This window comes from Diabrotica virgifera, chromosome 3 (assembly GCF_917563875.1).
Source record: "Diabrotica virgifera virgifera chromosome 3, PGI_DIABVI_V3a".
Taxonomy (NCBI): Eukaryota; Metazoa; Arthropoda; class Insecta; order Coleoptera; family Chrysomelidae; genus Diabrotica; species Diabrotica virgifera.
Genome location: NC_065445.1, coordinates 35,399,316 through 36,406,811, shown reverse-complemented (window position 1 = coordinate 36,406,811; position 1,007,496 = coordinate 35,399,316). Strand labels below are relative to the sequence as shown.

Sequence of the window (1,007,496 nt, the reverse complement as noted above, 5' to 3'; positions counted from 1 at the left end):
ATAACGAATATTTGACAAAGTTTTTAGAAGGAGAGGAAAAAACTAGATTTTATCAGTGCCGGTTTAACCTAACTTCGGGCCCTGGGCGCTGGAGGTTTAGGCGGGCCCTTCTTCATTGCTATTCGTTGTCAGTTTTTTAACAAGAAAACACATGCATTAACTATAAAGGTTTATTGTAAAATCCATAAAATATTTTTTTAAACAAGCAAGAAGAATAGCAAACGTAAAAAATAATCCAAAAAATACATTTAAAAACATAAATAAAAAACAGAAAGTTCCACAAAACAACACATGACAAGCAAAAAAACATAAAAAATACATAAAGACAAAAATTAGATCACTTTTTTTCTTTACTTGGCATTCGCAAACTGCCATATAATATTATCACAATTCAGTTTCTCCAGTTCTTCATTCTCTATGTGATAATGCGTCTAGGTTTCCTTGACCCAAATTTTACCTTAAATATGTTTTTATTCTTTTTAAAGGCGAAAAAGACCGCTCGCCTGACGCATTAGAAATTGGTATTGTTAAATAAATTTGCAGTAAAGTTAAAATATTGGAAAAAGTTGCTTTTACATCCTGGAAGAATCAAATTTTTCATAAATTATATGATGTTTATTCAAATTTTGACATAACGTTACAAAATGGGTAAATTCATTATGCAAGTTCTCTTTGGTTTCATCAACATCGTTTTTATGTTTCTCGCATAAAGTATTAATTGACGTCTTGACTTCTTCTTTATCTCTAGATTAAAAAAACATCTAAAAGCTGATGTTACATCGTTGTAGCATTCAATTCACGATTCTAAAAACAGCGACTAATTTTCTAGACTCTAGATTTTCTGCGACAGCGATGTTTTTGTCGCTGCGACTACAAATCGTAAGTGGAGTGCTAGCCTTAGAGGCCACTCTATAATGCCAAATTGCAATTTTTGTAATCGCTTTACTTTTGAATGGTTGAAAGAGTGTGTACCTATTGTTTGAGTATTGGCATTTCTAGAATAATCTATTCTTTATCTATAAATTAGATTTATGTATATCTATTTTTGTCTTTCGTTTAACTATTTTGAAGGACTTATTTTGTTTTTATTTTAAAAGAACTTTTTTAAAGCTGAAAAGTGAGATAAATTATTATTTAAGCCCCACAATTTAAAATGAAATTATTAGAAACTAAAGAAACTCCGTTTGGGCGATTATTTTGGATACAATTCGAGACATGGCCATTGATTAATAACCTACACAGTTTTTACCCACTACCTGGGTAGTTTTTAATCAATGACATGGCGAAATCTGACAACTTTCTGTAGTTTTTGGAAAAGGGCCCCGCCACAAACACTGACACGGGGCCACTGTGGGGCTAGGCTATGGTACTGTTTATAGGCGTGAAGAGATGTAACAATAGAGCAAAGGCGTTTGCAGTGTATTGGCGTATCTGCGTATGAGATTTTTTTCGGAGCATATGTAAATTATTTTTTATAATTAAAAGGAACGGGCCCCTCCGGGGCTTCCGGCTACATTTTATCTGGCGAATAAATATTTATTCTCCAGATAGCTAACTGCCAGATAAGAGCATATTTATTCGGAGGTGAAAAGACCGGGCCTTAGAATAGTAAATTACGTAAAGTTGGTATGAAAATAAATTGAATATTTTTCTTAAACTAAAAGCCTGTTGAAAAAAATTTAAAACACGTCGATTTTTAATTTTAATGACCTACATTTGACAACCAAATTTAATTGTACAGAGTGATACACATTAAGGTGATGACGCCATCGGATTGTATTGGGATACACTGCATCTCAGTAATCATCTTATTAAGACAAATTCTTTAATAATTAAATGTCCTTGGTAAAAACAAATCGTTTGTTTTTAATAAATACGATTGACCTACATTACCACATCAATGCATGCGGTTTTGATACAAGGTCAGTTTGAAATAATAATTAGTATATGTTATTTATAATCTAGTCTATTCAGCAGTTTTAGTATCACTCTCACTTTTGTTTATATAAAAACAATAAACACGGCAATCCACTTTTAGATATACTTTCACGGAGAAAAGATTAGTCAATTGGTAGTTGAGATCCCAGCGGGTAACATCGCATCGATTAAATATTATACCACCAGCTACTTACCGTTAATACTCCAACGTACAAATAAATGTATTCACTGTGAGTATTATTTACTTCATCAACCCTTATGGTCGGGGGGTAACCACCCCTTAATTATCTGAGGTGGCTCAGAAGCTAGGAGCCACCATAGGAGTTTTTGTAAATAATGTAACACCCTGTGTCTATCTGTGTGAAAAGAATTAATAAATTATTATTCCCTCCTGAAACACTGTAGGCTATTTTAATCCAATTTCTGAACGAACACTTTCAAGTCACAGGGATTCCGAACGAACATGGTTCCCGTATTCTTAAGATGGATAGTAATTATACAGCACCTGTTCTGGCGCATAAATTTTTTTTTTCTCTAGATCTACTGACAAACTGGGCATTTCACAACATCTGGCAACAGCGCCTCCCATAAGAGCCTGTGCATTAGAGTTAGATAGAAAATCAATTTTTCCCCAGATTCTGGGGATATTTAAAAAAAAAATTAAGGTCCATTCTGGTCATTTTTGACGCTTTTTAGCAATCCGTCACGAGAAATTAAGCAACATTTATTCGAAACATTTTTTAAAATTGTTAATAGATGGCGCTTTAATTGGAAAAATACGATTTATTAGCGCCATCTATCAGAAATTTTAAAAAATGTTTCGAATAAATGTTGCTTAATTATTTATGGCGAATCCGAATCTGCAATAAAAAGTGGGGGTTGCTATTTAAGATTTTAAAGTTACCCCCCACTCCACCTCCATGGGGTGGGTTGGAGGGTCGTGTTTGGTGTTATTCGATAGGTTTTCGAAAAAGATTAAAAATCTGTTTTTTGGTTTCTTATTTGGAAGTGTATTTCGTGAGATATTAGACCGTTTCTATAATTTACCTATGGTATCGGGATAAATCGTTTTTCCCAATTATAGCGCCATCTATCCACAGTTCGAAAAAATGTCTTGAATAAAAGTTGCCTACTTTTACGTAACGAATCCAAATTTGCAAGAAAAACTGGGGATTTACATTTGAGATTTTAAAGTTACCCCTCACCCCACCTCCAGGGGGTGTAGTGGGGATTGGTGTTTGGTGTCATTCGATAGATTTTTGAATATGATGGAACACGTATTTTTCAGTTTTTTGATCCGATGTTTAGTTCGCGAAATATTCGACCGTTCCGCTACTTTTGGGACACCCTATACATAATATTATAAAAAACAAAAGATGTAGATCTTTGAATAATATTATATATACGTATAACTTTTTTGAATTATATGGGAGAATGTCTTTAGACTGATATTTTTTATTTATTCACTTATTTGGATTTAATTAGTTAATTTAAAAAATTTAAAATCTCTTAATTAGTTGTTTAAATTCTTATTTAATGCCATGTACATAATTACATCTAACGTTTGGTAATTAAGTCGTCTTTAAATATATCAGAAGTAGTGATTTATTTTAATTAATTCTCTTAATTATAAATATTTAACATCATAGATAGATGTTTTGCATAGATATAGGCTAGTTTTAATATAGTCCATGTGGTGAGACCGCTTCCGTCTGAAAGAAATTCTGATTCGGTTTCTTTGTGGATTCCTATTCAAAAATGTCCCCTTCAAACAAATCTGAAGGGTGCCGGCGGAATTTTTGGGCAGAAATTGTTTAAACAATTTTTTTAAACAAATACAAAAGATCACCTTTTTTGCTCTGAAACATATATTTTTAGACTTTTTGGGTTATTCTAAACAAGAAAGGTATCTTGTAATTTTACTTAAAAATTGATAGTTTTCGAGTTATAGGCGATTTAAAATCTGAAAAATCCGAAAATACGCATTTTTGAGGCCTAAAAACTCATATTTAAATTAGTATTTTTGAGGTTGCCAAAAAAGCATAGAAAATTTTGGATATCAATCTAAACTTCCAAGCTTCCAGTACCCCGAGCTTATTAAATTAATCTTTTGCAGATTGCAAATGCAAAGTAAATTGGAAGTGCGTGCGGTTGCCGAAAAGCAGGCCTCAAATATTCAGTAGTGTGCCTCCATTGTGGTGATGAAAGCTGCAGCAACATCGTGGACATATCAACACTAATTCAAGAAAATGAATTGGAAGATGAATTATCGACAATGACGCCAACGCTAACTCCCATTCATCACCATAAGTGGCTCGACATTCCGTTGTGGATCTTGGCCTGCTCACAAAGAAGTCGCCACTCCTGTCGATTCCTGGCAACTTCCTTCCATCTTCTGACCCCTAGAATTTTTAGGTCTTCTTCAACATCATCAATCCATCTTCTTCGTGGTCATCCTCTACTTCTTGTACCCTCTGGTTTTGAAAATGTTAATCTCTTAATGTATTCGTGGTCTGACATCCTAGCAATGTGTCCAGCCCATCTAAGTCTCTGCACTTTAACGAATTTCACAATATCTGGATCGGTGTATAACTGATACAGTTCAAAGTTGTATCTTTGACGCCATAGCCCATTTTCATTTACTGCCTCAAAAACCTTTCTAAGAATTTTTCTCTCAAAAATACCAAGAAGTCTTTCATCACTTTGAGATAGGGTCCACGCTTCAGATCCATATATCAAAACCGGTCTAATTAAGGTGTTGTATATATTGAGCTTTACCGCACGTTTTATATTTTTATTTTTTAAATGTTTATGGAGACCGTGAACAGTTCTGTTTGCTATTGCTATGCGTCTTTTTATTTCATCGCTTGTCGTGTTTATTGAGTTTACTAGCGATCCAAAATATGTGAATTCCTTGACTTGCTCAAAGGTGTGATTGTTAATTTGAATTATCTGTTGGATATTTCGTGAGTTTTTAGAAACCAACATATATTTGGTATTTTCCTCGTTTACCACAAGTCCTAATTCACTTGCCGCGTCCGCAAGCCTTGTAAAACACTGCACCATGCCTCTCAAACTTCTGCCAACTATAACTATATCGTCAGCGAATTCGAGAATTTGCGTCGATCTATTAAAAATAGTTCCAGTTATTCTAATATTTAATTTTCTGACTGCCTTTTCCAAGGTAATATTAAAGAGGAGACACGCCAGCGCGTCTCCCTGTCTTAGACCATTATTAACGTCAAAGAACGTAGAGTTTTCTCCTTGAATTCTAACGCACGAGCTTATGCTTTGCATTGTTAGTTGGGTCAACTTAACTAACTTAGGTGGGATCCCAAAGTCTATCATTGCAATATATAATGCGCTTCTTTTAACACTTTCATAGGCTGCTTTGAAGTCGACGAAGAGATGGTGGGTATCTGTGTTATATTCTAGTGACTTTTCTAGAATCTGCCTATGTGCTTGAATTTGATGTATAGTTGACTTTCCAGCAGTAAATCCGCATTGGTATTGACCTACAATATCCATTGTAAAATGTTTAAGTCTTTCAAACAATACGTTGCCGAAGATTTTATATGCAGATGCTAACAAAGTAATACCTCTATAGTTCTTACAATCCAGTTGATCACATTTTTTATGCAACGGACATATTACTCCCTTTAGCCACTCTTCTGGTACCAATTCATTCTGCCCTATAAGAACTATCAGTTTATGGATTGCTGCAAAAAGTTGATCACCACCTTTTTTAAACATTTCCGAACATATTTCGTCGATTACTGGGGCTTTATTGTCTCTGAGTTTTAGGATGGCATTTGACACTTCTCTTGTTGGGTCTTCACTGTGTAGTTGAGGATGTAGATTTTGTTGATTTCCTATGTTGTAACCTCCTTCAATATCGTTTATATTTAGATGTTCGCTGAAATGTTGTGCCCATCTGTTAAGAACTAAGTTTTTGTCATGTAGAATTTCACCGTTGGTGCCTCTACAAATTTTTAATCGTGGTGCTAACTCCCATTAACACCACAAAAATTCACCTCGGATACTGATTCAGATTTTGACTCGTAGCATGGACCATCGAAGAGAATGAAAAAACAATAACTCTGATACACCTTTTTCAATATATTTAATAATATATAAATTTTATTTTGTCTAGAAATATTCCGTGAATTAGGACTACTGGGGATACCACACTAAAAAAATGCGCCTACAGACTCTTCTCCATGGGTGGTGGGAAAAAAAAAGTTTAATAATAGCATAGGAATGTTAAGATAATAATGTTTGTGTGAATAATAAAATTAAACAACTTTATAGGTGAAATTATTCGTTGAAAAACCCTCTATAAAATTACTCTGATGTCATTTTATTGTAAAATGAACTGAAAAAAGTTATAACCTCCAAAAAGAAACTTGTTACAAAATTTTCACTTATTTTTGTTTATAACTTTTTTTAGTTACTTAACGATAAAAAGTAATACAAATAAAATTATAGAAAATTTAATTTGCTACATTTTATGTTTCATTAAATTTTCTGCAGGGTTGCTAGCTTATGAAATACAGAGTGAAAATTCTTTGCACCTCTTTTTCCACGATGGCGGCAGGGGACAAGGGTGGCGACCTCACAAACTTGAACTCTACTGCGTCTACTGACCCCTCTAGATATTAAAAAAAAAATAAAATTACGTCTTCTAAAAAACGCAGGCTAAGGCCTAAAAATGTAACATTTCAATGGACTAAAAAATTTATAGCCCAATATAATATTAACTAATAAAAAAAGAAAAAGAAAAACTACATATTAACTGTTAATAATATTTATTAAAAAAAAACATAACATTTTATTGATTGAATCGTACAAAACTGATTTAGTTTACTGAAGTTGGAAATAATACCTCGGATGGATATTTTTTGTAAAGATTTTTTAAGACACTAACGCAAAGAGAAGATAACAGTTTTTCAAAGACTGGAGTAAATTCGTCTAAAAGCACTCTGTAATTTTCATTTAAAATTTTTGTTGCACGTTCAGTAAGTTCTTCATTGCCCGGAAATAGATCATCGAATACAAAACTACCTTTTTCTATCTCCAGTTTTTGCTTTGTGTCTTTAATCTGAAGATGTTCTTTGCCGTTCACTGTTGTATAGTCGAAGAAAACAGTTAGATTTGCCCTGATGTTAGCTAAAAATAAAAATATCTTATTTTAAAGTTTCTTCAAATATATTTTCAAATATTTTTAGTTCTTTATTTTACACTTATTTCAAGAAGTACGGGATGCAATAAAACACCTAAAAAATAATAAATCTCCAGGATGTGATGGTATACCTGCGGAACTTATTAAATGTGGTAGTGCTACTCTGACTGTAATCAAATTTATTACTGAGGACCTGGAATGAGGAACAAATCCCGGAAGAGTGGTGTATTGGAATCGATTGCCCGCTACACAAAAAGGGTGATCAATTGATGTAGAAACTATAGGGGAATAATCCACCTTAATACAGCATACAAAATATTTTCGAGTATCTTGGCGAATATCTTCGATATTCTTGGCGAATTTCTTTTCTATTCTCTATATTCTCTATTCTTTCATATTCTTGCGAATATCAAAGTGGTTTTAGGCCTGGTTGATCAACAACAGACCAGATCTTTGCAACGGTGTAACCAGGATGATCTTAAGGGGCGGTTACAACTACTGGATGGTCTCTGGGGGGCATGGAATACTAATGGTGTCAAGCGTATAGAGCTCAAAGTACTTCCAAATGGGGGAGGGGGTTAAACTTCCCCCTTGGTTACGCTTAAGGATCTTTGTGCTAAGGCAAATACTTAAAAAAAACAATGAATTTAATATCGACACATACCATCTTTTCGTAGATTTTAAATCTGCCTATCATAGTGTCCTAAGAACTAAATTATGTGAAACCATGGATGAATTCCACATCCCTGCCTGGATGGCATCAACACCCAACAATAGAGCCAGACACATTGGTCACCAATTCACGGCTAATAACTCTACCTTTAAGAGGAAACAGTAGCGATCAACAGGTAGCAAAAACGCGTTCCAAGATTGCGGCTGTAATTTTGAATATTTTTTCGAGATATTTGGCACACGTATTCGTAATATAATAAAGAATGGCGGTACAGAGCCCAATTTGAAAAATATATTAAAATATGGAAATTACTCTGTAATTAAATACAATATTAAAAAAACGAGCCTGTACCGCCATTAAGAAGAACAAAAAAATACACTTTCTTCAAATAAACTTTTTTATCCGATGCCTAGATTTTGTGTGATTTTGGAACTACTAAGATTTTTATTTCATTATGGGATGCAACTTTTAGATCTTCCTTAGCCTTCTTTGCTCCAGTAATTCGTTGGTTTGCAAATTTTAGAAACGGCGAATGTGCTACCAAAAAATTGGTCCCAATAAAATTTTGTTTTTTATATTATTTTAATTTTATTAAAAATAAAACTTTCGCTTATTTCAGTTTTAACTAAACGAAAGGTGTGAGCTATAACAACAGAAGCCAGGTTCTGGCCTTTGCGGACAATATAGTGCTAATGGCAAGAACTGAAAGGGAACTGATGATGATTTTCAAACTCTTTGAAGCGAAGGCTAAGAAGTATGGACTAAGGATAAATAAGTAAAAAACAAATATTCTAGGCTAATTATCAAAATAAAAGGAAAAGTTATTTACCAGCAATTTTATTGCTGAAATCGAATCTTATGATTCTATATATTAATAATATAGGTATGCAAAGTCCGCAGATGGTGTGCTATTTTTTTTATAAACAAAATGGCGCCCGAAAATCGTGTTTTTTTCAATTTTTGCTCTATAACTCCAAAGATTTTACCTTTACATCAAAAACACCCAAATAAAAATTCACCGTAATTAAATTCTACATGGAAACATGGTTTTCCCGATTTACTTCGACTAAAATTTTTCTCGGAAAATGAGGGTTTTTCCAACAAAATCTTTAATTATCAACTAAAATTTTAGATGTAATTTTAGAAGTAATTGTTTATCAATAATTAAATAACTTGGTCATATAAAAGCTCTTTTCGCATAGATTATAATTCCAGAAGCCGATGGAAATTAAATGAACAGTTTAGCAACAATTGAATTGTTAATTGAAAATTTACGGTCGCTATAATAACCACAAGAATTACGATACATAAGAACAACTATGATTTTTGTATAGAAATGGATTGTAGCTATATAATGTAGTTTACAGAATTGAAATTGGACCATTTAAACGGCCTCAGGAATATTTTAAAATTATAAACAATTTTTTGGCTTATAAACAAATAGAATATCACGGGAAATATTAAATTAAATTAAAACTTGAATACGGTATTGGAAAAAAGCGGCAGGATATTTTTTTAAAAGAAAAAACGTTTAACTGTGATAAGTGATTCCTGAGATACAACCGGTCAAAGTTGACCGGAATTTACGGCAAATATATAAATAATAGGGTCATAATTTTCAAACCATCACCTTTTTATTTTTGTTCTTTATCTCCACACCAATTTTCATATCTTTAAAATACTCATAACATATATTATTATAATAAAAACTATCGATATTACGAGTGAAAATTGCCAGAAATAGCAAAATCCCAATCAAAAATTAGGTTGGAGAAAATGAAATCTCAAAGTTCAAAATCGGTATACGTTAAAAAAATGCGTTTTTTCGGCTTCCTATGGAGTAATTTTCTTCATTTTTTTTGTTCCCAAGTAACTCAAGTAGAGCCATCTAACTAACGCATTATTAAATGTCAAACTTGCTTTTGTTTTGTTATAATAGATTTATTTATTTATAAGAAAAGAAAACTACATATTTGTTCTAGTTGCAGACTTTTTTTAGATAAACTTACTGCAAGTGTACCTTTTAATGTTAAAAACACAAATATTCTCATTTGAAAGTTGTATAATTATTTAAACAATCTTTATTTAAACAAATTAAAATTGTTTGTTATAATAAATAAATAAATTTATTATAACAACACAAAAGCAACTTTGACATTTAATAATGCGTTAGTTAGATGGCTCTACTCGAGTTACTTGGGAACAAAAAAAGAATGAAGAAAATTGCTCCATGGGAAGCCGAGAAAATGCATTTTTTTTAACCTATACCGATTTTGAACTTTGAGATTACATTTTCTCCAACTTAATTTTTGATTGGAATTTTGCTCTTTTTGGCAATTTTCACTTGTAATGTCGATAGTTTTTATTATAATAATATATGTTATGAGTATTTTAAAGATATGAAAATTGGTGTAGAGAAAGAGGACAAAATTAAAAGGTAATGGTTTGATAATTATGATCCTATTGGTTATATCTTTGCCGTAAATGCCGGTCAACTTTGACCGGTTGTATGTCAGGAACCACTTATCACAATTAAACGTTTTTTTCTTTTAAAAGAAGCGTCCTGTCGCTTTTTTTCCAATACCGTTTTCATAATTTAATTTGAGTTAATATTTCCCGAGATATTCTATTTGTTTATAAGCCAAAGAATTGTTTATAATTTTTAAATATTGCTGAGGCCGTTATTATTATAATAACCACAATAATTATGATACATAAAAATAACTATAATTTTTGTATAAAAAGACACTGTACCTATCTAATGTAGTCTACAGAATTGAAATTGGACTATTTAAACGGCCTCAGCAATATTTAAAAATTATAAACAATTCTTTGGCTTATAAACAAATAGAATATCTCGGGAAATATTAACTCAAATTAAATTATGAAAACGGTATTGGACAAAAAGCGACAGGACGCTTCTTTTAAAAGAAAAAAACGTTTAATTGTGATAAGTGGTTCCTGACATACAACCGGTCAAAGTTGACCGGCATTTACGGCAAAGATATAACCAATAGGATCATAATTATCAAACCATCACCTTTTAATTTTGTCCTCTTTCTCTACACCAATTTTCATATCTTTAAAATACTCATAACATATATTATTATAATAAAAACTATCGACATTACAAGTGAAAATTGCCAAAAAGAGCAAAATTCCAATCAAAAATTAAGTTGGAGAAAATGTAATCTCAAAGTTCAAAATCGGTATACGTTAAAAAAATGTCGGTATCGGTATACGTTAAACGCTATATATAGCGACCGTAAATTTTTAATTAACAATTCAATTGTTGCTTAACTGTTCATTCAATTTCCATAGGCTTCTGGAATTATAATCTATCCGAAAAGAGCTTTTATATTACCAAGTTATTTAATTATTGATAAACTTACTTATCTAAAATTTTAGTTGAAAATTAAAGATTTTGTTAGAACATCCGCATTTTCCGAGGAAAATATTCGTCGAAGTAAATCGGGAAAAACACGTTTCTATGCAGAATTTAATTACGGTAAATTTTATTTGGGTGTTTTTGGTGAAAACTTAAAATCTTTGGGGTTATAGAGCAAAAATTGAAAAAACACCATTTTCGGGCGCCATTTTGTTTATAAATAAAGTATCACACCATCTGCGGACTTTGCATACCTATATTATTAATATATAGAATCTTAAGATTCGATTCCAGCAATAAAATTGCTGGTAAATACCTTTTCCCAAAAATGGCCTATTCACCGATAATCTGCCCAGACTAAAAGTATATGCGAATGAACACATGCGGGAAAAGAATTGTTACCCACGGGGCGAGCACGACAGGATGACGACGCACGTCCCCTTTGCTGCCCAGTTACGTTATTCTATAAACACCCAATGTCTTTCACATCACACGATTCTTCAACGTATCCCGCAAGACAACCGTTTCGTACACGGCCCGTTCTAACATAAATCAGCCTTTAAACTTACTCATATTTCCTCGAGTCTTTCCTTCGCCGTTTAATTCAAAGACAAGTAATTTTCCGTTCATTTTGTAATCACTCTCAATTCCTAACGACGGAAAAGTTGCATCTACGCCCCATTGTTTGGTATCGAAATTCATAAATATATTATGAACTATAAGGTTGTCTAAATGGTAGAGTTTAACATCTTTTAAAGTAGCTCTAAAAAAAAATAAAAATTTATATACAGTGTGTAAAAGCCAAATAGAATAAAATCATTATTTCGTGAATAAGCGATTTTGGAAATAAATCCCGAAACAGTTTGATTTTTATTATAAAATTATGATTTTTTGGCATATATAGGGTGTCCAGAAACTCTCCCGACAAACGAAGACCGGAGATTCTTCAGATAATTTTGAGACAATTTAACCCAATTGACCTAGTCCGAAAATGCTTCCTAAGGCAGGCCGCACATCAAAGAAACATGAAACGTAAAACATGAAACATAAAACGTGAAACACGTTTCATGAAAATAAAACAATGCTAAACAAATAGAAGTCCGCATACCAATGAAACGAGTGTGATTCGTGCGTGTGAAACATTTTTATCTTCCGAAGGCGCACACCAAAGAAACATAAAACGTGAAACACGTTTCATGGAAATAAAACACTGCTAAACAAATAGACGTCCGCATTTCTATGAAACGAGTGTGATTCATGCCCATGAAACATTTTTATCTTCTTGAAAGGTGTTTCATGAAATAGGACGTGTTCTATTTTTCGATATCAGTTTCATTGTTTTAACTAATTAATTACATGCATAAAATGAATGCGACCAAGAATTTAATATTATATTGGATTCTGTGGTGGAGCAGAACGAAGAGTTGTACAATAATTATAACCTGAAGTGGTACTCGAATAGACAATAACAAGAAAATATCGTTTTTTTAAACCAGGACCCACAATAAAACAATGTAAATATTTGAATACTCATTCTATAAAATGATTGAAATTTAGCAAGATGATTATTTAATTCGTTTGCAACCAAATATTATGTACTATGGTTATTATTTTTGGACAGTAATAAAAGAGTTGCCATAACCTCAACGACCTCGTCATCATCACTTTCCATTATTTACTATACAAATTTTATTTTTGTTTCTTTGATTAGTATATTAGTGTAGGAAACAGAGATTAAACTTCGCAAACTCGACACAAGTCCGGTATTATTTTTTTCTGGTATATCAAGGGGTGATTATTATGAGACTAACTTTTTTTTTAAAGATTTTTCCCGGAACACATATTTTCATTCCTTTAAAGGGGGTAGGGAAAAATCCTACTCCATTAGTAGGGTTTTTTATAAATATATTTATATATACATTTATGTATTACGGTTATTGCAAAATCCCTGCGGAAACTACCCCTATCCCTGAAAATAAGTTTGGCGAGCATGTTTTTACGATTTTCTCATTACCTATATATTTTTTTGAAACAACGCTTATACAGAATTAAAGACCACTATTTGCTCTACAAATAAGTTCTTATGCATTTTTTCGTATAAGCAACAGTTACGCCACATTGGCGCCGCAAACCTCAGAAATGCTTTGGCGGGCTCCAGTTTTTGTTTTTTTTCGTCACCTATTCATTTTATTAATAATTTGCTTATGACAAATAAAAGAACACACTGTCTGCTACATATAATGACCTATATAAATATTTAACTTTCTTTGGGCCTTAAAGCCACAGTGGTGGCCCAAAATCAATTTTTGCATATTTTCTTTATTCATTTTTCTTTTTTTGGATGGTTTCGGGGAAAATATGGGGGTGAATTATACAAATTTGTAAATAATACTTGTACATGGGTAATCGCTGAAAGTTTTTTTACGCTAGCATAAGCGGTTCAGATGGTATATATAAAAAGGGGCTTTTTAAAATTTAACACCCTGTAATTAAAAAATGGACAATTGCCCTTAAATGAAACCTATACCAAAAAATCAGACAATTATTTGTGATTAATTGCTGCTGGGTTGCTTCTTGATTCCCATTACGGTTAGGGAAAAATATATTTTTTTAAAACATCTTTTTTAAAAACTTGCCAATTTTGGGGCGCCACTATCGACTTAATGCAAGAGTACCTTTTAGTACTAGAATACCCCACGATTTAATAATACAGTATCAAAAATGTTCAGAAGTTAACGACAAAAAAATTATGCGATAAAATATCCGTTGCCCTATCCAAAACGGGCGCCTATGACCGGTAATAGGAATTCGTAATTTATGTAATCGATTTACCTCTAGAAGATAAATAAGCGTACCAGTTTTCGTTTTTCTAAATAGAAGCGTTCTGGAGATATTTAAGAAAAACTAATTCCAAGACGCCATCTTCAAAGAGCTCTAGCTCCCTTAGGAAGCATTTTCGGACTAGGTGAATTGGGTTAAATTGTCTTAAAATTATCTGAAGAATCTCCGGTTTTCGTTTGTTGGGAGAATTTCTGGACACCCTGTATATCATACTAGTGACGTCATTCATCAGGGCGTTATGACATAATCGATTATTTTTTTTAAATGATAATAGAGGGTAGTTTTTTCGAATAATCCTTCGAGTTTGATTTTTTTATTTTTTGCTTTTTAGTTAATTTTTTTATAATTTTTAAATTTTAATCACTCATAACTAAAGAAAAGCGTTTCTTAAAAATCTTTTTTTCAATTTTTTTATGTGACACTGGGGACAACACAAAAAATTTTAGTTCACATGATAATTTCAAAATATGCAATATTATTGTCCGCGAGTGTAGAAGGTAGTAATTATTAAAAAATAACGCATACTTCTTAAATTTATTTTTTGCACGATTGATCATTTTTGACTGTTTACCGTGACAGATTTTACGTCAGTAGGTGACATTATTAGAGAGATATCGCAAATGCATTTTTATCGCACGCTAATAGCGGAATACGCTATTTTGACATGTACGCAAGCGCAGAATGAATGTTACGCTAATACCGGATAGCGTGTCCCGCTATTTAGGTTGAAATAAGGGACGGTAATAACGTTAACGCTAATTTGACATTTGGGATGAAACATAAAAATAATGTATAGAATACAAATTTTATAAACTAAATACTGTGAATCATCTTATGTTGAGAAATACGTGCATTTTTATTTTGTCTACAATAGACTACTTTTTGTGGTTAGGATATTATTTATTCAGATATTTTATATTATTTTTATACTAACTATTTATATTTATTGTTGGTTAAATCATTAAAATTAAAATGCATGTCAACCAGCTCAATATCCAAATTCATTTTTCAAAAACAAACAATTACAGTATTCCTCAAAATTAATTTCTAGGTTACATTGTAATACCAAACGTCGGTTGTCATAATGACGTTAAGCCCCGCCCCAGAACATTTGCGATAACTCTCTTGTTGCCTGTGCTGAAATAGAACGTTATACGTTATTTACGTCTTGACACGATATTATCGTTTGCATTTGCGATATCTCTCTATTTACTAGCAACTCGACGGTAAGTAATCCAATTCGACGGTAAGTACTCCAACTCGACGGTAAGTAATTCACTTACCGTCGAGTTAAAAAATCTCTTAATTTTAATTTATTTTTTGAAAGAATAAAGAAAACTAACGAATTATTTATTAATATTGAAACTTATGGTACAATTTGTTAAATTATTTAATGAAATCCCACTTGTTTGGGCTGTGGTTTCACTTCTAACAGAAACTCCTGCAGAATCGCATATATTAGTAGTATCCAACATTTTTTCTCTTCAAATAGCCGATCAAAGTTGAAAACTTGGAAATATCAATGCCATCATAAAAAAAAACGGTGGATTTAATCATTGAATATTCTGCCCAGAGGCTTCCAGGAGCTTTCAACTGCATATGTCTTTGAACGAAATATGCCAATAGAGTCTTTTCTTCGATTCTTAAATTCTTGCTTTCGCACCATTTTTTAAAACTTTGGTAGGTATTTTGATAACGGATTTTGGATTTTTCGGGAATAATTGCGGAACACCCTTCTTCCCAAGCCCGTTCAATTTCTTCAAATTCACTTTCGCTCATATTTTAATTTATAATAATCAAAATTGTACTTAAAATTATTGACAACTAAATAAAAACTCAATTCTCCATTGTTGTTATGCACCCTAGTTACTACCTAACAACCAAAGTATCTATTTTGATAAAATGAATGAAACTAGTCAATATGACGAAAATGTTTAATTTTATAATTTATATTGGTATCAATCGTGCAAAAAACGTTATAAGCATGTCGAACGTTAAGGGTAACCGATCTCAGACAATAATTGGAGTCGTCGCTCCGCTTCTCCTCCAAACAATTGTCTTCGATCGGTATAAAACCCTTACCGTTCTCCATACTTAATATACTATTACTTACGAAAAACCTGCACTCGCTGCTATGTCAGCTGACGGTAAGTGAAGGGGATCTAGTGGTGGTACTGCAAGTTCAGGTATTCCCTTAGCAAGCATTGGTATTAGTTTCTTTATGTTTCGTTCAACGCATTCTGCCGTCTTTATATTATCACGGGGACATACTTCGACAAAGGAAGCTAAAAAAGGTTAGAAATTTAGGATACCGTAACATGGGGTTACTTTGACCACTGGGGTGAATTTGACCGAAAACATAGAAAAATATCTATTGTGATATACTTTAGCCACCCTGTATAATTTTTAAAATTATTTTTAACGATTCAAATTTATAAATATCTAAGAATTCATTTTTAAATAAAAAAAAAAAATTAATATTCCAAGGGTTGTTAAATCCACCGATATAACGAATTAAGAAAAAATGGTTTAAAAAACGGTCAAATTAACCCCACTTAAAAGAAAAATAAGTTTAACAGGCAAAACGCATATATAGTATTTTTACTACAAAAACGTTATTACGTAGGTCAAAATTTTTGACGTAAGAGAACTGTCAAAACATTAGAATGTGACTTTCGTAAAAACATGGCAATAACGAAAAGTCACATTCTAATGTTTTGACAGTTCTCTTACGTCAAAAATTTTGACCTACGTAATAACGTTTTTGTAGTAAAAATACTATACCTACGGTCAACTTCCCCCCAGATGGGGTGATATTTGTACTAAAAAAACCATAAGTTTCACTGTTTTCCATTGATTTGAAAAATAAGGGAAAAATGCCATTTTTTGACACTTAATTGTTTACAAATAAAAATGGCCGCCAGATCCTACGCAGGAAATAGTTACAATTTGCTCTTATAGGTATTATCTGTCGAAAAAATGCTTCAGTACCCTGGCTGCTCGAGTGTCATGGAAAAAACCTTATTAGCCTGGACTAACTGAAAGTAGACGCCTAAACCCATGACATATTTGCATATACAAAAATGTAGCAAAATTTAAAATATGATTTTTATAGGATTAAAGTACAAAATCGGTCAAAGTCACCCCATTTTACGGTACCGTCATCAAGATCTTCATAATCTTACAAAGTCATTGTATGTATATTAGAATAGTAGATAATAAAGAAAAACAACAACAAATTAAATAACAGAAAGTAAAATAACCTGTTATATTAGTGAGAATGTCGCCGAAACACTAATAGATACGTAGTGACATAATATCTAATAATAGTAATAAACAAAAACAACAACAAATTAAACAACAAAATATAAAATAACCTTCCACTTCTCCTTCTTCCTCTTTATAAGCAATCCTGCTTGTTCATTGGCGGATTGATCGGTCAATGGCCGATACTTTTACCGATTAGTAATTTATCTCTTGCTTTTTTGACCACACGACCTAATAATAAGGATTTGGGAAGAAGAAAGAATGCCCAAAGAATGGAGAACTGGATGGATATTTCCGATTCTTAAGAAAGGGGACACCACAAAATGTAACAACTATAAAGGAGCAACACTGTTAAACAACTGCTACAAAATATTGACATCATTAATCAGACAAAAACTCTCAAAACACATTGAAACTAAAATAGGAGACTACCAGCACGGATTTAGAGAGGGAAGGTCAACAATAGACGCAGTTTCCATAATCACACAGTCAATTGAGAAATGTTACAAACATGATATCGACTTACACATCCTTTTCATAGACTTCAAGCAAGCCTTTGACAGCTTAACAAGACCCGACCTAATAGAAGACATGAAAAACCTAGATATACCAATGAAACTTATAAAGCTTACGAAAATGATAATGAAATCATCGACTGCAGCAATAATACTCTGGGCTAATTAGCAAAATACAAGGAAAAGTTATTTACCAGCAATTTTATTGCTGGAATCGAATCGTATTATTGTATGTATTAATAATATAGGTATGCAAAGTCCGCAGATAGTGTGCTACTTTTTTTATAAACAAAATGGCGCCCGAAAATCGTGTTTTTTTCAATTTTTGCTCTATAACTCCAAAGATTTTAACTTTACACCAAAAATACCCAAATAAAAATTCACCGCAATTAAATTCTGCATAAAGACGTGTTTTTCCCGATTCACTTCGACGAAAACTTTCCCCGGAAAAAGCAGGTTTTTCCAACAAAATCTTTAATTTTCAACTAAAATTTTAGATAAGTAATTGTTAATCAATAATTAAATAACTTGGTAATGTAAAAGCCCTTTTCGTATAGATTATAACTCCAAAAGCCGATGGAAATTGAATAAACAGTTTAGCAACAATTGAATTGTTAATTAAAAATTTACGGTCGCTATAATAACGACAATAATTATGATGCATAAGAATAACTATGATTTTTTCATAAAAAGACACTATACCTATCTAATGTAATCTACAGAATTGAAATTGGACTATTTAAGCGGCCTCAGGAATATTTTAAAATTATAAACAATTTTTTGGCTTATAAACAAATACAATATCTCGGGAAATATTAAACTAAATTAAATTGTGAAAACGGTATTCGAAAAACAGCGACAGGACGCTTCTTTTAAAAGAAAAAACGTTTAATTACAACGAGTGATTCCTGAGATACAACCGGTGAAATTTGACCGGAATTTACGGCAAAGATATAAACAATAGGATCATAATTTTCAAACCATCACCTTTTTATTTGTCCTCTTTCTCCACACCAATTTTCATATCCTTAAAATACTCATAACATATATTATTATAATAAAAACTATCGATAATACGTGTGAAAATTGCCAAAAATAGCTAAATTCCAATCAAAAATTAGGTTGGAGAAAATGTAACCCTCAAAGTTCAAAATCGGTATACGTTAAAAAATGCATTTTCTCGGCTTCCATGGAGCAATTTCCTTCATTCTTTTTTTGTTCCCTAATAACTCGAGTAGAGCCATCGAACTAACTCATTATTAAATGTCAAACTTGCTTTTGTTTTGTTATAATAGATTAATTTATTTATAAGAACAGAAAACTACATACTTTTTCCAGTTGTAGGCTTTTTTTTTAGATAAACTTACTACAAAATTTTAAAGTTAAAAACATAAATATTCTCATTTGAAAGCTGTATAATTATTAAAACAATTTTTATTTAAACAAATTAAAATTTTGTGTTATAATAAATAAATTAATTTATTATAACAAAACAAAAGCAAGTCTGACATTTAATAATGCATTAGTTCGATGGCTCTACTCGAGTTACTTGGGAACAAAAAAAGAATGAAGGAAATTGCTTCATGGGAAGCCGAGAAAATGCATTTTTTTAATGTATACCGATTTTGAACTTTGAGGGTTACATTTTCTCCAACCTAATTTTTGATTGGAATTTTGCTATTTTTGGCAATTTTCACAAGTATTATCGATAGTTTTTATTATAATAATATATGTTATGAGTATTTTAAGGATATGAAAATTGGTGTGGAGAAACAGGACAAAAATAAAAAGGTGATAGTTTGAAAATTATGATCCTATTGTTTATATCTTTGCCGTAAATTTTGGTCAATTTTCACCGGTTGTATCTCAGGAACCACTCGTCGTAATTAAACGTTTTTTCTTTTAAAAGAAGCGTCCGGCCACTGTTTTTCGAATACCATTTTCACAATTTAATTTAGTTTAATATTTCCCGAGATATTCTATTTGTTTATAAGCCAAAAAATTGTTTATAACTTTAAAATATTCCTGAGGCCGCTTAAATAGTCCAATTTCAATTTTGTAAAGTACATTATATAGGTATAGTATCTTTTTATGAAAAAATCATAATTATTCTTATGCATCATAATTATTGTCGTTATTATAGCGACCGTAAATTTTTAATTAACAATTCAATTGTTGCTAAACTGTTCATTAAATTTCCATCGGATTCTGGAATTGTAATCTATACAAAAAGGGATTTTACATTACCAAGTTATTTAATTATTGATTAACAATTACTTATCTAAAAGTTTAGTTGAAAATTAAAGATTTTGTTGGAAAAACCCGCTTTTTCCGGGGAAAGTTTTCGTCGAAGTAAATCGGAAAAAACACGTGTCTATGCAGAATTGAATTGCGGTGAATTTTTATTGGAGTGTTTTTGGTGTAAAGTTAAAATCTTTGGAGTTATAGAGCAAAAATTGAAAAAAACACGTTTTTCGGGCGCCATTTTGTTTATAAAAAAAGTAGCACACTATCTGCGGACTTTGCATACCTATATTATTAATATATACAATCATCAGATTCGATTCCAGCAATAAAATTGCTGGTAAATAACTTTTCCCAAAAATGGCCTATTCTCCGATAATCAGCCCAGACTATAATTACAGATAACGGAATCACCAAAAATATAGAAATAGCAAGTGGAGTACGACAAGGCGACTCTCTATCAACGTCACTATTTAATGTCACTATAGAAGGAACAATAAGAGCTACAGAAATAAAAGGTACGATTATAACATCGACGTCGCAACTTGTGGCGTATGCTGACGACATAGCATTAATTAGCAGAAACCTAAACAGTTTAAAGTAGGAAGAATTTATGAAATTATGCAAAGAAGCATCCAAAAGGGGTTTAGAAATAAATCAAAACAAAACAAAATACCTAATATGCTCAAGAAAAAACCCAGTTATGATAAGCTTAAATATTGGTCAATATGAATATGAAAAGGTAGCACATTTTAAATATCTTGGAGTCTCAGTTAATGGAACTAATTATAGAAGTATCGAAATTAATGAAAGAATCCAGGCAGGAAACAGAACCTACTGGAAATGCAGTAACTTCCTCAAAGATAAGAAGTTTACTCAGAATACAAAACTGAAAATTTACAAAGCAGCAATTAGACCAGTAATCATATATGGTGCTGAAGTAATGTGTATGACACAGAAAGAAGAAGAAAGATTGAGGATCCTAGAAAGGAAAATAATTCGGAGGACAGCAGGACCTCTAAACTTAGGTAATAATGAATTTAGAAAACTCATGAACCACGAAGTAAGATAACTTTTGAAAGGAGAAGACATCGTTAGATTTATCAAGGCACAGATACTCAGATGGATGGGACATATAGAAAGGAGGAATCCAGAAGCCGTAATCAAGAAAATTTCCAAATTGAGACCTGTATCAGGCAGACTACGAGGAAGACCCAAAACTAGATGGGAGGGCCAGATAGCGGAGGACCTTAAGAAGATGGGAGTCAGAGAATGGGTAACCAGAAGCAAAAACAGGAACGAATGGAGAAAAATTGTAGAAGATGCCAAGTCACACAACCAATTGTAAAACCAACATGTTAATGCGGATTGATTCACCGCGACAAACGAACCGGAAGAGCCCAAAAAGGGCAACAATCACTCCGCTAGGAATGTAGATGCCATGATGATGATTTTGACCACACATCCCTCCCCTTTGTGCATATTCCATTCTTATTTTCTATTTAGATTTCATTCGTTTATACACTGTACGTTACATTGCCTTCTTTACGTTCACGTTCTTTATTCCTCTTTCGATCTCGCAGAGCGTATTTTCTGTAATTCTTCTCAGTATTCTCATCTCTGCCGTTTCCAGTAGTCTTTGTATTGTTCGGGTCTTGTTTCTGATGCATATGCATTGGTCTTACACTGGCTCTATAACTTATTGACTTCATCTCAGTGTTAATATGTCGGTTTCGACAAATAGTGTTATTAAGACATCCTGTCAGTCTATTTGCTTTTTGCACTTCTTGATTTCTCGCTTCTTTGTCTAGGTCTCCATAGCTTGACAATGTAATTCCAAGGTATTTTATTTCCATTACTTATTCAATACTTTCTTTCTTTCTTTCTTTCTTTCTTTCTTTCTTTCTTTCTTTCTTTCTTTCTTTCTTTCTTTCTTTCTTTCTTTCTTTCTTTCTTTCTTTCTTTCTTTCTCTCTTTCTTTGTTTCTTTGCTTCTTTCTTTCTTTCTTTCTCCCCTTCATTTGGGTTAGTTTTGCTACATATTATCTATTTCCTTTCCATTTACAGAGGTCACGTTCCATGTCGCTATTCCTATTTTTTCTGATTCGTCATTTACAAAATTAGTACCTATTTGAATTTTCATTATTGTTATTATTACTACTACTACTTATACTACCTATACTACCAATATTTCCATCACCCATTCTATTTCTATTATTATGTTTAACATTTGAATTCCTAAACCTAATTTTATCACTAATCAAGTCTATACTTTTATTTTCATCGTCCAGTATATTCGTAATTTCCTTGTTTTCTGATCCTTGCCTGGCCTCTACTTCGTCTCTTCTCTGTCGCTCTGCTATTTTTTTGGACTCCCTATCTCCACTACTTTTTCCTCATTGTAGTTCCATCTCCATTCCTTACCATCCACTGTAATTTTGTCGTACCCAATTTTCACTGTTTTTCCTTTATCTCTCATCTCCCTTGCTTTGTCTCTTACAGATTTCATTTTTTCTCTCTCTTTTTTTGTAAGGTCCTCTGTTATCCATATTTTGTTGGGTTCGACATTCTTTAGTTTGTTCCTATTTTGTAGAAAGGCTGTTTTTTCTTCTCCGTTTCCTAGTTCTATTAAGCATGTTCTAATTCCAATCTTACATGCTCTTTTAATATTAATATTTACTCGGAATTACTAATACTTGGGACATATAATGAGAAATCAAGGCAGATACGACCTACTTCAATGCATTTTACAAGGTAAAATTGAAGGAAAAAGGGCCCCAGGACGAAGAAGAATATCCTGGCTTGCTAACCTGAGAGCATGGCATAGGAATACCTCAACACAATTATTCCGTATAGCAACCAACATAGTCATCATAGCCAGAATGATCGCCAACGTTTGGAACGGAGAGGCACCCTAAGAAGAAGACAGGGTACCTACAACAGGGCCATATTTTTCTTCTTCTTCTTTTACGACACTACAGCCCAAATTGAGCCTTGGCCTCCTTTATTTCTTGTCTCCACCTTTGCTTGTCTGTGGATTCGAAAAAAAAAGAATGCACTTAAAACAAGTTGGCGCGAAATTTTGCGTCTAATACCTTATACTCTCATGCACAAATAAGATTTTTAGTTATCACCAACATAATTTCTGTCATTTGACGTGTCGGACTTGTTAAAATGCAAAACATTTTTGTCGGACAACCATTTTTTCATATATTATTATTTATTGGCTATTGGACAAACTTAAAAACAACGTGCTAGTTTTCACAATCATAAACTTGTCAGAATGACACGGTTATAACCTTCCACAATTAAAGCTTCCCTTGTTCCAGTATTTCCATACATCAAAGTTTGTCCGACTCGAGAGCGTTAAGCTATTAACAAATTTTCAGCTTGCTATTGAGGGAGTAGGCGCAAAATCTTGGTTCATTGCTATTTAAATGCAGTTATTTTTTCGAATCCTGAGAAAACTAATAAGTATTTTTGAAACATTTAGACGCAGAATGAAAGACTACATTACTACCGAGGGCCGCAAGTCCCTGAAAATTTCTTACAGGAGTTACAGGAAGTTACAGGAGTAAAAAAAAGAGAAAATTTAGTGTTTTTTAATTTCAAATATTTTATTCAAAAAAACTTTTTGTTTATTCTAAGGGGCTTTCCGCCCTCGGTAATAATGTAATCTTTCATTCTGCTTTTAAAATTTTCAAAAATATTTATCAGTTTTCTTAGGATTCGAAAAAATAAATGCATTTAAATATCATTGGACCACGATTTTGCGCCTACTCCCTTAAAGCTTCTCCTGTTCCAGTGTTCCCATACATTCCCATACAAAGTTGGTCAAACTCGACACCCTTAAGCTATGAACAAATTTTCAGCTTGCTAGTAGTAAACATTTTCTTGGTACGCGGGATCCAGGACTAATATGCATGAAATACTTACGTAAGTTTTTTGCACTTTGAACAAACACAACACAAGACAAAACAAATAGCCACTTCATCTTGATGAGTTTAATAACAGCAACAACAATACTTTGATCAGTTAGGATCAAATCAGTTCTGTAAATATTAAGTAGGTGAGACTGCATCCTTGAAAATTTATTTGTTATGTTTTTTATGGAATATATTAATAAATACGAGTTAAGACAGACTTTGTATTTTTTTTTATAGTGGATGGCCTCCAGATATTTTGTATAATCTAATGAGAATGCAACTAAGTTAATCAAAATCGTTAAATAATACACCAGTCTATCTCTGAAAAAATCTAAATGCTCTAAAAAAGTATATTATGAAGGACAGCTGATGAAAAATCCCCGAACACGTACAGTTGAATTTGCACTGTTTTTTTACAATCTTAAAAAGTAAAAAAAATGCTTATAAAACGTTTCCTCTATAATATGTATATTTTATATTTTTTATTTTATTTCCTATATAATATATTTTAGAGGAAAATGGTTCAAATAAAGCTTGTAGATCGTAAAAAGTTCTTTAATTTTGAGTTTAGAAATCAAAATACATAAACAATTGACTGAGGTAATGCCAAAAACCATTATTTTTGCAGTGATTTATAAATACTAAAATCAACAAAAGGATTGCCAGACTAAAATAGAGAGGGCAGGACACATAGCAGAATGACAGATTGGCGATGGGCAAATTGGATTGGAGACCAAGAGAAGACAAGAGAAGCGTCGGTCGACCGCCTACAAGATGGACCGATGATTTAAGGATAAATAAAAGCTGAATGGGAGCGGCGCAGGATAGACAGGGTTGAATCAAGGGGAGGAAGCCTATGTTCAACAGAGGACTTTTGAGGCTGGATGATTATGTAAATATGGTCTAAAAACGCGATTACTACTTTTATCCACAGTTCTTTACTATGTAATTTTGATTGTTTGTTCTTTTAAAACTATTTCTCTAATTTGCAGTTTTGTATATTCTTCTATGAAAGGACGTCAAATATTTTTTGTTTGGTTGACTCAAAACCCTAGAACCGGCTCTGATTGGGTTTGATGTAGTTCTGAGTTTATGTTCTACACTTTCATTTTAAGTTGGTTGAGTATTTCTTGTGGGGTCTTATTTTATTTTGTATAGCTCGGCACAGTATTGTTTTTATAACTCCGTATTTAGTATTTTTCTCCACGCCTTTCTCGTGTTTGATTTCATTATAGTAGAGGATCCGATATAAGATCGATCTGCACCGATCTGTTTAATGGTAAAAAATTATTTGATATGTAATTTAGTATTTTAAGAATTATAAAAAACAAGATATAATTTTGTCCTGACTATAAATTTATAAAATGACCTTTTTTCATAAATTAAAAAAAAACAGCCCGAACAGATATTATTTTAATTTTTTTGGATCATTCTAAAATAAAAAAAGTCTTTCGTAATTTTTCTCTGAAGTTGATCGTTTTTCAGATCGTGATCAACAATTTAAAGCTGAAAACTGAAAAAAAGAACAAAAGATGACGATTCAAAAATATAAATAAAACATATTATTTTTGAAATTACGAAGTACCTAAATTCAAGTTCAAACCTTATTCTATCAGTACTTTGATAAGTATTTTGGACTTATTTCATTTTGACGTATTGTTTTTTAGTTGTTAATAAAGTTGGTCGTTTTCGAGTTATAAACAATTTAAAACAAAAAAAAAATGCCGATTTTCAAGGCTAAAAAACACAAATAAAAAATACTATTTTTGTAATCATCAAGTACCTCAATTCAAGCTCAAACCTTCTTCTATTAGGTTCCGATAAGAATTTTTGCCATGTTTTTTTCTAAAATATATTTTTTTATTGATATGAAAAAGGTAATTGTTAATGAGAAAGGTTCCTTATGGGAAGGCGGGCGATCGGGCTGCATTAACAACTAAAAAACAATGTTCTTAAATGAAATAAGTCAAAAAAAAATACTTATCAAGTACTGATAGAAAAAGGTTTGAACTTAAATTTAGGTACTTCGTGATTTTAAAAATAATTTTTTTTATTTAAATTTTTGAACTTTAAAAATCGTCATCTTTCGTCATTTTTTCAGTTAAATTGTTGAAAACTCGAAAACAAACTTAAAAATAATAATTACAAAAGACCATTTTTGTTTAGAATGATCAAAAAATCTAAAATAATATCTGTCTTGGCCGAATTTTTTAAAAATTTATAAAAAAAGTAATTTTTTAATTATCAATTAATTATAGTACCTATTTATATTAATTATCAAAACAAAATTATATCGGGCACCCCTTGTTTTTAACATACTAAATTACATATAAAATATTTTTTATCCATTAAACAGAAAGGTAGAGTTCGATCTTATATCGGATCTTAGACTATTATTAATGTTGTTTGTTCTTAGATTTGTATTCTTTTCGATAACTCCTGATATTTTCGTCAGTTGAGTTTTTTAGTCCAAGTCTAACTTGGATACTATTTAAGACCATTTTAAATTTTTGTGCTCTTGAAAATTACAACCAGTATTGACATGACTGTTATTTATTATTCATTTCATTGGATTTAATAACATTTTTTTTTAAGTCAATTTTTTTCTTAAAAAAGTTGTTTATTTAACTAAATTAACTAGTGCAGTCACTGAAGGTTTTCACCTCCGATTTCGTTGAACCTCCATCGATTTTCACGAAAATTGGTGAGTAATTAGAGGATACCTCAAGGAACAAAGGTGACATGATCCCAACTTGCGCTTTTACCCTGGGGTGGATGCCACCCCTTCTCGGGGGTGAAAATTATTTTATTAAAAACAACACTATAAGTCGATAGAGGGACAAATTATAAGCAAAATTTGTTATATAAAGTTATTAAAATAAATCAACACTTTTTGAGTTATTAAAGACCAAAGATTTTATTTTTTCGTAAAAAAAATATATGTTTTAAATTGGTTTTTGACGTATAAATCAAAAACTATAAGCTTTTACAAAAAAGTTATTATTACTGAAATTGAAGATAATAAAAAATTGAATACATTCCTCACATAAAAACTAAACTTATATTAGTTCAAAGTGAGTTATTGGCAATTGAATGTGTATTTTTTTCGACGAGTACTCAAATCTAAATATTCAAGCTTAAATAACGGGAAAACGATGCAATGTATAAAATATTCCTGCAAAACATTTGCCAAAGTACTTCGGAGTACCTATCAAATGAGCTTCAGAACAAGGTAATAGCGTCAAAATTAAGCAAGTTATAATGAAAGTAAAAGAACCGTTTCGAATTTTTTTAGGAAAAAGTGAAAAATAAAACATACGCCATTTCCACAAAAATTAAAATTTATAGTAATCCTTACAAGAACTTCTTTATATTGGCAAAAGTAATGTGTTCGATAATTTTGATCGGTTTAGAATGCATATTTAAAAAAAAGATATAATTTAAAAAAATCGTAGTTTTTAAAATTATTGTAATTCTCATATATTTTTGATAATAACTCCAAAAATACTCAATATACGTAAAAAATTATATATAAATAAATTTTAGTTTTTTCTGTGCCAAATATTCTACCTGTTTTACTATTTCTATAGGGTAAAAAATAACCGAGATAGAAACGTTTAAATCTTAAATTTTGCTGTGGGAACCATGCAACCGGGGTTATTTAAGCGTTTATTTTTTAAAAAAGTAAGGGGTTTAAAAGATTAGGTTCAACGTGCTTAAATAGAACTTGGAATTATATTTCCAGCAGTTTTTAGATGAACCTGATATCGTAAACAAGAACGGAGTTATTAAAAAAAAAACAATAACATTTTTTGGAAAAATTTTTAAAAGATAAATTTTTAAAAAAATTTGGAGCATAAATTTTAACGCTATCAACATGTTAGGGGGCTCATTTAATAGATATTTTTAAGTACTTTGACAAATATTTAATAAGTTTGTTATAAAATGCATCAATTTCCCGTTATTTCAGCTTTAATACTTAGAGTTTTTTACTCGCCGAAAAAAATATACATTAAAAGGTTCCTGTAGTAGGTAAGGAGTTTATTTCTTTTTTTATTAGCTTCAATTTTGATAATAATAACTTTTTTGTAAAAACTTACACTTTTTGAGTTATTGATGAAAAATTTGTTAAAAACATGCATTTTTGTGAAGAAAAATTAAAATCTTTGATCTTTAATAACTCAAAAAGTTTTGATTTATTTTAATAACTTTATATAACAAATTTTGCTTCAAATTTGTCCCCGTATCGAATTATGGGGTTATTTTTAATAAAATAATTTTCACCCACGAGAAGGGGTGGCATCCACCCCCAGGGTAAAAGCGCAAGTTGGCACCATGTCACCTTTGTTCCTTGAGATATCCTCTAACCACTCACCAATTTTCATGCAAATCGATGGAGGTTCAACGAAATCGGAGGTAATAGCTCATATCCACCTTCAGTGACTCCACTAAACTTGCTTTTAACATTTTAGCTATCGAATTGCATTTAAATATTTCCAAGTACCGGTTTTAAAAACACGGAAATTATTTTAATTTATTTACTTAGTTGCGAATATTTGACATCATCATTTGACATTTCATAATGCTGTTTATGTTAATCTTCATCAGTTGCATAATTCTAAAATTGTTAATAGTGCAGTCACTGAAGGTTTTCACCTTCGATTTCGTTGAACCACCATTGATTTTTATCAAAATTGGTGAGTACTTAAAGGATACCTCAAGAAACACAATTAATATGGTGCCAACTTGTGCTTTTACCCTGGGGTGGACCCCTTCTCGGGGCAGAAAATTATTTTATTAAAAATAACTCCATATATCGCTATAAGCGCATAAGCGCTTTTTCATAAATAACTCAAAAACTATAAGTTTTACAAAAAAAGTTTTCATTACCAAAATTAAAGCTAATAAAAAATTAAATAAGGTCCTTACTTGCAAACCTTTTAAAATTAATTCAAAGTGATATATGTGATAATGAAGTTATATGATAGGTAATTGAATGTTATTTTTTTTCGGTGGGTCTAATCTTCGGTGGGTCAAATCTAAGTATTCAAGCTAACGTAAAAATGATGCATTTTATAAAATGTACTTAGTAAACATTGACTTGTCAAAGCACTTACGAATACGTATCAATGCGCTAAATAAGTTAATAGCATCAATATTAAGGTAAGTTTTGATGAAAATGAGAGGACTGTTTCGATTTTCTTTTGGAAAATTTCGATTCATTTCATTTTTAGGACTCTTTCATTTCCACAAAAACTAAAATTTATGGTAATCTTTACGAAACTTTCTTTACTTTAGCATAAGTAATAACCTCAAACATTTTGACCGGTTAAGAATTTATAATTTTTTAAAAATAATTAGAATTTTACAAATTTTCGTAATTTCATTTTCTTTTAGTAATAGATAACTCCAACGATACTCTATATACAGTTGAGTCCGCGAGTCTTTACCCGTGCGTCATTAATACCTGGCGAGATAAAACACATACTTTTTATCTAGCATCATTCTCTTACATGCATGAAACTCATGACAAACCAGCTGCCGTTTGTTATTAAGTAACAACACATGTTATTTTTATGAACCATCTAGACTCAGTGCATTGAAAAGAGATAGGTACAAAAAAGACGATTCGGTATGTTTTCATATTTTAAGCACAATTTGTTTGACGTTTCTGATTTGTTTAATTTTGTGGCTGTCAGTCAGTTGAACTTTTTGCGGTTTTTGTCGAATTTTTGCGTTTTGAAGTTTCTTTATATTACACAAACAGTTGTTTTCACAACTAATTTTATATTGGGCTTTGAAATTTTAAGGTAAATAATTATATTTAGGCAATTAATAGGGCTTTTCATCGATTGTCATTTGTTTCGAGCTTCTGTCGTATTTTGTATAATCTGTGTATAATATTAATATACACGGATTATACGATATAAGACAGAATCTCGAAACAAATGACTTTGAATGAAAAGCCCTATATAGGGCTTTTCATCGACTGTCATTTGTTTCGAGCTTCTGTCATGTGTCACATAATATTAATATATCTACGCCATACGTCTTTGGTTTGTATCATTCCAGATACCAATAACGTATGACGTAGATATATTAATGTATCGAACCGTCTATAATGTTCTAAGGTCCTACTAAGAAATAAGAAAAGTCAATTACCTTAAATCTACGACTTCCGAAGTCTCAGCAAACACACGAACTGGTTGACGTCCTCTGCGATGGTGATGAGACACCACCTCTAGTATCCGCCACCGTCTTACTGCTCCCGGGTCCCAGCTAATCCGCCATTTAGTGTTCCAAGTCTACACTCTAGACGACAACTTCGGACATAGTTAGTACGGTATTACGCGAATTCGTATTTTTTTCCGCAGATCACTAGTAGTTCCGATCGCACCCCTTTCCTCAAGGAATTAATCCGTAACAAGAAAAAAAATTACCCTTCGTTCGCTTACACACACGCCGAGCAAAACAAAACATTCCAATCGTCTTTTATTTTGACCGTTCTTCGCAGCGCACTCCCCAAAGAACAAAATAACACTGCCATAAAATCCTCGAATCTGTTTTTCTCTCGTCTCTTAGAAGTTTCAACACCCAACAAACGAAATCATAAATCCCTTTTACTATCCTCCAAAATGCACCTGCTCCTATCGCGTGTCATAAACATTTCCATTCTCAGCCGCCGACGAAAAACACCTCATTTTACACGGAAAGAATTTGTTACCGCGACCAACAATACAGGCACCCGGCTGACGGCCGTAAAACCAGGGACGTTACATCACTCCCCTCCATATAAAAAGATTGCCCCAAGGGCAATCCTTTTCAATCCTCTATACGATATCTAAGGGGTTTTCGCCTCTCTCGCTGAGGCCGGCCTCCTCTTGATAACCCAGGTTCCTCCACGGTTGCTTCGTTAATTATGTCTAGGATTTCCTCGTCACCCGAACTTTCCCCTACTTCTGCCGCTACCATCTGCTCTTCTTCACTGCTGGTGTCCGCAAGCTGCTGCAAGTCCCGCAGTTCTTCACTGAGACCGGAGTCATCTGTCCAGAACTCACTCTCGCCAATTCCATCGGAGGTTGGAGTGTATCGCTGTGGAGGCCTTCTCGTTCTTGGGGCTATCACTCTCGATTCGTCCGGAACGTCTCCAATATCTGCCGTACCCCCTAAGTCATCGTCGTCAACCTCTGGCTCTCTTGCATAACCCCATACAATCTCTCCTTCCTCGTCGCTTCCCTCGTCGTCGGTCATCCTGGGTCTCTCCTCTACTCCATCTTCTATTATTCGCGGAAGGGATAACGTAGGTTTTGCTTGGTTGCCGATTTGTTCTTCCGATACGTCTGGATCTTCCCAGGCTTTATAATATTTTAGCCGATCTATGTGGTAAGTTTGGGTCTTACCGTCGCCCTTATCTACCACGTAGTTCACAGCCCCGCGTTTTTCTATGATTTTGTATGGCCCACTCCATGGTTTGAAAAACTTCTTACTGACTCCGCTGGGCACGATCGGATTTTAAATATATACATAATCACCCTCCTTTAAATTTCTCTCGTGCCTTCCCCGATTCATTCTCTCGGCATTAGTTTGTTCTAGTTTCCGCGCTTGTTCTGCTGCTAATATATAAGCCTCGTCCAGTCGCCTTCGCAGTTCCGCTGGGTAGCTTAACTCTCCTCGGTCATCTATTCTCGGTCCCACGTCACAGTCAAAAGGAATATGTACTTCCCTCCCAAAGGTTAACCAATTTGGGGTGAACCCCGTAGCATTATGTTTCGCACTCCGGTAAGCCATTAGCGCCAGTCCTATATGTTCGTCCCAGTCCCGTGCCTTACTGTTCACATAATGCTTCACCATTCCAATAAGTGTTCGGTGCAATCGCTCCACCCGTCCATTTACTTGGGGCCGATACGCCGTGGTTTGAATCTTCTTGATTCCCAATAGTCTACAAACTTCTTTCATTAGCTCCGAAACAAAATTTGTCCCTTGATCCGTCAGTAACCGCTCCGGCGCTCCATGCCGAAGGACGACCTCGTTCACAAAAACACGCGCCACAGTTTCGGCCGATAAGTCTTTTATGGGTATCGCCTCAGCATATCGCGTAAAGTGGTCTACGTACGTCAAGAGATATTTATTACCTCTCTGCGTTTGTGGCAAAGGACCCACTATATCCATTCCTACCATTTCGAGAGGTCTAGACGTATGGTATGGTTCACAAATGGGCACCCTATTTACACTTTTCGTCCGTCCACATTCTCTACAGTCCTCAACATGCTTTCTTACGTCCTTTTGCATGGTTTCCCAGTAAAACTGCGACTCCGCCCGCTGAAGTGACCGCTGTACCCCACAATGTCCCGCACTCGGTTCATCATGTGTCCGCTTCAACACCCGATTTCTCATTTTTACGGGTACTACGACTCGCCACCTACCGCCCGTCACTTTGTATAGTACGCCGTCCAAATCCTTTCGATATTCCTCGCTACCACTGTTGACATAGCGCTGGCACTCGTTATCGGACTCTTGAGTTCTTTTGATCCACTCCCGAATTATTGAGTAATCTTCATCGCGCCTAACATTTGCTACGGCTCTACTTAAAGCGTCCGCGTTTACGTGTCTCTTTCCCGGCTTATACACTACCTCATACTCGTACTCGGCCAGTTTCATTTGCCATCTCGCTAGTCTAGACGACGGATCTTTCACCTGCAACGTCCAACGTAACGGCGCATGATCGGTGATTACGCTAAACCTCCGCCCGTATAAGTAGCACCTAAACTGACCGATTCCCCAAACCATCGCTAAGAGTTCCTTCTCCGTTACCGAGTAGTTTCTTTCCGCCGTGTTGAGTTGCCTTGAAGCGTAGGCTATCGGATGCTCTGCTCCTCCAAGTCGCTGTGACAAAACCGCACCTAAAGCTAGTCCCGACGCATCAGTCGCTAGGATGAAGGGCAGTTCAAAATCTGGATAGCGCAATACGGGGTGTTTCGACAAACTCTCTCTTAGTCGGTCGAACGCTTCCACTCTAGTTGGGGTCCACTCAAACGTAGTTTCCACTCTTATTAGTTCCGTTAGCGGCTTAGCTATTTCCGCATACCCTTTTATGAACCGCCGATAATATCCCGTCAACCCCAGAAAGGCGCGTACTTCTCGCACCGTCTTCGGCCGCGGATATGTGCGTATTGCTACAACCTTCTGTGGGTCAGGTTTTACACCTGCGCTGGTGACTAAATGACCCAAATATATCAGTTCACTCATCATGAACTGACATTTCTTAAGGTTCGCTTTAACACCTACTTCACGTAGCCGCTGTAAAACATTTCGCAACCGCCTATTGTGTTCCGTGTCATCCGCTGCAAAGATCACTACGTCGTCCAAGTAAACATAGCACTCCGTCCCCTTTATTCCCATTAGTACCGCGTCAATGAATCTCTGGAACGTCGCTGGTGCTCCTGACAGTCCAAACGCCATCCGGTTATATTCATAGTGTCCATCAATCGTATTGAACCCAGTCTTCTCTCGGTCCTCTGGTCTGATCTCAATCTGATGGTACCCGCTGGCTAGATCAATGGTCGTGTACCACTGGCATTTTCCCAACCGATCCAATGTTTCATTTATGTTGGGAAGGGGATAGGTGTCCGCCCTTGTCACCGCGTTCAACCCCCTAAAATCAGTACAAAACCTGTACTTTGCCTCCTCCCCCTCCAGAGCCTTTTTCTTTACCAACACCACTGGCGCTGCCCATGGTGAAGTCGACGGTGCAATTATACCCTTGTCCAGAAGATCCTGTATTTGCCGTCTCATCTCGTCCTGCAAGCGGAAAGGCACTCTATAAGCCGGTTTAGCTATCGGGGCAGCATCCCCCGTGATGATCTTATGTTGCACCTGATTAGTACATGAGAATTCCCCCTCCGTCTCTGCATCCATCACATCGCGGTATTCAAGCAATATCTCCCCTATATTTTTTTCCTGCCCAACTGACAAGTGGGCCAACTTCTCGTGAATTTCCTCTGTGAAGTCGGACCCTTGAGATTCAACTCTCACCTGTCTCATCATCTTGGTATTATCTCGAGTAATTATTGCCGTCTTTCCTACGACTCTTCCCGAACTTAGCTCCACGGGTTCCTGGTTACAATTTATGAACTTCACCCATACATTATCTCCCATTCGCGTTGCCATCACTCGGTTCACTCTAACACCTGATGGTAGGTGTCCAAACTGCTCGACAATTATTTCCTCTGGTTGGTTCGGTCCTCTAATTTTGGCATTTAGTATGGTTTCGCTCCAGGCTGGCAGGTGGGCCCTACTTTTTAGTACCACTTCAGCTGGCTCCCAATTTTTCTGACAGACTCCGCCGCAAATTGCTCTTATTCGCCGATCCTTTGGTGCCCGCTGAATCTCGCCATCTATTACTTTAAAATACTCTCCTTCATCCATATGATCTCCCTGAATCTGAGTCCTCTGCAAACACACAAATTCGTCTTCCTTGCTCCTTCCATTTTCCTTTGTTTCTTTGAAATATTCCCGTACAAACTCGACATGTTTCTTCTGGTTCTCTCTATGCTCTTCACTTTGGTGCGAAATAATGGGGATATTGTCCTCCTCTGCCTCAAGTAACTTAAAACGATTCTTCAATTCTATTCCACCACGTATCCCACTTTCATCAGCTGTACGCTTTATCGTCTTCTTTCGTTCCCTATTCGTTTTGCTTTTGCTCGCTGTACACTGCCGTGCATTATGTTCCATCACTCCTTTGATTACTTCCCAATATTTATCCCGCATTACATATTCTGTCAACGCTTGCCTCTCACAGCATCTCTTGTCGGGTTGCAAGACCTCTCGAATCCTTTCTGCTAACTTAATCTTTCCCTTAAGGTTAAAATGGAATCCCTGCTTGGTATAATCGCTTCTCCTTGTGCCGCTGTATATATCGACCAGGTCTACATTCATATGTATCTGCATCACCATTAACAAGTCCAAATTATGTTGACGGATGTCTCCTACAACAGTAGAACCTGACACTACGTCGAATCGTTTTGGTAGATTACAGAGAATAATCTTAGGTTTTTCTGTCTTCACAAATAACCTCGCTCTTGCATCATTTGCTTGCTCTTGTTGTTTCCGCCGAATATCGTTGGTGCCCGTTAACAAAACGAGGCAATCATTAGTTCCAAGTGTACTCGTCCGTTGCTGTACCCCATTAATAATATCTACAGTACCATGACCTGGCCAAACCATTTCCTCGATTTCCCATTCATCTCCAATCCATCGCTGAAGAAGTGGTTTCAGGAAGCGTCCATGACTATCCGCTGCGATCACTAATGTTCGTCGAGCAGAAGTTTCCTTACGGTTAACCCCCTACCGTCATTTCCTAGCTTTTTCATTGTTGTCTCCACATGATACTCCTTGATTTCGTTTCGCTGTAAATCAAATGTTACTTTTCTCCTTTTACCTCCCGGTATCTCGTGAGTGACTTTCCGTATAACAGGTATCATGGCCTCCTTCGTCCGCAATTCATTTCTATTAACGTCGATCACCAGTCCAAGTCGTTTCATCAGATCGAGTCCCAATATACCTTCAGCTCCACAGTCCACATCGACTATCCATACCTCATGTATGGCTGCGGTATCACCGATGGTTACGTTTAGCTTCTGCTTACCCTGGATGCGCTGACATACCCCCGTCACCCCCGTAATGGTCTCGCTTCGGCCGGTGATAACTGGTACACCCTCCACAGCTTCTCGCAGTAAGGTTACATCGGCTCCCGTATCCACTAAAACTTTTCTATTAGCCCCTTGAAAATCGGCGGTAATTATCAAGGATGTTACTCCCCCTGCGGTTACGGTCGCTTTCCCAATATATCCCCCTCCAGTTTTCTGGGCCATCTCCAAGCTAGGGGAACCTGGAGGGCCACCTAGTTTGGGGAAACGCTACGGCTTTCAGCCCGTCTTCCGTCTAGGCTCGCATAATCTTCCACCCCCCTGTCTGACTTATCTGATTCCCATGGCCGTTGTCGCCGCGAAAATGAGCCCCTCCTCGCGGATGTTCCAGTATTTTGGCACTGTCTCCACACGTGACCGCCATATCCACAATTATCGCATATGGTCTGTGGACATGTGTTTATAAAGTGCCCCGGTCGCCCACACTGAAAGCATTCTTCGTTGCTCGCCCTTTTCCCCACCCGTGTTCCTTCTTCCGGTTTACAACGTGACTCTCCACTCTTCTGGTTGCCCAGATGTATCGTGCACTCCCGTGTCCAGTGACCAACCTGTCCACACCTCCTACATGGGGTGTACGGTACTCTGCGCAGTGATCTCTGCCGCTCTCCTTGCACTTCTCCAGCCGGATTCGCCCTATCATGCCATTTACTCCCGCCCGCTACTATACCATCTGCGCGGTTCATCTTTACAAATCCTTCCTTCTTCTCACCTTCGATCCGCCGAATTCCTCTTCGCTCGCTGCTATTGCTTACTACCGTCGCAAAGCTCTCCTCAGAACCGCTGCTGTTTGCTTCTTCTTCCTCTAGTTCCTTCCTCACCTTCCTTACTCTTTTCCGGTCACCTTCCTCTCCTATGTCCTTCAACATATCCAATACCACCGTCAGGGTATTTACTCCCTTCCTAGCCTTCACCACACGTCGTACCTCGCTATTTAAACCCTCCATGAATACTCCCAAGATCATCTCCTCTCGAATCTCATTCGCTACTTGCTTTTCCTCTTCTTTCTCATATTCTTTCACAACATAGCGCGCCGCTGTTCTACACCTATCAGCGAATCTCCGATAATTTTCCCCCTCCTTCCGTCGGATGTTCATTAGTTTCGCCATTTCCTCCACTCTGTCTTTTTTCACCCCAAACCGCTGCAATAGCAACCCTTTTATCTCCTTCCATGTCCATCCCTCTTGCTTCTGACTCGTCGCATTTCGCAAAAATTCTGCCGACCCGCCAATCATTCTTCGTCTCACCAAATCAGCTGTGTTCTGCTCAGTCCACCCATTAATTTGCTGCAACATCTCTACTCTCTCAACAAACTCCTCTACACTCATCTCTCCTTCGCTACCACACCATTCTTTCACCTCTCTGGCACCTATCATTTCCACCCTCCTATTTCCGGCCATTCTCAGTTCTTCCATTTCCTTCCTCAAATAGTTCAGTTCGTTTTGTGCGACCCTCTGTCTCTCATCTTGTAACTTGCATACTTCCTCTCTCGCCTTTTCTAACTCTTGTTTCAACCTATCTACCTCGTCACCAACTTCCGCCATGGTTTTTAGAGACAAAACAAAACCCCAGTCTTACACCCGTCGGCACCGTGCCTTTTGCTTGGTTCTCGTCACACCTATACCCCGAGTAGACAGCCCAATGTCCACGACAACTAATAACTAATCTATCCCACCGCTGCCACCATTGTATCGAACCGTCTATAATGTTCTAAGGTCCTACTAAGAAATAAGAAAAGTCAATTACCTTAAATCTACGACTTCCGAAGTCTCAGCAAACACACGAACTGGTTGACGTCCTCTGCGATGGTGATGAGACACCACCTCTAGTATCCGCCACTGTCTTACTGCTCCCGGGTCCCAGCTAATCCGCCATTTAGTGTTCCAAGTCTACACTCTAGACGACAACTTCGGACATAGTTAGTACGGTATTACGCGAATTCGTATTTTTTTCCGCAGATCACTAGTAGTTCCGATCGCACCCCTTTCCTCAAGGAATTAATCCGTAACAAGAAAAAAAATTACCCTTCGTTCGCTTACACACACGCCGAGCAAAACAAAACATTCCAATCGTCTTTTATTTTGACCGTTCTTCGCAGCGCACTCCCCAAAGAACAAAATAACACTGCCATAAAATCCTCGAATCTGTTTTTCTCTCGTCTCTTAGAAGTTTCAACACCCAACAAACGAAATCATAAATCCCTTTTACTATCCTCCAAAATGCACCTGCTCCTATCGCATGTCATAAACATTTCCATTCTCAGCCGCCGACGAAAAACACCTCATTTTACACGGAAAGAATTTGTTACCGCGACCAACAATACAGGCACCCGGCTGACGGCCGTAAAACCAGGGACGTTACAATTAATATTATGTGACACATGACAGAAGCTCGAAACAAATGACTGTGAATGAAAAGCCCTATTTAAAACATACAAAGCTAACGTCATTCACACCACAAACCATACATACTTATAGACGTTTCACGTAAATTGTCAAGGTCAAGACAGCAAATTAGTTACCATTCCAATCCAGAGATGTCGCTGTCAGTCAATTATCTTGTCATATTTAACAACTGACAGTTGACAATTAAATTAATTTATTATTTACTTTTTATTTTACAGTTTGTGGCTTAATTATTTTATTATAGTGGTGTTACGTTTTTAATTAGATTTAATCACAATTTTAATAAGTGTATTAACCTCCTCTCCATTTTTATGAGTAAAATTTTTAGTTTACATTGATCATCCCGTGTTGTGTTTCTCCACATTAAAAAAACAATGTAATAGATCCTGAAACATATTATTATTCCAATAGACAAGTGTGTCATCAACATTTCGGACCTATATATTTTTGGAAGTTTGTAAAAGATTATAAGGTAATATTTATCTAAACAGTCATCCTATGTACAAGATTCTTTCAAAAATTTTCATTCAACTCGATACACATCAGTGCTTTCACGTGACACATAGCAGTAGTGTTTATCATTTTGAAAACAAATTGGAATATTTGAAGTTTTCAGTAAAATATGGAATAAAACATTGAATTGTCTTTCTGTTGTTTTAATTTCCTGCGAAATTTCATCAAAAATCCCGCAAAATTTATAATTTGAAATTCTCACGTAACTAAAATTTGTCAATTTAGTTCCCATTCCAATCAAGAGATGGCGTTAATTCGATCCGAAAGATTAACATGGTCGTGAAACGTCTATAAGTATGTATGGTTTGTGATTCACACAGTAAAGAAATGACTGTGTTTAGATTTCCGTCAAAGTGAATAAAATAACAAAAATAAAATATGTTATTGGATTTTTTTATAAATTGTTTATTTATTTATTAATCAATAATAATAAAATAATTTATTAAGCTACTTCAAATGTAGCTGTAATTCTGCGCAAAAATTTTGAAGCAAAACTTACATTTGACATTCTATATATTTGATAACGTCAAATTTTATAATAAAACCCGTAATCGGAACAGTAGCCACTTTCTGTCAGTTGTTGTTGCGTGAAATAGATTTCCGACTTATTTCGTATGCTTTAAGTGATGACGCACGGGTAAAGACTCGCGGACTCAACTGTAGGTACTTACCTATAGTCTTTCGTAAAAAATAATAGGTACAGAATGAAATTTGATTTTTTTTATAAGAAATATGTTTTATTTGTTGTAGGATAAAAATAATCAGAAATATAATCGTTTAAAGCCTAAATTTTACTGCGAGACTCATGTAACCGAGGCCCTTTAACCTTTTATATTTAAAAAATAAGAGATTTAAAAGATTAAATTTAATACGATTTTATACCCTTGAAATGACCTTTCCAATGGTTTTTGGATCAAACTGATATCATAAAAATTAACGGAGTTATTTTTAACTCCGTTAAAAACGTTATTTAACTAAAAAAACATTTTTTGGAAAAATTTTTCGATAGCGTAATGTGAAGAGTGCATAAGTCCAAAATAACGGATTTTACAGGAGAGACAAAAAACTAACTGTGCACCACAGTAACTGTAACACCACTTTGTATACAACTAAATATAATGTGAAAATTATACAAGTCCCTAAATAATTTAAATTAATGTTTTAAGTAATTTTGGTTTGTCATTTTAATCTATATTATGTAGGTACTCATCCGTTTACAAGAAAAATATTTTTTATTGTATAAATATCAGAAAAACACAGATGCGTTTGAACGGTTTGGCCACTAACAAGAGTGGACTTGTGGGACTTGTGCAGATTTCATATGATTTTTAATATTAATGCACTTATGCAGATTTCATTTTCGCAATTTTAGCAAAATCTACTAAACTATATTAGAAGAAAACAGAGCCGTAAATAGCTTTTGGATAATGCTAACAGATGCCATCAAAAGTCTAAAATTGAATATTTTGAACTTATGCATTTTTCATATTAGGCCGACATTTTAGAACATAAATTTTGATTTTTTTTTCAAGTGCTTTTTCGGCTTTTCTGGTATGTTTTAGTTATGGTGTGGTGTGTTTTAGTTATGTAGAACATAAACATTTTTTTTAAGTTAGTAAAAAAAGAGAGAATATTTAATACATTGAATCCAGTATACCTTCGTCTTGTATGAATACCAGGTTAGGCGTATAAAATATTCAAGGCTATACAACTTTTTTGTTGTATTAGTACCTTGTAAAATTATTGCTTATAATTAATTACGATCTAAATTACCATTTAAATTTCATTAACAATGTTACAGAGAGTGATCAAATTACCGATTTTGCGAAGATTTTATTTTTTCAATTAATAAATTTTTAACAACATTGGTAGTAGGGTAGCCTTGGATGCTTTTGCAGTTGCTAAAGCATTATGGGGACCGATTGGGTTGTGAAGATTAGATCCTAAAACCAAGAAAGTTAAGTTTTCCATTTTAGTGGGGATTTTTCATTTTTAATTTAATTTTCCGTTTCCAAAAATCGTTTTTCTACGATCACAGCGCCATCTATCTATAATTCGAAAAAATGTCTCGAATACAAGTTACTTAATTTTACCATTGATTATAAACAGATAGATACCTCACTCTAAGGTAAAAACGAATTCAGTGTTAAACTCCGCCTACTTACACCTCTTTGCCCCTCAAGCCTAAGTACTACCTGACTGTATGGTGGCGACATTAATTGAAATCTTTGGCAAGATTGAAAAATAAATTTGAGTTACCTGCTCCAGCCATTGTCCAGTCCAATAGACGACAATATAAGGGTGGCATTCAGCATTTTCACAAATAATTTTAACGTGCTTGTAATCTATATTATGGAATTCCGATTTTACTTCAGAAAAAACGCTAAAAATTGATTAATGAAAACAGTAGAGGATTTTTAAAAATTATTTATTTATCAATACACTACAAAAGAATAACAAAATATAAAATACATAATAAAATTAGCAGTGATAAATTACATGTCATGTAAATTATTTTTTTGTAACTTTTCAAACAAATTAATTTCCAGAATTGATGCAAACTAAAATATTTCAAGCTAAGATACATAATTTATTTCCAGATTTAATCCATTCACTCACGGTAAAATATTGCAAAAAACCTCCTAATTTTAAAGAATCGTTTGGATTGACATGAAATTTGGCTTACGCCTAGCTAAGATGTCAAAGAAAAACAAATGATGTACCGATGTGTGCTTTGGCCCTATGGTTCAGTATCACCCCTTCTCGGGAGTAAAAAAATATATGTTCAAGATAAGTTCAGAAGTGTCTAAAATCACTAATTCTAAGCAACTTTTGTTCTATAGAGTTTTTTCACTACGTCAATACTTTTCGAGTTATTGAAAAATAAGTTCTTTTTCGTCAAATTCCATGTTGAATATTTCAACGTGAAATAATAAAAAAATGAAGCACTTTTCGACGAAAACTCATTACAACTTTTTTTAAAGTGTTTAAAAAAGGTTTATTTATATTATTTTTGTTAAGTTTCTAGCGTCAAAAGTAAGCAAGTTATGATCAAAATATATTTGGTCCCTATTTTTTTTGTTAAAAAATCGTGAAAATCACCCCCTAATTAGCATCCTAAATGAAATTAATCGTTACTACTTCACAAGATCACAACTTGCTTTACTCGTGTATGTATGGTTTCATCGGTTCAAAGTGGAAATTTTTGAAGGAGCTCTAGTTGAAAGGGCTTGAACTAGTCAAAAATCACGAGTGTATGCAAATTTTGAACAGCCACATCTTAACCAAATCTTGCCTTACAGAAAAACAAAAAATCCAAAATATTCAGAAAAGCAAAATTTACATTTTTTTACTCTTTGTGATTTTTGGTGTCACTAATAAATTTTAAGTTATTTTGAAAAAAACATTTTTTTCAAAATAAAAAAAAATTGTTAAAAAATAAGCCATTTGAACAAATGAAACTTACAGATCAGTATAAATAATACATAAGTAAAGTAACTTGGGAAGCGGTAACGATTAATTTGATTTAAAATGCTAATTGGGGGCTGATTTTCCCGAGTTTTTTGACCAACTTTATTTTGAGCGTAACTTACTTTTTATGCTAGAAACTTATTAAAAAACAAAAATGAATATTTTTTTGGACACTTTAAAAAAAGTCGTACTGAGTTTTCCCCAAAAAGTGTATACTTTTTTGGTTATTTCACGTTGAATTATTTTCTTTGAAATTTGACAGATATGAAACTATTTTTCATTAGTTACAACTTTGCTTCTACTGGGTATAGAGAGTTCATACATACACCATTTTTTTCTCTTTTTTAGAAGCTATATATTTGCTGGAAACCTTTTTTTCGGTAAAATACATATTTACTTTTTGAGTTATTTGCAAAAAACCACCTAAATGTGTTTTTTTTGTTGAAAAATGAACATATTTACTCGTAAATACCTCGAAAAGTATTAACTTGCTTAGAATTACTTTTCTTCTTTCCTATATGTATGCCAAAATTTCATGTCAATCCAAGCGGTTCTTTAAAATTTGGAGTAAAAACCGTGATTCAATGGTATTATTGGTTTCTATTATAGTTTTCTACTGTAGTTTTATAAAATAGTTTTAGTTATAGTTTTAAAATAGTTAAGATTATATTTAGAAAATTGTATCATGTTGTGACTGGCTGTATGTCATTTACCAATGCCAATTAAATAAGTAAATAAAAATGTTATAAAACAAATATATTGTATTCAAATATCTACATTATTAATTTACCGAAAATAAAACCTAATATATAGCTATAAATTTTTACAAAATAACTACAAATATCTAGGAACCTGGGTAAATAAAAACGATGACCAATGTATCTATTAGAGAAATCAGGACACGCATTGAAATTGCAAGACAAGCATTTATAAAAATGAAAAAAATGTTTGTTAATCGAGATCTTCCTCTGGAGCTGAGGATAAGAGCCTTAAGATGCTACGTGTTCTCGACTTTGTTACATGGAATGGAAAGCTAGACACTAAAAGTAGACAATATAAATAAGTTGGAAGCATTTGAGATGTAGTGCTATAGAGGGATTTTGAAAATACCTGGATCTAACGAGTTACAAATGCAAAAGTATTAAGAAGGTTACAATGTTACAAAAGGATTGCGAGGTGATAAAGAACATCAATACAAGAAAGCTGGATTTAGGCCAAATTACCAGAGGTGCGAAATATGAGATATTAGGCTCACAATGCAAGGTAAAATTAAGGGTAAAAGATCCATAGGTAGAAGAAGAATTTCCTGACTGAGAAACTTAAGAGAGTGGTATAGTTGCAGGTCAATAGATATTTTCAAAGCAGGCGCCAATAAGGTACGGATAGCTGTAGTGATGGCCAACCTTCGATATGAAAAGGAACTTCGACAAGAAGAAGAGGATATAAATGTTGTTCTGATAGTAACATTGTACTACAAAAAATTGACAATTTATCTAGAAAAGGCAATATAGAAGTCTGTGCAAAATAAGAAATTGTACAGAGGTGAACTAAAATCAATATGATTTACTGTTCGATCGTATACTTTTTACATTTAAAAATTATCTAAGGACTTTCTGGAATTACGTCATCGATGTTTTAAAAGAAAGTAGTGGTGAGTACCAAATACAATAGATTATTATCTTTCTTTGAAAAAATACCACAAATTCCCAACGTTCAAAATGAATAATGTAAGTACATATCTTGATAAAGTGACAGGGAATTTCCAACATATAAATAGTTGAAGGCCATTTGCCTAGGAACAATAGGTAAAAGCTGGATTAAACAGACAGGATTAGAAAGTTTAAAACATCACTAATTAGATCATATTTAAAAACAAAGTAAATAAGTATATTTGAATGTTAATTCTTTTCAAACTAAGATCACAGTATAAAGAGGGAACCTCTATATACTGTGCTAAGATTGTAAAATTAAAATTATGGGAAAAAAGATATATATTTATTATTTCTTTTTCTGAAGAAGTACTTTCGTTGTTGACAATATTGAAACATTTTATTATTATTAAAAGTCGAGAACAATTAAAAACCACGTTAATATTTATATGAAAGTGCTTTAAAATTGAAGGTATATGACTCTTGAGAAGAATTAATATTTTTTAACAAACTTGGTATAAACTTAATAAAAAAGTTTTCTATATGATTCCAAGGTTTTAAGACTTACTGATATTGTTTTCCTGATATTATAAAATACTTGTTAATATCTACTGTATATAGAGACTAAAGCTAATCCCTAATAACACAAAACATTCCATGAATGTTCCTAGAATGTACTCACAGGACATTCCAAACATTCCTGGAATGTCCCCAAATGCACACGAATGTCCCTGGAAAGTCCCTGGAATGTGCTGTGTCAGCATTTTAAATATTCTTAGAATGTTCTGTTGGAACATTCCATGAATGTCTACGAATGTTCTTTGGACATTCACAGTATATGTTTTAGACTGAATGTCTTGTTGGAACATTCCATGAATGTTCTTTGGACATTCACAGTATATTTTTAGACTGAATGTCTTGTTGGGACATTCCATGAATGTTGGAACATTCCATGAATGTTCTTTGGACATTCACAGTATATTTTTTAGACTAAATGTCTTGTTGGAACATTCCATGAATGTCTACGAACGTTCTTTGAACATTCACAGTATATTTTTTAGACATTCTCTGAAATATATCGTCAGTGCTGTGACAATACCTCCTATATCTTTTTTCATGAGGTTTGCAGGAGACGAAAAACATTTTTTAAGGTCACCTCCTGTTGCATACGTAAGTTCTGGCTTGTTTTGTAGTAAATAGATAGTTAAATTTACTGCAAAACAAGTCAAAAAATATATGAAAACAGGAGGTGGCCCAAACAAGTTTTTAGTCTATCTTACAAATCTCATGAAAAAACAGATAGGAGGTATTGTCACATCACTGACGATATGTGGCCATACCAAATAATGCATCCTTGATAAATATAAACATTTTTATTGCAAAAAATTTTTTCATACATTTTTTTAATGTAATTTACTGATATTCCTATAAAAAAATGTGTCACATTTGCTTTGTAAACCTTTCTTTTGCCTTTCATAGCCACATATTCCATTTCCTTCCTGGTTTTTTGTAGACCACTTCTCTCAGCTGATTCTAAAAGAAAATAAAATAAATGGTAATTTTTCTATCCTTTACAATTAACAATCAGAAGAAATATTTACAGGTAATAATATGCATATAATAATAATAATAAAATAAATAATAAATTAAATAATATTTAAATAAATAATAAATAATATTTAATAAAGAAAATAATAAAACATTTTGTATTTTGACAACGACGTCCGATGTGGAAGTAGAAACCATAATAAAGTTATTTTTTCAAGTAAATTCTGGCTTATTTCCCCATTAAAATAGTTACAATAATTACAAAAATGCCACAAAGAAATAGCTTTTTCACAAACTAATAAGTATTTTGTTTTATTATATTTATTGTTTTTATTATTTACTTTAACTTAAGATTATAACTTAATTCTTGTTTTCTATTTCTGATGTTTTTATTTATTTGCATTCAATATTAATCTGTTTTCTTGTATAATCTACTTCGCAATAATTATGTGATATATTGGACTTAAAATGAATTCAAAAATTTTTTGTAATTGGGCAACAATGTCAACTTAGATCTCTGATGTAGATAATGAAGAACAACGGTATCTACAGTTGGAAAAATGAAAGAATAGGGCTTTTCATCAATTGTCATTTGTTTCGAGCTTCTGTCATGTGTCACATAATATTAATATATCTACGTCATATGTCTTTGGTTTGTATCTATTATTGTATATACCAATAACGTATGTCGTAGATATATTAATATTATGTGACACATGACAAAAGCTCGAAACAAATGACTGTGAATGAAAAGCCCTATACCCATGAACGATCACATCAATCACTTATTTTGTATTTGCTATCTTTTTCTATTTTAGAACAAATAGAAAATGATATAAAAACATTAAAAATAAAAAACTGGAGAAAAAAAGCACGAAACAGATCAGAGTGGAGAAGAATCCTGGAACAGGCCAAGACCCAGAAAGGGCTGTCGAGCCAATGATGATGATGATCTTTTTCTATAGGTAACAAACGTTTGTGATTTATAGAAAAAGACAGCAAATAGGGCTTTTCATCAACTGTCATTTGTTTCGAGCTTCTGTCATGTGTCACATAATATTAATATATCTACGTCATACGTCTTTGGTTTGTATCATTGGTATATGCCAATAACTTATGACGTAGATATAGTAATATTGTGTGACACATGACAGAAGCTCGAAACAAATGACTGTGAATGAAAAGCCCTATACAAAATAAGTGATTGATGTGATCGTTCATGGTTATAGGGTTTTTCATTCAGTCATTTGTTTCGAGCTTCTGTCATGTGTCACATAATATTAATATATCTACGTCATACGTTATTGATATAATCAATGATACAAACCAAAGACGTATGACGTAGATATATTAATATATGTGACACATGACAGAAGCTCGAAACAAATGACAATGAACAAAGCCCTATATTGCTTTTCATCGATTGTCATTTGTTTCGAGCTTCTGTCATATGTTATATAATCTGTGTATAATATTAATACAACACGGATTATACGACATATGACAGTAGCTCGAAACAAATGACTGTAAATGAAAAGCCCTATTCTTTAATTTTTCCAACTGTATATTGTAATTGTATTATTAATTGGGTTAAGCATATTACCTGTGTGATATAAGCTATTGGAACAGCACAGTCTCTCAAACGGTTGAAAGTGAAGTTCACGGTTGAAAGTGAAGTTCTGTCAATATCTTTTTCTAAAAAATGTTTTGAACATACTGCTCTATTAACAAATCTGATCAATACTTCATGCCTTCTTCGCAGGATCTTCTGGAAAGCTAAAAATACAAAATATATGCATTACTGAGCATTATTAACAAATTTTAGTTTTAAATAAAAAATATGATTAATGAACTCACAAAATATTATAAAAAGCAGCTTAGAAATTGTTTATTAGTATAGTCGTTTCCCTAGCCACAACTGGCTAGTGATTTTAGTAGGTAATTTTTTTGTTTTTGGCCATTTTTGCCAAAATTACTAACTATTTAGTTATTTTTTTGCCAATTTTACCAAATTGTCAAAATTATTTACTAAAATCACTAGCCAGTTGTGTCTGAGACTAAGTTTAGCGAACCGACTGTACTATTCATACTGTGTATTCATTAGTTGGTACTATTATAGTGTGTGGTCTACCATCCTGTTTATAAACGCATACATTAGCAAAAACGCAAAAAAAATTTTAATTTTACAAATAATCCGTTTGTTATTATCTCTATTTACTATTTTTGTTAGGAATAAGCAAGTTTGTGGCTTATTCGCAATTATTAAAATAATAAATGGATATTTTCTGAAATAGGGGCATGCCTTTGTTTACATATTTGCATATACTAACCTTTGAAACATTATTCCTGCAGATTTTTTATCTACATTGCTTCTGCTACTCCAACTGATTTTATGCACTATATTAATAATACTATTAAAGTTATTATAAAAGTATCCGAATTAAAAAATATTCTTAAAAAGCACAAATAAAAACAAACAACGATCACGCACGGCAAGGTGGCCAAGGCCAAGATGCATGTCAAGATGGCCGAAGCACCGAAGTCTGAAGTGAGGTCATTGGTCGTTTTTAGTCACGTGATGCCCTCTCTAAGCACCATGCACAAATACATGCGCCGTGAGTTTGAAAATGAACATATTAACAAAAGGAACATTGGTAGTATGTTCACAGAATGTCTTATGGTAACATTCCACGAATAATTTAATCAGATGTTCACCGAATGTTCCCTAAATGTCCAGGACATTCAAATATTGATAGAACTTTGGTAGTACATTCCTGGAATGTTGTGTGTTGTTAGGGATACTGTAGTTAAACATCCCGCGTAAACACACTTATGAGTTACAGAGGCCATTTTGTCTAAAATATGAGTCCTTTTTTTTATAAAATTCCGCTCTAACTTGTCACAACACCTATTCTCCTTTTCATGAACATTTTTCAGTGCGTCACAAATTATAGAAAAAAAGGTAAGTCCGTGATAATACACATTTATGACATTTATTCTAACGTGACATTTTAGTTAAATCTGACAGTTGTCAAATTTTATTTTCAATTTGGAATAAAACCAAATCAATTGTGTCTATTGCATTTATAAAATGGTATTTTCTTTCATTTGTATAGTCTTATAAATTGTACAGATTATATTGATAATAGTATTATTTTATTTAATAAATAATTCTTTTTTGATTATGGCGCCATCTATCGACAACTAGAATAATCACCAAACTAGAATAATTACCAAAGTATTCACAGACGTGCCTTTTTTTCTGTCACATACAATTTAATGCGTTAGAGAGAAATCGAAAAACTGTGACGCACTGAAAGATGATCATGAGAAAAAGAATACCTGTCACAGATAATACACCTATAGGGTAAGTTCGGCCCTGACACTACTCCTACCTCCTCGCAAGTCAGAGAGAGAATGAGAAATCTCGATACGGTTTTCGAGTAGCGCAATCTAGTTGTTGATACGTCTTTCGGTTACCAAGAGGTGAGCTATCTATGGGTTTTTATAATCAATGATTTTACGTAAGGAATCTAATTCTGCGATAAAAAATGGAGGTATTTATTCAAGACTTTAAAGTAATCCCCCATCCCTTCTCCGTGGGAGGTCGTGTTTGGTATAATTTGATAGAATTTTGAAGAATATTGAACACGCCATTTTCAGTTTTTTCGATGTGATGTACAATATGGGTGCGTTCACCAGACCAGTGCGCTATGTCAGCGCTTTGAAACTGTTTAAGATTTTTCGGGTGAACGTCATGTCAATTTTAGGCTAAACTTCAACGTGTTGACGAAGCGGTCGCCATTTTATTGAACGTAGTATTTGCATCGCTTCAATCTTGAACGTGTTTAAGAAATATATTGTAATGGCGCGCTGATTTGAAAATATTTACTTTTACAATGGTTTTAATTATAAAGTAATTGAAACTTAGTAGATACATAATTGTATACGCTCACGAAATTGTAAATCTGTGTATTGAGGAACAATATTTTCGACCTAATTCATATTTCTCGTGACAATTATTATTTATTTACGCTGGGAATACTTCATCATCATCCAATGGTTCTGCCAAGTCCAGGGGCCTGATTCTAATTCATTTCGACAGTCGCAATTTCATTTCGACACCGCGCGATTCTTGGGGATATTAACCTTATTATGTTGAGACTGCTCAGAATTTGGGTTGGCGCTTCGGTTTCTTGGATTTTGTTGATAGTCTGGGAAAATTATCGAAAAAATACCATTTTTGGGAAAAATTATTTACCAGCTATTTTATTGCTAAAATCGAATCTTAAGATTGCATATATTAGTAATATGGGGTATGACAAGTCCGCAGAAAGTGTGTTATTTTATTTATAAACAAATTAGCACTCCTAAATCTTCTTTTTTTTTTTCAATTAGTGGTCTGTAACTCCTATATTTTTTCCTTTGAGCCAAAAACACTCAAATAAAAATTCACCGTAATTTAGTTCTGCACAAAGTTATTTTTTTTCCGATTTCCTTCAACAAAAATTTTACTCAGAAAATCCGAGTTTTCCCAAAAAATCTGCCATTTTCAATTAAAATTTTAGGGAAGTACCTAATTATTTATCAATAATTAAATAATTGAAGACATGAAAGATTTATTATAGTAGATTATACAGAGGGGCTAAATTATGGAATAAATTCATTTCTTTAAAACGGACTATTTTGGAGCAAAATCCCGAAAGAGGTCGATTTTTATTTTTAAATTACAATTTTTTGGCATATATTTCATACTAGTGACGTCATCCATCTGAGCGTGATGACGTAATCGATAATTTTGTTAATGGGAATAGGGGTCGTGTGGTAGGTCATTTGAAAGGGCGTTTAATTCTCTATTCAGTAATATAAACATTAATATCATTAGGTATTTATACATGGTTGCCAAAAAAAAATTTTGAATTAAATTAATTGGCGCAAAAAGAAGAATGTATGTAATTTATTTAACTCAAAATACATTGTACTGCTGTCAGAAAATAGAAAAAAAGGTTTATTTCACAAATAAACATTTCTTTTCGCTTAAATTAAATCACAAACAGACTCCCTCCTACCTATTGGCAGTTTGAACTTTTAATTTAAGCTAAAAGCAATGTTTATTTGCAAAATAAACATTTTTTTCTATTTTCTGACAGCAATACAATGTATTTTGAGTTAAATAAATTACATGCATTCTTCTTCTTGCGTCAATTAATTTAATTCAAAATTTTTCTTGGCCTCCCTGTATAAATAATGAAACTAATGTTTATAATACTGAATAGAGAATTGAACGCCTTTGTAAATGAGCTACAACACGAACCCATATTCCTATTTAAAAAAATAATTACGTCATCACGCTCGGATGGATGACGTCACTAGTTTGAAATATATGCCAAGAAATTTAATTTAAAAATAAAAATCGACCTGTTTCGGGATTTTTCTCTAAAATCGTCCATTTTAGAGAAAATGAATTTATTCCATAATTTAGCCCCTCTCTGTATATCAGGAGACCGGCGACAATCTAACCAATAGTTTAGCAATAATTAAAATGTTAATTAAAAAATTTCGGTCGAAATAATAACCAGAAAGATTATGATACACCAGAATAACTATGATTTTCATATAAAAAAGCACTATACCTATTCAACGTACCTTACAGGATTGAAATTGGACCATTTGAGCGGTCTCGGGAATGTTATAAAGAAACAATTTTTTGGCTTATAAACAAATAGAACCCCTCAGAAAATATTAGATTAAATTAAATTAAGTTAACGCTGTTGAAAAGAGCACGGCTTCTGTGTCCTTTTCGAAGAAAAACAAATTGAATTGCGAGGAGTGATTCCAGGTATAACCGGTCAAATTTGACCGGCATTTGCGACAGAGTTATAAACAACAGGATTTTAATCTTTGAACCATTAGATACCTTTTAATTCCGGTCTTCTTTGTACATACAAATTTTCATATCTTCAAGACACTCATAACAAAAAAGATTTATGTCACTGTCACCAAATTATTTAATTATTGATAAATAATTACTTCCCTCAAATTTTAGTTGAAAATTAAAGATTTTGTTTGGAAAACCCGAATTTTCCGAAGAAAATTTCCGTCGAAGGAAATTGGAATAAATTATTAATGTGCAGAATTAAATTACTGTCAATTTTTATGTGAGTGTTTTGGTTTAAAGTTAAAATTTTCGGAGTTTTAGAGCAATAATAAAAAAAAAGATTTCGGAGCGCTAATTTGTTTATAAACAAAATAGCACACTTTCTGTGGACTTTGCACAGCTATATTACTAATATAGGAAATCTTGAAGATTTGATTTCAGCATGTCCAGCAATAAAATAGCTGGTAATTAATTTTCCTTGTTTTTTACTAATTTTCCCAGATTATTACCTCACATCTTTCATTGAGTTGATGATTCATGTTGTGGACATTCTCAATTATTATATTTCTAATTTAATACTATTCTATCTAATTCCTCAAAACAAGCAAATTTCAATTAAACCCAGCTATATTATAATACCTTTTGATTTAGTTTTCCTTGCAAGAAATAAACAAAACACATCTAAACTAAACCTAACCTCGCTTTTGGCCATTCATTCATCTCCGTGTCAAATAATTTCGACAGTCGCCATCGCCATATTGAAAGCGACTTGTTTAGTGTCGAAATTTGATTTAGAATCAGGGCCCAGCACAGCCAGCAGCACTAAAAATTATTTCTTGTTCATGTCATTATCAAACAACAATAAAGGTAGTATTATATTATCCATTTTTGAATTAAATTTGTGTAAGACACGTCCAAGTTATCGTTGAACGATAGCACGATATAAAAATAAACAAAAACAACGAATCTCGTTTTAGGTTAAGTTCATAATTCATAAAACATGCGAGAACACAAAACAAAACCAACTATGAAAGTGTCAAACGGAAGAATACCATTCACCAGACTGAACGTAGTTTTAAGGTTGATATGAACCCTTAATTAATTTGTTTCTGATCCTAGAGATGGCTGTACTGTAGCATGTTACTGTGGTAACATTTTCAACTTAATTGTAGATTTCTACATGATGACTCTGTAATAATGTAGAAACCTGAACACTATTCTGTCCTTACACCCATTGGCTCAATTGGCCCTGTTGCCAAATTGTTTAGACAGTAATTTTATCAAGGCCTAATAACAAAATGTAATGTTAATTAGCAAGAAACATTTAGTCTATAACGTGATGCCGCTCCCGTCTAAAAAAAATTATGGTTCGGTTTCTCTGCGGATTCCTATTCAGAAATGTTCTCTTTAAGGAAATATGAACGCAGGGCGTAATTTTTGGCCAGAAATTGTTTAAAAATTTTTTTTTAAGAAATTTAAAAGATCACCCTTTTTGCTCCGGAAAATATTTTTTTAGGTTTTTTGATCCATTCTAACAAGAAAGGTATGTTATCATTTTTCTCAAAAGTTGATAGATTTCGAGTTAAGGGCGATTTAAAATCTGAAAAATGCGATAATACGCATTTTCGAAGTTTAAAAACTTAGATTTATGTATATTAATATATCTGAAATAGCCAAGTGCTTGTATTAAAGTTTAAACATTTTTTTTTCAAAATTATTAAGAGTAGTCGGTTCTGTCTTAAATTTAGACCGTTCTTTTTAAAATGTATCAAAGAATATATAGTGAGTAGAAGTTTACGGCCCTGTAACGTTTTAGCATAGGATTTTGCGTTCCAACTGAGTAGGTGCTATGGAGGTGCATAGATCTGACAACGTCCGTAGTCACCGTCATCTCACCACCGCCCGCTCTGCGGCCGTAACATCCCTCGTCAACAAGCCTCCTTATAAACGTGACCATCTGTTTCATATAAAAGCTTTCTCTATGAGCTATATTATATTCGTTCAATTTGTTGATGTTATTATGCGTCCATCCAATTTTAATGCCGATGCGGCAGGTTCTATTTCAACAATCTTCTATTTTGCACGGGAAAATATTTTTTCAGGTTTTTAGGGTAATACTAAATAAAAAAGTTTGTTTACATTTTTCTGACAAGTTCACAGTTTTTGAGTTATAAGCGATTTAAAATCTGAAAAATGCGAACATACGCATATTCGAGTTAGAGGCTTGAAAACTGATAATTATTATTATTTTTGTAGTTGATAAGTGCCTAAAATCGAAGCTTAAACATTTAATTTTAAGATTTTGCTGGGTAACCGGGGCTTATTTCAAAAATAAATCGTTGTTTTTTACTTGTTAATTATGGGCGTTAAAAATAAAATTTAATAGTTATTTATGATATAAGTGTTAAAAGTTTAAAAGTACACGTTTAAGGCAGGCATGTGAAAGTTTGCAGAATCAGCGAAGCGAATTCTGCAATTCATCAGTGCCTTAAAAATGTACTTTTTAACACGTATATCATACAATATTTTTTCTACAAACGTCTTATATATCAACAATTATAATTTATTCATTCTCACTTACAGGACAATGACAATACCTACAAAAACTTTTACTTGAACTTGACTGACATCCCATTTTTATATTTTTCTTGACATTACATCAAAACCGTCTATATTGTCAATACGTAAATCATAACATAACAACTATAGAATAACATCTACTTTTATTGTTGTAAGTATATTCTAACAAATTTTAATAGTTTTTTCTACAAACGTGTTAAAAATGCAATAATACAGTTCAAATTAAATTTTACAAAACGTTTTAAACTACCTTTTTCAAATTGAGCAAGTTGTACTATTAATATTAATGTTAATAAATGAAATATGAAATATAAATATTTTGACGTTTCACAATTTGACAATTCACTTTTAACTGCAGTGCCTCAAAAATTTTAAAGCACTAGTGCCTTAAAGTAGCATTTTTAATGCTCATATGGAGTGCTAAAAATTGCATTTTTAACACGGTTGTAGAAAAAAGTTATTTAAACAATTTCTGCCCAAAAATGCCGTCCGGCACCCTTCTCATAATGTTTAAAGGAGACATTTTTGAGCAGGAATTCCAGAGAAACTGAATGGGAAGCATTTTTCATGCGGGAGCTACCACACAACCGGGACTACTTCTCTTTAAATTTTGTATATTACCATAGTTTTTTAAACAATTTATTTATTTATTTAATTATTTACAATGTACCAATTACATACGCCAATCATATCGCACGACAAAACTGTGGAAAACCAACAACCAACCTACAGTTTACAGGACTTAAGCAGTCACCATATGTAAATGGGGGAAACTCCTGGAGTTGGCCGAAGAAATCAATATTCACCTTATTCATAGTCTAAAAGATAAAACTACTTTCTTTTATAGGAGATGGCGCAAAGGCGCAACCTCGATCTATGCTGGGTTTCGAGTAACTCACAGTTGCAACTACTCTTAAGCTTCCGAACCGTACTCCATAGTTCCCCCCCCCCTCGCCGGCACCCTTCTGATTTATTTAAAGGGGACATTTTTGAATAGGAATCCGCAAAGAAACCAAATCAGAATTTTTTTCAGACGAGAGCGGCCTCACATCATAGACTAATTGCATATTATGTTTCTCGGTAACTAAATATTCCAGTTGTTAGTCATCTCACACTGAAAAATGGTAATAAAATTTTATGACCGCTTGCAATCTTGTAAAAGTGTATTAGCACAAATTTTGTTTATACATAAACTTTTTAACACGTTGACGGACAGTGCGTCAAATGCAAGTGTTTTGACACTATATGAATTTTGCAAAGTAGAATATACACTGGTGCGCAAAAAATTTAGGTCACTAGATGAATTATTTGATGCCTCGGATTTCCTAAACCTGTTGTCCGATTTGAATGATTTTTTTAGTATGTTATAGCTTTATTATTTAAGAATCTTAATGTGTTAATATTGTTTGCTAGACAGGTAAATGTCATTTTATACTGGGTGTAACAATCATACTGTGTTTTTCCTTAAAGTTCGGAACACGCTGTGGAATATTATAGCATAGATAAAATGAGGCGCTCAGAGCAGCAGTGGCCTAACAAACATCCCACAATTTTACCAAAACGATATTATTACATTAAAGTTATTCTTTATTTAAGTGTTTTCAGATGCAGACTAGTTCAAGCAATGGTTGCTTCAGCCACCCTGCATCTGAAAACACTGAAGTAATGCATAACTTTAATGTATTAAAAGCATTTTGGTAAAATTGTGGGATGTGGGTTAGGCCACTGTTGCTCTGGACGCCTCAAATATTGAAATTAGAACTCAATTGTAGCCTTAGGCTTTCTTAACACTTTCTTTTTTATTCATTTGCTTATGTTGGATAATAAGAAAGTTAGGTACTTTAACAACTAGCCATGTTCTTCATCAATACAGGGTGTTTCTAAATAAGGGCGACAAACTTTAAGTGGTAATTCTACATGAAAAAATAATGACCGTTTTCTTTATAAACATTGTCCACAAATGCTTAATTTCCGTGATACGGGATGTTGAATTTTTTCTTACCAACTGACGGTTTATTTGTTGCTCTAAAACCGATTGAGATATGCAACTGAAATTTGGTAGGTTTTAAGAGGTAGTTATTGCGCATTGTTTGGCATACAATTAAGAATTTTATATTCGCCATTGGCGTGCATACGGGATGTATCTAAAATATTTATACCCGTATGCACGCCAATGGTGAATATAAAATTCTTAATGGTATGTCAAACAATGCGCAATAACTACCTCTTAAAACCTACCAAATTTCAGTTGCACATCTCAATCGGTTTTAGAGCAAGAAATAAACCGTCAGTTGGTAAGAAAAAATTCAACATCCCGTATCACGGAAATTAAGCATTTGTGGACATATGTTTATAAAGCAAATTGTCATTATTTTTCATGTAGAATTACCCCTTAAAGTTTGTCACCCTTATTTAGAAACACCCTGTATTGATGAAGAACATGGCTAGTTATTAAAGTACCTAACTTTTTTATTATCCATTATAAGCAAATGAATCAGAAAAGAAAATGTTAAGAAAGCCTAAGGCTACAATTGAGTTCTAATCTCAATATTTTATCTATAGGTACTATAATATGCCACAGAGTGTTCCGAACTTTAAGGAAAAACACAGTATGATTGTTACACCCGGTATAAAATGACATTTACCTGTCTAGCAACAATATTAACACATTAAGATTCTTAAATAATAAAGCTATAACATACTAAAAAAATCATTCAAATCAGACAACAGGTTTAGGAAATCCAAGGCATCAAATAATTCATCTAGTGACCTAAATTTTTTGTCCGCCAGTGTAATAGCCAAATTGCTAAATTTGTTTTATGGAAACAATATGTTTTTTGTAAACATGTGGACGTCGACCATCATGGATGTCGTATTATATTTCATATGCATCTGTAGATGTAATGTGATAAAAAATCTACCGATTTTTTGTCATAACTCGTTATTTTAAAAATGTCGTCTATAGACGTTTTGTTCATCAACGTGTTAAGAACTAAAAATATCTGAGAGAATAAAGTCAATGTATGATAGAAAAAGAATAGAAGAAAAGAATAGGATTTTGATTTTAAATTCGGCAAAATATGTTTAAGCAAGGCGAAAACATCGTGTTTCTTGAGAAAAATATTCCCATGAGATCTTTTTGCGTAATCAGTTTCATGAGATACCGCAGAATAAGGTCCAAAAAGGTTATAATAAAGATATTAAAAATGATTGTTAACAGAAAAAAATACTCAAAACTTTTTCACTAACATCAAAACTAGTTCTTCTCTGTCTTGCTCGTCGATTTATTGCATTTCGATTTAATGTCCATGATTCCGCTCCTTAGTAAAGCACACTGTGTACATAACATATAATTAGCCTTATTCTGAGGGCCAATATCAGATCTTTGCTGCATAAAATCTTTTTCATTTTCACGAAGTTGGCACGTGCTTTTTCAATTCTCTCTCTTATTTCTGGAGTACCTATAATCGTTATTTTCTGTGATTATCGTTCCCAGTAAATATATTTTTTACTCTCTCAGACTGCTGGCCGCCTACCGTTAATATTTCATTTGTATTGTTGTTCTTGCTGTACAATGGGGCATTCGATTCCATAGAACTCTGGACCGTATTAAACGGAATTAATAACGCAAGGAAGTCATCTAAGATTTGCCGATGACATAGTGCTCATAAGCAACAATACAGAAGAACCAATCTACATACTAAAGATGATTAAACATGAATCTGAGAAAGGCGGTTTAAAAATGAATTTAAATAAAACAAAATCGACTTAGTTGGAAGTGAGATCGAAAGGGTCGAAGAGTCACACGATCAAACTAGGCAAACAGAATCAAACGGACGAGATAGCTATAAGAATCTGAATTACTTGGGCAGCCGTTGCAAGACTCAGTGATGTGTTGAAAAACAAAAAGATACCAATAAATCTAGAAAAAAGGGTACTCAACAGTTGTATTCTACCAGATAAGACTTATGGAGTGGAGACCGTGACACTTACAGGGTTATCAGCCAATATATTAAGAACAACACAGAGGGCCATCGAACGAGCTATCTTAGGAGTATCTCTAAGAGAACATGTTCGAAATGGGACATACGAAACAGGACGAAGGTGGAATATGTTATTGGAAGAATTGCGCAAATGAAATGGAGCTGGATAGGACAGTACACGTGCCACGGCAAAACAACGAAAGGTGGACGAGAAACATTTTACATTGGAGACCACGCGAGCATAGTCGTAGCAGAGGAAGACCACAAAAACGATGGCTAGATGACTTCAAAGCAAAAGTGGGGAGAAACTGGTACCAAATAGCACAAAACAGAGAAGAGTGGAGAACTAATGGGAGGCCTTTGTCCAGGAGTGGATGCAACCAGGCTAAAGAAGAAGTTATTGTTTTCTTTAGGGACATTCACTTAACAAGCTACATGTTTTTATGGATTCGGCTGCCTCTAGAGATGTATATTCTCGGGATGAATACAGTCACTAACTTCCACAATATTATTGTCACTTACTGACCCGTCCGGACAAGCTCGTAAAAACCCATAACCTTTTTCAAACACAGAAACAATGCACACTGCTTTACTATATTTTTTTATTTTGATAGGAATTTCTGGCTGTTCTTCGTTTCTTATCAGATAAAACAATTGTTCCAGATATCGTTATCGCGTTTCCTCTTTTTACTTCTTTATCGATGATTATTCTGCCGCGCCGTTTTCATTTTCTAATATTCCATAATCTTTCTCTTCCTGCTCTTAAAGAAACTGTTTATTAGATTTTTTTCTTTCTCATTTAATTTATACCGATCCAGATTAGCTCCATATAACAGTTTTAAGTTCTACTTCCATCAGACTAATCAATACCTATTATTTAACATACCTATTATTAAGTGACAACACATTTTTTCTTTTGTCTTATTTATTTCTGTTGTTTTTGTACAGAGAAGAAATCAATATAGATGTAAGATTTTTAAAATTGATTGTTACCTATTATTCCTTGTATATTGATCCTTTTTTTATTTTTAATATGAAGGTGAAAATATTTTTAACCTCTCCTCAATTAATTTTAGAAGTGGTCATTTACTGCTCTTACTCCATATCTATTTACATATCGTCCAATTGTTTTCCCTTAAATTTAGCTCACCACAAATGCAAAAAGTAATGGACAATGAAAATTTTAAAGATAAAGTAATAATTTCAATTAAAATCTTTAATAAACATAAAAGTGCGACAAAAGAGAAATATCATGGATGGTAGTTATTAGAAACACTATTTGACAAATGAAGACTATGCTCCAATTCCAATTCAAAATATAGTCAAATACAAAGCTTCAGAGATACATGAAAAAATACAAATAAAAAAAGACAACTTTATGGTACTTAAAAACATTAAAATGCCAATAGACAAATGAAGACTATGCTCCAATTCCAATTCAAAATATAGTCAAATACAAAGCTTCAGAGATACATGAAAAAATACAAATAAAAAAAGACAACTTTATGGTACTTAAAAACATTAAAATGCCAATTGCCAACTAGGGTTTAATCGAAACAGAAAGTACCGGCCCTAAATATATCAAAATCTAATACGGCCAAGGGGACTGAAAATATTTCAACAAAAGTAGTTAAATTAATTTCAGAAGGTCACGTTGATGCGTTATAAATAGACGTTAAGTAGTAGGCTTATATTAATTACCTACTAACATTAAAACATTTTGTTGTACAAAGTAATTGATATGGCAACGCTGTTAGGATAAAGTTCTGTGTGACGCGATTGAAGCGGAAGGCACTGCTATCTATCGAACATAAATATTACCGATGGTGTAGATGGCGCAATGTCATGGCGGCACAAATTCTTAGCGGCAATTCAAGATATAATTCTTGTTTAACGAGATTTTTCATATGTTTAGGAAAAAATATTCAACATTTTATTGGAAATATTTTCCATTGTTACAGTTTTATATATGTTGTTATTGAAATTTTATCCAATTTCTTACCGGCAGCTTTATTATAAGCCGAAACATATTATTTTTTCCTACTGTGGCAAAACTGTAAATTCAAAAATTTTAAAAAAATTCATAAATATTTCCTAGGATTATATCTTTATGCTGTAAGAAAATTAACAAAATTGTATGTTTAGTTTTCCCGCTTTATACTTGAAAAAAAGGAGTTTTTTTGAGTTTTTTCGAAAACGAAAACATGAAGTTTGCTCAAAATTTGTCAAAATACTTCTAGTGATCACATATACCTTCTCAATTTTTTTCAAATTTTTTGAATGTGTAGTTTATTTTTGGGGGGGTTCAGATCAACCTTAAAGCGCTGAAACACAGCTGTTCAGTTGAAACTTAAACCGATTATTTCTGGTGAACGCAGCCAATGTATTGGCCATGAGCCGATGGGTAGAGGGGATTTGACAGCTTTCGCCAGCGCTGTTAGTGGCAGTTTTGTGCATTTATCTGATAAATTTAAATGGCGCGCCATGGGGAGAGGAGAGGGGATTTGACGGTTTTCTCCAGCGCTGTTAGTGCAGCGTTGCCACATTTAGTAGATTTCTACTTTTTTTGGTAGATTTTTGATATTTTTTAAAAAATTCTAGTAGGCAATATTTTTTAGTAGATTTTTGGTATATTTCAACATTTTCTTATGACTAAAATAAAATTTGCTTTTTAATAGTATTTACCCCATTTCTAAATTAATTTTTAGACATTTTGTTACAATTTCCCAATGTCATTACCGAAAATAAGATTCAGGACGTAGATGATGAATATTAAACAGAAATGAAACTGGATTCTGGTGTAACAAACTTGGAGATTTCAAGTAGCAGTGCAATCAGTACCTATTTTAGGTGTTATTGAAGAGTTCTGGCATTCGGTGAGCCTGTTAAAAGCTAACGATAGAAAACTAAAATATCTAAGGTCCGGTCTTTTCACCTCCGAATAAAAGTTATTCGGAGGTTTATTTGACAGATTTACATGTAATCTGTTGGATAAACTTCCTAATACATATTTATTCGGAGGTGAAAAGACCGGGCCTAATTATAATAAATGTAACTTTGCAAAACAACAAATGTTGTGTTTGCGTGTTTCTAATGTAAAATGCGAAATAATTGTGTGAAGAATGTGATCCAGACATGCAGATGTTAAAATCAGTGGATGACAAAATATTATATACAAATATTAAATATGAAACTGATAAAAATTAATTATAGTTGGTCATTTTGTTCCCCAGTTACGATATAAAAAAGGTTGGTTTTTGTTTACAAACAGTCATATTAATTTCTAGTTAAACTCCCTCTGTGGCTCAGTGGTAAGAGCGCCTACCTTTGGATCGAAAGGTCCGAATGGTCGTGAGTTCGAATCTCACCAGGGTAGAGAATTTTTCGTTTATTATAAATTAATAAATGAAAATAGTTTCTATCCTTGTGGGATCGGTACCCACCGGAGGGACCGCAGACGTTCGGATACAAATAACGTCTCTGCAAAGACAATGACTTCGACTTTGCAAAGTAACAAGACACTTACTCAACACACACACACACACACTACACATAACACTAGCTACCTGATTGGTAAAATCCACTGTACCATCACCATGCCAGTGCCCATTAGTTATCTAGGCATTAGCTAAATAAAAAAAATTTCTAGTTAGTCAGCTGTTATTTTTATTATAAAAAGTCCTAAATTATATACAAATATATTAATACAAGTTTTATAGTATATTTTAATTTTTGATAAGTAGATTTTAGTAAGCTAAACTTACAGTAGATTTTCTAAATAAAATGTGGCAACGCTGTGTTAGTAGCAGTTGGCAGTTTTGTTTTGTGCATTTGATAAACTTCATAAACTGAAATGGCGGATAATATGGATTTTTCAAAAAAGAAAACAAGATATTGCAGCTGTTGTATTGATTCATGTAAAAATATTGAATATAACAGTACTGGATGCAGTTATTATATTCGGAAACATTGCGTACATGTCCTGCATCAACTAAATCCTTTCGTTTTTTGGTGTTGCTGATTGAAATTGGATATCATGCTGGGAAATAAGATAAGACTTGAATCCAGTATAATGTTTAATATCCATTTTGATAGAATTCAAACAAATTACAATTCATACAAATTACAAATTTTAATAAGCAAAGCAGTAAGCACACAAAAATAAACAGAAGTAACCTTTAAAATGTTAAATAATTCATATAAACTTATTCTTTTTCTCAATGGTCTCTTGCGTAAGCAGTCATCCAGTCGCAAGAACTTATATATTAAAATTATAATGAATAAAATAAAAAAACATAATTAATTTTACTATTAATTCTGTGTATTCGTTTAGTAATCAGGTTACAATAATATTTCAGTTCATAATTTGTGTCTTTCTAGATAAGTATCTATTTTCCTCGTTTTGTATATTTCACATACATAAATTTTATCAGAAAAGTATAAGTTTCAAACCGCGAGATAGCGCTACCGTCGAAACTCACAGCCAATAGCTGGTTCCTAAAAAAACTGATACGACTCTAAGATTTAAACATTTTGAACACTGTATTTGATTGATCTGACAGTATATTATATTTATTATGACGAATAATAAAATAAACAAACAGAAAATTATTTTGAATTCCTGCATTTTATAAAGAGTATATCAATGATATTTTTTACATAAAATAGGAATTATGTTATTATTTTTATTATCATTAAGGAATAAAATAAGTCGTATCGGTTTATTGGTCTTTCAGAACCTTGTTTTCTTTCGAGAGTCTCTTGTTCTCTCCATAACTGTTGTTCTGCTTACGTTAAAATGGTTCGCTACAGCAGATGGTGACCAACCATCTTCTAGTTTCGTGAAAATTATTATTGTTTTTAGTTCTTTTCTAGCATGTGGAGCCATTTTTTGAGGTTGAACAGAATAACATCTGACAAATTTTAAGATTGGCTTTGGCAGTGACAGTAAATAATAAGTACAGTCAGAAAAATGAAAGAATACCCATTGATGAACGATCACATCAATCACTTATTTTGTATTTGCTATCTTTTTCTATTCGCGGTGTGCAAGTACTTGGAAAGGGAAACTAGAAACGACCGTGCGCGAGTCGCGGAGAAATATTTCAACTATACTACATTCGCTCTCGCGAGATTTTTTTTGAGACATTCGGAATAGGAAACGTACAACACAAAAATTCCTACCTCACACTATTAACTGCTAAAATCAACTCAAATCAACTTAATCTTTCATTAAAAAAAGAAGAATTATTAGAAATAGTGGGAGTGTCTACTAATCTCATAAAATTTTGTGAAGTTTATTTCTACAAAATATTTTTATTTTGTACAATAAATAATTTTCTCATTTGCTATCAATACATTATAATGGTTTAAATAAATAAATATTGATTGGCGTAAGGTTTATGTTATTTTTATGTCTGTTTACTATTAATAATATTGGATATGAGCAGGTGCGTTGGTTTTGTAGTAATACAACTGAATTTTTCAAAAAACAAATTACTAACGTCAGTGTCAAAAAAAATCTCGCGAGAGCGAATGTAGTATATCTTAAATAATTCATATTGTCAATAGGGCTTTTCATCGATTTTCATTTGTTTCGAGCTTCTGTCAAATGTTGTATAATCTGTGTATTCGCTCCGAGCGTTAACAAAGTGTCAAAGCATAATCGACCGACCTGCTCATGGTGGCGGTTTTTTGAAATTTTATAAGGACGCTTTGTGTATGTTTAAATGAGATATTAAAAAAAAATGCCGTGTCACGCTAGTGATACTATGTATTAATATAAACAGAAAATAAAAACGCACTTAATCTGATATAAATTCTTCACTTTCCAATATTGATTATCAGTTTGATTTTGTATACATAACCTCACTATCGCAGTTTATGTCAATAAATCTTTATTAACGAAAAAGAAAATATTTTTGTTGCACTATAAATTACAGTATAAATTAATAACTAATGAATTCTAACAATTGTATTCGGTTATTATCACTACAAAATAAAATATTCAAGTTTAACAAAATAATCCCATAAGACTCAATGTTAAAACGTCCTTACAGAATCTGACAGCGTGTCATGTGACTGTAAGTAGAGGGGAGACACACGGAGCCAATAATATTAATATACATACGACATACGGCAATATACGACATATGACAGAAGCTCGAAACAAATGACTGTGAATGAAAAGCCCTATTGAAATTGTCAAATTGACGTATATTTCATACCTTCTGTCATTGACGCAGAAAAATTATATATTGCTCCACAATATTGATATGATATGCAATTATTATATAAAGGTAAATTTAATTAATTGTATTTTGCTTGCAGTACTGCATTTTAATAACTGATTTTATTTACTACATACAATTGTTTACGTTTGCTAAACATAACCTGCATCTTATTTTTTCTTCTTATTATTTTTTTGGACTATGGTCTTGACAATTATCCAGCAACCAGGACTAATATAATTGGCCAATATAATTAAAAGTGCGAATAAAAGTACAGAGCGTAGAAATAGAGGTCGCTTTGCCGAACTTGCACGGTCCCAATAACAAACGTTTGTTACGTATAGAAAAAGACAGCAAATACAAAATAAGTGATTGATGTGATTATTCATGGGTATACGCTGTGAGCTCGTACGTAGAGGGGATATTTACAAATTCGCGAGCGCCAGTAGTGGCAAGTCTGTAAACGTTTACCGGAAATTTGACATAAATGTCAAAGTGATTAATTTAAAATTAAAAGTAAAAACATTAATTATAAAAAATATTAGTTGGTCAAAGCTGTGGTATATATTTTTACCTTAAATATACTTACGTTTTAAATACTGAATTTAAGTTTTTTGAATGTTCCGTAATATCGTTGGTTGAAATAAACGGTAATCTTAGCGCCATCTACACGATAATTGTGAAAGTATCCGAAGTAAGAAATTCATATTTTATCAATAGAACGTCAAAATGATTAGCAAAATTTAAAAAAAATCGAGTACAATTTATATAATTTTTTGCGTTGTAAATATTAAGCGATAACAATTAAATAATAAATTTAAAAATTACCGGTGAAAGTTGAATTAGTAATCCGCCAGGAGCGCCACCAGCGAAGCTCAGAGCCTATACGCTCTGAGCTTCGCTGATCGCTCCTAGCGGTTACTAATTCAGCTTTCACCGGTAATTTTTAAATTTATTATTTAATTGTTATCGCTTAATATTTACAACGCTAAAAAGTAATTAAATTGTAATAGATTTTTTTATGATTTTTCTAATCATTTTGACGTTCTATTGATGAAATATTAATTTCTTACCTCGGATACTTTCACAATTATCGTGTAGATGGCGCTAAGATTAATAGAAGATTAATTTATAATTACATATTACGGAACATTAAAAAAACGTAAATTCAATATTTAAAACGTAAGTATATTTAAGGTAAAAATATATACCACAGCTTTGACCAACTAATATTTTTTATAATTAATGTTTTATATTTTAATTTAATCACTTTGACATTTATGTCAAATTTCCGGTAAACGTTTACAGACTTGCCACTACTGGCGCTCACGAATTTATAAATATCCCCTCTACGTACGAGCTCACAGCGTATACGCTCTGAGCTTCGCTGGTGTCGCTCCTAGTGGATTATAATTCAACTTTTACCGGTAATTTTTAAATTTATTATTAAATTGATATCGCTTAATATTTACAACGCTAAAAAGTAATTAAATTGTAAAAGATTTTTTTAAGATTTTGCTAATCATTTTGACGTTCTATTGATGAAATATTAATTTCTTACTTCGGATACTTTCACAATTATCGTGTAGATGGCGCTAAGATTAATTTATAATTACATATTACGGAACATTAAAAAAACGTAAATTGAGTATTTAAAACGTAAGTATATTTAAGGTAAAAATATATACCACAGCTTTGACCAACTAATATTGTTTATAATTAATGTTTTTAATTTTAATTTTAAATTAATCACTTTGACATTTATGTCAAATTTCCAGTAAACGTTTACAGACTTGTCACTACTGGCGCTCGCGAATTTATAAATATCCCCTCTATGTACGAGCTCACAGCGTATACGCTGTGAGCTCGTACGTAGAGGGGATATTTACAAATTCGCGAACGCCAGTAGTGACAAGTTTGTAAACGTTTACCGGAAATTTTACATAAATGTCAAAGTGATTAATTTAAAATTAAAATTAAAAACATTAATTATAAACAATATTAGTTGGTCAAAGCTGTGGTATATATTTTTACCTTAAATATACTTACGTTTTAAATACTGAATTTAAGTTTTTTAATGTTCCGTAATATCTAATTATAAATAATCTATTATAATCTTAGCGCCATCTACACGATTATTGTCAAAGTATCCGAAGTAAGAAATTGATATTTTATTAATAGAACGTCAAAATGATTAGAAAAATCTTAAAAAAATCCATTACAATTTAATTACTTTTTTGCGTTGTAAATATTAAGCGATAACAATTAAATAATAAATTTAAAAATTACCAGTAAAAGTTGAATTAGTAACCGCTAGGAGCGACACCAGCGAAGCTCAGAACGTATAGGGCTTTTCATCGATTGTCATTTGTTTCGAGCTTCTGTCAGGTGTCACATAATATTAATATATCTACGTCATACGTCTTTGGTTTGTATCATTGGCAATACCAATAACGTATGACGTAGATATATTAATATTAGATAACACATGACAGAAGCTCGAAACAAATGACTGTGAATGAAAAGCCCTATTCTTCCGTTTTTCCGACTGTATTTATCCTTCAAAATACACTGCTCAATTTTCTATAAAATACGCTTTAAAAGTCGTATCAGTTTTTTTAGGAACCAGCTGTATATTAAAGCAATAACTATAACCAAATTAAAAGATAACTTGGCACTATCAGAGGCAGCAAAACATTTTAACATAAGCAGAACCACAGTTTTGCTATTAATAAAAAATGGAGGGAACAAGAAACTCTCGAAAGAAGGCGAGGGTCTGGAAGACCAAAACTATACTAAATTTAGGTATATAAAAATAAAATTATCTAATATTTTGTAATATCTCCGTCAGCAGTGATAACAACTTGTAGTCTTCGGTCCATCTACGTGAAAGGAACTATACATTGTCTTCTTCAGAGAGCTCTTCCCAAACCTTGCTTTCTTTCGACAGTTTCTTGTTGTCTCCATCTTTTATTAATATTAAAAACGGTTGCTCTTCTTACGTTAAAATGGTTCGCTACGGCAGATAGTGACCAGCCATCTTCTAATTTCGTTACATGTCTTGATTTTAGTTCTATGCCAGCTCTAAGTTTTAAGTTATCTGACAAATTTCAAGATTCGACAGTGACAGTTACAGTATGTAAATAATAAGTATTTATCCTACAAAATACACTGCTCAATTTTCTACAAAATACGCTGTAAGAGTCGTATCAGTTGTTTTTGGAACCAGCTGTACGTCTATTTCACAAGCACACAATTTGAATAAAGTGCATGGCATGAAAACTGTTCCTCTTTCATTTCCTGAATGACAGTGGTTAGTTTTGCTAACATTTCTAATACTCGATCCATTTTATCTTCCTTCAATTTTTCTCCCCCGTATCATATTCATTGTCACTACCCATTTTTTCCCTCGTGCTAAAGCTTCAGGACAGAAGGTTGCGGTTCTATAGGTCTTGTAGTACTTGTAGCCCCGCGCAAGTGACTATTGACCGGTCGACCCGTTAGATCTCCAGTCACTATCAGGACTACAATTACTATTTTATTTCTACTTTATTTCTATTTCGATTTCCTAATTGGATACACTTTATTTGAAATCCGGCAACGTCGCAATTTATTTTGTCGTGACCCGTCTTCACCTATCGCTGTTATCAGCTGTCCCTAATTAGTTTAATTACTTAGGTATATTTACATTAGTTTTTCACTGTTGACGTTTATGTATTATTCACTCACTAAATCCATTTGAAAGAGAAATTTTTTATCACTACAGTTATAGAGTCTGCTAAAGTTTATATACTGTTTATATTTCTTGAAATATTTTCTGTTGTAAGTCGCGTAAATCGAGATTATTACAGACAGAAATTATAACACACTCTTAATTCGACTTTAGATTATTGTACCCTCGGAGATCCGTGGAAAAAATTTACACCCAAAATAACAAAATTCAGCTTGGCAACACTGTGCGAATGTTGATAGTAACATATCCTTTTTAAGTTAAGCACACCTGTAATTTAGTCCAAACAAATTAATATATTTTTTGCCAACAAAAATGAGATTTTTGAACCAAATAATGTTTCAAATATGATGTGCCAAATAATTTTAATTGGGTTCTGCTAATGAGCTTGCTTTTTTTGTCATTAAAGTAAAAAAAAACTAAATTTTACTCATTAAATCAATGTTATCCGGTTATCGTCTTAATTATTTTAACTGTACTAATATCCGTTGAGTAATTCTGAATGATGAATAAATAGGTCGTTAAAACATTTTCTCTTTAGCGGCTTCTGGAATATCTTAAAAATATCGAATTTCATTGATAAAATGCGCATATTCCACCGATCTTCGCTTCGATAATACATGATTTATCATGTGATTTGTCATATGATTTGGTCATGGAGTGAAATTTACATGTTTACACTGTGTGATTTTTCATATGATTTTGCATTGTTTATACGGCTCGTTTTGTCATAAGCATTGTCATGCGGCTCGTCATGGGAAAAATCATATGACAAATCACATGATAAATCATGTAGTATAAAGTCGACTTTACTCTTCTCTACCAACGTTGCCACTGTAAAGGTAATTAAAACAGATAAAATATGAAACATACTACTTTATTTACAAAAATTAATAATCAAAATAATATTAACTTTACAAAAGTTTATAGTCCTGAATCGCTGAACTCCGTGTACCAAATAAAAGCTTATTAATAGCAAGCTGAAAATTTGTTCATAGGTTAACGGTGTCCAGTCGGACAAACTTTGATGTATGGGAATACTGGAACACGAGAAGTTTTAATTGTGGAACGTGATAAACGCGTCATCCTGGCTAGTTTATGATTGTGAAAACTAGCAGGCTGTTTTTAAGTTTATTCAATAGCCAACGTTATATAATATATGAAAAAAAAATGTTTGTCCGACAACAATGTTGGGAATTTTAACCAGTCCGACACGTAGAACATGTCAAATGACAGGAATTATGTTGATGATAAATAGCGGTCTGATTTTTGCATGAGAGTTGAGAGAGCAGATATTGAAAGGGTAAAAAATCAATTGGAAGTTCTGTCCGACAAAATTCATGGGATATTTTCGTAGTCCGACGTTTGAAACTGTCTATATCTTACAGGTTTCGAAAGTCGGACTACGAACACTTTCCATGCATTTTGTTAAATAGAAATTCCAAATGATTTTTTACCCTTTCAGTAAACTCTCATGCAAAAATTAGACTGCTTTTTAACACCAACATAATTCCTGTCCTTTGACATGTTCATCATGTTCCACGTTCCACTCATTAAAATGCCCGGTTCAGTCTGATTTTTGTATGAGAGTCTAATGAAATGGTAACAAATAAATTGGAAGTTCTGTCCGACAAAATACATGGAACGTTTTCGCAGTCATTCCATGAACGTTTGGAACATGAAGTTCCAAATTTTTAACCTGTTCCACAATTAAAACTTTCCCTGTTCCAGTGTTTCCATACATACCCATGTGCCTGTTTCAGTGTTCCCATACGTTGACGTTTTTCCGACTCCACACCGTTAATCTATGAACAAATTTTCAGCTTGCTATTAATAATTTTTATTTGGTACGCGGGATCCAGGACTATTATTTTTTTAAATAATATGGATTTTTTAATAGTCCAGCGGTTTTGACAAAATTATTAAATTAATAACAATTTACCTAACAAATTGTACCATATTTTCTATACAGTCTACTCAATTTTTATACCTGGAAACAACTCAGGTAGTTCATAACGGTCGAAGACGCCGCCTGTTGCTCCTAAAATGAATCCTTTAACAACTTCTACAACAACAGGAGCGAATGATTCTACCAGGACTTCTTGATTTTCATTAAGGATTTTATTAGCATTCTCAGTAAGTTCTGGATTGTCTTTAAATAAATTGTGGAAATTTAGATTTACTTTTCCTATTTTTGTTGTAACATCCGTTGATTTGATTTTGAAGAAAGTTTTTCCGTGTCTTATTTGTCTTTCTCCGTGACCAATTAAGGATACTTCCAGGTTTGCTAAAAACAAAAAAGAATTGACGAATATTTTTTATATAATTACTATTTTTCATGATTCATTTCACATGATGACTTCCATCTTCAAGAAATTCACAGGCACGACGTACTCACAAAGACTAAATTATCTAACCAACGCAGAATGAATACTAATTTCAAGCCTTGAAACTATGGAAGGTCCTCCAATACTGAAGTCCGAACTGGAATATGCTCTACGTCAACAAAAAACAAAAAACAAATACTTAGGAAAAGATGAAATACCAGCTGAGGTATTGAAGTTAATCAGCCAGGAAAACTTAGACCTTCTTGGGCTATTTACTAATATTTAAAGTACAGGAGCGATCCCCAAAAATGGCTTGAATCCGTCTTCATCTCTCTCTTCAATCCTGAACCCCCCGGAGGGAGTCTAGTGGTTGACGTGATGTCGTGTATTGTCCGTCTCCAAAGATCTCTGTCTCTGGTCATTTCTTTTAACTCATGCACAGGTCTTTTGCATATTCCTGTAATTTGATCGATCCATCTTGTTGGGGATCTTCCTCGTGATCTTCCACATTTCCTTGTATAATAAGCCTTTCCATGTTTTCTGTCTTTGCTCTCATAACATGTCCAAAGTATTTTAATTGTTGGAGATGTACTTTACTGGAGAGTAGTTGGCTAACTTTTAGCTCTCTTAAAATCGAATTATTTGTTCTATGGTCGGTCCAAGGAATTCGTAGCATTCGTCTCCAACAGAACATTTCAGTGGCGTCTGTCTTTCTTCTTTCCGAATTTCCAGGGTTCCAGGGTCCAAGATTCACATCCGCAGGTCAGTATTGGGAATATTAAGCAGTTGATCAACCTCATCTTTAACGCTCTTGAAATTTGACAGTCCTTCCATATTGTGGTCATTTTTGTTGTGGCCACTTTTTCTAGATCACATCTAGGTTTTATTTCTTCCTGTAGTGAGCCTGTGTTTGTGACTAATGATCCCAGTTATAAGTATGAGCTCACAACCTCAAACCGATCAATTGTGGTTACGTGTGGATGATTGTTATGTAGTCTATCCACTATCATGATCTTTGTCTTTGATATATTTAATTGCAGACCAAATATTTAACTTTCGTTTTCAACCAGTTGTATAAGATGAATCAGCTCTGCTTGACTATTTGCAAGAAGGGCTGTGTCATCTGCGAAACGTAGGTTATTTAGTTGATGGATTCGACCGTTACTTGATGGAAGTTCATTTTATCTAACAATAAAACACTGAAAACGTTTGTTTTCTATACTTCCACAAAATTTATTATAACTAAGTGACTACAGCTGTTTCGGCAGAGTGCCTTTCTCAAGTGATATAGTTTACAATGTGTTTGCCTTTTTAAGTTTTCAACTGAAGAGGTTGAGGAGTGGGGAGCTGTTTGTCTCGAGTTGGTCATTCAGAATTATATCTGTATTTTTCAGTTTATTAATTTCCATAGATTCTAAAAAAGATAGCTTAAGGCGTTTATTTTGAATATGCAGAATTTGAAACTCTTCATTGAAAGAATGATTATGATCTAGAAGGTGAAGTGCGTATGTAGAAGTGTCTGTTTTTCTATTGTTGAATGCCCTTTTGTGTTCTGCTATCCGTTTGTCACTTAGTTATAATAAATTTTGTGGAAGTATAGAAAACAAACGTAGGTTGTTTATTTTATGACCATTTATTGAGATGCCCTTTTCCCATCCTTCAAGTGCTCTTCTCATAATATGCTCTCCATATATATTGAATAATTGTGGAGATAGTATACATCCCTTTCTGACACCCCGTTCTGGATGAAATTCATTTGAATGTGTGTCAAGCACTTCAACTGATCCAGTGGTGTGTTCGTATAGTTCAGTTATAAGCGAAATAAGGTGTTGGGGTACGCCTACTTCTTTTAGTATTCGCCATAAGTGTCTGTACTTGACCCTATCGAATGCCTTACGATAGTCTATAAAGCCTTACGATAATCTACAGTGGAATATTGAATTCCCTAGATTTTTCGATTATCTGTCTTATATTCAACAGGTGTTCTCGAGTACCTCTACCTTTGGTAAATCCAGTTTGTTCTTGTGGAATTTCTCTTTGAAGGAATGTTTTTAGTCTCTCATTGATTATATGTAGCATTATTTTACTGGCATGTGATATAAGAGTCCGTCTTCATACCACTGCCAAAAAAAGATTAACGTCAAATTAATATTGCCAGGACCTCCGCCTTATCTTATAAGTCTACTAAATAACATTCTGAAGCTTTTCTTGTGAATCGTACAGAACAGAATATTTGTATATAGAAGATGTGACCAGGTCATCGGTCAAGAACGGATTCAGGAAAGGTATGGGGACACGAGAAGCAATATCATGTCTTCAAACTCTGGCAAAAATGTGCAAAGATCAACAAGCAGACCTTTTGTCTGTTTTATAGATTTTGAAAAGGCGTTCGACCGGGTGCAGCACAGGACCTTGATATAACGATTGAACGACATCGGAGACGACAATGGATTAAATTAAAATTATGGATGTTTCCTGTGAATATATAATAAATAGTAAATCACATAAAAACAAAAAAGTTTTGGAAAAAATAATAAGAAATTAACATAATTTATACATATAATTGCTATTTTAAAACTAAAAAAACTAAAATATACATAAAATTGCTAAATGAGGAAATAAGACGACGGACAAATAGTTTATATTCCACGGTTGACCATATAGAAACAAAGAAATTGCTATGGTATGGCCATGTTATGGGGATGTCAGAGGAAAGATGGCCAAAAAGAGCATTAAATTACACACCCATAAATAGAAGAAGAAGAGGAAGGCCTACAGAAACATGGAAGAAAGGCATAGAAAAGTCTATGGCAGATAGAGCTATTGACGAAAACGAATGGGTGGATAGAAAACGATGGCGGGCGAAATGTGGGATGCGGAGGAGACCGTAGGAACCCCACTACTTATATATATATATATATATATATATATATATATATATATATATATATATATATATATATATATATATATATATATATATATATATATATATATATATTGCATTTGCGTCCCTCGTGGCTTCCGTATAGTTTTGACTCTTCGTGACTTCCGATCAATATACATCGTGTATATTAACAAGATTAATTTCATACAGTTAGCGCTCGCTTTGGCATCCGTTATACTGGCAACAATGTACTTATGGTATCAAGTAAAATATTTAACCTTGGTTGTGTTTACGTGAGAATTTAGTTGAAGAACCCAGACAAATTCTATTTATAACTTTTGCCAACTAGCTGGTTTGCTCGGATATACGATAAGGATTTGCTGTAAATTCTTTGTTTTCGTTTTTATACTCTTAAATCAGGTTAGAAAAACTTATTATTTCTTGGGTGTAGTTATGAATAATGTATTTTCTAGACTTTAAAATTTTCTATTTATTTTGATGGAAGAAGATTATGGATTTCGGAAGATTTCGATGGAATAAGTTATAATGTAATATACCTAACAATACCACTATATACCCTTGACAAATGTTTTTTTTTGAGTTAATAATTGTTTGATGAGCCTTTCGATAGGTTAGGTTTATTCTTAAATTTTATTTTGATAAATTATCGGTGTTGTTTCTCTCTCTCTCTCTTTCTCTCTCTCTCTCTCTCTCTCTTTCTCTCTCTCTCCCTATCTTTCTCTCCCTGTAATACTTTCCCTTATTATGAAGTATTGGGCGCTCTTGCGTTTCTTAGCCAAAAATCAAAGATGGCTGATTCGCAGGATTAGCGCATCCTTTTCTGTTTTATTCTTTCGAAATTTGCTATACAAGTATTTTCCATTGCTCTCTGTTCGACTTCTCTCCATCTCAACGCCAATTCTTACATGATCTCTTGTTACAGTTCTTCTCCAGCTATTAATATTTTGATTTTGGTTAATTCTGATATATCGCGTGTGTTCCAGATTTTCCTTAAGAGGAAACAGTAGCGATCAACAGGTAGCGAAAACGCGTTCCAAGATTGCGGCTGTAATTTTGAATATTTTTTCGAAATATTTGGCACACGTATTCGTAATATAATAAAGAATGACGGTACAGAGCCAATTTGAAAAATATATTAATATGTGGAAATTACTCGGTTATTAAATACAATATTAAAAAAACGAGCCTGTACCGCCATTAAGAAGAACAAAAAATACACTTTCTTCAAATAAACTTTTTTATCCGATGCCTAGATTTTGTGTAATTTTGGAACTACTAAAATTTTTTATTTCATTAGTAGTTCCTAAATGACACAAAATCTAGGCATTGGATAAAAAAGTTTATTTGAAGAAAGTGTATTTTTTTGTTCTTCTTAATGGCGGTACAGGCTCGTTTTTTTAATATTGTATTTGATTACAGAGTAATTTCCACATATTAATATATTTTTCAAATTGGGCTCTTCGTACCGCCATTCGTTATTATATTACGAATACGTGTGCCAAATATCTCGAAAAAATATTCAAAATTACAGCCGCAATCTTGGAACGCGTTTTGGCTACCTGTTGATCGCTACTGTATCACCTTAATGCATTATATGATTATATAATGAGTGCATATTGTGCCTTTACTATCTTTTTTTCTACATCTGCTCTACTAGCGCCTTTTTTTCCATAATCGATCCCAGATATGTAAAGTTAGCTATCTCCTGTATTTGTCTTCCTTGTATTTTAATTTTAGTTTCTTGGTTGCTGTTTTTTTTTAAGTTTGGTTTTTTTGTCTTTATCTTCAGACCCATTATCTTGGAGTATTTTGCAAGCTTGTCGATCTTCTTTTGCTTATGGCTACTATGTTCGGTTAGGGGACAAATGTCATCTGCGAACTACAAATCGTCCAACTAGTTATGCAATTTCTATCTAATACCTCTTTTTTTACCACTTATTTTCTGCATGATCCAGTCCGTTATTATTATAAATATTGTCGGTGTTATTGCTCGCCAATTCTCGCATTTATTGAAATCGCCCTTTTTGGTATCTTAATAGTTAAACCCACGTTCCATTTCTGTGGGAGCTCCTGGTCGGCCTATATCTTGTTAAAGAGTTTGTGTAACATTTCTACTGATTCGTTTGCGTCCGCCTTTATTAAATCTATCGGTAGTTTGTCGCTTTCAGCGGCTTTGCCATTTTTTTAGTTGATTTATGCCCGGTTGCACCAACAGATCTTAAGCTTAAGTCGAGAATATCATAAGAATTAATATAATATAATTATGATCTATTATAATAACAATACCATAATATAATAATAGATATAATTTATAATGAGGTAAGAATCTAAAATTATGGTGCAACGTAAGTGATACTCAAGGAGGCCCTATCTATAAGTAGAGCTTAGCTAAGTGGAGCTTAAGATCTGTTGGTGCAACCAGGCATTAGTGTGTTTTGTATTTCTTCTTTCGTAATTTCAACTGTTCTAATGTTTATTTCCTGTATTACATTATCTCCGTCTATATCTGGTGTTTGGAGTATATTTCCTCGCTGTGTTCTTTTCATCTTTGTATTATTTTATGTTCTGATTAATTATATTATTTCCTTGTTTATCTTTAATTTGTTTATTACTGTTTAGTGTTTTCCCTGTCAAATTTCGGATGATATTGTACTGTATTTTCAGGTCGTTTTCTTGCGCAACTTTTTCTGACATTTTTACCATATGATTTACGTAGTATCTTTTGTCTTTTCTGGCTTGCTTTTTAACCGCTATATTTTTCTTTGTATTTCCTTTCTACTGCTTTTCCTTCTTCGGTTGCTTCTTTTTGTAACATTTTTTCTTTAAGTTTCTTTCTTTCTTCTCTTAGTTGCAATAGTCCAGAAAAATAAGGTTTTTGTCAGGACACTTGCCAGCCAGGTTGCAAATGGCTTTTTTGGAGATATACCTATTACATTATAAATACAACAATGCCCGTCACAATTCGGACGAGAATTTTAGTTATTAACAAATAAGTGTCAAACATGACAGTTTTTTCGTTTAAATGGCTACAGGTAAAGATAACCTAATTAAATATCTTACTTAGATTATTCATCTTTTAGTAGATAAGCAAAGGTTTAATGGAAGTTTTTGAGTTTTGTTCTGATTATTTGTGATTTCAGAAATTGCAAAATAAAACTAAATTTCGAAAATAAAGAAATTGCTATAACTTTTGCAAAAATGAACTTAAGACTTTGATATTGCATGAAATGTTGAGTCAAACAGTCCACATAATGCACAAAAAATTGCAAGACGATTTGTCAATTAGTTTAAATTGCATTCGATTTGTTTATCACAACGAGCTTTTTTTGCAATGTTGTTCAGAAAATAATAATGATACAGTAATTCTGTGGAAACCACAGGAAAGAAGAATACTTACATTTTCAACTTATTTAAAAAATCAATAAAAAGTCATATTTACCATTCTGAAAACATTTTACGAAAGTAGAATCATTTTTGGCTTATAAAGAATTTGAATAACCATATTAACTTATTGACTAAATCTGCGTTGGGATTTGAAAAGCTGATATTTTTACACGAATTTTCAAAAAAAAACTTTTCGCCTAGGTTAATTACGAGGAAATTTAGCCACTTTTATTACTTATTTAATTTACAGTTACTTCTATATACATAAAATTCTCCTGTAACAGTGTTAGTTATCATATTCCTCCGAAACGGCTTGACCGATTTTTATGAAATTTTACACATATATTCTGTAGGACTGAAAATAGATTGTAATCTATTATTTATACCTATAAGTTATAAGGGGGTTACCCTCTGCCACTTTTTTATTGTTTTAGAAAACATTGTCTACCTTAATTTTATAGTGTGTACCATTAAAACTATATATACAACCCTTAATTTTCACCCTTCTATCACCAAGACCCTATTTTTTAATACCCTATTTATTTACATCTATAAAATTTTCCTGTCGTAGTGTTAGTTACCATAATCCTCCGATACCGCTTGAACGATTTTTATGAAATTATATAGGTATACTCGAAGGTCTTAGAATCATAATTATCGGCCCCATAACGTTTTGTATTAAGCGCAACATATCTTTGAAAAATAAATTTCATTTTTTGAGTGCACGGATTTTAATAATTCCCCTCCACCGACCATGAGTCGAATTCTGTGGAGTTATTTTTAAAGATATATTAACCACTCTGTTCAAGTTTACTCAATCTTTTAGATATAAACTGTATACATGCCTTGAACTTCAAAATAGTGCTAGTTAGCTTTCTTAATTGTTAGGAACAAACTAGCTGTGAATTAAATACAAAAAGTAGCTAACTTTGACCGTAATTAACCAAGGTAAAAGTTTTTTTACATTTATGTAAAAGTACACATCGAAAACAATGTGATAACTACACTGTATTTACTACAGGGGTATTTCCTGTACACCAACAATCAGCAAAATATACGGAAGAACCTTAAAAAACCGAATAGAAGACGAATACAAGAAAATGGAAGCAAAAGAACAAGCAGGATTTAGATCTGGAAGATCTCACTTGATCACCTTTTTGCAATCGCACAAGTCATGGAAAAGAAAACAGCGATTAACCAAGAGATTCATTTCGTATATTATATTGATCTGAAAAAGGCATACGACAGTGTACCTTCGGTAAAGTTATGGGAGGCAATGGAGGATACAAATATAAACATGTGAAAACGAAATGTGAAAAGTGAAAACTACCCCTAACTGTAAAAAATTATAAAACAACATTTCTAACTTTAATAATGTCTACATTTGGTTTTTATTAGGTACATAATGATTGTTGTATGCTTTAAGATATACTTAAAACCACCCTTGTTAGAGCTATATATAAAAAATTTACTTATCCTAAAAGAATCATTTCAGCTTGCATCGATTTACATAAAAATTTGGGATTAGGATCATATCACCCTGTACTTCATATTCTATATCATGCTTAAGGGCGTTGATTATTTTAGGGGTGTAACCTACCTCTTATTGACAAAAATTTTATAAAAACATTGTAAATTTTAATATGGGTAAACTTTGGTTTTGATGGGTTAAATAATGATTGTTTTATACTTTAGGATAAAATATCATATTTCAACCCTTAAAAACCACCCTTAATAACATCACAATTTTTATAAGTAGATAATTTAATAGATCTATACAGAAAAAAAGTAGAATTAAAGAATTACAAAAACATTTATTTACACAAAAATACGAATTTACAAATATGTACAAATACAAATAATTTTTTAGTCATCTTCCAGTATATCAACCGATTCTGTGGTATTATACATACATTGAAAATTATCCATGAGCGGACTATTCGATATTTCAAAAAAAAAATCGTTTTTTGAACATGGCTCCTTCATTTTTGACGATAAAAAGTTTTTTCAATAATAATTCTGTAGGATTTTTGACGAGTTCTAAGACCGTGAAAACTAAATTCTGTAAGATCCCTTAGTTTTTAATTGGGGTGAGTTTAAAAGACTCGAATAAGGGGGTGTTTGCTCGTAAATAGAGGCTTTAAATAGCTATAGTATCTTGTTAACTGTTCACTGCAATGAAAATCTATGCACAAGAGAATTTTACTTATTAAATAATAAGCGAAAATTTAGTAGTCCAAAATTTTTTTCGTATCTCCAGTATTTTCGGAGATATTTTGAAATAAAAGGTGACAAATAGGAAATTGCAAAAAATCAATTTTTCTTCAAGTCAAATTTTTATAAAATTAGGCCTTTTAAATAGGTCAAACTTCTTGGGTATATTGATAATACGAATATAAAGGGAATTACAGAAAGGTGAAGACCAATTTTTAATCAGTAGAGTAGTTAGGGGGTTGTTTTCACTGATGATTTTTTCATAGATAATAGCAGGTACAAACCTTTTTTTGATCACAAGTCGCTTAATTGTCATTCTAGGAGGTTCATATTACTATTTTTTGATAGGTCTAACAGTATACCTACTTAAAAATATTATTTAAGTTTAATTTAATTTGTGTTACTAAAAGATGCATTTTTGATATCTACAGTTTTTTTGATTAAATGCATATTTTTCGAGGTATTCTCAAAAAACCATCTAAAAAAGTCGATTTTTTCGTCGAAAGACTGTTACTTTCAAGCGCGATTAACTCGAAAAATACTAGTTTTACGAAGAAAATGTAAAAAACATTTTTTTTGGAATTCATTTTTACATCGATTTACATGGTTAAAATATAATAAAACATTCCCGTCCCCGAGATGGGGTGGCAACCACCCCAAGCTTTTAGCGTACAGCCGCATGATATAGAAAATGATCCTTGGACTATTCCCTACCTTCTGTGAAAATTTCAAGTAAATCCATGCTGGACGAAAAAATTGCGAGCCAAAATGCTTCATTTTCTCGACTATAGAAGGAGGAGAAACAATCAGTAAATGTAACGAATATAAATACCTGGGTATGAAAATCACGAATGATGGAACACTGGACGGAGCCATTAAAGAACGAAATACTCAGGGCAGGAACGCAATTAGGCTCCTAAACTCAGTAATCTGGGACAAGCAGATAAACAACCAAAACAAGAAAAAAATCTATAACGCCGCACAGTGGTCCAAAATCCCAAAAAGCTGGCCAAAAGTCAAAAAAAAAATTCAACGTTTCAAGAATATTATTATATTTTCTAAAAGAGAATTAAATTCCCTATTCAGTGTTGGCAACCCTAGAGCTATATCTCGTATATCTGAATTTCTAGCTCAGTTCAAAGTTGACCTTCTTACGGAACAGAAGCGCAGTTAAGAATAACGCATATTTTATACGCAGTCTTCTGCGTGTATCTTGAAAACGGAGTGCGCAAATTCAATTCTGCAAAATGGAGGATATTCGTGGATCCATCTTTAATAAAATGAGATAATATCAAAATATTTGTATATGTGTTATATTTAGTATATTTTAAGTTGAAATTAAGTATTAAGAGAGTATATATTTTGAAAAAATTAAATTTTCAGATAGGCAAATAGTTATATATTCCATCGAATTCCAAGATGTTACTACAATCATCTTTTAGCTTATATTTCTCTCTTTAAGATTAAAAGAAAATTAGCTGCCACTATCTGCCCCTTTGGTTTTGCGAGAATTTTTTGTACAAGCGCTCTGCGCTATGAGTTTCAATATGAATCGTTAACGACGCAGAATAAACAGATCATGCCGCAGCATTCAGGTAGTTGTAATGACTGTAAGTCTTTAGTTATTTCAGTATCATAGGGTAAAATCAGAGATAAAAGGGTCAGGTACAGTATTGTTGAAAAATAAAGTAAAAATTAGTTTTGACTTTCATATGATTAATAATCGAATTTAACGTTGGAATAAAAAATCTGCCATTGCATCCGCCATTTTGTTTTTTGAAATTTCGATTTCGGATTCGTAATCAGCAACCTCAAAAACCCCCGGATATCAAATTTCGACGGTATTACATATATTTAAATATATAAACCCGCCATATTACATCCGCCATTTTGTTTTTTGCAATTTGGACTTCGGATTCGTAATTAGCGACCTCAAAAACCCCTGGATACCTAATTTCATGCAAATCAAAAAAAGCTCTCATATTTTGGCCATCTTTTCGGGTTTTTGGACCACTGTGCGCCGTCGTGAAAAGCATTATAACATACAGCTGCGAAGTATGGCATATGAAGGAAAAATCAAAACAAATGTTAGATGTCACTGAAATGGATTTCTGGAGCAGAGCTGCAGGAATATCAAGAAGAGAACATGTCACCAATGAACGGATACGAGAAATAATGAAGGTCACAGATACACATACAATAAATGACGAAATCAACGAAATACAACTACGATGGTTTGGTCACGTACAAAGAATGCATGAAGACAGAATCACAAAACAAGTGCAAAACTAGAAACCGCAAGGTAGAAGAAGAAGAGGTAGACCGCGAAAAATTTGGCAGGCAGGAATAAACAAAGCCATGGATGAAAGAGGTCTGCAAGTAGATCAATGTGCGGACAGAGAGGAATGGAGAACGGGTATCGGAAGACGGAGAAGGTTATAAACCGATAATACAATAATAATGTAAAAGTACCAGGTTTTTAAATCTTAAAGTCTAGGGATGGTGCATGGCGGTTGTTGAACAAAAAACCGGGTTTCGGTTATACCGTTTTTTTTACTTACGGTTTAACCTGGCGGTTATAATCGGTCAAATAACCGGTTGTTCCAAAAACCGGTTTTCGTTTTTTTAATCAAAAGCAAATACTCAATAGGTTATAATGTTACATTTAGGTATATTGCACTTTAGTTTGCTCAATTTTCCTCCAGAAAAATTCCCCAACCAATTCAACCTATAAAAATTTTCCCAGGCGCTTTCAAATTACCCTAAAAATGGGCCAAAGTACCCCAATCTCTGATTCGTCGCTCGTTGTAGACGGCTTCGGCGTATATTGCGTTGTGAATAATTGGGATATTCTCAAAAATGATGATCCTACCGATCTACCGGAATGTCCCTTGGATCTATCAACTATCAAGTTTAGAAAAATATTCAAATGACTTATATTTTACTTAAAAATTAATTCGATAAACCAATTCATTATTTACTTCTCTATTGCCATCAAAACATTTCAGTAGGTAATATTTTTTAATACGTTTGTATAATACCTACCTTTTATTTCCTAATATTTAAAAATTACATATTGGAGATTCCTAATCGTATTTCGGTACATATTCACATTTCATACAAGAGTCTTAAGTCTCAAGTACTCAAATATAAACAATTTTTTAGATGATGGTTGGAATATCGATTTCAAGCAGATCACTTACTTTTTTATGTAAATATATTAACATCTGAAACTATATACCTATTCCCAAAATTGTTTCATAAAAGCTGATGTGACAATTTCGTCCAGTTCTCTATTAGTAAATAAAAGTTGAATTACGGTTGTTTGGGTTAATTACTTATTACTTCGCATATTATTTATAATACACATGATTGAGATCGAAGATAGATAGAAATTTCTTAATTTTTCTCTAAATAAATTTTTTTTCCATAGGTAACTTATTCGGTTTTGCGCCGGTTATTACTTTAAAAAGAAAAACCGGTTATAACCGGGAAAAAAAACCGGTAAAACCGATTGTTTCGAATTAAAAAAACCGGTTTTAGGTTATAACCGGTAGGTTTTTCCCATCCCTAAGTCGATTAATTTAGTTTGCAGCCAATACTAACAAAGTTATTCAAATTGTTTATAAGCCAAAAATGACTCTACTAAAATATTTTCGGAATGATAAAAATGACTTTATATTATTTTTTTAAAAACTTTGAAAACATAGGTATTCTTTTTTCATGCTGTTTCCACAAAATGGCTATATCATTATTATTTGATGAAGAAAGCATGCTTCATCATTGTAAAGAAAAGCTTTTTTTTATAAACAAATTGAATAAAATGTAAACTAATTGACGAATCGACTTGAATTTTTTTGTGTATTATCTGGACTGGACATAGACTATTTGACCCAGTATTTCATATAATATCAGTCTTAAGTTTATTTTTGCAAAAGTTATAGCAAATTTTTTATTTTCGAAATTTAAGTTTTATTTTGCAACTTCCGAAGCAACAAATAATCGTACCAAAATTCAAAAACTGACATTTTTGACCCTTATTTGTTAATAACTAAAATTATCGTCCGAACTGTAACGGACATTTTTGTATTTATAATGTAATAGGTCTATAGTACCTATCCAAAAAATCCATTTGCAACCTGGCCGGTCAAGTGTTCCGAACGTATATTTTTGCCTTATTTCCCTGGAGAACAATGTGTCTCCGGTTATCCATTTTTATTCACTTTTTTTTTTTCATCCCTATAATTTCGTTTGCAGTTTTTGCATAATGTCCTTGAAGTTCTTCCATATTTTTTCCACTGTTTCCTCATGTTGGGAAACTGCTGTTCGGTTTAATTTCAGTCTTTTTGTGAATTCGATTCTTGTGTTTTCTTGTTTAAGAGCTTCCACATTGTATCTTCTTCTTGTGTTTACTTTTCGGTTTTTGTCTTTGGCTAATTTCATCTTTATTTTGGCCCTTACTCGCATGTCTTTGATATGTTTAATTGCAGACCAAATATTTGACTTTTGTTTTCAACCAGTCGTATAAGATCAATCAGCTCTGATTGACTATTTGCAAGAAGGGATGTGTCATCTGCGAAACGTAGGTTGTCTATTTTATGATTATTTATTGAGATGCTTTTTTCCCATCCTTCAAGTGCTCCTCTCATAATATGCTCTTCATATATATTGAATAATCGTGGAGATACTATACATCCCTGTCTGATACCCTGTTCTGGATGAAATTCGTTTGAAAGTGTGTCAAGCACTTTAACTGATCCAATAGTGTGTTCGAATAGTTCAGTTATAAGCGAAATAAGGTGTTGGGGTACGCCTACTTCTTTTAGTATAATAAGTGTCTCCACTTGACCCTGTAGAACGCCTAACGATAGTCTATAAAGCATATGTACAGTGGAATATTGAATTCCCTAGATTTTTCGATTATCTGTCTTATATTCAACAGGTGTTCTCGAGTACATCTACCTTTGGTAAATCCAGTTTGTTCTTGTGGAATTTCTCTTTGAAGGAATGTTTTTAGTCTCTCATTGATTATATGTAGTATTATTTTACTGGCATGTGATATAAGAGAAATAGTTCTATAATTGTCGCATTTATGGAAGCTGCCTTTTTTATGAATTGTTGTTATTGTAGATTTTGTCCAGTCTTCAGGCCATTGTTTAGAATGCCATAATTGCCATATTTGGTTACAGAGTAGATGAAGTAATTTTACGCCAGTTTCTTCTGTGGCTTTGAGTATTTCTGCTGTTATCATATCTGGACCTGGTGCTTTATTATATTTGAGCTTAATGATCGCTAGTCTTACTTTATTTTCAAGTATATCAGGTTCTTCTTCTACCTCATCAAAGATTTGGTTAATAGGTTCTTGGGGTTAATCATGTTTATATAGGTCTCTGCAATTCGATCTCCATGTCTCTGCTATATTTTCTCTGATTGTTCTCAGTGTTCGAGTGTTGTCTTCTATGGCCCAAGTTCTGGCTTTGAATTATTTTGTTAAGTAGCGTATTTTTCTAAATAGATCTCTCGGCTGATTATTCTGATCATGTCTCTCAATTTCTTTGCATATACTTTGATAGTACAGTTTATTTCTGCCTTGCATCTTCGCTTTACTTTTTAATTGAGGTTTCTTAAACTAGGGTTTTCCCTTTCACTATGCATACCACTTTGACAAACATTTCTTCTATTCTCAATGATCTGAAAGGTTTCATCTGTTATCCAGTGTTTCCGTTTCACAGGAGTATTTATCTTTGGATGATCAGTTGGTGTTGTTACACAATGTTTAAAAGTCTCCCATATTTCTTGTGATGTTCCGTTACGAATAGAGAGCATTATTTTATGTACTTCCTGGAGAAGTTCGTCCTGCTTTTTTTAGTTCTACCTAATGATCTATCTGATTCTATCTATGATACAGGTGGTGACATTATAATTGATATATTATAGTATGAGAATAGAAAAATTATATTATTAAAAATATTGTAATAAAAAATTCTATCTATATATCTATAAGCGAGGTTCCTACAGCCTCTGCTACTTCTCGCATTTCGACCGCTATCTTTTTCTGTCCATCCATTCGTCTTCTTTGATGGCTTTATCTCTCATGATGTATTCTACATGTTCTTCCCAGGTAACTAAAGGCCTTTCCCTTCTTCTTCTTTGTTGTGGTATGCAATTTAAAGCTTTCTTTGGCCATTTATCTTCATTCATTCGTTTGACGTGACCATACCACACTAGTTGTCTCGTTTTAATTCTATCTACACTGAAATCTACAGTTTTTGTCCTCCTTCCTGATGCGATCTTTTATATACCACACGCTCTCCTTAGATAATATATTTCTACTACCTACTTCTATTCTCTTTTTATCTTTTTTTGCGATCTGCCAAACTTCTGCTCCATAAGTCAAAATAGGCTCTACCAAGGTACGATAGATTGTTGTTTTTTGTCTTATCTCTTTAGACCATAGTAGAGAGCTTAGAATGTTTACCGCTATTTTGCCCTGCTGTGTTCTGTTTTCGATGTCTCTTTTGCCTTCTTTAGATAATATAAATTCAAATTATTTATATTCTTTAAATGTATTTGTGGTTCTAATTCCTAAATCTGGATCTTCTAATAAAGAATTAATAATTAAATTCTAACACTTCTATAATATTGTAGCGTGATTAGTGTAATTACTTCTAATTACAATAAAACTAGCGGTTCGTAATTTATATACGACTTTATTTATATAAGTTACAGACGAATTTATCTTATACACTAAACTTATTCACAAAATATGCCCGTATTTATACCCAGTTGTTATTCTGGAACAATCGACTCCCATCTCGAGCTATCGGCTTGTTCCGCCTACGTGACGTACCTTCCAGAATTCTCCGGCGAGGCCTAGTACATCCGATTACGTCATTCTCGAGGTGTTTACTGTTATACGGGGATCGGCCAAGATTTCTCTTCCGCTACACTGCTCCCCTCTTAAGATCTGAGCGTCTCGATCAGCAACTCTAAATGAAGGCCCAGGATGGCGGAATCTACACGACTCTCCAGCTCTGCATACACCCTTCAAGAAGAAATAACAGTCTACTGTCTTTGAAGGGTACGACATCTTCGGGTTCATGCAACACACAGTGATTTGTACACCAGTTCCTCTGAAGACCACTTCAAGCATGCTTCTCACAATCTTCCAATCCAGATTTTCTACTGCATGGCCTATTTTTGGTAAAGCCAAATTTTTGATGTCATAATTACACACGATTTTCTTCAAATTAGTTAGAGCACGCCATATGTTCTCGTAGCTTGGCGTGTCCGTATAAGACTTTCTGATCACCATATACAGCAAAGATCGAGGACCATCTTCCAATCGCAGTACTCTTCCAATTTTAGGCTGCTGATTTCTTAACTCGTCCAGGCGGCCGAACTTTCTATTGAATACGGACGATATTCCTTTAGTCATCTCGAGGTCTTGGGCAACACAGTGGGCCAGAGAGACGTTTTCTGGAACACCAAACAGATCTTGCTGAACTTCTGTGGTCACGCCGAATCTAGCACTCTTTCTCGCTGCGTAATTTGACATAAATTGATTAAAACTTGGCTGTGCGACATCTTTCATCTCCTGTTGGAGGACTCGTGCTTCTTCTGTTTGATTTGAGCCAGCATATGGTGCAAGACGATTTATGTGAATAACTTTTGGTTTACCGTTTGGAAACTTCTTAATTCTATATATTACATCATTTATTTTCTTCTTAACTTCATACGGACCTTCCCATTGTCTTTGCAGTTTAGGACACAAGCCTCGACGACGTTGCGGATTATAAAGCCAGACAAGATCACCTACTTCGAAGCTTTCATTCTTGCATCGAGAATCATATTGATCTTTCATTCTGTCACTGGCTATCTGGATGTGTTGTCGGGCAAGTTCATGAATGTTGTTCATTCGTAATTTCAGGCGGTCAACGTAGTCTTCGCCTGCAACATGTTCCTCGGAAGGTCCGCAGCCAAACTCTAGGTCGCAGGGCAACCGAACTTCACGACCCAACATCAGGCAGGTTGGTGTTTGACCTGTAGTTTCATTTACGGCCGAGCGGTAGGCCATCAGGAATAAATGAATGTGTTGGTCCCAATCTCGCTGATGTTCAGATACAACTTTGGACAAGTGTTTACCCATCGTTCGGTTCATCCTCTCGACCATCCCATCTGATTGAGGATGCAGGGGTGTTGTTCTGGTCTTATTGGCACCAATCAATTTACAAACGTTTTGGAAAAGAGCTGACTCAAAGTTTCGCCCTTGGTGGGAGTGGATCTCCAAGGGAACACCAAATCGGCTAAAGAATTGTTTAACAAGTACCTCTGCAACGGTAGCAGCTTCTTGATTTGGTAATGCATAGGCCTCAGTCCATTTTGTAAAATAATCCATGGCTACCAGGATGTATTTATTTCCAGCATCGGTTTCTGGAAATGGACCTGCAATGTCGATAGCTACTCTTTCCATAGGACTTCCAACATTGTACTGTCTCATGGGTGCTCTCTTTTTACCAACCGGACCATTACCGGATGCACACGGTTCACATTTTCGGCACCATCTTCTTACATCATCTTTACAGTTCACCCAATAGAACCATTCTCGAACCTTTTGCAGAGTCTTCGTAATACCAAAGTGTCCACCTGATGTACCGTCATGCAACTGACGCAATACTTCTGACACTTTACTTTTAGGTACAATTAACTGAAGCTTAGATTCTGTACCATCATCGTTCTCAAAGGTTCTGTACAGAAGATCATCTTTTAGTACCAGGCAATTCCATTGGCTCCAGTAGGCCTTGACTTCTGGACTACATGCACTAATGTTCTGCCAACTAGGTCTCTCACCTTGCCGCATCCAATCCAATACTCTTTTTATACATGGATCATCTTCTTGGGCGTCTTGTAACTGTTGGGGCTGCCATTGCTCATTAATTACGGTGGTTCGTCTCACGGGGCAAAATCGTTCCTCTAATTTGGCACAGTGATTACAATTCGCACTGCATGGTCGTCTCGAAAGGGCATCAGCATTTGAGTGAATTCTTCCGGCCCTGTGTTCTATCTCGTAATCATATTCTTGTAATCGTTCTAACCATCTTGCCATCTGGCCCTCTGGATTACGGAATTGTATGAGCCATTTTAGAGCAGCGTGATCGGTGCGAAGAAGGAACTTTCTGCCATACAAGTATTTATGGAAATGTTCGCAAGCCTTCACTACACCCAGCAGTTCTCTTCGGGTAACGCAATAGTTTCTTTCCGGTTTCGACAGGACTTTGCTGAAATAAGCGATGACTTTTTCCTGTCCGTCCTGGATTTGGGAGAGAACAGCTCCTATAGCACTGTTGCTAGCATCGGTATCCAAAACAAATTTTCCTGCCTGTCCCGGGTAGCTTAATATCGGTGCACTGATCAGAGCCATTTGTAGTTGTTCGAAAGCTTTTTGGCACTCTTCACTCCATGTATATTCTTTGCCCTCCTCCGTCAACTTTGTTAGGGGCTTGGAGATATTGGCAAATCCTTTGACAAATCGTCGGTAATATGTACATAGGCCAAGGAAACTTCTAATTTCATGTTTTTCTTTTGGTACTGGCCAATCTTTAATTGCTTCAATCTTTTCAGGATCAGCTGTTACACCATTACTCGATACAATATGCCCCAAATACTTAACTTCTCGTCGAAACATGTGACATTTCTTCGGACTTAACTTCAAGTTCGCTGCCCTCAATCGTTGAAAGACTTCTATTAGATTCTTGGCATGTTCATCAAAGGACCTTCCAACCACAATTACATCATCCAAGTAAACCAGGCATGTTTTCCATGTTAGACCTCTTAAAACTGCCTCCATTAATCTTTCAAATGTGGCAGGGGCATTACATAAACCAAACGGCATAGCCGTAAACTGCCAAAGCCCTGATCCTATCGAAAATGCGGTTTTCTCCCGATCGGCTGGCTCCATGTCTACTTGCCAATATCCACTTTTTAAATCGAGTGTGGAAAACCAACGAGAACCGGAGAGAGTATCCAATGTATCGTCTATTCTGGGCAAAGGATAACTATCTTTTTTTGTTACCGCATTGAGCTGGCGGTAGTCGATACAAAAACGCGTTGAACCATCTTTCTTCGTTTCCAGAACTACTGGTGATGTCCATGGACTGTTCGATGGTTCAATTACCCCTTGTTTGTCTATATCCTTGATAATCTCTTCGGCTTCATCTCTTTTCGCAAATGGAAGTCGTCTAGGCCGTTGTCTGATTGGCTGAGCGTCTCCGGTATTTATTTTATGCGTTACTATGCTTGTTTTGCCCTTATCCTTCTTATCAATAGCAAAAACATCTTGATACTCTATCAGCATAGACCTTACTTTTTCCGTTCGTTCATAGTCAAGGTCTTGGCATCTTTCAATGATCATCTCGACAAGGTCTTTTGGATATTTTGACTTTGATGATAGTAGAGTGTGGGCCGGTTGGGCGTGGGAAAATTTTGACAGCGTGGGAAAATTTTTATCTGCCACGCCCCCACGCCACGCCCACCACAAAGCCAAGCCCACCACAAAGCCACGCCCACCACAAAGCCACGCCCACCACAAAGCCACGCCCGCCGGGCCAATGAGTAATTAGCCCCGCCCACCGACCAATGAGAAGGAAGCCTCGCCCACCCACAGCATCGCCCATAGACCAATGAGATCAAAGTCCAGCAACCAATGAGAACTTAGCCCCAATCACCGACCAATGATCAGGCACCGACCAATGGGAACACAGCCAGGCCCACCTACGTCACAAACCCTCGCCTTCCAAGATGGCCTCCTCTTTATTTCGTTTATCGCAAAATATACAGGGTGTAGTCAGAAAGCCAAATAAGACACTTATCCATGAAGCACCTATCTGCCATCTGCGCTGTTATTGGTTCGTTTATTACATGTAAGACATTAAACGAAAGAGGAGCAATCACAAAGACATTAGCAAAAGAGCATTAGAGCATGTCTCCGACCTGACTGATCATATATTGTTGGAAAGAGGAAGGCATGTTACCATATAAACAAAGATGTCAGCAATGACAAAAACGGCACTATATCATATCTTCGTGTCTATTGGTCCAATTCGTGTGAATATGGTCTCGTTGGGAAAAAGAGGGGATATTGAATATGTTAACATAAAAACAAAGATGTCAGCAATGCCAAAACGACACTAGATCTTCGTTGCTATTGATTTTAGCGTAACAGCCGTTGAAGGAAAGGAGAAACATGGCAACACTGCCAAAACTGTAATATATTTGTTGCTATTGGAGATATTTTGACCTGTCAACTTAATGGGGATTCCACGTCTATCACAGTTCTCTAATCATGCCACCTGTCGGCTGCAACATGTAACTATGCCCAAGCCATCTAGAAGAACGTATACCATTCTTACAGTATGACCATCAAACATCCTATCACAGTTCTTCATCTTATCATGCCACCTGTCGGCTGCAACACGTAACTAATTGACATTGCCAAAACGGCATTACAACATATCTTCTTTGCTAATGATCCGATTTTGACGTATGGGATATCAAATGAAAGCGGTGGCGACACAGATGGCAACTGTCAATTCTTCTTCTGTCAACGTTCAACATTAATTGCCAATTCTTCTTCTTCTTTTCCGTATAGTGCCTAACAGAACGTGACAGTGCCTAACAGAACGTGACGTGCATAACGTCACGTGAATCACGCGACGTAAATAACGTGACCTGATGGTTTCTAATGGCCTCTAATGGTCTCTGCTACACTCTATTCCCTAATGGTATAGACTATTTATCTTTAAACCATCCTAACAGTGTACCTCTTTAACGTGATATTTTACCGTGAATGACGTAACGTGAATGACGTGACGTGAATAAGACATTGCCAAAACGGCACTATATCGTATCTTCGTTTCAATCATACATTCCTACAATGAACATATACCATTCTTACAGTATGACCAACAAACATCCTCGATCTCCCTCCAAGCATACATTCCTACAATGAACATATACCATTCTTACGCTGTGACCAAACCAGCAAACATCTCATGTACAAGTCTTTTCAGAAAAATGTGTATTATTTTTATGTAATTTACTGAATAGTTGCATACAATATTTTATCTACGGCAAGTGGGTAGTATTAATTTTACAGTTTGATATTAAAGATCTGTGATAAGAATATATGAGGGCCATAGACGGTTCTTTAATAGCCATCAGGCAACAATTTCCCCTGATCATGTTTATAAAACATACGGAATGCACTGTATATACTAACCCAAGCTGACAACATACTTTGCAGATATGGATTACGATCAGCTTATAGGTTTATGTACAATTCCCTTCGTAAAGGTACATAGGCGTGCATCCGTGCGGGTTAAAAGTCGACCGTCCTTTTTATACTCCAAAAGGAGGACCATATTTAAAGGTATTATGTATCAGATATATTGAGAAAAAAATTATATACACTTAGAGTATACCTAGGTAGAAAAAAAACTTTTGTTAATGTATAAAGACATATCTAACAGTATTGTCGTAAAGAAAAAGCATGTCGTAAAGGTCGTCACGTTAAAGCTAACATAGCTCGTGCTGATTTTTTTTTCAAGGATAATCTGAAACAAAGGTTACTCGTGTTGATTTCCAAGGCACCCATGAGGTACAACACATACCTCGTTGGTGTTTTATCGTGGACACCATCCCCTAGAGGCCTACAACCACCAAATTTCCTCAGAGGAATCAAATGTGATTCAATATATATATATATTTGTGATAGCATAGAACAAGCGATTGTTGCCCCACCTTCTAGTAAGTAACGAGCAAAGCTGTAATGATGTTACAAAATCACAAAGTGGTTCATAGCCGAAAACTGTTTATTGTATTTTAAAATACCGGAAATGGTTCAGCAGGTATCTTTTTATTAACATTATTTATAGTACATTTTTATAACGAATATCTTTTAGTGACCTTAACTGAACATCTTTTTTAAACATACAGGAAATGGTTCAGCAGACATCTTTTTATGATCTGATTGCCATCTTTTATAATGAGCGGCTACACGAGCAACGGTTCTAGAGTTAACCAGAACGGCTCATTAATTTTGCCAGTGGGCTATATATCAGATATCTTTTAATGGTCTTAACTGAACATCTTTTAAAGATGTTTAATCATGTAGGACAAACGACAACTCACTACAACTTTTTAGTAACCCACTTTTCAGTGTGACAGACGATCGGTTGTATCGCAGAGGAAAAAGCATCCACTGTTGACAAAACAAAAAGTAATCTATTAATATATAACTTACTAATTAAAAATGTTGATTGTGAGTGTTAAACAGGTATAGTGTTAAAAAAATAAAAAAGCTGAGTCTGGGCTATAGTTTAAATTTTAAGTTTTTTATAACCATAAGGTACGGATGTAAAATCTTCAAAAAATTTTCTTTTTGCTGAGTTTGGTCTATATTTTTTTTCAAGGGTTTTTGTGATAACACAATGATCCTGTGTCCTTTGTATTTGTTTAGTCACCACAGAAACAGGGTCAGACTTCATAAGTACCATCTTCTTAATGGTATCGAAATTAACTAATTTAGATGCCTCATAATTTAGACAAATACCTTTAACCTTACAACAAATTTTTTCTTCACCGTTAGGCAAAGTGTATTTATATGCGTAATTTTTAGGCCCTCCAGAAACGAACTCTGAAATATACCCCCCACCCAACTCATCAGTTAAGTCACCTATACACTCACCTATTGGGAGATCAGGTAAGCCAGCCTTGGAAAGGTAAATAGACGAATCTGTGTCGTAATATTTTGCCCGAGACCCAATAATCTCCAGATAAGAGTACAATTTGAGACGAGCCAGAGCCGTAACGTATGATGCCAGAACAACATTAACTGCTGACGACATTGAGTACGCCTCCTTCACATACTCCCACGTAACAACCAGTGTGTCCTCATTTACAGGGATCACCGTATTAACCTGAATGGATGGATTAATCAACATAGCAAAAAATTCTCCAGGCTTGTTTATTATGGATGTTTTAGGGAGGTTCTCTCGCTGAGCGAACTTACCCCAGAAAGAATTGAGCATAAGCTTAGCCAACGACCTCAGACCAGGGTTCTCCGTTATGTCGGAAAACTCCAGCCTGACATCCTCCCTCTGAAGAAACTCCTCGATGTACCGGCTCTTTTCCTCATCCGATACACATCCTCGCGGCCACCCTGAAGCTTGTTGTTTCACTTTGATAAATTTGTTCATCATATCGGAAAAAAGACCTTTCTGAGATTTCGATAACTGTAAAGTATCATAGGACCATATCTCATAGGTCTCAAGTATTTTATAACCCTTTGATAAAGCTTTCACTACCTCCTCAATCACCCAAGTACCTGTTAGAGCCCGTTCATCATTCGAATGCTCACACTCTTCTTCCGCAAAGTCCTCTCCACACTTTCGGCATAAAACGAACATACATTTACTGTTCATCTTGGTAGGAAGAACAGGATGATAGAGGTTTGTAGGAGGAAGCACTTTACACTTTATTAATCCAGATAACTCAGTAATGTCTACAGCAGTGCATTCCTGTCCAATATATATTTTCTTTGGATGTCCGATTGGGAACTTTCCGTACTTGCATACCCACGGATAAAGCGAACAAACATCAACGTATTTAATTTTTTCACCATCTTTACACTTGTAATACTCTACAGTATTGCCTGTACGACCACCATATAAAGCATCTCTAGGATTCAAAGGTAAACTAGCCATAAGAGGATGCCCCTCGGTATATGCCTTTATCTCGGCCGTCAGCATTTTACGGAATTGACATTCCCACATTTCAACCACCTCATATCCTATTGATCTGAGATGCTTAACTTTAGCAATTGTTTTATCATGACGATTTTCCATACAATCTGAAGGATCGTCATGAAGGGGTGCAGTTCTATCTGTAGGGTAACAAGTAGGACAACCGTGATAATAACAACCTTGAAATTCAAAGACGGTCTTTTCGTAAAGACCGTCCACTCTACAATTTCCAATAAGAGCTTCAGGTCCCCTGGCGGCATGCTGAATTTTAATACAGCGTTGCTTCTCTTCCCACAATAACCACTGCAAAGCTATTTTCGACTGATTATCTTTGAATCGATAGCCACCTTTTGGAATAAGGCCTATTGTGTTTGGTTGTAAGAAATTACGCCTGAATACCTTGTTGCAAGTCGATGCAACAGTTGTTGCCTCGAAAAACGGACAGACATTTGAAGTATCCATCAACTGTTTTCTGAAAGTGAGACAAGCCTTAGTCAAAATCTCAACATCACTAATACAATATTCAACAATTTCCTTTTGAAAATCAAAAACGTATCCCTCATCTACTCTTTCAGCGTGCCACGCGATCAGCTTGTCACGTGCATCATCTTTTAAATTATCGGGATCGTAAAATTTAAGATCAGGCATAGGTCCAACATAAGATTGATTTTCCTCTCTGTTAAACAAATGTGGAAAATATCCCTTTTTCAACTCTGTCAACCCAAAAGCTTTAGGTAGAGCAGACAACGCCATTGGAAAGTAATTAAGACTATCGAGAAAACGAACGTTACCAACAGCCATTGACACTAGTTTCGTACCACGCATAATGAGATCAGGGGTTAAATCAGTCTTTGTTAAAATATAATTTAAAATAAATTGATGGTCGAAGCCTCCTCCATTGTGAGCTAACACGACAACATTCTTGAATTTTTTTCTAATTTGCAAAATATGATTCATAAAAAGACTTATTACGTCAAGACCCCTCAAAATCTTTTGGCGAAATCCACAAGATTGACAGAAAACTAATTTCATCTCAGGGAGACATTTGTAACAACGTTGATTAAATACACAGAGATTTGGTTCTTGAAGAAGCGAACCATCAGCCAATATCTTTTCCTGACTAGTTTCCAAATCATAAAATATAAATAGAAAATCGCTTGATGGAGGAAGACCAGAATCGGGCTGTATGTAACAAAGATGATCTGACGGACAATTTTTCTTACAAGTTTTACAGAAGACCTCACCACAGACATGACTTTTGGTGTAGATCTTGTAACAGGTCTTACACCTTTTGATTTTATCGCATACCGAACCAACATGAGCATTGAAACATGCCTTACCGTAGAAGTTTCGACCACATTGATCGCAGGGTATTTTCACGCAATCTTTGGAACAAGCTGGTGAACGACGACAAGCAAAACATGTACCACCACATCTGTGGTCGTTTTTGTTGTTAAACGGCTGGTGGCACTCCTCACAATAATATCGACAGCAAAAAGCAGCTGTCAAAGAAGTGATCACGTTAAAGTGTCCTTCATGATACAAAAGATTTAACGCTGGACCATTAGTGTTACCACAGAACATAACGTCACGACCCTTGCTACCATAACTATACACCACAATTTTGTAATCTGTGAGGTGTCCCTGAAACTGTTGTAGTTCGGGTATTCCGGCCCCTCCGACAGGAATTGTTACATTAGCGGCTTCAATCAGTTGATGGGCTCTTTGTCCTTGTATTTTTCCAATATCTTGACGTACCTTCTTCCATTCTTGGTCCTTATCTACGTGAGCTTTTGCAACCACAAGAGCACGAGGTAAACAAAGATTATCCTTGTTTTTAATAACAACAGTTCCTCGCCTTTTCAAACACTCCTCGTTAAAGGAGTTATAAGCTCTTCCTCTCGGACCACCTTTTCCCGCGGGCAGTTTTACCGTCGTAATACCCAAACAAAATGTCTCGGTATTGAGGCCGGTGCTATTACTCTGATATATGGAACTAATCTTATTCCATATATCATCAACGGTCACTTCAGAGGCAGGTTTGAACCTCATCCAACCCTGACCTCTGGCAAAGTCTTTCGAGCAAAAAGTGAAACCGACCTGATCGGTTGGTTCCAAACCTTCTGTTCCCTTAAGTACAATCCCCTCGACTTTTTTACCCATCCCACAGGTTCCTCACTCTGCGGCACATCCCTGATTTTAAATTCCAGAGTTCGTCCCTGGAGGCCAAATTTACGAATTTTCTTAAATGTATCTTTAGTGACTAAGAATTTGTTCATGTTTTCGTTATTAAAGGATGAGAAATACGAATTTTCTTAAATGTATCTTTAGTGACTAAGAATTTGTTCATGTTTTCGTTATTAAAAAAAAACTGACCAAATCAAACAACACTAAGTGATAACATAATAATAAATATTCAAAACTTAGAATTCAAAAAAATTAGAACCCAAACACTAAATATGTTTTAAAAATTTCAAAAAAAAAAAATTGTTTTCGACAAAATCAAAAAATATTCAAAGTTTGCCACTCAACAGAGCACACTTCTGAATGATATAAAACTCACCAGAGCACACGTCTGAACGCTAGGAATATCTGAAACAGAATGAAGAAAATGCCGTAATGTAAGGTATTAAATATACTTCTAGTCGGACGGAAAACTAAATGGTATTATGTTATGCTCAGAAGGCCCCTGCAAAGTGTAGATTTGTGCTTGTTTCTCATAAGAATCAATGTAAAAATGCTGCATTTAAGACATTTATTAAACTTGGTTAATTTTTCAAGGAAGTATCAGTACTACCAACATAAAAAGAAGCAGTACGGCCAACTTAGAACAAATATTACCAGAAAGTAAAAGATACTTTGTGATGATTAGATTGGAGCAGGCACATAAAATTATAAGTCGACTCATTCATAGTTAATTCTTCATCATTCTATCACAAGAAGGATTCATGGTTAGGAATTGAAAGTGGGTTTCATATAATTCTTCCTGGTCTAGTTACGAAAATATTTGAAAAATGGGCAACATAATTATGATAGATGTCAGCTACTTAGCGAAAGATGTGGAAAATGTATGAAGAGAACCGATATACATATATCGAGATATGATGAATAAACACGACATTGAAAACTGTTCAGTTAGATTTGCATAACATTTCGGCGAGAAAACTCCCGCCACTTTCATCACTAACACACTCGATAACACAATAAGTTTTCATTCTTCGAATAACCGTCAAAGCAGGCACAGCAGTTGCTCCAGTATGAAACAGTACATTCAGTTAAACTTGATTAAGACATGTATCGAGCAAGAATTTATCCGAGCCAGCTACGCAGGCGCGTGTTTACCGGCTAGTTTAATATTTCATGAAGTTGCCAGCCAGTATGGGATAAAGACAGAGGTGGTAGTAGGTACAAAGTTCTACTCAAATGGAATTACGCCCCATTTCTGGAATGAACATACGAACTAGTATACGACCCAACAGATGCAATTACAAAACATCATCTACCTCATCAAATAGAATTTACGATGAAAAAAGGAATGTTATGTGTAAAAGCGGCGAAGACATAAAAATGTAGAATATTTATTATGATTTTCAGAAAAGCAAATCGACGACTGCCTATTTTAAAGAGGCTCCTGCAGGTCTGCTGGAAATACGAAAAAATATTTTTATTACTGTAGCAAAGATACTTAGGAAAAAATAAATAAATTTTTGAAGTAATTGTTTTTTATATACAACTCAGTTATTGACAATGACCTACTTAGCTATAAAACAAATAATTAAAGAATTAGGTTATATTGTTACAAACAATATATCACTTGTTAATAGGAAGTACGTCATTGATGCTTGTAGCAAAAAGGTTGTTGAGCGCAAAGAAAGTGTGATAGCAGAGAAAGAGAGAGAGAGATAGAGAGAGTTAGGTGCTGACACGTTCTGTCACGTTCTGTTAGGTGCTGACACGTTCTGTCACGTTATTTTACGTCACGTTCTGTCACGTTCTGTCACGTTCTGTTGAGTACTGTCACGTGATTTACGTCATTCACGTAACGCTCTGTTAGTTACTGTCACGTTCTGTTAGTTACTGTGACGTTCTGTGTCACGTGATTACTGCATGAAGTAAACTATGATTCAGCGTTATGTCTGAGGTTATACAGCGATAATTTAACGGTTAGCGCCAAGTCAGATGCAAGTCAGATGCTAGTCAGATGCAAGTCAGATGTATGCCAGATGCATGTTAGCTATATGTCAGATGCGAGTCAGCGGATATAGATAAAGGTGTTAACTAGAGAAACGGCATTCAGATACAAGAAAATTAACGGTGAACATCGTGTCAAGCAGCTTGCTAAGTTATTAGAAAAAGTATAATTCACTCAAAATAATAATGCAACGTGAACAACAACTCAAAACAGTTTTAACACCTAGTACTGAACCTCTTGGAGAACTAAACAATTATCTGAAAACTTCACATCAGACAGAGAAGCATGAAGAGACCAGCGGACACCAAAACAATCGTTTGAGAAATATGCGCCAGAAGGATGAAGAAGAAGATGAACACCTTCAAAAATATTGGCATCATTCACCAGACCTTGATAGAGCTTATGGTCCACACTATGTTTGGAAAACTGATAAATGGCTAATGGGTGATATGGAAATCAAATTTGCTCCTAAGAATATACTGATTAACGATAGCAAGTACAAGGCTACTTGTGGGCTATATACTGTTATAATTTTATATGTATCCTCAAGACTTTACACCAAATGATAGCCTAAACTATAAAAAAAAAAAAAAAAAAATATTAGAAGTCACAGGTGTTCATAGAGATTCCCTAGGATATTTGAGGCATCAAGCATTCCCGGATAAATTTAATAAGATCATAAAACCTTTGTTTAAAAATAACTCAAACATGCGTCGAAGCCCCTGTGAAAATGTTCGGAAAACTGAGAAAAAACATCGTAAGAGTGATGAACGCTCTGACCGACAATTTAAACAGCGCACAAGCATAGATTACGAGACATCATCGTTTAACCATTATGTCGTTGGACCTCTGGATAAAAATGTTAAAATAAATCGACTAGGGCATTTAGTTTTTAATTAAAAACTGTAATAATGTACTAGCATAAAAAAAAAAAATTTAAATGAAATAATAAAATGACTCATATTGTCTCTTATTTACTAACCCGATGCATTACAAAGAGTGTCAATATATTTTTAAAAATAAAAATAAGTTGGGTCGTACATAAAATAGAAAATGCAACACGAATTGTCTCTTATTTACTAACCCGATGCATTACAAAGAGTGTCAATATATTTTTAAAAATAAAAATAAGTTGGGTCGTACATAAAATAGAAAATGCAACACGATTATTATCACACTGTTAAAAATAAATACCAGCTACGCTTGGTCGTATATAAAATATAAATGACAGCTACGCTTCATTGTATATTGTTGAAAAACAAAAGTACGGTAGAATGCGGCATAAAAAGATACTGAAATAAATCATAAAATTGTTCAGAAATATACGGACGGGTGTTGCATCATACATGCCTGAAAAAACATGAAATAAAACATATTTATAATTCAAATTAGAAAATAAGAACTAAACGGTAAAATACTATTATCCTAATGCAGATAACAAGAAAAATGTGCTAAAAGAAGACGGAGTACCGCGCTAAATGTATCATAAAAAAAAAAAAAAAGTTACTATTCTTGAAAACGAAAGTGTCCGGGAGTCGGCATACCGATTCTGAGCCACATGGCGATTCGGGTGCATGAAAGTGACCACATATCGGCATACCGATTCCGGGCCATATGCGGATTCTAGACCATGAAAGTATTAGAACTAAATAGTAAAATATGATTATCTTAATGTAAAAACCTACCTCATTTATTTATGTAACAAGGAAATATTAAAAGATGAAAAAGTACAGTAGAAATGAGTCATAAACAGCTATTATTATTTTAGGGATAAAACAAACAGCAAAATCTCTTACCTTAATTGAATATTTTCCACTGAACACTGCAACTATACTGTAGAAACTGTCAGATGTCGACTACGGTATATGCTCGTCTGTTTCAGTATTTATAGGCGAAATTCACACAGCATGAACGTGATCAAATGTTTGAATGTGTTTTGCAAAAACAAGACCTTATAGTTTTAAAAATATGTGATAACATTTACACAAATAACAACTGCGGTTACATGTTCTCATCCGACTACATCCGGACTTTTAGCATTGTGGCTTGTCATATCTTTGGAGGTTAATATTAACAAAAATAACGTCTGCACTCTTTTCTTATCAACCATACACACACCCGGCATGTTAACAAACAACTTAAAATATTTTTGTAAATATTTCAAATTATTCGATTTTTCATAATTTTGTACAAATATTTGTATCTTTGGAACGGATAATCAGAAATCAATGTATGACCCATCAAATTAAAGGATTTTGAATGACGAATTACGTTGTGATGTCTGTTTTAACACAATGTTCTGTATAAGGCCTTTTTTTTTTGTACCATATAAGTACATTTTGTGTCAATATAGTACATTGAGAATTTGTAGTTTTTTGTTGTTTTCAACCATAAATAATGACCGTAACACACTTGGTCAGTGATTTTCTTAATATACATGAAAAGACCTTTCTAATGATATATTGCACGGGGCACTTGGTGCAAAATTGAGCGAATTAGGATTTGCTAGAGATCAAACTGCGATAAGAGATTTTTCTATGCTAATGGCTTTGTTTTAACGTCAATAACAATAAATAAGCATTTACAGTTCAACCAAGTTATCCCTTAGGCCGTTATGGCAATGTACCATGTATCTTCGGAACGGATAATCAGAAATCAATGTGTGACCCATCAAATTAAAGGATTTTGAATGATGAATTACGTTGTGGTGTCTGCTTTAACACCATGTCATGTATAACGCCCTTTTGACACATTATCGTTTATTATTAGCATTGTAAGGTGACTCTCATCGTATGGCACCTCAAATTACAGGATTTTGAATGACAAATTACGTTGTGATGTCTGTTTTAACAACATGTCACGTATAACGCCCTTTTGACACATTATCGTTTATTATTAGCATTGTAAGGTGACTCTCATCGTATGGCACCTCAAATTACAGGATTTTGAATGACAAATTACGTTGTGATGTCTGTTTTAACAACATGTCACGTATAACGCCTCTTTGACCCTCTATCTTATATTATTCGCATTATATGTCAAATCTTATCATGTAGCACCTCAAATTACAGGATTTTGAATGGCAAATTACGTTATGATGTCTGTTTTAACAGCATGTTATGTATAAGGTCTCTTTGGCACTCTATCATATGTTTTATGGGATTATATATAAATTGATGCTTACACAAATATAGGTTAGTCTATTTTTGTATGTAAACAATGATGGAGGTGTTTTTCATGTGTATGCTACTCCTGCGTTTTATAGCAGCAACCGACGCCTTTTCCGAAGACGATGCTATGAGGTTTTTTCATCAGTATGGGTATATAGAAAATGGTTCTCTAGCAGATTTCAATACAACGCTCCTACATTTCCAAGAACGATATAATTTATATGTTGATGGTACATTAAACGATGAAACCATAGCATTAATGCAAAAACCTCAATGCCAAACTGGTGAAAACGATTACTCTCTTACTGGAAAATGGTATAAACATAATCTACGATGGTATTTTCCTCAGGCTGATCGAGCGCACCATATAATTCAAATAGTTGAACGAGCCTTTAAAATGTGGGAAGATGTTTCAAATTTGCATTTTAGCAGAGTAACTCTTCCTGTTCCGACACCAGATATCACTATAACAGCCGTTAAAGGAAAGCATTATTTTCGCTCCAACTGTATGGGTAACCGAGAGTGTGGACAGCAGTTTGATGGTCGTGGTGGAAAATTAGCACATGCATATTTTCCCCTCATTAATGATACTTGCGTAGAAATACATATAGACTTGGATGAAAAATGGAGTTATAATGTGAACGATACAGATTATGATTCTGCCAATCTCTTTATGGTTATTCTTCACGAAATTGGTCACAGTTTAGGTTTATCGCATAGTAACGATAAGAATGCTGTAATGTATCCCTGGTATTCACATAAATTACTCACTATTACTCAGGATGATATTAACGGTATGGAGGCTTTATACGGACGCAAAAGTACATATATTACTACGCAGCAAACTAGTGCATCAACCCAGGCAACACCGAGAAAAAGTACATCTTATATTCCTACACAGGCTAGTACATCAACTCGATCGCATAAATCGAGGGTGCATACTACAAGACCCCGTCCTATACCAACCGAGATTATACCTCACCAAACAACGAAAACTGCACCGCCTTTTTGTGCTATTGAATATCCTAATATTCTCTTTCTGGCATATGATCCTCAGTTTAAGAACCATCATATGTATATAATACATGATGGATTTGTATGGAAGAATGATCTAAATGGTCACATGGTACCGAATAATCCCGACCATTTGAGTACTTATTTACCTAAACAAATAAGAAATATTTCGTATGTGTTTCAGAATACGGCTGGTAACTTAATTGTTACATCAAATAATACTATGTACTCAGTATCATTTCCCAGCATAACTATTTCAAGAGATATACCTCTGTTTATATTACCACCCCATGCCGAGATAAACGTTGTATTTCAGACTCATACAGGAAAGACGTATATATGGTATGACAATACAGCATTCATTGAATATGACGACATAATAGACCTAGTCATTAGCAGAGGACTTATAAAGGACATATTCCCTGGAGTACCGACCACCGTTAAATCGGTATTTAAATATATAGATGGACATTTATACTTTCTAGATGGCAGCACGTATTACAAATATAATGAATTTACAAAGAAGATCATCGAAATTGGCAGATTTAATTGGAACTTATTCGGAATTCCTTGTCCAGATGACAGCCTGATTACACAGTTGAAATATTTACTGAATAAAGTTGGCTCTTTTTATACATAACTTTGTAATATATAACATGAAATAAAAACTTATGGAGATGTAGAATTGTCCAAACTAAATGAAATACTTGAAACCAAGTTGTTGTATGCCGCTGATTACATATATGTCCGAGGAGAACAAAAGGCCGAATTTTTAAGCAAGAAATGCCACATTTTTGGAGTTTTTCCCCTTCTTATTGATGTTTGCAAGTTTGATGGTACGCCTCTTGCTACTGGAAACGTTGGTCCTGCTACAAACCCCTGCCACGCTGTTGGTCTATTTTCATGCACCGAAAGAAATGTGGATCGTCTACGACACTGGTTTTCTTCTACTGTAATACCGTTGTAATTTTTTTCTATGTATTAATAAATATGTTGGAGATTATGTTGGTTTTTTTATTTAAACACCTTATTTATTGATCAAGTCTTATATTACATGAAGATTGAAATTTTCTTTTTACAATTTCAAAAATAATTTTTAAAATTAAAATAAATACAGATGCTAATATTACACAAGACATTGTCTATTTCACTTTTCATATTCTCGCTGTTGGTGGCTCCCATGGTGTAGGCTGAATACGTCTTAACGGATATGTAGCTTGTGGTAGTTTTCTAAAGGCGTAAAGACCTTGCTGCTGCTGCTCTTCAGACCTCCACGTTTGCCCCTCAATATGCAGACTATTGAATTGGCTATTAATTTGTTTTAAATCCTCATATGATTTAATATCTTTATTTAACAGGCTGAGTTTACTTTGAAACTCCATTACCCTATGTATGTACTCGATGGGATTCATACTAGTACTGATCATGTTCTGCGTGAAATGTCTCAATAAATTCCAACTTTGGAGCACATCTCCTGCGTCGAACGTCGTTCACGTTACGTTATTCACGGTAAAATGTCACGTTAAAGAGGTACACTGTTAGGATGGTTTAAAGATAAATAGTCTATGCCATTAGGGAATAGAGTGTAGCAGAGACCATTAGAGGCCATTAGAAACCATCAGGTCACGTTATTCTCGTCACGTTATTTACGTCGCGTGATTCACGTGACGTTATGCACATCACGTTCTGTTAGGCACTGTCACGTTCTGTTAGGCACTATACGGAAAAGAAGAAGAAGAATTGGCAATTAATGTTGAACGTTGACAGAAGAAGAATTGATAGTTGCCATCTGTGTCGCCACCGCTTTCATTTGATACCTCATACGTCAAAATCGGATCATTAGCAAAGAAGATATGTTGTAATGCCGTTTTGGCAATGTCAATTAGTTACATGTTGCAGCCGACAGGTGGCATGATTAGGCGAAGAACTGTAATAGACGTGGAATCCCCATTAAGTTGACAGGTCAAAATATCTCCAATAGCAACAAATATATCACCGTTTTGGCAATGTTGCCATGTTTCTCCTTTCCTTCAACGTCTGTTGCGTTAAAATCAATAGCAACGAAGATATAGTGCTGTTTTGTCATTGCTGACATCTTTGTTTTTATGGTAACATATTCAATATCCCCTCTTTTTCCCAACGAGACCATATTCACACGAATTGGACCACTAGACACGAAGATATGATATAGTGCCGTTTTGGCAATGTCTTTGCGTTTGTTTTTCATGTTAACATGCCTTCCTCTTTCCAACAATATATAATCAGTCAGGTCAGAGACATGCTCTAATGCTCTTTTGCTAATGTCTTTGTGATTGCTCCTCTTTCGTTTAATGTCTTACATGTAATAAACGAGCCAATAACAGCGCAGATGGCAGATAGGTGCTACATGGATAAGTGTCTTATTTGGCTTTCTGACTACACCCTGTATATTTTGCGATAAACGAAATAAAGAGGAGGCCATCTTGGAAGGCGAGGGTTTGTGACGTAGGTGGGCCTGGCTGTGTTCCCATTGGTCGGTGCCTGATCATTGGTCGGTGATTGGGGCTAAGTTCTCATTGGTTGCTGGACTTTGATCTCATTGGTCTATGGGCGATGCTGTGGGTGGGCGAGGCTTCCTTCTCATTGGTCGGTGGGCGGGGCTAATTACTCATTGGCCCGGCGGGCGTGGCTTTGTGGTGGGCGTGGCTTTGTGGTGGGCGTGGCTTTGTGGTGGGCTTGGCTTTGTGGTGGGCGTGGCGTGGGGGCGTGGCAGATAAAAATTTTCCCACGCTGTCAAAATTTTCCCACGCCCAACCGGCCCACACTCTACTGATGATTTCTCATTGGTATTCATAGAGCAAATTGAAGCCACGGGAACACACTGTCCGATCAAAGCTCCTCTACTTAACTTAATAGCAGTTTCCCTTAAATTCATAACTCTTACAGGGATGACATCTCGAACTTTTACCAAAGTTTTCGCCGTTAGGAACTCGACATTTTCTACATCTTCGACCATCCTTAAACTTCCCTCTCGGCAGTGTCCATCAAGCATGGTCATCAGAATTTTCTCACTATTACCGGGTATGGTTACGTCGCATGTAGTTAGTAAGCGGATGACATCTTCTTTGTCGTCGTGAAAGGGCAACTCTTCACCGTTGATCCTGAGAACTCCATTTTGAACATCCAATATTGCCCCCACTTTTCGTAGTACGTCCATCCCCAATATGAACTCGTCGGAGATCTCGGCAATTAATACTTGATGTTCAACTGTGGTCTGGCCAATGGATACTGACATATTAGCCTCGCCATATGTATTAATTAGCTCACCAGTCGCTGTTCTAAGCTTTACTGTTGCAGGTGATAATTTATTATGGTCTCGTACTACATCTGGACGTGCGATAGTTCTCGTTGCACCTGTATCCACCAAAAATGATCTACATCTATTACTGATACGACCTTCGATGTATAAGTTGTGGATTCCACCGGAGGACGTAAGGTTGACAGTTACTATGGGGGCTCTAGTTCTCGAGGTCGGCAGTTGCCCCTTGGTGTCGACCCGCTCTAGTTTTCCGACGGCTGTACGATCTTCTTACAATTACGACGAATGTGGCCTACGTCTCCACAATTCCAACATCTAGGCTCGCGTCTCTTTGGCATCTGATTACTTAATACTCTCCGTATCATTTCCTCCAGACGTTCATCGTTGTGTTCGTCACTTTCTTCAATGGTTCTTACTCTATGGCCTCGTGAAGTTTGACTAGCCGTTTCGTGTTCCAATGCAATAGCAAGTGCTTCATCTAAAACTTTCGGTCTTGCTAGTCGTAAAGCTTTCTGTAGTTCATTATCTTTCAGCCCATTGACGAAGGTATCTACTGCAATTTCTTCTAAAACGCTGTCTGGCACCTCTGGATAAGCCAACCGCACCACACGAGCCACATCTGCTTCAAATTCTTGCAGATTCTCACTTGCTCGTTGACTTCTACTTCGCAGTTGTGCTTTGTATACTTGTTGTAGATGGGCATCTCCATAGCGTTTTTCTAGACGAGTGAACAAGGTCTGGTAACAATTTTCTTGACCCTTGGGAATTGACCTTAATATATCTGCAGCATCACCTCGTAAAGCAGCAGTCAAGGAAACAGCCTTTTCTTGTTCGGTCCAATGATTGGCGGTCGCAATAGCTTCAAACTGTCTAAGATATATGGACCAAGAGGACTTTCCATCAAATGGTGGTAATTTGAATCTCATATTATGCGACGTTTCGTCTCTCGGTAGTTCATCTTTCACTAAAGGATCTAACGCTGCTGCATTAACTGATGGTTGTACTTTTGTATCGGTTATCCTGCTCTCTAGCTGTTTGATCTTTTCTTCTACGGTCTCTACACTTTTCTGCATCTTATCGAATGTTCTAGAAACTTCTTCAAATTTCTCATTGTTCTGTTTACAAACTTCTTCTAGTTTTTCGTTGTTTTGCCTACAGACCTCTTTAATTATTTGAGAAGTCTCATCGAATCTTTTAGCAACATTTTCGAATTTCTCGTCGCTTTTTCTACTAACTTCTTCAAGTTTCTCGTTGTTCTGTCTAGAAGTTTCATCGATCTTTTGAGAAACACTTTCAAATTTCTCGTTGCTTATCTTAGAAGTATCATCAATCGTTTCAGAAACAGTTTTTAATTTCGATAAGATTGCTTGTTCTGCTGACTGGAAGTGGAACGTCTCTGGATCATCTCCGTTCTTCGTTAGGACTTCCTCGAGTCGTTCTTGTAGGACTATCTTGAGCCCACTGCTGTCCAGATCCCGTTCCTCTAGCTGTTCACGGAGCTGTTTTACTGTAAGTTCTCGTAGCAACATCTTTGGTCGGCACACACGTACTTTCCAAAATGTCTTTTAAAAGTCTTTCCGAATACCGAACAATCAACGCACTTTAACTATTCCCGACGAATAAAGTCCAAAAGTCTTTTAAAGTCTTTCCGTAATTCACTTATTTATATCGCACTAAGTTTACCGAACACCGACACCAACTGTAGCGTGATTAGTGTAATTACTTCTAATTACAATAAAACTAGCGGTTCGTAATTTATATACGACTTTATTTATATAAGTTACAGACGAATTTATCTTATACACTAAACTTATTCACAAAATATGCCCGTATTTATACCCAGTTGTTATTCTGGAACAATCGACTCCCATCTCGAGCTATCGGCTTGTTCCGCCTACGTGACGTACCTTCCAGAATTCTCCGGCGAGGCCTAGCACATCCGATTACGTCATTCTCGAGGTGTTTACTGTTATACGGGGATCGGCCAAGATTTCTCTTCCGCTACAATATGTTACAATTGAGCAATTAGACCACCAGTTTCGGCAACTGGTTATGATAACTTCATCAATTTTAATGAACATACTTTTCATTTGTTTTTATTTTTGCAGTAAGAAATACACTGTTAATTATACAAAGAGAATATCATTAATCTGTCACAATAATTGTTTTAAAATACTACAATAATCATTTATAAAAATATCCGAAGTCTAAATACCAACATTTGAGGTGGCAACAGCGTAGTAGAAGCCATGAGGACATAAACTGAAATATACGGATTCCGCGACAACCTTAAAATGAATAAATATATATTTGGACGTCATCAAAACCGTTAAAGTGATTTTATATATACAGCAAGCGAACGTGGCGCGCCTGACGGCAACTGCCCCAAGTAATGTGTATATTATTATACAGATAACGTGTCTGAGGACATCCGGCCAATATTTTGTTCAGGCAGTGTAGGAAGTGGTACCTTTCACCTGCGATAAATTTTAGAGAAAATCCTCGTGGCAACCGTATATCGGAGTCCACGAAGACCTGGACGCCACGAGAGACTACAGTTTAACATGGGGGGACGTCATGAGATGCTAAAAATAAATATATATATATATATATATATATATATATATATATATATATATATATATTTTAAAACTAAACTTACTGATATTTATCTGACCAGGTCCACTTCCATCTAGTGTCAAAATTAATAATTTTCCTTTAACTGTGTATTCTCCTTCTGCACGAATATGTGGGATATCCACTTTGATTTCTATATAATCCTTGTCCAAATCAATTTTTAAATCTTTAATAATAAACGCAGGTAAACCATACAATTTTATATCCTTCATTGATGCTTTGGACTTCTCTCCAAGATCCATCTAAAAAAGGAGGTAGGTACATAAATACACATGGTTTCAAAAGTTATGCATCACCTCTTGTATTCACGATGTTTACGCTTTTATAAATCCGTGTCTTTATCACATATTTAATGGGCCTTTTTTATAAAAAATATACCTTTTTTGGTTTTTTATTTTATTTGAATACCCATTTAATTGACCTGGTTTTGTCTAGGTGGTAACCAGGGCCGCGCCAAGGCTTTCAAGCGCCCCGGGGCAAGTAATTTTAGGCGCCTCTTTCCTCCTCCCCTTGTAAGTAGTTTTTTGCAACTTAGTGAAAAGTCCATTTACTCACGGTTTTTGCTCCGGATTTTAAAGCACCGCTTGGATTGAAATGAAATGTGGCATAAGCGTAGCTAACATGTCAAAGAAAAAAAGTGATATTGTGCCGATATGTGCTCTTGCTATTAGGGTGAGTTTTACCCCTTCTCGGGGGTGAAAAACTATACGTTTAAAATAAGTACGAAAATGGATAAACTAACTAATTCTAAGCTACTTTTGCTCTATAAAGTTTTTTCGCTAAGTCAATACTTTTCGTTTATTTGCGAGTGAATATATCCATTTTTCAACAAAAAAAACACGTTTTTCGCAAATAACTCAAAAAGTATTTTATCGAAACAACATTCTTAGCAAAAACATAGCTTATAAAAGAGTGAGAAATAAAATGGTGTATGCATGAAGACAGTAGACCCAGATGAAGCAGAATTGTAGCTAGTGAAAACTAGGTTCTTATTCGTCAAATTCCAAATCAAATACCTATTTCAACAAAAATAAACAAAAAATGAAGCAATTTTCAGGGTAAACTCATTACAACTAAGTTTCATCGGTTCAAAGAGCTTTTTTAAAAAAAATTTGTTTTTAAAGTATTTTTTTTTAATTTTGAAAAAATTACATTTTTTTCAAAAAAACTTAAAAATTATTAGTGATACCCAAAATCTCAAAGAGTAAAAAAATGTACGTTTTGCTTTTCTGAATATTTTGGAATTTTTGTTTTTCTGTAGAAAAGAATTGGTTAATCAGCGGTAAAAAAAATGTAAAGCCGTGGAATTTTGAGAATCAACACTGATTTTAATGAAAATTTGGATTTAAGCTCGATTGATCCTCTTCTTCAAAATTTACCCTATGCCGAGCCGGGCTTTTGCCCTGGGGGTAAAAACAACCCCATCTAGGGAATGAAAATTTTTCAATCAAAATATCTATGGAAGTCGTTAGATTGACCAATTCTGAGTAAATTTTGTTCTATAAATGATTTTTGCAAAGTTGATATTTTCCAAGTTATTAGCGATTGAAACTATGCATTTTTCATTGAAAAAACTCACGTTTTATGACCGTTTTTCATGAATAACTTATATTTTTTTAATGAACTATAAAAGATGTCTCTTGTTTTCCCAAAAAAATTTCACCACATTTGAGTTATTTGAGATTGAAGGTTCTCATAATTCGGTTCTAATAACTTTCAAAGTATCACCTTTCCAAAAAAAAATTTATAGAATAAAATTTACCCAGAATTGGCCAATATATCGACTTCCATAGTTATTTTGATTAAAAATATTTTCATCCCCTAGACGGGGTTCTTTTCACCCCCAGGCCAAAAGCCCGCTTCGGCGTAGGGTAGAAAGGTTAAAAACTACCCTACCCTGAAATCGACTTTGATTCTCAAAATTCCACGAGAAAATGTTGATTGAACAGATTGGACTATAAGATATAGCTGTTCAAAATTTGCATACTCTCGTGAGTAGGGATTCGTTCAAGCCGTTTCAACTAACAGCCCTTTCAAAAATAAGCACTTTGAACCGACGAAACTTACAGATAATAGAAATAATACGTAAGTAAAGTAACCTGTGAAGCGGTAACGATTTTCACGATTTTTTTTACCAAAAAAAGGGACCAACTTTATTTTGAGTGTAACTTGTTTACTTTTAATGGTAGAAATTTTTTAAAAAACAAAAATGAACAAGTTATGATGAGTTTTCCCCGAAAAGGGCTTTTCGTGGGTTTCTAAACGTGTTTTTGTTTGTTGAAAAATGAACATAACTTCTCCTTCTTCTTCTTGTGCCACTCCTATCGGAGATTGGAAATCATGGACATAACATGCAGTCGCAAATAACTCGAAAAGTATTGACTTAGTGAAAAACTCTATACAACAAAAGTTGCTTAGAATTTGTCAGTTTATTAATTTCCGGACTTGTTTTACACGTATACTTTTTCACACCCGAGAAGGGGTGAAACTCACTCCTAGGGCAAAAGCACATATCAGCACAATATCACTTTTTTATTTGGCAGGTTAGCTATGTGTATGCCAAACTTCATGTCAAGCCAAGCGGTTCTTTAAAATTCGGAAGTTTTGCAATATTTTATTGTGAGTGAATGGACTAGAATCGGTATTCGCTATTTGCTTCGTGTACATTTTATAAAAAATGATAAATAAATATCTATTTATCATAAATATACTTAACGTCAATTTGTGAGATCTAAGAAGGTCAGGACCTCGATTTTTGTCCCTTCGCTTCGTTATCGAACGTATTCGCTTTCTATCTGTTTAGTGTACAAATAGCGAATGATCGATAACGAAGCGAAGGGTAAAAAATCGAGGTCCTGGTGAAGCTAGGCGTTGCGTCAGTCATGCACGGAGCGAATACCTACAAACTATTTGTTATGTGTTTAGGAAAGTAATATACCTACCGATAAATTATTATGAATACTATAAATATTTACAAAAAACAACGATTACACCATCAGAGAACAAATATTTTTTCATCATCAGAGAACAGTTTAATAAGAGAAATAGGGGATCGTACAATTATGGGATCAGAGTAATACTTACTGCCATTTTTATACCTACCTACGATTGGTAAATTTTAAATTTTACAAGATAATAAATTATTACTAATATTACTAATTTCAGTATTGTAAAAAAATTTTTTCGGCTCCTACTGGCGCCTTTTGAATACGGCGCCGGGGGGCTCCGCCCCCCTTTGCCCTTATGGACGGCGCGGGCCTGGTGGTAACATTTGAAAAATTTATTCTGGTGAAATTTTTGAAAACGTGATTAAAAATGAATCGTACTTTAATTTCTGAGTTGGACCGTATAAGAATTATCGATTTGGTTGAAGAAGGCCATTCACAGCGGTTTGTGGCGGAACGAGTGGGTGTTTCTCAGAGTCACAGTATAAAGAGGGATATACTTCTATGGAACCTCTATATACTGTGTCAGAGTGATATCTCACGGATATGGAATAGGTTTCTGAAGACAAACTCGATACGGAATAGAGCTCGGTCTGGTAGACCCCGAGCTACCAATGATCGACAGAATAGATATATCAGTATTTCCACCTGTAGAAATTCTTCTATGTCTGTGCCAGCCCTCCAAAGAGAATTCAGGCATGCTACAGGAGTCAGAGTATCGTTGGCAACAATAAGAAGAAGAATTTTAGACTCAAGTTTTAGGAGTCGTCGACCAATAAGAGTTCCTTAGCTACAACCTAGACATGTTTTGGACCGCACAGCTCCCCCATCAGTTTTGGAATTTTGTGCTTTTTTCAGACGAGGCCAGAATCTGTTTAAATAGTGATAACCGGCGAATTCGTATATGGCGAGAGTCAACAAGAGCTGCACAACTAGCCACACACGAATTCGCTGGTTATCACTATTTAAACAGATTCTGGTCTCGTCTGAAAAAAGCACAAAATTCCAGAACTGTTGGGGAAGCTGTATGTGTTTTTAAGCCCACTGGAAGCGGTCTAAACATGTCTAGGTTGTAACTGAGGAACTGTTATTGGTCAACGACTCCTCAAACCTGAGTCTAAAATTTTTCTTCTTATTGTAGCCAACGATGCTCTGACCCCTGTAGCATGCCTGAATTCTCTTTAGAGGGCTGGCACAGACATAGAACAATTTCTACGGATGGAAATTCTGATATATCTATTCTGTCGATCATTGGTAACTCGGGGTCTACCAGACCGAGCTCTATTCCTTATCGAGTTTGTCTCCAGGAACCTATTCCATATCCGTGAGACATCACACTCAGAAACACCCACTCTTTCCGCCACGAACCGCTGTGAATGGCCTTCTTCAACTAAATCGATAATTCTTATACGCTCCAACTCAGAAATTAAAGTACGATTCATTTTTAATCACGTTTTCAAAAATTTCACCAGGTCAATTAGGTAAATGGGTATTCAAATAAAATAAAAAATCAAAAAAGGTATATTTTTTATAAAAAAGGCCCATTAAATATATGTGATAAAAATACGGATTTATAAAAGCGTAAACATGGTGAATACGAGGGGTGATGCATAACTTTTGAAACTGTGTGTATATTAAATATTAATACACACTACCAAACTTACATGTTATGGAATCACAATGTATTTCCAATCAATATTTATTTCTTTTGAAAATTTTTTGCTCAATTAGAAATCCAATGAAATCAATTAATTTGTGGTCATCTGATTGAATACAACCAATAAAACCAACATTATACTGAAAACAGATCCCATGGGCTGTTTTCACTCAATCATGTAGCTATGGATACCTACATTTCGTTTCATTTCGATTTTGACATTTCAAATATTCAATATTTCAAAATGTCACGATTTGGTTGTAATACTGATGAGAATATTAATGAAATCATCGAATCAAATATACCAAAGAATACTGTTTACAGTAAAAAATTTGTATGGAAAGCGTTTATGGACTTTTGCAATGATAGAAAATATGAATTAGATGGAAATCGGACGGTGGAAGAATTGGCGTCGATTTTAAAGGATTGGGCTGTGAACATGAGAAGAAAAGATGGTACAGAGTTTAAAGAAGCTACTGTCAAAACCATGTGGAACCTAACAAGTAAGCTTTTACAAGAAAAGTATTATAAGGAAATGAAAGTAAAATAAATAAATTTTTCTAATTGTTCCTTTGTTAATTGCACATTTAAATAAATTGTTTCTGCTCTGTATTTTTTTTTCATAACCAGCAAAAAATTTTCTAACCGAATAACCCTCGAACATTGATAAATGCTCAAAAATGTTTTAACAACTTTCTCAAGCTTGTTGCTTACAGGCAACAGACCTCCGCCTACGGCGTCGGTCTGTTTCCAAGCAACAAGCTTTCGAAATCTGTTATAAAATTTTTTCGAACAATTATCAATGTCCTTGGGTTATTACTACTGAAAAAAAATTTATATTGTTGCGAAGAATAAAGGTCTTTATTGATAATACTAAAACTACATCAATCAGTTAACACATCTCGATACGCTATAGATTATTTTTTTTTGTTATAAATTGGTCAAAAATAAATAACCTAACTTTTGCGTTCAAAACGAAAATATGCCTTATGTGGAGTTAACAGACGTGAAAAGAGAAAATAGTATTAAAAAAATTGAAGAAAAAAATCTTCTGTGTAAAAGGTATATTTAGTTAAAACCCCAATAAAGGGCTACATTAAAAAACAGAACGTTTTCGCTCTAAAGAGAGCATCATCAGTGTTCTAAGCAAGCTCTACATGCTAAGCCACCAAAAATACATGGGTTAAAACCCTTACATGGGTTAAAAGCCTTTGAGCATGGGATCACACATGTTCATTAACTCGGCCCATGGAGAGTTAGAGCCATCTTCTCTAACACTCACATGGGTAATTCCTACCTGGCGCGTCCATGTCGCGGGGGTGGGCACCTCTCACTTCAGTAGGCCGGAGTGAACAGGTGGCGAAGTTCAGGTAGGGACCCAGTTCTGTGGGGTATAACGCGGACCCCTGCCCAGGGATACGGGTGAAGACCACAACGGCGGAGACGGCGTAGAAGAGGATCTTCGGTTCGGCGTCAATGGCGGAAGTGGCAGGCCTGTTTTTTCGGCATACCACTGCAGAATCGGATCTAAAATGGGCGGTTGTGGATTCTGGTTGGCGAAGAAACATCGACGGCGAAAGAAAAGGAGCAGATTGGGCTCTTTAGTCCTGTAAGACAACCAATCTAAAGGAAGAAAACCTTGATTACAAATTACCCGGTCCTCCTGGTAGGGGGTTAAGACGTCAGGCCGGTTCCCTGTCACTTGTAAAAATTAGAAAAATACCAAAAAGCCTAAAGATTGCCTCGGAATCTCGGACGGATTAAATAATAAACGACTTCGGCGACGGAAAAGGATTATGAACATTGGCACCTGGAATGTGCAGAGTATCAGCGGAAAGATGGAAGAAATAACTGAAGAAATTAAAAAACTAGATATGGATATAGTTGTCTTAACCGAAACAAAGAAGAAAGGGATAGGTATAGAAAAAGTAAACAATTATGTACACATCTTCAGCGGAGTTTCAAAACATGAGAGAGCGAAAAGAGGAGTATCCGTTCTAATACACAAAAAACATAAACATAAAATCACTGACTTTGAAGCAATAGACGAAAATATAATAAGAGTAAACATAACGATAAAAGAAACACCTATTACGATACTTGGGATTTATGCAATCAGTGATGATGAACCTTACACAAACAAAGATGAGTTCTTTGCTAAAGTTAACGACGAAATTACGAAAATTGGAAATAGAAGAGAATTGATAGTTATGGGAGACCTGAACAGTAGAGTAGGTCGTAAAGTAGATAATGAGGTGGTAGGTCCCTACGGAGAAATAAACCAGAATGATAATGGTGAGAGGCTAATTGAAATATGTGAAAACCATCAATTAAAAATAACCAATGGATTTTTTAAACATAGAGATGTACACAAGTACACCTGGACCCAAACTACAAGAAATTTAAAATCAATTATAGACTATATCATCACAAAACAAAATACTAATATGCAAGTACAGGACACAAGAGCATACAGAGGAATAACATGTGGTTCAGATCATTATGTCGTAAAATCAAAAGTAACCTGTCCATTTAGATATAAAATAACACATAATCAAACAAATTGTCAACCCCAACCAGAAGAAACTTTGGAAAAAAGAAGTTATAATTTGGATAGTTTGACCCAAGAGAGTACAAGAATACTATATCAACAAAGACTGGATGGCAAACTAATGAATATAACTGAAACATCAACAGTAGAGGAGGTATATGGAAACGTAGTCGTTAGCGTTAAAAAAGCTGCAGAAGAAGCACTCGGCTTTAACACTCAAAGAAAAAGTGAAAAACTATGGTGGAACAAAGAAATAGAAGCACTCGTAGAAGAGAAAAAGCAAGCGTATATCAGATGGCTGAGCAGTAAACAACAAAAAGATAGAGATGAATACCTGGAACTCAAAAGAATAACAAGAAGAACAACAGTAAAAGCAAAAAGAGAAATGTGGGATAAGAAGTGTCAGGAAATTAATACCTACCTGGAAGGCAGAAAATGTACAGAAACATGGAAGTTCCTCAATAAAATAAGAACTAACGAAAGGAAGAGCACAAACATTCAATTAATATCCACACAAAAATGGGAAAAGTACTATGGGGAACTACTGACAGAAAATAGGGACGAATACTTAACTCAATCACCAACAGAGGTTAACATTGAAGGAGAAGATATAACAATACAAGTGACAGAAATTATAAAAGCTATAAAAGAACTGAAAAACGGTAGGTCTCCAGGACCAGGCGATATCCCAGCCGAACTAATAAAATGTGGATCACAAAAATTGTTTGAAACCGTCACTTGGTGCATAAATCAATTTATAAATGGTTCTCCCATACCCGACGAGTGGAAAATTGCTTATATTTCGTCGATCCATAAGAAAGGAGATAAGCTTAAATGTGAAAACTATAGAGGGATATCAGTGACTAGTACATTCAGCCGTTTGTATGGACGAATAATTAGAGACCGCATTGAGAAGGAGTACAAAGACCAAGAGGAAGAAGAACAATCCGGTTTTCGAACAGGAAGAAGCTGTACTGATAATATCTTCTGCCTCAAACAACTAATAGAAAAAAAATTAAGCACAAATCAAGAAGCCCACCTCATGTTTATTGACTTGCAGAAGGCGTACGATACAGTTCCTGTAAACAAACTCTGGAACGTGTTACGACAGACGAATATTAGTGTCACCTTAATAAAAGCCTTAAGAAATTTGTATGAAGGGTCAACATCACAAATAAAAACTGGAAACAGATTATCGCAAAGCTTCCTGGTTAATAAAGGTCTACGTCAGGGGTGTTGTGTATCACCGACCTTATTTAAAATATATGTTGCAAAAGCATTGAAAGAGTGGAAACGAAAATGCAGAGGCATGGGCGTAGACCTTGGAGAGATTTGCTTATATACATTGCAGTTTGCTGATGACCAGGTTGTTATAGCAAACGATAAATATGATTTAGAGTACATGGCAAGGAAATTACAAGAAGAATATAGAAAGTGGGGACTAGAAATTAATACAGAAAAAACAAAATACCTGCCAATAGGTACCGAACTATCGAACATCACATTAGAAAATAATGAAATCATCATGCCCTGCGACCATTACACATATCTAGGAATCGTTTTTGACACAACGGGGAAAGATGATGAAGAAATAAAGAGAAGAATAACACAATCCAGAAAAACAAAAGGTTGTCTAAACAGCGTACTGTGGAATCATGAAATAGGAAAAAGAAGAAAACACAATATCTACGAATCTCTTATTAAAAGCAGTCTATTGTACGGAGCAGAAACTTGGCGGATAACCGAAAACAACAGAAGAAAACTGGAGGCAGTAGAAATGGACGCTTTTAGAAGATCAGTAGGAGTGTCACGCAGAGAGAGAATACGTAATGATGAGATAAGACAGCGAATGGGGGTTGACGGCTCTCTAACAACAGACATAGAAAGAAAACAGCTGATATGGTACGGACACGTCCAGAGGATGGATAACTCAAGACTCCCTAAAATAATTATGCAATGGGTACCACCAAACCGCAGAAAGAGAGGAAGACCCAAGAAATCTTGGAGAGAGGGAGTAACGAAGGCGATGAGCGCAAGAGATCTTAGAGAGGGCCAATGGGATGATAGAGTGTCATGGAAATTAGGCATCGGACAACGTCGCAAGACGTTTTAAAACCGATTGATAGATAGATAAAACCCTTAAAATGCCGACCAAAATTCTTACATTGGCATATTATATATCAAACCCTGGCGATGGGTGAAATTTAAACAAGATATACCTCAAAACATCATATGACTATACCACGTGTATGTGGGTGGTTGAGTTGATTTCTCTGTCTTCACAAAGGCCAACTGTTAGCTTTTACCTTTCTCTTTGTGAAGACAGAGAAATCAATTCAACCACCCACATACACGTGGTATAGTCATATGATGCTTTGAGGTATATCTTGTTTAAATTTCACCCATCGCCAGGGTTTGATATATAATATGCCAATGTAAGACTTTTGGTCGGCATTTTAAGGGTTTTAACCCATGTATTTTTGTTGGCTTAGCATGTAGAGCTTGCTTAGAACACTGATGATGCTCTCTTTAGAGCGAAAACGTTCTAACGTTGTATTTTACACAGAAGATTTTTTTCTTAAATTTTTGTAATTAATGGTATACAGCCAGCTACAGGAAATTTTTCCTTATGGATATTAAAATAGTATTAGTCTTGTGGAGTAAGGAACGTCTCTGAGGGACATAGCTGCAGTGGTAGGCGTAATGGGTACGCCGGGCGTGTCGTGTCCAAAACCTATGTTAGGTATCGAATTAGGAAAGCGTAAGAATATACCATTACATTAAATGGAAGTGGGCAGGACACGTCGCTAGAATGAACGACGATAGGTGGACTGAAAAAATCTTGGAGTGGAGACCGAGAGCGGATAGACGAAAACCGGGAAGACCACCCACAAGATGGACTGATGACATAAAAAGGATTTTTACCAACTGGATTGCAGTAGCGCAAGATAGATCTGAATGAAAATTTTTCGAGGAGGAATATGTTCAGCAGTGGACGACTATGGACTGATGAATAAGAATAGAGTAAGATAGAGTTGTCAAAAAGTAACGGCTCGTCACGATCATCTCATTGTCTAAGTAGCTAGAATAGACCCAACAATTTCTTACGCGCAGCTCTAAAAGCAGATTATGGAAGCTACAGGTGTATTTTGGTTGAAATAATAAGAAAAAGGCTTCGTGTCCAAGGACTGTACAATAGTAGACAGTTGTGGGTTCCCAAGTTATCCAGACAGCAAAAGATTGATCGCTTAAATTGGTGTCTTCAACACTGGAACATTGGAAATTAGCAAAATATGCGTGCTATTTCCAGACGAAACGAGGATTTGTGTAAAGTCAGATTACTGACGAATTTGTGTACTTAGATGGTAAATTTGATGACCAATTTATAAAAACATTCATTTATTCCATATTTCTATACGGAGTGGAAACATGGACTCTCAGAATTACAGGTATCATGCGTATAGAAGCAGTCCCGGCGCTAAGGTATAAGGTGCCCTCCTGCAAAACTGGCATAGGCGCCCTTCGATTTTATTAAATAATTAGTATTTTGTATAACTCAGGAGCGCCCGCCTCCAGTGCATCCCTTGCAGTAGAGATGTTGATAAAGTATCTATTCGTTACAAAGTACTCGTTACTTACAAATACCGAAAGTAACGATTACTATACAGAGAGGCAAATCGTTACTTTGATCCCTCTGATTACTCCGTTACTTCGTACCAATCGTATCAGAGCGAGTAACGACTATTGTAATTCCAGCCGTACACTTGATTACTTTCTACCAATCGTATCCCAGCAAGTAACGGACGGGACCGGTATTTTACGAGTGTTATCGAATATCGTTATCGCTATAAAGCGTTTTAAGGGTGTGAGGGTGAGGAGAAGATAGAAGATGAAACAGAGGGAGGTATAATTTTACACGAAAAATATGTAATGTATGTCATTAACAAAGATCGAATGCGAGAACCCTATATATTTATCAAGATCTACGCGATTTGCCGATGTAGATTAAATAGTATGAAAATAAAATGAAAATAAAAATAAAACCTACCTACTGACTGACAAATACGATTCTTGATATGTTTACCGGTACTCAAATACAAAAGTTACAAAAGTAATCATAGTAATCAAAGTAACGAATGCTGTAAACAATTACTTTATACAAAAGAAACGATTTGTAACGAATACTCGAAAGTAACTATAAACAACATCACTACCTTGCAGGCTCGTTATCGCCGGCCCTGTATAGAAACCTTTGAGATGTGGGTTTTTCGATGGATTCTGAAGATCTTTTGGACAGATCACGTGACCAACAATGATGCGCTGAGAAGAATGGGAACTGAGGAAGAACTCCTAAATATTATAAAAAAGAATGTGTGTGTACTTTGTACGCACGTAAGAAGTTATACTTCTATTATATGATTTCAACGAAATCAATATACTTTAAACAGTTTCTCTACTACTTTCCAAAAATTTTTATTAAAGCAATACCAAAAATTAAAAAAATAAAAGAATAAAACACACACAAACACATTGAAAAATGCCACAAATGATTTCTGAACAATAATTGTTGCCAAAAATTTTAATTAAATACGTATTTTTTGAAAAAAATTATATAATAATATACTTATAATCATAAAATCTATAAAAAAAAGTAAAAAAATAACAACTTGCTTGGGGCTTGAACCCACTTCACGTCTACTGCGCAGTACGAGAGTTGAAGCGATTTCCCACTACACCACATTCGCGTATACGTCATGTGGGAATATACACAACCTTTAGGTTGTGTAAACGTTTACGTTTACACCATAAACTTTTTGACATTTTGTTTATTTATATGAATCAGATTATTAGTTTGATTTTTGTCGAATTAAAATACAACAAAATATAGAGTAAGAAAACGATATATTAGATGAACATTTGTAGAAAGTTTGTTCGTAATCAGATTATGTAAATTAAAGCATTGCCTACTAATAGGTAACTACATTATTTTTTTTACATTTTCCAAATTAATCGATAGGTATTATGAAGATAATTTTTTATTGGAATACAACTGAAACATTTAGAATTACGTACCTGCGGCTTTTCAAAACTATTTAAAAAGTCACTATAATTATAAATTTGATTTTATTTCTGTCCTCACAACAATAAAAACTAATATATACCTACAAAATTTTTTTTACCGATAACTTCCATATTGAACAATTATTGACAGATCATTTCAACACCCAATCAGAGCCCGTATAACGACTAATACCATACTGTCGGTGTGCGCATGCGCGCAGATCAATAAAATTTCACCCTCAATGAAATCGCGCCTAAAGAAGTATAACTTCAAAAACAGAAAAACGAGTTATCTTGGACATATTTACAGAGGAGAAAAGTACAACTTTTTAAGACTCATAATGGAAGGGAAAGTGGAATAAAGAAGAGGTCCAGGAAGAAAAAATGCTCCTGGCTGAAGGGCGCAAGAGAGTGGACAGATATGGACACACATTCGATACTAAGAACCGCTGAAGATAGAGAGCAATTTGCTGTAGTTATAGCCAACCTTCAGTAATGGAAAGAGCACCTTAAGAAGAAGGTGGCAAAGAAGATAATCAACAACAAAAACTTACAGGTCTGTTCATAAATATAAAGGAGGAAGTGTGAAGTGGAAATTCTGGGGAGGCATTATATGTGAAAAATTATTCTTTAATTTCCATCCAACAATCTATAACAGCTCGCAGGTATGTTAATTTGGTTCTAAAACGTTTAGTTCGGCGCTAGATAGGTATAATAAAAGAAGATAGAAACGAATAGGAAGGATAGGAATACAATTTAATTTTCGTGCATGATAATGCACCTCCACATACCAAAAGAGTTCCTTGAAGACTTCTAATACAGACTTCCTTGAAGCAAAATATGTAACTGTTCTGCACTGGTCTGCTTTCTCACTCGACCTTCTAGAGCACTTATGAGATATGCTTAAAAGCAGAATTAGAGTTCAACCGGAATAATCCACAAAACATCGCACAGCTAGTACAAGCTGCTCTTGAAGGATGGAATAAGCTACCACAACAAATATGGATGTCCAACGTATAATAATAAACAACGATGTCCAACATTTGATCAAAACAATAATAAGTAAATGACATTTAAGTACGCATGGTGCCACATTGGTGAAAAAAGTGTAAATTGAGATATGAATTAAAAAATGATAGTAATAAAAACTTACTTGCGCAAACGGAATTTCTAACGGATTAATACTAGGAATTCTCATCTCTGGAATACCATCGTTTAGTTGTTCTCTAAGTTCTTCAACTCTTTGCTTAATACATTCTGAAATATCTGTTTCTTTCGGTTTGCAAGCTTTGATATAATTAGCTAAAAATAAAAATAATAAACATGTGATATACAGGGTGTCCCAAAAGTAGTGGAACGGTCGAATATTTCGCAAACTAAACATCGAATCAAAAAACTGAAAAATACGTGTTCAATCATTTTCAAAAATCTATCCAATGACACCAAACACCAACCCCCACTACACCCCCTGGAGGTGGGGTGGAGGGTAACTTTAAAATCTCAAATGGAAATCCCTAGTTTTTCTTGCAGATTTGGATTCGTTACGTAAAAGTAAGCAACTTTTATTCAAGACATTTTTTCGAACTGTGGATAGATGGCGCTATAATTGAGAAAGACGATTTATCCTGATACCATAGGTAAATTATAGAGACGGTCTAATATCTCGAGAAATACACTTCGAAATGAGAAACTAAAAAAAAGGTTTTTAATACTTTTCGAAAACCTATCGAATAACACTAAACATGACCCTCCAACCCACCCCCTGGAGGTGGGGTGGGGGGTAACTTTAAAATCTTAAATAGCAACCCCACGTTTTATTACAGATTCGGATTCGTCATGAAAAATTAAGCAACATTTATTCGAAACATTTTTTAGAATTGTTGATAGATGGCGCTTTAATTGGAAAAATACGATTTATTAGCGCCATCTATCAGTAATTTTAAAAAATGTTTCGAATAAATGTAGTTTAATTTTTCATGACGAATTTGAATCTGCAATAAAAAGTGGGGGTTGCTATTTAAGATTTTAAATTTACCCCCCACCCCGTCTCCAGGGGGTGAGTTGGAGGGTCATTTTTGACGTTTATCAATAGGTTTTCGAAAAATATTGAAAACCTGTTTTTTGGTTTCTCATTTGGAAGTGTATTTCTCGAGATATTAGACCGTTTCTATAATTTACCTATGGTATCAGGATAAATCGTTTTTCCCAATTATAGCGCCATCTATCCACAGTTCGAAAAAATGTCTTGAATAAAAGTTGCTTACTTTTACGTAACTAATCCAAATCTGCAAGAAAAACTAGGGGTTTCCATTTGAGATTTTAAAGTTACCCCCACCTCACCTCCAGGGGGTGTAGTGGGGATTGGTGTTTGGTATCATTGGATAGATTTTTGAAAATGATTGAACACGTATTTTTCAGTTTTTCGATCCGATGTTTAGTTCGCGAAATATTCGACCGTTCCACTACTTTTGGGACACCCTATATATGGTAGATAGACGTATGTACCAGAGATACGTACGGAAAGAAAGGAAATTATTTGCAAAATAAGTGTAAACAGTACGTTCTTTAAAGGTAAAATATTGCGAAACCTCTAAATTTTAAACTTTATCTTTTAATAGGTAACAAGCTAAACATAGCATAGCTAAACTTTTAATAGCTAACAAGTCAAAGAAAAAAAGTGATATTATTGTGCCGATGTGTGCTTTTGTCCTAGGGGTGAGTTTCACCTTTTGGGGGTGAAAAATATATGTTCGAAATAAGTCCGGAAATGGATAAGATAACTAATTCTAAGCAACTTTTGTCCTATAAAGTTTTTTCACCAAGTTAATACTTTTCGAGTTATTTGCGAGTGAATATATTAATTTTTCTACAAAATAACCACGTTTTCAGACGGTTTTTCGCAAATAACTCAAAAAGTAAGTACTTGATCGAAAAATAAATTCTTATCAAAATATAGCACTTAAAAAAGTGAAAAACATGGTGTATATATTAGGTCACTATACCTAGTACAAGCAGAGTTATAGCTAATGAAAAATAGGTTCATATTCGTCAAATTCCAAATCGAATATTTTAACGTGCCATAACCAAAAAACGAAGCACTTTTTTGGGGAAAACTCATTTTAACTTTTTTAAAGTGTTTAAAAAATGGTTATTTTTTTTAAAGTTTTTTAGGATCTAAAGTAAACAAGTTACGCTCAAAATAAAGTTGGTCCCTTTTTTTTGGTAAGAAATCGGGAAAATCACCCCCTAATTAGCATTTCAAATGAACTTAATTGTTACCACTTCACAAGTTTTTTACTCGCGTATGTATTGATCATATGATCTGTAAGTTTCATCGGTTCAAAGTCCTTATTTTTGAAAGAGTTGTAGTTAACAGGCCTTGAATGAGTCACTTATCACGAGTGTATGCAAATTTAAAAACACCGAATCTTAACCAACTTTTGTCTTACAGAAAAACAAAAAAATTCAGAATATTCAGAAAAATAAAGCCGACTTTTTTATTGTATAAGATTTTTGGTATCTCTAACAATTTTAAGTTATTTTGAAAAAAAACCATTTTTTTCAAAATTAAAATTTCTATTTTTATTTTAAAACCAATTTTTTTCAAAAATAAGCACTTTGAATCGATGAATCTTACAGATCATATAAACACAACATAAGCAAAGTAACTTGTGAAGCGGTAACGATTAATTTCATTTAAGTTGCTAATTTGGGGGTGATCTTCCTGATTTTTTTTGCCATAACAAAAGGGACCAACTTTATTTTGAGCGTAACTTGCTTACATTTGATGCTATAAATTTTTTTTATAAAAACAGAAATAAATTTTTTTTTAAACACTTTGAAAAAGTTGTAATGTGTTTTCCCCAAGAACGCTTCATTATTTGGATATTTCACATTGAATTATTCTATTTGGAATTTTTAGAATATGAACCTATTTTTCATTAGCTATAACTCTGCTTTTGCTAGGTACAGAGACCTTATATATACACCATTTTTTTCACTTTTTTATAGGCAATAGTTTTGCTAAGAATATTTTTTCGACAAAATGCTTACGTTTTGAGTTATTTGCGAAAAACCGTCTAAAAACGTGGTTATTATGTTGAAAAACGAACATATTCACTTGCAAATAACTCGAAAAGTATTGATTTGGTGAAACAACTCTATAGTAGAATAAAAGTTGATTAAAATTAGCCAGTTTATTCATTTCGGGACTTATCTTGGACATATATTTTTTCACCCCCCAGGATGGGGTGAAATTCACCCCCAGGACAAAAGCACACATCAGCACCATACCACTTTTTTTCTATGACATGTTAGCTATGCGTATGCCAAATTTCATGTCAATCCAAGTGGTTCTTTAAAATTCACAGCAAAAACCGTGAAAGAATGTACTAAAAAGATAGGTATTATATTTACATTGCAGAATGAAATTATGTCATTCTATACTAAATCTATACGTTTACTCAGACATAATTTTTAACGAAGCTTTGTAAGGGCAATGTGGAGTTCGAATCAGGGCCAAAACTATTAACAATATCAGATATGCAGATGACACCGCGATCATGGCTGAAAGTATCGAAGTACTTCAATTATTTATAGATCGAGTCCCTAGGCCCTAGAGAATGCTTCAATAACGGACTTAGCATAAATACAACAAAGACACAGTTACTTGTGGTTAGTAAACAATACGTCGGCTCTATGCAACTATTTGTCAGTAATGAACCGAAAACAAAAGTTAACCATTTTAAATACCTAGGGTGTTGGATAAACGGGACACTAAATTCGGATGAAGAAATTAAAACTCCTATAGGAATTGCAAGAGAGCATTTATGCAACTTAGATATATTATAGAAATATTAATTCTCAGCTGAACTTACAACTAAGAATCAAGTTCCTAAAATGTTATGTTTATCCTGTATTACTATATGGATGTGAAACCTGGATTATGAAGGTTAACATGATGGACAAATTAGAAACCTTCGAGATGTGGTCATATCGTAGAATGCTCAGAATAACATGGGTTCAACCCATTTCAAACTTAATGGGTCTTAAACTTAATGAACATGATAAAAAGAGAAAACTTGAATATCTGGGGCCTATAATGAGAGGTGGCGGATACAGGATACTGCAATTAATACTGAACGGAAAGATCGACGGAAAATGAGGAATTGGTAGGAAGAACTATTCATGGCTCCGAAACTTTCGTCAATGGACTGGCTTATCAGCAGATAAGAAGAAGAATAGGATTCTGTTAAAATGGTATTAAAAAAAACGTGAAATTACACTAGCTTCAATTTTAATTTCTCAACTAAAACAAATTATACAAATTTACATAACATGGTACTTACGCAATTTTCTAGCAACACAATAACTAATAAGACACAAGAACACAAAATATTTCATGATTAAAAATAATTTTCAAAATTTTTTGAAAGATGAGTATGGTAAATCCTAGAATTATATCTACTAATAAAAACCGATCGGTGCAGTCTTTATAAAGGAGCTGAAATCTGTGTAAATATATTATTCAAAATTCAAATGACTTGTAAACAAGCATCAATTTCGAATGAATTGTAAAAAAAGACAAACAAAATCTATTGTTGAATGTACTGCTGGTACTTGGCGATACTGCACAAAAAACTAAAGCAATAAAACCAAAATATTTATTGATGGAGTTCTTACGTAAAACATAACCAATATTTATTAGTATAAACAATAGTTCCAGACATAATTTATGATTAAAAAAATATGATTTAGATGTCTGCTTGTCTGCATCGTAAAAATAATCGATTGATAACCGTGATGACTTAAGAATCATAAAATTATAATTGAATACATGGAAAAATACTGTGCAGAAAATGTACCTACCGTTGTTAGACCGATCAAATAAAATTACAATACATGCAAATCAAAATGTAATTCCGTACAGGTTGGAATAATTTTTTTAACAAAGTTTAGGTCAAAACAAGAGATATTTTCAAGAAAGTATATGATTCATATCGTCGTCGTCACGGCAAAACTCACTAAGTCCACTTTTGTCAAAATTGAGTTAAATGTCCTGATCGATTCACAATACAAATTTTCATAGTCTGGCAGAAATAACGAAGTCCTAGAAAGTACGTAGAGATGTTTGCCTAAGTCACTGGAAATGCATAAGTCCAAAATTATCATTTTGTTGTCAGGCAGAAACCACTAAATGTTCGTTTTCTCAGATTTGTTATTTTGGACTTAGTGAGTTTTGCCGTGACGACGACGATATGAGAGAATCATTGTTTAAATAATTAAAAATGGGTAATTTTTGCACAAAATTTCATGTTTTTATTAAGGTTTTTTACATTTTTTTTCTGCAAAGCTGAAGAAACAGTCTTTCATATAGGACATACTTAATTAAATTTGACTCATAATTTATTTAAATAATGGTAAATACAAATTGAAAAACAGATTTCTAAAAAAATATTACTTGCATTATAAATATACACTATAAAACATTTTGTTTTACGGAAAAAGTTGCGCTATATTACCGGTATAAATTGAAAAAAAAACTGCTTGATAAATATTGAGTAGTTTATGAGATATTTAATTTGTTTATAAAAAATTACCATTTTTTCAATTGCAAAAACGCGATTGTGGCCGATAGAGTATACAAGTTTTTAAGGTCTCATTTTTTTGATTTCATGCATATTTTCGACAAATGTATTGACAAATCGACATTTCAATTAAACACTCCTCCAAAATGGCGTTTGAAAATTGGTGTAATTTGTTTAAAATTCGTATTTTTAATAACATTGCTGGGATTAAAACTTTTGAAATTATTTTTCGATATTCGTGTTTCTCGTAATTCTTGACACATTCACAAAAGAAAAATGTTTTTGTAGAACCATTTTTTGCCGAGATAGCTTTTCCAAGTTTAAAAATTCATAATTTGTTAATTTATCAATATTAACATTTAAAACTGCGTGATTACATCTATTAATCCTACCAATTAACAATGCCATTTATACATATAATAACACATTGTAGAATATTTAAAAAAATAATGATTTTCATAGCACATTAAATTAAAACTTTTTGTCTGAAAATTGGCGGAGGAGTAGTTTGCAATATATCCGTTAATAATGAGCCAATTTAAATATTTTTTTTCAAATTGGGGCATATAAAGATAATAACATCTGCATGGCCATTTTTGCAATAAATTTGTCAGTTAAAACTTGTATAATCTATCGGCAACAACCGCGTTTTTGTAATTGAAAAAATGGTTAAAAATGTTATAAACAAATTAAATATCTTATAAACTACTTAATATTTATCAATCAATTTTTTTAGTTTATACTGGTACTATAGCGCAACTTTTTCTGCAAAACAAAATGTTTTATAGTGCTTATTTACAATTCAAATAATATTTTTTTGGAAATTAATTTTTTAATTTTGATTTACAATTATTTAAATAAATTATGGGTCAAATTTAATTCAGTAAGTCTTGTATAAAAGATTGTTTCATCATCTTTGCAGAAAAAAATTGTAAAAGCTTTAAAAAGACCAAGAAAATCGCAGTAGTTAGAGAAGTAAATTTTGTGCAAAAATTACCAATCTTTAATTATTTAAACAATGATCCCCTCAAATGAATCATATACTTTCTTAAAAATATCTTTTGTTTGGACATAAACTTTGATAAAAAAATTATTCCAACCTTGGTATTTAGCACAAAATAAACCGATTTTTAATTACAGCACCTAGACACTTGTAACTTTTGCATTGTGTTCAGGATTACGTCAGGAAAAAGTCTACTATATAAAATTGGGTGGAAATGCATGATTGCACTTTAAAGTGCATAAAATGCATCCTCAACATGTCAAAATAAGTATATTAAGGGCCAGTTTTTGTCATTTAGAGCTTTTTGGGATCAATGAAACCGATTACGTAATCAGAACCGACCCCCGAAGAACCTGATGCCCAGGGTACTGCTAAGCTGGAGTTTAACTTCAATAATTATAATTGACTTATGCTCCTTCTCAAATATGTCCCGAAAATTAATAAAAAAAATAAAATATTTAAAAATTTCAAAAAATTTCGTTTTTATCTACTATCTTTGCTTATAACTTTACAACGATTCATTTTGGAACAAAGCCGTATAGGAATAAAACAAAGATAATTAAATTTTCTATCAGATACGATTGGTCAAAAACGTCTTAATTTAACACCCTTGCTGCAAAATAGCAATAAATATAAAATAAGGGGGCAAAACAAGCCTGTCTTTATTCAATGTTTTTCCATCATTTAGGTTACACTTGAAACCTTCCTAATTCGCTTAGAAAATTTTTGTAATGTGCTAAAACCGTCCACTAAATTTCATGAAAATTGACCTACTAGATTTTGCATAATAATTTTGCAATCTAAATTTTTTTTAAAAACTTAAAATTTTTTAAAATCTTGCACAGCAAAAACTAGAACATACAAAGATTTGTCAATTTTTTTACGTATAAAGACGCACTCCACCTATCTAATGCACTTTACAGAATTAAAATCGGATTATTTAAGCAGACTCAGCAATGTTTTAAAGTTATAAACAATTTTTTGGCTTATAAACAAATTATTGCTGTGTCCAGGAGGGGGTGCTACGGGCTCCTTTATTTAGGTGGATTTACCCAAGTTTTTTGGGTAATTTGGGTATTTTGACCCGTAGAACACGAATTTTTTGGGTAAAAGTTGATCCGGATGTCTATAAGATTGTTATAAACAAAGAACTTGAGGAATTACATAACATCGATTTTTCGCAAAATAAAACATTTTTTTGTATTTCTTGGGTAATTCTAAGCAAAAAATGTTCTTACAAGTTTTTTCGTAGGATGCATATAGGCTATTGATTATATTCAAAATAAGATAGCTAAAAGGAACTACAACGTTAACGGGGTTTTATTATTTCATATGGTCAATGGACATCTATATATGATAAAACCGCGGAGTGCTACCATTTAAAGGGGTGCGTTTTTGAGAAATGGGTGAATTAGTCCCTGGGCACAGGTTACATTAGGGTGAGTTCTATGCACTTTTGGTACAAACATACCTACATAAAAATTATTTCTGGTTAAATTTCCTATCTACATATCACTTTTTAAAGTCAATGATACTTTTTTTTTCAAAAATATATTCAAAAGAAAAAGCACAAAGAAACCCAAAAGAAAGAAATTTTGTTTTTTGTCCCATAACTTTTGTCCACGAGGATATAGGTATAGACATTGCTTTACAGAAAAAAAACCTACATATTTATTCTTTAAAATGCTGTTCAGTAGAGGTAATTAGGATTTACAGTTTTCGAAATATGATTTATCAAAATTAGCCACTCACAGCAATTTTGGGCAATTTTCCTTGTTACCTCGCAAATATTGTTCTGTAACTTTTTTCTACGTAACTTTAGGTATATGCAATGGTACACGTAATAGGAATAGAAATTAATTACCTTTATAATGGTCTACTGTATAACGTTGTACGACTTTTTCTTTTCGAAAGAGATTATGGTTTTTCAAGGTTTTATACTTTTAACGATTTTTTATAATATGTATAAAAATAAAATAATATTATATAATATATTATATAATATTATATTATATACAATATATATAATAAAATATTATATTATATATTATATAATACCTAATATAAAAAATATTATTTTTTACATTTTTTACGATTATTTTTGAAATTTCTCATTATAACTGTTTTCTTCTATATTTAGGTATATATTATATTATATAATAAAAAAAGCTTATTTTGTTTACTTTAAAATCGTGTACTACAGAAAATTCTAGGATTATTTTTTAGTACGATATTATTTTTCAAAATGTAATAAGTACTTGCAACGATTTTTGATTTTAGGATTATTTTTTAAATATCTCATTATAATTTTTTTTTCTTGTACATGAATATACTATATATTGCTCAATAAAGAGGGCTTATTTTCTGTTCTTTAAAATGGTGTATCATCTATATTTAAATAATGGAAACCGAGTGATTCTTTTATATTTTTTTACCTGTCACTTTAGTTAAAATTATTTAAACGTTGACATTTAAAAAATTTTCAAAATCAATGTCCATCTGTTCGTTAGCATTAGCTTCAATATCTTCCTCTGGCACCTCAGTTATCTTAGGCAAGGCGCCCACTGAGGTGGAATGGCCGTGGCCCGTGGCGTGGTATTGAGTAGAGGTGGCCGACTCGCTATTTTGATACAGCAGTTGCTTTTTCAGCATTATTCAACGTATTCATGTTGATATAAGAAAAGCAAAATAATATTTGTTTGTTTTGTTTCAAAAAGCAGTTTTGTTGGCATTTCATGAGAACATATAAATAATATAAATAATTATAATTATTGTTAAAATAATACATCTAAGTACGGATATTTTATTTTTTGAACTGACAAAAACAATATAACAAAATACATGGTGGTTGTAACATTTATATGGTCGTACTGTTTATTTAAATTTACTTTTGTTTTCACCCAATTTTGAAAAAATGTGAAAACTTTGAATTACCCACGTCCGTCTGTCTGTCTGTCCGTCTGTAATCACAACTACTCCGTCAATATACCAGCTAGAATGACAAATGAGGTGTCAAATGAAAGCTTATAATCCAAGGATGGTACTAAAGGTGAGATATTTGACGTATCCTGTCTGTCCGTCGGTCCGTCCGACCGCGAATATAACTCCTCCGTCATTATACCAGGTATAATTACAAATGAGGTATCAAATGAAAGCTTATAATCCAAGGATGGTACTAAAGGTGAGATATTTCACCGAGGCGGTCTGTCCGTCGGTCCGTCCGACCGCAAATATAACTCCTCCGCCATTATACCAGGTAGAATGACAAATGAGATGTCACATGAAAGTTTATAATACAAGGATGGTACTAAAGGTGAGAAATTTGACCTAGGCTGTCTATCCGTCTTTCCGTCCGACTGCGAATATAACTCATCCGTCACTATACCAGATAGAATAACAATTGAGGTGTCGAATGAAAGCTTATAATCCAAGGATGGTAATAAATGTGCGAAATTTTACCTAGGACTTCCGGTTTTAGAAATGCGACCAGAAGTACTGTTTTAAAGTCACCGGAATAATACACGTGATTGATATATTATTCTACGTTACTTTGCAAAAAGAGAATAAATATATACTTTCGGTTCCATCACTGTCTATTCATCTGTCTTTCCATCCGCGAATACAACTCCTCCATTATTAATACAGATATAATGACAAATGAAATGCCGAATGAAGGCTTATAACCCAAGGATGGTACTAAAGATGAGACATTTGACATCGGACTTCCGGTTTTAGAGTTGCAACCGTATGAACTGTTCTAAAGTCACCAAAATAGTATAAGCGATATATCATTCGACGTGCCTTAGCAAAATGAGAAAAAATTTTGGTTTTGGTTTTTATATCATTTCCGCTTAAAAAGTTCTAACCAGAATTGCCGCTATAGTCGCAGAAATAGTATATGTTACACAACAATCGAAGCGTATTGAAAAGTTGACTTTTAATCTTTAGTTCCTGTTTTGAAGTCATTTCTGTTTAAATAATGATGACGCAAAGTTTAGTCAAAATGACTCAAAATTAGTAAAATCGTATATCGATGACGCAAAGTTACACGAAGCGTTCAAATATCGACTTTCAGTTCCACTTTCGATTAGTTTGGGTGAAAACCTAGGACTTACGAAGTCCAATTACTTGTTTTAACTGAGAATAAGCCACAATATTATTAGAAATTGAATTGGAAAGATTTAAATTTGGAGGTAAAATTAAACTTCCACTTCGGAAATTGCTCCAAATGAAATATATAGCAATGCCCTGCACATTCCTAATTAATAACATCAAGTAAAATATTATTGAAGAGTACGTGAGTAGTGTAGAACATACAGTTTTCCAAAGTTTGTTTTCTCTTCAGGTGACAGCCACATCTTTGATTTTTTTTTAAATAGGAAAGTACATAATGTGTCACCTCATTTAGAAGCCTTTGAAATACTGATTACAAAAATATATAATACTTTAATCCTTTTTGAGAGGGTAGGCGCAAAATTTCGTTTGAATTATTTTTAAATGCATTCATTTTTTTCGAATCCTGAGAAAACTAATAAGTGTTTTTGAAAAATTTAAACGCAGAATACAAGACTACAGTATTACCGAGGATCCAAAAGTCTCTGAGGAATTCTATAATGTTTATTTTAATAAAAAGTTACAGGGGCGAAAAAAAAAAGAGAAAATTGAGTGAGATATTTAATTTTAAATATATCACTCTAAAGAAACTTTTTGTTTATTCTAAGGGACTTTTGTCCCTCGGTAATAATGTAATATTTCATTCTGTGTTTAAACTTTTCAAAAGTACTTGTTAGTTTTCTCAGGATTCGAAAATATGATTGCATTTAAAAAGAATTCAACCGAAATTTTCTACCTACGCTCTCAAAAAGGATTAAAGTATGTATTATACATTATTGTAATCAGTGTTTTAAAGGCTTCTAAATGAGGTGTCACATAATGTACTCTCCCATTTAAAAAAATCAAAGTTATGGCTGTCACCTGAAGAGGGATCGCGCAATAATTCTTAAAGTCATTTTAAATCAAGTATATCACATAATTTTTGCGGAAGTGGATTATGCAACAAAACAAATTCATATTCAATGTAAATAAATAAAAACTTTAGAAATAGAAAACAAGAATTAAGTTATACTTTTAAGTTAAAGTAAATAATATAAACAGTAAATATAATAAAACAAATATACTTATAATAAAGAATAAAAACAAATATGAAGTATCATCACCGCAACTGTCAAATACATGTTACCAATTTATGCTAAAATGTCACATTCGTTCGATTACAGTTATAGTGTGTTCCGAACAAATGTGCTTCATAAAAACGCTTTATAGTCCATTTAGGTATACAAATGAAATGAAACATATTATTGTGTAATTCTTTAAGTTAACATTAATAGAAATCTTCAAATATTATTTCTACGCGTATTTAATAAAATATATCTAGTGGTTGTAATTCCCGTGTACTCGGAAAAATGATCACGTGCAACGGTAAGTAGATTAGACGAAGTATAAGTAGGTGGGCACTGACTGTATATAAATTTGTAGAAAAGTAAAATCATTTTACCACCAGTAAATTTGTCGGCGAGTTTGTATTCATAACAGTTGTTATAAAGTATTTATTACCTGAGAAACCCTAATAATATAAAACAGCTATACAGGCCTTTGAGGCATTTGCAATAAAGCATAATACCCGATATAATTTAAATTTTTAGGATATTGTAGTTAAAAATTTATTCGTTTAGTTAAAAAGTATTATAAACAGCGGTATTATTTTATTAAAAGATATTTCAACAAACGGATAAATTTATTACGGGGGTAGGCGCAAAATCTTGGTCCAATGCTTTTAAATGCTTTTTTTTTGGAATTATGAGAAAACTAATAAGTATTTTGAAAAATTTAAACTCATAACGAAAGATTACATTATTACCGAGGGCCGAAAGTCCCTGAAAACTTTTATAATGTTTATAATTATAATATACAGGTGTGAAAAAAAGAGAAAATTTATTGTGATTTTTAATTTCAAGTATTTAATTCAAACTAAACTTTTTGTATATTTTAAGACACTTTCGGAACTCGGTAATAATGTAGTCTTTCATTCTGCGTTTAAATTTTTCAAAAATATTTATTGGTTTTTTCAGGATTCGAAAAAATGAAAAAAAAATGAATTTAAATAGCATTGGACCAAGATTTTGCGCCTACCCCCTTAAAAAGTAAATGGAAACGTTTCGGGACCTCTAATTTATATTCCATAAACACGGATATTCCTATAACTGGTACTTACATTTTAACTTGTTGGATTTTTGAGATGCTAGATTCAATTCTTGATTTGACTCTCTGCCATAATGTGTCAATAGTCAAATAACAAAGCTAGCAATATATAATAATTATTAATTAAAGTGCTTATTAAAAATGGCAAATAGCCGAAAAGAGTTTTACCGAAAAATCCAGGAATTAAAAAGTTTCTATATAAATAAATATTTAATATATTTATGTTAAATTGTTTATCGTCTTGTATGATTTTAAAATTTTTAAATACGTCCTCGTATATTGCAACACAAACTCAACGTGGTCACCATTCGAGTACCACTCGAAAATTAAACCTGCTGTCGATTAGTGGCAAGGGAACTGGCGCTACGGCGCGGCACTTCCAAAATACCACCCCTTCAAGTTCAAATCCTTTTTATAAACGTTAAAAATTGCAAATTATTATTTTTTTTGCCAGATAGGGTGCACCCAATAATGATGTTTTCTCTTCTTTGGATTTTTAGCATTGATGTTGGCAAACTAAAGAAATAAAAGTTAATCGGTGCTACTATATAGTGCTTAGTCTACCGCGCTGTATTATAATATTACAATGCTGACAAAAAAAATCTTTACAAAGTGAATAAAACGCATAAATCATAAGAATTATTATTCTAATTTCACAAATTATGAACTTATAATTAATTACAAATAATTGAACTTTCTAAGTTCTAGGTTTTCACCCATGGGGATCGAAAGTAGAACCGGAAGTCGATATTTGAACTCTTCGTGTAACTTTGCGTTGATGAATAAAATATTTCGCTAATTTTTAGTCATTTTTACTAAACTTTCGGTCATAATTGTTTAAACGGAAATAATTTCAAAACCGGAACCAAAGATTTAAACTCGACTTTTCAATACACTTCAATTAATGTCACATGTACCATTTTTGCGGATCTGATATGGTACTTCGGTTAAGAACTTTCTAACGGGAAATGATATGAACCCAAAAAGCATCCGGTTCTTCTTCTTCTTGAAGTACCGTCTCCTATCGGAGGTTGGCTACCATCACAGCAATCTTAACTTTGTTGGCTGCAGCTCTGAACTATTGTATTTGTATAAATCCTCCTACGTCCCACATTTCTCTTTCCCGAGATATTTCCTTGGATTATAAGTCTTAGCGGGGAGTACTTTTCCCGTCTTATTATGTGGCCTAACTTCCGGTTAGAACTTCTTAACCGGAAATGATATAAAAACCAAATTTATACATTTGTTCTCATCTTGCTAAGGCACGTCGAATAATATATCTACTATTTCCATTTGCCACCATTTCGGTGACTTTCCAACGGTATTTTCCTATTGCAGCTCTAAAGCCGCAACTCTGAGGTCAAATTTCAAATATATCACATGTACTATTTCTGTGTCTATAATATGGCACTTCCGGTTAGAACTTTTTAACCGGAAATGATTTAAAAACCAAAAGTATACATTTGTTCTCGTCTTGCTAAGGCACGTCGAATAATACATCGCTTATACTACTCCGGCGACTTTAAAACAGTACTTCCGGTTTATTCTAAAACCGGAAGTCCTAGGTCAAATTTCTCACCTTTAGTACCCATAGTAACCATATAAATAATAAATATATAAATATTAAAACCAAATATTTTTTCTCATCTTACTAACGCACGTCGAATAATATATCTTATACTATTTCAGTGACTTTCCAACGGTACTTCCTATTGCAACTCTACAACCGCAACTCCGAGGTCAAATTTCAAATATATCACATGTACTATTTTTGTGTCCATAATATGGCACTTCCGGTTAAAACTTTTTAACCGGAAATGATATAAAAACCAAAAGTATACATTTGTTCTCATCTTGCTAAAGCACGTCGAATAATATATCGCTTATACTACTCCGGCTACTTTAAAAAAGCACTTCCGGTTTCATTTCTAAAACCGGAAATTCTAGGTCAGATTTTTCACCTTTAGTACCATCCTTGGATTATAAGCTTTCATTTGACACCTCATTTGTCATTCTACCTGGTATAATGACGGAGGAGTTATATTCTCGGTCGGACGGACCGACGTACAGCAGCCTAGGTCAAATATCTCACCTTTAGTACCATCCTTGGATTATAAGCTTTCATTTTACACCTTATTTGTCATTCTACCTGGTATAATGACGGAGAAGTTATATTCGCGGACGGACAGACCGACGGACAGACAGCCTAGATCAAATTTATCACCTTAAGTACCATCCTTGGATTATAATCTTTCATTTGACACATTATTTGTCATTCTACCTGGTATAATGACGGTAGAGTTATATTCGCGGTCGGACGGACCGACGTACAGCAGCCTAGGTCAAATATCTCACCTTTAGTACCATCCTTGGATTATAAGCTTTCATTTGACACCTCATTTGTCATTCTACTCATTTGTCATTCTACCTGGTATAATGACAGAGAAGTTATATTCGCGGTCGGACAGACCGACGGACAAACAGCCTAGATCAAATTTATCACCTTTAGTACTGTCCTTAAATTATAAGCTTTCATTTGACACCTAATTTGTCATTCTACCTGGTATAATGACGGAGGAGTTATATTCGCAGTCGGACGGACCGATAACCAGCCAGCCTAGGTCAAATATCCTACTTTTAGTACCATCCTTGGATTATAAGCTTTCATTTGACACCTCATTTGTCATTCTACCTGGTATAATGACAGAGAAGTTATATTCGCGGTCAGACAGACCGACGGACAAACAGCCTAGATCAAATTTATCACCTTTAGTAATATCCTTAGATTATAAGCTTTCATTTGACACCAAATTTGTCATTCTAGCTGGTATATTGACGGAGGAGTTGTGATTACAGAGAGACAGACAGACAGACGGACAGACGGACGTGGATAATTCAAAGTTTTCACATTTTTTCAAAATTTGGTGAAAACAACAGTAAATTTAAATAAATACTACGACCATATAAATATTACAACCACCATGTATTTTGTTAAATTTTTTTGTCATTTCAAAAAATGTTCGTACTTAGATGTATTATTTTAGTAACAATTATTATTTATATGTTCACATTAAATACCAACAACAATGTTTTTTCAAACAAAACAAACAAATATGATTTTGCTTTTCTCATATCATCTTGAAAATGTTGAATAATGAAAAATAAAAAAGCAACTGCTATATCAAAATAGCTGGCCGAACCATCTCTAATAGCCAATACCACGCCACGGGCCACGGCCATTCCACCTCAATGGGCGCCTCGCCTTAGGCGCCCATTGAGGTGGAATGGCCGTGGCCCGTGGCGTGGTATTGGCTATTAGAGATGGTTCGGCCAGCTATTTTGATATAGCAGTTGCTTTTTTATTTTTCATTATTCAACATTTTCAAGATGATATGAGAAAAGCAAAATCATATTTGTTTGTTTTGTTTGAAAAAACATTGTTGTTGGTATTTAATGTGAACATATAAATAATAATTGTTACTAAAATAATACATCTAAGTACGAACATTTTTTGAAATGACAAAAAAATTTAACAAAATACATGGTGGTTGTAATATTTATATGGTCGTAGTATTTATTTAAATTTACTGTTGTTTTCACCAAATTTTGAAAAAATGTGAAAACTTTGAATTATCCACGTCCGTCTGTCCGTCTGTCTGTCTGTCTCTCTGTAATCACAACTCCTCCGTCAATATACCAGCTAGAATGACAAATTTGGTGTCAAATGAAAGCTTATAATCTAAGGATATTACTAAAGGTGATAAATTTGATCTAGGCTGTTTGTCCGTCGGTCTGTCTGACCGCGAATATAACTTCTCTGTCATTATACCAGGTAGAATGACAAATGAGGTGTCAAATGAAAGCTTATAATCCAAGGATGGTACTAAAAGTAGGATATTTGACCTAGGCTGGCTGGTTATCGGTCCGTCCGACTGCGAATATAACTCCTCCGTCATTATACCAGGTAGAATGACAAATTAGGTGTCAAATGAAAGCTTATAATTTAAGGACAGTACTAAAGGTGATAAATTTGATCTAGGCTGTTTGTCCGTCGGTCTGTCCGACCGCGAATATAACTTCTCTGTCATTATACCAGGTAGAATGACAAATGAGTAGAATGACAAATGAGGTGTCAAATGAAAGCTTATAATCCAAGGATGGTACTAAAGGTGAGATATTTGACCTAGGCTGCTGTACGTCGGTCCGTCCGACCGCGAATATAACTCTACCGTCATTATACCAGGTAGAATGACAAATAATGTGTCAAATGAAAGATTATAATCCAAGGATGGTACTTAAGGTGATAAATTTGATCTAGGCTGTCTGTCCGTCGGTCTGTCCGTCCGCGAATATAACTTCTCCGTCATTATACCAGGTAGAATGACAAATAAGGTGTAAAATGAAAGCTTATAATCCAAGGATGGTACTAAAGGTGAGATATTTGACCTAGGCTGCTGTACGTCGGTCCGTCCGACCGAGAATATAACTCCTCCGTCATTATACCAGGTAGAATGACAAATGAGGTGTCAAATGAAAGCTTATAATCCAAGGATGGTACTAAAGGTGAAAAATCTGACCTAGAATTTCCGGTTTTAGAAATGAAACCGGAAGTGCTTTTTTAAAGTAGCCGGAGTAGTATAAGCGATATATTATTCGACGTGCTTTAGCAAGATGAGAACAAATGTATACTTTTGGTTTTTATATCATTTCCGGTTAAAAAGTTTTAACCGGAAGTGCCATATTATGGACACAAAAATAGTACATGTGATATATTTGAAATTTGACCTCGGAGTTGCGGTTGTAGAGTTGCAATAGGAAGTACCGTTGGAAAGTCACTGAAATAGTATAAGATATATTATTCGACGTGCGTTAGTAAGATGAGAAAAAATATTTGGTTTTAATATTTATATATTTATTATTTATATGGTTACTATGGGTACTAAAGGTGAGAAATTTGACCTAGGACTTCCGGTTTTAGAATAAACCGGAAGTACTGTTTTAAAGTCGCCGGAGTAGTATAAGCGATGTATTATTCGACGTGCCTTAGCAAGACGAGAACAAATGTATACTTTTGGTTTTTAAATCATTTCCGGTTAAAAAGTTCTAACCGGAAGTGCCATATTATAGACACAGAAATAGTACATGTGATATATTTGAAATTTGACCTCAGAGTTGCGGCTTTAGAGCTGCAATAGGAAAATACCGTTGGAAAGTCACCGAAATGGTGGCAAATGGAAATAGTAGATATATTATTCGACGTGCCTTAGCAAGATGAGAACAAATGTATAAATTTGGTTTTTATATCATTTCCGGTTAAGAAGTTCTAACCGGAAGTTAGGCCACATAATAAGACGGGAAAAGTACTCCCCGCTAAGACTTATAATCCAAGGAAATATCTCGGGAAAGAGAAATGTGGGACGTAGGAGGATTTATACAAATACAATAGTTCAGAGCTGCAGCCAACAAAGTTAAGATTGCTGTGATGGTAGCCAACCTCCGATAGGAGACGGTACTTCAAGAAGAAGAAGAACCGGATGCTTTTTGGGTTCATATCATTTCCCGTTAGAAAGTTCTTAACCGAAGTACCATATCAGATCCGCAAAAATGGTACATGTGACATTAATTGAAGTGTATTGAAAAGTCGAGTTTAAATCTTTGGTTCCGGTTTTGAAATTATTTCCGTTTAAACAATTATGACCGAAAGTTTAGTAAAAATGACTAAAAATTAGCGAAATATTTTATTCATCAACGCAAAGTTACACGAAGAGTTCAAATATCGACTTCCGGTTCTACTTTCGATCCCCATGGGTGAAAACCTAGAACTTAGAAAGTTCAATTATTTGTAATTAATTATAAGTTCATAATTTGTGAAATTAGAATAATAATTCTTATGATTTATGCGTTTTATTCACTTTGTAAAGATTTTTTTTGTCAGCATTGTAATATTATAATACAGCGCGGTAGACTAAGCACTATATAGTAGCACCGATTAACTTTTATTTCTTTAGTTTGCCAACATCAATGCTAAAAATCCAAAGAAGAGAAAACATCATTATTGGGTGCACCCTATCTGGCAAAAAAAATAATAATTTGCAATTTTTAACGTTTATAAAAAGGATTTGAACTTGAAGGGGTGGTATTTTGGAAGTGCCGCGCCGTAGCGCCAGTTCCCTTGCCACTAATCGACAGCAGGTTTAATTTTCGAGTGGTACTCGAATGGTGACCACGTTGAGTTTGTGTTGCAATATACGAGGACGTATTTAAAAATTTTAAAATCATACAAGACGATAAACAATTTAACATAAATATATTAAATATTTATTTATATAGAAACTTTTTAATTCCTGGATTTTTCGGTAAAACTCTTTTCGGCTATTTGCCATTTTTAATAAGCACTTTAATTAATAATTATTATATATTGCTAGCTTTGTTATTTGACTATTGACACATTATGGCAGAGAGTCAAATCAAGAATTGAATCTAGCATCTCAAAAATCCAACAAGTTAAAATGTAAGTACCAGTTATAGGAATATCCGTGTTTATGGAATATAAATTAGAGGTCCCGAAACGTTTCCATTTACTTTTTAAGGGGGTAGGCGCAAAATCTTGGTCCAATGCTATTTAAATTCATTTTTTTTTCATTTTTTCGAATCCTGAAAAAACCAATAAATATTTTTGAAAAATTTAAACGCAGAATGAAAGACTACATTATTACCGAGTTCCGAAAGTGTCTTAAAATATACAAAAAGTTTAGTTTGAATTAAATACTTGAAATTAAAAATCACAATAAATTTTCTCTTTTTTTCACACCTGTATATTATAATTATAAACATTATAAAAGTTTTCAGGGACTTTCGGCCCTCGGTAATAATGTAATCTTTCGTTATGAGTTTAAATTTTTCAAAATACTTATTAGTTTTCTCATAATTCCAAAAAAAAAGCATTTAAAAGCATTGGACCAAGATTTTGCGCCTACCCCCGTAATAAATTTATCCGTTTGTTGAAATATCTTTTAATAAAATAATACCGCTGTTTATAATACTTTTTAACTAAACGAATAAATTTTTAACTACAATATCCTAAAAATTTAAATTATATCGGGTATTATGCTTTATTGCAAATGCCTCAAAGGCCTGTATAGCTGTTTTATATTATTAGGGTTTCTCAGGTAATAAATACTTTATAACAACTGTTATGAATACAAACTCGCCGACAAATTTACTGGTGGTAAAATGATTTTACTTTTCTACAAATTTATATACAGTCAGTGCCCACCTACTTATACTTCGTCTAATCTACTTACCGTTGCACGTGATCATTTTTCCGAGTACACGGGAATTACAACCACTAGATATATTTTATTAAATACGCGTAGAAATAATATTTGAAGATTTCTATTAATGTTAACTTAAAGAATTACACAATAATATGTTTCATTTCATTTGTATACCTAAATGGACTATAAAGCGTTTTTATGAAGCACATTTGTTCGGAACACACTATAACTGTAATCGAACGAATGTGACATTTTAGCATAAATTGGTAACATGTATTTGACAGTTGCGGTGATGATACTTCATATTTGTTTTTATTCTTTATTATAAGTATATTTGTTTTATTATATTTACTGTTTATATTATTTACTTTAACTTAAAAGTATAACTTAATTCTTGTTTTCTATTTCTAAAGTTTTTATTTATTTACATTGAATATGAATTTGTTTTGTTGCATAATCCACTTCCGCAAAAATTATGTGATATACTTGATTTAAAATGACTTTAAGAATTATTGCGCGATCCCTCTTCAGGTGACAGCCATAACTTTGATTTTTTTAAATGGGAGAGTACATTATGTGACACCTCATTTAGAAGCCTTTAAAACACTGATTACAATAATGTATAATACATACTTTAATCCTTTTTGAGAGCGTAGGTAGAAAATTTCGGTTGAATTCTTTTTAAATGCAATCATATTTTCGAATCCTGAGAAAACTAACAAGTACTTTTGAAAAGTTTAAACACAGAATGAAATATTACATTATTACCGAGGGACAAAAGTCCCTTAGAATAAACAAAAAGTTTCTTTAGAGTGATATATTTAAAATTAAATATCTCACTCAATTTTCTCTTTTTTTTTTCGCCCCTGTAACTTTTTATTAAAATAAACATTATAGAATTCCTCAGAGACTTTTGGATCCTCGGTAATACTGTAGTCTTGTATTCTGCGTTTAAATTTTTCAAAAACACTTATTAGTTTTCTCAGGATTCGAAAAAAATGAATGCATTTAAAAATAATTCAAACGAAATTTTGCGCCTACCCTCTCAAAAAGGATTAAAGTATTATATATTTTTGTAATCAGTATTTCAAAGGCTTCTAAATGAGGTGACACATTATGTACTTTCCTATTTAAAAAAAAATCAAAGATGTGGCTGTCACCTGAAGAGAAAACAAACTTTGGAAAACTGTATGTTCTACACTACTCACGTACTCTTCAATAATATTTTACTTGATGTTATTAATTAGGAATGTGCAGGGCATTGCTATATATTTCATTTGGAGCAATTTCCGAAGTGGAAGTTTAATTTTACCTCCAAATTTAAATCTTTCCAATTCAATTTCTAATAATATTGTGGCTTATTCTCAGTTAAAACAAGTAATTGGACTTCGTAAGTCCTAGGTTTTCACCCAAACTAATCGAAAGTGGAACTGAAAGTCGATATTTGAACGCTTCGTGTAACTTTGCGTCATCGATATACGATTTTACTAATTTTGAGTCATTTTGACTAAACTTTGCGTCATCATTATTTAAACAGAAATGACTTCAAAACAGGAACTAAAGATTAAAAGTCAACTTTTCAATACGCTTCGATTGTTGTGTAACATATACTATTTCTGCGACTATAGCGGCAATTCTGGTTAGAACTTTTTAAGCGGAAATGATATAAAAACCAAAACCAAAATTTTTTCTCATTTTGCTAAGGCACGTCGAATGATATATCGCTTATACTATTTTGGTGACTTTAGAACAGTTCATACGGTTGCAACTCTAAAACCGGAAGTCCGATGTCAAATGTCTCATCTTTAGTACCATCCTTGGGTTATAAGCCTTCATTCGGCATTTCATTTGTCATTATATCTGTATTAATAATGGAGGAGTTGTATTCGCGGATGGAAAGACAGATGAATAGACAGTGATGGAACCGAAAGTATATATTTATTCTCTTTTTGCAAAGTAACGTAGAATAATATATCAATCACGTGTATTATTCCGGTGACTTTAAAACAGTACTTCTGGTCGCATTTCTAAAACCGGAAGTCCTAGGTAAAATTTCGCACATTTATTACCATCCTTGGATTATAAGCTTTCATTCGACACCTCAATTGTTATTCTATCTGGTATAGTGACGGATGAGTTATATTCGCAGTCGGACGGAAAGACGGATAGACAGCCTAGGTCAAATTTCTCACCTTTAGTACCATCCTTGTATTATAAACTTTCATGTGACATCTCATTTGTCATTCTACCTGGTATAATGGCGGAGGAGTTATATTTGCGGTCGGACGGACCGACGGACAGACCGCCTCGGTGAAATATCTCACCTTTAGTACCATCCTTGGATTATAAGCTTTCATTTGATACCTCATTTGTAATTATACCTGGTATAATGACGGAGGAGTTATATTCGCGGTCGGACGGACCGACGGACAGACAGGATACGTCAAATATCTCACCTTTAGTACCATCCTTGGATTATAAGCTTTCATTTGACACCTCATTTGTCATTCTAGCTGGTATATTGACGGAGTAGTTGTGATTACAGACGGACAGACAGACAGACGGACGTGGGTAATTCAAAGTTTTCACATTTTTTCAAAATTGGGTGAAAACAAAAGTAAATTTAAATAAACAGTACGACCATATAAATGTTACAACCACCATGTATTTTGTTATATTGTTTTTGTCAGTTCAAAAAATAAAATATCCGTACTTAGATGTATTATTTTAACAATAATTATAATTATTTATATTATTTATATGTTCTCATGAAATGCCAACAAAACTGCTTTTTGAAACAAAACAAACAAATATTATTTTGCTTTTCTTATATCAACATGAATACGTTGAATAATGCTGAAAAAGCAACTGCTGTATCAAAATAGCGAGTCGGCCACCTCTACTCAATACCACGCCACGGGCCACGGCCATTCCACCTCAGTGGGCGCCTTGCCTTAGAGTTCCCACAATTAGTACCTATGCACATGCACCCTTTGCAGAATATTGAACAACTAATTCCTATCTTCCTACAACCGCAGTTTTTTGTACATCCTTTGGTACATTTACATGCTATTTTTTCAAGCAAAGCTTGTGGTGCAGGAGCTTTGACAGTAAATATTACGTATAAAAAATAAGATTCAATCATAACACACAATCACATAAAAAAGTTGTAATGAGAAATTTAAAAAATAATCCCAAAATCAAAAATTGATGCAAGTACTTATTACATTTTGAAAAACCATATCTTATTCAAAAATAATCCTAGCATTTTTTATAATACACCATTTTAAAGTAAACAGAATAAGCTTTCTTTTTTATTATATAATATATACCTAAATGTAGAAAAAAAAAGTTATAATTTGAAATTTAAAAAATAATCGTAAAAAATATAAAAACTCGTTAAAAGTATAAAATCTTGAAAAAGATAACCTCTTTAAAAGAAGTCGTACAACATTATACAGTAGAACATTTTAAAGGTAATTGATTTATATTCCTCTTACATGTACCATTGCATATGCCTAAAGTTGCGTAGAAAAAAATTACAGAACAATATTTGCGAAATAACAAGGAGAATTGCCCAAAATTGCTGTGAGTGGCAAACTTTGAAAAATCATATCTTGAAAACTGTAAATCCTAATGACCTCTACCAAACATCATTTTAAAGAGAAAATATGTAAGTTTTTTTTCTGTGAAGCAATGTCTATACCTATATCCTTGTGGACAAAAGTTATGGGACAAAAAACAAAATTTCTTTCTTTTGGGTTTCTTTGTGCATTTTCTTTTGAATATATTTTGTAAAAAAAGTATCTTTGACTTTAAAAAGTTATATTTAGATAGGAAATTTAACCAGGAACAATTTTTATGTAGGTATGTTTGTACCAAAAGTTCATAGAACTCACCCTAATGTAACCTGTGCCCAGGGACTAATTCACCCATTTCTCAAAAACGCACCTCTTTAAATGGTAGCACTCCGCGGTTTTTTCATATATAGAGATTCATTGACCATATGAAATAATAAAACCCCGTTAACGTTGTAGTTCCTTTCTATAGTACATAATCAATAGCCTAATAGTCTTCGAGATAAACGCGATGGAACATTCAAGAAATCGAAAAATTGCAATTTTTGAACGAGAATAAATTTTGATTAAAAAATAAAATAGCAATTCTGCTGACAGCATTTAAGAGTTCAAATCATACCGGGTTTAATTATTTGCATTGCTAAAAGTTAATTTTTTTATTATTAAACAAAGCTATTTGTTTATAAGCCAAAAAATTGTTTATAATTTTAAAACATTGCTGAGGCCCCTTAAATAATCCAATTTTAATTCTGTTAAGTGTATTAGATAGGCAGAGCACCTCTTTATATATAAAAAAATTAGCCAACTTCTAAATGGTCTACATTTTGTTCAGAAAGATTTTAAAAATTTTTAAATTTTTTAAAAATATTTATATTGCAAATTTATTATGCAAAATCTATTAGGTCGATGTTAATGAAATTTGGTAGACCATAGTAAGTTATAAGAATTTTCTAAGCGAATTTCTAAGGTTCTAACTGCCACCAAAGTGGTTAAGAAACACTAAATAACAACAGGCGTATTTTGCCCCCTTATTTTGTATTTATTGCTATATTGCAGATAAGGCATTAAGACATTTTTGATCAGTCATATATCATACAACATTCAATTATCATTACTTTATTTCTTTACGACTTTGTTCCAAAAGGAACCGTTTTAAAGTTATAAGCAAAGAAAGCAAAAAAAATCGATGTTTTTCGAAATTTTTAAATATTTTAAATTTTTTATTTATGTTTCGGGCATATTTGAGAAGTAGCATAAGTCGATTATTATTACTGAAGGTGTCACCTAACTTTATCTGCAAAAATCCGAATGCCACCTCTCACATCCAAAAATACACGTTTTTTTACAGATTAGTCCTGGTCTATTATGAAATATTGTTATTTCTTATAAAGTTTAATTCATAATGTGACAATTTGTTAGTATCTAAAATTTACTAAAAATATTACAATTAATTTATAAATTTTTACTACTGTCGGCATTCCACCGAGTGCCAATTTTTTTTATTTCTCTAGAACCATTTTTGTTTATTTGTTGAGCTGTGGTATGACTCAATTATTTTTGTACAGTGGTACATTTTTTGCTAAAAATACCATTTTTAAAAACAAACCAAGCGTACAAATAGACTACTTAATAAACCAGCCTTTATTAATTTCAATAAATGTTTACAACAAATCAATTATTTTGTTTTTTAAGAACATCATAATTGATTATTGGTCTACTCGAAGCATATTTACGTAAAACACGTGATACTAATAATTTCTGGACAGATTTATATCAATATTTTTTAGTCATTTGTGCTAATTATTATTCATCAACACGCGAATCAAGTACACCATAATTAGCTAGATATAAATATTAAATAATAATATGTTTTTATTGAATTGGCGTTCTCAATTTGATTATACGCAAAATTGTCTAAAATAAAACACTGAAAACTTTTGTTTTCAATAGGTACTTCATACTTCCACAAAATTTATTACAAATTAATATCACTACCTATGGGGACCTATTGGGTTGTGAAGAGTAGGTCCTAAAACCAAAAAAAGTTAAGTTAAGTTTTCCATAAAGTGGGGACTTTTCATTTTTTACTTAATTTTCCATTTCCAACAATGGTCTTTTCCGATTATAGCGCCATCTATCCATAATTCGAAAGAATTCCTAGAATAAAAGTTGCTTTCTAGTTCAATCATTTGGGTCAAATCTTTAGAGGTTAATTTTTTTAATGCTTTTAATGTCTATTCTTCAATGCAAATGCAAACAATACACGAATAGTCAATAAAAAAATTATTTTTATGTTTATTAATTGTTTAAATAAAAAAAATCTTAATGAAAAATGCTTAAATTCTCTTGTTTTTTATAACGTAGAACCTTGAAACTTTTACAGATAGTAGCTAATGATATAAACTACATAATTTCACTTTTTACGTTAATTGTTTAGGCCCGAAACAATTAACTTGGGCCCGAAAGTGTTTGCGGAAGGACAGGCTTACGTTGCTTTGAGCAGAGTGTGATCATTAGACGGCTTGCGCATCGAAGAACTAACTGCATTGCGAGAAATTAACAGGGTCTACACCGTGCAATAGTAAAGCATTAGAAGAGATGGAAAGACTGCGAAAACTGTAATAGGTGTAAATACTGATTTTGATTTAAGAAATGTATGAAGAAATTACAGAAAATGTACAATGTATGTATCAAAAAACTGTTAGGTAGATTAAATATTATACAAAAACCTCACGCATTCGTTAAACAATTGAAAAAATCTAACACATTCATTGTCTAACACACCTTGACTTGTCTTGGTTTTCAATTGGTAGTAGCGATCTTCTCAGCATCCTGTGTTACGTCATCTGTCCACCTTAGCTTAGTTTCCAAGGACAAAAATGTCCTGCCCACTGCAGATAGTTTCACTTGATTATGGTGGTAACACCTATCTGGCACTTTGAATGAATGAATGAAGAAGAGATGGCTGGGACACATAGAGAGATGGAAAAAGACCTACTGATTAAGAAGATCACCAGATGGAAACCAGACACTGACAGACAAAGTTGAAGACCCAGAGAGAGGTGGGAGGGCCAGGTCATGAGAGATATCTACATTCTGAAAGTGAGAAACTGGAGGGAACTATGCACATATCAAAATGAATGGAAGAAAATTGTAACGAAAGCCAAGTCATACAACAAACTTTGACAACTTACAAGTGGAATGCGGAGTAATTCACTGCAATAAGCGAATTAGAGAGCCCTAAGTAAGAGCGGCAAACATTCCATCCGCAATGGAAAGCCTTGATGACTTGATGATGATGATCTGACACTTTATCATTTTTTGTTCGTTGTATTTCTTTACAACTTCTTTCTTTGTTGGAGACTTTACAAAAGTCGATAGTGACCACTACATGTTGATAGCAATGAGCAAAATAGCAATATCAAAATGACAAGAGCAAAATAAATTAAAGATAACATAAAGTACAGATTGGCATTCGTAAAGGCCTTTGAGTAAATTAAGTGCTTTTATACTAACAAACCATAACAATATGTAACAATATTAGTATTATACCGGGTGTCCACTTATATTTTCCCCCATTTTAACTGCCTAAAACTTCTAAACGGTTCAAGATAGAAATATGCGGTTTTCGCTGAAATGTTTTATTTTAGTAAAAGTTTTGTCTGAATGGATTGAATTTTTTATATCGCTTTCAAATACGAAATAAAAAATGGCGGATTTTTGAAAAAAATTTGTTGACATATTTTTAATGGAACATCCAGTATATTTTGTAAATTGAAAGAAAGGTCATTCACCTATCCAGCGATATAAAGTTCTTCAAAATCGGTTGTCAAATCACTGAGTAATTAATTTTTAAAATGAGGGGTGCAACGTGGATATCACATACCTAAATAACATAACTGAGCAAAATGACATTTTTATTATGTGATTTCCACATTTCATCTCTCATTTTAAAATTTAATTACTCAGTGATTTGACAACCGATTTTGAAAAACTTTATATCGCTAGATAGGTGAATGACCTTTCTTTCAATTTACAAAAGAATATACTGGGTGTTCTATTAAAAAAAAGTCAACAAAGTTTTTTTCAAAAATCCGCCATTTTTTATTTCGTATTTGAAAGCGATATAAAAAATTCCATACATTCAGACAAAACTTTTACTAAAATAAAACATTTCAGTGAAAACCGCATATTTCTATCTTGAGGCCGTTTAGAAGTTATAGGCAGTTAAAATGGGGGAAAATATAAGTGGACACCCGGTACAGTGCGGTGGAATAAGTGTTGCCCCCCCCTGTTAACTTATTTATTTTAAGAACATAAGCAAAACGCTCGGACAGGTCGATTTTAAACTAAACGTAGTATATTATAGCATCAACGTTTCGAACTTTACGCGATCCCTCTTCAGGTGACAGCCATAAATTTGATTTTCTTAAATGGGAAAGTTCATCATGTGACACCTCATTTAAAAGCTCTTAAAATACTGAGTTCAAAAATGTATAATACTTTAATCCTGTTTGAGAGCGTAGGCGAAAAATTTCGGTCAAATTTTTTCTAAATGCAATAATTTTTTTCGAATCCTGAAAAAACCAATAAATATTTCTGAAACATTTAAACGCAGAATGAAATATTACAGTATTCTCGATAGTCCAAAGTCCCTGAGAACTCCTATAATGTTTATTTTAATAAGTCACGGTGGTGGAAAAAAGAGAAAATTTAGTGTGATATTTAATTTCAAATATATCATTCAAAAGAAACTTTTTGTTTATTCTAAGTTACGGTCAGCCCTCGGTAATAATCTAGTCTTTCATTCTGCGTTTAAATTTTTCAAAAATACTTATTAGTTTTCTCAGAATTCGAAAAAAATAAATGCGTTTAAAAAGAGTTCGACCGAAATTTTGGGCCTGCGATCTCAAAAAGGATTAAAGTATTATACATTTTTGAAATCAGTATTTTAAAAGCTGTTAAATGAGGTGTCACATAATGTACTTTACCATTTAAAAAAATAAAAGTTATGCCTGTCACCTGAAGAGGGATCGCGTAAAGTTCGAAACGTTGATGTTATAATATACTACGGTTAGTTTAAAAATCGACCTGTCCGAGCGTTTTGCTTATATTCTTAAAATAAACAGGTTAACAGGGGGGGCAACACTTACTCCACCGCACTGTATAATTAACAATGAAAGCTAGAAGTTTTTAGACATTTGATAATATTTATTTGCATATTTATAACCCTGTTTGATTATAAATACCTAAATATGTAAATAATATTGAGAACAGACTAATTATCTTATTATTTAAAAGTTATTTATAGAAAAACACAAAAGCGACATTTGAAACACATAAAATCTTCTATGTTGATATTTGGTAACATTATCGAAACTTAAGGAGGATCTTTTTCACAACCTACAAAAATAATAACTCCTATCCTGCATAGACTTACTTTTTACCTCGCTATCTTTACTTTAACTGTTATTTAAGTGTTAATGTTTTTTCTCTCTTTTTTTTTAGGAAAAAGAAAAAAGACAAGAAAAGAGAGGAAATCACACATCCCTATCGAACACCCCTTCTTATATGTATGGGTTTGGATATAGAATTTTCTAATTTTAATTGTGCCATTTGATACCAGTACAAGTTTTCAATGCATCTTATGTCTTTTTGGTCTATATCAAGTTTCTTGAGGATGTACATTTTTGGTATTGGACACGATCAAACGCTTTTTGGTAATCTAAAAAGCATAGAAACGCATCCTTCCTCTGATCGTAACAAATTTTGGACCAGCACCTGTGTTGCTACTATTGCTTCTCTTGTTCCTAAACCTTGCCTAAACCTGAACTGAGAATCAATAATATCCCATTCACATTTCTTGTATAATTTTTGGTGTAGTATCTTTAAGAATATCTTTAAAGTGTGACTCATCAGGCTAATGAGTCTCTGATATTCACATCTTTTTGCATTGACTTTCTTGGGCAAGGGAGTAAATGTAGAGGGGGTGATTCCATTTCAAATCACCCAATTTTGGATCAAAAAAACTTTTGGATCTCCGATTTGTCTGAAAATTGGTATATAGCATCTGCGGGATGTAGAAATAAAACATTTAAGGTCGAATTTTTCTTCTTCTTCTTCTTCTTCTTCTTCTTTTTTTCTCAAAATGCTATTTTAAGCAATTTTACAGTGATTTGGTATTTATTTAAAGAAATTTGCATTTTGTATCGTAAAGTATCAATGGAAAACATAATATTTTAATAGAATGGACTCAAAAATGACATAATATGGCATTATAACAAGTTATATTGATTCAAAACAAGTTTTTGATCAAAATTTATGGTGTAGAAAACGTTAAAATATCGTTTTTTTTTATATTTTCCTCCGTTCCCAAAATACATCATAATCGATTTGGCTGAAAATTTGCGCACAGATAGCCAAAACGTAGGGCTTTAAGTAGTTAGAAAGATTTCAATTATGTTACAATACCAAAAAAGTTACATGCAATATCATAGTCAAAAATATAGGCGTCTACTTTAAGTACAATTAACTCGGAAAATATCGACCTCACGACAAAAATTGTAAAAAAGTAATTGTAATAATTGTAAATACGATTTATTTCGAACAATTTCAGTACCTATCATTTTTGTCGAAAAGGTAAAATTGGCGGAGATATTGAGCAAAAATGGTTCTCCTTAAAACCAACATGGCGGCTAATATAACGGAGGAATTCATTCGCGATTTTAAATTTAGACTACTATTGACCCCCCTAAAGATTAGAAAAATAAAATTTTGTGCAGCTCGGCACTATGTGCCGACTGGACTAATATACTTTTCAGCCTGATGTTATTGCATGTAACTTTTTTGGTATTGTAATATAATTCAAATGCTTCTAAGCACTTAAAGTGCTATGTTTTGGCTATCTGTGGGCAAATTTTGAGCCAAATGGATTATGATGTATTTTGGGAATAAGGAAAATGTAAAAAACGGTATTTTAATCTTTTCTACACTATAAAATTTAATTAAAAACTTGTTTTAAATCAAAATAACTTGTTATAATGCCATATATGTAATGACATTTTTGAGTCCCTTCTATTAAAATATTCTTTTTTCCAATAATACTTTACAATAAAACATGCAAATTTGTTTAAATAAACACCAAATCATGTAAAATCGCATACAATAACATTTTGAGAAAAAAAGGAAGAAGAAGCTTTTCTGACCTTAAATATCTTATTTTTACCTCCCGCAGAAGCTATACGCTATACACTAAGTTTCAGAAAAATTGGAGATCCAAAAGTTTTTGCCTGAGTGATTTGACATGGAATGTACCAGAGCGTAATCACTGTTGAGGATAGCAACCACAGCATAAGGGTTTTGACACCACGCTTAGAATGGTGCAGAGTTCGGAAAAACTGGAATGGCTAATGGAATTTTGTCTGCTTCAGTGATGAATCTAGGTTTGGTTTGGGTAACTCTGATGGGCACATAAGGGTAAGACGTTTTCAAGGTGAGAGACGAAGACTTGGCTTTTGAACGTCATATAAGCCAATTGAAACCTATATACTCTGGGTATAGAAATATTTGAAGAAAAGAATTGACGAACTAAGGGGAAAATAGGAGAGAAGAGATTTAAGACAAAAATGAAGAGTGGCTTAGCTCAGAACGAAAAATCAAAAGGACAGAGAGACACTAAATCTCAAGTGAGTATTCAGGCTAGCTTCAATATACCGAATATTGGCTTTAGAGATATAAAAGGAAATATTTGATAATGCAATGATACTAACTAGGAAGAAAATGAGACCGGTTAATACAAAAATTTAATACAACTAGGTAAGACCACTGGAGATAGACAGAGATAAAAGGGATGATAAAAAGAGAAGAAAATGGGCGCCAACTCGTTCAGCTCAACTTCTGGGGCACAGTATTTGAAAGCTCACTCTACTTAACTGTAGCGAGAAAGAAAAAAACCTAAGTTTTGGGTCCAGAATTTGAACAGCTCGAGATTTTTGAAGTAACGAACGACAGGAACTAAATGACACTGGTCACGACCATCTGAAACACAAAAATACTAAATAATAACCTTGTCTTGCTATATTAGGTATATGCTGGTGATATAGATTGAAATAAAACATCTACCTTAATAATAACAAATATATTAACAATGACTATATTATATATGTTAACAATTATAACATATAACAATAACAGTGGTAGTGGGTGGTATAAAGGTCGAACAGGACCAAAAAGCCGCTACCAAGCAAATATCCACTACACACTGCGCTAATCAAAGGTATTAATAATAAAATCCAAAAAACAAAGTCCGTTAGAATAGCATAAAGTAAAAAGTTAAATATCTCATCTAGCTAAAATACTAATGATTAAACAATGAGTTGGTCAGTGACTCTTTATATCATATTTAAACAAACAAAATTACAAGATATATTCCCTATTTAAAACCCTCGACGAAATTTTAACAACCCGATTTCCTATTAAATTTTAAGATACAATTATTTATAATGATTATTAAACAAGACCTGATTTTATTTATTTGAACAAACTACTACTTATATTGAATCAAAGAAAAAAACACAACCTAAAACCCTATCTATCATGAAAATAATTAAATATATACATATTGTAGTTTACCTCCTCGTATGCATACGAAAGATTTACACAGTAGCAAATATATAGTAACCAAAATATATAATGAAACAATAAATAAACTTAGCTTTTACAATACAGCTGGTTAGAAGTGGATTTGCAAGTCCATAAGAAGGAATCCTTTTTGGCACGGTAAAGCTGATTGGTTGCTGTGTGTGTAAGTCCTACTGGAAAATCGTTTAGCAAGACAATTATGGTATGGGGTGCTATATGTTTAGGACCCAGATCATCCCTAGTTCTTACTAACGGCACTTCGGCAACTTGATATATTGGTGAAGCACTACAACCGGTTGAACATCCCTAACTACAAATCATTCCAAATCTTTCAACAGGATGTAGCAAGGCCTCATATTGTCCGTGAAACCATGGAGTTCGTACAAGGATCTGAATCTGGTATAGAGACTTTGGAGTGGCCATTAAGATTAGATTTAAATCAATTTTTATATTGCGTCGAATAACATGTTACTGTTCTGTTGGATATTTTGTTATCAAATAGATCACCGTTACTAAACAGTGTCTACGTTTTCAATAACTTGTACTATTTTTTCCCTAATGATACGATGATTATCGATTATTGCCAATTATTATTAAATATAATTATTAAATATAAAGTTAAGGTCAAAAATTAAGCTATTTATTGCTTCAAGAATCAAGTGTATCACACCAGTTTTCCCAGTTTGTATCAGTATCTCATTAAAAATGCAATTGTTTTTCTACTTATTTTTATTCGGATCGGTTAATGTGGCAATAGGCAGAAAGTTACGTAAGTTTGAATGATATTTGACATAATTATAATATACATACAGTAGACTCTCTATAACGAACACGGGTATTATAATCCGAGGTTTCGCTTACAACGAGGTACACTAGATGCCCCACGAAATTCCTATTGAACTGTAATACCTCTATAACGAGGCATATTTGATTATAACGAGGAAAAACTAAATCGAGGAATATGTTTCTTTACCTGTTTTTGGCAAGGTCATGGCTATAAATAAATATCCCAACTCCTTGTATACAGGAATGCCCAACATCTGTGTGCGTATAGAGGCTAGTGCCGTAATAAACTTTGCCGCCTGTAATAAACTTCTTCCTTCCTGTTTATCTATCAAGCGATATTGAATATTGTAGGAAATTTACAATTTATGATGGCCAAGTTTCATTGTTGAGGTCGACCATCGACACCTAATAAACTACGTAATGGGCATCAAAACATTTCAGTAGTGGTGGTATGCACAATATTATTGTTGTCTGATCTAACGAGATCCGCTTATAACGAGGCAATTAGTCCGCCATTTCAGTTCTCGTTATAGAAGGAGTCTACTGTATATGTAAATTCATCATCTTTATTGTCACCTTCATATATTTTCCCTTGATTATATCTACCCTTAGTACTTTTTTAATGTTTGTAATCTCGTAGGCTAACATAGAAAAAATTATTTTTTGATAAAAATTTATTTTATTATTCAATAGAGTTACCTTCGAGGGTGATACAACGAATATATCGATCATACAACTTTTCAACGCCATTTTTATAATACAATCTGTCTTTAGCCTCAAAATAAGCCTTAATTTCAGCGATTACCTCTTCATTGGAGCTAATGCCATCATTCCTCCAGCGATAATTCTCTTGAGGTTAGCGAACAGGTGGTAGTCGCTAGGAGCCAAATCTGGTGAATACGGTGTCTGTGGAAGCAATTCGAAGCCCAATTCATGAAGTTGTTTTGCTCTTGTTTTTATTGATTTGTGACACGGTGCGTTATCTTGATTAAATAGCACTTTCATTTTCTTCAAGTGGGGCCGTTTTTTCGCGATTTCGTCCTTCAAACGTCCGAATAATGTTTATCAAGCCAAGCTTTGGCTTCAACAGTATTTTTTTGGCCAAAACTTATGCTTTATTAAGGTACGAAATTCCTTTCTATCCATTTTTTAACCTAACGCAAGTTGTTTCACTCATCTCATAAACTAATAGTTTGACAGCTTCTTTATATACACGCATCTTTTGAAGCATGACTAAAGATCATATGAATTTGATACCAGTAGTACCATCTTACTTACTTACTTTACTCCTCTTGATTCCATTTGGAACATAGGGCCTGTACAGTCCCCTGCATTCATCTCTGTTACTGGCCAGTGCTTTCACCTCTGTCCATGTTAACCCATTGTCTTCTAGCTCTCTGGTAACATTTATTTTTCAGGATGTCATTGGTCTGCCTTGTTTTCTTTTCCAGTTGGTTGGTAATCCAGGGCTTGTTTGGTTATATTATCTTCATTTTTCCTTAATGTGTGTCCAATAAACTTCCATTTGCGTCTATTTATCGTTTTGGCTATCGGCTCTTGATTAGTTTTTCTCCAAAGTTCCTTGTTACTTATCCAATTTGGCCAATATATTTGCAATATTCTTCTAAGGCATCTATTTACATATGTTTGAACCTTTTCTTTGAATTTTTTTCTCTATTTTCCAAGTTTCTGCTCCATATAGAATGCATTTTGGGCTTTAGTTATCCTTCCATTAATTTCCTCTTCTATTCTCTTTCCGTATTTATCTTTATAAGTTTGGTTTTTCTTGTGTTAATCTCTAATCCTATTTTTCTTGCTTCTTTTGTCACCTTTTCTGTTTTTTTCTGCATATGTTGTCTTTTTTCGGACACCAGACATATCATCCGCAAAGTCTAGATCTTCAAGCTGACCGAAAGCATTCCATCTAATTCCTGTTTTATTTTTCGTTGCCTTCTTCATGAGCCGTAGTACCATCTATGTGATTGTAATTTTTTAGAACATGTTTTTTATTGTTCATTACATATCACTTTCATCAAAAAATCAGGGGGCATATGGGACCATTTTTGCTCAGTGTGACAGTTAACGTTTTAAGAATTGTTTTGATAAGTAAACTTTTGCTTCAAATTTTTTAAGAAAATATTAAATGAGTTCACAGGAAGTAGAAAGTCTAAGTTTGGACAGTAGACTTAATGTAATCTTTTGGTTCTAGCCGACTTCTTAGAACCATGTCAACAATCATTGAAAGAAGTTGGACCCTGTATATTGAAAAATGTAGAACTTGTTAGACCTCGACTTCCAAATGGTATTCCAGAATTACTCATTCCAGCAACGAAGCCACTTACATTAGCAGAAGCAACCTTAAAAACAAGCGGATTTGTGTAAGTCAAAGTTGATTTTCCGAAACATAAAATCCATTTTATTATACTTCATCTTCTTCTTTCACTTCATAAGCAATTCTGCTTGTTCATACCTCTGCGAAAGGTTGTCACTCCATATTTTGTGCGGTCGGCTGATACTTCTTCTTCCGATTGGTGATTTATCTCTTGCTATTTTGACCACACGTCTCTCCTTCATTCTGCTTATATAGTTATTCCATTCTTTTTTCTATTTAATGTCCATTCGTTTATACAGTGTAGGTACGTTACATTTTGTTCTAATGTCTTCACTCCTCTTTTGATATCTCATCGTATTTCCCTTATTGTTCTTAATACTCTCATATTTGCCGTTTCATAGTAGGCTTTGTGATGTGGCTGTATTGATTGCCCGATCAAAGAACAATCTGACCCCAAAAAAAAATAAAGGAAGGATGAAAATTTGGTAATAAGTAGTCGAAATTGTCTATTATTATATAAGAAAAAGTTTACAATTCTACATCCCCTCCATTTTTCAAAAATAGAGGGGAAAACCCCCTCTCGAAGGTGAAAAATATACATTCAAAATAAGTCCGGTATTGGATAAAATGACTAATTCTAAGCAACTTTTATTCTATAGAGTTTTTTCCCTAAGTCAATACTTTTCGAGTTATTTGCAAGTGAATATGTTCATTTTTAACAGAAAAAAACATGTTTTTGGACATTTTTTCGGAGATAACTCAAAAAGTATGTATTTCAGCGAAAAAAATATTCTTAGCAAAAATATAGCTTATAAAAAACTGAAAAAAATGGTGTATGCCTGAGGTCTATAGACCCAGTAGAAGCAGAGTTGTAGCTAATGAAAAGTAGGTTCTTCTTCATAAAATTTCAAATCGAATATTTCAATGTGAAATAACCCAACACGGAGCACTTGCCGGGGAAATTCATTTCAACTTTTTTAAAGTGTTTAAAAAAAGGATTATTTTTGATTTAAAAAAAAACAATAAAAATAAGTGAGTTACGCTCAAAATATTGATGGCCCCTTTTATTTATTGGTAAAACAATCGCGAAAATCACCCCCTAATTAGCATCACAAATAAATTTTATCATTACCACTTCACAAGTTGCTTTTCTTATGTATTATTTATATGACCTGTAAGTCTCATCGATTCAAATTACTTATTTTTGAAAAAGCTGTAGTTAAAATGGCTTGAACGAGTAACTAATCACGAGTTTAGGCAAATTTTGAACAGCCATGCCATAATCAATTTTAGTATAACAAGAAATCAAAAAAGGAAACATATTCAGAAAAGCAAAACGTACATTTTATTACTCTTTAAGATTTTTGGTATTACTAATAATTTTTAAGTTAATCCCATGAACAATTCCATTTTTTTTTCAAAATAAAAAAAAATATTTTACTTTAAACCCAATTTTTTTCAAAACTGAGCACTTTAAACCAATGTAACTTATAGATAATATAAACAATACATAAGTAGAGTAACTTGTAAAGCGGTTACGATTAATTTTATTTAGGAAGCTAATTAGGGGGTGATTTTCGCGATATTTGTACCAAAAAATAAAAGAGACCAACAATGTTTGGTGCGTAACTCACTTTTTTTTAATGCTAGAAATTTTTTTAAGAACCAAAAATAAATCTTTTTTTAAACACTTTAAAAAAGTTGTAATGAATTTTCCCCGAAAAGTGCTCTGTTTTTTGGTTATTTCACATTGAAATATTCGATTTGGAATTTGACGAAGAAGAACCTACTTTTCATTAGCTACAACTCTGCTAATACTGAGTCTGCAAACCTCACGCGTACACCATTTTTTTCAATTATTTAAAGGCTATATTTTTACTAAGAATATTTTTTTCGCTAGAGTACTTACTTTTTGAGTTATCTGCGAAAAACCGTCAATAAACATGTTTTTTTTTGTTAAAAATGAACATATCCACTCGCAAATAACTCAAAAAGTATTGACTTAGTGAAAAAACTCTATACAACAGCAGCTGCTTAGAATTAGTCATTTTATCCAATTCCGGGCCTATTTTGAACGTATATTTTTCACCCCGTATTTCCCAATTCTTGTAAAATGGAGTTGATGTAGAATTGTAAACTTTTTCTTATATAATAATAGACAATTTCAACTACCTATTTCCAAATTTTCATCTTTCCTTTATTTTTTTGGAGGTTTTCGTAAAATTTTGGGTTCCTCGATCGGGCTATGAGTCTTGTGTCTGATGCTGTTACACTGGTTTTATAAATTCTTGACATCATCTTGTGTTACTATGACGGTTTCGTCATATATTGTAGGGGAGCACAAGCGGGAATTTTTGCCGTTACTCGAGCTCGTCAGATTATTAAATGGGGAGAAACCTTGTACCGTGAAAATGTACCTCTACCATATATTGGCTCTTAATGCAGGGGAGTTCGTTAAGAGGGGACGAAAAAAAATATATATCCTTAGAAAAACTCGAAATCGTCAGATTAAGATAATGTAAGTTAAGTACACGCAAAACAGTGTATATTTCAAAAATCTGACGATGTGACCGGGGCGTAAGAAAATGGGTGAGTCCCAAAGTTTCACAAGAAAAAAGCACATATTTCGCGAAATTAATGACAGATCGAATAACTAAACAATACGTACTCAATATTTTTCAAAAATATACCGAATGTCACTAAACATGACCCCCACGGGGGTGGGTGGGGGTTACTTTAAAATCTTAAATGGGAGCCTCTATTTTTTTTATTGTAGATTTGGATTCCTTACGTAAAAATAAGAAACTTTTATTCGAGGCATTTTTTCGAATTATGGATAGATGCCGCTATAATCTAAAAAAACGAATATTGGAAATGGAAAATTAAATTAAAAAAATGGAAATTCCCCACTAAAATGGAAAACTTTACTTAACTTTCTTTGGTTTTAGGACCTACTATTTACAACCCAATAGGTCCCCAAAGCGCTCGAGTGACTGTACATTTAGCATACTTTGCTCCCCTACCAATAGTGTTATTAAGACGTCCTGCCAGTTTATTTGTTTTTTGTATTCCAGTTGATTTCTCACTTCCTTGTCCCTGTTTCCGTAGCTGGACAGTAATTCCAAGGTATTCTTTTTCTAGTTCAGAGAAATAAGGAAAAAAATATCCTGTTGGTGACACAACCCCCTTCAAGCCGAAACCAAATTTTTTGAGTAGTATGGACATCTATATTAATAACCTATATGTTTCCTGGAGCTGATTTTGATGATATACATAGTCATAAACAAATGAAGATAAAAAACGGTAAATTTTCGCTAAACGAGTTTTTATAAATATTCATAACTTATGTAAAAATTAACTTAACACGTTATTATTACATGGAATTCTGAGACTTCTGGTGCTTAAATCATACCCTAAATTTCAAAGCAGTTGGTCAAATAGTTTAAAAGGTATTTAATTTGTTTATCCAAAATAAATTTTTTTTGCAACCCTATAAGTCAGAAAATGATGAAGTTACACTAATACTTTGGATAGTTTATGAATGAAGAAGATTTATACTATTATTTTAATTAAAAAAAATGACAAAAAATAATTCTAAATAAGCAAAATTAATTTGCAAAAACATGTGAATTAAAAAAGGGGGCTAACTTCGTCTCTAGTTGTCCTAGGACAATTGTTTTTCTTTCTAAATGTGTATAAAAATTCAGTCTTTCCAAATATGAAATTTACCGTTTTTTGATCTTCATTTGTTTATAACTATGTATATCATCAAAATCGGCTGCAGGAAACATATAGGTTATTAATATAGAAGTCCATACTACTCAAAAAATTTGGTTTCGGCTTGGAGGGAGATGTGTCACGAGGAAAATTTTATATCTCTGGACTATTCCATTATTTGTTCAATACCGATGCCATCAATTTCTATTTTTCTATCTGGTTCTTTACTGATTACAATTGTTTTATTTTTCTGAGATGAAATTGTCATATTGAATTCTTTTGGTCTTATGTTAAAACTGTGAACTAATCTTTGCAGACTATCTTCATCTTAACAGAGTTTTTTACTTCTTTGTTTCCAATGCTGTATCTTCTTAATTTGTTGACGCTTTTGATGATTTCATCCAATATTATATTTAAGAGCATAGGGCTCAAAGAGTACCCTTGACTTATTTCCCTGCCTATACAAATTCAGTTTGAAAATGTGAGTTCTCAGTAAAAGTAAGACAAAAACGATTTTTTTCATTTACTTTTAATAGTTGGTTTAAAAAGGCCTATTTATTTTTATATTTTATGGAAGGCCTTTGGAATCTTTTTCTTCTTAAGGTGCCGTGCATTTCTGCGTAGGCCTCCACCGTCCATTGTCTTGTCAGGTGAGATGCTAGATCTTCTTAAAGTTGTTCTGAAGCTATTTCCTTGTGGCATTTTTATAATTAAGTATTTTCTATGGGAAATAAGCCACAATTTTACTAAAAAATGAATTTATTAACGTTTCGAAGCCCAAATCTTCTTAAATACTTCTTCTTAAAGTTCCCTCTCCTATCGGAGGTTGGATATCATAATGGGCATGGTCACTTTGTTGGCTGCTGCATCAGATTGATGATAATTCGTAAATCTCGTCTGTCTATTTCTCTGTTTTTCAATAATTCTATTAGTTTTTCATGTCGGACTCTGTCGAACGCTTTTTCGAAGTCGATGAAACAGGAATAAATATCCAGGTTCATATCTAAGCATCCAGATGCTAGATAGTCAAGATTAAATAATTCTGTTTTTAGCAGAATTGCGAAGCATTTTATAACTGTGGATTCATGTCCATTGGCGAATATTATGGAGCCATGACATCTTTTTACGTCCCAGCCCCTTCTTTCCCTTGATCTCTCTTTCGAGTATTGGTTGCTGTAAGTTGCTGTCAGTGTATTTTTCTTCTCGTAGGATGTGCCCTAAATATGCAGTCTTCGTACTTTTAACATTACTAAAAAAATTCCATATCCTGTGAAACCGCTCTTCTTAGTACGTCCTTATTTCTAACTCTGTCCGTCCATGATATTTTAGGCATCCGACGCGGGCACCACATTTCAAACACTTTAAGTTTGTTAATGGAACTGGCTTTTAACGTCCATGCTTATATTCCGTCCAAGAGCACAAACCAAAGGTAACACTTTAGCATTTTGTATCGGAGGTTGAAATCTGCATTTCAGCAAGAATTTCTGGCTTGTTCTACTCTGGCCTTTGGAATATAATTTGCGATATGTATTTACAGTCGAGGAACCGAAGCTTTTCACCTCACAATTTTTACAGAATGGATCGATTTGCTTGAAAATTTGAGAGTAAGTAGTGGATAGTCCAGGGATCAAAATCTATATCATGCCGAAAGGCGCTTTTACCATGGGAATGGTTGCCGCCCCATCTCGGGGGTGAAATTTTTTTATTATATTTTGACCACAAAAGTTAATAAAAACGTTCATTCTAAGGAAAAAATGTTCTATAAATTTTTTCGATAAAATTAATAGTTTTCGATTTATTCGTTATCCAAAGTGTTAGTTTTATATCGATAAAATCAATGTTTTTTGATATACGAGTAGGTACTCATTTACGATTCACTCAATTTTTGTCGTAGAAAAAATTTTTCAACCCAAATTCTTGGGAATTAAATAACCTACAATTTCTCTGATACTAATCTTTCTATTCTGAAGAAAATGGTATTTTTTACCAAACTACACAAATTTATACACACGCGCTGGCGTATTTTGTACGCCAGATGTAAGAATTCTACTGCAAATATATGTAAAAGTTTAATTTTTGACCTTGTTTATCTCTCTAACCTATCACTGGAATGTGCTTTACAATTGGTTTTAGTTTCGTTATAATCGGCGTTCTGGGAAGATCGTAATTTACAGTTCATTATTTATTGTTTCCGGTGGTGGACAATATACGCCATGATTATACTAATATAAGTAGTAATATAAGTACATCTTTCAATTGTGTTTCAGTCATTATGGCACAAAATATACTTTTATAAACTATCTTTATAAACAACACTTTTTTTCATGCAAAATGTCACATTTCAAAAAAAATTTTTTTTTAGTAAGTATTTATTTATCATGGAATCAGATTCCAGTTCTAAATCCCAATTTGTCTTACTGAGAAGGACTCCAAGTATTCACTGATGCCGAATAAGGTTTATAACAAACAACTAAGTGTATTTAAAAAAAAATCCTCTGTTTTTAAGTGTATTTTCTTGTGGCGTACAAAGTATGCCACGCGTCTAGTTATGTTATATCTTGATGCGCGGGTAGTTAAAGGTTAACTCCAGTTTTTTAAAACCGAATCATTCGAAGCCAGTCTTTCTATAATCTATTAATAATACATAAATAAAGAAGACTGAATATGGCCATTTACTAAAAACACCGCTAACTTACATTATTGTGCTTCCAATTGAATTTCTCCCTTTTTTTTTTGAAAAAAATATATTGATTTCTTAACCGTAACTTTTTTATTTTTTGTCTTAGAAATTTTGGTAAAAAAGAATTATATAGATTTTTACAAGATCTATAAAAATATTAATATAAAATATTTTTAAAAACCTCAATCGCAAAACGAGGTGACTTTGGATGGGTCAGTAAAGACGGTTTTTGCATGTTATTAAAAGTTATTATTTTTTTAAATTTTCGGGCTTTCAAAAATTTTTGCAAATTAGGTTCTTGAGAATTAAATAAGCTACAATTTCATGTTCAAAAATTTTTTCGTATCTCTGATGCTAATTTTTCTATTTTGAAGAAAATGCTTTTTTTTACCAAACTACAAAAATTCGTTATTCATTGTTAACTCCATTTTTTTAAACTAATCATTCTAAGCCGGTGAAACTTCTAGAACCTATTAATAATACACAAATAAAGAAGACCAAATAAGATCAATGACTAATTTTGATTAGGGTGGTGATTAGGAGGTAGTTTGCGATCACTTTTTCGCTGAAAAAAAAAAAAAAATAGGGACTGATATTCTTTTCATTATAAGTCACTTAATTTTTGAGCTAGAAACTTTTTTTGTATTATAGTAATTGTATTTGTACTATATATATTTAGTCCAGAAAGCCACTGCGCATCCGCTAGGAAAAATATTCTAATTCAGATTTTTTGCACAATCTTACTCGAAAAGGACTCCTTTTAACAAATTTGCATGTTGCCAGGACCAAAAGGTGGTCAAAAATTTTTTAAACGTTTTTTTTTTGTTTTTTCCTAACATTATTTTTTTTTGCATGGAAAAAAGTTTTTTTTTAGGTTTTTTGGATCATTCCAAACAGAAAAGATCTTTAATGACTTTTCTCTAAAAATGATAGTTTTTAACATATAAGCGATTAAAAATTGAAAAATTGCGAAATCGGCCATTTTTAACCCTCAAAAACTATGTGAAAAACTGAAAATTTGAATGTTGCCAAGATAGGTGGATATTCTTTAAACATCGATTGATGAAATCCCGAAGAGTTTTTTGCAATACAATATTCAAAACTCCTTCGTTTTTTAATTGCTAATCAAGCGTGCGCGACACTATTTTCCACCGACAGTATGGTGCAAATGAAAGGAATAAATTCGTTATTTCGTAAACCGGCGACTTAAGGAAAAATCCCGAAACAGGTCGATTTTTATTTTTAAGTTATGATACCGTGGCATATATGATATACTAGTGACGTCATCAGTCTGGGCGTGATGACGTAATCGATGATTTTTTTAAATGAGAATAGGGGTCGTGTGATAGCTCATTGGAAAGGTTCTTCAATTCTCTATTCAGTAATGTAAACACTTACATAATTATTTATACAGGGTGTCCTTCTTCTCTTTTTTTGTCAAATAATTTAATTTAATAAAAAATTTTTGGACACCCTGTATAAATATTTATGTAAATGTTTATATTACTGAATAGAGAATTGAAGAACCTTTCAAACGAGCCAGCACACGATCCCTATTCTCATTTAAAAAAATCATCGATTACGTCATCACGTCCAGATGGATGACGTCACTAGTATACCGTATATGCTACAATATCGTAACTTAAAAATAAAAATCGACCTGTTTCGGGATTTTTCCTTAAAGTCGCCGGTTTACGAGATAACGAATTTATTTCTTTCATTTGCACCATACTGTCGGTGGAAAATAGTGTCGCGCACGCTTGATTAGCAAATAAATAACAAAGGAGTTTTGAATACTGTATTGCAAAAAACTCTTCGGGATTTCATCAATCAATGTTTAAAGAATATCTACCTACCTTGGCAACATTCAAATTTTCAGTTTTTCACATAGTTTTTGAGGGTTAAAAATGGCCGATTTCGCAATTTTTCAATTTTTAATCGCTTATATGTCAAAAACTATCAGTTTTAGAGGAAAGTCACTAAAGACCTTTTCTATTTGGAATGATCCAAAAAACCTAAAAAAAACTTTTTCCATGCAATAAAAATAATTTTAAGAAAAAAACAAAAAAAAAACGTTTAAAAAATTTTTGACCACTTTTTGGTCCTGGCAACATGCAAATTTGTTAAAAGGAGTCCTTTTTGAGTAAGATTGTGTAAAAAATCTGAATTAGAATATTTTTCCTAGCGGATGCGCAGTGGCTTTCTGGACTAATTGTATTTGTAAATTAGTTTAAACAATTTATCCTCGAAAAATGCATAGTTTATCCGTCTTTTGACTTTGAAACTACAATATTTAGCATTTGACGAAGAAGAGCTAACATATAATAAAGTATAACTCGATTACTATTGGCCATAGAGAGAACTAAAAAATACCGTTTTGTTTATTTTTTCAAAAGGTACATTTTTGTTAAGTAAAGTTGTTTCGATAAAACGAAAACTTTTTGAGTAATTAGCATAAAACTGATTAAAAACATTGATTTTTTCGATATAAAACTAACACTTTCGATAGCAAATAAATCGAAAACTATTAATTTTATCAAAAAAATGTATAGAACAGTGTTTTTTGCTTAGAAGGAATGTTCTTATTAACTTTTGCGGTCAAAATTTAATAATAAAAAATTTCCACCGCCGAGCTGGACGGCAACCACCCCCATGGTAAAAGCGCCTTTCGGCATGATACATATTTTGATCCTTGGACTATCCACTACTTATCCTCAAATTGTCATGCAAATCGATCCATTCTGTAAAAATTGCTAGGTTTTGTCCTATTTTAAGCTTCATTACTTGGACTATTACTTTATACTATTTTTTAGGATTACGTTTACCGACATTAAAGTATTCGATTTAGATAAAATTGATGTTAAGGAATTTCAGTTCAATACAGAGACCTTAAAAATAAAAATTTCTGTAGTATTTCCGGCGCTTGTAGGAATAAGTAAATACAAACTAAAAGGAAGAGTATTAGTGCTAGACGTTGATAGTTATGGTGACTTCTATGGAAATTTCTGTGAGTATATTCACGACGTTGATTATTTTAAATTAAACCTTAGTAGCAAAAAACCTAAACACATTTATAGATTTGTAAATGATTGTGATCCATTGGCATTGCAACATTTTTTAATAGTCGTCTTTAACTCTAGATTTTGTAGTTCTTTATCTCGATAGGTATGTGGAAATGTTAGATTCAAATGTAAAATTATACTATTCTTAAGATGATAACATCTGGTAAATAATTATTTCTATGCTTCTTTTCCTTCATCTTTTATCACTTATTTCGATTTGGACAGTAAACTTCCATCATTGTTATACTCAATTATAACTCAATTTGAGATTGGTTTTACGCTATGTTAATCAAATTCTGACTTCCACCGGAAGTTACTTTACTATAGACACAAGCAAACGTTCTCTTAGCCCAAATTAATTATTGTAACTTTAAACTCAAAAAACTATTCACACGAGTCTTGAGAAAGGAACTGCCAGCGAATAAATACTTATCTAGGAGGAACCAATAGCATAGAAATATAAACTGATAAACTGATTAACCATTTGAGAAAAAAAAAGAATAATGACATACTACAGAGCATAAAGCCTGAACTGAGAAGAGTACCTATTTCACAGAACTTTTGGCAGAGAGTAGAGTCGAATTTCAAAAACATGGAAATCAATACCAAGACAGAATTGCAATAGTAGGCCAATAAGATTAACAACAGAAGAAATTAAAAATGTATGTAAACAGCTGAAGAGGAGCAAATCACCTGGACCAGGGGATATACTCGGTGATTTGTTTAAGTATGGAACAAACAAATTACACGAACATCTTCGGCAATTATTTCAAGAATGCATATAGCCCAATAAATGACCGTTTTGGAGTGTAATTTCCAGGGGCAACTCCGAATTGCATGAAAATTTGGATTTAAGTTCTACTAACCCTAAACTTTAAAGTTGAATTTGTACCGTTGGTTGCTTTTACTTGGGGGGTGGCATTTACCCCTTCTCGGGGGGTGAAAAACGCGTGTTTAAAATAAGGCCGGAAATGGATAAATTGACTTATTTTAAGCACCTTTTGTTCCATAAAGTTTTTTACGTTAGTCAATACTTTTTTAGTTATTCGCGATTTAAAATGTTGAATTTTCGACAAAAAAACTACGTTTTCAGACCGTTTTTCCCAAATAACTCAAAAAGTAAATATTTTATCGAAAAAAATACTTTTATCAAAAGTGTAGCCTATAAAAAAACGAAAAAAAATGGTGTACCAGTAAAGTCTACAAATTGAGTAGAAGCAAAGTTGTAGCTCATGAAAAATACGTTCTAATTCGTCTAATTCCAAATCGAATAATTCAACGCGAAATCACCGAAGAAAGAAGCGTTTTTCGGGAAAACCTTATTAACATTTTTAAAGTATCGAAAAAAGTTTATTACTTGATTTTTACAAAAGTTTACAGCATCAAAAGTAAACGAGTTACACTGAAAAAAAAAAGTTGACCCCTTTTTTTTGGTAACAAAAATCGTGAAAACCTCCCTCTAGTTAGCACCCTAAATGAAATTAATCGTTTGGCTTTACCATCTATTTTAACTGTATGTATATTTTTTATATAATCTGTAAGTTTGATTAGTTTGAAGTGCTTATTTTTGAAAACATTTGGTTTTATATTAAAAAAAAATTTTCTAGAAATTTTTGAAAAATTTTATATTTTCAAAATAACTTAAAAATTATTAGTGATAAGAAAAATATTAAAGAGTAAAGAAATGTAGGTTTTGCTATTATAAATATGCTAGTTTCATTTTGTTTCTCCGTAAGACAAAAATTGGTTAAGATATGGTTGTTCAAAATTTGCATACACTCGTGATTAGTGACCCATTCAAGCTTTTTCAATTATAACCCTTTCAAAAATAAACACTTTAAACCGGTGAGACTGACAGATCATATAAAAAAATAGAGAGGTAAGTAAATTGTTTGTAAAGGCGGTAGCCATTAATTTCATTTGTGGAGCTAAACACGGCGAGATTTTCATGATTTTTTACAAAAAAAAAAAGAGGGCCAACTTTATTTTGAGCGTAACTCGCTTATTTTTAATGCTAAAACTTTTGTTACCAATTAAAACAAAGCTTTTTATAAACACCTTAAAAAAGTTTAAATTGGTTTTTCCCGAAAAGTGCTTAATTTTTCGATGATTTCACCTTGAATATTCGATTTGAAATTAGACGAATAAGAACGTATTTTTCAAGAGCTAGAACTTTGTTTTTATTTGATTGATAGACTTTACTGAAACACCGTTTTTTTGGTTTTTTTATAAGCTACACTTTTACTAAGAATATTTTTTTCGATAAAATATTTACTTTTTAAGTTATTTGCGAAAAACCGTCTGAAAACGTAGTTTTTTTGTCGAAAAATCAACATTTTCAATGGCAAATAACTTGAAAAGTATTGACTTACGTAAAAAAGTCTATACAACAAAAGTTGCTTAAAATCAGTCAATTTATCCATTTCCTGTCGTATCTTGAACGTATGTTTTTTCACCCCCGAGAAGGGGTGACTGTCACCCCATAAGTAAAAGCAACCAACGGCACAATTTCAACTTTGAAGTGGAGGGTAAGTAAAACCTAAATCCAAATGTCCATGCAATTCGGAGTTGCCCCTGAAAATTACACGGTATCGCCGAATTTCCCGTTCATTTACTGGGCTAATAAACACAAGCGAAATCTCCATGGAATGGAAAACGTCATATCTCACTACTATACCTACGTAAAAATAGTAATTAAAATAATTTTGTGAAAATTACCGAGGAATAGCTGTAACCGAATCTATCAACACAAATGAAAAGGTTTTGAAGAATCGAATCGAGAAAGATTATTTAGATTTAGATACACTATTGACTACATTTTCTCTTTAACCCAGATAACAGAAAAAAAATATGGCACGGAATCAAGAAATTCTTATCACCGGCTTGGAACAAAAATGGCGTAACTGCAAATTTTGTCAATTCCTGTTTATTACGTAATTAACTTCTAAAATACTGTGTACAGATGATACAAAAGCGACAGAACTGTAACATATGTGCTGAGCCACTACAGAGTAGTTGCGTCGTTATTGAAATACGCACCATTTTAGATATTGTTTCAGATGAATAATTACGCAACTGTAAATAGGGTTGAAAATGGGGTGACTAAATTAAGAAAATGAAATTCGGACCAATAGGGAAGAAAATAAAAGCCATCGCTGTAGGAATAAACGGCATACTAAATATTTAAAAATAGTTTTTTTGTACAGAAAGATTTTAAGATCAAGAATGATGCAACTGCAGATAGGGTTGAAAATGGGGGGATTAAATTAACAATATGAAATTCGGACCAATAGGGATGAAACTAAAAGCCATTATTATAGGAATAAACGCCGTACCGATGCTCCGGACGGTTACTCTTTATTTAATCACTACCCAAGTAGCACAATAAAAAGATTTTAGTTTTATTTAAGGTTTATAAAGGTTTTATTGTGGTAAATAAGAAGATAATGGTTTTAAAGTTACCTTGTAGATATACTGCCAGAACTTTAAAACTGTTAAGCATTTGTCACTAGTTTTAAAGTATCTAATAAGAGTATGAATATTAATCTTAATAGATAATTTGTCTTATTGTAGTTTTAAAATGGTTTACTCTCAGTTCACTTTAAAACTAATCAGTTTTTTTAAGAACTTCCAGACTGTTTGGTTTTATTAGATTCTAGTTTGTTACTTTTTGGTTTTAAAGATTCTCCTGATATGACTAATAAAACCTATTATTAAAACTATTTGATCTCAAGACTATTAATTATGTCAGTAAAACATATGCCTTAAAACTATTTTTTTAGTTTTCTTTAAAGTTGCTAAAGTTGCTAAAGAATCAATTTGGTTATCGTAAAGACTAAACTATGCTTCTTGTTAAAAACAATAAAACTAAACTCATCCCCTCTTCTTTCATGTCAAAAATGGTCTGCCGTTTGTCTTACAGCGAAACAGTGGCGTAGTGTGTTGTAAAAAGTGGAAGTACAGTTCTGGACCTCGGAGGTAAACTACACTATGTCGACATGGCGTTTTTTTTAATAAGTATTTTTAATCCACTTATTTTATTAGTTGGATTATACAAATTGGTTATTTATTATCTCTAAAATATTGTCATATTGTCTTTCAACCAATTATGGGATACATCAGATTTTTATTAACATCCTAAGTGCTCTAAACTTTGTTGCAAACATACGCTAAACAAAATTGTTTGAAATGACATACTGTAGTTTACCTCCGAGGTCCAGAGTTAGTATGGAAGAAATAAGTCGCAAGTACTTAAAATATAAACGAACTGGTCATTTTAAAAGAAAAATACAACACACACAGCACTACGACGCAACGCTTCGATTTTAGATTAAATTCACATTAAAACCGAGTGGCATTATTGACAGCAGCATTAAAACACAATGGTTTTAATTTCAAGCCCACCTTGCTTTTATGTAGGATATATGCTCTCGGAAAGGTATAAAATAAAACCATTTGATCTTAACAATTCTCTGCCGATAAAACAAATAGTTTTATTTGGATTTCGGCCATATTGCCTTCTGGAGATGCTGAAAGCCATGATATATTAAAATGTAAGGCTTACATAAAAATTATAAATATGCGTCTTAACATAAATTCGATTTATTTTAACATTAAAACATTAAATTGTAGATAAAATTATTTTTATTTTAAATTAATATTTTTCGGATTAATTTTTTTTTTTATTTTTTAATCGCCAAAAGTCAGAAATTTTAGTGCGCGTGAGTTATTTAGACCTATTTTTGTTAACATTATCAATAAAGTTGAGTGCGCAAGTGTTTTTCTTCCTTGGCAGCAGTGGCGGCTTTTCTTTATGTGCTGCTGAGCTGCAGAACTACCAAACAACCATAGCAAATCTTAATTATTAAAGAATAATTAATATAGTTTTATTTCAAATCTGCCATATTATCATATTAAACATCAACTGTTAATAATAATTCACCAACAACGATGATTAATATTATTTTTTTTACGTATTTACTCCTCTAGTGAAACCGTATAATTTTTTTACGTATTTGGTGCTCCAGTGAAGCAATCTTTTTACGTATTTGCTGCTCCAGTGAAGCCGCGTCGATAACAACCGAAACACTGGCAGCGGTAAAATGCATTTATTAGGCAAACGGCGATCTTAGCCGATGTGCTTCGGCAATCGGCTGATTAACGGCCTCGGAAATGTGTTTGCGAGCTGCAATTCACGACAGTTATTCGTGACCGTTGCATCTGTGCCGTGTTTAGAAATTCTTAGGTTACAATTTTGTTTAATTTGTTTTGTTCGAGCGTGTTTAAAACAATGGAGTTTCAATTTAAATTAGGTGTAAATAAATTTCAAAAACTTCACTATCAACAACAGTTGATTATAAAAGAACGTGGCCGTCCTATGCCTGATCTTAATATTGAAGTGTCCGGTAAAAGCCGTGGAAAAACATATACGCGTAAATTTAATAAAGACATGTATCTACGAAATCAGTGGATTTGTGGATGTTCCGAAAAAAATGCTTTTTTCTGTTTTCCGTGTGCATTATTCGGCGCAGATAAAGAGGAAAAATTGTGGCGCGAGACAGGAGTGCGGGATCTAGTGCATTTAAGTGAAAAAATAAAGAAGCATGAAAACACGCAAACTCATATGAACAATGAAATGCGATTTGCATTATTTGGGAAACTTAATATACAGGCCCAACTTGACTCTGCTTATTGGATAAATATACAAAAACACAATGAAGAGGTGACGAAAAACAGGTATGTTTTGTCAAAAATAATTGACTGTATAAAATTCTGTGGGGCTTTTGAGCTCGCCTTACGAGGACACGATGAATCTGAAACATCAGATAACCCTGGAATTTTTCGTAGTTTAGTGAATTTTTCTGCTGAACTTGATAAAACACTTAGTGAACACCTTACAAATGCGACAATTTTCAAAGGTACCTCAAAAACAATACAAAATGATATTTTGGATTGCATGCTAGAAGTATACGCTGAGGAGATTTTAAACGAAATCAATGAAGCCCCATTTTTAGCAGTGATAGCTGATGAGACAACGGATGTTTCTATGAAATTTCAAATGGTCATTGTTTTTCGTTATGTAAAAAACGGTGCTCCAGTTGAAAGGTTTTGGACTTTTTTGCTTCCAGAAAAACATGATGCTGAAACCTTAGCTAACACAATTTTGAATGTTTTAGACCCAATATTAAAGAATAACAAAAATAAGCTCATTGCACAAAGTTATGACGGAGCAGCTGTTATGAGTGGGATACATGGCGGAGTGCAAACAATAATTAAGAGAAAATATGAAACTGCTCATTTTGTGCACTGTTACGCCCATCAATTGAATCTAATAATGTCAAGAGCATGTTCTATTAATTCCCAAGTACGCGTATTTTTTGGAGATTTACATGATATACCTGGATTTTTTAGTCATTCACCTCAAAGAATAGCTGTCTTAAATCAAATAGTTGGAAAAAATATTTCTCGTTCAATCCCTACACGCTGGAATTTCAATATTCGTACAGTAAATGTCGTTTACGAATATAGAGACTTTATTATTGAGTGTATGGAGCAACTAGAAGAAGAGTCAAATGCTATTACTTCCAAGGAAGCAAGAGGACTTAGACGTATTCTGGAAGATCAAAATTTTACTTTCTGGCTGACTGTTTTTCATTATATTATGCCACATGTTGACGTTTTGTACAATAATCTTCAAAAAAAGAACATGGACCCAACCGAAGCACAGAAAGCTATACATGTTTTTGAGCAAAGTATTAACAATGTCCGAAATAAAATAGACCCTATCATACATCAAGCTTCAAATTTAAATGCGGCGCCTAGTGTCCAAAAAAGGAAACGCCCAAATAACAGCCAACAGGATCACCGTATTGCCTGTCTAGAAGTTTGTGATGTTATTATAAACAATGCAAAAGAACGGTTTGCATATACAAATCATCTAGTTGCCGCAACACTTTTATCTTCAGAACATTTCGAAAAATATAATAATAAGTTTCCTGAAAATGAATTGGATTTAACTTGTACAGCTTATAACTTCTTTGATAAAAACCGTTTGCGAACAGAACTGTCAGTTTTGTATTCCAATATCGAGTGTAGAACATTAAAAGGTGCAGTGCCTTTACTAAAATTTATAATTTCTAATAATTTAGAGGACACATTAACAGAAACCAAAAAGTTGATACAAATTCTGGTGACTACGCCAATGACCACAGCAGAAGCTGAACGTAGTTTTTCAACTTTAAAACGGATCAAAACATTTTTAAGAAATTCAATGCGCGAAGACAGATTAACAGCCCTTTCCACACTCTCGATAGAAAAAAAGTTCATCGCTTCAATACCGAACTTTAACGATAAAGTAATCGAAAAGTTTGCGACAAAAAAGGACCGGCGTATTAATTTCCAATTTAGAAAAATGCAATAAATGTAAGTTAATCAGATTTTTATAGCATGTCGTTATTAGTTACTATTAATTAGTATTAAAGCTAATTTTATTGTTTTTGTTTTCGTATGTTATTCTATTTCGGACTTCATTAAATTGGAGGGTCTGAGAAGTTAGCCACAGTAGATTTTCATAGAACGTTGAATTGAAGTTTGACAGTGTTGCCATGTGATTATAATGTATAAATGTATAATATGTTGCACGCTTCAAATATACAGAGAAAGCTTTGAAAACTATCTTTTTTACATTATTTTATGGATTTTGCTATTTTTTAATGTATGTAAAATACGAACGAATAAATATTTGTTGTTTGTTTTGATATTAATTGTTTTGTGGCAATTGTCCTGATAGGCTACTGAGTAGATTTGGCAATAGACTGAGAACGTTTAAATTTGCGTTTGCCAGATTGCACAGATGTTCCGCAGATATACATTTTATGACTTTCTTTTTATTATATTATATTTCTTTTTATTATTTTATTATTTGGAATGAATGTACCTGAATACTGAAATGCTTTTAGTTACTGAAAAGTGTTTACTTCGTCAGTACGTTATTTTTGTGTTCATTTTGTATTTTTTAAAATATTAAAATGCCTACAACTATCGTAGCACGTGAAAGACTTTTGAACATAGCGCAAATGCGGGAAGAGCGATTCACTTTAGGGGAAATATTTACAAATTTTGAGGATAATTTTAACGCATTAGTGTGGTACGCGATGCGGTTACTAATTAAAAATAACATTCTGTGCAATCTATGCAATAATTAGTAAGAACTTAATTAAGCGCAATTCCTTGTCGGACGGATACATATGGAAATGTAATGGATGTGGTCAGCGTACTTCAGTAAGAGATGGACTTCATTAAATTGCGGGGTCTGAGAAGTTAGCTACAGATACAAGGAAATGAAGGCCTAACAGTGTTGCCATGTGTTCTTAGAATAAATTGGGAAAGAGCATGTGATATGTTTTTATTAATTTATTTATTGACAATAAATGTAAAACATTAACTACATATGTAGATAAAATAACGACAAAAATTTTTAAATTTTTAATTTTTAATGTTTTCTAATTATCTCGAAATACCAAGATTTTAGTATCAATAATAAAGTTAAAAAAAAGTGTAAAATAAGTCAAATTCTGCTGCTTTAAGATTTTACTATATATTTTTTGTTTATTATAATCTATATGAAAATAAAATTTGTAAAATAAAGTGCAAAGTAAGTAAAATTCTGCTGTTTTAAGATTTTACTATATACTTTATTTATTATTATCTATATAAAAATAAGATTTGTATAAATAATAAAGTCGCCAATAAAATAATTACAGATTATCTAATAGTATAGCATCTTTTCAGTTGAACTTATAGCAATCGAAAAAACTGTAACATTGATTTAAGACAAGAATATTAAAAAGCTGTGATAATAAGAGACTCCAGAATATATGCAACTGAAAACACAGATATACAAGTCCACAGAAATAATAAAGCTGTGATATAGGCTCCAGACTATATGCAACTGAAAATACAGATATACAGTACTATTATACAGATATACAGAAAGTCCACACTACTATTATATAGGAAAAATATAATTTATGTAAAATGGAAGTGGTAGCTATTTATATGGGTAAAAGGTAGGTATATATTTTTTTGTATAAATATATAATATTATAATTCCATAACAAAACGTCAACCTGGTAACAAATGTAAATTTAGTGTTGTGTATTATAATGTATGTGTATTAGTATTAATTAAAGTACTTATTTGAAATGACAAATATCGCGATAATAAAGTGTTTTATTTATCAAACCGACAAACGCAGAAATTAAAAAAATTGCTATTTGTAATAAGTATAAATAAGTTACATAAAACTGTCAGAACATTTAATAATTAATTAAAAGAAATATACAGATCTACAAATTATAGATATGTAATAAACTTAGCTTAAAAAGTCACATAATATATTATACACAGTGCCAAGTGCAAATATGTGAATTAGTAGAATAGTGATTTATTTGATTATTCGTCAACGTTAATTGGTAATCTTTGTACCTACTGTTTTTCGAAATGAAGACTCTATTTAAAATGTTATATTAAAAATTGAAGAATTGTATTTTGCTTTGTATAAAAGCATTTTATTATGATTTGTATATAAAAAAGAAATAGAGACACATCAATTTACTGGTCAAAATATTTAGAACCACATGTAATATTACATTACAAAACCATTATAAAAAAGTTGGAAAAAATAAGTTCTGTTTCTTTAAACGTTCAACCTATACATTATGTAATTGGATCTAAGTAATTACATTAATAATAAATCACAAAGAATGTGAAATGTGATAATGTATAATAAATTTAAGCAGGTTCAAAGGTACCTAGTAAGCACTTTTAATAAATAAAATTTTAAAAACTGTGGCTAAATGACCTGCTTCTTCATCTTCTCTCACTCTCTTTTTCTCTCTCTCTCTCTCTCTCTCTCTCACACACACACACACACAAAAACATACATACACACAACTTAATTAAAAAGTGTAAACTAAACTATATAAACTGATTTTAAATTTAATTAAACTATGAATTGTTCTGCTAAAAAGCAAACTGAACTAAATTAAACTAAACTAAAAATTCTACTACCGACTGACTAAACTAATCTTAAATTTAACTAAACTACGAACTGTTCTTGTAGACAAATTAAAAACTCTACGAATCTGTCCCTGTTTTTTATCCGCTCTCTCCATTGAAATTCGTCCAGATATGATTCGAACAAATAGAAGTTCCGCATTGTCTGCGGAGCTTCTTTTTGCTCGCATCCACACACTTTCAATGGTCTGTGTATGAACACTATCATCATCAGGGTCTACAAAATTTTGCTAATGAATCACAACCCTGTGTTCATACACCCCTCCTTCTAAGCGACCGATATTGGTATACGCCCTCCATCCATCGGAAACAATTATTGACCCCGGTAAAATCATTCTAAAAAGAATATTACTTTATTCCCTGGATATATATTTGTAACAATAACATACCTGGATATGATGGGCAATAGTATTTCCTCGCTTTTTGCTGCCACCGGTATCACGAATAATTTGCCACTATTCCTCTCCACAGCACCAAAAATCCAGCGTCCGGGCCTATAAGCACCTCTATTGTACTTCCTGGGGAAGAAGTAAAATTCATCAATTTCTACCGTAATGGGTTGACCATTTTCATCGAATCCTCCAATTTCCACAGGGTGCTCTTACAAATATCTGGTGCACACTTCTCGACAGAAATTGCACCAGTCGACAATAGTGGTTCTTCCAACCCCAGATTCAATCTTGATCTGGGTTTGTGGGAAGTCATTTGCAAAGCCATAAATGATGACTATCATTTTCTTCAACGGTAGCAGGCTTTTGGAGAAGAACGAACCATCTCTTACTGAAGTACGCTGACCACATCCATTACATTTCCATATGTATCCGTCCGACAAGGAATTGCGCTTAATTAAGTTCTTACTAATTATTGCATAGATTGCACAGAATGTTATTTTTAATTAGTAACCGCATCGCGTACCACACTAATGCGTTAAAATTATCCTCAAAATTTGTAAATATTTCCCCTAAAGTGAATCGCTCTTCCCGCATTTGCGCTATGTTCAAAAGTCTTTCACGTGCTACGATAGTTGTAGGCATTTTAATATTTTAAAAAATACAAAATGAACACAAAAATAACGTACTGACGAAGTAAACACTTTTCAGTAACTAAAAGCATTTCAGTATTCAGGTACATTCATTCCAAATAATAAAATAATAAAAAGAAATATAATATAATAAAAAGAAAGTCATAAAATGTATATCTGCGGAACATCTGTGCAATCTGGCAAACGCAAATTTAAACGTTCTCAGTCTATTGCCAAATCTACTCAGTAGCCTATCAGGACAATTGCCACAAAACAATTAATATCAAAACAAACAACAAATATTTATTCGTTCGTATTTTACATACATTAAAAAATAGCAAAATCCATAAAATAATGTAAAAAAGATAGTTTTCAAAGCTTTCTCTGTATATTTGAAGCGTGCAACATATTATACATTTATACATTATAATCACATGGCAACACTGTCAAACTTCAATTCAACGTTCTATGAAAATCTACTGTGGCTAACTTCTCAGACCCTCCAATTTAATGAAGTCCGAAATAGAATAACATACGAAAACAAAAACAATAAAATTAGCTTTAATACTAATTAATAGTAACTAATAACGACATGCTATAAAAATCTGATTAACTTACATTTATTGCATTTTTCTAAATTGGAAATTAATACGCCGGTCCTTTTTTGTCGCAAACTTCTATTATTTTATATTGGCCGTGGTTCATGCAGCACACCCTATAGCAGATGTCACGAGCCGCCACTGCTTGGCAGTCCGAAATAAATAAGTACTTTTTATTATTTTATGGTTACAAAAAATACGTATCTATACCTCGTCCAATTTACTTACCGTTGCACGTCATCCGCGCCATAGCCTGTGACACGATACAAACACGAAATATTTAGGCGGTGGGTGTGTTCTTTTTTAGAATCAAAATGATTCTAAAGGGGAACACACCTACCGCCTAGATATTTCGTGTTGGTATCGTGTCACAGGCTATGGCGCGGATGACGTGCAACGGTAAGTAAATTGGACGAGGTATACCTATCATAACAAATGTAAACATTTGTTGGCCTATATGGATTATATGGGTTTAAAGAATTATTTAATATGGTAAATTGTCTTTAAAAGACTCCACTTAAGAAACCTTTTTAAGTTTGCTATAAAACTGCTTGCACTTAAAGTGTCGTTTAACATGGTTTTAAAAGCACCTTCACAGCAGCTTTAAAACCAGTTGCGTAAGAAAACAAAGTTTTAAGAAGATTTTTATTTTTGGTTTTATTGACCTCTTTCAGAGTTAACCCTTTTATGCTGAAAGCGGTTTTATTGCAACCTTAAGGTTTACTTAAAAACCAAATGGTTTTAATTTTAGTTTTATTCTACAGTTTTAAAGCATCCTTAAAATACTTAATAAAACCGTTCGGTGCTACTTGGGTATATTAAATATTTAAAAATTTTTAGATGAAGAATAGACCAGGGTAGAAAAATAAAAACGGGAAAAAAATCAATACAGGTATTTGAAGGTGCTAAATCGTAGGGAGGATATAGTTATTTAAAAATACATACAGAGGTACTCGTAAATCGACCTCATTTTTTTATAAAAAAATGCCAAAGTCAGAAAATATTGTTTTTTGCCTATAGCATTTTTAGTATCATATTTACAGCAAAAGTTGTGTTATGAAAGTTGTGTATCACAAAAAAACGATTAATTTGAATTTTTACAAGTTAAAATCCATCAAGAATTAACCGAGATAATTGCAAAAAACCACGTTTTTTGCACTATTTTGGAAATGTTAATAACTTTTACTAAATAGGTCGTAAGGAACTTATTGTAAATTAATCATGAGGTAATTAAGTGTCTTTATTAGTTTACAAAATCTCAAGAAGATCCATTTGTTAGTTTACAAGTTATGTTAAATGTTTTTCCCAGACATCGAATGTTTAAACAATCATTGTTGCCCAAGGAGTATTTTCAGAGCTTTTTGGCAAAGTGCAATGACTACTTAAAGACTCAAAGTACTAAGAAAGTTAAAAAAAATAATATATTTGTTTTTTAAATGTTGTTAAACAAGTCGATAAAAAAATGGTAAGTTCTTTCCTTATAAACAATTAGAATATCTTTGCCATTTTTTCTGATAAATAATTATAATTGGTTGTGTCAAAATCTGGTAAAAAAATGCACATTAAAATGAAAAAAATAACTTTCTAGGACCAATAATAGCCAAGTTATACTTTTTTTTTTGAAAAATCACATCTCTATTGTTTATAAATATTAAGAGTTGAAATTTTTACAGCATGGTAATAAATATCTATATTTTATATGACAATTGATAAGTACGAAATATCTTCTATTTAAAACGAGTAATAACCCTGTAAAGTCAAGTTACTCACGCTGACTGAGCTGGGACCGTGTGATATGGAAGAATGTCGGAGTTCAGTTTCTCTAGTCGAGATTTTGCTATAGAAAGTTCAATTTGGAGCTCTTGAAAATTTTTATAATATCTCAGCTTCCAGAGAACGTAGAGCCTTCAATTTTTTTTTAAATTGGGGTAACTCGACGAAAGAATAACAACTAGCTAATTTTCATTGACCGGAAAAAGCGGAAAATTCTGGAAAATGGATTTTTTTATTCAATATTCTATTTACAACGTTAACAGTAATATATTTTGATAAATATTTTCATAAAATATTATAGATTTGTGAATAAATATTAAAATATAATTATAGTATGTATATATTTATTTATATACAGGGTTGTTCATTTTATTGGCCTCAGTGTCTGTACGGAAAACGACTTGATTTAAAAAAAAATTCTTCATAGAAATATACAAAGCCATTAACACTACAATCTAAAAATAATATGAATTATACAGGGTGCTTCAAAAAAGAGTGGTATGTCAAAGATATATTTTTAAATTGCTCAATTTGAAACAATATGCTAGCTAGACTATACCTAAGTACAGGGTGTTTTAATTTATTTAAATTTTTAGAAGAATGTAAAATTTTAGAAAAAAATTAATATTTACGAATCTAAGAATCGGTGACAATTTTTTCTTAGATCTTCATAATAGACTATTTAGCATATTTAAACAGATGTTTATTGTAACAAAATTTATAATTACTTAGATCCAGTTTCACCAACAACAAATAAATCAATGAATGCTATTCGTCGAATAAAATGTATTAGATGTTTAAGTTTATATTTTGTTTCAATATAATTTTAATAATTTAAAGTGAAAGTGGCGAATTTACTTTCTTCTAAATATTTACAGTCAGATTAACTTGCCAATTTACTCAAAGAGTAAGTATTTTTTTGATAAATAAATAAAATAAGTCTTATTTGACGTTAGTAAAATGGAGATATGTCAGTTAATTGGTCGAATAACTTTAATCATAGAATAAACTACGATTCGTCGTTGGTGAAACCGGCCATTAATCGTACATTTTTAGATTTAAAAACTAATTGGAAACAATAACATTCTCAAATTAAGAAAAAATGTATATGTATAGATTATAATTATTGATCTTCGTTAATTCTATACAGTTTATGTACAGATTTATTAATTTCTTAAACATTATCCCTAATTTTTTTAAACAAATCTTCTTCAACTTCACTTTTCTCATCTATAATAACTGTCAAAAGATTGTAGCATCTTTTTTCGTCAATATTATCTTTGCAATATATGCAAAGCTCGGTACAATTGATTTATTTTAAGAAATTATGGATAATGTGGAAGAAATTGATGAACCTGTACAAAAGCTGTGTAGAATTAACGAAGATCAATAATTATAATCTATACATTTTTTTTTTTCAATTTGAGAACGTTTTTGTTTTCAATTAATTTTTAAACCTGATCATGTAATTATAAATTTTGTTAAAATAAAAATCTGCTTAAATATGCTTAATAGTCTATTATGAAGATACAAAAAAAAATTTGTCACCGATTCTTAGATTCGTAAATACCTGTTTATTTTTTTTTTCTAAAACGTTCCATTTTTTTTAAATTGAAATAAATCAAAACACCCTGTACTTAGGTATAGTCTAGCTTATTGTTTAAGGGCAAATTCAAAAATTTCATCAGGTGTAGGGTGTTCCATAAAAAATATGTCTTTGATATACCACTCTTTTTTGAAGCACCCTGTATAATTCATATTATTTTTAAATTGTAGTGTTAATGGCCCTGTATATTTCTATGAAGAATTTTTTTTAAATCAATTCGTTTTCCGTACAGACACCGAGGCGAATAAAATGAACAACCCTGTATACATACTATAATTATATTTTAATATTTATTCACAAATTTATAATATTTTATGAAAATATTTATCAAAATATATTAGTGTTAACGTTGTAAATGAATGTTGAATAAAAAATACATTTTCCAGAATTTTCCGATTTTTTCGGCCAATGAAAATTAGCTAGTTGTTATTCTTTCGTCGAGTTACCCAAAAAAAATTAAAGGCTCTACGTTCTCTGGAAGGTGAGATATTGCAAAATTTTTCAAGCGCTCCAAATTGAACTTTTTATAGCAAAATCTCAACGCGAGAAACTGGACTCCGACATTCTTCCATATCACACGGTCCCAGCTCAGTCAGCGTGAGTAACTTGACTTTAAAGGGTTATTACTCGTTTTAAATAGAAGATATTTCGTACTTGTCAATTGTCATATAAAACATAGATATTTATTACCATGCTCTAAAAATTTCAACTCTTAATATTTATAAACAATAGAGATGTGATTTTTCAAAAAAAAAAGTATAACTTGGCTATTATTGGTCCTAGAAAGTTTTTTTTTCATTTTAATGTACATTTTTTTACCAGCTTTTTGACACATTAAATTATAATTATTTATCAGAAAAAATGACAAAGATATTCTAATTGTTTATAAGGAAAAACTTACCATTTTTTTATCTACTTGTTTAACAACATTTAAAAAACAAATATATTATTTTTTTTAACTTTCTTACTACTTTGAGTTTTTAAGTAGTCTTTGATTATCTATCACTTTGCCAAAAAGCTCTGAAAACACTCCTTGGGCAACAATGATTGTTTAAACATTCGATGTCTGGGATAAACATTTAACATAACTTGTAAACTAACAAACAGATCTTCTTGAGATTTTGTAAACTAAACTAAACTAATATTTTCTGACTTTGGTCTTTGTTTATAAAAAAATGAGGTCGATTTACGAGTACCTCTGTATGTATTATTAATAAAATATATCCCCCTACGATTTGGCACCTTCAAATACCTGTATTGATTTTTACCCTGAAATCGCTCATATTTATTTTTCTACCCTGGTGTATTGTGGAGAAACACAAAACACAAAAACACATACTTATTATGTGTTTTTGTAGATACACATTAAAACTAGTTTTGGCCCTATAATATAAATATTTTTGTTTATGTTTTCAGTTTTGTTGAATGTTTTTGTTTTTAATTAATTTTTAAATCTAAAAATGTACGATTAAATAATTATAAATATTATTACAATAAATATCTGTTCCAATATGCTGAATAGTCTATTATAAAGATCCAAGAAAAAATTTGTCACCGATTCTTAGATTCGTAGATATTAATTTTTTTTTCTTAAACCTTACATTCGTATAAAAATCGAAATAAATCAAAACACCATGTATTTACGTGTAGGAAACCCTTATAAAAATATAGCTTATTTTTTAAGGAAAATTCAAAAATGGCTCACGAGTAGGGTGTTCCATAAGAGAAAATATAACTTTAATATACCCCTCGTTTTTGAAGCACCCTGTATAATTTTCATTAGTTTTAGATTGCAGTGTTAATTGCCCTGTAAATTGCTGTCAAGAATTTTTTTTAAATATCAAGTCGTTTTCCGGAGACCGAGGCAAATACGATGAACCACCCTGTATATATATAAAGATATATATATACTATACATTTATTATTTATTTACAAATTTATAATATGTTATGAAAATAGTTATTGAAATATATTAGTGTTAACGTTGTAAATGAATGTTGAATAAAAAAGTCCATTTTCCAGAATTTCCCGATTTTTCCGGTGAATGGAAATTAGCTAGTCGTTATTATTTCGTCCAGTTACCCCAATTTAAAAAAAATGAAGGCTCTACGTTCTCTGGAAGCGGAGTTATTGTAAAATTTTTCAAGTGCTCCAATTTGAACTTTCAATACCAAAATCTCGAAGCGCGAAAGCGGACTCAGAGATCCTTCCCCCATCACACGGTCCCAGTTAAGTCAGCTCGAGTACCTTCATTTTAAAGGGTTATTACTCATTTTAAATGAAGATATACTGTAGTTATTAATTGCAATGTAAAATATAGATGTCTATTATGATTTTTTGCAAATTTCGACTCTTAATATTTATAAACAATACAGATATGATTTTTCAAAAAAAAAAGTATAACTTGGGTATTATTGGTCATAGAAAGTTTATTTTTAGTTTTTAATGTGTGTTTTTTACCACTTTTCTGATACAACTAATTATAATTATTTGTCGTGAAAAATAACAAAGTTATTCTAAATGTTTATAAGGAAAAAACTCGCTATTTATTAAACGACTTGTTTAAGAACATTTAAATAATAAATGTATCATTTTTTTTTAATTTCTTAGTAGTTTGAGTCTTTAATAACTCATTTCACTTTGCTAAAAAGCTCTGAAAATACTCCTTGGGCAACAATAGATGTTTAAACATTCAATGTTTTGGATAAACAATTAACGTAACTCGTAAACTAACAAAACGATCTTCTTGATACTTTGCACTCTAATAAAGGCACATAATATCCTCATAATTAAGGTACAATATGTTCCTTAGGGCATATTTAGTATAAGTTATTAACATTTACAAAATAGTGCAAAAACTGTGGTTTTTTGCAATTATCTCGGTTAATTATTTATCAATTTTAACTAATCAAAATCAAAATTAATCGTTTTTTTATGATACACAACTTTCATAATACAACTTTTGCTGTAAACATGATACAAAAAATGCTACAGGCAAAAAACAATATTTTCTGATTTTAGCCTTTGTTTATAAAGAACTGAGGTTGATTTGCGAGTACCTCTGTATGTATTTTTAATTAACTATGTCCCCCCTACGATTTAGCACCTTCAAATACCTGTATTGATTTTTACCCTGAAATCGCTCATTTTTATTTATCTGCCCTGGCGTAGAATGACGCAACTGTAAAAGGGTTGAAAATGGGGGGATTAAATTAAGCTAATAAAATTCGAACCAGTAGGGATAAAAATAAAAGCCATTATTGTAATAATAAACGCCATACCGATGCTCCTGTACGATTACTCCTCATTTAATCCCTATTTTAAATATTTAAAAATCGTTTTTTTGCTCTCCTGAGAAATTTGGCTTTTTGAAGTTACGTCATTCTTATTCCGGACCGGCGATATGTTCGTCCATTTACTAAAAGCCTATGATACCGTGCCACTGAAGAAACGTTGGCAGTCAACAGAAAGCACGAATATTAATATAGAATTAATAAGAGCCGTCAAAGTACTATACGATCAACTCATAACAAATATAAAAAAGAGACACAAATAACAACAAATTTCTAACATCACAAGGATTCCTATTTGCCCGTCCCCCATTTTATATAAAATATATCTCGAAAATATTTTAAAAAGATGGAAACAGAAATGTAGAACTATGGGGATACCACTCAATAATACTATTAGACCAAGGCGGATCTGTGAAAAAACGTCTATTTTTGGACGTACGAGGTGGCATTCGGATTCTTACAGATAAAGTTAGGTAACAACTTCAACAATAATAATTGATTTATGCTCGTTCTCAAATATGCCCGAAACATTAATAAAAAAATTAAAATATTTAAAAATTTCGAAAAACATCGATTTTTTCTATTTTCTTTGCTTATAACTTTAAAACGATTCATTTTGGAACAAAGTCGTATGGAAATAAAATAAAAATAATTGAATTTTGTATGATAAACGACTGGTTAAAAATGTCTTAAATTATAACCCTTTCTGCAAAATAGCAATAAATACAAAATAAGGGGAGAAAATAGGCCTGTTTTTATTTAAAGGTTTTCAACCACTTTGGTTGCACTTAGAACTTTCGTAATTCGCTTATAGGGGAGTTCAATTAGAACGAAAACATGCATTGTTTCGGAAAAATTCAAACAAGCTTATATTTTTCTAAAACTTTTTTTGTTAGTTTATATACATGTTAAAGTAAAAAGTTCTACTCGCAGATTTGGCCGACATTTGTTTATTAATTGTTTAAAAAATAACAATTATTTTGTATAAATTATTTTAAAAATATCATTGAATTCATCATCTTACTTTGATCAAATATATTTTTATTTTGTTTTTGATTATGCTGAATCCGAATATTGCATTACAATTTAAAAATTCTTATACAGAAGCTCTTATACAGTATGTCTGCACCTTCATAAAATGCTCTGGATAGTCAAAAACTTAAAACTCAACCATCACATATCAAATTTTATCAATTTTATACGAGTTATGTCAAAAACATAGATTTCTTGCTATTTTGCAGAAAGGGTAATGATTTAAGACATTTTAAACCAGTCGTATATTATACAAAATTCAATTATCTTTATTTTTTTTCCTTACGACTTTGTTCCAAAATGAATCGTTTTAAAGTTGTAAGCAATGAAATTAGAAAAAAAAATTTTCGAAATTTTTAAATATTTAAAATTTTTTTATTAATGTTCCGGGCATATTTGAAAAGGAGCATAAGTCAATTATAATTATTGAAGTTGTCACCTAACTTAATGTGCAAAAATCCGAATGCCACCTCTCACATCCTCCTCAAAACATATCCGCCTGGTCTATATGGTATATACGTTCAACTTTGCAGACGATCAAGTAATAACTCAAGATTATGACGATTTAAACTATATGGACGCAGCATAGGTAGGCTAAAAATGTCCTGGCTGAGAAATCTCAGAGAATGGTTTCGATGCAGCTCAACTGAACTCTTTCGGGCTGTAGTGTCAAAAGTGAGAATATCAATAATGATTGTCAACCTTCGTAGCGGAGATGGCACATGAAGAAGAAGAAACCGTATATTTTCTTATTTTACTTAAGCCATACTCTGTATTAGAGTACAAAGGCTCGTTTCATACAGGTTCTCTGAACCGCTTATTGGAATATTTTCCTGGCGGTGCCTTTTGATATTGTCATATCTGGGTTAACAGGGAACTTTAATCGAGTCGACATGCATTTCACTTATTCCCGTTAGAGGGCGTTCTAACCATACTAAGGTATACATAGTTTTATTTTGTACCGAGAACTACGGACGTTTTGGTGTAAATTTGTCTTCTGCAGAGCCTCCTTGACAACAGGTAGACCTAGAAATAACGCTATCGGGGGATGGCAGAAGACAGATTTAAATCAAAACGAAACAGTATATTTTCTTATTTTAAAGATAAACTTATTTAAAAGTCAAATTGTGGCTTATTCCAAATTAAAATAGTAATTTGCATTAAGATGGATCAAGCAAATAGCCTCAGAACAATACAAATTGTAATTGTATTTCTTAGTAAAATTCTCTTAGTTTTTAAATAATTTCTTAATATTTTAGCATCGACGTCTGCTACTGTAGAAGGACAAGGAAAGTTGGTCACGAAAAAAGGAAAACAATACTTGAATATCGATGATGCTTCCATTGATGTATATGTTGAAACCGCATTCGTTAGTTTTGCTAAACTTTTTGGTGATAATGAGGAATTAACTATAAATGCAAATAAGTAAGTCAACTTCAACTCATCGTCATATTTTATGAGGATAACACAATAATAACAATTAACCGCCCACCTTGTATTTGTTTCAATTTGCAGAATTTGTCAATAGCGGATCACATTTTATTAAAGGTATGGTGAAAACTACATTTGAGGAAAAGAAAACAATAAAATTATTGAAAAAAAGTCATTTATCAAGGGATCATTAGCAAAAATCCTTCTTCTTCTTCTTCTTTTTCTTCTTTTTCGTCTTCTTCTTCTTTTTGTATAGACATGACTCTGTCTGTTTTTTCAATGTGCCTCTAGTAAGTTGTCGTTTCATCGTTTTCGTGGTCTTCCCACTGATCGTCTTCTTATCAGGGAACCGTCTCTTGCTGTCCTGACTACCCTATTTGTTGTCATTCGGCTTATGTGGTCATTCCATTCTATTCTTCTGTTTCTTACCCAGTTATTAATGTTATACACCTTGCATCTCCGTCCTATATCTGTACTTCTAGCTCTGTCCCATAGAGTCTTACCATCGATTTTTCGAAGGTTTTTCATCTCCGCTGTTTCGAGCAATCTTTTTGTCCTCTCTGTGTCGGGTCGTGTTTCTGCCGCGTATGTCATTATTGGTCTGATGACTGTTTTGTAAATTATTATTTTTATTTCTTTTCCGATATTTTTATTTCTCCATATTGTGTCATTCAGGCAACCTGCGGCTCTTTTTGCTCTATTCACTTGATCTTAAACTTCTTCTGTTTCGAGCCTTCCGTAGCTAGATAGTGTGATGCCTAGGTATTTAAACTCCATCACTTGATCTATTATCTGACCTTCCAGCTCCAATTTACATCTGGGATCTGCTGTTATACCCATGCATTTTGTCTTTTGTGAAGAAATTAACATGTTAAATTTTCTGGCGATTATGTTGAATTGGTACATCATACGTTGTAAATCATCTTCACTTTGAGAGATTAGTATTACATCGTCCGCATAGCAGATTATTTTAAGTTATTTTTCTCCCATTTGGTATCCTTTTTTAGTTCTTACTTTTTTATTATTTCGTCCATGATCAGGTTGAACAATAAAGGACTCAAGGAAGCCCCTGTCTTATCCCATTACCGGCTTTAATTGGGTCAGTTAATTTATCGTCCACTTTTCCTTTTATTTTGTTGTTCTGGTAGATGTTTTCGATCGTTTTAATTATTCCTAGAGGCACCTCTCTCGAGTATAACAAATGGATAACGTCCTTTAATGCCGTGACCCTGTCAAATGCTTTCTTAAGGTCCACGAAACATATATATGCCGGTTTGTTGTATTCCAACGATTTCTCTTGAACTTGCCTCATTATAAATATAGCGTCAGTGCATGACCTTCCCGACCTAAAACCTCGTTGTTCTTCTGCTAATGTTATAATTTCATTCAATTTGTTTGTTATCACTTTTGTTGTTAATTTTAATGTGTTTAATAAGTTAATTCCTCTGTAATTCTCCGGGTCTGATTTGTTTCCTTTTTTGAAGAGAGGTATTAGGATGCTTGATCTCCATTCTTGTGGTATTCTGTTTTGTTCTATTATTTTTTGTATTAGTTTTAATAGTTGTTTAGTTAGCTCTTGTCCTTCGTACTTTAGGAGTTCGTTCGATATTCTGTCCTCTCCTGGAGATTTTCTATTTTTTAATTTTCCTAATGCTTCCTTTACCTCTCCCTCCTCGATGTTTATTTCTTCGTTTGTTGTAACTTCAGGTGTTGGTGGCTAATTATCGTCGCCTTTAGCAACTAGAGACCGAAAGTAGTCTGCTCATGTTTCCTTCTGAATTTGTTTCGCTTTTATTAATTCGTTCATCTTTTTTCTTTGCCCTCTGATCATTCTCCATATTTTTGGAGACTCCAAGACTTTTTGGAGCCGGTTAGGCATTCCATTCATGATATCTTGTATATTAGGGGATATTGTGCCACTCCTCTACCGCAGCTATCTTTAGCTCTCCGAAGGATATATAGGCTGGCAGCTCTTTTGGTCTTACTTGTCTTTTATGATTGTCTCAAATGTGTTCAGTTGGGTTAAGATCGAGACTGTGTACCGGCTATGGTATAACCACAGAATACACCAACGACAAGAAGCGACATGATAGCGATTTTCATGAACTAAATTTTTTTAAACAAAATAAATATGTTATAATAAAAAAAAACAATAAATCTTGTATAAAAGGTATATTTAAAAAACCTTCAAAAGGGCCACATCAAATACACATAACTAGTTTTCGACTGGTTTACCAGTCATCATCAGTGCTTAACTAAAATGAATATAACCTGATAAAAAAGGCAAAGATGTTGAAATTTTGACTAGGGTTAAAAAATATTAGGTTATACTCACGTGTAATGTACATGCTTAACCACTAAGATAGTATTACACAAAAATATGTGGGTCAAGACTTATTGTTTTTTGTATCACATGGTATACAGCCAACTACAGGAAAACTTTTTCCTTGTGGATTTTGAATGTTCCCTAACAACACACAACATTCCAGGAATGTACTACCAAAGTTCTATCAATATTTGAATGTCCTGGACATTTAGGGAACATTCGGTGAACATCTGTTTAAATTATTCCTGGAATGTTACCATAAGACATTCTGTGAACATACTACCAATGTTCCTATATTTTAAGTTGCGAAATAATACATACGTGTAAGAGATACATTACTTATAACATACCAGACAAACTAAGTGACATTTTAGGCCTACAGTGCAATAATATGTCAAATTTAAAGAGTTTCCCAAGATTATAAACATACAAATGTAATAAAAATTATTGTTCGCGAATATTCAATTTGGAATGCGATTTTGTTAATAAAAAAAATACTTATAACTTATGCAAAACCCAAGAGAGGCATTTATATTTATTTCTTTTGCGTTCATTTTCAAATTCGCCGTGCATATATTTTTGTGCATGGCGCTTGAGAGGGCATCACGTGACTAAAAACGACCAACCAACGACCTCGCTTCGGCCATCTTGGCATCTTCATCTTGGCGACCTTGCCTTGCCGTGGATTGTTTTTAGTTGTTTGTATTATTTGTGCTTTTTAAGAATATTTTTTTAATTCGGATACTTTTATAATAGCTTTATAGTATTATTAACATAGTGCATAAAATGGCGTCCTGTTTTTAACGCAGTTGGAGTAGCAGAAACAAATGTAGATAAAAAAATCTGCAGGAATAACGTTTCAATTATGACAGAAGCTCAAAACAAATGACTGTGAATGAAAAGCCCTATTAAAAGGTTAGTATGCAAATATGTAAACGAAAGCATGCCCTGTATTTCAGAAAATAAATTAATACTATTAATACCCTAATAATACTATTCATAAAAAATCTTTTAAGTAACCTAGATATAACAAAGTGAATAAAAGGCATAAATCAGAAGAATTATTATTTTATTTTATAAGTTAATAATTGGTCATATCCATTTATTATTTTAATAATAATTGTGAATAAGCCACAAACTTCACTTATTCCTAACTAAAATAGTAAATAGAGATAGGTAATAACAAAAGGATTTGTAAAACTAAAATAATTCTTTTTGCGTTTTTGCTAGTGTATGCGTTTATAAATAGGATGGTAGACCACACACTATAATATGCAGTACCAACTAATGAATACACAGAATATTATAGTCGATTTGCTAAACTCAGTCTCAGTACTAATTACTGTAATTTTGGCAAAATTGGCCAAAAACAAAAAAAATTACCTACTAAAATCACTAGCCAGTTGTGTCTGAGTTTGGGGAACCGACTATACTAATAAACAATTTCTAAGCTGTTTTATAATAATTTTGTGAGTTCATTAATCATATTTTTTATTTAAAACTAAAATTTGTTAATAATGCTTAGTAATGCATATATTTTGTATTTTTAGCTTTCCAGAAGATCCTGCGAAGAAGACATGAAGTATAGATCAGATTTGTTAATAGAGGAGTATGTTCAAAACACTTTTTAGAAAAAGATATTGACAGAACTTCACTTTCATCTGTTCGTTTGAGAGACTGTGCTGTTCCAATAGCTTATGTCACACAGGTATATGCATAACCTAATTAATAATACAGTCCGTACAATATAGATACTGTTGTAATTCATTATCTACATCGGAGATCTAAGTTGACATTGTTGCCCAACTACAAAAAATTTTTGAATTCATTTTAAGTCAAATATATCACATAATTATTGCGAAGTAGATTATACAACAAAACAGATTAATATTCAATGTAAATAAATAAAACCATCAGAAATCGAAAACAAGAATTAAGGTATAATCTTATGTTACAGTTATTAAGGTACCAAGGGTATTATAGGGATATACGTTGACCGAAAGCGTTATTATTATAATACCTGTGGTGCCTTCAACGTTTAATGCCCGACTAAATTATTCTTTATATGCGAAAAATTTGAATGAATTTTGAATTGATTAGTTTTTAAATAAGTACATTTACCAGTAACAGTAGTAACGTAATTGTGGTAACCATAGTTTTACTTAGGTTGATATTTGTCAACTTGACAGTATCTAAGTCGTTATTTAAATTTAATGCCCAAGGGCGTTATATCGTACTTAACAGACTTCGAAATGTCATTATTTGTCAAATAATGTACCAGTAGGACATTAAAGTAAATAATAAAAACAATAAATATAATGAATACTAAATACTTATTTGTTTGTGAAAAATCTATTTCTTTGTGGCTTTTTTGTAATTAATTATTCTAATGGGGAAATAAGCCACAATTTACTTGAAAAAATAATTTTATTAAGGTTTCTACTTCCACATCGGATGTCGTTGTCAAAATACAAAATGTTCATTATTATTATTTTATTTATTAAATATTATTTATTATTTATTTAAATATTATTTAATATTTATTTTTTTATTATTATTATTTATGCATATTATTACCTGTAAATAATATTTCTTCTGATTGTTAATTGTAAAGGATAGAAAAATTACCTTTTATTTTATTTTCTTTTAGAATCAGCTGAGAGAAGTGGTCTACAAAAAACCAGAAAGGAAACGGAATATGTGGCTACGAAAAGCAAAAGAAAGGTTTACAAAGCAAATGTGACACATTTTTTTATAATATTTAGGAATGTCAGCAAATTACATTAAAAAATGTATGTAAAGATTTTTTGCAATAAAAATGTTTATATTTATCAAGGATGTATTATTTGGTATGGCCATATATCGTCAGTGATGTGACAGTACCTCCTATCTGTTTTTTTCAAGAGATTTGTAAGATAGACTAAAAACTTGTTTCGGCCACCTCCTGTTTTCATATATTTTTTGACTTGTTTTGCAGTAAATTCAACTATCTATTTACTACAAAAAAAGTCAGAATACGTACGAAACCAGAAAGTGACCTTAAAAAATGTTTTTCGTCTCCTGCAAACCTCATGAAAAAACATATAGGAGGTATTGTCACATTACTGACGATATATTTCAGTGAATGTCTAAAAAATATACTGTGAATGTTCAAAGAACGTTCGTAGACATTCATGGAATGTTCTAACAAGACATTCAGTCTAAAAATATACTGTGAATGTCCAAAGAACATTCATGGAATGTTCCAACAAGACATTCAGTCTAAAAAATAGACTGTGAATGTCCAAAGAACATTCGTAGACATTCATGGAATGTTCTAACAGAACATTCTAAGAATATTTAAAATGCTGACACAGCACTTTCCTGGTACTTTCCAGGGACATTCGTGTGCATTTGGGGACATTCCAGGAATGTTTTCAATGTCCTGTGTGTACATTCTAGGAACATTCATGGAATGTTTTGTGTTATTAGGGTTATAATATGTTTTAATGCCAAAGTCAAAGAGCTTTGGTAACAGTGACTTCTGTACCAAAGTCGAAGAGCTTTGGTGACAATGTCACAGAACGAATTCATTCGGTCTTTGTCATTCACCTCGACAAGTACCTAATCAGCTGTTTCGAGCAGGGTAGCCATGCTACTTTCAAATACTACTTAATATCATAATCTATTAACATCGACATTGTGTCGTACTACAATGGTACAATTTTTAATCAATAACTATGTAATTTTGAAGGCTATGTATCAAATAGTGGGCTAGTCTCAATTACTATTCAGAATGTCACTGAAGATGATCTTAATAGATCGATGTTTTAATACATTTGGATGACTTTTTTTAAGTTTTTTAATAAAAATTAGGTATATACCATTTTACAAACCAAAGTTTTTTTACTTCTATGTAAGTTTTTTAAACTATGGTATGCTTCTTTTCATGAGCGTTTTTCAGTGCGTCACAAATGATAGAAAAAAGAATGTGTGTGTACTTTGTACGCACGTAAGAAGTTATATGGGTGATGTACCTCATAACGCCATTTTAGTGTACAATAATACTACATTGATATAAGTTATTGTACTTGTTATCAAATTAACTCATAGAATATGTAATTCTGATTGTTAATAAATGCTTACACCCAAAAAACTACTATTATAATATAATTTCAACGAAATAAATATACCTACTTAACAGTTACAATACAAAAAATTAACAATAATTACCAAAAATGAACCAAAACTTAACAATGCCAAATATTAAAAAAAAAAGAAAAACATATGAATCGTCCGGGATTTGAACCCGCAATCTCGCGATTTTTTGATCTCTGGTCCAATGCTCTACCAACAAGGCCATCAAGCCGCATGCCAGTTACCTTTCAGATATACATAATTATACACCACGGTGACAAGTGAAATATAAAAATAGATGTTTTATTATTTAACCCCCAAGTAAGACAAATCCAAAGACACAAAATTATAATAAAAAACCTTTTAAACCACCTTTTTCAAAGTGCGCAAGTTGTATTATTAATATTAATGTTAATACATGAAATATAAATATTTTGACGTTTCACAATTTGACAATTCACTTTTAACTGCAGTGCCTTAAAAATTTTAAAGCACTAGTGCCTTAAAGTAGCATTTTTAACGCTCCTATGGAGTCCTAAAAATTGCATTTTTAACACGTTTGTAGAAAAATATATTTAAAAACACTAATATATTCCTTTCACATCTTTTCTTGACTGATACATACATAAATTAAAATATTTTGAAGTATAACTTCAAAAATATAATATGAAAACTATTTAAAAAGACAGTATAACTATTAACTAACCTTTGTTATTTCTCTTCCCACAAATTTTAAAACGCAACAACCATACATAACCAAACCGTCAACCGTCCAAACCACAGCTGCGCTACAGCTGCCATATTGGATAATTTTTGACATGTCATTTGAACATCCAATCAGAACAAAGTTATAATGCGCATGCGCCGGGATCGTAGGTTTTAACATATAAAAATTCACCCTCATATCTCGCGTAAAGAAAAAAAAGGTCTCTCTCTCTCTTTCCTGTCGTTTCCCCATTACTGAGGATCGTGATTTCTTCCAATATTCCTAACAATGTATCTCCATTAGTCCCTAGAAGAAAAGGTAAGTTCGTGATAATATAAATTTATAACATTTATTCTAACATGATATTTTAGTTAAATCTGACAGTTGTCACATTTTATTTGCAATTTGGCATAAAAACAAATCAATTGTGTTTATTGCATTTATATAATGGTATTTTCTTTGATTTGTATAGTCTTATCAATAATTGTACAGATTATATTCATAAATATATTATATAATTCGTAAATAATTTTTTTTAGATTATAGCGCCATCTATCGACAACTAGAATAAATATTATAAATGTCCGTAATCACAGACGTGCGTTTTTTTCTGTCACATACAATTTAATGCGTTAGAAAGAAATCGAAAAACTGTGACGCACTGAAAGATGTCTATGAGAAAAAGAATATACAGTCAATCACTGGGATTTTCCCTTTAATTTGTAAAAAATTAATTCTCCTCCTTGTTTCAGAATTATAAATGAAAATATTAGAGAAATTCTTGACGAACTACATCCAATATCTGTACAAACTATTAAAGGTGTGCTCTTAGGAATTGCTGGTCGTATTTTCAACAGATTTTCTTTTGCAGAATTATTTCCTTAACTAATACTTACATATTATTGTTTTATAATTTTATTCTTACGTATAATAAAGCTGCTTTATTTAATAATCTTATTTATATGCACCGGTATATTAACCCTTAAACGCTCAAGGGTGGGTAAAAAATGTCCACCTAATGCGTATTCCCTTGTAACATATTTATTACGTGTTTAATTTTTTTTTTAAATTATTTATTGTTAAAAAGACAGCCCATTATCGAATGTTAATTTGGTTATACCAATATTTTTGAAAATAAAAACAGCATCGTGAGTTAAATATGGATGGGCATAAAAAGTACTCCCTTGGCAAAACTTGTTACTAAAGGTTTCTATATAATTTTTCGTTGGTAGGAAGATAATCCATATAATTATCGATGTATAATTACATAATCTACATAATTATCCGCCAATGAGGAGGCTGAAAGAAAGAATATGGAGAAAATCGACAAATCTGAATTACTGGCTTTTACTGGTATGTTAATTTTGATGTACACTGTAATTTAGTTGTAAGGTTTGTAAATTGTTTATATTAATATTTTAGAAGATGCTGTGTTTATTAAGCATAAGATTTTTAAGTTTAATCCATTTTCAACAACTCTCAATAAATATATTAGCTATTTTCGAGGTGGACATTTTTTACCCACCCTTGAGCGTACATGGAACCTAAAGAAGTTTGGGCGTTTAAGGGTTAAGCGTCAGCATCTTTCCGGCAGGGATCTAAAACACAAAAATCATAAAATTCTTGAGCACCAAGCCATTGGACCGAGCTCAGTGGGGCTTGGTACAGTGACTTGGGGCCCAAGCAAGCAATTTTAGTACCGCGGCGGATAAGCAACTAGAAGATAAAGTCATAGAGCGCTTCACGCTGGCCTAGTTTTGTAATTCGATTAGGGCACCACATTGGAATCTTATTACCCAGGATTCCATTGTGAAGAGCATTTGGCTACGATAGTTGTGCCCCCATCGCGCATCATCGTGCTATGGGGGGAAAGGGATGCCCTGGGGCATTGGAGCGAGGTGGGGTGATCCCTGTTTTTACTCGGGTCAAAACACCTCGCCCCAATGAATTGTTACACCCGAATGTACTTTTTCGATAGGGTACACATCTCCCACAGGTTGGGTTGAATCAAATTGCTTGCTTGCTTGCGGCAGGGATCTATGGAGGAGTATTACCGAGACGCAAGCCCTTATCCCTTGCCGTGCGGCTCCCCATAGGCTGATCACACTCCAGCGTATACCAGTCTAAGCCTCAGATTCATATTAGATTTTAAACTACTGCGTTAGTCTTACCACAGCCGTCGTAATATGGAAAAATATTAGCATCTCAAATAGTCTGGGCAGATTATCGGAGAATAGGCCATTTTTGGGAAAAGTTATTTACCAACAATTTTGTTGCTGGAATCGAATCTTATGATTGTACATATTAATAATATAGGTATGCAAATTTCGCAGATAGTGTGCTACTTTTTTATAAACAAAATGGTGCCCGAAAATTGTGTTTTTTTCAATTTTTGCTCTATAACTCCAAAGATTTGAACATTACACCAAAAACACTCAAATAAAAATTCACCGTAATTAAATTCTGCATAGAGACGTGTTTTTCCCGATTTACTTCAACGAAAATTTTCCCCGAAAAATGCGGGTTTTTCCAACAAAATCTTTAATTTTCAACTAAAATTTTAGATAAGTAATTGTTTATCAATATTTAAACAACTTGGTAATATAAAAGTTCTTTTCGTATAGATTATAATTCCAGAAGCCGATGGAAATTGAATGAACAGTTTAGCAACAATTGAATTGTTAATTAAAAATTTACGGTCGCTATAATAACCACAATAATTATGATACATAAGAATAACTATGATTTTTGATATGATACTTTACAGAATTGAAATGGGACTATTTAGGCGGCCTCAGGAATATTTTAAAATTATAAACAATTTTTTTGGCTTATAAACAAATAGAATATTTCGGGAAATAATATTAAGTTAAATTAAATCATGAAAACGGTATTGGAAAAAAAGCGACAGGATGCTTCTTTTAAAAGAAAAAAAAAACGTTTAATTGTTCCTGAGATACAACCGGTCAAAGTTGATCGGCATTTATGAAAACGCAATAAAAGTGAACGTAATTATCAAGAATATAAGGAACAGAGAATACTGGTTAAAAATAAAATTAAAGAAGCTAAGAATCGTCAATGGGAATAATTTGTAAATAAAATGGAAAGTGATAGTAAGGGTAATGCGAAGTTGCTCTATAGGACCCTAAAAAATCTAAGACAAAAGAAATCAAACGGAGTAGGTAACAGGTTTAGAGGACCAAGATGGTAACATATTATAAAAAATGAAGAGATTACCGAAAGATGACGAGAACATTTTATGGAATTATTAATGGGAGACAACAACGAAATAGAGAATGACAAGGGGGAGTACAATTTAAATGAACAACAAGATGATGATGACTACGTAGAATACAGGGAAGCAATTTTAAAATTAAAAAATGGCAAGACTGCAGGACACGATAATATTAAGGCTGAGCTAATTAAATATATGGAAAAAGAGGGATTACAATTACCATGGAATATCATAAGGAGCTGTGGGCATACCGGATGCATACCTAGAGATTGGACTCTTCCAACTATTCTAACATTACACAAAAAATGTGAGAAACATAAGTGTTTTAACTACAGGGGAATATCATTGTTGGTAGTTGCTAGTAAAATCTACGAAATAAGAGAAAAAGCTGCGAGAAAATATCGAGGCCACACTGGGTGACAGCCAATGCGGCTTTAGGCCAGGGCGAGGTACAACCGATCTCATATTCACGGTGAGACAGTTATCAGAAAAAGCCCTAGAGCATAACAGTAAGTTCTGTTTCTCTGTTTTGTGGGCTTGGAAAAAGCATTTGATGGGGCGCTACGTAACAAGATCTGGAAAATATTAAACCGTAGAAATGTGAAACCGAAGATAATCTAAGCAATAAAGATTATATATAAATGTATACGTAATAATGTAAAAACGAACAATCGCTCATCTCTAGAATTCTACACAAGGACCGGTGTAAGACAAGGTGGTGTTCTGATGAGTCTTTTGTTATTCATCACTCTAATGGACGAAATTGCAAAAGAATGCAGGGGTAAGGTAAAAAGAACTAGGTAGAGGACTTCAAGTATCTAGGATCAACAATGAATGGACAAGGAAATATAGAACCCGAAATAAACAGCAGGGTACTAAGTGCAAAGGAAATATACTATGCACTAAATAAAAGATTTATTAGGAAGAAAGAAGTAAGCCTGAAAACAAAAATGAAAGAACTTATTTCAAACTGTATACAAGCCGGTGCTACTCTACGGTAATGTAACGTGGACAATAAACGACAACATCCGTAGTAAAATTCAAGCATGCGAAATGCGATATTTACGTGCGGTATCCTGGGTGACCAGACGTGATCGTATAAGAAATGAAGATATACGTGAAAGGTGCGGTATTGGAAGGACCTTAGACAGACTTGAAACGAAACAGTTATCGTGGTTCGGATATAGGGTGAGAATGAGTGAAGGTAGAACTACAAAGAGGGTATGGAAAGCAGCATCCGACAACAAACGACGAAGAGGCAGGCCAGCAAGAACGTGGAACGCAAATATTGGAAAGGCTTGCGTAAAAAGAAATATTGGGTGGAGAGAAGCAGAAAGACTAGCTACTGACCGAAAGGCATGGAGACGTCTGATTTCTCCACTTACCTCGACACCGTAAGGTACAAGAGGACGGCTTAAGTAAGTAGAGATATCAGAATGTTGGTTGTTTGGAATGTTGGTGTGATGCTGTACTTGTATCCTATCCTTTTCAATTTTTCTCTGTCTCTGAAATGCTTGTGGTATTTTGTTCTTCTTTTCTTCAATCCTGTGGAATTCTATGTTTGCAAATGACAGTGGGTAGTCATTTGGCTTCAAAACCTTTGTTAGCAGGCTTATTTTCCTCTTGAAATGCATTTTCATTAGAGCAGATGATTCGGGTTGTATCATATCGAAATTTGGTAATTCCTTTTTTTAGGACCCGGATAGCTCAGGCGGTAGATGTTTGACTTCCACGCAGGAGGAAGGGGTTCGATTCTCATCGTCGGCAAGAACATCTATACTTACCGTTGCACGTCATCCGCGTCATAGCCCGTGACGTCACATGATACCAACACAGCGACTAAATATTTAGGCGGTAGGTGTGTTCTTTTTTAGAATCCTTTGCCAAGTACACTGGAATTACAGCCACTAGACATTTTTTATTATATACGCGTAGAAATAATATTTGAAGATTTATATTAATGTTAACTTAAAGAAATACACAATAATATGTTTCGTTTAATTTGTATAAATGGATTCTAAGCGTTTTTATGAAGCACATTTGTTCGGAACACACTGTAACTGTAATCGAACGAAGGTGACATTTTGGCATAAATTGGTAACATTTATTTGACAGTTGCGGTATTGACACTTTAGATTTGTTTTTATTCTTTACTTTAAGTATTTGTTTTATTATATTTATTGTTTTTATTATTTACTTTAGCGTAAGATTATAACTTAATTCTAGTTTTCTATTTCTAATGTTTTTATTTATTTGCATTGAATATTTATTTGTTTTTTTGTATAATCCAAGTTTGCACTAAATATGTGATCTATTTGATTTAAAATGGATTCAGGATTTTTATACTTTGGCAACAATGTCAACTTAGATCTCTGACATAGATAAACGTGCAACGGTAAGTAAATTAGACAAACTGTAGACATTTTTAAAATGTCCGTCCTCTCAGCCTGAATGAAATGAGTACCTTTGGTAAAACCAGTGGTAATAATAGGTGGTTGAAGCATAGGCGTAACCAGGATGATCCTAAGGGGGGGTTACAACTACCTGAAAGGGGGGGTTACAACTAGTGGAAGGTCTCTGAGGGCTATGGTGTTAAGCGTACAGAGCTCAAAGTACATCCCAATGGGGGGGGGGGTTACAACCCCCAAAACCGCCCCCTGGTTACGCCTATGCAGCACTGACCCTGTTACCTTCCTTGTATACTGTATAGGCCCTAGAGATAGCGGACTAGCCTGCTATAAACCCAAAGTCACATTAGCGGTATAAAACGGGCAACTGTTACGATTATTATAATAATTTCTTTTTTGATGTTTACGTTGTGGTTGGAGGCGTATTTTAAATATCTGTTTGTGTGGGTTGGCTTTCTGTAGACTTTGGATTGCATACCATGGTTTGCTGTCTTTTTTTTGTAATTAGCAAATCCAGAAAAGAAATTGACCATGGAACAAGAAACCAATAATTCACTTTATTTTCTGGATGTGATGAATGCTTCTAAATGTTAGTTATAATGATATAATGGCCATTTCCTAATAAATATATTATCATCTCGTTTGTGAAGCTGAATTTTATTTTAAAGGCAGTTATTATTTTATTATACATCATGTTATTAGACAAGGCGAAACCGGCGGGTTCGTTGGAAAAAATATTCCTATGAGATTTTTTTGCATAATCATATTCGTGACACATCCCAGAATAAGGTTCAAGCAGTCGCCCAAGTGAAAAGTGGTCCAAATTTTTTTTTTCAATTTTTTTTAATCAAATTGCAAAAATCAATATTTTTGGCCCTGATATATATGTTTTTTAGGTTTTTTGGACCATTCTGGACAAAAAAGGTCTCTTATAATTTTTCTCTAAAGTTGCTCATTTTCGAGTTATAAGCAATTTAAAATTGAAAAAACGAAAAATGAGGATTTTTAAGGCTTAATAACTCGGTTAAAAGTTATTATTATGAAAGTCAGAAAGTGATCAAATAAAAGTTTAAAGCCCGCCCTACAAGATCCTGAAGAAATTTTTGTAATTATTTTATCACTAAGCTGTTATTTTTAAATAAAATTAATGAGCGCCGTGCACGTATTAGGCGGCCGGCAATGATGAGTGCGAGAGAGATGCCATTCCGGCAGTCAATGGTGCATCTTACTCGCACTCACATTTACAGCCGCGTCAATACGATCTTACGGCTCATTATTAATAATTAAAAATAACAGCTTAGTAATAAACTAATAACACAAATTTCTTCAGGATCATGTAGTGCAGGTTTTAATCTTTGATTTGGTCATTTTCTGAATTTAATAATAATAATAATAATTTTTAACCGAGTTATTAAGCCTTAAAAATCGCCATTTTTCGATTTTTTCAATTTTAAATTCCTTATAACTCGAAAACGAGCAACTTTAGAGAAAAATTATAAAAGACCTTTTTTGTCCAGAATGGCCCAAAAAACCTAAAAAAATATGTCCGGGACAAAAAATTTGATTTTTTCAATTTGATTAAAAAAAATTGAAAAAAAAATTTGGACCAGTTTTCACGTGGGCGACTTCTTGAACATAATTCTGGAATGTCTCACGAATATGATTATGCAAAAAAATCTCATGGAAATATTTTTTCCAACGAACCCGCCGTTCTCGCCTTGTCTATATGGACTGCTGTAACTAATCTTGTAGGGAAAAGTAGAAGGAAAACGATGACCAGGAAAGCAAATATCCTGGCTGAAGAATCTACGTCTGTGGTTCAACACAACAACCACAAATATTTTCAGAGCAGCAGTGTGCAAATTACATATTGCCATGATGGTCGCCAACATCCAAAATGGATAGACACTACAAGAAGGAGATTCCGTCATATCAGCATGTTCAAAGAAGTCTGATGTCAAAGTAATTGCACCTGGTTCTCGTCGCAGATCCCCGACAATTTTTTTACGATAATCGGTAACTTGAAAATACTATTATATTGAATTTCCAGTACAATTCAAATTTGACTTTTTCTGTGAGCTTTTCTATCTCAAACCTTTTCTATTTTTCGCATAGTCCTTTTTAATTACAGATGGACACATTTATAGCTCTAACTAATAATAATAAAACACGAATTTAGTAATATTTTACTTTAATCACCTATCACAAAACTAGCTACTATAAGAAATATGGTTATCACATGGATATATTTGAAGTCTGAAAAACCTACTGATCCATTCGTTGAATCACTATATGGCCCTATTTTAGTTGCATATGCAATAACATATGCTACATAGGTTTGTTCATGAACTGAGTTGAATAGGTGAGCCATGGGACCTAAAAATTTTAAAAAGGTTTAATGACAAATTATGAATTGGGTTAAATAAAAAATGGACCCCCAAACACATATAAAACATGGTGGCTTTAAACTTTCTACATAAACTAATAATAACATGATCAAAAATCAGTGCCGTTTTATCCATTGGGCGCTTGGGGCGGGCGCCCAGGGCCCCGGGCCCCGGAGGGGCCCGTAGGGACGCTTTCTTTTATTATTAACAAATTAAAGTCCGCTAAATAATTGAGGACCATATTTTTTTAAATAGAGAAAAAGACTACGAAATACCTGCGATTTCGATATGGTCTGATTTTAAGACTGATAAGTAAGAACTGTGACAACTTTTAAACCAAAGAGCGATTCCTTAGAAAATTTTAAAAAATGTATGAAGCTGGAGACAAAGCTTATTATAGAAGATTAAATGAAAGCAACTCTTATAGAGTAAAACCCAATGGAGGCGAAGAGAAGTGTTAAAATGTTTATTGTTACCCGTGCAAATTATTTTCAATTGAAAAAAAAATTTTAACTGATTTTGGATATATTTTACCCACTAGAAATATTTAAATAGTTTACTCAAATCTCACGAAGAAAGTAAATTTCATCTGAACTCTATGGTTACATTAATAACAAGATCATCAGTTGGAGTTAGATGTATCATCAGATAAATTGGAGTTATAGACGCTGGCTTGAAAGAGCAAGTAGAACGCGAAGCTGACTATTGAGTAAAGATCCTAAGACCTAAGAAGAGTTGTTTTCCCCATTAAATTACTTGCTTCTCAAGGACTAGATTTTCGTTGAACTCAAGAGAATTTAACAAATCGTCATAAGGGAAAAAACTTAAGTTGTCTTGTATACTTTGCTTTTGACAACTTCTTAGCTAGCATTTACAGCGAAATGCGTATAAAGAAAAAGGTTCAGTTAGCTATCTGTCTGACCAAACTTGGAATTAATTCCTGGAAGCGATGAAAACAAAACATGTAGAAATTTTGACGCTGTAGAGACAAAAAATCAGCAGTTAAAAGTGAAGCCAAGGCACTGCATAATAAAATGGATACCGTTGAGACAGGTTAACTTGGATACTCTATTGACATTGATTTGGGCAAGGATTTTAAAACGAGTGAATGCAACAAGCAAAACGTTAGAAACTGTGGACTTGGATGTGTCAATTTGAGTAGAACTAATGATATTTGAGCTTTATTGGAGACGTAAGAAATAAATTAAGCGAAATTGAACTAGAAGCCCAAAATATTTTTTTTGTGAAGGCAATAATCTCAAACATATTCTATAGAATTGGCCTTCAAAAAACAAAGAAAAAAACATTTTTCGATGACGCAGTTGAAAGTGAAACAATTTTAAAGGGGCAAGAGATATTCAGAATTGAAGTACCTATTTAATGTTATATGCCACAATATTTCTCAAGATCTTTTGAAGAGAATATAATGCTACAAAAATGTTACATCAGCTAGGTATTAGATATTTTTTACGCTAAATAAAGAAGAAGTTAAAAAGTGAATTAATATTTTATGCGAGGAATATAAAAAAGATGTTGATGAAACCAAAGAGAACTTGCATGATGAAATTATTCATTATATAACGTTATGCCAAAATTTCAATAAATATTTGAAAATTTGGTGTCATCCAGGATGTAAAGGCAGCTTTTGCCAATTTTTAACTTTACTGCAAGTTTTTTTGTCTATTTCTAATGCGTCAGACGAGCGGTCCTTTTTTTCTTTAAAAAGAATAAAAATAGATATATTGAAGGTTAAAGGATCAAGAAAACCTTGACGCATTATCACTATCGTATTGTAAAAAATGAAGAAGTGGAGCAACTGAATTTTGATAGTAATAATATAATATGGCAGTTTGCTGATGCCTATTAGTCAAGAAAAAAAGTGAGCTAATTTTTGTCTTACATATTTTTTAGAATATGTTTTTTTGTTTGTCATGTGTTGTTCTGTAGAACTTTCTGTTTTTTTAAATATTTTTAAATGTATTTTTTGGAATATTTTTGCGTTTGCTATTTTTCTCGTTTGTTTTAAAAATCTTTTTTAAAATTTTAAAAAATGTATGGGTTTTACAATAAACGTTTATAGTTAATGCAGGTTAATGCATGTGCTTTTTTGTTAAAAAAATTGACAATGAATAGCTATGAAGGGGGCCCCTAAGTCTCTAGTGCCCAGTGCCCGAAGTTAGGTTAAACCGACACTGTCAAAAATGGCATGCTATTGAAAACATGCTAACTAGAACCTACCTAGACACCTAGGGTTAGGATTAAATACTCGTTTGAAAAGATAACCTAACCCATAAATTTAGACATACATCCAATAAAAATAAAATTACCTCTCGCAAAAACCAATACATCAGCTCCACTATGAGTTACCTCATCTGTAAGAACCAATGCTTGTTGAGAATATTCCCAATCTCCAGTATTGTTTTTAGACGGATCAATACGAGTCGCTGTGTTATTATCCAATACAAATTGATAATTATTAGGTCCACCTGTACCATACAACAAAGATGTAAATGGTAAATTGTCCATTGCGGAATTGGTATAAGCTGAAAAAAACCAAAGTTGTTAAGTAAACCTATGTTAACTGCAACCATAAAAATCAGGTTATTTCAAGAAGTACCACAAGAAGTACAGATCACTACAAGAAGAAGATAGGAAATGCTAATTATTTTTTTAGTTCCACAATTATTAAACAGTTTATTGGCGAAAATAGATTTATTGGGTTCACAAGAGTCTTCGTGAAAGTTAACATATTTTGGATGAGTTGACATATTGCACTTAAAGACTTTCCGAAGAAAACGACAGTGTAACAACACTACATCTTCAAATTTGCCCGAAAAATGCATATTTTCCGAATATCTTAAAATATGCAAAAATTTTCCCTGTATTAAAACCAAGAAAGGATGGAAAAAGACCAGAAAGCTATAGGCCAATATCCTTACTGGAATCCCTTCTTCTTCTTAAAGTTCCATCTCCTATCGGTGGTTGGATATCATAATGGCTATGGTAACATTGTTGGCTGCTGCTCTGAATATTTGTAATGAACTACAGTTAAACCATTCTCTAAGGTTCCTCAGCCAGGAGATGCGTCTTCTTCCTATGCTTCTTCTTCCTTGGATCCTTCCTTGCATAATAATTCTCAGCAATTCATATTTTTCTCCTCTGGTAATGTGATCCAAATATTCTTGTTATTATACTGTTCATAATTTCTAACTCCTTATTTAAAAGTCCTAGCACTTCAGCATTGGTAATACTTTGAACCCACTGAATCTTCAATATTCTTCTGTAACACCACGTTTAGAACGCTTCTATTTTTCTTATGTGTTGTCTCGTCAATGTCCAAGCTTCCATTCCGTATAGTAATATAGAAAATATATAGCATCTTAGAGCCCTCAATCTGAGAGGCAGCTTTGTTTGTAAGCAGTGTCTTCATTTTTATAAACGCTTGCCTTGCAGTTGCAATTCGGATTTTAATTTCTTTACTTTGGTCATTTTTGTCATCAACCCAGGTTCCCAGATATTTATATGTCTTTACTTTTCCTATTTGGGTTTGTTCTATCATTAACCTTTCATTTCCATGTTGTGTTTTTGAGACAATCATAAATTTAGTTTTTTTCTTGTTTATTTTTAATTCATATCGAATGTAATAATCGTTAATTCTATTTAACAATTCTTGTAACGATTCCCGGGTGTCTGCCATTATAACGGTGTCATCAGCGAATCCTATGGTATTTACTATTCTTCCGTTTATATAGATTCCACCACTTAGTTCCGCTATCGCTTCCTGAAATATGGCTTCACTGTACACGTTAAACAGTAGCAGCGACAGAACAGAACTGAATCCCTAGCAGAAATATTGGACGAAATGATCTACAGACGGCTAATGAATCACACAGAAAGAAGAAACATATTACAAGAAAACCAATTATGATTCAGGACACGAAAATCCGATTCAACAAAAACCTAAAAACAGGAATGGATATCCTAGACATAGAAAAGCGTTCCACATAGTCTGGAAGAAAGCCCATATCTACAAGATGGGTAGAGCTGGGTTGCCTCATTATTTAGTTGTTGTATTTGTTACCGGTAAAGGTAAACGGATAATTCTAAGATTACTCGGGTAAAGTGCGAAGTACTCGCGAGGTATCGGTAATATTCGATAGTAAGTCCGAAATACGATTTAAATAGTTCAAATTTCGGGCTTCACTCGAGAGAAACACATTTTACCTGATGTCTCTTGGTAAAATGCTTGATTGGGTATACATACTAGTAATGATAACGCCGCAACTGTTTAAAAAACGCATTTTACAAAAGTAAAGAAAGTAAATAAATGCTGCAGAAATAAAAATTATAATCTATTGGTCAAAACAAGACAGACTGCTGTGGCATTTGGAGTTACAAATATTTTCAGCAGCTTTACATTTGCATTTATTTTATCAAAACCTGGCGAGTACTTCGCACTTTACCCGGATAATCCTAGATATCCGTTTACCTAACTTTGCCCGTAACATATTTAACTAATACAACATTTCAAGCTTCAGCTGACCAAAAGATCTCCATGATACAAGAAGTTCAGGACACCTTCAAGAATGCAGTATTTTATCGCTTATTTTATACAATATTTTTGATTCAGACTTACCAACAGATGCAAGAAGAAATACAGTTCTATACGCAGACGATCTGCAATGTACACGACAGGAAAAGGGGACAGAAGAATGGCCGAGACCCTAGTAAATAACGGATAAATGAACAATCAAAATTTACAGGGAGAAGATACATAAAATATATCATCTTTATGCTGCAACCTAATCTACCAGTCGTGGACCTCATGATGAGAGGAAAGCGTCATCCAGTCAGAAGAATCCATCAAGTATTTAGGAGTCCACCTCGATAGGAGACTAAACTTCACGTAGACCACCCAAGGAGTCAAGAAAAAAGGGAATTTAGTTAAAAGACTAATTCAGCCTTATATTTTCAGTTCCAGCCACCTAACCAAGGCCAAGAAGATCCAATTGTACCAGGCCGATGTTAGGTAGGTGATGTAAATAGTCTCAGCCTTGAGTTCCACCGCAGAGTCTAACTGGAGAGAACAGAAGCGGCATGTTACAGACTAATCCACGAGTCGACATGGCAAGACAGAATAATAAATGCAGAATATCAGAAAAAGATTTCAGTACACACCTCTGAGGGAGGTGGCTAAGAACAAGAGGAGGTACTTCTTCCACCAAGCCACGACAGGACTCCTTGAGACCAGATACATCCTCGCTAGAAATTTCATAAAGAGGATGTACAGAGATTGATCGACTAATTGACCACCTGATCAGGCTCTAGCCAGGTGATTGCTGAAGACAACCAATCAAACTAGGTACGATGTCGAAAACTTTACCTACAGAAATGATGTTAAAACAGATGTTTCGGAGTCAATAACTGGAATAGGTACCATAAGAAGATCCGGATCCAGATAGAAGATGGTACAAAAGCGGAACGGGGGACGAAAAATGAGGTTAAGTTTTCAAAATGTAAATATTATTAGGGCAATTAATGTTTTTGTTTTTATTTTTTTTTGTCATTAATCACTCTGTCTGACCTCTGTAGAGGTCGAGATAGGAGAAGATGTTTATGGTTGAAAAACATCAGAGAGTGACGTCTCGATACTTAATCCTTATAGAAAGCCACACAGAAAGGACAACGATTTTTCAGAATTGTTAACATCTTTAAAAATGAAGAAAGAATATGGCTATTATTTTGGTACCTCTATTCTTCTTCTTCTTATGCAATCCACTAATGGATGTTCGCGATCACGTTTGACCATTTTTCTCTATCCCTTGCAGCATGTATTAGGTCTCCTATGTTTTTTAGTCCTGTCCATTGTTTGACATTACGGAGCCATGACATTTTCTTCCTGCCCACTCCCCTTCTTCCTTCGATCTTTCCTTCAATTAAGGTTTGCAGAAACTGATATCGTTCATTTCTAATTATGTGTCCCAGGTATGCCGTTTTTCTCTGTTTAATTGTGCACATCAGTTGTCGTTCTGTACCAATTCTTCTCCTGAGATGAAGAAATTCTCCTTTCCAATGAAGAAATCCTGAGAAGAATTTTTACCTCTATATGGTAAAGTAAACTCATGTTCTCTGCCACTGAGGCGTGTAATTCTAGCTCAAACTCTTAAAGTTTACTTATTTGCATGTTATGTCGTATTATATTCCATTTTAAACGAGCTCTAGATGAAGCACAGCACAAGAGGGCATAAAAGTCAATGGAAAAATCGTGAACAACATCAGGTACGCCGATGATACAGTACTGATTGCTGGCAGTGAAGAAGAACTACAAATTCTAAAATGGATAACCATTTTCAATTTCGTTGCAAAACGAAAATATAGCCGAACCATATTCTAGTCCAATCAGAGAGTGCTGCAAGCACCTCTACCGGTTTCGAAACTTATTAGTCTCTCATCAGGAGGCACATATGCTGCTCTCCCTGATCCAACCAAAACAAACCCCAGCGTGCAGTCCCGAATTGCAACGAACGAAATGGCATAGATGCCCTAGCGGCAACTGCTAGCAAAAAGACTAAGTTTTCACTCTAATGGCATATAGAACATCCCACTAGAATGAAAACAATGGGAACCTTCTCTGGTTACACCTCCGAGGCTTCTACAATTTGCAAGCCATACGGATGCTGAGACTAAGGAAGATATGGGAATTCTACAATTTACAATTCACGTCCCATCTGCTCAGCGCGGTAAAGTTCCAACGAGAATGGTTACCTTCATACTCCACACAGAGTAAATGTAAATCAAAAATGGATAACCATTTTCAATTTCGTTGCAAAACGAAAATACAGCCGAACCATATTCTAGTCCAATCAGAGAGTGCTGCAAGCACCTCTACCGGTTTCGAAACTTATTAGTCTCTCATCGGGAGGTACATATGCTGCGCTCCCTGATCCAACCAGAACAAACCCCAGCGTGCAGTCCCGAATTGCAACGAATGAAATGGCATAGATGCCCTAGCCCTAAATTGTAGAATTCCCTCATCTTCCTTAGTCTCAGCATCCGTATGGCTTGCAAATTGTAGAAGCCTCGGAGGTGTAACCAGAGAAGGTTCCCATTGTTTTCACTCTGGTGGGATGTTCTATATGCCATTAGAGTGAAAACTTAGTCTTTTTGCTAGCAGTTGCCGCTAGGGCATCTATGCCATTTCGTTCGTTGCAATTCGGGACTGCACGCTGGGGTTTGTTTTGATTGGATCAGGGAGAGCAGCATATGTGCCTCCTGATGAGAGACTAATAAGTTTCGAAACCGGTAGAGGTGCTTGTAGCACTGTCTGATTGGACTAGAATATGGTTCGGCTGTATTTTCGTTTTGCAACGAAATTGAAAATGGTTATCCATTTTTGATTTACATTTACTCTGTGTGGAGTATGAAGGGAACCATTCTCGTTGGAACTTTACCGCGCTGAGCAGATGGGACGTGAATTGTAAATTGTAGAATTCCCTCATATTCCTTAGTCTCAGCATCCGTATGGCTTGCAAATTGTAGAAGCCTCGGAGGTGTAACCAGAGAAGGTTCCCATTGTTTTTATTCTGGTGGGATGTTCTATATGCCATTAGAGTGAAAACTTAGTCTTTTTTTACTACAAATTCTGTTAACCAAAGTAGTGTGAGAAGGAGACCTATATGGCCTCAAGGTGAATGTAAAAAACTAAGCAATGGTAATTTCAAAAAACACCCACCAGCTATAAATATCAATCTCGTTGAACAAGTGAAAAGTTTAAGTACCTAGGATGTTGGATACATGAAACCTTAGACCAAGAACAAGATATTAAATGTATAATAGAACAGGCAAGAAACACCTTCTTAAAGATGCGACAGTTACTCACTGCCCTCAATCTTGATCTATCCCTACGATACCGCTTGATAAAGTGTTATGTATATAGTGTAATGTTGCACGGCGTGGAAGCTTGGACGTTAACAGTCAGCTCGTTACGACGTTTAGAGAGCTTTGAGATGTGGGTATTTCGTCGTATGCTGAAAATTACATGGACCGACCGCGTTAAAAATGAAGAAGTTTTAAGGCGTATGAATAGAGAACGTGAACTCACAGAAATTGTCAAGAAACGTAAAACATCTTATATTGGACACATATTTAGACATGACAGTATCGATAATAATATTTTGCCTACCTTGGTTAGTCCTGTATAAAGACTGTTGTAATCATCTGTACCTATATTATAATTTTTATAATTAGGATGTTCAAAATATATTGATTGATTTTGAATTCCTTTTTTTAATTATTGTTAACATTGTTATCTACTTCTAAAATCGATTATTTTAATCACCATTTGAAATATATTACAAAAGACTCTAGCTCTATTATACTACTTACAAAGAACTCCTCGTCCTCTGTCTGGATATCCCGTTAATATCATGGAATGAGAATGATCACTTGTGACAATAATAAGGGTCTCGGAAGGATCCGTCAATTCCAAAGCTCTTTCTATTGCGTCGCTAAAGCCGATTGTTTCTCCTAAAGCTTTTCTTGCGTGGCCGCGATGGTGAGCTTGGTCGATCATGCCGCCTTCTACCTACAAAAAAAACCACAAAGTATCTTTCGAATTTACTTTATATATACATATAGTAGTCCAGTCGGGTTAGACGAATAACAGGCCTAACCTTGCATTAGGAGCTGCCCCAAATTTTATGTTTTTAATCTTTAGGGAAGGTCAATAACAGTGTAAATTTAAAATCTCGACTGAATTCCGCCATTGCGTTAGCCGCCATCTTGATTTTAAACGAGAAGCGTTTTTGCTCAATATCTCTGCCATTTTTAACTTTTCGACAAAAAGTATAACAACCAAAATTGTTGAAAATGTAATTTTCTATCATTTCTCTTTTTACAATTTTTTCGTGCCATCGACATTTTCAGTTTCAGTTTCAGTTCATTTTCAGTTTTCGACAGTTTCAGAGTTATAGTTTCAGTAAATAGTGGCAGTTATATATAAATAGAGCATAATTATTGAATTATCTCGTTTATTGTTAGTTTTACGACAAAAATGTTCCTATACAAAAATAGAGAGAATTGAATTATACACAATTTTAGTTTCTTTTATTTTTTTGCTAAAGTTAATATTTACGGTAGTACGTATGCGATAATGGCGCGAGCGTAAGACCTAATTGATTTTGTAGCAATTGTTTTTGTTCAATATCTACGCTATTTTCAACTTAAATTGTTCCAAATATGATTTCCTACAATTTCTTTTTAACAATTTTTTTTCATGCGGTTGATATTTTCCGAGATAATTGGGAAAATAGTAAAAAGTGGTGGGGATAGCATAATTACTGAATTGAATTATACACGAGATAATTCAATAAATCAATAATTATGCTTTAACTGTCACTGTTTTTCCCCATAACTCGGAAAATATGAACCGCACGAAAAAATTATAATAAACGAAATTATAGAAAATCGTATTTTCAACAATTTCAGTTTGTATATTTTTTGTCGAAAAGTTGAAAATGGCGGAGATATTGAGCAAAAACAGTTCTCGTTTAAAATCAAGATGGCGGCTAACGCAACGGTCAAATTCAGTCGAGATTTTAAATTTATACTACTATTGACCTCCCTAAAGATTAGAAAAATAAAATTTGGGGCAGCTCCTAATGCAAGGTCAAATGGTATCCCGGCTGGGCTATAGGTATAACATAGTAACATAGACATAGTTTCAAAATTTATACATCCCCCAAAATTTTGTTTTAAAAGAAATAGTGTTTTTTAAAAAATCAAATAGTCCAGGAATATATCTATCTAGGCCAAATCCTGAAACTTGACGATGAGAACCAAAGTGCGGAAATTACTAAGAGAGCAAGACTAGCATGGGTAGGATTTGGAAAACTTAATTGGATACTTAGGAACCGCAAACTACCCCAATACTTGAGGAGCAAAGTGTTCAACCATTTTACATATCTAGGTTCACAAGATACCGCAGATAACATTGTCAGTGAAGAAATTAAGGGAAGAATACATATTGCTAATAAAAATATAATGGACTAATTCAACATCTAAGATCTAACATGACAAGAAAAACCAAATGCAAAATATACAAAACACTGATAAAACCGGTCCTTATATATGGATCAGAGACATGGACACTGTCGAAAAGCGATGAGAATCTATTAGGTACTTTTGAACGAAAAATTCTTAGACACATACATAAGGGGGTATGGCGCAGAAGATATAATTTTGAACTATACGCAGCATACAACGAACCCGACGTCATAATATCCATAAAGATCGGACGTATGCGCTGGATGGGCCATGTTGAACGGATGTTGGAGACTAAAACACCAACACATATAATGAGGCCGACGCCAGTAGGGGGAAGGTCAAAGGGAAGATCCAAACTTAGATACATGAAACAACTGCAACAAGATCTGAAAATACTTAAGATTAATAAAGCAAGGAACAGAATAGAATGACCCAAAAAGGGTTGTCAAGCTACTCATGATGATGATGATGATGATGGTGAAAGTGTTCAACCTGTGCATCCTTCCTATCATGATATATGGATGTCAAACATGGACTCTAACCAAGGCCAAAATGAATAAACTAGCCACAACAGAAACAGCAATGGAAAGAGCAATGTTAGGTATACGACTGTCAGATAAAAAGAGGAACGACTGGGTAAGATGAAAAACAAAAGTCGAGGACATAACAACAAAAATTGCCAAACTTAAATGGAGCTTCGCAGGCCACACTGCCAGACAAAAAGACCAACCTTAGAATGCAACAATACAACACTGGAGACCTTATGAAAGTAAACGACCGAGAAGAAGACCACAAATGAGATTGGTTGATAATATTAAAAAAGTAGCCGGAACAAATTGGAAATATGTTGCTCAGGTTCAGGATAGAGACCGATGGAAGGAGTTGGGAGAGGCCTATGCCCAAACATAGACGATAGAAGGCTCAGAAGAAAAAGAAGAAGAAGAAGAAGAAGGATAAATCAAGAGCTAAAGATAAAGTATTTATTTCTAATTAAAATGTGTTTAACAAACTTAATATCGTATATTTTCACTACCAACATCAATTTAAGCCTGGATTCGAGCTCCAATACTTCTAACTAGTCGATCAATCATTTCCTGTGGCAGATTCTCCAACTCTTCTCCACAGAAAATTGTAAGTTCATGATGCATTCTAGGAGAATTCCTTCGATAATGAACAGCTCTGAAGAGCACATCCATGCATGTTCAATTGGGTTCATTTCTGGAGATATCGCAGTCCATTCCAAATGGCGAATACCTTTTGTCTCAAGATAGTCATTAACCGCTTGGATTATGTGGAGCGTTACAATCGATAAATATAAAATTTTCACCCACAGCTTCTCGCCGTAATCTCACATGAGGTTCTGAAATCCGTGGGATCCACCTGTTAGAGTTTCGTCAATAACCACCAGTTCCGTGCGCCTACCTGCCGTAATACCTAAGGAAAAGATAACACTGCCACCAGCGAAAGGAAGTACGGGAAGAGCATATGCTAGTTGTACAGCTCTGTTGGCTCTAGCCAAACGCTACTATAATTTGGCGGTTGAAAATCTTTACTGTCCTACAAAGGAACTATTCTTGACAATTACTTCTTAAAGATAATTTATTTCAAATGTTGACGGTTAAGATGGTCCATTCTGAAGTTCCAATTCTAGATGACGCCTTCGAGCATTACGATTGGTATTTGACCAATGCCTCGAGTAATAGCGGCCTCCAATGCCTCAATCGTAGATGTCCTTCACAAAAGAAAACGTCTAGAGGTGTGATGTCACAGGATATATACGGCCAATTCATTGGTCCGGAGCGTGAAATAAATTGTTTACCAAATCGTTTCCGCAGTAAAGCCTTGCTTTCACGGGCTGTATGGCAAATGGCGCCATATTTTAGGAACCAAATGTCATTTAAACTACGAGCTTCAATTTCTGGCACCAAATAGTCCGTTATAATGGTGCGATAGATGTCTCAATTAACTCTAATATTCTAGCCGGTCTCTGTTTTAAAGATATATGGACCGGCGATTCCACCGGCCCATAAACCACACCAAACAGCTGTTTTCTCTGAATGTAATGGCAACTCTTGAACCTCTTCTGATTACTCATCAACCCAAATACGGGCATTTTGTTTATTCACGTCCCCATTAAGCCAAAAATGGGTCTGATCGGAAAACAATTTTTTTTTCGAAAACAGTGGATCTTCTGCAAGCTTATCAAGTGCTCTTCGACTGAAACGGTGAAGACTCGGGAGTCCGATCGACCTCAGATCTTGCACTAATTGAATTTTGTAGGCTTCTAAACCAAGATCGTTAAGTAATATAAGCCAAGTTATTGCATACGACAAGCCAACCTGTACATATTATATTAATACATAATATAAGCCAACATATTAATACTATTATACTATACTATACGTGTTACTATAATAAAAATATTAAACTCTTACCATCAGCACATAACCATTTTTGTTATTTTGTAGCAATTGGATAGCTTTTTCCGTCATATTCGCTAATGAAGGCATTCCTTTGGGACCTTTGTCTCTTTCGTAATCATATTTTAGATGTCCATTTGCGAATACTCCTAAAAAGTAGATTTATTTGTCTTCAACATATACTGAACTTTTCAAAAAAGATTAATTTATATTAAAATGCATATTTTAACCATAAGTTATAGATTTTTCCAATAATTTTGTCGAAGTAGTAGAAACAAACTATTTCTGAACACATTGGTTCAGAAATATCTACTAAATTGTATATCGTAAATATGTCTTTATGTATTTTTTATGCATCAGATGTAAAAAAACAGTACCTAGAGTTGATATTTAGAATCCATTTAGAGAGGTCTCCCTCCGGGCCAGCAATCCACATAGGACGGGGTCCCATTAGTGCGTTGCGCTACGTTGCGTTGCGACGTCGCAACGTAACAACGCATTGTATGCCACATAGTCCAGGGCGCATCTGTTTTGAGATGGACGTTGAGAGGTGACTCATATTTTTTGCAGAAATTGCTTGGAATTAACTCCTATAATGATAATTGAGTTATCGTCCCACTCAAAAAGGTCCGGAACATTGTTTAAATAATCAAAATGTCAAAAAATGAAGGAAAAATTCGATTTTCTTCTTCGTTTTTGATTATAACTTTAAAATGATTCACTTCCGAGAAAAGTTGTACTGACATAAAAGTTGCGTAATTAAATTTCCTGAAATATAGGATTAGTTAAAAATTTTTAAAATTGGTACCCTTGTTGCAAAGTAGCAATAATTGCGAAAAAAATATAAAAAACAAGTATTGGCATTTTACGTTTTTCAATAATTTATTCTCCAATTAGGGCCTTCATATTTTACCCAGAAAAACTTTATGATATATTAAAACATTACTAAAAATTTCATAAGATCGTTTTAATAGATTTTGTAAAATAAATTTTTCCGCAAATCGCCAGGAAATTTTGACATTCCTGTCAAAATTTCTTGAAGAAAAAGTCAGGACTTCCTTACTGTAAGGAAATGATATTTTTCTACAACCACTATTCAAAGTGCACTTTTCTGCACGGTTTTATGTTAGCAAACTTGATATTTTCTCACAGTATAAGATATTTGACATTAGTGTGCAGAAAAGTGACGTTTCTGTGCCGCAAAGTGACGTTTCTGTGCCGCAAAATTCTTTTCTGCACAGTTGACTACCTCATTCTGAGTAACGTTATATTCTGTTTACATCCGTGGACTACCGCATTCTGAGTAACGTTATATTCTGTTTACATCCGAGGTTAAACTTTAGACAAATATATAACCTATAAGACAATTATTATATTTAACTATAGCATAGAAACTAAATTATGGATGTTACAACTGTTTTATTTTACAATTTTATTCTTATTAAACATTTTATAATTATCAAATAACCAATAAGGATTTAGCAACCTGTGCAAGAGACGTCGAATGAAGTAGGTTTTGTGTAAATCCGTGACTGCATAAATAAAATAATGTCAATAATGTGTAATAATTGTTTAAATTTAAACAAATTAAGGCAGTGCATTAATTTTTTAACTGATTTCTGTGCAATTTATTTAGGTATGAGGAATTTAAATTGATTAGTAGGTATTATTTAAATACAGTTTAAAATTTATCACATAGGTCCCTATTAAAATTAATCGTCGTTTGGAAATTGTGATTTTTATTTTTAGGAAAAACTGTGCTTGTAGAAAAAGTATAGTGTGAAACACGTGCAGAAAGGTAATTTCTCACTCGTTTGAATTGCGGCACTCGCTTGCGCTCGTACCGCAACTTTTCAAACTCGTGAGAAATTAGTACCTTTCTGCACTTGTTGCACAATATACTATTCCGTACAGTTGTTAGTGTTCTACATAAATCCATAAAACGTCTGTATGCATTTTCGTACTTTTCTCTTGATTTCTTTGGCAATAATTCTAATGAAGCAGTATTCACTGCCTCAACCAGCTCTGGAGGAGTCCCAGGAATGGAAATTTCATCATCACTTATCATTTTACTTTCGAGAACACCAGCAATTAAATTTATAAGCGTCAAGTTTGACAATTCAACCTCAATACGTTTCCATAGTAACCCAAGTAATTTTATTAGGAATTTCAAAGCACCATTTATTTGGGAATAAAATTATCGCGTTTTTTTTAAATCAATCAATATCTGTCGAATTTTAAACGATTTGCGGAAAAATAGTATGTTTACCTCGTAGGAAAAGCCACATTCCTGGACTCTGTGTTGCTAAGTCTCGGCTTGCGCCTCGACTTAGCAATCTTCACAGTCGTCCAGGAATGTTAAGCTTTTCCTACCCGGTAAACAATGTACTATTGCAATGCAGCTTTCGCAAAAAAATTCATTTTTTCAATATGTTGCAGGACTGAAAATAAAACAGATAGCAAGTTTATTTTTTTTTAGATATAGAATAATACTGTATCTTTCATTTGCAATTTGCAAAGTTAAAATCTGTTAACTACCACGGTGTCAGGAATTTTTTTAAATAAACATTAATTTTTGGTGCTACGCGCAGGACAGCGGTGTTCGATTCACGCAAGTTGATTTCCACCAACATTTCTTCCAATCTTTATCTAATATATTATTCTCTTACTCTATATTTTGTTGTATTTTAGTATTTTAATTCCACAAAAATCAAACTAACTTGATTATTGTTTGTGAAATATTGTTTAAACCATTGCATATGTTTAAAAATAACAAAACTTTTATTCTCTTAGTTAAAATATATGAACAAAGTTTTTGCTAAAAAAGTGTTATTTCAAAGGACAGAGTATGTGTTTTTATTTTGCAATAAACAAATTTATTTATTTATATCGAAATGTACTAAAAATTCCAATTTATCAATCATTATCAAAGGTCATTGGAATGCCCAATCAGAGCAAACGTATCCGCTGTCCTGCGCGTAGCACCAAAAATTAATGTTTATTTAAAAAAATCCTGACGTCGTGGTAGTTAATCGATTTTAATTTTGCAAATTGCAGATGAAAGGTACAGTATTCTTGTATATGTAAAAAAATTTTAACTTGATGTCTGCTTTAATTTTAGTCCTGCAATATTTTGAAAAAATGAATTTTGTTTGCGAAAGCTGGATTGCAAAATTTATTTTGCAATATCTATTTACAGTATTGTTTTATTATATCATTAAGTTTTTCTGGGTGAAATATGAATGTCCTAAGTGTAGCATAAATGGTTGAAAAACGTAAAATTCGAATAGTGGTTTTTTATGTTTTTTTTTGGCAATTATTGCTATTTGGCAACAAGAGTGACAATTTTTAAAATTTTTAGCTAATCCTATATTGTAGGAAATTTAATTACGCAACTTTTATGTCAGTGTAACTTTTCTCGGAAATGAATACTTTTCAAGTTATAATCAAAAAATGAAGAAAAAAATCGAATTTTTCCTTAATTTTTTGACATTTTGATTACTTAAACAATGTTTCGGATCTTTTTGAGTAGGAGGATAACTCAAATATTATTATATGACCTATTTTCAACCAATTTCTGCAATATGATTCACCTCTCAACATCCAAATGTACTAATATTTTTACAGATGCGGCCTGGTCTAACATGCCTCGCGATGGCACTGCCATCGAAGAACACCCTTGTCCGCCGATCCGTTGAAACATCGCTCGCGACGACGCGACGCAGCCGAACGCACCGATGGGGCCTCGTCCCGATGCGTTGTTCCGTTTCGACGTCTCAACGAAACGCAGCGCAACGCACTAATATGGCCTCGTCCCGATGCGTTGTTCCGTAGCGACGTCGCAACGCAACGCAGCGCAACGCACTAATGGGGCCTCGCCCATAGCTGGGAGTTCTGCGTTACCATGATGTAAATCATGTTAAAGTTCCAACATATATTTTTAGTGACGAATTGTCATTCCGAAAACGTTCTATGATGTAGTCTGAAAGGAGCTTTTGAATCAATATGCCTTCTATAAAGGATTGTTTAATAAATTTTAAGACATAAAATAAATATTCTATAATAGTTAACACACTCTAGAATTACAAAATCACCACTTTTCAAAAAATAAATTTATATTTACCCAAAGTGTATTCTTTCTGCAGATCTAAATTCTGAAGTTCCTCGTTATTATTTACAACCTGATACGTATATCCATTTTTTTCTTTATCCTTTTTCCAGTCAGTTATAAGATCCCTTCCATCTTTACTATAACAAGACCAGGTGTCCACTGGATCTGCTGGAGAATCGGGCACTGACGATTGAAGACACTGCCTTCCTCCTCCCATAATTACCTTTAAATAATTTAACCTAAATAATTTTACCTTTAAATAATTAATTGTTATAGGCAGTAAATAAATAAATAAAGTAAAATTAACATGAAGTAAAACTCCCTAGTGTAGTTGGTATATTTAATAAAAATTCTAAAAAATTTTTAAAAATCCAAACGGATTACGTTCAAAACGTTTTCGGACTTATCAGTCCATCATCAGTGAACCTAAAAGTAAGTAATCTCACTTAGTAAAATTGAAAAGGGTGAAATTTTGAATGTTAAAAATTGAAAAGTGTGGTTACGATTACTTACTCTCTGTCCTTGCTAAATAGCCACAATGCCAAACACTGGTCAAGATGTATGTTCTAACTACATGGTGAAATCTGTTAAACAATTTGGCTTACATTGGATGCCAACGGATTAGTACTAGGTACATGATGCTCTACTCTATTAATTAAGAGATTTTTTATTATTAGGTCTACATTGAACTACGTTTAGTCTGTAGATCTACGTTTAGTTCAATGTAAACCTAATAATAAAAAATCTCTTAATTAATGGAGTAGAGCATCATGTACCTAGTACTAATCCGTTGGCATCCAATGTAAGCCAAATTGTTTAACAGATTTCACCATGTAGTTAGAACATACATCTTGACCAGTGTTTGGCATTGTGGCTATTTAGCAAGGACAGAGAGTAAGTAATCGTAACCACACTTTTCAATTTTTAACATTCAAAATTTCACCCTTTTCAATTTTTCTAAGTGAGATTACTTACTTTTAGGTTCACTGATGATGGACTGATAAGTCCGAAAACGTTTTGAACGTAATCCGTTTGGATTTTTAAAAATTTTTTAGAATTTTTATTAAATATACCAACTACACTAGGGAGTTTTACTTCATGTTAATTTTATTTAACTAGATGGTATACAGCCAACCTTCGGGTATTATCCCGTTTTATTTTTAAATAAATAAAGAATATTTTACAAAATAAGTTATCAATCGAAGTAGCACAGAAAACGACAACAAATATCGTTCCCATACCATCAGATTGACAACAGGTAGAATACTTTCTTTGGTTACAACCTCCCGAGATTTTCAAAAATTATAAATCATACAGGATGCCGAGGAAATTAAGATGAGAGAATTTTAAATAATTCACAACCCACCTGCTCAGCATGGTAAAAGTTCCAACAAGAAAGATTCCTTACTACTCAACAATAGAGTAAATGAATTAAAATGTATAAACATTTTCAATTTCTTTGCAACACGAAAATGCAGCAGCTGCATAATACTCTGGTTAAATCGGAGAGTGCAGGAAGAGTCTATACCGGTTTCGGAGGTTTTTGAAGATATTCTTCTTTAGCGGCGAATCGATTGAGGGTAAAATTTGATTGAACCGCGCGCATGCGCACACCGACAGTATGGTATTAGTTGTTATACGGGCTCTGATTGTCCGTATATTAGGATCCGTTTCAGTTGGAAATACCTAATAGTTTCCATACCTATCTATTTGGAAAATGTAAACAAAATAATGTAGTTACCTATTAGTAGGCAATGCTTTAATTTACATAATCTGATTACGAACAAACTTTCTACAAATCTTCATCTCATATTTCGTTTTCTTACTCTATATTTTGTTGTATTTTATTTCGACAAAAATCAAACTAATAATTTTATTAAATTCATATAAATTTATGGTGTAAACGTTTAGTTTGTGTATATTCCCACATGGCGTATACGAGAGTTTGGTGCAGTTTGAAATGGCGTCAACTTTCGTACGGCGCGGTAGACGTGAAGTGGGTTCAAGCCCCAAGCAAGTTATTATTTTTTTATTTTTTTTTATAGATTTTATGATTGTAAGTAACTCCGCCTGCATGACGGCTGGGCGAATTGAGTAGTTTAGCTGTTATGTTGCCGGTCCCAAGCCCGGATAAAGGAGGAAGGGGGAGGAGTAACAACCTCGTAAAAAAACCAGGGTTCATCTGGCCCGGATGATAGCACCCTGTAAGGGCCCCTGCCTAGGGTACAGGCGAAGCTGCTGCCTTGTAGTTAGATGCTGAACCATCAAAGGCTAGAGGAAGAAAACCTTGACAACAAATCACCCGGTCCTCCAGGTTGGGGGTTGAGGCATTGGGCTAACTCCTCAATACTCAGAAAAATGTATAAATGTTAAAAAGCCAAATCTACAGCCTCGGAACGGATGGAATAAAACACGACGACTTAAGCTACGAAAATGGATCAAGAATATAGGAACATGGAACGTACAGGGTCTCTCTACAAAACTCAATGAAGTAATGTATGAAACAAAGAAGCTCAATATGGACATAGTGGTGTTAACAGAAACCAAGAAAAAAGGTACAGGGTCAGAAAACTTAGGGCATTACGACCATTTCTATAGCGGCATATCAAAAGAAAAAAGAGCACAACAAGGTGTCTCAATAGTTATTCGTAAAAGCCTAAGAAGGTATATCACCACTTGGGAAGCCATAGATGAAAGACTAATTAAAATAAACCTCAATATACATGGTCATAAACTAACGATAATAGGTGTATATGCAGTTAACGAAGATGCATTGGTTAACAAGAAAGAAGAATTCTACGAGAAACTAAACCGAGAAATAACATCGATAGGAAATACGAGGGAATTAATCTTACTTGGAGATTTTAATGGCAGGGTCGGAAAAAAACAAAACAATAAAATAGTTGGTCCTTACGGAGAAAACATAACAAATGACAATGGGACCAGACTCATCACAATATGCGAACAGAACCAGCTCCGTATTACAAATGGATTCTATCAACATCGAGAAGTACATAAATACACCTGGGGACAGAGAACAAGGAATCTAAAATCTATAATAGATTACTTGATTGTACGCCAAAGATCAAATCTTAAAATCTACGACGTAAGAGCTTATAGAGGTGCAGTTTGTGGAAGCGATCACCATTTCTTAAAAGCAAAAATAATGTTTTCAAGAAGATGCCAGAAGGAACAACCAGTAGTTCGCTCAGAGATGGCAGATGACGTAAGATATAATCTTATAAGCCTAGAACAAGATAGTGTAAAAATATTGTATCAAAACGGACTAAACGAGAAACTTAAAAACATAACTTTCAATAACATCGAGGACCACTACAATTACATTAAAGAAAGTATTCACTCTGCAGCAAAAGAAGCCCTTGGATATTACGAAAAGAAAAACAAAAATACTCCATACTGGTGGGATGAAGAAATAGACACAGCGATAAAACAAAAGAAACAAAAGTATGAACAATATTTAAGTGCAAAAACAGATACCAATTGGTCTAATTACAAAAACCAACAAGCTAAGGTGAGACAAATGATAAGACAGAAAAAAAATGAATCCTGGGATCAAAACTGTCAAAAAATAAATACGTACATAGGAGGAACCAGAAGTACACAAAGCTGGAAACTTATTAAATCTCTTAGGACCAACGACAAGAAAAAAGATTTAATCTCACCAATTTCGTTAGAAGCATGGGACATGTACTTCAGTAAACTGTTACAAGAAGATCGAGTAGAATTCAAAATAAAAGATAATAACCAAAACATACGCGTTGAAGCATCTCCTATAAGAATCACGAAAAAGGAAGTAAAGGATATTTGTACTTCACTCAAAAACAAAAAAGCACCCGGACCTGGCAATATACCCTCAGAACTAATAAAAAATGGAACTGAAAAACTATATGAGCACCTGACAATACTCTTTCAAAACTGCATAAACAAAGTAGAGGTTCCAGCCGAATTTAAAACCTCTACCATTTCAACTTTACATAAAAAAGGAAACAAACAAAATTGCGATAATTACCGTGGAATAGCAGTTACTAGTACCATTAGTAAAATCTATGGGAAAATGATCAAAAATAGAATAGAAAGAGAATATACTGATATGGAGGCAGAAGAACAGGCAGGTTTTAGAGCTGGTAGATCGACCATAGACCACCTTTTTTGTATCACTCAACTTATAGAAAAAAGGCTGCCGTAAATCAAGAAGTCCACTTTTTGTTTGTTGATCTAAAAAAGGCCTACGATAGCATCCCCCAAAATAAGTTATGGAACACTCTAAGACAAACGAACATCAACTCAAATCTCATAACAGCAGTGGAAAAACTATATGATAACGCCAACGCCAAAGTTAAAATAGGAACGAATGTTTCGAAAGGTTTCGTAGTAGACAAAGGACTGAAGCAGGGATGCTGCCTATCGCCGACACTTTTCAAAATATATCTGGAACAAGCATTGAAACTTTGGAAGCGGAAATGCAGCGGCATGGGTATACAATTAAATAATAACAACCTGTACACTCTATGTTTTGCTGATGATCAAATTGTGATTGCTAACGAATATGACGATCTGGAATACATGACTCGAAAATTAATCGAAGAATACAAAAAATGGGGATTAGAAGTTAACATAGATAAAACAATGTACATGAACATCGGTGGCAACGAGCAGAGTCTAATTTTAAATGACGGACAACACATTAAGTACAACAATAAATATTCTTATTTAGGAGTAGAAATCACGGACGACGGCAAATCAGATCAGGCTATAAAAAAACGAAACATTCAAGGTAGAAGGGCCATATCGCAACTAAATAGTATTATTTGGGATCGACATATATCCAAAAAAAATAAACATCGAATATACAACACTATTATAAAGAGCATAGTAATGTATGGAAGTGACGTGTGGCAATTAAAGACAACTACTGAAAGAACACTACAAGCCACGGAGATGGATTACTGGAGACGTGCCGCAGGAAAATCAAAACTCGAAAGAGTTAATAACCAACGTATACGAGAGATTATGGGAGTCACACATACGATTGTCGAAGATATAAGAGTACAACAATTAAAGTGGTATGGACATGTGCAGAGAATGCCAGAACACCGTCTGCCCAAACAGATTCTAGATTGGTCACCAAATGGAAAAAGAAAAAGAGGCCGACCCAGAAAGAGCTGGAGAGAAGGAATAGACAGAGAGATCCGAGAGAGAGGTTTAGACGAAGACCTTTGGGAAGATAGAGATGCATGGAGATTGGGCATCGGAAGACGTCGGAGGACGTTTTAAACCGATTATATATATATATATATATATATATATATATATATATATATATATATATATATATATATATATATATATATATATGATTGTAAGTATATTATTATATAATTTTTGAAGATATTCTTCTTTTTTGAAAGTGGTAGATAAGAAAGTTAGTTTGATTTTTAAATAAAATAAGTACAAATAACCTTTTAAGTATATTTACTTCGTTTAAATTACCTATTATATAATAGAAGAATATCTTCTTACGTGCGTACAAAGTACACACACACATTATTTTTTTCCTCCTCATCAGTAGGTAGTCCCATATCCTCTTCTCTCCAATTTCTCCAGGCATCATACTTTGGACTACTGATGAGGAGGAAAAAACCTCCGAAACCGGTATAGACTCTTCCTGCACTCTCCGATTTAACTAGAGTATTACGCAGCTGCTGCATTTTCGTATTGCAAAGAAATTGAAAATGTTTATACATTTTAAAAAATATTTTATTTTATATATTATAGCAATGGTATAGTAACTTTTCATGCCACGAAGCATGAAAAAGTTCACTGGTCCCAGTTTGTTGGAGAGAGAAGACATCTAACAAGATTTACTTAACTCTAAGAATCATAGTATTTGCGAACAACCTAGTCGACCTACAAGTCCTTATCAACAAAATCATGTATTAGTCAATAATATGAACTCAATATAAACTTAAGATGACACAGCTTATGATCATTAGCAAGAAGAAGATAACAGAAGGTCAATTCACTACAACTATTTCGGCACCATAATAAATGAAGAAGGAGCAATGAACAACAAGAGATAAGAGCGCGCATCGGAAAAGCTAGATCCACCTTTAACCGAATGGGGGCCATCTTCAAGAGCCACAACCTCTATCTTGGTATAAAAGTAAGAATGCTGCGATGTATGTCTTCTCTGTCCTTTTTTATGGCGATGAATCTTGGACCATGAACGAAGGTATGTGCAGAAATTGGAAACATTTTGTATGTGGCTATATAGGAAAATACTTAAACTCCCGTGGACTGACCGAGTCACAAATGAGGAAGTCCTCAGAAGAATGAAGAAGAACTGAGAGGCACTGACAACCATCAAACCATCTCGAAAGTTACAATACTCATGTTCCGTTGGTGGTTTACGGAAACAATTATTATGAAATTAAAATAAATGTAAGACAACGAACAATAATATATTTATTTATTTTTGGTTAAAAAGGCGTGCTTATATCTCGTAAGAGGGTTTGTTATTCTTTGCGGGACGAGGGTTTGTGTCAGACTGCTGTGGATGAACTAAAAACACATGTCTGTGGTTTAACGTTGAAGACTAATTTATTGACATAAAGAGGCTGGCCCTTTATCTGGTGTTTTAAAAGCTGAAAACATTTCTGTAGTTTTAAAAAGCGTGTTCGAATGCATTTAAAAAGTGATTTATTGACATAAGGTCTGATAAGGTAACTATTTAATGGGGAATTTTGTTTCCCATAAATAAACTGAGACAGGCCATAACATCTTGTTTCGTATAGAAAGAAATGTGAATTTTAAATGGCACATATTATTTCTGTAAAGACTGAAATAGTTTTGTACACACTTATGAATACAGGTAAATAGGGAGAAGTGTACTTTTGAAGTGTGTAAATTAAATAGTTCCTAGCTGAGCGCTTTCGGCTTATAAAGCCATCTTCAGAGCTATGGTCAAAAGGTTCAAAATACCCCTATGAAGAGAGATGGATTCCATGTACGATATAAAAATACTTGTATTTTTTTATGCAGCTTTTTTAATTTATGGAAAAAAAACCTTGTCTGACTGTTGAAAAATGCTCAACATTGTTGTTGTTTTTGAGGTCGGAAAAGTTAAAAATATGATAAAAATTGTCATGATGTTCGCTAAAATTCGTCAGGGATTGGCACATCAAGAAGAAGACGAAGAAACCCTAAGGAAAGACGAGATAGTCGCCGACATGAAAAAATAAATATTATTATAAAAGAACGCAGGAAATGAATGCAACAGATGATGACTTAAGATAATTTTACTCTTGACCTTATATGAAAAGATTAGTATGTATGTTAGATTTACCTACTTGTATTTTCTTTCCAGGCATATCTTGGATGAGTTGCTTGGCAATATCTTTGCATTTTGTTGAATTCTGGGGTATTTTACTTTCACATTCCCAACTGCGATTAGGTATATGAGCATAGAGGGCACTTGGTGTAGCGTGGGTTACTCTAGTAGTCGTAACAAAACCTACAAGACACAAAAAATGTAAAAAGCTTTTTAAATGCAAAAAAACAACATCCTGCATTACCTGTAGATTTTTCTGCTGCCTGTGCCCACGTCATTATACTTTCCAAGTGAGACTCTTCCTTCATTGCTGCATCACAGTCATTAACGTCCACGGTGGCATCCACACCTGCAGTTTTATGGTTGGCCTTTACACCACAAAAGAGAGCAGTTGCAGTGCTACAAGAATCTGGTACCAACTTGTTTGCTGAATAAATCTGTGACCAAATATTTAAAATATGCAGTATGGTTTTGTGAACTCATCAGAATACATAACATTAGTGTTTATAATTCGTCGATATTTACAGGGCTGAGCTTTCGACGTCCTCGATGACGTCATATTTAGGGCTTCCGTGGTCTTAGTCTCCTGATCCTCAGAAACTACACCAGAGGTTCCCAAACTATTTTTTCTCGTAGACCACTTTAAAGAATTTACTGGTTTCGGTGGACCCCCTGCTGCTACAATTTTACCATATTCCCAGAACTCGTCTCAAATGTGAAGATCCATTCCCAAAATACATGTTCTTCTATTTGGCTGAAAATTTGCCCACAGATAGCCAAAATACAGGACTTAAGTGGTTAAAAGAATTTGTATAGTTTTACAATACAAGAAAAGTTACATGCAATAATATCAGAGTCAAAATTATATAGTCCAGTCGGGTTAGCATTTGATCTTGCATGCCGAGCTACCCAAGCAAGATTCTATTTTTCTAATCTTTAGGGGGTTAATAGTAGTGTAAATTTAAAATCGCGAATGAATTCCGCCGATGCGTTGTTAGCTAGCCGTCATCTTGATTTTAAAGGAGAACCCTTTTTGCTCAATATCTCCGTAATTTTTAACTTTCCGACTAAAAGTATACTGATTAAAATTGTTGAAAATATGATTTCCTATAATTTCTTTTATTATAAATTTTTTCTGTGCCGTCGATATTTTCCGAGTTATTGGGGGAAATAGTGACAGTTCGAGCATAATATTTATTGAATTGTCTCGTTTATTATTAGTTTTAAAACAAAAATGTACCTATACAAAAATGGAGAGAATTAAATTTTATAAACTTTGATCTCTTTCATTTTTTTTAGCTAAAATCAATATTTCAGGTAGTACGTATGCGGTAAAAGCGCGAGCATAAGACCTGATTGGTTTGATAGCAGTGATTTTTATTCAATATCTCCGCCATTTTCAATTTTTAGACAAAAATAGTAGGAACTAACATTGTTACAAAAAAATCGTGTTTACAATCATTATCACAATTTTTTTAACCATTTTTTTTCGTACGGTCGATATTTTACGAGTTAATTGTAGTTACAGTAGACGCCTATATTTTTGACTCTGATATTATTCCACATAATATTTCTTTTGTATTGAAAAACTATACAAATTCTTCTAACCAGTTAAAGTCCAGTATTTTGGCTATCTGTGGACAAATTTTCAGTCAAATCGAAGGACATGTATTTTGGGAATGTAAAAAACGGTATTTTAATGTTTTCTACACTAAAATTTGATCAAAAACTTCTTTCTAATCAAAATAACTTGTTATATTGCGTTATAATGCCATTTTAAGTCCCTACTATTCAAACGTTATTTTTACATTGATCTTTTTTACGATAAAAAAATGCAAATTTATTTAAATAAATACCAAATCACTATAAAATTTTCGTAGACCCCCATTTTTATTTCACGCCAACGTAGACCCCCGTTGAGTCACTTGTGGACCCCTGGGGGCCCACCTGGATAACTTAGGGAATAACTGAACTACACTGTTCACTGGACACTACAATACTACTGTTTCGGGCGGGGGACCTTTCATTTATTACCGTCGATAAACGAACGGAAGAGACCATAGAAGCCTTGAAACTCGGCCCAGTGAATATCGACGCGGTTCAACCCGGAAGTCTGGTGAATTAAAAGCCTGTAGAATTGTAGACATTTGACATAAAAATATCTATGTATATATTCAAGCTATTTTTAATCCAGTATGTGTCAGATGAGGTTATGGAAGACCGAAGTGCTTCTAGGAGATAACTGTCTTAAACACATTAAAGAGATAGCAAACTTTTACTAGAAGATGTAAATTTTTACACATTTCGTGTAGCTCAAATAACAGAAAACAATATTAATACGTTGTTTTCGTTTAAGGCTATCAAAGTAGATGGTACCTTTGTAACCTTACCACTTAAGTGGGAAAGAGTTTGGAGACATTTGTTGGTTTTTCGTGTTTGGTTTTGTATTCAACTCCTGCGTCTAACGAGAGAATGGGAGACTGAAATGACGTCATAACGCTATGTTGTTTAACAATTTAAACACGAACACCAACAAATCGTGCTCATACTTGCAATTATTATTTTATTGGATTGAAAGTTTATTTATAATGCCTAATTTTAGAGATACCATTTCGTAGTTGTTGTTCTTGTTGTAGTGAAAACTAAAGTAAAGAATAATAAAGTTTTACTTAAAGCACCTTAAGTATTCCGATGTTGTTGAATTTTTCCCACGCCAAAGAACCTTGTTCTCCTTTTCCGTAGATTCTAGAGCTAGTCATCGTTGTCATCCCCATACCATCAGCTACAAACAAAATAACATTGTTGGCTGGACCATCGATAATTTTCTTATTAATTGCTTCATCTAATTCTAGATAACCTCGTTGTTTCCAGAAATTTTGACCTAATTGAAAAAAAAAAAACAATATAAGTAAAGAAAATAGGATTAAATGTGTTAGGAAGCTAGTTCCCAAAAACTAGGATGTGTATGGGTACTGTCCCCGCTATATTCAGAACACATTATGAACCTAGCGTTAACTGTTGGTCCAATAGGCAAATCGCTGTCAAATTGCACTGGATAAGCTTATAAAATCAAAAAATCTTACAAGAAGTTCAAATATCAAAATCTATAAATCTATCGTCAGATCTGTACTAACATATGGATGCGAAACGTGGACCATGACCAAAGCAAATGAAGAAACACTCAGACATTTTGAACGAAAAATACTTAAAAACATTTTCAGACCTCACCACATCACCACAAACCAGTATTATTCGCGGTGTGCAAATACTTGAAGGTGATACTAGAATCGATCGTGTGCGAATAGCGGAGAAATCTTGCAACTTTCTTAAATAATTCATATTGTCAATTGAAATTGTCAAATTGACGTATATTTCATACCTACTATCATTGAAGAAGAAAAATTATATGTTGCTCACAATATTGATATGTTATGCAAATATTATATAAAAATATATTTAATTAATTTTATTTTGTTTGCAGTACTGCATTTTAATAACTAATTTTATTTACTACATACAATTGTTTACCTTTTAATAACATAACCAAAATCTTACTTTTTCTTCTTATAATTTTTTTTGGGCTACAACCTTGACAAATATCCAGCAACCAGGACCAGTATGATTGGCCAATATAATTAAAAGTGCGAAAAAATTTGCCGATCTATGAAACAGGTGTCGCTTTTCCGAACTTGCACGGTCCCAATAGGGCTTTTCATCGTTTGCCATTTGTTTCGAGCTTCTGTCAGATGTTGTAAAATCTGTGTATAATATTAATATACACGGATTATACGACATCTGACAGAAGCTCGAAACAAATGACTGTGAATGAAAAGCCCTATAGGATATGATCCAATATCGAATTAACCCTTTCACGGCCAAAAGTGCGTAAACGCAACATTTATTGTTATTTTTTTTTTGTCCCAGGAAAATTTTTTTATGTTTGTTTTTGCTTAAATAACATCTCAATAGATTGAGATATATAGTATCATTTTTCTTTTAACAAAGATATTACTTTTTAAATATTTTAAGATTGGAGTACGGTCCTGACAGTAATAATATACATCACGTTGTAAACCGCTGCGAAATTTATCAGTTTTTAAATGATAAAAACACAGTTTAAAATTATTTTGTTAGTTCCTCCACATTGTTATAGTGGAAACACCATGTAAACCTCGCAAACCTGACGTGAGTACCAAAAACCGCATTATATTATATGTATATTAATAATAATATAACCTATAAAATATCCAAGAAATATAAATAGGACCAGTTTTGGGCTAAGATCCACACCGGTTTTTGAACCGGCGACAGGGCCGGCCTTGCAACGTCTCCAAAATTAATCAAACATGACTTCGAATAACACCATGAACACTATTGAACACCAATCTTCATCTCACATCTCATACTCCAGTGTTGTTAACACGTTTAAACAACCAACAAAAGACGAAGCCATAGTTCTTTCTAGTATTGAAGGAACCAAAGTTCAAGAATACATCATAGCCGTCGGCTCAATAGTTGGTCCACGTAACGTATCTTTCGCTTCCAGAATAGCCAACAATAGAATATGTATATATCTTTCCTCTAAAAATATGGTTGATTCATTGCTGCATTCCCACAAATACGTCAATATAAAAGAAACTCAAGTAGAAATAAGAAGACTTATCACTCCAGCTCAAAGACTGATAATATCAAACGCTGGTCCTTCTGTTCCAACCACGTTAATTGAACAAGAACTACGTAAAATGGGTATAAACACCGTCTCTAAAATGACTTTTCTTAGGGTAGGAATGCCTGAAAGCGAATATAGCCATGTCTTGAGTTTTAGAAGGCAAACATTTATCACACCTTTAGAAAATATGTCCATTCCCGATTCTTTCATGATCTCTCATGATAATACTACTTACAGACTATACCTTTCTATAGAAGGCTTCAACTGTTCAAAATGCAAGACTATTGGTCACCAGGAAACAGAATGTCCTGACAACGCTAATACAATCACTTCTAATGCTACCACTTCTAATACAACCAATCTTGCCTCAACCAATTCTAATCCACCCACTTCTAATACAACAAATCCTGACCCAACCAATTCTAATCCAACCTCTTCTAAAGCTCTTCCAGAAACCTCCCAAAACACACAATATATAACAAATCTACCTTATAACCAAACAGAACAAAAACTTTCTGACAAAGCCTTAATATCCACCTCTAACGATCACCCAGCATCTTCCCAAAACATATTAGAACAGATCCCAGACGTACAGGTCTCTAATAACCAATTAGAATCTACCATAGAAACTGACGACATGTCAAGACCTACAAATAATACAAATGAAACAAACACTTTAAAAATCCCAACATCATCAACTTCCAACAAGATCAGCAATCTTACTCCATTAGAAATAACACAACCTAAAATTATTCCAAACGTCACAAAACATCTAAAAAGGCTCATCTCATCGTCTCCAGAAATCAACGAAAATACCACACAGACCGATTCTCATATCTTCACTTCTCCAGTAACAAGGAAATCAAAGAAAAAAACAAAAACGTCTAAAAGAAATTCTCGAGATGAACTTTTACTTTCCCTAGAGACAATTAAAGACAAAATCGCAAACAGATCACCACCATTTGTCCTTAACTTCGACGAAATATGTGACTTTCTCGAAAACACTTTAAACGCAAAACATCCCGAAATAACCTCAAAAAACTATTCGAACGAAACAGCCGAATTAATTCAGATCCTTAATTTTGTTCACGCCTATACCCACAATTCAAAATTAAAAAATAATATAACTCGATTAAGAAAGAAATTAAGCCCCAATAATTTCTCTTCCACAGAAGAGACCGACGAAACACATTCTCAGTCAGAACTCGAAAATGTCTAACCCCTATATATTACAGTGGAATATCAATGGGTTCTATACCCATTTAGAACAATTAAAACTTCTAATAAATAAAACATGCCCTAAGATCTTATGTCTTCAAGAAACTCATTTTAAGCAATCCAATATTAATCTTCAAAACTACCAATGTTTTCCAAAAAACAGAATAGCACAACAGGCAAGTGGCGGAGTAGCCATCTTTGTAAGAACAGACCTAGAAGCTAAGCCAAAGAAGATCCCATAGAATCACAGACGATGACCTCAAGACAATCCTCACCAAAAAAGTTTCATCAGTGTTAACATATTTAAAAGACATCAAATTGTATAACTCTATTTAATGTAATATTTTGTATTGTTATATCCACTAATAACCCTGCGCGGTTGATGTGGTTTTGTGTTTAAATAAAAAAAAAATATTTTAAGATTATTATAATTTTATATAATTTAATAATTTATGCATGTCTCCATATACAATTTTTTTTCAGAAACTAATTATAAACATAATTCATCTTTTGTATGTTATAGTTATAAATATATGTTAAAATTTTTTTTATTCTAAATCTTATTCATTTATTCTTAAAAAATAAGGTCTATAATTGCATGTTTATACGATGGGTGCGTATACGCACCTTTGGCCGAAACCATACTATATTTTTTTCGTTATACGTCATTACGCTTCATTCACTATTTATCGAATTTCTGTGTGCTGTAAACGTTATATTTGTTTTCTTTTTAACTTGAATCAGTTTGACAATTTCTTTGTGTTTATTTGTTTTACATTCCATATAAATTAAAATGAGGTAAGCTAAATTATTATTACGTGGATGCGTGTATAGTAGTACATTTTTTTTGTTTCTTTTAGTAAATTCGCGAAATATGAACTGAAGAGGGCACTAAAGACTAAAGGGTTAATGGCTTTGTTAGAAGACAACTCAGATTGTAAAAATGCTAACTCACTTGATGTGGTTTATGAGCCATGAGCAACAGATGAAATTTCCGATGTAGAAGACATTGATGATAATATTGTTTGTGAAGAAGGAATAAAAAAGAATATTGCAAGTACATATTTATGAAATGCAAGTGAATGGGAATTCTGACCATTCTGATTATATTTCTCTGAACCACACATCAAAACGTCCAAGGAAAGAACTAGGCAAAAATAATAAATCCAAATTTGTCCAAAGTTGGGTAGGTAAAACCAGATACTGCTTCGTACTCAGCAGTAATTTAACATCAGTCTGATAGATATTTAGAAAATATAAAAGCTAAACATTGAGGCAAGTCACCTATTGAAATTTTTTCACTTTTTTTTATAGAGAAGTAGTTGAGAGCATTCGATATTTTACAAAATATATTTATGCGTCGCAAAATAACCGTCAGGATTTTGAAATGAATAACATAGATTAAAAAAAAAAATGCTTGGCATATGTATATTATCTGGTTAACAGACTCTGCCTCAAGTTGATATGTATTGGTCGAAGGATGAGGATAAAGAAGGATGATCTTTATAAGAGAAAGCATGAGCCGACATAGATGGAAAATTTTTAAAGTTGAGAATGATTTTAAAATTTCCCAACTGGAGTTTATTTCGAGATTGGTTCTTTACTTACTAAAATATAGTGGACATGCAGAGAATAATGAAGAAACAGCTACATCAGTATCAAATTCAGTAAATGCATGTCCATCTAAATTTGCTTTGCCAGATGAAACTAGATTCGACAATATTGGCCATATTATAAAAAAACACGATAATAGTACAAGAAAAAATGTAGGGTACCTATATATATAAAAGTAATACTATTTATTTAAATAAAAAGTGTAGAGTGCATCTACACCCCGAATGTTTCGAAAATTTTCATTTTAAAATTTAATTTACATTTAAGAATCAATATGTACCTTTATTACAAAATATACCCGTATTCGGCCAAAGGTGCGTATACGCACCCATCTGTTTTTCCTTTCTTGAGAAAAAAAAATATTTTTTGGTTGTAAATTAGTCTTAATTTACGTGTTATTAATTCATTCTAATAAATAAATTGTCGAATTTTTCTTTGTTTATTGCCTCGGCCGTTAATGGGTTAAAATCAATCTACAATGACGCTGATATTGTTCAGGAAAATAAATCACAACTACTAAGATGGGCAGGCCACGTGCAGAGACTTCATACCGAGAGACTTGTAATACCATGGGAGGAGATTCCTACAGGCAAAAATCACTCGGACGTCCCCGAAATGCGATGGAGAGATAACATCCAAATGAACATTCCATTTGACCCTTGGTTTGATGGAAAACCGAACAAATTGGAAAAAAGTTGTACAGTCAGCCAAGACCCAGGGTTGTAGAGCTACATGATGATGATGATGATGATGATGATAACTGATATAAACGAACGAGTACTTATAAATGGAGAACGACTGAACAACATAAAAGCCGCTGATGACACTAGGGTCTAAAGGTAGTGTATAAAAGGTTTTAAAAAATTTTAATGGTAGATGTTCACAAAGATATACCGGCCCACAGGGCTTCTATTAGAACAAGCTAGGTGGACAAAATTTTTCATCATATTTACTTTTGTATCGACCAATTTTTAAAGTAATTTGAAAATAAAATAAAATATTTTTATTAGTTAAAAGCTGAATCAAAGAGGTTTGCCTGGAGAATAAATAAAAAATTAAAAACAAACGATTTTCTATATTTAAAACCTAGGTATTTGGTAGAAAATATAAAATTATTATATAAATATAATACAAATAATGAAACCTTAATAATACAAAGTAATATCTAAGCATTATAAAAATCTAAAAATAGTATAAAAAATATAAAATTATTATGTAAAACAAAACTGAGTCGTCTGATAACGACGCGACGATAATTCAGATCCTATTTCCTTCCTTCTGAAGGTGGTCCAAAGTAATAAGTTTTTTTGTCGGGACACTTGACCAGCCAGGTTGCAAATGAATTTGTTGGGTACAATATACCTAGTATATTATAAATTCAAAAATGCCCGTCACAGTTCGGACGAGAACTTTAGTTATTAACAAAGAAGGGTCAAAAATGGCAATTTTTTTCGTTTAAATCGCTACAGGTGAAATTAGGGTAAAACATAGGGGTAGCTTAATAGGGCTTTTCATTCACAGTCATTTGTTTCGAGCTTTTGTCATGTGTCACATAATATTAATATATATACGTCATACGTTATTGGCATATAATAATGATACAAACCAAAGACGTATGACGTAGATATATTAGTATTATGTGACACATGACAGAAGCTCGAAACAAATGACAATCGATGAAAAGCCCTATAGGGTCGTTTCATTACAAACAGAATAATAGAAGCAAGTAAGTACTTAGTTGTCCTAGAATCGACGAAACACAACATTTCCTTTGGCACTCAAATACTGAAAATGTGAATACTCATTTGCATTCGCGTTGCCTCTCCTTTGACTTGCATCCCAAAAAACCGACAATTTGGGGAGCGCCGTGCAATGGCAACAGCATGAGCAGCATCAACGCAAGTGACGTTGCTACACTTCCCTGCCCACTTCCCTGTCCAACAGGACTGAGTGTAAATCCGGTATACTCTTTATTCATCGAAACACAGTACGGTCCGCAGGCTAGGCTAACAAAATACTAAACTATAATCCAAAAAAATATCGTAACATTACAAATAACGTTTGTAATAATACACCACTGTACAGAACGTTTATCTTATAAATAATTCATTTAATTACACATTTATTAGCAATACACTTATTAGCACACTTATTACAAGGTATTCTTTACCGGCGAGTAGATTAATAATCAGGGCCGTCTCAACCCGGAGGTGCAAGGAGTGCGAGGCACCCGGGCGCCAAGTCCAAGGGACGCAAGCCGAACATTTGCTAGGCTCAAACTTACGATTTTTGTCCTTTAAAAATTTTCAAAATTCTTTAAAAAAATTACAAATAACAAAAATATACAAGTGCACTTTCGGTATTTTTTACAAAGGCTATTAATGCTCACTACACCTACGATATGCAAATGAAATATGAAACCCATTTAGATTATTCCGAAAATAATTTCAAGAGGTGACACGGAATTTTGACCAATATTGAATGTCGAATTTCACACAAGGAACAGCTTACTATTAATAATTTATTGTTGTTAGGTTCGTTTATCTCAATTCGTCAACAAAGCTTGCCGAAGTTCGAGAGAATTTTCTAGGTTTTTTATCGGTTACTGATACTACCGGACAAGGGTTAGCAAATTATTTATTAGAATTTTTGAAATTAATGAATATTGATTTAGATGATTTACGAGGCCAAGGGTATGATAATGAGGCAAATATGAGACGCAAAATATTGGCCTTCAAAAAAATTTTTAGACATGAGTCCTCGTGCGTAAAGAACTCTATTGCGAAACTAAATTTTCTGAAACTGTTTGTCCACGTCCCCGAAAAAGACATTTCAATTAAGAGGCTACAGACGAGCCTCTGTTAGACCCAAAACAAACGTTTAAAGTTAAGTATTATTTATTGAACATTGCCATTGCAAAATTAAGTGAGAGATTTGAAATGTTGAGGGAACATAATCATAATTTTTCGTTCTTGGAAAATATATTGAGTTGGAGAAACTCCGAAGAAAACTTAAAAAACACACAATGTTTGAATTTACAAAACAACTACCGCATGGAAATAGATCTGATATAGGTAGATGATGAAGATCTATTCCATGAGAATTGTTACCAATATTTTTTATACATAAAGACACAACTCCACTCGATATTTTAAGTTATAAGTATAATCTAATAATTTACTCTCCGTTTTCCCAAATATTTCTAAGGATATATTTAACACTTCCAGTAACAGTAGCTGAAGGAGAAAGGTCTTTTTCTAAACTTAAATTAATCAGAAATAATCTGCGCTTAACAATGGGTCAAGACAGATGAACAAATCCTGGCTTTAATAAGTATAGGAAGCAAGTAAAAAGTATCACCGAAGTAATAAAAACTTTTGCCGACTTTAAAGCTAGAAAAGTTGACTTTGATATGGTACAGTGTTATAAGATTGATCATTTTTGAATACTCAAGCCATGTGTTTTTAAAATATAAATAAAGAAACATAATTATTTTTAATTTTTGCGTACCTATAACCTATATAATCTTCTGACAAAAGGGGGCGCAAAGATGAGTCTCGCACCCCGGCGCCGCGCCGTGTATGCTTAACCCTTAAGTACTAACACCCCGTCTCTCAGACGGCATCGCTTGTCGAAAGTGGGATATTTCCCATCCTAGAAAATTTCGAAAGTCGTCCATTTATGACTTTTCAAGTTGGGTTGTTCTTTAGTAGTATTGAATTCGGCAATTTGCTGCAGGTTGTTATTCGAAAGATATTTAGGCTCAAAGTGTGATTTCCGTCTAGTAGACGGGGTGTTAGTGTTTGTGCCCAGTTTGTCATTACACATAATGTGCCCCAGTTCGTAAAAAAACATCAAATAAGGGAATATAAACACCCTGGGGAAACTCTTTTGAAATGCTTTGATGAGGTAGAAGACGACATAAGTGAAGGGAAATCATTTTGTGATGAAAATGTTGCCACTGACTACCATTGCTACACTGTACTAAATATAGTACTTGTCAGTTTTTTTTGTTTTAACATTTTTTAAAAACCTTTTTATTTTCATTTTTCTTACTCTTTGTTTAACTCGATTATAAATTTTTATTAAAATTCTTTAATTTGTATAATTTTTATCACACTTTTTTTCAGGAGTAAAAAGATACACAAACAATCCTTCCATTCTTGTTATAATGTTTTTTATTTTAATAAATACAGAAAAACTAGATTAACAACTGTGCTTTTTAGATAATCAGTACCTTCATTAAGTCATCGAGATATTTTTTGCATTAAAATATTTAACAAAAACAAAAATTACCACTAAAATGTTAAACCCGCCTGTCAGGCGGTTAGTTAGTATTTACGCCATTGATTTAAGATGTTAGTACTTAAGGGTTAAGACGGCTCTGTTAATAATGTATATTTATTCCGAATAGGAATTTGTTTCACAAATAGATGTACAGTTTTTAAACGACCTTAAAAAGAAAGTGACCCAGTTTTCGAAAGATTTATCTACATAGGTACTTACATACATTATAAAAGTGTTTTTAATATCTTAGTTTAAAGTGTGTGAATTTATGAGAAAGTTTAAATAAGTAAATTATTCTAAGCTTACCTTCTTTTATATTGATAACTGGACGGATTTGGTGAACCACAGTCGCAATGATCAGAATCACAAAGTTTTTCGTAGACACCATTACCGTAATTTTTAACATTAATTAATTAATTGAGTTTATAATGAAATCATGCAATTGCGAATGTTTGTCCCAGGCCAGTGGAGTACCTACTAGTGAGTGCCGCCAAACTAAATGACGATGACAAATAAAAAATTGATGCAATAGATCCATTTGTAAATTCCTTTTAAATCTCCTAACATAGGCGGCCGCCTTCGATTTTTTAGGACTATTTTATTTTCAACAAAAAAAATGAGAAAGATATTTATTTTGAACAAAAATTCTGATATTTTGAATAAAAAATAAGGAAAGAAAACAATAAAGGAGGTGTTGAAATAGACGAGATCTTTGACTTTGACAGATTCTAGAAAATCTTCTTCTTCTGCTTCCTATTTGTTTAGGATGTTGGAAATCATATTGGCAATCATAACCTTGACCGCTGCGGCTCGAAACATTCCCGTTGAGGTTTTCTTAAACCATGCTCTCAAATTCCGCAGCCATGTTATTCTCCTTTTACCGGGTCCACGCTTACCTTTGTCTTTACCTTGCAATATGGACTACAGCAGGGAGTAACGGTGCTGGTTTTTCATAACGTGTCCCAGATATTCAATTTTTTGCATTTGCTGGTAAACACAGTCTCCGGTTTCTTCTTCATTCTTCCTAGAACTTCCTTGTTCGTGATCCTTGCTGTCCATGATATTCTAAGCATTCGTATATAAAGCCACATCTCAAATTCTTCAAATTTTTTAATAGTAGTGTCTGCAAGCGTCCATGCCTCCGCTCCGTACAATAATACAGAGAAAAGATAACATCTCAAATCTCTCATTTTTGTATCTACGGATATGTTGTGGGTTTTGAAGATGGGTGCGTACCGTGCCCTTTAAGTTTATTTCCGAGTATCTCATGTTTTCTAACAGCGTGCATGATAGCGCTTCTCTCTTTCGCAGTCCTCTGTTAGTTATAACTAAAACATCGTTGTACAGCCGATTGGGAGACCTGTCAAATGAGGTGTCCCGTGACCTCGGTTACGCCAATACTAATGACGTAATGTCCACCACATACATTACTCTGGGCTAATTAGCAAAATACAAGGAAAAATTATTTACCAGCAATTTTATTGCTGGAATCGAATCATGATTCTATATATTAATAATATAGGTATGCAAAGTCCGCAGATAGTGTGCTACTTTTTTTTATAAATAAAATGGCGCCCGAAAATCGTGTTTTTTCCAATTTTTGCTCTATAACTCCAAAGATTTTAACTTTACACCAAAAACACCCAAATAAAAATTCACTGTAATTAAATTCTGCATAGAGACGTGTTTTTTTCCGATTTACTTCGACGAAAACTTTCTCCAATAAATGCGGGTTTTTCCAACAAAATATTTAATTTTCAACTAAAATTTTAGGTAACTGTTAATTAATAATTAAATAGCTTGGTAATATAAAAGCTGTTTTCGTATAGATTATAATTCCAGAAGCCAATGGAAATTGAATTAACAGTTTAGCAACAATTGATTTGTTAATTAAAAATTTACGGTCGCTATAATAACCACAATAATTACGTTGCATAAGAATAACTATGATTGTTGTATAAAAGACACAATATCTATCTAATGTACTTTACAGAATTGAAATTGGACTATTTGAGCCTCAGGAATATTTTAAAATTATAAACAATTTTTTGGCTTATAAACAAATAGAATATCTCAAGAAATATTAACTTAAGTTAAATCATGAAAACGGTATTGGAAAAAAAGCGGCAGAATGTTTCTTTTAAAAGAAAAAACGTTTAATAATTGTGATAAGTGGTTCCTGAGATACAAGCGGTCAAAGTTAACCGGCATTTACGGCAAAGATATAAACAATAGGATCATAATTTTTAAACTATCACCTTTTTATTTGGGTTTTCTTTCTCTACACCAATTTTCATATCTTTAAAATACTCATAACATATACAGTAGAACCCCGCAAATCCGAACTAATTGGGGAGACAGCCTGTTCGGATTCCGAAAAGTTCGGATTATCCGAAAGTTAGCTTAAGAAGCTAACAAAGATGATTTTTAAAAGATTTGGACTGCCACCGATCCCTTTATGAAACTTTATTCGCACGTTTATGCCTCCAATATTCTAAAGCTGAAAAATATTTAGATGATTTTACTGAAATATTAAATCGCTAACGCCAGTAGTTTTGTTTCGTCACGGGACATGGGAATTCGGCCATGTAAATGATTCATTTAATTTGTAATCTGGATATTGATTACACTATGTTTCTCATGTTTCTTATCTTCGTCAATGTTTTCGTTCATAGTATACCATGGGAAATGTGTATTATGCACATTCCTTTATTGATTGTGTTTAGTCTAACTAGACGCTTTTATTCACCCATTAGTGTTGCAGTGTTTAATACTGTAGCTAGCATCTTACGTAATTATTTTCTCAAATAATAAACATGTTTTTAAATTTTTATTTTGAATGTTTAAAATTTTTTTTTCACTTTCCGTTGGTTCGGATTTGCCGAAAGTTCGGATTTGCGGGGTTCGGATTTGCGGGGTTCTACTGTATTATTATAATAAAAACTATCAATATTACGAGTGAAAATTGCCAAAAATAGCAAAATTCCAATCAAAAATTAGGTTGGAGAAAATGTAATCTCAAACTTCAAAATCGTTATACGTTAAAAAAATGCATTTTCTCGGCTTCCCATGGAGAAATTTTCTTCATTCTTTTTTTTGTTCTCAAGTAACTCAAGTAGAGCCATTGAACTAACGCATTATTAAAGGTCAAAGTTGCTTTTGTTTTTTCTTAATAAATTAATTGATTTATTATAACAACAATTTTTAATTTGTTTAAATAAAGATTGTTTAAATAATTATACAGCTTTCATATGAGAATATTTGTATTTTTAACGTTAAAAGGTTCCGTTTTAGTAAGTTTATCTAAAAAAAGTCTACAACTGGAAAAAATATGTTGTAGTTTTCTTTTCTTATAAATAAATTAATCTTTTATAACAAAACAAAAACATCTTTAACATTTAGTAATGCGTTATTTCAATGGCTCTACTCGAGTTACTTGAGAACAAAAAAATAATGAAGAAAATTGTTCAATGGGAAGCCGAGAAAATGCATTTTTTAACGTATACCGATTTTGAACTTTGAGATTCCATTTTCCCAACCTAATTTTTGATTGTAATTTTGCTATTTTTGGCAATTTTTACTCAATATAATAATATATGTTATGAGTATTTGGATTATATGAAAATTGGTGTAGAGAAAGAGGACCGAAATAAAAAGGTGATGGTTGAAAAATTATGATCCTATTTTTATATCTTTAACGTAAATGCCGGTCAACTTTGACCGGTTATATCTCAGGAACCACTCATAACAATTAAACGTTTTTATTTTAAAAGAAGAGTTCTGCCGCTTTTTTTCCAATACCGTGTTATTTAATATTTCCCGAGATATTTTCTTTGTTTATAAGCCAAAAAAATGTTTATAATTTTAGAATATTTCTGAGGCCGCTTAAATAGTCAAATTTCAATTCTGTAAAGTACATTAGATAGATATAGTATTCTTATGCATCATAATTATTGTGGTTATTATAGCGACCGTAAATTTTTAATTAACAATTTAATTGTTGCTAAACTGTTAATTCAATTCCTATAGGCTTCTGGAATTATAATCTATACGAATACAGATTTAATACTACCAAGTTGTTCATTTGATTAATTAACAATTACTTCCCTAAAATTTTAGTTGAAAATTAAAGCTGTTGTTGGAAAAATCTGCATTTTCCGGAGAAAATATTCGTCGAAGTAAATCGATAAAAACACGCCTCTATGTATAATTTAATTACGGTGAATTTTTATTTGGGTGTTTTGGTGTAAAGTTAAAATCTTTGGAGTTATAGAGCAAAAATTGAAAAAAAACACGATTTTCGGGCCCATTTTGTTTATAAAAAAGTAGCACACTATCTGCGGACTTTGCATACCTATATTATTATTACCTATATGGAATGATAAGATTCGATTTCAGCAATAAAATTGCTCGTAAATAACTTTTTTCAGAAATGGCCGATTCTCCGATAATCTGCCCAGACTATATTATAGCAATTGAGAAACATTCAAACAAGAGGTATGCAGATGCTCACATTACACCTATTCAGTCTCGGCCGACAAAAAAGTTTGATGGGCTTACCCATCATGGACAGCCCAACCCGATTAAACTATCGGCCGATTAAAAAATCTGCAGTTTGCGGGGGCTCTTAACCCCTTCGGTACGGTGATGCACCCGTGTGCATCATGCTTGACTGTCCTCTTAGTACGGTGATGCACACGGGTGCATCATGAGTTTTCGTTCGCCATACACGGCGGTGTCACCATCTGCATCATATTTCAGGTATTTATGTTCCGTCCGAATTACCTTATTCAAATATAAAAGTGGGGAAACCACGCCCAAAAGTGGGTGATGTCCAGAAGGAGATTAGATTTAGTTAATTTGATTGGTGATAAGGTTGTTTGGATGTTTGACTAATGGGATTATGTGGGAGGTGAAGTTACTGTGCTGCTGTTTACAACTTACCTTACTATCCCTTGCAAGATAAATCTGATAGAATTTCCCAGATTAGGAGACTGGGACAAAATAATCTGGGGAATTCGATCCGAATTATCTTGTTTATCTTTTTTAATAATTTTTGTTTAAAATGGTATTTTATGGATAAAATTTAATTTAACTCACATACTATGTAGAATAATAACTTTAATAAAAATAGTTTTATTTCTAAAATTAGTGTTGTTACTACATTAACTTAAATTAGTTGTAGTGTGATACTGTAATTTAACAGACTGCGCGAAGCCGCTCGGTAAGCGCTCGAATCCGTATATAGAAGCCGACTTGCCGAATGACGGTCCGGCACGAAGGGTTTAAGGTTTTTTTTAAAGTCGTCTGTTTCTGAAATAATGAATTAATTTCATACTATTGTGGTATACTGTATAAAATTAAGAATCCAGTAATTTTTACGTTTCCTTTGAGTCCTTAAATTCTCGAGAAATTCACCGGTTTGCGTGACGTTTATAAAGAAATATCTTAGGAACGGTTTTGCACATTTTGCTGCGTTGAAATCGTATTTCGGGTAGATACTGCCACTTTTGGAACTTTTAAGAGCTGATATTTGCTTTCTTATCAAACAAAAGTTAAGATTGAAGGTTCTTTTAAAGTATTCCTTTACCTTGATTGTTTGGAGTTTATTTTTGGATGCTTCAATGTCACCGTAATGTGAGAGGTCACTAAATTCGGATATATAGGAGCTTTTTATGTATTGAAAAGGTTTTTCAACTTTAGATTCTCTTATTAATAAATGTATTACGACCAAATTTTTTTAAGTTAAAGTTCTGTACAATAACAATCTGTTTTTTGTTGCCTTTTTGGGTTTATGTGAACACAGAAAGTTAGTCTGTGATTTTAGATCCTGAGTATCGAGTAAGTTCTGGTATAAGATCCCACTATTATAAAACCAGTAGAGAATACACTCTTCTCGATATTCTATTGGTATGTCTGTCCTACTTCGAATTTTCAGATATGATTTTCTAATCCCAATAAAATTGGTTTTTTAATACAAATAAATACTTATTAAAGCCGGTCACCACGGTACAGCTGTGTCGTTCGACAAGATCGTCGATGATATCTGCAGTACCTACTGCAGCAGACAGATCGGTTTCTTCTTCTGCGACGAAGGTCGCAGAGATGGCACGTAAAGAAGAAGAAAATGATGGTAAAATCATCATTGCTATTCTCACTTTTGACATTACAGCATGCAGAGCCGTGCGGTACATCTTTTCAATATGATGCAAGTCTTCGAAATGCCGCCCCCTAAATATTATTGAAACTTAATACTAGTATTTATTTGTATTAAATGAAAATACACAAAATGAACGAAAACTTTTATTTTAAAAACAAAACATACTTTAAATTAAATGAAATAATATGTATTAATATTAAATAAAATTTATGAAAATTACAATTTTATCCTTTTGATTTTAATTTTGGTAAACTCGTCAATCAGATTGGTGAAGTCTAAAGTAGCAGCTATTAAGGACTCTATTGAAATAAGTGCTAATTTTTTTTAGTTTTCTTTGTCTTAAGGAGCTTCGTAAATAGTTTTTAATTATTTTTAATTTTGAAAAACTTCTTTCCCCAAGCTACCGAGAGAGAGAGAGTGTTAATAAAATTCTTAGGGCCGGTACTTTCTGCACCTCGCATGACAAAATTCCTCTAACCGGGTTTTAATCGGAACAGATAATATCGGCCCTTAGTGATACAACTATATTTGTGTATAAAGAAATTAGTTTATTTTGGCCCAAATAGTTCAAAACCTCTAAAGTTTTCATGGAGTATGGTGTCATTTGGAATAAATCATGCAATAAATCTTCTAATTAATTATTTATATGGGAAATAAGCCACAATTAAAATGAAAAAAATAATTTTATTAACGTTTCGACGCCCAAATCGGGTGCCGTTGTCAAAATACAAAATACTACTACTTAATGGAAACAAAAATGTTGTTGCTTAGTAAAAAAAATTCTTCTAATAATTTATTTAATTTGACTCATTTATATCGGCAATTCAGATAAATATGATACATTTTAAAGTAGAAGACTTTAAAATGATATTGCCAATATTTATGAGTTGCGTTCCTGGGACGACTTTACTGAAAGATAGTTCATTCGATTACATGAAATCAACCCCAACTCAAGAATATCCGTCACAAAAAAATCATAGCATGTGATCTGTCTTTAAAAAGACAACCACATGCAACGGTGACATTAAAATTCTAGTGTTAGAGATCTCATAGTAAATAGCTTCAGAACAATAAATCTTCTAGAAAATCATTTGCCTCTATATCCAATTCTTTTTTTATGAAAAGTATTGAATGAATATTTTCTAGTATTTTTCTAGTATTTTATCATCTTTCCTTTTTCTTATATTTCCTTCAATTTAAAAATATCACATAAAAATTTAAAATTTTTATTATGAGTTTCTAAAAACGAAAATCGATCAGTCAAATAATTAAAGGCAATGTTTAAAATATAGGTGAAAAAATTTACTTTAAATTTATCTTTCTCCGTTGAGACCTAATCCACAGATCAAATTGACGCATTTTTCTCTTGCCTCAATATTCGTTTTCAGCAGGAAATTCGGAACTTATTTACAAGATTTTCTGCAAATTCATTATCAGTAATTTTCATTTGGTCATAGCCAAATTGTCAGTAAATTTTCATTTTTTCCATAGTTTCTGACATTTTTACACAATCTGACAAAATAGTTACATCTAGCAACATCTTCGAGACTGAATTTATATAAAATAAAATATCATGCCAAAGAACTACACCGCATATAAATTTATAATTTTTAATACTTTTTACTAATCCTCGTGCTTTGACTTTAGTTTCTGAATTATTGTTGACGTCTTCTATTATTTCGAATAAGGCATTATGTATTTCAGAAATTTGAAATCTTATTAGAGGAGAGGTTTCAATGCATCTATTCGACTTAACCATCTAGTAGGGGAGACCTAGGAGAGTTGTGACAGAGGTGAGTTGTGACAAGGACGATTTCTCCCCAACTATTATAGTGAGCGAATTGGCAACAACGCTTGTTTGTCACTCTCCAGACACGCTACTCGTCTCAGTACCAACTGGCGGTGAACGAAGTGGGGTTGTGTAAATTTGACGTCTGTGCACAAAAAAATCCAAAAAGTAAGTTTTTCTTCAAAATTTCATTTGAATTTATATAATGTCCTAGTATTTGTGCATTATTGTGTTATTTTTTCTTAAGTTGTATGGTTATTCAAGTCTCAAAACGTTGTAATGATCTTTTGTATATACATCGTGTTCGAAAAATATGAATTATTATTCGGACCAAGTCGTTATTTTAAACACCTAGGTGAGTTGTGACAGTCTGTCACAACTCTCCTAGCTTTCTCCATTTTTCTGCTATACTATTTCCACAATGTTTTTGTATTAATTTTAAATATTTGTCTGTGTTAGTAGGCACATGTGTATAATAGCATACGAGTGGCGCACCCAGGGGCGGGTTTGAGGGTTAAAACCCCTCCTAGGGCATATAAAAATATATAAAGAATAGTAGGAAAATGTAACTTGTCTTTCAAAGACAATACAAAAAAAAATCTGTGCCCAAGCAAAACCCCCTCCAGAGCAAGATTATAGGTGTGCCACTGTAGTATACTGCATACTAAATGGCTATTTTTTGTTTCAGAATGCCTAATAAATATACAAGAAAAACTGATAGAGGCACTGCTAGTGTCGAAATCTACGACCTAGCCTTTGAAGAGGTTAGGTTAAGAGATAAAAGCTTAAGAGATGCTGCGGCCTCTTACAATATAAACTACATGTCTTTGTCAAGATACATTAAGAAGAAAGAGGTTTACCAAGCAAACCCAGAAGGTCAAGCTCCGTCCATGGGTTATACCGTTCCAACCATTTTTACAGAAGAAGAAGAGAATATTTTAAGCGAATATTTGCTAACATGTGCAGCATCTAATTATGGGCTGACAACTAAAGAAACTAGAGTCATTGCGTATAAGTTAGCCAAAAAATATAATAAAAAAATTCCAGAGTCATGGGAGAAAAATGAAAAAGCAGGAGAAGTGTGGCTCAAGCTATTTATGCAACGACATTCCAATTTAACTTTAAGACTGCCTCAAGCCACTAGCATTGCTCGTGCCACCAGTTTTAATAAAATTAATGTGGCTGCTTTTTTTGATAATTACACAGGTGTCTTAAACAAACATAAACTTGAGGCAAAAGATATTTGGAATGTCGATGAGACAGGAATTACTACCGTGCAAAAGCCTGATAGGATAATAGCACGACGCGGTGAAAAACAGGTCAGTGCGATGACATCGGCAGAAAGAGGAGCCATGGTAACGTTGGCTTTAGCTGGAAACGCAATAGGTAATTATATACCACCTATGTTTATATTTCCACGTAAACGATTTCAAGACCATTTTATTCGGGACGGCCCAACTGGTTCAATCGGAACAGCTAATGGATCAGGCTGGATGCAAGAGGATGATTTTCATGTTTTTCTTGAGCATTTTAAAAATCATGTTAGACCATTAAAAGAGGAAAGAGCTCTGTTGCTCCTTGATAATCATTCCTCGCATATAGCTCTAAAGAAAATTGTATTCTGCGGAGACAATGGCATAATTTTGCTAACATTTCCACCACATTGTACGCACAAGCTACAGCCGCTGGATCGTACTATTTTTGGGCCTTTAAAAAAAGCAATCAATACAGCTTGCGACAATTGGATGCGAAGCAATGCCGGGAAAGTCATGACAATTTATGATATCCCGTCTATAGCAAAGTGTGGATTTGATGTAGCAATCACTACAAAGAATATGAGTGCTGGTTTTGCTGCAACTGGAACATGGCCAGTTAACACAGACATATTTGGAGATGCTGATTTCCTGCCAAGTCAAGTCACTGATCGTCCCAATCCAAAAGTAGAGCAAACCGTTTCAAAAATTGTGGATCATCCAGCAGAAAGAACCATAACTCCAAATCTTAACACTGGTGCAGCTGACAATGATGAAGCAAGATCCATTACTCCAGGTACGTCTGCAGATCAGATCATGCCATCAAGCCATTCATCAGTTGTGAACAATAATGCCAGTGAACTTGTTGCCTCCACGTCTGCAGCCCATACCACAGTTCTGAATAATAATTTGAACCAATATATATTTGAATAATATTGAACCAATTGCATCCACATCTACAGCCCCTAGTCCACTTACCACTGTTTCTAATGTCTTCTCGCCAGAATCAGTTAGGCCATTGCCAAAAGCTCCACCAAGAAAAAACAGCCAACCAAACCGACGTAAAATCAAATCTGCTGTCCTTACTGACACTCCTACGAAGAACGAAATAGCCGCTATAGAGGCTAATAGGAAGACTAAGAACGTTAAGAAGCGTGTATTTAGCGAAGGAGAGAATAAACCTAAAAAACCAAGAAGACTCCTAAGAAGAAGAGAACAAGTGACGATGAAGAAACAGAAAATGATTGTTTTTGCTTGGTTTGCCTTGAAGCTTATGCAGACAGCAGATCGAAAGAGAAGTGGGTTCAATGCCTAGACTGTAAAGGCTGGGCACACGTAGATTGTACTGGAGACGAACTGCATTACGTTTGCCATAATTGTGAATCAGATTAGATTAGGACTTTAGACTGATGGTATCGATGGCATATTTAGTTGTTTTAAAAGATATAATTAGGTAGTTATGAGAATGTTAAAATATTGTTTTAGTTTGTACTAAAGGACGATTAAAGTATTTTTTTCCTAAAAAGATGTTCGATTTATTTATTTTAATTTATTTTAAATCTAACACCTATTTTTAATATCTTAACAGATTAAATACAATGCTGTCACAACCCACCTCTGTACCTGTCACAACTTACCTCGGTGGTAGGAGGGTTGTGACAACGGTAGCGGTCTTTGATTTGGTTGATTTTCTCAGAAAACATTACAGTTTAATAAATTTTGGTAATTATTTTAAAAACAGAAAGAATAGCACTAAATTATTCCATATCAATCATACCTGAGGAATGTTTTTTGACCGAGATATGGCCCATAAGGTAAAATTTGTCACCACTCTCCTAGGTCTCCCCTAGTACTCAACGGTTTTAGTGTTAGTTGTGACACATGTTTTTTTCAGAACTTCCCAACGCTTTGTAAAACCAGAAAAAAAGTGTATAGTTCTTTTATAATACAAAAAAGTTTGTTGTTTCTGTAGAAGAAGACGCTGCGTCATTTATGACTAAGGTGGCATGCGCAGGGCACGTAAAACGCCTTCGGATATTTTTCAAATATTCTGTTTTGCACACCCTTTCTTATTCCTTTCATATTAACCTCGATATCATAACCTTGTCCTCTGAGCCGTTTTAAATCAAGAACTATTTTTTCCAAATTTGTCAAAATAAGTTCTGTTAAACCTTCACCAGTTAAATATTTTCGGCTGACACTTGGTCCTATATATACTTTTAATTATTGAATGGCTCAATTTGTATTTTGATTTTACTGATTATGCCGCCCCCTTATGATGCCGCCTGATGCGGCTACCTCACCGCATCATAGCACCGCACGGCCCTGACAGCATGAAAGAGTTCAGTTGAGCTACATCCAAACCATTCTCTGAGATTTCTCAGCCAGGACATTTTTCTCCTACCTATGCTGCGCCTTCCTTGAATCTTTCCCTGCATAAATAATTTTAGTAGTTCATATCTGTTACTGTTACCACGTGTTATATGACCTAAGTATTGAAGTTTCTTTATTTTGATGGAATTCAGTATCTCCCTGCTGTTCTGTATTCTCCTTAGTACTTCTTCATTAGTTATTCTGTCTATCCAGGAGATTCTCAGCATTCTTCGATACGTCCACATCTCAAATGCTTCCAATCTATTGAGGCATTGTTTATTGAGAGTCCATGTCTCCACACCATACAAAAGAACAGAAAATACATAACATTTTAGTACTCGCTTTCTAAGATTTAGGCTGAGGTCTCTACTACACAATATTTGTTTCATATTAGTGAATGCACCTCTAGCCTTTTCTATTATAATTCGGATTTCTTTGGTATAATCGTTTGTTTCACAAATGTTCGTCCCTAAATATTTATAATTCTGAACTCATTCTATCGTCTTATTATTTACGTGTAGATTGATGTTTCTAATATTTTTCTTTGATATAACCATGAAATTCGTTTTCGTTATGTTTAGTGACAGACCAAATTCTTCACTTGTTGCAACAAACTTATTTAAAATTCTTTGTAGATCTGTAATAGTTTCTGCTATAAGTATTGTGTCATCGGCGTATCTAATTTCACATATGGGTAGGCCATTTATTTTTATGCCTGCTACTTCATCTTCTAATGATTTTTTGAATATTTCTTCTGAGTATGCATTAAACAGTGATGGCGACAAGACAAGAATTTACATATTAATAATGTAAACTCTTAATTCGTAAATATGAATAGCCTGAGTTAAACTGATTATTGACCATTAACAGTGACCGCTGTACATAAATATAAACATAAACTGACATTGAAAAATCACGAGAATGTGGATATTAATACATCTAAAAAGCAGTACCTAACGAGAAGAAGGATGATTGTATTTTAATTGCTTCACAAACGTTAGTGTTGTTCAGTATGGCGTGATTGCAAATATATAGTATTTCTTCTCATCTGTATAATTATTTTACAGACCTAGCCTTTTAGTCTGCGTTTTTTAACTCTGTGTTTGTTTCCTGGGCTCCTGTTGATGCTCTACACATAATATTAACACTGTCCGGTGGTTTTGTATTCGTACATATGTCTGAGTTTCATCCATTGTGGCTTTAATGAATCTAATTAGATTGTGTGAATTGTCGATTCAGCTAATATTTAAGATTTTCCTGTTACCTTTAAAATATTATATGGCTGCGACTTATCTTAGTTGATATTCAGCACAACAAATTTTGTAGTCTGGAATGTTTCCTTTCCTTGGAGGTCTTATTGTAATGCACAATCTATTCCTTGATTGCGATTATAGATGTCTATAGGTTTTAGCTAACCATTGTATCGACATCATTTAAGTAACTTTTCGGGAGACCTGACGATGACCAGCACAGTTTAGTGTGCGAAACCGCTCGTCCAAGGTCCAATAAATTGATTGTGAGTAAGTCTTTTATTTATTTATTTCTACCTATCTATTAGCCTTGCGACATCCAATATTGGACATAGGCCTCCCCTTCGCTCCTCCATCTTTCTCTATCCTGAGCCATGTGCATCTATTTTGAGGCTGCTTGGTGTTTTAGGTCATCTATCCATCTCATCTGTGGTCTTCCTATCTTTCGTTTATATGTCCATGGTCTCCACTCTGTAATAATTTTATTCCATCTTTTGTCTTTTTGTCTAATCGTATGACCGGCGAATTTCCATTTTAGTTTAGCTGTTTGACGAGTACTTTTGTGATATGGCTTACCCAGGAATTCTTTTTTTCTATCTGACAGTCTTACGTTGATCATTTGTCTTTCCATTGCTCTTTGTGTTTTCGCAATTCTGTCCATATTCGCTTTTGTGAACGTCCATGTTTGACATCCATATGTAAGGACCGGAAGAATACATTGGTCGTAGATTTTCGTTTTTAGATATTGAGGGTATTTTTTATTCTTCAATATGAAGCTGAGCTTACCAAACGAGGCCCACGCTAACTTCGTTCGTCTATTTATTTCTGGTGTTTGGTTGTCTCTATTCAATTTTATTATTTGTCCCAAGTATATGTATTCATTCACTTCCTCTATTTGGTTTTGTTTAACTACGATTCTTAACTCATCTTCTTTATTTGTTATCACTTTTGTTTTGCTGTAATTCATATTTAATCCAACTTTACTGGCTTCGTGGTCTAGTTGTTGTATCATTATTTGTAGTTGTTCCTTGTCTGTAGCGATAATGACGATATCGTCAGCGTAGCTTAGGTGATTTAAGTATTGGCCGTTAATGATGATTCCATATTCTTCCCATTGTAATCTCTTGAAAATGTCTTCTAGAGATTGGTTGAAGAGCTTCGGCGAAATCGTATCTCCCTGTCTAACGCCCCTTTTGATAGGTATGGGGTGTGTGTTCTGTTCAAGTTGGATCGTTGTTGTGGCCTTACTGTATATATTAGAGATTAGTTCTGTATACCTGTAATCTACTCTGCTATTGTGTAGCAGAGTAGATTAATTTATTTCTTTAACCTTGTTAAAAATAGAAATATTTTTAATGCTTAAATGGTCAACGAAAAATAAAAAACAGTTTTTATAGTTTAATACATTATATTAGGTATACTATATACATAATCGTAATAAATAATTTACATCTCATTTTGTTTTTCAACTGAACAATTGCACTTGTAACTAAGTTTCTACATCGGAATTAGTAATGACAGTCATTGGGCACAAAATGTAGTTAAACCATTTTGTTGATTCATAAACCAAATAATATGTAACGTTAATGTATACCGTCAGAAGTGATGAACTATTTACTATAGATTTAACATAAATTACATCAGTCTATTACATAAAAATGGCTTCTGTCAATCAAGTCCAAATTCATTCCTTATCCAGGGGTACTTTTGTGGACATTCAGAGCATGTTTGAAGATGCCTAAAAAGAAAATATTTTAATTATTATTGACTATATTTTAATTGTCATATCTAATAGGTGGTTACATTTATTTATTCATATATTATACATTGTTTTTAATAGACCCATAGGCAGTGGTTCATTTGGCAATGAGCAGAAACGTTTCAAATCGTTTGGAGCGTTATGCCAAACTACAAACTTACTGAAGTAGCTCCAAAAAATATACCAACGAACAGGTTTGAAATATTTATAAACCTAATAATTTTCAACAAGTTGAATTGTAAAGATGTTGCGTACGAAAGGAGGCGTTCTCTTTTTGAAAAGTTCTACCAAGGAGATGCTGAAACACAAGACACTTTTCCAATAGGGCTTTTAAATATTTGCAGTGTTCAAAGAAGACGACATGGTTTGCATGAGAATGAGCAAGACAGCCGATGTCAAGCAATAATATGCTTTTCACTTTTCAATGACACTTGATGTTAATGATTAAATATTGTGCCTGATTGTCGAGAAGAAAAAGTTGGGTGAAACTTGTTATATTGGTTAACGTAACAGACATGCTGCTCCAATGTTTTCTGAATCTGGTCGTTGGAAATCTGATCTTCCCAAGGAATGTTGGTAATTACTCAAGAGCTAAATCCACAAAGAGTACATTAGCCCTGATTTGGGCATTCACAAATTCAAAGCATTTTTGTAAATGCATCCCGATTCGTCTTCTATAAGTTTTAAAGGTCTGCGTTTCTTAAGGATTTTCTAGTCAACACGAGTTGATACGTGTAGTATATGTGACAAAATTCATTGTCATCTCCGGACGGCTGATAGGGCTAAAGTGTTGTTAAAGCAAGATATCATCACGACTGTAAGAAAGCAGATCTGAACGAACATGGTATCAACATAAATGGAGAGAAGCTCAGTCATTTGAGATTAGCAGATGAGATCGTCCTTATAGCCGATCATATGGACGAGGCAACAATAATGTTGAATAAATTATATTACGCTTCCTTACTGAACAGCACATTAAAATTGTTGACGGCAGTCATAAAAGATAAAATGGAGGAAAAAGCGAAAATGGCAGATGAACAACAAGGCTTCCGGAAGAACCGCAGCACAATAGATGCAACTTTTATTATCAGGCAAATAGTAGAAAAGTCTATTGAATATGGAAAATCAGCATACATGTGCTTTGTAGATTTAAAAAGTGCTTTTGACAGGGTGAGGCGAAATGATATCTTAAATTTAATACAAGCTGAACAAATAGACCACCAGATAATAAGGCTAATTAATGAAATTAACAAGAACAACAAGACCAGAGTTATAATGTCAACAGGAGAAACAGAATGCATAGAACTAAAAGTAGGAATCCGCCAAGGAGACTCGCTCAGCCCGTTGTTATTCAATATGGTGATGAATCAAATAATTCACGAAGTAAGAAAACGACATGGATACCACATGGGAGCGCATAAAATCACGATACTATGCTATGCCGATGATGCAGTACTAATTGCTGATAACGAGGATGACCTACAAAGGCAGCTCCACACTTTCAATATCACAGCAAATAAACTTAATATGAGAATATCAGTAGAAAAAACTAAATGTATAGTGATAAGCAAAGAGCCGCGTAGATGCAAGTTAGAGATAGACGGCAAAATTGTAGAACAAGTAATGAAATTCAATTACCTAGGAGTAGAGATCACTAGTGACAGGAATATAAGAACAGAGACCACAACACCAGCAACAAAAGCGGCAAGAGTAAGTGGTTGCCTCCGAGAAACCATATGGAGAAACAAATATCTGACCACGGAAAGCAAAATAAAAGTATACAAGACAACAGTAAGACCTATCCTAACATATGCAGCGGAGACAAGGACCGATACAAGAAAGACGAAACAACAAATCAACAATATCGAAATGAAAGTATTAAGATCAATAGCGGGCATATCATTAAGAGACAGACAAAGCAACAGAAGTATACGAGAACGATGCAAAATTCAAAATATTAACAGGTGGATAAAAACAAGAAAGAAAAACTGGAACGAACATGTAAACCGAATGGAACCAAATAGATTAGCGAACATCTGTAAAAACAACAAGCCGTATAGCAGAAGACCCGTTGGAAGGCCGCCGAAAAGGTGGAAAGACAATATACAGTCAACAACAACTGAAACAAAATAAGAGGCAGACAAACAGGAGTAATCCTAGTCGCGCGAAGAAGAAGAAGCTTCCTTAGAAGTCGGACTAAAGATTAACATGAACAAGACACAAATAATGACTAATCTGGTGCTAAATCGTAATATTGTTGTTGATGGAAGGGATATTAAGCAGACTACATCTTATAAGTACTTGGGACATGAAATTCAGTTGGACAGAGACAACCAGACATGTGAGCTTCCGAAGCTGAGAGACCGAATCCAAAACGAAGAAGTAGGTCGTAAAACAAAAACAACAGACGCTGTCGAAAGAATCGCGTCGTTAAAGTGGATCTGGGCAGGACACGTCGCCACATTATCAGACAACCGATAGACAAAACAAAACGTATTGTCGATTGGAGGCCACGACCAAAAACACTACGGACATCAGTACTGGAAACTGGATGTAAGCCGCACAACACAGAGTCAGAAGGAAAAAGCTTATAACTTGTCACCTAAAACAGATGCCGATAGTTTCTAATCTGAACGATCGGAGCTCCAAGAGCGGTGTGATAAGCAGTGCAGCGAGCTCTGCGTACTATTGGAATACCAGACTTTTCTCATCTTTTTTCGTCAAGAGATTCTCATCCAGTAAGTCATGCCCGCATCAATAGAATGGTTGCGACATTTCTACTGGCATAAATCTCTAGATTTTGTGTAGGACTACAATGCTTGTTTTTTTATTTATGCCTCAACCTCAAAGGGTCATTGGCGCAATACAATTAAAAGGTTTACAATTTATTTAGTACATTCATTATAAGGCAGTTGATGGAAAAATACAGGAGTAAAGAAACAAACGCTCATATGGTATTCATTGATCTTGAGAAAGCATATAATAGAGTTCCTCGAGAGATTCTGTGGTGGGCACTCAACAAGAAAGGAGTCCCTGGTGAATATGTAAAGATTGTGAGGGATATGTATGAGGGAGTAACGACTAGTGTTAGGACAGATGTGGGAGAGACTGATAAATTTCATGTGAAAGTAGGATTGCACCAGGCTCTGGTGCTTAGTCCGTATTTATTCTCATTAGTTTTGGACCAGATAACAGCGAAACTACAGGGTAACATTCCATGGTGCTTAATGTATGCTGATGATGTCGTGTTAGTAGGAAATAGTGAAAGAGACTTAGAACAAAAACTGGAACAGTGGAGACAAGCTCTGGAGTAAAAAGGTTTAAAACTTAGTAGGACAAAAACAGAGTATTTGGAATGTTCATTTAAAGATGGAGCTACTACAAATAAAATGGTATCTTTGGATGGTGAAATGATTGTGAAAAGCAATAGTTTTAAGTACCTAGGATCGGTATTACAGAGTAATGGAGAAATAGATGGAGATGCATGCAGTAGAATTAGGGCTGGATGGATGAAGTGGAAAGAAGCGAGTGGTATGTTGTGTGACAGAAAAATTCCAATGAAGCTGAAGGGAAAATTCTATAAAACAGCCATAAGACCGGTTATGATGTACGGAACTGAATGTTGGGCAGTGAAAAAGAAAGAGGAACAACGAATGCATGTGGCGGAAATGAGAATACTTAAATGGATGAGTAGAGTGACAAAGAAGGATAAAATTAGAAATGAGTATATTAGGGGAAGTCTAGGTGTGGCACCAATTGATGCCAAAATGAGAGAGCATAGGTTAAGATGGTTTGGTCATGTTCAACGTCGAGGCGTTAATCACCCAATACGAAGAATAGCTGAAGTGCAGATTCCTGGAAGGAGTTGGAGAGGAAGACCAAAGAAGACCTGGGGGGAGGCGATAAGGCAGGACATGTTGGTAAAGGGGATTCACATTGATATGACCCAAGATAGAATTGTGTGGAGAAATGCAACTAGGGAAGCCGAACCCGCATAGGGATAAGGCAAAGAGAATTACATTTATAGAATACAAGTATGATGTCAAATTGTTCATATCAGTTCCGTCACCTAATATTACTTGTAAGGTGTCTTGTAGTTTATATTGAAGTCTCTCCATGCAATAGAGAGGACACTTCAGTAAAATGTGGCGAACACTTAGCACAATATCACATACGTAGCACTGTGGTTTTACCACAGTATATAGCTTTGTTTTACTTCAATCTCCAGCAGATGTTTATGCGTGATGGCGGTGTGGTCTATTCTCAGACGAGAGAGAATGGTTTGATGTTGAATGTTTTACTTCTCGCAGTTTGGATGTTGATTGATTCCACTTCGTTTTCCAAGCATTGATTACCAAGTTCTTGATTACAGATTTTATATCAATCTAGATGTGGAATGCTTCTGATTTCTTCAGCTTCCGTGCTTAATACTGCTAGTTTTGCCAATGAATCTACTTCTTCATTACCAGCAATTCCGATATGTGATGGAATCCATACACAGTTGACATTGATATTCATAGTTCATAGTTTGCAATTGGTGTAATGCTGATTTAATAAGTAGTAGACTTGGATGAAGAGGATATAGGTCATTTAAGGCAGTTACAGAACTTAGGGAATCCGTAATAATGACAGGATTTTTCATGTTATTTTCTACCACAAAATTTATTGCGTTGAGGATAGCGGTTAACTCGGCAGTATAAATGGAAGTTAATTTCGGGAGTTTAATTATTATTTTAGTTTTATTGAATATTAATGATGCTCCCACTCCCTCCATGCTTTTAGAGGCATCGGTATATATAAGATTATGATTACTGTATGTCTTGAGTTCTTGGAGGGCATATTGATATAGTACTTTGGGATGGTTATCTGTTTTTTTATGTATGGAGAGTTTGGTATTTGTACTTAGTTGGGATAGAGATAGTCCAGGGAGGAACAGTGTTGACAGTTGGTAAAAAATACATATCTGGAAATTTGAATTCAAGTTCATTGAGGTATCTATTGACCCTTTCATAAAAAGGATCGTCAAGCCTAGAATGTCTTGTAAAAATCTTTTTCAAATTCATTTTCGAATTCGGTGTTTGTGTCTGGTTGTATGAATTTAAGTATTTTGTTTCGAAGTCTGGTGCATCTAGCTTTTTTTCTTATTTGGTAAATTTTCGTGTAGTTGACTTCAAAGATTCAATAGGCTTTCGAGATCGTTTGTATAAGTTTTTATTAAGCTTATTGGGTCCATGGTACCATGAACATTTTCCAAAATATCTACGAATATTTCATAAGATATTGAATGTTACTGAAGTCTGAAGTATCGTCATATTATATAAGTCTAGCTGAATTTTTTACATCTTCCATTACTTGAATTGATCTTGTATCTGTGATTGAAGACTTTGGCTTTTTTAATTTTGGAGCTGGAAAGGAGCTATTTTCTGGAGTATTATTTGGGGGAGGGCTTATAATTTCAGAAATAGTTCGTTTATTTGAAGGAGGATCGTGTGATATTTGTTGGGTATCAGTACTTTGTGTAGCATGAGTAGCGGGTAAAACATGAATATTAGGTTTAGTCGATAGTGTAGGAGTAAACGAAGATATAGTTTGCGTTCGGGAAATGTATTCATTGTTTATTTGATCAGTTGAGGTAGTTGGAGCGGTTGAAGCAGTTGGAATGTATTCATTGTTTATTGGATCAGTTGAAGTAGTTGAAGCAGAATTTGGTATTTGAGCTGTTTGGGTTTCCCAAAGAGTTGGACAATTTTCAGCAGAATGTCCCGCATATCTGCAAATAGTACATAAATCTTTATCCATTACAAGAAATATACGGTATGATATCATTTCGTAATTTACAAGTATTGAGTCAGGTATTGATGAGACAGGGGGAGAAATAAAAGTATGCTTTCTGAAACTGTAAATGTGTTTGTAATCAGGATTTGATGTACCAATTTTTAAAAAAATTATTGGAGTTACCAAATTTAATCCCAAATTGGAAAGTTTATTTTCAATAATTGAAGGAGGGATTGAAGGACAAACATTTGATACCAATAAACTTTCATTTGGTGATATTAATCTACGGCCCTGAATTTTTTGGTCCTTTACAGTTATTACTCCCCTTTTCATTTGTAGAAAATTGTTAACTAAAATTTCGCTTGCAAGGTCAATACAAATTCGACCATTTGACATTTTAGAGGAGAAAAGAATATTTTTGGGATGCACTAAATCACCAACTGCAAAAAAATATTCTTTCAACCTTGTATTTTCCAACGCAGGAAAAACTACTGCTTGTGATTTTAACGGGAATTTGGGTAAATTTTTATTTGTGACAGTGGCAAAAGATTGTTTCATAGTTGTATTTGGTAAACTATGCTCCAGTACTTGATCAGGAGCCCCAAGAGGTGAAAAACTATCCATTTTCAATTATTATTGTCATCGACAAATTTTAAAAGTACGGTCCTGTCCCTTTGATACCAGAACTGATAGCAGGTAGGTATAAAAAGTTGTTGCTTTATATCTAAATTTGATTACTGTCTACGTGGATTTAGCGTAAATGTTAATTATTTGGATTAAATAATAATTTGTACTCACAGTTTTTGTACTTGCCGTAAGAACAATCACTTAGATTCACTCTTTACGTAAAACTAGAATTACTTTGTTGCTTTTTAACACTTAAAAACTAGTTTTATTGTGGAGCTTGTTTTTGTACTTGGGGTTAGTCTGTAAATAGATTTGATATAGAAAAACTAATAATATCGTTATTCTAGGAAGTAATATAAACCTTATATTTAACAATGTTTTATTCATCTTTATAAATGACATGCAGTCAAATCATAACAAAAGTCTTTCATTTCTGAAAGCTAAAAATATTTATTTTTCGTTTGACGGATGACGTGGCATGTATTCCAATTCGCTAATATTGGAATATTCTTGTTCTCATGATCATTTTTCAGTGCGTCACAGTTTTTCGATTTCTCTCTAATGCATTAAGTTAGATGAGACGGAAAAAGCGGTAGCTCCGTGATTAAACACAAAAATAATGCATCATTACAATGGTTATATACATAAGATGTCTATTCCTAACCTACCTTTGATTCGTTGATATTTAGAATGCGCGTTTTTTCTAGCCAATCAAATACACGTATTACGAACATTTGACAAAAACTTCGTCCATTTTGGCCATTTTTTAGAAGTGTCAAAGAGTCAAGTGACGGTTATTATTCAGGTCAGTATTTTGTGTACCTGTCATTTTGAAATTTCGAATTCGACTTCACTTGTGTTTCACAACGTCTTTGTGCATTATTTTGTGTTTTGGTTTAGAATTTAGTTCGTTAAAAGTTAGTCATTGGCGTGAGGAGACTAGAGACATTCGATTTGTACCGAAGAGTGTTAAATATCTCATGAGTAGATAGAATAGCCAACGTGGAGGTAATGAGACTTACGCATAAGGAACGAGAACTAACAAATAAGAAGAAAACTGAGATATATGGGACATGTGATGAGAGATGTATATTTAATACTCCAGGTCATTATGCAAGAAAAAGATCCATAGTAAGGAGACGTAACTCATGGCTGAAGAACCTTAGGAACTGGTTTGGATGTAATAACAATGAATTATTTAGAGCCGCTGTTTCAGAAATAAAGATCTCTCTGATGATTGCTAACTTTTGAAGCGGAGACAGCACCTAGAGAAGAAGATAAAAACACAGTTTATGGACAGTTTTGTGTCATTTTTTAATGTTTCCATATTTATAAATTTAATTAGCAATATTGTTTACTTTTTAATTTTATTCCCCTTTATAAAAAATACCTACATGTTAACATATTGTGTAAAAATCAAATCTACTAAATTACTAATTAGTTTAATTCCACAAGCTTTTCACCTATGGCTAAGTACGATTGTGGCATCTGTCAGATTCGTCAATAATTACATGAAATAAGTCTCGACACACCCAATATAGTATATGACGTCATAATTAATGACGCACTGAAAAATGATCATGAGAACAAGAATAGCATAATTTGTATAACAATAAAAACAATGAATACAAAACAAATCACATGGATATGAAGAGAAGAGAAAACGAATTCAAACAAATTCAGCCGGAAAAAACCATATTATGAGTTTGGCCTAAATCATTTTGAATATTTGAAAGTGCTAACATATTTATAATACACTGAAGGGCTGAGGTAGAAATAAACATCGTTAAGAGCACAGGCGCAAAATTTCCTGAGAAAACTAATAAGTATTTTTCAAAAATTTAAACGCAGAATAAAGGATTGCATTATTACCGAGGGCCGAAAGTCTCTAAAAACTTCTGTAATGTTTATTTTCATAATAGGCCTGGATCCCGCGTACCAAAAAAAGTTGATTAATAGCAAGCTGAAAATTTGTTAATAGCTTAACGGTGTCTAGTCGGAAAAACTTTGATGTACGGGAACACTTGAACAGGGGAAGTTTTAATTGTGGAACAGGTTAAAAATTTGGAACGTCAGATTACGAAAACGTCCCATGCATTTTGTCGGACAAAACATCCAATTTATTTGTTACCCTTTCATTAAACTCTCATGTAAAAATCAGACGGCTATTACTAACCAACATGATTCCTGTCATTTGACATGTTCTTCGTGTTTCACTCATTAATATGCCCACTTGGTGATAAACGCCAGTCTGATTTTTGCATGAGAGTTTAATGAAATGGTAACAAATCAATTGGAAGTTCTGTCCGACAAAATTCATGGAATGTTTTTCGTATTCCGACGTTCCAAATTTTTAACCTGTTCCACAATTAAAACTTCCCCTGTTCCAGTGTTCCCATAGATCAAAGTTTGTCCGACTAGACACCGTTAAGCTATTAACAAATTTTCAGCTTGCTATTAATCAACTTTTCTTTGGTACGCGGGATCCAGGTCTATAAGTTACATGGGTGAAAATAAAGAGACAATTTAGTGTGATTTTTAATTTCCAATAGATATCTTATTTAAAAGAAACTTTTTGGTTATTCTAAGGGACGTTCAGCCCTCGGTAATAATGTAATCTTTCATTCTGCGTTTAAATTTTTCAAAAATATTTATTAGTTTTCTCAGGATTCGAAAAAATTAATACATTTAAAATACATTGTCGCGAAATTTTGTTCTTACCCCCTTAAGGGTAGTAGGATAACGGAAACTTTAAAAACCAGTATTGAAGTCAAGGAGAACTATCTAGAGTCTAGAGTCTAGAGCAATAAAACTCCAAATAAGGTCCTGGATCCCGCGTACCAAAAAAGCTTATTAAGAGGAAACAGTAGCGATCAACAGGTAGCAAAAACGCATTCCAAGATTGCGGCTCTAATTTTGAATATTTTTTCGAGATATTTGGTACACTTATTCGTAATATAATAAAGAATGGCGGTACAGAGCCCAATTTGAAAAATATATTAATATGTGGAAATTACTCTGTAATTAAATACAATTTTAAAAAAACGAGCCTGTACCGCCATTAAGAAGAACAAAAAAATACACTTTCTTCAAATAAACTTTTTTATCCGATGCCTAGATTTTGTGCCATTTTGGAACTACTAAATTTTTTTATTTCATTAGTAGTTCCAAAATGACACAAAATCTAGGCATCGGATAAAAAAGTTAATTTGAAGAAAGTGTATTTTTTGTTCGTCTTAATGGCGGTACAGGCTGTTATTTTAATATTTTATTTAATTACAGAGTAATTTCCACATATTAATATATTTTTCAAATTGGGCTCTGTACCGCCATTCTTTATTATATTACGAATACGTGTGCCAAATATCTCGAAAAAATATTCAAGATTACAGCTGCATTCTTGGAACGCGTTTTCGCTACCTGTTGATCGCTACTGTTTCCCCTTAATAGCAACCTGAAAATTTGTTAATAGCTTAACGGTGTCTCGTCGGACAAACTTTGATGTATGGAAACCCTGGAATAGGGGAAATTTTAATTGTGGAACAGGTTACATGTTTCGAAGATCAGACTACGAAAACGTCCCATGTATTTTGTCGGACAGAACTTCCAATTGATTGTTACCCTTTCATTAAACTCTCAGGCAAAAATCAGACTGCTATTTACCACCATCATAATTCCTGTCATTTGACATATTTTACGTGCCGGACTTATTAAAATGCCCAATATATCTGTAGAACAAACATTTTTTTTTATTTATTATATAAAGTTTGCTATTAAATGAACTTAAAAACAACCTGCTAGTTTTCATATTCATAAACTTGTCAGGATGATACGTTGCACAGTTAAAATTTCCCCTGTTCCAGTGTTCCCGTACATCAAAGTTTGTCCGACTAGACACCGTTAAGCTATTAACAAATTTGGTATATTTTTTGGTACTTGAGATCCATGCCTATTATATTAATTTGTATATAATTTGCAATATTTTGAAATATTTTAAAAACGTTCAATATAATTTGTTCACGTTACCAAAACTCTTTAAAAAATATATTTAACACGTTTTAAGTGAATAATGAAAAAGTGATTTATTTGTGAGTAAGTGAGTAATTTTAAGCACCTACCTAAAAATATAAATATTTTAAATAAAATTAAACGTTGAAATTTTTGTATTGGAAAATTAAAATAACCTTGTGTCGGCTTTATTAGTAGTATCGTGCTTCTGTTCACTATATTATACAATTAGTTAATTGATTAAATTTTATTATTATTATTCTTACCCTAGCTGCATAATAATTTACATTTAATTTTCAATTTACTATTGTATTTGTGAAATAAGCCACAATTTAAGTTGGAAATTAAATTTATTAACGTTTCGACTTACACTTCTAAAATCTTATCAAAATATCAAAACATTAATAAAATATTTTTTTTACGGGAATAAAAGGCAGATATCGAGCACTGTGTTTATTAAATCTCGCCCAAGTATATTTTCACTCCTAGAGCATCATAAGGGGCATTTCGTCAAAACAGGAAGGTATCCCTAAATGTCATAAACATTTGTCTAATTTGGGGTGGCAAAATTAACATATAACATAAACTGGACAAAGGACAAGCAGATAAAAATTAATTGCCGGTACTATTTCTACGTCAGGTACATATTGAAGATGGAGGTACAAATTTGTACTAGGCGTAATAGACGTACCAAAGGAGTAGGTATGTCAACTAAAACTGTCAACTGTCACTGTCAGAGTATTAGTTGTTAAACTCATATGATACGTCTAAAGATGGGAAACAATCAATATAATGCAAATTTATACATTTCTATTTTTAAATTTCCCACCTCTACTAGTTTCATCTCTTTTTATCTCACCACTTAATATGTTTTCCATCTTTTGCGTTATTTTGCTGGTTATTAGCGCGCTCATCACTGTGTAACGCGCGCTGTTATTATTTGAGTTTTGAGTTCTAGAGTAGATTGTCCTAGTAGACCAGGGCGCATCTGTAAAAATATTAGCACATTTGGACGTTAAGAGGTGACTCAAATTTTTTTACAAAAATTGCTTGAAAAATAATCAAATAATAATATTTGAGTAATCCTCCCTTTAAAAAAGGTCCGGAACATTGTTTAAATAATCAAAATGTAAAAAATGAAGGAAAAATTCGATTTTTTTCTAGGTTTCTTGATTATAACTTTAAAAGTATTCATTTTCGAGAAAAGTTGTCCTAACATAAAAGTTGCGTAATTAAATTTCCTACAATATAGGATTAGTTAACAATTTAAAAAATAGTTACCCTTGTTGAAAAATAGCAATAATTGCGAAAAAAACATACAAAAACAAGTATTCGCATTTTACGTTTTTCAACTATTTATGCTACACTTAGGACCTTCATATTTCATCCAGAAAAACTTTATGATACAGTAAAAGAATACTGTAAATTTCATTAATTTTGCAAAATAAATTTTGCAATCCAGCTTTCGGAAAAAAAATTCATTTTTTCAAAATGTTACAGGACTGAAAATAAAGCAGATAGCAAGTTGAAATTTTTTTTCCTTATAGAATTGTACTGTACCTTTCATTTGCAATTTACAAAACTAAAATAGATTAACTACCACGGCGTCAGGAATTTTTTAAATAAACATTAATTATTGGTGCTACGCGCAGGACAGCGGATAGTTTGCTCTGATTGGGCATTTCAATGACCTTTGATAATGATTGATAAATTTTAATTTTTATTACATTTCGATATAAATAAATAAATTTGTTTATTACAAAATAAAAACACAAACTCTATCCTTTGAAATAACACTTTTTTTAGCAAAAACTTTCTTTGTTAATATATTTTAACTTAGAGAATAAAAGTTTATTATTTTTAAACATATGCAATTGTTTAAACAATATTTCACAAACAATAATAAAATTAGTTTGATTTTTGTGGAATTAAAATATTAAAATACAACAAAATATAGAGTAAGAAAATAATATATTAGATAAATATTGGAAGAAATTTTGGTGGAAATCAACTTGTGTGAATCGAACACCGATCTCCTGCGCGTAGCACCAAAAATTAATGTTTATTTAAAAAATTTCCTGACGCCGTGGTAATTAATCGATTTTAATTTTGCAAATTGCAAACGAAAGGTACAGTACACTTCTATAAACAAAAAAAAATTCAACTTGCTATCTGCTTTATTTTCAGTCCTGCAACATTAAAAAGAAATGAATTTTTTGTTGTGAAAGCTGGATTGCAAAATTTATTTTGCAAAATCTGTTAAACCGATTTTAATTAAATTTAGTGTTGTTTTACTATATCATAAAGTTTTTCTGGGTAAAATATAAAGGTCCTAAGTGTAGCACAAATGGTTAAAAAACGTAAAATGTGAATACTTGTTTTTGTATGGTTTTTTTCGCAATTATTGCTATTTTGCAACAAGGGTGACTATGTTTTAAACTTTTAACCAATTCTATATTGTAGAAAATGTAATTACGCAACTTTTATGTCAGTACAACTTTTGTCAGAAATGAATAGTTTTAAAGTTATAATCAAAAAACCAATAAAAAAATCGAATTTTTCCTTCAATTTTTGACATTTTGATTATTTAAACAATGTTCCGGACCATTTTGACTGGGATGATAACTCAAATATTATTATTTGAGTTATTTTCAAGCAATTTCTGCAAAAAAATTTGAGTCACCTCTCAACGTCTATCTCAAAACAGATGCGCCCTGGACATAGATATTTAGCCAGCCTATTTGTCTTAGAAAGACTAACAAAGAGATATAAAAATAGTTGACTCACCTGTCTTGTTGAAAAACTCGACTGTGAAGTTTACATACATTGGGCACACTACATGCTATTTCAGACTTTTCAAACCGCTTTTTGCAGCTCCATGGCTCAAATGTGTGTATTTTGTCTAGAGTTCTAGGCCGTTTCATCCATTCGATAGCTTGCCAATTGGTGACAAACCAAACATCAGTTTGTTTCAAAACATCAGATAGAAATTTCTAAAAAAGTAAGATGTTATATATTTACAAGTTATTAAAAAGAAACCCTTTCGGAATCCGATTCCGAAAGGGTTACAGTACAGCGGATAATCTTGTTACAGTCAGAACGATAATAGAGAAAGCCGATGAATGTCACTTGAACTTATACATTGGCCTCGTTGATTATGAAAAGGCATTCGACTCTATAGAACTTTGGGCAATAGAGAGAGCTATGAAAAACTGCAGGATAGCTTCCCGATACAGAATGCTCATACATAATATTTACAAGAAACTACCTACAGTTAAAATACAAATAGATGAGAAAACAAAGCTATACCAATCAACAGAGGAGTTCTCCAGGGAGACGTTATCTCACCAAAACTATTTACACTGGGACTGGAAGACGTGTTCAAAGACATTACCAAAGGAATAAATATTATTGGAAGAAAGCTGAGACATTTGAGATTTGCTGAGAACATTATAATATTTGATACAAGTTTCGAAGAATTATAGACCATAATGACGCAACTATTTCAAGCTTCGGAAAAAGTAGGTCTTAAGATGAACTTGGAAAAACAAAGACGAATACACCGAACATTAGAAAGATACCGACATAAATTTAGGAACAGTAACCGAATACATCTATCTGGGACAGATAATAAAAGTTAACAAAGAAAATCAATTCGCCGAAATTACCAGATGGATAAGATTGGCGGGGCAGGATTTGGAAAACTGAGTTGGATCTTCTTCTTCTTCTTGTAGTTCTTTCTCCTATCGGAGGTTGGCTATCATCACAGCTATCCGTACCTTATTGTCGGCTGCTCTGAAAAGATCTACTGAGCTGCAACTATACCACTCTCTTAAGCTTCTCAGCCAGGAAATTCTTCTTCTACCTACAGATCTTTTACCCTTTATTTTACCTTGCATTATGGGCCTTAATATCTCATATTTCGCACCTCTGGTAATGTGGCCTAAATATTCTAGCTTTCTTGTTTTGATTTTCTTTATCACCTCGCAATCCTTTTGCAGCCTTCTTAACACTTCTGCATTTGTAACTCGTTGAATCCATGGTATTTTCAAAATCCTTCTATAGCACCACATCTCAAAGGCTTCCAACTTCTTTATATTTTCTACTATTAGTGTCCAGCTTTCCATTCCATACAACAAAGTCGAGAACACGTAGCATCTTAAGGCTCTTATCCTCAGCTCCAGAGGAAGGTCTCGATTAACAAACATCTTTTTCATTTTTATAAATGCTTGTCTTGCAATTTCAATGCGTGTGCTGATTTCTCTACCTTGGTCATTGTTTTCATTTACCCAAGTTCCTAGATATTTTTAGTTATTCACTCTTTCTACTTGTTTTCCCTCGATATCCAACCGTCCTACTGTATGTTGCTTAGAAATAATCATGCACTTGGTTTTCTTAACGTTCATTTGTAGTCCATAGTACATACTGACTTGACGTAATCTATTTACTAATAGTTGCAGTGCATCTAGACTGTCTGCAAAAATAGCGGTGTCGTCTGCGAATCTTATTTTGTTTAAGTTGAATCTTGAAAAACACTACAATAAAACAATATTTGAAAGCCAGAGTTTACGATCAGTGTATCCTCCCTATACTCACGTATGGTTCACAGATATGGACACTCACCAAGGCCATTTGATAAAATAAAGGATTTTATCGTTTTTGATGAAATAGTAAAGGCACAAAGAGCGATCGAAAGACCAATGCTCGGGGTGAGACTTCTAGACAAAAAAACAAACAAATGGATTAGAAGCAAAACCAAAGTAAAAGACGCAGAGAAACATGCTGCCAAATTAAAATGGAGCCTCGAAGGACACAATACCCGACTGAAGGATAAAAATAGGAGTCACGACCATGTCAAGATCATGGTTAGGAAAGAGAAAAAGCGGAAGGCAACACATGAGACGGGCTAATTCCATTAAGAAGATTAGAGTACATAACTGGAAGCAAGTGGGGCATAATAGAAAACACTGGATTGAATTAGAGCTACTTAAAAATATTCATAAAGACAAAAATCCCTCTTAAAGTAAAAGTGACAAATTATGAAACAAGAAGAAAATTGAATGTCGAATGTCTTCACACTTTAAAAACAATTAGACCTGGGCGCATCTGTAAAAATATTAGTACATTTGGACGTTAAGAGGTGACTCAAATTTTTTTTGCAGAAATTGCTTGAAAATAACTCAAATAATAATATTTGAGTTATCCTCCCTCTCAAAAAGGTCCGGAACATTGTTTAAATAATCAAAATGTCAAAAAATTAAGGAAAAATTCGATTTTTTTCTTCGTTTTTTGATTATAACTTTAAAAATATTCATTTCCGAGAAAAGTTGTACTAATATAAAAGTTGCGTAATTAAATTTCCTACAACATAGAATTTAAAAATTAAAAAAATAGTCACCCTTGTTGCAAAATAGCAATAATTGCCAAAAAAACCGTACAAAAACAAGTTTTCGCATTTTACGTTTTTCAACAATTTATGCAAGACTTACGACCTTCATATTTCACCCAGAAAAACTTTATGATACATAAAAACAGTGCTATAAATTTCATTAAGATCGGTTTAATAGATTTTGCAAAATAAATTTTGCAAACCAGCCTTCGCAAAAAAATTCATTTTTTAAAAATGTTACAGGACTGAAAATAAAGCAGATAGCAAGTTGAAATTTTTTTTGCATATAGCACCTACTGCATATAGCACCTTTTGCGTACTGCACCTTTCACTTGCAATTTGCAAAATTAAAATCGATTAGCTACCACGGCGTCAGGAATTTTTTTAAATAAACATTAATTATTAATGCTACGCGCAGGACAGCGGATAGTTTTCTCTGATTGGGCATTCCAATGACCTTTGATAATGATTGATACCTTTAAATTTTTATTACTTTTCGATATAAATAAATTTGTTTATTGCAAAATGAAAACACATACTCTATCTTTTGAAATAACACTTTTTTTAGTAAAAATTTTCTTTGTTCATATATTTTAACTTAGAGAATAAAAGTATATTATATTTAAACATATGTAATTGGTTAAACAATATTTCACAAACAATAATAAAATTAGTTTGATTTTTGTGGAATTAAAATATTAAAATACAACAAAATATAGAGTAAGAAAACAATACATTAGATAAAGATTGGAAGACATTTTGGTGGAAATCAACTTGTGTGAATCGAACGAAAAATTAAAGTTTATTTAAAAAATTTCCTGACGCCGTGGTAATTAATCGATTTTAATTTTGCAAATTGGAAATGAAAGGTACAGTACACTTCTATAAGCAAAACAAATTCAACTTGCTATCTGCTTTATTTTCAGTCCTGCAACATTAAAAAAAATGAATTTTTTTGCGAAAGCTGAATTGCAAAATTTATTTTGCAAAATCTGTTAAACCGATCTTAATGAAATTTACAGTGTTGTTTTACTATATCATAAAGTTTTTCTGGGTAAAATATAAAGGTCCTAAGTGTTGAGTAAATGGTTGAAAAACGTAAAATGCAAATACTTGTTTTTATATGTTTTTTTTTCGCAATTATTGCTATTTTGCAACAAGGGTGACTGTTTTTTTAAATATTTAACCAATTTTGTATTGTAGGAAATTTAATTACGCAACTTTTATGTTAGCACAACTTTTCTCAGAAATGAACAGTTTTAAAGTTATAACCAAAAAAACCAATACAAAAATCGAATTTTTCCTTCATATTTTGACATTTTGATTATTTAAACAATGTTCCCGACCATTTTGAGTGGGAATATAACTCAAATATTATTATTTGAGTTATTTTCAAGCAATTTCTGCAAAAAAATTTGCGCAAAACAGATGCGCCCTGGACTAAATCACGCAACGGTCAATTAAATATTTTGGTCCAAATACAACCAATTGCCCATAAATTTTAAAAATGTCAAAAATTTTTATTTGTATAAAAAATTAGTTACTGCTTGGGTAAAAGAAAAAAGGGAGTTGTGTAACAATTTAATAAATTTAAATTATATCTACTAGATAAAAAAAACATAGAAATTAGATTACAAACTGTAAAAATAAAATAACGATTTGTAAAAAAAACAATAAAAACAATAAAAAAAAACAATAAACATAAACCTGCCAATATTAGACAGATTAAGTCAACAAGCATGTTTATGCTTTTAAGACTTTTCTTTACGTTTATTTTCGTGTAAGTAAACTGAAATTGTAAATTATTGTAATAACTATTGATTTGAATAAACGTATATTATTAATTTTGGAAGGTCTATTTCCAAAGTTGGTTTACTTAAGGCTGAAGAAGAAGAAGAAGAAAAAAGAAACTGAAAATTCAAATAATGATAGGCAACCAATATACAGTAGGCCCTCATATCTATGCTTCGTAGACCTAATAACAAACGCTTTTGATTTCATCCAGTTAGAGATGTCTTACATCTATTATAAAAGAGATATACCAATCAATATTATACAAACAATCGGTGTTTGAAGATATCAATTGTCCAGGGATACAGAAGAAAGAGGAAAGTACCATGGTGGAATAAAAACCTTACAATTCAAAGAACAAAAGTCAGATGAAAATTTCTCCAAAATATGAGGTGGATGGGATAAAGCTCTAACTGGATATAAAAAGGGACTGAAAAGGATAAAAATAAAATTATGGAGAACACATTGCAGATTGGAGGTAGAATATATTTATTGCAAAAATGTCAAGGCTCCACAAAGTTCTTTTTAAAGAAAGAACCTCAGAGAGAAACTGTAGCAGAGAACCTGGAACAATCATCTATATTTTGCATCACTGTGGGACACTAGATCACAGGTGGCTACAGATTCGTTAAAGCACTAAAATCACAGAATTTATAAAATATGATAACCTTTAAAAAATCTTATGACTACGTGCAGGAAATATAAACTTGAATTAATATTTGTTGTTATTTACTTACGATGCGTTTAAAATTTCGTAATTTCTTTTGCAATGTTTACATTTGATTTCATAACCGAGACATTTAAATATATTTAAACAAATTTCAAACAACGATAACACGATAACATATAAAATATTCCACTAAAATAACTAAAGCAAGCTTAAATTAACATCTTTAGATCTGGCGATACTCTAGGTCTCTTTATGATAAACCTAAACTAAATAATGCTACAGTTTACAAACAGTTTTTACTCAAAAGAGCAATTAGAAAAAATAAAGATGAATCAAAAAATCAAACACAAACTTTACCAAGTAGCAAGGCTCTAACCAAAACACATTAGAACTACACCATAGAAAATCACCAGTACTGCACTACTTCTATGGATCTCCAAGAGGTTTTAGCTGTATGACATATTATGTATATCCTTGACACACTCTCAGATATATTGCCTCCGACAGTTATGGTGTTACGACCTAGGCATCTATTCGTGTGTATTCTATATAATATAATATAAAAAAAAAAATAAAAAGGAATGCCGTATAGACCATCGCTACATTAACATGATCAAATATATCTACCAAAATGCAACGACTAGCGAAGACTGTCTGAACAACAAACAAATACATTCCACCACCTTTGGTGAGACACCACCTCACCAAAGCTATTCACAACCCTTTTAGAACACAGTTTTAAGAAGGCAGATCTAAACGAATATGGTATCAACATAATTGGAGAGAAGCTCAGTCATTTGAGATTCGTAAATGACATCGTCCTCATAGCCCAGTGGTCGGCAAATTTTTAGCCATAGAGCCAAATATGAACATTAAAACAATTTAAAAAAAAATGGGAGCTAAATCTACTTATTCAGTAAACTTTTATTACACTAAATAAAACTAAAGGTTAAGATAGTGAAAAGTGCTCCCAGTGATATTCCAAAAATAAAAAACCACATGTTCTACATCAAAAAGTATTCGACCAAAAACATTTTTAAACTCCTAGCCCCATCCATAACCCCCAAAAAATTAAAACGTGTTTTTTCGTTTTTTGGCGATATCTTCGTTTTTAATCTTCGTAGAAATTTCTATTTTCTTTCATTTTGTAAGGTTTTATTTATTACAACACTGTATTTTTTTGCGCAAAATCCAAAAATACATTTTTTTTTAAATGTTGATATGTAGAATCGAAAAGGGGAAGAACAGCAAACGTGAGCTTTTTTAGGTCATCATAAGAATCAGGAATACTATTCTAAGCGTTGAAAATGATCATGTCTTCCTTCTCAAGGTGATTCAAAGCAGACCACTTGTGTTGTGAACATTTTTTTCTTCTCCAATATTTCCAATTCAACACAAAGACGTCGAATTTAGAGCGCCGTACCTCCTTGTTCTTAAATCCAGAAATTGTATTTCAAAGCTATTAATGCCAATTTAGTCCAGTCGGGTTAGACCAGCGGTTCCCAACCTTTTTTCACTGCCGTACCCCTTGAGATAAATTTATTTCAAATTGTACCCCCAAGAAAAAAAAGTTGCAAGAACATTAATCATGGAAAGTAAATATTTACGCAAGAGTTTTTGTTATCTTTTATTTGACAATAAAGTTATTGTTCCAAAATTAGGCCTATATATGTTTCTAGTAAACTTAGTAAATTCTAAATACCAACTGTAAAAAATAATAACAAAGTAAATACAATATTTCTTATCACAAAAATCTACTAGAATTAGCAAATAAGTTTATTGAAAAAAAAAAGAAATCAAAATTATTCTTAAAACAAGTCAAAACTCTTTTAGTGTGACCCTTGGGCCTGTTTTGTTGCACATAATATTTTGAAATCAATATCAAAGGTTGATAAATACACTCTTAAATCAGGACTTGCATTTAGCTTATTCCTATACTTATTCTTAATGAAATCATAGGAAGAGAACGATCTCTCAACTAGTTCTGTGTTTGTAAAAGGAGGTAAAACCAGAAGGGCTTTTGTGGCTAAGGGTCCATATTCATCCCCAATGCTCACCCAGAATTGTCCAAGGGGTTTCTTCTTGAACTCGGATTTCAAGGAGGAGTCACTTAAAAGTTCTAGGAGCTTTTCCATCTCATGAACGGTCAATGTAGCAGTCTTGACGTTTTCTTCATTGAAAGGATCTGCAATCCAGTTCTCTCCGTCACCTCGTTTAGGAAAATACTTTCTAAAAGAGTCCTTCAGGTTTGTCAAATGTGTCACTATTTGATGTTTCACTTTGTCAGATATGGGCAGATTATTGTCACTCAAGAAATCATGAAGCGTGCCAAAAACTTCAGCTTGATTGTTTTGAATACAGGTTTTCCAAAAATCAATTTTCTTCAGCATGGATTCAATTTTGTCAGCAACTTTGAATACTGTAATTGAGCTGTTCTGTAACTCTAAGTTGAGTTTATTGATCTGAGAAAAAATGTCAGCTAAATAAGCAAGCTTTTGAAGCCAATCACTATCATGAAACTTGGAGGCTAAATAAAAAGGATGCTCTTCAAAAAATACTTGCAGTTCATGTCTGAGCTCAAAAAGTCTTGTAAGAACCTTCCCGCGAGATAGCCACCTTACTTTCTTGTGCAAAAGCAACGTGGAGTGAATGCCACCCATACCTTCACAAAGCACTTTGAACAGTCTGGAGTTTGTTGCATTGGCTTTAACAAAGTTGACTACTTTAACTGCTTCATTGAGAACATCATTCAAAGAAGACGGCAACTTTTTGGCTGCAAGACTCTGTCTGTGGATGCAACAATGGCTCCATGCTACGTGGGGGCCACTTCTTTTACGCGCCCTTGAAGACCGATATATATATGCCAGACATTGATTTTCCTCCGTCAGTGCATATACCACACAATTTACCCCAGTCTATTTCTTTTTCACAGAAGTAGCTATAAATCACAGTAGCTATAAATCACATTGAACACATCTTCCCCTATAGTACGCTCAGTTAATGCATGGCACAGCAACAGATTTTCTTCAAACTCCTTGTTGGGATTTACATACCTTGCATTAACAAGTAAGATTGTTAGGGCAGCAATGTCCGTACTTTCATCAACTTAGATGGAAAAAAAATCACTCTCTTTTAATTGCTGAACCACTTTTTCTTCAATGTACTTAAAAATGTCTTGAATTCGCCGTGAAACTGTGTTGTTTGACAGCGGGATGGAGTTCACCTTACGAACAAAGTCCTGACCAAACATACACTGAACAGCATCTTTTATACAAGGGGCTATCAAATCCTCACCTATTGTGTGGTTTTTACCACTTTTTGCAATATGGTAGCTAATTTTGAAAGAGGTTTCCACAGCATTTTCATTATCTCTATTAACTGATGAGAAATAAGAAGAAACCACGCCATCTTTCCCATAATTTTTTGAAAGTCGTTCAAAATAGGTAATTTCTTTATTTTTGTGCTGGGCGTGTTTGGATTCAAGGTGGCGCAAAAGTAAGGAAGGTTTCATGCTACCATTACCTAAAACTTCTCCACAAACAACACATAGTGGGTTTTTACTTTCCTCCTCTCCAGTAAACGAAAAGCCATATTTCAAGTACTCATTTGAATATTTTCGTTTCTTTGAGGAAGTTCCAGTACTAGTACTAGATTTCTGAGGTTTACTATCACTGGTACTCACACAAGAAGAATGTTCTGCTGCTGAGTCCCGGGACGTACTAGGCTTGCTAAGCACCTGACTTGCCGTATCAGTCTGATTTGTTTTAAACGATCCAGTTTTTAACCACTTTTCCATCTTCTTGATTACAGTTAAATCGTTTACAAATCAGTCAAAAACTAACACGCACAATAAGCAAGTAAAAAGTAAACTGAACATAAAATCACGTAATGATTTATCACGTAACGTACGACAAACACATAAAGTCCGCCATTACCAAATATTTTCGGCGTACCCCCAACCAGGCCGTTGCGTACCCCAAGGGGTACGCGTACCCCAGGTTGGGAACCGCTGGGTTAGACGAATAACAGGCCTAACCTTGCATTAGGAGCTGTCCCAAATTTTATTTTTCTAATCTTTAGGAAGGGTCAATATTAGTATAAATTTAAAATCTCGACTGAATTCCACCGTTGCGTTAGCCGCCATCTTGATTTTAAACGAGAACCGTTTTTGCTCAATATCTCCGCCATTTTCATTTTTTTGACAAAAAGTGTAGAAACTGAAATTGTTGAAAATACGATTTTCTATAATTTCATTAATTATAATTTTTTTCGTGCGGTTGATATTTTCCGAGTTATGAGGGGAAAATAGTGAGAGTTGGAGCATAATTATTGAATTATCTCGTTTATTATTAGTTTTACAACAAATATGCGCCTATACAAAAATGAAGGGAATTAAATTCTACATAATTTTGATCTCTTTCATTTTTTGCTGAAATTAATATTTAAGGTAGTACGTATGCGGTAATGGCGCGAGCGTAAGACCGGATTGATTTTATAGCAATTGTTTTTGTTCAATATCTACGCCATTTTCAACTAAAATTGTTCAAAATAACATTTCCTACAATTTCTTTTTAACAATTTTGTTCATGCGGTTGATATTTTCCGAGTTACATGGGAAAATAGTAAAAAGTGGTGGGGGAAGCATAATTATTGAATTGAATTTTGTTTCCGAGCTGCCCCAAATTTTATAATTCTATCCTTTAGCAGAGATCAATAGTAGTGTAAATTTAAAATCTCGACTGAATTCCGCGGTTGTATTAGCCGCCATATTGATTTTAAATGAGAACTGTTGTTGTTTAATATCTCCGCCATTTTCAAGTTTTCAACCTAAATGGTGGAAAATAAAATTGTTGGAAATGCAATTTCCTACAATTTCTTTGGCACAATTTTTTTTATACGATCAATATTCTCCGAGTTAAGGGGGAAAATAATGGAAGCGGAGGGGAAGCATAATTATTGAATTGTCTCATTTATTATTAACTTTACGACATAATTGTACATAAACAAAAATAAAGAGAATTATATTTTATACAATTTTTGAAACTTCCAATGAAACATCAACCAAACTAAGTATATAAATGACATAAAAAGACATTATATGCATTAAGTTCACTTAATTTTATTAACTAGTGGGTTTGATTGGTTGAATTTGTCTGTCGATATTTTAAGTTTTATGTCAGCTAATATATCGTGATGTTTCAACAATTTTTTTTTTAAATTTTGGACCCTGTTGGGGGGGGAATTTTCCCATTTCCCCCCCTTGTAGACCCGCCACTGGTTCTCTCGAAAAATTGTAGTAAATCGTAATTGCAACAATTTCAGTTCTTACACTTTTTGTCGAAAAGTTGAAAATGGCGGAGATATTGAACAAAAACAATTGCTTTAAAATCAATTGGGTGTTACGCTCGCACCTTTACCACATACGTACTACCTTAAATATTGATTTTATCAAAAAAATGTACGGCATCAAAATTGTACAAAATTGAATTCTCTTTATTTTTGTATAGGTATATATTTGTTGTAAGACTAATAATAAACGAGATAATTCAATAATTCAATAATTATGCTACAACTGTCACTATTTTCCCCTCATAACTCGGAAAATATCGACCGCACGAAAAATATTATAATAAATGAAACTATAGATCGCATTTTCAACAATTTTAGTTTCTACACTTTTTGTCAAAAAATTGAAAATGGCGGATATATTGAGCAAGAACGGTTCTCGTTTAAAATCAAGATGGCGGCTAACGCAACGGCGGAATTCAGTCGAGATTTTAAATTTATACTAATATTGACTCTCCCTAAAGATTATAAAAATAAAATTTGGGGCAGCTCCTAATGCAAGGTCAAATGCTATCCCGACTGGGCTAATTTCAAAAGAAGAAAATTTCAATTCGGTTATCGTAGTATTAAGAGGATTTTTGACAAAAATACTAAAGTTTGTAAGTTTAATAAAAGCTAATTTATCAGAATAAGATATAGAGGTAATATTTTTCCTACCAAGTTTTTTTTTAAGTGAAAATAATATTGCGCTTTCCGTGGATATTTGTGCCAGAGCCGCACCTAAGGAGTCAAAGAGCCACACATGCAGCTCCGGAGCCACACTTTGTCGACCACTGTCATAGCCGATCGTATGGATGATGCAATAATATTGTTGAACCAATTATATCACGCTTCACTATAGGTCGGACTAAAGATTAACATCAACAAGACGCAAATAATGACTAATCTGGTGCTAAATCTTAATATTGTTGTTGATGGAATGGATATTGAGCAGACTGCATCTTATAAGTACTTGGGACATGAAATTCGGTTGGGAAGAGATAACCAGACGTGCGAGCTCCCACGTCGCATAGGATTAGCCTGGGCTGCGTTTGGTAAACTGAACTATGTATTTAAATCGGACTTACCCATATGCCTCAAAAGAAAAATATTTGACCAGTGTGTGTTGTCTGTACTTATTTATGGAGTCGAAACATTAACACTAACAAAAAAAGTAGTGAACAAGATTCGCGTAACTCAGAGGGCTATGGAGCGCCAGATGTTGGGTGTCTCCCTGAGAGACCGAATCCCAAACGAAGAAATACGCCGTAGAACAAAAACAACATACGCTGTCGAAAAAATCGCATCGCTTAAGTGGAATTTTTGCAGAACACGTCGCCAAATTGTCAGACAACCGATGGACAAAACGTATTGTCGAGTGGATGCCGCGAGAAGAAGTATTACGGAGCAGAGGACGCCCACTAACTAGATGGGCCGATGATTTAAAGCATGTTATCGGTAACTGGACGCAAGCCGCACAAAACAGAGAGAGATGGAAAGAGCTGAGGGAGACCTATGTCCAGCAGTGAACGAGTACGGGTTATTGATGATGATGATGACCTAGGTGTCCACAAGGGAGACAATAATCATGCACTTATATTTATTTTTCATGAGGGAATAAGCGGTAGAGTGGGCAATGAAATATCATATCGCTTGCTTAAAGCAGTCATCTTTGGAATGACAAACAAAAGGAAATTGATTGTATGGAGTGACAACTGCGCAGGGCACAATAAAAACATAATGATGTTGTTTTTGTGGATCTAACTTGTTGTAAATGGTTATTTTGATTAAATACACCACAAATCCTTAGTTTTAGGATACTCGTATTTGTCATGAGCAGAGCTCGGGAAATATGCAAAATGCATATTAAGTGCATATTTGCATATTTTGGATAAATTTTATAAGTGCATATTTATGCATTTATTAAAATTGCATATTTTCAGACTTTTTTTGCTTCAAACGATACCAAGAGAAAAATTTTTAAAGAGAAAAAATGGTCTCAGATCTAAACAATAAATCTGAAAATTCTAGTGGAACCACTTTTTGGCAAATAACATCTTTCTCTCTGCCTTTGACAATTTATAAGAAAAGAGACGACAGGCACTCGACAATATGAAGTCACATTTTGTTAGTGAAAAAAATTGTTATCGGTAAGCGATGCTGCACCATATGAGCAAAGGTGGACAACATTTAAAAATATTTTTTTCAAAGGGCCTAGCCGGGTAAGATGAGGAAAAGTGCCCCCAACTCGATTCGAAATGCATATAGGTCAAAGTTTGGCACATATAGAGAAACTCAATTTCTGAAATTTTTAGCCCCCTAGGTGGTCACGTGACCCATCTAGAGCCTAATTAGGCTTTTTATGTTTTTATTTTTTATCGTAGCCGCATCGAGAGCTACCGAAAAACTTTAAATAAAAAAGTTGAAAGCGTCAAAAAGTTCTGTCCGAAAAAATTTTTATTTTTAAATTTTGGCGGGAAATTCCAATTTTAGAACGATTTCAAAATTTTAAATAAATATAAAAAAATAACTAAGACATTCGTTCTTACGAAAAAAATTTATAACGTGTATTTTTGCATAATGTGTCACCCTGAATTTTTTCAGATTTTTAAAATTGGTGAAACGTACTTTTAAAAATAAAAAACCACATATTTTCGCTTTTTTTTTCGCTTTTTGATACAATTTTATACAGGGTGTTTAAAAAAGATAACACCGTAACTAGGATAGGTAAAAAACTGAAAAATAATTGGGGTTTGCCTAACAAAAAATTTTTGTAATGTATCCATTTTTAAGATACAGGGCGTTGAAGAACACAAAATTTTACACATTTTTTACGATTTTGCCGGAACTACTGGCAACATTCTAATAAAATTTGGCAGGTTTTAAGAGGAAGTTATTGTTAATTTTTTGACATACAATTAAGAATTTTATATTCATCATTGGCGTGCATACGGGTAATGGTATGGATTTTTAAAGAAGAAAATATAGTACGCCATTGACATATTTGAAATTAATAATAATTTTTGAATTCCTCATCCAATTTCAGACAAAAAATCTTTCTACCCTTTTTTTCATACGACGCGCCGTTTTCATGCAAACAATAAAATATCTTAACGCTTCCAAAGTATTGGAATTAAGTTTTTCTATGGATGTACTACATAATATGAGTATATTATAATTAATGTACATGTATAGAAACTTACATAGAAATTCGAATACTTTGTAAGGGTTAAAATATTTTATTTCTTGCATAAAAATGGCGCATCGTATGAAAAAATGGGAAGATAGATTTTTTGTCACAAATTGAACGAGGAATTAAAAAATGATTGCTAATTTGAAATATGTCGGTGGCGTACCTTCTTTTTTTCTTTAAAAAGTTCAGACCATTACCCGTATGCGCGCCAATGATGAATATAAAATTCCTAATTGTATGTGAAAAAATGAACAATTAACTACCTCTTAAAACCTGCCAAATTTTATTACAATGTTGCCAGTAGTTTCGGCAAAATCGTAAAAAATGTGTAAACTTTTGTTTTCTTTAACGCCCTGTATCTTGAAAATGGATGGCATTACAAAAATTTTTTATTAAGCAAACCCCAATTATTTTTTAGTTTTTTACCTATACTAGTGACTGTGTGACCTTTTTTAAACACCCTGTATAAAATTGTATCAAAAAGCGAAAAAATGCGGTTTTTTATTTTTAAAAGTACGTTTCACCAATTTTAAAAATCTGAAAAAATTCAGGGTGAAAGATTATGTCAAAATACACGTTATAAATTTTTTTCGTGAGAACGAATGTCTTAGTTATTTTTTTATACTTATTTAAAATTTCAAAATCGTTCTAAAATTTGAAATTCCCGCAAAAAATTAAAAATAAAATTTTTTTCGGTCAGAACTTTTTGACACTTAAAACTTTTTTATTTAAAGTTTTTCGGTAGCTCTCGGTGCGGCTACGATAAAAAATAAAAACATAAAAAGCCTAATTAGGCTCTAGATGGGTCACGTGACCACCTAGGGGGCTAAAAATTTCAGAAATTGAGTTTCTCTATATGTGCCAAACTTTGACCTATATGCATTTCGAATCGAGTTGGGGGCACTTTTCCTCATCTTACCCGGCTAGGCCCTTTGTTACTTGTTTAGCACACGCCTTAAATAGAGTAGCAGAAACTGGAAGGACAGAATTTCCAATGGTCAGTACCCTTGTATCAAATATAAGTAAATATTTTTAAAAGCCCTTCTGCGAGTAGATGTGTCTAAAGATCGTTTACCTAATCTGTAATCGTAAATCGTGTAAAGATCGTAATGTTATAAAACAAAAGTTTAAATGTTTATCTTTTAAATTGTATAGCTGTTTGTAGATTGTTTTCCTTAAGGTTCTACCTTCTATCTAAGGTTGGATATCAATATGGCAATTATATTTTACTTACTGTAGCTCTAAATAATTGGTTAGAGTGTTAGAGCTTAGACTAAACCATTCCCTTAGATTTCGTTTTTATTTTGCCTTTATAAACAAACGCAGCAGACTATAACGAGGACCTTTTCTAAATATTTAAGCTTCCGTCTCTTAATAATTGTCTCTATAATTTCTTCTCTCTTATTAACCATATCAAGGACCTTAATATTGCTAATTTTGTCTACCCATGATATTCGTAGTTTTTTTTTGATAGCACTAACGCTCAAAAGCTTCCGATATAATATCTAATTGCTTCAATATTCAGGCCTTAGATCCGTGGAGCAAAGTTGTAAAAACGTAGCAGCAGATTTAGTAGATTGGTAGAATATTGTAGATTTGTACTTACAAAGAGATTACAGAATTAATAAAAATAATGAAACTTAATGAATATATATTTCCATTATTCATGATTATTCTTCTTTTTTCAATTAAATAATTCTGTCACATTAAGCTTATTTCAGCTATTAATAATGATAGTGTAGCGTGATTAGTGTAATTACTTCTAATTACAATAAAACTAGCGGTTCGTAATTTATATACGACTTTATTTATATAAGTTACAGACGAATTTATCTTATACACTAAACTTATTCACAAAATATGCCCGTATTTATACCCAGTTGTTATTCTGGAACAATCGACTCCCATCTCGAGCTATCGGCTTGTTCCGCCTACGTGACGTACCTTCCAGAATTCTCCGGCGAGGCCTAGCACATCCGATTACGTCATTCTCGAGGTGTTTACTGTTATACGGGGATCGGCCAAGATTTCTCTTCCGCTACACTGCTCCCCTCTTAAGATCTGAGCGTCTCGATCAGCAACTCTAAATGAAGGCCCAGGATGGCGGAATCTACACGACTCTCCAGCTCTGCATACACCCTTCAAGAAGAAATAACAGTCTACTGTCTTTGAAGGGTACGACATCTTCGGGTTCATGCAACACACAGTGATTTGTACACCAGTTCCTCTGAAGACCACTTCAAGCATGCTTCTCACAATCTTCCAATCCAGATTTTCTACTGCATGGCCTATTTTTGGTAAAGCCAAATTTTTGACGTCATAATTACACACGATTTTCTTCAAATTAGTTAGAACACGCCATATGTTCTCGTAGCTTGGCGTGTCCGTATAAGGCTTTCTGGTCACCATATACAGCAAAGATCGAGGACCATCTTCCAATCGCAGTACTCTTCCAATTTTAGGCTGCTGATTTCTTAACTCGTCCAGGCGGCCGAACTTTCTATTGAATACGGACGATATTCCTTTAGTCATCTCGAGGTCTTGGGCAACACAGTGGGCCAGAGAGACGTTTTCTGGAACACCAAACAGATCTTGCTGAACTTCTGTGGTCACGCCGAATCTAGCACTCTTTCTCGCTGCGTAATTTGACATAAATTGATTAAAACTTGGCTGTGCGACATCTTTCATCTCCTGTTGGAGGACTCGTGCTTCTTCTGTTTCATTTGAGCCAGCGTATGGTGCAAGACGATTTATGTGAATAACTTTTGGTTTACCGTTTGGCAACTTCTTAATTCTATATATTACGTCATTTATTTTCTTCTTAACTTCATATGGACCTTCCCATTGTCTTTGCAGTTTAGGACATAAGCCTCGACGACGTTGCGGATTATAAAGCCAGACAAGATCACCTACTTCGAAGCTTTCATTCTTGCATCGAGAATCATATTGATCTTTCATTCTGTCACTGGCTATCTGGATGTGTTGTCGGGCAAGTTCATGAATGTTGTTCATTCGTAATTTCAGGCGGTCAACGTAGTCTTTGCCTGCAACATGTTCCTCGGAAGGTCCGCAGCCAAACTCTAGGTCGCAGGGCAACCGAACTTCACGACCCAACATCAGGCAGGTTGGTGTTTGACCTGTAGTTTCATTTACGGCCGAGCGGTAGGCCATCAGGAATAAATGAATGTGTTGGTCCCAATCTCGCTGATGTTCAGATACAACTTTGGACAAGTGTTTACCCATCGTTCGGTTCATCCTCTCGACCATCCCATCTGATTGAGGATGCAGGGGTGTTGTTCTGGTCTTATTGACACCAATCAATTTACAAACGTTTTGGAAAAGAGCTGACTCAAAGTTTCGCCCTTGGTCGGAGTGGATCTCCAAGGGAACACCAAATCGGCTGAAGAATTCTTTAACAAGTACCTCTGCAACGGTAGCAGCTTCTTGATTTGGTAATGCATAGGCCTCGGTCCATTTCGTAAAATAATCCATGGCTACCAGGATGTATTTATTTCCAGCATCAGTTTCTGGAAATGGACCTGCAATGTCGATTGCTACTCTTTCCATAGGACTGCCAACATTGTACTGTCTCATGGGTGCTCTCTTTTTACCAACTGGACCATTACCGGATGCACACAGTTCACATTTCTGGCACCATCTTCTTACATCATCTTTACAGTTCACCCAATAGAACCGTTCTCGAACCTTTTGCAGAGTCTTCGTAATACCAAAGTGTCCACCTGATGTACCGTCATGCAACTGACGCAATACTTCTGACACTTTACTTTTAGGTACAATCAACTGAAGCTTAGATTCTGTACCATCATCGTTCTCAAAGGTTCTGTACAGAAGATCATCTTTTAGTATCAGGCAATTCCATTGGCTCCAGTAGGCCTTGACTTCCGGACTACATGCACTAATGTTTTGCCAACTAGGTCTCTCACCTCGACGCATCCAATCCAATACTCTTTTTATACATGGATCGTCTTCTTGGGCTTCTTGTAACTGTTGTGGCTGCCATTGCTCATTAACGACGGTAGTTCGTCTCACAGGGCAAAGCTGTTCATCTACTTTAAGCCGGTGATTACAACTTTCACTGCATGGCCGTATCGAGGAAGCATCTGTATTTGAACCAACTCTTCCAGCCCTCTTCATGCGTCTCTTCGGCATCGTGTCACGAATCACCCTCCGTACCATTTCCACCAAACGTTCATCTTTTCTCTTATCGCCTTTTTCCACGGTTATTACTCGATTGTTTCGTGAAGCTTGGCTAGCTGCTTCGTGTTCCAAGGCAATAGTAAGTGCTTCATCTAAAACTTTCGGTCTTGCTAGTCGTAAAGCTTTCTGTAGTTCACTATCTTTCAGCCCATTGACAAAGGTATCTACCGCAATTTCTTCTAAAACGCTGTCTGGCACCTCCGGATAAGCCAACCGCACCACACGAGCCACATCTGCTTCAAATTCTTGCAGATTCTCACTTGCTCGTTGACTTCTATTTCTCAGTTGTGCTTTGTATACTTGTTGTAGATGGGCATCTCCATAGCGTTTTTCTAGACGAGTGAACAAGGTCTGGTAACATTTTTCTTGACCCTTAGGAATTGATCTTAATATATCTGCAGCATCACCTCGCAAAGCAGCAGTCAAGGAAACAGCCTTTTCTTGTTCGGTCCAATGGTTGGCGGTCGCAATAGCTTCAAACTGTCTAAGATATATGGACCAAGAGGACTTTCCATCAAATGGTGGTAATTTGAATCTCATATTATGCGACGTTTCGTCTCTCGGTAGTTCATTTTTCACTAAAGGATCTAACGTTGCTGCATTAACTGATGGTTGTACTTTTGTATCGGTTATCCTGCTCTCTAGCTGTTTGATCTTTTCTTCTACGGTCTCTACACTTTTCTGCATCTTATCGAATGTTCTAGAAACTTCTTCAAATTTCTCATTGTTCTGTTTACAAACTTCTTCTAGTTTTTCGTTGTTTTGCCTACAGACCTCTTTAATTATTTGAGAAGTCTCATCGAATCTTTTAGCAACATTTTCGAATTTCTCGTCGCTTTTTCTACTAACTTCTTCAAGTTTCTCGTCGCTTCTTCTAGAAGTTTCATCGATCGTTTCAGAAACAGTTTTTAATTTCGATAAGATTACTTGTTCTGCTGACTGGAAGTGGAACGTCTTTGGGTCTTCTCCGTTCTTCGTGAGGACATCCTCGAGTCGTGCTTGTAGGACTATCTTGAGCCCACTGCTGTCCAGATCCCGTTCCTCGAGCTGTTCACGGAGCTGTTTTACTGTAAGTTCTTGTAGCAACATCTTTGGTCGGCACACACGTACTTTCCAAAATGTCTTTTAACAGTCTTTCCGAATACCGAACAATCAACGCACTTTAACTATTCCCGACGAATAAAGTCCAAAAGTATTTTAAAGTCTTTCCGAATACCGAACAATTAACGCACTCCGGTTATTCCCGACGAATAAAGTTCAAAAGTCTTTTAAAGTCTCTCTGTAATTCACTTATTTATATCGCACTAAGTTAACCGAACACCGACACCAACTGTAGCGTGATTAGTGTAATTACTTCTAATTACAATAAAACTAGCGGTTCGTAATTTATATACGACTTTATTTATATAAGTTACAGACGAATTTATCTTATACACTAAACTTATTCACAAAATATGCCCGTATTTATACCCAGTTGTTATTCTGGAACAATCGACTCCCATCTCGAGCTATCGGCTTGTTCCGCCTACGTGACGTACCTTCCAGAATTCTCCGGCGAGGCCTAGCACATCCGATTACGTCATTCTCGAGGTGTTTACTGTTATACGGGGATCGGCCAAGATTTCTCTTCCGCTACAATAGTACATTCTTTCACGGTTTTTGCGGTAAAAATTTCAACGGTTTTCCCCAAAAAGTGTTTCATTTTTTGGTTATTTCACGTTAAAATATTGCATTTGGAATTGAACGAATATGAACCTATTTTTCATTAGCTATAATTTTGCTTTTACCAGCTATAGAGACCTAAAATATACACATTTTTTTTCAATTTTTTGCGGGCTATTTTTTTGCTAAGAATGTTTTTTTCGACAAAATACTTGCTTTTTGAGTTATTTGCGAAAAACCGTCTAAAAGCGCGGTTATTTTGTTTAAAAAGGAACATGTTCACTCGCAAATAACTCGAAAAGTATTGACTTAATGAAAAAACTCTATAAAACAAAAGTTACTTAAAATTAAACAATTTATCTATTTCCGGACTTACTTTGGACGTATATTTTTTTACCCTCTAGAAGGGGTGAAAGCCACCCCCATGGCAAAAGCACACATCGGCACAATATCACTTATTTTCTTTGACTTGTTAGCTATGTGTATGCCAAATTTCATGTCATTCCAAGTGGTTCTTTAAAATTTAGAGGTTTTGCAATATTTTACCATTAAAGAACGTACTATGAGTGGTTTCTGACAATGACTGTCAAAATATTCCTAACGTCAGTTAATCGACTGAACATATTGTCATCGAAAACTAAGGAAGATGTGTCAAAAGAAACAAAAATACGATGTGTCAAACTTATTTTGGAAAATATTCATATAAATTACAGTTTGAAAAATATGCCACGCAATAAATCTAAAGCACCACAGAAAAAAGCTAAATCAAATCAAAGAAAGAGAGAATATTATACCGTTCCCGCTAAAGCTCACACCAGTAACAAAGTATCAAAAGTGGCACCTGTAGATAAAGATGAAAAGAGACCTGGAGTATTTGGTCAGATGGCAGCTACCGCTGGGGGTGTTGCCGTTGGAACGACTATAGGACATTTTGTAGGAAATATTTTAACTAATATTATAGGTAAGTAGAATATATAGATACTTTTCTAAAACTTATATTACAGAAGAGTAGGTTTCTGTTAAGCTCATAGAAGTCTTTATATTTTTATGTAATAGACGATTTGCTTAAGTCATTTAGAATTTAACCCGGGAGCAGTCGCGCCGTGAGAAAAAATCTCACATTTTATCCTTTTCCGTGATAACTTGATGTCAAATTTTTCAACATTGCTTTCCACTCGTAAGTGACTCGAGGAAGATCGTAGTAATGCGTAGAACTGTTTTTTTAATTTTTTTTAATTTTTTTTGTGTGGAATTTATGGCTTTGTTGAGAACTAATTAGCTTAAAAATTGTTAGAAATAGGTATTTTTGACGTAACAAGTACATAAAAATATTATAAAATAAAAATTTGATTTAAATTCGTATTTAAATCTATATTTTGACATTTTTCTCTACGCGCGACTACTTACGTTACAGAAGTGAGCGGGACTGCTCCCGGGTTAAATTTATTTACTTGCTTATTGACTGAAAGTTTGTCTATAAACCATCTATATCATCATCATCATCATCATCATAATTATTATCATCATCCTCACGGCATCTACACTTCTAGCGGAGTAATTGGCGCCCTTATGTGGCTCTTCGGATTCATTTTTCGCAGGGATTCAGTCCGCATGACTATCTTCTCGGATTTATAATTGGTTGTGTGAATGTGACTTGGCGTCTAATATCTCTCGATTCGAGCCTTGTTTTGCTTATGGTTATCCATTCTTTAACTCATATCTTCTTAAGTCCGCAGTTATCTAGTTCTCCCATCTCGTTTTGGATGCTGTAGTAAAGACAAAAGGGAAGGAATTCTACACTATGCAATTCACAACCCCCGTCTGCAGCTTGGTAAACGGAAAATGGACCTAGTTACTTTATAGAAGTAATACTAATAATATGAAATAAATAAAAATGTATACCATTTTTATTCAGTTGCAATGCGAAGGCACAACAATCTTATTTTTCACTTAGAATACGGAGCGCAGTCCAGCACTCTGAATCGGCGATTTTCGACTCCTGTTGGAGTCATCCTCGGAGAGGCGTAGGCCTGCTGCTCCATACTCGAAGTGACCAACCATGAAAGCTCCCCAGGCTGTGGGTGAAAAAACATGATATAATTCAGGAATTTTTGAAACCTATCAGGTGTTGTAAATGACGATGCCAGGAATAACTTATACTAAAATGTGACCAAAAATATTGTGAGCTTTTTTTGTTATTGCAATTTTAATTTGTTAAATTTGCAATTTTTAAAGATTTTTAAGTTTGCAGCTTAGGATATTAATTCTAGAGAAAAACTTTTTAATAGAAAGTTGTAGTAAACTAAAAAACCTACAATTTGAGCTATGGTAAGTTTAATTTCGTTTATTGGTTATTGCAAAACAGCCCGCGAAAGGTCCAAAGTGGCCGTTTTTTACAATTGCGTTATTTATTGTACAAATAATTTTTTTTATTTTTTAAAGCTTTAAAATGAAGATCTTTCAATTCCAAACATAAAAAAATATTGTAAGGCCGGATTAACGAATTTGTTGCTTAGATATTATAAATTGTTTATTCCAAGAGGTCAAATGTCGAAGGCTATAACTTTTTGAAAAAAAATCGTAGAGATTTGGTGAAACATCCAATCGCCCTCTAAAGAGTTATATTTTCATATTCTGATGTAAATAAATGCGTAAAATATTTTTAAACCTCTAATTTTTGGGTTTGAAAATAAGGGGGCAAATTTCGTTATAGACATTTAGAGCTGAAGCGGCCCTGTACATCCTATGAGTTTTTAACTTACAAATTATTGTTGCTGAAGACGAATCAAAGATTTATAAAAAAAATTAAAAAATTTTACGACCAACTAAAGCCGAGCTAAATGTTGGGTTTAAAAATAAGGGGGCAAATTTCGTTATAAACATTTAGATCTGAAGCGGCCCTGTACATCCTATGAGTTTCTAACTTACAGATTGTTGTTGCTGATGACGAAACGAAGATTTTTAAAGAAATAAAAATTTTCTACAACTAACTGAAGCCGAGATAATTGTTTCTTTTTTATTAAATCGTAGTGCCTTTATTTATAACAATTAAGAAATTATTTTATAGTCATTGACTAAAGAAAGACTTATATTATCTTAAAATAAAAATTATTATAAAATATAGTTACATATAATTATTAAAAATTATTTTTAAAATCGGTGCTTTTGCGAGCGGCCGAATTTTGCAAATCGCCCGGCTCGCTTCAAATCCGCGCGCTCGGAAAATTTTTACGTAACTTGTATTAAATTTTGACCGAAAACAATTTAATAATATTACCATTATAATATACAGTCTATTTACCACTGTACTTGTTTTTCTTGATAAACTTTTATATGTGAAATCTCATTTCTGAAAAAATAATATTACAAAAATGATAAATATATTTTTTATAAATGATAAATATATTCTATATTTTTAATTTTTTCATTGTTATATATGTAAATATAATAATAATAATGTTACTTCTTACTATACAATATAAAACTTTTTCTTCTTGTAGTGACTATCCCTTTTGGATGTTCTCGAGCATCATGGCAATTTGGCAAACCCCATTTGGAAACTTAGAACGAGGAAGGCGAAGGATTACCTTGCTAGAAAATTTACGTACGTCGTTCAACACAACAACTACAAATCCTTTTAGAGTAGCAGTACCGATTTAGTGAGCAAGTACAGATTGCCATGATGGTCGCCAACATCCAAAACGGATAGTCACTACAAGAAGAAAAAGTTTTATATTGTATAATAAGAATAAGAAGTAACATTATTATATTTATAAAACAATGAAAAAATTAAAAATTTTATATATAATTCATATATGTAATGTATCATTTTTGTAATCTTATTTCTTCAGAAATGAGATTTCACATATAAAAGTATATCAAGAAAAACAAATACAGTGGTAAATAGACTGTATATTATAATGGTAATATTATTAAACTGTTTTCGGTCAAAATTTAATATAAGTTACGTAAAAATTTTCCGAGGGCTCGGATTTGAGGCGAGCCGGGCAATTTGCAAAATTCGGCCGCTTGCAAAAGCACCGATTTTAAAAATAATTTTTAATAATTAAATGTAACTATATTTTATAATAATTTTTATTTTAAGATAATATAAGTCTTACTTTAGTCAATGACTGTAAAATAATTTTTTAATTGTTATAAATAAAGGCACTACGATTTAAGAACAAAGAAACAATTATCTCGGCTTCACTTAGTTGTAGAAAATTTTTATTTTTTTATAAATCTTCGTTTCGTCATCAGCAACAATAATCTGTAAGTTAGAAACTCATAGGATGTACAGGCCCGCTTCAGCTCTAAATGTTGATAACGAAATTTGCCCCCTTATTTTCAAACCCAACATTTAGCTCGGCTTCAGTTGGTCGTAAAATTTTTTAATTTTTTTATAAATTTCTGTTTCGTCTTCAGCAACAATAATCTGTAAGTTAAAAACTCATAGGATGTACAGGGCCGCTTCAGCTCTAAATGTTTATAACGAAATTTGCCCCCTTATTTTCAAACCCAAAAATTAGAGGTTTAAAAATGTTTTACGCATTTATTTACATCAGAATATGAAAATATAACTCTTAGAAGGAGATTGGATGTTTCACCAAGTCTCTACGATTTTTTTTTCAAAAAGTTATAGCCTTCGACATTTGACCTCTTGGGATAAACAATTTATAATATCTAAGCAACAAATTCGTTAATCCGGCCTTACAATTTTTTTTATGTTTGGAATTAAAAGATCTTCATTTTAAAGCTTTAAAAAATAAAAAAAATTATTTGTACAATAAATAACGCAATTGTAAAAAACGGCCATTTTGGACCTTTCGCAGGCTGTTTTGCAATAACCAATAAACCAAATTAAACGTACCATAACTCAAATTGTAGATTTTTTAATTTACTACAACTTTTTATTAAAAAGTTTTTCTCTAGAATTAATATCCTAAGCTGCAAAATTAAAAATCATTAAAAATTGCAAATTTAACAAATGAAGATCGCAATAACAAAAAAAGCTCACAATATTTTTGGTCACATTTTAGTAGAAGTTATTCCTGGCATCGTCCTTTACAACACCTAATAGGTTTCAAAAATTCCTGAATTATATCCTGAAATCGACCTATTTTTCACCCACAGCCTGGAGTATATTGCACATTGCAACTGACGTGTATGTATTAGGTGACTAGCGTCATCTGGAATGCGTTGTAGAAGCCTTGGAGGTGTTACCAGGGAAATGGAACAATAAGTTTTCAATTTAAAAATCTTTTAGTAATATTTTTAATATTTTTCAATAATATTACGGTTGCTATTAGGATTGAAAACTTTACCTTTCAATTGCCAGATGACGCTAGTCACCTAATCCATACACGTCAGTTGCAATGTGAGGATAAGCTTTTATGGTTGGTCACTTCGAGTAGGAGCAGCAGGCCTACGCCTCTACGAGGATGACTCCAACAAGAGTCGAAAATCGCCGATTCAAAGTTCTGGATTGCGCTCCGTATTAATTCTAAGTGAAAAATAAGATTGTTTTGCCTTCGCATTGCAACTGAATAAAAATGGTATACATTTTTATTTATTTCACATCACTTGAAAATATTATGCCGGGAAAATATAGGAAAAAAGGAATCTAGGCCGGTAAAAATAGACGGACAAAGGAGTCAAGTAGAAGAACACCATGTTTGTGAAATTTGAGAGACTAGTTTGGCTGCTCCACAAATGAGTTCTTTAGATCAGTTGTAAATAAGTTCAGGGTCAGGATGGTTTTGATGATTTTCAATCTCCGATAGTAGCGGCACAAGAAAAAGAAGAAGATATTTGCTAATATATAGGTATCTTCCAGGAAAGCATTCTCTAGCTTTTTACGATGTAACTTAGGTGGTAAAATATGTGGGAGACGTCTTCGAGTTTCAGTATTACGCATGCCTGGTATCTATGCGTGCCTGATGATCACAAATAAGCTTGAAATAGCTATAGTATGTTAGTGTTTAGAGATCAATAAACAAAAAACAAAAATTATGACAGTAGATTATTCAAATTCACTTCAGACAACAGGAGCCTTAGACCAGTTTGAAGTGGTTAACAAGTTCAATTATCTAGGATCCTACATCAGTAATACAGGGTCTTGTGAAACAGAAATACGTAGGAGAATAGGCATGGCCAAAAACGCTGAGTCGATTATCGAAAATCTGGAAAGATCGCTCCTTGTCGAAGAACACCAAAATAAGATTAGTACGTGCCTTAATTTTTCCCATATTTAATTACGGATCCAAAACATGGACAATGAAATCGGACGACAGAAAAAGGATTGACGCCTTTGAAACAGTGTTGCCAATCGCATTTCTCTAGATTATCCGATGATCGCTCGAAAAATATCCGATTTGTCACGAAAAGGTACGCTAGGTCAAAAATTATTCTGTTATTAAAATCAATGTTGCCAATGTTATTCTTTTAGTCCCCTTTACAACCATCAAATAACAAAATCCGTTGTTCGTACGCCAATCAGTTGATTGTAATCAATTATCATTATGATAATTAACATAATTAAATCATTAATTAATTATTAATTATCAATTAACGTAACAATATTTATCATAATTGATTAATTAATCAATTAATCTCATAACTGTAATCAATTATGTTTTCAGCAACCCAATCAATGTTGATATTGACAGTAATTAAATATTTGATAATGATCAGTTGATTCCATTTCTGAGTAGCGTTCGAACAACCGGCCCTTTAATCAACTGGATTCTCTGTTTCACAGTTTAAAAATTTTCGTTTATAGTTGAAAATCTCATATCCTAGCTGACAGTAGCTGATTACCTAATTCATGTATGTAAATACTATTTACTTACTATTATTAAATTATTCGTATTTTGTATTGTCGTAAGGGTTAAATTCTAAATAAATAAATAAATCTAAATATTTCATTATTTGGATCGTCATATTTATTATAATTATTTATATATTTCTGGTCAATGCTTTTAAAATGCATTATTTTTTTTTCGAGTCTTGAGAAAGCTAATAAATATTATTTAAAAATTTAAACGCAGAATGAAATATTACATTATTACGGAGGGCCGAGAGTCCCTGAAGACTTCTACAATTTTTATTCTAATAAGTTACAGGGGTGAAAGAAAAAGAGAACATTGAGTGTAATTTTTAATTTCAAATATCTCATTCAAAACAAACATTTTGTTTATTCTAAAGGACTTTCGGCCCTCGGTAATAATGTAATCTGTCATTCTGCGTTCAAATTTTTCAAAAATATTTATTAGTTTTCTCAGGATTCGAAAAAAATGAATACGTTTAAAGATTATTGGTCCGAAATTTTGCGCCTACGCTCTTTTAACAACTAAAGATTTATTAAAACTAAAACAATAGAAATGTATTTGACAGCCTTGTAGTTATTACCCGTGGTGCGTTCAACGTTTAATTCCCGACTAAATAATTTTTATAGGCAAAAAATTTGAAGAATTTTTGAGTTAATTAGTAGATATCTAGTATTACTAGTTCCAAAAAGTAGATTTTTCTACAACCACTAGGTATTCCAAATGCATTTTTATACACAATTTTATGTAAGCAAACTTAATATTTTCTCACAGAATAACTGACAGTATTGTGCCGAAAAGTGCGTTTCTGTGCTGGAAAGTATTTTCACAAACCAAAACTTATTTCAACAGACGTTTACTTAAGCACTGCACTACATAAAATGAAAATAAAACTAAATCGTGCGTGAATTAGATTTCATAAGTTTAAAGACTAAAAACTAAAAACTCGTAAATAACATCGGACGGCAGACGGTTTTTGAAATTTGAATTGGATTAGTATGCCTTAAGTGGACGCACATTATGTGCATTTAAATTCTAAACAAAAGAATTGGCACATGTCCCTTTTGTCAAGAGATGAAAAGTATCGGATGTCACTAACATTCATCCAGTATAAAAATTTGGGTGGAACCAAAGAAAATTAATGTGTTGTTGGTGTTGGGAATATATGGATGAGAAAGTTTTAGTAGATACACTGAAAAATATAGGTACGCAAATATCCGATTTATTTAAAGATACGAAGAAGATACGACAACTCTCAAAAAGGTACGCAACTCGGATAATTTTCCGCCGATTGGCAACACTGCTTTGAAATGTGGTGCTGGAGAAGAATGCTTAACACATAACAAATCACTCAATCCTGCAAGAGCTTAATATTCAGACTCGACTTTCCTCTATTTGCCTCTCCACCGTCTTAAAATTTTTCGGCCATATTGCAAGAAGAAGTGATGATAATCTTGAGAGACTTATACTTTCGGGAAACGTTGAAGGGCGCAGAAGTAGAGGTCGCTCACCTACTCGATGGACGGATCAAGTACAGAAAGCCAGTGGAAAAACATTCTCTGAATCCATGAGGGAAGCTCAGGACAGAAGCCGATGGAGAGAGATAGTTGCTCGTATTATAGCGAATCACGACACTCAGCAATGAGGAAACGACTGAGGAGGAGGAGTTAGTGTTTATTTGTTGGGCATTTAAATATGAAACATTAATATCTTAGTTTACTCGTACTTTGTCTTTACTTCTATTCGCACTTTTTCAGGTTTGGCTAGTAAGAAAACAACTGATTCCAATAATGATGTTCAACGTTATGAGGAACCAAGAAGGAGTTGTTCGAAAGAGATTCAACAGTTCATAAATTGTGCCGCTACAGAGAAAGACATTACGCTATGCCAAGGATTTAATGAAGCTATTCGAGAATGCAAACAAAAACATAACCTCAATTAAGCCTTACAAAGAAATAAATACAAAATAATACTAATGTAATAGATCTAATAATAAAGTGATGTAATTTGCTAAAGCTTCAATATTTTCTTAAATAAAAAGGCAGTAGTAAATACATAATAGATTCCACAATATACACTGCGTGTCAGAGAAATCGGGCCACTCACAAAATTTACGAAATTTTATATTTTTTTATTTATTTTTCTATTTTCTTTTAATCTGTTGTATGTTAATTAAAATAAATGAACTGTCACGTGTACTGAGAAGCTAGACTGAGCCTGCAAAGAAAATAAATAAATTCGCAAAACCATAAATTTCTCAGAAGTCATTTTTTGCAAATCAACGAAGCTGCGCAGAATTGATAGTTTTAAGAACTGTCTTAACTATTTTGTTGTGTTTTAAAGAGTTTCTGAGATATATTGGTGTTCCACTGGTTTCATTACAGTGAAGTGTAATAAAGAAAAATATTGAAAATCGAAAACCGCGTACCAAAAAAAGTTGATTAATAGCAAGCTGAAAATTTGTTAATAGCTTAACGGTGTCTCGTCAGACAAACTTTGATGTATGGGAACATTGGAACAGGGGAAGTTTTAATTATGGAACAGGTTAAAAACAGACAGGTTAAAAAGTCGGACAGAACTTCCAATTGATTTGATACCCTTTCATTAAACTCTCATGCAAAAATCAGACTGGTATTTATCACCAACTGGGTATTTTAGTAAATCCGACCCGTAGAACATGTCAAATGACAGGAATTATGACAGGTGATATATAGCAGTCTAATTTTTGCATGAGAGTTTAATGAAAGGGTAAGAAATCAATTGGAAGTTCTGTCAAATAAAATACATGGGAAGCTTTTGTAGTCTGACGTTCCAAATCTGTAACCTGTTCCATAATTAAAACTTCCCCTGTTCCAGTGTTCCCATACATTAAAGTTTGTCCGACCAGACACCGTTAGGCTATTAACAAATTTTCAGCTTGCTATTAATCAACTTTTTTTTGTTACGCGGGATCCAGGCCTAATTGTTACACTGTTGAAAAATGGAGCAAACGAAAAGGATGTGGCAAGACAATTGAATGTATGTCGTTCAACTGTGCAGATAACTTACCAGCGATTTCTTGAAACTAATCTCATCAACGACGACCCGGTACAAGTACCCATATCCTGGATTTATAGGTAATGGTTTTCTGCTAATACAAGATAATGGAGATCACACACGGCAATTATTGTAACACAGTATCTCGAAGACGTTGATATTCTAAATATGGACTGACCGTTTAAAAGTCCAGACCTTAATCCTATTGAACATAATATGGACCCACCTCAAAAGGTGTGTAAGATTTCGAGTCGTATACCTGCTCTAACAGCCCTAACAACACAAAACATTCCAGGAATGTACTATCAAAGTTCTGATAATGTTTGAATGTCCTGGACATTCAAGGAACATTCGGTGAATATTTGATTAAATTATTGGTAGAATGTTACCACAAGACATTCTATGAACATACTACCAATGTACTATACATATTTTAAGTGAGGCCATTTGCCGCGAGTGTTCTATGTAAGTACGGTCACGTGCCGCGTGGTCATCACATTTTCACATTTCCATTTCATGATAACCTAAAAATTTATGATTGGATTGAAAATGGAAATTAGAATTAGAATTAGTGGCTTTTTTTGCTGTTCTGTATGTTAGTCTTGCTCTGGCTGGATCTCTTTTGTTTAAACAATTATGTAAGTATTATAAAATCCGTTTTCAATTTTCCTTATTCTTTATGAAACGAATGATTTATGCATATTATAACCTGTAAATAGTACCTATTTTTTTTATTTCTAATTGTAAAGAATAGAAAAATTACTATTCATTTTATTTTTTTTTAGAATCAGCTGAAAATGTTCTACAAAAAACCAGGAAGGAAACCTAGCCTTGTGGCTATGAAAGGCAAAAGAAAAATATATGTAAAAGGTGTATTGGCTATAGTTGGAAGAAACTCCACATTGTCGATGCATAATAAGTTATTACTTTATAAACAAATATTAAGACCTGTATGGACTTATGGATGACCACTATGGGGGTGTACTTACTAGACCAAGTAAGATAAAAATTGTACAAAGATTCCAGAACAAAATACTGAGAAATATTGTAGATGCTCCTTTGTATGTGACAGTGATCCCCATAAGGACCTAGAAATGGAACCTGGGTATAATCATCAAGAAGATGGCAGGAAGTCACGAGCAACAACTTCATAAGTACGAGAATATTGAGGAAATCCAGCTCCTCGATACTACTGGGCAAACTAGAAGACTGAAGAGGACAAAGCCTTTTGAACTAGTTTGAGTGATAGGTGATAGTGAAAAGAAGAGCATAGTGCTTGCGTGCCTGTGTATATTAAAATAGTGCAGGATCTTGTTAGATTAGATAATAGACGCTATGGGGTAAGCTCTTTGTTTTAAGGAACAGTAGTAATTTAGGTTAAATTAAAATTGCTCATTAGTCAGTTATGACCAGATTGTAATTGTAATGTACAATTCAATACAATCAATCATCATCGTAGTGATGGTGATGGAAAAAATATATGACAAGATTTTGTGCAATAAAAATGTTTATATTTATCAAGGATGTATTATTTGGTATGGAAACATATACTTCTGGTATATCGTCGGTGATGTGACAATACCTCCTATATGCTTTTTCATGAATTTTGTAGGAGACGAAAAACCATTTTTAGGGTCATCTCCTCTTTTTACATGTAAATTTTGACATGTTTTGTAGTAAATAGATAGTTGAATTTACTACAAAACATGTCAAAAAATATCATATGAAAACAGGAAGTGACTGTAAAAAAGTTTTTAGTCTCTCTTACAAAACTCATGAAAAACAAATCGGAGGTATTATGTCACATCAGCGACTATATCCAGGGAATGTCTAAAAAATATACTGTGAATGTCCAAAGAACATTCGTAGACATTCATAGAATGTTCCAACAAGACATTCAAGAAATTTTTAAAATGCTGACACAGGACTTTCCTGGGACATTTAGGGGACGTTCTTGTGCTTTTGAGGACATTCCAGGAATGTTTTCAATGTCCTATGTGTACATTCTAGGAACATACATGGAATGTTTGGTGTTATTAGGGAGCATGTGAAGATCATCGAATGGCTCTCATTGACTAATGGACCAGTTTTTCCCAAAGTGACATCCAAAACGTGATCAGTTCTATGCCAAATCGAATGATGAATGTCATCCAGAACCGTGGTGGCAACATACATAATTAAAACGAGTGATACTTGGCTTTCCTTGACTATGGTTCAATTACTGTTATAACTGTAACTGTATGGTACATCGAAATTTTCAATACATTTATTATTTTCACTAAAATTTTTCTTTGTTTTCCATTTGTTTCTAATGGTAATGTCGGGTTACGTGCTACAAGAGTAACTGCCTCAATCCAAAATTGATTTAATTTGATATAAATAAGAAAAAAAATGTAAAGATCAAAAATTTCTTAAATTTTAGGCCCGTTTTCTCTGACGCGCAGTGTATTAATTCCTTCGTTATCCAATATAATTGAAAGGATAAAAGCTGATTTATTGATCATTACCATCTAAAAAGAACGAACCCATTAATGTCAATCAATCATCGCCTGAAGTTCGAACTTAATCTGTCTTACACAATTCACACAACACAGCAAGGATTAATTTATACCCAAAAATTCTACCTCAGTAACTTAAAATTATATTCACAACAAAATTAAAGATAGGTTGACTTCTGGCATGTTTGGTTTAAATATTACGTTTATATGAGATTAGCCACAGTTTGGTTGTAATGACAATGATTACAAATTTTTACCTGAATTATTTAAAGTTTCTGGAGTACGTGCAGTTCAACAAGTGTTAGTACCAAAATCACACATTAAAAGTGTGCTCCAAGAACTTCACAGCAGCCTTTCTGGAGTCAAAAAGGCACTGGCCAGAGTTCGAGACAGATTTTACTGGATCAATTATCGCCGAGATGTGGAAGACTGGTGTAAGAAATTCAATTTATGTAACGGTAGAAAAGGCCCAAAACAAGAAATCGTAATAAAATGGCACAATATCTTTCCGGAGAGTCTTTTGAACTACTTGCTGTGAATATAGGGAACAACAGAACATAATTTAGAACCTGTATCAAAGATAAAAAAGTTTTGTTTGTCTTTCGTTTGGCCCCTAAAGACGACTAAAAATTCAACTTATACCAGCCACCCCAAAACGCGTCGTGACGTCACGGGGTTGTATGTTTACATTCTACACCAACTGTTTATATAATTTTAAATTAGACATTATAAACGCCAGTAAAAAATACAATTATGTGACGTTAAAAGTGTTTTTGATCGTTTGAACATTTGAACTATTCATAGAAAATTTGTACTTTTACAAAATGGTTTTATTTTCAATAGTAAACCTTCTTTCCTTTCCATCAAAAACTGTATCAAACTCAAATCTCAACAAACTAGTATATATTATTACCACGACACACGATAAATGTCATTAGAATATAAATATTTTCCTTTATTCCCCGACGACGAGCTGGGCAAATACCCAAGTAGGTGGAGGCCAATAAACTAAAGAAGAAGAAGAATATTCCTAAATATAACCTAAACGGAACCAAATAGTTAAACTCTGTGACGTCACGGGTCGTTTGAACTATTTTAAGATACCGAAAACTTTAAATTTGTACTTATAAGTTATTATGAGTTTTTGAAGCGTGAAATTTTGGAAATCTCATTTTTATACAAAACTGAACATTATTATGTAATAAAAAAAATGTGCAAGTTCCCTATTCTCGGTCCACTTCCGACGACAGAGTGAGGAAACAAGTACTTAATGATCGCAATCGATTACTTTTCAAAATGACCTGAAATTGTACCCCTTTCTAATCAAGAAACGACTCCAGTAGCAGAAGTATTCGTAACATGTTCAATTTTGAACGCAGAACGCTGGATGATGATGATGGTGATTGGTGATGTAAGATTAACAGTATAATAGTATAATAACATGCTTTATCCATAATAACGTTGAATATTACACGTTTCAGGAATAATTTAATATGCAATTTATGCATTTGCTTAATATCAGTAAATCTCTATTATACAGTCGAAAAAATATTGTATACCTGAAAAGCTGAGAGATAACTTGAATTTTTAAACCAGGCGGAATGAAAGTATAGTCCAAATGGAGCTCTATTGCTTAAATAGTGCCTCCTAAAATTGTGCATTAGCAGTTCGTAAACTTCATTTCCAGTCATAGTTGATGGACAGGAGTCAACCATAGCACAAGTAAATTCTCCTGCTTCTAATTGGTTCATAGGTAGCTCCCAAATATTATGATACGATCTCGAAGGACAAAGTTGTTTAGAACCTAAAATGAAATGAAAAGAATTTTTTCTGATTCCAAATAAATAGAAAAATAATTTGTTTATTTTTTATTTTGACAATTATTTTCGGGATGGTAATCGAAACATCCGAATTTTTAATTACCATTGTGGTTAATTATCATTAAATGGAGTAGATTTATGACACGCTAATAAAATAACTACTAAACAATTTTTAAACAAAAGAGAAAATTAGCTTTATGTCGGAATGCAGAATTATTGGTAACAATCAATAATCTGAGCTTTTTACAATTTTGAAAGGAAATAGACTGATAAATAGCGGACGTAAGAGAATCTACGTTTGGCATTCTACAGCTGTCTACTTATCTAATAGACAAGGAGAAAACGGCGGGTTCTTTGGAGAAAATATTCCCATGAGATTTTTTTGCATAATCACATTCGTGAGACATCCCAGAATAAGGTTCAAGAAGTCGCCCACGCGAAAAGTGGTCCAAATTTTTTTAACAATTTTTTTAATCAAATTGAAAAAGTTTTTTGGATAAATCATTCTGGATAAAACAGTCTCTTATAATTTTTCTCTAAAGTTAATCGTTTTCGAGGTAAAAGCATTTTAAAATTGAAAAAAAACGAAAAATGGCGGTTTTCAAGGCTTAATAACTCGGTTAAAAGTTATTACTATGAAATTCCGAAAATAACTAAATCAAAGTTTAAAGCCCCCCCTACAAGATCAGAAGAAATTTTTTTCATTATTTGATTACTAATCTGTTATTTTTAAGTAAAAATAATGAGCGCCATGCACGTATTAGGCTGCCGTCCATGATGAGTGCGAAGGAGATGCCATTCAGGCAGTCCAATGGCGCATCTCACTCGCACTCACATTTACAGCCGCTTCAATCCGATCTTACCATTCATTATTAATAATTAAAAATAATAGCTTAGTAATAAATTAATGACACAAATTTCTTCAGGATCATGAAGGGGGGCTTTAAATTTAATTTAGTCACTTTCTGACTTTCATTATAATAATTTTTAACCGAGTTATGAGTTATTAAGTCTTGAAAATGGCCATTTTCGCGTTTTCCAAATTTTAAATTGCTTATAACTCGAACACGATCAACTTTAGAGAAAAATTATGAGACATTTTCTGTCCGGAATAGCCCAAAAAATTAAAAAAAAAATCTCCGGGCCAAAAACATTGATATTTGCAATTTGATTAAAAAAAAATTGTTAAAAAAAATTGGATCACTTTTCGAGTGGACGACTTCTTAAACATTATTCTGGGGTGTCTCACGAATGTGATTATGCAAAAAGATCTCAAGGAGATATTTTTTCCAACGAATCCGCCTTTTCGCCTTGTCTATAAATAAAAATTCAACAGAATTCTGCTTCCTAATACTCAAATCTGAGTAAACCAGTGGCGTGCGGTGACTTTTTCGAAAGGGGAAGCGATTCAATAAGGATATAAAAATGTTTTTTTAAGGGTCGAGGGTCGAGCAACTTTCCACCTGATAACACTCTGATGCGCAGGGGCTCTCTATCAGCAAAGTACTTAATTATGTGAGACGTCCTGCGTACAAGGACTCACACACTAAATCCGTGACGCGTGAATGCGTGAGGCACTTTATTCCCGCTATTTCTAGTGACTAGTGACCTATCATTGATCTGTATTGCTAGCTCGGGCCTTGAGTCCTCGCGCCGGGCTTGGTTTTTTAAAGAAGAATCATATTTAAAAAAAATATACTCCGAGGCATTTTCCACAACACACAACTTTCACTAAAATGACACTTATTTATACTCGAGGTCTATTCTCCTATCAACTTCTGATAATTGTTGAATGCAGTCTTTTTTAATGGATAATAGGGCTAACTTTCAAAGTCTGTCTTCGCTTGTTGAATTTCTTTTAAACTCTTAATTTGAAAATTTTAATGCATCTTAATACTGCAAAACTTCGTTCAACTGATGCACTTGTGGCTGGGATAGTTAGTAGTACTAATTCACACAACTTGACCACTTCACACAGCGACTTGTTTAAACCAGTAGTTATAAAGAAATCCCAGATTTCTGGGTATTTCTTTATCATTCATGTCAGTTGTTTCATAAATGATACTTAACTGAGAATGCAAAGCTGGGATATCAAAAAATTTTCATTATTCAATCGTAATGACATAAATTCCTCTGTGGGAAATTTTGATGAATTATAATTAGAAATATTAAGATTATATATAATTCTACAAATTTTAAATCGTTAAAATTTTGAAAGCTAGAATTCATTTGTTGTAGAATATTATCAAAAGGTCTCTTTGTTTCCTCTGTTTTCTCTGTCTCCCTGTCTCCGAAATTATCAATCTTCATTATTTTTCTTTCATGTTCAAACCCCATATGTTCAGTTTTATCCCAAATATTTTTCTGCTCTCGTTTTTTTAATTATCGTATTAATAAAGTCATCAATTTGTCTTATACAAAATGCAATACCATTTGATTTCTGTAAAATGTCAAATAAAAGATCAGTAAAAGGAAATATCTCTGCAAAAAATTTAAATTGAAATATTCTTTAAGCGAATGTATGTAATACCTAAGCACCCCTTAGCAGCAGTAACAGTCGGAGCATCTCACTTTCGGGAAGGCGATACGACGAGCGCTTCCATGGCATACCAAAATTCGCGCGACTAGTGGCTACGGTCATTGAACCCTGACCAATTTTAAAAGGGACAACTGCATGACAAGCGGCGATTTTGAGATGCGCTTCTGCCAGGAGTGGACCAAATAGTTGAATTGTGTGCATATTGAGTTCGTTCGTACGCGATTAATTTTTAATATTTTTCAATGCCTATTGGCTAGGTAATATGTAGATTATTTGGACTAGGGAAAAACTTTTATTATTAAATATTAATTAATAATATATTTTCTTATATCGACGAATAAATAGGGAAGCGGCGCTTCCCCCGCTTCCATGGACCGCACGCCTCTGGAGTAAACTGAAATATGGAAAGACAGATTAAGATTTAATTTGACTCAGGGGTCACCACCATCAGTTGACATATATGTTTCTTCTTTTTAGAGTTCTCAGAACTGTCTGTGGTATACCCTGAAGCCAATTAAATCTGGCAGTAAATCAGTTTACTCAGATTTGAGTACCAGGAAGCAGAATTCTGTTGGATTTTTATCTTGATAAGTAAACATGTGTAGAATGCAAATCGTAGATTCTACCACGTCCATTATTTATCGGTCTGTTTGCTTTAAAAATTGTAAAAAGCTCAGATTATAGACTGTTACCAAGAATTCTGTCTGTCCCAAAGAGAATTTTCTCATTTGGTTGAATAGATGTCGCTAATGAGTTCAGCAGCAAAGAATTATTTATTATTTTTCTTAGTAGACTCCTTTTTCTTCAGGTGACATCTCCGCTACGGAGGTTGGCAATCATCATAGCTATTTTAATTTAAGTTTATTTTTTTTTTATTTTTTAAATTTTTTAAATTTTTTTAACTTTTCAATTTCTTTTTAACTAAGTAAGTTATCAATCCAAGTAGCACAGAAAACGACAATAAATATCGTTCCCATACCACCAGATTGACAACAGGTGGAATACTTTCTTTGGTTACAACCTCCCGAGAATTTCAAAAATTATAAATCATACAGGATGCCGAGGAAATTAAGATGAGAGAATTTTTAATAATTCACAACCCATCTGCTCAGCATGGTAAAAGTTCCAACAAGAAAGATTCCTTAGTACTCAACAAAAGAATAAATGAATTAAAATGTATAAACATTTTCAATTTGTTTGCAACACGAAAATGCAGCAGCTGCATAATACTCTGTTAAAATCGAAGAATGCAGGAAGAGTCTATACCGGTTTCAGAGGTTTTTTCCTCCTCATCAGTAGTCCCATATCCTCTTCTCTCTGATTTCCCCAGGCATCACACTTTGGGCCTTTCCGAATAGTACATCCGTGACATTTCGTTCTTTGCAATTCGGAAAGGCCCAAATTGTGATGCCTGGGGAAATCGGAGAGAAGAGGATATGGGACTATGATGAGGTTCTTTGCAATTCGGAAAGGCCCAAAGTGTGATGCCTGGGGAAATCGGAGAGAAGAGGATATGGGACTACTGATGAGGAGGAAAAAACCTCCGAAACCGGTATAGACTCTTCCTGCACTCTCCGATTTAACCAGAGTATTATGAAGCTGCAGCATTTTCGTGTTGCAAAGAAATTGAAAATGTTTATACATTTTAATCCATTTACTCTTTTGTTGAGTACTAAGGAATCTTTCTTGTTGGAACTTTTACCATGGTGAGCAGATGGGTTGTGAATTATTTAAAATTCTCTCATCTGAATTTCTTCGGCATTTTGTATGATTTATAATTTTTGAAAATCTCGGGAGGTTGTAACCAAAGAGAGTATTCCACTTGTTTCAATCTGGTGGTATGGGAACGATATTTATTGTCATTTTCTGTGCTACTTCGATTGATAACTTACTTTGTTTTTCGGTAGGTGGCTCTAGTATATCCGTGACGTTCTTTGCAATTCGGAAAGGCCCAAAGTGTGATGCCCTGGAAAATCGGAGCGAAGAGGATATGATGAGGAGGATGCCTACTGATGAGGAGGAAAAAACCTGCGAAACCGGTATAGACTCTTCCTGCACTCTCCGATTTAACCAGAGTATTATGCAGCTGCTTCATTTTCGTGTTGCAAAGAAATTAAAAATGTTTATACATTTTTTTTTAACTTTTAATTTTTTTTTAATTTTTGAGGGAGTAGCTCTTAGTAGACAGCCTGACTTAATTCACTTCAGGGTACACCACAGGCAGTTTTGATGAGTCTAAAAAGAAGAAACATATGTCAACTGATGGTGGTGGCCCCTGAATCGAATTAAATTTTAAGCTGTCTCCTTAAACAGTCTTTAGTATGTTAATCGGTATACCAATACTTACCTACACACCTATGAGGCATTTTATAGTCCATCGTATATGGCCAGAGTGGTGGATTGGAAAATGGCACAACCATTGAACTGTCATATACGAATCCAAATTCTTTCATCATTAGAAATTGTCTATTCCATCCAATTCTTAGGAAAGGTACCCTCATTCCTTTTATATCTTCCATTCTGACCTTTGAAAATCTATTTAGGATGTTTGCTTGACCCACCATTTCGTCGAACCAATCTTCGATTGTCGCATTATATGTCCACCAGTCTTCAGGTCCTCTATGACTAAATATTAAAAAATTAAAATAGTAAAGAATAATTGGAAATGTATGATGTCAAATAATTAATAAATATACTGACGGAGAGGACTGATAATCAGCTATATTCGCTCTGAGCGTTAACAAAGTGTCAAAGCAAAATCGACCGACCTGCTCATGATGGCGGTTTTTTGAAATTTTATCAGGACGCTTTGTGTATGTTTAAATGAGACATTTAAAAAAAATGCCGTGTCACGCTAGTGATATTATGTATTAATATAAACAGAAAATAAAAACGCACTTAATCTGATATAAATTCTTCTATTTCCAATATTGATTATCAGTTTGATTTTGTATATATAACCTCACTATCGCAGTTTATGTCAATAAATCTTTTATTAACGAAAAAGAAAATATTTTTGTTGCACTATAAATTACAGTATACATTAATAACTAATGAATTCTAACAATTGTATTCGGTTATTATCACTACAAAATAAAGTTTTCAAGTTTCAAGTTTCAGTAATTCAAGTTTAACAAAATAATCCCATAAGACTCAATGTTAAAACGTCCTGACAAAATCTGACAGCGTGTCACGTGACTGTAAGTAGAGGGGAGACGCACGGAGCCCATAGAGAAGGAAAAACAAGATCTTTATCCTTAAACAAGAGATGCCATTACAGCACTAAGAAAAAACAAGGCAGCAGGTCCCGATAATACTAAACAGCAGGTACACTGCGAAATACTAAACATCATATTATGTAAATCAGGCAACGAATTCCTTGATAATCTAAAAGTAAATGATAATTTTGCTTGTTTTTGATTCAGAGGGATGCACAATCGCCGGACAGCTGTTTCCACCGTTTCAGGCCTTTTCAACAGCGCTAGCGAGCACTCCTCTGAATCGAAAAAAAGCTTAACCATCAATTTAAGGGAAATTTGAAAAATCAATCAAATTCCCATTGCGACGCGATCCAGCGACATCTCTTAACAAATTGAAGAGTCTCAGATGCAGAATCCACCATTAAAATGGTAAATAGTAATTTAAATCTGAGACTTTTCATGTTGAAAGTTCTTTCTGGTACATCCTTAATCTGCGACTTTAACAAGTTTTAACAAGTTAACAACTTTAACAAGTCCCCAGACGACGAATGTAGAAAACAAAAAGGATTCCTTGCAATCACATTCCGTTTTCATTCGTCTCGGAAAAGGACAGAAGAGGAACTTTCTAGTACTCAAATCTGAGTAAAGATAGAAAAGTAAATGGTTTTGCTTGTTTTTGATTCAGAGGGATGCACAATCGCCTGACAGCTGTTTCCACCGTTTCAGGCCTTTTCAACAGCGCTAGCGTGCACTCCTCTGAATCGGAAAACAGCTCAAACATCAATTTAAGGGGAATTTGAAAGATCAATCAAATTCCCATTGGGACGAGATCCAGCGACATCTCTTAACAAATTGAAGAGTCTCAGATGCAGAATCCACCATTAAAATGGTAAATAGTTATTTAAATCTGAGAGTTATCCTGGTACATCCTTAATCTGCGACTTTAACAGTTTATAAGACCGCAGACGACGAATGTAGAAAACAAAAACGATTTAAAAACGGAATGTGATTGCAAGGAATCCTTTTTGTTTTCTACGTCGTCTGCGGACTTATAAATTGTTAAAGTCGCAGATTAAGGATGTACCAGAAAGAACTTTCAAAACGAATAGTCTCAGATTTAAATTACTATTTACCATTTTAACCCAGATATTACTGAAACTTTTATTGTTAACATTTTGAATTAATTTCGAATTTTCATGGAAATTATAGCATATGGAACCAAAAAACACAATCATATATTTTTTTATGACGATACCTGTCAAGTTTTGACATGTTCTTTTAAAAGGACGGTAGTAATATACGGTACCAGATATCATATATATTTTATTAGTATCAATTTACAAAGAATGAAAGGATTTAAAACAAAATTTTGGATGTAAAGGTATTTTGCACTTTTCACACAAAAACTGGACTTTTTTGTGACAATATCCACATCGCGATTGCTTTTCTTGATAAAGAACCAAGTGGTTAATACCGTCATATCTTGAATTGGCTACCGAATTCGAATTCCGCTTAGAAGGTCCGCGTTTTGTTTCTTTTTTAAAAGTTTCCAAAATATTAGTTGCAATAGATCTTCTAAATTCAAGTTGATCCAGTTTACCGTCTTGAGTTTTGTGAATCTGCCACGCATTTTGAATAGCCATATCAACGCAATGAGCAAAAAGGGGAAAATACCATTTCTTTCCTCTTATGGACACTCGATATAAACTGATGTTCTGGTCACTGCGATCAACGCTGCCCATGAAGTTGTTGTATATTCTAACAATATTTGGTTGAGGAACTTGAATATGTTTTTTCTCTGCTTGTGAAAATCTCTTTACAGAGAAGCAAGGCATTACTGGTACAAAATTGGAAGCAATAGAAACGATATTATTATCATGCCAGCGGCAAACCACTATTCCTGTATTTTTATCAAGACGATACTCGTATTTACCACGTTCAGTTTTTTTCATAATAGATGAACAGGGTAAAGGGCATTTCATGGTGCGATTTTCCCTTACAGTGCCTGTACCAAATATGCCTCTTTGTTTTAGCTCATGCAGTAAATGAATAGAAGTAAAATAATTATCAAAAATAAGATGGAATCGCCTTTGAGGCCATACTTCATTCAATCTGTCTGCATAGGATAGAACTACTGATGCACCCAATCCAAGGACTTTATATTGTTCAGGTATTGTAGTGGAATTACCTTCGTAAGGAGAAAACCAAACTATGTATCCCAGACGAAGGGCTCCTACCCACATTTTGTACCCCCAACGAATTGGTTTTCCCCTGATGAATTGTTTTGTGGGATGGCGACCAAAATACGGAACTATTGCCTCATCTATGCTGTGATGTTGTTCTAAAGGGGAAAATTGTATAAATTTTTTGTTTATTACGTCGAACAGGGGTCGCATCTTGGCAAATCTATCAAATTTATCTAATGACAAGTTATTGCAAACATGCAAAACTTTCATTATGTGGGAAAATCTATCCCTAGATATAGCAGCTACCACCATTGCGTTGTGCGAATCGTCACGATTTTCCCAGTACATGTACCTTTTCGGCACAACCACATAACCACTCAATACAAGAACGCCTATAAAACATCGAATCTCATTTTGAGTAATGTCGTTCAAAAGATTTCTTTGTCCTGCGTAGATGTTAGTGTATTCGGTAACAAATTGATGACTTCATCATCAAAAAACAAATTGAAAATTTCCATCGGCGACTGAGTCATTTTCGGTCCAAATTGAGTTTTTTAGTAAGTACAATCAGGGTGTTGATACGAGTCTCCTTGAATCCAGTGTGCAGATATTCTCTTCTCTAATTGATGGGGCAGCTTTTCCTTGGAAAGAAACAAAGCCAATGGTATATTGTCATCATCCGAATCTTCTTCTGGTAGGCTGGAATTCACAGAATCTTGTGGTAATTCAGTCGCGTTGTCAAAAACAAGTTCTACATCGTTTCTCAACTGACTACCCGGTAAATTATTTATTGTAGTTAGTTCTTCATCGCCGGAGTCGCAATCGGTGACATCATCATTGGCATTTTCTGGGGGAAATATGATCAAACCATCTGGAGGGACTGGGATTTCATCAGAATCAAGCTCTTCTAATAGCTCATGCAATTTGAGAGGCCTCCTGAAACAATACGCACGTTGGTAGTACTAATTACTACCGTCCTTTTAAAAGAACAAAATGAAATCCCAAGCGGCGAGCCTTTGAAACAACGTGACAACTATTCGAGCCAAGAATATACGTACATAAGTCCCTATTATACAATAATCCACATGCCAATGCCGTGAAATAACAGTTTTTTAATTCTAGACTTACCTCCAATTATAAGCATCCATTTTGTAGTCCAAAACCTGGCAATTTACACAGATAACCTCACAATTACAGCATGTGCGCGCACTAAAATCGTTAAAACTTGTCGAATGCTGGCTCTTGAAAACACTCCATCTAGAGCCATCTATCAGTTGGTAGCTGTACTAACCTAAATTACGCATAATTTACACTGCCTTTTAAAAGGACCTTAGTAATATCTGGGTTAATGGTGGATTCTGCATCTGAGACTCTTCAATTTGTTAAGAGATGTAGCTGGATCGTGTCCCAATGGGAATTTGATTGATCTTTCAAATTCCCCTTAAATTGATGGTTGAGCTGTTTTTCGATTCAGAGGAGTGCACGCTAGCGCTGTTGAAAAGGCCTGAAACGGTGAAAACAGCTGTCCGGCGATTGTGCATCCCTCTGAATCAAAAACAAGCAAAACCATCATTTACTTTTCTATCTTTACTCAGATTTGAGTACTAGAAAATTCCTTTTCTGTCTTTTTCCGAGACAAATGAAAACGGAATGTGATTGCAAGGAATCCTTTTTGTTTTCTACATTCGTCGTCTGCCGTCTTATAAATTGTTAAAGTCGCATATTAAGGATGTACCAGAAAGAACTTTCAACATGAAAAGTCTCATATTTAAATTACTATTTACCATTTTAATGGTGGATTCTGCATCTGAGACTCTTCAATTTGTCCTTGATAATCTATTTTTATTAACATATTATTATATAATAGCCGAAAAATCCCGGATGACTGGCTGCAATCCCGAAGAATCCAATGCCCAGTTCTGTGATAATTACCGAGTTATACAGTGAGGGCGTTTGAGTTTGCATAAATTCATTATCTCGAGAATGGGCAAATTTGAAGAGAAATCCTCAGACAGGTTTATTTTTATTTTTAAATTAGGACTTTTTGGCGTATATATAATACTAGTGACGTCATCCATCTGGGCGTGATGACGTAATCGATGATTTTTTTAAATGAGAGTAGGGTTGTGTCATAGCTCATTTGAAAGGCAATTCAATTCTCTATTCAGCAATATAAACAATAATCTAATTATTTATACAGGGTGGCCAAAAATGTTTTTTTGGGATTAAATTAATTGAGACAAAAAGAAGAATGTATGTAATTTTTGTATTAATAAACGTGATTGTAAAACTTAGATAAACTTTAATGCAAAATACATTGTACTGCTGTCAGAAAACAGAAAAAAAATGTTAATTTGGAAAATAAACATTTGTTTTCGCTTAAATTAAATGTTCAAACTGCTAAGAGGCAGGTGAATGGCAGCTTTAATATTAAATTTAAGCGAAAAACAATATTTATTTATAAAATAAACATTTTTTCCTGTTTTCTGACAACAGTAAAATGTATTTCGAATTAAATAAATTACATACATTCTTCTTTTTGTCTCAATTAATTTAATTCAACATTTGTGTTGTAGTCATTTTGTTGTAGTCATGCCCAGTTGTAGTCGTTTGGACCATATATATGTTTTCCCCAATTTAGGTTATTATCTATGTGCTTACACAGATATTTGACATCTTTCCTGATGGGCAATAATTTTCGGTTTATAGATATCAGAGGGCTGTTCCTTCTTTTTAACGTGAACGTGATGAGTTGTTTAATGTGAGTTGTTACTTTGACACGCCATAAGTTTAACCAATGTTCTAATAATTGGTTTAAATGGTTTTGCAAATTTGTAGATGTTAATCTTGGATTAGCATCTAGATTATGACAGTATCATCTGCATTTGTGGTAGGAGTGTCAGGTGTGTACAGAAAATATAGCGTTGGACCGAGTACATTACCTTAAGGCACTCTTGACGAGATCGGATATAGTGAAGTGCAAGCTTTGCCATGAATAACTAAGAAGAATAATTGTGTCTGTAAGATGAGGTAGCTGTGACCTGATTTTGGAAATTAGGCGATCATGACAGACCTTGTCAAATGCATGCGATACATCTAGCTTTACTTTATAGTCTTTATAGGATGTTGAGAGGTGACTCAAATTTTTTTGCAGAAATTGCTTGAAAATAAATAAAATAATAATATTTGAGTTATCCTCCCTCTCAAAAAGGTCCGGAACATTGTTTAAATAATCAAAATGTCAAAAATTGAAGGAAAAATTCGATTTTTTTCTTCGTTTTTTGATTATAACTTTAAAAGTATTCATTTCCGAGAAAAGTTGTACTAACATAAAAGTTGCGTAATTAAATTTCCTACAATATAGAATTGGTTAAAAATTTAAAAAATAGTCACCCTAGTTGCAAAATAGCAATATTTGCGAAAAAAAAACATACAAAAACAAGTATTCCCATTTTACGTTTTTCAACCATTTATGCTACACTTAGGACCTTCATATTTCACCCAGAAAAACTTTATGATACAGTAAAATAATACTGTAAATTTCTTTAAGATCGGTTTAATAGATTTTGCAAAATAAATTTTGCAATCCAGCTTTCGCAAAAAAAATTCATTTTTTCAAAATGTTACAGGACTGAAAATAAAGCAGATAGCAAGTTGATTTTGTTTTTGTTTATAGAAGTTTACTGTACCTTCCATTTGCAATTTTCAAAATTAAAATCGATTAATTATCACGGCGTCAGAAAATTTTTGAAATAAAATATAATTTTTGGTGCTACGCGCAGGACAGCGGTGTTCGATTCACACAAGTTGATTTCCACCAAAATATCTTCCAATCTTTATATAATATATTATTCTCTTACTCTATATTTTGTTGTATTTTAATATTTTAATTCCACAAAAATCAAACTAATTTTATTATTGTTTGTGAAATATTCTTTAAACAATTGCATATGTTTAAAAATAATAAACTTTTATTATTTAAGTTAAAATATATGAACAAAGAAAGTTTTTGCTAATAAAAGTGTTATTTCAAAGGATAGAGTAGGTGTTTTTATTTTGCAATAAACAAATTTATTTATTTATATCGAAATGTAATAAAAATTAAAATGTATCAATCATTATCAAAGGTCATTGGAATGCCCAATCAGAGCAAACTATCCGCTGTCCTGCTCGTAGCACCAATAATTAATGTTTTTTTAAAAAAATTCCTGACGCCGTGGTGTTAATCGATTTTAATTTTTCAAAATTGCAAATGAAAGGTACAGTACACTTCTATATGCAAAAAAATTTTCAACTTGTTATCTGCTTTATTTTCAGTCCTGTAACATTTTGAAAAAATGAATTTTTTTTACGAAAGCCGGATTGCAAAATTGATTTTGCAAAATCTATTGAACTGATCTTAATGAAATTTACAGTATTGTTTTACTGTATCATAAAGTGTTTCAGGATGAAATATGAAGGTCCTAAGTGTAGCATAAATGGTTGAAAAAGGTTAAATGCAAATACTTGTTTTTGGTGACTATTTTTAAATTTTTAACCAATTCTATATTGTAGGAAATTTAATTATGCAACTTTTATGTTAGTACAACTTTTCTCGGAAATGAATACTTTTAAAGTTATAATCAAAAAACCAAGAAAAAAATCGAATTTTTCCTTAATTTTTTGAAATTTTGATTATTTAAACAATGTTCCGGACCTTTTTGAGAGGGAGGATAACTTAAATATTATTATTTGATTTATTTTCAAGCAATTTCTGCAAAAAAATTTGAGTCACCTCTCAACGTCCAAATGTACTAATATTTTTACAGATGGGCCCTGGTCTATTAGGATTTGTTTCCATGAGCCTCTCTAGCTGTTCTGACTACTTTATGTATTTGCTCGATGGCACTATGTTTTGTCTAACGCCAAATTGGTAGTTTGGTATCAAGTTACTTTCCAAGATAATAGGTTGAGTCTAAGCATAAGCTGCATAAGGATCTTTTCAAAAAGATTTACGACAGTTGGTAGAAGACTTATCGGATGGTATGATTAGACCTCCTTGGGTTCTGCGCCAGGTTTTGGTACCATAATCATTATACCTACTTTCCACACGACAGGAAAGTAACCAATTTTTATAATGACGTTAAAAATATACAATATTAGCCTTTTATCCTCTTCAGGTAATTTTTTAGTGTTATGCCCGTGATAACATCATAACTGGGTGCTTTTTGTTTGTTTAGTTTGTTTTGAAAGGGCTTTTGTGATATCACAAATTAAATTTTTTTAAACCGATTACGCCTGAGATGCAGAAATAGCTATCTGGAGATGGTGGTCCAACTCTGAATCAAATAAAAACAAAAACTGCCTTGTTCGCCTTTACTCATATTTTTGAGTACTCGAAACTGTCTTTCGGCTCTTCTTCTAGACGAAAAGAGAGTAGATACGTGACCGTTATCCTTTCTGCTTTCTTCTATATTCGTCGTCTCCGTGCTTATAAATTGTTAAAGCTGGAGATTCGGGATGCAACCAGAAAGCAGTTTCTTTTGACGAAATGTCTTAGATTTAAAATATTGTTTATTATTTTATTTCAATTATGTTTAATTGTTTTAAAAATGAATAACCATTTTCAATTTCGTTGCAACACGAAACTACAGCCGTATCATTATTCCAGTTCAATCAGAGAGTGCAGCAAGCACCTCTACCGGTTTCGAAACTTATCAGTCTTTCATCAGCACGCACATATGCTGCTCTCTCTGACCCAACTAGGACAAACCCCGGCGTGCAGTCACGGATTGCAACGAACGAAATGGCAGGGATGCCCTAGCGGCAACTGCTATCAAAAAACCAAGTTTTCAATCTAATATCACATAAAACAACATCCAAAAATGTCATTCTACATCCTACCAGACTGAAAACAATGGGAACCTTCTCTGGTAACACCTCCGAGGCTTCTACAATTTGCAAGCCATAACGGATGCTGAGACTAATGAAGATGAGGAAATTTTACAATTTATAATTCACGGCCCATCTGCTCAGCGCGGTAAAGTTCCAACGAGAATGGTCCCCTTCGTACTCCAATGGGAGTAAACATAAATCAAAAATGAATAACCATTTTCAATTTCGTTGCAACACGAAACTACAGCCGGATCATTATTCCAGTTCAATCAGGGAGTATAGCAAGCACCTCTACCGGTTTCGAAACTTATTAGTCTCTCATCAGGAGGCACATATGCTGCTCTCTCTGACCCAACTAGGCGTGCAGTCACGGATTGCAACGAACTAAATGGCAGGGATGCCCTAGCATGAAGGTTCCCATTGTTTTCAGTCTGGTAGGATGTAGGATGACATTTTTGGATTTTGTTTTGTGTGCTATTAGATTGAAAACTTAGTTTTTTTTTAATTGTTTTATTACAGTAAACTTTGTATCTGAGGCCTTTTCGTCTTCCTCGTTTTTTAAATTTTTTTGATGGGTGAACTCATTTGATATGGGCTTTTCGTTGTCTGCATGAGCTTCAGATGAGGTTGAAATACTGTTGAAATACATTTCAAAATGAAACATCTCAGACACAAAAAATACAGTACGCCACTTTAAAGGTGGCGTTATATAAGTTAAAACATTAATACTAACACCTTAATAATTTTTATAGCGTGATAATAAATATTATCTTATCGTATGGTTTATATAAAAGTAAACAATATTTACGTGATGGAATGTATTGCGATTTCATGTCCCTCATTCCACAACTTCTGCGTGTATTGGTAGTTGTTGTACTGATGGCTGATAAAGAATGTTGCTTTAATGGGACATTTGTTGGGATTTTGGTAAAACTTTGAGAAGAGCACTCTACTGTAAAGGTCCCAATTATCATCGTTTACAGCGTCGTCGAAAGTCAGCATAATCATTTGAGGAATAACAGAGGGCTGAAGATTTCCTGGTATTTTGGTACCTAAGAATATTATATATAATTATTATTATATCTGTCATTTATTTATGTGTTATATTCTTATATTTTTGGTAATAACTCTTAAATTTTTGAAACTACACTAAGCAGCAAAATTAACGCACCACCTTAAAAAAGGGACATTTTTGATGTCTCGAATTTCCTAAACCTCTTGTCCGATTTAGGAAAACCTCTTGTCCTAAACCTCTGGCATTAGCAAAAATTTGTTAACAATATAAGGAGCGAAAGGTACAGCGGGTTCAGATAAAAATTGGCCGCCGATCGAAAAATCTTGAACGACCGTAGTAACTCGAAGTCTACCTTGTCCGGGATGCATCTAAACATTCCGTATATGTATTTGGACCATAGGAGTTTTCTATTGGTTCGTTGCAACATGCGGTAATATTTTAACCAATAGACGGCGAGGTTCCAGATGCATATACGGAATGTCAGTCGGTCCCAAATTCATATACGGAATGTTAAATATCGTACACCGAAAAAGATAAGTTTTTTTAGAGTCTTTTAAAAGGAGATTGATTTTAAAATACTTGTTACTGTATTCTTAAATAAAAATAAAACAATTATAGTATTTCGAATGTTATTTGGTGCGAAATTCATATGCGGAATGTTAATTATTCGTAGACCAAAAAATGGGACTTTTTATTAATCAGTTAAAGGAGACTGATTTTAGAATACCTATTTTATTAATGTATTATTAAAGAAAAATAAAACAATGATTAGGTACCTATTTGGTGCGAAATTCATAAATGGGCGGGTATAGATTTGAGAGACATATTTCTTTATAGGGCTTTTCATCGATTGTCATTTGTTTCGAGCTTCTGTCAGGTGTCACATAATATTAATATATCTACGTCATACGTCTTTGGTTTATATCATTGGCAATACCAATAACGTATGTCGTAGATATATTAATATTAAATGACACATGACAGAAGCTCGAAACAAATGACTGTGAATGAAAAGCCCTATTTGACTAAGGTTTCGCTTTCTCAGAATTTTTAATGACTTGCACGTGTTTCATTCACAGTCATTTGTTTCGAGTTTCTGTCATGTGTCACATAATATTAATATGTACGACATACGTTATTGGTATATACAATAATACAAAACAAAAATGTATGACGTAGATATATTAATATTATGTGACACATGACAGAAGCTCGAAACAAATGACAATCGATGAAAAGCCCTATATATCAATTATGATGTCACTACCTGTATCATAATGAACTTTGTTATGATACAGATTTCCATTAAGATACAGATTTTTAACTAATAGGGCTTTTCATCGATTGTTATTTGTTTCGAGCTTCTGTCATATGTTTTATAATCTTTGTAATATAATAAATATACACGGATTATACGACATATGACAGAAGCTCGAAACAACTGACTGTGAATGAAAAGCCCTATAGAATCGCGATATGACATTCGCGATAAAGGTGGCACACGCGCAGTAACCAATGGCGAGTCAAATACATACGCTTTGACAGTTCTCAATATGTAAACAAACTGTCAGACTGACAAACTACTTAATTTGTTTGCGTTACAAAATTAATAAATTTGAATATATATAATTATATTTTTTTGTGAATGATCATAGAACAAAAATCGTGTATACAACTTGCATTTAATTATCATTATGACGCTCGTACTCTATACGAAACTCGTTTCGTATCCTTTATACTCGCTTCATAATGACCATCATTAAATGCTCGTTGCATAATATACTATTAAAAACCAGTCTCATTTTAACTGGGTTTAATAAAAATCGTCTTTTTGTTCTACGGCTAAATATTCGTAGAACAAAAAGACGATTTTTATTAAACCCAGTTAAAATGAGACTGGTTTTTAATAGTATATTATGCAACGAGCATTTAATGATGGTCATTATGAAGCGAGTATAAAGGATACGAAACGAGTTTCGTATAGAGTACGAGCGTCATAATGATAATTAAATGCAAGTTGTATACACGATTTTTGTTCTATGATCATTCACAAAAAAAAATATATTCAAATTTATTAATTTTGTAACGCAAACAAATTAAGTAGTTCAGTCTGACAGTTTGTTTACATATTGAGAACTGTCAAAGCGTATGTATTTGACTCGCCATTGGTTACTGCGCGTGTGTCACCTTTATCGCGAATGTCATATCGCGATTCTATAGGGCTTTTCATTCACAGTCAGTTGTTTCGAGCTTCTGTCATATGTCGTATAATCCGTGTATATTTATTATATTACAAATATTATAAAACATATGACAGAAGCTCGAAACAAATGACAATCGATGAAAAGCCCTATTAGTTAAAAATCTGTATCTTAATGGAAATCTGTATCATAATAAAGTTCATTATGATACAGGTAGTGACATCATAATTGATATATAGGGCTTTTCATCGATTGTCATTTGTTTCGAGCTTCTGTCATGTGTCACATAATATTAATATATCTACGTCATACGTTTTTGTTTTGTATTATTGTATATACCAATAACGTATGTCGTACATATTAATATTATGTGACACATGACAGAAACTCGAAACAAATGACTGTGAATGAAACATGTGCAAGTCATTAAAAATTCTGAGAAAGCGAAACCTTAGTCAAATAAAGAAATATGTCTCTAAAATCTATACCCTCCCATTTATGAATTTCGCACCAAATAGGTACCTAATCATTGTTTTATTTTTCTTTAATAATACATTAATAAAATAGGTATTCTAAAATCAGTCTCCTTTAACTGATTAATAAAAAGTCCCATTTTTTGGTCTACGAATAATTAACATTCCGCATATGAATTTCGCACCAAATAACATTCGAAATACTATAATTGTTTTATTTTTATTTAATAATACAGTAACAAGTATTTTAAAATCAATCTCCTTTTAAAAGACTCTAAAAAAACTTATCTTTTTCGGTGTACGATATTTAACATTCCGTGTATGAATTTGGGACCGACTGACATTCCGTATATGCATCTGGAACCTCGCCGTCTATTGGTTAAAATATTACCGCGTGTTGCAACGAACCAATAGAAAACTCCTATGGTCCAAATACATATACGGAATGTTTAGATGCTGCTGTAGTCGTTCATTCCTCTAAAGCGTTGAAAAATATACGGCAAATTAATTTCTGTCAAACTCCCACTTAATTCTAAATCCTGACCCACTACTTTGTGCCGTGTAGTTTGGGTTGCTTATATGAACTTGAATCGGCGAAATGGGCATATAAATTATTGTCGGTTCGCTAAACTCAGACACAACTGGCTAGTGATTTTAGTAGGTAATTTTGCCAATTTGGTAAAATTACACGGCACAAAGTAGTGGGTCAAGATTTAGACAGAAGTAAACTCCCAACCTCCGATCGATATCGATAGCATTGTAGCTAAGTTCTTGGCTGAGTAAGGTCACTGCTTGAACCCACTCATCACGGGTGAAATTCCTTGTAGCACGTTCCCTTTACACAAAACAAGAAAAAAAATTACGGACTTAATTGAAACTTAAAATAATACATCTACTCATTTTTACAACCCACATAACAATTTCATGTTCTTAGTAGATTCATAGAACATACTTTTCAGAAAAAGTATATACTTAGAATATGCGTAATTACCATTGCGAATGTGCAGAGCATATACTGAGTATATACTACATTACAGTACTTAAACGTTCTATGTATATACTTAGAATGTACTACCGCACTTCTTTTCAGTATATACCAAGAACATACTTTTTAGAAGATTCTAAGGAGGTGCTATAAACCTTCTATTTATATACTTAGAATGTACTATCGCACATATTTTTAGTATATGGGAAGAATATTCCAAGGAAGTGCTATATACCTTCTAGTTATATACTTAGAATGTACTATCGCACATATTTTTCGTATATGGGAAGAATATTCCAAGGAAGTGCTATATACCTTCTATGTATATACTTAGAATGTACTATCGCACATATTTTTAGTATATGGGAAGAATATTCCAAGGATGTGCTGTATTTCGCAGAAGTATGTTTTCAACATCACCCAATCTCATCCTATAGGTTCTACCAAAGAATACTAAGTATTCTTTGGTTCTACTAATATATTATATTTACATATTCTAATTGCATATGAGAATGTAGTTATTACATTCTACAATATTACGTAAAAAGTAAGTATAAAATATATAAACTTTAGTTAGTTATATAGGTACCTATGTATAATAAATATTATATGGGTAAGTAGCCTATATATAAAATATAAGTTATATTTAGTTATTATGTGCACATCAAAATAAAAATGCTGCTTATATAATTATATAATAGCCAAATATATATAATATGTATGTAAATTACTAAAATTTATAGGTATCTATATACATTATACATACTTTTACTTACTAGGTATTTAGGAAATATTGAAGTACCAATATCAATTTATTATTTTCAAACTGCTTTTTATGTTCTTAAAAATGTTTTAGTCCTTGTAGCTAGAAATACTTGGTCCTACCTTACAGCGTAGACATAAATGCATAACTGTACTGGAAACTATTTTCATATTTTGCTCTTTTGTTACCTACCCCCTTCCCTTGTGCAGGTATAAAATGCACTGCAAGGGTCAGAATGACAATGAATGGCCGTTTCCGGATTCCCGAAAATTATAGGTAAAAATACTTATGGTATAAACTCAAATCAAAATGGTATATTCATTTCAACTGAAAACGAAACGAGAATTTCTCATTTTTCTTCAATAGAATTAAGTTTTAAACTTTTTACCATACAATTAAAACGGTTAAAAAAATGAATTAGATAGTTCACTAGTACCTACCAAAATACATAAATTTGATTAATTATTCTTAACGCGAAGTTGATAATCTATAGGCTAACATTATTCTTCTTCCTATAGGTACATACAGTATATTCTTTTTAAGATATTTTAAAAGTATATACAAGTATGTGTTAAGCATATACTTTTGCATATACTTACGCATATACTAAGAATATTCGATTAAGGTATATTCTAAGAATAAACTTTTACGAACATTCCGAGATACTACGTACCCGAATGTGCTCAGTATATTCGGTGCAAGAATATTCTTTGAGGCACATGCAAAGAACATGAAATTTAGAATGTTTTTTATGGTACATGCTATGCTTGTACTACGCATATACTAAAAAGGATATACTTCGACGAATGTTGGTAGGATATGCTTAGAACATGATGCGAACATCATTGTTATGTGGGAACAAACCAGACACTTTTTTACTGTTAACAATTTGACATCTATCAAATTGTTAATTTCCATAGCCTACTTTAGGCTTGTTTATTAAACTAAACAGAAAATGAGGATTTATTGATGAAAAATATGGCTAGTTGTTAAAGTACCTAACTTTTTTATTATCCAATATAAGCAAATGAATCAAAAAACAAAACATTAAAAAGCCTAAGACTACAATAAGGTTTTGATTTCAGTATTTTGTATATGCTAGAATAGTCTACAGGGCGTTCTGAACTTTGAGGAAAAAACGTAGTATGATTTTTACACCCTGTATACAATTACATTTTATCTGTGTAGCAACGATATTATTTCATCGACATTCCTAAGAATAAGTCTATACATACTAAAAAATAACTCATGTCTAAAAATAAGTTCGAACTGTTGCCGATCCCAAGACCGGATAAAGGAGGAGGAGATCTACAAACACATTAGTACGCTACTGATAGACTTAAAAACCATACCTACAGTTCTTAGAAACAGGATTATGCCTCAAAACAGTAATGAACAAATATTTTAAAGGAAAACACTTTCGGTTAGTACGTATTTTCGGTTGTGACATATTGAACTGAAATTAACAACAGCGAAGTCCACGAACTTTAAGTGATCCAGACGGACTGATGACATCAAGCGAATAGCTGGTTAATGGATGTAAAATGGATGCAAAAAACATCGACATAAATTAGGACACAACTAAGGGAGACTTTCATCCAACGATGGATGAAATAGCTGTTGATAATAATTTACCACTTCTTCTTCTTCATGTACCATGTCCTTTCAGAACGTTGGTTACCATCATAGCTATCTTAATTTTATTCACTGCCACTCTAAATAGCATGCTTGATTCAACACCATACCAATCTCGCAAGTTCTTCAACCATGAGGTTCTTCTTCGTCCTGGACTGCGTTTGCCCGCTATTTTTCCTTGCATTATATTTTGTTGCAACCTATATTTGGGACCTCTTATTACATGTCCGAAATACTCCAGCTTTCTCTGCTTGATGCTTTTTATGGTCTCAGTAGTCTTGCTGAGACGTTCTAGTATTGTGGAGTTTCGAATCTTTTCCACCCAGGAAACTTTTAAAATTATTCTATAGCACCACATTTCGAAAGCCTCAAGGCGATTTTGATCTATTTTATTCACAGTCCAGGACTCGACACCATAAAGTAAGACCGAGAACACGTAGCAGCGAAGTAGGCGCATCCTCAATGCCAATTTTAGGTCTCTGTTACATAACACCTTGTACATCCTTCTAAAAGCCGCTCTAGCCTACTCTATCCTAGATCTAATTTCGCCGTGACTTTCTGCGTTACAATTTAATTGCTGTCCAAGGTAAACGATTTTATCACCTTGCTCAAGTTTGGTATTATTTACATATTTACCACTGGATATAATTTTATGTTTAGTTTTGTTATCTTTATTATGTCTCCATTCTTTCTAATTTTTCTTGTTCTAAATCCAATTTTTCTGCATAGTCTCGCCATATCTTCTCCCACACTTCTTTTGGTTCTTCTAGGACGACAAACTAACAGAATATGTGTCCATCTATCAATAGCGTTTTGATAATGTAAAAATCGTCCCAACTATTTAAAAATTTTAATCATATTCGCATTCTTTGTTGTGCTTTGTGTTGCACATGTTGTACATTTTAATAATGGATGGATGGATACATAATCCGAACTAATATATTCGTTTTTTGATGAGATAAATTTCACTCAGCATTTATTCTATTTTATTATAATATATCATTAATCAAAAACAATTAATATTATTGCACTGCTGCATATTTTACAAAAAATGAAAGTATCATTGTATTCAATTAGCATTTGTATTCATTTATTCTCAGTTCATTTGCAATATGTTAGAGAACTTAATTTACCAATGAATAAAATAATAATTCTTCCGAACCATTTCTTTTCACGTAGGTACTACTTTTACTTTTATTACAATGGTCGCATTTTTTTTTTATTGAAAATATTGTTTTTATGGACTTGTTTAACAAAAGCTGTTATCTAAATGGCTGATATTTCGTCATGTCCCAATGTTCATTTTAGTTACGAGTTAAAACAAAATTCTATCAGACACGGCAGTGCCTCATACGGAATCAAGGCCAGAGATTGCTAGATCTTCTACTACTTCTAGGTAGATACTACTTTTCTGCCTGCACTTTGGATCTTTCGGGCACAATGGTATTCTTCTGATGGACCAAAAATATTACAGCAGGAAGTTTATTCTGCAATAACACAGCTAAGGGATAATGAAGCGGCAGGTCCCGATAATATACAAGCAGAACTACTCAAACTGATGGACAACGAATCAATAGCAATAACCACAAATATATTCAACAACAGATATAACTTTGGAGAAACACCAACAGAATGGCTGGAGTCTGAGTTTATTACATTTCCAAAAAACCAGGAGCCAAAAAATGAGAAGAATACCGTACGATTAGCCTGATCAGTCATCTACAACTACCTCGCACCATAATACATAGATGAAGAATGAACCAACAACCAAGAGATAAGAGCGCGCATCGAAAAAGCTAGATCGTCCTTCAACTGTATGGGGGTCTTTTTACAGAGTTACAACCTTTCTCTCGGTATAAAAGTAAGAATGCTGAGATGCTACGTCTTCTCTGTCCTTTTTTATGGTGTTGAATCATGGACCTTGAACGAAGATATGTGCCGAAAATTGGAAGCATTTGAGATGCGGCTATATCGGAGAATTCTTAAAATTCCATGGACTGATCGGGTCCCAAATGAGGAGGTCCTTAGAACACTCAACGAAAAAGGTACGTAATATCAATAAAAATGTTAATTCAGACAACAAACGCAATACTTGAAATTTGTCCAATTCTTGGTTTTATTGGAACATCAAAGCGATGTTCATTAATTCATTATTTTCGTTGGTTGAGCCAATGTATTACGTTTATTGAATGGATTAACATTCATTATGTATACCATAATATCACTTTATTGATATTACGAACTCTGTTCAATAAGTCAACGAACACTATTCATTGAAACAACAACGTCGTTAATAGACCGACGAAGAATATTCGTTGTCAATAACAGTGTTATTTCTCCTAACGTATTTCGTTTATTTCTACAATTATTTCCGTTTATTCTTACAATTATTTCCGTTCATTCCCACAATAAATACGGTTATTCTTACAAGCAATTCTATTCATTCTTACAATCAGTTTCGTTCATTCCCACTATGTACGTATTTTATATTAATAATTACTGAATGCATTAGCCCAATGTATGATATTGATTAATAATATAATTTTTTAAATCCCCCTTTTTCGTCCTAAACCTAATGGACTTTACACTGTGTGATTTCTCATAATATGAGAAATCATATATGATTTCATTTGAACAGTGCGCTGGAATAGGTGTTACACTCCCCCCCCCCCTTATTAACTTATTTATTTTTAGCACATAAGCAAAACGCTCGGACATGTCGATTTTTAAAATAATCAAAGTATATTATAACATCAATGTTTCGAACTTTACACGATCCCTCTTCAGGTGCAGGCATAACTTTGATTTTTTTAAATGGGAAAGTACATCATGTGACAGCTCATTTAAAAGCGTTTGAAATAGTGATTCCAAAAATGTATATCATTTTAATCGTTTTTGAGAGCGCAGGTCCAAAATTTCGATCGAATTCTTTTTAAACGCATTAATTTTTTGGAATCCTGAGAAAACTAATAAGTATTTTTGAATAGTTTAAACTCAGAATAAAAGATTACATTATTACCGAGGGCTGAAAGTTCCTTAGAATAAACAAAACGTTTCTTTTCAATGGTATATTTGAAATTAAAAATCATACTAAATTTTCTCTTTTTCACCCCTGTGACTTATTAAAATAATCATTATAGAAGTTCTCAGGGACTTCAGACCCTCGATAATACTGTAATATTTTATTCTGTTAAATTTTCAAAAATACTAATTAGTTTTCTCAGGATTCGAAAAAAATTTAAAAAGAATTCGACCGAAATTTCACGATAATAGACACACGAAAACTGCCTTCTACTACGGACTACACTTGGAAACGAAATGAAATTATTATTCGGCACTTCGGCAGAGGTAACAGCATTGTTTAACAAATAATTATTTTGTAAACAATGGTAACACAGAAGCTAGGGGTATCACGATAAGGAAAGCCGTTACATTTCAAATGGTCAAGCAAAACATTTATTGTCTCAAAAACTACGTTTATTGTCACCATGAACTCATTGATTGTGATTATTAAACGCAGTAGTAAATTGATTAATGCATTCGTTGTCACAACAATCAGTTTAAATCTATACAATAATCATATATTACTCTATATTAACAACATTTGTACATTGTTTTAATGAAATATGTACGTTGTCACGATAAACCAAGGTAATTGCTTGCCATCTACGAAATCAAGAAAGTGAGTTGCTGCCAGAATTAACATTATTTATTAAATATACGAAACTAACTTATTGGCTGAATAAATTGAGTATTATTGATTAATGTACTCTAGTTATTTTCACAATTATTATTCAATCATTGTGACAATAACCAAATGTCCCACTGAAATCTGACATATAAAAAATAGAGAAAAAATAGAAAATCTCCATGGCATCCTAAGAAACCTTTTTTAAAAATTTTGTGCATGTAAATTTCTGAGTGATGTCCCAGTTTTAAATTTAAATGTTTTTACACCTTTACAAACATTAAACACAAAATAAAAACAACTGCATTAAAAAAGTTTGAGACAAAAAACAACTGTAGCTATAAAAGATCCATCATCTACAACACAAGATTTAAAATTTAACTAGTCTGCCTGTTGATGGGGCTGGTGACTTCCGGGAATATCTTTGACTGTAGAACAGTCAAATACTGATATCTAGTAGTTTGTATATGTGAAGACTCTATGTACTGGGCCTGAAGATGAAGCATACAATGCAAGCTTCGAAACCGGTTGCCCCATGATTGTATAACAACTAATAAATAACATACAAACTATAAGATTGCGAGTATTGATTCATTTCGTTATCCAGTAGTAAAAATATTGTATTATATAAATTATTTTTAAGTGTAGATAGTTTAGTATAAATAAATTAAAACTTAGAAATAAATTAAAATAAAAACCAAATAAAGTATGTGTTTAAAGTAATTAATAAATTAAGTAAAGACGTTACAGTATTTTAAATTATTATTACCATTCTCCGAACAAAAACAATCAGGCAATGAACATTTTTTAGGATTGCAAGGACTGGCAGCATTCGGGTCGTTATGAATATCACAATGTCCTTCATCACTACCATCTGGACAATCCACTGAACCGTCGCAGAAATATTCTTGTGGCAAGCATGTGCTATCAGCGCATCCAAGATAGTTGCGCTCCTTGCAATTGGCTGTCTTTAACAGGGGTTTTGGAATAACTGCCTCTAAAAACATAACGGCTATAAATGTTTTATTTTATTAATTTTTAATATACAGGGTGTAACCAAAATGTGCAGGTCATAAATTAAGTCACATCATATTCTGGGACCAGATATAGTTCAATTGAACCTAACATACCTTAGTAGAAATATGCACATAGAAAAAGTTACAGCCCTTTGAAGTTACAAAATTTTAATGAAAATCGATTTTTTCCAATATATCAAAAACTATTAGAGATTTTTTATTGAAAATGGACATGTGGTATTCTTGTGATAGGAAAATTTCAAAAAAATAATAATAGTGAAATTTGTACAACCCATAAAAATCTTATGGGGTTTTTGTTCCCCTAACCCCCCCCCCCAAACTTCTGTGTACGTTCCAATTAAATTATTACTGCCGTACCATTAGTTAGACAGAATGTTTTAAAATCTTTTTCGCCTCTTAGTATTTTTTCGATAAACGATTTTTTATCGAGATAATATGTTTCAAATTATACCTAAAAAATGTAAATACACAATAAATTTTCATATTATTATAAATATGTACTAAGTCTCTATAATCTTATTTACCATGTAAAAATTTGTATTGGATTTTACAAATGTTCAAAATATCTCGATAAAAACTGACTTTGAAAAATTAAAAAGAAACAAAAAAGTTTTAAAAACATTTTGTTTAACTAATGGTGCCACAATAATAATTTAATTGGAACGTACACAAATATTTGGGGGGTTTAAGGGAACAAAATCCCCATAAAATTTTTATGGGGTGCACAAATTTCACTTTTATTTTTCTTTAAAGATGTTCCTACCATATGAATGCCACATGTTCATTTTCAATAAAAAATCTGTAATAGTTTTCAATATATTGGAAAAAATCGATTTTTATTTTGTAACTTCAAGGGGCTATAACTTTTTTTATGTGCACATTGTACTAAGGTGAGTTAGGTTCAATCGAACTATTTTTGGTCCTAGAATATGCGATTTAATTTATGACCTGTATTTTTGTTACACCCTGTAGACAAGGGTACTGTTATTATTAAATCGTTTCCGTTTTTAGCCATTAAAGTAGTTGGCGCCTTTGTACGCTAACCACTTGAAATGGGATATAAGCAGAAGACATTCATTGGCTTTTCCGTTTCATATAAGTACACAATTTTCATTTGCTCCTTTATTTTCCATTTAATGTCAATTCCAGTAGATTGGTATAATCTATTTACAGATAAAATTATTATAAAATATATTTTACTAACATATAGGATGGCCAAGGTAGCTCATATGCGTGTATGACAAATGTTGTGGGTTCGATTTTCACCACAAAATAGAAAAAGGAAAACATTATTCTAGATGGTCTTCGAAAGACTATAGGTAGCATACTTCTTTGTATCATAAAATGAATAATAAAAAATTGGGATCAAAAAGCACGAGGCAGGCTGAACAAATCAACGAACACAGAGGAATTTGAAATTTTAAGATGGGTGCGACAGGGGTATATTTTGTCTCCTGTGCTGTTCAACCTCTATGTGGAGAATGATTTTGCAGAGGCACTTGAAGGCACTGACTGGTATAAAGATCAACGGGTACCTGATAATCACAGATAACGCATATGATATTATGCAGTTGATGCTAAATAGAATAAATAGGTACAGCAGGAAAAACATATGCCTTGAAGATAAATGCTGGAAAAACTAAATGCGTGGCAATAACGAAGGGCGCACTTCTCTTCTAAGAGTACAACTGCAAGTAGATAATGCTCCAATCGAGCAAGTGAAAACATTAAAATACTTGGGAATGATGGTGAATGACAAATGGGATCCTTAACAAGAAATAAAATGCCGTACAGAACAAGCAAGACACGCTTTTATTAAGTTTAAACCGATACTTTGTAACCGCAACATTTCCTTCTATCTCAGTTGCACGTCAATACTGATGGAATGGCCCCGTCCCATTCAAACAGTGAAGCGAGATTGGCGCCAACATACAAGAGAGGTCCTAGAGAGACAGAGAATTTGTCAGGTAAAATTTGCTATAACTACCACCAGAGTTGCCAGATGTGATATTATAAAACCCCCACTTAGAAACTGAAATTCCCTCAAATCACCCAAATTTAAATTTTTGCCGCATTTTAATAAATTAGTAGTCAAATATAGTGAACAGAAAAACCAAAATTATAATACTTATCAACAGAGGGCCCTGGAAATAATTCATAGGTCCTATCTTCTTCGATTATTATGAGAGTATAATATACAGTTCTATGTTTACATTCGCAAATTTAATTATCCATGACCCCTTAAAATCTTCCATAATTCCCCCCCCCCCCCCAAAATCTTTCAACCATTTCTGCTTGGAGAAGTTACACTATCTATCTATCTAATCAGCCCTAAACATCCATCCATGGATATAGGCCTCTTCTTACTTCTTTCATGCCTCTCTATCTTGGGCAATCTGCATCCATTTTGACCCAGTGTGCTTCTTCAGGTCATCTGACCATCGCATTTGTGGCCTTCCCCTTTTTCGTTTGTGGTTCCACGGTCTCCAATGTATAATCGTCTTAGTCCATCTTTCATCCTTCTGCCGTAGATTGTGTCCGGCGAACTTCCATTTAAGCTTTGCTACTTGGGTTGAGACATCTTTCACTTTTGTTTTGTTACGGATCCATTCGTTTCTTTTCCTTGTTCAGTATATGTCTTTCCATGGATCTTTCTGTCTTTGCTATTTTTTACATATTTTCTTTTGTAAACGTCCATGTCTGAGAGCCATATATTAGAACAAGGAGTATACATTGATTGAATCTTGTTTTTAGATATTGCGGGTATTTTCTGTTCTTTAGAATATAAGACAGTTTTCCGAATGATGCCCAGGCCAATCTTATTCTTCTCTTTATTTCTTCGGGAGATGTTCCCCTATACGCTTTCAAATTACCCCAAAATTGTGGAAAAATACCCCAATCTGGCAACCCTGACGTACCTGACTAGCACTATCAATTTGTTTGTTTATGAAAGATGGCGCTTATCTTCCCTCCTTTACCTGATTATCTTCTATCTCATCCTGGCCCCATTAAACTCATTTCATGGCGATTCCATCAAGAGACTTTTGTAAATAAGTCCTTAAGAAAGATCCTAAAAATTTACTGGCCAAATAAAATAACGAATAAAGAACTATGGAAACGAACGAAACAAACTAGTATAATAAGAACAATCAGACAGAAGAAATGGAAATGGATCGGCCATAGTAACATCACAAGACAAGCACTCGATTATCAACCTGAGGGGACAAGGAAGAGGGGACGACCAGATAATACTTGGAAGAAAACAGTAACCAGAGAACACAACAGAATCGGCTTAAGTTGGGGGAAGTGAAAAACAAAACAAGAAACAGAGGAGAATGGAAGGAACTGCCCTAATAACACAAAACATTCCATGAATGTTCCTAGAATGTACTCACAGGACATTCCAAACATTCCTGGAATGTCCCCAAATGCACACGAATGTCCCTGGAAAGTCCCTGGAATGTGCTGTGTCAGCATTTTAAATATTCTTAGAATGTTCTGTTGGAACATTCCATGAATGTCTACGAATGTTCTTTGGACATTCACAGTATATGTTTTAGACTGAATGTCTTGTTGGAACATTCCATGAATGTTCTTTGGACATTCACAGTATATTTTTTAGACTGAATGTCTTGTTGGGACATTCCATGAATGTTGGAACATTCCATGAATGTTCTTTGGACAGTCACAGTATATTTTTTAGACTAAATGTCTTGTTGGAACATTCCATGAATGTCTACGAACGTTCTTTGAACATTCACAGTATATTTTTTAGACATTCTCTGAAATATATCGTCAGTGCTGTGACAATACTTCCTATATCTTTTTTCATGAGGTTTGCAGGAGACGAAAAACATTTTTTAAGGTCACCTCCTGTTTGCATACGTAAGTTCTGGCTTGTTTTGTAGTAAATAGATAGTTAAATTTACTGCAAAACAAGTCAAAAAATATATGAAAACAGGAGGTGGCCCAAACAAGTTTTTAGTCTATCTTACAAATCTCATGAAAAAACAGATAGGAGGTATTGTCACATCACTGACGATATGTGGCCATACCAAATAATGCATGCTTGATAAATATAAACATTTTTATTGCAAAAAATCTTTTCATACATTTTTTTAATGTAATTTACTGATATTCCTATAAAAAAATGTGTCACATTTGCTTTGTAAACCTTTCTTTTGCCTTTCATAGCCACATATTCCATTTCCTTCCTGGTTTTTTGTAGACCACTTCTCTCAGCTGATTCTAAAAGAAAATAAAATAAATGGTAATTTTTCTATCCTTTACAATTAACAATCAGAAGAAATATTTACAGGTAATAATATGCATATAATAATAATAATAAAATAAATAATAAATTAAATAATATTTAAATAAATAATAAATAATATTTAATAAAGAAAATAATAAAACATTTTGTATTTTGACAACGACGTCCGATGTGGAAGTAGAAACCATAATAAAGTTATTTTTTCAAGTAAATTCTGGCTTATTTCCCCATTAAAATAGTTACAATAATTACAAAAATGCCACAAAGAAATAGCTTTTTCACAAACTAATAAGTATTTTGTTTTATTATATTTATTGTTTTTATTATTTACTTTAACTTAAGATTATAACTTAATTCTTGTTTTCTATTTCTGATGTTTTTATTTATTTGCATTCAACATTAATCTGTTTTCTTGTATAATCTACTTCGCAATAATTATGTGATATATTGGACTTAAAATGAATTCAAAAATTTTTTGTAATTGGGCAACAATGTCAACTTAGATCTCTGATGTAGATAATGAAGAACAACGGTATCTACAGTTGGAAAAATGAAAGAATAGGGCTTTTCATCAATTGTCATTTGTTTCGAGCTTCTGTCATGTGTCACATAATATTAATATATCTATGTCATATGTCTTTGGTTTGTATCTATTATTGTATATACCAATAACGTATGTCGTAGATATATTAATATTATGTGACACATGACAAAAGCTCGAAACAAATGACTGTGAATGAAAAGCCCTATACCCATGAACGATCACATCAATCACTTATGTTGTATTTGCTATCTTTTTCTATTTTAGAACAAATAGAAAATGATATAAAAACATTAAAAATAAAAAACTGGAGAAAAAAAGCATGAAACAGATCAGAGTGGAGAAGAATCCTGGAACAGGCCAAGACCCAGAAAGGGCTGTCGAGCCAATGATGATGATGATCTTTTTCTATAGGTAACAAACGTTTGTGATTTATAGAAAAAGACAGCAAATAGGGCTTTTCATCAACTGTCATTTGTTTCGAGCTTCTGTCATGTGTCACATAATATTAATATATCTACGTCATACGTCTTTGGTTTGTATCATTGGTATATGCCAATAACTTATGACGTAGATATAGTAATATTGTGTGACACATGACAGAAGCTCGAAACAAATGACTGTGAATGAAAAGCCCTATACAAAATAAGTGATTGATGTGATCGTTCATGGTTATAGGGTTTTTCATTCAGTCATTTGTTTTGAGCTTCTGTCATGTGTCACATAATATTAATATATCTACATCATACGTTATTGATATAATCAATGATACAAACCAAAGATGTATGACGTAGATATATTAATATATGTGACACATGACAGAAGCTCGAAACAAATGACAATGAACAAAGCCCTATATTGCTTTTCATCGATTGTCATTTGTTTCGAGCTTCTGTCATATGTTATATAATCTGTGTATAATATTAATACAACACGGATTATACGACATATGACAGTAGCTCGAAACAAATGACTGTAAATGAAAAGCCCTATTCTTTAATTTTTCCAACTGTATATTGTAATTGTATTATTAATTGGGTTAAGCATATTACCTGTGTGATATAAGCTATTGGAACAGCACAGTCTCTCAAACGGTTGAAAGTGAAGTTCTGTCAATATCTTTTTCTAAAAAATGTTTTGAACATACTGCTCTATTAACAAATCTGATCAATACTTCATGCCTTCTTCGCAGGATCTTCTGGAAAGCTAAAAATACAAAATATATGCATTACTGAGCATTATTAACAAATTTTAGTTTTAAATAAAAAATATGATTAATGAACTCACAAAATATTATAAAAAGCAGCTTAGAAATTGTTTATTAGTATAGTCGTTTCCCTAGCCACAACTGGCTAGTGATTTTAGTAGGTAATTTTTTTGTTTTTGGCCATTTTTGCCAAAATTACTAACTATTTAGTTATTTTTTTGCCAATTTTACCAAATTGTCAAAATTATTTACTAAAATCACTAGCCAGTTGTGTCTGAGACTAAGTTTAGCGAACCGACTGTACTATTCATACTGTGTATTCATTAGTTGGTACTATTATAGTGTGTGGTCTACCATCCTGTTTATAAACGCATACATTAGCAAAAACGCAAAAAAAAATTTAATTTTACAAATAATCCGTTTGTTATTATCTCTATTTACTATTTTAATTAGGAATAAGCAAGTTTGTGGCTTATTCGCAATTATTAAAATAATAAATGGATATTTTCTGAAATAGGGGCATGCCTTTGTTTACATATTTGCATAATATACTAACCTTTGAAACATTATTCCTGCAGATTTTTTATCTACATTGCTTCTGCTACTCCAACTGATTTTATGCACTATATTAATAATACTATTAAAGTTATTATAAAAGTATCCGAATTAAAAAATATTCTTAAAAAGCACAAATAAAAACAAACAACGATCACGCACGGCAAGGTGGCCAAGGCAAGATGCATGTCAAGATGGCCGAACCGAAGTCTGAAGTGAGGTCATTGGTCGTTTTTAGTCACGTGATGCCCTCTCTAAGCACCATGCACAAATACATGCGCCGTGAATTTGAAAATGAACAGGAACATTGGTAGTATGTTCACAGAATGTCTTATGGTAACATTCCACGAATAATTTAATCAGATGTTCACCGAATGTTCCCTAAATGTCCAGGACATTCAAATATTGATAGAACTTTGGTAGTACATTCCTGGAATGTTGTGTGTTGTTAGGGTGGTACGCAGATTAACCAGAGAATAAACACAAGAAGGCGTGCTGAGCTGGCCACCAGCCGTCTTACACTATCGGCCAAGAAACGCAGATGCGCCCAATATTCCACTAGGAGTGATGGTCCAAGAGAGATGGCGATTGCATCAGTATTGTGCTATGTATGGATCATATTGTTATATGGCATGGAGACATGGACATTGAAAATATCTTCCATTAATAAGTTGTAGGCCTTCGAAATGTGTACCTTGCGAACAATGTTCCGCATATCATGGACAGATAGGGTGAGAAACGAGAAAGTCTTAAGAATAGCAAATACCGGGTGGCCAACTAAGAACGGCCGTCGGCTATATCTCAGAAACGGATTATGTCAGAGCTTCGGGATAAAAAATTTTATGACAAAAGTGACCTCGAGAAAAGCCTGGAAATTATTTTTAGAATTGTAGGTCTACCGCTAGATGGCGCAATTTAAACAGAAAATTTTAAAAAGGAAAATTTGACAAAATTTTACCAATTAACAGGCATTCAAAATACGATCATCTTATTCTTCATAAAATTATGCGTATATTTTGTAATACAAGTTTTGGTCAATCTTTTAAAATAAGAGGTAGGGGAGAGTGGGAACCTTGTTACGGAAAAGTGCTTGTAAGTCCGGTTCTGCTTAACCGATCTTTACAAATTTGGTCTTGTTGTAAACAGCTCTTTACTGGCAATGTAGGAGTTATAATGTCGAAGCAACCTAATATGTTTGGTACCTGCTAGAGGGCGCTATTTAATTTTTATTTTAAATCTAGTTTTCCTTGAAAAATATTAAATAGAAACATACCGTTTTATTATCAGATTATAAAAGAAGAATAAATTAGCAATAAAATACCGAAAACAGCATGTCGATATCTTCTTCCAATCCGGAGATATCTTAAAAAACGTGTTAAATGGGAGAAACTTTTATGCTTAACTTAACAGTAGTTATAAACCCACTAACTTAACTAATAATTGCATAGGTCTTACAAATTACATTAATTTACAATAACAATACATTGTAAATCATAAATTATAAAAAAAAATGCTCAGATACAATTGGCTTTTAACTACATAAATTAAAATTTATACTTACCTACTACCAATAATACACAAACTAAGTACCTAAGTAAATTCCAAAATAGTAATTACTGAGAAAAAACTAAGACTAATGGCGCCCAAGGTGCTCAAAATGTTGTCCATCATTTGCAATACAAGACAAAAGTCTCCGACGAGTGGATAAAACGGAAGCTTCAATTTCTGCTACTGGGATGCTTTGTATTGCATCTCGTATTCTTTGAATCATATTATCCCTTGTCGTAGGTCTATTAATAAAAACTATCTCTTTTATTCTTCCCCACAAATAAAAATCCAAACACGTTAGGTCGGGGGACCTTGCTGGCCAAGCAAATAGGCTTCCACGTCCTATCCACCTATCAGGATAGGTTTGGTCTAAGAAATTCCGAACACCTCTATAGTAATGTGCTGGGCACCCATCATGCTGAAAAATCATGTCTCGACGAGTTGCTAATGGTACGTCTTCTAAAAGTAGTGGCAATTGGTTCATTAGAAAATCTAAATAATTTTCTCCATTCAAATTTTCATTAAAAAAATATGGTCCAATTATTTGTCCACCTAGAATACCGCACCATACATTAACAGACCAACGACCCTGATGCCGAACCTCCTGCATCCAATGGGGATTCGTTTCAGACCAGTAATGCATATTATGGCGATTTACATGGCCATCACTACGAAATGTAGCCTCATCTGACCACATAATACTTGAAAGTAATTCGGGGTTGTCGTCTATCATATTTAGTAGCCAGTTACAATAATCCAGCCTGGTATCGAAATCTTCAGCATTTAAATGTTGGTGTAGGACAAGGTGATATGGATGCAATCTAAAATAGTAAATTTTGAGATAATTAAAATTTTGCAAAATGTGGAAAATATAAATATTTACAAACTATCATTCAAATATTGGATGAACTATAAAAATTATGGCGTATTCTAATTGCGAATAAAGTAAACGAATATGATTTACTAAAGTTACCTGTGGTCTCTTAAAATATTTTGGACAGTGGTTCGACTTATTCCCAAACTTCTGGCGATAGCTCTTGTGCTTAAATGGGGGTTTACATTTATAAACGCTAAAACGTTTATTACATTTTCCTCAGTGCGACCTATACGACGTCTTCGATGCAAAGGTAAATGCACACTTCCTGTCGTACGTAAACGTTGTGCGATTCGAATAAAAACTCGTCTACCGTGATGTCGTCTGTTGGGATACTGCTGTGCATATACTCTAGCAGCAACAGTGGCATTTCTCATACATTCAAAATAAACTGCCAACATGTCAAAAGCTTCTTCATTTGTAATAATCATATTTTTATATTTATATTAACGAATGTAATTAATTAAAAAGGTAACAACATAAACAATAGACACAATTACAACGCCATTAAAAGTTTTGACATTAGAAGCGATATTCATTTGTTAATCATAGCCTTGCTTGTAGGTATGTAAAGGGCAATTTATTTTATACTTATTACTGAAGTGTAATAATTTGACTGTTACTGATTAATCGACTTAGGTAATAGTTTCCTAATACTTTTCATCAGTCCTTGATTCATAAGATAAATGGTGGTACAATATACCTACTTACCTAATAATATAGTAACATAATAAGTCGAAATTAGAATATGCATAAAAGTTTCTCCCATTTAACACGTTTTTTAAGATATCTCCGGATTGGAAGAAGATATCGACATGCTGTTTTCGGTATTTTATTGCTAATTTATTCTTCTTTTATAATCTGATAATAAAACGGTATGTTTCTATTTAATATTTTTCAAGGAAAACTAGATTTAAAATAAAAATTAAATAGCGCCCTCTAGCAGGTACCAAACATATTAGGTTGCTTCGACATTATAACTCCTACATTGCCAGTAAAGAGCTGTTTACAACAAGACCAAATTTGTAAAGATCGGTTAAGCAGAACCGGACTTACAAGCACTTTTCCGTAACAAGGTTCCCACTCTCCCCTACCTCTTATTTTAAAAGATTGACCAAAACTTGTATTACAAAATATACGCATAATTTTATGAAGAATAAGATGATCGTATTTTGAATGCCTGTTAATTGGTAAAATTTTGTCAAATTTTCCTTTTTAAATTTTTCTGTTTAAATTGCGCCATCTAGCGGTAGACCTACAATTCTAAAAATAATTTCCAGGCTTTTCTCGAGGTCACTTTTGTCATAAAATTTTTTATCCCGAAGCTCTGACATAATCCGTTTCTGAGATATAGCCGACGGCCGTTCTTAGTTGGCCACCCGGTACTTTGAGAGAATTGTTCAACTTGAGCAAGGCACGAAAAATTGGATACCTGGGCCATATCCTGAGAGGGTAAAAATGCGCAAACCCTCAACTAATCATCTAAGGAAATATTGAGGGCAAGAGCGGAGTAGGTCGAAACAAATGTCGTGAGCTAATGTAATTGACCTTTCAACCAGAAAACAACGTAAAATTTTAGAAATAATTCTATTGATTTACCTGTTGTGAGATCACAATTATCCACATTTAACTTAAAATCACATATCTGTCTGTTTACATCAAAAAGTAACCCAGTGGAACATTTAAAATCGAACACTTCTCCATCCAAACATAGAAAATATTTGGAGCATTCTTCCTGTGTCCACATTGTATGTGCAGATCTGTCTGGATCCCTATAAAAATGACCATTTTCTACGCAACGTGCCTTCTTGTTATCTGAAACTACCGAATCAGGAGTTTATTAATAGTTATTTAACCAACAAGTGTATTAATAACCCAAGTAGCAATTTTTCGACGCATTGGTTGTCAGTACAAACAAATGCACTGTATACAACGTTGCCTGAGAGCATTTTCAGTTGTTTCGGCCAACGTCCCCTACCCCGACTGACATTACCATGTTACAACCATTAGTTATACGGGCAACTAATTTATTACCAGTGTGTCACAATGATTGTGACAACTACATAATATCACAGTTCAGTGTGGTTAAGTTTTTTCAACAATCACAACGAGTTAAAAATGTTATAATGCTAAACTAATTTACGCCCTGGCCGACTCTGTAGTTGTATATAGTTGAGTAGTTATCTGTCACGTCACCACCCTTATGTTGTTCTAGAGGTGTGACACGTTTGCGGCAACTAGGAGAAAAAGAATTTACTTTATAACCTTATTTTTTTCTTATTATTATATATTTTATTTTGATGGAAATTTTCGATTTATTTAACAACCTGTTTATTTGTTTTTTTAATAGCTGGTTTCCATTCCATTGTTTTATCAGTAGATTTGAGATTTGATAACCTAATCTTTGTATCAGCTTTCGTAGACAGGGTTGCCAGGTCAGTTTTTACTCTTTCAGTAGTTTTGTTTTCACAAAATCAGTAGATTCTTTTTAGGCCATGTAAATATACAGTAATACAGTGATATGCACATCCGTCCTAAATGTCCCAAGAGGAATTCCACAAAATTGGAAACCTAATTATTCCAAACCACCAACTGGTAATTACCATTTTTTAGCTAAAATCTACTAAATCAAAAACTAAAATATACTTAAGGATTCTTGGGATATATTTGGGATTTTTTATAATAAAAACAACAGCTAACTTAAGGGGATAGGCGCAAAATGTCGTCTGTTAAAATGTTCAATGTATTTTAAATGTTTTCATTTTTTGCGAATCCTTAGAAAACTAATAAGTATTTTTGAAAAATTTAAACGCACAAAGAAAGATTACGTTATTACCGAGGACCGAAAGTCCCTGAAAACTTCTATAATGTTTATTTTAATAAGTTACAGGGGTGAAAAAAAGAAAAAATTTAGTGTGACTTTTAATTCCAAATATCTCGTTCAAAAGAAACGTTTTGGTTTTGCAAAATAATGCAGTCTTTCATTCTGCGTTTAAATTTTTCAAAAATACTTATTATAGTTTCCTCATGATTCGAAAAAAAATGAATCAAATTCTGTTGAAATATACCAAAAATCTACTAAAAAATATTGCCTACTAATGATTTGTTTTTAACCAAGAGGAGTGATTCAAATTTACCGCGCTGTAATGCTTGTTTGTAATTGGTCCAACTGCAGGCAAGTTTACTCCACTCTTATAAAATTTTGACACTAATGACATTTATCAAATTTTGACCCTAGTGAAATTTCATAGGTTAGTTAAGATATACCGGCGACTTTTTGTGTTATCTGTGTTATTCCTTTAATTTTTAGATTGTTAGTCTGCTTTTATATAAAAAGCAGTCGGTTTTAGAACTCTTTAGCGACGTATTAATATAATATAATATTCATGGATTACCGTTGAGGGCCGACATGATCAACCAAAAAAGAAGATGTATTTGGTTATCATTCTAGTGACTTTCTTAGGCGTGAATCTGCCTTTTAAGTTTACTCCTCCTGGTTAAAAAATAAACTATGGAATTTTTTAAAAAAATATCAAAAATCTACCAAAAAAGTAGAAATCTACTAAATGTGGCAACGCTGTTAATGAGAATGATACACTTTTGACACTGGTCACATGACCTCTGTCACCCAATAAGAGGGTGCGTTCTAAAATGGTTTTGATAGTCGGCGCAGCCGGGTTTGGTTGGCGATTGGACTTCTAAGTTGTTTTATCCGTCTAAGGTTGGTGATAAGGTATTTTTTTAGTAATATTGGTAATATTGTCTAATGCGCCATTTTGGTTTTACTTGAGATTTTTGGGATGTAAAGAAAATGATAACACAGAATATAAAAAATGCAGGCATTTTCTGATATCTTTAAAAGCACCATAAATACATTAAATTTATACAGAACATCTTTAACATAAATTTTGACTTTTATATTAAAATTTTATTTTTTAAATTTGCATATTTTTTGTCAAAAATGTCATAAAAAAAGGAGCGCGTGTGTTTTTTAAAGGTGAAATATCCATATTTGACGGTAATCTGAGATGCGTTTATAAATTTCACATCAGGTAATAAGTCTTTTATGTATTTATATAAATTTAAATACTGACTCCTGACTCCTTGAGCAACCATTGCACGCGCAGGTGCTTTTTATAGTCGCTTCAGTTGTCTTATGCAACCCGTACGAAACGATGTTGCTTAAACAGGAGGTTGCCTAGGCAACGTTAAGACAACTCAAAAATCGTCCACCAAATCAGTGCAGAATAGGGTCGTCTTCTAGGCAATAACAACGTTGTAAGAAAACGTTGCCACGCGGTAGATAACGTTGTCGCGTCGACAAATTGCTACTTGGGAAGGGTGATTAACAATTGAGATATTTTAACGCGTTAATCGCCATTTTAATTCACGAGTTCGTTACAAAACTTTTCCGTCGACCGTACTTTTCAGAAATAAAGATATATCCATCTTTTGATTTTTCAAATACACAGAATTTTAAACAATAAAGTAAATAATGACATACAATGACAGATAGTACTAACAGCGGCTACTTGATTTTAAATTTTTTAGTGGGAATATAAATAGGTATATGTTTGGTTGCCTACACCACATGTCACTGCCAATCACAGAGCGTTTAATTAATTTATGCAAGCAATGTATGTTGTGTTGCCTTTAATGAACTCGTTCATTAATAGAAAATCATTCATTAATAGGGGGTCATTAATAAATGATTTTGAGGTTGTTAAAATTGATCATAAATGGACGGTCGACGGAAAAGGTAGTAAACAAAAATAATTATTTGAAATTATATAATATACCGGGTATTTCAGAAAAAGGTAACACCGTCTCTAGGGTAGGTAAAAAATTGAAAAATAATTGGAGTTTTCTTAGTAAAAATTTTTGTAACGCAAAGATGCAGGACACTGAAGAAAAAAAATTAGGTACACATTTTTTACGATTTTACTGAAACTACTACCAACACTGTAATGAAATTTAGTGGGTCTTAAGGGGTAGTTATTGTACATTTTCTGACATACAATTAAACATTTTTTATTGAAGTTATACTTCTTTAGGTGCGATTGGGAAAAATGTTTAGAGTGAATTTTTATAAGAGCGACAGTATGAAGTACGCGCATACCGACAATATGAAGTTAGTTACTAAATCTTTCAAGTTACGCATGTATCAATGCAAATAAAGTGTGAAAAAATATATTGGCGTTTTTAGTAACCATAATATTCATTACAATTTTTCTGTCTTTTCAAAATTAGAAATTTGTGTAGAAAATCTGACGTTTTTTAGATTCTCTACGATTCATCAAGGGAAAAGTAATTGCGGGGAGGCTACAGTTAATAAAAAATGACATATTAACGTTATTTTTAATTTTCGGTATTATTTTAAGTATTAAAATTAGTTTAATATTTAAATAAAAATACAATTAAACTGTTTAAAATATCGTTGAAATCATAATAATAGAAGTATAACTTCTTACTTACGTACAAAGTTCACATACTCTTTTTTTTTTGCATAAATACGCCGCGTCGCGCGTCTTATGAAAAATAGAGAACATAGATTTTTGTCGCAAATTGAACGAGGAATTTAAAAATGATTTTTAATTTGAAGTATGTATCTCAGTGGCGTACTATTTTTTTTTTCTAACTAAAATGTGTACATTTTTTTCTTCGACGCCTTGTATCTTGAAAACGGATGGCGTTACAACAATTTTTTACTAAGCAAACCCCAATTATTTTTCAGTTTTTTACCTATCCTAGAGACAGTGTTACCTTCTTCTGAAGCACCCTGTATATACTGTAACGTGTACCTACGTGCAGCTTGATATATTAATTTCTGGTTTTAAGGTAACTCAGCACAAAAGTTATATATTTTTTAAGCCTCTTTTGGTATTTATATACTCCAATATTTTTATTTATTTTTGTGATGGAATGCCAGCATTCCAGCTCGTTTAAAATGTTCGTGAAATTTACGCAGATTATAATGAAAACGTACATATTTGTCTTAATTAATTACGAGACAAAACAAAATATTTCGTTTTCTGTAGCATAGGTACAGCCGGTTCCTAAAAAAACTGATACGACTCTTAGTAAGATTTGATCATGTTGAGCAGTGTATTTGATTGATCTGACACTGACATTATATTTATTATGACATACAAATAATAAAATAAACAAACAACAAACAACTGATTACATATTATGTTAATTCATAAATTGTACTAATTATTAAGGTCTAAATGTTTATATTATTTTAAATCTATCTAAACTTTTATATTAACTATCTAAATGATAGTTTTTACATCAAATAGATCACATAATTATTGTAAACGTGGATTACCTATACAACAAAACAAATTAATATTCAATTCAGCCCTGTAACTTATTAAAATAAATATTATAGAAGTTTTCAGGGACTTTCAGCACTCGGTAATAATGTAGTCTTTCATTCTGAGTTTAAATTTTTCAAAAATATTTATTAGTTTTCTCAGGATTCGAAGAAAATGAATACAATTAAAATACATTGAGAATTTTGACATGCGTCACAATTTTGCATTAACTCAATGTAAAATTCTAAACTGTTAAATTCCAGCTTCCCTAATTATTTGACATCAAAATACCTTAGAAACTATTTGTAGAGGATTGAAATCTGTATTGAAAACAACTGTTAAAATTGGTCTACGTAATTAAACATATTCCAAAATTTTGTAAAAATGTAATACATTTCAGTTTTCAGCCCAAACTTAGGCCACACACAATGCAATAATGTTCACATTTTTGAACTGTCAATATTTTTATTTTATCATCTATTGTTTAAAAAAAACCCAGTTGATAAGATACTCTCAGTTGCGGAGAAAGTATTAATAATAAAGATTAATAATAAAGTCTAATAACCGTGGAACAGAATAAGCTATCTGACAAATTTTAAGATTTGGCAGTGACATTGACAGTATGTAAATATTAAGTATTTATCCTTCAAAATACACTGCTCAATTTTCTACAAAATACGCTTCAAGAGTCGTATCAGTTTTTTTTGGAACTAGGTGTACAACCTCTGCGTTTGGCTTATTAATTAATTCTTGTGTATACCTACCTACCGAATAAAAATTTATATAAGGATTTCCTATTTATTTGGTCAACAACCTCGTTTTCTTTTAATGCCCTTTTAAAGAAAATCAACCTATGTGTTGCTGATTTCCGTGTACGCTTAGTGATATAGTGTAGGAAATGTAATTAAGAAGATTCTAGCTTCTAGAAAAACTTATGAATATACAGGGTGGTCCTTAAGTAATTGTACAAAAAGAAACAGTAGATTCTACACTCTAAAATATTACGATTTAACGCAACTTACTTTAATAAAATGTTGATATTAAGAAAGATACAGGGTGGTAAAATTAAACTCTTTTTTTTTTTATTTATTATTGAATATTTCCTGAGAAGTATGAGATAAAAACATGAAATTTGGTATGTGGGGGTTTTTTGGATCGAGAAAACTAAATTCCCTACCAAAAATTATGTATTGCCCAGAGGGCGCCACATACTCCTTTCAGCACTCATTTATTACGTTCATTTTTTTTTTATCCCTCACTCTGTATAATTTTGACATTAAAATTTTTACTTTACTATTAGTTTTACTTAAAAAAGGTATACTTCTTTCATCTCCCTAAACTCAACCCTTTTTGAGATAAACTCATTTTAAATATGCGATACACCATCATTTTTAGCATAATATCATTGTAGTTACACCCGAAAAATAACTTAAAACCATAAAATCATCCAAAAATGTATCGCAAATTTCTTCAAATGGAATTGGCGATGCAATGACATAAATTTGAGAACTGGCACAATTATTATGGGAATTTAGTTTTCTCGTTATTATCATATCATGTCAATCATATAAATTTCATGTTATTATCTCATACCTGTCAGGAAATATTCAATAATAAATAAAAAAAAGTTTAACTTTACCACCCTGTATCTTTCTTAAGATCAACATTTTATTAAAGTAAGTTGGGTTAAATCGTAATATTTTAGAGTGTAGAATCTAGTGTTTCTTTTTGTACAATTACTTAAGGACCACCCTGTATGTTAGTACTTGTTAGACAAATAATAACACTGTTGTAACAACATTCATGTCATTAACCTATTAAAATAGTCGAACTAAGAAAGATAATTGTGGAAGTCATTCTTCCAATTAATTAGTCAATAAACGCAAAAATGCATCAGAGTTAATCTGTGAAAAAATCATTGATTGCACGTAAGAATCTTATACAGTGTGTTCCAACGAAAATTTGACCCCCCCCCAGAATCTCAGAAACCATGAGTTTCTACACAATTAAAAAAAAACACGTTAATTTGTATTGAAAGTAGGACAAATTTTCATGCATAATTGATGCCCTCAAATGTAATCCCCTACTGCCCCGCATCAACCATCAGTTTTTTTAAATAGCTTTCCCGAGAGATATTCTATTTGTAGTCTGGGCAGATTATCGGAGAATAGGCCATTTTTGGGAAAAGTTATTTACCAGCAATTTTATTGCTAGAATCGAATCTTATGATTGTATATTAATAATATATGTATGCAAAGTCCGCAGATAGTGTGCTACTTTTTTTATAAACAAAATGGCGCCCGAAAATCGTGTTTTTTTCAGTTTTTGTTCTATAATTCCAACACCAAAGACACCCAAATAAAAATTCACCGTAATTAAATTCTGCATAGAGAGGTGTTCTTCCCGATTTACTTCGACGAATTTTTTTCCGGAAAATGCGGGGTTTTCCAACAAAATATTTAATTTTCAACGAAAATTTGATAAGTAATTGTTTATCAATAATTAATTAACTTGATAATATAAAAGCTCTTTTCATATAGATTATAATTCCATAAGCCGATGGAAATTGAATGAACAGTTTAGCAACAATTGAATTCTTAATTAAAAATTTACGGTCGCTATAATAACCACAATAATTATGATACATAAGAGTAACTACGATTTTTGTATAAAAAGACACTGTACCTATCTAATTTCCTCTACAGAATTGAAATTGGACTATTTATGCGGCCTCAGAAATATTTTAAAATTACAAACAATTTTTTGGCTTATAAACAAATAGAATATCTCGGGAAATATTAAATTAAATTAAATAATGATAACGGTATTGGAAAAAAAGCGGCAGGACGCTTCTTCTAAAAGAAAAAACGTTTAATTGTGATGAGTGGTTCCTGAGATACAACCGGTCAAAGTTAACCGGCATTTACGGCAAAGATATAAACAATAAGATCATAAATTTTGAACCGTCACCTTTTTATTTCGGTCCTCATTCTCCACACAGATTTTCAGAGCTTTAAAATACTCAACATGTAATAAAAACTATCGATGTTACGAGTGAAAATTGCCAAAAATAGCAAAATTCCAATCAAAAATTAGGTTGGAGAAAATGTAATCTCAGTTTTTATTATATTATATGTTATGAATATTTTAAAGCTATGAAAATTGGTGTGGAGAAAGAGGACCGAAATGAAAAGGTGATGGTTTGAAAATTATGATCCTATTGTTTATATCTTTGCCGTAAATGCCGGTCAACTTTGACCGATTGTATCTCAGGAACCACTCATCACAATTAAAGGTTTTTTCCTTTAAAATAAGCGTTCTTCCGCTTTTTTTCCAATACCGTTTTCATGATTTAATTTAATTTAATATTTCCCGAGATATTCTACTTTAGGTCTGGATTCCGCGTATGAAAAAAAAGTTGATTAATAGCAAGCTGAAAATTTGTTAATAGCTTAAGGGTGTCTAGTCGAATAAACTTTGATATATGGGAACACTGTAACAGGAGCAGTTTTAATTGTGGAACAGGTTAAAAATTTGGAACGGTCAGGCCACGAAAACGGCACATTTATTTTGTCTGACAGAACAGACTTAAACCCTCCGAATAGAGATTAAACTCTCATGCAAAAATCTGAGTGCTATTTATCACCTGTCATAATTCCCGTCATTTGACATAATCTACATGTTCCACTCATTAAAACGACCATTTGGTGGTAAATAGCAGTCTGATTTTTCATGAGATTTTAATCTCCGTTCGGAGAGTTTAATTTTGTTCTGCCGGACAAAATACATGTGCCGTTTTCGTGGTCTGACCGTTCCAAATTTTTAACCTGTTCCACAATTAAAACTTCCCCTGTTCTATCCTTTCCCATATATCAAATTTTGTCCGACTAGACACCCTTAAGCTATTAACGAATTTTCAGGTTGCTATTAATCAGCTTTTTTTCATACGCGGGATCCAGACCTATTATTTCATTTTTTAGACTGTATGTAATATGTATAATATATTTGTTTATAAGCCAAAAAATTGTTTACAATTTTAAAATATTCTTGAGGCTGCTTAATTAGGCCAATTTCAATTCCGTAAAGTACATTAGATAGGTACAGTGTCTTTTTATACAAAAACCATAGTTATTCTTATGTATCGTAATTATTGTGGTTATTATAGCGACCGTAAATTTTTAATTAACAACTCAATTGTTGCTAAACTGTTCATTTAATTTGCATCGACTTCTGGAATTATAATCTATACGAAAAGGGCTTTTATATTACCAAGTTATTTAATTGTTAATAAACAATTACTTATGTAAAATTTTAGGTGAAAATTAAAGATTTTGTTGGAAAAACCCGCATTTTCCGGGGAAAATTTTCGTCGAAGTAAATCGGAAAAGATACATCTCTATGCAAAGTTTAATTACGGTGAATTTTTATTTAGGTATTTTTGGTGTAATGTTAAAATCTTTGGAGTTATAGAGCAAAAATTGAAAAAAAAAACAAGATTTTCGGGCGCCATCTTGTATAAAAAAAGTAGCACACTATCTGCGGACTTTGCATACCTATATTAATAATATATAGAATCACAAGATTCGATTCCAGCAATAAAATTGCTGGTAAATAACTTTTCCCAAAAATGACCTTTCTCCGATAATCTGCCCAGACTATATACCGACAGTATAAAGTTAGTTGCTAAATCTTTTGAGTTACGTTTATTATATTTATTATTTAGTAAATATTATAGTTGATATAATTTTTGTATCTTTGGATTTGTCTTCGTGAGAAATAGGATGATTAGTATTAAAATATAATGAGATGAAAATTAAAAATTTGTGTAGAAAATCTGAAGAGCGATAGACGCCACTGAAATGTTCTGTTGGAGAATAATGTAACGAATTGCGCGAACCGAACACAGGGCAAACAATTCAATTTTAAATGAACTAAGAGTAAAAAAATAGCTCTCTAGTAAAGTCCAGCTTCAACAATAATTAAAATAGTTTGAACATTTGTGAGAGGAGACACAGAAAACGTGGAAAGACTTATTATCTAAGGAAAGATAGAAGGCCGAAGATCACGATCAAGATCTCCAACAAGATGTATCGGCCAAATTACAGACATTTGCAAAAGAGTACATTAATAAGTTAAAAGAAATGACCAGAGACAGAAATTTTTGAAGACGAATAATACAAGACATCACGATATCCATTACACTTCCTCCGGGGGGTCACGATTGAAGAAAGAGAGAGAAAGAGAGAGAGAGAGAGAGAAAAAGAAAGATAATTGTTAATAATGATTACATAAGAAAAATCTTTAAAAAATATGTTAAATTTAATAACAATAACTAAGAGTAGTAAGTGCAAATGTTTTGCTTTTGTATAGATTTTGTATAGTTACACCAGGGAAATAAGGCAAAAATATACTATGTTCGGGACACTTGAGCAGCCAGGTTGCAAATGGATTTTTTGGGTACTATATATCTAATAAATACAACATCTATAATAAATACAATACATCTAATAAATACAAAAATGCCCGTCACAGTTCGGACTAGAATTTTAGTTATTAACAAATAATTGTCCAAAATGGCAGTTTTTTCGTTTAAATCGCCACAGGTAAAAATAGGGTAATTAAATATCTTATTTACAGTATCCTTATTTTAATAGATGAGCAAAGGTTTAAAATGGCGGTTTTTGAATTTTAGTCCGATCATTTGTTGCTTCGGAAATTTCAAAATAAAACTAAAATTTCGAAAATAAATAATTTGCTATAACTTTTGCAAAAATGACCTTAAGACTTTCATGTTGCACGAAAAGTTGAGTCAAACAGTCCATATAATACACAAAAATTTTTAAGACGATTCGTCGATTAGTTTAAAGTTTATTTAATTTCTTTATCCCAAAGAGCTTATTCTCTGCAATGTTATTGTTCAGAAACCAATAATGATATAGCAATTCTTTGGAAACTACGTGAAAGAAAAATGGTTATATTTTCAACGCATTTAAAAAAAATCATTAAAAAGTCATTTTTATCATTCCAAAAACATTTTACTTAAGTAGAGTCATTTTTGCATTATAAACAATTTGAATAACTTTGTTAATGTTGACTCTAGAGTAAAACTACTTTGAGATTTGAAGCTGGTATTTTTACATAAATTTAAAAAAAATCTGTTCTGTACGCTTAAAGTTAGCCACTTTTTTCATTTAATTCACAGCTATTTTGTTTATAACAATTAAGCAACCTATCTAGCGCCATTTTGAAGTTAAAGGTATATAGTTTATCTCTAGAAGTTTGAGTAAACTTTAAACTTCAACAAAGTTGTTAATAATGGTTTAAAAATTACGTCATAAAGAAATCGATTCGTGGTCGGTGGAGGGGAATTATTAAAATCCATGAACTCAAAAAATCAAATTGATTCTTCAAACATAATATGCTGCAATTAATGTCTCCGGAGCTTGTTGATGGATTTTGATCATCATTGTTTTAATTTGTATGTACTCGTAGTTTTGTAGAGTACGTTATGTACACAAAAAACACATGTTTTTTTTTGTTTTTATTCATGTTCCTTAGACTTTTAATAATCATATTTTTATTGTGTGAACTGTCCACTATACTAAATTTTACCTATGTATTATGTTCCAAGTAATTGTTATGTCTTATTTTAAAATTATAATGTTATATGTCTTACTGGGTGCTCCCCACTGGGCAGCTTCCATCTGTGTTATTTTTCAATAATTATATGTATTGCTTATTGTTTGTGATCAGACAGATTGCAATAAACGTTGGATGTTAAAAAAAATGTACATATATCCCCACCTAACATTACAAAATGTTAGGGGAAACCCCCTCATCACTCAGGGATATGAAAAATAGATTATGACCGATTCTAAGACCTACAAAATATACATATATAATTTGTATTTGAAAAAATGAAAAATAAAGCATACGCCATTTCCACAAAAATTAAAATTTATAGTAATCCTTACAAAAACTTCTTTATATTAGCATAAGTAATGTTTTTGATAAATTTGACCGGTTTAGAATGCATATTTTTGAAAAAAAGATATAATTTAAAAAAATCATAATTTTTAAAATTATTGTAATTTTTATATTCTTTTGATGATAACTCCAAAAATACTCAATATACGTAAAAAATATATATAAAACCCAATTTTAGTTTTTTTCTGTGCCAAATATTTTACCTGTTTTACTATTTCTATGGGGTAAAAAATAACCGAGATAGAAACGTTTAAATCTTAAATTTTGCTGTGGGAACCATGCAACCGGGATCATTTAACCATTTATTTTTAAAAAAGTAAGGGTTTTAAGAGATTAGGTTCAACGTGATTAAATAGAACTTGGAATTAACTTTCAAACAGTTTTTAGATGAACCTGATATGTTAAACACGAACGGAGTTATTAAAAAAAAAAACAATAACATTTTTTGGAAAAAATTTTAAAAGATAAATTTTGAAAAAATTTTGGAGCATAAATTTTAACGCTATCATCATGTTCGGGGGCTCATTTAATGGATATTTTTTTAAGTACTTTGACAAATGTTTAATGAGTTTATGTTATAAAATGCATCAGTTTCCCGTTATTTCAGCTTTAATACTTAGAGTTTTTTACTCGCCGAAAAAAATATACGTTCAATTACCTATAGCTCACTTTTAGTTAACATTAAAAGATTTTTGTAGTAAGGGGTTTATTTCATTTTTTACTAGCTTCAATTTTGATAATAATAGCTCTTTTGTAAAAACTTACACTTTTTGAGTTATTGATGAAAAATTGGTAAAAAACATGCATTTTTCTCAAGAAAAATTAAAATCTTTGATCTTTAATAACTTAAAAAGTTTTGATTTATTTTAATAACTTTATATAACAAATTTTGCTTGAAATTTGTCCCTCTATCGAATTATGGGGTTATTTTTAATAAAATAATTTTCACCCCCGAAAAGGGTTGGCATCCACCCCCGGGCTAAAAGCGCAAGTTGGCACCATGCCACCTTTGTTCCTTGAGATATCAAATCGATGGAGGTTCAACGAAGTCGGAGGTAATAGCTTATATCCACCTTCAGTGACTCCACTATTACTCTACAGTCAATATTAACAAAGCTATTCAAATTGTTTTTAAGCCAAAAATGACTCTGCTTTAATAAAATATTTTGGGAATGATAAAAATGACTTTTTATGGATTTTATTAAATACTGTGAAAATATAAATGTTCTTCTTTTATGTGGCTTTCACAGAATTGCTGTATCATTATTATTTTCTGAACAGTAACATTGCATGCTCTTTGGGATAAACAAATTGAATAAAATTTAAACTAATTGACGAATCGTCTTGAAATTTTTTGTGAATGATATGTACTGGTTGTCTTAACTTTTCGTGCAATATCAAAGTCTTAAGTTCATTTTCGCAAAAGTTATAGCAAATTTTTTATTTTCGAAATTTTAGTTTTATTTTGCAATTAGCGACGCAACAAATGATCGGACCAAAATTCAAAAACTGCCATTTTAAACTTTTGCCCGTCTACTAAAAGAAGAATACTCTAAATAAGATATTTAATTACCCTATTTTTACATATATCGATTTAAACGAAAAAACTGCCATTTTTGACGCTTATTTGTTAATAACTAAAATTCTCGTCCGAACTGTGACGGGCATTTTTGTATTTATAATGTATTAGGTATATAGTACCCAAAAAATCTATTTGCAACCTGGCTGCTCAAGTGTCCCGACAAAAACCTTATTTCTCTGGAGTAAGTAGGCATTATAGATTAGTGACAAAAGGAAATTTTCGAATCTAGTCGTAGGAAAAATATAATATGCTTCTCGTTAAAAAAGTAGGTATATATAAACAATTGTATACCATCGGTGTTGTAACCTAAATAATTTATTTCTTACAAAGTGAGATGACAATGTGATAAATGCACAGTTTAAATAAATACTGCAAAATATTGTTTACATACTTGTTATTCCTTCTACCGCCATAATACTAATAAGACACTTGAACACTAAAAAAATAGAAACACCCATCACGATTTGTTTACAAAATATCTTACCGAGAGCTATTGATAAAACACTCTAAGAATTGTTAATGATTGTTAAGAGATCGAGTTTTTTCTTTTCCTAATAACAGAAGTTGCGGACTAACTTTCTCAATTTTAGGCCGATCTTAGGACATTTTTTCTCAATATTTCTGACAAAAAGCCTTATTATTGGTGAGTTATGTTACGTATTAATCAGCCCTGTGATGAATCACTCACGTTAAGTATAACGTAAAGTTATCCTGTAGTTAAGCTATAATCCTCGTATTGGTGTGATGTATCATATTTAACTTAACTACTTGAGTTATTTCTTGACAGTTCTTGAATTATCTGATATATCAACTGTCACTTTATAACGCGACTTTAAACCTCAGGTTATGAGATAACTCTGTAGTTTAAGGATTGTAAGGTTAGGTTTATGTTTTGCTTTGTTTTTAGATAGAAATAAAGTGAATATTTAACGTAGAACCGTTGACTGATAAAGGGGTATTTATCAATCAACGGTAGAACGCTGCTTCAGGTTGTCCCAGGAGCTTGTGCGGCATTTTGTTAATCTAATAAATCAAATTTAATATCAAATATAAAGCAGTACAAAATTATCAAAAACTTAGATCTAAGATAACAATTAAAATCACGTGGGTAATAAAATTAAAACAATAATAAAAATGAAAAAGAAAGCTAATAATTTAAAAATAGAAGGATAATGCAATTTTAAAAATTACACAAAAATCAAATCCAGAGATACAAGTTGAAGTTTTTATTTATAAACAGCGAACAGCTGTTCGGTCATCGGCAGCCGGTGGGTAGGTATACCAACTTCTCGTGATTCTCTTTCTCGCTCAAACTTATACTGATTCTACATAAGGTTCTCTTTTTAGACAACTTAATATTTTCTTCCTTGTATAACGTCTCAAAAATAACTCATCTCATAACGGGGGATGATCCATCACACATAATTTACGTTTTAAAGTTATGGAGATAGTTTTATATGTCGTAGATATCATAACTTTAACGCAAGCGTTAAAAATAACTTCGGTAATTAATCACGCACAGGGCTGATTATTGTTTCTTTTTTGGTGTCATACACCACCTGCCATATTATACTTAATAGTGACGATTTGCTTTTATTTAAAAATGTGAAATATAGTAAGAGTCCATTGAGAAGTTTCATTTAGGGTTGCATTTTTCAGAGAAAATAGAGTACCTTTTATTTTTTGATGTGTAGAGGGGTGAGTTCCTAGTTCCTAACCTAGTTCTTGAGGCAGTCATAAGAAAATCCAATGTAATCCGCCATATAAATACCAAAACACTACAAATTACTGTATAATATATGCAAAAGATAGGAGTAGGAGATGCAGAAGATATGGTAGGAGCAAGCCACGACTAATAGAAACGTTTAAGGAAATTCATTGAAGCAAGAAAAAAAGTGCTTAAAATAAACGAAACAAAAACGAAGTACATGACTGACAAAAGAAGACATGGCAATGAAAATAATATCGCAATGGACAACTATTCGCTCGTGCGTGACCATGGTGGGGATACTCGAAATTATTCCAGCGCACCTAGAGGCCAAATATGACAATTTTGGCGAATTTTTTAATGTCAATGTCGTCAATGTCAATGTGTCATTTATTGATAAATATACCAGTATATTAATAATTAATTTGGCGCCCCACGTTGGGCGAGAGTGAAACGAAATAGGCGATGGACTACCCCTGCTAATTGAAATAATATCCGAAAATATTACCTCAACCATCTAAGATAGCCATCGTTACACCCTTAGCTTAGCTCAGTCCCTCAGGTGTGTGTTCGTCTTGTCCTAATCTTAGAAATGAACTCTGAAAATTTAGAATGGAAGCAAACAAAACAGTATTTTTAACTAATCATGTTTATTGTTCATAAAAATATAATAAAAATATGACTTAGTAAATTGCATTAACAAATATATTCAAATTCTTGCTAAAAACTAACAATTCTGGATTATACTTATGGCTTTTGGTATGAGGATGGCTTGAAGCTCCCGAAGGGAGAAAGGTTGATCTTTATCCCAAAAAAACTGTAACAGTAAAACACATATCAACAATCAAGAAGTTAATAACCAACGTGTGCCGTCTGCCATTCTAATCGTCAGCAAGAGCAGCAGATGACAAGAATAAATTAAATGAAATTTAGATGAGGAGAATAGTTAAAATTTTGATTACTAAACATGCGTACATGTAAATTAAAAAGATATATTTAAAACTAAAATATCAGAACACATGGTCTGACATTGGACTTAGGTTAGATATAAAAAATATTAGAAAAAATGTTATAAGAAGCTAGGTATGGATGGAATATAATGACTATAAGAAATTATTAAAAAAGCTTTATGAAAAACTCACCCCAAGAGGAAGATGATCTGAATAAAAATGATTTATTTTTGAAGCTTCTTTGCCTTTTATGACATTTCCACCACTATTTTGAGAATGAAATATGGGGGCTGTCACTGTCATTAAAATGACATGACAACGAACCTTGGACCGAAATTTGAAATAACGAACATGGAACACAAGAGATGATACAATGTAAATAGGGTTGCCTATAGAACGGGCGCCAAACTAGTTTTTAACGAAAAAGTAGGTTAAAACGAATAGAAGAAAATTATTGTTAATGAAATATTAAAGAAAATAAAATAAAATAATTATTTAAAAATAAAATATCAAAGATGTGACGTTTGTAACGTTACAAATAATATTAATCAATAGCTAACATACCTTGTACATTTACAACAACGAGAAAACATGAAAAAATTGGACTAAGATGGGGCGAAGTCAAAAAGAGAGCAAAAAATAAAAGAGAGTGGAAGGAATTAGTTCACAATTTATCCAGAGAATAAAAACAAAAGAAGATGCTCTGTCCCAGCCAGACAGCAACTTACACTTTTGACCAAGAAACGCATAAGCGCCCAATACTCCACAAGGAGGCATGGAACGAGAGAGAGAGAAAGAGATACCTTGTACATTTATCTATCAACGGTATTATTTATATTATTTTATAGGGCACATGCTTCACTTGTCGTGAACTAGTACCTGACTGTCTCCGTGAACTACTTATTGTTTGTATAACAAATTTGATCAAAAATGGTAAACAAATATTACATATTAACGTCAAATATGTTATATGTGCATCATATGTCATATGAACGAATACTATTGAACGTGTGGATGTGGATGCCTTCACATATCTGGGCACACAAATCATTCAGAAGAATTCCATAACTAGCGGACTTAATGTACGTATTTCCAGTGGGAATCGTACATACTATCCTAATAAAAGATTGATGACATCCAAATTATTAGACAAAAGAACCAAAATGACTATTTACAGAACATTGATTAGACCCGTAGTAACCTATGCTTGTGAAACCTACGTAATGATGAAAAAAGATTGAAGCTTAACTCTGGAGATTCGAGAGAAAGATACTGAGAAAAGTATATGGCCCGGTGCAAGAGGAAGACAGTACATGGAGAATCAGGAAAACGACGATATTAAAGAAATGAATGAAGAGTATGATATTCTAAGCTTTATGAAAAGTCAAAGATTGCCTTGGCTGGGACATATCCATAGACAAGAAGATGAAAAAACAACAAAGAAAAAAGGCCCCGAACGAGATGGTTGGGTGTCGTGGAAAGTGACGTGAAAACCATGAACTTAAGACAATGGAGGAGTAGAGCACAAGAGAGATCTGAATGGAAGGACATAACCAGACAGGCATAGACCCATCTAGGGTTATGATTAGTGTGACCAACTCCAATTGAGTTGAATTCGGGACGAGGCTGAAAAAATACCTGAAATCCGGGACTTTTTATTGAAAATCGGGCCATCGGAAAATAGAACTTTAAAATTTTATTGATTATTTAACATTTTTATGTTGACAATGATATTCTTGATGGGACAATTGGTTGTAATGATAATTCCATTTTTATTAGCTTTTGACGTTTCGACTTCCAATCCGCCAAACCTTCTCAAAAAGAATAGAAATTTGAAAATCAACTGATGTTGGATTTACACGTAAATATAGGTAACCTTAGGTTAATATAAAAATGTAATTATCATACAACCAATTGCGGCTTAATCCCATCAAAAATATAATTTTGTTCTGAAGCTATTTCCTTGTGGCATTTTTGTAATAAATGGGAAATAAGCCATAATTTAACTAAAAAATGATTGCATTAAAGTTTCGACGCCCAAATCGGATGTATTGTATATGATTTTGTATTTTGACAACGACATCCGATTTGGGCGTTAATAAAATCATTTTTTTTTAGTTAAATTGTGGCTTATTTCCTATTTAGAATAAGTTAATTATAAAAATATAATTTTTTTCGTCCAACCAATTCAATTTGATGTGAATAACGTAATCAAAATTTCAAAATTTCAGCAAAACGTTGAAAATTCGGACGGCCCGGAAGCTTTGTCCGGGACGCCGGGACACGATTTCGTAATTCGGGTCTGTCTCTGATTTTTCGAACTAATTGGTCACATTAGTTATGATGCCAAAAGAAGAAGAAAAGGGGGATGTATCTCTATAATGTCGCTATATATGTATGTAATAAATTAAAAAAAGTCTTAAAACATTTAATATATACAGGGTGTTTCATTAATAATTGTCCATGTAGTAACTGGAGAAACCTTAGCACAAAATACGAAGATTTAATCTAAAACACTTAAATAAAATGTGGTTCCTTACTGAGTTACAGGGTGTTTTACCTAAAAATTTAAAAATTATTTTTGCTCAGCATTTTAAAACTTTTCGACATATCCTTTTCATACTTGGCAGAAAGTGCGACTACTAGACACCCTACTAAATTATGATAAACAAACGTTTCTAGCTACTACCAGAGGCGTACGAGAGGGGATGGTGACTGGTTGACCCTTCTCAAATTCTACGCCACTGGAGGAATTACTATTTTAGTACCATTTTTAGATTCTCCAATATATTCTACGTAAGTAATATACTCTTCATTGGTAACGATAAAGTCATTAGTTTTTGAGATATTTGAAGTTAAATATGAAACGGCACAGTTACTTTGATTAATTTATGATAATATGATACATACGATTAAAATTTAAAAATTATTTGTACCCAGTACTTTAAAACTATTTGGCATATTCTTATCATACTTGGCAGAAAGTGTAGGACTAAATTAAGATAAATTAACGTTTCTAGCTACTACCAGAGGAGCACGACAGGGGATAGTGGCTAGTTGATCCTTTCAAAATTAGTAGTTTGTAAGTACTTATACTACCTGCTTAGTATGAAAAGGATACGTCGAATATTTTTAAAATGCTGAACAAAAATAGTTTTTAAATTTTTAGATAAAACACCCTGTAACTCAGTAAGGAACCACATTTTATTTAAGTGTTTTAGGTTAAATCTTCGTATTTTGTGCTAAGGTTTCTCCAGTTATTATATGGACAATTATTAATGAAACACCCTGGATAATATATTTTGTAATACATTGTATATATTCTTTACCTACTATGTGTTACCTACAAATGTTGAATAAATTTTGTAAAAATTCCGTTTATTCGATTAAATTTTAATTCACCTAGATGTTCAACGACTTGACTAATATTAATTGGAGGATTGGCAAGTTAGGATCCGTTACTGAAGCATACACATATGTCGGATTCAGTATGATGATTATCGGTTTACCGATATAAATAAATGTTCTCGTTGAATCGTTTATGAAAAAGAGGAGAATGTTATTAGAAAAATAATATAAATATTTTTTTCTTCTCTTCTTCGAAATTGGGTATGTTCATCGAGGTATCTACGTACGTTTTTGAAGAAATCAAATTTGACATTAGTCAACAAGAATGCGTTTAATGTTAATGTATTATAAAGCCGGTCCCTTACCGTACGCATATTTACATATGCTCCTATACAACGGCACCAGAGTGCTGAAATCGGTTAGCCTTTGATATACACATACACTATTACGCTACAAACCCTCATTGATTTCTGTACCTATTAAATTTTACTGTTGTTCTGAAGCTATTTTCTTGTGGCATTTTTATAATTAACTAGTTTTGATGGGAAATAAACCACAATTTTACTAAAAAAATGATTTTATTAACGTTTCGATGTCCAAATCGGCATCCGAGATCATAATATAGGTAGATACTATTTTTAGATATTATATAGATACATAGTGTAACTTATGTTGTTTATACTTTTTTTACCAATTTTAGAATCTTTTTTAAATGCTCAAATATTCTGACCATTTAATGAAGGCTTTAACCTCCATTACATCGCGAATTATGGCTGTGTGATTATATTTGTATAATGATCCGTTTGTTCTAAGTCAAACTACGAATCATTATTTTAATCGTCGCCGGCCTGACTATTAAACAAAAATTCATTAACACTTCTTCCTCTTTTTCACGGAGTAGGTATATTTCACAGTATTAACGATTCAAGATATTTTTTGTTCGTGTGCTCATTAAAAAAATAGTATTTATTATAGACATATTAAGGATATTTTTCTTATTAAGTAAAAGTAAATGAAAGCAATTATTATTTTATTTTATTATATTATTGTGTTTGCATTATTTTGGAAAAGAAAATGCCTCGTGATATTGAACTTGCACATATCCTATTATATACGTTTATACTGTAAGTTTTATAGGTAAATTAACAACCTTTCATCGTTTTATACCAATCTACGGAAATGTTATACCGACCAATAAAAATATATACAGGGTCTAACAAGAAGGCAGAACATAAATTAAATCACATATTCTGGGACCAAAAATAGTTCGATTGAACCTAACTTACCTTAGTACAAATTTGCATATAAAAAAAGTTACAGCCCTTTAAAGTTACAAAATGAAAATCGATTTTTTCCAATATATCGGAAACAATAATTATATAGATTTTTTTTTATTGAAAGTGGACATGTGGTATTCGTATGGCAGGAACATCTTAAAAAAATAAAAGTCAAATTGTGCACCCCATAATGGAGTGCATAAAAATAATTTTTTTCTTGGGTCTTCATAATAGATTATTTGTCATATATAAACATATATTTATTATAAGAAATATTTTCACAAGGTGATCAAAATATTTATTTGTCATTAGGTATTCTCACACCGTTTCCTTTAAGATGTAGCAAAGCCTTTAAAAATTCAAATAGCAAATTACCATTTGCGATACCTCAAATACAACTTTAAGAACGCTGAAGAATACAACAATAAAAAATCATAAAAATTTAAAAGCATTTCACACAATGTACCTACTGGAATAAGAGCGTCATCTGCCGAATAAAGTGAAACCCACGTTTCTTAAAACTTTTCATTTCGGACTGCTCTCTAAAACGGACATACTTAAAATTTTACAACCAAACTTTATATTACATGGGTTTAACTCTGTAATTGCATCAAAGATGATCTATCTAGGAAAATAAATTTTCTAGGGATTGTTTATATCTTTAGGACAAAATCCATGTGCTCTATTTTTATTGGCGTTGAGCCACAATTTTACTTTAAGATAAGATTATTATGATATTTCCATTTCCAAAATAAACTTATTTTAAAATAAAATTAATGCGACGCCCTGAAGGGCACTAAGGCTTATGAGGAGGAAGAAGAAAATAAAATGAAGGCTTATTCCCAGTCAAAATAAAATAATGTGTTAAGAATTTACAAGAAACTAGCTTCAGAACAATATTAAAATTTATGTGTATTTGTAATTTTATATTTGAAATGTCAGATCAAATGTAACTAGATGTTATCTGCAAAAAGAAGAGACAAAATAGGTAAGAGAAGTCTATTTTTAAAACGTTTTTGGTGGGCTTGGTTGTTGTCACGGTCTCCGCAAATTTTGTAATTCATTTTAAAAATAGTTCTAGGCTACCTAGGTACCTGAAATTTTCAGAATGGCTTAGAACTAGCTAACAATGCAATATTTAACTGTTATTATACAGGGTGATTAATTAGTGGGGTAAAGCTCCGTAGATCCGTTATAGTAGTGGATAGCGGTAAAAATTAAAAACAAAAATTGTAGCCAACTTTGAACTTCATATTACAAAATTAGTTAGAATGTTACAGGGGTAAGACCCCATTTCAACAGTCCCCGTTTCAGCGGTTCTCGATCCCACCGACCCTTTTCAGCAGTCCCCGGTTCAGCGGTACCCATTTCAGCAGTCCCCGTTTCAGCGGTTCTCGATTCCACCGACCCGTTTCAGCGGCGTTTGGTTCTGCAGCATGCCGTTTGAGAGGCATCGTTCAGGAAAATCAGTAAAAACAGGACCCTCTTGGGGACAGTAGTTTTAACAATAAAAAATGAATTTTATAAAATAAACAATAAGTTGTCCCAAAATCACCCTATATATTGCTTTGCAATTGCATAAAAAGTAGGGTAATATGGTAAATAATTTGCAAAAAATTTGATGTTTTATTTACGTATTTTCAAAATAATACTACATTATGCAACGAGTATTTTTAATGATGGTCATTTATGATGCCAGTATAAAAAATACGACAAGCCTGGAAGAAGAAGAGAAAAAAATGTTTCAATCGCGCTGCAGTCATTCTTGACGAAGTTGAGTTAGATGATTTATTTAAAGAAATAAATACACTTTGTAGAAGATGAACTATAACTTACAAAGAAACAATTTGTAAGTTGTAGACGTTGACTAGGATAATCAAATTAAAATTCATGAACATTCTTTTATTTTTAATTTTTGTATTTAAATATATAAATTTATTCAAATAAATTAATATTAAAACGAATACAGAAATTTAATTCTAATTATTGAACTTACACATACATCATTAAATAATGCAAAAATATATTTTATACTTATTAGATGCTTACCTAGACAAATATTAATAGATTCATCGAATAAAATTATAATAAAACAAAAATTACTTTATTAAGGCAGTATCAAATTAAAAAAATATATTGCATTAATTTATAATTATTATAGAATTTATCTAACTAATGTACTTTATTTAATAAAATTTACAGAATCCTTACAAAATAATAATAATTGTAAAATTCAATAACTTTTATAATAAATGTAATCAATTTACTTTTTAGGGATTTTCCATTATTTTAAAGGGTCCTTACTTTTTATTATTTCACTGCATAGGTAGTTCATAAACTGGATCATAAAATGTAGATTCTCATATACAATCTGTTCAATTTTCAGCTCTTAGTTTTTATGAACAACGGAAATATGATTTATTAAAAAATAAATGCTAACTTGATTTCTGTTTGTCATATAAAATTATTTTTTCTTTTTTTATATGAATTTTTTCATCAGCTTTTCATTGAGCCTACATGCAAGCACGGAACATAAAAAATATCTAAGTTATTCTAATTGTTTATAAGCTAAAAAGTCAGGTCTTTTTCAAACAGTTTTTTAAAAAATTTTTAATACGTCTTAAAACTAAAGTCTCAAATAATCCACTGCGATCTGCTAAATATCTCACAGATTCACTGTAGGGCAAGAACAGTTGTATAAACAATTGCTCTCTGGGATAAACAAATTGAATAACTTATAAACTATTTGGTCGATCTGGTTGAAATTTAGCACACTTAAATAACTCATTAATTGACATAATTTAAAGTCATTAAATTTTACGTCATTGTGCAAAAAATAAAGTTATTAATATTTATAATTTACTGCAAAAATGAGGGGTTTTTGCAATTATCTCGGTCAATTGTTTATATATTACAATATGCTTACCACCAAATTAAAGAACTTTTTAAGATCTACATTTATTTGAAACATTTTTCTCTAAAATGTACAAGAAACGTTTTATAGTCAAAAAACTGCTTTTTTCATTCTTTACAATTGTTAAAAAAAAAAAGCAAAATCAGCTGTACGTCTTCACGGAATTATCATCAGTTATCCCTCATCTACCGTTTAAAACTTTGAAAACCCTGTAGAACATCTTTACGTGAAATCGATGATTTATTTCCCTATTAACTGGGGTATATACCAGATACTTAGATATTACCTGTATATTTTCAAACAAGAATTAGTTAAAATAATATCCTACAATAAAACTAATTACTTATCATTGTCATATAATTATTTTCTTATTGAGACCGCTCTATTGGGGACCGCGTTTATGGGGACCGCTGAATTGGGCACCGCTGAATCGGGGTACCGCTGAAACGGGGACCGCTGTATTGAGACCGCTCAATCGGGGACCGCGCTTATGGGGACCGCTGAATAGGGGTGAAACCGTTACAGGGTGTTCGATAACATAGTGGCAGATCCAAGTTTTTTTTTTAATAGAACACCCTGTATTTTATTTTATATTCAAATTCTTCTTAACTTCTCCATCACAAAAATATAAAGGTTTAGTAGGTTATACAGGGTATTTACAAAGTTATAAACAATTTTATATGAAAATCGTAACAAGTTTAACTCCCTGTATAAATAAAAATAAGCACAATGGCAATGGTTTATTGATGCCATATTTTTTTATTTATTGTCAACATTTTCATAAATGATCGATATTGCTAATTTTCTTTATATTGAATACAGCGTGAGTCAAAACGCAAGTACATTATTTTCTCAGTAATTTTAAATGAAACACCCTGTATTTTATATCACTATCTAAAAGTACCGTTACCGTACTTTATATTTTATATAACATTCCCTATGTCTAAATTTATTAGTTTTCGAGATACTTTCATTTTTTAGAGCAAATTATTAATTACGGGTCTAAATCTATCCAAATTTTAGGTAAGCCAAGACTGAATTGTCTAAAACTGACAATTTACGATTACTGATTATTTGATTATCAATCTGTAATCAAAGTTGGCTACAATTTTTGTTACTAACTTTTATTGCTATTTATGTATTAAGATAACGGATCTACGGATCTTTACCCCACTAATCAATCACCCTGCATGGATAAATCGATTTTTTTTATTTCAAACAATATTAAAAATGTGACTAATGCTAAGAGACCTGGATACAGCGTACCAAAAAAATGAATTAATAGAATAGCAAGCTGAAAATTTGTTAATAGCTTAACGGTGTCTAGTCGGACAAACTTTGATGTATGGAAACACTGTAACAGGGGAAGTTTTCATTGTGGAACATGTTAAAACTTTGGAACGTCAGACTACGAAAACCATGTATTTTGTCGGACAGAACTTCCAATTGATTTTTTACCATTTCATTAAATTCTCATGTAAATATTATACTGGTGTTTATCACCAACTGGGCATTTTAATGAGCGGAACACGAAGAACATGTCAAATGACAGGAATTATGTTGTTTAGTAATAGCAGTCTGATTTTTGCATGATAGTTTAATGAAAGGGTAACAAATTAATTGGATGTTATGTCCGACAAAATACATAGGACGTTCTCGTAATCTGACGTTTCAAATTTTTAAACTGTTCCACAATTAAAACTTTCCCTGTTCCAGTGTTACATCAAAGTTTGTCCGACTAGACACTGTTAAGCTATTAACAAATTTTCAGCTTGCTATTAATCAATTTTTTTTTTGGTACACGGGATCCAGGCCTATAAATTGATGGTGGGTCAGTGGCATTAGACTGCAGATCGAGAGTTGCCTAGTTCGAAAACCGCTGTTGCGTATCTTTTTTTAATTTCTTTAATAAAAAATTAAAAGCTGATAGATATACTTAAAATTCATATTTTATAAGTTAATTATTATATTATTATATAATATGCCATTTTAAACAATCGTAGTATTATAAAAAGTACTATTTTATACTAGTGTAATTTTTGGAATTATAATTATAACAGTTAATACACCTACTAAAAATTCATATTTTATGTTTTCGAAACATGTTGTGTCCTGTATATAACAAAACCGTGTTATTATAAAAAGTACTTTTTTATTACACTTTTATTTAGTTCAATAGTTTGCGTCAAATTTTTAGACGTTAATTTGACTGACTTTTCTTCAATGCAAATGAATGAAAATTTGCAGACATATGCACTCGCGGGAACAATACACGAATAGTCAATAAAAAAAATGTTTTCATGTTTATTAATTGTTTAAATAAAAAAAAATGATTTTAATGGAAAACGCTTAAATTCTCTTGTTTTTTACAATGTAAAAACTTGAAATTTTACGGATTGTATAGCTAATGATATGAACAATACATAATTTCACTTTTTACTTTAATTGTTTACGTTCTGCTTCATTAATAAACAATAAAGTTTCAAATTTTTTGCCGATTCCGACTACTTTTCATGTTAGTACATCATGTTTTATACATATTTTAATAAACATGACGATATATTTTAATGTTTGAAAAGTGTAAGACTAAAAAGTAAAAAATAAAAAAATATAAAAATTTTTTTTTAAGAAACTCTTTTCTTTAGTTACGAGTGACTAAAATTCAAAATATAAAAATATCAACTAAAAAGCAAAAAATAAAAAAAAAAAAATTGAAAAATCTAACACATTCGTTAAAGAAAAGAGTGGGGCGAAAACCGTTTATTCGATGAACACGCGCCACGCTTTTCTTTGACGGATGTGTTAGATTTTTTCAATATTTTTTTATTTTTTGCTTTTTAGTTGATTTTTTTATATTTTTAATCTTAGTCACTCGTAACTAAAGAAAAGCGTTTCTTAAAAAAGTTTTTTTATATTTTTTTTATATTGTAATTTTTGGAATTGTAAGCCTATTATATCGTCAAATTATTTTATATTGTCTGCTATAAATAATAAAAACGTTTTATTATAAAAAAGTTGTTTTTTATAAAAGTGTAATTATTAAAATTAGTTTTGCTTTTATTTTGGATACCGCAACTAAGATTATGTCACCGTGACGTGACCAGTAGATAGAATTATTCCTTTCAGATTAATTTCCTTGTCATCAGTAATAAGCTGCCCGCTGTCGGTTTGAAGGAAGTTTCCTGTTCTTTCCTGGTATCCGGCCTTGATCCCTGAAACTCATTTAAAGAATTGTCTGGTTTGTTTGTTCTTCCTTTTTTCTTCTATATCTCTGATTATTTGTTCCTGATACTCCTTCTTTTTTCTATTCATTAGTTTTCTTGTTTCTGTTCTTGTTTGTTTATACTTTCCGCACTGTTGTTATGCGATGGATTTTGTAGCATGTCCCTTCTAGCTGTACAGTGGAACCTTGATAAGTCGGATTAATTGGGGCCGTAGCCGATCCGGGTTATCGAAAATCCGGGTTAGCCGGAGAATATGGTAAAAATTAACAAAATGCAGTAGGTATACTTACAGATAAACTCCATTATAATTGCAAAAACATGAAATACATATGCACAGTACATCTAAATTATGTACAGTTATATACAGTACCGTTCATTTCTTGGTAAGAAACTCAGTCAAACTAAAAAAATGTTTGTTTTGTTTGATGAAAATCGGTCCGGGTTAGTCGGATATCCGGGTTATCGGAGGCCGTCTTATCGGGGTTCCACTGTATTTCTTTCTCTCACGGAGTTCAGGCAATCGTCATTGAACCATTTTTTGTTGTTTTTCTCTTTTTGTGTCCTAGTATTTCATCTGATACGTTCAAGCTGAGCCTATGTTGTTATAATCATTTGTCTGTTTAGCGTCATTTGTATAGACTTGAAATTTCTGGTCTGTCTCATTATCCCGCAGAATTTCGGTATTCGATAATGTTTTCGGCGTATTATTGTGGTTTTTTGGGACGCTGTTCTTTTTCTTACCTTCGTTTTTACCAGAAAACGATCCTCGTCTCCATCCATCCCTATTTAAGCGTCTTACATGTAGGCAGTTTCTACCCCTCCTAGCTTCTACCAGAACTGCAAAGTTTGAGCCAATTTAACTAAAACCTCTTTTACGTAAGAAAAGTGTCGGGGTTATTTGTTTCAGACAGATTTAATATTGTAGTTTTTTTATTATAATTAATTAGGACAAAATACTACGAAAAAATACTGTACAAAATATGTCAAATTCCAAATTGACCAACTTGTTTTGAGTTTTATCAAGGACACAATTCGATAGTTGCTTACTTTCAAAATTATCTAAAAATTTTGTGGGTTTCAAAGATAGTACAAAAGATACAGAAATGGTGTTAAACATTTATTTTGATAAAATTTGTATCAATCAAAGCACAATGTTCTTATGGTACAGAATTATATTGGTGTTAGTGATCACATATAACTTTACAAACAGTGCTTATCTACCAAAATCAGTAAGTTATACCTACTTAAAATATTATTCAAATCTTCCTGTTTTAGTAGTTTGTCGTCTGCGATATTAAAATACAGTTTTTTATTTCCAAAATACAAGTTCCAAAATACAAGTTCCAAAATTTCACTTTATTTGTTCTCCCTCTCACTCCATCCTGCCAATTTCTATCTTGTAGGTTTCTTCCGTCCATTGCCTCGTCTATTGTACAGGGCGTTTGGTAAAGAATGGGTTATAGCTTAACCTTAGATTCCTGAGGTTAAAATAGGTCGATTTAAGCTACCTTACCTTAGTACAAAAGTTGATAATAACGGAAATGCAGTTTGTCAAAGTTAAACTTTGACTTAATTTATTTTTGAATATTTCCTGACAGGCACGGGACAACAACACGAAATTTGGTAAGTGGTGCTGGTACTGTAAACCCTACTAAATTATGTTAAACAAACGTTTCTGGCTACTACCAGAGGCGTAGGACAAGGGGACGTGAATGGTTGACCCTTTCCAAATTCTACGCCACTGGCGGAATTTCTATTTTAGTGCAATTTTTTGATTCTCCAATACTTTCTATGCAAATAATATCCTCTTCATTCGTAACGATTATGCCATTAGTTTTCTAGATATTTGAAGCTAAAAACGAAGGATCATAATAGATTAATCAAAATAAGTGTGCCTTTTCATTTTTAACTTCAAATATCTCGAAAACTAGTGACTTCATCGTTACGAATGAAGAGGATATATTATTTGCATAGAAAGTATTGGAGAATCTAAAAATTATGCGAAAATAGCAGTTTCATCAGTGGCGTAGAATTTGGTAGGGGTCAACCATTCATTTCCCCTGTCGTCCGCCTCTGGTAGTAGCCAGAAACGATTATTTAACATAATTTAGTAGGATGTACAGTGCCTACACTTTCTGCCAAGTATCACATGGGTATATCAAATTATTTCAAAGTATTCTTTTTTAAAATAATTTATTCTTTATTTAAAACTTCAAGAAATATGTGTGCCCTGTACTATAAAATTATTTGACATCCTTATGGTACTTGGCAGAAAGTGTAGGTACTGTACACCCTACTAAATTATGTTAAATAATGGTTTGTGGTTAATACCAGAGGCGTACGACAGGGGAAAGTGAATGGTTGACCCTTCAAAAATTCTACGCCACTGATGAAACTGCTATTTTAGCATAATTTTTAGATTTTTCAATAGTAACGATAAAGTCATTAGTTTTCGAGATATTTGAAGTTAAAAATGAAAAGGCACACTTATATTGATTGCTCCTTCGTTTTTAGCTTCAAATATCTCGAAAACTAATGGCTTTATCGTTACGAATGAAGAGTATATGATTTACATAGAAAGTATTTAAGAATTAAAAAATTGCACTAAAATAAAAATTCCGCCAGGGGCGTAGAATTTGGGAAGGGTCAACCTTTCACGTTCACCCGTCGTACGCCTCTGGTAGTTTTCAGAAACGTTTTTTTTAACATAATTTAGTAGAGTGTACAGTACCAGCACCACTTACCAAATTTCATGTTGTTGTACCATGCCTGTCAGGAAATATTCAAAAATAAATAACATAAAAGTTTAACTTTGACACCCTGTATTTCAGGTATTATGAACTTTTGTACTAAGGTAATTTAGCTTTGCTAGGAATCTAAGGTTAAGCTATGGTCCATTCTTTACTAAACACCCTGATCTTCAAATTTTTCCTCTATTTCTTCTTCCTTTAGAATTTCACTATGTAATATTGTTTATCCAGCGAACCTGATTGTGACGTTGTTACCTGTCCGAACGAGATTAGTATTTTTTTTTCTATATAATCGATTATATCGGAGTTCATACCATTACCACAGTATATAGAGGTTCCACAGTAAAACCACTTCTCCGTCGGCGATTTGATCTCAAGAAGTAATACCGGTAGTACGCAATTGGCAATTTACCAGTGGTGGATGCGGGTTTTCCCTGTTAAAATCCGTACGTTTCTATGGGACTAGCAATGCGAGAGTGGGGCAAAAGCGGCTGCCAACATTACGCGGTCGCCATGCGCGACTACAGATTTTACTTCCAATTTTTCGGAGAGTGGTTCTACTGTCCCTCTTTATACTGTGCCATTACTGTACTTAATAATAGGTTTGTTCTAGCATCAGTTTCAAACGGTTTGAAACCATCAGCGAATAGCGAACCAGCGCGAGTAGAGGGGATAGCACTGGTGACTGTATTATGTTCTCTCACTGACCAACTGTTTGCTGACGGTTTCTGACTAGTTTGACTGTTTGCTAGAACAAACCTAATATGATTTCTCTTGATGTGCCTATCAGTGACGAATGTGGACGATCATCATGGCATTATTTATTTTATCTGCAGCAGCACGGAAAATTTGCACAGATGTTTTGTGCAATTCATCTCAATACCTCCCGATTCTTCTTTTTTCTTCTAAGGACTTGCTCATTTATGACTTGGTTAATCCATGAGATTTTAAATATCCTGCGATATAGCCACTTCTCAAATGCTTCCAGTTTTCTTCACATATCTTTGTTCAAGGTCCACGATTCAACACCATAAAAAAGACAGGAGAGAGAAGACGTAGCATCGCAGAATTCTTTTTTTGTACCAATTTGGCACTTGAAGAAGACCCCCATCCATTGAAGGTGGATCTAGCTTTTCCGATGCGTGCTCTTATCTCTTAGTTGTTGAGCTACTGCACTGCATCACTCTTTCTACAGGGGTCGGATTCTGTGTACAATCAGCTAATGCCGATCGCTTTCTATCAATGTCAATATATTTGAATTTTTAGTTTTAATTCAAATATTTTCTTATTTTACTAAGTGTCACTTCAGCATCAATTAGAGTATAACCTAGCAAAACTAGAAAATAATTAAATTAAAGCTAAAAATTCAAATATTTTCACGACAATTAACATCGATAGAAAGCGACGTGTAGATATCTACAGTGCACGGAATCTAGCCCCAGGGGTTTGGTTGAGGTAGGGTTAACCTTCTGTTGCAGGTCTTCTAGGTTACCCGCAAATACTATGGTGTCATTTGCATGTCTGATGTTTAGCCGGTACTTGTACCTTTTTCAGTTTCGTGCAGAGAGCTTCGTAAAGAGTTGGTCTTTCAGAGTTGTAATTGAAGATTAGAAAAGACAAAATACAGCCATGATTTTCACATATTCGGTGTGTTCACCTTCAACTCTGAGATTTGAGGTCTAATTCAAGTATTCATCATCAGCCCATAGTCGTCCACTGCTGAACATAGGCCTCATCGAAAAATGTCCATTCTGATCTATCCTGCGCTCCTGCAATCCAGTTGGTACAAATCCTCTTTATGTCGTCAGTCCATCTTGTGGGTGGTCTTCCCGGTTTTCGTCTATCCGCTCTCGGCCTCCACTCCAAGATTTTTTTGGTCCACCTATCATTTTTCATTCTAGCGACGTGTCCTGCCCACTTCCATTTAATTTTGGGGATGTGTTTTGTAATGTCTTCTACACCACTTCTTCTACGAATTTCTTCGTTTCTTACCCTATCTCTTAACGTTATGCCCAACAACGATCTTTCCATTCTATGGTAGAAATTCAAGTATTACCATTATAATTATATATTCTAGTAATAAAATTATAATAAACATTATACGCCAGTCAATGGGAGCAAGAATAAGATATTACCTCCGAATTATATCCTACTGCATGGATTTTAATGAAATTTTGGGCCTAGCCTCTACTTATCTCCTAATTCAAAGTCTACCCTATGCCGATGTGTGCTTTTATCTTGGGGGTGGTTCCCACCCCTTCTTAGGGGTGGAAAATTTTTTGGTTAAAATTACCACGGCATTCGCGAGAGAACCTAATTCTAAGCAAAAACTGTTCTATATTTTTTTTTTAAATTCAATACTTTTTGAGATATTCGTGGTTGAAAATTGGCCATTTTCATTGAAACGTAATACCTTTTCGAACGGTTTTTTGCGAATACCTTAAAAACTATGCATCTAACTAAAAAAACTATATTAAACATTTTTGTAGGTTACAAAAAAAAAAGAGACACTTGCCTTCATAAATTTTCTAGTTATAATACAAAAAGAGATATGGTAGGTGAAAATAGTTTGTTTTTTAGTACATTCTCAAATTGGTGTATTCAACTTGAAATAACAGAGTAACGGTCGATTTTAGGTGTATAATGCTACTAATACCTTTTGTAGTGCTTGAAAAGACCTTTAAAATTATCTATATTAAAGGTCCATTACATTAAAACTAAGCGATATATGCTGCAAACCAAATTGATAACTAATGTATTTTAAGGAAAAATGAGAGGTAATTGTAACCCCCATCCACCAAAATGTAAATGCATCATTTTCCTTCCACAAAACCTTTTATTATAGTGTTATTTCTATGGTCAAAAAGTTGGACGGGTTTAAAATGAATGGTTTTTGAAAAAAAGATCAAATTATAGAGAGCATTTTTAAATTTTCTTAAAATTCTTCTTTTTCTCCATGTAACTTGAAAATGATAAGAGATACAGTAATCAAAAATAAAAAGAAATTTTTATCTGAAAAAGTCCTACATTTTTGTTTGGTATGTTTTTTCGTATCATTTCCGAGTTACATGGAGGAAAAGAAGATTTTTAAGAAAATTTAAAAATGCGCTCTATAATTTGATCTTATTTTTTTCAAAAACCATTAATTTTAATCCAGTCCAACTTTTTGAACATAAAAATAATACTATAATAAAAAGTATTGTAGAAGTAAAACGATGTATTTAAATTCTGATGGATGAGGGGTTAAATATACTTCTCATTTCTTCTTAAAATACATTGGTCATCAAATTTTTGCAGAATATCTCGCTTAGTTTAAATGTAATCGACATTTAATGTTGCTCGTTTTAAAGGTCTTTTTAAGCACTACAAAAGTTATTAGTGTCATTATACACCTAAAATCGACAGTTTCTCTGTTATTTCAAGTTGAATACACCGATTTGAGCATGCAGCAAAGAAACAATCTCTTCTTACCTACCATATCCCTCTTTGTATTTTAACTAGAAGATTTATGAAGGAACGAATCTCTTTGTTTTTTTATAACCTACAGAAATATTTTATATAGTTTATTGTTAGAAACATAGTTTTTAAGGTATTCGCAAAAATCCGTCAGAAAAGGTGTCATTTTTCAATGAAAATTGCCAATTTTCAACCACGAATAACTCAAAAAGTATTGAGTTTTCAAAAAATAATGAAAGAACAGTTTTGCTTAAAATTACGTCCTCTAGCCTCTTCCGTGGCTATTTTAACCAAAACATTTTTCACCCCCGAGAAGAGGTGGGAACCACCCCAAGATAAAAGCGCACATCGGCATAGGGTAGACTTTGTTTCTTGAGCTATTCCCTACTTACTGTGAAAATATCAAGTAAATCGATGTAGTAGGATGGAATTCGGAGCCAAATATCCTCATTGACTGCCCTATTAGGATTATTACTTAATAAAATTTGTTATCTCAGGTTTCTTTGAGAAAGTTTCACTTTTTACAGGACGATCAGAATGCTAATGATTACGAACTTATTCAGAATCGGGGTAACAACGAACATATTGCAACAAATGGTAGGTAAAACTGTCCCTAAATATACAGCGTGTCCCAAAAGTAGCGGAACGGTCGAATATTTCACAAACTAAACATCGGATCGAAAAATTTAAAAACACATTTTCAATAATTTTTAAAAATCTATCCAATGACACCAAACCCGATCCCCACTCAACCCCCTGGAAGTGGGATGGGGGGTAACTTTAAATTCTTAAATAGAAACCCCCAGTTTTTATTGCAGACTTGGATTCCCTATGTAAAAGTAAGCAACTTTTATTCGAGATATTTTTTAGAATTGTGGATAGATGGCGCTATAATCGGAAAAAAACGATTTATCGTGATGCCACAGGTAAATTATAGAAACGGTATAATACCTCGAGAAACACACTTTCAAATGAAAAACCAAAAAGACTTGTTTAATATTTTTCAAAAACCTATCGAATAACACCAAGCATGACCCTCCACCGAGCCCCTTAGAGGTAGGGTGGGGGGTAACTTTAAAATAGCAACCTCAATTTTTTATTGCAGATTTGGATTTGTCATCATAAAAAATGAAGCAACATTTATTCGAAACATTTTTTAGAATTGTTAATAGATGGCTATAATTGGAAAAGGCGATTTATTAGCGCCATCTATCAACAATTCTAAAAAATGTTTCGAATACATTTTGCTTAGTTTTTTATGACGAATCCAAATCTGCAATAAAAAAAATGAGAGTTGCTATTTAAGATTTTAGAGGTACCCCCACCCTACCTCCAGCGTGTGTAGTGGGGGTCGTGTTTGATGTAATTCGATAGGGTTTTAAAAACTAAAAAAGATTTAATTTTTGGTTTTTCATTTGGAAGTGTATTTCTCGAGATATTAGACCTTCTCTATAATTTACCTATGGTATCCAGGGTAAATCGTTTTTTCTGATTATAGCGCCATCTACTTGCAGATGAAAAAATGTCTCGAATAAGAGTTGCTTACTTTTACGTAAGGAATCCAAATCTGGAATAAAAACTGGGAGTTTCCATTTAAGATTTCAAAGTTACCCCCCCCCCCCCACCTCTAGTTGAAAATTATTGAAAACGTATTTTTCAGTTTTTCGATACGATTTTTATTTCGAGAAATATTCGACCGTTCCGCTACTTTTGGGACACCCTATATATTTAAAGAATTATTATTAGTCTGTACTAGTTCTAAAATTTCAAATAAATTTATTTTTATCGTGAAAAATATGAGAATAACAAAAAAGATAAGAAAAATCATAGTGGAAACTTAATTTTAATCAGAATTTTTTTCTTATTTAATAACAATTGTTTTTAGTTTGCTTATTTTATTAATTATGATAACTATTTATTTATGTATGAAATATTTAGGGATTAAAAATAAATTTAATTAAAAATTTTCTTTATAACAGGTATATTTATTTAAAAAGATCTTACAAGGGCTACAATTATCAGAGAATGTTTTCGTTGACTAAAAAGAGCATCATCAGTGCTGTTACAGGCTTGCCATGCTAAGCCACCAAAAAGATATAGGTTGACAACGGTGAGTTGCCACTCACCATTCTCAATGTGAAGACATATTTGAACCCAAGTGCCTCGTGGGGGTCATATAATACCCCAGGGCCATATCCTCAGGGATTTTATCCATCCCTTGGATTTCTCAATTATTTTTCCAATGCAAGACATTTAGTCAACATTTAAGATGTTTTAACCTAGGTATTTTTTATTATAAGCCTGTAACCTATGTATAATTATAAGCCTGTAACAGCATTGATGATGCTCTTTTTAGAGAGCGAAAAGGTTCTGTAATAATTGTAGCCCCTTTAAGGATTTTTAAATAAATATACCGTTTATAAAGGAAATTTTTTATTAAATTTATTTGTACCGGGTGATCAGTTAAGGGTAGCGAGCGGCCATATCTCATAAGATATTGGTCGTATAGAATTGAGAAAAAAAAATCATGGTAAAAGTCGCCAAGAGAAATTGCTGGAAATTATTTTCGAGTTTATCAAACGTCCGCTAGAGGGCGTAACAACCAACACAAAGTAGAAAAATGAGATTTTTATAGAATTTTGTCCAATGAAAGTTTATCGATGATATCATTTTCATATTAACAGACCATTTCCCTACATTTTTTGTCTAAAACGTTTTGTTCTATCTATCAAAATAAAGCGGTGGGGGAAGTTCAATTGTTTTTTTAAACAAACCAAGATTTCTTCCGTTTCTTTTGACCGATTTTAGAAAACTTAGGCTCATATGAAAGAGCATAATTTGCACTACAAAACTCTTATTTGGTTTTTAATTTTTGACGTTTTCTGTCGCCGCTAGATGGCGTTAACTGAAATGGTAGCAAATTTTTGAGTTTTTTTCAAAAAAAACAAATGTAATGATATATTAATTTTTATATATTTTAAAAGAGGATAAATTTCTCTATAATTTAATGAAAATAATTTATTATCTACCTTTTTTTGAACCGTTGATATTGACCAAAATATAATTTTATTACATTAAAAAATGGCACGCCACTGTTTTTTATCAAAATAAAAATCATTTTTTTCCAAATATGTAAATTAGTATGTTTCGAGATATGGGCGCCCCATGTAAACATATCTTATTTTTTCAATCCAAAACCGTTTGTCTAACGAAAAAAAGTCAAGAGGTTCTTTTTGTTAGCAACTCATAAGAGATTATGAAACTGATTTTTATTTTGATAAAAAACAGTGGCGTGACATTTTTTAATGTAATAAAATTATATTTTGGTCAATATCAACGGTTCAAAAAAAGGTAGATAATAAATTATTTTCATTAAATTATAGAGAAATTTATCCTCTTTTAAAATATATAAAAATTAATATATCATTACATTTGTTTTTTTTGAAAAAAGCTCAAAAATTTGCTACCATTTCAGTTAACGCCATCTAGCGGCGACAGCAAACGTCAAAAATTAAAAACCAAATAAGCGTTTTGTAGTGCAAATTATGCTCTTTTATATGAGCCTAAGTTTGCTAAAATCGGTCAAAAGAAACGGAAGAAATCTTGGTTTGTTTAAAAAAACAATTGAACTTCTCCCACCGCTTTATTTTGATAGATAGAACAAAACGTTTTAGACAAAAAATGTAGGGAAATGGTCTGTTAATATGAAAATGATATCATCGATAAACTTTCATTAGACAAAATTCTATGAAAATCGCATTTTTCTACTATGTGTTGGTTGTTACGCCCTCTAGCGGACGTTTGACAAACTCGAAAATAATTTCCAGCAATTTCCCTTGGCGACTTTTACCATGATTTTTTTTTCTCAATTCTATACGACCAATATCTTATGAGATATGGCCGCTCGCTACCCTTAACTGATCACCCGGTAATTAATGGTATACGAAAAAGTGCATTAATGGGTGCATCGAAAAAGACGAAAAAAAAATTTTTTTTAGCGATGGAAAAGTAATACCTTACAAACGTTGCCCAATCAACTGTTAGGTATTTTGGTAAAATTTTTTCGAAATTGGAAAATACCTTCTGCCCTCCCAAGACAATTAAAAATTTTGAAAAAATGTTAACAGACGAAAAAAAAATGTTTATTTGGAAACGAAAATGTAATAGCTCACAAAAGTTGCCTAACACACTATTCAGTACCTATTTTAGTAAAATTGCGTTGAAATAAAAAAAATATTTTCTGCCCAACACGGCAACTAAAAATTAGAAAAAATACATTATTATGCGAATTTCTTGTGTAAGGAAAATATAATACCTTATAGAACTCGAATAAATAAATTCGGTTTAAATTGGAAAATATTTTCTGGTTTCACAAGACAATTAAAAAAATATGCTAAAACATTCTTTATATTATAACAAAATAGCCTAACTTATCCGTCTCCCATACGTCATCCAAGTTTTTTAATACTAAAATAAATATAAAGCAAAGTACAAAATTATGTATATAAATATTACAAAAAAATATCGTAAAAGCATTCTATTCGAAGATGTCTTCCGATTTAGCATTAAAGTGAGGCATAGTTTTTCTGGAATCAATTCGAGTTTTTATAAATCCATCCCTCGAATACGCTCCACAAACTACTAGAGAAGCTTGTGTCACAAGCTTGACACATCGTTCTACACATTGTTTGTGGCAGTGATATTTCTCAATCTCAATGTTAAAAGGGTCCAAGTTAGGATTCTTAATAAAATCTCGCAGATTGTCACTCGAAAATTTAGAGAATATAGGCGGTTCTGTAAGGTGATATTCTTGTAATAGTGATATTCTTGTTATAGTTAATTAACTCAAAGTAGTCGTTTGAATCAAAATTTTCTCACGTTTTTTGATATGGTCACTGGCAAACTTCTTTTGATGTCCAAGGGGTAGATCATTTGAATATCGCAGACATACAAACCACTGAAGCGGTTTTTTAAGATGTTCTTCTAACAGCCGTATTACATCACCCTTAACGCCAGTACTTACGACTGTTTCGTCACATGCAATAGCTGCATTTGATACTTTTTGATATACCAGACAGTGGATACCCATATCTGAAGTATTTGCACCCTGGCTCATGCACAAGTGTTATGTGTTCTTCCACGATCGATTGAAAATAAAACTGTACTGTTTTTTTGCTTGAGCTTAAGCTTTGTTTTTGCATCGGTAACTTTCTTTTTTTACCGTTGTTCTCTCTGATTACATTTGTTTTTGTTTTCCCTATCAATCGAACTTATCACCATTTTTCTGGGACCTATTTGATTTAATAGAAATTCGCGATCATCCAGAGGCACTTTTTGAGATTTGCTACAAAGACCATTAATCAGAGTGTCACATTTGTATGCTGCAAGATCGAAATGTGTAGTTTTACTTTTGTTCTTAAAGCATTGAATTTTACTTTTGTAAAATTCACAGTTTTGCCTGTTTTTAAATGGTTTCATAAGTTTCATATATTTGTCATGATAGGCTTTTAAAAGCTGAATAATTCTTGTATGTTAAATTATTGGAATTAAAGCCTTCTTCCATATTTCCTCCAATTTAATTGCAACCTGTTCGGCAATACCTGAAAATTCTAGCTCGTTCTTGCTGAGTTTTTTTATCCTCTTGCAACCCAAAATTTCATCGCTTGTTTGTATTTCGGTAAAACATTTTCAGGTATATTTGGCGGTTGCCCAAAAATGGGCGGTCCACAGCACATCTTGATTTTATTCCCCATGGTCTTGGTTTATCTATTTTAAAAATCTTTAATTTACAAACAACAATAATAACAAAGTAAGGCATCGCACCAAACATAAGTGAAAATTACACGCACGGACTCACGAAGCGGAACATTTCAAAGGGGTTGGGGAGACTGAAAAAACAAATAACACTTTAAATGTCGTTTTAATTTGTACTTGACAACATTTTAAGTTTTCTTTAGTTGATCTTAGATCGAGTTAGCACATATTGTATGTCAAATAATATAAATTGAAATTTCCATAAAAATCAGATATTTAATAAAATTCAAGTTCGTTGGGGGGAGGGGCAGAAAATTCCCTTAGAAAAAAAAATTAAAAATACTAATATGCTGAAAAATAACACTAGCAACTTTTTCACCCTTTTTTTATTTTTTCGATGCACCCTAGTATACAGCCAGCTAAGGAAATTATTCCTTGTGGATTTAAGGATTGTTTATAAATACATAATTTTTTAGACGACCCATACTTTTCCCTTCGCAACCAAATCTTCAATCATAAGTCAAAGAGTAAGCGTTCTACTCAGGATAAAGCCAGGGTCCGGGTCCGATCTCAGCAACAAACCATTGATCAACTCAGTGACGTTATACAGACTCTTTCAAACAATGTGCAAAGTATTGTCAACAGGCACAACGAAATTTGTACTGATCTAGTAGGGGTGAGTAGACCGCTAGAATGTTTACCAGAAGATTTGAGGGAAAGTTCACCAAATCACGAGAGTATTGCTAGAGATTGTAAAGATATTCAACTTCGGGGTAAGTGTTTATAAATTGTTACTTATATTTTTTTCAAAAAAAAAATTCCAGAGTATTCTTAACAGTAGAGAACAGTAATAGTTAGTGTTTAGCCAGTAAGGACTAATCCAACTATACAGGGTGTCCCTAAAATAGTGCGTTCCTTAAAGGTATAGGTAGAAGGCACCATGTAGAGCAAAAAAGTCTTATAAAATTTTTTTCTAAATGCAACCGTTAGACTAAAAAACCAAAATACATTTTGGTATGAAAATTGAAATCTGACAACTATGTATACAAAAATCTAAACATAGAGAATCACAATTCAAAAATAGTTGCAGCATTTTAGCCATAAGTATTTACATTAAACCCTGTCTTCATCCTAAACACACAAACAAATTCTTGTTTTGTTGGATTTTCAAACATGGGGAGGTACAATTATTTTGTAGGTGTACCTGTCTGACCTACATTTGTGGTGTCAATAAACCAAATCACAAATAGTTCTTGTAGAGTGATGCCAAATTAGTTAATTTTATGAAAATAAAAGTTCGTTTTATGAAAATATGGCGAACAATGTAATTTTTTTTTTTGAAACGGTAAACTTTGGAAAAAAATGTTATAGGACTTTTTTGTTCTACATTGTGTATTATATCTATACTTTAAAGGAACGCACTATTTTCGGAGACACCTTTTATACTATATACAACTAATACAGGATCTTCATAAGTATAAACCATCTTAACATATTATACAAAATATTTTCGAGTAACCCATATGGTTGCCTAAGGGTTTATTTAGAGGAGCTTCTTGGCGCATATCAAAGTCTTTTTTATGTTTGGTCCAACAATAATAAACCAGATTTTTGAGCTGAGGTAGATACTGGGAAAATCTTCTTCTTCTTCTTCTTACATATTTCTAATTTGTTCCGGCTACTCTTTTAAGATCATCAACCCATCTCATCTGTGGCCTTGCTCTCAGGTCTCCAACGTTGTATTGTTGCATTTCAACGTTGGTCTTTTTGTCTAGCAGTGTGGTCTGCGAAGCTCCATTTAAGTTCGCAACTTTTGTTGTTATGTCCTCGACTTTTGTTTTTGATCTTACCCAGTCGTTCTTCTTTTTATCTGACAGTCGTACCTATACCAAATATTGCTCTTTCCATTGCCCTTTATGTTGTGGCTAAATTATTCATATTTGCCTTGGTTAGGGTCCAGGTTTGACATCCATTTCATGCCAGCAACCGAAGCTTTTCACCTCGCAATTTTTACAGAATTGATCGATTTGCTTGAAAATTTTAGAATAAGTAGTGGATAGTCCAAGGAACAAAATCTATATGATACCGAAAGGCGCTTTTACCATGGGGATGGTTGCCACTCTATCTCGAGGGTGGAAATTTTTTATTATATTTTGACCGAAAAAGTTGATAAAAACATTCATTCTAAGCAAAAAAATATTATACAGTCGAACCCGCTTATTAGAATACCTGTTTTAAGAATATCCCGGTTTAAGGAATAGAAATTTGAGGTCCCGAAACGTTTCTATTAGCCACCTATGATCGGTTATTAGAATATGCCGCTTATAGGAATATTTTTACTTGGTACGAAGGCTATTCCAATAAGCGGGTTTGACTGTACACATTTTTTTGATAAAATTAATAGTTCTCGATTTATTCGCTATCGAAAGTGATAGTTTTGTATAGAAAAAAATCAATGTTTTTCGATATACTCATTTAGGTACGACTCACTCAATTTATGCCGTAGGAAAAAGTTTTTCCAACCAAGTTCTTGGGAATTAAATAGTCTACAATTTTATATTGAAACATTTTTTCGTATGTCTGATGAAAATGGCATAATTCTTTTCTTTCTATTCTGAAGAAAATGGCATAATTCGTTATTTGCTTTTAACTCCAGTTTTTTTAAAAATAATCATTCTAAGCCAGTCAAACTTCTACAATCTATCAATAATACATAAATAAATAAGAATGAATAAGGCCAATGACTAAAAACACCGCTAACTTACATTATTATGCTTCCAATTGGATTTCTCCTTTTTTTTTCAAAAAAATATATTGATTTTTTAACCGTAACTTTTTTATTATTTATACTAAAAAGTTTGGTGAAAAATAATTTTGTTGGTTTTTACAAGATCTATAAGCCTATTAATATTAAATCTTTTTAAAGTCCTCAGTCACAAAAAGAGGTGACTTTGAAAGAGTTTTGGTAAAGGTGGTTTTTGCATGTTATTACAAGTTTTAATTGTCAATAGCTCACTCAATTTTTGCCGCAGAATTTTTTTTAAAACCTGGTTCTTGGGAATTAAATAAGCTACACAATTTCATATTTTTAACATTTTTTAGTATCTTTGATGCTAACCTTGCTATTCTGAAGAATTTCTTCAAATTACAAAAATTTGTTATTCGCTTTTAACTCCATTTTTTTAAATTAATCATTCTAAGCCGGTAAAACTTTTAGAACCTATTAATAATACATAAATAAGAAAGACCGAATAAGGTCAATGACTAACTTTATTAGGGTGGTGATTAGGGGGTTGCTTGCGATCACTTTTTCGCTAAAAAAAAAAATAGGGACTGACATTCATTTCATTATAAGTCACTTAATTTTTGAGCTCGAGACTTTTTATTTCTGGAGATAGATATTTTTAAGTACTTTAAATTAGTTTGAATAAGTTTTAATGCATAGTTTTCCTGTCTTTTGACTTTGAAACTACAATATTTAGCATTTGACGAAGAAGAGCCAACATATTATAAAGTATAGCTCGATTACTATTGGTCTTAAAGAAAATTTAAAAAACGGTTTTGTTTATTTTTCAAAATGTACATTTTTGTTAAGTAAAGTTCTTTTGATAAAAGAAAACTTTTGGAGTTATTAGCAGAAAACTTATTAAAAACATTGATTTTTTCGATATAAAACTAACACTTTGGATAGCGAATAAATCGAAAACTATTAATTTTATCAAAAAAATGTATAGAACGTTTTTTGCTTAGAATGAACGTTTTCAACTTTTGCTATTATAATATAATAAAAAATTTCCACTCTCGAGATGGGGTGGCAACCACGCCTATGGTAAAAGCGCCTTTCGGCATCATATAGATTTTGATTCTTGGACTATCCACTACTTATTCTCAAATTTTCAAGCAAATCGATCCATTCTGTAAAAATTGCGAGGTTTTGTCCTATTTTAAGCTTCATTACTTGGATTATTTTGCATGATTGGAAGGATGCACTGGTTGAACACTTTGCTCCTCAAGTATTGAGATATTTTACGGTTCTTAAGTATCCAACTAAGTTTTCCAAATTCTACCCATGCTAGTCTTACTCTCCCAGTAATTTCCGCACTTTGGTTCTCTTTGTTAAGTTTCAGTATTTGGCCTAGGTAGATAGATTGCTGGACTTTTTCTGTCTCACTGCAAATTATAGTTATACATCGTGGATCGTCTGGGATATACGTCTGGGGTCATCTGTGTTTGTCATTATTTTTGGTTTTCTTATATTTATTTTTAGTCAGGGAAAAAAATAATGTATTCAATATCCATACCTACCACCTTTTCATAGATTTTAAATCAGCCTAATAGGAGGGAGTGTGCTAAGAAGTAAATTGTATGAAGCCGTGGACGAACTCTACATTCCCGAAAAACTTATAAGACTGGAAAGAACTACAATGTTTTAAAGTTGTTTGCAGAGTAGAAATGCACGTTGAACATTTTACAAGCATTTTCAACGGGTGTTGTACTGCTGCAGGGAGATGCGTGCCTACTTTTCAGCATACTCTTGGAAAAGGCGGTTGGAGATACCAGAATAGACAATAGATGAAATACTTATCTTCAACAAACCCTCACAAATTATGGCATATGAAGATGATCCTAATTGATTGCTCGTACAATATGACAAGCTCGAAGAAATATACACCAATTTGTCAAATGCCTTAAAAATATGGACCTACAAATAAATACAGAAAAAACCAAAATTATGGCATCAACACCCAATAAAATAACAGGGCCAGAAACATCGGGCTCCATTTCACTGTTAATAGATTTACCGTTGAATTGGTCGATAAATTCACATACTTAGGCTTCCTGATGATCAATGAAAACTCTATGGCGGAAAAAATTAAACAGAGAATAATTCTAGCAAACAAGTTCTATTTTGGGCTAGGTAAACATATGAAAAGTAACAAACTTCAGCAACCAAACAAAAATATCAATATAGAAAACCATTATATAATCGGTTCGCTAAACTCAGACACAACTGACTAGTGATTTTAGTAGAAAAATTTTATGTTTTTGGCCAATTTTGCCAAAATTGGCAAGAGTACTAACTATTTAGTAATTATTTTTTGCCAATCTTAGCACATTGGCAAAATTACTTACTAAAATCACTAGCCAGTTGTGTCTGAGTTTAGCGAACCGACTATACTGCCAGTTTCACACGTGGATAAAAAACATGGATTATCTCCAAGGAAAATGAAAATATCTTGCCCATACTTAAACAAAGAATTCTGAGAGGTTTTCGGTGTAAAAACGGTATTTGGAGGACGAGGTATAACGATGAGATATATGGAGATACAGAAAAATGATATCTCTCATAAAAATTGGACGTTTCACATGGGCAAGACTAGATCTAGCATGATCACAGTAGAACAACCGTACTATATTTCGTTCAACTTTAAGCTAAGCTCGAGGCCACCGTGATCGATAGTTGTCTAGTGATATCGCAGCTTGTTATTGGTTAGAAAGTAATTTCTAACCAATGACAAGCTGCGACGATGCGACACACCCACAAATCACTGTGACCTTAAGCTTAGAACCATAAAAGTTGAACGATCCATAGACGAATCCTCATAATACAGCAGCTGGTAAGAATTTGACGGAAAGATAGGCCAAAACTAAGATGGAACAATGGTATACATACATGAAGATTCTCGAAAAATAAGTGCCACAAACACAACGTTTGACAGTGGAAAGGGCTGACTAGTAGGTTGCATTGCTACAAAAAGACTAGGGGAGATAGAGGCTCTAGTATAGAGCTGTAACACCAGTGATGATGAGAAAAAGACAAGAATTACAGGTGAAAGATTTGGCTAAAGACAAAATAAAAATTAGAAAAAATAACAAGACGATTTATTAAATTAGAAGGAAGCGAAGAAGAGGCAAAAAAGGGAATTTAAAACATGTTCGTAATGAAATAATTCGATTTTTTTTATATATACACCGTTCTTAGGCGTCAACGCCCTTCGGTAGGAATCTATGGAGGAGTATCACCAAGCCACAAGCCCTTATCCCTTGCCGTACCGCTCCTCCATAGGCGGAATTTCATGACCTAGCTGACGCTCGAACCAGCTATTGCAAATCGCAAATCTACTAAGTTTGTCGATCGACTGCGCCTCAGCTAACTGGACCGTCTAGATCGAATTTTTCGATTTTTTTTAATAAAACATATTTTATTGTTTTAGGCGAAAATGTATCTGGAATTTATGAAATTCGTCCAGAAAATAGCAGCAAATCTTTTAAAGTCCTTTGCGATATGGAAATTAGAGAAGGTGGATGGATTCATATACAAAAACGATTTGACGGATCAGAGGACTTTTATAGAGATTGGAAGGACTACAAGTTTGGATTTGGAAACCTAAAGGGGGAGTTTTGGATAGGACTTGAACAGATATACGCTCTTACCAGTATGTATAAACTATTATTTATTAAATCTACATAAAATTCCAGTAAGTGTTAGTTTGTATTTTTTAAATTTTTGTAACAAGATATTTGCCATTTGGACTTGGTGCAGAAGAATTGTTGTTGCTATAGAACGTAGCATAGGGGAAGACCCGAATCAGTATATCCCCCATCATGCACAGTATTTGGATAGGTGTCCATTCACTTTATGGGAGATTTTCTAAAAAGGTCTTGGTTTGCATACCTACAAAGTCCAACTCGTGCAAGAATTGAAGCTATACTGTCACCTAGCAAGGCGTAAATGTGGTGAATGGACCCAAAACAATTGCCATTGACCCCGATTTATTTTCGTAAGCGAATTTTGTTTAGCTATGAAGATCAGTTTTGGTTACATGGCTACATCAGGAAACAAAACTGCTACATTTGGAAAGAAGATAATCCTCAAGTGTATGCTGAGACACCATTACCTCCAGAAAAACTAACGGTTTTGTGTGCTTTATATGCTGATGGAATCACTGGTCCGTACTTCTTAAAAAGCGATGCTGGGAAGAACGTTACAGACAATTGTGACCGCTATAAACCGCTATAAAGTGATTACTGACTTTTGCATTCTTCAATTGAAAAAACAATCTTCAATTTCACGATTTCTTCAATTGTTTCAACAAGATGGCGCAACTTGTCACACAGCTCGTGCTAGAATTGATTTATTAAAGGAAATGTTTGGTAACCGCATAGTTTCACATTTCGGCCTCCAATATCATCACTAGACTATTTTATGTAGGGATATGTGAATTCGCTAGTCTACGCCGTTAAGCCTGAAACGGTTGACCTCTTGGAGGACAAGTCATCGAAAATTTGACCTCCAGATAAGACTACGTCAGTGCCAGCTGTGGCATTCAGATACCAGAAATCTTATTTAAATTATAACGCCAAAAGATTATCTTTCGAATAACGTAAATTTCATCTCAATTTAAAAAAATCATCTCTGTTATATTCCAGTTCAAATTTATCTAAAAAAATCACCCTTTCCATTGTTGATGATTTAATGTTATTGAGACCGTGGTATTGAGAATAAGACAAAAGTGCTTATTTTTGCAGATTTTGGGAATACTGCACTGTTTTTGTTTACAAATAAGAGCATTAGTTTGTCATTTACAAAAAATTTAAAAAAAATTTTTTGTCTTTTGAAATTTTCTGTAATTTTTTTAACCTTTAATTTTAGAGCATTACCCTACCGAACTCTTAATAGAGTTAACTGATAGAAATAACACCAAGAGATATGCTCATTACTTATCTTTTGCCATTGGCCCCGAAATAGGAGGATATAACTTGACCACAATCGGTGGATTTACCGGTGACATACCAGATGCGATGAAAAATCATAGATTTGAAAAATTCTCCACCAGAGATTTTGATCAAGACCAGTCAAATAAAAGCTGTGCAGAAACGTTTAGTAAGTATAAATATTTTAGTAAAAATTATTTCGAAACTTTTGTGGTAATTATGTGATCTATAATAGAAAATAGTTCACATAAAGATACAGAAATAATAATTTTATACAAACTGGAACATGAAGTAAAAACCACTTCTATGTAAAAGGTATATTTACTAAAAATTTTTAGAATCCCAATGGATTCAATAAAATGAGTTCATCAGAACGTTTTCAAACCTATCGGTCCATCATCAGTGATTTGAATACTTGCAAAATGGCCCCAGAACCAAACAATGGTTGTGATTATAAATAAATCTACATTATGTTGAAATAAATTTAAAATGGCTAAACGCCGATGTTAAAGGATTAAACCTCTGGGAACATGGTGAAACTCTACCCGAGGACCCAATCAACCATCTTCGGTCAACGATGACTACTAAGACTTAGTAGTCATCGTTGTAGTCATCGTTGACCGAAGATGGTTGATTGGGTCCTCGGGTAGAGTTTCACCATGTTCCCAGAGGTTTAATCCTTTAACATCGGCGTTTAGCCATTTTAAATTTATTTCAACATAATGTAGATTTATTTATAATCACAACCATTGTTTGGTTCTGGGGCTATTTTGCAAGTATTCAAATCACTGATGATGGACCGATAGGTTTGAAAACGTTCTGATGAACTCATTTTATTGAATCCATTGGGATTCTAAAAATTTTTAGTAAATATACCTTTTACATAGAAGTGGTTTTTACTTCATGTTCCAGTTTGTTTAACTATAAGGTATACAGCCAATCCAGGGAACTACCCCTTTTTAGTTAATAATTTTATCGTATCATCATTCTTTAAAAAAGTCTGCAGTATAAAAATGGGTGGAAATGCATAACTTCATTTTAAAGTGCAAAAAATGTGTCAAATAGTATATAAATATATCAAAACCAGTATATTAATGACCAGATTTTGTTATTCAGTTTTTTGGAGTCACTGAACGCGAATATGCTATCAGAACCGACTCCAGGAGCGCCTCGTGCCGAGGACCACTGCTAAGGACGTCATCTGCAGCATAGAAGGGTTTCGGCACTAAATTGATGTAAAGATATTACTCCGAGGTTTTTGGTGTCGCTGTACATGAATACGTCATCAGAACTGATCACAGGAGATCCTGGTCCCTAATGTCACTGCTAAGGCACGTCATCTTCTGGAGTTTCGAGGAATTTTTGGCACGACATTGATGCAAACAGATTACTTGAAAGGATTTTGGGTTTTCTTAATACGAATTCACTTTCAGAACTGACACCCTGAGCACCTGGTGCCTAGGATCACTGCTAAGGCACGTCATCTTCTGGAGTTTCAAGGATATTCGTCGGTAAATTCTTGCAAACTAATTACTCGCGAGGTTTTTGGGGTTGCTAAATCAGATCACGCTATCAAAATCTACACCCGGAGCACCTGATGCCCAGGCCCACTGCCAAGGCACGTTATCTTCTGGAGTTTCAAGGGGTTTTGAACACTAGTTGCATCAGGCCGCGGTTCTGATGGCATATTCGTGTTCAACGACCCCAAAAATCTCCGAGTAATCTATTTGCATCTGTTTAGTACTGAAAACCCTCGAAAAAAGTCAATTTTTATTCTACTTACTGAAGTCAGGGATTTCATTAGTTTATATACATTTTATATTTACTAGTCTCTCCCGCACGACAGGTGTGGAAGAGACTGATACATTTCATGTGAAACTAGGATTGCACCAAGGCTCGCTGCTTAGTCCTTATTTATTCTCATTAGTTTTGGACCAGATAACAGCGAAACTACAGGGTAATATTCCATGGTGCTTAATGGAGTCTACCCCAAAATTCCGACAGCCAAAATCCCCGACAAATAAAAAATCCCGCCAGATTTTCAAAACTATAATACATAGTATCTATCTATTTTTGTTACCTTATTGTTTTGTTGTTTTGTTTAGTTTACCATTTAATATGAATTAATTTTCTAAATAAAATTTCTAACGTAGCTAACACGAATTAAATTATTTGTCTTTTGTTGCCAATATATAGTTCGGTATATAATCAAATCCTCAATTCAAGTTTACTTTCATATAACAGATATATTATCAAGTCACTTACAATCTTGCATTTCAGTAAGTATAGTTTTTACATTATAAAATGAAGTGTTTAATAATTTTCTCTTTTAAAATACATAATTATTAGTACCCGTACTTATTAGTAAGTAATTAATTTTTCAATTTCAATACTCTATATTATATGATTTGGTGCTGCATTTGAAAAGGAAACAATAAATATTCAAAATGTAGCAGTCGGAATTTTTACGGATGCGAGGATTGTGTCATATCGAGATTTTGGCATGTCGAGATTTTGGTATGTCGGGATTTTGGCGTGTCAGGATTCTGGCGTGTTGGGATTTTGGGTGTAACCAATGCTGATATGTTATGTTATTAGGAAATAGTGGATTAGGAAAGAGACTCAGAACAAAAACTGGAACAGTGGAGACAAGCTCTGGAGGAAAAAGGTTTAAAACTTAGTAGGACAAAGCCAGAGTATTTGGAATGTTCATTTAAAGATGGAGTTACTACAAATAAAATGGTACCTCTGGATGGTGAAATGATTGTGAAAAGCAATAGATTTAAGTACCTGGGATCTGTATTACAGAGTAATGGAGAAATAGATGGAGATGCATGCAGTAGAACTAGGGCTGGGTGGATGAAGTGGAAGGAATCGGGAGGTGTGTTGTGTGATAGAAAAATTCCAATGAAGCTGAAGGGAAAATTCTATAAAACAGCCATAACACCGGCTATGATGTACGGAACTGAATATTGGACAGTGAAAAAGAAAGGCGAACAACGAATACATGTAGCGGAAATGAGAATGCTTAGATGGAGAAGTGGAGTGAAAAAAAATGAGTATATTTGGTGGCACCAAAATGAGAGAGCTTAGGTTGAGATCTTCTTCTCCTTCTTAACTTAGGCGAGACTCACTAGTCTCTGGCACTTGGTCATAAGACCTTTGTACCAAACCCTGTTCTTTTCCTTAAACTTTAATACGTCCTGTGGCCTCAACGAAGGCCAACAGGTTTCTTATTAGTAGTCTTAGGATCTCTTCTGGTTCAAACCTCATTTGACCAGTGAAGTCCTGCCTTACATCACCTAGCACACCAATGGCATAGTATGTGTATGGCAGTCTCTTCTTCCATTTGGCACTTTCTGCACCATGGTTCATTCCCCTTACCTAGTTTGTATAGGTGATTTCTTAAACGGCAATGTCCAGTCACCATTTCAGTGACCGTTTTGATCTCTCGTTTATTGAGGTGAATCAAACTGTGCGAGAGATTTTTATTAATATTCTTGATTATTTTTTAGTCTGGATTTGCCCTTAAGTGGTTCTCCATTTATTTTGATGATCCTTTATCAGCCATATCTGAACCTCGTTTTTCATAATATCTTTAGTGGTGCCACATACCGATTCTGGGCCTTTAAAAGTTTCTCTCGAGCCTTGTTTCGCTAACATATCTGCTCGTTCGTTCCCATGCACCTCTTCATGACCCGGCAACCATATTAAAGACACTTTATTGTCTTTTGCCAGGTTATTAAGGAGATCTTTGCAGTTTCTCACCAGTTTTGATTTGGTGAGAGGGTTATAGATTGAGATGGTTTGGTCGTGTTCAATGTCGCGACGTTAATCACCCAATATGAAGAATTTCTGAACTGCAGATTCCTGGAAGGAGTAGGAGAGGAAGACCAACGAAGACCTGGGGGAGACGATTAGGCAGGGCATGTTGGTAAAGGTAATTAATATTGATATGACCCAAGATTGTCTGGAGAAATGCAATTAGGGAAGCCGACCCCCATAGGGATAATGCAAAGAGAATGATGATGATATACAATTTATATTTACAATCTTACACATGTTTTGTTTTTTAGTGGGAGCTTGGTGGTACAAAAAATGTTTCGATAGTAATCTAAATGGCAAGTTTGTTAATATTAAGCAGCCGAGAATAATGAGAGGAAAAGGAATTTCTTGGCTTAATGTTTCATATCATGATTACTACTTATCTGGTAGCAGAATGTTACTTAGACCCTTGCACTTTTTTGATTTACGCTTGTAAGAGATTGTATATATTAGTAGGTATAGTATAAGGATACGTACTTGAAATGTATATCCATTTATATTATTTTAGTTACTAACTAATGTACCTAAACTGAATATTTTTGTTACTTTTTATGTATTTTTCATTTAAAACAAAGTTTCAATTATAACCTTAACTAGTGTTGCCAAAGTTACCGAAAATATAGCTTTTACAGATTTAAGAGTTTTAATAATCAAAACTATCTCCTTCTTCTGTTTTAGCCTGTTTGAATCCACTCCTGGACAAATACCTTCCCATGAGATTTCTACTCTTCTCTGTTTTGTGCTTTTTGGAGCCAGTTTCTCCTCACTTTTGCTTTGATGTCGTCTAGCCATCATTTTTGGGTCTTCCTCTACTAAGACTGTGCTTCCGTGGTCTCAAATATTCAATGTTTTTCGTTCACTTTTCGTTGTATTGCCATGCCACGTGTCCTACCCAGTTCCATTTCATTTGCGGTGGCGGGTAGGTACATCTCTACGATCCCGATAGAAAGTACACTTACTTCAGGGATTGAGATTCTCTGCCGACGCGAGCTCCTGGTTTTTCCTCCACTCCCTAATTACAGGCAACCAGGCCCAAATCCCAGTATTATCCTACCCAAATCCCAAATTCCTTCCCTCTATTTCCGCAAACTCACCAACCCGTCTTGACAGCGTGTCGAGTTATTGCTACTTGACTCCAAATAAGTTTTAAAACAACAGAATCTGGTCCCCAGGTGGGTGCTCAAGTCCTCATCTCTACCAACTATTTTTATCTGCTGTAAGTAAAATAAGAATTCCCATGTTAATATTTAACCTTCGATAGCAGATGGTACCTTAAGAAGAAGAATCGAAAAGTTACATATTCAAACCGTAATATTAAATAACCCAGTACTACAACAAATGGATGATGTAAAATAGCTAGATATACACTTGGGCCGCAGATTAACGTGGAAGAAACTTATATTCACGAAAAGAACAGTTGGGTCTGAAACTGATGTTAGAATGTACTGGTTAACAGGACAAAGGTCACAACTGAATTTGGAGAATAAGATTCTAGTGTACAAGTCAGTGATAAAGTCAGTGTGTGGAGCTACGGAAACAAACTGTGAAGATCTGCATCGAGATCCAATACCGACATCCTGGAGAGTCTCGAATTGAAGATATTCCGCATTATCACAAGTGCACGAAATTGGAGTAGTAGTTTGTAAATCTAGATTACCTAATAGTTCTTTAAGGATTTGAGAAGCTGGTTTTACTGTTCTGGGTTTATTTACTGTTATTGGTTTAGTAGAGTTAATTAAGTATTTGAATGGATTATTTGGATTAGCAGATGCTTTGACAAAGTATGGCAAAAGAAGTCGCTGACGGCGAATATTAGTAGGTGGTTCGTTAGCTTCGTCATAAGCATAAACAAGACATGTTCGAAGTGTTTTGAATGATATTGAGGCAATTTAGTTGTGAATTGGGAGCTGACATGTATAATATACTTCCATAACCTATTTTTGAACGAATTAAAGATCGGTAAATTCTCAGCAACATATCTTCATGTGCAGGTAGGTGTATTTATTTAATATTTAGACTCCCCCAGTAAAATATAAAAATATTTAGCTAGAAGCTGTTTCATTTCGGGGCAATTTGTTCCAACGGCGAGATAATCCTATGTTAGACATAGGAAATATCATGAAAAATTCTCTGTACAAACCTACATGAAAAGGACAAATAGGAGAGAATAATATAAAAATCGTGCCGAGATGTATATACTAATCCCTCAATGGAATAAAAATATGTATCATTTTTACTATAATCCTGTAAAAGTCATGTACGGAACATTCGTCGTTTAATATAATACATTTAAAATAAAAAAAAAACCCTAGAGCTTAAAATAGAAATTTACAAATCCCTTTTATTCTTTTCCGAGCACGGAATCTATGTACATTTTAAATAGCTATTTAATTAAAACCGGGAGGTAATCAATAGCCAACTGTTGATTTTCTATCTTTCTGTGTGGTCTACGTTGATGAATGTATTTTCAATCGTTCAATGTCCTTTGTAGTAAAAGCAGAGCAATGGGAAATTATTTATTCTCTATGATATATATTGTTAAATTTATATCTTCTAGGAAAAGCTTTCTATCGCTTGTATATATCTATGACAGTGTATGTCGTATGGACACAATTTGTCAGCCCTGTGTTTTAAATTGGAAACAGAACCGCATTATACCTACATTGCATTTTCATTAGAAATCATAAGGTACGGATATCTGAAAACGACTAAAACCGTAAAACCGAAATGCCAACAAAGGTCTTCTGAATGTTTCCCACTACAATGACACCATCTACTTCCATGGCTATGAACGAAAACAATTTTTTCTACGAGCGTGCAAAAATGTCTACTTTCGCACACGCGTTTAGTTCCGCACGCGTTTTACTTTTCCGCACGCGTGTAGATATTTTAATATGGCTTTAAAATAATTATAATACATGCAATAAACTAATATTTAGATATTATTTACTTCTTCTTCTTCTTCTTCAGCCTGTATTCGTCCACTGCTGGACATAGGCCTCTTCCATTTGCTTCCATCGATTTCTACTCTTGGCAATTCTCATCCACTGTTTGCCCGCGACTTGTTTGATATCATCTGCCCACCTCTTCTGCGGTCTGCCTACTCCTCGCCTGTTCTCTCTTGGTCTCCAGTTTGTTAGTCTCTTTGTTCATTTTTCGGGATTATCTCGGGCAACATGTCCGACCCATTGCCACTTGAGCCTTGCTATACGTTCTGCGACATCAGTAATCTTTGTTATTTCACGAATGTCGATATTTCGAATTTTGTCTCTCAAACTAATCCCTAGCATGGCCCTCTCCATCGCTCTTTGAGTTGCACTGAGCTATTTTAAGGTTTTCTTTGTAAAGGCCATGGTCTCCAGTCCATATGTAGTTACAGGCAAGATACATTTGTCATAAACTCTACGTTTTAGACACATTGGTATATCTCTATTCTTCAAGATAAAGCTTAACTTGCCGAAAGCTACCCAAGACAATTGTATGCGTCTTTTTATTTCGGCTATTTGGTTTTCTTTGCCGATTTTGATGGTATTCTTGTTCTCATGATCATTTTTCAGTGCGTCACAGTTTTTCGATTTCTCTCTAATGCATTAAGTTAGATGAGACGGAAAAAGCGGTAGCTCCGTGATTAAACACAAAAATAATGCAGCATTACAATAGTTATATACATAAGGTGTCTATTCCTAACCTACGTTTGATTCGTTGATATTTAGAATGCGCGTTTTTTCTAGCCAATCAAATACACGTATTACGAACATTTGACGAAAACTTTGTCCATTTTGGCCATTTTTTAGAAGTGTCAAAGAGTCAAGTGACGGTTATTATTCAGGTCAGTATTTTGTGTACCTGTCATTTTGAAATTTCGAATTCGACTTCCCTTGTGTTTCACAACGTTTTTGTGCATTATTTTGTGTTTTGGTTTAGAATTTAGTTCGTTAAAAGATAGTCATTGGCGTGAGGAGACTAGAGACATTCGAGATGTACCGAAGAGTGCTAAATATCTCATGAGTAGATAGAATAGCCAACGTGGAAGTAATGAGACTTACGCATAAGGAACGAGAAGAACTAACAAATAAGAAGAAAACTGAGATATATGGGACATGTGATGAGAGACGTATATCTAAGTACTCCAGGTCATTATGCAAGAAAAAGATCCATAGTAAGAAGACGTAACTCATGTCTGAAGAACCTTAGGAACTGGTTTGAATGTAATAACAATGAATTATTTAGAGCTGCGGTTTCAGAAATAAAGATCTCTCTGATGATTGCCAACTTTTGAAGCGGAGACAGCACCTAGAGAAGAAAATAAAAGCAATTTATGGATAGTTTGGTGTCATTTTTTAATGTTTCCATATTTATAAATTTAATTAAAAATATTGTTTATTTTTTAATTTTATTCCCCTTTATAAAAAATACCTACGACACGTTAACATATTGTGTAAAAATCAAATCTACTAAATTACTAATTAGTTTAATTCCACAAGCTTTTCACCTATGGCTAAGTACGATTCTAGCATCTGTCAGATTCGTCAATAATTACATGAAATAAGTCTCGACACGCCCAATACAGTATATGACGTCATAATTAATGACGCACTGAAAAATGATCATGAGAACAAGAATATGTCCAAGATATATATAATGGTCTACATTTTCAAGACTGACGTTGTCAATAACAAGATTAGTTTGTACATTACTCATTATTTTTGTTTTCTGAAGATTCATTTTGAGACCTATTTTATTTGACTACTGGTTTAGTTCCTTCATCATTTGCTCCAGTTCCTTGATTATTTACTATTTTATTTCAAATGTATCTTATTGTGTTCGATGAAATAAAATTATTTTGACATAATATTCGAAAGTCAAATCGGTAGACAATAACAGTCGTTTTGAATCATCGTCATGGAAACCAAGATCGTCCTCATGCTAACTAATTATATTGAAAGTTTGGTTTTGACAACCTTGTCAAATAATTAATTTGTGTATGTATTTTCATATTAATTAAATTAATTGATTAAGATTTGATCATTTTTTAAAAACTCGTAGAAAAAATATTGTTCCTAACTCTTGCAGAAAGTCTCTTTTCCGCACTAGACTGCTTGCCGAACTCCCGCTTTGCGTCGTTCAATCATAAAAAATATCAAAAATCATTAAAATTATAAAACCTTTGAAAAAGCAGAATTTGCTTCAAAATAGTCAAGCAACCTTATACAATAGACCATTTTAAAGGTAATTGTCTCCTCTTACTACTAAATGTACCATTGCATATGCCTAGAAATGAGTAAAAAAAGTTACAGAACAATGTTTGCGAAATAATGGGGAAAATGGACCAAAAATGCTGTGAGCGGCGAATTTTGAAAAATCCTATTTCGAAAAATTTAAATCCTAGAGACTTGTACTGAACGTCATTTTAAAGAGAAAAAATTTAAGTTATTTTTTGCTGAAGCAATATCTATAACTATATCCCCGTGGAAAAAAGTTACGGGGCAAAAAACTAAATTGCTTTCTTGCGTGTTATTTTTTTGCTTTTCTTTTGAACATATTTTTGTAAATAAAAATATTTTTGACTTTAAAATGTAATACTTCGATAGTAAATTTAACCTGGAACAATTTTCCTGTAGACGTCTTTGTACCAAAAGTGCATAGCACTCACCTTAATTCACCCTCTGCCTAGGGACTAATTCACCCATTTCTCAAAAACGCACCCATTTAAATGGTAGCACTCCGGGGTTTTTTCAAATTTAGAGGTCCATTGACTATATGAGATAATAAAATCCCGTTAACGTTGTAGTTCCTTTTAGCTTTCTAATTTTGAACATAATCAGTAGCCTAAAAAGCGTTCTATCGTTTGCATGCATTTATGCCAGTTATATCCTATGAGAATGCAGAAGAAAAGCAATGGGCGAGATTGGCGGAATAATACTGGATATATGCAACATAATCACAAGTGAATGTCCTGATGGGTGCTACGAATAAATCTTTATCCCTATCCATAAAAAAGAATCATTAACCATGTGCAGCAATTACAGAACCATTGTATTTCTCTAATAAACAAAATTCTTCTTCTTCTTCTTCTTTTTCTTCTTCTTTTTGTGTAGACACGACTCTGTCTGTGTTTCAATGTGCCTCCAGCAAGTTGTCCTGCCATCGTTTTCTTGGTCTTCCCACTGATCGTCTTTCTATTGGGAACAGTCTCTCGCCGTCCTTACTACCCTATTTGTTGTCATTCGGCTTATGTGCTCGTTCCATTCTACTTTTCTATTTTTTACCCAGTTATTAATGTTGTCTACCTTGCATCTCCGTCGTATATCTGCACTTCTAGCTCTATCCCATAGTGTCTTACCAACGATTTTCCGAGGGGTTTTCATATCTGCTGTTTCTAGAATTATTTTTGTCCTTTCTGTATCAGGTCGTGTCTCTGCTGCGTATGTCCTTATGGTCTGATGACTGTTTTGTAAATTCTGCCGTTAATTTCTTTTCCGATATTTTTATTTCTCCATATTGTCTCATTCAGGCAACCTGTACCTCTGTTTGCTTAATTCACTTGATCTGTCACTTCTGTTTCTAGCTGTCCGTAGCTAGATAGGAAGAAGACGCATCTCCTGGCTGAGGAACGTTAGAGAATGATTTAACTGTAGTTCAATACAACTGTTCAGAGCAGCAGCAAACAAAGTGACCATAGCCATTATGATATCCAACTTTCGATAGGAGAGGGAACTTTAAGAAGGAGAAGATAGATAGCGTGATGCCTAGATATTTAAACTCCATGACTTGTTCTATTATTTAACCCTCCAACTATAAAATAACATGTTAAATTTTCTAGCGGTTATATTAAATTGGTGCAGCATACGTTGTGAATCATCTTCACTTTGAAAGATTAGTATTGCGTCGTCTGCATAGCAGACTATTTTAAGTTGTTTTTCTCCCATTTAGTACCCTTTTTTAGTTCTGACTTTTTTTATTATTTCAACCATGATCAGGTTGAACAAAAGAGAACTCAGGGATTCTCCCAGTCTTAAAAACAAAATTCTGCTATAACCAATTAACGGCAAATGAACTTTCTACTTCCTGAGATTGAGATGCCGAAAAACAATGCAGATGTGTACCAAGAAAAGGAACGCATAAGCAGATTTTAAACACCAGACAGATAATAGAAAAAGCGAAGGAACACAATATACCTACCAATGCTGCTTTGTTTGGTAGATTACACAAAGGTTTCCTATTCGGTAAAATCGGAGCAAAATACGTCTGGAGTGGAGTATACCGGAAAATATGGGAGCACCTAACCACATACTTACCCTAATAACAAATCTCATCCAGAGTTAAAGTAGGCACACGAAAAATATTCAAATGTTTTCAAAACAAGGACAGGAACTACACAGGGCTGCATACTATATATCATCATTTTTATAAAACCTATTTTATATATTCTGAACATATGTAATGAAGAAAGTACTAGATACTGGGATGGAGGAATTAGACAGTGATATAATTATTGTTCTTCCGATTACTGCATACGCAGCTGAAATATGGACTCCCAAAATAATCGATAGTAAATCGAAAGTAAGATCGAATCCTTCGAAATGTGGGTCTCTACGGGTGTCCTGGCTAGAGTCAATTCTGGAAGATTGGTCAAACCGGCAAACAGGTGTATGTTCTCAAAAAAATTAATAGTGTGTAAATTTTTTTTTATTAATCAGCTAAGTACTTTCAACACCAACACATTACGTGCGGGCGGATGTAATTTCGGCCGGAAAAAGGGCAGGTACTAAAAGCCGGTAGGTAAATTCGGCCGGAGGTTTTAAGTTGCTTCCTTATCTCATAGGTATTTTCGGCCGCAAATCAAATAAAATAACAGAATGCTTAATATTAAAATATTTCTTTATTTCAATAAAATTATTATATCAACTTATTTCTATAACTTAAGTTCTCAACAGGGTGTCTAAGTTTTATTTACTTCTTATTCGTTTTGAACCGAAATTTTGCTAATTTTAAAAAATTAATATATTATATTATATATTACACAGTACAATTTTCAAAGGAGGAAGACCTAACCCTTCGTCAAAACCTAACTTTCGGGTATTAGAGTGTAGAGTACCCCAGGAGTGTAATTACCAATATTTTAATCTCATCGTAAACATCAACCCCTCGGCCGAAATTACCCCTGTCATAAATGGTACCCCTTGATTTATGCAGGTAGGCCAAGGGATTACCGGCCGAAATTACGCCCGCCGTTACGTGCCACCATCATAGGTTCGTCCCATTATAAATCCTTCAAAGAAGAGCAATTGCCAAACAACACATTAAAAAACATAGATACTGGGCAAAGCCACAGATCTCGTGTATAAAAACCCCTTAAAATTAATAAATTCACATGTAAATCCTTTCTATTTTAAACATGGCTGCGTCAAACCTTGTGAGTTAACGTGAACAGCTAAGGATTGTCATTCATTAAAAACATTTTTTGAGAACATACACCTGTTTGCCGGTTTGACCTACTTAGAAGTTTGTACAAGCCATACAGTCTTTTTCAATTCTGGAAGAGCTTAACGTAAAAGCCAGGCTATTAAAGAAGTAAACCGATATAATAACGTCTACACACGCTCTGACAAAACCAGCTGACTGTCGGGGCTGACAACGTTGGATCTGACTGTTTAGCGTACGTTGGCTTGTCGCACGACAAAAAGTAATCCTGACAGTTAAGCTGGACGTGTCAGGACGTATGTAGCTTTGTTGTCCTGACCTCTAACCCGTTGTCCTGGGTGAACGACAAACGCGACAACGAGACACGACGCGACGCGACGCGAAAATATCAAGTAATGATTGTATTTGTGTATGGCCTACGTTTTCGGGTTAATCAGTCTATGACAAGACGCGACGGAGTGCGAACTTGATTTGTTCGCGATGAGACACGACACAATGTGACGCGCCATTGCTTTTTTCAATTCAAATTATGCTACGCAATAGTTTATTAAATAAAAAAAAACTAATAGTAACTATATTTATAGTACCAGTGTTTTTTCATTAACATACCTTAAAGTCAGTAACAGCCTCTCCTCAATAGAATTTGGTTTTTGAAAATTACTTATTGATAGTTATTGATAGCTCAGTTATTAATACTGATTTTAACAGCTGCAATGGTATAATCGAAAGTGAATAGGCCACAATACTCTTTAAACCAACGTTGGTTATTTCATTAATTTCAGATATAAATGATTAAACTCTTCAAATTTAGTCGTTCTAAATATATGACATTTCTTGTCTTTCTTTTTCGTATTTAAAATATGAATTTTCAAGTAACACTGCCGTATACTTCCCCACACTTAAGGATAGGAATGAATAATTGACATCGTCACGTTTGTCCTGGTTTGAGTGATGGAAAGCGACGCGATGCGATGCATAAGCCACACGTCGCGTGAACTGATCGCATCGCGTCGCGTCGTTTTCCGTCGCTCACCTAGGACAACGGGTAATAACTTCAACACGGATAAATAATTGTTTATAATCTATAGAGGTTGCTTTTTTAAAATGGTGGAAAGAAAGTACGGTGTTAACTGTAATAAGGTCTATAATATAGAGTATGGGAGACCGGGGCTAGTTGTCACAGTTTTTGGTTCTGGCTCTGTAACTCAGACACATTTTATTTTTTTTTAAACCAAACTTTCTCCAAATAATGAGTTGGTATGTAGGCTACCCATTCCTATTTATTTAAAATTCTAGGTACCAGCAGTTAAAATGGTAAGATGGTTTAACCTTCGACAGGATTTGTGTCACAACATGCCCCTAGATGAGGCATGTTGTCACAGCACCTGGGGCAAATTGTCACAGTATTACAAAAATAAAGTAAATAAGAAATAAAACGTTTTTATTCAAAGACGAACTCACAAACTTAAAAGTAACTACATATCATCCTTTGAGTCACAATTGTGGCACATATAAAATTGGTTTCCATTGGTGCAGTCTAATGTGTCCATTATTTCCATGCTGTACATTGGATCTATCTTTCAATAGAAGCACTATAAACTTAATAACTAAGAAGAATTTCTAACTTCAATAGGTGTTAAACCAAAGTACATATCAGAAGCTTTTTCAAATATTTTTCTAGTTCGATTTCTTCCCTCTTACAGAATACGAGTCGAAATATTTTTGTATTCCATTTGTACAGTTCTATTGGTCTCTGGCGTTCTTTTGGTAAATCTTGCTAAACTCCGATAATGTACATACCTATACCAAAATCTCGTGCAGCTTTTCTAATTGATATTATATGTTCCTCATTTCTTATAGCTTCTGTTGCTCTCCAGAAAACATCCAAAGGTAAAATAACTCGATGGGTCTTTCGCTTGTATGTTCTTACCATCTGAAAGAATTAGGTATCAAAAGCAATAAAAATTGTTTATTACATTATATGTAAAATATTAGGTTTTACCAAGCCGCTAACAAAAGCAGAGTCGGAGCAATAATTATTTTATTTGTAACACGGATTATAGTCTAATATAGTAGAACGGCAACACTATCGTTGTGTAAGCAACTAGGTATCTATAAAACCATCATTTTAATAGTGTAGGTATAGGGCTTTTCATTCACAGTCATTTGTTTCGAGCTTTTGTCATATGTCGTATAATCCGTGTACCTATATCAATATTATACACAGATTATACAACATATGACATAAGCCCGAAAGAAATGACAATCGATGAAAAGCTCTATTAAATCGCGTTTTCACAACTTTTGACAAATCCATAAATGATTTGCCCTGTATTCTGCACCAATCTAACTTGATACGTTCTTGATACGTTTTAATACGTTCTAAAATCATTTCAACAGATTTAAATGCTGCGGGGCAAGTTGTCACAGTGACAGCTTGCCCCGTACAATTTGTAACAACTATAGTTGATTTTTTAACCAAGAGGAGTAAACTAAAAAGACAGATTCACACCCAAGAATGTTACTAGAAAAGTCACCAAATTAATCTTCTTTTTTCGTTGATCATATCAGCTTTCGATGAAAATCCATACATATTATATTATACAGTGGAACCCCGATAAGTCGGCCCCCGATAACCCGGAAGTCCGGCTAACCCGGACCGATTTTCATCAGATAAACATTTTGATTTTCAATATTTTGTATTTTGACAACGACCCGATTTGGGCGTCGAAACGTTAATAAAATTATTTTTCAATTTAATTGTGGCTTATTTCCCATCAAAATAGTTAATTATCAGACAAACCTTTCAACAATAAAAATGTATGTAATTTGAGAGATGTGTATGTGTGTAATTTGAACTATACGATAGTAAAAATGACTCATAGCACACGCCGCAGAAACAACAGGCACCTGTCTGTAGTACCTATTCCTTTTTATTTCAAACTGTCTTAGCATTGTTTAGGAAAAACTATTTAAAAAATTCTTTTATAAACAATGGTCTTTAGTTTTCACTGTTCTTAAATAATATTACATCGTTGTGACTGTATTGTGTCTTGTATTTTTCGCTTCCGTTTGCTTACGTTTGTGTTTGGTGTTTTTTTAGTAATTTTGATGTGTAGGTACTGTGCATATTGATAAATATATTTCATGTTATTTCAATTCTAACGGAGTTTATCTATAAATATACCGTATTTTATTAATTTTTACCATATTCTCCGGCTATCTCGGATTTTCGATAACCCGGATCGGCCGCGGTCCCGATTAATCCGAGTTATCGAGGTTCCACTGTGTTAACACATCGCTAAAGAGTTCTAAAAACAACTGTTTTTATATAGAAGTAGACTAAAAATCTAAAAATTAAATGAATAATGCAGAAAACACAAAAAATCGCCGATATACTAAATTAACCTATAAAATGACAGAAGTGCCAAAATTTCATAAATGTCACTAGTGTCAAAATTTAATAACAGTGGAGTAAACTTGTCTGCGGTTGGACCAATTAGAAACAAGCATAACGGCGCGGTAAATTTGAATCACTCCTCTTGGTTAAAAAACAAACAATAGCCCCACATAAGCTTCCTTAACTGAATGTCAAATCAAAAATATTCAAATAAATAAATATAATAAACTTAAAGATAAAACCCATAACTAAATTAAAATTCATGGTGACGTTTGAATTATTACTTTAATCATCGTCAGAATAATAAGTTTCTTGAGCGGATGCTTTAAAATAATTTTAAAGGAACAAACAATAATTAATGAAAACGTAAAAATGACATTGACAATCATTGGGTTAAGTCAATAATTTCAAACACGCCATGTCTTGTTGCATGTTTAAGGGTGGCTTCAAAAGAAATATGGATAATGCCTCCTTGATGCTGAGTTCCGTTGGAGAACTTGCATGACCAATGATTGAGAAGTCCTTACGACTAATAGGGTGGTCAGAATCAGTCATATGTTGGAATACCGCTGAATTTGGAATTGTTCTTGATCGTCTTCCTAAGTGAGGAGTGACACCTAAGTATTCGCAACATCTGACATTAAAGTGACGTCGAGTCTTCCCGACGTACGTAGCTGCACAGCTACTACATTCGAATTGGTATATAATGTTAGATGCGAGATCACTAGGAATCATGTCTTTCACATGGAAACGAGATCCTATTCTTTCCAAAGTCGTGAAAGCAAATCTTAATTCTATAGAGGGAAATGCTTTTTTAATTGTTCTACGGATGTTGCGTCGGATTTGTAAGTAGTGGTAACCAGTATATGGAAGTTTGATATAGATCTTTTCTTTGATTTCTTCTACTTTGCTGTTTGGTTGGATTTTGTTATTGAAAAAACGTCTTAAGTAAAAATGGTTTTTCGTTGAACTTCTTAGAAAGATACATCAGAATATTGTTTGTTCCTTTAAAATTATTTTAAAGCATCCGCTCAAGAAACTTATTATTCTGACGATGATTAAAGTAATAATTGAAACGTCACCATGAATTTTAATTTAGTTATGGGTTATAACACTAAAATTAGTCTTTGAGTTACCATTTTCCAATAATTCTTTATTTCCTCGGCCTGTCTTGCTACTTCAGTATCAATACGCCCAATTGTTTCGTGTGCTTTAGACATTTCGTGATCCATAAGCCTACTATCTGCATCTGCATGTTTCCTATCACAAAATTCTCGTCTCATCACTTCATAAGAATTTTCAAACGAAGCAATACACTCACCCGGTGGAAGGTCAAAAACATAACCATGAACAATGCAATATTATCACTCCTACGCTCCTTCATTTTATACTTGTCATACATTGTTCCTGTATCTCCTGCCAATATCTGTTTAAATGAACCTCTTATGTTTGGGACTTTGTGGGGGCCCCCAAATGTGGGGGCCCCGGGCAGCTGCCCAGCCGGCCCTCCCTTAAATCCGGCCCTGCTTGAAACTGTATATTTTAAAACGTTGCACTTTTTGTTCTCCCAATTATGACGTTAGAAATTAAAAAATACGGCTTATACCCATTATGTTTAGACAAAATATAAGTAAAATAATAATTTTACGATTTGTCACAGTTTTGTCAGGACGTGTGTAGAGATGACCCCGACAAAAATGGTCGAGGAATTTTGTCGTGTCAGGAGGTTTTGTCAGGGCGTGTGTACACGGTTTAACCGAGCAAACTTATAAAAAATGATAGTAATCTAGCTTTACTCCTTTGAGTAACTAGGTACATTTTGCGTTGGAATTTACCAGCTGAACAGACGGGGTCGTGAATTGTAAGTTTTTTGAATTCCCTCTTGTCTTCTTCGCTTCAGCATCCATCTGGCTTGCAATTTTTAGAAGCCATGGAGGTATTACCAGGAAAATGGTCCAATAAGTTTTCAATTAAATATCTTTTAGGAATATTTTTAATATTTTTCAATATTTTTAATATTTCTATTAAGTTGAAAACTTTAAAACTTTGACTGATAATAATCATTTTTTGTTAGCCGGTTTTTTATTCTTGAATCACGCCTATTTTATTTAAAAGAAATAGAACAGCATTTAACTAATTTTGGATAAATAAATAAAGCCTTGCATTTTGTATTCAAGACACAAATTCATCAGGGGGAAATATCTGATCAGTATACTAAATCACCCTTTTATTCAATCCTTTGATGAAGTTTCTAGCAAATAGATGTGATTTAACAACGTTTTCATTGCTGTTTTGAATATCATACAGTCCGGGATCTCAGGCCCTTTTTCATCATTTATTACTAACAAGCTAATTTCCGTGAGTAGCTTCATCTTGACGAGACGCCCAACTTTTTTCCTTAAAACAATTGTCGTTTTTGGTAGCTAACAAAGCTAGCAAGGATGAAATATATTGATTTGACGATTGTCAAACATTTATTACAAACTGTTTTTTTATTTCAGGATAGTTATATAAATTAGAAATTAGAAAACTTATTTGTCCTACAAAATGCAAGGTTTTATCAAAGAGTCTCCCCTTTCCAACATGTATCATTAACGAGGTCATGAAAAATGATCACTAACCACCCGATTTTTTTGTTGGTTAATTAATATTTATATAATTTAACACCCATATTGTCCTACAAATTGTGTAATACGTTGTCCTGGTCCTACGTTCAAAAGTTGTTAATACCACAAGACCATTTTTTTATATGTAACTGTAGGACAATAGTATCACGTGTATTTTTCATCCAAATAAAGCCATGTCATACAAGAAAACAGGCTATGAATCGCTAGTCCGACAAGAATTGTCATGCGCATAAAAAAATGTAAATGCGTATAATATATTCGTTGCTAACACACTGTAAATAACGCTCTGCGTATGCATATTTGTACCAGTGCAACTCAGCTCTAATAGCAGAAAATAAATTAATTTTTAATTTCATGAATTTCAAATATGTATTTGATTCCTGGACCGGAATAACGTACCATGCAATTTCTAGGACAACGTGGGTGTTAAATTATATAAATATTAACTAATCAACAGGAAAAAGTCTAGTGGTTAGTAAATATTTTTACTCACAATCGGTTAGTAATTTATGGATTTCTAACCTTTGAAGTAATCAGGAAGCGACTTATTACTTACTTTACTTTCCCAGCTAGCCGGGAAAGTACTTTCCCGGCTAGCATCTGTCACTTTTCTACCTGCAAATGTCAATGTCATTTTTGATTAAAAGATGGTTTAGATAGAACAGGATTCACTCAACATTTATTTAATTAAGAAACAACAACAACAATAACAAAAAGAAAACTATTTGGAATTATAAATATTAATAGTTACATTGGAATTATGATTACTATTAACGGTTAAAGTAAGACCGTGTAATTAATGGCGTCGTGTATCGCCTAAATGTCAGATTCAACAAACTTGTTTTGTTACCTAGCAACGATCTCACAGGTTACTTAAAATAATTCATCTTATCACATAATGAAAATGGATACAGATATTTGAAATGAAATTATTATTGGTAGATTGTGAGTATTAGAAATCCATAAACTACTAACCGATTGTGAGTAAAATAGTATACAAACCTCGCGGGAACTCATTCTAACCTCGGTGCTTCGCACCTCGGTAAACTACCTTGCCGCTCGGCTGAAATAGAGTACTTTCCCGCTAGGTATGTAATATACTATTCATGACCTCGTTCATGATACATGTTGAAAAGGGGGGACACTTTGGCAAGACCTTGCTTTTTGTATGACAAATATTTTTTCGGCTAATTTAGATAATTATCTTGAAAATTAACAAAAAAATCCAGTTAGTAATAAATTTTTGAGAATCGTCAAATCAACATATTTCACGCCTGCACCCCTGTTAGTGGTTCAAACTAAAATTGTTGTAGGGACAAAAGTTGGGCGTCTCGTCAAAATATAGCTATTCACGAAAGATTAGCTTGTTAGTAATAAATGGTGAAATAGTCCGTTCTTTAACGGCAAAATATTGCAAAATCTCTAAATTTTCAAGAACCGCTTGGATTGACATGAAATTTGGCATACACATAGCTAACAAGTCAAAGAAAAAAAGTGATATTGTTCCGATATGTGCTTTTGCCCTGGGGGTGAAAAAAACCCCCTTTTGGGGGTGAAAAAATATTCGTCCAAAAAAAGTCAGGAAATGGATATACTGGCTAATTTTAAGTAACTTTTGTTCTATAGAGTTTTTTCACTAAGTCAATTCTTTTCGAGTTATTTGGCAGTGAATATGTTCATTTTTTTCAACAAAATAACCACGCTTTTAGACGGTTTTTCGCAAATAACTCAAATAATAAGTGTTTTGTCGAAAAAACAGTTTCAGCAAAAATAGAGCCTGTAAAATTTTTTAAAAAATGGTGTATACATCACGTCTCTACACCTAGGAGAAGCAGAGTAATAGAGAAACTCATTACAACTTATTTAAATTGTTTAAAAAAAGCTTCATTTTTGCTTTATAAAAAAAATTTCTAGCCTCAAAATTAAACAAGTTACGCTCAAAATAAAGATAGTCTCTTTTGGTTTTGGTAAAAAAATCGAGAAAATCACCCTCTAATTAGTATCTTAAATGAACTTAATCGTTACGACTTCACAAGTTTCTTGACTCGTGTATATATTGTTTATATGATCTGTAAGTTTCATCGGTTCAAAGTCCTTATTATTGAAAGGGCTGTAGTTAAAAGGGGTTGAACGAGTCAGTGATCACGAATGTATGCAAATTTAGAAACACCAAATCTTAATCAATTTTTGTCTAACAGAAAAACAAAAAATACATGATATTCAGAAAAGCAAATATGACTTTTCTTTGTTTTTCGAGATTTTTGGTATCTCTAACAATTTTTAAGTTATTTTGGAAAAAAGCATATTTTTCAAAATTAAAATTTTTAAAAATTTTACTTTGAAACCAATTTTTTTCAAAAATAAACACTTTGAATCGATAAAACTTACAGATCATATAAACACAACATAAGTAAAATAATTTGTGGAGCGGTAACGATTAATTTCATTTAAGTTGCTAATTAGGGGGTGGTCTTCACGATTTTTTTTTGCAAAAACAAAAGGGACCAACTTTATTTTCAGCGTAACTTGCTTAAATTTAATACTAGAAACATTTTGCAACAGAAATAAAGCTTTTTTTAAACACTTTAAAAAAGTTATAATGGGTTTTCCCTAAAAAGTGCTTAATTTTTTGGATATTTCACGTCGAAATATTCTATTTGAAATTTGGTGAATATTAATCTATTTTTCATTGGCTATAACTCTGGCTCTACGAGATCCATAGACCAATGTAATGGTGTAATGGTGTACCTAACGCGTACACCATTTTTTTTTACTTTTTATAAGCTATATTTTTGCTAAAAACGTTTTTTTCGACAAAATACTTACTTTTTGAGTTATTTGCGAAGAACCGTCTAAAAATGTGGTTATTTTGTTGAAAAATGAACATATTTACTCGCAAATAACTCGAAAAGTGTTGACTTGGCGAAAAAGTTCTATAGAACAAAAGTTACTTAAAATTAGTCAGTTTACCCATTTCCGGACTTATTTTTTACATATATTTTTTCACCCCCAAGAGGGGGTGAAAGTCACCCCCAGGGCAAAAGCACACATCGGCACAATATCACTTTTTTTCTTTGACATGTAAGCTATACGTATGCCAAATTTCATGTCAATCCAAGTGGTTCTTTAAAATTTAGAGCAAAAGCCGTGAAAGAATGGGCTAAAAATGGGCCTAGGATCCTTTACTAATATAAAAAGCAAAAGAATTCGGTTCTATTGAGCAATGATAAATGAATTAAAACAATACCCTACATTAAACAAATTTATGTTTGTAAAAATTCTACACCACGCTTATGTTCACAGATAATATGGATAATGAAAATATAACGGGGTGAAGCTTTTGAAAAATCCTTATAAATGAGAACAGTGACTCTGGTCGTGTACGGTCTGGGAAAGGGATTATTAGATGTGTGCTTTTATTATGTTCACATTCTTTATAGAAAACGGAAAATCCTGCAGGCATCGTAAAATACAATAATTTTTAATAAAGTTATTTTTGTTAGATTTTACAGATTTCAGAATTTATTTTTTATTCGGAAAATTGTGTAATAGGAAGTTGTGAGCAGAAAACCCGGTTATATTGTCATTTTTGATCATAAACATTGTACTATTATTATTATAGAACATGTTATTTGAAATGTATAAAAACAAAAATAATAAAAAAATCAACTAAAACGCAAAAAATAAAAAAAAACAAACTTGAAGGATTACTCCAAAAAAACTGTTACACAGATTAAATATACAAAAATCTCATACATTCGTTAAAAAAAAGCGTGGGGCGCGAAAAGTAAAAAAGTATTTATCTTCAAACCGTTTATTCGATGAAGACTCGCCCCACGCTTTTCTTTAACGAATGTGTGAGACTTTGTATATTTAATCTGTGTAACCATTTTTTTCGAATATCCCTTCGAGTTTGAATTTTTTTATTTTTTGCTTTTTAGTTGATTTTTTATAATATTTTTAATTTTAGTCACTCGTAACTAAAGAAAAGCGTTTCTTAAATTTTTGTTCATATTTTTTTATTTTTTATTTTTTAGTCATACACTATTCAAATATTAAAATATATTGTCATGTTAAAAAAAAGCATGTATATGACCCATTTTTTCAACATTTGATACATAAATTGTACATTTTCTGTAATTTCTTCATACATTTCTTAAATAAAAATCATTATTTACACTTATTGCAGTTTTCGCAGTCTTTCCATCTCTTCTAATGCTTTACTGCACGGTGTAGACCCTGTCAATTTCTCGCGAATTTCGAATTCTAATGTTAATTGTAGCACGAAACGTCTCTACCGATGGTTTTTTTAAGACTACGTTAACACGTTGACGGACAGTGCGTCAGATGTATAAGCAAGTGTTGTGTATGTATTTTGCAAAGTAAAATAGGAAGAATGCAACGTCTATAGACGTTGTGTCATATTACATCAATCTAAATTAGACGTCTATAGACGTTCTGTCCGTCAACGTGTTAAAATCACGAATTTTTCGAAATAGTTTTGGTTGAAGTTTTGTTTCGTATCGTATTGAAATTTGACACGAATAAGCGCCGATGTTTATATAAACAAAGATATGAGCGTTCAAAATCTTCGCATAAAAAGTGAAGTTATGTATAGTTCATATAATTAGCTACAATCAGTACATGATTCAAGTTTCTACATTGTAAAAATCAAGAGGATTTAAGCATTTTCCATTAAAATCGTCTTTTTTATTTAAACAATTAATAAACATAAAAAAATATAGACTATTCGTGTATTGTTCCCGCGAATGCATATGTCTGCAATTTTTCATTCATTTGCATCGAAGAAAAATCAGTCAAATTAACGTCTAAAGATTTGACCCAAACGGTTGAACTAAAAAAATGCGTTTAAAAAAGTATGTAGCCTACAAAAAAAATAAAACAAAACTGACAAGGGAGAGTAGTTTTATAAAATTCTCATAATCATGGTATCTACACTAGTAGCGGAGTAATTGCCGCTCTCTTTGAGCTTTTCCGATTCATTTCCCGGGGGGAATCAGTTCGTATTAACATTTTGGTTTTAGAACTGGTTGTATGCCTTGGCGTCATCTACAATATTTTCCATTTGTTCCTGTCTTTGCTTGTGGCCCATTTTCTAACTCTCATTTCTTCCCTTTCCTATCTTGTTTTCGATCTTCCTCGTGATCGTCCTGATACTGGTCACCATTTGGTGATATTATTGATAACTGCCTTTGGATTTCTCCTTTTTTTATGTGTTCCATCCATCGGAGTCTTCGTGCCTTGATTAATCTGACGATGTCTTCTCCTTTCAAAAGTTCTTTCAAAAGTTTCAAAAAGATCAGTTTTCAAAATTCATTATTTCCTAAGTTCAGTTGGCCTGCTATTCTTTGAAACGTTTGTTATTTATAGAAAAAGACAGCAAATACAAAATAAGTGATTGAAGTGATCGTTCATGAGTATTCTTTAATTTTTCCGACTGTATGTAATATGTATAATATATTATGCAATACTTTCGTTTATTTTTCCACCAACACTGCAATTCAAAGTTTATATAAACCAAGTCATTTCAATACATTATTATTAATGATAGACTCTATTGCATCGTTGGTCTCGTTCTTACTTCAATAATACTCTGGGCTAATTAGCAAAATTCATGGAAAAGTTATTTACCAGCAATTTTATTGCTGGAATCGAAATATAAGATCCTATATATTAATAATATAGGTATGCAAAGTCCGCAGATAGTGTGCTACTTTTTTTTATAAACAAAATGGCGCCGACAAATCGTATTTTTTTCAATTATTGCTCTATAACTCCGAAGATTTTAAATTTACAACAAAAACACCCAAATAAAAATTCACCACAATTAAATTCTGCATAGAGATATGTTTTTCACGATTTTCTCCGACGAAAATTTTCCTCGGAAAATGCGGGTTTTCCTAACAAAAACTATAATTTTCAAATAAAGTTTTAGGTAAGTAATTATTAATCCATAATTAAATAGCTTAGTGACGTCAAAGATTTCTTGGTATAGATTGTAATTCCAGAAGCCGGTGAAAATTAAACGAATATTTTAGCAACAATTCAATTGTTAATTAACAATTTACGATCGCAATAATATCCAAAATAATCATGAACATTGATCAAACTTATAAAGATTATAAAGATGAGATGCTTGTTTAATATTTTATCGACAAAATATAAATTTTTCTTTTTTTTTTTGCATAATCTTTAAATTTTGAAAAAAAAATAGTTATAATACGTAGTCTAATTAGTAAAGTACAAAGAAAGGTTATTTACCAGCAATTTTATTGCTTTAATCGAACTTTAAGATCCTATATATTATTAATGTAGGTATGCAAAGTCCACAGATAGTGTGCTACTTTTTTTATAAACAAAATGGCGCCGACAAATCGTATTTTTTTCAATTATTGCTCTATAACTCCGAAGATTTTAACTTTACACAAAAATACTCAAATAAAAATTCACCTCAATTTAATTCTACATAGAGGCATGTTTTTCCCGATTTGCTCCGATGAAAATTTTCCTCGAAAAATGTGGGTTTTCCCAACAAAATCTCGAATTTTCAAATAAATTTTTTGGGCCAGTAATTATTTATCAATAATTATATAGCTTGGTGAAATAAAAGCTTTCTTGGTATAGATTATAAATTCAGAAGCCGGTTAAAATGAAACGAATATTTTAGCAACAATTCAATTGTTAATTAACAATTTACAGTCGCAATAACAACCAAAATAATCATGAGACATTGATCAAACTTAGAAAGATTATAAAGGTGTGATGCCTATTTAATATTTTGTCGACAAAATATAAATTTTTCATTTTTTTGCATAATCTTTAAATGTTTAAAAAAAATTGTTATAAACAAATTAACATTTCTTAGAAATTGTTTATTATATTCTAATTTTAAAAAATAGTTATAGTGCGTATTTCATACTTCTTGAAAATGAATGCTTTAAAAAAAATGTCCAACCATTTGCAAAAAAGTTGGGAAACAGCAAAATAAATATACGATATCTCCATTGTTTATAATTTGTTTTAATTGTTTCAAAGCTTAAAAGTGAGTCTATGTTATAATCTAATTACTCACAAAGAATGTCAAAAATTAGTGCAATGGTTATATTTTAATCAAAGATTAAAAATACTTTTTTTTGTAATTTTTAGCGCGAAAGTAGGCTTGATACAGAACCGGAGATAAAATGTTCACTCGAAGCGACTGACACGCTTAAACTCGCGCGAGTTGTGTATGTGGGCGGGTAGCTACGGTACTGTATTATTCTACTTTCGCGCGTGTAAATTACAAAAAAATATATTTATAATCTTTAATTAAAATATAACCATTAAGCCGATAATCGATATTGTTTTATAAATAATTAGCTTGTACTTTAAACTCACTTCTACGCTTTGAAAGAATTAAAAAAATTATTAACATCGTAGTAATCGTATGTTTATTTTGCTGTTTCATAACTTTTTTGCAAATGGTTGCAAAAAAGTTTTAAAGCATTCATTTTCAAGATATTTGAAATGCGCATTTTAGCTATTTACCAAAATTATAATATAATAAAAACTTTCTGAGAAACGTTAATTTGTTTATAACTATTTTTTTTAAACATTTAAAGATTATGCAAAAAAATAAAAAATTTATATTTTGTCGACAAAATGTTAAATAGGCATCTCATCTTTATAAGATTTCAAAGTTTGATCAGTGGATCATAATTATTTTGGTTATTATTGCGACCGTAAATTATTAATTAACAATTGAATTTTTGCTAAAATATTCGTTTAATTTTCACCAGCTTCTGGAACTATAATCTAAACCAAGAAGTCTTTTAAGCCACCAAATTATTTAATTATTGGTAAATAATTACTTATCTAAAACTTTATTTGAAAATTAAAGATTTTGTTGGGAAAACCCGCATTTTTCGAGGAAAATTTTCGTCGGAGCAGATCGGGAAAAACACGTCTCTATGTAGAATTTAATCAAGGTGAATTTTTATTTGAGCGTTTTTGTTGTAAAGTTAAAATCTTCGGAGTTCTAGAGCAATAATTGAAAAAAACACGATTTTCGGGCGCCATTTTGTTTATAAAAAAAGTAGCACACTATCTGAGGACTTAGCATACCTATATTATTAATATATAGGATCTTATAATTCGATTCCAGCAATAAAATTGCTGGTAAATAACTTTTCCCAAAAATGACCTATTCTCCGATAATCAGCCCAGACTATAAGCAAGTCTTTGAAGATGAATGTTTTCAATAAATTTTCGTTTTTCCGAACACTTAAACACTTAGTTCTTAGGAACCGTATTACAATGACAGTACTTTTCTGCCAAAACTCACAAACTGTATTTATTCTTATAAGAAATCTTAGACTAAACTTTAATAAACAGTAATAAAACGTCTTTAGGCTACTATACCTATCTTCCGTGATTCAGTGCACGTTACCACACGTGATTGTAATATTCCTAAAACTCTTTGATAATATTTTGACAAATATTTTCGTTCGCCTAGGTCAATGGTGTGTGTATTCCCAATGTTTTTTCAGGTTGAAGTTTTGGGTCAATGGCTCTTAAATACACCAATTTTTATCGTTTGGCGATAGTGACGCAGCGTCGGTAATCTAGAAAAATGCTACCACGGACTGTTCGAATAGATATGAGAGTATCATACACCAGGGAAAAGATTATTTTTACCGCCGCGTCGCGGAACTGTCGACCCACTTTTGATATATTTTGCGTAAATTGATTTATTTTATAATGCCAGTTGGTACAAAATAGCAAATAAAAATGCAATTCTTACTTTAAATAATAAAATAGAATTTGTAATGTAACGTAAAATAAGAAAAAATAAAGGATACCAAATAAGAGTGTCGTGTTGGTCCTTAAAGCGTCGTTTAAACACAACGATAAGTCACAGCAACTAGTTGTGGTGACAAGTTGAAACGCTGTTTAGACGCTGCGATTCAATGCGATACCACCTTCAACCCAACTCCAACTTTGATAAGTTTTGCGATGCACCGTTTACACACAATGATAAGTTGCAACAACTCGATTGACCTTGATAAGTTGTTTGATTTATCGCTGTGTTTAAACGACCCTTGAAAAGGGCCAACTCTCGAACTTACGAAAAACACTGAATCTACACTATACTTTTCATTTTCATACAACGTCCAGAGCGTAGGGCTTAAGGAGGTGTTGTTTCACGGGGTGGTCATTCAGACACCCATCACGAACAATGCTAACTATAATAATAAATCATACTTAACCCCTCCTCGGGCTTTCTCTTGGACTCCTTGGGCTCCTATGTCTTCCTTTCTCTTGGACTTTGAAATAAGATTATACGTAAGCAACGCTTCGTATTCGCAAGGTTACCCAAACAAACTACATAAATTAGCTACATTATAGTTCGTCCGCTATAACTTTTCCCATGCGTCACGATTCATTTTCAAACAAATTAAGGCAAAACATAAAATGAAATGTACGTTAATGGATATAGTATACAGGGTGAGGCAGATAAAGGGCCTATTAGAAATATCTCGAGAACTCAAGGTAAGAAAATTATGAAAATCAGAATACAGGGGTCTTGAGGTGTGAACTATTTAATGAAAATATTTTGGTCTCTTTGCTACTTCCGGTTATACCGGAAGTTGGTTGTAACTTCGTTTTTTTAAATAGGACACCCTGTATATTTTTACATTTTTGGATTCTCCTTGATTTCTTCTTTCTTAAAATATAAGTTTTTGTAATATTATACAGGGTAGGTTAAAAGATAATTACGTTTTTTTATTAATTTCGTAGCAAAATTCACACCCTGTAGAATTGTAGTAGTTTGACATAATAAACCCTGTTTATGTTCAAATGATTTTTAATATAGTCTATTATGTTAAGAATTATTGGTATAGTTAAATTTTTCCTTTTTTGTATACAGGGTTGGTCGAAACTCAGAATGAGTATTTTTTGAGTTTTCTTAAATGGAACACCCTGTATTTTAGTATTGTAATGAAATTTTATTTTAGGATACTTTTTAATTTCTTAAGCAATCCCTATACCTAACTGCTTCAATTTGTGGGTTATTGGTGATTCAAGCCAAACATTAATTGCAACACAAAATACCGGAAATTTTATTAGGTTGGCCGTAAAAATATTCAATCACAAATAATTTTTCGGAAATAAATACATACTAATCGAGACTGATACTTAAAATTGCCAATAATGGTTGAGCTATCAAAATATCTACGTAGTTAAGATTGTTGGTGCGATTAACAATTAAGCACAAAGTAAAGCAGTTGGGTATAGGGAATGCTTAAGAAATTAAAAAATACCATAAAATACCATTTCATTACAATACTAAAATATAGTGTGTTCCATTTAAGAAAACTCAGAAAACACACATTCCGAGTTTCGACCCACCCTGTATACTAAAATTCAAAATTTAGCTATACTAATAATTGGTAACAATAGTAGACCATATTAAAAATAATTTGAACATAAAAAGGGATTTTGATGTAAAACTACTACAATTCTACAGGGTGTGAATTTTGCTACGAAATTAATAAAAGAACGTAATTATCTTTTAATCTACCCTGTATAATATTACAAAACCTTATATTTTACGAAAGAAGAAATCGAGGAGAATCCAAAAACGTAATAATATATAGGGTGTCCCATTTAAAAAAAAAACGAAATTACAATCAAAGAGACCAAAATATTTAGCAAAGAGACCAAAATATTTTCATTAAATAGTTCACACCTCAAAACTCCTATATTCCAATTTTCATAATTTTCTTTACTTTAGTTCTCGAGATATTTCTAATAGGCCCTTTATCTACCTCACCCTATAGTATACAGTATACAAAATGTATATACACGTCGACGTTCGTTTCACTTTATGTTTTGACTTAATCTGTTTGAAAATGAATCGTGAAGCATGGGATAAGTTATAGCGGACGAAAAACTTCGCTTTGTTTGTTATTATAAAACCAACACCTCTTTAACGATCTACTTATGCCTAAATTATATACATTTTAGGATACATATTATATTACAAAGTTAGGGTTTTTTCCCTTACTGTACACGAGAAAAACAACTTAAAATAATCTGCTCTGCAGACAATACAATACTAATCTCTCAAAGTGAAGATGATTTATAACGTATGCTGCACCAATTTAATATAACCGCCAGAAAATTTAACATGTTAATTTCCCCCAAAACGGCAAAATGCTTGGGTATACTAGCAAATTTACTAAATCAAAGATGGAAGATCAGATAATAGAATTAGTGATGGAATTTAAATATCTAGGCATCACACTATCTAGCTACAGAAAGCTTTAAACAGAAATGGAAGACCAAGTGAATAGATCAAACAGATCCTCAGGATGCCTGAATGAAACAATATGGCGAGATAAAAATATCAGGAAAGAAATGAGGCGTAATAATTATTATAGTTATTTTCCTAACAAGTGCAGAAAGTCATTCTTTTCCGCACGCGACTGCAGTTTGCCGAACGACGCGAAGCGGGAGTTCGGCAAGCAGTCGAGTGCGGAAAAGAGACTTTCTGCAAGAGTTAAGAACAATATTTTTTTAAGAGTCTTTAAAAAATTACCAAATCTTAATCAATTAATTTAATTAATATGAAAATACATACACAAATTAATTATTTGACAAGGTTGTCAAAACCAAACTTTCAATATAATTAGTTAGCATGACGACGATCTTGGTTTCCATGACGATGATTCAAAACGACTGTTATTGTCTACCGATTTGACTTTCGAATATTATGTCAAAATAATTTTATTTCATCGAATAATATAGCCAGGGAGGTAGTGTCAAATTTGACCGGAGCATTTTAGCATGGCTGGTTTCTTATTATTTAGGTAGGTGTTCCAAAGCTTATTAACAAATGATGTGTCAGCTGGCCCAAAACCGGGGATTTTAGTCAAGAAAAGGTGAAACATGAAAGTTGATGGACCAACGCTACAGCTTAAATATCAAATATTTATATGCGTTACTCAGAACATTTAATGGACTTGCTTACTTGTCACCTACCTTTCACTCAGGAGATCGGGGTTCAAATCCTGGCGCGGAAAATTCTTTTTGTTTTTTAAATTGACATTTTATTTTGAAAAATATTTATTTTTATAATACCACGTTTTTATTATTTATACGAGAGAATATAAAAAAATCTGTATGTCATTTATAGAATTATGCATAGAACTTATGAAATAGCATATATACATTTGATCATAAATATTATGATTGACCTTAATAAGCAAAATTGTTGTACATGAACCCCTGAAGCTTCCTGAGTTAGTACGACCAATCTAAGTGAAAAAGGGGGTTGGCCTCCTCACCCCCCTCCCGACATTCTTTTATCTTTTTAGACAAACTGTTTTTTGCATAATTTTATGTGATGTAAAACCAAAAGATACATACAACCCTAATTTTTCACTTTTCTATCACCAACACCCATTTTTTAATAGCAATCTAATTATTTCCCTGTTCTCTATAACATTTATAAAAATGAATTTTTGTCTGTATGTCCCTTATAGAATCGTAAACTATGCATTTAATCATATGATGACCTCAAGCAAAGTTTTGTACTTACATGAACCCAGGAAGAAGTTAATACTTAATAATATATACTTAATATACTTAATAATTAATAGAGTTAAAAGAGTTAATACTTTTTTATTATTAACTAGCTGACCCGCCAAACTTCGTACCGCCTTAAAACTAAATAATGTTTGAATGTTTAATACCTAAAATTACCAGAAAGCCAAAAAATACTAAAAAATATTGCGTACCCATACTTTTTTCTGCCAATTGCATAGTTTACGATTCTATAAGGGACATAGGTACAGACAAACATTCATTTTTATATATTATAGAGAATATGGAAATATTTAGACTGCTATTAAAACATGGGGGTTGGTGATAGAAAAGTGAAAATTTAGGGTTGTATCTTTCGGTTCTACAACATATAAAATTAAGAAAAAACAGTTTGTCCAAAAAAATAACAAATAATATCTCCCTTTTCACTTAGATTGTTGGTCTTACCAACTCAGGGACCTTCAGGGGTTCATGTACAACAAATTTGCTTATTAAGATCAATCATAATATTATGACCAAAAATGCATAGTTTGCGATTCTATAAAAGACATACAGATTTTTTTATATTGTCTCGTATAAATAATAAAAACGTGGTATTATAAAAATAAATATTTTTCAAAATAAAATGTCAATTTAAAAAACAAAAAGAATTTTCTGAGCCCGGATTTGAACCCCGATCTCCTGAATGAAACGTAGGAGCCAAGTAAGCAAGCCCATTGAATGCTCTGAGTAACGTATATAAATATTTGACATTTAGGCTGTAGCATTGGTCCATCAACTTTCATGTTTCACCTTTTCTTGACTAAAATCCCCGGTTTTGGGCCAGCTGACACATCATTTGTTAATAATCTTTGGAACACCTACCTAAATAAAAAGAAACCAGCCATGCTAAAATGCTCCGGTCAAATTTGACACTACCTCCCTGGCTAATAGTTTATTGCATGTATTATAATTACTTTAAGGCCATATTAACATATCTAAATTAACATGCGTGCGGAAAAGTAAAAACCGCGTGCGGAGAAGTAACACGCGTGCGGAAAAGTGAAACTTTCTAAACTAAAATGCGTGCGTGAAAGTAGACATTTTTGCACGCTCGTAGAAAATAGTTATTTTCCTAACAAGTGCAGAAATTCATTCTTTTCCGCACGCGACTGCAGTTTGCCGAACGACGCGAAGCGGGAGTTCGGCAAGCAGTCGAGTGCGGAAAAGAGACTTTCTGCAAGAGTTAGGAACAATATTTTTTCTAAGAGTCTTTAAAAAATTACCAAATCTTAATCAATTAATTTAATTAATATGAAAATACATACACAAGTTAATTCTTTGACAAGGTTGTTGTTATAAAATGAGTTAGGTGAGCTAACTAAATGACCATCAACGATTATAATTTATTCTTAATTACAGGACAATAGGAAACTTGACTGACATTATATTTTTTAATTTTCTGACATTGACATTACTTCTGTTATCAATACTGTCATTACATAGAGTATGTACAACTATAGAGCAACATCTACTTTTAACGTTGTATATTGTAACACTCTCCCTCAACGTGAAAAGTAGATAAGCCAAACAATTTTGGTTTCTTTCTAACACGCATATTGTAACGCTTAGATTCTTAAACACCATCATCGCTTCTTTCTTCTCTATTCACTTCTTGATTTTCACTTGCACTTTCTGCACTTTCCATATTCTCAGATTGCACAATTTCATTTATAGCAGTTTTAACTTCTTCGGAGTTTTCATGTACACCAAAACATTCCGACTGATTCTGGTTCACTGATTCGGCTTTAACTTCAAAAATTCGTAAATTACATGTAACCTCAGGTTTAAATCGTACGTCGTGGCTCGATACGATTCTTATTTCAGATGAAATCCATATTCTAAAACCATCCCTGTCATTCACGTAACCAACTAAATAACCATGTATCGCCTTGTCATCAAATTTACTGCGAAAATTTTTGTTTACGTGAACATAACATTCAGTGCCAAATATTCTTAAATGTTTCAAACTCCCAACTGACTTTCCATACCACAATTCATAGGGACTTTTATTCTCAATTGATGACTTTCCTGTGCGATTCAGAAGATACACTGCAGTATTACATGCTTCTGCCCACAATGCTTTGGGTAACTTGCATGGGTTTAACATGGAACGAGCACACTCTACAATGGTACGGTTTTCCCTTTCAGCAACACCATTCTGCTGAGGTGTATAGGGTGGAGTGATACAATGCTCTATACCTCTACTCGCAAGAAGTTCAGATACCTTTCTATTGTCAAACTCTCTCCCTCCATCACATCTCAGTTGCTTTACTACATGGCCATTTGTTTTTGCTTCATTTAAAAATTTTTCTAAGAAGGTACATACCTCACTTTTGTGTTTCATGTGTTTTAAATGGCAATCTATGCATTTTCCAATTGCACATCCATCGCAAAAGCTTTCTTTGCACCCATCAATGTCTATATTCATTTTCTTCAAGACCTTCTTTACGTGTTGCTTATGCTGATGACCAAATCTTTCATGATACACTTGTAACATATCTGTTGACTCTACTAAGTTCGCTTGAATGGGATTGGTCGGTTTCATAACACGTATATCAAGTGCATACAGGCCATTACTGAAGTACCCAGTCATTACAGATTCAAGAGTATTTTTATCATGTATATTTACACCTTTATCGTCGAGTACTGTAACGAACCCTCTTTGTGCAGCAGCTTTCACAGAAAACAAATGAGCGCTTGCTTCAGGAACATAAAAAACATTCTTCAGTTCAGCATCTTTCCATTTATTATTCAGACGCGTTTGAATTTTCACCGTTCCTTGTCCACAGGCTAGCATACATACATCCTTCTTACCAAGTGATATCTTTTCGGGTTCAGCAAACTCTGTATAAGATGAGAAATATTGCTTATCTGTAGTGAAATGATTTGTGGCTCCACTGTCACAATACCATTTCCCAGCTTCAACACAATAATTGTTAGATGAGGCACTTAAAACAACAGACAAAAAAACAGCATCATTACTTTTATTCTCGCCTAAATTCTCAGCAGATTTTTTCAATGGACACTCTCTCGCCCAATGGCCTAATTTCTTGCATCTGTGACAAGAAAATTTTTCTTTTGCACGATGTACATTTTTCTTTGACTTTGTAGTAGCTGTACTTTGGCTCTGTTTGTATTTTTCTGTCGGGCTATTGCGTGCAACAAACGCAAAAGATTCTGTGGTACTTTGGTCACGTAATTCAATGGCACACAATTTCTCAATCAATAAATTCAAAGTTTGATTCTTCGATGGTATCGTGTCCCACAAATCTTTGAAATTATCAAAGTCCTTACCCAAAGTTGATAAGATCCGACCATTTAACATTCTTTCGGATAAAACATTTTCATCATGCTTCAGCAATTCATCATTCAAATCTACAAACAGTTTCTGCAACTTCGCAACATGTGTGCTAATATCTTCTTTTTCATCACGCTGGACTCTAAAAAAGGCTTCAATTAACATGTTTAACCGTTGCGTACTGCTACGTTCAAATCGCGCACGTAATTTGTCCCATATTTCACTAGCATGAGTACATGTCAACACCAGCTCGGAAACAGTTTTTCCTAGCGTACCTGCTAACAAACTTGCCGCTTTTGCATCGTCTTTTAACCATTGTTGATGCTTCTCTACTTCCAATGAAGTTGAATTTCCAGCAACCTCGGGACACTTACACGTACCGTTCACAATGTCTTCAAGTGCATACGCTCGTAATAACATCGAAACGTGCCATTTCCATTTTGCCCAGTCTTCAGGACCCTCAAGTTTATCGACTTGAATTTTATAATCGTTATTGCTGGTCGCCATATTTTTTCACCTGTTCACAGTTCACGTGAATTGGGCCCGTAACCTGTTATAAAATGAGTTAGGTGAGCTAACTAAATGACCATCAACGATTATAATTTATTCTTAATTACAGGACAATAGGAAACTTGACTGACATTATATTTTTTAATTTTCTGACATTGACATTACTTCTATTATCAATACTGTCATTACATAGAGTATGTACAACTATAGAGCAACATCTACTTTTAACGTTGTATATTGTAACAGTTGTCAAAACCAAAATTTCAATATAATTAGCATGACGACGATCTTGGTTTCCATGACGATAACTCAAAACGACTGTTATTGTCTACCGATTTTACTTTCGAATATTATGTCAAAATAATTTTATTTCATCGAATTGTCGTGGTAATTTCATTAAAACAGGAACACAATAAGATATATTTGAAATAAATTAGTAAATAATATCTAAATATTAGTTTATTACATGTATTATAATTACTTTCAGGCCATATTAACATATCTAAATTAACACGCGTGCGGAAAAGTAAAAACCGCGTGCGGAAAAGTAACACGCGTGCGGAAAAGTAACACGCGTGCGGAAAAATGAAACTTTCTAAACTAAAATGCGTGCGCGAAAGTAGACATTTTTGCACGCTCGTAGAAATAGCTATTTGTATAACAAGGGAGGAAAGTGCTACTTTACCTCCCGAGAATGAAGTTTACGGCCCGACGCGTAGCGGAGGGCAGTAATCATTCAAGGGAGGGAAAGGCACTTTACTCCCATGTTATACATATGGTTTTTCCACCTTCCTCAAATAACAAGTCATTTTTTCATTTTTACTTAATTTATTTATATAACTAACCAACAAAATTTATTAGAACTAGAACTAAAATATAGGTACAATATAACTGTCAACTGTCAAATATAAGTCAAATTATTAATGTAAACATTGTTAAATCAGAATAACAATTTACTGTTTTTTACAATTCTACAAAATACAGAGTGTTTTTAAGTAAACGTTAAAATGTATAGATACTTACGTAATAGAAAATAGATATTGTACAAGGCGTCAATAAGTTATATTTCATGAATGAAATACCATGACGTCACTTTTACTTTTCCTCCCTAGGGAGGAAAAGTACAACTGTGCTCCCTACAATCAGGTCCGGAAAAGTATACTTTCGATAGAGGTAGGTGGAAAAAATTATTTACAAACCAGTCATCAGATCCATAATGACATATTCGGCATAAACACTGATATACGCTCTGAGCTTCGCTGGTGTCGCTCCTGGCGGATTGCTAATTCAACTTTCACCGGTAATTTTTAAATTTATTATTTAATTGTTATCGCTTAATATTTACAACGCTAAAAAGTAATTAACGGTAAAAATCGTCTATATATGTAAATAATACCAAACTTAAGCAAATTGATAAAATCGTTTACCTTGGAGAGTAATTAAATTGTAACGGAGAAAATCACGGCGAAATTAGATCTAGGATAGAGCAGGCTACAGCCGCTTTCAGAAGGATGTTCAAGGTGTTTTATAACAGAGATCTAAAATTGGCATTGAGGAACCGCCTACTTCGCTGCGACGTCTTCTCGGTCTTACTTTACGGTGTGGAGTCCTGGACTGTGAATAAAATCGATCTAAATCGCTTTGAGGCTTTCGAAATGAGGTGCTATAGAAGAATTTTAAAAGTTTTCTGGGTGGAGAAGATTCGAAACTCCACCCTACTAGAACGTCATAGCAAGACTACTGAGATTATAAAGAGTATCAAGCAGAAAAAGCTGGAGTATTTCGGACATGTAATGAGAGGTCCCAAGTATAGGTTACTACAAAATATCATGCAAGGAAAAAGAGCAGGCAAACGCAGTCCAGGACGAAGAAGAACCTCATGGTTGAAGAACTTGTGAGATTGGTATAATGTTGATACAAGCATGCTATGTAGGGTTGCAGTGAATAAAATTAAGGTAGCTATGATGGTAACCAACGTTCTGAAAGGACATGGTACATGAAGAAGAATAAGAGCAATCAGCAAAAAGACGAAGTTTTTAAGAGCATTACTTACTAGAAATATCATTTTTTTTTAATTTGATAAATACTCCCAATTTTTACGAGTACTTTCAGGGCATATTCAGTTGTTATCTAATTGCTTCATTATCATATTTCTTGTATTTTACCTTTATTTAATTTATTAATTAAATTAATTAAGTTATTTTTCGTAAAGATCTGTAAGGGATTGATGTAAATAGGACCCTGAATAAATATATGGTTAAGTATAGCACATAAAGTGGTTCTTGAAATGTTTGTCTAATTAAGTGCATGTATAAATTCGGTTCCCACAAAACCTTGTGGAAACAGACAATAAAGCGACTGAAAGGGTGAATTCATTTTTGCAACTACATTGAAAGAATATAATATATTAAATAAAAAAATATGAAAAAAATATTTTTTAGGAAACGCTTTTCTTTAGTTACCAGTGACTAAAATTATAAATATAAAAAAATCAACTAAAAAGCAAAAAATAAAAATAATTGAAAAAATCTAACACATTCGTCAAAGAAAAGCGTGGCGCGTCTTCATCGAATAAACGGTTTTCGCCCCACGCTTTTCTTTGACGAATGTGTTAGATTTTTTCAATTATTTTTATTTTTTGCTTTTTAGTTGATTTTTTTATATTTTTAATTTTAGTCACTCGTAACTAAAGACAAGCGTTTCCTAAAAAATATTTTTTTCATATTTTTTTATTTTTTACTTTTTAGTCTTACTCTTTTCAAACATTCAAATATATCGTCATGTTTATTAAAGTATGTATCAAACATAAATGATGTACAAACATGAAAAGTCGTCAGAATCGGCAAACAATTTGAAACGTTATTGTATATTTATGAAGCATAACGTAAACAATTAACGTAAAAAGTAAAATTATGTACAGTAATTAGCTACAATCTGTAAAAGTTTCAAGTTTCTTCATTGTAAAAAACAAGAGAATTTAAGCATTTTCCGTTAAAATCGTTTTTTTTTTGTTTAAACAATTAATAAACATAAATTTTTTTTATTCAGTATTCGTGTATTGTTCCCGCGAATGCATGTCTGCAAATTTTTAGTTATTTGCATTGAAGAAAAGGCAGTCAAATTAACGTCCAAAGATTTGACCCAAACGATTGATCTAAAGAAAAGCGTTTAATTAATAATTAATATGCCAAAATGAATTCTAATGTTAATTGTAAAACAAAACGTTTCTACCGGTGGTTTTTCTAAGACTACGATAAAAACACGATTTTTTTGAATTCGAGTTTTGGTTGAAGTTTTGTGTCGTATCATATTGAAATTTGACACGAATAAGTGCCGATTTTTATATAAACGAATATATGAGCGTTCAAAATTTGAAACTTTATTGTTTATTTATGAAGCATAACGTAAACAATTAACGTAAAAAGTAAAATTTTGTATAGTTCATATCATTAACTACAAACCGTAAAAGTTTCAAGTTTCTACATTGAAAAAAACAAGAGATTTTAAGCACTTTCCATTAAAATCGTTTTTTTTTTTATTTAAACAGTTAATAAACATAAAAAATGTTTTATTGACTATTCGTGTATTGTTCTCGCGAATGCATATGTCTGCAAATTTTCATTCATTTGCATTGAAGAAAAGCCAGTCAAATTAACGTCTAAAGATAACGTTTAAAAATTAACGTCTAGACGCAAACTATTGAACTAAATAAAAGCGTTTAAAAAAAGCTAACAAAATTCATATTTAGATACTGCAATATGGACTTAAAAGCTAGATATTGAAGCAAGAATACATTTAAGCTAGTCATTTGAAATGTGGTTTTAGAGAAAGATGCTTAGGCTTAGAATAGTATGGACATAGAAGAAAGTGAACACGGAAGTATTGCGAGAAATGGACAAAGAATACGAAATAATAAACACAATAAAAATGAGAAAAAAAATTAAAATATACCTTTTATAAAGGATTTTGTAATTTTTTGTGATTAATGGTGTAAAGTCAGCTACATGAATTTAATTTCCTTGTGGATTTTGTAAAAATAAGAAAGTTACAATATCTGGGACTAGTCGAGGGCGCATCTGTTTTGAGAAGGACGTTGGGAGGTGACTCAAATTTTTTTGCAGAAATTGCTTGAAAATAAATCAAATAATAATATTTGAGTTATCCTCCCTCTCAAAAAGGTCCGGAACATTGTTTAAATAATCAAAATGTCAAAAATTGAAGGAAAAATTCGATTTTTTTCTTCGTTTTTTGATTATAACTTTAAAAGTATTCATTTCCGAGAAAAGTTGTACTAACGTAAAAGTTGTGTAATTAAATTTCCTATAATATAGAATTGGTTAAAAATTTAAAAAATAGTCAGCCTAGTTGCAAAATAGCAATAATTGCGAAAAAACCATACAAAAACAAGTATTCGCATTTTACGTTTTTCAACCATTTATGCTACACTTAGGACCTTCATGTTTCACCCAGAAAGACTTTATGATACAGTAAAACAATACTGTAAATTTCTTTAAGATCCGTTTAATAGATTTTACAAAATAAATTTTGCGATCCAGCTTTCGCAAAAAAAATTCATTTTTTCAAAATGTTACAGGACTGAAAATAAAGCAGATAGCAAGTTGATTTTTTTTTTGCTTATAGAAGTGTACTGTACCTTTCATTTGCAATTTTCAAAATTAAAATCGATTAATTACCACGGCGTCAGAAAATTTTTGAAATAAACAATAATTTTTGGTGCTACGCGCGGACAGCGGTGTTCGATTCACACAAAAAATTTCTTCCAATCTTTATCTAATATATTATTTTCTTACTCTATATTTTGTTGTATTTTAATATTTTAATTCCACAAAAATCAAACTAATTTTATTATTGTTTGTGAAATATTCTTTAAACAATTGCATATGTTTAAAAATAATAAACTTTTATTATTTAAGTTAAAATATATGAACAAAGAAAATTTTTGCTAATAAAAGTGTTATTTCAAAGGATAGAGTATGTGTTTTTATTTTTGCAATAAACAAATTTATTTATTTATATCGAAATGTAATAAAAATTAAAATGTATCAATCATTATCAAAGGTCATTGGAATGCCCAATCAGAGCAAACTATCCGCTGTCCTGCGCGTAGCACCAATAATTAATGTTTATTTAAAAAAAATCCTGACGCCGTGGTGTTAATCGATTTTAATTTTGCAAAATTTCAAATGAAAGGTACAGTACACTTCTATACGCAAAAAATTTTCAACTTGCTATCTGCTTTATTTTCAGTCCTGTAACATTTTGAAAAAATGAATTTTTTTTACGAAAGGTGGATTTCAAAATTTATTTTGCAAAATCTATTGAACCGATCTGAATTAAATTTACAGTATTGTTTTACTGTATCCTAAAGTTTTTCAGGGTGAAATATGAAGGTCCTAAGTGTAGCATAAATGGTTGAAAAACGTAAAATACGAATACTTGTTTTTGTTTGTTTTTTTCACAATTATTGCTATTTTGCAACAAGGGTGACTATTTTTTAAATTTTTAACCAATCAATTCTATATTGTAGGAAATTTAATTACGCAACTTTTATGTCAGTACAACTTTTCTCGAAAATGAATACTTTTAAAGTATAATCAAAAAACCAAGAAAAAAATCGAGTTTTTCCTTAATTTTTTGACATTTTGTTTATTTAAACAATGTTCCGGACCTTTTTGAGAGGGAAAATAACTCAAATATTATTATTTGATTTATTTTCAAGCAATTTCTGCAAAAAAATTTGGGTCACCCCTCAACGTCCAAATGTACTAATATTTTTACAGATGCGCCCTGGTCTAGACACGTATTGAGGCGAAAGCGATATGAAATGTTAAGACTAAGGCTAATGAGATGATAAAGGAAAAGATAACAGAAGGAAGGAGTACAGGAAGAAGGAGAGTCTCATGGTTAAAAAATTTCCGAGACTGGTTTAAATGCAGTTCTATAGAACTCTTTAGAGCACCGGTAGAAACAGATAGTTATGATGATATCCAACTTCCGATGGAAAGACGGTACTTAAAGAAAAATGTTATTTTATTGCATTCCTCATATGGACCACGTTCTGCAACAATGGTGTAAGCCACCGGCATGTTGTTCTGAGATTGCCTTGCCTTTTTACATTTCGTTATAAAAAAAATTTACTTTTTGAGATTTTTTTCTTTAAATATGTTTTACTGTGTTACAACAATACAAATAAACGGAAAATATCGAAATAAAACAATAAGCTTTAATATTTGGTATAAAATTGAGTAAGTGCCCAGCAAACAGACCGACGTGTTAATTACGTGAATTTTGGGTACATTTGCCAAAAATATACGTAAATTGCTTACGTGAATTTCACGTGAAAATTTGGTTGAAATGTCACATTGAAAATACGTCTTTAAATTACGTGAATAACTCGTCTTCAATAGACGTGTTATTTACCTTAAGTAGCAATAAAATCTTTCGGGAAATTTACGTTGCAAATACGTGTTGATTAACGTATCTTTTAGGGAATGTATATATTAGTATTCACGTGAAAGATACGTTCTCGGTTCACGTAAATAATTCGACCTTAATGAACTTATGAATCACGTAATTGTTATCCTCATAATATGATATAAATAAAACAAGCATATAAAGTATTAACAATGTATTTATTTAGTAGAATTTAGAGACTTTAAAACATTTGTCCTGTATAATTATTATACAAGATAATGAACCAAGAATGGTACCGACCTAAAGACACATTAAAAAATTTGCCAACACAAAACACAACACAGGTCACTTTTTATTTCGAGGAGGACACTTCGACACTTTCTTGTTTTTTCTAATTGCATCATGACACTTCAACCCTCGAGCAGTGAGGTAAACGTTAATACGAAAGACATTATTATAAATAAACCCGCCTAAACCTAAAATAAAACGAGGGACATAAAGCTCTTCACGTTTCACTTTTTGTTGTGAGAAGCCAGAGAAGCTGATATTAGAGGTTATGATCATCGATTATAAAAATCGATTATTTTTAAAATACAGTTAAACTATTCTACTTAGTATTACGGATTTTCTTTTTGTTTTTAAATTTCTTCTACTATTAACTAATTGGTCTTACTAAAAATCTATTTCAATACCAGAATACTTAATATAAAAAAATAATCATATCGAAACGTATCTATTATTCGATAAATCGATTAATTTAGTTTTCGAACCAACTATGTTAGTCACGTGATGGTATTTAAAGGAGGAGAAAGGCTTGGTAGTACTTCATCACCGCGCGCGATTTGAAAATAAGACCCAACATCATTTTAGCGCCTGTGATATTTTTAAAGAAAAAAATAGCTTCAAATCAAGGTTGGATTGAAATAGTTATGCTAAATGATCTTAAAAGCGAAATCATAAACTTTTTGTTTAAATATTGGTATTATTTACATTACTTTTACATGAAATACATCTAATTTTTCGACGTCCATAACATACAGTGAGTAAAATTCAAGCGATACGTATTTAACCAACAGCGTTGTAAAATTTTGTTTCTAAAATATTTCTCAAAATATAACCAAAGTAAGTTATTTCTGTTTCGTGATTATTACGTGAAATAAACGTACCTTCGCGATGTAACCGAAATTCACAAATATTATTAAAAACATGTACTATATTCGTCATTATGATTTTATATTATTCTAATGTCAAACATGTATAAAGAAAGCACTAATATATAGGTGAATGATTTGGCACTGAAATACGTTTTTTTCCCGTCATAAATCACCGAGTTACGTATTCGTTGAAATTTGCCGTAAATTTAACGTAATTATCACGTAATTGGGCTCAAGTCTGTTTGCTGGGTGATCATAGTTAATTGTGTCAAAATAGTTTATAATACAATTTGATACAAAACATAATCATAAATCATTTTTATTGAGAAAAAGTCTTCTCTTCTTCTTCTTCTTTTTGTGTAGGCATGGCTCTGTCTGTTTTCCAATGTGCCTCCAGTAGGTTGTCATTCCACCTTTTTTGTGGTCTTCCCACTAATCGTCTTCCTATTGGGGAACCGTCTCTCGCCGTTCTTACTACCCTATTTGTTGTCATTCGGCTTATGTGGTCATTGCATTTTACTCTTCTATTTTTCACCCAGTTATTAATGTTGTCCACCTTGCATCTCCGTCGTGTATCCGCACTTCTAGCTCTATCCCATAGTGTTTTACCATAGATTTTTCGAAGTGTTTTTATCTCTGCTGTAACATTGAGAAAAAGTAGTTACAATAATTGTTATTATTAATCAACAACGTCATATTGCTCCCCATCAATAGCAAAATCTGGCATCTGTCCATGTCCTTCTACATCGTCTATGAAATTTTCACTTCCGACTTTGTCTAAGAAATTATAAAAGCCTTTTCCATCTGTAGGTACTAAATCTAAGATGTGTTTCAGGTATTTTTTTTCAGCAGAAAGATGTCTACCATTTGGCCACAGTGGAGGTAGTTCTATGTTTCCAAGTAAAGGTTTTCTGCTGAAAAGGAAGGATTTCTAACGTGATTTTCCATGTACAAAATAGTGGGTTCACGCTTGTTCATTATTATAACGTGGGTTTTTATCCAACTAATACGCTGTTTATTATTTGAGTCGATCTTGCGATTTGTAATCGACCTCTCTAACTCCTCAACTCAATACTCTAACTCTAACTACAATATCATTAGTTGCGATACGGTTTACGATAAACTTCTGTTTTCTTCGACAGGATTTTATGATGGCCATGTAACCATGTAGCTATCATGAAAGGCATGTAATGTATTGGATGCATGTAATAAAAAGCAATTAACTTAATTTGTTTTAGTTTTTACCCCAGTCTATAATGCAGCAATAAGCAACAACGGCGTAACCCACCACATTCTATAGCACCAGGGTAACAACCGCTAAGTTTTTTGTGTAAATAGTAAACTGCATCATATAGAACAAAAGTTTACTAAGATCTATAGCCAATTTGTCCCAATAAAATAATTGATTTACTTTTTCTGCCAGTATTTACTTTTACATAAATACATATTGAAATTTTCCAATAACAATGTAACCCGCACTGTGCATTACCTGGTTGTTGTAGATTTATGCATTATCGGTAGTTTGACGAATGTGGGTTCCCTAACAAAACAAAACATTCCAGGAATGTACTATCAAAGTTCTATTAATGTTTGAATGTACTGGACATTCAAGGAACATTCGGTGAATATCTGATTAAGTTATTCGTGGAATGTTACCACAAGACATTCTATGAACATACTGCCAATGTCCTATATTTTAAGAGAGGCCATTTACTATTCAATTTGCATTCATTTTCAAATTTGCTGCGCGTGTATATGTATTTAGGCAATCCAAACCACGTGACTTCTGGTTCTGGTTGGCATGGCATACAGGTTACAGAGGTTATGTTTGTAATATAATTTCATTTCATCATTTCACTGTTTATCGTCATATTTTGGATTCATTTGGATTTCGTTTGCTGTATTTTGTGAACTTTATAAACTTTACCACACTGCAAAGTGATTATTTAAGGAAATTATTATTGGAGAAAGGTAGGGCAAACAATTTTTATCAATGTTCATTTTTCTCTGATATTTATCAATATTGATGAATTTTGCAAGCAATAACCTTATTTATTTTATTGTTTTAGATATTTATTGAAGCTGAAAATAATTGGGGATTTAGATCCATATACAATTCAGTCAGAATTGGATTTTACCATAAAGTGCATTCCACCAAATTACTATTATAGATATTATAGATGAAAGCATCCAAAAGCCTTCAGGCACATAAATATTTTACAGCTGGATTTGTTTTTAAAGTTTGAGTAAAGTTGGAAGTCACAAGCAACAACTTCGTAAGTACCTACAAGAATATTGAGGAAATCCACCTCCTGGATACTACTGGGCAAACTAGAAGATTGAAGAGGACAAAGCCTTTTGAACTAGTTTGAGTGATAGTGAAAAGCAGAGCATAATGCTTGTGTGCATGTGTATGTTAGAATAGTGCGGTTAGAAAAGCAGAGCATAGTGCTTGTGTACCTGTTAGATTAGGTAAGAGACGCTATGGGTAAGCTCTTCATTTTAAGGAACAGTAGTAATTTAGGTTAAATTAAAATTGCTCATTGGTCAGAGTTATGACCAGATTGTAATTCTAATGAACAATTCAATACAATGAATCGTCATCGTAGTGATGATTATGGAAAAAAATATATGACAAGATTTTGTGCAATAAAAATGTTTATATTTATCAAGGATGTAATATTTGGTATGGCTACATATACAGTCGGAAAAATGAAAGAATACTCATGAATGAACATATAAAACACGCTATATTTTCCTGTCACCGTGTCGCAAAGAAAATTGTCAAGTGCAAGTAACAATAATTATTACATGTACTTGTGTTGACCAGTTTTTTGTGTGACACGGTGACAGGAAAATACAGCGTGTTTTATATGTTCGTTCATGGGTATTCTTTCATTTTTCCTACTGTACTTCTGGTATATCGTCGGTGATGTGACAATACCTACTATCTGCTTTTTCATGAATTTTGTAGGAGATGAAAAACTTGTTTGGGCCACCTCGTGTTTTCATATATTTTTTGATTTGTTTTGTAGTAAATTCAACTATCTATTTACTACAAAACAAGTCAAAACTTACGTATGAAAACAGGAGGTGACCGTAAAAAATGTTTTTCGTCTCCTGCAAAACTCATGAAAAAACATATAGGAGGTATTGTCACATCACTGACGATATATTTCAGAGAATGTCTAAAAAATATACTTTGAATGTCCTAAGAACATTCATGGAATGTTTCAACAAGACATTCAGTCTAAACAATATACTGTGAATGTTCAAAGAACATTCGTAGACATTCATGGAATGTTCCAACAAGACATTCAAGGAATGTTTAAAATGCTGACACAGCACTTTCCTGGGACTTTCCAGGGATGTTCGTGTGGTTTTGGGGACATTCCAGGAATGTTTTCAATGTCTTGTGTGTACCTTCTAGGAACATTACTGGAATGTTTTGTGTTATTAGGGTTAGAACTTTGGTTAATAGATGTCGCTAAAGTACCAGATATGCCGTTTATATTATTATTTTTGGTACCACCAAACTGAAATACTTATCTGTAGGTGATCTAATTAATTATAATAGTGGTGCGGATTTTGGCCATTTTTGCTTTTTGTGTACCACCTCAAATAATTATATGTACCACCAGTGGTACATGTACCACCAGTGGTACATGTACCACAGATTGAGAACCACTGAGATACGGCTTACACTATTTCTGTTTTTTGTCAAACCACTCGTAATTAATAAACTTGTTGGTATATAAATCAAGTCTGTAAACAAATTGTGGGTTACAAGTTACACCATTGTTGCAGTACAGGGTCCATATTACACGTTAAACATTATCTTAAACTGAATCTCAATTTGGCTGAACTATTTAACTTAACCATAAACAACCAAATGCCGTTATTCGTTCATACATGGTGCGATCTTTTCAGAATAATTTTGTGAATCTGAATCATGCTTGGAATGACAAAAGGTGTAGGATTTTCGGCACGTGAAATAAAAGTGAAATGTAATTTGACTTCAAAACTCAAAGTGGGAGGAAAGTGGAATATTTTCGCAAGTATATAGATACTTTCGGTCACAGAATATTGGTTAAAAAAGTTTTGGAATTGAAAAATATACCATTTTCTAACAATATCTATAAATTCGGTACGTAGTTATATGCTGAATCCATAATAGAATTAGGTTTTCATTCAGAAACTGTAAGACATTGGCAGACAGTATAGAAGATATTGTAAGATATGTATACTGAAGATATTTAGACTAAGTTTAGAACGAAATTTAAACTTATAAACTAATAAAAATCCACGAGGAAAATAAAATTCCTGTAGCTGGCTGTACACCATAAATCACAAAAAATGCAAGATCCTTTGTAAAAGGTATATTTAAAAGACCCAATAGTATAACCTAATTAATAGTAGATAATGTTATAAAAGTTGACTAAGGTTAAGAATTGACAGAGGCCATACTTACAATAGCATGCATGCATGAGCCACCAAAACGTTATGGGTAAGAACCCTTTAAAAGTTACAAGATCTTAAATGATACCTACTACATATTTTTAATAAAACAGAAGGATGTTGCAAATATTCCTGGATATAACCCAGGGCAACACAGGACTCTAACTCACGTGGATGTGGTATGCAAAGAATGAACCTCATATATTGAAAATTGAGTGTCAACTGAACTGAAAGGTTAAAGAACTTTAGAAGTATGCCAGTGACAGATTGTCAATGCGACGTTATGAATTATTTTGTTACTTCAGCCAATGAATTTAAAGTTTATGTTGATGTTGAAAATAAAACATTATCAAAATATCTATATATTGGATTATTTTATTGGATTATTATATCCAACATTATCAAGTGTCTTAGTATCATTCTCATTCGCACATAACAACAAAACTTCTTCAGCCAAACGAAATATACCATCACTTTCCAATTTTGTCAAGTTTATCAGTACTTAACAAATTAGATCACATTATCAGTCATCAAAACACTCACACATTAATCAATAACTTATAATTGTACATTTATGTACATATTAAACAAATTCTGATATCCTAGACGCATTTCGTAAAAGGCCTTTTTTAATAATAAGGGCCGGTTGTTCGAACGCTAATCAACAATGATCACTATCAAATATTTAAATACTGTCACAACTGTCAATGTCAACTTTGGTTGGGTTGCTGGAAACGTAATTGATTATAATTATGAGATTAGTTAATCAATTAACATAACAATTATTAACATAATTGATTAACTAATTTCATAATTGTAATCAATAATTATGTTTTCAGCAACCCAATCAAATTTGACATTGACAGTTGTGACAGTAATTAAATATTTGATAATGATCATTTTTGATTAGCGTTCGAACAACCGGCCCTCGTCTATTACCACTTATGTAAGATCCTAATGAGTTGCTGACTGCATAACTCCTAGTACTTATTTATCATTTGTCATGTTCATATAAATGGAATACTTTGGACCTCCGAAATAGGAATACAGCGAAAATACAGTATCTATGAAACACTTATTAAAAGTGAAACAGAAACTTGGAGAATAACCGAGAACAACAGGAAAAAATTAGAAGCTGTAGAAATGGATGTGTTTAGAAGATCGTTAGGTATATTCCGTAGGGAAAGAGTTCGAAATGAGGAAGTAAGGCGACGAATTGGAATAGGTGGTTACTTAACAACAGACATTGAGAGGAAACAGTTGATTTGGTATGGTCATGTTCAAAGAATGGAAGACACAAGATTGCCCAAAAAGATCATGCAATGAGTACCACTAAACCGCAAATAACGAGGAAGACCCAAAAAGACATGGAAAGAAGGGGTGACCAAAGCAATGAGTACAAGGGATCTTAGAGGTGGCCAATGGGATGATAGAAGGACGTGGAATTTAGGCATCGGAAAACGTCGAAAGATGTTCTAAAACCGATATATACATATATACATACATACATGTTCATATATTTAATCATCACACATTTCACAATTTTACATTTATGTTTGAATATTTCTATCACCAATATATGGATATTTGATAATGTTTTATTTTCAACATCAACATAAACTTTAAATTCATTGGCTGAAGTAACAAAATAGTTCATAACGTCGCATTGACAATCTGTCGCTGGCATACTTCTAAAGTTCTTTCAGTTCAGTTGACACTCAATTTTCAATATGTGAGGTTCATTCCTTACATATCACATCCACGTGGGTTAGAGTCCTGTGTTGCCCTGGGTTATATCCAGGAATATTTACAACATCCTTTTGTTTTATTACAAATATGTAGTATCATTTAAGATCTTGTAACTTTTAAGACTAGAAACACCAGAGCGGTCATTTTGACTGCTTTCTATTTTTGACCCTCTGTATTACTTATTCATAGTTGCTTTAGAAAGTTGATAGTTTAGGACTTTTCCTAGATATATTTGAGGATTATAATTCCTCCTTTATAGGTACTTAGCGTAATTACTTTTTGAGATGTGTTACTCTATACCTAGAAGCACCAGGGCAGTCATTTTGACTGCTTTCTATTTTTGACCTTCTCTATTACCTATTCATAGTAATTTTGGAAACTTAAAAATTACGGACTTTATTACATCTATTTAAGGATTACAATTTCTCTTTTACAGGTAGGTACTTAGTGTAGTTACATTTTGAATATATTGATGTCTACCTATAAAAAAATTCCGTCCTTATTATGGAGAAAAAGTACCAGACCTGAGCGATTATCAACAGATAAATTTGCACTTGCGTCAGCAATATTGAACCCATCTATTGAGAATTGTATATTTTGCTGTACCTATATTTGGCTAAAATATATTTATTGCCGAACAGCTTTCTCCCACGAAGGCAAAATGTCACTTCACCCAGTACATGGCGTATAAACCTGATAAGTTTGGAATTAAATTCTGGCTTACAGCTAATGTCTAGTCCAAATATTAATTGAACGGATTTCCTTACCTAGGGATAGATGAACAACGACCAGACAATCAACTTCTAGGGGAACATGTAGTTCAGTAGAGCCATCTAATGGGACCATTTATGAATAAAGGAAGTACTGTCATGATGCATAAAAAGTATTACGAAAGAAGGCTACCAGCAGTGTTGTAGCTGATAACAATAACCCGAGCAATAAAGGATATTTATCCGTCAATAAAAAAAAAACGAAAAGATGGAATTATACAAATCAAAAATTTTCAAACACGAAGACTTGAGCTAACCATGGAAACCAGTTGTACCAGAGAAAAATGATCAAAAATGTTCTAGTCTAGATAGTATAAATCAGAGATACAACACCTGAATTAAATAATAAATGTAGGCAGTGGCAAACGGGGAACTGCAACAAAAATAACACATGTAAAATTTGGCTTATACCTATGTAAAAATTTTGTGTGTATAGCTTGTACAAGTAAAATTTAAAAAATTTGCTACTGCATAAATTGTGGTTAAATAATTTAATAATTTATTTAAATTAACTAAATTTGTCTTTTATTAGTAGGTATTAACACAACATAGGTTTTTTCAAGTAAAAAAGGATACAAAAACGACTGGCGATATAAAATTCTAATACCCGTCATCTTGACCGCTCCGGTGCTTCTAGGTATGCAAAAATGCTGGTGCTTCTAGTGTTAAAGGGTTCTTACCCATAACTTTTTGGTGGCTCACGCATGCATGCTGTTGTAAGTATGGCCTCTGTCAATTCTTAACCTTAGTCAACTTTTATAACATTATCTACTATTAATTAGGTTATACTTACTATTTTAGGGCTTAACACTGATGATGGATTACCTATTAATCCGAAAACGTTTTGTTTTGTGATGTAACCCTTATTGGGGTCTTTTAAATATATCTTTTACAAAGGATCTTGCAATTTTTTTATAAAGTAATAATAATATATAATATATCCATAAAATTAATTTTTTTTGTTTTATTTTTTATTACATATTAGATATATTTTTTTATTTCCTATCGTATAAAACAATAAACAATACACTTATACAGGGTGTCCAGAAACTCTCCCGGTAAACGAAGACCGGAGATTCCTCAGATTATTTCATTCATAGGAGATTCTGACCAATAGAAAGCTACAGAAATCTAAATTAAATTGATAATTTTTGATAATTTCCCGTCGTTAAGTATATTACGTCAGATGCCCTTCGTTGCTATGAAAAAATACATTCAGTGACATTAATGACAATTAATGTTTTAAAAATTATTAAAGTGATGACTTTCAACCGTAAAATATTTATAACAACTGTGTGTTTAATTGTACTAATTTGTACTTACATAGATAAATTACAATAAAATTTTTGTTTTTAACAGTTTTATTCATGAAATAATCGCAACAAATTGCACTCGATCTCTAAAATTAATATAGAATTTTAGAGCTCTTGTGCAATTACTACTGATTATTTCATTCATAGGAGATTCTGACCAATAGAAAGCTAAAGAAATCTAAATTAAATCGATAATTTTTGATAATTTCCCGTCGTCAAGTATATTACGCCAGATGCCCTTCGTTGCTACGAAAAAATACATTCAGTGACATTAATGACAATTAATGTTTTAAAAATTATAAAAGTGATGACTTTCAACCGTCAAATTAATATTTATAACAACTGTTTGTTTAATTGTACTAATTTGTACTTACATAAATAAATTACAATAAAATTTTGGTTTTGAACAGTTTTATTCATGAAACAATCGCAACAAATTGCACTCGATCTCTAAAATTAATATAGAATTTTAGAGCTCTTGTGCAATTACTACTGATAATTTGAAGCTAATTTAACTCAATTCATCTAGTCCCAAAATGATTTCTAAGGGAGCTAGAGCTCTTTAAATATGGCGTCGGGTAATTAGTTTTTTTTAAATAGCTCCAGAACGCTTCTATTTAGAAAAACGGAAACTCGTACGCCTATTTGTCTTCAAGAGATAAATCGATTCCATCAATTGCGAATTTATAGAAGCGGTCATAGGCGTCCGTCTTGGGTAGGACAACGGTTATTTTATTCCATAACTTTTTTGTCTTTAAAGTATTTTTGACATTGGATTATTAAACTATGAGGTATTCTAGTACTAAAAGGTACTATTGCTTTAAGTTGGTATAATTCACCGTTTTCTAGAAAAAAATCGATTTGAAAATTTTTGGATTTTTGACTCTCTTAGTAATTATTTCATTGTAAAAAAGAATAAGACTTACGGTGTAGGTACCCAGAAGAAGATATAATATGTAGTTGCAATTTTTTCCAATATCGCTATCAAATTCAAATTCCATAAACTCAACTTAAAAGAAATTTATTTTTAATGTAAATCGTTCGTAAAAGAAATAGATATAAAATACTTTCCAATCGAGAAGTTTTCCATGGTAGTAAAATTAAACGATTTTATGCGTTTGAGGTTTATTTATCCAATTATATGTAATAGTCATACCAATAAAATATCAAAATCTGTATTTCTATAAACACGTGTACTTCAAAAGAGTAAAATGAAAGAAAATTTATTCGATTCCAGTTTATTTTAGCCATTTTCTTTGAAAATACTCTTTGAAAAACAAAAAAAGTGCGACCTTGCATTCGGGCTGAAATACACATCAGGAATTTGTATGTATTCAAAATAAGAAGTCGGTGAAAATAAATTCATTTCTTCACTTTTTGTTTTATTGACGGTTTTATATTGCCAAAAAAGGGGCTCATATTTCATAAAAGAAAGTATTTCTCTCAAATATTCGAAAAAATATTTTAACATTTTTAGTACAATAAATAAGGTGATGGTAATATACTTTCCCTACTAAGGAAATATCCATAAACTATGCTGTAGAGAAAAGGGAGAGGGACCTTGCTTATTACGATGATACACGACAGAAAGGGGGAGGAGGCAAGAGTGCACAGGTGTATTTTTAAATTTGTTGCTTTTGTCTCTATACATATAATTTTTTAGAGGAGTTTTATTCAAGGTATCAGATAATCATATTCTCTCGACTTTTACTTTTCTTCAGTTCAGTCCCAATTGGAGGAGCATGTATGTGTAAAATTTAGTATATATTTTCCCGCCAAAAAAGCTGTAGTACGAGATTGATAAAAAAGAGAATATTTGCTCAATATGCAGTCGAGAGAATCTGAAGCTCTATGCCTGTTGAAAGATTCGGATAAATCTGAATATTTAGAATTAGTGCTGTCGCCAGGGGAGGGGGGGGATACAACAGCCTCCTTTATTCAGATGGACTTACCCAAGTTATTTTTATGTATTTTGACCCGTAGAATACGAATTTTTTGGGTAACAGTTGATCCGGATGTCGATAAGTTTGTTATAAACAAAGAACTTGAGGAATTACATAACAGCCATTTTTCGCAAAACAAAACATTTTATTTGTATTTTTTTGGGTCATTCTAAGCAAAAAATGTTCTTACAAGTTTTTTCGTAGGATGCATAGTTTTCGAGATAAACGTGGTTGAACTTTAAAAAAATCGAAAAATTGCAATTTTTGAACCCGAATAACTTTTGATTAAAAAATAAAATAGCAATTCTGCTTACCGCATTTGAAAGTTAAAGACAAATTATATCGGTTTTGGTTACTTGCATTGCTAAAAATAATTTTTTTATTGTCAAACAAAGCTATAAACAAATAGTGTTTTAATGCGTTTTAATTCATGCTACGCACAATAATTTGCCATCACTCAAGCACTATGTGTTTATAGCTTTGTTTAACAATAAAAAAAAATAATTTTAACAATGAAAATAATCAAAACCGGTATAATTTGACTTTCAAAGGCGGTAAGCAGAATTGCTATTTTATTTTTTAATCAAAAGTTATTCGGGTTAAAAAATTGCAATTTTTTGATTTTTTGAAAGTTCAACCGCGTTTATCTCTAAAACTATGCATCCTACGAAAAAACCTGTAGGAACATTTGTTGCTTAGAATAACCAAAAAAATGTTTTTTTGCGAAAAATCGCTGTTATATAATTCCTCAAGTTCTTTGTTAATAACAATCTTATCGACATCCGGATAAACTGTTACCCAAAAAATTCGTGTTCTACGGGTCAAAATATATAAAAAACTTGGGTAAGTCCATCTCAATAAAGGAGGCCGTTTTACCCCCCACCCCTGACAGCACTATCTGTGATAAACACATGGGATTAATATAATTTGAATTCTCTCTCGATTTCAATCGTCCTTAGGGGCCAAACGAAAGACACAAAAATCTTTTTTTTTCTTTGATAGATGCTTTAATTCATGTTCTGTTGTGATTTATAGCATTTTTTCGAATTTAAAATTTTATGCAAGTTCCCTATTGCTTTTATAAAAAAAATACTGATTATTTTTTATACAGGACGTCCCAGACTACTTTACCTACGCTATATCTCTTAAACGAATAGAGATTTTCGAATGGGGCAAAAGGTGATATATTCTACTGGTAATACACTTTAATGTGGCGTACAAAAAAATCATCCCCTAAATAATCATCCCTTAGTTACAACCCCTAACTTTAATTTTTTTAATTGCACCCTGTATATTTTTTGATAGTTTTGGATGTGGTCTTCTATCTTCTATTCAACACATTTTTTGAAAATAAAATCGGTTCGTAAATAACCACGAAAATATCAGTTTAGTTTTGTTAATTATGTGTCCCAGACTAATTTATCAAGGCTATATTTCATAGACGAATAGAGATTTTCGAATGGGACAAAAACTGATCTATTACATTTGTAATACACTTTAATATGGTGTAGATAAAAATAGCCTATAAATATTCATCCCTTAGTTACAACCCCTAACCTTATTTTTTTTTTTAAATAGCTCCCTGTAAGTTAGGGATGAATATTTAGGGGATGAATTTTTTCTACACCATATGAAAGTGTATTACAAATGGAATAGATCAGTTTTTGTGCCATTCGAAAATCTTTATTCGTTTAAGAAATATAGCCTGGATAATTTGATAAAATTTGTCACTGGATTTGATAAAAAATGTCAAAAATGATTTATTACAAATGTCACTTACAAATCTTTAAATTGTGAAAATTATGGTAAAAATGGATAAAACACCTTCAAAAATAATTATAATTCTCATAGAAAACGAAGTTCGTCAGAAGAATCCCATCGGAAATTGTTTGCAATACTTTCTTGAACATTATGAGAGATTTTCGGAGGTCCCATAAACAAAATTTTACAGTAACTGAATTAGGTGAGATGAGGAGCCCAAAATTGAAGTCAGATTATCAAAAAAGACCATATTTGATTCCTTTTTGTTAACCTATAAGATAAATTAATGTTATTTAATATGCTTAATCAAAATTTAACCCTCACGCACAAGTTGTAGTCTATTTGACTAACAACTTCAGTGAGAAATTGGGTTTATTTTTTATGTATTAGTTGCAACAAATAAACTCTATTATTATCATTATTATTATAAATTAGGCTGAAACACACAATTTAACAAAAATAAACGTGATAGTTTCTAGGTTATTTACAAACCGATTTTATTTTCAAAAAATGTGTTGAATAGACGATAGAAGACCACATCCAAAACTATAAAAAATATACAGGGTGCTATTAAAAAAATTAAAGTTAGGGGCTGTAACTAAGGGATGATTATTTAGGGGATGATTTTTTTGTACGCTACATTAAAGTGTATTACAAGTAGAATATATTACCTTTTATCCTATTCGAAAATCTCTATTCGTTTAAGAGATATAGCATGGGTAAATTAGTCTGGGACACCCTGTAGAATGATTGTTTTTATTACAGAGTACTTTATTTATGCTTTAAATATCTATTTATTTATGCTTTGTAGGTATACTATAACGTTTATACTAGGCCGTACTAGTTTATCCTGCATGTCCGTATTAATATCAGGATAAACGATAAACTAGTGTGCCTAGGTTAAACTAGTTTATCCTATCGTGTTTAGGACAAACTAGTTTGGTCTAAGCCAAACTGGTTTATCCTATAGCGTTCAGGACAAACTAGTTTGGCCTAACGCGTTCAGGACAAACTGATCCTGAACGCTCCTGAACGATCCAAACAATTCTGAAATCGGGTTTGGCCGGTAACATATACATTATAAATTAGGATTTGGGAGTGCTCCTCGTAACATTTAACGTATCTTGGTTTGTTTATTTCTAGTGCATATTTATTGTGGTTTTAGTTTAGGTATCTTAATGTTGTTCTGAAGCTATTTCCTTGTGGCATTTTTATAATTAATTATTTAGATGGGAAATAAGCCACAATTAAATTGAAAAAAATAATTTTATTATTTTTAAAAAATAATAATTTTTAAAAAAGAGAAAAATTAAAGAAGCGGCTCTACTTATGCTAAATGAAACCAATTGTGTCGTAAATTCCTCGATAGAATGCAGTAGGATGTGGTTACCTATACTGAAAAAGGAAGTCAATAAAAAGCAAATATCACGATTAGTAAATCAATAACATATCGAGTTAGTACATATTATATATTTTAATATTACTTATATATCTATGTATTATTAATATTATTTATAATTTAAACAACATATATATTATTAAAATCAGAATTTGGTATTAGTTTTGAGAGTAAACTAAATGTAAAACCAAATACTTACGATGTCGGGATAGTATCACGACGTTTTTTCCCTGGTTTTCCCTCGTGATTTACTATGGAATTTCTAACGCTAGAATTTTACCGTCACCTTTGCATTTGGTTGTCTTTTTAAAGACAGATCATATACTATGATTTTTTTGTGGCGAATATTCTTGAGTTGGGGTTGATTTCATGTAATCGAATGAACTATCTTTCAGTAAGGCCGTCCCAGGAACGCAACTCATAAATATTGGCAATATCCATTTAAAGTCTTCTATTTTAAAATGTATGATATATGTCTGAATTGCCGATATAAATGAGTCAGATTAAATAAATTATTAGAAAAATTTGTTACTAAGCAACAACATTTTTGTTTAATTTAGTAGTATTTTATATTTTCACAACGACACCCGATTTAGGCGTCGAAACGGTCATAAAATTATTTTTTTCAGTTTAATTGTGGTTTATTTCCCATCTAAATAGTTAATTAGTTTAGGTACTGTAAAACGGGGCTACTTGAAAACTTTTTTGAAACTTCGTTCTGCCACCAAATAAGTTAAAGGTGTTTTTGAAAGTAAAAATTATTGTGAATAATTTTTCCTTATTAAAGAAGTGTTTTGGCTTCTCCATTTTTGCAAAAAAATATTAATTGCTAACTTTTTAAGTAGTCCCTCGATGGGGTTACTTGAAAGTAAGCCTTTAAAAACATAGTATTTCAAATAGCCCCTTTTGTGGGGGCTACTTGAAATATCAAAATGAAATAAAAACCTATTATGTCTGAGTTTCATTAAAATCGATAAAAAACACGGTTTTTTAGGAATCGTCGTAGTTGATGACAACTTCGGGAATCACATATTCTAATACCCTTGACATATTGTAAAAATGTGTATTAATCGTTTTATGGTCGACTTTAGCTTGACTTTCTTTAATCGACTGCGACATTCTGTTCGACAGCTGTTCTTTGTGCCGATTTAGGAACTTCTTACCATTTTCCAATAGCCCCTAAAATGATGCCACTGGTGCTAAAATTTAAATTAGTTCTAAAGACAGGTTAGATTCGGGATTAGGGGCTAATACAAGTTAGGCAAACGAAATCCTAACAACTTACCAATAGAAATAGCAATTCTGCAAATGGAAGTATTCAGGTCACAAAAAATTACTTATTTTTGTGATATTTTTCTTTTCATATACGCAACATCAACAAAAACATCGATGAAATAAATCAGCTATTAACCGATACATTAGCAAAGGCGGGAAAAGAGGTAGCACAAACAAGAATAAAAAAGGAAAACTATATATTATATATCCCAGGAAACAAAAAACCTCATGAGCAAAAGAAAAATATTAATAGAACAAGATAAGAGAAACACAGTAGATTACAAAAAGGTAAACAAAGCTATCAGAAGGAACATCAAGGAAAGTCAAAGGAGAGTACAGGAAGAAAAAATAGAAAAAATCATTTAACAAAATAAAAATATGAAGTGCTTAAAACCACAGCTTGGAAGCATACAGATTAATAGTATAAAGAACAAAGAAGGCATCGAGACCAATAATATAGAAGAAATTATACAAATAACACAAGAATATTATAAAAACCTCTACAATACAAAACAGAAACCAACACAAGAAATCCTTAAGCAACTACAAATAAAAATAAAAAATGTCAATTCCGACTTACAACCAGAAATCAGTAAGAATGAGATAAAGAGAGCACTCAAGGAGATGAAGAACACTAAATCGCCAGGAAAATACGGGATAACTGTAGAAATGCTAAAAAATGGTTGGAAAATAACTAGAGAAGTTTTGTACACACTGATGAATAAAATATTAATGACAAAACAAATACCCAACACTTGGAATGAAGCAGTAACATTGTTACTATTTAAGAAAGGAGATAAAAAGGATCTAAAGAATTACAGACCAATAGCTTTACTAAATGTGATGTACAAACTATTAACCAAGATATTAACAAACAGATTAACAACTGAATTAGATGGATACCAGATAAGAGAACAAGCCGGACTTAGAAAGAGCTTCAGTACAAGTGACCACCTTTTAACGATGAAGATATTAATCGAAAAAGCTAACGAATACCATTTCCCGCTATACATGGCATTTATTGACTTCGAAAAAGCATTCGATAGTGTGAAACACTGGGCAGTAAAGAATTCCTTACAAAAGAGCAGAATAGACTACAGATATACCGACTTAATTACAAATATATATAATAAGGCAACAACAACTATTAAGCTAATGAAACAAACGGAGCCTATTAAAATAAACCGAGGAGTAAGACAAGGTGATACCATCTCGCCCAAGGTATTCAACCAAGCGCTAGAAGATCTGTTCAAACAACTGCACTGGGATGGCTTGGGTATTAACATAAACGGGCAATATCTGAATCACTTACGCTATGCTGATGATATTGTATTAATAGCAGAAAGAAGTGAAGAATTACAATGAATGATGGAAGAACTAGATAGAGAATCGACAAAGATAGGACTGAAGATGAATTACAGTAAAACAAAAACCATGACCAATCAACAAGAAGAACTAGTAATTACAGTGGCACAAACAAGAATAGAACAAGTAAAAGAGTATATATATCTAGGACAAATAACTAGATTAAATAAAGAAAATCAGACCGAAGAAATAAAGAGAAGAATAAGATTGGCCTGGGCATCATTCGGAAAGCTGTCTTATATTCTAAAGAATAGAAAATACCCGCAATACCTAAAAACAAGAGTCTTCAATCAATGTATACTCCCTGTTTTATATATGGCTCTCAGATATGGACGTTTACAAAAGAGAATATGGAAAAAATAGCAAAGACAGAAAGAGCCATGGAAAGACAAATGCTGAACATTAAACTATCAGACAGGAAAAGAAACGAATGGATCCGTAACAAAACAAAAGTGAAAGATGTCTCTACCCAAGTAGCAAAGCTTAAATGGAAGTTCGCCGGACACACCCTACGACAGAAGGATGAAAGATGGACTAAGATGATTATACATTGGAGACCGTGGAACCACAAACGAAAAAGGGGAAGGCCACATATGCGATGGTCAGATGACCTGAAGAAACACACTGGGTCAAAATAGATGCAAATTGCCCAAGATAGAGAGGCATGGAAGAAGGAAGAGGAGGCCTATATCCAAGGATGGATGTTTAGGGCTGATTAGATAGATAGATAGATACGCAACATCGGTAAACACAGAGCAAGCATACACAACAATGATAAGTCGTGGGCAGGCATGCCTTTTCAAGTGGCACTGGATACGATTAAATTGGGCGAATCGTTCAGTGACAGCACTAACTTAAAAAGGTGATTGCGTTTATTTTCAAGTTACCCCGCTATTTTCAAGTAGCTCCGTTTTACGGTACTCTGTTAAGAAACGAAAGAATGCAATATCTAAAAGCACAATGAAAAGCGTAACAAAATATGTTTGAAATTTTTTTTCACTCAAATTAATACTTTGATTAATAAACATAATATACCGTTTCAAGATGGGGAAGTAAGGTAATATTGGCATCCATCAAAATATGTCACTATGGCGAAATACAGTTACGCGTAAAGTATAATAACCCAATATAGAAATGAAAAAAATTGATTGATTTCACAGGAAAATTGATAGCTAGATGAAGTCATATTTGATAAAAATTATTATCGGGGTATTGTCAGATTGGTTCTATTTTTTATAAAGGCCAAAGTCCGAAAATGTAGGTTTTTTGCCTGTAGCGTTTTTTACTTATACACTTAAATAAATTAACGCACCACCTTAAAAATTTGACATTTTTGATGTCTAGTATTTCTTAAACCTGTTGTCCGATTTTAGTGATTTTTTCAATATGTTATAGCCAAATGCGCAATAACTACCTCTTAAAACCTAGCAAATTTCATTTGCATATCTTAACCGGTTTTAGAGCAATAAATAAATCGTTAGTTTGTAAAAAAAATCAGCATCTCGTATCACGGAAACGAAGATTTCCGGACATTATGTTTATAATTTTATAAAGCAAACGGTCATTATTTTTTCATGCAGAATTTCCCCTTACAGTTTGTCGCAGTTATTTAGAAACACCCTGTATTAATGAAGAACGTTGCTAGTTGTTAAAGTACCCAAATCTTTTATTATCTAACACAAGCGAATGAATCAAAAAACAAAAAAAGAATGTGTGTGTACTTTGTACGCACGTAAGAAGTTATACTTCTATTATATAATTTTAACGAAGTAATTGTATTCTATTTAAATATTAAACTAACTTTCTTATCTACCACTTTCAAAAAAATTTTATTAAAACAACTAAAAAAAAATGAATCGTAGAGGATTGGAACCCGGGACGTTTCGAACTCTGACCGAACGCTCAACAACTAGACACTAGACCACCGAGGTCATGTGATTGACACGTACGTTTCGGATATTATGAGTGCAGCTGATCTCACTATTACCAACTTTGTTAAATTTCGAAACAGTAATTTCACTTTTATTTAATAATGGTACGGTAAACAATCCTCATTTTTTAATATGTTATTCCTTACAAAAATACCTTTAATTTAAGCACAAATAATTAAAAATCGTAAATTTGGGTCAAAAGTTATTAACTTTTTAAGAATTTCCATAAAAGCCCATGTTAAAACTTAACTTTGACCCTTAATAGTAATTAAACGGCACGGTAAAACATTTTTTAAAAAATCAAGTCTTAGTTTTTTGAAGTAAACTATAACATACTAAAATTTCATGCAAATCCTGAATTCTTTGCCGAAGGTGTAGAACGTCATTAAACTTGTGATATTTTGAAAATTGATCAAATTATTTTAATTTTGAATTGAAATGATTTAAGTGCACTTTACATCAACAATAAATTGAACAAGAAATTGACAAAGTTATTCAAGGCCAAATTTGACGAGTACAAAATGTATGGTTTGTAAAAGAAAATGAAGGAATTTGATGAAATAGAACAATTGGATATGTTTTATTTTGTCAAATTTCTTTATTTTCTTTTTATTCGCGGCAAAATTGGATGTAGAATTGTGTTTTGTATAAGCCAAATTTGACCTTGAATAACTTGTTGTCAATTTCTTATTCAATTATTGTTGATGTAAAGTGGACTTTAGAATTGAAAAAAAATACAACAAAACATATAGTAAGAAAACAATATATTAGGTGAATATTGATGGTAATCAAATTATATAAATAAAAGTATTACATTATTACATACTATGTATTTTGGCAGATCAAACAGGTAGGTTTATACGCATGATACATTAACAATTATTACGTACCTGTTGCTTTTAAAAACTATTTAAAAGTCACTACAATATTATAAACTTTTTTGTTTCTGTCCTCACAACAATAAAACTAATATATTATACATTTGTTTACCTTTACCTTTTCCTCCAAACCACAGCTGTCCTACAGCTGCCATATTGGATAATTTTTGACATGTCATTTGAACATCCAATCAGAACAAAGTTATAATGCGCGTATGCGCCTGGGTGATGCGTATGCGCCTGGTTTTAACATATAAAAATTCACCCTCATCGCGCGAAAAGAAGTATAACTTCAAAAATGTTAATAAATCCTAAGGCTACAGTTGAGTTTTAATTTCAATATTTTATATACGCTAGAATATTCCACAGGGTGTTCCAAACTTTGAGGAAAAAACGCACTATCATTGTTACACCCGGTCTACAACGACACTTCTCTGTTTGGCAACAATATTATTACATCGATATTCTTGAAGAATAAAGCTATACCATATTAAAAAAATCAATAAAATCGGACAACAGGTTGAAGAAATACAAGACATCAAAAATTTCTCATTTTTAAGGTTGTGCGTTAATTTTGATGCTTAGTGTATTAGGAAAAATTTTTGGTATCGAAAAACGTTTCTCTTCCGAAGAGACGATGAATTCTGAACCCGTGTTGAGCTGTCCCCCCCCCCCCACTTGCAAAAATTAAAAAACAAATAGCCCTGATTTATGAGCTATTTATGAGCTTTCATATTCCGCAAACTAAAAATTTTGAGCTCGTTCCACTGAGCAGGAATTTAATACTTTAGTGGGGGGGTTGAGTCAGCCCCCCCCCCCACTACTTAAAAATAGGAATATTGAATCGGTTTTTGCGGCAGAATTACGAGCTATTTATGAGCTCTTGAAATTATATAGTTTCAATTTTTGAGCTCATCCCCTTCACCCCCAAACAACCCTTTAATTGATTTAACTTAAAAGAAAAATGCTGAGAAAACTTAAAATATATCGTATTGCGGATATAATTCCTACAACTTATATACTCTAAGAATAAACTATTAAATCACGTGCATTTAGATTATTGAGCTACAACCCCTTCGCAAGAAAACCACCCTATCTTCCCGGCTTAAGAGAAAGTTGTACTTAAATGCATTAAATTAATTATTTGGCGACTACATATTATTTAATAATTTATAAGCTTCCAAATTACGCGCATTTAGATCAGTAAATTGCAACTTATTTTGTATAGTGCAGTCACTAAAGGTAAAACTCAACGATTACCTTCAATTTCGGAGAAACCTTCATCGATTTTCACGAAAATTGGTCAGTGGTTAGAGGATACCTCATGAAACAAAGGTGACATGGTACCACCTTGCGTCCTTACCCTGAGGGTGGATACCGCCCCTTCTTAGGGGTGAAAATTATTTTATAAAAAATAACTGCACAAATCTATAAACAAATTATAAGCAAAATTTATTATATAAATTTATTAAAATAAGTCGATACTGTTTTAAGTTATTAAAGATCAAAAATTTTAATTATTCGTGAAAAAAATGCATGTTTTGAAACGGTTTTTCGTAAATCACTTAAAAACTGTAAGTTTTTACAAAAAAGTTAATAGTAGTTTAATTCGTATAGCTTATATTAAGAATAAACTCTTCAATCACGCGCCTTTCGATTATTGAGCTACAACCCCTTCGCAAGAAAACCATCCCATATTCCCGGCTTAAGAGAGAGTTATATTTAAAATAATTTAAATTAATTATATGGCGACTAGATATCGTTTAATAATATATGAGCTCGCAAAATATACGCATCTCAATTATTGAATTGCCATTTTCTTTCTATAGTGCAGTCACTGAAGGTAAAAATCAACTATGACCTTCGATTTCGGTAAATCTCAATTCATTTTCACGAAAATTGGTGAGCGCATAGAGGATACGCCAAGAAAGAAAATTACAAATAACAACTTAGCCGGGGGTATATGTCACCCCTTCTCGGGGGTGAAAATTACTTTATTAAAAATAACCCCACAAATCAAGAGAGGGACAAATTCTAAGCAAAATTTTCTAAGCAAAATAATTTTCACCCCCGAAAAGGGGCGGTATCCACCCTCAGGGTGAAGGCGCAAGGTGGTACCATGTTACCTTTGTTTCTTGACGTATTCTCTAACCACTGACCAATTTTCGTGAAAATCGATGAAGGTTCACCGAAAATGAATTTAATCGTTGATTTTTACCTTCAGTGACTGCACTATACAACATAAATTGCAATTTACTGGTCTAAATGCGCGTAATTTGGAAGCTTATAAATTATTAAATGATATGTAGTCTCCAAATAAATATTTTAATGCATTTTAAGTACAACTTTCTCTTAAGCCGGGAAGATAGGGTGGTTTTCTTGCGAAGGGGTTGTAGCTCAATAATCGAAATGCACGTGATTTAATAGTTTATTCTTAGAGTATATAAGCTATAGGAATTATATCCGCAATACGATGTATTTTAAGTTTTCTCAGCATTTTTCTCTTAAGTTAAATCAATTAAAGGGTTGTTTGGGGGTGAAGGGGATGAGCTCAAAAATCGAAACTATATAATTTCAAGAGCTCATAAATAGCTCGTAATTCTGCCGCATAAACCGTTTCAATATTCCTATTTTTAAGTAGTGGGGGGGGGGCTGACTCAGCCCCCCCCCCACTAAAGTATTAAATTCCTGCTCAGTGGAACGAGCTCAAAATTTTTAGTGTGCGGAATATGAAAGCTCATAAATAGCTCATAAATCAAGGCTATTTGTTTTTTGATTTTTGCAAGTGGGGGGGGGGGGCAGCTCAACACGGGTGAATTCTGAATTCTGAAGTCCGAATGATGAAGTTCAAATCCTTAAATAATTAGCCCCGATACGTTTATTTCACTAACTATGTACCCTCTATGACTTCGACTCAGTGAGATGATATTATTATATCAGATAATGATGATATCAGATCTTTTGGTGTTCAAAATTTTAATTAATTAATAATTTATGAAAAGGCATCCTTTGTAATAAGAGAATACTGTGGAATATTTTTGAAATTTCATAATTTCACAGGTAAAGGATGAGATGTAATATAAGAAAAGGAATTCGCAAGAATTCTAATAAATCTAATATTGACAGGGCGTTTACATGTTAAATTGAGGTTATATTTCTATCTAAGAAATCGCGACGAAAAGCTTATTAAATATGGAAATTAATTTCTTGTCGGCTTCTATTACCTACTACATTAAGATAAGTTCTATTGGCCTCTAAGGTCATACATTTATTTACTTTTCGAAATAAAATACCAACAGTGATAAGGTTACAGGGGAATTAATTTATTAAACACTAATATTAACAATCAAAGTAATAACAAACAAACTGAATGAAATAATAACATCAGCAGAAGAAAAACAAGGTTTTAATTCGGGAAGATCATGCACCGACGCTATATTAATAATGATCTTCTTCTTAAGGTGCCTATCCGTTCCGGATGTTGGCGATCAGCATGGCTATCCTAACTTTACTTGCTGCTATTCTGAACAGTCCGGTTGTCGATGTATTAAACCACTTTCTCAGGGTTTGAAGCCAAGATATTCTTCTTCTCCCTGGTCCTCTCTTTCCAAATACCTTGCCCTGAAGAATGAGTTGCAACAAGCCATATCTCTGTTTATTCCTCATAACATGGCCAATATATTCCAGTTTGCGCTCTTTGATTGTGTTAATAATCTCGCATTGCTTGCCTATTCTACGTAGAACCTCAACATTAGTCACACGATCCACCCACGAAATTCTCAAAATGCGCCTGTAACACCACATCTCGAATGCCTCGAGTTTTCTCAAAGAAGCATCGGAAAGTGTCCAGGCCTCTACTCAGTACAACAACGTAGAAAATACATAGCATCTGATGATAGAAATTTTGGTAGCAAGAGGTAAATCGTGGCTTCTGAAAAGAGACTTCATCATTATGAACGCTGATCTCGCTTTTCCTATGCGTTGTTTTATTTCACTTGAGTGGTCCCACTGGCAGTTTATGTTGGTACCAAGGTATGTATAGCTGTCGACCCTGTCAATTAGTTGTTGGTTAACCAAAAGCTGTATATTTAATATTTCGCGCTTACTGACCGCCATGTACTTTGTTTTTTTAGTATTGAGATCAAGTCCGTATTCTCTATTTATATCTGATATGCGCGACATTATTCTTTGCAAACCATCTAGACTGTCTGCAAAAACTACAGCGTCGTCGGCATATCTAATGTTGTTCAGACGCACTCCATTGACTAATACACCTTCCTATAATTCTTCCAGCGCTTGCTCGAAGATACATTCAGAGTATATATTAAACAGCACCGGGGACAGGATGCATCCTTGTCTCACTTCTCTATCTATGGAGACTGCCTCTGTCAATTGGTCATCCACTTTAATATTGGCAGTTTAGTTGTAATACAAATTATATATGATTCTCAAGTCTCTATCATCTACTCCCGCTTCTTTCAAGATGTTTATTAGTTTATCATGTTTTACTCTATCAAACGCATTTTTGTAGTCGATAAAACAAATATACACGTCACAGTTAACATTCCTGCATCTTTGCATAAGCACTTGGATAGCGAATAGAGCCTCTCGGGTGCCTAAAGCATCGCGGAATCCAAACTGCGTCCATGATACCTGTTCTTCGCATTTTTTATTATATTCTGCCGTGTATCAGTTTCAGAAACGTTTTGAGTAAGTGGCTCATTAGGCTAATTGTTCTGTAGTCTTCACATGTTTTGGCATTTACTTTTTTGGGTAAAGTTACGAAGGTCGACTTTAACCAGCTTTGGGGTATTTTTCCAGTTACGTATATTTTGTTGAATACAGTTGTTTTCCATTTTATTCCTTGTTCATCATAAGTTTTAGGAATTCTACATAAAACTGATCAGGCCCTACAGCTTTACCATCTTTTGTTGTTTTAATAGCTGACGTGACTTCTTCAATGGTAATCGGGGGTCCTGTTTGGCATTCAGTGTCTTCAATGGTATTCTGCCTTTCATCTACAAAAGTTACTTCCACATATTTCTTCCACGTGCCTAGTTTTTCTTCCACACTTAACAGTGGTTTGCCTTGGTTATCTGCCAAACACCCAACTCTTCTAGGTTTGTATAAGCCTGCAGCTTCTTTAACTTTTTTGTGCATATTGAATGAATCGTGTTTATGTTGCAATTGCTGGATTTCCGCACACTGTTTTCTTAGTCGTGTATCCTTAGCTATTCTAATTGCTTTTTTTTATCGCTTTATCTATTCTTCTGTATAATGACAGGTCCTGATCTTTGGAATTTCGCCTCTCTTCCATCATATCTAAAATCTCGTTTGTCATCCACGATTTCTTCTTTATTTTTGGTGGTTTGAAGAATTTCTCACGTATGTCTTGTGAAAGTGTATGCAACTTTTCTATCTCCTGGTCCATTACATCCGATTGAATAACGGTATCCAAGTTGTTTTGTATATACCGTTTTACACTCTGTTCTGTGTTTTAGTCTTTTAATTAATAATGATGTTAGTGCAAAAAAACATTAGAATACAACAAACGGACATATATTTATGATTCGTGGACTTTAAGATGGCATTTGACAGGGCAAATTAAAGAACGTTTTCCACTTATTGTACGCAAGAGAGATACCTCTAGGAATTATCAAAACCATCGAACACGATAAGCAGATGACGAAATACTAATCTCTCAAACTGAAGATGATTTACAACGTATGCTGCACTAATTTAATGTAACCGCCAGAAATTGAACATGTTATTTTCACCAAAAAATACAAAATGCATGGTTATATTTATTAAAACTAATACAGAACTAAAAACTTCAATTTGTATATTGGTATAAAATTTTTGTGGGACGTAGGAGGATTTCCTGGTTGCGAAATTTAAGGGAGTGGTATAAGTGCAGTTCAATACTACAGTTGTTCAGGGCTGCAGCCAACAAAGTTAAGATTGCTGTGATGGCAGCCAACCTCCGATAGGAGACGGTACTGCAAGAAGAAGAATAAATTTTTTTATTAATTTTTTTTTAAAGTGTCGTTCACATGGATTAAAGCATAACGTTTTCGATCTGACTCAGATCATCCTCAGTGCATTCCGTTAAATACATGAAACTAGCACACTAATGTTGTTCTGAAGCTATTTTCTTGTGGCATTTTTACAATTTTAACTATTTAGAATGGGAAATAAGCCACAATATTATTAAAAAATGATTTTTATTAACGTTTCGACGCCCAAATCGGGTGCCGTTGTCAAAATACAAAATACTATTAATATAAACAAAAATGTTGTTGCTTAGTAAAAAAATTCTTCTAATAATTTATTTAATTTGACTCATTTATATCGGCAATTCAGATACATATGATACATTTTAAAGTAGAAGACTTTAAAATGATATTGCCAATATTTATGAGTTGCGTTCCTGGGACGACTTTACTGAAAGATAGTTCATTCGATTACATGAAATCAACCCCAACTCAAGAATATCCGTCACAAAAAAAATCATAGCATGTGATCTGCCTTTAAAAAGACAACCACATGCAACGGTGACATTAAAATTTTCGCGTTAGAGATCTCATAGTAAATCACGAGGGAAAACCAGGAAAAAACCTCGTGATACTATCCCGACATCGTAAGTATTTGGTCTTACATTTAATTTATTCTCAAAATTAATACCAAATTCTGACTTTACTATAATTTTGTTTAAATTATAAATAATATCAATAATACATGGGTATATAAGTAATATTAAAATATAAAATATGTACTAACTCGACTATTGACTTACTAATTGTGGTATTTTCTTTCTATTGACTTCCTCTTTCAGTATGGGTATCCACATCCTACTGCATTCCACCGAGGAATTTGCGACACAATTGGTTTCGTTTAGCATAATTAGAGCCGCTTCTTTGATTTTTCTCTTTTTACTATCTGTTTCTTTCAGGACTATACTTGAATCTCTCCACTGAACTCTATGTTCATTATCCCATGCATGTTGACATATTTGAGATTTATAAATAAATTTATACATAAATAAATTCAACATTTCAACAACATTCAAAACAACCAATACATTGAGATCTATTCTATCTAAAACTAAACCTAACAATGAACAAGAAAGGACAAAGAATTGTATTTATAAAATACCTTGTGAATGCGAACAGTTTTATATAGGTGAAACATCAAGACCATTAAACGTTAGAATAAGTGAACATCAATCTTATATTAAAAATAGAGAATTTGATAGATCTCAAATATGTCAACATGCATGGGATAATGAACATAGAGTTCAGTGGAGAGATTCAAGTATAGTCCTGAAAGAAACAGATAGTAAAAAGAGAAAAATCAAAGAAGCGGCTCTAATTATGCTAAACGAAACCAATTGTGTCGCAAATTCCTCGGTGGAATGCAGTAGGATGTGGATACCCATACTGAAAGAGGAAGTCAATAGAAAGAAAATACCACAATTAGTAAGTCAATAGTCGAGTTAGTACATATTTTATATTTTAATATTACTTATATACCCATGTATTATTGATATTATTTATAATTTAAACAAAATTATAGTAAAGTCAGAATTTGGTATTAATTTTGAGAATAAATTAAATGTAAGACCAAATACTTACGATGTCGGGATAGTATCACGAGGTTTTTTCCTGGTTTTCCCTCGTGATTTACTATGAGATCTCTAACGCGAGAATTTTAATGTCACCGTTGCATGTGGTTGTCTTTTTAAAGGCAGGTCACATGCTATGATTTTTTTTGTGACGGATATTCTTGAGTTGGGGTTGATTTCATGTAATCGAATGAACTATCTTTCAGTAAAGTCGTCCCAGGAACGCAACTCATAAATATTGGCAATATCATTTTAAAGTCTTCTACTTTAAAATGTATCATATGTATCTGAATTGCCGATATAAATGAGTCAAATTAAATAAATTATTAGAAGATTTTTTTTACTAAGCAACAACATTTTTGTTTATATTAATAGTATTTTGTATTTTGACAACGGCACCCGATTTGGGCGTCGAAACGTTAATAAAAATCATTTTTTAATAATATTGTGGCTTATTTCCCATTCTAAATAGTTAAAATAGCACACTAATAATGAATGATGGCGGTGACATCAAAACAGATGGTTTACATATTACATTAGTGGTAAATAATGTGACCCTTGGTCGATGAAAATGAATTCAATTTTAATACTCAAAGAGCAACATGGTTCCCTGCTCGACTGAAACACGTGGTTCTTACTAGTTCAAAAGACATAGGCCAACTAATTTACATTTTAATAGCAAATCTACTAAGACGTAAATTAGAGCTGGAGAATAAATTATAAAGACTTCTCAACATTCTCAAAAAGTGCGTGGTTCCATTTCCATCTGTTTCTGCCTTTGTACCTCCTTAGTCGTCCTGCGTCCACCCTTCTTTTAATAGATTACGGGTTTTTTAAATGTTGTGCACACTGACTTCTTTGGATCTTATCCTTTCTTCTCATTCGAGCATTCGATCTCTCAGGATATTGGTCTCCCTATTTATGAGTGCTTTATTTTTCTTGAGTGTCGTTACGCTGTCCTTAAGGTGCTTCAACTTTGATCTTGCTTTGTAGTTGAGTGGCTGTTCCTCTTCCTCCGAATGGTCCTTTCTGTCCTCATTTTCGATTTTCTTTTTTTTTTACCTTTGCTTTTTTCATCCATCGTCGGAGCTACTTCCATTCTCCGATCTGTTCATTTACCCTTCTCCCTTTCTTATGTTTTCTTTCCTTAGGATCTCCTCTCGCATTTTATTTTTTCCATCATTTTGTTTGTTTTATCCTACCCCTTTCTCTCTTTCTCTTCTTTTATTTTTCCCCTCTCTTTGTTTGGTGTTCCTCTCTTTTTCCCTTTTCTTCTCTCTTAGCTTTTTATCCTTCCCGTTGCTTTTACTCGTACTTTTTCTAGCTTCGGTTTCTTTTTTTTCTTCCACTTCTCTCCTTCTGTTTTTCATCGCTTTACTTTCGACCCTTTCTTTTCCTTACCCTCTTCTGCTTTCTCTCGCTTCCGCTACTCTCCCTTCCATCTTTATTAGTTTCCTTTTTCCTTTTCTTCTTTCTTCCCATGAGTTCCCAGTTTGGAAATGCACCCTTACCCCGCCAAGGATGTTTGCCGCTAGATAGTTTTTGACCAGAAAGCTTATGTTGTGGAGATAATTTCACAATCCACATTCGAGAGATACTTTTCACTATAATTAGTAGGTTCCTTTCTTAAACACAATTTATTTATTTTGTTTTTTAAACGACGTAAAAATGGCTTAAACTATATCAAATAATACTGGAATTTACAATTAAAATTCCTCTTTAAATGATTCTTTAAAATTTATTATACCCAATTATATAAAATGTACTATAGTCGGTTCGCTAAACTCAGACACAACTGGTTAGTGATTTTAGTAAATAATTTTGCCAATTTTGTAAAATTGGCAAAAAATAATTACTAAATTCTTCTTCTTCTTAAGGTGCCTATCCGTTTCGGATGTTGGCGATGAGCATGGCTATCCTAACTTTGCTTGCTGCTATTCTGAATAGTCCGGTTGTCGATGTATTAAACCACTATCTCAGGTTTTGGAGCCAAGATATTCTTCTTCTCCCAGGTCCTCTCTTTCCAAATACCTTGCCTTAAAGAATGAGTGGCAACAAGCCATATCTCTGTTCATTCTTCATAACATGGCCAAGATATTCTAGTTTGCGCTTTTTGATTGTGTTAATAATCTCGCATTCCTTGCCTATTCTACGTAGAACCTCAATATTAGTCACACGATCCACCCACGAAATTCTCAAAATGCGCCTGTAACACCACATCTCGAATGTCTCGAGTTTTCTCAAAGAATCCTCGGAAAGTGTCCAGGCCTCTACTCCGTATAATAACGTAGAAAATACATAGCATCTGATGGTAGAGATTTTGGTAGCAAGAGGTAAATCGTGGCTTCTGAAAAGAGACTTCATCATTATGAACGCTAATCTCGCTTTTCCTAAGGGTTGTTTTATTTCACTTGAGTGGTCCCACTGGCTGTTTATGTTGGTACCAAGGTATGTGTAGCTCTCGACCCTGTCAATTAGTTGTTGGTTAACCAAAAGCAAGCTGTGTATTTAATATTTCGCGCTTACTGACTACCATGTACTTTGTTTTTTTCGTATTGAGATCAAGTCCGTATTCTCTACTTATATCTGACATGCGCGACATTATTCGTTGCAAACCATCTAGACTGTCTGCAAAAACTACAGCGTCGTCGGCATATCTAATGTTGTTCAGACGCACTCCATTTACTAATACGCCTTCCTGTAGTTCTCCCAGCGCTTGCTCGAAGATGCATTCAGAGTATATATTAAACAGCACCGGGGACAGGATGAATCCTTGCCTCACTCCTCTATCTATGGAGACTGCCTCTGTCAATTGGTCATCCACTTTAATATTGGCAGTTTGGTTGTAATACAAATTATATATGATTCTCAAGTCTCTATCATCTACTCCCGCTTCTTTCAAGATGATTATTAGTTTATCATGTTTCACTCTATCAAACGCCTTTTTGTAGTCGATAAAACAAATATATACGCCACAGTCAACATCCCTACATCTTTGCATAAGCACTTGGACAGCTAATAGAGCCTCTCGGGTGCCTTAGGCATCGCGGAATCCAAACTGCGTCCATGATACCTGTTCTTCGCATTTTTTATATATTCTGCCGTGTATCAGTTTCAGAAAAGTTTTGAGTAAGTGGCTCATTAGGCTAATTGTTCTGTAGTCTTCACATGTTTTGGCATTTACTTTTTTGGGTACAGTTACGAAGGTCGACTTTAACCAGCTTTGGGGCATTTTCCAGTTACGTATATTATATTCTTTTACTTCTTTTGTTCCAATTACTAAATAGTTAGTAAAAAAAAATTACCGACTAAAATCACTAGCCAGTTGTGTCTAGTTTATCGAACCGACTATACCTAAATTCCACTCCGTTCCTTAGCTGGTGTGTATTTACAAATTAAAGAAACCAGCTTCTCAAAACGAAAGAAAGTCAGATTCTCCTTCAATCTAAATTAATTTTCTTCGCTTTTAAGCAGATTACAGGTGTTTTCCAGTTTATTTTTAGAAAACAATTTTGATTCGGAACAATTTGGGTCTTCCAGTGAAATTTTATTTAGACAGTTCGGATGGTCGAATCCACCAGTATTTGTCAAGCTTTGTAAGTTTTATTAATAGGTCTTTCAAGTGAAAAAAATCTTTTTGCTAAGTGCATTAAATCTATTTTAGTAAAATTATAATTAAGAATTTGGTGTATTTGTGTCAAGTAAAATTAAAATAATTTAAAAAAAATTTATTCATGTCTTTTTATTCGTTTTTGTCGTTCTGGACATTTTATATTTTATCCGTCCCTATACCAATCATATGAGGGGCTATAATTTATCTAGCAATAAAACACTGAAAACTTTTGGTTTCGATACTTATTAAAATTTATTATAAAACTATGTGACTACAGCTGTTTCGGCATAGTGCCTTTCTTAAGAGTAAACAGTAGTGATCAACAGGTAGCAAAAACGCGTTCCAAGATTGCGGCTGTAATTTTGAATATTGTTTCGAGGTATTTGGCACACGTATTCGTAATATAATAAAGAATGGCGGTACAGAGCCCAATTTAAAAAATTTATTAATATGTGGAAATTACTCTGTAATTAAATACAATATTAAAAAAGCGAGCCTGTACCGCCATTAAGAAGAACAAAACAATACACTTTCTTTAAATAAACTTTTTTATCCAATGCCCAGATTTTGTGTCATTTTGGAACTACTAGCATTTTTTATTTCATTAGTAGTTCCAAAATGACACAAAATCTAGACATCGGATAAAAAAGTTTATTTGAAGAAAGTGTATTTTTTGTTCTTCTTAATGGCGGTGCTCGTTGTTTAATATTGTATTTAATTACAAAGTAATTACAAACTATAATAGACGATATTGAAAAGAGACAGCTGACATGGTTCGGTCACGTTAAAAGAATGAATGAGACTCGCTGGCCGAGAAAAACATTAGAGTGGGTCCCACCGGAGAGAAGAAGAATAGGACGACCACGAAGAAGCTGGAGGGACAATATTCAGGAGACAATGGATTCGAGGCAATTAGATGAAGATATGTGTTACGATAGAAAAAATTGGAAGCTGGGTATGGAGAGGCGGCGACAGCCGTAGAAATCCATTATATATATTTAATTACAAAGTAATTTCCACATATTAATATATTTTTCAAATCGGGCTCTGTACCGCCATTCTTTATTATATTACGAATACGTTTGCCAAATATCTCGAAAAAATATTCAAAATTACAGCCGCAATCTTGGACCGCGTTTTCGCCACCTGTTGATCGCTACTGTGATTACTCACTATTAAGTGATTTATTTTACTATGTATTTTAAAGTCTTTAACTGAATAGGTTGAGGAGTGGGGAGCTGTTTCTCTTAAGTTGGTCACTCAGAATTTTATCTGCATTTTTCAATCTATTAATTTTGAATCTGAAGAATTTAAAACTGTTCATTAAAAAAATGATTATGATCTATACAGAACAATAAAAGCTGCATTTATTTGATAAATTTTCAAAGTGTCTAAACTTTGCTATTACTTACCCATCTATTTCAAAATTAGAAATAATTAGCTCATTGAAGTACCAATCCACGAAAAGGAATATAGAGTACTATGCAAAATTGAATTGGAAAATTCTAAGAAAATTGAACAGAACATGAGCAAAGTTCTAGTAAATATCTTTAATCGTAGATAAAAAAGAAGGATTTGATTGTGGGGTGTCTTATCAAATGAATACTGTTTATACAATGAAATCAATTTAATAGGGATAATTGATAGTAAAGATAGGGTATAAGGTGACCGCCTGCAAAACTAGCATAGGTGCCTTTAGGTTTGTCTTTAAATTAGTATTTTGTGTAAGACCAGCAGAAAATGCTCATTTTGGCGCTCCCCAAACAGGGGCGCCCGCCTGTAGTACATCTTTCAAGCCTCCTTGAAAGATGATATTATTTAAAGGTTAACTAATTATATTACAAATATCTTCTTCTTCATGTGCTATCTCCACGACAGATGTCGACAGTCTTCATAACTATTATAACTTTAGAGATGGTTGCTCTGAAAAATTCATTTAAGAGGAAACAGTAGCGATCAACAGGTAGCGAAAATGCGTTCCAATATTGCGGCTGTAATTTTGAATATTTTTTCGAAATATTTGGCACGCGTATTCGTGACATATTAAAGAATGGCGGTACAGAGCCCAATTTGAAAAATATATTAATATGTGGAAATTACTCTGTAATTAAATAGAATATTAAAAAACGAGCCTGTACAAGAAGAACAAAAAAATACACTTTCTTCAAATAAACTTTTTTATCCGATGCCTAGATTTTGTGTCATTTTGGAACTACTAAATTTTTTTATTTCATTAGTAGTTCCAAAATGACACAAAATCTAGGCATTGGATAAAAAAGTTTATTTGAAGAAAGTGTATTTTTTTGTTCTTCTTAATGGCGGTACAGGCTCGTTTTTCTAATATTTTATTTAATTACAGAGTAATTTCCACATATTAATATATTTTTCAAATTGGGCTCTGTACCGCCATTCTTTATTATATTACGAATACGTGTGCCGAATATCTCGAAAAAATATTCAAAATTACAGCCGCAATCTTGGAACGCGTTTTGGCTACCTGTTGATCGCTACTGTATCACCTTAAGGCCATCGGTACATAATTCGCAAATATTTTACGACTATCCCCACTTTTTCTGTCTTTACACGGCAAATTACGTGTAGTAAAATTCACACTGGTATGGATATGTAAAAATTACTAGAATGTCATTCTACTTGAAAATGTCTTACACTATTATATAGGTATTTATCAATATTATTTAATCAACAACTTAAAATATTCCCGATGCTATGTCAAATATTTAAAATTGTCACTGATTGTCACTGTCTGACTGACAATATGCTGACAATATTCTATTCGACTGAGTGCGTTGTAAGACAAAGATAGATCTGGAAAATATTACCACGGACATTGTGTTCATTTTTTTCGAATCCTGAAAAAACAATAAATATTTTTGAAAAATTTAAATGCAGAATGAAAGACTAAATTATTACCGAGGGCCGAAAGTCCCTTAGAATAAATAAAAAGTTTTTTTTTTTTTGAATGAGATATTTGAAATTAAAAATCAGACTAAATTTTCTCTTAACTTTTCACCCCTGTAACTTATTAAAATAAACATTATAGAAGTTCTCAGGCCCTCTTTCGGCCCTCCCTAATAACGTAATCTTTCATACTGCGTTTAAATTTTTCAAAAATACTTATTAGTTTTCTCAGGATTCGAAAAAAATGAATCCCCATTTGAATAGCATTGCAGCCGAAAATACGTACCTATCCCCTTAATAGGAAAGGAACATTTTGACATCTGTCAAAAGTTTCAATGTATTTTAAATGTAATCATTTTTTTTGGAAAAATTTAAACGCAGAATGAAAGATTACTTTATTACCGAGGGCCGAAAGTTCCTTAGAATGAATAAAAAGTTTCTTTTGAATGAGATATTTGGAATTAAAAATCACACTAAATTTTCTCTTAGATTTTCACCCCTGTAACTTATTAAAATAAACATTATAGAAGTTTTCAGGAACTTTCGTCCCTCGGTAATAAAGTATTCTTTCATTATGCGTTTAAATTTTTCAAAAATACTTATTAGTTTTCTCAGAATTCGAAAAAAATTAATCCCATTTAAATAGCATTGAAGCTGAAATTTCGTACCCATTCTCTTAATGTACATCCGTCCATACCATCATTCTCTCAGGTTGCGCAGCTATTGTATTATATGTCTCCCTGCGCACCTACGCACCCCTTTCCTTAAATTTTCCCTGTATAATCAGTTCTAGCAACGTACATATATCTATCTCCAGGTTTAATGTGTCTGAATTATTTCAAATAAAACGTAGTTACAGAAGATTTATATTTTATGTTTTATTTTTCTTTAAAAATATATACATACTTAAACATTATGTTATTTATAAATTTATAAATATTATTATTAAACATTTTTAAATGTCGTAATTTAAAAATTGAAGGTTGAAAAGAGGAGTGTTGAAATATATGGAGAGGTTTCTGAGGTTCTGAAATGGAAAAAGTTTTTATACGAAAGATCATTCATAGACTTTAAAATTTCTAATGCCCGGTTGCACCAACAGATCTTAAGCTTAAGTCGAGAATATCATAATAATTAATATAATATAATTATAATATATTACAATAAGAATACCATAATATAATAATATATGTAATTGATAATAAGGTAAGAATCTAAAATTATGGTGCAAAGTAAGTAATACTCAAGGAGGCCCTATCTATAAGTAGAGCTTAGCTAAGCTGGAGCTTAAGATCTGTTGGTGCAACCAGGCATAAATGTTCTAAGTTATTCATTTTTAGGCCTTTATTCTCGAAATGGAAAACTTAAAACTCTGTTTCTGAATTGGCTCTGTTATATGGACAAAAAATTGTGACTGTCCAGATGATGAAGGGAGTCTGATGTATCTGACCTCTTCTTGGAGGCGGATTTGAAAAGACCTATACGTTCAAATAACATATTGGCTATTACAGGTACTCAACATTATAATATGTACACTACCAAGACTCATTGCATCAGTCTTATCTTTGTTGTTCATAAGCAACCGACCCAGGTTATTGTTTGTTTTTAAGAATATATTACCATAATCTTTGAAATATATAGCTAATGTTTATTTATAACTATTATCATTGAAAGTTGAATCTATAATAATTCATTATCTCTACTAACTAATAAAGAAATTAGCAGACTTTTCCAAATGTCTGTTTAATCTTTGTTGTAAAATTTTATTTAACAGTTATAGGTACTAGTTCTATTTCTTAACGTTCTTTGACATGTATTTTCTAATTCACTGTTATAAGATTTATAAGAAATTGGTAAGGAAACAAGTCTGTGAATACAGCTGTGGAAAGTTGCTAACTTATGTTGGATTTGGTGAAAAGAACTATTGGGTATATTAATTATTGTGTATATACATATACCAGTATGGGTTGGTTTTCTATAAATATCAAATTTAAGAAAATATTCTTTAAAATAAGTGTTAAGTCAAGAAAATTCAAACTACAATTATCATTTTGTGTTTCCAAATGAAAATACAATTATCATTTTGTCTTTATAAACTGATGGAACTTGCTAATATAATCCAAGAACTGATATACTTAATAATTATCTGCAACCAGTTAACTAGAGTGTCATCAACATTCCTAGCATAGAACTTTATGTAGTTTAAATATTCATAATAGAAAATAATATTGACCATAATATTATATGTGATGATCCTAAATTATTTTGTGATGACGAATATTGAGACAGATGGAAACAGTTGAGGGAGACATACGTCCAGGACCTCGATTTTTGACCCTTCGCTTCGTTATCGAACGTATTCGCTTCGTATCTGTTTAGTGTACAGATAGCGAATGATCGATAACTAAGCGAAGGGTCAAAAATTGAGGTCCTGGCGAAAGACGCGTACAGGTTAATGATGAGAGGAATTTTTTTGAGATATGTGACTTCGTGGTCAGAGAAAAATCAGAAAATTTCTTGATGTCTCTTAATTTTTAAATTAATAGGTACTTTTAAAATGATGAAACTGTTGCTGGTATGAGCACACAATCATGTAAGTCAGGGAAATAAAGGTCCTCTATTCGTAATCCTTTATAAGTTTTATTACATTAAAGTAAGATGAGGCGACCGGTTTCGCTGTTTACATGTTATCAGAATCGTCAGGCCCACAAGAAGCTTAGGCTGAACAACATATAAATAGTGTGTGTAAATAATAGTGATGCTTAAGGGTATATACAGTGATGAGCATGCTAATAACCGGCAAAATAGCGCAAAAGATGAAAAACATATTAAATTGTGAGATAAAATGAAATGAAACTGGTAGAGTTGTTAAATTTAGCGATAGTAACATCCAAATTGACATTAAATTGATTGTTCCCCACCTTTAGACGTATCAGAGGAGTATGTCAACTAAAACTGTCACTATGACAGTGGCATGTCTCAAATTCGTTCGATACGTCTAAAGGTGGGAAACAATCAATATAATGTCAATCTACAAGTTAATATCGCTAAATTTAACACCTCCACTAGGTTCATCGCTTTTTATCTCACAACTTAATATGTTTTCCATCTTTTGCGTTATTTTGCGGGTTATTAGTTCGCTCATCACTGTATATAACGATACAAACAGTTATTAATATAGTATAGAGTACTATAGAGGACTTTAGTAGTTAACAGTTGATGTACTGTAAGTTATATTAGATTTCAAAGTTAACTTATATATATTTTTGAATTTATAAATTAACTTTGAAATCTACTTTAACTTACCTTAATAACCGTTTGTATCGTTATATACACTCTTTAGCATCACTGTTAATTACACTCAATATGTATATATTTTTTAGCCTAAGTTTCTTGTGGACCTGACGATGCTATAAAACATATAAACAGCGAAACCGGTCGCCCCATCTTACAATATAATAAAACCTATTTAGATGATTGTGAGTAGAGGCCCTTTATTTCCCTAACATATATTAATACTTTTAATTTATTATCGATCTTGTCTTCTGACAACAAAGAGTGGTATTGATCCAGAACTACAAGACAATTACCTTTATCAGCTTTGCTAAAAATTAAGTTAGTTTTTTTGATAATATTATTGATTAAGGGAACATTAAGGAAGGGAAAAATGAATTTGGAGTTTTTATGATTTGGAGATAATTAACAGAAGGACAAAAAACAAGACCTAACAAACAGTTTACAAAAAAGGTGGAAAGAGTTTTACAGACAGAGCCCTGGATTCTAATTTTCTTTAATTGGGAGAGACTATTTTTAATTTATTATTTATGTATGCTGACAACAAAGTGGAGTGATGTTGATCCAGAACTACTAGACAATTACCTTTATCAGCTTTACTAAAAGTTTATGTTTTTGATATTTTTTATTAAGGAAACATTCTAAGAGAAAGACGAATTATGAGTTTTTATGACTTGAAATAGGAATTTCTTAGAGAATTGTTATTTGAAAAGAGACGTGAAAGATTTTGAATAACTATATCAGTCTCAATGGAGAGACTCTCGAGATCTTTAAGAGATAAATCTTTAGGAATGGAGTATTTGAGACCATAGTTGAGGAGTTGGAGTATATCTTTAGAGAAATTAATATCAGAGATATTTTTTAGTCTAGGATGAAAGTGAGAATTAGAAAATTTTGTGTTATTTCTGAGTTTAGAAGATTGACTTGATCTAGCTTCATGGTTAATATTCTTGAAGTTCATTGAATTTAACTCTTCTTTCCTTTGGACATTTTTTCCATAGAAATTCATTTCCACATTCCTTGGAGGATCGTTTTTTCCTGTGATGTCTTCTAAAGGTTTCTTTAAATATTTCGTTATTTCACAAGTTTCTTTATACATTGTTTGCTTCTGTGCTCCAATATTTTCGAAATGTTTATAAAAAAAACTAAAAAAGAATAAAAAATATTAGTAAATTGGTCACTAACTAGTTTACAAAAAATGCATTTATTACACGCTCAGATTCACATAAGACTAGCATACATCTTCAACAGTTCAAATGTTCATTGTGCTATAAAAATAATACGTAAGGTTAATAACTTTGTTCCTGCTAAAGTTTGTAAAAATACAAAGAAAGGTCGATTTTTATTCTCAAATTTTAATTTTTTTGCATCTAATTTTTTTGGTATATTGGTCGTCTTGATGATGTCATCGGCTCATCCTATATTTAATTAAAGAAATAAATATTCCGTTTAGGACAGATTTGACAATATAGGTTTAGGCAGGCTATCCACCTCTAATAGGGCTTTTCATCGGATTATACGACATATGACAGAAGCTCGAAACAAATGACTGTGAATGAAAAGCCCTATAGGCTGGGCAGATTATTATCGGAGAATGTGCCATTTTTGGGCAATTGCTGGTTATTTACCAGCAATTTTATTGCTGGAATCGAATCGTATGATCCTATATATTATTAATAATATAGGTATGCAAAGTCCGCAGATAGTGTGTTACTTTTTTTATAAACAAAATTGCGCCCCAAAATTTTTTTCAATTATTGCTTCATAACTCCAAAGATTTTAAATTTACATAAAAAATACTCAAATAAATATTCACCGTAATTAAATTCTGCATAGAGACATGTTTTTCCCGATTTACTTTGACGAAAACTTTACTCGGAAAATGCGGGTTTTTCCAACAAAATCTTTAATTTTCAACTGAAATTTTAGGTAAGTAATTTAGTAAGTAGTAAGTATAGATTATATTTTTAGAAGGCGATGGAAATTAAATGAACAGTTTAGCAACAATTAAATTGTTAATTCACAATTTACGGCTATGATTTTTATATAAAAAGGCACTATACCTATCCAATGAACTTTACAGAATTGAAATTGGACTATTTAAGCGGCCTCAGGAAAATTGTAAAATTATTAACAATTTTTTGGCTTATAAACAAATAGAATATCTCGGCAACTATTCAATGAAATTAAATTATTGGAACAATATTGGAAAGAATCCGCTAGTTTGCTTCTTTTAAAAGAAAAAACGTTTAATTTTAATGAGTAGTTCCTGAAATACAACCGGTCAAATTTGACCGGCATGTACGGCAAAGATATAAATAATAGGATGGTAAATTTTGAGACATCACCTTTTTATTTCAGTACTCTTTCTCCACATATCTTTAAGATACTCATGACATATATTATAATAATAAAAACTATCGATATTACAAGTGAAAAATGCCAAAAATACCAAAATTCCAATCAAAAATTAGGTTGAAGAAAATGGAATCTTAAAGATCAAAATCGGTATACGTTAAAAAGTGCATTTTTTCTGCTTGCCATGGAGTAAATTTCTTCATTTATTTTTGTTACCATGTAACTCGAGTAGAGCCATCTAACTAACATTTAACGATTATTAAATATCAAAGTTGCTTTTGTTTGTAATAATAAATTAATTTATGTATAAGAAAATAAAACTACATATTTTTTCCAGTTGAAGATTTTTTTTAGATAAACTTAACATAAGTGTACCTTTTAACGTTTAAAATACAAATATTCTCATTTGAAAGCTGTATAATTATTTAAACAATCTTTGTTTAAACAAATTAAAAATTTTTGTTACAATAAATAAATTAATTTATTATTACAAAACAAAAGCAACTTTGACATTCAATAATGGGTTAGTTAGGTGGCTTTAATTAATTGTTACTAAACTCTTCATTCAATTTCCATCGGCTTCTGGGAATATAATCTGTACTAAAAAGGGCTTTTATGTCACCGAGTTAACTAATTACTAGTAAATAATTACTTACCTAAATTTCAGTTGAAAATTAAATATTTTGTTGGAAAAACCCGCATTTTCCGAGGAAAATTTTTGTCGAACTAAATCGGGAAAAACATGTCTCTATGCAGAATTTAATTACGGTGAATTATTATTTGGGTGTTTTTGGTCTAAAGTTAAAATCTTTGGAGTTATAAAGCAATAATTGAAAAAAAAAAACGATTTGGGGGCGTTATTTTGTTTATAAGTAGCACACGATCTGCGGACTTTGCATACTTATATTATTAGTATATAGAATCATAAGATTCAATTCCAGCAATAAAATTACTGGTAAATAACTTTTTCTTGTATTTTGTTAATTAGCCCAGAGTATAATGACTTGAAATATTCGAGAAAATATGTCAAAAGTGCTGTTCAACCAAGTCAAATTTTTGCCAAACAAATAAGTAAAAAAATAGCACATAAAACAACATCCAAAAATGTTACTCTACATCCTACCAGACTAAAAACAATGGGAACCTTCTTTGGTAACACCTCCGAAGCTTCTACAATTTGCAAGCCATAACGGATGCTGAGACTAAGGAAGATGAGGGAATTTTACAATTTATAATTCACGTCCCATCTGCTCAGCGTGGTAAAGTTCCAACGAGAATGGTTCCCTCGTACTCCAATCAGAGTAAACATGTAAATCAAAAATGAATAATTATTTTCAATTTCGTTGCAACACGAAACTACAGCCGCATCATTATTCCAGTTCAATCAGAGAGTGCAGCAAGCACCTCTACCGGTTTCGAAACTTATTAGTCTCTCATCAGGAGGCACATATGCTGATCTCTCTGACCCAGCTTGGACAAACCCCGGCATGCAGTCACTGATCGCAGGGAGTTTTAACTTAGTTTTTTGCTAACAGTTGCCGCTAGGGCATCCCTGCCATTTCGTTCGTTGCGATCAGTGACTGCATGCCGGGGTTTGTCCTAGTTGGGTCAGAGAGGGCAGCATATGTGCCTCCTGATGAGAGACTAATAAGTTTCGAAACCGGTAGAGGTGGTTGCTGCACTCTCTGATTGAACTGGAATAATGATGCGGCTGTAGTTTCGTATTGCAACGAAATTAAAAATGGTTATTCATTTTTGACATAAGTAAAAGTTCAAATTATATTAGATAATTACAGTATAGCCCGAAATAAACAGGAACAACAACAGGTCTATACAAGTTAATTTGGGTATGACAGCGTGCAGAAAGAAAAACCTATGTTTCAGTTTCAGTACTGTTTATTTCGGGTTATACTGTACTTTGTCTACAGTGTTATTTCTAAAGCAACCAGGCCTTTTAGTACACCAAAAACTTACAAACCAAGTAGAAGACTGTAAATATGCCTCATAAAGAATGGTTTGCATAGTTTAAACTAGACATCAAGACTTAAATATGATAGAAATATATGCATCTGAGAACAACAGAGATGTCTAATAGTCTACGAACATCTCCATGACCGTTTGTTTATGGTTTACAAAAAAATATGGCGCTTTATAAGAAGTCAAAGAGCGGAGGTCAAGAAATTAATGGTACCTAAACACATCGAAAAGGTGCATGGATAGACTATACAAAGAATTTAAATAAAAAGGAACAACAAATGACGTTGGAACCACAAACACAAGAAGTTATCCTATACGAAGAAGTTCACAAAAGCAAGCATAAAGTATTAATTAATCATTAAGAACGAATTAATCATTATAAGTATATCAACAAATCATACAGAGAAAGCAGTAGAATATTCTAGACTCGCGTACCTATATTTTTTAACCAACTTGAAGAAAGACGACAGACTGGATTTAAAGATGTAAAGGTAGAAATCAAGAAATATACCTATAGCTGAAATTTACAAAGTAGATGCGAAAAAAGTTGTACTGTTTATAAAAAAATATAAGCTGCAGTTACTACTGGATAGTTGGTACAGACAAATGTAAAAGGAGCGTCAGGATCTTTCAAATTAGCGTCGACCTAGCGTTATCTTCTGGATTTGCCAAGCTTAGTTCAGGAGAGAAAAATTAATCTGGGGGAGCAACTAAGCCGCAGAAAACTGCGGCCTACGAAGCATTCTTCTATCAGCGAAAAGGCAAAATCCGTAATAGCTAAGACTAAAAAGCCGCATGAAAGACAGAAAAGTTGAAAAGAAGTCAACACCTAAAACTACGTCTTTATCCGCAATTTCAACTCCCGCAGAGACCAAAGTAAAAACACCAACCAAGGCGAAGAAATCGAAGAAAGGCAGTCCTACGAAAAAACCAAAGGCACCAAATTAACCAAAATAACTTTACAAACTCCCAGTTTAAAGGATTTTCTATGCCTGTGCAAAAATTTATATCACTTTTCCTTATAATTTACAGGTCATCACCTTTAGCATTTAAAATTACTATTTTACATTGATTATAATTATAAGTAAAAAATCTTTACCACCAAATTTACCAAAAACCTGTTGTTAGATACCTGTATTAAAGAATGTCTTGGAAAAATCGTACTTTTCTTGAAACCATGGGTTTCGCAGTCAACATAATATTACTAGCTACAGGAAACCATATTTTACAAAAAGTAATAATTTGAAAAGGTTATAAAATCATAAAAATGTAGATACTCACCAAAATGTTTATTTTATGAAAATTATATTGAGTTGAAACTCCAATGATTTATTGTGAATAAAGAGTATATTAAAGCTTAAATACTTATAATTTTAAACCACAATCTGATGTTGACCAAAATAGCTATATTTAGATATAAGCAAGAATCGAAAAGAGACAACGAAGTAAAAGCTTGTTGAAAGGTGGGACTGCCGACCAAACAAGCTTTTTTTGATATTAAATTTTTACCTATAGCAGACATAGGCGTACAATAGACTAAATTGGGAGATATAAATTTCAAGACGAAATAAAGAAAATAACATGAAATTTTCAATCATCCATCCTTCGATAGAAAATGTTTCTTCCGGTTTCTTTTTTCCTTTGCTCCAATTATATCCGTTTAAAAGAGAATTATAGACAGTGTTTTGAATCTATTTTCTTGTGGCATCCTAATGCAATTTACTATGTTTTTGGGAATAAGCCACAATTTTACTTTAAAATAAGTTTATTTGACGTTTTGATTTCCACTTCGGAAATCGTTAGCAAAATACAAACATTAATAAAATGAATAAATTTTTCTTTTGTTGCATGGTAAAAAATTATTCTAATAATTTAATTTTATCTGACTCATTCATGTTGAAAACTCATACATACAGGGTGTTTGGTAAAAAATGGGCCATAGTTTAACCTAATATTCCTGAGGTTAAACTAGGTCTATTTAAGCTAACTTACCTTAGTACGAAAGTTGATAATAACCGAAATACAGGGTGTCAAAATTAAACTTTTATTTTATTTATTCTTGAATATTTCCTAACATGCATGGGATAATAACACGAAATTTGGTAAGGGGGTTTTTTGGGACGAGAACTCTAAATTTACGCTACATACTTTTTGAATCAAAACATTTATTCTCTTAATAGTCTGGGCAGACTATCGGAGAATAGGCCATTTTTGGGAATAGCTATTTGTATAACAAGGGAGGAAAGTGCTACTTTTCCTCCCGAGAATGAAGTTTACTGCCCGACGCGTAGCGGAGGGCAGTAATCATTCAAGGGAGGAAAAGGCACTTTACTCCCATGTTATACATATGATTTTTCCACCTTCCTCAAATGAATAACAAGTCATTTTTCATTTTTATTTAATTTATTTATGTAACTAACCAACAAAATTTATTAAAACTAAAACTAACAAGTAGGTACAATATAACTGTCAACTGTCAAATATAAGTCAAATTGTTAATGTAAACATTGTTAAATCAAAATAACAATTTACAGTTTTTTACCATTCTGCAAAATACTGGGTGTTTTATAAATAAACATTAAAATGTATAGATACTTAAGTAATAGAAAATAGATGTTGTACAGGGCGTCAATAAGTTATATTTCATGAATGACGTCACTTTTACTTTTCCTCCCTAGGGAGGAAAAATATTTTCCTCCCTAGGGAGGAAAAGTACAACTTTGCTCCCTACAATTAGGTCCGGAAAAGTATACTTTCGGTAGAGGTAGGTGGAAAAAGTTATTTACCAGCAATTCTATTGCTAGAATCGAACCTTATGATTGTATATATTAATAATGTAGGTATGCAAAGTCCGCAGATAGTGTGCTACTTGTTTTATAAAAAAAATGGCGCCCGAAAATCGTGTTTTTTTTTCAATTTTTGCTCTATAACTCCAAAGATTTTAACTTTACACCAAAAACACCCAAATAAAAATTCACCGTAAATAAATTCCCGATCGAATTTCCGTGTTTTTCCCGATTTACTTAGACGAAAATTTTCCCCGGAAAATGCGGGGTTTTCCAACAAAATCTTGAATTTTCAACCAAAATTTTAGGAAAGTAATTGTTAATTAATAATTAAATAACTTGGTAGTATTAAAGCTGTTTTCGTATAGATTATAATTACAGAAACATATAGAAATTGAATTACCAATTTAGCAACAATTAAATTGTTAATTAAAAATTTACGGTCGCTATAATAACCACAATAATTACGATATATAAGAATAGCTATGATTTTTGTATAAAAAGATACTGTACCTAGCTAATGTACGTTACAGAATTGAAATTGGACTATTTAAGTGGCCTCAGGAATATTTTAAAATTATAAACAATTTTTTGGCTTATAAACAAATAGAATATCTTGGGAAATATTAAATCAAATTTATTCGTGAAAACGATATTGGAAAAAATGCGGCAGGACGCTTTAAAAAAAAACGTATAATTGTGATAAGTGGTTCCTGAGATACAACCGGTCAAAATTGACCGGCATTTACGGCAAAGATATAAATAATAGATTCATAATTTTCGAACCATTACCTTTTTATTTTTGTCCTCTTTCTCAACACCAATTTTCCTATCTTTAAAATACTTATAACATATATTATTATAATAAAAACTATCGATATTACGAGTGAAAATTGACAAAAATAACAAAATTCCAATCAAAAATTAGGTTGGAGAAAATGTAATCTCAAAGGTTCAAAACGCTATACGTTAAAAAATTCATTTTCTCGGCTTCCCATGGAGCAATTTTCTTCATTCTTTTTTTGTTCCCAAGTAACTCGAGTAGAGCCATCTAACTAACGTATTAATAAATGTCAAACCTGCTTTTGTTTTGTTATAGTGGATTAATTTATTGAGAATAATAGAAATCTACATATTTTTTCCAGTTGTAGACTTTTTTAGATAAACTTATTACAAGAGTACATATTAACGTTAAAAACACAAATATTCCCATTTGAAAGCTGAATAATTATTTAAACAATCTTTATTTAAACAAATTAAAAATTTTTGTTATAATAAATAAATTATCTTATTATAACAAAACAAAAGCAACTTTGACATTTAATAATCCGTTAGTTAAATGGCTATACTCGAGTTACTTGAGAACAAAAAAAGAATGAAGAAAATTGCTCCATGGGAAGCTGAGAAAATTCATTTTTTTAACGTATACCGATTTTGAACTTTGAGATTACATTTTCTCCAACCAAATTTTTGATTGGAATTTTACTATTTTTGGCAATTTTCATTCGTAATATCGATAGTTTTTATTATAATAATATATGTTATGAGTATTTCAAAGACATGAAAATTGGTGTGGAGAGAGAAGACAAAAATAAAAAGGTGATGGTTCGAAAATTATGAACCTATGGTTTATATCTTTGCCAAATGCCGGTCAACTTTGACCGTTTTTATCTCAGGAACCAATCATCACAATTTTCGTTTTTTCTTTTAAAAGAAGCGCCCTGCCGCTTTTTTCCCACACCGTTTTTATGATTTAATTTAATTTAATATTTCCCGAGATATTCTATTTGTTTTAAGTCAAAACTTGTTTATAATTTTAAAATACTACTGAGGCCGCTTAAACAGTCCATTTTCAATTCTGTAAAGTACATTAGATAGCTATAGTGTCTTTTTATATAAAAATCATAGTTATTCTTATATATCATAATTATTGTGGTTATTATAGCGACCGTAAATTTTTAATTAACAATTCAATTGATGCTAAACTGTTCATTTAATTTCCATCGACTTCTAGAATAATTATAATCTATACGAAAAGAGCTTTATATTACCAAGTTACTTAATTATTAATAAACAGTTACTTATCTAAAATAATTGTTGAAAATTAAAGATAATGTTGGAAAAACCCGCATTTTCCGTGAAAAATTTTCGTCGAAGTAAATCGGGAAAAACGCGTCTCTATGCAGAATTTAATTACGATTACGGTAAATTTTTATTTGAGTGTTTTTGGTGTAAAGTTAAAATCTTTGGAGTTATAGAGCAAACGTTGAAAAAACACGATTTTCGGGTGCCATTTTTTTATAAAAAAAGAAGCACATTTTCTGCGGATTTTGCACACCTATATTATTAATAGATAAAATCATAAGATTGGATTTCAGCAATAAAATTTCTGGTAAATAACTTTTCCTTGTATTTTGCTAATTAGCCCAGAGTACAACCGGGATAATCTAATAACCGATCATTGATGGCTAGTAGAAACGTTTCGGGGCCTCAAATGTCTATTCCTTAAACCGGGATATTCCTGTAACCGGCATTCTAATGAGCGGATTCGACTGTATCATTAAAGGAGTCGTAATCTCAAGCAAAAGTAAAACTAGATTAAAAATATTGGACCTCAAAGTGTCTAATTTCTCTACTACCCAACGTAGACACTTTCAGCTTTTCAACCCGAAGGTTCACACATTTATTTTGGAATCTGTCTGCACTTACATCGTAAAATGCTACGGCGGATTTAAAAAAGTTTAGGTTGTAAAAGTGTGTTACGGTCGAAATGTATTTCACGACAGGGTATTATATACATCTACTGTCTCCTCGTATGTTCAAACTCTTATATCGTAACTTAAAAGTTAAGTACGCTCTCACAGCTTATATAACTATTAAAACAGATTTTTATTTTGTTTGTTCTGTGATGCACTAAAAAGTTTTAAAGAATAATCTGATGTAATGGTGGTGTATTAATAGACAAAAACAATTAAGGTTGAAGCAAGAATGATTGTTATGTTGTAAACATTTCTTAAAATGTATAAACATTTTCAATTTCTTTGCAACACGAAAATGCAGCAGCTGAATAATACTCTGGTTAAATCGGAGAGTGCAAGAAGAGTCTATACCAGTTTGGGAGGTTTTTTCCTCCTCATCAGTAGTCCCATATCCTCTTCTCTCAGATTTCCCCAGGTATCATACTTTGGGCCTTTCCGAATTGCAAAGAATGAAATACCACGGATGAACTAGAGCCATCTACCGAAAAACAAAGTAAGTTATCAATCAAAGTAGCACAGAAAACGACAATAAAAATCGTTCCCATACCACCAGATTGACAACAGGTGGAATACTTTCTTTGGTTACAACCTCCCGAGATTTTCAAAAATTATAAATCATAAAGGATGCCGAGGAAAGTAAGATGAGATAATTTTAAATAATTCACAACCCATCTGCTCAGCGTGGTAAAAGTTCCAACAAGAAAGATTCCTTAGTACTCAACAAAAGAGTAAATGAATTAAAATGTATAAACATTTTCAATTTCTTTGCAACACGAAAATACAGTAGCTGCATATTACTCTGGTTAAATCGGAGAGTGCAGGAAGAGTCTATACCGGTTTCAGAGGTTTTTTCTTCCTCATCAGTAGTCCCATATCCTCTTCTATATATTTATTGTAGTTTTGTGTGCTACTTCGATTGATAACTTACTTTATTTCTTAAATTGTTTTTCCCCAACATGTTTTGTGAACCCTATTTGTTATCTTGTCTTGTCTCTGCTCTAGAAAGAGAAAAATGTGCTATAATGATCGCCAGTGAGCAACACTAAGAAGAAGATTAAAATGTGTGGTGCAACATCTTCTTCTTCTTTTGGTGCCTATTCGTTTCGAATATTGGCGATCATTCTGACTATAATTATTTTATTAACTGAGGCTTAAAAGAGATTAGTTGTTGTGGAAAACCATTTCCTCAGGTTCTTTATCCATGATTTTAGTCAACCAGGTTTTAGTCAACTTAGAGCTCAGTGCAAAATTTTATCAAAAAATTGTTATGCTAATTATAAACATTCAACTGAGATTTCGATCCAAGCTAATCCAAAAAATTTTTGGAAATTTGTAAACAGTAAGAAAGAAAATAATAGTATGCCTGTCTCAATGTCACTCAACAATACACTAGCCTCTAATGGCAACGATATTGCAAATTTATTTGCTAGCCATTTCTCTTCAGTTTTTAGTAATAAAACTCTTAAGCATAATGACAATTCAATACAGTCTAAGGTCTGTGTATCTTCCTATATTATACCAATTTCAAAAATATACGAAAAACTTTCAACTCTTAATGTCAATAAGGGACCTGGGCCAGATGGTATTTCTCCCATTTTTCTTAAACGATTCTCTTTTATTCTGTCTCGGCCGCTTTATCATATTTTTAATAAATCCCTTCAGTTGGCGGAATTTCCTGACTTTTGGAAACTATCCTATGTCACTCCAATTTACAAAGCAGGTAATAAAGCTGACATAACGGATTATCGTCCTATTTCTATTCTCGGCACAATTCCCAAGGTATTTGAGAGTATTGTTACTGATTACCTTAATTATGACTGCTCTTGGATACTAAATTCTCAACAGTTCGGATTTTCTTGTGGTAAATCAGCTGAACTTAGTTTGTTGCTTTATGTTGATACCTTGTCTAAAGCTTTGAAGAGGGGGTTGCAGATTGATTCAGTGTATACTGACTTCTCCGAGGCTTTTGAAAGGGTGAACCATGATCTTTTGTTACATAAGCTCAAGTTATATGGCATAGAAGGTTCTGTGTTGAAGTGGTTGGGCAGTTACCTAACAAATAGAACTCAGCAGGTTAGGGTTAATCATCATTACTCCAACACTTTTCTAGTAACCTCTGGTGTACCTCAGGGCTCTCATTTGGGTCCACTTTTGTTTAACCTGTATATTAACGACATCGTCACCTGCTTCTCTAACACTTCTGCTCTCTTATTCGCTGATGATCTTAAATGTTATCAAATCATTAATAATCAAGATGATGCAATATCATTGCAATCAGATTTAGATAATTTAGCCAACTGATGTCTTGATAATGGGATGGATTTGAATGTCAACAAGTGTCACATTATCCGGTTTTGTCGGAATCATCATTTATCAGTATTTAATTATACCATAAATGATCAATTATTGGATACGGTAGACTCAATTAAAGATTTAGGTGTTGTTCTTGATTCCTCTCTGAGCTTTAACCATCACATCAACAATATTACTCAAAGATCCATGAAAATGCTGGGCTTTGTTAAAAGGACAACTCGTGATTTCACGAACGTGTTCGCTATTAAAATGCTCTATTGTTCTTTAGTCAGGACGCACCTTGACTACTGTTCTCCAGTTTGGTCCCCACATTATTTACACCTCAAGAACAAACTTGATAGTGTTCAACATAATTTTCTTAGATATATTGGGTTCAAAAAACACATCAATTATAATTATACAGATATGGAACGATTTTTGAATATCTCTTCTCTGGATGTCCGTAGGAAGCATAAAGATCTTACAGTATTGTTTAATATTATCAATGGCATATACTACTGCCCTGAACTCCTTGCTAAAATATTGTTGTTTGTTCCACCACGATCAACAAGACAAATTCAAACCTTTCATATTTCTTTTCATAGATATAATTACTCATATTTTACGTTTGTTCCTAGAACACTAAGACTTGCTAACTCCCTAGGTGACCTTTTACTTTTTGGTAACTCTGTTGATGTTTTTAACAACCATTTAACCAAATTAAATATTTAGCAATGCCATAACCTTGTTATTTGTTAGTAATTAATGTTTTGTAATTATTTTTCTTTGTCATGTCTTTTTAAATGTTTTGTACTCTCTCATTTTATTCTTATATATTCAACACTGTAATTATCAATATCTTATTAATGTATTACCGAATTGGGCTTGCCCGTATAAATAAATAAATAAATAAATGATATTCTTCTTCTCCCAATTTCTCGCCTTCCGAATACTTTGCCTTGAAGGATGCAACATCTGGCGCACCGAAAATGATATATGTATTTATGTAGAGGAATTTCATTAGTCAATATACTTGACAGATAATCAAGTGGAATAAGTCAAGATCCAAACTACGAGAAGTAAAACAGTCGATATTCTTCTTCTTCTTGTGTAGTGACTATCCGTTTCGGATGTTGGCGACCATCATGGCAATCTGTACTTTGCACACTGCTGCTCTGAAAAGATTTGTGGTTGTTGTGTTGAACCACGTACGTAGATTTTTCAGCCAGGAAATGCTTCTCCTCCCTGGTCCTCGTTTTCCCTGCAAGATTAATTGCAGCAGTCCATTTCTCTCGCAATTCCTCATGATGTGACAGAGGTCGATTTTGGCTGTTTTTATTGTGGTCAACAGCTGTGTTTCTTTTTGGGTTCTCAAAAACACACGCTGATGACGTGGTCGGTATAAAATATCTTCAGGATTCGACGACAAAGCCACATTTCGATAGCCTCAATTTTCTTGCAGGTGGCGTCTGTGAGAGTCCACGACTCAACTCCGCACAGCAGTATAGGAAAAATATAACATCGTAGTACAGCGGTTTTCAATATTTTTGAGTCATGTACTTTCTTTTAAATTCTTTTAAAATTATTCTTGATACCACCTAACTGAAGTACCTATCGACCTAGGTAATCTAAATAACTACGAATATGCTGGATTTTTGCTGTGTGTTTGTATTTTGTGTACCACCACAAATACTGAGATGTACCACAGATTGAGAACCCCTGTCGTAGTAAATTGATTTTTATGGGTATTGATAAATCATGACATTTGAAAATAGCAATGAGCAACTCTTAAATACAAAAAACCCCACAACGACAGGGCAACAAAGACAGCACCAGTTAGCCGAACCTGAAATACCAGGGCCCACACTAGCAGAAGTAAAGTCCGCAATTTCGTCCCTAAAAAATTATAAAGCCCCAGACCCAGACAGCATACAGGCGGAACTACTAAAAAAAGGGGGAGAAAAACTACATCTTGAGATATATTATCATCTTATAAGAGAAATCTGGGAAAGAGAAGAAATACCAAAACACTGGCATGAAAGCCATGTAATACCTATTCACAAGAAGGGAGACAAACAAATATGTCGGAACTATAGAGGAATATCCTTAATCAATACAACATATAAAATACTGTTTAGAAGACTAACTCCATACGCAGAGGAAATAATAGGCGATTACCAAAGCGGATTCAGACCGGGAAGGCCGACCATAGAAAAGATCTTCGTCCTACGCCAGGTGTTGGAAAAAAAAACTGGGAATTCAACCGCGATGTACACCAAATCTTCGTGGACTTAAAACAAGCTTACGATTCTGTTAGCAGAGAAGCATTGTGGGAGACTATAGTAGAAATGGGAGTACCTGGAAAGCTGGTACGATTAGCACAGGTGAGCACGGAGAACGCTTCTGCACGAATCAAAATTGACAGCACCACGTCGGAAGAATTCCTCATTGACACGGGGCTTAGACAAGGAGATCCTCTCGCCCCCCTGCTGTTTAACTTCGCACTGGAACATGCAGTAAGGAAAGCTCAGCCACAACTAACAAACGAATTTGCCGCCCAAGGATCAAAAATACTATTGGCCTTTGCGGATGACGTGGACTAAATTGACAATCCACCAGAGATGCAAAAGAAATTTTCACCCTATTCGAGAACGGAGCCAAGGAAGTTGGTCTTAAGGTCAACGAGGACAAGACCAAATACATGGTGGTTACGAAGAACCAAGGGTTAGACAAAACATAACCATTAATGAATACAATTTTGAAGTCGTCAAAGAATTTAAATACCTGGGAGCGATCATAACATTTCAAAATAAATACGAAATGGACGTGGCAGCCAGGATCATTGCAGGAAACAGGGCATATTACTCATTAATGACCCTACTTAAATCAAAAATACTCTCAAGACCAGCAAAAATAAGAGTATATAAGACAATAATTTTCATATATAAGAGACTAATAATACTTCGGTTGTTTGATTGTCCTTACCTATCTTAATTTCGTGAGCCAGATATATATATATATATATATATATATATATATATATATATATATATATATATATTTGTCTACCAGTTCTATTTGTTCATTTTGTATTTCAAGGTGTTTACTTGGTACTAAGTTCGTCATATATTTTGTTCTTCCAACATTTTCTTTATTTGTCCCAAATGGTCTGCAATCAGGACTATATCGTCTGCGTAGCTTAGGTGATGTAGCATCTCTCCGTCCACATTTACTCCTTTATTACCCCATTCGAGGGTTTTGATCGCTTTTTGTAGAGCCGATATGAAAAGTTTAGGTGACAACGTATCCCCTTGACGGATACCTCTTTGGATTTTTATTTGGTTGCTGTTAGCGTGTATTTGTATCGAGCTTGTCGCATTTTTATATATATTGCATATTAGCCTCGAATATCGGCTATCAATGCGGCTCTCGTTTAGTGCTTCTATAACACTGTCGAGTTCTACTGAGTCGAATGCTTTGTGGAAATCTACGAATGCTTAAACTAAGGGCTTGTTATATTCTATGGATTTTTAGATGAGTTGTTTTATTGTTTGGAGGTGATCGTTGGTTCCAAAGTTTGCTCTGAATCCAGCTTGTTCCCTACTTTGATATAAATCTAATTTCTTGTCTAATCTTGTGGTGATTACTCTCGTGAAAAGTTTATAAAGATGGTTTAACAGACTGATTGGTCGGTAATTTTCCAGATCAGTTTTTTCTCCTTTTCTGTGCAGAAGAATTGTTTTGGCTCTATTCCATTCAGATGGTATGGATTTCTTTGTCACAATACAGTCAGTTTATGGTCAGTTTTTACTTGTTTATAATAATACTAATGCCTAATAAATCTTACAATTTTTTTCCTGTTTTTAATAATTTAGTTACGTTTGCTTTTGTTTTATTGCAGTTTTTATTTATAATTTTCTTCCAATAAACCAGATGTTTCGCATTACCATAAATAAAATTAAGATCAAACGAACACACCAAAAGCATGAACAAAAATTACTTTTTTGTTAATTTTGTTTTCCCGCAAAATATGAAGTAAGAATTGAGCATACAAAAATTTTACATAAAATTGTGAGAAACAATCGGCGCGAGACAGATCTTTATATGAATACATGAATTTTAAATGAGAAGACTTATAAATGAGGAGAAGACTTAATCCGATAAACCAACATCAAAACAGCCGTCTGGAACAAATTAATAATCCTAGAAAACAGTAGTTTTCAGTGCTTTATATAGAACGTCAAATGTTGGAAGAATCAACCATTTACATAGATAAATAAAAAGCACAAATTTGCTTCTAAACTCGGAAAACAGGCGGAAAACGCGCATGTTTTCGGGTGCTTCCCGCCGATATATAACTTTAAAAATTAGCGGTTTGTAGACAGTCGCTTTTCACTGTTCGTTGTGCTTTAAATCATCTACCACGCGGATGGCGATTGGGGTGACTCTTGTTTAAAAATAAACAAATAGTTAGAATAGGTGTCTCGGTTGAAATATGGCATCTGTGAAAAATGAAATTATCAACGACTCGGAACCTACGAACGGGACACATATCAACAAGTTTTATTTTTACGAGGTAAGTTGTTCTGTCATAAGTTTTACGAATTTTTGATATTTGTGTTGGACCAGAAAAATTATAGGTACTAACAGATCAGGAAATAAGATTTGTCTCGTGACTGTCACAAATGTAGGTATCTAGGTATAGTGATTTTTTTCTAGTTATTACAGGCCTATAGAACGAAAACATATGCGTTTCTGCAGAGATTTCGGCATCTTTTCTTTTTTATTAACAGTTTAGTGTAAAAAATGCAATTTTTTGATTTTTTGTTTAGCATTAAAAGGCTGACTATTTAAAGTAAAATTAAAAAACTTCTTATTTTCAAATATAAAAAACAAGCTTTAAAACAGCGGTTATAGTACGTCGTTTAAAGGTAAAATATTGCAAAACCTCTAAATTTTAAAGAACCCCTTGGATTGACATGATATTTGGCATACACGTAGCTAACAAGTCAAAGAAAAAAAGTGATATTGTGCCGATGTGTGCTTTTGCCCTAGGGGTCAGTTTCACCCCCTTTGGAGGTAAAAAATAAATGTTCGAGACAAGTCCGGAAATGGATAAGATGAATAATTCTAAGCAACTTTTGGTCTATAAAGTTTTTTCTACAAGTTAATACTTTTCAAGTTATTTGCGAGTGAATCTGTTAAATTTTCTACAAAATATAATAACCACGTTTTCAGACGGCTTTTCTCAAATAACTCAAAAAGTAAATATTTGGTCGAAAAAAGATTCTAATCATTCTAATGGAATATTTTAACGTGCCATAACCAAAAAACGAAGCACTTTTTTTGGGGAAAGCTCATTTTACCTTTTTTAAAGTGATTAGAAAATGCTTATTTTTGTTTTTTAAAAAAATTTTTAGCATCAAAAGTAAACAAGTTACGCTCAAAATAAAGTTGGTTTTTTTTTGGCAAGAAATCTGGAAAATCACCCCCTAATTAGCATTTCAAATGAACTTAATAGTTACCACTTCATAAGTTTTTTACTCGCGTATGTATTGATCATATGATCTGTAAGTTTCATCGGTTCAAAGTCGTTATTTTTGAAAGAGCTGTAGTTAAAAGGGCTTGAACGAGTCACATATCACGAGTGTATGCAAATTTAGAAACACCGAATCTTAACCAATTTTTGTCTTACAGAAAAACAAAAAAAATACAAAATATTCAGAAAAGTAAAGCCGACTTTTTTTATTGTTTAAGATTGTTGGTATCTCTAACAATTTGTAAGTTATTTTGAAAAAAAGCATTTTTTTTTTCAAAATTAAAATTTTTAAAAAATTTTACTTAGAACCAAATTTTTTCAAAAATAAGCACTTTGAATCTATGAAACTTACAGATCATATAAATACAACATAAGTAGAGTAACTTGTGAAGCGGTAACGATTAATTTCATTTAAGTTGCTAATTTGGGGTGATCTTACTGATTTTATTTTTGCCAAAACAAAAGGGACCAACTTTATTTTGAGCGTTGCTTACATTCGACGCTAGAAATTTTTTTTATAAAAACAGAAATAAAGCTTTTTTAAACACTTTAAAAAGTTGTCATGCGTTTTCCCCAAGAATGCTTCATTATTTGGATATTTCCCATTGAATTATTCTATTTGGAATTTTCGAATATGAACCTATTTTTCATTAGCTATAACCCTGCTTTTGCTGGGTATGGAGACCTAATATGTACACCGTTTTTTTTCTTCAGTTTTTGATAGGCTATAGTTTTGCTAGGAATATTTTTTTCGACAAAATGCTTACGTATTGAGTTAGTTGCGAAAAACCGTCTAAAAACCTGGTTATTTTGTTGAAAAAGGAACATATTCACTTGCAAATAACTCGAAAAGTGTTCATTTGGTGAAAAAACTCTATAGAACAAAAGTTGCTTAAAATTAGTCAATTTATCCATTTCCGGACTTATCTTGGACATATATCTTTTCACCGCCGAGATGGGGTGAAACTCACCCCCAGGGCAAAAGCACACATCAGCACCATATCCCTTTTTTCTTTGACATGATAGCTATGCGTATGCCAAATTTCATGTCAATACAAGCGGTTCTTTAAAATATACAGCAAAAACCGTGAAAGAATGTATCTACTATTATTACTAAAAGTTGTAAAATTAATTAATTGTTTTGAAAACTGCAAAATCAGGCGAATTATTAATTGTTTACAACTAGTGTAAAATTCAACCTAGATATTTGTTGTCCCCAAAGTGGGGTATTCTGGAAGAGACCAACGAACACATAGGATTGTGTTCATTGTTCTCTGCTTCTGCTCCCTAATGAATCCTTAAAATATCAGATCGATCCACCAATTAAGTAGTTTAAAAGTTATTATATTTGTCTATCCCAGACACCTTTATTGCAATAACATTAGTCGGAAAATAATGAAGATACCCTAATTATACGGAAACCAAATGAAGGTTTAAGACTTAAAATATGAATCAGAAAAGGTTAAACAAAACTTCACAACTTAAAACCTTCTGCAAAATTACGGTTCATTTTGAATTATAAGCAAATAGAAATAACTTTTGAACTATTGCTCGTAGATAAAAATTTTTTCTACGAGCGTGCAAAAATGTCTACTTTCGCGCACGCATTTTAGTTTAGAAAGTTTTACTTTTCCGCACGCGCGTTACTTTTCCGCACGCTTTTTACTTTTCCGCACGCGTGTTAATTTAGATATGTTAATATGGCCTTAAAGTAATTGTAATACATGCAATAAACTAATATTTAGATATTATTTACTAATTTATTTCAAATATATCTTATTGTTTTCATGTTTTAATGAAATTAACGCGAGAATTCGATGAAATAAAATAATTTTGACATAATATTCGAAAGTCAAATCAGTAGACAATAACAGTGGTTTTGAATCGTCGTCATGGAAACCAAGATCGTCGTCATGCTAACCAATTATGCTAAAACTTTGGTTTTGACCACCTTGTCAAAGAATTAATTTGTGTATGTATTTTCATATTAATTAAATTAATTGATTAAGATTTGGTCATTTTTTAAAGACTCATAGAAAAAATATTGTTCCTAACTCTTGCAGAAAGTCTCGTTTCCGCACTCGACTGCTTTCTGAACTCCCGCTTCGCGTCGTTCGGCAAACTGCAGTCTTAGTTAGCAAGCAATAGTTTTTCTGGAACCTTTAAATAAACAATGCTAATCTGTTTATAATAATTAAAAAATAATTAGTGTTATTTTAAGGGCGTAGGCGCAAAATTTCGGGCCTATCTGTTTTAAATACATTCTTTTTTTTCGAATCTTGAGAAAATTAATAAATATTTTTGAAAAATTTAAACTCATAATGAAAGATTGCATTATTACCGAGGGTCGAAAGTCCCTTAGAATAAACAAAAAATTTGTATGTTGTTCTGAAGCTATTTCCTTGTGGCATTTTTATAATCAACTATTTTCAATGGGAAATAAGCCACAATTTTTCCAAAAAAATGATTTTATTAACGTTTCGACGCCCAAGTCAGGTGTCGTTGTCAAAATACAAAATAATACTGTATTATTTTGTATTTTGACAACGACACCCAAATTAGACGTCGAAATGTTAATGAAATCATTTTTTTGGTAAAATTGTGGCTTATTTCCCATTAAAAAAGTTTCTTTTAAATGAGACATTTGAAATTAAAAATCACACTAAATTTTCTCTTTTTTTTTCACCCCTGTAACTTATTAAAATAAAGATTATATAAGTTTTCAGGGATTTTCCGTCCTCGTTAATAACGTAATCTTTCATTTTGCGTTTAAATTTTTGAAAAATACTTATTAGTTTTCTCAAAACGCGGAAAAATGAATACATTTAGAAAGCATTGGTCCGAAATTTTACATCTACGCTCTTAAAATAAAAATGATTGCCTAACCTAACGAATTAAAATATAACACCTTCAGATTTTCCCTATATTATGCTAATGTTAAAAATGCCGATTTTCATTCGACATGGTAAAGATTAAACAGTCATATCTGGGTTTCCTTAGGGTAGGGGAGCCCAAGCGGGGATTTTTGCAGTTACTCGAGCGCGTTAGAATATTACATGGGGAGAAACCTTGTACCCTGAAAATGTAGGTACATACCTCTACCATATATTGGCTCTTAAAAAAATTTATCCTTAGAGAAACTCCGAATCGTCAGATTAAGATAAGGTAAGTTAAATACATGTAAAAGAGAGTATATTTCAAAAATCTGACGATTTGAGGGGCGTAAGGAAATGGGTGAGTTCTAAAGTTTCACAAGAAACAAGCGAATAATTCGCGAAATGAATGACAGATCGACAAACTAAAAAACTCGTGCCCGTGCCCAATAATACCAAACACGACTTCCCATGGAGAGTGGAGGGGGGGGGGGGGGGGTAAATTTGAAATTTTAAGCGAAAAATATATTTGAAACACAACATATTTGAAAAATCTATCGAATGGCACCAAACACGACCCCCACGGATGGTGGTTCCTTTAAAATCTTAAATGGGGGCCCCCAATTCTTATTGCAGATTTGGATTCCTAACATAAAAATAAGTAATTTTTAATAGAGACATTTTTTCGAATTATGGAGATGCCGCTATAATCTAAAAAAACGATTGTTGGAGATCTCAAATTAAATTAAAAATGGAAAGTCCCCACTAAAATGGAAAACTTTACTTTTTTTTGGTTTTAGGACCTACTCTTCACAACCCAATAAGTCCCCATAACGCTCGAGTGACTGCATATTTAGCATACCTTGCTCCCCTACCAAAAAAGGTCCCTTCAGGTATATTAAAGTTATCCGTTTAAAAAATATTATTTAAAAATATTTTTGAAAAAAATCCATCGAAAATGAATGTATTACTATCGGAGTCAAATTAGTTTTTTTATTATAGTAAATTTTACTCAAATTTTTCAGTAATCTCGAAGCAAAATTTTGTCGCCCTTCAAAGGGATGGTGCAATTTTTTTCTTATTTAAAACAATCTAAACCTTCAAAAAGGTGTATCAGTGGATTGATTGTATTTAAGGGGGTGGACGCAAAATCTTGATCCAATACTATTTAAATGCATTCATCTATTTACGCACAATGTGCACAAACGCACAATGAAAGAATACATGATTATCGAGGGTCCAAAGTACCTGAAAACTTCTAAAATGTTTATTTAAATAAATTACAAGGGCGAAAAAAAGAGAAAATTTAGTGTAATTTCTAATTTCAAAAAGGACATCGCACACATCTTATGGAAAATACAATGTCACTCAAATTCAATAAAATTTATACGATTAGATTCGTTTTAATATAACGATCAATTCTTATCATTGCGCCAACTCTTAATTATGATTAATTACGGCGCAAATTGCAATTAAAGTTTATCGAAATCACATTTTTGGAGTCCATAAAATGTTAGTTTACAATCATTATTGCTCTGAGTGCTATTCATAACAGCTTAAATCCCGCTGGGCCTAAGCGGATTAGTGAAACTAATCCGCTGATTTATGGAGTACCGAGAATCTGGGTATTTTAAAATATTTTTTCTCTCTCTAACTTATGGACCTACCCATTTGATTTCAGATTTATTTATATCAATTTCTGCTCGTATTTTTGAAAATGGAGAGTTGGCGCAATGATAAGATTTGATCGTTAATTTAAAACGAATCTATTGGTATAAATTTTATTGAATTTGAGTGACATTATATTTTCCATAAGATGTGTGCGATGTCCTTTGATCGAAAAGAAACTTTTTGTTTATTCTAAGGGACTTTCGGCCCTCGGTAATAACGTATTATTTCGTTCTACGTATAATATATTTGATTTATCCAAACAGTGTGATCGAATTTGTTTACGTTGAAGCAAATGTTCAAAATTGAGCAAATGAAATTGCTCGATTATGAATTATGGCTCGAACGTCCGAAGATTATAAATTGGTATTTGTAAATCAAAACAAGTTGTTTACTAGAGGAAAATTATTCATGTTTATATTATAATATTAGCTTACATTACCTTAATCTATAACAGAAACAACGTTTCGAGTCTCTTAATAGACCCCTCATCAGGTTAAAAAAATCGAGAATATATCTAAACTAATACACTTACATATAATATGAACTATTACACAATTTTATTTATACAGGGTGTTTGATAAAGAATGGACCATAGCTTACCCTAATATTTCTGAGGTGAAAATAGGTCGATTTAAGCTAACTTACCTTAGTACGAAAGTTGATAATTAGAGACTGGAAAATATGCACTAAAAAATGTCTAAAATATGCATGCAATATGCATTTTAAAACAAGCTGAATATGCACAATTAACATGCAAATATGCATTTATATATGCACTTATTTTTATATGAATAATTTTATGGTTTACGTTAAATACATAAATAAATAAAAAATAATAAAAATAAATAAATAGGTTTGAATTTAAACCAAATTGTATTATTATTTCTTAATATATTTTTTTAACTTCAGGTTTTGTGACAAATAAAACGGCAAAATATTTTATTTTGACCACAAGATAAATAAGAGTACAATAAAATAAATGTACATATTTTTATTGTTACAATATTGATTCATATTTTCTAAACTAATATTATAAAAAGAGTACAATAAAACAAATTTACATATTTTTATTGTTACAATAAATAATCATATATTGATTCATATTTTCTAAACTAATATTATGTCTTCTATCTGTTAATATTTGTTTATAGGCAGAAAAAGATCTCTCAACGTCACAAGATGTAATTGGGGCATATTTAAACTTTGCTATTAGAGACGGATCCATATTAATATTTTCATCGAAGTTTCCAAAATTGATTATATTATTTATTGAACGCAATAAAGTGAAACCCTCATTTTTGTTTAAAACGTCATCAAGTTTATCTTTAATTTTTACTCCAATTTCCCCATTCAGATTTGTTATTTTCTGTTTAACCGAATCAACAATAGACATACTATTGTGAAGACATAAATTTTGAGCCTCTAATTTTGTAATTGAACTTTCAATGATATCGAAATTCGATTTTATATACAACAATTGATTTTTAATAGACTTTTCTTTAAAAATATTTTGACAGTTATCAATAGCGGTACAAGTCGGATCAAAACTTGAAATAACGCTTTTGATGTCGTCGTAGTGTTCAGATAAAAATATAGCACTTTTAAGCCAAGTTCCCCATCTGGTTAATACTGGTTCTGGTGGTAAAGGAATATCGGGAAGCATCTCCCTATATACCTGTACACGTAGTGGTGCTTTCAGAAATACTTTTTTTACATTATTTATTAAGGTGTTTACATTGGGAAATTCAATTCTAACTTTCTCTGCAACTCTGTTTAGGCCGTGCGCCAAACATGTACAGTGAATTAAATTAGGGAAAAAGATTTTAAGATTGGATGCAGCTTTCATCATATATGAGGCGGCATCACTAAGCATTAATAATATTTTTTCAAATGGTACTTGATCAGGTAAAAAAAAATTTGTTAGGGATTCGTTAACAAATCTAGCTATTGTAGCATAGTTTGTTTTTTCCAAACATTTTACACTAATTAAGTATGAGTTTTTAAAATCGCCAGAGTCGTTAAGAACTCCAACAATTAGATTCGCAATTTGTCGACCCTTTGTATCCGTTGTTTCGTCGACGGAAATCCAAAGATATTCGGCTTTTAACTGATTTTTAATACTCGTCATCACATCTTTGTAACATGCACTGACATATTTTTTCCGAAGAGTTGAAGAACTTGGTATTTGAGCTGGTTTATCTTTAATCTTGCAATAAGTTTTTAAAAAGTTTTGACACGATTTATGTTCTAACTTGTGCAGAGGGATATTGCAGTTCAAAAAAAAATGGCATAAATCCTTTGCAAAGGTTTCTTGCCCAACTGACGTATTCTGAATCTGCAAACTGTTCTGTAGAATCTGCTGGCGAGGTTTATTATCATTTTTTGATAGCTTAGTTTGGTGAAGTGAAGTTTTTATGTGTTGAACTACTTGGAATTTCTTTTGACATGGAATCTGGAATAAAATGATAATGATGTTTTAGATGTTTTCGTAAATAGATACCTACATTAAAATGATCAAACTTTTTAAACCTCCCCCAATTTTTTTTTATTTCTCAAAGTGAAATTGAAATCGTCAAACAATAAAGTACAGTCAGTGTACCGTAGTATACAGGGTGGGCCACTCTCAACACCTCGCTCTGTATAAGCCAAACCGTTGCGAACTTTAAAAAACAGTTTTTGAAGAAATGGGACGGTTTGTCATTTTAGAATAGACAGACACATAGATGTGCAAAGAAGTTTGATAAGTTTAAAAATCTATTGAAGTGGAGAACTTACCTTTTTATCACAAATGGTGCAAAACATACTTTCACTGTCGATAACTTTTAGATGATTGTTACTTCCAATCCAACTTCTGAGAAGACTTGATTTTTCCCTTGCTACTTTAGGCATTTTCACAATAATAATAAAATGATTTTTTTACACAGTATAGTCAATAACTTGCAATCACAAAAGTTGAATAATCGGCGATTGATTTAAGACTAACCATTCATAAAATAAAATAATCTATCCTACCCTTAAAATGCTTAAAATTTCGTTTTGGTTGGTTTTCCCAGAATAATTCATAGTTGGCCGACACCAGCAGAAAGTACAGGTAATATTTGTAATGTTATTCAAAATATAATCGGTATTTACTTAGGTAATTTGTAAATTCTGAGAAGTCTATAAATCTTAAATATCCGGATAATGATACCTGCAGCTATAAATAACGCCCATTATGTTTATGGGTACAACAACAAAGGAGCTTAACAGCAAAATATTTACTTTCACATTTTATTTTAATGGATGTTGATGTTACTAATATATACCTTATTTTTAAATGGGGTAGAGTAAATTCCCATCAAAATATGCATTTATATGCTCTTAAATCTCCAAATATGCAAGGCATATGCATTTATGAAAAACATGAGAAATATGCAGCATATATATGCATATGCATTTTGCATATAATCCAGTCTTTATTGATAATAACCGAAATACAGGGTGTCAAAGTTAAACTTTTATTTCATTTATTCTTGAATATTTCCTGACAGACATTAGATAACGACACGAAATTTGGTAAGCGGGGGTTTTTTGGGATGGGAAATCTACATCCGTCGGCAAAAACGATATGTTGCCAAGAGGGCGCCACATACGCCTTTCAGCGTTCATTTAATAGGTTCAATCTTTTTTATTACCCACTCTACACAGTTTTTAATCAAAACTTTTAATCTCTTAATATTTTTACTTAAAAAAGGTTGTACTACATTCATCTCGCTAAACTCAACCGATTTCGAGATAAACGCATTTTAAGTCTGCGAGGCAACATAATTTTTTGCATAATATCATTGTAGTTACACCCGAAAAATCAACTTGAAACCATAATAATTGTGCCAGTTCTCATATTTATGTCATTGTATCGCAAATTCCACTTGAAGAAATTTGCGATACATTTTTGGAGATTTTTATAGTTTTAAGTAATTTTTCGATTATAACTACAATGATATTATGCAAAAAATTATGTTGCCTTGCAGATTTAAAATGCCTTTATCTCTATCTATGGATGTAATATACCATTTTTAAGTAATAATATTAAAAGAATGAAAGTTTTGATTCAAAAACTATACAGGGTGAGTCATGAGGAACTGTACATACTCCTACCTCATATAGAGGCCCCTATGGGGAATAACACATTACCATTAAAAAGTGTCTGCTCCCATTGTTTAATAATATACAGGGCGAGTTTCGCATTTTGACAGAAATTTATATTCGTCATAATTTTTGAACGGTCAAATCGATGTGTCTCTTATTTTGGTCAATCGGTACACTATTACCACCCAATCAACTGATTTATTCAAACTAGAAAAAAATCAGGTCCGGCTTTAAAAAATTAGTTCGTTTGAGTCTTAGAAAAAATTTCACCCTGTATACGCTTTTTGAAAACTCTAATATTAATTTTACAAATTAGACAAATAGGCAATTAAAAAGACTTATTTATTTTTTCCCCACACGATTACTTAATTTTTTATAAAAAAATCAAATTTGACTATGAATTAAAAATTTGGTAAAGTGAACCATAGATTTAAAAAAAATTAACTTGTATTACAAAAATTAATTTTTTTAAACAAATATTTGATTTATGTTACCACCCAATCAACTGATTTAATCAAACTATAAAAAAAAATCAGGTCCGGCTTTAAAAAATTAGTTCGTTTGGGTCGTGTATACGCTTTTTGAAAACTCTAATATGCATTTTACAAATTAGACAAATAGACAATTGAAATGGCATATTTCCCCACACAATTACTTAATTTTTTATTAAAAAATCAAATTTGTCAAAATCGCAATTTTACCATAAAAATAAAAAAAATTAAACAACCTTTTTCTTAAAATTAAAAGTTTCACCACTTTTTTTTAACACGTTTAGATCTAAATCTCCCCATAACACTTCTCTTTGGACTCAATAGTTTAACATAGACGTGATCAAATAGATAAATTTTAAATTTTTTCACTTAATTTCTGCGATTTAACACTGCAATTCACGAATCTGCATCTTTTATTTTTAAAAATTCATAACTTTTACGAGAAGAAGACTGAAAGTCTACAAATATTGTCATAATCTTCACAATGGTAAGAGATATGTGCTATAAAAATTTCAGAAAAAAAAATTTAAAATGGAACGTTGTAGCGAGTTAAACCCTGATTTCATCTTTTTTTTTTTTCATTTTTAGGTTAAAATTCCGATTTTGACAAATTTGATTTTTTAATAAAATATTAAATAATCGTGTGGGGAAAAAATAAATATGCCATTTTAATTGCCTATTTGTCTAATTTGTAAAATTCATATGAGAGTTTTCAAAAAGCGTATACAGGGTGAAATTTTTTCTAAGACCAAAACGAAATAATTTTCTAAATCCGGGCCTGATTTTTTTCTAGTTTGAATAAATCAGTTGATTGGGTGGTAACATAAATTAAATATTTGTTCAAAAAAAATTAATTTTTGTAATAAAAGTAAATTTTTTTAAATCTATGGTTCACTTTACCAAACTTTTAATTATTATTCATAGTCAAATTTGATTTTTGATCTGACCGTTCAAAAATTATGACGACTATAAATTTCTGTCAAAATACGAAACTCGCCCTGAATATTATTAAACAAGAGGAGCAGACACTTTTTAATGGTCATTTGTTATTCCACATAGGAGCCTCTATACGAGGTAGGAGTATGTACAGTTCCTCATGACTCACCCTGTATAGAGTTGGTAATAAAAAAAATGGAACCTATTAAATGAGCGCTGAAAGGCGTATGTGGCGTCATCTGGATAATACATCATTTTTGCTAGTAAATTTAGATTTCTTGTACCAAAAAACCCAGCGCTTACCAAATTTCGTGTTATCTATTATCTCATGCGTGTTAGGAAATATTGAAGGATAAATAAAATAAAAGTTTAATTTTGACACCCTGTATTTTGGTTATTATCTACTGTCGTACTAAGGTAAGTTAGCTTAAATCGACGTATTTTAACGCCAGGAATCTAAGGTTAAGCTATGGCCCATTCTTTACCAAACACCCTGTATAAGTACACATTTTTCTTGTTTAAAAATAAATAAATAGTTTGGTAAATAATTAGAGCCGAAATTTTGCGCCTGCCCCCCTTAATAAATAGATCTAAAATTTTGAGGGTTTATTATAAACCACAATGTCCAACGTTGGGAGCAACAGCAAATATCTAGTTTGATTTTTGCAATAGTTATAAACAATGATCGATTTTGCGTTATTTTTTAGTTTTCAAAGCAACAAATTATTTTTTCTACGAGCGTGCAAAAATGTCTACTTTCGCGCACGCATTTTAGTTTAGAAAGTTTCACTTTTCCGCACGCGTGTTACTTTTCCGCACGCGGTTTTTACTTTTCCGCACGCGTGTTAATTTAGATATGTTAATATGGCCTTAAAGTAATTATAATACATGCAATAAACTAATATTTAGATATTATTTACTAATTTATTTCAAATATATCTCATTGTGTTCCTGTTTTAATGAAATTAACGCGACAATTCGATGAAATAAAATTATTTTGACATAATATTCGAAAGTCAAATCGGTAGACAATAACAGTCGTTTTGAATCATCGTCATGGAAACCAAAATCATCGTCATGCTAACTAATTATATTGAAAGTTTGGTTTTGACAACCTTGTCAAAGAATTAATTTGTGTATGTATTTTCATATTAATTAAATTAATTGATTAAGATTTGGTAATTTTTTAAAGACTCTTAGAAAAAATATTGTTCCTAACTCTTGCAGAAAGTCTCTTGCAGAAACTCCCGCTTCGCGTCGTTCGGCAAAATGCAGTCGCGTGCGGAAAAGAATGACTTTTTGCACTTGTTAGGAAAATAACTATTTCCACCTACCTCTACCGAAAGTATACTTTTCCGGACCTAATTGTAGGGAGCAAAGTTGTACTTTTCCTCCCTAGGGAGGAAAAGTAAAAATGACGTCTCATTCATGAAATATAACTTATTGACGCCCTGTACAATATCTATTTTCTATTACGTAAGTATCTATACATTTTAACATTTATTTAAAAACACTCTCTATTTTGCAGAATGGTAAAAAACAGTAAATTGTTATTCTGATTTAACAATGTTTACATTAATAATTTGACTTATATTTGACAGTTGACAGTTATATTGTACCTACTTGTTAGTTTTAGTTCTAATAAATTTTGTTGGTTAGTTACATAAATAAATTAAGTAAAAATGAAAAAATGACTTGTTATTTGAGGAAGGTGGAAAAACCATATGTATAACATGGGAGTAAAGTGCCTTTTCCTCCCTTGAATGATTACTGCCCTCCGCTACGCGTCGGGCAGTAAACTTCATTCTCGGGAGGAAAAGTAGCACTTTCCTCCCTTGTTATACAAATAGCTATTACAACTTTTATTATCAACCGCCATTTTAAAACTTATTTTATGTTTTAAAAGATAAATTCTTGTAATTTCATTTCAAAATTTAAGAAAAATATGGAAAAAGTGGCATTCTTTGTAATTTTGTTTCAAATATTAAGCTTTAGTAAAAAATATATCGATATATTTTATGAAGAATATCGAAAAATGGCATTTTTTACAACAAATTGCTAATTCTTAAAAAAGACGCCGAAATATCTGCAGAAAAAGTATAATACATTTTCTTTATACCAATAGGCCTCCAATAAAAAAAAGCCAGATACCTGGATTTGTCACAATCTCTAACAGTGTCTTTTTTGCGTATTTCCCTGGTGTATAATGTCTACGTTCCATTCAAGTTTTTTTGAGGGCATTTATCAAAAAGATAATCTAAAAAATTCAAAACCTTTAAGAATAAAGATTTATTAAAAAAAAATAAAAAACAGCTTAGCGTTTTTTAACATCCATAGAATTTCGACACTTGGACACGTTTTTCTGAAATATTAGCCTGCTTAGAATTTTTATACCGGGTGTCTCAATAAGAATGGCTCTCGGCCATATCTCAGGAACCGTTTATAGTACAGCTTTAAGAAAAAATATTTATAACAAAAGTTGCCTCGGGAAAATCCTGGAAATTATTTTCATAATTGTAAGTTCACCGCTAGAGGGCGTAATTGAATATCAAAAATTAAAAAATCAAAATTTTATAAAATTTGTCTAATGAAAGTGCACTGGAAATCCAATCATCGTATTCTTCATAAAATTCTGCGCATACTTGATTTGACAAGTTTAAGTCTACCTTTGCAAATAAGAGGTGGGGGTGAGTGGGAACCTTGTTATGAAAAAATGGCTGTAAGTGCGGTTCTGCTAAATCGAATTTTGCAAACTTGGTCTTGTTGAAAACAGCTCTTTTCGTCAATGTAAGAGTTATAATTTCGAATCAGCCTATTAAGTAATATGCCAGCTAGGAGGCGTTATTTAATTATTTTCAGAAATCTCGTTTTCTTTGGAAAATATTAAATACAAGTATGCATTTTTAATCCTGTATTACAAAATTAGACCAAATTAGTAACATAACACCGAAAACCGCATGTCGATACCTTTTTTATTTATCGAGATATCTTAGAAAAGTGTAAATTTTAAACCTAACCGTTACTGTCGCGCCGGTAAATAAAGTTAAGGAAAGGTAGTGTGCTGTGGAAACAACAAAGAAACAAGGCAAACAACACTATAAAATATAACAAAGAAATAAAAACAACTACTTAGTGACGACTTAAATGTTCAAATTACTGCCCATCATTTTTGATTCAAGCATTTACTCTTTCAAAAGCAGTCTTAATTTATGCTCTCGAAATGCTTTGAATGGGGTTTTGTATTCTCTAGATCATTTTTCCTCGAGTAGGCCTAGCTGCAAAAACAAGGTCTTTAATCCGTCCCCATACCTAAATAAAAGTTAAATGCCAAACCGTCCCCACACCAAACAGTTAAATAAATCTGGTGATAGTCAGATAATTGGACCCTTTCTTTTCGATACTGCTATTATTGGTAAACGCTATCTAATTTTTTTAAGGAATGAATTGCCTTTTCTTCTGGAAGATGTACCGCTAGCAGTTCATAGGTCAATGTTGTTTCAGAACGATGGTTGTCCCCCGCATTTTTCCAGAGTAGTAAGGGATTTTTTAGATGAGTCATTCGCTGATAGATGGATAGGACGTGGAAGCCTATTTTTTTGGCTAGCCAGATCACCAGATTTAACTGTCTTAGACTTTTATTTATGGGGGCGGATTAAATACCTTGTTTTTGCCGCTAGACCCACTACTCGAGAAAGCATGATCCACAGAGTAGGAAACGCCATGCAAAGCATTGCGAGAGCAGAAATTGTGACTGCTGTTCAATATACTCTTAAAGAGTAAATATTTGCATCGAAAATTATGGGCCATAATTTGGACATTTTAAGTCGTCACTAAGTAGTTGTGTTTATTTCTTTGGTATATTTTATAGTATTGTTTGTTCTATTGTTGTTTTAATTAATACACGTTGACATTTAAAAAATGTTTCTTTGTTTTTTCCACAGCACACTACCTTTGAAAAATGCATACTTGTATTTAATATTTTCCAAAGAAAACTAGAGACTCAAGTGTATAGAAAACCAACACACACCAACAGATATCTCAATTACAAATCAAATCACAACATCAACGTTAAAAAGGGATTCATTAAATCCTTATATGATAGAGCCAAAATTACTTGTTCTAACGAAAATTCATTTTTAGAAGAAAAACAATTGTTAACATATGTTTTATTAAAAAATGATTATCCTTTATCGTTTATAAATAAGGAATTGTCAAGATTGGATCGAATGGAACAGAACAACTTAGAACGGGATCCTACAACATTCACAAGAAATAATACCAGGAAAATATCAATACCATATTATAAAAGGACTATCCGAGAAACTTAAAACAATAGGAAATAAACTCAACATTTCAACAACATTCAAAACAACAAACACATTGAGATCTATTCTATCTAAAACTAAACCTAACAATCAACAAGAAAGAACAAAGAATTCCATTTATAAAATACCTTGTGAATGCGAACAATTTTATTTAGGTGAAACATCAAGACCATTAAACGTTAGAATAAGTGAACATCAGTCTTATATTAAAAATAGAGAATTTAATAGATCTCAAATATGTCAACACGCATGGGATATGGGATAATGAACATAGAGTTCAGTGGAGAGATTCAAGTATAGTTTTGAAAGAATCAGATAGTAAAAAGAGAAAAATAAAAGAAGCGGCTCTAATTATGCTGAATGAAATTAATTGTGACGCAAATTCCTCGGTAGAATGCAGTAGGATGTGGTTACCCATACTGAAAGAGGAAGTCAACAGAAAGAAAATACCACGATTAGTAAGTCAATAATATATCGAGTTAGTACAAATTTTATATTTTAATATTACTTATTGTAGATCTATGTATTATTAATATTATTTTTAATTTAAACATATTAAAGTCAGAATTTGGTATTAGTTTTTTTGAAAGTAAATTAAATGTAAGACCAAATACTTACGATGTCGGGATAGTATCACGAGGTTTTTTCCTGGTTTTCCCTCGTGATTTACTATGGAATCTCTAACGCGAGAATTTTATTGTCATCGTTGCATTTGTTTGTCTTTTTAAAGACAGATCACATGCTGTGATTTTTTTGTGACGGATATTCTTGAGTTGGGATTGATTTCATGTAATCGAATAAACTATCTTTTAGTAAAGTCGTTCCAGGAACGCAACTCATAAATATTGGCGATATCATTTTAAAGTCTTCTACTTTAAAATGTATAATATACGTCTGAATTGCCAATATAATTGGGTCAGATTAAATAAATTATTAGACGAATTTTTTTACTTAGCAACAACATTTTTGTTTATTTTAATAGTATTTTGTATTTTGACAACGAAACCCGATTTGGGCTTCGAAACGTTAATAAAATTATTTTTTCAATTTAATTGTGGCTTATTTCCCACTAAATAGTTAATCATAAAAATGCCACAAGGAAATAGCCTCAGAACAACAACAAGAAAACTAGATTTCTGAAAATAATTAAATAACGCCTAATAGCTAGCATATTACTTAATAAGCTGTCTCGAAATTATAACTCTTACATTGACGAAAAAGAGCTGTTTTCAACAAGACCAAGTTTTGCAAAATTCGATTTAGCAGAATCGGACTTACAGCCATTTTTTCATAACAAGGTTCCCACTCACCCCCACCTCTTATTTGCAAAGGTCGACTTAAACTTGTAAAATCAAATATGCGCAGAATTTTATGAAGAATGCGATGATCGGATTTTTAGTGCCCTTTCCTTAGGCAAATTTTGTAAAATTTTGATTTTTAAATTTTTGATATTCAATTACACCCTCTAGCGGTGAACGTACAATTATGAAAATAATTTTTAGGCTTTTCCCGAGGCAACTTTTGTTATAAATATTTTTTTCTCAAAGTTGTACTATAAACGGTTCCTGAGATATGGCCGAGAGCCATTATTATTATTGGGAAACCCGGTAAATATAACTTACTGACTACCGGAAGAATTTATTTTCTAGTACTTTTGATTATACTGGGAAACCCTTCAACTTTGTAGAAATGTCACCTAAAGCCATAAAAGACTTTGTTAAAATGGATGGGCTCAAAGAACAAATTTAACTTGGGGATTAGCCACAATAGACCTCTTAAGTCGAGTGGAATAGCGGTCAAGCTCCCTCTTATATTCAACCTAACCTAACAAAACAATACCACACTTAATAGGTCATCGAAACAACTTAAACGATAGGAAATCAATTTGATATTTCAAATTAGTCCAAGCTGTATGTTCTCATTCGTTAGGTAAATTATTCCGATTGGTTTTTTTTGCAAAAACTTACTCAAAAAGAGGTCCTTATAACAAATCCACAGGGTGCCAGGTGGTACCGCGGTTCCAAAAATTGTTTTCTGCAGAAGTGATTTGGGCTCACATCGGTCGAACTATTTACAAGTGCCGTAAGCAAGATCAGAATTGCCATGTCAATAGCCATTCAATAGACATTCGCAACGGACAGAGGACTTGAAGAAAAGAAGAAGTTGTACTTCTGGTCACGTTCGGTGAAAACTTAGGACTTAGAAGTCCAATTGCTTGTACCTATTTAATATTAATTTTAAAATTAAAGTTTAAAAAATGTCAATTTACATTTAAATAGGTACACAAAAACTTTAAAATATTTCTATTAGCATCTACAAGTTTAAGAGGCAGCAGTAGCGATCAACAGGTAGCAACAAACGCGGTCCAAGATTGCGGCTGTAATTTTAAATATTTTGTCGAGATATTTTCCACACATATTCGTAATATAGTAAAGAATGGCGTTACAGAGCCCAATTTGAGAAATATATTAGTATGTGGAAATTACTTTATAAGGAAACACCCCTGTCAGACTTCATTAGAATACAAAGATTGCAATGGGCCGGGCATGTGATAAGAATGGGAGAGGATAGGCTACCAAAAAGAGCACTGAATGCTAGAATGCAGGGAAAGAGACCGGTTGGAAAGCCAAGAAAGCGCTTGGAAGACACAGTAAACAGCGACGCACAAGCCCTTTTAGGAGTCCGTGTATGGAGAAAAGCAGCCACAGACAAGCAAGAGTGGAGCCAAAAAATAAAGGAGGCCAAGGCTCAATTTGGTCTGTAGTGCCGTAGAAGAAGAAGAAGAAGATGTGGAAATTACTCTGTAATTAAATACAATATTAAAAAAATGAGCTTGTACCGCCATTAAAAAAAAAACAAAATAATACACTTTCTTCAAATAAACTTTTTTAACCCATGCCTAGATTTTGTGTCATGTTGGACCTAGTAAAATTTTTTATTTCTAACAATAAATCAAACATATTATAACTAATAACTAATTAGGCAACGTAGAGAAATTGTCACTGTCATTTTGACAAATCTGCGTCAGACTTTCTCTTATCTGTTCTGGATTACGAATACTCGATACGAATCGTATCCGCCATGTATCACCGTAAGGCGCTACAGTAAAACTTGGCGGATACGATTCGTATCGAGTGTTCGTAATCCCACGCCTGTTATCTTTATCGATATCTGTTCAGTGCAGTAGTGTATTATTTTGACAATTCGTTATTGTTGTTTCGTAGGAAAGTAGTGTTTATTTATAGTTAATTTATTATATTTTTGTGTAGTAGAACTAAGTTGTTGGCCTATTCGAAAAAATAGATTATTGTTAATTATTGTGAGTTTTACTTATAGGTAAGTATATTTACGTAAAAACATTTCGAATTCTAATGCGAGTATATACCTAAAGAATTAGGAGGATTTTTTATTCTAAAAATATTATCAACAGTTTAAAAAAATTGGAAAAGTTCATTTAAAGTTCTATTAAGGGTTGAAACTAGTTGGTGCTTTTGGCGCTCTATGAACTAAATAAAATAAGACGGCTCTTGTTTCGCTTCACAACGAAATGATTATTTATTATTATTATTTCGTGCAAATACCTATGTTAACATAAAATTCTCACCCATTTTGGTTTATTTTTATAAATATTTATTTAACAATTAAACACTGAAAATGTTTTGTTTTCTATACTTCCACAAAATTTATTATATCTATGTGACTACAGCTGTTAGCTATAGCATATTTGCATAGATTCTAATAAAGATAACTTAAGGCCTTTATTTTGAATATGCAGAATTTGAAACTCTTCATTAAAAGAATGATTATGATCTAGAAGATGAAGTTCGTATGTAGAAGTGTCTGTTTTTCTATTGTTGAAAGCCCTTTTGTGTTCTGCTATCCGTTTGTCAAAGGTTCTGCCAGTTTGACGGATGTAAGTTTTAGGACAGTCACCACAACTTAGTTTGTAGACACCACTCTGTAGTTGTTTTCTCTTTCGGCTCTTATTGTTCTTAATATATTTGCTTAAGTTGTTGTTAGTTCTGCAAGCTGGTGTTATTCCTTTCTTTTTTATGTATCTGGCTATTTTTGTTGTTATCTTGCTAGTACATGTGATAGAGCAAAAGGTACTGGGTTCTGTGGTGGTGGATAGACTAATTTCAGGGCTTTCTTATGGAGTTTTTGGTTTAAAATTTTATTAATTGTTTGTTTGTTATAGCCATTGTATACTGCTATTTCTAACAGTATTTGTAACAGTAACTGCTATTTGTAACAAATAGCAGTAAACAATGGCTATAACGAACAAACAAATTAATAAAATTTTAAACCAAAAACTCCATAAGAAAGCCCTGAAATAAGTATATCCACCACCACAGAAAGAACCCAGTAACTTCTGCTCCATCATATATATATATATATATATATATATATATATATATATATATATATATATATATTTGTTTGACCGCTTATACAGTCCCAAAACGTCATACTTCACCGCCTATTCAGTCCAAAAGTGACGTTGTCAGACCCGGCTTCGGGTCTGACAACGTTTACTTATAGTACTGGATTCTAGGGGTGTAGGGGGTGCAGGGGGTGAATTTTTAGCTGGGCTTGAAAAATCGGTAATACATCATATTATATACAGATTTAGTTCACCGTTCGGCAGATTCGAGGGCGCTTCGGTCACGCTTAACTAGCTGTATATATTTGGCATAGTTAACATACGCCTAGAAGCCCTACACCTGGCAACACCGTATGGTGTATAAATAAACCAAGAATATATATTCACAGGGCTCATACAATCCCGATACACTAAAACGACCTAAAACTTATTTGATCCAAAATTATAACAAGTTTTAAGGATTATGAGGCTTTTAAATATACGTTGATTGGGTATATATCTACAGTTCTGATACAGACCCGATATGCTAAAACTGCCTACTAACTACCGTTTTTTTTTATTTCGCGCTGGTAACAATGATAGATTTGTGTTGAATTATTCCCCAAAAAGAAAACAAAGTTTTGTTTATCCAAAATGCCATATTTTAATTTAGAAAATTGAAAAAAACATGAAATATTGTAACAGTAATTTTTACAGATTTTTCTTTGAGATACTCAAAACACATTCACAAACATGCAATATTGTCGTTTAATAAAAAAAACTAAAATTGTTGTTAACTAAAAAATTAAAAGTAAAAATTAGACTTCAAACTTATATGAGTTTAAATTTATTTGTAAAAGAGAGCTTACATAAAGGGTAACATAATCTATTTTGCGATTAAGCAGGCGACATTTGTGGATATAATAAATGCATAAAGAATTGCATTTATTTTCGACGAACGAAACTTGTTTATTTTTTAAATAATATACTGTTATTTTTGAGTTCGTTAGTTTAAATCAGCGAAATTTTATATATGTATAGTCTTTTTACTACAAAAGCAAGATTACGTAGGTCAAAATTTCTGACGTAACAGCACTGTCAAACATTAGAATGTAACTTTTCATTATGGCCACGTTTATGTCATTACTTGTCAGATTTTTTTGTTTACTATAAAAATAATATCTATGGTTATTTATTCAAATTAATGATGTCAATTTGTTTTTCATTACTTGCCGAAATATATTATTTACCAGCAATATTACCACAGTGTAGGTATAATCATTAAAATATATTATTTAATATTTTTAAAACTAAGTACTGCAAACGCTAAAATTCATAAGAAAACTTTCAAATCTTTAAATCTAATAATAAACTTATTTCTAATAAAGCTAATCTGAGAAATCTAAATTCTTTAATTTACATCTATTCTCTGCAGTTAATGGTAAAAGGGAATCCCATTTTTTCGTTCTTGTTTAAAAATAAATAACCTATTAAAGAAGCATTTTTGATTTTGCACAATGTTTCTCAATACGAACACAAACACAATAGTATAGGTACACAACAATAATTGCAATAGTTTTTAAATTAAGGTATATTTTAATATGTGTAGGTATTTATAAAAATAGTACCTACAGTGTAAAGCTATATTTTGAATCAAATTGTGTACGAAATGAAGAAAAATGTAGCAACACAGAACTGTTACATCAGTACGATTACAGCGTTACAGCGTACGATTGTCTGATATATTTAAATAAAATTATTATTTTCTGGAGTATTTAACTTAAAGGAATGTTTCATAAAATTTATATTATTAATAATAAAATATGTTGTTGGTTATTTAATTAATATAATTCTAAAATTCTCAATGTACTCGTGATTACGTTTTTCTTATAGGGCTTTTCATCGATTGTCATTTGTTTCGAGCTACCCGGATTATACAACATATGGCAGAAGCTCGAAACAAATGACTGTGAATGAAAAGCCCTATTATAATACCATTTTGACACTTTTGCAAGATCGGTCAGTTCGGTCAGCTAAAAAAATGTCAATTTTAAAGTTGATTTAATTAACATTACAAATATTTCGGCGTATTATTAATATATTTCGGCAAGAAATGAAAACCGATTGACATCATTAATAGGAAAAAATAATTAGATATATTATTTGTACAGTAAAAAAAACAAAGAAAATCTCTGACAGGTAATAGCATTAACGTGGCCATGACGAAAAGTCACATTCTAATAATTTGTCAGTGCTCTGACGTCAGAAATTTTGACCTACATAACCTTGCTTTTGTAGTAAAAAGACTATACCTACCTTTAGCCCAGTCGGGATAGCAGTCGACCTTGCATGCCAAGCTGTCCCAAATTAAATTTTTCTAATCTTTAAGGAGAGTTAATAGTAATGTAAATTTAAAATCTCGACTGAATTCCGCTGTAGCCTTAGCCGCCATCTTGATTTTAAACGAGAACGGTTTTTGCTCAATATCTCCGCCATTCTCAACTTTTCGACAAAACGTGTAAGTACTAAAATTGTTGAAAATTCAATTTTCGATAATTTATTTTATTTAATTTTTTTCGTGCGGTCGATATTTTCCGAATTATGGGGGAAAACAGTGAGTTGGAGCATAATTATTGAATTATTTCGTTTATTATTAGTTTTACGACAAAAATGTACCTATATAAAAATAAAAGTGAATTAAAGTTTATACAATTTTCATTTGATCAATTTTTTCATAAAATCAATATTTAACGTAGTACGTATGCGGTAAAGGCGCGAGCGTAAGACCTGATTGGTTTTATAGCAAATGTTTTTGTTCCATATCTCCGCCATTTTCAACTTTTCGACAAAAATTGTAAGGACTGAGTTTGTTACAATAGCGAGTTACTACAATTTTTCGAGAGAACCAGTGAACCTACGAAGGCTCGTTCTCTGGCTAGAGAGACCAGAGAACCTACGAAGGGGGAGGGGTGGGGAATTTTCCCAAACAGGGTCCAAAATTAAAAAAAAAAATGTTAGAACAAAATTATATTCAGTTGACAAAAAACTTAATGGAAGTTTCAAAAACTGTATAAAATATAATTCTCTTTATTTTTGTTTACGTACAATCATGTCCTTAAATTAATGATACACGAGACAATTATTCAATAATTATGCTTCCCCTCCGCTTTCGCTATTTTACCCCTTAACTCGAAAAATAGTGATCGCATAAAAAAATGTGCAAAAGAAATTTTAGGAGATTGCATTTCCAACAATTATATTCCTACCATTTTTTCAAAAAGTTGAAAATGGCGGAGATATTAAGCAACAACGCTTCTTCTTTAAAATCAATATGGCGGCTAACGCAACGGCGGAATTCAGTAGCAATTTTAAATTTACACTACTACTGACCTTCCCTAAATGATAAAATTATAATACTTGGGATAATTATGCCTCCCACCCCTTTTTACTATTTTCCCGCTTAACTCCAAAAATATCAACCGCACCAAAAAAATTGTTAATAAGAAATTGTAGGAAATCATATGTGGAACAATTTTAGTTCCGGCCGTTGTTATCGAAAAGTTAAAAATGGCGTAGATGCTGAACAAAAACCATTGCTATAAAATGAATCAGGTCTTACGCTCGCGCCTTTACCGACTACGTACTACCTTAAATATTGATTTTAACAAAAAGGTGAAAGAAATCAAAATTGTATAAAATTTAATTCTTTTTATTTTTTATCGGTACATTTTTGTCGTAAATCTAATAATAAACGAAATATGTAATTCAATAATTATGTTCTAACTCTCATTATTTTCCCCCATAACTCGGAAAATATCGACCGCACGAAAAAAATTATAATAAAAGAATTTATATAAAATCGAATTTTCAACCATTTCAGTTCTTACACTTTTTGTCAAGAAGTTTAAAATGGCGGAGATATTGAGAAAAAACGGTCCTCGTTTAAAATCAAGATGGCGGCTACTCAACGGCGGAATTCAGTCGAGATTTTAAATTTACACTACTATTGACCCTTCCTAAAGATTAGAAAAATGAAATTTGGGGCAGCTCGGCATGCAAGGTTTAGGCCTTTTATTCGTCTAACCCAACTGGACTACTTTGTATAATTTAAGTATAGTAAATAATGAATCCCAAGGTCATGATACTTTATGGAGACAAATTTATTAACTTCTAAAAATCCAATAATTGTGACCACTTAGGGATTGGTATATGCTATAACATTTTCGACCAACGCCACGAGTCCCGATTGTCTGGCAACACCGCTGGGTCTGGTTACGATGGTGGGATATTATCAAGTAGTATATATGGGCTCGAGAAGGTGGTAAAATGAATTGGGTTTAAAAACTGTTATTCAGTATGCAACTTTTTATGTAAAAAGAAATGTTTTCCCCTCTAGGCATGCTTAAGAAGTTATATTTTCGAACTGCTTATTTCCTGTTTATATACACACCTAAATCATTTGGATTAAGTGGGTCTTAGGTAGCCTGAATAATATAGCGGGACTGAAAACGTGGGCCGGATAATATATATATATATATATATATATATATATATATATATATATATATATATATATATATATATATATATATATATATATATATATATATAAACAAACAAGTGGTTTATTAGGGTTGCAGTCAGTATTTATATATATTATCACTAATATCCAGTATTTCTTATATATATATACTGGCAAAATAACAACAAAAATAGCCAGATACATAAAAAAGAAAGGAATAACACCAGCTTTCAGAACTAACAACAACTTAAGCAAATATATTAAGAACAATAAGAGCCGAAAGAGAAAACAACTACAGAGTGGTGTCTACAAACTAAGTTGTGGTGACTGTCCGAAAACTTACATCGGTCAAACTGGCAGAACCTTTGACAAACGGATAGCAGAACACAAAAGGGCTTTCAACAATAGAAAAACAGACACTTTTATCATAATCATTCTTTTAATGAAGAGTTTCAAATTCTGCATACTCAAAATAAACGCCTTAAGCTATCTTTATTAGAATCTATGGAAATTAATAAATTAAACAATTACAGATATAATGAAGATATAATTTTGAATGACCAACTCGAGACAAACAGCTCCCCACTCCTCAACCTCTTCAGTTAAAGGCTTTAAAAAGGCAAACTGTAGTCAGCTGTAGCCACATAGTTATAATAAATTTTGTGGAAGTATAGAAAATAAACGTTTTCAGTGTTTTATTGTTAGATAAAATGAACTTCCATCAAGTAACGGTCGCATCCATCAAATATTTATTTACTAATAATACAATTGTTTTCCATTACTTCCATTTAGCGCGCCTATGAATTGTCAAAATATTGATCTTAGATAATGTCAAAGATTACCACTGTTGCCAATGTTTCACAGACCTTATGAAAAAAGGTATGATACTATAATAATCTCCCGAAGTTATATTGATGACGCGCTACTGTATGCTCTTAAGGCTATGGGTACATAATTCGCAAATATTTTAAGGCTATCCCTACTTTTTCTGTCTTTACACGGCAAATTACGTGTAGTAAAATTCTCACTGGTATGGAAACTGCAGATGTAAACATTAGGTTGACAGTGACATTGTCATTAGAAAGGTAGAGATGGCTATTTCGGTTTCGTTCACTTTTTGAATGTTCTTGGATAACCTTTACTTGTATAAATGATAGGATTATTTTTTCACTAATTATGTATTCAGTGGTTACCATTATTTATACAGTGAGCACGTAAAGGTTGGAATAAATTCATTTTCTCGAGAATGGGCGATTTTGGAAAAAAATCCCGAAACAGGTCAATTTTTATTTTTAAATTACTACTTTTTAGCATGTATATCATACTAGTGACGTCACCCATCTGGGCGTGATGACGTCATTGATGATTTTTTTAAATTAGAATAGGGGTCATGTGATAGATCATTTGAAAGGTAATTCAATTCTCTATTCAGTAATACAAACCTTAACATAATTATTTATACAGGGTGTCCGAAAAAAAATTTTTTATTAAATTTATTGACATAAAGAGAAGAATGTATGTGATTTATTTAATTCAAAATACATTTTACTTCTCTCAGAAAACAGAAAAAAAATGTTTATTTGAAAAATAATCATTGCTTTTCGTTCTAATTAAATCTTCAAACTGTCACGAGGCTGGTGGGTGGCTGCTTTATATTGAATTTAATGGAAAAACAATATATTTTTTGCCAAATAAACATTTTTTCCTGTTTTCTGATAGCAGTAAAATGTATTTTAAATTAAATAAATTACACACATTCTTCTTTTTATGTCAATAAATTTAATTAAAAAAAATAAAAATTTTTTGGACACCCTGTATAAATAATTATGTTAATGTTTATAATACTGAATAGAGAATTGAATTACCTTTCAAATGAGCTATCACACGACCCCTATTCTTATTTAAAAAAATCATCGATGACGTCATCACGCCCAGATGGGTGACGCCACTAGTATGATATATATGCCAAAAAGTCGTAATTTAAAAATAAAAATTGACCGATTTCGGGATTTCTTTCCAAAATCGTCCATTCTCGAGAAAATGAATTTATTCCAACCTTTACGTGCTCACTGTATATGTACTATACTACAAATAATCGAAAAAGAAAAAAAGTTGTTAAGTTATTTTAATAATGTCCTGTTACCATGGAAAGCTTAGATAAGGTTTAAACATGTGAAGAACTGCATTGTATAAATGTAGTATTACTCAATTAATTTATAAAGACTTTATTTATTTCTTTATTTGCGCAAATTAAAATATGGGACGTTGTTATAAGAAATGTGTTACTGAAAAGCGAAGAAATAGACGGTTAGCTCAATTGAAGTAAGTACTTTTTACATAAATCAAATTAATTACTTTTGTATTTTTCAAATTAATTTTAAATTTATAGTGAAAATATGATCTGTAAAATCTATCGTTAAACCAATAATTTTCGCATTAAATTTTATTCTCGTTTAAAGGAGTAAACTATTTATTACTACACAACAGAAGTACCTACTACTGACCAGAAGTATCTACTACAAAGCGTTACACCAGCCGTGTCTGAATTACACCAATCGTGATGGAATTAGTTTTCCATGTGCTTGTGATTTGTGAATTCACATTTTTACGTACCAAATTATTAGAATTATACATGAGTAAAAATGAGTGACTCAGATCCGAAGCGACAAAAGAGTTACGCGAGGATAAAAATGAACAATTGTTATTTGTTAATCTTCTTCACAATTATTAAATTTAATTTGATAGAAGAATGACCCCAAAAATTAAGAATCTTCTTCTTAGTTTGTAAATTTTTCTATGGCACACATTCATAAATGCTGCCATATTGTAACAAAAAAATACCTACGCCGAAAGCGTCCACCCACCAACTTCACTTAAACTGAAGCAAAATACTACTAAACAAGCACATACTTCAAAAGCGTAGTACATTCTTCTATGTAGGCTGGTAAATAGTAAGAAATACTACGGAGAAAAGCAAATGCTTTTTAAGTATAGTGAAATCTTCAAAAATGTAGTACGTACTTGAAGCATTAGCATTTACTTCATTTTATGCCACCATAAACTCTTATAAGATAATATTTTTATTTGAACTTTAATGACTTGAAATACTTGGATTTTCCATAAATAATATATAAACAATAGATAACTTGTTATTAATTGTACGCCTTAAATCAATTAATATTTTTCAAATACACTATCAATACTACTTAATAAACAACTCTTTGATTGATTTTATTATCATCGTAAAAGCGTTAAAAAGCAGTAGCAGAATGAACTGCTATATCAAAATAGCGGGTCGGACACATTTCTACTTGTCACTGTCTTGAGTCTTGTCATAACACTATATTCAAATGAGTGCGTTGTATGACAAAGATAGCGAATGTTCGATTTCCACGGACATGGTGTCTATTTTTTTCGAATCCTGAAAAAACTAATAAATATTTTTAAAAAATTTAAACACAAAATGAAAGACTAAATTATTATCGAGGGCCGAAAGTCCCTTAGAATATATAAGAAGTTTCTTTCGAATGAGATATTTGAAATTAAAAATCACACTACATTTTCTCTTAGTTTTTCACCCCTGTAACTTATCAAAATAAACATTATAGAAGTTCACAGGGACTTTCGGCCCTCGCTAATAACGTAATCTTTCATTCCGCGTTTAAATTTTTTAAAAATACTTATTAGTTTTCTCAGGATTCGAAAAAAATGAATCCCCATTTGAATAGCATTGCAGCCGAAAATACGTACCGATCCTCTTAAGATTAAAATTACATTTGATTTAAACAGGTTTTAATTTCCCTCTCATTTACTTAAACTCCTAATCCAATTAGGGTGATTAGTGGTAGGTATATATGCGATATACATAAACAAATCATGTTTAATCCGATTGGATTGTCGTTAATACTAGATGTCGGTAAGTACGCTTGTCATGTCAATTAGGTAGAATATTCCTCTCTAACTTCCTCTCAATTTATTAAAATACTTGTTTCTCTTGCATGGATTTGGTAGATTGCTTTGTATTTGTGGCTTTATTAGTTCTTTTATTAATGAAATCTGCATTTGGTGTTTTATATCTACGAACAGAATGTTTTTAAATCTTAATCGAATTTCTTTGAACTGCTCATTATTTAGTCTATACGTTTTAATCTTGTTGAATTTGTATTCCACGCTGTGCAAGCAGAAACGTAGTATTTTTATGTTACAAGTTGATAGTCCTGTCGCCAGTGGGGGTACAACGGCCTCCTTAATTCAGATGGACTTACCCAAGTTTTTTTTATCTATTTTGACCCGTAGAACACGAATTTTTTGGGTAACAGTCGATCCGGATGTCGATAAGATTGCTATAAACAAAGAACTTGAGGAACCACATAACAGCGATTTTTCGCAAAACAAAACATTGTTTTGTATTTTTTGGGTCATTCTAAGTAAAAAAGGTTTTTACAAATTTTTTCGTAGGATGCATAGTTTTCGACATAAACGCGGTTGAACTTTCAAAAAATCGAAAAATTGCAATTTTTGAACCCGAATAAGTTTTGATTGAAAAATAAAATAGCAATTCTGCTTACCGGATTTGAAAATTCAAGTCAAATTCTATCGGTTTTGATTACTTTCATTGCTAAAAATGAATTTTTTTTATTGTTAAACAAAGCTATAAACACATAGTGATTGAATGATGTTTTCAATGCATTTCCCATTTGAAATCGAACGAGTAGGCGGCATACAGACAATTTCTACGTAGATTACGTACATTAAAACGCATGCATTGGGCATGGGAAACACTAAAAAGTTTATGGCTTTGTTTAACAAATAAAAACTAAATTTTTGGCAATGCGAATAATCAAAACCGATAGAATTTGACTTGAACTTTCAAATGCAGTAAGCAGAATTGCTATTTTATTTTTTAGTCAAAAGTTATTCGGGTTCAAAAATTGCACTTTTTCGATTTTTTGAAAGTTCAACCGCGTTTACCTCTAAAACTATGCATCCTACGAAAAAATTTGTAAAACCATTTTTTGCTGAGAATCACCCAAAAAATACAAAAAAATGTTTTGTTTTGCGAAAAATCGCTGTTATGTAATTCCTCAAGTTCTTTGTTTATAACAAACTTATCGACATCCGGATCAACTGTTACCCAAAAAATTCGTGTTCTACTGGTCAAAATATATAAAAAAAAAATTTGGGTAAGCCCATCTGCATAAGCGAAGAGACCAAGAGGAAGACCTCAAATGCGCTGGAGCGATGACATCAGAAGAGTCGCAGGACCAATGTGGAAACGCCTCACACACAACAGAGATGAATGGCGAGAAATGGGAGAGGCCTTTATTCGAATCTATCTGAATTAAGAAGGCCGTTGTACCCCCCTGGCGACAGGACTATGATTATTATTGTCAAGGATTTTGTATTTAGTCTAGGCGCCATAGGGGTCACCGTGTCATATTCAATTCTGATGGACAAACTCAACGGTTTCTTATGGATTTTTGGCTGCTGATTACGAATTTGGAGGGGGGATTTCGATCCGAGTGGTCAAAAAATTGTTATAAACAATTTAATTGTTTATAAATTGTTTATAAGGCTCTGGCTCATAAACTAAAAGAGATAAAAAAATGTTTCAAATAAAATTTGTTCCTTAATAAAAAACGAAGAAAAAACCCTTTACTAAACTTAAATCTAACAATTAGAACTCAAGATATTGTAAAATTAGTGCACAATGCAAATTGCAAATTGCAAAATAAGTATTTTTCGAAGCTTTATCGATCGTAACTCGGCTTTTGCGCATGCAAATAAGCCTTAGAAGATGTCGTTTTAAAGCTTAATCAACAGGCTTCCAAACAAAGTTTGTTAAATTACTTGATCTTCATTTGTTTTAAAGTTATACCCGTTTGAAATTACAATTTTCTTAAAAATATTGTACATTCATTTGTTTATAAGGGTTTCAAGCAAATTTGAGCTATAAACATTTATACTTTAATGAACAATAATGATAGAATAACTCAAAAGGAACAATTTGAGGTTACGAAAATGTTCATAAGTTTATTTTTGGCCAAGATGTCGATATTTTAATGGCGCGCGCTATGAAGCGCAAGATCGGCTCACCGCGTAAAGGTTCACGCGCTAACTTCTTGATGCAAATTATAATTTCTATGTATACATACGTTATCTTCATTTTCCGTTTTTGAAGATCCTAATAAAATTTTATCATATAATTCTTATAATTAAATCATCATACTGTACCTCGTATCACCTTTCATTCTATTTACATTGTCTTCTATTTTTTGCACTAAATGAGAAAAAAACATCAAAAACTAATAATTCAGAAGTATAACTAAAAAGTAGGTTGATATTATTTATTAATACTATTTTTACAAACATTTTTTTCATGCATCTGCAAATCTGCATAGAGATATACAGGGAATATCAGCTTTTTTACATCTGCATAAGTTCTTAGCGAAATTTTAACAGTTACATGGTGGTACAAGTCTGTTCTTGTAGGCAGTAAAACTAAAACTTTTTGAGGCTTCAGAGTCCATAGTGGCTTCAGAGGCTTCAGACTTCAGAGTGATATCCATATAAAGTGGATCTAGTTCTTTTGCAGTATCATCAAGTCCCGTCAATTGTGTGTATGCCGCCACATCATAAATGCTCGTTTTATATGCAATGATGATGCTCCAAAAGAACTCGATCCATTTTTATATGGATATCACATATTGGCTCATTTTCATGCGTAGAAGCCGAGTTACGATCGATAAAGCGTCGAAGAATACATACTTATTTGACTGTAAGCTAATCTTGCGCCTCATAGCGCGCCATTAAAATATCGACATCTTAGCCAAAAATAAACTTACGAACATATTCGTAAGCTCAAATTGTTCCTTTTGAGTTGTTTTATCATTATTGTTAATTAAATTATAAATGTTTGTAGCTCAAGTTTGCTTGAAACCTTTATAAACAAATTAATGTACAATTTTTTTAAGAAAATTATAACTTCAAAGGGGTATAACTTTAAAACAAATGAAGATCAAATAATTTAACAAACTTTGTTTGGAAGCCTCTTAATTAGACTTTAAAAGGACACCTTATAAGGCTCATTTGCATGCGTAGAAGCCGAGTTACGATCGGTAAAGCTTCGAAAAATACTTATTTTGCAATTTGCAATTTGCATTGTGCACTAATTTTACAATATCTTCAGTTCTAATTGTCGGATTTAAGTTTAATAAACGGTTACTTCCTCGTTTTTTATTAGGGAACAAATTTTATTTTAAACATTTTTTTATCTCTTTTATTTTATGAGCCAGAGCCTTATAAACAATTAAATTGTTTATAAAAATTTTTTCACCACTCGGATCGAAATCCCCCCTCGAAATTCGTAATCAGCAGCCCAAAATCCATAAGAAACCGTTGAGTTTGTCCATCAGAATTGAAAATGACACGGTGACCTCTATTTGGCGCCTAGATTAATTTAAATAATCTCTTTTCGTGCAGTTATTAAAATTTTATCCAGACGTGATAAATATCATGGATATGTTTTACGTTGAAAAGATAAATTTTTATATCAAAAGTTAAAAGTGGATAATTTTCAATTTCAACTATAATTGATAGTAAGCTCAATTTATTTTATTTTAAACAAGAAATTGTTATTATTGAAAACTCTCTCTGTTATAAAATATTTATGCCTGGGTGCGCCAACAAATCTTAAGCTCCAACTTAGCACAGCACAGCTTATAGATAGGCGTAGCCTAGGAAGAAACTTCAAATTTTGACATCTATAAAATACAGTACAATAATATGAAAATTAGTGCCTTCCCAAATTATGGGAACTCTAACAACTAGCTATACATTTTCCCAGAATTTTTAAAATAATCTTTTTGGAGAACAATTTCTGGATTGGAAATCGAATTTTAGGTCTGGATCCCGCATAAGAAAAAATAGTTATTTTGCTATCTAGTGCGGAAAGTGATACTTTCACGCACGAGACTGCCGTTGACCCGAACGACGCGATAGCGGAGTTCGAGCAAGCAGTCGAGTGCGGGGAAAACACTTTTCGCATGAGTTAGGAACAATATTTTTTCTAGGGCCGTACGTTTGAAAAAAAGCCACAAAAAATAGAGTCGTATCAATTTTTATTTAGGAGTGAAAATACACAAATTAATTCTTTGACAAGGTTGTCAAAACCAAGCTTTCAAAATAATGGGATACCACGACGACGATATTGGTTTCCATGACGACGATTTAAAACCATTGTAATTGTAATTGTACACCTAAAGGTAGAAAGGCTTAGGACTAAGTAAGTAAGTAAGTAATTGTCTACTGATTTGACTTTTAAATATTATGTCAAAATAATTTTATTTCGTCGAATTATTGCGTTAATTTCATTAAAACATGAACACAATAAGATACATTTGAAATAGATTATTAAATAATATCTAAATATTAGTTTATTGCATGTATTATAGTATATTATAATGCCATATTAGAACGTATTCTACTTTCCCGCAAGCCGTGCGGGAAAATTCACTTTCACGCACGCCGTGCAGGAAAGTGTAACTTTCGGAAACGAAATACGTGCTAGAAAGTGGCTGTTTAAGCACGGCCGTAGAAAAAAGTTGTTTAATAGCAAGCTGAAAATTTGTTAATAGTTTAACGGTGTCTAGTCAGACAAACTTTGATATATGGGAACACTGGAACAAGGAAAGTTTTAGTGGTGGAACAGGTTAAAAATTTGGAACGTCAGACTACGAAAACGTCAGATGTATTTTGTCGGACGGAATTTCCAATTGATTTGTTGCCGTTTCATTAAACGCTCATGCAAAAATCAGACTGGTGTTTATCACCAACTGCGCATTTTAATGAGTGGAACACGAGGAACATGTCAAATGACAGGAATCATGTTAGTTAGTATTAGTAGTCTGACTTATGCATAAGAGTTTAATGAAAGGTAACAAATCAATTGGAAGTTCTGTCCGACAAAATATATACATCTGACGTTTTCGTAGTATGAAGTTTCAAATTTTTAACCTGTTCCACCATTAAAACTTCCCCTGTTCCAGTGTTCCCATATATCAAAGTTTGTCCGACTAGACACCGTTAAGCTATTAACAAATTTTCAGCTTGCTTTTTTTTTCTTATGCGGGATCCAGACCTAGAAACTTTAAATATTAGTTAGTTAAAAATGTAATTTTCATCAGTTCAATAATTGTGACGTTCCATGTAAACATAATATTAAAATATAAACATATTATGTCACATTTATGTAACACCAAAATATACAATGTATTGAGTATAAAACAATAAGTGTGTTATTTCTTAACATTTATTTTATTATTTATTTTGCAATAAAAACCTGAAAATTACTCAGTATTTACCGCGTTTTCAAGCAGAAGCTTTAAATTCGTTTGGCCTCCATAAACGGCGGCATAGGCCCAATTTTAGCTCATGAATTATTATAAAGTAAATAGTATACAACTTTTTAAGTGTTATCTTATTTTATGGTATGGTCTGTTTTTAAACCAAGAGGAGTAATTCAAATTTACCGAGCTGTAATGCTTGTTTATAATTGGTCCAACCTCAGGTAAGTTTACTCCACTGTTATCAAATTTTGACACTAATGACATTTATGAAATTTTGACAATACTGGCATTTCATAGGTTAATTAAGTTATAACGGCGTTTTTTTGTGTTTTCAGCGTTATTCCTTTAATTTATAAATTTTTAGTCTACTTTTATTTAAAAAACAGTTGTTTTTAGAACTGTTTAGCGACGTATTAGTAAAATATAATATGTACGGATTACCGTCAAAGGCTGATATGATCAACCAAAAAAGAAGATATATTTGTTGATTTTTCTAGTGACTTTCTTGGGCGTGAATCTGTCTTTTTAGTGTACTCCTCCTGGTTTAAAAACAAAGCATAGTTACTTGTAACTAGAGTTGCACAAGTTTGACTTGAATGTTTGAACTTGACTTGAGTTTGACTTAATTTCAAGTCAAACTCAAGTCAATCCTTCTGACAAATATTTCAAGTCAAGTCAAACTGGTCAATCGTACAGGTTTGAAAATTCAAACTGTTTGTCAAACTAGTTTGAAAGAGTTTGAAAAATAATTTATTTAGTAGATATACTTTTTTGTCGAGATTAACATGTTAGTTGCCAATTAAGATAAGAAAATTAATAATACAATGAGTGCCACATAAAAGTAACTTAATACAGGAAGCGATTATAATCAAAATAGGGTCGTAAATTTAAATTTCTTGAAAATGATTCCTGAATGCTTAGAACTGCTTGCTGGCAAATTTCGTTTTATCCATATAACTTTTTTATATTTGAGTGTTATTTACTAGATTAAAACAAAAAATTCGTTGGATAGTATTTTTATTATACAAAGTGTAATTTAATCTACTTTGGGAGCGTTCAAGTATTACGTAACGCAAGTTGGGGGGTCATGTAAAACAGCGCATTACGTAACATTGTTTTTTTAACTTAAATAAAAAAAACTACCGAATCACAATCTTCCACCTTTTCAACTTTCGTTTATATTTTACATAGAACCCCTGGATTGTATTATATTGCCCCCTCACGCTCCGCTCATGTTACAATAGGACAAAATAGTATTCAAGTGAAAAATCTTGTAAAAATTTTTATTTAGCAGATCAAGCACAGTAACATGTGTCTCAATGGACAGCTCAAAATAAAATGATTTGGAATTTCCATGACTTTATTTTATTAAAAAAGGCATTTATTTATCTTAGGGCCAGTTCGAAAAAACATCTGGTACCAAGCTGCTAGTTCACTCGAAAATACAATACAAAAGTATTGCTGTATTCTGTATATTCGTTGGTATTTTTTAAAATTCAAAACTAACCATTGGGTTATTAGACCTGGATCCTGCGTACCAAAAAAAAAGTTGATTAATAGCAAGCTGAAAATTTGTTAATAGCTTAACGGTGTCTATTTTAGTCGGACAAACTTAGATGTACGGGAACACTGGAACGATGGAAGTTTTAATTGTGGAACAGTTTAAAAATTTGGAACGTCAGATTACGAAAACGTCCCATGTATTTTGTCGGACATAACATCCAATTGATTTGTTACCCTTTCATTAAACTGTCATGCAAAAATCACACTGGTATTACTAACCAACATGATTCCTGTCAGTTGACATGTTCTTCATGTTCCACTCATTAAAATGCCCTGAAAGTTATCCTCCAACACCAAATTGTTCTATATGGTCCACATAATATTAAGAAAAAAGTCACACCATTTTGAGTGTCGGGTTTGGGGGGGAGAGGGAGAAGTAATCGGTAAATTCGGAGTTTTTTACGTTTTTCGTCAATATTTCTAAAACTATGCGGTTTCTAAAGGATTCTACATAAAATTTAAAACAAAAAAGTCCTATACATATTTGTTATAAAATCAACGGTTCCAGAGTTACGGAGAGTGAAAAGTGGAAGTTTTCGATACTTTTTATATTTTTTGGGCAATTTATAATATTATTACTAATGAAAGAAATTTTCTTTCAACAGGATTGTGTTTTGTAAATAAAATTTGCTATTTCAGTGGCATGTTAGTGATAAGCCCTTGAAGAAACGTCAACCTCATTACCCAAAATCATCATCAATTGCCCAAAAAATATAAAAAATATCGAAAACCTCCACTTTTCACTCTCCTTAACTCTATAAGCGTTGTTTCTATAACAATTATATATAGGATCTTTTTTGTTTTAAATCTTATGTAGAATAATTTTGTATAGAATATTGTTTACGCTAAAGTATAGTTTTAGAAATATTGACGAAAAACGTAAAAAAACTACTAATTTACCGATTTCTCTCCAATCTCCCCTCTTTGAAACTTTTTACTGAATAATATGTGGACCATATAGAATAATTTAATGTTGGAGGAAGACTCTTACTTTGGATGTTTGGTTAGGCCTTTTTTTGACCAGTTATACTATACTACCTCCGTAACTTTGGAACCGTTCATTTTAGAAGGATTATGCATTGGGCCTTTTTTATTTCAAATTGAATGTAGAATATTTTTGTATAAAAGGTTGTTCATGCTAAACCGCATAGTTTTAAAAATATTGACGAAAAACGTAAAAAACTACGAATTTACCGATTTCTCCCCCCTCTCCCCTTCAAATTCGACGCTCAAAATGGTATGATTTTTTTCTGAACATTATGTGGACCATATAGAACAATTTGGTGTTGGATGATAACTTTCACTTTGGATGTCTGGTTTATGCCATTATTTGGATCAATTGTATCATACTATAAGACGCTATAAGCTTTCTTAATAATTATTATCCTAACTGGCGCGTTTATTGGGTTTTATTTTTCTGTCTGCGGTTTAAATATCATATCAGCCAATACATTTCTGTTTATTGAAATTTGTCAAAAAAAATTTTTTGGACCTTTTTGGAAAAGGGGATTTCCCCTACCCCTCCCCCACCCATTACTCTCCCCCCCGTTGATCCGCCACTGAACAAATAAACACGTTGCGTAATATTCAAACTTTTCAAACTGTTTGAAGATGTTTGAATTCAAGTCAAACCTAAAGATATCGAAATCAAATCAAGTCAAACTTTTTTATACAAAAAGTTTGATTTTCAAGTCAAGTCAAGTTTGTTGAGTAAAATCAAACTAGTTTGACTTGATGCATCTCTACTTGTAACAATCTTCGTTACAAAAATACATTTACCGGATTATTTCATTCATAGGAGATTCTGACCAATAGAAAGCTACAGAAATAAAAATTAAAGCGATTATTTTTTCATGTTTTTAACTCCCAATCGTATAGTAAGATATTTGATCACGTGTTTAATTCTGTCCAATCAGATTAAAATTATACTAAGAATTATCTACTGTAGAAAATTACCGATAGAATTTTTTTAAGTAGATTGTTTCTGTTTAATGGCAACCAGTTTCCTAGTTTTGACAACGGTCACATTTAAGAAAGTATCAATAATATACGTATTAAAAAATAATCTTACGAATATCACACGACAGTAAGAATAAATAACAAAATAATGCTTCATTTTTACTCAAATTGGTTGTCATTGGGCAACAGCCACTCGAGCCCTGCGGGCTCTCGTGTCTATTGACAGACAACAAATTTTCGAAAAACTGTCGCATTATTTGCAATTTATTCTCACTCTCTTGTGATATTATACCCGATTATTTTTTGATGATTTTAACTTCCAATCGTATAGTAAGATATTTGATCACGTGTTTAATTCTGTCCCATCAGATTAAAATTATACTGAGAATTATCTACTGTAGAAAATTACCGATAGAATTTTTTTAATTAGATTGTTTCTGTTTAATGGCAAGCAGTTTCCTAGTTTTGACAAGTGTCACATTTAAGAAAATATCCATAATATACGTATTAAAAAATAATCTTACGAATATCACACGGCAGTAAGAATAAATAAGAAAAATAATGCTTCATTTTTACTCAAATTTGTTGTCATTGGGCAATAGCCACTCGAGCCCTGAGGGCTTTCGTGTGTATTGCCAGACAATAAATTTTCGAAAAACTGTCGCATTATTTTCAATTTATTGAAAATGCGACATTCGTCATCTTAGAGGTAATATTAAAATGATTATAAGTCTACTTTTATTTCTCTTATCTAAATTGAAATTGATTCACACGTGAAACCCATTCAACATTTTCAAAAATTATTGTTTTAAGTTTTATGTCTTAGAAAGTAGTCATGCCTGGACGAACTTTACAGGCGGACTCTATAACCACTTATATATTACTCGTTAGTGGCGGCCGGTCAGGGTCGACAGGGTCGGCAGTGCCGACCCACACATTTATAGATATAGATTTTTTTAATAATTGTATCTGTGAAGTAAAATAAATCTGTCAGATAATACAGACTAAATTTTATTCATGGTTTGTAAAAGGATTTGATCAATCCGAGCGTTAAGTGATCCCTGCGCATAACAGACTTCTCAAAAAATGAATGATCCGAGCCATTCATCTGACTTTTCGGCTAGCCGTACCCAACTCATCCGTAGCTTGACGATTTACACGTAAAACTCAACGAAATAACAAGTCGATGAGCAAGCGAACATACATTCTCTCCGTAGGCATAAGCGGCAGGTACGGCACATTTTAAGTCTACCGGTCGGTGTTTCATTTGGAATCATCGGCAGAAATTGTCAAAAATAATCACGCCTTTTTACGTCATTTAATTGATATTGTAATTTTATTAAGTTGTCAGGAATTATCATTTAGTGGACATGATGGATCGAAGCATTTGTTAAAAATCAAAGTAATTATAGAGAATTAATAAAATTGTTTTAGAAATATTTACTTTCTGATTCGAAGTGTATTCGTAATACAGAATGAACTAATATATGTACATAATCAAATAGTTACATTTTGAATAACGTTATTGAATCTGAGATTTAGAAAACCATTTGCTTTTCGCTGGAAGTAGATGAATCTTCTGATTATCATGTCATTCACAATTATCAATTATTGTTGTTCGGTGCGCGTTACGTGGTAATATTTATGAGAGGTTTTTAGGTTTTAGAGACGTGAGTAAAAGCAATAAGGCAGAATAGATTTTTGGTGTTTTAAAGAACAGATTAAAATTTTTTGATATCAAAAATAAATTGGTAGGGCAAACTGGGGCAATCTTATGACGGCGTTGCTGTGATGTGTGGTGAATTGAATGGTCTCCAGGCAAAAGTTAAAACTATTGCATCACAAGCTTTATTTACTCACTATTATGCGCATATAATGAATTTAGTTTTGCATGATACCATCGTCTTTGCTTGCCAGTTTAGCTCACCTAAACGGATTACTGCTTTAGAACAAATTTGTTTCGAAAAGAAGCGAACACTTTGTCACACGCGATGAAATTTTAAATCTCGGTTAGTTTTATCTAAGCAGATTATCTCATATCTCTGATAGTTTTAGTATCTGTAGCAGATTTTCGTGAACAGCTTTTGGAAATTTTTGATTTTATTATCGAAGGCGACGATTTTGAAAGTGGCGATACCTCGATCCGTGAAGCAATCTTCCTCCTTGAGAACTTTATTAAATAATTACCCTTTTAATATTCTTTTAAATATTTTTAAGACAAAGTTTGCCCAAGATATTCATTGTTGTTCAAAATCAGTCAACTGACATTATTAATTCCAAAAATAGAATACGAAAGCTGGTGCAAAATTTCAGAGATTTTCGTAATGATAGTAGTTTTCAATATATACGCAGTGACGTTTTGGATTCGCTTGATATTTCCGAACCATTCCAAAAAAGACAACGACATGATACTTATCTCGAAAAACGAGTAGGTATATCTTGAAATTTTGGATACCTACTATTTATATACAAATAGATACTCGTTTTTCGAATTTTGAAGATTTGCAAATTTTTGACCTCTTTGATGATTCAAAATTTAAAAGTTACCTTCGCCAAAGAATTTCCAAGATATTTATTATTACAAGTTAGGTACTTAAAAATTATGCCGATCTAAATATTTTCAGAAAGTGGGATAAGTTACAAAATATGTATGTATAATTCTATGTAGTAAGTACTGCAATTCATTACATCAAACTGGTCATCAATTTTCTTATTACCACCAATTTCTGCCTCAAATAAACGGGATTTATCTTGTCTCAAAAGAATCAACACGTATTGTCGAAACACCATGAAACAAGAGAGAATGTCAAGTACATCAAATAAAAAAAAAACAAAAAACAACAAAATCTCCTATGATCATTTAAGCCATTTAGTTTGATGGTATACCTATATGAGGAGACAAAAAAACCTTGCCGACCCTGTCTCCAAGGCCTCGAGCCGCCACTGTTACTCGTTGCTCTCAGAAAGCAAATTTCATTCGTTTTGTACCAAAGTTAGATAATGCCTTAAATGTACCCGTAACAGGAGACATCAAATAACTTTAACCATTATTCTGTAGGAAATTGTACGACAATGGATGGAAAGTGCAAAGCGGAGAACTATTCAGAACCGCCCAATTTTCCAGAAGATTCATAAACGGATATTAATAACGTTCAATGTTTTGTTCCAAGCTGTGTGTCACAAGAGAGGATTGGTCAGTCTTTGTTGTTTTATTATTTAATAAAAAGTAAAATGCTTATATAACTGTTTTCAAAGAGACGGAATTTTTGTCATGTAGGTAAAATTTATATTGAAAATCAATATCTACTTTATAGGCCTAGATTTTCATTTTTATAAAATATAGTTTAATTTGTTTTTCCGGAGAATCTATGCCCCAGTAGAAGGAACACCGGAAGCCAAAACTTTGGAATTATATGGAAGAAGAGACAGAAATCATAGTAAGCATGGAAGACTGGAATGCAGCGGTAGGCAGATACACTTACAGAGGTCTGGGGTGAATGAGAAAATACACATAGTTTCAAAAGTGATGTATCATCCCTCGTATTCACGATGTTTACGCTTTTATAAATCCGTATCTTTTTCACATATTTAATGGGCCTTTTTTATAAAAAATATACCTTTTTTGGTTTTTTATTTTATTTGAATACCCATTTAATTGACCTGGTTTTGCCATGGGGTAAAAATTTGAAAAATTTAATTTGGTGAAATTCTTGAAAACGAGATTAAAAATGAATCGTACTTTAATTTCTAAGTTGGACCGTATAGGAATTATCGATTTAGTTGAAGAAGGCCATTCGCAGTGGTTCGTGGAGGAAAGAGTGGGTGTTTCTCAGAGTGATGTCTCACGGATATGGGATAGGTTCCTGGAGATAAACTCGATACGGAATGGAGCTCGGTCTGGTAGACCCCAAGTTACCAATGATCGACAGAATAGATATATAAGAATTTCCATCCGTAGAAATTCTTCTATGTCTGTACCAGCCCTCCAAAGAGAATTCAGGCATGCTACAGGAGTCCGAGTATCGTTGTCTGCAATAAGCAGAAGAATTTTAGACTCAGGTTTGAGGAGTCGTCGACCAATAAGAGTTCTCAGCTACAACCTAGACATGTTTTGGACCGCCTCCAGTGCGCTCAAGAACAGACACAGCTCCCCCAAAATTTTGGAATTTTGCGCTTTTTTCAGACGAGACCAGAATATGTTTAAATAGTGATAACCGGCGAATTTGTGTGTGTCGAGAGCCAACCAGAGCTGCACAACTAGCCACACACGAATTTACCGGTTATCACTATTTAAACAGGTTCTGGTCTCGTCTGAAAAAAGCGCACAATTCCAAAATTGTTCGGGGAGCTGTATGTGTTCTTGAGCCCACTGGAGGCGGTCCAAAACATGTCTAGGTTGTAGCTGAGGAACTCTTATTGGTCGACGACTCTTCAAACTTGAGTCTAAAATCCTTCGTCTTATTGTAGACAACGATACTCTGACTCTTGTAGCATGCCTAAATTTTCTTTGGAGGGCTGGTACAGACATAAAAGAATTTCTACAGATGGAAATTCTGATATATCTATTCTGTCGATCATTGGTAACTCGGGGTTTATCAGACCGAGCTCTATTCCATATCGAGTTTGTCTCCAGGAACCTATTCCATATCCGTGCGACATCACTCTGAGAAACACCCACTCTTTCCGCCACGAACCGCTGTGAATGGCCTTCTTCAACTAAATCGATAATTCTTATACGGTCCAACTCAGAAATTAAAGTACGATTCATTTTTAATCACGTTTTCAAAAAATTTCACCAGAATAAATTTTTCAAATGTTTACACCTCGGCAAAATATCCCCCTCTGTGGCTCAGTGGTAAGAGCGCCTAACCTTTGGATCGAAAGTTTCGAATGGTAGTGAGTTGGAATCTCACCAGGGTCAGGATTTTTTTCATTTATTATAAATTAATAAATGAAAATAGTTTCTCTCCTTGTGGGACCGCTACTCACCGAAGGGACCGCAGACGTTCGGATACAATTAGCGTCTCTTTGCAAAGACAATGACGTCGACTTTGCAAAGTAACAAGACACTTACTCAACACACACTACACATTACACTTGAGTTAGTGATAAGTTATACAATTACGTGGCTAAAGGTTCTAGTTCTAAACCAAGGCCAGAATCAGAGAAAAAAAACCTTGGCAAAACCAGGTCACTTAAATGGGTAATCAAATAAAATAAAAAACCAATAATAGTATATTTTTTATAAAAAGGGCCCATTAAATATGTGATAAAGATACGGATTTATAAAAGCGTAAACATCGTTAATACGAGGGGTGATGCATAACTTTTGAAACTATGTGTATAATGAACATGTAACAAACACAAATGGAATGAAAATGATACGACTTTTGCTTAAGATACGACTATTAATAATACCTTATAGGAGCAAAATATACAAGATAAATATACGAGGCTTTTTCAATTGTAACCCGTCTTACACCTAGAAAAAAATTATTGGCAAATACATCTACAAACGAAGGCACATACCATAGTTTCACCGATGCTGCTTAAAGAATTCTTAAGCTTTGTATTCACTTGTAGACTATGTTGCGCGACGGTCTCGCAACGGTCTCGCGACGGCCTAACTTAAGGCATAAACATGGTCTAGTAGAGACACCGATCTTTGACTCGTCTAGCGTTCACACTGTGATGTTAATTTTTGAGTCTCGTCTTCGCGAACAATCATGGTGGTCATTGGTTTGTGCGGAATTACTGCCTGCTTATATACAATAAAAATTATAAATTATAAAAAAAATGTTAGACAATTTACATAAAATTAAAACCGTTGTACAAGACCGTTATACAACTTGCATAACAAAAAACTAACAGTTCTTAACAAAACAGCATTAAAAAATTAATTAAATTAAAAAATTAAGGTTTTCTGTATTTTCTGTTATGAGATTCATACACATTTTAAACTCTGCCTGGGGTTTATGAGCGCGAAGACTGAGTGGATTGAGTAGCTTGGAAGTCACGTTCACACTCACAGCCGGTCCCAAGCCCGGATAAAAGTGGAGGGTTAATGGGTCAGGTTAGCAACCTGCCCATTGTAAAAGAAAACAAGGATCAAAGAACCGATATAAAGCCTCGGAACCCGATGGAACCTAAGATAACGAACCACGCAAAGAAAAGGAAAAAGAAGCCTACAATCAGATTAGCAACATGGAACATCACTTGGTTCAGCAACAAAGACCAAGAGATAATCGAAGAACTGATAAACAAAAATATAGACATTTGTGCAATCCAAGAAACTAAGAAGAAAGGTAAAGGTCAAAGGGACTATAACCAATATATTTTAGCATATAGTGGAGTGAAGAAAGTAGAACGAGCACGAGCAGGCGTAGGTATACTTGTCCATAGGAAATTTCAAGACAACATAAGTAACTGTCGTTATATCTCCGAAAGAATAATACATATGAACATCACAATGGACTACCAAAAATTAAATGTTATATCTATATATAGCCCCGAGGACTGCAAACTTAAGGAGGAACGAGAGGCATTCTACAAACAGTTGCAAACCATCCTGGATGACATACCTCATGAAGAACGCTTAATTCTTATGGGTGATTTTAAGGCACGTATCGGAAATGAAATAGTTCCAGGAGTAAAACAAAGATTCAATAAAAACCATGTCAACACAAATGGAGAACTCATGGCTAATATCTGTGCTTTTAACGAACTGAGAATCAATAATACATTTTTCGACCATGAGCTTCAGTATAAATATACGTTTGAAAACTCCAAGGGGCACAAATCTATGATTGACTTTATAGTCACTAATAGAAAAATCCACCCAAAGCAGATTCTAGATATTCGAACTTTAAGCTCTGCAGACGCAGGGAGTGAACACAAACTAGTCCTAGCAAAAATAAGAATGAAAATAACACCAAAACATTTTATACAGGAAATCACCAAGGAAAAATTCAAGATAGAATCACTGGAACAGCTGAAACAAATAGACGACATCGAAGATATAAACGCGAGCTGGAAGAAAATTAAAAACAACATTAAAGAGGCAGCAACAGAAGCTCTAGGAAAACGCAAAGTCATACTGAACAAAAGAAACAACAATACACCATGGTTCAAAAAAGAAATAAAAGAGAAATGTAAAGAGAAGCGAGAGGCCTACATGAAGTATAAAACATCAAACACTCCAGAATCCAAAGACACCTATAGAATAATACAAAATGAAACAAAGCAATTGGTACGAAGAATAAAAAATGAACACTGGGAACAGTTTACAAAACGGATGGAAAACGACTTCTACGGAACACAAAAACAAATATGGAGATTCATAAGAAACTAACGTAAAGAAATGGCAGAATTGAAGGAATACAATAACATGACATCAAAATAATGGGAAAGATACTTGACGGAACTGTTTAAAGGAAAGGAAAATAATAATCAAAACAATAACCTACCTGAATTAAGACACGAAATAGAAATCAGTTTTCAGGAAGTAGAGATAGCCATAAATTCACTAAAAAACAGAAAGTCACCAGGACCAGACGGAATAACCAACGAGCTTCTAAAATACGGAGGAGAAAGTATAACCCTAGAGATGACAAAACTTATACAAAAACTAATATTGCACTGCAAGATACCAGACACATGGAGATACAGCATAATGATACCAATGTTCAAGAAAGGAGACAAAGAAGACCTCAACAATTATAGAGGTATAAATCTACTGAACACCGCACTTAAGCTAACCACAAAAGTCCTAAGCAACAAAATCAATAAACTAACAACTTTATCAGATGAACAACAAGGATTCAGATCCGGAAGATCCTGCGTAGACACCGTATTTGCACTGAGACAAATCACAGAAAAGGCCATTGAGTACAATAAATCAGCATATCTATGTTTTATAGACCTGACAAAGGCTTTCGATCGCATCCAAGTCGAAGACGTCTTACTTTTACTGTATAGAAGAAACATAGCAATCAATATTATACAAACCATCGAAAACATTTATTTTCATAATCGAATACAGGCAAAGATAAATGGAAAACTAACGCAGTTTATACCAGTACAAAGCGGAGTCAGACAAGGTGACTCATTAAGCCCACTGTTCTTTAATATAATAATGGACGAAATAATAGAAGCAGTACGCAAAGGTCATGGTTACAGATTGGAGAACAAAGAAATCCAAATATATATTATGCAGACGACGCGACGCCGCAATAATCGCCGAGTCAGAAGACGATCTCCAAAGATCAACACACATCTTCAATACAACAGTCAAGAAATACAATATGATAATATCAGCAGAAAAACCAAATGTATGACAACATCTAAATACCCACTACGATGTAAAATCGAAATTGATGGGAAAATAATAAAGCAGGAAGCAAGGTATAGATATCTGGGAATAGATATAACCAGTTACGGAGATGTTCAAGAGGAAGTACGACAATAAAGCTTAAAAGCAAGTAAAGCGGCGGGATCCCTTAATGACAATCTGGAAGAACAAACACCTAAGACAAGACACAAAAGCAAGAATCTATAAAGCAGCAATTAGACCTATATTGACATGCACGGCGGAGACAAGACCTGACACATTTAAAACCAGACGACTACTAGAAACAACAGAAATGAAAATACTCCGACGAATATCAGGTAAAAGTCTGTTGGATAGAGAGAGAAGCGAAACCATAAGAAGATCATGCAATGTAGAAGACATAAATAGATGGGTGACAGGAACAGGAGTGAAACGAACACATTAGTAGAATGGCAGAGGATAGGATAGTACGAATAGCACGAGATAAGTCACCAAATGGACGAAGAAGTATTGGCAGACCAAGAAAAAGATGGTGCGATAACTTAAATAATTTAGGAGGCTAATATTGAAGAAGGATATCCGGTCCTGGTAGGCAAATTGTGAGGTTGATTAACGTCTGTTCCGTGAATAATCCAATTTCCATTGGAATTACGAATAGATAAATCGCCAAGTTAACACAGTGTGTAAATAAAAGCACAAGTGCACTAGTGAGTGAAAATAAATCGTCCAAAGCATCGAAAAAGTAAGATCTCTCCATTATTTACTGTAAACAGGTATTTTAGATGCCAATAATTATTCGAACAATATAAATAAAATAAAACCACTGATAAGAAATTCAAGTTTTGATGGGACAGACTTGATTTCTTTTCGCAGTGCAGAGTCGGACTTAATAAAATAAATCTAAAATAGTGCGAGAATTAAAAATCAATAATTTTAATTTTTACGGTGATTACGAACTGGCTTAAAGTTAATTTCTAAATTAAGTTTATAGATTGTGTCTAATATAGGTTTATTTTTAAACTAACCTTATATTTATATTGTATTCTATACAGATTTTTCTAATTGTAACATTTAGCGGGGCACTCTTAGAAAATGGAAAGAAAGGATAATGACACAGGAAGTGAAACGATGACGAAACGAAACGCAAAAGAGAAAACTTGGATGATTGTTTTAATTGAAGTAAAATTACAAAACGGTCACCAAGCAAAGCAGGCAACGAAAAAAAGGAAGACATGGAAAATGCTATGATTACGATGATGAGAGAGCTCATGAATAAAAATGATGAAATGCTTCAGGAAATAAAACAAATAAGAAAAGAACAACAACAAACCAATAAAGAGTTAATGGATGTAAAAGTAGAGAATCAAAAACTAAAAAAAGAAGTAAAATTGCTACATGAAATAATGGAGCAACTGGAGAAATTTAGCAAAAAGAAAAGCTTGATCGTAACTGGGTTGAAAGTACAAACAAATGATGATAAGAATTTAAAAGAAGAAATGGAAAATTTCATAGCTCAAGAGTTGCAAACACAAATAAAACTAAGAAGTGCAACAAAAATAGGAGAAACAGTATGCGCAATAGAGACAGAAACTTTCACGGATAAAATGGAAATCCTAAACAAGAAAAGTAAACTAAAACAGCATAAAGACCGTATCTATATAAACAACGATTGGACATCGAAAGAAAAAGAAATACAAAAGGAAATAACTAAAATAGCAAAGGAAGAAAGAAGCAAAGGTAAGCAAACGAAAATCGGCTACAAGAAATTAATAGTAAATGGCAAAATCTGGATATGGGACGAGGAGAGAGAACAGCTGATAGAAAATTCAAAAAACTAATAAACGAAGAACAGCGGCTGAAATATGGTATTGACATGGCAAAAAAAAGGAATAACGACTTTGGAAAATGAGGAAAAAAAACGATACAAATAAGGAAAAACCTGAGGAAATAATAAAAATTGGAACCTGGAATGTACGAAGTACGTACGAAGAGGGTGCCTTAAAAAATTTAGATAATATTATGGAGAATTACAAAGTAGACATCCTGGTCTTACAAGAAACAAAACAGATGGGAACTGAAATAGTCAAAATAGGAAAAAGAACCTCTTTTAAGAGTGGCGGGACAAACAGATATTTTGGAGTTGGATTTATGGTGACAGAAAAAATAAGTAAATTAGTTATAGACTTCCAAGCAATATCAGATAGAATATGTTATTTAAGAATAAGAGGAAAGTACAGAAAAATTAGCATCATTAATGCACATGCCCCCACTGAAGAAAAAGACCTAGAAACCAAGACAGAGTTCTATGAGAAGCTAAGTAATTTGATGGATAAAATTCAGAAATATGACATAAAGATAATCGTAGGAGATATGAATGCCAAAATAGGAAGGGAAGAAATTTACAGAAGTATAACGGGTGGAAAAAGTTTGCATAAGGAATCAAATGAAAATGGGAAAAAATTAATTGAATTTGCAACAGAAAATAAAATGAAAATTGTAAGCACAAGATTTGACCATAAGGATATTCATAAGATAACTTGGATATCTCCAGATGGAAGGACAAAAAACCAGATAGACCACGTATTAATAGAAAGTAAACATATCAGAGCGATTACCGATTCCAGAAGCTACAGAGGGGCAGATAGCAATAGCGATCATATTCTAACGATAGCCAAACTTAAACAAGAGCTGCCAAGAAACCCAAGAACAGCAAAAGAAAGATTAACATACAAGATAGAATTACTTAAAGAAGAAAAAACAGCAAACAGATTTGTGGCAGAGATAAATAAAAGACTTCGTTACCCCACCGCAGAAGATATTGGTGAAGAATGGAGGAATATACAGATAGCGATGACAGAAGCAACGGAACTATGTCTAGGAAAAGTACAAGCAGAGAAACGAAGAGACTGGTTTGACGAGGATTGTAAAATAGCATTGATACGTAGAAATTAAGCAAAAATAAAAAAAAGACAAAAATAATACACAGGATACTACAGAAAAATATAAAATGGCAAGAAGAGAAGTAAAACAAATCTGCAGAAAAAAGAAAAGAGAACGTCTTGACAAACAGTTGAAAACAATAGAAGAATCATACATAAACAAGGAAATAAGAAATTTCTACCAAGAAGTAAAAAAATCCCGAGGAACTGCAAAGAGTAAAACAAGTTATTGTAGAGGTAAAGACGGTGTGCTTTTAGGAGAAACAACAGAAAAATTGAACAGATGGGCGGAGTATTTTGAAGAACTATTAAATGCAAATAAACAAGCAGAAAACCAGGAAATAAAACAACATGAACAGGATAACACAGAACAACAACGTGAAGAAGAACCTACACTACAAGAAGTAAAAGAAGCAATATTGAAGCAAAAAAATAACAAAAGCGCAGGATAAAGCGGAATTCCGGCAGAGATTTTTAAAGCAGGAGGAGAAAAGCTGCAAGAAAAAATTTTCCGAATAATATTAACAGTCTGGCAAAAAGAGGAAATGCCGCAACAATGGAACAATGCACTCATCTGTCCAATCTACAAAAAAGGTGATGAAACAAGTTGCGAAAATTATAGAGGAATATCGCTATTAGAAGTGGCCTATAAATTACTTGCAAAAATCATCCGAAATAGATTGCAAAAGGAGGTAAATAAGATCATTGGAGAATACCAAGGAGGTTTTAGACCAGGAAGATCAACAACAGATCAAATATGTTTATTAAAACTAATACAGAACAACAGCTACGAACAAAATTTGGAACTACACATGTTGTTCATTGACTTTAAACAGGCTTACGACTCAGTAGACCGACATATGCTATATGAAGCAATGAGATCCTTGGGTATTTCAGGAAAGCTGGTTAAATTAGTGAGAATGACGCTCAACAATACAAAAAACAGGATAACACTGGAAGGAAATTTTTCAAAACAATTCACAGTGAATAAAGGACTGAAACAGGGTGACCCTCTATCAACAGACTTATTTAACTTGGTACTAGAGCACATAGTAAGAAGGATAAAAATTAGTACAAGCGGTACCATATTTAACAACAGACAGCAGTTTATAGCTTACGCTGATGATCTAGTCATCCTAACAAGAACAAAGGAACATCTCCAAAAAATATTCCAAAAGTTCGAAGCGGAAGCAAAAAGGTATGGATTAAGAATCAACCAAGGAAAAACACAATACATGGTAATGAAAGGAGATATAAATAAAGAGGATAACTATATAAAAATGAAAGGAGAAGGAGATGAATATAAATTTAAGGAAGTAGCAGAATTCGAATACCTGGGAGTGACTGTAACCAGTACTGGAAGGGAAGAAAAAGAAATAGATAAAAGATTATTGAAGGGAAGTCGAGTTGTGGGTGCCTTAAACACGATATTAAAAGCAAAAAATGTATCAATAAACGCGAAAATCAGAATATATGAAACGATAATACGGCCCACAGTGTTGTATGCGAGCGAAACGTGGGTAATGAATCAACAAGAGGAGAAGAAGATACAGATATGGGAAAGGAAGGTCCTGAGAAAAATTTTTGGAGGTATACAGATAGCGGAGAAAACCTGGAGGAGACGAACAAATGAAGAAGTAATGAGGATGTATGGGAGACCAAAAATAACGACAAAAATACGAGCCCAAAGAGTTAGATGGCTGGGACATATTACTCGAATGCCAGAAACTAGAAACGTCAAACGAATATTTAATGACAGAGCATTGGGAAAAAGGAGACGAGGTCGCCCAAGCAAGAGATGGTTAGAGGCTGCAGAGAGGGATTTGGAAGAAATCGGGGTGAAGGACTGGAGAAAGAGTGCAGAGGACCGAAAAGAATGGAGAAAGAAGTCGTAGGCCTATAAGGCCTGTTAGCGCTGTTATATATAATATTGAAGAAGAAACAGGCTTTAAATCCTACATAGAAGAAGGAGGAAGAAGAAGAAGAATACACATTTTAATTTTTTCTCTTATTCCGTTGTAGAATTTCTTGAAAAAGACAATAAACTTTTCCGAACCCTACGTTTCCGATCGTTTTCCTGTAGCTGGCTGTATAGTATAAGAACTGTGAGACATTTTTGAGTAGGTATTTTAGGCAACCTGAAAAATTTTCAGGTGACTCTTCTATGATAGTCTAATACAAAAATGCCGGTCTGGCTGGAGGGTAGCGGTTATTTTCCCCAAAAATCCCCCCAAAATTAAAAAAAGGGTAAACATTGTTATTACAAAAAATATCATTGATATGACTTGAAAGTAAATTTAAATATTCAAATATAAAGAAAATAAACAGGCCAGGCGATTTGAGGGCGATTTTAACTCTGCAAGATAATTGCATTGGCGCCCCAGGATTATTTTCAGGGGGTGCATCTGAACTTCAGAAGATTTTATTTGAATTTGTACATACTATTAACGAGTATAAAATATACAACTATACATGCATAGATATGTACATTCCTTCCGGACAGGGAGGTGCAATTGTTATTTTGACAAGGTATTTTTTAATTTTAAAAATAAATATTCTAAAAAAGACAGGTTTTTTTGGTAAAATTTTAAAATTGCCATTTGATCAAACAAATTATGCGTGCATATAAATGAAAAGCGCTATAGGTAAGCAGCAGTGTGAGAAAGAGCGTATACCGATAGCTGTTGGCGTCCTCTGTTGTAGCTGATCGAGTCCGTTCGCTCGAGAAAATCACGTGACCTGGCGATATCCTTGTTGTTGTGCCTCGAAACATTAGAGTAATTATTATATATTTTATAGTTTTTTAAGTAATTTTTGCTTAATTAAAGGAAAATAATACGTACTATAGAATAGATTTTGCAAATATGATAGAAAAAGACAAATTTATTATTATAAATATATCGGTAGAAAAGTATAAAACTATAAACTAAATTAATTCTGTGTCCGAATCTTGTACTTCTTCTTCAAACTCCTCATCTGAGCTTAAATGTTCATTCTCTTCTTCTTCTTCGTCAGACTCCCCTCGAGACTCAGATTCCTCTTCTACATGATCTGTAAATAGTTGTAATATGTATTTAGAATTAGTTAAAAATTAATCAGTGATTAATTAATTGAGTTGCTACGTATTCTCTGTCCTTGTATACGGAGTCGAAGCCTGGACAATCACGGGCGCATCTGAAGAAAGACTTACCATTGTTGAGATGTGGTGTTATCGAATAATAAATCGAGTAAAAAATATCATGGACACAACACTTAACAAACACGGAAACATTGAGAAAGATGATAAAGGCAAAAGAAATACTCAACACTATAAAGAAAAGAAAAATGAGCTAAAATAAATATACATTCTCTTCTTCGTCTGACTCCCCTCGAGACTCAGATTCTTCTACTATTCTACCTGATCTGTAAATAGTTGTAATATGTATTTAGAACTAATGAAAAATTAATTAGTGATTAATTGATTGAATTGCTACGTATTCTTACTTATATACCAATGCTTATATACCAATACTTCATACTGTTGAGTATTTCTTTTGCCTTTTTTATCTTTCTTAATGTTTCCGTGTTTGTTACGTGTGTCCATGATATATTTAACATTATTCGATAACTCCACATCTCAACAATGGCAAGTCTTTCTTCAGATGCGCCCGTGATTGTCCAGGCTTCGACTCCGTATAAAAGGACGGAGAATAGGTAGCAACTCAACTAATTAATCACTATTTAATTTTTAATTAATTCTAAATACGTATTAAAACTATTTAGATCATGTAGAAGAGGAATCTGAGTCTCGAGGGGAGTCTGACGAAGAAGAAGAGAATGAATATTTAAGCTCAGATGAGGAGTTTGAAGAAGAAGTACAAGATTCGGACACAGAATTAATTTAGTTTATAATTTTATACTTTTCTACCTATATATTTATAATAATAAATTTGTTTTTTTTTTCTATCATATTTGCAAAATCTATTGTATAGTACGTATTATTTTTCTTTAATTAAGAAAAAGTTACTTAAAAAACTATAATATATAATAATTGCTCTAACGTTTCGAGGAACAACAACATGGATATCGCCAGGTCACGTGATTTTTTTGAGCGAACGGACTCGCTCAGCTACAACAGAGGACGCAAACAGCTATCGGTATACGCTCTTTCCCACACTGCTGCTTACCTATAGCGCTTTTCATTTATATGCACGCTTAATTTGTTTGATCACCAGGCAGTTGGAAAATTTCACCAAAAAAACCTGTTTTTTTACAATATTTATTTTTAATATTAAAAAATACCCTGTTAAAATAACAATTGCACCTCCCTGTCCGGAAGGAATGTACATAGCTATGCATGTATAGTTGTATATTTTATACTCTTTAATAGTATGTACAGATTCAGATGAAATTTTCTGAAGTTCAGATACATCCCCTGAAAATAATCCTGGGGCGCCCATGCAAGTATCTTGCAGAGTTAAAATCGCCCTCAAATCGTCTGGCCTGTTTATTTTCTTTATATTTGAATATTTAAATTTACTCTAAAGTCACTTCAATGATATTTTTTGTAATAACAATTTTTACCCTTTTGTTTAATTTTGGGGGGGATTTTTGGGGAAAATAACCGCTTCCCTCCAGCCAGACCGGCATTTTTGTATTAGGTAATCATGGAAGAGTCACCTGAAAAATTTTCAGGTTGCCTAAAATACCTACTCAAAAATGTCTCACAGCTCTTGGACCAGTATACCATATACCACAAAAAACTTTTAAGTAAAATCCTTTATAAAAGGTATATCTATTAAAATTTCCTTAAAAGAACTAGTTTTCGATCTGATAACAGATCATAAAAATATAATTTTTATGAACAACATTTTAAATTTTGCTTTAACCTGTTAAGTTATACTTATTTAGGTCATCACTGATGATGATCTGTTATCAGATCGAAAACTCTATATCTAAACTTTTCTATTGTAGCCCCTTTTAGGGAATTTTAATGAATGTACCTTTTATAAAGGACTTCACTTAAAAGTTTTTTTTTTATTTTAAAGATCGTTTACAATCTAGATGTTGACAGTCAAATAAAGAATTTATTTCGCAATTTTTGGTTTATTCCTAAGAAAGAATTTGAGATACCACAAAGAAACAGTTTTTGTAAATAGATTTTATTTCTCGGTGTAGGTGTAGATTGTCTCATACATTATCTTTTATATTTACGTAACCTAAATATAGAACTACTTAAAAGTGAAGAAATAACAGTCATCTTCCAAAACTACACTAATACTTTGTCCATTTTCCTAAATCAAACACTCCAGTTAAAGTTTTTACTCAAGTTCTATATACTTAAGTTTTTAAATTAAATTGGTTTCAAAGTTTTTAATAGCTGTATAACTATATAAAGGCGAGTCGATATCCAGAAGACAATTATAATGAAGTTAGCAAACAGCCGTCGTTATTAAACTAACATTGAGTTATTAATTGAGCGTTAAATGAAGTCACTTAATTTTCTTATACTTACAAGAAAAAACAGTTTGGAAGTTAATAGACGAGAACAACAAACTTATTGTAGATAAAGAAGAACAGTTACAGACTTGGGAAATTTACATAAAAGATTTGTTTACGGATTATCGTCATATTTCTACGAACTCTCTTGATCTGAATGGACCAAAAATATTGAAAAGTGAGGTGATAAAAGCTATAGATCAAACGAAAGATGGGAAAGCAACAGGATGCGATGAAATACCAGTCGAATTTTTAAAAGTCTTTAACGAGAACAACATGAATGTAGTATTGAAACTGTTCAATAAGATATACGATACTGGTCAAATTCCATCGGACTGGCTGAAATCTACATTTGTGCCCCTTCCCAAGAAATCCAATTCTAAGACGTGTAGCGAATATCGCCTTATAAGTTTAATGAGTCATACCCTTAAAGTATTCTTGCGTATTATCCATTCCAGAATACGAGCAAAATTAGAACACAGCATAAGTAAAACACAGTTCGGTTTTAGATGCGGTTTTGGAACTCGAGAGCCCCTATTTGCAATACAAGTCTTGATTCAAAAATGCCTGGATCAACAGAAAGATGTTTACGCCTGTTTTATCGACTATGAGAAAGCATTTGATACTATCAAACATGACAAACTCATAGAACTATTACATCTTTCAGGACTTGACACTAAGGACATCCAGATTATAAAAAATCTATATTGGAATCAAACAGCCCACATAAAGAATGGACATATGGTGAGTGAAAACATAACCATTTCTAGAGGGGTTAGACAGGGCTGTATTCTTTCGCCACTGCTTTTCAACGTGTACACGGAACAAATATTTCTAGAGGCACTAGAAGAGTACAATGAGGGCATCAAGATTAATGGCGTACCAATAAGTAATTTTCGATATGCAGATGATACTGTTATACTAGCCGATAACATCGAAGATTTACAGATGATGCTAAATAGAGTAAATACAACTGGCAACCAATTTGGACTGAAGATCAATAGAAAGAAAACTAAATTTATGGTGATCAGTAAAAAGAACATTCAACATATCGACCTGAATATTGAAGCCGAACGTATTGAAAGAGTACACCGATTTAAATATCTGGGATATACAGTAAATGATAAGTGGGACCCAGACGTAGAGATTAGGATCCGAATTGAAATAGCAAGATCCAAATTCATAAAAATGAGAAAGCTCTTAAGCAACCGCAACCTAAGCGTTAACCTCCGATGGCGCGCCACAAAATGCTATGTACTCTCTACGCTACTTTACGGAGTAGAAGGGTGGACGTTAACAGCAGCAACTATAAAGAAGTTAGCGGCTCTAGAAATGTGGCTGTATCGACGCATACTGAGAATTCCTTGGACAGACAGAGTGACCAACACAGAGGTATTGAGACGAATGGGTAAAGAGTTGGAATTGTTAACAACTGTTAAAAGGAGGAAAGCGTCATACCTGGGCCATGTGTTCCGTAATGATAAGTACAGTCTGCTACAGCTTATCGTCGAAGGCAAGATTGAAGGTAGAAGAGGTTTGGGCAGGAAGAAGAAATCCTGGCTGAGAAACTTGAGAGAATGGTTTCAAATACCAGAAGCTGCGAACATAATACATGCGGCACAAAACAGAGAAACCTATCGTTTGATGGTCGCCAACCTTCGGTAGAAGACGGCACATAAAGAAGAAATGAAGTCACTACTTGCTGATTTAAGAAACTTTTGTAACAAACATTTAATACGGCTGGAGGTTATCTCATAATTTCTAGACTGAAGCTAGTCCATTTACTCACTGTTTTTGCTCCGAATTTTAACCCTTAACCACTAACATGCGGAATGCCATACACCGCCGATAATATTTTTTGTTGTAAAACTTGTTTTATAAAAGATTCCTAGAAAACCATCCGTGTGTACCTGCTCCCAACTTCTGCAGTTTTAGTATGGTTTAGTTTTTGAGCTACGTTGACGTAAAGTTTTCTTGGGGTATCACGTACCGCATGTCAGTGCCAGTGGCGGCTCGTGGCTTTAGGGACAGGGTCGGCAAGGTTTTTGTCTCCTCAGATATGTAGATATACCATCTACTTAAAAGGTTTCAATTTTTCAATTATCATAGAAAATTTATGGTTTTTGTTTTTTTTTTTTTTTTTATTTTTTTTTTTTTTTTTTTGTTTTTCACATAGATTTAGAACCTAAACATGTTTATAAATTAACTTTAGCCTATGTAGTTTGCATAGTCGACCACAAACCTCCGAGTAAGGCGGTCGCATTCAGTCCAGAATATTTTAAAACATTTTATATTGTAAACGTTAATTTCGATTTGTGTACAAAATGTGATTATTTAAATGTGATTTTAATTACCTACATGTTTTAATATCAGTAATTTGAACGTCTCCGTAAACTTGTTCTAATAAATAAATTCAGTTTTTATTTTTAATTACATTTTTACATTTTAAAAGTAAATAAGTGTTTTGGAATCGAGCTAGTTATCATAAGGCAATTAGTGATAATAACTGAAGAAAATATCCAACAATTTCATACCAGTGGAGTGGAGTTAAAAAGGGATATCAAATGAAATGGTGTGCCAACTCATCAATCCGGATATCAGGTGAATAACAATAATATGTCTTATCAACAATATTTTTTTCCTGCGTCAATGTCACAGCCCCAAACGGGTTACCATGATCAAAATCAACAGGCCATATATCAGCAAATGCCAGGCTCATCTACTCAAATGCAACCAATTTTCCCACAATATCTTTCACAACCAAATCCTTTACCTCTCCCCCAACACTTAGTATATCAAAATCCACAAAATCCACAGGTAGTCCAACACATGAATGAACAAGCAGCTCCTAACTCTGAATCTGAAGATAAATGGGAGAAAGTAACAAATAAAAAAAGAATAAGAAGTCCCGAAGTGGAAATATCCAGGAAACAAACAAAATTAAGTGATTATTGGCTGCAAAAGCCACTAGAAACAAAAAACTCGTATAGTATGCTTACAGAAGAAAACGAAGAAAGCCAAGACGAAGCAAAAGATCAAGAAAACAATACAAAACATGTACCCAAGCCCCCACCGATAACCATATATAATGTAGGTGTTGTCCAACACATTCATGATCTACTGAAACAAACCACAGGAGATAAATACACTATTAAAACCATTAGTTATGAAACAGTAAAAGTTCAAGTCGTTGAGGCCGAACATTTTAAAAAATTGATCACTGAACTTGATAAAAGGAATACTCAATACCATACTTTTAGGCCAAAAAGCGAGAAAACATTCAGGTTTGTCATAAAAGGACTGCATCATGGTACAGATACTGATGACATAAAGGCAAATCTAGCAGCACAAGGCCACGAAGCAGTGAACATTCACAATATAAAACATTATGTATCAAAAACCCCCTTGCCAATGTTTTTCATTGATATCGTATCGAAGGAAAACAACAAAGAGGTCTATAAAATAGAAAAATTAGGAAACAATATCATCAAATGCGAACCTCCTCGTACGAAAAGAACAATCCCCCAGTGTACAAGATGCCAAGACTACGGACACACCAAAACATACTGCCGCAAAGTACACAGATGCGTAAAATGTACAGGCAATCACGAAACAAAAGATTGTCCTCGGAAATCACGTGATGACAAAGTAAAATGTGTCAATTGTAACGGTGACCACCCGGCTAACTATAGAGGATGCCAAGTTCACATTCAACTACAGCAGAAGCTATATCCTACACTAAGAGAGAAAAGAATCATGCAACCGCATATCCAAACAAATAATACTCTACAAATACAACCTGATTTAACCTATGCTCAAATAGTCAACAAAAATCAACCACAGTGTAGCTATAACAACCAAACAATACCAGGACCTAACCAACCTAATAACAACTTAGCCAAGCTGGAAGAAATGATGCAAAAACTCATGGAGCAAATGGGCACAATGCTCAATTTGCTTACTACTGTCATCAATAAGATTGCTTAATGGCTTCACAACTTAAATATAAAATAGTAGTCTGGAACGCAAATGGCCTTTATCAACGGGCTAAAGAACTCAAAACATTCATACTTAATCAAAATATTGATATATTATTAATTTCTGAGACACACTTTACAGAAAAACACTACATGCGGATTCCCAACTACAAGTTGTATTATACAAATCACCCAGACGGTAGAGCTCATGGTGGAAGCGCTATGATTATACGTGATTCTATTAAACACTCCGAAATGGAAAAATATAACAAAGACTACCTGCAAGCAACCAGCTTAACAATTGAGGAAGCACACGGCCCAATAACAATATCTGCCTTATACTGCCCACCTAAACATGTCGTTAAAAAAGAACATTTCCTAAAATATTTTAACACTCTAGGGAACAAATTCATTGCAGGTGGAGATTATAATTCAAAACATCCGATGTGGGGTTCTAGACTAACAACTCCAAGAGGCAGAGAATTAGCTAAAGCAATGGTAGAAAATAACCTGCAACAAATTTCTACTGGCGAACCAACTTATTGGCCGTCTGATTTAAACAAAATACCTGATGTCGTTGACTTCTGCATCACAAAAGGCATCGATACCAAAAAATGTAAAGCTGAATCATGCTTTGATTTATCATCAGACCACTCACCCTTTATAATAACAGTCTCCGAAAAAATCTTAAACAAAGAACATCAACCAACTTTGCATAACACCAAGACTAACTGGTCCCAATTTAGAGAAAAACTAGACAGCCTGATCTCACTAAATCTGTCCTTGAAAAATGAACTCGAACTTGAATCAGCTGTAGATAAACTAACAGAAAGCATACAAATTGCTGCATGGTACGCGACTCCCAGCTACGAACCATCTCAAAACAGAAATAATGTGTCTCCCACAATTAAACAAAAAATTTTAGAAAAACGACAATTACGTAAAAATTGGCAACAGTCAAGAACGGCAGAAAATAAGAAAAAACTTAACAAAGCAACAAAGGAATTAAAGGAATTAATCCATGAAGAAGAAAACCATGGAATACAAGAATATTTAGAAAATTTAACACCAACTGAAGCTACAGATTATTCACTCTGGAAAGCCACGAAAAAGCTCAAACGGCCCCAACAGCATAACCCACCAATCAAAGATGAGGCAAACACCTGGGCTAGGAACGACAAAGAAAAAGCTGATCTTTTTGGCAAGCACCTTCAAAAAGTATTTACGCCATACCCTTCTACAGTATCTACAGAGGAAGAAACAGAACTAACCAGATTCCTAACAGCACCGTTTCAAATGGATCTGCCCCACACGAAATTTACAGTCAACCAAGTAAAACAAACAATAATAGATGAAATCAACATCAAAAAAGCCCCTGGATTTGACCTAATCTCTGGCAAGATTCTAAAAGAAGTCTCGGATAAGTGCATAAAACTAATCACCTTTATATTTAATGCAATTCTGCGTCTAAAGTACTTCCCTAGTTCATGGAAAGTGGCACAAATCCTAATGATCCTTAAACCAGGAAAAAGACCGGAAAATGCATCTTCATACCGGCATATAAGCCTTTTGCCTATGATTAGCAAAGTCTTTGAAAAAATGTACGTAAAAAGGTTGAAAACGATAATAGACGAAAATAAAATAATTCCAGAACACCAATTCGGTTTCCGAGACAAACACGGAACCATAGAACAAGTGCATAGGCTAGTCAACCAAATAAACAAGGATTTTAACTCCAAAAGATACTGTTCTGCTGCTTTCCTTGACATATCTCAGGCTTTTGACAAGGTATGGCACATAGGGCTACAAATAAAATTAAAGAAGCTCCTACCCTATCCTCACTTCCAGCTCTTAAAATCCTACATAGAAAATAGACACTTCCTTGTGAAGCACGGTACCGAGCACACCAAGATATATCCCATTCACTCAGGCATCCCACAAGGCAGCGTTCTCGGCCCAATTCTGTATCTTTTATACACAGCGGACATTCCAACATCTAGTACAACTACAGTTGCAACGTATGCAGACGACACTGCTATCCTGGCATCCCACACAGATCCAACAACAGCATCAAGGGATCTTCAATCAAACCTAAATAGAATTCAGCAATGGATGAAAGTATGGCGCATCAAATCTAATGGAACTAAATCATTACATGTAACATTCACGCTACGCAGAGAAACATGCCCTCCTGTATATATTGATAATTGTCTAATTCCTCAATCCGAGGACGCCAAATATCTTGGCATGCACTTGGACCGCCGCCTTACTTGGAAAAAACATATTTTTACAAAACGAAAACAGCTTGGACTTAAATTGAGAAATATGTATTGGCTCATTGGACGCAATTCCAAACTATCTCTGGATAACAAAATTTTACTCTACAAGTCCATCCTCAAGCCCATATGGACTTATGGGATTCAGCTATGGGGCACTGCTAGCGTCTCCAATACAAACATCTTACAGAGATTTCAAAACAAGGTGCTGCGTTCCATAGTCAATGCGCCATACTATGTATCCAACGAGGTGATTCAACACGACATCCCCCTAGAATCCGTGAAAGAAGCCATACAACGTTTTAGTGTTAAATACTTTGAACGAGTGTTAGTGCATCCTAATGCGTTTGCCAGACAATTAAATGTGCGGGACGTCTTTGAAGTGCGTAGACTAAAACGGCAACTGCCGTCCGACTTAACCAACTGAACGTAATCAAAAGTGTATTCAGACTGATAAAATTTTAGTTTTAGAATTGTAAAGAGGTTACTCACTGGAGTAACTCTCTACATGTCTATATTTTTTACCATAACAAATGCTTAATGCCCAATGGGCAGATTGTTGTACTCAATGGAGTTAATAAAAAAAAAAAAAATGTAGTTTGCACGTTGCAAAATGGGTTATAACATCATCGTAAAATTTATTAATGTGTTGGAGAGATTTTAATAGTTTTCTGCCAACTAGTTATTTTAATAGTTAATAGTTGACATTCTCTTTTGTTTCATGGCGTTTCGTTTTGACACTTTTGAGACAAGAGAAATCCCGTTCATTTAAGGCAAAAGTTGGTAGCAATGAGAGAATTCATGATAATAATTTATTAATTTCGGGAACAGTTTGTTGCAATGAATTGCAGTATATAAAGTTATACATATTTTGTAACTTATCTTTCAAAACTATTTGGATCAGCATATAAAACTTTTAATTAATTTCCTTAGTTTATTTGATTAAAGAATGATGGATAGTTTTAGTACACTTGTCTAATAGATATTTTGAAAATTCTTTGGCGTAACTTTTAAATTTTTGCAAATCTTCAAAATTTGAAAAAATGAGTATCTATTTGCACAAGTAATAATAGTATCAAAAATTTCAAAATATACCTACTTGTTTTTCGAGATCTGTGTCATACTTTTGTCTTTTGTGGGGATGTTCGGAAATATCAAGCGAATCCAAAACGTCACTGCGTATACAGGGTGTAACAAAAATACAGGTCATAAATTAAACCACATATTCTGGGACCAAAAATAGTTCGAATGAACCTAACTTACCTTAGTACAAATATGCACACAAAAGAAGTTACAGCCCTTTGAAGTTACAAAATGAAAATCGATTTTTTTGAATATATCGAAAACTATTAGAGGTTTTTTGTTGAAAATGGACATGTAGTATTCTTATGGAAAAAACATCTTAAAGAGAAATTATAGTGAAATTTGTGCACCCCATAAAAATTTTATGGGGGTTTTGTTCCCTTAAACTCCCCCCCCCCCCCAACCTTTTGTGTCCGTTCCAAATAAATTATTATTGTGGTGCCATTAGTTAAATTCAATATTTTTAAAACTTTTTTGCCTCTTAGTATTTTTTCGATAAGGCAGTTTTTATCGAGTTGCGGCTTCTTTTTTAATATGTTTACATACAAATTTTATGATGGTTTTGTTCCTTTAAACCCCCCAAATGTTTGTGTACGTTCCAATTAAACTATTACTGCGGTACCATTAGTTAAACACAGTGTTTTTAAAACTTTTTTGACTCTTTATTTTTTTGATAAAGCATATTTTATCGAGATATGGCTTCTTTTTTAATATGGTTCAAAATATACTTAAAAATGTAAATCGTAAATAAATTTTGATATTACCAAGTCTCCATAACCGTACTTTACCATATACAAATATGTGGTGGATTTGACAAATATTCAAATATCTCGATAAAAACTGACTTTTGAAAAAAGTACTAAGAGACAAAAAAGTTTTTAAAAACTTGTGTTTAACTAATGGCTCTACAATAATAATTAAATTGGAACGTACACAAAAGTTTTGGGGGGTTTAAAGGAACCAAACCCCCAAAAAATTTTTATGGGTGTCCAAATTTCATTATAATTTTTTGTTAAAATACTACTGCCATAAGAATACCACATGTCCATTTTCAATAAAAAATATCTAATAGTTTTCGATATGTTGGAAAAAATCGATTTTCATTTTGTAACTTCAAAGGGCTGTAACTTTTTTTCCGTGCATATTTGTACTAAGGTAAGTTAGGTTCAATCGAACTATTTTTGGTCCCAGAATATGCGATTAAATTTATGACCTGTATTTTTGTTACACCCTGTATATTGAAAATTACTATCTCTGAGATTTTTTACCAGCTTTGTTATTCTATTTTTGGAACAAATAATGTCAGTTGACTGATTTTGAACAACATTGAATATCACATCAGTTTGGGTAAACATTTTTTTTAAATATGTAAAAAATATTAAAAGAATAATCATTTAGTAAAGTTTTCAAACCGATTGCTTCACGGATCGAGATATCATCACTTGCAAAATCAAAAAGCTGTTTACGAAAATCTGCTACAGTGAAAACTAACCGAGATTTAAAATTTAAAAAGCTACTTTATTTCATAAATAATTTCATCCCGAGCGCACTATTAGCAGGGTACGTGGCTTGGTACATGCCTTGCTGGTGTCTGCCCATCATCGATCGGCAGATTAGTGTCTGCCGGACTCTGCCATTCAAATACGGGTGAAATTGTGGTGAAATGTATAATTGGTTGCCTATCGGCTAATATTCCACAGTGCTTCTTACAAGTAAATCGTAAATCTAGGGACGGCTTGCCGTCCCTGTCGAAGCAGATCTTATAAAAAAGAATTCACACAATCGCAATCGGATGCATGGCTGGGATTATTAATTTGAAAAGTTTCTTACGCGTAGGGTCACTTAACGTATCGGATTGATCGAATTCTTTTAAAAACAATGAATAAAATTTAGTCTGTATTATCTCACAGATTTTTTTTATTTTATAGAAACAAATATCATCGACTCTGATTAAATTAAATATTTAGAAAATCTACAATGTGTCCATAAATGCGTGGGTCGGCACTGCCGACCCTGGCGACCCTGACCGGCCGCCACTGGTCAGTGCTTAGGTTTCCAGAGTTAAAAGCAGTCCATTCAGTATTCTTTGGCTATTAGTATGGCAGTAACTTCATCCAGTTGTTCTACTTTCAAGTGCTTTCAACATTATATTAAGTACTATTTTTTATTTACCAATGCTAGTTTTTTTTCTAATTCAGTTCTAAAGGATTTTGTAAAAACCCCCATTATTTTTTAATATTATGTATTTGTTTTTTTATGTAATTATGTTTATTTACAATCTACATCATTAAAGAGTATTAAGTAAATTTGTTCTATGTTTTTGGGCATGAAGAAGAGACTTACAATGATGTCTCATCTTATTCTATTTATGTTTAAGTTTTAAAATAGGTCCTGAGGCCAGGTTCTATCTAGTCTCCTTGTGGCAGGGCCATTATAGAATAATTCCCTTACTATGGAATTAATATTATGTATGTGTTCATAATTTTCTTGAAAAAATAAAGTTTATTTTAAAATAAAAATGTATACCATTTTTATTCAGTTGCAATGCGAAGGCAAAACAATCTTACTTTTCAATTAGAATACGGAGTGCAGTCCAGTCCCTTGAATCGCGATTTTCGGCTCTTATTGGAGCCTTCATCGGAAGGAACGTAGGCACTGTTCTCCATATTTTAACTAATTCGCATCGAGAGGTTTTCCCACCCATTGCAACTGAAGTGATGATAGTAGGTGGCTAACGCCATCTGGCATTGAAAGACGAAGTAGTTTTCAATCCTAATAGTAAATTATTAATATTGAAAATATTAAAAATATTACTAAAAGATTTTTAAATTGAAAACTTATTGGTACACTTTCCTGGTGACACCTCCAAGACTTCTACAATTTGCAAGTCAAATGGATGCTGCAGTGAAGACGAGAGGGAAGGAATTCTACACTATGCAATTCACATCCCCCGTCTGCAGCTGGTAAAGTTCCAACGGAAAAATGCACCTAGTTACTCTACGGAGTAATACGACTATAAAATAAAAATGTATACCATTTTTATTCAGTTGCAATGCGAAGGCAAAACAATCTTACTTTTCAATTAGATTTAAAAGATTGTTTAGCCTTCGCATTGCAACTGAATAAAAATGGTATACATTTTTATTTTATAGTCGTATTACTCCGTAGAGTAACTAGGTGCATTTTTCCGTTGGAACTTTACCAGCTGCAGACGGGGGATGTGTACCAATAAGTTTTCAATTTAAAAATCTTTTAGTAATATTTTTAATATTTTCAATATTAATAATTTACTATTAGGATTGAAAACTACTTCGTCTTTCAATACCAGATGGCGCTAGCCACCTACTATCATCACTTCAGTTGCAATGGGTGGGAAAACCTCTCGATGCGAATCAGTTAAAATATGGAGAACAGTGCCTACGTTCTTTCCGATGAAGGCTCCAATAAGAGCCGAAAATCGCGATTCAAGGGACTGGACTGCACTCCGTATTCTAATTGAAAAGTAAGATTGTTTTGCCTTCGCATTGCAACTGAATAAAAATGGTATACATTTTTATTTTATAGTCGTATTACTCCGTAGAGTAACTAGGTGCATTTTTCCGTTGGAACTTTACCAGCTGCAGACGGGGGATGTGAATTGCATAGTGTAGAATTCCTTCCCTCTTGTCTTCACTGCAGCATCCATTTGACTTGCAAATTGTAGAAGTCTTGGAGGTGTCACCAGGAAAGTGTACCAATAAGTTTTCAATTTAAAAATCTTTTAGTAATATTTTTAATATTTTCAATATTAATAATTTACTATTAGGATTGAAAACTATTTCGTCTTTCAATTCCAGATGGCGCTAGCCACCTACTATCATCACTTCAGTTGCAATGGGTGGGAAAATCTCTCGATGCGAATCAGTTAAAATATGGAGAACAGTGCCTACGTTCTTTCCGATGAAGGCTCCAATAAGAGTCGAAAATCACGATTCAAGGGACTGGACTGCACTCCGTATTCTAATTGAAAAGTAAGATTGTTTTGCCTTCGCATTGCAACTGAATAAAAATGGTATACATTTTTATTTTATAGTCGTATTACTCCGTAGAGTAACTAGGTGCATTTTTCCGTTGGAACTTTACCAGCTGCAGACGGGGGATGTGAATTGCATAGTGTAGAATTCCTTCCCTCTCGTCTTCACTGCAGCATCCATTTGACTTGCAAATTGTAGAAGTCTTGGAGGTGTCACCAGGAAAGTGTACCAATAAGTTTTCAATTTAAAAATCTTTTAGTAATATTTTTAATATTTTCAATATTAATAATTTACTATTAGGATTGAAAACTACTTCGTATTTCAATGCCAGATGGCGCTAGCCACCTACTATCATCACTTCAGTTGCAATGGGTGGGAAAATCTCTCGATGCGAATCAGTTAAAATATGGAGAACAGTGCCTACGTTCTTTCCGATGAAGGCTCCAATAAGAGTCGAAAATCACGATTCAAGGGACTGGACTGCACTCCGTATTCTAATTGAAAAGTAAGATTGTTTTGCCTTCGCATTGCAACTGAATAAAAATGGTATACATTTTTATTTTATAGTCGTATTACTCCGTAGAGTAACTAGGTGCATTTTCCCGTTGGAACTTTACCAGCTGCAGACGGGGGATGTGAATTGCATAGTGTAGAATTCCTTCCCTCTCGTCTTCACTGCAGCATCCATTTGACTTGCAAATTGTAGAAGTCTTGGAGGTGTCACCAGGAAAGTGTACCAATAAGTTTTCAATTTAAAAATCTTTTAGTAATATTTTTAATATTTTCAATATTAATAATTTACTATTAGGATTGAAAACTACTTCGTCGAATGTTTATTTTATTTGTAGCTTTTAATTTTCGCAAATATCTCAAAAAGTAAGTATTTTATCGAAAAAAAAAACATTCTTAGTAAAAATATAGCTTATAAAAATTGAAAAAAATGTATGTACGATGTATGTACACCTGATAGAAACAGAGTTGTGGAATAATAAGTTGAATAATAGGTCTTATTGGGCCAATTTTAAATCGAATAGTTCAACATGAAATAACCAAAAAATTAAGCACTTTTCGGAGAAAACTCATCACAACTTTTTAAAGTGTTTTTTTTTTAGTTTCTGGCATCAATAGTAAGCAGATGACTCTCAAAATAAAGTTAATCTCTTTTTTTTTTGTCAAAAAGATCGTTAAAATCGCCACCTAATTAGCATCCTAAATGAAATTAATCGTTACCGCTTCACAAGACACTTTACTTATGTATTGTTTATATATTATCTATATATGATCTATACGTTTCATCGCTTCAAAATGCTTATTTAAAAAAAATTGGTACCTATTAAAATAATTTTTTTTGAAAACATTTTTTTTTATTAGAAACTTAAAGCTTTTTAAACCCTTTAAAAAAGTTGTGATAAGTTTTCCCCGAAAAGTGCGTCATTTTTTTGGGTATTTCACGTTGAAATATTGGATTTGGAATTTGGCGAATAACCACCTATTTTTGATTTGCTAGAACTTTTCATCTCTACAATTCAATTGGGTTTACAGACCACAAACATCACCATTTTTTTCACTTTTTCACTTTTTTCACTATATTTTTGATAAGAACGATTTTTCGATAAAATACTTACTTTTTGAGTTATTTGCAAAAATCATATAAAAGCGTGGGTTTTTGGTTAAAAAATGAACAAATTCACTCGCAAAAAACTTGAAAAATATTATTGAATTGTGAAAAAACTGTATTAAATAAAAGTGGCTTAAAATTAGTCAGTTTATCTACTTCCGTACTTATTTTGAACGTATATTTTTTATCCCCGAGAAGGGGTAAAACTCACCCCCAGAGCAAAAGCACACACCGGCACAATATTACTTTGTTCCTTTGACATGTTAGCTATGTACGTATGTGACAAATTTCATGTAAATCCAAGCAGCTCTTTAAAATTCGGAGGTTTTGCAATATTTTACCGTGAGTGCATGGACTGAACACTAAACGGACAAATAATTAATTTAGGCAATTTCGTTGTTTGTTTTCCTTTAGATTACTATTAATTCACGAATTCTTAAATAAACACACTAATAAATGAAGCGATTATTAGTGATAATGTAGGAAGATAGTGCATGTTCAGCTTTAGATACCAACATACTGTTGAAATAGCTGAACTATTAACAACTAATGCTTCGAGAGTAAAACAAATAATAATTTATGCTATGCAAATGCAACGCTTCTTGCATTTATTTTCAGCGGTTTCAACCAAAAGCGTCATAACTCACGAATGATCACTAACAAATATTACCAGAGAACGGCAGTCCTCGCCAGTGGCACACACCCGCACCCCCTACACGCAACACTATATATACACGAAATTTTCCATTTTCTAAATCTGACTGAATTGAAAATTGGGCCAACACCCATCTTAATGTTCAGGAAAAGACTCACCCATTCATATGTCAACCATCCATTTCGGTACAAAGGTGTGGATTTTACGGCCGTTCCTATTTAGGGTCTGTTTTTCGTTTTCGTCCCCAAAACTCCCAAAAACTTTAAAAATTAAGTCTGACTTTTACGGCTTCTAATAGTACTAACCATTACCTTTCCAATGCATGTCTAATTTTGAAAATCGGTTACACCATTCAAAAGTTACCGAGCTCAGAAATATGACTCAATTTCTATTTAAAAAAGGGAAAATGTTTGTGGATATGTGTGTACAGTCGGAAAAATGAAAGAATACCCATGAACGATCACATCAATCACTTATTTTGTATTTGCTGTCATTTTTTATAAATAACAAACGTTTGTTATAGAAAAAGATAGCAAATTCAAAATAAGTGATTGATGTGATCGTTCATGGGTATTCTTTCATTTTTCAGATTATACAGTCGAAAAAATGAAAGAATACCCATGAACGATCACATCAATCACTTATTTTGAATTTGCTATCTTTTTCTATAACAAACGTTTGTTATTTATAGAAAATAACAGCAAATACAAAATAAGTGATTGATGTGATCGTTCAATAGTATCCCATGAGGACCAGATCTCACCGAACAACTATTAAAACTAATCCAAAATATAATAGAACAAAACAGAATACCAAAAGAATGAATATCAAGCATCATAATACCTCTCTTCAGAAAGAGAGACAAATTGAACCTGGAGAATTAGGGAGGAATTAATTTATTAAACTCAACACTAAAATTTTAACAACCAAAGTGGTAACAAACAAATTGAATGAAATTATAATTTGGCAAGTACAAGAGGAATCATTAGGAAAGCCGCACACCAACGAAACATGAAACGAAAAACATGAAACATGAAACGTAAAACTTGTTTCATGAAAATTAAACACGGCTAAATAAATCTTGAAGTCCGCCTACCAATGAAACGAGTGTGATTCATGCTCATAACACATTTTTATTTTCGGAAAGTTTCATAAACGGCCTGACGTCTATTTGTTTAGTAGTGTTTTATTTCCATGAAACGTGATTTACGTTTCATGTTTCTTTGATGTGCGGCCTGCCTTAGAATATAACAAACCGGCATATTTACGTTTCATGAACCATAAGAAGGAGTTTGATAGGGTCAAATTAAATCACGTTATCCATTTATTGTACGAAAGAGATATATCTCTAGAAATAATCAAATCGATCAAACATATCTACCATAACAGCACAATAAAAGTAAAAATAGAATAAGAACTAACTGAGCCAATTTAAGATTGAAGTGGGATAAGAAAGGGGATTCCCCGAGTCTTCTATTGTTCATTCTGATCATGGATGAAATACTAAAAAAGTAAAAATAATAACGGATACCAAATCAACTTAAAATTATCTGCTATGCAGACTACGCAATTCTAATTTCTCAAAGTTAAGATGATTTACAACCTATTTTGCACCAATTTAATACAACGCCCAAAAAATTTAACATCCTAAGTTTCATAATAATGTTATAACAACAAAAGGTACAACACATGAAAGGCAGAATTTACAAAACAGTCATCAGACCAATAACGACATAAACACGACCTGGCAATGAGAAAGGCCAAAAGAATTCTAGAAACAGCAGAAAGGAAAACCCTTAGAAAAATCGATGGTAAGCTAGAAGTATAGATATACAACGGAGATGCAAGGTAGAGAACAGTAAGGATAGGGTAAGACATACAAGAGTAGAGTGGGACGGAATACATAAGACCAGGAAATGGTATCAAATAGAGTACCTGTGTAGTAAAGACGGTGAGAGACGGTTCCCCACTATGAAGACGATCAGTTTCAAGATCACGAAAACAATGGAATGACCACATACTGGAGGCACCTTGACAAACATATACCGCATTTACACTCAGTCCTGTTGGACAGGGAATTGGGCAGGGAAATGGGCAGCGTGAATTTGTAAATAGGTCGCTCGCGCTGCCGCTGCTAATGCTACTGCCATTACACGGCGCTCCCTTAGGCAAGGCGCCCACTGAGGTGAAATGGCCGTGGCCCGTGGCGTGGTATTGAGTAGAGGTGGCCGACTCGCTATTTTGATACAGCAGTTGCTTTTTCAGCATTATTCAACGTATTCATGTTGATAAAAGAAAAGCAAAATAATATTTGTTTGTTTTGTTTCAAAAAGCAGTTTTGTTGGCATTTAATGAGAACATATAAATAATATAAATAATTATAATTATTGTTAAAATAATACATCTAAGTACGGATATTTTTTGAACTGAAAAAAAAAAAAATATAACAAAATACATGGTGGTTGTAACATTTATATTGTCGTACTGTTTATTTAAATTTACTTTTGTTTTCACCTAATTTTGAAAAAATGTGAAAACTTTGAATTACCCACGTCCGTCTGTCTGTCTGTCCGTCTGTAATCACAACTACTCCGTCAATATACCAGCTAGAATGACAAATGAGGTGTCAAATGAAAGCTTATAATCCAAGGATGGTACTAAAGGTGAGATATTTGACCGAGGCGGTCTGTCCGTCGGTCCGTCCGACCGCTAATATAACTCCTCAGCCATTATACCAGGTAGAATGACAAATGAGATGTCACATGAAAGTTTATAATACAAGGATGGTACTAAAGGTGAGAAATTTGACCTAGGCTGTCTATCCGTCTTTCCGTCCGACTGCGAATATAACTCGTCCGTTACTATACCAGATAGAATAACAATTGAGGTGTCGAATGAAAGCTTATAATCCAAGGATGGTAATAAATGTGCGAAATTTTACCTAGGTCTTCCGGTTTTAGAAATGCGACCAGAAGTACTGTTTTAAAGTCACCGGAATAGTACACGTGATATATTATTCGACGTTACTTTGCAAGAAGAGAATAAATATATACTTTTGGTTCCATCACTGTCTGTTCATCTGTCTTTCCGTCCGCGAATACAACTCCTCCATTATTAATACAGATAGAATGACAAATGAAGTGCCGAATGAAGGCTTATAACCCAAGGATGGTATTAAAGATGAGACATCGGACTTCCGGTTTTAGAGTTGCAACCGTATGAACTGTTCTAAAGTCACCGAAATAGTATAAGCGATATATCATTCGACGTGCCTTAGCAAAATGAGAAAAAATTTTGGTTTTGGTTTTTATATCATTTCCGCTTAAAAAGTTCTAACCAGAATTGCCGCTATAGTCGCAGAAATAGTATATGTAACACAACAATCGAAGCGTATTGAAAAGTTGACTTTTAATCTTTAGTTCCTGTTTTGAAGTCATTTCTGTTTAAATAATGATGACGCAAAGTTTAGTCAAAATGACTCAAAATTAGTAAAATCGTATATCGATCGACGCAAAGTTACACGAAGCGTTCAAATATCGACTTTCAGTTCTACTTTCGATTAGTTTGGGTGAAAACCTAGGACTTACGAAGTCCAATTACTTGTTTTAACTGAGAATAAGCCACAATATTATTAGAAATTGAATTGGAAAGATTTGAATTTGGAGGTAAAATTAAACTTCCACTTCGGAAATTGCTCCAAATGAAATATATAGCAATGCCCTGCACATTCCTAATTAATAACATCAAGTAAAATAGTATTGAAAAGTACGTGAGTAGTGTACAACAAACAGTTTTCCAAAGTTTGTTTTCTCTTCAGGTGACAGCCACATCTTTGATTTTTTTTTAATAGGAAAGTATATAATGTGACACCTCATTTAAAAGCCTTTGAAATACTGATTACAAAAATATATAATACTTTAATCCTTTTTGAGAGCATAGGCGCAAAATTTCGTTTGAATTATTTTTAAATGCATTCATTTTTTTCGAATCCTGAGAAAACTAATAAGTGTTTTTGAAAAATTTAAACGCAGAATACAAGACTACAGTATTACCGAGGATCCAAAAGTCTCTGAGGAATTCTATAATGTTTATTTTAATAAAAAGTTACAGGGGCGAAAAAAAAAGAGAAAATTGAGTGTGATATTTAATTTTAAATATATCACTCTAAAGAAACTTTTTGTTTATTCTAAGGGACTTTTGTCCCTCGGTAAGAATGTAATATTTCATTCTGTGTTTAAACTTTTCCAAAGTACTTGTTAGTTTTCTCAGGATTCGAAAATATGATTTCATTTAAAAAGAATTCAACCGAAATTTTCTGCCTACGCTCTCAAAAAGGATTAAAGTATTATACATTATTGTAATCAGTGTTTTAAAGGCTTCTAAATGAGGTGTCACATAATGTACTCTCCCATTTAAAAAAATCAAAGTTATGGCTGTCACCTGAAGAGGGATCGCGCAATAATTCTTAAAGTCATTTTAAATCAAGTAATATTTGCGAAACTGGATTATACAACAAAACAAATTCATATTCAATGTAAATAAATAAAAACTTTAGAAATATAAAACAATAATTAAGTTATAATCTTAAGTTAAAGTAAATAATATAAACAGTAAATATAATAAAACATACTTATAATAAAGAATAAAAACAAATATGAAGTATCATCACCGCAACTGTCAAATAAATGTTACCAATTTATGCTAAAATGTCACATTCGTTCGATTACAGTTATAGTGTGTTCCGAACAAATGTGCTTCATAAAAACGCTTTATTCATTTAGGTATACAAATGAAATAAAACATATTATTGTGTATTTCTTTAAGTTAACATTAATAGAAATCTTCAAATATTATTTCTATGCGTATATAATAAAATATATCTAGTGGCTGTAATTCCCGTGTACTCGGAAAAATTATTCTAAAAAAGAACACACCTACCGCCAAAATATTTCGTGTTGGTATCATGTGCCGTCACGGGCTATGACGCGGATCACGTGCAACGGTAAGTAGATTAGACGAAGTATAAGTAGGTGGGCACTGTATAGAAATTTGTAGAAAAGTAAAATAATTTTACCACCAACAAAATTTGTCGGCGAGTTTGTATTCATAACAGTTGTTATAAAGTATTTATTACCTGAGAAACCCTAATAAAATAAAACAGCTATATACAGGCCTTTGAGGCATTTGCAATAAAGCATAATACCCGATATAATTTAAATTTTTAGGATATTGTAGGTAAAAATTTATTCGTTTAGTTAAAAAGTATTATAAACGGCGGTATTATTTTATTAAAAGATATTTCAACAAACGGATAAATTTATTAAGGGGGTAGGCGCAAAATCTTGGTCCAATGCTTTTAAATGCATTTTTTTTCGAATTCTGAGAAAACTAATAAGTATTTTGAAAAATTTAAACTCATAACGAAAGATTACATTATTACGGAGGGCCGAAAGTCCCTGAAAACTTTAATAATGTTTATAATTATAATATGCAGGCGTGAAAAAAAGAGAAAATTTATTGTGATTTTTAATTTCAAGTATTTAATTCAAACTAAACTTTTTGTATATTTTAAGACACTTTCGGAACTCGGTAATAATGTAGTCTTTCATTCTGCGTTTAAATTTTTCAAAAATATTTATTGGTTTTTTCAGGATTCGAAAAAATGAAAAAAAAAAGAATTTAAATAGCATTGGACCAAGATTTTCCGCCTACCCCCTTAAAAAGTAAATGGAAACGTTTCGGGACCTCTAATTTATATTCCATAAACAGGGATATTCCTATAACTGGTACTTACATTTTTACTTGTTGGATTTTTGAGATGCTAGATTCTTGATTTGACTCTCTGCCATAATGTGTCAATGGTCAAATAACAAAGCTAGCAATATATAATAATTATTAATTAAAGTGCTTATTAAAAATGGCAAATAGCCGAAAAGAGTTTTACCGAAAAATCCAGGAATTAAAAATTTTCTATATAAATAAATATTTAATATATTTATGTTAAATTGTTGATCGTCTTGTATGATTTTAAAATTTTTAAATACGTCCTCGTATATTGCAACACAAACTCAACGTGGTCACCATTCGAGTACCACTCGAAAATTAAACCTGCTGTCGATTAGTGGCAAGTGGACTGGCGCTACGGCGCGGCACTTCCAAACTACCACCCTTTCAAGTTCAAATCCTTTTTATAAACGTTAAAAATTGCAAATTTTAATTTTTTTTTGCCAGATAGGGTGCAACCAATAATGATGTTTTCTCTTCTTTGGATTTTTAGCATTGAGGTTGGCAAACTAAAGAAATAAAAGTTAATCGGTGCTACTATATAGTACTTAGTCTACAGCGCTGTATTACAATATTATAATGCTGACAAAAAAAATCTTTACAAAGTGAATAAAACGCATAAATCATAAGAATTATTATTCTAATTTCACAAATTATGTATTAATTAATTACAAATAATTGAACTTTCAAGTCCTAGGTTTTCACCCATGGGGATCGAAAGTAGAACCGGAAGTCGATATGTGAACTCTTCGTGTAACTTTGCGTTGATGGATAAAATATTTCGCTAATTTTTAGTCATTTTTACTAAACTTTCGGTCATAATTGTTTAAACGGAAATAATTTCAAAACCGGAACCAAAGATTTAAACTCGACTTTTCAATACACTTCAATTAATGTCACATGTACCATTTCTGCGAATCTGATATGGTACTTCGGTTAAGAACTTTTTAACGGGAAATGATATATATACAGGCTATACACTCCGTGCGGAGTTGGAGCCACTCTTATTGAGCTCATTGACTCATTTATTGTGGTGAGTCACTCCACATTCTTTCTTCTCTCAAGTTAACTAGTCTAATCTAGGGTTCCTCTTTGCGTCCTCTGTTATTTTCCTCCATATATCCCGGTCCTGTATTTTCTGTCTCCATCTTGGCACTTCCAATCTTTTTATGTCCTCCAATACCTGGTCTTCCCACCTGCTTTTTGGTCTTACTTTCGCCCTTGTTATATTTGGGTTCCACATTGTAACTTTTCTTACATCTTTTTCTTCTCCTCCTTCAACAACGGGAAATGATATGAACCCAAAAAGCATCCGGTTCTTCTTCTTCTTGAAGTACCGTCTCCTATCGGAGGTTGGCTACCATCACAGCAATCTTAACTTTGTTGGCTGCAGCTCTGAACTATTGTATTTGTATAAATCCTCCTACGTCCCACATTTCTCTTTCCCGAGATATTTCCTTGGACTATGAGCCTTAGCGGGGAGTACTTTTCCCGTCTTATTATGTGGCCTAACTTCAGGTTAGAACTTTTTAACCGGAAATGATATAAAAACCAAATTTATACATTTGTTCTCATCTTGCTAAGGCACGTCGAATAATATATCTTATACTATTTCCATTTGCCACCATTTCGGTGACTTTCCAACGGTATTTTTCTATTGCAGCTCTATAGCCGCAACTCTGAGGTCAAATTTCAAATATATCACATGTACTATTTCTGTGTCTATAATATGGCACTTCCGGTTAGAACTTTTTAACCGGAAATTATTTAAAAACCAAAAGTATACATTTGTTCTCGTCTTGCTAAGGCACGTCGAATAATACATCGCTTATACTACTCCGGCGACTTTAAAACAGTACTTCCGGTTTATTCTAAAACCGGAAGTCCTAGGTCAAATTTCTCACCTTTAGTACCCATAGTAACCATATAAATAATAAATATATAAATATTACAACCAAATATTTTTTCTCATCTTACTAACGCACGTCGAATAATATATCTTATACTATTTCAGTGACTTTCCAACGGTACTTCCTATTGCAACTCTACAACCGCAACTCCGAGGTCAAATTTTAAATATATCACATGTACTATTTTTGTGTCCATAATATGGCACTTCCGGTTAAAACTTTTTAACCGGAAATGATATAAAAACCAAAAGTATACATTTGTTCCCATCTTGCTAAAGCACGTCGAATAATATATCGCTTATACTACTCCGGCTACTTTAAAAAAGCACTTCCGGTTTCATTTCTAAAACCGGAAATTCTAGGTCAGATTTTTCACCTTTAGTACCATCCTTGGATTATAAGCTTTCATTTGACACCTCATTTGTCATTCTACCTGGTATAATGACAGAGAAGTTATATTCGCGGTCGGACAGACCGACGGACAAACAGCCTAGATCAAATTTATCACCTTTAGTACTATCCTTGGATTAGAAGCTTTCATTTGACAACTCATTTGTCATTCTACCTGGTATAATGACGGAGTAGTTATATTCGCGGTCGGACGGACCGATAACCAGCCAGCCTAGGTCACATATTCTACTTTTAGTACCATCCTTGGATTATAAGCTTTTATTTGACACCTCATTTGTCATTCTACCTGGTATAATGACAGAGAAGTTATATTCGCGGTCGGACAGACCGACGGACAAAGAGCCTAGATCAAATTTATCACCTTTAGTACTATCCTTGAATTAGAAGCTTTCATTTGACAACTCATTTGTCATTCTACCTGGTATAATGACGGAGGAGTTATATTCGCGGTCGGACGGACCGATAACCAGCCAGCCTAGGTCAAATATTCTACTTTTAGTACCATCCTTGGATTATAAGCTTTCATTTGACACCTCATTTGTCATTCTACCTGGTATAATGACAGAGAAGTTATATTCGCGGTCGGACAGACCGACGGATAAACAGCCTAGATCAAATTTATCACCTTTAGTACTATCCTTGGATCATAAGCTTTCATTTGACACCTCATTTGTCATTCTACCTGGTATAATGACGGAGAACTTATATTCGCGGTCGGACAGACCGACGAACAAACAACCTAGATCAAATTTATCACCTTTAGTACTATCCTTGGATTAGAAGCTTTCATTTGACAACTCATTTGTCATTCTACCTGGTATAATGACGGAGGAGTTATATTCGCGGTCGGACAGACCGACGGACAAACAGCCTAGATCAAATTTATCACCTATAGTACTATCCTTGGATTAGAAGCTTTCATTTGACAACTCATTTGTCATTCTACCTGGTATATTGACGGAGTAGTTGTGATTACAGACGGACAGACAGACAGACGGACGTGGGTAATTCAAAGTTTTCACATTTTTTCAAAATTGGGTGAAAACAACAGTAAATTTAAATAAATACTACGACCATATAAATATTACAACAACCATGTATTTTGTTAAATTTTTTTGTCATTTCAAAAAATGTTCGTATAGTTTAAGTAACCAATACAGTGAAACGGGTCAGATTTGTAAGTCCTGCTAGTTCCCCTTTAATATAGTTCGGAGGCTGGTTGTTTTTTCTGGTGATTAAATATGTAATTAAAAATATTTATTTTTACTTAGATATACCGTTAAAGCAGGACATATCGTATGTGCTAAAATTAATTATTAATTAATTAATTAATCTTAAATTAAACAACATTTTACACTCCATTATCGAGCTTTAAATCACACACCTATACTCCAGTAAGACATACTACTGAACTAAAAGTTTTGTAAAACTTGTAAATTTCTGAGGGGACCGATTATGTGAGTGTGAAAAACAGATGTCATCAAACGAACCGCCTCTTAAAACATCTTTGACAAAGAATACCAAATTTTACCGACCTTAAAGCTGTTTCACAATATAAATTTCTCGAACTATACTTAGATGTATTATTTTAGTAACTATTATTATTATTTATATGTTCACATTAAACACCAACAACAATGCTTTTTCAAACAAAACAAACAAATATGATTTTGCTTTTCTCATATCATCTTGAAAATGTTGAATAATGAAAAATAAAAAAGCAACTGCTATATCAAAATAGCTGGCCGAACCATCTCTAATAGCCAATACCACGCCACGGGCCACGGCCGTTCCACCTCAATGGGCGCCTCGCCTTAAAAGTCCGTTTTCGAGATGGAAGTCAAAGGACTGGCAGAGCGAGCTCGAGTGAGCATTCACATTCAACTATCTCTCTCACTTGCCGCCGGCAAAGTGGCAAGTGAGTAAGGGAGCAAGACGATGCTGTCGTCACATTCCATTCTTGAGAGTCTTTCGGTAAATAAGTTGTGAGGACATTGGCGAGGAACTGATGTGAACACCTCACTCGCGTCGATATCGTATTTCGGGCAATATTTCCCGCAGCGGCAGTAGCAGTGGCAATGGTTGAGTATAAGTCAGAGTCAAGTCTAGACAAAAAGAAGTAAAAGAAGAAGAGGCGCGTTATTAAGAAGCTTTTTAAAACTTAAAATATACAGGAAGTTTCATTAAGAAGAAAAATGGTAGAGTACGCTAGATATACCAGAGATTAAATCAATGAACTTACTATTATCTTTAAATAAGATGAATAATTTTTTTTATTGCCAACCTTCTAATTTGACTTCGTATGTATACATTTGTAAAACATATTGCTAGAGTTTGTTTTCGACATTTATATAAACATGGTAAACTGTTTGGCTCTTGGCTTAATAATACTTACACTGACAACCTTTTATTAACTGTCGAAACATTGTATTGTAAACTAATAAAAATGTTATTAGGTTTATATTTATCTAAATCCGCATATACAAAAGACGAGTATGATGGATGTTATTGGGCAGCACATTTTAAGTACGAATATAATGTTGTAAAAAATAAGTTAATACAAATAACCATTTTGATTTATGCTTTTATTTTATTAAAATATCATCAAAGCTAGACCCAAAATGATTTACGAAATATATTTTATCTCTCGAATTCTGTTTACGTATATTGATATATTGCACAAATAGTTATTGGATATTTTTAATTTGGAAAAATATTGAAAACCAAAACCACGAATACCGCTTTGGCTTAAACTCGGTTAACTTTATTACTAGTGGACCAGTCAAGCGGCGATACCTTTTACATCCTGTATGTATAACATTTTACTGCTCTGTCGGGTCAATCAGCGTTGCTCAATAGTCCAGGAACCGAAGCTTTTCACTTCGCAATTTTTACAGAATTGATCGATTTGCTTGAAAATTTGAGATTAAGTATTGGATAGTCCAAGGATCAAAATCTATATGATGCCGAAAAGCGCTTTTACCACGGGGGTGGCTACCACCTCATCTCGAGGGTGGAAATTTTTTATTATATTTTGACCGAAAAAGTTAATAAAAACATTTATTCTAAGCAAAAAATGTTCTATACATTTTTTTTGATAAAATTAATAGTTTTCAATTTCCTTGCTATCGAAAGTATTAGTTTTATGTCGATAAAATCAATGTTTTTCGATATAGGTACTCATTTACGATTAACTCAATTTTTGCCGTAGAAAAAACTTTTTCAAACCAAATTTTTCAAACCAGTTTTTTCAAACCTAAAGCCAATAAAAAAAAGCCAGTCAAACTTCTAGAATCTATTAATAATACATAAATGAAGAAGACTGAATAAGGCCAATGACTAAAAACACCGCTAACTTACATTATTGTGCTTCAAATTGGATTGCTGCATTTCTTTTCAAAAAAATTAATTGATTTTTTATCCGTAACTTTTTTATAAAAAAAAAGGTTTTACAGTGAGAACGTAAAAGTTTGCAAAAATTCATTTTTTGTGAAAGGACGACTTTAGAAATACATTCCAAAACAGGTCAATTTTTTTGTTTAAATTATCATTTTTTTGGCATATATATCATACAGGGTCGTATGCTAACTCATGTGAAACGTTATTCAATTCTCGATTCAGTAATATAGACATTAACATAATTAATTATACAGGTGCCCAAAAAAAATTTTTTAGAGTTAAGTTGATTGACACAGATAGAAGAATGTAGGTAATTTATTTAAGTAAAAATACATTTTACTCATGTATGGAAGCGAAGTCTGGACATTAACAGCAGAGTCCAGAAGAAGGATCAATGCTGTGGAAATGGACTACATACGTAGAAGCGCTGGAATCTCCCGATTGGACAGAATACGTAACGAAGAAATAAGAAGAAGGATGCAGGCACACGATACAGCGGTAGACAGGCTCGAGAGAAGAAGCCTAAAATGGTTCGGTCACTTACTTAGAATGGACGACCAACGATGGCCAAAGAAACTCCTGAAATGGAAACCCCCAGGTAGGAAGAAAAGGGGAAGACCAAGACTATCCTGGAATGACACGATAAGGAAGGCCATGGAACACCGAGATTTGGAAGAGGAAGATGCCCAGGATAGAAATAGATGGCGGTTAGGTGTGGGGATGCGGCGTCAGCCGATATGACACCCCGGATATATATATAAAAATACATTTTACTGCCGTCAGAAAACAGAAAAGAATTATTATTTGAAAAATAAATATTGCTTTACGGCTAAATAAAAGTTCAAACTGCGAAGAAACAGGTAGTGGCAGCTAACATTGAATTTAATCGAAAAACAATATTTATTTGTTAAGTTAACATTTCTTTCCTGTTTTATAGCAGCAGTAAAATTTATTTTTAATTAAATAAATAACATGATTATTTTTGTCTTAATTAATTTAATCCAAAAACAATTTTTTGGGCAATATGTACAAATAATTATGATAATACTAACCTATCAAATGAGCTATCACACGACCTCTACCCTTATTTATAAAAATCATTGATTACGTCATCACGCCCAGATGGATAACGCCACTAGTATGAAATATATTCCAAAAAAAAATCATAATTTAAAAATAAAAATCGACCAGTTTTAGAATTTATTTTCAAAATTGCTCATTCACGAAAAAATTCATTTATGAAAACCTTTACGTCCTCTTTTACATTTAGCTTAACCTTTTTCAAAATTTTCTTTAAAGATAAAAATTATAAAATTTAAGAATTGTGTATGGTTTAATACAAGTTTTATACTGACTGCCAATAATAATCTGAACCTAAAAATTATATTGGGATTTAGTGCTTCAAGGAATATTCGGATTAATCGCTGCAACGTGTCATGGGAATAAAGAACTGTTCCTAGTTGTTTGTGATAAATAAGGCTGTACCTCTTCCTGCGGTAGTTCATGAGTTTGTGCGCCCACGTTAACCAAGCTCGTTAAATTTCCTGTTTCTCGTGAACCAGTAAAATAAACTTTAGCTAAGGGTTTAAGTTAAAGCCTATAAGCCAAACTTTATCTAACAAAAGATATTTTAAACGCTTTATAGATAAAAAATCCGTCAAAATCTTTTATAAAAGGTATATTTTATTTAAAAATCGCTTAAAGGTCTACATCACACAACGTTATCGAACTAAAAAGTTGAAAAAAATGGTTATACACTTGAAAGCAAAAAAATCGACTCACTCAATGAATTGTAGTTTATGCTTAGTAATTTTATGTTGTGTTCTTTTAAAAAACAGCTAATGCAAAAAAATATTGTCTATTATAGAGCTACCAAAAATAATTGTTGCAAATTGGCAACGTGTTTAAAAATTGATCTTTTTCTATGTGGCATAGGAAATGCAGCAAACATTGTAACGGTCATCTTCTACGCAATTTAGACCTCTATGAATTTGCCGGTGGTCATCTCAGTCCTAGATTTAACATCAGGAAACACAGAATTCCCCACACAACACGTAATCAGCACTAAGTGGAAAAACCAAAACATGCATAAGAAATGGGCACCTTTGAGTTCACTCCCGTCTTGAGCAGGTAGTTATTTTATTAGTCGAGTTCACTTCTGACACTATTCGAATTCACTCCAGAGCGATTTCACAATAAAGGATAATTAAAGGATATTATTTTTCTGAAATTTAAACATAATTGCCAAATTGTAGGTACTTTTATCCATAAAAATAACTTAGAAAGTTGAGTTTCCGGTTATTTTATTACTATTAGCAACTAGGGGTACAATATATCAATATTTTAAGTTTTGCACTATAATCTGTCTAAAGAATTTTTTGTCTGTAAAAAAATGTCTGTTATTCATAAATCTATTTCATTTTAAACTATATTTTTTTAATTTTTACATCATGTTTTTATCATTTATTTAAATTTTTATATACAATTTTTTCAGAATTTCTTAAAATAAAAATATTCAAGAGTAATTTATTATTCTAACTGGGAAATATGCCACAATTTAACTTAAAAAATTGACGTTTCGACTTGCACCTCGGACTGAGTAATATTTTGTATTTTGATAACGACATCCGAGGTGGAGGTCAAAACGTCAATAAAACCATTTTTTTAAGTTAAATTGTGGCTTATTTCCCAGTTAGAATAATAAATTACATAAATGCCACAAAGAAATAGCTTCAGAACAATATTCAAGGGTAACTACTGTTTAATTTTAGAAATTAAGATAAAGCTATTTGATGAAAAAATAATATCAAATATGTTGTAAAGCAACAATCGGTTATAGCAATTTCATCTTTACTTTAATGTATGTATTCAATGAAACTTAGTGACCAAATATTAACAAGAACATCACAATGAAACTTTGTTTTGTTGAATTAATATAAAGCTGCATTTTTAAACAACATCCCAATTAGATGTAGATCTGCAAGAACGTCCAATAAGAAATATACTTTTAAACGAATGATTTGCCAACAGTGTCCAGATTTTAAAGTATAATAATTACTTATACTAATGACGGCTAAATATCGCCTGTGAGTGAATTCAAACATTACCTTTTACGGAGTCAGGTAATATTCATATTTTGGGAGTGAACTCAACTCACCCCTAAGAATTGGTCTTCGCAGTGTCACAGAAAAAGCCAGTACCTTCTGATATAAGGCTATATATACATATAGGTACAGGCAAAATTAAACAAAAATAATCAAACACAGAAATAACACCAGCTTTCATTAATAAGTTTAAATAAAAAGTTATGAAAAAGAATTTTTTAAGAAACGCTTTTCTTTAGTTACGAGTGACTAAAATTAAAAATATAAAAAAATTAACTAAAAGGCAAAGAATAAAAAAAATCAAACTCGAAGTATTATTCGAAAACAACTGTTAGACAGATTAAATATACAAAAAAGAATGTGTGTGTACTTTGTACGCACGTAAGAAGATATTCTTCTATTACACAGGCCTACAGAAAAAAAAATTTGTTTAGGTGCCGTGAATCTTTAAGCTGATTTTTACTATATTAGGGGCGATAAATCGAAATATGGATTTCGTATTTTTGTATCAGCTCTAGTTTTATGGATATGACAAAGAGTTAGAGTTTTAATATTTGAGATAATGAAGAATATGCTATTCAAAGGAATGTACATTGTTAATTAAACTTATTCCTCAGTATATATTTGTTGTTCTCACTGTATTATGCCTTATTTGTGCAAGAAATAATACTTTAATGTCATTACATTACCATTTATAAGGAAATAAAACAGCTTGGAGAGTATTTTTAAACTTTTAAAATGATACATTTACCACTTGTAAACCTATTCTGCCTCCACCTAATAATGGCCCATAGCCCATGGACCATGCTTTGCCTACATAGGAAGGAAGCTTCCCCAGATAAGTATGAAAAAACTTAAAGCTGGAATCTTTAATGGACCACAGATCGGACTTCTTACAAAGGATCCGGCTTTTGTGGGGTTAATGAATGAGGAAGAGAAAAAAGCTCGGCTTTCATTTGTGGATATTATGAAAAATTTTCTGGGAAATCACAAAAGTGAAAACTATGCTGAGCTGGTAAACCGTTTGCTGAATAACTTCCAATTACTTGGATAGAATATGAGCATCAAAGTCAACTATCTTCACAGCCACCTGGACCGTTTCCCTGAAAACTTAGGTGACACAAGTGAGGTCTCAAGGTGAGAGACTTCACCAAGAGATAAAGACCATCGACGATCACTACCAAGGAAGATGGAACACCTATGTGATGGCAGATTTTTGCTGGGGTTTGAAGAGAGACTATTCAAATGTTCATTCCAGGATATCACGCAAGCGAAGCTTTCGATACGTCAAGTAATTTTTTTTTCTATTTTGTTAGTTTTTTCTTAAAACTAATTGTATATCTGTTTCATTGTACAAAGGGGTTTATTGTAGTTAAATGGCTTAATTCGCAGACGACATAGTTTTGTTCTCTGACAACCTCAAGGAGATATTATGTGCAATGCTACATGAACTTCAGTTACTGTGTGCCAGTGTAGGTCTTAAAAGAAACATCTCCAAAACAAAATTCATAACAAACCTATTACCTATCGGAAATATCAATATTGGAGATAACGAAATAGAGCTAGTGGAAAAATATATAAACCTTGGACACGAAATAAAGAGCACAAGAGACAACCCAACATGCGAACTACGAACAAGAATAAACCTAGCATGGGCAGCCTATGGAAAACTCAAAGACATCTTTAAAAGCGATATACCAATTTCTTTAAAGCGTAAAATATGTGACCAATTTGTGATAGCTACAACTTCTAAAACGCTGCAAATAGCTCAGAGGAAAATGGAAAGGTCACTGCTGAGTACATCTCTTCGTGACCGAGTTGGAAATTAAGAATTAGACTAAGAACATGAGTTACCGATGTAATATCTCGAATTGCCACCCTGAAATGGAACTGGGCCGGACACGTCACCCGAATCAGTGATGGGAGGTAGACGAAGAGATTACTTGAGTGGAGGCTGAGATTAGACAAAAGAAGTAGAGGAAGACCCCCACTCGTTGGACTGACGTTCTCAAGAAAATGTCAAGAAATTAGATGCAAAGTGCTCAAAATAGAGCACAATGGACAAAAATGAGGGAGGCCTATGTCCAGCAGTGGACGCAAAGGGCTGGATGATGATGATGATCCAATGGCTTAAAATATACGTATTTTTTAATTGTGTGGTTTTTATTTCAATTTAGTATATCCATATCAGCATATTCATATTTTAATGCATAAAAGCTGGCATGACCTAAGTTATCTTGAAAACTAGAGCTGATAGCGCAAAACTAAAGCCATATTCGGAATCAGCACCCCAAATATACCTAAAATCAGCTCTAAACACTTTGGCACCAAAAACACTGTAGGCCTGTGTTATATAATAGGTAATTTAAACGAAGTAAATATACTTAAAAGGTTATTTGTACTTATTTTATTTAAAAATCAAACTAACTTTCTTATCTACCACTTTCAAAAAAGAAGAATATCTTCAAAAATTATATAATAATATACTTACAATCATAAAATCTATAAAAAAAATAAAAAAAATAATAACTTGCTTGGGGCTTGAACCCACTTCACGTCTACCGCGCCGTACGAAAGTTGACGCCATTTCAAACTGCACCAAACTCTCGTATACGTCATGTGTGAATATACACAAACTAAACGTTTACACCATAAATTTATATGAATTTAATAAAATTATTAGTTTGATTTTTGTCGAAATAAAATACAACAAAATATAGAGTAAGAAAACGATATATGAGATGAAGATTTGTAGAAAGTTTGTTTGTAATCAGATTATGTAAATTAAAGCATTGCCTACTAATAGGTAACTACATTATTTTGTTTACATTTTCCAAATAGATAGGTATTGAAACTATTAGGTATTTCCAACTGAAACATTTAGAATTACGTACCTGCGGCTTTTCAAAACTATTTAAAAAATCACTATAATTATAAATTTGATTTTATTTCTGTCCACACATCAATAAAAGCTAATATTATACAATATTTTTGTTTACCGATAACCTCCATATTGAACAATTATTGACAGATCATTCCAAAATTTCAACACCCAATCAGAGCCCGTATAACAACTAATACCATACTGTCGGTGTGCGCATGCGCGCGGATCAATCAAATTTTACCCTCAATCGATTAGCCGCTAAAGAAGAATATCTTCAAAAATCTCAAACATTCGTAAGAAACTTAAAAAATCTAACACATTCGTTAAAGAAAAGCGTGGGACGCTTTTCTTTAACGAATGACCTCAAACCGTTTATTCGATGAAGACACGCCCCACGCTTTTCTTTAACGAATGTATTAGATTTTTTAAATTCATAAACGAATGTGTGAGATTTTTGTATATTTAATCTGTCTAACAGTTGTTTTCGAATAATACTTCGAGTTTGAATTTTTTTTATTCTTTGCTTTTTAGTTAATTTTTTTATATATTTTTATATTTAGTCACTCGTAACTAAAGAAAAGCGTTTCTTAATTTTTTTTCATAACTTTTTATTTTTTACTTTTTAGTCTTACACTTTTCAAACATTAAAATATATCGTCATTTAAAAAAAAATAATGTATATGATAGACAAATTTTTGCATTTATTTCAACATTTGATACATACATTGCACATTTTCTGTAATTTCTTCATACATTTCTTAAATCAAAATCATTATTTACACCTATTACAATTTTCGCAGTTTTTCCATCTCTTCTAATGCTTTACTATTGCACGGTGTAGACCCTGATAATTTCTCGCAATGCAGTTCTTCGATGCGCACGCCGTCTATTAGCGTTCAAAATCTTAGGATGTTTATAAACATTGATATAGGTACAAACATGAAAAAAGTAGTCGGAATCGTCAAAAAATTTGAAACTTTATTGTTTATTGATGAATCATAACGTAAACAATTAACGTAAAAAGTGAAATTATGTATAGTTCATATAATTAGCTACAATCTGTAAAAGTTTCAAGTTTCTACATTGTAAAAAAAAAGAGTATTTAAGCATTTTCCGTTAAAATCGTTTTTTTTTATTTAAACAATTAATAAACATAAACAATTTTTTTATTGACTATTCGTGTATTGTTCCCGCAAATGCATATCTCTGCAAATTTTCATTCATTTGCATTGGAGAAAAGGCAGTCATTAACGTCTAAAGATTTTACCCAAACGATTGAAGTAAATAAAAGCGTCAAAAATACAGATTTAATTCAAAATGACCAAGTTGAGACAAACAGCTCCCTACTTCTCAACCTATTCAGTTACAGATTTCAGACGTTAAGTGCAGACGCATAGTAAAACACATCACTTGAGAAAGGCACTCTGCCGAAACAGCTGTAGTCACATAGTTTTATAATAAATTTTGTGGAAGTATCGAAAACAAAAGTCTTCAGTGTTGGCTCATGTAAACATATGGAGCCTTCAGTGGCGGCTTGTCCTATGAGGCAGATGAGGCAGTGCCTCTCCAGTATATTAATCGACTATTTACGTTATTTCGTTGTTTCATAATTAGTTTTTTAAATGTAATTTAGCTTTTTGAAATTTCCTAAATAACTTTATTTTTATGAAAACAATTAAAATCGTTACGGCCCTAGACTTTTTATCTTTGTATCCGTTTTCCACGTGCCAGTATTATACAATATGGATCTATGCATCATGCATCTCATTCCAACTTTCTCAAATCATTACAGTTAAGACATCAACCATCCTTGTCTAGCATACTACCGTTTCTTAAAATGGGATAACGACTTTTTTACTTAAGGTTCCGCGGAACGGAATAGGAATAGGAATACCGAACTGAACCGACTACAAGCTCGATTGCAGATCATAGCTTTCTATGTATACGCGGTATATACGAATGGATTTTATTATACTCGTATTTTAGAAGTTTATGGATATGTATTTAAAACATTGTTCATTTTATATCATTGTTCATTATTACCTAGTATATTGTTCTGAAGCTATTTCTTTGTGGCATTTATGCAATTTATTATTCTAAACTAAATGAGAGATCAGACACAATTTAACTTAAAAATGATTTTATTAACGTTTCCACTTCCACATCGGACGTTTACATACAAAAGTAGTTTTTAAGTGTTTCAAAAATGTTGTATTTTGTTTATTTTTTTGAAAAATATATAGGTAACTAATAAATTATTTTTCTTTATTTATTTGTTACATTTACATACAAAAGTAATTTTTAAGTGTTTCAAAAATGTTGTATGTTGTGGTTGTGTTTTTTTTGTAAAATTTTTTTGAATATAGTTATTCAAATCAAAGTGAATAAAAGCTTTTAGCGAATAATATTGCAACATGATTTCCACAGCCTTAGCTCATTCCCCATATCTTCCACGTTTTTGAAAAAACTCACACACTTTTGTTATGTAAAATTTGAAGTTTTCGATATGGAATTGGAATTCAAAATAACTCTATGCACTGAGTAACTATATATGCTGAAAGCATTTGAGTCGATCGCAAATTGCATTCACGGGAAAACTTTTAGAGAACTAATCGGCAGCAAATATTTCTTGAGGAGTTTTTGTCCGGAATTTTTTGTGGGGATATTTTGTCTAAAAAATTTGTGGAGATTATTTGTCCGGGATTTTTTGGGGATTTTTTGTCCGGGGATTATTTGTCCGGGGATTTTTGTGGGGATTTTTTGTCCGAGGATTATTTGTCCGGGGATTATTTGTCTGGGAATTTCTTGTCCAGGGATAATTTGTGGGGATTATTTGTCCTAGCTTCGTCCTAGCGTTATGACGTCACAAAATCGACTTTCCTGCCATTAAAGAGAAGCTAACCATAATAATCAAATTCCTCAGGTGTAGTGTGCCTCACCACCTTTTACTATCACGAGCCGCCCCTGGGAGCCTTTCTAACTAGACGGTGGTTGGAACGTTCCGTGAAGTCGCCGTGCTTATGTCGTCCCTTGCTACAACAACAGACGGCAGCCCTTTACGCACCCAGTAGCATCCTTTCATATTTCATATGATACTGTCGTTCATTTGCACGAAGGTAGTTTCCTTGGTTGTTTGGTACATTATTTTCATTTACACTTTGTGGCTATTTGAAGTAGGTGCATATATTTTATATTATGGTGTCTCAGATTGATAGTGAAATATTAATAACATTAATTGAAGCGAGACCTGTTCTTTGGGACAAAACAATAGAAATATATAAAGATAGAAACTTAACGAGAAATGCTTGGAATGGTGTATGCCGGGCACTTAACATTGAATTTGATGAATTAGGTGATAAAGAAAAAAAAACACATTTGGTAAGTACAGCAAAATTAATTATATGTTACTGATAACAACAGTAATTAAAACTGCTAAGTATATTATAAAAAACGTTATTTTACATAGTTGCAATTAACGTTGAGTATAGAGGGTGTTTCATCAATATGTGTGAATATAAAAATATATAAATCGTATCTTTTTGCGTTCATAGGATGCACCCAATAAATTCGGTTTCTCTTATTTCTCTTTCTTCGACGATAAAGTAACCACAACGCTATAATTTTTTGATTTCGCTCCATATAATATAACTGTACCTTTTATTCTACGAAATTATATTTAGCGGGTAAACGACTCGGTGAAGACTGGAGTAGGGCGGCCGTCACATTTTATGTGAAATTATCTAAAGACAACATTGAAAACGAGGGAAACAACATTTAAAAACGAGTAGATGACGGAGGGTCTTTTAAATTCTGTACATGAAAAACATAGATTGTAATTAAAGATTAAAAAGGGTTCAAGGCAGGTTTTGTTTATATTCGATTCAGAGTTGGACTACCATCTCCATATAGCAACTATTTCAGCATCCTTATGCATCATCAGTGAAGTTTATGCAGTCACAACTCTGAAGGGAATACAAACATTCTGCCTCTTTTAAGGCAAACCATCGCGATGCAATGAACCCACCTTTTGAGACGCAATCCAGCGACATCTCTCGTATTACGAGGAATATTAGAGTATTAGATTGTAATGTTGTTCTGAAGTTATTTCCTTGTGGAATTTTTGTAATACACTATTCTAAATGGGAAATAAGCCACAATTTAACTAAAAAAATTAATTTATTAACATTTCGACGCCCAAATCGGATGTCGAAACGTTAATAATAGAATTATTATTATCTAGTTAACCAGAGAAGGTTCCCATTGTTTTCAGTCTGGTGGAATGTAGAGTAACATTATGTTGTTTTATATATCATTAGATTGAAAACTTAGTCTTTCATTTTTTTTAGTTAAATTGTGGCTTATTTCCCATTTAGAATAGTTTATTACATAGATTGTATGAGCTAATCCAAGATACCACAAATAACTTTAGTAGAACAACGATTATAAAAACAAATTGAGACTTCTAATTAAAAACATAAGAAATAATAACTGACAAAAGAGAAATTGCAAATGAATTAAATACGCATTACAGTACATTAGGACAAAAGTATGGACAAAAAATACCCATTTGTAATAATACATCGTAATGATACATATCAGACATCGTATCATGTACCTACCTCAGCCACAAAGTGTAAATAAAAATAATATACCAAACAACACAGCAAAATATCTTCATGCGACACAATTCTTATTGTGTGAAAAGGATCGGTGCGTCAAAACTACCGCACGAGAAAACCCTCGCACGCTCAAAATTCTTATAATGTGAAACAGCCCTAACGGTTGAATCCATCAATTCTTCAAACAAAAGTAAAAATATTTTGCAATGAGTGATCGAATATACCTACTCCAATTTTATATACCTGCTAAAGTAAGGAAAATTCATGTTTCGTTTTGTAAAATATTAAATCAATCTTTTTACTCCCACTTAAGCTAGTTTAATAATCTTAAATGTGTATTTAGCACTTTGTATCTTTTTGGCGTTTATCCCAAATATTGTTTACTTGTGGTTATTACGCCTAATGGATTTTGAAGCGGTCAGTTAGAACATAACGTATATATTTGGTATGTGGGAAGGTTTCAACCTCAAAAGGGATAATCCGTAGTCAAAATAACCAGAAAATTTATATATTAAATTGGAAGTGAGAGGCCCTACCAAAAATTATAAAATGTTTTTAACCGCATTTAAAATATCAGTAAAAAGGGTAAAAGGAGCGGAATGAAATCGTAAATTTAAGAGCGCGCCATCAATATTAGTTCGGGAGATAGTATCACACCCCTTTCCGAAAGTTCTGCGAAACTTTGGCAACAATGCATCGGCGGTATTTGACACATTCTAAGATGAAGGCTCAATATTGTAACAATACAGGGTGATTGATTAGTGGGGTAAAGCTAAATAGATCCGCTATAGTAATAGATAGCAATAAAAGTTAATAACAAAAACTTAGCCACCTTTGAGCTTCACATTACAAAATTAGTTAGAACGTTACAGGGTGTTCAATAACACAGTGGCAGACCAAACTTATGTTTTTTTAAATGGCACACCCTATATTTTATTTTAAATTCGAAATTATGTTAACTTCTCCATCACAAAAATATAAAGGTTTGTTATGTTATACATAACCAATATTATATGAAAATCGTAACAAGTTCAACTCCCTGTCTAAATAAAAATAAGCAAAACAGCAATGGTTTATTAATGGCATATTTTTTTACGTATTGTCAAAATTTTCAAGAATGATTGATATTGCTAATTTTCTTTATATTAAATACAGGGTGAGTCAAAACGCAAGTACATTATTTTCTCAGTAATTTTAAATAGAACACCCTGTATTTTATATCACTATTGAAAAGTACCATTACCGTACTTTAATTTTTAGACAACATTCCCTACGTCTAAATTTATCAGTTTTCGAGATATTTTCATTTTTCAATGGACCAGTAGCGTGGCCACCCAAATCACCAGAATTTAATAAACTGGACTGATTTTTTTTGGGTTACGTTAATAATGAAGTTTATAAAATAACTCCCACAACAAGGGATGAGATGAAAAATAGAATACAAAGTGTACATCGATGTGTTAATTTACAGATGCTTCGTAGAGTAAGTAGCTCATTCAATGATCGTTTCTTAGGCACGCTTAAATGTGTTATATTTAGGACAACTGAAAATAAGGAGGTAATGAAATATTAAAAATATTTTATTAAAAGTAGCTTCTAATTTTTTTAAACATGGTTTTTTTGCAAAATGTATTACTGATAAATTATTTTTCGTTTTTTATTTGTTACTTTGTTACATTTACATACAAAAGTAGTGTTTAATTGTCTTCACAAAATGTTATATTTTGTGTTTGTGTGTTTTTTTGTAAAATTTATTACTATTTTTTTTTCTTTATTTGGTACATTTACATAAAAATTAGTTTTTAATTGTTTCAAAAATGTTGCATGTTGTGGTTGTGTTTTTTTGTAAAATGTATTACTAATAAATTATTTTTATTTATTTATTTGCTACATTGTTACATTGATTAGCGGATTGATAATCAGTAATCGTCAATTGTCAATTCAGTCAAGGCTTACTTAAAATTTAGATAAATTTAGACACCTAAAATAATTGGGTCTGAAAAATGAAAATATCTCGAAAACTAATAAATTTGGACATGGGGAATGTTATATAAAAATTAAAGTACGGTAATGTTACTTTTGAATAATGATATAAAATACAGGGTGTTCCATTTAATATTACTGAGAAAATAATGTACTTGCGTTTTGACTCACCCTGTATTTGATATAAAGAAAATTATCAATGTCAATAATTCTTAAAAATGTTGACAATAAATAAAAAAAATATGGCATTAATAAACCATTGCTGTTGTGCTTATTTTTATTTATACAGGGAGTTGAACTTGTTACGATTTTCATAAAAAATTGGTTATAACTTTGTAAATACACTGTATAAGATAACAAACCTTTATATTTTTGTGATGGAGAAGTTAAAACAATTTCGAATATAAAATAAAATATAGGGTGTTCTATTTAAAAAAACAAAAGCTTGGTCTGCCACTGTGTTATCGAACAACCTGTAACATTCGAACTAATTTTGTAATGTGAAGCTCAAAGTTAGCTACAATTTTTGTTATTAACTTTTATCGCTATCTATTACTATAGCAGATCTATTGAGCTTAACTCCACTAATCAATCACCCTGTATACACATAGGCGCGCTAAATGGAAGTAATAGAAAACAATTTTATTATTAGTAAATAAATATTTATAAAACTAAATCAAAATAAAATAAACCCAGCTCTACCCCCTCTGTGGCTCAGTGGTAAGAGCGCCTACCTTTGGATCGAAAGGTCCGAATGGTTGTGAGTTCGAATCTCACCAGAGTAAGAAATTTCTTGTTTATTATAAATTAATAGACGAAAATAGTTTCTGTCCTTGTGGGATCGGTACTGACCGGAGGGACCGCAGACGTTCAGATACAATTAGCGTCTCTTTGCAAAGACAATGACGTCGACTTTGCAAAGTAACAAGACACTTACTCAACACACACACTACACATGACACTAGGTACCTAACTGCCAAAATTCACCGTACCTACCATGCCAATGGCCATTAGTTGTCGAGGCATTAGCTAAATAAAAAAAAACAGCTCTATCTACTTATAAGTTTTACTATTAACGTATTAGTTTAGTCCAGTAAGAAAGTAGTTTAGTACAGTAAGAAATGATCGACAAATTTAAGCAAGTTCGAAAATATTGTCGCCAATGAATATATACCTACCTGAAAGAATAGGCATTTGTACTGTAGACAGGACTTCTGTATCCAAAAAATACAGATTTATTACGAATTTCATTTTCATGGGAAACAACTTTTCACACTTCTTTATTTCCACAAGGAAGAACTTCCTGTAGTTATTCCTTCCACCATTAATTACAAGTGAAATTTAATAAAAAAATTTCCTCTTGGTAAAAGGTATATTAGTTTAAAAAGCCCTAAAGGGCTACAAACATATAAACAAAACGTTTTCGCTCTGTAATAAGAGCATCATCAGTGTTACCTAAAATAAGTATAACCATATTAATTAAAGCAAAATGTTAAAGTTAAAATGATGACCAAGGTAAAAGCAAAGTTTGGTTATACTTACAAGAACATGGTGAGCCAACCAAAAAAATACAAAGGTCAAAGCCTTTCAAAAAACAGACAGAAGTCTTATATAAATGAATGCATCTAAAAATCCAAAGGATGGATAAAATTCCTAAGGATACGGCTCTAGGGCAACATATGACTCCCACACGTGGTAAGTGGGTCAAAAGGTAACTAGGGCATTATGTTGTAAGAGGTGGTAGGCAACTAAGAGATGAGACTTCAAAAGCGAATCTGTCTGATGTCAGGACGACAATTGTCAATGATTGAAGTTTTATGAAATGTTGGTTACGCAGCTACTAAATTTAAAGTTATTTATGGTACAAGCCATGATAACAGCTAACATCAATGTGTTGGAATTATAAAATTACAAGAAATTTTCTCACAAATAATTCATCTTAACGATATTTACATCATCTATTTGTCACAACTTTTGCACAACTATATCTAGTAAATATCTCTCCCATTCTTTTCACATCATCTTTGTCAACCTGGTCTTCGTTTAGTGTCCAATCATAACCATTTCATTTTCTCAACTCATTCATCCAACAATACATACAATAATTCAATCAAATTTCTCACATCAAGTTATTCTATCAGCCCACCTTCTACTCACATCATCAGGTTTGTTTGGTTGTTGGGTCTCTTGAGTTCCCAGTCTCTCAATAATTATTATCATTAATAGTCATAATTGTGATACCAAAAAAAATAATTTTTTATCCACAATTTCACTTATCTCTCCACCGTTCTTTTATTCTGTTTTACCTTTTAATTGAATTAAATAAACACATTATTAAAAAAAAATTTCCCCATTTACTCAATAATGTTACTCAACACTTAACTTCATCTGACCTCACTTTAGACATAGCTTAGATACTTTATCCATTTTTTAATAATTTTTCTTTGCTCTAGATGTTATTTTACATAAAAGGACAGAATAAAGAAATTTGGACTAAGCTTTAAAACAACCTTTTCAGTCATTTAAATTGGTGTTGATGAATACATCTATATCCTATTAACTATAAACAAGTTTTTTTTTGCATTTACAACATTCCTCAGCATTCGATATCACAACCCCTATTTACTTGTCTTATCTTCATGCAGCCTTTTTTATATCAACCATCATTTGTGTTGGATCACATATTTTAATTATCTAATTTTAACACAAACCACAAAACATGCCTCCTGTATTTTGGTTTGCCTATCTTTACTTCATCAATTTATATACACCTCATTGATGATTATGGAATTTCAAATTCGCCCATTATTTTATAAATCTTAGATAATTTATTCTCACTAAGTTCTTGTAAATTTATAATTCCAACACATTGATGTTAGCTGTTATCATGGCTTGTACCATAAATAACTTTAAATTTAGTAGCTGCGTAACCAACATTTCATAAAACTTCAATCATTGACAATTGTCGTCCTGACATCAGACAGATTCGCTTTTGAAGTCTCATCTCTTAGTTGCCTACCACCTCTTACAACATAATGACCTAGTTACCTTTTGACCCACGTACCACGTGTGGGAGTCATATGTTTCCCTAGGACCGTATCCTTAGGAATTTTATCCATCCTTTGGATTTTTCGATGTATTCATTTATATAAGACTTTTGTCTGTTTTTTGAAAGGCTCTGAACCGATTTTAGAGCAGTAAATAAATCGTCAGTTTGTAAGAAAAAATTCAACATCCCGTATCTCGGAAACAAAGCATTTGCGGACATATATTTATGAATTAAAAGGTCATTATTTTTTCCTGCAGACTTGCCCCTTAAAGTTTGTCGCAATTATTTAGAAACACCATATATTAAACACCATATTTAGAAACACATTTAGAATAAAGATATAATATACTAAAAAAATCACTCAAATCGGACAACAGGTTTAGGAAATAAGAGACCTCAAAAATGTCCCATTTTTAAGGTGGTGCGTTAATTTTGATACTTAGTGTATGATATGTACCTCCGAAAACCAAGATAGAACTCTTGAGTTTCTGTTAGGACGGTGTGATATAGTAGTAATTGTTCTCAAAGATATTGCTAGAGCTTTATTTTTAATTCTATCAACAGTCAATTGGTTTGTATTGCAGATGTTAAATTTTTCACATGCTAAAACCATCTATTTTTTACTGTATCATTCCATAATTTTTATCAATAATTTTTACACTCAATTTTAAAGAATTACTCAGACCAACACGAAATACCTAGTATCTAAATTTATCCCTAGCCAAGTAGATACATTTTTTAACTGTAAACGAAAAACCTCTCTCTCTCTCTCTCTCTCTCTCTCTCTCTCTCTCGATTGTTGATCGCCACAGGCAACAGAAGTTCAAAGATCTCTGGTTCTGACCGCGAGTGTATGTGACGGTGTTTTTGGTAACAATTTTTATAAACTTAATTAGATATATTTTCTATATAACATAATTACCTCCCTCAATTCCTTTGAACGACACCTATAATACAGTGCATAGAACTCTGAAATTATTTTAATAATTTCTCACAAACCCGTAAATTGTGTGCCCCTAATCCAAGATATAGAGTGGATAGAACGCTTATAAAGCAGCAATTCATATCCATCTGGAGATGAAACGCAGAAATCATATTTCAAAAACTTCTTAATAGGATATTTCTAATTCTATTTTGAGACCGTCTATGTTTGATTTGTTTAATACAGCTTAAAGAGTAATCCCCTAAAATGTGAAGTGCTTTAATCAATATTAAATAAATTGGAGTAAATATATATCTGCTTAATTCGAAGATTAGGGAAAGTGCATAATAAAACTCTTTATTCAAATCGCCTCCTGCTTTCGAAGCAAAATTACCAAAATAAATATTCTTTTTGATGTACAAACATTTAGGTTTTGTAGATTCGGAGAAATAAGGGTAAGACGACCTTTAAAAGGTTTTTTGATTAATTAAATCGTTTGACTTTGGAAATGACAAAAAGCGTCTGCTTGCGAGAACGGTTTGCGATAAACATTTTTCTTAAATCGCGGTCTTATGTAGAATATAAAAGCTCTGATCCAAATCTCTTGGATTAAAATAATGTAGGTGTTTTAGAAGATTAAAATGCATTGCCGTACGAAACGGCATTTGATAATAGCATAGCTAATATATTCATATTGAGTATTGAGCCATCGAAAAAAAAAAAGGTAATTAATCATCTGTATAATAAAATCTTCGAACATTGAAATGATTGAACATTAACACTAAACCATTAAACGCTAAATCCTGATAAAGAAATGAAATCTCGTATACAAATTTCAAGAGAGGCATTTATGTTACTTAGATCTGCTGTACTGTGCAATTCTCAGCTGGATTTACAATTAAGTATCTTATAACTTGACTCTAAATAGAAACAAAAAGAATGGAAGAATCACACGAGAAAAATGGCAGACACAAGTATTGTAAATAGCAATGAGCAAATCACCAAGTGGTAGACGAAGAATCGGCCGAGAGATGGAGTGACAATCTTCCATAGAGGCAACAGACCGCCAATCAACAAACAAAATTGCTTATAAAAATCTCTAACACCGAAGTAAAACAACTTCTATGTAAAAGGTATATCATAAAAATCCTAAAAAAATCCCAATGGATTGTAAAAAATGTGGAACGAACGTTTTCGAACCTATCAGTCCATCATCAGTGAACTCATATACTTGCTAACTAGCCTCAGAACCAAACAATGGTTGTAATTATAATTCAATCTACATGCTAGTGCAGGGGTGGCTTTAATTAAAGGGATTTATATGCAAAATTAAAATACATAATTTTCTTTGCAATTAAATAGTTTATTTTTTAAAATGACATATAAATGCATTCCAAAAAATTTGACATTTAATTTTACGATCCAGAAAATTTAATGGGATTTCTGTGGTTGTTTATTGGATGACAAAAAAGAAATATTTGGTTCAATTGACGTGGTACGTAATTTAAATTGATCCTCCAAATGAACATCACTTATCCCTATTCCACGAACATACGCCTGTTTTGGATTACTTCGACAACGAATATTTTACTGTGCAAAATAAGAAAAACGAAAGTAAATTGCAAATTACATTGTTGTTTATTGGAATAATTATTAGCGCCATTTACTTTCGTACTTCTTATGTTGCACAGTAAAATATTCGTTGTCGAAGTAATCCAAAACAGGCGTATGTTCGTGGAATGGCGCATATTTGACTTCTTAGGCGGGTTTTAATTTGAGTCATGTATGAAAATGTTTCCTCGCAACAATATATACTTTCAAAACATGAAAGAATTCTTCGTGCGTGTTGTCTTAGACGAGGATAAATAACTGCAGTCTTCCATATTTCAATAGGATCTTTTTTTGAATCGAATTGTGATTTAAAGATATTATCTTCTCATATCTCAAATAATTCCATTTGATATTCTTTGGGCGCTACGTCGATATCAACAAGGTGTGGTTCGAAAGTTAATTTAAGTGTGACAACAAGTTTTTCAAAATCTGAGAACCTTTTATTATATTCTTCAATTAATATATCCAGAACAGAAACATACTCATCCAAATTTTGAGGGGAATAATTTTGCTCCATCATACTTTCCGATAACTGTGGGAAATGTTCTTTAGAAATTTCTAATCGACTTAGTAAAGATTTAAAGAATAAAAGTTTTTTTCGAAAAGCTTGAATTTTTTGCCACATTTCGTATATATATATTTAGTTTTTCCCTGCAAGTTTAAATTCAATTCATTTTGCTTCATTATGTAACGGTCCACCCGTTATAATATCATTTCACAGGTCACATAAAATGCAGCATTTCTACAAAATTCTTTATCTGATAAATCGCAATATTTCTTTTGTTCTTCAAAAAATTTAATTATTTGTTGACGCAGGATGAATATTTTTAGCAAAACTTGTCCTCTTGATAGCCAACGTATTTTGCTATGATATGGTAAGTCTCCATTGAATGTGTCATTTATCTCGAAATTGACGATAATCGGGTCTCGTCCTTTAGAGCCCTTTTTGTTTTTTAGACATGATTCTAAAATTAAAGGATATATGAAAATTTATACATAAAAAGACCATGCCGCACATAAAATTGTATTTTGAAAATACGGGAGAAATGGACTGAAACATATAGCGTGATTTTTTATTTTATATCTATAGAAAGACTAATAATGTCATCCAAACAAAGTAAAACTGAACTATTTAATTTCTCAACTTTTATTTTAAAATTATTTTTTTTTAATTTTTTTTGTAAATATTTTTGCAACTTTTGACCCTCGGTTTTGGCGCCCCTAAAGGATGGCGCCCGTGTGCATTGCACACTTTGCACATTTATGGTAGCGGGGGCCCTGGACTGAAATCAAAATCCACATTTTTTTACATAAGTTTGCTTTCACAGAAAAAAAATTATATTAATAATTGTTCAACTGATAAAAATTTTTAAATTGTGCAATGATTACTAAAATTTAAAAATAATTGACCCGTATTTTACTACAATACAATAGAAAACATTGTTCGATGTTTGTAATATATATTATCTTACAACTTACCTTATTCAAAAAATAAACAACATTTAGTAAAGTTGATACAGTTATACACCGGCAATTTTGTTGCCTCGACATTACTTGGCTGCGTTCCTTTATGCAACTGCGAGGGTCGTTTTCATGGACGTATAAATAAAGATGGACTAGGCATGCTCTACTCTTTGTTCACCGAAATTTGAAGCCAAACAGTTTATAGGCGCGGGGAAGGAATCGAAGTGACAGCAGATAGAATGTGACATTTCCTTCTTAGTCAGTGGCGTACCTTCCAATAATTAAACGGTATTTGAAACAATTTTTTTGTTTGAATAAATGATTACTAATGGTATTTTTAGTATCGTAAACTTTTTTTTATCGTTTAGTATCGTAAAATTTTTATAATTTTTAATTTATGAAAAGGCCACATGCGGCCTTAAGGGCGCACGTTCGCCACCCCTGTGCTAGTGTGTTGAAATTAAGAAGGGTTAACGCCGATGTTAACCCAGAGATACCTCTGGGAACATGGTGAAACCCTAAACGAAAACTTTAACAACCATTTTGGGCCACGAATGTCTGCCAAGTGAAAAAAAAAGTGAAAAGAAAGAAAATTGCTTATATAATGGCGGCACCACACTTCGCTATGTGTTATTTGTTATGCACCTTATTCGGCAGAATAGGGCGAAGTGTGTAATAGGGTGGATCGATTATCGCAAAATTTTAAAAAAATTGACACATTGATTTGGAATACCCACCAAAAGTTACCTTTAGTAACGACAATAAAAAAGTGGTATTACAACTTTTTGATAAAATTACATCTTCTGCCCTCTACCAGCCTTTGAAAATCGAAAAAAAAAATGTTTGAGTAATAATTAAAAAATTAAAAAAAATTGACAAATTGAATTGGAATAGCCACCAAAATTTACCTTTAGTAACGACAATAAGAAAGTATTATTACGACTTTTGGATAAAATTACATCTTCTGCCATCTACAGGCTTTTGAAAAACGAAAAAATAAATTAATAAAATCATTTTTAGGTAAAATTGTGGCTTATTTCCCATTTGACTATACTTGATTATAAAAATGCCACAAGAAAATAGCTTCAGAACAACATTACGAAAAAATAAATTTGGCATTACTAACAGAAGCCCGGTCTTGATGGTCCTGGTTTGTTTAGTCTAGTCCAAACGTAGAGTTGCGGGGGTGCTGCACATGTGGACTTTCAGTAATGTTTATTAGTCCTACACTTTCACTGTTCACAAAATTATTTTAAACTTCCTACCTTGGCCAAAGTTTGTGACCACTATGGGCTATCGGACAGATCTGCAGCAGCTGTGGCAACGCCACAAGACCTTGAAATTGTTACCAACGCTAACACGAAAAATATGATAGTCAGAAACAAACTGAGAAGAGGAAGAGACAAATCAAGAAAAGTTTTTATGCCAAACTTCCCCGAAACTTTGCAGACCATATATTGTGACGGAAGGAAAGATAAAACCTAAAAATATTTAAGACAAGCACCACAGAAGAACCGCAATCGAAGAGCATGTTTCATTAGTTCAATAGCCAGCCTCCATATTTTTAGGTCACACAGGACCCCTTTCTGAATCGACTCTATGTGACGAAACTGTGGTAAATACGGGAAGAAAAAATGGTGTAATTTCTCAAGTAGAGTTAAAGTTAGGCCGCCCTTTGCAAAGATTTGTCTGACAGCTTCACTCTAAAGAATTGCCTTTAAGGCATCTTTTCCAAAAGCTTGACGGTCAAACTCAAGGTCCAAGAGATTTTGCAGGAACTATAGGAAATCAAATAGTGCAGATTAAATTGATTTAAGTGCCGATCAGAAATATTTGTTTCAAATTTGTGTCGCAATTTCTACAGAGGAATTTTCTGTCGATTTATTAAGCCATAGCCCTGGAAAGTTGAGTCATTTTCGATTGCTCACGTTGGCGAATCGCATTCTACGTCTTTATGTTAGTACTGAAAATCCAACATCAAAATTAAAGGAATTGACCAAATTTATTGTCACGGTTTATGCTTCTTGATCCAGATCAAATGCTATTCATCATGTGTGAATGGTGCAAAGCATGTTTTACAAACAATAAAACGTAGTCGATACCTAGAGCAAAATTTAAAAAGTGTATAGACCCTGTAATTCAAAAAAATGCCTATTTTGTACATCCGGAAAAACTTCTGCTATGTATGCTGCATGACACTTGCCCGCATATAAGAGCTTGCACTTCGTCGCATTCTCAATGCAAAAACTAAGGCCAATAATGATTCACCTAACATCCGACCTTTTATTATTCCACAAATTAATTTTGACGCAGATGACTATGTTGATCTTATTGATTGGCAAAACAGTAAAATAACTTGTCCTCCATTGCCTCAAGGTTTGAAAGTAGAAGATTTGAAAAATATTATTTCCGGATCTCCTGAGAAAATCATTGATATCGCTGCATTTCGGTATTGATATCGCAATTGATATTGAGTCACAAAAAAAGACAGTTTTATTAAGACAAAAATTGATTCGCGCAAAGATATTCCAAAATTTGAGTCCAAAAAAGACTCCAAACAATAAATAATCAAAATTAAGGGGATATGACATATTTTAAAATTATTTCAGTTGGATTTCATTTTTATAATAATAACATGTACTTATTATTTAACTTTTCAATTAAAATCATTTCGTATTTTTTATTTTTTTTTATTTTTTCAATCCCCGGTAGAGGGCAAAAGATGAAATTTTTTTGAAAAATCGCAAATAAATATTAGGTTTGTAATACCAGTTGGCAACTTTTGCGCACTATTCCAAATCAGTTTTCGAAACTTCGATTTTTCGATCCACCCTAGTGTGTAAGGTTCATTCGTCTATGCGTACGCATAACATACAACATAACATAACAACAATATTTGGGCGCATAGAGCGTAGCGGCATAACAAATAGCACGTAGCAAAGTGTAGTACCGGCATGAGAGAAGAAGAAAGCAGTAAAAGCATTCGCCTTCCTGGTCCACGTTTGCCTTCTACTTTCCCCTGTGAAATTAGTTGATGTAGGTAGTCTATATATCTCGCTGTTCCTCATGAGGTGACCGAAGTATTCGATTTTGGCTGTTTTATTGTGGTTAACGGCTCTTTTTCCTTTTTTATTCCTAAGAATCATCCCTAAGAATCATCCCTAAGATCAGTAACGTGGTCGGTATAAAATATCTTCAGCATCCGACGATAAAGCCATTTCGAAAGCCTCAATTTTCTTGCAGTTGGAGTCTGAGAGAGTCCACGACTCAACTCCGTACAACAGTATATGAAAGGTATAATATCTCGTAGTAACCTGATTTTTATTGGTTTTAATAAATAATGGTTTGAGCAGTGTATCAAATTTTTTCTGGTGATTATTATGACCGTAAATTTTTAATTAACAATTTAATTGCTACTAAACTATTTGTTAGATTTTCGCCGGATTATGGATATTTAATATATTATCTACTAAAAAAACGCTTTTATGTCACCAAGTTACTTATTTATTGATTAATAATTACTTCCCTAAAATTATGTTGGAAAAACTCGGATGTTTGGGAGGCTAATTTGTTAATAAATAAAATAGTACACTTTCTGCGAACTTTGCAAACCGATATTATTATACCCTGTTTTTAAACTAAGAGGAGTAATTCTTTACTGCGCCGTAATGCTTGTTTGTAATTGGTCGCACCGCAGACAAGTTTACTCCACTAAATTTTGAAATTTTGACACTATTGACATTTTTGAAATTCTGACACTATTGACAATTAAAATGAACAGGTTAAATAAGTTATATCGGCGATTTTTTGTGTTTTCTGCGTTATTCCTTTAATTTTTAGATTTTTAGTATGCATTTATATACAGGGTGTTTGGTAAAGACTGGGCCATAGCTTAACCTCAGATTTCTGAGCCTAAAATAGGTTGATTTAAGCTAACTTACCTTAGTACTAAAGTTGATAGTAACCGAGATACAGGGTGTCAACTTTAAACTTTTATTTTATTTTATCTTGAATATTTCCTGAGAGGCATGTGATAACAACACGAAATTTGGTAAGCGGGGTTTTTGGGACGAGAAATCTAAATTCGTCACCAAAAATTATGTATTACTCAGAGGGCGCCACATACCTACGTCTTTCAGCGCTAATTTAATACGTTCAATTCTTTTATCCCCCACTCTACATACTTTTTGAATCAGAATTTTTATTCTTTTAATATTTTTACTTTTGCTTAAAAAAGGTATACTACATTCATCTCGCTAAACTCAACTGTTTTCGAGATAAACACATTTTAAATCTGCAATACAACATAATTTTTTGCATAATATCATTGTAGTTAGACCCGAAAAATAAACTTGCAACCATAATAAATGCGCCAGTCATATTTACATATCTCATTGCATCGCAAATTCCATTTGATGAGCTTTGCGATGCATTTTTGTAAATTTTTATGGTTTTAAGTTATATTTATGGTGTAACTAATACAATGATATTATGCAAAAAAATGTTGCCTCGCAGATTTAAAATGCGTTTATCTCGAAAACGGTTGAGTTTAGCGAGATGAACGCAGTATATTTTTTTGAGTAAAAATGTTAAGAGACTAAAAGTTTTGATTCAAAAAGTATGTAGAGTGGGTAGTAAAAAAAACTGAACCTATTAAATGATCGCTGAAAGGCGTATGTGGCACTCTCTGGATAATACATCATTTTTGGTAGCAAATTTAAAATTCTCGTTCCAAAAACCCCGCTTACCAAATTTCGTGTTATTATCTTATCCCTGTCAGGAAATATTCAAGAATAAATAAAATAAAAGTTTAACTTTGACACCCTGTATTTCGGTTATTATCAACTTTCGTACTAAGGTAAGTTAGCTTAAATCGACCTATTTTAAGCTCAGGAATCTAAGGTTAAGCTATGGTCCATTATTTACCAAACACCCTGTATAAACAGTTGTTTTTAGAATTCTTTAGCGACGTATTAGTATAATATAATATTTATGGATTACAGTCGAAGGCTGACGTGATCAACCAAAAAAGGAGATGAATCTGGTTATTTTTCTAGTGACATTATTGGGTGTGAAGCTGTCTTTTGAGTTCACTGCTGGTTTAAAAATAGGTATAATATTATGCAATCTTAAGATTCGATTCCAACCATAAAATTACTGCCAACAAACTTAAAAATGGCGTTTTTTCGATAATTTTCTCAGACTAAAATCGAGTTGCTGCTTTACCTTTTGAGTTTTAATTCGCACTAAGTTGGTTAATAAATCACGCTGGTTGAAAAGAAATTTTAATTTGACATAAACGTATGACGTCTGATTGCCCTAGAGTACGCTGCAATTACATTTAAATTAAAAGTATGACTTAACTGACGAAAGGATTTTCACTGGCTAATTCTAAATATAATTTGATTTATTGTTTGCAATGTAAATAGGTTATCGGTTTACCCCTCAAAAGACGCTTAGAAACAGAATATACCGACTATTTTTTTGCATTCATAATGTATTAAATCTTTTTTAATCGATTTCATATATTTTTATTGAAATGTTTTTTTTAATTTTTCCATGTGGGCCGGCAACTGTTATTAAGAGGATCGGTACGTTTTTTCGGCTGCAATGCTATTCAAATGGGGATTCATTTTTTTTCGAATCCTGAGAAAACTAATAAGTACTTTTAAAAAATTTAAACGCAGAATGAAAGATTGCGTTATTAGCGAGGGCTGAAAGTCCCTGAGAACTTCTATAATGTTTATTTTAATAAGTTACAGGGGTGAAAAACTAAGAGAAAATTTAGTGTTATTTTTAATTTCAAATATCTCATTCAAAATAAACTTTTTATTTATTCTAAGGACTTTCGGCCCTCGGTAGTAATTTAGTCTTTCATTTTGCGTTTAGATTTTTCAAAAATATTTATTGGTTTTTTCAGGATTTGAAAAAAATTAACACAATGTCCGTGGTAATTTTCCAAATCTATCTTTGTCATACAACGCACTCAGTCGAATAGAATATTGTCAGTCAGACACTGACAATCAGTGACAATTTTAAATAATTATTTGACATGAATCGGGATTATTTTGACTTGTTGATTAAATAATATTGATATATAGTGTATTTGATAAATAATTGATTTAAAATGTGAACTTTATAAAAAGTTATTTGTTGTGTATTATTTATGGAAGATAGAAGCAGAGAATACATCAAGATATATTCTGTGATCCAAGTATTTTGTTGTTAAAAATGTTCAAAATTATAAGAGTTCGATAGTAACAATATATTATTAAAAAATCACTTTAACACTTTTCCTCTTTTCTCGATTGAGTATTAGTTTTTGTTGTAGGTACATATAAATTATTACAATCACTGAATATATAGCTAGTGAAAAAAATATCACATTTATTAACTGAATTAATAATTTGCAATTATACAAAAAATATAACAGTTATCCAAGAACATTCAAAAGCCATCTCTTTAAGCTAGTTATGACATTGTCGAGTAGAATGACATTCTAGTAATATGTACATATCCATACCAGTGTGAATTTTACTACACATAATTTGCCATGTAAAGACAGAAAAGGTAGGGATAGCCGTAAAATATTTGCGAATTATGTACACATGGCCTTAAGAAGATAGGTGGAAAATTGCGGCTCCAATGCTTTTTAAATGCATTCATTTTTTCGAATCCTGAGAAAACTAATAAGTATTTTTGAAATATTTAAACGCAAAATGAAATATTACAATTATTACCGAGAGCCGAAAAAAGTTCAGGGGTAAAAAGAGAGAGAATTTAGTGTGATTTTTAATTTCAAATATATAATTCAAAAATCTATTTGGATTTTTAATTTTTAATTAAATATTCCAATTACTTTGTAAATTATATTCAATATTAAATTATACTAACAGGAGTTTTTACTTAGATGTTAAAGTTTTTTAACTATATGGTATACAGCAAACTCCTCTGAACTATCCCGTTTGCATATTTACAGATGCTCCTATACTACGGCACCGGTCGATTTTTGATTTTAATTTATGATAAGTATTTGGCATATATATCATACTAGTGACGTCATCCGTCTGGACGTGATGACGTAATCGATGATTTTTTAAAGGAGAATAATAGGGGTCGTGCGGTAGCTCATTTGAAAGGTAATTCAATTCTCTCTTCAATAATATAAATATTAACATAATTATTTATACATGTCCAAATGTTTTTTATATTAAATTAATTGACACAAAAAGACGAATGTGCGTAATTTATTTAATTCAAAATACATTTTACTGCTGTCATAAAACAGATATAAAATTTTTATTTGGCAAATAAACATTGCTTTTCGCTTAAATTAAATGTTCTAACTGTCAAGAGGCAGTTGGGTGGCAGCTTAAACATTGAATTTAAGCAAAAGTAATGTTTATATTTGAAATAAACATTTTATTTCTGTTTTCTGACAGCAGTAAATTGTATTTTGAATTAAATAAACTACGCAAAGTCTTCTTTTTGTGTCAATCAATTTAATTAAAAAATTGTTTTTGGACACCCTGTATAAATAATTATGTTAATGTTTATAATACTGAATAGAGAATTGAATTGCCTTTAAAATGAGCTATCACAGGATCCCTATTCTTATTTAAAAAATCATCGATTACGTTATCACTTCCAGACGGATTACGTCACTAGTATGATATATAGGTATTCCAAAAAATCATAAATTAACATCAAAAATCGACCTGTTTCGGTAATTTCTAATAATGTTGTTTATTTAGTTAATAATGATTTTATGCGTTACTTTATGGACGCACTGTATACGAGTAATTATATCTGTACTTATAAATAAATAAAAATAAAAAATATTTATTTGTTTTTTATTCATTGGCGTTTTTTTTTAATTTTTGTTTTATTTGTTTCTCGGGATAGGGTCAAAAAACACATTCTTAAGTATGCTAGGTTTATTGCAGTTTCGACATTTCTATTTGAATACAATAAATTTAAATATACAATACTTACAATAATATTAATTGCAATAAAAACTTATGCACCGTAATTTAATAGACGTCTTATAATTTAATAGGTGCCGAAATTAATGAGGGTTTGTAGCGTAATAGTGTATTTCAAAGGCTAACCAATTTTAGCACTCTGGTGCCGTAGTATAGGAGCATTTGTAAATATGTATCCCGCATTAATTTAAACATATTTTCCATCTTAAAAGCAGAGTTTTATTGTGAAAACAATATCTACATATCACATAAACTTTTTATACACTACAGTCAAAGCTATCAAAGCGCTCAAATGTATATGTTTTATTAAACTCATAAATTATAAATAGTATTAAACTGAATAATAAAATCGATCATTCAACTTTGCATTAATAAAATGTCTGATCCATTTTTTCCAGTTAATGCTTTAAACGTGTTTAATGGTCCAGACGAAAAAACAATCACAGAATAATCTTGCAAATTTATTCTTAGAGATTCAAAATAGAAATTACAATTGCAAATAACATATGGAAACAGTCTGTAGGGAAACTGCAAAAATTGTTCCTTTGACAAATAAAGTCATTGTGACTGGCACATTAAATTCAACTGTAAGTGCTTTCTTTTTAATAAGAGGCAGAAGATAGAGGGTGCACTAAAAGTTGGTTTATTACGGTTATATTTTATGGTAGGGGAGCAAAGTATGCTAAATGTGCAGTCACTCGAGCGCTTTGGGGACCTATTGGGTTGTGAAGAGTAGGTCCTAAAACCAAAAAAAGTTAAGTAAAGTTTTCCATTTTAGTGGGCGCTTGCCATTTTTTAATTTAATTTTCCATTTCCAACAATCATTTTTTCCGATTATAACGCCATCTATCCATAATTCGAAAAAATATTTCGAATAAAAGTTACTTAATTTTACGTAAGAAATCCAAATCTGTAATAAAAAATGACGGTTCCAATTTAAGATTTTAAAGTAACCCCCCACCCCATCTCCGTGGGGGGTCGTGTTTGGTGCCATTCGATAGATTTTTTAAAAATATTGAATAAGTATATTTCACAGTTTTTCGATCTGATGTTCATTTCGCGAAATATCGTGGGATTCGTATTTAAAATATTAAATTTACCCCCCACCCCTCTCCGTGGGAAGTCGTGTTTGAAATCATTCGATAGATTTTTAAAAAATATTGAGCACATACTTTTTAGTTTTTCGATCTGTCATTCATTTCGCGAAATATTCGCTTTTTTCTTGTGAAATTTTGGGACTCGCTTATTTCCTTACGCCCGGCTCAAATCGTCAGATTTTTGAAATATACACTCTTTTGCATGTACTTAACTCACCTTATCTTAATCTGACAATTTCGAGTTTTTTTAAGGATAGATTTTTTTTTCGGGCCCCCCTTAACGAACTCCCCTGTGTTAAGAGCCAATATATGATAGAGGTACATCTACAGGGTACCAGGTTTCTCCCCATATGATAATCTGACGCGCTCGAGTAACTGCAAAAATCCCCGCTTGGGCTCCCCTACCATTACTTTATTGCATAGAGAAAACGTGTAAAACTAAATTACATTAACAGTATGCACACAAAAACAAAACATATTGTTATTTAAAAGTTAGTAGATTTATAAAATATTTATTTATAATCAAAATAATTGAAGGCAAGTGTCGAATATAGCAAAATGCAACCGTGGATATATTGATGAATACAAAAATATTGTTATACATATTTTGCTATTAATAATATAGGGGAGTGCAAATAGAACGAAAACATGCATTGTTTCGGAATAATTGAAACAAGGTTATATTTTTCTAAACCTTTTTTTGTTAGTTTATATACATGCTAAAGTAAAAAGTTCTACTCGCAGATTTGGCCGCTAATTGTTTATTAATTGTTTAAACAATAACAATTGTTTTGTATAAATAATTTTAAAAATATCGTTGAATTCATCATTTTACTTTGATCAAATATGTTTCTATTTTGTTTTTGGTTATGCTGAATCCGAATATTGCATAACAATTTAAAAACTCTTATACAGAAGCTCTTATACAGTATGTTTGCGTAGCTAGGAACCACATGGAAAACTTTTTTATTATTAATTTTACGAGAAAAAAGTTATTCTTCATAAAATACTCTGGATAGTCAAAAATCTGAATTTCTTTAAAGAGTAAAGTACTTTTATATTCTAGAGCAAGGGTGGCCAACAAGCGGCCCGCGGGCCGCATGCGGCCCGTCAACTGTCAGCTTGTGGCCCGCGAAGCTAAGTCAATTTTAAGACTAAGTCAATTTAAGTAAGATTAAAAAAATAATTACGATATTGAGATCACAATATTTACCAAAAATATTTTTAATTTCCTCTCTTATGTTTAATCTCAACAAATACCAAACATACATAAAGAGTTATGCAGTAGCTTCAATCCTAGCAAAAAAATCAAAGCCTTTTTCAGACGGTGAAATTGTTAAGGAGTGTTTGGACAGTGTCGCTGAAATATGTCCAGAACAGAAAAGGGAATTCTCAAAAATAAGCCTATCTCGTCAAACTATTACAAGGCGTGTGGATGATATTGGAAAACATGTCGAAGATAAGTTAAAAAATCTTACATCTGAGTTCATATATTATTCTCTTCTCTGGCATTGGATGAAAGCACCGATATGACGGATACCGCACAAGTGGTGATCTTTATCAGAGGTGTTGATGCCTATTTTGATAAAACTAAAGAACAAACAGCATTATTTCCACTTAAGGATACCACTAAGGCACGAGATGTATTAGAGGCCGGTCAGTCAACACTCAATCGCTTTTCATTACAACTAAACAACTTGTCGGGCTTAGCAACTGATGGTGTTCCAGCAATGGTTGGGACACATGTAGGTTTGGTAAAACAGATTGAAAACGAGGCCTGTAGAGTAGGCAATACGTCGATGCTTTCATTGCATTATTCATCAAGAGCATTTGTGTGCCAAATCTCTCAAAATGGACCATGTTATGAAGGTAGCTATCAAAATAGTGAACTTTATTAAGTCACAAGCTTTGAATCACCGTCAAGTTCGAGAATATCTCAAGTCCTTCGAATCAGAATATGATGATGTTATATTTTATGCAGAAGTAAGATGGCCGACCCGTGCAAAAATGTTGAAGAGCTTTTGATTTGAGGCAAGAAATACAATCATTTTTTGAAAGCAAATCAAAGAGCATTTCAGACTTTCAAGACGACGAGTGGGTTTCCGATTTTGATGCACAGTTGAAAGAAAAATTTAATCAGGTTGGCGTGGAGGAATTCTATAAAAACTATTTTGACAAGGAGAAATATCCTACATTTTAAAAACATGCTCTGTTCATGATTTCATTATTTGGAAACACTTACACGTGAACAACTTTTTAGTAGGATGAGGCATATATTAAATCCCATATCAGAACACGGATTACCGATGTTCATCTAGAAAACTGTCTGCGTGTAGCAACGACTTCAGTCGAGCGAGATTGATGAGATTATGTAGTTCTGCTAAACAAAGTCAGATATCTCATTAATTTACAAATTTGGTCAGTTAGCAGAATGATACATAAAACAAAAAATTAGTGCCTTTATTTTTTCATTAAATTGTCTTACCAAGAAGTTTGTTTTATTTTTAAAAATAGCTTCAAAAATGATGTTTTTTTTTGTTCGTTAGTTAGCTACATAAGATTACTTAGTAGTGCGGCCCGGTGCGAAATTGTGTATCCGAATTTTGGCCCGGCTGCCGAAAAGGTTGGCCACCCCTGTTCTAGAGTATTAAAATATGCTATTATGAAAAGTTGTTTGAAGATAAAAACTATGTTTTAATGTACAATTACATCATTCTAATAGAAAAAAAAATCAATTTTTTCTCAAATTACGGATAGGTACCATCATCACCAAGGGATCATCATCATTTTATTACAATTATTGCAACTATTTTATTATCAATTTTACGAAAAAAAATTATTCTTCATAAAATGCTCTACCTGGTCTAAAATCTAAGATACAATCATCAGATATCAAACTTTTTCAGTTTTATACGAGGTATGTAAAAAATATGAATTTTTTCTTAAAAGTTAAGTGCCTTTATTATTCACAATATTTCAATTAGAAGGATGTAATTGAGCACTGACGTATATTTTTTAATTTCCAATAACTTTTATTAATAACAATTTCCGATATTTTGAAATATAAAGGTACTTTACTCTTGAACGAAATTCAAATTTTTTGACATACCTCGTATAAAATTCATGAAATTTTATATTTGATAATTGCATCTTAGATTATACGTGATGAAGAGTATTTTATAAAGAATAACTTTTTTTCGTAATACTGATAATAAAATAGTTATCAATAGGTTTCAAGTTACGCAGACATACTGTATAAGAACAAAAAAAAATTTTTGTTGAGTATTTATTATTGTTAAAGCTTATTATTGAATGTATTTTAGCTAGTTTTTACAGAAAAAAGTTTTGATAACTTTGTATAAACATTTTTTAGCTGGTAATTTTCGGTTTTTGTATTACATTTTTGATATCTTTCTTAATTTTCTCACATAGAAATAGTTAATTTCATTTTTAAAGTAAAATAATTTAGTGAATTGTAAGAACTTCATCCTAAGCTTTAAAAAACACCTATAAAACTGTAATAATATCTGTTTAAACTTGAGTAATACCGTCTTAAAGTGGTGTTAATTCTGTAAAACTATGAAGTTTTCAAAAATTACATTTTTTGAGACGTCTTCTCATTTGAATTAAATAATTAAATTTTTGAGATATTTTTTTATGACATCTCGTTTAGTAAGACGTTTTAAAGATAAGTTGTGCAAAATTGAGACTTTTATAAGAAAAACTGTATTAGTTACACATTTTTAAACCATTTTTAAACAAAATTCATGTAAGTCTCACTTTCAGTCCACACCGTACTTATGTCCAGACATTTTAGTTCTTTTTATTATAACCACAAGATAGCTTAGTTATTCTTCTTTCATGTCCAATTTGTAAAATTTCATTTGATCGATTAGTTAAAGAAATACATTAAAATAACTCAACCGTGCACTTCGCTTTACGCTAGTTTACAGTGCGCCAATGTTTGTGAGAAGGGTGACTTTAGCGTTATACATAAAAAATTATAGAGGCTACAGATTTACTTTTACAAAAATCTTTATATAAGATTTTTTTTGTAAAATTTTATGAATTTTTCAATGCTCAAGTCAGTTTTTTTCTAAAATTTATATTTTCGAAGTTATTTAAAAAAACATCTAATTTCGCAGTTCATTTGTTTAATAAAAAATGAAGCACCCACTCCTCGAGTAGAACTTTTTGATATGTTGTTTATTAAACATTTCTTAATGAAATTAAAAAAAGTTTATCTTGTTTGATTTTTTCCGAAGTGAAAATCTATATGCACTCCCCTATTAGTGCAGCTGATTCGTGTAAATATAAGAATTGCGCATTTAATGATACAAGCATAGAATTTGGTCCACATACACTATTCATATAAAGGTTCAAGTTTGGATATGAAGCCTTCTCAGATTTTGCCTTTAACAGAAATGGCGGTCATTCAAAATGGCGACTATACGTATGTGTCTAATAGCACGATATCTTTTGAAAGAAAAGTTCGATTTCAACCCCATTTGGTACATGGGTTCTTTTTGTGATTTGTAAGATCGATGTCGTGAACTGGAAGAATTGGTTTACCAGAAGTTGTGTTTTTCCTGGTTTTTTATGTAAAAATATTTTTTTCAATTTTTTCACCCTATATATCATATCATATATGTTCACATATATTCATAATACTCTAATATTCGCGGAGTGCAAGTACTTGGAGGGTATACGAGAATCGATCGTGCGCGAATAGCGGAGAAATATTGCAACTTTCTTAAATAATTCATATTGTCAATTGAAATTGTCAAATTGACGTATATTTCATACCTACTGTCATTGAAGAAGAAAAATTATATATTGCTTTACAATCTAATATAATTGGCCAATATAATTAAAAGTGCGAAAAATGTTGCTGAGCGTAGAAACCAGGTGTCGCTTTGCCGAACTTGGACTGCCCCAATAATACAGTGGACTGAAAGATACAATGTGTAAAGATAAAATTCAAAGTAATATGTTATTGGAAACAAATATCATCAAAATCACAAAGTGCGGTACACTTCAATGTAGCCTTATTGTACCGAAACTGTCATGTGCAGCCTCTGGTGTCAGACCCAGTTATAGAGTGAAGCAATGTCAAGACAGTACAGAAATCACGACCCAAAGATCGTGCTAAGTCATACGCAGCGAAGATCTAGTAGTTCTTTGCCCCTCCAAAAGTAACCCACAGTTCCTCAATGTTTCCACGTTGTGCTGATAAAATGGGAATATCTAAAACATATGTGTCTAAAGTGCGTATTTCAGCTTTGGTATATCCTTGCTGTACAGCATCACTTAAATGCCAGATGATTCTAGTGTCGGTTTTTTCCTATATGCAAGGAGCTAATCTCAAGACATCTTGATGATATACGGATAAAACGTAACTAACGATTATGGTAATTACCTGCTTGTCTGTGGACGTATCAGTCAAAATGCAGTCATATGCAGTCTTATTATCGTCAACTCTGAGAAACTACTCCCAGTTTTTGGGAAGAGGGCTTTTACATTCAACATCCTTCCGAGTACCTTTTCCTCGTTTGCTTCGTGTTTCCCTCTTTAAGCTGTTAGGCATATCTACATCTCGTACGACATCTATTCTTCTTACATTGTGAAGCTGAGATTTGATATAAAGTACGAATACACTATCAGCATAATCCTCAAAGGATTTTGTTAACCCTAGTGGCAGCATGTTGACAATTGCAGCACCGTCAATGATTGATATTTTAACATCTGGTTTGCTATTTTTGGTAGGTAAAATTTACTCGACTGCTGTCAAGTACCAGTAGATCATAGCCATTTTCACTGAATGGGTTTCCTCGATCTTGCATTAGGTGCACTAGTTAGTGCCTTGACATCTTTCACAAAACTCATCTGCGTATCTTTTTCAGCTCCATGGTGACGTTGATCTTTTAGGCTTAGATTAAAATGTGTAATTTTATAGCAAAATATGCTATAAGTTTCGCCCATAAAAAACCAATGTTAGAGTGTGTCCATATAGTCCAGAAAGCCACTGCGCATCCGCTAGGAAAAATATTCTAATTCAGATTTTTTGCACAATCTTATTCAAAAAGGACCCCTTTTAACAAATTTGCATGTTGCCAGGACCAAAAGTTGGTCAAAAATTTTTTAAACGTTTTTTTTTTTTGTTTTTTTCCTATAATTATTTTTTTTGCATGGAACAAATTTTTTTTGGTTTTTTGGATCATTCCAAACAGAAAAGGTCTTTAGTGACTTTTCTCTAAAGTTGACAGTTTTTGACATATAAGCTATTAAAAATTGAAAAATTGCGAAATCGGCCATTTTAACCCTCAAAAACTATGTGAAAAACTTAAAATTTGAATGTTGCCAAGGTAGGTAGATACTCTTTAAACATCGATTGATAAAATCCCGAAGAGTTTTTTGCAATACAATATTCAAAACTCCTTTGTTTTCTAATTGCTAATCAAGCGTGCGCGACACTACTTTCCACCGTTGCATATGTATGCAGTATGGTGCAAATGAAAAGAATACATTCGTTATTTCGTAAACTGGCGACTTTAAGGAAAAATCCCGAAACAGGTCGATTTTATTTTAAAGTTATGATATTGTGACATATATGGTATACTAGTGACGTCATCCCTCTGGGCGTGATGACGTAATCGATGATTTTTTTAAATGAGAATACGGGTCGTGTGCTAGCTCATTTGAAAGGTTCTTCAATTCTCTATTCAGTAATATAAACATTTACATAATTATTTATACAGAGTGTCCAATAATTTAATTTTTTTGTCAATTTGCCAAATGATTTAATTTAATAAAAAATTTTTGGACACCCTGTATAAATAATTATGTACATGTTTATACTACTAAATAGAGAATTGAAGAACCTTTCAAATGAGCTAGCACACGACCCGTATCCTCATTTAAAAAAATCATCGATTACGTCATCACGCCCAGACGGATAACGTCACTAGTATACTATATATGCCACAATCTTATAACTTAAAAATAAAAACCGACCTGTTTTGGGATTTTTCCTTAAAGTCATCGGTTTACGAAATAACGAATTTATTCCTTTCATTTGCACCATACTGAATACACATGAAACGGTGGAAAATAGTGTCGCGCACGCTTGATTGGCAATTAAAAAACAAAGGGGTTTTTGCTATGGTATTGCAAAAACTCTTCGGGATTTCATCAATCGATGTTTAAAGAATATCTATCCACCTTGACAAAATTCAAATTTTCAGTTTTTCACATAGTTTTTGAGGGTTAAAAATGGCCGATTTCGGAATTTTTCAATTTTTAATCGCTTATATGCCAAAAACTAACAACTTTAGAGAAAAGTCACTAAAGACCTTTTCTATTTAGAATGATCCAAAAAACCTAAAAAAGTTTTGTTCCTTGCAAAAAAAATAATTTTAGGAAAAAAACAAAAAAAAAACGTTTAAAAAACTTTTGACCAACTTTTGGTCCTGGCAACATGCAAATTTGTTAAAAGGGGTCCTTTTTGAGTAAGATTGTGCAAAAAATCCGAATTAAAATATTTTTTCTAGCGGATGCGCAGTGGCTTTCTGGACTAATAGAAATACATGTAAATATTCGTTATGCATTTATTAAGTGGTAATTAACGTAATTAAAAAGTTAAAAATATTTCCCAATGAATATTTTTACGTTCTTTTCAATGACTTTATTACCTTTTTGAAAAATATTATATACAGGGTGAAAAAATTTAGAACAACGTACTTTTACATAAACAAACTAGGAAAAGCACAACTTTAAGTAAACCGATTCTATCGGTTCACGAAGTCTATCTTATAAATCAAAAATGGAACAGTGGCGGATCCAGAAATTTTGTTTGGGGGGGTCATGGGTCTTGAGGGTGATTTAATTATCTATCTCTGATGCAAGGTGACTTAGTCTTACCAACCTTAGGATACGTGGGTTTACAATTATGAGGGGGGGTCATGACCCCCATGACACCCCCCTGGATCCGCCAGTAAAATGGAACCTATGTACCAAATTTAGTTGAAATTGGAGTTTTCGTTCAAAAGTTATCGTATTATTAAACACATAATGTCTATCAACCATTTTGAATGCCCGACATTTTTGTAAAAGTAAAAATCTGAGATGGCCTCATATTCTAAATTTGAACCTTTATAATATGTGTAGTATATAATATAATCCAAATTATATGCCTGCACCATTAAATGCCCGATTGTTTCACATATCGGCCGCACTATAATAATTTATGCAATCCTTTTATACTAGAAGGATAACTATGATATAACTACAATATTTATTGCAGAAATAGGCAAAAGTAAAAAGCAATAAGTATGATTTTTGACTTAATAGGTACGCAGGTGAACAATATTGGTATAAAAGATAGAGTTATGTTTAAGGAGGTTTCACCCCTATTCAGCGGTCCCCATAAGCGCGGTCTCCGATTGAGCGGTCTCAATACAGCGGTCCCCGTTTCAGCGGTACCCCGATTCAGCGGTGCCCGATTCAGCGGTCCCCATAAACGCGGTCCCCAATAGAGCGGTCTCAATAAGAAAATAAATGACAATGATAAGTAATTAGTTTTATTGTAGGATATTATTTTAACCTATTCTTGTTTGAAAATATACAGGTAATATCTAAGTATCTGGTATATACCCCAGTTAATAGGGAAAAAAATCATCGATTTCACGTAAAAATGTTCTACGGGGTTTTCAAAGTTTTAAACGGTAGATGGGGGATAATTGATGATAATTCCGTGAAGACGTACAGCTGATTTTGCTTTTTTTTTTAACAATTGTAAAGAATGAAAAAGCAGTTTTTTGACTATAAAACGTTTCTTGTACATTTTAGAGAAAAATGTTTCAAATAAATGTAGATCTTAAAAAGTTCTTTAATTTGGTGGTAAGCATATTGTAATATATAAACAATTGACCGAGATAATTGCAAAAAACCCTCATTTTTGCAGTAAATTATAAATACTAATAACTTTATTTTTTGCACAATGACGTAAAATTTAATGACTTTAAATTATGTCAATTAATGAGTTATTTACGTGTGCTAAATTTCAACCAGATCGACCAAATAGTTTATAAGTTATTCAATTTGTTTATCCCAAAGAGCAATTGTTTATACAACTGTTCTTGCCCTACAGTGACTCTGTGAGATATTTAGCAGATCGCAGTCGATTATTTGAGACTTTAATTTTAAGACGTATTAAAAATTTTTTAACTTTTTATTGAAATTGTTATTAAAAAAACTGTTTGAAAAACCCGACTTTTTAGCTTATAAACAATTAGAATAACTTAGATATTTTTGATGTTCCGTGCTTGCATGTAGGCTCAATGAAAAGCTGATGAAAAAATGCATATAAAAAAAGAAAAAATAATTTTATATGACAAACAGAAATCAAGTTAGCATTTATTATTTAATAAATCATATTTCCGTTGTTCATACAAACTAAGAGCTGAAAATTGAACAGATTGTATATGAGAATCTACATTTTATGATCCAGTTTATGAACTGCCTATGCAGTGAAATAATAAAAAATTGTGACCCTTTAAAATGATGGAAAATCATGGAAAAATCGATTGATTACATTTTTTTAATTATTGAATTTTACAATTATTTCGTAAGAATTCTGTAAATTTTATTAAATAAAGTATATTATTAAGAAAAATATACAGAGAGAGTCTGTAAAGTGGAATAAATTCAATATCTCAAATACTAACTGTTTTTTTGGAAAATGCTCAGACCCGTCGATTAGTATTTCAAATTGTCCTTTTTGACATTCAATAAAAATGTATACAGGGTGTCCCAATTTAGAGATATGACGTCATCGTCGATTTTCTTAAATGGCAACACTGTCATTTTGATAGCTAATTTGATAGGGTTTGTAAAGTTATACATAACTGCAAAATATCAAATTTTTATTCCCTACCATTTACAAGATAATAGAAAATAACAAAGTTATATCTGTAATTTGGAATATATTCAATAATTAAAATACTAACTGTTTTTTTGAAAAATGCTCAGACCCGTCGATTAGTATATCAAATTGTCATTTTTGACATATAATAATAATGTATACAGGGTGTCCCAAGTTAGAGATATGACGTCATCGTTGATTTTCTTAAATGGCAACACTATCATTTTGATAGCTATTTTGATAGCGTGTGTAAAGTTATACACATCTGAAAAATTTCAAAATTTTATTCCCTACCATTTACAAGATAATAAAAAATAACAAAGTTATGAAGAACAAGAAGTAATCAAATAATAATTGAATTTATTTATTTCAATTAAGCAAATGCTCATAACGTTGCCCATTGACAATTTGACAATAATTGAGGGCAACATTATGAGTTTTTGCTTAATTTATTGAAATAATTAAATTAGATTATTAGTTGATGTGAGCGGCCGTGGGTAACGGCATAAACGCTGGCCTCATACGCCAGTAGACGTGGGTTCGATCCCTGCCAAAGACAAACCATTTTCATTTCCAATAATGACACGAGCCGTCTCACCGTGCCTCGGAGAGTACGTTAAGCCGTCGGTCCCCCTGGGCTAGTGTACATCGACACTAGTTACTTGAAACAGGGTTAAAGATGTAATTGGCGCTGGAACTATCCGAAAGGATCTCCCCGGCAAAAATGCCATACGATATTATTATTATTATTAGTTGATTACTTCTTTTTCATAACTTTGTTATTTTTTATTATCATCTAAATGGTAGAGAATACAAATTTGAAATTTTGCAGTTGTGTATAACTTTACGCACCCTATCAAAATAGCTATCAAAATTACAGTGTTGCCATTTAAGAAAATCAACGATGACGTCATATTTCTAAATTGGGACACCCTGTATACATTATTATTATATGTCAAAAAGGACAATTTGATATACTAATCGACGGGTCTGAGCATTTTTCAAAAAAACAATTAGTATTTTAATTATTGAATATATTCCAAATTACAGATATAACTTTGTTATTTTCTATTATCTTGTAAATGGTAGAGAATAAAAATTTGATATTTTGCAGTTATGTATAACTTTACAAACCCTATCAAATTAGCTATCAAAATGACAGTGTTGCCATTTAAGAAAATCGACGATGACGTCATATCTCTAAATTGGGACACCCTGTATACATTATTATTGAATGTCAAAAAGGACAATTTGAAATACTAATCGACGGGTCTGAGCATTTTCCAAAAAAACAGTTAGTATTTGAGATATTGAATTTATTCCACTTTACAGACTCTCTCTGTATAATAAAAAATACACATTAAAAAGAAAAAAATAGTTTTATATGACCAGTAGAAATCAAGTTAACATTTGTTTTTTAATAAATCATTTTTCAATTGTTTACAAATATTAATAGGTGAAAATTGAAAAAATTTTATATAAGAATCTACATTTTATAATCCAATTTATGGATTGTATATGCAGTGAAATAATAAAAAGTAAGGACCCTTTAAAATAATGGAAAATCCCTGAAAACTAAATTGATTACATTTATTATAAAAGTTATTGAATTTTACAATTATTATTATTTTGTAAGTCACTTACACACGTAAAAACATGTGTAGTTCATATGCTGTCAAAGTCAAAGGTGACTTGACAATTTATTTTCGGTATGGTGTGGACTAACTGGACTAATCAATAATTGTGTTCGCATATGGAAACCGTGAAATAAAGTTAACGCTGTGGCATTTTTTTAATGCCTTTTTAGCTCTTTTTGAGTAGTGGTTGTAAAAAAATGGATTTTACTCACTTTTTTTGGTGCGGAAAATGTGATTTTCCGCATGCTAGTAGAAAACATATTTTTTTTTACTTCTAACAAATTGATTTGATAAACCCGCTCTCCCTCTTTCGATAAATACCCGCAGAATCATCCTAAGTAAATTGGTTTATGTAGAATAATGTTATAAATATTTAGCCTCTAGGCTAAACTTTTACAATTTTACAAAAACTATTGCATGAATTAATCTAAAAAATTTAGACGCCGCTGAAACGGGTCGGTGGAATCGAGAACCGCCGAAACCGGGACTGCTGAAATGGGTACCGCTGAACCGGGGACTGCTGAAAATGGTCGGTGGAATCGAGAACCGCTGAAACGGGGACTGTTAAAATGGGGTCTTACCGTTTAAGGAATATAGGTTTTATTAAATGTAATTTAAAAAAAAAAGGAACGATAATTTTTTATAATTCAGTTTGTTTTTCTTCTATTCTATGTATACAGGACTTCGCAATTTACAAAATCTTATCGAACATCCCATTCGGTAGGCTAGTACCTTTTGTAGGTAATCTCATAGAGGAATACCAAGTCGGATGCATAAAAAATAAATCGACCGTAGATCAGATTTTTTACTCTGAGGCAGCTGCTTTAAAAATAGTGGTAATTCAATGGAACTATTAATAACCTCCTCATAGATTTCCGACAAGCGTAAGACAGCAATAAAATGAGTCGGACGTGGTATTCAACGTGGTATTTTTTTTATTTAGCTAATGCCTCGACAACTAAGGGCCATTGGCATGGTAGGTACGGTAACTTTTTGCAGTTAGGTACCTAGTGTCATATGTAGTGGGTGTGTTGAGTAAGTGTCTTGTTATTTTGCAAAGTTGACGTCATTGTCTTTGCAAAGAGACGCTAATTGTATCCGAACGTCTGCGGTCTCTCCGGTGAGTACCGATCCCAACAAACGTTTGTTATAGAAAACGACAGCAAATACAAAATAAGTGATTGATGTGATCGTTCATGGGTATTCTTTCATTTTTCCGACTGTACGTATTATTTTTGTATTTTACACAAGATTAAGTTTTCCCTAGATATTTACATTATACAATATATTTTAAAACAATTATTGGTCAAGGGTTTTCCTTTAGCGTGGGTGTTTTTGGTAAAATATTGCATACATTAAAACTTACTACTTAAACTATTTCCATGAAACGCCTGGGTTGTATAATTCCCTTAGGCCATATCGTTAATATTAATAACTCACTTGGATACTGAACCATTTTCTGAGAAAAAAACTCCACTATCGAGTATCGGGAAAGCTTATACCTTCGAGATCGCAGTGATTAAAATTAATGCATAAATCTGAAATTTGCTTCCTTGCTACATATAATCGCAAGAAATTAAGAAAAGCTCAAAAAATAAAATACAAACAGATCTATGATCACAATATATATAAAGGGTGTCTAGAAACTCTCCTGATAAACGAAGACAGAAGATTTCTCAGATAATTTTAAGACAATTTAACCCAATTCACATAGTCTGAAAATGCTTCCTAAGGAAGCTAGAGCTCTTTGAATGTGGCGCCTTGAAATTAGCTTTTTTAAATACCTTCAGAATTCTTCTATTTAGAAGAACGAAAAATGGTACGCTTATTTATCCTTTAGACAAGAATCATAATGCATAGGTGAACGGTTATTTTAATGAATCCCTTTTTGTCTTTAACTTTTAGGTATTTGTGATACTAAATTGTTAAATTGTGGGGTATTCCAGTACTGAAAGGTACTCTTTCTTTAAGTCGGTAGGATACACCGTTTTCTAGAAAAATCGATTTGAAAATTTTTCGTTTTTTCGTCATGAAACTTAAATGAATTCATATTTTCGAATCCTGAGAAAACTAATATTTTAAATACGTTTACTCTCTTGATTATTTCATTCATATGAGATTCTGACCAATAGAAAGCTACAGAAATCTAAATTAAATTGATAATTTTTGATAATTTCCCGTCGTCACGTATATTACGTCAGATGCCCTTTGTTGCTATGAAAAAATACATTTAGTGGCATTAATGACAATTAATGTTTTAAAAATTATAAAGTGATGACTTTCAACCGTAAAATATTTATAGCAACTGTGTGTTTAATTGTACTAATTTGTACTTACATAAATAAATTACAATAAAATTTTGGTTTTGAACAGTTTTATTCATGAAATAATCGTAACAAATTGCACTCGATCTCTAAAATTAATATAGAGTTTCTGCCCTCGTGACACTTTGACATAATTTCACTCGCCTTCGGCTCGTGAAATTAAAACTGTCAAAGTGTCACTCGGAAAAAATTCAATAATTTTAGAGCTCTTGTGCAATACGTTTTCTCTCTTGATAATTATTCGAAAAATGCTGTCCTTTCGAGTTATTAGTAATTTTTGATGAAAAACTAATAAGTATTTTTGAAAAATTTAAGCGCACAGTGAAAGATTAGATTATTACCGATGGTCGAAATTCCCTGTAGTACGCTCTTTAACGGTAAAATATTGCAAAACCTCTAAATTTTAAAGAACCGCTTGGATTGATATGAAATTTGGCTTGCATATAGCTAACAAGTCAAAGAAAAAAAGTGATATTGTGCCGATGTGTGCTTTTGCCCTGGGGGTGAGTCACACCCCTTCTCGGGGGTGAAAAATATTACGGTTATATAATAACGGTTTTTTTATCGCATAACTTTTTTTATCTTTAACTTTTATGCATTTCTGACACTGGATTATTGTGAAGTATCCTAGTGCTAAAAGGTACTCTTGTTTTAAATCGGTAGGACACACCGTTTTCTAGAAAAATCAATTTGTAAATTCTTCGCTTTTTGAATTAAAAGAAAAATTAAAAAAAAACCGTTTAGAAAGACGAAAACTGGTACATTTATTTATATTCTAGAGATAAATCGATTTCATTAATTGCGAATTTCTAGTACTGGTCATAGGCGTTCCTTTTGGGTAGGTCAACAGTTATTTTATAGCATAACTTTTTTGTCTTGAATTTTTGAGCATTTTTGATACTAGGTTATTAAATTATGAGGTATTCGAGTACTAACAGTTACTCTTACTTTATGTTGGTAAAATACTTCGTTTTTTGTTGAAAAGTTCTTTAAATTTTTTTTCAAATTCCAAAAACGAAAAACTTTCAAATCGATTTTTCTAGAAAACGGTAATTCCTACCGGCTTAAAGCAAGAGTACCTTTTAGTACTAGAATACCTCACAATGTAATAATCCGGTGTCAAAAATGCATAAAAGTTAAGGACAAAATAGTTCTGCGATAAAATACCCGTTGCTCTACCGAAAACGGACGCCTATGACCGGTACTAGAAATTTGCAATAGATGGAATCGATTCATCTCTGAAAAGTAAATATGCATACCAATTTTTGTTTTTCTAAATAGAAGCGTTCTGGAGGTATTTAAGAAAAACTAATTTCATGACGCCATCTTCAAAGAGCTCTAGCTCCCTTAAGAAGCATTTTCGGACTAGGTGAATTGGATTAAATTATCTTAAAATTATCTGAGGAATCTCCTGTCTTCGTTTGTCGGTAGAGTTTCTGGACACCCTGTATAGTAGATAGCTTTATACCAAAATTAGAATTGTTTATGATATGATTGGCACGAGCCTATTAACTCAGTGGGAGATCTACCATTCAAATCCGTCGGGAGGTATGAGGAGTTTAGACACTTCGATAAAGTTGTCGACAGTTTAATGGAAGTTGTTAATGTACTACTAGTCGTTTTATAGGTATACAAAATAGGTATATACTAGGTACACAATTTTTTTGTTATTAAAGTAAAGTGTATATTATAATGAATATGCAGTCTCGATATATAAACTCAAATGGTGGCGTGACATGCGACTTCTTTTGAAATAATACCTATGGTTATCAAACTGATGAGAAAAATTATACATGCTCTTCAACATAAACTAGTTATCCTTTAATGCTCGGTTTACATTACAACGATTTATCGTAGTGATGTGACCAGTATCCATACGTCTACAAAATCTGCATCGATCATCAGTCCTCTGCAGAAGCTCAGACTATAATAAACGTGAAACGATATTCATCATGGAAAATATGGAAGGACTGTAAAATTTCAAGAGCATTAAAGATGAGGTTGAAGGCAAGAGAGGAATAGGATGCAAGAAAATGTCCTGGCTCCGAAACATAAGGCAATGGACAGGAATTAACGAAATACAATCTCTGATACACATTGCAAGAAACAGAGAGTTAATGGAAAATGTGATCCCCAACATCCATTAGTGGATTTGCATTTGAAAAAGAAGAAAGATGAGGTTGATCAACTGCTTAATATTCCCAATACTGACCTAAGGATTTGAATCTTGGACCCTGAGACAATTGGAAAGAAGAAAGATAGACGCCACTGAAATGTTCTATTGGAGATAGTATTGCCCAAAATCGGTCTTGGTCTTGTAGTCTTGGTCTTGTTCTTGCGTTTTTGCAAGACCAAGACCAAGACTGCCTAATTTGAGCAAGACCAAGACCAAGACTTACCGTGCAAGATTTGAGCAAAAACAAGACTAAGCCTGCAAGACTCTTGCGTCTTGCAGTTAGAACTGAGGGTCATCTTAGAGAGTATATTAGTTCGGGTATATTCTTAGATACTCTATGAGAGGCAAAAAATTTTTTAACAAAAATTTGGAAAATTGGACTTATGCGCATTAGGAAAAATACCACAAACATACATAGCGAATCAAAATATCTATTAAAATAACAATTGACACATTTGACACGTACTCAGACATCATTATTACAATGCAATCATAATAACGAGCGATCCACAATTATTGGGATCAAAGCTAGCCGTGCAAAAAAATACGTATGTCTTTGTTTTAATTTGAATTTATATCATTGGTTTATCAATTAATTTTGATTAACATTATAAAACATAAAAAATCAGTCAAAACCTTTAACACAGAACTTTAATCAAAAATAAAAAGAAGTAACAAAATTATCAGTAACAATAATAAATAAAATCAAACAAGATGCTGTATATATTATCCACCACCATCTCTACATAACCTAAATGTTCTTGTTAAGTTGACGTACACTGCAAAGTTGACGTAAAGTGGAAAGTATATCTGAATTAAGAATAGACATGCACTGTATAGCTATCTCTGTCATTCAGAGCCACCTATAGTGACAATAATTTTGGATCACACGTTATATTTTTACATTATTTCGTATAACATTAAAGGTATTAATAACGAGACACATTAATGCAGATAATGCCGGCTATACATACCGTGTAAACAAAATAATGAAATATTTAATAACGATATACTGTCTACCGAGGCATTGAACAAAGAAATATTTACGGTGAAATGTATGCAAGACAAAACAACATTTATATATAGCAGTTTTTTCTGTAGTTAAATTAATTTGGTCATTTGTTTTATCAATCGACTGTTCTTTTGTTACTCTTTGTGTTTGGTGATATACAGTACTCCATGAAATTAACGCACCACCTTAAAAACGGGTCATTTTTGATGTCTTGAGTTTCCTAAACCTGTTGTCCGATTGAAGTGATTTTTTTGATATGTTATAGCCTTATTCTTTAACAATATCGCTGTAATAATACTATTGCTAGGCAGGTAAATTGTAACTATAGCATCATATTTTCTTAACATTTTGTTTTTTGATTTATTCGCTTATGTTGGATAATAAAAAGGTAAGGTACTTTTTTAGCTAATGTTTTTAGCTAAGGTACTTTTTTAGCCATGCTTTTCATCAATACAGGTTGTTATCCAACATAAGCGAATGAATAAATAAACAGAATGTTAAGAAAATATTAGACTGTAGGGTTTTAATTTCAGTATTTTATAAAGGTTAGAATATTCCACAGGATGATGCGAACTTTGCGAAAAAAACCACAGTTTGATTGGTACACTCATTGGTACCGGTAAGGTATCCGGTACCTATCAGTACAACGACAATTTACCTTCTAGTAACAATATTATTACAGCGATATTGTTAACGAATAAATAATTCAAGCTTAAAATTTACCTACTCTGTTACGTTGTTCTAAGATATGTAATAGGCTAGACTCTTGCTGCAAGACCAAGACCAAGACCTGGAGCGCAATACCAAGACCAAGACCAAGACCAGGTGTACTATTGCAAGACCAAGACCAAGAATGTCTAAGTCTCGTCTTGGTCTTGCATTTGGGCAACACTAGTTGGAGATGAATGTTACGAATTCCTTGGTCCAATCGTAGGAGAAATAATTTAATTTTAAGAGAGCTTAAAGTTAGACCAACCAGTTTAAAGTCCATTTCCAACAATTAAAACACTTCGGACATGTTATAAGACCAAATACAGAAAACATGGAATGACTCATACAAGGAAAGGTGGCCGGCCGAAAATCACGAGTAAGATCCCCAAAAAGATGGATTGGTCAAATAATTACAGGAGTATGCAAAAGAGATGCAAAGATCTTTGAAGATGGACAATACACGATATCACGTCGACCACTACATTCCCTCCGAGGGGTCAGGATTGAAGAGAGAGAGAGAGATAGTAGCTGGAGAATTCAAATATAAATTTTCATAACATGACATAGCTGGCGATTTTTTATACCGTAATAAGTTACCAAAGATGTGTTTTTATTCTTCGCTGCATTACATTAGATGAAAGTCGAATTCGTCAAGGGCGACTTGCAACTGATAGATTCGCGCCATTACAAAACTCTTTTGATAAAATTGTGATCAGATTTCTTCTCTTCTTCTTCTTCTTTTTATATAGACATTACTCTGTCTGTTTTTCAATGTGCCTCCAGTAAGTTGTCATTCCATCTTTTTCGTGGTCTTCCCACTGATCGTCTTCCTATTGGAGAGCCGTCTCCCGCCGTCCTTACTACTCTATATGTTGTCATTCGGCTTATGTGGTCGTTCCATTCTACTCTTCTGCTTTTCACCCAGTTATTAATGTTGTCCACCTTGCGTCTCCTTCGTATATCTGCACTTCTAGCTTTATCCCACAGCATCTTACCATCGATTTTTCGCAATGTTTTCATCTCTGCTGTTTCTAGCATTCTTTTGTCCTCTCTGTATCAGGTCGTGTTTCTGCCGCGTATGTCATTATTGGTCTGATGACTGTTTTGTAAATTCTGCCTTTCACTTCTTTTCCGATTTTTTTATTTCTCCATATTGTTTCATTAAGGCACCCTGCGGCTCTGTTTGCTTTATTCACCTGATCTTGCACTTCTGTTTCGAGCTCTCCGTAGCTGCATAGTGTGATGCCTAGATATTTAAACTCCATGACTTGTTCTATTATTTGACCCTCCAGCTCTAATTTACACCTTATTAGATCTGCTGTTATAACCATGCATTTAGTCTTTTTTGGGGAAATTAACATGTTCAATTTTCTAGCGGTTATATTAAATTCGTGCAGCATACGTTGTAAATCCTTTTTTTTTTCTTACTTTTTTTATTATTTCGTCCATGATTAGGTTGAACAGCAGAGGACTCAGGGAATCTCCCTGTCTTATCCCATTGCCAGCTTCAATTGGGTCAGTTAGTTCTTCATCTACTTTCACTTTTATTTTGTTGTTCTGGTAGATATTTTCTATCGTTTTAATTATTCCTAGAGGTACCTCTCTTGCGTACAATAAATGGAAAACGTCATTTAATTTGACCCTGTCAAATGCCTTCTTAAGGTCCACGAAACATAAGTATGCCGGTTTGTTGTATTCTAACGATTTTTCTTGAATCTGCCTCATTATAAATATAGCGTCGGTACATGATCTTCCCGACCTAAAACCTTGTTGTTCTTCTGCTAATGTTATAATTTTATTCAGTTTGTTTGTTATCACTTTGGTCGTTAGTTTTAGTGTTGTGTTTAATAAATTAATTCCTCTGTAATTCTCCGGGTCCGAGTTTTCTCCCTTTTTGAAGAGAGGTATTAGGATGCTTGCTCTCCATTCTTGTGGTATTCTGTTTTGTTGTATTATTTTTTGGATTAGTTTTAATAATTGTTTGGTCAGGTCTTGTCCTCCATACTTTAGGAGTTCATTCGATATTCTGTCCTCTCCTGGTTATTTTCTATTTTTTAATTTCCTTAATGCTTCCGTTACCTCTGCTTCTTCAATATTTATTTCTTCGTTTGTTGTCACTTCAGGTGTTGGTGGTTCGTTATCGTTATCTTTAGCAAACAGAGATCGAAAATAGTCTGCCCAAGTTTCCTTCTGAATGTGTTTCGTTTTTATTAGTTCGTTCGTCTCTTTTCTTTGTCCTCTGTTTATTCTCCATATTTCCTTTTGTGTTCCGTAGAAGTCGTGTTCCATCTGTTTTGAGAAACTCTCCCAGTGTTCCCTTTTTATTTGTCTGACTAAAGTGTTTGTTTCGTTTCTAATTCTTTTATAGTGGTTGTATGCCTGTTGTGTTTGTTGTGTTCTGTATTGTAAAAAGGCTTTCTTCTTTTCTTCCCATTTTATCTTCACTTCCTCTCGAAAACATGGGGTTTTCTTTTTTGATATATTGGTATTCGTTACTTTCCTCTCCCCCAGTGATTCTGTTGGTGCGTTAATTATGTTACTTTTGAGTTTTTCCCAGCTTTCCTCGATGTTATCGTTTTCTAGTATTTCATTATCAGCAATCTTCTCTGATATTCTTTTTCTATATAAGTACTCCGTGGATTCCGTACTTAGTCCTTCTACTTTGATTTTTGTTTGTGTTGGTGCCACTCTCTTACGTGTGAAGCATTTCATGGTGATTCTAATTTTATATAATACTAGGCTGTGGTCACTACCTACATCTGCTAAGTTGAGGCATCTTACGTCAATTATTTTTGATGAATGTATATCTCTGTTAGTTACAACATAATCGAGTATTATTGAATGTATATTTGTGTTGGTCTTTGTGGTCAAAAAAGGTGTTGTTTATTCGAAGTTCGTTATTCGTGCAGAAGTTTATCATCAGTTCTCCATTTTCGTTTTTGACATTCTCATTATGTTTTTGTTTAATTCCAGGTATTACTTGGTTGCCTATTCGAGCGTTAAAATCCCCCAGTATTATCAACTTTCCTCTAACTTGATCTACTACTTGTTGCAATTGATCATAGAATATTTCCCTTGTTGTTTGGGGCTTACTATTTTCTGGGCCGTATACTCCGATGATGTTCATGTCTTCCTTCTCTATTCTAATTTTTGCTGCGACAATCCTTTCTGATACATATTGACACTCTGATGTTATTTTGGTATCTTTGGTGTATTAGTAGGGCTACACCCTCTTTGGCCCTGTTTTATTTTTTTTTGATCAGATTTAGTAGAGCAAATTGTTTTTCAAATAGGTAGTCATTTATTACCAAAATCTTTAAAAAAAATACTAGATTTGTTGTAAAAGGTATATTTTAAAATACCCTAAATAAGGGTCACATTAAGACAAAACGGTTTCGGATTAAGAAATCTTATCATCAGTGTTCTAAAAGCCCTAAAATTAAGTATAACCTAATTAATTAGAAAAAGTTAAAAAGTTGACAGAGGTCATTGTTTGATGACTGATAACTTGCTTAGAAGTGTAAAATGTAAGTGGACCCAACATAAATTGGATAAAGATGGAATATATAATACGTATGATAATTAAAGAAATACTGTTTTTTGTATATGACTGAAAATGAGGCTAAAAGTAGCTTGATGAAACTAAGTCCTCTAGAGCAGCGGTTCTCAATCTGTGGTACATGTACCACTGGTGGTACATTTCATTTTTTGAGGTGGTACACAAAACGCAAAAACAGCCAAAATCAGCACCACTATTGTAGTTAATTAGATCACCTATAGTTAGATATGTATTTCAGTTAGGTGGTACCAAAAATAATAAAAAGTATTTGGTGGTACATGACACAAAAAGATTGAGAACCGCTGCTCTAGAGACCCGACATCAAATTACCTGAAAATGAAGTGCTCGTAAAATATGGGAGGCGTTGGAGGGTATGAAAGGTCTGACAGAATATGTTGTGATATTGGACCATGAAAGATGTGTGTGTGGTGTGTTATGTTATGATAGGAGAGTTTTAATAATCGATAAGCTATGAGATAAGACTAAGAAGAAGAGGTTGGCTGGAATGAGAATCAATTCTGAGAGATGTGGTGGTATATGCGATCTTTGTTAGCATTTTTTTTTCTTCCTGAAATGCATTTTTATCAGAGCAGGTGCTTTGGACTCGATCACATAATGATTTGATAATCCCTTTTTTGATGCTGTTTTGTTGAAATTGAGTTGAAATTGTTGTTTTCTTTTTCCATGTTAAATTTGATTGCTTCTACTTTATTGTTGATGTACATCAGAAATGTATTCAATGCTTCTGCTCCGTGAGGGCAAATGGAGAACACATAATCTACATATCCCCACCATACTGTGGGTTTCTTGTTTGTGTTTGAATTAGACATGCCGCAATAGGCAGTTTCAGAACGTTTTGAATCAAAACTGTTAACGTAACTAAAAAAACTATTTTTTTCTATTTCTGTGTATTTCAAGCTGCTTCAAATAAAAGCTTTAAAATTAAAACTAATTGCAGCTTTTTTGTCAGAATGTATGTATTATACGAATCGGTTCCGAAATTATAACAAACCACGAAATTCGACGTGATGCGAATAAATTGAAGAAAATTAATTCACGAATTTAATAGTGCGGTTGCTGGGGAATACACAAAAGAAAGGCAAATACTGTTCAAATGGTGAAGTAAAATCCGTTCGGCGACTTTTTATGTTTTTTTCCATGATTGTGTTGAGAGGGAGCGTTCAGAAAATAATTTACATTCGATGATTTTATTATTATATACCACATTTCTTGAAAGGAACGAAACTATGTCACGGAAAAAATAACGGGAACAAATTACACACAATGGCAGCCGATTTTTTGTTTCTGTTTCTCGCAGCAAGAAAAATAAAACAATTGTGTACAAGATGGAAGATAACATCCTACCCCAGGCTGTGGGTGAAAAAACGTGATATAATTCAGGAATTTTTAAAACCTACCAGGTGTTGTAAAGGACGATGCCAGGAATAACTTATACTAAAATGTAACCAAAAATTTTGTGCAGTTTTTTATTTATGACGATTTTCATTTGTTAAATTTGCAATTTTTAAAGATTTTTAATTTTGCAGCTTAGGATATTCATTTTAGAGAAAAACTTTTAAATAAAAAATTGTAGTAAATTAAAAAACCTACAATTTGAGATATAGCAAGTTTATTTTCGTTAATACGTTATTGCAAAACAGCCTGCGAAAGTCCAAAATGGCCGTTTTTTGCCATTGCGTTATTTATTGTAAAAATAACTTTTATGTATTTTTTAAGGCTTTAAAGTGAAGATCTTTCAATACTAAACATAAAAAAAATTGTAGTGCCCGATTGGTGAACTTATTGTTTAAATATTATAATTTGTTTATCCCAAGAGGTCATATGTCCAAGGCTATAACTTTTTGAAAAAAAACGTACAGGGTTAGTCCAAGATTCACTCTCCTTCTAAAGACTTATATTTTCATATTCTGATGTAAATAAATGCGTATAATATTTTTCAACTTATTATTTCGGGTTTGAAAATAAGGGGGCAAATTTCGTTATAAACATTTAGAACTGAAGCCGCCTCTGTACATCCTACGAGTTTTTAAATTGCAGGTTATTGTTTCTGAAGACAAAATAAAGATTCAAAACTAAATAAAAATTTTCTACGACCAACTGAAGCCGAAATAATTGTTTTTATTTTCCTTAATTGTAGTGACTTTATTTATAACAATTAAGAAATTATTTCACAGTCGTTGACTAAAGAAAGACTTATATTATCTTAAAATAAAATTTATTTTAACCGAAAATTACATTTAATTATTAAAAATGATTTTTAAAATGTAATGGAGATTTATTTTTCGTTACGACTATGATTTATTGTGTCGGTTGCCCTTAGCAACGGCTAGCAACTTATAATACATTGAATCACGGTTTTTACTTTAAATTGTAAAGCACCGCTTGGATTGACATGAAATTTGGCCGTTACATATAGAAAACATGTTAAAGATTAAAAATGATATTGGGCCTCTGTGTACTTTTGTCCTGGGGGTGAGTTCCACCCCTTATGAGGGGTGAAAAAATATATGTTCAAAATGAGTTCCGAAATGGATAAAACGTCTAATTCTAAGTACCTTTCGTTCTATAGCATTTTTTCACCAAGTTAATACCTTTCGAGTTATTTTCGAGTAAATACCTTAATTTTTCAACAACAAACAAAACACGTTTTTAGGCGGATTTTGACAAATAACTCAAAAAATAAATGTTTTATTGAAAAAACGGGTTTTAACAAAAATATAGCAAATTAAAAATTGAAAAAAATGATGTATGCATGAAATCTCTAGACCCAGTATAAACAAAGTTCTAGCTAATGAAAAATAGGTTCATATCCGTCAAATTTCAAAGTGAATTATTTCAACGTGAAATAATCAAAAAATCATGCACTTTTTGCAGAAAAATAATTTTTTAAAGTGTTTAAGAAAATATGTATATCTGTTTAAAAAATATATTTATAGCATCAAAAGTAAGCAAGTTACGCTGAAAATGAAGTTGATCTCTTTTTTTTTGGTCAAAAAACTCGAAAGTCAACCCAAAATTAGCATCTTAAATCAAATTAATCATTACCGCTTCACAAGTTACTTTGCTCATGTATTATTTATATGATCTGTAAGTATCATCGGTTCAAAGGGCTTATTAAAAAAAAATTGGTTTTAAAGTAAATCTGTTGTAATTTTTAATTTAATTTTTTTTTAAATAACTTAAAATTAATTAATGTGACCAAAAATCACAAAGAGTAAAAAAATTTAGTTTTTGCTGTTATGAATATTTTGGATTTTTTGCTTTTTTTTGGAAGGCAAAAATTTGTTAAGATATGGCTGTTCTAAATTTGCATACACTCGTGATTATTGACTGGTTCAAGTCCTTTTAACTACTGCCCCTTCAAAAATAAGCACTTTGAACTGATGAAACTTACAGACATAAATGACACACACACGAGTAAAACAACATTGAAGTAAAATTGATTAATTTCATTTTTGATGCTAATTAGGGGGTGACTTTCCCGAGTTTTTTGACCAAAAAAAAGAGATCAATTTTATTTTCAGCGTAACTTGCTTACTTTTGATGCTATAAACTTTTTTAAAAAACAGATATACATATTTTCTTAAGTTGTAATGATTTTTCTCCAAAAAGTGCATGGTTTTTCGGTTATTTCACGTTGAAATAATTCACTTTGAAATTTGACGGATATGAACCTCTTTTTCATTAGCTAGAACTTTGTTTCTACTGGGTCTAGAGATTTCACGCGTACACCATTTTTTTTTCAATTTTTAATTTGCTATATTTTTGTTAAAACTATTTTTTTCAATAAAATACTTACTTTTTGAGTTATTTGTCAAAAACCGCCTAAAAACGTGTTTTTTTTGTTGTTGAAACTCGAAAGGTATTAACTTGGTGAAAAATTGCTATAGAACAAAAGGTGCTTAGAATTAAAAGTTGTATCCTTTTTCACCCCTTATAAGGGGTGAAACTCATCCCTAGGACAAAAGCACAGAGGCCAATATCATTTTTATTCTTTAACATGTTATCTATGTGTTTGCCGAATTTCATGTCATTCCAAGCGGTGCTTTAAAATTTAAAGCAAAAACCATGATTCAATGTATTATAAGTTGCTAGCCGTTGCTAAGGGCAACCGACACAATAAATCACAGTCGAAATGAAAAATAAATCTCCACTACATTTTAAAAATCATTTTTAATAATTAAATGTAACTTTAGGTTAAAATAATTTTTATTTTAAGATAATGCCAGTCTTTCTTTAGTCAATGACTGTGAAATAATTTCTTAATTGTTATAAATAAAGTCACTACGATTTAAGAAAACAAAAACAATTATCTCGGCTTATGTTGGTCATAGAATATTTTTATTTGGTTTTGGATCTTTATTTTGGCTTCAGCAACAATAATGTGCAAGTTATAAATTCATAGGATGTACAGGGGCGGCTTCAGTTCTAAATGTTTATAACGAAATTTGTCCCCTTATTTTCAAACCCGAAATAAGAAGTTGAAAAATATTATACGCATTTATTTACATCAGAATATGAAAATATAAGTCTTTAGAAGGAGAGTGGATCTTGGATTAACTGTGTACGATTTTTTTTCAAAAAGTTATAGCCTTGGACATTTGACCTCTTGGGATAAACAAATTATAATATCTAAGCAATAAGTTTTTAAATCGGACACTACAAATTTTTTTATGTTTAGTATTGAAAGATCTTCATTTAAAAGCCTTAAAAAATACATAAAAGTTATTTTTACAATAAGTAAGGCAATTGCAATAAACGGCCATTTTGGACCTTTCGCAGGCTGTTTTGCAATAACGTTTTAACGAAATTAAACTTGCAGCAGCTCAAATTGTAGGTTTTTTAATTTACTACAATTTTATATTTAAAAGTTTTTCTCTAAAATGAATATCCTAAGCTGCAAAATTAAAAATCTTTAAAAATTGCAAATTTAACAAATGAAAATCGTCATAAATAAAAAACCGCACAAAATTTTTGGTTACATTTTAGTATAAGTTGTTCCTGGTATCGTCCTTTACAACACCTGATAGGTTTCAAAAATTCCTGAATTATATCCTGAAATCGACCTATTTTTCACCCACAGCTTGGACTATCCTTATTTCTGACTATTTGGTCGTATTAGGTCTATTTGTCTAACATCGACACACGGGATATAAGAATAATAAATAATAATCTGTATTATGAAAAAGAAGCTGTCATAAGAATAAATAATTTAAAAACCAATAAAATAAAAATCAAAAGAATTGTTTGACAGGGATATGTCTTGTCGCCATCACTGTTTAATGCATGCTCAGAGGAAATGTTCAAAAAGCATTAGAAGATGAAGTAGCAGGCTTAAAAATAAATGGCCTATCCATATATTTGAAATTAGATCTGCTGATCAAAAAATACTAATAGAGTTAGGCTATCGGCTAATATTCCATAGCTTTTTATTACAAAGCAAATCTTCAATCTGGGGACGGCTTGCCGAAATCGCAATCGGGTGCATGGCTATAGGATCATTTTTAAAAAGTCTCTTACGCACAGCGCACAGGGATCACTTAACGTATGGGATCGATCGAATTATTTTAAAAACAATTAATAAAATTTAGTCTCTATTATCTCACAGATATTTTTTATTTCACAGAAACGAATATCATCAACTCTGATTAAATTAAATATTGAAAAAAATTTATAATGTGTTCATAAATGTGTGGGTCGTCACTGCCGACCCTGCTGACCCTGAGCAGGCGTCACTGCTACCTTCATATCTTATGTAGCAGCAGTGGCTAACTTTTTGCGTACTTTTTTGGTCCCAAAATTGACATTCTCAACAAAATTCTGCTTGTTCATATGATTGTTAGATGTTCGGCGGCATTTTCTTTTCTGAAGACTGGACTATTGGTAGTATCCGAGTTAAAATAATTAATTTCTCATAATTTGGATATCTTAAATACATAGCGACTATCTACTGTATACGTTTAAGCAGTGACGGTTTAAGGCATTATGGGGCCCTAGGTGGCCACAAGAAGTAGGCCCTTTTATATCGACCATTTACTTAAAACAAATTTACAGATATTTATGTTGTTTTGGGAAGTAGTTACTCCAAAAATAAATTACGACAATGTAAAAAAGATCATTTTTCTTTTTTTTTACATTTCTCAACAACTTCTCATTAATAGTTCATAGCTAATATGCCAAAGAAAAAAAGGGATATTGTGTCGATATGTGATTTTGCCCTGGGTATGAGTGCCACCCCTTCGGGGGTGAAAAACATACATTCTAAATAAGTGCGGAAATGGATAAACTGATGAATTCTAAGTAACTATTGTTCTACCAAATTACTGTTATTAAATCAATACTTTTTGAGTTATTTGCGAGTGAATATGTTCATTTTTCAACAAAAAAACACGTTTTTAGACGGTTTTTCGCAAATAACTCCAAAATTAAGTATTTTATCGAAAAAATATTCTTAGAAAAAATATAGCGTATACAAAATTTAAAAAATTGTGTATGTATGAAGTATGTAGACCCAGTATAAGCAGAATTGGAGCTAATGAAAAGTAGATTCGTATTCGACAGATTCCAAATCAAGTATTTCAACGTAAATAACCAAAAAATGAAGCACTTCTCGGTGAAAAATAATCACAACTCTTTTAAAGTGTTTTATAAGTGTAAAAAATGTTATTTTCGTATTTTTTTTAAACATGTTTTAAGTATCAAAATTAAGCAAGTAAAGCTTAAAATAATGTTGATTCCTTTTTTTTTAGCAAACAAATCTTGAAAATTTATGAAAATCTTGAAAAAATTTATAAGTATATTATTTATATGATCTGTAAGTTTCACCGGTTCACAGTGCTCATATTTCAAAATATTGGGCTTTAAAGTAAAACAATTTTCTTGAAATTTTGGAAAAAAATGTCTTTTTTTAAAAAATAACTTAAAAATTATTAGTGATACCAAAAATCTTAAAGAGTAAAAAAATGTAGGTTTTGCTTTTCTGAATATTTCAAATTTTTGCTTTTTTGGAAGATAAAAATTGGTTAAGATATGACTGTTCAAAGTTTGCATACCCTGGGTAGAGAATTTTTCATTTATTAAAAATTAATAAATGAAAATAGTTTCTATCCTTGTGGTATCGGTACTCAGCGGAGGGTCCGCAGACGTTCGAATAAAATTAGCGTCTCTTTGCAAAAACAATGACGACTTTGCTAAGCAACAAGACATTTACTTAACACACACACTACCCATTACACTAGGTACCTAATTGGAAAAATCCACTGTACCATGCCAATGACCATTAGTTGTCAAGGCATTAAGCCAAATAAAAAAAATTGAATCAATCGTGATTAGTGACTTTTTCAAGCCCTTTCTACTACAGCCCTTTTATAAATAAGCACTTTATACCGATAAAACTCACAGAGCATATAAACAATACATAAGTAAAGTAGCTTGTGAAGCGGTAAGGATTAATTTCATTTGGGATACTAATTAGGGGGTTATTTTCACCAGCTTTTTTTTACCCTGAAAATGGGATCAACTATTTTCTGAGCGTATCTTACGTACTTTTTATGCTAGAATTTTTTTTAAACAAAAATAATGCTGTTTTAAACATTTAAACAAGTTATGATGAGTTTTTCATGAAAAGTGCTTCATTTATTGATTATTTCACGTTGAAATATTCGATTTTGAATTTGACGAATACAACCTACTTTTCATTAGCTATAACTCTACTTGTACTGGGTCTACAGACTGCACACATACACCATTTTTTCAATTTTTTAAAGCTATATTTTTGCTAAGAATATTTTTTGGATAAAATACTTAATTTTTAAGTTATTTGGGAAAAACCGTCTAAAAACGTGTTATTTGTTGTTGAAAAATAAAGATATTCACTTGCAAATAACTCTAAATGTATTGACTTGATGAAAAAACTCTATTGAACAAAAGTTGCTTAGCATTAGTCAGTTTAGCCACTTCCGGACGTATTTTGACGGTAAATTATGTCACCCTCGAGAAGGGGTGGACTCAACCGTAGAGCAAAAACACACATTGACACAATATTACTTTTTTCTTTGACATATTAGCTATGCTTATACCAAATTTCATGTCAATCCAAGCTCTTGTTTCAAATCCAAAGGTTCTTTAAAATCCGGAGATTTTGCAATATTTTACCGTGAGTGAATGACTATAAGGCCCATCGGTGGGTAGGAATTGAAAAAAAAACATACTATACCAAAATAATTACCAGCTCATTGGTATTTAAAATAAAATTTGCTTGCAAAATTGATTACCAAATTGAGGGAATGATTGGAACATGGCATATAAAAATGCCTTTGAAGATAACTGCTTAATTTGTCCTGAAGTCGGTTGTATTTTCCTGATATTTGACAGAAGACAAAGCAAAAAACTGAGTTTGATTGGAAATCATAAATTAACTATTCTCTTTTTTTTTGTCTCAGTTAGCCCTATTTGATTTTTTTAACATTTTAATTTTTTTAATTACTGCTTAAATAGTTCAATATTAATTAATGCATTTGGGTGGGATGCGGGCCCCATTAAGTGCCCGGGCCCTAGGCGGCCGCCTAGTCCGCCTAATGGTTAATCCGGCACTGCGTTTAAGATTATGAAATAGCTCCGCAACGAAATTGCTGTATTTCAACTATTAGGGGAGTGCATATAGATTTTCGCTTCGCAAAAAATCAAACAAGATAGAAATTTCTGTAATTTCGTTAAGAAATGTTTAATAAACAACATGTCAAGAAGTTCTACTCGAGAAGTGGGTGCTTCATTTTTTATTAAACAAATAAACTACGAAATTAGATGTTTTCTTAAATAACTCAGAAAATATAAAATTTAGAAAAAAAATGACTTGACCATTGAAAAATTCAGAAAATTTTACAAAAAAAAACCTTATATAAAGAATTTTCTAAAATTAAATCTGTATCTTCTATAATTTTTTATTTATAATGCTAAAGTCACCCTTTTCACAAACATTGGCGCACTGTAAACAGTTTACACTAGTTACTAGTGTACGGCGATGTGCACGGTTGGGTTATTTTAATATAATTCTTTAACTAATGGATCAAATGAAATTTTACAAATTGAGCAAGAAAGAAGAATAATTAAGCTATCTTATGGTTATAATAAAAAGAAATAAAATGTATGGGCATAAGTACGGTGTGGGCGGAAAGTGAGCCTTACATGAATTTTGTTTAAAAATTATTTAAACATGTGTAACTAATACAATTTTTTTTATAAAACTCTCAATTTTGCACAACTTACCTTTCAAGCATCTTAATAAATGATGCTTCATTAAAAAAAACTCAAAAATTTAATTCAAATGATATGACGTCTCAAAAAATGTAATTTTTGAAATCTTCGTAGTTTTATAGAATTACCACCAATTTAAGACGGTATTACTCAAGTTTGAACAGATCTATTACAGTTTTATAAGTGCTATTTTAAAACTTAGGATGTAATGTTTAAAATGCACTAAATTATTTTATTTTAGAAATGAAATAATCTATTTATTTTTGAGAAAATTAAGAATGATAACAAAAATGTAATACAAAAACCGAAAATTACCAGCTAAAAAAAATGTTTATACAAAGTGATCAACACTTTTTTCTGTAAAACTTACCTAAAATACATTTAATAATAAGCTTCAACAATAATAAATGTTCAGCAAAAAAAACTTTTTTGGCTCTTATACCGTATGTCTGTGTAACTTGGAACCTATTGATAACTTTTCATTATCAGTTTTACGAAAAGAAGTTATTCTTTATAAAATACTCTGCATCGTATATAATCTAAGATGCAATCATCAAATATCAAATTTAATTAATTTTATACGAGGTATGTCAAAAAATATGAATTTCACTCAAGAGTAAAGTACCTTTACATTTCACAATATCGAAAATTGTTATTAAGAAAAGTTGTTTGGAATTAAAAAATTTGTTTTTGTGTTCAATTACATCCTTCTAATTAAAATATTGTGAATAATAAAGGCACTTAACTCTTAAGAAAAATTCATATTTTTTACATACCTCTTATAAAATTAAAAAAGTTTGATATCTGATGGTTGTATCTTAGATTTTAGACCAGGGAGAGCATTTTATGAAGATAAATTTTTTTTCGTAAAAGTGATAATAAAGTAGTTATCATAATTGTAATAAAATGATGATGAGTATCCGTAATTTGAGAAAAAACTGAAAATTTTTTTTCGATTAGAATGATGTAATTATATATTTAAACATAGTTTTTAATTTCAAACAACTTTTCATAATATCATTTTTTGATGTTCTGGAATATAAATGTACTTTACTCTTTAACGAAATTCATATTTTTGACATAACTCGTATAAAATTGACAAAATTTGATATCTGATGGTTAAGTTTTAGATTTTTGACTATCCTGAGCATTTTATGAAGAACAACTTTTTTTCGTAAAATTGATAATAAAAAAATTCTTCATGTGGTTCCTAGCTAGGCTGACATACTATTTAAGAGCTTTTGTATAAGAATATTCAAATTGCAATGCCATATTCGGATTCAGCATAATCAAAAACAAAATAGAAACATATTTGATCAAAGTAAAATGATGAATTTAACGATATTTTTAAAATTATTGATACAAAACAATTGTTATTGTTTAAACAATTAATAAACAATTAGCGGCCAAATCTGTGAGTAGAACTCTTAACGTTAACAAGCATATAAACTAACAAAAAAAGTTTTAGAAAAATATAAGCTTGTTTGAATTTTTCCGAAACAATGCATGTTTTCGTTCTAATTGCACTCCCCTATATGGATTTTTATTCAAAAATTCTAAAAATATCCTCAAGAAAGAGAATAAATATTAGAATACAAACTTATTACTAAGTCTAACAAAGAGAAGTTTCTTTCTTGTTTTGACCCACTTAATTTAGTAAACTTTGATACTTTTGAGCATATTATGTCGGTAGATAGTATCCAGTTTCTCAAAGAATCATCCAAGTAATATAATAGAAAAGCGTGAGTAGAAACCTGTCGTGGATTTTTAATTACGAATTGTTGTTTATTTTATGCTTCGGTCTAATATTTTTTATTACAGTTGTGTAAGTGGATCTTTGAAGTACATATATCATAAAAATCAAATCGTACAAATACGAGTAGCTGTGCCATGTTTGTATTATCTGTGCTTTCGTCTACTTGAAGTGCAAAATATGTGCATTCTTGAAATTTTAAATAAAGTTGTTCTTCAATATTGGAAGACATATCAGTAATTCGCCTTTTCACTGTGTTGTTTGACAATGGTATTTTTTTAATTTCTTTGGCTGTTTTTTCTTAACACGGTTTGGGCCATTTCGATAGAGGTCGGTGGTAAGAGTCTCACCTATTGTGTGAGGCTTTTCATCCTATGCAATTCCATATTTAGCAAGGATGCCTTTACTAAGTTAGTATCAGACTTACAAAGCTAGTCATGCATTTATTATCATTATTAAAAAAAGTAGATTCTCTTTTAAAATATTCGATCAGCTTATCAACCACATTAGAGTGCCTTGTGTGTTGGTGACGTATCAGCATAGAAATCATCATGCTCTGGTTCGAAAGTGTTTCGAAACACGCAACACATTGAGGAGTAGGATTGTCACTAGTTTCTCTGCCAGATTTCACTATAAAACTATACTGGCCTGCGGTTTAGGTTTTTTAACACTATTCTTTGAAGTCGGTTCAGTAAAAACTGCTTTATAGCTTAATATGGAAGCGCAACCACTGCACTAGGACTATTGCAGACAGAAGCCCAGCGTAATCGCCTATTTCACCCACGTGACGCGTACCAGCTGAAATCTTCCTGCGTAACTTTGATGGTACGCGTACCACCGGTTGGCAACCCCTGCCTTAGAGAATGAACACAAAGTACAATGGCAAAATGCATCAATTATCATGAAAGAAACAGACATGAAAAAGAGAAAATTTAAAGACGTATCCCTCATTCTAGTTAACAAAGAAAAATGCAGAGATGCAAAAAATGCAAAGCAGAATGTAGCAGACTTTGGCTGCCAATACTAAAAGAAGAAGTCAACATCATGAATATACCAACAGTAGAGGAGTAATAGAGATTCGTGGCAAAAACACATAAAATAATCAGAATTTTATATTCTGAGGACACAAACTCCACCCCCAAATTTTTTTAAAGAGTTATGACCAGAAGTTAAGCAAAAATTAATCAAAATTAGTCAAATTGTATATTAATGGATACAAAGTCACACGAAGGGTTCAAATCTCGACTCCCGGTTCTACTTCCGATCACGTTGAGTGAAAACTTGTTTTATTTGCATACTGAAATATATTTTCATAGCGGTTACGGTTTAACCTTAGTAGTTGGAAGCATTTTGGCTCGCAATTTTTTCGTCCAGCATGGATTTACTTGAAATTTTCACAGAAGGTAGGAAATAGTCAGAAAGGATCATTTTCTATATCATATGCCGCTGTACGCTAAAACCTTGGGGGTAGTTGCCACCCCATCTCGGTGGCGGGAATTTTTTATTACATTTTAACTATGTGAATCGATGTAAAAAGTAATTCTAAGAAAAAAATGTGTTTTACATTTTCTTCGTAAAACTAATATTTTTCGAGTTATTCGCGCTTGAAAGTAACAGTTGGTTTGTGAGACCTGTTTGTAAACACACGTTTTATAATTGACGGTCGATTTAAACAAATTACCGCTAAATAAAAGCCTTTTAATAGTTAAGTTTTACTAGTGCAGTGACATAAAATACCAAGAACAGCAACTGTGAGTAAATTTTTAATATTAACTGCATCCAGACAATTTTTGTTAGGCTGATTGAGGTTAGATATCAGATACACAAGACGGAAAAGTAATTAGCTAGTAAAAACTCGCCTAGCGAAATAAAGAATTTTTAACAACAAAAGGCAGGGTCGGCCTGGGAAAAATGTTTTGGACAATAATTATATTTAACAAAATAACTTAGCAAATTTGAATATTTTAAATAAAATGTCACAACCAACATTTACAAATCAATCTTCATCCACCAACACTCACCCAGATAATAATTTAAATAATATGAATACCTCCAACACATCTTATGCAAGCACTGTCTCAAAAAATATCTACAAGTATCCTAACAAAGACCAGGCACTTATCTTCGGCTCCATTCAGGGAGCAAAACTTCAAGATTATCTTCTCCAATTGGGACCTCTGGTAAAGCCAATAAACATCATTTTCTGTAGCAGAATTTCACACAACAGAATATGTGTTTATCTAACCAATAAATCACTGGTTGATGAGTTTTTAACTAATCATGGTCAAATTGTTGTCAATAATGAAGTCATCAAAGCAAGACGTCTAATTTCACCAGCAGACAGACTAGTATTATCGAATGTAAGCCCAACGATCCCACAAGAAACTCTTGTAACCTTACTGGAAAATATTGGATTAAAATTAGTTTCTCCAATAAACTTTCTTAGAATAGGTGCATCAAATCCAGAATACCAACACATATTCAGCTTCAGAAGACAGGTGTATATCGCTCCTTCCCCAGATATTACCATACCCGAATTCTTAGAAATAACACATGATAATCTATCATATCATATCTTTTTAGCCCTAGACAGTCAACGCTGCTTCACCTGCAAATTATCGGGTCATGTTGCATCCCAATGCCTTTCGGGAAATATTAACCCACATTCCCAACAATCATCACAACCCACACAAAATGTTCCAATCTCGTCAATATCTCAACCGGATGAAACATCTCCTAATGACTTAAATTCCCACTCAATAAATAATATTCTACCCGAAAGTTCCTCAGTAGTAGAAAATTGTGCAAAAGTCGCCAATACTGCTTTGATCACATCCAATCTGGTAACAAATCCAGATCACACTGCTCAATCTGAAAATATCCCAACCTCGGACAAAACTACTAAGTCAACAACTTCAGCCGCAACAAAACGAACAGCTGAAGATATGACCCCAGCCACTCCAGAAGAACAAATGCCACCCAATACTTCTACCTTCTCTCTTCCCCAAACAGTCGTTCAGAAAAACAAAAAACCCAAATCTAATACATCAGATCCAGAAATAGAACTTACCGAATCTATTATAAACTATATCGACTCTCATTCTCCTCACTTCATAATCAACAGCCATCAGCTTAAACAGCTCCTAGAAAATACATACGGATCGAGGGATGTTCTTAGCATTGCGGAAGACTTCACAGAAGATATTCCAAAACTAATAGATATGTTAGAAGAACTTCATCCTCACGCAAACACTAAGAAACTAAAAACTCGTGTCACAAGGCTAAAAAAGAAATTACTAAAGCAATCCCAAGATTTAAGTGATACCCAATCTGATATCTCAAATACATCTCAAGATACCCATTAAATACATTCGAGTCATTACTCCAGTGGAACTTAAATGGGTACTATACCCGTTTAAATATGCTACAGCATATCATAGCCCTCCATTCTCTGGACATATTGTGTCTACAAGAAACTCACTTCCGAGACGAAAATGTCCACAAAATGAGGGGATACAATGAATTCGTTAAAAACCGAAATGTACAAGTTGCGAGTGGCGGCGTAGCCATTTACGTCTCAAAGAATCTACAAGCAACACAAATTAGAATAAATACAAACCTAGAAGCGATAGCCGTAAAAATTAAAGCACAACTAAATTACACCATCTGCAACATATACATTCCTCCTGACCATTATTTAATTGAGGATGAACTGGAGTCTCTAGTTAATCAACTTCCAACTCCTTTCATTCTTCTAGGAGATTTTAATGCCCACAATTACTCCTGGGGTTCTCAAAAAACAGACAGAAGGGGACGAATTCTATCAAACATATTCAATACCATGAACATAAGTTTACTGAATGATGGCAGCAGTACTAGATTCAATATAGCTACTGGCAATTCTTCTTGCATCGATCTTTCATTATGTAGCCCAACTATTAGTCCTTACCTTGAATGGAGAGTTATGGATGACTTACTAGGCAGTGACCACTTTCCTATAAAATTAACGAATTCAATTATAAAAGACAAAATATCAAACGGAGATAGTATCCATCAGAAATGGAAAATAAAGAAAGCCGACTGGAACTGTTTCTCAAAAACCATTGAGAATAACATATACAAAATTAATGAGTGGAAGGACGCAAATACAGCAGTAACTCAACTTAACGAAATAATCATAAAAGCCGCTGAATTTTCAATAGGAAAAACAAAACATATCAAGAAATTTAAACCTGTGCCTTGGTGGAATGACGAATGTGCCGAAGCAATACAAAACAGCAAATCTGCTCTAAATAGATGTAGGAGGGAGAAAACCGCAACAAGTATAATTGAATACAAAAAACATAGGGCAAAAGCAAGATATATTACCAACAAAAGTAAAAAAGAGTCATGGAAGAAGTTCGTAGGAAGCATAAACAGAAACACTACAATATCATCGGCATGGAGGAAGATACAAGGTATTTATGGAAACAAAACTTACCATGTCATTAAAGCATTAGATTATGACGGCAAACGAATAAACCAAACAAAAGAAATAGGTGAAGCATTCGCAGACTATTATCATAAGCTTTCCATAAACAGAAATATAACTAATGATAACATTGCCCTCCCTACGGAATGCAAAGAGCTGGAAAACCTTAATTCTCTAAACAAGCCACTGACAAAAGAAGAAATGGAGGAATCTCTCTCATCACTAAAAGACAGTTCTTCTGGTCCCGATGACATCCCTCCAGTTTTTCTAAAAAATCTCCCAGAAACGGCGAAACAAATCCTGCTTAATATCTTTAATCAAATTTGGAATAATAGTGACTTCCCCTTAATCTGGAAGAAAGCAACAATCATCCCCATACTTAAATCTAACAAATCTTCACTCTTGCCTGAATCTTACAGGCCAATCTCCCTAACCTGCTCCATGGGTAAATTGCTAGAAAAAATAATCAACAAGAGACTAATATGGTTTTTGGAAACTCACAAGTTATTAATTCCCGAACAATCCGGATTTCGACCATCTAGAAGCACACTTGATAACATTATTGACCTAGAAAGTCATATTCACGAAGCATTTGCTACTAAAGATAAATGTCTAGCAATTTATTTTGACATTAATAAAGCCTTTGATTCTACATGCCATAAAATCATCCTAAATAAACTACATCACTGGGGATTGAAAGGCAATATAATAAATTTCATACGCAATTTTTTATCTCAAAGAGAATTCCAAGTCCGAATTTCTGGAACAATATCATCAACCAAGAAACAATTAAACGGCACACCACAAGGATCAATTCTCAGCCCAACTTTATTTTTAATTGCTATGAATGATGTCTTAAAAGATTTAAAGAAACCAGTTGTAGCCAGACTTTACGCAGATGACATGATCGTGTTTATCAAGGGAAGATGTCTTAGCACCATGGCTCAAAGCCTTCAGCAATGCATAACATCCTTCGAACGTTGGTCTATAATGTCTGGGTACAATTTCTCCCCAAACAAAACAAATTGCATATTATTCTCAAAAAGAAACATACCAGAGCAGCATCGACCATCAATATTCCTATACAACCAGAAACTAAGCTATACTCCACACATAAATTTTCTGGGCATGATATTCGACGAACGTCTGTCGTGGAAAAATCATATTAAAACACTAACTCTTTCTTCTCAAAAGGGCTTAAATTTATTAAGATGCTTAGCAAACAAGTCTTGGGGATCTGATGGTCTAATGCTGCTAAAAATATACAGAAGCCTTATTCGATCGAAAATTGATTATGGATGTATTGCATACACATCTGCTCGCCCTTCAATATTAAAATGCTTAGATACTATACACAACACCGCAATAAGAATAATTCTAGGGGCTTACAGGACAACGCCTGTAGAAAGTCTATACTGCGAACTGGGCGAACCAGCTCTATCTTTCAGACGACAAATTCTTAGTTTATCCTATGCCTCCAGAATAGCATCAATACCATCAATTCCTGCTCACAAAAACACGTTCTGTAATCGTTTCAAATCAACTTTTCAAAATAGCACCTCTCCACCACCCTTTTATGTTAGAATTCACCGGTATATATCAACGTTAAATCTCCAAAATTTCCCCAGAACGTGGTTAATGAAGGAACACAGCATTCCTCCATGGATTATCAGAACCCCACATGTAAACACCCAATTGACGAAATATAATAAATACGATACCAATCCACGTCTTATATATCAAAATTATAAACAAATAGTCGCAAAATATAAAAATTATACCCACTTATTCACTGATTCGTCTAAGTCTTCCCAAGGTGTAGGAGCAGCAGTATACATAAACAATGAAACCAAATATTTATTTAAGCTTTCCAGCTCCTACAGCATCTTAAATGGTGAACTTTATGCCATATTACAAGCGCTGAAGCACATTTCCAATGCACAAACCAAACACTCCTTAATAATATCTGACTCACTCAATTCACTGAGACTCATACAACAAACCTTCACGAAAAATTCTATAGTCATATTAATCAAAGAAATATTACACAGTCTGCATCAAACAGACTCAAAAATAGTTTTTCTATGGGTTCCCTCTCATTCTGGAATCGAGGGAAATGAAAACGCTGATCGTTGGGCTTACACAGCTGCGCAATTACCAACATTGGCAGAACAATCAATTCCAGCCGCAGATACAAAACAATTACTAAAATCAATGACTCTCAATTTATGGAGTGAAAAATGGAAAACATCCACGAGCAAGTTAAGAGACGTTAAAGAAGATACTGGTGCATGGAATCCATATACAACCAACAGATCGAACCAAGTCATCTTATCTCGTCTTCGGTTAGGACACTGTAAACTTATTCATGAGCATCTCATTACCCATACCGAAGCACCAAAATGCAGAAGGTGTAATATACCAGTATCAGTAAAACATGTGCTAACAGAATGTGATGAATTTGCCGCTTACAAACAATCTATATCTGGTTATTCAAACAATATGAAAGACATTCTTAACCTGCAAACCGACTGTAAACCTCTTTTTCAATTCCTTAATAAATGTAACCTAGCAAGTAAGATTTAATTGTACACAATTTCATACTTTTGTAAACTTATTAATTGTATTCTCGTTACCCCGCTGATGACCTTCGTGGTTAATGCGGTTATTTCTAAATAAAAAAAAAAAAAAAAAAAAAAAAAAGTAACAGTTTTTTGATGAAAAATCGACTTTTTTAGAGGGTTTTTTGAGAACACCTCGAAAAATATGCATTTGATGAAAAAAGCTGTAGATATCAAAATTATACCTTTTAGTAACAGAAACCAAATTCTTTTTCTATAATATCTTTAAGACGAATACAACCGAGATACGGCATGTTAAAAGTTATCTTTTTTCGTCAAATGCATAATTTGAAATATTCAAAGTAAAATAACGGAAAAATTTTGCATTTTTCGAGGAAAACTAAAATAACCTTTTTTCAAGTATACAGTTAAGCCTCTCAAAAAATAATAATAAAAAGTTTCTAGCCTGAAAATTAGGCGACTTATGTTCAAAAAAATGTCGGTACCTGCTTTTCTCTATGAAAAAATCAGTAAAAACTTTAAAAATAAATTTAAACCCTTAACTAACCTCCTAATTAAAAATTGGTCTTCACCTTTCTGTAATTCCTTTTATATTTTGTATTATCAATACACCCAAGATGTTTGACCTATTTAAAAGGCCCAATTTTAGCAAAAATTGGAGTTTAAAAAAAATAATTTTTTTGGAATTTCCTATTTTTCACCTTTTACTTCAAAATATCTCCGAAAATACTGGAGATACGAAAAAAATTATAGATAACTAAATTGTAGATTTTTTAACAACTAAAATTCTTTTGTGCATAGATTTTCATTAGAGTTAATAGTTAGAGAGATATAGCTGTTTAAATCCTCTATTTACTAGCAAACGTCCCCTTATTCGAGCCTTATAAACCCACCCTAATTAAAAATTAAGGGATCTTACAAAATTTGTTTTACACAGTCTTATAACTCTTCAAAAATGCTACAAAATCATTTTTGAATAAACTTTTTATCGCCAAAAATGAAGGAGCTATGTTTATAAAACGAATTTTGTTTTCGAAAAATTCGGATAGTCCGCTTATGGATAATTTTCAATGTAGGTATGTATAATACCAAATACCACAGAACCGGTTCGTATACTGGAAGATGACTAAAATACTATTTATATTTGTATTTGTACATATTTGTAAATTCGTATTTTTCTGTAAATAAATGTTTTTGTAATTCTTTAATTCTACTTTTTTTCTGTATAGATCTATTAAAATATCTACTTATAAAAACTGTAATGTTATTAAGGGTGGTTTTTCAGGGTTGAAATATTATGATATTATATCCTAAAGTATAAAACAATCATTATTTAACCAATCAAAACCAAATATTACCCATATGAAAATTTACAATGTTTTTATATAATTTTTGAAAATAAGGGGTAGTTTACACCCCAAAAAATAATCAACGCCCTTAAGCATGATATAGAATATGAAGTACAGGGTGAGATGATCCTAATCCCAAATTTTTATGTAAATCGATGCAAGCCGAAATTATTCTTTTAGGATAAGTAAATTTTTTATATATAGCTACAACAAGGGTGGTTTTAAGGGTTGAAATATTATGATAAAGCATAAAACAATCATTATGTAACTAATAAGAACCAAATGTTGACAATATTAAAGTTTAAAATATTATTTTATAATTTTTTACAATTAGGGGTAGTTTTTACCCTTAAAAAACCAAAAGCGTACAACGGCTCAATATAGAAAATGAACTAGAGGGTGAAATGAGCCTAATCTTAAATTTTTGTACAAATCGATGCTGGACGAAAAAATTGCGAGGTTTTGCCATTTTTTCAGCTTCATTTCCTCGACTATAACCATTAAACTTCGACATGAAAGTGTTGATTTTTTTACATTTACATTACAATGTAACATTAATTTTATTTATCATTCGATAAAATTAAGACAAATTAAAAAAATGTACATATTTATAATAGTTTTTCTACAAACGTGTTAAAAATGCAATTTTTAGCACTCCATAGGAGCCTTAGAAATGTCACTTTAAAGCACTGGGTGCTTTAAAAATTTTAAGGCACTGCAGTTAAAAGTGAAATGTCAAATTTTGTAAGCAAACGACAAAAATATTTATAAAAGATAAAGGCAGTTTTTGTTTTTATTTGACTCCACCATTTGGACCACCAGTTGGACCACCATCTCCATATAGCTATTTCAGCATCTATGCATCATCGGTGAAGCTATGCAGTCACAACTCTGAAACAAATATCGACAATCCTGCCTATGTATTTAAGGGAAAACATCGCGATGCATTGTTTCCACCTTTTGAGACGAAAAACAGCGACATCTCTCGTAATACGAGGAAGACGAAAAGCCCTAGATACAAAGTTTGCTACTTTTATACAATTAGAATAATTTAAATAAAAATAATAAACAATATTTTAAATCCAAGACTTTTCGTTAAGAAACTGCTTTCTGGCTGCATACTGTATCTCCGGCTTTTACAATATATAAGCACAAGAGACGACGAATATAGAAGAAAGCAAGTAATGGAGACTTTGGCCATGTATTTATCTTCTTTTCGTCTAGGAAAAGGATCGAAAGACAGTTTCAGGTACTCAAATCTGAATAAAGATGAAAAAGATAAAGGCAGTTTTTGTTTTTATTTGATTCAGAGTTGGACCATCATCTCCATATAGCTATTTCAGCATCTATGTATCCTCAGTGAGAATATTTATATTTCATTTATTAACAGTAATATGAAGAGTACAATTTGCGCAATTTGAAAAAGGTTTTTTAAAATTTAATTTAAACTGTATTATTGCATTTTTAACACGTTTGTAGAAAAAATAGAATAGAATAGAATAAAATAGAAATATGCTTTATTGTCATGAAAAATTTAACAATTTTATAGACAAAGCTTACAAGAATCATAAAAACAATAACAAATACAATTTACTAAAATTATACAAATCGTCAATATAAATAAAACATAATAAAATCAAAAAAATATCAGTAACAATCTATTGCAAAATTTAAAAAAAAAACTGCAAATTGCGTAATCTACCTTAAGAAATTTAATAAGTAATTTAATAAGTTATTTAATAAGTTATGCTGCTGCATATGACACTCAAATATAGATTAAGATTCTACTTATACATAACAATACTGTAATTTCTTAGTTATTGGTTAAGAAACTCTGCTATTGAATAATATGGTCTTTCAGATAAATAGGCTTTAGTCATTTTACGGAACTTGGGGAAAGATGTTGCAGATTTAAGTTGTAGAGGGAGATGGTTGTATAGTTTTTTTGCAGAATATAATATAGATTTCTTTACTAACTCACTGGACGGGATCGGTAAATATATGTCAAAAGTAGAATTTCTGGTGGAATAGTCATGTCTAGGTCTTTCTGGAAAAACATGTAGATGTTTACGAATTAAGCAAACAGTTTCTAAAATATATAAAGAAGGTAATGTTAGAATTCTGTGATCTTTGAAGTAGCTTCTGCAATATGTTGTTCTTCTGAGGCCAAACAGATATCTGATTGCTCTTTTTTGCAATTTAAAAATAACATCGGATTGAGCAGCTGTACCAAAACCCCAAAAAGGCAGACCATATCGAAGATGGGACTCGAACAATGAAAAGTATGTTATTTTGGAAGAGGCTAAATCCATTTCCTTAGAGACAGATCTTATTGCAAAGCAAGCTGAGGATAGTTTCTTGCTTAACACATCGATATGAAGGGACCATTTAAGGTTGCTATCTAAAAAAATATCAAGAAACTTTACAGAATCAACGATACTGATCTGGCTGTTATGAAGAGGTAAAGGTTGAAGAGTTCCTTAATATTGTATGATATACGTGTTAAAAGTCGTGACCAGACACCTCGTAACGCGACAGTTAGTAACCGGACAGTTGGTAACGAACAATTCGTAACAGCGACAGTTCGTAACGGCGACACTTGGTAACGGCGACAGTTCGTAACTATACAAATTCGTAACGGACAATTCATAACGTCCAAATTGAATTATTCTGTTTATTTTTGTTAACGTGGAGACTAGCTGCTATTACAGTTATAATTGAAATTATGTTTATCAATTTAACGAATCAGTAAGGGGATAAACATATTTAACAGATTTTATATTTCGTGTTTCAGTGTACAGGGTGAGGCAGATAAATGGCCTATTAGAAATATCTCGAGATCTAAAGGCAACAGACTCATGAAAATTGGCACGAAGGGGTTTTGAGAAGTGATCTATTTAATGAAAATATTTTCATCTATTTTCTACTTCCGGTTATACCGGAAGTTGCTTATAACTTCGTTTTTTTTAATGGGACACCCTGTATATTTTTACATTCTTGGATTCTACTCGAAGTCTTATTTCTTAAAATATGAGGTTTTGTATTGTTATACAGGGTAGTTTAAAAGATAATTACGTTTTTTTATTAATTTCGTAGCAATTTTCACACCCTGTAGAATTAAAGTAGTTTGACATCAAAAACTTTATTTATGTTCGACTGATTTTTAGTATAGTCTACTATTGTCAGAAATTATTAGTATAGCTAATTGTTGAATTTTAGTATACAGGGTTGGTCGAAACTCGGAATGAGTATTTTCTTAGTTTTCTTAAATGGAACACCCTGTATTTTAATATTGTAATGAAATGATATTTATGTTACTTTTTTTATTTCTTAAGCATTCCCTATACCTAACTGCTTTAAATTGTGCTTAATTGGTAATCGCACCAACAATCTTAACTACGTAAGTATTTTGATAGCTCAACCATTATTGGGAATTTTAACGATTAGTCTAGATTAATATACAATACAAAAAGTTTATTTTGCCAAAAAAACAGAATATTACAATATACAACAGAGAATATACAAAACGTTTTTAGACAAAAAAGGATCTTCTCACGATTATAAAACCGATTACAAAAAGTCCACCACAAAGGTAGACCTTTGCGAAAAGACCCCAATGAGAAGTAATATTTAATATAAGACAAAAGAAAAAATTAATAAACTAAACCAAAACTGAATTGTGTTGAAGGAGAAGGGCATTAACAAATCAAATACGATAATATTTATAATATAACTTCTAGACCCATCGAAAAAGTGCCAAGGACGAGAAGCCTCGTGGAAGAATATGTATTTATTTCCGAAAAATTATTTGTGACTGAATAGTTTCAAGGCCAACCTAATAAAATTTCACGTACTTTTTGTTGCAATTAATGTTTGGCTTGAATCACCAATAACTCACAAATTAAAGCAGTTAGGTATAGGGAATGCTTATAAAATAAAAAAGTACCATAAAATATAATTTCATTACAATACTAAAATACAGGGTGTTCCATTTAAGAAAACTCAGATAATATTCATTCCGTGTTTTGACCAACCCTGTATACTAAAATTCAATATATAGCTATACTAATAATGTTTAACAATAGTAGACTACACTAGAAATCATCTGAACGTAAACAGAGTTTTTGATGTCAAAGTACTATAATTCTACAGGGTGTGAAATTTGCTACGAAATTAATAAAAACACGTAATTATCTTTTAAACTACCATGTATAATAATATAAAACCTCATACATTAAGAAAGGAAACATCGAGGAAAATCCAAAAATGTAAAAATATACAGGGTGTCCCATTTAAAAAAACGAAGTTATAAGCAACTTCCGGTATAACCGGAAGTAGAAAATAGATGAAAATATTTTCATTAAATAGACCACTCTTTAAAACCCCTTCATTCCAATTTTCATGATTCTGTTGCCTTTAATTCTCGAGATATTTCTAATAGGCCCTTTATTTGCCTCACCCTATATATTAAAAGTCTCTAAACACAAACAAATATTTAAATACATACAAGCTTTTAAAAATATTCTTATAAGTTTATTCCTCTTATTGTTTCTTAAATTTGCATACGCCTAGACAAAGGTATAATGAAGTACTTAATTCCTGAAATCTTTAATCTGACAACCGTCTTTAGACATTCCAAACTTTTTAAATAAACATTTTGTAAAGAAAAGATTATAATTACCTGTTATTATAATAAACCTTGTGATTGGTAATAGCTTTGGGGCATTCAATCAACGGTTATAGTTGATAAAGATCGGCCTAAGAAGGATGGCTTGTAATACTTTAATAGTTGGTTTAAATACTTTTATTATATTCTGAAACACGAAATATGGAAGGCCTTAAAAATGTTTATCCTGATACTGATTCGTTAAATTGATAAACATAATTTAATTTATAACTGTAATAACAGTTAGTTTCCACGTTAACAACAATAAACAGAATAATTCAATTTGGAAGTTACGAATTGTCCGTTACGAATTTGTATAGTTACGAACTGTCGCCGTTACGAAGTGTCTCCGTTACGAACTATCGCTGTTACGAATTGTCCGTTACCAACTGTCCGGTAACGAACTGTCGCGTTACGAGATGTCATGGAACCGTTAAAAGTACATTTTTAAGGCACTCATGTGCTTCACATGCGTGCCTTAAAATTGTACTTTTAACACATGTCATAAATATCTATAAAATTGTGATGTAAACACAATTTACACAGAATTGAATTTGAGATGAGAACAAGTAAATATAGGCCTGGATCCCGCGTACCCAAAATACTTTATTAATAGCAAGCTGAAAATTTATTAATAGCTTAACGTTGTCTAGTCGAACAAATTTTGATGTATGGGAACACTGTAACAGGGGAAGTTTTAATTTTAAAACGTGTCATCATGTCAAGTTTATGATTGTGAAAACTAGCAGGTTGATTTTAAGTTTATTTAATAGCAAACTTTATAATATGAAAAAATGTTTGTCCGACAAATATGTTGGGCATTTTAATAAGTCCGGCACGTAAAACATGTCAAATGACAGGAATTTGGTTGGTGGTAAATAGCAGTCTGATTTTTGTATGAGAGTTTAATGAAAGGGTAACAAATCAATTGGAAGTTCTGTCCGACAAAATACATGGGATGTTCTCGTAGTCTGACGTTCGAAACTTGTAACCTGTTTCACAATTAAAACTTCCCTTGTTCCAGTGTTTCCGTACATCAAAGTTTGTCCGACTTTTCTACTTGCTATTAATAAATTTTTTTTGGTACGCGGGACCCAGGTCTAATAGCAAATAAATGCAGGCATACTGTAAATTAGTCGAGGAAATGAAGCTGGAAAAATGGCAAAACCTCGCAATTTTTTTGTCCAGCATCGATTTGTACAAAAATTTGGGATTAGGCTCATTTTACCCTCTAGTTAATTTTCTATATTGAGCTGTTGTACGATTTTGGTTTTTTAAGGGTGAAAACCACCCCTAATTTTAAAAAATTATAAAATAACATTTTAAACTTTAATATTGTCAACATTTACTTCTTATTAGTTACATACTGATTGTTTTGTGCTTTAAGATATAATATCACAATATTTCAACCCTTAAAACCACCCTTGTTGGAGCTATATATGAAAAGTTATCTTATCCTAAAAGAATAATTTCGGCTTGCATCAATTTACATAAAAATTTGGGGTTAGGATCATCTTACCCTGTACTTCATGTTCTATATCATGCTCAAGGGCGTTGATTATTTTTAGGGGTGTAAACTACCCTTATTGTCAAAAATTATATAAAAACATTGTAAACTTTAATATAAGTAAAATTTGGTTTTGACTGGTTAAATAATGATTGTTTTATGGTTTAGGATATAATATCATAATATTTCAACCCTTAAAAACAACCCTTAATAACATTGCAATTTTTATAAGTAGACAATTTAATAGATCTATACAGAAAAAAAGTAGAATTAAAGAATTACAAAAATATTTATTTACACAAAAATACGAATTTACAAATATATAAAAATACACATACAAATAGTTTTTTAGTCATCCAGTATACGAACCGGCTCTGCGGTATTATATAGCTACATTGAAAATGCTCTGGGGACTATTCGAATTTTTCGAAAAAAATAGTTTTATAAACACAGCTCCTTCATTTTTGGCAATAAAAAGTTTTTTCAATAACAGTTTTGTAGAATTTTTGAAGAGTAATACGACTGTGTAAATTAAATTCCGTAAGATCCTTTTATTTTTAATTAAGGTGGGTTTAAAGGGCTCGAATAAGGGGATGTTTGCTCGTAAATAGATGTTTTAAACAGCTATATCTCGTTAAGGTTGATATGAACCCTTAATTAATTTGTTTCTGATCCTAGAGATGGCTGTACTGTAGCATGTTACTGTGGTAACATTTTCAACTTAATTGTAGATTTCTACATGATGACTCTGTAATAATGTAGAAACCTGAACACTATTCTGTCCTTACACCCATTGGCTCAATTGGCCCTGTTGCCAAATTGTTTAGACAGTAATTTTATCAAGGCCTAATAACAATGTAATGTTAGCAAGAAACATTTAGTCCATGATGTGATGCCGCTCTCGTCTAAAAAAAATTATGGTTCGGTTTCTCTGCGGATTCCTATTCAGAAATGTTGAAGTGCGCAGGGCGAAATTTTTGGCCAGAAATTGTTTAAAATTTTTTTTTTTAAGAAATTCAAAAGATCATCCTTTTTGCTCGGGAAAATATTTTTTTAGGTTTTTTGGGCCATTCTAACAAGAAAGGTATGTTGTCATTTTTCTCAAAAGTTGATAGATTTCGAGTTAAGGGCGATTTAAAATCTGAAAAATGCGATAATACGTATTTTCGAAGTTTCAAAACTTAGTTTTATGTATATTAATATATCTGAAATAGCCAAGTGCTTGAATTAAAGTTTAAACATTTTTTTTTTCAAAATTATGAAGAGTAGTCGGTTCTATCTTAAATTTAGACCGTTCTTTTTAAAATGTATCAAAGAATATATAGTGAGTAGAAGTTTAAGGCCCTGTAACGTTTTAGCATAGGATTTTGCGTTCCAACTGAGTAGGTGCTATGGAGGTGCATAGATCTGACAACGTCCGTAGTCACCGTCATCTCACCACCGCCCGCTCTGCGGCCGTATCATCCCTCGTCAACAAGCCTCCTTATAAACGTGACCATCTGTTTTATATAAAAGCTTCCTCTATGAGCTATATTATATTCGTTCATTTCGTTGATGTTATTATGCGTCCATCCAATTTTAATGCCGATGCGGCAGGTTATATTTCAACAATCTTCTATTTTGCACGGGAAAATATTTTTTCAGGTTTTTCGGGTAATACTAAATAAAAAAGTTTGTTTTCATTTTTCTGACAAGTTTACAGTTTTTGAGTTATAAGCGATTTAAAATCTGAAAAATGCGAACATACGCATATTCGAGTTAGAGGCTTGAAAACTGATAATTATTATTATTTTTGTAGTTGATAAGTGCCTAAAATCGAAGCTTAAACATTTAATTTTAAGATTTTGCTGGGTAACCGGGGCTTATTTCAAAAATAAATCGTTGTTTTTTACTTGTTAATTATGCGCGTTAATAATAAAATTTAATAGTTATTTATGATATAAGTGTTAAAAGTTTAAAAGTACACGTTTAAGGCAGGCATGTGAAAGTTTGCAGAATCAGCGAAGCGAATTCTGCAATTCACATGAGTGCCTTAAAAATGTACTTTTTAACACGTATATCATACAATATTTTTTCTACAAACGTCTTATATATCAACAATTATAATTTATTCATTCTCATTTACAGGACAATGACAATACCTACAAAAACTTTTACTTGAACTTAACTGACATTCCATTTTTATATTTTTCTTGACATTACATCAAAACCGTCTATACTGTCAATACGTAAATCATAACATAACAACTATACGCTGTGAGCCCGTACGTAGAGGGGATATTTACACATTCGCGAGCGCCAGTAGTGACAAGTCTGTAAACGTTTACCGGAAATTTGACATAAAATGTCAAAGTGATTAATTTAAAATTAAAATTAAAAACATTAATTATAAAAAATATTAGTTGGTCAAAGCTGTGTAAATATACTTATATTTTAAATACTGAATTTAAGTTTTTTAATGTTCCTTAATATTTAATTATAAATTATTCTATTAATCTTAGCGCCATCTACACGATAATTGTGAAAGTATCCGAAGTAAGAAATTAATATTTCATCAACAGAACGTCAAAATAATTAGCAAAATCTTAAAAAAATCTATTACAATTTAATTACTTTTTAGCGTTGTAAATATTAAGCGATAACAATTAAATAATAAATTTAAAAATTACCGGTGAAAGTTGAATAGTAATCCGCTAGGATCGACACCAGCGAAGCTCAGAGCGTATAGAATAACATCTACTTTTATTGTTGTAAGTATATTCTAACAAATTTTAATAGTTTTTTCTACAAACGTGTTAAAAATGCAATAATACAGTTTAAATTAAATCTTAAAAAACCTTTTAAACTACCTTTTTCAAATTGAGCAAGTTGTACTATTAATATGAATGTTAATAAATGAAATATGAAATATAAATATTTTGACGTTTCACAATTTGACATTTCACTTTTAACTGCAGTGCCTTAAAATTTTTAAAGCACTAGTGCCTTAAAGTAGCATTTTTAACGCTCGTATGGAGTGCTAAAAATTGCATTTTTAACACGGTTGCAGGAAAAAGTTATTTAAACAATTTCTGGCCAAAAATGCCGTCCGGCACCCTCCTCATAATGTTTAAAGGAGACATTTTTGAGCAGGAATTCCAGAGAAACTGAATGGGAAGCATTTTTCATGCGGGAGCTACCACACAACCGGGACTACTTCTCTTTAAATTTTGTATATTATTATTACCATAGTTTTTTAAACAATTTATTTATTTATTTAATTATTTACAATGTACCAATTACATACGCCAATCATATCGCACGACAAAAATATGGAAAACCAACAACCACCCTACAGTTTACAGGACTTAAGCAGTCACCATATGTAAATGGGGGAAACTCCTGGAGTTGGCCGAAGAAATCAATATTCACCTTATTCATAGTCTAAAAGATAAAACTACTTTCTTTTATAGGAGATGGCGCAAAGGCGCAACCTCGATCTATGCTGGGTTTCGAGTAACTCACAGTTGCAACTACTCCCAAGCTTCCGAACCGTACTCCATAGTTTCCCCCCGCAGCCAACTTCAGATTGCGTTACCCGCAAGATTCAGATTGAGTTACACTAAATACCAATTACCAATCTTGTAATTTGTTTAGAAACATTGTTTAGACAATTTCTGCCCAAAAATTTCGCCGGCACCCTTCTGATTTATTTAAAGGGGACATTTTTGAATAGGAATCCGCAAAGAAACCAAATCAGAATTTTTTTTCAGACGAGAGCGGCCTCACACCATAGACTAATTGCATATTATGTTTCTCGGTAAGTAACTAAATATTCCAGTTGTTAGTCATCTCTTATCTCACACTGAAAAATGGTAATAAAATTTTATGACCGCTTGCAATCTTGTAAAAAATGTATTAGCACAAATTTTGTTTATACATAAACGTTTTAACACGTTGACGGACTGTGCGTCAAATGTATAAGCAAGTGTTGTGACACTATATGAATTTTGCAAAGTAGAATAAATATACACTGGCGCGCAAAAAATTTAGGTCACTAGATGAATTATTTGATGCCTCGGATTTCCTAAACCTGTTGTCCGATTTGAATGATTTTTTAGTATGTTATAGCTTTATTATTTAAGAATCTTAATGTGTTAATATTGTTGCTAGACAGGTAAATGTCATTTTATACCGGGTGTAACAATCATATTGTGTTTTTCCTTAAAGTTCGGAAAACTCTGTGGAATATTATAGCATAGATAAAATGAGGCGCTCAGAGCAACAGTGGCCTAACCCACATCCCACAATTTTACCAAAACGATATTATTACATTAAAGTTATTCTTTATTTAAGTGTTTTCAGATGCAGACTAGTTCAAGCAATGGTTGCTTCAGCCACTCTGCATCTGAAAACACTGAAGTAATGCATAACTTTATTGTATTAAAAGCATTTTGGTAAAATTGTGGGATGTGGGTTAGGCCACTGTTGCTCTGGACGCCTCAAATATTGAAATTAGAACTCAATTGTAGCCTTAGGCTTTCTTAACACTTTCTTTTTTTATTCATTTGCTTATGTTGGATAATAAAAAAGTTAGGTATTTTAACAACTAGCCATGTTCTTCATCAATACAGGGTGTTTCTAAATAAGGGCGACAAACTTTAAGGGGTAATTCTACATGAAAAAATAATGACCGTTTGCTTTATAAACATTGTCCACAAATGGTTAATTTCCGTGATACGGGATGTTGAATTTTTTCTTACCAACTGACGGTTTATTTGTTGCTCTAAAACCGATTGAGATATGCAACTGAAATTTGGTAGGTTTTAAGAGGTAGTTATTGCGCATTGTTTGGCATACAATTAATAATTTTATATTCGCCATTGGCGTGCATACGGGATGTATCTAAAATATTTATACCCGTATGCACGCCAATGGTGAATATAAAATTCTTAATGGTATGTCAAACAATGCGCAATAACTACCTCTTAAAACCTACCAAATTTCAGTTGCATATCTCAATCGGTTTTAGAGCAAGAAATAAACCGTCAGTTGGTAAGAAAAAATTCAACATCCCGTATCACGGATATTAAGCATTTGTGGACATATGTTTATAAAGCAAATTGTCATTATTTTTCATGTAGGTTTACCCCTTAAAGTTTGTCGCCCTTATTTAGAAACACCCTGTATTGATGAAGAACATGGCTAGTTGTTAAAGTACCTAACTTTTTTATTATCCAACATAAGCAAATGAATCAAAAAAGAAAATGTTAAGAAAGCCTAAGGCTACAATTGAGTTCTAATCTTAATATTTTATCTATACTATAATATTCCACAGAGTGTTTCGAACTTTAAGGAAAAACACAGTATGATTGTTACAACCGGTATAAAATGACATTTACCTGTCTAGCAACAATATTAACACATTAAGATTCTTAAATAATAAAGCTATAACATACTAAAAAAATCATTCAAATCGGACAACAGGTTTAGGAAATCCAAGGCATCAAATAATTCATCTAGTGACCTAAATTTTTTGTCCGCCAGTGTAATAGCGAAATTGCTAAATTTGTTTTATGGAAACAATATGTTTTTTGTAAACATGTGGACGACGACCATGGATGTCGTATTATATTTCATATGCATCTGTAGATGTAATGTGACAAAAAATCTACAAAAATCTACCGATTTTTTGTCATAACTCGTTATTTTAAAAATGTCGTCTATAGACGTTCTGTTCATCAACGTGTTAAGAACTAAAAATATCTGAGAGAGTAAAGTCAATGTATGATAGAAAAAGAATAGAAGAAAAGAACAGGATTTTGATTTTAAATTCGGCAAAATATGTTTAAGCAAGGCGAAAACATCGTGTTTCTTGGGAAAAATATTCCCATGAGATCTTTTTGCGTAATCAGTTTCATGAGATACCGCAGAATAAGGTCCAAAAAGGTTATAATAAAGATATTAAAAATGGTTGTTAACAGAAAAAAATACTCAAAACTATTTCACTAACACCAAAACTAGTTCCTCTCTGTCTTGCTCGTCGATTTATTGCATTTCGATTTAATGTCCATGATTCAGCTCCTTAGTAAAGCACACTGTGTACATAACATATAATTATTCTGAGGGCCAATATCAGATCTTTGCTGCATAAAATCTTTTTCATTTTCACGAAGTTGGCACGTGCTTTTTCAATTCTCTCACTTATTTCTGGAGTATAATCGTTATTTTCTGTGATTATCGTTCCCAGCAAATATATTTTTTACTCTCTCTGACTGCTGGCCGCCTACCGTTAATATTTCATTTGTATTGTTGTTCTTTCTGTACAATGGGGCATTCGATTCCATAGAACTCTGGACCGTATTAAACGGAATGAATAACGCAAGGAAGTCATCTAAGATTTGCCGATGACATAGTGCTCATAAGCAACAATACAGAAGAACCAATCTACATACTAAAGATGCTTAAACATGAATCTGAGAAAGGCGGTTTAAAAATGAATTTAAATAAAACAAAAGTGATGACAAATCAAAATATCAGAATCGACTTAGTTGGAAGTGAGATCGAAAGTGTCGAAGAGTCACACGATCAAACTAGGCCATCAGAATCAAACGGACGAGATAGCTATAAGAATCTGAATTAATTGGGCAGCAGTTGCAAGACTCAGTGATGTGTTGAAAAACAAAAAGATACCAATAAATCTATAAAAAAAGGGTACTCAACAGTTGTATTCTACCAGTTATGACTTATGGAGTGGAGACCGTGACACTTACAGGGTTATCAGCCAATATATTAAGAACAACATAGAGGGCCATCGAACGAGCTATCTTAGGAGTATCTCTGACAGAACATATTCGAAATGGGACGTACGAAACAGGACGAAGGTGGAATATGTTATTGGAAGAATTGCGCAAATGAAATGGAGCTGGATAGGACAGGACACGTGCCACGGCAAAACAACGAAAGGTGGACGAGAAACATTTTAAATTGGAGACCACGCGAGCATAGTCGTAGCAGAGGAAGACCACAAAGACGATGGCTAGATGACTTCAAAGCAAAAGTGGGGAGAAACTGGTACCAAATAGCACAAAACAGAGAATAGTGGCGAACTCATGGGAGGCCTTTTTCCAGGAGTGGATGCAACCAGGCTAAAGGAGAAGTTATTGTTTTCTTTAGGGACATTCACTTAACAAGCTACTTGTTTTTATGGATTCGGCTGCCTCTAGAGATGTATATTCTCGGGATGAATACAGTCACTTAACTTCCACAATATTATTGTCACTTACTGACCCGTCCGGACAAGCTCGTAAAAACCCATAACCTTTTTCAAACACAGAAACAATCCACACTGCTTTACTATATTTTTTATTTTGATAGCAATTTCTGGCTGTTCTTCGTTTCTTATCAGATAAAACAATTGTTCCAGATATCGTTATCGCGTTTCCTCTTTTTACTTCTTTATCGATGATTATTCTGCCGCGCCGTTTTTATTTTCTAATATTCCATAACATTTCTCTTCCTGCTCTTAAAGAAACTGTTTATTAGATTTTTTTTTCTTTCTCATTTAATTTATACCGATCCAGATTACCTCCATATAACAGTTTTAAGTTCTACTTCCATCAGACTAATCAATACGTTTATTTAACATACCTATTATTAAGTGACAACACATTTTTTCTTTTTGTCTTATTTATTTCTGTTGTTTTTGTACAGAGAAGAAATCAATATAGATGTAAGATTTTTAAAATTGATTGTTACCTATTATTCCTTGTATATTGATCCTTTTTTATTTTTAATATGAAGGTGAAAATATTTTTAACCTCTCCTCAATTAATTTTAGAAGTGGTTATTTACTGCTCTTACTCCATATCTGTTTACATATTATCGTCCAATTGTTTTCCCTTAAATTTAGCTCACCACAAATGCAAAAAGTAATGGACAATGAAAATTTTAAAGATAAAGTAATAATTTCAATTAAAATCTTTAATAAACATAAAAGTGCGACAAAAGAGAAATACCATGGATGGTAGTTATTAGAAACACTATTTGACAAAAATGAAGACTATGCTCCAATTCCAATTCAAAATATAGTCAAATACAAAGCTTCAGAGATACATGAAAAAATGCAAATAAAAAAAGACAACTTTATGGTACTTAAAAACATTAAAATGCCAATTGCCAACTAGGGTTTAATCGAAACAGAAAGTACCGGCCCTAAATATATCAAAATCTAATACGGCCAAGGGGACTGAAAATATTTCAACAAAAGTAGTTAAATTAATTTCAGAAGGTCACGTTGATGCGTTATAAATAGACGTTATAGTAGTAGGCTTATATTACCTACTAACATTAAAACATTTTGTTGTACAAAGTAATTGATATGGCAACGCTGTTAGGATAAAGTTCTGTGTGACGCGATTGAAGCAGAAGGCACTGCTATCTATCGAACATAAATATTACCGATGGTATAGATGGCGCTATGTCATGGCGGCACAAATTCTTAGCGGCAATTCAAGATATAATTCTTGTTTAACGAGATTTTTCATATGTTTAGGAAAAAATATTCAACATTTTATTGGAAATATTTTCCATTGTTACAGTTTTATATATGTTGTTATTGAAATTTTATCCAATTTCTTACCGGTAGCTTTATTATAAGCCGAAACATACTATTTTTTCCTACTGTGGCAAAACTGTACATTCAAAAATTTTAAAAAAATTCATAAGTATTTCCTAGGATTATATCTTTATGCTGTAAGAAAATTAACAAAATTATATGTTTAGTTTTCCCGCTTTATACTTGAAAAAAAGGAGTTTTTTTGAGTTTTTTCGAAAACGAAAACATGAAGTTTGCTCAAAATTTGTCAAAATACTTCTAGTGATCACATATACCTTCTCAATTTTTTTCAAATTTTTTGAATGTGTAGTTTATTTTTGGGGGGGTTCAGATCAACCTTAACTGTTCACTGTAAGGAAAATCTATGCATAAGGAAATTTTAGCTATTAAAAAAGCTAGAATTTAGTAGTCTACTATTTTTTTCGTATCTCCAGTATTTTCGGAGATATTTTGAAGAAAATGATAAAAAATGCAAATTTGCAAAAAATCAATTTTTCTTTAAACTCCAATTTTTCTAAAATTAGGCCTTTTCAACAGGTCAAACTTCTTGGGTGTATTGACAATATAAATATAAAAGGAATTACAGAAAGGCGAAGATTAATTTTTAGTTACAAGAGTAGTTAGGGGGTTGTTTTCACTGTCTTTTTTTTTCGTAAAGAAAAACAGGTACCGACATTTTTTTGATCATAAGTTGCTCAATTTTCATGCTATAATCTTTTTATTATTTTTTTGAAAGATCTTATTGTATGCTTGAAAAAACATCTTGTAAGTTTTCCTGGAAAATGCAAACTTTTCCCGTTATTTGGCTTTGATTTTTTAAAATTATGAATTTGACGAAAAAAGCTAACCTTTAACATGCCGTATCTCGGTTTGTATTGGTCGTAAAAATATTATAGAAAAACAGTTTCGTTTGTGTTACTAAAAGATACAATTTTGATATCTACAGTTTTTTTTTAAATGCATATTTTTAGAGCTATTCTCAAAAAACACTCTAAAAAAGTCGATTTTTCCGTCGAAAAACTGTTACTTTCAACCACGAATTACTCGAAAAATATTAGTTTTACGAAGAAAATGTAAAAAACATTTTTTTCTTAAAATTACTTTTTACATCGTCGACTTACATGGTTAAAATGTAATAAAAAATTCCCATCCTCGAGATGGGGTGGCAACTACCCCAAGGTTTTAACGTACAGCAGCATGATATAGAAAATGATCCTTGGACTATTTCCTACCTTCTGTGAAGATTTCAAGTAAATCCATGCTGGACGAAAAAATTGCGAGCCAAAATGCTTCATTTCCTCGACTAAATTGATTATAGAGTAAATTAAAGGACACAAATGGAAAAGCGAGTGGGAAGTAAATTGGATATGTTGCATTTACCTTTGACCTAAACGCATGTATCTCTATTTGCCAGAATCATCACGCATTAGAGCATAATGAATGACCAGCATCCAATGTGTATTTATGTTGAGAAAACGTGTTAAAAAACGAAATAAAAAATTTAACGGCAATAAAACATCACCAATGAATATTTGTGAATTTTTTTTGGTATTATTTACAGTTTAGTAGATTTTATTATAGCCCAGAAAATTGATGGAATTCCTCAATGTATTGAAGTTAATAACAATATATAGGCTCAGAGTGATATCTTTGTTACTTAAGCACTTTAGTCAAATTAAAGTAGAGATTGATGATAGTGCGGCCGATATGTGATACAATTGCACATTTAATGCATATAATTTGGACCACATGTACTACACATATAAAGGTTCAAATTTAGATATGAGGCCATGTCAGATTTTACCTTTTACAAAAATGGCGGGGATTCAAAATGGCGACTATACATATGTGACTAATAGCACGATAACTTTTGAACGAGACTTCAGATTTCAACCAAATTTGGTATATAGGTTCTTTTTTGATTTACAAGATGGATGTGGTGAACCAGAAGAGTCGGTTTACCAGAAGTTGTGTTTTTACTGGTTGTTTATGTAAAAAATATGTTTTTTTTTTCAATTTTTTCCCTCTGTATATATTAATTTTTCAAAAAGGTAATACGGCAATTGAATAGAGCATAAAATTATTTTGTAGAAAATATTTTGAAAATTTTAATTATGTTAATTACCATTTAATAAATGCATAATGTATCTTCACATGTACCTATGTGTGACAGATTCGTACAAATATTATAAGAATTATTGTGAATTTAGTCGTAGAAGCATATAATTTGGACCACATATACTACACACATCAAGGTTCAAATTTAGATAAAAGGCCATCTCAGATTTTACTTTTTACAAAAATGGCGGGCATTCAAAATAGCGACTATACATATGTGACTAATAGCACGATAACTTTTGAACGAAAAGTCCGATTTCAACCAAATTTGGTATATAGGTTCTTCTTTTGATGTACAAGACCAAAGTCTTGAACCGGAAGAATCGATTTACCAGAAGTTGTGTTTTTCCTGATTTTTATGTAAAAACATGTTGTTTTTCTAATAATTCTTTCACCCTGTATACCGTAAAATGGGGTGAGATTGATCTCCCGGGGTGACATTGATCATGTGTCGTTGTATCACATATATGTAGATACAACCGGCAACAATGTAAAATTGTTTCTGGGCGTGGCACTATTCATTTCTCGGATCTTGACTATGATCAGTTCACGTCGTTGTTAGTTTGCAATTGACATTGGGAAGAAGTTCTGTGGCTTTGAAATTAACCATAATTTTTGGCCTATTTTTATAGTTTGTGTACTTTTTATGGTAGAGGAAGAACAGAGGTAAGTCCGTTATTTCTAGTGTTATAAAATTATTTTATATGGTTCTGTAATAATAATTTTAAGTATCTAGCATTTTAACTAACGCCTGCTTTTTTAAGATGGCGGATAATATTGAATGGGGTGACATTGATCAAGTGATCAATCTAACCCCACGTTACGTACGTTTCAGAAATTAATTTATAATTTTTGTTACAGATTTAAGAATATCAATCAAAATGGGAAGAACGTACAAAAAACAATTAGGCAGTAAAACGTATGGCAATTTTCATGAAGAACAAGTTAATCAGGCGTTGCACGATGTATTGGAAAATGGATTATCGCTAAGAAAAGCCGCAAAAAAATACAAATTGTCCTACGGAACTTTAAATAACAAGTACCATGGAAGGAAGATTAAGAAAACAGGTGGACAATCTGTATTCACATATGAAGAAGAAGTAGCCATTATAAATAGCATTTTAACGTGTGCAGATTGGGGATATCCTCTATCTAAGAGCAATGGATTTGAGAATGTTCGTCAAAAGTTTTTTGGCCTTAAATCAGCAGGATCGAGGAAGATTTTCAAAATAATTGAAAATGACATATCCACTGTTCCCTTCAAGGAAGTAGTTGCCTTACTACCAGATCCGACACTTGAAACGATTTCTGATAGGATACAAAAATATCATTTTCGCGGAGAAGTTAATATAAGAGAATGTTAAATCAAATTTTCTTTTTTTATAAATTGTTCTGAATTACATTTTTAGTTGTTAAAATATGTTTTTTATTGTATAAATAAAGAATAGTACAATAAAAATAGTGTGATCATTCTCACCCCGCATGATCAATCTCACCCCTTTGTAAAAATTCGAAAAACTGTCTGACCGAATTAGTCAGGGTTAAGATTGATCATATTCTATTTAAAAGCACTACTGTTTTATGCTATAAAATCATCATGATCAATCTCACCCCAGTCACGGGTCTAAGATTGATCACCCTTTTTTTATGAGATAAGTGGATTTTCTTAATAATTAAAACAAAACTAGTGTTAAATCACTACTCTTTAGATATTAATATAACACGTGAAGTGTTTAAATATAGAACAGTCACAAAAACGTTTAAAATATAAATCAAATAAAGTTAAAATTGATCAATCTCACCCCATTTCACGGTATATTAATTTTTCAAAAAGTTAATACCGGCGTTGAAAAGAGCGTAAAAATATTTTTAGGCAATATTTTGAACTCTTTAGTTACGTTAATTACCAATTAATAAATGCATAATGTATCTTCACATGTACCTATAAACCTATGTGCGGCAGATTCTTGCAAATAATATAAGAATTATTGTGCATTTAATGGTTATATCATATAATTTGGACCACACACACTACATACAGAGATTCAAATTTAGATATGAGGCCATCTCATATTTTATCTTTTACAAAAATGGCGGGCATTCAAAATGAATCTGATGCACACAGGTACATCTGAAGATACGTTATGCATTTATTAAATTGTAATTAACATAACTAAAAAGTTCAAAATCTCTCGTAAAAATTATATTTACACTCTTTTCAATGGCGGTATTAACTTTTTGAAAAATTAATATATACAGGTTGAAAGAATTGAAAAAAACAACAGATTTTTACATAAAAAAACAGTAAAAACACAACTTCTGGTGAACCGATTCTTCCGGTTCAAAACCTCGATCTTATTCATCCAAAAAACAACCTTGATGACCAATTTGGCTGAAATCGGACTTTTGGTTCAAAAGCTATCGTGCTATTAATCACATATGTATAGACGCCATTTTGAATACTCGCCATTTTTGTAAGAGGCAAAATCTGAGATGCCCTCATATCTGAATTTGAACTTTTGTATGTGTAGTATATGTGATCCAAATTATATGCTTCTACGGTTAAATTCACAATAATTCTTATAATATTTGTACGAATCTGCCACACAAAGGTACATGTGAAGATACGTTATGCATTTATTAAATGGTAATTAACATAACTAAAAAGTTCAAAATATTTTCTAAAACATATTCTTACGCTCTTTTCAATGGTGGTATTACCATTATGAAAAATTAATATATACAGGGTAAAAAAATTGAAAATAAATTATTTACATAATATAAAATAATTTTACATGAAAAACCAGGAAAAACACAACTTCTGGTAAACCGATTCTTCCAGTTTACGACATAGACCTTGTAAATCACAAAAAGAACCTATGTACCAAATTTGGTTGAAATCGGACTTTTCATTCAAAAGATATCGTGCTATTAGTCACATATGTATAGTCGCCCATTTTGAATGTCCGCCATTTTTGTAAAAGGCAAAATCTGAGATGGCCTCATATCTAAATTTGAACCTTTATATGTGCAGTATATGTAACCCAATTTATATGCTTGTATCATTAAATGTGCAATTCTTATAAATATTTGCACGAATCTGCCGCACTATGAAGTTTATTTACTAAGAAGGGTAGAGAGTGGACGGCAGAGATGTTCGAATAATTGCAAGTTTATATTGGAATCAAACAACATCAGTTTTAGTAGATGGTGTGAAATAGTGGTGTGGAACAGGCTCTTAATATTAAAAAAGTAGTACGGCAGGGATGCCTCTTGTCACCCCTGCTTTTCAACGTTTACTCCGAAATAATTTTCAGAAAAGCTCTTTCTGAAAAACAAGAAGGAATATTTGTGAACGGTGAAGTTATCAATAATTTGCGATATGCGGACGATACAGTACTCCTAGCTTCTAGTCAAGAAGATCTGCAAACATTACATACATTACATAGTGTCGTTAAGAGTTGTAGGGAGGCAGGTCTGGATCTGAACATACGGAAAACCAAAATACTCGTAATAAGCAAACAATAGCATATAAAACCGTCTATATAATATGTAAATAATACCAAACTTTAGCAAGTTGATAAAATCGTTTACCTTGGACTATTGTAATACCGTTAAATTGTAACGCAGAAAGTCACGGCGAAATTAGATCTAGGACAGAGCAGGCTAGAGCCGCTTTTAAAAGGATGTCCAAGGTGTTATGTAACAGAGACCTAAGATTGGCATTGAGGATCCGCCTCACTTCGCTGCTACGTGTTCTCGGTCTTACTTTATGGGGTCGAGTCCTAGACTGTGAATAAAATCGATCTTAATCGCCTTGAGGCTTTCGAAATGTGGTGCTATAGAAGAATTTTAAAAGTTTCCTGGGCGGAGAAGATTCGAAACTCCACAATACTAGAACGTCTCAGCAAGACTACTGGAATCATAAAAAGCATCAAGCAGAGACAGCTAGAATATTTCGGACAAAAATATAGGTTGCTACAAAATATCATGCAAGAAAAAATAGCAGGCAAACGCAGTCCAGGACGAAGAAGAACCTCATGGTTGAAGAACTTGCGAGATTGGTATGGTGTTGATACAAGCAAGCTATTTAGGATGGCAGTGAATAAAATTAAGATAGATATGATGGTAATCAACGTTCTAAAAGGACATAGTACATGAAGAAAAAGAAGAAGGTAGAGAATTCATCGGAAGATAAGGCACTATATCCTAAAAATGCCACAATATACAGGCTGTTTAATTTAACTGAAAGTGAATGAGCAGGGTACTCTGTGAAATAAAAATCGGGGAAGGGCTGAAAGGAAAGATACTCGTAAATAGACCAGGACGCATCTGTAAAAATATTAGTACATTTGGACGTTGATAGGTGACTCATATTTTTTTGCAGAAATTGCTTGAAAATGACTCATATAATAATATTTGAGTTATCCTCCCACTCAAAAAGGTCCGGAACATTGTTTAATTAATCAAAATGTTAAAAAATGAAGGAAAAATTTGATTTTTTTCTTCGTTTTTTTGATTATAACTTTGAAAGTATTCATTTTTGAGAAATGTTGGACTAACATAAAATTTGCGCAATTAAATTTACTACAATATAGAATTCGTTAAAATTTTTAAAATTTGTCACCCTTGTTGCAAATAGCAATAATTTCGAAAAAACGATAAAAAGACAAGTATTCGCATTTTACATTTTTCAACCATTTATGCTACATTTAAGACCTTTATATTTTACCAAGAAAAACTTTATGATATTAGAAAACAATACTGTGAATTTCATTAAGATCGAGTAAATAGATTTTGCGAAATAAATTTTGCAATCCGGCTTTCGCAAAAAAAATTAATTTTTTCAAAATCTTTCAGGACTGAATATAAAGCAGACAGCAAGTTTAATTTTTTTACATATAGAAGAATACCGTACCTTTCATAATTTAAAATCGGTTAACCACTACGGCGTCAGGAATTTTTTTAAATACACATTTTTTTGGTGCTACGCGCAGGGCAGCGGAGAGTTTGCTCTAATTGGACATTCCAATGACCTTTGATAATGATTGACAAATTTTAATTTTTAGTAGATTTCGATATAAATAAATAAATTTGTTTATTGCAAAATAAAAACACATGCTCTGTCCTTTGAAATAACACTATTTTTGGCAAAAACTTTCTTTGTTCATATATTTTAAGTTAGAGAATAAAAGTTTATTATTTTTAAACATATGCAACTGTTTAAACAATATCTTACAAACAATAATCAAATTAGTTTGATTTTTGTGGATTTAAAATATTAAAATAGAACAAAATATAGTGTAAGAAAATAATATATTAGATAAAGATTGGAAAAACTTTTGGTGGAAATCAACTTGTGTGAATCGAACACCGCTGTCCTGCGCGTAGCACCAAAAATTAGTGTTTATTTAAAAAAAATCCTGACACCGTGGTAGTTAATGGATTTTAATTTTAAAAATTGCAAATGAAAGGTACGGTATTCTTCTATACGTAAAAAAATTCAACTTGCTATCTGCTTTATTTTCAGTCCTGCAACATTTTGAAAAAATGATTTTTTTTTTGCGAAAGCTGGATTGCAAAATTTATTTTGCAAAATCTATTGCACCGATATTAATAAAATTTACAGTGTTGTTTTACTATATTATATAGTTTTTGTGGGTAAAATATTAAGGTCCAAAGTATAGCATAAATGGTTAAAATACGTAAAATGCAAATACTTGTTTCTTATGGTTTTTTTCGCAATTATTGCTATTTTGCAACAAGGGTGACAATTTTTAAAATTTGTAACCAATCCTATATTGTAGAAAATTTAATTACGCGACTTTTAATTACGCAACTTTTATTAATCAGTACAACTTTTCTCCAAAGTGAATACTTTGAAAGTTATAACCAAAAAACGAAGAAAATAATCGAATTTTTCCTTCATTTTTAGACATTTTGATTATTTAAACAATGTTCCGGACATTTTTGAGTGGGAGGATAACCCAATTATTATTAAAGGAGTTAATTCCAAGAAATTTCTGCAAAACAATATGAGTCACCTCTCAACGTCCATCTCAAAACAGATGCACCCTGGACTAAAAGTGTATGGTGAGAGCTGTGTTGGTGTATGACGTGATTCACCGCCTATTATTATAATATTATATATTATAAAGATGATTCAGAAAAAGAAGATAAAGGTAACTGAAATGAAATGGTTACGATGGATTCTAGGTAATACTATAAGAGGCAAGAGTAGGAACGACTTGGTTAAGGAAAGCCGGGGTACTACCGTTTCAAAGAAGATTCAAGAACAAAGACTGCTATGGTTTGGTCACATTAGATGTAGAAATAAAAACTGTGCGGCGAAGGATAGCTGTTAGAAGTTGATGGAAGTAGGGGTAGAGACAAACCGATGAGAAGATGTAAGGTGTGTGTCGGAGGGAACTTTAGAGAAAAAGGTTTAGGTGAAGAAGATACGATGGACAGAAATGAGTGGCGAAGAAGAGTAAGGAACAGTAACCCCTGAAAAGGGGAATCTGAGGTAGAAGAAGAAGTATAGAATTCTGATTCAAGAATCATAATATGGAATGTATGATACGTCAACAGATGGTCTAATAAGTCAACTTTTTCAGGTGTACGTGTCAAATTTTATCACAATGCAGGTACTAGTATATTTTTGACAGCTACACTCACCGGCACGAAAAACGGGCACCCTAAAAAATGGGTCATTTTGATGTCTCCTATCTCCTAAATCTGTTGTCCGATTTAAGTAATTGTTTTAATATGTTATAGCCTTATTGCTTAGCAATATCGCTGTAGTAATATTGTTGCTAGACAGGTAAATTTTCATTGTATACCGGGTGTACCAATCAAATTGGGTTTTTTTCTCAATTTTCACAACACCCTATGGAATATTCTAGCCTTTATAAAATATTGAAATTAAAACCCGACTATAGCCCCAGGTTTTCTTAACATTCCTTTTTTTATTCATTCGCTTATGTTGGATAATAAAAAAGTTAGGGACTTTAACAACTAGCCATGTTCTTTATCAATACAGGGCGTTTCAAAATAAGTGCGACAAACTTTAAGGGGTAGTTCTGCGTGAAAAAATAATGACCCTTTGCTTTATAAACATATGTCCGCAAATCCTTCGTTTCCGAGATACGGGATGTTGAATTTTTTCCTACAAACTGACGATTTATTAATTGCTCTAAAACCGGTTCGAATATGCAAATCCAATTTGGTAGGTTTTAAGTGGTAGATATTGCGCATTTTTTCACATACAATTAAGAAATTTATATTCACCATTGGCGTGCATACGGGTCATATTACCCTATCATATTACCCGCATGCACGCCAATGATGAATTTAAAATTTTTAATTGTATGTCAAAAAACGCGCAATAGCTACCTCTTAAATCCTACCAAATTTCATTTGCATATCTCAACCGGTTTTAGAGCAATAAATAAATAGTCAGTTTGTAAGAATAAATTCAACATCCCGTATCTCGGAAACGAAGCATTTGCGGACATAGGTTTATCAAGCAAACGGTCATTATTTTTTGTCGCACTTATTTAGAAACACCCTGTATTGATAAAGAACATGGCTAGCTGTTAAGTCCCTAATTTTTTTATTATCCAACATAAGCGAATAAATAAAAAAAAGAATGTTAAGAACACCTTAGGCTATAGTTGAATTTTAGTTTCAATATTTTTTAAAGGCTAGAATATTCCACAGTTTGGTTGGTACTGATATTGCTAAAGAATAAGGCTATAACATATCAAAACAATTATTTAAATCGGACAAGAGGTTAAGGAGATATGAGACATTAAAAATGACCCATTTTTTGGGGTGCCCGTTTTTCGTGCCGGTGAGTGTATATAAAGTCGACGTATGAGAAAAATACACAGCGAGGGAGACAAGGAAAAAGCTGGATAAATATTAAGGGACAAGTGTTGCTTGACTACACTATGAAATTTTGGTTTCTTAAATTTCGTCTTCTTCTTCTTTAGGTACCGTCTCCTCTAAGGAGGTTGGTAATTATCACAGCTATTTTCACTTTTGAGATTGCAGCTCTGAACAAGTCGATGGAACTGCAATTATAACATTTTTTCTCGGATTGTTGAGCCAGGAGATGTGTCTTCTTCCAATACCTCGTTTTTTTCCTGAATTTTTCCCTGCGTTAATGTTTGTAGCAACACATATTTATCCACTCTCATAACGTGGCCGAGATATTGTAAACTTTCTTATCTTAATCGTATTCATAATTTTCTTATCCTTTTTCATCTTTCTGAGGACCTCAACATTTGCTATTCTATCTACCCAACTTATTTTTAATATTTTTCGGTAGGTCTACATCTCGAATGCTTCAAGGCGATCCCTTATTTCTTTCTTTAATGTCCAGGCCTCCACCCCATACAGCAACACAGAAAACACATATATGAACGTAGTATTCGTATTTTGAGTTGCAAACTAAGGTCTCTACTGCATAATACTCTTCTCATCTTGTTAAATGATGCTCTAGCTTGTCCCATTCTCATTTTTATTTCTTCTGTATAGTGGTTATTCTCATTAAAATTGTACCAAGATATCTGTATTTTTTACTTTTTCTATTGGCACCCCTCTTATGTTTAAACCGTCTTGTTGTTGTGTTTTGGAAATGGTAATAAATTTTGTTTTATTTGCGTTAAGCGTTAGTCCGCTTCCCTCACTAGCATTTACTACATTATCTAAGAGTGCCTGTAGATCTTGTATATTCTCTGCAATTAGTATAATATCATCGGCATATATGATATTGTTGATGGATCTGCCGTTGACTTTTATTCCAATGGTTACATTTTCGAGTGATTTTTTAATTATTTCTTCCGAGTATAGATTGAACAATAAGGGGGAGAGTATGCAACCTTGTCTTACGCCTCTTTTTATCTCTACTTCCTCCGAAAGTTCTTTACCTACTCTGACTTTTGCTGTTTGGTTAAAGTAGAGATGAGTTATTATTCTTAGGTCTTTATTATCAATGTGTTTATCTTTAAGCAACTGTATAAAATGGTTGTGTCGGACCTTATCGTAGTGAACCGTAGTAACCGTATATCTAAACAAGAATAAAAACAGCTAAACGCCGTAAAAATGAGTGGCGCATACAATATTCCATCTACAAAAGATCTCATATGAATATTACGTGGCGCGAAAATGTATTTTCATTTTGATGCAAAATAAAATTCTAGTTTTATTTAAAAAGATTTTTCAATAATATTTGCTCAATTTGAAGTAAAACGCGCCACGAAAGAGTAATGCATGATACAGTTTGAATTTTGAAGCTCTTTTGTGGCGCGTTTACGTCAAATTTATGAAATATTATGGTAAAATATGTTTAAATAAAACTAGAATTTTATTTTGCATCAAAACAAAATACATTTTCGCGCCACGTAATATTCATATCAGATCTTTTGTAGCTGGTATATTGTATGCGCCACTCATTTTTACGGCGTTTAGCTGTTTTTTATTCTTTTATCAGGAGTTTTTCAAAGTTATTTATAAATTAAATGTATAAAGTTGAATGCAATGTTTCTCGATTACACGTTAAGCTTTATAAATGGTCGCCTTTGTCGCATTATCTCCCAAATGATCTAGTGTCCATCGAATGTACACTAGATTTTTTTCTATTCAAAATAGATTAAACAAATATTGGGATGGCCGGTAATTGAACTCGGATTGCCCGTTGCCAGATTAAATTTAGCGTCGTAACCACTACAACTACATAAACCATTTCGGGAATAATGGTTAATTGGATTATACTTTTGTAGCTTAATCACTTCTAAACGGCTTAACCGATTTTGATCACTAAACATGAGTTTGAAACGTATTGACGACAAGTAGTATCTGATGCATCTATGGTCAAGTATGATAACTGAAGGTATTACAGGAATTATTGAGCTTAAATAACCGTTTTTTCCCATAGGAAATAGATTTGATCATACTTATGAAGCCTATTACTTAAAAATTCGAATTTTCCCGGATATGAGGTATACACCGTTAGATTCGTCTAGAGTCCTTCTACAAACGCTCAGAAATTTTGAGTAATTGTCGAAAAACCAAAATTTTCAAAGTTTAGTTTTTCAGTTTTTCGGCTATACTGAGCCGTGTGTATGCCTGATCCTGACGGCTTAAACACTATTTGAAAGCTTAACTCAAAACTATTGATTTGGTGTATTTGCGGTTCTCCTGTCTCTTCTTGAACCGATGATATATACCCCCAAAAATATGCCGTTTTTTACCTACCAAGTCCTATAGCTGGCTTATCGGTGGTCAAAAGTCACAAACTACACCGGTTCTGAATCGGCCCAGACCCCCTCTTCAAGCACAAAAAAAAATTCAGATTGGTTTAACTTTTCCACACACATACATACATATTCACAAACATTTCCCCTTTTTTAAATAGAAGCTGAGTCATATTTCTGAGCTCGGTAACTTTTGAATGGTATAACCGATTTTTAAAATTAGACATGCGTTGAAAACGTAATTCTCAGTACTATCATAAACCGCAAAGGTCGGACTTAAATTTTCGAAATTTTTGGGAGTTTTGGGGACGAGAACGAAATACAGACCCTAAATAGGAAGTGCCTTAAAATCCACACCCTTGGACCAAAGGGGATGGTTGATATATGGATGGGTGAGTCTTTTTCTGAACTTTAAGATGGGAGTTGGCCCAATTCTCAATTCAGTCAGATTTGTGTGTGTGCGTGTTTAGATTTATGACCTTGGTTTGAACCAATTGGCCAGCTCAATTTTTTTTTATTTTCATACACAATTTCCTAATTTTAACTGATATACATTATATATTAATAATTACAAACATAATTACATACATTACATTAAAAATACATACTAATATTAAACACTATTACTAAATACTTATACTAAACCACTAATTGATATTAAAATATTTTTTTTCAGCGCTAAGACCTAAACCCGATTCAACCTCGCGGCAGTCAGATTCAGAAAATCGAAAATATAGTGTCGCGTGTAGGGGGTTTGTGCGCCACTGGGAGAACTGCAGTTCTCTGGGATTGGATTAACCACCTACTGAACGGCCCTCTGATCCAATTACACCGGAAAAGTGAACGAAGTCCATCAAATGATTTTAGCTGATCATAAAGTGAAGGTGTGTGAATTGACAAAGGCCACAATAATTACTAAAGGGAGCATGAGTCATATTATGTTGAACGAAGTTTTAAATATGACAAATTATCTTGCTGATGGGTGACGCGTTTGCTGATCATTGACCAAAAAGGTGTTCATGTGGACCATATGAAGCACAATCCGTCGGACTTTTGCCATCGATAGTTAGCAGTTGAAAGCTAAGGGGTCTACAGACTCTGCCGTATCCCGCATTTCGATATCTATCTTTTTTGGTCAGTCCATTCCTCCTCATTTATGGCTCTATCTTTCATTATTGCACTGATTACTTCTTTCCATTCTCTCCTTCTTCTATTCCTATGTTTCATGGAATATAGTTTAAGGCCTGTTTCAGTTATCACATTCTTGGACCAGAGTGGATGGTTGATATATGGATTGACAGGTCTTTTCCTGAACTTTAAGATGGAATTTGGCCAATTATTTAGTTCGGTCAGGTTGCCAGAATCAAAAACTTCGCTTATAAATATATAGGGTGAGGCAGATAAAGGGCCTATTAGAAATATCTCGAGAACTAAAGGCAACAGAATCATGAAAATTGGAATGAAGGGGTTTTGAAGAGTGATCTATTTAATGAAAATATTTTCATCTATTTTTTACTTCCGGTTATACCGGAAGTTGCTTATAACTTCCTTTTTTTAAATGGGACACCCTGTATATTTTTACATTTTTGGATTTTCCTCGATGTCTCCTTTCTTAATATATGAGGTTTTATATTTTTATACTGGATAGTTTAAAAATAATTACGTGTTTTTATCAATTTCGTAGCAATTTTCACACGCTGTAGAATTATAGTACTTTGACATCAAAAACTCTATTTACGTTCAGATGATTTTTAATATAGTCTACTATTGTTAAACATTATTAGTATACGCTGTGAGCTCGTACGTAGAGGGGATATTTACAAATTCGCGAGCGCCAGTAGTGACAAGTCTGTAAATGTTTACCGGTTTGATATAAATGTCAAAGTGATTAATTTAAAATTACAATTAAAATCATTAAGAGGAAACAGTAGCTATCAACAGGTAGCGAAAACGCATTCCAAGATTGCGGCTGTAATTTTGAATATTTTTTCGAGATATTTGGCACACGTATTCGTAATATAATAAAGAATGGCGGTACAGAGCCCAATTTGAAAAATATATTAATATGTGGAAATTACTCTGTAATTAAATACAATATTAAAAAAACTAGCCTGTACCGCCATTAAGAAGAACAAAAAATACACTTTCTTCAAATAAACTTTTTTATCCGATGCCTAGATTTTGTGTCATTTTGGAACTACTAAAATTTTTTATTTCATTAGTAGTTCCAAAATGACACAAAATCTAGGCATCGGATAAAAAAGTTTATTTGAAGAAAGTGTATTTTTTTGTTCTTCTTAATGGCGGTACAGGCTCGTTTTTTTAATATTGTATTTAATTACAGAGTAATTTCCACATGTTAATATATTTTTCAAATTGGGCTCAGTACCGCCATTCTTTATGATATTACGAATAAGTGTGCCAAATATTTCGAAAAAATATTCAAAATTACAGCCGCAAACTTGGAACGCGTTTTGGCTACCTGTTGATCGCTACCTTAATTATAAAAAAATATTAGTTGGTCAAAGCTGTGGTATATATTTTTACCTTAAATATACTTACGTTTTAAATAATGAATTTAAGTTTTTTTAATGTTCCGTAATATGTAATTATAAATTAATCTATTAATCTTAGCGCCATCTACACGATAATTGTGAAAGTATCCAAAGTAAGAAATTAATATTTCATCAATAGAACGTCAAAATGATAGCAAATCTTTAAAAAATCGATTACAATTTAATTACTTTTTTGCGATGTAAATATTAAGCGATAACAATTAAATAATAAATTTAAAAATTACCGGTGAAAGTTGAATTAGTAATCCGCTAGGAGCGCCACCAGCGAAGCTCAGAGCGTATAGCTATATATTGAATTTTAGTATACAGGGTTGGTCAAAACACGGAATGAATATTTTCTGCGTTTTCTTAAATGGAACACCCTGTATTTTAGTATTGTAATGAAATGATATTTTATGGTACTTTTTTAATTTATAAGCATTCCCTATACCTAACTGCTTTAATTTGTGAGTTATTGGTGATTCAATCCAAACATTAATTGCAACAAAAAATGCGTGAAATTTTATTAGGTTGGCCTTGGAAATATTCAGTCACAAATAATTTTTCGGAAATAAATACATATTAATCTAGACTGATCGTTAAAATTCCCAATAATGGTTGAGCTATCAAAATACTTACGTAGTTAAGATTGTTGGTGTGATTAACAATTAAGCACAAATTAAAGCAGTTAGGTATAGGGAATGCTTAAGAAATAAAAAAGTACCATAAAATATCATTGCATTACAATACTAAAATACAGGGTGTTCCATTTAAGAAAACTCAGAAAATACTCATTCCGAGTTTCGACCCACCCTGTATACTAAAATTCAACAATTAGCTATATTAATAATTTTTGACAATATTAGACTACATTAAAAATCATTTGAACATAAATAAAGTTTTTGATGTCAAACTACTCCAATTCTACAGGGTGTGAAAGTTGCTATGAAATTAATAAAAAAACGTAATTATCTTTTAAACTACCCTGTATAATAATACAAAACCTCATATTTTAACAAATAAGACTTCGAGTAAAATACAAAAATGTAAAAATATACAGGGTGTTCTATTTAAAAAAATGAAGTTATAAGCAACTTCCGGTATAACCGGAAGTAGCAAATAGATGAAAATATTTCCATTAAATAGATCACTCTTCAAAACCCCTTCATGCCAATTTTCATGAGTCTGTTGCCTTTAGTTCTCGAGATATTTCTAATAGGCCCTTTATCTGCCTCACCCTGTATAGTGTCACATGTAGGGGGGTGTGCGCCACTGGCGAGAACTACCGTTCTCTGGGATATTATAATTTATATGACTTGGAACAGAATTCTCATTGATTATTTTATTGTCGACTATAATATTCTACATTTAAAATATCCTTTTTAAATAATTTCATTCTTGTTTAAAATTTTGCACATTTTGTTAGCACTAATAGGTTGCTTCTTCAAGTAAAAACGTGTAAATATTATCTTTTAACTTTAATCGTGTTCTTTAAGTCATAAAATGCATTTTTATGATTTCTCCAAGCAGACAACAATTTGCGATGTGAAAATAAAGAGCAACAAATAATTATATAGCTTGAGTCTAAAAGTCTAAAAAGAAATATGAGACCTTTTTCATCAAAGGCGAGAGCAGTGCTTCTATTTTTAACTTAATTATATGTTGTTTTAAAAGTTAAAAGAAAGATAGCTTACAATGCCCAAACGATTTAGCATTTATAGACAGTTTTGGAACACAATCCTTTATATTTTTAAGCCATTATATACACTGACCCGCAAAAGTAACCGGTACGTCTAAATTTGAAATTTGGTGCTTTTAAGAATTGTTGAGTATTGCTCTGTATAATAATAATTAAATATAATTATCGAAATATAAGCTGCTCTTATCCATTCGTTTGTTATTTTAAACAGTTAAAAAGTTTGTCGTTTCGTGTGGCTGAAAAAGCTTTTGTTAAGGTACCCTTGATACCAGCCTTGATACCTTGTCGAGACAAGCAGAAGGATCTTTTTGTCGCATTTATAGAGTACCTATGAGAAAAGTCAACATTAACAGTAGAACAAAGGTTATGGTTTGTTTTTAAACCAGGATGAGTAAACTAAAAAGACAGATTCATACCCAAGAAAGTCACTAGAAAAATCACCAAATACATCTTCTTTTTTGGTTGATCATGTCTGCCTTCGACGGTAATCGGCCTTCGACGGTAATCCATAAATATTATATTACACTAATATGTCGCTAAAGAGTTCTAAAAACAACTGTTTTTTTATATAAAAGTAGACTTAAAATCTAAAAATTAAAAAAATAACGCAGAAAACACAAAAAATCGCCGATATAACTTAATTAACCTATGAAATGTCAGTAGTGTCAAAATTTGATAAATGTCATTAGTGTCAAAATTTCGTAACAGTGAAGTAAACTTGCCTGAGGTTGGACCAATTACAAACAAGCATTACGGCGCGGTAAATTATAGAAATACTCCCTGTGCAAGTACAGGTGTGAGTCCTAATGAGTATATTTTTAAAGATAAACCAACAGCAGTCATTGATTTGATCAAACCTAAAAAGGGTAATTATTGCAGTTATAATAAATCATCAGATTTCAAAAAAATTGAATGCTTTTTAGTAGGGGAGAAAGTATTAGTAAGAAAACTAGGTCCTTATATAACAAATAAGTGACCGGAGGTTAGTATAATAAAACGTGTAAGTCCAGTGACATACAGTCGAACCCGCTTATTAGAGTACCGGTTATAGGAATATCCCGGTTTAAGGAATAGAAATTTGAGGTCCCGAAACGTTTCTATTTACTCCTTAAAAATTTATCCGCTTAAAGGACTACGTTTTAATTAATTAATATCGCTTAATCGAATATTATTCAAGTGGACGAACAACTTTTTATTCATATTTTCCAAAAAAATTAAAATTGTGTATGGGTTATTATATCTTTCAGATAATAAATACTTTATTACGCACCAGTTGGACCCTTTTACGAAATACAACAGGCCATAAAATATCTACTTTTACTTGTCTCACAAAACTTGTAAAAATTCCTATTGCGTCCTACCTCGTTGCAGTTATAAATTTTATTGGTTATTGGTTTATTGACTTCGACAATACAATGGCAGACAAGAATAGAAATGTTTTCTGTTACTGATAACCGCCCTGTCCATTCATAAACCCGACATGAGTTTGAATATTTTAACAATCCGTTTTTTGCCTGCCGATGTGCCAATTCATCAAAACACAGAATTCGACAAAATAAAGGCCGAATATTTTTAAGAGTTGTTTCGTTTGACGATAATTTATCGGTTTTCGAAGATACTGAAGATTTAGAACAAAACAATGAAACCACCCAACTCAATATTAAAGCGAAAGATGAGGCAAAAGATGAAGATTTTTTCGATTTTGTGGATATTCCATTCAATTTGGCAAGTCCTAACCGTTTGTAATATTATAAGAAGATTTCTGGAGGGTCAATTCAATGTAATTTTTTCTAATTTGTATAACTTAAAGATGTTAAAAAAAAATGAGAAGTAATTTTGGCGTATGCATTTTAAATAAGATAATTATATACATGTTTACATATTGCACACATTTCATGCTTATTAATGGATTTATGCACAGAAAATATAATTTGGTTTTTTAATAAAATAAGTTACACTGCTGTATCATTGACATAAAAGGACCTAAAACCATATAATTTAATGTAAATATAGGTAAATTATTATGTAGGTCTATTCAGTAGGTACACTTATTTCTACTAGCCATCAATGATCGGGTATTAGAATATCCCGGTTATAGGAATATTTTTGCAATAAACGGGTTCGACTGTATTTGGTTCAAGTCAATGATCGAGTTTTGTACAAACATGTAAACAGTATTAGGACATTTTCAACTACTACAAACGTAGAACAACCAAATACTTCAATGACTACAAACCATGGGTTAAGACCTGCAGTAGTTCAGGAAAATTGTAATTTCGAAATTGTCGACCCTCCAAGTCACCAAATGACTCCTGTTAAAATTAAGAAACTAGTCTTGATTCAGAAGAGGGTCTACAGTTTGGAAGTCCTGTTAAAAGAACAGATCATTCAAACCCTTTCGAAACTACTAATCCAACAGGCATTGAATTGAGACGTAGTAATCGTGTACGTCATCAACCACAGAGGTTAGCCTTAAACTTTTAAACCGTAAACGTTTAATTATAGGTAAGGAGCGAAATGATGTGTATTTAATTGTAAGTTTCTGAGTTGCTTAACAACGTTGCGTCGGGCTGTCAACGGCGACAGATGACAGGTAACCAGAAAATGGAAGCAAGCTCTCTTTGTATTAGATATTTCATAATAAAGTAGTCAAAGTACACTTCGCGTCATGTAAAACTGGTACACTTTTTTTTCCCAATGTAAACCTGTGTTCACACTGACAATTATTGTTCGTTAATCACTTCGTTGTTGCCATCACAGATAACGGAATTGCACTAAATCTAAATACAAAAAAAATAACGTTTAAAATGTATATTTCGAATTGTAATATATATATATATATATATATATATATATATATATATATATATATATATATATTTAAATTACACACTTGTTCACTGTAAAAATTATTCATTTTGTATTAATTTCAAATTAAATTTTTAATTTTTCCAGTGTGTTTTATTTATTCTACACAACTTAATGCAGTTTCTCCTACAATTTACGAGAAACCAATCACACTACCTCTCGATTTGACATTAAACATAATAATTTAAAGTCATGTCAAGATTTATTATCTATCATTTTCATAAATTATAATAAAACACGAATCAATGTATGGATACTTAATTGAGATGACATATAATTACAATTGTTTTAGTTTTTAGTATATTAAAAAATGCGGTTTGTCGCACAGTCCCGTTTTTACCTAGTTTGATATAATATTTTCGTTGAACTGGCAACGTTGCCATAGAAATTGGAATGACACTTGTGGCAAGATCAACTTACACAACTTGAAAAACACGATTTTCGGTTATAAGAGTTGTACCAATTTTTTTTGACGCGAAGTGTACAATTTAGTATTTATATCACGGGCAAGCTTAACAATTATCATTTTATTTATTGCTAAACTATTGGTTAGATTGTCGCCGGCCTCCTGATATTATAATCTACTATAAAAAATCTTTCATATCACCAATTTATTTAATTATTGGTAAATAATTACTTTCCTAAAGTTTTGATCGAAAATTTCAGATTCTTTTGGGAAAGCTCGGATTTTGCGAGTAAAATTTTTGTTGAAGGAAATCGAAAAAAAAAACTTTGTGCAGAACTAAATTGAGGTGAATTTTTATTTGAGTGTTTTTGGTTTAAAGGAAAAATCTTAGGAGTTACAGAGCACTAATTGAAAAAAAAAAGAAGGTTTAGGAGTGCTAGTTTGTTTATAAATAAAATAACACACTTTTTGTCATACCCCATATTACTAATAATTGCAATCTTAAGATTCGATTTTGGCAATCAAATAGCTGGTAAATAACTTTTCCCAAAATGACATTTTTTCGATTAGTTCATTCATAGGAGATCCTGACCAATAGAAAGCTACATAAATCTAAATTAAACTGATTATTTTTTAATGATTTTAACTTCCAATCGTATAGTAAGATATTTGATCACGTGTTTAATTCTGTCCAATCAGATTAAAATTATACTGAGAATTATTTACTGTAGAAAATTACCGATACAATTTTTTTTAAGTAGATTGTTTATGTTTAAAGGCAACCAGTTTCCTAGTTTTGACAACTGTCACATTTAAGAAAATATCCATAATATACGTATTAAAAAATAATCTTACGAATATCACACGACAGTAAGAATAAATAAGAAAATAATGTTTCATTTTTACTCAAATTTGTTCTCATGGGGCAATAGCCACTCGAGCCCTGCGGGCTCTCGTGTCTATTGCCAGACAACAAATTTTCGAAAAACTGTCGCATTATTTTCAATTTATTCTCACTCTCTTGTGATATTATACCCGATTATTTCATTCATAGGAGATTCTGACCAATAGAAAGATACAGAAATGCAAATTAAGGTGATAATTTTTGATAATATCGCGTCGTCAAGTATATTACGTCAGATGCCCTTCGTTGCTACGAAAAAATACATTCAGTGACATTAATGACAATTAATGTTTTAAAAGTTATAAAAGTGATGACTTTCAACCGTAAAATATCGACTGTCGAACGTTCTTAGGCGGTGCGCGGTGGCTCATTTATTTCCATGTATAGCAAAATCTGCCGTTTGCTCTTTGCCGAGCCAATCGCTCTATGCCGATTCAGTGCGTGGCCTGCTTAACACTACCCCGAACAAGCCGTTCGTAGTGCTTGTGTCTTCTCGCAACAATTTTAACTGGTATGTATTCGCTAGTAATTCCAGAAAAAACTAGTTTGAACTAGTATATAAACTACTCTAAATGAAAGCCGTTAGAGATTTCCAGTTTTAACTGAATTTAGCGGACAAATCTAGTTTTGACTAGTTCAAACTAGAATTGTCTAAAGCGCATAGTTAAAACTAGTTTTCCTAGTAAATTTGGGTTTTAACTGAAATCAGGTTTTAACGGTAACATATACACTTTCTGAAGATCTCTAATGAGAGTAAAACTAGTAAGGGTGTTTATGGCAGTCTCTGAACGAAGTGATATACATATAATACGTCTCTTGATTTCGTGTTACAGTGATTTTTCAGATCTTAAATTGTTTATAACTTGAAAAGCACATATTTTAGACAAAAGTTACTCAGTTTTTTACTCATAATAAGCTATTTAACCTAAAAATAACTTGTTCCGGAAAATTAAATTTAATTTTACTATTTAAATTAATTTAACGATAAAAATTATTTAAACAATTTTTATCGTCATTTTCTCTTGGCAACATGCATTCTTGTTATAATGGGACTATTTCAAAGAATATTGTGTAAAAATGTGGAATAAGAATATTGACGTCATTTGTTGACGATTCCTCTCCCTAAGCTGCCAAATGCAGCGTTACTGTTGATTTTCTCATATTACATTTTCTGGATTGTCTTGGAAAATATAGAAAGGATATAAGCGTCTTCCTACTTCTCACGAAAATATTGGTTATTTACAAATCGATTTCTCAAATAAGGTTTCAATCTATCTAAAACCGTTTATGTGTATCTGGAACACAAACATTAGAAGCTCACATAAAAAGGAATAGTAGAGATTCCGTAAATTTATCGGACAAGAATTCAAATAAATTCGTTTCTGGTTTCCCAACTTTTATCAAATCAGGTATTTTCTCTAGCTTTTCCTAATCTTCTTAAAACTGAGTTACCGTTTTAAGATAATCAAATTGTATAAAGTGACAGTGATTTGATTTTCTAAAGAGTAAAGATTTACGTTATTTTATCGATTTATAAGATTATTCTTTATTTACTTAAATTAAACATTTTTCGAAAAGAAAAAATTTATAAATGGAGAAAATAATTAAGAAAAAATAACAGTTTGACATGACTTTGGGGGTTTTGAATTTGATTTGAGGGTCTGTTTTCACAAAATTAAAAACCTTGTGAGATATTTTATAATAGAGCAAAGAAATACCTTATTGATATTTCATAAATTGTATTTAAATTATTTCTTTAAAATACTTGATATAATCTATTCAATATTAGTATATACAGTAGGGTGGATCGATTATCGCAAATTTTTTTAAAAATTGACTCATTGATTTGGAATACCCACCAAAAGTTACCTTTAGTAATGACAATAAAAAAGTGTTATTACAACATTTTGATAAAATTACATCTTTTGCCCTCTACCGGCCTTTGAAAATCGAAAAAAAAATGTTGGAGTAATAATTACAAAATTAACGACATTAATAATAGTAACGACAATAAAAAAGTATTATTACGACTTTTGGATAAAATTGCATCTTCTGCCCTCTACATGCTTTTGAAAAACAAAAAAATAAATTTGGCATTACTAACAGAAGCCCGGTCATGGCGGTCCTGGTTTGTTTAGTCTAGTCCAAACTTAGAGGGGCGGGGGTGCTGCGCCTTTGGACTTTCAGTTATGTTTATTAGTCCTACACTTTCAATGTTCACAAAATTATTTTAAACTTCCTACCTTGGGCAAAGTTTGTGACCACTATGGGCTATTGGCCAGATCTGCAGCAGCTGTGGCAACGGCATAGCTACAAGACCTTGGAATTGTTACCAACGCTAACACGATAAATATGATAGACAGAAACAAACTGAGAAGAGCAAGAGACAAATCAAGAAAAGATTTTATGTAACACTTCCCCGAAACTTTGCAGACCATATATTTGGACGTAAGGAAAGATAAAACCTTCGTTATCGAAAATAATTAAGGCAAGCACCACAGAAGAACCGCAATCGAAGAACATGTTTCATAAGTTCAAGAGCCAGGCTCCATATTTTTAGGTCACACAGTACCCCTTTCTGAATCAACTCTAAGCATTTGTCGAAGTATTGTGAACTTTTTAGAGAGTTATAGGTATAATGTAGAAAAACTAGTGGTAGTAAGATGTGACGGAACTGTGGTAAATACGGGAAGAAAAAATGGTGTAATTTCTCAAGTAGAGTTAAAGTTAAGCCGCCCTTTACAAAGATTTGTCTGACAGCTTCACTCTAATCAATTGCCTTTAAGGCATCTTTTCCAAAAGCTTGACGATCAAACTCAAGGTTCAAGAGATTTTGCAGGAACTATAGGAAATCAAATAGTGCAGATTAAATTGAATTTAAGTGCCGATCAGAAATATTTGTTTCAAATTTGTGTCGTAATTTCTACAGGGGAATTTTCTGTCGACTTTTTAAGACGAAGCCCTGGAAAGTTGAGTCATTCTCGATGGCTCACCATGGAATTGACCAAATTTATTGTCACGGTTTATGCTCCTTGATCCAGATCAAATGTAATTCATCATGTGTGAATGGTGCAAAGCATGTTTTACAAACAATAAAGCGTAGTCGATAATTAGAGCAAAATTTGAAAAGTTTATAGACCCTGTAATTCAAAAAAATACATATTTTGTACATCCGGAAAAACTTCTGCTATGTATGCTGCATGACTCTTGCCCGCATATAACAGAGCTTGCACTTCGTCGCATTCTCAATGCAGAAACTAACGCCAAATATTGATTCATCTAACATCCGACCTTTTATTATTCCAGAAATCAATTTGAACGCAGATGACTATGCTGATCTTATTGATTGGCAAAACAATAAAATAACTTGTCCTCCATTGCCTCAAGGTTTGAAAGTAGCGGATTTGAAAAATATTATTTCCGGGTCTCCTGAGAAAGTCATTGATATCGCTGCATTTCGGTATTGATATCGCAATTGATATTGGGTCACAAAAAAAGACAGTTGTATCAAGGCAAAAATTGATTCGCGCAAAGATATGCCAAAATTTGAGTCCGAAAAAGACTCCAAACAATAAATAATCAAAATTAAGGAGGAAGGTAGGGACTGGATGGAAGAATAAATACGACATATTTCAAAAATATTTCAGTTGGATGTCATTTTTATAATAATAACATGTACTTATTACTTAATTTTTCAATTAAAATCAGTTCGTGTTTTTTATTTTTTTTTTAATTTTTTCAACCCCCGATAGAGGGTAGAAGATGAATTTTTTTTGAAAAATCGCAAATAAAGATTAGGTTTGTAATACCAGTTGGCAACTTTTGCGCACTATTCCAAAACAGTTTTCGAAACTTCGATTTTTCGATCCAGCCTAATATACAGGGTTTGATAAAAAATCGGGACGGTCCAACATTTCACGAATTACACATCAGATCGAAAATCTTTAAAATAACCTGTCCAATATTTTTGAAAACTCTATTGAATGACACCAAATCCCAGCCACACACTCTAGAGCGGGGAAAGGACAATTATTTTGAAATTTTAAATGGGTACCATCATTTTTTATTGCAGGTTTGGATTTCTCATAAACAAATAAGTAACTTTTATAAGAACACTCTTTTAGAAATGTTGATAGATGGCTCTATAATCGGAAAAAACAATTTAATGTGCTACTCTATAAAAATTATGGAAAAGGTTTAATATCTCGAGAAACACACTACCAAGTGGAAAACCAAAAAACACGTTATTATTTTTCAAAAATCTAAGATATTAAGTGGCTCCAAACATTATCTCCAACACCTGGGGATGGGGCTGGTGCAACTTTTGAAATCTCAAATAGAAACCCTCATTTTTTATTACAAATTCTGATTTTACAAAACATTCTCAAAAACTGTATTCAGTACCATAAAAATTAGTTTGCGAATCTAGCTATTAAAAAAAATCAGATATAACTGTTTTACTTTTTCACGTAGAATCCTAATCTGGCATAAAAATTTGGTTTTTCATTAAAGATTTTAAAGTGTTCAACTGTTTCCAGTGTTTGGTGCTATTACATAGATTTTTGAAAAATATTAAACACGTGTTTTTGGATTTTTCATTTGGAAGTGTATTTCTCGAGATATTAAGCCGTTTCCATAATTTTCCAAGGCTATCACGATAAATAATGTTTTCCAATTATAACACCATCTCTCAACAATAAAAAAAACTTTGGCTGAAGGGTTTTGGTCGATGGCCTTTTGGTACCTTTCTTCAACAACGTATAATTCTCTCTTCTCTCCAGAAAATAAAATGTTTTTTATAATTTTATAAATCTTGGGATTTTTTTTTGTTGCTCCCTCCTCAATCTAAGACGTTTGACTAAGAGATCGTATTTAGTGTCATTTGAGTAATAGATTTTTGAAAAATATTGAACACGTGTTTTTCATTTTTGCAATCAGATGTTTAATTTGCCAAATCCCTTTTTTTATCACACCCTATATATTTCGGCTTGTTTACGAACAAACTTAAGATGTCTAATTACAATTATTGCCTCTGTAGTTCAATTAGTATAACGAAACCTTAACGTGTCTAATTTGGTACAAGAATCAATAAATCACCTACGCAGAAATAAATTTAATTAAACAAAGTCCTTGTCATTTATTTTCTAACACAATATAATTTACCACAAAAAAGAACTTAGTTTATTTTAGATGTTGTATGATTTGATTGCATCTACTTTTGTATTTTTATATACTTATCCCAGAGAAGGGCAGTTCTCGCCAGTGCGCACAACCCCCGTACATGCGACACTATACACACGAAATTTTCGTTTTTCTAAATATGCCCATCCATATGTCACCCATCATTTTGGTCCAATTGAGTGGATTTTACGGAACTTCTCATTTAGGGTCTGTTTTTCGTTCTCGTCCCCAAAACTTCAAAAAATTTTGAAAATATAAATCCGACCTTTGCGGCTTCTGATAGTACTGATCATTACCTTTCCAACGCATGTTTAATTTTGAAAATCGGTTATACCATTCAAAAGTTACCGAGCTCAGAAATGTTATTCAATTTCTGTTTAAAAAGGGGAAAATGTTTGTATATATTTATGTATGGATGGCATTGGCAGGCAGTCCAATCTTACCACTCATTATTAATAATTAAAAATAACAGCTTAGTGATAAATTACTGACAAACATTTCTTCAAGATCATGAAGGGGGGGCTTTTAACTTAATTTCGTCACTTTATGACTTTCATAATAATAATTTTTAACCGAGTTATTAAATCTTAAAAATGGCCATTTTCGCGTTTTTCAAATTTTAAATTGCTTATAACTCGAACACGTTCAACTTTAGAGAAAAATTATAAGAGACCTTTTCTGTCCGGAATGGTCCAAAAAATCTGAAAAAGATTTCTTCGGGCTGAAAATATTGATTTTTGCAACGTGATAAAAAACATTTTTTTTAAATATTGTACTACTTTTCGCGTGGGCGACTTCTTGAACCTTATTCTGGGGTGTCTCACGAATGTGATTATGCAAGAAAATCTCATGGGAGTATTTTTTCCAACGAACCCGCCGTTTTCGCCTTGTCTAATTATATCGGATATTATATCGAATTGTTCACATTATCTATTTATCCCTCCCACTCAGTTTGTATAAACAGCGACAAAATTGTTTTCCTGTGGATTTTTACCAGTGCATTATCTACATTAATTCCCGATCTGTATTTTGCTATATTTAAATGTTAATTAAACGTTAACTAAATATTTACTTTGCTATTTACTTCTGCATCAATCGATTCACATTTAACTTTTTAAAAACAATTTTAATGAATTCGAATGGGTCTGACGCGTTTTGAGAGTTGTTTACTTAAATAAAAACAACCGGTCATTTTTAATTTATTACTTTTCTAATAAGATCATTATACTTAACTGATCGTTTAACTAAAGTTTATATATCGGTATTATACAGTGAGGCGCAAAATTATGGAATAAATTAATTATTAGAGAATAGGCCACCTCGGAGAAAAACCCCCAAACAAGTCCCGATTTTTATTTTAATTTAGATTTTTCGGCATATACAGTCTGTTCCAACGAAAATTTGACCCCCCCACCAGAAACCCAGAATCCCAGAAAGCCAGAAACCAAGAGATTCCTCAAAATTAAAAAAACACGTTCATTTACAATGGAAGGGGACGAATTTTCATGCAAAATTCATGTCCTCAAATGTAGCCCCCTACTGCTCCACATCCACCCCCACTTTTTTAAATAACAAGTGTGGTCGAGTGGCACATCATTTGAAAAGTAATTTTTTTCTCTACACGACACTCTATTTTTCTTATTTACGTAATAAGTTTGAAGATAATTTTGGACTTGACAAAAAATTTATAAAATTAAATTTGAATGTTTACGTCAAATTTTACGTTGTCAAAACGTAGTTGAACTCAAGCCGACAGTGACGCTAGTGGCAACGTGCTTCCAGATTTCTGTGGGAGTTTGATGTATTACAGTCAATAGTATTTGATAATGGTTACCCGTTTTATACAACTATACACGGCTTTGGGATTATAGCAACGTATAATCCCGCCTATTATTACCCCTGGTTTTACTCAATGTCCTCATTTTATTCAGGCTGAGTAGACCTGGGCGTACAGACATTTTTAAAAATGTCTAGCTGTTCTTGCCGGCCCTGGAATTCGAACCCCGGTCTACCTGCATGGAAGTCAGACATCCTACCGCCTGAGCTACTCCGGCCCAGCCACCTATACTAGTGACAAAAATAAGAGCAGCCATAATATCACTAAAAGAAGGGAGAGCTCCAGAACCAGACAGAGGACAGTCTGAATTTCTTAAACTTCTTGATGATGAAAGTTTAACAATACTATGCAAAATCTTCAATAATATGTATGACACAGGCAATATTCCAAAAGATTGGATATGTGATGGTACACAACAACCATCACGGAATTTTCCTAATTTATTTGTTATAAAAATAAGGTCATAATATTATATTTGCAATTTGTATAATTTATTACGATAGTAGCAAAGTTCAAAGTACTGAACTCATTTGAAAGACTGCAAAGAAAGCACACGTCATCCTTAATATACGTATAGTACCTCACCATATATGGTCATACATATTGGCACTGTTTTTAACTATAACAAATATAAATAGGAAGGTCGAGTACCTGAGACATCGTTGTTGTCGTTGCACTCTGTCTATCTAGTTACCGAGAAATGGGTTATCCCCGAACTATCTCAAGGTCTACGTAATGTAATTGTACATTTAATTATATAAGTTTAAGTTTGTTTGTTCGGGGTAGTGTCTTCGTCTAGCAACCCCCAACTTCACAGCTAGTTTCAGAAAGTAAAAAGGTGCGAAAAAGGGCGGAGAACATAGGCTAATAAGTCTAATGAGCCATACATTAAAACTTTTTTAAAAATTATACATCGCAGAATATACACAAGCTATGCGAAGAGAAAATACAAGACACAAAATAGTTTAGATTCATAAAAGGCGTAGGTACAAGAGATGCCCTGTTTACCTGTTTAGTCTACAGGTATTATTCCAAAGATACAGAGATATGACTTACGATATTTACACCTACTTTGTGGACTACCAAAAAGCATTTGGTACAGTTCAACACCGAAAAATGATGGATGTTCTAACAAAAGCCCAAATGGATGCGAAAGACCGACACATAATTCAAAACTTATACTAGAATCAATCAGCCACAATAAGAACAAATCTTGGAGATGAACCGACGGAAGCGATCCAGATTCTGCGAGGCATTAGACAAGCATGTATACTTTCACCTATATTATTTAACCTACATTTTGATTTACTTGTAATTAATGATATACAGCCAGCTACAGGAAATTCTTCCTTGTGGATACATCTTCTCAATATTATACTACGGAGTCGAATCCTGGACACTCACTGAAGCGATGGAGAAAAAACTTGAAGCCTTCGAAATGTGACTACACAGGCGAATCCTAAGGATATCATGGACGGACAAGGTAACCAACGAGACCGTACTACTAGAAGAATGGGGAAAGAAAGAGAAGTTATGCATACGATTAAAAGGAGAAAGTTAGAATATTCAGAAATTCATTTTCTGGAAATGGAAGAGAAGCAGTGGAAGTATGTGTGGTTGCCAAAAAGCAGGTCTCAAATGCTCTGCAGTGTCTCAATTGTTTGTATTGTGATACCTGCAGTAACATGGAATTATCAGAATTAATAAATTACCCACAGTGAAGCCAATTCTAACTTCTGTTCTTCTGCAAATATTCACCTTCGATGCAGAATTAGATCCTGAACCTCAGCCAGGATCATCAAATAAAATGAAAAAACAATTTCTGTAGGATTGCTGGTTTGTGAAATAGAGCGTGAAAACCCTTTGCACCCCTTTTCCCAAGATGGCGGCCGGAGAACAAAGCTGACGACCTCACAAATTTGTACTTAAGTTTATTGTCATCCTCACAACAGATCAAAAAAATAAAATTGAGTTCTCTCAAAAAAGGTCTAAAAAATGTAACATTTCAACGGCAATATTACACTTTTATCATTTTTTGGATGTTTTTACCGATTTACTAAAATCAAAGACTTTTTCATTATTACAAGCAACTTTAGAAAAATTAGTTTTTCTGATTATAAAGCAGCGCATTGAAAGATATGCGAACTTTCTTCTTCTTCGTATGTATGCCCAATCATGCATTAATTTTTCGCAAAATTAGCCTTTCAGCTTTTTGGTTCCCTTCCATTTAAACTCTCCTTTACAAAACCGCTTGAAAAACTTTCTCCAGTTTGCGACAGATTATCCATGCTGATAAAGAAAAACCATCAAAATTCAATTTGCCTACCGAGGTAAGATTTTGAATGGCAAAACAGTCACTTTTGAAGGGATGTAGCCGCCCGAGCAAAGAAAGTGGTTGAATGGGGCGAATGGGGCATAATTTTCACGAATAATTTATATCCAAAAATTATATAGTCAGGGTAAAAACCAGTCACATTTCATTCAGAAAAAGCCAAATTAAAAAGACATAAAAAGTAAACTTTTATTTAAACGTCGTTAGGGCTAAACAAAATTAGCAACGTTAGCAAAAAACAACTTTTAGTCCATGTTGTGATGCCGCCCCCGTATGAAAAATTCAGTTTCTTTGCGGATTATTGTTCAAAATTGTCCCCTTCAAACAAATCAGTAGGGTGCCGGTCGAAATTTTCGGGCAGAAATTGTTTAAATAATTTTTTTAAACAAACTCGAAAGATCAACTTTTTGGTCCGGAAAATATTTTTATAGGTTTTTGAGTCCTTTTAAACAAGAAAGGTCTCTTTTCGTCTTGCTCAAAATTTGATAGTTTTTAAGTGCGTAAATTGAAGTTTAAACATTCAAACAAACTGGAACATGAAATAAAACCGCTTCTATGTAAAAGGTATATTTACTAATTTTTTTTTTCATTGATACATTCAGTTTGATGATTCTGAAGAGTAATTGAAACTTATTTCAATATAAACAGTTGTTTTCAATTGTTAATTATGCGCGTCCACTCTTCTTTTAAGCCGTTGCGTCAGCGCGCCGCCGCTCGTCGCATTATATGGTGCATCTGTTGGTGTCGGAAAATTAGTCGACAACATTTGGAAGACAAACATTTGGTCGAATGCACAATTCATCGAATGTACAATTCGTCGACGAACATTTGATCGAATGGATTTTTCGTCGACAAAGACCCAAAGGGAAATAATACATGGCGGAAACTCGCCAATATAAATATAAAGTTAGTTTCTCTGTACCATATCAAAAAAAATTATATTATAGATTGCCAGTCCTAAGCCTTGGATAAAGTGTGAAGGGAAGTTTATTCTCGCGATTTCTGCACTTTTTTATTGATATTGACTAATTATTGCAGTCGAAAACATTGTACGGAAATGCTTCGATTCCCTAATAATTTATTTATCTCAGCATCTCGCATATTTCGTCTTGTTCGCAAGTGCCCCCAAATTTGACTTGTCCGGAAATACTCCGTTCGCAAGTGCGCCGATACCAAAAAGAAGAACGGCACAACGCCACTAATTAAAATATCGGTTTATATTTGCTCTCTACTCTCCCACCGCAGCCAATTGTTTCATTAAATTTAAAAATAATTAAGATTTAGAAAAAAAAATTAACAAAACCCCAAAAAAAATAAATTCAGATAATGTACAATACAATATTCCAATTAACAAAATAAAAACCAATAATCCTTCGTTTGTCACTGTCGCCATTAATCGTTTTATCCTAAAGATAAATAACAGAATGATAACAGTTTGTCGACGAAAAATCCATTCGAACAAATAAATGTTGGTCGACAAATTGTACATTCGATGAATTGTGCATTCGACCAACTGTTTGTCGACCAAATGTTGTCGACTAATTTTCCGTCGACGAAGTGTTCTCGAAAAACTTTCCTAGACCCATCTCTGTCGCACTTATACATATTATACGTACTTATGCGAAAAATTCCCAACAAATTCTTGACATTTATTAACATTTTATAATTTATTATTAATACAGTTTTTTAATAATGTATTTATTTATTCTTCTTCTTCTTCTTGTGCCACTCCTATCGGAGATTGGAAATCATCAAGGCTACCCTGACTTTGTTTACAGCTGACCTAAAAAGTTCATTAGTAGTGCAGCCAAACCACTCTCTCAAATTCCGCATCCACGACATTCTTCTACGGCCTGGATTTCGTTTTCCTTCTATTTTTCCTTGCATTATATTTTGAAGTAATGCGTATTTATGACCTCTCATCAGGTGACCCAAATACTCGAGTTTTCTTCGTTTTATCGTTAATAAAATTTCTGGGTCTCTTCCTATCCTCCGTATTACTTCAAGATTTGTGATTCTTTTAACCCAACTTATCTTCAGCATTCGACGGTAGCACCACATCTCGAAACTTTCAATATTTTTTATGTTGTTCTGTTTGAGAGTCCAGGCCTCTACACCGTATAATAGCGTGTTAAATACGTAGCCACTTAGCATTCTCAATCGTAGAGGGATGCTTATATCTCTGTTGTAGAAGAATTTTCTCATCTTTATGAAGGTGGCCCTGGCAATTTCGATACGTCTTTTTATTTCATTGTTTTGGTCTCCAGTTTCGTTTATTAAAGTTCCCAAGTATTTATAACTTGATACTTTTTCAATTTGAATGCCGTTTATACTAATATGTGCTGGTTGTGTCATGATTTTACTGAAGACCATATACTTGGTTTTTTTGATATTAATGTTTATGCCATAATTGTTGCAAGCAATATTTATGTTTGTAAGTAATCGTTGTAATTCTTCTACTGTTCTTGCAACTAGTACAGTGTCGTCTGCGTATCGAATATTATTTACAACCTCTCCATTGATTACGATTCCTTCATTTGCTTGCAAAAGGGCTTCCTGACAGATGCTTTCACTATATACATTAAATAGCAGTGGTGACAAAATGCATCCCTGTCTTACTCCTCTACGTATTTCTATTGCTTTTGATATCTCGTTTTCTATTTTGATGTTAGCTTTCTGATTCCAATATAAGTTGAGAATTATTCGCAGATCTTTATTATCTATGTCTTTTCTTTCAAGAATGTCTCTTAGCCTATCGTGGCGTACTCTGTCAAACGCTTTTTCAAAATCGATAAAACATGCATGTACTTCTTGATTAACGTCTAGGCATCTTTGTGTAAGAACATTCAAACCGAAGAGAGCTTCTCGACTACCTAGTCCTTTTCTGAACCCCATCTGTGTATTACTAATATCTGACTCCAACTTTTGATAAACTCGGTTGTGTTTGATAAACTCGGTTTTTCTCATTTTCTTTGGTCTAGCTTCTAACACAGATACTACTGGATTATGATCCGAACCGATATCAGTTCCAGGGTAAGTTTTAGTAGATTTCACGGCATTACGGTATCTTTTTGTCACCATTATGTAATCTATTTGGTTTCTGATTACTTTTTCTTGTGTGTGTTGAGGTGACGTCCACGTATAGAGTCTCCTTGGGGGTAATTTAAAGAATGTATTAGTTATCATTAAATCTTTGCTTTGACAAAACTGAACTAAACGATCACTCCTTTCATTTCTATTACCTAAGCCGTATTTACCGACATTTTCTCCAACTTTACCCTGACCTACCTTGGCGTTCAGATCGCCCGTTACTATGTTAATGTGTTGTCTCTTTGTTGTTCTCATCACCTCTTCTAAGTTATTATAGAATTGTTCTATTTCCTCTTCGTCTTTGTCTGCTGTAGGAGCGTACACTTGTATGATGTTTATTATGTTCTTCTTATCTTTCAGTTGTATTAACATCACGCGCTCTGAGAATGGAGTAAAATTTGCTACAGCATCTTTCCATTTTTTTGAGATGATGACTCCAACTCCGTATCGATGGGTTGTGGTGTCACTTCCGGCATAATAAAACATACCATGATTAGTTGTGGGGCATTTGCCATTTCCTGGCCATTGTGTATCGCTTATGCCTAATATGTCTATACCCAAACGATCCATTTCCAACACGGCGTTATCTAATTTTCCCGAAGAGAATAAGCTCCTCACATTCCACGTAGCAATTTTTATGGTTGTCTTTTTCTTATTACAAGGGTTTCGCAGGTTTACGACCGAGGAAGCCTTGTACTTATCTATTTGTCTTCCTCTGCCGGATCTTGGTATCCGATGTCCATGATCAGTACTTCTCCTTTGCATGTCCACCATGATGATTACTACTAGGGGTACTCTATGAGTCCTTAATGCAGTGGTTCCCCGTTGCCTTCTGCATCCTTATGCCGTTGACCATTCTGTAGGGTTCATCCGCCTTCGAGGCGGATTTATTTATTAGACGTCAATAAAGAAAGTTTATGTAAAGACGCCAATCATATAGTGCGACAGATCCGTACCATATAATTCAATTCTCGGCGGTGTCCCGCGTCTTAACAACGCCGAGTGGACGCGCATAATTAACTTAAAAAACAATGATGTGAATTGAACGTTTATCTTCACGCGCTGGCGTATTTTTTACGCCAGATATAATAATTCTACTGGACATATATTTAAAAATTTTATTTTTAGACCCTGTTTATCTATCTAACCTATCACTGGAAACCTGGTACCCTGTAGATGTACCTCTACCATATATTGGCTCTAAATACAGGGGAGTTCGTTAAGGGGGGGGGGCTAAAAAAATCTATCCTTAGAAAAACTCGAAATTGTCAGATTAAGATAAGGTAAGTTAAGTACATGCAAAACAGTGTATATTTCAAAAATCTGACGATTAAGGAAATGGGTGAGTCTCAAAGTTTCAAAAGAAAAAAGCGAATATTTCGCGAAATGAACGATAGATCTAAAAACTAAAAAATACGTGCCCAATATTTATCAAAATCTATCGACTGAAACCAAACACGACTCCCCATGGAGAGGGGTGGGGGGTAAATTTAAAATTTTAAATGCGAATCCCACGATTTTTCGCGAAATGAACATCAGATCGAAAAATTGAAAAAAACACTTATTCAATATGTTTGAAAAATATATCGAATGGCACCAAACACGAACCCCCACAGAGGTGGGGTAGGAGGTTACTTTAAAATTTTAAATAGGATCCCCATTTTTTATTGCAGATTCTAATTCCTTACGTAAAAATAAGTAACTTATTCGAGACGTTTTTTCTAATTATGGATAAATGGCGCTGTAATCGGAAAAAACGATTGTTGGAGATGGAAAATTAAATTAAAAATGAAAAGTCTCCACTAAAATGGAAAACTTTACTTAACTTTTTTTGGTTTTAGAACCTACTCTTCACAATTCAATAGGTCCCCAAAGCGCTCGAGTGACTGCACATTTAGCATACTTTTCTCCCGTACTATATTGAACAACCTATAGTCTGGGCTGATTATCGGAGAATAGGCCATTTTTGGGAAAAGTTATTTACCAGCAATTTTACTGCTGGAATCGAATCTTATGATTGTATATATTAATAATATAGGTATGCAAAGTCCACAGATAGTGTGCTACTTTTTTTATAAACAAAATGGCGCCCGAAAATCGTGTTTTTTTCAATTTTTTCTCTATAACTCCAAAGATTTTAGCTTTACACCAAAAACACTCCAATAAAAATTCACCGCAATTAAATTCTGCATAGAGACGTGTTTTTTCCGAATTACTTCGATGAAAACTTTCCCCGGAAAAAGCGGGTTTTTCCAACAAAATCTTTAATTTTCAACTAAACTTTTAGATAAGTAATTGTTAATCAATAATTAAATAACTTGGTAATTTAAAATCCCTTTTTGTATAGATTATAATTCCAGAAGTCGATGGAAATTGAACGAACAGTTTAGCAACAATTGAATTGTTAATTAGAAATTTACGGTCACTATAATAACGACAATAATTGTGATGCATAAGAATAACTATGATTTTTTCATAAAAAGACACTATACCTATCTAATGCACTTTACGGAATTGAAATTGGACTATTTAGGCGGCCTCAGGAATATTTTAAAATTATAAAGAATTTTTTGGCTTATAAACAAATAGAATATCTCGGGAAATAATAAACTAAATTAAATTATAAAAACGGTATTCGAAAAACAGCGGCAGGGCGCTTCTTTTAAAAGAAAAAACGTTTAATTATGATGAGTAGTTCCTGAGATACAACCGGTCAAAGTTGACCGGAATTTACGGAAAAGATATAAACAATAGGATCATAATTTTAAAACCATCACCTTTTTATTTTTGTCGTCTTTCTCTACACCAATTTTCATATTCTTAAAATACTCATAACATATATTATTATAATAAAAACTATCGATAATACGTGTGAAAATTGCCAAAAATAGCAAAATTTCAATCAAAAATTAGGTTGGAGAAAATGTAACCCTCAAAGTTCAAAATCGGTATACGTTAAAAAAATGCATATTCTCGGCTTCTCATGGAGCAATTTCCTTCATTCTTTTTTTGTTCCCAAGTAATTCGAGTAGAGCCATCGAACTAATGCATTATTAAATGACAAGCTTGCTTTTGTTTTGTTATAATAAATTAATTTATTTATTATAACACAAAATTTTAATTTGTTTAAATAAAAATTGTTTAAATAATTATACCGCTTTCAAATGAGAATATTTTATGTGTTTAACATTAAAAGGTACACTTGTAGTAAGTTAATCTAAAAAAAAGCCTACAATTGGAAAAAATATGTAGTTTTCTGTTCTTATAAATAAATTAATATATTATAACAAAACAAAAGCAAGTTTGACATTTAATAATGCGTTAGTTCGATGGCTCTACTCGAGCTTTTAGGGAACAAAAAAGAATGAAGGAAATTGCTCCATGGGAAGCCGAGAAAATGCATTTTTTTAACGTATACCGATTTTGGACTTTGAGGGTTACATTTTCTCCAACCTCATTTTTGATTGGAATTTTGTTATTTTTGGCAATTTTCACACGTATTATCGATAGTTTTTATTATAATAATATATGTTATGAGTATTTTAAAGATATGAAAATTGGTGTGGAGAAAGAGGACAAAAATAAAAAGGTGATGGTTTGAAAATTATGATCCTATTGTTTATATCCTTGCCGTAAATTCCGGTCAAATTTGACCGATTCTATCTCAGGAACCACTGGTCATAAGTAAATCTTTTATCTTTTAAAAGAAGTATCCTGCCATTGTCTTTCGAATACCGTTTCCACGATTTAATTTAGTTTAATATTTCCCGAGATATTCTATTTGTTTATAAGCCAAAAAATTGTTTATAATTTTAAAATATTCCTGAGGCAGCCTAAATAGTCCAATTTCAATTCTGTAAAGTACATTAGATGGGTATAGTATCTTTTTATGAAAAAATTATAGTTATTCTTCTGTATCATAATTATTGCCCTTATTATAACGACCGTAAATTTTTAATTCACAATTCAATTGTTGCTAAACTGTTCATTCAATTTCCATGGGCTTCTGGAATTTTAATCTATACGAAAAGGGCTTTTATATTACCAAGCTATTTAAATATTGATTAACAATTACTTATCTAAAATTTTAGTTGAAAATTAAAGATTTTGTTGGAACAACCCGCTTTTTCCGGGGAAAGTTTTCGTCGAACTGAATCGGGAAAAATACATCTCTGTGAAGAATTTAATTGCGGTCAATTTTTATTTGGGTGTTTTTGGTGTAAAGTTAAAATCTTTGGAGTTATAGAGCAAAAATTGGAAAAAACACGATTTTCGGGCGCCATTTTGTTTATAAAAAAAGTAGCACACTATCTGCGGACTTTGCATACATATATTATTAATACATACAATAACAAGATTCGATTCCAGCAATAAAATTGCTGGTAAATAACTTTTCCTTGTATTTTGCTAATTAGCCCAGAGTACTAGTATTTGAAGTACGTCATGACCAATAAATAAAGTAAATATACACGCTAATTTTGACTGTATGGTGTAGGGATATTCCGAATTTAAATTAAATTGTTTATTAAGTTATGTAATTAATGTTTACGCCCTAGGGAAAAGGATAATTTATCATCATTTTGCTAGGCAGTAGGCCTACATATTATAGTGATTATAGGTACATTGGTAAATTCACATTAATAATTTAAGTTGGATAAATGAGAAATGTTTAGGCTATAGATTATACTGGTCAATAAAAATCAACTTTTTGAAGTTATACTTCTTTAGGCGCGTTGGGAGTAAAATATGTGCGCGAATTCATCAAAAGTATTGGTCCTGGGCGCAGCTCAAACGTTACACGTGCTCTGATTGGGTAATTACAATGACCTGTCAATAATTGTTCAATATGTCGGTTATGAGTAAACAAATGTTGTGTATATTAGTTTTTATTGTTGTGAGGACAGAGACAAAAAGCAAGTTTATAATTATTATTGTGGTGACTTTTTAAATAGTTTTTAAAAGCAACAGGCACATATTTGTAAATGTTTCAGTATTGTAATAAAAAATTACATAGGTAGGTACTTACCTATTTGGAAAATGGAAAATGTACCTACCTAGTAGGTAATGCTTTGATTTACATAATTTGATTACCAACAAAATTTCTACCAATCTTAATCTAATATATTGTTTTCTTACTCTATTAGGTCTGGATCCCGCGTATGAAAAAAAAGTTGATTAATAGCAAGCTGAAAATTTGTTTATAGCTTAAAGGTGTCTAGTCGGATAAACTTTGATATATGGGAACACTGGAACAGGGGCAATTTTAATTGTGGAACAGGTTAAAAATTTGGAACGGTCAGACCACGAAAACGGCACATTTATTTTGTCCGACAGAACAGACTTAAACTCTTCGAACAGAGATTAAACTCTCATGCAAAAATCAGACTGCTATTTATCACCAAATGGGCGTTTTAATGAGTGGAACATTTAGAATATGTCAAATGACAGGAATTATGACAGGTGGTAAATAGCAGTCTGATTTTTGCATGAGAGATTAATCTCTGTTCGGAGAGTTTAAGTCTGTTCTGTCGGACAAAATAAATGTGCCGTTTTCGTGGTGTGACCGTTTCAAATTTTTAACCTGTTCCACAATTAAAACTGCCCCTGTTCCAGTGTTCCCATATATCAAAGTTTATCCGACTAGACCCCCTTAAGCTATTAGCAAATTTTCAGCTTGCTATTAATTAACTTTTTTTTCATACGCGGGATCCAGACCTATATGTTTTGTTGTAAGTATTTTAATATTTTAATTTCACAAAAATCAAACTAATTTGATTAAATTCAGAACTGTCAAACAGTAAAACGTCCAGTTGGCCTATCTTCCCACATGACGGATATGTGTAAGTGGGTTAATGAGTAAAGGCTTCGATTACAAATCTAAGCACCCTAACATGCGCGGGTTCGATCCCCAATGGAAATTTTTATTTTTTTATTTTTATATACATTTTATGTATATATTTTTTTAAATGCGTATTTAGTTAAAATTTTTGCCAACAATTATTGTTCAGAAATCATATCTTGGTGGCATTTTTCAATGTGTTTGTGTGTGTTTTATTATTTTATTTTTTATTTTTGGTATTGTTTTAATAAAATTTTTTGGAAAATAGTACTTAAGTATTAAAATTAGTTTAATATTTAAATAAAATATAAACGAACTGTTTAAAGTACATATACTAATTTCGTTGAAATCGCATAATAGAAGTATAACTTCTTACGTGCGTACAAAGTACACACACATTCTTTTTTTGTGACATGGATGGAACATGGCGTTTATTATGTACATCATTAGAAAACCGAAAATAAACTTTCTATCATCAGTTTTTTCTATCATCTGTTTTATCATCACTACTGCTCTAAACCTATAGTAGTTCTTGACCTATGATTTGATTAGCTTCCATTCCTTTCTATCATTTGCCTTAGTTTTCCAATTTCGTACTCTTAATACCCTTGTCGTCTTCCACCTGGGTCTTTAAATCGTGCTCCGGGCATGCCTCTGCAGCTCGTTCCATCCGGTCTGTGGTTATAAATGTGTTTTGACGGCTCCATCTCGTTCATTCTCTCTAAGTGGCCTAACCAGCCCAACTTGTTTATTTTAATGGACTTATCAATACTGGGTTTACTATAAAGGCGGTAAGCTCAAAATTATACCGCCTACGCTATAATCCGTTTTAATTCACGCCTTTATACAGGGTGTTTCATTGGTAAAGTAACATACGTTAACTGTAGAAAGAGGATACTTAGGCGGTCTCAAAAATACCATACTTAATGGGTCTTACTCCATTAATAACAAAGATACTGGGTGTTTTATCTATTTTGCCATTTTCTTAATTGGTTCATAACTTTTTGACCACACTGTATATTTATTTTATATTTGGGACGCAAATATCATTTAAGGCGTACAATAAATTAATTTATTTAAAATTGTAAAAAATCCAGGTCCGGCTTAAAAAATATCGGAAAAATGTTCCGACCCCAAAACAATACCATGTACATTAATTTTTTTAAAATGGCTTTTTCAGTTGAAAAGAGGATAAAAAACTAAATTTAGTGGTATACTTTGAATTTTCGGCAAAATGATTTTTCTGGTGAAATTTGGAATTTGAATTCTGAAATTAAGTGAATTGCGAGAGCTCTAAGTAGAAAAAAATTGAAATACAGCTTACAACTTGTCAACCACACTGTATATTGATTTTATATTTAACACGCGAATATTCTTTTAGGTGTCCAGTCAATTAATTTAATTACAATTATAAAAAATCCAGGTCCGGATTAAAAAATATTGTATAAATGTTCCAACCCAAAAAAACACCTTGTATATTAATTTTTTTTAAAATGGATTTTGCATTTGAAAAAGGATGAAAAACAAAATTAGTGGTATACCTTGAATTTTCGGCAAAATTATTTTTCTGGTAAAAATTTGAATTTGAATTCTGAAATTATGTGAATTGCGAAGCTCAAAGTAAAATAAATTAAAATATGACTTAATTTTAATTAATACCATCATTTAATCTAAATTGGTAAAATATTAACATTTGCACATATAACAATAATTTTTGATGACCTCCTCTGCGGCTCAGTGGTAAGAGCACCTACCTTTGGATCGAAAGGTCCGAATGGTCGTGAGTTCGAATCTCACCAGGGTCAGAAATTTTTCGTTTATTATAAATTAATAAATGAAAATAGTTTCTGTCCTTGTGGGATCCGTACTCACCGGAGGGACCGCAGACGTTCGGATACAATTAGCGTCTCTTTGCAAAGACAATGACGTCGACTTTGTAATGTAACAAGACACTTACTCAAGACACACAGTACACAGTACACATGACGCTAGGTACCTAACTACAAAAATTTACCGTACCTACGTATAAAAAAAATAATTTTTGATGGTGGTAATTTAGAATAAGTACTTTAGTTTTGAATAGTGATTATGCTGAAATTTTCGCTGTTTTGTTATAATTTTTAGCTATTTTGTTGGTTAAAGTGATGTATTCTTTATTGACCCTTTATTATTTATTCATTATTTAAAGATGAATATTCGCCAAAAACTATTTTTCACACATAATAAAAAAACACTAAAATATTAACATTTTACCAATTTAGATTAAATAAGGGTATTAATTAAAATTAAGTCGCATTTTAATTTTTTCTACAAGAGCTATCGCAATTGACATAATTTCAGAATTCCAATTCAAAATTTTACCAGAAAAATCATTTTGTCGAAAATTCAAAGTATACCACTAATTTTGTTTTTCATCCTCTTTTCAAATGCGAAATCCATTTTAAAGAAAATTAATATACAAGGTGTTTTTTTTTGGGTCGGAATATTTACACAATATTTTTTAAACCGGACCTGGATTTTTTATAATTGTAAATAAATCAATTGATTGGACACCTAAAAGAACATTGGACACAGTGAGGTTGACAAGTTGTAAGCTGTATTTCAATTTTTTTCTACTTAGAGCTCTCGCAATTCACTTAATTTCCAAATTCAAATTCAAAATTTCACCAGAAAAATCATTTTGCCGAAAATTCAAATTATACCACTGAATTTAGTTTTTCATCCTCCTTTCAACTGAAAAATCCATTTTAAAAAAATTTAATGCACAGGGTGTTATTTTGGGGTCGGAATATTTTTCCAATATTTTTTAATCCGAATCTGGATTTTTTACAATTGTAAACAAATTAATTTATTGTACACCTTAAATGATATTTGCGTGCCAAATATAAAATAAATATACAGTGTGGTTAAAAAGTTATGAACCAATTAAGAAAATGGCAAAATAGATAAAACACCCAGTATCTTTGCTATTAATGGAGTAAGATTCATTAAGTATGGTATTCTTGAGATCGCCTAAGTGTCCTCTTTCTACAGTTAACGTATGTTACTTTCCCAATGAAACACCCTGTATAGATGTCTGAGATGTCATTCAAAACTAAATGTTCTTCATCGCTTTTTGTCATCGTCCATTTTTGTAAAGTGAAAGTAAGGACGTGCTTGATAATAGTTCTATATATCAATATTTATGTGCCTATCCGTTTCGGATGTTGGCGATCAGCATGGCTATCCTAACTTTCTTCTTCTTCTGGTAGCACTCGCTTCCATTTAGAACGGTCGTCCATGATAGTTAAGTCAGTGAGTAGCCCTATTGTTCTTAGATCTGACCATATATTGGCTCTCCATCGCATTCGTGAGCGTCCTAAGGACCTTCTTCCTATGGGGGCTTCCTCCCAGATCAGTTTGGCAAGGCGGTTATTAGGGAGTCTATGGACATGGCCAGCCTATCTTAGGCACTGAGATTTAATTTCTTGGACTATGTCGCTCGCCCTATACATCTGCTTGACCTCAGCATTTATTCTCATTCAGTACTGGTTGCTGTTAGGGTCGTGATAAGGTCCAAATATTCTTCTGAGAATTTTTCTCTCAAAACATCTAAGTTTCCTTCAGATTGGTGACTGTGTTTCCCACAATGTCAATGTCATCGGCGTATGCTAATAGTAATTTTGGTCCATTTACTGTCAGTAACTCTATTCTAATTTGTGCTATTCTTACTATTTTCTCCAGGATTATATTAAAAAAACGCTGGACGGAAGGGCCGCCCGAGAACTTTATCGTACCGATCTATTATCGTTATCGTACTAGATACTGGCATTCTACAGTGCGGTGGAATAAGTGTTGCCCCCCCCCCCTGTTAACTTGTTTATTTTAAGAATATAAGCAAAACGCTCGGACAGGTGGATTTTTAAACTAACCATAGTATATTATAGCATCAACGTTTCGAACTTTACGCGATCCCTCTTCAGGTGACAGCCATAACTTTGATTTTTTTAAATGGGAAAGTACATCATATGACACCTCATTTAAAAGTTCTTAAAATACTGAGTTTAAAAATATATAATACTTTAATCCTGTTTGAGAGCGTAGGCGAAAAATTTCGGTCGAATTCTTTCTAAATGCAATCATTTTTTTCGAATCCTGAAAAAACCAATAAATATTTTTGAAAAATGTAAACGCAGAATGAAATAATACAGTATTCTCGATGGTCTAAAGTCCCTGAGAACTCCTATAATATTTATTTTAATAAGTCACAGTGGTGGAAAAAAGAGAAAATTTAGTGTGATTTTTAATTTCAAATATATCATTCAAAAGAAACTTTTTGATTATTCTAAGGGACTGTCAGTCCTCGGTAATAATCTAATCTTTCATTCTGCGTTTAAGTTTTTCAAAAATACTTATTAGTTTTCTCAGAATTCGAAAAAAATAATTGCGTTTAAAAAGAGTTCGACCGAAATTTTGGCCCTGCGATCTCAAAAAGGATTAAAGTATTATACATTTTTGAAATCAGTATTTTAAAAGCTGTTAAATGAGGTGTTGCATGATGTACTTTACCGTTTAAAAAAATCAAACTTATGCCTGTCACCTGAAGAGGGATCGCGTAAAGTTCGAAACGTTGACGCTATAATATACTATGGTTAGTTTAAAAATCGACCTGTCCGAGCGTTTTGCTTATATTCTTAAAATAAACAAGTTAACAGGGGGGGGGGGGCAACACTTATTCCACCGCACTGTATAAAAATAACAAAGTTACTCGTTATTTTGATATTTTAGAAACACCTTGTATACTTGAAAATATTTTATGGTTCTACGCATCATTAATTCCTGCATTTGAGAGAATGTTCGGGGACACACTATAGATTATTGCATACCTAAATCAATAGAATATTAGTCATACTTTCATTTCAAATTAGTTCATTTTTCTAAGAAATTAATAGTTTACAATATTTGCATTTTACTGCATGGATTTTAATGAAATTTTGGGAGTAGCCCAAAGCCCAATCTCCTAATTCAAAGTCTATCCTATATACTATATACTATGGCGCTTTTATCATGGGGGCGGTTCCCACCACTTCTCGGGGATAGAACATTTTTATTTTCGAACTGCATGGAGCAAAAGGAAGAATTTTAAGAAAAGTTAAAAATTCGCTCTATAATTTGATCTTATTTTTTTCACCCGTCCAACTGTTTGAAAGTAGAAATAACACTATATTAAGAGGTATTGCAAAAGAAAAACAATGCATTTAAATTCTGGTGGATGATGGGTTAAATGTATGTACTTCTCATTTTTCCTTAAAGTACATTAGTCATATATTCTTTTGCACCATATCTCGCTTAGTTTGAATGTAACCGACATTTTAACGGTGCTCGTTTTAAATGCCTTTTCAAACACTACAAAAGCATGAGTACTTTGGGCATGCACCAAAAAAACAAACTCTTTTTACCTACTATATCTCTTTTTGTATTATAAATAGAAAATTTACGAAGGAACGAATCTCTTTATTATTTATAATCTAAAAAAATTTATATACTGTTTTTAGTTTGATGCATAGTTTTTAAGGTATTCACAAAAAAACCGTCCGAAAACGTGTCATTTTTAAATGAAAATGGCCAATTTTCAACTACGCATAACTCAAAAAGTATTGAGTTCTCAAAAAAAAGTATAGATCAGTTTTTGCTTAAAAATAGGTTCTCTAGCCACATCCATGCTTATTTTGACCAACAAATTTTCCACCCCCTTGAAGGGGTGGGAATTTCCCCAAGATAAAAGCGCCATATTATATAGGGTAGATTTTGTTTCTTGAGCTATTCCCTACTTACTGTGAAAATATCAAGTACATCGATGTAGTAGGATGGAATTCGGAGCCAAATACCCTCATTGACTGCCCTATAATAATGCTCTGCTATGATCGCGTGAGAGGGGACACACACAAGATTCTAGCAAAATTTTTCTATTTTTTCTATTTTCTGTAACTTTTCGAGTTTTTGAGCTACAGCAACGAGTTTTATGTCATTGAAAAGGTAATTTTGCATTCTTTCAAAATATGTAAAAATATACAGGTCGTATCTAAAAAATTAAGATTTTTTTTTCATTTCCGGTTCAACCGGAAGCCATATTGTGGGTAAAATCTATTGAACTAATAGACAATAAAGTACTCTATAAGTCTGCCAAATTTAAAATTTTAGTTTCTATTACAGAGAAAGTTACGGGTACTCAAATATTTTTTTATAAAAAATTTATAACTCCCCTCCTATGAGGAGATAAGAAATCTGACTAATGTTATTCAATTTACCGATAAGATATCAAAAACATATCAAAAAATAAACAAATTCCTTGGAGCCATTTTTGAGAAAATCTAGTTCAAAGTGATGTCAAATTTTGACCCCTTAAATATAGGCAACCCATAACTTTTTCTGAAAAAGGATAATATTCTTGTTATAGGCCCATCTTTAGACTATATAAATGTTTTTTCAAATTAAATTTACCTTAAACCAGTTTTTAGATTGGTAGGGAAATGTATCGGGTGGGCGGTCGGCCATGCTGGCCGTCATTTTGGATTTGGAAATGTCAAATTCCGTGTTTCTATTCACCTATCGATAAGCTAACTTTATGTTAAATTTCATTCGTTTCGGTCAAAATTTGCAAAAATGGGCCCCAAATAACCCCCCTATTTCGGCCCCCCTTTGAGAGGTTTTTTTCAAAAGCTTAGTTTCTCGACAAAATTCTCTTAAACTTACTCATACCAAATTTCATCGAAATCGGTCCGGTAGTTTTTGCTGGGCGGTGGCGACATACTACGTACAGATATACGTACATACTTCAGACATGTTTTTTTTTATTTGCTTTTTACACTCAGGGGGACTCAAAACGTCAAAAAAAGTGAAATCTGAAAAAAAAATTTTTGCACGATCCTATAACTTTATCTATTATACTCATACTACGTATGTGGTACGATAAAGTAAAAAAGGTGACAGCCCATCTTTTTGTTTCAGGCCACTGCTTATTTCGAACGATTGCTCCTATCCTAACTGTGCTTGCTGCTATTCGGAATAGTCCAGTTGTCGATGTATGGAAAAACTTTCTCAGGTTTTGAAGTCAAGATATTCTTCTTCTCCCGGGTCCTCTTTTTCCAAATACCTTGCCCTGAAGAATAAGTAGCAACAAGCCACATCTTTTGTGCGTTCATTTCCCATAAGATGGCCAAGATACTCCATTTTGCTCCCTTGGCGGACGTAAACTAAACTGCATTTAATATCATCAAGCACGTAATAACAGTATTATTAAAATACAACTACACACAGACGTGTAGCCCCTTTACCCTTCAATCCAGTGTAATTACACATACTCTCACAATCAAGACATCGACACACAGCTACCCATCAAATAACTACGGATCCGCGGTTACTACGGCGGTTACAGTAGCCGTGAAGCATCTCTTCATCCCAGAGTACCTCTGTCCCGGCGCAGAGTTCCGACTCAAACATTACTCAAAAGTAATAAGATATATGCTTCACTAAGTACATATTTTTGGTTAACCCAGTAGAAATAAATATTCGAATAATACATAGTTGTGAAGACGATGAGGTGAGGAGACCTTTATGAGGTGTCCCGTGACCTCAGTTTTTATTTAAAAAATCGTCTATTTTTTTGAATAGGTACTTACAAACACTGATGACGTAATGACCAGCACATATTATAGATTGATGGCTATTCAGAATCAAAATTGACGTGTTTTAGGATTTAATCTAGTCATCTGTTTCTGAATTGGTGAATTTATTCCATACTATTTCCGAAACACTTTACAGTATCCTTTAAATTATAAACTCTCACACAATAGGGAACTTGCATAAAATTTTAAATTCGAAAAAAATGTTATAAATCACAACAGAACATAATTTAAAACATGTATCAAAGATAAAAAAGTTTTGTTTGTTTTTCGTTTAAAGACTATTAAAAATCAACATATAGCCCCCATCGGGCTATATGTTTACATTAACCAACAGAGTAAACAAAATTGTATATAATTTTAAATTAGACATTATAATCGTCAGTAGAAAATGCAGTTATGTGACGTTACAAGTGTTTTTGATTGTTTGAACTATTCATAGAAAATTTGTACTTTTACAAAATGGTTTTTATTTCCATAGTAAACCGTCTTTCCTTTCCTTCAATAACTATATCAAACTCCAATCTCAACAAACTGGTATATATTATTACAATGACATAAAATAAATGTCATTAGAATAAAAATATTTTTCCTTTACTCCGCGACGACGAGCTGGTCAAATACCTAAGTAGGTGGAGGCCAATAAACTAAAGAAGAAACAGAAGAATATACCTAAATATAACCATAAACGGAACCATATAGCTAAACTATGTGACGTTACGGGTTGTTTGAACTATTTTAAAATACAGAAGACTTTAAATTTGTACTTCTAAGTTATTATGAGTTCTTGAAGCGTGAAATTTTGGAATCTCACTTTTATACAAAACTGAACATTATTATTTAATAAAAAAATGTGCAAGTTCCCTATGTGGTACTCGACATACTCCAATTTTGTAATTTTATTTTTGATCTCATAAAGCCAAAGAACACTTTATATTTCATTCTTGGCATTATTGAGTTTCAAATATATTATCAGGCAAAGAACAGGAACTTTATAGTTGATTTATTCTCCCCCTTTGATGTGATTCTGCGATAGACGTAATAAGATATATGGATGTATTTTCTTGTAAACGGTGTACCCCATTTTTCTCATTTATGTTAGTAACGGCTTCTCATTCCCAGCTTTATGTCCTTTGTCGAAAATATATTAATTTAACATTCCATAACTTACTTCACAACAGCTACAGCTAGTAGAGATGAGGGTAGCGTATTTTTTGTTCGAAAGAGTGAATGGATGTGGTATGAATTTGGCTGGTACGCTCATTCTCCTTTTATATTATACAGGGTGTTCCATTGATAATTGTAAATATTGTAACTGGGCTCAAAATATGTATTACTGTTTAATGGTTAAAAAAGGTTGGGTTAAACTTTAACTCAATCTTCTTCTTCTTGTCGTGCTGTCTCCTTTAGTGGACGTTAACGACTACACCGGCAAATCTGTCTCTGTCCAATGCGGCTCTAAGCAAAGATGTTGAATCAAGTCCGGTCCAGTCTCTGATATCTTTGTCATGAAATCTGGTGCCTACTGGGATCCCGTTTTCCTTCAATCTTCTCTTGGATGATCAGTTACGCGAGGCAGTACTTTTCGTTTGTCATTATTTGTCCTAGGTACATAACTTTTCTAACTTCGATTATTTTTAAATTATGATTCCTATCTATACCTGTTGTCCTCAGGACATTTTCGTTGGTGGTGTGTGCTGTCCAAGGTATTTTCAAGATCTTTCTATAAAGCCAGAGTTCAAAGGCTTCTTCTAGCTTGTTTATTAGCGTTATATTGAGTGTACACGCCTCCGTTTCAGACAACAGTATTGACCATACATACAGTCGGAAAAATGAAAGAATACCCATGAACAATCACATCAATCACTTATTTTGTATTTGCTGCCTTTTCCTTAATGATAGAGCAAACCCAAATAGAAAAAGTTAAGACATACAAATATCTGGGAACCTGGGTTGATGACAAAAATGACCAAAGCAAAGAAATTAAAGTCCGAATGAAAACTGCAAGGCAAGAATTTATAAAAATGAAGACACTGCTTACAAACAAAGACCTTCAGTTGCCTCTCAGATTGAGGGCTCTAAGATGCTACATATTTTCTGTATTGCTATACGGAATGGAAGCTTGGACATTGAAGAGACAACACATAAGAAGAATAAAAGCGTTCGAAATGTGGTGTTAGAGAAGAATATTGAAAATTCAGTGTGTTCAAAAGATTACCAATGTTGAATTGCTACGACGTTTAAATAAGGAGTTAGAAATTATGAAAAGTATAAAAACTAGAAAACTGGAATATTTGGGTCACATTACCAGAGGAGAAAAATATGAGTTGCTGAGAATTATTATGCAAGGAAGGATCCAAGGAAGAAGAAGAATAGGAAGAAGACGCATCTCCTGGCTGAGGGACCTTAGAGAATGGTTTAACTGTAGTTCATTACAACTATTCAGAGCAGCAGCCAACAAAGTGACCATAGCCATTATGATATCCAACCTCCGATAGGAGAGGGAACTTTAAGAAGAAGAATAAGCCTTTTTCTATAAATAACAAACTTTTGTTATAGAAAAAGATAGCAAATACAAAATATCTGATTGATGTGATTGTTCATGGGTATTCTTTCATTTTTCCGACTGTAGCAATGCAGAAAACGATATCTAAGACTGATATTAATGCTACTTTTACAAAATAAGCTTTTCATTTTGATAATGCCTTGTCTAGTTACTTCTATTAATTATAGTTTTCTTCACAACTCTCAGTAACCCTAATTAACACTATCTGGAGACTATGGTCCAAATCAGTCATTAAAACAGTGTCACCTGCATCGTCTTCTTAGGATGCCTGTCCGTTACGAACGTTGGCTATCATTCTGGCTATGCTGGCTTTGTTGGTTGCTGTCTGTCATCTGCATAGCGGATGTTATTTACTCTTTGTCCGTTTATACTTATACGTTCTAAACAGTGCGATAAAGCGTTGGCAAATATTACATCAGAGAAGACGTTAAATAGTATCGATGACAGCACATAACCCTGTCTGACAACTCGTTGTATTTCAATTGGTCTTGACGTATTACCATTGATCTTTATATTCGCTCTCTGATTCCAATAAATAGCTTCTATAATTTGAGAATCTCTTTTGTCGATTCTGATATCGTTCAATCGTTATATTAAGGTTCTGTACTGTACCCGATCTAACGAATTTTCAAAATCTAAAAACAGACAAAAAGATCTGCTTGTTGATCTTTGAAATTTTGTGCCAGAGTTTGAATGATCTAAAACCTTCTTCTTCTTTTCGTATAGACATGACTCTGTCTGTTTTTTAAATGTACCTAATAGTATATGAAATTATTAATAAAATTTCAGAGTTGTGTTGGCTGAATGATTTTAGGTGGCTGGTAGATAGATTAAAGAGGGAATATGATGATACAGACAAAATTATGAATATTAAAAATCTTACCCAAGTCACTGTTTGGTCACTGCTCACTCGCGTCTCGATCAAACACATATGTTGCACGTTTCACAATTTTACACGTGGTTGTGCGAATTTTATTTTTTTAGCGGATTTGCGGTTTGTCTATATCGAATTAGTGTCTAATACTATTGCACAGAGATAAGCAGCGTTTGTTTAACGATAATTTAATCAGAGAAAGGTTCTTGAGTTGATAATATTTAAACCCAGAGAAAGGTTCGCGTTAATAGTTAAACTCAGATAAAGCGTTGTCAGTGTTGTCAAAAATAGCTAACACTGGGATAACACAAGAGAGAGATATGCACTTATGTTAACTTTGCTGGTCAACAGTTAAGAAAAAAAGAACATTCGCTTGTAGTTCACAAATATCTCAGTAAATTGCCTGTATTGACTAGGGATGAAACTAGGTAGGGAGGTCGATAGGATAGGCTCCTGCCGATTGATCTGTCTATTGTTACACCTAGATACTCTCTCTACTACCTACCTAGATGATCTCTCTACTTTTTTAAATATACCTACATTGATCAGTCTTACTAGTATTATCTACTATTATAAAAATGCTAATGCCAAATTTACTGCTATAAATCTTATACGGAATTTTCAACTTCTTAAAATGCCTCAACACCCATTAGGAATGAAAAATAAATTGTGTTCCCACTTGCTTGATTTTTATGAATGAAAGTATTGACAATAAAATTTGGGTAGGTACATAAAATAACCATATTAGGGCCCGGTACTTTATGTCTCGATTAACAGCCGGTTAGTTAACCGGGGTTTAATCGTGACCTCTTTAGGGTCTCTTGCGTTGTAATAAATGTAATTATAATAATTATCATACTTATTTATAATTATAATGATACTTGTAATTGCATTTATTACAACGCAAGAGACCCTAAATAGGTCCCGATTAAACCCTGGTTAATTAACCGGCTGTTAATCGAGACATAAAGTACCGGGCCTAAGTATTTTTTTCTGTACAGGTCTTACAGTAAAGCAAAATTAGGTTTCACGCCTACGTAACCAAATTTTGAAAAAATTTAAGATTTTTCTAATAATTAGATCCAAGAGCGAAAATTGTTACCTACGCTTGAAACGTATTATACAGGGTGGTTCATCTTATTCGTCTCGGTCTCTCTACGAAAAACGACTTGATATTTTAAAAAAAATCTTCACAGAAATATACAGGGCCATTATCACTACAATCTAAAATAATGTGAATTATACATGGTGCTGCAAAAGAGATAATTAATAATTAAAAGATAATTAATCAAAGTTATATTTTTTCTTGTAGAACACACTATATCTGATAACATTTTTGAATTGCCCTTTAAAAATAAGCTATACCTTAATAAGGGTTCACCACACCTAAATATAGGGTGTTTTCATTTATTTCGATTTTTATAATAATGTAAGGTTTTAGAAAAAAAATATATCTACGAATCTAAGAATCTATGACATTTTTTTTGGATCTTAATAATAGACTACTCAGTCATTGTTCCATTAATAAATTCAAGCTGTAAAAACGCACTTATTTTAACTGTAACATCCTGTAACAAACTGAAACAACGATACATACAATTTAGTCGGAGAGATAGAAGCGGATTTTGCTCCTGATCAGTAATATGGACAAATTATACGGGGATATGTTGAATTAGTCGTGTTCATGACTTTCCCACACGGCCGAAACTAGAAGTAGGTCGTGATGTAACTAGGCAAAATCATCAGGGGCGGAACGCTGCGTGGGGGTCAAAGAGGTTAGGGTAGGGGTGAACATAAAAATTATAAAGGGTTTTTTGTGACGTTCGTAATCGAGATAGTGCACCAAAATTTGGGAATAGGTAGGTAATGACATAACTAAGTAAAATCTCCAGGGGCGGAACGCTGCGTGGGGAACAAAGGGATGGGACAGGGGTGAATATAAAAATTATAAGGGGTTCTTGTGACGTTCGTGATCAATACATATAGTGCACCAAAATTGGGGAATAAGTAGATCATGACGTAACTAAGCAAAATCTCCAGGTCGGAACGCTGCGTGCGGACAAAGAGGTAGAGGCGGGGCTGAATATAAAAATTATAAGGGGTTTTTTGAAACTTTTGATCACGAACGTCACAAAAAACCCCTTATAATTTTTATATTCAAATCTGCATGCCACCCTTTGTCCCCCACGCAGCGTTCCGCCCCTGAGATTTTGCTTAGGTACGTCATGATCTACTTACCCCCAAATTTTGGTGTACTATCTCGATCACGAACGTTACAAGAACCCTTTTTAATTTTTATATTCACACCTGCCCCACCCCTTTGTACCCCACGCAGCATTCCGCCCCTGGAGATTTTACTTAGTTATGTCATGATCTACTTATTCCCAAATTTTGGTGCACTATCTAGATCACGAACGTCACAAAATATCCTTTAAAATTTTTATATTCACCCATGCCCCCACCCTTTTGTCCCCCACGCAGCATTCCGCCCCTGGAGATGCTGCTTAGTTACGTCATGACCTACTTCTTCCCAAATTTTGGTGCACTATATCAATCATGAGCGTCACAAAAAAAAATAATAAAAACCGCCACTTTGACTCCTTATAACTACCCTCGTCCCCCGCTCTGGTTTTAGCTTGAAATCTCTTGCTAAAATCGTCGAAAAGAGTAATGAAAAAAATTATGTTCCCACTTACTTGAATTTTATTAATGAAAGTATTAACAATAACGTTTGGTACATAAAATAACCATATTAAGTATTTTTTTCTGTAAAAATCTTACAAATCTTACAGTGAAGCAAAATTAGGTTTTACGCCTACGTAACCAAATTTTTAAAAAATTTAAGAATCTCTAATTAGATCCAAGAGCGAAAATTGCTACCTACGCCTGGAACGTATATATATCAGATTATACTTCATTAGGAGTCGCCGCAAAGAGCACAAAAAGTAAGACGTAAAAATTCTGACATGGAAAAATGTCAGAATAAATGGATGATAAGGAATCTCCGCCTAGCGGTTTAAAAACTTGTGAGTTAAGATGTAACGAACTGAAAATCATTTTATGCCCTATATTCATTTTAGGAATAAAGTTTTTTGAGCTTACCAAGTTATAAAATATGGTACAATGAAAAAGGCATACAATATATACACTTTTGAGCAAAAAAATGGGGTCACTCGATGAATTATATATAATATAAGGAGTCGATGGCATGGTATCTAATAGCTCGATCAAAGAACAATCTGACCCCAAAAAAATAAAGGAAGGATGAAAATTTGGAAATAGGTAGTTGAAATTGTCTATTATTATATAAGAAAAAGTTTACAACTCTACATCCCCTCCATTTTTGTAAAATGGAGGGGATACCCCCTTCTCGGGGGTGAAAAATATACATTCAAAATAAGTCCGGAATTGGATAAAATGACTAATCCTAAACAACTTTTGCTCTATAGAGTTTTTCACTAAGTCAATACTTTTCGAGTTATTTGCGAGTGAATATGTTCATTTTTAACAAGAAAAAACATGTTTTTGGACGGTTTTTCCCAAATACCTCAAAAAGTAAGTATTTTATCGAAAAAAATATTCTAAGAAAAAATACAGCTTATAAAAAATTTTAAAAAATGGTGTAGGCATGAAGTCTATTGGCCCAGTAGAAGCAGAGTTGTAGTAATGAAAATTGGGTTCTTCTTCGTCAAATTCCAAATCGAATATTTCAATGTTAAATAACCAAAAAAACGAAGCACTTTTCGGGGAAATCTCATTACAACTGTTTTAAAGTGTGTAAAAAAAGGTTTACTTTTGTTTTACAAAAAAAGTTCTAACATTAAAAGTAAGTGAGTTACGCTCAAAATATCTTTGGTCCCTCTTATTTTTGTTGTAAAAAAACACGAAAATCGCCCCCTACTTATCACTTCAAATAAATTGAATCATTATCGCTTTACAATTTACTTTGACTATGTATTTTCTGTAAGGCTGTAGTTAAAATAGCTTGAACGAGTAACTAATTACGAGTTTAGGCAACATTTGAACAGCCATAGCATAACATAACAAAAAATCCAAATTATTCAGAATAGCAAAACGTACATTTTATTACTCTTTGAGATTTTTAGTATTACTAATAGTTTTTAAGTTACCTTAAAAAAAATTGGATTTTTTTTACAAAATTAAAAAAATGTTTTATTTTAAAACCAATTTTTTCCAAAAATAAGCACTTTGACATAACGAAACTTATATATCATATAAATAATACATAAGTAAATTAACTTGTGAAGCGGTAACGATTAATTTTATTTGGAAAGCTAATTAGGGGGTGATTTTCGCGATTTTTTTACCAAAAAATAAAAGTGACCAACAACATTTTGAGCGTAACTCACTCTTACTTTTAATGTTAGAACTTTTTTGAGAAAACAACGATAAACCTTTTTTTACACACTTTAAAAAAGTTGAAATGAGTTTTCCCCGAAAAGTGCTCCGTTTTTTGGTTATTTCACGTTAAAGTATTCGATTTGGATTTTGACGAATAAGAACCTACTTTTCATTAGCTAGAACTCTGCTTCTACTGAGTCTAGACTCTTCACGCATACACCATTTTTTTCTGTTTTTATAAGCTATATTTTTACTAAGAATATTTTTTCCGTAAAATACCTATTTTTTGAGTTATCTGCGAAGAACCGTCCAAAAACATGTTTTATTTTTATTAAAAATGAACATATTCACTCGCAAATAACTCGAAAAGTGTTGACTTAGTGAAAAAACTCTATAGAATAAAAGTTGCTTAGAATTAGTCATTTTATTCAATTCCCTACTTATTTTGAACATATGTTTTTTCACCCCCGAGAAAATATTTTTCATCCCGCAATCCCAATTTTTGTAAAATGGAGGGGATGTAGAATTGTGTAGAAATTGGGATGAACTTTTTCTTATATAATAATAAACAATTTCAACTACCTATTCCCAGATTTTCATGCTTCCTTTATTTTTTTTTTGAGGTTTTTGAAAAGTTTTGTGTTCATTGATCGGGCTATAAGTCCTTCGCTATGTATTTCCACTGCTTGTACATACTCATCGAGGGTTAAATTCCTTGTAGCGCTTTCCATTTCCACCCAGCAACAAAAAAAATATGGACTTATTGAAACCTTAAATAATAAATCTACTAATTTTCACAATAAATCAGACACTTTTTGTCTGTTAACAATTTGACATCCATTAAATTGTTAATTTCTTATAGCCTACTTTAGGCTTGTTTATTAAACTAAGCAGAAAATGAGGATTTATTGATGAAAAACATGGCTAGTTGTTAACGTGCCTAATTTTTGTTATTATCCAACATAAGCAAATTCTTTAGAAGCCTTAAGATAACCCATTCTTCCATCAATATCTTCTTCCATTGCTTGGCGCATACTTTCCTCATTCCAAGACTGCCGATCACTTTTTCTTTTATATTTTCCCATCTTTTAATAACCCTAAAAAAAATGAAATTAAATATGCTTGTCAAAAAGTATCTATGTTTTGGTTGGACAAAACGGGATAGTATCCAGTTTTACCCAACTACTCGATATCCCATTTTACAAAACTAAACACTGAATAATGTTTTGAAATTTTTCAATCATAATCACAAATATCGCAGAACACACTAATATTACATAGAGAAACATAAAAAATACTCACCGGTATTTATTTTGTTGATTTAAACTTAATAATCCTTAACTAACTACGGATGAAACTAATTAACATAACCTTACTTTTTCAAACTAGCATTTGCCACAAGCCACATATCAACAATTAATCAGAGTAACCTCCTACTACATTCAAATAGACGGTATCTGTTGTAGTGATTAACAACCCCGGTCATTAGATGGCGCCGTTTTATTTTTATATTATCGTCGGTATCCCGTTTTACCAGACTATCCTGTTTTAGCCAACTCTCCCCTACGAATAAAATAAAATATCGAACAACTCAATCCACCACCGAATTCTAAATCGTTGCCTCAAAGTGAAGTAATCAGTGTGCATAGGAATATCAGATTCCGTCTGTTGAAAGCATTTGTCTCCAAATTTATTCAATTTCGTTGCACAGCATGCAGAGCAACGAATTAAATCCTTGAAATGTTTAGTAGAATATGCATCGCTGATTCACAAGTTTACTTGATCTGAATCTTGATCGGTTCCGTATCATACCGCGTAGAAATTCTGACAAGTTAGGATATTAGCTTTAACTTGGTATGGAATACTACATAATATGCTTTAAAATGGAAATAAAACAAATTTTGTATCGGCAAAAGCATTAGGGCTGTTTCACTTTATAAGAATTTTGAACATGCGGGGGTTTTCTCGTGCGGTAGTTTTGACGCACCGATCCTTTTCACACAATAAGAATTGAGTCGCACGAAGATATTTTGCTGTGTTGTTTGGTACATTATTTTTATTTATACTTTGTGGCTGAGATAAGTACATGATACGATATCTGATATGTATCATTACGATGTATCATTACAAATGTGTATTTTTGTCCATACTTTTGTCCTAATATACTGTAATGCGTATTGAATTCATTTGAAATTTCTATTTTGTCAGTTATTATTTCTTATGTTTTTAATTAAAAGTCTTTTGTCTATAATCGTTGTTCTACTAAGTTATTTGTGGGATTTTGGATTAGCTCATCTAATTAGCTGTATTACAATCTATGTAATAAACTATTCTAAATGGGAATTAAGCCACAATTGAACTAAAAAAATTATTACAAAAAATATTTTATTACCGTTTCGACATCCGATTTGGGCTCCAAACGTTAACAAAATTATTTTTTAGTTAAATTGTGGCTTATTTCCCATTTAGAATAGTTTATTATAAAAATTCCACAAAGAAACAGCTTCATAACAACATTACAATCTATGTTTTTCATGTACAAAATTTAAAAGACCCTCTGTCGTCCATTCATTTTTAAATGTTGTTCACCTCGTTTCAGATGTTGTTTTTAGATAATTTCACACAAGACGTGACCGCCGCCCTACTCCAGTCTTCACCGAGTCGTTTACCCTATAATACTAAATTTAATTTCGTAGAATAAAATGTATACATTATATGGAGTGAAATCAAATAATAGCGTTGTGGTTACTTTATTGTCGAAGAAAGAGAAATAAGAGGAACCGAATTCATTGGGTCCATCCTATTAATGCAAAAATATACGATTTATATATTTTTATATTCACACATATTGATGGAAGACCCTCTATACTCAACGTTAATTGCAAATATGTATGTAAAATAAAGTTTATTATAATATACTTAGCAGTTTTAGTTACTGTTGTTATCACTAATATATGATTAATTTTGCTGTACTTATAAAATGTTTTTTTCTTTATCACCTAATACGTTAAATTCACGGTTAAGTGCACGGCATACACCATTCCAAGCATTTCTCGTCAAGTTTCTATCTTTATATTATATTTCTATTATTTTGTCCCAAAGAACAGGTCTCGCTTCAATTAATGATAATGTTTATTTAATATTCTCGAGTAGAGATATCGTTTATAAAATTAAAGGTAAAAGTGTTTTTTCTTCTTCATGTGCCTTATCCGTTCCGAACATTGGCAATTTACATAGCTATTCTGACTTTGCTCACGGCAGATCTGAATAGTACGGCAGATGAAAATCCGAACCATTGCAGCAAGTTTTGGAGCCACACTGGAGTGTCTCCTCCTCCCTGGACTCCTTCTGCTGTCTATTTTACCTTGGATGATTAGCTGTAGTACTTTACATTTATTGTGCCTCATAACCTAGCCCAAGTATTCCAACTTTCTTTCCTTTATAGTTATTCCTTCCTCTCTCTCTTTACTTATCCGGCGTAGTACCTCCTCGTTGGTCACGTGTTCGGTCCAGGATATAGGGCTTATCATCGATTGCCATTTGTTTCGAGCTTCTCTCAGATGTTGTATATTTATTAAGCGCAACAGGCCTTATAGGCCTAGGGCCAAAATGTTATGACATTTCTTATTACATAAATAATAATAGTTATTTATGAAACAGTTCGTGAAGTATGCTTTTTGCGAACGCACGTGATGTTTAGAGCACGAGCGACAACGGAGCGAGTGCTATACATCGCGCAAGTTCGCAAAAAGTAGGGGAGACTGGGTAACAGTGAGACACTTTTTTTTCATTTAACCATAAGTCCACTACTGTGACATGTATAAACAAAATTTCTTCAGGATTGTACTCTCACATGTGTTCATTACACAAGAAAAAGTCATGCATGGGTAACAGTGAGACAGTATAATATTTATAGGAAAGAAAACATACAAAAACATTTAAATTACAAGATATTTATTTATATGAAAAATAAAACAAATAAAAAACAAATTCAAGTTACAAAGTACTTATTTATTAAAAAAATAGGGATCGGAAATAACGTACATTTATTAAATTGAAATTTATCTCTAATGAAAAAAAATTTGCCGTTTAGTATGACGTTAACAAACTGGCCTTGGCAATATCATCTTAATGCCTTTTACTACAAATTTTAGAAAAAAAAAATACAAAATGTAATTTTTTATAACATCTGCGTAACAGTGAGACATGTCTCAATGTACACCGTCTCACTGTTACCCATTTGCCATAAAATTTAAAAAATATTATTTTTGTTATTATAAAACTTAGTTTGCATTGCTAAACTGTGGTATCATGTTTACTAATCTATACACAATGTCATAGTAATACTAGAAAAATCTTAATAATTAACATGCTTTTATAAAAAATTCTCAAAATTCCTGTATTATTTTACTTAGTGCCCACCAAACACACTTTATCACGATAAATCCTAAACTGAAACTGCACGGCCGCCGAACATATTAGTAATCAGTAACCAGTAAATAGGGCTTTTCATCGATTGTCATTTGTTTCGAGCTTCTGCCATGTGTCACATAATATTAATATATCTACGTCATACGTCTTTATTAATATTAATTATTAATATTATGTGACACATGACAGAAGCTCGAAACAAATGACTGTGAATGAAAAGCCCTATACAGCAATCATGCGTAAGTAATAATATCTCCACGTGGCGAAAAGGAGGGAAGATATTTCAAGTGTCTCACTGTTACCTATGTCTCACTGTTACCCAGTCTCCCCTACTTCACGCACAGTTTCATACAATATTTTATCTACGATAAACAAGTAAAAAAACTGTAACTCTTCGTCACTGGAATTCATTTCTATTCTACAATTTTTAGAACTTTGACATTTAAAAATTCTAATTTCTTTCAAACCACTAACTGTCAATTTTTTTTTGTAATTTATTGCTCATTATGTCATTACCATGACAACGCGAAAGTTAAGGATATTTGATTATTATATGAAAGTGTGTCAAAAACAGTGCGAAAAAGTAAATCCCATTTAAAATACATTGTTACTTCACGCACACTTTAAACCCTTCACGCACTTCTATCTATAATGACAGTTTTCACAAACTAAAAACTTAAACATAATATGACATAGAGTAGGTAAATAACTTTATATAGAACTTTATATAGCTTACATAACTTATACAAGAATACATATACAAATACGATGGCAAGACAAGACGACTTACGAAAGACAACAAAAAACTGGATACAGAAAGCACAAGATAGAACACTTTGTAGACAAACAGGGGAGGCCTATGTCCAGCAGTGGATTGAGAGAGGCTGATGATGATGATAACTTATGTATAAATTTTATTTAATTACACTTCAGTCTATTTATACACTCCTTCACCACCTCCCTCCATTTCCTTCTGTCTAATGCTAGTTCTTTCCATCTCTCAATGTTACTTTTCTTCAAGTCTTCATACACACTGTCTTTCCATCTTTTCCTTGGTCTGCCTTTCCTTCTCTTTTTCATTGGTCTCCGTGAGAGCACCATTTTGGGCATTAGTTTACTTCCCATTCTCTCGATGTGTCCCAAATACCGTATTCTCTGTGCTTTGATCGTCGTCGTGATCGTTGGCTCTTGATATAATTCTTTTAATTCTTTATTGGTTCTTCTTCTCCACTGACTTTTTATTTTCACACCTCCATATATTGCTCTTTGCATCTTTCCCTCCGATCTTTCTAAAAGGTCTGTTTCTGACTTTTTGGGCACCCATGTTTTGGCATGCGTATGTTACTGTAAGTCTGATAACAGTCTTATAAATTCTAATTTTTGTTTTTCTTGATACGTATTTGGATTTTAATCATGTGCGTAATGCTCCATATTTTTTATTTCCTTTAGCTATTCTTGCCTTTATCTCCCCTTCTTCATGACCATTTTCATCTATTTTGGCTCCCAGGTAAATAATTTCTTTGGCTCTTTTGAACGAGTATGTTTTTTCTCCATATATTTGTACTATGATGTTATTTTCTTTTTCTGTTTGGATCTGTCCCATTATCATATACTTTGTCTTTTCTTCATTTATTGTACCTAAGTCCGAATTTTTTGGGCTTCTGTTATTATTTTCATTAACTTTTGTAGTTCTTTTTTGCTTGTTGCTAATAGCGTCAGATCATCTGCAAATTCTATGCATTGGTTATCGTTTTTAAATATCGTTTCTTGCATGTTTATTCTGCTTTTCCTGATTATTCCTTCCAATGTTAGATTGAATGCAGTTGTTGATAGTGGGTCTCCTTGTCGTAATCCTTCCTTGGTTCCAAACTTTTTGAATGTATACCCTTTCCATGCTATTTTGTTTGTTGTGTTATCCATCGTCATCTTTACCATCCTGACAATTTTACTTGGTATCCCCAATTCTTTCATCAGTTCGTCGTAGGCCTGCTTAAAGTCGATGAACAAAGCGTATAGTACTGTTTTATGTTCGTAACAGGTAGTCTGTATTTCTTTTAAGGTAAATATTTGGTCTGTCGTTGATCTGTTGTTTCTAAAACCTGCCTGGTATTCTCCCAATATTTTTTCCGAATATTGATTTAGCCTTTTTCTTATACTTTGTGCCAAGATTTTGTAAACTATTTCTAGTAGTGCGATGCCTCTGTAGTTTTCGCATAGCATTCTATCACTTTTTTATGTATAGGGCATATCCTTGCTATGGTCCACTCTTCTGGAATCAGATGTATAATATATGTATAATATTAATATACACGGATTATACGACATACGGCAGAAGCTCGAAACAAATGACTGTGAATGAAAAGCCCTATACGTAACATACGTCGGTAATCCCACATTTAGAAAACCTCTCCTCCTATTTCCTTCGAATAATCCCAACTTGAATTAGCTGTTGTTCCTAAGTAGATGTACGAATCAATCCACGTGTTCAATTCTTTGATTGTCTAATATCAGTTGTCTTGGTCGTTGTTAAGGTTTGCTTACTAACATCCATTTGGTTTTTGTGATGTTTAGTTTGAGTCCGTATTGTGCACTTATTTTTTGTATGTTACTCATTAGGCAACTTAGTTCCTCCATGCTACTCGCTAGAACCACAGTGTCATGAGCATACCTTATATGTTCTAACATATTGTTCTAACTTAATAATCAAGTTCATAAAGGGGTTACCATCGGTTTTTGTTAAGAAACAAACTGTACAGGAAAACTAAACACTACCCCATTAGCTATTTACTACCAAAATGTTAGCGAACTACGTACTAAGTTAGATGATCTCGAGCTGGCTGTGAATAGTTCTATGTATGATGTTATAATTTTGGTTGAAACGAATTTAAACATGGATATTTTGGACAGTGAACTAAACTGCACACACTTTTGTTTATATAGACAGGATGGATCAAGTCTCACAAGTCAGAAAGCCAGTGGTGGTGGTGTTCTTGTGTTTGTGGAACATTTATTTGTATCTTGTGAGTATATGGGAAGTAAATTTATAATTTCAGGAGTATATATTCCACCTAGCATGTCCATAAATTACTATAGAACTCATTGTGACGCCGTGGAAACTATATCGATAAACTACCCATCTCATAAATTATATGTATTTGGTGATTACAATCTTCCGGAAGCTCAATGGTCTAATGATGATTTTGGTGTTAAAGTAGTTGGTCCTAGTACTTCTTCAGCACTTCCAGTGGCTCAGTCTTTTGGTTACCTTCAATTACTTCAAAAGATAGATATTCCAAATAAAAGGAACATTTATTTAGATTTATTGTTGACAAATGATAAAGATGTAGAATTAAGTTTGGCAAGGGAACAAATTTTCAGAGATAGCTTACATTATGTCAGTTATGAATGTATTATTAGAAATATTTATAAGAAACAGGATCCCTCTGGTTTATTTTATGAAGACTATTACTATGATTTTCAAAATGCCAACTACTTGGGTCTTAATGATTATTTGGCAGGTATAGATTGGGAGCGGTGTCTGTTGTACCAGGATATAAATACATCTTTGGAGTCTTGAGTTTAGGAATTTCTTTTTTTGTGCCTCTAAAGAAATATAAAACTGGGACGTATCCTAAGTGGTTTTCATCTGAGCTTAGAAATATTTGTTACCTTAAAAGAGCAGCACACAGAGCCTATGTCCATACGAAATCCTATGCTAGTTATAATGAGTTTTCTAGGTTGCGAGGGGAGTGTAAACGAGTTGGGGAGGTATGTTGGCAACACTATTTAATTAAGGTGGATCAAGAATTTAAATTAAATCCTAGATATTTTTGGAAATATATCCGATACTTAAAGTCAAATCATTCTCTGCCTCAAAACATAATTTACAATGACAAAGAAGCCAAAACACTGGTCAACATGGAAAAATGAACAGACACTCTGATGGGTGTTCTTAACTAATTTTGGGTCGCTGAACTCGAATATGACCTCCGTTTTTTTCCATCACCCTCCATTTTTCCGCTCCCCCCTATTCTTGCCAAAATATTGGTGAAATAGGTAAATTTCGTTTAATTTGCTCATTTCGCCGCGATAAATGCCAACTTATAGATTAAAATTATAGTAAAATAATGATTAAGATTATGCCCAACGATAAACATAATTGGGGATCCGAGGGGGCGAAAAAAGGGGAAGAAAGGGGTATTTTTCTGAAAAAAACGTAAAAAATCAGCATTTTTCAGTATTTTTTTTGGAAAAAAAGCGACATTACAGGCCTTTTGCCATTTTTTACACCTTCCCACTACCCCTTTGCACCTTCCTATCTCTCTTTTTCACCCCCCCCCCCCCCTTCCCTCTTTTACACTACTTGAATTCGCAAGCAAGCACCTGTCAGTTGCAGTGAGCGTGTTGTTCGAGACAAACTGTCTCGAAGTTTTTAAAAGTGAGGTGTTTGCGTTTAGCACACGTGTTTTTTTTCTGTGCTTCAAGTACATTTCTTTGTAAAGTTTTTGGAGTTACAATGCCGCGTTTTTGTAAGAATGATTTGTGAATTCTTTCTGTTATATTTGTGGAGAAGTAACTTTTAAGAATCAAAGGAGACCTTTAAATAAGATGGTTCGAAAAGCTTATGAGCATTATTTCGGTTGCAAAGTCGGGGATCAAGACAAGCCATGGGCCCCAAAATTATGTTGCAATAGTTGTTACACTAATTTAAGTTCGTGGTTACGTGGGAAATCACGTCCGATGTCCTTCGCTGTACCAATGGTCTGGCGTGAGCCCACTTCTCATGCCGAGGACTGTTATTTTTGTATGACGAAAATATCTGGATTTTCGCGAAAATCGAAACGTACCATCACTTATCCGAATATCCCTTCGGCAATTAGACCCGTGGAACATAGTAATATGCTGCCTGTTCCCATACCACCCGTAAACTACACCCTAGATGATGAAGAATCAGCAACTGAACAGAATGCGTCACCACTGGAAGAGGAGACCTCACATGGGAGCCAAGATGGAGACTACACGCCTAACGGTTCGAACGAACCACAACTTTTTACTCAGGAGGAATTGAACGACTTAGTTCGCGATTTAAACCTGCCTAAAATAAAAGCTGAGCTTCTTGGTTCACGACTTCAGCAGAAAAATCTCCTGCAGAAAGATGTCAATATTACGTTTTTCAGAAAAAGAAATTCCGCCTTCATTTCTTTTTTCTCGCGAGATGATGATGATGAAGATTTAATTAGCTGTAACAACATTGCAGGACTAATGACTGAGCTAAAAATACCATACGTATCTGAAAACTGGAGACTTTTCATTGATTCCTCAAAAACTAGTTTAAAAGCGGTTTTACTTAATAATGGAAATTATCTACCATCGGCCCCTGTTGCCTATGCAACCAGTATGAAGGAAACATATGACAATCTAAGAAAAATTTTGGAAAAAATTAGTTACGATCATCATCAATGGAATGTTTGTGCTGACCTCAAAGTAGTGGCAATATTAACTGGATTACAAGCTGGATACACTAAATTTTGTTGCTTTCTTTGTGAATGGGACAGCCGTGCTAAAGATCAACATTATGTGCGAAAAGACTGGCCCTTGCGCGTGAATGATATTCCCGGTTGTAAAAACATCGCTTTTGGTGCCTTAGTAGACAAAAAAAAAATCATTATACCTCCACTTCACATTAAGCTGGGCCTTTTTAAACAATTCGTTAAGGCTCTAAATAGGGATGGTAAAGGATTCTTATACCTGCAGCAAAAATTTCCGCATATAAGTGATGCCAAAATCAAAGAAGGCGTATTTGTGGGACCCCAGATTAAACAGTTATTTGATGACGATGCTTTCTCCAACAGTTTGTCAAGAAAAGAGAAAAGAGCCTGGGAATCTTTTGTTTTTGTTTGTCGCAATTTTCTTGGAAATAAAAGGTCAGATGACTATCAACAACGAATTGATGAGCTACTTAAATCTTACAAGGCTTTAGGTTGCAATATGTCATTGAAAGTCCATTTTCTCCACTCCCACCTGAGTTTTTTCCCGGAAAATTGTGGAGCCGTTTCGGACGAGCATGGTGAAAGATTTCATCAGCAGATTGCCCAAATGGAGAAGAGATACGCTGGAAAATGGAACCCTAGTATGTTGGCGGACTACTGTTGGACTCAAATTCGAGAAACACCGGAGGACGCTTACAAAAGGAGAAAAATTTCCAAGTAGATGCAGGTATGTTTTTTTTTCAGACTTTTTGATTGCTTAGCCTTATGATTAATTTCAATACTTTTTCTCCCCCTCCACCTTGTCTAATCATATTTTTGTCATAATTCTCAGATACAATCAAAATCACATAAGAGTTTGTTTCAAATAAATAGGTAACTTCTTTTTTTTTTTGTACATCCATATTTATGTTTTTTTTTCTTGTTGAAGAACGAGGGGGCTTTAAGGGGGGGAGGGTGAAAAAGAGAGATATGATGATGCAAGGCGGTTCAAGGGGGGTATTGGGAAGGTGTAAAAAATGGCCAAAGGCCTGTAATGTCGCTTTTTTTCCAAAAAAAAATACTGAAAAGTGCTGATTTTTTACGTTTTTTTCAGAAAAATACCCCTTTCTTCCCCTTTTTTCGCCCCCTCGGATCCCCAATTATGTTTATCGTTGGGCATAATCTTAATCATTATTTTACTGTAATTTTAATCTATAAGTTGGCATTTATCGCGGCGAAATGAGCAAATTAAACGAAATTTACCTATTTCACCACTATTTTGGCAAGAATAGGGGGAGCGGAAAAATGGAGGGTGATGGAAAAAAACGGAGGTCATATTCGAGTTCAGCGACCCAAAATTAGTAAAGAACACCCATCAGAATGTCTGTTCATTTTTTTTCAATTTTTTTTGTTGACCAGTGAAATGGTCAAGAAAGTGTTGCATTGTTTAAAAACTTTTTTGAATCAGTATATACTTCCAGGAACCAGGATGATTCACTGTCAATAGAGATACCTGAAAATGTTTCTGAAAGTTTAAACTTCACTTATATTTCAAAAGTAGAAATTTTTAACAAAATCTTGGAGCTTCCTAATAAAAACACACTATAGTAATATAATAATATAATAGGTCCAGATGGGGTACCAAACAGTTTAATTAAGCACTGTATTTACACTTTAGTTGTTCTCAACACTAGTTGTAGTAAAGTCAACACTTTAGTTTGAAGTGCTCAATATTTCCAGATAAATGGAAGCATAGTTTTATAATGCCTATATTTAAAAGTGGGGCAAAAAATCTTGTAACTAACTATAGGAGTGTCTGTATCCAGTCATCAATCCCAAAACTATTTGATAGCTTAGTAAGTGATCAATTGAAGTGGCTCTGTAGAGGATTAATATCCAATAACCAACATGGCTTTTGTGCAGGTAGATCTACGGTCACCAATTTATTATCGTATCAGATGCAAATTACAAAAGCACTTGAAAACTTTCAACAAGTGGATTCTATATTATACTGATTTTTCCAAAGCCTTTGACCAAGTAGATCACCATACATTACTCAATAGGCTTTATAATGTTGGTTTTAGCATAGACACTCTAAAATGGATTAAGAGCTTTTTGTCTTACCGTCAGCAAAGAGTTAAAATAGGTTCGTATCAATCAGATTCTATAAATGTTACCTCAGGAGTTCCCCAAGGAGGACACTGTTCTCCGATTTTCTTTGTTTTATTTGTAAATAGTATTTTTGAATGTTTTAAGAACTGTGAAGCCCTGGGTTTTGCAGATGATTTGAAATTTTTTAGAGTAATTGGCAGTTTGGAGGATCAAAAACTTCTGCAGGAAGATGTTGATAGATTAGATCAATGGTGTAGGATAAATAAGCTAAGGTTAAACATTTCTAAATGTTGTCACATAAGCTTCTTTAAAGGAATTAGAAAATTTAATACTTCATATTCATTACAAGGGATAACACTGAATTATGTTTCTAAAATTAAGGATTGAGGGGTTATATTTGATGAAAACTTAACTTTTGTGGAACACATTAATACAATTACAGTGAAATCATCAAAAATGCTAGGTTTTATAGTTAGGAGTTGTAAAACTTTTTCTGTAAATATATTCAAAATTCTTTATTGTTCATTAGTTAGGTCTAGATTAGAGTATGCTTCGGTGATATGGTCTCCATATCATGCAGTGCACATTGCAACAATTGAAAGCATTCAGCATAAATTCTTGCGGGTGTGCTCTTATAAACTTAAGTTGATTATAGTAGATCATGAGTATAGTGAAATTGAAAAGCAACTTAAGTTACAATCCCTGGTAGATCGCAGGATTTGTGCTGGATTAATATTTCTGTACAAATTAGTAAATTGTACAATATATTGTACAGATCTATTGAATCAATTACACATTGGGATTCCCTCAAGAAATAGGATAAATCGTTCTATCTCATTTTTTTACCATTTCGCCGAAAAAACTATGGTTACTACAGTAGTAACCATAGTTTGTTCGGTGAAATGGTACAAAAAATGAGATTATCCTTTAGATAGATATGCAAGAATTATAAATCAGTATCATCTAGAGGTCTTTGGTATTAGTTTATATTATTTTAAAAGTCAGTTAAGGAGCATAAATTTTTAGATTGCAATATGACGTGATGTAACCTAGTCTCTATTTAAGGGTGTATATGATAATGTATAATGGAAATAATTTATTTTGAATTTTTAATTTAGAATTAAGTTTATTTTCAATCTGTTTACATATTGTTATTTATTTTGTTAATTGTAATTTGTTAATGGGGTTTTCTCGTAAAATAAATAAATAAATAAATAAATAAAAATATTGACTCTTAATGCAGGGGCGTGCGTTGGGGGCAGTCCGTAAAAAAATGTAACAGAAAAACTCTAAAACATCATAATACGACAACGTAAGTTAAGTACACTTCGCGTCATATAAAACTGGTACACTTTTTTTCCCAATGTAAACCTGTGTTCAGACTGACAATTATTGTTCGTGAATCACTTCGTTGTTGCCATCACAGATAACGGAATTGCACTAAATCTAAATACAAAAAAATAACGTTTAAAATGTATATTTCGAATTGTAATACATATATTTAAATTACACACTTGTTCACTGTAAAAGTTATTCATTTTGTATAAATTTCAAATTAAATTTTTAATTTTTCCAGTGTGTTTTATTTATTCTACACAACTTAATGCAGTTTTGTCCTACAATTTACGAGAAACCAATCACACCTCTCGATTTGACATTAAACATAATAATTTAAAGTCATGTCAAGATTTATTATCTATCATTATTTTTGAATTGAAATATTTTCATAAATTATAATAAAACACGAATCTTTGTATGGATACTTAATTGAGATGACGGAAAATTACAATTGTTTTAGTTTTTAGTATATTACAAAATGCGGTCTGTCGCACAGCCCCGTTTTTACCTAGTTTGATATAATATTTTCGTTCAACTGGCAACGTTGCCCTAGAAATTAGAATGACACATTTGACAAGACCAACTTACACAACTTGAAAAACACGATTTTCGGTTATAAGAGTTGTACCAGTTTTTTTTGACGCGAAGTGTACATGAAGAACAGTGTATATTTAAAAAATCTGACGATTTGAGCGGAGTGTAAGCAAATCGAGGAGGCACAAAGTTTCACAGAAAAACGCGAATATTTCGCGAAATGAAAATCAGATCGAAAAACTGAAAAATACGTGTCTAATATTTTTCAAAAAGTTATCGAATTACACCAGACGTGACACCTCAGAGGTGGAGTGGGGGGGTTACTTTAAAATCTTAAATAGAAACACCCACTTTTTATTAAAGACTAGCTGACCCGGCAGACTTCGTACTGCCTCAATAAATAAAAAAAGCTAAAATTTTGTCTAAAAAACACTTAAAATAAACAAAAGGAATTCGTAATTAATAAACAAATAATGCTCGATATGAATGAGGTTTCATCATTATTTTCAATTAATTACACATGATGTTTGAAGTAATATGGGTCGGATCTGATAGTGTATGATTGTTCAGCAACTCCTAAAACCTAAGAGTAATCCATTTGATTCCTCCGAAACTCCAGAAGATAACCTGCTTTAGGCGCTAGGTGCTCCTGCGTCTGTGCTGTGCAACCCCAAAAATCTATAACTAATCCGTTTGCATTAATGTAGTACCGAAGACTCTCGAAACTCCAGGAGCCCCTTTCATTGACCTTGGAAACCAGGTGGTCCTGGAGTCGGTTTTGGTGGCATATTCGTGTTTGGCGACCACAAGAAACCCTCCAGTAATTGATTTACAGCAATTAAATGACGAAAACCATCCTTTGCAGTATCCCTGGCCACCACGTGCTCCGGAGGTCAATTCTGATGGAATATTCGTGTTTAGAGATCCCAAAAACCCATGAGTAAAAATACCCAGTAAATCATATAATTTTCCGAGTTGGTGCCTCTATACCTTGAAAATCCTTCATATGATCGAGTTGTGCCCATGAAAATTTTTATCACAATGCTTCAAAGAGTATTTTTCCAAAGTATGAACTAAATCCACTGGGACCTAATTTCCATAAGGTTTGTGCGGGGTACTTTTCTGCCAAGTATGACAAGGATACGTCAAATAGTTTTAAAGCACTGAGTAATAGTATATTACATACCTAGCGGGAAAGTACTCTATTTCAGCCGAGAGGTAAACTACAGACGCGAGGCTAGAATGAGTTCCCACGAGGTTTGTATACTATTTTTTCTTCAAACGTCAAATAATGATGACATTACTTATCTAACTTGATCCTGTCAAAGTTTGATGTCTCCGCCGGCAGCAGTTTTTTTTCCCATTTCTTTACAGCGGAGGGAAAAATGTTGTCATGGCAACAATATGAAACATGTCACAAAGCAACCATGCCCCGCGCACTCTAATAAAAAATATGTAATCGTATTTATTTTCCTTCCATTTTGTCAGAGGCGCTGATGTCGGCATTCTGATTGGTGGAACATGACTTTTGACAAATCCTGCGCTATCTGTGAATCTGTGTTCAGTGTTCGTGTTCGTTCGTTCGTTGTCGTTCAGTTATTTTATATGGTCGGTTATGTGATGGGTTTGTGTCACCATAAAAAGCTGATATTCAGTCGTGTTTTTTGATATTTTGTAATCGAGTACCTTTTTAAAGGTAAGTTTTCTGATTGTAAGGTAGAGATTTTCTGATTGTAGGTACTGTTTATCCAACAGTTTTAAAATACACACTTTATTTCGCGTTTTGTTGTTAGGTCTAATGGCTCCGTTCAGCTGTTGTGTGCAGACGATGGAAAAGTTCAACAAGTAAACATTTATTTAATCCAAATTAAATACTCATATTTCTATGTAAAATGTCACATTATTTTATAAATAAATAATTAAGAAACAAAAGTTGTTTGTGTTTTACCTTTATTGTCCACTTGAATAAAATATTAAATATTGGAAGTACCGTATGGAGGCTATGTACCTAGCATGGAGGCTAGATTATGGCACCCTTCCTATCCAATCAACAACAAGAACGTTTAAAATTTCACACCTATCATGTCGAAGCTACAGACCACTTATGTGGAGGCCAGATTTTAGTATCCTTCCATTTAACCAGGAGCTGAGATGGCGCTGAAATACGGGTCATGTTTTTTAAAGAGTAAGATCGCATTCTATCAAATCACACAACACTTTTTTCTATGAAAGCAACAATACAAATGTCATTAACAACAATTAAACATCATTTTTATTTTTAGTAATATTAAAAGTACAATTAGTTAATGAGGCATTTTCAAAATTGAAACCGTGCAAAAATGTTCCCGACTCTTGATACGCATTGGTAATTGTTGATGATACTGATGGTCGAGCACAACTTTCAGCAATCATTCCGACGACTTTTAATTTCTAACATCTAGACGACTTTGATAGTTGTCACAGTTAATTTCGAGTAAAAATAGCGTATGAATTGTACTATTTATGGTTAAAAATTGCTACGTTTGAAGAAAAAATAGTATACTTTATTCGGTAAAGAAGCGACTTTTCTTGACTTGCCCTCTATTACGCGCCTCACTTCGTTCGGCGCGTAATATCGGGCGCGTCAAGAAAAGTCATGCTTCTCCGCCTCATAAAGTAATATACTATTACTCACAATCGGTTAGTAGTTTATGGATTTCTAATACTCACAATCTACCAATAATAATTTCGCTTCAAATATCTGTATCCATTTTCATTATGTGATAAGATGAATTATTTTAAGTAACATGTGAGATCGTTGCTAGGTAACAAAACAAGTTTGTTGAATCTGACATTTAGGCGATACACGACGCCATTAATTGTACATATAATCAAATTGTGTTTATTTTACAAAAATGTCTGATAGTGAATTTGAATGTACGCCACCAGAAATATAACAATGTTATAAAAATATGGATATAAAAATGTTAACAGATTTACAGGGCATTGTTTTAGACGTACTTCAGCAACATTATTAGCAAATACAGGTGGAGACATCCTACAGTTGAAAAAGTTGGGGGGTTGGAAATCCAACACCGTAGCAGAGGGATATGTGGAGAATTCATTACATGGACAAATAAAAATTGCTAATATGTTGGCTCATGTAGAAAATCCAGAAACGTCGGCGTCATCATCTATTTCTGAAACTCATAATTTTGAGCAACATGGTCTTACTTTAACCGTTAATAGTAATCATAATTCCAATGTAACTATTAATATTTATAATTCCAAATAGTTTTCTTTTTGTTATTGTTGTTGTTGTTTCTTAATTAAATAAATATTGAGTGGATTCTATTCTTTCTAAACCATCTTTTAATCAAAAATGACATTAACATTTACAGGTAGAAAAGTGACAGATGCTAGCCGGGAAAGTACTTTCCCGGCTAGCTGGGAAAGTAAAGCAAGTAATAAGTCGCTTCCTGATTACTTCAAAGATTAGAAATCCATAAATTACTAACCGATTGTGAGTAAAAATATTTATTAAATTTTTTAATAAAAAACCCTGTAATTCAGTAACGAGTCACATTTTATTTAATAATTTGGGTTAAATCTTAATAATTTGAGGTCTAGAAACTACAACTCAGAGATTTGACATTCTTAATGAATCACCCTATAAACATATACTTTTCTGCTGTCTATAAATATAATTTTGTTTTAGGTAGAACAATTTACAGTATTATGGTTATTGCTGATTGTGATAGTAGCTGGGAATTTAGGAGTTATTTATACATTAACTATAGGAAGATCGAGGAAGAGCAGAATGAATTATTTTATTACTCACTTAGCTTGTGCAGGTAAGAGAGAGAGTTATAAATTATCAAATAATTTAAGGCTTTCTTTTCCTTATGCTACATTAGGCTGGGCAGTTAGTAATGTGATTTTATTTTGTTTTTTTAATTAAGTTTCCTCACCCCAGAAAAGATGTATAAGATAACTTACTTCGCAGTGTTTTACTTTATAATTAATTTTATTTTTTCCACTGCCACAGAGCTGTATAAGAATGAGATTTTTTCGAAAAATCTAATCATCTAATAAATGTCAAATTCGTTTCTTTTTAATTTATTATGGTCGCCTGAGCCAAAAAACGTGTTTGGTAAGATAACTGCCATCATAGTACGTTTTTATCCGATAAATAATTTTTTTATGTTTTTTATCCACTACCACAGAGCTATATAAAACTAAGGTTTTTTTTTAAACTATATTTTTTTGTATGATAGATTTTTTTGCATACAAATAAAAATAAATTGAGCTAAAGCTGACTTTGGTTTGAACATAAAAAGTAAACGAAAATACGCCATCTCAACCGCTTGTGTGTGACAATAGTATGCTGTTACATATGCCAAAAGACTGGTGTCGGGATTTTCAACAACTTTCCTTAGCTGGTATTTTGATAGATTCATAGCTACACGAGGCTCTGTTCATAAAACTTTTTGACAATCGATAATCTCAAAGTATTCCTTAGCGCATAAAAAAATAATTTTGTAATTTTGTAATTTAATTATTTCCTCTTAAAAATTGTTTAAAATCCCAGTTTTCTTATGATTTTACGTTCACCAAATAATAGCATAATCAAAATAATATTCTCTGGACTGCCAAAGTATCCCTTTCCTTAAATATTTTTGTAGAATATATCTTTTAATTCTGGTATTAAGAAGAGGTCTGCTCGCAGAGTCATATTGTCTTCAATATATGTCTTGCACCATAAAGTCATGATGGTTAAGTCTTAATGCAAAACCACATGGGCGCATACACTTTTATTCTAAAATGGCTTAGTATTTGTAAATTTTCCGAGGGGTTTCCGATTGCTACATATAACCGAAAGATGCAGGAAGCAGTGGTAAGCCAGCAAGAATGAATCATTTTCCCAGGCTGTCTCTTAGAAAGTTGTTCTGAACAAACACCACTTTCTGTTTTGTCAAATATCGTACAGAAATTCTTGATCTGTACTAAGATCGTCACTGCGGAAATCGTCAGCTGATGATTCTACTTTTCAAAATGAAGCTAAGATAGAGTTTCGCAAACATACAGTCGTTCTCCAAGAGGCCCGAAAATGCACGTGGTCCACTGGTACTGCTATCCAGTTGTTCAAATAGATGTATTATAGGCAACTTGTTGGCAGACAAACCACTGCGGGGAACTTTAGATTTTATTCTCCAGTAGGTAACAATATAATGCCTCCTTTACGCCTGTATTTATGACAGTACAGTTCAGTACAGAAGCGTTGACGTCCAAGGTTACGTTATTTTAGAAGTGAAATAATAACGATTGGTAATGTTAACTTTTTACACTATCGTATATTTTAATTGAGTATATCATCACATTTTTTGAAGTAGGTTTCTAAATTAATTTTGTCTATTTATTATTTAGTGGCGACATAGCCAAATTAATTATACGTTAGTATATAGTATATAACGTATACACATGAACCAGTGTGCGTCTTGGAAGAGTGTTGCCATCGTATACGCTAAAAGCTGATTGGCTCCGCCATCTTTTGCTCAGATTTCCGGATTAATATGGAAGGGGTAAACAGATGATCAGTTGTTTATTTTTCGTTTACTTTACTCTGGTTTAACCTCACTTAACTAGATAGAGAGAAATATTAAATTACTATTACTATTATTATTCAGGTTGAAAAATGCCTTCCTGTAAGGTAAAAGGTTGCGAAGTCGATTGGGGAAAAATAATGTGAAAATGAATTCTTTCCCAAAAGAATCTGAACGACGGAAAGTGTGGATTAAAAATATAGGGTTAAAACAAGATCCAAACAAATATGCTGTTGTTTGTGAAGTAAGTTCTTCAAGTAAAATTAATTGAGTATTTGCATTTGATGCATTCTCTTTATAATATTTATATCATTAAAAAATATTGTATTCAATTTTTGAATGTTTAGGAACACTACTTCTGACATGTGGAAAAAAGTTAGACAAGATGGCAGCAGAAAATTAAAATGCATTGCTGTACCAACAATATTTAGAGAAGAAAGCGAAAGTATTTAATTATTTATATTGGTTTTTTGTTTATTCACCAATTTAAGACCTATAGATATTTGTATAACAAGAGAGCGAAGTGCACCTTTTCCTCCCAAGAATAAAGTTTACTAGTTTACTACAGTAATCATTCAAGGGAGGAAAAGGCACTTCTCCCATGTTATACATTTTTCCACCTCCCTCAAATAAGTCTTTTTTTCATTTTTAAAATATTTTATAACTGTTGGTTGAATACATGAATCATAATTGAATACAGGAATTTGTGTATTCAATCAACAATAGAACTAACAAAATTTATTAGAGAACTAAAACTAACAAGTAGGTACAGTATAACTATCAAATTATTAATGAAAAATTTTTAAATCAAAATAACAATTTACTGTTTTTACCATTTTGCAACATCTATAAATAAAATTTAAAATGTATGGATACTTACCTAATAGAAAATAGAGTAATAGTATAGGGTGTCAATAAGTTATTTCATCTATGCTATGACATAGTATGACGTCAACATCACTTTTACTTTTACTCCCTAGGGATTAAAAGTACTTTGTTTCCCTAGGGAGAAAAAATATGACTATGCTCTCTACAATGAGGCCAGGAAATGTATACTTTGGATAGAGGTAGGTGGGAAAATCTGTTTTATTCAGTTATTGTGATTTGTTTCTTACAGACAATCGGTTTGTTCTAGCACGAGTTTCAAACGGTCTGAAACCATTAGCGAATAGTGGACCAGCGCGAGTAGAGGGGATAGCACTCATAACTGTATTATGTTCTCTCACTGACCAACTGTTTGCTGACTAGTTCGACTGTTTGCTAGAACAAACCTATTATTCAAACAAAATGTCCTCTACGTCAGACTGATCAGAATTTTAAAAATGTGTCATATCAATCAAGTCAAAAAATTTCAAAAATTGTTCCTGTAACCATTTTTAGTGGAAATAATAACAGTACTTATATTGGATCAGAGAGCCACCCAATTCATTGTTAAAGTATGATAAACTAAAAGTTAAACAATTAGGCATGCACTTCATATTATATTTAATGAAATATAACCCACTGGTACTCGTACAAACTTGACGGCAAGCAAATTCAACAAATTTTTCCTCATTTATTAGTTTTTCACTACCGTTAAGTTTGGAAACAAGCGCTGTTGCCAAATAAAAACATATACAGTCGGAAAAATGAAAGAATACCCATGAACGATCACATCAATCACATATTTTGTATTTGCTGTTTTTTTTTCATAAATAATAAATGAGAGAGATAGATGAATAATATGTGATTGATGTGATCGTTCATGGGTATTCTTTCATTTTTTCGACGGTATGTATTTACCACAGCAACTACAGGTGACACTGTTTCTCTTTGTCTTTAAGAATGTGAAACAAAGATAACTACAGTGGGAAAAATAAAGAATACCCATGAACTATCACATTGATCACTTATTTTGTGTTTCCTATCTTTTTCTATAACAAACGTTTATTATTTATAGAAAAAGACAACAAACATAAATTAAGTAATTGATGTGATCGTTCATGGGTATTCTTTCATTTTCCCAACTGTATCTGTAATATACGCTGAGCTCGTAGGTAGAGGGGATAATTAAAAAATCGCGAGAGCCAGTAGTGACAAGTCTGTAAACCTTTACTGGAAATTTGACATAAATGTCAAAGTGAATAATTTAAAATTGAAATTAAAAACATTAATTAGAAAAAATATTAGTTGGTCAAAGCTGTGGTATATATTTTTATCTTAAGTATACTTACGGTTTAAATACTGAATTAAGTTTTTTTAATATTTTGTAATATCTAATTATAATTAGATATAAATCATCTAAGCGCCATCTACACGATAATTGTGAATGTATCTGAAGTAAGAAATTAATATTTCATTGAGAGAACGTTAAAACAGTTAGCAAAATTTTTAAAAAATCGATTACAATTTAATTACTTTTTTGCGTTTTAAATATTAAGCGATAACAATTAAATAATAAATTTAAAAATTACTGGTGAAAGTTGAATTAGTAATCCGCTAGGAGCGACACCAGCGAAGCTCAGAGCGTATAAGTGGGTGCGTTTGGACGACCATAGCGGCTGACTGTCAGCAGAAATCGGCTGAGTGGTTGTATCCAGCTGTGATAGGGAAAGCTTATAGGTCTGGATCCCGCGTATGAAAAAAAAGTTGATTAATAGCAAGCTGACAATTTGTTAATAGCTTAAGGGTGTCTAGTCGGACAAATTTTGATATATGGGAACACTGGAACAGGGGAAGTTTTAATTGTGGAACAGGTTAAAAATTTGGAACGGTCAGACCACGAAAACGGCACATGTATTTTGTCCGACAGAACAGACTTAAACTCTTCGAAAAGAGATTAAACTCTCATGCAAAAATCAGACTGCTATTTATCACCAAATGGGCGTTTTAATGGGTGAAACATGTAAAATATGTCAAATGACAGGAATTGTAACAGGTGATAAATAGCAGTCTGATTTTTGCATGAGAGTTTAATCTCTGTTCGGAGAGTTTAAGTCTCTTCTGTCGGACAAAATAAATGTGCCGTTTTCGTGGTGTGACCGTTCCAAATTTTTAATCTGTTCCAGAATTAAAACTGCCCCTGTTCCAGTGTTCCCATATATCAAAGTTTATCCGACTAGACACCCTTAAGCTATTAACAAATTTTCAGCTTGCTATTAATCAACTTTTTTTTCATACGCGGGATCCAGACCTATTAGTAAATCTCTCAGAGGCTGACTTCCAGCGGTGACGTCTGACAGCTACTGCTGGCTCAGCTGTCCAGCCGCTGTGGTCATCCGAACGCACCCAGTGTCAGTCATGTTTTCCTATAGTATAGAAGGCTTAGATAGAAGGTTATGTAAGATTTTTGTTTGTTTATTTTTTCTTCTTCTTTTGTGGCCTTTGGAAGCTGTGCCCATTTAGCCAGCAACATTTCTTAAAATTAATGCCTAACTAAACCTACCATACAAGAAAACCATTACGAACCTAAACAACCAATCAAGGATACGGAAGGGAAAGTAAAGTTATTTAAAAAATAAACTGTTGTTAAAATATAAACTAAATAAATAAAATATAAATTGAAAACAATAATTTGACATTATAAATGTAACCTCCAATATTATGACAGACGTCAGTTACCATGACATCATATATTATACTCGTCACTAATTCTAGCCAATGAAATGCTTGCTGTAAGAGGAATGGCATATCAAAAAAATCTGACTATTCTCTATATATTTTTTCAAATTTAGAATATGGCAACAAGGGGAAAGTTATGTGCATTCCTCATTGTTTGACTTTTCCTATATCTTTAGTATCAGGTCATCGTACAATACAAATACTTCCTGCAATGATTGGAAGTAATGCAGAACAAGAATTGAATTTGGAATCGCCGAGAAAAAGGATTGGTGTACAAAATAAGAAAGTATATAAAGGACAACAAACATCTTCCATAAGCGATCAAAATTGTATAACTGAAATTCAGGAAATAGATTCTGCTCCACCTTTAGGTATAAAAAATATTTTGACATTTTTTTTTATTTAATACACAATTTAATTTTACCATCTGATCATGAAGCTATAAGTAAATGGTGTGAATGTTGAACACATGAGGGAGAAGCTGCCATGTGGCAACTCTCCTGTATAATATATTTTATATTAGTTCACATAAATAGTTAATTTATTAAGTCTGTTGGCCATGGTTTCTTCAGTCACCTTTCAAATCCAGGAGGGGTATTTAGCAGTCTTGATTCGTTACTTGGATGATCCGTTGTCCATCAAGGAAGTTTCTTCTGATTATTCTAATTTCTTCCTCTACCAAGGATCTGGCAGAGTCATCTTGTATAGGGTTTTGTTCAAGTGTAAACACTTTTTTGCGCCAGTCCAGAGCTGTCTGCCAGCGCTGCCTTGAATAGAAAGGTGGTCTATTTTTCATGCCACTGGCATTCCAGTGAGACTGGCACCAGTTTCTGGATACATGTAAATGTTACTTTATTTTATGTAAATATTATTTTCATTCTAGAATCAAAGGGAGACTCTTTTAACAGATAAATGACGCTATCATTTTTTTTGTTCTAGAAAAACTGTAAATAGTTTTTAAGGCAACGATTGTGAATGAGTGAGAAGTCTAATAAAGCCACGACGAGATACTGTATTAGAGCGTACGATTTGGAGGTATTTTTGATTAGATAAATTTTGTAAAGTACAATATAAGTTAGATTTGATAATGTGTAGTATTTCCTAATAAATTAAATACTATTAAGTGTTTATTGTTCTTGTAAGTTAGTGTGGTAAATAAATAATATGAAGTAAGTCTGTGTATTTAAATTAATATAAGTGTTCTTATTTAAAAATAAAGTCAATTCAAAATAAATATTAATGCCTAAAAATCAAATTAGTAAAATCGCTCACATGTCACTAGCAAAGAAACTTGTCAGCTTTTTGTTTCCGGTTGATTTGGACAGGTTAAGAATTTAAAGTGGTAACACTACATGTTAAATCAATCATTTTAAATTGTTTACAGTTTTACTTACAGTAGGAGATGTAACATACTTTTGTTTACCAGTATGCAAAAATTAAAAAATCTTTCATAGATATTGATTCACCACTCAAGAACTAACAAATTGTGAAGAGCACAAATATGCCTGTACTTCGTTATCTGTCCAGGGCCGATATCAATTGATTGTCACAATATTGTATAGGTATAGAATAATTCATTTTATTACAATTGACAGTTTTTAGGTTTCCATATTTCTAAAGGAAAAACGGACCCTTATAGGCTCGCTATATACTTATACTATGGCCAAAAAGCGGTAGTGAGAATAGAAGACATAACATCAGAAGAAATAGAAATGAAAAAAAAGGTGTTCGACAAGGGTGTATACTTTCACCAATATTATTTAATATATAGGTACTCAGAAGACATATTAAGTAAGACAATGGATGAAATAAACATAGGCATTAGAATTAATGGCATGATCATAAATAACCTGGGATACGCTGATGATACAGTTCTTTTAGCTGAATCACATGAAAACCTACAGATACTGCTTACTTAATAAAGTGACCGCAGTAAGTGGAGAATATGGACTATCGCTTAACATAAGTTTTATTCCAGCAATGTTCCATTAATTTTATCTGTCTCTTCCACATTAACCAAGAAGAGGTATTAAAATTTCTGATACATTTCCAGTGGATACATTACCAGCTATTCATGATGAATAATGAGTAATACAGACTTAAAAATTCATACAGACCTAGCAGTCATTACTTAGCTTTTGATTAAAATTGACAAATCTAAACGCACAAGTGGTCTATTACTTTTCTGTCCAAAAAACGTTTATATGTTTTTTGTCATTTTGAATTAAACACCTATAAGTTCGTTTATGCTTTATGTTTCTAGCTTGATTCTATTTTTGAAGTTATTAGGTTTGGAAAAATGTTGTGAGTTTTTTATAAAACTAACAGTATGCACTATTGTGCACACAGACAATATAAAGTTAGTTGCTAAATCTTTCAAGTTACGTATCAGTGGAAATAAAGTGTGAACAAAATATATTGGTGTTTTTAGTAAATATATGTTTTATAATTTTTTAATTTGTGCTATTCTTTTAATGAAATCTTTTGGAAAGTAGTAAGTATTAAAATTTAATTTAATATTTAAATAAATTACAAATAAACTGTTTGTTTTGAATCTATTTATTTCCTTGAAATAGTTGAAATCATATATACAGTAGACGCTCTCTTAACCGACCATGACGGGAGCTGCCCATAGGTCGGATAATCAAGAAATTGGTTAAACCGAAAATCTTTAAAACCACCCTCAGAAAGACATTACATATGTAACTCTATTAAAAATATATATATTGATGTGATCTTGATTATTGATATGAGATAATATTCTTATATGTCACTTAATTTAATCAATGTATTAATACTAATCTAATTAATTAACCAGATCACATATCAATATGTTTTCAATCTCAGGGCGAATTATAAATTAATTACTTACTTCCGTGGCTTCTAAATATTTCTTAATGGTTCCTAATCGGGATAGAAAAGAAAAGAGTAAAAAAAAATACACATATGGGTTACAATTATAATCAAAATATTTTTTATTTTATTTAAAAGGCAATCAATGCTTGATATTTGCTATTTCTTATTATTCTTAAACATAACATTTACAAATGGGAATCTTATTTCCTTTTGGTTTTCAATTGAAAGTTTTTATTAACATTTAACTATTAGGAGTTATTAGGAACAACTCTATTTAACTTTGATGAAGCTTTTCTGATATTATTGATTATGTTATTCAATTTTTTATGTGGAATTTAATACGAAAAACCCATACATTCATGTCCAAACAAATGAGACTGACCTTTTCCTGGTGAACTGAAAATGTCCTCACACAAAACCCTTTCCTGCTATCCTTGGCTGCGATCAAACCTCGTCCTGGCTTCCAGTGATGTTCTCCTTTGAAAAACTAGCTCGAATAGCTCTCGTTCCTGCTTTTGTCGTGATGCTGTGTTCTACCTTTTTCGAAACTGCTATCAGCTACCGGGACACTCTTGGCTCAAGGAGGTTCTTTTACTCTCGACCTGGCCTACTTCTCGTTCCACGATAGATACTCCACACTCACGGAACTACACCGGCTATCCCATTCCTCGAACACTACCGTCTACTACTCGACTTCACTTCTCGACAGCTCAAACTGCTCTCTATTTGTCATTCATTCCCCTACTTTCTAAATATCCCTTCCAGATTCACAAATCAAAATTCCACCACCAACTCTCATTCGCAGTATTCCTCAAAACCAATTTTTAAACTTTCTAAATATGCTTAATGGATTTCAAAGAAAATAGTTAATTCCCATTCTAAAATTACTTTCTACTATATACAAATTTTAATGACCTATTCTCTATTTCCACTTAGTCTTATTTAGCATCGGCTAATGATCGATCCTTCCGCGAACAAACGATAATGACCTATTAACGATTTCACTTGAGTCTTATTTAATCACTTCTTAAAATTAAATATAACAATTTGTTGTATACAGGTTGTTCTAAATTTATATGCCCGTGGTTGAGAAAATTGAAAATATTTTATATTAAATTGAATTCTGTTTATAATTATCAAATTTTAATTTTCATATCAAATAGAAATATAACAAATCCCCGCCTTGTATTCGATAAAATTTATCTGCATTTTTAAATAAATTTTCTCGAGGCAAAACCAACTCCCTGTATATTTCCTTACTTTAATCTACGTCTTATACCCCTTCTTCTTGTATTACTCTAATTAGTCCCACCTGTAGAGTAATTGTTTCCTTTTTTTCAGTGTCCTCATCCTGTGTTAGAGTGTCGGCTATTATGTTGTTTTTTCCTTTTTCCCATATCAATCTTCTGTCTTTTTTTTCAGATTCTTCACACATGTTTACCGTGCATTCTGCATCCTCGTTTGCATATACCTCCTCTTCAAATACTACTGTTTCAATCATATTCTTTTCATTTTCATTTTTTAGCTTTATTTCTTCTTCTCCTGAGCTCATCTCTTCTTTTGAGGAATCCCAGTTTTCTTTTGCTTTTGATACTCTCAATTTTTCTTCTTCTGGGCTCAACTCTTCTTTTGAGGAGCCACAGGTTTCATTTTCTTTTGTCTTTTTCTGACTTTTTCTCCCTTTTCTTCTTTGTCCTTGCTTCGTTGCCAAATTCATTTCCACTGTTTGTTCTTTACCTGATTCGTCCGTATTTTGTTTCTCCTGTTCCTTGTCCTGTTCTTCTTCTTTTTCTTCTGTTAGATTCATCGTATTATTTTTAAAATCTATCACTACATGTTTTTCTGCCAATTCGTCAACTCCTACTATCATGTCATGTGACATGTTTGGCATTATTACACATTGTAGTGCATACATCTTCTTACCCAGTCGTACTATTACTCGTATGCCTTCATTTATAGTTGCCAATGTCCGTTTGTTTGCGCCCACTAAATTTACCCTAGGTATTTTGTAAATTAAATTTGTTAAGTTAACTTCTTCTATTAGTTTTCTGTTGACCAATGTTATTTCAGATCCAGTGTCTATCATAATTTTAATTGGTTTCTCGTTGATAAATCCATCCACAAATTTTAAATTAACTCCATTTTTCTTTTCGTTGTTTCCTGCCAATTTAATAAACTCCTTGGGGTTACAAAAGATTCCTGTTTGATTTTTGGTTTTTAGTGAGCGCCGTCGTGAAAAAACGCCGGTTGCTCATCGTTGTTTGTATTTTCGTCATAATGTCTCTCTCCGTCATATTCATCTGTCTGGGTATTATTTACTTCTCTTCTATTTTCTCTTGGTCTGTCGGATCTGTTTCGGTTTTCTCGATATCCCTGTTCATTTTGCCTACCATTATTTCTGTTTTCTTGATTTGAGCGTGTGGTGTTTCTATTCTGGTATCCTCGATTTCTGTCCTCATTCCATTGCCTATTTCTTTGTTCATAATTTCCTCTTCCGTTGTCTCTATTTTCGTTTTCCCTTCTGGGATTGAAATCTCGTCTTGTATAGTCCCTCCTATTTTGATTTCTATCTCTGTAATCTTGTGTTTCTCGGGGCCTGTAATCTTCTCGAAACCTTCTTGATTTTCTTTCTCTTATACGTGATTCTCTTATTTGTAGGAATTGGCATAAACTATCTATGTCTTTGTAGTTTTGCAATGTGATATGGTCTTCCAGCGTTTCTTCGAAATGTCTTGCAATCAGTTCGACTAATTGTTCCGATGAGTAATTATATTGTAAATGTTTTGCGTTATAGTAAATTTGTAATGCATATGTCCTTTCTGATATACCCATCCTATCATTGTATTTCCCATTTTGCAATTCCTTGTTAATTTCCAATTGTTGGCCTTTTCCCCAGAAATAATTCAAAAATTTTTGTTCAAATTGTTGCCAACTGTCAAATTCTTCTTCTTTGCAATCGAACCATAGGCTTGCTTCATATTTTAGATGGTTTCTGATAGTTTCTTTTGCTGTTTCGAAATTTCCGATGTGCTGTATTTTCTTTTTCAGGCTATTTATGAACGGCACTGGGTGTAATATTCTTACATCCCCGTCAAACCTTATCTTCACGTCATCTGTGCTATGTATAACCATTTCTCTTCTTTCTCCTACATTTTGTTGAATATTGATTTCCGCAATCTTTCTTTCCATTTCTTCTCTGATTGCTTGAATAGCGTTTTCAAACTTGTTTTCCAAATTTTCTATTTCCTTTTTCTGGCCATTCGTTAACTCCTCCATTTTGATTTTGATTTCTTTAATCTCTAACTCCTGTTTCTCGCTCTTTTCTGCAATCTCTTCTATTTTTTTAACCATTTCCTTCTTAATACTCTCTATATTTCTGTTGTTTTCTTCTATGGCTTGTTTTGTTTCCCGTTGATTGTCATCCATTTTTTTCTGTGTTTCATCCATTTTCTTTGATGTTTCTTCCTGATTTTTATCCATTGTCCTTTTTGCTTCATCCATTTTTTGTGACTGGAGTTGCATCAGTTGTAATAGTTTATCTATTCCTGATAATTCTTGCTGTTCTGATGCCATGATTGTCGTGTCTAAGATATCTTCTTGGTCTGAATGTTCTTTTTGTTTTTTGTTGTCTTTGCTTTGGCTTCTTGTCACAGACATTTGTTTTCAAGAAGTACTGTCCCCGCCAAATATGAAATTTTACTAGTATGTTACCAAGACGTCTTTTTCTCACCCAAATATTATAAATTGTCAATAAATATATCAAATGTAAATATCGTAAAAATAAAATATTAAATCAGTTATGTAAAATTTGTACCTAAAGAGATCTAAAATTTTATGTTATCAAATGTAAGTATCTCACTTTTTACCACAGGCATATAAATTTTCAAATACCGGCTTTACTCTTTCTATCCTTCAAATTTGCCACTAGAAATACTTTACAATGCCCTCCACGTTGGACGACAGTTGATGTGATCTTGATTATTGATATGAGATAATATTCTTATATGTCACTTAATTTAATCAATGTATTAATACTAATCTAATTAATTAACCAGATCACATATCAATATGTTTTCAATCTCAGGGCGAATTATAAATTAATTACTTACTTCCGTGGCTTCTAAATATTTCTTAATGGTTCCTAATCGGGATAGAAAAGAAAAGAGTAAAAAAAAATACACATATGGGTTACAATTATAATCAAAATATTTTTTATTTTATTTAAAAGGCAATCAATGCTTGATATTTGCTATTTCTTATTATTCTTAAACATAACATTTACAAATGGGAATCTTATTTCCTTTTGGTTTTCAATTGAAAGTTTTTATTAACATTTAACTATTAGGAGTTATTAGGAACAACTCTATTTAACTTTGATGAAGCTTTTCTGATATTATTGATTATGTTATTCAATTTTTTATGTGGAATTTAATACGAAAAACCCATACATTCATGTCCAAACAAATGAGACTGACCTTTTCCTGGTGAACTGAAAATGTCCTCACACAAAACCCTTTCCTGCTATCCTTGGCTGCGATCAAACCTCGTCCTGGCTTCCAGTGATGTTCTCCTTTGAAAAACTAGCTCGAATAGCTCTCGTTCCTGCTTTTGTCGTGATGCTGTGTTCTACCTTTTTCGAAACTGCTATCAGCTACCGGGACACTCTTGGCTCAAGGAGGTTCTTTTACTCTCGACCTGGCCTACTTCTCGTTCCACGATAGATACTCCACACTCACGGAACTACACCGGCTATCCCATTCCTCGAACACTACCGTCTACTACTCGACTTCACTTCTCGACAGCTCAAACTGCTCTCTATTTGTCATTCATTCCCCTACTTTCTAAATATCCCTTCCAGATTCACAAATCAAAATTCCACCACCAACTCTCATTCGCAGTATTCCTCAAAACCAATTTTTAAACTTTCTAAATATGCTTAATGGATTTCAAAGAAAATAGTTAATTCCCATTCTAAAATTACTTTCTACTATATACAAATTTTAATGACCTATTCTCTATTTCCACTTAGTCTTATTTAGCATCGGCTAATGATCGATCCTTCCGCGAACAAACGATAATGACCTATTAACGATTTCACTTGAGTCTTATTTAATCACTTCTTAAAATTAAATATAACAATTTGTTGTATACAGGTTGTTCTAAATTTATATGCCCGTGGTTGAGAAAATTGAAAATATTTTATATTAAATTGAATTCTGTTTATAATTATCAAATTTTCATTTTCATATCAAATAGAAATATAACAATATATATTTTATGATCTATAAACAAAAAAGTAGTATGTACATATAGTCCGTCCACTATAACTTTTCCCATGGGTCACGATTCATTTTCAAACAAATTAAGTCAAAATATAAAGTGAAACGAATGTCGATGTGTATATACATATGTAATTAACAATATCACTCACAAGACAAATTATGAAACTTGTATGACCTCTAATCTAAAAATAGTATCATCCAAAAAGGTGTAGGGTCGGTCGGTTAAAGGGAGGTCAGTTAAGAGGGCGTCTACTGTAAGTATAACTTACATACATAAAAGTACACACACTATTTTTTAATCCATGTTTAAACACTGGTTATGTCACTAGTATTAAAAGAGGCACCTAAACACATTTTGCAAATTATCACAAAAACTAATCTTGTAAGTAACAGACCAGTTTAGCTCCAGCATCCTCATCTGATCTTACCCCTTTTCTAGCAACAGTTTATGCCTGGGAGAATCCACCTGCAGAATAACTGATAAATGCTTATACTTTTCATTAACAATAACCATACTAACTCGTTCCACGCTATGTATTCTGCTTTACTATTTTGACCAGCTTCTTATCTTATTCCCAGTATCTTCCACACATCGGAACCTAAATGACTTCAACTCATACTCTCACCTTTTCTATAGAATTATCACAATACCGTTTTAGCTTTTTAAGAAGCAAATGATATTTTTACACAATCAGTGTGAAACCAATTATTGCAAGCTCCACTGCAGCCCATCCATAATGAGACCAGAATTTTGTTTACAATGATTTGGTTCAGATTAATTTAGTTTCTGTTATGAATTAACGTCTTTTTTCTCCGAATCAACATTGCACTATCTATAGGCACTTCAGACTTTCTCAAAACAAGCAGTTCTAATAAAATAACATAACATTAATTTAATCAAAATATAATTTTGCATTTTTTCATTTTTTGCAGTTTCTATCTAACCTCAATCTTCTTTTTCCAACTGACAGTTATGTAAAATTTATATTTTTGTGTGCGACTAGGGCAAGCAGTGATCACTGAGGGCGGCCATATTTTGCTCTGGTTTCCGGGCTTGGCTACACTCTCCCTGGACGCACTCTGACATGAACCAGCCACAACAATACAGATTTTATTTAAACTTTTTTTTGGGGTACAAAATAAATAACCCTGATGTTTCAAAAATTAGAAAATAAAAAAATATGAAGATCTGTGTTTGAAAAAGTTAATTTTTTTTTATTTTTTCCACTGCCACAATGACATTTTATATTAAAATAATATAGAGCCTTTGTGGCAGTGGAGAAAAATATTTTTAGCTGCTCATTTTGGGCTTAAAATTTGTGTTTTAGTACAACGCAACTTTTTTGACCTTAGGTGTTGTTACTTTACAGAAAAAAATTTTTCGGCCCACCCGAAGGTGCCTTACATCCTTTACAAAGCCCAATTTTTGGTGAAAGCGCATGTTAAAAGTTTGGCGGAAACGCCCATAAATTGAAATTTTGGCGGATGCGATAAAAATTTCTTTGATGAATGTGTGTTATTTTTATTTATGTATTGTAGTACACAGGCCCTGGGCTATAAATGAGCAGACTGGGCATTTGCCCAGACAATTTTTCTTTTAAAAAATATTATAATTTAAATAAATTTACGGACAACAAGAACAACATATTCAGGACTGTAAGACAATAATATAAATTACTTGTATTGGACATAGAAGTAGCAATCAACATAAAAACAAAATATCGGAGAGGACGTTAATTGGTGAACGTGAAAATATGAGAAAGAAGATGAGTAGCGCGGTCCGGTAAGTATTTAGACTACAAAATAAAAACGAAAATTTTGAAAAAGGTGATCTATTTCTGAACTCGGTCTTTAACCCTTCTCAAAAGTACGTTTTCTCTGTGTATTTAGTCTCTTTAGTGAACTCTACGTTCGACTTATGCAAGGCGAGTGACTTTTTCAAGTTTGGAGACAAAAATATGTCGTTAAGAGCCAAATCTGGAGAATACGATGGACGGAACAGCAGTTCCTAGCTCAATTCGACCAATTTGTTCATGGCGATGACGAAAATGTTAGCTGCTGCGTTATCATTGTGCAAGAGCACTTATTTATTCGCCAAATGGAGCCATTTTTCTCTAATTTCCCGTCGAATCGGCTTAATAATTCGTACAAACCTTTACCTGGTCGTTTTGCCCTTTTTCAGGAGGTAGAGGTAAATCACACTTTGGGAAAACACGCATTTTCCGGAGAAAATTTTCGTCGAAATAAATCGGGAAAATTTTGGTCGGAACATATCTCTATGCAGAATTTAATTACGGTGAATTTTTATTTGGGTGTTTTTGGTGTAAAGTTAAAATCTTCTGAGTTATAGACCAATAATTGAAAAAAAAACACGATTTGGGGGCGCCATTTTGTTAATAAAAAAAGTAGCGCACTATCTGCGGACTTTGCATACCTATATTATTAATATATACAATCATAAGATTCGATTTCAGCAATAAAATTGCTGGTAAATAACATTTCCTAAAAATGGCCTATTCTTCGATAATCTGTCCAGACTATAATGCTAGTCATAAATAATACATTCAATAATAAATAATATATTACGTTTTCATGTCAACATACTATTGTTATGAATTGAGCAAATATATAATATCCTTTGAAATAGAACACAATAAACATGTTGATTTCATATTGACACATCCAAAATTCAAATATTCCAGTAAATAACCCTCCACAAAATTTAACTTCATAAAAATTCAGAACGTATAGGACGTACAAAACTAATTAATCTGCCTACATCACACCAAACCATAAGACCTCTCATACCCTGTTCATTTGTTATCAAACAATTTTTTAGGCTCTAATACAAAACACATTGTTGTTTATGACTAGACATCGGATTATACGCTGTAACAAAATGGTAAAATATGCATGCGGTATTCGTTCTAAAAATGTACACAATAATAATCAAAATATCAGTTTTTACATATTTTTGCTTTTGAATATTTTTTAATTATTTAAATTATAACGTTATAAACGTCATTATGTTTGTTACTTGTATTCAAATAATTATTACATTCAAATTTCTGTTGATTTTTTTGATTTGTTAACTCTCTTTTTCGTTTACTATTTTTCTTCTAAAAATAGTTAGCGCTCAATTCTTTTATCAGCTAAATATTCTGGAGTAAACAATAGCGATCAACAGGTAGCAACAAAATATAACTTCGGGAGATAGTATCATAAACTTTGGCAACAGTGGTAATCTTTGACATTATCTAAGATTAATATTTTGACAATATCATAGTCGCGCTAAATGGAAGTAATAGAAAACGATTTTATTATTAATAAATAGATATTTATAAAAATAAACCAAAATGGGTGAAAATTTTATGTTAAGATAGGTATTTAGAAAGGTATTTGCATGAAATATCTAATACTAAAACAATAATAAATATTCATTTTTTGTTGTGAAGCGAAACAAATTTCGATTTTCGCATAATTTTGGCACGGTTTTTAATGGACTTTTTCTTGGAAGGTTTCACTTTATTTTTTGTTTGATTTACTTTTTCCATTTTGTTAAACTATTGATAATATTTTTAGAATAAAAAATCCCCCTAAAACTTTATATACTCGCATTAGAATTCGAAATATTTTTACGTAAAATATACTTACCTACCTACATATAACTAAAGCTCACAATTAACAACAATCTATTCTTTCAAAGAGGCCAACAACTTATACAACAACAACGAATATATAATAAATTAACTATCAATAAACACTACTTTTCTATGAAACAACAAAAACGAATTCTTAAATTAACACACTACTGCACTGAACAGATATCGATAAAGATGACAGAACAGATTAGAGAAAATCTGACGCAGGTTTGTCAAAATGACAGTGATAATTTCTCTATGTTGCCTAATTAGTTATTTAGTTATAATATGTTCGATTTCTTGTTAAAAATAAAAAATTTTAGTAGTTCCAAGATTACACAAAATCTAGGCATGTGATAAAAAAGTTTATTTGAAGAAAGTTTTTTTTTTCTTCTTAATGGCGGTAAGGCTCCTTTTTTCAATATTTTATTAGTTATAGGGTAATTTCCACGTACTAACATATTTCTGACATTGGGCTCTCTACCGCCATTCTTTATTATATTACGAATATGTGTGCCAAATATCTCGACAAAATATTCAAAATTTGAGCCGCAATCTTGGAAAGCATTTGCTGCTACCTGTTGATCGCTACTGTAGCCTCTTAATATTTTACTTATTTTGATTCATTTTCCTATATTCAAACCGAATACACACAGTGTGGTCCATCTTATTCGCCTCGGTCTCTGTACGGGAAACAACTTGATATTTATAAAAAATTTCTTCACAGAAATATACAGACAATTAACACTACGCTCTAAAAATAATGTGAATTTTACAGGATGCTCCAAATAAGAGTGGAACCTATATCAAAGTTATATTTTTCTTAAGGAACACCCTATATATGACATTGTTTAATTTCCCTAAAAAATAAGCAATACTTTTACAAGGGTTCCCTATACCTAAATACAGGGTGTTTTGATTAATTTCGATTGTTATATAAATATAAGGTTTTAGAAAAAATAAATATCGACGTTTGTAAGAATAGGAGACAAATTTTTCCCCAGACTTAATAATTTGCTTATTTAAACAAATATTAATGGTAAAAAAATGTGGTACAACGTGGGAAAAATATTAGATTGTTCTCCTAACAAATTCAAGCTGTAATAACATACTTATTTAAATGAAACACCCTACTTAGCTTTCAACCTGTATTAGGATTTCGTATACTTATCTCCCTTCTAGAAAAAAAGGGCTAGGATAGAAATAGCAAGAAATGCATTTGTAAAAATGAAAACAATTCTCTGCAACAAAGACTTAAGATTAGACCTGAGATTAAGAGCTTTGAGATGCTACGTGTTTTCAATACTGCAATATAGACTTGAAAGCTGGACATTGTAGCAAGAACACATAAATTAGCTACAGTCCTTTGAAATGTGGTGTTACAGGAGGATGCTTAGAATAGAATGGACACAGAAAAAAACTAACACGGATTGAGAAAATTGGACAAACATTACGAAATTAAAACACGATAAAAATAAGAGAGTTACAATATCTAGGACACGTAATGAAGGGACAAAGATATGAACTACTAAGACTGATCATACAGGAAAAGATAGGAGGAAGCAGTATAGTAAGAAGGAGGGTGTCATGGTTGAAGAATTGAAGGGACTGGTTTAAGTGCAGTTCAATAGAACTCTTCAGAGCAGCAGTAGGTAGAGTAAAGATAGTGATGATGATATGCAACCTCCGATTAGGAGACGGAACTTAAAGAAGAAGAATCTCCCTTCATTTTTAAAATGTGTAAAGATTTCCTAATTTGTAGGCTTTAACAATTAGAATCAAGTATGTCGTGGTTATGTACAACAAATATATCCATATCACCAAGCACCGACGATATACTTAGAAAAGATACTGTCATTAATAAAATTTACATTCTTATCAATTAATCACACAGGGTGTTCTATTATTTTACTTGAATTTGGCCTACATGTGATATTGAATAAAATTCTTATAATAGAGTGCATATTCTATATTTTACGCCATACTCTGAAAGACATTTTAATTATCTTTCATTCCATATAAGTGTATTCTTTATCTTAACCCAACGGTTATTAAGTAAATTTAAGAACACCACTTTTATTTAAATCTTTGTGTTTTTTTATGTCATGATCGCCCATTTATTTTAGAGTCTCATCGCATATGTCATCTATCTTTGGGTTTCTCTGTTTCTTAGGTGGCCTTCTCTACTTCTGCTCTCAAAATGATTTCTTCTGTCTCTTTGATTGAGTGTTGCCTGTGCTTTTACACTGACGGATTTATGACTATAACATAAACATAAAGTATGTACTTTATATTTTTTTTATCGAGCAGGGAACCATGTTGCCCTTTGAGCACTCCTAACATATAAATTAATCCTTTAACATCGACTTGGAGTCGCTATAAATATTATAGAATTATCATGTAAACCATATTTCTCGATGTTACCATTTTCATAAGGTTGCTAGTTCCATGTACTAGGCAGAACGCACTGAAGATGATCTGATCTAGATCGAAAATATTTTGCAGATCCTTTTGGATGACTTTTAATAGTTTTTAATAAACTTTTATACCATTGTACAAATGAAGTTTTTTACTTCTGTATGATTTTTTAATTATGGTATACAGCCAGCTACTGGGTATTTTCCCATTGATTTTATAATTTCTTCAACCTAAAATTTAATATATCTTAATTAATATACCGGGTGCCCACTCATATTTTCACCCATTTTAACTGTCTATAACTTCTAAACGACTCAAGATAGAAATATGCGGTTTTCGCGGAAATGATTTATTTTAGTAAAATTTTTGTTTGTAAGGTTTGAATTTTTTATATCGCTTTCAATTACGAAAAAAAATGGCGGATTTTAAAAAAAACGTTGTTGACTTTCTTTTAATGAAACATCCAGTATATTTTTTTTCAAATTGAAAGAACGGTAATTCACATATCCAGCGATATAAAGTTCATTAAAATCGATTGTCAAATGACAAATGTTAATTTTTAAAATGACAGATGCAATGTGGAAATCACATAACATTATATCAATCTGCTTAATTATTTTTCATGTTATTTAGTTATGAGATTTCCACGTTGCACCTCTCCTTTTAAAAATTAATTACTCAGTCATTTGACAACCGATTTTAAAAAATTTACATCGCTGGATAGGTGAATGACCGTTTTTTCAATTTACAGAAAAAGATATACTGGGTGTTCCATTTAAAGACAGTCAACAACGTTTTTTTCAAAAATCCTCTTTTTGTTTCGTAATTGGAAGCGATATAAAAAATTCAATCCATTCAGACAAAACTTTTACTAAAGTAAAACATTTCAGCGAAAAAGGCATATTTCTATTTTCAGCCGTTTAGAAGTTATAGGCAGTTAAAATGGGGGAAAATATAAGTAGACCAGGGCGCATGTGTAAAAATATTAGTACATTTGGACGTTGAGAGGTGATTCAGTTTTTTTTGCAGAAATTGCATGAAATAAATCAAATGATAATATTTGAGTTATCCTCCCTCTCAAAAAGGTCCGGAACATTGTTTACATAATCAAAATATCAAAAAATTAAGGAAATATCGATTTTTTTCTTCGTTTTTTGATTATAACTTTAAAAGTATTCATTTCCGAGAAAAGTTGTGTTAACATAAAAGTTCCGTAATTAAATTTTCTACAATATAAAATTGGTTAAAAATTTAAAAAATAGTCACCCTTGTTGCAAAATAGCTATAATTGCGAAAAAAACCATACAAAAACAAGTATTCGCATTTTACGTTTTTCAACCATTTATGCTACACTTAGGACCTTCATATTTCACCCAGAAAATCTTTATGATACAGTAAAACAACACTGTAAATTTCATCAATAGATTTCGCAATTTTTTTCATCGGTTCAATAGATTTTGCAAAATAAATTTTGCAATCCAGCTTTCGCAAAAAAAATTCGTTTTTTCAAAATGTTACAGGACTGAAAATAAAGCAGATAGCAAGTTGAAAATTTTTTACGTATAGAAGTATACTGTACTTTCATTTGCAATTTTGCAAAATTAAAATCGATTAGCTACCACGGCACCAGGAATTTTTTTAAAATAAACATTAATTATTGAAAAAATCCACAAGGAAAAAGTTTAAAAAATAGTCACCCTTGTTGCAAAATAGCTATAATTTCGAAAAAAACCATACAAAAACAAGTATTCGCATTTTACGTTTTTCAACCATTTATGCTACACTTAGGACCTTCATATTTCACCCAGAAAAACTTTATGATACAGTAAAACAACACTGTAAATTTCATCAATAGATTTCGCAATTTTTTTCATCGGTTCAATAGATTTTGCAAAATAAATTTTGCAATCCAGCTTTCGCAAAAAAAATTCGTTTTTTTCAAAATATTACAGGACTGAAAATAAAGCAGATAGCAAGTTGAAAATTTTTTACGTATAGAAGTATACTGTACTTTCATTTGCAATTTTGCAAAATTAAAATCGATTAGCTACCACGGCGCCAGGAATTTTTTTAAAATAAACATTAATTATTGAAAAAATCCACAAGGAAAAAGTTTTCCTGTAGTTGGCTGTATACCATGTGATACAAAAAAACAATAAATCCTGTATAAAAGGTATATTTAAAAAACCTTCGGTATATCTAAAAAACAAATTAATTATTGGTGCTACGCGCAGGACAGCGAATAGTTTGCTCTGATTGGGCATTCCAATGACCTTTGATAATGATTGGTACATGTTAATTTTTATTACATTTCGATATAAATAAGTAAATTTCTTTATTTAACTATTCAACTATTTCAAGAAAGTATTTAACTTATTTATTTCTCTATCCTTTGAAATAACACTTTTATTAGCAAAAACTTTTTTTGTTCATATATTTTAACTTAGAGAATAAAAGTTTATTATTTTTAAACATATGCAATTGTTTAAACAATATTTCACAAACAATAATAAAATTAGTTTGATTTTTGGGGTATTAAAATATTAAAATACAACAAAATATAGAGTAAGATAATAATATATTAGATAAAAATTGGAAGAAATTTTGGTGGAAATCAACTTTTGTGAATCGAACACCGCTGTCCTGCGAGTAACACCAAAAATTAATGTTTATTTAAAAAATTTCCTGACGCCGTAGTAATTAATCGATTTTAATTTTGCAAATTGCAAATGAAAGGTACAGTACACTTCTATAAGCAAAAAAAAATCAACTTGCTATTTGCTGTATTTTCAGTCCAGCAACATTTAAAAAAATAAATTTTTTTTGCGAAACCCTGATTGCAAAATTTATTTTGCAAAATCTATTAAATCGATCTTAATGAAATTTACAGTGTTGTTTTGCTATATCATAAAGTTTTTCTGAGTAAAATATGAAGGACCTAAGCAAAGCATAAATGGTTGAAAAACGTAAAATGCGAATACTTGTTTTTGTATTTTTTTTTTTTTCGCAATTATTGCTATTTTGCAACAAGGGTGACTATTTTTTAAATTTTTAACCAATTTTTTATTGTAGGAAATTTAATTACACAACTTTTATGTCAGTACAACTTTTCTCAAAAATGAACAGTTTTAAAGTTATAATCAAAAAACCAATAAAAAATCGAATTTTTCCTTCATATTTTGACATTTTGATTATTTAAACAATGTTCCGGACCATTTGGAGTGGGAGGATAACTCAAATATTATTATTTGAAATATTTTCAAGCAATTTCTGCCAAAAAATTTAAGTCACCTCTCAACGTCCATCTCAAAACAGATGCGCCCTGGACTGAAATGGAGATATTATGGTATAATATAAAATAATAATTTCTTTGTAAAACGAAACTCAGAGACGTCTTATATTCGCTGTATATTATGATTCATTGTACGTGTCTCTTGGTTTACTTTTACAACGAAATTATTATTTTCTATCAGTTTTACTCCTAACTGAGCATGCGGGACCAATTTTTTGTTTTAATTCTGCCACGCTGGACAGGCAGGAAACGAGATGCAATTTATAAATCTCCTCTGGTCTTCTTTGTTCCCAGCATTCGTTTGGTTTGTAAATTGTAGAAAACACGAGGGCGTTGCCAGAAAATTGGTCTCAATAAAAAATTTATTTTTGATATTATTTTTAATTTTATTAAAGTAAAATTTTCATTTATATATCAATTATTTCAGATTTATTGGTTGGACTGATAAGTGTTTTGACTGATTTAATATGGAGGACAACAGTCAGCTGGTATGCTGGGAATGCTGCTTGTAAGATTATAAAATTTCTTCAAGTAAGTATTGTTGTGATTTGCCCAAATGTGTGTTTATAATATTTTTCCGCAAATCGCCAGGAAATTTTGACATTCCTGTCAAAATTTCTTGAAGAAAAAGTCAGAACTTCCTTACTGTAAGGAAATATCATTTCCTTACTGTAAGGAAATGATATTTCCGTACAGTTGTTAGTGTTAAATTTATAAGCGTCAAGTTTGACAATTCAACCTCAATACGTGTCCATAGTAACCCAAGTAATTTTATTAGGAATTTCAAAGCACCATTTATTTGGGAATAAAATTATCGCGTTTTTTTTAAATCAATCAATATCTGTCGAATTTTAAACGATTTGCGGAAAAATAGTATGTTTACCTCGTAGGAAAAGCCACATTCCTGGACTCTGTGTTGCTAAGTCTCGGCTTGCGCCTCGACTTAGCAATCTTCACAGTCGTCCAGGAATGTTAAGCTTTTCCTACCCGGTAAACAATGTACTATATTTTAAACTTCTCTCTACCTGGAATTATTATTGTTTTTTGACAAATAAATATGATATCTCAGGGCTGTTTTACTAATTAAAACAAAACGAGGCTTCAAAGTATTTTTTGTTAGTTGCCTTTTGGGAAAGGGGTAGACAATAGGAAAATAAATTTACAGCAAAAGTATCAAATTACAAATCAAATGTTATATTTTAAAATCAATTAAATATTAAAAGTAAAAATATCAAATAAACATATACCATATACAATGATCAGAATAATAAAAAATTTCAAACATCCATCAAATCATACACCGAAAATTATCAATACAGATTAATTAAACTTATATCCAAATCAAAGATTTCTTAATTTTAGTGATTCAAAATAAATTATAATTTATTTTAATTCCCAATAAAAAAATCAACAAATCGAATAACTCTAATTTAACTATGAGGTTGTGATTGATAGTCTCTGTTTACTAAAATGACAAAACTAACCTTTTGTCCCCAAAATTTCTGACTTCACCTCACTCTGCTTTGATTGTGCCTTGTCCATCTTGCTCGTACTTTTCAGTTTCTCCAAATACTCCTGCTAACTGCTCTGCTCCAAATCTTAACTACATGAACAAACTCCTTCTTTCCAGACACAAGGATATCTCAACTAATCGACATGGTCCAGTATAAAACTATACATCTCTTTATTACTTACATCATGTCAGATATTTCTTCAATTTCTTTTGTCTGCTACCACAGTTGCAACTCTTTCCACAAACACAAACACAACTTTTCACAACATATATTTTTTACAAAACTTGGCTAATTAGCAACGTCGTCTCAGCAAAAGCTGTAGTGTTCTCGTCCGGTATTCAAATCACAATGATCTTTCTTCCTCTGGCAAAGCTTTATCTAATCCTTAAACCTTCCTCTCTCTCTTTTTTTCAACCAATCCAAACAAATTTTACTGTCCTCACAAAAAAAAACCCAACTTTCTACAATCAAAAATCCGTAAGTTATTCTTAGTAAAAACAAATTAACATTTTCAATTTCTAAGGAAAAAAGGATAACTACCTATCCGCGATAACAATTTACTAAACCTACGCTTTTGTCTAATTCTTTTCATTTTTCGTGGTATTCCGTACAATAGAAAGTTCCACGTTAAATGTTTACAAAATGTGTTTATCTAACTAACCGGTAGAAAAACCAATATATTGTTTCTTCTTTTCTGGGAATATCTGTACCCGAATGCGATTCACTAATTCCGAAAAACACTTTTTACATCTAAGGCTTAATAGTACGGTATACAGGGTATTGCGATTTTTGTTGGCCGATGATTAGATTTTTGTCTTAATTTTTACCTTAATAGTATATATGTTACATATAATAAAGTATAATACTAATAAATCTGGTAGGTGAACATGATTTGCTGATGATATTACCTACATACTAAAGTTCAGTGTCGGTAAGAACTATGATAATTTCTGAAATGAATCATCTTATAAGCAATTTCATTTGGTGTGGATAAAGATTTGAAAATTTCATCTTTAAGAGCAAAGTCCACATCGCACCTCAAACACTATTATGAAAAACTAATTCTTCGATGCCTCCTTAATATTTATCAACAGCTTCTTGATTTTTAAGATATTGAATAATGTTGTCAATAGTGATTATTTTATCCTGTACATGTAAATTAATACCAGTTTTTTAACTACAAAGTAATCAGTATGATTTGTTCCGAAGCTTATTTTTGTTTCTTCTTTTTTACTTTTTAACATTTTTGTAATGCTCTTATATAAATGCATTATAGTCGATGCTATTATTTTTGCATTTTTATTTATGAGATTATTACATTTATTATTACATCTTATTACCTTTTTTGAGATACTATGGCATCTAGCGAAGGGAATTTGAAAAGCTGTTTTTATAAATTATGGTTTGAAACGGAATTATTCTATTTAGATGATAAGTTGGTTAATATAGATTTTGAGGTATAATTTCTTGTAGTTTTTCTTGTAACACAGTGTACGATAAAGCATGTACATATGTGAAATTATTAATATACCTTCAGAATTTGTGGACGGTATATTTTAAGTTGGGTTTGCTAGTTCAAGTGAGAATTTATAGAGGAGTTATGTTCAACAGACAATATTATAAGTTTATAAAAAGTCTTGCCAATATCCTGTGTAGTCACTGATCACGTTTTGAGTCTCGCAAACACATTTGCCGTTCACATGCGAACTAACTCTTCCGTCCACGAATTTTATTGTTCTTAACGGATTCACAAGCACTTTATGTCGAATTACTGTCTTATTTTGCGGAAATGTGTTGCCAAACGAAAGTTAACACACGAGAGAGTTATTTTCACTTTTACTGCCATTTTGGGTCAGCAGAGAAGAGCTTGAAGCTAAAAAAAAAGGGTGAGTGACAGTCTATTTAGGTGTTCACTCTCAGACAAGAAGTAATAGAAGAGAGAGTCCTCTCTTGCAATGTCCACTACCCAAGCATAATTGTCTGTATTGGATAGGGACGAAATGGTACTATTCGACAGAGTTGGCTTAGAAATTATTTAAAGGGGTTTTAGTATGGGTTTCATACAGTAAAAAATTTGAAATCTTCTTCTAATTTGAATTATTTTTGTAATCTTTCATACTGTCGACTAGGTAGATCAATAACAATATACAAAACCCTTTTAATGCCAATGCTGACATACGGCTCAAAAACATGGACTATCTCAAAACTTGACTTTTCTTTATCTCTGCAATGACAGACATCCATATTTTTTGTTGTTCTAGTCCTTTATTAACATCTTCCGTTCTACCTCGCCAGTCTTTAGGTTCCATATTGCAAGATTCATTATTAGTCTGGGCTGATTATCGGAGAATAGCCCATTTTTGGGAAAAGTTATTTACCAGCAATTTTATTGCTGGAATCGAAGCTTATGAATATATATGTTAATATTATGGGTATACAAAGTCCGCAGATAGTGTGCTACTTTTTTTATAAACAAAATGGCGCCCGAAAATCGTGTTTTTTTCAATGATTGCTCTAGAACTCCGAAGATTTTAGCTTTACAACAAAAACACTCAAATAAAAATTCACCACAATTAAATTCTGCATAGAGATATGTTTTTCCCGATCTTCTCCGACGAAAATTTTCCTCGGAAAATGCGGGTTTTCCCAACAAAATCTTTAATTTTCAAATAAAGTTTTTGATAAGTAATTATCTACCATCTACCAATAATTAAATAATTTGGTGACTTAAAAGCCTTCTTGGTTTATATTATAGTTCCAGAAGCTGGTGAAAATTGAACAAATATTTTAGCAACAATTCAATTGTTAATTAATAATTTACGGTCGCAATAATAACCAAAATAATTATGATACACTGATTAAACTTTGAAATCTTATAAAGATGAGATGCCTATTTAACATTTTGTCGACAAAATATAAATTTTTTATTTTTTTCCATAATCTTTAAATGTTTAAAAAAAATAGTTATAAACAAATTAACGTTTCTCAGAAAGTTTTTATTATATTCTAATTTTAAAAAATACCTAGTTAAAATGCGTATTTCAAATATCTTGAAAATTAATGCTTTAAAACTGTTTTGCAACCATTTGCAAAAAAGTTATGAAACAGCAAAGTAAACATACGATTACTACGTTGTTTATAACTTTTTTTAATTCTTTCAAAGCGTAAAAGTGAGTTTAAAGTACAAGCTAATTATTTTCAAAAAATATCGGTTATTAGTTTAATGGTTATATTTTAATTAAAGATTATAAATATAGACTAATACAGTACTGCAGCTAAATTTTCACTCGAAGCGACGACCGCCGCCCGACGTACACTTAATAAATAAAATTATAGTTTTATGTATGCTGCGTGCCAGTCGCTTCGAGTGAACATTTTAGCTCCGGCTCTGTATTAAGCCTACTTTCGCGCTAAAAATTACAAAAAAAAAGTATTTTTAATCTTTAATTAAAATATAACCATTGAACTAATATTTGATATTCTTTATGAGTAATTAGATTGTACCAGAGACTCACTTTTAAGCTTTGAAACAATTAAAACAAATTATAAACAACGCAGCAATCGTATATTTATTTTGCTGTTTCATAACTTTTTTGCAAATGGTTGGAAAAATTTTTTAAAGCATTCATTTTCAAGACCTTTGAAATACGCACTTTAAGTATTTTTTTAAAATTAGAATATAATAAACAATTTCTGAGAAATGTTAATTTGTTTATAACTATTTTTTTAAACATTTAAAGATTATGCAAAAAATGGAAAATTTATATTTTGTCGACAAAATATTAAATAGGCATCACATCTTTATAATCTTTCTAAGTTTGATCAATGTCTCATGATTATTTTGGTTGTTATTGCGACTGTAAATTGTTAATTAACAATTGAATTGTTGCTAATATATTCGTTCAATTTTCTCTGGCTTCTGTAGTTATAATTTATACCAAGAAAGCTTTTATTTCACCAAGTTATTTAATTATTGATAAATAATTACTTGCCCAAAAAATTTATTTAAAAATTCGAGATTTTGTTGGGAAACCCACATTTTCCGAGGAAAATTTTCGTCGGAGCAAATCGGGAAAAACATTTCTCTATGTACAATTAAATTATGGTGAATTTTTATTTGAGTGTTTTTGGTGTAAAGTTAAAATCTTCGGAGTTATAGACCAATAATTGAAAAAAACACGATTTGGGGGCGCCATTTTGTTAATAAAAAAAGTAGCACACTATCTTCGGACTGTGCATACCTATAGTTTTAATATATATGATCATAATATTCGATTCTAGCAATAAAATTGCTGGTAAATGACTTTTCTTTGTATTTTACTAATTAGACCAGCGTATTACAACTATTTTTTTTTTTTTCAAAATTTAAAGATTATGCAAGAAAACGAAAAATTTATATTTTGTCGATAAAATAATAAATAAGCATCTCATCTTTATAATCTTTATAAGTTTGATCAATGTATCATGATTATTTTGGTTATTATTGCGATCGTAAATTGTTAATCAACAATTGAATTGTTGCTAAAATATTTGTTTAATTTTCACCGGCTTCTGGAATTACAATCTATACCAAGAAAGCTTTGATGTCACTAAGTTATTTAATTATTGATTAATAATTACTTACCTAAAACTTTATTTGAAAATTAGAGTTTTTGTTGGGAAAACCCGCATTTTCCGAGGCAAAATTTCATCGGAGCAAATCGGGAAAAACATATCTCTATGCAGAATTTAATTGCGGTGAATTTTAATGTGTGTTTTTGTTGTAAAGTTAAAATCTTCTGAGTTATAGAGCAATAATTGAAAAAAATACGATTTTTCGGCGCCATTGTGTTTATAAAAAAAGTAGCACACTATCTGCGGACTTTGCGTACCTATATTATTAATATATAGGATCTTATAATTCGATTCCAGCAATCAAATTGCTGGTAAATAACTTTTCCATGAATTTTACTAATTAGCCCAGAGTATATCCTGTTGCGTCGCCGAGGTCGTTGCCCAAGTGTTCCGGTATTTCTTGTATTCTAAGATCAAATTTTTTTAATAATCTTTTTTGAGAACCATTTCTAGAGTGGAAATCGAAACGTTAAACATTAGTTACTGTCGGAAAAATGAAAGAACACCCATGAACGATCACATCAATCACAGATTATTCAGATTATTAATAATCTATCTCTCTCGTTTGTTATTTATGAAAAAAAAAACAGCAAATACAAAATATGTGATTGATGTGATCGTTCATGGGTATTCTTTCATTTTTCCGACTGTATTTAACAATGTAACTTTTATTACACCAATAACAAAGGAAATATATTTCTTCTTAAAGGAAATATCATTTCTCAAGTAAGCATTGTCTTTCAAATAAGCCGTAGATATAGCAAACATTAAATATTACGTATATTTTCAAAAACCAATTCCTGTAATCAATTTTGAAATTTTCTGCTTAATCGAGCAAACTCCATCTAAAGAATGTTAGGAACTTGAATGAAATTTATTGAAGGGCAATAACGGTGAAATTGGTATCTTTGTTAGAAGGCAATACCTTTTTGTTAAAAAGGTTATGAAACTATTTTTTGTGGCTTTTTTGAGTTAAATATTATGTTGTATCAGGGTAAGTAGACAACTATAAACATTTACAGGTTAAGATTATTCATAATTTTTAGTTCGGTATTTTTTTAAAATAACCTGAGGATTGAAATGCGAAACGTCAAAACACGTTTAAAGTGCAATTCTCAACAAGTAATTATGATTTTAATCCCATATAAAATATTACTTAACCTTTTTGTTAACTGTTAATTTATTAAAAACTGCTTCAGAAGCCGCAACATATAACATTTTCACGACGATACCCTAAGATTTTTTCCATATAGAAAAGTCCCTTGCAAAGAAAAAGAAGATTTGTAATAGTGTTGCTATTTTTGAATAAAGTGATTATAAAAGAAGAGTAACATTGGTGACAGCGGTGGAATACAAGAGACATTAGGTAATTGTTTATAGTTTATACTAGATCTACTAAATTTGATAAATAAATGGATACTTTCAGGCCCCTCGTATTAGTAGGGGAGGAAAGTATGCTAAATTTGCAGTTAATCGAGCGTTATGGGGACCTATTGGGTTGTGAAGATTAGATCCTAAAACCAAAAAAAGTTAGGTGAAGTTTTCCATAAAGTGGGGGACTTTCCATATTTTAAATTAATTTTCCATTTCCAACAATAGTTTTTTTCCGATTATAGCGTTATTTATGCATAATTCGAAAAAATGCCTCAAATAAAAGTTACTTATTTTAAAGAGTCCAAATCTGCAAAGGGGCTCCTATTTAAGATTTTAAAGTAACCCCCCACCCCACCTCCGTGGAGGTCGTGTTTGATGCCATTTGATGGATTTTTCAAAAATATTGAATAGGTACGTGTATTTTTCAGTTTTTCGATTCGCGAAATATCGCGGGGTTCGTATTTAAAATTTTAAATTTACCCCCACCTTTCTTCGTGAGAGGTCGTGTTTGATAATAATATTTTTCGATAGATTTTTGAAAAATATTAAACACGAAGTTTTTAGTTTTTCAATCTGACGTTCATTTCGCCAAATATTCGCTTTCTTTTTGTAAAACTTTGTGACTCACTAATTTCCTTATAGTCCAGGAACTGAAGCTTTTCACCCTCGCAATTTTTACAAAGGATCGATTTGCTTGAAAATTTGAGAATAAGTAGTGGATAGTCCAAGGATCAAAATCTATATGATGCCGAAAGGCGCTTTTACCATGGGGGTGGTTGCCACCCCATCTCGGTGGTGGAATTTTTTTTTATATTTTAACCACAAAAGTTGATAAAAACATTCATTCTAAGCAAAAAATGTTCTATACATTTTTTTGATAAAATTAATAGTTTTCGATTTACTCGCTATCGAAACTGTTAGTTTTATACCTAAGAAATTCAAAGTTTTTCGGTATAGGTACTCATTTACAATTCACTCAATTTGTGCCGCAGAAAATTTTTTTTCAACCCAAGTTCTTGGAAATTAAATAATTTTCAATTTCATATTGAATCATTTTTTTCGTATCTCTGATCTTTCTATTCTGAAGAAAATGGCATTTTTTACCAACCTACAAAAATCCGTTACTCGCTTTTAACTCCAGTTTTTTTAAAGCTAATCATTATCAGCCTGTCAAACGTCTAGAATCTATTAATAATACATAATTAAAGAAGAATGAATAAGGCCAATGACTAGAAACACCGCTAACTTACATTATTATGCTTCCAATGGGATTTCTCTTTTTTTTTTTCAAAAATATATATTGATTTTTTTACCGTAACTTTTTAATTCTTTATCTTAGAAAGTATGGTGATAAAGAATTTTATAGGTTTTTATGAGATCTATAAGGCTATTAATAATAAATCTTTTTAAAATCCTGTCTCAAAAAGAGGTGACTTTGAAAGGGTTGGTAAAGGTGGTTTTTACATGTTATTACAAGTTTTAATTGTCAATAGCTCACTCAATCTTTGCCGCAAACCATGTTCTTGGGAATTAAATAGACTACAATTTCATATTTAAACATTTTTTCGTATCTCTGGTGCTAATTTTTCTATTCCGAAGGAAAGGACATTTTTTACCAAACTACAAAAATTAATTATTCGCTTTAACTCCATTTTATTAAAAACTAATAATTTTAAGCCGGTTAAACTTCTAGAACCTATTAATAATACATAAATAAAGAAGGCCAAATAGGGTCAATGACTAATGTTAATTAGGCTGGTGATAAGGGGGTTGTTTCCGATAAATTTTTTGCTGAAAAAAAGAGGGACTAATATTCTTTTCATTATAAGTTACTTAATTTTTGAGCTAGAGACTTTTTTATTTCTAGAGATAGATATTTTTAAATACTTTAAATTAGTTTCAACGAGTTATCCTCGAAAATGCATAGTTTTCCCGTTGTTTGATTTTGAATCTACAATATTTAGCATTTGACGAAGAAAAGCTAACATATATAAAAGTATAGCTCGATTAATATTGGTTTTAAAAAAAATTAAAAAAAACCAGATTTGTTTATTTTTTTAAAAGGTGCATTTTTATTAAACAAATTTATTATGATAAAACGGAAACTTTTTGAGTTATTAGCAGAAAACTGATTAAAAACATTGATTTTTTCGATATAAAATTAACACTTTTGATAGCGAATAAATGGAAAAGTATTGATTTTATCAAAAACATGTATAGAATATTTTTTGCTTAGAGTAAATGTTTTTACCAACTTTTGCGGTCTAAATATAATAAAAAATTTCCACCTCCGAGACGGGGTGGCAACCACCCCCATGGTAAAAGCCCCTTTCGACATCATATAGATTTTGATCCTTGGATTATCCACTACTTATTCTCGAATATATTTCAAGCAAATCGATCCATTCTGTAAAAATTGCGACGTTTTGTTCTATTGTAAGCTTCATTACTTGGACTATTACGCCGCGCTCAAATCGTCAAATTTTTTAAATATACACTCTTTTCATGTACTTAACTTACCTTATCTTAATATGACGTTTTCGAGTTTTTATAAGGATAGATTTTATTTTTCGGGACCCATTAACGAACTCCCCTGTATTAAGAGCCAATATATAGTAGAGATACATTTACAGGGTACAAGGTTTCTCCCTATGTGATAATCTGACGCGCTCGAGTAACTGCAAAAATCCCCGCTTGGGCTACCCTACCATATGGTTTTTAAACATGAAAGAAACAGAGAAAGAAGAGGAAAAGAAGCGTATGTAGAAGGGAAGGAGAGCCGTAGGAAAGAAGAGGTATAAATCACAAATAGAAGGAACAACGGAACGATATAAAAAATAATTTAGAAAATTAAAAGCATGTAACCGTGTAAGCACAACAAAAATACAATTTAAAATCTAAATTATGTAGAAAGACAAGTAGCTGAGTTAGAAAAAATATTGATAAACCAAGATTCTGTATCTACTGTTGTTTTGGTAACTTCGAATCAGATCAGACAGCATCCATAGTTAAACCAGGCACAATTATAATTACTGCAAGCGCCAGTTAACTTGGCGACAGCGAATACGCACAACGATACTGAGACTGATGGATGATCATCCCATAAGCCACTGTGCAATGCGTCTCGCCAAGTTAACTGGCGCTTGCGTAAAATTTTAAAACCACCCACATCCGATGGTAAAACAACATGGGAAACTTATCGTTTTCAATTTAAAGCTGCAGCTAGTGCAAATATCTGGAGAGAGAAGGAAATAATAGCTTCCCAGAAGACATGTAGCAACCGTTTTGCACTTTGTTCCCTAAGATGCACCCAATTATACCTCTCTGGTTCAAGCTTTAGAGACAAGGTATGACCTTCTTCTTCATGTTCCATCTCTGCTACGTAGGTTGGCAATTATCATAGCTATTTCAATTTTTCTTTTCAGCCAGTAGCACTAAATAGTTGTTTTGAGCTGCATCCAAACCATTCTCTCAGGTTATTCTGCCATGAAATTCATCTTTTTCCGATGCTTCTTCTGCCATCTATGGCAGAACCTTTCATTATGAATCGCAGAATGTCATACTTCTCGCCCCGCATTACATGTCCGAGATACTGTAACTTTCTGTCTTTAATTGTAAGTTCAACTTCCTTCTCTTCACCTATTCTTTTCAGTACTTCATTTTTCGTAACTCTATCAATTCAGGAAACCCTAATAATTCTTCTACGGGTCCACATTTCAAAGGCGTTAAGTCGTCTCCTTGTCTCTAAATTTAACGTCCATGATTCCACTCTATAGTATAGTACACTGTATACGTAACATTTTTAAGAGCTAATGTTAAATCTTTGCTACATAATACCTTTTTCATTTTCATAAAATTAAGGTATGACCAGCAACATCTAAAGTAGGATTTCCAAAGTCAGTTAAAAATTAGATCCGAAAACTTACAAGAATTGGAAGTCGATATAAAAAGATTATTACATTTTTCATGCACCTAAAGATTTTCTGGTACAGAAAACAAATTGGTATACAAGGATTCGTAAACAAACTGCAGAATGTTGAAATGCAATAAGCTCTCCGGTTACAACATCACGAAACGGTACATGGAGCACTTATCTTTGCCCAGAAGTATACAGCGGCGAAAAGCATTTCAAGATCTCGCCCAAAATTTAGAGAAATAGGATTTCGAGAAAAATTAAGTAGTCACAACGGCAGATAACCAACAACCTATTGTACCCCAGATGTTAAGCATACTGAAAAATCTCCTGAATATGTTTTAATTGCGGAAGAATAGTATATCCCAGAAAAGGAAAGAAGAACCGAAAAATGCGGTCATAAGGTCGCTTAAATTGACATCCAGAAGCCCGTCACATAGTCCTACTAGAGATACTAGTAGATATAGGTCTCTAAAAATCGTTTTCCCACAACTGACAACAGAAAGGGAAAAGATACTCTGAAAAGAATCTGAAGTTGCTTATTTGAAGTTGCGATTAGTAAAACGACATAGAAAAGTTACAAAAAACAGGAGCATATAGTAGCGATCAACAGGTAGCAACAAACGCGGTCCAAGATTACGGCTGTAATTTTGAATATTTTGTCGAGATATTTCGCACACATATTCGTAATATAATAGAGAATGGCGGTACAGAGCCAAATTTGAGAAATATGTTATGTATGTGGAAATTACTCTATAACTAAATAAAATATTGCAAAAAGGAGCCTGTGCCGCCATTAAGAAGAATAAAAAAATACACTTTCTTCAAATAAACTTTTTTATCCCATGCCTAGATTTTGTGTCACATTGGATCTACTAAAAATCGATTTTATATAGGGCTTTTTATCGAATGCCATTTGTTTCGAGCTTCTATCATATGTTGTATAATCTGTGTATAATATTAATATATACGGATTATACGTCATATGACAGAAGCTCGAAACAAATGACTGAATGAAAAGCCCTATAACAAGAAATCGAGCGTGACTGACAACATCGAGCAACATTTCGCGCCTATCAGTATAAAAATTATCTTATCGCCAACCGTCACTAAAGTCATTCATTATTGTACTCATTTGCCCTCATTTGTGGCAGTAAAGTAACACTTTATTGTACTGAAAGAAGAAGTTTACTTTACCTGCCGCGATAAATCGAGATTGAATGTAAGTGGTCGATGGCAGTAATCGATAATTTATTTGAGTTAACTTACAATTTATTTACTTTAGTTATTAAAAAATATTGTACACACGCAATTTGCGATATTATCAATTAAATTTATTAGTCCTGTCGCCAGGAGGGGTACAACGACCTCCTTAATTCAGATGGACTTACCCAAGTTTTTTATGTATTTTGACCCGTAGAACACGAATTTTTTGGGTAAGAGTCGATCCGGATGTCGATAAGATTGTTATAAACAAAGAACTTGAGGAATTACATAACAGCGATTTTTCGCAAAACAAAACATTTTTTTGTATTTTTTGGGTGATTCTCAGCAAAAAATGTTTTCACAAGTTTTTTCGTAGGATGCATAGTTTTAGAAATAAACGCGGTTGAACTTTCAAAAAATCGAAAAGTGCAATTTTTAATCCGAAATAGCTTTTGATTAAAAAATAAAATAGCAATTCTGCTACTGCATTTGAAAGATCAAGTCAAATTCTATCGGCTTTGATTATTTGCATTGCTAAAAATTAAGTTTTTATTTGTTAAACAAAGCCATAAACACATAGTGTTTCCCGTGCCCAATGCATGCGTTTAAATGTGTTACGTAATCTACGTAGAAATTGTCTGTATGCGCACCTGCTCGTTCGATTTCAAATGGGAAATGCATTGAAAACATTATTCAATCATTATGTGTTTATAGCTTTGTTTAACAATAAAAAAACTCATAAATATTTGACAAAGAAAAAATGTTCTCTTCTTGTAGATAGTTACTTGAAAATATCTCAGTACCGGAAGTACTTTCTATACTTATGAAAATCAAGTTTCACCTATGTATTCCCATGTATTAGAAGAACTTTTCTCAAAACAAATTGATACGTTTTTATGGATATTAATTTAAATACAGCCATTTTTCAATCATTTGTACTTCTTAAATGGCCACATTATCAGATTTACTATACAGATGGATCCAAAGTACAAAACAAAGTAGGATGTGCAATAATCAATATTCAAAGTGGATTTAAAAAATTATTCAAATTGCCATGTGAATCATCGATATACACTGCTGAAATGATAGCGATACTTTGTGCTTTAAGACATATATACATATAGTAACGAACCCTATAGCTGCATAATATTTACAGACAGTAAGAGTGTCGTTGACAGACTAACTAACGTACATAAGTCCCAACAACTCAATCATATAGAACTGGAAATTATGACTCTTTATAATAAAATTGCAAATTTAGGAAAAAACATAATTATATCATGGATAAAGGGACACGCAGGCATTAGGGATAACGAAATAGTAGACAGGCTAGCCAAATCCGCCCTAGAAATAGGCGAAGAACTTCCTATGAACTTACTACCCATTTCGGATATTGATATTATTAGTAGACAACACCAAAAAGAAAATTGGCAAAGGTATTATCGAAAAACACGAGAACTGGTAGTAATTACAAAGAAATGCAGCCTGAAATTCCCATTAAAAGATGGTTTCATTCTGTATCAAATCGCCATTTCATAAGAGTTATAAATATATTGAGATGTAATCATGCTTTTACCCCCCTTCATATTTATGTACAGTTTGGGTCTCACAGAGTCACCTAACTGTGAGTGTGGAAAAGAAGGTGATCTACTACATATTCCCCTCGAATGTTCACATCAATCAGTAAATATAAACAAATTTTATGATAATCTTAATATATTAAAAATTCCACTTCCCGTCTACTTGAACAATTTAATATTTTCTGAAGATATTAATACATTAAAAACAATTTACGCACATATCAAAAACTGTAAATATATATTGTAGCAATAAAATTTACCCTGTATTTAAGAAATTTTGTTAAAACAAAGCAGACATGTTTATTAAAACAAAACAAACATGTTTGTTTTGTTGTTTTTTTTAAACCCTGTAGATTTAAGTAATTATTGTATATTATAATTGAAAAAAGAAAAGAACAAAAAAAAAAGAGAAAAGGAAAAGCAAAAAAAAAAGAAAAAAAAGAAACAGAAAAAAAAGAAGAACAACTAAGAAGATGTAAACCTCCGAGAAGTTGAACCGGGTTTATGTCTTAGCGTAGTAAAAAAAACAATTAATAAAAAATAATAATAAAAAAAATAAAAAAATAAATAATAAAAAAACAAATTAGGAATATAAAAAAAATAAAAATTTACAAAAAAAAAATATTTAGACCAAAACAGTGTATTATTTAGATAATAATTGTAATATGTTAGTTTGTTATGTATTTAGAGTTAGAAATACAGAAAAAATTCAAAATCCACAAGGAAAAGAAAAAGTTTTCCTGTAGTTGGCTGTATACCATCAATCACAAAATTGGAAAGAAATCCTTTGTAAAAGGTATAAAATTTTTTATTAAAAATCCCTTAAAAGGGCTACATCACAACAACACGTTTTCGATTTGTATAAAAAATCATCATCAGTGTTCGATAAACTGGATGCTAGCTGAGCCACAAAAGAAAAATGTCTGGGTAAAAACCCTTTACATAAAATATAGATGCCTTAAAAGTGCATACTTCAATAAAAAGGCCTGTGATGGTCACATGGCAAAGAGGATAATGCCCTAAGGTAAAGTATACAGGTTTCCCAATACGTGGGATACAAGTTGAGTTGATCACATTTCAATGACTTGCCATTGCAACTAAATGCAACCTAATGAGGTTGCCATTAAGTCATTGAAATGTGATCAACTCAATTTGGATCCAACGTGTTGGGAAACCTGTATACTTTACCTTAGGGCATTATCCTGTTTGCCATGTGACCATCACAGGCCTTTTTATTAAAGTATGCACTTTTAAGGCATCTATATTTTATGTAAAGGGTTTTTACCCAGATATTTTTCTTTTGTGGCTCAGCTAGCATCCAGTTTATCGAACACTGATGATGATTTTTTATAAAAATCGAGAAAAAATTCCTCTGATTGAAAAAACAAATTTGTTTATTTTTAAAATAACAAAATGTCTTGCTAATTGGCTCGGCCAAGGCCATTAAATTCACAAAAAAATAATAATTTTTAGCAATGAAAGTAATCAAAACCGATAGAATTTGACTTGAACTTTCAAATGCGGTAAGTAGAAGTGCTATTTTATTTTTCAATCAAAAGTTATTCGGGTTCAAAAATTGCAATTTTTCGATTTTTTGAAAGTTTAACCGCGTTATGTTGAAAACTATTCATCCTACGAAAAAACTTGTAAAAACATTTTTTGTTTAGAATGACCCAAAAAATACAAAACAATGTTTTGTTTTGCGAAAAATCGCTGTTATGTGATTCCTCAAGTTCTTTGTTTATAACAATCTTATCGACATCCGGATCGACTGTTACCCAAAAAATTCGTGTTCTACGGGTCAAAATACATAAAAAAACTTGGGTAAGTCCATCTGAATTAAGGAGGCCGTTGTACCCCCACTGGCGACAGGACTATATTATGTCAAAAAGTGAAATTTTGTAGTATTTTGCAATTATATTCATATAATATAAATGAAAACTTTACCAATTTAGTAATTATTCAATATTGATAACTATCGCTTAAAAATCGAAAGCAGCCATCTTGCAAAAGTTATCTGTCATCACTGTCATGAAATTATTATGACGTTTAAAATTTAAAAAGTTCTTAAATTGTAAATTGTAAGTAAGTGTTAAAACCAATATCAAATGCGATAAAATGTTATATGCACCACGTCAGTAAAGATTCGTTGTCGAACTCGTCTGTTATTCGCCACGCTCGCTATGCTCGCTCTGCTCATAATAGCAGACTCGTTCGATAAAGAGTAACTTTACTGACTTGGTACATAAATAACTAGTTTCTAATAGTATAAATGTCACTGTCAGTGTCGAATTACCGACGCACTGTTGCCTCACTGTTAAACGTTCGCAGAACTTTCGAAAAACAAAAATATTGATGACGCGCTACTGTTTACTCTTAAATAAATAACTACAAAAATTCCTTTGAAAAGATTCTTTTGAAAATTCTTTTTAAAATTTCCTACAGATGCAAATTACAGGGTCATAGTCAGTTTCAGATTGAAGAAAACAAAAATGTGACGGTAGAAGTAAGTATCCGGATGACAACAGTTGAAGAGGAAGAAAATAATGACTACGAGACGATGCCTGACCTGGTCAACTGCATCGAAGACCAGCGCCGTCCATGATCGACATCCCCAAAAACCTCCCGAGTAATAAGTTGGAAAATGCATTTTCCTTAGTCGATGATGCAATTTTCATTTCGTCATCATCATTTTTGTTTGTAAAGTTTCCTAAAGCTCTTACGAATCGAATGCAAACAGTTTCATTGAGATTCATCCAATTGTAAAATTTGGTAGGTTTATTGCCTCATTTCCCCGCCTATTTTCATTTGTATTTCATTCTTCTGGTCCTTTAATTCATAACTGAGAGTGGAATTTTAATTAATAATATCAAAAATAAACAATCACCTCTATGTACGATTCTTGTTGGTTTTTAATTAAAATAGCATAGATCAAATTTAAATATGTTTGGTGTTTCGGGGAATGCCATTGTATAAATTTTAATTAATAAAAGAAAATATTTATCATGGTATTTGGTCAAATATTGTATCAGTGGTAGTATAAAAATAGAGAAAATATTAAATAAATATTTATTTTTGCACGATTGATCATTTTTGACTGTTTACCGTGACAGATTTTACGTCAGTAGGTGACATTTACTAGCAACTCGACGGTAAGTAATCCAACTCGACGGTAAGTACTCCAACTGGACGGTAAGTAATTCACTTACCGTCGAGTTAAAAAATCCTTTAATTTTAATTTATTTTTTGAAAGAATAAAGAAAACTAACGAATTATTTATTAATATTGAAACTTCGGGCTGATTATCGGAGAATAGGCCATTTTTGGGAAAAGTTATTTACCAGCAATTTTATTGCTGGAATCGAATTATAAGATCCTATATATTAATAATATAGGTATGCAAAGTCCTCAGATAGTGTGCTACTTTTTTTATAAACAAAATGGCGCACGAAAATCGTGTTTTTTCAATTATTGCTCTATAACTCCGAAGATTTTAACTTTACAACAAAAACACTCAAATAAAAATTCACCGTGATTAAATTCTGCATAGAGACGCGTTTTTTCCGACCTGCTTCGACGAAAATTTTCCTCGGAAAATGCGGGTTTTCCCAACAAAATCTCGAATTTTCAAATACAGTTTTAGATAAGTAATTATCTAACAATAATTAAATAATTTGGTGACTTAAAAGCCTTTTTGGTTTAAATTATAGTTCCAGAAGCTGATGAAAATTAAACGAATATTTTAGCAATAATTCAATTGTAAATTAATAATTTACGGTCGCAATAATAACCAAAATAATTATGATACACTGATCAAGCTTTGAAATCTTATAAAGATAAGATGCCTATTTAATATTTTGTCGACAAAATATGAATTTTTTATTTTTTTGCATAATCTTTAAATGTTTAAAAAAAATAGTTATAAACAAATTAACGTTTCTCAGAAAGTTTTTATTATATTATAATTTAAAAAAATAGCTAAAATGGGCATTTTAAATATCTTTAAAATGAATGCTTTAAAACTTTTTTGCAACCATTTGTAAAAAAGTTATGAAACAACAAAATAATCATACGATTACTACTGTGTTTATACTTTTTTTTAATTCTTTCAAAGCGTAGAAGTGAGTTTAAAGTACAAGCTAATTATTTACAAAAAAATATCGATTATCAGTTTAATAGTTATATTTTAATTAAAGATTATAAATATATTTTTTTGTAATTTACACGCGCGAAAGTAGAGTAACACAGTACTGTAGCTAACATTTTCACTCGGAGCGACGACCGGCCGCGTGATGTACACTTTTAATAAATAATGCATGCTGCGTGTCAGTCGCTTCGAGTGAACATTTTAGCTCCGACTCTGTATCAGGCCTACGTTTGCGCTAAAAATTACAAAAAAAAGTGTTTTTAATCTTTGATTAAAATATAACCATTGCAGTAATTTTTGACATTCTTTGTGAGTAATTAGGTTGTACCATAGACTCACTTTTAAGCTTTGAAACAATTAAAACTAATTATAAACAACGGAAATTTCGTATATTTACTTTGCTGTTTCATAACTTTTTTGCAAATGGTTGGAAAATTTTTATAAAGCATTCATTTTCAAGACCTATGAAATACGCATTTTAAGTATTTTTTTAAATTAGAATATAATGAACAATTTCTGAGAAATGTTAATTTGTTTATAACAATTTTTTTAAACATTTAAAGATTATGCAAAAAAATGAAAAATTTATATTTTGTCGACAAAATATTAAATAGGCATCACACCTTTACAATCTTTCTAAGTTTGATCAATGTCTCATGATTATTTTGGTTGTTATTGCGACTGTAAATTGTTAATTAACAATTGAATTCTTGCTAAAATATTCGTTTCATTTTCACCGGCTTCTGAATTTATAATCTATAACAAGAAAGCTTTTATTTCACCAAGCTATATAATTATTGATAAATAATTACTGGCCCAAAAAATTTATTTGAAAATTCGAGATTTTGTTGAGAAAACCCACATTTTCCGAGGAAACTTTTCGTCGGAGCAAATCGGGAAAAACATGTCTCTATGCAGAATTAAATTGGGGTGAATTTTTATTTTAGTGTTTTTGGTGTAAAGTTAAAATCTTCGGAGTTATAGAGCAATAATTGAAAAAATTAAGATTTGTCGGCGCCATTTTGTTTATAAAAAAAGTAGCACACTATATGCGGACTTTGCATACCTATATTAATAATATATAGGATCTTATAATTCGATTCCAGCAATAAAATTGCTGGTAAATAACCTTTCTTTGTACTTTACTAATTAGACCAGCGTATTATAACTATTTTTTTTTCAAAATTTAAAGATTATACAAAAAAAAGAAAAATTTATATTTTGTCGATAAAATATTAAATAAGCATCTCATCTTTATAATCTTTATAAGTTTGATCAATGTATCATGATTATTTTGTTTATTATTGCGATCGTAAATTGTTAATTAACAATTGAATTGTTGCTAAAATATTCGTTTAATTTTCATCGGCTTCTGGAATTACAATCTATACCAAGAAAGCTTTGATGTCACTAAGTTATTTAATTATTGATTAATAATTACTTACCTAAAACTTTATTTGAAAATTAGAGTTTTTGTTAGGAAAACCCGCATTTTCCGAGAAAAATTTTCGTCGGAGCAAATCGTGAAAAACTATGCAGAATTTAATTGTGGTGAATTTTTATTAAGCTGTTCTGGTTGTAAAGTTAAAATCTTCGGAGTTATAGAGCAATAATTGAAAAAATACGATTTGTCGGCGCCATTTTGTTTATAAAAAAAGTAGCACACTATCTGCGGACTTTGCATACCTATATTATTAATATATAGGATCTTATAATTCGATTCCAGCAATAAAATTGCTGGTAAATAACTTTTCCATGAATTTTGCTAATTAGCCCAGAGTATTAATGAAATCCCACTTGTTTGGGCGGTGGTTTCACTTCTAACAGAAACTCCTGCAGAATCGCATACATTAGTAGTATCCAACATTTTTTCTCTTCAAATACGCGATCAAAGTTGAAAACTTGGAAATATCAATGCCATCATAAAGAAAAGCGGTGGATTTAATCATTGAATATTCTGCCCAGAGGCTTCCAGGAGCTTTCAACTGCATATGTCTTTGAACGAAATATGCCAATAGAGTCTTTTCTTCGATTCTTAAATTCTTGCCTTCGCACCATTTTTTAAAACTTTGGTAGGTATTTTGATAACGGATTTTGGATTTTTCGGGAATAATTGCGGAACACCCTTCTTCCCAAGCCCGTTCAATTTCTTCAAATTCACTTTCGCTCATATATTAATTTATAATAATCAAAATTGTACTTAAAATTATTGACAACTAAATAAAAACTCAATTCTCCATTGTTGTTATGCACCCTAGTTACTACCTAACAACCAAAGTATCTATCTTGATAAAATGAATGAAACTAGTCAATATGACGAAAATGTTTAATTTTATAATTTATAATGGTATCAATCGTGCAAAAAACGTTATAAGCATGTCGAACGTTAAGGGTAACCGATCTCAGACAGTAATTGGAGTCGTCGCTCCGCTCCTCCTCCAAACAATTGTCTTCGATCGGTATAAAACCCTTACCGTTCTCCATACTTAATATACTATTTTATAACAGTTACTATGTAATATAAACAAACAAACACATACAGGGTGAGGCATTAGTGTGACAAAGTCCAATTACTCGTTTGTCGTAAGAGATACGAAAAAAAGTTATTTAGGTAAAAGTTGGAGCACACATAGTACCATAATCTATAAATATTTTCAAATATACAGGGGCGTGCATATTGACAGGGTGACACAAATTTATGTTTTTTTTTAATGGAACACTCGGTATATTTTACATTTTTGGATTCTCCCCAATGTTTCCCTTCTTAAAATATATGGTTGTGTAATAATATTCGAGGTAGTTAATTACGTTTTTTGTTAATTTCGTAGCAACATCTACACCCTGTAGAATTGTAGTGGTTTGACATCAAATTTTCTATTTATATTCAAACGATTTTTATTATAGTCTACTACTGTTAATCATTAACAGTATAGCGAAATGTTTAATTTTAGTATACAGGGTGGGTCGAAACTCGTAATGAATATTTTCTGAGTTTTCTTAAATAGAACACGCTGTATTTTAGTATTGTAATGAAATAATATTTTATGGTACTTTTTTATTTCTTAAGCATTCCCTATACCCAAGTGCTTTAATTTGTAAGTTATTCGTGATTCTTTAAGCCAAACATTAATTGAAACAAAAATTACGTGAAATTTTATTAGATGGCCGTGAAAATATCCAATCAAAAATAATTTTTCAAAAAAAAATTCATAATAATCTATAGGCTATTGATTATGTACTATAGAAAGGAACTACAACATTAACGGGGTTTTATTATTGCATATGGTGAATGAATCTCTATATATGAAAAAACCGCGGAGTGCTACCATTTAAAGGGGTGCGTTTTTGAGAAATGGGTGAATTAGTCCCTGGGCACAGGTTACATTAGGGTGAGTTATATGCACTTTTGGTACAAACACGTCCACAAAAAAATTGTTCCTGGTTAAATTTACTATCTAAATATAACTTTTTAAAGTCAAAGATACTTTTTTTTACAAAAATATATTCAAAAGAAAAAGCACAAAGAAACCCAAAAGAAAGAAATTTTGTTTTTTGTCCCATAACTTTTGCCCACGGGGATATAGGTATAGATATTGCTTCACAGAAAAAAACTTACATGCTTTTTCTTTAAAATGACGTTTGGTAGAGGTCATTAGGATTTAAAGTTTTCGAAATATGATTTTTCAAAGTTTGCCACTCACAGCAATTTTGGGCAATTTTCCTTGTTATTTCGGAAATATTGTTCTGTAACTTTTTTCTACGTAACTATAGGCATATGCAATGATACATGTAAGAGGAAGAGAAATCAATTACCTTTAAAATGTTGTACTGTATAATGTTGTACGACTTCTTTTAAAGAGGTTATCTTTTTCAAGACTTTTAACGAGTTTTTATATTTTTTACGATTATTTTTTTAATTTCCCATTATAACTTTTGTTTCTACCTTTAGGTATATATTATATAATAAAAAAGAGAGCTTATTCTGTTTACTTTAAAATGGTGTATTATAAAAAATTCTAGGATTATTTTTGAATAAGATATGCTTTTTCAAAATGTAATAAGTACTTGCAACGATTTTTGATTTTAGGATTATTTTTTAAATTCCTCATTATAACTTTTTTATGTGATTGTGGGTTATGATTGAATCTTATTTTTTATAGGTAATACTTTGGATCCACTTGACTCGGTGAGGCAAACTTAAAAATATGGATTAATCCAATATTTACTGTCAAAGCTCCTGCATCACAAGCTTTGCTTGAAAAAATAGAATGTAAATGTACCAAAGGATGTACAAAAAGCTGCGATTGTAGGAAGATAGGAATTAGTTGTTCAATATTCTGCAAAGGGTGCATGTGCATGGATACTAATTGTGGGCACTCTAAGATAACTGAGGTGTCAGAGGAAAATATTGAAGCTAATGCTAACGAAGAGATGGACTTTGATTTTGAAGATTTTTTAAATGTCAACGTTTAAATATTTTTAACTAAAGTTATGATTTCTAAGACTAATATTTATGTAATTTTTGTAAAAGAAATAATTTTAAATAATACAGGTAAAAAAATATCAAAGGATCACTCGGTTTCCATTAAATATTTAAATATAGATGATACACCATTTTAAAGAACAGAAAGTAAGCCCTCTTTATTGAGCAATATACAGTGCTAGTCAAAAGTCCGTACCCCCCCCCTCGTATATTTTGAACGGTTATACTTATAATAGTGAAATTTGGAGGGAGGAAATAGACGGACGTAGGCTTCTTAACTAGTCATGACAGGTGACGTAATAGTGACAGATGGCTTTACAGTGCCACTGTGATAGATAATTTTAAATGGGACCTTATGGCAAATGACACCTCATTTAAAAGGTCTTGAAAATAGCTATTCAGTCATACTAATTTTTCTGGATTTAATTTGATTTTGATTTTGGTGAATAAATTAAATAAATCTAACATTGTAGTTTCGAATTTAATTAATAAAAATTCAAATGTCCACCTATGGTTTTTTAATCAAAAACGTTGACGTTTTCCAGTTCTTTAGTAGTTTTTACGTCAACGTCAACCTTTTTGACAAGTAACCATGGGCGGAGGTTTGAATTTTTTTAATTAAATGGTAAGCTACAGTTTTATATTATTTCATTTATATATCAAAATGATCTTAAACTCGAAACAAAATTAATATGACTGAATAGGTATTTTCAATACCTTTCAAACGAGGTATCACTTGCCATAAGGTCCCATTTAAAATAATCTGTCACAGTGGCGCTGTAAAGTCATCTGTCACTATTACGTCACCTGTCATGACTAGATAAGACGCCTACGTCCGTTTATTTCCTCCCTCCAAATTTCATTATTATAAGTATAACCGTTCAAAAGATACGAGGGGGGTACGGACTTTTGACTAGCACTGTATAGTATATTCATATTCATGTACAAGGAAAAAAGTTATAATGAGAAATTTCAAAAATAATCGTAAAAAATATAAAAAATATTATTTTTTTTATATTAGGTATTATATAATATATAATATATAATATATAATATATAATATATAATATATAATATATAATATATAATATATAATATATAATATAATATAATATAATATTATATAATATTATATAATATATTATATAATAATATTATTTTATTTTTATATTATATTATAAAAAATCGTTAAAAGTATAAAACCTTGAAAAACCATAATCTCTTTAAAAAAAGTCGTACAACGTTAAACAGTAGACTATTTTAAAGGTAATTGATTTCTATTCCTATTACGTGTACCATTGCGTATACCTAAAGTTACGTAGAAAAAAGTTACAAAACAATATTTTCGAAATAAAAAAGGAAAATTGCCCAAAATTGCTATGAGTGGCGAAATTTGAAAAATCATATTTCGGAAACTATAAATCCTAATGACCTATACTAAACAACTCTTTAAAGAAGAAATATGTAGGTATTTTTTCTGTAAAGCAATGTCTATAGCTATATCCTCGTGGACAAAAGTTATGGGACAAAAAACAAAATTTCTTTCTTTTGGGTTTCTTTGTGCTTTTTCTTTTGAATATATTTTTGTAAAAAAATGTATCATTGACTTTAAAAAGTGATATTTAGATAGGAAATTTAACCAGGAACAATTTTTATGTAGATATGTTTGTACCAAAAGTGCATAAAACTCACCCTAATGTAACCTGTGCCCAGGGACTAATTCACTCATTTCTCAAAAACGCACCCCTTTAAATGGTAGCACTTCGCGGTTTTTTCATATATAGATGTCCATTAAACATATGAAATAATAAAACCCCGTTAACGTTGTAGTTCCTTTTAGCTATCTTATTTTGAATATAATCAATAGCCTACTAGCCTGATCCTTAATTTAATAATATTGGATGAGATATCCAAATACATTCGTAGTTAAGGTTGTCGGTTCTTAAAATATTAATCAAACATACAAAATTCTCCCTAGTTGGGTATGACACAAAATTTGCTTAAACATTTGACATTATACTATTTATATAGTTCCAGTTGATTTGTTACCATTCTTCTTCTTCACGTGCCATATCAGAATTATCCGACGTTGCCGATCACCATTGCGAAGGCTTCTCGATCTTCTGCAATATGGAATAGTTGTCCTGCATTTGATATCTGAGTCCATTCACGAATGTTTAACCAAGAAACTTGTTTTCTTCCTACACTTCTACGGCCCTCTATTTTGCCTTTAAGGATCAGTTGTAATATTTTATATCGACTTCCCCTCACTATATGTCCCAGATAAGACATTTTTCGATGTTTAACAGTCTTTAGCAGTTCTCTATCTGTGTTGAGCTTCCTTAGTACTTCTTCATTAGTTTTTCTTGCTGTCCAGGGTATCTTCAGTATCCGTCTATGAATCCACATTTCCAATGCTTCAATTCTATTCATAATCGATACTTTTAGCGTCCACACTTCTGCACTATACAAAAGTACGGACCAAACATAGCATTTAACCATTCTTTGTCTTAGTTCTAAACTGAGATGATAACTGCAAAGAAATGACTTCATTTTCGTAAAAGTGTAGTTGGTCCGTTATCACAGTTCCCAGATATGTCATTACTAATATTAATTTTTCTAATGAGGAACTAAATTAAATGGCTTTGTGCTAGGAAAGTATAATAGAAATGAGGTACTTTCAATAAAAATTTATCATCAGCAATTCCCTGATAGACGACAACCAAAATAAGAAAGTTTTGAAAGTATACTAAAACGGTTTCAACAGACTAGATACTTAGATTTTAAGAACAGTTGTACTAATATGCAGATCCTCAGTGACACTAAGGGTTACATTTAATTCCTGTTTTCTTCACTTACAATAGTTTTTGTTCGATCAGATTTATCATAATCTAAGTGTCCAGTCCGTTGAAACCGTTGTAGTATATTTTTAAACGTTTCTCTTCTTAGCTGTCATCTATCAGGGAATTTCTGATCAAAAATTCTAATTGCTAGTAGCACATTTTTGTTATACTTCATTAGCACAAAAATCTTGTCAGTTCGTCATTAGAAAAATTCATATTAGTAATGGTAACAAAGCAACCGGAACTATAAAAATAGTATAATGTCAAATTTCTAAGGAAATTTAGTGTCATAGCCGACTAGGTACAATATTGTATGTTTTTATTAATATTTTGCGCACCAACAATCTTAAGAGGAAACAGTAGCGATCAACAGGTAGCGAAAACGCGTTCCACGATTGCGGCTGCAATTTTGAATATTTTTGCGAGATATTTGGCACACTTATTCGTAAAGAATAAAAATATAAAGAATGGCGGTACAGAGCCCAATTTGAAAAATATATTAATATGTGGAAATTCCTCTGTAATTAAATACAATATTAAAAAAGCGAGCCTGTACCGCCATTAAGAAGAACAAAAAAATACACTTTCTTCAAAAAACTTTTTTATCCGATGCCTAGATTTTGTGTCATTTTGGAACTACTAATGAAATAAAAAATTTTAGTAGTTCCAAAATGACAAAAAATCTAGGCATCGGATAAAAAAGTTTATTTGAAGAAAGTGTATTTTTTTGTTCTTCTTAATGGCGGTACAGGCTCGTTTTTTTAATATTTTATTTAATTACAGAGTAATTTCCACACATTAATATATTTTTCAAATTGGGCTCTGTACCGCCATTCTTTATTATATTACGAATACGTGTGCCAAATATTTCGAAAAAGTATTCAAAATTACAGCCGCAATCTTGGAACGCGTTTTTGCTACCTATTGATCGCTACTGTATCTCCTTAACTACGAATTTATTTGGATATCTCATCCAATGATAATAAATTAAGGATCAGGTTAGATTATGATGTATTTTTTTTTGAAAAATTATTTTTGATTGAATATTTTCATGGCCACCTAATAAAATTTCACGTAATTTATCTTACAATTAAGAGGAAACGGTAGCGATCAACAGGTAGAGAAAACGCGTTCCAAGATTGCGGCTGTAATTTTGAATATTTTTTCGAGATATTTGGCACAAGTATTCGTAATATAATAAAGAATGGCGGTACAGAGCCCAATTTGAAAAATATATCAATATGTGGAAATTACTCTGTAATTAAATACAATATTAAAAAAAGAGCCTGTACCGCCATTAAGAAGAACAATAAAATACACTTTCTTCAAATAAACTTTTTTATCCGATGCCTAGATTTTGTGTCATTTTGGAACTACTAAAATTTTTTATTTCATTAGTAGTTCCAAAATGACACAAAAACTAGGCATCGGATAAAAAAGTTTATTTGAAGAACGTGTATTTTTTTGTTCTTTTTAATGGCGGTACAGGCTCGTTTTTTTAATATTGTATTTAATTACAGAGTAATTTCCACATATTAATATATTTTTCAAATTGGGCTCTGTACCGCCATTCTTTATTATGTTACGAATACGTGTGCCAAATATCTCGAAAAAATATTCAAAATTACAGCCGCAATCTTGGAACGCGTTTTGGCTACCTGGTGATCGCTACGGTATCACCTTAATGTTTGGCTTAAATAATCACGAATAACTTACAAATTAAAGCATTTAGGTGTAAGGAATGCTTAAGAAATAAAAAAGTACATAAAATATCATTTCATTACAATACTAAAATACAGGGTGTTCCATTTAAGAAAACTAAGAAAATACTCATTCCGTTTCGACCAACCCTGTATTCTAAAATTTAACATTTCGCTATCCTGTTAATGTCTAACAATAGTAGACTATATTAAAAATCGTTTAAACATAAAATAAAAATTTGATGTCAAATCACTACAATTCTACAGGGTGTAAATTTCGCTACGAAATTAACAGAAAAACGTAATTATCTTTTAAACTACCTCGTATAATATTACAAAACCATGTATTTTAAGAATGGAAACATTGGGGAGAATTCAAAAATGTAAAAATATACAGGATGTTCCATTTAAAAAAACATAATTTTGTGTCACCCTGTCAATACGCACGCCTCTGTATATTTGAAAATATTTTTAAATTATGGTCCTATTAGTGCCCCAACTTTTACCTAAATAACTTTTTTCGTATCTCTTACGACAAACGAGTAATTGGACTTTGTCATACTAATGCCCCACCCTGTAGGTACATATTATTGATGTTTCCAGAAACTTTTTTATTTAGATTTGAATAATTTGTAATAATACTTATGTATCTAACTGTATATCAATAACATGATCTTGATTTAATCATATACAGTGTGTACTGTATCTGTTCGATTCCGAGGCCCATTTGCAGTTTTCATAATAGGCTGTTTTTTTACAAGGGCAGGTTGTTGGCCTTCCGCTTAATCCTCCTCCTTTATCCGGGCCTGGGACCAGCAAGATAGACTGTTAAGCTACTCGATCCACCTAGCAGTCATTCCATTCGGAGTTATGTGTAAATGGATGCAGATCCAGAGTACGGATAGGTAACAAACTCTCAGAATATTTCGAAATAAGTAGTGGGCTGAAACAAGGAGATGCGCTGTCGCCTCTCCTTTTTAATATAATCCTGAAGAAAGTAGTAAGAACAGCACAAATTAGAACAGAATTTCTGACTGTAAACGGACCAAAATGTCTAATAGCATACGCGGATAATATTCACATTGTGGGAAACACAGTCACCAATTTGAAGGAGACTTTCAATAAATTGGAGGCAGAGGCAAAGAAAATTGGTTTAAGGGTAAATGAAGAGGAAACCAACTACATGTGCATCAACAGACAAAAGAGATAAGATAGAAAAGGGAAAAATGTTACGACAGACCCATATAACTTTGAAAGAGTGGAGAGTTTTAAATATCTCGGAGCAACAAGAGATTAAAGGGAGAATTCAAGCAGCAAACAGATGTATGTATAGCATCCACAATACTAATAAATCTAAGAGCTTAACACGAGCTATCAGAATATATAAAACAGTGATTATACCGGTGCACATGTATGGGTGTAAGACGTGGACTCTGGCCAAAACAACTTGAAACGAAAAAGCGATAGACTACCCCAGCTAATTGAAATAGCATTCGAAAATATTACCTCAAGCATCCAAGATAGCCATCGTTATACCCTTAGCTAAGCTCAGTCTCTCAAGGTGTGTGTTCGTCTTATCCTAATCTTAGATATGAACTATGAAAATTCAGAATTGAAGCAAACAAAACAGTATTTTTAACTAATCATGTTTATTGTTCGATAAAGATATAATAAAAATATGACTTAGTAAATGCATTAACAAATATATTCAAATTCTTGCCAAAAACTAACAATTCTGGATTATACTTATGGCTTTTGGTATTTGGTTCGATGGTAACTTCTTGATGCTGTTAGTTCTGCAATGGGCTCTGGGGTTGTAGGTGTTCAGAGCCACCAGGCCTACAGGTATTGGTCGTTGCAGTCTAGGTGATGTGGTTGCAGTCTGGATAACATATTCCTGGTTCTTGTATCGCCGGCGATTTATCCCAAAAAACTATAAGATAAAAACACAAATCAAGCATCAAGAAGAAAATCCAAAAACGAGCCTTTGCCAAACAATCGTAAAAAGTGGTTATTGGCAAAGGTAAATTAAATGGAATTAAGATTGATACTGCTAGTTAAAATTTGATTTACACGTGCATATATGAAATTTAGAAAGAAATAGGTATTTAAAACTGACCATGTGGTCGTAGACATGGGAAGTTTGGTATAAGAAAAAATATTAGAAAACTGTTAGATGTAGAAATGTAATTAAAATATGATAATATGTATTCTTACCCCAAGAGAATATGGTCTGATAAAATAGATGGAGCCTTATGGGTCCATCTCTTTAAATAGATTAATTTTGCCCCTCCATTACTAATTGTCACTCTCATTGACATGACAGCGCAAAGTATGAGTAGATGGGCAACCATGTTCGGTATTGAAAGACAGATATCTACAGAGTAAGAATATATTATGAAGTACGTTCCGTATGATGATTTAGATTTTAGATGAAAATAGAGATAGGAAATAGAGGATAATAAAAGAGGGCGCCAAACAAGTTTTTAACGGAAAAGCAAGTTAAAACGAATAGAAGATAATTATTAATGAAATATTAAAGAAAATAAAGTAAAATATTTATGTCACAAATTGAAAGAAAACTTAGATGTGTTTAGAGAAAAATCGTCAGAAGAATCTTTGGACCTTATCACGACCCTAACAACAACCAATACCGAATGAGAACAAATGTTGAGTTTAAATAGATCTAAAAAATGTAACATTTCAGTGGACTACAAGTTTTTTCGTTTATTGGGTCTCTCCGGGATTTTACTTTAAACAAACTTTATCCTGAGAAAATAATAAATAAATATTTATTTTTATAACAGTTACTATGTAATATAAATCAACATACACATAGGTAGGTATTGTCCTTTTCATGATCATTTTTCAGTGCGTAACAAATGATAGGAAAAAGGGTAAGTCCGTGATAATACACATTTATGGCATTTATTCTAACATGACATTTTAGTTAAATCTGACAGTTGTCACATTTTATTTTCAATTTGGAATAAAAACAAATCACGTGTGTTTGTTGCATTTATTAAATGGTATTTTCTTTGATTTGTATAGACTTATAAATTATACAGATTATATTTGTAATATTATTATCTAATTAAAAAAATATTTTTTTATTATGGCGCCATCTATCGACAACTAGAATAATCACCGAACTAGAAATAATTACCAAAGTAATCACCGACGTGCCTTTTTTTCTGCCATATACAATTTAATACGTTAGAAAGAAATCAAAAAACTGTGACGCACTAAAAGATGATCATGAGAAAAAGAGTACATATTGTTGATGTTTCCAGAAATATATTTTTTTATTTAAATTTGAATAATTTGTAATAATAGTTATGTATCTAACTGAATATTAATAACATGATCTTGATTTAATCATATACAGTGTGTACTGTATCTGTTCGATTCCCAGGCCCATTTGCAGTTTTCATAACAGGCTATTTTCATTACAGGCAGTTTTCATTACAAGGGTAGGTTGTTGGCCTTCCGCTTAACTTTCCTCCTTTATCCGGGCTTGGGACCAGCAAGATAGACTGTTAAGCTACTCGATCCACCCAGCAGTCTTTCCAGTCGGAGTTATGTGTAAATGGATGTAGATCCAGAGTATGAAGAGGTAACAAACTCTCAGAATATTTCGAAATAAGCAGTGGCCTGAAACAAGGAGATGCGCTGTCACCTCTCCTTTTTAATATAATCCTGGAGAAAGTAGTAAGAACAGCACAAATTAGAACAGAATTGCTGACTGTAAACGGACCAAAATTTCTAATAGCATACGCGGATAATATTCACATTGTGGGAAACACAGTCACCAATTTGAAGGAGACTTTCAATAAATTGGAGGCAGAGGCAAAGAAAACTGGTTTAAGGGTAAATGAAGAGAAAACCAAATACATGTGTATCAACAGACAAAAGGGACGAGATAGAAAAGGCCAAAATTTTACGACAGACTCATATAACTTTGAAATAGTGGAGAGTTTTAAATATCTCGGAGCAATAATCACTGCGGATAACGATATCACGGAAGAGATTAAAGGGATAATTCAAGCAGCAAACAGATGTATGTATAGCATCCACAATACTATTAAATCTAAGAGCTTAACACGAGCGATCAGAATACAGAGTTGGGATAAAGTATGGAACCAAGCAAATATCTTTGAAACGAAAAGAACAATATTTATGAAACTTTGCATGCAAGTTCAGTGACGCAAAAGGCATTTGATGCCATATTTTTTGTTACTACTCCACTTCCGGATTCACCGGAAATACCCTTAACTTATTTAAATTAAATATGGGACACCCTTATATTTTTGCAGATTTTAAAATAACTTGATATTTTTAATTCATACATACCTAGTTTGCGAGAAAAAACTATTAAAACAAGAAATAAATCTCTTTACAGTTAAAAAAAATTTAATTTATTTACGCTAGACCAATGATATTAAAAATAAAAAAAATAATTTCAAATGTTGAAAATGTTTGCTGTTCACCTCCTGACAACGTGCAAGCCTATAAATAAATTCGTGAGTTACTTTTTGCAAGATTTCCCCACGTATTAGTTCACATTCATCAATTATTCTTTGTCTCAAATCCTGCAAGCATGTTGGTCGCCTAACGCAAACACGTGATTTTAGATAACCTTAAAGAAAAAAATCTAACGGGTTGAGGTCCGGAGAACGAGCGGGCCACTCTATGAATCCTCTACGTACAATCCATCGATTTGGAAAATTCACTTCCAAAAAATGAAAATTCACCATAACCGATTATCAGTAGTAATTGCACAAGAGCTCTAAAATTATTGAATTTTTCTCGAGTGACACTTTGACAGTTTTAATTTCACGAGCCGAAGGCGAGTAAAATTATGTCAAAATGTCACGAGGGCAAAAATTCTATATTAATTTTAGAGATCGAGTGCAATTTGTTGCGATTATTTCATGAATAAAACTGTTCAAAACCAAAATTTTATTGTAATTTATTTATGTAAGTACAAATTAGTACTGTTAAATACACAGTTGATATAAAATATTTTACGGTTGAAAGTCATCACTTTTATAACTTTTAAAACATTCATTGTCATTAATGTCACTGAATGTATTTTTTCGTAGCAACGAAGGGCATCTGACGTAATATACTTGACGACAGGATATTATCAAAAATTATCACCTTAATTTGCATTTATGTAGCTTTCTATTGGTCAGAATCTCTTATGAATGAAATAATCATTAATATTTCAATACCATCTTTTTCACTTAATTAAACCATTTTTAATAAAACTTATTTCTGTCAATTAGTTCAGTAACAGTTTACCTACTATACTAAATTCAAATAAGTCATGCAGTGCATGTAAACAACAATTTTAGTCTAAAGTATAGATGGTACTCGTTTATTTCCTACTACGTTGTATTAACCCGCGAGTAGTCGCGCGGTGAGATAGAATCTCAATTTTTATCCTTTTCGCGATAACTTGATGAAAAATTTTGCAATTTTGAAAAAAGTTCGTAAGTGCCTCGATGAAGGGTGTAGTAATGCGTAGGATTTTTTTTTCTTCTTCTTCTTCTTCTTCTTTTTCTGGAATTTATGGCTTTGGGGAGAGCCAATTAGCTTTAACCCGCGAGTAGTCGCGCCATTAGATAGAATCTCACATTTCATCCTTTTTCGTAATACATTAAAACCTGTCAGTAACGGCACTAAAAATGAAATAACTATTGGCCGATATAGAAAGGTGGCCGCTATTGCCAGTTTTTGTAGTCTACATATAATTGGTTTGGGAAATTTTTAAACTGTCCGTTAGGACAGGTGGCCGATGTTGGCAGGCGGCCGTTAACACAGGTTTTTTAATAAAATTGTTAGAAATATATATTTTCAATATAAAAAGTAGATAGAAATAGTACAAAATAAAAATTTGTTTTAAATTCGTATTTTGAGATATGTATGTAGAATCTCACACGCGACTATCGACGTTACAGAAGTGAGCGCGACTACTCCCGGGTTAATACAAAAAATTATCTACAGACACTTTTTAACAAATTTTTTCTACCAAATTTGGTATGTATGAATTAAAAATAACAAGTTCTTTTAAAATCCGCAAAAATATACAGGGTGCCCCATTTAAATTAAATAAGTTAAGGGTATTTTCGGTGAAACCGGAAGTGGAGTAGTAACAAAAAATATGGTAGCAGATGCCTTTTGCGTCACTGTACTTGCATGCAAAATTTCATAAATATTGGTCTTTTCGTTTCAAAGATATTTGCTTGGTTCCAAACTTTATCCCAACCCAGTATATAAAACAGTGACTATACCGGTGCTCATGTATAGGTGTGAGACGTGGACTATGGCCAAAACAATTGAAAGAAAACTTAGATGTGTTTAGAGAAAAATCGTCAGTAGAATCTTTGGACCTTATCACGACCCTAACAGCAACCAATACCGAATGAGAACAAATGCTGGGGTTAAACAGATCTAAAAAATGTAACATTTCAATGGACTACAGTTTTTTCGTTTATTGGGTTTCTCCGGGATGTTACTTTAAACAAACTTTATCCTGAGTTACTGAATCCTAAAAGTTTCCATTATCTGAGTAAAATCTGAGATTGTAGAACGTATTTTTTTAGGTATAAATCTGATGAACCATGAAATACAGCGGGAGCGTGTTTTCAAAGTTCGTGATTTATTTTGTTTGCAGCAATCGCTTTCTGTTTTTATCAGTGTTTGTGCGTATACAGGGAACTATTTTTAAGATTAATACCAACCTACATGGGTGTAAGTAAATAAGAATGAATTACGTGGCTTAATGGGATATTTTTAGATAAAATATACTCTGCAATAAAAAAAGAGAATCCAAAAGAAAATTAAATTCCTGTTGCTGGCTCTATACCATCTATAAGAAAAAAGTACTAAAATACTTTATTACAGATATACTTTATTAAAATCCCTTAAAGGGCTACATCACAGAATATTTTCGGAACAACAGTGCTCTCATCAGTGCTTTTTACCTGAAATAAGTATAACTTTTCTGATGAAAGCAAACGTAATGTTAAATTTTGCCTAAGGTTGAAAAAATTACAAAGTGGTTATACTTACAGGTTAAAGAAATACTTGAACCACCAATATTTGAAGGTGAAAACCCATAAAATGTTATATAGTTGTAAAATGTTTACATTATTGTGTTAAAATTAAAGTGGTGTTTAAAATATTCCTGGATTTAACATCGGTCACCAAAGAACTCCATACAACACGTGGGTTGCTTTTGTCCGGAGGATGGATCCTCACATCAAGAACACTAACTAGTAACGTAATTGAATTGAATGGCATTTCGAAGGATGTCGGGCTTAACCTGTCAATGTACCAGGAAGTATATATGTGTATGTATTGTTACTCTAGCCAACAAATTGAAAAAATACAGTGATATTAAAAAATTTGATTGCCCGTTTCAACGCCAACGGTAAATATGAAATTCTTAATTGTAAGGTACATGCAGCCAATATGGCCAAGCAGGCAATATGGCCACTTCCTTATAACTCGGTAGCTACCTTGAATTTGAAGTAGATGGCACAAGAGATATAAACAGTATGTTCGCCAAATACGACAGCCGCTAGAGTAATCAGTCTTAAGCCGACATTTTGAGTGTGTGCTGCATTACAGAAGAAAATAGTGCCTCGTAAGTGCGTATTATAAACGTGAAACTTATTATATCTCTTTTTACAGTAACAATCACGTAAGTATTTTTTAAGTAGATATTACTTTTAGATTGTGCAAAGGTACGATGATAAATGAGTGCAGTTATTTTTTGGATAAGTTTATGATAGTGCCTTATATTTGAAAAAACAGTTGCTTTGGTTCATGTGAGCAATATGGCCATTATCGATAGACAGCAATATGGCCATGGCCATATTGCTATGCATACATTTTCCTAATACAGTATGTATCATACCAGTTTTTTTGTAATGTTTTCTCTATTGTTTAAGGAATAACGATGGATCGTATTCGCTCTAGAGGCATAAGAGGGCAATGGAGTGAAGAAGACTTAACCCAAGCGCTTCAAGCTGTGAACGCGGGTATGTCAGTAAATAGGGCCAGTACAACTTATAATCTACCAAGGAGAACCCTTAGGCGCTATGTCGAGCAAGGTAAGACAGGAAAAGCCGCCATGGGTCGTAAACCCATCTTAACTCAAGCACAAGAAGCTGAATTAAGTCGAAGAATCATTCAGTTATCCGAAGTAGGTTACCCGCTAACTGCAAGTGTACTTCGTCGATGTGTTTACCGGTATACCAAGTTGAATAATATTCCAAATCCTTTTAGAGAAGAAAAAGAAAAGGCTGGGCGATATTGGCTAAAGGGATTTATGGAAAGAAACCCTCAAATTCGAGTTAGAAAAGCACAAAATCTAAATCCGGCAAGAGCCCAAAAACTAAACAAATTCATTGTAAATGACCATTTCACCAAGCTAGAAGAAGTATTGCGATCTTTACATATAATGGAACATCCTGAAAGAATCTATAATATCGACGAGAAAGGATACAGGCTCTGTTTGCACCATCAACAAAAGGTGTTAGCTGCAAAAGGGTCACGGCGGGTACATCTCGTTACGAACGAACACGCACAAAATGTTTCAATTGTAGCCTGTGGTAATGCTATCGGAACAGCAATACCTCCCGTAATTTTATTTAAAGGGAAGCGCATGAAACAAGAATGGAGTGATTCAATGCCTGCAGGGACTTCAGTACTTATGACCGAAAAAGGTAGCATGACACAAGCAGCATTTTCCCGTTGGATAGAGCATTTTGCAAAGTTTAAGGTTCAAGGTCAATGCCTGCTTATTTGTGATGGAGACAAGTGTCACTTGGACTACAGTATTTTGGAAACCGCTGACAGATTTGATATAACGTTGTATTGTTTGCCCAGTAATACAACTCACGAACTCCAGCCAATGGATAAGGCTGTATTTAGGGCGTTTGAGTATTACTGGGACGATGAGGTAGTAAAATATTTTTCCACTCATCCAGATGAACGTTCAATTAGTAAGATGCGTTTTGGAGGCATATTTTCAGCTGTTTGGGATAAAACAATGACAATGTCAAATATTAAAGCAGGCTTCAGAGCAACAGGGATATATCCTCTAAATCGTGAAGCAATTCCAGAGATTGCATTTGCTTTAAGCACTGCAAGTCAAAATCAGGACCAAGAACCTCAACAGCAACAGCAAATGTCTCAAGAAACAGTTCCATCTAATAAATCTGGTTTATTAGAGAATAAGGAAAATAATGTCGATCGCTCAATTTCTTTAGAAGCTGGTCCATCCACATCTGGTCTAAGATCACAAAAGAAAAACGGTACTAGAGCCAGAACTTGTACCCATGATGACAGCAGCAGTGATTCAGACAGTCATTTCAGTGTACACGATGAATCTAGTCACTCTTATTCTGACGAAGAAATTGTACAAGATCCTGCCTTGAACGAGAACAATTCGTTTACTGAGACTCGTGTAAAGATGCTACCAACTCCAGATATGCTACTAACCAAAGCTAAGAAACCCAGAAAACCTGCTCTGAACAGTAGAGCCCAAGTTGTCACAAGAAACTTGTTCACTAAAGAAAACAAAATTCTAATAGACAAGGCGGAAACGGCTGGTTCGTTGGGAAAAATATTCCCATGAGATATTTTTGCATAATTACATTCGTGAGACATCCCAGAATAAGGATCAAGAAGTCGCCCACGTGAAAAGTGGGCCAATTTTTTTTTAACAATTTTTTTTTAATCAAATTGCAAAAATCAATGTTTTTGGCCCGGACTATTTTTTTAGGTTTTTTGGACCATTCTGGACAAAAAAGCTTTCTTATAATTTTTCTCTAAAGTTTTTTTTTTTCGAGTTATCAGCAATTTAAAATTTGAAAAACGCGAAAATGGCCATTTTTAAGACTTAATAACTCTGTTAAAAATTATTATTATGAAAGTCAGAGAGTGACTAAATCAAAGTTTAAAGTCGCCGCTACATGATTCTGAAGAAATCTGTGTCATTAATTTACTACTAAGCTGATATTTTTAATTAATAAAAAAGAGCGGTTAGATCATATTGACGCCGCTGTAAATGTGAGTGCGAGTAAGATGCACAATTGGACTGCTGGAATGGCTTCTCTCTCGCACTCGGAATTTACAGCGGCCGCACACGTGCATATCACTTATTATTATTATTACTTAAAAATAACAGCTTACTAATAAAATAATGACAAAAATTTCTCCAGGATCTTGTAGGGGGGTCTTTAAACTTTGATTTAGTCATATATTGACTTTCATAATAATAACTTTTAACCGAGTTATTAAGCCTTGAAAATCGCCATTTTTCGTTTTTTTCAATTTTAAATTGTTTATAAGTCGAAAACGATCAACTTTAGAGAAAAATTGTAAGAGACCTTTTTTGTCCCGAATTGTCCAAAAAATTAAAGAAAAAATTGTTCGGGCCAAAAATATTGATAATTGCAATTTGATTAAAAAAAAAATGTTAAAAAAAAATTGGCCCACTTTTCACGTGGGCGACTTCTTGAACCTTATTCTGGGATATCTCACGAATATGATTATGCAAAAAAATCTCATGGGAATATTTTTCCCTTCGAACCCGCCGTTTTCGCCTTGTCTATTAAGGATATTTCAGTATCAAGTACGAATATCAAAAAAAAATCAAAAATATCTAGAGCACCAAAACCACAATGTAAAATTTTAAATGAGTCTTGGTATTGTAAACTCTGCAGGGAAGATAGACAAGCAGATATGCGCTTATGTGTTAGTAAGTAAGGTATGCTTTATTGTCAAAAAATTTTAACAATTTGTGGACAAAGCTTATACAAAATAAAAAATACAATAAAAAACAAAAAATAGTAAAAAACTACAAACAGAAACAGACACCAAGTAAATGGCGTGAGTTATACTACTTAATATAATTTTACAGTTATTAAGTACACATTAAAAAATTAAAAATTTTGCAAACAATAAGTATACAACGTCAGAGCAAAAAGAAGGCAAACGAGGAAAGGGCAAAGGGAAAGTAAATCAAAAGTTCTATGCCGCTGCAAATATGTACACAAGTACTCGAAAGTAATAATCCTACAAGTCAATTTGCTGAATTCAAATCGTTTATAAAAAAGTCATTCACTGTATAAAAAGCTTTCTCCAGCAAATAAGCTTTCAAGGCCTTGCGAAAAGCGGGAAATGCTGCAATAGATTTGATGTTAGATGGCAGGTGATTGTACATTTTTCTCGAATTGTATAGTATAGAGCACTTAACCAGCTCAGACCGTGGGGTTGGCAGATAAAGATTATGATCCATGTTTCTAAGGGGATAGTTATGAGTGGGTCTCTCTGGACCTTCTGATGCATGTTTGCGGATTAAACAAACGGATTCAAAAACAAACAAAGAAGGAAGAGTTAATATTTTAAATTTTTTAAAGAATTCTTGGCAATGAACTCTGCTATTGAGTCTCAGGGAGTAACGAAGAGCTCTCTTTTGTAGTTTAAAAATACGCTCAAATTGAGTCGCACAACACGTACCCCAGAATGGAAGGGCGTACCGAAGATGAGACTCAAAAAGGGCATAATAAACGGTCCTAGATGTTGACAAATTCATTTCCGTAGCAACTGATCTTAGCGCAAAACAAGCAGAACTTAATTTTTTGTGTAAGGCATCAATGTGCAAGTTCCATTTTAGAGACTTATCCACAATAAGCCCTAAGAACTTCACCGATTCAACTACCTCTAGACTGTTGTTATTAAGTACTAAAGGTTGCATCATACTGTTGTAAGGTAGGACTTTGGTTTTAGAAAAGTTAAATAACAGGAGATTCGAATCGCACCACGATTTAATGGTGACTAGGTCTGTAGCTATGGTATTGCGAAGATCCATAATATCCATGTTACTCCAAGTAATACTAGTATCATCATCATCTGCAAAGAGACATATTTTACCTTTAATGTTCAGACTAGAGATGTCATTTATGTATATCAGAAACAATATAGGGCCTAGAACTGAACCCTGAGGTACCCCACATTCTAATGGCATGCAAGAAGACGTCTTCGTGTCAACCCTCACAAACTGACTTCTTTTATTAAGATATGATTTAAGCCATTTAAGAGCATTTCCCCTAAATCCATAGTGCTGTAATTTGTCAGTCAAGATGTTATGGTTTACACAATCGAATGCTTTAGAGAAATCACAGAAAATTGTTGCTGTAGAGTGATGGTTGTTTAGACTGGAGTAAACATGATCGAAAAGGAAGAACATAGCATCATTCGTGCATTTGTCACTCAGGAATCCAAATTGATGTGGAGTAAGCAATTTGTATTTCAACAGAAAAGATAAGATTCTTTTTTTTACCAGACTTTCAATTATCTTCGACAACGTGGGCAGGAGTGCAATAGGGCGATAATTCGAAGCAAGATCTTTATCGCCTCCTTTATGTATAGGAATAATTATCGCTGTCTTAAGGCAGCTTGGAAAAACTCCAGTTTCGAATGACCTGTTTATTAAGGTAGTAAGATGGTTTAAAGTGCAATCAGGTAGAGCAGAAAACATTTTAAGAGTGAGGCCATCAGTCCCAGATGACGATTTATTTTTAATGGCATTTATTGTAGAGCGTAGTTCACCTAATACTATGGGTGTAAAAAAGAAACTATTTACATTCCTATGAGAAAGATATGAAATCGGATCCTGAGAAGGAGGTATAGTATTTGTTAAATTTTTTGCCACATTTACAAAGTAATTGTTCAGGGTCTCAGTAGAAGTCGGGATTGTGGTGGGAGAAGAAGTCTTATCTCTCAGTTCATTTACGATAGACCACGTTTCCTTAGCAACATTACCTGATTTAGCCAGCCTCGCATTGTAATAAATTTCCTTGGCGGCTTTTATGGCTTTATGGTAAATTTTCTTGTAAAGCCTAACGTAATCATGGAAGGATATGTTGTCCGAGAATTTTTTTAGGTACGATAATGAACGCATGTTCTTTGCAGATATACGTAGACCTCTAGTTGACCAGGGTTTACGATGTTTAGTTTTGATGGGCCTAAGAGGAAAGGATTCGTATGCCAGACCAGACAATAACTTTATGAATCTAGAAAACTCGATGTCGACATCAACAGAGCGGAAGTCCCAGTCAGTTGTTTGACATAGGTGTTTAAATGTTAGAAAATTTTGTTCTCCAAAGACACGGAACAATTTTCGTTGCGTGTTTTCACTATTATTTTTTGATTTTAACCAAAATGTAGTCAATACTGCTTCATGATCAGAGAAACCTGAGTTGAAAACAGTACAGTCAGTAGAATTTGGAGCTAAAGACGATACGACATAGTCAATGATACTAGAGCTAGTTTTAGTTATTCTGGTTGGAGAATTTACATGCATACCTATACCAAAGGAATCAAAGATAGAATGAAGAGATTCTTGAGCAGCACACACACTGGAGTAGTCAATATTTAGATCGCCACATAGAATTAATTTACTTTTTGAAGGACTTTTTGTTAAATGCAATGCTTACGTCCATGAGGAGTGCATGGGACTCACTAAAGACGATGTCATAGAAATTTTCATGTGTCCAGATTGTGGATAAAAATTTCATTTTTATGAATAAAAAATTTGTTTTTGCAGTTACCCTATATTGACCTGTCATAATAAATTAATTTTTGAGCTTATGTTATTATTTTGACCTTTTATTTCAGTTATTCCCGAATAACATTTTTTTGTAATTCTGTACATAATGAATATTTTGTATGGCCTTATTGCCATACACCCGGTTGGCAATATGGCCAACTCATATTATATCTTATATTACTCATATTTTTGTAACGGTTCTTACGGTTGACTTTTAATTACTTAGAATATATGTCTAATAATGTAGTTTATACTATAGCATATCAAAAGTTTTGAAAAACTGAAAACATTATTATGTAAAAAAATAAAACGTATTAGCATGGCCATATTGGCTGCATGTACCTTATGTCAAAAAATGCGCAATAAGTACCTCTTAAAACTTACCAAATTTCATTTGCATTTCTCAACCGGTTTTAGAGCAGTAAATAAATCGTCAGTTTGTAAGAAAAAATCCAACATCCCGTATCTCGGAAGCGAAGCATTTGCGGACATATGATAATCAAGCAAACAGTCGTTATTTTTTCATGCAGAATTACTCCCTTAAAGTTTGTCGCACTTATTCAGAAACACCCTGTATTGATGAAGAACATGGCTAGTTGTTAAAGCACCTAACTTTTTTATTATCCAACATAAGCTAATGGATCAAAAACCATAATGTTAGGAAAACCTGAGCCTATAATTGGGTTTAAATTTCATTATTTTATAAATGCTAGAATATTCCACAGGGTGTGGTGAACTTTGAGAAAAAAACACAGTTTAATTGGTACACCCGGTACACATGACAGTTTATCTGACTACAACAATATTACAGCCAGAAAGTGAAAGGACTCGCATGCATTTGTAGAATTTTTTGTAGTTACAGCTGCTTCAACCCAAAGTGTTGATGGAAATAAAGAATTTTCACCAACATAATTGTCTATTAAATAGTTTGCAAAATCTAACGCGGCTTTATGCAGATGATTTGGCTGAAATTCAGCTAAATCCAAAGCAAAACATTCTCCAACCTCCTCTGGTTTTAAAAAAGATAGTCCAAAAAGACACCTCAGCCACTTTCCACTTTCACTTTTTCCATCTTGATATTCTTTAGCCAAGCCTAAACTCTGTATTTTCCTGTAGCAAGCTTGGCCAAGATGAAACCTGCATCCAACGATCGTTAAAGAATCGGACCCTCATTAACCCTAATTACCTACCTTAATCTACCTACCTGCCTATCTCTCGTACGGTCCGTAATTCGGTGCACTTATTTTGGCTGTTCAGGTAAGCGGTCCTCAATTCGAGAACACCGCAATATTATTATAGCGATATCGTTAAATAATAAAGCTATAACCTATTAAAAAATCACTTAAATTGGACAACAGGTTTAGGAAATTCAAGACATCAAAAATGACCTATTTTGAGGGTGTCCCGTTTTCTCTAACGCGCAGTGTATTTTAATGACGGCGTTCTAGAAAGATTGAAATTAATATTATATTTTGAACAAGAATTTTATTTCTTGTTTGCGCTGGTATTATTATTTAGCCATTTTTTAGCCATAACCATTTTATCTACCTCACTTATGTATATTTGTTCCAGACTGTGGCTATATCATTGTATAAAATCAACAAAAAATCGTTTTAACATAATTGATGTAAAAATGTTTCCAAATTCACCTAATGTTTAATATCTTTTGAAGTTACAGTTGACTTTATAGATAAAAACTTTTTTGCCTTTCCAATTTATTATGACAAATATTTTGCGACGGAAGAAACTGATCTTTATATAACAAGGAGACATCTGAAATATTTTTTCGGAACGTTTCGAAAGACTGCAAAATTGAATTGATCCCAAATATGAAATTATATTTCGGACTAAATCGAAATAAATACTCCTACTATTTATTTTGATCCTCTATTCAAGACGACACCGTTGTCATGGCTCCCGCGACTTTCGTGAATCTGACACGTTTGAAAAAACGTAATAAAGGACCTACATTGTGCTCTGCTCCGCAATCGCATTCACCAACTTTAGTATAGCCCGGTAAATACTCTGGGCTAATTAGCTAAATTCATGGAAAAGTTATTTACCAGCAATTTTATTGCAGGAATCGAATTATAAGATCCTATATATTAATAATATAGTTATGCAAAGTCCGCAGATAGTGTGCTACTTTTTTTATAAACAAAATGGCGCCGACAAATCGTATTTTTTTCAATTATTGCTCTATAACTCCGAAGATTTTAACTTTACAACAAAAACACTCAAATAAAAATTCACCGAAATTAAATTCTGCATAGAGACATGTTTTCCCGATTTGATCCGACCAAAATTTTCCTCGGAAAATGCGGATTATCCCAACAAAAACTCTAATTTTCAAATAAAGTTTTAGGTAAGTAATTATCAATTAATAATTAAATAACTTAGTGACATCAAAGCTTTCTTGGTACAGATTGTAATTCCAGAAGCCGGTGAAAATTAAACGAATATTTTAGCAACAATTCAATTGTTAATTAACAATTTACGATCGCAATAATAACCAAAATAATCATGATACATTGATCAAACTTATAAAGATTATAAAGATGAGATGCTTATTTAATATTTTATCGACAAAATATAAATTTTTCGTTTTTCTGCATAATCTTTAAATTTTGAAAAAAAAATAGTTATAATACGCTGATCTAATTAGTAAAGTACAAAGAAAGGGTATTTACCAGCAATTTTATTGCTGGAATCGAATATTATGATCCTATATATTAATAATATAGGTATGCAAAGTCCGCAGACAGTGCGCTACTTTTTTTATTAACAAAATGGCGCCCCCAAATCGTGTTTTTTTTTTAATTATTGGTCTATAACTCTGCCCCCGTTTACCAGCTGCAGACGGGGGATGTGAATTGCATAGTGTAGAATTCCTTCCCTCTCGTCTTCACTGTAGCATCCATTTGACTTGCAAATTGTAGAAGTCTTGGAGGTGTCACCAGGAAAGTGTACCAATAAGTTTTCAATTTAAAAATCTTTTAGTAATATTTTTAATATTTTCAATATTAATAATTTACTATTAGGATTGAAAACTACTTCGTCTTTCAATGCCAGATGGCGCTAGCCACCTACTTTCATCACTTCAGTTGCAATGGGTGGGAAAACCTCTCGATACGAATCAGTTAAAATATGGAGAACAGTGCCTACGTTCCTTCCGATGAAGGCTCCAATAAGAGCCGAAAATCGCGATTCAAGGGACTGGACTGCACTCCGTATTCTAATTGAAAAGTAAGATTGTTTTGCCTTCGCATTGCAACTGAATAAAAATGGTATACATTTTTATTTTGTAGTCGTATTACTCCGTAGAGTAACTAGGTGCATTTTTCCGTTGGAATTTTACCAGCTGCAGACGGGGGATGTGAATTGCATAGTGTAGAATTCCTTCCCTCTCGTCTTCACTGCAGCATCCATTTGACTTGCAAATTGTAGAAGTCTTGGAGGTGTCACCAGGAAAGTGTACCAATAAGTTTTCAATTTAAAAATCTTTTAGTAAATATTTTTAATATTTTCAATTTACTATTTGGATTGAAAACTACTTCGTCTTCGACTTTTTTATAAACTTGTGAAAATATGCGGGCCGAGCACTCCTCTTTAATTTATTATTGCAAATTTCGTTGGCTGTTTAAAGGCAACGTACTCACACGTGTACACGAATTAAGAAATGAATTTTACACGTATCTGCATACAGAATCACATAACGATGCGCAAAACTTTATTAATTCATAGTTTATAATAAAATAAGCACACCTCTGTGACATATTTAACAAATTAAATGGCCTTAATAAGTCTTTGCAGGGAAACTATACTCATATCCTCAATATCCTGCAATTGGTAGATAAAATTTTATGGAAGAGAAACTTAGAAGATTAAGAAATTGACTGTTTCTCTGCTTTAGAAATCAAAAGAAATCCTCGATTCCTCTTTTAAAAAAATGTTTACACAACACATGTTATCATTGAGAGAACACTTTGAGAAACATTTTCCCGAAGATCTGGAACAATATGAATGAGTCAGAAACCATTTCCAGTCATCCAGACCATCGACACTTTCTACAAAGGAAGAAGAACAACTAGAATTGTCCTGTGATTCCAACCTAAAGCTTTAATACGACAAAGACAAACTGTTTGAATGTTGGAGCTCAGTTTCTCATGAATATCATGCCATCAGCACTGCTGTGTTGAAGGTTTTTGTGCGAAACGGACGTTTCTGCAGTGACAGTAATTAAAAACAAGTACAGGTCAAACATAAACAAAAAAGAAATGAGAGTGGCAATTTCCAAACTAGAGCCCCGGTTTCATAAGCTGTGCTCAAAAAAGCAAGCATATCCGTCACATTAACCAGCCAGTTACATAAATAAATATCCCTTTTTAGTTTTGTGCCTGTTTTGATGTCGTTTTTAAATTCTAATAAAAATTATAAATATTCAAATAGTGTTTTTGTTATAACCTGTTACTAGGCTAGTACTAAAATTGGTAAGTATTATTGGGTTGGGTTGAGGGGCGTCTCAAAAAATAGCAAAGTCCCCAGGGCGTCACAGTACGAATAAGTTTGGGAAGCCCTGCTCTATCCAATTCTCCATGCCCATAGCTTTTAGGTCTGCTGTTATATAATATTATGTCGCCACCAGAGTCGAGGGGGTTCACGTGGTTTTCTTCCAGTTGACTTCCTCCCATACCAGGCTTACTGTTCTTTGCTCAGAATGTCTTCTGAGGTGTCCTGCCCATTGGAGTCTTCTGGACCTTATTTCTTATATGACGTTGGCGTCTGGGTATAGTCCTTCGAGCTCTTTGTTAGTTCTTATCCTATATTGTCCTGCTGCGTCATCAAGCACAGGCCCAAAAATGTTCCTTAGGATTTTTCTTTCCCAACCACGTAGTCTACCTTCGTTTGCCTTTGATATCGTCCACGTTTCTCGTTCATACATCAATACGGGTCGTATTATTGTTTTATATACCTACTTGTATCTTTGTACGTCATGTTAGTTGTTTCGATTTTATAAGGTTTTGAAGAGCATAACGTATGCCCCCCCCCCTTCTCAGGGGTGAAAAAAGATACTTTTAAAATAAATCCCGAAATGGATAAATTGACTAATATTAAGCAACTTTTGTTCTATAGAGTTTTTAACTTAGTCAATAATTTTCAAGTTATTGGTATTTGGCTTGGTAAAAGGTATATTAGTTTAAAAACCCCTATAGGGGGCTCAAACATAGAAACAAAACGTTTTCGCTCTGTAACAAGAGCATCATCAGTGTTACAAGAACATGGTGAGCCAACCAAAAAATACAAAGGTCAAAGCCTTTCAAAAACAGACTAAAAGTCTTATATAGATGCCAACATGGAAAAATCCAAAGGATGCATAAAATTCATATGGCTACGGCCCTAGGGCAACATATGACTCCCACACTTGGTAAGTGGGTCAATAGGTAACATAAGGTCATTATGTTACAAGAGGTGACAGGTAAACTTTGACCTTTGTATTTTTTGGCTGGCTCACCATGTTCTTGTAACACTGACGATGCTCTTGTTACAGAGCGAAAACGTTTTGTTTCTATGTTTGAGCCCCCTATAGGGGTTTTTAAACTAATATACCTTTTACCAAGCCAAAAATTTTTTATTAAATTTTACTTGTAATTAATGGTATACAGACAGCTACAGGAAATTTTTCCTTGTGGATATTTATTTTTCAACAAAAAAAACACAGTTTCTGACAGTTTTTCGCAAATAGCTCTAAAAGTAAATATTTTATCGAAAAAAAATTGTGTATTCACAAGTCTATAGATCCATTAAAAGCAAAGTAAGAGCTCATGAAAAATACGTTCTTATTTGTCAAACTCCAAATCAAATTTTACAACGTGAAATAAACAAAAAATGAAGTACTTTTCGGGGAAAACTCAATATAACTTTTTTAAAGGGTTTAAAAATAGCTTTATTTTTATTTTTTATAAAAGTTTCTAACATCAAAACTAAGCAAGTTACGCTCGAAATAAAATTGGTCCCTTTATTTTTTGGTAAAAAAAATCTTCAAAATGTCCCCCTATTTAGCACCTCAAATGAAATTATTCGTTGACGCTTTACCATTTACTTTACTAAATTAAAATTGGTTTTATAGTAATTTTTTTTGTAATTTTAAAAGTAACTTAAAAAGTATTAGGGATACGAAAAATCTCAAAGAGTAGAAAAATATAGGTTTTGTTTTTGTAAATATTTTAGTTTTATTTTGTTTTTCTGTATGACAAAATTGGTGAAGATATGCTTGTTTAAAGTTGGCATACACTCGTGAGTAGTGACTCATTCAAGCCCTTTCTACTACAACCCTTTCAAAAAGTAAACTGTAAAGCGGTAATTATTAATTTCATTTGGGCTGCCAATTAGGGGGCGATTTTCACGATTTTTTACCAAAACCAAATAAATCAGATTTATTTTGAGCGTTACTTCCTTAGATTTGATGCTAGAAACTTTTATAAAAAAAATAAAGCTTTTTTTAATATTTAAAAAAATATTTAATGAGTTTTTCCCGGAAAAGTGTTTTATTTCGTTGATTATTTCACGTTGAAATATTCGAATTTTAATTTGACGAATAAGAACGTATTTTTCATGAGCTACAACTTTGCTTTTACTAGGTCTATAAACTTCACTGATATACCCTTTTTTCACTTTTATAAGCTACATTTTTAATACGAATATTGTTTCGATAAAATACTTACTTTTTGAGTTATCTGCGAGAAACCGCCTGAAAAAGTGGTTGAAAAATAAACATTTTCACTCGCAAATAACTCGAAAAGTAGTTAAAAACTTAGTTAAACTTAGAAAAGACTTAGTTAAATAACTCTATAGAACAAAAGTTGCTTAAAATTATCCATTTCCGGACTTATTTCAGTTTGGTTTTTCATCCCCACGAAGGGGTGACTGGTGACTTTGACCCCCTAAGTAAAGTCAACCAACGGAACAAGTCCAAATTTAAAGCGGAGTGTAAGTAGAACCTAAATCCCAATTTTCATGTAATTCGGTGGTGACACTTAAAATTACACGGTGTCGCCGTATTTCACGTTCAATTACTGGGTTACTGCCCTTTCAGACAGTTTGTACGGGATAATCGACTAATCCCGTAATTAGGTTTTCTTTGAATTTGTCCTGATAAGCAGAACTGGGTCCAAAACAAATACATAGTAACTTTACACGATATTGGTCGCGTTCACCAGAATAATCCGAGTGCAATCCGATTAATTTGCGCTGAAACGCTGACAGTTTTTTTACTAGTGAACGACTGACGTTTGACATTCGATTGAGAGTGTTCTGTGTTCCATTTGTTTATGTTTTTATTCTTTGTTTATATAATTTATAACCTAGACAGTTTTGTTTTTAAATAAAACTGAAACTGTCTAAACTAAAATGGATAATATTCTTGAAGAACTTTTGTTTGGGGACGAAATTAGCAAATGCCGTTATACATTTAGCAGATGTACCTACCTCAAATTATTCCAGAAGGATGAGATGAAATTAAATATATATAAACCATAATTCAATATCCAATTTAGAGAACATTTTCATATGTCCAGAACTACTTTCCAGGTAAAATTGTATAACAAATTAATAACATCATGTATATTATATTGTTATATTTCCAGGAACTATTTAATTGTATTGGTCATATCCACCAATTTGAAAACAGAATAATTCTATTGGAAAAAATTAATGTTTATGATGTGGATGCTAAGTAAACCAGAGAATTTGTTGCTGGGGATACGTTTGGTTTGCCAAAGAGCTCTGGACATAAGATTTTCACCCAAATAATATAGAATTACAAAAAATTGGAAATAACTAATCTTGAATATCAATGTGTATATTGAGTTTAATTTTATTGTAAGTATTCTATAATATAATTTTATTGTAAATATTGTATTAACACATTTGTGGACACATCTTCATATGCAGACAGTAATTTCCCTTTGTAAGTACATGCATATTAGTCGTATCTGCGAATGGGTTAATTGTAAATCGTAATCAATAAAAATTTTTTGTGAATCAATAAAAAACTGGTTTGTTTGAAAGTAAATGTAGTACAAATGTGGTCATAATATTTATTTTCATGCTTAGATAAAAACTAAATGTATTGTATATATAACACAACCTTTCATATATCTTCCTCCTCCATTGTTAAGCAGAATTTGTTAACAAGAATTGTCCCTCCATTCTTTTTTTAATAAGAGGAATTTCTTCCTTAGCGTTCCTAGTATTTGGTTGTGGCTCTAAAATTGCATTTGTTTCACTGAGAGCATCTAAAAGGTCTCTCAATCCTTATTTCGTTGGACATAGCCATACTCGTAGAAATAATTCTATCTGTATTGATGGTATTATCAGAGAACAACGAACACATGGTGGTCTTCAGAGTGCTCCCAACCAACAGTACCTTATGCTGCTGCGTTTTCTTTTACTGTTTTAACCCTTATCCGGGCAAGTGGGGCTCAATAGGCCCGAAATGCCATGTCTTTTATATGGAAGTAAAATGTCTTGCCTGGATAAGTATTAAAGTGAGCTTTCTCGTTTCAGAATTTTTTATCGAATACAGCTTCAAGATAACGTAACCATGCAAAATAATTATTTTTTCCCTTTATAGGATGCCAGCAACAACTTTGTAATGTAAGATTGCTTGGAAATGTGCTTCTGTATGAGCATCATAAAGGGATGTCTACTGCATTCCCAGTTTATCTCAAGAGTTAGTTGGTTGTGATCAAAGAATCGTATTAAAAAATAGATTATATCTCCCTCTAGTTCTTTTTTCATAGTACTTATATTAAATTTGGATTATGCCTAATTCCATGAAATGACAACAAATAATATGATTGTAAATAGTTTTGAAAAAGCTGTTTAAACTGTATAATTAAATTTTTTTTAAAACATCTACTTTTAAAAATTTCGTACCTAGGCCTGGATCCCGCATACCAAAAAAAAGTTGATTAATAGCAAGCTCAAATTTGTTAATAGCTTAACGGTGTCTAGTTGGACACACTTTGATGTATAGAAACACTGGAACAGGGGAAGCCTTAATTGTGGAACGTGCCATCCTGACAAGTTTATGATTGTGAAAACTAGCAGGTTGTTTTTAAGTTTATTCAATAGCAAACTTTGTATATTATAATATATGAAAAAATTTTTGTCCGAAAAATATGTTGGGCAGTTGGCTGAAAGACTTTGGTCGATGGCCTTTTGGTACATTGTATCAATAAAGTATGTCTCTCTCTATGTTGGGCATTTTAATAATTCCGACACGTAGAACATGTCAGAGGATAGGTATTATATTGGTGATAAATAGCAGTCTAATTTTGCATGCTAATGAAAGAGTAGCAAATCAATTGGAAGTTCTGTCCGACACAACACATGAGACGTTTTTGTAGTCTGACGTTCGAAACCTGTAACCTGTTCAACAATTAAAACTTCCCGTTCCAGTGTTTGTTTTAAATTAAAACATCAAAGTTTGTCCGACTAGACACTGTTAAGCTAATAACAAATTTTCAGCTTGCTATTAATAAACTTTCTTTTGGTATGCAGGATCCAGGCCTATTAACTATTTAACTCGAGCAGATTCCATTTTACCAGCGAATATAAATCTCATTCAAAATTCGGCATATCTAGATACTTAACTTAATGAAATCTTACCAGAATAATAAACGTTTACTACAAGAACAAGAAAATTTTGATAATAAATTAAAGATTCGGTCAGCTGTAGAAAGGTTTGAACTAATAAAATGCAAATTTAGAGGATTAAAATTTGATACAGAAAATATTCGATTAACGAACATTGTGTTTTACACAATTTTATAATATAGAAGGCAATAATGTTCTGGATAAATGCAATATTGAGTAGGTATGCTAAATAAAGAAATTAATAACATAACGGTGGGTGAAGAAGAATAAAAAATTGGAAATATTATTGAAAATAACTAATATGGAGTATTATTGTATAGGTACCTACCTACCTATATTAAATTTAATTTTATTGTAGGTAAATATTAATTACAAATAGTTGGTATGCAATCAATACCAATTTTTATAAGATTTGTGAATCAATCAAAAACTGGATTGTTGGAAAATAAATGAGGTAGGTACCTACTATACAGATATTGTGTTAATATTTCTAGTAACTATATAAATAAAAAAACACAAATATTTCTAACTTAATTTAGATAATAACTATATATAGAATACATATTAATAATACTAAAATAAGAACTACAAATATTTACAATAAATTACATACAATAATTATTGTATTTATATTCAATTTTAATTAAATTATCCATTTTACTTTGAACTTAATTTTAAAGTTGGCGGGATTCAGCTATCACAGCACAATAACAAATTTAAGGCTGAATAAAATGGCGAGCGCTTCCAATCCGATTAATTCAGCGCACCGTTCACTAGTAAAAGAGCTTCCAATCCGATTGCAATCCGATTCCAAGCTCTCTGTTTGATGAACGCAACCATTGTTTTTTGCCCACAGACGAATATTAATTTGACCTACATGTCTGCATAATAATATTAGACCATCTGTAAAAATATTATTACATTTGGACGTTGAGAGGTGACTCAAATTTTTTTGTAGAAATTGCTTTAAAATAACTCAAATAATAATACTTGAGTTATCTTCCCTCTCAAAAAGGTCCGGAACATTGTTTAAATATTCAAAATGTCAAAAAATGAAGGAAAAATTCGATTTTTTTCTTCGTTTCTTGATTATAACTTTAAAAGTATTCATTTTCGAGAAAAGTTGTATTAACATAAAAGTTGTGTAATTAAATTTCCTACAATATAGAATTAGATAAAATTTTAAAAAATAGTCACCCTTGTTGCAAAATAGCAATAATTCCGAAAAAACCATTCAAAAACAAGTATTCGCATTTTACGTTTCTCACCCATTTATGCTACACTTAGGACCATTATATTTCACCCAGAAAAACTTTATGGTACAGTAAAACAATACTGTAAATTTCATTAAGATCGGTTTAATAGATTTTGCAAAATAAATTTTGCAATCCAGCTTTCGCAAAAAAAATTCATTTTTTTAAATTGTTACATCACTGAAAATACAGCAGATAGCAAGTTGAATTCTTTTTGCGTATAGAAGTGTACTGTACCTTCCATTTGCAATTTGCAAAATTAAAATCGATTAACTACCACAGCGTCAGGAATTTTTTTAAATAAACATTAATTATTGGTGCTGCGCGCAAGACAGCGGATAGTTTGCTCTGATTGGGGATTCCAATAACCTTTGATAATGATTGATACATTTTAATTTTTATTGCATTTCGATATAAATAAATAAATTTGTTTATTGCAAAATAAAAACACATACTCTATCCTTTGAAATAACACTTTTTTAGCAAAAACTTTCTTTGTTCATATATTTTAACTTGGAGAATAAAAGTTTATTATTTTTAAACATATGCAATTGTTTAAACAATATTTCACAAACAATAATAAAATTAGTTTGATTTTTTTGGAATTAAAATATTAAAATACAACAAAATATAGAGTAAGAAAATAATATATTAGATAAAGATTGGAAGAAATTTTGGTGGAAATCAACTTGTGTGAATCGAACACCGTTGTCCTGCGCGTAGCACCAATAATTAATGTTTATTTAAAAAAATTCCTGACGCCGTGGTGGTTCATTGATTTTAATTTTGCAAATTGCAAATGAAAGGTACAGTATACTTCTATACGCAAAAAAAATTTTAACTTGCTATCTACTTTATTTTCAGTCCTGTAACATTTTGAAAAAATTAATTTTTTTGCGAAAGCTGGATTGCAAAATTAATTTTGCAAAATCTATAAAACCGATCTTAATAAAATTTACAGTATTATTTTACTGTATTATAAAGTTTTTCTGGGTGAAATATGAAGGTCATAAGTGTAGCATAAATGGTTGAAAAACGTAAAATGAGAATACTTGTTTTTAAACGGTTTTTTCGCAATTATTGCTATTTTGCAACAAGGGTGACTACTTTTTAAATTTTTAACCAATTCTTTATTGTAGAAAATTTAATTACGCAACTTTTATGTCAGTACAACTTTTCTCGGAAATGAATACTTTTAAAGTTATAATCAAAAAACGAAGAAAAAAATCGAATTTTTCCTTTATTTTGTGACATTTTGATTATTTAAACAATGTTCCGGACCTTTTTGAGAGGGGGGATAACTCAAATATTATTATTTTGTTATTTTCAAGCAATTTCTGCAAAAAAAAATTGGGTCACCTCTCAACGTCCATCTCAAAACAGATGGGCCCTGGACTATATTGGGTATTTTAGACTATATTTTTCGTTTTGTAATATATGCAGAAATATGCCGTTTTTTATACTGATTCAAAAATATTTTATCATGTATTAATTTAATAATAAAATCTACTAAAAATCTCACTAGATTGTGTTTTTTATATAGTTTTAGTAACTTAAATTACATTTATACCTAAAAATTGACGTTTCGATTTCCAAGTCGGAAATCGTTTTCGAAAACGATTATTAAGGAACTTGTGTGTGAAGAAGTAACTATGGCCATTAAGCGGATTAAAGATGGGAAATCACCAGGACCTGACGAAGTCCATGGTGAAATTTTAAAGCTATTAGAGGCACACCAAATTACAGCTCTTACGAAGTTATTCAACAACATATACGAGACTGGTTACTTACCAAAAGACTGGCTACTATCGATATTCATTCCACTTCCCAAAAAAACCAACGCTAGAAAATGTGAAGAACATAGATTAATTAGTTTGATGAGCCATGTACTTAAAGTACTCCTTACTATCATTCACTCGCGCACTCCTTACTATCATTCACAGTTTTTACAAAAACTGCTACCAATAGTTACCTATTTAAAATAAAACAACAATATCACTATAAATATATTATTATCTTCGATTATAATTCACTACAATGTGTTTTTCCAAATTCTTTACGAGGAAACATATTCTTTGATTAGATAAAAATATTTTTATAACTTGAAAAACTCCTTTTAACATCAATAGAAGTAATTGGGGCGTATTTAAAATAACTTGTTAATTTCCGTTAGAAAATCGTAAAACTATGGTTAAAGGTGTAAATTCTCTTAAGAATAGAGGATTTAAAAGAAACACCAGAATTATAGGTAATACCTACTAAATATAATAACCATCCTTTATCACTTTAAATCATTTGATAACGGGTTACTATAAGCACTATAAGTACTTTGTGTAAAGGACGGGTATTTTCTAAGAAATAATGAATGGCAGGGAATGAGCCGTCCTCTTCAGGTAGTTCTCGAATTAATAGATATGTACTAATAATAATAATTAATAGTTAAATATGCATGTTTCTTTAAAAATGTGCAAAATTTAGTAAAGTTCTCAAATATGCGAAATATGCATGCAATATGCATTTAGCATAAAATCCGCTCCCTACTAATCGATATCCTAAAAACATCAGGACTCGATGGTAAGGATATAAGACTTGTCTCAAACTTATATCTCCAACAAAAAGCAACAGTTCGATTCGAAAATGAACTGTCCGAAATCTTCACAGTCGAAAAAGGAGTTAGACAGGGTTGTATACTGTCACCAGCATTATTTAACATTCTGAAAACATCTTTAGAGAGGCCTTGGACGAATCAGAAGAAGGTATTGCAGTAAATGGACAACTTATAAATAATATTAGATATGCAGACGATACAGTATTGCTGGGAGATAGTGCGCAGGGGCTCCAAAGGATCAGGATAATGTTGTAGAAGCATGTAACAAATACGGCCTAAAACTAAACTGTAAGAAGACAAAAATAATGATCATTAGTAAAAACACCAACATAAACGCCCAAATTACCGTAAACAATACACCCCTAGAGACAGTACAGAAAATATGCTATCTCGGCTGCAACATTAAGGATACCTGGGATCATAGCTACGAAATAAGAACTCGTATTGAAAAATCCAGAAGCTCTTTTAACAGTCTTAAGAAAATTCTGTGCAACTTATCTTTAAGTATCAATGTACGCATAAGAATTCTTAGATGTTACGTCTTTAGTGTCCTTCTCTACGGAGTTGAAAGCTGGAGCCTGACAGAAGATGCCATAAAACGGTTAGAGGCGTTTGAAATGTGGTGCTACCGACGTATGTTGAGGGTCTCATATATACACCACACAACTAATATAACTATTCTCCAGAGGCTAAGAAAAGACAAAGAAGTGGTTAACACCGTAAAGAACAGAAAATTGGCTTACTTCGGCCACATTATGCGTAATGAACAATACCGACTGCTACAGTTGATTCTACAAGGCAAGATTGAGGGTAGGAGAGGCCCTGGACGTAGACGTATATCCTGGCTAGCCAGGAAAAGGATCTTAGAAAGTGGACTGGTCTAACGTCAACTGATCTATTTCGAGCTGCCGTAAATAGAATAAGATGGGTCAATGTGGTCGCCAACATCTCCAGAAGATAGGCACCTTTAGAAGAAGTGACAGAATGTATAACCACCAAGCTGTTGAGGAGGTTATGCCTTTTTAAAATTGAGGTTGACATACTTGGCCATGGTGTTATCGGCGACAGCCATGCTTTGGCTGAAATGATGTGAGGGTGGGTGTTTTATGCACCGGTACATCAAATTGTGATTATTCTGTGTGTTTTTTCATTATTTCTTGTGGTTTATGAGATTCTATGTGTGGGAGTGTTCGTATTGTGTCTGTATATTGTGCGTTACAAACAGTGAGGACGTTTGAGTTGGAATAAATTCATTACCTATCTCGAGAATGGGCGAATTTGGAGAGAAATCCTGAGACAGGTCGATTTTTATTTTTAAATTATGAGTTTTTTTCATGTATATCATATTAGTAGCGCCATCCATCTGGCCGTGATGACGTAATCGATGATTTTTTTTAAATAAAATTAGGGGTCGTTTGATAGCTCATTTGGAAGGTTATTTAATTCTCTATGCAATAATATAAACGTTAATATATTTGCAGCACTCTCTGATTGGACTAGAATATGGTTCGGCTGTATTTTCGTTTTGCAACGAAATTGAAAATGGTTATTCATTTTTTCGTTAATATATTTATTTATACAGGGTGTCTGGAAAAAATTATTTTTTTAATTAAATTAATTGAGACAAAAAGAAGAATGCATTTAATTCATTTATTTCAAAATACATTTGAGTGCTGTTAAAAACAGAAAGAAATGTTTATTTGATAAATAACCATTGTTTTTCGCTTAAATTCAATGTTAAAACTGCCACCCACCTGTCTCGTAGCAGTTTTAAATTGAATTTAAGCGAAAAGCAACGTTTATTTGTGAAATAAACATTATTACCTGTTTTTCTGACAGAAGTAAAATGTATTTTGAATTAAATAAATTGCTTACATTCTTCTTTTTGTGTAAATTTAATGTAATAAAAAATTTTTGTACACCCTTTATAAATAATTATGTTAATGTTTATATGACTGAATAGAGTATTAAATAACCTTTCAAATGAGCTATCACACAACCCCTACTCTTATTTAAAAGAAATCATCGATTACCTCAGCACACCCAGATGGATGACGTCACTAGTATGATATATATGCCAAAAAGTTACAATTTAAGAATAAAAATTGACTTGTCTCAGGATTTCTCTCCAAATTCGCACATTCTCGAGATAATGAATTTATTCCAACTCAAACGTCCTCACTGTATGTGTAGTGCATGACGGAGATATATGCTTCACGTTTCCCTGTACTATATTATTGGTATGTTTTTGTTATTCACTTCTTCTTTAAGTATTGGCAACCAATGCCTTCTTCTAATTGGTTTGCTACACATTTTTTTGATTTAGTAGGGTGAGAACTGCTTCTTAGATTTTTCTCTTTTTCATGTATGTTTCCTTGAAAATTATTGATGCATCTTTCCATTGTACTCTGTGTTCATTATCCCAGGCATGTTTGCATCCCTGTGGTTTATGGAAATTCTCATTTTTTATGTATGTTTCATGCTCGTTTATCCTGACCCTTAGTTGTCTTGAAGTTTCTCCCACATATAAATTGTTGCATTTACAGCGCATTTTGTAGATGCAGTTCTTTGACATCTCTTGTGTGTTATTGGGTTTGGTTTTGGACCTGATAGATCTGAGTATGTTGGTTGTTTAAATTTGTTGTAATTTGATACTTGTTTCCTATCCTGTTGAATTTTTCTGATAAGCCCTTTATACCTATATAGATATAGTCATGCTTGAATCCCTTCTTGTGGTATTGTTGGATTGTTTGTGGAGTTGTGTTGTTTTCTTTCTTGTATCCAAAAACTCCCCTGACGAACGAAGACCCAAGATTCCTCGGGATTTTAAGACAATTAACCCAATTCACCGAGTCCGAAAATGCTTCATAAGGGAGGTAGAGCTCTTTAAAGATGGCGTCTTGTAGTTAGTTTTTTTTAAATACCTCCATAACGCTTCTATTTAGAAAAACGAAAACTGAGAGACAAATCGATTTCAAAGAAATCTGAAAGTTTCCCCACCATTCGCTCATTAGTATATTAACATTTGCTCAGCATGGGCAGCCTATGGAACACTCAAAGACATCTTTAAAAGCGATATACCAATTTCTTTAAAACGTAAATCATTTGACCAATGTGATGACCAAGGACTGGATTAAATGCAATCTGCATTTTTTGCATATTTTTGCATTTTTTTTTTTGATAAATTAGAAAATGTTGCATTTTTTCAAACATTTTTAAACAGTTTGCATTTTTTCTTGATAAATTCAGAAAAGTTGCATTAATTCGATATTTTAAATCTCAAAGGTTCACTTTCACTTCTAATTAAAGAACTATCAGTCGTAAATTCAGTAACTGTGTATAATCCATTTCTTAAGAAAAATGTTTAAATCAGGTATTTAATATTCTTATTCTATTATCTATTTTTGGGACTAAAGGACGATTCATATTTATCCGTTCGGGCACGTAGCGTTTCGTTTCCGAAAAATATTGTTTTTATGGTTTTAAATATGAACAATTTATCGGAGCGTATAGTATCAGACAACTCTTTGTTAAATCAGGTTTTTATATTTTTCGGAAACGAAACGCTACGTGCCCGAACGCATAATATGATTCGACCTTTAGCCCACTAATCCCTAATATAACTTGGTCGGTAGAACAACAATTAGTTGACATAGGTTGTAAAAACCTGTTTGCTCTTTGTAGGGGGATAAGCAGGTACAGAAATTTAGATTTTAATATTTGTTTATAAAAGCTGAAGCTCATTTCGTGTTTTGATTGGCAGTGCGTTGTTGCGTATTATTTTTTACATATAGTTTAAATTGAGTAACGAATAATTTTTTCGCCAAAATGCCGAAAGTGACAAGTATTAAACATTTTAATATTGCATTTTTCATAAAGGCTCTTGCATATTTTTCACAAATCAATTGCATTAAAATGCGCATTTTTTTACATTTTTTGGTGCATTTTTTCCGGTCCTTGGTGATGACTTATGGTGCCGAAACTTTGGACATTGATAGCTACAACTTCTAAAATGCTGCAAATAGCCCAGAGGAAAATGGAAAGGTCAATGCTGAGTATATCGCTCCGTGACCGAGTTAAAAATGAAGACTTAAGACGAAGAACAGGAGTTACCGATGTAATTTCCCGAATCGCCACCCTGAAATGGAACTGGGCCGGACACGTCGGCCGAATCAGTGATGGGAGGTAGACGAAGAGATTACTTGAGTGGAGGCCGAGATTAGACAAAAGAAGTAGAGAAAGACCACCTACTCGTTGGACTGACGATCTCAAGAAAATGTCAAGAAATTGGATGCAAAGTGCTCAAAATAGAGCACAATGGACAATAACGTGGGAGGCCTATGTCCAGCAGTGGACCCAAAGGGCTGGATGATGGCTTGGGAAGCCCTAATCTATGACTTGAAAACTGTTTTCACTTAACCACAATTCAAATTTGAAAAATTTAAACGGATTGCGCAAAAACTTAGTCTTCTTACCAACAAACTTGTTTGTTCCATATTTTTTTGTAGTAACAACCTACGGTAGATTTTAGATGGATCGCATCCTACTAGGGCGGTCTGATAGGTCTTTAGCCTTCAAAAGAAAACCTAAAATTTTGGAAAAGTGACGATTTATTTTTGAAAGTAGTCTCCTTTTAGCTCGATACATTTGACCCAACGATTCTCTACCTTCTTTAGCCCTTCTGAAAAATACCTTTTCTTGAGGTCTGCACAGTAGGCCTCCGAGGCGTTGATGAACTCTTTATTCGACTTACAACTTCTACCCAGCGAGTGACTTTTTCAAGTTAAAAAAAAAGTGGTACAGGCCCAAATCTGGAGAATTCGTTGGATGAAACAGCAGTTTGTAGTCCAATTCGACCAATTTGGCCATAGAGATGGCTGAAGTGTGAGCCAGACCGTTGTCATGGAATCGGGCCAATAATGCGGCATAATAAAGACCTGTGATCGTTTTATCCTTTTCCAGGAAGTAAATATAGATCACACCTTGTGAATATCAGAAAATGGTGGTCATCACCTTTCCGGCCAATTGAACAGTCTTTGTCCTCCTCGGAGCACGTTCGCGGAGTGTGAAACAGAAGAACGCGATAGATTCCCTCAGATAATTAATATAATATTCGAAAATAATACTTCAATCATCTAAGATAGCTATCGTTCACCCTGGCCTAGCTCAGTCTCCCAAGGTGTATGTTCGTCTTGTTCTAATCTTAAATATGAACTATAAAAATTCAGAAAGAAAGCAAACAAATCAATATTTTAACCAATCATGTTTATTGTCCAATAAAGATATAATAAAAATGTGACTTATTAAATGCATTAACAAATATATTCAAATTCTTGCCAAAAACTAACAATTTCTGGAATACACTTATGGATGGCGTTTGGTATCTGGTTCGATGGTAATTTCTTGATGTCGGATGTACTGCTGTAAACTTCTTGTAGACCTGGACAGATGTTCGGCCTCAGATCCCTGCAGCTGAAGATGTTCTTCCTTGCAGTCTAGATGACATGGTCTTCGTTCTTGTCAGCCCTAGTTCCATCACCGGTGAGGATGGCTTGAAGCTCCCGAAGCGAAGGGAGAAAAGGTTGATTTTATTTCCAAAAACTGGAATTATGATTGATACTAGTTAAATAATTCGATTACTAAAAGCATATTAATAGATGAAATGAAATAAATATTCAAAATTAAGATATCAAGACACGTGGAGAGGCGAGGTTAGGTATAGAAACAAAAAAAGGTTATGAATGGTATCTACAGTATGTCACAAACTACTCACCCCAAGAGAATAAGTGCTGATGGATAAATAAATCTAATATACGCTCTGAGCTTCGCTGGTGTCGCTCCTAGCGGTTACTAATTCAACTTTTACCGGTAATTTTTAAATTTATTATTTAATTGTTATCGCTTAATATTTACAACGCAAAAATTAATTAAATTGTAATCGATTTTTTTAAGATTTTTCTAATCATTTTGACGTTCTATTGATAAAATATCAATTTCTTACTTCGGATACTTTGACAATAATCGTGTAGATGGCGCTAAGATTATAATAGATTATTTATAATTAGATATTACGGAACATTAAAAAAACTTAAATTCAGTATTTAAAACGTAAGTATATTTAAGGTAAAAATATATACCACAGCTTTGACCAACTAATATTGTTTATAATTAATGTTTTTAATTTTAATTTTAAATTAATCACTTTGACATTTATGTCAAATTTCCAGTAAACGTTTACAAACTTGTCACTACTGGCGTTCGCGAATTTGTAAATATCCCCTCTACGTACGAGCTCACAGCGTATAGCCTGTAATTGGCTTTTATAATTTAATTAATTTTCCACCACTTTTCTGAATGAAATATGGGGGTTGTCACTGTCATTAAAACGACATGACAACGAAACTTGAACCGAAATTTAAAATAACGAACATGGAACACAAGATCTGATTAGATGATACAATGTAATTAGAGTTACTTATAGAACGGGCGCCAAACAAGTTTTTAACGGAAAAACAAGTTAAAACGAATACAGAAGATAATGATTAATGAAATATTAAAGAAAATAGAATAAAATAATTATTTAAAAATAAAATACCTAACAAAGATGTGACGTTTGTAACGTTACAAGTGACGTTCACTGTATCTGTGACGTTCACTGTATCGACTGTTCCTTGGTCTCTGGTGTATACCAGTGGAAACATGTTTCGTCGACGGTTATGAAACAACGTAGAAACTCATTTGGATTACGCCTAAACAGCATCAGACACTGCTCTGAATTGGTCTCATGGTTGGGTTTTATTGTTCGAATTTAGAAAACAGCTTTTTATGCTTAAAATTTCATGCAGTATATGACGAACGAGATCTTTTGAGATGCCTACTGCCTCAGCTATCTCGCGCACTTTCAGTAGGCGGTCTATCAATAAGAGATCATGGATTTCTTTCACATAATCCTCAATGGAGGCCTCAGTTCGAGGCACCTGGAAGTGATTATCAAAAACCCACGTGCAACCATGTTGAAACTTGTTAAACCAATTTTTGACAGTTTCCATTCGACTAATATTGCTCTTTTTTTATTTTTTTAAAATCTCCAAACATGCCCGCTTACACTCGCGGTCAAGACAAAACTATCTCCGTCCGATTCCGATTTGGCTGATATTTTGTCATAGGCCCTCTAAAAGAATGTACTACACGATGCTGCCTTTCTCTTGCAACAGTGGCGCCATAGGGCGGAGAGGCTAAGTACTTATCGGATCACCCACGTATACTTGATTGTCTTTATGTTTTACCTAATATATTTAATCTGAAAATATCAAAAGATCTGAAAAAGATAGAGAGAGGAAGAAAATGTAATAATATGATTTATTTTTCAGGTGGTGGTCACATATGGATCCACATATGTATTGGTAGCTTTAAGTATAGACAGATACGATGCAATAAGACATCCAATGAAATTTTCTGGAAGCTGTAAGTAGTATTCTATTAATAAACCTATTATCCATCTTGTTCCTATCTTTCCTAATGCTCTCCACGCTTCCTCAGGAATATCATCTGGTCCAACTCCTATTCCTTTCTTTATTTTTTGAAGTGCTTGAACCACTTCCTCATTTGTTATTTTGTTGATCTTGATGTTGCTCTCTGCGGTAACTCAACTGGTATTCTGTCGCATTATTTATGTTCTTCATGTTTCCTTATTGTATAATATTATTACCTCCCTCACTATTGACTTCGGAAATCTAGACGGCGTGGCAGGGCTGGCTTAACAATATTTTGAACCCGGAAAAACAATAATTTAACAACTGAATGGAGAATCTGTAGAGAAGTTGTGAAATAGAAGAAATTTATCACTTTTAAGTTTGCTTCTTTGTAAAATTTGGATCACATCACAAGGAAAAAATTCCTGTAACTGGCTGTATACCATAAATCACAAAAATAAAAACCTTATCTTTTAAAAGGTATATTTAAAATCACTAAAAAAGGGGTTCGTTACACACCAGATTAACTCCCGGCATCACATGACATCAACCATATTGGTTGTAATAATTAAAGGTAGAACCTCACATGGTACCTATAGTTTAGATGACAAGACTCTGCCAAACTCTGCCATGTGAGGTCCAACCTTTAAATATTACAACCAATAATATTGACTGATATCATGTGATGCCAGTATTTAATCTGGGAATATTTTTAACATCCTTAAATTTTTATAATAATGTTAACTTCACAATTCTAACACAATTTAAGGGTTTTTACCCGTATATCTTGGTGACTCAAACATGTAATGTGACCTGTAATAAACACTGATGATAGAATAGTGATTCCGGAAACATTCTGTTGTGATATAACCCCTTTTTTAGGGATTTTAAATATATCTTTTACAAGAAAAGGTTTTTATTTTTTAATTTATAACACGTTTCTAACTTTTAGCCACCAGGTTGAAGTAGACTTAATGGTTAATAATTATTTTTAGGGAGAAGAGCTAAATGCTTAATTATAGCAGCATGGTTGATTAGTGTCCTTTTTGCAATTCCAATACTAATATTATATGAAGAAAAACTTATTCAAGGTAATATTGATTTTATATAATATATTTTTTTTTAATTAAGCGAATAAATATGTGGTTGTTTTTAACTTGAAATTCATTCATTCCTCTTTTCTCCTTGCGAAATAATTTAGTATTTCTTTACACGGTTCCAGTAGACAATGTTTTAATCGATCCCAGTACCTACTCTTCAATATCATTGGTGTTAAATGTTTTGTTTTTTGTTACAGTTCATATTCAGTTTACGTTTACGTTTATTCCGTTTAAGTTTACTCAAACCTTGAATTCATTGTGGAGTGTGAGCTAGCAGTTACTACCGCACAGCAAAAGGAACGTCTGTCTGGCCGAAGATCAGGAACAAAATAGATTTGTTCTATTGTCAGAATGGTGGTTGATTAAAGAATTGTTTCTCTAGTATGATACGAGTGTGTAACTGTCCAAGCTATTTGAAATTTAAACTAAAGACGCTTTTTTACACTTTTTTTTTTCTTATTCGACCACATTGTATCAACAGTCTATTTTTTGATAGCAGTTAGCTTCTGATAAGTGAAATATTGGCTAACTATACGAGGGGAGAGAAAAATAGCAAAAAGTATGTTAATAGTTCAACAATATTTATAAAGTTGCGGGGCTGTAACAACTAATAAAATCAATACATGATTTGCTTTAATTTAATCATGCAGAGGATTTTAAAAACAATCCTCCCTCCTGCTTGAAACTTGCAAAAAGTCTTTCATATAATTTAGATCATAGGTGTAGGTCGCGATCGCGGTCAAGGTTTACATCGATGACGTGCAGAACATACCGAAGATACCTTCCTTTCAGTGGTTTCCATATGACCAAAACTTGTCGCAACCTGATTACAACAAGAAATGAATGCCGTATCTCCGGCGAATAAACCACCAATAAACTTTAATTTACCACGCGATCAGCAGCTCGATCGCGATGTAAAACAAACTTTTTTGTTTTGGCATCGACATCGCTGTAAACCGCGCTGATAGGTCGCGAAGGTGAACGGGTAACACATCCTTGGTATGTGCGATCTCGTAAAAAAATGAAGGTTTGTTGTGACATCGATATAGCGACCAAGATCGCGACCTACACCGCGCACATCCATGTATCTTCGACATGTTCGTACCTTTACTTTCTATTGTTTTAGGTCAAAGTCAATGTTGGCTATCATTCTCAGCACAATGGATGTGGAAACTTTATATGACGTTAGTTTCCGTCAGTTTGTTCTGTATACCTGCCATTATTATCACAACTTGTTATGCGATTATTATCGTAACGATATGGACGAAAAGCGCATCTACCTTTCACCACTTTAAGAGTAGAGCTAATGGAGAACGAAGAGGTATTACATTTTATTTATAGTTTAGGTTAATCACCTTTATAGGTGATTCGTGATTCTTTACGTTTGGTATGCACTGTAGTGTAGATATTTAAGTACTACATTTTATGGAAAAAAACGACAAATTTAATCAAAAGTACTTTATATTTAGTCCAGAGAAATAAGATTTTTCTCGTGATACATCCCCCTCCAGGCCGAGACCAAATTTTTTGAGTAGTATGGACATCTATATTATTAACATATATGTTTCCTGCAGCCGATTTTGATGATACAGGGTGTTTCATTGGGAAAGTAACATACGTTAACTGTAGAAAGAGGACACTTAGGCGGTTTCAAAAATACCATGCTTAATGGGTCTTACTCCAATAATAACAGAGATACTGGGTGTTTTATCTATTTTGCCATTTTCTTATTTGGTTCATAACTTTTTAACCACACCGTATATTTATTTTATATTTGGCACGCAAATATCCTTTAAGGTGTACAATAAATTAATTTATTTACAAATGTAAAAAATCCAGGCCCGGATTAAAAAATATTGGAAAAATGTTCCGACCCAAAAACAACACACTGTACATTAAATTTTTTTAAAATGGATTTTTTAGTTAAAAAGAGGATGAAAAGCTAAATATAGTGGTATACTTTGAATTTTCGGCAAAATGATTTTTCTGGTCAAATTTTGAATTTGAATTCTGAAATTATGTGAATTGCGAGAGCTCTAAGTAGAAAAAAAAATGAAATACAACTTACAACTTGTTGACCGCACTGTATATATTATCTAAAAAATGAAATACAACTTACAACTTGTTGATCGCACTGTGTCCAATCAATTATTTTATTTACAATTATAAAAAATCCAGGTCAGTATTAAAAAATATTGTAAAAATTTTCCGACCCCAAAAAACACCCTGTATATTAAATTTTTTTTAAATGGATTTTTTTGTTGAAAAAAGGATGAAAAACTAAATTTAGTGGTATACGTTGAATTTTTGGCAAAATGATTTTTCTGGTCAAATTTTGAATTTGAATTCTGAAATTATGTATGTGAATTGCGAGAGCTCTAAGTAGAAAAAAAATTAAATACAACTTACAACTTGTTAACCGCACTGAATATTTATTTTATATTTAACACGCGAATATTCTTTTAGGTGTCCAATCAATTATTTTTTTTACAATTATAAAAAATCCAGGTCTGGCTTAAAAAATATTGTAAAAATGTTCCGACCCAAAAAAACACCCTGTATATTACATTTTGACACATAACAATTAAATTTTTTAAAATGGATTTTGCATTTGAAATGATGATGAAAAACTAAATTTTGAATTTTCGGCAAAATTATTTTTCTGATAAAATTTTAAATTTGAATTCTGAAATTATGTCAATTGCGAGAGCTCTGAGTAGAAAAAATTAAAATGCGACTTAATTTTAATTAATACTTATTTAATCTAAATTGGTAAAATGTTAAAACATTTCAGTGTTTTTTTATTATCTGTGACAAATAGTTTATGGCGAATATTCATCTTTAAATATTGAATAAATAATAAAGAGTCAATAAAGAATACATCACTTTAATTAACAAAGTATCTAAAAATTATAACAAAACACAGGGCTGCTTTATCCATTAGGCAATATAGGCAGCTGCCTAGGGCGGCAAATTGTGAGAGGGCGGCACAGGGGCTTGAAATTTTGATTGGGGGGGGGGGGGCAAGCATTATAATATACAATACATTATATATTATATGATGTAATAATGAAAACTGAAAGTATTTTTTGTAAATTTCAGTCATTTTCAGTTTCAGGGGAGGGGGCAACTGCCTCCCCTAACCCTATCAAATGACGCCCCTGGGGCGGCAAAAATACTGTACAAAAAAATATTTGTATTTAAAAATTAAAATCGAATAACAAATATGTATATTCATCATTCATCCATCAATTAAATAGAAGTGGGCGTTCGTTTCTAAATAAAAGAAATTGCATTCATATCAAAAATAAAACAAACATAGCATTCTGTTATCTTAAACCTAACACTATTCATAAAAAAAACGGAAGTCATAAATTTAGTGATTATTGGGCCGCCAGAAGCTCCGCAAACACGGAAGGTGAATTGACTGAAAACATCAATATTGCACATATTGCAGAAACTAAAGATTACCAGTAGGAAATCGAGTTAGAGTTGGGATTTTCAAACTGTATTATTACAAGGAGATAACATTCGTGTCGTCGCACTGATATAATACTCCAGTCAGGGAAATAAGCAAGAAATAGACCATGTTCGGGACAATCAGGCCCGTTTTTAGGGTCTTTGGCGCTATGGGCACCATTTTGACAAGCGCCCCCCCCCCCCTCCCAACCACCAAATATACGCCAACACAACCCGGCCACTAGCGCCATATTTCGAAATAGATTTCCGCTTTTTCTTGTACTTTTTTTCTTATTTGCCAGTTTTGGTTCGGGGGGGATCTAACCCCTATTCTCTTTACAAATAGAGAATATTCCATTATCCACCACCTATGGACCCGCCGTGTCCCGGACTGGCAACCGGCAACCGTAAAACAAAACAAAACCGTTATTGACGCTTAAACAATAACAGATTAGCATAATAATCAATAGGTTTTGTTACTACGGTATCACGGACCACCCTCCCACCCTTATTATTATAATTGTAATTATTATTCTACTATATACACTGTACTCTGCCTTTATAACATTACATCTTGATATACTAGTTCAATATTAATAATAACATCACACTTTCATGTTATATTATCTTTGTTGTAAGTTCATCAGTTCATCGGTTTCTATTTACATTGGTTTCTTCCGCATTTTCAAGTTTGAAAATGTGGAAATCAGTTTATCACAGTCAAGTTTCAAGGTTATGTCACTTTGAGTGCACAGTAACATCAAGCTGTTTAGCTTTTCATCTGCAATTGTACTTCTATTTTCTGACTTGATTTTCTTCAAGGCCGAAAAACTCCTCTCTGCCGAACAGTTTGTAACTGGCAGAGTCAAATACACCCTAATGGCTACTTCCAAATTCGGAAATGTGCTTGTTAAACTATTTTCTTTGATGTATGAGTAGCAGTCTCTTATTCTCTTCAGTTTCTCAGCCTTCATGTACATTTGAAAGTGATGACACTCTTGTACGAAGTCATTTTCGCAAATGTCATTGGAGTAGTACTGAGCAACCTTTTTAGCTTGTTCCACTAGATCTTCATACTTCTTCTCGTGAAGTTGACTGAATATTTCAAATCTTTTACTTAGATTTTCGTAACTATTTTTCCGGCTACTGAGCTGCACTACTAGATGGTCGAAAATGGGTTTGAAAACTCCAGTTCTATATCTTGTTCTAGGATCCATTTTCTCAAACTGTTCATCCCTTTGTTCATCAAAAAACATGGTACGTTTTCTTGCTCTGTCATAAGAAGGGGTACTTAAATTAGCCATTTTCAAAGCTTCAGCTTCAAAGTCATCAAATTTTTCACTTTTCTCGTTTAAGAACAACGATAAAGACTCAAGCTCTTTTGTAGCACCAAGTAGGTCTAATTCTTCTGTTTGCAACGTTTTGCTAACTTTGTCCACTCTTTGCAAGATATCATTCCAAATTACAATTAAAAGAACTGTTTGGAAATTCTCCAAGGTTTTAACAAACCCTTCTGCTGTCAGCCGTGTGTCTGGTGTTTGTGTTTTATCCTTAATCAAATCTTCAAGGGCAGCTTTGATTTCTTTATGGCTGGTAACCAAAGCAAGTAGTGCGTCGGACCTGGCTGACCACCTAGTGTCACTCATGGATTTTAACATCAGAGTTTTCTTTTCTTTTTGTGGTTTTCCATCATTGCTCTTCCCTATTAATGCTTTTAGGACATTCCATCTATGCGTAGATGCTGAAAAAAAATTGAAGAGGTTTTGAACAAAGTTGAAAAAGATTACAACCTCCACACAAGCCTTTTCGGCCGCATAGCTGCCTACAAGATTAAGGGAATGTGCGACGCACGGAACATAATCTGCAAGGTGGTTTATTCGTTTAATCCTTGACTGTAATCCACTGTAAGGGCCCGACATGTTTGATGCATTGTCATAACTTTGGCCACGACAATTTCGAATGTCCAGTTTCAGATCTTGAAGAGACAAAAGGATTGCCTCTTCAAGACCTTCAGACTTGTGCGATATACGTGGCAAGAGTTTTACAAGCCGCTCTGTGGCACAAGCATCTTTTAGGGACACATACCGTAAAACTACCGCCAGCTGGTCACTATGTGACGCATCAGGTGTCGAATCAACAACCAGGGCAAAATATCGTGCTTGATTAATCTCATCAATTATTGTACGAAGCACCTCGTTGCTCATGACGGTAATAAATTCATTGCATACGTCTGATGACAAGTATGATACATTTCCTTTACCCTTATTGCCGTATTTAGTGAAATGTTGTGCTAAGAATGGATCAAACTCACTAATTAGCTCAAGGCATCCTAAATAAAGGCCATTGGAAGTTGAACCTAATTCTTGATTGTCACCTCGAAACGGAAGTCCTCTAGATGCCAAAAATTTTACAACTGTCACTATTCTAGTTAGAACGTCTCTCCAATACTTCACCTCTTGTTGATGCTGTGAAGAGACCAAGGACTCTACGGAAAGAGACTTTTTTCTTGAAATTAATTTAAGGACATTAATCCTGTGGTCATTTGATTGTTCGTGTGACTTGGCTAAAGTTAATGAATGTTTCCAGTCACAGAAACCTTCACAAAAAGAAGTTCTTTTATTTTCTGGTTGAAAGAGAAGACATGGAATGCAAAATACACAACCAGTGGATTTTGAATACAAAAGCCAATCTCTTCTAAAACGTTCTCCGTTCGGGATTTCGCCTGAAAACAAATTTACTGAAAGCTTACGGTTTTTTTTAACATCATTTTTATAGTACCGTTCTGACTTTGAAAAATCTGCTTGCAAATCTTGCTTGACATTTGAATTGATTATTTGAAGAACTTGTTCATCGTTTTTTGTGTCCCAAGTGGCCGGATCATCTAGTGTAAAATCAAAACTATTTCTAGAATATGGGTTTAGTGGTTCTACGGTAACCTGCTTAGGCCTACTAGGCGAATGATGTGTACGAGATGTGGTGGATGGTAAGGATAGTTCAGAAGTTGAACAAAAATTCTGATCATTTGAAGCTGGATTTATGTTATCTGAACATGATGAGGCAGAAGCTTCATTTTGAGGCAAGCTTTTTTGAGTGTCAACATTTTTGTCATTAGAATTATGTTGACTCGTATGAACATCAGATACAACGTTAAAGAAATTACTTATTCTAGGAACCTTTTTTAGGAAGATCGCCTCTTGCGCTATTCTCTGATTTGCACGTTTACGGAATTCAGCGCCACTAGGTTTCTTTTTCTCACTCATAGTAGCCTACTACACTCACTAGTCACCAATCACATCAAAAAAGAAGCAGCGAAGCGCTCGACTGAAAGAACTGATGCACGATGCACGTAAACAAACAGCGCAACCGTGGAAAGACCACGCCACAATAGACTGTCCAGTGTCTAATACCTGACTGTGGAGTCAAGAGACAAAAGGGATGTTGTGGTGAGGATGGTGGGGGGAGGCGGGCGGGCTAAAAATAGACACATGTAGAGCGGCGCGCTTCCGCTTTGTTCCGTCGTCTAGGACCGGCGCGGGCGCGGCGTTGAGGTCGGGTTGTGGTGGTGTATTTTACGCTGATACCCTCCCAATGATTAAATCGCTATTCGTAGTTTTTGTTTACAATTTGCCGCGATCTCCAGAAAATATTTGTTTATTTTAAACTATTATTAAAATTTTTATTTTTTTTATTATTTTTTTTCTTGCGCCCTCTTGGCGCCCCCAGGCTCGTGCGCCCCTGGGCACGTGCCCAGCGTGCCCATTTATAGAATCGGGCCTGGGGACAATGAAATTAATATCAAGGTAGCTGACTACTTTTTTAGTTATTGTGGACTTGACCTATAGGATGAAAACATTGAAAACCTTCATGTTTCCTGTCTAGAGATCGTGTTTTTTAATTATGTATTAACAATTTGGTGCAATCAATGCGATTTTTTCCATTTTTTGCACTCAATTAAAAAGCTAAATAGTTGACATAAAATTACAAAAATTTATTTTTTTTGAACATTGAAAAACCTTCACAATGACGATTTTTGAAAGTCAAAAAGTTAATTTGTTGCTTCGTAAACTGCAAAATAACTGAAAATCGTTATTTATTAATAACTTTTCCTAAAACTAACTTAGAACTGTAGTGTTTCGCTTTACTCAAAGTTGGGTATTGGGGTACATAACAAACTCCCAAAATTTGAGACCGATCCATTAATTAGTTTAAAAGTTAGGTATTCTATTTGTTTATCCCAGAGACCTTTGTTTTGCAAGAACAAATGACAGAAAATAATGAAGATAGGACAATTCTGCGTATGCCAAATGAAAGTAGAAAAGTGATCCTATCAAAATGTATTAAGAAAAGATAAAAAATTATCTAATATAGTAAAAAATACTAGTTTATAAACATTTACAAAACATCTTCTTACATAGGTATTCGGAAAGATGATATTTTACTCGAATTTTTAAAAATGTAGTTCAAGTGATGATTAGTCATAGTAAGTGAAGGGGGAGCTTCTGCGTTGATTGCACTAAATTGTTAATAACTAAAAAACGAACGCGAACTCTAGGCAGGAAACATGTAGGTTTTCATCCTATAGGTCAGCAATTAAAACAGTTGTCAGCTACCTGGCGGGAGCCGAAAAATGCACGAGTTCAAAAACTAAAAAAGCAACTAAACTACTACCATTTTCTATATCTTGGGATCTACTCAATGAATTTTGATATTTCTTCTTTTAATTTGTATGTACTTTTGTGTAAATTACAAATATGCAATTTGCCTAGACATTTATTAATTAATAAACAGTCTAATTGTTTAAACAATTTTTGAAAAAATAATATTTTCTCAAAAATCCATTTTTTGTAATGATACTATCATTATTATTCATAGAAAAAGTTAAGGTATATTTTAATGAATAAATTATGTTCAATAAATTATTATTTAATAAAAATAATTTATTTATTAAAATATAGGTACTTTAACTTTTTCTATGATCATTAATAGTATGATAGAATTGATTAAAAAAATGACATAACCCAGACATCCAAAGTGAAAGTTATCCTCCAACACCAAATTGTTCTATATCGTCCATATAATGTTCAGAAAAAAGTCACACCTTTTTGAGCGTCGGATTTGGGGGGGGGAGAGGGGGAGAAGTCGGAAATTCGTAGTTTTTTACGTTTTTCGTCAATATTTCTAAAACTATGAGGTTTAGCATGAACAACCTTTTATACAAAAATGTTCTACAATAAATTTGAAATAAAAAATGCCCCTATACATAATCCTTCTAAAATGAACGATTCCAAAGTTACGGAGGTAGTATAGTATAATTGGTCCAAAAAAAGGCCTAACCTAGACATCCAAAGTAAAAGTTTTCCTCCAACACCAAATTGTTCTATATGGTCCAGATATTATTCAGTAAAAAGTTACACCATTTTGAGCGTCCGGTGGGGGGGGAGATGGAGGAGAAGTCGGTAAATTAGTTATTTCTTTACGTTTTTCGTCAATATTTCTTAAACTATGTTTAAGCGTAAACAATGTTATATACAAAAACGTTCTACATAAAATTTAAAACAAAAATGGTCCTATCCTTAATTGTTATAAAATCAACGGTTCCAGAGTTACGGAGGGTGAAATGTGGAGGTTTTCGATACTTTTTATATTTCTTGGGCAATTGAAGATGATTTTGGGTGGTGAGGTTGACGTTTCTTCAAGGGCTTATCACTAACATACCATCGGCCACTGAAATAGCAAATCCTGTTAAAGAAAATTTCTTTCAATCAGTAAAAATATTATAAATTGCTTAAAAAATATAAAAAGTATCGAAAACCTCCACTTTTCACCCTCCGTAACTGTGGAATCGTTGATTTTATAACAATTATGTATAGTACCTGTTTTGTTTTAAATTTAATGTAGAACATTTTTGTATAGAACATTAAAGCATATTTTTAGAAATATTGACGAAAAACATAAAAAACTACTAATTTACCGATTTCACTTGTGTAAAATATTATTTTTTATAAATTCTATGTTCCTCATTTTAATACATTTCCAAACAATACATTTCTTATTTAAGGGACCGTTCAAGTATTACGTAACGCAGGTTAGGGGTGGTCAAAAATCTTCAAAAATTTCGTTACGTAGGGGGGGAGGGAGGTGGGTCAAAAATCTTCAAAAATCTTCCAAAATCGCGTTACATAATGCTTGAACGCTCCCTAAATAAAAAATTCTGCTTGCATTTTTTTTTTCGCAAAAATGGTACATGTTTGAAGGGCGGCTACTAGAGAATTGCCTAGGGCGGCAATTGACCTAAACGCGGCCCTGACAAAACAGAGAAAATGTGCAGCATAACTAAAGTACTTATTCAAAATTACCACCATCAAAAATTATTGTTATGTGTCAAAATGTTAATATTTTACCAATTTAGGTTAAATTGGTATTAATTAAAATTAAATCATATTTTAATTTTTTTTTACTTTGAGCTTCGCAATTCACATAATTTCAGAATTCAAATTCAAAATTTTACCAAAAAAATTATTTTGCCGAAAATTCAAAGTATACCATTAAATTTAGTTTTTCAGCCTCTTTTCAAATTCAAAATCCATTTTAAAAAAAATTTAATATACAGGGTGTTTTTTTGGTCGCAACATTTATAGGTACAATGTTTTTTAATCCGGACCTGGATTTTTTTATTTGTAAATAAATTAATTGATTGGACACCTAAAAGAATATTCGCGTGTTAAATATAAAATGAATATACAGTGTGGTTGACAAGTTGTAAGCTGTATTTCAATTTTTTTTACTTAGAGCTCTCAAAATTCACATAATTTCAGAATTTAAATTCAAAATTTGACCAGAAAAATCATTTTGCCAAAAATTCAAAGTATACCATTAAATTTAGTTTTTCATCCTCTTTTCAACTGAAAAATCCATTTTAAAAAAATTTAATGTACGTTGTACAAAGAACGTTGTTTTTGGGTTGGAACATTTTTTCAATTTTTTTTAATCCGGACCTAGATTTTTTACAATTGTAAATAATATAATTTATTGTACACCTTAAATGATATTTGCGTGCCAAATATAAAATAAATATACAGTGTGGTTAAAAAGTTATGAACCAATTAAGAAAATGGCAAAATAGATAAAACACCCAGTATCTCTGTTATTAATGGAGTAAGACCCATTAAGTATGGTATTTTTGAGACCGCCTAAGTGTCCTCTTTCTGCAGTTAACGTATGTTACTTTACCAATGAAACACCCTGTATACATAGTTATAAACAAATGAAGATCAAAAAACGGTAAATTTTCGCATTTTTCGTCTATTACCAAAAAGTTAAGCACTTTAAACAAATTTGAGAGTAAGAAACTAATAAATCGTATAAAAAACTTCAATATGGCGTTCGCTGAATATGTCCATACTTATTGGTTGCTTAGAAAATTTAAAAATAAATCATAAATTTTGAGTTTTTTTAAATATTCATAACTTATGTAAAAATTAACATATAACCTTCTTATTACACGGAATGCTGAGACTTCTTGTACTTCTTGTATTTAAATTTCAAAGCAATTGGTCAAATAGTTTAAAAGTTATTTAATTTGTTTTTCCCAAATTCATTTTTTTGCAACACTATAAGTCAGAAAATTATGAGGTTACAATAATACTTCGGACAGTTTATGAAAGAAGAACATTTATACTATTACCTTAATTAAAAATAAATGACAAAAAATTATTTTAAACAGTGTAAAATTATTTTGCAAAAACATGTCGATTTTTTGCTTACTTATAAACAATTAGAATAACTTTTTAACCGTTACCCGTAGAAGAATTATTTTTTCATATTTAGAAAGACTGAATTTTTATACACATTTAGAAAAAAAACAACTGTCCTAGGACAATATTTGCAAGGACTTTGCAATATTTATAATTATTTTTTGTCATTTTTTTTTAATTAAATTAATATTTTTTCTTCTTTCATAAACTATCTAAAGTATTACTGTAACTTAATCATTTTCTGACTTACAGTGTTGCAAAAAAAATTAATTTGGGATAAACAAATTAAATAACTTTTAAACTATTTGACCAATTGCTTTGAAATTTAGGGTATAATTTAAGCACCATAAGTCTCAGCATCCCGCCGTGTAATAAGAAGGTTCTAAGTTAATTTTTACATAAATTATGAATATTTCTAAAAACTCAAACTTTATGATTTATTTTGCAATTTTCTAAGGAACCAATAAGGACAACCTAACAACACAAAACATTCCAAGAATGTACTATCAAAGTTCTATTAATGTTTGAATGTCCTGGACATTCAAAGAACATTCGGTGAACATCTGGTTAAGTTATTCGTGGAATGTTACCACAAGACATTCTATGAACATACTACCAATGTCCTATATTTTAAGAGAGGCCATTTACTATTCAATTTGCATTCATTTTCAAATTTGCCGCGCGTGTATATGTATTTAGGCAATCCAAACCACGTGACTTCTGGTTCTGGTTGGCATACAGGTTACAGAGGTTATGTTTGTAATATCATTTCATTTCATTGGTTATCGTCGTATTTTGTCTATTTTGGATTCATTTGGATTTCGTTTGTTGTATTTTGTGAACTTTATAAACTTCACCACACTGCAAAGTGATTATTTAAGGAAATTATTATTTGAAACTCCGGATGTTTGGAGAAAGGTAGGGGAAACAATTTTTATTTACTGTTCATTTTTCTCTGATATTTATCAATATTGATGAATTTTGCAAGCAATAACATTATTTCTTTTATTGTTTTAGATATTTATTGAAGCTGAAAATAATTGGGGATTTAGATCCATATACAATTCAGTCAGAATTGGATTTTACCATAAAGTGCATTCCACCAAATTACTATTATAGATATTATAGATGAAAGCATACAAAAGCCTTCAGGCACATAAATATTTTACAGCTGGATTTGTTTTTAAAGTTGGAGTAAAGTTGGAAGTCACAAGCAACAACTTCGTAAGTACCTACAAGAATATTGAGGAAATCCAGCTCCTCGATACTACTGGGCAAACTAGAAGATTGAAGAGGACAAAGCCTTTTGAACTAGTTTGAGTGATAGGTGATAGTGAAAAGCAGAGCATAATGCTTGTGTGCCTGTGTATGTTAGAATAGTGCGGTTAGAAAAGCAGAGCATAGTGCTTGTGTGCCTGTTAGATTAGATAAGAGACGCTATGGGGTAAGCTCTTTATTTTAAGGAACAGTAGTAATTTAGGTTAAATTAAAATTGCTCATTGGTCAGAGTTATGACCAGATTGTAATTGTATGTATACTTATAATATATAAATGTACAATTCAATACAATGGATCGTCATCGTAATGATGATTATGGAAAAAAATATATGACAAGATTTTGTGCAATAAAAATGTTTATATTTATCAAGGATGTATTATTTGGTATGGCTACATATACATGTACTTCTGGTATATCGTCGGTGATGTGACAATACCTCCTATCTGCTTTTTCATGAATTTTGTAGGAGATGAAAAACTTGTTTGGGCCACCTCGTGTTTTCATATATTTTTTGATTTGTTTTGTAGTAAATTCAACTATCTATTTACTACAAAACAAGTTAAAACTTACGTATGAAAACAGGAGGTGACCTTAAAAAATGTTTTTCGTCTCCTGCAAAACTCATGAAAAAACATATAGGAGGTATTGTCACATCACTGACGTTATATTTCAGATAATGTCTAAGAAATACACTTTGAATGTCCTAAGAACATTCGTAGACATTCATGGAATGTTTCAACAAGACATTCAGTCTAAACAATATACTGTGAATGTTCAAAGAACATTCGTAGACATTCATGGAATGTTTCAACAAGACATTTAAGGAATGTTTAAAATGCTGACACAGCACTTTCCTGGGACTTTTCAGGGACGTTCGTGTGCTTTTGGGGACATTCCAGGAATGTTTTCAATGTCCTGTGTGTACCTTCTAGGAACATTCCTGGAATGTTTTGTGTTATTAGGGCAGACATATTCAGCGAACGCCATATTGAAGTTTTTTATACGGTTTATAAGTTTCTTACTCTCAAATTTGTTTAAAATGCCTAATTTTTTAGTAATAGACGAAAAAAGCGAAAATTTACCGTTTTTTGATCTTCATTTGTTTATAACTATGTATATCATCAAAATCAGCTGCAGGAAATATATAGGTTATTATAATAGATGTCCATAATACTCAAAAAATTTGGTTTCGGCCTGAAGGGGGTTGTGTCACCAACAGGATATTTTTATCCTTATTTTTCTGAACTAATTTAGTGGTTCGATTTTCACTTGAGTTTAATTTGTTTTTTTAAGAGAAATTTGCGAGTCTAGTGGTAAGTAGATTCTTTAAATTACTCTATACTTACCAAAACGTATGGTATTTAAATATACAATAGGTAATCAATACAAAAACACAATATTTATACGATACGTATAATCCATCCAAAGTATTCATTGCACAAGACCAGAAAGATCTGCAGTTCATGACAAAATGATTAATACAAGAATACGAGCAAACGAAATATATCTGCACAGGAAAATTTAAAAATGATCAACTAGAACTAGAAGATGGAAAGATAATTTCATCACGTTTCGAATATATCTATATCTATATATATCGTGGCAAAGATGGAAAGGAATGAACGCACTGAAACAGAAATCATGACGAAATATGTTCTTCTATGACGAACAGTGAACAGTTGAAATTAGCTCTTTCAACGTTTTGTGACTTTTACCATGAAGAGGTATCAGAAGCAGACCTCCTTCTAGAAATGCCAAGGCTCAGAAGACAAGCGGTTAATATTACAGCCTCTAAATGGTTAGCTGTAGACTTTATAAAATTCATTGTGGAATGGGATTTCATGGAATCCCTCTCAAACTTAATAGTCGCACTAAAATTGTTTATGACCATTTGCAAGAGAGGTACCTCTAGGAATAATTAAAACGATCGAAAATATCTACCAGAACAACACAATAAGAGTAAAAGTGGATGAAGAACTAACTGACCCAATTGAAGCTGACAATGGGATAAGACAGGGAGACTCCCTCAGTCCTCTATTCCTCAACCTGATCATGGATGAAATAATAAAAAAGTAAGAACAAAAATAGGATACCAAATGGAAGAAAAACAACTTAAAATAATATGCTATGCAGACGACGCAATACTAATCTCTCAAAGTGAAGATGATTTACAACGTATGCTGAACCAATTTAATATACTCGCTGGAAAATTTAACATGTTAATTTCCCCAAAAAAAAACTAAATGCATGGTTATAGCAACAAATCTAATAAGGTGTAAATTAGGGCTGAATGGCCAGATAATAGAACAAGTCATGGATATAAACATATCATAAATATCTAGGCATCACACTATCTAGCTACGGAAAGATCGAAACCGAAGTGGAAGATTAGGTGAATAAAGCAAACAGAGCTGCCTGAATGACACAATATGGAGAAATAAAAATATCGGAAAAGAAATGAAAGGCAGAATTTACAAAACAGCCATCAGATTAATAATGACATACGAGGCAGAAACACGACCTGATACAGAAAGGACAAAAAGAATGCTAGAAACAGCAGAGATGAAAACACTTCAAAAAATCGGTGGTAAGACACTATGGGATAGAGCTAGAAGTGCAGATATACGAAAGAGGTGCAAGGTGGACAACAAACCTATTGGTAAGTAAGAACGGCGAGAAACGGTTCCCCAATAGGAAGACGATCAATGGGAAGACCACGAAAACGATGGAACGACAACTTACTGGAGTGATATTGAAAAACAGAGTCCTGTCTACACAAAAAGATGAAGAAGAAGAAGAAGAAGAAGAAGAAGAGCATTTGTGTATCGGTTGTTTCATGTGAGAGAAGTTTTAGTAAGCTAAAATTAATCAAGAATTATTTGCGAGCAACAATGGCGCAAACAAGGCTAAATAGCCTCGATTTATTAACTATCGAACATGAAGCAACACAAAACATGAATTATAGAACATGTGATTTCAGATTTTGCCGCTAGTAAAACTAGAAAAAATATATTTTAACAATTTTCAGTAATTTGAATAATCATATTCAGTATGTAGTTATATAGGTACTATTTACTACGATTTCATTAACTATAATTCTTAATTTTTTCATGATTCAAAACATACGTTTATCGGATTTTCGTCGATTTTAACAATCTTTGAAAAAAAAAACGTGATTTTTTTTATTTCTGCATTGCTGCAGTATCAGTTATTGCACTAACTGTATTACCCGTAAGAGATTCTTTTGGAATATTTTCTGGAATTTCTGCAAAAGATTAACAATACAATCGCCATTCATCGTCAATATTTTGTGTTATGTCTCAATAACACATAACTCCCATGACATAATTCCCACAGTCATACGTATAAAATTATGTTAAAAAATATGAATGTTTTAAAAATTAAGTAAATCTGATAATTATGTACAAATCGGCAACACTGTCGATTTTCTACACTGTCTGGTACTACGCACAAAATGGCCGACGATCTGCGCAGTAATAGTGCGCGAACTTTTCCTGCCTATTAGTGTATCATTGCTGTTGCGTTTTTTATGCGGTGTTACTGTGTAAAGTCTTCGATTAGTGTGTTCTGCTAAATACCCATTCGCTGCCTATCGAAGAGGATGGAACTCGGCTAGGAGCCATTTTGTTGAACGACACCTGACTGAAGTAACCATATCACGCGCTGGCGCGTGATCGGCACTAAATGGGTTAATTTACCGTGCGAAAATACTAGATTTGTTCGTAGTACGATCAAATCGATCAGCAACCGTTGCCAACCATCAGACGCATGCGCAGTTAACAGTTAGCGCTGAGCAGTTAACATTTTGTGTTCGTAGACTACGAACGCGCTTGCGTCTGACGGTTGGCAACGGTTGCTGATCGTTCTACGAACAAACCTACTGTCACTTACAAAAACAATGCTTCAAAACTAATAATAGTACAAAGGAAGATGGAGCGTTGAATGATATGAATAACATTAAGAATTTTGTCGATTGATGTTACTTTTACAGTATTGTTGTAATAACATAAAAATCATTAAAGTATTGTTTTTAATTCTAGAGTCAGATAACTTACGAAGAGCAAGTTCAAGAGGACTTATTCCGAAAGCGAAAGTTAAGACTATTAAGATAACGTTCGTGATTGTATCAGGTAAATATTTTTTAAGTTTATTTTTTTAATTGTTAAATACTGTGCAGGTATTATTGGTAGAGAAGCTTAACCGGGGGTTTTTGCAGTTACTTGAGCGCGTCATAAAATCACAAAATCTGACTATTTATGCGGGGAATAAGGAAATGGGTGAGTCACAAAATTTCACAAAAAAATAGCGAATATTTCGCGAAATGAACGTCAGATCGAAAAACTGAAAAATACCTACGTGTTCAATATTTTTCAAAAATATATCGAATGATACCAAACACGACCCCAACGGAGTGGGGTTTGGGTAACTTTAAATTTTAAATAGGAACCCGGCGATATTGAACATCAGATCAGAAAATTGAAAAATACGTGTTTTTAAACATCTATCGAATGACGTCAAACAAAACCACCCCTGGAGGTGGGATGGGGGAGGGTAATTTTAAAATCTTAAATAGGAGCCCCCATTTTTTATCGCATATTTGGATTCCTTACGTAAAATTAAGTAACTTTTATTCGAGACATTTTTTCGAATTATGGATAGATGGCGCTATGATCGGAAAAAAGGATTGTTGGAAATGGACAACTAAATTAAAAAATGGAAAGTCCCCGCTAAAATGGTAAAGTTAACTTAACTTTTTTTGGTTATAGGAAATAATCTTCACAACCCAATAGGTCCCCATAACGCTCGAATAACTACAAATTTAGCATACTTGCCTCCCCTACTATAGAGGAAAGTAACCAAATATGGAATAGTGCCCTAATATGGAATTACTTAATTTCTCCGAAAATATAAGTTAGAAGCGCACTACAAGACCATCATCTATTTCAGTCGCTCTTTTTATTATCGTATTCACACCTCTGTGTCAGATGCGCGAACGATACGTGTCTGACAGGAGCGTTTTATTTTATCGTCTCGCAGAAAATTTCAAAGGTAAATTATTCAAAGAATACTATTGGTTATTATGCATGAATACAGACTTGTTATGCTATTGCGTATATCAATTGTACCTTTATTTTGATATTTTATGACTTTCTGTAATTAAAACATTACGACTTGAAACAATGTTGATACTAGTTTGAGCTAATGTACAAATCCAAATATGGACGTCGTTGGTGCCTAATTATGGAATAGTGGATTAAGTGTAAGTGATTATGATTGTGCTGGTCCGATATGTTGGTTTATGCCTATATTCCATATATGGGTACCTATTCCATATTTGGTTACTCATTTGGGATTTTGTTTTTTTGTTCGATTTTTTTTTTGTTAATTAAGATATTTAATAGAAGGCTTTTATTTACTACATAAAAATGTATGACTGATGTGTCATAACATTAAATTGTTTTCATTTCTCTAAAGGTCTTATTTTATAACCCCAAAACAAAATGGTATTCCATAATTGCCGACTTTCCTCTACATATACTTTGTTCTAATAATAAATTTACGTAAAAAATCACAAGAATTTACTCACTTTACAAATGTGTAAAATATAACTAATATGAATAAAGGAACAACGGAAGAAGATATACAAAACTGACTAGTAGGCCAGGGTAATAAGACAAAAATATACCCTGTTCGTGACACTTCAGCAGCCAAGTTACTGAAGCCGTTTATTCGACAAAGTAATACCTATAGGAACAAATTGTAACTATTTCCTGCGTAGGATCTGTATTTATATACAATTAACTGTCAAAAAATGGCATTTTCCCCTTTTTTTCAAATCAATGGAAAACAGTGAAACTTATGATTTTTTTAGTACATATATCATTGAGATTATGGAAAAAGCTTTAAAATGACATATTACAAAGTTTGATATACTCATTTATTGTTAATATAATTGCGAATAAAGGGCGGAATTGCAAAAAAAATATTTTCGCAATAACTGTTGTCAAAATTAGTGTACAGCTTTGAAATTTTTGTCAATTGAGGGTTCTTTGGTGCTTAAAGTGATAAAAATTTAAAAGCGATTCATTCAATTGTTTAAATTTTATTCGAATTTTTTATCTCAGAGAGCATTTTTTGCAATAATATAAGTCAGAAAAAATGACGTTAGAACCATTCCACAGGTGTCAAATGGAAGAGCGTGAGGTATATTTTCAACTTGGTTTAAAAAAAGCGAATAAAAAATGCATTTATTAATAATAAATAATTATGCATAAGTATCGTAAATCTTTCCTTATAAACTTTTTGAATAACTTTTTCCAAAAAAAAATAACTTTTTTACCCTGTTTTAAGTGCACAACTACCAAGTAATGTTATTTATATCATAATTGATAAAAAATTGTAATAAATATATATATAATTTCTTATATAACAAAATAAAATGTTTATAAGGAAAGATTTACGATACTTTTGCATAATTATTTATTACTAATAAACGCATTTTTTATTCTCTTTTTTTAAACCAAGTTGAAAATATAGCTCATGCTCTTTCATTTGATACCTGTGGAATGGTTCTAACGTCATTTTTTTCTGACTTATGTGATTTCAAAAAAAATGCTCTCTGGGATAAACAATTTGAATAAAATTTAAACAATTGAATGAATCGCTTTGAAATTTTTATCACATATTAAGCACCAAAGAACCCTTATATGACAAAAATTTCAAAGCTGTACACTAATTTTTACAATAGATATTGCGGAAATATTTTTTTTGCAATTCGGACCTTTTTTCACAATTATATTAACAATAAATGAGTACCTATACCTACCAAACTTTGTAATATGTCATTTTAAAGCTTTTTCCATAATCTCAAAGATATTTGTACTAAAAAAACCATAAGTTTCACTGTTTTCCATTGATTTGAAAAAAAGGGAAAATGTCATTTTGACACTTAATTGTTTATAAATAAAAATGGTCGCCAGATCCTACGCAGGAAATAGTTACAATTTGCTCTTATTCGCGGTGTGCAAGTACTTGGAAGGGAAACGAGAAACGACGGTGCGCGAGTCGCGGAGAAATATTGCAACTATCTTAAATAATTCATATTGTCAATAGGGCTTTTCATTCACAGTCATTTGTTTCGAGCTTCTGTCATGTGTCACATAATATTAATATATCTACGACATACGTTATTGGTATATACAATAATACAAACCAAAGACGTATGACGTAGATATATTAATATTATGTGACACATGACAGAAGCTCGAAACAAATGACAATCGATGAAAAGCCCTATTGAAATTGTCAAATTGACGTATATTTCATACCTTCTGTCATTGAAGCAGAAACATTATATATTGCTCCACAATACTTATATGATATGCAATTATTATATAAAGGTAAATTTAATTAATTGTATTTTGCTTGCAGTACTGCATTTTAATAACTAATTTTATTTACTACATACAATTGTTTATGTTTGCATAACATAACCTGCATCTTATTTTTTCTTCTTATTATTTTTTTGGACTATGGCCTTGACAATTATCCAGCAACTAGGACTAATATAATTGGCCAATATAATTAAAAGTGCGAATAAAAGTACAGAGCGTAGAAATAGAGGTCGCTTTGCCGAACTTGCACGGTCCCAATAGGTATTACCTCTCGAAAAAACGCTTCAGTACCCTGGCTGCTCGAGTGTCATGGAAAAAACCTTATTAAATACCCTGGACTATAGGACAAACAAGAGACTGCATACGAAAATTGAACCCGGTATTATACTGTAAAATGTTTTAAACATTATTTTTTTATTTGCTAATAATTTTTTCTGCTACGCATAATGCTTTTCATTATTAAGAAGTATTATGTTAGATAAAAGTGTTCAAAACATTCGACTAAGAGACTAACTGAAATTAGTTTGGATGAAACAACGTTTACGAAAACTTAGACGTTGTTGGGAACTATTATCTGCATATTGCAGTCTGCAGATCTCCATAGAATTATTGTAGATATTAAATTTAACTTTCAACAAGTTGTAACTAAAAGTTTTACTGGATCTCGCAATACATCAATGCCTTAAAGCAGTCTTGTTTATTGTATAATTTTGGTAGAAATTCGTGTGCATCTGTGTTTCTATTGTCCACGGATGAGTATAACGAATTTCAAACAACGTATATATTCATATAAAATATATACCTACCTAGATATAAAGAGAGGTTCAAAATTATGGAATAAATTCATTTTTTGAGAATAGCTAACTTTGGAGAAAAATCCCGAGACTGGTCGATTTTTATTTTTAAATTACGATTTTTTAACATTTATGCCGTAATAGTGACGTGATCGATTTGGGCGTGATGACGTAATCGATGTTTTTTAAGGGGAATAGAGCTGTGTTAGCTCATTGGAAAGGTTATTCAAGTTTCTATTCAGTAATATAAACATTAACATAATAATTTATACAGGGTGACCAAAAAAATAATTTTTGAATTAAATTAATTGACGCAAAAAGAAGAATCTATGTAATTTATTTAACTCAAAACACATTTTACTGCTGAAAATATGAAAAAATGTTTATTTAATAAATAAACATGGCTTCACGCTTAAATTAAATGTCACATAGCCACCCACCTGCCCATTGGCAGTTTGAACATTTAATTACAAATAAATTACATAAATTCTTCTTTTTGCGTCAATTAATTTATTTCAAAAAATATGTTTTGGTCATCGTCTATAAATTATAATGTTAATGTTTATATTACGGAATAGAGAATTAAATAACCTTTCAAATGAGATACTGCAAGACCCCTATTCCCATTTAAAAACATGATCGATTACGTCATCATGTCCAAATGGATGACGTCACTATTATGGCATAGATGTCAAAAAATCATAACCAGTGGCCTATTCTCGAGAAAATGCATTTATTCCATAATTTTGAACCTCTCTGTATACCTATATACAATATGTAGGTATATAATATGAAAAAAAACAATTAGTACCTATTTCAACTATTAAATGTATTCCAAATTACAGACTCACTCTGTATATATATTATATAGGTACATACAATAATAATATATACAGGGTGCCCCAATTTAGAGATATGACGTCAGCGTTGATTTTCTTCACGTCATTTTGATACGGTGTGTAAAGTTATACATAACTGCAAAATATCCAATTTTTATTCCCTACCATTTACAAGATAATAAAAAAATATGAAAAAAAAAATTTAAGAAACGCTTTTCTTTAGTTACGAGTGACTAAAATTAAAAATATTATAAAAAAATCAACTAAAAACCAAAAAATAAAAAAAATTGAAAAAATCTAACACATTCGTCAAAGAAAAGCGTGGCGCGTCTTCATCGAATAAACTGTTTTCGCCCCACGCTTTTCTTTAACGAATGTGTTAGATTTTTTCTATTTTTTTATTTTTTATTTTTTTTTTTGGTTTTTAGTTGATTTTTTTATAATATTTTTAATTTTAGTCACTCGTAACTAAAGAAAAGCGTTTCTTAAAATTTTTTTTTCATATTTTTTTATTTTTTCCTTTTTAGTCTTACACTTTTTAAACATTAAAATATATCGCCATGTTTATTAAAATATGTTAGATGTGCTTACATAAAAAGTAGTCGGAATCGGCAAAAAAATTGAAACTTTATTGTTTATTTATGAAGCATAACGTAAACAATTAACGTAAAAAGTGAAATTATGTATAGTTCATATCATTAGCTACAATCCGTAAAACTTTCAAGTTTTTACATTGTAAAAACAAGAGAATTTAAGCATTTTCCATAAAAATCGTTTTTTTTTTTATTTAAACAATTAATAAACATAAAAAAAATTTTATTGACTATTCGTGTATTGTTCCCGCGAATGCATATGTCTGTAAATTTTCATTCATTTGCATTGGAGAAAAGGCAGTCAAATTAACATCTAAAGATTTGACGTAATTTATTGAACTAAATAAAAGCGTTTAATAAAAAATAACAAAGTTATGAAAAACAGGTATACTTCCCTCCTAAGCCAAAAGGGCGTATCTCAAATTTTTGTTATTTTCTGTTCTTTTGACTTTAGTGTTGCTATGTACTAACCGGAACATAGTACTAAGCGAAAAAGCCGTATCTCAACATGAAACAGGCTAAAAACGCTAAGAAAAAAGGCACATCTCAATAAATTGTTCAAATTGTAAGCCAAAAAGTCATATCTCAAGTTACTTAGCAAGAAAGGCCTTTCTGTGAGTTAAGGCACTTTGTTTTAGAAACAAATAACCTGAAATGACAACTTTCCTTAGCGAATAGAACCTATCTCTGAGATATGCCTAATTCGCTAAGGATTGTAACACGTGCCAGATGGCAAGGTGAGCGCGAGAGTACCTAACTCAGCTAATTCATTTTCATTTGAGTCTCTTGAAAGAAACAACTCATTTCGTTACACATTGAAAAATGAAAATGGAGAATCTGTAATAGTGTCTAAAGTTTTTTTATAAGTACTTCGGGCTATGACTAAGGTAATGACAAAGTATTCCGGAACATTTTCAAAAGCAACAGAAACTCTGTAGTTCCCCTAAAAGACTCAAGATGTACGAAAGAACCTCACAACAAGATTAATAGCGACCTAATCAAACAGCACATCAAATCTTTTGGACCTTCGATCGCTCATTATCGCAGGGAGCTTGCTCCTAATCGTTTATATCTTACCAGCGAATTGAGCTTCACTTGTATGTTTAAAGACTTCAAAGAAAAAAATCCTTCGTTGTGTGTTCATATAAAAAGTATAGAAAAATAGCTAAAAACATGCATATTATATCAATAGTTAAACTTGGCCACAAGGAGTGCGAGTTCTGTCAGAAATTTAATGAACATGACAAAACCCATGACAAAGAAAACCTGGATGCGTCATGTGAGAGTTGCACTAAATGGAAAGATCACAAGGAAAGGTCAAATAAATCAAGAAAATTATACACTGAAGACAAAGAAAAGGAAAAAAATGTAAAGTCTATAGTTTATTGTGCAGACATGGAAAAGGTAATTATGCTTCCCAGGCTAGAGATATTTAAATCTGCCATATTTACACATAGTGTATCTGTGTACAATGAAACATTTGTACCAGTGGGAAAAAAGCAAAAACATTGCAAACCTTTTGCTACTGTGTGGCACGATGGCCTGTTTGGTCGGACCAAAGACGAGTTAATCAGTACTTTTAACCAATTTCTTTTGTTTAAAAGGATGTGGAAAACATAACAATATGGTTAGATAACTGTTCATCTCAAAAAAAACCTAGTCTTTATTTTCTGCTTTGTTGTACCTAATAAATTCAGATGAAACAAACACTTTACACGTAACTTTAAGATATTTTGAACCAGGCCATACATTTATCGCAGCAGATTCGTTCCATCACAGAGTGGAGCTGTCCATTACACGCATGGGGAACAGATTATGACTTTACAGATTTTGTGACTCCAGTCAAAAATGCATCAATTGGAACTGATGTTCATGTCATGGACTTAAAAAACTTTCTTGTTTTGGATGACTTTTCATCTCAATAGAAACTCAACAAAATTGTACCACGACCGTACCTGCATGACATGGCAGAAGTAGTTTTTTCAAGATGTAAACAGTCAATTAAATACAAAAATGACTTTGATGAAAAGGAGTACAAGGAAATCAATTTTCTAAACTCAAAAATCACAAAAAACCACATTTTTCCTAAACCGAAGTCTTAAGTAACTTATAAGAGAACATCTACTGAAAAGAAGAACAACATAATCAAAAACCTAGGAGGAATCAGGAAAACCACGAATGAAGTTTTGGGAAAATCTTCTAGTGTCTAATTAGAACTGTTAATTTGTGGAAAAGTTTTTTTGCTTTAAGTGAGTGTGTAAAACATTAAAAAGGGCTGTTTAATAAATTTTTCAATTTTATAAAAAAAGTTTGGCTATTTAATTAAATCTTTATTGAATTCAGCCTATTGTTGGTTTCTGTACTTAATTAAGTTAATTATTTTGGTAAATGTGTTTAAGTTTCAAGTGTTCAGAAAACTCCCTTAAAACTAATTAATAATGTTAGCACTAAAAAGGTATAACACTGACTGATTTGTTTTCGATAGAAATGCCCTTTTCGATTAGTGAAATTTATGACCTATACTAAGCAAAAAAGGCTTATCTCATTGTTTGGTTATATATAGTAACAAATTTTAAAAATTCAGTAATCTAAAATATAATTGTATTATAGAACACACTTTCAGGCAGTTAAAATTGAAAAATATTGAAAAAGTGTGAGTGCTGATGAAAATATAACAAAAGTGTGAATTGTGAAAATTTATGTTTTTTGAGATACGCCCTTTTGGCTAAGGAGGGCAGTATAGTCCATTAAAATGTTACATTTTTTAGGCCGTACCTTGCATTCCTTAGAGGAGTCAATTTTGTTTCTTTAGTGTGTAGGGCGGATCATTAGAAGCTTAAGTTCAAGTTTTTGGGGTCGCCATCCTTGTCCCCCGGTCGCCATCTTGGAAATGGGGTGCAAAGGGGTTTCGCGCTATATCTCGTAAACTACCAACCCTACGGAAAATCTGATTCAACATAAAATGTAGCAAATTAAATTTTCCACAATTTTCTTTCTATTACTTTTTATCGTCAAGTGACCAACAAAAAAGATATAACCAAAAATATGTAAATTTTTTTTAACAAGTTTCCTTTTGGATGTTATAACTTTTTTTCAGTTCATTTTAAAATAAAATAACATTATAGCAATTTTGTAGAGGGTTTTTCAGCGAACAATTTTCACTATAAAATTGTTTAATTCTATTTATTTATATAAGTTTTACAGCGCTCCAAACTTGTCCAGATTCTCGAATGCTCATAGGGATACAATAAAATCAAAAGTTAGGCTTACTTTTCTACCTATATATATTTTTTATTCATACAACTTATTATGATTTAAACATTCCTATGCTATTATTAATCTGTTTTTGACCTGTCTTCCCACTATAAAACTTATAACTCTGAGCATATATAGAAAAGACCCAAGAAGTTGTTTGAGGACAAATTCGCCGCTTCAGAAGAAGAATGACGCAACCGCAAAATGCAAAATTCTTAAGCAGACCAAAAAAACGATTTTTGATATCAAAATCATAAAGTATGATAAAAATTAGCCATTCACCACACCGTGGTCAGGATCTCGAGATATAAGCGTTTTTTGGGGTGTGCCGCTTGTATATGAAGTAACAATACTTTTTTCCTATTATATATTTTGACTTAAAATTTTCCAAAAAACTTCTTCATGAACTATATTTTATTGTTGTGTTGGTTAAAATTATAAACTAAAAAGTTTGTCACTCAACTTTTTTAAGTAAACATGAAACTAACGAAATATGATGACAAAATGTTAATAAATTAACAACTCCTTTTTTAATGTGTTTAAACATTTTGGACAAATTTCATTGTTATCTACATACAGGGCCCCCGCTACCATATGTGCAAAGTGTGCAATGTACACGGGCGCCATCCTTTGGGGGCGCCAAAACCCAGGGTCACAAATTGAAGAAAAAAAATTGCAAAAAAATCATTGTAAAACAAAAGTTGAGGAGTTAAATAGGATTAGGTATCTATTATCTATAAATATACATGAAACATATTTAAATTAAGTGACAGCGATCTTTTAAAAGGTTGTTTTGTTCTTGAAGAACGACTGACAGATCAGGGTAATAAGGATATAGACTCCAATCATCTATTTTGAAAATATAGCGTTAAAGTTATTTTCATTACTTGATGATACTGACCATTTAAATATATTACCAAATATTCTTTTGAAATTTCCTAATCTGTAGCTTTTGGCGAGGGATCTTTTTCAAAGTTAAAAATCATTTAACGGCAATTCTTCAAGAAAGAGCTAGCAATATTAGCAATTGAACAAGAAATTTTTGATGGTATAAATTTTAGCGATGTAATTAATGCATTTGCAAAAGCAAAGTCTCGGAAAATGTCGCTACTACAATTAAGAGCTATTTTTTATTTTTCTATTGTACCTATAGCCCAGTGAAATATGGCGATACCGTGTAATTTTTAGGGTCACAAGGTAATTGTATGAAAATTTGGATTTAGGTTCTACTTCCCTTCACTTCAAAGTTTGACTTGTGCCGTTGGTTACTTTTGCTTGGGAGGTGAAAGTTACCCCTTTTCGGGGTGCGAAAAAATATAGGTTTAAAATAAGTCCGGAAATGGATAAATTTACTAAAACTGACTAAAATTCTAAGCAACTTTTGTTCTATATAGAGTTTTTTGTAACTAAATCAATACTTTTCCGAGTTACTTGCGAGTGAAAATATTTAGTTTTCAACAAAATAAAAAACACCTTTTAGGCGGTTTTTTGCAGATAACTCAAAAACTAAGTATTTTATCGGAAAATATTGCTATCAAAAATGTAGCTAATAAAAAAACGAAAAATATTGTACCTATATTCATGAAGTCTATAGACCTAGTAAATTCAAAATTGAAGCTGATGAAAAGTACATTCTTATTCGTTAAATTGCAAGTCGAATATTTCTACGTGAAATATTTTAAAAATGAAGCACTTTTCGGGGAAAACCGATTAAAACTTATTATGACTGAAGTTCAGTTTTTTGCCTTATTTCAAGCACCTACCAAAATACTAACCTACCTTTCAAAGAAATAAATAAATAAACATGAACCAAAATGCCTTAAGGGGCGACAAAATCCTTTTTTGCACACAGGCGCCAGGAGCCCTTACGGGGGCCCTGTCTACATACTTCAAAGATGACACAGTAAAATTTTTAAAAGGAAATATTTACAGCGACCAAAGATACAGCGAGGTAAATTTGAAAAATCATCAAAATTGATTTTTGGCATTTTTGTATAAAATTTATCTTTTTAACATGTTCCACCAACTCTAGATAAAAATAAACTTCATATTCGGATTCAGCGACCTCGAAAACATAAAAATAGACCAAAATTGATCATTCACCTTAAATTTGATTTTCGTGGTTGGCATAACGGTTAATGCCGCTCGTCTAATATATAGATAGAAAAGCATTATTTTTCTACGAGAATTCGAGAATCTGGTCAAGTTTGGAGCGCTGTAAAATCTAGATAATAAATAAAATTAAACAACTTTATAGTGAAAAGTGTTTATTGAAAAATCCTCTACAAAATCGCTATGATGTTATTTTATTGTGAAATGAACAAAAAAAAAGTTATAACCTCCAAAAGGAAATTTCTTACAAAATTTTCTCTTATTTTTCTTTATAACTTTTTTGTTGGTCACTTTACGATAAAAAGTAACAGATATAAAATTGTAGAAAATTTAATTTGCTTTATTTTATATGAAATTAAATTTTCTGTAGGGTAGCTAGTTTACGAGATACAGCGCGAAAGCCCTTTGCACCTCTTTTTCCAAGATGGCGGCCGGGGGACAAGGGCCTCAACCCCAAAAACTTGAACTTAAGCTTCTACTGAACCCCCCTACACATTAAAAAAATAAAATTGACTCCTCTAAGAAATGCACACTAAATGTAACATTTCAATGGACTAGTAATCAAATAATTAAATTTAAAACAAAGTAAGTCATCAATCGAAGTAGCACAGAAAACGACAATAAATATCCTTCCTATACCACCAGATTGACAACGGGATTTAACCATAGTTTAATGTAGCTGCTACATTTTTGTGTTGCAAAGAAATTGAAAATGTTTATACGTTTTAATTGAATTTAATTATTTAAATTAAGCAAATGCTTATGATGTTGAAAACGAATTTCGATCGCGTTTAGGATATTGTCAAATAATCAATTAGCAATATTATGAGCATCTGCTTAATTGAAATAATTAAATTCAATTATTTGATTACTTCTTTTTCATAACTTTGTTATTTTTTATTATCTTGTAAATGGTAGGGATTTGATTTGATATTTTGCAGTTATGTATAACTTTACACACTCTATCAAAATGACAGTCTTGCCATTTAAGAAAATCAACGATGACGTCATATCTCAAAATTGGGACACCCTGTATACATTATTATTGTATGTAAAAAATTTCGATTTGAAATATTAATGGACAGATCTGAGCATTTTTCAAAAAAATAATTAGTATTTGAACTATTGAATTTATTCCAAATTACAGACTCACTCTGTATATTACACATAATTCAAAGGTTTTATTCTGTTTTAGTATTTATATTGTGTTGGAGCCCTTACATAATATTTGATCTTCTACAAGTATACGAGCAGATACCACAAACTCAAACTAACATAGCTATAGCCACATTCGTACAAAGTCTAGCACCCTTAAACTCTGCAGCTAACCCTATCATTTATTGCATATTTTCTACACACTTTTGTCGAAGTCTATGGTAAGTAAAAAGTTATTAACAAATCAAATATAATATATACCTAACGCTATTTTCACACACACCTAGGGGTCGACAAGACAAGAATTCTTGTCTTGATAACAACTTCTTGTCTTGTCTTGAGAAAAAATCAAGAAATTAAAAAAAATCTTGTCTTAACGTTTTCTTGACGCCTTATATCTTGTCTTACTCAAGCAATTTCAAGATCTTGAAATTTCTTGATTACCTGGTCCGGTGATTCTCCGGGGACCTTTTTATTGCGTTGCGTGCTAACACGGCCTAATGGATCCCAGAATAACCTACAGAATTCAATACCAAAGCCGAAAAATACTTAAATGAGCCTAGGTCAGAAGATGCTGAGAATATACTTGATTGGTATAGAAGACACGAAAATGTCTACCCGTAATTATCGAAAATGGCCAAGGACTTTCTCGGAACACTAGCAACATCTGTACCTGCGGAAAGGCTAGTTTCAAGAGCAGCTTTTTTTCAAAGTCAAGAAATCGGCTAGACGTTGTCTGCTTAGAAGAAGTATTATCTACTAGACGTTGTCTGCTTAGAAGAAGTATTATCTGCCTTAATTCATGGCTTATCAATTCCGATGAAAAAATGTATGTTACATCAATTTATATGATTTAAATTTTTGTAAATCGTTTGAACAAAAAAAATGTTCAATACATTAAAGTACGTCATTTTATGTTAAAATATATTATATTTTTCACAAATAAATACGTTTTAGAGTTTTCATTATCACCCAGTCAAGCTATTTCTTGATTTCTTGATTTCTTGACAAGAAATCTTGGTATTGACATAAAATTTCTTGTCTTGTCTTGAAATCAAGACAAGATCAAGACAAGATCTTGAAATTTTCAAGAAATTGGCGACCCCTACACACACCGATTTTGGACGGCCAGTATAAAATCGGCCGATATCTTACTGGTAAGAACGTAGCATCAAACTTCTGTACACGGCTTCACAGGCGGTTCATCAATAAACGCCGTACGCTACCTACACTGTCACGCAGTAGGTTGCGCATGCTTTATACAATAAATGATGGATACGGTCTCTATTAGATGTCAAACTCCTGCTATGAGCGACTTCAAATGTTGGAAGCAGCGTCTTTAGTTATTTTCGAGCATTGCAACGTACCAGTGGCGGCCGGTCAGGGTCGTCAGGGTCGGCAGTGCCGACCCACACATTTATAGATATAGATTTTTTTAGTATTTGTATCTGTGAAATAAAAAAAATCTATCAGATAATACAGACTAAATTTTATTCATGGTTTTTAAAAGGATTTGATCAATCCGAGCGTTAAGTGATACCTGCGCATAACAGACTTCTCACAAAATGAATGATCTGAGCCATTCATCTGACTTTTTGGCTAGCCGTACCTAACTCATCCGTAGCTTGACGATTTACACGTAAAACTCAACGAAATAACAAGTCGATGAGCAAGCGAACATTACATTTTCTCCGTGGGCAATAGCAGATACGGCATGGCAGGTTAAGCGGCAGGTACGGCAAATTTCGGTCTGCCGGTTGGTATTTCATTTAGAAGCATGCATCGGCAGAAATTGTCAAAAATAATTACGCCGTTTTACGTCGTTTAATTGATATTGTAATTTTTTTAAGTTGTCAGGAATTATCATTTAGTGGACATTATGAATCGAAGCATTTGTTAAAAATCAAAGTAATTATAGAGAATTAATAAAATTGTTTTAGAAATATTTACTTTCTGATTCGAAGTGTATTCGTACCTAATACAGAATGAATTAATACGTATAATCAAATAGTTACATTTTGAATAACGTTGTTGAATCTGAAATTTAGAAAACCATTTGCTTTTCACTGGAAGTAGATGAAACTTCTGATTATCATGTCATTCACAATTACCAATTATTGTTGTTCGATACGCGTTACGTGGTAATATTTATGAGAGGTTTTTAGCTTTTAGAGATGTGAGTAAAAGCAATAAGGCAGAATATATTTTTAGTGTTTTAAAGAACAGATTCAAATCTTTTTATATCAAAAATAAATTGGTAGGGCAAACTGGGGCAATCTTATGACGGCGTTGCTGTGATGAGTGGTGAATTGAATGGTCTCCAGATAAAAGTTAAAACTATTGCATCACAAGCTTTATTTACTCACTATTATGCGCATATAATGAATTTAGTTTTACATGATACGTGTAAAAACATAAACAATATCGTCTTTTCTTGCCAGTTTAGCTCACCTAAACGGATTACTGCTTTAGAACAAATTTGTTTCGAAAATAAAAAGCGAACAGTTTGTCAGACGCGATGAAATTTTAAATCTCGGTTAGTTTTATCTAAGCAGATTATCTCTGGTAGTTTTAGTATCTGTAGCAGATTTTCGTGAACAGCTTTTGGAAGTTTTTGATTTTATTATCGAAGGCGATGATTTTGAAAGTGGCGATACCTCGATCCGTGAAGCAATCGGTTTGAGAACTTTATTAAATACTAATTACTCTTTTAATATTCTTTTAAATATTTTTAAGACAGAGTTTGCCCAAGATATTCCTTGTTGTTCAAAATCAGTCAACTGACATTATTTATTCCAAAAATAGAATACAAAAGCTGGAGCAAAATCTCAGAGATTTTCGTAATGATCGTAGTTTCCAATATATACGCAGTGACGTTTTGGATTCGCTTGATATTTCCGAACCATCCCAAAAAAACAACGACATGATACCTATCTTGAAAAACGAGTAAGTATATCTCGAAATTTTGGATACCTACTATTATATGAAAATAGATACTCGTTTTTCGAATTTTGAAGATTTGCAAATTTTTGACCTCTTTGACGATTCAAAATTTACAAGTTACCTTCGCCAAAGAATTTCCAAGATATTTATTATTACAAGTTAGGTACTTAAAAATTATGCCGATCCAAATATTTTCAGAAAGTGGGATAAGTTACAAAATATGTATGTATAATTCTAGGTAGTAAGTACTGCAATTCATTACAACAAACTGTTCATCAATTTTCTTATTACCACCAATTTCTGCCTCAAATAAACGGGATTTACCTTGTCTCAAAAGAATCAACACGTATTGTCGAAACACCATGAAACAAGAGAGAATGTCAAGTACATCAAATAAAAAAAAAGCAAAAAACAACAAAATCTCCTATGATGATTTAAGCCTTTTAGGAGACAAAAAAACTTTGCCGACCCTGTCTCCAAGGCCACGAGCCGCCACTGAAACGTACGGCAGGTACAGGTTTTAACCTAACGAAATGAGTAAAACAAGTAGTACAAAAGAACAAGACGAGTTGCTTATCAACACAAGATGAAATGTCGCACTTGACTGATAACGAAAACGATCGGAATGTTGTTGCCCGTGATAGACAAACGATGTACCCCCAACCTACGGCATTGGTGACCAGTACCGCTTTATCCATTAGGCAATATAGGCAGTTGCCTAGGGAGGCACATTATGAGAGGGCGGCAAGAATACTGTACAAAAAATATTTGTATATAAAAATCATGGATCTGGGTTCTGTCATTAAAGAAAATGAAGCTCTTTCAAATTACTTTACCGCAAGGAAGCCAAAAAATTGTGCCCAAATAAAACATATAAAGAAATAAGAAACAGAAAAATAAAAATTCAATTTGAAGAGAGGCCAATGATCAACTAAACTTTTCAGCTAGTGATGAGATGAAAATCCACACATTCTATATTATAATCGACACTCTGATAAGAGACCTGAATAGACGTCTGGAATCTTATCGTCTTATTTATCAACGTTTTCGCCTTATTAACAGATTTGAAAAAAATTAAGCAATGAAGAAATTATTACCCAAAGAAGCTGAAAATCTGATATCTACAAAATAAAGACAACCAAGATACAGCATTCATACATGAATGCATTCACTTAAAGGGTCATTTGGATACCACAATAAAATCACCAATTGACATATTATCTTAAAATTTAAAGAAAAGTTATTGCAGTCACTGAAGGTGGATATGAGCTATTACCTCCGATTTCGTTGAACCTCCATCGATTTGCATGAAAATTGGTGAGTGGTTAGACGGTATCTCAAGGAACAAAGGTGACATGGTGTCAACTTGTGCTTTTACCCTGGGGGTGGATGTCACCCCTTCTCGTAGTGAAAATTATTTTATTAAAAATATCCCCAGAATTCGATAGAGGGATTCGAAGTTCTAAGCAAATTTTAGAGGGACAATTTCTAAGCAAAATTTGCTGCAAACTTTTTGAGTTATTAAAGATAAAAAATTTGAACTTTTCGTGAGAAAAATGCATGTTCTTAACCGATTTTCCATAAATAACTCAAAAACTATAAGATTTAACAACAAAGTTATTATTACCAAAATTGAACCTCATAAAAAATGAAATAAACTCCTTACTGGAAAAACCTTTTAATGTTAACTAAAAGTGAGTTATAAGTAATTGAATGCATATTTCTTTCGTCGAGTGCCCAAATCTAAGCGTTCAAGCTTAAATAACGAGAAAATGATGCATTTTTAACATAACCTTATTAAACATTTGTCAAAGTCCTTAGAAATATCTATCAAATAAGCCCCCGAACAAGTTGATAGCATTAAAATTTATGCACCAAATATTTTTCAAATTTTATCTTTTAAAAATTTTTCCAAAAATGTACTTATTTATTTTTTTAATAACTCCATTATATTTATTTGCGATATCAGGTTTGCCTAAAAAACATTTGAAAGTTAATTTTAATGGCTATTAAACCACGTTGAATTTAATCTTTTAAACCCATTCCTTTTTTAAAAATAAAAGGATAAATGGCCCCGGTTACATGGTTCTCGCAGCAAAATTTAAGCTTTAAACGTTTCTATCTCGGTTAGTTTTTACCCTACAGAAATAATAAAAAGGTAAAATATTTGATACAGAAAAACATCAAGTATTTTTGGAGTTATTATCAAAAGAAAATGAAAATTACGGTAATTTTAAAAATTCTGATTTTTTTTAATTATATCTTTTTTTCAAAAATATGCATTCTAAACCGCTCAAAATTGTTGAAATCGTTACTTATGCTAATATAAAGAAATTCTTTTAAGGATAACTATAAATTTTAATTTTTGTGGAAATAGCGTATGTTTTATTTTTTTACTTTTTCCTAAAAAGTTCTACCTAAAGGGTTCTCTTATTTTCATCAAACCTGCTTAATTGTGATGCTATTAACTTCTGCTAGAGCTCATTGTACTCCGAAGTACTTTGACAAGTGTACATACACCTGTAGAAGGTATATTTTATAAAATGCATCGTTATCTCGTTATTTAACTTGAATACTTAGATTTGAGTACTCGTCGAAAAATATATACTTTCAATTACTCATAACTCACTTTGAATTAACATTAGTTTAGTTCTTTAAGTAAGGAGTGTATTCCGCTTTTTATTATCTTCAATTTTGGTAATAATAACTTTTTCTGTTAAAGCTTATAGTTTTTGAGTTATACGTGAAAACAGCCTTAAAACATGCATATTTTTACGAAAAAATAAAACCTTTGATCTTTAATAACTCAAAAACTTTTGATTTATGTTAATAACTTTATATAACAAATTTTGCTTAGAATTTGTCTCTCTACCGATTTCTGGTATTATTTAAAAAAATAATTTTCACCCCCGAGAAGAGGTGGCATCCACCACCACGGTAAAGGCGCAAGTTGGCATCATGTCACCTTTGTTCCTTGAGGTATCCTCTAACTACAGTTGAGTCCGCGAGTCTTTACCCGTGCGTCATCATTTAAAGCACACGAAATAAGTCAGGAATTTACTAAACGCAACGGCAAATGGATATTATTCCGATCACGGGATATTATAAAATTTGACGTTATCAAATACATAGAATGTCAAATGTAAGTTTTGCTTTAAAATTTTGGTACATAATTACAGCTACATTTGAAGTAGCTTAATAAATTATTTTATTATCATTGATTAATAAATAAATAAACAATTTATAAAAAAATTCGATAACATATTTTCTTGCTGTTATTTTACTTACTTTGGCGGAACCTTAAACACAAGCATTCAACTGTGTCAACAATGAGGTTAGCTTTGTACGCAGAACCTACGTTACTTCAAATGAGGCCCGAGGCACTACATAATTTTCGGGCCCCTAAATATAATTTAATAATAATATTAATTAAGTTAATTAGTTAATATTGATATCAAATTTTTTAATTGTTCTAAGACCTTCTTCTTCTTCTTCTTCTTAACGTGCTCTATCAAGTCCTCTTGACGTTAGCAATTAACATGGCGAAACTGTCTCTGTCTCGAGCTATTCTAAATAGTTGTTCTGCTTTCTTTATTCCTTACCACGTCCATGTAGCCGTCCATGGTATTTTCAGTGTACGTCTGTGCAGCCACATTTCAAAGGCCTCCAAACGATTAATGGTCGATATTTTTAATGTCCATGCTTCGACAACATACAAGAGGACTGACCAAATGTAACATTTAATCATGCGCTTTCGAAGTTTAAGTTGCAAGTTATCATACAGAAGAATGACCTCATTTTTAAAAATGTCGTGCGTAACCAAGATATTTAAAACTGGATACTCTTTGAATTATATGAAATCAACATATAACTGTGAATCTTGATGGGCCAAACGGCTAAATACCATGTATTTTGTTTTTGAACAGTTTATGCTTAGGCCAAACTCTCTTCCCACCGTGTCAATGGCATTTAAAAGGTGTTGTAATCTATTCATATCATCACTTAAAATAACTCCATCGTCTGCATATCTGATTGTATTTATCAGAATTCCATTAACTTTCACACTCCATTCCAAAATATGGAGCGCTTTCTTAAATATTCTATCTGAATATAAATTGAATAACAGTGGGGACAGTATACAACCCTGTCTGACACCTCTTTGTATTTTGCATATTTCTGTTGATTTTCTTTTTATGCAAGCTGTCGCTGTTTGACGCCAGTATAATTTTTCTATGATTCGTACATCTTGACTATCAACTCCTTAATTCTTTAATATTTTAATTAATTTGTGATGTTGTACTCGATCAAAGGCCTTCTCATAGTCAATAAATACAGCAAATACGTCTTTCCTTTGATCTCGGCATATCTGCAATAATACATTTAGTGCAAAGAGTGCGACCCGGGTTCCCAGTCCATTTCTGAAGCCAAGTTATTGTGTTTCATCCTGGTCTTCTTCACATTTGTCTCTGATTCTACTGTGGATGATACGTAGAAAGATTTTCAAAGTGTGGCTCATGTGGTTCTAAGACCACAGTTGACAAATTTGAAAATTTATCTTGTTTTATTGCAATCAAAATCTTTTGATAATCTTTCCGGGCCGCAATAAAATGCGGGCCCGAGGCAGGTGCCTCACTGGCCTAGTGGTAAAATAGGCCCTGTTTGTACGTCGTCAAAATTTATCTTAAAATAATATTAACTTATCACAACATTTCTAACTCCAATATAAAATTAGTTGTGAAAACAACTGTTTGTATAGGTACTATAAAAAACTTCAAATTGCAAAAATTCGACAAAATAACAGCAAAAAATTCAACAAACTGACAGCCACAAAAGTATACAAACCAAAACGTCAGAAATTGTACTTAAAATATGTGAAGACACCCCCAATCTTCTTTCTTTGTACCTATCTCTTTTTAATACACTGAGTCTAAATCGTTCATAAAAATAACATGTGTTTTTACTTAATAACAGGCCACAGCTGATTTGCCATTAATTTCATACGTGGAAGGGAATGATGCTAAATAAAAAGTATGTGTTTTATCTCACCAGGAATTAATGACGCACGGGTAAAGACTCGCGGACTCAACTGTACTCACGGATTTTCATGAAAATCGATGGAGGTTCAACGAAATCGGAGGTGAAAACTTTCAGTGACTGCACTAAGTGGATTGAATGATAGTTTCCCTAATTTTGACATTGCTTTGCACATTTATTTGTGCATCCCAGTTGCCAATGTGTCCGCTGAAAGGTCATTTTCGAAAATGTCAAGAATTAAAAATAATTTCCCATCAAGTATGACGCAAGAACGTGTTAACAATTTGTCGATTTTGTCAAGAAAAAAATTTGGAAAGGCCTTTTTTGAAAAGAAGTCTCTGATGTAATCGAAGTGGTATATAAACATCGTAGTGTATATCCATTTTTAATGTATTCTTATTTAAATAAAAATTTGTGCAATTTTTTTTTCGCAAAAATGGTACATGTTTGAAGGGCAGCTAACAGAGAATTGCCTAGGGCGTCAATTGACCTAAACGCGGCCCTGTTGGTGACCACAGCTGTGTTTACTGGTAACACTAGTTTCCAACCAAATTGCGACTTGAATGCAAAATGCTGTTTTTTGTTAATTTTTACTCTCTGAATATGATTATGATGGTAAAAAGTTCCTAACACGTAATATTTTTGAGTTATGATTTTTTCAAAAAATATGAGTTGGGTATGATTTTTAAGTTATGAGTATTTTACTAAAATATTTTTAAAACAGTCATTTGTAATATATCGGGGCGTGATCTTATCAAATTAACGTTTTTCCTAAAAATTGTTCATAATTTGGCAACACTGGGATATGTAATGTCTACGAATAACACATATAAAGAATAATAGTGGAGTCACTGAAGGTGGATATGAGCTATTACCTCCGATTTCGTTAAACCTCCATCGATTTGCATGAAAATTGGTGAGTAGTTAGAGGATATCTCAAGGAACAAAGGTGACATGGTGCCAACTTGCGCTTTTACCCTGGGGGTGGATGCCACCCCTTCTCGGGGGTGAAAATTATTTTATTAAAAATAACCCCATAATTAAATAGATGGACAAATTTCAAACAAAATTTGTTATATAAAGTTTTTAAAATAAATCAAAACTTTTTGAGTCATTAAAGATCAAAGATTTTAATTTTTCTTGACAAAAATGCATGTTTTTAACCAATTTTTCATCATTAACTCAAAAAGTGTAAGTTTTTACAAAAAAGTTATTATTATCAAAATTGAAGCTAATAAAAAATGAAATAAATCCCTTACTACAAAAACCTTTTAATGTTAACTAAAAGTAAGTTATAGGTAATTGAATGTATATTTTTTTCGGCGAGTAAAAAACTCTAAGTATTAAAGCTGAAATAACGGGAAATTGATGCATTTTATAACAAACTTATTAAATATTTATCAAAGCACTTAAAAATATCTATTAAATGAGCCCCTGACCATGTTAATATCTTTAAAATTTATGCTCCAAAATTTTTTCAAAATTTATCTTTTAAAAATTTTTCCAAAAAGTTATGGTTTTTTTTAATAAGTCCGTTCGTGTTTACGATATCAGGTTCATCTAAAAACTGTTTGAAAGTTAATTCCAAGTGCTATTTAAGCGCGTTAAACTTAATCTTTTAAACCCCTTACTTTTTTTTTTAATAAAAGGTTTAATGACCCCGGTTGCATGGTCCCCACAGCAAAATTTAAGGTTTAAACGTTTCTATCTCGGTTATTTTTTACCCTATAGAAATAGTAAAACAGGTAGAATATTTGGTCCGGAAAAGACTAAAATTTAGTTATATATAATTTTTTACGTATATTGAGTATTTTTGGAGTTATTATCAAAAACATATGAGAATTACAATAATTTTAAAAACTATGATTTCTTTAAATTATATCTTTTTTTCAAAAATATGCATTCCAAACCGGTCAAAATTATCGAAAACATTCCTTTTGCTAATATAAAGAAGTTTTTGTAAGGATTACTATAAATTTAATTTTTTGTGGAAATGGCGTATGTTTTATTTTTCACTTTTCCCTAAAAAATTCGAAACGGTTCTTTTATTTTCATTATAACTTGCTTAATTTTGACGCCATTACCTTGTTCTAAAGCTCATTTGATAGGTACTCCGAAGTACTTTGGCAAATGTTTAGCAGGAATATTTTATACATTGCATCGTTTTCCCGTTATTTAAGCTTGAATATTTAGATTTGAGTACTCGTCGAAAAAAATACACATTCAATTGCCAATAACTCACTTTGAACTAACATTAGTTTAGTTCTTTATGTAAGGAATATATTCAATTTTTTATTGTCTTCAATTTCAGTAATAATAACTTTTTTGTAAAAACTTATAGTTTTTGATTTATACCTGAAAAACCGATCTAAAACATACATTTTTTTACGAAAAAATAAAATTTTTGGTCTTTAATAACTCAAAAAGTGTTGATTTATTTTAATAACTTTATATAACAAATTTTGCTTATAATTTGTCCCTCTATCGACTTATGATATTATTTTTAATAAAATAATTTTCACCCCCGAGAAGGGGTGGCATCCACCCCCAGGGTAAAAGCGCAAGTTGGGATCATGTCACCTTTGTTCCTTGAGGTATCCTCTAATTACTCACCAACTTTCATGAAAATCGATGGAGGTTCAACGAAATCGGAGGTGAAAGCCTTCAGTGACTGCACTATAAACCAAAATGTAGTCCTTAATCAGTAAACCTACCCATTTAAACTTATATAATTCTAAACCATTTTAACGACTGTTACTTATGCATGATAAAAGTGTCTGGGTTTTCAAGGAAGAGCAAGCATAAAATTGAATATCCAGATATTACTTCAGCAATAAAACTGGTTTTTCATGGAGAAGATTTACCAGTTCCAGTTCCAGGACCTTCGGCAAATTGGGAGAAAAACTTGGAAGTATATGGTGATAAAAGTGAACCTGATGATGTATGAGACAAGAATGATTCTTATTTTCCCGAAAGCGACGAAAAAGCACCTTATTGCATCCAACAAGCCGAATTACATGATTTAGTTCGAGACCTTCACTTGTCCAAAGGACATGCTTAATCTTTAGGTTCTAGATTACAATAATGAATTTTTTTAAATGGAATTTACTAGCCAGTACAACTTATAATATTTAGGAACCATAACCAGGAGCTATCCTCGTTATTTACTATGCAGGATAAAATGTGTGTTTGTGTTAATCCAAATAGTGTTATGGGAAAAGTGGGATATGCACAAAATTGTGTACAAAAGACTTACTATAGTTTTTTTTTCTAGTTCTGAACTTATGTCACTTATGTGTATATAGTATATAGGAATTTTTCTAATAAACAGCAATATTTTATGCATTCTATAACTCAAAATCTAACATTTCACCTGACCAGACCATGTACGGTGGACGCCTACGCAGAAATGCGCGGCATTTTAAGAAGAAGATAACTCAAAATATATACGTAGTGGAACATTTTGGTGTTTGAATTCGCATTCAGTACGCTTTAAACTCTCCGGTACAGCCATTTTTAACATCAGTCGCAACTTTTTTTGTTTATTTTTTGACTAGTGTAATCATGGCCTATGCTCTGTATAGGGCTTTTCATTCACAGTCATTTGTTTCGAGCTCCTGTCATATGTCGTATAATCCGTGTATATTAATATTATACACAGATTATACAACATATGACAGAAGCTCGAAACAAGTGACAATCGATGAAAAGTCCTATTGACGACGTGAAGTTTCCGGTGACTGACAAAGACTGTATGCAACGTCTGGCTTGACGCTGTACGTAACCTACGGCATTTATTGGAGACCACATCCTAAAATGAGAATTTCATATTACTTGTCTTTGACGGTATCATAATATGTATATACACCAGTTAATAGGGAAAAAAATCATCGATTTCACGTAAAAATGTTAAACAAGGTTTTGAAGGTTTTAAACAATAGATAAGGGATAAATGATGATAATTACGTGATGACGTACAGCTAATTTATCTTCTTCTTTTTTTTAAGTTACAAAGAATGAAAAACTTAGTTTTTTGTATATAAAACGTTTTTTGTGCATTTTAGAAAAAAATGTTTCAGATAAATATTGTAGACCTTAAAAAGTTCTTTAATTTGGTGGGACACATATCGAAATATATAAAAAACTGACCGAGATAATTGTAAAAAACTCTCTTTTAACAATAATTTATAAATATTAATAACTGTATTTTTTGCACAACGATATTTAATTTAACTACTTTAAATTATGCCAATTAATGGGATATTTCAGTGTGCCAAATTTCAACCAGATCGACCGAATAGTCTATAAGTTATTCAATTTGTTTATCCCAGACAGCAATTGTTTAAACAACTGTTCTTGCCCTAACAGTGACTCTAGAGATATTTTACAAATCGCAATCGATTATTTGAGACTTTAGTTTTAAGATGTATTGAAACCGTTTCAGATTTTATCAAAATTGTTATTAAAAAAACTGTCTGAAAAAGACCCTACTTTTTAGGTTATAAGCAATTAGAATAACTTTGACAGTTTTTATGTTACACGCTTGTATGTAGGCTCACTGAAAAGCTGGTGAAAAAATACACATTAAAATAGTAAAAAAAAATTATATGACTAATAGAAATCAAGTTAGAATTTTTTTTTTTTCAATAAATCATATTTCCATTGTTTATAAACATTAAGAGCTGAAAGTTGAACAAAATTTACACATTGATTTAAACATTGATTTAAAAAGTCATGACTCTTTAAACTGGTGGTACTCGTGAAACACCGCCAGCAAATGTGAAGGTGAGAATAGCTTCGTTTTATTTTTTAGAATGGAATCCCAATTTGAAACACGTTGAAAAAATTTGCAGTTTGCTATTACTTGCTTTAATTTTACAATAATTGTGTTACGGATAGGGGGAATAAGTTAGGCAAAAGTCTGGATTCCATACAAGGAGCTACTCAATTCACCCCCGGCCTATCCGTATCCTCGTCCATTTTAAAATTATGGCACGGCTTCGCTGGTCATCAACTACGCCTCAGCCCTCCAGGGCTAAGGCAATGTGGAAAATGCACCAGGCCTTGACAAAGGCGAGTGCAAAGGGGACACTGAGTTCTGACAAGAACTCAGTGTCGTTTCTTACATTAATAAACCTAAAATTAAAAATATACAGCTGCTCTGCTTCTCTGGTAGCAGATGGCTGGTTCTGAAAAGAACCAAGCCAAAGCTATTGCTTTCTTACATTTGAAAAAGAACGCAAGCGTGAGCTGCGATGACAATTGCTCGTAAGAATTACTTATATTTTACTAATTAAAAGTATATTATTTATATAAATATACAATAATAATTAGCTCGGGTCCAGAAATTAAATTGGTTGAAAACACGATCTTATCCATAAAACAAAAATATATTTTTAGCAGTTAGTAAAAATAAAAAGCAATTGATTCAACTTTTATGCGCAGAGCTGAACAAATCTGGGTACCGAACTAAAGTAGCAGATGAAGATACAGATGTATTAATTAAGTTTACGAACATACATATGAACCTGACAAAACCGTTGTAATAATAATTGGTAATGATACCGACATACTTATAATATTGACGGACACATTTTAACTCTCTGCTCCGGACAATAACATATATTTTGAATAAAAAAATATGAAAAAAAAATTTTTAAGAAACGCTTTTCTTCAGTTACGAGTGACTAAAATTAAAAATATTATAAAAAACAAATAAAAAAACAATTGAAAAAATCTAACACATTCGTCAAAGAAAAGCGTGGCGCGTCTTCATCGAATAAACGGTTTTCGCCCCACGCTTTTCTTTAACGAATGTGTTAGATTTTTTCAATTTTTTTTATTTTTTTTTAGTTGATTTATTTATAATATTTTTAATTTTAGTCACTCGTAACTAAAGAAAAGCGTTTCTTAAAAATTTTTTTTTCATATTTTTTTATTTTTTTACTTTTTAGTCTTACACTTTTCAAACATTAAACTATATCGTATTAAAATATGTATAAAACATATGATGTACTAACATGAAAAGTAGTCGGAATCGGCAAAAAATTTGAAACTTTATTGTTTATTTATGAAGCATAACGTAAACAATTAACGTAAAAAGTGAAATTATGTATAGTTCATATCATTAGCTACAATCCGTAAAAGTTTCAAGTTTTTACATTGTAAAAAACAAGAGAATTTAAGCATTTTCCATTAAAATCGTTTTTTTTTTATTTAAACAATTAATTATTAAACATAAAAAATTTTTTATTGACTATTCGTGTATTGTTCCCGCGAATGCATATGTCTGCAAATTTTCATTCATTTGCATTGTAGAAAAGGCAGTCAAATTAACGTATAAAAATTTGACGCAAACTATTGAACTAAATAAAAGCGTTTAAAAAATGGAGAAAAGGGAAAATATATCTATTATAGTTGTAATAGCTTGAAACATTCTCATCTAAGAAAATACGTTGGGTTCTTCTATATTTTCACTGGGTGTGATACAAATTCCTCTTTTTTTAATCAAGGAAAATTGAAATTATTAACTGCATCGTCAGAAATTTTAGATCTGATAAATATTTTTTATGACAAGAATGCTAACAAGGAGGACATCATGAAAAACGGATGTGATATCACTGTTGCAATTACTATTCTGCTGCAATTGATGTTACATATAAAATAAATACAATAAAATATTGACATTAAATGAGTTACGTTTTTTACAATTTATAAGAAATACGGGGAAAAATCTTTTAAATTGGAAAATTTGCCCCAACAGAAGGTGCAGGTTATCAGCATGCACTTCGGGTGGCGAGATTTCAGTTTCTCCAGGACTTGTGTTATGGAAGAATTTGGACCAATCACGGGTCACAGATTTTCGATTTGACACTTGACAGTTCGATCAACTTTTGAAAATATATCCATTTACCACAATAAAAACAAATTTGTTTTTAATACTGTGTGTTTACCTCTTTAATTTTGTTATTTTAGGTGAATTGGATTTATAGAAGTATAATATTGGATTTACATTTATCAAAATGTAGTGAACTGGAAAAATGAATTCAAATTCAGAAGATGTAAGTGTAATGATATGTATATAATTAACGTTAATGATAATAATTTTAATTCTATGAAGATGTAAAATAAATACACCTTAAATATAAATACAAGTGTTTTAATTTATTACCAAAACAAATTTTAAATAGTAATAGTAAATTTAAATAGTACACTTTTGTTAGATCCAAACCCCCAAAAATAGAAAAGTTACAATCAAAGAAATAAAATGATTGGGGTTTTTTAATTTCCTAATATGTAGGTATGTATTTTACCTTTCATTATAAGACTTTTTCTATGCTTGGAGTCACACAAAATAATAAGATAAATACTTGTGGATTTTCTATAATTTTTTTATAGAAAAACAGCCAATATCATCTTGTTCTTATGGTATTCCCTACAGTACATAGTACATCTATACTTATACAATACTTTTGCTTATATACCAATGCTTATATAAATAAAATATATAAAACTATAATGTAACCAAAAGTGCGTTTATACTTTTAAATACATATACCATATATACCTATACAATTTTATTTTAAGTATAATCATACACATTACCCATTAAACTGTTAAACATACACACAGTTAAAAAATGGACAGGAAAAAACCTACAATGAAATAAACACATAAGTAGGTATCATTCTAAAATTCTTTACCCAAATCCAAATTATTTATTAAGCTAGATTTATAGTTTGACGGACTGTAGACATAGACACTCTGAAAAAAGATCAACATAGAAGTTTGGGGGAGCTATACTATAATAATATATATTATATCATATCGCTCACTACAACGATTCCTAACTAGGAACCTAATTAGTTTAGAAACTAATGGTTCCATGTGTGCAGGTTCACTCATCATTAGATACTATAGTATCATATTGCTCACTACAGCGATTCCTAACTAGGAACGAATGGTTACATGTGTGCAGGCTCATTTATTTACTATAGTGAGCGATGTGATATATTATATGTAGTATAGCTCCCCGTGCGTGACAAGCTGTATAATCAAGAGTACACAAACTTCTATGTTGATCTTTTTCCAGTGCGTCTTCCTCTACAATCCTTCAAACTATAAATCCAGCTTAATAAATAATTTGAATTTGGGTAAAGAATTTAGAATGGTACTGTGTTTATTTCATTTTAGACTTTTTCTGGCTATTTTTTAAATGTGTGTATGTTTAATGGGTAATGTGTGTGATTATATATCGTCGCTGATTTGCAAAAAGAGGCCAAGTAACATTTTTATATTTTTACTAAGTGGAACTTTAGCTGCCTTTTACACAACCAGTTTAAAACAAAATGTTACTTGGTACCAAAAATTATGAGGCTATCTCAACAACAATAAGTAATACACTTGGCCCCTTTTTACAGAATAGGTAGAACCTTCGTACCTACTTATACAATACTTTTGCTTATACAGTATGTCCCTGTAAGTTGTATCCATATGGAAAACTTTTTTATTATTAATTTTACGAAAAAAAGTTATTCTTTATAAAAAGCTCTGCATGGTCCAAAACCTAAGATTTAACCATCAAATATCAAATTTTTTGAATATTATACGGGGTATGTCAAAAAGTTTGAATTTCACTCAAGAGTAAAGTAGCTTTATTTTTCACAATATTGAAAATTGCTATTATGAAAAGTTGTTTGGAATTAAAAACTGTATTCTAGTATGCAATTACATTCTTCTAATTGAAAATTTTTTTTTTGAAAAATTATGGATAACTAACATTATTTTCAGTTATTTTAATTCAGATAACTCTTTTATTATTAATTTTACGAAAAAAAGCGATTCTTAATAAAAAGTTCTGCATGGTCTAAAATCTAAAATACAACCATCTTTTGTCAAATTTTATCAATTTTATACGAGGTATGTCAAAAAATATGAATTTCGCTCAAGAGTAAAATACGTTTATTTTTCACAATATCGAAAATTGTTATTATGAAAAGTTATTTAGAATTAAAAACTATGTTTCAGTATGTAATTACATCCTTCTAATTGAAATATTCTGAACTATAAAGGTACTTTACTTTTGATCTAAATTTATCTTTTTTGACATACCTCGTATAAAATTGATAAAATTTGATATAAGATGGTTGTATTTTAAGTTTTAGACCATCCAGAATTTTTTATTAAGAATCACTTTTTTTCGTAAAATTAATAATAAAAGGGTTATCAGAATTGAAATAACGAAAAAATAATGATAGTTATCCATAATTTCTCAAAAAAAAAAAATTTCAATTAGAAGGATGTAATTGCATATTAGAATGTAGTTTTTAATTCCAAACAACTTTTCATAATAGCAATTTCCAATATTACGAAAAATAAAGCTATTTTACTCTTGAGTGAAATTCAAACATTTTGACATACTTCGTATAATATTCAAAAAATTTGATATTTGATGGTTAAATCTTAGGTTTTGGACCATGCAGAGATTTTTATAAAGAATAACTTTTTTTCGTAAAATTAATAATAAAAAAGTTTTCCATATGGATACAACTTACAGGGACATACTGTATATGCTTATATAAATAAAATATATAAAACTATAATGTAACCAAAAGTGCGTTTATACTTTTAAATGCATACCTATACAATTTTACTTTAAGTATATAATCATACACATTACCCATTAAACTGTTGAAATGTGCACACAGTTAAAAAATGGACAGGAGAAAACCTAAAATGAAATAAACACAATATAAGTATCATTCTAAAATTCTTTACCAAAATCCAAATTATTTATAGTTGGATAGCTGGATTTATAGTTTGACGGACTGTAGACATAGACACTGAAAAAAGATCAACATATAAGTTTGTGTACTCTTGTTTATAAAGCTTGCCACGCATGGGGAGCTATACTATAATATATTATATCATATCGCTCACTATAACGATTCCTAACTAGGAACCTAATTAGTTAGGAACTAATGGTCCCATGCGTGCAGATTCACTCATCATTACTATAGTATCATATCGCTCACTACAGCGATTCCTAACTAGGAACAAATGGTTAGGTGCGTGCAGCCTCACTCATTTACTATAGTGAGCGATATGATATAGTATAGCTCCCCGTACGTGACAAGCTTTATAATCAAGAGTACACAAACTTCTATGTTGATCTTTTTCCAGTACGTCTTCCTTTACAGTCTGTCAAACTATAAATCCAGCTTAATAATTAATTTGGATTTGGGTAAAGAATTTAGAATGGTACTTAATGTGTTTATTTCATTTTAGGCTTTTTCTGGTTATTTTTTAAATGTTTGTACGTTTAATGGGTAATGTGTGTGATTATATATTATTTAAAATAAAATTGTATATGCATTATGTATTTAAAAGTATCAAGGCACTTTTGATTACATTATAGTTTTATATATTTTAATTATATAAGCAAAAGTATTGTATAAGTTATAAGTAGATGTACTATGTACTGTAGTGAATACCATAAGAACAAGATGACATTGGTTGTTTTTGTATAAAGAAATTATATAACATTCAAAAATATTTACCTTATTATTTTGTGTGACTCCAGCATAGAAAAAGTCTTATAATGAAAGGTAAAATACATACATACTATTTTTTTTATAGAAAATTAAAAAATCCCAGACATTTTATTTCTTTGATTGTAACTTGTCTATTTTTTACTGGTTTGGATCTATAATAACAAAAATATCTCATTTACTATTTAAAATTTGTTTTGGTAATAAATTAAAACACTTGTATTTATATTTAAGGTGTATTTTATTTTACATTTTCATAGTATTAAAATTATTATTATTATTTATCTACATATAATTACACTTACATCTTCTGAATTTGAATTCATTTTTAGAGTGCACTTTGATAAATACAAGTAAGTAAATCCAATTAAACTTTTAAATCATCCAATTAACCTACAAAGATCAATAAAAGTACAGAATACTACAAAACAAAATAAAAATGGATAAAAATAACAAAATTAAAGAGGTAAACACACAATTATTAAAAACAAATTTGTTTTTAGTTTTATTGTGGTAAATGGATCTATTTTCATTTTCGAAAGTTGACAATCGAACTGTCAAGTGTTAAAAAATCGAAAATCTGTGACTCGTGATTGGTCCAAATTCTCCCATAACACAAGTCCTGGAGAAACTGAAATCTCGCCTTCGGGTGTATCATCAGTTACAACCAGAGATATGTCAAGAATAGATCTGGCTAGGGATATGCTAAACAATGTATCGGGGTGTAACGTCGATGTCAAGTACGGTGGTCTAGCTATCTTTGTCTGTCGTGCGAGTATGAGCGTATCTTCCAAGAGGTGGGAGTAATGGAACGACAGTTGCACAGAGGCGGCAGCCATCATATGCTAGAAAGAGAAAACTAAGCGCTAGTAGAGAGAGATAGATAGACCACCGACCCGAACTGCTCCACGTTAGGCTATTTTTCGGAGCTGGCCAAATATATGTGTATAAAATCTTTGGTTACAACACTGGTTAGGTAAAAAACTGGATGCTACCCAATATGGATGGAAAAAAACTGATATGGGTTTTGAACCTATTTACACCTTAGATTGTTTGATTCCTGAAGAGATATTAAAACAAATAATATGTAAATGTTCAACGGGTGCAAAAGTGTTCAAATAATAATCGATTGCGATTTGTAAAATATCTCTAGAGTCACTTGTTAGGGCAAGAACAGTTGTTTAAACAGTTGCTCTCTGGGATAAACAAATTGAATAACTTATAAACTATTTGGTCGGTCTGGTTGAAATTTAGTACACTTAAATAACCCATTAACTGGCATAATTTGAAATAGGTAAATTATATATTATTATGCAAAACTTAGAGTTATTAATATTTATTAATTAGTGAAAAAATGAAGGTTTTTTACAATTATCTAGTTCAATTGTTTATGTATATTAATATGCGTACTATCAAATGAAAGAACGTTTTAAGATCTACAACACTTGTTTAAAACATTTTTCTCTGAAATTAACAAGAAACGTTTTATAGTCAAGAAACTGAGTTTTTCATTCTTTGTAATTGTTTAAAAAAAGAAGAAGAAAAATTAGCTGTACGTCTTCACGGAATTATCATCAGCTATTTCTCATCTACCGTTTAGCACCTTCAAAACCCTGTTTAACAGTTTTTCATGTTTTTTTTCCCTATTAACTGGGGTAATAGAACACAAGCTGCTTATTAATACATTAATCGCACGAACTTCGAAAGACTTTTGTTATAAAAATGTCTTATTTTGTTGTAGGTTGTTCCCACCTTGCAAATGGATTTCTAAGAAGAAGAAACGCAAACAGAAGGATTCGACGCTTACCACGCAAAGCAGCAGTTTATCGGAATATTTAACACACAATCACAAAAAGAGATCCGAAGGAGTCGGGACGGCGGTAGTCCGTGGCCACACAGTATTAATCCATACGAAGAAATGATATATATCATTATTTAGTAAATTTAATTGTATTTATGTATGTTGTATGTACAGTAAATAAATTTATCTTATTTTACTGTTTTAGTTTGTTTAGAAAACGAGAACGTGTACCTATTAATAGTCTAGTAAAATAAGATTACACTACATGTAAATCAAAATGTAAATTCGTACAGGTTGGAAAAAATTTTATATCAAAGTTTAGGTGAGTACGAAAGATATTTTCAAGAAAGTATCCAAATCATATAAGGGGATCATTGTTTAAATAATTAAAAAGGGGTCATTTTTGCACAATATTTACTTTTTTAACTGCTGAGGTAATTTAAATTTTAATAAAGGTCTTTAGGGTCTTTTTCTACAAAGCTGAAGGACAAGTCTTTCTCCTAAGACATACAAAATTAAATGTGGCCTCCTATTTATTTAAATAATTATATATAAAATTTAAAAATCAAATTTGCAAAAAAATATTTTTTGCGTTTTAAATAAGCATTATAATTTATTTTATTTAATAGGAGAAGTTGCACTATGTTACCACTATTAAGCAAAAAGAAACTGTTTAAAAAATATTTAATAGTTTATGAGATATTTAATTTGTTTATCAAATGTTACTATATTTTCAATTGCAAAAACGCGTTTAAAACTGTTTAAAATCTCATTACTTTTATTTTTATGTATGTTTTCGATAAATGTATTGATAAATTCAAATTTCGATTTAACTCCCCTCTAAAATGACATTTGAAAATTGTTCTAATTTGTTTATAATTTGTTATTTTAATAACGTCGCGGGGATTAAACATTTTGAAATGCTGTTGCGATAATCGGGTTCCTGGTAATTTTTCACTAATTAACAATTTTTTTGTCGTTTTTTTTTTTCTTTTTTTTTCCTTATAGGTAGTAAAAAATATAGTTTTGCTTATAGATGGGGTTTCATTAAAAATGTCCAATCTCTGAATTGTCGATTCTAAACCTCAAAATATTAATGGAGGACAGTAAATGCTTGATCCTTCCCAAATTCTACGTCACTGGCGAAATTGCCATTTTAGCACAATTTTTAGATTCTCCAATACTCTCTATGTAATTAACATACTCTTCACTCGTAACGATAAAGTCATTAGTTTTCGAGATAATTGAAGTTAAACATGTAACAGTTAAACACAGTGTAATTTTTAATTTCAAATATCTCGAAAGCTAATGATTTTATCGTTAAGACTGAAGAGTATATTATTCATTCTTAATGATAAAATCATTAGTTTTCGAGATACATATTTGAAACTAAAAATTAAGCGGCACAATATATTAATCAAAATAACTAAATAACTCTGCCGTTACATGTTTAACTTCTATAATGACTTTATCGTTACGAGTAAAGAGGACTTGACGTACTTTATCCTGAGTTTATAGTCCACACTGGTACAAAAACAAGACAATGGCTCAAAGAATTCTTTAGCGACATTGTGACTACAGCTATGCTACCCCCAGAATTCAAAAGAACAAGAATTATCGCAATCCAGAAGCCTGGCAAAGACAACAAGCTGCCTGAAAGTTACCGGCCTATCGCCTTACTCAGTTGCTGTTATAAATTACTAGAACGACTCTTATATAATAGAATATGTAACACCATTGAGGACGCTGTACCAATTGAACAAGCTGGATTTAGAAAAGGACGAAGCTGTTGTGACCAAGTGCTGTCCTTAACGACATTCATCGAAGCTGGCTTTGAAAGACGTGAAAAATCTGCCATAACATTTATAGACCTTACGGCTGCCTATGACACTGTGTGGAGAGAGGGCCTTATTTATAAGTTGATGAAAATCATACCCTGTCTCAAAACTTGTCAGCTGATAAACAATCTACTAACTAACAGACTGTTTCATTCAGGTATATATAAATGATGCACGAAGTAGCGTTAGAAAACTTAACAACGGCTTACCTCAAGGCTCAGTGCTAGCTCCTTTATTATTTAACCTTTATACGGCGGATATACCTGAAACAAAATCGAGAAAATTCGCTTATGCAGACGACCTGGCCATTGGCTTCCAAGATAATAGTAAGGAAGCTGGAGAACGAGCTCTAAACGAGGACCTAACTACACTTAGTAACTACTTTAAGAACTGGCGCTTACGTTCTAACACAAGCAAAACTGAAACCTGTCTCTTTCACCTGTCGAATCAACTTGCGGGCGATACCCTCAATGTAACTCTAAATGATGCAGCTATCAAACATAACAACAACCCCAAATACCTAGGCGTCACACTTGATAGAACACTCATCTTCAAAAGCCATCTTACAAACGCAGCCGGTAAACTGAGAACAAGAAACAATATAATAACAAAACTTGTTGGAACAACTTGGGGTGCTTCTGCAGATACTTTTCGGACCTCTGCTCTAGCTTTGGTTTTTTCAGTGGCAGAATATTGTGCACCAGTATGGTTAAATAGTGCACATACAAACAAAATCGATGTCCAGCTTAATCAAACCATGAGAATAATCACTGGAACAATAAAATCAACCCCAGTGAGATGGCTGCCTACTTTGAGAAATATTGCTTCACCAGATCTACGCCGTACAGCAGCATTGGTGACAGAGTATCAGAAAATGGTAGCCAACATACAATTACCAATCCATCAAGACATACCAGACATCTCAAAAGAGCACCAGCGACTGAGGTCTAGAAATCCTCCAATCAGAGCTGCCCGAACAATTGGTGATTCCTATAATATACAGAGACAATGGTCCACAAGATGGATGCCAACAATAGCAGCGGACTATATTCAGATATCCACCCCAACCCAGGGTTTCATTGGATCGGGTCTGCCCCGGCCCACCTGGGCGAGGCTTAATCGCATACGTACCGGACATGGTAAATGTGCTGATTCTCTGTTCAAATGAGGTCGTGCAGAGAGTCCACAGTGCGATTGTGGATCGCCTAGACAGACCATAAGTCATTGTGTTTCAGATTGCCTAAATCGTGCCTACCGTGGAAACCTCCAGGACTTTGTGGAATGCTCCCCAGATGCAATTGAATGGCTATGTAAATTGGACATTAATATTTAGATTCATTCATTATGTTTTAGTGTTTGAATAATATATATTATATTTGTGTATTTATCGTAGTGAGAAAGTCCAAACGCTAAATAAATAAATAAAAAGAGGATGTTATTTACATAGAGAGTATTGGAGAATCTAAAAATTGTGCTAAAATGGCAATTTCACCAGTGACGTAGAATTTGGGAAGGGTCAACCATTTACTGTGGCCTGTCGTACGCCTCTGGTAATAGCCGGAAACTTGTATTTAATATAATTTCATAGGGTGTACGTACACTACTTACACTTTCTACCAAGTATGAAAAGGATACATAGAATAGTTTTAAGATACTGAGCAAAAATATTTTTTTAAATTTTTAAATAAAACACCTTGTAACTCAATAATGAGCCATATTTTATTTAAGCGATTTTAGTTCAATCTTAACATTTTGAGGTCTAAAATCTACAACTTAGAGGTTGGACATTATGAAACCACCTCTATAATAAAAATATTTTATTATAAAGGGAGGAAAATTTTCCTCCCTAGGGAAGAAAAATATTTTCCTCCCTAGGGAGGAAAAGTACAACTTTGCTCCCTACAATCAGGTCCGGAAAAGTATACTTTCGGTAGAGGTAGGTGGAAAAACAATTTATTCTTCAGCTTTGTAGAAAAGACCTTCATTAAAATGTAAATTACCTCAGCAGTTAAAAAAGTAAATATTGTGCAAAAATTATCCCTTTCTAATTATTTAAACAATGATCCCCTCATATGATTTGGATACTATTTTGAAAATATCTTTTGTGTTTACCTAAGCTTTGATATAAAATTTATTCCAACCTGTACGGAATTACATTTTGATTTTTTTTTATTTTATTAGGCTACAAGGACCCGGACCAAATTAAATAAAAAGTTCCGGTCCGGTCCCGGTTCTAGTAAAATTCAAAATTTTAGGTCCGCTCTGGTTCCGGTTTTCTTAAAATATTTTGATTCGATTCTGATCAATTCTTTCGGTCCAAACGTGTTTTTTCGGTTCCTACAAATTTTTCAATTTCACAGTCCAATAAAAAAGTAAATATATGGTGTAATTTCTCTAATTTTTTATGTAAGATAATATAGTAGAGTAGGAAAGTATGCTAAATTTGCAGTTACTCGATCGTTATGGGGACCTATTGTGTTGTGAAGATTAGGTCCTAAAACCAAAAAAGTTACATTAAGTGGAATCTTTCCATTTTTTAACTTAGTTTTCCATTTCCAACAATCGTTTTTTCCGATTGTAGCGCCATGTATCCATAATTCGAAAAAATATTTCGAATAAAACTTACTTATTTTACGTAAGGTAAGATTACGCAAGTAAGATGTTACGCGAGTAAGATGCACCATTGGATGGTCGGAATGGTACATCTCTTTCGCACTCACCTCAACGACCGCCTAATACGCGCTAAGCACTCATTTGTAATAAATTAGAAATAACCGCTTAGTAATACAATAATAACACAAATTTCTTCAGAATCTTATATCACTTTCATAATAATAATTTTTAACCGAGTTATTAAGTCTTGAAAATGGCTATTTTAGCGTTTTTCAAATTTTAAATCGCGTGTAACTCGACAACAATCAATTTTAATGAAAAATCACAAGAGACTTTTTGCTCCGATGTGACCCAAATGTTCAAAAAAAATTGTTTGAAGTGAAAAAATTGTTTTTGTGAATATGTTAAAAAAAATTGTTTAAACAATTTTTCGGCCACGGTACCGCCTGGCACCCTGTGGATTTGTAATAAGAACCTCTTTTTGAGTAAGTTTGTGCAAAAAATCGAATCGGAATAATTTACCTAACGGGGGCGACGATACAGCCTGGACTTGGACTAGATATGATTTTAAGAATCAAACAATGTAACCAATGAATACATTTTGTTCGTTGAGGTCAATTTAAATTATGAATGGATTGATTTTTAAAAGTATTCTTCTCAGTTTTAAGTAAATTCAATATTTCGACAAATATGATAGTACGAAATACTCAACATAAAAATGATCTGAAGCTATTTTCTAGTGGCATGTTAGACAATTATATTTTTGATGGGATTAAGCCACAACTGCAAGAATGCAGTAGGGAGGTTTTATATATTTTAAACTTTACTTCCCTATGGATTATAGATAAAGTTGCTTATAATCAGTCAATAAATCGATAGTTTCATGCAATTCGTAGTTGCCCCTGACAATTACATTCCAAAACGGTCATTTATTGGGCTACTATTTCTTTTGCATTTTATTCAAGCTCGACATAAAGTTCTCTGATGTCTCTTGCCGCCTCTTGATCTGCATACATCAATCTTCTTAGTCTTATTGAACAATGAATTTTTTGGGTTTACAGACATATTTCTTATAACATATTCCATACATACTGGGTTGGGATAAAGTATGGAACCAAGCAAATATCTTTGAAACAAAAAGAACAATATTTATGAAACTTTGCATGCAAGTACAGTGACGCAAAAGGCATATGTTGCCATATTTTTTGTTACTACTCCACTTCCGGTTTCACCGGAAATACCCTTAACTTATTTAATTTAAATGGGATATGTATATTTTTGCGGATTTTAAAAGAACTTGTTATTTTTAATTCATAAATACAAAATTTGGTAGAAAAAATTTGTTTAAAATTGTCTGTAGATAATTTTTTGTATTAATACAACGTAGTAGGAAATAAACGAGTACCATCTATACTGTAGACCAAAAATTGTTGTTTAGATGCACTGCATGACTTATTTGAATTTAGTATAGTAGGTAAAACTGTTACCGAACTAATCGACAGAAATAAGTTGTATTAAAAATGGTTCATTTAAGTGAAAAAGATCGTATTGAAATATTAACGATAATCGGTTATGGTGAATTTTCATTTTTTGGAAGTGAATTTTCCAAATCGATGGATTCGACGTAGAGGATTCATAGAGTGGCCCGCTGATTCTCCTAACCTCAACCCGTTAGATTTTTTTTCTTTGGGGTTATCTAAAATCACGTGTTTACGTTAGGCGACCAAGATGCTTGCAGGATTTGAGCCAAAGAATAATTGATGAATGTGAACTAATACGTGGAAAAATCTTGCAAAAAGTGACTCACGAATTTATTTATAGGCTTGCACGTTGTCAGGAGGTGAACAGCAAACATTTTCAACATTTGAATTTATTTTGTTTATTTTTAATATCATTGATCTAACGTAAATAAATTAACCGGGTCTAGGACGTTTCATCGCCGCCGTTTCGATGCCGCCAATTCGATGCCGATGTCGGCCGATTCATCGCCAGTCAATTAATCGCTATCTGATATATTTCCAAATTTTCGACAATTACAATTATTAGTTATTTTTAGTATTAATTAGGAATTCTAGGAAATGCGAGATATGACGGCGATGAAATGGACTGGCGATGAACCGGCGGCATCGAAACGGCCGGCGATGAACCGGCGGCATCGAAACGGCCGGCGATGAACCGGCGGCATCGAAACGTCCCATTCCGAATTAACCTATTTTTTAACTGTAAAGAGATTTATTTCTTGTTTTAAAAGTTCTTTCTTCCAAGCTTGGTATGTATGAATTAAAAATAACAAGTTCTTTTAAAATCTGCAAAAATATACAGGGTGTCCCATTTAAAGTAAATAAGTTAAGGGTATTTCCGGTGAAACCGGAAGTAGAGTAGTAACAAAAAATATGGCATCAGATGCCTTTTCGGACCGTGTCACTGTACTTGCATGCAAAGTTTCATAAATATTGTTCTTTTCGTTTCAAAGATATTTGTTTGATTCTATACTTTATCCCAATCCTGTATATTAAACAGAGTCGGAGCCCCTCCCTGTTTTAGCGCTTTAGTTATCTGGAGCGATAAGCTTTTTTCTTTGCATTGCATTTTTCTTTCACTTCTGTAAAAATCCATGAAATTCTTCGCCTTAGGAGTGATTTATTTTTATTAATGTTTCTTTCGCTAAAAACTTCCTTGGCTGAGACTTGGCTAAGACTTAATTTTTGCCCAGCTTTCTTTGACTCCATCACTTTCTGTGATATCTGCTTATTTCTGTTATTATTTTGGTTATCCAACTCCGCATCCGGTAAGTGCTGGGTGAAGTGAGTAGCTCAGTAAATACGGATGCCGGTCCCAAGCCCGGATAAAGGAGGAGGGTTGAGGCGATGGGCTAGCAACTCGTCCCTTGTCAAAAGAAATAAATGCTAAAAATTTCGACAAAACGCCTCGGAATTCGGACGGATCAAAACAAAGACGACTAATGTAACGAAAATGAAAATGATATTGGCTACATGGAATCTACAAGGACTTAAAACCAAACAAGCAGAAGTATTCAAAGAATTAGCGGAGAGAAAAATAGATATATGTGTTCTCACCGAAACCAAAAAAAAAGGGGAAAAAGAAATGAAGAGATAGGAAAATATATAGGTACATGTCTTCAGTGGAGTGAGCAAAGATAACAGAGCTAAAAGAGGAGTCTCTATTGCTATTCGAAAAAATCTTAAAAAAACAATATTAAATCGTTGACTGAAGTAAATAAACAACCGCTTAAACTGGAAATGAAAAAGAATGGGCACAACATCGTAATAGGGCTTTTCATTCACAGTCATATGTTTCGAGCTTCTGTCATATGTTGTATAATCCGTGTATGTTAATATTAGGTTTGTTCTAGCATCCCTTTCAAACGGTTTGAAACCATCAGCGAATAGTGGACCAGCGCGAGTAGAGGGGATAGCACTGGTGACTGTATTATGTTCTCTCACTGACCAACTGTTTGCTGACGGTTTCTAACTAGTTTGACTGTTTGCTAGAACAAACCCATTAAGTTGGATTTATAGTTTGACGTAGCGTAGACGTAGACGCAACGGAGACGTAAGAAATGGACTGGAGACGTAAGAAAATAATATGTCAATTTATAATTCGACATAGCGTAATTTTTGCGCTTGCGCATGAGTAGAAACAATGACTTATTTCAACAACACACAGCCTATAAATTATAGGAACCGTAAACAAACTTTGTGTTTATTTATTTATACTATTATTTATAAAATATTTATCTGTTTTGTGTGTTAAAATGGATTAGGAAATAAACGAAGGTATGCTGCTCCTTGTTGCCGTGGAATTTCCAACTATGTTGTTTCATTTTCTGGTCTTTAAAATGTTCATTGGATTTAATTATTATCGTATGTGTGTGGATATAACCGATAACCCCGAATTAACAGGCTAATAAACAACTTATATCTTATATTTTTATCTCAAATATTGAAATTACACTATGATATATTTTTAATAAATTAATAACTTAACACCCATTGTATTTAACAAATATGTAATTAACAAAATTCGAATATGTTGGACAAACAACTTTTTACAAAAGGGTTGAGGGGGCGGGTCCACTTTGAGTGACAGAACAAAATTCTGCCTCATGATTGGCCCGACGGAAGAAACGCACTGTAAAAGATGAAAGTTGGTCATCTCTTCCGTTACGTTACGTTTCTCTTACGCTCCGTCAGGCGCTTGCGTTCATTTATAAACAGGAGTACACAAAATTCGGTGTTGATCTTTTCCAGTGCGTCTACGTTACGTCTACGTCTACGCTACGTCAAACTATAAATCCGACTTATACACGGATTATGCGACATTTGACAAAAGCTCGAAACAAATGGCAATCGATGAAAAGCCCTATTGTCGGAGTGTATGCCCCAAATGAAGATGCAGATCCAGAAATTAAAGACGATTTCTACGACGACAAGATGAATGAAATAATCTCTCAAGTTAAAGCAAACTGTGAAATCTATGTACTAGGAGATTTAAACGGCAGATTAGGTAGAGAAGAAAATAGTAGAGTCGTAGGAGGATATGGGGAACAAATAACCAATGACAACGGAATGCGTCTTAGAGATTTTTGTGAAACAATGTCTCTCAAAATTATGAATGGATTTTTTCAACATAGAGACATCCACAAATTTACATGGATACAACCTACTAGGAATCTGCGCTCGATAATCCACTATGTAATCCAACGTCAAACTTCTCAGTTGAAAACCACTGACGTAAGGGTATAATGACCAACGGACCAAAAATATTACCTGAGCTATTGGTTCAAGTATGTAATAAATGTGGCATGGTCACGTCAAACGAATGAATGAAGATAGAGCTTGGGGGAGATATGACCAAAGAAAGCTTTAAATTACATACCTACCACAACAAAGAAGAAGAGGGGGAAGGCTTTCAGTTGCCTGGGAAGAAAATGTACGGCACATCATGAGAGATAAAGCCATCAAAGAAGACGAATGGATGGACAGGAAAAGATGGCGGTCGAAACGCGAAAAGCGGCAGAGGCTGTATAGGAACCTCGCTTAGATAGATTTTGGTTACCCAATAAGTTTAAACACTCTTCATTACAAGAAATTAACAACATTTTTTCTAACATTTCCAGGTTATGACTTGGAATTTTTATTTCTTTTATTATTTTGAGGGCTGTGTCCATTTTTATCTTAATATTTGTGCACCCTCTATAATTTTTACCAGGTACCGTCACTGACCATAATTGTCATATGTCATGTAGCATATGTTGCTGTCAGCTGTCAGCAAGTTTAGCTTTAGCAGCTGTCAGCTGTCACTTTGCTCTGCTGTCACAGTCACTGCACACTGCATTGCTGTCGGGTTTGTTTACAACAGAATATTTTTGTCTTTTTAGTTTAATTGAAATCTAAAAACTTCAAAAAGCTTTTAGTAATTTTAAGAACTAAATTACCTACAAATTTGAATTTGATTAAATTTTTTATTTTGTTGTTTGTAACCTAACCAAGTAACTCGATCGAAGCTCAAAGGTTTAACTACACTAGAAGGTTCCAGCTGCACTACACCCAAAATTTTCGTTTACCACTGACCAGTGTAGTAGTGTAGTCTACAGTAGAAAACAAAGGAACAAACCTACTGTTCTTACTTGGCCCCAGTTGACCAAATGTGTACTGGGCTGGGGCCATGCCATGAGTAGAGTAGATATAAGTGAAGTGGATGTGATAAGTTATGGCACATGGTAATGGTAAAAGACAAAACACAAAGACAGTGGTTCTAAGTATAAACTGATTTTTTTGTGTAAACTTACAATTGAATTTTGTAAATAAACTGCAATTTAATATGGAAATGAAGCAAGAGGCTAGTGAAACAACTTATAAAATAGATGAAGATATGGAGGCATGTGACTGTCCTTTAAATGTCCTCAAAATTGAAATAAAAAAAGAACCTAATAGAGAAAGTGTATATGAAGCATATGATTGTTTAGAGTCAAATGTGTCCTCTGTAAAGACTGAACTAGAACAAGATGAATATAAATTTACACTATTTGAACATAAGCAAACAACTGAAGAAGGTTAGTATTACATTATGTTGATGAAGATCATTATTAACCCGGGATCGGTTGCACTGTTAGAAAAAATCTAACATTTTATCCTTTTCCCTGATAACTTGTGGAAAAGTTTTGCAACATAATTTTCCAGTCGTAAGTGCCTCGAGGAAAAGTGTAGTAATGCACATGTCCAAGGGTACCGGACAGCGTAACTAATTATGAGTAGAATTGACTTTAGTTAGATAAAATCTAATGACACGACTGATAACGCAGGTCAAAATTTTCAACTTATAATTTTGTATTATACTTTTTTTAGTATTGTGTCTAAGAGTCTTTTTGTACTCAGATAGATATCTATACATGTCTAAACGATCTCTACTTACTTAGTCCTGAGCCTTTCTATCTTTAGGTGTAAGGCTGGTGGAGTTGAGTTTGGCATTGTAGTCTCCATGCTTTTCGATCTTGCATTAGGTTTCTTGCACTTTCCAATGTCAATCCCTTCTTCTCGACTTCTTTCCTGATTTCATCTACCCACATAACTCTTGGTCTTTTTGTTTTTCCCCTACACTCTCGTTTCAAACACTTGTTTTGTAAGCCTCTCGTTCGACATTCTACACATGTGCCTGAACCATTGTCCCTTCACTATTTTTTCATTGATTATATTAACTGATCTCTATTAACCGTAAATTGATAGCTGTAGGTACTTTGCGCAAAAATTTGCCCAATGTTTTTTTTTTGGAGGTCGCCTGACATATGTCTCCGATGACACTGCAGCCTCATGGGCTTATTGTGCCAACCATCCTACCTTTCATGTCACCCAATCCACAAGCTTGGTTCCACGTACCAAATTGTATATCCCTAGCATGGGTTGGGTGGCATATTCTGCTGGACTTAATTTTGGTTGTCCATAAATAGCCTGCCTCTTGTGATCCAACGCCTCACACTTGTACAGTACATGGTATGCTGCTTCAGTTCCCCTATTGCACAGTCTGCAGTTAAGGTTCCCTTCGTACAGCCCAATTCTATTCAGGTGTCCTTTCAGAGCACAGTGACCCGTGAGAAGACCTGTAATTATGCGGAGATGACTCCTATGTAATTTTATTAGTTCCTCAGCTCTCCGTTTTGAGGGTTCCCTTATTAAGGGCCTCCCGTGTCGCTGACCAGGTACGTTCCCCCAATATTCTTTGTGTTTGTTTTTGACCCATTCCCTGACTTGTCCCCTAATTATTGTTTTAGGTACTCCTAGAGCAGGTTCTGGGCCAAAATATGAAGTTGATGAACCGTTCCTTGCCAGCTCATCTGCTTTCTCATTACCGTCTATCCCGGTGTGTCCTGGCACCCAGAATAGAGTTACACTATTTCTTTCGGCCAGTTCTTCCAGTTCTTGCCGGCATTCCCATACCAGTCTTGACGTCACTTTCGGGCTCATTAGTGCCTTCAGTGATGCTTGGCTATCTTTGAGTATATTGATCCGTCTATTTTCAGTATTTTCATAGGCCCTCAAGTTGTTCATTATGACACACTGCAGAATTGCGTACATTTCCGCTTGAAACACAGTTGTGTATGTTCCTAGTGAGAAACTGAGTCCTACATTCTCTGTTTCACTAAAAATACCGGCTCCAGTGCCTTCATCGGTTTTTGATCCGTCCATATACCAGATCGTTCCCCTTTTGCTACTGATGCTGTCCCACTCCCTTCGGTCATTGATTTCTATTCCGAAGTTCCTATTAAATGTGTATTTTGGTACCATGTGGTCAGTGTATGTATCAGATATACTTTTTTATTTATTTATTTATTAACGGGGTACCACCCAATTTAATATATACACAAAATATTATAATTATCTAGTGATACAATAAATATAAAGATATAGTAAATATGTATGACAAAAATTGGCGATGTAGCTATATAGAAAAAACAAATATTAAAATAATACAAAGTAAATAACAAATATAAATCACATAAGATTACAAATTTTTTTTAAACACTGTCTACAAACATTTTCCGTAGCGCACAGCAACAAATCCAGGTCTATTCTATTTCCATTTAGAATGATTCTACTCAGCGGAGAATGCCTACCAAAGTTGCAGCGATGAAATTTAATTGCAAAATTTTGGGATGTTCTAGTAACTCTAGAGGGAACATTAAAGTCAATTAGAGACAGTAAATCATTGCAATTAATTTTTGAATTCAGTATTTTATGAAGAAACAAAACATCAGCATACATCCGTCTGGAAGATAGCCTAGGAAGGTTTAATTTATTTCTAATTTCTGAGTAGGAATGGTCACTTAAAGGTTTGTGTAATTTAAAACTCAAGTACCTAATGAATTTATTTTGGACTTTTTCAAGCTTGGCTATATGGACTTCATAAGTGGGTGACCAAACAACTGAGCAATACTCAAGAACAGATCTAACTAGGGAAATGTAAATCAGTCTGATGGAACTAATGTTATGCAAACATCTAGAAGTTCTAATAATGAAGCCTAACATTTTAAATGCCTGGTTATTCACATAATCAAAATGAGCGCAAAAATTTAGTTTGGAATCTAATTGAACATCTAGATCTCTTACAGTTGATACAGCCTTCAGTGGTTCTTCAGCTAATTTGTAATTATAAAAGAGGTTGTTAATTCTTCTACAGAAACTAATAAAGTGACATTTTCCAACATTAATGCTCATTTGGTTCCAATTGCACCATGCCATAATTTTGTTAATATCATCTTGAAGTTTTTCACAATCTAAGACGGATTCGATAATTCTATAGATTTTTAAATCATCAGCAAATAGCAGAAATTTAGAGTTAATTTGAGATTTAATGTCATTAACAAATATATTAAAAAGGAAAGGCCCTAAGTGGCTTCCTTGTGGAACACCAGATGTTACGGAAATTTCACTAGATTGAAAGTGTTTAATTTTAACAAGTTGTATTCTGCTAGTTAGGTAACTACATAACCAGTTATACAGATTGCCCGTAAATCCAATAGCTTTAAGCTTGTTACACAACAATTTATGATTCACAGTGTCAAAAGCTTTGGAGAAATCTGTATAAATAGCATCCACCTGTAGTCTCCTTTCCAAAGCATCAGATATGTATTGCGTGAAAAGTAAAAGATTTGTAGAAGTTGATCTACCTGAAAGAAAACCATGTTGCTCTTCAATTAGTACATTGCATAAAGGTGTTTTAATAGAGTCGCATATTATACTCTCTAGAATTTTAGGAATAGAAGAAAGAATGCTTATTGGTCTGTAGTTAGCTATATTACTCCTGTCACCTGATTTATGAATAAGAACAATAAAACTAGATTTCCACAAACTTGGACAAATACCTGAATCAAGTGAATGAGAAAACAGAAAATATAAGGGACGGGTTAAAGTACATCTACAATTTTTTAATAGTATGGGTGGAATTCCATCAGGTCCAGAGCCTTTAAAAATGTCTAAATTGGCTAATTTTTCAAATATGATTTCAATAGATACATTACAAGAATTCAGACTCACTGTTTTTTCATATTCTAAGGTGGGCTGTATTAAATCATCATTTACTCTGTAAATATTTTGAAAGCATTGCGCAAAATTATTAACAATATCCGCACCATTATTAAGCACTGTGTTTCCAAGAAACATAGTGTTTGGTTTCCAAGAAACATAGTGTTTGGTAGACCATTATTTTTGCGTCTGCTGTTAACAAACTTCCAAAAGTGCTTTACGTTTGAACTAATTCTAAATTCAGTTTGACTTATATAAATATCATGACATGACCTGCTTAATTCTTTGCATGTGGTTCTCAAGGAAGAGAAAAGTAGATAATCGTCCCAAGAATTTGTTTGTTTATATATCTTATGAGCAATTTTTTTCCTAAATATTAATGATTTTAGGTCATTAGTCATCCAACGAGGAAAATTGGGATTTTTTAATCTTACACGTGGTATTGAACAATGGATGGATATTACTTACCCCAACTTGGTTCCAAATCTGATTATGCCCAAGGTTCTCGTATTTATCCCTTGGTTTTCCTTGCAGCCTGTATGCTCCCATCCTCGCTTCCCCTTTGATAAATATATCAGGAGGGGGTAGGTCTAACAGGGTTTCCAGTGCCGCCGTCGGTGTTGTTTTTATTGCTCCCGTTATTCCCAAGCATGCAAGTCTTTGTATCCTGCTTATCTTGTTTATAGCGGTTCTTTGCTGCATCTTTGTCCACCATACCAAGGATGCATATGTTATCATGGGTCTCACTATCGTTGTATATGTCCAGTACGCCATTTTCGGACAGAGTCCCCATGTTTTTCCATGTGTGCGTCTGGTCAGCATTAATGTCGCCTCCGCTCTTTTAATTACTCTTTCAAGCTGTCGGTTCCAGGTAAGTTCTGGGTCCAGTATAACCCCTACATACTTTACCTCTTTAGACCGCTCCAATTGTTCACCATTAAGGATCAGAGGCCCTAAGTCCTCCAGCTTCCTTCTTCTGGTGAACGCAATTGTGACTGTTTTGGAAGGACTGACTCTCAGCCCTTCTTCCTCAGTCCATTTGGTGACAATATTAAGGGCCTGTTGTATGCGTTCCCTTACTATGTTTTGGAATTTTCCCTGGGAAAGGACTACCAAGTCGTCTGCATAGCCCAGGGTTTCATGGCCGTTCAATTCCAGGGACTCAAGCAAATCGTCCATGACAAGGTTCCATATTAGCGAGGACAGAACACCTCCCTGCGGACACCCTCATCGGACCTGGGCGATAATGCTCTCCCCTAAAATGGACGTATATACGAGTCTCTGTTGTAGCATGTGGTCTGTCCACTTGCAACAAATTTCATCGATCCCTTTTTTCCTCAATGCTCTTGAGATTGTTTCTAAGGATATGTTATTGAACGCTCCTTCTATGTCCAAAAAGGTCGCTAATAGTACCTCTTTGTGCTTGAGAGCATATTCAGCTTTTTCTACAAGCTGATGTAATGCTGTCTCTGTTGACATTCCTGCTCTATATGCATACTGGTTCTTATGTATCGGTCTGTTTTCCAATACGCCATCCCGTATATGCCTATCTAGCACTTTTTCTAGCGTCTTAAGCAGAACAGACATAAGACTTAGTGGTCTCAGAGAGTTTGCCCCATCCTGTCCAGTTTTTCCAGGTTTTGGTTTCCAGTTTTTTCCTGTCCAGGTACATATTCTATTTGCCAGAAGGTCGGATCCCTTCTGCAATAGTACTGGATAGATCTCATCTAATCCTGGCGATTTATAAGGTTCGAATGAGTGTAATGCCCATTCTACTTTTTCCCCAGTTACTACTTTCTTTGCTGCCTGCCATTTCTCCTTGGATGCCCACAGAGGGGTATCTTGTTCTGATTTCTGGCAGTTCTCCAAAGTTAAGTCTGTAACTTGGGAACCGGGGAAGTGGACTTTCAGCAGTTCTCTGATAGTTCCTTCCCCTGTTTCTGTGTACTCTCCGTTTTCTGTTTGGAGAGTATATATCGAACTCTGAGGTCCTTTTGAGAGAATCTTATGGAGTCTGGCGTATTCTGGAGTTCTTTCTATATCCTCACAGTACCTTCTCCATGATTATCTTTTCTGCTTCCTCAGAGTTTTATTGTACTCAGTTAGGGCCTTTCTGTATTCATCCCAACTGATATTCTTGTTCATTGCGTTGTTGAATTTTTTTCGAACTTTCCTTCTTAATTCTTTAAGTTCCTCATTCCACCAGGGTACTTTCCTGTTGGATTCCTTATTGATTGAAGGACAGTTGTCATTATACGCCGAGATGATTGTGTTTTGCAGCTGCTCCACAACCATTTCGAGGTCTGTTGTATTTCTTATCGTATCCTTAGTCTGTTTTAAACTATATTCCAGGTCTGCTTTATACGCCTCCCAGTTAGTTTTCCTAGGGTTACGATAGGTTTCTAGGGTACATGTTTTTTCCCCTACTTCAAATTGTATGTGTCTGTGATCCGAGCAACTCGCATCATCAGACACACGCCAACTTGTAATTTTATTGCTAACGTAGTTGGTGGCTATCGTTATGTCTATGACCTCCTTTCGAGCACTAGTCACAAAAGTCGGTTTATTACCTGAATTTATTATGTACAGCTCGTTTTCCATAACAAATTCGAGTATAGATTCACCTCTTACATTCGTGTTCGTACTTCCCCACGTTGTATGATGTGCATTAGCATCACAGCCGATGATCAGCTGGGTTCTGGATCCCCTGCAGTCTCTTACCAGCTGCTCCACTTCCTTAGTTGGAGGAGAACCGGGTGCATCATATGGAAGGTACGCCGATGCGAGCAGGGACGTATTTAGGGGTTGGCGAAAGAGGCCCCCGCCAAGGGCGCAAGAGTGAGGGGGCGCAAAATTAGCGGAAGAAAAACTTTTAGGAAATCCAAGATTTTACTTTTATAAATTAGCCGGAGAATATGGTAAAAAATTAATAAAATACGGTATATTTACAAATAAACTCAGTTATAATTGAAATACGACTGTACTAGGTACACACACAATACGGTCACAATCAGAACAGTGGAGACTAAGACCATTGTTTAAAAAATTATTTTTTAAATAGTCTTTTAGTATTTTTTAAACAATGCTAAGACAGTTTGAAATAAATAAAGGAGTAACAGGGGCCTGTTGTTTCCGATAATCCGAAACAATGAACGCCATGTACCATGAGTCATTTTTACTATCGTATAGTTCAAATTACACAAATACCCATTATCTATCAAATATTATATTACGTATATTTTTATTGTTGAAATATTTGTCTGATGAAAATCGATCCGGATTAGCCGGACTTCCGGGTTATCAGGGGCCGACTTATCGGGGCTCCACTGTATGTTTTCGCTGAAAGTAATATGAACATAAGTGCATAGTTATGATAGTTTATGTAAGTAAGTACATTTTGTCACGAATGTAACATATTCACAAATTGTGAATCACAATATTACATGTAAAGTAGTAGTGAGTAGAATAATTTTATAAGTAAGTAAAATAAATAATGTTTCAAAAATACCTCCTTTATTAAAATAAGAAAATCTACGGTTTCGTTTCGATTTAAATCTGTCTCCTTCCATCCTCCGATAGCACTATTTCTAGGTCTACCTGTTCTCAAGGAGGCTCTGAGGAAGACAAATTTACACCAAAACGACCGTAGTTTCTCGATATAAATTAAAACTATTTATATCGCAGTATGGGTAGAACGCCCTCTAACGGGGAATAAGTGAAATGAATTTCAACTCGATTCGAGTTCTCTGTTTAACCTAGGTATGACAATACCAAAAGGCACCGTTAGGAAAATATTCCAATTTACGGTTCAGAGAACCCGTATAAAACGAATCTGTGTACTCTAATACAGAGTATGGCATTAGTAAAAAAAGAATGGGTGTGTACTTTGTACTCACATAAGAAGTTATACTTCTATTATTAAACTAATTTTAATACTTACTACTTTCCAAAAATTTTTATTAAAACAATACAAAAAATAAAAAAAATAAAAGAATAAAACACACGCAAACACATTGAAAAATTAAACCGAAGAAATTATTTCTGAACAATTGTTGAAAAAATTTTAACTAAATACGTATTTTCTGAAAAAAAATATAATAAATATACTTATAAAATAAATATCAAAAAGAAATATAAACAAAATAAAAATTTCCATTGGGAATTGAACCTGCGTCTATCACGTTTAGATTATTTTGAACTCACCCCACGCAGAATTTATCTACCGAGACATTGTGAATGACGTGTGAAGATATACCTAGCAACCAAACGTTTTAAAATTTTTTAGACAGTTTGTTTGCTTATTCTGTTAGTTTAATCAAATAAGTTTGATTCTTGTGGAATTAAAATACGACAAAATATAGACGAAAAAAGTAATATATTAGATGGAGATTTTTGTTGGTAATCAAATTATGTAAATCAAAGCATTACCTACTAGCTAGGTAGGTACATTTTCCAAATAGGTATTTACCTAATTTGTAATTTTTTATTACAATACTGAAACATTTAAAATAAGGTACGTACCTGTTGCTTTTAAAAACTATTTAAAAAGTCACTACAATAATTATAAACTTGCTTTTTGTCTCTGTCCTCACAACAATAAAAACTAATATACACAACATTTTGTTTATCCAGAACCTCCATTTGAACAATTATTGACAGATGATTTTAACACCCAATCAGATCCCGTATAACGTTTCATACCATACTGTCAGTGTGCGCATGCGCCCAGTAAAAATAAAAATTTACCCCCGTGATTAAAGAAGTATAACTTCAATAAGAAAATCTACGGTCTCGTTTTGATTTAAATCTGTCTCCCTCCATCCTCCGATAATACTATTTCTAGGTCTACCTGTTGTCAAGGAGGCTATCGGAGGATGGAGGCAGACAGATTTAAATCAAAACGAAACCGTAGATTTGCTTATTTTACTAATGACATACTCTGTATTAGTTTACAGTATAAGTACACAGGTACGAGTACACAGACTCGTTTCATACGGGTTGTCTGAACCGTAAAATATTTTCCAAATGGTGCCTCTTGGTATTGTCATATCTGGGTTAAACAGAGAACTTGAATCCAGTCGAAATTCATTTCACCTCCTTCATTGTTACTGTTTTTTTAACCCAGGCCTAATACATTTTAAAGTAGTAGTTGTAGTAATTTGCCTACACCTACAACTATTTAAAAATTGTTACATTACAGTCCCTCTGCATAGTGAATGTGAATTGTGGTTGCAATTAATGGGAGCCTCGTTCTTTGTGGAAGGGGGTAAGGGCGGGAGCATTGAATTTCGCCAAGGGCGCAGGAATGGCAAGATACGTCCCTGGATGCGAGCGTAATCGCTCTTGACACCCTTCCCTTCCCTGGCCTTATCTTGACTGCCGTCAAGTCTCTAAAACAAAAATTTGTTAACGGCAGTATGTTAAATTTCTTTTTAATAATAATGCAGGTTCGAGGTACCTCGGAGGTTCTGTCATATATGAGTTCCCCTCCAACTCCCCCTAACACCATAATATTTCCCCTGTTCACCCAGGGTTCCTGAATAAGGGCCACATCGAATTCCCTTTTTGCAGCCGTAAGGGCAGCCGAAGCAGCCTTACTGTGCTGCAAGTTAATTTGGAGGATTCTGATTCTCCCCTCCATCTTTTCCTCCAAGGACTTTAAAGATGACCATTCCGAGTCTGTAATAAGCTCGGAAACGGTTCCTCTCGAGGGCCCTGAAGGACACTTCGTCTATAGAGAAGGCCAGGAGTACTCCTTCCTTCTCTACTTTTTTGTTTAGAAGGAGCCACCCTCCCACTCTTAGTTCTGGGTTCTGTTGCCCCAATCGTGTTCGGATAACTCCCTCTTCCTGTGCCTGGCCTGGTATGAATACAAGAACTTTGGGTCTTTTGGGAAGATCTTTGGATTCGACAGCCGTCAAATCCGCGTTCTACCACAAACGGCCCAGCCGTTCCACTGCACCTACCAGCCAGTTTTTGGTGTGTTCACCCAATGTACTAGGCTAGGGGAATTACATACTGTGGTTATATTTTAGTTTTTTTCTGTTTATTTGTACTTATCTGTTATCTTTTATTTTAGCGTTTGTTCCATTTTTGTGTCCCCTTATGTTAGAAATAGATATTTTTAACATAACAAGTACACTCAACCATACTTATATGGAATCATCCACATTTTTTTATTATTTTAAGCAAATTAATGCTATATTCAATTTTCTTCCATCACATCTCTTTAGAACCAAATCGACATACCTGTGAGCTATTAAAGTTGGTTGGATGAAAATTAACCTTCCGATGACCAACCTTTTTTTGTTACACGGATGACCAAGGGTGGGAAAAAATGACCCCAGGTTAAAAATATCAAAAATGACAATTAACAAAAAAATAAAGTTTTTTTTTTATTTTTAATTTTACGTGTCTATTACGTGGAAAGGGCACGACCTCGAGATCATTGGAATATATGCTCCGTCAGAAAATGCATCAAAAACAGCTAAACAAATATTCTATGAGACCTTATCAGAGCTCATTGAAAATATAAATAGCCGCAAAGAAATTGTGCTGTTGGGAGATTTTAATGCTTGGACAGGAAAAAAAACAAATGACATAGTTGTGGGAAAATACGGTGATGCTAAAACAAATGAAAATGGGGAACATTTAATCGAATTCTGCGAACAGCACTCTCTGAAAATTCTAAACGGATTCTACCAACATAAAAACATACATAAGTATACATACATACATAAGAAAAAAAAATCATCAACAGAAAAACAAGCATCGACGGACAAAAAATAAACTGGCTAAAAATAAGATCGATTATGTTAAAAAAAGATGAACCATTCTTGCTGACTGTTCAGCACGATTCGTTTGACGCACCTCTACATAATATTGATATTAAAAAGAAGGAAGGAAGGAGCAGCACAATAAGTAAAATAGAAGACCTTTTTTTTAATGAGTACGCTATGGCTCAATGGTAAGATGATTGCTGCAAAAAAAACTTGCAAATCTGAACGAGATGATGCACCTTATCTCACCAGACTGCCAAGATTTCTACAAAAAAATACAAGGAGATGACAACATTGAGGAAGATATCGATGGGTATAACATAGCTAGTCTTGATTTTGAACTTTGAAGATGTTTAATAGATTTTTTTTCAATAAATGATTTTTCTTTTGTATAGATCTTCCGAATTTTATTTTTTCTTAATAATGCAGAAAGCAACCAACCCCAAAAAAAATGGCAGTATTTTTCAAAATATTGAAGAAAATACTTTTCTTTTACTTTCACTTTGTTAAAAATGAGATATTTTGCCAGATGAAAATAAAAAATTAAATTTTTTAATTAAGCTGTAATATATACTATTAATTTACTGTTAAAAAAACGAATAATATCGATTTACTCAAAACTCTACTTTTGAGGGTTGGTAGTTTCTGCATAACTACACACACCGGCAAAATTAGCCGAACACATTAAAAATGGGACATGTTTGATGTCTCGTACTTCACAAACCAGTGGTCCGATTTGAGTCATTCTTTTAGTATGTTATAGCCTTATTATTTAAGAATATCGGTGTAATAATATTGTTGCTAGACAGGTAAATGTCATTTTATACCGGGTGTAACAAGCATACTGTGTTTTTTTCTTAAAGTTCGGAACGCCCTGTGGAATATTCCAGCATATATAAAATATTAAAATTAAAACTCGATTGTAGAATTATGCTTTCTTAACATTTTCTTTTTTGATTCATTTGCTTATGTTGGAAAATAAAAAAGTTATGTGCTTTAACAACTAGCCATGTTTTTTATCAATAAATCCTCATAGTAGGGGAGAAAAGTATGCTAAATTTGCAATTACTCGAGCGTTCTTGGGACCTGGAGTGGATTGTAAAGAATGGGTGGTACAACCAAAAAAAGTTAAGTTAAGTTTTCCATAAAGTGTGGGACTCTCCATTTTTAAATTTAATTTTCCATTTCCACCAATGGTTTTTTCCGATTATAGCGCCATTTATCCATAATAGGAAAAAATGTTGCAAATAAAAGTTGCTTATTTTTACGTCAAGGATCCAAATCTGCAATAAAAATTGGGGGTTCCTATTTAATATTTTAATGTAACCCCCCACCCCACCTCCGTGGAGGTCGTGTTTGGTGCCATTCGGTAGATTTTTGAAAAATATTGAATAGGTGCATTTTGCAGTTTTACGATCTGATGTTCATTTCGCAAAATATCGCAGGGTTCGTATTTATAATTTTTAATTTACCCCCCACCCCTCTCCGTGGGGTGTCACGAGCCCCCACGGAGGTGGGGTGGGGGATTTAATTTCAAATCTTAAATAGGAACCCCCCAATTTTTATTGCAGATTTGGATCCTTTACGTAAAAATAAGAAACTTTTATTCGACATATTTTTTCGAATTATGGATAGATAGCGCTAAAATCGGAGAAAAATGATTATTTCAAATGGAAAATTAAATTAAAAAATGAAAAGTCCCCCACTTTATGGAAAACTTAACCTAACCTTTTTCTGATTTTAGCACATACTCTTCACAATCCAATAGGTCCCCATAACGCTCGAGTAACTGCAAAGGCTATAGCGGGATAAGATGGTCAAAATTGCACCAGGCTCGATTCAGTTTTGGGTTTAGCCATTCGAAAATATATAATTGAAAACTCACTCAGCCAAATTTTCAAGTCCCTAGGTGCACCGGGGGGTCCGCTATGGAAAAAAACGTGTTTTTTTGAGAACATTTTTTTCCAGACGCTGTATTGCTGCAAAAAATCTGAAAAAATTAACGAATGCGTATCTTAACAACACAAAGCTGCCTGATTTTTTTCAGATTTTTAGCTTTAAAATTGAGCGCAGAAAATTTTTTTGAAATTTTCAAAAAAATTTTAGGTTATGTTGTAATTTTTTCGCCAACTTTTAAATATTTTTGTTTTGTGTATTTTTTTCCATTCTTTCGAATGGCATAGGCCGTATTATTATTTTCGACGTGGAAAATACATAAAAATCGAAAAAACTATTTTTTTTTTGGCATAACTACTTACGTAATAATTTTTTTTTAAATAATAAAATAAGAAAATCTATGGTTTCGTTTTGATTAAAAAATTTTAAAAAAATAAATAAAAAAAAAAATTTTTATTAAACGTTAATTGGGAATTATTATTTAAATAAATAATTATTAGATTATTTGAATTACTTAATTGATTAAATAGTGCAACCTAAAGAGTGCAGAGTGTTTAAAGGGATTAATAAATTAATTATTAAAAAGTTACTACACAATCATGAAATTACAAAATTCAAATTAATATATAGCATGGTGCAAAGAAAGGAATAAATTCGTTATTTCGTAAACTGGCGACTTTTGGAGAAATACCGAAACGGGTCGAGTGTGATACGAGTGACGTCATCCATCTGGGCGTGATGACGTAATCGATGATTTTTTAAATGAGAATATAGGTAGTGTGGCAACTCATTTCAAAGGATATTCAGTTTTCTATTCATTAATATAAACACTAACACAATTATTTATACAGGGTGACCAAAAAAATTTGAATTAAATTAATTGACATAAAAAGAAGAATTTAAGTAATGTATTTACTTCAAAATATATTTTACTGCTGTTAGAAAACAGAAGAAAATGTTTGAGATATAAACACTGCTTTTCACTTAAATTCAATGTTCAAGCCAGCTCCTGCTAGCCACCTGCCTCTTGGAAGTGTGAACATTTTATTTAAGCGAAAAGCAATGTTTATTTTTCGAATAAACATTTTTTTCCCTTTTCTGAAAGTAAAATATATTTTGAATTAAATACATTACATACATTATTTTTTTTGTAAATTAATTTATTTAAAAAAAATGGTCACTCTGTATAAATAATAAGGGTAATGTTTCCATTGTTTTCAATCTGGTGGGATGTGGAGTAATAGTTTTGATGTTATTTTATGTGCTATTAGATTGAAAACTTAGTCCTTTCTACTAATGGTAATGTTTATACTACTGAATAGAGAATTGAATAACCTTTTGAATAACCAAATTATAGTAAAGTCCCAGTGATTGGCTGTGTACCATAGTTAAAAAACTTACACAGAAATAAAAAACTTCGGTTTGTATAATGGTATAAAATTCTATTAAAAAACTTTTAAAAAAGTCATCCAAATAGATTATAGAAAAACATCAGAACATTTTCTATCTAGTCAGATCTTCTTCAGTGACATTCTGTTTAGTTACTGAAACTATAGCCCGCTAGTTGATATATTATTATGTAGTCTTCAAAATTACATAATTATTTATTAAAACTTCCCATATAAATAGTTAATCATAAAAATGCCAAAGGAAATAGCTTCAGAACAACATTAAAATTATACTTTTGAAATGCGGCACAATGTCGATATTAATGGATTTTACTAAAGCTCAAAAGCAGCATGGCTTCCCTGCTCGAAAAACTGAAGGGGTAGTTGTCACAACGAGTTCGAGGTCAAGACGGAATTCGGTCTATGTCACTCGTCTTGACTTGTCATTCCAAAAGTATAATTTTAATAAAAATTTTATTTTAACAAAATTATGTAATTTTAAAGACTATATATCAACTAGTGGGCTAGTTTCAATTACTACACAGAATGTCACTGAAGATGATTTGACTAGATCGAAAACATTCTGGATGTTCTTGGATGACTTTTTTAATAAAATTTTATACCATTATACAAACCAAAGTTCTTTACTACTATGGTTTTTCAAATAACCGAAATTCTCATTAAAAAAATTCATCGATTACGTCATCGCGCCCAGATGGATGATGTGACTACTAGTATGATATATGCCAAAAAATCACAATTAAAAAATCGACCTCTTTCGGGATTTTTCCTTAGAGTCGACAGTTTAATAAATAACGAATTTATTCATTTCCTTTGCATCATACTGTATGTTAATTTGAATTTGAATTTTGTAATTTCATGAGTACGTAGTAACTTTTTAATAATTAATTTATTAATCCCTTTAAACACTGCACTCTTTAGATTGCACTATTTAAGCAATTAAATAATTCAAATAATTTAGTAATTTATTTATATAATAATTCCTCATTAACGTTTAATAACACGATTTTTATTACGTAAGTAGTTAGTGACTTCGACGGCAGTACTTGAGGAGTGGTTTTTTGTATCGAACACTACAAACATTTTATTTTTTAAACGTTAAAAAAATTAATTTATTGATTTTTTTATAAGCCTATGGCAGGATACTCTTAATGGAACGATATTATTATATATGAAATTCAAATAATCGTGCAAATAAATCACTTATTTAAGTATTAATTGTATTATATTCTATCGATAACAACAAAATTTTAATTTTTTAAACGTTGAAAAAATTATTTTTTGACTGATTTTTGAGGCTATTTATATAAAAAAAAAGTTTTATTAGCTGATTTTGATGGTAAAGATAAAAATACATACAAAAAGGTAAATTATGATTAATTTAGCTTTATGTTGTTGAGGTTATGAGTCAAAACCTTCAGAAAAAAAAACAGTTTTTTCGATTTTTATGTATTTTCCACGTCGAAAATGATAATGATGCCTATATAAGTTGGCGAAAAATTTCCAACATAGCCTAAAATTTTTTTGAAAATTTCAAAAAAATTTCCTGTGCTCAATTTTGAAGCTAAAAATCTGAAAAAAAAATCAGGCTGCTTTGTATTTTTAAGATACGCCTTCATTAATTTTTTCAGATTTTTTGCAGCAATACAGCGTCTAAAAATAATTTTTTTCAAAAAAACACGTTTCTTTCCAAAACACCTAGCTCCTGGGGATCCTGTTATTTTTTTAATCAAAATGAAACCGTAGATTTTCTTATTTTATTATTTTAAAAATATTTTTATTACGTAAGTAATTAGTGGCTTCAACGGCGGGTACTTGAGGACTGGTTTATCCTGAGTTTTTTTCAAAAACGTGACTAGAAGCGCTTCCTTGCGTACGGCACCCAAGTGCCGAGCTTTTTTTAACCTTAGCGCGCTTTTAAAATCACAATCGCAACAAGCATTTTTGTAAAGGGGCAACATTTTCTATTGAATACTACAAAAATTTTATTTTTTAAACGTTAAAACGTTAAAAAAATTAATTTATTGATTTTTTTTATAAGCCTATGGCAGGGTACCCTTAATGGTACGATATTATTATATGAAATTCAAACAATCGTGCAAAACAAAAAAATAATTTATTTAAGTATTAATTGTATTACATTCTATCGAGAACAACAAAATATTAATTTTTTAAACGTTAAAAGAATTATATTTTTTTACTGATTTCTGAGGCTATTTAGTAAAAACAGGTGGGGGTTGAGGGTGGGAGGTTTTTGAGCATGCTGTAGATTTTTTATTGTAAATGTAACAATACATATAAAAATGTAAATGATGATTAATTTAGCTGTATGTTGTTGAGTTTATGAGTGAAAAACTTCAGAAAATGCAAAAAAAAACATTAAATACATTACTTAAATTCTTCTTTTTATGTCAATTAATTTAATTCAAATTTTTTTGGTCACCCTGTATAAATAATTGTGTTAGTGTTTATATTAATGAATAGAGAACTGAATATCCTTTGAAATGAGTTGCCACACTACCTATATTCTCATTTAAAAAATCATCGATTACGTCATCACGCCCAGATGGATGACGTCACTCGTATCACACTCGACCCGTTTCGGTATTTCTCCAAAAGTCGCCAGTTTACGAAATAACGAATTTATTCCTTTCTTTGCACCATGCTATATATTAATTTGAATTTTGTAATTTCATGATTGTGTAGTAACTTTTTAATAATTAATTTATTAATCCCTTTAAACACTCTGCACTCTTTAGGTTGCACTATTTAATCAATTAAGTAATTCAAATAATCTAATAATTATTTATTTAAATAATAATTCCCAATTAACGTTTAATAAAATTTTTTTTTTATTTATTTTTTTTTAAATTTTTTAATCAAAACGAAACCATAGATTTTCTTATTTTATTATTTAAAAGAAAATTATTACGTAAGTAGTTATGCCAAAAAAAAATAGTTTTTTCGATTTTTAGGTATTTTCCACGTCGAAAATAATAATACGGCCTATGCCATTCGAAAGAATGGAAAAAAATACACAAAACAAAAATATTTAAAAGTTGGCGAAAAAATTACAACATAACCTAAAATTTTTTTGAAAATTTCAAAAAATTTTTCTGCGCTCAATTTTAAAGCTAAAAATCTGAAAAAAATCAGGCAGCTTTGTGTTGTTAAGATACGCATTCGTTAATTTTTTCAGATTTTTTGCAGCAATACAGCGTCTGGAAAAAAATGTTCTCAAAAAAACACGTTTTTTTCCATAGCGGACCCCCCGGTGCACCTAGGGACTTGAAAATTTGGCTGAGTGAGTTTTCAATTATATATTTTCGAATGGCAAAACCCAAAACTGAATCGAGCCTGGTGCAATTTTGACCATCTTATCCCGCTATAGCCTTTAGTATACTTTCCTCCCCTACTATGAGGATTATTGATGAAAAACATGGATAGCTGTTAACGCACATAACTTTTTTATTATCTCACATAAGTAAATGAATCGAAAAGGAAAATGTTAAGAAAGCCTAAGTCTACAATCGAGTATTAATTCTAATATTTTACATATGCTAGAATATTCCACAGAGTGTTCCAAACTTTAAGAAAAAAACACAGTATGATTGGTACACCCGGTATAAAATGGTATTTACCTGTCTAGCAACAATATTATTACAACGATATTCTTAAGTAATAAGGCTATAACATACTAAAAGAATCACTTAAATCGGACCACTGGTTTATGAAATACGAGACATCAAACATGTCCCATTTTTAACGTGTTCGGCTAATTTTGCCGGTGTGTGTATATCCATTTATAAACACATCTGGCAGTTTCCGTTCTTGCTTGTCTTGCTCGCCCTCTAAGTACACGAATTTGTTAGTCATCTGATTTTACACATCCTATTTTCAAACTTTTTTCCAAGTTCCAATGTTCCAGATTTGGTGTTGACAACATCAATTTACGTGATCAATCTTATGCTGGTTAACTCAGGATCCCATAACTTCCACCTGCTATATAGTCCTCGGGCACGGCAACTCTTCTTCTTATCGTTTCAAGTAAAATATTTCATTCAAAAGAAAGTGTTTCTTTATTCTAAGGAACCTTTTGGCCATTCTGCGTTTAAATTTTTCAAAAAAATATATATTAGTTTTCCCAGGATTCGAAGAAATGGCATTGGACCAAGATTTTGCACATACCCTCTTAAATTAAATGTTCAAACTGCCAAGAAGCAGGTGGGAGCTTGAACATAGAATTGTAAGCGAAAAGCGATGTTTATTTGTGAAATAAACATTTTTTCCTGTTTACGGACATTTGAATAAAAAAATTATTTATTTTGTAGACCCTCTATAAATAATTATATTAATGATTATATTACTGAATGGAGAATTGATTCAAATGATGTGGCACACGACCCTTATTTCCATTAAATAAATTATCGATTACGTCATCACGTCCAAATGGATGATGTGACTAGTATGATATACGTGTCAAAAATCATAATTTAAAAGTAAAAATCGACCTGTTGGAGGACTTAATCAAAATATTTTTAGTTAGGTACAAAAATATTGAATTTATGTACTTAAACCTTTACATCCTCACTGTACAGTAAGTATACAGTAAAACCCCATTAACCGAAATAATTGAAGATAGTTTTGGATAACAAGAATTTCGGTTAAAAATAACATTGATTTTTGTATTCTTTTTGTATCGAATTAAATAGTATTGGAGAGATATTGGGACCGTGCAAGTTCAGAAAAGCGACACCTGGTTTCATAGCTTGGCAACACTTTTCGCTCTTTTAATTATATTGGCCAATCATACTGGTCCTGGTTACTGGACAATTGTCAAGGCCATAACCCAAAAAAATTATAAGGAGAAAAAGTAATATTCAAGGTTATGTTATTAAAAGGTAAACAATAATTGTATGTAGTAAATAAAATTAATTATTAAAATACATTATTACAAGCAAAATATAATTAATTAAATTTACTTTTATATAATAATTGCATACTTAATCCTAAGCCTTTCTACCTTTAGGTGTAAGGCTGGTGGGGTTGAGTTTGGCATTGTAGTCTCCATGCCTTCCGATCTTGCGTTAGGTTTCTTGCACTTTCCAATGTCAATGCCTTCTTCTCGCCTTCTTTCCTGATTTCATCTACCCACATAACTCCTCTTGGTCTTTCTCTTTTGTTTTTCCCCTGCACTCTCGTTTCGAACACTCGTTTTGTAAGCCTCTTGTTCGACATTCTACACATGTGCCCGAAGCATCTAAGTTGTCCCTCCACCATTTTTTAAGTGATTGGTTCTAGTTTTAGGTTTTGTCTAATTGTTTCGTTTCATATTTTGTCTGTCCTCTTTCTGTTTGTTATTTTCCTCAGGAACCTCATTTCCATAGCATTGACTCTGGATTTTTGTCTCCCGGTGAATCTCCATGTCTCGTCCCATGAATATTCGACACTGAAAGACTGAGAAGAACTTTAGATTTTAGTCGTATAGATATGTATGTAAATCATTTTTTTTTTTCGATTATAGCGTCATCTATCAATAACTAGAACAACTGTTAGAGATGTATATAATCACGGACGTACCGTTTTTCTGTCACTCGTAACGCACTTAAAAAGTCTCTGAAAAGCACCATATTATTCAAATTTTTATTTTATAGTTGATTTGTATTTTAGGTTATCTCCAAGAGGAAAACGAAATGGAAATTAATGAGACAGTAATTGAATATTCATGTTCTGAAGGAAATTGTATGAGTGGACACGCTGAAGGAAAAACATTAAATAAAAATGTGAAAGTGGTGACTGGACAAAGACTTTACAAGTGTGAAATTTGTTTTAAGCAGTTTGGTCATTTAAAAACACCTATAAGGGTGCACACCGGTGAAAAACCTTACATGTGTGAAATTTGTTTTAATCAATTTGCTACTACAAGAATGCACACTGGAGAAAATCCTCATAAGTGTGAAATTTGTTTTAAACAGTTTACTACTAGAAGTCAGTTGAAAATGCATTCGAGAACGCATACTAGAGAAAAACCTTATAAGTGTGACATTTGTTTAAAGCAGTTTAGTGAAGCGGGTAATTTAAAAAAACATTTGAGAGTGCACACTGGGGAAAAACCTTACAAGTGTGAAATTTGTTTTAAGCAATTTGCCACTACAGGTCAGTTAATAATACACTTAAGAATGCACACTGGAGAAAAACCTCACAAGTGTGAAATTTGTTTTAAACAGTTTACTACTAGAAATCAGTTGAAAATGCATTCGAGAACGCATACTAGAGAAACACCTTATAAGTGTGAAATTTGTTTAAAGCAGTTTAGTCAAGCAGGTAATTTAAAAAAACATTTGAGAGTGCACACTGGAGAAAAACCTCACAAGTGTGAAACTTGTTTAAAGCAGTTTAGTACTAAACATAATTTGAAAATGCATTTGAGAGTGCACACTGGGGAAAAAACTTGCAAGTGCGAAATTTGTTTTAAGCAGTTTGCCACTACAGGTCAGTTAATAATACACTTAAGAATGCACACTGGAGAAAAACCTCACAAGTGTGAAATTTGTTTTAAACAGTTTCCTACTAGAAGTCAGTTGAAAATACATTCGAGAACGCATACTAAAGAAAAACCTTATAAGTGTGAAATTTGTTTAAAACAATTTAGTGTAGCAGATAGTTTAAAAACACATTTGAGAGTGCACACTGGGGAAAAACCATACAAGTGCGAAATTTGTTTTAAGCAGTTTGCCACTACAGGTCAGTTAATAATACACTTAAGAATGCACACCGGAGAAAAACCTCACAAGTGCGAAATTTGTTTTAAACAATTTACTACTGGAAGTCAGTTAAAAGTACATTCGAGAACGCATACTAGAGAAAATCCTATCCTAGAAGCGGGTAATTTAAAAAAACATTTGAGACTGCACACTGGAGAAAAACCTCACAAGTGTGAAATTTGTTTAAAGCAGTTTAGTGAAAAAGGTACTTTGAAAACACATATGAGACTTCACACTGGAGAAAAACCATACATGTGTGAAATTTGTTTAAAACATTTTGTTATGAAAGCTCATTTGAAAAGACATTTACAAACACACACTGGAGAAAAACCTCACAAGTGTGAAGTTTGTTTGAAGCATTTTAGTGAAGCAAGTGGTTTGAAAACACATTTGAGAGTGCACACTGGAGATAGACCGTACAAGTGTAAAATTTGTTTTAAACAGTTTAGTCAAGCTTCTAATTTCAAAACACATTTGAGAGTACACACTGGGAGCAAGACTTTAGTTGCGCAAGTAGTTTGAAAACACATTTAAGCACGCACAGATTAGAAAAACTATACAAGTGTGAAATTTATTGTGTAGTGAAATAGTGAAGTGGTACTTTGGAACTCTGAGAGTTGGTCTGTGCCCATTGAACTTGCAAGTACCTAGCATTTTCGAGCGGGGAAGCATGCCCTTTGAGCATGTATTCTATTATATCTAACAACATCGACTTGTAGTCACCATATTCTATTAAAATATAATATGTAAACCATATATTATGGGGTTACCACTTTAAATAGTGTGCTAGTTTCAAACTACTCAGCAGAATGCAATGAAGATGTTCTGAATTAGAACGAAAACGTTTTGCAATCCATTTGGATGACATTTTAGATAGTTTTTTAATAAACGATTTTATACCAGAATATAATTTGAAGTTTTTACTTCTGTATGAGTTTTTTAAATCAAATATTATTTCTATTCAAGAAGGAAATATTCAATCATATTAGACTGTACACCAGATGCCAGTAAAACAAAACAATTATGACAATAATATTAATATAATACAATGATAATACCTACGCTTTGTTTCTTACACCGATGGTATTATGAAGATCAACGAAAATTTCTTATGATTTATCGAAATTGATGATTCAAGGGGCCGCGGTTTATATAAAAAAAATAACATAAATATTAGAGAAATAGAATATTTCCATTGACTATATGCGTGATGTGGTCAAAGATATGACATCGGAACGAATATGAAAGGGAAAATGGGCCTGCAAAATTTAATTTAACAAAAAATCATCGGGTTTTTTTGTTCCATGTACACATTAAATTTAACAATAATTGACGCTGCAAAAGTATTTATGGTGATCTTAGAGCATTGAAGTAATTAGGAGAAATTTATTATGCTTTTTTATAAATTTTAAACAATAATTTTAATGTTATGCCTTAAAATTAATGCATGAAGCAAAAATGTTATGCCTTAAAATTAAAGATTTTTAATTTATTTGCAGTTTAATAATTTGGTGCGATTCAGTGGCGTACCTAGAATTTCCCTCTGGGGGGGGGTTGACTTGGGCACCGAAATATTGTTTGTGAAAGACAAGTTACATTTTCCTACTATTCATTAACCTATATACAGGGTGTCCCGAAAAGATTGGTCATAAATTATACCACACATGCTGAGGTCAAAAATAGTTCGATTGAACCTAACTTACTTTAGTACGAATGTGCTCATAAAAAAAGTTACAGCCCTTTGAAGTTACAAAATGAAAATCGATTTTTTTCAATATATCGAAAACGATTTATCGATTTATCATTCTTATGGCAGGAACATCTTAAAACAAAATTATAGTAAAATTTGTCCACTCTATAAAAATTTAATGGGGGTTTTGTTCCCTTAAACCCCCCAAACTTTTGTGTACGTTCCAATTAATTCATTATTGTGGTACCATTAGTTAAACACAACGTTTTTAAAACTTTTTTGCCTCTTAGTATTTTTTCGATAAGCCAGTTTTTATCGAGCTGCACCTTTTTTAATATGTTTACATAAAAATTTTATGGGGTTGTGTTCCTTTAAACCCCCCATATGTTTGTGTACGTTCCAATTAAACTATTATTGCGGTACCATTAGTTAAACAGTGTTTTTAAAACTTTTTGCCTCTTCTTCTTTTTTTGATGTCACCTTTTAACGAGATGTGGCTTTTTCAAAATATACCTAAAAATATAAATTATAAATAAATTTTCAGATTATTAACATGTTTCTATAATCGTACTTAACCATATACAAATATGTGGTGGATTCCACAAATACTCAAAATATCTCGATAAACACTGGCTTATCGAAAAAGTACTAAGAGGCAAAAAAGTTTTTAAAACATTGTGTTTAATTAATGGTGCCACAATAATAATTTAATTGGAACGTACACAAAAGTTTGGGGGGATTTAAGGGAACAAAACCCCCATAAAATTTTTATGGGGTGCACAAATTTCACTTTAATTTTTTTTTTAAGATGTTGCTGCCATAAGAATGCCACATGTCCATTTTCAATAAAAAATCTCTAAGAGTTTTCGATATATGAAAATAAAACGATTTTCATTTTGTAACTTCAAAGGGCTGTAATTTTTTTTGTGTACACTATTGTATATAGGTAAGTCAGGTTCAATCAACCTATTTTTGACCCCAGAATCTGTGGTATAAATTATGACCAATCTTTTCGGGACACCCTGTATATTTCTATATGCTCTGGGAGGGGTTTTAACCTCCAAACCCACCCCCCTCCCCACTAGGTGCGCCACTGGAGTGATTTACACAATGGAATTAATCCAGTTAAGTAAAGCTATTCAAGAGAAAAATATAAGTATTTCGTTACTGAATGTTCACACGTTACAAATTATAACGAAATGAAATTTTATGTCTGATTTTTACTGAATTGTTAATATTTTTTATAATAAATTAACGCATTTTTAGTACTTAACAATCTTAATTGTTTTCTTTAAAAAATTTGTTTAATGATTTCAGTGGTTTTCAAGATGTGTTAAATATAATACAGAATTAATTCATTATTTATATTTTAATTATTATATTGTAAAACTAAAACTACTGGTTTGTGATGAATAAAGGAAAATTATTTTGTTTTAGTCTATTTTATTCATCATCATTTTAGGTCTATTCATTATCGTTATTATCTTGTGTAGCGATAAGAAGTATTCGCTTTAAAGTATATTATCTCATATTATATTACATCTCATCCTAGGATGCGGGGATACTGGGCCCAATAAGGGAAAATAACAACTGGCGAATTAGGTATAATAGAGAAATATACGAGCAATATAGCGAACCAACTCTAGCACAACACACTAAACTACAGAGATTACGGTGGGCAGGGCACGTGGTCCGCATGCATGAGAATAGAATCCCCAGAAAATTGCTGAATGCAAGAATGCAGGGAAGAAGACCGGTTGGAAGACCTAAAAAGAGATGGGAAGACGAAGTCGATGAGGATGCCAGGAACTTCCTGGGAACGCGTTCATGGAAAAGAACAGCGGTAAATCGAAATGATTGCGAGAAGCTTATTGAAGGAGGCCAAGGCTCGATTTGGGCTGTAGTGCCATTGGATGGATGGATGGATATTACATCTCATGCACTCACTATAGTAATGAGTGACAATGCATACAAGGAACCAAAATATAATAGTTATTATACACTGCGCGTAGGAGAAAACGGGCCACCCTCAAAATGGGTCATTTTTTATGTCTCGAATTTCCTAAACCCCTTGTCCGATTTAAGTGATTTTTTAAATAGGTTATAGCCTTATTCTTTAACAATATCGCTGTAATAATACCTATTGTTGATATACAGGTAAATTGTCATTGTATACTGGGTATACCGTATACCAATCAAACTGTGTTTTTTTCTCAAAGTTCACCACATGTGAAATATTCTACTAATATTTATAAAATACTGAAATGAAAACCCAACTATAGCCTCAGGTTTTCATATCATTCTGTTTTTTGAAGTTACACTTCTTTACAATCAAGTATTTTCTATGGGAAATAAGCCACAATTTTACTAAAAATGAATTCATTAACGTTTCGAAGCCCAAATCGGGTTTCGTTGTCAAAATACAAAATACTATTAAAATAAACAAAAATGTTGTTGCTAAGTAAAAAAAATTCTTCTAATAATTTATTTAATCTGACTCATTTATATTGGCAATTCAGACGTATATTATATTAAGTCGATTTGGGCTTCGAAACGTTAATAAATTCATTTTTAGTAAAATTGTGGCTTATTTCCCTTAGAAAATACTTAATTATAAAAATGCCACAAGGAAATAGCTTCAGAACAATACTTCTTTACGATCGAGGGTGAAATTTTATTCTTGCCTGGCGCATGCGCAGACAGACAGTATGTAGTTCTTTCAAATTATGTATGTATCAGCGCAAATAAGTCATTAAAAGGATATATTGGTGTTTTTAGTAAATGTATAATTTTTGTGTCTTTGGATTCGTCTTCCTCGGGAATAAAATATTTTATAATAATAGTAAGTATATTTACTTTAAATTTTAAAGTAGGTATTTTAATATCTCACTTGGTCTATTGAATTTGTCAGTATGTATGAGAAATCTTGTAAGCTGTCAAAGCAAAGGGAGTTTGGCTCGGTGGTAGCGCGTTCGACCGGAGATCGAGAGGTCCCTGGTTCAATTCCGTGTGTTATCTAACTTTTTTGAAGTTATACTTCTTTAGACGCGATTGAGAGTAAAATTTCATAATACTGCGCGCATGCACACACAGACAGTATGGCGTTTAGTTGCTAAATCTTTCTAGTTATGTATAAATATATCAGTGCAAGAAAAGGTGTTAAAAGGATATATTAGTGTTTTTAGTAAATATATTTATTATAATTTTTGTGTCTTTGGTTTTGCCTTCCTCAGGAGTAAGATGAGTATTATTAAACATTTTATTGTATATTTATTATACTTCACACCTTGTCTGTTTGTTACCGTGAATTAATTGTCATTAGGTACGTCCGAACCGATACAGACACAGTCGTCGTAGCGTTTGGTATAGCATTCGGCCAGAGATCGAGAGGTCTTGAGTTCGAATCCAGTGCAATCCTATACTTTTTTTTATTTTTTTGAAAGCGGTAAGCACAAAATTAGTTTGGTGTTTTAAAAAAATTAAAACAAACTGTTTAAAGTATATTTATTTTTAAGAAATCATATAATAGAAGTATAACTTCTTACGGGGGTACAAAGTACACACACATTCTTTTTTTTTTTTATTTTTAGTATTGCTTTAGTAAAAATTTTTGGAAAGTAAAAATTAGTTTAATCTTTAAATACAAAATACCTGTTAAAAGAATATTTATTTCGTTGAAATCATATAATAGAAGTAAGACTTTTTACGTGCGTACAAAGTACACACACATTCTTTTTTTTTATTCATTCGCTTATCTTGGATAATAAAAAAGTTAGGTACTTTAACAACTAGCTATGTTCTTCATCAATACAGGGTATACCCTGAAACACGTGTGTTTCTAAAAAAGTCTTTAAGGGGTGATAATTCTACATGAAAAAAATAATGCCCGTTTGCTTAATAAACATATTATGTCCGCAAATACTTTGTGTCCGATTTTTATTTATTTAGCGTATGGACTTTCTCAGTACGATAAATACACAAATATAATATATATACATATATACACACATATATACACATATATTATTCAAACACCAAAACATAATGAATGAATCTAAATATTAATGTCCAATTTACATAGCCATTCAATTGCATCTGGGGAGCATTCCACAAAGTCCTGGAGGTTTCCACGGTAGGCCCGATTTAGGCAATCTGAAACACAATGACTTATGGTCTGTCTAAGCGATCCACAATCACACTGTGGACTTTCTGCACGACCCCATTTGAACAGAGAATCAGCACATTTACCATGTCCGGTACGTATGCGATTAAGCCTCGTCCAGGTGGGCCGGGGCAGACCCGATCCGATGAAACCCTGGGTTGGGGTGGATATCTGAATATAGTCTGCTGCTATTGTTGGCATCCATCTTGTGGACCATTGCCTTTGTATATCATAGGAATCACCAATTGTTCGGGCAGTTCTGATTGGAGGATTTCTAGACCTCAGTCGCTGGTGCTCTTTTGAGATGTCTGGTATGTCTTGATGGATTGGTAATTGTATGTTGGCTACAATTTTCTGATACTCTCTCACTAATGCTGCTGTACGGCGTAGATCTGGTGGGGCAATATTGCTCAAAGTAGGCAGCCATCTCACTGGGGTTGATTTTATTGTTCCAGTGATTAATCTCATGGTTTGATTAAGTTGGACATCGATTTTGTTTGTATGTGCACTATTTAACCATACTGGTGCACAATATTCTGCCACTGAAAAAACCAAAGCTAGAGCAGAGGTCCGAAGAGTATCTGCAGAAGCACCCCAAGTTGTTCCAGCAAGTTTTGTTATTATATTATTTCTTGTTCTCAGTTTACCGGCTGCGTTTGTAAGATGGCTTTTGAAGGTGAGTGTTCTATCAAGTGTGATGCCTAGATATTTGGGGTTGTTGTTATGTTTGATAGCTGCATCATTTAGAGTTACATTGAGGGTATCGCCCGCAAGTTGGTTCGACAGGTGAAAGAGACAGGTTTCAGTTTTGCTTGTGTTAGGACGTAAGCGCCAGTTCTTAAAGTAGTTACTAAGTGTAGTTAGGTCCTCGTTTAGAGCTCGTTCTCCAGCTTCCTTACTATTATCTTGGAAGCCAATGGCCAGGTCGTCTGCATAAGCGAATTTTCTCGATTTTGTTTCAGGTATATCCGCCGTATAAAGGTTAAATAATAAAGGAGCTAGCACTGAGCCTTGAGGTAAGCCGTTGTTAAGTTTTCTAACGCTACTTCGTGTATCATTTATATATACCTGAAACAGTCTGTTAGTTAGTAGATTGTTTATCAGCTGACAAGTTTTGAGACAGGGTATGATTTTGTGTCCGAGATACGGGATGTTGAATTTTTTCTTACAAACTGACGATTTATTTATTGCTCTAAAACCGGCTGTGACTTGCGAATGAAATTTGGTAGGTTTTAAGTGCCTCCATACAAGGGCAGCATAAGTGTCGACAGTTTAAAGCTGCAAAGTTGCAGTCGCCGCTGGGCTATACGTGTATGGCGAACATACAAGTTTGTTTAGAAACTGCAGTTCGGCCAGCGGTGACCGGAACTTTGCAGCTTTAAGCTGTCGACGCCTACTGAATTATGCTGCCCGTGTATGGAGTATGGAATGGAGTACTCTTACAGTGAATGTGTTTGGTTTCTTATTGTCTTCTAATGATTTTATGCCTGTCTCTTGCATACGATACGATGAGATTTATTTCAGGTAAGCTTTTTTCTTTTCCTTGCATTTTTATTTTACTTCTGTAAAAATCCATGAAGGTCTTCGCCTAGGGAGTGTTTTATTTTTATTAATGTTTCTTTCGCCAAAAACTTCCTTGGCTAAGGCTAAGATATTAGACTTAATTTTTGCCCAGCTTTCTATTGACTCCATCACTTTCTGTGGTATACCTATATATGTTTCTGCTTCTTTATTATTTATCTTCTGTATTATTTTTTTGGAGTAGTTATCTTGTGGAGTCATCCTGTAAGCTTTCGAATTTATATATCTTGGTGGTGTAATTAACTATTTTGTTGGGAAATAGCCCACAAGGCCAACAGGAACGTGGAACGCAAATATTGGAAAGGCTTGCGTAAAAAGAAATATTGGGTGGAGAGAAGCAGAAAGACTAGCTACTGACCGAAAGCTATGGAGACGTCTGATTTCTCCACTTGCCTCGACACCGTAAGGTACAAGAGGACGGCTTAAGTAAGTATAACCCACAATTAAATTGAAAAAAATAATTTGATTAACGTTTCGACGTTCAAATCGGATGCCGTTGTAAAAATACAAAATATTACTAAATTAAACAAAAATGTTCTAAATTTAATTTAGTAATAGTAATATTTTGACAACGGCATCCGATTTGGACGTCGAAACGTTAATACAATTATTTTTTCGATTTAATTGTGGCTTATTTTCCAATCAAAATAGTTAATTATAAACATGGCACATTGTTATCACAAAAATATTATCCAGTAGGTAAGTTTAAACACTCTTCATTACAAGAAATTAACAACATTTTTTCTAACATTTCCAGGTTATGACTTGGTGTCAATTTTTGTACATTTGTGTGGATTTTTGTTTAATTTTTTTCGAGGGCTTTGTCCATTTTTATCTTAATTTGTGCACCCTCTATAATTTTAACCAGATACCGTCACTGACCATAAATGTCACATGTCATGTAGCATATATGACGATGTCACTTGTCAGCAAGTTTAGGTTTAGCTGTCAGTTGTGTTTGTTTACAACAAAATATCCTTTTCTTTTTAGTCGAAAAAGCCTTTTAAATTTAAAAACTTTTATAAATTTGAAGAACTAAATTACCAAGAAATTTTAATTTGATTAAATTTTTTATTTTGTTGTTTTTAACCTAACCAAGTAACTCAAAGGTTAACTACACTAGAAGGTTCTCTTATTTAGTGGTATTATACCCCCATAATTTTCGTTTGCCACTAGCCACGAAAGTGTTACACTATAAAATAATGGGGCAGACCTACTGTTCTTACTTGGCCCAATTGGCTAAACGTGTACTGGGACTGGGACCATGAGTATGAATTGGAGGTGATAAGCTGATAAGAAAGTTATGGCGTTGCACTGGCACATTGTAAGGTAAAAGATAAGACGCAAACATAGTTGTTCTTGTTCTAAGTATATTGTAAACTTACAACTGAAATTTGTTGAATAAAATTAAATTTAATATGGAAATGAAGCAAGAGGCTAGCCAGACAACTTGTAAAATAGAAACAGATTCTGAGGGGTCTGATGGTCCTTTGGATGCCTTCAAAATTGATATTAAAGAAGAACCTAAGAGAGAAAGTATATATCAAGCATATGATTGTTTAGAGTCAAATGTGTCATCCGTAAATACTAAAGTAGAACAAGATGAATATAAATTTACACCATTTGAAGAAAAACACACAACAAATGAAGAAGGTAAGTAATTATATCTATGGGGATCGTCCCCAAAATCGATACAGTAAAACCTCGATATAACGGACTAATTGGGGGGACAGGTTATCCGTTAAAGATGAAAGTCTGTTATATAAAAATAACTTTAAACTAATAATTGTTTTTGAAAATGAAGGTAGATACACTTCAGGCATTCGTAGTGAAATGATGTTTGATATCAACGCGCTTGATTTCAGTTATCCTGCTTTGAAAAAGGAATCAAGTTTGCTGTTTTTTTTTAACACTAGAAAGTCGGAGGGGCCACTTTGGCCCCTGTTGCGATTTGAAGTTATTGTAGTTTTTTTTATTTGAGACAATAATAATTTCATATTTTATGACTTTTAATATTTTAATACAAAGACTTATTTAACAAAAAAAAATATTGTTTACTAAATTTATTATATGGTTTTTCTAACAAATCTACCATAGAAGTCTAAAGGGGCCAAATTGCCCCTGTATAAGTTATTATCGTTTTCTGGGAAATTCGAGGAGCCTTTCTGTCAAATTCCTGTTGGATGGGTAAAATTATATTTATGTATGTTTATTCAAGACGTCATCTTGAACTTTTTATTTCATTAGTAGTTCCAAAATCTAGGCATCGGATAAAAAAGTTTATTTGAAGAAAGTGTATTTTTTTGTTCTTCTTAATGGCAGTACAGGCTCGTTTTTTTAATATTGTATTTAATTACAGAGTAATTCCACATATTAATATATTTTTCAAATTGGGCTCTGTACCGCCATTCTTTATTATATTACGAATACGTGTGTCAAACATCTCGAAAAAAATATTCAAAATTACAGCCGCAATCTTGGAAGGCGTTTTGGCTACCTGTTGATCGCTACTATTTCCTCTTAAGTTCCGTAAAATGACAAAAGCTCATCTATCTAAATTATTCAGAAGAGTTTCTTAATGACTAACTAAGAAATTACAGTAATGTACAAGTAACTAAATTATATTTATCTATATTTGAGTGTCACATACAGTAGCTTAAACTTATAGTTCCTATGTCTGTATTTTATTATGTTGGATGTTCAATTTGCAATTTGTATTAATGTTTGCAGTATATCGGTTTTGGTTGTCTTTAATTTATTAACTTGTAATTGTTTTTATATTGACGATTTATCACATTTCAGAAAATTGGATTTGTTATTTTTTTTTACTCTATGTTAAGCTTTCTCCATAAATTTGTATAATTTTGAGAGACAATAAAGCATATTTCTATTCTATTGTATTAATTATAAAATAATACACTACTGCACTGAACAGATATAGATACAGTAGTGGCAGCACGCAAAATAGAATTCTATTTTAGTGACGTCACGTTGCCTAGCAACCGTCGATTCTCGCATTGTGAAATTTGTTTTGTGACGTCAGCAAAATAGAATTCTATTTTGTGTGCTCCCACTATAGATATAGTCCTTCGCTATAACTTTTCCCATGCGGTATGATTCATTTTCAATCAAATTAAGTCAAAACAGAAAGTGAAATGTACGCTGATGTGTGTAGTATATAGTATACAGTATACAAAATCTATATACACATCGACATTCGTTTCAATTTATGTTTTGACTTAATTTGATTGAAAATGAATCATTTATTTATTTATTTATTTATTTATTTATTTCTACGGTAGAACCATTTACAAAATACAAAAACAAAAAAAAATAGAATAAGTAAGATCATGTATAAAAAACAATGAATATAAGACAATTAACCAATAAAATTTGTAAAATAACACAGTACATATATCAAATCACAGTTAGAAAATGAAAAATATCACATATTTAACTCATTAAATTTTCAATTTGCCTCTTGAAGTCATTAATGCCTAGACAGAATGGATCAAGTTTCATGTCATTGCAAAAACTGAGCATTCTCGACAAGGGAAAATGACGAGAATACTCAGTTCTATGAAAAGGAATATGAAAGAGTGCAGTGTGTCGAGTTCTATGAATTGTATTGAAGTACACATTATCCAACAACGAGGGACAATTAATATCATTGTTTAGAAGTTTAAATAAAAACAACATATCAGCTCTCAACCTGCGGTTCTTCAGTGTAGCAATGTTAAATTGAGACATTATTCCAGAATAATCTATGACAAAATTTTCAGTATTTCTTATATTAGTATGTGCTTTATAAGCCAAAGATCTTAGAAACTTCCGCTGAACGCTCTCCAATCCATCAATGTAGACTTGATGAAATGGAGACCAAACAACAGAGCAGTATTCAAGTCCTGAGCGCACTAGAGAGCAGTACAGTAATTTGAATACAGTAGGTGAGAGATCATGACTGTTGCGATAAATAAACCCAAGATTGCGAAATCCTGTTTCCTTAATTTTAAGATAATGGCTTCTAAATGTCAATGCACAATCCAATAATACACCCAAATCTTTAATCTCAGTAACTGAATTCAAGAGTACATCATTAAGAACATATCTATTAGCTGTTAGATTATTTATACGACCAAATGAAATACAAGAACATTTAGTCGGGTTTAGGCTTAAACCATTTTGTTTCGACCATAAACATATATTATTAACATCATCTTGCAGGAGATCTTTATCTGATATATCCTGTATGTAACGAAATAACTTAAGATCATCAGCAAATAGTAGAAAGTGTGAGTTTTGATAGCCTTACCAATATCGTTAACGAACAAGTTAAAGAGCAAGGGACCACAATGAGATCCTTGTGGGACACCAGAACAACAATGGAATTCTTTAGAAACATAATTGTTGATACGAACTTGTTGTGTACGACCCATCAAAAAGTTTTTAATCCAATTAACAATGGGTTCACCAAAGCCAGATGCACGAAGTTTATGAACCAACAGGTTATGATTAACCCTGTCAAATGCCTTTGAGAAATCAGTATAAATGCTGTCGACCTGAATCTTATTCTCAAATGCACCCAACAAGTATTGTTGGTAGTTGACAAGGTTTGTTACAGTTGACTTTCCGTTAGAAAAACCATGTTGCTCATCAATAATTATGTTTCGGCAAGCCCAGGTAAGACCCATCAATACCAATTTATCTAGAAGTTTTGGGATTGCTGATTGAATAGTTTTACCTCTATAATTATTTACACACTCGCGATTGCCAGATTTATGGATAGGTGTAAGAAAACTATTTTTCCAATAATGTGGAAATATAGATGATGATAATGATAAATTAAAAATTTGTTGTAAAGGGTTACAAAGGGAAAACACACAGTTCTTAATAAGTGCTGCAGGTATACCATCAGGCCCTGAAGAATATGTAGTTTTTAAACTCATAATTCCCTCAAAAACATCAGTCAGACTAAATTCCAGAGTTTGGATATCAACACTGTAGTCTAATTCAAAGTTAGGTAAATTATACTCACTATCATTATATGTACCCGAAAAATAATTGGCAAATAGATTGACTATCTCCTCACCACACTGAGCTATTACATCCCCACCTTCATTAGACATCACATTAGGATAAGTGTTAGACCCACGTGTAGCATTAACATGTCTCCAAAAAGAGCGGGGATTGCTTGAAAGATTTGCTTGAATATTCTCTAAATAGTTTTTATAACATACTGCTTGTAATGATTTACATCTTTCCCTTAGCACTGAAAATTCCTCATATGAGTTGCCTGATGCTTTAAAATTCCGGTGAGCTATTTTTTTCTGTATGACAAGTTCAATCAATTCTCGTGAGAACCAAACAGGAAAGTTCAATGATTTAAACCGATTGACAGGAACAAACATACTGATGGCGTCATAACATGGTAAAAATTATCTATGCAGCAATTAATATCTGATACATCTAATACCTCATTCCAAGGAATTGATGCTAAATGTTCATTTAAAACCTGATAATTACATTTTTTAAAATCATGATAAAAGACATCATATTTAAGAAACAAATTTAAATTAGCTGCTGGTAACAATATAGTATAAGCTGAATGATGCTGAGAAGTATTCAATAGAATATCAGTAGAAATCGACACAACTGCATCCCTCTGCGTACAGAAAACTAGATCTAAAAATGTATCATTAAGGTTAGGCAAAGTATTTACTTGTGACATATTAAGAAAATTGTAGCAAGTACAAATAATATTTGCTGAATAGTGTTGCGGACACTCAACTGTTACACCATCATTGAGTCATACCGCATGGGAAAGTTATAGCGGACGGACTATACCTAACAGCGCCCAGAGCACGCAAAATAGAATTCTATTTTAGTGACGTTCACGTTACCTAGCAACCGTCGATTCTCCCATTATGAAATTCTATTTTGTGAATTCAGCAAAATAGAATTCTATTTTGCGTGCTCTGGGCCCAGAACAGATAAGAGAATCGTGCTATTATACTTAGAAATCTGACTCAGGATTGTCAAAATGACAGTGGCTGTTTCTTTATGTCGCCTAATCAGTTATTTAGTTATAACAGAGAACAACAACCACAGAGAAGCGACACGCTTTTGATCTTTCGTAGCTAAGCCGCCAACGACACTTAAAGCAACCAGAGCGACCAGGGAACCAATAGTCAGTGGGCATATCACACAATATAAATTCGTAAATAAAATTAAGCATTTATGTTGACTTTCAATAAATATAAAATATTGCATCTTTGGTGGTGAGTAGATATAAATGACCAAAAATATTTTCTTCCTTGTGGAATGCCTTAAGATGAATAAATAAATTACTGGTATCCAATTCTTGACTTCCTATTGCAAATTTTTTACAAGTATTACAGTAGTGAATTTCAAGGCATTTCTTCAATAAATATCCACAAACATAACTGAATGCATTCACAACACACAGATTTTCTTTTCTGTAGTCATTGTCAGGAAGCACTAGTGACACTTTTTGACACTTGGCACCTTTGTCTTCTTTATGTATGAATTTAGTTATGTCTGTAGATTTTATATTTAGCAACAGTTCACTTAAATCATCCTTACAATTCATTGCTTCTGAATGGAAATAATTTTGATAGAACAGCTTACGAAATGCTCTTTTAAACTCAATGGCAGTCGGGTTTACATTATTTCCACTCTGCTGTCTAACACTGCCAAAAAAAATTCCAATACAGTCGGTATTAAGATGTCGAGTTTTCAATTATTTGAAATTTTGTTTTGTAAGATTTCCCCATAGTTTTAACAAACTGTTGATAGTTATTCTCCAAGGTAGATAAGTATTTAATTTTTTCATAATTTAATGTAAGTTTGTTTATTTGCAACCGTGTTTTTGCAATTTTGAAGTCTTGTTCTGATATAATTTTAAGATTTTCCCAATTATGTCTCCAACAATTTTTAGTTTGAATAGTATTTTGTTTGCGTCGTTTAAATCAGAAATTGTCGTGTAAACTCTTTATATATTTTTATTTCGTAAAAATAGGATATCTTGGAGTGCGTTGACACCCGGACAACATCTGTTTTCACCTGGTTGGCCCTTCAGAGACTTGCGCCCGTTATGAAATACATGCACTGACACCAAATTTATTATTTTTATTTTGAAATATCCCTTGCTTGGCAGAGCGAAGTTTAGTTTTTTTATGCATTACGTAGGGGTAATGTATACAAGGAAATGAATCACTTTCGTCGTGATTTATTATCAATAATATTTAATCAAGTCAAATTAAGACTATTAGATACCTAATAACTAATATATAAAAATTGACAAAGCAATAACAATTACAGTATTTCTCATGATCATCTTTCAGTGCGTCACAGTTTTTCGATTTCTTTCTAACGCATTAAATTGTATGTGACAGAAAAAAAAGGCACGTCGGTGATTACATTTCGTCAGTGACATTTTTATAACATTTCTTCTAGTTATTCTTGTTGTCGATAGATGGCGCCATAATAAAAAAATAATTTTTTTTAATTAGATAATAATATTACAAATATAATCTGTATAATTTATAAGACTATACAAATCAAAGAAAATACCATTTTATAAATGCAAGAAACACATTTGATTTGTTTTTATTCCAAATTGAAAATAAAATGTGACAACTGTCAGATTTAACTAAAATGTCATGTTAGAATAAATGTCATAAATGTGTATTATCACGGACCTACCCTTTTTCCTATCATTTGTTACGCACTGAAAAAAGATCATGAAATAGATAGATATTTATTCATTTAAATAGGTTACCCTAATATACAATCAATGTAGAGAATAGATATTACAAATCATGTACAAAATCGAATATAATTAAGCAACATCAAATGAAATTGAAACAAACTTTAAATAAATTTTACAACATATAATACCATACAATACCCACCCATAAAATTAACATAATAAAGTATTACATCACTTGTTTCTAATATACAGCTTAATTTTGGTTTTAAAAGATTTTAGTGACATCGTATTTTTTAATTCACCTGGTAGAGCGTTAAACTCATTAAAACCCCTGAATACTAATGAATTCATCGTCATTCTATAATTTGTTTTTGGTATGTAAATATTCCCCATATTTCTTGTAGAATAATCATGCACATTTTTATTGTACACTATAAACTGCTTAAAGTAATCTGGAGCTACATTATTAAGTATTTTATAAACCAAAATCATTGTATAATAATACAGTTTCTCTTCAATTGTGAACCAACTTAAAACCTGTAGCATATATGATACAGGTGTAAGTCGATTTGTTTTCAATATAATTCTCATGCCACGATTTTGTAGTTTTTGTAGTTGATTGAGTTTATTTAAATTAAACATATACAATATAGTTGCACAGTACTCAAAATGTGGCTGAATAATTGAATTAAAAACTGTAATTTTAGCTTGAGTCCATATATTTTGTGATATTCGGCTAAAAAAATATAGTTTTTTCGTTATTTTACGGACAATATAATCAAAATGATGATCAAAATTCAAACAACTATCAATTTGAAACCCCAAATATTTAACACATCTTACAATATCAATCTTTTCATTTTTTACTTGTAGCAGAATGTTATCGGTATTTAATTGGCTATATTTGTGTTTTGTTGTAAAGATCATTGCTTTAGTTTTGGAAATATTTAATTTTAATTTATTTGATGCTAAGTATTTAGCCATTTTTTCTAATGTATTATTCATTTTTTGAATCGCTACTTCAAGGTTAGTATCACTACAAGCTACAAAAGTATCATCCGCAAAAAGATTAATAAATTCACTTTCTACATATAGGTCTATGTCATTTAGATACAATATAAATAAGAGAGGCCCCAATACGCTGCCTTGTGGTACCCCAACATTGATATAATGTTCAGAGGATAATGCCCCATCAAAACGTACTATCTGCTTCCTATCACTAAGATAATCACTTAGCCATTTGTGTACTTTACCTACAAACAAATATTTGTTAAAATTGTCTGCAATCTCCAAACGTTCTCTTAATACATTATGCTCCGCATCTATATCAAAACATATACAGCTAGGAATATCAAAGTTTTTAACATTAATTAAATTTTTTAATGTTTTCCACATTTTGTTTGGATCATTTTTAAACCTATCAATTTTCTCCAGATAATACTTATCTTTTTTAGCTTTTAATAAATTAACGACATGGTTTCTATGAGTTTTAAACAATGACCATTTATTTTGTTTCTCATTTTCCCGGCAATTTTTAAACTCCTTATATGTTTTATCACGAATTCTAATTTGATTAAACACCTCATTATCAAACCATGGTATATTTGATTTATATTTACACGATTGAATAGGCGCAGTACTATTAATTTCTTTTTCGCAATTAGTTATAATTTCATGAAAGATAGTGTCAATATTTGTTGTATTTAAGTTCCAATTAACCATCATTAAGTTAGTTTTAATAGTGTTTAAATTGTTTTCATTTATATTTCTATATTTTTTTATGATACTGTCAGTAGCTGTTGTATTAAATAAATTGAGAGAAATAATAGAATGGTCAGTTACTTTTGGACAATCATGCACATTTACTGAAATATTATTTTGGTTTGTTAAAACAAAGTCGACTAATGTTTTACTGGTTTCGGTAATGCGAGTTGGTTTTGTTACAAGCTGATTTAAGCCATATATTGAAACTAGATTTTTAAACTTTATAGTATAAAAACTATCACTAAGAAAATCAAGATTAAAATCACCTACTAATACACACTTATTATTCCTAGACAATACACTATCGCATATTTCTTCAAAATCTTCCAAAAATTTCGCATCTGAACTTGACGGCGAGTGGTAAAGACATCCAACAATCCAAGTGGTAGAAATTAAATTTATCCTTATAAATCTACACCAGTAATTACCATGTAAGACAAATGACTTAACATAAGAAAATTCATAATTATTCTGAATATATAACAATACACCACCAGTGTACCTACTATTTGAATCACATCTAATACATTTATAATTTTCTATCATGATCTCTTTATCATATATATGTTGCGTGGTCCTTGCTTCACTTAACAAAATTAATTTTGGGTTATAGTTTGCAATGCTTGTTCTTATTTGATCAATATTTTTTAAAACGCTTTGTGCATTTAAATATATAATATCGGTATTAAAAAGTAAATTAGGGTCTGCATTTAGTTTTTTTCATCAATTGAAGTTGAATTGCTAACAGTATTTGGTCTACTATTTATAAATTTAGGGACAATGGTAGGCCTATTGTTAATATATTTAATAGTTTTTGTTGAGTCACCTGCTCTAATCAATTCATCAAGTTGATTCTTTACAGTAAAATAATAATCTCTTTGTCTTTTGGTTTGATCAGCAAAAATCTTGATTCCAGGAATGTTTATTGATGCTTTATTTTTTAGGACCTTTAGGGCATCTTCACTTGATTGGAGGATAACTTTGATGGGACGAGTTTTTTGTTATCAAACTTACCCAACCTAAACAATTTTAAATTATTTGAGTCCACTGGGAAGTCCTTCAAAATGTTTGTTATTGTTTCACTCTTCACTGTCTTCTTTAGTACGATCTGCTTGAGTCGGTTTATTCGATTCATTTATGTTAAAGACAATAATATTAGATGTCCTATTTTGTCGATCCATCACTTCATAAATAACATCCTCTTCTTTTTCTGGATTTACTATGTTTGTTTGGATTGATTTAAACGATTGAATTTCCTTTTTTAATTCAACATTTTCCTGTTTTACTAACTCAACTTCAGACGACAAATTTTTCATATCATTAGTAAGCTTTTGAAGATCTTGCTTCAACTTACTCATTTCTATCAAAAGTTTAGGAACCCTTTTAATCGCCTCTCGACACTCCATACAGTAATAGGCCAGGGATCTGTTTTGAATAATGACTGCACGATATTCAGAAGCCGCTAATTTAGTGCAGGTTTCTGTAGAATGAACAGATTCAAAACAGCTATCACAGACAACTAATTTTTCCTTTTCGGTGAAAACAACATCACATGTTGCACATTTTCCTTTGCTTGGCATTTTTGCAACAGCGACCCCCTATTCAAAAATAAAACTGTACACCACTGGATTCTAAGGAACACTTTTAACAACAGCTGATTTAATAACTTCCTTCAACTTTTTTGTATCTGATAGAAAAAAAGTTAATAAAAAGCTGATAAAGCAATTTGAAATATGGGTCCCAGATAAGAATAGTACTGGCTAATGGGATTTTAATGCCTTCAACAAATTAAATTTGCTGTAATTTGATGAAAAACGTATATAATTAGGTTAAATCGTCAATATTTTCACTTTCTTTTATTGGAAAATTGTGTACTACCCTTCAAGAATTAATTTGATACCACTTTCAATTTAGAAAACCCACTATTTCACCACTAATTTAACTTTCTTTCAGGAGCACTTGATGTGTTACTCTCTCTATAAGTAATGAAAAGGACAATACCTGTTATTATTCTTAATAAATCTAAATAAACTTATTCCTCTTCCTGTCACAGAGGAACATCCGTGAACCACACACGACATTTTAACTATTATAATTATTATATAAATGAAATTACTGAGTTTAAAAATGTATAATACTTTAATCCTGTCTGAGAGCGTAGACGCAAAATTTCGGTCGAATTCTTTCTAAATGCAATCATTTTTTTCGAATCCTGAAAAAACTAATAAATATTTTTAAAAAATTTAAACGCAGAATGAAATATTACAGTATTCTCGATGGTCCAAAGTCCCTGAGAACTCCTATAATGTTTATTTTAGTAAGTCACAGTGGTGCAAAAAAGAGAAAATTTAGTGTAATTTTTAATTTCAAATATATCATTCAAAAGAAACTTTTTGTTTATTCTAAGGGACTGTCAGCCCTTGGTAATAATCTAATCTTTCATTCTGCGTTTAAATTTTTCAAAAATACTTATTAGTTTTCTCAGAATTCGAAAAAAATAAATGCGTTTAAAAAGAGTTCGACCGAAATTTTGGGCCTGCGATCTCAAAAAGGATTAAAGTATTATACATTTTTGAAATCAGTACTTTAAAAGCTGTTAAATGAGGTGTCACATGATGTACTTTACCTTTTAAAAAAATCAAAGTTATGCCTGTCACCTGAAGAGGGATCGCGTAAAGTTCGAAACGTTGATGCTATAATATACTATGATTAGTTTAAAAATCGACCTGTCCGAGCGTTTTGCTTATATTCTTAAAATAAACAAGTTAACAGGGGGAGCAACACTTATTCCACCGCACTGTATAACCTAGAAATTAATGTTTAGGACAACTAAAAATGTTTTTATTTAAAAATGAATTTGAATATTGAGCAGGTTGGCATGCATTTTAATTTTAATGATTTAACCAACACTAACAGCCGGTTTCCGAAACGTTATTCAAATCTACGATCATCTAATCGGCTGTCAGATTTGATCAACGGTTAACCTGTGATGGGTTTCTCAAACGCCAATTATTGAAAAATTGCATGATCATAGATCATGTAATCGATGATCTGACATACAATTTGGTAGCGATACTGTCACAATTGGCTGTTATCCTTCAAAATTTCAATTATATTAACCTCTAAATCCAAACTTGTATCTTTAGATTTTAAAGGTGCATTCTCTCTTACGTACTGTCACTTTTGTTTGGAGCAAGAATTGAACGAGAGCATTTTAAAAATGAGGCTAGGTAATGTGACGAGAGTTGGAGATATAAAACAGTTTATTTATGATCTATAATATTTTATAATCGTATTTTTATTTTTGGTCTATATATTTACTTTTTATATTTATTTTTAATTTATTTACCGGCTGTTTTATTGTCTTCAAAGTTAGCTGCTATAATTTCTCACACGTTTTCCCTCTTATTTACATCGCTATAATCATTATGTTCTGCTTTTTAGAGCTCTGAACTCTCAAAAAATAGCTCTATGAGTCTAGCATCCTTGTTATCTTACATTTTTAAAAGAAAAAAAATATAAAGTATATAATCAAATATAAAAAATGTCCGAGATATCCATGTTCTGCAAGTTAAATAAATATTTTAAATTATTTCTTCCATAAAAAAATCTTATTTTTATTGAATAATATGATTTATATCATTTATATATGTGTTATTTGACAATTTTTCCCCGGTATTTGTTAATTACAGTAATTAAAAAACTAAAAAAAAACTCTTAACAGCCCGTTAATCGACGGATAGTCGCAGATTAGGTAACAGTCCATTTTTACCGCCATTTGACAAGCGAAACTGGTTAATCGACCTTTCGGAGACTCAAAACACTCATGATCGGCTGTTAACTAACGATTAATCTTTTGTCAGGTGATCGACTGTTGTTAAAACTAGTTTGGTTGACGTTTCTGACGCATTTAATCTATTGTTAATCGTCGATTACATAATTTTTGAGATGATCATCCTTTCGGAAACCGAGCGTTAATATAGATAATTAGTATAAAAATAATATAAAATATCTGAATAACTAGATAATATCCTAACCACAAAAAGTAGTCTATTGTAGACAAAATAAGAACACACAGGTTTCGTCCCAAATGTCAAATTAGCGTTAACGTTATTAGAAGCAGGGCCGTAACTACGATGTTGGGGGCCCTGGGGCAAACATGATCTGGGGGTATCGGGGGTTTACCCGTTTACCCCCCAGAGGAAGGGTAAACCCTCAATATTTCATCTGGAAAACGTTTTACGAAGTTGATTGCTTTGTTTTGAAGGTCTTGTTCGTTGGCATTTAAAATAAAATCAGCCGTGGGATTACGTACACTCGATACGAATCGTATCCGCCATGTTTTACCGTAGTGCCTTATGGTAAAACATGGTGGATACGATTCGTATCGAGTGTTCGTAATCCCTATGCAGGTTGAACAATTCGGTACGTATCTTAAGTCTGTTTTTGACTATAACATAAAATGATATAAGAAAATGGTATACAGTACAACCTGCCATATCCGGACCTGTCATATCCGGACCTCCCCATATCCGGACGGCTCTGCGCCGTCCGGATCTACTGAAATTTATCGAGAAAGGCAATCCTGCCGTTGGACAACGCACTAATAAAATAACTAAGAGATGGCGAAATAATGTATTATAAAATCTATAAAACGTGTATATCGACGAAAGTTATTGACGGCGTTGATTACTGGAATGTATGAAGGAGAAAACGTTTCAGAGACTGTAAAAGAAGTAGTGGTCTTGATATCCGGATTTTTTCATATCCGGATCGGTCTGTCGCCACATTGATCCGGATATGACAGGTTTTACTGTACCAAGTTTTGTCACAATGTAAAACAGGAAACAAAATCTGTTAACAGAAAATGTTATACAAATTAGAACATGTCCCATTTGATAACAATTTTTAGTACCCAGGCATGCGCAGTTAGATTATTTTCGTTATACTGTCACATTGGTTATTTTAAGGTAAACTTTTCTTTTAAGAAATGTTGCAATGGAAGCAGCTGATAATAGTAGAGTTTTCTTATCCATCATATACAATATATCTTTGTAATATAAAATATCAAAGATAAAACTAACTACTTAAATGTTGAGAAAAATGAGGTTAAAATATTCTTAAAAGAAAATAAGAAGAAGAAAATTGAGGTTAACAGTAGATAATACCTTAGACCATAGAGTTATATATTAGCATAGAGAGAGTGTCATTCAGAGCGAAGTGACGACACCATCTTTTTTATTTGGATTAGTGCTGTTTCACTCTTACGCATAGTAAAGCTGCTACAGTTGTCCTCCTCTTCCGTGCCTATATTCACACTGAATGTCATCATAGATTTTCGATACAATGTGTTAGAAAGAGATGCCGCAAACCAGTCCATGAGATCTTGTCGTCAGGAAGCGCGGAAGGTAGGCTCCCTCTATGTTAATATATACCTCTATGCCTTAGACAAGGAAAAAAGAGAGGACGGGTAACACTCATTTAACACACACGTTCCAAAAGTGAAGCCAGTTTTTGGTTTGTTTGTCACCAAAAACATGGCGGTCACGTCAAAAATAACAATGGGTTACCATTGGTGGGTGTTGGTTGAAGGTTAAAATTTCATAAAAAATAAAGTAAATCATCATCTAAAATTCGTAAAAGCAGCTTTACATCAAGGCTATGCAAGTGCAAGTCATGCAAGTCCGTCTTGCATGGCATATCTCTTGCCTACCCTGACCTTTTTACATCGGAGCTATTTCTGTGCAATTTTAGATACCACTTTCATTTTTGCCAATAGAAGAAATATATCAAATGTATTAACTTTAGATATTTCACTTAAAAACTTCAGTCCATAATTAAATATATTCAAATATAAACCACAAATTATTACATCCAATAAATACCATTTAAACTTACACAATAAGGTTAAGTTTTTTTCTAAACTAAAAATTTTGTCATATTGGCAACATGAATTTTGACAGGACTTGCATCAAAATAGCATGAAAAATAGAACATGTTTTAATTTTTCGTCTAGCACAGGAATTGCATGGAAATAGCGCGTGGGCATGCGCAGTAGCGTGATCTGTCTTGCATGGCTCTTGCCTAGCATGAAAATAGCATAATGTAAAACTGCCTTAATAAAAACATATGTATGTATTGAAACATATGTACGTAATATGAGCAACTTAATAAAACATTTATCGTACACAAATTCTTCATTTTAAATACATTTCATGTTTTCATTTTAAATATTCAATGCATAACAATACCCCAAAGATACGTCGATGATCAAAATCTCTGGTGTCGGTTTGGCTTCACTTTTGGTCATAGAATTACTCGTCCTCTCTCTTTCCTTGTCTAAGGATAATACCATCAAAAAAATATAAAAAAGTACTTTTTTAGGATGTAATGCGCAGAATCACATAACATATTTTGATACCAAAATGTGACAATGTAATACACAAAACTTCTTGTATTAATATTGTACACAATCATTTCATGTAAGTTTTTGTTATACCATTTTCTTATATCATTTTATGTTATAGTCTAAAACCAGTGTTACACTGCTTTCATTCCTTGAAAGCGAGTGTCTAGCTGATGGCATCATAATGTGTCGATCATTAAGTAAAACACGGTTACTCTAACTAAAGCATGACTTGGGATCTTGAAGTCTTTTATCTTCGCACAGTTCATCGAAATATTTTTTCATCTTCTGCATTTTTTTTGGAGCGAACCCTAATGGTATTCCCCAACGTTGACACATATTTGAAGCCACTTCAAAGAAGGTTTCAAATTGTCCTCTCATTTCAGATAGTTTTAAGAGGCTCTCTTTAAGTAAACTGTAAGCTGTTAAAGGTCCAAAGATTTTGATTGCAGTGTTTTCGAGACTATGTTGAGGATTTCAATGATTTTATTTTGCACAACTAGTAACAAAACAAATTTGAATGGTTCTATTTTCTATTTTTCAGTTGTGCTGCTTCGTCTCTTTCATTTCTTTTGTTACTTGTCAGAACTAGACTTGAAAGGCACTTCAAAATATCGCAATGTCTGTATTTCAATGTATTGACTGCATAAAATATTCAGCCCAGCGTGTTGAATTGAGAGGTTTTAGAGTCACTTTCGAGGAACATCTTTCAGATTGGTATGAGCACCTCAGTGCCTCCCAACTAAAGGTTTGAAGCAGTGGCGGCTCGTGATTTTTACAATAGGGGAGGCTATACCTAACTGTAAAATATCTAGACAAATTTGCACTAGCAAAAAAATGCGCCCAAAAATGTAATTTAAGGCCCCATGTTTTGACCATTTTTTATTTACATTTCATAATATCATCCTAATTCATAATTTCATGATATCATATCATTTTAAAAATAGTTAGTCTAATTGTAAAAGTTTAATACCAAAGTTTGTGTCGTTTATTTGTTAACAATTCCATCTATTTGTAAATAGATACCTCGCATATCAAAATAAATACAGATTTGAAGTTTTGCAGTCCATACATAATGAAGCTTCAAATTTTTTAAGATACTCAACTGAATTTTTTTAATTCTAAACGCGGCCTACTGCGAATTCAAAAACACCATAAATTACCGATATTTTGCTTTGAGTTAGAGATATCGGAAAAAGTTATTTAAGCAAGTTGTTCCAAATATTATTATTACCCCACATACCAAATTTCATAACAAAATTCGCACTTTTAGATTTTTCATTATGTATTTTTAGTCAGGGCCCTAAAATTCGTTGTCCCGAGACGCACGCAACCACGCAACGGAGCCGATAAGCTATTCTGCCTCCCTTGGTATATCTCCGGGCAGCGTGTGATGGCACCGTAGATGCCACTGTTAGGAGACCGGGTCTCCTTAAACGCCTGCTGCGCTGCACGGAGCATTAGCCATGGAGACTGTTGGGCTTCTCAGCTCCGTGCTCCGTTCATGCATCTCGGGATAACCCAGGGTCCTGCCTACAATAATATGTAATAAAACTGAGACGCGATCACGATCATGCGTTCTAATGCTAATGCTCCGTACGTATGGATAATTAGTGATAATATGGAATTTACACGTTGTATAATAGTGAGAGTTGTAGTTGTTGTTTTCGTGATTCATCATAAACAAAACAGTGCAGAGTGTGTAAAAAATTTATGGGGAGGCTGAGCCTCCCTTGCCTCCTCTGACGAGCCGCCACTGGTTTGAAGAAAGATAAGAAAGAAAGATATGAAGGTTTATTTAGAGAAAATGCAGTAAGAGGTAAACCAGATTGCTAAGAAGACACAGGAAATTGAAAAAGTGGAAGAAAATTCTAGAATGCGTTAAAACTCGATATGGAAAAAGTGGAAGAAAAATTGAAGAAGATAGGATAATGTCAAAAAGGAGGAGACTGTCAGAAAGTAATAATTGTATACAGCTTTAATGAGAGCAGAATTCAATTTGGCAGAGATTTAATTTAGAAAACGATATCCGATACCTTTCATTAAAATCTTAAAAAACAAATTCCAACATATTATGCTGAACTTTAAAGACTGCAAAGAAATTATAAGAAGTCATCTAAAATACGGAGCTGCTTTGTGGTTTGAAAGCAGAGAAAATAAGGTGATTTTATGAAGAGATTTTGAGACAAAAATTTTTATAATGGTGCAGGTGAAACAGGTTAAAATAGATCTTTGAAGTTGTTAGAATTAATATGCCGTGTACCTATTTATTACAATCGGACAACTCGAAGTAGAACTTGACTGAAAGTACTTAAAAGTTTATTTGACCTCGTTACAATTTATGCAAGGCCAACCAAACCGGGCCCTCTTGGCCGGGGGACCCGGGGCACTGCCCCGGTTGTCCCAATGGTAGTTACGGCCCTGATTAGAGTCCGTTTAAGTATTACGTAACGCGGGTTGGGGGGGGTCAAAAATCTTCAAAAATTGCGTTACGTAATAGTTAAACGCCCATTACAGAGCGTTACGTAGGGGGGAGGGGGGATCAAAAATCTTCAAAAATCGCGTTACGTAATACTTAAACGCTCCGTTACCGTTCCTTATTTAGACCTAAATAGCGGGACACGTTATCCGGTATTAGCGTAACATTCACACTTCGCTTGCGTCATATATGTCAAAATAGCGTATTCCACTATTAGCGTGCGATAAAAATGCATTTGCTATATCTCTCTAATGTATACCCATTTTATACCGATGAGTCTTGGACTAACGTCGGTGCTTCAGTCAAAAAGTAATGGTGGGACACAACGATCAAGAATCCACGAGATGACTTCATAAAAGTGCTCTCTACCTGAAAGCTCCAACCCAAAGAGGTCCTCGGTTTGTTCTTCTTCATGCTGGAAGAGAAACTGGTTTTGTGTATTTTATCTTGTTTATATCGTGGATATCTTGTCGCATAAGGTAAACTACTTGCATTTTTTTGTATATATGTGTATAAGTATTTTACGAGGTATTGATATTTTATGTGTACAGACATTGTTTAATAGACTTAATTTGTTTTTTTTTTGTTTATGCTCTTTATTATTCTCTTATTTAATTCAGTTAAATTAATGAGTAAAGATGTTTGAAACGAAGCGCGTACGGTCCTTATTTCTCAGTCTATCGCCAAACTACCATGCACCTACCACTATGCCGACATGTGCGGCATCTCTGCGCGCCTAATACCAACACTGCATACTAACTATGGCTTCTACTACAGTTGCGGTTTCTTGGTGCTCGTTTATTATTTTTGGCACAAAATATGTAATGTTGGGGCTCAATAATTATTTTGGTGCTCATTTAAAACATAGTCAAAATTTTACATTATATTTCTCTTATACTCCGATAGTCACTTTATATCTTGTGTGTATTTTAGGTTATCCCCAAGAGGAAAACAAAATGGAAATTAATGAGACAATTGAACATGCATCTTCTGAAGGAAATTATATCAGTCGACAGGCCGAAGGAAAAACATTAAATAAAAATATGGAAACAGTGACTGGACAAAAACCTTACACGTGCGAAATTTGTTTTAAACAGTTTAGTCGGGGCAGTCATTTAAAAATGCATTTGAGAGTGCACACTGGCGAAGAACCTTACAAGTGCGAAACTTGTTTAAAACAGTTTAGGACTGCAAGTAATTTGAAAGAACACTTGAGAGTGCATACTGGAGAAAAAACCACAAAATTTGTAAAGTGTGAAATTTGTTTTAAGCAGTTTAGTCGGGACAGTCATTTAAAAATACATTTGAGAGTGCACACTGGGGAAAAACCTTACAAGTGCGAAACTTGTTTAAAACAGTTTAGGACTGCAAGTAATTTGAAAGAACACTTGAGAGTGCATACTGGAGAAAAAACCACAAAATTTGTAAAGTGTGAAATTTGTTTTAAGCAGTTTAGTGTGAAAAATTTTAAAACACACATGAGATTTCACACTGGAGAAAAGCCATACATGTGTGAAATTTGTTTAAAACATTTTGTTATGAAAGCTCATTTGAAAAGACATTTACAAACACACACTGGAGAAAAACCTCACAAGTGTGAAATTTGTTTTAAGCAGTTTAGTGAAGCGGGTCATTTGAAAGGACATTATAGAGTGCACACTGGAGAAAAACCGTACAATTGTGAAATTTGTTTTAAACGGTTTAGTCAGGGATATAATTTGAAAAAACATTTGAGAGAACACACTAGAGAAGCAGGTACTTCGTATCCAGTGCACACAGGCGAAAAACCATATAAGTGTGAAATTTGTTTTAAGCAATTTACTGAAGCGAGCTCTTTGACAAGACATTTGAGAGGGCACACAGAAGAAAAACCTCACAAGTGCGAGATTTGTTTTAAGCGGTTTATTGCTTCAAGTATGTTGATAAAACATTTGAGAGTGCACACTGGGGAAAAACCTTATAAGTGTGAAATTTGTTTTAAGCAGTTTAGCCAGGCCAGTAATTTAAAAATACATTTGAGAGTGCACACTGGGGAAAAACCTAACAAGTGTGAAATTTGTTTTAAGCAGTTTGTTAGTACAAGTTATTTGAAACTACACTTAAGGACGCACACTGGGGAAAAACCTTACAAGTGTGAAATTTGTTTAAAGCAGTTTAGTCTAGCCAATAGTTTAAAAAAACATTTAAGAGCGCACACTGGAGAAACACCTTACAAGTGTGAAATTTGTTTAAAGCCGTTTAGTACAGCCAGTAGTTTGAAAACACATTTGAGAGTGCATACTGGAGAAAAAACCACAAAATTTGTAAAGTGTGAAATTTGTTTTAAGCAGTTTAGTCATTTAAAAATACATTTGAGAGTGCACACTGGGGAAAAACCTTATAAGTGTGAAATTTGTTTTAAGCAATTTAGTGTGGCAGGTAGTTTGAAAAAACATTTAAGAGTGCACACTGGAGAAACACCTTATAAGTGTGAGATTTGTTTTAAGCAGTTTAACACTGCAAGTAGTTTGAAAATACATTTGAGAGTGCACACTGGGGAAAAACCTTATAAGTGTGAAATTTGTTTTAAGCAATTTAGTGTGGCAGGTAGTTTGAAAAAACATTTAAGAGTGCACACTGGAGAAACACCTTATAAGTGTGAAATTTGTTTTAAGCAGTTTATTGCTTCAAGTAAGTTGAAAAACCATCTGAGAATTCACACTGGAGAAAAACCTTACAAGTGCCAAATTTGTTTTAAGCAGTTTGCCACTACAGGTCAGTTGAAAATACACTTGAGAACGCACACTGGAGAAAAACCTCACAAGTGTGAAATTTGTTTTAAGCAATTTAGTAAAACAACTAATTTAAAAATACATTTGAGAGTGCACACTGGCGAAGAACCTTACAAGTGCGAAACTTGTTTAAAACAGTTTCGTACTGCAAGTAATTTGAAAGAACATTTGAGAGTGCATACTGGAGAAAAAACCACCAAATTTGCAACGTGTGAAATTTGTTTTAAGCTGTTTAGTGTGAAAAATTTGAAAACACATATGAGATTTCACACTGGAGAAAAACCATATATGTGTGAAATTTGTTTAAAACATTTCTTTATGAAAGCTCATTTGAAAAGACATTTACAAACACACACTGGAGAAAAACCTCACAAGTGTGAAATTTGTTTTAAAGAGTTTGGTGAAGCTGGTCATTTGAAACGACATTTGAGAATGCACACTGGAGAAAAACCGTATAAGTGTGAAATTTGTTTTAAACAGTTTAGTCAGGGATTTAATTTGAAAAAACATTTGAGAATGCACACTAGAGAAGCAAGTACTTAGTCTCTAGTGCACACAGCAGAAAAACCCTACAAGTGCGAAATTTGTTTTAAGCGGTTTTTTGCTTTAAGTGTGTTGAAAAAACACTTAACAATACACACTGGAGAAAAACCTTATAGGTGTGAAATTTGTTTTAAGCAGTTTAACCAGGACGGTAATTTAAAAATGCATTTAACACAGCACACTCAGGAAAAACCTTACAAGTGTGAAATTTGTTTTAAGCAGTTTGCTACTAAAAGTTATTTGAAAACACACTTAAGAACGCATCAGTGATGTGGGAGAGAGGGGTTATGACCTACGATGAAGTGGATGGGATCGCTTCCGTCATATTGGATTTAGCATTGACAGTAGTCGAGTATTGATTTTCTGTACCCAGATTGGCTCAAATCCATCTTTGTAATACCTAAAAAACACAATGCGAGAAAATGCTCAGAATATCTATTAATTAGCCTAATGAGCCACACTCTTAAGATTTTCCTAAGACTACTTCACAACAGAATTAGACGCAAATGCGAAGATCTCGAGGATACCCAACTTGGTTTTAGAAATGCTATGGGAACCAGGGAGACACTTTTTGCGCTTAACATCCTTTACAAAAATGCCGTGACCAAAGAAAAGATGTATTTGCATGTTTCGTGAACTTCGAAAAGGCATGCGATAAAGTCCAGCATGTAAAATTAATGCAAATACTGAAAACTATCGGAATAGATGACAAGGATATTCGTGTCATTAAAAATTTGTACTGGAATCAAACTGCTATCGTAAAAATTGGAGTTATCTACACCTATGAAATCTCCATACAACGAGGAGTCAGACAAGGTTGCATTTTGTTCAATGTTTACTCGGACCAGTTATTTAAAAAGACACTTGATAGACAGCTATATGGAATAAAAAATCAACGGGGAACTACTTAATGTGATTAGATGCGCAGACGATACAGTAATTCTGTCAGATGATATTGAAGATCTCCAAATTTTGCTTGATCGTATTCACGAGGTAGGAGAGGAAATGGGCATTAAAATAAACTCAAACAAAACCAAATTTTTAGTGTTTTGTCGTGACCCACATCCCGATGCAAGCTTCAATTAAACGGAGTCCAAGTTGAGGAAGTTCACAAAATGACATATTTGGGAACTGTGATAACGGACCAACTAGATCCAAACATAGAAATAAAACGTAGAATAGCAATGACTAAAACTACTTTTATGAAAATGAAGTCATTTCTTTGCAGTTATCATCTCAGTTTAGAACTAAGACAAAGAATGGTTAAATGCTATGTTTGGTCCGTACTTTTGTATAGTGCAGAAGTGTGGACGTTAAAAGTATCGAGTATCGATCATGAACAGAGTTGAAGCATTGGAAATGTAGATTCATAGACGGATGCTGAAGATACCTTGGACAGCAAGAAAAACTAATGAAGTACTAAGGAGGGTCAACAAAGATAGAGAACTGCTAAAAACTGTTAAACATCGAAAAATGTCTTATCTGGGACATATAGTGAGGGAAAGTCGATATAAAATATTACAACTGATCCTTAAAGGCAAAATAGAGGGCCGTAGGGGTGTAGGAAGAAAACAAGTTTCTTGGTTAAAAAACATTCGTGAATGGACTCTGATATCAAATGCAGGACAATTATTCCATATTGCAGAAGATCGAGAAGCCTTTGCAGTGGTGATCGCCAACGTCGGCACGTGAAGAAGAAAGATACTCCGATTGGAACTGTTGGCAGCCACTGTTGGTGCTAGACTTTATCAGTCAGTCAAAAGACAATTTTCTCAGCATGTCGAGTCTTATTTTTGGAGGGATTCCACTACTGTTCTTTCTTAGATCGAACGTAAGGATGACTGGTCTGTTTTCGTTTTTAATAGAGTTCAGGAGATTAGAAATTTAGCCAATCCTGAGTGTTGGAAATATGTACCTGGTTTTCTCAATCCTGCCGATCTTCCATCAAGAGGCTGTGATTTTCGGCAATTGTTCTGGGGAGAGGGCCCGGAATGCTTGTACAGAAACAAAATTGATTGGCCCCAACAAAAAGTAGAGGTTGATGAAGAAGAAGTCGGCACTGAGAAAAAGAAAAAAACCGTTTTGTCACTATTGAATATGACGTCCGACGATTGGCATCTGCGTTACTTTTCTCAGTACACAAAACTTTTAAGAATGATGGCTTGGGCGCTACGATTTTGTTACAATACAAGAAATTCAAATGGAAAACGTACAGGCGAATTGACCGCGGAGGAAATCGACAAAGCCGAAATGTTTGTGTTAATACTAATGCAGAACGAAGCGTTCGGTTCAGATACGAAACGAGTTTCCTCGCTAAACACGTTTGTCGATGAAAGTGAACATTTTATAATACGCAAGTTGATTTTGAGCTTACACAAAAACTCCTGTCATGTTGGCACACAGGGACTGCTGAGTTTGCTCTTCGAAAAATATTGGATTTTAGGTTCGAAAAATATTAGATACTTTAGGTGGTAGACGGATTGTGCGGTCCATTTTAAAAGAATGTGGTGTGTGCAAGAGACAAGATGGGAAATCGTTCGAAGTACAAACGCCATCATTGCAAAGGCTTTACCCAGTGGAAGTCGTGGCAGTTACTACTGGCGAGCATATCGAGGGTATTACTACGGGAGGCGGCTCTAGAGACAGTGCTTCAAGAGAACGGTTGTCAGCTCCAGGCTAAGGAAGAATCAAGTGAAATAAGTGCGGGAGTGACAAAAAGCAGAGCACCCGATTTAAATGAGAGATATACGCGAAGTGGCCGGGTAGTTAAAACTCCTGTAAGATTCAAGTGACATTTTCTTGACTTAATTTTTCATGACTGTTTGTTTTTTAATATATTACATTTTGCTTTGTTTGATATTTTGTTGTAATTTTTCGTGACTCTCTGTACTTTTTTGAGAAATGTCAAATTCCTCAAGGTGGGAGAATATCGAGTCAATAAACCTATTTCTACATATGGCAGTGTCCGTGTTTAAAAAATATGTCTGATTTATCATATACCTACGGCCGAGGGCCATATGTTGTTCGTCGCTCTGTGGTGACAAGAGGGATGGTGGGCTAGCCCGCTTGAAATTGAAACCTTTTAAGATAATAATGTAGGGAACACATTAGGTATAATTAATTACAGTTTTAAGGATTGTGTAGACATTGTATATGATTTTAAAGACAGTCGATTTTGTAACGTCTATCGGATAACATTGAAATAAAAACTTTTGTTTTAAGCAACACTTGCGTATTTTTAATAGGGGTAATTTTCTGTAATCTAAAGGTTATTTTCTATAATTTATTTGGGAACCTAGGGATCTTTGCGCAAAGTAACTCGTGGACATCCTAACGTAACAGGACTAATAGTCAGTCCATGAATCCTTTTTTTTTTCTGTGTTTTGCTTGTATCAGTTCCTCTCCCTTGTATTTCCTTTTGCAGACCATAAAAATCATGCTCAATTTCTTTCGAAAAGCGTTCCCAGTGGTCATTTGTTACTCCTCTTACAAGTGAATGTGTTTCGTTTCTTATTGTCGTGTAATTATTATATGCGTCTTGTCTCTTGAGGCATACGGTAATCGTATCATACGATACGATGACATGTATTTCAGGTAAGCTTTTTTCTTTTCTTTGCATTTTTCTTTCACTTTTGTAAAAATCCATGAAATTCTTCGCCTTGGGAGTGATTTATTTGTATTAATATTTCTTTCACCTTGGCTGTGTGCTTGGCATCAAAAATGCTCATGAAAAGAAGCATAATAATATTATTGCTAAAAAGGTAAGTGTCATTGTATACCGGGTGTAACAAAGATAGTGTTTTTTTCCTCAAAGTTTGGAACACCCTGTAGAATATTCTAGCGTATATAAAATATTGAAATTAAAACTCAACTGTAGCCTTAGGCTTTCTTAACATTCTGCTTTTTGATTCATTTGCTTATGTGGAATAATAAAAAAGTTAGGTACTTTAACAACTAGCCATGTTATTCATCAATACAGGGTGTTTCTAAATAACTGCAACAAACTTTAAGGGGTAATCCTGCATGAAAAGTTAATGACCGTTTGCTTTATAAACATACGTCCACAAATGCTTCGTTTCCGAGATACGGGATGTTGAATTTTTTCTTACAAACTGATGATTTATTTATTGCTCTAAAACCGGTTGAGATATGCAAATTAAATTTGGTAGGCTTTAAGAGGTAGTTATTACGTATTTTTTGACATACAATCAAGAGTTTTATATTCACCATTGGCGTGCATACGGGATGTATCTAAAATGTCTATACCCGTATGCACGCCAATGATGAATATAAAATTCTTAATTGTATGTCAAAAAATGCGCAATAACTACCTCTTAAAACCTACCAAATTTCATTTGCATATCTCAGCCAGTTTTAGAGCAATAAATAAATCGTCAGTTTGTAAGAAAAAATTAACATCCCGTATCTCGGAAACAAGGCATTTGCAGACATATGTTTATAAAGCAAACGGTCATTATTTTTTCATGCAGAATTACCCCTTAAAGTTTGTCGCACTTATTTAGAAACACCCTGTATTGATGAATAACATTGCTAGTTGTTAAAGTACCTAACTTTTTTATTGTCCAAAATAAGCGAATGAGTCGAAAAGCAAAATGTTATGAAAGCCAATAGTTTGCCTAAGGCTACAGAAGTTTTAATTTCAATATTTTATATACGCAAGAATATTCCACAGAGTGTTCCAAACTTTGAGGAAAAAAACACACTATGTTTGTTATACCCGCCGGTGGTATACAATTTGACACTTATCTCTTTAGCAATAATAATATTACATCGATATTCTTGAAGAACAATGCTATAATATACTATAAAAATCACTCAAATCGGACAACAGGTTTAGGAAATACGAGACATAAAAAATGTCCCATTTTTACGGTGGTGCGTTAATTTTGATGCTTAGTGTAGATTTAATTTTTGCCTAGCTTTCTTCGACTCCCTCACTTTATGTAAAATAATACGTTTCTGCTTCCTTATGTTTTTTTTTGGAATAGGTATCCTGTTGAGTCATCCTGTAAGCTTACGACTTTTATCTTGGTTGTGTATTCTGGTGTTTTACTAAGTATCACAAAAATTTTATCCAATAAGTTTAAACACACTAACTCTTCACTGCAAGAAATGAACAACATTTTTTCTAACATTTCCAGGGTATGACTTGGTCATAGAGTTATATATTAACATAGAGAGAGTGTCATTCAGAGCGAAGTGACGACACCATCTTTTTTATTTGGATTAGTGCTGTTTCACTCTTACGCATAGTAAAGCTGCTACAGTTGTCCTATTCCGTGCCTATATTCACACTGAATGTCATCATAGATTTTCGATACAATGTGTTAAAAAGAGATGTAGCAAACCAGTCCATGAGATTGTAAGTTATTTCGTGATTCTTTAAGCCAAACATTAATTGCAACAAAAATTACGTGAAATTTTATTAGGTTGCCGTGAAAATATCCAATCAAAAATAATTTTTCGAAAAAAAAATACATATTAATCTAGCTTGATCCTTGATTTATTAAAATTGGATTAGATATCCAAATACATTCGTAGTTAAGGTTGGTGGTGCTTAAAATATTAATCAAACATACAAAATTCTGCCCAGTTTTCTATGACACAAAATTTGCTTAAACATTTGACATTATACTATAATATATAGTTCCAGTTGATTTGTTACCATTACTAATATTAATTTTTCTAATGAGGAACTGATTAAAATGGCTTTGTGCTAGGAGAGTATAACAAAAATGAGCTACTTGCAATAAAAATTTGTCAGCAATTCCCTAATAGACAACAACCAAAAAGAGAAACTTTTGAAAGTATACTAAAACGGTTTCAATAGACTAGATACTTAGATTGTAAGAACGGTTGTACTAATATGCAGATGCTCAGTGACACTAAGGATTACATTTATTTCCTGTTTTATTTACTTACAATAGTTTTTGTTTGATCAGATTTATCATAATCTTAGTGTCCAGTCCGTTGAAACCGTTCTAGTATATTTTTAAACGTTTCTCTTCTTAGTTGTCGTCTATCAGGGAATTTCTGATGAAAAATTCTTATTGCTACAGTCCGTCCCACCTTGACTTTACAGTATAGGGAACATAGTCAATGCAGTCCTTATGAAAGTTTTTAGCGCGGTGATGCCGATTTTATTAAAAAGAATTTGTAATCGAACATTAGAGAGATTAAATTAAAACTGTTTTAGAAAGGCAATCTACAATTAAGTGTAATACCTATAGTATAATCAAATAAACTTAAACGCATACGAATCCTTAAATTGTAGATTATCTTTCTAAAACAGCTTTAATTTAATGTTCGATTTCAAATTCTTTTTGATAAAATCGGTATCACCGCGCTAAAAACTCTCATATGGAATGCATTACCCATGTTCCCTATACTGTAAAGTCAAGGTGGGACGGACTATAGTAGCACATTTTTGTTATACTCCATTAGCACAAAAATCTTATTAATCAGTTCCTCATTAGAAATATTCATATTAGTAATGGAATTGGAATGCAACTGGAACTTTAAAAATAATGTAATTTCAAATTTTTAAGGAAATTTAGTGTCATAGTCGACTAGGTAGAATATTGTATGTTTTTATTAATGTTTTGCGCACCAACAATCCTAACTACGAATTTATTTGGATATACAGGGTGTTTCATTAATAATTGTCCATATAGTAACTGGAGAAACCTTAGCATAAAATACGAAGATTTAACCTAAAACACTTAAATAAAATGTGGCTCCTTACTGAGTTACAGGGTGTTTTATCTAAAAATTTAAAAACTATTTTTGCTCGGAATTTTAAAACTATTCAACATATCCTTTTCATAATTGGCAGGAAGTATAGGTACTGTACAAACTACTAAATTATGTTAAATAAACGTTTCTGGCTATTACCAGAGGCGTACGACGGGGAAAGTAAATGGTTGACCCTTTCCAAATTCTACGCCACTGGCGGAATTGCTATTTTAGTTCAATTTTTGGATTCTCCAATACTTTATATGAAAATAATATACTCCTCATTCGTAACGATAAAGTCATTAGTTTTCGAGATCTTTGAAGTTAAAAATGAAACGACACGGTTATTTTGATTAATTTATTGTGTCGCTTCATTTTTAATTTCAAATATCTCGAAAACTAATCATTTTATCGTTACGAATGGAGAGTATATTATTTACATAAAAAGTATTGGAAAATCAAAAAATTACACTAAAATAGCAATTTCGTCAGTGGCGTAGAATTTGGGAAGGGTCAACCAGACTTTATTCCCTGTCGTACGCCTCTGGTAGTAGCTAGAAACGTTTATTTATCTTAGTTTAGTAGGATGTACAGTACTTACACTTTCTGCCAAGTATGATAAGAATATGCCAAATAGTTTTAAAGTACTGGGTACAAATAATTTTTAAATTTTAATCACATGAATCATATCATAAATTAATAAAAATAACTGTGCGGTTTCATATTTAAGTTCGAATATCTCGAAAACTAATGACTTTATCGTTACCAATGAAGAGTATATTATTTACGTAGAAAGTATTGGAGAATCTAAAAATGACAGTAAAATTGTAATTCCTTCAGTGGCGTAAAATTTGAGAAGGATCAAGAATTCACTATCCCCTGTCGCACGCCTCTGGTAGCAGCTAGAAACGTTTGTTTATCATAATTTAGTAGGGTGTATAGTAGTCGCACTTTCTGCCAAGTATGAAAATTATACGTTGAATAGTGTTAAAATGCTGAGCAAAAAATAATTTTTAGATTTATAGATAAAACACACTGTAACTCAGTAAGGAACCACATTTTATTTAAGTGTTTTAGGTTAAATCTTCGTATTTTGTGCTAAGGTTTCTCCAGTTACTATATGGACAATTATTAATGAAACACCCTGTATAATCGAATATTAATAAATTAAGGAACAGGCTAGTTTATAATGTATTTTTATTTTCGAAAAATTGTTTTTGATTGAATATTGTCACGGCCACCTAATAAAATTTCACGTAATTTTTCTTGCAATTAATGTTTGGCTTAAAGAATCACGAATAAATTACAAATTAAAGCACTTAGGTATAGGGAATGCTTAAGAAATAAAAAAGTATCATAAAATATCATTTCATTACAATACTAAAATACAGGGTGTTCCATTTAAGAAAACTAAGAAAATACTTATTCCGAGTTTCGACCAACCCAGTATACTAAAGTTTAACATTTCGCTATACTGTTAATGTTTGACAATAGTAGACTATATTAAAAATCATTTGAACATAAAATAAAAATTTGATGTCAAATCACTACAATTCTACAGGGTGTAAATATTGCTACGAAATTAACAAAAAACGTAATTATCTTTTAATCGACCTTGTATAATATTACAAAACCATATATTTTAAGAATGAAAACATTGAGAAGAATCCAAAAATGTAAAAATATATAGGGTGTTCCATTTAAAAAAAACATAAGTTTGTGTCACCCTGTCAATAAGCACGCCCCTGTATATTTTAAAATATTTTTAAATTATGGTGCTATCAGTGCCCCAACTTTTACCTATATAACTTTTTTTCGTATCTCTTATGACAAACGAGTAATTGGACTTTGTCATACTAATGCCCCACCCTGTATTTTAATTTGAAATATTGTTAAAAATTGATTGATCTTTCTTAAGGTTTGGTCATTAATATTATGTGGGAGATTTTGTATTGAAATGGGGGTTGGACTTCCTATATTAACAAGTTCCTGATACATGTCAAATTGATTTGTTTTGTTAATTGGGCATTCAAGTAACATATGAGTTATACTTCCTATTTGTCCACATTCACAAAAAGGAGTATAGTATCACTACAATTAATTAAACAAATGGTCTGGTGTGTGACAATGGCCCGTTCGCATTCTAATATTTTAATTGATGTCAAGTGCCTTCGATCCACAAATGTGAATTTGTGGAACCAAGGGTTTATAGAAAAATCACTTTGGCATTGTTGATACCATTTCCCTTTAGTTTTAAACTGCTTTGTCCATTCAACTTTAAACTTATTTACAATTTTTTGTTTAATAAAAGGCAAAAAGTCAAATTTATCTATTTTAACGTCTGCAGGAACATTTAAAGTCTTGCCTATATTTGCCAATTTATCAGTCCATTTTTATCTAAATATTTGTGCACCCTCTATAATTTTTACCAGAGACCGTCACTGACATAAGTTGAGTTGAGGTCAGGTAGCCGGCCTGCCTGCGCAGACGCAGAATATTTCAACATGTCAGAATGTCAGGTCAGCAAGAAGCAAGTAGTCAGGGATGCCAGGTCTGGGGAATTTTCCCCAGAACTGGGGAAAATTGATAAACTTTGGGGATTGGGGAAAAACTTTTTTAAAATGACTAATATCTGGGGAAATCAAACTGGCTAAAATCATCATCATCATTCTCTTTGCCTTATCCCTATGCGGGGTCGGCTTCCCTAATTGCATTTCTCCACACAATTATATCTTGGGTCATATCAATGTTAATCCCCTTTACCAACATGTCCTGCCTTATCGTCTCCCCCCAGGTCTTCTTTGGTCTTCCTCTCCTACTCCTTCCAGGAATCTGCACTTCAGCTATTCTTCGTATTGTATGATTAACATCTCGACGTTGAACATGACCAAACCATCTTAACCTATGCTCTCTCATTTTGGCATCAATTGGTGCCACACCTAGACTTCCCCTAATATACTCATTTCTAATTTTATCCTTCTTTGTCACTCCACTCATCCATCTAAGCATTCTCATTTCCGCCACATGCATTCGTTGTTCCTCTTTCTTTTTCACTGCCCAACATTCAGTTCCGTGCATCATAGCCGGTCTTATGGCTGTTTTATAGAATTTTCCCTTCAGCTTCATTGGAATTTTTCTGTCACACAACACACCACTCGCTTCTTTCCACTTCATCCACCCAGCCCTAATTCTACTGCATGCATCTCCATCTATTTCTCCATTACTCTGTAATACCGATCCTATGTACTTAAAACTATTGCTGCTCACAATCATTTCACCATCCAAAGATACCATTTTATTTGTAGTAACTCCATCTTTAAATGAACATTCCAAATACTCTGTTTTTGTCCTACTAAGTTTTAAACCTTTTTCCTCCAGAGCTTGTCTTCACTGTTCCAGTTTTTTTCCAAGTCTCTTTCACTATTTCCTATTAACACTACATCATCAGCATACATTAGGCACCATGGAATACTAACCTGTAGTTTCGCTGTTATCTGGTCCAAAACTAATGAAAATAAATAAGGACTAAGCACCGAGCCTTGGTGCAATCCTACTTTCCCAATCCCAATCAAACTGGCTAAAATATGTTATTAAATTTAGTAAAAGATAGTTATTTTAGAAAGTCCAGTAATTATGTGAATATTAAATGTTTTACAACGACAAGATCGTGGTGACTGATTCCACATATAGGCCACTCTCAATACAGTTTGGTGAATTGTGACTAGCGCGAACAATGATATTTCCTGGGGTTCCCCAAACAAAACCGTTCTTTAACAGTTACGAGTATGCGCAGTAACGAAAAATGTGTAACTGCGCATAAATTTTCGTCATTGCGCATGCGCGCAACGATTTAAGAACGGTTTTGTATCGAGTTGGAAAAAACCTTATAAATCTGGGGAATTCTGTTGAAAATCTGGCAACTTTTAAAACACAATTTGGGGAAATAAATTTTTTGGGTCTGGCAACGCTGCAAGTAGTACAACTTGTACAAGCAACAAGCAAGTACAAGTAAACAACACAACAACAACACAAGGATGGAACGAATATAAAGTGATTCTTTGTTGTGTAAATTTACAACTGAAATTTGTTAATAAAATTGAATTTAATATGGAAATGAAGCAAGAGGCTAGTGAGACAACTTATAAAATAGAAGCAGATTCTGAGGCTTCTGGTGGTCCTTTGGATGTCTTCAAAATTGAAATAAAGGAAGAACCTAAGAGAGAAAGTGTAAATGAAGATGATTGTTTAGAGTTAAATGTGTCCTCCGTAAAAACTGAAGTAGAACAAGATGAATATAAATTTACACCATTTGAAGAAAAACACACCACAAATGAAGAAGGTAAGTAATTATATGGATACAATACACCAGTTCCAAAGTGTAAAATCCCTGTTCGTTTTTTTTTTTAAATAGGAGGAGTAACAGAAAAAGATCGATTTACAAAGGGTAAACATATTTTGGGTGGCAATTTTCAAAACATCATAACTGTTAAAGGTCGCTGCATATTATCATGCTTTGTAACCTGATTTTACTGAAAGGTGTCTGATAGGATACGTTCCAGATAGTGTGAATTATTCATATTTAAAACCAGCTTAATCATATGAAGGGTCAGAGGGAAAAACGATGAATGTAAATTTTTGGTCATTTTGCAATTTTTGTGCAATATGTTAGATTAGAAAGAGTACTATCAACCTGTGAATGGCCAAGGGGAAATAAAAACGATAACCATCTTAAAATCACCTCACAAGATTAGAAACAAGCAAGGGTTAAAAACAATGAATAATATTCATTATTATGTAACTTTATTTCTCATTTTACCGAAAATGCTTGCAGATAGACATTCATCATTCTTCTTCCAGACCCTTCATATTTTTCAGAAACTTAAAGGCTACATGCGTGATAATATGCAGTGACCTTTATACAGTGGAGTCCCAGTAATCTGAAATAATTGGGACCAAACCCATTTCGGATTATACATTTGAATTTTTCGGTTTAAACGGATCTTCTTAACCCGTTTATGCCCACAACTATTTTTGTCAAATATATCAATGATTTTCTCAAGAATGTAATAAAATACCCTAAAATTCATTGAAAAATTACTAAAAAACATTTTAAAAAATTGATTTTCGAAAAACATCTTGGTCGTTAACCCATTGGGCACATAGGGGTACAAAATAAAAATAATAACTTCTATTCAATTACATTTTGATTTTAAAACAATGAAGCTGGCATTGTTTAATTATATTATTAGTTGACAAGCCAGTGCTGGCGCGTGACCTTGAGCGAAAATACACAGCCACAAATGCAGAATACAAGGTCAGCCGCCACCTCTCGCTTGTCGCTCTGTACATAAGGCCTAAAATAGTTTGTATAATAATTTTTGAAGAATTTATCGTAGAGTGGTTCACATTTATCGCATGCTTTTTTAGTTTTATTTGGACACACACGACATCTTCTTCTTTGAGCACCAGTAATAAATAAATGCTGTGTTGATGGGGATGGAGCAGGAATTATTGCAATATTTAGAGGTCCAGAAAAACGGATAGAACGACTTTCCATAATTAGACAATAATGTACGAACTATATGTCATCTAAATTCTAAGTTTTCTTTTTTATTTCTAAACTGTCGTGCTAGTCTCCAAGCATTAGTTACACCAACATCCAGCACCCATATCCTTATTGGAAAGTACCATTTTTTTCAACCCATTTTTATTCTGTACTTCAAAATGTTGTCCATCAAGTCGACTCTGCCCATAAATTTTTTTGCTGAATATCCGCTGGCTTTTTGGATTGGGTCAGTTTCATTCTTATTAGATAACATGTTGATACAACAGTTGTAGACTTAAACCATATGTGCCAATAAAAAGAGCCAATTTCTTTGGTCCATAAGGCATCAAACCTTTTTTGTTGTGAAATTCTGACTTAAGCCATTTATCTCAAACATCAGAGATATAGGTATCATCCGGTAGTCTCACTATTCTCAATTTTTACTATTTCCTCCAGGATTTCGGCGGTAGAAAATGGTGTCTTACTAAAAAAACATTTTCTCATTATGATGTGTCATGTGCCCAACGGGTCATTAACGACCTGTCAAAATATAATATTATATTTATGACATATATGAACATCAAGTAATATTCCAAAAACATGGTTCTAAATAATTCAGTTGCTACCAATAGCCAACAAATTGTTGACTTATTTGCTAATCACTTTTCTACAGTCTTCTCAAACGCAAAGACAGTGCTTCCTGAAAAATTTTATAGCCAAATTAACATACAGTCCATCTAATTTACTTACCGTTGCACGTCATTATCTACGTTAGAGATCTAAGTTGACATTGTTGCCCAATTACAAAAAATTCTTGAATTCATTTTAAATCAAATACATCACACAATTTATGCGGAAGTGGATTATACAGCAAAACAAATTAATATTCAATGTAAATAAATAAAAACTTTAGAAATAGAAAACAAGAATTAAGTTATAATCTTACGTTAAAGTATATAATAAAAACAGTAAATATAATGAAACAAATACTTATAGTAAAGAATATAAACAAATATGAAGTGTCATCAGCGCAACTGTCAAATAAATGTTACCAATTTATGCCAAAATATCACTGTGTTCGATTATAGTTACAGTGTATTCCGAACAAATATGCTTCATAAAAATGCTTTATAATCAATTTATACAAATTAAATGAAACATATTATTGTGTATTTCTTTAAGTTGACATTAATAGAAATCTTTAAATATTATTTCTACACGTATATAATAAAATATGTCTAGTGGTTGTAATGCCAGTGTACTCGGCAAAGTGATTCTAAAAAAGAACACACCTACCGCCTAAATATTTCGTGTTGGTATCATGTGAAGTCACGGGCTATGACGCGGATGACGTGCAACGGTAAGTAAATTAGATGGAGTATAGATTGTCCTGTGACAATGATCTTTGAAGTAACTTCTGCAATGTGTTGTTCTTCTGAGGCCAAACAGATATCTTATTGCTCTTTTTCGTAATTTGAAAATAACATCGAATTGGGCAGCTGTACCAGAACCCCAAAAAGGAAGACCATAACGAAGATGTGACTCGAACAAAGAAAAATATGTTATTTTGGAAGATGCTAAATTGAGTTCATTTGAAACAGATCTTATAGCATAGCAAGCTGAAGAGAGTTTCTTCCCTAACAAATCGATATGGAGGGACCATTTAAGGTTGCTGTCTAAAAAAATAAAAAGAAATTTTACAGAATCAATGGTACTGATCTGGCTGTTATTAAGAGGTAAGGGTTGAAGAGCTCCTTTATACAGTGGCGGCTCGTGATTTTTACAATAGGGGAGGCTATACCTAACTGTAAAATATCTAGACAAATTTGCACTAGCAAAAAAATGCCCCAAAAAATGTAATTTAAGGCCCCATCTTTTGACCATTTTTTATTTACATTTCATAATATCATCCTAATTCATAATTTCATGATATCATCATTTTAAAAATAGTTAGTCTAATAGTAAAAGTTTAATACCAAAGTTTGTGTCGTTTATTTGTTAACAATTCCATCTATTTGTAAATAGATACCTATGCATATCAAAATAAATACAGATTTGAAGTTTTGCAGTCCATACATAATGAAGCTTCAAATTTTTTAAGATACTCAACTGAATTTTTTTAATTCTAAACGCGGCCTACTGCGAATTCAAAAACACGATAAATTACCGATATTTTGCTTTGAGTTAGAGATATCGGAAAAAGTTATTTGAGCAAGTTGTTCCAAATATGATTATAACCCCACATACCAAATTTCATAACAAAATTCGCACTTTTAGATTTTTCATTATTTTTAGTCAGGACCCTAAAATTCGTTGTCCCGAGACGCACCCAACCACCCAACGGAGCTGAGAAGCTACACTGCCTCCCTTGGTATATCTCCGGGCAGCGTGTGATGGCGCCGTAGATGCCACTGTTAGGAGACCGGGTCTCCTTAAACGCCTGCTGCGCTGCACGGAGCATTAGCAATGGAGAAAGCTGGGCTTCTCGGCTCCGTTCGTGCATCTCGGGATAACCCAGGGTCCTGCCTACAATAATATGTAATAAAACTGAGACGCGATCATGCGTTCTAATGCTAATGCTCCGTACATATGGATAATTAGTGATGGAATAATATGGAATTTACACGTTGTATAATAGTGAGAGTAATTGTTGTTTTCGCGATTCATGATAAACAAAACAGTATAGAGTGTGTAAAAAATTTATGGGGAGGCTGAGCCTCCCTTGCCTCCTCTGACGAGCCGCCACTGCCTTTATAAGACAATGCTATTGTTTTATCTACGTTAAACGAGAGTAAATTTGAGTCAGACCAGGTTTTTATTATAAGTATATCAGAAGTTATAGTAGCATGAAGAGTTGCAATATTTGAGTTGCTCCAAGTGATACTGGTATCATCAGCAAAAAGAAAGATTTTTCCATCGATTTTTAAATTAGTGATGTCATTAATAAAGATAAGGAAAAGTAGAGAACCCAATACTGAACCTTAAGGTACCCCACATACAATGTTTTTGAGACTAGAGTCTGTATCATTTGCTCTAACCAGTTGTTTCCTATCATCCAAGTAAGATTGAAACCAATCTAAAGAAATGCCTCGAATTCCGTAGAAATTTAGTTTTTTTATCAAAATGTTGTGATTTACACAATCAAAAGCTTTGGCGTAGTCACAAAAAACGGTGGCAGTGTGAAGATTATTGTTCAGTTCTTGATAAACCTCATGTAGTACAGAAAACATGACATCAGTGGTGCATTTATTATTTAAAAAGCTGAACTAATTTTGTGATAAAATGTTGTTTTCAACTAGAAAGGACATAAGTCGGGCTTTTATGAGTCCCTCAGTAATTTTGGAGAGTACCGGTAGTAGTGCAATAGGTCTATAATTGCAGGTATTAGATATTTCACCACCCTTATGAAGAGGAATAATGATGGCTGTCTTCAGACACTCTGGAAATTTACCTTTCTCAAAAGAATCATTAATTAGTGAGATGAGGACTTCTAACACATTTTCTGGAAGATTAGAAAAAATTGTTATCGATAGACCATCAGTACTACAGGAAGATTTGCTAAATTATCTTATAATAAATCTTATCTTATAATTAATGTATCTTATAATTAATGTATTCCATGATTGATTATTACCCATTTATTTACAGGGTGTTCAAAGTTTACAGTTTCATTATTGGATTATTCAATGTGTCATGATGCTTATTTTACATAGAACACCGTATACATATTAACAAATTATTATACTAAACAAAGGTTCCTCCTTCGATTGGTATATGGATGTTCTATAACTAGGAGTCATAGTAATTTACAATTTTCTTAAACAGTAAATCGATTTTAAAAATCTAACAATAAAACACTGAAAACATTTGTTTTCTATACGTCCACAAAATTTATTACAACTATGTGACTACAGCTGTTTCGGCAAAATGCCTTTCTCAAGTGATTTAGTTTACTATGTGTTTGCCTTTTTAAAGTCTTTAACTGAAGAGGTTGAGGAGTGGGGAGCTGTTTGTCTCGAGTTGATCATTCAGAATTATATCTGTATTTTTCAATTTATTAATTTTCATAGATTGTAATATGAATACTCACCAACATGCAAGGCAAGCACAGTGTCACAGTATAAAGAGGGACAGTAGAACCTAAAATGATACAGTGGAACCCCGATATTTTATCAAACAAACATTTCAACAATAAAAATGTGTGTAATATAATATTTGAGAGATAATGGGTATTTGTGTAATTTGAACTAAACGATAGTAAAACGCGTTTTTAACTTTTGCAAAAAACAGTAAGCGGATAATTAAAATTTAACGTGTTTACTCGTTGTCTGCTCTGATAAGACTCATTACATTTCTCTGTTTTTACATTAAATTCTCTTGCACTCGAATTTTTATTTTATATCTTGTGTGTATTTTAGTTATTTCCAAGAAGACATCAAAATAGAAATTAATGAGACATTAATTGAACATACATTTGACGAAGGATATAATATCAGTGGACAGGCTGAAGGAAAAACATTAAATAAAAATATGGAAGTGGCGACAGGACAAAGACCTAACAAGTGTGAAATTTGTTTAAAACATTTTGTTACTAAAGATCGTCTGAAAAGACATTTAAAAATACACACTGGAAGAAAACCTTATCAGTGTGAAATTTGTTTTAAACAGTTTGGAGAAGTACATAAATTGAAAATACATTTGAGAGTACACACTGGAGAAAAACCGTACAAGTGTGAAATTTGTTTTAAACGATTTTCTCAAAACTGTTCAATGAAAACCCATTTAAGAACGCACACTAGAGAAGCAGGTACTTCGTCTCCAGTGTACACAGAAGAAAAATCATACAAGTGTGAAATTTGTTTTAAACAGTTTATTAGCACAAGTAAATTGAAAACACATTTGAGAGTGCACACTGGGGAACAACCTTATAAGTGTGAAATTTGTTTTAAGCAATTTAGTGTGGCAAGTAGTTTGAAAAAACATTTAAGAGTGCACACTGGAGAAACACCTTATAAGTGTGAGATTTGTTTTAAGCAGTTTAACACTGCAAGTAGTTTGAAAATACATTTGAGACTGCACACTGGGGAAAAACCTTATAAGTGTGAAATTTGTTTTAAGCAGTTTATTTCTTCAAGTAAGTTGAAAAACCATCTGAGAATTCACACTGGAGAAAAACCTTACAAGTGCCAAATTTGTTTTAAGCAGTTTGCCACTACAGGTCAGTTGAAAATACACTTGAGAACGCACACTGGAGAAAAACCTCACAAGTGTGAAATTTGTTTTAAGCAATTTAGTAAAACAACTAATTTGAAAATACATTTTAGAGTGCACACTGGAGAAAAACCATACAAGTGTGAAATTTGTTTTAAGCAGTTTAGTCAAGCTTGTAGTTTCAAAACACATTTGAGAATTCATACTGGAGTAAAACCTTACAAGTGCGAAATTTGTCTTAAGCAATTTTCTCAGAGGATTACTTTGAAAACACATTTGAAAGTGCACAAGTAACGGCACGTGGCACTTAACCCATTAGCGCCCACGGATACCATATGGTATCAAAATCCCTCTCAATATTATTGAGGCTCCACTGGAATTGTTTTAGTGGGAATTCGAATATTTTCTGTTTCAAGGTTAGCAGACATGACAGACTTTCATTCTATCTCATTTGTAAGCCGATTGCTCTATGTTTTATTGCTGTGCAATTGTTTTTCCTAGACAGTTTTTATTTTCAGTCGAAATTATGGATATTCGAGGCGCACAAGTATATTTTCGCAGTAGTATATTGCATATTTTAGTAAAAGTTTGATACAGACGCTAATTTAAATAGATCAAATATTTGTTTTGAGCATAAATATTTTGAATAAATTTTAATTTGCTTTTGATATGAAGCCCTAAATTATCGTGATACCCACTGGCGAAGAGTCCATGTAACCACTGTTACCAGTGGTAACAGTTAAAAATCTTGCAATAAAAATTTTATGACTGTTATGAAATAATTCCATTTATATTTTTTACCAACAGAAATATTTGTTAATAGTACCTAATTCAGTAAATAGCCAACTAGACGCACGAAAATATTGGCGAGATATGTGAATCCATTGCACTTTATTATATGCTGTTACCAATACTGGCAGTGGTAACGCAGGAGAAACCTCGCTGTCGCTCGGGACTAGCTCATTTCTAAAAATTTTGAAGGAGCGACGGCTCTGTTAGAGACTGCGCGCGGGCACGCTGTGTATAGTGTGTATATCAGTATTGTCACCATTTTGAGGATTGGTAACGTTAGTTTAGTACCTATTACAGATTACAGTGTGCGTGCATTTAAACATGGAAGAGTGTTGCTACGTATTGCGTAATTGATCAACTACTTGAAAAGTTATTCTCCTTGTATATTTTTTTTATATATAATTTTGAAGAAAAAAAATGATATTATTGAAAATGGAAGAATTAAAATATAAACAATAGTTTTCAAAATCTATTCTTTTTATACTTGTTCATTTTTTATGTTAATTTTATGGTAGTAATAGTAATATGTAATAGTAATAGTAATATGTTTAGTTTGTTTATTTATTGTTATATCTGTTACATATACATAATTACATACATATAATTTGGGAATAGTGATTTGTTTAATTTTATCCCACAGGATTGAAAACAAAAACTTATATTTGGGAGGTTCAAAATAATTTTTTTTAAATAAGATTTTTTTACATCTGGTTTGGTAACACTTTAGAAAAAGTCACGCGTCGCCACTGGTGATACCATATGGTATCCGTGGGCGTTTAGGAGAAATTGTTTGCCAAAGCGTCAACACCATTGATTCTTATGTTACAAGAACTGAAAGAACCCGAATTTACCATTTTTTACATACAAATAACTCGTTAACCGGCCTAAACTTGTTTTCCTTCCTCCGTAATCTAGGATATGGAGCGGTAGGCACGATACGTGAAAATCATATATCCCGATCATGTACTTTGACTAGCAAAAATTTGTTAAAAAAAATTATCGAGGAAAGTATGAACAAGTGATTGAAAAAAATAAAAGTATTCTAAAATTCGTTGGATGACTAACTCAGTAGCGACAAGGTATTCTACAAATGCTGGTGTCCAACCATTACGACAGGTTCGGAAATATTCTCAGAAAGTAAAGAAGAAACATATTGCTGCCTCGTCCTCAATGAATTGAAGCCTATAATAATAATATGGGGGAACTGATCCTATAGACCAAGGAGTAGCTTCTTACCGAACTATAGATGGCTTATAGACGTAGCTATACAGAACGCATGGTTTTTTATACAGAAAAAAAGTCGTAACAAATCTAGATTTTAGACGAGAAATCGTACAAGTTTATTTGAGCAAGTAAGGTACCGCTCCAAAAGGAGCTAGAAGAACTGCTCTTAACAAGAATATTTTTCCAGATGTACGGTTTGATGCTATAGATCATTTCATATAAGAGTTTCTTGCCGAAGAATACGATGTGCAGTTAGAGATTGTAAATCTTTAGGCCAAACAATGTGCCAAAAATGTAACGTGGGATTATGTTTAATTGTTTTGCAGCACTTCATTCAAAATAAATAATAGAACATGTTGTAATTGTTATTTACCAACACGTAATTTTAGTTTTAATTTTTGCAATAAAATGAATTTACAAAAAAAAACTTATTTTTAGTCAGTTTTAAACCAACATCTTTAAGATATATAAAAATTACCCAACAATTTTAAAAAAATTAATTTGGGCGTTAATGGGTTAAGGATTGCCGACTGATGTGACTACTGTGGCTTAGGGATGGCATGATGGAACTGGAGCGTGTATATAGGAATAGGTTTCAACTTCAACCGTCTATTCCACGCAGCAGTGACAAAACTTTGACGGCATCGGTTTCGATTCCAGCGCTGGTCGTATTAGTTGAGTACACTTTCCGGAACGACCGGGCAAGAGATTTGCAATGAAACTTGAACTGATCTCTCGGAATAGGTACCATAGAGAACACATCGGCGGCGTTTGCTTCGATTTCAACTTCTCACATCTGATGGATTCAAAAGAATTATGACGGATATAGTTGACATTTAAAACTTTTAAAACATGTTTTACCTATTGAGCCTTTTGCTCTGAAGGCTGTATGACACTGCATATTCTTGTATCGTTTCTGATATGTCAAAAAAATTCATAGTGTCATACACAGATACAAGAAACGATATCAGACGGGCCTGATTCTAATTCATTTCGAGGTCGCTATAGAATTTCGACGCCGCCATGACGGTCGCAATTTATAGCGATTCTTATTCATTTCGATATTAGTTACAACTAGGGATATTAACGTTGTCATTTTGCCACTGCTCAGAATTTGGGTTGGCGCTCCGGTTTATACCACTGCAACATTTGTTGATAGTCTGGGAAAATTATCGAAAAAATGCCATTTTTGGGAAAAGTTATTTACCAGCTATTTTATTGCTAAAATCAAATCTTAAGATTGCATATTAGTAATATGGGGTATGACAAGTCCGCAGAAAGTGTGTTATTTTATTTATAAACAAATTAGCACTCCTAAATCTTCTTTTTTTTCTTTAATTAGTGCTCTGTAGATTATTTTTCAATTACTCCTAAGATTTTTCCTTCAAGCCAAAAACACTCAAATAAAAATTCACCGTAATTTAGTTCTGCACAAAGTTATTTTTTTCCGATTTCCTTCAACAAAAATTTTACTCAGAAAATCCGACTTTTCCCAATTTCAAAAAATCTGCAATTTTCAATTAAAATTTTAGGGAAGTAATTATTTATCAATAATTAAATAAAATGATGACATGAAAGATTTTTTAAAGTAGATTATACAGAGGGGCTAAATTATGGAATAAATTCATTTTCTCTAAAATGGACGATTTTGGATCAAAATCCCTAAATAGGTCGATTTTTATTTTTAAATTACAATTTTTTGGCATATATTTCATACTAGTGACGTCATCCATCTGAGCGTGATGACGTAACGATAATTTTTTATAATGGGAATAGGGGTCGTGTGATAGGTAATTTGAAAGGGCGTTCAATTCTCTATTCAGTAATATAAACATTAATCTCATTATTTATACAGGGTTGCTAAAAAATAATTTTTGAATTAAATTAATTGGCGCAAAAAGGTAATTTATTTAAATCAAAATACATTGTACTGCTGTCAGAAAATAGAAAAAAAAGGTTAATTTCACAAATAAATATTTCTTTTCGCTTAAATTAAATCACAAACAGCCTCCCTCCTACCTATTGGCAGTTTGAACATTTAATTTAAGCTAAAAGCAATGTTTATTTGCCAAATAAACATTTTTTTCTATTTTCTGACAGCAATAGAATGTATCTTGAGTTAAATAAATTATATACATTCTTCTTTTTGCGTCAATTAATTTAATTCAAAAACTTTTTGTTTGACCACCCTGTATACATAATGATATTAATGTATACAGGGTGTCCCGAAAATATTGGTCATAAATTATACCACAGATTCTGGGGTCAAAAATAGGTTGATTGAACCTCACTTACCTATATACAATAGTGCACACAAAAAAAAGTTACAGCCCTTTGAAGTTACAAAATGAAAATAAATTTTTTTTCATATATCGAAAACTCGTAGAGATTTTTCATTGAAAATGGAGATGTGGCATTCTTACGGCAGCAGCATCTTAAATAAAAATTAAAGTAAAATTTGTGTACCCCATAAAATTTTTATGGGGGTTTTGCTCCCTTAAACCCCCCAAACTTTTGTGTACGTTCCAATTAAATTATTATTGTGGCACCATTAGTTAGACACAATGTTTTTAAAACTTTTTTGCCTCTTAGTACTTTTTTGATAAGCCAGTGTTTATCGAGATATTTTGAATATTTGTCGAATCCACCACATATTTGTATATGGTTAAGGACCTATGATATACCTGTTAATAATCTGAAAATTTATTTATAATTTACATTCTTAGGTATATTTTGAAGAAGAAGCCACATCTCGATAATAGGTGACTTATCAAAAAAGGCCTAAAAGGCAAAAAAGTTTTAAAAACACTGTGTTTACCTAATGGTACCACAATAATAGTTTAATTGGAACGTACACAAACATTTGGGGGGTTTAAAGGAACAAAACCCCCATAGAATTTTTTATGTAAATATATTTAAAAAGAAGCCGCATCTCGATAAAATTATCTAAAAAATACTAGGAGGTAAAAAAGTTTTAAAAACGTTGTATTTAACTAATGGCACCACAATAATGAATCAATTGGAACGCACACAAAAGTTTGGGGGGTTTAAGGGATCAAAACCCCCATAAATTTTTTATGGGATACACAAATCCTACTATAATTTTGTTTTAAGATGATCCTGCCATAAGAATGGTACATGTCCATTTTCGATAAAAAATCTTTAATAGTTTTCGATATATTAAAAAAAATCGATTTTCATTTCGTAACTTCAAAGGGCTATAACTTTTTTTATGGGCACATTTGTACTAAGGTAAGTTAGGTTCAATCGAACTATTTTTGACTCCAGAATGTGTGGTATAATTTATGACCAATCTTTTCGGGACACCCTGTATAATAGTAAATAGAGGATTGAACGCCTTTTTAAATGAGCTACCACACGACCCCTATTCCTATTTAAAAAATAATCGATTACGTCATCACGCTCGGATGGATGACGTCACTAGTTTGAAATATATGCCAAAAAATTTAATTTAAAAATAACAATCGACATGTTTCGGGATTTTTCTCTAAAATCGTCCATTTTAGAGGAAATGAATTTATTCCATAATTTAGCCCCTCTCTGTATATCATGAGACTGACGACAATCTAACCAATAGCTTAGCAATAACTAAAATGTTAATTAAAAAATTTTGGTCGAAATAATAACCAGAAAGATTATGATACACCAGAATAACTATGATTTTTGTATAAAAAAAGCACTATACCTATTCAACGTACTTTACAGAATTGAAATTGGACTATTTGAGAGGTCTCAGGAATGTTATAAAGAAACAATTTTTGGCTTATAAATAAATAGTCCCTCAGAAAATATTAAATTAAATTAAGTTAACGCTGTTGAAAAGGGCACGGCTTCTGTGCCCTTTTCGAAGAAAATAAATTGAATTGCGAGGAATGGTTCTAGGTATAACCGGTCAAATTTGACCGGCATTTGCGACAAAGTTATAAACAGGATTTCAATCTTTGAACCATTACCTTTTTATTCCTGTCCTCTTTGTACATACAAATGATCATATCTTCAAGACACTTAAAGATTTTGTTTGGAAAACCTGAATTTTCCCAGGAAAATTTCCGCCGAAGGAAATAGGAAAAAAATATCTATGTTCAAAATTAAAATACAATGAATTTCTGGTTTCCACTTCCATTTTTGTATTTTTTTGCTTTTTATTTATTTCAAGTATCTACCTATGTATGTATGTACGCACATGTACGTAATGTTATTATATTAGGAATATTGTACCAAACAGTAATTTATTATCTATCATGGCTGAATGGATCGAGCAATCCAAAGCCAATAAGAAAAGAAAAAAAAACTTAAAATTTTGACTCCTTCGCATTTTCTTTTTATTTATATGACTATAATCTAATTGATCTTATCTTCTGTGATAACTTAGTGTCTTCATTTTTCATTTGCATAAACGATTTCTGAATAAACCTCGACTTTAATTTAAAAACCCCATAATTGCATATAAGAAAAATTTGTTTTATAGTTGTTATATAGATTTACGAATTGTAGGAAAAACATAGTAAGAAATATAAAATATATTTAAAATTCAAATTATGTAAATACATCCTCTAAATTAAAAATACAAAATTATAGGTAGCCTCTAGTTTGATTGGTTGAATTCGATCCAACGCAAAACAACAGTGGCACAACTAGGAACAAGCTACCGCGATCGATATTATCGTCTTTTCACGTCGGAATCAGAAACTCGCATTAGGTTTCTGGAATAGATATTTGTTTGTAATAGGTTTATTTCCAACCTATTACTGAAAAATGCTATTCTGTCCATTTCTACGTGGGTTATTATTATTACTATATGTGGGTTAATGAAATTTTGTCTACTACTGTTGTTACTGTATCATTTACTACAGTTATGATGTCTTTAGTTTTATGAGGCTTTTATTCGGTTATTGCATTTATCTGTTTTTACATTAAACTCTTATGCTCGAATTTTTATTTTATATCTTGTGTAGTGATGTAAAATTCCCGGAAATTTATTCTCGAGGGAATATTCCCAAATTCATATCTTCCCGGGAATTTTTAGGAATTTTTTAGGAATTTATAATTTACACGGAAACTGATTTAAAAATAATTATTTATTACAGTGGCGCACCGAGGGGGTTTTGGAGGTTAAAACCTCTCCTAGAGCATGTAGATTTAATGTTTAAAGAATAGTAGTTCGGTGCCCAAGCCAACACCCCCAGAGGAAAATTCTAGGTGCGCCGCTGATTTATTAAATTAAATGGAAACTTGTTGTTGGATTCATACAATTAGTGGAAAAAACTTATACATAAATAAAAATTACTGGTATAAAAGAACGAAAAGCCTATAATAGTGACTTAAAATCGGAGTCTATTCACTCTCACTGTCATTTACAACATTTGATATTCGTCGTCGTCATCATCATTATCATCTTCTTTTTCTTCTTCACAATCCTCATTAGGGTGGGCCGAAAAAAACATTTTTTTTATTTCGTGTTGCTTTTCCGCAGAGAAGTTGCTACTAGGATAGAGGTTTAAATTACAAAAAGAATTTTTCAAATTGGTTGATATTTGCCAGTCGCTCATTAGTCGTAAAATTTAAAAAAATTAGTTGTTTTTGAAATTTTTTTAAAAACACAAAAATATTTTATCCCGTTTTGCTATACCGCGTATATTTTTCCTTGAGGGGTCAAGATTAAAATAAAGCAAAGAAAAAAAAAAGATATACATATTGACATATTTCGGTCGCGCATCGTCCATTAAATGTTAAAAAATATCGTTTTTTACGCTTTCAACGTTGTTAAAAAATAACGCTTTTGATAACATAAAACCAATTTAACGGCCCTACTTTTCATGTTCCAGGCACAAGTCTTCAATAAAAAATTGGATAAAATATTTTGAGTTTTTAAAAAAATTTCAAAAACAACCAATTTTTTTAAACTTTACGACCAATGCGCGACCGGAAGATATCAACCAATTTCAAAAATTATTTTTGTTATTTTAAATTCTATCCTAGTAGCAACTTTTCTGCGGTATAGCAACACAAAATAAAAAAAAAAATGGGCCGAAAATGTTTTTCGGCCCACCCAAATCCGCATGGCTTTCATCTTGCACAACCTCGTCTTTGGACTTGGTCAAGATTTTGGTGGTCCCATATTGGAATCTGTTGATGCTGAACTTGGACCAGGTTTAGTCAGGGTTAGATCAATTTCTTCAAGCAAATAAAGCCAGTTATGTGTCAGGATATCTGACGGATGTCATCTGGAGAAAAAAAGATATGAGGCTGGAAGAGAAAGTACTCATATACACTTCATGTGTAAGACCGATCATGACGTACGCGATAGAAACAAGATGTGACACAGCAGAAACCAAGAGGATACTGAGAACATCAGAAATGAGAACGTTGAGGTCAATAACTGGGAAAACACTAAGAGACAGAATACCGAACGACAGAATAAGAGATCTCTGTAACATACAAGATATAGTACGGTAGGGAAGACAGAGACGACAAGAGTGGAATCGGCATGTGACGAGAATGGACAGCGAGAGAATAGCCCGTATAGCCAGGGATTCGAAGCCAACAGGAAAGAAACCAATAGGAAGGACCTTTAAAAGGTGGCGAGATAGCTGGCAGTCAACATCACAGCTAGGAATACAAGCTCAAAAGACAGGCCAAGAAACCTAATATAAGAAGAAGAAGGTATAAGATATAACTTTTAATCTTCCATGATAACAAACTGCCTCAAAATAGAGGTTACGTAGCAACACTAGCAACCATTCCTCAACTAGAACTGAACACTGAACCAATCCATAACAAAATGGCTGACAGAGACTAGCAGTCTCCGGTGATGCAAACAGGGTGAGAGAGAGAGAGGGGGAAGGACGTTACCTTTAGGTTATGAAAATTCCCTTTGCAGTTGCACTAGCAGTATCATGTAGCATCATAGTACTTATGATAACAAATTAAATCATGTGGGAATGAGTTTTAAGATTTTCAGTAAGATGTTAATAAAGTCTTTTTATCAGTAAATTAAACTTCTTTGAATACCGATTAACTAAGTAATACAATATATAATGATTCTTACGAAACAAAATAGAATTGACCTAATTTAGTAAATTTATTTGTAGAAATGTATTAATTTTTGTTAAGTTTATTGCCTATTTGTTCGGATGCCAACACTTTAAACATAATGTACATTTAAGGCAAAAGACTCGAGATTTATAGAATAGAATAGAAATATGCTTTATTATCACTGAAAATTTTTACAATTTTATGGACAAAGCTTACATACAGTCAAAAGAAAAACATAATATAAATAACAAATAACAACTACAATTTACTAAAATTAGATAAATCGTCAATAATGTACAGTATAAGATATAAAAGCCAAGACAAAAACAATTTATTGCAAAATATATATAAATTGCAAATTGAACATACAACAAATAAAATAAAATAGGTACAACATAAGGAACTGACAAGTTTATGCTACTGCGCATGGAACCCAATTTTCTTAGTTATTCATTAAGAAATTCTTCTATTGAATAATATGGTCTTTTGGATAGATAGGCTTTTGTCATTTTTCGGAACTTAGGGAAAGATGTTGCAGATTTAAGTTGTAACGGAAGATGATTGTACAGTTTCTTTGCGGAATATAATATTGATTTCTTTACTAACTCAGTGGATGGAATCGGTAAATAAATATCAAAGATTGAATTTCTGGTGGAGTAAAGATGATTGGGCCTTGATGGAAAGACATGAAGGTGTTTACGAATTAAACAAACCGTTTCTAGAATATATAAAGATGGAAGTGTTAAAATTTCGTGATCTCTGAAGTAACTTCTGCAATGTGTAGATCTTCTGAGGCCAAACAAATATCTTATTGCTCTTTTTTGCAATCTAAAAATGACATCAAATTGAGCAGCTGTACTAGAACCCCAAAAATGAAGACCATATCGAAGATGAGACTCGAACAACGAAAAATATGTTATTTTAGAAGATGCTAAATTGAGTCCCTTGAGACAGATCGTATTGCATAGCAAGCTGAGGCGAGTTTCTTACTTAACGAATCGATATGAAGTGACCATTTGAGGTTGCTGTCTAAAAGAATACCAAGAAATTTTACAAATCAACGGTACTGATCTGGCTGTTATGAAGTGGCAAAGGTTGAAGCGCTCCTTTATAGGATAATGCTACTGTTTTATTTACGTTAAAAGAGAGTAAATTAGAGTCAGACCAGGTCTTTATCGTCAGTAGATCCGAAGTTATAGTTTCATGAAGAGATGCAATAGTTGAGTTGCTTCAAGTGATACTGGTATCATCAGCAAAAAGAAAAATTTTCCCATTGATTTTTAAATTAGTGATGTCATTTATAAAGATAAGGAACAGTATAGGACCCAATACTGAACCTTGTGGTACTCCACATACGATGTTTTTGAGACTAGAGTCAGTATCATTTGCTCTAACTAGTTGTTTCCGATTATTCAAGTAGGATTGGAACCAATTCAAAGAAATACCTCGAATTCCATAGAAATTTAGTTTTGTAATCAAGATGTCGTGATTTACACAATCAAAAGCTTTGGCATAGTCGCAGAAAACAGTGGCAGTATAAAGATTATTGTTTACGTGCTTGGTAAACCTCATGTAGTACAGAAAACATGGCATCAGTGGTACATTTATTTGTTAAAAAGCCGAACTGATTTTGTGATAAAATGTTGTTATCAACGATAAAGGACATAAGTCGAGTTTTAATGAGTCTCTCAATAATTTTGGAGACTACCGGTAGTAAGGCAATAGGTCTATAGTTGCAGGCATCAGATTTTTCGCCACCCTTATGAAGAGGAATAATAATGGCTGTCTTTAGGCACTCTGGAAATTTACCTTTTTCGAAGGGATCATTAATTAGTGAGAGGAGGATTTCCAACACATTTTCTGTGAGATTAGAGAAAATTTTTATAGATAGTCCATCAGTACTACAGGATGATTTGCTTTTGATACAATTGATTGTTTGGATAAGTTCAGAGTTATCGACTGGTCGTAAAAAGAATGAATTCGAGACCTGTCTTGAATTAGGAAGATAGGAAATGGGATCTTGTTGCGGCAAAATTGTTGATGTTTTATTTTTACTCACATTAACGAAGTAGTCGTTTAGACTTTCAGGATTTGGAAGGGAAAATGATTGAGCTGTGTGAGTTTTATTTCGAAGATCGTTTATTATAGACCAAGTCTCTTTTGCAACACTTTTAGAGCTTCCCAGACGATTTTGATAATAGGCTTTTTTAGCTGACCTGACAAGTTTTAGATATGTTGTCCTGTACTTCATGATATATTCAGTGACAGCAACATTGGTAGTAAATTTCTTGATGTATAGTAGTGAACGCATATTCTTAGCTGATATGCGAATACCTTTCGTAACCCAAGGTTTCCGATGTTTTGGCTTAATAGGAATTAAAGGAAATGCCTTATTGAAGATGTGGAGAAGCTTATCTAGAAAAACACTGAAAATATAGTCCACGTCTATAGAAGGAAATTGCCACTCAGAAGTTAAGCATAAATTTTGGAATTTACGAAAATTCTGGGCGGAAAAAATCCTACCTAAACGTCGGGTTTTTGAGGAGGGTTTGCTGAAGATGTTAAACTTCGTATACACTGCTTCATGATCAGATAGTCCCGCATTAATAACTGTAGAGCAGACATCAAGGGGTGGGAAATCTGAGACAATATAATCGATTATGGTAGTTGTAGTTTTTGTAATCCTTGTAGGAGAATCAACGTGCATTGAGAGACCATACGATTCAAATATTTTGCCAGGGACACTTGGGCAGCACTAGCAGCAGCATAATTAATGTTAAAATCACCGCATATAATTTTTCTACTTTTATGAGGCAGGTCATCTAACAAATTTAGCAGGTTCTGAAAAAATAGTTCCACGGTAGAATCAGGTGATCTATAAATGCAAATAATGTAAAGATTAAGATTTTTATTATAAACTAAGGAAAACTCAAAGAAGGATTCACTTACAAAAAGTCATATTTAGTTACCAGAGAAAAATCATTATTTCTAGAGAGAATCAGGGTGCCTCCATGAGCCGAACTTGGACGATCATACCTGGCAATTGTGGTATATTTTTCTACAAAAAAAGGCTCGTTAACTTCAAGCCAGTGCTCTGTAACCGCAACTATCGGAGGAAATCCTAATTCCTCCAGAAACAAAAATAATTCATCAGTTTTATTTCTTATAGAACGAATATTAATCAGAACCATGCCAAAGTTGTCATCACTAAAATAATTTGAGGTTTCTAGTCCCTCAGAACACGTCGTGTTGTTTAAAAATTTCGCTTTGGAGAGCCAGTGGAATAATAACTTCGGTGACATTCCCTTGACTTTTGTAGGTGTATAATTCTTTCCGAAGTGAGATAGGACCTATAAGCGGCAAGATCAGCTTCCACTTCAGCTGGACCAATTCCATAGGCATGGTTAAATTCTAGAAGAACTTTTCGTAGTTCTTCAGTCTTAGTAGGTAGTCCTTCGGAAGCCAAAAAGAGTTTCACGCTGGTGTTGGTATATCCGTCGTAAAATACAGAAGCAGGCTGATCGTGAAGAAAAGCAAGATGTAGTTTAATTGCCTTTAAGATGTCCGGTTCCCTTAATCTTGCAAGAAGATATCGACTGTTCGAGTTATTAGTTAGTCATAACTCTTGGTGGTGTTAAAGGATCCAAATTTATGGATGGTTCCAAAGTATCTTTCTTAACAAAATTGATATGGGAACGGAAAGGCTCTTGAGATTTGCAAATTGTAATGGCCTGCTTGTCTGTAAATATATTGGTGTCTTCAACTTCATTTTTGTTGTTGCTTGGAATGGTAATTGGGTTTTCCAAGCTAACCTGGCTTCTGATGTACTTCGGATTCATATTTTCTTCAGATGAAGTCTTTGGTTCAGAGTGTGGTGATTCTATAGACCATTTAATGTTGACACCAGGTGGCCAAATTTCCTTATTAAATAATAAGTCGATAGATGGTTTGGATTTTATGCCTATTTTGAATGAGGAACCAGTTGCTTTGTTGGCGTCTTTAGGGAGAGCGTAACATCTAATATAATCCTTGATACTTAGCCTCTCTTTAATGTAGTGTACTATTTGTATAGGGGTCTATGTCGCGGTTAAGTTACTGATAACAACAAAATGACACTTATCTTCTGAAACTTTTGACTTTCTTTCTGGACAGGTTTGGAAATGTTGAGGGCCTTCAGTTTGGGTGCTTGAAGTGACATACACTATCTTTTTTTTTAGATACCTCTTTTTCAGTTTGTATAGCAGGTAGTTTGCTGGAAAGATTACTTATCTGATTAGATATTTCGCTGATGTTTTCAGATAGCCTTTGTAATCCCAATTTTATCTCAGATGAATTTGAGTCTTCAACTTGAACCTTAATAGTATCATCGGAACAGCCGAAAAAAACTGACGATATATTGAAGATATCTTGTTGTATTTGCCGTACCGATTTTAAAAGATGTTCAGGATTCATCAGGCTATTTAATTTATGGATCTCGTCAATTTTTTTTGTAAGGTAATCCAATTTGCCATCTTTTTTTGTTAATAAATCGTATGTCTCTATGAAAACGGGCAAATTATCAGTCAATTTTTTAGTTAGTTGAATTAAGGCATTAAAGTTCTCGTGAGGTATCTGATTTTTTGATAGATTTGTTATTTTTTCATTTAAATATCTGAGGCTAGGCGAATCACATAGTTTACAGAAAAATCTTAGATTTGAATTTTTTGGGTCCAGGAGAGTTTTGGTGATGGTCTTGTTGTATCCAGAACAGTGCATGCAGAAATTTCGCTGACATTCCCCAAAACAACGAAGCTTATTATATTTGTCATTTTCGGGGAATTCATGTAAACAATTCTCACATTGGTAGTTTGCCATAGTTATGGTCAAGGTCAATTTGCAATATTTAACTGGGTCGTTGATAAACAAAACATAAAATAAATTAAACAAAGCTGGTGCAAAACTTAACAGTTTCGTTCACTCCAATAACAATAACAAAATAACAATAACACACTCGTGTATGTCGACCGCTAAACAGAACAAGAACAAAACGTGTTAACACACCGACGATTCAAATACGAATATAACAATAACAAAATAACAATAACACACTCGTGTATGTCGACCGCTAAACAGAACAAAAACAAAACGTGTTAACACACCGACGATTCAAATACGAATGATACTTTAAAAACAGACCTTTAATAACCATTGACAATGCTGTAGTACCTCCCTATATTCAGATAAAAAAGTACAATTTCGTTGGAACAGATCACACCGAGACACATACATCCTAAAAAACAGCTAAAAAAATTTCCAATTTTTTGAAAGATTCTCGGTAATAACCGAGGGAATATTCCCATTTTTTAATTACTTCCCACTGGGAATATTCCCAGTCCACATCACTAATCTTGTATGTATTTTAGGTTATGTCCAAGAAGAAATCAAAATGGAAAGTAATGAGACATTAATTGAACATCCATGTGATGAAAGAAAAAATATCAGTGGGCATGCTGAAGGAAAATCATTAAATAAAAATATGGAAGTAGTGACTGGACAAAGATCTTACAAGTGTGAAATATGTTTAAAGCAGTTCGTTAGTTCAAGTAATTTGAAAGTACACTTAAGAATTCACACTGGAGAAAAACCTCACAAGTGTGAATCTTGTTTTAAACAGTTTGCGGACGTACATAAATTGAAAGTACATTTGAGAGTACATACTGGAGAAAAACCATACAAGTGTGAAATTTGTTTAAAACATTTTGTTTCTAAAGATCATCTGAAAAGACATTTAAAAACACACACTGGAGAAAAACCTCACAAGTGTGAAATTTGTTTTAAACAGTTTATTGACATAACTAAATTGAAAATGCATTTGAGAGTACACACTGGAGAAAAACCGTACAAATGTAAAATTTGTTTTAAACGATTTTCTCAAAAAGGTTCAATGAAAGCTCATTTAAGAACGCACAGTGGAGAAGTAGGTACTTTCTCTCGAGTGCACACAGGAGAAAAACCATACAAGTGTAAAATTTGTTTAAAGCAGTTTAGTCAAGCTCGTACTTTGAAAACACATTTGAGAGTGCACACAGGAGAACAGCCATACAAGTGTGAAATTTGTTCTAAACAATTTAATGACGCAGGTAGTTTGAAAGCACATTTGAGAGTACACGCTGGGGAAAAACCTTACAAGTGTAACATTTGTTTTAAGCAATTTAGTGAAGCATGTAATTTGAAAAGACATTTGAGTGTGCACACTAGGGAGAAACCTTTCAAGTGCGAAATTTGTTTTAAGCAATTTAGTGTAGCAGATAGTTTGAAAACACATTTGAGATTGCACACCAGGGAACAACCATACAAGTGTGAAATTTGTTTTAAGCAATTTAGTGTAGCAGGTAGTTTGAAGACACATTTAAGAGTGCACACTGGAGAAACACCCTATAAGTGTGAGATTTGTTTTAGGCAGTTTAATACTACAAGTAGTTTGAAAACACATTTAAGAACGCACACTGGGGAAAAACCTCACAAGTGTGAAATTTGTTTTAAGCAGTTTATTTCTTCAAGTAAGTTGAAAAACCATCTGAGAGTTCACACTGGAGAAAAACCTTACAAGTGTGAAATTTGTTTAAAGCACTTTAGTCAAGCTTGTAGTTTAAAAACACATTTGAGAGTGCACACTGGAGAAACACCTTACAAGTGCGAGATTTGTTTAAAGCAGTTTAACCAGGACGGTCATTTGAAAACACATTTGAGAGTGCACACTGGGGAAAAACCCTACAAGTGCGAAATTTGTTTTAAGGAGTTTTCTCAGAGAAGTGGTTTGAAAACACATTTTAGCTTGCACACTGGGAAAAATCATACAATTGAGGTGATTAAAAGTAAAACTCGTTAACTCCAAAGATGTAACTTTTGAGAAAAGCGAAATGTGCAATCAAAAATTAATCCCTTAATTTGTAATCTCACACTGTTCTTAATGATGATGATGGTTATGTTTGGCATGGAAACTAGTCCATTTGCCACAGATTTTTACATGTTTATATAATCTTATTCTAATTAAGTTATATTAATTATAGTATATGTGTAACGTTTAAGTTTTCTGAGTGTAGATTTTAATTCAGTTTTCATCGCTTCACATTTTTTGACTTAACTGCCTGTAGATTTCGTGTTTTTCTCAGAAAACCATGTGTTGCTATTAGTACATGTGATTCCCACGCAAAGTTTGAGACTTTAATAGCTTTTTGGATAAAAGTTATCGTCTTTGCCTCTCATAACTCATTTAAGGATTAGGCTTGCTAAGCCCTTTACGAGTGTTAAGAAATCTGTTTTCAAATATTTCGTATAGTTTTCCATAATTTTGATTGGCTGAAAAACCCCACTCCACCAAAGCGACGCTTAACGTCCATAAAAAGCACCAATTCGGCGTCATTTCTTGTGAGTTAAGTTAATAGAGTTAGGCCATTATTAGACTAGGTAACTGGTGGCGCAACTAGTGGCTCCACCAAATTAAAGCATACAAGATATCGTGGTCAACTGGTGGCGCAACCAGTTACCGTAGTCTAATAGATCTCATTTACTTAAATGCCCCGTGACGTAATGAGTCACTGGTGGAGCAACTTGGTGGCGTCACCAGTTGCCTAATATAAAACTGGCCTTAGTCATTATGTGAGATCAAGTGTATTATATGTGAGATTATATTATGTGTGATTATATTAGATCAATATTATATTCTAGTCCAATGGTGCGGCTGTATTTTCGTTTTGCAACGAAATTCAAAATGGTTATTCATTTTTGATTTACATGTTTACTCTGATTGGAGTACGAAGGGAACCATTCTCGTTGGAACTTTACCGCGCTGAGCAGATGGGACCTGAATTATAAATTGTAAAATTCCCTCATCTTTCTTAGTCTCAGCATCCGTATGGCTTGCAAATTGTAGAAGCCTCGGAGGTGTAACCAGAGAAGGTTCCCATTGTTTTCAGTCTGGTGGGATGTAGAATAACATTAAGTTGTTTTATATGCCATTAGAGTGAAAACTTAGTTTTTTGCTAGCAGTTGCCGCTAGGGCATCTATGCCATTTCGTTCGTTGCAATCCGGGACTGCACGCTGCACGCCGGCGTTTGTTTTGGTTGGATCAGAGAGAGCAGCAAGTGTGCCTCCTGACGAGAGACTAATAAGTTTCGAAACCGGTAGAGGTGCTTGCTGCACTCTCTGATTGGACTAGAATATGGTACTGCTGTATTTTCGTTTTGCAACGAAATTGAAAATGGTTATTCATTTCTGATTTACATGTTTACTCTGATTGGAGTACGAAAGGAACCATTCTCGTTGGAACTTTACCGCGCTGAGCAGATGGGACGTGAATTATAAATTGTAAAATTCCCTCATCTTCCAAAGTCTCAGCATCCGTTATGGCTTGCAAATTTTAGAAGCCTGGGAGGTGTAACCAAAGAAGGTTCCCATTGTTTTCAATCTGGTAGGATGTGGAGCAACATTTTTGATGTTGTTTTGTGTGCTATTAGATTGAAAACTTAGTCTTTTGCTAGCAGTTGCCGCTAGGGCATCCATGCCATTTCGTTCGTTGCAATGCGTGACTGCACGCCGGGGTTTGCCCTGGTTGGATCAGAGAGAGCAGCATATGTGCCTCCTGATGAGATACTAGTGACGTCATCCATCAGAGCGTGATGACGTAATCGATGATTTTTTTTTAATGGGAATAGGGATCGTGTGGTAGCTCAATTGAAAGGTTGTTCAATTTTCAATTCAGTAATATAAACATTAATATAATTATTTATACAGGGTGAACAAAAAATATTTTTTGAATTAAAGTAATTGACGAAAAAAGAAAACATAAAATCCTTTATAAAAGGTATATTTGTTAAAATCCCTATACAGGGCTACATCAAAGACAGAACTAGTTCTAACTAGTTCTTCAGAACTAATTTTTGAATTAGATTAATTTACGCAAAAAGAAGAATGTATGTAAATTATTTAACTCAACATACATTCTATTGCTGTCAGAAAATGGAAAAAATGGTTATTTGGCAAATAAACATTGCTTTTCGTTTAAATTAAATGTTCAAACTGTTAAGAGGTAGGTGGGAGGCTGTTTGTGATTAAATTTAAGCGAAAAGAAATAAAACATTTGTGAAATAAACATTTTTTTTTCTATTTTCTGACAGCAGTACAATGTATTTTGAGTTAAATAAATTACATACATTTTTCTTTTTTCCACGAGGAAAAATTTCCTGTAGTTGGCTGTATACCATTACAAAAACATAAAATCCTTTATAAAAGGTATATTTGTTAAAATCCCTATACAGGGCTACATCAAAGACAGAACTATAGTTTATTTTTTAACCAAGAGGAGTAAACTAAAAGACAGATACACACCCAAGAAAGTCACTAGAATAATAACCAAATACATCTTCTTTTTTGGTTGATCTAGTCGGCCCTCAACGGTAATCCATAAATATTATATTAAATTAATATGTCGCTAAAGAGTTCCAAAAACAACTGCTTTTTATATAAAAGCAGACTAACAATCTAAAAATTAAAGGAATAACACAGAAAACAAAAAAATCGCCGATATAACTTAATTAACCTATGAAATGTCACTAGTGTCAAAATTTGATAAATGTCATTAGTGTCAACATTTTATAACAGTGGAGTAAACTTGCCTGCGGTTGGACCAATTACAAACAAGCAATACAGCGCGGTAAATTTGAATCACTCCTCTTGGTTAAAAAACAAACCATAGTTCTATTGTACCACCTACCTAAAATTACAACCTAGTTTTTTGAAATTCTAAAAATCTGTGCTCTCACTATCAGTCTAGTTTGATCAAATTTTTTGTATTGAGTTGTCTAACTTGTTTGTACTTTATTTAAAATTAAAATTTTTCATTATTATCCACAATGAACACTCAGGATGTGACGTCACTAACTGTCACTTTCAGTTTGCTCAAACCAGTTTGATCAAATTATTTGATGGTGGGACGCGGTCTTCAGGATGTAAAAATACTCATGATAAACTCGAAATGGTAAATTCAGTTCAATTATGAAAACGAATTTTTAATATTAAACGTTAATACAATTTAAACTTTTTTATAACTATTGTACCACCTACAGTTATTTTTATTATTTTTGGTACCACCTATATTTTTAAATTGTATTATCATTACTTACTAAGTACTACTATTTTAATTTTTTCTTCTGTTTTGTGTACCACCGCCAATAATGATATGTACCACCAGTGGTACATGTACCACAGATTGAGAACCTCTGCTTTAAACCATACAATTAAAAAAATTTTGAAATGAATTCGACATACATAAATTTTATTACTTACTATTCTAAAAATAACGAACTTGATAATCTATAAGACTAATATTATACTTCCTATATATACATATTATTTTTAAGATGTTTTAAAAGTATCTACTTATAAGTATGTGTTAAGAATGTACTTATAAGTATGTGTTAAGAATATTCGATAAAGGTTTATTCTAAGAATAAACTTTTACGAATATTCCGAGATAATACGTACACTAATGTGCTCAGTATATGCGGTCTAAGAATGTTCTTTAAAGTATGTGCAAATAACATGAAATTTAGAATGTTTTTTAAGGTACATGCTATGCTTGTACTACGCATATACTAAAAAGAATATACTCCGACGAATGTTGGTAGTATATGCTTTGAACATGATGCGAACATCATTGTTATGTGGGAAGTTGTTTGGAATTAAAAACTATATTCTAATATGCAAGTACATCCTTCTAATTAAAATTTTTTTTTTTGAAAAATTATGGATAAACATTATTTTCAGTTATTTTAATTCTGATAACTCTTATTATTAATTTTACGAAAAAAGTGCATGATTCTTAATAAAAAGTTCTGGATGGTCTAAAACCTAAAATACAATTATCTTATATCAAATTTTATCAATTTTATACGAGGTATGTCAAATAAGATAAATTTAGATCAAAAGTAAAGTACCTTTTTATCGTTCAGAATATTTCAATTGGAAGAATGTAATTACATACTGAAACATAGTTTTTAATTCTAAATATCTTTTCATAATAACAATTTTCGATATCGTGAAAAAAAAACGTATTTTACTCTTGAGCGAAATTCATATTTTTTGACATACCTCGTATAAAATTGATAAAATTTGACATAAGATGGTTGTATTTTAGGTTTTAGACCATGCAAAACTTTTGATTAAGAATCACTTTTTTTCGTAAAATTGGTAATAAGAGTTATCTGAATTAAAATAACTATGAAAATATGGTATTGCAATAACTATGAAAATAAGCTTAGTTATCCATAATTTTTCAAAAAAAAAATTTCAATTAGAAGGATGTAATTGCATACTAGAATATAGTTTTTAATTCCAAACAACTTTTCATAATAGCAATTTTCAATATTGTGAAAAATAAAGCTACTTTACTCTTGTTGATTGAAATTCAAACTTTTTGACATACCTCGTATAATATTCAGAAAATTTGATATTTGATTGTTAAATCTTAGGTTTTGGACCATGCAGAGGTTTTTATGAATAACTTTTTTTCGTAAAATTAATAATAAAAAAGTTTTCCATATGGATACAACTTTCAGGGACATACTGTAATATTAACAAAATTCCAATATGTTGACCGTGTTGACAAACAACTTAAAAGGTATGAGGGGGCGGGTCCACTTTGAGTAACAGAACAAAATTCTTCCTTATGATTGGCCAGACGTAAGAAACGCACTGTAAAAGATGAAAGTTGGTCATCTCTTCCGTTCCGTTAGTTTCTCTTACACCCCGTCATGCGCTTACGTTCATTTATAAACAAGAGTACACAAATCACAAAATTCGGTGTTGAACTTTTCCAGTGCGTCTACGCTACGTCAAACTATAAATCCAACTTTAGCAACACAAACATTTTATCCAATAATGTTCCAATAAGTTTTGTGTACTCTTCACTACAAGAAATTAACAACACTTTTTCTAACATTTCCAGGGTATGTACTTGTCAATTTTTGTACATTTGTGTGGATTTTTATTATTTTTTTCGAGCGCTTTGTCCATTTTTATCTAAATATTTGTGCACCCTCTATAATTTTTACCAGAGACCGTCACTGACATAAATTAAGTTGTGAGAGTTGTGAGGCTTGTGAGGAGGAGCGCCTAAAGATACAGTGCGGCTCCCTACTTTGCGCATGCGTCAAAATATTTACAACGTTGTCATGTTGTTTACACATTGACATCGCCGGGAAATTCAAAATGCTAGGAATCTTTTATTTTGACAAATGACATAATATTTTTGTAATGTAAATATAAAAATAACCTATAAAAATAAAATTCTATTTTGTTTTACCCTTTAGACTAGTTGTCTAAGGTTTTACCTGTACCTGTAAAAGGGTATTAAGAAAATATAAGATCATTGAAAAGAGTAAAACGTTGAATTTAATTATTTTGTCACTTAAAGAACAACATAACCATCATACAATATGGAAGTGCTATTTTAGGTTTAGAAGTTTTTAAATACTTTTGCATATTATGGGTATATAAAATGACACCATTGCAGAATCTTCAGTCAGACAGTAGTTGAAGTGCTGTATAATCAATCACAAATTGCCTCAAGAATTGTTATAGAAAGAATATTTGGTATTTTATGCAGAAAAGATTCCCCATATTAGTATGTGAAATGAGATGCAAGTTACCTTTTGTTTGAAGAATAATATCGGCTTGTATACTTTCACATAATATTGCAGTTGTTAATAGAGAAAACATTGAAATACTGGAAAAGGAGGATGCTGTTATTTAATCGAACAAGCTGTGGCAGTACCTACATTTTCAACCAGGAGCAAATCTAGTGTAACTAAATGTTGTGTGTGTGTGCGTTTGTTTTAAAAGATTATTCTTCATTTAACTCAAGCCTAAATGGTTCCCACATAACAATTTCATGTTCTTGGTAGATTCGATATTCAATATTCGATAAATAGACTATTGATTATGTATTTTAGAAAGGAACTACAACGTTAACGGGGTTTTATTGTTTCATATAGTCAATGGACTTTTAAATATGAAAAACCCGCGGAGTGCTACCATTTAAAGGGGTGAGTTTTTTAGAAAGGGGTGAATTAATCCCTAGGCACAGGACGAATTAGGGTGAGTTCTATGCACTTTTGGTACAAACACATCTGCAGGAAAATTGTTCCAGGTTAAATTTACTATCGAAACATTACATTTTAAAGTTAAAAATATTTTTTTTTACAAAAATATATTCAAAAGAAAAGCAAGAAAAAAAACTTCAATCCTTACTCTTTAAAATGACATTTAGTAGAAGTCTCTATGATTTATGATTTCCAAAATATGATTTTTCAAAGTTCGCCACTCACAGCGATTTTGGCCCATTTTCCTTGTTACTTCTCAAACATTGTTCTGTAACTTTTTTCTACGTAGCTTTAGGTATATGCAATGTTACATTTAATAGGAAAAAAGGTCAATTACCTTTAAAAAGTTTTATACTTTTAATGATTTTTGATATATTTTACGATTATTTTTAAATTTCTCATTATAACTTTTTTTATTGTATATGTAGGTATATAATTGGTAGGTATATTATTGTCTAATAAAAAAGAAAGCTTATTTTATTTACTTTAAAATGGTGTATCGTAAAAAATTCTGGGACTATTTTTAAACAAGATTGGAACCCTATGGAAAACTTTTTTATTATTAACTTTATGAAAAAAAAATTATGATATAATATGCAATCATATTTTTCTAATTGAAAAAAATAAAAAAAATTTAAAATTTTTCTCAAATTACGGATACTCTTGGATATCCTACGGATATCGTGTTTAAGAATTGTCCTAGAATTTTTTGCAATACACCATTTTAAAGTAAAGAAAATAAGCTGTATATACAATGTATATACTTAAACGTACAAGAAAAAAAGTCATAATGAGAAATTTGAAAAAGCATAACTTCCTTATAAACAACCTTATACAATAGACTATTTTAAAGGTATAGTATTTTTACTACAAAAACGTTATTACGTAGGTCAAAATTTTTGACGTAAGAGAACTGTCAAAACATTAGAATGTGACTTTTCATTATTGCCGTGTTTATAATAAACATAGCAATAATGAAAAGTCACATTCTAATGTTTTGACAGTTCTCTTACGTCAAAAATTTTGACCTACGTAATAACGTTTTTGTAGTAAAAATACTATAATTAATTTCTCTTTCTACTATTGCATATACGTAGAAATGCGCACGAAATAGTTATAGAACAATGTTTGCGAAATAATGGGGAAAATTGCCCAAAAATGCTGTGAGCGACAAACTTAGAAAAATCCTATTTCGGAAACTATAAATCTTAGAGAATTTTACCAAACTTCATTTTAAAGAGGAAGGATGGAAGTTATTTTTCGCTAAAGCAATGCCTATACCTATATCCCTGTGGAAAATAGTTATGGGGCTAAAAACAAAATTGCTTTCTTTCGTGTTTTTTTCTTGCTTTTATTTTGAATATATTATTTTTGTAAAAAAAAATATTTTTGACTTTAAAATGTGATGTTTGGATAGTAAATTTAACCTGGAACAATTTTCCTGTAGATGTGTTTATATCAAAAGTGCATAGAACTCACCCTAATTCGCCCTGTGACTAGGGACTAATTCACCCCTTTCTCAAAAACTCACTCATTTCAATGGTAGCACTCCATGGTTTTTTCTAATTTAGAGACAGATATGAGACAATAAAATCCCGTTAACGTTGTAGTTCCTTTTAGTTCTCTTATTTTGAACATAATCAATAGCCTAAAAGGTTTATTCCAAGAATAAACTTTTACGAATATTCTAAGTAACTACATACATGAATGTGCTCAGTATATTTGGTCTGAGAATATTCTTCGAAGTATATGCAAAAAACATGAAATTTAGAATGTTTTTATAGTACATGCTATGCTTCTACTACACACATACTAAAAAGAATATATTCCGACGAATGTTGGTAGTGTATGCTTCGAACATGAAAGGAAAATCATTGTTATGTAGTATAATGTTGATAGTTTTATTTTTATTGGACTGCAGTTTGTTAATAAATTTATAAATAAATAGGTATATTATATTGGTGACTGATTTGATTTTAAGTATTTTATTATTAGCAATTTATAAATACATGATATTGGTGTTTGATTTTGAGTATCCTTTAAAATTTATTTTATATCTCATTCTGTTAAAAGGCCTTCCACAACTAGCAAAAATGTATGAACAAGGAAGTTATTTTAAAGGACAAAAATAATAATAGAAAAATTAGCTTTATGGTGTTTTTTTTATTAATTTTTTTGACAGTATGTTTAAATAAACAAATGCTGATGACATGAAAATGAAAGTGTAATACATACTTTTGGCTCAAAACTTTATAGATTATGGGACTTATGTCCCCGTTAAACCTCGGTTAGCTAATCGGGACAGAAAAGTACCTCTTTGGGCCTCTTGCGTTGTAATATCATGTATAATCATAATATCATCATCATTGGCTCCGCAACCCATGGTGGGTCTTGACCTGTTCCAGAATCAGCTTCCTATCCCTCACCTTGGCTTTCCAATTTCGCACTCCTAATCATAATAATAAGTACAATTGTGTTTATGTCTATGTTATGCATACATTTCTGTCCTGATTAAACCCCGGTTAGCTAATGGCGGTTTAACCGGGACATAAAGTACCGGCCCTACATCTAAATAATAAAGGATTAAAATTCCAAAAACCTTTGTTTTATTGTATTAACCTGTTTATATTGTTAATGCCATACGTATATTATGTTATATCTGTTGAATTGAACTGTACTTTTTAATCCAGAATTTTAACAAATCCTAAGCTTTTCCACAATTTCACAAGCATATTTGTGCATTCAAATTAATTGAAATTACATCTTATATATCTATACCTACTAAAAATATTTATTTCTACACAAAAATGTCTAAATTAATAATTATAAAGAATGTCTATGTGATTCTTGTAATTAACAGTTTAAAATTATTTACAAATTATATTTATAGCTTCAATAAATGTCCTTGTTTCATATTGATTTGGGTCAAACCATGCATAATCTGTATCTGAGAATAAACTTTTATTTAGGAATCCTTTAAGGACATACATAACCAACTTAGATCCAAATATCCAAAATATAAAAATAAATCCAATATCCAATAATCCGATCAAAGATGTGACAGTGACAAATACAAAATACAATTGAAGTTAGACGCGTTTCTTGTTTCTCAACGTAATTTGTCCTTCAAACTATCTCGGAAACGGCAACGTTGGAGTTGAGGACACGCACGCGCAAATTAGGGAGCCGCTCCTCTTGTGAGGTAGCAACATGTCATATGTCATGTAGCCGCAGCCTGCGCAGACGCAGAATATTTATTTCGATTCAACATGTCATCAAACAACGATCGATAAAGTGATTTTTTCTGTTTAAATTTACAACTGAAATTTGTTAATAAAATTGAATTGAATATGGAAATGAAGCAAGAGGCTAGTGAGACAACTTATAAAATAGAAACAGATTCTGAGGCTTCTGGTGTTCCTTTGGATGTCTTCAAAATTGAAATAAAGGAAGAACTTAAGAGAGAAACTGTAAATGAAGCATATTATGATTGTTTAGAGTCAAATGTGTCCTCCGTAAAAACTGAAGTAGAACAAGATGAATATAAATTTACACCATTTGAAGAAAAACACACAACAAATGAAGAGGGTAAGTAATTATATCTATGGATACAATACACCAGTTCCAAAGTGTAAAGTCAAAAACAAAAATCCCTGTTCGTTTTTTTTTTAAATAGGAGTAACTATGTAACATAAGAAGATCGATTTACAAAGGGTAAACATATTTTTCGCCGCAATTTTCAAAACATCGTAATTGTTAATGGTCGCTGCATATTATCATGCATGTAGCGTTTCCAGCATGTAGCATAGTCTCCGAAAAACCTGATTTTACTGACAGGTTTCTGATAGGATATGTTCCAGACAGTGTGAATTATCCATATTTAAAACCAGTTTAATTATATGAAGGGTCAGAGGGAAAAACGGCGAATGTCAATTTTTGGTCATTTTGCTATTTTTGTGCAATATGTTAGATTAGAAAGAGTACGATCAACCTGTGAATGGCCAAGGGGAAATAAAGATGATAACCGTCTTAAAACCATGTCAAAAGATTGGACACAAGGGTTAAAAACAATGAATATGTAACTTTATTTCTCATTTTACCAAAAATGCTTGCAGATAGACATTTATCGTTCTTCTCCAAAACCCTTTTATTTTTCTGAAACTTAAACGCTACATGCATGATAGTATGCAGTGACCTTTATACAGTGGAGTCCCAGTAATCTGAAATAATTGGGACCGAACCCATTTCATATTACTGAATTTTTCGGGTTAAACAGATCTTCTTAAAACACTCTTAATAAAAAAATAATGTAATTAATTTGCTTATCACAGTATCACTATATTACAGTACTTTCGCTTTGAATGCAATAAAAACCCTATGATAATAAGAACGAAGTAATGAACTCTGTAATAGAATACATTTATCTGAGATGTACAATTACACACCGTTTTTCGAGACAACAAGTTGGAATTAATAATAGAAATTTATCCTGGGCCCAGCGCTTCTTAATTTTTTGTTTAAAAAATATATAATTTACTAGGTAGTAGTAGAGGCTAAGAATTTGTGAATGAAAAAGTTATAAGGAACTCCTGGAGAAAAATTTGGCCAAGCTTACTTACGAAGAAGTGCCAGATCTAGAGGCTGAAGAAACCAATTTGTTAAGGAACCTTTTGCATAATATTCCTGGCTGTGAAGATGCGAATAACAATTATGTAGAATGTAGAAGAATGGGTGCGAGGTGATGATGATGGCCGAGAAATGATGATAGCAGATCATTGAAGTGGATACAGAAGAACCTTCAAAACCCCTCTGATGAAAGTGTTGGGAAAGAAGAGGTTCAACAGCGAACAGCAGGTAACTCACACAAACACTGTGGCTCCTTTTGATCTAGCGCTACTCTATGTAGAGCAACACTCCACTCCCACGGCAGTGGATACCATGTTTTGAGGAGCTGGCATAATTTAGCTTCGAGGGAGAGGAATTCTTCATTAAAGCAAAGAAATTTAATTGATTTTTTCAAAAAAAGTAAAATTTGAGATAATAATAATAATAAGTACTTGAAATAATATTTTATTGTCATTTTTAGATGTATAAAGTAGTGGTTCTTAGAGTAACTGCCTATTTATTTTCCCCAAATCATGTTTCGGATTAAGCTTATTTTCAGATTACGGAAGTTCGGATAAGCAGGGCTTTACTGTAATATATTTTGAATTTTTATGAAGTTATACTTCTTTAGGCCCGATTGGGAACATGTTAAGAGTGAATTTTTATAAAAACAGCAGTATGAGGTAAAGTAAATTGAAGTGTGAAAAAAATATATTAGTGTTTTTAATAAATACTTACTATATTATAATTTTTGTGTCTTTGGATGTGTCTTCGTTGGGAATAGGATAATAAATCATCCTATTAGAGGTAAAACTCACTAAGAGCACTTTTTTGAGAAATTGACATTTTCATCAATTTGAACTAAATATGGTACTGCCCAGCCCTGGAGAAGTCACCTGGGGCTCTAACCCTTCTAATTGCTAAGATAATTTATGGTACAATTCACTAAGTGCATTACTGTGAATTTCGATTTCAGAGCAAAACTCATTAAAACATATTATTGCACTTAGTGAATTTTTCCTTCCAATCTGGAGTGCAATATTGTGAATTTCGGTTTCAGAGTAAAACTTATTATTGCACTTAGTGAATTTTTCCTGACAATCTGGAATGCTGAATCTGTACTTAGTGATCTTTACAACAACAATACATTAGATAACATAATCTATTTTGCGATTAAGCAGGCGACTTGTGTGTTTGTTACATTGTATTGTTGAAACTGTACATTATATTTGTGTGCATTATCTGTTCAGCGATTCATTAAAAAAATATGAGCTTAAATTTCTTTGTAACAGTGATAGCTTATAAAAAAATTCAGTTCATTAATTGAATCACATATTCTGGGACCCAAAATAGATCGATTGAACCTGACTTACCTTAGTACAAATATGCACATAAAAAAAGTTATAGCCCTTTGAAGTTACAAAATAAAAATCGATTTTTTCCAATATATCGAAAACTATTAGAGATATTTTATTGAAAATTGACGTGTTGTATTATTATGACATGTGTGTTATCTTAAAAATAAATTATAGTCAAATTTGTGCACCCCATAAAAATTTTATGGGGGTTTTGTTCCCTTAAACCCCCCAAACTTTTGTGTACGTTCCAGTTAAATTATTATTGTGGTACCTTTAGTTAAACACAATGTTTTTAAACCTTTTTTGCCTCTTAGTATTTTTTCGATAAGCCAGTTTTTATGGAGATGCGGCTTTTTTTAATGTTTACATAAAAATTTTATGGGTGTTTTGTTCCTTTAAATCCCCCAAATCATTGTGTACGTTCCAATTAAAGTATTATTTCGGTACCATTAGTTGAACATAGTGTTTTTAAAACTTTTTTCCTCTTACACCACTCTTTTTCCAAATACACCTAAAAATGTAAATTAAAAATAAATTGTCATATTATTACCAGGTATACGTAACCATATACAAATATGTGGCAGATTTGACAAATATTTAAAATATCTCAAAAAAATGGACTTTTCGAAAAAGTACTAGGAGACAAAAACATTGTGTTTAACTGATTGTACTACAACAATACAGTAGAACCCCGCAAATCCGAACAAATTGGGGGGACAGCCTGTTCAGATTCTGAAAAGTTCGGATTATCCGAAAGTTAGCCTTAACTAGTATGTAAGTAGTTCAAAGCTTTCATTGTGATTTTGAGTAACCAAACGTTCTCGCAAGAGTGTGGACAATATTTTTGGACTCAAGTTGACTACGAGAGAACCAAAGTAAGTTTGTGTTTAACCTTTATAAACACTTTGTAAACATATATATTAAAGTATAATATTTATTTTTAAGAAATTTTAAATGTCAAAGTCCTAGTAATCCTACATTGTCCAATTTTCTGGCTTTACTCAGTATAATAAACATGTTTTTAAGTTTTTGTCTTGAATTTTTAAATTTTTTTCACTTTCCGTTGGTTCGGATTTGCCGAAAGTTCGGATTAGCGGGGTTCGGATTTACGGGGTTCTACTGTAGTTTAATTGGAGCATACACAAAAGTTTGGGGAGGTTTAAGGGAACGAAACCCCCTTAAAATTTTTATGGGATCTACAAATTTCACTATAATTTATTTTTAAGGTGTTCCTGTCATAATAATTCAACACCTCCATTTTCAATAAAATATCTCTAATAGTTTTCGATATATTGGAAAAAATCGATTTTTATTTTGTAACTTCAAACAGCTATAACTTTTTTATGTGCATATTTGTACTAAGGTAAATTAGGTTCACTCAATCTATTTTTGGTCCCAGAATATGTGATTCAATTAATGACCTGTATTTTTGTTACACCCTGTATAAAGAGTACCTAACATAATCTATTTTGCGATTAAGCAGGCGACTTTTGTGGCTGTCATAAATGCCGAAAGAATTGCATTTATTTTCGAAGAATGAAACTAATTGTTCATTTTTTAAATAATAGACTGTTATTTCTGATAGTTCGTTTGTTGTAAGTCAGCGAAATTTTATTGAGACAAATTCATTAACTTCTCAATATCCAATAATTGTGTTCAAGGAAAAACTCATCAAGTACAAAATGTAGTTAGTGAGTTTTACCTCTAATAGGATATCAATATCCAATAAAATTGTGTTCATGGAAAAACTCATCAAGTACAAAAATTTATCTAATATTGATTGTATCATAGTTCCTGTCACGAAATATGCCTTAAAATATCTGTTTTTATTTATTCTTTAAAGTTGCATTACAAAAATTCCAATATTCGAGTCAGGTTAATTTAAAAAAAGAATGTGTGTGTACTTTGTACGCACGTAAGAAGATATTCTTCTATTATATAATAGGTAATTTAAACGAAGTAAATATACTTAAAAGGTTATTTGTACTTATTTTATTTAAAAATCAAACTAACTTTCTTATCTACCACTTTCAAAAAAGAAGAATATCTTCAAAAATTATATAATAATATAATATATAATATAATAAAATATAAAATAAAAAAAATAATAACTTGCTTGGGGCTTGAACCCACTTCACGTCTACCGCGCCGTACGAAAGTTGACGGCATTTCAAACTGCACCACATTCGCGTATACGTCATGTGGGAATATACACAAACTAAACGTTTACACCATAAATTTATATGAATTTAATAAAATTATTAGTTTGATTTTTGTCGAAATAAAATACAACAAAATATAGAGTAAGAAAACGATATATGAGATGAAGATTTGTAGAAAGTTTGTTCGTAATCAGATTATGTAAATTAAAGCATTGCCTACTAATAGGTAACTACATTATTTTGTTTACATTTTCCAAATAGATAGGTATTGAAACTATTAGGTATTTCCAACTGAAACATTTAGAATTACGTACCTGCGGCTTTTCAAAACTATTTAAAAAGTCACGATAATTATAAATTTGATTTTATTTCTGTCTACACATCAATAAAAACTAATATTATACAATATTTTTGTTTACCGATAACCCCCATATTGAACAATTATTATTGACAGATCATTTCAAAATTTCAACACCCAATCAGAGCTCGTATAACGACTAATACCATACTGTCGGTGTGCGCATGCGTGCGGATCAATCAAATTTTACCCTCAATCGATTCGCCGCTAAAGAAGAATATCTTCAAAAACAATTTGTACCTTTAAATCGATTTTTCTCAACTTTGTGAAAAGTGTAGTTAGTGAGCTTTACCTCTAATAGGACAAAATATTAAAATATGATGAAAAGAAAATTAGAAATTGGTGTAAAAAATCTGACATTTTTTAGATATTCTACAATTCATCAAGAAAAAAGCAATTGCGGGGAGGGTATAGTTCATAAAAAATAACGTGATAACGTTATTTTTAATTTTTGGTAGTATTTAAAGTACTAAAATTAGTTTAATATTTAAATAAAAACACAATTAAACTTTATAAAATATATATTTAATTCGTTGAAATCACAATAATAGAAGTATAACTTCTTACGTGCGTACAAAATACATAGGTACACTCTTTTTTTATAGCTTTGATCTTATTAGCTGGTAATGTGAATTACATTTAAAGGGAAATAAGGATAATCAATAATACACAAAGATACTTAGAAATTAGGATTTACTGGTTGTGTTTACCAAAAGCAAATTTTAATAATAATTTTAACTTATGAAAAAATGATGATAATACATGTAGGTATCAAATATCGTCGGTATACTGCTAAAACCAGGTAAATGACAAATTTTAAAATATTGAGTTAAGTGTACCAAAATTCTCAGCCTTTTACGCTCTAGATGCAGGTAAAACCCAATAAATGATACGACTTACCATTCAGCAGATAATTTGTGTAATAAACAAATAAGTTACACCTAAACAACTTTTCATTTTCAAATAAAACAATATATCGCTACTTATTTCCATAAAATCAAAGTTATGTTGCATGTAAAACCAACTAAGCGCATATATATATATATATATATATATATATATATATATATATATATATATATATATATATATTTGCCGGACAACAATATATTTCTACTGCTGTATATCTACCATATTCAGTAAAAATATGATAAATGTCTTTAATACAGTGTGATTTATTTTGATTAACAGGTAAAACCCGGTAAGTGATCGCACCACGATCTTAAATTTAGGTGTAATCAGCTAGGTCTCTTAACTTGCTCAAACTAATGATAGAATATTATTTCTGATATATGCATCTTCCACTAGCATATCGAATATCAAACACAACTGGTCCGCTTAATTCAAAATAAAGCACTAAACTTTAAAAACCTTTTTTCTCCATTCGGTATTTCGACATTTACCTGGTTTTCGCAGAATACCGACGATATATTAAAATATGTTCACGTTTTTATTGATCGTCTTTAATATCTGAGAAAATAGAGTCTTCGCTACTACTGTTTTCATCAGCAGAGGTTATAAAAGGTTACGGCAGAAGACCAGTTAATCCATCCAACAGTTTGTGCTGCCGTTTTTTCGTCAGTGACATTCCAGTTCTTTTGCCTGTACTTGTGCTTCCATTACCATAAGTAAGGCATCCATACTTAATATAACTTGCAAAATATAAACAATATATCTAATTATAGTTATAAGAAGAATAATTTCCAATAAAAATGACAAGAAAACTCACGAAAAGATCAAAAATATATACACACCAAAAATCAGTAACTCAGTAGTTCTCAATATTGACACTTCAGACAAACTTCAAAATTTGACAGATATTGCTTGTGTGTGTATTCGGCTTTATTTCGACCAATCAGCAGGCTTTATTTTTCACGAGATTGTTTAAATCACTCCTATTTAAAAAATGGACTATAGTTAGGAGACAACAGGGTAACAACTCGAAATTGTTACACTTTGGAACTAAAATACTTACTTTTTATGCGAAAAGAATATTATATTAGTGTTTTTAGTAAATATATTTATTAGGTATAATTTTTGTGTCTTTGGATTTGTCTTTCTTGGGAATAAGATAATAAATATTATTAAAACATTTTTATATAATTCACTTGGTATATTAATTTATCACTATGCCTGACAAATCCTGGAATCAAGTATTAACATAGCGAAATTAGGTCAGTGGTAGAGCATAACTTTTTTAGAAAGTATGTAATAAAATCAGTTTAATATTTAAATAAAATACAAACAGTTTTGAGTATATTTATTTATACCTACACATAGTGATGTAAAATTTCTGGGAAGATTCAAACGCCGGAAAGTTTCCGGAAACTTTCAGGGAATATTGGAAACTTTCGGAAACTTATGGAAATATTGTATTTTTATTTAAATTCTTATAATAAACCATACAAATCAGTAGTTATCTTTATTTATTGTTGTAGTACTCCGACTACAGAAAAAATCTGTTAAAAATTAAACGTCCAAACTTACGTCCTTACTTAAAATTTAATTAACTTAATTTAAAAAATACTCTGATTATTTGTTATTAGTCATTATAATTAAAACTTAAAAAGTTATTTTATTTAAAAATATTTTAAAATAAAAAAGATATTTCCTTTTTTCTAATTTAGATAAGCATTCGTTTCCTCAGACTTACTGATTGGAAGTACATAATGGAATATTTTCGGTAAAAATATTTTCTATATCCTTAAATGCCTCGACAACCTGGGATATTTTAAACATATTGCCTTCCAATAAAGTAATCCATTTCACAATTGGTGTTAGCACAACTGCTACTTTTTGCAACTTTATCCAAAATATTTCATCCAGACAGTTTCGTTTAATATTCCGTGAACATTTTTAATGTTCTCCCTCTATGACCATAATCATTTGTAAAGCACTTTAAGACGCAATAAGGCTATTTATCCAGTTAAAGATTGAACCCTACCTAGTTTTTTCAGGAAGTTTTAATGATATAACCTTATTGTAGTTGTGAAGCTGGATTTTATTATATCGGGCAAGAGATATTTGGGAACTGGTTACATTTTTATTATAAAAATAATGAAGCTAATATTTAAATTTTCAATTAAATGTAAATTAAAATCAACAAATCATTCAACCACAACAATTGGCAGTTGTGTAGGTTAGCCGGTCGTGTGAATTAAATAACGCTACTTCCACGTAAATTCACGTCACGTCATGTCACTGACTCTTATGTCCAAAAGCCTCTTGGAAATATTCTCAAAAGTTCTCTGAAATATTATGGAAAGTTCTCGGAAATATTCTCGAAAGTTCTCGGAAATATTCTCAAGAAATTTCACTTGAAAGTTTCCGGGAATATTCGCAGTCAGGAGAATATTTCCATTTTTTATAGGCGAATATTCTCGGAAACTTTCCAATGTTCGCGAATATTCGCTTGGAAATATTCTCGACTAACATCACTACCTACACATGCCAAAAAAATCGATTTTCTTTTTTTGCATTGTTACTACCCTTAGATACAGAGTCACATGTTTCAAGAAAACCCGACCCGATTTAATATTCTAAATGAACCTAAAGATTGGAGAAAATTTTTCTGTATCAAGAGAAACACAGCAACCCCGAAATGTTTTTTGTCCTTTTCCACAACTTTGTTTTTGGACATGTTGGGTTTCTAAAAATACTGATTCAATTTTACAAATTAATACTTTATAAGGATATAATTTTTGGTTATGTGACAGTTATGGAAGGGTTCAACATTACTACATGCCTGATGATGGTGTCAGACTTAAATGATGTTTTTTAAGAGCTCCAGAACTAGGTTTTCTTTCTGGAACAGTCTCAGAAGGAGCACTGGAGCCATGTTTTTATTTTCACCGTGCCAGTAGATGGCGCATAAATTGTTTAAGTTTCAATATTTTTTTATGAAAATTGTTTTACTTGTACTTCTTTTCATAGTAAATGCTTGTGAAATTTTTCAAAACAATTGGTACAGTACTTTTTAGAAATTCCCAAACAGAGTATATGAATTTTGTACTTTTACACTAGGATATCCCGTTAATAAGTAGTCATTGTGAAACTTCTTGAAAAACTGAAGTAAAAACTATGAGGCGAAAGAAACTCACAAATGAACCGGAAGTTCGTGCTTCAATGTTACTTGAGAAAGAGGACTCTGTAATTACCATACCACGTGATATTGGTGTTTCAAGAGATTCAATTTATCAATTGAAACAGTTGAATGCGTAGTAGCTTTCTGAGACTGTTGCAGAAAGAAAATCTGGTTCTGGAGCTCTTAAAAAACATCATCTAAGTCTCATCAGGCATGTAGTAATGATGAACCCTTCCATAACTGCCACAGATCCCAAAATTAAATATCTTTATAAACTATTAATTTGTAAAATTAAAATAATAATTATCCTGATTTATGCGTTTTATTCACTCTGTAAAGATTTTTTTTTTGTCGGCATAGTATAGCATAATTTTTGCTCTACTAGAGGAAGTAACCAATAAAAAAAAGTTAACTACAAAAGAATTAAAAAAATAGCTTTCATACTCATATCCTTATCTGGGGTCATGCAGCTGAAGCTAAGCTTTGGTTTTCTCGAAAGCGGTACCGTTAAATTGCGACCGCAATATTGCGCTGATTGACGTCAGAGTGCGGTGGAAAAATCAGGGATCTTTATTGTGGCAATGAAATGTGTAAACTCAGACAGCGTCATCATTACTGTTTTGCAGTGAAAACGAGCGACTATTGACAACCTCGATGTTGCTCTTTTAATAGTGTTAGATGGTGCCGAATCAGAGAAAGAAATAGAACTGTAGATGGTACATACCAAATTTTGATTTTTTGCGATCTACATACTAACGAAAATAAGTTCAGAGAATATTTTCGTTTGACACCGGTCTTATTTGATTACGTCTTAGGATATATGAGGCATATAGAATCAAAACCTGCTAGATCAATATTTTGAAATTTTGTCAGGAGTCTAATAAAACATTAAAAATGTAAATTTTCCAAAAAGTATCCAGCATTTCTCAATTAAAGGGGCATCAATAAATATCATAAAATGGCACAGTAATTTGTCATTTTTCTGCATGCCCCTTACATCTTAAAAAATTTGTACTTTCAGTTTGGATTTAGCAGAATGAAACATTTAGGATTTAGCAGGTTTTCATTCTGATGGGCTCATATAAAAGACGATCTTTGTGGTGCAATACCAACAAACATTGTTCCAAATCCATTGATTCCTGAGCAGAAATTATGCCTGTTTTTAAGGTAAGTGTGTATTTCCATTATTATTGACTACATTAAACACAAAAGTAACACATATATGTCATAAGTCATAATTCATAATATATACTTTTATTTCGAAGAAATGTTTATATTTATTTGATAAATTGATATATGTATTTATAGAGTATACAGAAGCGTCATTTGAAATTTTGCTAGGGGGGGGGGGCAAACATTATATTTACAATACATTATATATGCAAACATAATACAAAATTGATCTATTTTTTATAAATTTCAGACATTTTTCAGGCAAATGCCCCCCCTGACCCTATCAAATGACGCCCCTGAGAGTATATTAGGCCAGGCTCCGCCACTACTGAAGTAGTGGATGGTCCCATTGCAGTTACATCATCAGTAGCAAATATAATGTTTGATGTGGAGCTACCTGCTGAGGATGGTCTATGCCCACAGTCAGAATTTTCCAATGGTGATAGTTGTTCAATCTCTGCATTTCCTATTAAATTTCCAATTTGCATTCCGAGCCTAGTCAGAACTACTTTTGGTTGGCCAGAACTGTTTAATTATTTTTGCCATTGATGTAAAGCAGCGGTTCTCAATCTTTTTGAGTGATGTACCACCTACAGTTATTTTTATTATTTTTGGTACCATCTATATTTTTAAATTGTATTATCAATACTTACCAAGTACTACTACTTTAATTTTTTCTGTGTTTTGTGTACCACCGCCAATAATGATATGTACCACCAGTGGTACATGTACCACAGATTGAGAACCTCTGATGTAAAGAATACTGTCATTTTCATCTTGCTTTTCCATGTTTTAAATCTCTCCTTTCAGCTATTTGTTTTAATATCTTCAAACGTTCATCTACAGATGTGGATGGTCCCTGCTCAATTTATTAGACTCGCCCTAGAAATATCAGTTTTTTTAATTTGAAACACCTTAAAAGTATGTTCAAAGTCATACGGAACTGCTGAATGGGTTAAATAACAATTACTTAATAATCTTGCTACATAATTAAGTTGAAAATGGTGAAACTTTTTGATTGAACTGTGAGAACTTTACGGATGGCAATAGAATGGGCTAAACGGGCGCAATGACTCGACTTTTTTCAACCTTAGGGCGGAGATACATATGCGCTCTGCTCGGTGTGCGAGCCGCTCGCGCGCAGCATATTCGTCAGATTAGTACGTGTTTTCAAGTGACGCACAAACGGCACGCACACGGCGCACCACGATCTAAATTCTGTCGGTTTTTCAACAAACGCTTTGATGGTTCGCAATACGTATTTGGACGGGTTTGCGAGTGGTTTGTTGGTTTTGGCGCGCATGAGTTGAATATTTGTTAGTAATGGAATGGTCGGAACTGTCGGAAGGAAATTGATGTTTACCGTGGAAAATCATTATTGTGGGATCCTCAATAAAGAACCATTTAATTTAAAGAAACAACTTAAATCCGATCTGAACGGAAATAGAAGCTGAAATAAAAAAATGTACATGCGGACCTTTTTAAAAAATGTTAGTTCATTGTTCTACTAAAAATAACATGTATTAAAAATAAGATTTATTATTTTATTTGGGCATAAGCCACAATTCGAGTTTGAAATCAAGTTTACTTGACCTTTCTACTTTCACTTCGGAAATAGTTATCAATATCAAAATAACATTCATAAGCAGATATATATTATGTGTCACCGGAAAGCGAAATAGGTAACGCACTACTTGGAGAACCTATAGTTTTCTAACTTCGTGTCTGGTGAAGCAACGCAGTTGAAACAAGCGGATATATTATAATTGTGTCACCGGAAAGCGAAAAAGGTAAGGCACAACTTGGAAGACCCAATAATTTTCTAACTTCGCTTCTGGTGAAGCAACAGAGTTGGAACAAGCAGATATATTATAATTGGGTCACCGGAAAGCCAAAAAGGTAATGCACAACTTGGAAGACCCAATAGTTTTCTAACTTCGCTTCTGGTGAAGCAACGGAGTTGGAACAAGCAGATATATTATAATTGGGTCACCGGAAAACGAAAGAGGTAACGCACAACTTGGAAGACCCAATAGTTTTCTAACTTCGCTTCTGGTGAAGCAACGGAGTTGGAACAAGCAGATATATTATAATTGGGTCACCGGAAAGCCAAAAAGGTAACGCACAACTTGGAAGACCCAGTAGTTTTCTAACTTCGCTTCTGGTGAAGCAACGGAGTTGGAACAAGCAGATATATTATAATTGGGTCACCGGAAAGCCAAAAAGGTAACGCACAACTTGGAAGACCCAATAGTTTTCTAACTTCGCTTCTGGTGAAGCAACGGAGTTGGAACAAGCAGATATATTATAATTATGTCACCGGAAAACGAAAAAGGTAACGCACAACTTGGAAGAGCCTATAGTTTCCTAACTTCGCTTCTGGTGAAGCAACGGAGTTGGAACAAGTAGATATGTTATAATTGTGTCGTCGGAAAGCGAAAAAGGTTAACGCACATCTTGGAAGAGCTTATAGTTTCCTAACTTCGCTTCTGGTGAAGCAACTGAGTTGGAACAAGCAGATATATTATAATTGGGTAACCGGAAAGCCAAAAAGCTAACGCACAACTTGGAAGACCCAATAGTTTTCTAACTTCGCTTCTGGTGAAGCAACGGAGTTGGAACAAGTAGATATGTTAGAAATGTGTCGTCGGAAAGCGAAAAAGGTAACTCACATCTTGGAAGAGCCTATAGTTTCCTAACTTCGCTCCTGGTGAAGCAACTGAGTTGGAACAAGCAGATATATTATAATTGGGTCACCGGAAAGCGAAAAAGTTAACACAGGGCTTGGAAGAACCTATAGTTCTCTAATTTCGTTTCTAGTGAAGCTACGCAGTTGAAACAAGCAGATACATTACAATTGTGTCACCGGAAAACGAAAAAGGTATCGCATGACTTGGAAGTACCTATAGTTCTCTAATTTTGTTTCTGGTTGTAGGAACAAGCAGATATATTATGGTAGGGGAGCAAAGTATGCTAAATGTGCAGTCACTCGAGCGCTTTGAGGACCTATTGGGTTGTGATTATTAGGTCCTAAAACCAAAAAAGTTAAGTAAAATTTTCCATTTTAGTGGGGACTTCCCATTTTTTAATTTAATTTTCCATTTCCAACAATCTTTTTTCCGATTATAGCGCCATCTATCCATAATTCAAAAAAATGTTTCGAATAAAAGTTGTTTATTTTTATACGAACAATCCAAATCTGCAATAAGAAACGGGGTCTACCATTTAAAATTTTAAAGTAACCCCCCACCTCACCTCCGTGGGAGGCCGTGCTTGGAACCATTCGATAGATTTTTCAAAAACATTGATAAAGTGTATTTGCAGTTTTTCGACATGATGTTTATTTTGCGAAAGATCGCGGGATTTGTATTTAAAATTTTAAATCTACCCCCACCCCTCTCCGTGGGGGGTCAAGTTTGGTATTTTTCGATAGATTTTTGAAAAATATTGAACACGTAGTTTTTAGTTTTTCAATCTGACGTTCATTTCGCGAAATATTCGCTTTTTTTTGGGAAACTTTTTGACTCACCCATTTCCGTACGCCCCGCTCAAATCGTCATATTTTTGAAATATAGACTCTTTTGCATGTACTTAACTTACCTTATCTTAATCTGACAATTTCGAATATTTTAAGGATCGATTTTTTCGGGCCCCCCTGAACGAACTCCCCTGTGTTAAGAGCCAATATATGGTGGAGGTACATCTGCAGGGTACCACGTTTCTCCCCATATGATAATCTGACGCGCTCGAGTAACTGCAAAAATTCCCGCTTGGGCTCCCCTACCATTATATTTGTGTTGCCAGGAAGCGAAAAAGGTAGTTCCCGAAATGTTCCCAAACTGTGGCTTATTCCACATAAAATAGTAAATTGCATAAGATGACACAAGAAAATAGTTTCAGAACAATACCAAAATAAGATGTAGTAGAAGTACAGGACAGAGACATGATTATCTATAATTACTAAACGTTCGTAAGTTTCCTCTGGATCGTCAAAATGAAAAATTTTAACGAGCAATAACCGCGCCACGAACGCGCGGCGCACACACGGCGCGGAGTTCGCGGCGCGGATATGTATTTCCGCCTTAAGGGTTTTAGTTAAATTAGTTAATATTGTTCTATATTAATGTTAGTTTTTAACTTTTATAATTCATTTTAAGATATTAATGGAAATATGCTAATTTCTAAAAGACTAAAAGAATCTTTCATTGGAATTTTTTCATATGGGTGATTGTAAAGATCTTTCTGTTGAGCAAATCGCCTCTGTTATTGCTCTATTAGAAAATCACATGTTGTCAAAGAGAGGTAGAAAAAAATATGGTGAATCTTAATCGTTAGTTCAAAGGTTGGCTCAAAAACCTAAAGAGAAACATCCTGTTACATCGATTTGGAAGGGTTGGTATGGCAGAAAGATTTCAGTCACCCCCAGAGGGCAACGAATTTTAAAGAATTTGGTTGTAAAACACAGAAGAGTCGCCCATAGCGATGATGTAATGAATAAATTGGAAGAATCAGGGTGCACTGTACGCCGAAATTTGTACAGTATGGGATTCAAATGTCATATGCCAGTTAATTAACCAACTAAACAACCAACTATCACCACAAATGCTCAAAAAATGCTTAGTTCGGGCCATTTTGCATAAAGACCCTATAGTCATATTATAATATTTATGCAAATTGACCGAAACTAAATGTTTCTTGAGCATTTGTGGTGATGGTTTTGGTTCCTTAACTGGCCTATGACATGTGAATCCGATTCTTCAAAATTCGGCGTACACTAGACACTCTGCTTCTTCCAATTTATTTCTTATATCGCTATGGGTGCCTTTTCTGTGTTTTACAGCCAAATTATTTAAAATTCGTTACCCTCTGGGGCTGACTGAAATCTTTCTGCCATACCAACCCCTCCAAATCGATATAACAGGATTTTTCTCTTTAGGTTTTTTACTCAAACTTCGAACTGATGATTAGTTCAACTACAAACAGTTCTCAGAGCTCCGATCTCAGTCCCAGATACTTGCCAAGCGTGACTATTTAAACTTTACAATGTCTACTGAAAACTCTCTTCCCGGCGGTCTGAATAAGTTTTGGTCTTTTATCAATAACAAAAGAAAATCAAATGGAATTCCTTCTGAGTTATCTCACAACGGTAAAACTAGTTCATCTGGTAAAGATATTGCGAATTTATTTGCTGATTTCTTTTCATCAGTTTACTCCTCTGTTGTTGTTGATTTCCCCGATGTCAAGTCCTTTGTACTTAAAGGACGTAAGTATTTGTAATGAAATAATACTCGATGTAAAATACTTTATTTTAAAGAATTATGCACATGGTTTCCATTTTCTATCGCAGTATTAAGTATCTGCCAGCTGTCGTTCAGATGATAGTAGTACCAACCTACATTCATGGTTAAGGGAGTTTTACACGAACATAACACCTCCTCCCTTGACCAAGAATTACAAAAGTTAACTAGAAGTAAAAGTACTTACAAATTCAGTCTGGTAACAGGTTTCCTTACTCTAGTGGAACGCCTTAAAATGGGTTCCTCAGTTTCAGTTTGAGCCCCAGGTACACTATTCGAACTTTCCATATTGTTTGAAATTTCGGATTCATCAGTAATCACTTCGGTAGGTGGTGGTGAGACACTGTGCTCTGGAATTGATGCCTCCCTCGGAATCAAATTGTGAGTAATGGTATCCGGAATGTAACATGTTGGATTATTTTGAGATGGAGTATATTCCCCAATTTGCCGTATTTGGTCTACATGACGTTTCCATGTTCTACCATCATCTAACTGAATTAAATAATGCAATAACCCTAATCTGAGTACAATAATGCCAAATTGCCATTTAGAATGAAAATAATCCCTCACGGAAACCCTAGTTCCTATATCAAAGTTTCTTAGACTCATATCAGTATAGGTAACTCTATCACTACATGAAGGTTTAAGTAAATCTAATCTATTCCTTATTTGTCTTCCTAACATAAGTTCTGAGGGACTTTTACCTGTAACTGTATGTGGGCTTCTGCGGTATTGCATAAGTAGCTTACATAATTCAAACTCCCTGTCATTTCCCTCACTTCGCATAGCCCTTAAACATTTTTTTAGTATTTGGACATATCTCTCTCCCTGTCCATTAGTTGCAGGATGGTAGGGTGCAGTAAATTTTTGTGTAATTCCATTATCTTTCATAAAAGTTCTAAACTCATGAGAGTCAAATTGTCTACCATTGTCTGTAACAAAAACTTTAGGAATACCAAAAGTTGTAAAAATTTTTCGGCAAATTTCAATAGTAGTTTTTGTAGTAGTATTTTTTGTAAAATGAATTTCAGGCCATTTACTGAAGGAATCTACCAATATAAAATAATAACCTCCATTGAAAGGTCCAGCGTAATCAGCATGCACTCGTTCAAAACAAAATTTTGGTGGTTCCCATATATGAGAATTATCTTTAATTGGGTTGTTCTTGTGCTTATTGCACTCTAAACAATTTTTACAAAGTGACTCAATATCCTGGTCTATGTGAGGCCACCAGCAATAACTACGAGCTAAAGATTTCATTCTAACTATTCCAAAATGTGCAGTATGTAATTCTGTCAAAATTTTATTTCTCAATTTAGTAGGTATAACTACTCTTTGTCCTCTCATAATAACATCAGATTGTAATGAAAATTCAGCTTGATTTATATTGAAGCTAAATCGTTTATCAACAGGTTTTCCTGTTTTTAACCCAACAAGTAATTTTTTTAAGGTATGATCATTTTTTGTATGAAAAGCTAGATCTCTAATATTTGTAGGCAAAGTTTCAATTTGATTTATTTCAAAAATATCTGGCTCATCATGTGTGAAATTTTGTTCTGATTTTATAGGTAGACGTGAAAGTGCGTCAGCATTGAGATGAGAATCTGTATTTTTGTAACGAATGTCATAATTCAAACCTTGTAAGAAAATTGCATAATGTTGCATTCTTGTTGCACTTAAAACTGGTAGGCTTTTATCAGGTGCAAAAATTTGAACTAACGGTTTATGATCAGTGAGCAAAGTAAATTTCCTAGCACATAAATAATTGTAAAATTTTTTTACTCCAAAAATTATGCTGTAAGCTTCTTTGTCTATTTGTGAGTACCTTTGCTGTGTAGTAGTAAGAGTTTGAGAAGCAAACTGTAAGGGTCTCTCTGTACCGTCTGGAAAGATATGTGAAAGTACTGCACCTACCCCATAGGGTGATGCATCAGTTGCTAGGACTAATGGTAAATTTGGGTCATAGTGACATAAAACATTTCTAGAACAAATGAGTTTTTTTGCTTTGTCAAACGCAGTTTGACAAGTATTCGACCATTTAAAATTGACATTCTTTTTAAGTAAATTATTTAATGGTTGTAAAATTGTAGAAGTATCTTTTAAAAAACGTCTGTAATAATTAATTAGGCCACAGAAACTCCGAACTTGAGTTCTGTTTGTAGGTATTGGAGCATTTGCAATTGCAGTTACCTTATCTGCACTAGTAGACACACCCGTTTTACTCATCTTATATCCACAGTAGTCAATCTCGTCTTTGAAAAATTCGCTTTTATCCAAATTTATATGTAAATTATGTTCAGATAATTTCTTTAAAACTTGTTCAAGTCTTTGTAAATGTAAGGTATTATTTGGAGCTGTAATTCTTATATCATCCTGAAATATTGAAATACCATCTATTCCTTGTAGCATTTGCTCCATTAAACGTTGCCATTTGGCAGGAGCACTAGCAATTCCAAACATTAATCGATTTGGTTGAAATAAACCTTTATGGGTGTTTAATGTAAGTAAATGTTTCATTTCATCTTTTATTGGCAAGTGTAAGTAAGCTTTCGTAATATCTATTTTTGTATATTTGTCCCCACCTGCTAATTGGGAAAGTAGGTCATCTGGTGTAGGTAAAGGGTATTCATCCACTTCAATGCAAGGGTTTAATGTGATTTTAAAATCACCACAAATGCGTATGTCCCCATTTTGTTTAACTACAGGAACAATAGGAGTTGCCCAGTCCGAAAATGCTACTTTCTTTAAGACTCCCTGATTTACTAAGGACTCTAATTCTGCCTCAACTTTAGGGCGTAATGCAAAAGCTACAGGACGGGCCTTACAAAATTTTGCTTTAGTACCAGGTTTTAGATAAATTTCAGCCTCTAACCCTTTTATTTCACCAACTGACTTTTCAAATAAATGTTTATATTTATCTAACAAAGTTGCAATTTCAAAATTTTCATGTAGAATTGTATTTACCTGATGTAAATTGATTTCCAGAGCATGTATCCACTCTCGACCAACCAGTGAGTAGCCATCACCATCCACCACATACAACTTTAGAGTGTGCTTTAATTCCTGGTGCTCAACCTCCACTGAAACTAAACCTAAAACATTCAAATTATTTTTGCAGTATGTAGTTAATTTAACATCCGATTTTTGTAATTGTAATGCAGGAAAATATTTTTCAAATATATTTTTATTTATGATTGTAACAGCAGCGCCAGAATCAATTTCAAAATTTAAAATATTACCATTCACTTTTAAATTTATAAAAAATTTATCTTTGCAATTTCCAGCATTTACTTCTAAGACCTCTTGAGCAGAGTTTACTGAATTTACTTGCCTGTGTGAATTTTGTTGTGCCTTTAAACAAACTTTTTGAATGTGTCCGACGTTTTTACAAAAGTTACAGATTAAATGCTTTTTATTACATTTATCGGCTAAATGCGAGGTGTCTCCGCATCTATAACAAGCCCTATTAGGGTTATTTGACATTGTAGAAGTATTATTAGGAGAGCTACTATGATTATTTACTGTATTATTATCATTAAATTTACTAGTGTTTGTATTTTTATGAGAACTTTTTGCTTTCGCATTTAAAACATTTATACTAGCCTGATTGTAATTATTGTTGTGAGAAAATTGATTACTATCCTTTTCTGAAGTTTCCATGCTTGCTGCAATTTCTACGGCTCGGTCCAAGTCCAATCCCTTTGTTTCTAATAGTCTGGCTTGAATCCTCTTTGACTGTAAACCAAAAACAAACTGATTTCGTATAGCACTTTTTAAATATGTGGAAAAGTTGCAGTTTATGGCAAGTTTCTGTAGAGAATGTAGGTATTCTTGTATACTTTCGCCTTCTGCTTGTCTTTTTGATTGAAACCTAAATATTTCAGCAATTTCAAGTGGTGCAGGGTTGTAAAAATTATCCATTAACTTAACTGTATCCTCATATGACTTGTCTTCAGGGACCTCTGGAGCTAGTTTATCACACAGTGTATCGTATGCTTCCGACCCCATGTAATGTAGTAAATAGGGCAATTTCATTTCCTCTGGAATTTTAAAAACTTTGTATGCTCCTTCCAGCCGTTTTACCCACCTGGACCATTTTGTAGCTGTCTGGTTAAAAGGTTCAACGGAAAACTGGAATGTAGAAACTTGTGTAGACATTACTGGAGCTGTAGCAGGTGCAACTATCGCAGTTGTAGTCGAGGAACTCGTGTTTGTACCGGCTGTAGTTGATGTAGTGTCTGTAATATTTGTATCCATTATCCTCGTCGCCAAATGTCAAGTCCTTTGTACTTAAAGGACGTAAGTATTTGTAATGAAATAATACTCGATGTAAAATACTTTATTTTAAAGAATTATGCACATGGTTTCCATTTTCTATCGCAGTATTAAGTATCTGCCAGCTGTCGTTCAGATGATAGTAGTACCAACCTACATTCATGGTTAAGGGAGTTTTACACGAACATAACACCCGAAGACATCACTTCTTCACCCTTAAACCTATCATCATGTAAACTATCCATCTCTGACATTTACTCTAAATTGTGTAACCTCAATCCTTCTAAAGGCCCGGGACCTGATGGCATCCCATCAAGCTTGCTCAAGTACTGTGCATTTAATTTAGCTCGGCCATTAATTCTCATCTTTAACAAGTCTTTAGCTAGTGGAAGCTTTCCAAATGTTTGGAAGACCAGTTTCCTATTGCCCTTACACAAAACAGGTGACAAAAGTCTTGTGTCCAACTATAGACCTATTAGTATCCTAAACTCTATTCCTAAACTATTCGAATCACTTGTCTGCGATTTCCTTACACCCTCCTTGAACGGTGTTCTTTTGGAACAGCAGTTTGGTTTCAGGCGCCATAAGTCAACTGAACTCAATTTGCTGACATATACTAACTTCTTACTGAACGCCTTGGACGAAGGACTACAGGTGGACGCCCTGTACACCGACTTCTCTAAGGCTTTCGACAGAGTTAATCACAATATTCTATTAGAAAAATTGCAGCGATTAGGGATACATGGTTCACTTCTGCTGTGGCTTAGGGAATATCTTCTGGACAGAAAACAAATCGTCAAGCTCTACAGCTATTTTTCCTACGAAATAGTTGTCCCTTCGGGCGTACCGCAGGGATCTCATCTTGGACCTTTGTTGTTTAATGTTTTTATTAACGATATAAAAGACTGTTTCCAATATGCGAAATTTCTTTTATTTGCTGACGATGTTAAGTTTTACTGCCACATTAGGAATCCATTCGACTGTTTAAGGCTTCAGTCCGATTTGAATCGGTTGAATGAATGGTGCAGCAACAATGACATGGTTCTCAACTACTGCAAATGTTTTCACATTTCATTCACGCGTTCGAAAAGTCCTATCTCTTTCACATACAAAATAGGTGATATAAATATCACAACAGTCACATCCATAAAAGATCTTGGAGTTACACTTGACTCTGGACTATCTTTCAATATTCATATAAGCAATATCATCTCAAAATCGCTTCAACTGTTAGGTTTTATTAAAAGATGCTCCCAAGACTTTAAGCAGTTGAGATCGTTTAAACTGTTGTACTGTGCAATGGTGAGGCCAATCGTGGAATATGCATCTTGCGTCTGGTCACCCGCCTATGAGACATACAACTGTAAGATTGAAAGGATCCAGCACCTATTCCTTAGGTTCGTCGCATTCAAAACAAACCGTAGAGACTGGAATTATATGGATCTTGAACTAGAACTTAACATTGACACCTTATCAAGCAGACGGAAAAAGAAGGAGCTCCTGGAGGAAGTAGGTTTACATATTCCCTCCAGAATCACACGTTCAAGATCTACGTTTCATACTCCCATCAGCAGAACTAACTTCACTGCAAATTCTTTCATCTCGAGGGTTTCTAGACAGGCAAATGCTTGCTCCAATTGTGTGGATTTCTTTGCGGATAGTTCGCGATTTTTAAAAACGCTAAAGGGTTGCACCCTCTAGTGTTATGTTCTTGAATGTTTTAAACTTGAGATTATATATCTTTACCTGTTATTTTTACTTTTTGACTTGCTTTATTGTCGTAGTGTTTATTGTATCTTATTGTATTTCACGTATATTTGTAATATTTTGTTAGTTCTTCATATCTTCTGTAATGTTTTATTGTAATGAGCTTTGCTCGTAAATATAAATAAATAAATAAATAAATTAAGATACACAACATTTTTTTGCTATTTCTCTTTGACAACATGTGATATTTTTTAATAGAGAAGTAACAGAAGAGATTTGCTCAACAAAGAGATCTTTATAATCACTCATATGAAAAAATTTCAATCGAAGGTATTCGTCTTTTTGAAATTAACATATTTCTATTAATATCTCAAAATAAATTAAACAAATTAAAAACTAACATGAATGTAGAATAATATTATATTAACACTCACCACTGCACATTTTACGAAAATTCAACACCAATCACTAATTTAACTAAAAAACTAAAGTTGAAAAAAGTCGAGTCATTGCACACTTTAAGGACATTCTATTGCCATCTGTCAAGTTTTCATAATTCATTAAAAAAATATCAACATTTTTAAACTTAATTATATAGCACGATTATTAAGTAATTGTTATTTAACCCATTTAGTAGTTCCGTATGACTGAAAATACTTTTAAGGTGTTTTAAATTAAAAAAACTAATATTTCTAGGGTGAGTCGAATAAATTGAGCAGTAGTTATACATTTGCGTTATCAATATTTCGTCCTGCTCACTTGTCCATTCAGTTTGTTTTAGTCCAGAACACATTATGCAAACAAAAAACACCTTTAAATAATGTATTCAATTCTATTCACTTCACCAATGCAATAAACCGTTGACTGAATGTTCCTCTCCGCATTGGCTACACCATTCAATATGCCAGCACCGTCATATTGCGTTGTGGTGGCTTCCAACGCTTCCTTGAAAACAACTGCTATTATTGTGTGTGGTACAGTTTTCTATGATGTTATTCGCCGCAATATTGCGGTCGCAATTTTCCGGTACCGCTTTCGAGGAAACCAGAGCTTTACAGAGTATTTGGTCTGCAGAGAAAGGCAGTGAGGGTCTTTGCTTAATTGCGATCTGTCGTCAGGTGTCACACTTATGAAAGGTTGTGAATTTTTTCTGTAAGAGGACAGCAAATTTTTGTCTACCAATTGAGGGGGGAGGTCACCGTTCTTGCCCAAGGTGACAAAATAGCTCAAACTGGACCTGCTGTTGAGCAATAAACATAAAGGATAACTCTAACGGTTCACATAAAGAACCAAAAGATTTTAAAGAAGTAACATAAATTATAATTTATTTATTTATTTACGGGAAAACCCCATTAGTTGGTACAAAAACAATAGCTAAATTCTTAAACAGTTTATAACTATCTTATAACTAGGTAAATCCAAAAGCAAAAAAACTCGAAAGGCATTTCTAATTCTATCAGACTTAAGCCTGGTTTTCCTCGAAAGCGGCACCGACAAACTGCGACCCTAACACTGCGATGAATTACGTCAGCTTACGGTGAAAAATTCAAGGTTCTTCACTGCGGCAATGGAATGTGCAAACTCAGCAAGCGGTGGCTTCCAACGCATCCTTGGAAACCACCGCTATTATTTTGCATGGTACAGTTTTTTATGACGTCATTCATCGCAGTGTTACGCTCCCAGTTTGTCGGTGCCGCTTTCGAGGAAACCGAGGCTTTAATGAATCTTAGATCATTGAGCTAACTAGTACTCGTACATAAACTATTATAAAAATGATAATTTTAGACCATTAAAACAAAAACATTTTAAACAAACTTGATACTACTAAGTAATGTATTAAGAAAGAATAACGAAGAGAGCGGTAACTACGTTAATGGTAGCTAGACGTACTCATGGAAAAATGTGGGATTTGAGACCAGAAATGGTATATTGGACTTATAACATAGTGGTAAAACCCACAATTACATATGCGTCAGTGGTATGGTGGCCAAAGGTGCAGCAAAAAAGTGCTATCATCAAATTAAGCAAGGTGCAAAGACTTACTTGTCTCGGGATCACGGGGGCTATGAGGGGCACACCTACGGCAGCTCTGGAGGCACTAATGGATCTCCCTCCTTTACATATAACAATAAGAGGTGAGGCGAGAATGGGATATTATAGACTGCGAGAAAACCTGAGCAACGTACCAGTTAAATCAGGACATAGTAGAATAACGAATGAAACTAATGATGTCGAATGGATGATGATTTCTGACCATATGACATCAAGATACAGGCCTGAAGTACCTTTTCAAGAGGACATTTGTCCACGAGACAAATGGGACAGAGGAAACTCTCGACATAGACTGCAGGGTTACACCTGGTATACGGACGGGTCTAAAACTGCAGACGGTTCGGGCGCAGGAATATTCTGTAGTGGTGAAAATTTCAACATTTCTATTCCACTGGGAGAGTATACCTCCGTATTTCAGGCAGAGATTTTTGCAATATTGCAGTGTGCAAGAGAAAACAACCTGAGGGCATTCGAACTGCAGCGGGTTAACATATGCACAGATAACCAAGCAGCCATTGGGGCTCTTATAAGCCCTAAGGTGAACTCTAGGCTGGTGTGGGAATGTCGACAAGAACTTGATAGACTGGCACAACACAACAGTGTTATACTGGTATGGGTTCCAGGTCATCGGGGCATATACGGCAATAAAAGAGCTGATGCACTTGCCAAGAGAGCATCAGCTACAAAATACCTGGGTCCATAGCCGGCCGTGAGAGTGTCAAAAAGCACCGTCCGTGAACGAAAAAAGCCTGGATCCGAAGCCAACACAACTCGCACTGGGAGAGTGTACCCGGTCAAACACATGGCAAGATGTATATCGGACGGACATGTGTTAGTAGGGCTGAGTTACTGCTGAAAACAAGCAGGAATCAGCTCAGAGTCATGACAGGTTTCCTCACTGGACATGCGCCAGTTAAGGGTCACCTGCATACAATGGGGCTGTTTCATGGAGACTTGAGCTGCAGACTCTGTAACAGAGAACCTGAAACAGTCAACCATATTTTGCATGACTGTGAGGCATTGGATCGTAGGCGGCAAACACTTTTCGGAGACATCGAAATGACTTCCAAATTTATATGGCACCCACCCACTAGACCTATACAAGCTGGTACACGGTTCCAGAATTCTGGAATGGGTTGCATAAACGAATGGAAGATGTACAATAAGCCAAGTGGTTGCAGTACAACCGGTGCACAACAGACGGCTTCTAGGAAAAAAAATGTATTAAGACAATAGAGACATTACATAAGAGAAGTACGAACAAAGTAGCCGAAAGAGAAAGCCATTACAGAGTGGTGTTTACAAACTGACATGTGGTGACTGTCCAAAAACTTACATCGGTCAAACTGGCAGAACCTTTGACAGACGGATAGCAGAACACAAAAGGGCTTTCAACAATAGAAAAGAAAATTCTACATATGCACTTCACCTTCTAGATCATAATCAATATTTTAATGAACAATTTCAAATTCTTCATATTCAAAGTAAAGGCCTTAAGGTATCTTTATTAAAATCTATGGAAATTAAATTGAAAAATACAGATATAATTGAAAAAAATAGCTTCCCACTCCTCAACCTATTCAGTTAGAGACTTCAAAATGAAAACACTTGCTAAAATAAATCACTTGAGAAAGGCACCATGCCGGAATAGCTATAGCCACATAGTTATATAATAAATTATTGTGGAAGTATCGAAAACAAAAGTTTTCAGTATTTTATTGTTAAATAAAATGAACTTCCATCAAGTAATGGATGAATCCATCAATTACATATTTATATTACACTGCGCGTCATTAAAAAAAGGCCACCTGAAATTTTTGTCACTTTAATTTTTACGAATCCTACAAGAAATTTGTCATTAGATGTTTGTGTAATGTTTTAAAGCAGTATGCAATCATTTCTTAAATAACAAATGTCAAAAAAAACTTCTTCCAAAATGATGATTTTATTGGAAAATTAAAGAAAATTTACATTGTACATTTTTCTGTTTTCTTTATAAAAATTACAATAAAGTCGTGATTATTAATATTCTGTATTACCACCTCCATTATGAATTACACGCCTCATTCCATTTGGCATTGAATTGATCAAATTCTGGATGTTGTCTTGAGGAAAAGCTTCCCATTCTTCCATGAGTGCCAACAGAAGCTGCTCACTATTTATTGGAACAGGTATTCTGTTTCTTATTCATCATTTGAGTTGGTTCCAGACACGTTCAATCGGGTTCAAATCTGGACATTGAGTCGGTCAATTCATTTTTGGCTCACCGACGGTTTCCAGGTATTGCGTTAACATCCTGGCTACGTGTAGCCGCGCGTTGTCTTGCATGAAAATAAAGTGTTCGCCCAAAAAACCTGCAAAAAGCATTACATGCTCGTCTAGAATTTCGGTAATGTATCGGTGATTCAACGCTTCTCTATCAATAAATACGAGATCAGTATGGCTTTCGAATGAAGTGCCTGTCCAAAACATTACCGAAACTCCTCCAAAAGCAACGCGTGCTCGTCGAACACAAGCAGCATATCGTTCATCACGTCTTCTGTATGATGTAATGCGACCATCTGAGTTATAAAGAACCATCCTGTACTCATCACTAAACAAAACATTTTTCCAATATTCTATCGTCCAATGCTCGTGGTCGTGGTCTCTAGCAAACTGTAGTCGGCGTTGTCGATATGCTGCTGTTAACAAAAGTCCTGTTACTGGACAGCGAGCCCTTAGACCAAATTCCCTCAACATTCTCACGGTAGAAGTGCGTAATGTCCACCGTGAGCATTTTGAAAACGGTTTTGGATTGCTCTAGCCGTAAAGAACCGATTTTGCAAAGAAGTGCGTTGTACAGAGCGGTCTTCTCTGGCCGTCGTGATTCTTCTCGGGCCTGATCCTGGTCGTCATTCGTGAGATCCAGGCTCGACGAATCATTGGTGAGCTTTTTTGGACCATACAACGACTGACTCCAAGCTTTTTGGCAACTTTTCTTTGACTCATTCCATCACCAATCAAACTAATAATTTGAACAGATCTAGCCAATCTATCAGCATTAATCTTTTAAATTTAAAAATTGCACAAGTTCACTCTTTGAACAACTGTACACTAGTGAAAGATTTTTGAAAAACAGAATAGCCACATTCCAAGAAAAATAAGGTACAAACAACACGTGCATTATGCGAAGTCGTAGAACTGATATCAATTCTGTAAACTTATTAGCCTTAATTGACTTGTCTGCACCGTTTGTCGGTGCCTAAAAGACGCTAAAAGTGTTTCTGCATTGTGGGAGTTTAGTTACAATAGAGCAAATTGTATAAACTTAAAGTTATTGAAAAATTCTTATAAAATTCTAGGTGGCCTCTTTTTCATGGCGCGCAGTGTATTTAAAACATATTTTTAAAATATTTATATCATTTACTACAGTTACTAAGTTATGCTGTCTTCAGTTTTATTAGGCTTTAATTCGGTTATTGCATTTGTCTGTTTTTACATTAAATTTCTCTTATACTCGGAATTTTTATTTTATATCTTGTGTGTATTTTAGGTTATCTCCAAGAAGAAATCAAAATGGAAATTAATGAAACATTAATTGAACATACATCTGACGAAGGAAATTATATGGGTCGATATTGTGAAGGAAAAAATTTAGATAAAAATATGGAAGTAGTGACTGGACAAAGATCTTACAAATGTGAAATTTGTTATAAGCAGTTTAGTGAAACTTGCGATTTAAAAACCCATTTGAGAGTGCACACTGACGAAAAACCGTACAAGTGTGAAACTTGTTTAAAGCAGTTTTCTAAAAAAGCTTTAATGAAAAACCATTTCAGAATACACACTGGAGAAAAGCCCTACGCATGTGAAATTTGTTTTATGAAGTTTAGGGTAGCAGGTACTTTGAAAAAACATTTGATAGTACACACAGGAGAAAAACCATACAAGTGTAAAATTTGTTTTAAGCAATTTAGTGAAGCAAGTAATTTGAAAAGACATTTGAGTGTGCACACTGGGGAAAAACCTTACAAGTGCGAAATTTGTTTGAGGCAGTTTTCTCAGGGAATTACTTTGAAAACGCATTTGAGAGTACACACTGGAGAAACACCTTACAAGTGTGAAACTTGTTTGAAGCAGTTTAGTGCAGCCAGTAGTTTGAAAACACATTTGAGAGTGCACACTGGAGAAAAACCTTATAAGTGCGAAATTTGTTTTAAGCAGTTTGCTACTGCAAGTCATTTGAAAATACATTTGAGAGTGCACACTGGAGAAACACCTTACAGGTGTGAAGTTTGTTTTAGGCAGTTTAATGAGGATAGTAATTTGAAAATACATTTGAGAGTGCACACTGGAGAAAAACCATACAAGTGTGAAATTTGTTTTAAGCAGTTTAGTCAAGCTTGTAGTTTGAAAACACATTTGAGAGTGCATACTGGAGAAAAACCTTACAAGTGTGAAATTTGTTTCAAGAAGTTTTCTCAGAGTATTACTTTGAAAACGCATTTGAGAGTGCACAAATAACTGCACGTGGCACTTAGGGAGTGCCGAGTGATGTGACTACTGTGGGTTATTACTATATCGCCCAGTTTTACAGTATGTGGTTAACCTTGCGGTCAACTGACCTTTACCCTTAGAGCGGCGTTCATACTCGGGCGATAAAAGATAAGCGATATATCGTAAACGATACGCGATAGCCGATACACACAAACATACTTAAAATCTAAATAGAGATAGTGCCGGATTAACCAATAAGCAAAGTAGGCAGTTGCCTAGGGGCCTCGGTCCCTAAGGGGGCCTCGCAGGGCCCAAAATGAAAAAATAATAATTAGAATTAAATAACTATAAATGTTGAAAAATTCAAATATCGAGCAATACCATAAGAGTGATGGTATGGTGGACGTATAAAACTACATTACAATGCATACTTTTGTTCACATAGAAAGTCCATGTGAGAATAAATCGCTAATGAATGCCCTTTGGTAATAAGAACAGTACTGTAGATGGAAATAAGAAAGACGATTCTAGAGTGGAGCATAAAAACACAAGAAAAGGCAGGAGAAAGAAAAAACCCTTAAGCAAGGTCGAAAACAGAACCAAAACTTACTTAAATTCGGTTTCACACGGAAATCCATAGCTAGTGAAGCTGTTCGCATAGCAGTTCAAGAAGTTAAAGAACCAGAAACCGAAACTTACTTAGAAATTGAAGTTAAAGATAAATAATTGGGTCCTAAATTCACATAGGATTACGGAAGACGGATAGACATAGGATTACAGAATACAATAACTGAAGAAGTACGGAGATTTTGTATCGGAAAAGTTCTTCGGAATGTAAAAATCTTGATGAAAGTTTTTCAGCATCAAAAAGAAATTTTGAAGGCATTGCAAGATTTTTACAAAATCTATGGTTTTTCGAAAATATGTCAGTGGAACAAAAATTCTAAGAGATTGGCTAACGTATTCTCCCTCAAATGGAATATCGTATTTTGGTTTTGTTCAGACCGTGTAGGTACAACTTTTTTCAGCCTCTAGCCACCGTTGGGAAGTTATGATCAAATGCTTAAATGAAACTCAACTATATAAATATCTGCGATTATAAGCGATCTGATTCGCCACGATCTAGTACTTAAAAGAACAAGCAGCACAAGATGGTCTGCAAGGGCACATGCAACAAGACCTTCGTCTAAAGGTTACAACGGTTTTGAATCTGCTGTTCATACTTTTGCTGAAGACACTAATCAGAAAGTTGAAACAGTTCATGAGGCTAAGTGTTTGTTGAAGGGAATGTAAAAAATGAAACATTCATAATGAATGGGTTTTGGGCAACAATTTTAGAACGCGTCTTCGCTGTCAGTAAATCATTACAGAGAGAAGAGAACAGATTGAACTTCAAACTGCAGTTCAACTTCTAAATTCACTTTTGGAGTTCTGAATCCTAAACACATAGTTTTGCTTACTACGAGCAGAAGACCTGTGATCTACAATACTCTGAATATTCCGCCGCGGGTAAACGAAAATCAGCAAGAAAACTACATTTTGATGATGCTAATTTCAATGGAAGTTTTTCTACAGTGTGGACAAAGGTTAAAGGTTGAAACTTATCCACCAATGTTCGATAAGCTAATTACTGAGCAGAGTCGTCGCATCGGTTGGCAGTGTACGGGTCAGTAAACTCAGTATTTGGTCTTTCGTGTTTTTACAAAATTGACTGATACTCTAATACAGGGGTTCCCGACCTTCTAGCAACTGCGTACCACCTGAAATATTTTGAAGATTCTGGCGTACTGGGGGGGGGGTAGGGGCATGAAATGGAAGGGCCCCTCCCACCGATCCTATTTTTTCAGAAACATATTTAGTGTCAGAAACATGTCAAATCAACATTAGTCATTGGATATCGAGATTAATGCCAAACCTATGATTAAAGTGTCAATTGCAGGAATAATTGAACTTACATAATTTTATTCTTAAGTCCTCTTCATAGCTTGTCGGGAGAGCATTTCATACTCACATTTACACCCGATAAAGAAGTCAATTAAGGATTTCTCTTTAAAACATGTCTTTCATAGAACTGTCTTCTGCTAAATCGACGAATGTTTTTTGTAATTCCACTTCATTTCAATTCTGATCCAGTCAAGTTTGGAATAATCTTCAGAGAAATATTTATTAAAACTTTCTTGAAGAGATTCCAAGTGAAGAATTATATCAACAACCACATCTGGTATTGGAGATATTTCGTTTTCTTCAAAGAATGATGACAGCGTAGGAAAAGCAGAGACAGTCTTCCCCTGTATTTGAGAACACAAAGGAACCAACTTTTTCTTGAAGGAGTTTATTTTATTATTGGCTGTGAAGAGAATTGTGTTTACTCCCTGAAGATCCTGTATGCAACAAAAGAGTTTTGAACTTGCCTCCCATATCTTCACACATCAAGGAGAATCTTGAGAGAGAGATCTTGAATTAAGAGACCTAGCCTTTATAAAAATAACTTTCACAGCATGTGATAAAACGGAGATCATATTTTTCGACATACCTTTAGCAGTTAATTCTTCTCGGTGTATGACACAATGATACTTCGCATTCCGCATTCAGGAGCAACTTTATTTATTTTTGCTGCTAGCCCTGTCCATTTTCCTGCTCCATCTGTACAAATGGTTCTTCACTGCGGCAATGGAATGTGCAAGCTCAGCAAGCGGTGGCTTCCAACGCATCCTTGGAAACCAAAGCTATTATTTTGAATGTACGACTAACTGTCGTTACGACCGTTTGTCGTGACGACCGAAGTCGTAAAGTATGAAATAGGCCTAAGAGGTATATTAAAAGTTTTTAAAAATCCCAATGGATTGACTAAAATGTGTTCAGAACGAACGTTTTCGGACCTATCACACCATCATCAGTGAACCTAAAATAGAATAAGTAATCCCACTATTAAAAATTGAAAAGATGGTTGAAATTTTGAATGTTGAAAAAATTGTGGTTATGAAAACTTACTCGAATACTTGCTAACTAGCCCCAGAACCAAACAATGGTTGTAATTAAAATTCAGAATTCAGTCTACATTATAGTTTGTTGAAATTAAGGCTTAACGCCGATGTTAAAAGATACCTCTGGCTACATGGTTAACCCCTAAACGAAACCTTAGCAACCATCTTGGGCCACGAATTTGTGAAACCGGGCGTATGTGGGTTAATGAAATTTTGTCTGCATTACAGTTGCTACTATATAATTTCTATAGTTGTGCTGTCTTCAGTTTTATGAGGCTTTATTTCGGTTACTGTTATTGCATTTCTCTGTTTTTACATTAAATTTTTCTTATATTCGAATTTTTATTTTATATCTTGTGTGCATTTTAGGTTATCTCCAAGAAAAAATCAAAAGGGAAATTAAAGAGACATTAATTGAACATGCATCTGACGAAGGAAATAATATCAGTGGACATGCTGAAGGAAAAACATTAAACAAAAATATGGAAGTAGTGACTGGACAAAGATCTTACAAATGTGAAATTTGTTATAAGCAGTTTAGTGAAACTTGCGATTTAAAAACCCATTTGAGAGTGCACACTGACGAAAAACCGTTTAAGTGTCAGACTTGTTTAAAGCAGTTTTCTAAAAAAGCTTTAATGAAAAACCATTTAAGAATACACACTGGAGAAAAGCCCTACGCATGTGAAATTTGTTTTATGAAGTTTAGGGTAGCAGGTACTTTGAAAAAACATTTGATAGTACACACAGGAGAAAAACCATACAAGTGTAAAATTTGTTTTAAGCAATTTAGTGAAGCAAGTAATTTGAAAAGACATTTAAGTGTGCACACTGAGGAAAAACCTTACAAGTGCGAAATTTGTTTGAGGCAGTTTTCTCAGGGAATTACTTTGAAAACGCATTTGAGAGTACACACTGGAGAAACGCCTTACAAGTGTGAAATTTGTTTGAAGCAGTTTAGTGCAGCCAGTAGTTTGAAAACACATTTGAGAGTGCACACTGGAGAAAAACCTTACAAGTGCGAAATTTGTTTTAAGCAGTTTGCTACTGCAAGTAATTTGAAAATACATTTGAGAGTGCACACTGGAGAAAAACCTTACAGGTGTGAAATTTGTTTTAAGCAGTTTTCTCAGAGAATTACTTTGAAAACACATTTGAAAATGCACAAATAACGGCACGTGGCACTTGGGGAGTGTCGACTGATGTGACCACACTTGAGTCCAGTAAGTGACCGTTTTGGAGTGTAATTTTCACGTTTTTGACGTTGGTTGCTTTTGCTTGGGGGATTACATTCACCCCTTCTCGGCGGTGAAATAACGCGCGTTTAAAGTAAGTCCGGAAATGGATAAACTGACAAATTCTAAGCAACTTTTGTTCTATAGAGTTTTTTACGTAAGTAAATGCTTATTTTGAGTTATTTGCATTGAAAATGTTCGTTTTTTGACAAAAAACACGTTTTCAGGCGGTTTTTCGAAAATAACTGAAAAAGTAAATATTTTATCGAAAAATATATTGCTTTTGTGACACAATTATGCCACCTTACTGTTTTCAGCTCCCGCACAATCAGGCGCCGAAAGTGTTTATCAAGAACCTTTTTTTATACAATGATTGATTTATGAGGGACCCTAATTTAAAGAAGGATCTCGACATACCTTTTTCTAATAATTGTTCTTTTGTTATTTTACTAGAAAATTCGATTTTACGTGCTCTAAGTTATTATGTAAATACTCGTTTATTCTGGATCATTCTTTTACATTCGAGATGATTAAGCATTATATAAATAAGAGGGATTTGGAAATCAGCAGTTAGTTGTGAATTTGAATACGTCGCTGTATTTTGATATGTATCGTGCGCGGATAAATTTGTAATTATGTAAATAAATTGTTAGTTTTGGTGTAATAAATAAATTAGATATCGTAGTTTGTAAAATAAAAGATATAAAATCAGTGCCTTTCATTTGTTTAGAAGTAAGTTATTAAAAATAAATAAACTCAACTAAAATTAAACTTGGTGCCTAAAAAACAAATAATAAAATAGTAAAGTCAGTTTTATAACACTACCTATCAAAAATGTAGCTTATAAAAAAACGAAAAAAATCGTGTATTAATAAAGTTTATAAACCCAGTAAAAGCAAAGTTGTAGCTCTTGAAAAATACGTTTTTATTCGTCAAATTCCAAATCGAATATTTCAGCGTGAAATGACCAAAAAATTAAGTAATTTTTAGGAAAAACTTAATAAAATATTTTAAAGCGTTTAAAAAAGCTTTATTTTTATTTTTTATATTAATTTCTAGCAACAATACTCAACAAGTTAAGCTGGATTTATAGTTTGATGTAGACGTAGACGCACTGGAAAAGATCAACACCGAATTTTGTGTACTCTTGTTTATAAATGAACGTAAACGCATGACGGAACGGAAGAGATAGCCAACTTTCATCTTTTCTGGATTTATAGTTTGACGTATACGCACTGAAAAAGTTCAACACGAAATTTTGTGTACTCTTGCTTATAAATGAACGTAAACACATGACGGAACGTAAGCGAAATGTAACGGAACGGAAGAGTTCGCCAACTTTCACCTTTTATAGTGCCTTTCTTGCGTCTGGCCAATCAAAATGAAGAATTTTGTTCTGTCACCCAAAGTGGACCCGTCATCCATTTTGTAAAGTTGTTTATCAACATATTCGAATTTTGTTAATTATTTGTTACTATCTGACAAACGAGTCCTGGCGGCTGACCTTGCCCGAAAATACACAGCGATAAATGCACAATACGACAAGGTCACGCGCCACGTCTCGCTTGTTCGATAGTACAATGGATGTAAAGTTATTAATTTAATAAAAATATATCATAGTGTAATTTCAATATTTCAGATAAATATGAGGTAAATTCAATAAATATTTTAAAGACCAAGAAATGAAACAAAATAGTTGGAAATCCCACGGCACCAAGGAGCATACCTTCGTGTATTTCGTAATCCATGTAACACACAAAACGGATAAATATAATAAATAATAGTATAAATAAACACAAGGTTTGTTTACGGTTCGTATAATTTATAGGCTATGTTGTTAAATTAAGTCACTGTTTCTACTCATGTGCAAAAATTTCACTCCGTCGATTTATAAATTGACATATTTTCTTACGTCTGCAGTCCGTTTCTTACGTCTACGCTACGTCAAACAATAAATCCAACTTTACAGTGCGTTTTTTGCGTCTGGCCAATCAAAAGGAAGAATTTTGTTGTCTACCTAAATGATCCCGCCCTCATCCATTTTGTAAAGTTGTTTATCAACATATTCGAATTTTGTTATTTATTTGTTACAATGTGTATTTGGGTTCCGAGCAGTAAAGACGTACCATATCGCTCTCGAGATCCAAGTTCCAAGTTTTTGTGCCGGTCTCGGCTATCGGCCGGGACTAGTTTATGGTAATTAGTGAAATAAAAAGTAAAAAACGATTTGAGTGATTAATTCTAAATTACTATTTATGTGATTAATTTTGAACTCAGTGGCGTACTATATTAAGGAAATGTACCACCAAAATCAAGTGCCAAATGGGGGGTTGTATAATGTGCCCCAAATATATACACAGCCTCAACAACCTCCAGTAATATCGCCCCCATTTTATGGATTCCCGAGCAGCCAATAGACAACAAACCAATATATCCCGCCTACTCCATTCCCAAACAATAATCACCAATATAACCAAAACCTCCCTAAACCTCAAATGGATCAACCAAATACATCAAGTGCTTCCCAATACATCCTCAGTGGAGAGGAACTTGTCATGGAAAACTCAAGCGACGAAGACGACGAAACCATAGAAAATGTCCATGATTGGCAAACAGTCAAAAAAATTACAAAAAAAAAGAAAAGCAAACCCCAAAGATGATAACACAACAACAATGCAAGTGAGTACAAACAACAGATTTGAACCATGAGAAAACCTAACTGATAATAATAACACACCAATAACACCTAAACCTCCACCTATATTTATTTATGGGGTAAATGATATCAAAAAGATGACTGAAAAACTCGACTCGAGTGCGTTGTATGACAAAGATAGCGAATGTTCGATTTGAAAAATATCACCATATATAACTCTACTATTGAGTTTTCAAAAATATATATAGAACAGATTTTGCTTAGAATTAGGTTCTCTAGCGACCTCTGTGGTTATTTTTACCAAAAAATTTTCCAAGACCAATAGTAATCAAGCTATACTTTATTATATGTTAGCTCTTCTTCGTCAAATGCTAAATATTGTAGTTTCAAAGTCAAAACACGGGAAAACTATGCATTTTTCGAGGATAAATCGTTCAAACTAATTTAAAGTATTTAAAAATATTTATCTCCAGAAATAAAAAAAAGTCTCTAGCTCAAAAATTAACTGACTTATAATGAAAATAATGGCAGTCTCTATTTTTTTCAGCGAAAAAGTGATCGGAAGCAAACTCCTAATCACCACCCTAATTAAAATTAGTCATTGACCTTATTTGGACTTCTTTATTTATGTATTATTAATAGGTTCTAGAAGTTTGACCGGCTTAGAATGATTAGTTTAAAAAAATGGAGTTAAAAGCAAATAACGAATTTTTGTAGTTTGGAAAAAATGGCCCTTTTTCAGAATAGAAAGATTATCATCAGAGATACGAAAAATGTTATGACATTGTAGCTAATTTAATTCCCAAGAATCTGGTTTGCAAAAATTTATTCTACGGCAAAAATTGAGTGAGCTATTGACAATTAAAACTTGTAATAACATGCAAAAATCACCTTTACCAACCCTTCCAAAGTCACCTCTTTTTGCGACTGATGATTTTAAAAAGACCTAACATTAATAGGCTTATAAATCTTGTAAAAATCTACAATAGTATATTACATACCTAGCGGGAAAGTACTCTATTTCAGCCGAGCGGCAAGGTAGTTTACCGAGGTAAACTACAGACGCGAGGCTAGAATGAGTTCCCGCGAGGTTTGTATACTATTTTACTCACAATCGGTTAGTAGTTTATGGATTTCTAATACTCACAATCTACCAATAATAATTTCGTTTCAAATATCTGTATCCATTTTCATTATGTGATAAGATGAATTATTTTAAGTAACCTGTGAGATCGTTGCTAGGTAACAAAACAAGTTTGTTGAATCTGACATTTAGGCGATACACGACGCTATTAATTGTACATATAATCAAATTGTGTTTATTTTACAAAAATGTCTGATAGTGAATTTGAATGTACGCCACCAGAACTGCAGGTAGCTGCAGAGAGAGCTACTGAAGGAATAATTCCTGAAAAAAGCAGGGAGAGGTATGAAAACACCTATGAACTATACAGTAAAGCTAAAGGTGTGCAGCATACCTCTGAGACGGTACTTCTTGCTTATTTTTGTGAAATAAGCAAACAAAGTAAAGCATCCACATTATGGTCAAGATATTCGATGTTGCGAGTTTTCTTTTTGTTGTTATTGTTGTTGTTTCTTAATTAAATAAATGTTGAGTGGATTCTATTCTTTCTAAACCATCTTTTAATCAAAAATGACATTGACATTTGCAGGTAGAAAAGTGACAGATGCTAGCCGGGAAAGTACTTTCCCGGCTAGCTGGGAAAGTAAAGGAAGTAATAAGTCGCTTCCTGATTACTTCAAAGGTTAGAAATCCATAAATTACTAACCGATTGTGAGTAAAATACTTTATTTGTTTAGGATAATAGGTTAAAAGGCTCCAGTTACATTGTTCTCGCAGTAAAATTTAGACTTAAACGTTTCTATCATTATACAAAAGATTATTTTTAGTTATTTTGATTCATACAAAAGACAAGTAAAATCTTTGCTAACAAAAAAAACTCAAATTTCGTTATCTCTCATTTTTTACATGTATCGAGTATTGTTGGAGTTATTATCAAAAGCAAATAATTTACGAAAAGTTGAAAAATTTTGATTTTTTCAAATCATACATATACAGTGTGTCCACGGATAGGGTGCCCAAGAGGAAAAACTTTCTTATTTTGAATTTTAGCGAAAAATGTCATTCTTGATAAAAAGTTTTGCTTGTTCTAAAACCCCATAAAACGAAATCAAATTCAAGTTTTTCAAAACCTGCTTAATTTTATAACCTATTTTATGTAAATTTCCTATACGCTGTGAGCTCGTACATAGAGGGGATATTTACAAATTCGCGAGCGCCAGTAGTGACAAGTCTGTAAACCTTTACCGTGAACCTTTACCGGAAATTTGACATAAATGTCAAAGTGATTAATTTAAAATTAAAAACATTAATTATAAAAAAAATTTGTTGGTCAAAGCTGTGGTATATATTTTTACCTTAAATATACTTAACGTTTTCAATACTGAATTTAAGTTTTTTTACTGTTCCATAATATGTAATTATAAATTATTGTAATAATCTTAGCGCCATCTACACGATAATTGTGGAAGTATCTGAAGTAAGAACATCATATTTTATCAATAGAACGTCAAAATGATTAGCAAAATCTTAAAAAAATCGATTAGAAATTAATTACTTTTTTGCGTTGTAAATATTAAGCGATAACAATTAAATAATAAATTTAAAAATTACCGGTGAAAGTTGAATTAGTAATCAGCTAGGAGCGCCACCAGCGAAGCTCAGAGCGTATACATTTTTGCACCAAGTTCCAAATCGTAACAATAATCTAGTGTTGCTAAGCTACAATGTTGCCTAAGCTACAATGTACCTAGCTTAGTAACTGTCAACTCCGATAAATAATTTGTGAATTGTCATTTTTTTTCGACAATGTTAAGCGTTAAAAAAAAATTATGATTGGATGCTTAACATTTTCTTGTCGAAAAAGAATGACAATTCGCAAATTATTTATCGTAGTTGACAGTTACTAAGCTACATTGTAGCTTAGCAGCACGAGATTATTGTTATGATTTCGAACTTGGTGCAAAAATTTATAGGGATTTGCCTAAAATTGGCTACAAAATTAAGCAGGTTTTGAAAAACTTGAATTTTATTTCGTTTTATGGGCTTTTAGTACAAGCAAAAATTTTTATCAAGAATGACATTTTTCGCTAAAACTGAAAATAAGAAAGTTTTTCCTCTTGGGCACCCCATCCGTGGACACACTGTATATTTTTTTAAAAATATGCATTCTAAATCGGTAAAAACGTTTAAGGTCATTACTTATGCTAAAGTAAAGAAAGGGATTACTAAAGATTTTAATTTTTGTGGAAATGGCGTTCGTTTTATTTTTCACTTTTTACTAGACATTTGAAAGGGTCCTATTATTTTCATGTTCACTTGCTTAATTTTGATGATATCAACTTCGTTCGGTGCTCATTTAATAGGTATTTCTGAGTACTTTGACAAATATATTATTGTGTATCAATTTGGCAATCAAAGATAGAATAAAAATTTAATTTTTTTAATATAACGCGGGCACATAAATTTGATACACCCTGTATATTGATTTGTAAATATTTATTAGAAGTTGGCTTTCACGCAAGGTGGTTTCTCCTTAATGACGTTTTCCATGAAGAATTAAAAACATTTTTGTAAATAAAAAGTGAAGTGAAAGTTATTTAGGATTATTATTTTAAACCGATTGTTTATTACGGGAAAGATAGAAGCCATAGGTAATTAGTTCTTAGAAAATTAAGGTAAAGAAAGTTTGGAATTTTAATCTCTTTTTGTTTAACCCCGAGTAAATTTTGTAGAATTTCCCGAAAGTAATTATTATGATGGTAGGAATATTTTTGAAAGTATGAGTGGTTTTTTTGAATGAAAAAAAGAGTGGGGAAGAAGAAATGTCTCTGATTGGTTTGGCAATTTGGAATGGGAAGGAGAGAAGGTTGAATTTTCAGATAGTTTTTGTTGTATCACCTACCTTAAACAAGATTATAAACAAGAAGAAGAGTTCCTTTTGACTATTGACTTTTATAAGATGTTATTAGGTTTTTGAATGACGGATAAGTTTGTAACAATACATTTGTATTTTAATTAAAATAAAACTATTAAAATTAGTCTTAACTTCTATAAAGAGTTAATCCAGAGAACGAATAAAACATGGTGGCAGCTGATTTGTAAAAATACGGATGAGAAAACTCGAAAAATTTAGAGGTTAGTTAGTACAAAAATACAAAGTACGAAAACAGCACAGTTAAGCATCAATTGGAAAAAAAATGCCTGATAACGCTCCAGTTCAAGAATCACCGTCGATAAACCTCACTTTATCACCTCCCGAATCATTTAATTTCCATCCAAGTGATTGGGCATAATGGAAAAACCGTTTTCAACGTTTTAGACGAGGGTGTGGCCTTGATAAAGCATCTGATGGAAAACAAATTGATGTGTTAATTTATAATATGGGGGTAAGAGCTGAAGAAATATTCTCATCATTTTCACCAGTTCCAACTACATATGATGAGACATTAAAACAATTTGAAGATTATTTTATACCCCGTAGAAATATTATCTATGAAAGGGCCAAATTCCTAAATCATAAGCAAGGGAGTGATACTGCAGAGAAATTTATTACTGACTTACATAGTCTATCAAAAACATGTGATTGGGGGACTTTAAACAATGATATGCTTTTATTAGTGTTGATTATCGAAATGAGAGATACAAGCATAAGTGACAAACTGCAACTTGATGCTGCACTTACTCTCGAAAAAGCTGTAACCTGTCTAAGACAACATGAAGAGCTGATCCGTCAAAAACAAAACCTAAATGAACCAAATGTTTCTGCTATAAGAAAACAATCAACTTACAAAAAATCACAGAAGCCCCAAAATTGCCAACAGTCAAGTAAAGGTGAGAAAACGAAAAAATGCCCTAGATGTGGATATGATTGGCATGATAAATTAGCAAACTGTCCTGCAAAAAATGCTAAATGTGGTACATGCAAAAATGAAGGACACTACAGCAAGATGTGTTATAAAAATAAAAGCCCAAAAACAAAAATGTACATGCCATTCAGCAAGATTCAGAGCCTGATAGTGACGAAAACTCTTATGTACATGAAATTAAAGCGAGTGATGACAGGAATGTGTGGACACAAAAACTACAAGTAAGCTGCAAAGAGAGAATGCTTGAACCTATCACATTCAAACTTAATACTGCTGCTGATGTAACAATGGTACCTGTCCAAGTGCTGAGTAATGTAATAAATGAACTACCTCTAAATGAATCTTCGAATAAAGTATTTAGTGCAAAAAAGCAAGAAAGCATACAGAAAATGTATTTATCTCTGAAGAGATTGATGTCCCATTGTTGAGTAGGAAAGCATGCCAAGGCTTATATTTAGTAAAAAGAATTTATTCTATAAGCACTGAGACAAATTGGGTCGCAGAATACTCCTCATTATTCCAAGGACTAGGCAATATGGAGGGTGAATACAAAATTGAAATAAAGGAAAATGCTGAACCATATGCTATTTCTGTACCAAGAACTGTTCCAGTTCCATTGAGAGACCAAGTAAAGGAAGCTTTGGAAGAAATGCAGAGAAATGGTGTCATTGTTCCTGTAGATCATGCGACCGAATGGTGTGCCCCAATGGTAGTAAACATAAAGAAAGGAGGAAAAGGGGTCCGTATCTGTGTCGATCTGTCAAGATTAAATAAAAGTGTCAAAGTCAGTTTCACCCAATTCCCGTAGTAGAGCTACAACTTGCAGAGGGGCTAAATACTTTAGCAACCTTGATGCAAATCATGGATTCTGGCAACTTAATTTAGCCGAAGAATCAAGAGACTACACAACCTTTTTAACCCCATTTGGAAGATTTAAATTCCAGAAATTACCTTTCGGCATTACATCGGCACCAGAAGAATTCCAGAAAAGAATGTCACGAGTCCTTGAAGGAGCAAAAAATACTCTAGTCCATATGGATGATGTGCTGGTTTGGGGAAACACAAAAGAGGAACACGATGATCGCCTAAGAGAAGTGCTCGAGAGAATCAAAAAAGCACGTATAACCTTGAATAAGGGCAAAACTGAATTCTGTAAGCAGAAAATCGATTTCTTGGGATTTGTGTTGTCGAAGGATGGGGTAGCACCAGATCCAGGCAAGGTGAAAGCAATTGTAGACATGGAAGCACCAAAAAATGTCAAGGAAGTTCAACGCCTTATGGGTACTGTAACATTCCTAGCGAAATTTATCCCTATAATAGGAGTGAGATTATGCAACCAATTACAAGTTTAGTTAGTCCAAGCAATGCATTTCTATGGGGCCCAGCACAAAAAGAGGCGTTCCAGAAAATAAAAGAATTGCTTATATCAGCACCTTGTTTAACAATGTATGATGCAAATAAACCTACAATCCTATCCAGTGACGCTTCTACCAAAGGACTGGGAGCTGTATTACTTCAAGTTGAAGGTGGTCATAAGAAACCTGTAGCATACATCTCGAGGACTTTGACTCCAGCTGAACAAAATTATGCAAACATAGAAAGAGAAGCACTAGCTCTGACCTGGGCAAGCGATCGACTAAAGAGTTTTCTGATAGGAAAACAATATACCATAGAGACCGATCACAAGCCACTTATACAAATATTTCAAACTAAGCATCTCGATGATCTGTCCCCAAGACTTCAAAGGTTTAGAATGCGCATGATGCGTTATGACTACAATATTGTATATACCCCAGGGAAAAATTTATATATTGCTGATACTTTATCTCGTAAACCCATACCTTCAGAAGATGACAAAGAATTAGAAGAAGAAATCGATGCCTTCATTCATGGAGTCACTCTTGCAGGTATTCACACATCTGACGAGAATGTAACACGAGTTGCTAACTCACAAAGCAATGATCAAACCTGTAATCAACTGAAGAACTACATAATGGGAGACTTGCCTCACAAGTCTGCATTATCAGGTGATGTTAAACCATACTACCCAGTACGTCATGAATTATCAGTTGTGGATGGTATCCTTCTTAGAGGAAACCGTATGATCATTCCATGTGAGCTCAGGGCAGTGATGTTGGAAAAATTGCACGCTGGCCACTTTGGAATAACTAAAACTCGTCGTCGTGCTCTGGGAACGATGTGGTGGCCAGGAATTTCTCAAGAGATAGAAGCCAAAGTAAGATCTTGTCCTATCTGTATTCAAAACTCGACAAACCATCATGAACCTTTATTGCCAGCTAAATTTCCAGATTATCCATGGCAAGTGATATCAATGAACCTTTTTAAAACTGAAGAAAAATGGTATATCGTCGTAACTGATAACTATTCCAGATTTTTTGAAGTACTTCCTGTTCAGAACATGAGATTACAGGAAGTAATAAACATCTGCAAAACAATATTTGCAAGATATGGTATACCACAGTTGGTTTGTTCCGACACTGGAACACAATTTCATGCTGTTGAAACATCAGAGTTCCAACAGTTCGCAAGAGAATGGGGGTTCTCTACATCGAGAAGTAGCCCACAATTCCACCAAGCAAATGGCGCAGCAGAAGCTGCTGTAAAAGTCGCAAAAACCTTAATAAAGAAGAATAAGAACAACATAGAGATAGCACTTCTGTCCTATCGAAACACACCACTAGAGAACGGATTCAGTCCATCCGAAATGATGTTTGGAAGAAAATTGAGAGATAATCTACCATCAATCGCATTAGCTGAATTTAAATCATCAAAAAAGCTAGTAAGCGCGGAGAGGAAGTACCGCTCGAAATATAAAAAATTATATGATGGAAAACATACCGAAGAATTTGAGTCGACTTCAAATTGGTGATTTTGTATGGATCACAGACCTGAAACGACATGGTGAAATCATTAACGAAGTTAATCCAAGATCATACATAGTTAAGACCGCCATAAGCACCATAAGGAGAAACCGTTTTCATCTGATCCCTGCTCCATATCTAAGCAGTATCCCCGATGGAGTATTGAAACAACTGCCAGGGATTCAACAAACAAATTCGACTCCAGAAACTACACCGACTACTCAACAACTAACATCCCAAAGACCAACAAACATTGAGAAAGGTAGTCAGGAAGTGGAAAGTCACCCAACTCAACCCAAAACGCCTGTACGACTTCCAACGCCAACGAAAACTGATGGACCATTTAATATTGAGCAGAGTAAGAATACAACGCGCTCTGGGAGAGCGGTTGTCAGACCTTTACGCTATCGTGAAGATTAGTCAGTAGTTATATTGAAGATGTATCATCTTGAGGGGGGATGTTGTATTACCTACCTTAAACAAGATTATAAACAAGAAGAAGAGTTCCTTTTGACTATTGACTTTTATAAGATGTTATTAGGTTTTTGAATGACGGATAAGTTTGTAACAATACATTTGTATTTTAATTAAAATAAAACTATTAAAATTAGTCTTAACTTCTATAAAGAGTTAATCCAGAGAACGAATAAAACAGTTTTGGAAAGAGGGATTATTGTGTTACCGGCATCCGAAAAGAGCAGTCACAAGTTTTCGTGAGTAGTTCAGAAGCAAGTACTAGTGTTTTGTTTTGATAGTGAGAGTAGCTGAAAAGTGGAACGAGAGACAAATCAAATCGAGAAGAAATACCTCTTTGATTCTGTAAAGTTCAAGAGAGTAAGTTACAAGAATTATCATTATTAAAATTATTTGTGACACCAAGTAAAAAAGATACTTGGGTCTCAAGATATTATTGTTGAGAGAAAGAGAGGAGAGAGTTTTGGAGTTTATTGAACGAGTACTGGCAAAAAAGAGGCCTGGCTTGTGTTTTTGGAGAAATAGTTGCTGGTATCCTGCTGGATTGTTTGCTGAGAACGGAGAGGGCTTTGATTGGTAGCCTAACATAATCAACAACGAGGAGTTGTTTGGGTCAAGAGGAGACATCATTGTGTGTGAATCAAAAAGGTCAGTCAATAACCTATGTGATAGTTTTTTTTTATAATCAGAAGTTTATTTTTTTTACGTAAAAGCATATGAATTTAAGATTCCAACATTTCAAAAATTTAATAGGAAGTATAAGTAATTTTGCGAATACCAAATTTGTTTGTTTAGCTGGTTTTATTAATGGTATCAAGAACAAAGCGATAAATATTTGTTTGAATTAGATTAATTTATATGGTAAAACTTTCTTTTGGACAGTTATGCCCACAGAATTTAATTGATAAATTTACAGAACATTGCTTTTGATAATAAAGGTAATTGTATGTGCTTATTTATGATTTTTCTATTTATTTCCTTTTCCTATTTTATCCCGATAAGGGTCAACTAAGAGATACTGAAGCCACGAGAAAGGATAAGTATAACCTAAGAGAACTTAATTAAATTTTTTATGACAAAAGGCACCCTGAGATTTTTTCTTAATTTTTTTATGTATGATTTGCGTTAATTAAATAATTAATCAAATAAATACTAATTAATATAAAAGTAATAGAAAGCAGATCATAACAATATATTCAGTATATTTTATAAAATGCATAGTTTTCCTGTTAATTAGGCTTGAATAATTATATTTGAGTACTCGCCAAAACAAAAAATACATTTAATTAGATACCTATAAGTCACTATAAATTAACACGTTCAGTGCTAGTCATATATTAGTATCATTGTTGCCGGCCTGATACATATTTTTGAAATTTTTGGCTCTCCATTATTGTTAATATGTGTGTTATTATAAGAGTTAAAAACAAGACAAAATAAGTACACACATTACCACAAGTGCTATCACTCCTACGATACACACATTACAAGTGCTAGCATATAAATAAACATTATATTCGATATGGTATATGACGCACCGGTGCGTCATCCGCCCCTCTACAAGAACTAGTTTGACGCAGCAGTGCGTCATCAGCACCGAACGTGTTAATAATAAATTGTTTTTCAAAGCTTTAATTTAGGCCAGGAACCGAAGCTTTTCACCTCGCAATTTTTACAGAATGGATAGATTTGCTTGAAAATTTGAAAATAAGTAGTGGATAGGCCAAGGATCAAAATCTATATGATGCGGAAAGGCGCTTTTACCATGGGGGTGGTTGTCACCCCATCTCGGGGGTGGAAATTTTTTATTATATTTTGACCGCAAAAGTTGATAAAAATATTCATTCTAAGCAAAAAATGTTCTATACATTTTTTTGATAAAACTAACAGTTTTCGATTTATTTGCCATCGAAAAAATCAATGTTTTGATAGGTATACTCATTTACGATTCACTCAATTTTTGCCGTAGAAAAAATTTTTCCAAACCAAGTTCTTGAGAATTGAATAACCTACAATTTTATATTGAAACATTTTTTCGTATCTCTGATGCTAATCTTTATATTCTGAAGAAAATGACATCTTTTACCAAGCTACAAAAATTCGTTATTCGCCTTTAACTCCTGTTTTTAACAACTAATCATTCTAAACCAGTCAAACATCTAGAATCTATTAATAATACATAAATAAATAAGAATGAATAAGGCCAATGACTAAAAACACCGCTAACTTACATTATTATGCTTCCAATTGGATTTCTCGTTTTTTTTTTCAAAAAAAATATATTGATTTTTTAACCCTAACATTTTTAGTTTTGATTCTAGCAGTTTGGTAAAAAAAGAATTTTGTAAGTTTTTATAGGGGGTTTATAGGTTTTTATATTAATTAATATTAATTCTTATTAAAATCCTCAGTCGCAAAAAGAGGTGACTTTGAAAGGGTTGGTAAAGGTGGTTTTTGCATGTTATTACAAGTTTTAATTGTCGATAGCTCACTCAATTTTTGCCGTAGAAAAAATTTTTGCAAACCAGGTTTTTAGAAATTAAATCGGCTACAATTTCATATTTGGACATTTTTTTCGTATCTCTGATGCTAATCTTGCTATTCTGAAGAAAAGGCAATTTTTTCCAAACTACAAAAATTCGTTATTTGCTTTTAACTCCATTTTTTTTAAACTATTCATTCTACGCCGGTCAAACTTCTAGAACCTATTAATACATAAATTAAATAGACCAAATAAGGTAAATGACTAATTTTAATTAGAGTGGTGATTAGGGGGTTGCTTCCAATCACTTTTTCGCTGAAAAAAATAGGGACTGACATTCTTTTCATTATAAGTTACTTAATTTTTGAGCTAGAGACTTTTTTTTTATTTCTGTAGATACATATTTTTAATACTTTAAATTAGTTTGAACAAGTTGTCCTCAAAAAATGCATAGATTTCTCGTCTTTTGACTTTGAAACTACAATATTTAGTATTTAACGAAGAAGAGCCAACATATAATAAAGTATATCTCGATTACTATTAGAAAATCTAAAAACACGTTTTTGTTTATTTTTTCAAAAGGTACTTACAGTTTTGTTAAGTAAAGTTGTTTTGATAAAACGAAAACTTTTGTAGTTATTAGCAGAAAACTTATTAAAAACATTGATTTTTTCGATATAAAACCAACACTTTCGATTGCGAATAAATCAAAAACTATCAATTTTATTAAAAAAATGTATAGAACGTTTTTTGCTAAGAATGAACGTTTTTACTAACTTTTGTGATTAAAATTTAATAAAAAAATTTCCACCTCTGAGATGGGGTGGCAACCACCCCCATGGTAAAAGCGCCTTTCGGAATGATTTAGATTTTGATCCTAGGACTATCCACTACTTATTCTCAATTTTTCAAGCAAATCTATCCATTCTGTAAAAATTGCGAGGTTTTGTCCTATTTTAAGCTTCATTACTTTAACCGCTTTAAAGTAGTGGATAGTCCAAGGATCAAAATCTATATGATGCCGAAAGGCGCTTTTACCATGGGGGTGGAAACGTTTTATGATATTTTGACTGCAAAAGTTGATAAAAACATTTATTCTAAGCTAAAAATGTTCTATATATTTTTTTGATAAAATTAATAGTTTTCGATTTATTCGCTATCGAGAGTGTTAGTTTTATGTCCAAAAAAAGAATGTGTGTGTACTTTGTACGCACGTAAGAAGTTATACTTCTATTATATGATTATATGATTATAAACGAAATTAATATACTTTTTATTTATATTTTATTTAAATATTAAATTAATTTATACTTAATACTTCTCAAACATTTTTATTAAAACAATGCCAAAAATTAAAATAATAAAAAAATAAAACACACACAAACACATTAAAAATGCCACAAATAATTTCTGAACATTAATTGTCGGAAAAATTTTTAACTAAATACGTATTTTCTGAAAATAAAATTATATAATAAATATACTTACAATCATAAAATGTATAAAAAAAAATAAAAAAATAAAAGTTTCTATTGGGATTCGAACCAACTTACCACGCGGCTGGTATTTGCGTTGTATTGGGATTCACCCGCATTAAAACTGCACCACAGAGGCAGCTTGTCATTATGTGCGAAGATCGTCTAACTAAACAGATTAACCTTTTGACATTTTTAACTTATGTAAATCAAATTATTTTGATTTTGAATTGAAATGATTTAGAATTGAAAAAATACAACAAAACATAGGGTAAGAAGACAATATATTAGGTGAATATTGATATAAATTTTGATGGTAATCAAATTATGTAAAAAAAAGTATTACATACTACTTATGTATTTTGGTAGGTTCAAGGTAGGTATCGGAGCCCGTATAACGACTAATACATTTCGCAATCACTTGCGTCGTGCAAAGTGGCTATGTTCAAATATCATAACAAAATTTGATCAACTATTTATAAAACACTTACCAGTGAAAGATTCTTTAGCTTTGAATAAGCGAGATCTGCGGCACTCATACTAGGCACAGTTTGATGAGCTTTCACATTGGCATGCAACAATCATCTCTTCTATGTAAATAAGTCCAAAAATATAATATGAAAACTATTTAAAAAGGCAGTATAACCATTAACTAACTTTTTGTTTGTTGTTTCTCTTCCTACAAATTTTAAAACGCAACAAGCATGTCATTTGAACATCCAATCAGAACAAAGTTATAATGCGCATGCGCCCGGTCGCTAGGTTTTCCCATATAAAATTTCACCGTCATTACGCCCGTAAAGAAGTATAACTTCAAAAATCAATGTTTTTCGATGATACTCATTTACAATTCACTCAATTTTTACCGTAGAAAAATTTTTTTCAAACCAATTTCTTGGAAATTAAATAACTTACAATTTCATATTTAAACATTTTTTCGTATCTCTGATGCGAATCTTTCTATTCTGAAGGAAATGGCATTTTTTATCAAATTACAAAAATTCGTTATTCGCTTTTAACTCCAGTTTTTTTTTTAATCTAAACATTCTAAGCCAGTCAAACTTCTAGAACAGTGATACTCAACCGGGCAGCGTGCGGCATGCGGCCCTCTAGCGTTTTTTATGTGGCCCGAAGGTTAACTAAAGGTCCCTGTGATCAAATTATTTGTCAAATTTCACGTGTTTTTCAAATTATTTGATAGTGTGTCGATGTGTTTGAGGCGTGTATGGGCGCGAGGCAGACAATTTAATGACTTTAATTTTAAATTATATTGAAATTTTTAAGAACTCTGATTAAAAAGCAGGGTACTATTAACTTTTAATAATAAATTATTAAAGTTAATAAACAAATACTCATTTTAAAAATAATCAATACTTATTTACTACATTGCAACGGCCCATTTAGTAATCACAAGAAAAATTCAAGTCCGGATTAACAAAAAAAAAATTAAAATAATTACAATATTAAAGATATTTAGTCGCCAAATAATTAATTTAATGCATTTTAAGTACAACTCTCTCTTAAGCCTGGAAAATGGGGTGGTTTTCTTGCGAAGAGGTTGTAGCTCAATAATCGAAATGCGCATGACTTAAGAGTTTATTCTTAGAATATATAAGCTATTGGAATAATTCCGTGATACGATATATTTTAATTTTTTTCAGCATGTTTCTCTTAAGTAAAATCAATTAAAGGGTTGTTTGGGGGTGAAGGGGATGAGCTCAAAAATCAAAACTATATCATTTCAAGAGCTCATAAATAGCTCGTAATTCTGCCCCAAAAATCGATTCAATATCCCTATTTTTCAGTAGGGGGGGGCTGAGTCACACCCCACCCACTAAAATAATTAATTCCTGCCCAGTGGAACGAGCTCAAAATTTTTAATTTGCGGAATATGAAAGCTCATAAATCAGAGCTATTTGTTTTTTAATTTTTGCAAGTGGGGGGGGGGGCAGCTCAACACGGGTATCAACTTTGTAGAAAAATCACAAAAATTTTCGTGAACGGATTAAGGGAACCCGCTAATTTTTTTTTATTATTTTAGATATTTTTTTAGTATTTACACAGTTGTGCAAAGATTTACTCAAACTTTTTTTTATACTTATACCAGGTAGAAGAAACGAAATGTTTTTATTATGTTAAGTTTGAAACACCCTGTAGGGAGGACGAGGTACAAGTCTGAGTATGCATTGGAATCGTATTGTAGTTTTATATTTTGTGATCATTTTGTTTTTTGAATGTGGCTGATATCTTTAGAAACTAAGAAAATATATGGTTTTGTAGTTTACCATGTGGTTTAACCGAAACAATAGTTTGAGACACTCTGTAGGAAGGAAAAGGTAAAGAGGTGGTTGTGCATCGATACTATATCGTAGTATATTTTTTGATATTTTTTAAATTTATTTATATCTTTAATAACAAAGAAACTAGACGGTTTTACTCTTTATTATGTGTTTTAATTGACGACTCGCGATATGTGAGGAGGCCATGTCCTTATCATACCATTAAGATGAAATTTTTCCGATATATAATGCGAAAGGAAAATAATGTTCAAAGAAAAAAATGTGTAATGTACAGGGTTATTCACTATATTTTGACCCCCCTGTAAACTGCTTTATTTACAGAACTATAAAAAAAATGTAAAATGCAAAAGTTATTCGATTTTTAAAATATGATTTTTTGACATATGTAACATACTAGTGACGTCATCGATCTGGGCGTGATGACGTAATCAACTATTTTTTAAATGGGAATAGGGGTCGAGTGCTAGCTCATTTGAAAGGTTATTTAATTCCTTATTCAGTAATATAAACATTAACATCATTAATTTTATAGGGTGTCCAAAAAAAAATTTTAATTAAATTAATTGACACAAAAAGAAGAATGTATGTAATTAATTTAATTTATAATACATTTTACTGCTGTAAGAAAACAGAAATAAAAGTTTATTGCACAAATAAACATTGATTTTTGCTTAAATTCAATGTTCAAACTGCCAAGAGGCAGATGGGTGTCAATTAATTTAATTTAAAAAAATTTTTTTGGACACCCTGTATAATTAATCATGTTAATGTTTATATTACTGAATAGGGAATTAAATAACCTTTCCCATTTAAAAAAATAGTCGATTACGTCATCACGCCCAAATGGATGACGTCACTAGTATGTTATATATGTCAAAAAAACATATTTTAAAAATCGAATAACTTTTGTATTTTACATTTTTTTCTAATTCTGTAAATAAAGCAGTTAACAGGGGGTCAAAATATAGTGAATAACCCTGTACCTCTCGCTGTTTAAAGAGCTTTCACGTAGACACAAACTCCATATTACTTCCAGGGAAATTCCACCCCAAAACATCAGAGAGCCTCCATTAAATAACCACGTCTCTCTTATGTTGCGCTGTGCATACCGCTTACCTGGTCGACAAATGACTCTTATAGGTGTCGATAAGAACAGTTTACGTTATGTAACTTTCCGTTTTTAAAGTTTTGTTAACTCTTTTTTTAATTTTTTATTGTTAATTTAGTTTTGTTTCAGTTAAAACACATGTTAAAGTGTAAAACCTCCTATTTTATTTGTTTGTAAAGATATCAGGGAGATTCAAAAAACAAAATGTTTACAAAACATAAGACTGTAATACATACATATTATATACTGATGTACATATACTCAGATTTGTACCTCGTCCTCCCTACAGGGTGTTTCAAACTTAACATAAGAAAAACATGTATTCTTCCTCCCGGTATAAGTACAAAAAAGAAGTTTGAGTAAATATTTGCACAACTGTGTAAATACTATAAAGAAATATCTAAAATATTTTAAAAAATTAGCGGAACCCGTTCACGAAGAAATCAACTATGAAAATTAGCATACATTTTCTATATCCTTAACTTTTGACGAGCAGCGTATTTATAGTATATTTGGTTTATATTTCAGGATATCTCCAAGAGGAAAACAAAATGGAAATGGTGAAGACACTAATCGAACATTCATCTTCCGAAGGAAATTATATGGGTCGACATGCTGAAGGAAAAACATTAAATAAAAATATGGTAGTGGTGAGTGGACAAAGATATTACAAGTGCGAAATTTGTTTAAAGCAGTTTAGTGCAGCCAGTAGTTTGAAAACACATTTGAGAGTGCACAGTAGAGAAACGCCTTATAAATGTGAAACCTGTTTAAAACAGTTTTTTACTAAGGGTAACTTGAAAAGGCATTTAACTATACACACTGGAGAAAAACCTCATAAGTGTGAAATTTGCTTTAAGCAGTTTAGTGAAGAAGGTAATTTGAAAATACATTTGAGAGTGCACACTGGGGAAAAACCATACAAGTGTGAAATTTGTTTAAAACGGTTTCGTACAGCGGATAATTTGAATAGACATTTGAGAACACACACGGGAGTAAAACCTCACAAGTGTGAAATTTGTTTAAAGCAGTTTAGTGCACCAAATAGTTTGAAAATACATTTCACAACGCATACTGGAGAAAAACTTCACAAGTGTGAAATTTGTTTTAAACAGTTTAGTGTAGCAAGTAGTTTGAAAACACACTTAAGAACGCACACTGGGGAAAAACCTTACAAGTGTGAAATTTGTTTTAAGCAGTTTAATACAGTAGGTAGTTTGAAAAGACATCTGAGAGTGCACACTGAAGAAGATCTTTATAAGTGTGAGATTTGTTATAAACAGTTTAGTGAAGCAAGTACTTTGAAAACACATTTGAGAATGCACACTGGAGAAAAACCATACAAGTGTGAAATTTGTTTAAAGCAGTTTAGTGCAGCTGGTCAATTGAAAGCCCACTTAAGAACGCATACTGCGGAAAAACCTCACAAGTGTGAAATTTGTTTTAAGCAGTTTATTGACACAAGGAAATTGAACAGGCATTTGAAAGTGCACACTGGGGAAAAACCATACAAGTGTGAAATTTGTTTTAAGCAGTTTAGTGAAACGGGTATTTTGAAAAGACATTTGAGAGTGCACAGTGGAGAAACACCTTACAAGTGTGAAATTTGTTTGAAGCAGTTTAGCGCATCAGAATATTTGAAAATACACTTAAAAAGGCACACTGGAGAAAAACGTTACAAGTGTGAAATTTGTTTTAAACAGTTTATTGACACAAGTAAATTGAAAAGGCATTTGAGAGTGCACACTGGGGTAAAACCATACAAGTGTGAAATTTGTTTTAAGCAATTTAGTGAAACGGGTATTTTGAAAAGACATTTGAGAGTGCACAGTGGAGAAACACCTTACAAGTGTGAAATTTGTTTGAAGCAGTTTAGTACAGCCAGTAGTTTGAAAACACATTTGAGAGTGCACAGTAGAGAAACGCCTTATAAATGTGAAACCTGTTTAAAACAGTTTTTTACTGAGGGTAACTTGAAAAGACATTTAACTATACACACTGGAGAAAAACCTTATAAGTGTGAAATTTGTTTTAAGCAGTTTAATAAAGCGGGTCATTTGAAAACACACTTAAGAACACACACTGGAGAAAAACCTCACAAGTGTGAAATTTGTTTAAAGCAGTTTAGTATAGCGGGTAATTTGAAATCACACTTAAGAACGCATACTGGGGAAAAACCTTACAAGTGTGAAATTTGTTTTAAGCAGTTTAATCAGAAAAGTATTTTGAATACACATTTGAGAGTGCACAGTAGAGAAACGCCTTATAAATGTGAAACCTGTTTAAAACAGTTTTTTACTAAGGGTAACTTGAAAAAACATTTAATTATACACACTGGAGAAAAACCTTATAAGTGTGAAATTTGTTTTAAACAGTTTAGGGAAGAAGGTAATTTAAAAACACATTTTAGAGTGCACACTGGGGAAAAACCATACAAGTGTGCAATTTGTTTAAAACGGTTTAGTATAGCGGATAATTTGAAAAGACATTTGAGAACACACACTGGAGAAAAACCTCACAAGTGTGAAATTTGTTTAAAACAGTTTAGTGCACCAAATAGTTTGAAAATACATTTCACAACGCATACTGGAGAAAAACTTCACAAGTGTGAAATTTGTTTTAAACAGTTTAATACATTAGGAAGTTTGAAAACACATTTGAGAGTGCACATTGGAGAAAGGCCATACAAGTGTGAAATTTGTTTAAAGCAGTTTAATGCAGCTGGTCAATTGAAAGCACACTTAAGAATGCACGCACACTGCGGAAAAACCTCGCAAGTGTGAAATTTGTTTAAAGCAGTTTAGTGAAGCGGGTCATTTGAAAGCCCACTTAAGAACGCACACTGGAGAGAACTTCATAAGTGTGAAATTTGTTTTAAGCAGTTTATTGAAGCGGGTCATTTGAAAACACACTTAAGAACACACACTGTAGAAAAACCTCACAAGTGTAAAATTTGTTTAAAGCAGTTTAGTGTAGAGGTTCATTTGAAATCAGACTTGAGAACGCATACTGGGGAAAAACCTTACAAGTGTGAAATTTGTTTTAAGCAATTTAGTGAAACGGGTATTTTGAAAAGACATTTGAGAATGCACACTGGAGAAAAACATCATAAGTGTGAAATTTGTTTTAAGCAGTTTAATCAGAATAGTAGTTTGAAAACACACTTGAGAATGCACACTAGAAATAACCCTTAAATGTGGAATTTGTTTTTAGCTGTTTTTTCACAAACACGGTTCGAAAATATTATAGTTATATAAATATCAAAATAACAGACATACAGTAGAACCCCCAATTATCCGTGCTATGATTTTCTATTAGTCAAATTCAATTTTTGAGGGTTTATCGAAATAGCTTCACCATAAATCACTCTAAGGAAACTATATACGTCGTGAGGGAGACGCATAATGCAATATCGATAACAACAGTGCTCAGGGAAATAATTCGCTTGTCATTTGCCTGTTACTGACTTCCAAGAGATATTTTAACAACTGAACAAAAGCTACGAAATTTTAAATAGAAGTGAAAATGGTTAACATGTTGCATCATTATCACGAATCTATGAAGTTGGCAGGCAAACAATACTGCATCTCAATAAATATCTATGAGTTTACAAACATTTTAGTCTCAGTTTGACAGTTTTAAAAACTTATCTGCAAGTCGATAAAGCCCTTTACAACCAAGTGGTTTTTACGGAGATAGAAAGAACGGAGAGAGTAACAATATATGGATCAATGTTTGCTAATTAAGCTGATTTTCACGAACACTTGAAAATCAAAGAACCTTTCAAACTGATTCATCTGAAAATGAAAGTCGAGACGAAAAAAATGATGGGACGGTAGCGATCAAAACAGCATTTAATTGGAAGGATGAGGAAGCTGCCAATATTACACTAGACTATTTTGAGTAACGAGAACCTTCAGACCTTGTTGATATTTTGAACTTACGAAGAATATGTCGGAGGACAAAAAAATCTAAGATTTTTAACACAGGCCAAACTGACTGTTCGAACCTATAAGATTGATTTTTTCTCTGATATTTTTATGGCAAGTACATAATAAATTTATTATATAAAAATGTTCGGATTATCCGTGTTTTTCAATTATCTGTGCCATGTCTGGTCACGTGGAGCACGGATAATCGGGGTTCTACTGCATATCCAAATAATGTTCATATTTATTTATTTTGCATATTCGGTATTATGTGTTTTTATGTAATATGTAATGTACTAAATAATACAAAGAACTTTTAATTAATAATTTTATTACAGTAGTAAAAAATATGTTTTCATTGCAAAAAAAAACAAAAATTAATTATAAACTTCTGATTCTGATTAATCAACAGTCTCTGGTGCAGGCGACTAATCCCAGATCCAGTCGAACTTAGGATATTTGGGTCCAGTCACTTGATCGAAATATTTAAATAGGAAAACAAGCTTAGCTGTTTTTTGACACCCCAACCTTTTTCGAAATGGAAAAAAACGCACACAGGGGAAACACCATACCAGTGTGAAATTTGTTTGAAACGGTTTAGGCAAGCGGGGGTACATTGAAACTACATTTGAGGATACACAGTGGAGAGCAGTCTTACACCTGTGAAATTTGTTCTATGAAGTTCATTGTAGCAAGTAGTTTGAAAATACATTTGAGACGGCACACTGGAGAAAAACCACACAAATGTGAGACTTGTTTTAATCAGTTTACTACAAAAAGCCAATTGAAAATACATTTGAGAACGCATACCTACTAAAAAAACTTTTTCTACAGCCGTGTTAAAAATGCAATTTTTAGCACTCCATAAAAGCGTTTAAAATGCTACTTTAAAGCACTAGTGCTTTAAAAATTTTAAGGTGATACAGTAGCGATAAACAGGTAGCAACGAACGCGGTCCAAGATTGCGAAAGTTCTGCGAACTTTCAAAAGTGAGGCAACAGTGCGTCGGTAATTCGACACTGATAGTGACGTTTATACTATAAAAAACAATAATTTTTATACACATAGGCGAGAAATGTTGCCAAGTCAGTGACGTTCGATTTCTTGTTATAAAAAAATCGATTTTTAGTAGTTCCAAGATTACACAAAATCTAGGCATGGGATAAAAAAGTTTATTTGAAGAAAGTGTATTTTTTTGTCCTTCTTACGGGCAGTACAGGCTCCTTTTTTCAATATTTTATTTAGTTATAGAGTAATTTCCACATACTAACATATTTCTGAAATTGGGCTCTGTACCGCCATTCTTTATTATATTACGAATATGTGTGCCAAATACCTCGACAAAATATTCAAAATTAGAGCCGCAATCTTGGAACGCGTTTGTTGCTACCTGTTGATCGCTACTGTTTCCTTTTAAGGCACTGCAGTTAAAAGTGAATTGTCAAATTGTGAAACGTCAAAATATTTATATTTCATTTATTAACATTAATATAAATAGTACAACTTGCGCAATTTGAAAAAGGTGGTTTAAAAGGTTTTTTTAAATTTAATTTAAACTGTATTATTGGATTTTTAACACGTTTGTAGAAAAAACAAGTTTATATAACGGTATAATATTTTCGCTAAGAATTTTTAGACATTCTCCTCGAGTGTAGACAACCAGTTCTACCTTTTACGGGTCATAGGTCAATGGTTTCAGCAATTAACAAAAATATTGTATTTTATAAATTTATAACGTTTGTAGAAAAAATATTGTATAATATACGTGTACATTTTTAAGGCACTCATGTGAATTGCAGAATTCGCTTCGCTCATTCTGCAAACTTTCACATGCGTGCCTTAAAATTGTACTTTTAACACTTATATCATAAATAACTATTTTCTACAATCATGTTAAAAATGCAATTTTTAGCACTCCATAGGAGCGTTAAAAATGCAATTTTTAGCACTCCATAGGAGCGTTAAAAATGCTACTTTACAGCACTAGTGCTTTAAAATTTTTAAGGTACTGCAGTTAAAAGTGAATTGTCAAATTGTGAAACGTCAAAATATTTATATTTCATTTATTAACATTAATATTAATAGTACAACTTGCGCAATTTGAAAAAGGTGCTTTAAAATGTTTTTTAAAATTTAATTTAAACTGTATTATTGCATTTTTAACACGTTTGTAGAAAAAAACTATTAAAATTTGTTAGAATATACCACAATAAAAGATGTTATTCTATAGTTGTTATGATTTACGTATTGACAGTATAGGCAGTTTTGATGTAATGTCAAGAAAAATATAAAAATGGAATGTCAGTCAAGTTCAAGTAAAAGTTTTTGTAGATATTGTCCCAGTGGCGGATCCAGTGGGGGGCGATCGGCCCCCCTCTCAACCCAAGTGATTTATTTTTTTTGAATTATAATATAAAGATTACAAAAACATTCATTTATTTTTTCAAATGGATAATTATACATGTTTTAAAATTACAATACAATAC

At 32.7% G+C, this 1,007,496-nt stretch overlaps 15 protein-coding genes and 6 long non-coding RNA genes across 28 annotated transcripts; 12 read left to right on the top strand and 9 right to left on the bottom strand.

Moving 5' to 3' along the window:
- Positions 1–6,729: 6,729 nt before the first annotated feature.
- On the bottom strand, positions 6,730–24,144 carry LOC114338384 (uncharacterized). Its single transcript, XM_028288974.2, has 4 exons — positions 23,984–24,144; positions 16,136–16,307; positions 11,751–11,944; positions 6,730–7,107 (listed from the first exon to the last, which is right to left on the bottom strand). The coding sequence occupies exons 1-4, from the start codon at positions 24,126–24,128 to the stop codon at positions 6,797–6,799; spliced, it is 822 nt and encodes a 273-aa protein (XP_028144775.2). The 5' UTR covers positions 24,129–24,144; the 3' UTR covers positions 6,730–6,796.
- Positions 24,145–35,875: 11,731 nt separating this feature from the next.
- LOC126882469 (uncharacterized) lies at positions 35,876–37,222 on the bottom strand. Its single transcript, XM_050647434.1, has one exon. The coding sequence runs from the start codon at positions 37,220–37,222 to the stop codon at positions 35,876–35,878; it is 1,347 nt and encodes a 448-aa protein (XP_050503391.1).
- Positions 37,223–45,074: 7,852 nt separating this feature from the next.
- On the bottom strand, positions 45,075–48,059 carry LOC126881830 (uncharacterized). 3 transcript variants are annotated; one of them, XR_007697023.1, is made up of 3 exons: positions 47,122–48,059; positions 46,868–47,040; positions 45,075–45,249 (listed from the first exon to the last, which is right to left on the bottom strand). It is a non-coding gene; the product is annotated as an uncharacterized LOC126881830 (long non-coding RNA). The 3 variants fall into 3 exon arrangements; XR_007697022.1 differs by having other exon boundaries at positions 47,595–48,059; XR_007697021.1 differs by having other exon boundaries at positions 46,868–48,059.
- Positions 48,060–91,174: 43,115 nt separating this feature from the next.
- Positions 91,175–99,597, bottom strand: LOC126881828 (uncharacterized). Its single transcript, XR_007697018.1, has 3 exons — positions 99,288–99,597; positions 95,863–95,891; positions 91,175–91,756 (listed from the first exon to the last, which is right to left on the bottom strand). It is a non-coding gene; the product is annotated as an uncharacterized LOC126881828 (long non-coding RNA).
- A 1,113-nt stretch (positions 99,598–100,710) lies between these two features.
- On the top strand, positions 100,711–102,315 carry LOC126882468 (matrix metalloproteinase-18-like). The gene has a single exon (XM_050647433.1). It carries the CDS (start codon positions 100,711–100,713, stop codon positions 102,313–102,315), a length of 1,605 nt encoding a protein of 534 aa, XP_050503390.1.
- A 514-nt stretch (positions 102,316–102,829) lies between these two features.
- On the bottom strand, positions 102,830–140,992 carry LOC114345266 (uncharacterized). Its single transcript, XM_050647432.1, has 4 exons — positions 140,977–140,992; positions 120,978–121,126; positions 107,636–107,852; positions 102,830–103,149 (listed from the first exon to the last, which is right to left on the bottom strand). The coding sequence occupies exons 1-4, from the start codon at positions 140,990–140,992 to the stop codon at positions 102,830–102,832; spliced, it is 702 nt and encodes a 233-aa protein (XP_050503389.1).
- A 12,763-nt stretch (positions 140,993–153,755) lies between these two features.
- Positions 153,756–194,676, top strand: LOC114345250 (protein takeout-like). Its single transcript, XM_028296071.2, has 5 exons — positions 153,756–153,936; positions 156,163–156,331; positions 165,496–165,689; positions 186,405–186,570; positions 194,477–194,676. The coding sequence occupies exons 1-5, from the start codon at positions 153,873–153,875 to the stop codon at positions 194,607–194,609; spliced, it is 726 nt and encodes a 241-aa protein (XP_028151872.2). The 5' UTR covers positions 153,756–153,872; the 3' UTR covers positions 194,610–194,676.
- On the top strand, positions 189,291–191,733 carry LOC126881831 (uncharacterized). Its single transcript, XR_007697024.1, has 3 exons — positions 189,291–189,817; positions 190,453–190,610; positions 191,553–191,733. It is a non-coding gene; the product is annotated as an uncharacterized LOC126881831 (long non-coding RNA).
- Positions 194,677–201,541: 6,865 nt separating the features above from the next.
- Positions 201,542–237,990, bottom strand: LOC114345167 (alkaline phosphatase). Its single transcript, XM_028295990.2, has 9 exons — positions 237,775–237,990; positions 228,359–228,561; positions 225,925–226,117; positions 225,700–225,863; positions 218,342–218,552; positions 214,234–214,367; positions 210,140–210,338; positions 204,082–204,297; positions 201,542–201,743 (listed from the first exon to the last, which is right to left on the bottom strand). Exons 1-9 carry the CDS (start codon positions 237,872–237,874, stop codon positions 201,559–201,561), a joined length of 1,605 nt encoding a protein of 534 aa, XP_028151791.2. The 5' UTR covers positions 237,875–237,990; the 3' UTR covers positions 201,542–201,558.
- Positions 237,991–251,681: 13,691 nt separating this feature from the next.
- Positions 251,682–348,881, bottom strand: LOC114345178 (chitin deacetylase 1). Its single transcript, XM_028296002.2, has 8 exons — positions 348,766–348,881; positions 335,085–335,306; positions 324,220–324,447; positions 313,499–313,742; positions 303,778–304,055; positions 298,631–298,875; positions 265,250–265,455; positions 251,682–252,031 (listed from the first exon to the last, which is right to left on the bottom strand). The coding sequence occupies exons 1-8, from the start codon at positions 348,830–348,832 to the stop codon at positions 251,962–251,964; spliced, it is 1,560 nt and encodes a 519-aa protein (XP_028151803.2). The 5' UTR covers positions 348,833–348,881; the 3' UTR covers positions 251,682–251,961.
- Positions 285,347–293,552, top strand: LOC114345243 (coiled-coil-helix-coiled-coil-helix domain-containing protein 10, mitochondrial-like). Its single transcript, XM_050646431.1, has 2 exons — positions 285,347–285,671; positions 293,295–293,552. The coding sequence occupies exons 1-2, from the start codon at positions 285,434–285,436 to the stop codon at positions 293,477–293,479; spliced, it is 423 nt and encodes a 140-aa protein (XP_050502388.1). The 5' UTR covers positions 285,347–285,433; the 3' UTR covers positions 293,480–293,552.
- LOC126881829 (uncharacterized) lies at positions 328,557–331,516 on the bottom strand. Of its 2 annotated transcripts, none has more exons than XR_007697020.1 (3): positions 330,589–331,516; positions 330,354–330,507; positions 328,557–328,735 (listed from the first exon to the last, which is right to left on the bottom strand). It is a non-coding gene; the product is annotated as an uncharacterized LOC126881829 (long non-coding RNA). The 2 variants fall into 2 exon arrangements; XR_007697019.1 differs by having other exon boundaries at positions 331,065–331,516.
- A 14,018-nt stretch (positions 348,882–362,899) lies between the features above and the next one.
- Positions 362,900–385,934, top strand: LOC114345205 (ficolin-2-like). 2 transcript variants are annotated; one of them, XM_028296032.2, is made up of 6 exons: positions 362,900–363,024; positions 368,529–368,598; positions 374,232–374,528; positions 379,971–380,192; positions 381,410–381,640; positions 385,548–385,934. In XM_028296032.2, the coding sequence occupies exons 1-6, from the start codon at positions 362,947–362,949 to the stop codon at positions 385,730–385,732; spliced, it is 1,083 nt and encodes a 360-aa protein (XP_028151833.2). In that variant the 5' UTR covers positions 362,900–362,946; the 3' UTR covers positions 385,733–385,934. The 2 variants fall into 2 exon arrangements, with proteins under 2 accessions (XP_028151833.2, XP_028151827.2); XM_028296026.2 differs by having other exon boundaries at positions 362,919–363,024; positions 368,499–368,598.
- A 72,833-nt stretch (positions 385,935–458,767) lies between these two features.
- Positions 458,768–690,460, bottom strand: LOC114345218 (uncharacterized). Of its 2 annotated transcripts, none has more exons than XM_028296049.2 (2): positions 690,309–690,460; positions 458,768–461,235 (listed from the first exon to the last, which is right to left on the bottom strand). In XM_028296049.2, exon 2 carries the CDS (start codon positions 461,187–461,189, stop codon positions 460,758–460,760), a length of 432 nt encoding a protein of 143 aa, XP_028151850.1. In that variant the 5' UTR covers positions 461,190–461,235; positions 690,309–690,460; the 3' UTR covers positions 458,768–460,757. The 2 variants fall into 2 exon arrangements, with proteins under 2 accessions (XP_028151850.1, XP_028151843.1); XM_028296042.2 differs by lacking the exon at positions 690,309–690,460 and adding an exon at positions 465,707–465,819.
- LOC114345196 (cardioacceleratory peptide receptor) lies at positions 476,641–847,494 on the top strand. Of its 3 annotated transcripts, XM_050646430.1 has the most exons (10): positions 476,703–476,838; positions 653,164–653,371; positions 712,242–712,377; positions 735,643–735,746; positions 797,114–797,207; positions 798,211–798,306; positions 799,442–799,636; positions 814,869–814,958; positions 827,011–827,191; positions 847,239–847,494. In XM_050646430.1, the coding sequence occupies exons 2-10, from the start codon at positions 653,345–653,347 to the stop codon at positions 847,417–847,419; spliced, it is 1,104 nt and encodes a 367-aa protein (XP_050502387.1). In that variant the 5' UTR covers positions 476,703–476,838; positions 653,164–653,344; the 3' UTR covers positions 847,420–847,494. The 3 variants fall into 3 exon arrangements, with proteins under 3 accessions (XP_050502386.1, XP_028151818.2, XP_050502387.1); XM_050646429.1 differs by lacking the exon at positions 653,164–653,371 and having other exon boundaries at positions 476,641–476,838; XM_028296017.2 differs by lacking the exons at positions 653,164–653,371; positions 827,011–827,191 and having other exon boundaries at positions 476,641–476,838.
- Positions 783,427–784,273, top strand: LOC126881826 (uncharacterized). Its single transcript, XR_007697016.1, has 2 exons — positions 783,427–783,809; positions 783,866–784,273. It is a non-coding gene; the product is annotated as an uncharacterized LOC126881826 (long non-coding RNA).
- A 9,606-nt stretch (positions 847,495–857,100) lies between the features above and the next one.
- On the top strand, positions 857,101–881,259 carry LOC126881825 (zinc finger protein 271-like). Its single transcript, XM_050646428.1, has 2 exons — positions 857,101–857,825; positions 877,043–881,259. Exons 1-2 carry the CDS (start codon positions 857,594–857,596, stop codon positions 878,656–878,658), a joined length of 1,848 nt encoding a protein of 615 aa, XP_050502385.1. The 5' UTR covers positions 857,101–857,593; the 3' UTR covers positions 878,659–881,259.
- Positions 881,260–886,504: 5,245 nt separating this feature from the next.
- On the top strand, positions 886,505–910,489 carry LOC114344929 (zinc finger protein 271-like). Its single transcript, XM_050646419.1, has 2 exons — positions 886,505–887,222; positions 904,884–910,489. The coding sequence occupies exons 1-2, from the start codon at positions 886,988–886,990 to the stop codon at positions 907,262–907,264; spliced, it is 2,616 nt and encodes an 871-aa protein (XP_050502376.1). The 5' UTR covers positions 886,505–886,987; the 3' UTR covers positions 907,265–910,489.
- Positions 910,490–918,008: 7,519 nt separating this feature from the next.
- LOC114345121 (zinc finger protein 569-like) lies at positions 918,009–943,591 on the top strand. Its single transcript, XM_028295948.2, has 2 exons — positions 918,009–918,359; positions 939,251–943,591. The coding sequence occupies exons 1-2, from the start codon at positions 918,128–918,130 to the stop codon at positions 940,714–940,716; spliced, it is 1,698 nt and encodes a 565-aa protein (XP_028151749.1). The 5' UTR covers positions 918,009–918,127; the 3' UTR covers positions 940,717–943,591.
- Positions 943,592–950,014: 6,423 nt separating this feature from the next.
- On the top strand, positions 950,015–983,465 carry LOC114345132 (zinc finger protein 271-like). The gene is made up of 3 exons (XM_050647431.1): positions 950,015–950,576; positions 977,592–978,554; positions 981,889–983,465. Exons 1-3 carry the CDS (start codon positions 950,339–950,341, stop codon positions 982,689–982,691), a joined length of 2,004 nt encoding a protein of 667 aa, XP_050503388.1. The 5' UTR covers positions 950,015–950,338; the 3' UTR covers positions 982,692–983,465.
- Positions 962,058–963,425, top strand: LOC126881827 (uncharacterized). Its single transcript, XR_007697017.1, has 3 exons — positions 962,058–962,627; positions 962,955–963,172; positions 963,392–963,425. It is a non-coding gene; the product is annotated as an uncharacterized LOC126881827 (long non-coding RNA).
- Positions 983,466–1,007,496: the final 24,031 nt, after the last annotated feature.

Coding starts and splice junctions, on each gene's coding strand:
- LOC126882469 (XM_050647434.1), bottom strand. CDS start 37,222: ATGGCGGAAGTTGGTGACGAGGTAGATAGGTTGAAACAAGAGTTAGAA.
- LOC114345196 (XM_050646429.1), top strand. CDS start 476,758: ATGGCATCTGTGAAAAATGAAATTATCAACGACTCGGAACCTACGAAC. Junction 476,839..712,241: donor ACAAGTTTTATTTTTACGAG/GTAAGTTGTTCT, acceptor ATTTTGTTTTAG/GTAGAACAATTTACAGTATT. Junction 827,192..847,238: donor CACTTTTGTCGAAGTCTATG/GTAAGTAAAAAG, acceptor ATTTTGTTGTAG/GTTGTTCCCACCTTGCAAAT.
- LOC114345205 (XM_028296026.2), top strand. CDS start 362,947: ATGTTCTTATGGTACAGAATTATATTGGTGTTAGTGATCACATATAAC. Junction 380,193..381,409: donor ACAGATATACGCTCTTACCA/GTATGTATAAAC, acceptor CTTTAATTTTAG/AGCATTACCCTACCGAACTC. Junction 381,641..385,547: donor AAGCTGTGCAGAAACGTTTA/GTAAGTATAAAT, acceptor TTTGTTTTTTAG/TGGGAGCTTGGTGGTACAAA.
- LOC114345178 (XM_028296002.2), bottom strand. CDS start 348,832: ATGGGTGTTTCTATTTTTTTAGTGTTCAAGTGTCTTATTAGTATTATG. Junction 313,743..324,219: donor TTGTTTTTGTTCGGAGAATG/GTAATAATAATT, acceptor TAATATTCTTAG/GTACCAAAATACCAGGAAAT. Junction 298,876..303,777: donor AATGCCTCATAGGTGTGTAG/GTAAGTATTGGT, acceptor ATTTCATTTTAG/GTTCTAAACAACTTTGTCCT.
- LOC114345266 (XM_050647432.1), bottom strand. Junction 107,853..120,977: donor TAGAAATTCCGTTTGCGCAA/GTAAGTTTTTAT, acceptor CTCCTTTTTTAG/ATGGATCTTGGAGAGAAGTC. Junction 103,150..107,635: donor ACCTGGTCAGATAAATATCA/GTAAGTTTAGTT, acceptor CGTTCGACGCAG/GAGATGTGCTCCAAAGTTGG.
- LOC114345167 (XM_028295990.2), bottom strand. CDS start 237,874: ATGTTAAAAATTACGGTAATGGTGTCTACGAAAAACTTTGTGATTCTG. Junction 228,562..237,774: donor AGTTATCAATATAAAAGAAG/GTAAGCTTAGAA, acceptor TTTTTCAATTAG/GTCAAAATTTCTGGAAACAA. Junction 210,339..214,233: donor AAAATGGTTATGTGCTGATG/GTAAGAGTTTAA, acceptor TTTTTTTTGTAG/GTAGAAGGCGGCATGATCGA.
- LOC114345132 (XM_050647431.1), top strand. CDS start 950,339: ATGGAAATGAAGCAAGAGGCTAGTGAGACAACTTATAAAATAGAAACA. Junction 950,577..977,591: donor ACACACAACAAATGAAGAGG/GTAAGTAATTAT, acceptor TGTGTATTTTAG/GTTATCTCCAAGAAGAAATC. Junction 978,555..981,888: donor GAAAACGCATTTGAGAGTGC/ACAAATAACTGC, acceptor TGTGCATTTTAG/GTTATCTCCAAGAAAAAATC.
- LOC114345250 (XM_028296071.2), top strand. CDS start 153,873: ATGCAATTGTTTTTCTACTTATTTTTATTCGGATCGGTTAATGTGGCA. Junction 156,332..165,495: donor TTAAAAACAAGCGGATTTGT/GTAAGTCAAAGT, acceptor ACTATTTTTTAG/GATTACGTTTACCGACATTA. Junction 186,571..194,476: donor TTAACTATAAATGCAAATAA/GTAAGTCAACTT, acceptor TCCTTGTTTCAG/AATTATAAATGAAAATATTA.
- LOC114345121 (XM_028295948.2), top strand. CDS start 918,128: ATGGAAATGAAGCAAGAGGCTAGTGAGACAACTTATAAAATAGAAGCA. Junction 918,360..939,250: donor ACACACCACAAATGAAGAAG/GTAAGTAATTAT, acceptor TATGTATTTTAG/GTTATGTCCAAGAAGAAATC.
- LOC126881825 (XM_050646428.1), top strand. CDS start 857,594: ATGGAAATGAAGCAAGAGGCTAGTGAAACAACTTATAAAATAGATGAA. Junction 857,826..877,042: donor TAAGCAAACAACTGAAGAAG/GTTAGTATTACA, acceptor TTTGTATTTTAG/GTTATCTCCAAGAGGAAAAC.
- LOC114345218 (XM_028296049.2), bottom strand. CDS start 461,189: ATGTATAAAGAAACTTGTGAAATAACGAAATATTTAAAGAAACCTTTA.
- LOC114345243 (XM_050646431.1), top strand. CDS start 285,434: ATGCCACGCAATAAATCTAAAGCACCACAGAAAAAAGCTAAATCAAAT. Junction 285,672..293,294: donor TATTTTAACTAATATTATAG/GTAAGTAGAATA, acceptor GCACTTTTTCAG/GTTTGGCTAGTAAGAAAACA.
- LOC126882468 (XM_050647433.1), top strand. CDS start 100,711: ATGATGGAGGTGTTTTTCATGTGTATGCTACTCCTGCGTTTTATAGCA.
- LOC114344929 (XM_050646419.1), top strand. CDS start 886,988: ATGGAAATGAAGCAAGAGGCTAGCCAGACAACTTGTAAAATAGAAACA. Junction 887,223..904,883: donor ACACACAACAAATGAAGAAG/GTAAGTAATTAT, acceptor TGTGTATTTTAG/GTTATCCCCAAGAGGAAAAC.
- LOC114338384 (XM_028288974.2), bottom strand. CDS start 24,128: ATGCAGTCTCACCTACTTAATATTTACAGAACTGATTTGATCCTAACT. Junction 16,308..23,983: donor TCAAAGTGCAAAAAACTTAC/GTAAGTATTTCA, acceptor AACCTTTTTTAG/CTTCCTTTGTCGAAGTATGT. Junction 7,108..11,750: donor AAAGACTCGAGGAAATATGA/GTAAGTTTAAAG, acceptor TTTTATTTTTAG/CTAACATCAGGGCAAATCTA.